The sequence below is a fragment of the Ambystoma mexicanum genome, chromosome 14 (genome assembly GCF_040938575.1).
Source record: "Ambystoma mexicanum isolate Mex_15411 chromosome 14, UKY_AmexF1_1, whole genome shotgun sequence".
NCBI classification, from domain to species: domain Eukaryota; kingdom Metazoa; phylum Chordata; class Amphibia; order Caudata; family Ambystomatidae; genus Ambystoma; species Ambystoma mexicanum.
The window spans coordinates 419859025-421012457 of NC_090940.1; the positions used below are offsets into that span (position 1 = coordinate 419859025).

Genomic DNA, 1153433 nt, shown 5'->3' on the forward strand with positions numbered 1-1153433 from the left:
TGGGTCGAAGTATGCATGACCATATAAGGCGTGCCATAAATGTGGTGTAGGTAGGGTGTCTGAGCAGAATAGCAATGACGCTGTTAGCACTGGATGCCAACAAGGCCCTTGACTGCTTTATCTCTGTGACATTCTGGACGTTTGGGTTTGGCCCCACATTTATTGACAGTGTCTTGGCCCCAAAATGAGAATTTGCAGTAATGGCCACTATTCCCGTTAGCAACTGCTTTCTAGAGGATCACGTTAGGGGTGCCCTCTGTCCCCCCTCATTTTTGCTCTCATAATGAAAGCCCTGGTCAATCATATTAGAAACAATGTAGGCATCTGTGGTGTCCCTATTGAGAGGGCGGAACACAAAGATGCCTTATTTGCAGATGACATTCTGTTGATCATGTCACATACTCACTCATCCCTGTCGGCTTTAATGTTGGAACTGGGTCGGTTTAAACATGCCTCTCGCTTTCTTGGGAATCTGGGCTAATCTATGGGTCTGAATGTCTCAGAGTCCTTGGATGAAATGGCCAGGATACGAAGTGAGTTCCCCTTTAATAATTGGAGCGACATTGAGTTGAACTATCTGGGAGTTAAGTTAACGGCCACCTATGTGAGATTGTCTGGGCAATGATTTGTTTCTGTGGGGAAACCAGGAGATTTCCTGGATGGGTCAAATCACAGCTGCCAAAACAAATGTCGTCCTCAGACTTTTGTACCATGCAACGGCCCTACTGATCCCACACTTTGCCATTCGGTTTCTTCGCCAAAAGATGAAGTTTCTGTGGTCGAATTGTAAGCCACGTGTGATTCGAAAGGCTCTTTACGCTAACAAATACACAGTAGTTAGAGTCTTCGTGTCTTTCATCATTATGCTATGGCGGCCAACCTATTGCACCTCCAAGAGTGGCAGAGGGGAGCGGATGGGGCCCACTGGGTGGATATTGAGCAACCGTTCTTCGCGGAGCCACTGCGGGACCTGACGCACCTGGGACGTGCCCTTCGAGTTGGTACCTGAGCTCTCCTTTCCTCATTGTTGCCATCGCTCTCTTACTGGGATGGTATTCCCCGCAAAAAACAAACACAAAAACACTGAGGCCGTAAAGAACAAATGTAGACAGCCGAATTTACACGGTATTTTTGCACCTTTTAAAAATAAAATATAAGGTGGGTTGGGTAAGGGTATAAGAAAAAGGTGGGGCATACGAGGGGGACAGAGGTGCCCGCCCGCATTGAAAAAAGAAAATAAATGGGCCCCAAAAAAATGTGTTGTCTTCGGCCTCTGTTTTATATTGACTATTTTTTTGTTGTAATTTAAAGTTTATTAAATCATATGCAACAATCTACCCAATATAATAACTTTGAAGCCATTACATGTCTGAGTCTGAGCTCTGCTGCTTTCTCTTATTAATAAAATCACAACTGACTCTAGCATCTCATTGGTACAGTACGAGTACATGACCATCATATTTTCAACAGTTTAAGCAAATCATATCTAACAGCAAGCTCCAATAAAAATGAAAACAAATACATAAAGTACATCCACAGTCATTTTTCATGAGTACAAAGTGGGGTGTGGCTTCCAGTCTATAGAGCATGCGGGGATTCAGGTAAAGCAGCTTATTTCGATTATTACCGTAGTGAAAAGGCGGACATCTCAGGGGGCCTATGATGAATTGGGTTATCAGAATCACTCACAAAAATAATCAATGGGGCCCACTCCGTTAGAAATTGTGACCTTTCTCCCTTCCTTATCCCATCAATTTTGGACATAGCAGCCACATACCACACTCAAGTGCAATTACTAGACGTGGCATTACCAGGAAAAAGGTAATCCGTCTAGAGCTACTGGCATTCAACTTGTAATGTCCCCGAGTACCCTCATTTCTCAGGAGTAAAACAAAGGGGTCAATTTCCAACCCAAACCCTCATATTTCTCTAATTTGAGTGACCACCGCCTGCCAAAATGCTTGAATTTGAGGGCATTACCACCACATATGAAAAAAGGACCAGAGGGTGCCCCACACCTCTAGCAACAAGGGGAGAGTGCCAGAGTGTTTTTATGCATCCTTTCGGGGGTGAGGTACCATCGGCACAACAGTTTAAAACAATTTTCTCTAAGGTGAACAGCTTGAGAGGTCTTATTAGCTCTTGTCCAAATGTTAAACCAAGTGAGATCATCTATAGGTCTCCCTAAATCTTCCTCCCACCTGGACATGTAGGTATGTGGGGATTTAAACCTGGATCAACACCTTCTAGAGAGCTGCAAGTTTGTCCCCAGGGGAGCCGCCCATAAATACATTTTCAAAAAGAGTAGACTTGCATCTCCCCAGGGGCGCCACGTGTGGCTGAGTCGTCCAAAGGTGGAGTTGTAAATACTCAAACATATCCCTTTCCCCTAGCATATAAGCCTGCTTGCAATCTTCAAACATGAGGGGATGATTGTCCCTGTACATCTGGCCCAATGGGTGTAAGCCCCCCTCTTTCCAACAAATACAACAACCCCTGTCAATCCCTGGGGGGAACTCCATATTATCCCAGAGATCAGTCCTAGGGGAGTGAAACATGGTCACATCATATCTGCCTGCAGCTTTGTGCCAGTATTCTAATGTGGCTCTGGAAGTTAAGAGACCCCGCTTACCTCCCTTACAGACCTTCAGAGAAATGCAACATCTTCTGTGTAAGGGAGTTCCTAAGACGCACTGTTCAATGTTTACACAATGTTTAATTTCCTGCGTCTTTGCGCATTTTGACTCTCCAAAACCGACACCAGTTGGGAAGTATATATGGGAAGTATGTAGGGAGCTTTCAATATCTGGCACCGCTAGACCCCCCTACACCTTTGGCCGCCATCAATGTACGTCTAGCTACTCTCGGGCTCTTCCGGGACAATATAAAGCTGAACATCTACGATTGCAATTCCTTCAGGGCCGTTCTTGGAACTCAAATCGGTAAAGCCTGGAACACATATAATAAGCGCAGGAACCGGGTGCTGTTTGGTCTTAACATAAAGCAGTATAATATTGGTGGTATAAAGATCTGCATATCTTGCGGTCAAGAACACGCCTAGATATTTCAAGGTCCGCAAAGTCCATGAAAAGGGGAATGCTACCTTCAAATGCTCAACCACTTCTGGTGGTTCTGAGATATTAAGTATCATAGATTTTGTTAAGTTAATTGTAAAGTCCGAAACTGCACGGAATCGTTCCAACAATGAAACAACATGTGGTAACGTAGTTCTAGAATCTTGTATGTAGAAGAGGTCACCTGCGTACAACGATACTTTATGCTGATAACCTGCTATTTCTAGCCCCTAATATTCTCAGATAGGCCTATCATACAGGCTAAGGATTCCATAGCCATGGCGAACGATAATGGGGACAGCGGGCACCCCTGAAGGGTACCTCTGTGCAGGCGTACTGGATCAGAGAGAATCCCATTCAATTTAACACAAAGTTGTCAAGTATCAACCTGAGGAACCGCATGCCCAGTCCCAAACCCTCCAACACCTTAGACAAATAGGACCAATCAACGTGGTCAAAAACTTTCTAGATGTCAATCGAAAGCAAAGCTATGGCTCATTTATATTGCTGCGCCCAGATCAAACCTGTTCGGTCCGCTGTTACCAGCTCTGGTAGAACTACAGCTAGTCTTGTGGCTAACACTTTCAAATAAATCCAAGAATCATAAGTAATAACCGCAATCGGCCAAAACAATGAGCATAATACAGGCTCTTTATCTGGTATAGTGAGCAGAGTCAGGTTCCAGTCCCCCATAGAAGGTGTAATCTATCCTGTATCGGCAAAAGAATTTAACAAGTCTGCCATGTGGGGGGATAGAATTGCTGAGAATTTTTTTTTATAAAAAGCAGCTGTAAAGCCATCAGACCCTGGTGCTTTATTGCCCGGAAGAGATCGGATGGCATGAACAACTTCCTCTTTTATGGGTGCATCTAGAGAGTGCCTCTGATCCGCTGTAACTTGAGGAAACCGGGCATCTGAGATAAACGCTTATTGTAGTGGGCCAGCATATGAGTCTGCAGCAAACAGCTCGGAATAATATTGGGATACAATACGCATTTTCTCAGATTCAATAGTATGCAACAACCCTCCACTATCTTGTAGAGCCCATATAACAGTGCTATTCCGCTGCGCTTGGCGTTACCGGCCAGTATCTGAGACGCTTCATTGGATGTGCTAAAGTAGAAGTGCTTTGCTATAAAGTAATTCATGTGAGATATCGCCCGCCCATAATGCCTTCAACTCAGTCCTGGCTACTTGAAGCTGCTTGTATGTTTTTCTAGCCCCATCACGCTTGTATTTGGATTCCCATTTGGCTACCCTTTCCTCAGACTGGACTCTCTGAGCAGACAATGGGCCTCATTACAACTGTGCTGGTCCGGAAACAACGTTACCAGTACGCCTACCGGCACCGTTGTTTCCGGACCGGCACAGTACAACTCTGCGGGCGGGTGCCACCCTGCCCGCCAGGGTCAGACCTACCGGGCGTGGCGGCACCCGCTCGCAGAGTTCTTATGGGAACACCGTCACCGTTGCCAACAGTGCCGGTTCTCCCCTGTCCCCATTCCCATGGAGTCCTATGTGACTCCATGGGAATGGGGACTAACAAAATTACCGGCGTCTGACTTCCCTGCCACCAGGCTCGGGGATATATACACAGAAAAGGACCACTCTTACAGTGGTAATGGTTAGCCTGCTGGAAGACGCACCAGTTCAGGGCAAAGAACATCAAGTCAGAAAAAAAGGGGGAACTGGTGTTGTATGGGTTGGCACTATCGGGCATGAATTCTTACCATACAATTACCTGGTCCAATCCTCTTTAACCATACGGGTCATTCTAGCTCTATTCAATCATACATGACAAAGAACATCTTGGACCTCGCCCGTTCTATTTAGGAAAGGGCACATAAATAATGCGAAACAAAAGGAAAAAACAATCTAAACAGATGTATGTTATTAGACACATTATATTTATGAAGAAAAATAAAATTCACAAAGAAAGTGCATTGAAATAAACATTAAATAACCAATTAAATAACCATTCTTAGACATCAACATGCAATGTAAACATAGAAGCCCAAAATTAAAAACAAAAAAGCAAAATCCATCAAACAGTTAGAGATAAGGAAATAGAACATTTAAAGTAAATTAGGCTTGAAAAAGGGCATGAATCAATTTCATGTTCACAGTTTGTTCAGTTCAACAGAACTTTTTTCATGAAGAAACACTGAGATTTAAGATCTGCTTCAGTCAGAGACCTATTCTTTTGAACAATCTTTCACAAAAAACTTAATCTTTGATTATTCAAATCTGAGATATGGGTCTGCCAACGCAGAAAGGGGGGAACTTGGAAGAAAAACTGAAAGAATTTTTCTTGGAATCGTAAGCTTCTAGTAGTCCTGGGTCCAAAGACTGAGGGTTCCCCTCTTCACAAAGTGTGTTTTGGCGGTTGTGAAATCTTTGATTCAAATTAGAAGGAAGTGATCCGCCTTCGTCAGGGCAAAAGGTGACAAGACCCTATGATTCAAGGGGAAGATAGAAAAAATCAGTAAAAAGATGCTACACAGGATACAGCAAAGTAGAGAAGGAAATGTTATCCCGAAAAGGGGGGGGGGGGGCCAAGGTCTGTACATGAAAAATATGCAGTGACCTAATTAGTTGAAGGAGCCATAATGGGCTAAATGGCGCTAGTGTGCGCACTCCAAACCAAGTTGTAAGTTCCAGTGCCAGGCATGCTCCAAACTATTAAAAATAAGGGAATCCCCGGGGAAGCAAAATCATGGCATCTGGTTCCCTGCTGCCATGAAACTCCCCCCCCCCCCCCCAAAAAAATCCGACAGTACCACAGCGACCAACCAACGCCCCCACGTGTGGAGAGGAACAGAAAGGCAGGGGAAAGACGCGAGATGAGGTGGTCCGATAGGGAGCTGTGTGTCGTCCAGAATGTGAGAACCCAACTCACCTCTGTACAATCGGGACCCATGTGCCCGGTGGCACCAGGAAGTCAGGCGGTGGTAATTGATTACAGGTCTGGCAGTTATCTGCCAGTTTTACCACCGGACCCAAAATAAGGCCCAATAACTTTTTCCGGGCTGAGGCTATACTAATCAGTTGCCCTCTTAAACTGGGTTTAAAAGCTTCCCATACCCCTGAAATTGACACCTCCCCCGTGAGATTCTCTTGAAAATACTCTGTGATTGTTTCCATAATGTCCGAGCATAGGGCCGGATCCGCTAGCAGCAAATCATTCAACTTCCATCCCCTGGTCTTTGGACCTCCCAGACCATAGCCGTCCAAGTGTAAAGTAATGGGGCAGTGGTCCAAAATCAGTGCTGCCACTATAGCGGCTGACGAGATCCCTGCTAATAAGGAATGAGACACCAAAAAATTATCAATTCTGGAATAAGTATGATGTACGTGCGAGAAATGAGAATAGTGCCGATGCTGGGGATGAAGACTCTGCCGCGCATCAATCAGATTCATATCGGCTATGGCCTGTTTGAGAGGGACCGCTCTTGCCATCTCAGTTGAAGTCTCCAAACCAGACCTATCTATGCTGCCATCTAGCACTAGGTTAAAATCCCCACCTATTACCAGCTTACCCTGTTGGAATTGCACAATTTGAGGAAACAAATGGGTATAGAACTGATCTTGATGTTGATGTGTGAGATCCTTTCCCGTTATACGCAAATATACCCCAATATATCTGGCCAGGGTATCTCTTACAACCCTCCCTTGCTCAAAATGTAGGGTCTTAACTACCAAGATTGCCAGTCCAGCTTTCTTGGTTGACGAGGAGGCAAAATACTGATTGCAAAAGATGGGTCTCTTGAAGCAGGACAATATCTGCTTTGAGGTCAATTAGTTTGGAGAGTACACTTTTCCTCTTTCTCTGAGAGTTTAGCCCCTGGGCATTTATGGAAACAAATGTTATATCAGGCATAGGGCCTCATTACGAGTTTGGAGGTAGCCATGCCGTTTTTACCGGCATGGCTACCCCCAAACTCAGGTCCGGGTCCTGAAAAATGGGAATTACCGGGCCACTCTGACCTTTGTGGGCCCGGTAATTCCCATCCGCGGGACCCGGACCCGGTACGTCCCCATTCCCATTTGGGCTCCCATAGGGCTCAATGGGAATGGGGAGGATGGTAATAACGGGACCGTTGCTACCATCATGTTCTGTTAGCGGGTGCTGCTCTGCACGTCTGACCAGGCGTACAGAGCGTCCCGCAAGCAGAACTCGTAATGTGGCGGTAGAGTGATAACGGTGCTGGCAGCACTAGCAGTGCCATTATCACTCTAACGCCAGGGTCGTAATGAGGCCCATAGTAGTGGTATAGGTAGGTCTGAAGCACAGCAAGTAGTCAAGCTCGCCACTTCGGATCCTCCCCCATAGACGAAAAGCCACACAACATTACAAACCCCCAATACCCTCGTCCTTCAGGGGGATATTGCTCAACAATTCAGCTCACAGCTGTATAGCGCCTCCCATAACGACATTGGATGTACAACATAACAACAAAAAGAAAACAAAAATCAGAATATCCCCGTATGGGGTAAATATCAAGCAACCTGCCTGAAAAAGGGCATGTACTCCTAATGCCCCTATGAGTATAAATGACTGTAAATTAAACCGCTCCCTACAGCCTCTGTAATTGTTTTCGCTACCGCCCAGCCACTTAACATCGTAGTCTCAAAGCGTTTAACAACCCAAGTTCACCGTGGGGCTCCTGAGAGAACCAAAACTGACTTAGTTCACCAACCTTGCTGTTCAATCAGGAGCTCTCGACGTCTGCTCTTTCTCGACTTTGATTTGGACGATTGGGCTGCAGAGGTTTCGGAAATACTCTCATCTGACCAGTGTATATCCGCTTCAGGAATCTTTAGGATCTCCACCGATGCACGAAGAGATGTGAACTGGTGCTGGGTCCATGATACGGAATGGGTAACCCCACTTATAACTAAGGCTTCCGGTTTTATGGTATTTATTTTTCTGCCATTTCGTCTGTATTTTCCCATATTTATTTGTTGGCCTTTTTCTGTATTCATCCACATTTATTTTTTGTCAAAGAAAAAGATAATTCACAGCCAGTATTTTTCTGCATTTATTCGAATAAACAAATGCATTTATCAAAGCACACATGCACCCATATAGGAAAGAAATGCTAGCTCAATTTTTTCCATAACAACAAACAGTTGCTCCCATGACTGCTGCTACCTTAAGATATATGCTGTCAGCAATTTGAAGAACTAGAATGCTATTTATATACAACCTTACACGATCCATGCTGCCAATCTGCAATGCGATTGGCATGCAATGTATTAGTGACATCATAGAGGACCAGACAAAATACAGATAGAAAGCATATTGATATCTGTCTGTATTTATGTGTAAAAATCAGTAAAAACGGAAATCTGGAAGCCTTACTTATAACGGACCCCCTTCTCCGAGAGCCAGTTGGTCAATGGCCTCATTAGTCTGCGTCGCTGTATTGTGCTGCTAATGCATCCCAGGGCTGCAGAGCTACAGGGTTAGACCGCCATCAGCTACCAGCCAGGCCTCGCCCCCCTCTATATTTTCTATTTTAACATAGAACCACTGGGTAAGGCAATTAGGTTATGGGGTCTTCCTGGTGGCATGGGCCTGCTGTCGCCACTCTTTGGTAACCCAGACTTTTTCCCCTAGCCTGTCAGACCGGGCTTTTGGTGCAATGGCGAAGGGGTAGGCTTGTTTGCCTTGGGCCACTCTATCATGAGGACACCCCATTGACATTTGAGGAATGTAAGGCTGTTTTCGGGGTCTCCAAGACCAAGCGGTTTTGGTATTACCAACTTAGACATTGGGCAACTAGCACCTTGACTCGCAGGCCTGGGACTTGGATTCCCACCACGCTGGAGCTCACTGCATGGAAGTATGCCTTACAGAAAATGACTAGATTGTATACATTGCTGGATAGGCCTGACCCAGGGGTACAGCTTTCCCATTTGTCGCTGTGGGAGAGGAACTTCACTGGGAGAGGGCCTTGGAGTGGTCGTATCTTGAGGATTTTAGTGAGTGAGACGGTAGAGTCTGTCTACCCCTTGAATGGTTGTATGGCATCGTTGAATAGCAAGCTATTATTGGGGGCCCGGGCCACATTGGTTAGGTGTTGGAAATCGAAGGAGTGCCTGCACATTAATATTTGGTGGTACAGGGTTTGAGGGAAAGCGTTGATGGAGAAGGTTTGCGCTACCTCCCTGGGTCATATGTCTGGTTATACTTAAGATCTGGATTCCTTTCCATGAGTTCTGCGACAGGTATCCTCTTCGATCGGTTAGGCCGCAATTGTTTAAACATTTTCATTGATTCAGTCTTTGAGAGTTTCATTGGCAATGGGAGGGTGCAGGCTGGAGGCTGTGTTGGTGGTGTGGTGCATGTGTTCCCTGATGCCATGCATATTGCATTCCAGTTGACATTGGCCTCCTTAGGATTGGATTGCTTGCTGTTAGGACTGTTCATATCTTTTTTGTATTCTTGTACCCTTGTGACCCATCCTGCACTTCTATCTGTTTGCCTGGCTTTGTTTACATATGTTTGTCTCATTTTTGTTTGCTGAATCTTATTGATGACTAAAATATATTTTTTAAAACATTGGCTAACTTGCTTTTCTCGGTAAACCCTTTCTCCATTTGTCACAGTGGGCAGTGTACTAGAACATCAACTCAAGTGAAGAAAGAACAAGACTGGCAGCTGGTTAACCTTTCCTTGGGGCCCTATTAGTATTTTCTCAAGGCTGCTACTGCCCTTCATAGGTTTTTGTACTCACTGGCATAACTTCACACATAGCAAACTGCACTGTATATCTCTTGTTGATTGCCTTATCAATCCCAACTCTCATTACCAGCTATAAGGGAGACTCTACTACTGGGAGATGCATTTGTTTTGTGAGGCTAAGTAGGTGAAGATAAGCTAGAGAGGAATTTTCATCTCTTGATCACACTTTTAGTATTTGCTAAAAAGACTCACTGTAACCCTGTATAAATACAAACTTTATTTTGAGAACACTCACCGGATCATTTTAGTGTTTCTTTAAACTGTGGTATATTGGTGATGCTGTCACTGACCTGACTCAATATCAACATTGCAAGTAACATTGTTTGACTTATTTTAGTGGGATTCCTGAGGCGTGAGCCAACACCTCAGGGTGAGGCCCAGGCATTCCCTTTAAGGTACATTGTACACAGTTATTTTTCAATAGACACTCACTGTAGTACAGCCCTTGCTTACGCAGAGTGGGGATTCCAATGGATACACAGTAGCCATTGTACTGGTAGCCCGACATGCTGGCAACGTAATCCATTCATCAGCACAGATACAGGTTACACCGAGGCAACTTTCAGGAGGCACCGCTGAGATCCACCAAGAGGTTTTCTGGTCCTGAGTAGTCTCATAATCTAAAAGCTGAAGGGAAATGCAAGTATCAATATGGACCATTGTTAACCGCTACCCTTCCGTTTACTGCTATTGTAATAGTTGCCTTACATTTACTGACAGAGGCATTGCTAGCGGGGGGCTAAAGGGGCTATAGCCCCGGGTCTTTTGGTTGTAGCCCCGGATAGAATCTCAGGAGCTACAACCAAAAGGCTTGCTAGCCCCCAGTCCCGACAGTTCCGACATCAGCGTAGCCCCAGGTCTTTTCCAGACCTAGCAAAACCCCTGTTTATTGACATGGATAAGCACTGAGCCGTTTGCTGGGATAGGGCAGAATATCTTAATCAGATCATGTTTAATCATTCGAGAAGTCGCTTGATGCACCCAGTGATGAGGTACTGGGGTTAACAGCCCTGTTAGTTACTGCAACAATCAAGGGGATGATTGTAGGCCAGGTTCCAGATTAGAGTGAAAAATATGGCATGCTGCTTTACAGCATTCAGAGCTTAGAGGGGAATGGCTAAACTACTGAAATTCAGGAACCGCACCTGCCCTGAAACTACCCGTCTGGTATTTAGACTCATGGCCTGAGACAAAGCTTGCTGCCCTTGCTCCAGTACCCACAGACCTCGTGCCTTCTGAGAGAGAGGCTCAGACACAGTGTTACTGTAGCTGTGGCACTAAGGGCTGCATTACACCTCCACCTCATGACATTGGAAACTCTGCCAATGTAAGACCATTTTCATGGGAACAGCCTGTTCCTAAAAGGGAGGATGATTATTGAGCATAGTCTGAACAGAAACACACAGATCCTGAAAGTGTGATGATTACCTGATCCCTCAAAAGGACGAATGACAGAGGCTCTCTGAAGGCAAGTGTTGAAGAATATCCAATTGCTGCTGAACATAAATCATGATCCTTCATCTAAAGAGGTCCTGGGTGCTCTTAAGGGAGGGGTTTGGTCACACAGAACCGGAGCAAATGTATTGATGACGCTCAATTCTACATCGTCAGAACCTCGAGAATAACTGTCGGACTATCTTACCTGCATTGAGAAACTCCTCTGGCTGTACCATCAACAGGAAGAAGTGTAAATAAATTAAATGATTGTTGCCTTAGACAAAAGCTTAGAGGTACCAAAGATGGTCAGTCCATGCTGATTCAACTATGGCTAAAAGAGTGACTGATAAGACCACATACCTATCATGAACTACTCAAAAAAACACAAACAGATTGAGAGATGTGAAGGCAGCACCTACTAGCATCCAGTGCATGTAGTGAATGTCAGCTCACAGACCCCATGTGGGCATCATCAACAGTCTCAAGAGGTACAGCAGATGGTTTAATAGTTACTGAATAGGTCCAACTTGGGTCCTTCCTTTTCTCTATCTCATTCTCTACCTGTGGTGTTCCTCAGGGGACTAACCTCTCTCCCTGGCTGTTCAACCAATACCTGGCGCCCTTCGCCCACCACATTGCTGCTCTCTGCTCCAACTTTCAGTGCTATGCTGATGACACTCTCCATCTCTTCTACTTCTCTCATCTCTGACTGTCTGTCTGTTATCCAGGAGTGGTGTGCCACCAACGACCTCTGCCTTAATGCCAGTACAACAGAGATTCTCCTCATTGGCACACCTGCACCCTCCTTTCCGGTCACTCTCTGGCTGGCCTCCCACTGTAAGGGTGTCATCTAATAATTGGGCCTGTTCTTCCGCTAGTTTCGGCAGTCTTATCTCTGCCAGGGCATCTGCTATATCCCCTGGCTCTACCTCCGGGTTAGAGGCGTACAATCGCTTGTAGAAGCGGGAGAATAGTGTGTGAATGCCCTCCTGGCTTCTGAACTCTATCCCCGCTTCATCATTTATCGCATTAATTGGGTCTCTTTTGCATTCAAGATTTTTGCTATATATGTCAAACTCCGACATAGTGCTGTAGTTCCGTCAGACACTGAGGAACTGCCCATAGGGTAAGTTCTCCTTCAGGCTTAGTGGATGGAAACTACTGTATGCTAATAAGGTATTCTTATCAGTGGGCTTCCTAAACAGGGTGGTACATACCTTGTTGTCCCCACTTTTATAGATGTCAAGGTCTAGGAAAGGCATACTGTGCATATCACTATGCATAGAACATTTTATAAATGTGTCCTGATTGTTTAGCCATGTCAGGAAAGCCTTAAGAGCCCCAGGACAGCCGCTGTAGCGGTGCTAGCATATCAAATGTGTGCCAAACCCGTTGTTTTAATTGAAAATGATTTTGACTCTATGTTGTCCATGTAGAGGTTGGCTATGTCAGGTGCAAAGGTAGCTCCTATACTGGTGTCATGACATTGGTTGTAGAAGGTGCCCTCATACATGAAAAAATGATCTGTTCATGCCAGACATTCCAGTATGAATTCTGAGGGGGCTTAGAGATTTTCTCTTATTCCAGATATAGCTGCATCACCTCAATGCTTGCCATCTAGGTATGCTGGTATATAAAACCTCCACGTCGAGGGTGACTAATATGTCATTCTCCTCAACAATGAGGGTGGCAAAGATCTTGATCATGGCTGTCGTGTCTTGGACAACAGAGTTCTTTTTGCAAACAAAGGTTTGCAGAAATAAGTCTGCAAATATTGACAAGGGTTCCAAGATGGAGCCGATGGCACAGACTATGAGGGTAATTCATAGAATTTCGCAGAAAAGTGTCGCAAGCGGCTGGCGCAGAGTGTCCGCGTGCGATTGACTGCGCCAGGCACGTGCGCTAAAACCGATTTCCGCGCACAGCGTATTCATGGATTTCAGGCTTCCAAACCAGCCGTGGCGCAGAGAATCGCAGCGACCCTGCAGCAGCGCCAGTAACGTCCCCAAGAACGCCCTCGCGCAAGGAAAAGCCATCAAAATCGCTAAATCATCGCAAAGGGCTGCGCTAACCCTGGACCAGTTCACCGGGCTGGCAAACAGCAAACGCCAAGCGGGGAACGTGTATTGCAGGGGTGCGCGGGAAGTTCCACACGCGACTGGCCCCGTGCAAGCAGGGTACGTGTATTTCAGGGGTGCGCGGGAAGTTCCACACGCGATTTCAGCAGGGTACGTGTATTTCAGGGGTGCGCGGGAAGTTCCACACGCGATTTCAGCAGGGTACGTGTATTTCAGGGGTGCGCGGGAAGTTCCACACGCGAATGGGCCAGTGCGAGCAGGGTACGTGTATTCCATGGGTGCGCGGGAAGTTCCACACGCAATTCCATCAGGGTACGTGTATTTCAGGGGTGCGCGGGAAGTTCCACACGCGAATGGGCCAGTGCGAGCAGGGTATGTGTATTCCATGGGTGCGCGGGAAGTTCCACACGCGATTCCATCAGGGTACGTGTATTTCAGTGGTGCGCGGGAAGTTCCACACGCGAATGGGCCAGTGCAAGCAGGGTACGTGTATTCCATGGGTGCGCGGGAAGTTCCACACGCGATTTCATCAGGGTACGTGTATTTCAGGGGTGCGCGGGAAGTTCCACACGCGATTGTGCCAGTGCGAGCAGGGTACGTGTATTTCAGGGGTGCGCGGGAAGTTCCACACGCGATTGTCCCAGTGCGAGCAGGGTACGTGTATTTCAGGGTGCGCGGGAAGTTCCACACGCGATTGGCCCAGTGCGAGCAGGGTACGTGTATTTCAGGGGTGCGCGGGAAGTTGCACACGCGATTTCAGCAGGGAATGTGTATTTCAGGGGTTCTGGGGAGTACTACACGTGAATTGGCCATGTGGGTCCTCCCAGGTGTACGCTCCACAACCTCCACGGCCCCTGCAGGCACCCCACACCACGGGGGACTACCCTGCACCCCTGCTCATGTCCTGCAGGCAGCTCATCCACCATGGGCATGCCCCCCAGCCAACCCACATGTCACCTTGCACTACTGATCAACAATGCATGTCCAACTCATGTACCCCTGCACCCCCACCCCCCAGCATCCAGGGTCACCCTCCACCAGGCCCCCACTCATGTCTCCCACCACCCCCACCCCCCAGCAGTGCAGGGGCAGCCTCCACCAGGCCCCCACCCATGTCTACCACCACCCCCACCCCCCAGCAGTGCAGGGGCAGCCTCCACCAGGCCCCCACCCATGTCTCCCATCACCCCCACCCCCCAGCCACCAGGGGCAGCCTCCACCAGGCCCCCACTCATGTCCCCCTGCACCCCCACCCCCCAGCATCCATGGTCACCCTCCACCAGGCCCCCACTCATGTCTCCCACCACCCCCACCCCCCAGCCACCATGGGCACCCTCCACCAGGCCCCCACTCATGTCTCCCACCACCCCCAGCATCCAGGGTCACCCTCCACCAGGCCCCCACACATGTCTCCCACCACCCCCACCCCCCAGCAGTGCAGGGGCAGCCTCCACCAGGCCCCCACTCATGTCTCCCACCACCCCCACCCCCCAGCAGTGCAGGGGCACCCTCCACCAGGCCCCCACTCATGTCTCCCACCACCCCCACCCCCCTGCCACCATGGGCAGCCTCCACCAGGCCCCCACCCATGTCTCCCACCCCCATTCACCCCCCAGCATCCAGGGGCACCCTCCACCAGGCCCCCACTCATGTCTCCCACCACCCCCACCCCCCAGCAGTGCAGGGGCAGCCTCCACCAGGCCCCCACTCATGTCTACCACCACCCCCACCCCCCAGCCACCATGGCCACCCTCCACCAGGCCCCCACTCATGTCCCCCTGCACCCCCACCCCCCAGCATCCAGGGCCACCCTCCACCAGGCCCCCACTCATGTCTCCCACCACCCCCACCCCCCTGCCACCATGGGCAGCCTCCACCAGGCCCCCACCCATGTCTCCCACCACCCCCACCCCCCAGCAGTGCAGGGGCAGCCTCCACCAGGCCCCCACTCATGTCTCCCACCACCCCCACCCCCCAGCAGTGCAGGGGCACCCTCCACCAGGCCCCCACTCATGTCTACCACCACCCCCACCCCCCAGCAGTGCAGGGGCACCCTCCACCAGGCCCCCACTCATGTCTACCACCCCCCACCCCCCTGCCACCATGGGCAGCCCCCACCAGGCCCCCACTCATGTCCCCCTGCACCCCCACCCCCCAGCATCCAGGGTCACCCTCCACCAGGCCCCCACTCATGTCTCCCACCACCCCCACCCCCCAGCAGTGCCGGGGCAGCCTCCACCAGGCCCCCACTCATGTCTCCCACCACCCCCACCCCCCAGCAGTGCAGGGGCACCCTCCACCAGGTCCTCACAATCCCCAATCATGTGCGTAATGGTCAGCCTCCACAGCCAAAAAGCCCTACCAAGTAACCCATTCACCCACATGGAAATGGAAATTACATGTTACACCCCCAATGTTCATGAAGCTAATGAACCCATGTCCGTCACACACAATGGTTGCAATTGAATGGGAAAACACCCAACATAACATGCATGAAACCAATGAGATGATACCACACAGTGAAGTATGAAAACAAAATTGTATTGAAAAAAATAAAGAATGCTAAAGAAAGGAAACAAACTACAATGGGAATGAGAAAAAATAAGCTGCATGTCCGTATTAAAAAAAAAAACTGCAAATCAGAATCCAAAAAAATGTCGTCCAAAGTGTCAAATGTAAAAAAATCTCTATGCAATAAAGAACTATGTAAAAAACTACCAAGGGTCCATGAGCCCAACTGAACAAAGGAAACCTACTAAAAAACCTAACTAAAAATCAACTATATACAAAAAGTGGAGCAGTGTCCGTCGACTCCAAATCATAATAAGAAACAAAGGAAACCTAAAATTAAAGAACTATATACAAAGGCGGCGGGCAAGTCCAGCGGCTCACTCCGTGGTGTCCCGGGCCAGGGCATCATCGAACTCCTGTTCGATGTCCCGGAGGGGGTCCAGTTCCATGGCCCCGAGGGTCAGCAGGGACGACGCCGTGTCCTCCTCCAACCCCCTGTGGATTGCCTCGAGGCACTCGGCCCGCCTCAGGGCCCTCCGCATGGAGTTCTCCGCCCTGACCATTGTGAGCCGCGCCTCTTCCGCCCGCCCCCGCTCCGCACCTATGGCGTGGCCCAACCGCTGCCACACGGAAGACACTCTCTGTCCTGGGTCCCCCTGCCCTCCGGCCGATGCCTGCCCCTCCGATGTCGAAAGCCCCGAGCCTTCATGTCTCCCACCATGTTGCTGCTGCTGCTCTGCCTCTGCCCGTGCACTGCCTCCTGCTGCCTGCACATCCTCCGCCGGCTGGGGTGCAGTTGTTGATGTGGCCACCCCTGCTGGACCTCCGACTCCCGACTGTGGCAGGGATGCCTCCTCCACCAGCCTGGCCGCACCGTCAGAGGCAGCTCCACAGGGCACCCAGGTGACTGATGGGTGGGAAGATGGCACAGAGGACGACTGGCGCGTAGGGGGTCCAGTTGAGGAGGGGGTCGGAGCAAGCCCCATCAGACGGAGGAATCCGGCCTGGGTGACCTGTCCCAGCAGGCTGACGTGGTCAACGAGCCATTGGAGATGACGTGCAGTCTCTCCATGAAAAGACTGCAGGTCACCTCGCATGGCCCGTTGACGCAACGCCACACCAGCCAGGACAGGCTCAACCCGGACCTGGATGGCCACGTCCGCAGGCAGAGGAAGGCCAGTTGACGTCAGCTCATCCCCTGCCTGAAAACGGGTCTAGACATAGGCATCCCTGCTGGTGCAAGATGATGCAGGGACAGGATCGGGGGCAGGATTGCACACAGGCACCTCCGCGGCGGCCTGTGCTGCCTCCTGTCCCTGGTCCTGCACTGCACCACTAGCACCAGTGGGATCCCCACCTCCAGACCCCGTCTCTGGTGCTTGCACGGCCTCCTCCTCCAAACCCCCCACCAACCTGGATGACTCAGTGCCATCTTCCCCTGTTGGGCCCTGTGGGGTCCCAGCTGCCCCTTCTGCTGCCGAGGAGTCCAACTGCAACCTCCGCCTCTTGGACCTCCCCCCGGCAGCTGCGGCCTGGGACGCGGCACCAGACTCCTCACTCCCCGACGAGATGACAACACAGGAGGGGAGCCGGGCCTTGCGTCTCCGGCTGGCGGTGGAATCCCCGCCGCTGTGCTCCACAGCACCTTCTCCGCCCTCTTCATCAGTTGACGCTGCAGACAGGGAGAAACAAAACACAGGCATCAGGGCACTGTACAATGCACACATACACACATGACAGTTGCACATGAGTGGCATTGGCAAACCTCAGACATGTCATCACAATCCCCAACACACATGTCATTGCAACTCGCACACATGAGCCATACCACAGCCATATCGCAACTGCCAGCACCATCCCTACACATAAAACAGCATGAGCAGCCAAAGGGGAGCCAGACATCACATGCAACACAGGAAGTGCACCACACATGTACACACACCACCACACTTGCATGCATGTGTACACCTCTGCCAAGTGTCGCACTGTTCAGACGGGCATCCATGTCACATCTGCCAGTCAGGCTTCCACATACCGCTGTCACATGCATCCATGTTGCATCACTGTTTCACCCTTGTCAAATACACACACATGCACATGTACACAGTGCTCATACATGCAGCCGAAAACAACATACATGCGTGACATCACGGACATGTCTACTTACATACACATTCATCCAAACATGTGTGCATGCACAACTGCATTTGCCATGCAAGCCTACACACACAAGCACCATCCATGTCTCACACATTACAGCCCTCGCATGTGTCAGCCCCACGGCCCTGTACACCCCCACCCATACTCGACCCCATACAAACAGATGTGCAACCTGCACAAGACCGAATAATCACCACACGCACTGCTCACAATCAGGATGCATGTACACTCACCGCTCGACTCCAGACGGGTCTGCTTCTCTAGGACCTGGACGTGGAGTGCTGGGGATATGCGTTCCAGGACCCCCATCTGTTCTTACGACAAGTGGCCCCGGCGCCCCTTGGCATCCGCTGCCTTCAAGAGGTGCCGGGCCTTGTTCAGGGTCCTGGACCTGAAGTCCTCCCAGCGCTTCCTGACATGTTGTAAGTCCCGGACTGCCACCCCCTCCGCGTTGATGGCAGTCACGATGTCAGTCCAGATCCGAGTCCGTCCTTCCTTGTCGGCGTGGGAACTTCCGAAGAGGGCATCATAATGCCCCAGGACTTGCTCCACCAGGACACCAACTTCGGTGGCACTGAAGCTGGTGCCCCTCTGCCTCTCTGGCCGGGGGTTGTCAGTGGTCACAGATGGTGTTTGCCCCGACATGACAACCCCAGAGGCAGGAGTGGGTGGGCAACTGGGTCCTGGGGCTGGGCTGTGGAGCGATGGAATTCCAGTCGGGAGTCTTCGGTTCCAGCAGGGGTGGTCACAGCAACAGCACCCCTGGCTGATGTGCAGGCAGCAAATGGCAGTGCACGTGGGCAGCAGGCAGTCAGGCAGCAGCAGATGGCAGGTGGGAGCGTGCTCGGGGGTCTGGGGGGCAGTAGTTCGGCCTTCTGAGCAGGAGCGTGGTCTTCCGTGTGCTTACGCGTGGCCAGCTTGGTACGGAGTGATTTGGCACGTGAAAATCCTGCACGTCAGCGTGAAAATTGAGGAAAGGCCCTTAGCGCGTAAGCGCGTCAGCACGCATACGCGATTCTATTGGACCAAAGGCCCTCAGCACGTAAGCGCGTCTGTGACGTGACCCGCATGGGTGTTTCCCACACAGCACGTGATGACAGAGCACACGTGGAAAGACTGCACGTCAGAGTCTCATCGCGTGTGATTGGTGGAAATGGCCCTACACGCAGAAGTGACAAAGCGTGTAATTGGTGGAAATGGCCCTACACGCATAAGTGACAAAGCGTGTAATTGGTGGACACGCATAAGTGACAAAACGTGTAATTGGTGGAAATGGCCCTAGCGCGTACACGCCGCGTAAGTGACGCTGGACGTGTGGGCCTGTATAAAAGGTACGTCTAGAACACCATTTCCTTGTACGTGCTTTTCGTGGCGAGCGAGTGGGTGAATTCTGTACTACTTGTCGTTTCACACGCGATTTACTTCACGGCGTTTCAAGTTTGTATTCCCTGTTACCTCTGACAGCTTTTTCTCTTTTTTCTCTTTTACTGGTTTACCTGGGCCTGTTCCCTCAAACAGTGTTCCCTTCTACTGTTGTCCTGTCTCCTCAGACAGCGTACAAATCTTCTTTTGGCGGGGGTGTTGCCAACCAAACGCACTCCTTTTTCACGCTCTTTTACCTGGCAGGCGGTGAGTCACGCACGTATCTAACTTCTGTGCTTGCCCCGTGTGTAGCCTACCCCTTCAGAGGTCATTCTAGGCTGCGTGTGACACGCATACGTTCATTCTTGTGTTACTGGGTGCCACAGCGTAGTGCAGGTTTTTCTTTCTGCACACGTGGTCTAGGAAGGGTTGCGTGCACGTCATCTCCCTTTTTTGGGGCTCCTGTGCGTAGCGTGACCCGTCATCTTTCCCCAGGGGTAACAATCAGCCTTGCAAGAGCACTAGGGTACAATTACCATCTGGTACCCAACCCCTTTGACCCCCAATTGCCCAGGACAATAGTATACAGCCACTCCCATACGCACATTTACATCAGTGCCATGGCTGGGAGGCGAGGATTCCGTAAGGGTGGCAAAGGTGGAAGAGCCACAAGTGGTGGCCGTGGTGGATCCGGTAGGGGACGTGGTCGTTACTTGCAGGGTGAGCCTGTCCCCCCATGTGTGGAGGACCAGTCAAGGGCACCCATAATCCCCCCCCCTCCCCCTCCCGTTGAGGCTGATGTGGCTGACACCATCCATGCTAAGCCCTTGTTGGACCAGCCCATTGTGGCACCAGACCTGGCTGACTCCATGGCTGACTTCCAGGTCAGCAGGCCTATGACACGTGCGCTGGTGCACGTTGATGTCACCATGCCACGTGCATCTGGGGCAGCAAGGTCATCTGCTGCCCCAAGTAGGCAGGGCGGAGAGGCTGCAGGGGCAGCTGCGGCTCCATCCACCCCAGCCCTCACACACCCAGCCAGGACAGTGTCGGTCCTAGTCCATGCTGCTGACATTCCCCCTGACACCATCACACTAGAGCCAATGCCTGCACCAACTCCCATGCTGAGTGTGCAATCCCACACTCCTGATACAGAGTCCACCAGGGCTCCTGTCCCTAGTGTCCAGAGCGGCGCAGGACACTCAGGATCACCACCACCTTCCAAGCGGAAGAGGAAGAGTGCTCGTCCGGCACAGGCTGATGCCCCAGACACGGCTACACACTCCGGCCCGTCCAGGAAGCCCAGCTTCACGGATGACGAACTGAATGCACTTGTCGAGTATGTGTCCGCACATGACAACGAGATGGTCATTGTTGCAGGATCCAAGACCACACCTGCACAACGCCAGGCACACTCGCAGACCGTTGCGGACATCGTAAGTGCCCTTGGAATCGTGAGGCGCACAGCCAATGATTGCTATAAGCGCTAGAATGACCTAAAGCGCAGGGCAAAGAGTAAGCTGGCCTCAAGTCATGCTGCAACTCTAGTGACTGGAGGTGGGTCTCCAGTAGTAGACATGGAACTCACTCCACATGAGTCAGTCGCTGGGACCTACGTCACGGAGGAACAGATCCAAGGCGTGGGAGATCTGGCTGATTACGAGGCATTGTCCGGTGAGTGCACGTGCATGTGTGTGTCATCCATGTGCATGGTGTGTGTGTGAGGGCTTCTGTTTGTGTGCCAGGTGAGAGTGTGTGTGCCTGAGTCGTATGGGTCAGCCATGTGCTTCATGCAATACATCCTGCGCAGCTGCATTTGGCCATAGCAGTATCCCTTCTGCCAACAGTAGACATCTAGCCCAACAGCACGCCAGTTGCCCTTGAAGTGTCACCTTGCCACAACATTGTTGCTTATGTTTCACTGTTCATTCAGTCAGATTGTTTGCATTCCACCACCTTTACTAGGCATGTCGCAACCACTAGTCACATGTCTGACATGGCTATGGTAAAGTGGAGTGACTTTGTTACCTGGATGTCATTTGTTCACACAGGTCCCTGTGCAATTGGACCATTTCAGACTGGCAGCTCCAGGTGAAAATTCTGACCTGTTAGAATTTGAAAAGCTATTACATGCGGGAACTGGACTGAATGAATAGGTGCTGCCCTCCTCTCCATCTTCACTCAATAGCAATGGTACATGCCATCTGTGTGATGGCATGTGTGTTTCACCTGGCAATCACAGGCCAATGTGTGATGGCACTGCCAGGCAGCATGCAGAAAATGTGTTCATCTTCCATCTTGATGTCATCAGTGTGTGCCATTTGCCTGCCCTTCATATTGTCATGATATCTGCTTCCAAAAGATCAGGACTTGCCCGACTCCCTTGGAAGCAGACCCATAACCCCGGTTCCGAGTGCCAGCCAGTCCCAATTGGGACCTTTTGGACCCTGTCCTGGCGCCAGTGGCACCAGGCTCATAAAGATGTCCAGTCCCAGCGCTGGAAGTGCCGGGCTCATAATGCTTGGGTTGACTTACCTGCAGCAGACCATGCTGCTTACTTACCTGCCAGTTGAACCCCTGATCCTCTTCTGTTTGGGACTACTTTTCCTGTTGGGTGGGGCAGGAGCCACTCCCTAGGTTCAGAACACTGGAACTCTTCTGGAAAGCAGGAACTCTTTTCTTACCTAGGCGTGGCTGTGGAAGGAGACACCTAAGCACTACAGGAGGCTATTTAAACCACACCCGATGGATGAATCTTGCTTTGCGTTATTCTGCATTCTCTGCAGCAGAACGCTCATCGTGTCTTCTGCTTCTGATCCTGGGCCTAAGGGAACAAAGGCTTACCATCCTGGAATCCAGTCTTCAGCAGCACCTGTAAAGACAAAGAAAGAACAGGTTAGCTCTACGGTCTTCAGTGGCAGCGCATCTCTTACCTTGTCCATCGGCTGTCACCAACGCCTCGCGCTGCATTCCGGCATCTGAAAGACAAAGGCTTACCTACTCTTCGCATGCTCCGGAGGTCTTCGCACTGCATTCCGGCATCTGAAAGACAAAAGCTTACCAGCTCTTTGCACGCTCCGGAGACCTTCGGCACTGCATCCCGCATCTGAAAGACAATAGAAGGTGCGTTTAAAGACATTGGGCAACTTTATTACTCACGTGCCATTACTCCTTCCCACGCCGAATCCAGTGGGTATTCCAGCACCCTTCAGCTTCTCTAAAGCTCCGAACTTGTACCTGCAAGATAAAAGGGACAGTTAGTGCGCATCGTGAAGCAGGCTACAAGCGCTTACTTACGTGCTTCCAGGCGCTTCTATTCCTCATGCGGGTTCGATCCTCAACTCTCATCAGCCCGCCATCCGCCATTGCCGGAACCCTGCAAAACAAGAGATATCATTACAAAAGACTTTTAAGACATTTGAAGTGCCCAGAACTTACCGTTCGTGCAGTTAACGACGGACAGCAGTCCTCTGAGGTCAAGAGGCCTGCACCCTTATCCAGTGAAGAAACTGGTTACGGCACCCTGCCCCAAGGCAGATGGAGAGCTCGGCGTTCACTTACCTAAGGTGAGGGCGTTAACCTTTGGGGTTCTACAGGAGAAGAGAAAGGGAAGAGGAGAGAGGCACCCAATAACCCCAGTTCATTAATCCCATATTTTCTATCTGCAGACATCTTACTCTTCGAGTTAGACATACAGTGCACAGAGGTCCAGCCCAAAGAGCCAACCGTGTGTTACATCACCTTTGAAGATACGGCATTCCCCCAGTCAAGACCGGCGCCTCTGCGGGAATCAGGTGAGCGTTACAGAACGCAAAGCCAACCGCAAAACTCCCACCCAAGCGCTATGGAAACCTCGGATACCGACCAGCTAGCCCAGTTACTTGGGGAACTAAGAGCAGAAGTGCATGCAGCCCGTCAGGAAACGAATGCTCTAAGAAGGGAACTGATTATTTCCAAGGAGCGAACAGACGATCTCGCTAGACAATTGCTACAGTCACAAGCCGGACAAACTCCGTTACCCGCATCAGGGGCAAATCTTCCTTCAACATCCTCTACGAACCCAGTGCAGATCAACCTACCTGGGAATGTACCTCTGGCTCCGCCCGAACGATTTTCTGGTGACCCAAAGAGGTTTGCAGTATTTATTAATCAGTGCCGGTTGCACTTCTTATGCCGGCCAGCAGCCTTTCCAAGTGATCAAGCTAAGGTAGCTTTCGTGCTTTCGTACCTTAGTGGCAATGCGGCAGACTGGTCGATCCCTCTAGTTAATCAAGATGATCTGGTTCTCCATGATTTTCAAGCTTTTCAGCTCAGTATGGAAAAACTGTTTGCAAGACATTCACAGGGGCAGGCCTTGGACAATGAGCTCCTTTCATTGCGACAGGGTAATCAAGACCTTTTGGCTTATATTGCTTCTTTCAACAGACTGATAGTGGAAACTCGATGGCCTGAGGACAAAAGGATTACGCTGTTTTATAGAGGTCTACGTGGAGAGCTCAAAGATGTGTTAGCCCAAGTAGTGAATCCCCCGCAAGACTGTTCGGACTATATTGACTTAGTCGTTCAAATTGACCACAGACTGCAGAACAGGAAGGCCGATCGTTCCAAGTTTGATGCTAGAGTATTTTCCAAACCACCCACTCCTACCAAAGGAGTAGACTCCGGGGAACCCTTGCAAATAGGGGGCCTGAAAGGACCACTAACACAAAAGGAGCGGGAAAGGAGAAGCTGCAATTATGCCTCTATTGCGGAAACTCGGGGCACTTTCTTCGAGACTGTCCGGTGAAACCAGCCAAGAAGGCAGTAGGAGCTGCAGTTACCAGGGTCACAAACTCTGAGCAGGGAAACGACCTCGCCCGACAAGAATAGAGGTCCTCTTGCCGAGCGTTAAAACCAGTTCCGTGACCTCGCATTTCGTGATACCTATGGTCCTCATTAGCCCTGAACATCCGGATCGATTACATGCGATTGAAGCTTACGTCGACAGCGGTGCCATCGGCAATTATGTGGATCATGAAATGGTTTTGAGGATGAATCTGACTCTTTGTCCAAAGGCTGTAAAGGACGTCATTACTACGGTGGATGGTACGGAGATAGCCTCCGGACCAGTAACGCATACCACCCAAGAAGTGACGCTAGTAAGTCTAGATGGACACCATGAGAAGATTGTGTTCGATGTGATCAAGGCCCCTCAGTTCCAGATTATTCTAGGAATTCCTTGGTTAGAGAAGCACAATCCTCAGATCGATTGGCGAGCAAGAACGGTTCGGTTTCCAGAATGTGTCTCTACTTGTCACCCTCGACCTGGTGTTGCACTGGCAGCAATTTCCTCGGAGGCTCCCCAGTTACCTCCTGAATACCTAGAATTCCAAGATGTTTTCCGGAAGGATCAGGCTAACTCTCTACCTCCTTATAGGTCTTATGACTGCCAGATAGACCTGATACCTGGATCTACTCCTCCTTATAGTAGAATTTATGCCCTCACCGAGCCTGAGAATCTTCACCTCCGACAATACCTGGATCAATACCTAGCGAATGGGTTTATTCGTCCTTCCAAGTCCCCTGCTTCCTCAGCTTTGTTCTTCGTTCCAAAAAAAGAAGGGGACCTTAGAACTTGTATAGATTATCGCGCCCTGAACCAGATCACCGTTAAGAATAGATATCCGTTACCTTTGATCCCTGAACTCCTGGACCAAGTCAGAAAAGCATGCATATATATACAAAGCTGGATCTTAGAGGAGCCTACCACTTGGTACGAGTAAAAGAGGGCGATGAATGGAAGACGGCCTTCCGCACCAAGTATGGGCTATTTGAATATCAGGTCATGCCCTTCGGACTTTGCAATGCCCCGGCCGCCTTTCAATATTTTATGAACGATGTCCTCAGAGAGCTCATAGATGTGTGTGTTGTTGTTTACATTGACGACATCCTCGTTTATTCTTCATCGGAAACTGAACATCGGAAACACGTGAAAATGGTCCTCGAGAGATTGCGTCAACACAAACTTTTCGCTAAGTTGGAAAAATGTGTTTTCAACGTGACTGAAGTTGAATTCTTGGGATTCATATTATCACCTAGCGGAGTGCGTATGGATTCAAAGAAGGTCGATGCAATTCTCAAATGGCCATCGCCATCCTCCGTAAAAGGTGTTCAAAGCATGTTAGGCTTCGCTAACTTTTACCGCAGGTTTATCCCCGAATTCTCTCGAATAGTCCAGCCCATCACCGCCTTGTTAAAGAAAAACAAACGTTTTGAATGGTCTACCGAGGCGGAACAAGCTTTCCAGAATTTGAAGACTAGATTTATCTCTGCACCGATCTTAAAACATCCTCGCCCAGAACTCCCCTACATCGTTGAAACTGATGCTTCGAGCCTTGCCATGGGGGCAGTTCTATCACAAAAGGACCCAGTAACCAATCAGTTGCATCCCGTGGCATTTTGGTCCCGCAAATTCTCGCCTCCTGAAATCAATTACACTATTACTGATAAGGAACTTCTAGCTATCAAGTCTGCCTTTAAGGCTTGGCGGCATTATCTTCTGGGGGCCCGACACACCGTTACTGTGATTACAGATCACCGAAACCTGCAATATTTGAAAACTGCAAAAGCTCAATCCTCTAGGCAACTCCGTTGGGCACTATTCTTTGCCGAGTTTGACTTCATAATTACCTATCGACCTGGTACAAAAAACGGTAAAGCTGATGCCCTTTCTCGGATGGGAGTGGAAGAACATTTGATCAATCCTAAACCTGTACCTATCATTCCCGAACAAAGAATTCTAGGTGTAATCGCCACACAATCCATAGAGGAAGTTAAGGATAAAGCCAGGCTACTGGTAACTCCAGCAGACATACAGAATTGGCATCTGCAGGGAAAGGACTTTACGGTGAAGGACAACCTATTATATTTCCAAGAACGGTTATACCTGCCCAGCACAGATTTGCAGAAAAAGGTAATCTCTTGTTATCACGATTCTTTAATGGAAGGACATCCCGGTATGACCAAGACCTCGGAAAAGATCAAGCGCTACTTCTGGTGGCCGTCTTGGAAAAAAGATATCAGAGACTTTATAATGTCCTGTGGAGTATGCGCCCAAAACAAGAGTCAAAAGGAAAAACCAGCCGGCCTCTTACGCCCTATTGACATCCCGCCTCGCCCTTGGCATATGCTTTCTATGGACTTCATCACCGATCTACCTCCATGCTCCGGATACAATACGATCCTAGTAATCGTGGACCTATTCTCCAAGATGGCGCATTTCATTCCACTCAAAGGCTTACCAACAGCAGCAACTCTGGCCCGAGAATTTCTCGAAAACATCGTCCGACTGCACGGTTTTCCTTCAGTTCTAATTTCGGATCGAGGTAGTCAATTTATTTCTCATTTTTGGCGAAGTTGCTGTCGGTCGGCTCAAATTGATGTGAGACTTTCGACCAGCCACCACCCTCAAACCGACAGACAAACCGAGAGGACCAATCAAACTCTGGAACAGTATTTGCGCTGCATGCTACAACAAACTGAAAGAACTTGGAAAGATATCCTTTGGATAGCCGAATATGCCTACAATAACTCTGTCCACTCGGGAACTGGGAAGACCCCGTTTTTTCTTTTATACGGTAGTCACCCTCGAACCTCGGAGTTGGATCCACTCCAAGATCTTGGAACACCAGCAGTGGACCACCTGCATTCTACAATCACCCAAGCCTTTAAGGAAGCCGTTTCTCACCTTCAAAGGGCTAAAGAACAATACAAGAAAGGAGCAGACCAACATCGGAAGGAAGCCCCCCAATATCAAGTAGGAGATCAAGTCTGGTTATCCACCAAATATCTACCTCTAAAAGGACCACGCACATTCAACCCAAGATACCTTGGTCCCTATTCCATCACTACCATAGTAAATCCAGTAGCGGTCAAGTTGGACTTGGCCCCTCACATGAAGATACATCCGTTCTTCCACGTCTCTCTATTAAAACCCGTGCAACCTCAAACCCGACTAACTACATCTCCAAAACCTATTCTAGTTGATGGAGAACTCGAGTTTGAAGTCAAAAGCATCCTGGATTCCAAGATCTCCAAATCTAAACTATTTTACCTGATTGACTGGAAAGGCTACGGTCCCCAAGAAAGATCCTGGGAACCTGCAGAATATGTCCACGTGCCTCGTCTAATCAAAAGATTTCATCGAACATTTCCTAACAAGCCCAAACCCCCGGAGAAGCCCGGTTTGGGAGGGGCCTTGAGGGGGGGTGCTGTCATGATCTCTGCTTCCAAAAGATCAGGACTTGCCCGACTCCCTTGGAAGCAGACCCATAACCCCGGCTCCGAGTGCCAGCCAGTCCCAATTGGGACCTTTTGGACCCTGTCCTGGCGCCAGTGGCACCAGGCTCATAAAGATGTCCAGTCCCAGCGCTGGAAGCGCCGGGCTCATAATGCTTGGGTGGACTTACCTGCAGCAGACCATGCTGCTTACTTACCTGCCAGTTGAACCCCTGATCCTCTTTTGTTTGGGACTACTTTTCCTGTTGGGTGGGGCAGGAGCCACTCCCTAGGTTCAGAACACTGGAACTCTTCTGGAAAGCAGGAACTCTTTTCTTACCTAGGCGTGGCTGTGGAAGGAGACACCTAAGCACTACAGGAGGCTATTTAAACCACACCCGATGGATGAATCTTGCTTTGCGTTATTCTGCATTCTCTGCAGCAGAACGCTCATCGTGTCTTCTGCTTCTGATCCTGGGCCTAAGGGAACAAAGGCTTACCATCCTGGAATCCAGTCTTCAGCAGCACCTGTAAAGACAAAGAAAGAACAGGTTAGCACTACGGTCTTCAGTGGCAGCGCATCTCTTACCTGGTCCATCGTCTGTCACCAACGCCTCGCGCTGCATTCCGGCATCTGAAAGACAAAAGCTTACCAGCTCTTCGCACGCTCCGGAGGCCTTCGGCACTGCATCCCGCATCTGAAAGACAAAAGAAGGTGCGTTTAAAGACATTGGGCAACTTTATTACTCACGTGCCATTACTCCTTCCCACGCCGAATCCAGTGGGTATTCCAGCACCCTTCAGCTTCTCTAAAGCTCCGAACTTGTACCTGCAAGATAAAAGGGACAGTTAGTGCGCATCGTGAAGCAGGCTACAAGCGCTTACTTACGTGCTTCCAGGCGCTTCTATTCCTCACGCGGGTTCGATCCTCAACTCTCATCAGCCCGCCATCCGCCATTGCCGGAACCCTGCAAAACAAGAGATATCATTACAAAAGACTTTTAAGACATTTGAAGTGCCCAGAACTTACCGTTCGTGCAGTTAACGACGGACAGCAGTCCTCTGAGGTCAAGAGGCCTGCACCCTTACGGCACCCTGCCCCGAGGCAGATGGAGAGCTCGGCGTTCACTTACCTAAGGTGAGGGCGTTAACCTTTGGGGTTCTACAGGAGAAGAGAAAGGGAAGAGGAGAGAGGCACCCAATAACCCCAGTTCATTAATCCCATATTTTCTATCTGCAGACATCTTACTCTTCGAGTCAGACATACAGTGCACAGAGGTCCAGCCCAAAGAGCCAACCGTGTGTTACATCACCTTTGAAGATACGGCATTCCCCCAGTCAAGACCGGGCCTCTGCGGGAATCAGGTGAGCGTTACACATATGCAGTGAGGGTGCATGCATGGGAGGGTTTTAGTCATGTGGGACATGTGTCAATCAAGTACTGGTTCTCTTGCTTCTCAGCCCTCATTGTGTGCCATGGTGCTGATGCCTGTTTCCATTTCTTTGTTTTTATGTCTTTGCAGGGGAAGATGCACCTGATACTGCTGGGGTTGTGGAGATGGTGCAGACCCAGGATGGGTCCGAGGGCCGACCAACCACCAGTGAGGGATGTGGTGTGGTGGTGGGTGAGAACCCACAACTGCTGCAGGTCGTGCTCTCAAGGGGTGTCTCTGGCTGCACCTCCCCCGAGCTGTACTCAGGTGTTGATTCGGATGAGACCTACGTGCCGTCGCAGGTGAGTGTTCCAGGGAGGGATTCTGTTCTGTCCCACCCACCTGCACCAGGGTCAGAACCCTCAATGGGGATGTCAGTGTTGGCAGCTACGCCTTTGGTGGTTACGGATGCACGGTCACACTCCGCGACATCTGATCCTGTTCCTGGGCCAGCAGATCAGAGGGGGAATGCAGTCCTGCAGCCTCAGGCAGTGCCGGCACAGCAAGGCACAGTTCGCCTTGCCCCAGACAGGTGTGGTGCCCGCCGACGTGGTGGCCGTACGCCACCTGGCAATACCGCATGGGAGCAATCCATTTACGGTATGGCAACACAACAGGCAGCATCATCCGAGATGATGGCTCAGGCCATGGATAGGGTGGCCACTTCCATTGTCCCCCTTGAAAGGCTGATGGAGCGACTAGAGCAGGCAACCGACTCCATCTGCCAGTCACACAGGGAGGACATGTTGGGGTCCAACAGGGACAGGCGGGCGGCACTGGCGACTCTGCAGGAGGCCATCTCCATTGAGTCCCAGGGCCACAGGGAAGCCCTGAGGCAGGAGCTCCTTCACCTCAGGACGACTCTTGTTGAGCTTGAGGCTTCAACACACCAAAGGACAGAACAGCAGCTGGAGCGTCTCACCCGTACGCTCTCAGCTGAGATGCAGGCAACGAGGGCGGAGGTCCGGGCATCCCGTGAGTTGTTGCATGGGGACCTCCGCACACTCATCCTCCAGAACCAGACCTACCACACCCGCATGCTTGCAGCCATGGAGGAGCAGACTAGGGCCTTACGTTGGCTGCCTCCCATAGTGCAACCACCTCCGGATGCAGCTGCACAGGGTGATAATAGCGACAGCAGTGATACTCCCACAATAGGGTAGCCGTGTGGGCCATGAGCCCATGGAGGTGTTTTTTTTTCCCAGGACCCACACAGGTGGGTTTTGGTGTGCACCCTGTCCTCGGACCTCCTGGGTGGCCTCCCAAACCCTCCCGGGCCCATCAATGGCCATTTTTGATTTTTATTTTTATTTTTATTTTTTATTTCTAAATAATTTTTCCCAAATTTTTTGGGACAATTTGTTGGCTTCCGTGGTTCCTGTGGGCATACGCAGCATTGTGGCTGGGCACATGCAGGCTTGTCATGTATTTGGTTCAGATGCTTGGGTTTGAGTCACACACACACCCCTCCTGCTTCCCGTTTCCATGGGCTTGCAAAGGGTGTGCCCAAGTGACATTGACGTACATGGTGACATTGGACTCCCACTACATGTGTGGGTAGTCTAGTCAATACTGTGTATACATTCCTAGTGCATATTGCTGTTGTGTTGTACACTGCATGTTGCATTGATGTGTAACTCATCATCTGTGTCTACCTCCCAATTTGCAGGTCCCTTCCTCATGTCTACACAAGGCCCTCTAGTCTGGAGATGGGGTCCATGTTGGCAGCAGTGCACCTACAACTCTACATGGCGCCAACACTGCACAGTTGGTAGTGGTGGGAGTGCAGGCATTTCCAGGTGGTGAGACTACTAATATATAACATTTGTGATGTCCTGTTAATGGTAGTACCTGCTCAAGTTTGTTGTTGGTCCTGCATTACTGTGAGCATTTCAGGTGTTGCAAGTTTCAATTAGGGACACTCTACATTGTGACACTAGTGTCATGTTGTGGGGATTACTTTGTTTACCTGCAAATAGCATGACATGGCACGGTGTGTCGTGTGGCGGTGCTGGGGATGGGTTGGCTGACATGGCACTGTCCTCTTGTTGCATTTTGCAAGTGGGTATTCATTTGAGCTGCTTGAATGTGTTACTTCACAAAACTGCATTGGTGGTGTCTGTGTGGGTAGGGATGCACACATTGTGACACTTCCAGGTGAACAATCTCAGGCTGATATGGTTTTCACGGTTCATTCTCCAGACATTCAGGATCAGTGTCAGGTTGAGTCATCATTGATTGCCAGATGGAATGTGCCAGGGCAGTGTGCACTCCACAGGGGTGTGATTCCTATGTGAAGTAATTAGCCACTAGCTGTGTACGGGCTGCCTCCCCCCGTGCCCTTTCCCCTCCCATGCGCAGCGGCTGTGCATGTGGTTGGGGATGTGGGGCCACCACCATGTCCACGGCCAGGCCCCGGCGTGTTGCAACGTTGTGCAGGACACATGTTGCCACTATGATCCTGCACACTACTGGGGGAGCGTACAACAGCTGCCCTCCAGAACGGTCAAGGGAGCGAAAGCATGACTTCAGCACTCTGAATGTGCGCTCCACTATGCCCCGGGTTGTAATGTGGGCTGTGTTATATCTTACCTGGGGTGGCGTGGTGGGGTTCCGAATTGGCGTCATCATGTGGGGGCTGAGAGGGTAGGCACTGTCCCCTGTGGAGGTGGTGATTGGTATTATTGGTGGGGTTGTGACCTTGCTCAGTATCTGACATGCATGCATGTGCAGTGGCATTCATACTCACCAAGCAGCCATGTATTGCCATGCCGCCCAGCTTCTAGGTCCCGGCTTAGGGTGGACATTCGGTAAATGAAGCTGTCGTGGGTTGACCCGAGATAGTTGGCATATACTGAGGTGATGATTCCCTTGGCATTACATACTACCTGCACGTTGATGGAATGCCAGTGCTTGCGGTTCCTATAGATGTGGGGGGACGTAGAGCCACATGGGTGCAGTCGATGGCACCTAGCACTTTGGGGAATCGTGCCACAGCGTAAAAATCCAGGGCGGCAGCATGCCTTTCTGCAGGTGTTCTGGGCAGGTATATGTGCCTGCGGACTGATGGGCGTGCAGTGATGATGTTCAAGACCTGGTGTAGGCAGCGTGACTGGGTGGCCTGTGATACACCACCCACAATGGCACTTGTCCGCTGAAATGATCCAGTGGCTAAGAAGTGCAGTACATTGAGGACCTTCTCCAGGGGGCTGAGTGCTTGGGAGCACAGGGTGGGTGATGTGAGGTCATCCTCCCACTCACTCACCGGGTCCAGTATAATGTGTGGTGGAAACCTGTACCTCCCATGCACCTGGTCATCAGGCATCCCGAAAAGGCTGGTTCTGGGTGTGAATATTCTGGCCCTGACTATCCTCCTCCTCCTCCTTTGGTAGGCCACGCCCACTGCTGCTAGGAACGGTATGTTCATCCTGGGTCTGAGCTTGTTATTTTGTTAGCGCGCAAATTAATGCGTTGCGTGTGTTGTAGGCGAGCGTGTGACCCGCGCACCCCTGAAATCCAGTACCCGGTCCAATAGCGTGTGGCAATTCCCGGGATACAGGTGCGCTGACGTACTTGCGTGTGTAAGTGTCCGCGCACCCCTGATATACATGTACATAGGCCAATCGCGTGTACGCGCACTTTTGTCCAATTACACGCGATGAGACTCTGACGTGCTGTCGGATTACACGCGATGACACTCTGACGTGCAGTCTTTCCACGTGTGCTCTGTCATCACGTGCTGTGTGGGAAACACCCGTGCGGGTCACATCACAGACGCGTTTACGCGTTGAGGGCCTTTGGTCCAATAGAATCGCGTATGCGTGCTGACGCGTTTACGCGCTGAGGGCCTTTGGTCCAATATAATCGCGTATGCGTGCTGACGCGTTTACGCGCTGAGGGCCTTTGGTCCAATAGAATCGCGTATGCGTGCTGACGCGCTTACGCGCTAAGGGCCTTTCCTCGATTTTCACGCTGACGTGCAGGATTTTCACGTGCCAAATCACTCCGTACCAAGCTGGCCACGCGTAAGCACACGGAAGACCACGCTCCTGCCCAGAAGGCCGAACTACTGCCCCCAGAGCCCCGAGCACGCTCCCATCTGCCATCTGCTGCTGCCTGACTGCCTGCTGCCCACATGCACTGCCATTTGCTGCCTGCACATCAGCCAGGGGTGCTGTTGCTGTGACCACCCCTGCTGGAACTGAAGACTCCCGACTGGAATTCCATCGCTCCACAGCCCAGCCCCAGGACCCAGTTGCCCACCCACTCCTGCCACTGCCATCAACGCGGAGGGGGTGGCAGTCCGGGACTTACAACATGTCAGGAAGCGCTGGGAGGACTTCAGGTCCAGGACCCTGAACAAGGCCCGGCGCCTCTTGAAGGCAGCGGATGCCAAGGGGCGCCGGGGCCACTTGTCGGAAGAACAGATGGGGGTCCTGGAACGCATATCCCCAGCGCTCCACGTCCAGGTCCTAGAGAAGCAGACCCGTCTGGAGTCGAGCGGTGAGTGTACATGCATCCTGATTGTGAGCAGTGCGTGTGGTGATTATTCGGTCTTGTGCTTGTTGCACATCTGTTTGTATGGGGTCGAGTATGGGTTGGGGTGTACAGGGCCGTGGGGCTGACACATGCGAGGGCTGTAATGTGTGAGACATGGATGGTGCTTGTGTGTGTAGGCTTGCATGGCAAATGCAGTTGTGCGTGCACACATGTTTGGATGAATGTGTATGTAAGTAGACATGTCCGTGATGTCACGCATGTATGTTGTTTTCGGCTGCATGTATGAGCACTGTGTACATGTGCATGTGTGTGTATTTGACAAGGGTGCAACAGTGATGCAACATGGATGCATGTGACAGCGGTATGTGGAAGCCTGATTGGCAGATGTGACATGGATGCCCGTCTGAACAGTGCGACACTTGGCAGAGGTGTACACATGCATGCAAGTGTGGTGGTGTGTGTACATGTGTGGTGCACTTCCTGTGTTGCATGTGATGTCTGGCTCCCCTTTGGCTGCTCATGCTGTTGTATGTGTAGGGATGGTGCTGGCAGTTGCGATATGGCTGTGGTATGGCTCATGTGTGTGAGTTGCAATGACATGTGTGTTGGGGATTGTGATGAAATGTCTGAGGTTTGCCAATGCCACTCATGTGCAACTGTCATGTGTGTATGTGTGCATTGTACAGTGCCCTGATGCCTGTGTTTTGTTTCTCCCTGTCTGCAGCGTCAACTGATGAAGAGGGCGGAGAAGGTGCTGTGGAGCACAGCGGCGGGGATCCCACCGCCAGCCGGAGACGCAAGGCCCGGCTCCCCTCCCGTGTTGTCATCTCGTCGGGGAGTGAGGAGTCCGGTGCCGCGTCCCAGGCCGCAGCTGCCGGGGGGAGGTCCAAGAGGCGGAGGTTGCAGTTGGACTCCTCGGCAGCAGAAGGGGCAGCTGGGACCCCACAGGGCCCAACAGGGGAAGATGGCACGGAGTCATCCAGGTTGGTGGGGGGTTTGGTGGAGGAGGAGGCCGTGCAAGCACCAGAGACGGGGTCTGGAGGTGGGGATCCTACTGGTGCTAGTGGTGCAGTGCAGGACCAGGGACAGGAGGCAGCACAGACCGCCGCGGAGGTGCCTGTGTGCAATCCTGTCCCCGATCCTGTCCCTGCATCATCTTGCACCAGCAGGGATGCCTATGTCCAGACCCGTTTTCAGGCAGGGGATGAGCTGACGTCAACTGGCCTTCCTCTGCCTGCGGACGTGGCCATCCAGGTCCGGGTTGAGCCTGTCCTGGCTGGTGTGGCGTTGCGTCAACGGGCCATGCGAGGTGACCTGCAGTCTTTTCATGGAGAGACTGCACGTCATCTCCAATGGCTCGTTGACCACGTCAGCCTGCTGGGACAGGTCACCCAGGCCGGATTCTGCCGTCTGATGGGGCTTGCACCGACCCCCTCCTCAAATGGACCCCCTACGCGCCAGTCGTCCTCTGTGCCATCTTCCCACCCATCAGTCACCTGGGTGCCCTGTGGAGCTGCCTCTGACGGTGCGGCCAGGCTGGTGGAGGAGGCATCCCTGCCACAGTCTGGAGTCGGAGGTCCAGCAGGGGTGGCCACATCAACAACTGCACCCCAGCCGGCGGAGGATGTGCAGGCAGCAGGAGGCAGTGCACGGGCAGAGGCAGAGCAGCAGCAGCAACATGGTGGGAGACATGAAGGCTCGGGGCTTTCGACATCGGAGGGGCAGGCATCGGCCGGAGGGCAGGGGGACCCAGGACAGAGAGTGTCTTCCGTGTGGCAGCGGTTGGGCCACGCCATAGGTGCGGAGCGGCGGCGGGCGGAAGAGGCGCGGCTCACAATGGTCAGGGCAGAGAACTCCATGCGGAGGGCCCTGAGGTGGGCCGAGTGCCTCGAGGCAATCCGCAGGGGGTTGGAGGAGGACACAGCGTCGTCCCTGCGGACCCTCGGGGCCATGGAACTGGACCGCCTCCGGGACATCGAACAGGAGTTCGATGATGCCCTGGCCCGGGACACCACGGAGTGAGCCGCTGGACTTGCCCGCCGCCTTAGTATATAGTTCTTTAGTTTTAGGTTTCCTTTGTTTCTTATTATGATTTGGAGTCGACGGACACTGCTCCACTTTTTGTATATAGTTGATTTTTAGTTAGGTTTTTTAGTAGGTTTCCTTTGTTCAGTTGGGCTCATGGACCCTTGGTAGTTTTTTACATAGTTCTTTATTGCATAGAGATTTTTTTACATTTGACTTTGGACAACATTTTTTTGGATTCTGATTTGCAGTTTTTTTTTTTTAATACGGACATGCAGCTTATTTTTTCTCATTCTCATTGTAGTTTGTTTCCTTTCTTTAGCATTCTTTATTTTTTTCAATACAATTTTGTTTTCATACTTCACTGTGTGGTATCATCTCATTGGTTTCATGCATGTCATGTTGGGTGTTTTCCCATTCAATTGCAACCATTGTGTGTGACGGACATGGGTTCATTAGCTTCATGAACATTGGGGGTGTAACATGTAATTTCCATTTCCATGTGGGTGAATGGGTTACTTGGTAGGGCTTTTTGGCTGTGGAGGCTGACCATTACGCACATGATTGGGGATTGTGAGGACCTGGTGGAGGGTGCCCCTGCACTGCTGGGGGGTGGGGGTGGTGGGAGACATGGGTGGGGGCCTGGTGGAGGCTGCCCCTGCACTGCTGGGGGGTGGGGGTGGTGGGAGACATGAGTGGGGGCCTGGTGGAGGGTGCCCCCGCACTGCTGGGGGGTGGGGGTGGTGGGAGACATGAGTGGGGGCCTGGTGGAGGCTGCCCCTGCACTGCTGGGGGGTGGGGGTGGTGGGAGACATGAGTGGGGGCCTGGTGGAGGCTGCCCCTGCACTGCTGGCGGGTGGGGGTGATGGGAGACATGGGTGGGGGCCTGATGGAGGCTGCCCCTGCACTGCTGGGGGGTGGGGGTGGTGGGAGACATGAGTGGGGGCCTGGTGGAGGGTGGTCATGGTGGCTGGGGGGTGGGGGTGGTGGGAGACATGAGTGGGGGCCTGCTGGAGGGTGCCCCTGCACTGTTGGGTGGTGGGGGTGGTGGGAGACATGAGTGGGGGCCTGGTGGAGGGTGCCCCTGCACTGCTGGGGGGTGGGGGTGGTGGGAGACATGAGTGGGGGCCTGGTGGAGGGTGCCCCTGGTGGCTGGGGGGGGTGGGAGACATGGGTGGGGGCCTGGTGGAGGCTGCCCCTGCACTGCTGGGGGGGTGGGGGTGGTGGGAGACATGAGTGGGGGCCTGGTGGAGGCTGCCCATGGTGGCAGGGGGTTGGGGTGGTGGGAGACATGAGTGGGGGCCTGGTGGAGGGTGCCCCTGCACTGCTGGGGGGTGGGGGTGGTGGGAGACATGGGTGGGGGCCTGATGGAGGCTGCCCCTGCACTGCTGGGGGGTGGGGGTGGTGGGAGAGATGAGTGGGGGCCTGGTGGAGGGTGGCCATGGTGGCTGGGGGGTGGGGGTGGTGGGAGACATGAGTGGGGGCCTGGTGGAGGGTGCCCCTGCACTGCTGGGGGGGTGGGGGTGGTGGGAGACATGAGTGGGGGCCTGGTGGAGGGTGCCCCTGGTGGCTGGGGGGGGGTGGGAGACATGGGTGGGGGCCTGGTGGAGGCTGCCCCTGCACTGCTGGGGGGTGGGGGTGGTGGGAGACAAGGGTGGGGGCCTGGTGGAGGCTGCCCCTGCACTGCTGGGGGGGTGGGGGTGGTGGGAGACATGAGTGGGGGCCTGGTGGAGGGTGCCCCTGCACTGCTGGGGGGTGGGGGTGGAGGGAGACATGGGTGGGGGCCTGGTGGAGGCTGCCCATGGTGGCAGGGGGGTGGGGGTGGTGGGAGACATGAGTGGGGGCCTGGTGGAGGCTGCCCCTGCACTGCTGGGGGGTGGGGGTGGTGGGAGACATGGGTGGGGGCCTGGTGGAGGCTGCCCCTGCACTGCTGGGGGGTGGGGGTGGTGGGAGACATGAGTGGGGGCCTGGTGGAGGGTGCCCCTGCACTGCTGGGGGGTGGGGGTGGTGGGAGACATGGGTGGGGGCCTGGTGGAGGCTGCCCATGGTGGCAGGGGGGTGGGGGTGGTGGTAGACATGAGTGGGGGCCTGGTGGAGGGTGCCCCTGCACTGCTGGGGGGTGGGGGTGGTGGGAGACATGAGTGGGGGCCTGGTGGAGGCTACCCCTGCACTGCTGGGGGGTGGGGGTGGTGGGAGACAAGGGTGGGGGCCTGGTGGAGGCTGCCCCTGCACTGCTGGGGGGGTGGGGGTGGTGGGAGACATGAGTGGGGGCCTGGTGGAGGGTGCCCCTGCACTGCTGGGGGGTGGGGGTGGAGGGAGACATGGGTGGGGGCCTGGTGGAGGCTGCCCATGGTGGCAGGGGGGTGGGGGTGGTGGGAGACATGAGTGGGGGCCTGGTGGAGGCTGCCCCTGCACTGCTGGGGGGTGGGGGTGGTGGGAGACATGGGTGGGGGCCTGGTGGAGGCTGCCCCTGCACTGCTGGGGGGTGGGGGTGGTGGGAGACATGAGTGGGGGCCTGGTGGAGGGTGCCCCTGCACTGCTGGGGGGTGGGGGTGGTGGGAGACATGGGTGGGGGCCTGGTGGAGGCTGCCCATGGTGGCAGGGGGGTGGGGGTGGTGGTAGACATGAGTGGGGGCCTGGTGGAGGGTGCCCCTGCACTGCTGGGGGGTGGGGGTGGTGGGAGACATGAGTGGGGGCCTGGTGGAGGCTACCCCTGCACTGCTGGGGGTGGGGGTGGTGGTAGACATGAGTGGGGGCCTGGTGGAGGGTGCCCCTGCACTGCTGGGGGGTGGGGGTGGTGGGAGACATGGGTGGGGGCCTGGTGGAGGGTGCCCCTGCACTGCTGGGGGGTGGGGGTGGTGGGAGACATGGGTGGGGGCCTGGTGGAGGCTGCCCCTGCACTGCTGGGGGGTGGGGATGCAGGGGGACATGAGTGGGGGCCTGGTGGGGGCTGCCCATGGTGGCAGGGGGGTGGGGGTGGTGGTAGACATGAGTGGGGGCCTGGTGGAGGGTGCCCCTGCACTGCTGGGGTGTGGGGGTGGTGGGAGACATGAGTGGGGGCCTGGTGGAGGGTGCCCCTGCACTGCTGGGGGGTGGGGGTGGTGGGAGACATGGGTGGGGGCCTGGTGGAGGCTGCCCCTGCACTGCTGGGGGGTGGGGGTGGTGGGAGACATGAGTGGGGGCCTGGTGGAGGCTTCCCCTGCACTGCTGGGGGGTGGGGGTGGTGGGAGACATGAGTGGGGGCCTGGTGGAGGGTGCCCCTGCACTGCTGGGGGGTGGGGGTGGAGGGAGACATGGGTGGGGGCCTGGTGGAGGCTGCCCATGGTGGCAGGGGGGTGGGGGTGGTGGGAGACATGAGTGGGGGCCTGGTGGAGGCTGCCCCTGCACTGCTGGGGGGTGGGGGTGGTGGGAGACATGGGTGGGGGCCTGGTGGAGGCTGCCCCTGCACTGCTGGGGGGTGGGGGTGGTGGGAGACATGAGTGGGGGCCTGGTGGAGGGTGCCCCTGCACTGCTGGGGGGTGGGGGTGGTGGGAGACATGGGTGGGGGCCTGGTGGAGGCTGCCCATGGTGGCAGGGGGGTGGGGGTGGTGGTAGACATGAGTGGGGGCCTGGTGGAGGGTGCCCCTGCACTGCTGGGGGGTGGGGGTGGTGGGAGACATGAGTGGGGGCCTGGTGGAGGCTACCCCTGCACTGCTGGGGGTGGGGGTGGTGGTAGACATGAGTGGGGGCCTGGTGGAGGGTGCCCCTGCACTGCTGGGGGGTGGGGGTGGTGGGAGACATGGGTGGGGGCCTGGTGGAGGGTGCCCCTGCACTGCTGGGGGGTGGGGGTGGTGGGAGACATGGGTGGGGGCCTGGTGGAGGCTGCCCCTGCACTGCTGGGGGGTGGGGATGCAGGGGGACATGAGTGGGGGCCTGGTGGGGGCTGCCCATGGTGGCAGGGGGGTGGGGGTGGTGGTAGACATGAGTGGGGGCCTGGTGGAGGGTGCCCCTGCACTGCTGGGGTGTGGGGGTGGTGGGAGACATGAGTGGGGGCCTGGTGGAGGGTGCCCCTGCACTGCTGGGGGGTGGGGGTGGTGGGAGACATGGGTGGGGGCCTGGTGGAGGCTGCCCCTGCACTGCTGGGGGGTGGGGGTGGTGGGAGACATGAGTGGGGGCCTGGTGGAGGCTTCCCCTGCACTGCTGGGGGGTGGGGGTGGTGGGAGACATGGGTGGGGGCCTGGTGGAGGCTGCCCATGGTGGCAGGGGGGTGGGGGTGGTGGGAGACATGAGTGGGGGCCTGGTGCAGGCTGCCCCTGCACTGCTGGGGGGTGGGGGTGGTGGGAGACATGGGTGGGGCCCTGGTGGAGGCTGCCCCTGCACTGCTGGGGGGTGGGGGTGGTGGGAGACATGAGTGGGGGCCTGGTGGAGGGTGCCCCTGCACTGCTGGGGGGTGGGGGTGGTGGGAGACATGGGTGGGGGCCTGGTGGAGGCTGCCCATGGTGGCAGGGGGGTGGGGGTGGTGGGAGACATGAGTGGGGGCCTGGTGGAGGCTGCCCCTGCACTGCTGGGGGGTGGGGGTGGTGGGAGACATGGGTGGGGGCCTGGTGGAGGCTGCCCCTGCACTGCTGGGGGGTGGGGGTGGTGGGAGACATGAGTGGGGGCCTGGTGGAGGGTGCCCCTGCACTGCTGGGGGGTGGGGGTGGTGGGAGACATGGGTGGGGGCCTGGTGGAGGCTGCCCATGGTGGCAGGGGGGTGGGGGTGGTGGGAGACATGAGTGGGGGCCTGGTGGAGGGTGCCCCTGCACTGCTGGGGGGTGGGGTGGTGGGAGACATGAGTGGGGGCCTGGTGGAGGCTACCCCTGCACTGCTGGGGGGCGGGGGTGGTGGTAGACATGAGTGGGGGCCTGGTGGAGGGTGCCCCTGCACTGCTGGGGGTGGGGGTGGTGGGAGACATGGGTGGGGGCCTGGTGGAGGCTGCCCCTGCACTGCTGGGGGGGTGGGGGTGCAGGGGGACATGAGTGGGGGCCTGGTGGGGGCTGCCCATGGTGGCATGGGGGTGGGGGTGGTGGTAGACATGAGTGGGGGCCTGGTGGAGGCTGCCCCTGCACTGCTGGGGGGTGGGGGTGGTGGGAGACATGAGTGGGGGCCTGGTGGAGGGTGCCCCTGCACTGCTGGGGGGTGGGGGTGGTGGGAGACATGGGTGGGGGCCTGGTGGAGGCTGCCCCTGCACTGCTGGGGGGTGGAGGGGTGGGAGACATGAGTGGGGGCCTGGTGGAGGCTGCCCCTGCACTGCTGGGGGGTGGGGGTGGTGGGAGACATGGGTGGGGGCCTGGTGGAGGCTGCCCATGGTGGCAGGGGGGTGGGGGTGGTGGGAGACATGAGTGGGGGCCTGGTGGAGGGTGCCCCTGCACTGCTGGGGGGTGGGGGTGGTGGGAGACATGGGTGGGGGCCTGGTGGAGGCTGCCCCTGCACTGCTGGGGGGTGGGGGTGGTGGGAGACATGGGTGTGGGGCCTGGTGGAGGCTGCCCCTGCACTGCTGGGGGGTGGGGGTGGTGGGAGACATGAGTGGGGGCCTGGTGGAGGGTGCCCCTGCACTGCTGGGGGGAGGGGGTGGTGGGAGACATGGGTGGGGGCCTGGTGGAGGGTGCCCATGGTGGCAGGGGGGTGGGGGTGGTGGGAGACATGGGTGGGGGCCTGGTGGAGGCTGCCCATGGTGGCAGGGGGGTGGGGGTGGTGGGAGACATGGGTGGGGTCCTGGTGGAGGCTGCCCATGGTGGCAGGGGGGTGGGGGTGGTGGTAGACATGAGTGGGGGCCTGGTGGAGGGTGCCCCTGCACTGCTGGGGGGTGGGGGTGGTGGGAGACATGAGTGGGGGCCTGGTGGAGGCTACCACTGCACTGCTGGGGGTGGGGGTGGTGGTAGACATGAGTGGGGGCCTGGTGGAGGGTGCCCCTGCACTGCTGGGGGGTGGGGGGGTGGGAGACATGGGTGGGGGCCTGGTGGAGGCTGCCCCTGCACTGCTGGGGGGTGGGGGTGCAGGGGGACATGAGTGGGGGCCTGGTGGGGGCTGCCCATGGTGGCATGGGGGTGGGGGTGGTGGGAGACATGAGTGGGGGCCTGGTGGAGGCTGCCCCTGCACTGCTGGGGCGTGGGGGTGGTGGTAGACATGGGTGGGGGCCTGGTGGAGGCTGCCCCTGCACTGCTGGGGGGTGGGGGTGGTGGGAGACATGAGTGGGGGCCTGGTGGGGGCTGCCCATGGTGGCAGGGGGGTGGGGGTGGTGGTAGACATGAGTGGGGGCCTGGTGGAGGCTGCCCCTGCACTGCTGGGGGGTGGGGGTGGTGGGAGACATGAGTGGGGGCCTGGTGGAGGCTGCCCCTGCACTGCTGGGGGGTGGGGGTGGTGGGAGACATGGGTGGGGGCCTGGTGGAGAGTGCCCCTGCACTGCTGGGGGGTGGGGGTGGTGGGAGACATGAGTGGGGGCCTGGTGGAGGGTGCCCCTGCACTGCTGGGGGGTGGGGGTGGTGGGAGACATGGGTGGGGGCCTGGTGGAGGCTGCCCCTGCACTGCTGGGGGGTGGGGGTGGTGGGAGACATGAGTGGGGGCCTGGTGGAGGCTGCCCCTGCACTGCTGGGGGGTGGGGGTGGTGGGAGACATGGGTGGGGGCCTGGTGGAGGCTGCCCATGGTGGCAGGGGGGTGGGGGTGGTGGGAGACATGAGTGGGGGCCTGGTGGAGGGTGCCCCTGCACTGCTGGGGGTGGGGGTGGTGGGAGACATGGGTGGGGGCCTGGTGGAGGCTGCCCCTGCACTGCTGGGGGGGTGGGGGTGCAGGGGGACATGAGTGGGGGCCTGGTGGGGGCTGCCCATGGTGGCATGGGGGTGGGGGTGGTGGTAGACATGAGTGGGGGCCTGGTGGAGGCTGCCCCTGCACTGCTGGGGGGTGGGGGTGGTGGTAGACATGAGTGGGGGCCTGGTGGAGGGTGCCCCTGCACTGCTGGGGGGTGGGGGTGGTGGGAGACATGGGTGGGGGCCTGGTGGAGGCTGCCCCTGCACTGCTGGGGGGTGGGGGTGGTGGGAGACATGAGTGGGGGCCTGCTGGGGGCTGCCCATGGTGGCAGGGGGGTGGGGGTGGTGATAGACATGAGTGGGGGCCTGGTGGAGGGTGCCCCTGCACTGCTGGGGGGTGGGGGTGGTGGGAGACATGAGTGGGGGCCTGGTGGAGGGTGCCCCTGCACTGCTGGGGGGTGGGGGTGGTGGGAGACATGGGTGGGGGCCTGGTGGAGGCTGCCCCTGCACTGCTGGGGGGTGGAGGGGTGGGAGACATGAGTGGGGGCCTGGTGGAGGCTGCCCCTGCACTGCTGGGGGGTGGGGGTGGTGGGAGACATGGGTGGGGGCCTGGTGGAGGCTGCCCATGGTGGCAGGGGGGTGGGGGTGGTGGGAGACATGAGTGGGGGCCTGGTGGAGGGTGCCCCTGCACTGCTGGGGGGTGGGGGTGGTGGGAGACATGGGTGGGGGCCTGGTGGAGGCTGCCCCTGCACTGCTGGGGGGTGGGGGTGGTGGGAGACATGGGTGGGGGGCCTGGTGGAGGCTGCCCCTGCACTGCTGGGGGGTGGGGGTGGTGGGAGACATGAGTGGGGGCCTGGTGGAGGGTGCCCCTGCACTGCTGGGGGGAGGGGGTGGTGGGAGACATGGGTGGGGGCCTGGTGGAGGGTGCCCATGGTGGCAGGGGGGTGGGGGTGGTGGGAGACATGGGTGGGGGCCTGGTGGAGGCTGCCCATGGTGGCAGGGGGGTGGGGGTGGTGGGAGACATGGGTGGGGTCCTGGTGGAGGCTGCCCATGGTGGCAGGGGGGTGGGGGTGGTGGTAGACATGAGTGGGGGCCTGGTGGAGGGTGCCCCTGCACTGCTGGGGGGTGGGGGTGGTGGGAGACATGAGTGGGGGCCTGGTGGAGGCTACCACTGCACTGCTGGGGGTGGGGGTGGTGGTAGACATGAGTGGGGGCCTGGTGGAGGGTGCCCCTGCACTGCTGGGGGGTGGGGGTGGTGGGAGACATGGGTGGGGGCCTGGTGGAGGCTGCCCCTGCACTGCTGGGGGGTGGGGGTGCAGGGGGACATGAGTGGGGGCCTGGTGGGGGCTGCCCATGGTGGCATGGGGGTGGGGGTGGTGGTAGACATGAGTGGGGGCCTGGTGGAGGCTGCCCCTGCACTGCTGGGGCGTGGGGGTGGTGGTAGACATGGGTGGGGGCCTGGTGGAGGCTGCCCCTGCACTGCTGGGGGGTGGGGGTGGTGGGAGACATGAGTGGGGGCCTGGTGGGGGCTGCCCATGGTGGCAGGGGGGTGGGGGTGGTGGTAGACATGAGTGGGGGCCTGGTGGAGAGTGCCCCTGCACTGCTGGGGGGTGGGGGTGGTGGGAGACATGAGTGGGGGCCTGGTGGAGGGTACCCCTGCACTGCTGGGGGGTGGGGGTGGTGGGAGACATGGGTGGGGGCCTGGTGGAGGCTGCCCCTGCACTGCTGGGGGGTGGGGGTGGTGGGAGACATGAGTGGGGGCCTGGTGGAGGCTGCCCCTGCACTGCTGGGGGGTGGGGGTGGTGGGAGACATGGGTGGGGGCCTGGTGGAGGCTGCCCATGGTGGCAGGGGGGTGGGGGTGGTGGGAGACATGAGTGGGGGCCTGGTGGAGGCTGCCCCTGCACTGCTGGGGGGTGGGGGTGGTGGGAGACATGGGTGGGGCCCTGGTGGAGGCTGCCCCTGCACTGCCGGGGGGTGGGGGTGGTGGGAGACATGAGTGGGGGCCTGGTGGAGGGTGCCCCTGCACTGCTGGGGGGTGGGGGTGGTGGGAGACATGGGTGGGGGCCTGGTGGAGGCTGCCCATGGTGGCAGGGGGGTGGGGGTGGTGGGAGACATGAGTGGGGGCCTGGTGGAGGCTGCCCCTGCACTGCTGGGGGGTGGGGGTGGTGGGAGACATGGGTGGGGGCCTGGTGGAGGCTGCATCTGCACTGCTGGGGGGAGACATGAGTGGGGGCCTGGTGGAGGGTGCCCCTGCACTGCTGGGGGGTGGGGGTGGTGGGAGACATGGGTGGGGGCCTGGTGGAGGCTGCCCATGGTGGCAGGGGGGTGGGGGTGGTGGGAGACATGAGTGGGGGCCTGGTGGAGGCTACCCCTGCACTGTTGGGGGGCGGGGTGGTGGTAGACATGAGTGGGGGCATGGTGGAGGGTGCCCCTGCACTGCTGGGGGGTGGGGGTGGTGGTAGACATGAGTGGGGGCCTGGTGGGGGCTGCCCATGGTGGCATGGGGGTGGGGGTGGTGGTAGACATGAGTGGGGGCCTGGTGGAGGCTGCCCCTGCACTGCTGGGGGGTGGGGGTGCAGGGGGACATGAGTGGGGGCCTGGTGGGGGCTGCCCATGGTGGCATGGGGGTGGGGGTGGTGGTAGACATGAGTGGGGGCCTGGTGGAGGCTGCCCCTGCACTGCTGGGGGGTGGGGGTGGTGGTAGACATGAGTGGGGGCCTGGTGGAGGGTGCCCCTGCACTGCTGGGGGGTGGGGGTGGTGGGAGACATGAGTGGGGGCCTGGTGGAGGGTGCCCCTGCACTGCTGGGGGGTGGGGGTGGTGGGAGACATGGGTGGGGGCCTGGTGGAGGCTGCCCCTGCACTGCTGGGGGGTGGGGGTGCAGGGAGACATGGGTGGGGGCCTGGTGGAGGCTGCCCATGGTGGCAGGGGGGTGGGGGTGGTGGGAGACATGAGTGGGGGCCTGGTGGAGGGTGCCCCTGCACTGCTGGGGGGTGGGGGTGGTGGGAGACATGGGTGGGGGCCTTGTGGAGGCTGCCCCTGCACTGCTGGGGGGTGGGGGTGGTGGGAGACATGGGTGGGGGCCTGGTGGAGGCTGCCCATGGTGGCAGGTGGTGGGGGTGGTGGGAGACATGAATGGGGGCCTGGTGGAGGGTGCCCCTGCACTGCTGGGGGGTGGGGGTGGTGGGAGACATGAGTGGGGGCCTGGTGGAGGGTGCCCCTGCACTGCTGGGGGGTGGGGGTGGGTGCCCCTGCACTGCTGGGGGGTGGGGGTGGTGGGAGACATGGGTGGAGGCCTGGTGGAGGCTGCCCCTGCACTGCTGGGGGGTGGGCGTGGTGGGAGACATGAGTGGGGGCCTGGTGGAGGCTGCCCCTGCACTGCTGGGGGGTGGGGGTGGTGGGAGACATGGGTGGGGGCCTGGTGGAGGCTGCCCATGGTGGCAGGGGGGTGGGGGTGGTGGGAGACATGAGTGGGGGCCTGGTGGAGGCTGCCCCTGCACTGCTGGGGGGTGGGGGTGGTGGGAGACATGGGTGGGGGCCTGGTGGAGGCTGCCCATGGTGGCAGGGGGGTGGGGGTGGTGGGAGACATGGGTGGGGGCCTGGTGGAGGGTGCCCCTGCACTGCTGGGGGGTGGGGGTGGTGGGAGACATGGGTGGGGGCCTGGTGGAGGCTGCCCCTGCACTGCTGGGGGGTGGGGTGGTAGGAGACATGGGTGGGGGCCTGGTGGAGGCTGCCCCTGCACTGCTGGGGGGTGGGGGTGGTGGGAGACATGAGTGGGGGCCTGGTGGAGGGTGCCCCTGCACTGCTGGGGGGTGGGGGTGGTGGGAGACATGAGTGGGGGCCTGGTGGAGGGTGCCCCTGCACTGCTGGGGGGTGGGGGTGGTGGGAGACATGGGTGGGGGCCTGGTGGAGGCTGCCCCTGCACTGCTGGGGGGTGGGGGTGGTGGGAGACATGAGTGGGGGCCTGGTGGAGGGTGCCCCTGCACTGCTGGGGGGTGGGGGTGGTGGGAGACATGGGTGGGGGCCTGGTGGAGGCTGCCCATGGTGGCAGGGGGGTGGGGGTGGTGGGAGACATGAGTGGGGGCCTGGTGGAGGGTGCCCCTTCACTGCTGGGGGGTGGGGGTGGTGGGAGACATGGGTGGGGGCCTGGTGGAGGCTGCCCCTGCACTGCTGGGGGGTGGGGGTGGTGGGAGACATGAGTGGGGGGCTGGTGGAGGGTGGCAATGGTGGCTGGGGGGTGGGGGTGGTGGGAGACATGAGTGGGGGCCTGGTGGAGGCTGCCCCTGCACTGCTGGGGGTGGGGGTGGTGGGAGACATGAGTGGGGGCCTGGTGGAGGGTGCCCCTGCACTGCTGGGGGGTGGGGGTGGTGGGAGACATGAGTGGGGGCCTGGTGGAGGGTGCCCCTGGTGGCTGGGGGGTGAGGGGGGTGGGAGACATGGGTGGGGGCCTAGTGGAGGCTGCCCCTGGTGGCTGGGGGGTGTGGGTTGTGGGAGACATGGGTGGGGGCCTGGTGGAGGCTGCCCCTGCACTGCTGGGGGGTAGGGGTGGTGGGAGACATGAGTGGGGCCTGGTGGAGGGTGCCCCTGCACTGCTGGGGGGTGCGGGTGGTGGGAGACATGCATTGTTGATCAGTAGTGCAAGGTGACATGTGGGTTGGCTGGGGGGCATGCCCATGGTGGATGGGCTGCCTGCGGGACATGAGCAGGGGTGCAGGGTAGTCCCCCGTGGTGTGGGCTGCCTGCAGGGGCCGTGGAGGTTGTGGAGCGTACACCTGGGAGGACCCACACGGCAATTCACGTGTGGTACTCCCCAGAACCCCTGAAATACACATACCCTGCTGATATCGCGTGTGGAACTTCCCGCGCACCCCTGAAATACACGTACCCTGCTCGCACTGGGCCAATCGCGTGTGGAACTTCCCGCGCACCTCTGCAATACACGTACCCTGATGAAATCTCGTGTGGAACTTCCCGCGCACCCCTGAAATACACATACCCTGCTGAAATCGCGTGTGGAAATTCCCGCGCACCCCTGAAATACAAGTACCCTGCTCGCACTGGGCCAATCGCGTGTGGAACTTCCCGCGCACCCCTGAAATACACGTACCCTGATGAAATCGCGTGTGGAACTTCCCGCGCACCCCTGAAATACACGTACCCTGCTTGCACGGGGCCAATCGCGTGTGGAACTTCCCGCGCACCCCTGAAATACACGTACCCTGCTTGCACGGGGCCATTCGCGTGTGGAACTTCCTGTGCACCCCTGAAATACACGTACCCTGCTCGCACTGGGCCAATCGCGTGTGGAACTTCCCGCGCACCCCTTAAATACACGTACCCGGCCAAATCGCGTGTGAGACTTCCCGCGCACCCCGGTATACACGCACACGTATTTTTTGTCAGCGGGTGTCCGTGTTTGCGGGTACCCCTTTGCACGTCATTTGTCCTGGAGGGCCACAGTATAGGACATTCATCATGGCAGTATATAGGTGCTATTTGTTGGCGCACCTTTTGGCGCACATTTCTTACAGCCGCAGAGACGCTACCGCCTGCTTTCTTGTGGCGGTCGTGTTTGTGCCTCTGTGCTGGTTTGAGCGTGCGCTTTTTTGCCCTATTCTATTCCATGAATACGTGTTGTAGGCGAGCGTGTGGGCGTTCCGCGCACTTGTGCCCTGTACTTCCCCCGTGACGCCCACGTTTTGGCAAGTTGTTCCCCATTCCGAGTGTTACTCCCGTGTTCCGCCTACTTTTGTTGCGTGCGCCGCGCTATGTGCGATTTTCGCTGTGGCCTGTGCGATTTTCGCTGTGACCTGGCGCACGCAGTTAGATGGCCGTGCACTTTTTTATCGCACATCCGCTGGTTTTCTCGCGCACGGCCTTCCATGAATCGATGTGCGCTGCTTTTCGTGCGATTTTCGCACTTGCACTGCGATTTTCGCTATTCCACTGCGATTCGCACGTTTTTGCCCACTTGCGCCGCGCTATTTATTCCATGAATCGGCCTATATGGGTCTCCCTGGAGGGCATTTATCAATTTTATGCACTTTTGGAAGGTAGTAGACGGCAGTTAAGGTAGAATGTTTTTTTTTAACCAGGAACGATTTCTCGTCCTCGTTGATCCATCCCTCCATCCTTGCATGTGCCATCAGACTACCAATCTCGACTTGAAGTCTAGCCGTAGGGTTAGTTTCAGGTTTCTTATATAATCTTTTATTCCCCAGATGGTTTTGTATCTCCTCGTTATATGACGTTCTTGCCCACAGGACAATGCCTCTGCCTTTTGTCAGCTGGTTTTATGACAAAGTCGGAATGGGTTTCTAGTGGAATATCTTAAAAAGCGAAAAATTTCCAATTGGAAAAACCTAGATTTGCTTTCCAGCGGATTAACACTTTAAAAGACAGACTTGTGCATAGTTATGAGGAACCACATAACAAACCTGAATCTCAGGCCACCCAATGGTCATTACCACGAGTAATTGGTCACTTTAGGTGCGGCATATGTTCTGTGTGTGGCCTCTCAACTGGAAATGTAACACCTTTGCCAAATGCCTAACCAAATGGGCAATCTACGGTACCAGATGCCCATGTGGGCTAATATACATTGGGAAAACCAAAAGAGAGATCTAACAACGGTCTGTGAACACCGGTCCTGCATTAAGAACCAGGTGGTAGACAAAACTATGGTGGCCCACTTTAGGGTGAAATCACACACATACACCGATTTACTCTGGTTTGTCATTCAGACAGTTAAATGTCTGCCCCGAGATGGAGACTGGGATTTGATATTGAGAAAAATGGAACAAAAATGGATTTACAGACTAGACTCGGTCAATAAAGGCCTCAATACATCCATTGAGTGGAATCTGTTTCTACATTAAGAAGAGGACACTCCTTGAATATTCTTCTCAAGCATTAGGCCCACCCTTCTTTTTCCACGTGGTATGTTGGACCATCCAATAGTAAGGCATGCAGTGATTTTTCTCCAACTGCGCTCCCTGCAAAGGAGTTTGGGGTCATACACATAGTGATAACTGGTGCCAGTGTTTTTACCTCCCCCGTTCTAAACAGGGCTGAAGCACTTAGTGTGGTGGGGTGCACCTTTGATTCCCACGATTTATATCGATGGCCACTTCAGTCATCACCAGGTCCCAATCTCACGGCACATATTATACTTGGCTATTTTATGTATTTATTTGTAGCACGCCGGAGCCCGCAGGCATCAGGGCGCGACATAGAGACAATTACGAACAAGGAAGTTGGGGCGGACAGTTAGTGCCATTCATTGTATAGGTCGGTTCTGTATGTTAACAGTCAGTAAAGCTGTGCATAGATACTAGTCGGCACACCATTTTTGCCCCTTCCAAGATGGCGCTGTGCCCTATCTAAGCGGCCACGTGCGTGTGCACGCACCAGTGCGGAAGCTCACATTCAACTTGTGAACGAACTAAGGAACCTGAAAATCATTAAGCCGGATCCGAATAGGTAAGAGTACTGCCTGTTTCAGGGCCGCGGTGAGCAGCATATAAAACACACTTGTACGTCGAGTGGAGGTATCAGGAATACTACACTCCTTTATACTGATACACACGGGTCTGTATTCAGACAGCAACAATGTACCCTTATGGAGCCCGGGTACACGCGTAAGGATCTAGACTACAACATTATGAATGCCTGCCCATACGGCTGTGCTGGAATGGGCTATGCAGCATAACTATTGGAGCGCATGTATTAGATAGTGTAATTCAGTAACCCCCCCCCAGGCTTTAACTAAAGCAACACTTCTCTCCATCCTCTCTTTCATCTTTCAGACTGATAATCACGGGAAAACCTTCTGTGTTCTGAAGACACTGAATTACCTCCTACGTAGGAGGGTCCTCAAATTTAGGAACAGGCTGGATGAATCATCTACTGTGAATAAGTGAAAAATCAAAGCCACTAAAAAAGCAGGTGATTTGAACTTGCCTGTTTAGGCGGTTTGACGTAATAAGAGAGTACACATGGGGACTAAGATAACAGGGTCCTTGATCTTTTTCTCTCTCTGTTTTTCAGCATGAGGACAATCAAATACACACTTAATATCTATGTGTGTTAACATTAGTGGCCCGAGACACGAAGAAGAAATGAAAGGTGGGTGGTCAGCAACAACATATAGGTAGTACACATAACGGTACCCTGTATGGTCAGTTTTTTAATTCCTTTCTTCTCTTTGGTTGTAGCGGTCCTGAGTGTTTCTCCATAACTGGGGAATCGAACTGTTTCACATCACGTTGGGCTGGGTGTCCTGAAGAAAGCTCAGAGGGAAGATTTTTAGGGTGAACTGAAGCAAGACAGAGCTCGTCCTCTAGCTAGAAATACAAATGTGTCAACCTGCTTAATGTAATTGTTTGATTGTTACTAAGCACACTCATATAGGGTATTCATACTATGTTGACTATACCCTCGAAATAGGTCCTGCAAGACAGCCAACCTGAGTGTTGGTTGCGACACTTCATTGAATGTTATTTTCTGTACATGTCTAGGTTTGCTATGTGTGTATTCTGATACTAGTTGCACATAAATTGGTTTTAACTGTTCAAATTGGTGACTGACCATTTGTATTGTTGAATAATTAATACTTGTTTGCTTGTAACCTGTACCTATCCATGTTTGTGTGGAAGGGTGGGGTAGCCTGAGCTCAATTGTTCTTGTATGCTATATTAATATCACTGCTGCCAAATATTCAGCAATCAATGGACCACTGTCTGTACTCAAGCACTCCAGGTGCTCATAAAGACTCTTACAGAAGTTCCTGTATTGTTCAAAGTTGTCCTATGTCCTTCATGTGGATGCCAGCATGGTATGGTTTAGGGGGTCCATATTAGGAGCAGCAGGGGGTCATGAGACCTGCTTTCGAAGCCAGATGTGGCCTGAATCCATCTGAAAGGAACTATCCTGTGCACAAGCCTACGTTTTTGTAGTTGAAGTGGGCTGAGACAGAGCAATTGCATGATAAGGAGTGTGGTAGGCTGAGCAGAGAACTGCTGTTCAACTATCTTTATTAGCAAACACTTTGTGAACGTAAGGTAGGATTAATGCTTACCTATCTAAGAGCAAACTCCACACAGTGAGGGTCAGGATAACCAAAGAAAGATGTGTGTAAGATAGTCTTCTTCCACCCTTTTCCCCAGGGTCCATATTGCTACTCAGTCTTGATCTCCAATTGAGGTATCCTATACTAGAAATAAAAAATTCCAAAACGTGACCAACAGAAATCTTCAATAGCTATCTTATTATTATTGTTATTATTAAAGAGTCCTGAGCAAAGGCTCCACTAAATGAATAAAAAGCAAGTGCCAAACTTCAGTCCAACTGAAGTGGTCAAACCTATCTGAAGCAGTACTTTCCCAATGTATGGCTACCAAAAAATCCATGGCAAAGGCTTTCTAAGCTCTTACTCAGTCTAGACCTTACTCGCAGTCTGCCCCTCTTCTGAGCCTTTCTTTTTTTTTCTGGGCTTCTTACCCATTTCACACAGGTAGTATAGCTCAGTGGCAACGCACTCGTATTGGAAGCAAGACGACGCAGAGCAACACAGGTTCGAATCCCGTGTCTGCGCTTTTATAGCATTAGGTGTGTTATAAAAAAACAATTATAATTATAATTTTCCTGACATTCTCATGGCTATCAGTTGGAGACTTCTTTTGGTCCACTTGGGTGAGAGACCTTTCATCAGATCTTGTTTCTTTACAGTACCTGACCTGGATCTTGTGTTATTGACTCTCAGCTTGTCTCATCCTCCTACTAGCACTTGGTCTCTTCACAGACTTCCTTTCTTCTTCCTTTTTACAGTCTTTTATTTCATATGCCTTAGGTCCTGCCTGGGCCTCTCCTGCCACCATCAGGTTCATTTAGGATTTCCACCCCCTACTCCCAGTTCTTGACAGGCAGGTTATCTTTTGGTTGAGGTAGCTGGTGGAAGGTATGTGTTGCTACCCTCCAGGTCCCACTAGGTGAGGTTGTTGGTTCTTCAATCCCGGCTCTGCACACTCTCTGCCACAACCCCTTTTCCAAAGTGTCGTTGTAGCTTGTGAGAGCAAAGTCTTCTCCAGCAGTTGTTCAGGCACTAACCGCCTTCTTTCTTTCTGGTTGCCCCACACCCCACAACGCATGTCTGTCTTGCTTTGCATATAGACAGCTTGAGGGGACCGGTCTGTTTCCTCAAGGATTCTTCCCCCTCCTGAGCTTCCCTTACCCCTAGTACATTCTGACAGGGACTCTGTACCCCCCTTTGCACTTTCATATTTTATTCCCCCCTGTGGGTCTGAATCCAGTAATTGGATTAGTTATTCCCATGCCCAAGCTATTCCCTTTCCTGGGCAGTGGCCTCATCTATGGATTGACTAAATGTGGGAGTATCATAATTAACCCCATTAGAAGCTAGCAAGGGGTTAAATGTAAACGCAAAGGTTGGCACGATTTTGGATTTCGATGGTGCATGAAAAACGAAGCTGAATGGTACTGATCATTCCTCTAAGTTTCCTGTTTGTAAGGGAGTGTGCCGTCAACTCTGTTCCCTACTTTGTTTCTCTGACTGGTAGTTCCCCAGTTACCAATGGTGAGTGCTTCACAGAAGATCCAGTCTTGCACTTTGGTCTTTATATGGGTCTTGCTGTGGGTTCGGCAAAACTATGGGTTTGCGGTCTGGCTCATAATTATATTCTTCTCCCTGTGTGAGTGTGGAGTATTTTCAGCCTCAGGGTAAAAGTGAACTCCATCAGGCTAAGTTAGGCCTAAAAGTGCAGACATATGGGAAACTACTGGGCCCGTGCTCATGCGACAGGGCCAGAAGTTACATGCAATTTTCAAACAGATGACTGATGCAATGTAGTACAGCTTTGCCAAAGAGAAAATTGACTGTTAGGGAGAACTCTGTATATTCTGTAGCATTGATTAAACGATTACCATATCAAAAAGAAAACTCCATTCGCGAGATGTATTTCCAAGTCACACATTAATGAAGGATTTGATACTGTTTGCAAATGGAAAATGATTTGTAATAAGCAGCAAAAACGAAGATCAGGCAAAATGTGCTGTAGTTCATGAAGATGTGAAGGCAAGCCTAATGTAACGGTGTACATTTTAAAAAGCATAATTTTGTTCACGAGTAGCTGACTTTTAAAGCTGTGCCTGGACACACAAGGAAACCTTCCCCCCCATCAAATCACAAAGGTCAAGCACTGTTTACCTTCCCACTACACTTACCAGAACCATGCGGTCAAACTCCATTGAAGTTTAGCAGAGCCAGGAAAGGGGCAGAGCTTCAGCGTGGCACAGAGGTTTATTGGGTGGACTGGTGTCCAGGAAGTAAACAAAAGTGCAACCCATGGATCCTGAACTTTCTAAAATACAAAAAATTGAATTCAGTGTGTCGAAGGTCTGGGGCCTGAAACCCATTTCACATGCAACAACAGACAAAATGATCCCAGGGGGCGGAGTCGTGGTCCTCTGTCCAAAGAGATAAGGAAACATGTTCAGGTCATTAGCCCTGTAAGAATGTGAAGAGGTTTTATTGCAGACTTTGTCAACAGAAATGAAAACCAGCCTGGGTCACAGGGGTTGGGAACAAAAATATGATGTTTTATTGAGCTAATATTATGCATATAAGTAAGAGGATACCATAGGCCTTGATGGAAAATCATATTTTTCTCATAAACTGGGGAGCCATAATAGATACAGAGATGGTTCATATCTTCCCAAAAAGCACATAAAGAGAACTATCCCCTCAAAATTCACCCCTGGGAACCAAAGTTATAAAGTAAAATATGATTACAGCTTCCCAGAATAAATTACAGATAAGAGAGCCAGGGATCTGGAAGTTTATGGAATCAAATACCTGTCCGTAAAATTAGGGATTCCAATGTTAATCCTTTTTGTGGAAATCACAAAAATCTGTCATTCTCGCAAGCAACCATCTGCCGACACCAGACATAGCTTGTTGCAATCGGTATTATTGGACCAATTTAGAAATATATGGGCGGTGAGCCTTATTTGCAAATTAGAGAAAAGTGCCATGTTGAAGATTTTTTACTTCATATTTGAGTTGTTCAGAAAAGTAATTTTAGATGGAGGGAGTAAAAGCTCAAAGAAATGGGGCCTGGAGATCCGATGATATATCATTGGGGCGGATGATCAATCATTGGGGCAAGGCGTTGTTGAGGGGGACGAACAATAGATGTCCAATCGTGATGAATACCCAATGAACCGGTAAACCCTAATTTAGATATTTTAGGAGGTGGCTAGAAAGTTTGAAACTGGACGCACAGTGGAAAAAGGTCAGATGTTCAGACAAGGACAAGTGCAGACAGAGAGAATGATATGATATGAAATGATAAGTAATTTATAACACGCCTGTACCTAAGTGTTTCTAGGCGCAACAAGACAAGGGACTGAAGACAGAGAGACAAATGATCTTACTAGGCTTTGTGTCGTTTAGATCCTGCAAGTGCGACAACGAGAAGTGCATGGGAAAGGGAGGGGAGAGTGCAAGGGAGAGGGCAAGGGAAAACGGGGCAGCAATGCTCTGAGTAAGTGCAGCCAGGGCAGCACAGCTCTGGGTAGTGCAAGAACAAGGGACTGTAGGTTAACAGTTACAGCCCCTAAGTTGCATAGTAGGCCTGGAGGCAGTGCAAAGGTGGCTGATTAAGAAAGAGTCTGGTACACAGTGAGACTCTGAAGGTAGCCAAGGAGCCAGTCGGTACAGCAGACAGGTAGGTTAGCAGGGGAGGGAGAGCGAGAAAGCAGAGGAGAAGAGGAAAGTATTGAGCTGCTTCCAGAACATCAGGTGTTCTGGCTCAAGTTTGAGAGGGGCAGTGAGGCCATTCCAGAGCGAGGCACCTGCAGAGGAGAGCAATCTACTCCCCGCTCTCTGCCTAGAGAAGCGTCTAACCCTTAAAGAGTTGGAGGTAGCTGAGCGAAGGGCTCAAGAAGGAAGGTATTTTGGAAGAGAGCGTTGGATGTAGTGCAGGCCCCGGCCCCAGAAACCCTTATGGACAATGTAAAGGGTCTTGAAATTGATCCATGCAGTCACTGGGAGCCAGTGGAGAGATTTCAGGGCTGGAGAGATAAGGTCCCAGGGCTTGAGGCCAAGGATAAGTCTTGCAGTGCTTTTCTGGATTAATTGCAGAGGGCGGGGAGCAGAGGAAGGCAGATTGAGAAAGAGGCTGTTGTAGTAGTCCAGCCTAGAGAGAACCAGGGCTCTGAAGACAGTGAGCTTCTGGGGGAAAGTAAGAAAGGGAAGAGTCCTGTGGAGGAGGTGCAGCTGGTAGTGGGACTTCTTTGTGACATCTGAGGTTTGTGAGGAGAGAAAGAGAGAGTAGAGTCGAAGATGATACCAATGTTTCTTGCCACGCAGGAAGGTGAAGGAAGAAGGCCCAAGGGGCGGGCGAACAGAGTGAGAGAGTGAAAGCAGGGGTAGGGGTCCCAATGAAAAGGATCTCTGTCTTACTGGCATTAAGGCAGAGATCGTTGGAGGCACATGAATCCTGAATCACGGATAGACAGTCAGGAATGAGCGAGAGAGGAGAGGAGGATGAGGGGAGCCTGAAGAAAAGCTGAGAGTCATCTGTATAAAAAGTTAGAGGAGAAGGTAGAGATTAGGTGGCCCAAAGGCGTCAAGTAGAGGTTGAAAAACCAGCATGAGAGGATAGAGCCCTGGGGAATGCCACAGGTAGAGACACAGAGGTGGTGGAGAGAAAGGGACCAAGTTGGACCTGAGAAGGGTGGTCCAAGAGGAAGGAGGTCAGACACTCCAGGGCTTGATGCAGGATGGCCAGGTTCTCACTCAGTCGATTGATCAGGATGGCGTGGTTGACCATGCCGAAAGCAGAGGAAAGATCAAGGAGGATGAGGATTACAGGAATGCTGTAAACAAGGTTAGAGAGCAGATCTTCACGGGTGTTCAGGAGAGCAGTGTCCATGCCTCTGGCAGTTCTGAAGCCAGACTGATGGTCATGGAGACAACCAACAGATTCAGTGTGGAACGTAAGATGGGAGATGGCCAGCTTTTCCAAGAGTTTGCCCAGGAAAGGAGTGATGGAGATTGGACGATAGTTGGGCGAAACGGAGAAAGGTGGAACAAAAATCTACAGAGAAAAACAAGCAGAAGGATTGAGCCTGGAGTGTCATCCATGACAGAGACCAGGAGAGGCAGACAGACAGGTTGATGCTGGATTGTCATCCATTACAGAGACAGGAGAGGCAATTCAACCAGGTCCCTATGCTTCCCAAGAGAGGACACAGAGTGGCTTCCTAATGCTCCTGTGCAGAAGCCATATGGATTCAAAGTAAGTGCATTAGTCCAACAAAACAAGCCATTGGTGGAGAGCTATTTGAATTATCATCTTCCCCCTATATAGACATTAATAGGGTGGGCATCCAGAAGCAGATCGCTAGCATTTCCTGATGAATAATAATTTAATTAACTCCCACATAGCCAAAGGGTCACTGGAGCGATCTCTGGGAAATTCGAAATCCCTATCTCTCCCAGTGCTGATAATGATATAGTTATTTAAAGTAATTGTGCATCACCTATATCCCTTTTTGCCAACTCAAAAAATCCCCTGAAGACGAGGGGTGCCTTTAAAAACGAAATTCCAAACTGTTGAAACCTGCATTAAAGCAGAAGTAGTCCCAATGGTAAATTGAATCTATGGGTCTGTGCTGTGCAGAAAAATGCCTTCATGGTTAAAGAAAGGGAAAATAGTTGATTTAAAAGCACACTTTCTATTGAGAGTGATCAAGGAACTCCAAATTGAAGAGGAACATTCTCACTGTATAGTGGCAAAGGAAATGTTTTCATTATTTGACTATATTTCATTAAATAATTGTCATGCTAGAATGTAGACCAGAAATGAAAAAGTGATTGTGTTTTAAATGTTCTGTAATTTTTGTTACAAAAACGAACTGTGTTTTCAACTTGTTGGTAGTGAGAAGTGACGTGTATCTTGGTAATTATTGTGTGAATAAGGATTTTGGACCTCATCAGGAGTTGGGCCGCATCCCTGCGGAAATTCAGCCGAGGAAATTAGCGTTACCGCCAGGACCTGTGGTGCAGTTATCGCCGCATCACAACCTGCCATGACCGCTCACCACTCCGGCGGGAAACGCTAATGCCATCTGGCGGAATTAGCACTGAAACAAGGCACACTGCTGAAACAATGGCGCAAATAGCGTTACCGGTGTCCCTTCGTCGGTGCTAATGGCGCCGGTGGAAATAGCGGCCTCGCCAGAATGGGAAGCATGGCACCGGTCATCTTTGAAAACAGAATCCACCCTGAATCCCCTTTTCTTGCAGCCGTCTGACCCTAAAAGGCATTGGGAACATGTCACAGGAGCATACCCGAGGAAAGGTGCTTGAAGTTTTGTTCCAGAAGCCGAAATTTAAAGAGGGTGTCATGATGCCTACCCCCGGGCATCCGGATCAAGCCCATCAGCCCCGGGAGCAGGCATCCAGACATTTACAAAAACCCCAGCAGCCCCAGCTAGGGGCTGTCTGAGTTCAGTCCTGGCGCCGTAGGCACCAGGCTCATAATAAAAATCAGTCCTGGCGCCATAGACGCCAGGCTCATAGACATTACTTACCTCATGCAGACCATGCTGCAAATAAATCCAAGCCAACGTGAGACCTGGATGGGACTATTTTACTACAGGGACTATTTTTTACTCGGGTGTGGTCCTGGGGAACTTCTTTCCTGGGACTACTTTGGAGGCTATTTAAACCACGCCCGAACAGCAGCACATGCTTCGTGTTATTCTGCATCCAGCAGCGTGACTCTCACCGTGCCTGCAGCCAGCATCCAGTCTTCTGCCACGCCCGCCTCGAATCCGGAGCTCCTAGAATAAAGAGGAAGAAAAGGACAAGGTTAGAAAATGAACTTATTTCAAATTCCTCACCTGATTCCAGATCCATTTCATCTCCCTACCTGGAAGTACATCAGTCCTGCACGCGTCGCTTCGCCAGCTCCAGCACGGCGCCATACTCACCAGTTCTCACAGCATCTTTCGATCCAGCACTGTCTCCATCATTTCTTTGCCGTACTCCGGCACCTAGGGGCACAAGAATAACAAGGTGAGCCAAGGGAATCAACAAATACCTCTTACCACCATAGACTTACCTGATTTACCCCCGGCGGTATTATTCTCCATATCTTCATATGCCGCGTCTGTAAAGAGGGAGAAAAACAACACGTTAACGCATGTAATAGTTACCGGACAGCGTTGGGTAACACAGACTCTTACCTGAACGCCAGCAGCAGCTACGAGACCTTCTTCTCACGAACTCAGTTGCAACTTAAGGAAGGAAGGGGACAAGAGTGAACATCAGGCACATTGAACTCTTTGAACTTGATACTTACCAATCCCGCCTGGGACTTCAGAGTCAATGCTTACCGGAACTCTCCCAATGCCTTCAAACCAGTGAAGTAACTGGTATCTACGCGCCCCTGCAAGACACGCAAGATGGAGAGCTCCTCTTTTACAAACATAAGGTGAGGTTACTAAGGGGATATCGGAGGTGATTAGTGGGGGAGAGCGAGAACAGTTGGGAGGCCATCACTAAAACCCACAGGTGGCTAATCCCTGTCTCCACTTGCAGGAAAATACTTCTTCGGGTCCAGCAGACAAGACTAGGCGGGCCAGTCCAGACAGTCATCTCTGCACTACGCATCATGTTGATGGAGACCGTAGCTGTCCGGGCCCGATCGACACCCCTGTGGGGTCCAGGTGAGCGTAACAGAGGGAGAGCAGGTAGTCCTCACAGATGAGGTTGTTGGACTCTGTGAGGAACTGTATGGGAGCAGGCAGCGTAGAACCTCAGGCCAACGTAAAACCGCCATCTGGCTGGCAAATAAGCCAGAAGGTAATTGTGGTAGGCAGTGTCCCCCGTGACAATGAAGACTGCCGCAAAAGATGGAACGACCTAAGGGTCAGGTACGGGGACTCCTCTTCCAACACTGGCAGAAGGCCATGGTAACAGGAGGCGTAACCACTGAGCCCCTTGTCCTGACATTATGGAAGAAGAAGTGCAGCAGTATCCAAGACATGGAGGGTATTGAGGGAGTCGGCAGAGCAGAGACTGGTGCCAGCAGCCAGGAGGTGAGTCACCTCCCCAATTCACACAGCAAATTACCATCCATAAATGTTAGCCTTAGCATAAAATGCTGCAATTGACAGGGACACATGCCAGCAGGCCCAGCAGATGGCCCAGGCAATTAGGGTGAACTGGTGGAGTGCCACATCATCCCCCCCTCCACAGCAGCCTGGGGGAAGCAGCAAGTGCATCCCTGAGCGGTTGTGGAGTGTGAAGGTATGGCAAGCAGCCAATCCAAGTGCAATGCAACGCACTCCCCTGCTGGCGCTCTCTGTGCTAGCAGGAGTGTGGCGTGTGAGTATCCATGACACCTCTCAGTTGCCACACCAACATGTTGCGGGCCCAGTTAGCCAGCCCCATGCTGGCATGGCAGATGAGACCCATGGCCGTGTATGACTCCTTGCACCTACATCGGTGCGGCAAGCCAAACACAAAACAAGACAGAGTACCACAGCATCCCATTGAGCCATGGTAGTTCCATAGGCGAAGCCACTATAACCCACTCCCACAAGGCGTGGGGGCATGAACACATACGACCATCCCATGTGCTGCATAAACAATAGCTTTGCTTTGGACCTGCGGAACTGCGGAGCTGCAGAGCTTCGGACCTGCGGATCTGCGTGTCGGTGGGGGTGCAGACAAGGTGCAGACAAGGTTCGCGAGGCTCGCAGCAGTGTTCGCGACACCGGCTGAGGAAAAAGCTGGCCTTGAGGCACCTGGCACCTAGCAAGAAAACTGGTAAAACTGTGAGCTTTGTGAGTTTTGGACCGCGTGGGTGCTCAAGTCTGACACGGTCTCTGTCACGGTTCGGGCTTTCTTTTTGTTTGGGCCTCCCTCTTAAGCCTCTTTAGCCTACGCTGCCTACGCTCCCAACAAATTCCTTCTGGCTGTGTGATCAGAGGCTGCCGTGCTAAGGGGTTGTTAGAAGTTTGTGTGGTGACTGCGGGTCACTGGCCCTTGAGCCGCACAAACCTGTGCAAAACCTGTGCAAACTGGCTAGCTGGAGTTCTGGGAGGACACAAAAGTTAATGCCAGAAGGAGCCAGAAGACTGTGATCTAAACATTATATCCTGGAACACCAGAGGATTCACTCATTTATATAAGGACTCCTTAAACTGGACAGATGGCAGCACTATCATATGCCTACAAGAAACTTGGATGTCCTGTTGCCCGATATCAGAGGACTTTGAACTGGCTATGAAGCCCGCCATAGCGAGAAAAAAGGGACGTCCCTCTGCAGGCCTGTTGACATTAATTAGGAAAAACTCTGGGTGGAAAATTGTGAAATCAATGAACCATTCAGCTTTCATTCAACATACAGTGACCGAATCCAAATGCAGCGCAACTAACAAAAATCAAGCAATTACATCTAATCAATGTCTATTGGCACCATGCCCTACCTAGCAGGTACAACTAAGTTTATAAACCTGGTATGTGAAATAATCGATGACATCAATAGTACTTATGAAGATGCAAATATTATTCTTTGCGGTGACTTTAACCTCAACTGTAGAAAAGTGGAGAACTGCAGTATGCGTGCGAAAAATATCCGGCAAAGAATAGTCGCTGGATGGTGTGCTGCGATGGACGAAAGAAACTTAATGATGGCAAACGGCAATACCAAGGATGACATCCCGGCACAAATAACCTGGAGCAATAAGATACAGTCTTCAGTCATCGACTACATTTATGTATCAGGAAATCTGAACAACCAAATTGTCTCCTTGAAAATATGGATGTCACCGTGGAGCGACCACAGCCAACTTAAGTTATCACTTTTGTGCTCAAAAAGAACCAAGATGGAAAATTGGGCTCATAGTGTTGTTGTAGAATGTAACCAAATCCGGTTAAAAATCAACCCAAAAGAGGTAAAACCATTGGTTGACACATATATAAAACATGCAAGAGGACCTATGGAAAATAAAGTGGAGTATTCTTACCTGCTGACACAGTTCACGTATGAAGCCCAAAGCTTAAGAAAGGGTGACTTCAAAGTACTGCACCAATAATGATACATAACTTGCAAAGAGAAGACAACAACTGCGCAGAGAGCTAAGACAACATGCCAGCCTAGCGAGTGAGCTAAAACATCTAGCAAAGAAAGCAAGCAGACAAACGTATAAAAACTGGCTGATTTCTCACAAGGCGATTCTTTAGATGATGGTCAGTCTGGACAATAAAAAATTACAGGAATTTTGGAAACTCATAAACCATAATAGCTGTCAACAACAAGCCTTACAATCATCTATGGTTTTGGAGCACCAGTGGGTTCAACACTTTGAAAAGGTGTATGAAAAGACCGTTCCAGTACCAGAATCAAAAGTTGACAGTCCTAGCAAAATGGGACCTTCAATTCGATCTTGATGACATCGTCCAAAGCATCCAGCGTTGCAGCTCATCTTGGGCACCTGGTCCTGACGGATTGACAAATCAGATATTAAAACAGAATCCTGAAGAGTGGGCATCATTGTGCCTAACACTATTCACAAACATAACTCACACAAAGACAACGCCATTGAGTTGGAAGAGTGCGATTGTAGTCCCAATATTTATAAAGGGAAATCGAGCAGATCCCAAGGACTACAGACCCATAGCCCTCTTAGGTGTTTTGGGCAAGATCTACGCAACTCAGCTGCAAAAACAACTACTGAATTGGGTTGCGTCAACAGTCGACAGACGGGTTTTGTGGAGGGTGTGGGATGTGGACTAAATCTGCTGACCCATAACCTCTTAAAAATGGAAGCCATTAAAAACAACAACAACATATATCTGGCTTTCATTGACCTGTCGCAGGCATTCGACAGCATCAATAGAGAACTCCTCTGGACTAAAATGATTGATTGGAAGTGCCCTGAAAGTCTAATTCAGGCAATAAAAGAACTCCATACAGACACTGTAATAAGAGTAAGACTGGATCAGAAAGGTAAATTATCGGAACCTATAAAAACTAATTGAGGCGTCTAACAAGGATACCCCTTGGCAGCAATAATTGTCAACCTGTTTATTTCTGATATTGGTGACAACTACGTGGGAAATGAGATCTACCCTCCAAAAATCAATGGCAATGAAATCAATTGGATCCTATATGCGGACGACTTGGTCCTACTTGATTTAACACCGATTGGCCTGCAGCGGAAACTAAATATTCTACAACATTACATCTTCCTTAATGGTCTAAGTGTGAACACAAAAAAATCTAAAATACTAATCCTCCAAAATCTTCAAAAGAATGGAAGATTGAAACTAACTAGAAATTTCACTTGGAAAATGGGCAAGGAGCCAATTGAGCTGGTAACACAAACTATGTACTTGGGTATGTGTGTTAGTGCCAGTATTAATGATGCACCATGGATCCAGAAAACTAGAGCTAAATGCAAGCAACTGACTGCGCAAGCTTGTTTACTAAATAAAAAGTTTGGAAAATGTTCCCTAATTCCAGCTATTTTTTTTTTTTAAACAATTTTTATTATATATTCAAATAAACAAAACAAAACACCAACCAAACTCGCAGTGCAAGCAATAATACAATTCTGCATTATTTAACACACAACACTAATCACTGCTCCCCTTGTCCCGCCCTCCCCTACGAGCCTATTGTTCTTCTCGCTCTATATCCGCACCACATGGTGGGGTCGCATTTCCGGTGGATTCTGTCGAATCTTGTGTTGTTCCGCTACCATCAATTTCCATGCCGTCAGGGTTCCCACCTCTTCCCCTCCCCCTATATTACTTGCTTCCTGCCATACCATGGTCTCTGCCTCTGCCCATTTTTGCAACTCTTTCCACCACATCTCCACCTGTGGCCTGTGACAAGCCTTCCATCCCATGGCAATTATCCTTTTTGCGAGCACATATGCTAGATCCTTCAATTTGTTAACATGCTTATGTTTCTGCGATCTGGGGAACCCTCCCAGTAAACAAGCCCAAACTGAGTCTATGACAATAGTAACCCCCTTTGCCGCCAGTTTTCCCGCTACCTCACCCCAGAAGCGCTCAATAACCGGGCAGGACCAGAACATATGTACCATATCAGCCTTTTCCTCATCACATTTGCGGCAAGCCTGTCTGCTAGCATTTGCAAACCTCGATATCCTCAGCCGTGTCATGTATGCCCTATGCGTGATATATAGTTTTAATCTGGCGTTTCTCGACACCTTTTTATGGTATCCCAGGGCACGTTCCCACATCCCATCCTCTATCGGGGCTCCCACCTTCGCTTCCCAATCTAATCTTAATTGCGTTGGTTCCTTCCCAACCCTGGACATCAGCATTTCATACAATCTAGAGATCTTGTGCCCTCCTTCCGTTATATCATATATCATGTTTATGGTAGCATTAGGCTCTCCTACCAGTACTGTCTCAGGCCAAATTGTTTTAATTTTCTGCACCATTTTATAATGTGTAATATATTGACCCACATGTAGCCCCACTTCCTCTTCTAACTCTTCCAGATTCACGATAGCCCCTTCCCGCCAGGCATCTCCCATAGTTACCAACCCCACCGACTCCCAGTGGCCCCTAATTGTCTTTCGTAGCTGCTCATCTCCCCTAGTCAATGCTAGCGGTATCTGCGGGGAGCATGGGGCTGGGTTTTTCATCATCTGTCACGCTCGGCGCCAGATCCTCCACCCGAGCATCATCAACATAGGACATGCTTTCATTTCTGTCTTAGGCAGCCAGATCATTTCTTTTAAATAATATGGGGCACAATCTGTTTGAAAACAACCTAGACTCAGTCGTCACTTCATTCGAGAGCCATTTGGCAACATATTGCAACTGGCTAGCTACATAATAGACCTCATAGTTAGGTAGTTTTATTCCCCCCTTTTCATAGAATTTCTGCAACTTCCATAGCGCCACCCTATTCCTGGTATCCTGCCACAGGAAGTCTCTGCATAGGCCATTCAATCTGATAAAAAACTTCTTGGGTATTAGATACGGAATATTTCCAAAATAATGCAGGAGCCTGGGCAAGACCACCATTTTGGGCATTGCACTTTGCCCCATTATTGCTAGAGGGAGCTTTACCCAAAATGTCATGCTCTTTTCGATTTTTTTTATGGCTGCCTCGGTATTATGCCTGTGCTCTTTTTCTACTGTATGATACACATCTATCCCTAGGTACCGAAAAGTATCGACAGCCCAAGGAGCCTGCAGCACCAGCAATCGCTCAGTAGTGAGCCCTTTATAGTTATCCAATGGGAAAATAATAGATTTCTGTGGGTTCACCGCTATGCCAGACAGCCTCGCATACCTATCCATGACCTCCAAGACATACTGGAGATTCTCTTCTGGGTATCTCAGGTACAACAACAGATCGTCCGCATACAAGGAGATCAAATGTCGCTCCCCTCCCATTTCAATACCTATCATATTGTACTGTTGTCTGCGGTATATCGCTAAAGGCTCTAAAGCTAATATGTACAGCATAGGGGACCATGGGCACCCTTGTCTGGTGCCTCTGCCTAGTTGTCATCTTTCTGAAATCACCGCTCCTGTTTTGACCCTGGCCCATGGCTCACTATATAGCATCTTTGCCCACCTTATGTATCCAGGCCTCATACCATAGGCCACCAAGGCTGCCAGCAGCCATGGCCACTTGACAGAATCAAAAGCCTTCACAGCGTCTAAGGACACTATCGCCATTTCGCCCTCATTCCTGCACCCCCATTCAATAACCCGATAAAGTTGCCTATGGTTATGAGTTATGTTCCTGTTCGGGACATAACCTGTCTGGTCTGGGTGTATTAGTTTGCCAATGAGACTATGCAGTCTGCTTGCCAGGACAACTGTCAGTATCTTGCTGTCCTGGTTCAGCATTGAGAGCGGCCTATACGAGCTACAGCTGTGTCCTGGTTTATTAGGTGTGGGAAGTGGTATTATAATCGCTTCTCTAAGTGACTCTGGCAGCCGTCCCTTCTCAAATGCTTCATTTAGCATGTCCAGCATCGAGGGGAGCACTTCTGCCTTGTACACTTTATAAAACTCGCTTGGAAACCCGTCTGCCCCCGGGGTCTTGCTAGTAGGTAGCTGCCTCACCACTTCTTCTAGTTCCTCCATGGTAATCGATGCATCCATTTCCTCTCTTTCTTCAATGCTTATTGTTGGTAGAGCTATGTCTAGTGTCTCTCTTATTTCTCCACAACTGCTTCCCTCCACATCTCTATATAGGTCCCTGTAATAATTTGCAAACTCCAGATTAACTTCCTCTTGAGTGTCAACTACACTGCCATCTTCTCTTGTTATTGTCCTGATGGTGGGCCTGGGGATCTCGCTCTTGTACAACCATGCCAAGAGCGTTCCCGTTTTATCACCTCCCGCATGCTGTCTTTCTACATATTTCTTATAGTTAAGGTTAGACAGTCTGTCCCATAGCTCCGCGCATGTCTGTGGCCATTTAAGTATCAACACCACGTCTATCCCAGTATCATCTCTTCCCTTCAGCGCCTTTTCCAATTCCCTTTCTGCATCATGTAGATCAGATAGGATTCCCCCTTGCAGGCCTTTAGATTTCGCTATGGCTACGCCCCGCAACAGCACCTTAAAAGCTTCCCATAGCGTGCTCGCTGAGTCCATGATGCCCGTATTCACCTCAAAGTAATTTATAATCTCTTCTCTTATATCTTCCCTAAAAAGGGGGTCTTTGAGTGCTTCTGCCCGGAGGCGCCATGTCGGTATCCTCGCTCTTGGGGGGCGGTATTGCCAGCCAACTACCAGGGGCGATTGGTCCGACAGGACCCGCGCCTTATATTCTGCTTGCACTACCTCTATCGCAGTCTCAGACGTTATGAAGACATAGTCTAGCCTCGTATGCAGCTGCTGTGGGGCAGAATAATGCGAGTACTGCCTTTCATGGGGATGTTTTACTCTCCACACGTCTACCATCCGAAGTCGTCTAGCAGTGTCTGTAACGCTTTTGCTGCTGGGGCAGGTCTATCTCACTTCCGGTCTGATCTGTCTATCCTAGGACTTTAATACACAGTTGAAATCGCCTCCCCAAATCACAGCGCTTCCCATACACATGCTAAGATTAGTACTCAGGGCTCTGAAATATGTCGCTGTGTTCTGATTGGGGGCATAAGTGTTCAAAATGCATACCTCCTTGTTCTCCAGCAGTGCCCTCAACGTAACCATCCTCCCGTCTGCTTCCGCAGTTTCCTGCAACTTGTAAAATGGGACATGCGGTGCCACCCAGATAAGTACGCCTCTGGCATATGCAGAATATGTCGAACCCGCTACAACACCCTTCCACTTCTTCACAACTGTTCCCAGCTTTTCCCGCTTCAAGTGAGTCTCCTGTAGCAGCGCAATATCTATCTTTTGTCTACGCAAGCATAACATCACTTTGTTCCTTTTTAAATAACTATTGAGGCCTCTGACGTTCCATGTAATTATTTTAAGGTCCCCCATGGCATTTTAGAATTCCCCCCCCCGCCAATGCAGACCAGTTCCTCTTTCCATTTCTGACTATATAGGCTTGTTTCCTGATACCAACTACCCATAACTACAAACACCCCACACAGCCCTCCCTCCCTCGCTCCCACCCGTCATCCTCCCCTTCCCCAACTTCCCAAACTCCCCTCTCTCATCCCCTCCCCCCACATCACCCCACTCAACTGTTGCCCAGCTCCATCCCTGGATCTCAGGCTCCCCCGCATCTAGCTCTTTCTGGCTCGCGCCTGTACTCGAAGCTCCGCAGGGTGAGGTCATCCTAGTGACCAACCTACTACAACGACAATTATTATTCGAGGGGATTGGGTGCTTGTGTCCTGCCGCTCCTGTATGCAACAGTTCATTACACATTGCTACACAATCTGCGCATATGTGCGCATTACTGTATTCCAGTCTCTTAAATCAACAATGTCAAGGGTATCCCAGCAGAGTGTAAGATTTTCTCAGTCGCCTCCCTTAATTTTAAACACTATCAATGGCCCCACTGGGATACTCGCTCTGCATCCCCTCAATATATTTGCAATGTCCCCATCACTTATCGTGTTCCGCTCGAGCTGGTTCTGCATCTTGTTCCGGGCAGCCTTGAAGGTCCAGCCATGTCGTTGCTTCTTCCGGGGTGTCAAAGAAGTGCATCTTGCCCTTGTGCTGCACTTTCAATTTTGCAGGGTACAGAAGCATGTATTTTATTCCCGCTATGCGTAGTCTCCTCTTGACTGCAACATAGCTGTACCGTTGCCTCTGGACTAGCATTGTATAGTCAGGATACGCTGTAATAGTACATGAAGCCCTTTCAATTGTTCCTCCTTTGCTAAAGTACTCTAATATCTTCTCGTGATCTTTATAATTAATTATTTTTGCAATTATCGCCCGGGGGGGTGCCCCAGGCTTAGGTCTCCTCATAAGGGCTCTGTGCGTGCGCTCCACTGCGAATCCCTGCGAAAGTCTTTCAGCCCCTATTTCTTGTAACAGTAGGTTCTCAACGTAGTCTGTAGGGTCTTGGCCTTCCTCCCCCTCCTGCAGGCCGTCCACGCCGATGTTGTTCCTCCTTGCTCTCCCTTCCGCCTCCTCCGCCCGATTCTCCAGGTTAGCTACCTGTTGCTTCAGCGCGTGAACCTCCTTTGCATTGCCGCTACTAGTGTCCGTGTTGGTTTTCAGTGCACTCTCCAAGCTGCTCGTTCTCTCTGCCAACGCCCTAACATCCTGTCTCAGCAAGGCGACGTCGATGCCCACTGTGTCTATCCTGGCCTCCAGGGAAGTGCGCAAGTCTGCCATCGCTAACCCCCATGAATCTTTTAGTTCCGTGATAGCCGCAAAAATCTGGTGGTTTTCGGTCATTGCGGTGCTCTCCATCGGTGCTGTTGCGCTCTTGAGTGCTGTGGTCGCAGGAGACAGCTGCGTCTTGGCAAATGCTTCCATAGTGGACTGTTTATTCTTACTCTTGGTCGTGGCCCCTCGTCCTGTCATCTTGTAGCCGCAGTTATGTGTCTGAGGTTGCTTAGTCTCTGACGTGTCGACTTCGCACTTCTGTTTTGATGCGAACCCAGTGCTGCGCCACAGGTCTGAGGAAGTTGTCCAGAAGAGCTTCCGTGTAGGCTTGCGTTTGCCGGGCTATTCCTGGAGTGGGTTGTGCTCTCCCACGTGTTGACTCATCTTATTGATCGCAGAGATCATTCTTTCCTTTGACTTAGGCACCTGACTTCTGGGCTCTTTGCACATTGTGCACTGTTGGATACGTCTTCAGCAATCTTCCTTGCATACTACCATATGCCATGCTTCTCTGTAATGCCCTTTGCTCTTAGGCTCTATGTCTTCTTCGGGGTGACCTGCTGATTCTTCAGCTTCCCAGCAAACCCTCAGCTTCCAGGATTGCACCCCCCTTAGCCCCTATGTGTGCAGAACCATCCCCATTAATATCAGCCCAGCGGCATATAAAGTGTCTTTCAATGGCTGTTATTGTGGGGTGTTCAGTTCCATCACTCGGCTGCTTAAACTGCCGGTGAGAAGCCTCCCTTTAATCAGCTGCCCCTTCTGCCGAAATGTCATATGTTGCCATCCAGCTCGGCTCGCCCGCATTGTTGTTTGTCCAATATGACCCCGTTACATTGTATCACGGGTCCGTGTGCGCGGTGTTTCCATTTAGGGAAGCGTTTATGTGGCTTCCAGAACACTTGGGAGCCCTGATCGCGTTAAAGTATCTTTTCAGCTCTCTCGGGAATGTTGCACGCCGTTGCGCTGCATGAGCGAATGTTGCTTCGATCTCCCTGTTTATTTTCTGCAGGGATTTCTTCCCACCGCCATGTCAGCTCGATGCCCTTTGATCGAGCCTTCGAGGTTTCTACGCGACGCGAGCCGGCGTCGCAGAGATCCGGGCGCTCGGACTAATGCAAATGCTTTTACTGCTGTCCGCCGGGAGTAATCGCGCCACTACGTACTTGGGAGCCCGCTTTTCTGAAACTCCCCGCGCACTGCAGCTCAACGTGGGCTCTTGCTACAGGGGCCAGATGTTCCTCTGTGCGCCTCGTTCGGAGGGCGCTCTGCATTCACCGTTGGCAGCTCAAAGATTCCGGCCGTCAGGGGTCTCGTTGTCTTTGTTGTGCTGCCATTTTGGGAGGTTTCTTTTCATCAAGGGCATACACAAAGGAGCTCATATCTCCGCTGCATCTGACACAATTCACTCGCCTGTTGCTGCCGTAGTGGGGAACACACTCCGACGCCTCTGCTCCGAGTTTTAGTCACATTTAAGTCCATTTAAGTGCTTTAGCACGGATCATCTTCGGATTAACAGGAGTAGCACACCGGAGTACGTCCTACTCCATGGCAAGCTGGCCACGCCCCTCCCTAATTCCAGCTATAAACCTTTACAAGCTAAAGGTTGTATCTGCATTGATACATGGGGCGGAAGAGCCTCTGTAATGTTATCCAGAATTTTGATCTTCGCTGGAACACTCATTCTGGTCAAAGGTTCTCTGGCTTCCCAAAGGTGTTCCGACAGCTTGTATAAGACATGAGCTGGGCCTTGTGTCAATCAATGCAAGAATTTCTTGGAACACCCTGAACGAATATCGTAAAATGTCTGGAAGCCAGATAGCACCTCAATATGCCATAATGAAGTGTCCTGAAAACGGCAAATGCGAGAGCGTTGTATTCATGTGGGCTAAACGCTGCAAAGAAATCTTAGAAGACATAAATGCAGACTGCTTGATGTTGACCAATAATCCTAACAAAGTTAAAACTATGCTGTGGACCCAGGATTGGATCGATCCTGGGGACATCCGTAGCATACACAGAGCTATGAGCCAGGTGCCATTTAAAACAAAAAGGTTTAATGTAGCTCAAAAATATCTTGAGAAATTCCCTGGAACCATACGAAGATTACTATTCTTAAAATTTCGGTTAAACCAAATACCAACGAGAGAAAACCTGAAGTTTTGGCCCATGGATAAGTCTGTGGACATATCATGCCGCTTGTGTGGAGACTCCTGCGAATCATTGAAGTATTTAACTTTAATGTGTCCAGCACTAACTGAAGACCGAAGGCAGCACCTAGGACCTTTAATTGTAGAAAGGCCAACTCTAAATGTAGGGGATTGGTGGCGGGAACTATTTAGTGGCTCAAATCGAAAAATGACAATCGAATTAACATTCTTTTTAGAATTTTTTTTAAAAAAAGCTGATAAACACATGATTATGATGTCGCTTACGAAGCTGCTTTAAAAAATGGCATGCTTAACCTGCCAATCTCTCTGGACTACAAACACATTACGTTGGTCAAAACTATGCATTATGTTTTATGTGGTGTGATTTGTTCTGGTATATGATTCTTTTTTCTTTTTGTTCGTTCTTTTTAAAGGTTTGTAACAAACCAATAAAAATAAAAAATGAAAAAAAAAAAAATAAAAACCATAGCTGTGCCTGTATGCCATCACATGACCATGAGAGCATGCCACAATATGCGTGACCCTGCAAGGCCCCATGTATGCATGTTGTACCCAGTCAGCTGCCCCTGCATGGACAGTGGACAGCTCGCCTTGTCCGCACTCGTGCCAAAGGCCACGGGTCACAGACACTTATCTGCGACCATTGCCACAATGCTGTGGGCACATGCAATGTCCCCCAGTCAACCATGTCCACCTGGCCACATGGGTGGTGACTTGCATGCTAACCCATGTGAATGCACCACACCTGACAGCATGCCATTTGTCCCCTACTTGCACTCAGGCAGCTCAGGAAGAGGCTGAGGAGGAAGGGGGGGAAGGTCCAACGGTGACTGGTGCCTCCAGGCCTTCAACATCCACTGCCACCCCTGAAGGCCAGACACATTTAATGCAGAAGCGCAAGTCCCACCATATCACGGCTGGTTCCAGCAAGACCAAGCCTGCTGGTGGCAGCGCAGACCCTGTGCCAACTCCACATGCCACCGGGAGAACCTCCACACCAAGTGCACCCACTCAGCCAGCTGCAGTGGCTGTGACCGAGGACACACCTGCTGGCAGGAGTGCAAATGGCACCCAACCAGCTAACAGCCACAGGGCGATCTAGGATCACACAGCCCTGATAGCATACACCACCGCCAGCGAGCCCAGACATCCAAGGGTGACATGGACACCACCTCATATGGCTCTCCATGCTAAAGTCCTGACTCACTTAAGAGCCCATAACTCATTCCCCACACAACACTGAGCCACTCCATCATTCATAGTCTGGATGACATGAAGAGGTTGCAACTTGAGATGAATGCTATTGCCAAGACTCACTCCCTCCACCTCCAGGTCATGTGTGACTGTATGCAGGGAGCCACCCACCGGATCGTCCAACCCATGGAGCGCAACGGGGCACAGGCGGCTGCAACAACTACCGCACTTATGGTGTATGGCTTGCGTGTCAATGATCTGACAGATGGGATCTCTGCATTTGCAGAATCCATGCAACAAAGTATGGAACTCACTCTGCAGCACATCCGGGGGCCAGGGTCCTTATCCTCAGGTCTGCCACACCTACTGAGGGTTCTTTGCCCAGCACACCAAGGCATTGTCTGAGCGTAATCTGGGCCCAAAGTCACTCAGGGCAGCCCTGAGGGAGAAAAGGCCACGCCAAGTGACAGCCCACAGTGGGTGTGTTGGGTTGGTGTTGGGGGTGGGTGGAGGTGGGATAGTGTGTTGGAGTGGGGGGAAGAGGGATAGTTTGTGCACTACAAAAATAAAACAATAAATCTTCATCAGTGCAAGGACATTCCTTATTGTGTCATAGTTTATTCGTTAATGTGAGAAGGACACAATGGTGCATGGTATGTGCCATGTGAATGTCTTAGAAACAATTGCCCATCAGTTTCTGGCGAGCCACTCGTCCATCCCTGACGTTGTTTCTGGCGAGCCACTCGTCCATCCCTGACGTTGTCTCTGGCAATGCGTGCAGTCCCCTCTACCAAAGGCACTGCATCATCATCCTCTGGGGGTGGCATGTCCGCATCATGGGGAAGAGGAACATTCCTCTGGAGGCAGAGGAACTCTCTCAACTCTAGGCCGGTGTTCCCCACTCATCTGCGCACCCTATGCATTAACCGTGGGCCCTCTCCTTCCCTCTTCCCTAGCCCCCTTCCCCATTACCAAGCCCCCATTCCCTGACCTATTGTGTTCTGTTCTGTGGTCTTGATCTCCATGGTTGTTGGCTAAGTTGCATTGCCTGCATCCCTGCTGTGTTCATTCTTTTCTTCTAGGTTCCGTGGTTGATTGTTCTGGTTTTTTCTTTTTTTGGTGTTTTGTTGTCCATGCTTGTTTGCTTACATCGTACTCTCTGCATCCCTGGTGTGTTCATTCTTTTCATCTATGTTCCCTGGTCGAATGTTCTGTTTTCTGAAGTTTTTGTTAATCATGGTTGTTTGCTTACATTGTACTGCATGCATCCCTGCTGTTTTTTTCCTTACCTCTAGTTTCCCTAAGTGATCCTTCGGTTGTTCTCATTTTTGTTTCTCCTTGCTTGGTTGTTTGCCTACATTGTACTGCTTGCATCCCTGCTGTGTCCATTCTTTACTTCTAGGGTCTGTCGACAACTGACTTTGTCTATATATTGCATCTGATTTTTGTCATTGTTCAGTCCTCTGTGTGCCCCTCCTCCTTCTGTGTCCCCCCTGCCCTAGTGCTCCCCCCACCTGCCTGCTCCCGAGCTCCTCCTCCACTCTCCACTCCCACCCATACCCTTCCCTCTGCTCTGCACCCTCTATGCTGCACTCTGTCTCGCCTATCTTCTCTAACTGTTTTTCTATCTACTATCCTATCCTTCTCACTAAGCCTGGCAGGAAGAAGTTCAAAAGGGATAACCTGGTCTCCAACCCAGGACTCCCTATCATTGATACCTACACCAGTGCTTCCTCCAGACATACCCTTACCGATATCCTCTTTGTCCATCCCTCTCCAGGCCGATGGACCCCCCCCCATATGGTCTCTGTTCTCTCTCCTTTTTCCTGTTCACCCATTAATGATGGCACCCGATGGGAGGCCCTCCTAGCCCCCTTCCACTCCTCCAAGACCATAATTAATGTTTACCTAAATGGCACCGTCTTGGTCCAAGGCCCTCAGGCAAACCTCTTCCTTTTTGATAGATGCTTCCTGCGCCTTATCAACTTCCTTTCTTCTCCTGCTATCCCTTCTTTCCCCTCTCTGGCTCCTCTGCCTCCTCCATCCTCTTCCAACTCTATGGCTGCCTCTGCTGCTATTCTGGCCACCCTGTTGCCTTCTTCCTCTGCCACCCACCTCTTCCTCCTTGGCTACCTTGCCCTCTCCTCCATCTGCCCATCCTCAGGCGCTCTTAACACTTACGCAGAGCGTACCTCTGACCTGTACCCCTCCATGGAAGTCCTAAAAAGGGGGCAGCGTGCTCTGCATTGCTACTCTCAACTCTTGCTCAGCTCTCAAACACTCCTATGACATCTGTCGTCTCCTGGAAGAACTCAATCTGGATGTACTGGGTCTGACCGAGACGTGGTTCATGGCCAGCTCTGTCACAAGCTTTGCCACTCTCCTTCAAGATGGCTACAAGATCTTCTCTGTGCCCAGAACTAACCGTCCCAGTGGGGGTGTAGCCCTGATCTTCCCGGAGCGGATCCCTGCTTCTGTCACTCCTATGCAGCACTCCTCCTCCTTTGAATGCCTGGTGTGCAGGCTCTGTCTCCCTCCTGGCCTTTCTCTCACTGTGGCCACTATCTACCGGCCTCCTTCCTCTCTGAGTGGGTGGATCTCTCCTTCTCTCTCCTCGACTCTACCTCTCAACTTCTCCTCCTCATTGACCTTAACATCCACTTGGATGCTTCTTGTCCTTCTGCAGGACTCTTTCGCAACCTCTGCAACTCTTTCTCTCTCTATTCTTCCCTCTGGCCCGACTCACTCTTCAGGGCACACCCTGGATGTTCTGATCTCCTCAGACGTCGCTCTCTCCAACCCTCTCACAACTCCTTTATCCTGGAGTGATCACTTTCTCCTTTCCTCCCATCTCTCTCTCTCTACCGCTCAGGCTAAGCCGACTCCAGCACTGCAACCTACCTTCTCGCTCATCTGATACATGAGAGTGTGTCAGTTGAGGCTTTCAGCGCTATTTATCTCCTCCTTCTGCACCTTTGGTTGCCTCACATCCTGACAAAGCCCTTTCTAACCTTCATCTTTCTATCCCTAACACTCTTACTTGCCCCTGTCATGAGGATCCGCTGGAAGCCCCAATCCAAGTGCAACTCTTGGTCCGACTCCAACCTCATCACCCTTAAAAAAAAAGTACAGGGTGGCTGAGAGGCAGTGGAGGGCAACAGGTGCACCTTCTGACAAACTGGCATGCCGCCTGCTCCAAAGGCAGTACAGACTCTCTGTCCTCGCCAAGAAGAGTGCACACATCCAAGCCCGCGTCTCTGCAGCATCTAACAACTTGGCCAAACTCTTCTAAATCTGCAATGAGCTGGCCAATCCTGCTGCAGTCTCTACCTCTCCTGTTCCCTCCCAGGCCCTCTGTACAGCCTTGGCTTCTCATTTCATCACTAAAGCTCTGGACATCCTGTCCACCCTCTCTTCCTCTTCTTCCTCCTCCTCCACTTCTGGCCTTCCTGTGGCTGCCTCTCCTGCTCTCTTCTCTTCCTTTCCCTTGTTCACCCCTGACAACGTTTTGTTACGCTCACCTGGCTCCCACAGGGGCGTCGGTCAGACCCGGACTGCTGCGGCCTCCACCCACGTGATGCGTAGTGCAGTGATGACTGACTGGATCTACCCTCCTAATCTTGTCTGCTTGGCCCGTAGAAATATTCTCCTACAAGTGGAGAGATGGATTTAGCCACTTGTGGATTCAAGTGATAGCACCCCCACTGTCCTCCCCACTAATCACCTCTGAAGCGCCCTCTCAGCAATCTCATCTTATGTTCTTGAAGGATGAGCCCTCCATCCTGCGAAGTACGCAGGGGCGCGTTGATGACCAGTTACTTCACTGGCCTGAAGATAGTGGAAGAGTTGTAGACGAATCCTGACTCCAAAAGATCCTGGCGAAGATCTGTAAGTATATAGTTCGTAAGAGTTCAAAATGTCTGGAATTCACTCCTGTCCAATTCCTCTTTTATCTTGCAGCTTTGACCCAATAAGAAGATTGACAGCTGAAAGTGCTCCGGTAAAAGTCTGTGTTACCCAACACTGTCCGGTAAATAATGCCAAGGGTTAAACTTGCTGCTTTCTCCTTATCTTACAGGTGCGGCATAAGAAGATGCGGCGTGCTGATGATTTATACCTCCGGCGGTAAAATCAGGTAAGCATATGGCAGCTAAAGAGATTGTCTCTGTCTGTTCTCTCTGCTCACCTTGTTGTTTCTTGTCCCCCTTAGGTGCCGGGATTCGGCGATGTAAAGATGGAGACAGCGCCAGATCGAAGAGATGCTGCGTGGAACTGTGAGTTTGGCGCGGCGCTGCTGCTGGCGATGCGACGCGTTTAAAACAAAGTCTTTCCTCTGGTTTGAAGATGCGATGAATCCGGAATCAGGCAAGAAATCAGGTAATACTCTTGTTCTAACCTTTGCTTCTTTCCTTCTTTCTAGGTGCTCCAGGTTTGAGGTGGGCATGGCAGAAGGCTGGATGCTGCTGCTGACACGGTGAGCGTTACGCTGCTGGATGCAGAATAACGCAAAGCTTGTGCTGCTCTTCGAGCGTGGTTTAAATAGCCTCCAAAGTAGTCCCAGGTAGGTATTCCTCCCCGACCACACCCGAGTAACAAAATAGTCCCTAAGGTAAAGTAGTCCCTTCCAGGCCTCACATGGGCTTGGATCTTCTTGCAGCTTGGTCTGCATCAGGTAAGTGTGCACCTATGAGCCTGGCGCCTATGGTGCCAGGACTGATGTCCCATATGAGCCTGGCGCCATAGACGCCAGGACTGAACCCAGACAGCCCCTAGCAGGGGTTGCTGGGTTTTCTCAAGGCGACATGATGCCAGCTCCCGGGGCTGATGGACGTGGTCTGGATGCCCGGGGGTATGCATCATGACACGTTTCTAGACAAGTCTGATCTAGAACAGGTTCTTCTCTGTTCATCCAGAACCATCAAGGACCACATCAACACCCTTTCTCCAGCCTTCACCAATTTCTGCAATCACGCTTTTGCCACTGGAACCTTTCCCTCCCCCGTAGCACTTCCTTGTGCACCCCCTCCTAAAGAAGCCATCTGCCGATTCTTCCTATCCAGCTATCGCCAATCTCATCACTCCTTTCCTGGATAAACTCTTGGAAAAGCTGGCCATCTCCCAGAAGAACCTTCACACTGAATCTGTTGGTTGTCTCCATGACCATCAGTCTGGCTTCAGAGCGGCCAGAAGCATGGAAATTGCTCTCCTGAACTTCTGTGAAGACCTGCTCTCTAACTTTGATTCTAACCTTCCTTCTGTCCTCATTCCCTTTGGCACCTCTTGCCCACCCCATCACTGCTCCCTGCTCCAACCTTCATTGTTATGCGAATGACACCCAGCTCTCTTTCAGGCTCCCCTCGGCCGCCTCTACTCCTTCTCTCATTCCAGACTGTCTGTGGTGTGCCGCCAATTAATGTCAGTAAGACGGAGATCCTCCTCATCGGAATACCAGCTCCCTCCTTTCCTCTCTCTCTCTGGGCCCTCTTTCGGCTCCTACCTGTGAGGCTAGGAACCTTGGGGTCATCTGCGATTCCGTCGTCTTCTTCTCTCCTCACATCTCCGACGTCTCTAAGAAGGAAGGGCTAGAGGCTCTTTGACTAAGTTTTTGAAATTGTAGGGTTCCCCAATTCATTTCAATTGAGTCACATCCCACCCCTGACACCATATTTAAGGTATTCAGAGGTATTCTTCTTTTCCTCACTTTTCCCCAGAAGCTCACTGTCTCCAGAGCTCTGGTCCTCCATAGGCTGGACTACTGCAACACCCTTTTTCAAAATCTTCCTGCCTCTACAACTTATCCGGAACAGGACTGCGAGACTTGTCCTTGGCCTCAAGCCCAGGGATCGTATCTCTCCAGCTCTGAAATCTCTTCACTGGCTCCCAGTGGTGGCAAGGATCAAGTTCAAGACCCTCTGCATTGTTCACAAGGCTTTCTGGGGCTTGGGACCACACTACCTCCCACTCTCTCTTCCTAATCAACTCCCTTCTGGAGCACTCTGCTCATCCACCACTGACTCTCTGAGGGTAAATTGCTTTTCAACCAGAGAGTTGGGGGCAGATCTCTCTTTTTGGCTGGGGCCTCCCTCTGCAACAGCCTCCCTGCCTCTCTCAAACGTAGGCATAACCACCTCAAGTTCCGAAAGCAACTCAAGACCTTCCTCTTCGCTTCTGCTTTCTCTCTTTCTCTCCCATGCTGATTACCCATCTGCTCCACGCACCGGTCACCTAGCCACCCGCTGAACTTGGGCCCAGGTCCATGCCTGTCCAGTTGCACCTTGTACTGCCTTTTGGCTCCCCCAGCACTTGTGGTCTGTATCTGTAACCCTACAGTCCCTTCTCTCTGTGCTTTCTGATTAACTGCACTGACCACCCGCTGGCTGCACTTTTGATCACCTGCACTTCTCCATCCCCCCATTGACACTTCTCCCCCCTCCTCTTCCCTGTGCTTGTGCAATCTGAATCAAAGGCCTAGTAAGATCATTGTTTTGGTCCTCTTTCTGTTTCCCGCTCCTTGTCTTGTTGCGCATATAAACACTTGTGTACAGGCGCATTATAAATGACATATCATATATTGTGTGGGGGTGGCCTTTCACAGCATCAGGGCAAAGGACATCATGTGAATGCCTATGGGGCTACATTGTGTGGCATGTGACTTATTCTATGCTTGTGCATGTTGTATCACTCACCTCATGCATCGTATTTTCTCAACATGCACCCTGTTCCCTTGCAGCTGATGTATCATCATGTGTCTGTCGTTACCATGTCAAGCTGAGATGGTGGCTGTCTTGTGCCCTTTGTATTGCTCTCGTGCATGTGGCCGGATGGATTAACTATCGGTCCTCCATAGGCTTCTGGGGGGCAACGGGTCTGCATTGAAGGCTGAATGCACATGGGTACTTGGCTGTGGTACTGGCAGGGTTATTGTTGTGGGATGTGATGTGACACTTTGTGTGACATTGCTTATTGATCAAACAGGTTGCATTGTGATACCTGTATTCATGTGTGTGTTGGTAGTCATTACTGTTTGTGTGCATCAGCATATCCGTTCAGGTATGTCTGACATGTACATGTTCTGTGGGCTGCACTGTGACATTGGTGCGGGAGGTGGGCAGGTCCGACTTGTACATTGACTTGTCATGGCATGCATTTTGCTGTTGTGCCCATGTACCACCCGCCCATGCGGTTGGATGCTTTGCAGCGCCTGTGTGCTGACACTTTTACTCACCCACTACCCACTTCTGTTATCCTCTGTGTCTCTCCATGTATGATTTGATTATTTATAGAGCGCATACCCCAAGGGGACAAGGCAAAAACTGCATCTAGGTGCTGATGTAAAATCGGATTCAATCGATACTGCATCGGACTAGCTCAGAGTCTGTCCTAGTGGGTGGGGGTCATTTACAGAAAAAAGATAGTTTAGATGTATCCAGGCACTGTACTGTTCCGTAAGATCATGGCATTGTGGGTGGAACCAGGGTAGCAGGCAAAACAGTGGGTGATGTACAGGTTGGGATCGCAGGTCACTTGCACGTTCAGTGGGTGGTAGTGCTTCCTGTTGCAGTACACCGCTTCGTGGGCCTGAGGGGCCACCAACGCCACATGTGTACTGTCCAAGGCTGCAATGACATTTGGCTTTTGTGCAACGGCATGGAACTGTGCCTTCATGGCGTGCACCTGTACTGGGGTGGTGGAAAGTGAGATATAGTGTGGGACATGCCGCAGGAGGGCATCCAGCACCTGGACTAACACTGCACAAAATGTTAGCTATGCCATGCCGTGCAGCATGGTCACGGAGTGCTGGAAGGTGCCAGTTCCTATGAATTGCAGGGCGGATACTAGCTTTAGCAGTTGGGGCACAGCTGACCTGATGTTGATCCTGCTCTCTACGTCGCCCTGGATTGTGGTGAGCAGCTCGCTTATGGTCTCACTGTTGAGGTGGTGCATGGTGACCAACTGACGATCAAGGAGGGTCCAGGGTGCGGCCCTGACCCTGGGTATTGGTGCATGCCTTGCTTGGCCTCTCCTCCTACTCCTCTCAGCACCCTGTGCCCTGGGCTGGTTGTCATGCCTCTGTACTTCCAGGATCAGCATGAGCAGCTGTGTGTCCCATCTCGCAATGTGTACTGGCAACATGGTGTTGGGAACTGTGTTCGGAGAAGGTGTGTGCCTTATGTAGCCCTCTTGAATGGATTGGGTTCACCTGTGGCTTCATTTGTGCCCCCTATATGCATTTACCTCCACCTGTAGGTAATTGTGCCATGTTTTCAGCAGTATTCGCACCATATTTCGGCACTAATACTGCTGCATTGGGAGTTGTAATGAAGCAGTAATTGCGCTTCTTTGTATTGGCACAGATTCTGCCGGCTGTAATGGTGCTGGCTGTAATAGCACTGGCTATTATACAGTCGACAGTATTTGCACCGGCTCATGATCTGGCAGAACGGTATATGTGGTGGAAAATCTGTTAAAGCCACGTGGAAGGCTTACCGCCAGGGTCATGATGAGGCCCTTTGTCTACTAATTAAAGAAAAATAAATATATAATCTTTCTGACCACCGGCCTGGTTCTTGGCTGATATATTGCAGAACGGGTTAGGGATTACAGTAGTGTTATGTTAATCAAAAGCAGAGTTAGCCAAGAACCTGATTACATTATCAAATGGTGTGGCGCATGTTTGGGGGCAGGGAGAATGAATTGTCGACCCATAAATATATTCTACAGGAGTCCTGTAGCCTGCAGTCATCTTTGACATGTTGCCCAATTTTGTAACACAGCTCGACTATGACTCTGTGGGTCCCGAGAGTGATCCCTAGGGCATCCTGGGACTTGTATTTTGGATCCGTTCGAGCTTGGGGCTGCCATGGTGAGCAGGAAACATACAACACCTTCAGGAGTATATAGTGGGCCTGCAAGATCCCATCTCAGCCACCCTCACGGTGGAACATCGGGTAATAGCTGGTAACAGCTCACTAACCTCATATGTAAGCATGCAGAAACCTGTGAATCCACCAAAGGAGCAAATCCTAACATCCACAATGATAACAATCCTCTGGCCTACATACTAAAATCAACTGGATGATGCTGGTCATCGATGGCTAGCAGTTCTTTCTACACATGATTCTCAACTGAGTGAGCAATGTTGCTGCCATTGCACTCACCCACTGACTGTAACCAGGTAAATATTATACCGCGGTTCACTGGTCACTATCCTCAGTGAAAGTGGGAGCTTGTTCTGTAGAAACGATAAATCCAACTCCTGACCAAGTAAGACTAGAGAATTATCTAGAAGGAACCTAAGGGGGGATACCCAATGCACACTGCAATGCTACCAGTTTAATGCCAAGCCAGCTCAGCTGCCCCTGCTGAAGCAATGTGACATCCTAGTTGCTCAGCTAGAAAATGACAGCAGAGTCTGTTTCCTTCTGGTGAAGGAGGGGCAGTGGTGGATTTCTCCAACCCTTCCTGAGACCGGAAATGATGCTCATTCCCAGACTATAGGAAAGGGATGGAAAATTTTCATTGTGAAAAGTGACATTCTATATAATGTGAGAAACCTGAGGGTAGCCTCACACCTGCTCCACTTGGATCTTATGCTAAGGTGGCCAGGGAATGGCTATCGCTAATGGATCCAGACCCTAGGGTTCGAGAAGCTAGGGAGGATCACCTGGGTGCAGTGTCCTTGGGGATTGGGAGTGGGGTACAATCAGGCGAGACATGGAATTCCCCCTTTCCTGTTGCGGACCAACCTAACATTCCCCCGACCTTTATGGGTCACTATAAAGCTATTCCCCTCGTTTTCCCACATGTAACACTTGAAAGTACTGGTACGAGGAAGAGGTGACAGAGTAGTGAACACTATACCATTTCACCACTCTGGCACTAGGATGAAGAAGATGCCAGAAAAGGGTTGTAAAAGACAGGCATGTCCCCCTAATCAAATTCACGCAGACCTAATTGAGAGAGCACACCTGCAACCTGTTAATGGGTTGCAGGTGTATATAATGAGAGTCAGAGTACACCAGAAGGAGAAGGAACACAGAGCCTCTGGGGAAGAGACCAGCAGGGGACCCGTGTCAAGAGGAAGCAGCCGTGGTGGGACCGAAGCAGGAGCCAGGACACCAGCACATTTCCCAGAGGACTTGTAGGACCCAGAGCAAGTGGGTTGAGTGATTGCCGCAAGTCGAGGAGCCTCCATTATAGAGAGCAGGCAGCAGGAGCTGCGAGAAAGCCAGGAGAAGAGCGGACGCCGCCTCTGTCCGTGAGTAAGCATCCAAGTTGCAGGCATGTGGAGGGTAACACCCGGCAGATGCGCTGGGCTCGTAGCAGTGGAGGTCCTGAATCCAGAAGTGCGGAGGAAGCAGCAGGAGCCGCCCGAAACTCGTGAGTGTCGGGGAGGGCACTTGAGCACCAGGCACTCCTATTGGATTAAAATTAGTTGTGACAGAGCCACTGATCATGCCCTGTCAGGGGTGAGCAAAGTCTGACCCCAATAACCCTGGGTGCCAGATAATGTGTACACAGGCCTCCTCCCATTAGCTCCTTACCGGCCAGGACGGTGCTATGGCAGGGTCAGGTGTTGCGCTGCATGACATCCTTGCAAGAAAGACCACAGACCAGCTAGAGAGAAGAGCCAGCCCACCAGGAGAAAATCCCTAATACAGCAAAGTTGCGTAGAATAGGGGGCATGGCTTGATGTCCTTATGTAATTTGTGTATAGGCGTGTTATAAATGCCATATAAAATCATAACCTCGCAAGCCCTCCCCTGTCACACCCACTGAAGAGTAGTATTGTATAATTGGGCACTTCCCTGATTTTTTGTTGACGGGGATCAGTCTTAATGTGGGAAGAATACAGGATGCATATAATAGAGACAAAGACTGATTTCCCCTCTCTGTCAGATTTGGTTGGGTTAGTGTACCACTGTGTAACCTTTCTTAAGTTCTAATTACTCAAAAGATCTCCAAACCACTTATGTTAACAAAAAGAGTTTATTTAATACTTTCAAACACAAGTAAAAACACTTTGTACTATAAATAAAAACGTTAATCAAGGTGCAAGGTAAGGGCAAAATAAGCCATTGGTAAGGTAAGTGGCCAATCTAGAGAGGGGGAGGGATATATAAGAGGGAGCTTGGGAGTTGTCTAGTGTGGGTTGCAGTTGGGTGAGGGCCGGCAGTGGAGGAGGTCGTCCAAGAGACCAGAGGAGGCAACAGCGATTGGAGTGCAGAAGCTATTGCTAAAGAGGAGGTCTGTGGAGTGTTTGTGTGAGAGAGAGGAGTGTAAGTAGTAGTAGAATGGAGGTAGTTGTAGTGGCGGAGGTAGTAGTGGTTGGGAGTAGAGGAAGTAGGTGGTGGGAATAGCGAGCAAAGCCAATTAGTGGTAGAGTGGGAGGTAGTAATAAAGGGTGAACAGGGCACCATGTGCCTGGGGTCTATACCATTGAGAGTGCTGCACAGCACACTTTATCTGTAACAGTGAGAAGGGGGTAGTGGTTATAGCAGAAGAGGAACAGTGGGAGGCAGGGAAGTAGAGTCGGAGAAGGAGGGGAAGGAATAACAGAGGTAGAGGAATAGTTGGGAGCATAAGCAATAGTAAGAATATGAGTGGAAAAGGCAGTAAGATTGAAGGGTGGAGGTGTAAAGGCAGAGAGAGAGATTGGAGGGACAGTGTGGTGATGGGAGGAGAACAGTCATTGGGATCAGTACAGAAAAGGGTCAGTTGTGAGAGCTTGTGTAAGAAGTGTGTGTGGCACAGGATGAAAGAAGACACCATTCCCTATGGCCAGAGACTAACCAACGATAAGAAAGGGAAAGCTACAAGTTCCCTAGGTAGTCAGGTACCCATCAACTTAGGGAAAACACATGGAGCCGTAGTCAGAAGACAGCTACGGGTTACTAACAACCCCTATAGGTATGTCTGGGTCTGGGAGGTGTGACCCAGACCCGGGAAAGTCGAGAGAGGAAAGGGCCGGCCTTAGCGCCAAAATATCCTCAGGTAAATCAGGCCCCCGAAGAAACAAACTAAAACCAGCCATTCTGACCCATAACAAATTTAATAAAAACCCTTGGATTTTATTCAAAGAATCAGGCGTGGTTGTTGGTGATGGGCCACACTGCCACATGTAGTGTCATCGGGGGATGCTTCAGGCCCGGATAAAGAGGTCATCCCACATCCAAGTGTCGCAATTCCAAGGGGTAACCAATAACGCTCGACTACCCACGCAGGTAACCCTGGGAGCCACCGGATTTGATCTCCATGGGGACCAAGAGGTCATCTTACCCCTGAAGAGTCAAGGTTTGGTCCGTACCGGGAAAAAGATGGGAGTTACCATAAGGGACCTATGGGAGAGTAGCCTCAAAGTCAGGGCTGGCTCTGAAGCATTTCCTTGAGGTAGGGGCAGGAGTGATTGATCGGGACAATCGTGGTGAGATCAAGATCCTTTTACAAAACCTTGGGAATACTTCCCAGATCAAACAAGGACAACCCACAGCACAACTGATTTGTGAACTTCTGCTTATCCCAGAAATCAAGGAGGGTGGAACATAGGACAGCTCTGAATGCGGACAAGCTGGATTTGGTCAAATGACCAAGCAGCAGGAATCCCCAGAGAGCCTCAACGAGACCCCTGGACTCTTCATTTCAATTTGCAGAAGCACAAAGGAATGACCCCCTCTTGGAACAAGCCCGACAAAACCTGCTATCCCAGGAGGAGAGTCGCTCTCTAAAGACCCCTCACTTTATAGAGAAAAATGGGCTCCTGTATAGAGTTGATGTTAATCCCAGAACAGACTATGTGATACCACGCCAGTTCCGGAAAGCAGTATTAGAATTGGCACATTCCAATTTGACAGCAGGACATTTGGGTTTGGAAAAGACCCTGAAGACACTGCTTAGCCAATTATATTGACCTGGGGTCTACTCTTAGTGTCCACTGTATCCCCCTCACCTGATTCACTGGTTTTAGGGGTGGAAGAAAGTGGTACTGGCATACCAGCAGTCTTCTTCCTTATTGACGATTTCCGTCCCTCGTAGAGAAAGGGTCTCCCCCCGAGAGGAAGCCACTATGCCCAGTGAGAAATCTAGTTGAGGCAAGGGGCAATCCCCCTGGAGAGAGCCCTGAACAGGCAGAAAAAACCCTGTGGTTCCAGAAACAATGCGTTTCTTCTGAGGAGGTTCCAGTTACAAAGTCCCCCAAGAATAAATCAGAAAACGGGACTTCAATGACCATAATGCAACAGTGGCAGTAGATGTGTTTTTCTGGAACCTAGCACAAAACGAGTAGGAATACGTCTAAAGAAATGCCACAACCTGCCAGAGGAAAGCAAAAGAGAGCTCGGAGAGATGTGAAGCAGCGAGAACTCTTCACAGAAAAGGTCTGTGAGAAGCGGACCCGGAGGAGGAGGGGGAAAAGGAGAACTGTGCTCCGAGGAGCAAAGTAAACAAGGTTGCTAGTGATGTAGCGAGGACCAAGTAAGCAGAGGCTGGGGAGAACAGTGGCTTAATGTCTTACCCATGGGCAGAAGTCAAAGGGTTGCAATGCACCAAACCGTGTAGCTGGAAGCCATAAATGGCTGCTGGTGTCTATAGAGGAACACTAGACCTTTGCCGGACGTCAGGCCAGAACGTGATGAAGCATTAATGGTGGCTCCTCCAAACAACCCACATCTTCCAAGGGGAACGGAATGTGACACCTACGCGGAAGTCAAACAATTCTGCAGCTGTTGTCCAATTTGTCCGACTTCACCTGACAATGTACCCAGGGCTCCACTGCAACCGCTACCCATCATTGAGGTACCTTTTCAGCGTATTGTCATGGATGTGATTGGTCAATTGGAACCCTCAAAATAAGGGCATCGATACATCCTGGTGCTCATCAATTATGCCACTCGATACCCAGATGCCTTTCCGGTGAGGGCCAATATGACTAAGGCACTCCTGAAAGTAATCATCCCGTTTTTCACTTGAGTGGGCTTCCCGTGTGAAATCCTGACATACCAAGGAATCTGCTTCATGTTGAAATTGATGATCTATATGAAGGAACTCATGAAAATAAAGACCTTAAAAACATCCATATACAACCCACAGACAGACTGTTTGGTCAAACAGTTCAATCAAACTTTGAAGCATATTTTCCAGAAGCTAGACGACAAGATGGACGGAATTGGGATGCCCTAATTCCCTGGACATTATTCGCGGTCAGGAAGACACCCCAATCCTTGACTGGGTTCCCCAGTTGAACTGGTGTATGGTCAGAATCCTCAAGATTTCCTCGATCTCCTCTGTGAAGAATGGGAAGGTCCTCACAGAGAACAGAGGAGCGATCATCCCCTCATCAGAAACACCTGAGAATATATGGGGAAGGTGTGAGAATTGGTCGAAACACTTGTCCAGGCCGCCCAAGCAAGACAAGAACAAGCTTATAACTAGGGGGCATGCCTGCAGACATTTCAGATTGGAGACCAGGTGATGGTTTTGCTACCAACTACCCAAAACAAGCTGCTGGCGCGGTGGCATGGACCCTATACCGTCACGGAAAAGATTTCCCCACTTACCTACAAGGTACAACAAGTGGATAGGTGAAATCCTTCCCAACTATACCACATTAATAAGTTAAAGGCCTGGCATGAGAACAGTAACCCTCAGCTGCTGCTGTTGTATGCAAACATCCCACAGACAACTCCACTACCCATAGAGGTACAGGGAGTAACCATCCCAACCAGCCTGCAAATCAAGGAACATCAGTAACTCATACAATTGATCCAGAAATATGCAGACATGTTTTCACCAAGGCTGAAAAGGGTACAGGGGATTAGATACACACTCCACTGGGTAGAGTGATCCGCCTAAAACCCTATCGACTGCCGGAATGGGCTTTATACAGTTTGAGATATTATCTTAACGGGAGGAATTTCCGATTGGTGACTGATCATACCCCACTTGTGTGGATGGCTCAAAATAAAGATTGAAATCCCTATGTGTTGAGATGGTCCTTGGCCTTTACAGCCATTTTTCTTTACAATAGAACATCGGGCAGGAATAAAAACAAACCAATGTAGATTTCTTGAGTCGTTAACCCCCAGACATTTAGCCCACAGGGAGAGTTCAGAGAAGGCGACCTCGGAGAAAGGGTGGAGGTATGTGACAGAGCCACTGATCATGCCCTGTCAGGGGTGGGGTAAAGTCCAACCCCAATAACCCTGTGTGCCAGAGAATGTGTACACAGGCCTCCTCCCATTAGCTCCTTACCTGTTAGGACGGTGCAATGGCAGGATCAGGTATCGCGCTTGTTGGAAGTTTTGTCTTTGGCCTATTACCTAACTTGGCTGTATTTTAGTATTGTGGTATAGTGGCGGTAAATTGCCATTACCTCATTTTGGTGGTAATTTAGTGGTGAGCATACCTTTCATAACACTGTCCTATATGATGAGACAAACCTTCCCCGTTTTATACTATGCCCTGTACTTGGGTTGACTCTAGGCATCCACCCAGGCTTAGCACATTTAGAGGGAACCCACTAAGGTCATAAATAATGTCATAGATTGTGGATAAATTGTGCTAATGACTTATCTACGTCATTAGCCTACTCCCTTGGAGGGCTCTGTTCCACCTCAGCATGCATGGTAGAACACACTCACACCAACACACAAACTTTCTAACTTGTATATATTTTTTTTCTTTTTTTCTCCGGCAGTAAACACTTTACCACTGTGGTGTAGGCACTAAAGCACCTCCTAGTTATCTCCCCTAGTTAGATAATAAGCATTGGAGACATAAAAAACAATCCTTACACCAAGTCAGCTTTCACCTACTTTACGAATCTGTTAAACATTTTGTCATTTACAATGAAAGCATAATTTAATTGACAACAATGCATTTACCAATTCTTACCCACGTATCAACACTGCCGTGGTTACCTAGAAGAAGAAATATAAATAGGCATAGAAGTACATGGAAAATATTTATAACATGGCATTCTGTCCTTTTGTCATTTAGCGCGTGTAAAGAAAACATTGAACATTTTGTTTTCAAAATAACCTCCTGTATTAACGGAAAAAAAATGCATTCAATCCTCCAAGCTCCACATGTTTCACCATCACTTACAATGAATTATGAGATTTCTGCGCTTTGTCTGGAACACTCCCTTTCTGTTGTGATTTATCTGTGCTGAAGTACTGCAACTCTTACGCTGCCTGCTTGCGCCCCCAAAGTCAGTTTTGGGATCCCAGCAGCCATCAATGCCAGGACAGCACAGCCTTCTCTCTGAACTCTCTCTTCTTCAGAGTAGCACCAGGGAAAGAGCCCCCTCCTGTTCTGTGCATCCCTATTTATTTAATTTGCCTGTCAATCACCACAAAATGGCCTCCTTTCTGACATATCTAAGCAACTCCCATGCTCCTGATCCCACTGACCAATTCTCTGCAGGAGTTCGTATATGTATCAACTTACCTTGCTGCTTCCTTCGCACACAAAGGACTCTCATAATGCATGAAAAAAACTGCTAATTTCGTTTTTTTGTGTGCAAATTTCTCTTCCATGGAGAAACACTAAGACAGAATTTCCATCTGTGTTCACTGACATTGCATTGCAATGTTAATCAAGAGAACTAATTAGTTACTGGGATGTTAATAATGGGGAAGTTAGTTAATTAGTATAGGTCATTCTATCAATGCAACTTTACACAGATGGGAATTCTCATAATCCATACATATATATAATGCACTTTGAATCCACTGTCTGTTTGCAAACATTCTGCTTTGCCATGGAAGGCCTAATTCACTGTTATAATGAATCAATGTGGCATTGCACCTGTTTCATATAGTTTACTGTCTTTTCTGCTTTTCCACTACCCATCTGCACTCATTTTGCTGGCTGCTTTTAAAACTACTGTCATCTGCACACATTTTGCTGGCTGCTTTTAAAATCACTGCCATAATCCCTACACGCTGCACGACATCCTTGCAAGAAAGACCACAGACAAGCACCAGAGAAGAGCCAGCCCACCAGGAGAAAATCCCTAATACAGTAGAGCCGTGTAGAAAAGGGGGCAGGGCTTGTAGTCCTTATGTAACCTCTCAAGCCCTCCCCTGTCACACCCCTTGAAAAGGAAGGTAAGCCAGTGGTAGGGTAAGTGGCCAATCTAGAGAGGGGAGGGATATATAAGAGGGAGCTTGGGAGTTGTCTGGTGTGGGTTGCAGTTGGGTGATGACCGCTGGCGGAGGGGGACGTCCAAGAGACCAGAGGAGGCGAGAACATTTGGAGTGCAGAAGCTATTGCTAAAGAGGAGATCAGTGGAGTGTTTGTGTGAGAGAGAGAGAGAGAGAGAGAGAGAGAGAGAGAGAGAGAGAGAGAGAGAGGAGTATGAGTAGTAGTAGTAGAGTGGAGGAAGTAGTAGTGGCAGAGGTAGTAGTGGTTGGGAGTAGAGGAAGTCAGTGGTGGGAGTAGCAAGCAAATCCCATTAGTGGTAGAGTGGGTGGTAGTACTAGAAGGGTGAGCAGGGCACCATATCCCTGAGTTTTAAAAGGGTGAGCAGGGCACCATATCCCTGTGGTCAATAACATTGAGAGTGGTGCGCAGCACACTTTATCTGTAACAGCGAGAAAGGGGTAGTGGTTGTAGCATAAGAGGAACAGTAGGAGGTGGGGAAAGGGAGTGCAAGAAGGACAGTAAGGAACAACAGAGGTAGAGGAATAGTTGGAAGTATAAGCGATAGTAAGAATAGGAGTGGGAAAGGAAGTAAGATCGAAGGGTGGAGGTGGAAAGGCGGGGAGAGAGAAAGAGAGATTGGAGGGACAGTGTCATAGTGGGAGGAGAACAGTCATTGGCATCAGTACAGAAAAGGGTCGGTTGTGGAAGGAGTGTGTGTGACACAGGGTGAAGGAAGGCACCCTTCCCTATTCCCAGAGACTAACCAATGATAGGAGAGGGAAAACTAGAAGTTTCCTAGGGAGTTAGGTAGACATAGTCAGAAGAAAGACAGCTAGGGGTTACCGATCTGTGAGTACTAACAACCCCGATAGGGACGTCTGGGGCTGGGACTCAAACCCGAGAAAGTCGAGAGAGGAAAGAGCCGGCCTAAGCGCCAAAATATTCTCAGCTAAATCAGGCCCAGAAGAACCATAAATAAAACAGCCATTCTGACTCATAACAAATCTTATAAAAGCCCTTAGATTTTATTCAAAGAGTCAGTGTGGTCATTGGTGACGCGCTGCCCCATCATACGGTCCACGAAACTGATTGAAACAAATGTTTATTGAATATCGAACTAAAGCAAATTTTCAAATTGAGGAAAATAAATGCATATTGAATGCCGAACTAAATGGAAACTTCAGATGAGCAAAATAAATACATATTGAATGCTGAACTGAATGGAAGTTGAGTTGATAAAACTATCTTTTGACGAAGGTGTGGTACCAGATGTGCTAAAATCAGCTTGGATAACACCCTTGCTGAAAAAAGAAAATTTAGACCCCACCAATAAGAATAATTATAGGCCAATAACCAACATGCCTTTTATACTGAAGATACTGGACAAACTGGCCTAGAAGCAACTCCAGGCTCATGTTGAAGAACACAAGATCCTCGGCACTCGACAGTCAGGTTATGGGGCTCGGCATGGTTAATAAACAGCCATGCTCGACCTTAAATCCACACTGGCGAGCATCGCTGACAAGAATCAAGCCGCACTACTGATGCTTCTTGACCTCTCCGCAGCCTTTGATCTGGTAGATCACAGCTTACTAGTGACTGGGCTTGGAGAGGTCGCAAATTGTTCCTCAATGGCATCTAACTGGATCGCCTCCTTTCTGGGCCCTCGCATGGTTAGGGTTTTTGTAGGGAGTAACCACTCCACTCCTATCTCTCAAACCTGTGGTGTCCCATAAGGCTCCTGCCTGTCGCCACTGCTTTTTAATTTGTGCATTCGCCCCTCTTGGACCTCTTAAACAAACTTGGTGTTCAGTATACCAACTATGCAGACGACACACAGGTGGTCAGTACAGAAATGATGTTGAGGCCATCAATAACATCTAGAAAGCCATCCAGGATTGGATGGCTTGTAACTCTCTAGCCTTAAACAACAATAAAACCGAACTAATGATAGTATCCTCCAAGAACACTCGGAGCAAACTAGATACTGATTACTCCAACTTCCTTATTGCAGGCAACATCATTACAGTCCAGAGGAAGTTAAAAACTCTGGGAGTTGTCTTAGATGACAAATTATCCATGAAGCCGCATGTCTCTTACGTCAGGTCTAGCTGCGGATTGATCAATAAGCGAATCAATTACATCCGTCCATCTCTAACAGCCGAAAAGTGTGCTCTACTATCCACGGCGTTGATAAATTCCAGACTGGACTATTGCAATAGCCTATTGTCTGGTACTACTGCCGCAAATATCCAATCCTTACAAGTGGCCCACAACAATGCTGTGCGGACCATCTTCACTCAATCTCGTCACTCCCATATCTCCATCTTCAGGAAGAAGCTTCATTGGCTACCAGTCAAACATCGCATTACACATAAAATGCTCAATACGACACATAAATGCCTCTCTTTCAGCAGTCCCATCTACTTGTCTGAACACATTAACATCAAGAGCAATGGAAGAAATATTTGTTCATCCTCTGCCACAGTCCTTGCTTCCCCCAGATTTAAGACCGCAAAATTTGGAGCCACCCCGCTTGACGTTCAGGGCCCTCTACTTTGGAATGCTCTGCCGGCAGGGCTACGACAAATCAAAAACTACCTCCTATTTAAAAAAGCCATAAAAATCTACCTTTTTAACATGGAGTAATCCTTATTACCCTTTCTGATCCTGCTTGCTCTCTTGTTGTCCTGTCTATGTCTCTGTCTGTTTTTTGTGCGCCCTGAGGCCTACGGGCATGCGGCGCGTTATTAGAATTAAAATAAATAAATAAATACATTAAGCAACATGAATAAATGCTGAACACTGAGCCTATTGAACAGCAAACTGAGTGAAATCTTGAAACTAAAAATATCAAACATTGGATGGAATAAAACCTTATGGGCAGGGCGAGCAACAAAGAACTGCCCAAGTGCCCATGTGAAAGTGAATGACAGAAAAGGGCGCAAGTCTGAGAGAGCGTCATAACAGTGCAGCAAGGCCAAAGACTGGCAAGAGGTGTGTGACATGTGGTGGGGTGGGCCCACAAGACTGAAAAACGGAAGCCAGAGGAGCATAAAGCAGCACATAAAGCCAAGAGGCTGATAAAAAGGAAATGAGCCAAGTTGATTTGGTGCATAGGAGTCAGTGCCAAGGAACCTGTGCGAACTAGTGAAGCAGGGTTCCTAGTTGAGTGACCTTTGATGGGTAGACCATGAGGTCTGTCAACTGACCTAGACCAGTGAGCCCTGAATGCTGAAAGCCAAAGACATTGTGAAACAAACTAATGAGAGCACTGAAATTGAACGGGTGAAGCAAACTAGAAGGAGGGTCAAGTGGGCCCTGCGTTGTGTGAAACCTTTCAGAAAAGACTGAAGCAAGTATCAGTGATGCAGATAACGTCTTGGGGGAAGGGAACCCTGAGACTTGGAAACCGCATGTGTTTTATTCAGGTAGGGAAACCCCACCTTAGCATAGGGCAAGATAGGCCTTCTACCTTCCTGACATTTGATTTAATAAAGTATTTCTATTTTAATTGTAAGTCTGTTGTCTGTGTCTTGCTTCATGATGCCTTCACAATTTGTGTTAGGGGTGGGATGTGGCTCAACTAATACAAGTTGGAGAACCCTAAGATTCAAAAAGCTGAGTAGCATGGCATCGGACCCCTCAGTAGCCACTAACAGGCTCTATTGGGTTTGACATCTGTAATAGTAGGGATGAAACAATTCCTCCAGGTGAAAGAAGATTGATACCCTCTGATTTGATACTCAATCCACCACATGATACATACATTAGACTGGCACCCAAATCAGGGCTGGCATGGCAATTTGGAATTGATGTATTAGCAGGAGTAATAGACCCATACTTTAGAGGGGACATCAAGGTATTGCTAAAAAATCGCGGGAAGGACCCATTCCAAATTCACCAAGGGGATACAATTGTTCAAGGGGTGCTTGAGAAAGCAGTGTTCCCTAGACTTAAGGAAGAATCTGGGAAGGAAAACCCATATAGGCAAACTCGAGGCTTTAGGGAGGTTGATGAAACATCGGATGATGCTCCCAAAATTGAACCCAGAAGATCCAAAGAGGAAGAGCCAGAGATACGTCCTGACTTAGCCTTTGCCCAAAGAAATTATCCCTTATTAGCTGAAGTACTTTTGCAAGGGGTGTCGGAACCAGAGGGTCGTGAGAAAGGAGGACCTTTTTTCTTTCTAAAACATGGGCTTCTTTACAGGAAGGATACCACTTCAGAGGCCCTGTTAAAAACACAGTTGGTGGTCCCTAAAAGTCACAAGTGGAGATTCCTAGCGATAGCCCATTCAAGTCTGAAAGGAGGCCATCTGGGTCAACCCGAAACTCATGCACGTACCACCAACAAGTTCTACTGGCCAGGAATTCACACTGACATTAAAACCTTTGTTCAAGTATTCGTAGTCTGCCAGAAAACTAGCACCCGCTGACCACCACCAGCCCCATTAAATCTGTTACCGATAATTAAGGTTCCATTTTCCTGTATTGGTATGGATATTGTGGGACCCCTAGAAACATCCAAACTAGGGAACACATACGTTCTAGTTATTGTAAATTATGCCACACGTTATCCCCAGGCATTCCCCTTAAGAGCCAACACAACACAACAAATTCTGAAACTCCTACTCCCTTTCTTCTCCCGAGTGGAGCTTTCCGAAGGAGATATTGACTAACCAGGGCTCTACTTTCATCAGCAAGCTTATGGGGGAAGGTAAAGAACAATTACACATCACCACCCTTAGAACATCAGTATATCATCCCCAGAAAGATGGCTTGGTGGAAATATTAAACAAGATGCTCAAAACGATACTCTGCAAGTTAGTGGAGCAGGATGGTAAGAACTGGGATTAAATGATACCCTGGGCCTGGTTTGCAGTCCGGAAAACCCCTCAAGCCTCAATAGGATGCTCCCTGTTTGAACTCCTTTATGGGCAAGAACCACAGGATGTCCTGGATGTGTAGAGAGAACTGGGAAGAGAGAGAAGAGGCCCCTATCCCATTCTCCCAAACTGCCAGTAGATTGAAAGAACACATGACGGCTGTAAGATCTTTGTTGCAGACTCACATGATTAAGGCCCAAGAACAACAAAAGACTCTTATGATAACACATTTTCTCTCAGATCCTTTTCTATAGGTCAAAAGGTAATTGTCTTATTGCCTACTTTGGAGAATAAACCTGTGTCCAAGTGGCATGAACCAAACAAAGTATTAGAGCAAATGGGCCCATGTGCATAAGATCTCCCAACCAGACCACCACCTTAAAACCCAGGTCTATCACATAAATCTATTGAAGGAATGGAAGGAAAATCCTTTAGAATCCCATGCCATAATATTATCTTGTCTTTTGCCAGAAGACACAAAATGTAAAGCCTTAATTTCATCTGACCTTAACAAACAATCTGAAACAAGATTTATATCAGCTTACAAGGCAGTTCACAAATGTGTTTCGATAGGAGCATGGGAGAGTAAATGGTATTTATCACCATATCCGCACTCCCATAGGTAAAGTGGTGCACCTGAAACCATATCAGTTACCTCAGGCTAGAAAAGAAACCATCATTCAGGAAGTTAACACTATGCTAGGGGCTAACATCATCAAACCTTCTTCCAGCCCTTGGTCCTCCCCCATCGTGTTGGTGGCAAAACCTGATGGAAGCTGGAGATTTTGTATAGATTTTCATTGTGAATGCCATCTCTGCCTTTGACGCTTACACAATGCCCTGTATCGACGATCTGAGAGATTGGCTGGGTAATGCTGTCTACCTTTCAACGCTCAATCTCACAAAAGGGTAGTGGCAAGTTACTTAGCAAGGGACTGATGAAGAAAACATGCTTTTGCCACTCCCATAGGCTGTTCCATTTTAAAGTCCTACCTTTTGGACTGCATGGAGCTCCTGCAACATTACAGAGACATATGGATACGATTTCACAACCATACTCGAACTTTGTTGGGCCTATATAGATGACATTGTGATACATAGCAGGATATGGAAAGATCATTTACATCACCCTCTACACAGGTTTCACCGCTAAACCCAGAAAGTACAAACTGGCCCAATCTGCAGTCAGATATTTAGGGTTCTTTGTAGGCAATGGCACTGTGAAAGTGAGAGCTGATCTTGATATGCCCCTCCAAAAACCAAGAAAGATCTAAGGGCTTTTTTGGGACTAATCGGATATTACTGCAGATGTATTCCACATTTCTCTAGCAAACCATCTAGACTGACTGACACATTGAAAAATGCTGAGCCCCAAAAGGTCAGATGGGAAGAAGAGGATGAAATGTGTTATATAACCTCGAAACAAGCTCTATGCCAAAGCCCCATTTTAAGAGTGGCAGATTTCACCAAATAATTCATGCTCCAGACTGATGCTTCCTTGATGGGACTAGGAGCCGTTCTGTCACAAAACTATGATGGTTTTGAACATCCAATTTTATACATCAGCAGGAAGCTCTTCCCCAGAGAAAAAAACGATTCAGTCATTGTGTTAGAGGCCTTGGCAATCAAATGGGCAGTGATACATCTAAAATATTATCTTCTGGGTCATAGATTCCGTCTAATAACAGACCATTCTCCTCTAGTTGGGATCGGTCAGAGGAAAGAATCCAACCCTTGGATAATGCAGTTCTTGTACCTTCAGCCATATTTCTTCATAGTTGAACACCGGAAGGGCAGAGAGCAAGGTAATGTAGACTTCCACTCCTGGTTTCCCAGTCAAGCACCCCGGTTCAACCCACATTGGGGAAGGGTATGTGAGAAACCTGAGGGTGTTCTCACTCCTACTCCCCTTGGATCTTCTGCTCAGATGGCCAGGGAATTGCCATCGCTATTGGAATCAGACCCTGGGGATAGAGAAGTGAGGGAGGATCACCTGGGTCGAGTGTCCTTGGGGATTGGGAGTCGGGTACAATCAGGCAAGACATGGTATCCCCTGTTCCTATTGAGGAACAACCAAACCCTCCCCCGACCTTTATGGTCCACTATAAAGCAATTCCCCTCATTTACCAACATGTAACACTTAACAGTACTGGCACGAGGAAGAGGCAACCAAGAGTAGTGAACATTATACCATTTCACCACTCTGGTACTGGGACGAAGAAGATGCCTGAAAAGGGCTGTAAGAGTCAGGCATGTCCCCTTAATCAAAGTCAGGCAGACCTAATTGAGAGAGCACACCTGCAACCTGTTCATGGGTTGCGGGTGTATATAATGAGAGACAGAGTACACTTGAGGGAGAAGGAACAGGGAGGCCTGTGGGGAGAAACAAGCACAGGACCCTGGTTAAGAGGAGACAGCCGTGGCAGGACTGGAGCAGGAGCCGGGACGCCGGCACATTTCCCAGAGGACCTGCGGGGCCCAGAGCAAGTGGGTCGAGTGATTGCCACAGGTCGGAGAGCCTCCACTATAGAGAGCAGGCAGCAGAAGCTGCGAGAAAGCCAGGCATAGAAGGAACACCTCGCCTGTCTGTGAGGAAGCATTCAAGTTTCTGGGCTCGTAACAGTGGAGTTCCTGACTGCCGAGGTGCGGAGGAAGCAGCGTGAGCTGCTGAGAGGAGACGCATGAAGTCGGGGAGGGCATTTGAGCACCGGAGCGCTGCTATCAGACGGAAATTAAGTAACTGTGCACCAAACTGATTGAAACTAATGTTTATTGAATGCCGAACTAAATAGAAATTTCAAATTGAGCAAAACGAATGCATATTGAATGCTGCATTGAATGGAAACTTTAAACAAACACTGAGCCTATTGAACAGCGAACTGAGTGAAATCTTGAAACTTAACATATCAAACATTGAATGGAATAAAACCTTATGGGCAGGGCGAGCAACAGAGAACCGCCCAAGTGCCCATTTGAAAGTGAATGACAGAAAAGTGTGAGAGAGCGTCATAACTGTGCGGCAATGCTAAAGACTGGCAAGAGGTGTGCGACATGTGGTGGCAGAGCCACAAGGCTGACAAAGGGAAGCCAGAGGCATGTAAAGCAGCATGTAAAGCCGAGAGGCCGATGAAAAGGAAATGAGCCAAGGTGATTTGGTGCATAGGGTCCAATTACAAGGAACTTGTGTAAAGTGGTAAAGCAGGGTTCCTGGTTGCGCAACCTGTGATGGGTGGACCGTGAGGTCTGACAACTGCACCTAAACAAGTGAGTCTTGAATGTTGAAAGCCAAAGACATTGTAAAACAATGAGAGCACTGAAAGTGAACAGGTGAAGCACACCAGAAGGAGGGTCAAGTGGACCCTGATTTATGTGAAACCTTTTGGAAAAGACTGAAGCAAGTATCAGTAGTGAAGATGAAGTCTTGGGGAAGAGAACCCTGAGACTTGCAAACCACACATGTTGTCTTGAGAATGAAGCCTCAAGATCTTGTGGTTTTGAAATGTGTTGTTTGGAAGTTGGGGAAGGGAACCCAGAGTATTGTTTGGAACTGTGGTGCATTGACCTTTAGAAAGGTAATCTTGAGACTTTTGTGGAATTTTATTACACTTAGGGAAGGTGAGCTGAAAGAGAGCTGGGAGATGAAAGAAGCTCAGAACTTTGAGTTGAACACTGTTTCTTTTATTATTGATATCCCTACACACTGTTTAGCTTTAGTTGTGAGGGCAAGTATAGGGTTTGGACACAGACAGACTTCCAAGCTGAACTCTTTGACTCAGACTTTCCTTGGTTATATCTGGGTAGGGAACCCGCACCTTAGCACAGGGCAAGATAAGCCTTCTAACATCCTGACCTTTGATTTAATAAAGTGTTTCTATTTGAATTGTAAATCTGTTGTCTGTGGCTTGCTTCATGATGCCATCGCAGAAAGGAGAGCCAGATCTGAGATTTTCTGCTTCCCCATCTGGTCCTGCACCAACATCGACCTGCTGTATTGCATCCTTTTTATAATCAGCAGTGGCACTTGGGTTCAGACTGCACTACAAAGCTTATTCATAGCAGATTCTACTGGCAACGCCTTGCTGCCGATGTGGGCAGGTATTGCACAGTATTGCAAATTCTGTGTTCAGTGCATCACTTACAAAACTATCAGTTGACAAGCAGCTTCCCTATAGCACGTACAGAGTTCAGGGCCTACGAGCCTGGTGTGTATTGGATTCATGACAGTGGGATTGGTCAGTAAAAGGATACTAAATATTCTGGTGATCACTGACCAATTCACATGCTATATCCAAGCTTACCCATCAAAAGATCAGAAAATGTCTACTGCTGCTGCATTATGGTGGTTCTGCACTCTTGCATTCAGATGAAGGCCTTTCTGGGCCGGGATCAGGCTTTTACCTCATAATCGGCATGGATTTTCATGCTGGTGCAAATGTTGGAGATCCCTATGGGGTCCACCTACTTTATGCACCAGCATAAAGCAAGCAGACATAGTGATACATTGTAAACGCTACCTGACAGCCTTGCATGCAAGCATGTTGGGCAGCGTTTAATTGTAATTCTGAGCCCCGCTTGCCAATGTGAGCTTGGCAAGCAGTGCCCACAACTAAAATAAAACGATGCTTGGCATGCCAGTCAGAGTTTATTTACTTTGCACAGCGAGTGCAAATGTGCAGGGCAAAATACTCTATACACACGTGTACAGTACCTTTTGCCCTGCACTTTTGTACTCCGCTTTGCAAATGATGAAAATCTGGCAGTGGGAACATGGATACGCCCAAGTGCAAACCTACCAGGTCCCTGCTGTCAAATTATGCACAGGAGCAACATAGGCTCCTCAATTTATTTTACAACTCAAATCTTCCCTGGTCTCATCTCAGCTTATTACTAACACCACTTTGTCCACAATCTTTGTGAATAATATAACTTAGCCATCAATACCCCCTTTCTGTCAATCCTACATCCTGGTTGTCCCACTCCGCCCACCTAACCCCTATTACCTTGAAGGCTTATCACTTGCATATATGCTCTTTAAGAATCAAAGCAACATTTTTGGCTTCCTTTCATTAGAACCCACTGATTTCATTGTACGAGTTCCAGTTTGCTACATTCCGCTGCAGCATCTGCCACCTCTGACAGCCTGAGTGGCCACGGTGGAGGTGTTGCACTTATTTGTAAAAATACTCTCACTTTCAAACATTCCCCCCACCCCATGTCCCCCATTTGGCATTATTCTATTATCCGTTTCATGGAATGTGTCTTCCTCCCTACTCTGGGTTATCGTCTAATGACCCCTCAGTCTCACTCTTCTTTGTGCTGAAGCACTAGTCCCCCACCCCACCCTTTTGTACACTCATCATAGTTCTAGATGATTTTCATATTTGGGCTGATCTCCACTCTCTTCCTGCTTCTCAATCTTAACTGGCGAATTTCAATGCCTTTGGGCTACTACAATTAGTCTTTGGACCTAATTACTCTGCCGGGCATACCCTCAACCCAGTTCTAGGCTCCCCATATCTTGCCTCTGTCATGACCCTCTCCCCTTACCTGGGCAGATCACTCCATTATCCCCTTCTTGTTTCCACCCCCACCAACCTTTTTCTACTTCAGTCTGTCACAAATCCTGGCTCCGTCAATGGAATTAACTATTTATTAACTCTATCAATTATTATTATTATTATTTTTTTATTTATTAGCACTTTGGTTTTTCCAAACATAAAAAAAGAAAGGAAATAAACCTTTGGCTATTCAGTTTATAAAATGTCCATGTAGCTCAAACCGACCACTCATGGCAAACAGTTACTGAACAGGCACTTATCTGACAGCTGCTTCATCGTGCAAGGTACAGCAAGATAACATAACTAAAAGGCTCTGGATAGGCCGAACAAGCTGCCATTATATTTGTTCATCCATAGGTCTTTCTCACTTTGTTCTGATAGTGAATACCTGTACACCCTAATTTCCAACTTTGCCATTATATTAGTCTACTGTTCTCGTTTCCTTTGCACTTTCCGTCGTTATGGTTGCAATTTTCTCAAAGATTTTCACCGTAAATGTTCTCACTGCAAGGTTAATTGGCATTTTTTCACCTTCAAGGAGAATTCACCACCAAATTTCTGTGTCTCTCAGGCGATATTTTTCCCAGATGTCTCCAAGATAGAGCTGTCTTTCATGGCGCAGCGAAGTAGTTGTTTTCTCTACACGGCCATAGATTGAGGCAGAATCTTAAATAGGAAGTTTGCAGGAACCATTTAGGGAAAATTAACAGGTAGTTTGGCAGTCTATTCAGTTTGCAGGGTTTGGACCAAAAATCTTCATGATCATGGTACCTCTGTACTTCTTCCTGTGTCTGAATCCAGTCATGTTCAAATATTTTTTTCTTCACTCCATCAGGATTTTTTAGTAAGGATTCTGATTCGTTCATGTTTCCTAAAATCACTTGGCAAATTGTGGCCCATTCAGTTAATGTGGGCTCGTTATGGTTTTCCATGGCTTTCTTCAGAACTTTGAATCCACCAATTGAGGTTTCATCTATACATTTTCTGTAGAAGAGGATTATTTTCCACTCTGCTATTGCTTTTAGTGATGTTAAAGCCAATTCTCTTGGTATGATCTGAATCAGGTAACTTTTGGGCAATTGAAGTGTACTCCTCCAGAATATTCCTTCTAGTAACGACCATGTTTTGACAGGCAGAAGGAAAGAGGTTTCCGCCCCATAGACTAAAATCGGAACGACTTTAGCTCTATAGAAGGCCACCACCGGAGCCAGTGAGAATCTACAGAATCGTTTAAAGATTTTTGCTTGGGCTGCCAGGTTTTTTAACCTTGTTTTTGATTTCAGTTATTCTTGGTTCCTCGTTTCTGTCGTTGTTAAGACAGACACCCAGGTAAGTTAATGAGGTGATTTCTAGGATGTTCTTGTTGTTTAGCATCCATCCTTTTTTTGTGCTGTTTTTCTCCCTGGTTGGTTTGCCAAATGTTAGGATTCTAGGTTTTTCTGGATTGATAATCATGCTGTTCATGTTGACATAGTTCTGTACTGCTGGCAGCTGATGTTGGAGGCCTATCAGGGTTTGATCAATCAGAACTATGTGATCCGCATAAATAAGTCTTCCTACCGGAACTCCTGCTATGTTTGGCAGGAAGATTCTTGCTTGTGCAAAGGTGTCTTCAATATCCGATGTAAAGAGATTATATATTTCCGGCGCCAACGGGCACCCTTGTTAATGTTGGTGACTATCTTTTCAGACAGCAAGCCTTTTCTATTTAGTCTCACCTTGACTGATGTATTCTCGGATAGCTCTTTAATGTTGTTAAGAATAACTTCCGGGCAATTCCACTTTGTTAACTTTTCCCAAGCTCTGGTCTTTTGATCATGTCAAAAGCCTTTGATAGGTCAATAAAGGCCACATAAAATGTCACTCTGTTGTTTCTTAATGTTTTGGCTTAAACAGTTTAATATGAAGATGTTCAAGGGAGTTCCCCCACCCTTTACGAAGCCTGACTGCCATTGGTCTCTATGTCTTGATGATTCAACCCATTTGATTAGCACTTTTAGCAGTATAGAGGCAAAGATCTTTACTGCCACGTCCAATAAAGCTATCTGCCTGTAGTTTTCCAGGATAGTTCTCAGACCTTTTTTGAAGATCGGGACCACTACGCTTTCCTTCCAAGAAATCGGGACGTTACCAGATTTTAGGACATACTTGAAAGAGTTAATGTAGAACTTTTGCCCATTCTTCTGGATCAGTTTTTAGTTCACGTTAGTCATCCTATCAGGGCCAGGAGCTCTCGAATGTTTTGATTTTTTGATATTTTTCAATGTTACTGTATCTATGTCTAAGAGACTTTGATCTTCTCTTCTCCTGGCCAGAGTATTAGATGTCGAGAGAGCCGGCTCTTGCAGGGGTTTATATTACATGCACCATTGGCTTTCCGAAATTGGGTTAGCTATTAATGCATCTTGTGGTGTTTCCTTTTCATTTAGTAGAGCCTAGCTACCCGTCGTATTTCTTTGGCAGATGGACGATAGCATTTGTTGCGAGTCATGATTTAGCATTGTCTTCTTGTGTATTTTTAACCAATTATGGTATTTTTGCTTGATTTTTCGAATCTCGACTGATCTAGTAGTCAGTTTACTTTTGTTTAATTGTTTTTTACTTTTGTTTAATTGTTTAAGGTGTTTCCTTAAAATTAATTTCTTTAAAACAATTGCCCTATCATATACATGTCGATAAGACATTGTTGGTTTGGTTGAGCCAGAGTTGGCGGTGGTCTGGAAGATGTTAAGCAACGTTAGATAATCAATAGTCTGCAAAGGATTTTGTTGTTGCATTTGTGTAATCATGGTCGTTAAATTGTTAGTCAAAACTGGGATCTTTGTAGGTTGGATTTTTAACCTATTTCTTCCTGGGTTGATTATCAGATTGTGACTATAAAATTGTAGTTTATTTTTATTGGTCAGGTTAATACATGTTAGCTTCATCAGATTATGATCACTTGATTCCGTAGTTGTTACTTCTAATTTCTCAATGGACCTTGACATATTAGTTGAAACCGTAACATAATTCAATATTGCGTCAGATTGTTCTCCGTGCCAGGTCGACTTTCCTGGAATGTCCCCGTTTGTAATCCCATTTAGGATTATGCAATCCCGTGATTGCATTGCCATTCTCCATTCTAACCCTTGTTTTTGTTTGGGTGTGGGTGTCACTGATTCATCCCTGATTGTGTTGTTAGTTTTGTCTAGGCAAGTACAATTGAGGTCTCCAACTATTATTATTAAGGGACCTGGCCATTTTTCTCTTTGTTGGTCGATTAGGCTCAGGATGTCCCTTGAAAGGGAGCTATTTTTATTGCTCCCTGGAGTCCAATATATGTTTATTAGCAGTAAGATCTTGTCTTGGGTTGTCACATGGGCTTTTGGTAACTGTATCAACAGAATCTGTATCTAGGGTGACAGATTCCATGTGCTCAGCCCCGTCCATTTTAAATCGTCCTTGATTGCTATAAGTAGCCCTGCCATGGGTCTTCCTTTTAACCCTTTCACGGCTTGGTTTACAAAGACACAGTATCCTTCCATCATCAGGGTCTCTCTTAGCCATGTTTCTTGAAGACATAAGACTTCTAAGGCTTCCTTTGCAAATTCATTCTTCGTTAGGAAGTGGCTAAATCCCCTGGTATTCCAAGTTATAAGTGTCCATTCATTCTTTTTGGTTTCCTTTAAACATTGTTTTTTTATTTTTTCCGCAGCCAGTTTGGCCAGCCAATTCCATCTTGCCTGTTCTTCATCCAAGGTCTGAGGCACCTGAGGCTGATCCATCGCTTTTTTATGGCACTCATAGGCTTCCTGAAAGTGTGATTTCCTTGTTTGATTTCCAAGTTCTTTCTCTACCACTTCGCTTTGTACGATTCTTTTTTTCATTTAAATCAAAGCCTGTGGTCCTCAATGTCTGCGCCTCCACCAAAAGAAGTTGATACACTACTTGTGATGCAATATAGATTTGTACTCTATCCATATGTGTTTTGTCAGGAAATTCTATTAGTGCAACATCAGTTGAACTGATTGGACTGAGTGCGGGGACCCCTAGCACGTTGGGACAATTTAAAAACAGCCCGTCATTTAGGTGTAGGATTCTTTCAAGGGATAGCAGTCCGCCTTTCTCTACGTCGATCTGCATAGAACTGGCAGGCCTGGGCAGGAAAGGCGGGTGGACTTCCAGTCCATTATTTGACTCCTTTTCCAGTATGATTGTCTTGATGACTTTCTCTGTGTTGGGCTTGTCTGTGATTCGTATCCTCTAAATTTAGCACTGCCGTGAACTGGTTGGCCCCCAGGTTAAGTGCTGGTGTCACGTTTTGTTTTGTTCTGCCCGTACTCAAATTTGTGTCCAGTTCTTCACCTTGTTTAATTTCCCTTGTTTTAGTTTTACCTGTTCTGTTTGGCTTATGCATCAAGATCTTGTTCGGTTTTGGATTATGTTTAGGGGATACTCTTTTGTTTGTCTGTTATTCCAATCGATCTTCCTTCTCTGCCCCTACGTTATCTTCTTCTGATTGCTCACTTTCAGTCTCTGAGGAATACTCATGTGCCTGGCCACTTTCTGGTGTCCCACCCGCCTCTTCTGATATTGAGTATATTGACATCTCCATTATGTCTATCTCCGAGTTGTCCTTCAAATGTGGGACGTCAGGGTCCACTCTTGTTTTATCTGGAGTACTTATGCTGTTCCCACTTCTTTGTGTGTTAACAGGTTTTGCACAACTGCTTTCTTTGGGCGTTGCCAAGCTTTTGATAAATGCTTTGCATTTGTTTGATTTGCGTGCCCTTTCTTGAGTTTTTATTTTTTATTTTTTGTCAGCTGTGGCGCCCGGGTCGGCTTTAATTTCCATTTCACCCTCCCCGCTGTCTTCTCCCTCGCCGGCATTGTTATTTTGTTCGAAACAATCTTAACTTTTTTTGTAAATATTTCACATATTTTTGGTTCGCTGTTTCCCTTTGTTACGGGCTCTTTGTCATTACTTGGCTCTTGCTCTATGATGGCCGCTTTAGTTGGACTTTTTCTTTTGCTAAGAGCTTGTTTTGATTTCTGATGGGGCAGGTTAGCGTCTTGGGCTTTGGAGTTCTTATTCATAACATTACTGTCAAGATTTGCGGGATTATTTGCTCTGCTTGTATTTCTGGGTTTCTTTCGTTTTCCACCTCTGTCTCCTCGGTCACTGAATCATCAGGTTTTTCAGGGTTATTTTGGATTCCCTCTTTTGTCGGCTCCTGTGTTGCCATTGGTATGGTCTCCCCTCTCAATGGTAGATGACTCATTATATCCTTCTTGTGTGCCCTCCATGTCTGTATTTGGAATCACGGGGTTGGATGACCCCCCTACCGATTCTCTTCTCAAGGTCTTCCATCTATCTCTCTTTTCCTCCATGATTGGTTCCAAGATGGTTTGCAAGAGTTGGGAGATTTTGTGTTCGACATTATCCATGTTATTTTGTAATGCGGTAATCAAACCCTCAATAAAGATTATCGTTGAATGTATCATAGCCAGGAGAGTGGTATGATCTTTCAGTGTTTTGGTTGAATCTTCGTGCATCTTCATAAACAGGGCTAGGATTGCGGCCATTGTTGATACCATATGAAAGTTGTCTTTTTCAGATCGTGTTAGCCGCTGTCCATCACTTCTAGGGCTGTCGATCTTTAACGGGGACTTTATATTTGTTGATGGCAATTGTACCGGCAAGTTTGTGTCCTGTGTCCCTGGTGATTGCATAGTTTGTGACGTTTGTTTTTTTGTTTTTTCAAGAATCGTTAGTGTAGATGTTTCCGCAGTTTACATCAATCATAAAGGGACACTGCGTTTCATCAATGTTTGGCGCTGACCCCCGGTCGGGCATGATTACTGGGATGTCGGTTTGTTCCAGGGGTGGAGCATCCTCACCCGTCTTGGCCACCCCCACCATATGTCCCAATAAGCTGGTAATAGGAGATTGTGGGAAGGTCAGACTCCCCTTGTTCAAATGGTCCCTCGACACAGGATTAGTTTCCCCCAACATCGTATTAAGTTTCACCTTACCCCTCATGGCGCCCGGGAGACAGGCACTTTTCTTATTTTCTTCTTCTCCCCTTCGGCGTCTAATTCCGGTCTCTCTGCAGCACTGTTATTTTAAATAGTTCCCCCGCTCCCCGCACCTCCAGCAACAGCAAAACAGCGCCACAGAAAGCGTCTGCCCTTTTCACCTTCCGGGCTTCTCGCTGCAAGGGATTTGTATCCGGGTTAAATACTGCACCTCCTGGTGGGCGGGTCTCTCCACCTGCAGCTTTTTTTAAAGTGGCAGTAGTCAGTATGTAAGTGAACACTGTAAGCTACGAGCACCGCACATGTTTTTTAATCTGTTTCGAGTTCAGTTCGAATTCAATTAGGTCCAGTACCTCCAGCAATAGCAAAACAGCTTCACAGAAAGCGCCCACCCTTTTCACCTTCCGGGCTTCTCTCTCATTTATGCCTTGGCCACCAATACCTTTCCCACTACTCCTTCTGACCTTGACTCTGCTTTCAACACTTTCACACTCTGGATCTCTTTGGCAGTAGATTCTCTTATTCCGTTCAAAACGTCTTCCCTGAGACCCAAACCTTCCAAGTGGTTCACCCCAACCATCACTAGAGAAAATAAATCTTACTAAGTCATCAGAACATTAGTGGTGCTTTACTTGCAGTGAGCAAGACAAACACTCTTACCGCCAACAACTCAAAACATATTTTTAAAAAGCCATTGGCTACACAAAAAAGTCTACAACTCACGCATTGACATAGCAACAAATTGGAAAAATACATCTTTGTGAATCTCACCTGGAAATGGACCTCTGCTTTCGGGTCACTCCAGATGATGCTGAACATGAGAACAATCTAAAATATCCACCTGTTTCTTGGGGATGAAGTGCAGGCACCAGTTCTAAACTGTGATGAAAGTAAAAATCATTTTGAATACCAGAAAAGGGTGAGGAATAACAAGCCTGGTAGAAGCCATGCCCCCTCCAGAAAGAAAGCTCCCTTAAACTGTCCAGGGAAAAAAGCACATGCAGACTAAGGAAGTGGCAGCAGGAGAAGTTGAGTTGTTTGAAGAACTGAATGCTCCACATTGGTTATCGATGCCCCAGTATTCATCTGCTTCTATTGAAGGTGGAGCACACACGGGTGGACACTAAAGAACAATCCTGTTCTGCTAGAAGTTGAAGAAACTCTTAAACCGACTGATCACTGGGAGAATGATGACATAGCCCACCATACCACTAAGCCGCCTAGACCTTCTCATAGGGAGGTGGGAGCAGGTAAAAAGGTAACTCATAGGCCGGATTGCACATACACCAACATCGATCTATGACCCTGAGAAACACCAATGTGCTGATACAAAAGTTTTCCTAAACTATTTTAATATACCATAAACATGTACATACATAAAATAATCCTCCAGTTACACCTCCATTCCATAGCGTCAACAGATTCCATGATTACAGTCATGTTTTCACTAAAATCGATAGTTCTAAAAATATTGCTATGATTTGTCAGTTAAATCCCCAATTCTGAAACTATGATTCCAAATAGGCTAATGCGTGTTTCACACAGTAAATGCTCTAATGCAGCGCACAATGGATGCTTCTTCAGGGCTATGTAGAACCAAAAATAACATGGAATCAGTAATTTAATTATCAACCTCGCCCTATACTGTGTTGTCAGATTTGTATATTGTATACATATTTTACCCATTCTGTTGTCACTCAGGGGCTGTGGGAGGGAACTGGCTGTGCATTGCCAGACTGTGGAATTGGGACATGTGATAAGTGAAGGGTGGAAGGTTTTGAATAAATCTGAACCACTGGCACTGCTCTGGGCAACCGTCCACAACACCATTTGTAGCCTGTCTGCGCGAATGCAAAAGGGATCCAGCCACATGCAAATCAGTCAGGTACTGCCACCAATGGGAGCAGCCCAGCCCGAACTGCTAGGCCATTTCCCCTCTCCACAGAAACACAATCAAGACAATCAACCCCAGACAGGTTTGTGCTGAGGAACACGCTCACTGACAGGACAGGAGACCCATATTGGCTGCCAGGAAACAGACAGCAATGAGGTCCATTAATCGCAACAACAGTCAAAACACCCAGCACCTAGAGACGCTGTCATAGTTTTGCCATATGGACGGTCACCTTGACTCCTGAGTGGGATGTTTTGGTAAGCGAAATACTAAAGACATCAACCTTAATCAATGAAGGGCCAAGCTTTCAACTTACCAGGCCATTCTCCGTTGACACAACCTTCTCCGCTGCATCTACCATCCAAGAGGCAACCCCATCATATTTACCACTGTAGGGGGCTGCTAAGAGCAGCACTCCTCCATTTGCAGCTGCAGTCTCTTTTGGGGTCAGATTCCAGCCCATTGACCCTCCTTTCTCATCGTGTACGTGATTGGCTAATCATATGAGCCTTTTGCCTTGTATCTCCTGATGAAGACGTTGTTCAATATACATTCTACATCAAAACCGGTTGAGTTTACTCTCCAGGGATGTGGTCCATACAACATCTTTCTTCTCAGATCCACCCTTGCGATAGATTGTTTTAACTATTTCTATTGTTGTATGTTAATCAATTTCTAAACATTACAATAACCAGACGGGATGTGGGGAATGTGTATCCCACTCCCGATTGTTAATCAATTGTGTCATTTTTAGCTATTGTTGTTCAGTTGAATGTCACTATGAATGATGTATGGTCTGAATGCTGCACTATGAATGGTTGTGATGATGGACTAATTTTAGCAATGTGTTATGTTTACCCGTGTTGTAGTGTTATGTGATATAATGGTGTTTTCTAAAGTAATGTGTCATTAATTGACTCTTCTGTATATTTTCTGTATCATGGCAAATAAAATTTGAGACATTTTTGTAAGCAACATTTTTGCTCTCTGGACATTTTTCCAGACTTGTGTTTTACAATAATACTCTGGTCCAGGGTACAGAGTCTTTCTGCTTCTTTCTGCTTTTGCAAAGCCAACTGTAAACAGGCCAACGTTCCCTTGGGGTTCCATAAACAGCTTTTGGCAGAATGCAAATGGCCATTACAAGTGTTTTTAAGTGGTTAGCATATCTTCACCCATTTTAAATAACACCTTCTATCTCATGTTGTTTGCCTCAGTGTGGCCTCTAATTAAGGATTAGAAAGGCACCATATATTACTGTAGGATTCATGCATTGTGTACAGGGGTTAGGAGAACAGAAGCCAGAGAGGGTCTTCGTAATGGTTTCCTAAAAAGGCACACTATAGAGCTGTACAAATACAACATCTTCTTTAAGCACAGTTACCCACTTACTTAAGAGTGATTACGTTGTGCGAAATTGCTTCATGCTGCCAGTAAACTATCATTTACTTTTTAATAGGGATCCCAGAGGTATTGGCTAGCACCTCATCTGGCGGCCCAGCCACTCGCTTGAATGGACACTGAGCATAGTTCAGCCCTCCCACACTCAATGCAGGATTCTACTTACGGCCGCATTATAGTGTGTTCACAGATCCAGATACACAGTACAAGAAGGTTTTACTCTGGAATCCTGAATGGCTGTAAACAACCCTGCAGACGGTGGTCTGCAGCCAGTGCTACCCACTTCACACACAATATTCGCATCAGCTCAATCCACACTCCTGGCCCAGCGCTATACAGACCGCCACCAAATAAAATTAACAACGATACTTTGATCAAATCTAAATACTTTAATGCTTTTTGAAAAGAATTGACTTCAGAAATTAACATTCTACATTTACATAAATTACATATAAATAAAAATAAAGCTACTTATAAATCAGATACATTGCTTTTTAAAAATCGAAGGCCACATGGATGATGTACAAATACAATACCAGGTACACTGGACATAATCAAGGCCAAGGAGACATATAAACTGGAATGTATTATGCTGGTGGATGAGAACTTTTAGGGAGACAGTGAACAGGTTCACACAATTCATATCTGGGTTCTGTAAATAATAACTTAAAACAAATATGAATTCCCACGCGCTCATTATTGTTTCTGGAACGCTTCAGTCACTTGCTGTTTGTCTGCACAAGTTATTAGTTAGTTGACGATACATAGTTCAATTGAGATTTCCTATACTGTATTTCAGTGTATTACAGACACATTTGTTCTAAATCTTTGGTCTCCCCTAACCCTAGTTATACAATAATTCAAAGAAGAAAAAAAAGAGATGAATAGTGCTTTTTTAAGCATTGTAAAATTTACCAAAACACCTGAACTGTTTTGTTTTAAATAAAAGTATGATTACAAATATTTGTAATGTTAAACTTCTATTAAAAGACAGGCAATGTTTTTATAACCTCACATTTGAAATACTGCAGCACCCAAATCACAAGTGCCAGGCATGAACAAACGGAGCAATGGGCAGGCAGGCAGGGTTGCACATTTACTATCTCTTGCACAGCTGTGTTCCCGTTTTAGGTCTGTAAAAGTCCCATATGTTCAAGGCAAACATGAAACAACTTTTTTCAAACCTGACATTTAATCGTTTTAGTTCTCAAAATGTTTTGCTTCCGCCTGCCCAAATAAATGACTTATCCATCCTATTCCTTGATCAGCTGTCATGATGCCCGGCCATTTATTTATTCAGCCATCACAAAATCACAGACTTACTGCTACTGAAAAATGACTCCGCCATTACTATTGGGGTGGTGCAAACATGTGCTTTCAATCGCGACCGCAATAGGCCCCGGAGAAGTCGAGGTCCAACTCATTATTAGGAAATGTAATCAATCCCCTGAGGTCCCAGCCTACAGGGGGACACATCACTGGCAGTGAAGTTATTTTTATAGTCTGTGACTGCAAGAGGAAACGGGTTGGACAATATATCACTTATTCTAGAAAACAATCCTTGTAGTTTTCCTGCCCATTGGGCTTCCGAAAGCAACCGAAACACCACGATATGGTTAGCATTAACAGGGGACATCAGCGCTTAAACGTCATAACATGTGGCAGGAGGCACTATACAAATACAAGATAACGTAACATACAGGGGTGAATTACGTATTCCTCGGCCACTTTATGCCTGAGAAATGTTCATCTTTGGGAAAAATGCAGGTTTCTAACAAGAGGCACACAGGAGGTCATCTCACACTGAAAATAAATATATTTCATGAATCAGATAGCAACAGCTCAACTAAAGAGGAATTCAAATTCAAGTGGTGTGGTAATCTAAAAAGCCTCATTTCACGTACACTCATGTTAGGCAGTCAACAAATGATAACGATGGGAGATGGTAAAGGTCACTGTGGCTTCATCAGTTCTCGGCAACGCCTCCATTGTTAATACAGTACTACAAGACGTTCAGATAACACACCTACTTTCTGCACTTACACAACAAGTGACGTTTGACACAAATAACATGTATATTGGAAAAGACCAAACACTGCCACAATTACTTCATGGACTCACACTTTCAAAGACAAGAACACTACACAACTAGGCTGTCAAAAGTAGGCTTGCGGGTAACACCAGAGAGGTTCTGACTGGGCGAGGTTTAATAGAAAGTTATCTACGGTGTCTCCTTTTGTGTTTGAGTTGCACATGTTTCTGAGTTATACTTCAAGCAATCAAACATAATTAGAACATAGGAACATTTCGAGAGCCCTAGAAGAAAAAGAAGGGAAACATGATTTGAAAATCACACATTTTTCGGAATGTTGAAAGCAGGGCACCCAATCAGATCCCTAAGAACTCAGTCCATAACTGCTGGTATAGGCCTCCTTCTGGAATCTCCCACAGAACACCGGTCACTCAAATCACGGACATGAGGGGAGGAGTAACATCCTGAGTGAAGGAGAAGGAGGATGGGAAGAGAAGAAGGGTTTACGGCATAGGCACCTTTAGGTGTTAATAGCATTACGGACCACAAAGCTGGTCAATAATGCCAGACATTGTTCCTTAGCCTCTTCTGTGCCCTCACTTGTCGCTCAGTCAGCTGAGAGTCAGCTCTACAGTTAATCAAACACCAGTAGCAATTAACACAAAGTCAATCAACAAGATTTCTGTTTCCAAGGAGAGATAACTCTGCAGTAGTGCTGGCTATTCCTTAGACTTCTTTTTTAGAGAGAGGACTGTGTAATAGTCACGTGGACATTCCATGGAGGAGTCCAACTATCATGTAGTGCTTAGGTATTTTAAGAAAATAGTACAAAATAGTACACAACTACTTCATTTCCAATACATCATTGTTTGAGTTCAGGAAATATAATTTCCAGTGATTGTGCCCTGCTCTCTTTGAGGTACAGTTAGTTTACTGAGGCATAAGCATGACCTTTTTTATCTAATTTCGTTTAGCTGACTTTCCTCCCAATATTTTTCCTGACAGGTGGCCTTTGATGAATAGCAGCCTGCTGGGAAATAGCCAATGCTTAATTTGTAAGAAAATAAGTGTCAGGGCCCAAATATTTTCCAACACGCTTGCGACACTGTGGGCAGGGAGTTCCCCACCATTGCTGCACCACCCACAGCTACAGCCCACAATGTCGGCACATTTGGGGTTAAACTACAACTCGCACTTGCTTATTGGGGTTCATGGATGCTCTGGCTATCATTACTTCATAATCAATCTGAGCCTGAGACAATAATTGCAATGGCTCAGGAATAAGTGCCAGGGCTGAGCCCTGGCAAACACCCCCACAAATTAAGTCCTGGAAATAGCACATGGGATAATCGCATGTGCCTAAGAACATATAGGAAGTGGCTGGAAGGGAAAGATAAAGAAGGGGATGAGGGTGTGGTTGCGAGTATGAGGGAAACATGGTGGCTTTGATGCAGAGGGGAGGGTGTTGGGAGTCATGGGTTAGGGGTGGAGTCGTGGGAAGAGACAGAGCAGGGCTTTGAGAGAGACCCACAGTATTCACTGCTCAAGCCCAGGGAGATGGGTATGAGGGGATTGCGCTGAGGAGTGAACAGGAGTCATGGAGGTGTCCTCTGTATTAGAGGCGGAGGGGGAACAGCCACAAGTTGGACATCTTCCCATAGCATCAAAGCTGGGCAAGGGACACCGGGTTTCAGCAGAACTGGCCTGCAGGAAGATGAAGATCCTCTAATTGCCATTTGAAATACTGAGAAATTAATCTACTAGAATCCTTCACTATATGTTGCTGAGGTGCAGTGTACTCTTATACAACCGTAGATTCATCTTGAATCCCAACGGATCACTTCCAGCAAGAAATAGCTAAAACAATTGGAAATAACATCAATACTTTGAACTGCTCACCCCTTCTGCCATAACAGTACATCATTCTTGAGTTTAGTCACGTGAACATCTAGGGCTTGCTCTGGAGATTGACATGAGGGCCGTTGTTTTGGGGGTTACATCTAAATCTAAAACCCCAGTAACATTTCAAGCACATGTAATGGTGGCTAAAAATACCAATGCTGACAGTAAAATTTGCAAAGTACTGACTGAAATCCGTGGCCTATCCCAAATTGTTTCTTTTATGCCCTTGAGGTGATCTAGTGAGATGGACAAGTGCAGAGAGCGGGCATTAAGAGCTGTTAGCATATCATGTCACATTAACTGTATGGAGATCTGGGGTCTGTGTGCCAACCAGCCCTCTCTAATGAGAAGAGCCACAGACTTGCTAAAGGACTCGTTGGGCATGGCAAATGAAAAAAATCTATTGCCTTTACTCCAAGGTAGAGCATTTGGATAGAACAAGTATTAAGCTGGTGGGGAGGTATCCGGTCTATTATGAATTGATCATTTCAGCAGAGGACAATCCAGGCCTAATTTTGTTGATCACCAACAATATGCTAGCCTTGAACCCTGGTGGAGGGAATGAAAATGGGGTGCAGTGCCACCCCAGAGCAGATGGAAAGACAGGCCCTCTGTGTGCATGGAAATAGCAGATTATGAATCAAGACTACTAGAGGCTCGGAGTATGCTCCAAAGGAAAATACATGGATGTGCAGCCTTCAAGACTAGAGATTCTGAGTCTGATCCAAAGGAAAACTGAGGTGACTGGAAATCAGTTGTGCTGCGAGATAGGTTGTTTGCGAACACCTAAATCCCATTGGACACAAAAGAACAAGTACCCTCCTCCTCAATTCTACACCTACCCCCCCACGGTACATAGGGTCACGGTACAACCAAATGGTGAAGGTTGTAACGCAGGCACCCAAAATGGGATCTGGTAAACTTGAACCAACAGTCTCAGACATTTTCAGATGTGGCCATTTAATTAATACCAAACCTAGCTCCACTTGGAAAGCTGGGCAGCACATATTGATGGCTAGGAGAGTATGACTGGTGGGAAAAGGAATGTAAGCTCTTGGTGGGGACTGCATTGTCATTTCCTGTAGGAGCATACATATTGCCGAAGTTATTTTAAAATCATTAAGTAACAAATCATCCTAGACAGGGTTCGATCAAAGCAGTTCCTCTGGACTGTTCCTAAAGACAACAATGCAGCAGAACACTATCCGGCCTAACAATGGTATAAGTATAAAACAGAGGAGGATGTCCTTGGCCAGCGAGAGCCATACTAGGCTGTTAAATTATGGGCACCATCTTGAGCGGTTTATTGAGATCCCAGGGCAAAATGGAAGGGAATTTGTAGGTATTTTAACCATGTTCTAGTCTCAAATCCTGGAGCTGAATAGTCACACAATACACTTAGTTTCTTGCTTAACACTAATAGATTCTCGGTACTCACCTCTCTGGAAGAGATTAACTGATGTCCCTCTGCGGATGGCCCTGTGCGGTCGGGTAAAGCTGTATTATTAAAGACAAGATTGAAGAAGGTTTTAATTCTCAGCTGAGGGTACATTGCAGGCCTGGCTTCAAAATGAATGAAGTGTTCCTGGAGTTTCATCAATTTGTTCCATATATCAATGCTCCATAAGATCTGAATAGATGCAGTGGCTAATAAAAAGGATTTTCTCTGTTTTTCTACCGAGGCCGAAAAAGCCACTGGGGGTAGAAACAAGTCAGCAAAGATCCTCTAATACAATACTTGTTGTGGAACTGTGCCTGGACCTCAATTTATCTCCAATTGGTATTAATGTTTAGAATGCTTTTGGGAATACCAAACTTGGGGCTTTTCTGACATCCTTGAAGGGTTATCTTCATCAGCTCTTTGACTGAAAGCTTAAGTATAACTGTCGCCTAATTATTGGAGGTCATTTTAATAAAAATGGTTTCGGATAGGGCTAGCAATTCTTCTGCTCACAGAGAGGACCTTGCACCGGTTTTACCCCAATCTGTTCTGTTAGACTCAAGAAGTGATGCACAGGGTTTGGCATTCTTGATATATCTTCATTGTGTTGGTCTAAGAGCAGCAAATGGGCCTTTACCCTCAGATCACATTAGGAATTTCATGCACAAAAGTGGAAAAAGGCAAAACTAACATTGCTGATTATGTCGTAGTACATACATAAGAATTGTCCCACCTTTAGCACATAGAAGTACTTCCCTGTTGCAAATGTGATCATAACCCACTTAAACTCTCACACCTTTTCAATTAACACTAGAATGCCCCCTGTTCCCAGGACTGCTACAGGGAGTGTCACTCTGAATATAAGAGCTGTTAAATTAGATGAAGCTGAGTTTGTGTCTAAATCAGCTTATCTTAAAGAAATATTGCAACCAAAAGCCTTAATAATTAAGAAAACTGTTGATCTACGGATGGTTATGGTAATGTTTGATACATTATTAGAATTGATCAGAACTTCCACCTTGACAAATAGACCTTGTCAAAGGATGTCTCGCTCATGAGCTAAGCCGGGCAGATCTGATAATCACTGCAAATTAGCTAAACACTCTCTATTATATTCCTTGAAGTCTAGACCATAAGCGAATGCTACAATTGCAATAAACAAAAGGAGATTTAAGAATGTTTTTAGATCAGTTAAACTGAAGGCACAGGAAAGAGTGTGGACATAGTTAAATTATGTTATTATGGGTACAGATCACCGCAAATGTTGATCTCTTGTTGGGACTGGGCTGTCAAACGGCCATTGTTCCTCTTCTGTGCCAGTTAATACCTCTGAGTGTGACCAGGTGGCAAATTTGTCATCATTACACAGTCTTCCTAATGAAATGTTATCAGGTGCTGCATGCAAGCTGTCGACACAGAGAGGTTAATGGTACAGAGGACCATGCTTTGGAATTTACCTTCAGTCAGGTGATGGCAGTGTTATCGAATGCAACATCTCAAATCTACTAGTCACGATTATTGCCCTCTGGACATTTCTTAACACAATACTCTTACCCTATTTTGAATTCCTTTTTTAATACAATATTTAAGCATGCAACAGTCCTGGTCAGTTGAAAACAATCCACAGTGGTCCCTGGTTTTGACAAAGGGCAATCAGGGAGACGGCAAATATGGGCTTCTCCATGTTCGATGCATCCTCTAAGTGATTTGTCAGGTTACTACACGAGAACTCTTGGACGGCACTAAAGAATTCTGTTAAATTTCAGGGGTTCGGTTTGGCTTCCGTGAGGGGCTTGGCATGGTCGAACAGGCACGACTCTGCATGGTTGTCACAAGTATAGGTTTGGGTATGGACACCTGCTTTTCTGCATTAATGGACATTTCGAGAATCTTTCACTGTGCCCATAGTGCCTTTCTATAAGCTAACCTCAAGTGAGGGGTTTCCCAAACCTGATATTTAATTTTCTGTAAGAGCTTCATTCAGACTTAGAAGTCACAGTGAGCAATGGTCCTAACAGTGAATTGTCTCCACCTTATCCATCACTATGCATAGTACAAGGGTGTGTTCTTACACCCTTGTTGTTTAATCTGTAAAGTGATAAATGTGTAACTATCCAATGGCATTCCCCTCTTATTTGAAGATGAAGTATAAGAAGAACAGAGGGTTGCCGATGAAATGAAAATGTAAATTGTGGACACGATAAACAAAAATAATATCTTGCAACGAAGGGCACAGAAATGGTTCTTTATCTAATAAAAGACGGGAAGAAAAAAGATGTGTAAATATTTTGTAACTTTTAACCCTTCCTTACCACACTTACATACTAATACGAATGCCCACATAAAGATGGCGCCTAGGGAATTAGGCTAATACGAACACAATCTGCCCATACAAAGATGGCACTCAGTTTTTCTCCCTGTTGGAGAAAGACTTGGACTATATATATATATATAAGGTGCACTCGATGGCCCGCTTCATATCTAGTATCGGAGAGGCAGAGTGCAGCGTTTCGGACAAACAAGGTAAGTTCTATTTGGAACGCTTGTTTTTTCCCCTTATGTTAGCCTAACATTCAATGCTACAAGCAAAAAATGACTCCTGCATGGCGTGTGACACGCGCTAACTCCCGCTAATTGTAATGAGTTTGGGTGTCTAGTACATGATATGATATTTATAACATGCTAAATACCCATAGGTTTCTAAGTGCGGATGCAGGGATCGAACCTGTGTTGCTCCATGTCGCTTTGCTTCCAAGGCAGGCTTGTTGCCCCTGAGCTATCCTCCCGAGAGATGCTTTTGTACGCTGTGACGTGACTTTAAGTTATCACATAAGTCTGAATATTTGACTATTATATGGCAGTGCTGTAAGAAATTAACATAGGAAAATACAGAATTTGCCCAGGTTAAATATTTTAACAAGACCCTGTATTACTGTTCTGTGGTTTTTGAAAAGTTTACACAATAATAGATTGGTATAAATTATAACCAATTCATAACTCCTTCACAGATAATCCTGTAATGAAAACGGGAATTGATTGAAAAGTTCAAAATCTTCAACTGACAGAAGAGATGTTAATGAAATGTCAATAATTGATTAACTCTAAGTGAAATTATATGATGAACCCTTTCACTTAAATTAAAACACAATAAATTAAAACATGATATTAAATGTTTTTGCTTAGTAGAGAACATCAAAGAAAAGTGTCCCAGCTCCAGATAGATGGAATAAGTCTAGAGAAACAGCCCATGTCCCCCTGCACAACAATTCAGGTTAGTGTCTGACATGTTAAGAGGTATATTAAATGACCGGCACTAGTGTCTTTTTTACTATGTTCCATCAAACTAAATGGTTTTAAATGTTTCGTGTATTCTGTAGTGTCTTTGCATAAATACATCTAAAAGGGGTGCCTAGATTCAGTCGTCACACAAAAATCAACACCGTCCTGAAGAAGGCTTGTTAACAACAGTCAGAAAGCGTTGGGGAAAATGCCATATGCCATAAGGGCTGAAACACATGTCGAATACTCCAGAGGTTGCAATCAAGAGCCTATGCTACAGCTCTGCGATGCTTCAGTAGAGTCTTTAAGCATCGGTATATGTTAATGCGAAAAGGCTTCACTGCGGATTGAAAACAGGAAGCACTTTTATAACAGCAGAAAAGTACTGTATGTATAAAAATTAAGTCACATACCTTACTAACCCCACACAAATCACGGTAACATATCTGTGTGTACAAATGAATTTTGATCTTTTTGTAAAATCTGTTTTTATGTTTTTTTATATAAAAACGTTTTTGAATAAAGTATTTGTATCGAAAAAGTGCATGGCTCAATACAGTGTTAAGTAAATAAACACAGTATGAAAAGGTCAGTTGAAACCAGTGATGTGGACATAGAGGGGTGGGGGGGCAGTTTACATTTTGTATTTCTTTATTGCGTATGATCTTCCCACATTTAAACTGGTCCCCGGAGAACAAAAAACAGGGAAGTACCCATCTTTTTCACAATCCTATATAGTAAAACATTTTCTATATAGAGTAATGGAGACTTTTGTCTTGTGATTATTGCAGGTTTTGGTGGTACGAGAATTCCACCCTTCCAAAGAATAGTTAGAGGTCAGAATCAGCTCTCTGGCTTTTTAGAAAACAGGTGCCACTCTACATCAATATCAGGGTGAGCACACCTCAGTGGTAGGGGGTGTACTGATTGGGCGTTGAAGAGTGTTCTCTGTTGTACATAGATGGGTTACTTTACTAGGTTACCCAATCGGGGATAGAATCCTCTTTAAATGGGAGACTAGATTCCCCAACATGAGATGCAATTTAGCAAAATATATTATTTTCACAACTTCAGATGACCAGCATTGCCAGAATGCATTTAACCTGTTGTCACTTTTCTATTGGGCATGAATATCCAACTCCAGCTGGGCATTTTTAAAAACTGTTTGTTCTAATGTGGAGGTCATGAAGCTTGAAAGTGATTGTTATTATGTTTAAACTCATGTAGACCTGTTCTGTTTAACCCAGAATGTTTTGATAAAAAGGTGATATATTGTTATGGGGGTATAGCGTCCTTTTACCGACACCCGTTTTTACGACAGGTGTTTTGCTGCAGGGGTTTTCCTGCAGCAAAACACCCGTCGTAAAAACGGGTGTCGATAAAATGACATGGAACCGTTGTGGGGTACATCTGTTTAAATTTAATATACTGTCTGACTGTCTCTAATAACCTTATCAATGGTCTAAGACAGAAAAGCAGGTGAATCCCCAAAAAGTACATGTGATGATTATTGCATTGTGTGTAGAGTGGAGAGTCTCTAATGTTGCTGTAAAGATTAGATTATGTCGATGTATTCTGTTTTGTTCTTATTTTACTTGTTGAGTCAGCTGCTGATCAATTGAACTTTTGTGTTGATTGTGCATACTTCAAGATAAAAGGTAATAAATGGAAGATTTACCTCCTGAAGTAATTGCATGTCAATAATTGTGTCCCCTTGGATGTTCATGTTCATTATATGCCAGCAAACCCACTACCAGGCCTCCTCCAAGGCAGCGGACCACCATGAGGAGGAAAAACTGATATCACAAGGATGCATATTGCATGCACTTCCTGATGTTTTCTCTGCCCCAAACCACAGATATTTTGACATAAGCCTAGTGAGCTGTAAATGTCCCAGGTAAAAGCCCTTCTGACCACTTAAACTTATTCAGGACGCAGTAACAGCAAAACAACTTTTTTTTAAAGCTTTTTGATTTCAGGCTTTTCTGAAGACTCATCAAGGAGGGAGGGAAATAATCCTGAAGGTTCCGATTATATGAAACGTCACACATTTTGAACAATTGATGTTCAAATCAATAAACTCAAATTACAGATCCCCAAAGGATAGGGACGGCTATATGACTACTCACTTGTCAGCACAATGGTTTTCTTCCTCCTCCTTGAGATTTAGGGTTTATAATGTAAGCATATTTAGCAAAATGAAGGTCAGGGCATTGGCAGAGTAACAGCTACTGCTGCTCTGGAGAGGCACATCTTCATGTAAGATTCACCCCAGATGACACGCAGGGCGTACGTTTCCTTTCATATGTGGAGAGAACAAACAGTAGTAACACCACAGAAGTGTCTGACGCAGGAACACATGAATACTGATTTTCAAGGTTTCCTCGAGGTAGCACATAATGGAGTACCATATTGCTATAGAGAAAACTGCTGAGGAGAGAGAGAGAGAGAGAGAGAGAGAGGCCATACAATCAAGCAGAATGGAGACTGTAAACCACAGCCTTCTAGCAAGAATGGATATTTCAAAGTGGGAATTTCAATTTTTTTGACCCATGTCATGTGACAGTATCCAAGTCAGAAATAATGGTGGGAAGGAAGGATGGGGTGAAGACCATTAGACCAATTATAACACTGAATCAAGGGAGGGAATCTATCAGTTAGTGCAAATTTCAACAACTAAAGCAACCAAGTTGCCACTCAATCGGTAGTGAACGCCCAGGGGCGGAGGAAGACTGACTGCTCAAGTTGAACAACAGACAGAGAAAGCACTTCTGAATCTCATATCTTGCCTTTACTAATGCCGAATGACCACCTAATTTACAGTTCAAGACGCTGACAAACCCAAGAGGCTAGAAGTATGCCTTTGAGCACCCTGATAACTATTCAAGAGGCTGACTAAACCAGGAAACCAGGTGTATGCTCTGAGAACTGTTGAAGCCACTGATAAAGCAGAAGTAGGTGTACACCTCAGAGAGTTGATCAAGTCACTGACAAAGACATGAGGTAAAGGTAAGCTTCGGGGAGACTGTGCTTCATGCTAATGCCACAAGAGGCTAATGGTATGCCTGAGAAATACTAATGCAGCAATTGGATAATGGGAATCCTATAAGAGACTGTGCTTCATACCAATGGCACACAGGGATTGTAAGCCTTTGAGAAAGTATGCTTCATTCTAATGCTACAAGAAGTTAATACTGAGCCACTGAGAAACACTTTAAGAAAACAATGTTCCCTGACAAATAAATGAGTAGAAGAGTCCATCAAATTACCGGATGCTGGCAATGTTAGATATACCCGCAAACATATTTGTGAGAGTACTGTTAAGTTAATTAGATGAGTGGATATCTATAAATAAGATTCTTCCCTCCAACCCGATAGGATTTCAGAGTAAAGTGAGCACAATGCATAATTTGCTCGCCACCGCTATTGAATATCCCTGGAAGCGGCGCCAACTACCTGTTTATAGAGCCTTTATAGATTTCATTTTTGCGTTCGACACGATCATGAGGAACAGACTATGGAACAAAACTTGTTTCATAGAAAATTCCTCATGGCCAGTTGACCATGATCAGGTTGCTGCATGATGAGACCACTGTGATGATTAGACTGGATGCAGAAGGCCACATTATTTAATGTATATCTGGCTGACCTGGCAATAGCTCTGCAACCGGCAGCGGCATGTCTGGTGAAAATAGGTCCCCTCAAATTCGGATGGCTGTCATATGCAGACGACTTGTTAGTGTTTGATTACACTTCAAGTGGTTGGCAGTAAATGCTTGAAGCACTTGGTGAACAAGCCAGAGTAAATGGATTACAAATTAATATTTAAAACACGAAAAATAAATGTGGGAAAAGCACCAAAATGGAATGGAAATTAGATAAAAAGGTAGTTGAAGTTGTTGAATGTTACAAATATTTAGGTGTATTAGTAGACAACAAATTAAAGTGGCATCATCATTGGGAAGAAAATAAGATCAATTGCATGAAAATTACACATACTCTGAGGGTGTTCATTATCAGGTACGGGGGTTGTTCGATTAAGACAATACTACTGTTGTATAAAGCAAAAATAGTGCCATGTTTGTTATATGGAGTGGAAATCCTGGGGGCAACATTAATCATTGAAATTATAACATTTGAAACTAAGATCTTATGTACACTCCTAAGAATGCCAAAATCTCTCCCAGGTGAATATATTCTGCTTGAATTTAATCTCCAATCGATCACTGCAGTCATCAATAGCAGAATAACTCTTGGGTATGAAAGATTACAGAAACTAGGTAACAGGACAATGATGGTTGAGGCACTAGAGGCATATAGATAAATACAGAGACACAAATATCTTGGAATTATTGGAAACAAAATGGATGGATTTGAAAATTAAAATCCAACATGGCCTTGATGGGGAGAAAAGAGATGGGTTAAAACAAAGATTCAAGATTTGTACAAGGACACTGAGATAGTTCACTTGGCAACCTTAGCTATTAGTGGAATATATATTCAACACTGGATTGGTCGGGCGGACATGCCAAAATACATTGAAGCATTTCCTGATAGCACCACAATCAGAAATTATCTGCTTTTTAAATTCAATAAGTCTGAGGCGCTAGAAATCACATGAGCCTCTAGAGGGATTCCCGGCAAAGAACGATGGTGCTGATTATGCAGTGAAATGCTGATGGAATCAGCCCAACATCTTATATACTACTGCAATAGTTTAAATGCTTTGAGGACAAAATACATGAAATCGTACTGCAATCAAACCAAATGTGAAGATTTTTCTTTAATGTGGAAGCTACTAATGGATGGTAATGATGAAAACCTTATGTTTTATACTGTGACATTTTATATTTCAGTAATGGATATAATTAAGAGAATTGTCAACTTGAAAATTAAGTAGTGTGTAATGCTAGTTAATTGTAGCAATCTGTACATGACAAGCTGCAACTCTCGGTTTTATTGTTTTAATCGAAGCTGAGTTGAAATTGTATGTATATGTGTGATCATGTGGTATACACAAAGCCTTAATTGGCTATATGTATATTAAAAATAAATAAAACTTTGTTAATATTTATAAGGATCCCCTACTTTCATAGTCTAAATTAATGTTCTGGACAGATTCAGAATGATTACTACTCTGTTAGAGGGGCTTGCTCTGGCATGCTTAAAACATGTGCATACCTCCATTTTGGGCAAAACAGTGCACAGCTTCTACTATTGCTGGACACGAATACCACAGGATTCCCAGGGACTAAGCATTGTGAGTCAGGGACCACTGACACCACTTATATCCCACAAAAGATTTCAAACCAACTAGTCTCAATAACATGTAAAAACTCCTGACACTTTCAAGAGTTCAGCGGCCAAGGATTCTATTCTCACTAGTTCATTGTTGTTACAATGCAGGAGACGTAAGGCCATTCTCTGCTCTCCTGTGGCCCAAACACTTCCAAATCTGGAAAAGTCAGAGAGCATTAATTTGGACCATACTACAGCTACAGCAGAAATAAATAAAATATATTGTTAATATTGATATTATTGATAACATCTATAATAAATACATTCCACATTCACATTTGGAAGAGCCTGTACTTCTTCAATTGTGTTCAGCACTGTTAGAATAAATTCCATTGTTTCGGTCAAGGGATTGGCAATTATCACCACTTAATTTTAACATTACAGTGTACATGCTCACCCCAACTGCATGTGTATATGATAATTGTAACAATATCTCAACTTGTTGTTTTTAAAATTCTGCAAGGGTTGTTTTTTCTGAAATGAACCAGTTACAATAATCACTGTAATCCAATGAGGCTTCTGCGCATCTTGATAGCTCTGTTCAACAGAGTGCACCTGGTTTCCCTTTCCAGGAAGTGGATTCCAGATGGGATTACAATCTCAACCTTCGATATGCACATGAATGCAACGGCTTGGTGCTTCAAGGCAGCCTTATGGGTGACAGCTACTTGTGTTCATGTAGATACAACACCACTGCTTGAGATCAATAAACAGATCTCCAGGAAAATAATCCACATACATCATGTTCTCATTTCAGCTCTGTCTTGTTTGATCCTGGATTTGCATCTTCTTAGGTGCAGCATCTTCCAAAGCCCCAATGGTATGGCAGTTAAGTTGGTAGGCTATGAAATCAGGAGACCAGGGTTCCAATCCCAGATTCCTTCCTTAACACATCATGGTATTCATCGGAAATCAATGTATCTCCTTCACCATCTAAAAATGGATGTTTGTGATTATTTCGAATATGAACATTTCAAAGGCAAAAATTTCATATTCTAAATGTTCGTAATCGAAATAAGCACCCACACATCTAAATGACCTTTGTAGACCCCACTCCCCTACCTTTTGGCAGCACACGTCGCTGTGTGCCGCTGAGTCCCTGCAGTACCAGTTCCCTTTACTTCTGTGGATGGGAACCAGTGCTGCAGGGCCCTTTTCTTTTTTTGTGTGAAGACTTTGTTGTTTTGGATGTGAGGGACACCCCCGTAAAACCCTCGATTCCATTATAGTGAACAAGGGCGCGGGAGACACCCCTGGAAACCCCGCTTCCCTTGTTCGTTATAATAAAAACCGAATGGTTGAAATGTACGGCATTTTCGGCTGTACCTAATTTATGTACAGCCAAAATACGATAATTTCAACCATTCGTTTTTAAAAACTATATTTTCATGTAATTCCTCTAAAAATAGGGCAAATGCCATCAATAAGTGCTAGATAAACGTCTGGCAATTATTTGGGACCTGACTAATAGCATGCAGGTTTAAGAAGAGAATTTCTACCCACATCAGCAGAGAGTAACGTGTCGGACAAGAGGGCAGGGGTAAGGTCATAGGTCATGTATCTGTAACACAAAGGAAAATAATCCTAGGACAAAAAAGGTACAATACAGAACTTGCTACGTTAGCAGTCTAGAGGCAGTCACATCCTCCAGAAGATAAAGATCAAAGGAAAGACAATGATAAAGAATGTGGTGGTGTTTTTACAAATCCCTGTGACCCATCGTCATGACGTAAAGACAATGGGCCTCATTATGACCCTGCCGGTCCGCAAACAACGCCGCCACCGTTGTTTGCGGCCTGGCAGATTAAGAGATCTGCAGTCGGGTGGTGTCACTCCCACTAGGTCTGACCTGGCAGGAGTAACGCCACCCGCCTGCAGACGGAAATGGAAACACCAGCACCGTTATTTACAGTGCCAGTGTTTCCATGGTCCCCATCCCCGGGACTCCATGGGAATGGGGATCAACAGAATTCCGCCTCTGGAACTACCGGGTCACCGGGGTTGTAATGCCCTGGTGATTCCGGCAATCACAGAGGCAGTAATTCACTACGAGTCCGGCGGCAGCCTGCCTTACCGCCGGACCCGTAATGTGTCCCTTTTGAGTTCTTTCCCTTATTCTTTTCCTCTTTTCTTCTCTGGAGGTGGTGTTGCTGGTTATGTTCAAGTTACTTACATTTTAATGTTAATGTATTGATGGTTAGCAATTGTTAAGCTGACTCCCGATTAGCCCCGGGGAGGATTCTCTTAGCTCGGTTGGGATTGAATAAGAAAGAAAATAGAAAATGGAGATGCATTAGAACGCTTGAGCCAAAGGGGTAGATGAGATGCTTGTAATATGGAGGGTCTATGAGATATATTGATTATAAGTGGATTTATACACATCTCTGTTTCCAAAGAAAAACACAGATGTAAAAAATAAAAATCCCAGTGACCGAGTAACTTGAAGAACATTATCCCAAAGAGGAATGAGACTTCGAGTATAGGTTGGCCTCTGCCTATTAAATCCTTTTCGATTAGGCAAATCTACTAAATGTGATTTATACCTCATTAGTCCTACTAATGCCTATTGGTCTTCCACCCAACCGTGTCCTTACTCGGAGGTTCAGGCGAAGAGAACATGTGCGCCGGAAGAGAATAAAAGGCAAGAGGACATATTTGGAAATGAGTGCATGTTGAGCGTTCTAGGCTAACCTATTTCGGAAGAAGATTCTAATGCCAACCCAAGCTCATTGTAGTTTCCATTAATCATTAATAGGAAACTGCATGGGGGCAATGAATATGCAGTAGACAGCTTTTTATTTTTTACCGTCCAAAACATTCCTTACACGAGCATCTCCTTTTGAGCTTGCCACTAATAATACTAACTCACCACTTGCATTGGACACATGTAGTATCCTGCACACACTCTGACAAGACAGACACAAAAGGCTGGCCACAATGACATAAAAACACTGATAAGCAGATGTTCCCCTTTGACAGCTGGTCCATTTGTCAGATAACTGATCAGTTTTATCTTCTGATGAGTGTTAAGAACTCTTCTCGGGTTTTGGGGTCTTCCCGGAAAACTCCTAGCATTGTGCTTGTCACCGTCTTGCTGTTCATTTTCTGCACCCCTCGCATCACCATGCACATATGCCTGTCAGAATAAAAATATGAAACAGTTACAGGACTATTCACAAAGATTAATAGGATTTTAATGTGTACAAAAATTGCAGGCATAAATACTTTAAAAACAGATATTCATATGTGGCTCTTTTGCAGGATTCATAATTACATTAAATAATATATTGGAAGGTGTTTACCATCATAATAATAATAAATAATAATTTCGCATTTATATAGCGCTACGAACCCTCAGGTATCTGAGCGCTTATTATTACCCACAGTGTGTGGTGCTCATTTATCGACCTCGAAGGATGAAAGGCTGAGTTTGCCCCTGCCGGGATTCGAACCCGCGTAACAGGCTCTGCACGGATGTCAAAGCGAGCGCTCTACTCGCTGTGCCACTTGACTTATGTATTAAACATTTCATCAGTACATTACGTTAACAGTGGTAGGTTTTAATTATGCAAGGAAAGAGAAAAAGCGTATTTCACTTGCCACCACTGCCCTCGTTCAACCTCATGCTATCAGAGTAATACCAGGATGTGGCAGACAAGGCCATGTTGGAAATCCATTTTCTGCAGATAATACATTTTCCTATAGCTAAAGCCAATGCAGTGTTCAATTGGGAATTCCCAGCTGATAAAGTCTGATTAATTTGGGTAACCTCTGTGAGAAACCTGAGGGTGTCCTCAATCCTACTTCTCCTGGATCCTCTACTCAGGTGGCCAGGGAAAGGTCATAGCTCTTGGATCCTTACCGAGGTGGAGAAGTGAGGTATGATCACCTCAGTGGAGGGTCCTTGGGAATTGGGAAAGGGGTGCCCACAGGCGAGACATGGTATCCCCCTTTCCCAATTGAAGACCAACCTAACCCTGTCCCAGCCTTTATAGGCTATTGTTAAACCTCCCCTCTCATTTCCCTACATTTTACCACAGACAGTACTGGGACAAGGAAGAGGTGACTAGGAGTGATGAACACTAAAACCTAATTTCACCACTCTAGTCCTGGGACGAAGAAGATGCCCGTAGTATGCTTTAAATATCAGGCATGTCCCTTTAATTAATTATGGTCAGGCAAGCCCAATTAAAGATCCACACCTGCAACCTGTTAAGTGGTTGCAGGTGTATAAAAAGAGAGCCAAAGAGCAGCAAAGGGAGAAACAGGGAGGCCTGTGTGGGAGAGACCGGCAGGGGACCCTTCATGTGAAGAGGCAGCTGTGGTGGGACTTGAGAGGAAGTCAGGACGCTGGCTGAAGTCCCACAGGACCTGTGGAGCCTAGGACGAGCTGGGCCTTTAAACTGCAGATGTGGGAGCCTCTGTATTGGAGAGAAAGCAGTTTGAGCTGCGAGCGAGGCAGAAACCAGAAAGGATGCTGTCCCTGTCCTTGCCAATGCAGCGGAGCCGCTGTCGTGTGAAGGACAGCATCCGAACTTCGAGCGGGGCTCGCTGAGGACGGGCCGCCTACCTGAGAGGCAGAAAGTAAGCAGAGGAATGCTGAGGACCGATGAGTGTGGGAGAAAGTCAACACCAGTGCGCTCCTAGAAGGCTGCTTCTAGGCAATTAAGTGCCGTATGAGTTGTATGGAATCCCGAAATGAATGAAACCTTAAAACAAAGCTGAATTACGTATATTGAATTTCAAACTGATTTAAACTTTGAAACAAAGCTGAATTAGGTATATTCAATACTGAACTGAATGAAAATTTGAAACCAAGCTAAATTAAGCTTATTGAATACGGAACTGAATCAAACTTTATGGGCAAAGCTAAAACCGCGTGAAAGCCTAAAGGGAAAGTGCCTATTTGAAAGCAACCTATGGAAAAGAGCGCAGGTGTGAAAGAATGCAATAGAAAGGTCGGATAGTACCCACTACTTATACCTATGTTGTAATTGGGTACTACCAAATAAGCAGGATAGATTAGAATTCATCTCTGCAGCACATGCAAGTGTTTCCACAACGCACGTTGAGGTGTCAGCTACTACACGACTCTTGCAGAATAGGTATTGGTTGCCAGGGCTTAGTAAAGAAGTACGACCATACATAGTGAATTGCTGCATATGCTTGCAAACAACAGTGGGCAATTCATGAAAACCACCAGAGAACACACTAGTAAGGGTGACAGTGCCATCTGATTGCATGTCCACGGACCACATAAGTCACCTGACACCCGTCAACAAGTACAAATATTTGTTGGTAGTGATAGCCTTGTGTACAAGATTTACTTGGCTAATTCACCAAAAGAAAGCTGATGGTAGGGAGCTCCTAAAATAATTGCTGTCCTTAGTAGCTATGACAGCACCAAAATTGCTCCAAATGACAATGGGCCAGCCTTTTCTGGCAAAGTCTTAAGAGAGGCCCTGACAAGCTGGGGTTGTACTCTACACTTGTCGCATCCGTTTCATCTACAAACCAATTGGTTTGTTGAGAGTGCCAATGGGATAATAAATGACCAAATGCATCCTCTCTTCTGGAGGTTATTGGGTAAATCATGTACCTTTAGTGCAGCGTAGCATTAACAACCTACCTTTCTTTTCCCAATGTGAGAGTAAAACACCTTATGAGTTGCTTTTGGGCACTCCCATGTATATGCCTGACTTCTACAATCCTTGTAGTTCTCTAACCAGGCTAGACCAGCTGCTTCTCACAAATCTCCTGAGAGACTCTTTCCTGGATGAAGAAGCAATTTCACAACACCAGGATAAAGATAAGTCACAGACCACCTTCAAGTCTGGGGACCATGTCCTGCAGAAGATACATGACAAAGAAGCACTTTGACCGCATCCGGTGAAGTTACTGGAACTTATTGGCTCAGGAACAGCCATCCTACCAGCCCTGCCTCCTAAGAAAGGTATGTGTCAAGTGTCAATGGACTACCTTAAGCCAGCTTCAGATGGTTACACCCCTGTTCCTGCGGGAGGAGACTATCTTGAACAACATGAAAAGCAGGCAAGAGTAGAGGAACACATGATGTTAACAATCAATCCACAAACCTCCTCATCCTATGAAAATATATCTATTTTACCGGGAACAGAAGAGGCAGAAACAAGGCTAGAAGTAGAGCCAATCACAAGGTCCATCATGAAAAAAACAACTTTTGGCTGTCCAAAGTGCACCAAGAACTGTAAAATATTTATTGGAGCAGTGATTCTGTTCTACGCGTTGCTGTGGATAAGTCTTCTCCCTTTTTTTTTTCTATTGACCAGAGGACATTTTTTAATCCCAATGGAGATCCCAGTGATCAGCAGACAGTTGAACATGTCAACACACACTACACCCAATGCACAAGAGCTAGGTGCAGGCTGCTAATGTGGGTGGAGTCTTGACACAAATAAGCATATACTGTAAAGGTTCAAGAGTAAGACTCGGACACAGTTGCATTTTGAGTGTGGGTTACATACTTATTTGGCATAAAAGAAAATGGGGTGGAGAAATCCTATTTTTCCCTAATTCTAAGAGGGGTTTCTCTGCCTCAACAAAACTAAGGATCATCTATGTCAGGATGTTAGATTATAAAGCGTCCTCCGTACTGTGTCCAAAATCCCTAAACAGACCCTTACATGCTAAACTTAATATAATGTGTACACTGGATTTCTCTGAGCTATTTTCTTGCAGCTTTTCAAAACATAAAGCTCTAAAGTGCAACAAAGAAAGGTGGTATAAGGTTTTACTAGGACATGGGTCTTCCCCTCCCCTATTTTTCCCTCTGGTCTTCCAACACATCCAGAAGGCAAAAGTCAATACTATTCCTCTATTTTCATAAAGAGACCACTCTCTCCCTAAGTCCTTCTTGTCTACTGTTTTGTTTTGTTTCACAGTCCCAATAAAAAGGGGACAACTCCACCTTTTAACAGGTTTTCTGTTTCTCTCACTCTGAAGACAGAAATTTAGATCTCCTTGTGACTTCTCTTCAATAACTCAATTCTTTGTGGCTTTCTCTTTCTATGCTTCTCGTCCTTCTTTTAAAAGGATCATCACTTCCCCTTTTGTTGTTATGTAACTTGATTTCAAAGGGGAGTGCTCTTAGCCCTTTAATTGTTCTCAATCCTTCTCCTACTTGCTTCTATTTATTTCATTGTTACTTTATTAAAGTTCCATTTTTGTTCAAGGGGGAAGTGCTCTTCCCTTGAATTGCCTTAAAGTACACAATTCAGTTGAAAGCCCATAATTCTCATGACTACACACAGTTCTCCTAAATGATTTGTTCAAGGGAGAATGTCTTTCCTTTCAACCTCCTCGAAGCACATACAACTATCTTGTTACTCTTTTCAACACTTCACAAAGTGGTATTGACCCATGCATTTTCTCAGTCTTTCCCTGGTGTACTCTCCTGCCAGGTATTGCAACTTTTTAAATTTGGTTTTATTGTGTTATGGTTTGAAAATATAAACCTTTCAAAATGACATGAAAGAAGAAAAAAGAAAAGAAGAAAAGAGGAAAAAGAAAAGAAAAAAGAAGATCAATATAATACGAACAGTAATTGATTAGAATTAAGATTACATTTGGTTGTAGTCACCAAATTTAAATTTTCAAACCATATTTAAACATTTATCCCCCCTAATCAGACAGGTGGATGCGTATTTCTATAAGGAATATGAATGGCGCCAGTATTAAAGAGACATTTTCACACATTTGGCGGGGACAAAACAAATCAGCTGAACAAGAGAATCCCTCCACATACTGCATTTTTGAAATGGAAAGTTCTGGCTTTTGTAAAAAAGAACAATCCAAAATGAAATGTTTGAGGGATTCCAACACATACTGTTTACAGAATCTGTAAAGTAATGGTCGACCTGTGTATTTTGGTCGTCCTGCCAGTCGGTCTATGGTAGAAAACTGATTTAAACGAAAATGCAGGTAGAAAGTCTGATGTTTGTTGCATGGAAACAGATTAGCATACATAGGCAGCATATTTCTTTTCTTGGCAAACATAGCATAATCTGTGTAGGTTTTATAAGTGTTCAGAACTTCCACTGTCTCTATCCAATTCATAGAAAACAGTCTCTTTTTTGTTTTTCCTGGTCTGTTGGTCAATAATTCTTCTGAAGATTGTATTTTATAAAGAAGATCAGCCAAGTGATTCTGACCAGTTCAGAGCTATGATCTTCCCCAGATCAATGTGAAGATACAGTGGAGGCCTGAGCATTTTTGCGTAACAGGAGAGTTGTCTCCAGAGGGCTCTACAGCATAGTGAAGTGAGACCCAACTCATGCCTGAGCACCGGATTATGGACTGAATTGCGTAATCAAAGGGTCTCCTCCGAGATCAGACCTTGTAGAGTGTTTAAGTAAGGACCTAGATCGAGCTCTGGGATATCCAATCCATACAATAGGGTAGGTTCCACTTTTGCCAGATAGATTCTGATGAGAGGAAGCAATGAATATTTACACAATGGACTGTAAAATATTTTGGGTTGTTTAATGAGAATCTGTGATTTCTTTCTCCAGATGTTCTTCCACTCAGACTTAGAGCAACAATTAGACATAGTATAGCCCAGATATCTAATACTGGAGACTCTTTTGAGTCTCTGCTCACCCAACAGTCAATAGATGATTTTAGGTTTTTTCTCAGTGGTGTATATGATCATTTTAGATTTCTCCATGTTTATCATAAGGTTGTTATTGGTGGCGTAGTCGAAGAAAGACCCAGAGGTGTTTGGTCAAACATTGTGAGGTTGTCAGCAAAAGCCAACCAATTTAGTCTAAGGTGATCAGGTTTTGCTGGGTAGTGTGAGGAACCTGAGAGTGTCCTCACTTTTTTTCCCCAGGTATCCTCTGCTCAGGTGGCCAGGGAAAGGCCATCGCTTTTGAATTCCGACCCTGCGGGTGGATATGCGAGGGAGTATCACCGGGGTGGAGGAGAGTTGGCTAGTGAGAGAGGACGTCCTTAGGTGAGACATGGTATCCTCCATTTCCCCTTTACCTCGAACCCTTCATCCCTCAAGCCTTCATAGGCTTTTATCAGCCATGTCACTATGATTCCCCTAAAATATTCCCCAAAATGCATTAATATGGTACTGGGACGAAGAAGAGGATAGCTGGACCAACACCACCTCATTTTGTGAAAACAAACAATTGTCAGCCCCAACCAAGTACTGGAACGAGCAGGAGGACAACAGGATCAAGGCAGGACTTCCGTTTTGCTGGTTAGGAGTCTAATTCTTTTTGTAATGAAACAGGAGGTGGGAGCTTTAAAAGCTGGAAGCCCAAAGTGAATGAGGTGTGGAAGCACTGTCAGCTGCATGAGCACAGTCAAATGTGTGCAGGGAGACCTCTCCGATGTGGCGGTGTGGCAGGAGGAGCGTTGGAAGCCTGTGAAGTAAAGCCGAATGTATACAGCAGGAAGCAGTGACAGAAGAAGCTGGAGGCCGGTAGCAAGCCGTAAGACGGAGGCCAGCAGGACCGAAGGAGAAGGTTGTATGTATCCTTTTTCACTGTGGAAGCATTGCTGGGTGTGCGCGAGCCACAAGAAGACTGCCAGGAGAAGACGCGAGCGACTGCATGGAGAACCAGGAACCCGTGGCGGCAGAAGGACTCGCAAGGAGCCGTAAGACTGACCGGTGAGTGAAACCAAAAAGGGGGACCACCGGACTGGCAGGCGGTGATAGAATGAAAGCAGATGCAACATATTTTGAATACCAACCACAATGAAAATAATGAAAGCAGATCAAATGTATTTTGAATACTGAAGGCAGTGAAAGCAATGAAAGCAGATGAAACATACTTTGAATACTGAACAAATTGGAAGCCAGTGAAAGAAAAGGCAAAGTATTTTCAATATCTAACAAAATGAGAACAAGTTGAAAACACTCTGGCATCCTGAAAGGAGTGAAGGAAAGAGTGTGAACTTTACTGAAAGGAAAGTTGTGAACTGCATGGAAATAATGAACTGCACTAAGTAAAAGAAGGGCTAGCAAAGCCAAGAGAGCGCAAATAGTTGAATGCAAGATATGAGACACAGCAGGTGCAAAGAACTGTACATTGTAAGGAAACAAGCATTGGCAAGAGCCAAGGAAACAGAAGGAGGTGCAACAAGCATGAGGTGTTCAAACCAGCCATAATACATTGTCAGAAAAGTGTGACACATTTGACTGAGGCACATCTGACTGCTGAGGAGAAGCAATGGACGGGAGTCCAAGGAGAACAGTCAAGAAAGGGCCCATGTTACGTGACCTGTAATGGGTGGAACCTGTGGTCCGACAGCTGCGCCTAGAGCGGGTACACCTGAATGGAAAAGCCACTGAAAACACCTATCAGGGAGATTGAGTTGTGCAAAGACATTGTTGTGATATTCAAGTTAAGTGTTGTTTTGAAAGCTGGAAGATTTGAACTCTTGGGAAGAGAACCCCAGTATTTGATCAACTACTTTGAACTTGGGGAAGGGGAGCTGATCTCAAGCCTGAGAGCTAGAAGACGCTCTGAACTTTACTTTGAACACTGTTCCTTTTGATGCTGACACGCCTACACATTGTATGCAGTTAGTTGTGATGGCAAGTATAGGTTTTGGACATAGACTGATATTTATTTTGGACTTCCTAACATACTTTACTTTAGTTTATTTATAACGCGCATCCATAAACCCTTAGGTGTGAGGGCGCAGACAAGACAAACAAAACGAAAAAGGCAACATATGTACTCCCAGTGAAGACACTGTCCATGGAAGAGCCCTCAAGAATACCAAGACCCCCTACCAAGAGGAAGGACTCAGAGGCTACTTAGCGAAACAACCAGGTCTTGAGCTCCTTTTTGAACAGGCTAAGGGACAAAGGGCCTCTCAGCGGTGCCAGCAAGGCGTTCCATAAAACTGGAGCAGCACTGAAGAATGCTCCTCCCTGGGCCTTCTTTGTTTTACATATGTAAAGGAATAAGAAATGTTGGTTGCTCAATCTCAAACTTCTAAGATTGGGTTTTTCCATGGAAGAGCCCTCAAGAATACCAAGACCCCCTACCAAGAGGAAGGACTCAGAGGCTACTTAGCGAAACAACCAGGTCTTGAGCTCCTTTTTGAACAGGCTAAGGGACAAAGGGCCTCTCAGCGGTGCCAGCAAGGCGTTCCATAAAACTGGAGCAGCACTGAAGAATGCTCCTCCCTGGGCCTTCTTTGTTTTACATATGTAAAGGAATAAGAAATGTTGGTTGCTCAATCTCAAACTTCTAAGATTGGGTTTTTCCATGATATAATCTTGTATATAGGTCGGCATAGTCCCCATCCGGCACCTAAAAGTGATGACCAAAACCCTGAAGGTGATACGAGCCTCCACCGGGAGCCAGTGAAGCGCACGTCATGACTCTGTTACATGGGCACGTGAGGCAAGACCTGTGACCACTCTCACAGCCCCATTTTGGACGACTTGAAGTATATTAGTGGTTGCTTTTCCTGCTCCTGCCACTAGGCTTCAACAATAATCAATGTTTGAGCCTATTATTGCTCGTGCAATTGCTTCTGCGTTATCTTGAGATATATATGGTCTCAAATGAGCTAGAAGTTTAATGTAGTATGTTGCCGATGCAATAGTGCATCCAACATAGGATTTCATATTCAATGTCTGGTCCAGAACAGCGCCTAAGATTTTGACCTTTGGAAGTGTTGCGATTTCTACATCCCCCAGCTGGAAGTGTTTGTATGCTGAGTCCAGTTTGTCAAGAATGCCAGCTGAGCCCACCACCGTGAGTTCGGTTTTTCCACGATTGAGTGCCTGGTTATTCTGCATCATCCTGCTCTCAATGATAGCACATATTCTGTTCAATTCCTTTTCATCCTGGCCATGATGCCCTGAAAACGGGATGACACACTGTGTGTCATCCGCGTAATTAGAGAATAGTACCCCTTCCTGTTCAAGATGTCCAAAAAAAAGGGGCCATTAAAATATTATAAATACATGGCGAGGTGCAGGCACCCTGCGGTACTCCAAACAGTACAGGAATGGGTGGCGCCATTCCATCGTCTGCACTCACTCTGCTAACTCTATTGGAAAGGAAGGAGATCATCCATTGGGTTGCAGCCAAAGAGAAGTTGGCAACATCCTTCAGTCGCTCGGCCAGAATCAAGTGATCAACAAGATCGAAAGCCGCAGATTGATCCAACGAAATGCGCAAGGAGGCTAGACTATTATCCATTCTCTTTAGTAGTTTGGATTTAAGATCCAGTAACGAGGGTTCTGTCCCAATGCCCTGTCTAAAACGGATTGCAGCAGGCTTAATGTAGGATAAAGATTAAGATGTTGTGAAATCTGAGAGTAGGCTACTCCATACAAAATTTTAAGAATGAAAGGAGTGTTCGATATCGGCCTATAGTTGGCAGAAATGCTTTGGTCCAAGCCAGGTTTTTTTTTAACAATGCTATGACCCAGGCTTGTTTCAGCTCATCAGGGACCACTCCAGTTGTCGGGGATGAATTAATAAAGTTACATATGGATTGGACTAGCATAGGTGGGCAGGTTTGATGATAATGGAGGAGCACGGAACACCTGTGCATTTTGTGGCCTTAAGCTTGGCAATTACCAAGGTCAAGTCCTCGATACCGATAGGCCTAAAATTGAACAGACTATTCTTAGTTTTCTTTAGGTAGAGAAATCCCACCTTCGCATAGGGCAAGTTATGCATTCATCCAGCCTGCCTTTTAAGTTAAAATACAATTTTGTGGAGGAACTTGAACCTGTTGTCTATGTCTGACTCATGATGCTTTCCCAGTAGTGTCTGTCAGAACACCAAAGCATATCGATATCCGATAGATAGATGTTAAATAGACACAGCCTTGTTTAAGACCAACAAAAGTTTGAACTGGTCCGGATAGCATGCCCTCCTTTGTCAGTTTTACTCTAAGCTTGGTACAATTACGCAAGGCGGCCAACAGTTGAGTCAGCTTCAGAGGCACTCCCCAGTCAGACATTTTATCCAAAGCAGTTCTCTGTTTCCCCTGCCGAATGCACTGCTCATATCTAGATGCTATATAGATAATGCCTATAGAACCTTTCTTTACGGCAACAGAGATGTGCCCTGATAGTAGCATTCCATGCCATGCTCATTTGAGACCTAAAACCCACCTGGAATTTGGAAATGATTCCAAGATATGAGAACTATGTATTGAGGTCTCTCAAAAGAAGGGATGCAAAAATGTTATTGGAAGCGTCCAGTAAGGCTATTGGTTTGTTGTTCATTGGGTCATTTAGGTCATCATTTCTGTGGATGGGGACTATTGTGGAGGCAAATTCATGTGTTTCAAAGATGGATTTGAAAAGTGTCATCAGAGGGTCTAGCCAAACTTCGGGGTTACACTTACTAACTCTGCAGGGGCAATACCGTCAGGACCCGGGCCATAGATACCTTGGCTTTCGTAATAGCCCAGAGGATGCTGTCTTTGCTCCAAGTACAGTTAGCATCAACAATGGGCCCAGCGATCTTTTGGTTTATCTGTATGGCCTTCGCGGGAGTGACGTATGTTGCAGTAAAAAAGTATTTCCAACTTTGCTCAGTAACAGAGGACATCATAGAGGCTACAACCCCGGCCCCTGCTTTGGTGTTGGTAAGAGACCAAAAATCAGCAGTGTTGCTAAGGGCAGGTTTATTGAGCATGTCTGGGTTGTCGTTGTTAAGCATCTGGATTTTTAGCAACTTGATATCGTTTTTGTGTCCCTGCAGTGTGAACTTCTTGTTTTTCTTATAAATTTCAGGCACAGGTTGTAAGAGTACAGTTTTTTGCAGTGTTTTCCTCTTGTACTGCTTTGCTTGAACAATGTTGTTATTGTATGTATGCCTGTGCATTCTTAGCATGGTTGGTCTTCTCCTAGACACAAAGGTCCTTAGACAGTGTTGCATAGTATAGTTGAAGTTGGCAAAAGTGAAAGGATTTGGTGCTTTTGTATCACTTGGTGTGTACCATCCAAAACCTCTATTAAGAACTTCAGAAAGCCCCTACAGGCAATATTATTCCATTTTACATTATGACCATTCCTAGAGGACATAATCATAGCCGTGGTTGGGTAACAGGTGAACGTCTCAGCTTGCAGCCTTAGGTCGTACAATAGTATTGTATGGTCACTAAGGTCAGTGGTGGTAATTGTTATAGGGCTACAAACAGAATTTAGAGTGTGGGAAGTGTATAGAAGGTCCAACCATAAAGAAGCCCCACCTCGTTTCCAGGTGGAGATTAGCTTCCCTCTGGGGCACAAAGTAAATGCCCCCAACTGCGCATGTGAGAGTCCCACTGGAGACCGTGGGCTATGTGACTAGAAGAGGCATGTAAAGGCACAGTTTTTTCTGCATTGTATTTGTGCCCAATGGCACAATCCGAGTTAAAGTCTCCCGCAATGATGATATGGTGCAGGTGTCCTAGGTCCAACCAGTTATTGATCTCCTTGTAGAGTGCCAATTGTAGGTTAGAACGGGAACTGATTCTCAGAATCCAATATATGTTTATAATTAGAGAGGCCTTAGGAAAGGTTTTGGTGTGGAGACCAATTGCCAGTAAAGCGTCATGCTGTGTGTCAACTTCATAGTAGGACGCTTTTATATTTAGATCTATTGCTATTGCTTGGCCTCCGGATGGGCAGCCAGTGAGCCCCTAAGCACAGTTTCTGTAAAGGTTTTGTAGCCATCAATGTCAAAGTGGTTTGTCGCCCTGGTCTCTTGGAACACCAACATGTGTTTATTTAGGGTTTGCTTCAAACTCTTTAAGCCCCTAAGTAAATTGCTGTAACCTCAGACATTCCCAGAATGCCACAGACAGTTGTGTTGGGTTGAAGATGGGTCACCTCTGCTCTTGAGTTATCAAATATTTTAATGGCCGATTCCGGTCATGACCAGTCTTGAACTATCTCTTTATTCATATTCAGCCCGGAATTTAAGATGCTGTCAGTTGTGACCCTGTCTGAGTTTCTGGGAGAATGCTGAGAAGAGTAGGCCTTTGGATCGTCTCTTCTTTTGTACAATTAAACTACCAAGAATGTTGAGGTCTCCTCTGGGGATTCAAGTTCATACATAACCCAGTGTTCTTAAAGTGGATCTTTCTGCTAGCACCAGACTGGAGTAAAAATAACCGGCCACACGGTTTCCTCTGTGATCCCCCGTGTGGAGTGGCCTCAGTGCCGGTATGTTCTGGAAGATCTCAAGTAGCTTACTTCTATTTAGTGTTAACTCGCTGTTTATATTCACAATGTTCTCTCAACCTATAATCCTGGTTGTCGAAGTAGCTTGTTTGGGTGATTTAATGCACTGGATCTATAGTGGGAACGATTAAACCATGTGCTGGTTCTTGCTCAATTTGATGAGAAATCCCATAGTTGGCAGGGAGTTGATGTGAAGATCCAGAGTTGGATGGTAAGGATTGCTCTGTCCTTAGAGTACAGGTGACTTCCTTTTTTGGAGGTAACATGAAGATAGTGATTCTACTTTGGTTTTTTTTGCCCTTTGGTCCGCTTCTGCAGGTGGCTCTTGTAAGATAAGTGAATCAGTTGGTGGACTTCTTTCAATATCAGGCGATTCCTGAAAGTTTAGGTCAATAATCTCCCCCTCAGTCGGGAGGGAGCATAAACATGTACGTGAGGATTTCCTTTTGTTATCATTTTGAGCAGGTAGGGTTTTCTTTGTTTACAAATTTTCTTTTTTAAGGTTTTGTTGAATGGCCACAAGGTTTTACAGCTTCATTTGTACTGTGAGGTTTCTGTCATTTGTGCCTTGTCCTGTTGCGTCGTCCTCACATAATGCGTGTACTCTTGAGCTGTCGAGCAGTGTTGATGATGCACTTAGGTCATAATTGTAGTCAACCAGCGGTGTTGGACTGTTTGGAGTTTGGCTGATAAGAATAGTTTGTGAGTTCTTTTAATAGACATTGCTAATCAATGTCATGATCAAAAGCAGGGTGTTCGGAAGGGTTTAGCGTAAATCTGCCCTTTGGATTCTCCATAAATTCCAGAATTGGTTGCATTTTGTGATCAGCAGCTGACGATTTTTCAGCAATGTCTTGTACAATGTCTTTGATATTATCATTGAATCTCAAAAGAGAACCAAGGACTAGGTGAAGGGCTCAGATTGACACAGGCCCTAGAGACACCAAGTTGGGCAGAATGTTTGATTCCCACCTCATATGAGTGTTTCTGGGGGTGAAGTAGTCATGGAAGTGCAAGGCCCTTGAAACTGATTCCCCCGAGGATAATGAAAAAGACGATGGATTGGCTCCAACCCCAGCAGGGTCGTTCGTTGCTGTGTCATTATCGACCATTTCTTCCAAGTCCCCCATCTCCCTACAAAGATGTAGGAAAGACTCATCCAAAATAATAGAGCTATTGCACACATTGCTCTCACAGAGTTCCGATTGACTGGCCCTCATCGAGATGTCATGCATGGCATCAGAAGTATGCAAGTCTGCAAAAACTGTCGAGTGTGTTTCCGGTCCAGTGGACAGCAAATTGTTGTTTAGGTTAGATGTCTGTTTACCAAGACATGACTTCTCCAGGCCGACCTTCGACCGTTTCTCCATGTGTTTCTCCATATGTTGAGGCTTTGTTTTTGTCAAAAAGTTGAGATTTTGACTTGTTTCGTGTTTTTTGCGCCACCCAGTTAAGACGTTTCGCCTGCTCCACCTACCTGTGCGTCCTGTAGTTGTGCTTGTTGCACAATGTAGGCAGTGGTGGCTAATGCCAACTCCTGAGAGGTAGTGAATGAGGCTGTGGTTAAGGCAATCATGCATCCTTCATTGTTGTCATTACTAATGATGCGTTTGCTGTGCAAAGCAGTTGCCATAGATGCTCAGTAGTTGTTAAGAGCCTAGTGTCTGAAATAGAACTGTACAAGAGTTTTTGCGTTGTAATGTGTAAATAACAGCGTTGTGAGAGCGGTGCTAAATCAAGTCAGATTAAGTTCACAAACATACGTTGTAGTCCAGTAGTGCAGATGGTCCTCTAGAAGCAGTATGATTGATTGACGTTGCCGAAGGAGGTCTAGTGGGCTCGTAAAAGCAGAACGCAGACTGGTAAATAAATAACAGTACGCAGACAAGCAACCACAGTGTCAAATTACCACTAACTTGCTGATGAAAAGATTCCTTGCAAGCTGTGGCAGCTAGGTGTTCAATCAGTCGTCGGTGTAAGGAACTCATGGTGGCAACATTTAAGACAGACACAAGTGATCACTGTTCAATGGTGTTTATTAAACTGTATAAATGGGTGAGAAAAACGCCTAATCTAAACCTATATGTAAGATGGGAGTAAGCTACGACCATCAAATAATAATAAGGCAGTCCTAGTGGCGAATTGTCAAAGATAAAGGTCCCATACTAAAAAAAGTATTGCTAATATACAAAATAGTGTGGGATAATGTTCACCAGAAAAGAAAGAGGTGTTCACAAAATGATAAATTAGTATGGTATGGCTGGGGTTTCCCTTCACCGTGTTTTTACCAGGGGACAAGGAGGGACTCGGCACACTCCTGGGCCTCGCCAGCACAAGGTTACACTTTGTTCCCAAAATATCAGGGCCTACTGTGGCCAAATCTCTTCTCACACAAAGTCTCTTGCCTCAGAGGACCGATGTGCCAAAACAACAAACAAAAAAGTTCCTTCAATAAATCATCACAGGGCGATTACTCTTCACCTTAGGATCCCCCCTCTGCCGGGATCCTATCCTTCATGCAACGTGGGTCACCCTCCGTCGGGTTCACTAGAGCCTTTAATTCAGTAATTAACATTCAAGAGTCTCAATGTCTTTTCAAACAATCATTCACTGTGGATATCCCTCAATTGGGTTCACTCTTGTCAACACAATGTTCACAAGTGTATTATGCTTCATCTCAATTCGCAGGCATCCCTCAGTCAGGTTCACGTTTGCCAAATACACAATTCACTTTGCTTTAGCAGAATGCGGGATTCACTCTCGTTAGCTTTCCCCTTGGCATCCCTCAGTTGGGTTCACATAGCCCTTCTAGCACAGTTCAAGATTTTCTAATGCAGTTCATGATTTGCTCATCTCATTAGAAAGCGGAGTTCTTTTCCCCTAGCTTTCTCTTGGCATCCCTCCGTCAGGTTCACACTTGCCACAGTACCTTTAGACCCATTAGGTTCTTCCCTTTTCCTAAGGTTGATCTCAGCCCCAAGTCAGGCTTTCCTTTAAGCCCCCAGTCAGGCTCTCCTTCTTGTCAACGTGTCAGAGACTTTCGATTAAACAAGGGGTTTGCCTCAACCCTTGTATGGTCCCTCTGACTCCTCACGTTGGCTTCTCTTGTGGCCTCCTGGTACTTGCAGTTTTAACAAATGGGACCAGTCAGAGTCCTTTGAAGGAGTGCCCCTGTGGCGCCTGACCACTCTGTCGCTGGTCCTTCACTGGACTTTCCTTCAAGCTTTCACACACAAGCTCTTTGTTCACAAGTTCATACAATGTTGCTGTTGACAACCTTGGGCTCATCACAGTATGGTATGTTATCAACTTTCTCCGACGCACCGGCTGTGCTCAACCCATTGGCTTGTCTGGTTTCTGGAGACATGGACGTACCACGGTAGCAAGCCTGCCTCCCCATCTCGGTTATCAATGCAGGAGACCCCCGTGCACCGTTGAAATCTGCTACTCCACACTTCAGCTGTAAATGTCAGTCTTTTGTTTCCTTTTGCGGGTGCTTCACAAGTCTGAGTTGAAAAGGGAGAGGGCACTTCCCTCCTTGTCGACCTTTTGAGTCTCGCCAGCTTTCTTCTCCGTTTCAACTGCCGGTCCGGAATAGCTGTTTCCTTGTGCGTTTAGTCTTCTATCCCTGTGGGGAAGGTAAAGGGCTGTCAGGTGTGCATAGTTATTGTCGATTGCCTGACTCTGCCATACCCTTGTATTGGGACATGTCAGGAAAACGGCTATGTTGTTAGTCCGTTGTCTTTCGTGATGTAAGAAAGTGTTCATGTTGGAAAAGGGGTGGGATAGATCTTCTGAACATCCTACAGGGTAGGATGGGGAACAGGTGTTAATGGGAAGAGGGTACTGCATCTCACCCTTCGGTGTCCCACTTCCACTCCCCGAAGACCCGTAATCCAGGTGATCCTCCCCCACTGGTCCACCCCTAGGAACTGGATCCAATAGCGATTGCTGTGTCCTGGCCACCTGGATGACAGATCTCCGTGGACTAGCGGGTGAGACGCCTTCAGGTTTCTTACACCGGGAGCACGGGAACGCACTCCGTGGCAGCTGTGGTTTTAAATTTAAACAAGCACCTGCTCCTCTATTAGTGGACAGTGTAGACAGACTGGATTCAGCTGTGGGTTCACCAGAAATTCGGCAGAGATACTCACGGAAACACTCGGCGCACCCCTTTATATAACTTCACTTTAGAAAGGGGCATGGTTCCTCCCTTTTCCAATGGTTAACAATTTCAGATTGGGCTTTCAATCCCTTGTTTCGCGTACTCTTCTTCATACCCCTGGTTTACTCGACTGCCAGGGTGTTACAACTTTCTTACTCAGGTGCGGGTCCCAGATTTGCACATTGCCTGGTTCACTTTACTGCCAGGGCTTTTCCACATTTCATTCACTCTCTGTGGTATCGAAAAAACGATCTTTTTCATATACTGGGTCAGCAACCCTTTCTTAATGTCCACTCAGTTTTACTTTTCTTACTTTGGCTCTTAATATTGTATCAGTTTCACTGTCCTTGCTTGGGCTCTTAACAATATTCATATTGGTATCAAGTATACTGTCTTTACTTAGACTCGTAACAATGTTTGTATTACTATCAACTGTTTCACTTGCTTCTCTTGGGCTCTCACGCTCTGTGTATGGTCCTCAATATTCAGCCTGAAGTGCCCCGGTAACCCGTTCCCTCTCCACAGGCTTACCGGTCTTCTGTGGCTGCTTTGGTGTATCTTGCATTTCACCCACAGCTTTGCTTTCGACCCACTAACAGTGAATTCTGCAAGCCTTTCTTCTTCTGCCTTTCCTTGGTCGGCATGCGGAAGCTTGAGCTGCCATTGACAGAGATGCAGTAAACTTCTCCTGGTTTCGCTTCTCTGCATGCGGTGTCTCTCCTCTGCACAGCATTCTGCAGTCCTCTCCTCCCTGGTCTTCTAAACAACATCAGAACAGGTTAGCTGCTTCTGCAGCGTCTGACAGCCCCACTGCTTCTCTGCCTGCTTCTCTCCCTCTTGCCGTTCACCTGTGTCCATTTTAAATGTCCCAGTCTTATTTTGCATTCTCCAATGACTAGAATGCATTGTTGGTTTACCGTGTCTGGTCATCCACATCACTCCATCCCTCTTTATCGTCTCAGTACGTGAAAAGGTTGGGAAGAGTGTCAGAAACCAAAGGGTGCTCACTAGCTAGTCCACTGGGATATTTCTTTCTCTCTCTCTCTCTCTCTCTCTCTCTCTCTCTCTCTCTCTCTCTCTCAGGTGGCCAGGGCACGGCCATCACCTTTGGATCCAGGCCCTGGGGGTGGACCAGTGTGGGAGGATAACCTGTGTGCGGGATCTTCGGGATGAGACAACCAATGGTGAGACTCGGTATCCCCCATTTCCCGTGCCCATACCGCATCCTATTTTATAGGATTCTACAACGTCCCAATCCCCCCCCTTTCTACACAAACACCGGCCGAGAAAGAAGGTGACTGAGAGTAAAGAGGCTAACACTTACATATCTCATTGGACATGTCCCTTTAATAAGGTCAGGCAAAGTCAGGCACTTGACCTTATTCACATACATCTGATACCCATTAGCTCCCCCCATACGGATAAAAGGTGGAACATAGAGACACACTCTGAGCAAGGTGAGACATGAGAAAGAGCAGATCTTCCTGGGTGAAGGCGAACCCACTGGAGCGGGATGACCGATCGAGGGACCAGAGCAAAGAGTGGGGAAACCCTGAAGGTCCCTGCAGGAGGTTGTTGCCTCCGGGAAACCATGAACGATACGTGGAGAAAGCCAAATCCCAGACAAGAAGAAGCCTGCATTGTTTGTCAAGGACGCACAGCCTGTGGTTTCAACCTTGACTCATGAATCAAAGAATCAAAGCCGCAGAGACAAGAAAGGAATGCATACACCCGGTGAGTTAGCGAAAGACATGAAAGGCGGGTTGGTGTCAAGCAAAGATTGAAGCCGCAACAGTGTGCCTCTCAATTGAAGGTTGCACGCATGCTGATGAGACGTGAAAGAAACTCTAAAGTAACTGATAACTGTGAAGCCAGTGATACATAATAGTGGAGTGGTCCGGCGAAAGGAAGTAGCCCACTCGAAAGTTTCTGCAAAATGTTGGATGTCTTGCTATAAAGCGGCAAGTGAACAAACCCTGAAATGTGCAATGGTCAAGATTAATCCCTTCCAAAAGGCAAGTTAAAAGTTGATTGCTTTAAGAGAAAGATCTCTTTGAACTTTGTTGATGGTGTTTTGGAACTCCCAAGACCAAGAGACACTGGGGCAAATACCATAAGGCAGAGATAAAGTGAAAGTCGAAGTGGTCCTGCAGAGGTCTATGGAAAAGGCCTTGCACAATCGAAAGTCTTCGACATCAGTGGAAGTTCCGAGCCCGACAGAGGGAGACCTGGAATAAAAAATGAGATAGGCGAAGGGAACCCCTAACAAATGTGAATAATGCTTGGGGAAGGGAATCCCTGCAAGTGCTGTGATTGCAAGGCCTGCGCCCGGCCGAGGGAGACCTACGTGCCGTTGAATCAGGTACTTTTGTGTTGAAAGTTCCGAGCCTGACAGAGGGAGACCTACATGAATTTTTGTTGAACTGTGAAAGAACTTTTGGAAAACTGGAATAAGTGACTTTTAACGTGGAAGGCCATGCACGCCTCTACCCACGATTTGAACTGCCTTTTTTTATAAACTGAGCCAGAGTGTGTCATCTGGCTTACGGGGGCCACCTTACTCGATGCTGTCCAACGTAGGGAGGAGAGCTGACTCAGCCACCTTGATCTTTTATGTTAGAACACTGAATTTCCTTTGCATACACATTCCCGTTTACACACTTTTTGTACAAGAGATAGGGCAGGCATTAGGTTTTGTTAGTATAGGCCATTTTGATTTGACAAAAACTGACTTGGATGTTTTCTTTATTATTTGATGGTAGAAATGACTCCCATCATAGCTATAGGGCAACGTAAGAGTGTTTCCAAACCCCAAGAATTGAATAACGGTTTTGGAACTTCCAACTCTTGTGTCAGTGTCATACTTGTGATGCCATGCCTCTCTTACAAGAGGCAAACAGTGTTGTTGGTTAGTAAAAAGTGGGAATTCACCATCCACATTACAATATGCCATAATTGAGTGTTGCAAAGGTACATGGCTGTTGCTAAAAGATATATCTGAAGGGTTGTTTTTATTCAATATCTCTCTGCCTCCCTGGAGTTCGTCCTAAACTTCGTGGTCGGCAATGTTTTCCATGAGGAAGTGCCCTCTGTTCCTGTAGTATTATTAGCGTCATTCAACACACAGAGTCACCACAATCCTTTCCATATGTCTGAATTTGTAGTGGTTCCAATTGTGTTGACACCGTAGTACTAAATGACTGAATCAGCAGACTTAATTGACCCTTCTTTTTATCCCCATTTACAAGTTGAACAGCGGGCTCGTTATTGTCACCATCCTCTGAAAAGCTGTCCACTATTGTCTCCAAATGTGATTTGTTAACCTCCTGGGGCAACATAACAGAGGCAATTTAAGATTTGCTTTTGCAGTAGGTTGATTCATGTTTGAATTATTCACGCAGATTGCTTTCTGATTTTTTTTGTTTTTTTTGTTTGCTGTTTTCTGATACGTTTTGTAGTCAACATATCACCTTTCACGGGTAAGTCTTTTCCGATAAGGCACGTTCATTCCGTGAGAAACTGAGTGGGGGAAGTCGTTAGATCAGGAAGCTGGTAACCCAGCTCCTTTGTGAGCTGCTGGTTTGCCCCTTCCCTTAATGTACCAACAACAAGAGTTTACCTGCTGGACCAGGTACCGCTGCCATAGTTCCGGTAAATAGTTCATGGGTGTTAATTGTGTCCGCTGCTGCCGACCTAGCAGAAGGACGTTTTCCAGAATGTTGTATCATTTGGACAGCTTGTGACAAATCGGACTGGCCCTGTAGTTGGGGAGATTTAGAAACAAATAAGGAGCGTAATTCAGCCTCATTTGTTACCATCTCAAACTCCCTCTAGATGAATCACAAAGTGATTGTGTTCATGTTTAAACCTTCAAACTATGAAACAAATGAGGAAAGTACATGATTCAAGGCAATGAGGGCTTTTCCAGAGTTCACTTAATCTCCTAATTGAATCTGTGGTGCAACATTTTCTATATCATTGTGGGAGGGGGGAGAAACATTATTTTTTCTTCTCTTTGGATGGGGAGTCGAGACATAAGAGGAAACTGATATGTTTGTTTCACTCTCGTCTTCCTTTGAATAAGAGTAAAACCTGGGAAACTGTAAGATATTTGTAGTTGTTGGTATTTGCCCGCCATTGTCAAGTAAATCTTCAGTCACTGCATCAATCATTAAAGAACTATGCACAGCCTTGCTTGTCACAATTTCCAGGAGTTGAGTAGGTATTTATTTAGCCATTGTAACGCACAGTGGTTATATTCAGGTATCCTTGGTATCGCCCTTTGTAGACTCAGATGGCTGGTGTTTGTTGAAATTGGAAGATATGTAGTGTGAGAAACCTGAGGGTATTCTCACTCCTACTCCCCTGGGATCCTCTACGCAGGTGGCCAGGGAAAGTAGGTATTCTCATGAGCATGTTAACTTTAGTTCCAGAAACTCCAGCACCAGGTAACATAGGAGGGCTGTACAACTTTGCCCTTCCACCCAGAGATACCGGCAGGTGGCTGCGCTCATGGCATTTTGAAAATTTCTTCAGCTATTGATTTGCCAGAATGTTTAGATAAGCTACAAAGTGCGTACACCACCTTAAAGTCAGAAAAACCGTACTTACTCAACACGCCAACAGCCCTGAGTCCCGCTGAACTGCAGAACTGTAATTTTGGGAGGAGGCACCCCCTTCTCTGTCAAATATTTGTACAACTACTGAACAAACAGAATAACCCCAGACTCCTTCTGGAAATCGAGTCAACGCTGTGTGCCCAAGTTGTTTTGTATGCGGTCCAATTGCGTTCAGCGGTTTTTGTTGTGCGTTGCATGTGCAGAAATTTGGACTTTTTCTCTATTGGGAATTTAATGGTAGTAGCTGGAAAAAAATGTTTTTTTGCTTTGTTACTAACTTTTTCCTTTTTTAACTAATCTTTCACAAAATGTCTAGTTGGGAGGGGGCATGGGTGGGTTTAAGACTAACGTTTTATATGCAAAATATCAGCCAAATCTGTTATGCAAGTCAAATCTTATTAGCAATGAAATGTTCGGGAATGGAAGTTGATACTCAACTATGGTGCGGCAACTGCTGCACTAATATGGCAAACATTACTCACCGTAATCATATTTCTGATGCTTGTATCTGCTTAGATTCACGTGCTTTGCATAGGCCGACATCTAAAGCTAGTCGTAGAGTATTACATGATTACAAGGGACGTCGACTGGGCGTGTTAGTAATATTACCCATAGTGTGACGTCTACTGTACCCATTGTTCTTCACGCGTCAAGGTCCCTCCGATTATTTTGTTTCTGACATTAGGTTGAATGAAGTGTAGCTTAAGTACAGATGCAATAAAGCAGAAAATAGCGATAGAGCAAGAAACATCTATGCACCTTTGACTCCTTAGATCACATGCTATGCATAAATTAGCGAGCAGTATCTGGAGAAGGAGGTGGGTTGTGAGAAGGTACAGCAGCACATAGATGTTTTAGCACTGCTTGTCCCACCTGTGAATCTGCTAAAGGGCGTGTGTCAATGCAGTAACGCTGCGTAAAGGTATGAATGGAACACCAAGTAGCTGCTTTGTAAATAGCATCTAGGGGGACATTTGCAATAAATGCTAGAGTAGCTCCTGTACCTCTGCTAGAGTGAGCTCTAGGAGTGAAAGGTATGGTATATTTGGACAGTGAATAGCACAGCTGTATGCATTTGACTATCCATCTAGAGATGTCATTTTTAGAGATGTGATCACCTGCTCTACCAGGTTCTATGGAAAACAAAGAGCTGTTCTGTTTTCCTTATAGGTTTTATTTTGTTTACATAGTACAAGACCACCCTCCTTACATCTAATATATGGAGGCTTCTTTCAGCTGAGTTAGATGGATTTTGGAAAGAAGTAGGTAGTTTAATGGATTGGTTGACAGGGAACTTGGAGATGAAGTTTGGTGAAAACCTAGGATGTATTCTAAGCATCATCTTGTCCTTGTGGATCACAAAGAAAGGGTCTGGTACAGATAGTGCTTGTAGCTCACTGACTTGTCTTATTGAGGTGATGGCTACCAGAAAGGCATTTTGGTATGTTAAGTGTTTTAGGCTGGCCTTGTGCATAGGCTCAAAGGACTGACCCATGAGCTTTCAGAGCACAACATTAGGGCCCCAACCTGGTGGAGGATTAGAAATGGGAGGGTATAATCTATTCACTCCCTCCATGAAAGCCTTGATAACAGGAACTTTCCACCAAGACACCTTGTTCTGCAAAGTGGTGTATGCGGACAAGTCCGCTAGGTGTACTTTGATGGAGTTAAATACTAGGCCAGAGTCTAGTAGATAGAGCATGTAGTGTAGAATGTTGGATGGTGAACATCCAATTGTATTTAAGGATTGTGATCTGCACCAAACCACAAACCTCTTCCACTTGTTGAATTAACAGCGTATGGTATTGGGTTTCCGTGCCTCCTTTAGGCTATCCATACAGCTTTGAGGAAGATTTAATTGACAAAACTCTATGACTTCAGGAGTCAGGCTGCCAAATTCATAGACTGAGGATGTGGCTGGAGTGTCATCCCCTCGTGGTGGGACAGCATGTTGGAGGTGCACATAAGCTTGATTGGTTTGCACGTTGCCAATTTGAGCAAATGTGGAAACCAAGGTTGTCTTGTTCACATTGGAGTAATCAGGATCAGAGTGACTTGTTCCTGGTGCATCTTGAGCACTATCCTGCTCAGGAGTGGTGTCGGTGGAAAAGCGTAAGCAAATTTCCCTGAACAACTCATCCACAGGGCCTTTCCCTTGGCTCCTGGTTGGGGAAACCTGGATGCAAAGTCTGGGCATTGTGCATTTTTGGCTTGTGGCGAACAAGTCTAAGGGAGGATAACCCCACAGGGAGAAGATTTTGTCTAGAATATTTCTGTTGATTTGCCACTCGTATTCCTCTGGTAGAGGGTTTCTGCTTAGAGTGTCCGCAAGAGCATTGAGTTCCCCTGGAACGTGTTGTGAGACTAGGAACATGTTCTGCTCGAGTGCCCACTTCCACATTTTTTGGGATAGCCTGGACAGACTTGGAGAGTGTGTGCCTCTCTGCTTGTGTATGTAAAACATGACAGTGTTGCTGTCTGTTAGGATTTGCACTGTCTGACCTACTAGGTGCTGCTGAAAAGCCTGCAGAGCCTAAATAACTGCCAGAAGTTCTGGGAGGTTGATGTGGTTTAGGGCTGTGGTGTGTGTCCACTGGCCGTGAGCTGTGTGGTGAAGGTAATGGGATCCCCATCTGGAAAGCGAGGTGTCTGTAGTTAGTATCGCTTGAACTGGTGGATTGCGAAAGGTTTTTCCTTTTAACAAGTTGTCCTTGGGCCACCCGCGAACAGCCTGTACTAGGGTTAGCGAAACTACTAGATCGTCCCACTGACCACTTGCCTGAGATCATTGATTTGCTAACCACTCCTGCATTGGGAGCATATGCGCAGCCGCGCGTGTGAACTAGGTAAATGTATGATGTCATCATCCCCAGCAGGCGCATTGCTTTGCGTACGGTTATCTGACAGCCGGTTAGATAGTGAGGTCTTTGCAAGAGCATGTTCTGAACTCTTTCGTTTGAGGGGAAGACTAGCCACTCTTTTGTTTTACGATTGCTCCCAGGAATTACTTTGGTTGACTAGGTACAAGCCTTTGACATTGATGGAGAATCCCAATTGGAACAGAAAGTTGATTGTTGTTTGGGTTTTGTATTTTCAATTTTATGGAGACTCCCCTGCTATTAGCTAGTCCTCCAAATAAGGGTAACTGGGATTGACTCTGCGTAGGTGCGTCACAACCACTGCTAGTACTTTTGGAAATATCCTTGGGGCTGAGGCTATGCCGAAAGGGAACACCTTGAACTGGTAGCGTTCTCCTGCTACCTGGAAGCGCAAATAATTTCTGTGTGCTCAGAACATCGAAATATATAAATATGCATCTTTTGTGTCCAATGTTGCCATGTAATCCCCATGTTTTAACAGAGAAATTACCTCCTGAGGCTTGGCATACGTGTTTGCTGCGCACAGGTCTAGTCTTTCTTTGGCACAATAAAGTGCGCTGAATAAATACCCTTGTTACCTGGTTTGCTGGAACAATTTCTATTGCATCTTTTTCCAGCAGGGCTTCCACCTCCTCCAGTAATATGCGCCTCTCCTCTGGTGTCATTTTTCTGTGTCTTGGCAGGTGGTTAGATGGTCTTTGTAGAAGATGTATACAGTATCCACCCGCCACGGTGGATAACACCCACTTGTCCGAAGTGATCACCACCCATGCGTGGGTGAATTGTGAGATGTGACCGCCTACTGGAGTGGCATGGGAAGGGACCTGGAGTGGGGCGTCATTGCTTGGGTAGAGTGGAGCCTCTACCAGAGGAGGCTCTAACCCTGCTCCTAGACCTCTTGTAGCCCATTTGAAAATTGGAGGAGGAGGAGGAGGAGGAGGAAAGTCCCTGTGTGGTGCCCTACGATGAGGATTGGTTGCCTTGATTGTAATTAGAGGAGCGTTGTGGGCCCTAGCCATGGAACTTCTTGTGTTAAAAGACCCACTGTGGACAAAAGGCTTGTTGGATAGTTGTCCAAGAGATCTGAGGGTGTCGTATTCCTCTTTGGCCCTTTTTAGGGCGTCTTCAACTACCTTACCAAACAGAGCATAGGTTCAATGGGCATGTTAAGTAATGTGGCCTGCGTCTCTAGTTTGAACCCTGACTGCCTCAGCCAGGCATGGCGCTTGGTTAATGTGCCTTCTGCTATGATGTAGCCTATATTGTCCGCGGTATCTAGGTTGTTTTCTAAGATGCAGTTAGACACCTGCTTGCCTTCTGACACAGTTTTGTTGTGACTTTAGGGGCTCTGGGACTGCTTCAATCGGTTGTTCTAGCTCGTCCCACGTATGGCAACCATAGCTAGCCATGAGGATGGTGTTTTCGGCTATCCTAGTTTGGTAGGAAGCCGAGGAAGCCACCTTTCTACCGAAGGTGTCGATCCTCTTGCTTTCCTTAGCTGGTGGGGCCTCTGCAGAGGCCAGGGTTGTGCCTGCCCTTTTTGTTGTAGTGGTAACAACCAAGGAATCGGGTTTAAGCTGACCCCTGGTGTACAGAGAGTCTGTAGGGGTTGGCCTGGATAACTTGTCAATGCGAGCGTTTACAGCCCTCGTGAGGCTTGGTGGAAGAAGAGAAGGCTGGATGCCCCTTTGGATGTGTTGCAACTTTACTTTACTTTATTGCACTTATATTGTGCACCAATAAACCCAAAGGCGTGAGGGTGTATACAATACAAACAACATATATACAAAACAAGGTTACATATAACAAAAAACAATCAGCATGGGTCTGTGAGACAACGTCAGAAAGAAAAGTAAAAACCTCACCATACGCAAGTAGCAAGAAATCTAAAAACAACCTTTTAAACAAAATGGAGGGGACAAAAAGAAATACTCCCTCCTTCAATACACCTCAGAGAATCAATTTCCAAATACAGGACCCTCTGGGGAGATATTTACACCTTCTTAAGAAAGCAGGAAAGGTGCTGACCCCACAGCCCACAAGGACACAGTCACTATTAGGTTGCGAGCACCAGTCATTTGGCTCAATTCTACGAAGAATTTTCAAATCGCATAATCAACCACATCCGGCCCTGTTCTCGGAAGCAGCCAAGCGAGAACCTTATTATGCAGAGCTTCTCTGGACTTGTTTCCTTCAGTTTTCCGAATGTTTGTGATAACAAACTTTCTTTGGTCCATAATAAAGTCATGAATACTTGAGTCATTTATTTTTGGCATTTGGTACTTTCTTAGCTGCAAATTCTGCAAGGATACCATCTTGAATTTACCATTCACCACATTTTGGCCAATTTTCAGCCCCGGTACTGGAAGGGAATGAGGTATTTATTGTATTAAGCCTTTAGTGTCTACATTAGGGGATTTGGCCATCTCATTACTGGCCAATAATGGCTTGAAGGGCAACAAGGACCCCCTATTACCGGAGTCAGTTGTAAGGCTTGATCTTTCATCTCCCGCTGTATATTGACTTGGCAGGCATTGTCCGACTTAGGTGGCTGAGACAAGGCCACTGTGCTGTGATGCCCACCTGTCTGCGAAGCAGTGTTAATTCTAAGCGGACATAAGTCTGACACCTAGTCATTCAATGAGTCCACCAATAGGCCAAGGTCAAAAGGACTATTACATAAAAGTAATTCTTTAGCAATGCTAGCCATAAGAGCATGCATTTGAGAAAGACCAGTATGCACTGATTTGTGTAGATTGGGCCTAGCCCCTCCTTGCAGGGGAGGGGGTGAAGAGATGGTCCATATTCCATCCAACATATTTCTCATACCCTTCAAGGAGTGGGGACACAGCTGGGGTCGAGAATGACACAGTGGCATCGAAGATACCAATTTTTTGTATGTTTTCCGGGAGTCCAAGACCTGTAGGACTGATCTTCAATGATGGGCTGTCCAATTCCTGAGTCAAGTATTTAAATGAGGAGGCAGGGTCCAACAAGGCAGGATGGCTGCTTTGCAATCTCTGCCTCCTGCGAGAACTTAGTGCCAATACCTCTGAGACTCAGTCTATGAAACACCTGTGTACGAGCGTGATAGAAATAAAATATCAATCAATCAATCAATCTGTTAGTCGAAGGAGAAGAGGCCCCCACGCCCACTAAACCCACATCAGCCGATCTTGTCCTCGATTTGGCACCCAACCCGGGAGTAGGGTCTGTGAACTTGTGGTTCCTGGACAATAAACTGGCCACACCAATCTACTTGCTTAAGGCCATAATGTCAACCGAAGTACTCAAATAGGAGACTGGGCAGCGGGCATAAATACAAATACAACATGGAACAAATAAGCTACACCTCCCCAAGAGGAGGAGCTGTCACTACGATATCCACAATACAAAGCGACGCATACCGCATCGGAAGAAACTCCTCACTGTGCTGTGTTTTTTAGGGACCTCATATCCGTCCCACCAACGCTTAACAACGCTGAGAAGCCACTAGAGCCGTGGGAGCCGCAGAGCCGCGGGAGCCGCTAGAACCTACAGCCAGCCAGCTTGCAAGGCCGGGAAGGTTAGAGAAAGGGACCTACAACCAGCATCAAGCCGCACGGCAACTGAGAGTTACCACCACCTCTGACCCGTCACACACTTCAAGAGGGGGATACATTGTGTGGCGGATTTCTTGTCGCCAAGAATGTCCCCCACAAAATACTTGTCAACATGTGCCTCCTGGGTGACTATTCTAAAATGTTGTGTGGCCTTGAGAAGTAGCTCATTACATTGCAGCGGTTTATTGACTGGTGAGCCAGCCAACGGTTGGTCTCGATGGTCTTGTGACTGGATGACGTAGATGTCCTCATCGTCATAATATTGGTCCTGTCTATACTGGTCCCCTTGAGATCCAGGGTCTTGAGACCCTGAGGAATATGTAACGTAGAGGTCTTGAGAGGGGTCATGATACTGAGAGGTGGCCTGGGTCTGGGTGGAAGTGCTGGGCTGTGAAATGTCCAGGCGTGGCCTTTTATTAGATGGTTCATCCCTCGCTACTCCCCTCTGTGTAGGGCCCTGAACATTTTTTTTTTCCTCAGGGTGCTTGGCCATAAAGTCCACAAAGCATGACATTTTTCATAATCTTATCAAAATTGTCTGGGGTCCATTCATTTAATTTGGGCAAATACTGAGGGTGTGTCTCAAGGGTGGCTGTTTATTGCGATGCATAACCTCTGAAAGGGTGTCTCCAAAGGGAGAAATGCCGCTATCCTGGGAGGTCGAGGGCTGGGACGGTATAGGCGTCGAAGATTGTACTGTTTTCGATGTTTGAGACTTTAAAAGTGTGACTGGCACTTGTATTTTGATAAGTTCCCTCATTTTTGACTTGGAGGTGGGGGACACCGAAGCGCCTTTCGATGCATGCCCTTCGGCACATGAAAGGAGGGCTTTTTCAAGCGCGATGTCTGAAACGGCTTTCGGCGCCTGTTCCGGGGGCCTGTCGTGCGGCGGACGCAAGCGCGATGGCCCAGAGGACAGAGATGACTTAGAGGACCTCTTCTTTGACACAGCGTGGCTCTCAACGGTCGATGACACAGTCAACGGTCGGCTGTGGGGTGCGTGCTTAGTGTGGCGGGAAGTATGTGTGCCTGAGCTGCCGGGTGATGGCTCTGTCACAGGGCTGCTGGCCTGCTTATTGGAGCCAGAGGTCCGCACATGGGATTCCATCGAACCGCAATCGCCTTCAGCGTCGCTAAGGACATTGATGCTGCCCTTGCTGGATTCCCTCATCACGTCTATGGAGGCATCAGCCTGCATGGCGTGTGCGGCCCAGCTTATGGTCCGACGGTCCTTTAGGGTTTTTGGATGGAAAAGTCTGCAGGACTTGCAGTTTTTCGCGGGGTGGTCCCTTGGCAAACAGTGATTGCACACCTTGTACATGTCTTTCCAATGGAATTTCCTGTTGTTGGAAGGGCAGAATTTAAAAGGAGCATTTTCCATTGCTAGTGTAAAGGGCAGCGCAGAGACAAAAGGGAAGATAAGGGGGTCAGAAGCGGCATTCTTTACAGGGGTACAAATTACATGACCTCCCTCCACTCTCCCTACTGTGAAGGGCTGAGTGTCGTCGACGATGGAGCTGTCCTTCAAAGCCGTTGAAGCAATTGGTAGTGTTACAGGCAACGGGAGGTTGATGGAAGGATAGAAAGTCTAAAAGGAAACTTTGTTTAATCAAAGGCGTTAGCCAGAAACAACTCTGCAACTAGCGACCGACCACGATGGTGGGAAAAAAACAATCTGAGGGACCATGACGCGTGACGGACTATGGGTACAGTAGACGTCACACTAGTGATAGTATTACTAACACACCCAGTCGACGTCCCTTTTCGAGTTTCGAAAGCAAATCATGTAATACTCTGTGTCTAATAGTAGATGTGGGCCTATGCATAGCATGCGATCTAAGCAGACCCACAAGCCTCAGAAATGTATTCATATATATATACACATAGATATGTATATAAAGGCCACACAAGTTAGGAAACTGGAATTGGAGGAACAGGATTGGGAAGATCTGCTATTGACTACCTCACAATCTAATTCCAGGCCTTTTTGGGAGTTGGTAAATGATGGTCCCAAACACAGGAGCATCAGTAATACAGTTAACACTAATGTCCTGCATATTGTTTGGGTAAACCATTTATCTTCCCTATATGGAAAGTCCCCCTCAACAGTTAACCCGTGAGGGTCTTGGCCTATGACGAAGGATAAACTACTTTCCACATTAAGTGGTGTGCAATTCCGTCACCTTGAAGTTTTAAACTCCCTGCAAAAGCAAGCATGGTGGATGAGTCCAGGCCTGGGCGCTATTCCCTCAGAATTGTTTAGCTCTTTAGAAGTTTTTTGGTTGCTAGTTTTTACCATTCTATTTAACAGTAGAGTTCCAAGTAGGGGAGCAGAGATTCGCCAACAGCATATAGACCCATCTCCCTCCTGGTCTCCAAGTTTAAGAATTGTTGGCAGGGTTGCATTTGCCGCCTACAGGACTGGTTAAACTATGAACACATCCTTGTTGATAATCAGCTGAGGTTCCAAGAGTTTGTGGTAACTATTGAGATGGCTTTAGACCTATTCCTGATCACAGCCAACTCCTTTTACATGCTTGAGGAGACTATATATGGCGTTCATGGACTTAAGCACTGCTTTTGAAAAAGTCAACAGGGCAAAGTTATGGCAGTGTCTCAACAAAACGAACTGCCCGATAGATCTTATTTGTATTCTTTCGAGACTCAACTGTGATAATTCAGTGTGTCTATGCTCAGGAAATAATAGACATTCCACACCCTGGTTCCCAGTGAATTCAGGTGCATGTCAAGGGTACATCTTGATCCCATTGCTTTTCTCACTATATATCATCAGCCTCACTGAACGTCTACATTCTTGTAACGCCAATGTCCCACACATTGGAATGCCCCACATACCTGTTCTAGCATAAGCTGATTACAGTTTTGTTGGCTAATTGCTGGATTCTTATACCAAATTTAAGAGGGGTCTTGATCTGATGACTAATGCCACTAAATCTGCAGTATGAATTTGCAGTGCTAAAGAATTTGTAATCCAAAAGAAAAAGATTTAAGAGAAACAAGCACTATTTTTCTGAAGTTAACACTTCCCTTCAGAAACAAAAAACACAATAAAAGCCACATTTCTACAACAGTAGATACCCAAGACAAATAACCAGTAAAGAGATCCATTCCCAATTTTCCATTAATATGTCTTTTCTTGTCGCCATCCCTACCCAGCTCAACAACATCACCATCTTTCACTGTGACTCCTCCCCACTGCTATCATGTTTTGCCCTGTACCCTCATTTCCGAAAGCCAATCCAAAGAGATGTGGTCTAGTGGCTATGTTGTTGGACTTGGACCCTGGAGACATTGGTTGTAATCTTGGATTCAATGCTTGAAAAGGTAAATTGTAGGTCTCATCTTAGAAATACTTATAGAGTGCACGCACACACGTGGGTATCTTAGCACTAATGCCGCATTACAGTCAGCCGGGCAGTCCCTTTGCCTAAAAAGAAGGAATCTAATCAAAGAGAAAGGTTTTCAATGAGTGACGAAAGAAACGATTATCAGTGGTCGCCCGGAGTTGGAATGGAAACAAATTCCAAAGTCTTTCTGCAATTCACAATCCCCCTCAAATTATAAATGTGTTATGTAAATATGTAAACAAAAATCAGCAACTAAACATTGTGCTGTTGTCCCAATTACATACTCGTATTCCACTGGCAACACATACTAGTTTATATCATCCTTTTTCAGCCTGATCCAAGACTCCATACTTCTCTGATTGGAGCAACTCATGTTTGTGATGCTCCTGCTACAATAAATGCTCTTTGTAGAGGGCTTCACAGCTCGTTAGGTTTGCTTTGGGTGCATTTGATCTAACAGTGCGTTACAAACCTGGCCATCATTGAGAAATCAGTGGTGACAACACAAACACAACATCTTTACAATCAACCTTCCAAACAATCTGGCTTTCAACCTATATGCAGTACTCATCCAGAATACTCAACATCCTGATAAGACAAACCTCCTTAGGTTAATTGCACAGAACAAACAAAGTAAAAGTAATCGTACTTGAATCCTGAATTGTCAAAACTCCTATAGTTCAGGTCCTTCCTTATAGAGAGTGTGAGATCACTACTGGTGTGTCCTGGGAGTTCTTCCTTGCTTAACCAGACCCCATTTGGCGTCTCACAAGGTTCAACTCTCTCTGTTCTTTTATTTTACCAGTACATCTATTGCTCGGCAGCACTTGTGGCCAAACACAGTGTTTCCGTGCACTAGTATATCAAGGACAGATTGAAGTATTTCTGTATTCTCTGTGTTTATTCAGTGTTGCTTCACAGTGTAAAAGTATATCAGCAGGTAAAAGACCTGGGGTATGCAACTAGCAGGTGCATTTGACATGCCAAATTGGCAGCAAGTGGATACTAAGATTGCAGAAGATGCATTTAACATGCCTTCAAAAGGAGAAAGAGAGCTATTTTGACTAGACCCAGTAAATGTGTTTGGGATACTTCAAAGCAAACACACATTGTGATCAACAGCCAAATTATGACCCCAACGTCTCCTTGGGGAATAGGAAGAACATTGAAACGGTATAATGAGCGGAAGTATAGCCATCCAGGCCTTTGAAGTATGCTTCCTAAACAGCTCATACTTGGCAAATGGAAGCACACCTCTGCCTTGAACCTTTTCATGATGTATCTTTTGATATCTATCGAACAGATGCAGGGTTTGTCCAGGCCCTACCATTTGATTTCTTGCTGGATATTATAACACACCGATCAGCATTGTGCCAGGACGTGAATATAGACAGAAAGCTTGAGTGGAAGTGCCCAAACGCCACTTCCCTCTATATCGAGGATTGTGCTATTTCATGCCAGATTCAAGTTAAGCTCTTCCTCTGTGCCTATCCCTAATAAATTGAGGCACATTCCCCTGCTGCCTTGCAAGGTGGCTGTATGCCCTGGCTTCAGAAGTGTGGGATACTAAGAACACAATGGCTGGTGGTAATTTGACTACTGGCGGCATACAATTAGTCTAGTAATGCGTCCTTTCTACTTTGTCTGTCTACAACCACTGCAGATGTCTCCTCTGACATTCTGGACAGTGTTTTGCCACCTTTCGGGACCTCGAACACACCATTATCGAACTGAAAAAAGAATAAAAGGACACACTTTGAAATTTAGTGAAATATTTTGTAAAATAATGTAAAGAAACCCAAATATATGAAAAACTAAAGGTCAAATTCAAGCAGAGGACTTATCCTTTGGAAGGGCAGATGCACAGTCCAAAAGCAGCTTTGAATATAAGGACCCAAAGTAAAAATCTAGGAACAGAAATCTGGCAACAACAACAAAGGGACATATTCAAAAACAACTATGGGTAGACATTTGAATAAAGGTTGCAGTGCTTATTTGATTGTTATCATCAATCTTGCTCTGGCTCTCTACTTTTAGTCCTAAGCCAGACAGAACAAAGGCTTAGGATAGGATAGCCAGCAAAGGTCAGGGGCAGTGGTGCTGACAGAAATTAGGCCAGCAATAGAGCTAAACGTGCATCAGGTTTATTTCTGACGGTCAAACACACAGTGCAAATCTAAGTCTCTAACCACAAAGGGAATCGGATAAAAAACAGAATGCAAGCGGAATCCCAAGAGATACAGGATGGCTGGGCAAATGGCATTATCCAAAATCCATGACACAGTACAGTTATCCATTGCTGGAGGCTTTGTTCAAGTAACTCCTGCTACGTTGAGGTTCACAAATGACCACCACAGTCAATGAAAAAGATCATGCTTCGAAGGCCTACTATTGCTTGTAACAGTGTTCCATTTTATTGCAATCAGTGCCCCATAGTTCTACAATCGAAGCCCTAACATACTGTGATCACTGTCTGAAAATGCCATTGGTGCAACACAATGTTGAGGTCAGTTAACATTGCATCATAGTATTGCCTTTGGTGCTTCCCAGTAAGCCCATCGGTGCACCATCATATCACTTGCAGTGTAAAGTATTGCACCCCTATTTCCTTGCTGCAGCGGATTCCTACCCTTCTGCTTGCCTCCGAAGTTCATTTGCAACCTCCACACACTCCAGCTTTCTATCTCTTCACCAGCATGATAGTGAGGAATCTTCAATGAAAGCAGGCAGGATGGTAGATGCTTAGTGCTACCCAGTTGAGGGTGAACTCCTGACTCTTGGGGAGAAGGGACACCAATGGTAAAGCTAAGAGGGAAAAAGTGGAGGTGGTCCTCTCCTGCCAACGTCCTTGCACCTCTATTGCTTCTCGTGCCTCTGTGCTACTGTGTCGGTGTGGAGCAGGATGCTGAATGCTTGCCTCTGCCACATCCACGCCATGGCCCCAGGGAGCTTAGCAAACATTAACAAGTAACGTGACTCTTCAGAAAAGGGATCAGAACGTGATTGGTGGAAGGGAGGTCATAATTAAGGAGCTTTTGCTTCATTATACAACAGCAGCTTGGTAAAGCTGACAAGAATATCCAAGAAGTTGCGCTTAAGCTGCACCTCTGCGTGCTGCTGCTTCTAGATTGCAAGACCGAGGGACACTGGTGCACACACTAAATCACTGACAATGTGGCCATAAACCGGCAGTTCACACTCGACAGTCTGAATTGAGGTTCTGGTGGAAAAGCTCCCCAAATCTTTATGTCGGAAAGAATATCTGTGAATATGTACATGTTTCAATAACATGTTGCACACTGTCCGCTTACTTGCCACAAGGTGGGAAATCAACATGTTTTACTGACCGCAGCAAGGAAGTGATCAGGAAAATAAGGATTTTTTTTTTAGAGTTTTTCTGAAGTGATAAAGTGAGGGCACTGATGCTTAAAGATGGCTATTCAAGTGCCTCAGTGCCGGGTGACAACAACCTCTGTTGCCCCAACGCAACTCCTTCATGTAGACATAGTTTGGTATTGTGCATTGGATATAAAGATGTGTTGTATATTGCCAGAAAATATTTTCACAGAAATACCTATGATATTAAACAGAGAGGCTGCGCTAGCCTCCACTGGCAGTCAATGTCAGGATCTGAGTAGCTGAGTCCTCCCCGTCATGAAACAAATTGACCAAGCACAATTTGGAGCCCCTGAAGCACCACAATTGGCAAACTAGGAAGACCCATATGCAATGATCTGGGGATACATTGTTTAATTGCACTCTGTGTCCATAAAAGGAGACCATCCACCCTATCTGTTCAAGCACTCTTTCAAACCACCCTCAGTCTGATTAGATGGGGTGCCTGGAAAGCTGCAGAAAGGGGCAGCCTGGCAGGTGACCATTACAACTGGGGTTGGGCGGATGGGCATGAGTGCAATATACGTCAGAAAGAAATCTAACAAAATGTATAATTATTTTGCAATTTGGAATATGTACCAGATCTTTCTTTTTGTTTACCAATAAAGAGATTTGGGAAAAGGGGATTTGCCCACACAATGCCTTACTACCAACATTTACAAGTGATGCAACATTCATTCGCCTGCAAGTGACAGGAACCTTGGGAAACACTATTTCATTAACCGAATCTGGAAAAGGCACATATAAGCATCTGTGTGTTCATCACGAGGTCTCCATACCAAAGATCTCCCATAACAGTAGTGTCAGAAGGCGATGCGCGCGCTGCATGCTTGCGAGCATCCAATTAATTCTTCTCCATTTTGTAAAGAAATAAGAGCGCATGCAATGACTTACGTCGCTTCGATAACTACTCCTACTCCAGCAGGCTTTAAGGCTTCTGTTATTGCAATTGCGATTTGCTTTGTTAGGCGTTCTTGAACTGTAAAGAGTGAAAATACGATTTTACTAATATTATCTAGTAAGCACTACACATACAGGGACTCATGAACAGTTTAATAATTCAGGTTTTCAGTGTAAACAATGCAATACTATAGTAACATTTTACTGTGCATTATAATTCATGCTTGGTGTATGCAAACGTTTTAGAAGTAGTGCCTGGTTTTGAAAAAGACCGGAGTTAGGTCGAAACATGTGTCAATAAAAGGGTATCAGGTAATATTATCCCCATATATATGGTCGCCGTACATAATATCGCCGGGAAAAGATTGTGGCGATATTATATGGGTGACCATATATATAGGGACAGGGGCAGAAAAAAAAGGGTTTGGGGGTTGTAGGGGTGTCCCCCGCATGTTCCATGCAATAATGTCCCCACAAAAAACTGCAATTTTTCGGCGATATTTTTGCATGGCGAAGGGCATTCCATTCAATAAGGGCACTTTTGTAAACCTATTTCTAATGTCTCATTGTTATAATACTTGCTCATCAGCACCAATGGAGAGATTTCAGAGCTGGAGAGATACAATCCCAGGGCTTGAGGCCAAGGACAAGTCTTGTTCTGGATTAGTTGCAGAGAGTAGAGGCAGCTAGATTTAGAAAGAGGCTGTTACAATAGTCCAACCTAGAGAGTATCATAGCTTGGAAGACGGTGAGCTTCTGGGGGAAGGAGAGGAAAGTAAGGATACCTCTGAGGTGGTGCAGCTGGTAGTGTGATTTCTTAGAGACATCAGAGATGTGAGGAGAGAAGGAAAGTGTGGAATCGAAGATGGGAACAGGAAAAGGGTGAGAGAGGCCAGCCAGAGAGTGACAGGAAAGGAGGTGCTAGGCGTGCCAATGAGGAGAATCTCGGTCTTACTGGCATTAAGGCAGAGATCATTGGCGGCACACAACTCCTGGATGGCAGACAGTCAGAGATGAGAAATGGAGAGAAGGTGGCAGAGGGGAGCTTGAAAATGAGTTCAGTTTCATCCGCATAGCACTGAAAGTTGGGGTAGAGATTGGCAATGCGGTGGGCAAGAAGTGCCAGGTACTGGTTGAACAGTCAGGGAGAGACGTTAGACCTATGGGGAACACCACAGGTAGAGATAGAGGAGAGGAAGGACCCAAGTTGGACCTGGAAGGGTCGATCAGAAAGGAAGGAGGCCAGGGCCTGATTGGTGATACCCAGGTTATCACAGAGACGTTTGAGCAGGATGGCGTGGTTGACTGTGTTGAAGGCAGAAGAGAGATCAGGTAGGATGAGGACACAGTGGGTGTTGGAATCGAGGTTGGAGAGCAGGTTTTCACGGATGTTCAGGAGAACAGTTTCCGTGCTTCTGGCAGCTCTGAAGCCAGACTGATGGTCATGGAGACAACCAACAGATTCAGTGTGAAGATTAAGCTGGGAGATGGCCAGCTTTTCCAGAAGTTTGCCCAGGAAAGGAGTGATGGAGATTGGACGATAGTTAGCAGGGCAGGAGGGGTTGGCAGAGGGCTTCTTAAGAAGAGGATGCACAAGGGAGTGCTTCAAGGGGGAGGGGAAGAACCCAGAGGCAGAAGTCAGCCAGAGCAGGAGCCAGGGTGTCCATGTAGTCCTTGATGGTTTTGGAGCAACAGGTGTGAACCTGTTTTGATGAGACTTTCATAGATCGGACTTGTCTAGCAACCTCGTCTGCGGAGAACAGGGGAAAGGCAGAGAAGGAGGGAGGAGAGGTGGCCGGAGAAGGGCCAGAGGAAAAGCAGGCAGTAGACGGAGGACAGGGAGAGGAAGAGAGAGGGGACAGGATGTCCTGAGTTTTAGAGACGAAATGAGAAGGCAGGGCTGTGCAGAGAGCCTGAGAGGGGAGAGGAGAGATTTTAAAGAGTTCGGCCGAGTTGTTAGATGCCGCGTAGACACCGGCTTGGATGTGGGCTCTCTTCTTGGTGCGGACAGAGAGCCAGTATTGCCTTTGGAGCAGGAGGCAGATCAGTTTGTCAGAGGATGTACCGGAAGCACACCATTTCCTCGCAGCCACCCTGCACTTGCGTTTAAGGGTGACAAGGTCCGAGTCGTACCAAGAGTTGCACTTGGCTTTGGGCTTCAAGCGGATCCTCATGACAGGGGCAAGAACATCGAGAGTATCAGATATAGCAGAGTGGAGCATGGAAAGGGCAGAGTCGGTAAACCCGCCGCCACTGTTAATTCCGGACCGCCCAAACTCGAGTCCTGCAGGCGGGAGGTGGTGTTCCCGCCAGGTCTGACCTGGCGGGTTTAACACCGCCCGTCTGCAGTCCTATGGGACTCAATGGGAATGGGGATTTACCGAATTCCGCCTCCAGAATTCCCGGGACACCAGGGTCGTAATGCCCTGGTAATTCTGGGAGTCACGGAGGCGGAATGGTAATACTTGTCCAGCGTTAACCGAGCCAGAAAAACCGGCTGGTTGCCGCCAGACTCGTAATGAGGCCCATTGTTCTTTATGGTTTGGACTTCTCATTACTGAACCTAAAAGACATCCTGACTCTATTCAGAGTATGGTCTGGAAAAAGACCTTGAGCTTGCTGCAGGGGCTTCCTAATGTAATAATCCGTCATGAGCTGTGTCTGGTTTCTTTGAACTCGAGGTATTTATGGAGGCAACTAAGTTGTTACGCTAAGATGGTTAATCACCTCCGTCTTCACTGCATGCAGATCTCTGGGTCATTTGTCAGCGTGAGACGGTTTCCTCATTGGTTTCATTTACAGATTCTATGTGCACTCTCCTGAGTGAAATTAACTTGTCCGAAGAACTGTTGAACAGGCCGGCTAAGACAAAATGCAAACTGTTGATGTTTGATTCGGGAAGAACAGCTGAAAAACTGGGTTCTTATTCGTTGTATAGGGATCATTCGAACATTCCAAAAAAAGGGGTGACTTGTCCAAGTATATCTGTTTTATTTCCATCACTTAGTGTTCAAAACCTATATTACGGTTTAAATGACTCTTACTCCCTACATTGGACCGCACTAGCAAATCGGGTAATAACTTGATATGGCCCTTAGTTTGTAGTTTATGCAAACAGTCAAGTCAAGTATAGAGACATTGAAAGATCTTGCGCTTTTCTGTCCTAATCTGACAGAACGTACAACATTTTATTTTGGCGGCTTTTTGGGGTTGGAGGGTGAGACCTCTGGAGATATGTTTTTGGCCCGGCTTATGTGGGGGATTCTATGTGCCTTCATCCCCAGGTATTTCAAAGCCCGCATTTTAAACGTGTATACTATAACGAAATAGGTCATCACTTTTTTTTTTTGGGCAGAGGGTTCCCCTTCCCCTCTCCCAAATAACCCCCTCCCCCACCTATTTTCAACTATACCCGATCCCCCAACCCTTTATCTGCCCTTTCCCACCAAATCCCTCCCCCCGAAAAAATTCGATTAACTCTTTCGTTATATTATACACGTTTAAAATGCAGGCTTTGAAATGCCTGGCGATAAAAAGGACGTCGTACCATGTGGGGGGACAATACCTCACTTGTTTTAGCACTTAACAACTTTCTAATGGAGATACTGGGAAAGCTCAATGAAAGTACATAATAGTATGTTGTTTGTTTTTAGATATTTGTATGATGTTTTATGATCTATGGTGTAAACATTGTTTTTGTGTTTTTCTTTTGTGAAAGGTTTGCTTTGTACTTTGTTCATTGTCAATAAAATAAAAGGAATTATGTGTACGGCAACAAGTACATCATTTACCCCTACCTATGCTAACCTGACTATGGGCTGGTGGGGGAAGTGTATGTATGGGCAGTGGAAAACAAACCTTGGGTGGACAAAGTCATTGTATGGTTTAGGTTTATTGATGACCTGCTTATTGTGTGGAATGGAAGTGCTGAGGAAAGGCACATAATTGTCACGATTGGAAACAAAAACAAATACAATTTTGGATTTACATGACTTCAATTACATAAACTATCTTAATATCAATCTTTAAGAAGAAAAGGGTGAAATCAGGAGCACTGTCTATCAAAAGCCCACTAACAGCAACACACTCTTGTAATACAGCTGAGTCCCACTGAAAATGTCATCCAGCTGTCACAGTCACTGACATAACAGTCTCCCTTATGCCTTGCAATACGCGCTGCATGACTTAAAATGCTTTTACCTAGTCCCTGCTTACCACTGAACAGCAATTATTCTTCAAATGCATTGTATTGCTCCTTTTTACATGTTAGCACAGACTACGGTCTTCCGAAGGGCATTCCGACCACAGAGTTTCAAAGCCATAACAATGGCAGTAGGCACTATACAGATATCAAAAAACATAATTTATGCCAGCATAGACATCCTTGTAAGCTGTTTGTAAGCATCCCATACAGGGAATTCCTGCACAACAGGTGCAATTACACCATGGATGCTGATTTTGAAAGCAATGCTAAACATGCTGACAGTAGGTTTCCGAAGAAAGGCCACAACCAGAGAAGTATTTAAGCAGGCCATCTCTTTTGTTTCTCTTCACCTTCGTGCCACACTTCTCCCTTGTTGGTGCCTTGATGTTGTGACCGGCTAGGCCTTTCCATCATGGCTGCCCGTGTGGTCCGGAACAGCTGATCCTGATCAGCCTCCCGAACGCCCGCCTTCAGCCCTCATTGGCTAGGCATTGTGTACATCATCAGGAGTGCCACCGGCGCCGGCAGGCGATCGACGGCCCCATTAAGGACTGACGTACTTAAGGTGCTTGAATCTTACACCTCTCTTTTCTTTCTCTTTACCTTGGAGGCGCACTTCTCCCTTGCTGGTGTCTTGATCTTGCGACCAGAGAGGCCTTTCCATCATGGCCGCCCCGCGCGGTCCAGAACAACGGCTGATCTTGATCAGCCTTCCGAATGCCCGCTTTCTGCCCTCATTGACTGGGCATCGTGTACAACACCAGGAGTTCTGCCGGTGCCGGCAGGCGATCGCCGGCCCGTTAGGGGTTGGGCGAGGCTCTCTGACCTTCGTGCCTCTTCATCCATTCGGCAGCCACTTGGTACACCCTACTCTCTAATGAACTTGGCTCCTGGATCTTTTTCCGCACTCCTCTGCATGTATGCTCTTTCTACTGCCTCCTCTAACCCCGGAACCTTAACTGTTGTCTATTTTCCCTCTGCCCCCTACCTCTGACTACTACTCTACCTCTCACTGCACTTGATCTGTTTAAAATTCGAATTTAGGTGGTTGTGCCTTTACATCACTGCATCCATGTTGCATTGCATTTGCTCTGTTCACATTCATTTGAGTGTGTGCCTTCCCTTTGTTTACTTTCCTCTCTCTTCTGTAGTCACTTTCGTTGTGTGTGCCGAGTGTAACTCTCCCCGCCTTCCCTCCCCTCCACTCCTCTCCTACTACATGTCTCATGCACTTATCACTATCAGAAATGCTGTCAGGCAGGTATGATGGACTCCTTGTCCTGTTCGTCTTGCCCTACCCTCCCCCTAACCCTCTTTTATGCATGGCTCTTGAATTATTGAAACGACCATCAGGCACGTACAATAATTTATGTCATATGTTGTAAACAGTTTGTATTCCTCCTATTCTATGTTGTACCTCCAAATACATAGCACTTGCCCATTCTGAATGTCCCAATGCCTATTAGGAATGTCAATTCTGTCTGCTTACCTACTCACCCTCCCTGCATTGGAGCGCTTTGAAATGCCTTTATGTGTATAGGCGCTATATAAATGACAAATAAATAAATTAAATCAAACCAGAAAAACTGAATAGAAAACACCACTCACTATTATTTATTTATTTATTGTGCATTTGTAATGCGCTTATACATCAAGTAAATTGTGTTTCAAAGCGCCCACAGGGCAGCAGGGAGGGGACATGGGAATGAAAATCAAGTATAACAATGAAAGATAGAGGCGGACCTACTAGGCCTTGTGAGCATTCGGAACGTGCAAGTGCATAGAGAGAGAGAAGGGATGAGGGAGTGAGGGTAAGTACTAGGTGTATCAAGAGGGAAGTGCTGGGGAGTGACAGCCTTAAGTGCCTAGGTGGGGTGGTCAGCTGCTAATAAATAAGTGTATGTTTGTGGTGGCAAAGGCGAGACGGTGCCAAGCAAAGTGATGGTAGCGGGCAGAGACTGTAGGTGATTGGATGTGGGAGGCCAGGACCTAGGAGGACACTAGGTCCCCTGGTCACCAATCTCAGCAACTGTGGAGTTTAGCAGAGGAGGGAGGAAGGGAAGGAGGAGGTGAAAAGGAAAGTCTTGAGGAGCTTCTGGAATCTGAGGAGAACTGGCTAAAGACTAAGAGGAAGGGGGAGGCAGTTCCATAGGAGGGAGCCTGCTGAGGAAAGAGATCAGTCACCAGCTCACTGCTAGCACGGAGCAAAAGAAAAGTGGTTGAACAGAACCGTCAGATGGATCAAAAAACCTGCACAACACTTTTTATCTTTTAACAAGGAACCACTGAAGGTCAGGAGTATCCTACATAAGCTTTGTGGGCTGCTCATTTCTGATGCAGACATGAAGAAGATCCTATGCAAAATCATTGCTATCACTTACAGAAAATCACCCTCTCTCAAAAGCATTTTATACAGAAAAAAGAAGAGAGCATGATGAATTGGCTTAACTAAAGAAAACAAGATAAAAGCCTCTACAAATGCATAAACTGAACAGCATTCAGGCACATTATTGAATACACCAAATGCATCCACCCTATAATTGGTAATATAACCATCCCCAGAAGAATCACCTGCAATGATAAACGTATAGTATATGTCATCTAATGCACTAAAACGTACATAGGTACTGTGAGGAGTCACAAATGAAAGACGGACACAAAGTTGTCATGTTTTTCGTTAAAGACATTTATAAAATAAAATTGGTTGAGAAAATGCCTTTCTGGCCCTATTCCAAAGAGGAACTTCCCTACCTAGAAACCGAAAACAAAGGATCTGTCTGTGTCAGGATGTCGGTAACTGAAAAGCCGTCCTTGGGTCCAAAACTTCCTACCCTGACCCTCACACCATAAACAAAAGAACAAAGGGGTGCAAGGAAATATCTTTAACTTGATGTTGGCAAAAGTGTTCAAAGCCAAAAGTATAAGAATAACTCCAACAAAAATCTTCTCCAAGGTAAAGACCCTTGTATCCTGAGGGTGGTCCCCTTACCTTCGATTCTTAAATAGGATGTCAAACATGTCTCTTTAGCTAACAGTTACTTTGTTTGTTTCTTCACTGACTCACAAAGTTCATGTTTAAGCAAAAGGCTCTGTAACAGTCTTTCTGTAGAATTTCTTGTTACTTTGCAGATCGCCTGGTATACTACCCTGGAAGGAATCTTTATATAATTTCAGCTGCCTGGTGTATTCGTCTGCTAGGACTTCTCTTATGTTTTTTTTCAGATCACCTGGAATGGATCTGTGTGATTCGACCGCAGCTTCTTTTACTGCGACGGAAAAGTTTGCATGGGAAATGCACGAACACAAAATGTTCGTACATTTCCCATGTGAACATATTATTTAAAACACTACAAAACCCACACACCCAACACACCCACAACACACCCCCATACACACCCCCACGCACACCCTACTTACCTTGCGCCAGTTCCCTTTCACTTTTGTGAACGGGAACCAGCGTCGCAGGGTCCTTTTCTTTTCTTTCTTTTTTTTTGCGGGCAGCTGCAGGGGTTTCCCCGTGCAACCCCCGCTCACTATACTTTCTAGTATAGTCAGCGGGATGTTGCGGGGGACAATCCTGCAGCCCCCGTTTTCTTTTTATTTTTTTCTTTTCTCTGGATTGCTGCGGGGTTGTCCCCCGCTCACTATACTGTACAGTGTAGAGAGCGGGGTGTTGCGGGGGACACCCCCGCAGCCCCTGTTATTTTTTTTCATTGTTTTTTTTCAGGTGTGCTGCGGGTGTGTCCCCCGCAACACCCACTCACCATACTGTATAGTATGGTGGTTGGGGTGCTGTGGGGGACACCCCCACAGCCCCTGCATTGTTTATTTTTTAAATGTATGCCACCAAAGTCTCAAACTTTTGGTGTTCGAGCCTTTGGTGTCATGCATTTACAAACTTTTTGTATAGGTCAAACTTTTTTTTTCTCTGTAATTTCTACTAATACCCCTGGAATACTCTCCTTCCAGGAATCTTTATACAATTACAGCTTTCTTGAATACTTCTTATGCGTTGTACAGTTCTTTGGCTATAGCACAATAGCATATGCACGGAGGTGCTTGGTAGATCTATCTATGGTAATATTTGCTCAAACCTTTCCTCCAACACTGTCATCTCATGCATCTATACTTGATTGGGGTTTGCCTTTGTATTTTGCCTTGTCTGCAGTCAAACATTCTTCTTATTGGGTGTTGAATTTGTACTTTGCCTTGACTGCATTCAAACACACTTGGAGTATTTTCTGCATCAGCAATTTCGTACCATACAAACATTTGTTGGAGCGCTTGTCGGAACGCCCTGGGGTCCCCCAGCTGCTTTGGGCAGACTCACTAGTTTCTTCCAGCGTCTCTGATTCTGCTTGCGCCTCTGCAGTGTGGTTCCTTCACCCGCTTTCCACTTTGAAGTGTGTGGACATTCTTCCAGCATCCTGCACGGACTCTGCGGTCACATGCCGGCTTTCCTTATTCAGCCCAGATTGGTCTCCACAGCTCCTCTTGCTCGCACACAGCGTTTCTCCTCCTGTACCGGCCGCGTTCAAGAGCCTCAGAATGGGGTTCAACTTCTTCTCCTGAACTATTCGAATCAATTGTGTGGTTGCCGTCTTTAAATGTCTGACGCACTGAAGACATGAAAAAACAACTAACTTGCACGTTGTGGTCGCAGCCTTTCAGCAACCTTTGGCGAGCTCTCTTAGAATCTGTGAACTTATGGTTGTGTGTGTTTCTGGCCGGGTTGCATAGGTGTGGTGCTCTTCCATTGAGGATGCCCGATGTTATTTCAGACTTAGAAATGTTTACAGAGTCACCTTTGTTCTTGCACCACAGACTCTCATTATTGGATCTCTGTTTCAAAAATGATGTCTAAGTCCACTTTTTTAGATTTGATATTTTTTAATAGTATCTTGAATCGTTGGTCTTTAATAACAAAAACATGATGCTACTTCACATCAAAGAATGATTCTCTTTCACACTGCCCAATTATACTCACTAAATGGGCAGCTAACAACCATGAAACTACAACAGTTCGTCAAAGTGGCAACACACTTGGTAGGACACACCCTTGACGGAATCTTTGCCAAGAAAAAACGTATCACCACTGCACCACTGATACAAATACTTTGAAGAGACCGTCTCATCATTCCATTCATGATTTCATGATTTCACTACCAATCAAAGTCAGCACCGGGCCCCTCAAGCTCCCAAACACCACAAAAATAAACTCGAGCAGGCAGACCTAGATGGGAAAGTGGAACTACTCCACAAATGGATTGCTGATACAATCGAAAACATCTCCCCGGAAAAACAATTTACCCCTTCAAGAAAAAATGGTTCACCCCACTACTAAGCACAATGAAAAAGAACAAGAAGCCGGAATTGGAATGGAGGAAAGAATACGACCAAGATAAGAAAATCCAGTTCCAGATACAAATCCAATCATATAAAAAGGAAATTCAAAAGGAAAAGAAAAGGCATTATGATGACAGAATCAACAATGCCACCAACACACAAAAAGAAATGTTCAACATCATAAACGAAATGAGAAACCCACCAGGTTTCGCCAACACTCCAATACCCTCACAGAAACTATACAACAACTTGGCAGACCATTTCAAAAACAAAATCAACGACATCCGACAAATCATACAAAACAGACCAACCAACCCTAACACTCAACCAACCTGACCTGACGAGGAGCCACACCACAAACTCCAAAACTTCCCGGAAATATCAGTAGAGGCATTCGTCAAGCTGGTAAAACACAGCAAGAAAGCAGGATCACCCATGGATCCCTGCCCCCCTGACATCTACAAATCAATCCTTGCACAAGGAATGACATCAGAATATTACAGAAACCTCTTGAATCTGTCGCTCACAACAGGGGCTGTACCACGATCCTACAAATCAGCATATATTAAGTCACTTTTAAAAAACACAAGTGGCGACATGGAAGACCTCTCCAACTACAGACCGATTTTAAACATTACCTACCCGGCAGAACTCCTAGAAACATACTATACAAATGAACTCAAGAACATGTATAAAAACACCAGTTGCTAGACCAAGCACAAGTCAGCTTCAGACCTGAAAGACTAAGAGAATCAGCACTGCTCTCAACCTGGGACGACCTTAAAACAAACGCAGACTCCAACAAAACATTGGCTCTGATTCTGCTCGACCTCTCGGCAGATTTCGACACAGTAAGCCATGATACCCTAATCAAATGATTAAAAAATATAGGTATAACAGACATGGCACTACTATGGATTAAATCATTCCTAACAAATAGAACAGAACCTGTATGGATAAAACCCTTCAAATCTACTCCATGAGTTAACGACTGTGGAGTACCACAAGGATCCTCACTATCACCACTATACTTCGACATCTACCAGACTCCATTAATCAGGATCTTCAAAAAATACAACATTACATGCTACAACTATGCAGATGACACTCAAATCATCTACTGAATCGTAGATACACAAGCCGATCACTCAACCCTAGATGAATGTCTAAAAGAAATCCTAGACTGGATGAACGCCAACAACTTAAAAATCAACCCAGGAAAGACAAATCATGATTATATCCAAAAACAAAGAAAACAACACCTATATCCCCTGGCCGACGGAACTGGGAACCGTGCCCACACCATCTAAGGTAGTAAAAAACCTGGGAGTCCTAATGGAACCACAAGAAAATGCAATAATTAAGAAATGCTTCTTCCTCCTTGACACAAGAAGAATCCTAGCTTTCCTCTCCTTCACCCACAAAACACTGACAATCATTTCCCTCATCATGTCAAGAATCGACTACGCAAACAGCCTCTACCTCGGGATGCCAGAATACCTCCTGACGAAATTACAATGCATCCAAAATGCAGCAACTAGACTCTGTCTCAAACTATCCAGAAGAGACCACATCACCCCAGTGCTAAAAATACTACATTGGCTCCCAATCAAACATCGTATCACGTTCAAAACAACGTGCATAGCACAAAGGGCAGTCAGCGGACAGCGAGCAGAATTCCTACAAAAGTAAATAATCTACAAGCCAACGAGACTCCTCAAATCAAGCAATGAAATCCGCCTGGAACCAAAACCATACGGCAGTAAAAAATGAGGGGCTCTTCTTTCTCCCACCTAGCCGCAAAAACCTGGAACAACCTCCCGAAAGAAATAGGAAACACCAAAAACCACCTAAAATTTAGAAAATGTCTAAAAATCTGGCTCTTCATGACCTCAGAATCAAATTGAAATAACTAGACCAATCAAACAGGAAACACAAAGAACAGACTGATAGAATATATGATGGCACAGACAACACCCAGGACGACTAAGGGAAATCCCTGCAAGAACAAGAGAGACAATGCTAGGTGGAACAGAACACAAGCGACAACTCCATGAGGACAGAATAATAGCAAACATGCCCAACACTACCAAAATCCTTACCACCTCAGAAAGGGCATAGCGTACAGGCGTAGTTTGCAACTAAATCAATCCGAAAGCACTAGGTTGCAGAAAAGCCAAACTGGGATAAAAGGGCTGGCCAAATACAAAGATGGACATAAAAGGAGTAGGTGATTTAGCATAATGACAGAGAGATGAGACAGCATTATCATGTGGAAACTTAATCACTGAAAGGAAACCTTCTCTAAATCAAGAATGAGACACAATAGGAGTGCACATTTCTCCGAACAACAAGGCTACTAACCAACACTAAAAAACGACTAAAAACCTCACCACTCCTCACACACTCTAACCAAACACAACCACACCTCTTAAAACCGCAGCAACCCGCACACATTTCACCACACCGCAACAAACACACCACACAAACCCCCACACAACAGCACACAACAGACTCAGAACTGGATACCACACCAATATGCTCGATGAACAGTGTTAACCAAACTGAAGCAGCCAACAGTACTCCACAGCTCCCTTGCTCTTCCCCAAACTTTGTCCTACTAACACACCTAACCTACCCCCAACCCCCTTTTGTTTCAGATCCACCAGAGCACGAGGGGACCACTCCTGTGGTGATAGCGCACGTTACAAATATCCTTTACCATTAACATTAACAGTATAAGGACCAGGCATTTCATAAAGGACTGTCTCTGAAAACCAAAGATGATGTTGGGTTTTCCCAAGACCCATCCATGGACAGGGGCACATAGTTAAACCTGATACATAACCAGACCCCGTGGGTACCGCTTTCAGGTACCGCTACCAGTGTCCATTTATCACGGACAACCACTCCGACAGTTTCCAGTTCCCAGAAACATGAAGTGATCATGTTTGTGGACTCCGGTACCACTGGACATTATATGAATATATCCCTAGGAAAAAGGCGACATAGATTGCTGCTGTGGAGAAATCCAATCCTGAACCTTTGTGGGCCATAGACGATACAGATCTTTCCTATGGCCCAGTCCATCAGCAAACCATTGAACTACTCATGGCACTCCCTCAAGACCATCAAGAAAAGATAGTTTTCCACAATTCAGCACTATCCTTGGTATCTCTTGGTTGCAAAAGCACAGCACACAGATTGAGTGGGTATCAAGAGCACAGTTCTGTTATTGGAACAGGTACAGTAGCACGACTACTTGGGCATCGCTTTTCATCTGGTGGCAGGTGACCGGCACAACCTTTGAAGGCCAAGACCATTTTGGAGAAAACTAGATGGGCTCTAAAAGGTTATTACTTCAGACAAAGTGGAGGAGCAGTTAAGCCAGTCCTTGCAGTGTAGCATGCTCTAGAAAAGGAATCCTCCATCCTTGGGTCTGAGGTTTGGAGCTATGTAAATTCAACCCCCTTAACAATGATTGAGAGCACATTTCTTAAGAATATTTTACTCGTCCCACAAAGTGCCTCAACCGCAGCAGTGCAGATGGAGTGTGATGTAGGTCCCATTGGTGAGGAAGTGGAAATGAGACCTGTATTCTACTGGATGAGAGTATGGGGCACTCCGGGCCTGGCTAATTAACAAGATGCTCCCTCTCCTATGTGATGTCCCTTGAGGGGATCTTGTAAAATATCAGGCTGCTCCATGTGAGGAAATGGCTTTTTGTTCTGGGCTTAAGTACATTTTGGGAAAATCCTCTAAACATGCCTTCGACTGTCAAATCGTTGGTTAAATTGGCCTATCTAAGGCATAGGCAAAACAAAGTTAGCTTCCTTGCTCAGCACTGGTTAGTGGACCTGAATACTTGAGCTATAAATCACTGCCTGGCTCCGGATGTTATAGCTCCACCCTATACTCAAGCATTATTTTTTAGGTTCTGTTTGGGCACTTATCCAACCTGGCGGTGACAGACATCAGGGGCAAAGAATCAGAGCAAATACTGCCCAATTTGTGATGCTGAGAACAGGCTTGGACTGGCCTGTAAGGCAATAGACCAAAGCCTAAATTACATGTGCAACAGGCTACTGAGGGCCAGGTTTTTTGGTCAAAACTGACCACTTTGATTAGTTAAGTCACTGTATGGCTAGTAATTTTCAACAGTGTTACTGAACACATACCCTTTAAAATGTAGAAATTGAAACAGATTTGGCCAAACAACTCTCCTGTTGGTACCACTCAAACAAAAGGAAAGAATTGCTATTTTCAACTGTGGGACACTTTTTCATTGGTGGCCGAGTCAGTTGTATGGCCTAGTCCGACCCTGGTTGAGAATGACAAATTGGTGAATTTTTTTGCTTTTTTGCCAGGCTTGAAAAACCTTAGGAGTACATTTTTGGTTACATTGTTTACTCTCCTTGGTGTGAGAACAATCAGGGGAACCTTGCACTATTGAAAATCTGTTGAAAACTTGAATACTGTATGGTTTGTCTCCTTGTACATTCGACAGGTATGGCATAAGAGGAATAATCTGCTAACCTCCACAAGCTGAATTCAACCTGCATTCTGCACTAGCACTTTATGGCTTCTTAATGTTTTTTCTTTTATGGAATTTTAAACTGGTTTTGTATTCATGTGTTTTTAAGTACGTTGCATTTGTATTTGATGGCTCACGCTGAATTAAGTTTTTCAACAACAGGTTCTGTTATTTTTTCTGCTATGGTTCATGTTTCCCTTTGTACAGCAATGCTCCGCTCATGATACCTTGCTAGGCTTTGGTATCTTCCACCCGTATAGTGTGAGCCACTGCTCCAGATACATCAGGTATACCCATGCAGTATTAAGAATTCCGAGATGTTTTGAACAAGAAATGGGCAGAGCATCTACCATTGCATCATTTGTACAACTGCCCTATTGACCTCATTCCTGGGGCAGTAGTTTCTCGAGGAAGGGTGTATTCCATTACACAAAAGGAAGACTCTGTTCTAAAGGAATACTTGGAAACCACTTAAAAGAACTGATTCATAAGACACTCCTGCGGCTAGTTCTTTGTTTTTTTATTCAGAAAAGGAATGAGACCCGAGACCCTGCATTGATTACAGGAAGGTCAACCAGGTCACAGTGAAGAACAGATATCCCATAGCGTTGATATCGATTCTCCTCGATCAGTTGCTGAAAGTGGTCTTGTTTACCAAGTTAGACCTTCGGAGAGCATAACACCTTTTGCACTCGTTATGGCCTATAGGAATACTTGCTTAAGCCATTTGGGATTTGTAATGCTCCTGCAACCTTTCAAAGATTCATGGACAACATATTAATTTTTTTTCTTATTCTTGGTATTCTGGTACTTGTAGTTTTCATTTTAAGTTTCATGGCTACAAATATAAAAATTGCAAGAGGAAATAGGACCAGGTGACTTCCACACACATTGGGAAAATTCGTGCTTACAGCTAAAGTAATGGGGGGGTGAAAGGGGGTTAGATGGCCGACTACTGTACCGGAGCTCATAGGAAAGCTCTGATCAAGAAATGTACCAGCAACTAGGATTAACTGTTCATTGATTGATGTGATTGATTTAGAATTTATCACGCGCAAATCCTCACGTAACCAATCAGGAACCTGATTCATTGAAACAAATGGGTTTTCAGCTTTGAGTGGAAAAAAGCGAGAGAAGAGATGTTATGCAGTTCAGCTGGGAGTGAGTTCCAGAGGTGGGCCCCCTAATAGAGAAACAATGGTCCCCACAGGAAACATGATGATAGAGAGGAACAACCAACAGGTTTTGAGCAGCAGAGCGCAGAGCTCGGGAAGGCTGGTACAGCTGAATTTCTCACACCAGATACCTGGGAGCCGTCCCTGAATGCACTTGTAGATCAAGCAGAGTGTTCTAAATTCAATTCTTTTTCTAATGGGCAGCCAATGAAGGCTCTTCTGGAATGAGGAAATGGGGAGCCTTTTTGGTAGATTAAAACCCGACCCAATAGCAGCTACCTGCAGACGATTTAATGGACTTTCTGGGGCACCCAGCATAAGAGTGCCACAATAGTCAAGCCTAGGGTTCACCATAGTCCACACGACCACAGCACGATCTGATTGAGGAATAAACTGCAAAACAGGTTTCAGAAGCCTGAGTTGAAACATGGGCATTGTAGTCTCGTGATGCTTGCCATATGCAGCAGAGATTTTCCACCTTGCTGGAAAAGAAAGCATCTGCATCAAAAATTGCAGGACAAGAGGAGGTGAAAGGACAATCCTTAAGGGATTTTTTTTTAACCAAGCACTATCACCTCTGTTTTATTAGGATTAAGCTGAAGATTACTCTCAGTCATCCAGTTTTTTATGGCATTGGCACATGCTAAAATACGGTCTATCACATCCGGGGCAGAGTTTAATCTGACATATATTTGCGTGTCATCCGCATAGGAATGATACTTCAAATTAAACCTTGAGAAAATGTCCACCAAAGGTCGGAGGTACACATTGAATAATATAGGGGACAGAGATGAGCCCTGCGGCACTCCACAGAGGATATGAAGGCCCTCAGAATAAAGGTCTTCAAGTTTCACTACTTGGGTCCTGGATTCTAAGAAAGAGGAAAACCATTTCAATGCACTCTCCGAGACACGGGAAACCACCGAAGGTCTGTTTAGCAATAGGTCAAAATCTACATTGTCAAAGGTCGCTGACATATCGGGCATAATCAATATGCTCAGATCACCTTTGTCAGCGGCCCTTACAATACCATTCCACACAGCTATCAGGGCTCTCTCGGTCCCGTGACCGGGTCTGAAGCCGGACTGGAAGATATCCAGAATGTTATTTTCCTCCAGATGAGTCTGCAGCTGTGTGGTGACTACCTTTTCCAATATCTTTGCTGTCCATGGCAGACCGGCAATAGGTCTATAGTTTCCCAGAACCTGGTGATCCAGGGTGGATTTTTTTTTTTTAGCAAAGGTGTAAGGACCGATTTCTTTAAATCTCTGTCCATAGGCATAAGAAACGAGATTTGCAGCAACACAAGCAATTTGAAGGTTGCGTTGAACAGCTGCTTGCAGTGAAGGGCTTAACCTTTTCTCCTTTGGCTGCAGCAATGGAAGGAGGGTCTTCAGAATGTGATTTGGAGCAGGGTGCATCCTCAATTGACCTTGTGTTCCCCATTGCTTAATCATGCTTTCTTAAGCATGTAGTAATTTAACTTTAAGTAGCTTCCTTCCTATGGGGTAACTGAACGGGGTAGTTGGGGTGAGTTGGTCGGCATAAGACCTAGACTGTGCAGAGATAGGGAGTGGCTATCATAACTTAACCCCCAGTACAAGTTGTCAGCTGACCCCACATGGGGTGAGGCTGGCGTTGGGAAGGCAGCATCACATCAATGACAGCTACTTGCTTTACAAAGACTGTGGTAAGAGTATGTGGGGAGCAGATTGTCCAGTGTTGGAATGCTTCTGAGCCAGGATGCCAGGGCACTTAATGGTAGGTAGGAAGAGCAGCAGTGGTGCAGGCTGTTCCTGGTCCCTTACCGTGCAGAGTCTGGAAGGATTTGAATGCTCCAGATTTGTCAGCTTTTGCCCAGATTGGACCTCTCTGGTGTGTTTTTGTCTTGTCTCCAGTAGTGCAGACAAATTGGCAAGTGTTCGGGAAGAATTCTCTTTATAGCACCATTCCCTTTTATGGACCCTCAAACATTTTGCTTTTATTTTAGAATCTGACCTGCTCTTTTTGCAGTGCAGTGAAGCCTTCACCCCCCCCCCTCGGTCTCCTTCTACACCTCAGCAGGACGTCCCTCTAATTTGTACCCCTCCCCGGAAGTCTTTCAAGGTTGGCAACCTTCTCCATCTTGCCACTCTCAACTTTCGCTCGGCTGTCAAACACCTCTCTGACATCTGCCCCCTCCTTGATGAACTCGACCTCGATGTCTGAGACATTGTTCACGGCCAGCTCTGTCACAAGTTTTGACACTCTCCTCCCTGATGGCTACAAGATCATCTGTGCCCAGATCCAACCGTACCGGTGGGGGGTAGCCTTGATCTTCCCGGAGTGGATTGCTGCCTCTGTGATTTCTATGCAGGCCTACTCCTCCTTTGAATGCCTTGCCTGCAGACTGTCTCTCTCTCTCCTGGCCACTCTCTCACCATTGCTACTATCTATAGGCCACCTGGTCAGGCTACTTCTTTCCTCTCCAAGTGGGATGACCTCTCCTCCTCCCTCCTGGCTCGCCCACTCAATTACTCCTCCTTGGTGACTTCAACATCCACCTGGATGCTTCCTGTCCCTCCTGTGGACTCTTTCACGACCTCTGCGACTCTCTCACTCTTTCTATTCTTTTGATTCTTCCCTCTGGCCCGACTCACTCTGCAGGGCACACTCCAGATTCTCTCATCTCCTCTGACCTCCCCCTCTCTAACCTTCTCACCACTCCTCTCTCCTGGAGCAATCACTTTCTCCTTTCCTCCCATCTCTCACTCTCTACCCCTCAGGACAAGCCAGCTACAGCACTCCCACCTACCTTCTCGGTCATCCGGCCCATGAAACGTGCATCAGTTGAGGATTTCGCTGCCACTTTCTCTCCCCCTCCTCCACCTCTGGCTGACTCCCATCCAGACACTGCCCTTTCCAAGCTCTGCTCTGCTATCTCCGATACTCTCTATGTTCTTGCCCCTGTCATGAGGATCTGCTTGAAGCACAAAGCCAAGTGCAACTCTTGGTAAACTCTGACCTCATCACCCTCAAACACAAGTGTAGAGTGGCTGAGAGGAAATGGCGAGCATCTTGTTCATCCTCTGACAAACTGGCCTGCTGCCTGCTCCAAAGGCAATACCGGCTCTCTGTCCGCACCAAGAAGATAGCCCACATCCACGCCTGTGTCTCTGCGGCATTGAACTCATCTGCAAGGAACTGGCCAATCCTGCTGCAGTTTCTACTTCTCCTGTCCCCTCCCAGGTCCTCTGCCCAGCCCTGGCTTCTCATTTCATCTCTAAAACCAAGGACATCCTGTCCACCCTCTTGTCCTCTCCTCCTCTTCCAGCATCTCTCTCTGCTACCTCCGGCCCTCCTGAAGCCGCCTCGCCTCCCTCTTTCTCTTCCTTTCATCTGTTCTCCCCTGATGAGATTACTAGACAAGTCCGATCTATGAAAGTCTCGTCAAAACAGGTTCTTCTCTGTTCGTCCAAAACCATTAACGACCATATTGACACACTCGCTCTTGCCCTGGCTGACTTCTGCAACCACTCCTTTGCCACTGAAGCCTTCCCCTCCCCTTTCAAGCACCCTCTTGAGCACCCTCTTCTCAAGAAACTCACAGCCGATCCCTCCTGCCCGGCTAACGTTCGCCCGATCTCTATCAGTCCTTTCCTGGGCAAACTCCTGGAAAAGCTGGCCATCTTTTTTTTGTTTTTTATTTGTGTATGGTTCAAAGAACCTTTACAAAATTACACAACAATACATGTTTAAACAGGTTTACAATACAAAACATTATTAAAAACACAGATTTTAAACAATTTTTTGTATTAAAAGACAATCATTAAAGCATCAGAATCTCTTTTTCAATTACTTTTGAAAATACAACCAAGGCACAAAATTAAGGCCTTCTCGTTGCCTTGCATAAGTCGACTCCAAAGTGAAATCATACAATCTTCATAATTTACATTGATAAATCTTAGAAAGGACTTTGTCCTTGCATCCCTAAAGAAAGGACATTCTAGGACGAGGTGTTTTAGTGTTTCGTTTTGTTCTGTGCATTTAGGAAACCGAAAAATTAGAAGTGCCCTGTTTGTTTATTCCGATTCCCCAATGCTTTGTTCGTTCAAGAGTATGATATTGGTTTAGCTTAAAGCGCATGTCGTACATTCTAGTTGTATTACATGGGAACATCTTAAGGTAGTCATTGCAACCATCCCTTTTGTGTGGAAATTTCGCATATTCCTTATATGTGGTTAGAGTAGCAATTTATTCAATGGTTTCACACCAATCATTCTGAAATAGTTTTTGTTTCACATAATTTGGATGCCTGTACAGATCTTCACTATCAACACACAAGCTCATTAAAGTTTTTTCCATAGTTTCATAAAAGCTGGTACTAGAACTAGAAGAGCAACCCTTTTTGAAGTCAGAAAAGTCTTGATAGATGGAATTGTCAGGGTGATTCAAAATTTTGGAATAGTTGGATAAAGCACGCCATGTAAATCTGGTAGATAAGGAGATAAGACCCATTTCGTGTCTAATGATGCAGTTAGGAATAGATAGAGATAGACGCAAAGCTTTTTTGACCATAATGCCCTGTATTGAGTCCAGTTTCTTGTGCAGGCTACCGGGATAAATATCTAGTGCATATAAGAGAGTTGGTTCCACTTTTAATGTCAGGAACTGAAGAAGTGGTACGATTGAAAACTTGCACAGTTTGGAAAAAATGAATTTCATTTGACTCAGTAGATGCCTGGCTTTTTGCTTTATGTAGTATACCCATGAGTTAATAGTAGTGACATTACTCAGTCGATATCACAAATAGATGATCTCTTTTAATTCGTGTATAGGGATATCACCAATCCTCCATCTAAATTTATTAGGCTTATTGCCCGATTGAAAAATCATAACATGAGTCTTGGATGGATTGGGGAGGAGATTATGATTATAGGCGTACCTTGAGAATAGGTCCAATTTAGTTTGAAGACCAGCTGGAGTTAGGGGAAAAAAAATTAAATCATCCGCGAAGGCTAACCAATGTAAACAAAGTGAACAGAGCCTTGCAGGATATGTGATAGCTGATTCCCAAAGATCATCCATATCAGCAAGATACAAATTGAAAAGCAGTGATGCAAAATTGCATCCTTGCTTTAAACCAAGATAAAGGGGAACAGGTTCAGTTAGGGAACCACCTGAGTCACACAAATTCTACAGGATGTATTTGTATGAAATTTGGTAATCCAGTATATAAAATGTTCTGGAATTCCAAATTTACGCATTTTATTCCATAAAACATGCCTCACTACTGAATCAAATGTGGAAGACATGTCGATGGAGGCAATGTATACGTTGCCAAGTTCCCTTCTTTTAACGCCAGCAATCAGATGGGCCATGGTTGTAGCATTTAAGGTTGTTCCCAACTGACGCCTAAATCCAACTTAACATTTTGAGTAAATTTTGTGGGCAGATAGATATTTTTCTAAATCATGGATGACTAAGATGGAAAAAACCTTTGCGGCTGCATCTGTCAAGGATATGGGATGATAATTCTCAGGTAAACTGGAATCACCCTTTTTATAAAGGGGTATAAGAATGGAAGTGACCCAAGATGTTGGAATAAGACCAGCTTAACCGCTACACTGATTCTGTTGGTTGTCTCCATGACTATGAGTCTGGCTTCAGAGCAGCTAAAAGCACAGAAACTGCTCTCCTGAACATCCGTGAAGACTTGCTCTCTAACCTTGATTCTAATCTCCCCTCTGTCCTCATCCTACTCAATCTCTCTTCTCCCTTTGATACGGTCATCCTGCTCAACCGACTCCGTGATAACCTGGGTATCACTGATCAGGCCCTGGCCTGGCTGATCTCTTTCCTCTACAACCGACCCTCCCAGGTGCAACTTGGGTCCTTCCTTTCCTCTATCTCACTCTGCACTTGTGGTGTTCCCCAGGGGTCTAACCTCTCTCCGCTGCTTTTCAACCAATAACTGGCAGCCCTCGTCCACCGCATTGCTGCACTCTGCTCCAGCTTTCAGTGCTATGCAGATGACACCCAGCTCGTTTTCAGGCTCCCCTCTGCTGTCTCTTCTCCCTCTCTCCTCTATGATTGTCTGTCTGCAATCCAGGAATGGTGTGCCACCAACGACCTCTGTCTTAATGCCAGTAAGACAGAGATCCTCCTTATCGGCACTCCTACACCTTCCTTTCCTCTCACTCTCTGGCCAGCCTCCCTTGGCCCTCTTCGTGCTCCCACCTGTGAGGCTAAGAACCTCAGGGTCATCTTTGACTCCACATTTTCCTTTATCCACACATCTCTGACGTCTCTAAAAAGTCAAACTACTAACTGCACCTCCTCAGGGGTATTCATCCTTTCCTCTCCTTACCCCAGAAGCTCACTGTCTCTAGAACTCTGGTTCTCTCTAGGCTGGACTACTGCAACAGCCTCTTCCTAAATCTGCCTGCTACCACTCTCTGCCCTCTGCAACTCATCCAGAACAGTACTGCAAGACTTGTCCTTGGCCTCAAGCCCAGGGATTATATCTCTCAAGCCCTGAAATTTCTTCATTGGCTCCCAGTGGCTGCAAGGATTAGGTTCAAGACCCTCTGCATTGTCCACAAGGCCTTCTGGGGCCTTGGTCCGCAATACCTTCAACTCTCCCTTCGGAAATACCTTCCTACTCAAGCTCTTTGCTCCTCCACCTCCAACTCCCTCAGGGTCAGTCACTTCTCCAAGCAACGAGTTGGTGATAGATCTCTTTCTTCAATTGGGCCTCTCTCTGGAACAGCCTCCATGCCTCTCTGAAACTTGAGGAGAACTATCTTCGGTTCCACAAGCATCTCAAGAACTTCCTCTTTGCTTCTGCCTTCTCTCTTCCTCTCCCCTGCTGATCTCTGTCTGTTTCTGCACTGGGCACCTGGCTACCCTCTGAATTCGGGTCTAGGTCCCTGCCCACCCACCTGCATACCCTCACTGCCTCCTGGCAATCCTTTGCACTTGGGTCTGTATCTGCAACCTTACAGTCCCCTTACCTGCACTTATTAGACACCCGTTGTCTGCGCTCAATTCTTGCACTTGCTGCTTGTTGGCCGCACTACCTGTTGCTTTTTTGATCACGTGTTCAGCACTTCCCACTCCTCCCCCGCCCCTTGCACTTTCCCCCTTTCCCACTCCCCTGCACTTGCACGTTCTCAATGTCACTGGGCCTAATAAGAGCATTGTTTTGTCCTCCTTTGTACCCCTCCCCTGCATCGTCGCGCCTTGAAACACTTGTGTATGGGCGCAATATAAATAAAATATATCATAACAGATGGCGAGCAGTTTCAATATGCACATTTTATACTCGGCGCAGTCTGTGGGAGTGCGCCAATTTAATCCATCTCTCTATATGCTCTTACGTTGGGAGTATGTTAAATCGTAAATATACCATAAATCTACGCAAGTTAGCAGGGAGTATTTTTGTCAGGTATGTACAGAGTTGTCCTTGACTAAATCCCTGCATAGCATACATCTGATACATGGTTTACTTGCCTATGACTCGATATTAGCCACAATGTCGGCCTTGATATTTTTTCTTTTTAGGACAAGCGAGAAATTGGGCAATTCCAATAATTTGGAGATGTTAATATCAAGATTGTCCAAGTGCTCAAGCGCATCCCTTTCCAGCCGCTCAAGGAATCTATTGGGAACAGTTCCCTTATATAATCGAGCCATAAAGCCATAAATACTCTCAATTTCAGTAGCTGCATAGCTTATCTCTATGAACAATTTGCATCTCTGATGGAGCCATAATGAACGAATCGATTGAATACCAAGCTTGCAGAGAATGGCCTCAACAGGAACAGACGAGGGGACCCCCAATATTGAACGTAACAGCAGAGATTCCAGACTGTCAATCCATTTGATCATATGTGTTGAGAATATTGGAGAGCCATACAGAATCATAGGAACAATACTCTTACAATACAACTCAACCATTCCCTCTATGTTATTAACACCCATGTTGCAAATTAATCTCCTAATCACAGACCATTTCTTCATTGTTTTGACATGTACTCGCCATACTTACATGGGGACGGGGTACTATAGAGCGGTACTCCTAAATATATGTATCTACTACTTCCAATACCTCCCCGCCATACGTCCACTTGAACATACACTTACCAAGTATCATATTTTGGTTTTGGCACTATTCACAACTAAGTTGTTTGCCTGCGCATACACGGCTAATGCATCCAAAGATCTCTGTAGACCAATTGGAGTACGGTCCTTAATGACGGTGTTAGTCTTGAAGTGGTTTTGTTTTCACTCTTGGTGCTTTCAGCAATAAGCTTATGTATGCTATTTTTACCATTACATTGCTACATACCTCAATACTTAGTCGTTTTGGCACTAGGGGTGGAAAGTTAGGCTATGGGTGGCTGTGAGCCGTTTTGGTCCTCCCCTTTAAGTACCTATATGAACCAAATTGTTAATTTTATCTTTAATTTCAATAAGTAGGTTGCAGAATACTTGCTATTTTTACTATTTTATTTGATGTGTTTATAGTTTTTTTTTAAATGGCGATAATTTGCAGTGTTTGCAGTTAAAGTGGTGGAGCACTTTAGACAGTTGGCACTTTCCTATATAGCGCTTCCTGCACCATTTATTTATTTTGTTGTATTAATTTATAAAGTACACTAAACCCAGCAGCATCGAGGTGCTGTTACAACCAGTTATGCATATAATTAAGAGGAGGGGACAAAGTCAGGAGGGGAGACGCAGGTGCCTGTTTTCAGGATTAGGCAAAGAGCCATGTCTTTAGTGTTCTCCTGAACACCCAGTAAGATTGTTCCGCTCTCAAAGCTGGCAGAAGTGAGTTCCATTGTCTGGACGCAAAGGTCGGAAAGCTTTTACCTTCAGCTTTAGATTGGTTGCATTTTGGCAGCCAGAGTCTATTGGTGTAGGCTTATATCAGAGGTCTGTTCGTGTGGGCTATGGTGAACTTCGAGAGATAGGGAGGGTCATTGTTGGAGAGGCATCTGTGCGTAATCGATAGGTTCTTGAAGATAATTATTTCACCAATCAGAAGCCAATGAATACTTATCCTAGCACCAGAGATATGTTCTCTTTTGGGAATGTTGAGGGCAGCTCTGATAGAACTTTTCTGGATCATCTGCATCTTACCAATGTTACATTTTTCAAGTTGACAGCAAATAGGGTGTTGCAGTAGTCTAACCTTGCACCGATGATTTCTCGGGCAATGGTGAGGTAACCGTCTTGGGAGAGGAAAGCTCTAGAGGTGTGGATCACTTTTGTCGTGTGCGCGGCAGCAGATGAGGTGATGGCGCTCATATGTCCCGAGAGTGAGTGGGTGGAGTCAAGGTAAACTCCCAGGGTATTTACTGAAGGGGACGCTGGGATTTGGGTGCTGTCAATATTGAATGAAGCGTACTGCGGTTTGAGCGTCTTTATAATTGTCAGGGCCCAACCACAAGGATCTCTGTCTTTTCATCATTCAGACAGAGGCCATGCGTGGCCATCCAGGCTTGGATCGGAGAGTATACTTTGTTTAAGGCAATAGTGTAATTTGAGAAGTAAGTAGCCTGACAAGGGGAGGAGAATTTGGATGTCATCGGCATAGTTTGTGTAGGATATGTTGATGGCATCTAGTAGGTCAAAGAGGGGTCTTGTGAATATGTTGTAGAAGGTAGGTGATGCGCACGATCCTTGGGGCACACCACATGAAATGGGAGAGGGAGGTGCGCTGGCGTTCTTTGCAAAAACTCTCATGGATCTGTCTTTAAAGAATGAAGCAACCCAGGCCGTGGCTTCAGTAGAGAAGTGGGCCGCAGTGGTAAGGTGCTTACAGATGATTTGATGAGCGACCAGATCGAAGGCAGCTGAGAGCTAGGAGAGGGAGGAGGGCAGGTTTCCCCTCACCTATGAGCTCATCCAGCTGGTTCTTCATGGCAAGTACGGTAGAATCTGTGCCGTGGCCAGGTCGGAAACCTGATTGTCGTATTCCAAGGATGTGGTGCGCCTCAAGGAATTGCTGAATTTGGACATAAGCCGTTCTGTCCAGGATTTTCAGGAAGAATGAGATGGTAGTGATCCATCTGTAGTTGTTAGGGATGATCAAAGGAAGAACCCATGCCTCTTTAAGGCAGGATGGTACTGTGCCGGAGGTAAAAAAACTGTTAATAAATCCGGTGATGAACGGGACCAGGGTATCTGAGCAATCCTTTATGATGGTGGCTGGGCAAGCATCTTCTTTGCACCTCAAGGGTTTGAGGCTTTTTAGGATGGTGGTGTCCTCTTCTCTGATAGGGCTGAAGTATAATGTAGGGGACTGTTTAGAGGTGACAGTCGTGGGGGGGGGGGTAGAGGTGCTGGAAGGCTGTTGAGCATGGCTTGTTTACACTCATTTTCTTCTGTAATAAATCAATTTTGTTCAGCATGGCAATTAGTCTCGCTGTGCACCAGGCTTCGTCTTCAGTGATAGATGGTGGGAGGGCAGCAGGAGTTTCTAGTTCCTTCAATAAAGTGAATAGCTTGCGTGTTCTGGAATTGGCTTTGGGTATTCCTAGGTAGGATACAGAAGTATTATCCTTGATGATGGCTTGTTTATAGGTTTTGTGTGTACTCAAGGGGTTATTTCTCCAGTTAGTGTCTGCTGTGCGCTTTAAGACACAGAGCTCACAGAGCTCGGGGGTAAACCAGGTGTTGATGTGTCTAGCTTGTTTGACTTTGCAGGGTGCAAGGGGGCAATTGCGTCTACTGTGGTAATGAGAGTGTTGGCATAGAGGTCGGCAAGTATGCTGGGGTCATTGGTGCAAAGGTGCTGTTGATGCAGTGGCACTAGCAATGGGGCAATGGTGCCTGAAGCGAGTTTGCGGGCGCTGCAGGCTAGTGCAGGGGGTAGGGTGGTAGTCTGCTGTGTTTGAAATAATGAAGGATACAATGTGATGGTCAGACCAGGGGCAGGGGGTATTGGCGCAAATACTGATTTTGCAGTTGTGGTCTGTGAGAACACGGCCTTTGTCGTGTATCGGGTTATGGACACAATGTGTAAATCCCAGTGCGCTGAGCGAGTTAGCTACAGAGCTAGAATTCATCTAGACCCAGGTTCAGGTCTCCTAAGAGAATTGTTCTGGGTGTGGCCTTGATGTTAGCGGTTAGTGCATACAGGAGGTCTTCCTCAAAAGAGAGGATAGATGTCATGGCCACAGGCCTCAGAACACAAAAACCACACCATCTAGTGATGGAGGCATTGGGTCACTTGACTCACTTATGTCCCTTTGGAACCTATAAACACAGGGGCCCAGGCTGGACTCAGCCTTTGGTGCCAGGCTCATATAGAGGTGTGAGCAGGAACACTTTATTTCAGTGCAGGAGTGCTTTTGTTTTACAAGAACTTTCCAGGAGATGAAAGCCTTTATTCCAGCGAACATCCTCATGTGCTGACTCATCGGGTGTGGCTCCCTAGGCCTGGTCTTCATGTGCTGACTAATCGGGCGTGGCAGGGTATGGCAGGAAGGCTGAACCTGGTGGGCGTGGCATCAGATGCTCAGCTATATAAGCTGCTCCATCCTTAAGTCTGGTGCTTCTCGTTACTGTGCACTTGCGTGCAACATGACGCTCACCACCGCTTGGACCAGTTTACCTACCTTTGAAACCAGGCGTTCTCCTGCATACTCACCTCCAGGAGACCGGTGCTTCATCGCTTCATCTGCAGACTCATCTCCTGACATCCAGTGATCTTGATCCCGACGCCGCAGCACCGCACTCCGCATCCACGAACTCGGACCCTGTGAAGAAGAAGAAAGACAAGGTTAGAACATCCGTCCTAAGGTCACGCTGCATTTGAACCCTGCACGCCTCCTAGTTAACAATTTACCAGCTGCTGTAACGCTGCAGCTTCGTTCCTCATTCCCTCTGGCTGTCGCCTCGAGCTCCGCAGCTTCTGCCAGGCCGGCAACATCACCTGCAAGGAAAGAAAGCAAAAGAGCAAACTTCAAAAGTGGAACAGACAGCAATACAAGACAACAAACTTTACAATACAACAAAACAGACAAGGAAAGAAAGGCAAACAGGAACACTTACCTGAAGTATAGTGGCTTAGTCGCAGCAGGAATGGACCACCACGTGCAAAGGACTAGTGAAGGAACTCGGTCCAGATCATACAATTGCCACTGCCAGAAGCAGCAGGACGGAGTGCTTACCAAAACTAATCAATAGGTGAGCTTTCCAGGGACAGCGCATCCCACGGTTTGGGAGAAGGGGTCTTGAAGGGGATCAGGGGCACAAGCTGGCACACTCACGCCCCCTATTCTCCATTCAGGAGCAGTCCCGAGCAGCACCACCTATTACCACCAGTCACCACATAAGTGCAGAGGGCGGACCCAAGCTACCTCACCCCGGGAGGGCTTCAACCGTGTCCCAAAGCCTCCGCAGAGACCAAGTGAGCGTAACAGAACGCAAAGCCTCTTCGAATCTCTGCCTGGGCGTAATGGAAACTTCTGAAACGGACCAGTTGGCCCGATTACTGGGAGAGTTACGGGCTGAAGTTCATGCCTCAAGACAGGAAACCAATGCCCTAAGAAGGGATCTAATTGTGAACCAGGAGCGGACAGATGAACTAGCAAGGCAAATTCTCCAGGCACAGGCAGGCCAGGTCCCACTGCCGGGGTATGCCCCTCCAGCCGTGCCTCCACAGCCCACGCCAGTACAGGTGTTCCCCTGGCCCCACCAGAACGCTTCACAGGCAATCCGAATAAGTACACTATTTTATTAATCAATGTCGCCTACATTTTTTTGCAGACCGGGGGCATTCCCCAGCGATCAAGCGAGAGTGGCATTTGTACTGTCATATTTGGGAGGTAGTGCAGCGGACTGGTCAATACCCTTGGTAAACCAGGATGATCCTTTGCTTTGAGACTTTGGAGGTTTCCAGCGTGAAATGGAGAAACTATTTGCATGGCATACTCAAGGGCAGGCTCTGGACAATGAACTGTTATCACTACGGCAGGGTAATCAAGACCTACTAATATATATTGCTTCCTTCAATCGTCTGATAGCACAAACTAACTGGCCAGAGGAGAAAAGAACTACTCTTTTATAGAGGCTTACGAGGGGAACTTAAGGACGTATTAGCCCAAGTAGTAAATCCCCTGGAAAGATGTGCTGAATACATCGACCTGACAGTGCAGCTCGATCACAGATTGCAGGATCGGAAGATGGATCGGGCCAAGGCTGAGGGGCGGTCGGTCTACGTGCGACCCTGTGAGAATCAAATCAAATCACACGATCAGTCCAAGCCAATGCAAATCGGAGGCTTGCGGAGCCCACTCACCAAGGCAGAAAGGGAGAAAAGGAGACAGCAGCAGCTTTGTTTGTACTGTGGTAAGGCAGGCCACTATCTCTGAGAATGCCTGGTGAAACCACCCAGGAAAGCAGTTGGAGCAATTGACAAGGGTGAAGAAGAACAGGGCTCGGGAAACTCCAATGCCGGCAAGCGTAGGGGTCCACTTATCGAGCGTTGAAAAGGAACCTATACAGACCTCACATCTAGTCATCCCTATGCTCTTGGTAAACCACAAGCCAACGTCAAAAATACATGCCTTGGAAGCATACATTGACAGTGGGGCTGTGGGAAATTACATGGACCAAGATCTAGCTACCCGGATAGGCCTCCCTCTCCGACAGAAGCAGGTTTTGGAAAACATCAGAGCAGTTGATGAATCTCAGCTATCGTCTGGCCCAGTGACACATTACACTGAGAAGGTCATGCTTCGGTGTCAGGATGGTCACCAAGAGAACATCACCTTCGATCTCATCGGCGTGCCTCAGTTCCAGGTGATATTGGGAATGCCCTGGCTGGAGACCCACATTCCCAGGATTGACTGGCGTAAACGAGTTCTGACCTTTCCCCAAGACTGTGCCGATACCTGTTATAGCAAGGGATTCTCATTAAAAGGTTTTACCAACCCAGGTTCGTCGAAGAAAAAAACCATACTGTAACGCTCACCTGATTCCCGCAGAGGCGCCGGTCTTGACTGGGTGAATGCCGTATCTTCAAAGGTGATGTGTAACACACGGTTGGCTCTTTGGGCTGGACCTCTGTGCACTGTATGTCTGACTCGAAGAGTAAGATGTCTGCAGATAGAAAATATGGGATTAATGAACTGGGGTTATTGGGTGCCTCTCTCCTCTTCCCTTTCTCTTCTCCTGTAGAACCCCAAAGGTTAACGCCCTCACCTTAGGTAAATGAACGCCGAGCTCTCCATCTGCCTCGGGGCAGGGTGCCGTAACCAGTTTCTTCACTGGATAAGGGTGCAGGCCTCTTGACCTCAGAGGACTGCTGTCCGTCGTTAACTGCACGAACGGTAAGTTCTGGGCACTTCAAATGTCTTAAAAGTCTTTTGTAATGATATCTCTTGTTTTGCAGGGTTCCGGCGATGGCGGGCTGATGAGAGTTGAGGATCGAACCCGCGTGAGGAATAGAAGCGCCTGGAAGCACGTAAGTAAGCGCTTGTAGCCTGCTTCACGATGCGCACTAACTGTCCCTTTTATCTTGCAGGTACAAGTTCGGGGCTTTAGAGAAGCTGAAGGGTGCTGGAATACCCACTGGATTCGGCGTGGGAAGGAGTAATGGCACGTGAGTAATAAAGTTGCCCAATGTCTTTAAACGCACCTTCTTTTGTCTTTCAGATGCGGGATGCAGCGCCGAAGGCCTCCGGAGCGTGCGAAGAGCTGGTAAGCTTTTGTCTTTCAGATGCCGGAATGCAGTGCGAAGACCTCCGGAGCATGCGAAGAGTAGGTAAGCCTTTGTCTTTCAGATGCCGGAATGCAGCGCTAGGCGTTGGCGACAGCCGATGGACCAGGTAAGAGATGCGCTGCCACTGAAGACCGTAGTGCTAACCTGTTCTTTCTTTGTCTTTACAGGTGCTGCTGAAGACTGGATTCCAGGATGGTAAGCCTTTGTTCCCTTAGGCCCAGGATCAGAAGCAGAAAACACGATGAGCGTTCTGCTGAAGAGAATGCAGAATAACGCAAAGCAAGATTCATCCATCGGGTGTGGTTTAAATAGCCTCCTGTAGTGCTTAGGTGTCTCCTTCCACAGCCACGCCTAGGTAAGAAAAGAGTTCCTGCTTTCCAGAAGAGTTCCAGTGTTCTGAACCTAGGGAGTGGCTCCTGCCCCACCCAACAGGAAAAGTAGTCCCAAACAGAAGAGGATCAGGGGTTCAACTGGCAGGTAGGTAAGCAGCATGGTCTGCTGCAGGTAAGTCCACCCAAGCATTATGAGCCCGGCGCTTCCAGCGCTGGGTCTGGGCATCTTTATGAGCCTGGTGCCACTGGCGCCAGGACAGGGTCCAAAAGGTCCCAATTGGGACTGGCTGGCACTCGGAACCGGGGTTATGGGTCTGCTTCCAAGGGAGTCGGGCAAGTCCTGATCTTTTGGAAGCAGAGATCATGACAGCACCCCCCCTCAAGGCCCCTCCCAAACCGGGCTTCTCCGGGGGTTTGGGCTTGTTAGGAAATGTTCGATGAAATCTTTTGATTAGACGAGGCGGGTGGACATATTCTGCAGGTTCCCAGGATCTTTCTTGGGGACCGTAGCCTTTCCAGTCAATCAGGTAAAATAGTTTAGATTTGGAGATCTTGGAATCCAGGATGCTTTTGACTTCAAACTCGAGTTCTCCATCAACTAGAATAGGTTTTGGAGATGTAGTTAGTCGGGTTTGAGGTTGCACGGGTTTTAATAGAGAGACGTGGAAGACCGGATGTATCTTCATGTGAGGGGGCAAGTCCAACTTGACCGCTACTGGATTTACTATGGTAGTGATGGAATAGGGACCAAGGTATCTTGGGTTGAATGTGCGTGGTCCTTTTAGAGGTAGATATTTGGTGGATAACCAGACTTGATCTCCTACTTGATATTGGGGGGCTTCCTTCCGATGTTGGTCTGCTCCTTTCTTGTATTGTTCTTTAGCCCTTTGAAGGTGAGAAACGGCTTCCTTAAAGGCTTGGGTGATTGTAGAATGCAAGTGGTCTACTGCTGGTGTTCCAAGATCTTGGAGTGGATCCAACTCCGAGGTTCGAGGGTGACTACCGTATAAAAGAAAAAACGGGGTCTTCCCAGTTCCCGAGTGGACAGAGTTATTGTAGGCATATTCGGCTATCCAAAGGATATCTTTCCAAGTTTTTTCAGTTTGTTGTAGCATGCAGCGCAAATACTGTTCCAGAGTTTGATTGGTCCTCTCGGTTTGTCCGTCGGTTTGAGGGTGGTGGCTGGTCGAAGGTCTCACATCAATTTGAGCCGACCGACAGCAACTTCGCCAAAAATGAGAAATAAATTGACTACCTCGATCAGAAATTAGAACTGAAGGAAAACCGTGCAGTCGGACGATGTTTTCGAGAAATTCTCGGGCCAGAGTTGCTACTGTTGGTAAGCCTTTGAGTGGAATGAAATGCGCCATCTTGGAGAATAGGTCCATGATTACTAGGATCGTATTGTATCCGGAGCATGGAGGTAGATCGGTGATGAAGTCCATAGAAAGCGTATGCCAAGGGCGAGGCGGGATGTCAATAGGGCGTAAGAGGCCGGCTGGTTTTTCCTTTTGACTGTTGTTTTGGGCGCATACTCCACAGGACATTATAAAGTCTCTGATATCTTTTTTCCAAGACGGCCACCAGAAGTAGCGCTTGATCTTTTCCGAGGTCTTGGTCATACCGGGATGTCCTTCCATTAAAGAATCGTGATAACAAGAGATTACCTTTTTCTGTAAATCTGTGCTGGGCAGGTATAACCGTTCTTGGAAATATAATAGGTTGTCCTTCACCGTAAAGTCCTTTCCCTGCAGATGCCAATTCTGTATGTCTGCTGGAGTTACCAGTAGCCTGGCTTTATCCTTAACTTCCTCTATGGATTGTGTGGCGATTACACCTAGAATTCTTTGTTCGGGAATGATAGGTACAGGTTTAGGATTGATCAAATGTTCTTCCACTCCCATCCGAGAAAGGGCATCAGCTTTACCGTTTTTTGTACCAGGTCGATAGGTAATTATGAAGTCAAACTCGGCAAAGAATAGTGCCCAACGGAGTTGCCTAGAGGATTGAGCTTTTGCGGTTTTCAAATATTGCAGGTTTCGGTGATCTGTAATCACAGTAATGGTGTGTCGGGCCCCCAGAAGATAATGCCGCCAAGCCTTAAAGGCGGACTTGATAGCTAGAAGTTCCTTATCAGTAATAGTGTAATTGATTTCAGGAGGCGAGAATTTGCGGGACCAAAATGCCACGGGATGCAACTGATTGGTTACTGGGTCCTTTTGTGATAGAACTGCCCCCATGGCAAGGCTCGAAGCATCAGTTTCAACGATGTAGGGGAGTTCTGGGCGAGGATGTTTTAAGATCGGTTCAGAGATAAATCTAGTCTTCAAATCCTGGAAAGCTTGTTCCGCCTCGGTAGACCATTCAAAACGTTTGTTTTTCTTTAACAAGGCGGTGATGGGCTGGACTATTCGAGAGAATTCGGGGATAAACCTGCGGTAAAAGTTAGCGAAGCCTAACATGCTTTGAACACCTTTTACGGAGGATGGCGATGGCCATTTGAGAATTGCATCAACCTTCTTTGAATCCATACGCACTCCGCTAGGTGATAATATGAATCCCAAGAATTCAACTTCAGTCACGTTGAAAACATATTTTTCCAACTTAGCGAAAAGTTTGATTTGCCGCAATCTCTCGAGGACCATTTTCACGTGTTTCCGATGTTCAGTTTCCGATGAAGAATAAACGAGGATGTCGTCAATGTAAACAACAACACACACATCTATGAGCTCTCTGAGGACATCGTTCATAAAATATTGAAAGGCGGCCGGGGCATTGCAAAGTCCGAAGGGCATGACCTGATATTCAAATTGCCCATACTTGGTGCGGAAGGCCATCTTCCATTCATCGCCCTCTTTTACTCGTACCAAGTGGTAGGCTCCTCTAAGATCCAGCTTTGTATATATGCATGCTTTTCTGACTTGTTCCAGGAGTTCAGGGATCAAAGGTAACGGATATCTATTCTTAACGGTGATCTGGTTCAGGGCGCGATAATCTATACAAGTTCTAAGGTCCCCTTCTTTTTTTGGAACGAAGAACAAAGCTGAGGAAGCAGGGGACTTGGAAGGACGAATAAACCCATTCGCTACGTATTGATCCAGGTATTGTCGGAGGTGAAGATTCTCAGGCTCGGTGAGGGCATAAATTCTACTATAAGGAGGAGTAGATCCAGGTATCAGGTCTATCTGGCAGTCATAAGACCTATGAGGAGGTAGAGAGTTAGCCTGATCCTTCCGGAAAACATCTTGGAATTCTAGGTATTCAGGAGGTAACTGGGGAGCCTCCGAGGAAATTGCTGCCAGTGCAACACCAGGTCGAGGGTGACAAGTAGAGAGACATTCTGGAAACTGAACCGTTCTTGCTCGCCAATCGATCTGAGGATTGTGCTTCTCTAACCAAGGAATTCCTAGAATAATCTGGAACTGAGGGGCCTTGATCACATCGAACACGATCTTCTCATGGTGTCCATCTTGACTTACTAGCGTCACTTCTTGGGTGGTATGCGTTACTGGTCCGGAGGCTATCTCCGTACCATCCACCGTAGTAATGACGTCCTTTACAGCCTTTGGACAAAGAGTCAGATTCATCCTCAAAACCATTTCATGATCCACATAATTGCCGATGGCACCGCTGTCGACGTAAGCTTCAATCGCATGTAATCGATCCGGATGTTCAGGGCTAATGAGGACCATAGGTATTACGAAATGCGAGGTCACGGAACTGGTTTTAACGCTCGGCAAGAGGACCTCTATTCTTGTCGGGCGAGGTCGTTTCCCTGCTCAGAGTTTGTGACCCTGGTAACTGCAGCTCCTACTGCCTTCTTGGCTGGTTTCACCGGACAGTCTTGAAGAAAGTGCCCCGAGTTTCCGCAATAGAGGCATAATTGCAGCTGTTTTCTCCTTTCCCGCTCCTTTTGTGTTAGTGGTCCTTTCAGGCCCCCTATTTGCATGGGTTCCCCGGAGTCTACTCCTTTGGTAGGAGTTGGTGGTTTGGAAAATACTCGAGCATCAAACTTGGAACGATCGGCCTTCCTGTTCTGCAGTCTGTGGTCAATTTGAACGACTAAGTCAATATAGTCCGAACAGTCTTGCGGGGGATTCACTACTTGGGCTAACACATCTTTGAGCTCTCCACGTAGACCTCTATAAAACAGCGTAATCCTTTTGTCCTCAGGCCATCGAGTTTCCACTATCAGTCTGTTGAAAGACGCAATATAAGCCAAAAGGTCTTGATTACCCTGTCGCAATGAAAGGAGCTCATTGTCCAAGGCCTGCCCCTGTGAATGTCTTGCAAACAGTTTTTCCATACTGAGCTGAAAAGCTTGAAAATCATGGAGAACCGGATCATCTTGATTAACTAGAGGGATCGACCAGTCTGCCGCATTGCCACTAAGGTACGAAAGCATGAAAGCTACCTTAGCTTGATCAGTTGGAAAGGCTGCTGGCCGGCATAAGAAGTGCAACTGGCACTGATTAATAAATACTGCAAACCTCTTTGGGTCACCAGAAAATCATTTGGGCGGAGCCAGAGGTACATTCCCAGGTAGGTTGATCTGCACTGGGTTCGTAGAGGATGTTGAAGGAAGATTTGCCCCTGATGCGGGTAACGGAGTTTGTCCGGCTTGTGACTGTAGCAATTGTCTAGCGAGATCGTCTGTTCGCTCCTTGGAAATAATCAGTTCCCTTCTTAGAGCATTTGTTTCCTGACGGGCTGCATGCACTTCTGCTCTTAGTTCCCCAAGTAACTGGGCTAGCTGGTCGGTATCCGAGGTTTCCATAGCGCCTGGGTGGGAGTTTTGCGGTAGGCTTTGCGTTCTGTAACGCTCACCTGATTCCCGCAGAGGCGCCGGTCTTGAGTGGGTGAATGCCGTATCTTCAAAGGTGATGTGTAACACACGGTTGGCTCTTTGGGCTGGACCTCTGTGCACTGTATGTCTGACTCGAAGAGTAAGATGTCTGCAGATAGAAAATATGGGATTAATGAACTGGGGTTATTGGGTGCCTCTCTCCTCTTCCCTTTCTCTTCTCCTTTAGAACCCCAAAGGTTAACGCCCTCACCTTAGGTAAATGAACGCCGAGCTCTCCATCTGCCTCGGGGCAGGGTGCCATAACCAGTTTCTTCACTGGATAAGGGTGCAGGCCTCTTGACCTCAGAGGACTGCTGTCCGTCGTTAACTGCACGAACGGTAAATTCTGGGCACTTCAAATGTCTTAAAAGTCTTTTGTAATGATATCTCTTGTTTTGCAGGGTTCCGGCGATGGCGGGCTGATGAGAGTTGAGGATCGAACCCGCGTGAGGAATAGAAGCGCCTGGAAGCACGTAAGTAAGCGCTTGTAGCCTGCTTCACGATGCGCACTAACTGTCCCTTTTATCTTGCAGGTACAAGTTCGGAGCTTTAGAGAAGCTGAAGGGTGCTGGAATACCCACTGGATTCGGCGTGGGAAGGAGTAATGGCACGTGAGTAATAAAGTTGCCCAATGTCTTTAAACGCACCTTCTTTTGTCTTTCAGATGCGGGATGCAGCGCCGAAGGCCTCCGGAGCGTGCGAAGAGCTGGCAAGCTTTTGTCTTTCAGATGCCGGAATGCAGTGCGAAGACCTCCGGAGCATGCGAAGAGTAGGTAAGCCTTTGTCTTTCAGATGCCGGAATGCAGCGCTAGGCGTTGGTGACAGCCGATGGACCAGGTAAGAGATGCGCTGCCACTGAAGACCGTAGTGCTAACCTGTTCTTTCTTTGTCTTTACAGGTGCTGCTGAAGACTGGATTCCAGGATGGTAAGCCTTTGTTCCCTTAGGCCCAGGATCAGAAGCAGAAGACACGATGAGTGTTCTGCTGCAGAGAATGCAGAATAACGCAAAGCAAGATTCATCCATCGGGTGTGGTTTAAATAGCCTCCTGTAGTGCTTAGGTGTCTCCTTCCACAGCCACGCCTAGGTAAGAAAAGAGTTCCTGCTTTCCAGAAGAGTTCCAGTGCTCTGAACCTAGGGAGTGGCTCCTGCCCCACCCAACAGGAAAAGTAGTCCCAAACAGAAGAGGGGTTCAACTGGCAGGTAAGTAAGCAGCATGGTCTGCTGCAGGTAAGTCCACCCAAGCATTATGAGCCTGGCGCTTCCAGCGCTGGGACTGGGCATCTTTATGAGCCTGGTGCCACTGGCGCCAGGACAGGGTCCAAAAGGTCCCAATTGGGACTGGCTGGCACTCGGAACCGGGGTTATGGGTCTGCTTCCAAGGGAGTCGGGCAAGTCCTGATCTTTTGGAAGCAGAGATCATGACACATACTGGGCCTCACCAGTTCACTACCACCTGAATACCTGGATTACCAAGATGTCTTTCAAAAAGAGCAAGCGAACACCCTACCTCTGCACAGACCGCATGACTGCCAAATTGATCTGGTACTTGGAGCTCAAGTTCCCTGCAGCCGGATTTATGCCCTAACAGAACAGGAAAACCAGCATCTAAAAACCTACCTCGATCAGTATCTGGCAATGGCTTCATTCGTCCGTCCAGGTCCCCTGCATCCTCGCCCCTCTTTTTTGTGCCTAAAAAGGAGGGAGACCTGAGAACTTGCATTGACTACAGAGCACTTAACCAGATCACGGTAAACAACGGTACCTGTTACCGCTTATCCCTGTGCTCTTGGATCAAGTCAAAAACGTTCAGATATATACAAAACTAGACTTATGAGGGGGCTTCCATCTAGTAAGAGTCAAAAAAGGAGACGAGTGGAAGATGGCCTTTCGCACGAAATATGGCCTTTATGAATATCAGATTATGCCCTTTGGACTATGTAATGCCCTGGCGGTGTTCCAATTTTTCATAAAGGACATGCTCCGCGAACTGTTGGACGTCTGCGCTCTTGTCAATATTGATGACATTCTTATCTATTCGACCACCAAAGAGGACCACATCAACCATGTCCGGGCAGTTTTAGAGAAACTGCGGCAACACCGGCTATATGCCAAATTGGAGAAATGCTTCTTTCATGTGACAGAGGTAGAATTCCTTGGCTTTATTCTCACACCACGGGGCGTATGCATGGACATGCGCAAGGTAGACGCTATCCTTAACCGGCCCTCACCGACATCCATGAAGGGAGTACAGAGTGTACTCGGGTTTGCCAACTTTTATCACCGTTTCATTCCTGGGTTCTCCCAGATCGTCCACTCAATCACCTCTTTATTACGGAAAAATAAACAATTTAATTGGTCCACAGAGGCAGAAAAAGCCTTCCAGGAACTAAAACAAGCATTTACCACAGCACCAATTCTATGGCATCCTCGACCAGAACTACCATACGTGGTCGAAACTGATGTTTCCAACATAGCAATGGGAGCAGTCCTGTCACAATGAGACCCCGAAACAGGTCAGTTGCATTCCTGTGGCATTCTGGTCTCGCAAGTTTTCAGCCCCTGAATTGAACTATGCAATCACTGATAAAGAACTGCTAGCAATTAAGGCAGCGTTCAAAGCCTGGAGACATTGGGCCTCATTACGAATGTGGCGGTAAGGCAACAATGGTGCCGGTAGTGCTACCGGCGCCGTTGTTACCGTACCGCCACATTACGAGTTCTGCTTGCGGGTACCGCTCTGCACGCCTGGTCAGACTAGGCGTGCAGAGCGGCACCCGCAAGCAGAACTCGTGATTGCACCGGCACCATTATAAACGGTGCCGGTGCAACCATGCTCCCCACTCCCATTATGCCCTATGGGGCAGAATGGGGATCGGGAGCCCACCCACACCGGGTGGCACCCACGAATGGGCCATTAGCGGTCCATTCATCTCGTAATGGGCTGGTAATGGCCCATTCTCGGGTGCCGTTGCCGGTAGCGAGTTTGGCAGTAGCCATGCCCTTAATAAGGGAACGGCTACCGCCAAACTTGTAATGAGGCCCATTATCTTCTTGGAGCTAGACATAAAGTCACTGTTGTCACGGATCATTGCAATCTACAATATCTGAAGACCGCTAAAGCGCAATCATCACGCCAACTCCGCTGGGCTCTCTTCTTTGCGGAATACGACTTCGTCATCACCTATAGACCCGGAGTACGCAATGAAAAAGCGGACGCCCTGTCTCGCATGAGTGAGGGAGAAGAGGCATTCACTAAATCAGACCCCGTGGCCATCATGCCTGAAGGACAAATCCAAGGCATGATTGCCGCAACCACCACTCTAGACAAATTAAAATCTGACCTGCAACACTTGATGAGTCCACCAGTGCATGTTACGCTCACCTGGTATCCACGGGGACGCCACCCAACCAGTTGGTCATCGATTCCCTTCTTAATGGTTCCCTGGGGTGGTTCTCGATGCCGATGGGATTCCGCCTGGAAATGAAGACTACGTTAGGACTGGACGACCAAGGTAAGTTTTTTCTCACCTCCTTTGTGATTGCAGCCCCTCCGGATTCTCTTCTCACCTGGTTGTCGGAATTGGTGGGCTCTCTGTCCTGCTCTCAGGGCAGGGGCGCGTGGTCTATGGTGGGCGCGTGCTGTCCGTTACTTCACTGACTGCGGCCCTAGTAATGTCTTTCAGGTAGGTCTTATTGCGAGTTTATGAAGTTGTTATTCTTGCATGCCTTTTCACTGTTCTAAAATGTCTCTTTATCTCCCTTAGGTGTGCGGAGTGTCTGCTTGGAGAACTGGGTAGGCTGCTTCTTGCCGGTAAACGATGGCGCACCAAAGCGCTATGATGCAGTAAGGACGCGATTTGCGCAGCACAGCGATGTCTTGTCTTCACTGACCTGTGCTTTTCTCTTTTTTGTAGGTCGCGGTGTGCTCGCAGCGCGGATGGAGTTCCGGAGCTTTGCCGGTCGAAAATCAGCCAGCCAGGTAAGTCTCTAAGCGCTTCGTGGTTGTAATGTCTCTTCTATCTCCTTTTAATAATGTCTTTCACCCTTTTTCAGGTCCTTCGATCCGGGCGGCAAACTCTTCAAGCGGAGCTGGCCAGGAACTGCGAGCAGTGAAGGATGGAGATTACAGGTAAGATTCTGCTGCTAACGATGTTCTTTGTTTTTCTGCAGGTCCGGAATTCGTCAGACTCGTGAGAAATCTGGACACAGTGAGCTTCACGTTGCTAGTAGCAAAGTAATGCGAAGCGTGTTGTCTTGTTCGGGTGTGGTTTAAATAGCCACTGCAAAGTAGTCCAGGTAAAGTAGCCCCTAGGCCACCACACCCAAAACACTATACCGCATAGCTTAGTTCTAGGAATCAAGCTATGTGGATGCCTCCATGTTGACTGAAAGCCCTAAAAAGTAGTTCCACAAGCAGATGTCTATCTTTGCTTATGAGCCTGGCGCCAAAGGCGCCAGGACTGACCCCAAGAGGGCCTGAGCAGTGGATGCCAGGCCTTATAAGCGATCCGAGTCCTGATTCCACCTGGCCAATGGGCTTACCAGTGGGGATCAGGGCTGAGGGTCGTGACAGCACTCTCCTCCCAAGGCCCCTCCCATGGTGTGTCTCCTGTCTGGTCCAGGTTTAGTTGGGAAGTTCTGGTGAAATTTCTTGACCAGATGTGGTGCATGGATGCTCTCACTGGGTTCCCAGGACGTATCTTGAGGCTCAAATCCCTTCCAGTCGACAAGATAATATAACTTGGCTCTAGAGTATTTTGAATCCAGGATGTCTTTGACTTCGAATTCTGGTTCTCCTTCAACTAGTATGGGTTGAGGTTGTGTCTTGATTCGTGTACTGGGTTGCATTGGTTTTAAAAGGGATACATGGAATACCGGATGGATTTGTAGATTAGGTGGTAAGTCCAATTCGACGGCTGCCGGGTTGATAATTGCCTTGATGGTATAGGGTCCCAAATATCGAGGATGGAAGGTCCGGGTCCCTTTGATGGGTACATATTTGGTGGCTAACCAAACCTGGTCTCCCACTTGATAGTCTGGGGTCTTTTTCCGATGCTGGTCGGCGAAGTGCTTTTGTTTTTCTTTAGCATGCATAAGATGTTCCTTTGCCTTTCTGAACGCCTGAGTGATGGTTGTGTGAAGAGTCTTTACTGCAGGCATTTCCAAGTTGGCAGGAAGGTCGAGTTCTGAGGTATGTGGATGTCTGCCATACAGGGTGTAAAAAGGTGTTTGTCCCGTGCTCGAATGTACGGAATTGTTATACGCGTACTCAGCTACCCAAAGTAAGTCCTTCCAATCTCTCAATTCATGGTGCAGCATGCACCGTAAATACTGCTCGAGGGTCTGGTTGCTCCTCTCGGTTTGGCCGTCCGTTTGGGGGTGGTGACTGGTAGATAGCCGGACGTCAATCTGTGCCATTGCACAACATTTTCTTAAAAAATTGGATACATACTGGCTGCCTCGATCGGAGACCAGAACTGATGGAAAACCATGTAGCTTGACAATGTTTTCCAGAAATACTTCTGCCAGGGTGGATGCATCCGGGAGGCTCCTGAGAGGAATAAAATGTGCCATCTTAGAGAACAAATGCACGACTACAAGAATGGTGTTAAAGCCTTGACTTGGTGGTAGATCAGTGATAAAGTCAAGGGAAAGAGTGTGCCATGAGCGGGAGGGATGTCCAGTGGTTGAAGGAGACCCAATGGTTTCTGTTTCTGTGATTTATTTTTTGCACAGACGCCGCAGGACTGAACATACTGGACAATGTCCTTATGCCAGTTAGGCCACCAAAAGTTCTTTTTCACCTTGTCTAAAGTTTTAGCGATTCCAGGGTGTCCTTCGATCAGAGAGTCATGATAGCCTGAAATGATATGCTGTTGTAACTCCTTCTTGGGTACATATAGCCGGTCCCTAAAATAAGGTAACTGATCCTTGATGCAATATTGTTCTCCTTGAGTTTGCCATGCGAGGAAAGCATCCGGGCTCATTGACTGTCGAATTTCGTTTTGTAATTCGGCTTGTGATAGGGTTGTTGTGATACCCAAAAGTTTGTCTTCTGGTATGATGGGTACCGGGTCTGGAGTTGTGTACACCGTTTCATCGATGCCCATTCGAGATAAAGCGTCAGCTTTCCCATTCTTGACCCCGGTCGAAAGGTGATCACATAGTCATATTCGGCGAAGAAGAGGGCCCACCGTAACTGGCGTGAAGACTGGGCTTTGGCTGTTTTAAGATATTGTAGGTTCCGGTGGTCTGTGATCACTTAAATGGTGTGTCTAGCTCCCAGAAGATAGTGTTGCCATGCCTTGAAAGCGGACTTGATGGCTAGGAGTTCTTAGTCCGTGATAGCGTAATTAATTTCCGGAGGTGAAAACATTTTCGACCAGAAGGCCCCAGGATGCAGCTGGCCAGTTTCTTGGTCCTTCTGTGAAAGGACCGCTCCCATTGCCATACTGGAAGCATCAGTTTCTACGATATAAGAAAGGTCCGGACGAGGGTGCCGCAGGATTGGAGCGGAGGTGAACCTTCATTTCAGTTCCTGAAAGGCTCTTTCTGCTTCCTCGGTCCAAGCAAAGTTTTTATTGCTTTTTCGTAGCAGTATTGTGATCGGGTTCACAACCTGAGAGAAGTCTGGGATAAATCGGCGGTAAAAGTTCGCAAAACCTAGCATGCTCTGTATCCCCTTCAGAGATGTTGGTGATGGCCATTTTAGAATAGCGTCAACCTTATGTACGTCCATTCTGATGCCTTTGGGCGAAAGGATGAAACAAAGAAATTCTACTTTGGTGACGTGAAAAAAACATTTCTCCAGTTTTGCATATAAACAATGTTGGCAGAGCTTGGTGAGGACTGAAAAAACGTCCCTTATGTGATCTTGTTTTGAAGTTGAGTAGACCAAGATGTCATCTATGTATACCAAGGCGCAAACGTCAATCAGTTCTCTCAAGACATCATTCATGAAATATTGAAACGCTGCGGGAGCGTTGCATAGGCCAAAAGGCATGACTTGATATTCAAACAAGCCATATTTGGTACAGAAAGCGGTTTTCCACTCATCTCCGCTTCTAACCCGGACCAGGAGGTATGCTCCCCGAAGGTCTAATTTGGTATTGATCTGGGCATCTTTGACTTGGTCTAGCATTTCCAGGATAAGAGGCAAGGGGTAGCGGTTCTTCACAGTGATCTGGTTTATTGCGCGGTAATCTATATAGAGGTCCTCAAGTCCCCTTCCATTTTCGGTACGAAGAACAAAGGACTGGCTGCAGGGGATTTAGATGGGCGGATAAATCCGTTTGCAAGGTACTGGTCCAAATAGGATTTCAGTTGAAGGTTTTCTGGTTCGGTGAGAGCGTAGATCCTGCCGCAAGGGATTTATGCCCCGGGAATAAGGTCAATTTGACAATCATAACGCCTATGCGGTGGCAATGTTTTAGCCTGGTCTTTTTGGAATACGTCATGAAAGTCATGATATTCATCTGGCAAAGTATTAGTTACTCCTAGGGTAGAAGCTACAGTATTGGAAGTCTTGGAGATACAGGAGTCGGGTTCGGGTTCAGGAGAGTAGCAGGCCAGGGAGCAGTTGCCAGAGAAGGTTAATTTCTGTGCCCGCCAGTCTATCAGAGGGTTGTGAGTAACCAACCATGGCATCCCTAGTATCAACCGGAACTGAGGTGCCTTAATAAGATCGAACCAAATACACTCCCGATGTCCATCCTGGCACAGCAAGGTTACTGCAGCTGTGCACTGGGTGTCTGGTCCGGAGGCGATTTCTGTCCCATCCACGGTAGTCACCTTGTCCCTGGTGGACTTAGAACACAAAGGGAGCCCCATCTCTGCTGCCAACTCTTGATCTATATAGTTCCCAACTGCTCCGCTGTCGATGTACGCTTCTACGGCATGCATCTTTGACGATCGTTGGTGGTTTATTAAGATCACGGGTATCGCAAAGTGTGAGGTCAGTAGCTCTTTCTCATCACTCGACAAACTGACCTCTACGGTTTCTGAGCTTGGTAGTTTTCCGATTCCTTAACTTCATCCTTTTCTGTGGCCCCGACTATCCTCCTTGGGGGTTTTACCGGGCAGTCTTTCAGGAAATGTCCTGATTTTCCACAATACAAACAAAGTTGCTGTTGTTTTATTTTATCCCACTCTTGTTTTGTTAAGGGAGGTCGTATCCCTCCGATCTGCATGGGTTCTACAGCGTTGTCTGGCACCCGTGGTGCGTTCAACATAAACTACTCGAGAGTCTGCTTTTTGGTCCTGCAACCGATGGTCCAGCTGCACGACCAGATTTATGAATTCGGTACAGTCTCTGGGGGGATCAACTACCTGTGCCAAGACGTCCTTTAATTCGCCTCGTAAGCCTTGATGGAATAACGTGGTTCTTTTGTTTTCTGGCCACCTGGCTTCAGCATCCAGTCTATTAAAAGTTGCAATGTATGTTAACAAGTCTTGGTTCCCCTGCCGGAGGGATAGGAGTTTGTTATTCACTGCTTGTTCCTGGGTATGGCGAGCAAACAATTTTTCCATTTCTCTCTGGAAGCCCCCATAGTCCTGTAACAATGGATCATTATGGGTCACCAACGGCACCGACCAATCTGCTACACTTACACTCAAATATGATAGGATGAAAGCTACCCGAGCTTGGCCATTTGGAAATGCCCCAGGGCGACAAAGGAAATGAAGGCGACACTGGTTTATGAATGCAGCATACTTCCGTGGGTTGCCCGAAAACCTTTCTGGTGGTGCCAGGGGAACTGTTCCAGGCAGCGTGATCTGTACTGGTGTGGGGGTATAAGATGGTGAGATAGGATTTTGCATCGGTGGATTTCCTCCAGGCAGAGGAGTCTGACCTGCCTGCGACTGCAAGAGTTGTCTGATGATTTTGTCGGTGCGCTCCCTGGTCACTATTAGGCCTCTTCGGAGTGCATTAGTCTCCTGTCGGGCTGAATAAACCTCAGCACGAAGGTCCCCCAACAATTGGGCCAATTGGTTGATTTCCGATGTTTCCATGGCGCCCAGGTGGATTATTTATGTGAGGCTTTGCATTCTGTTACGCTCACCTGGTATCCACAGGGACGCCACCCAGCCAGTTGGTCGCTGATGCCCTTATCAATGGTTCCCTGGTGTGGTTCTCGATGTCGATGGGAATCCGCCTGGAAATGAAGACTACGTTAGGACTAGACAACCAAGGTAAGTTTTTTCCCACCTCCTTTGTGATTGCAGCCCCTCTGGGTTCTCTTTCCTACCTTTCAGGTAGGTCTTATTGCGAGTTTATGAAGTTATTCTTGCATGCCTTTTCACTGTTCTAAAATGTCTCTTTTTATCTCTCTTAGGTGCGCGGAGTGTCCGCTTGGAGAACTGGGTAGGCTGCTTCTTGCCGGTAAACAATGGCGCACCAAAACGATATGATGCGGTAAGGAAGTGCTTTGCGCAGCACAGCGATGTCTTGTCTTCACTGACCTGTGCTTTTCTCTTTTAGGTAGGTTGCAGTGTGCTCCCAGCGCGGATGGAGTTCCGGAGCTTTGCCGGTCGAAAATCAGCCAGCCAGGTAAGTCTCCAAGCGCTTCGTGGTTGTAATGTCTCTTCTATCTCCTTTAATAATGTCTTTCTCCCTTTTTCAGGTCCTTCGATCCGGGCAGCAAACTCTTCAAGCGGAGCTGCCCAGGAGCTGTGAGCAGTGAAGGTTGGAGATTACAGGTAAGATTCTGCTGCTAACGATTCTGCAGGTCCGGAATTCGTCAGACTCGTGAGAAAGCTGGACACGGTGAGCGTCACGTTGCTAGTAGCAAAGTAACGCGAAGCGTGTTGTCTTGTTCGGGTGTGGTTTAAATAGCCACTGCAAAGTAGTCCAGGTAAAGTAGTCCCTAGGCCACCACACCCAAAACACCATACCGCATAGCTTGGTTCTAGGAATCACGCTATGTGCATGCCTCCATGTTAACTGAAAGCCCTAAAAAGTAGTTTCACAAGCATATGTCTATCTTTGCTTATGAGCCTGGCGCTAAAGGTGCCAGGACTGGCTCCAAGAGGGCCTGAGAAGTGGATGCCAGGCCTTATAAGCGATCCGAGTCCTGATTCCACCTGGCCAATGGGCTTGCCAGTGGGGATCAGGGCTGAGGGTTGTGACAGTGCAACAGGAATGGCTAGGGAAGGGAGACCGGTATACGATCGTGGACAACCTACCATACTACCAAGGACGATTGTACATCCCGGATAAGAAATTACAGAATCAAATCATCGCAAACTATCACGATTCATTAGTAGAAGGGCATCTGGGAATAGCCAAAACCCAAGCTAAAATAGAGAAAAAATACTGGTGGCCAACTTGCCGAAAGGACATTGTCCAGTTCATCGCAACCTGTGGCACCTGTGCACAGCACAAGTCCCAAAAACAAAGTCCTGCAGGTCTGCTACGTCCTTTAGAAGTACCCCCAGCACCTTGGCATACGCTATCAATGGATTTTATTACAGACCTTCCCTCCTGTAACAGATACCATACCATCTTAGTCGTCGTAGATCTGTTTTCCAAAATGGGCCACTTTATTCCCCTGAACGGTCTCCCAACGGCTTCTACTCTGGCTACCGTGTTTTTGGAACAGATTGTCCGGCTACATGGGTTCCCAATAATATTGATATCAGACCGAGGAACTCGGTTTGTCTCTGCATTCTGGAAAAGGTATTGTAAAATTGCCAAAATCGACCTCCGGTTATCTACAAGCCATCACTCCCAAACCGACAGCCAGACCGAAAGGACTAACCAGACCCTCGAGCAATACATGAGGTGTATGCTGCAACAAACTGAGGATACCTGGAAGGACATACTTTGGTTAGCAGAATATGCATATAACAACTCCATTCACACCAGTATGGGACACAGCCCATTCTACATAGTGTACGGTCAACATCCACGGACATCCGTTTTCGACCCACTCGAATCATTAGAAATGCCCGCTGAAGCGACCTTACACAAAACCATCACCCAGGTTTTTAAGGAAGCAGCAGAATATCTTGCCAGAGCCAAAGAGCAACAAAAGCAGTTTTTTTGCGGATCGACACCGAAGGGAAGCTCCCAACTACCAAGTCGGAGACAAGGTTTGGTTAGCATCCAAAAACATCCCCCTGAAAGGACCACGGGCGTTCCGTCCCAGATATCTGGGACCCTACACTATCAAGGCTGTGATCAACCCTCCGGCCATGAAATTAGAATTATCGGCCCACATGCGGATCCACCCGGTGTTTCATGGCCACATGCCCCAGAACACAAAAACCACACCATCTAGTGATGGAGGCAATGGGTTACTTGACTCTCTTATGTCCCTTTGGGACCTATAAACACAGGGGCCCTGGCTGGACTCAGTCCTAGAGATGTGAGCAGGAACACTTTATTTCAGTGCAGGAGTGCTTTTATTTTACAAGAGCTTTCCAGGAGCTGAAAGCCTTTATTCCAGAGAACATCCTCATGTGCTGACTCATCGGGTGTGGCTCCCTAGGCCTGGTCTTCATGTGCTGACCCATCGGGTGTGGCAGGCAGGCTGAACCTGGTGGGCGTGGCTTCAGAAGCTCAGCTATATAAGCTGCTCCATCCTTAAGGCCGGTGCTTCGCGTTACTGTGCACTTGCGTGCAACGTGACGCTCACCGCCGCTTGGACCAGGTTTACTTACCTGTGAAACCAAGCGTTCTCCTGCATACTCACCTCCAGGAAACCGGTGCTTCATTGCTTCATCTGCAGACTCATTTGCTGACATCCAGTGATCTTGATCCCGACGCCGCAGCACTGCACTCCGCATCCACGAACTCGGACTCTGTGAAAAAGAAGAAAGACAAGGTTAGAACATCCGTCCTAGGGCTGCGCCACATTTGAACCCCGTGCGCCCCCTAGCTAACAATTTACCAGCTACTGTACCGCTGCAGCTTCGTTCCTCATTCCCTCCGGCTGTCGCCTCGAGCTCCGCAGCTTCTGCCGGGCCGGCAACATCACCTGCAAGGGAAGTTAGCAAAAGAGCACACATCAAAAGTGGAACAACGGACAGCAATACAAGACAACAAACTTTACAATACAACAAAAACAGATGAGGAAAGACAAAGGCAAACAGGAACACTTACCTGAAGTATAGTGACTTAGTCGCAGCAGGACTGGACTACCACGTGTAAGGGACTAGTGAAGGCACTCAGTCCAAATCATGCAAGCGCCCCTGCCAGAAGCAGCAGGACGGACTGCTCACCAAAACTAATCAACAGGTGAGCTTTCCAGGGACAGCGCATCCCACGGGTACCACAGTTTGGGAGAAGGGGTCTTGAAGGGGATCAGGTGCACAAGCTGGCATACTCACGCCCCCTATTCTCCACGCAAGAGCAGTCCCGAGCAGCATCACCTACTACCACCAGTCACCAAATAAGCGCAGAGGGCGAAGTCGGAGCCGAGCGACCTCACCCCTGGGAGGGTTGCAACCGTGCCCCAACACCTCCGCAGAGACCAGGTGAGCGTAATGATAGGTCCAGGTGGGTGATAGATAATGTGGAGGTTGATTGTTTCTGTGTGAGTGATGGAGATTTTAGTAGATAGCAGGTCACCATTCCCTTCAAGCGATGAAGGCAAGGGTCTGATGAGTAGTGATTCTTTAGCGATTACGGCAACAGCCCCCCTTCTGGAGTTAAGTCTTTCACTCCTATATATGATATAACCCGAAAGAATTGCTAATGGCAGAGCTGGACCAGAGGGGTTTATGGTCATTGCATCGAATCATTTTTTCGATGCAATTTCTTTCAATAGAAAGGCATTCAATGGTAATGCATTAGATGTAAAGATCAGATACCAGCTAGGGTTTATGGTCATTGCACTGAATTATTACCATCGACTGACAATTCCATCGAAAAAATTGAATCGAAAATAATTGCATCTAATGCATTTTTGTAAAAGAAATGTTTAATGGGGGGGTCCCCCCAAACCCCTGTTTTCTACCCTTTAAACCCCATTAAAATTAAACTAAACCCTTAACCTTTAAAAAACATGCATTCGATGTATATTTTTTCGATGCAATTTTTTCAATGGACAGGCATTCGATGGCAATGATTTAGATGTAAAGACCAGATACCGGCCAGAGGCAGCGTTTAGCCAGGTCTCTGTGACGGACAGAAAATCTAATTTAAGGGTGCATAACAAGTCGTTTATCTCAAGAGCTTGCGCTGGAATGGATCTTGAATTGATGAGGTCTCCCAGCAGTGTAGCCATCTGTTTGAGTGATAGGCTGCTTGTTGGTGGAGTGTTGGGCTGGTTGGGGCTGGCTGAGACAGGTTCTTCTTGTTGTGTGAGAGGCTCAGCACTCCAAGGTAGAGTGAGCAATGCTGGTGTGTTCAGGGCTGTGAGCTTAGGATCTGGGCTAGGATGCTGAGGATTATAGTATGTTAGGGTGTGCGTATGGGCACTTAAGTGCAAGTTTCTATCGAACCTAGGGTGGGTGCCAAGGAGGATCAGTGGGCTATGTGTCCTGGTTCTGAGCCTCCTTCCGAGTTCCTGCACGCGGCATTACTTGGGTATATGGCAGGTGAGATGGCTGTGCGAGTATTTCTGCTGATGGTATCAGTGGAATCTGAGCCAGCGCCAGGGTTAGGAGATGGTAACCTCAGCAGCGTAGGCCGCTCTTCATTGATTGGAGTAATGTGTGCAACACTCCTAATGAGGGGTGTTACTAGGTCTGGAAAAGATCTGGGGCTACGCTATTGTTGAGACTGTCGGGACTCGGGGCTAGCTAGCCTTTTGGTTGTAGCCCCTGAGCTTCTATCCGGGGATACAACCAAAAGACCAGGGGCTATAGCCCCCTCACCCCCCCCCCCCCCAGCAACGCCTCTGCTCATAATGGCTTGCGGTTTCACAGCATGGTTGTATGCAGTTTCGTTGGGCAGGAGTTAACACATGTATCACGGCATGCCGGAGGCCATACGTAGGAGGTGACAATAATGTGCTTAGCGCAAGCGAGGACACAGAGAATGGAGGTGCACCGTCAGTTTTCCCATGTCTGATATGTGCCTTAATTGCATTGTAAGGCTTACCTTTACCTTGCTAAAGGTTGCTTGACCCATGTGCCTCACGTGATCTGTGTATTAAAAGTCGATATGGGCTAACGGGCGGTCCTGGTGGAGAATGGCAGAGACACTTCTTCCCATCCTCATCGGCCTTAGGTGATGGCCTTGGATCTAATAAGGTATTTCTCTTCTATAGTTGTGCGACCTACGTACAGTGTGTATGAAATTGATAAAATTGCTTAAAGGAAGGCACAGGGAACCTGCATATTAATGTCATTAAGAGGTTGTGGTAGAACAGGAAGCAAAGCTAATTGAGGGAGAAAAGAGGAAAGGGTCTCCTCTTCTGGTAATTAATAGAATGGCAAATAACCTGTTAACTCCAGTCCAATAATTGGAAGAGGATTTAAATTGTAAACAGACTACATAATGGAGAATACAGTTACTGGCTGTAGTGACTGATTTGATGGAGAAATGTAATATGAATTGTCCGATACCATCTTAAGGTACAGATTAATGCATCGCAACCTGGCGAGGTAGGTTCTGCTATCTTTCTGCTTCATTTCTTTCTTTTTCTTCTCCTTTCCCTCTCAATTTCTGGCCACTGCCTCACCTGTGCTTTGTGCAAGCCCTCCCCTGCCCTCCTCCCACGCCCGCCCACATCCCACACCCGGGATTGGCTGCTCCCTCAGAGGAAGCCGTCTCTTGACAATGCTCCCCAGTGCAGCCTTGCCCCGGGCAGCCAGTCGGCTAAGGGAGAGAGGAAACGGGCAGTTCCCCAGTTAGCAGCTTCACTCTGTGTTTGCCCGTGTTCACCTGGGATGCCTGACATAGACACCCTACAACGGACAAGGTAAGCATGGTGTGGGCAGAGTACAGCCATTACTGTACTCCAGTAAAAACCCACCACTCTTATTACCTAAAATATCCTACCTACTTGCATCTAGCCTAAATGTATAACTGATTTCACTACACTGCCAAAATTGAATCTAGGTGGGTTTTGTTTTTTCATTGCAGTTTATAACACTATTATAGCACTGTGTAGATTGCCTGCAGCACCCCCTGGACGGTCGGTTAGATGTGTTGGGAGTTACCTGTGTACTGAACTTGACTGTATTATGGGAGAGGGAAATGTAATGCACTTGGATGGGTTGTTTGGGGTAGGAAATGTGCTGCACTTGGATACATTGTTAGGGGTTTGAAAGGTGACACATTTGAATGTACCTTGAGGTCAGGAAAGGAGTTGTACTTTGATGGATTTTTCGGGGTAGGAAATGGGTTGCACTTAGATGGGTTGTTGGGGGTAGGAAAAGTGACGCACTTCAATGGATTTTGAGGTTAGGGAATGGGTTGTACTTTGTCTCAGGAGGATAGCTCAGGTGCAACATGCTCGCCTTGGAAGCAAGACAACGCTGAGTAACACAGGTTTGATCCCCGGGTCCGTGCTTAGAAACCTCTGGGTATTAAGCGTGTTATAAATAACCAATCATATCATATATCATTAGATGGACTTTTGGAGGTAGGAAACGTGACACACTTTAGATGGATTTTTGGGGAGAGGAAATGCTCCGGGCCTTGCTACTGGACCTGACAGTTTTATTTATTTATTTAGGCCATCGCTTTTGGATCCTGACCCTGGGGGTGGAAATATGAGGGATGATCACCTGGGTGGAGGGTCCTTGGGGATTGGGAGTGAGGTGCCTGCAAACGAGACACGGTATCCCTCTTTCACTTTAGAAAGTCAACCCAACCTCCCCCAAGCCTTTATGGGCTATTACAAGTCTTCTTCCTTCATTTCCCCACCTTTGTCCTTTAACAGTACTGTGATGAGGAAGAGGCAATTAGGAGTAATGACCACTATAACAACTCCCATGTCCACTTTAACACTGGGACGAGGAAGATGACTGCTACAAACTATGGGGGTCAGGCATGTCCTCTTAATCAAAGTCAGGCAGAATTTGACAATGGTACACACCTACAGCCTTGAATCACGAACTGAAAGAAATTAACAAATCAAGTCGATTTAAGAACTCTGACTACAGAGTTTAAGTCAAGTCTGCAAAAACATTTGTTTGTTGAATAGCAAACTGATTGAAACCTAAAACTGTGATTAAAGGACAGTAACCTACATACTTGAAAGAAGCTAAGCACGAAGGGGGAAAAAGGGTCACCAAAAGTGAAGTGTTAATAAGACCCTGAAATACAATGAGACATTGAATGTGTACAGGATAATGAAGCTAAGTTAAAGAAACTCAACCACAGAGGCAAGATACTGAGGAGCCTATGTATGAGCAGGAGAACTAACAGTTTCTGGTTGCGTGACCTGTGATGGGTGGACCGTGTGGTCTGACAACTGCACCCAGACCAGAGAACCCCAACGTTTTGGAAAAGGTAAAGATAAATGTGTAAAGTGAAGGAAAACTACCATTGGTGCATTGAAAGCTTGGGGAAGGAAACCTGGCTTGTGAAGAATTGTTGGAAATGACCTTGAGGATGGAGCCTAAAGATCATTTCTTGTGTGATCACTGTTAAATTGAACTTGGGGAAGGGAACCCCAAGACCTGTGATGAGACTGTATTGAACTTGGGGAAGGGAATCCCGAGAAAGGTGTGGAAAATGTATTACCTTGTGCTTGGGGAAGGGGAGCTGAAGAACAAGCCCAGAGATGGAAATAGTCCAGAACTTAACTTTGGAACACTGTTCAGTTTATGGTTGACATCCCTACACATTGTTTTGTTCCAAGAGAGGGACAACTTATCTGCACTTAACCCAGGGCCCTGCTGGACTGGGCGCACTTGTTTCTGCCTCTCCCTCTCACTTCCTTTCTGCGCACTTGCATGACCTAACATTAGTTTATTGTTCTGTATTCCCCCCCCCCCATTCGTCCCCACTCTCTGTCACGCACTTACACTAGTAGATATACCTCTGGCCTAGTATGCTAGTTATTGTTGTTAGATCATTCGGAATCTTCAAGGCCTAAGAATGACGACTGTATTCCCTTGTTCCCTTTCCCACCTTTAAATGCTTTGAAGCAATTCACTTATGTATCAGCGCTCACTTGTGTATCAGCGCTTTACAAATGCACAATTACAATTAGGCGTGAGGGCAATTATAGGTTTTGGACACAGATAGACTTTTAAGTTGAACTTACTGACACCGACTATCCTTAGTTTCTTTAGGTAGGGAAATCCCACCTTAGCATAGGGCAAGTAAGGCCTTACACTATCCTGACATTTAAGTTAATAAAAGTATTTTTGTTAATATTGAATCTGCTGTCTGTGTCGTAATTCATTATGCCTTCCCAGTAGTAAGACTAGGAACAAGTTACTTACCTGTAACTGTTGTTCTCCAGCATGGGTCTGGCATGGATTCACATGCTCATGAATATTCCCCGTCGTTAGGCTGGGAATCATCGGTAAAGAAAAAACCAGTATCAGTTTAGTTTCTGATCTGTCTTTCGTACTGACCACAGCCAATGACTGCCCTCTACCTAAGCCCCGCCTCTGGCAGCCATCTTCAGATTTGGAAGCACGTGAAGTGGCAGTATGACCAAGTGAAGAGCCGCAGAGGGGTAGGCGGGAGGGTTCGCATGTGAATCCATGCCAGGCCCATGCTGGAGAACAACAGTTACAGGTAAGTAACTTGTTCCTTCTCCAGCATGGGGTCTGGCATGGATTCACATGCTCATGAATAAAGAATACATAGCAGTACACACATGCACAACCACGGGAGGTGGCAAAGGCTCAACATTAAGCATTACATCAAACTCAACATCAAGCAATCTTACCACCTCACCAGGCTCACCTCAGGCGAACAGGTTGCGCAGCACTGCTTGGCCGACCCTGGACTCCTCCCTGGAATCCCGATCGACGCAGTAGAATTTCGTGAAGGTGTGCGTCGACCTCCACGTAGCAGCCCTGCATATGTCCAGCAGGGGCACACCAGAAAGGAACGCCGTGGTAGCTGCGATCGCTCTGGTGGAATGGGCTCTCGGATGGCCAGGCAGCGGTCGGTTTGCCAACCGATGACAGTACATGATACAGCCGGAGAGCCATCTGGAAATGGAAGCCTTCGAGAGAGCCTTCCCCTGATTGACAGGTCCAAAGTTCACAAAGAGTTGTGACGTCTTCCGAAAACACTTTGTGCGGTGCACGTAGAACTTCAGCGCTCTAGCCACATCAAGCGAGTGCAAAGTCCTCTCAGCCGGCGATGAAGGCGACGGGAAAAACACAGGCAACACCAAGGGTTCGTTGAGGTGGAAGTCCGACGGCACCTTGGGCATGAAGGAGGGGTGCGTCCTGAGCACCACCCTCGTGTCGTGAAAAGTCAAGTGTGGTGGCTTGCAAGATGGGGCCTGGATCTCTCCCAGTCGTCGTGCGGAGGTGATGGCCACAAGAAACGCTGTTTTCCACGACAGGAACTTCAACGGGGCCGAGTGCAGAGGCTCGAACGGAGGTCCCATGAGCTTGGTCAGCACCACGTTGAGCTCCCACGCCGGGGCCGGAGCCTTCACCGGCGGGAACGATCTGAACAGTCCCTTCATGAACTCTTTCACCAGACGATGAGACCACAAGGACGTCCGCCCCGTGGTTCTGGTGCATCGGGAGATCGCAGCAAGATGAATCTTGATGGACACGTGTGCCAGTCCAGCCTTGGCCAGCGTCAACAGGTACGGCAGCACTTGGGGAGCCGTAATCCTTAGAGGGTTAATTTTCTGTGCGTGGCACCAGACAGAGAACCTCTTCCATTTGTGTCCGTAGCATTTAAGAGTCGAGGACGCCCTGGCCTTTGCAAGAACCTCTCTGCAGTCGGCCGGTATGTCGTATCATCAAAACTCTAGCGCTGCAGGAGCCAGGCCTGCAAGTTCAGCGACTTCGGGTCGTGGTGGAGGATGGCGCCTCCTTCCCTGGAGAGCAGATCCGCGTCCACTGGCAGCTTGATTGACGGGGACGCTGACAAGTCCAGAAGGTCCGGGAACCATATCTGCCTCGGCCACGCAGGTGCGACGAGGATCATCCTGCACCGTGACCTCTTGAGCTGATTGATGAGCCGGATCAGCAGTGGCAGAGGAGGGAACGCGTATAGGAACAGGCCTTCCCAGGGGAACGAGAAAGCATCGCCCATGCTCCTCGGCTGGGGAAACCTGCTGGCGAACCTCCGGCACTTGGAGTTCGTCGCCGTCGCGAACAGGTGGATCTGGGGTGTGCCCCACCGTCGGAAGAGGCGATCCACTAGATCCTGCCGTAGTTCCCACTCGTGGCACGAGCGCAGCTCCCTGCTGAGTGAGTCGGCGATGGTGTTTTTTATCCCTGCCAGATGAAACGGCACCAGAAACATCCTTTGGGCGACGGCCCAATGCCACAGGTCCTGCGCCTCCTTGGACAGTGCTGGGGACCTGGTTCCGCCCTGTTTCCTGATGTAAAACATGGTGGTGGTGTTGTCGGTGAAGATCCTCACCACCTTGCCCTTGAGGGACGGAAGGAAGGACCTGAGGGCCCAAAACACTGCACGGAGCTCCAGGACGTTGATATGGAGGGACTTCTCCGTCGGGAGCCAAAGGCCTCTCGCGTGCAGATTTCCGGTGTGCGCTCCCCACCCTTCCAAGGAGGCATCCGTGGTCACTGTCTCCTGGTGGCCTGGGGTCTGGAAGTCCATGCCCGCCGTCAGATGCGCGCGGGTGCCCCACCACCGGATCGCTCATCGGAAACTCTCGTCGAGTGTGATCCTCTCCTCGAAGTTGCCCGTCGTTTGGATCCAGCGCGCGTCCAGGAATTCCTGCAACGGGCGCATCCGGAGCCTGCACATGGGAATGAGGTAGATGCAAGAAGACCTCATTCCGAGGAGGGACTTGATGGACCTCACCTTGGCCGCGTCGGCAACCAACATCCGCTGTACCTTGCCCTAGACGTACGGCACCCCTTCTTTTTTCTGTTGGTCTTAACTTCAGAAGTAACCAACATTATTTTGTCTAGTAAGCTACGGCGGTTCTTATATTGTTAAATGTGGCCATAGCCTCTGACCGCCAGCTGGATGATCCCCTTCAACCGACATGACGTTCAGACTGCTTGGCTACATCAAGTTAGCGTTGACTGAATTATCAGTCGTGTTTTTAGAAAAGTACTGTGTTTTTCAATTTTCTAATTAAACGGTATTATTCAGATAATGAGCTCGAAACATGATTCAATATGTATATTTTAAACATATAATGAAATACAAATAAAACATTTATGGTTTCTAAATTTCTTTGCTCTTGGTATGGTTTGATCTGTGGTTCTGAATTTGGGTGCCCCCCTCCTAGTTCCATAGACGGGTTCCTCCATAACTTGTTTTTTTCCGCTGACACACTTTAAGTTTATTATTGTTGTTACTTCCTCTTTGTCAGCGAAGTAGAGGTTCTCCCATCTCCTGTTTCGCGCACCTTGCCCAGGATGGCCCTGGTCCTTTCCTCCGACGGGGAAGCCAGAAGGGACACTGTGTCGAGCTTCGCTCCCAGAAACAGTGCGACTTGCGCGGGTACCAGGTGGGACTTGGCGTAGTTCACGGAGAATCCCAGGTCCGTGAGAAGTTGGACGGTCCTTGCCGTGTGCTCCACGGCGAGCTCCCTCGTCTTGGCTCGGATGAGCCAGTCGTCCAGGTAGGGGTAGACGTGGATCCCCTCTCGGCGCAGCTGCGCCGCCACTGGTGCAAGGCACTTGGTGAATACCCTGGGTGCCGACCGTAGACCGAAGGGAAGGGCTCTGAACTGATAGTGACGCCCTTGGACCACGCTTGAGAAATTTTCAGTGCCCCTTTAGGATGGGAATATGGAAGTAGGCATCCTCCAAATCCAACGACGACAGGAAGTCGCCCTCCTCTAGCTGACCCAGGACGTGCTGGAGGGTGACCATCCGGAACTTCTGCGCCTTGATGAACTTGTTCAGCCGTCGTAGGTCTAGGATGGGGCGCCATCCTCCCGTCTTCTTCTTCACGAGGAAGTATCTTAAGTAAACTCTGGAACCCCGAAGCCTCTTTGGGACGAGTTCGATGGCGCCCTTCCTGAGCATCGCCTTTACCTCCAGGAGAAGCTGAGGGACGTGAAGCTCTTTCCTGGCCACAGGGGGGACGCGCGGGCACCTTCTTTGAAACTCGAGCGTGTGACCCTGGGCTAGGGCGTCCAGCACCCAACGGTCGGTGGAGATGGACTCCCACACGCTGACGAAGCTCGCCAGCCGGCCTCCCACCAGGGTGCTTCGGTGGGGGCCCGACCCCACGGCCGGTTCAATCCTGCTTAGACGAGGCTTTGCCGCCTTGACCTCCTTGGCGACGACGGCGGGGTCCGCCTGACTTGCCTCGTCCCCTGTAAGCTTCCTGAGACGACGAACGGGCCGCTTGACGGTAGGTGGAAAATCCGCCACCGGAATCTTTGGAGGCGCCCTTGCCTCCGCCGCTCCGAAAGGGCGGCCGCCGTTGCTGGAGAACCCCGAGAGCCCGGGCCGTCTCCGTGTCCGCTTTAATGGCTTGAAGGGAATCGTCCACTGTTTTCCCAAACAGGTTGTTCCCATCGAACGGCATGTCCAGGACTCTGGTCTGTACGTCTTGACGGAAGTCAGTAGCCTTGAGCCATCCACGCCGCCTAAGGCACACGCCGTTGCCCAACTGGTGAAATCCAGTGTCGGTGATGTCCGTCGCAATCGTGATGGCGTGGTCCGACGACGCCACCTCACCTTCCTGCAAGATCTCCAGGGCATCCGCCCTCTTGTCGTCCGGTAGGAAGTCCAGCAGGGGAGCCAGTTTGTACCACAGCTCCCTGTCGTAGCGTTGGCCGCCTTAATCGTCGTCGCTGCAGACGAGATGACCCTGCGCCCCATCGTGTCCAATTTCTTTCCCTCGCCGTCCGGCGGGGAAGTCGACGTGGAGGCCGCACCCCCCCCGCTTTCTTCCTGGCCGCCGCGGAGACGACGGAGTTTGGGGTAGGCTGTGCCCGGAGGCACAAGGGGGCCGCCTCCGGGACCCGGTACTTCTTCTCGTACCGGTCTCTTCTAGCCGGCGTCGTGGATGGGTTCTTGAGGAGGGCAAGGCCCTCATCCCAAATATCGTCCAGCAGAGGTACCGCGAGGACCGTCTTCCTCTTGGCCTCGCGCCGCTGATAAAGGAAACCTTCCTTCTTCTTCTCCTCCTCAGGGCAGAGCTGGAAGAGCTCGGATGCCCTGGCGATCATGGAGTGAAAAGATCCAATCTCGTCGGGCGGGGAAGCCCGGGTGGGAGGTGACGACGGCAGATCCTTGTCGTACACCTCGTCGTCCGTACCCGTCGCGGCCGTGTCAGTCCCCGTGTCATCCCCTCGAGTCGTGGACGGGAAGGAGGGCTGAACGGGGCGCGACGGCTGAAAAGGAGGTGGAGGGTGAATCCTTCTTTTCTTAGGAGGGGGGCTGCCCGAAGGGCCTGGTTCCGGGTCCCCCGACGGGAGTGGCTCCTCCACTGGTAACGGCAGTCTCGTCCTTATCTCTGAGCATAAGGACTGTATAGCCAACAAAATGGCCGCCGAGTTGTCTTGCGGCGCTGGTAGAGGGGATTCCGACGGGCGGTCAGGGGCCCCGTCGGTACCCTCGACGATGTCGTCGTCTCCTGCGTCAGGATCCCTCCCGACGGGCTGGTCTTCTTCCACGCCAACGCCGTGGCTTAAGACCTCGATCAGTTCTTCCTCAGAGGTTGAGGCCGAATCCACGACGACCTCCTGCCCCCCCTTTTTCTTCTCCGTCGGAGGTTTCACGGGGGTCCTGTCGATGGGCATAAAAGAGGACTCCCTCCGCGGTGGCAGGGAGACTCTGAGCCCCGAGGTCGCCACCACTGGTGTAGCCTCCACAGGCTGAGCCAGGGCTGCCGCGACTGTCTCGATAGAGGCCTTGGCCGGATGGATTAAGGCTTTCACCACCTTAGGTGCGCTCACCGCCTTCTCCTTGAGGGGGGGGACACTGCCTCGCTCCCCCTCCGCCTTCAAGCTCGACCGGGGCCTCTCCAGGAGCTTCGCCGGGTGCTCGGCCTTCCTCTTACCCGACCCAGAGCGTTGGCTCGTGGTTGATGGTGCCGGGGAGGGTGCGCCCTGCCTGGCGCCCGTAGAGCCCGACCGTTCGGCGCTCCCGGTGCCAGCGGACTCGCGGTGCTTGGCCTTGTGTTGGACCCCCGTCGCCGGGGCGTCCTCAAAGGTCTTAGAAGACCGCTCGGATTTCTTCCTCTTCTTCTCGCCGGATGGGCTCTTCCCTTCCAGCCAGTTGGCGAGACGTTGATGGCGGTCCTTCATGGTCCGCTCCGACATGTTGCCGCAAAACGCACAGTCCTTCTCCACGTGCGTCTTGTCCTCATGTAGGCAGTAAAGACAAAAGGAGTGTTCGTCTTCCTTAAAGACATTCTGCAGCTGGCATCCAGGGCAGACCCTGAACAGCTTTCCGGGCGTCGAGCTTCCCTTCTCCTGGGCCATGACCGAGATGGGCCTGAGAAACTTCTGGAATCCTCCAAAAGCGTAGCTCGACGAAATCTTCACCCTTGAGGGGCGTAGACGAATCCGACACGGGTCCCCGTTGATTGGATGGAGAGTCGGTGGAGCTTGAGGCTCTTTTGACCGAAAAAACAAAGTTTTTGAGAAAAAACGTGAAAAAATAGCACTAACGCTCGAGAGCAATAGCACGAGGATCCCAACACATGAACGTGCAGTAAAAATCTGAAGATGGCTGCCAGAGGCGGGGCTTAGGTAGAGGGCATTCATTGGCTGTGGTCAGTATGACGCAGAGACCAGTGATTGGTTACTACTACGAAAGACAGATCAGAAACGAAACTGATACTGGTTTTTTCTTTACCGAGGATTCCCAGCCTGACGACGGGGAATATTCATGAGCATGTGAATCCATGCCAGACCCCATGCTGGAGAATAAAGGTAACTTGTCTATTGCGCTCAGAGAATCCTATTATCCTAGTTTCTATGGTAGCCTGTCTGTCCCACCTAGAAGATGTTCTAGGACAACCAGTCTATTGCACTTGGTTGACTTGAGGGTAGCCTGTCCATAGTTCCTATAATAGTCTACGAAGGTAGCTGGCTTTTCTTTCCCACAGAAGCTAGGATGGCACAGCGACATCAAAGATAAGCTCCATCGAAGTTTAAGGTATGTATAAACGCACCCCTGTGGTGCACATCTACCGCAGGTACGGCTATTCATCCATGCACTTTTGAATGCAGCTACGACTACAAGAAGTTTGGTCTAGCTGGTCACATAACTGCTTCGCACTGAAACTCCAGACTTGCCACAACAAGTCTGCTATTAGAATACAACGACAACCTATGATACATTTTGGTCTAGCTGGGTACACATTATGTCTCCTGCACTAGCGCTCTGTCGTGAACTCCCTCAGCACCCATCCACATGCCTCACCTCTTTGGTTGCTTACTGGAGCGTAGCCTGCCCTCTTAGAACTTTCCCATTCCTGGACTTCGGTCCGCAATGGTGTTTTTACCACAAAGCGCTTGGAGGCCATACAAATGGGAAAAGGCGCTATATAAATGACTACTACAATATAATGCATCCGGACAGAGGCTCACTTACCCGAAGAGGATTCAAGGGCTTGTGAGGAAGCAGGGGGCAAAAGCAATGTATTGAGGGCCCTCCAGAAGGCAAGGTGGTACTCAATGTGTTGGATGCTAAGGGGAATTGAGTTCCAGATTGATGGGGCTTGGACGGAGAAAGAGGACCCCCCTCATCTTATCGATTGGAAAGGAGGGACAAAAAACAGCATTGCAGTGGCTGAGTGCAGTTTTCTGTGCGGTTGTTAACGGGCGAGTTTCTGTTGAAGGTATTCAGGGCCTGTTTTTGGAGGGCATGGTGGGAGATGTACATGGCTTTGAAAGTGAACCTTTACCCGACAGGGAGCTAGTGGAGGACACAGAGGGCAGGTGAACAGGTGAGATGTGCTATCTGGGGCTGAGGGCCAGGAGGACTCTAGCTGCAGTATTTTGGACCAGTTGGAGCTTTCTGAGTTGGAAATAAGAATGTGTCCTCTTTCGTATCGCACACAGTTCAGACCTTTATCACATCTTTTTGGTTACGTTTCCACCACTCCGAATTTGTGTTGCTTTGTAAGAAGAGTATTTGGTATTTGTTATCAAATGGTGATGGAGTAGGGTTGGGGTGGCTAAAGCATGTTATGTGACTTTTAAAAGATCTAGGTTATGTAAATAACTACGCAGAAACCCAAAACCCACTATGAAAGAATATAATGCAATGAGGTCTTCCCATGAAGAATAGACAAAGTCCTAATTTTTAGCTGGTCACTTTATAAGTAGGTCTTTAGTTTATTACCTGACTTTAAAGATAGTGTGGCTATGAGACATATCTGAACTGGCTAACAAATGCATCTAAACGTTCATTGTTTTTATAATTTTGGTTGAACCTTGTACCCCCTAGCCTACTACATAGTGAGATGGTGTTCAGTGTGAGACAGGCATGGTATTGAGAGAGACATAGACTCAAGATACGTTTTCAAAACTTGTATTTCTTAAAGTTCTTGGGTTGGTGTAATGCCTAACTGGCCCTAACACTAAAGGGATGTTTCCCTTAACTGATGTATCTAAGGGCTGTCGAAGTCTAAAAGTCCAAAATAAAAATGTGTCTGTCTAAACATATGTTTGCCCTCACTCGTCGACAAAAATGTGTTAGGAAGTCTTTAAAAAGCAAAAAGTTGCGGTTGAACAAAAAATAGGAAACCAGGATTGGTCTCAAGTGGTCTTCTCACCAGATGTAGGTTGGTCAGTTTCAAAGGAAGGAGTTCAATCAAAAGGGACTGTTCATAGGACCTCCATAGTTCAAATAATGTCAATGGGCCTCATTAGGAGGCTGGCGGTAGCCACCAGTATTTTTATTTTCTGGCGCCCAGGAATGGGCAATTACCGGGTAATTACGGCCTTGCCGGACCCGGTAATTGCCCATTCCTGGGCGCTGGAAAATATTCTTCCCCATTCCCATTTGAACCCCATAGGGCTCAATGGGAATGGGGATGTCGGATGCACCGGCACCGTTATAAAGGGTGCTGGTGCATCCGACATGCTGTGCTCGTGGGTGCCGCTCTGCCCGCCAGGTCACACCTGGCGGGCAGAAAGGCACCCATGAGCACAACTCCTAGTTTGCCGGTCTGGGAACTACGGTACCGGCAAGCTTACTGGTACCGTAGTTCCCGGACCGGCAAACATATAATGAGGCCCAATGTCTTTAATGCGTTGGGGGTCCCTTCCCCAAGCTTCTGTTCCTTCAGTAACACAAAATAATCAAGATTCCACTTTGATAGGCCTCTTAGGGATCCCTTCCCCAAGCGTAGGCCTTTTCCAAGTTCCAACACAAATGCACCTCTTGGGCCTCTCATGGTTTCCTTCCCCAACCTCAGGCCTTTTTCAAGTTCAAAACCAAGTTCAGCTTTTAGGCTTCTCAGGGTTCCCTTCCCCAAGCTCAGGCCTCTTCCAAATACAAACACAAGTTCATCTCTTGGGCCTCTCAGGGTTCCCTTCCTTGGGCTTAGGTCCCCTTCCAGTTCAAACACAAACTTCAGCGTTTAGGCTTCTCAGGGTTCCCTTCCCCAAGCTCAGGCCTCTTCCAAATACAAACACAAGTTCATCTCTTGGGCCTCTCAGGGTTCCCTTCCTTGGGCTTAGGTCCCCTTCCAGTTCAAACACAAACTTCAGCTTTCAGGCCTCTCAGGGTTCCCTTCCCCCAAGCTTAGGTCCCTCTTGAGCTAAAAATAAAACCACAAGTTCAGTTTGTCAGGATGTGCTTTTTTCTTCATATACAATTCTTTCAAAGCGCTTGAGTCAGTCACACGGTCCAGCGTCTCTCTCTCTCTTATTTTTCACGAAACTCACCCGGGCCGCTGCACAGTGACAAACGGTCCCTCCTGGTTGTGCGTGCCTGAAGTCAGGGTCTCACCACCTACCTCTCAGACACCCTTGAGGCCGGCACAGGTTCCAAGAGAACGAGCAATGTTCCAACCGGCAACAGCAGCCAACAAGATGCTTTGCTCCGGCTCTCTGGAGACACAGGTCCCTAGCCACGCTGCAGCCCCTCAGAAAGACCAGGAAAGCGTCTCAGCACGCCGTTCTCCTCTGAGCCGTCAATGCTGCTGCTCTCTGCTCTGTGGCTTCTCTGGTCCAAACAACGTCCCCAGCTCGCTCATTCAGCTATACAGAACCACACCTTTTATAGTTGGAAAAGCAGTCAAGTATGAGTGATAATTAGTGAATGCCTGACTCTGCCTGACTATCAATGGGACAATTTCAGTTCTTTCTACAGCTGGTTTCCCTTACACTACCTGTGTTATTCCTATGGAAATCTTCAATACTCCCGGTTGCCTCTTCATTGTACCAGTATTTGTTAGAAATGGGGAGGGGGAGTTAACATGTAGATGGGATTTGTATTTTTTTATTGAAATATTATTAGGGGATCGACAGGGGAGATAGGGGAAGCCTCTCGCCTTGTTTTTATAGAATGGGATGGCTTCCCCTTTTAGTAGAATATTCCATATCCCTGCTGTTCTGTTATACAAGTATGGGTCTTGATAGTATTCACTATATTCCAGATTAGTAAAAGATTAATGGATATTACTATCAACGTCCTGTCTCTGTCTTATTTTGTTTTTCTTCCTTCTGCCCCATAGGCGCCTGCTTCTTTCCTTGCTCCCCCTGGGGTCATGGATGACGGGATTGGAATTAGGGAAAATGAGAACTGGATTTGGGGACGGGAATCAATGTATCCCATGAAGGCATCCAGGATTTCCTCCTACTCCTCCTCTACCACCCTGTCGAAATACCATGTCTAGACCAGTGAATTCCCACGAGAACAACCCCAGACTCCCCTACCCAGGTGATCCTCGCTCGCTCGTCCACCCCAGGGTTGGGATCCAAGAGCAATGGCCCTCCCCTGCCCACCTGAATAGAGGACTCTTGGGGTCTTAATGGGAGAATACCCTTGGGTTTCTCACATCGGATAGGTCTGACTGATGCCCGATTTGCTGCACTGTTACTGTGACAGTAATTCATTTTTTTCTTTTATGACCATTTTATAAGTCTTTATAGCTATAGCTAAATGGATTTTGCTGATCCTAAGAAATGAAAGAATCACATATACAATGAAGGCTATCATTTTCTTTAAAAGTTTTGATACACCCTCAACAAGTGCTGTCTGTAGCAAATTATTTGGACTGTATTTGGTCGCGAAATTGCAAATATATTAATCGTGCTGCTATTTATTATTTTATAATTAAGTACTGCAATGAATATATTGTTTTAAAATGATATTTCCCAAGGTGATGAAACCAATGGTGTAATCACTCCTTTCCCAGTGGTGACCTCCCCCATGTGGCCAGGGGGATGGCAGCTGCTACCTGATCCTGACCCTGGGGGTAACTATATGAGTGAGGATCACAATGGGAAGTGGCACCCCTCAAGGGAATGACGAATCAGCGGACGAGATATGGTATCCCCCCCTTTTTTATTTAGGGATACCTCCTCCATTCCCCATGCCTTAATGGCATATTGGCATAACTCCCATCGCCTACCAATGAAAGCTACTAAAAATACCTTCCCATACTCTGTATGTAAGTCATCAAGAACTGACTTCCCTTTCTCTGAAGTTAAATGTACTGGGACAAGAAAGATTAGCAGAGTAATGAAGCTCGATAGAGGTCAGAAGCACAAGCTATGCTCTAGTGGTTGCGAGTGCATACTTGATGTCGGGATATTTAAACCACCGAACCAGCTGACAGGAAGGAGACGCTGGCTAGGAGAATCTCGTCTTCTCTGGACCGAACAATGGACCACTGTTCTGTTGAGAAGTCTGTGGAGCCAATGGGCTCATGGAGGAGACAGAGGAGAGCAGACTGCAGCAGCCTGTCTGCTGCAAGGACGCCACAAGAGGAGGAGAAGGGAAGACTTCCTGGTGTACGCAGGTACCGGAAAGCAGCCTCCACGCTGCTCCAGCATGGAAAAACCCAGAGCAGGCAAGCGGAAGCCACGAGCGACGCGGAATACACAAAGCAGAGGTGTCAAATCCGAGAAAGAGGAATGGGACGCCGAAGAGCCACTCTATGCTTACCGCGGTAGAACCAATGCATGCCACAGAGAGCCGGTGAGTCCATTCAAGGGAAGCTGGGACATCGGGGTATGTCGGCAACCCTACCGAAGGCAAATAAGAATAAATGAAGCATATGAGAAAGAATGGGAGACTCAGTATTTCCTAAAGAGACACAATGGAATGAATTCAAAATATTGTCAAGTTTGCAAGTGTGCGCAGTCAAACATATGAAAATGTTCTGGCAGGAGAGTATACCAGGCAGATTCAAGTTGCAAGTGTATTAAGTGAAGCACATGAGAAAGTCCTGGCAGGAGAGTATACCAGGCAGATTCATGGTATAAGTGTGTTCAGTGAAGCACAAGAGAAAGTCCTGGCAGGAGATTATACCAGGCAGATTCAAGTTTGCAAGTGTATTGAATGAAGCATACGAGAAAACCCTGGTAGGAGAGGATTCCAGGCAAAGTCAAGTTGGACATTGTGTAAAGTAAATCACATGAGGGAGTCCTAATAAGGATACATCCGGTAAAGCAAAATAATGTGTTCAAATTATATTAAAGTGGAGAAGAAACTTGGCAGGAGAGTACATAGGTATCCTACCAAAATTAAGACTAATGGGTCAAGTTGTGTTGCATACAAGTTGTTTTGCAGATGAAAAGCAGCCTAAGGAAAACTCATATCCGTAAAAGTTTAATGTACCGTGAGGAGAAATCCAGGGAAAACGAGTCATCCTCTGGAACTGTGAACTTTATCCATCTGGAACTTTTCTGTTAGAGTTAGGCCTCCCCTTTTTGAACATGTATACACTTTTCAAGGCCAAAGACATTTCCCTTTTATCCTTAGAGTACATTTTTAAGTGTGAGGGCCAGAATAGTGTTTCAGACACAGGACATTTTTGCTTTGGACATCTTGATGTTGGGCAGACCCTTAGTTTTGTTTTGGGTACGGAAATACCTCTTAGAGTAGGGATAGTGAGGCATTTTGCAAACTCCCTTTTGTTTCAATAAAAGTCTATGGCCACAAATATAAACTCCCTGTGTCCGTGTCTAATTTCTGGTTCCTCACACTAGTCTGTTGCTGCCTTTTATTTCCTTCTTTTTAATAGTTTGACTTGGGTATTGATTAATTGAATTTTTGCAAATATGATATCTTTGAAAAACGTTTTTTTTTGGTTTGTTATTTTTTGTGTGCTCCTGTATATATTTATTTATAGAGATGTCTGTCCTGGAAAAGTTTGTTGTGAAGTTACTCTGTTAATCGACCCTGTATGGAACATTTTTAATGTTTCTAATATTATGTCCTTGTTTCATATGAGTTAATTGGCACCCTACCTTTGCATAGTGATATTGGACTGCCCATCCTAACCCCCCAGCTCCAACCCACTTTCTTTCACTTTCAGAATGCCTTTCTTTGCCTTCCTGCTGTCGGCTCATCTCTTTTATGCCAAGGTATGTTGCACCAAGCTTGTGGATCACTTTGATGAATCCAGACTCCATCTTTTATCTTTCCTGGTCCTTATCTCATCATGAAGGACCCTCTACAGGGTTACAGCATCATTCTGAGTGCCCTCATGCCCCTGGGTGCTTTACAAATGCAAATAAATAAATAGATACAATTCTAAAAATTAAGTTACGCAACACCATGTGAAGGGCAGGTGGAAATTTCATTTTGACCTGTAAACGTGAGATAGGTTTAAGGCTCGTTGGAGGCACTCAAGTAGGCTTCTGGGAGTAAAAACGGGGATTCTAGCTCATGCACTGCCTGCCTGATAAATAACTGACAAATGCTGTCCATTGCCCTGACATGCAAAAAAGAGAAGTGTGAGGAGTAGACACCAGGTTGTTTTGCCTGGTTAGGGCTTTTTGCAGGCTGTCTGATGCTTTGCTATTCATCACATGCCTTTTATCATCCTTGCCATGTTATGATTTGGTACATGTGGCTTCTAGTTTGCCTGCGTCCCTCATCTGACTGCCCCCTCCTTAACATGTTCAAATTGTACATTACAACACGCAATATGCATACCAACTAAGCAACCCACACATGGCAATTGAGAACCCTCCCAAGGGACAACAAACATCAGAATACTACATCTCTGCAAACAACATACATGCCACAGCCCTAACCAATGCATCCTGGCACAACAGATACACTAGGCTCCACTTCAGATACAAACTTCACTCAACAGGGAACACCTAGTAACTGACATGCATACAGAACAAAGGGTACGTCTGACCTGAAAGCATCAACACAGCATTCGCCTTCTCTCTCTTCTAACATGACTTAGTCCCTTTTCTTTAAAATCTGCCAGAGTGCTATGGTGACTATGCAAACATCAGCAGAGTGCTGCATAAATCCCAGTAACATTAAATTGCAGAAGTTGAGGAGGGAGTTGCTTAGCATTGCTTTTTTCAAGGGCTTCTTCTGTTTCTCTGATTTCCATTTGTGTGCTATATTTAAGCATTCATCCTCGATTTGGCAGGCCGGATCGGATGTTAACGGCCCAGGGCCTAGTTAAAGGCCCAAGTGTAGCAAGGGCTTTTAAGAAGGGTCCCCCAGGCTGATAACACCGGATCCGGCATTCCAGAGAGGGTATGAATGCTATTAGCAAGACGAGAGGACGTGAGTAGTAGTGGAGAGATGGAGATCCCCAATAAGGAGAGGAATTTTGGGACACTTGGCAAAAGGGAGGAGGCCCCAAAATCCTGAGATGCAGAGAGGCCGTTTGATCCCCAAAGGGAAGGATGCAAATTGAACTCTACAAACCACTAAGCAGGAGACCTTCCTGTCTAGAAATTTCTGTATGCCTTCTTATTTTGTGTCCCTCATATAAAGTCTAGCTTTCAATGACTATGTTTTCCAAGAACAGTCCCCCGTCCCCCAACAGGGTCAAGTCCCTGACCATGCTGAACTCAATTAATGCAGAGAAATTAACACTTGCATGAGGGAAAAAAGAAAAAAAGACCATATAAAAAAACTTTAAGAAGGGGGCGTGGCTTTGAGCCGGAGCGCACGGCATGACTCCTCTTTAGCTCCCTCCCCAGTCCCAACACACTAGCGGTTTTCACAACAGAAAACACGCAGATCCACTTGAAAACTGGTCACCAGGCTGGCGGAAGGTGCTGTGCCCAGTGGGGAAGAAGCGAACAAGCCCCGTCTTGCCGAACCATTGATACTCAGGTCTCGGCAGCGGGTCACGCCCCATCCGAACTAAATCAAGATGGCAGCCGGGACTTGTCCAGTCTGAGCCCCGGACGCTCAAAGCTTCACTGAAAAGGCCCACACAGACGGATGTAGCTCCTGAGCACAGGAAGGGTTGCGCGACGCATCTGCTCCAGGCTCTGATGCAGCAGCGCTCCACCATGGCAAGCCGCAGCCCAGCGGGGACTCACGGCAATGGAGGCGAATCCAGTATGCAGGCCGATCATATGAGACATAAGTAACCAGCACTACGTCCCAGCAGGCAGACAGCACACCAGAGGCCACACAACCAGCCCCTTTGGAACCGGCTGCTTAACAGGGTGTATTGACCTCGTCACGAATCAAGGCGCTACCACCCAAGAGTAGCCAAGTACGATCCGGACCCCCCACAGGGCCCGACCAACAACAAGGTGCTGTCCCCTGCCAATATCCCTATTAGGGCCACACACACCCCGCATCTTCTGGGTAGAGGCAGGAATATGACAGTTCACAGCCGCTGCAGAGGTCAGGGCTGGGAGAGCTGGTCAGCAGCCAGAAGTCCATGCAGAGTGCCTGGAAAAAAAGTAAATTAGCAAGGCCCAGGGATCCATCCGGCTCCTAACTCCACAGAATTTGTCTTAAGCAGCCTGCATAAAAAGCGTAGAGTGTAGTAAGAAGCAGGAACTTTGAGAGCGACGTGGCAATAGGCGGCATATGACAGACCCCACCACGGGACACCCAGGGTCCTAGCGAGAACCACCTTGGTCTGCACGAAATCATAAGAACAAAGGTCCCCCGCTCGAAATAGTAAGGGGGTGCGATGGCAAAAGCTTCATGTTGACAAAGCAAGTGGACATTTCTACTTTACTCTCAACCCTCATCGGGGAAAAAGGAAGGAAAGGGGAGCGCACTGAAACTATACTGCCAGGAAAGGAGCCGGAACTGCCCCCCATATCGCTAACTCAAGGGGTCCCAAAAACAGACCTGCAGGACCTCCTGGCAGCAATGACACAGGAATATCAGAAGGACACAGAGGAGCTCATGAAAAAAAGATCTCTGGACTAGATAAGCGCATGGATTAATTGGAAGGACGAACGGCAGAGATCGAGACTACGATATGCGAACACTCCATAGAAATTTGGGAGTGAGCGAACAGATTCACCACCCTGGATGCCAGATGTGAAGCTCTGGAAACAAAACAAGAAGACTCTTGACAATCGCTACCACTGCAACAACATTCGTCTTCGTGGGATCCCAACCTCCATAACGGACGCGCAGCTGGGCGACTTCACTCGAGATCTCTTTCGGTTCATCCTGACCCTCTCAGACAGTCCCCCATTGGAACTGGACAGGGTGCACTGCACCTGAGCGAGACGAGCACCATCTGTGCCAACAACACAGCCAGATGTCCTGGCAAGAGTCAATTTCTACAGGGTTAAGGAAGAGATAATTCAGGAAGCCAGGTACTCTGCGCGCTTTCAATTTAGAGATGCCTCAATCTCCCTATACCAGGACCTTGCAGCAGCTCGACTACTGAAAAGAAAGTCCCTGAAGCCACTGGCTGAGGGACAAGAAAGTTCCATATTGTGGGGAGTTTCCGACCGCTCTCCTGTTCAACCTGGAGGTGAAGCAATGGCAGATAGGCACGATGAAAGAAGCAGAAAAACTATACTAAACCCCCACGGGAGCAAACGAAACGTGAGGAAAGCTCAGCACCCGGATAGGACCCACTGAAGCACAGGCCTGGACGCGTTCGGACATGAGGAGAAGGATCAAAGGCCAATCACAAGATCAGAAGAAACCTGGTAGGCTCTGACTGGGAACAATCTGTCTGCAGGGAAAGGCCCACCCACTGTGGACTCATCCAGGGGCCTAGGTCAACCCCCTAGGAAATGACAACAACATGCACCGCGTTGGGGGCCTGATGAATCTTCAAAGATTCAAGTGGAGAACTTATGCACCTCACAGAGGAACTGCCACGACCGAGGCGAAGAAACAGTGGTGTGTCGAGAGCTCCCCTGGGTGTATGGCCACTGGCAATGCTAGACACTGATAGAGCAGTCTAGGGACCAAGTTCATTATTACCGCTGTAATTCTCCCCGACCACGATACCTCCTGTTTGTTCCACCGCTCCATATCGCTTAAGAGGTTTCGGATCAATTGCAGAAAGTTGACCCGGTGCGTTTTCTCAGTCCTATGCAGAATCTTCACCCCTAGGTAGGTGATTTGAGATTTGTCCCGGGGGATGGGACAAGGGCGTTTGTTAACACTTCTTTACGCTCCTGAGTGATGTTTATTTCCAAGGCCCTCGACTTCACATAGTTAACCACGAAGCCCGATGCTTACCCAAATGCTGAGATCTCTTGCCAGAGCGCTTCTAGGGAGTCTTTGATCTGGGTCAAGGAGAGGAGAACGTCATCAACATACATGGATACCTTAAACTGGTTCCCACCCAACTGCAGCCCTTGTATTCCAGTATTATTTTGGATCCTAGCTGCGAATGGTTCCATTGAGAGGGTGAATATCAGAGGGGACAGGGGGCATCCCTGGTGGGTGCCTTTGGAATATGTGGAGCTTGGAGGAGTGGCTTTCATTTATTCTCAGGAAGGTGATGGGATGTTGGTGGTTGGCCATGATCCACTGCACGAACTTCGGGCTAAACCCAAAACGAGTAAGAGGTTTCTTCATGTAGCCTCAGTCCAAAAGGTTGAATTCCTTATGGGCGTCCAGCGAGATTACGGCCATCTCCACCCTTCATTCTCGTGGCACATTCAATCAAATCTAGGGAGTGCCTAATGTTGTCCTGGGTGGTGCAACCTGGTATAAAACCTGTTTGGTCTGGGTGAATTAGGTTGGGGAGGAGCCTAGCTAGCCTGGTTGCCAGGACCTTGGAAAATATTTTGCAGCATTGTTCATTAGCCTTATGGGCTGATAGAATGCACAATTCTCTGGGTCTTTATCCGGCTTTAGGATAAGTAACTTGAGGGATTCCTCCATTGATGGGGTGATGCTACCTGTGGTCTGAAAGGAGTTGAAGAGCTGCACTAGCCGCGGGGCAAAGATGTGAGCGTAGGTCCTATAGAAACTTGTGGAAAATCCGTCGGGTCCTGAGGCAGCGTTTTTTAGTGTTTTTATAACTGCTAATACTTCCTCCAGGGTTATCGGAAGTTTGAGGGACTCTGGGTGAGTCAGCTGCGGCTGGTTTGGTGGGTTGGCTAGATAAGCATTGCGCAAATGGTCCCTGATAGGGTTACCCACCATGACTTCACTATGATGGGACAGCATGGCGTCCCTTCTGTCATTCTCAGAGGACAGCAGGGACCCATCATTATCCCTTAAAGTGAGGATATTATTTTGGGTGTGGAGCTTTTTAAAATTTGGTCACTATTAGTCTACTAGCTTTATTACTGTTTAGGTAGTAAAACTGTTTTGTGTATGCGAGAGATCGCAGATTTATCAGCCAGGTGCATTTCTAAGGCAGATTTTGCCTTTTTGAGTTCTCTACCTGTCTTAACTGATTGGTTCCGTTTTGTGCACCCCTTCCAGTGCTGCTAACCTCTCCTCAAGCTTATCCTGCTGCAACTTCCCTCTCCCCTTTTGTGCTGCGTCACATTCCATTAACATGCCCCAGACCACTGGTTTCATGGCATCCCATAAGACCGTTTCTGTACATACCACCGAGGAGTTCTCCTGGAAGTAGCACGTCAGTGTGTTGGCTATTTCCACCTTGGTTACCTCATCTTCTAATAATGAGACCTGCATCTTCCAGTGCTGTCTACCCGGACCCGAGCCTGTACTGGTTCATGGTCTGAGATAATCCTCAGATGTATTTGAACTTCTTCTAGGCAGGGGAATAATTCACTGGGCCTTAAGATTAGCTCTATTCTACAGAGCCCTTTATGGACATGTGAGTAAAACGTTTAGTCACGTGCACCCTCATTAGAGTCGCCACACTTCTACTGAACCTGTTTCCCTCAAGAATTCAACTAAACGTATTGCCTGGGCAAGGTCTTCGCTTGTTAGGGGTAGGGTCTTGTTACTATTTGGGTTAGGGACTAGGTTGAAGTCTCCTCCTATAAGAAGGCAGGCGGCCTTGCGCAAATGCAACAATGTCTGAGAGGATGGTGTAGAGAAACCTATTCTGTGCACTATTTGGGCAGCAGATGGAAGCAAAGGTCAAGGCTTGTTCTAATAAGTACCCCTTAAACAATAGGTATCTACCCATTGGTTCTCGTTTCAATGCGACTTGCGTTAGTGGCACCTCCCAGCTGAAGAGCAGTGCCACTCCCCTCTTTTTCTCTCCTGCTATTGCTGTTAAATCGCCTGAAGTGAATGCGTTTTTCATCCTCTGCAAGGAGGTGAGTCTCCTGTAGGCAGGCTATGTTAGCTGAAAGCACCTGCACCCCAAGGCCTCCACCTGCAGCCCCTCTGACCATTACTTTTTTGGCGACAAAAAAGTAATAATTAGAGGGGCTGCAGGTGGAGGCCTTGGGGTCCCTGGCATTGCTATATTTGCATTGGCTGCACAACTATCACACGCCTTCACATGGCAGGCTAACAGTAACCACCCCGGTGGACACAGATAGAAGAGCACTGGAGGGCAGCCCCCCTGTCCACCTTGCCACATCTCACAGCAATACGCAAGCCCCCAGGCACAGGCCCATTAAAGGCCACTAAAAACACAGTCCAGAGCTGGAGAAGGGCTACAAGTCGGTGGGGCCAGAGGGGATCTTAGGCCCACTCACCCCAGTATGGAGCAATCCAGACTTCACCCCGGGACACAACCTAGCAGGATTTAACGCATGGCAGGAGGCGGGGATTGGCACACATCAATGACTTTTACACTAATGGGGCCCCACTCACCTTTATGGAATGCAAAGACAAATTTCAGATCCCAGAAACTGAAAGATTCCGATATGTGCAAATCTGACACTGGCTGTCACAGCAAACCACTAGAATGCGAGGGAGTAGAGAACTTAACCCGCTGGAACTTACATTACCATCAGCACCCCCAAGGGGCAAAATATCGGCCCTATATAAGCTCTTAGAAAAGGGTGACCCCAGTAAGAAGGAGAACTACATGCTGAAGTGGGAAAGGGACATAGGGAGAGAGCTGGAACTGGAGGACTGGGGATGTATCTGCTCCCATACGCACAAAACCTCGAAATTTATCACACACAAAAAAATGGGCTGTACAGGTATGCTTCAGGTGGTATATCACCCCGGAAATTCTGACAAAACAATATCCAGGGCTATCACCTCTTTGCTGGAGGGGATGTAACCTAACGGGTTCATTGTTACCCGTTAGGTAGCCGGTCCGTTAGCCGGTCCGATAGCACAGCGAGTAGAGTGCCCGCTTTGACATCCGTGCAGAGCCTGCTGACGCAGGTTCGAGTCCCGGCAAGGCCAAACTCAGCCTTTCATCCTTCCAAGGTCGATAAATGAGCACCACACACCGTGGGAAATAAGCAGCGCTCAGATACCTGAGGGTACATTGCGCTATATAAATAAACAAACAAACAAACATATCTTATGGGCTTATCCAAAATCAGCGCAATTTTGGGGGGAGGTATTGGACCAAATCAAATTAACGGACCTGACAATCCCATGGGACCCTGGGTTTGTACTATTGGGGACACGGGAAGGAGCACGTTCCCACTCACAGGGCATATGGCTGGGCATCCACCTTCTCACTGCAGCTAAAATTACCATTGCCCGACTTTGGAAGCATCCAGAAGGCCTGGCTCTTCCCATGTGGTGGGTGAAATGCTGGGATAGATACAGCAGTGGCTGAGAAAATTATGGCCTCTTGTGTGCGCGTCAAGGGGAAATTCTACAACACCTGGTCCCCCTTCTTTGACTTTACAGAACTATTCCCTGGGTTAGTGCAACAACCACCAACCTCCCGATGGTGTACAAAGTACTGAGCCTCAATCGACTGCCCTAATACCCTTTACTTGCTAATGAAACAGCATATTGCACTGGATCCAATGACTGAATGTTCCTGTATTGCTTGTGTTGCCTTGCATGTCGACATCTCAAACTGCACCTTTGTTTTGACCTGACCCAACTTTTGTTGTTAAATCCCAATAAAAATGTATGTTGAAAAAAAAAAACTTTAAGAAAATACCCAAATCATGAAACAGACCCTCTTCTAACTGGAAGCTTCAGCTAAACATTAAACTCTCTACGTACAGACATGTACTCACTAAAAAAATGTGTTACTTCATAATTTACTGGTACTATGGAAAAATCCCAAAGAAAACTTTGTTTATGATAAAGTTTCTATTCAGCGTTTGTTTTCCTGCAGTATGAGAACTTTGAGATGCAACACATAATGATACAGCTGGTGAATGAATCAAGGCATAGGAGAACATGTTTACGCTGAGGTGTGACATGCAATGTGATGAACACATTATAGTTCCTAAACCGCTACATTATATTATGGGTGAACTGTTTGACTTACACATTAGTTGTTTTTGTGAGATAGTGTAAATGAATAGCACCGAACATATGGCCAGCTGCCAGATGCTGCCCTTCAGGACACGGTTTATGGCCCTCAAAGCTCCTGGAGCGTTACAATGAAGCACAGCTTATTCAATCTCAATGAAGTGCAGTTTTTTCAATCTCTGAACTTCAGAGAGTAAACAAATCCAGATGGTACATCTTCATTCTCTACATCTTCATTTTTTTCCCTGGCAATGGAACAAAATGAACCAATCAAATGATCTTCTCTCAATACAAATATCATTCAACAAAATAAACATTACTTTTGGTGTTATAGTCATGAAACTACATGACACAAATCTGACTTGGAAAATGTCAAAGGTTAAGCTAAACTGCAGTATGGTCTCCAAAAAACATAAACAACCAATAATGTTTAATACCTGAATTAGACAGGAGAACAGCACTCCTCCCTATTACAACTATTTTGTACAGCAGAAAGTGCCATTGGGTATTGCATTTAAAGCATCACATAGTGGGAACAGCGATAAGATGGTTTTGGAGCCACTGTGTAATTCTCAAGTGTAGCACATTGCACTTCAGGATCTTGAGTGATTAGTATATTCAAAGTTCCTGTATTCACAGGAAAGAAAGGGAACCAATCAACATTCACAGATGGAGGGTTTCATTGCCTGTGTATCGTTATGATCCTAGGCAAACACCATGACACTTAGCTTGTGTGTGTTCCATGTAGAGCAAAGGAAACACCAGTACTGGGAGATTGATGCACCAATTACTGTGTATTCGTGTGATCTTTAGGAGTCAAGAGTATTCTGTACTTTAATGTTCCATGCAGGGGAGATGGAATAATATTGCAGTACAGCCCTGTATTCCTGGTGAAGCATATAAGGTGGGGGGCGGTTTTCTATGGGGGTGGGGAGGGGGAGATCAGCACATGGAGGTGAATAGATTCCATGCAGGTTAGCCTTGTGATAATTAGCAACCAGTGTATTCGGAGCTACTGTGTTGCAGCCATGCGGAGGACAGCATTCAGCAGAGCAGCGTGATGAAATACAGGGACCTTGATGTAGGAAAATGATGACGAAGTAGAGGACTGTGAAGATGGAGAATGACTGATGAAGGAGGACAACTGTGGTGTAGGAGAAGGACTGATCAAGACGGAGAGTCATCCTTCTCCAGTCTGTTTTTTCGTTCTACCACTGGGGGCTCCTCCCAGCTACCTGCTGCTCATCATTAACTGCATTTCTCTGCCAAGCGCAAAGTGGCCAGATAAGTGAGCAGTCTGCAGTTCGCGCTACATGCGGGGTGATGGCGGGACCCCTTTCACTCTGCACTATTCTTGTTCCAGCTGCCGCACCATGCCCCGTGTTTTGGGTTCCATGTGTTAATATCCCCGCAAAAATATGGCGATACAAAAATATCGCCATATTTTTGCGCCGATATTGAGCCATGGACCCTGCGGGGGACACCCCTGCATTATCTTTAAATGTGCGGGGGACAGCCACACAACCCCCATCCCACAAATTATCCCCCCCAAAAATATCGTCCGACATTTTTGGTGGGGATAATATGTAGGGATACCGTGTTTTGATAGCCGCAAGATTCTACTGCCTGTTGTGGCGACATTGTGAAGCTGTGTTGTGCGGTGCACCGTCTGGACCTAGTTTATATAGGTCCCCGCCAGGCTTTGTTCTTCCTGAGCCTTGTGCCGAGTTCCTTTAGCTGCATTACACCTGGTTGAAAGCAGGAACCCATCAAACTGCAAGTCAATGGGCTCTAATCAAAAGTTGTTTAAATATGTTTGCCTGAATTTCTGACGCTTAACAGTCTCAATTGGACTACGTAGACGGCGCCCTTTTCTCTGTGCAGCTACAGCGCCTCTTACCCTAGCCTTCGAGTCCACAAAGGCAAATATGGGCCGCAAAGCGGGACTGTGCAGCGCTACACTGGGTGGGAAAAGAAAACCTACTGCCACATTGGGAAAAAAAGACGAAGGCGCACTCGATCCAGGGGTCCAGGCAGTGACGGTTCTGAAGGGGTGGGGATGAGGCACCTAACACTATCCCGGCCTACTTTGGAGTGGCCTTGGTCGATAAAATCCTGTCTCCGACTACGCCAGTACCATCCTTCCCCGCGATTGTTGTGGATCAAAACATATCTGGATCCCTGCTTAGCATCCCCAGGGATTCTCCCAAAGGGGTAGTGAGGAACAAGTAGCGGCCTCTTCTCCCACTATTGACAATAACATTTCATTGCTTAACTCCTTGTTAGATCTACAGCGCAACTCCACAGCCTTTTCAGCCAGAACTGTAGCAAGAAAGGTGCCTATTTCACATGATAATATAATTGGCACGCAGCTATCTGCCTCCCCTGATTTACAGCGGTTTTGTGCCACATCCACCGCTTCAAGCTGCTATAACAGCGAAAGTCAATCAGATAGTGTGTTTTCTGTTGGTCAGGACAGGGTTTCCACAGTCAAATCCCGACCCACTTTACAACCTCTGATGAAAGGGGGGGGGGGGGTTACACACACTAAACTAAATGCTATCGCAGCCTCTGTAGAGTCATTAATGGCTTTATGTGCATCCATGGCGAAAGAACAGCACGTGATCCAAATGTCCCTGGCTAAAATAGTGCACGCCGTGTCGGTACCAAAGGTGGGGCTTATTTCTTCCATAAACAATGATAAGCCTAATGATGGCCCAGCTCATGATCGTTCGGCACCAACATCTCCGATAGATATACACGAAATTACCAATCAGGACTCTGACACCTTAAGCAGGTGATAAATCCGATTACTCAAGCTGAAACTAGGGCCGCTCCTGGGATACGGAGCAGTGAACTAGAAGTTGCTGACCCTTTCGAAAAGGAATGAGATTCATCTATAAAGAACAAATTATTGACTGAAGGCAGTAGTACTGGCAAAAGCACTTGAAGGGGAAGGAAGAGACATAGCGCCTTGCCACCTAATTTCCCTGAGATAATTACTATGGTTGACTGTACCCCAAAGAAATTAAATAAGTTCCAACCCACAAAATCAACCACTGAATTCTCCCCCCCACCCCATACCGGGTCCATCTACGGCTCTGCAAACTAAACACAGTTTGCACCCCCCCATAAGCGTAACTAATACACTAGCTGATGGCACTACACGCCAAGTGGTCTTGCGGGCCCTCTTGAAAGATAGCTAATAGTGGTTCCCATGAACCAACCTTTGAGTGAATTTGAGGATGAAACTGCCAGGGCGCTAATGTCGTCCCTATGCCTGCAACCTGTTCTATAGCTTCACAAAGAAAGACACCTGCTGAGGAGGTGTGGCATGAGCCTACCAGCTACCATGACTCCAGTGATTTATTGCCACACTGAATCATCAATATCGGCCCAGAGGTTCAACAAACGGCCACATCACACAAACGTTTCGAGTTCTATTGTGACAAAATGTTACAGCTTGGGAAGGTGGTTAAACTGGAGGAGTGGTCTCCCTCTGCCACCAGCCCCTTCCTATACCGGGGCCATCTGATGAATTTGTTGCATCGAATTCCATGTTTAGAAATATTTGTAGGCAGGATATCACTCAAATTGTTCTACCAAAAATGTACAGCAATACAAACTGGGCTGAACTGGGCTGCTATTGAATTTATAACACCCGCGATTCCTGCCTTATTGTTTTCCTATCAATCGATACTCTTGAGAATGGGCTTTTTGCTCACGGTTTGCAAAAAGAGAAAGGTTCAGCACTCATTGTGTGACTGGGGTCGCCGTTACAATCCCAATTCTTTCTGGGTGACATAATGGAAATACTCTGCACTGAAGAGTGGTTCCAGCCAGCTTGTGAGGTGAAGAGCCTCAACAAGGCTAGCGCCAGGACTCCTGCTAGGAAGGGGTCTTCTTACCATGTATGAACTCACTAAGCACTGACTAAACTTTGCTGGGGTTCTTGGGACATGAGAGCTTTTGACTCCTTCCTGAAAAATTCTTTGGGACAGCGCTCATTACTGTCCTGTCACATATTTTTGTTACAGGAGACCTTGCTGTGGGGGGACTTTTTCCTCGACGGTTATAGTATCCTTTGCACCCGTGCTGAACATAATGGAACTGGTCACCCCACTGGTTTGCTGGCGATGGAGACCCGGTCCCAATACGGTTTGACATCTTTAACAATTGGCCCCATCTCTCCTTTTGTTCTATTGGCTATCCTGCATGATCAAATCTATTTTTGCACCCAAGCCTTGATTATTAACATATAAAATCCTCCACTGGGGAAACGCAGTAGAAATATATGTGGGGTAGTCATTGAGGCATTAAAATACTGGAACAAGAAATTCCCACTTGGATGGGTATTGATTGCAAAGGGTTTTAACAATTGCTTACACCCTGAAAACACAACAAGACCCTTCCCTGATTCTGACGACCTAGGGGATCTTTCCTCAATGCACATACAACATCCGTCAAAACTTAATCATTCGAGGAAATGTCTTGAAATGTGTAATTTGGGTTGTCTGAATTTAAAGGGAATCGGTAACCCGCCTTTGGGTAACATGTGAACCAACGGGAGATCTTCCACTTGCATAGATTATGTATTTGCCAGTTTGGAACTGTGGCTGCAATTATCTGCTATAGACTTAGTCCAAACAGGGTTGAGTGACCCTTTAATGTTAACTTGGTCGCTCACTTTGTGGCACAAAACCAGCCCTCCCGTGCGAAAGAAGTGTGCTTAAGCCGTGGTAAATTGTCAAGGAAATCTTGGTCTACACGTAACATCACGAAATTTAACACCTTCATTGACAATGATCGGATTTGGCTTGAAAATGAACTTAAGGGGCGACATAGCTCAAGTTTTGCCCATGCTTATCGAGCGATTAAAATTGTTCCGATTGAAGAATACTCGAGGTACGACAGCTTGGAACTTTTTTGATTTGGCCATACAACAAAGAAAGGAAGGCTATTGACTCGAACGGGCAATGATTAGAAGAGCCCCTGATATTTCTGAATCTACACGTACTGCATTATTGATTTCTTCTGCCACAAAATATAAAAAGTGGGTCAGGCAACACTGAAATTCGCTAAGTAGTGAGAGGTGTAGAGACATGTGTGAGCTTCTTCACACTAAAGACAATAGACTGTTCTTGTCTTTCCTCAGATCCTACCTGGCTGGTAGTAACATGCAAGAGTTGAACCCTATTTCAGAGGCAACCTGGATAAGCTACATTAATCAGTTATATCTTAATCCTGCGAATAACTGTAAGAACATCACCCTTTTTACAAATAAAACTCGAATTCTTGATGGCTTTGAAGCAGATAATATAGAAACAGTGATTAGGAGACTAAAGAGCTCAAGAGCCCCGGCCCAGACTCTATACCCAATATAGGGGGTCATTACGAGTTTGGAGGTAGCCATGGCGCTATTAGCGCCATGGCTGCCTCCAAATCCGGGTCCGGTGTCACTGAATGTGGATTTACCGGGTCATTCCAACCTTGGAGGACCAGGTAAGTCCCCATTCAGTAAACCATTCCCCATTCCCAGTTGAGCCCCAATAGGGCTCAATGGGAATGGGGAAGGAGCAAATAACGGGCCCGCTAGTAGCGGGCCCGTTATTTGCTGCCTGGTCCCTTAACGGGTCCCGGTAAGAACGGCTGGTCAGACCAGCTGTTCCTGGTGAGACCTATTAAGGGACCTCGGAATATGGCGGTAGGGGGTTAACGGCACCAGCATTCTTACCGGTGCAGTTAACCCCCTACCGCCATACTTGTAATGACCCCCATAGTCTTTAAGGCCAACCCTCCTCTTTGGGTGGGAATATTAGCGGCTTGGTTTGCACAGATTTTTCTGACAGGCCAGATACCGGATAGTTGGAGGGATACCATTCTGGTTCCTATTTATAAAAAGGATGGGGCCTCAGATCTTTTCAACTACAGATTATTGGCCATGATCGATTCAAGTGCCAAGATCTTTGCCACACTTCTTGTGGCCAAATTGAACAAATGGGCAGAGGACACTCGGAGATTAAGCAAATTCCAAATTGGTCTTCGCAGGGCGCATAGCACAATCCATAATAATTGTGCACTTCAATTCTTGGCAGCTGATAGCATATCTCGTGGGTGCAAATTATATCTATGCTTTGTGGACTACTCCAAGACGTTTGACACAGCGTGCCGTCCAATGCTCTGGAGTAAATTAGCTAAATGGGCACTTGACTCTGATGTGCTTTACTATATTAAGGCTCTATATAGCGATACTGCAGTTTCTGTGGGCATGTCACAAGATGGATGCCTAATGCTAAAAATTAACACCAATAGAGGACTGAAGCAGGGCTGTGTATTGGCCCCCCAGCTTTATAACCTTGATGTATCGGACTTCAACTCTAATCCTGATAAGGAAACACACGTTCCTCCTCGTATTGGCGCAGTAGCAGTTCCATGGTTAATGTACTCTGATGACAATGGGCCTCATTAAACGGTAGGCGGTAAGGGTTTACCGGTACCGGTATTTTACCGGTACCGGTAAATCCTTACCGCCTTACTACGAGGTCCCTTTGCGGGTTGGGGAATTTAACGCCTGCTTTTTGCAGGCGTTAAAAACCAACCCGCAAAGGGACCAGTGGAGCTAATTACGGTACCGCAATTTGCGGTACCGTAATTAGCGCCTTCCCCATTCCCATAGAGCCCTATGGGGAAAAAATGGGAATGGGGAAGGGCAATGGTGGAAGGGGGAATTACCGCCCCGCCAACCTTGGAATGGGGCGGTAATTCCCTTTTCCACCAAGGCGTTGCCGGTATTTTACCGGCATGAACCATGGCGCTAACAGCGCCATGGTTCACCGCCTTCCGTGTAATGAGGCCCAATGTCCTTTTGGACCGCACACTGATTGGTTTACAGCGTTCCATAGACACTCTAGCTACCTATGCTATGGCCAATAATTTAAGTATAAATATCGCAAAGACCAAGATAATGATCCTTGGTAATACATCTAGGCAATGCTGCTCCTTTACATGGAGACTTAACAGAGGCAAACTAGAAGTGGTTGACTGCTATGTGTATCTCGTATTTTTGCTTTGCTCACGCCCTAGTCAATGCTGTTTTAACGACTTCACAATGCCCCCAGTACTTAAGAAATAGTACGTGCTGAAGCGTTTCACCACTACTCTTGGAGGCAACCATATGAAAGCTGCACTTAAAATTTACCAATTCAATCTAATTCCGGGACTCACTTATGGCCTTGAATTATTATCTGAACCATACGTTTATTGGTTGGACTGTTTGGAGGGCAAAATATTAAGTTCCATATTAAATGTTCCGAGAACGAATCCAGTGGAGGCATTGCGTTGCGAACTGGGTGTTACATCACTCAGGTCATGCTGGCTAAGCAAACGTTGTAAACTATATTTTTCGAATTGAGGAAATATGAGGACATCACATTACTGGGACTAATGACCATGAACTTGTCTAGTGAATATCCCAACAAATTATTGCTGACACTCGAGATTACAGCATGCAGTCATTTTAAGAACATTGACTTTGACATGGATAGTTTTATGGAGATGCCTGATTATCTGAGCCAATTCAAGAAGAAAAATTGGATGTGTGATAGATAGATCACTGTCCATTAAAAGGTTACATGACAAGAAACGTTATCGTGAATATAGCTACCAGAGATTTCCCAACAACCCTGTCCATACCTACTGAATAAATGCGATAGGAGGACGAGGGAATTTATAACTTACCTCTGTTTAGATATTTTGCCAACTTATGAATAAACAGGAAGCTGGATTGGTGTTCTGCTACATGACAGAGTTTGCAGACTATGCTCTGCTGAAGTGGAATCAAGTTGCCATATCTTAACTCGGTGCCCAATGTTGAAGGCCTACTATCAAAAGGCTTACTCTGCTTTTGTGGGGGACATCCAGAATTCCCAGGAGGACAAGTTTTGGAGCACCTCCTTTGGTGCGTCACAAGAGCTGGGTTCTATGTTTGGAACGAGGCTGTACAAATATTGCTGAATCATTAGAGCAGGTTTTCACTTGATAGAATAGGCGATATGCTTTGAATCAGTAAAATGACATCACCCATTATTTAGATTAATAGGAGTGGCAAAAATTGTGTATTGAGTAATGCAAAGGGAATACATTGCCGTTTTTTTTTCTACCTTCTATTATTTTTATTATTACATGTTTATAATTGGATGACTGTATAATATTGCTGTAATTCTATTGTTTTTTATTCAACGTGAAGTCTGTTTGTCTGCATATTATTGCTAATTGCTTCTTTTTTTTCTATTCTCTTCTTTATAATGTTAAACTGTGCCTAAGGTTTGTATCAAGTAAGTGCACGATAAAAAAACTAAAAAAAAGACTGACAAAAAAGAAAGACTGAAGAAGGAAAAAGGCTGCAATAAAGGACTGCTGTAATAAAAAAAAAAAGTCCCTATATTTCGTTTTGATTGAGTTCAGCAATTTGGGATAGTCCATAGGAATAAACTCTGGAAAGCACTGGCTAACTGTGGTGTTGATCTTGTCCCTGGGAGGCTGCTGTTTGTGAAGCACCATGCTGTAACTTTCCCAGTGGCTCTGCGAGCTTCAACAGAGCCGCGATAATGATTGTTATGTCTCGTAGAAATTTCTAATATTAATTCACTTTCTCAAAACATGGCGTCACTTTAGTACTTCTTAGAGTCTGAATCCTTTATGTCTCAGGATGATAGTTTAGCGGTAACGTGCTCGCCTTGGAAGGACACAAAGAAACAGAGGTTCGATCCCGGGTCCGCGCTTAGAAACATCTGGGTATTAAGCGTGTTATAAACAACCTATCATATCATCATATCATATGTGAGCGCCTGCAACTGCATGTGTATGTTGCTCTAAAGGCACATTTCAGTGCTGCTGGAATATTATTTGCGTCCTGAAGACAAACCATAGGTCGAAGCACGTGTTGGCTGGTCAAATTCATGTTTCAATTCATTCACAACATTAAATGTTCAGCATGCACTTTCGCATTTGTGTGTACTTCTGAAATATGCAGTTTTTAATCTGCATGTACTAAAGTATACTCATTGATTTATTCCGCATGTGCTGCATTGCAATATTTTCAGTTCTAATTCTGTTTTAAGTGCATGGGCTGGAACAAAACCCTTTTTTTTGTACTTATTGGTTTGATCCTTGGACCAGGGTCATTCACTGGTTTCAAGCACTGCTGCCATTTGCTAGCATAATTTGAGTAGCTCGCACTCAGGTTGGTCTGTTGTTGTCACATTTAATCGTGGTGTTACCCCACGATTATCATCGTCTATTTGGCTATTGTGCAAATGGAATTATGCATCTGTTCACTATGGGCTAGGTGGGGAATGTACAATTTTTTTTTTATTTTATTAAAGTGACTTATTTATGGTTATACAAAAAAAGACAACCTTTAGCCACATTACAATTCAAAATCCATAAAAAAATGAAAAGAATAGTCACATAAAATCGATGACTTTAAAACACTCCAATATATACATGTCTCCAAATTCTGAACACTCTTTGCTTCATTAGGTAACTCCCAACACAATTCAATATCATCCTCATGCATGGACTTTAGTTACATTGCCACTTTGAAAAGATTCATTACATTTTAACAGAATTAGCATCCAAGTGTTAACCAAAACAAAATCCCTTTCTCTATTCCTATAGTATATTCCCTCATTTTTCCCTTATACGGTTTCCTTGATCTTAGTAAAAATTAAGATAAAAAATTTGACCAACGCCAATTTATTGTCATTTTTTCGCCATCCAAAAGGATCATCCGCCATTCCTCAGTAGATCTTCGACCGTATTTCTCTATTACTTCTTTCATTAACTGAATTTTCTCAGCTTCTAAGGCGGAACAGCTCATAACAAGATGCTTCAGTGTTTCAATTGATTCTTCCGCTTGACAGAGTCTACAAAGTAGCTGTTTCTCTTTGTTTTTCTACTGCCACTGCACTTCTCTAGTTGGGAAGAGATTTAGCCTAAAAAGCAGGAATTGGTTCCGGGAGAACCAATTCGGAAATAATCTCAAATAGGCCGGAACTGTATTCAGTTTCCCATAGCCTTTATATTTCGTTCTTTCTTCCAATGTACTAATACATTTCCTGCTGGCAAAAGAGTCAGGCAGGTGTGTTTTGGAACCCCTCTTTTTTTTGGGTGTCAACTCACTCATTCACAAAATATCTACTTTAGAGTGTGATTCTCCCAAACTGGGATGAACTCGTTTTGCCACTTTATTTATTGCAATGATGCAATTCTAATTCTGAAGATTTCGATGGATTGCAAAAACAGATGGATGCGTTGTACAGAGCATGTTCTCTGAAAGGGCTGGACATACATATAAGAAATGCAAAGTGCACTATGTGCACATTTAGTAGAAGAGAGGTTAAATGTAGACCTTCAGAACAAACTATCTTTATTCATTCATTTAATGAACATTTGTATGGGGCCTATACAGCATAAAGTGTTTCCAGGAGCCACTAGACTAAGGGGGAGGGGGAACAGAGGAGGATAACCAACAGTAAACGGTCCTACTAGATCTTGTGACACTCGGATCGTGCAAATGCAGCAAGCCGGAAGTGCAGGGAGAGGCAGTCAGGGCGAGAGGGGGGGTAAGCGGAGGGGGCATGAGGGAGGGCCCGCAGGGGATGGATAAGTGAAAGGGGAGCCAGGACGACAAGTGCACTAGTGAACGGGATGAGGATCAAGTGCAAGTGGGGGCAGACTCAGTAGTTTAGTAGTGCGCACAGGGAAAAGGATGAGGGTCAAATAGTGTGAGCCTTGTAGATGATGCAGTGGGTCTAGAATTTGATACTTGCAGCCACCAGTGGCAAGTGAAGAGATTTTAGTTATGGAGATATGCAGTTCCTGGGCGTGAGGCCAAGGATAAATCTTGCAGTCCTATTCTGGATTAGTTGGAGAGGGCAGAGGGAAGAAAGAGGCAGATTGAGGAAGAGGCTGTTACAGTAGTCCCGGCTAGAGAGAACCAGAGCTCTAGAGACATTGGGAAGGTGAGGAAAGGGAGAATGCCTCTAAGGAGGTGAAGCTGAAAGTGAGCCTTCTTGGCAAGGTCAGCAATATGAGGTGGAAAGGAGAGCAAGGAGTGAAAGATGACATGCAGGTTTTTTGCCTCACAAGAGGGTGAGGGGAGGGGGTCCAAGGAGGGCAGCCATCGAGTAGGGGTGGAGGAGTTCCAATGAGAAGGATCTCAGTCTTACTGGCTTTAAGACAGAGATCGTTAGCAGAACACCATTCCTAATTAATAGACAGACAATCGGGAATGAGAGGAAGGAGAGGAGCTAGAGGAGGGAAGCTTAAGGGAGAGCTGAGGGTCATCCGCATAACACTAGAAATGAGGAGAGGCGGTAGAGATCAAGTGAGCAAGAGGAGCAAGGTAAATGTTGAAGAGCCACAGCGAGAGGATAGAGTCCTGAGGGACACCGCAGGCAGAGAGTGAGGTAGAGGAGAGAAAAGGGCCAAGTTGAACCTGGGAGGGCCGATTCGAAAGGAAAGAGGTCAGCCAAGCCAGTGCCTGGTCTGTGATACCCAGAGTATCACAGAGTCGATTTAAGAGGGTGGTGTGTTTGACAGTGTTGAAGGCAGAGGACAGATCAAGGTGGATGAGGACAGAGGGGGAGCTGGAGTCGAGATTAGAGAGCAAGCCTTCACAGGTGTTCAGGAGAGCAGTTTCCATGCCTCTGGCTGCTCTGAAACCAGACTGGTGGTCATGGAGACAGCCAATAGAGGGGGTTCTTGAGAGGCAGTGGGAAGGCGCCAGTGGCACAGCAGTGGCTGAAGAACTCAGCCAGAGAAGGAGCGAGGACGGCAATATTGTCCTTGAAAGTTCTGGAGGAGCAGGGAAGTACCTGTTGAGAGAAGACTTTCATAGAGCAAACAGTCTTGGAGACCTCATCAGGCACTATGGGTGAAAAGAAGGAGTGTAGGAGAGGTGGAGAGAGAGGGGCCAAGGGAGGCCTAAGTGAAGTTGGACGAGGGAGGGAGGGAGGGGAGTGGGGAGAGTGAGGACAGGATGTCCTGAGTTTTGTTTGTGAAATGGGAGGCCAGCTCCGTGCAGAGGGCCTTGGAAGGAAGAGGAGAAGTAGAGACTGCATTAGGATTGGCGAGTTCCTTTCAGATTTTGTAGAGTTCAGTCGTGTTGTTGGTGGCCCCTGAGAGGCGGGCTTGAATATGGGCTCGCTTCTCAGACCAGAGAGTCAGTAATGCCTTTGGAGCAGGAGGCAGGCCAGTTTGTCAGAGGATGTGTCAGGGTCATGTTTACCACCAGTGGAGGGGGAAGCAGGAGGGAGGGCGGAGGACGGAGGTGTGGCAGGAGAAGGGAGGACATTGATGAGAGACGAAAGACACCTGTCAAGAAGGAGGAGGCTGGGCTGAGCCCTGGGCCATGATAGTGCCATTCAGGTAGACATAGATGATGCACCTGGATGATGAGAAGTGTGCCAAGAGCACTTCCCATCTGGTTACATCATTAATGGGCGAGGAAGAGAAAGTGGAGAGGACAGAAACCATATGGGGAGTCCAAAGGTCAGGAGAGGGAACGACACAGAGAATATCGATGATAGTCTGCCTGGAGGAAGCATTGACATAGGTGTCAGCAATGGGCAGACCAGGGTTAGAGACCAGGAAAGCCTTATTAAATCTTTTCCTTCCAGGCTTCGACAGAGAATGAGGATAGGTGATATAGAAGCAATTAGAATACATAGGGGAGATGGAGAGCACCATATGGGGGGCGGGGGAGAGGACCATGGGAGGGAGAGAGACAGAGAACTTCACAGTACATGAAATAACTCACGAGGCAGCCTAGCAGCCGAGCAGGAACAGAAGAAGCAGGTACTTTAAACAAGGTTCAAATGAGGGCAGCAGAGTCAAAAAATACACAGCTTTGAAAGTTCAAACATACATGAGGAGTGCCAAAGCAGGGCAACACATTTTACATACACCCAGATATGGAATTCCAAGAAAATGCAACAGCACAGGCAAAAGGTATTACAGGCGCCTAAGTTTGAATTTATATAGTCTTGAATGCAAGCAATTCAGCAAGGCAACAGATTTTAAAACCGTCTTGAGTAGAGTTTCAAGACACTCATGAAAAAGCAAACAATTCAGTGAGACAACAGATTTTAAAAACGCCTAGAATTGAATTTACAAACAGTCATATAATGCAAGCACTTCAGTGGGGCAACAGATTTTAAAGAGAGCCTACAAATTGAAATTCAAACATACAAGAAAATGCGAGTAATTAGAGAACCAAACAGAGGCAGCAGAATGAGAACACCCCAGGCGTTAGCGATGCAAATGCATGTGAAATGGCCATGTAGGCAATGAAGGCAAGGTTCCAGGCATCAAAAGATTGATGGGAGGTAAGTTCAACAAATAGGTCGGGAATGCACCAGAGGAGCACAACGATTTCGTGCTGAGCGAAGAAGATTCAGTGCTGGCAGTATGCATACGGGGGGGCAGGGCAGGTCAGTCAGAGATGGGGAATAAAGCAGAGGAAACAAAGCGTGCTATCTTATCTAGGAATGCAATGTTCTGCTAATGCCAGATGAGTTGCCCAGATTACCAAAAGCATAAGGAATGGGGAGGTGATTGGTAGCTGCTCCCATTGCTTGGGGGGGGGGGTCAAGGGATCACTCCAGCACTCAAGGTTTATAGGGCCCAGGCTCTTTCCGCAACCCTATATGGGGCTGAGGTTTGGAGCTGTGAAAACACACCAGAGCTTAGGTATATGTATATGGTACTTTCAGGATTTTGCATGTTACCCTATTATCCTGCTTAAGGTGCTCTGGGATAAATTCAACTCCCGATTTCATCATGACAGACAAATGCTCTATAAATTAAACTTAGATTTAAAACTCTACTGCATTTAGTCAGCTCTCTACAATCATCATAAGGATGCTTTTAAACAATGTTTTTCGGTGAGATGAATCATTCTATACACTTGAGTACTAAGCTAAATTATTATTTGATGGTAAACTCTCAATTAGGCTCTGAAAATTACTTTGACTGTAATAAATCAATGAATTGCAAAAATGTATACATGGGATTATGAATGAGGATTCTTCCATTCAAATATAATACCCCAGCAATGTACAATCGTTGTCTTTTCTGTCCTAATGGTTTTGAGCATCTAACGCATGTTTTTCTCCATTATTCTGAAAGCCAGAATCTATGGTAAAAACCACTCTTCTGTGCGTCAAACACCAAGACTGTCAATGAAGCTCTTTTGCAATGTAGAACTAGTGAAATAGAATCTGTGGTGTGGCAAACTATTTGCCTGGTGCCTGGAAGAGTAGGGGAGGGAACGCATAATATTCCTCTTTTGATTGTGGCTTAAGATCCTCTCGGGTGCGGTTGCTCTCCACTAACCAGCTATCTCAAGCTAGTGACAAAGATACTGATTCACCATGAATACTAATTACAAAACCAAGCTCAGCAATTTGTTTATTTACTTTATCACATACCGTGCGATTGCTGTGCTGTTAAGCTCATTTAACGAAGCTTGAGAGATATGAAATCACAGTGTGATACATTAATTGAAGCTGCAGCAACTCAAAGAAATATATAAGGAGAGCTGGCACATATATATTTTAGTTAACCATTCTTGATAATTAACTTTCCAAACTTGCTTTTGCAAGTATTATATGCTGTGTAGTAGTTTAAATACCATAGTTTCCATAATATATTTTATTTGTATATCGGTATTCAATCAAGTTGCTTTATTCGACATTTCGGTCTTACAGCATTCATAACACATATACAAATAATATTAAAATAATTAATCTTAATATTTAATATATCAGTGCAGTAAACATAAGATTATAAAATGTGTTTAGCAATACATAAAGAATTCAATATTAACATACTCTTAGAAGCCTTAATTCATACATATCTCGATACATTGGCCCTCATTACGACCCTGGCGGAAAGTGACTGACCGGACCGCCACAGCGTAAATAGCGTTTCCGCCATTGCACGATGGAGCAAAGTGCGGCCCATTCCGACCCATCGGGCACGAGCACCACGGCATGGCGGAAGTGCAAAGTCCGCGATGGCGGAAATGACCCCAAAACGGCCCACACCGCCGCCGTACGGCGCCCTAGGTGCAATACCGCCACCCATCTTAGCGGACACCGCAGTGAGCGCCAACCGGAAAGTACGGTGACCGTAAATATACGGAAACGGAAGTAAAAACATGGGCCCGGAACGGGAAACATCCCCCCGTGCACCTATAAAACCACAAAATCCACACAACCACTAAAAACACTACCCTGAGACACACCCCAACCCGTCATCCACCCTAGCGAAACCAAGAAAAATGGGAAAAGTAGCGAAGAAAGCGTGCGACCGCAAGCGGCAGGTCCACTTCTCCCGTGAGGAACTCACCGTGCTAACAGAGACCCTCCAGGAGAATGCCGCCGCCGTCTTCTCCACGCAAATGACCAGGACGGCACTTGCGAACAAGAAGGCCATATGGGCTCTGGTGGCACAGCGGGTAAGTGCGGTGGGGACCGCACCCCGCAACCCACAGCAATGCAGAAAGCGATGGGACGACCTGCGGATACGCGTCCGGAGCATACTTTCTGCCAACCGCAACATTGCCACAGCTACCGGGGGAGGATCGGAATCACCCATCAAGTTGACCCCCTGGGAAGAAATCTGTGCCTCCACCATTGGAATGGAGAGCATAGAGGGAGTCGGAGGGATGGAGAAAGGAGTGCAGACATCCGAAGAATCAGGTAGGTGGCCCAAATAAAACAATGCCAAATCCACAATGTCCAATCATGTGAAGTACCATGTGTCCACATAGTGCAACAGAAACACATGGCCAGGAGGACGTCCACACACATTGGCCTGATAGCGCACTTTAAAACACACAATAAATACATAAATAATTAAAAACCCCAAAAACACCCACTACACGCGCAGCAGGCACACCCTAACTGCAGACTGCCAAACAACTGCACCCTCACTCCACACACAAATGAAAGCACCTCCAAGGCCCCGACCCAAATCACCCTCAGGTACCACCCCAATGCATGTGATACAATGCCATTCCAATTCCCACAGACCCATTAATAACCCTCGCCCTCCTTTACTCCACCACAGGGTCCGATCCAAACGACGAGCTTCAGGACACCCCTACCAGCACACCTGCAAAGAGGGCCAAGACCAACGGCCAAAGACCCTCCACCTCAGCTGCACGCATCAAGACACGGCATCAGCACAAATCAGGTGGCAGCACAGAGGAGGGAACATCAACAGGCACCCCAGCAGCCAGCATGCCCACAACAGCAGCACCACAGGTCCCCCCAATGGATGCCACAGAAGGCACTGCCTCTGGTGGCAGCAGCACCATAGGTGACACCCCATTGATGGCAGCATGCTCCGACACAGAAGACGGGGATGTCGAAGTCAGATCCATCCATGACCTGTCCCAATCCCCCTGTCTGTCCCATCCCGTACAACATGAGGATACCACGCAGGGGCACCCACAAGACGACGACTGGCCATCCCCCACAAGCCGTGTGGCAGGGCAACATGAGGCGAACAGCCACTCTGTGACACCACCGCAAATGGCCATGGCCCAGCAGAGGCAACAGTCCCTCGACCAGTTAATCGTGCAACAGCAGCAACTGGCCACGCTCCTCAAGGACCATGCCGATGAATGTGGGGGCACTAAGGCAGACATAGAAACATCAACTGAGACACTTAGGGCAGAAATGGAGAGAAGTACAGAGACACTAAGGGCTCAAATGGAGAGTAGCACCGAGTGCCTGAGAGTCCAAATGGAGAGTAGCACTGAGAGCCTGAGAGTCCAAATGGAGAGAAGCACCGAGAGCCTGAGAGTCCAAATGGAGAGAAGCACCGAGAGCCTGAGGGGGGAACTGCATGCGACGTCCAAAGACGTATGTGCCAAACTTGCCGCAGTGCGCCGTGTGCTCACTGAGCTCTCACAAACCCTTAGGGACATGCATGGACGTGAGCAGGCAGAGACATCATCCGTTGCAAGTTCCGTCCAGGGCAGCCCCCAACGTAGATCTGGGAGGAACCTGCGCTCCACAGGCAGGGGTGCCCCTGATACCCGCAGAGGGGGCTTGCAATAGCGACTGCCCACTGACAATGAGCATCTTTGGACACTGGTGTTCGGGGGGGAGGTAGGAGGGTGGAGGGGGTGTGTTGGGCTCACTTGGGTGGCGGGTCGATAGGGTGTTTAACATGATATCACATATGCCATAAACAATGCACGATCAACCAATTAGATGTGTGGACATTGATCTTTGTGTACTAGGCCATCATAGGCGTACAGTCCATATTGTGCATGTACCAGACACACACAGTGCCACAAGTACCGTGTCCATGTATCAGCCACCAGGCGTGAGTGCTAGAAGCATGCATCAATGAGATGCTGACGAATGTCACGGCCCTCCTGTGCCTCGCAGACTCCTTGAGGTGCTGCCACATCCCCACCCTCATCATGACCATCCTCAGGTGCTTGCAGTTCTGCGTCAGGGGGCATGGGCACATTTCTACGTACGCACATGTTGTGGAGCATGACACATGCCATCACCATCTTTGCAACCTTCTCATGGCGGTACAGGAGTGCCCCGCCAGACCTGCTGAGGCAGCGGAAACGAGTCTTCAGTAGGCCGAATGCCTGTTCTATGACTACACGGGTACGTGAGTGGGCATGGTTGTAGTCCTCCTCATGCTGGTCCCGTGGGTTCCGGACTGGTGTGAGGAGCCATCTCTTCAGTGGATATCCAGCATCACCTGTATGTGGACGATAAACGTATAATGTGGAATGCCATTGCTACGTACGCACACACCCCCCCCCCCCTTCCTGCCAGGTCATTGCCGAATCACATACCCCACATCATCATGCATGAAATGAGACTCACCGAGTAGCCAGGATCTGTTCCCTGCGTGTCGCTCCATGTAGCGTGGTATTGTAGAGTTCCTCAAGACCATAGAATCATGGGTTGATCCAGGGAATCGGGCACAACAATGTGTAATGATCCTGTTGGAGTCACACACCATTTGTACATTCAGAGAATGAAATTGTTTTCGGTTGCGGTACTGGGCCTCCATGGCATGTGGGACGACCAATTCCACATGGGTGCAGTCGATGGCACCAAGGCAACCCGGTATGCCGGCAAGTGCATGGAATCCCACTTTTGTGTTGGTAATTTCCTGCTCCGAGCGTGGTAGAGAGATGTAGTCGTCTGCGTGCTGCAGGAGGGCATCGAGCACTTGCAATAGTGTCCGTGAGAACAGTGGCTGAGAAATGCCATGCAACTGTCCGACTGTGTGCTGGTAGGTGCCTGTGGCCAGGAAGTGGAGTACAGACACCACCTTCAGTAGGGGTGGGATGGCGGTTGGGCTATCTATCATGCTGACAAGGTCAGCCTGTGTCATGTCCACGATGGCGGCTATGGTGTCCCGGTCCAAACGGTAGAGGGTGTGGATCTGCTCATCAGTGAGGTTGAACGGATGTGCTCGGAGGCGTGGGATTGCGGGCTGCCTGCGTGGTGGTAGTGGCTGTGCTGGCGGCCCTTGCTGGCCCTGCCTTGCCCTCCTCCTCCTCCTGCGTCTCCTCCGTGCGGCCGGTTGAAGTTGGTGTTCGTCTTCTTCTTGGAGTTGGAGTACTTGCAGTGCTATCAGGTCCCCCAGGGCCAACATAGCTAGTCCTGCCGGTAGCATTTCGGAGTGGGTGTGGTTGTGGGAGGAGACTGGGTGTGCAATTTATGTGTTTTCAGGCTGTATGGCATCCACCTGTGGTGATTCATTCCACCTGTGCAAGCTGCTCTCCCCTTTGGCCGAGCACGTCCCGCACACAACGCTGCAATTCGACGCATGGCATCTTGCTAATGCAATCATGTATTTGTACCCGATGGCCGTGTAACATTGGTTGATATGTTCATTCGGCTATGGTCCCATTGTTTCACATGCAATCTTTGCAGTCGCGAACAGACTTGTGAGGGGTCAGTGGAACGTAGTACTCGAGTAACGGTGGGCCCTCATGCATCACTGTACCGAGTTGCAACGACGGGCGGGGCGTCCCATTTGTGAGTGAAGGCAGTTGCCATTTTCACACACAGCCGCACTAGATGGATTAATTTGTGATTTCAAGCGGCCACAGATGCCTTTTCGACGTGATGTTGCAAATGAGGAATTCGAAGTGCGGCGCTTTCGGTTATCAGCTAGCGGCGGGGAGATGCCCACAGGTCTGACTGCAAATATAACGTTCTATTGTTCAATGTCCTTGAGACAGGGGCCATGGCGAGGATGCAATGATTGATATGAATAGTTTGGGATGCGCAATAGCGACGTGGGCGATGAGGCCGGACGTTCCCAAATACATGTTACTTCACAACACTGGAATTACGGGCTGGGGCACTGTGGATTTTGCAGGCTGCATAACGCACAGACTCAATGGATATTTCTAATGTTATGTGAGTAAATATCCAGGCGTTTTTATCCCGGGATGAGGGAATGATGAATGGATGCATGGACAGATGATTTGATACAGTGTTTGCCATGTACAGGGCTTCTTGGAATCTGTCCGCCTCCCCTGCGCTATGTGATGCAGGGCTGCCATAGTGGGACCATCGTCTATCTGGCCTTGTTGAGCCCTCCCTGTCTCGACGCGCCCTCAGACACTTGTGTCCATGCACGTTACCAATCCCATCTGATGGATTCTGTTTTCACAGACGCATGCACAGGTACACTCGTTTGTGATGGTGTTTTCACCTCGATATGGATAGTTATGAGTCGCAAGTGGTTTTGGGGTGGTGATGATCCTTTGGAGTGGGCTAGCATGCATATGGCTGTGGATTTAGTGTGATCATTGAAGTGAGTTGTTCGAATGTAGTTCTGATGGCCATTCTGTTCTTTTTCTTTTCTTTTGGTTGACAGGTATCTCCTCCCCTTTTGCCACTGCCATCTGTATGCCACTCCTGCAGATGGCTTTTACTCCCGACACCTGCTGCTTCGTGTTAATCAGTGGAGCAGCATTACGATCTTATGGGACGATCGCCAATGGGCCACATGCCCTTACGCAGTACTAGTGGCTCGGAGCAACATTTCGGCCTTTCAGCTGGACTAGTGCCTCTCCATTGGGACGGCCCTGCGGTTCTGTGCGCTTCCATGTTGCCTTTTCGTACGTGAATGTGGCTCTGTGTACCATGATGGAACAGGGCGTCACACAAGAAGTAGCTGGTCATTTCTTGCGGATGCAGCCCACAATGGTGAAATGTGTTTTGGAGTTCATGGCCTAATGGCTGTATGGGCTTGGTGATTTTGTTGTGCATTAAATTTCTATTCTGATATGGGCCGTGTAGCGTTCTTCTTTGCAAGTGATGTGGCATATTCCTATTTGGGGAGCGATGTATTGTGAGGAGATCGGCATTGGGTTCCAGCTTCGGAGTATAGTTGCGTGGTACTGTGCTGGGCGCGTTTGCCTACGAAGCCCAGTGAGGTCAGGGATGAGGGCTGCCAATATGACTGTTTGAATGATGTCATGCTCAGGGGCGGGGGATTGGGTTTTGTGTAACAGATGCCGGTCAGCCAGGTGGACTGGTGGAATGATGTGATTTTCGAAATATTGCTGGTCACAGGTGCCTGTGTTTGCGTGCGTTTCTTGGTGGGGGACTGTGGTCATGTCCATTGGAATGGCTTCTGTATTCGTGCCATCTGTGCCCTGCAGCTCCCATTGGCCCCTCTTGTGATTCTTTTGTTCGTTGGCATGCATGGGTGACTTGTACATTTCACTGGTTGCATTGTGACTTCATTGCACCTACGGGGAGTTGTACTATGTGGGCAGGGAGCGGTGTACAGGCACTCAGTGGGGCCGTTTACGGTTGATTCGCGATGCCGTACTTCTCGCCATGGCGGAATGGTACTTTCCGCCGTGGTTGATGGCGTTAGGTACATGTCCGCTAGGGTCGGAATTCGCGTACCCTTGCGCCATGGTGGTATTTACGGTTTGGCATGGCGCGCGCGCGCGTACTTGGTGCAGTTAGCGTTGGCGTTCACTACGGTGTCGCTAATGGCATCGTACTTTGCGGTGACGGGTCATAGTCGCACCGAGCGCTATTCGATGGCGGTATTGCATTTCCGCCATCGTTTTTCGATTTCCGCCAGGGTCGTAATGAGGGCCATTATCAGTATAAAAAATCATTTTTTTCAGCAATTTGGTTTCCTTTCAGCCAAGCTCTATGCAATTCTCATGCCTTCTGTTGATTTACAGAGGGCCATTGCCATGGCTGTACATCTGATATTTTCCTACGCAGTACGGGCTTGAAATAGACGGACATTCTTCCTTATATGACTCATCCCATTCATGCAATTGGGCTGCAAGTGGTAAACTGCCAAAGCAGAACTTTATTTAGAGCGATCTTGCAAATGCTGGTTTAATTAAATCTAGATATCTTTCATATCGGATCTCTCTCTTGTTAGCATGATAAATGCAAGCAGCTGTGGAGTTTTCACATGCTGATATTTCTTTTTTTGTTGAAATAATGTGCATATTTATCTTTAACAGCCACTTTAGTACTTTCATTAATATTTAATATTGCAGTATTAGACCACAGATGAGCAAAACGCAAGGTTGTTAACACTGTTTTTATGTGCTTGCATCATGGTATAGAATATCCCCCCTCTTGTGCCAATACATCAGTCATGGCTTCTCTGTAGGCTGCGAGATGGGGGAGGTCCATAGTTGAATCCAATGACGTATAGGTTTAAGATGCTTTTCATCATTAGTATGTTTTTGGTTCAGCTCCATGTGTAACAAATGGTTAGATATACTTTTAGGCAAATATAGTATTCCCCTTAAACATTTGTTTTCAACCACACATCATTTTACTGATTCTATAAAGCCCCATACCTCCATGCCACACAAGGCTGCTGCTTTCGTTTGGATATTATAAATATTAAGGTCAGGGGAAGCTGCACCATTCCCATGACTGGTGCCAACAGTGACAAATGTGTTGCAAACCCTCTCCAAACCCAGACATGATTTTTCTAGCTGATTGGTTCATTTGCAATTATCCATTAGCCTTATGCCCAAGTAATCATATCTGGCTACTTGTTCTAAAGCTAATTCGTCAATTGCCAAGTGTAGATGTAGCGCTTTTTTAAATGACGGGTGAAATACCATGTTTTTTGTGTATTCTGATTAATAGTTAAACTGTACTTTTTCCATCCTTCATTAAAACAAATTAGCTGTTTCTTGAGGCCTATGGGGTCAGTGAGATTAAAATGGTATCGTCCGCATAAAGCAGGATGGGAACTCTTCCTTGGCCTAATTCTGGAGCGTCTGTATTCTGTGCTTTGACCAGATCAATTAAATGGTTGACAAGTATGCTAAATAATGTGGGTGACAGTGTGCATCCTTGTCTCACTCCCTTTTCTACCTTCACTGGACTGGTTGTATTTGCTGTTAGATTTCATAATACCCTTGCCAAATTGTTGCAATAGAGGCTTTGAATTGCATTTAAAGTACCTATTGGGATCTATGCATCATATAAAGTTTCACATAATTTGCCTCTTGGGATCCTGTCAAACGCTGCCTTATCGACAAAAGCGATATAAAGATTAACTTTTCTCAAAACCACATACTTTTGTAACTTGATCCATAGCTTCGATCCATAGTGCTTTGTCCTACTTGAAAACCGGCCTGCGGATGGCTCACAATCCCCTGATTCCTTACCCAATCCATCAAATGATAAGATATTACTTTGGCAAAGATCTTCCCAGCTCCATCTAATAGAGAAAGTGGCCTGTAATTGGCCAGAGCTTCACGCACACCTTTTTCAAAAGTGGCACTATTTCAGCCGATGTCAACGATGTAGGTGCAGTTGACAGCTGCTGTATGGCATTGAATAAACAAAATAGGAACATCGTCCAGATTTATATTTCCGTCTTAAACGAATCGACGGGAATCTTATCTGGTCCCGGTGCTTTTCCTTTTCATTGGCTGCTTATTGCTTCTCTTACTTCAGGGATTGTGATTTTCAGCAAGTCAGTATTTATAACTTGTTTTTTGTTGGATGTTGATGATAAATTTACCTTTACAGACAAAATGGGATCTGGTTGCAGAATATAATTCTGTAAAAAAATTCCAGGTGCGCTTGCTAATGTTCCCTTGTATAGCATTTATGCAGTGAGGATTTCCCACAATAACGAGCTTACAAAGGGAGGCACTGTGCCCTTTTATAATTGCATCCTGTAACTCATTCCATTTCTTAGTTGCATATGATTTATGTTTTATTTTTCTAACAGAGATTTATAGTCCCTTCTCAGTTCATAAATCTCTTCATTAGGGTAATTATCTATGTTTTTCACCCCATGCACCAGTTTCCGTTTTTTATTCTTGCATTCCTTTTCAAACCATTTTACATGACGGATGGGTTGGGCTCTAAAAGATTTTTTCAGTTTAGTTACGAAGTCTCCCATTTCCTTTATCATTGCTTCGGATATCGGTATTGTAAAATAGAAATGAAGGCTGTCATTTTTTTAATAAAAATTCGAATGGAGTTTATTAATGTTAAATGTATTATTTTAACATGTTTTTATATATAGGTGATGTTTGTATTGGATAGTTGGTTCCATGTGTTAAAATCGTGGCAAAAATTGCCGTTTACACAAAAAAGTGCAGCAAAAAGTCAGTGGTTTTGCCGCCGCAATCCATGTAAAGGATGCAGAGGTCACCCCCGCAACCCCCTGACCCATTATACCATTTAAGGGGAGCGGGCGACGCCCCCGCAACCCCAGCTCACCTTAAATGGTACAATGGGGTACACCTTTACCGGGTCAAACCACTGCATTTTGGCCGCTATTTTTTGTAAAGGCGACATTTTTGCAGCAATGTTATTACTGCATACCTGATAGTTTGAGTTTATGTTTTTAAAAAATTGTACTGCTTGTTCCTCTGTGGTCCCACTAAGAGCCACCTCCTCCAACCAGTGTGCTGCCAACTGGGCATCAAACCCATCCCTTCTCTCATACAGACAAGTGTAAAAATCCTTAAATACCAAACATGTAGCGTCGCTATCCGTGACCAGAATCCCTTGCCCGTCCCACACTCCATTGCAACCCTTCTGTCCTCCTTCGTTCCTCAACAACCAGGGCAATAGTTTACAGGCTTTGTCCTCTCCGAGTGCTGCTGAGCTACATATTCGTGTGCAACCACTCCCTTGTTGCGCAGTGGTCACTCCAAGCCTCAGACAGAATATCCTTCAATTTCGTCCCCCTCACCAGTTCCTGCTCCAGCGTGGCTACACGCAACTCTCGACCCTTCACTTACATGAGGACCCTGCGCATGCCTACCCCTGCTCAGAAGCAAACTCTCCTATTAAGCACCTTGAGCGGCTCCCACTCCGTGAATCTGCGTGCCATGGACCCCCAATTGCCCTCTAAAAATTGCCGGATCTGTGCTCCCAACTCAGTATGGAAGACGCCATCCAGTAACATCCGGTTGTCAAACTTTCATTTAGGTATCTGTGGACTATCCATTTTCCTAACCAGTCCTACTATCAGCGGAACGTGAGCCGACAACATCCTATCTGGAACTTTGCCTATGCAAAGAGATCAAGACCCTCCTCCCCACCAGGGCGTAATCAATATGTGAATAGAACCCGTGCACCGCAGAAAAGTAAGAATAACTGTGTGCCTCTCCATGCAACACCTGCCATGTGTCCCATAAACTCAATTCAGCCACAATTCGAGCTAGGATTTTGGTTGCTGATTCCAGCGGGCAGATAGCTGCGCTTTTAACATCCCTCTCACAATCTAACACATTTGAAATCCCCAAGCCAAAGAGTCCAGGCCATTCTATAACCCACTATAAGCTCCTGCATCCGCTGAAAAACTTGGCCTGAGCCACATTAGGAGTATACATGACCAGAAGGAAAATAGCATGTTCCAGTGTCTCCCCTATAACTACCATATATCGGCCCTCCCCATCAACTATGGTGTGAGTGACCAGTAACATATCCGATTCCTTTATCCAAATCAGCACCCCTCTAGAGTAGGATGAGAATGTTGTACCAATCACCGTACCCTTCCATTTATTCCTCAGTACGCTCAACCCTTGAGCGTCAAGGTGCATCTCCTGCAATACAGCCATATCCACCTCATGTCCAACGAGGTAGGAACAGATCCTGCTTCTTTTCACCACACGGTTTAATCCTCTAACATTCCAACTAATGAGGTTTAACATGCCCATGGATTACTAGTCATCTGTAAATCACTGAACCATCCCCTCTCAAAACATGAGTCAAGATCTGTGTGTGCATGCCAATTTAATCTGGAACCAAGAAATCTCCCAACTCCCTCCCATACCCTCAACCCCACACTTGTACTCCCCAACAATAGGTGCAATCCCCATCCGTTGGCCAGCCCCCTGAATCAAACTCTCCAAAACCCCCCTAAGCAAGGCCCATCCCCACTCCCCTGCCGTACAAGCCAACCGAGTGACGGTGCAATACTAGGAGTAGGCCTTGTCCGTAACACCCAGAGAACCACCTCTACATTCCACCCCTGTTAGCAATCTGTCCCCTGTCTGTGCCCCCAAGCGGCAGCAGTTACCCTCAAGCGTTCATTGTGCCCCCATAAACATGTCCCTCAAGTTCAACCAAAAACACACTTACCCCAGATACCTCATGTCCCCTCCCCCCAGTATGAAAGAGGCAGAGGCCCATCCCACCGAAACCATGTGAGGGAGTGTCAGTACATGCTTGATCAGATTTTCAACCATCTTCAAGGTTAGGAATATTTAGGGCATCAACATGCTGACATCCACTATGCCATCTCCAACAGTTCCATGAGGACAGGTCTCTTCCATCACAGCCATTGTTTCGACATTGTTGATGCGGTCCCGTCCAGAATCTGTGCAGGCATGGGGGTCTTTAGGCGGCATGGGTGTGCCCCCACTGGGTGTTCCAGGTCCTTCACCCCCACTCCCGGTTTAGAACCTGGGACGTCTGAAGGCAAAGTGTCCAGCCAGTCCCATACTTCATGTAGTCGGTGGAAGAAGAGGTAGTGACCCCCACGCCAGTAGTTTCAGTCATACTGGGAAGAACATCATGTACTTAAAGCGAAGCTTGTTCAACCTTCTCCTCACCACATCATATGGCTTCCGTTGTTTCTGTACCTCCTCTGTGATGTCGGGAAACACCAGTATGTTCATGCCGCCCAGCTTGCACACCATATTTTTTCTGGCAACTTGAAGGATAGTGGTGCGATCACGGAAATTCAACAATTTAACCACTATGGCCCACACTGGGGTGCCAACCAGAAGTTTCCTTCCAGAGACTGTTACGCTCACTTGATTCCCACAGGGGCGTCGATCGGACCGGGCAGCTGCGGTCTCCACCAACGTGATGCGTAGTGCCAAGATGACTGTCTGGACTGGCCCGTCTAATCTCGTCTGCTTGATCCGTAGAAGTATTCTCCTGCAAGTGGAGAAAGGGATTTAGCCACCCGTGGATTTTAGTGATGGCCCCTTCCCACTGTTCTCGTTCTCCCCTCTTGTCACCTCCGATATCCCCTTTTAGTAACCTCACCTTATGTTTCTAAATGATGAGCTCTCCATCCTGCATGGCATGCAGGGGCGCGTAGATACCAGTTACTTCAGTGGTTTGAAGGTGCTGGAGGAGTTCTGGAGGAATATTGACTGGTTTATAAAGTTTGAAGAGTTCAATATGTCCGATGATCACTCTTATTGCATTCCCTTGTTGAATTGCAACTGGTTCAAAAGAATATTGCCTGGAGGCAGCTGATGGCGTTCAGGTAAGAGTCTGCCTTACCCAACACTGTCCGGTAAAAGTTGCATGAGTTTAATTTGTAGTTTTCTCCCTTTACTCTTGTTCAGAGAGGAATTGCCATAGCATTTCGGTGCTGGACTGTCCTTGTGGGCGGGACAAAGACTGATATGCAAATGGATATTTCCCATCTGTGAAGGTACAGTGAGCAAAAAGCAATGGCTGCGAACTCTCAATGTGGTTAATAACCACTGAACAGGTTATCATGCCTTGTTCTTTCGAGAGAGGGGCATCTGCTACCTTTTTTGTATTTTTGAAAGGAACTTGGGGTTGGTCACCCTAGGTTACCTGGGGGAAACCAGACGTGGACTCCCTGCTCACTGTGCTTAGAGAGGCTCTGCTTCACCTCACTGATGATGCCCAACAAGGCTGAAATACGTGTATGGGGTTGCTGATGGTACTCTTGTTCAGAGAGGAATTGCCATAGCATTTCGGTGCTGGACTGCCCTTGTGGGTGGGACAAAGACTGATATGCAAATGGGTATTTCCCATCTGTGAAGGTACAGTGAGCAAAAACCAATGGCTGCGAACTCTCAATGTGGTTAATAACCACTGAACAGGTTATCATGCCTTGTTCTTTCGAGAGAGGGGCGCCTGCTACCTCTTTTGTATTTTTGAAAGGAACTTGGGGTTGGTCACCCTAGGTTACCTGGGGGCAACCAGACGTGGACTCCCTGCTCACTGTGCTTAGAGAGGCTCCGCTTCACCTCACTGATGATGCTCAACAAGGCTGAAACACGTGTATGGGGTTGCTGATGGTACTCTTGTTCAGAGAGGAATTGCCATAGCATTTCGGTGCTGGACTGCCCTTGTGGGCGGGACAAAGACTGATATGCAAATGGATATTTCCCATCTGTGAAGGTACAGTGAGCAAAAAGCAATGGCTGCGAACTCTCAATGTGGTTAATAACCACTGAACAGGTTATCATGCCTTGTTCTTTCGAGAGAGGGGCGCCTGCTACCTTTTTTGTATTTTCTCCCTTTATAGGTGCAGCAAATGAAGATGAGGCGTATTAAAGAGTAATGCCTCCGGTGGTAAATCAGGTAAGCCTATGGTGGTAAGAGATTGTATTTGTCGGCTCTCTTGGCTTACCTTGTTGTTTCTTTTGTTTTCCCCCAGGTGCTGGAGTTCCGCGAAGAAAATGATGGAGGCAGCGGCGGATCGAAAAATGCGGTGAGGACTGGTGAGTATGGCGCGGCGCTGCAGCTGCCGATGCGATGTGTGCAGAAATTATGTCCTTTTCAAGTTCGAAGACGTGATGGATCCGGAATCAGGTGAGGATTGAAATAATGTCGGTGTTCCAACCTTTCCTTCTTCTTTCCTCTTTTGCTAGGAGCTCTGGATTCGAGACGGGCGTGGCTGAAGACTGGATGCTGACTGCAGGCACGGTGAGCATTACGCTGCTGGATGCAGAATAACGCGAAGTGTGTGTTTCTGATCGGGCGTGGTTTAAATAGCCTCGAAAGTAGTTCCAGGTAAGAAGTTCCCCAGAACCACACCAGAGTAAAAAATAGTCCCTGTAACAAATAGTCCCACCCAAGCCTCACGTTGGCTTGGATTCAGTTGCAGCATGGTCTGCATGAGGTAAGTAATGTCTATGAGCCTGGCGCCTCTGGTGCCAGGACTGATTTCTATTATGAGCCTGGTGCCTAAGGCGCCAGGACTGAACCCAGACAGCCCCTAGCTGGGGATGCTGGGGTTTTAATAAATATCTGGATGCCTGCTCCCGGGGCTGATGGGCTTGGTCCGGATGCCCGGGGGTAGGCATCATGACAGGGACTCTGTGTGCTTTCTCAATGGTAAACGACATTGAGAGACCCCCAATCTTCAAAGTGTCCACGAAGAGCTGTTCCAAACATAGTTCCACGCTTGGGCCCTCTTCTCCCTCAGCTACTCCAAGCGCACAGATGTTGCTGCATTGCGAACGACCTTCCACATCTTCAACTCAAACTTCCAGCAGTCTTGTGGCCGCGGTGAGCACGCTGACCCGGGCCTGTAGTACCTTCACTGTGTCCTCCGCTTCCCAAAGCTCATTGTTCCACCTCTGGCACTCGCTCGCCCATTTTCTGAAATTCCGCCCTCACCAGTGTAAGGTCAACAGCTACTGCCTGCACTTTGGCTTCCAGGGACGTTTGAGAGTATTGGATTGCCTCCAATAACTGACCCATTGTCACCTAACCGCATGCCGGCTCTGAGACCATGCACTCCTCCACAGGGGATGCCTTCGATCTGGGCTGCTTCGGCTTGCCCCCCCAGGCACTGTTCCAGTTGTTTCTGTTGACCCTTGACCATGTTATTTGTACAGCTCCCTGACCTTTCCTGTCTGTGCAGACGTGTATATCTTAATAGAGCACAAGCCCTGAGCAGTTGTTAGCACTTCCCAGCATCTAAGGACCTTCCGCGAACATGTGGTTATTGCAGCGCTCCATCTTCCAAGCAGCAGCCTCTGTTGAGGTTTCCCCCTGCACTGCAGTGATAGAGGGGGCGGGGGCCTTCAAGTCTTTCTGTGTTCCCCCATGAGTCGTACCCTATGGAGTCAAAAGCTCTGGCGTGGTGTGTCACTCTCTCTTCACTCTGAGCTGCTCCAATGTACCTGCCCAGCCTCCTGCAGCCCAATGGTGCCATACCCATTCAGCTCCCCACCACTTCCCTCATCTACGATTGTTATGCTGGGCTCGAGGTGTGTGTCAGCTCCATTCAATGGTGCCAGGCGTCTGCCTTTGCTCTGTCTCTTCACAGCCTTCACAACATAGCCCAAGGCCTGTAAACTCCCACCCCAGGTTTCTTTGATCCAGCCTCCACTGCCCTGCCGAACACACAGCGCTCCATTAACTGAGGGCGGGTATATCATGTCACATCTAAATTGGATGCCCTTCCCCCACTTGGTGCTTTCACACTGCTCCGGCGTCCTCCACAGCTCCAGAGTGAGGGAATCCACCAATGCAGAGCCTGCTATGGCGGCGACCACATTGGTACACGGCGCTGCCCTCTTCTTGATCACGGCTGCAGGCATATGGAACTCTTTTGTATCCTGTGCTGCTTCAGGGCCATGCCGCCTTTACCACAGCAGGACTCCCCTAACAGTCAAGCCAGTGTTGGGAAGAGAGGGGCTCCCACCCTCCGAAGTTCTCGCTGATCATGCCACAGGCACTCCTGGGCGCATTGCTACCCCTCTCAATATTGGGTGATCAAAGGATTGGACAGGATATTTAGTGAGTGGATCCCTACGTATTGCGGAGCTCAGAGAGATAAGGCCATCTTGGTTGGCTCTCTGGTGCCACCCCACTCTGATGCTATATTTGACATGGAGCTCTGAGGAAGATTGTGGCTTCTCCGTTGACTATTCAGGTACTCTATGTTACCTGACCAGAGTCCCCTGCTTGCTGGCTTTTGAAACTCTCACTACGGGTACTTCTTTATCAACCAGTCCTAACTTTGCTCCTAACCCTCTGACTCACCGGCTCTCCCTGCTGGATTTCAGTTACTAATTTTGCCCCATACATATCAGCTGCCAGTTAAATACAGAAAAATAATGAAAGGTGAGTTGTCACATACTGGAGAGCGAGTTAGGTGTTCACTGATGGACCTGGGATGGCCCCAATACAGGCCCAAAGTTACCATATGCAGTATGGCAGAGAGTAGGTTCAATCAGCCAGACACATCAGGAAAATGAAGGAATCAAAGTATGAAAATATACAAATCATCCAGCAACAAATTACCAGTTTACCTTGGAGTCTTCTGCTGTATATCTCTACAATCCTGCAAAATAAAGACATGGGTCAAATTTAGGAACTAGTGAATAATAACACAAAACAAATCAGAAAATATACACTAAAACAAGCAGTTCAACTTTTATACTGAAACCTCCAGAATACATTGAAGATGTTATTTACAATTCATAAACAATTTGCAATACAGTTCCACTGTAGCTTTTGTATTGTAAGTCAGAGAAACATTAAAAGAATAATTTAATATTTGTTTATACAGGTGACAAATTAGAATCACAGAAGATCACAAACAATAACGACGCACTGATAAGGCATCACCCCATAAGTGCAATAGTGATGTTTTTTGAAGCGCCACATTTGCTCCATACAAATCCCAAAGAATTGTGGTAAGGAATAGTCCATATGGCTGCTCAGTATCAATGAATTGAACTTCAGTGGAGGGGCGGGAGTGCAGTAGAACATTTTTATGGGATTGTTTTGTGGGATCAGATCAGTAAAGAAGTCATAACCAACTTAGTATGTTTTTTGATTTTGTAAAGCACACATTGCCAACTTAATTGCATTTTGCATCTGCATTACACAACTCCCATGACAGACAGGTGAGGAGATGATCCAGCAGCTGAAAGAATGGTTAAACCGTATGTTCTCATAGTGAACATGCAGACGATGAGGTTTATGTTTGCAGCGTGGATGTGTGTGGTTTGGTCCTAAAAAGGCTGTGCAGGAAGATCCAGACGCATGATCTGAACATCCCCTTAGCTCAACCCACTATTGCTGAGGTTCTGTGTATTAAGAAAAGAGGCTCCTTATGTGGTCTTCATCGACCTTAGGACAACATTTGTCTAATGACCAATTGTATGGAGAACTCTGGCTTATTTAAATGTGCCTCCCCCCTTGCTATCTGCGACAATGAGTTTCAATTACGATAACTAAGCATTGTAAATTGGGGCCAAGGTGGGGAAGTAGCCAAGTCTTTTGACAGTTGAAGATGATGTGAAGCAATGTTGTGCCCTGGCACCCCTGCTGTGTTCTGGAATTTGAAATCTCACAGTTACATCTAGATGCCCCCAAGATGAATGGAGAAAGACCAGGAATGTAACTTTGCAGGTTTTGCAGAGGATGCAGCTTAAGTAGGCAGCGCCCATATAAGCGTTCCAAAACAAAACGTTTAAAAAACCAGCCATTGTTCAAAAATAAGGGGTTGTAATACCTCAACCGTGAAACAATTCATGGCTACTCTGAAGGAGGTAAAATTTGAATTGGGGCTTATAGTATATGTTTATAGAAGCCCAATATTGCCCTCACATTGAAAGGTATTTTGACAATAAATTCAACTTTGGTACATCAGATGAACTGGATGACATGGACTTTCTTCAAGAAATTAATCTCTTTTACATTTTGCTTAAATATCTTACCTTCAACCCATTTTATGGGAAATTGTGGAGATGGAAACCCTTAAGTGCAAAGAACGAGAATTCTCGTCCTTTTTGCATAGACTTGCATTATACCCTGCACTTAATACGTGCCTACAGTAGAGCCCAAAGGAAGACAAAGCTCATTTTGTGTTTCTCTGCCCCATATATGCCACTGTTGGGAAAAAATGGCTACAGCTGTGGTTGATAGTAGCATTAGGATGATGCGATAAGCAGTCAAGCTCTGGAAGTCGGCCACACAGAGACATGCGATGATAAGAGTGTGGAAAAAGAGAGCTAAACACCTGGATCTGGAACAGCAACATCCTGTTACTTGTGTGTGTTTATTACACAAACTTCATAGAAGCAGGGGCACTACTGGTATACCCATTTAGAGGATAGGAAAGGTTGGGGAAAGGGAGCTTAGGAATTGTTGCATATGAAGGCTTTTATATGTACTTTCAACATCTTGTTAGATTTTACTGAAAGTTAGGCTTGTATTAATAAAATAATATGCTTGTTATTTTAACACTTTGTTCTTAATCATGTTTTTCTTTTTATAATTTTATTTAAATTGATGTACAGTTTGCATTTATATCTATGCATATGTTTATGGGTCGTTGACCTGAGAATAAACTATATTGATTAATTGATCCTAACACTGAAAAGCATATGTCTTCTGCTCGTCCAGAGGGATGGTAGGACAATCAATAGGTTGGGGGGTGGGGGGGAGAGAGAAGGGTCCTACTGGGTTGGTAGTTGTGAATTTTCGATTGCAGTTCCAGGATAGCCCAGGCTGTTTATGCTTTTGAATGTAATGCATTGAAATCAATTCTGGCCCCCGCCAGTAGCAAGTGTAGATATCTCAGTTGGGTGGAGACCAACTGTATACATACTACGTAACCTCTGTGCACTAAAAGGACAACCATGATGGCATAAAAAAGCTGCTCTGAAATCGTAGTAGCGTGCTCTAGCGGGACATTTGTTTTTTTACTGGATCAAGCCTGCGCCTGAAGCTATTTCAAAAGATAGAGAAAATGGGGAACCTTCGGCACCACTGTTTTTTTAGCCCGGCTGCACCATTGCAAAAGGGCTCCAGCCATATGTGTCAAGCTGATCAGAACACTGGCGCGTACCTGTGCGAGGAGTCAGTTGGACTGTGGTCGCCACATTGAATCGCCACCATCTGGGAAAAATGGTGATGCCTGAAAACCCACCCTGCCCCCGCCAACTGAGGATAAAACGCTCAGAGGCAGACAACAGGACAGGTCTTCCCACACCATGAGTGGGTGCCCCTTGATTAACGCGGTGCAGGAACAGTGCAAGCTCTAGACAGGGGCACCAGAATGGTAACAGTTGGAGGTCACAGGACAAGAGGAGCCAAGAACCGTACCAGGCAAGGCAAGTCTGATAGAAAGAGAGAGAGAGAGAAAGAGAGAGAGAGAGAAAGAGAGAGAGAGAGAGAAAGAGAGAGAGAGAGAGACAGAGAGAGAGAGAGAGAGAGAGAGAAAGCACAAGGCAAGGCAAGAACCACCAAGAGCAGATGTACAGAGAGAAGAAGAGAACAAAGAGCACAAGTACACCAAGAGAGTTGAGACACACTGGGGCTCTGTCTCACTTCCTATTTATATCCTGGCATGGAAACGAGGCTGCTGTTCCTGGTTGCCTTGCAACAGAGCTCTGTAGTGCACACAGAGCCGGCATGCGTCTACGATGTGACCGGCAAAGTGGGGAAAAGATGGCGGCTCCCTTTCGCCACATAGTTTCTGGGAGGGTGCCCGATATCACTGCAGCAACCCTGGGAGTGCCTGCAAGAAAGCTGGTGCGGACACCACAGCCGCCGGCCCGGTGACGCATTGGCCTGAGAACCAGCACGTGACAGGTAGGTCCCCGCCAGGGCAGAGAACGCAAATACACGTACATTCGCCAGCCTCCTAGTTTCTGATGTCGGAACCGGGAGACACGCACTGGCTTGACACTCTGCCTTCCTCCCGGGACATGCGGGGCACCTGGCTTCCATAGGAATTGCTGGTAGAACAGACAAACCGAGCGAAGAGCATGAACCTGAGAAGCCGGTTCCCAGGAATGATCGCATGGAGCATACCCCTTCCGATGGATCAAGTATTGGAGGTGACCTCTGGAGCGACAGGCATCACATATAGCCTCAACTTCGTATTCGAGGTAATTCCCAACTAGGACAGGAGCAGAATGTTGACAAGGGCGATCAAAAGTGTCCGAAACACAGGTCTTGAAAAGAGAAACATGGAATACCGGGTGGATACGCCAGGTGGACGGAAGATCCAGGCGGTAAGCCACAAACTATACTTTCTTTGTAATGGCAAAAGGTCCCATGAAACGTTGAGCAAACTTTCGAGGACAATTGCATAATGGTAGGTCTTGATTTCTGAGCCATAATTTATCCCCAACGGAGTACAAGGGCGCTGGTCTCCTGCATCGGTTGGCAAACTTTTCGTGGCCTGCCTAGGATTTTTCCAGTACGCAGAAAACTGTTTTATGGGTGTCCTGAAGTTTTCTGATCAGATCATCAACAGTGGCCACAGCAGTGGTAGAAACGGCAGTCATAGGCAGGAGTTTAGGATGGATCCCTGCAGAACAAAAAAAGGGCTACAGCGAATGGCAGAGTGATAAGCGTTGTATGCACTTCTGCTGTATCCAGGAAGGTCACTTAGTTGTCTTGTACAGCGTTGGTATAACAGCGTAGGTAGGATGGTTATTCCGCTCGTTGGACTGTGGGTGATACCTAAAACTTAAACCTATCTGTATTCCAAGAGCCCGACAAAGGCATACCAAAAGTGAGAAACAAATTGTGGCCCACGATCTGTTATGATTTTTTCCGGTAGGCCATGCAATCGGTACACATCATGAAGAAAGGCCTTTGCTGTTTGAGAAGCTGTGGGCAAGGCAGGGAATGGGATAAAATGCCCCATCTTGCTGAAGAAATCCATGACTACAAGAATGCACATGAAACCCAAGGACATAGGTAGGTGCACTATAAAGTCCTCAGATACTCTAGGCCAAGGGAAAGGTGGAATTTTGGTGGGCTGTAGTAGGCCAACAGGTCGTTGACGAGGAACCTTTTGCATGGCACACGTAGGACAGGATGATATATAGGATGTGATTTGTGTCCTCATGTTAGGCCACCAAAAGTGACATGATATAAGGTCCATGGTTGCCGTTTATCCACGGTGTCCAGCACTAATGAAACGCATGCAGAAGTAGGTGTTGCAACTCAGGAGTAAGGATATATAACTTGTCAAGAAAGAACCCCAAACCTTCTCGGACACTGAAGTACTGGGATCTCCGTAGGATAGGTAACTGTGGGTCGGATGTTTGTGCGGCTTTCACCATTTCCAGAAATGATTGGACAGCCATCAGGAAACACAGAGCAGGCAGGATAGGGCAAACATCATTGTAGTTGGTGGAGCTGTCGATGGATGTTCGTGATAATGCATCTGCTCTCACATTTTGAGTTCCAGGTATATGGGTGATGGTGAACATGAATTGACAGAATAACAGGGCCCAGCGGGACTGGCGACTGTTCTTACATGACAGTCTGCAGATACTGCAGGTTTTTATGATCGGTTTGTACTTCTACAGGGAACCGTCCTACAAGAAGGTGGTGTCTCCATTCGGTGAAACTGTCTTTGTTTGCGAGTAGCTCCTTTTCTATGATGGCATAATTTATTTCACTTGGCAGTCAGTTGACGAGAAAAGTAAGCAATAGGATGATCAAGTTTGGTATCAGGATTCCATTGCAGCAGTACATATCCTATTGCGTTGTTGAGGCATCGGTTTCGACGATAAAAGGGAGTTCCTTGTTGGGATGTCTTGGGGTCGGTTCTTTTATAAATTTAGCCTTGATGGCTTGAAACCCCTGTCCGGCTTGCTCATCCCAAAAAAAGAGTATACCCTTTCGCAACAGACGGGTAATGTGTGTAGTTTTCAAGGTGAAATCATAATTAAAGCATCTATAAAAATGTGCAAATCCCAAAAACTGTTGCAGGGATTTAACATCCTATGGACTTGTCCAGTCCAGAATAGCTTTGATCTTCCTGGGATCCATCTGAATGCCATCAGCATCAATCACATAACCAAGAAATTTGATCCTTTCTGGATGGAACTCACATTTTTCTTCTTTGGTGAACAGGTGCTTTCCTAACAATCGCCGAAGCACGTCCGATACATGGACCACATGTTCCTCAAGGGTCTTGGAGAAAATGAACATATCGACCAAATACACCCAAGTAGTGACACTGAATAGGTCAGAAAACAGTGAGACCATGAATCATTGGAAAACCGCTGGGGCGTTGCACAAGCCAAACAGTGTGACACAGTATTTGTAATGCCCAAGGGGTGACTTGAAAGCTGTTTTCCATTCATGTCCTGGTTTGATTCTCACGAGGTGATAAGCCCCCTGGAGATCGATCTTGGTGAAGATGCGGGCATTGTGCAAGGATTCTAGTATGTCTTTTATTAAGGGCAGTGGTTATCTGTCTTTAATACTTTAATAGTAATGTCATTTAACAGACAGTAATCAACACAGGGTCGACAAATTCCTTCCTTTTTAGGCACAACAAATAACAGGGCCCTGGCTGGAGACTGGGAAGGTTAGATATAGCCTTTTCAAGACCTTTGGTGAGATAGCGATTCAATTCTTCTCGCTCTTATGCTGTAAGAGAGTACACTCGACCATGTGGAATTGGTTGATCTGGATGCAGTTTAATCTCACAATCGAAAGGGCGAGATGGTGGTAACAGGATGTCTCCTGGGGAGGAAAACATTGTGTCAAATCTTGCATATTCCACAAGTCTCTTTTGGCAACACAAAACAGACTGGACCGGGGTTGAGGTGATGAGATTCATATGGACTGGAGACAGGTGAGCAATCTAACAACATTTCCTGGTACAATAATTGGAAACAAAAAAACAGGGTTTGTGTAACCCAGTTGATGTGGGGATTATGGAGAACAAGCCATGGTAACCCTAATACCACTGGGTAGGAAAGTGTTTGGATCAAATCAAACACCAATGTTTCTTTGTGTTGATTGATTGCAAGCAGGATAGGTTCTGTCTCTTGAGTTATGGGACCGGAAGCCAATGGGGTTCCATTGATTCCTTCCACAATTGCTGGACATGCTTTCTGCACTGAGGATACCTGGAGGTGGACACAGAATCTGGCATCTATGAAGTTGCCTGAGGCCCCGGAGTCGATCAAGGCCGTTGTAGTAGTTGAGCATTTACCTGCCTCCTATTATATGGACCCTTGTAGGACGAACAATATGTGAGGTGGCATAGCATGCACAGCAGCAGGGGAAGGCCTGGTTGGGGAATTGGACCTCATTTTTCCTTCCCTACTGACAACAAGCCCATTAGTTTCCCCCTTGCTTAGGTGGCCGGATTGGGCAACTGCTCAAGAAATGACTCCATTCTCTGCAATAGAGGCATAGCTTATTGGTCCTTGATCTTTTTTTTTCTGCCTCTGAGAGAGGTCCACGTACGCTACTAGCTGCATTGGTTCCGAACCAACCTCTCCTACCATGGGAGGATTCCTGGTGGTCAAAGTTGTTGGTGAAACCATCTTGTAGTCCCCTCATCGTTCCATTGTAAAATCCAGTTATGTTCCGGCTGGCCCATTTTGCACACAACAAAGCCAAGATAGGGTATATCTTGAGTAAACTGATCAAAAAATGCTTTGGCCTGGCCTGCTCCTTATGTGTCTACTAACAGCCCTATTTTTAAAAACTTCCAAGAATTCGAAAAAGGTCTTCCTTGAGATGTTCCAGTCCCCCAATCAGGTCTTGAGAGCCCAAAATCAGCTAATTGATTGTCACACTCACCTGGGACTCTGCAGGAGCGATGGATCCCTCTGGTGCCCCCTTTTGCTCTGGGTAGTGGGCCTTCCTGCTCTGGATGGGGATCCCGAACTGGTTGGCGACGCAATCTTTAAGGCTGGTGTGGTGGGCTCTCCATCCTGCAAGATGCAGCGGTGCTGAGTCTTGGATTGAGTCCAGTTACTTCACTGAACCCTTAGATCATTGATTGCCAGGTAAAGTTCAACCACTTGAGTTCCTAGTCATCTGTTCTGTATAGTAAATGATTCCTTCCCCTGTTTTGGCAGTGCTTCAGGGGTAAACAATGTCTTCGGATAGGGTGTAAAGTCCTTTGTGCGAGCTGTTGTGCACAATGAGCGCTAGGTTAATGTCTCTAGCCCACATGATTTGTATGTTCTCTGCAGGTGTTCGTGGTATGAAGGAGTGAGTCGGCGAAGCGCGAGTGACGAGGATCGCTGGGGATTCTTGCAGCGACTCAGAGAAGTTCCCTGGATCAAGTTACGTAAGTACTGTGCTGCGCTTCTCTTAGTTTTTGCATGCGTAACTAAGCTTCAGACGGTTGTTTTCCTTTTCTGTCAAGGCATAGATCAGACTACACAGCACTTGATGGCATGGGAACTAGTCCTCCATGTTGGATGAACAGGACGTGAGAGAACACCTCCCAAGAAGTGTGCTTAAAATAAAGGTTGCTGCTGACACAGGATTTACCCTAAATGGGAATGGAGGGTTAGGGTGATTAAAGTTGCTGGGAGTGCTTTACACACCAGGCCCTAACCCACCTAGCCCCAGTCTGCTTGTTCGATGTCCTTCCAAGGGCTAAGAAGAGGTGCTTAGCTGGGGGCCCAGTATCCATGACAGTTCTCCCCCTCAAGGCCCCTCCCAAGGATGTGCCTTTCGACCCTGGTTTAGTGGGGTTGTCTCGATGAAATCGGTTTAGCAGTCGTCGGGCGTGAATGTTTTCACTGGGTTACCAGGACCTGTCATGTGACCCATACCCTTTCCAGTCCACTAGATAGTATAATTTTTTCTTAACCATCTTAGAGTCTACGATGCTTTTGACTTCGTACTCAGGTTCATCCCCCATTATTACTGGAGCAGGAGGTGTCTGCAATCGAGTTCCTGGATGCACAGGTTTTAGTAGAGAAACGTGGAAAACCGGATGTATGCGTATATATGACATGGTAGGGTCAGTCTCATGGCCACTGGTGAAACCACAGCTTCAATTGTGAATGGCCCCAAGAATTTAGGCTGAATTTGTCTGGGTCATCTTAATGCAATGCATCTTGAAGACAACTATACTGAATCACCTACTTGGTAATTGGGTGCTTCTCTACGGTGACGACCGGCATACCTTTTCTGTGTTTCTTTAGCCATCTTCAAATGAGCAACAGCCTTTTCCATAGCTTTGGTAGTATGTTCATATAAGGTCTTGACTACTGGAATTTCAATTACCTGCGGAGGATCGTACACTGAGGTTCGCTTATTATGACCATATGATGTGTAAAAAGGGCTTAGCTGCGTGGAGGAATGCACCGAGTTGTTGTAGGCATATTCTGCCATCTATAGGATTTCCACCCAGGCTTGATCTGTCTCGTGTAGGAGGCAACAGAGGTGTTGCTCAAGGGTCTGATTTGTGTGTTCTGCCTGCCCATCGGTTTGAGGGTGGTGACTAGTGGACAGGCGAACTTCCACCCCAGCTAGAATACAATATTTCCTCCAGAATTGTGACACAAATTGACTGCCTCTATCTGATATTACTACGGATGTGAAACCGTGTAGTTTAACTATGCTGTCCAGGAAGACTTGAGCCAACGTTGGGGCTGAAGGAACCCCTAGTAATTGCACAAAATGGGCCATTTTGGAGAAAAGGTTGATTACAACCAAAATGGTGTTGTACCCTGAACTAGGAGGCAGGTCCGTGATGAAATCCGTTGAAATGGTGTGCCAGGGCGCGGGTGGTATAGCGAGAGGTTGTAACAGACCGACTGGCTTCTGCGTTGTTGCTTTGTTTTGAGCGCAGGTTCCACATGCCTTGGCAAAATTGATGACATCTCGCCAGGTTGGCCACCAGTATGATCTTTTCACTTTTTCTATGGTCTTTGTCACTCCTGGATGACCATCCAGAGGGGAACTATGGTAGCTGGTGATTACTTGCTCCAGTAGAGGGCGTGTTGGAAGATAGAGGTGCTTCTGGTAATAAGGCAGGCCATCCTGAACAGAAAACTGAATTCTTTTCCTTTCCCATGTCTGTAATTCGGCTGCTGACCAACTGTTTCGAACTGCCTCTTTCAAGCTTTCCAGGGGAGAATTGATGAACCTGCACAATCCTAGTATCTTGTGGCCATGGATGATATCTACTGGATCTGGAGCAATGTAGGCATCCTCGCCTTTGCCGATGCGCGATAAAGCGTCTGCTTTGCCATTTTTGACTCCAGGTCGATAAGTAATTACGAAGTCGTACTCAGCCATCGATAAGTAATTAGGAAGTCGTACTCAGCCAGAAACTGAGCCCAGCAAAGCTGTCGGGACGACTGGGCTTTAGCGGAGCACAGGTACTGCAGATTCTGGTGGTCGGTTATGATCGTCACAGTGTGCTTGGCACCTAGCAACTAGTGTCTCCGCTCTTTGAGAGCGTCTCTGATTGCTAACAGTTCCTTGTCTGTAACTGCGTAATTTAGTTCCGCTGGGGAGAACTTTTTCAACTAAAAGGCCACTGGATGTAAGCAACCGGTTTCCGGGTTTCGTTAGGACAGGACTGCCCCCATGGCCACACTAGAGGCATCAGTCTCGACAACATAGGGGATATCTGATTGTGGATGTTGTAGTACCGGGGCCCAAGTAAGTTTGTCCTTCAGGGCTTGAAACGCCTCCTCTGCAGCTGGCGTTCATTCAAACTTCCGGTGTTTTCATAGTAGAGAGGTAATTGTGTGTACCATATGTGAGAATCCTGGTATGAATCATCTGTAAAAGTTCACGAAACCGAGGAAGCTTTGTACCCCTTTCAACAATGTAGGTGCAGGCCAAGTGAGGATTGCTTCTACCTTCCTGTTATCCATTCTTATGCCCTGTGGTGAAACCACAAACCCTAGAAACTCCATTTCGGTAACATGGAAGGAGCATTTCTCAAGTTTGCCATACAGATGGTTTACCCGCAATTTGCGAAGTACGGCTCGTACATGCGATATGTGTTCCTGCAAGTTCAGTGAATATATAAGGATATCATCGATGTATACCACCGCATGTACATCCAATAGTTCACGCAGGACATCGTTCATGAAATATTAGAATGCCGCTTGTGCATTGCACAGGCCGAAAGGCATTATCTGGTACTCGTAGAGGTCATACCTGGTGCAGAATGCTGTCTTTCATTCGTCATCCTCTTTCACAAGCACTAGGTGGTAAGCTCCTCAGAGGTCTTAACTTCGTGAAAATCTGTGCCCGTTTCACCTGGTCCAATAGCACTGGAATCAGGGGCAACGGATACCTGTTTGTGATGTCACGTGCCGGGGAGACCTGGTCACATGTCAGGGAGCGGGATCAGGAAAATAAAGGAATCACCGGAACTGGCGTTTTGGCGCCAGTCCGGGTTTATGCAGTGAGCCAAGTATTTATGTCTTTATTCAGCGCTGCGCTACGACATCAGGCCTAGGCAGGCCCACGACCATTGCCGGGCCTCCGCAGCAACGGAGTGTCCCGACATCACACTGGTGACGAGGCGGTGCTGTCCCCACGCGCCCACGCATGAACTTTCATTTTCACCTGCAGAGGTACGAATCTCCAGCTCCATTACACGAATAACCAGAGCGCCACATTCCAAGGAGGCCTACTATCAAAAGCAAAGTTCAGCTCCTCACCTTCAAGTCCCACAAGAGAGCGAGCCTCGTTTTCAGACCCTCGACGTTCGTAAAGAGTTTCCAGAATTATATCTACATCGCGTATGAATGAACGCAAAAGTGTGAGCCTTGTTCTTACTCCCCCAACGTTCCATGGGGTTCCCAGCCACCTAATACCATCGTGCACAGCATTTTCGGCACTCCGGAGGCGAGCTGCAGCACACGCTTCACGGTACCATCACACACAGTGTTTTCAACGCTCTGGAAGCGAGCTACAGTACAAGCTTCACAAAACCATGCAAATTCATCGCATAAACACCGGTGAGTGACTCCTTCCACCCCTATCAACCACCAGTGACAGGAGTCCTCTGTCAGCACGCCCAAGTGACTGATCCATCAAGGGAGAAGAAACACTTCCTGCAGCCACACATGCAGCACAACCAGAAGCACGTGTTTGCACCTGCGCCAGTAAAGCACCATACTTCCCGCGCACAATGTGCGGCCCACCTCACAACACCAACCATGTCCAGCACAAATACAAGCCCCTCAAGGGCAAGTGCAAGCCCATCAGCGAGAAGAAGCATCAATCCAGAACACCCAGACCCGGCACTCACCACTCTCATGGTGCCCTGTGACCCATTTACCACAGGGGCAGCCATTCGCTGGGGCATCTGGTTACAACAATTTGAGATGCATCTCGATGCCAGGGAAATCACTGCAGACAGGAAGAAACGCACTTTCCTCCTGCTCAACATCGGAGCAGCAGCGCTACGCCTGTTCAACGCCATCCCAAACAACAGCGATGCGAATGACTATAATGCCACCAAGAATACGCTCACAAACAACTTCAGACCTGAACTCAATCCCGACTACGACCGATTCCACTTCTTGTATGGCCAGGCAGCGGGAGAGTGAGACGGTGGACAATTTCCATGCCCGCCTACGGGAGATGGCAGTCGGCTGCGAGTTACCCAAGGTGGAGTTCGCCATCCGTCTCCAAATAATCAACAGGATCTCATCAGAAAAACTGAGGAGGGCTATCCTGTCGGAAAAGAACATATCGCTATCTCACATCCTCGAGATGGGGCGTCTTCGAGAACGCACGGACGACCAAGCGGCAGTAATCGAGGCCCCAATCCAACAGCTTCCACTAGACAACCCCAGAAAGACCGAGGAGGTTGAAGCTGTCTCGAGGCGGCAAATCACCCGAGATCGAGGAGACAGAGGAATGAACCCCTCCAAGCCCCACATGCCTCAAGGACGAGAGAACTCATGGATGTCGTGTGATGGCCCATGGCACAGAGGAGAAACATGCCCTGCGTGGGGGTCGACCTACCGCAAGTGCAACCGCATCAACCACTATGCGGCAGTCTGCCTACACCCACCAAGCAGAGGAAACTGAGAACAACCACTGCGACGGCCACAGGAACACAGAAAGAAGTTTGCTCCTCGAGAAACCTCTGGTCAACCAAGCCGGAAGGGGAGAGCAACAGCAGTAGACCACACACAGAGGTCACCGGATACGAGCGAAAGTGAAGAGAGCGAGGACAGCGCATGCCCCGATAGACGTGACAAAGAAAGCCGAAAGAAGCTCTGCAAGAGAGTACACCGTGTACATCTCATATCAGCAGTAGAACCTAAGAGGTCCAAGCAACAGGAAAGACCCTCCTGCACACTCATATCAGACGGGATGCCCATAAAAGTTGTTATTGACACAGGCGCAATCATCAACATCATGCCCATAACTGCATTTGACAAACTCCACCTGAAGCCGAGACTCCAAGACAGGAAAGTTGTTCGACTGTATGCATACGGCTGCAAGAAACCACTGCCGGTGCAAGGATCATTCAGATCAAACCTATCACACAACAACACCACCACGTGCCGAGCCAGGATCTACGTTGTCGATGCTGGCTGCAAGACTCTCCTAAGCTGCAAAACAGCGGAAAAACTGCAGCATTCAACACGCAGAAATCAATGACCTAATCGAAAAACACTGAAAGGTATTACAGGGCATCGGCTGCCTAAAAGGCAGGTCCATTAAACTACTCATTGACCCCACCATTGAACTGAAGGCAGTGCGTCATCGCAGAGTACCGTTCCACATGAGGGAGGCCTTAGAAAAGGAACTTGAGAAGCTAGAAAAGGCAGGCATAATTGAGAAGACTTTGGGGCCAACCCCGTGGGCATAACTATTGGTAGTAGTGCAAAAGCCCAAACAACCCAACGCAGTACGTATCTGCATCGATATGAGGCTCCCCAATGCAGCCATCGGAAGGGAGCGGCACATCACGCCGACTATAGATGAGCTCATCGTTGATCTAAAAGGAGCGACAATATTCAGCAAGCTGGACCTCAGGTCAGTATACCACCAACTCAAACTAGCAAAGGAGTTGAGGTACATCATTACTTTCTCCTCCCACCTCGGCCTGAGGAGGTACAAATGCCTGATCTTCGGGATATCGTCGGCAGCTGAAGTGTTTCAGCATGAGATCCGAAAGGTCCTCAATGACCTAGAAGGGACAACGAACATAAGTAAAAGTAAACCACATCAAAAGCACCAATGTCCGCAGTCCACCACAGAGGTAAGGAGTTTCATGGGAATGGCAACGTACTGCGCGAGGTTCATCCCAGACCTCGCCACCATAGCAAGGCCCCTCTGCAAACTCACAAAAAAGGACCAGAAGTAGGAGTGGTCACCCACCCATCAACAAGCTTACCAACTAATCAAAGACTCGCTATCTGCCTCCACGACCATGGCGTTCTTCGACATCGAAAGACGCACAAATTCCTGGTCGATGTTAGCCCAGTAGGCTTGGGAGCCGTGCTTACCCAAATCGACAAAGAAGGCAACGTACACCCCATTGCATTTGCCAGTCGTGCACTGAACAAAACTATGCGCATATTGAAAAGGAAGCCCTTGCGATCCTCTGGGGGTGCAGACATTTCAAAGAATATCTACTGGGCAAGCAGGCGAAGGTATTCTCTGGCCACAAGCCACTCATCCCTATTTTCAAGGGCTCAGCACCACACCCCCTGGCACGCATCGAAAAGTGTATGCTACAGCTCCAACCCTACAACATAGAAGTGGAGTATCGAGCGGGGGCAGACAACCCAGCAGACTATCTGCCCCACCACCCACGGCCTGCTACAGACCAGGAGGAACAACACGTGACAGAGACTGATGTGCCCGACAGTGGGCCCTCACACTGCAGGAAGTAGCCGACGCGACCGAAGTAGACGTCATCCTAACCCACATCACAATGGCATTCCAATCAGGAAACTGGAAGAACTTCCTAACCTCCATGGCACAGCGCACCAAGTCCGCTCAGGAGAAGCTGCAAGCAATCTTCGGAATCTGCCACAAACTCACCGTAGCCCCCGAGGGGGTAATAATTAAAGGACACCGAATTGTGCTACCAACGGCACTCGAAGAGAGGACCCTCAAACTAGCCCACAGTGGACACCAAGGAATCATAAAGACAACATCATACTTAAAGTCCTGGATGTGGATGCCCCACATGCAACAGCGAGTAATGGACCTTGTAGAATCCTGCACAGCCTGCCAAGCCACCAGGCAAGCCGAGAGCCCAGAACCCATCACCAGTGCCCCGAGGAGCAACAAACGGTGGAAATCTGTCAGCATAGACTACTGCACTATTGCAGGAGAGGGCTACCTGCTAGTCCTGGTGGACGAATTCAGCCGATACCCCGAGGTTGAACATGTGGCATCCACCAAAGCGGAGACAATTACTCTTTCACTAGAAAAGATATTCGCAATACACGGCTTCCCATCTAAAATCAAGAGTGACAATGGCCCACCTTTCACCAGCCAAGAACTACGACAATTCTTCCAAGACCTTGACATACGGCACAAGCAAACGGCGACGCTGAGCGATTCATGGGATCGCTCAACAAAGTAATCTGCATCGCAAAAGAGCGACGTCACTCCTGGCTGAACGCAGTGTACTATTTTCTGAGTACTCACCGTCAGACCCCGCACTCCTCAACAGGGATCAGCCCTGCAGCCCTCATGTTCAGAGTGCTGATACAAACTGAACTCCCCATCCACCCGAACTGGATAGCACCCGATCCGGACATCCCTGCCATAGAGGCAAGACGAATCAAGCGGAATGAGCAAGAGAGCCGTACTCGCCGCGCCAGCCACCGTGAGCTGCTGCCTGGAGACACAGTACTTGTTAAGAACCGGGCTCCGCCCAAGAAGATGTCTCTAAACTTCGAGTTCAGACCATGGACGGTCAGTGCCGCAAATCACAGCATGAGCACAGCCACTAGAGGAAATGAAACAGTGACCAGGTACATATGACACTTCCGGAAAGTCCCAGCAGCAATGTGGGAGGAAGGCCTGAGGACCCCTAGGGGAGAACCCAGGTCACCCATTTGAGAAAATGACCCTGAGCTGCCCGAAGCTCATGACACACCCCAAGAACCTAGAACACCGACTCTGTGCGGGAGCGAGGCCGGGCCAGAGACCCCTCCAGCAGAGGAATCTGAAAGGACTCATCCCCGATACCATCTGAGGGAAAAGCCACAACAGTCATCCCGCCTCCAAGGATATGGAGGTGGATATGGAGCTGGTCCAATAGCACAGCGAGTAGAGCACTCGCTTTAACATCTGTGTCGAGCCTGCTGATGCAGGTTCGAATCCCGGCAGGGCCAAACTCAACCTTTCACCCTTCTGAGGTCGATATATGAGCACTACACACCGTGGGTAATAATAAGCAGCACTCAGATACCCAAGGGTTCGTAGCGCTATATAAATGCTAAATTATTATTATTATTATTATTATTATTATTATTATTATTATTATGTCATACAAGGAATCTATTATCGATCGAGCATGCCCAGAGAGCGCTCCTAAGAAACTAGAATGGACTACACTTGTTTATAAAATTATTGTTCGTGACCTAGGAAAAGCATTCTAAGTTTGGAAGGAATGTGATGTCACGTGCCTGGGAGACCGGGTCACGTGTCAGGGGGCGGAATCAGGAAAATAAAGGAATCATCGGAACTGGCGTTTTGGCGCCAGTCCGGGTTTATGCAGTGAGTTGAGCAGTCATGTCTTTATTCAGCGCTGCGCTACGACATCAGGCCTAGGCAGGCCTATAACCGTTGCCGGGCCTCCTCAGCAAAGGAGTGTCGCAACATCACACTGTTCTTCACTGTGACCTGATTTACCATGCGATCGTAGACGAACATTCTTAAATCCCCCTCCTTCTTAGGCACGAAAAAGAGGGGAGAGGCCGCTGGTGATTTTGATGGCCGAATAAAACCATTTGCCAGGTACTGGTCTAGATACATCTTCAGGTGGTTGTTTTCCTTTTCCGTCAAGGCATAGATCCGACTACACGGCATTTGCGACCCTGGCATTTAGTCAATTTGGCAGTTATAAGAGTAGTGCAGTGGTAACGTGTTGGCCTGTTCCTTAGCAAAAATGTCCTGAAACTCCGGATATTTGGGGGGACAGGATTCCCACCAACCCCAACATGGAAACCGCCTTTGGAACGGTTGGTAATGGGCATCCTGTGTTCTTTCTCGTAACAGCGATGACAATCATCGGCGAAAGTCAGGGTTTTCGCACGCCAGTTGATAACGAGGATTGTGCACCTCCAACCCAGGTATTCCGAGGATTATCTGGAACTGTGGGACGGAGATAAGGTCGAACTAAATATTTTCCCTATGTCCATCTTGGCATAGTAGCGTAACGTCAGCTGTACATTATGTCACCGGGCCAGAAAGCAGTTGCGTTCTGTCCACTGCTGTTACGTTCTCTGCTACTGCCTTTGAGCAGACGCGTACCCCGATTCTGCCCGCCCCCCAAACTCTGTGTAATTAACGATAGCTCCGCTATGCACAAACGCCTCTAGAGTATTCATCTTGGAGGGTTGTTGCTGGTTGATCAGAATTACAGGTATTGGGAAGTGTGAGGCCAGGGGACCTTTTTCTGCACTCGACAAACCGACTTCAAGGTCTGCCTGTTGGAGTTTTCCAATTCACTTTTCTCATTTCCACTGTCTATGGCTCCCACCGACTTTCGTGGAGGTCTGGCCCGGCAATTCCGGAGGAAGTGACCAGACTGGCCACAATACAAACATAACTTCCTGCCGTCTTTGGTCTCTCTCTGCCTTTGACAGAGGTCCACAGAGAACTCCCAGTTGCATGGGTTCTGGATGCGTCTGAGCAGGATGCCGAACTGGGTTCTCTTTAGGATGCACATAGAATGTTCTGCTTTCCGAACGAGGACGGTCGGCCTTTCGGTCCTGCAACCGGTGATCTAATTGGATAGCCAAATCAATGTACTCCGCACACCTATCGGGAGGGTTGACTACTTGCGCGAGAACATCCGATAGCGCCCCCTGCAGGCCTCTGTAGAACAGGGTGGTGCGCTTTTCCTCAGGCCAGTTTGACTCAAGAACCAGACGATTGAAGGTAGCCACATAAACTAGGAGGTCTTGACTGCCCTGACGTAGGGATAACAATTTGTTGTCTAATGCTTGCCCCTGAGTGTGTGTCACACCCTCCCTTGTACACACACCTGACAATACTGCCACTCCGGCCCCTGCCCAAAACTCTAGAATCACTATAGCTCGCCCCGCTCCCTCTGTCCTGTCCTATTCCCCCTTCACACCCTGGCACTCACGTGGGCCTCCTGATGACTCGCGTGCACATGCACGCCTCACCCGCAACAGAACGCTCTCCAGTTTGCGTCCTTTTTTGCATTGGCAGCTTCCTTGGCGCCTATGTAATCGGCTGAACGCTACTACGCTTCCGCGTCGCGTGACCAGCGCTGTGTGCTCACATGACCCAGGAATCCAGTCACGTGATGCGGCAGCACGTCAAGTGACGGGAAGTAATGCCAGTAGCCCGAGTATTTAAACATGGTTCTCCGTGAACCCGCTGCTTCACAGCTGTTCTTTGCAACCTGTTTGGCGTTACGTGTCCGTTTGGATTTCTTGACTCTTTTGGATTTTTGACCTCGGTTTGCTTACTTTGACTTCGCTTGGATTACCTTACTGGCTTTGTTACATTGGATTTGCCTGTGGTTTGAATTCGGACTGCTCTTTGGACTGCAACACGGATTTCCCTTTTGCATCTGGTTTTCTTTGGAACTTCTTGCTTTCAAGCTCCACAGCTACCAAACCACGTTCTTGTCATCAGGTGGTTCTCACGCCATTATTTGGGACTACAGTCTACCTGCCCACGTGAGTCCCAGACCCCTACCTCATAGGTGCATTGCCTTTCTCCTGACCCCTCTGGTAAGACCTTTTTTCACGTTATTTTTTCACTGTCATTTACTGTCATTTGCTTGGTACTTAATCAGTATTTTCTTGCAGCGGATTGGGGTCCCAGAGGTTCGCGGTTCCGGAGTTGACCATCTCCACCTGTGGCCTCAACGGTCGCACAGGGAGTGACTTTGAGTTCTCTCTGTGTGGCATCTTTAGGCCGAAGAGGACTCTTCTGCCTAAAGGACATTCAAGTCTCAATAGTGTGGCGGGTGAAGAGCTTCACTAGCTTGCACTGGAATCTGGGGACATTTCCTAGTAGGGGGTTGTCCCTATTCAACAGTGGGACCGACCAATCCGCTGCGTGACCCCCCCAGGTATGACAATACAAACACCACCTTTGATTGATCCGTTGGAAAAACTCCAGGTCTACACAAAAAGTGTAAGAGGCACTGGTTCATAAAGACACCAAACTTCTTGGGACCTCCAGTGAATCTTTCAGGGGGTGTCAGTGGAATGTTACCTGGAACAACTACCTGTACTGGGGCCAAAGGCTGCAAAGCCAAAAACTGGCGGTGCCCCCCTGGCAGGGGGGCTAGCCCCGCATGTGTCTGCAGTAGCTGGTGGGCTAACTCATCAGTTCTATCCCTGTTTACCACCAGCTCTCGTCTTAATGCATTCGTTTCAGCTCAGGCAGCATGTACTTCGGGCCGTGGTTCTCCCAGAATCTGTGATAACTGGTCCACATGTGAGGTTTCTATCGCTCAGGCAGAGTGGCTTAAGGACGGCTTTGTGTTCTGTCACACTCACCTGGGACTCTGCTGGAGTGATGGATCCCTCTGGTGCCCTCTTCTGCCCGGGGTAGTGGGCCTTCCTGCTTTGGATGGGGATCCCGTACTGGTTGGAGGACTGATCTTTAAGGCTGGTATTGTGGGCTCCCCATCCTGCAAGGCGCAGGGGCTCTGAGTCTTGGATTGAGTCCAGTTACTTCACTGACCCCTTAGATCCTTGATTGCCAGGTAAAGTTCAACCACTTGAGTTCCTAGCAGTGTGTTCTGTGTGGTAAATGATTCCTTCCCCTGTTTTGGCAGTTCTTCAGGGGTAAACAATGTCTTGGGATAGGCTGTAAAGTCCTTTGTGTGAGCTGTTGTGTGCAATGAGCGCTAGGTTAATGTCTCTAGCCCACGTGATTTGTATGATCTCCGCAGGTGTTCGTGGTATGCTGGAGTGAGCCGGCGAAGCGCGAGTGACAAGGAGCGCTGGGGAGGATTGCAGCGACTCAGAGAAGTTCCCTGGATGAAGTTGCGTGAGTACTGTGCTGCGCTTCTCTTCGTTTTTGCACGCGTAGCTAAGCTATGTAGCGCGGCGTCGATCTTACTTGTTTTTTTCTCTTGCAGGTGCCGGAGTTGAAAAGAAGAATGAAGAAACCCTGCGGTAGATGCCCAGAGAGCTGCTGGGCTGCAACCAGCAGATGCCGTCGATCCCAATAGCTGATTCTTGAAGCAGGCTGGACTGAAAATCAGGTAAGTACTTAGGATTTCATTAGCAGGTAGATGAAACGAAGTCAGATACAAACTCTAATTCCTTCACTGGATCCGGAGCTGCGGTGAGCGTGCAGCTTCAAGCAACAGAAACCACACGAAGCACAGGCCGGTCGCTGGGCGTGGCTTATAAAGGCATCCACGCCCAGAGACTAGACTGCGTTGCTCAATGCTGGCATGGGAACTAGTCCTCCATGTTGGATGAACAGGAAGTGAGAGAACCCCTACCAAGAAGTGTGCTTAAAATAAAGGTTGCTGCTGACACAGGATTTACCCTAAATGGAAATGGATGGTTAGGGTGATTAAAGTTGCTAGGAGTGCGTTACACGCCAGGCCCTAACCCACCTAGCCCCAGTCTACTTGTTCAATGTCCTTCCAAGGGCTAAGAAGATGAGATGCTTAGCTGGGGGCCCAGTATCCATGACATTGATATAAAACAAGGTTCCCAAGATTTGATTTTGTATATTGGTTGCTTTCGTCAAATAGCAGCTGATGCCCAGTGGCTGATAGTAACCCAGCAAACCTTATTCAAACGCGGACTACGGGAAGAACTTAAAGGGATGGTCTAGTAAAAAATTTTATTTAAAAAATAGATAGGTCACATAAAAAAAAATATACTAGCATCCTCTGTTTCAAAACTTCCTATGTAAAATTTTGAGCTATTCAAGCTCAAAATTCGAAAAAGCAAGCACAGGGGCGCCGCCATTTTGTGAAATGGAGGCCCTCCTGTTCTGGCTTTTGCGGCACTAATGAAGGAAAAGCCAGCCAGCTGTAGTAAACAAAGTCTACCGCTGGGTGGCTTTCCCTTCATTAGTGCCGGGACTCGGAGGACGCGGACCGGAGACCAGAGCAGGAAAGCTGCAGCTGAATCTCGGTAAGTGCTATTTATTTTTTTTACAAAAAATAAGCACTAGCTGCGTTTTTTTTTCTAAGTTTTCCGGGCTGGAGGAGCCCGGAAAACTTAGAAATAAAACCGCAGCTTTAAAAACGTTGTATTTATGTTTGCAGTCGCTTTTGAAGCCCGAGCCCGAGAGCCCCAAATGGTAAACCAGATTCAGGCAGACACAACGCGGTTGTGTTGGAAAACGCTGCGGTTTTAAAACCGCAGCGTTTTCCAACACAATAACGTTTTATTTATGTTTGCGGTCGCTTCAAAAGCGACCGCAAACATAAATACAACATTTTTAAAGCTGCGGTTTTATTTCTAAGTTTTCCGGGCTCCTCCAGCCCGGAAAACTTAGAAAAAAAAACGCAGCTAGTGCTTATTTTTTGTAAAAAAAATAAATAGCACTTACCGAGATTCAGCTGCAGCTTTCCTGCTCTGGTCTCCGGTCCGCGTCCTCCAAGTCCCGGCACTAATGAAGGGAAAGCCACCCAGCGGTAGACTTTGTTTACTACAGCTGGCTGGCTTTTCCTTCATTAGTGCCGCAAAAGCAAAAGCCAGCACAGGAGGGCCTCCATTTCACAAAATGGCGGCGCCCCTGTGCTTGCTTTTTCGAATTTTGAGCTTGAATAGCTCAAAATTTTACATAGGAAGTTTTAAAACGGAGGATGCTAGTATATTTTTTTTTATGTGACCTATCTATTTTTTAAATAAAATTTTTTACTAGACCATCCCTTTAAAGACAAACTCGTAAATTATGGTAAACCCCAGGACCTCAATACTTGATTGAAATGGTAATCCGCATTGACCACCGTCTAACTGAAAGAAAGGGAGAAAGACGGCGGATCCAACAACCATTCCTATCAACTAGAATGGTTCCACAACAACCTTTGATGGCCCCAGCAGTATCTTTTGTGGAACCTATGCAATTAGGGACAATACTGGGTTGTCTGAAGAAGAGAAGGAGAATTAATAACCTATGCTTTTATTGGGGTTCCTCTGGACATTTGCTGGGTTCATGTCCGGTCTGTCCTCCTAAACCATCAGAAAACTAGTGGGCTTGTTGACTGAAGGGAAGGCGACAACAAATCCGCTCAGCACATCATCACTTCCCAGTACTAACCAGGGTTTGATGCCTACTTCTCGTCTTTTGGTCCTGGATGTTAACCTGTTTGACTCCAAAAACCATTGAGTAATTTCCACTATGGACTCAGGGGCATCAGGCAACTACATTGATCAGGCTTTTGCGACTTTCCATGACATAATATTGGTGGAGAAAAAGTACAGATCAATGGTTCTTTGATCTCTTCTGGACCAGTAACTCATCACTCACTTGCTCTTGGTCTAAGGATAGACCAACATAATACTGGTACTTGGTCTCCCATGGTTAACGTACCACAATCCATTTATCAATTGGGGCCACGCAAACCATCATTTTTGGTTCTGACTTGTGTACTACCCGCTGTAGCTCCAGGAACTCCTATGAGACCAACTCTATTACTGTACTACGAAATCCCAGCAGTTTTGTTCCTGCCATCTGCTCTATTCAGGAGTTCCCCCAGTGTATCCGGGGTACAAGAGAGTCTTTTTCATAACCAGAAGACATACTGATTACCCCATATCGACCTTTCGACTGTGCTATAACTCTCATGCCTGACAAATACGTACTGCATGGGAGAACATATTCCTTGTTGCCCCGTGAACCGCAGGAACTCCAGGAGTACCTGAAAGAATGTCTACGGAAGAGATGTATTGCACCATCTCAGTCTCCTGCTGGTGCACCTTTATTTTTCGTACCTAGAAAAGAAGTGACCTTAAGACTGCGCATCGACTACCGTTAGCTGAACAACATGACAGAGAAAGACCGATATCCCCTGTCTCTCATTCGTGACATACTGGAATTCTTGAAGAGAGCCCGTTATTTCATGAAACTGCGTGGTCCCTACCATTTGGTCCGGATAAGAAGAGGGGACGAATTGAAGACAGCGTTTAAAACCCTGCAGGGCCATTTCGAATATAGGATGATGTCCTTTGGGCTTTGTAATGCTCCCTCAGTTTTCCAAAAATATATGGATACAATCTTTTCGGATCTCATCTGATTGTCGATGTGGGCATATCTCAACTATATCCTGATTTTCTCGCCTTCCCTTGTCCAACATTAGGAACAAGTCGCACAAGAACTGCATCGGCTGGAGTCAAACCATTTATATGCCAAACCCTCCAAGTGCCTATTTTATCAAGAAAATATACATTTTCTAGGCCACACCATCAGCAGCCGGGGCATTCAGATGGATGTCAGCAAAGTCCAAGCCATGGGAGAATGGCAGAGTCCCAACAACCGGAAAGCGGCACAACGCTTCTTGGGTTTCACAAACTATTACTATGACTTCATCACTAACTTCGCCGGTTTGGCTTTGGACACAACCCAGGTATTAAGCACTAACTTGCCCTTAACGTGGACCTCCTCAGCTGAACAGGCCTTCCAGGAATTAAAACAAGCCTCCATGTCTGCACCCATTCTTCCCAATCCTGATGATTCCGCACCTTTTTTCATTGAAGCCGATGCTTCGGACAGAGCCATCTGGGCAGTATTATTACAGTCAGATCCTACATCTGTGAAACATCCCGTAGCATATTATTCCTGCAAATTAACCCCAAGCGAAGCCAATTATTCAGCAATTGAAAAGGAATTGCCAGCAATCAAGGGAGCCTTCGAACAGTGGTGGCATCATATCCAGGGAGAAAATCATACTGTTGTTGTTCGTACCGATCATCGGAATCTGCAATACCTACAGTCTTTACCGTGTCGCAACAGCCGACAGGCCAGGTAGGCTTTCTTTTTTTTTTCTCAGTGTGATTTCAATTTGACCCAGATCTCTGGTTCCGCCAATATACGTGCAGATGTCTTGTCGAGATCCTTGGAGTAAGCTACCATCCCGGAATGGTATCCTGCTACGGGTTTGCATAACAAACATTTCATTGGAGTTGTTCAGACCTTCCTTGATCATGTCCGATCTGCTACATCCGGAGAACCCTCTGTGCCTGGACTATTTACCCATCAGGAAGTGTATGGAAAAGACAGACTGGTGTTCTACGCTTAACGGTTGTACATACCTACTCCTGCACTACGTAAACAGATCCTTTTTGGTTGTCATGATGCCCCTCAGCGTGGACTAACAGTGTAAAATCCAGCATAGAATTGGTCTCTCATACCGTTTGGTGGCCTGGGCTAAACAAACAGGTGACCTCCTATGTACAATCCTGTCCAGTATGTGCCCAGTCCAAGACCTTGATAAAGAGCTGCTGGTTTGCTACAACCAACTGAAATACCACCCAGACCATGGCATACCATCGCCATTGACTTCATTGCCGATCTCCCCGAGTCGGATGGGAACACCTGCATAGCGGTGGTGGTTGATTGCTTCTCGAAACTGGCGCACTTTGTACCCTTGACAGGCTTACCCACAGCCTCAGAGATGGCCAGTGTTTTTCTCCACAAGGTCCATCAATTACATGATTTACCTTCTAGGATCATCTCAGATTGTGGTTCTCAATTCATTGCTCATTGCGGGATACGGCTGTGCAAACACTTGAAGATACAGAGAGGACTAAGTTCTGGTTACCACCCCCAGATTAATGGCCAAACCGAAAGGACAGATCAAACACTTGAGCAATATCTACATTGCTACGCCACAGCTACACAGGACAATTGGTCTTCATGTCTGGATATGGCTGAATTTGCCTATAATAACTTCTGGCATTCCTCCATCCAGGGTCCACCCTTTCTTATCACCTACGGTCAGCTTGCCAGATTGTCTCCCATGGACCACATCATGGACAGCCCTGTTCCTTCGGCTGATACCATGATACGTCACGTACAGCAATTACATCTGCTCAGAGTCCATTCTTCGGAACACCAAATCCTGTGCCAAGCAGCAAGCTGACAAGCACCGTCGCCAGGAACCTGCCTACCAAAACGGTGATCGAGTGTGGTTGTCATCTACAAACCTCCCTTTGCGTAACCTACCTGTTAAGTTGGCTCCTAGATATCTGGGTCCCTTTGCCAGCCAAAAGAGGATAGCATCTGTGGCCTACAAACTCTTACTACCAGCTTCCTGGCGAATACATCCTGTATTCCATGTTTCGTTATTGAAACCGTTAGTACCGGATCCCTATGGTTGCATGCCAGCCCGACCTGCTCCTGTGGACGTCAACAGCTATCCTGAGTATGTGGTGCGTTCCGTTTGTGAGTCTCAGTTTCGCAGGGGGCATCTATACTACCTGATTGACTGGGACGGCTATGCTCCTGCAGATCGCACTTGGGAACCGGCCTCTCAAGTGCATACTCCACACCTGGTTTGTCACTTTCATCTCTGTTACCCCTGGAAACCAGCTGTTCGGCACCCCCCCTGTGGGGGAGGCAGAGTGTCACGCGCTGCCCTGGCCACCTGTGCTGCCCGCACCACTTACCTACTGGGTCTGGGAGGCTGTATCATCGGTGGTGTGGGTGGGCGTGCCTTCACCTGCGGTATGTTTGGTCCGTCAGACAGGAGGCACCGGCAACGGATTCCTTCGTGCCACTGCAGTCGTCCGGGATGCTTCCAGGTCCGGAGCTCCAACGTGCTGATGTCACGACATGGCGTTATGCCTTGGGTCAGCTGATCAGCGGTAGCGGGCAGTTTCTATAGAAACCACTGATGCTAGAACTCATGTTCCGAGATATAAATAGCAGGTCAATGCTCGGCACAGTGCGTCTTAACGCTCTTATGGTCTGGTCAGTGTTCTGTCCCTCCCATGGTTGTTTTGTGCTATTCCTAGCTGAGCATTTCTCCTTGTCTTCTTGTTGTGCCTTCCTTGCTCTGTCTGCTGTGCCTTGGGCCCTCTGCCTTCCTGATCCTTTTCCTGCCTTGGGCCTTCTGCCCCCCACTGGTTCTGTTATCCCTTTTCCCTGTACGTTTGTCTCACCGTCCATTATCAGAGAGTGGCTCCTCTGATATATTCCTGGAACCAACAACTCCTTCCGGCTCAGTGGCACCCTTGTGGTTCCACTGCTCTACACCACGTTAAAATGCTGGGAGGAGTATATATCCACAGGTGAGGGGGAATCGGTCCCCAACCTAGCCCTAGTACTGAAATCTGCTTGGGACGGAAGGGGGCCGAGTCTCCTGCCTTCAATGACCCCAGATCATCCTGGACAACTCGGGAACCGGTGCCTCCAAGAAGAAAGGGGGAAGCCCATCACCACAAACACCTGTTAAGCCATGTCCTAGTGACCAAGCCCTTGACAGAGATCAGACTATTAACGCAATCGGACGATAGTTCCTAGACGCAGATTGCAAAATGTTTGCCTCCATACTATTAATCCACTTAAATGAGTGGATAAAAACTACACAACGATTAAATATATTTCAGACAGTTTCGGACAGGTCACGCTACAAATCTAAATGGCTTGGTTATGAGGGCGTTGCAGGAAACTGCCTGGGGAAAGCATGGTGGTGACATTTATGTGGCCTCAGTTGACCTCTCGACAGCCTTTGACTGTGTTATTAGGAGTCGATTGTAGGCGAAACTTACAAATTGTGGGCTGCCCATTTATCATGGGTCTAAATGACAATGCAGGGATACGTGTCAAACTCAACCTGGACAGGAGTTTGTCCCGCAGGATCTCAATCTGGGTGGGTCTGAGACAGGGGTGTGCTCTTGCCCCTTGTCTCTTTAATCTCTATGTATCCGACATTGGTGATGTATCCGACATTGGTGACTTTCTGGCTGAGGCGAGGCTGGTTACCCTGAAATTAGGCAAGTTATGTATTTCCTAGTTGGCCTACGCCAATGAATTCTTACTTCTCGACTGCACCAAAGGGGGCCTTCAGCGTCTAATTACCAAATTTTCCAAATATGCAGAGGTGAAAGGTTTGACTGAATTCCAAGAAAACTTGTGTTTTGGTGCTGTCAAGAGGCCGGAAAAAGAAATGGCAGAGTTGAAGTATGCAAGGGGTTCCGATTGATAATACACCTAGTGTGCTTTATTTGGGGTTCCCCTGTTGGCCCAGCCCTCGGTATCTGGTCTTCGTTCTCTCCTTAGATAGAAGGCCACAATTCTCTCTAATCAAATGGTTAAATTGGAACAAAAATGTGGGTGCTTCACAATTAAGTCCTTGGTCATTTTCTATGAGGGTATGGTAGTGACAAAACAAATATATGGGACAGAATTACACTATGGTGCGTTTGCGAAATCCTGGGAGATATTGGAGGGAGGGTTGTGGAGACGGATGTTGAAGTTACCCAACTGCATTCCAGCAGCAGCTACCATGTATGAATTGGGAATAGCATCCCTGGAGGCTCGGGTGACTTGGAGATTGCGGTCCCTCTTTCGTAGTTTGATTGCTCCACTGTCTAACACGCTTTATGCATAACTGGGTAAAATATTAAAAGTGTGTGGAACAAGAAATAACTAATACATTTCTGACTGGAATTCGGGAGACCTGTGAGCAGTCCTTGAGAGATCTTAATATGGATAGAAATACCTTGGTCACAAATCCTGAAAAGGTTAAAATACTTCTATATGAAAAAGACTGGATTGCTACCACAGATAGATTTCACTCTTATCTCTCCCTGACCCATCTTAATTGGGATCACAAAAGACACAGGGTTTTCTCGCCCCTACTTCTTCAGTTTCCGAACCGTTATTATCGGAAGATTTTGTTAAAACACTGCTGGAATATTCTGCCAACCGGAGAAGTTTTATTACGTAGGAGAAAGATAGGCCTTGGAGATGCAGGGTGTTGATTTTGTAAGAAGGATGGAATAATTGAAATAGTGAAGAATTTACTCCTTGCTTGTCCTGCGTTATGTAAGGAAAGGTCCATCTACATGGAAACAATTATGAAATGGGGTGTTAATGGGGATGACAACTACATATGGTCCCGCTGCATTAACATTCAGAATACGTCAGAAAGTTTAGCAATTGCGTCATTTTTAAAGTCTATGAATTTATATAACGAACGTGTTATAGTATTAATCCATTTATTTTTTTACTCTTATTTTTTTTCAGTGTGTAACACACTATCCTTGTATTTGTCCTTATCCATGAATTTTAATAGGGGTTGAATCTTGCCTTAAAATTTAACAATTAACTTTGAAGTCTTTTCATAGGTAAATATGAAATTCTGATGATTTTGAACATTTGGTCTATAAACGTTAGTTTGTGTGACAGTGTTTAACATGTGTGCAATACTGTCCGGTGAAATGCAGTGAGATTCATCAACTCCATAGTAATAGGTTTTATATATGTTTTATTGTGTCACTGTATACAAATGTGTGCAATAATGTTGTGTGGCATGTATGAACTCCATAGTAATAGGTTTTATATGTGCTATATTGTATGAAATCTTTTATACATTTATACATTTGCAATTATGTTGTAACGAGAAGGGTTTTAATATTTAGATCTCTGGTGTTAGATTTTGTGTTTTTTTCTTGTATAACTGTAAAAAGGCCGATTTTATATCTTCATTATATAATGTTGTAAAGGTTTTTTGTAAACCATACACATTAAAACAACAAAAATAAAAATAAAATATATTATTATAAGGTGAGACCCTCCCAAAGGAAATTAATAGATCTACCTCTATTGCAGGTACCACTACAGGACAAAATCCCCAAAGACCTACCCTAGTCAATTCTAGAACTGAAATAGCAGACAAGTTAAACATAAGATCATATTATCTGCAATCACTTTAGTTTGTACTGAAACTCTGCTACTTGTTCCCTGCCCTCCTCCACTGTGGCTTTCACCAGAATCATCTTCAGTAGCTCTTCAGCACTCTTAGTATCCCAAAATACATACTCATGCAACTCCAAGCTTAGCTTGCTGTAGAATGCCTACTCTTACTCCCTGGATGAGAAAGCACTTTCTTGGGATGTTCATCACCATCTTTCTCGGTTTAATCACTGGTATCTCTTGGGAGCATTACCTGTCTAATTTAGTGGTTCTTTTTTCTAACATAGAAGTTCTGGATTCAAGCTGAGACACCTTCTCCTTTATCCTGTCGAAATTTTCCTCAGGATGCAACAATGATTGTTCTATAGGCCCCAATAATGCAAGAATGAAATCCCACAATAGTGTGGAGAGTCTGAATGTATTTTGATCACTGGGATGTTTCTTTTTTAATGAGCTTAATAGTGCAAAGTAGTCTGTATTGCCAACTTAGCCTCTTCTTAGTCTTCCCAGTCTCACGTAGCTGATTTGGATCAACAGACTGGACACATTTGAGAACTTACATTTAATGTGATTTATTAAGGTATTATTGTAGCGCAAGGGCACCATTATAAACTGGGAAGGCTGTGGCAGACCTGGCTCTGTCAAGGGGAGATGGGGATCCCTCTGGACGTGGGGCAGGAGGTCTATCAGGGTGTTTGCCAGAGCCTGTAGAGGCAGAGTGAGGGAGTTGGGAGGGCCCCAGCCTCTGTTCCCTCTAGAAGTGCCGGCTAAAACTGACAAGTACCACTTATCACCCTCGTACCTGCCGTGCCCTGTTCTAGACATCATTTTATTTCTTTTGTTGCAGGGCCGCAGGGCCACAGAACAAACGAGACAATGATGAACAGCAAGGCAGAGGAGCAGTAGACGCTGCAGACTGACAGACAGGACGCTCAAGACCACGCAAATAAGTACATGAAATTGACTATTTTTGTCGCAGGCCTGCATTGCAAAAGTCTGGCTGACGCACATTTGAGAAAGGGCGGGAAATAAGGGTCAAATGCTTTGGGCATGGCACTTCTCAGAGTCCACAGTGTGCACAAGGGGCGCATGGCAGTTGGGGTGGGTCACCATCTACTCTCCCAAGGCTCGACCAGGTGGCTCTTCTCCTCTCTTTCTTTCAGGCTCATACTTCTTCAACCCCGAAGACTCTTCTATAAGCTACTCCTGGTCATATTCCCCTATTCAATGCATCTTTCTCTGCTGTTACATCTTCCACAAACTCTTATTCTCTCTCCTGCAATATATTTCCCATTGTTCTGGATACTCCCTCTGTTCACATTATTACCCTATTCAACCTTCAAGTAGGTCTGTCACTGCAGATCTACGTGATTTGTTTGAGAGGATTTCTTCGTAGCCCATTTAATTGTTTTTTAAAAACTAATTTCACTGCAAATCAATGTGAGGCAGGCCCCCTTCACCGCCCCACCTTAATAATACCCAAACCCAATATCCCCTCTACATTGCAGGAAAATGTGTTAAAATAATTCGATGTAACTGGGCCTGCGATGTAACGGTAGAAACCTGTCACTGCTCTCCTGATCAACTTGTTTTCCCACTTTGGCCCCTAAATGAAAACTCCCAGACCATTTGTTTGCCACTTCAGGCAGGTCTGTACCCACTCTCCTGTTCACCTTGTTCGCCCTTTCAGACCTGTCTAACCTCACTCTCCTTATCACCTTGTGTGTCCCTTTGGGCCCCTCTAGCACCACTAACCTTGTCACCTTCACCCCTTTGGGTGCAGCTGCCTCCACTTTCCACATGCCAGACTTAACTCTCTTTCACTTTCACCCCTTTGGGCACAACTCTCTCCCAGGTCATCTCCACTATCCTTTACTCCCAACTCCCACAATTCTTGCCAGCAGCTCCAGCTGTCCTGGCTATTCCTCCGGTCTTCTGGGTTTCTTCTCCATCTCTCAGTCTACAGTTTGGCCTAGCTTTCTAGACCTCTCTACCCACAACCCTTGACTATCCTCCCACTCCAGGGCCTACTACTCTCTCCTTCAGCATCTGGTCTCCAGCCCCCACTCCAACCACTTCCAATGCCAGACTGAGCCCATAGGGCGTATGGCCCTCCTTTCATCCTCTCTTTGGTGAAAGGTGACTCAGGTGTGTCAGCTAGAATGGGGATTGTTTCTTGGGCTCCCTCCCCTCGGATGGCCTACATCTCTTTCTGCCTTTAGACTGGCTTGACCCTTCCCTTGGGCTCCTCCCTTCGTGACCACACCATGGCACTGCCTCCCACTCTCTAGAGAAAGGGAACTAAGGTGTGTCCCGGCAGGAAGCTTCTGCAGGGACTAGCTGGTGACCCCAACCCAGAGTATGGCTTCCAGTTCTGATAAGGGACGCATCTAGATAGAAATGTGATTGTCAACACACACCAAACTTAGAATTCTGAACTTTAGCTTGCGCCGCATCTAGATAGAAATGTGATTGTTAGCATGTCCCACACTCGCATGGAATTCTGATCTTTAGCTTGCACCGCATCTAGATAGAAATGTGATTGTTAGCATGCGTCACACCAACATGGAATTCTGAACTTTAGCTTGCACCGCATCTAGATAGAAATGTGATGGTTGGCATGTGCCACACTCACATGGAATTCTGAACTTTAGCTTGCACTGCATCTAGATAGAAATGTGATTGTTAGCATGTGCCACACTCAGGATTCTTAACTTTAGCTTGCGTTGCATCTAGATAGAAATGTGACTGTTAGCATGTGCACACTCAGGATTCTTAACTTTAGCTTGCGCCGCATCTAGATACAAATATGAATGTCAGCATGTACCGCACCTAGATGGAATACCATAATTGCAAGGACAGCAACGCCAACGACCGTAAAACACCCCAAGCCCAGCCAACGGACCCACCGGGCTGAGGCTGACAACAGCACATCACTGCTCTCTTGCACTTTTCCAGCTTATTCCCACTAACCCGCCTCCTCCCCTCCCCTTTTTCAGAGCCGCCAGAGCACCAGGGGACCACTTCGGTGGTGATAGTGCGCGGTACAAATGTCCTTTAACATTAACATAAGGAAATTAGGGCTGGCTAGTCCCTTCTCTTGCATGGTCCTCTCTATTATCATGCCCCGACCCTGTCGCCTGAGTGTAATCCGTGAGCTTATCAGTTCTAAACTGTATGGCAGTGGAATCCTTATACAATTGCTGACTGTTGGACTGGCTAGTTTCCTTCCCTAATTCAGGGCCCCCTTCCTCCCTCTGTAGAGTTAGATTTAATGTCTGCACTGTCCAATGGAAGCCGAGCACGCCAGCTCTGCTGATCTGCCGTTCCTCAATTTCCTTAAAAGACCAGTGGCTACAGAGGTGCCAGCTTCTGTGGAAGTGAAAGTACTATGTTTTGAGGTTGAGGAGAGCCTGTCCTGAAACTGGGACTAAGTGAGGGTGAAAAGAGGATCCTCCGCCTACTACCGCCAGGCCCGTCATCCACTAGCTCAGAGAGACACTCGGCCCCCTTGTTCAATCCACTGGAAAGCAACAGAGCAAGGCGGGGGACTTTATCACACTAATCACAGTGCTTGCTTCACTCACCACACTGGTGGACTTCCTACTCACACTAAATGAAGATTTGAAGACGCCTTATAACATTTCCTCCATCTTAATATTTACCCATTATTTGCCTTCTATTTTCCCTTTGATATCTGCTTCAACTAGTCTCATCTGCTAGGGGAGATTCATTTTTGCAAATGCTGCAAAATGCCCATTTTTTAGGGTAGATGTGATCAATTGGAGGGATGGCACATGTAACTCCTATAGAGCAAACCCTAGTTATATTTGCTCCAATTAGACAAATTTGAAGCGGTTTCAGGTTTTGTGAGCATGTGTGTATATGTAGTCTTATACATTTTTTCTGATCTCTAAAGAGGGGCCTAGGCGGACCCAATTCTTTTCGGTTGAAGCATGCCAAACAAATTAACTTCACTTCATAGTATGAAGTTTTGGGCAAAGCACCCCCTAGCAATGATGGGACGGGGGGCAATGCTTAAGATGGTAGTACTACATAGACTATTGCACTGCTTCGCGAATATCCCATACTTGATACCCAGAAGATTCTTTGTCAAGCTGGATAGCATATGTAGAGAATTCCTGTGGCACGGGACGAGGAATAGGGTGGCCTTGTGGAAATTACAAAATTCATACGAGAAAGGGGGTATTAAGCTACCAAACTACGAGATTTACTATACAGCAAGCCAACTACAATATGTAGCCAAATGGCTTTCTGAAGAGCCGACTTTAGAATTCATGTTGTTTCAAACGGACTGCGCCCCATTCTTTTTAAAAGAGATATGGCTGCCCAAATTGGAAATGGAAGGACGCTCGAGGATGTTGAAGCTTGGGTGGGAGATATGGCGAAGAGCCTGCCAGTTAATGGAAACGCCATCCCCGTGCTCCCCGCAGATCCCATTGGTCGCTGTGGTAGGAAAGGAAAAGCAACTACGATTAGGAAGCACTGGGAATCGGTAGGGCTAGCGACGATGGGTGATGTGTGGCAAAAGGGGAAGATACAGGATGTTGAGGAGCTGGTGGAGGAAACAGGCTTGCATGTGGGGCAATGTATCGCGTATCATGGGGTGGTGAAGCGAATTAAAGAGACCTGGTCTGAAGTGGTAATAGCAGAGGAAGCAGATGCCACTATAGACACGATATATGACATTGCTGAGGAGGTCATGAAACATCCAAATTGTATGAGATGATAATGACCAAGGCGGGCAAGGAGGTGGTGGAACTTAGATTGGACTGGGAAGAGTAAGTAGGGGCCCTGATGAGTGATGAGATGTGGGAGCGAGCTCAAGGATATCATAGAAAAGTGTCAAAAAATGCTAGATTACAGCAGATACAGTTATATATAACTCACAGAGCGTATATGACACCTCAAAGAATTGCCAAATTTAAAAATGTGGGACGACAATCATGCCCCAAATGTAATGAGGAAAATGCAGGAATGGTGCATATGTTCTGGTCGTGTCCAGTAATAGAGAGATATTGGGGAGAAATAGCACAGAAGATGAAGGAAAAAGGGATCAAAATGGAGGTGGACACAGCATGGGCATGTTTGATAGGAGCGTTCCCAGGCCACGTGAACTTAAACATGTGTGCAAGTTGAAAGATTTAGCATATGTCCTAGCAAAAAGGAGAATGGTGATGGGATGGAAGGCATGTCATAGACCAAGATGGGAGATGTGGTGGAAAGACCTACAGAAATGGGCAGAGGCAGAAACCGTGGTGTGGCAGGAAGCATGTACAGGCGAGATGGAGGAAGAAGCTGGATCCTTACTAGGTTGGAGGCAACTGAATTATTTGGGCCCACGTATGCAAAATCAAGTGATAGAGGCTCACCAGGTACTGTTGATAGGGAATACCTACTGCAGGATGCAGAAACTGAAAATGAGGGGAATTAGGCTGGGGGGGGATGGGAGGAACAGTGGACTTGGGTGCACCAATGTATGTTATATATATAGTTTTACAAAGGTAGCGGGCGCCCCTCTCTCGCAAGAACAGACATGATAACCTGTTCAGTGGTTATTAACCACTTGAGAGTTCGCAGCCACTGCTTTTACTCACTGTGCCTTTCACAGATGGGAAATATCCATTTGCATATCAGTCTTTGTCCTGCCCAGGGGCAGTCCAGCACCGAAATACAATGGCAATTCCAATCTGAACGAGAGTACCACCAGCAACCCCATACACGTGTTTCACCCTTGTTGGGGATCATCAGTGAGGTGAAGCTGATGCCTCTCTAAGCACAGTGAGAGGGAGACCACGTCTGGTTGCCCCCAGGAGACCTAGGGTTACCAATCCCAGGTTCCTTTAAAAATAGTTTTACAAAGGTAGCGGGCGCCCCTCTCTCGCAAGAACAGACATGATAACCTTTTCAGTGGTTATTAACCACTTGAGAGTTCGCAGCCACTGCTTTTACTCACTGTGCCTTTCACAGATGGGAAATATCCATTTGCATATCAGTCTTTGTCCTGCCCAGGGGCAGTCCAGCACCGAAATACAATGGCAATTCCAATCTGAACGAGAGTACCACCAGCAACCCCATACACGTGTTTCACCCTTGTTGGGGATCATCAGTGAGGTGAAGCTGATGCCTCTCTAAGCACAGTGAGAGGGAGACCACGTCTGGTTGCCCCCAGGAGACCTAGGGTTACCAATCCCAGGTTCCTTTAAAAATAGTTTTACAAAGGTAGCGGGCGCCCCTCTCTCGCAAGAACAGACATGATAACCTGTTCAGTGGTTATTAACCACTTGAGAGTTCGCAGCCACTGCTTTTACTCACTGTGCCTTTCACAGATGGGAAATATCCATTTGCATATCAGTCTTTGTCCTGCCCAGGGGCAGTCCAGCACCGAAATACAATGGCAATTCCAATCTGAACGAGAGTACCACCAGCAACCCCATACACGTGTTTCACCCTTGTTGGGGATCATCAGTGAGGTGAAGCTGATGCCTCTCTAAGCACAGTGAGAGGGAGACCACGTCTGGTTGCCCCCAGGAGACCCCAGTGGCTGCGAACTCTCAAGTGGTTAATAACCACTGAACAGGTTATCATGTCTGTTCTTGCGAGAGAGGGGCGCCCGCTACCTTTGTTAAACTATTTGTTAAGGAACCTGGGATTGGTAACCCTAGGTCTCCTGGGGGCAACCAGACGTGGTCTCCCTCTCACTGTGCTTAGAGAGGCATCAGCTTCACCTCACTGATGATCCCCAACAAGGGTGAAACACGTGTATGGGGTTGCTGGTGGTACTCTCGTTCAGATTGGAATTGCCATTGTATTTCGGTGCTGGACTGCCCCTGGGCAGGACAAAGACTGATATGCAAATGGATATTTCCCATCTGTGAAAGGCACAGTGAGTAAAAGCAGTGGCTGCGAACTCTCAAGTGGTTAATAACCACTGAACAGGTTATCATGTCTGTTCTTGCGAGAGAGGGGCGCCCGCTACCTTTGTTAAACTATTTGTTAAGGAACCTGGGATTGGTAACCCTAGGTCTCCTGGGGGCAACCAGACGTGGTCTCCCTCTCACTGTGCTTAGAGAGGCATCAGCTTCACCTCACTGATGATCCCCAACAAGGGTGAAACACGTGTATGGGGTTGCTGGTGGTACTCTCGTTCAGATTGGAATTGCCATTGTATTTCGGTGCTGGACTGCCCCTGGGCAGGACAAAGACTGATATGCAAATGGATATTTCCCATCTGTGAAAGGCACAGTGAGTAAAAGCAGTGGCTGCAAACTCTCAAGTGGTTAATAACCACTGAACAGGTTATCATGTCTGTTCTTGCGAGAGAGGGGCGCCCGCTACCTTTGTTAAACTATTTGTTAAGGAACCTGGGATTGGTAACCCTAGGTCTCCTGGGGGCAACCAGACGTGGTCTCCCTCTCACTGTGCTTAGAGAGGCATCAGCTTCACCTCACTGATGATCCCCAACAAGGGTGAAACACGTGTATGGGGTTGCTGGTGGTACTCTCGTTCAGATTGGAATTGCCATTGTATTTCGGTGCTGGACTGCCCCTGGGCAGGACAAAGACTGATATGCAAATGGATATTTCCCATCTGTGAAAGGCACAGTGAGTAAAAGCAGTGGCTGCGAACTCTCAAGTGGTTAATAACCACTGAACAGGTTATCATGTCTGTTCTTGCGAGAGAGGGGCGCCCGCTACCTTTGTTAAACTATTTGTTAAGGAACCTGGGATTGGTAACCCTAGGTCTCCTGGGGGCAACCAGACGTGGTCTCCCTCTCACTGTGCTTAGAGAGGCATCAGCTTCACCTCACTGATGATCCCCAACAAGGGTGAAACACGTGTATGGGGTTGCTGGTGGTACTCTCGTTCAGATTGGAATTGCCATTGTATTTCCGTGCTGGACTGCCCCTGGGCAGGACAAAGACTGATATGCAAATTGATATTTCCCATCTGTGAAAGGCACAGTGAGTAAAAGCAGTGGCTGCGAACTCTCAAGTGGTTAATAACCACTGAACAGGTTATCATGTCTGTTCTTGCGAGAGAGGGGCGCCCGCTACCTTTGTTAAACTATTTGTTAAGGAACCTGGGATTGGTAACCCTAGGTCTCCTGGGGGCAACCAGACGTGGTCTCCCTCTCACTGTGCTTAGAGAGGCATCAGCTTCACCTCACTGATGATCCCCAACAAGGGTGAAACACGTGTATGGGGTTGCTGGTGGTACTCTCGTTCAGATTGGAATTGCCATTGTATTTCGGTGCTGGACTGCCCCTGGGCAGGACAAAGACTGATATGCAAATGGATATTTCCCATCTGTGAAAGGCACAGTGAGTAAAAGCAGTGGCTGCGAACTCTCAAGTGGTTAATAACCACTGAACAGGTTATCATGTCTGTTCTTGCGAGAGAGGGGCGCCCGCTACCTTTGTTAAACTATTTGTTAAGGAACCTGGGATTGGTAACCCTAGGTCTCCTGGGGGCAACCAGACGTGGTCTCCCTCTCACTGTGCTTAGAGAGGCATCAGCTTCACCTCACTGATGATCCCCAACAAGGGTGAAACACGTGTATGGGGTTGCTGGTGGTACTCTCGTTCAGATTGGAATTGCCATTGTATTTCGGTGCTGGACTGCCCCTGGGCAGGACAAAGACTGATATGCAAATGGATATTTCCCATCTGTGAAAGGCACAGTGAGTAAAAGCAGTGGCTGCGAACTCTCAAGTGGTTAATAACCACTGAACAGGTTATCATGTCTGTTCTTGCGAGAGAGGGGCGCCCGCTACCTTTGTTAAACTATTTGTTAAGGAACCTGGGATTGGTAACCCTAGGTCTCCTGGGGGCAACCAGACGTGGTCTCCCTCTCACTGTGCTTAGAGAGGCATCAGCTTCACCTCACTGATGATCCCCAACAAGGGTGAAACACGTGTATGGGGTTGCTGGTGGTACTCTCGTTCAGATTGGAATTGCCATTGTATTTCGGTGCTGGACTGCCCCTGGGCAGGACAAAGACTGATATGCAAATGGATATTTCCCATCTGTGAAAGGCACAGTGAGTAAAAGCAGTGGCTGCGAACTCTCAAGTGGTTAATAACCACTGAACAGGTTATCATGTCTGTTCTTGCGAGAGAGGGGCGCCCGCTACCTTTGTTAAACTATTTGTTAAGGAACCTGGGATTGGTAACCCTAGGTCTCCTGGGGGCAACCAGACGTGGTCTCCCTCTCACTGTGCTTAGAGAGGCATCAGCTTCACCTCACTGATGATCCCCAACAAGGGTGAAACACGTGTATGCGGTTGCTGGTGGTACTCTCGTTCAGATTGGAATTGCCATTGTATTTCGGTGCTGGACTGCCCCTGGGCAGGACAAAGACTGATATGCAAATGGATATTTCCCATCTGTGAAAGGCACAGTGAGTAAAAGCAGTGGCTGCGAACTCTCAAGTGGTTAATAACCACTGAACAGGTTATCATGTCTGTTCTTGCGAGAGAGGGGCGCCCGCTACCTTTGTTAAACTATATGTTATATATATGATTGGCATTTGCACTGTAAAGTTGGTTTGGTTGTTTGTTGGGATAAAAATTAAAATCAATAAAATTGTTTTAAAAAAAAAACTTCTCTTCAAGTTCCCCCATAAAAAACTCCCATATTGGAGAATTGAAAGTAAGTGTGTGTCCCTTTGCCCATGGGTAGTATAGCTCAGTGTCAACGAGCTTGTCTTGGAATCAAGATGATGCAGAGCAACACAGGCTCGAATCCCGGGTTTGTGCTAGAAACTTCTTCGGTATTAAAAAACAAATTATAATGATTCATGGAAGATTAATTAAGGTGTGTCAAGCTCACCCCTCTCTTTGCCTCCATTACAGGGCACAATGATGTTTAAGCCCTTCTCGCTTTCTGTAAAACACTTATTGCTGGCCAACCTGAAACCCTCTTTCACTCTTCATGAACCTCCTTCAAGCACTGCATAGAATTCAACCCCAACATGTCACAAGACACCCTTTGCCTTCAGATCCCGGCATGGATAGAGAAACGGGCCTACTTCTGCACCAAGGAGGGCCTCTGGCTACCAGAATTAGAGTTCTGCTCAGTACATAAGTGCTCCTCAAGGCACCATGCTGCTGACTCTTCTACTCTGGATCATCCTTGAAGTCTGACTGCTCTCCTGACATGTGCTCTCATAATCCAAGGCTCATCCCGCCAACCTCTGATGGTGAAATGCCATTTTCAGCTACCAGTCGAGTTTCTTTTTCTTTAGGGAAATTCGAAATTTCGTTCATGCTTTATTTTCATCAACATTTTGTGCCAAACCAGGGACCCCTTTGTCTTTTCTTCCGATGGAGGCCTCTAAGGATTTCCTACCTCTATAAGAGCCTCTGCACTATTCTGCCATCTTGGTGCCCATCTAAGCCACATCCAGTATGAGAAAAATTATATATGGTGAGCACTACCTAATAATCGTCTTTCTGTGTCGTATATATTCTTTGAGTCACATGCTTTGCATTTGCCACCATCTAGTTGTTGGTCACCACCTAGTGGTTTGTTCTGAGTATTACACTTTGTTTTCTAAAATCAAAAAGACGGCTTGAATAGGCGAGCTCCTGTCACACTGACGATCATGCATCATCTTTAGACTTTTTGTTTTACTGATATGACATGCCACGTGTTCATTGAAAACCCTGCATTTCAGTTTGCATGTGGGAAGGCTGGGCAGGTGTATGTGACTCTAAGCAGATACAAGCCACAGAACGACGATACAGGATAAGTAATGCTCATCTTCTGAGGCTTGTGAATCTACTTAGATTCATATGCTGTGTATGGGCTAGCTGGAAGTACCTGATGAATGTGACATGTGACCTAAAAGAACAGTGAAAAACAGATGGTTTAGTATTGCTTGGCCCACCTGTGAATCTGTCCTCACTTGCATATCCACACAATAGTGATCGGTGAATGAGTGAACTGATCTCCATGTTGCTGCCTTGCAAATAGCATCTAAAGCAATGTTTGCAATAAAGGCTAGCGTTGCCCCAGTACTACACATGGAGGGTACTTTTGGAACAGAGAGGTTTGTGAGCTAATGAGTAACAATGTTTTTTTTTTTTAAACTTTATTTTTCGCTTACACACTTGTTGTTATTGCACACTTATGCAATAACAACTATACATTCATCTGGACCCTGAACAGTGGTCTAATGCACCCATATTTAGCCCAAGTTCATGCAAATGCCCATCACAATGAGCTATGGGGTGCGCCCTGTGTATCTCCCAATCCTGTAACCAATGTATCACCATCTAACCCTTCGTTCAAGAATGCCCTCCCACAGCCCAAAGAACACACTCATGGGGGAATAAGTCAGTGTGCGATTTGTGATTTCAGACGTGGTATCTAAAACATGTTTCCAAAACTCTAACAACTGATGGCAGTTCCACAGCATGTGTAAATGATCCACCCTCTCCTCTTTACAATGGGGGAACCTGCAATCCACATACTGTTAGCATGGGGTGTAGTAGGACAATCTATTCAAAATCTTACACTGAATAAGTTTGAATCTAGAGTTTAATGAGACAGTTTTAGTCAGTGAACACATTTTTCCCCACTGCGCTTCTGAGATCTCAACCTTCAGCTCTTCCGCCCATTGTTCCCCCACCGTAGTCATTGACTAGGTTGATTTACCAATGTGCAACCCATACAATGTTGCCAGTATTCTGTGACACCCATAGGAGTTGGAGATGTATGTTAGGAACTCATTATCTGGGGGTCCCATCGGGTAAGCCACCCGCTGCTGCCTGGAGTCTGTAATATTGCAGAGTTTCTGTCTGTGTGCATGCATGTCCTTGTTTCCATGTTTGCATTGTCAGGAGTCTCCCCTCTGGAAGCAGACCTCCCTGCACCGGATAGCCCAGTTTCTCCTACACCTCCTGAAGTGTCCCATCGCAAGTGGGGCCCAGTCTGGGGAATTTCCACAGGGGCAACCACTTCTAATAATGGTAGCCTCCCCTTGTTCTCTGGAATATAGTATGCCATGCCCAAATGGTAGCATTCACAGGATCGAATGGACAATCATCTGTGTACGTGGCATCGAGAAGGAGGGTTTTGATGTCGGCTTTAACAGCAGCCAGACATTCCAGTCGGACATGAGGAGGAGTCCCATCGGCGCCGTACCAGAATAATACAAAATGTGCCTGAGCTGCCAACCAAAACATCTCAAAGTTAGTTGCAGCAAACTTGCCCATCTCGTATGGTAGTGCTAAGTCCCCCCACTTATTCCAGACTGCACACGCGTGCCATAAAAGCCATGACAGAGTCCCGTGGAGTTTGATAAAGAAGTCCCTGCCCGGCCATATAGGCACATTGATGAACAGGAATAGCAGTTTAGGCAAAAGAATCATTTTCACAAGCGCTAGTTTGGCTGCCATTGAAAGTGGGACATTCCGCCATCTCAATAATTTGTCGGAGACATACGTCCTATGCACAGTTTAAAGCAAGGAGCTTCCCCATATCTCTCGTTATCCAAACCCCCAAGTATTTGAAGTTATCAGGTGTCCATTTCAGTCGGTATATCCTGCAGGGTCCAGTTGTGCTGTTTGTCAGGGGGAATATTTCATTCTGATCATGAACCCAAAGAACGTACCAAACTCTGTGATGTCCTGCAAGATTGGGGTTAGATTAATAAGTAGATCTCTGATGCATAGAAGTAAGTCGTCTGCGTAAAGGGAGATCATTTCCGGGGATTCGAATAGTCTGATCCCCCTCCTCCTGTGGCGTTCTTTAGTTGTATTGTATTGTTTATTCATTTATATGGCGCAAGATAATTACAGTACATGTTTGTGTGTGAAAAGCAGTGACAGCTTAAGATCAGAGAATCAAGAAAAGAAAGGCATCAATGTAGCAAGACACTGAAGCAAGCTCTCTGGTCTAGCTAGTGAGCGCATTATTTTCAGTGGTCAAGGGCTCTCAACCATGATTTCGTGTCATTCTTGAAGGTTTGGAGGGAAAGGGGTAGCTATTAAAGAGTCAGGCATCGAGTTCCAGAGTTGAGATGCCATGACTGGGAAGCTGCTCCCTCCTGCTTTTTTTAGTTTAAATTTAGGGATCCTGAGTTGTTGGTTTACGAAGTTCTGATAGGACGTTCAGAGGTATGTCTAATACATTTATCCACTAGGTATTTGGGCGCCTTGTTGGCAAGACATTTGTAGGGGAAGTTTAAAGATTTGAACTTTATTCTGTCTTTTATGGCTAGGCAGTTCGTGGCACGCCTAGCATTGGAGATAGAGACTTTAATATTTAGTCCATCAATGATAAAAGTGTTGTATTGCGGAGTAGGTTTGTTCAGTCTGTTATTTGACCCGATGAGTAAGAGCTCAGCCTTATCGTCATTGAGGCAAAGGCCATGTGTGGCCATCCAAGTTTGTATGATTAGGTAGATTTTATTGATCAAAGCAACGTCTGTGTCATAGTCTCCAGAGAGTGAAATGAGGATCTGGGTGTCATCCGCATAGTTAGTGTAGGAGATACCCAGATTATCAAGTATATCGGGGGGAGGCTTTGTGAATATATTATACATTTCGGGAGAGACGCAGGATCCCTGCGGCACCCCACAGGTGACAGGTACAGGGTCTGCTGCAGAGGTGGGGGAAAACACTCTCATAGATCTGTTATCTAAGAAGGATTTGATCCAGGTAGTGGCTTCCTTTGAGAAGTGGGCTGCAGATGTAAGATGGTAACACAGGACTTTGTGGTCAACCAGGTTGAACGCGGCAGATAAGTCTAGAATGAGGAGAATGGATACTTCTCCTTTGTCCTTCCGTTCATCCATTTGGTTCTTCAAGTCAATGAGGGATGTCTCTGCCCCATGTCTTGGTCTGAAGCCCGATTTCTGGGTGCGTAGTAGGTTGTTAGTCTCCAGATAAGTTTGAATCTGAAGGTAAGCAGTCTTGTCTAAAATACATTTTTAGGAGAAACGGTACAGTTGTTATCGGTCTCTAATTTGTGGGTACACTTGGGTCTAGGTTGGGCCTTTTTAGAAGAGGTAGAACCCAGGCATCTTTAAGATTTGTGGGAACTGAGCATGTGTCAAAAGAGGAGTTGATTAGTGTAGTGATAAACAGAGCTAGAACCCTTGCTGCTTCTTTAATTATCGACCCCGGCAAGAATCCCCTAGGCATCTGGAAGGTTTGAGTGAAGTGATTATATTTTCCACTTCAACGCTAGAGACTGGTGTGAATTTGAACTGATTAGTTGGTTTGGTTTGTTTGGCGGAGGTTTCCTGTAATATAGTTTCTTGTCCCAATAGAGCATTCTTATGTAGACTATTTCTTTTGGCTGCAATTTTCTCTTGGAGCATGAATATTTTGTTGCAGAGGGTGTTTTGGATGTTAGTGCACGTTTTGTTTTTGATGCAGGTTTCAATTGGAATAGCAGGGGATTCTAGTTCTCTAAGGATAGAGAAGAGTTCCCTTGAGCTAGAGTTTGCTTTTCAAATTCTTTCGTTAAAAGTTTATTTTTTGTTTGAATAATTTCCTTTTTATATCGATCAGCTGGAGTAGTGAGATTTTTCTTGTTCTGTTCGGTCGGGTTATTTTTCCATAGGGCTTCTGCATGTCTTTTTTCATTTTGTGTGGCTTTAAGGCTAGCAGTGAACCAAGATATCAGGTGAGCTTGTGGTTTTTCTTTAGTTTAAGTGGTGTAGTTGAGTTGATAGCTTGGTTGATAGTGCTGTTATACAAGTCCACAAGCGCAGTTGGGTCTGTAGAGAGGTCAGCAGTGTTGCTGATAGGTTGGAGGAGAGGTAGGATGTTGGTAACTGTTAAGTTCCATTTATTTCTCGTTAGGGAGGGGGGGCATTGAAGTGGCTGAGTTCATTTGTCGGTTGTCTTGTATGGTGGTAGTTGGAGGCCGGATATGGTGGTAGTTGGAGGCCGGAAGTTACAATGGGCACTGCAGTGGGTTTGGTAATCCTTGTGCATGATTTGGGAGGAGTCTGTGTATAACGTATGGTGGCAGTGTGTGATGAGGAGTTGGTAAATCTAGATCCAAGTCTGAAGTTTCTGAGGCTAGTCGGGCAGGGTTGATTAGGTTTAGGTCTAGCTGCGAAGCGCCGAATCCATTGAATGGGCGTCATTAGGTCAGGAAGAGTATTGGATGAGCAGGTGATCTGAGGTGTTTGAGCATGTATGGCAGAAAGTGCGTGGGTCTGATCTGATTGGACTGTGGTAGTGGTCTTCTCATCATGGAAGAGATGACATTCATGCTGACAATGGTTCTGTTGCCACCTTGTGGTAGTGAGGGTAAAGCCATATAGTTCACAGTAAAACAGGTTGCCCAAGTGTGGTTATAAGGCAGAGTAGCAGTAATTTGGCGGCAGACTTTGATGGAGCATATATCATGGCTACTAGATAACTAGAGATCGGTGCAAAACTTAGATGGACCATGTGAACAATCCTAGAAATACAGTGCTGGCATATGTCAAATAGGTAAGCAAATCGCAATAATTAACATAAAACACTCTAGAAGGTAGGCCTAGTGCTGTGCCTAGGATAGCCAAGGTAGCGTCTGTGGAAAGCATGCAGGTAGTGGTATTATGGTGGCGACAGAGTAAAGGTAGTTACACAGAGTAGTACAGGTATTATTGCAGCAGTTGGCAAGTAGGGAGAGACAGCAGATAACAAGGGTACATTTCACTGCTAGTAAAGAGGGAGCCTTAGAAGGCGGCACTATGCAATCTTAGTGACAACATGAGTTGGGCATTCTATAGCTCTAGCCGTAATGCAAGTAATGGGCATAGGCACAGACAACAGGGTAGAGGGGGCAATACATGTGTTGAGGCCTGAACCGGTGAATAATACTAAAGCAGGTATTGTATTGGCTCAGAGTCAATTATGGATAATACAATGCAAGACACGTCAGTGCCAGTGGCGCAGATCTGACCGGCATATAGTTTACGATGTTCATCCAGAGGTCTGGTATATGGATTGCGCCGGGTAGACGAGCAAAGGCAGTCTTCGGTTGTTGGGAGGAACGAGACCTGGATTACGGATGTGCCCCTTTGGCTCTTCCGGCTGGACAGGCACAGACAGGCTTAGCCTTGTGCTTCAGTTGCCTTAGGCGGAGGGTGCCCGGCTAACACCTTCCGGTTGTGCCGGAGGCCTATGAGCTCGCCTGCAGAGGTTGCTAGACAACCGAAATAAATAAAAAACTGCAGGCATTACGACGGCCATTTTAGGCAGCAAGAAACGTGGAAATCAATCTCTGGCTCCTTGTGGCTGATAGCGATGGGGGAGAGGAATCCCTGGCTTGGTAGGGCTGGACAAGTGAGCAGGGTACTTAGCATAAGTAACCTACATGAAGCAAGACTTCACATGTGCAGGATTGTACTCGCAGTCGGGTCCGGTGTCAGCTAAATTCCGATGGAGGTGCTGAGGGGAGCTGCTTCTGCAGCGCCCAAGACGAGGGCTCCTGCACTGGTGGGGTCGCGATGCAAGTGTTGGCACAGACAGGCTTAGCCTTGTGCTCCAGTTGCCTTAGACAGTGGGTTTCTGGCTAACGCCTTACGGTTGTGCCGGCGGCCTATGAGCTTGCCTGCAGAGGTTAGTAGGCAACCAAAATCAACAAAAAGCCGCAGGCATTACGGCGGCCATTTTTATGCAGCAAGAAACGTGGAAATCAAATGGACAGCTCCTCGTGGTTGATGGCGATGGAGGAGAGGAATCCCTGGGTCGGTAGGACTGGACAAGTGAGCAGGGCACTCAGCATAAGTAACCTACATGAAGCGGGACTTCACATGTGCAGGATTGTACTCAGAGTCAGGTCCGGTGTCAGCTAAGTTCCGATGGAGGTGAGAAGGGGAGCTGCTTCTGCAGCGCCCAAGACGAGGGCTCCTGCACTGGTGGGGTTGCGATGCAAGTGTTGGCACAGACAGGCTTAGCCTTGTTCTCCAGTTGCCTTAGGCAGAGGGTGCCCAGCTAACGCCTTCCGGTTGTGCCGGCAGCCTATGTAATGAGTAAAAAAGTTAAATACAGTGACCAGTCCACCTAGAGATGGATAGTGTTACTCAAGTAGAACATTACTCCTCTATGAACATAAAGTGTGTGCAGTGTTTTCTCTTCTCTGCTGTGTGGATCTGGGAAGAACACTGATGGTTTTGTAGACTTGCTTACAAGAATTCTGGATATGTATTGGGGGAGAATGTGGATGTGTTCTAATGAAACACCTTACATTGTTGGATGGTTACCCATGGTTCATCCACTGCAAGAGCATGTGGCTTGCTTACCCTTCTGTATTTAAATATTTTTCTTTTTACATTGTAAACAATAACAAACATGATACATTTCACTGCTTCAGTTACAGCTATCCCAATTCATTTGAAAAAAGAAACACAAAGCACCTGTCCCGAACAAACATGAAGAAAACAAGTCAACCTTTGGACCCTATTGCCTTGTCAGACTATACCCCACAGTTCTGTTGGGCCAAATACAAAAGGAAAATATCACAAACAAATCAATGAAACAACCTGAAACAGAGCATTCAAAGAGATTAGCAGCTTATACTTGAATTCCAATGGCACAGCGCTCTTTGGGTCCCAATATTCGAAGGAAAGCAACACAACCCCCTGGACATGGCCCGTTGGATGCGAAGGAGGAGGGTGTGGTGGAGAGAACTCCAATAGATACCTCTCCCAAACTCAAGCATGTTGCGCAAGATTATTAGCGTTCTAAAAGACAGAGGTCTCTCAGCCTAGCCGGACACACTTAGTTCTCGTTGATAGTTCTAGCATTGGTTAGTATGACTTCCCATATCGTAAAAACGTTGGCGTAATATCCTAAGCGACGTGGAACACCTTTTCGCTTATCAGTAGTGCCCACAGCCATGACCACCAGTAATCCAGCATAGGCAGGTCTGTTGACTTCCATCTTGCTTCAATAGGAGCTTTGGCTATAAGCAGTAAGGTTCGTAGGATTGATGTGTTGCTCCAAACCAGGGGCATCGGCCATCACCGCCCCCAGGTCTCTGACCTCTCACCCTGGCTCTTGATTGTCTACGTGGCCCATTTAGCCCACCTGATCTCTATTTTCTGTTCCAACTTTCAGTGTTATGCAGCTCTCTTGCAGGCTCCCCACGGCTTACTCTCCTCTCTCGCTCATTCCTGACTGTCTATCCGCGATTGAGGGTTGGTGCACCTCCAACAATTACTGCCTTAATACCAGTAAGACGGAGATCCTTCTTATTGTGACCCCTGCTCCCGCTTTCCCTCTCTCACTCTGGCCGCTCTTCTTTGGCCCTTTTCCTTCGCCATCCTGTGAGTCAAAAAACCTTGGTGTCATCTTCGGTTTCACTCTCTCCTTCTCTCCTCACATCACTGACATTGCCAAGAAGGCCCACTACCAGCTGCACCTCCTCAAAGGCACTCTTCTTTTCTCACTTTCCCCCAGAATCTCACTGTCTCCAGAGCCCTGGTTCTCTCTAGGCTGGACTACTGCGACAGCCTCTTTCTCAATCTGCCTTCTATTACTCTCTGTCGTCTGCAACTAATCCAGAACAGGACCGCAAGACTTGTCCTAGGCCTCAATCCCAGGGACTGTATCTCTCCAGCCCTGAAATCTCTCCACTAGCTCCCGGTGGCTGCAAGGATCAAGTTCAAGACCCTCTGCGTCGTCCACAAGGCTTTCTGGAGCTCGGATCTGCACTACATTTGAAACACTGAAACACTTGTGTATGAGAGCGTTACAAATAAAATATCATATCATACATCCAACGATCTCTTCCAAAATACCTTCCTTTTCAAGCCCTTCGCTCAGCTAACTCCAACTCTCTGAGGGTCAGACGCTTCTCCATGCAGAGGTTGGGGGTAGATCTCTCTTCTCTGCAGGAGCCTCCGTCTGGAACGCCTTCCCTGCCTCTCTCAAACCTGAGCCGGACCACCTGAAGTTCGGAAGCAGCTCAGAACCTTCCCTTTCTCCTGTGCCTTCTCTCTTTCCATCCCCTGCTATCCTACCGGTCTGCTGCATTGACTGACTGCTTGTCTACTCTTAGAATCTCACTGGGTACCAGGCTCCTCTATGATCAGTCTGCCCTGCACTTCCTCTGGACTGCCACGCACTAGGGGCTGTAATTCTAACCTCTACATCACCCTGCCTCCTTGCACTAATCCAGAGCCGCGCTGCCCTAGCTACACTCATTCAGAGCAATGCTGCCCTGATTACACTTCCCCTTCCTTCTCCCCTAGCACTTTGCATGTCGCACTTGCACGATCTGAATGACACAAGGCCTAGTAAGATCGTTCGTCTGGTACTTCCTCTGATCCCTCCCTTGTCTTGTAGCGCCTAGAAACACTTGTGTACAGGCGTGTTATAAATGACTTATCATCCCTTAAAGATCCCCAGGAGGCAAGCCACAGGGTCTATCGGGAGGGATTCTTTACTGATGGACTTAATCGTGCGTATCACTTCTGACCAATACCTTGCGAGTTTCGGACAGCACCACCAGATTCGCATATAGGTGCCTGTTCTTCCACATGCCTGCCAGCAACTCCCATCCTCAACCACCAACCCATATGCTTTGTTCTATCTGGCATTTTGTTAAGCCAACAGACACGAGTATAGGCGAGAGAACGTGATTTTCTCAAACTCTGTGAGCGGCCTTGAGGCTGCCTTGCTGTTTTGTGGTTGTATTGCCCAGTGCCTTAGCTCCCAATATTGAAAGCGCTCGTTCTCCCTCACCCCAAATGTTGCTTTACAGGAGTCAGACATTTTAATTTGACTGTTATCAAATAGATGGACTAAGAACTCACAATCCCCTGCCCTCCATTTAGCAAAGGCTACCCCATCATATGCTGGCTGAAAGTCTAAGTTAAAATGGATAGGAATAAACAGTGATGGGAAGATAGAGAGGCCCAACCTGGAGACCGTGCTATCCCTCATCAACAGAGTCACTTTTGTGGTTGGTAACCTGTACATACTGAGCAGTCTTTCCTCCCTCAGGAGCCACGGCATGCATCTTAGAGGCTAACCCGCCACTTCCTCCTCAAGGTGGCACCAAACCTTAGGTGAGAGTGGGCTCACCCAGTCATGAAGCACTCTTAGCTGTGCCGCTTGGAAGCATTTCCTAATATTCAGGAGTGCCAGCCTACCCTTATCTCTGTTCTTAAATATGGTTGATCGAGTCACCCACACTCTCCCCCTCTGCCATAGAAAGCCCACCAGATCCCTCTACAACACCTGGAAGTTGCACTGAAGGATGGGTATTGGCAGGGCCTGAAGGTTATGCAGCAGTCGAGCAAGAACATACATTTTGACTGAACCACGATATCGTACAAGCTCCCCACAATATTGGATCTGCTTTTATCGCGATAAACATTCCCGGATATTTAGCCTGATATAGATCTTTCCCAGATATTTCAGAGAGCTATGTGACCACCCAAAAGGGGCAATTGTTTCATACAATCAACAAGGCCTGGCCTAAGTTAATGTTTAATGCCTCACTATTATCGCCTTCACCTTAAAACCAGAAGTTTCTCTAAACGTCCCAAGCAATCGTAGCTAGCGTGGGGACCGATGTGTCGCATTCGTAATTGTTCGAATTATATGGTCGGCGACTAGGACAATCTTATGGGTTACCCCATGGTACAGAATACCTTAATTCCCAGTTGCAGATCTAATTCTCGCTGTCAGAGGCTCGTCCGCCAGGGAAAACAGCAGTGGCGGTAGAAGACAGTCCTGCCTTGTGCCCCTAGACAGGACAACTCCTGACACAAATCCATTTGCACCGACTCACACCTTTGTTGTAGAGTATAATGAGAAGACCCCTCTGATAAAGCCCGGCCTGAAGTTAAATATATTAAGCACCTGCTAACAAAGGGTCATTCGTCGCGGTTCAATGCCTTTTCAGCATCCAGACCCATCAACATGGCGGGGATATGTAATCTCTGGGCTACAAAGGTGATGCCTATAATCTTCCTGAGATTGTCTGAGCCCTGTCTTGCCCTCGCAAAGCTGGTCTGCTCTTCCCCCACCAGATAAGGTAGCACCTTGTCAAGTCAGCTTGCTAGTATATTGGCATATACTTTTATGTCTATATTCAAGAATGCAATGGGACAATAAGAGGCACACAGAGTGGGGCTCTTCCCAGTCTTATATATTACTGAAATCTTGCCCATGCCCATGGATCCTGACGACACTCCCCCAGATAAGATCACGTTGAACAGACTATGAAATGGTGCATCAAACAGTTTACAAATTGCCGTAAAAATGCTGGCGACAGCCCGTCTAAGCTAGGGGCTTTACCATTCTTTAATGAGGAGGTGACTAAGGATATCCTCCTTTGTAATCTCCCCATTCAGTAACTCCTGTTGCTCCCTCAGCATATGGGGGATGGGGCAATCATCCAGGAAGTCAGTATTTTAGAGGGCTCCAGATGTTCTGTGGTGTAAAAGGTTTATAGTATCAATCGAATTCCTTTAGTATGTCCTTTTGCGCTTGAACTAAGTCCCCTCCCACCCCATGAATCCCCACAATTTGCTTTCCTCTGCTCCTTTGTTTAAGCTTCCAGGCCAACATATTCCATGCTTTATTGCCTTTCTCAAAGTACAGTTGCTTCATCAGATCAGGGCGAATTTAGCCTTAGACACAAAGTGTATTTAGCCATCTTTGGAGCCCAATACACTGAATTATTGTTCTTTGTCCTTCAGTTAGCTGGCGAGTGCTAAGCTTTACTCTCACCTTAAGTTTTTAAGATGAGAACCCTTGGAGATTATTATCCCTCTTATGTATCACTTGAATGCATACCCCCTAGAAATCTCACCCACTAGTCCCTCTGAATTGTTCTGAAAAAAAGTCCTTAATGGCACTCTCCATCTCTTTGGTTCATCCCTATTGCCTAAGTCTAAGCTCACATTGTTGGATATTGATGGTCATCAGCACCTGGGCATGATCTGAAAAATCTATGGTTCCTATCTCGACCTCACCCACAATGTGGACTGTCGTTTTATCAACCCAGAAGTAATCGATAGAGTACACCTGGTGTGAGCGGTAGAAAAAGGTGTAGCCCTTTGTAGAAAGGGAGCAAAGCCACCAGGCATCCACCGGGTTGGAGTCCTCCAGCTGCTTATCAAGATCGCCTGAAGCTTGCCCCATTACGACCCTTTCAAAACATCCCAGTTGGCATACATGGGAGGATTAATATCACCCACTATTATAATGTGACCCTTTTGCAAACCCTAGCAAGTCCCCCAACATTGCACTCAGGAAACCATTCTGCCACGCATTAGGACCATATATTGACGCTAGTGTCACTTCGACCCCATTATCTGCCACTGTACAAATAGATATCTCCCCTCCCTATCGGCCTTGGACTCAGTTAGCTGGAATTGAAACCTTTCACCTATCAATATTCCCACACCTCTTCTCGTTGCTCGGCAGGCTGAGAAAAACTGATGCGGAAAAAGAGGCTAGTGCACAGCCTTTTGGTGTCCACAGCCCTCAGGTGGGTCTGTTGAAGAAAGGCAGCACATATCTGCTGCCGCCTCAGCTTTTGGAGCAAAATGGTACGCTTCTTAGTGGACTTTAGGCCTGCACACTATGTCATACATTTCAGCTCCTTATTACTGAAGTGAAGCGAACCCTCTGGGCTCCACCCTGTCAACATCCTGCACTTCACCCCTCCCCCCCTTAAATCCCCCTCGAATTCACTTATAGGAATCTTGAAAACCATTATCCTCCTGTGTTTCAGTCTAACCGACAGCATAACCCAACATTTAACAAGACAAGTGACAAGTGTACAACCTACAGTGGCATGTTACAGCAGACAGACACTCAACAAGGATGGAATCAACATCCCTCCTGTAGGAAAGGCCTCTGCACCCACCGGGGGCTAGGAACCCCCCATCTCCCACAGGCTCACACCAGGCCGATGCAGCTGCCAGGGTGGACCTTCAACAAGCGAAAGGGAAGGAATCCCCTCTGCCTTCATCTACATTCAGGGCACCAAGCGCTGCTGGGGATGCCTCTCTCTGATCTGCCCCCAGATGGCACCTTCTCCAGCTCATGTCATTGTTCTCCTATGTGTTGTGCCCACTGAGACTCCCAAGGCCTTAGCCGCTTCTTCTGGAGTTTTGCAGCGCCATTGGTTGCCTTTCAGGCAAACAATGAGTTAATCAGGAAAGTCCACCTGTATTAGACCTGCTCCTTTTGTAGCTTTCCAGTAATAGGTCAAAAAGATAGTTTTTTTTGGAGGATTATGGCTGCAAGGTTTTGGTATATAAAAAGCTTCTGATTCAGATAGATGATTTCCCCGATTGACTTAGAGGCCTGCAATATCTTCTCCTTGACTGTGAAGTCATGGAATTTCATTATCATGTCTCCTGGTTCAGCCCAGCTCCCTTCTACTGGATCCCGACCCTATGGACTGTCTAAGGCAATGCATTCCTTGGCTATCTCCGGAAAGAACTTTTTAAAGAATTGGAGGACGCACGCCCTTTGGTCCGAGCCCTTTGCTTTTTCTTCTCGGCCCACGATTCTCAGGTTCTACATCTGGTGCCTCTTATCTAGATCCTTATTAATAGCACAAGATTGCTCATTCCTTGATTTGCCCCGGGTAGCTCGTCCTGGATGTCTATAATGTCCTCTTGCCGGGAGTTAATGACTTACTTGGTGTATCCACTCTAGTATTGATTTGCTTTAGGTCCCTGGAGAGATCCACCATGATCTTCCAAATTCCTTAAGTGGTGACCCGCATCTCGCGTGTTACTGTTTGGGAGATGTCCTCCATGAGGGAGGCCATACAGTCCAGTAGAGCTTCTTTTATAAGGTGTGGCAATTCAGGCTCCTTTCAAGCCAGGCTCAGCCACTTCTCCCCTGTCCCTTTCTTCCCGTTTCCACTTACCACCTGGTCAGAGTAGGAGACCAGAGGGGAGTAATCGATCTGCCTCTTCCAGGAGTCTTACATGGATACATATAGGATCAGTACACCACAGTCAGCTCGCAGGTCAGATGACACTTAATACTTGCCAAGCTTGGTGTGGATGAGTCCCCTTCAAAACACCAGGTGGTGCAGGTGGAAGGTGCTATTTGCCTTAACTGCTAGATAACTCTTCTAAATACCAGATTATCAGGAAGGGCCACGACTCAGTCTCTACACACATGTATCCCGTTTTGCCCCTCATAGCTCCAAAGAGCACATGCCCCTCCGTCAGGCTCCCTCTTCCAGGCTCGTGGAGAAGCCTGGCACATCCTTGGCTAGTCCATAGCTCTCTTTCCTCCGGTCTTCCTCTTTGGGGCCCCCCCTCCGATGTACTGGCCTCACCCTGGCCCGCCACTCTTCAGTGGATCATGTCCACAGCGGCTACAGAAGGGGTGCAGCTGGTTCTCAGGGAGGGAGCAGGTAGAGCCTCAACAGCAGCCAACAGTGAAACAGCCCATCCACTCCAACCCCACCGCTTTCATACAGGAGCTACATGCACCTTGCCATTCCCCCGATGGGGCAACCACAGTGGCTCCCTGCCTCACCACCGACAGGGCTGTAGGCTTGTATACGCTTATGCAGCAGTCCCGCCAAGGACCGCAGGAACACCAATGGCTTTTCACTACAGACACACCAATCATCATCAACGCAAGCGGGCTCCCCGGCCCATCAGGCCACGTCAAAGGTCTTCAGCTTCTTCACCTCTGTGGAGCACCCAATCTCTGCTGTCACCGCATACCAGGACCCCAGAATCAGCTTGCTCACTCCTGCATTCCTGGGAGGCACATGGGGAACAACTCAGCAGCCGGGTACGCCGGAGTGCTGAGGGATGCGGCTGTTTCACCCCAGGCGACCGGCGATGATTAGGATGCGAACATATTAGGCACCGCTGGACATGCCTCCACTCCCCTTGCGTCCCCTTCTGATAGATGTTTTGGCAATGAGGGGAGCCACCTTGTATGCAGCGCTCATTTAGAGAAACCTTGTGCATTGGCTCAAAAGGAATACCCACTAGTTTATAAATTACAGTGTTTAGATACCAGCCACGCAATATCTCTATTTGTGGATGTCCCAAGCTGTGAAAATCTATTTGAGTAAGTTTGTGGTGAGTTCCCCATTTGTGTTCTTGGACCAACACCTTGCTTCAGCTGTCTGCCAGAAAATTGTAAACTCATGGCACGTGCTGTGCCTGAATTAAGATCTGTTTGCTTATGCACCAATGCCAAATCTCTTGGGAAAGAAGGCAGAGCAAATCTGACTGTGAACCACCCTGTTTATGTAAAACATTGTTGTGTCATCGTCTATTTTGATGAGAACGCTCTTGTTTGTAAGATGTGTTTGGAAGATGGGTGAAGCCATTTTATTGCATGCAGCTCCAATATGTTTTTGTGATTTGACGCCTGCCGAGCTGTCCATTTGCCCTGTGCCTCGAGTTCCTAGTGTAAGGAACTCATGGTGGCAACAGTAAAGAAAGACAAGTGATCACAGTTCAAGGGTGTTTATTAAACTATTTTGAGTGAGAAAAACACCTAATCTAAACTTAAATCTAAGATGGGAGCAAGCTACGACCATCAAATAATAATAAGACAGTACTAGTGGCGTCTTGTCAAATAAAAATGGCCTATACTAAAAAACCTATTGCCAATCCTTACCTCTAATTTACAAAATAATGTGGGATAATGTCTAACAGAAAAGAAAGAAGTGTTCACCAAATAATAAGTCAGGATGGTATGGCTGGGGTCTCCCTTCCCCATGTTTTTAGCATGGGGCAAGGCAGGACTCTTGAGCAAAGCACGCTCCTGGGCCTCGCCGTCACAAGGTTATAGTTCCTTGCAATGATATCAGGATCTTCTAGGGTTAAGTCTATTTTCTACAAAGTCTCTTGCCTTAGAAGGCCTGATGGACCATAAACAACAAACAATAAGTATCTCCAATAAATCTTCACGTTGGGCGATTTCTCTTCACCCTTGGATCCCCCTCCATTGGGCTCTGATCCTTCTTGCAATGTGGGCTTCCATCAGTCGGGTTCAGTACGGCCTTTTGTTCAGAATATTTCACTTGTATTCACAAGTCTCAATGTCTTTTTAAACAATCTTTCACTGTGGATATCCCTCAGCCAGGTTCACTCTTGTCAACACAATGTTCACGGGGTTATCGTACTTCACCCTGTTTTGCAGGCCTCCCTCAGACGGATTCACACTTGCCAGTTTTACTCGACCCTTGTATGTCGACTTTGCCCTCTTGCGTCGGCTCTCCTATGTCCTCCAGGGATTTGTAATTTTAACAAATGGGGACCGGCCAGAGTCTTTCGAATGAGTGCCCACGTGGCGCCGGACCACTCTGCATCTGGTCTCTTCCTGGATTGTTTCAACAGTTCTGTAACACGAAAGGTCTTTGTTCTTTGATTCACATTATGTTGCCATTTGCAACCTTCGCTCAACACAGTTCCGTTCACTATCAGTTCTCCCTCCGACTCACCGGCTGTGATGAATCGCTTGGTATTTCTGGTCTCTGGAGTCAATGGCGGTAACACGGTAGTAAGCGTCTCTCCCTGACTTGGTTATCAGTGTAGGAGGGCTCCGTGCACCGTTGACATCTGTTACACCACACGCTAGATGTTGTTCCCGGCCTTGTGTGCTCTCATGCTCCCCCTTTCATCCCTGTTGGGAAGGGAAAGGACCGTCAGGTGTGTGTGGTTATTGTCAATTGCCTGACTCTGTCTGACCCTTGTGTTGGGACATGTCAGGTAAACAGCCCTGGTGTTAGTCCGTTGTCTTTAGTGGTGTAAGAAGGTGTTGGTGTCGGAAAAGGGGGAGGGGGAACTTCTAAGTATCCTACGGGGTAGGATGGGGAAAAGGTGTTGTAAGGAAGGGGGTACCGGTCTCACCCATCAGTGTCGCACTTCCACTCCCTGAGGACCCCCCATCCAGGTGATCCTCCCGCACTGGTCCACCCCCAGGAACTGGATCCAATAGCGATGGCCGTGTTCTGGCCACCTGGATGACCGATGCCCGGGGACTAGCGGATGAGACACCTTCAGGTTTCCCACACCAGCAATGAACCCCCCATTTCCCCCAACCGGCTTCACTGTGCATCGGTAGCAATGGTCACTTGTACTGGTGGGCTGACAAAAGGTTTCCCCTTCAACAGGTTTGTGTTGGGCCACAACTGCAGTGTGTTTACCACCTCTTGTCTGTCCCATTTGTTTCCATCGTTGCACTGGGTGCATTGTGAAGAGACCAAAGATGAAACTGAAGATGAACAACACTATCGTTCCCAATGGTCTCATGACCTTTCATACCATTATTGAGTGACCGACTTGGAAAAGAATGGGCTTGGGCTATCAGTGCATGCACCATCTCTTGAGAGGGATAGGCTATTGCCTTGTTTCTATCTAGGTTGCTCCTAGGACCTTTGTGGATTAGTTGGGATAAGGCTAGATTGTTTTTCTTGTCGATTGAAAAACCCAGCTGATGAAGGAGATTTGTTTTCCAAGTGTGTTTTCTGCACAGCACTGTCCTTTGCCACATTATTAGCCAATCTCCCAGTTAAGAGTAAACTGGGATGTTTTGGTGGCATATATGAGCTGCTATTACTGCTAGCACCTTTGTAAACACATATGGTACAGATACAATCCCAAAAGGAAGTACTTTGAAGAGCATGTGTTGTATGTTCACTTTGAAGCATAGATAATTGCGACTGCTTAGGAACATTGAAACAGGAAAGTATGTATCTTTAATGTCCAAGATGACAATGTAATCTCCCTGTTTTAGATGATAGTGCACTTTTTGCAATGTGACCATTGTGAACATTTGAGATTGATGCAATACATTTTACTGTGTTCATCACCCACCTGTCTGTGGTGATCGCCTATCATGCGTGGGTGAATAATGTTATTCTGCCTCTTACTGGAGAGACATGGGAGGGGCCAAATATCTGAGTTTCACAGTTTTGAGGTTGACACTACTCCTTTGAAGGTTCGGCCACCTCTTCCCCAGCCTTGTCCATGGCACTGTTGGTGCAGTGTTGTGGAGTAGTGGAAGGCGTGGGAACCTGTACCTGTGTTCCAACCTGTAAAGGCTGGCTGGTTTTGTGCTGTTGGCTATCCGTCGATTGCCCTAAAAAAGTCTTATTATTTGAGGCTGATCCCCTATTTTGGTATGTCCTTCCACCAATTTGTCCCAGTATTTTGAGAGACTCATGTCTCCTTTTGGCCTTCTCTAAGTCCTCATCAATAGCCTTGCTGAAAGGAATCAAGTCTTCTTGTACTATCACAAAATTCAAAATATGCATACAAGAACATGTAAGAGCCATCACAAATTCTAACTGTAAATACCCTTTGGAAACTTACTGGAGCCAAGTGCAAGGACAGAATGATCTCAAGCTAAAAGTAACTTGGGATAGGAAAAGTAGAAGAAACACCAAGTGGGGGCAACCATCAACCGATGCAAAGGATACTTGATAAATGCTATTGACACAGACCATTTGGGCAGAACACTGACAACAAACTAAATCCATTCCAGGATAGATAATTGTGTTCTCCAATGCACTCTTTTGTGTTTCTTTGATCTTATAAACTATTCATTATTTGATATCCTAAAACACTATGGCATATGCATCAAATCATACAAATTACATAGAACTTTAGCTGATGTAAAGAGGTATTCATTTATACATGCCTAAAATGCTCTTTACTTGGGGATTCAATATACATATTTTCATATTCTTGACACTCATTTACCAAAACTCTTTGTGTTTTCCAAAGAACAGATACTTGATCACAATACTAAGAATGTTATATCCTTTATTAATTCAGGCATCTACCTATAAGCAAATATAATGCAGCCTCAATTCATTTTTTGTGGAGATGTAACCTCTGTTATGGTGTGTAACAGATGGCTCGAAGAACACTACACGCCCAAAGATGGTTCAAAGATTTTTATTGCGTTTGTCAGCTGACCATCACTCACTCATTTAGATGCAGCGTTCCCCAACCTAGCCCAGGCGTCCATAGTCCCCAGATGAGTATAAAGAGATAGTTAACCCCTAGTGAGCTGTCAAAATCGATCTAAAGGCAATCCCATTCTCCATCTAAGCTCCCTCCAGGACTTTCAAAGCTATTCCTACTTTAGCAATCGTATTAATAACTAAAGAGTTTATGGGGTGGTGTCTTCCAGACACGCTGCCTGACTCAGTCTTCTTTCTCTCATGCCCAGATGTTCCTCTCCCTATTTCCTGCTACTAGACCACCTCTAGCTACTCTCCTCTGTACAGCTCCATTCACCTTCTCACCTTCTTCACCCTACGTCTTCCTCCTCTATCCCTCTGATGTCTCTCTCTCCTTCGACTATTTACCTCCACCCTTCAATGTTATTACTCACTTTCTCTTAACCACTCACTCCTCCACGTGACTGTTCCCACCTCCACACCACTACTCCCTCCTCCATACCACTACTCTCACCCCCACACTACTCCCTCCTCCACACTACTTCTCCTTCCTCCACACTATGACTCCCTCCTCCACACTACTACTCCACCCTACCTTCTACTCAACCACCCTACCTTCAGTCTCACAAACACCTTCCACTTACCCTCTACACTCCCTCTCACTCACCCACCTTACACACACTCCCCACACAGTACCACTTGTTTTCACAAACCAATACATCACTAACCAATACATCACCTGTATTTAAATCACCTCAAAATACCAGTCCACTGTCCATCCTCCTGCTCGCTTCTTAGTGTGCCACTTCCTCCTCCTCAGACCCCACCCCTGAACAATCCACATTTTCCCGTCTCTTGTCGCCCCTCTTATCCACCTCCTGCAGTTGAATTTCTGCCCTTGACCAATCTAGCCCTATCTTCCTGTCCGGGAGGTGTTTCAATAATTGAAGTTTACCAACAGCAGGTTGAGCCCTGCGCAGGGCTGCAGTGCTGAAGCATTGCCAGCCCACATTGCAGTTTCCCAGTTTGTGTTAGGGGGACACTGTGCAGAAATCCCCAAAGCGAAAGCTGCTCTGTGGCATGTCCATCTTATAACTGTTTTGTTGGGTCTGGCGCAACAGTTGGTGCTCTGCTTGTCTTTCGCCCACGTACCCTCTCAGTTTCTCCGTTCACCAGTTCTCTCTCTCTCTCTGCTCGTTTTGGAGCTCAGACCTTTATAGACATCTAAGGTGGGGTTCTAGCGGGTTGCAGTCCTGCGAGTGGTCTTTTCATACTTTTGCTGTGTCAGTTCTGGTTCTACAAGAAAAAGAGAAAAACTACCCAGCACTGCTCTCCAAAATTATGGGTTGATTCAAATTGGTACTGTTCCTATATAGGCAGGCACTTGCTGAGGAGGCAGGAATGACCCCCCCCTCAAGTGCCGTGATCTCCCTCTGGAGTAAAACTGGTTCTGGCTTCCATCCTGGTAGGCCTCCGACCGTAGGCGGAGAGGGGTTCTTATCCCCACAGGTGATTGATTTCTCTGACATAATTATTGTGTAATTATTGACAAACCCACTACAGAGCTCTTTCCTCTGTAGTTGGCACCCTTGCCAACCACTAGTGGGTGATCAGGACCAGCCATATTTAATTACCTTAACTTTCCTTGCCACTCCATGACATCGCATATTCTACATTATGATTACACAATGGTTGGCTGACATTGACCTCCTATGTACAATCCTGTCCAGTATGTGCCCAGTCCAAGACCTCGATAAAGAGCTGCTGGTTTCTTACAACCAATTGAAATAACACCCAGACCATGGCATACCATCGTCATTGACTTCATTGCCGATCTCCCAGAGTCGGATGGGAACACCTGCATAATGGTGGTGGTTGATTGCTTCTCGAAACTGGCGCACTTCGTACCCTTGACAGGCTTACCCACAGCCTCAGAGATGGCCAGTGTTTTTCTCTACAAGGTCCATCAATTACATGATTTACCTTCTAAGATCATCTCAGATCGTGGTTCTCAATTCATTGCTCATTGCGGGATACGGCTGTGCAAACACTTGAAGATACAGAGGGGACTAAGTTCTGGTTATTACCCCCAGACTAATGGCCAAACCGAAAGGACAGATCAAACGCTTGAGCAATACCTACTTTGCTACGCCACCGCTACACAGGACAATTGGTCTTCATGTCTGGATATGGCTGAATTCGCCTATAATAACTTCTGGCATTTCTGCATCCAGGGTCCACCCTTTCTTATCACCTACGGTCAACTTGCCAGATTTTCTCCCATGGACCACATCATGGACAGCCCTGTTCCTTCGGCTGATACCATGATACATCACATACAGCAATTACATCTGCTCAGAGTCCATTCTTCGGAACACCAAATCCTGTGCCAAGCAGCAAGCTGACAAGCACCGTCGCCAGGAACCTGCCTACCAAAACGGTGATCGAGTGTGGTTGTCATCTACAAACCTCCCTTTGCGTAACCTACCTGTTAAATTGGCTCCTAGATATCTTGGTCCCTTTGCCAGCCAAAAGAGGATCTCATCTGTGGCCTACAAACTCTTACTACCATATGCCTGGCGAATACATCCTGTATTCCATGTTTCGTTGTTGAAACCGTTAGTACCGCATCCCTATGGTTGCATGCCAGCCCAACCTGCTCCTGTGGACGTCAACAGCTATCCTGAGTATGTGGTTTGTTCCGTTTGTGACTCTCAGTTTCGCAGGGGGCATCTATACTACCTGATTGACTGGGACGGCTATGCTCCTGCAGATCGCACTTGGGAACCGGCCTCTCAAGTGCATACTCCACACCTGGTTTGTCACTTTCATCTCTGTTACCCCTGGAAACCACCTGTTTGGCCCTGGCCACCTGTGCTTCCCGCACCACGTACCTACTGGATCTGGGAGGCTGTATCATCAGTGGTGTGGGTGGGCGTGCCTTCGCCTGCGGTCTGTGGGGTCCGTCAGACAGGAGGCACCGGCAACGGATTCCTACGTGCCACTGCAGTCGTCCGGGATGCTTCCAGGTCCGGAGCTCCAACGTGCTGATGTCACGACATTGCGTTATGCCTTGGGTCAGCTGATCAGCGGTAGCGGGCAGTTTCTATGGAAACCACTGATGCTAGAACTCATGTTCCGAGATATAAATAGCAGGCCAATGCTCGGAACAGTGCGTCTTAACGCTCTTATGGTCTGGTCAGTGTTCTGTCCCGCCGATGGTTGTTTTGTGCTATTCCTGGCTGAGCATTTCTCCTTGCCTTCTTGTTCTGCTTTCCTTGCTGTGCCTTGGGCCCTTTGCCTTCCTGATCCTGTTCCTGCCTTGGGTCCCCTGCTTTCCTGATCCTGTTCCTGCTTTGGGCCTTCTGCCCCCCACTGGTTCTGTTATCCCTTTTCCCTGTACGTTTGTCTCACCATTCATTATCAGAGAGTGGCTCCTCTGATATACTCCTGGAACCAACAACTCCTTCCGGCTCAGTGGTACCCTTGTGGTTCCACTGCTCTACACCACGTTAAAACGCTGGGAGGAGTATATATCCTGTGGTGACGGGGAATCGGTCCCCAACCTAGCCCTAGTACTCAAATCTGCTTGGGACGGAAGGGGTCCGAGTCTCCTGCCTGCACCGAACCCTAGATCATCCTGGACAACTCGGGAACCGGTGCCACCAAGAAGAAAGGGGGAAGCCCATCACCACAAACACCTGGTAAACCACGTCCTAGTGACCAAGCCCTTGACAGAGATCAGACTATTAACGCAATTGGGCGATAGTTCCTAGACGCAGATTGCAAAATGTTTGCCTCCATTCTATTAATCCACTTAAATGAGTGGATAAAAATTACACAATGATTAAATATATTTCAGATGTAGGTTCAGACAGGTCACGCTACAAATCTGAATGGCTTGGTTATGAGGGCGTTCCAGGAAACTGCCTGGGGAAAGCATGGTGGTGACATTTATGTGGCCTCAGTTGACCTTTCGACAGTCTTTGACTGCGTTATTCAGAGTCGATTGTAGGCAAAACTTACAAATTGTGGGCTGCCCATTAATCATGCGTCTAAATGACAATGCAAGGATACGTGTCAGACTGAACCTGGACAGGAGTTTGTCCCGCAGGATCTCAATCTGGGTGGGTCTGAGACCGGGGTGTGCTCTTGCCCCTTGTCTCTTTTATCTCTATGTATCCGACATTGGTGATGTATCCGACATTGGTGACTTTCTGGCTGAGGCGAGGCTGGTTACCCTGAAATAAGGCGAGTTATGTATTTCCTAGTTGGCCTACGCCAATGATTTTTTACTTCTCGACTGCACCAAAGGGGGCCTTCAGCATCTAATTACCAAATTTTCCAAATATGCAGAAGTGAAAGGTTTGACCGAATTCCAAGAAAACTTGTGTACTGGTGCTGTCAAGAGGCCGGAAAAAGAAATGGCAGAGTTGGAGTATGCAAGGGGTTCCGATTGATAATACACCTAGTGTGCTTTATTTGGAGTTTCCCCTGTTGGCCCAGCCCTCGGTATCTGGTCTTCTTTCTCTCCTTAGATAGAAGGCCACAATTCTCTCTAATCAAATGGTTAAATTGGAACAAAAATGTGGGTGCTTCACAATTAAGTCCTTGGTCATTTTCTATGAAGGTAAGGTAGTGCCAAAACTCATTTATGGGACAGAATTACACTATCATGCGTTTGCGAAATCCTGGGAGATAATGGAGGGAGGGTTGTGGAGACGGATGTTGAAGTTACCCAACTGCATTCCAGCAGCAGCTACCATGTATGAATTGGGAATAGCATCCCTGGAGGCTCGGGTGACTTGGAGATTGCGGTCCCTCTTTCGTAGTTTGATTGCGTCACTGTCTAACACGCTTTATGCATAACTGGGTAAAATATTAAAAGTGTGTGGAACAAGAAATAACAAATACATTTCTGACTGGAATTCGGGAGACCTGTGAGCAGTCCTTGAGAGATCTTAAAATGGATAGAAATACCTTGGTCACAAATCCTGAAAAGGTTAAAATACTTCTATATGAGAAAGACTGGATTGCTACCACAGATAGATTTCACTCTTATCTCTCCCTGACCCATCTTAATTGGGATCACAAAAGACACAGGGTTATCTCGCCCCTACTTCTTCAGTTTCCGAACCGTTATTATCGGACGATTTTGTTAAAACGCTGCTGGAATATTCTGCCAACCGGAGAAGTTTTATTACGTAGGAGAAAGATAGGCCTTGAAGATGCAGGGTGTCGATTTTGTAAGAAGGATGGAATAATTGAAATAGTGAAGCATTTACTCCTTGCTTGTCCTGCGTTATGTAAGGAAAGGTCCATCTACATGGAAACAATTATGAAATGGGGTGTTAATGGGGATGACAACTACATATGGTCCCGCTGCATTAACATTCAGAATACGTCAGAAGGTTTAGCAATTGCGTCATTTTTAAAGTCTATGAATTTATATAACGAACGTGTTATAGTATAAATCCGTTTATTTTTTTACTCTTATTTTTTTTCAGTGTGTAACACACTATCCTTGTATTTGTCCTTATCCATGAATTGTAATAGGGGTTGAATCTTGCCTTAAAATGTAACAATTAACTTTGAAGTCTTTTCATAGGTAAATATGAAATTCTGATGATTTTGAACATTTGGTCTATAAACGTTAGTTTGTGTGACAGTGTTTAAAATGTGTGCAATACTGTCCAGTGAGATGAAGTAAGTTTCATCAACTCCATAGTAATGGGTTTTATATATGTTTTATTGTTTTATTGTGTCACTGTGTACAAATGTGTGCAATAATGTTGTGTGGGATGTATCAACTCCATAGTAATAGGTTTTATATGTGCTATATTGAATGAAATTGTTTATACATTTATACATTTGCAATTATGTTGTAACGAGAAGTAGGCAAGAGTTTTAATATTTAGATATCTGGTGTTAGATTTTGTGTTTTTTTCTTGTATAACTGCAAAAATGTCGATTTTATATCTTCATTATATAATGTTGTAAAGGTTTTTTGTAAACCATAAACATTAAAACAAAAATAAAAATAAAATATATTATTATAAGGGAGAACCTCCCAAAGGAAATTAATAAATCTACCTCTATTGCAGGTACCACTATAGGACAAAATCACATAGCTGACATTTAATGTGATTTATTAAGGTATTATTGTAGTGCAGGGGCACCATTATAAACTGGGAAGGCTGTGACAGACCTGACTCTGTCAATGGTAGATGGGGATCCCTCTGGACCTGGGGCAGGAGGTCTATCAGGGTGTTTGCCAGAACCTGTAGAGGCAGAGTGAGGGAGGTGGGAGGGCCCCAGCCTCTGTTCCCTCTAGAAGTGCCGGCTAAAACTGACAAGTACCACTTATCACCCTCGTACCTGCCGTGCCCTGTTCTAGCCATCGTTTTATTTCTTTTCTTGCAGGGCCACAGAGTCCAGCAGGTGGGAACGCACAACCCACCAGCGAAAGAGACAATGATGAATAGCAAGGCAGAGGAGCAGTACACGCTGCAGACTGACAGACAGGACGCTCAAGACCACGCAAATAAGTACATGAAATTGACTATTTTTGTCGCAGGCCTGCATTGCAAAAGTCTGGCGGATGCACATTTGAGAAAGGGCGGGAAATAAGGGTCATGGGCTTTGGGTATGGCACTTCCCAGAGTCCACAGTGTGCACAAGGGGCGCATGGCAGGTGGGGAGGGTCACCATCTACTCTCCCAAGGTGGCTCTTCTGCTCTCTTTCTTTCAGGCTCATACTTCTTCAACCCAAAAGACTCTTCTATAAGCTTCTCCTGGTCATATTCCCCTATTCAATGCATCTTTCTCTACTGTTACATCTCCCACAAACTCTTGTTCCCTCTCCTGCAATGTATTTCCCATTGTTCTGGATACTCCCTCTGTTCACATTATTACCCTATTCAACCTTCAAGTAGGTCTGTCACTGCGGATCTACGTGATTTGTTTGAGAGGATTTCTTCGTAGCCCATTTAATTGTTTTTTAAAAACTAATTTCACTGCAAATCAATTCGGGGCAGGCCCCCTTCACCCCCGCACTTTAATAATACCCAAACCCAATCTCCCCTCTACATTGCAGGAAAATGTGTTAAAATAATTTGATGTAACTGGGCCTGCGATGTAACGGTAGAAACCTGTCACTGCTCTCCTGATCAACTTGTTTTCCCACTTGGGCCCCTAAATGAAAACTCCCAGACCATTTGTTCGCCACTTCAGGCAGGTCTTTACCCACTCTCCTGTTCACCTTGTTCGCCCTTTCAGACCTGTCTAACCTCACTCTCCTTATCACCTTGTGTGTCCCTTTGGGCCCCTCTAGCACCACTAACCTTGTCACCTTCACCCCTTTGGGTGCAGCTGCCTCCACTTTACACATGCCAGACTTAACTCTCTTTCACTTTCACCCCTTTGGGGACAACTCTCTCTCAGGTCATCTCCACTATCCTTTACTCCCAACTCCAACAATTCTTGCCAGCAGCTCCAGCTGTCCTGGCTCTTCCTCTGGTCTTCTGGGTCTCTTCTCCATCTCTCAGTCTCCAGTTTGGCCTAGCTTTCTAGACCTCTCTACCCACAACCCTTGGCTATCCTCCCACTCCCGGGCCTACTACTCTCTCCTTCAGCATCTGGTCTCCAGGTCCCACTCCAACCACTTCCAATGACAGACTGAGCCCATGGCTTTTTATAGGGCGTCTGGCCCTCCTTTTATCCTCTCTTTTTTGAAAGGCGACTCAGGTGTGTCAGCTAGAATGGGGATTGTTTTTTGGGCTCCCTCCCCTCGGATGGCCTACATCTCTTTCTGCCTTTAGACTGGCTTGACCCTTCCCTTGGGCAGTCCTCCCTTCGTGACTACACCATGGCACTGCCTCCCACTTTCTAGAGAAAGGGAACTAAGGTGTGTACCGGCAGGAAGCTTTTGCAGGGACTAGCTGGTGACCCCAACCCAGAGTATGGCTTCCAGTTCTGATAAGGGACGCATCTAGATAGAAATGTGATTGTCAACACACACCAAACTTAGAATTCTGAACTTTAGCTTGCGCCGCATCTAGATACAAATGAGATTGTTAGCATGTGCCACACTCGCATGGAATTCTAATCTTTAGCTTGCACTGCATCTAGATAGAAATGTGATTGTTAGCATGTGTCACACTAACATGGAATTCTGAACTTTAGCTTGCACCGCATCTAGATAGAAATGTGATTGTTGGCATGTGCCACACTCACATGGAATTCTGAACTTTAGCTTGCGCCGCATCTATATAGAAATGTGATTGTCAACACACACCAAACTTAGAATTCTGAACTTTAGCTTGCGCCGCATCTAGATACAAATATGAATGTCAGCATGTACCGCACCTAGATGGAATCCCATAATTGCAAGGACAGCAACGCCAACTAACCAACCAACTAACAATTTCATCCCTCTGCATACACCTCTCAAACTCTAACCAAACACAACCACAATCCTAAAACGCAGCAATCCGCACAAACTTCACAACAATGCAACAACAAAACAAACCACACATAGACTTGCACAACAGCACATGACTACCGACCGTAAAACACCCCAAGCTCAGCCAACAAACCGACCGGGCTGAGGCTGCCAACAGCACATCACTGCTCTCTTGCACTTTCCCAGCTTATTCCCACTAACCCGCCCCCTCCCGTCCCCTTTTTCAGAGCCGCCAGAGCACCATGGGACCACTTCGGTGGTGATAGTGCGCAGTACAAATGTCCTTTAACATTAACATTAACATAAGGAAATTAGGGCTGGCTAGTCCCTCCTCTTGCATGGTCCTCTCTGTTATCATGCCCTGACCCTGTCGCCTGAGTGTAATCCCTGAGCTTATCAGTTCTAAACTGTATGGCAGTGGAATCCTTATACAATTGCTGACTGTTGGACTGGCTAGTTTCCTTCCCTAATTCAGGGTCCCCTTCCACCCTCTGTAGAGTTAGATTTAATTTCTGCACTGTCCAATGGGAGCCGAGCACGCCAGCTCTGCTGATCTGCCGTTCCTCAATTTCCTTAAAAGACCAGTGGCTACAGAGGTGCCAGCTTCCGTGGAAGTGAAAGTACTGTGTTTTGAGGTTGGGGAGAGCCTGCCCCCTGCCCTGAAACTGGGACTAAGTGAGGGTGAAAAGAGGATCCTCCGCCTACTACCCCCGGGCACGTCATCCACTAGCTCAGAAAGACACTCAGCCCCCTTGTTCAATCCACTGGAAAGCAACAGAGCAAGGCGGGGGACTTAATCACACTAATCACAGTGCTTGCTTCACTCACCACCCTGGTGTACTTCCTTCTCACACTAAATGAAGATTTTGAAGACGTCTTATAACAGTTCCTCCATCTTCATATTTACCCATTATTTGCCTTCTATTTTCCATTTGATATCCGCTTCAACTAGTCTCATTTGCTAGGGGAGATTCATTTTTGCACATGCTGCAAAATTACCATTTTTTAGGGTAGATGTGATCAATTGGAGGGATGGCATATGTTGTCCCATAGAGCAAATCCTAGTTATATTTGCTCCAATTAGACAAATTTGAAGCGGTTTCAGGTTTTGTGAGCGTGTGTGTATATGTAGTCTTATTAATTTTTTCTGATCTCTAAAGAGGGGCCTAGGCAGACCCAATTCTTTTGGGTTGAAGCAGGCCAAACAAATAAACTTCACTTCATAGTATGAAGTTTTGGGCAAAGCTCCCCCTAGCAATGATGTGACGGGGGGCAATGCTTAAGATGGTAGTACTACCTAGACTATTGCACTGCTTCGTGAATATCCCATACTTGATACCCAGAAGATTCTTTGTCAAGCTGGATAGCATATGTAGAGAATTCCTGTGGCACGGGACGAGGAATAGGGTGGCCTTGTGGAAATTACAAAATTCATATGAGAAAGGGGGTAGTAAGCTGCCAAACTACGAGATTTACTATACAGCAAGCCAACTACAATATGTAGCCAAATAGCTTTCTGAAGAGCTGACTTTAGAATTCAGGTTGTTTCAAACGGACTGCGCCCCATTCTTTTTAAAAGAGATGATATGGCTGCCCAAATTGGAAATGGAAGGACGCTCGAGGATGTTGAAGCTTGGGTGGGAGATATGGCGAAGAGCCTGCCAGTTAATGGAAACGCCATCCCCGTGCTCCCCGCAGATCCCATTGGTCGCTGTGGTAGGAAAGGAAAAGGAACTAAGACTAACGATTAGGAAGCACTGGGAATCGGTAGGGCTAGCGACGATGGGTGATGTGTGGCAGGAGGGGAAGATACAGGATTTTGAGGAGCTGGTGGAGGAAACGGGGTTTCATGTGGGGCAATGTATCGCGTATCATGGGGTGCTGAAGCAAATTAAAGTGACCTGGTCTGAAGTGGTAATAGCAGAGGAAGCGGATGCCACTATAGACACGATATATGACATCGCAGAAGGAGGACATGAAACGTCCAGATTGTATCAGATGATAATGACCAAGGCGGGCAAGGAGGTGGTGGAACTTAGATTGGACTGGGAAGAGGAAGTAGGGGCCCCGATGAGTTATGAGATGTGGGAGCGAGCTCAAGGATATCATAGAAAAGTGTCAAGAAATGCTAGATTACAGCAGATACAATTATATATAACTCACAGAGCGTATATGACACCTCAAAGAATTGCCAAATTTAAAAATGTAGGACGACAATCATGCCCCAAATGTAATGAGGAAAATGCGGGAATGGTGCATATGTTCTGGTCGTGTCCAGTAGTAGAGAGATATTGGGGAGAAATAGCACAGAAGATGAAGGAAAAAGGGATCAAAATGGAGGTGGACACAGCATGGGCATGTTTGATAGGAGGGGTTGCCAGGCCACGTGAACTTAAACATGTGAGCAAGTTGAAAGATTTAGCATATGTCCTAGCAAAAAGGAGAATGGTGATGGGATGGAAGGCATGTCATAGACCAAGATGGGAGATGTGGTGGAAAGACCTACAGAAATGGGCGGAGGCAGAAACCGTGGTGTGGCAGGAAGCATGTACAGGCGAGATGGAGGAAGAAGCTGGATCCTTACTAGGTTGGAGGCAACTGATAGCTGAATTATTTGGGCCCACTTATGCAAAATCGAGTGATAGAGGCTCACCAGGTACTGTTGATAGGGAATACCTACTGCAGGATGCAGAAACTGAAAATGAGGGGAATTAGGCTGGGGGGGGGATGGGAGGAACAGTGGACTTGGGTGCACCAATGTATGTTGTATATATGATTGGCATTTGCACTGTAAAGTTGGTTTGGTTGTTTGTTGGGATAAAAATTAAAATCAATAAAATTGTTTAAAAAAAAAAAACTTCACTTCAAGTTCCCCCATACAAAACTCCCATATTGGAGAATTGAAAGTAAGTGTGTGTCCCTTTGCCTTTGTATATGACATGGGTAGTATAGCTCAGTGTCAACGAGCTTGTCTTGGAATCAAGATGATGCAGAGCAACACAGGTTCGAATCCCGGGTCTGTGCTGGAAACGTCTTTGGTATTAAAAAAACAAATTATAATGATTCATGCAAGATTAATTAAGGTGTGTCAAGCTCACCCCTCACTTTGCCTCCATTACAGGGCACTACATGATGTTTAAGCCCTTCTCGCTTTCTGTAAAACACTTATTGCTGGCCAACTTGAAATCCTCTTTCACTCTTCATGAACCTCCTTCAAGCACTGCATAGAATTCAACCCCAATGTCACAAGACACCATTTGCCTTCAAATCCCGTCATGGATAGAGAAACGGGCCTACTTCTGCACCAAGGAGGGCCTCTGGCTACCAGAATTAGAGTTCTGCTCAGTACATAAGTGCTCCTCAAGGCACCATGCTGCTGACTCTTCTACTCTGGATCATCCTTGAAGTCTGACTGGTCTCCTGACATGTGCTCCCATAATCCAAGGCTCATCCTGCCAACCTCTGATGGTGAAATGCCATTTTCAGCTACCAGTCGAGTTTCTTTTTCTTTAGGGAAATTAAAAATTTCGTTCATGCTTTATTTTCATCAACATTTTGTGCCAAACCAGGGACCCCTTTGTCTTTTCTTCCAATGGAGGCCTCTAAGGATTTCCTACCTCTATAAGAGCCTCTGCACTATTCTGCCATCTTGGTGCCCATCTAAGCCACATCCAGTATGAGAAAAATTATATATGGTGAGCACTACCTAATAATCGTCTTTCTGTGTCTTATATATTCTTTGAGTCACATGCTTTGCATTTGCCACCATCTAGTTGTTGGTCACCACCTAGTGGTTTGTTCTGACTATTACACTTTTGTTTTCCGAAATCAAAAAGGCGGCTTGAATAGGCGAGCTCCTGTCACACTGACGATCATGCATCATCTTTAGACTTTTTGTTTTTCCTGATATGACATACCACGTATTCATTAAAAACCCTGCATTTCAGTTTTCATGTGGGAAGGCTGGGCAGGTGTATGTGACTCTATGCAGATACAAGCCACAGAAAGACGATACAGGATAAGTAATGCTCATCTTCTGAGGCTTGTGAATCTACTTAGATTCATATGCTGTGTATGGGCTAGCTGGAAGTACCTGATGAATGTGACATGTGACCTAAAAGAACAGTGAAAAACAGATGTTTTAGTATTGCATAGCCCACCCGTGAATCTGTCCTCACTTGCATATCCACACAATAGTGATGGGTGAATGAGTGAACTGATCTCCATGTTGCTGCCTTGCAAATAGCATCTAAAGCAATGTTTGCAATAAAGGCTAGCGTTGCCCGAGTACTACACATGGAGGGTACTTTTGTAACAAAGAGGTTTGTGAGCTAATGAGTAAAAATGTTTTTAAAAAAAAAGTTATTTTTTCCCTTGGCAGTCAAAGTTGCACAAAGTTGCACACTTATGCAATAACAACTATACATTCATCTGGACCCTGAACAGTGGTCTAATACACCCATATTTAACCCAAGTTCATGCAAATGCCCATCACAATGAGCTATGGGGTGCGCCCTGTGTATCTCCCAGTCCTGTAACCAATGTATCACCATCTAACCCTTCGTTCAAGAATGCCCTCCCACAGCCCAAAGAACACACTCATGGGGGAATAAGTCAGTGTGCAATTTGTGATTTCAGACGTGGTATCTAAAACATGTTTCCAAAACTCTAACAACTGATGGCAGTTCCACAGCATGTGTAAATGATCCACCCTCTCCTCTTTACAATGGGGGAACCTGCAATCCACATTGGGTTAAATCTTCTTAAGTTTACAGGGGTGTGTAGTAGCACAATCTATTCAAAATCTTACACTGAATAAGTTTGATTTTAGAGTTTAATGACACAGTTTTAGTCAGTGACACATTTTTCCCCACTGCTCTTCTGAGATCTCAACCTTCAGCTTTTCCGCCCATTGTTCCCCCACCGTAGTCATTGACCTGGTCGATTTACCAATGAGCAACCCATACAATGTTGCCAGTATTCTGCGACACCCATAGGAGTTGGAGATGTATGTTAGGAACTCATTATCTGGGGGTGCCATCGGGTAAGCCACCCGCTGCTGCCTGGAGTCTGTAATATTGCAGAGTTTCTGTCTGTGTGCATGCATATCTTTGTTTCCATGTTTGCATTGTCAGGACTCTCCCCTCTGGAAGCAGACCTCCCTGCACCAGATAGCCCAGTTTTTCCCACACCTCCTGAAGTGTCCCATCCCAAGTGGGGCCCAGTCTGGGAAATTTCCACAGGGGCAACCACTTCTAATAATGGTAGCCTCCCCTTGTTCTCTGGAATATAGTATGCCATGCCCAAATGGTAGCATTTACAGGATCGAATGGACAATCATCTGTGTTCCTTGGCATCGAGAAGGAGGGTTTTGATGTCGGCTTTACCAGCAGCCAGACACTCCAGTCGGACATGAGGAGGAGTACCATCGGCGCCGTACCAGAATAATACAAAATGTGCCTGAGCTGCCAACCAGTACATCTCAAAGTTAGGTGCAGCAAACTCGTCCCTCTCGTATGGTAGTGCTAAGTCCCCGCACTTTTTCCAGACTGCACATGCGTGCCATAAAAACCATGACAGAGTCCCGTGGATTTTGATAAAGAAGTCCCTGCCCGGCCACATAGGTACATTGATGAACAGGAATAGCAGTTTAGGCAAAAGAATCATTTTCACAAGCGCAAGTTTGGCTGCCATTGAGAGTGGGACATTCCGCCATCTCAATAATTTGTCGGAGACATACGTCCTATGCACAGTTTAAAGCAAGGAGCTTCCCCGTATCTCTTGTTATCCAAACCCCCAAGTATTTGAAGTTATCAGGTGTCCATTTCTGTCGGTATATCCTGCATGGTCCAGTTGTGCTGTTTGTTAGGGGGAATATTTCAGACTTCGTGTAATTGATCATGAATCCGAAGAACGTACCAAACTCTGTGACGTCCTGCAAGATTGGGGTTAGATTAATATGTGGATCTCTGACGCATAGAAGTAACTCGTCTGCGTAAAGGGAGATAATTTCCGGGGATTCGAATAGTCTGATCCCCCTCCTCCTGTGGCGTTCTTTAGTTGTATTGTATCATTTATTCATTTATATGGCGCTCCAAACCCTGTGGTATATGGGCGCAGTGCATGATACAAGTTAGAGACATACATAGAATTACAGCATTAACAAGATAATTACAGTACATGTTTGTGTGTGAAAAGCAGTGACAGCTTAAGATCAGAGAATCAAGAAAAGAAAGGCATCAATGTAGAGAGACACTGAAGCAAGCTCGCTGGTCTAGCTAGTGAGCGCATTATTTTCAGTGGTCAAGGGCACTCAACCATGATTTCGTGTCATTCTTGAAGGTTTGGAGGGAAAGGGGTAGCTATTAAAGAGTCAGGCATCGAGTTCCAGAGTTGAGATGCCATGACTGGGAAGCTGCTCCCTCCTGCTTTTTTTAGTTTAAATTTAGGGATCCTGAGGTTGTTGGTTTGCGAAGTTCTGATAGGACGTTCAGAGGTATGTATAATACATTTATCCACTAGGTATTTGGGCGCCTTGTTGGCAAGACATTTGTAGGGGAACTTTAAAGATTTGAACTTTATTCTGTCTTTTATGGCTAGCCAGTTCGTGGCACACCTAGCGTTGGAGATGTGATGAATTGTTGAGATGCCTAACGTAGTTCTGAGCGTGTTGTTTTGGAGTATTTGCAATTTGCTGATGTTATGTTTGCTTGTACTTAAGGAAAGGGCATTACAATAGTCCAGCGTTGACAAGATGAGGGCACAAGCTATTGTAATGCAGCTATCAGTGGAAAGGAATGGTTTGCATGCGTAGATCAGCTTACATGTGTAACTGGTAGCAGAGGCCGTAGCGTTAACTTGTTTATTTAGGGTCAATGCAGAGTCCAAATAAAAGCCTACGGTTTTCACCTCCTTAGAGACTTTAATATTTGGTCCATCAATGATAAAAGTGTTGTATTGGGGAGTAGGTTTGTTCAGTCTGGTATTTGACCCGATGAGTAAGAGCTCAGCCTTATCGTCATTGAGGCAAAGGCCATGTGTGGCCATCCAAGTTTGTATGATTAGGTAGATTTTATTGATCAAAGCCACGTCTGTGTCATAGTCTCCAGAGAGAGAAATGAGGATCTGGGTGTCATCCGCATAGTTAGTGTAGGAGATACCCAGATTATCAAGTATATCGAAGGGAGGCTTTGTGAATATATTATACATTTCGGGAGAGACGCAGGATCCCTGCGGCACCCCACAGGGGACAGGTACAGGGTCTGCTGCAGAGGTGGGGGAAAACACTCTCATAGATCTGTTATCTAAGAAGGATTTGATCCAGGTAGTGGCTTCCTTTGAGAAGTGGGCTGCAGATGTAAGATGTATACACAGGACTTTGTGGTCAACCAGGTTGAACGCGGCAGATAAGTCTAGATCTCCTTCTCCTTCGTCCTTCCGTTCGTCCATTTGGTTCTTCAAGTCAATGAGGGATGTCTCTGCCCCATGTCTTGGTCTGAAGCCCGATTGCTGGGTGCCTAGTAGGTTGTTAGTCTCCAGATAAGTTTGAATCTGAAGATAAGCAGTTTTGTCTAAAATACATTTTTAGGAGAAATGGTACAGTTGTTATCGGTCTCTAATTTGTGGACACTTGTGTCTAGGTTGGGCTTTGTCAGAAGAGGTAGAACCCAGGCATCTTTAAGATTTGTGGGAACTGAGCATGTGTCAAAAGAGGAGTTGATTAGTGTAGTGATAAAACGAGCTAGATCCCTTGCTGCTTCTTTAATTATCGACGCCGGACAAGAATCCCCTAGGCATCTGGAAGGTTTGAGTGAAGTGATTATATTTTCCACTTCAACGCTAGAGACTGGTGTGAATTTGAACTGATTAGTTGGTTTGGTTTGTTTGGCGGAGGTTTCCTGTAATATAGTTTCTTGTCCCAATAGAGCATTCTTATGTAGACAATATTTTTTTGCTCCAATTTTCTCTTGGAGCATGGATATTTTGTTGCAAAGGGCGTTTTGGATGTTAGTGCACGTTTTGTTTTTGATGCAGGTGTCAATTGGAATAGCAGGGGATTCTAGTTCTCTAAGGATAGAGAAGAGTTCCCTTGAGCTAGAGTTTGCTTTTCAAATTCTTTCGTTAAAAGTGTATTTTTTGTTTGAATAATTTCCTTTTGACATCGATCAGCTAGAGTAGTGAGATTTTTCTTGTTCTGTTCGGTCGGGTTATTTTTCCATAGGGCTTCCGCATGTCTTTTTTCATTTTGTGTGCTTTAAGGCTGGGAGTGAACCAAGAGATCAGGTGAGCTTGTGGTTTTTCTTTAGTTTAAGTGGTGCAATTGAGTCGATAGCTTGGTTGATAGTGCTGTTATACAAGTCCACAAGCGCAGTTGGGTCTGTAGAGAGGTCAGCAGTGTTGGTGATAGGTTGGAGGAGAGGTAGGATGTTGGTAACTGTTAAGTTCCATTTATTTCTATTTATTTCTTGTTAGGGAGGGGAGCATTGAAGTGGCTGAGTTGATTTGTCGGTTGTCTTGTATGGTGGTAGTTGGAGGTCGGAAGTTACAATGGGCTCTGCAGTGGGTTTGGTAATCCTTTTGCATGATTTGGGAGGAGTCTGTGTATTACGTATGGTGGCAGTGTGTGATGAGGAGTTGGTAAATCTAGATCCAAGTCTGAAGTTTCTGAGGCTAGTCGGGCAGGGTTGATTAGGTTTCGGTCTAGTTGCGAAGCGCTGAATCCATTGAATGGGCGTCATTAGGTCAGGAAGAGTATTGGATGAGCAGGTGATCTGAGGTGTTTGAGCATGTGTGGCAGAAAGTGCGTGGGTCTGATCTGGTTGGACTGTGGTAGTGGTCTTCTCATCATGAAAGAGATGACATTCATGCTGACAACGGTTCTGTTGCCACCTTGTGGTAGTGAGGGTAAAGCCATATAGTTCACAGTAAAACAGGTTGCCGAAGTGTGGTTATAAGGCAGAGTAGCAGTAATTTGGCGGCAGCCTTTGATGGAGCACATATCATGGCTACTAGATAACTAGAGATCGGTGCAAAACTTAGATGGAACATGTGAACAATCCTAGAAATACAGTGCTGGCATATGTCAAATAGGTAAGCAAATCGCAATAATTAACATAAAACACTCTAGAAGGTAGGCCTGGTGCTGTGCCTAGGATAGCCAAGGTAGCGTCTGTGGAAAGCATGCAGGTAGTGGTATTACGGTGGCAACAGAGTAAAGGTAGTTACACAGAGTAGTACAGGTATAATTGCAGCAGTTGGCAAGTAGGGAGAGACAGCAGATAACAAGGGTGCATTTCACTGCTAGTAAAGAGCGAGCCTTAGAAGGCGGCACTATGCAATCTTATTGACAACATGAGTTGGGCATTCTATATCTCTAGACGTAATTCAAGTAATGGGCATAGGCACAGACAACAGGGTAGAGGGGGCAATACATGTGTTGAGGCCTGAACGGGTGAATAATACTAACGCAGGTATTGTATTGGCTCGGAGTCAATTATGGATAATACAATGCAAGACACGTCAGTGCCAGTGGCGCAGATCTTACCGACATATAGTTTGCGATGTTCATCCAGAGGTCTGGTATATGGATTGTGCCGGGTAGAGGAGCAAAGGCAGTCTTCGGTTGTTGGTAGGAACGAGACCTGGATTATGGATTTGCCCCTTTGGCTCTTCCGGCCCGGACAGGCACAGAGAGGGTTAGCCTTGTGCTCCAGTTGCCTTAGGCGGAGGGTGCCCGGCTAACACCTTCCGGTTGTGCCAGAGGCCTATGAGCTCGCCTGCAGAGGTTGCTAGACAACCGAAATAAACAGAAAGCTGCAGGCATTACGGCGGCCATTTTAGGCAGCAAGAAACGTGGAAATCAAATCTCTGGCTCCTTGTTGCTGATGGCGATGGGGGAGAGGAATCCCTGACTCGGTAGGGCTGGACAAGTGAGCAGGGTACTCAGCATAAGTAACCTACATGAAGCGGGACTTCACATGTGCAGGATTGTACTCGGAGTCAGGTCCGGTGTCAGCTAAGTTCCGATGGAGGTGCTGAGGGGAGCTGCTTCTGCAGCGCCCAAGACGACGGCTCCTGCACTGGTGGGGTCGCGATGCAAGTGTTGGCACAGACAGGCTTAGCCTTGTTCTCCAGTTGCCTTAGGCGGAGGGTGCCCGGCTAACGCTTTCCGGTGGTGCCGGCAGCCTATGAGCTTGCCTGCAGAGGTTAGTAGGCAACCAAAATCAACAAAAAGCTGCAGGCATTACGGCGGCCATTTTTATACAGCAAGAAACGTGGAAATCAAATGGACGGCTCCTCGTGGCTAATGGCGATGGAGGAGAGGAATCCCTGGGTCGGTAGGGCTGGACAAGTGAGCAGGGTATTCAGCATTAAGTAACCTACATGAAGCGGGACTTCACATGTGCAGGATTGTACTTGGAGTCAGGTCAGGTGTCAGCTAAGTTCCGATGGAGGTGCTGAGGGGAGCTGCTTCTGCAGCGCCCAAGACGACGGCTCCTGCACTGGTGGGGTCGCGATGCAAGTGTTGGCACAGACAGGCTTAGCCTTGTTCTCCAGTTGCCTTAGGCGGAGGGTGCCCGGCTAACGCTTTCCGGTTGTGCCGGCAGCCTATGTAATGAGTAACAAAGTTAAATACAGTGACCAGTCCACCTAGAGATGGATAGTGTTACTCAAGTAGAACATTACTCCTCTATGAACATAAAGTGTGTGCAGTGTTTTCTCTTCTCTGCTGTGTGGATCTGGGAAGAACACTGGTGGTTTTGTAGACTTGCTTATAAGAATTCTGGATATGTATTGGGGGAGAATGTGGATGTGTTCTAATGAAACACCTTACATTTGTGGATGATACCCAATGGTTCATCCACTGCAAGAGCATGTGGCTTGCTTACCCTTCTGTATTTAAATATTTTTCTTTTTACATTGTAAACAATAACAAACATGATACATTTCGCTGCTTTAATTACAGCTATCCCAATTCATTTGAAAAAAGAAACACAAAGCACCTGTCCCGAACAAACAGGAAGAAAACAAGTCAACCATTGGACCCTATTGCCTTGTCAGACTATACCCCACAGTTCTTTTGGGCCAAATACAAAAGGAAAATATCACAAACAAATCAATGAAACAACCTGAAACAGAGCATTCAAAGAGATTAGCAGCTTATTCTTGAATTCAATGGTACAGCGCTCTTTGGGTCCCAATATTCGAAGGAAATCAACACAACCCCCTGGACATGACCCATTGGATGCGAAGGAGGAGGGTGCGGTGGAGAGAACTCCAATAGATACCTCTCCCAAACTCAAGCATGTTGCGCAAGCTTATTAGCGTTCTAAAAGACAGAGGTCTCTCAGCCTAGCCGGACACGCTTAGTTCTTGTTGATAGTTCTATAATGGGTTAGTATGACTTCCCATTTCGTAAAAAAGCTGGCGTAATATCCTAAGCGAAGTGGAACACCTTTTTGCTTATCAGTAGTGCCCACAGCCATGACCACCAGTAATCCAGCATAGGCAGGTCTGCTGACTTCCATCTTGCTTCAATAGGAGCTTTGGCTATAAGCAGTAAGATTCATAGGATTGATGTGTTGCTCCAAACCAGGGGCATCGCCCATAACCGCCCCCAGGTCTCTGACCTCTCACCCTGGCTCCTGATTGTCTATGTGGCCCATTTAGCCCACCTGATCTCTATTTTCTGTTCCAACCTTCAGCGTTATGCAGATGGCACTCAGCTCTCTTGCAGGCTCCCCACAGCTTACTCTCCTCTCTCGCTCATTCCTGACTGTCTATCCGCGATTGAGGGTTGGTGCGCCTCCAACAATTGCTGCCTTAATACCAGTAAGACGGAGAGCCTTCTTATTGGGACCCCTGCTCCCGCTTTCCCTCTCTCACTCTGGCCGCCCTTCTTGGGCCCTTTTCCTTCACCATCCTGTGAGTCAAAAAACCTTGGTGTCATCTTCGGTTTCATTCTCTCCTTCTCTCCTCACATCACTGACATTGCCAAGAAGGCCCACTACCAGCTGCACCTCCTCAAAGGCACTCTTCTTTTCTCACTTTCCCCCAGAACCTCACTGTCTCCAGAGCCCTGGTTCTCTCTAGGCTGGACTACTGCATCAACCTCTTTCTCAATCTGCCTTCTACTACTCTCTGTCGTCTGCAACTAATCCAGAACAGGACCGCAAGACTTGTCCTAGGCCTCAATCTCAGGGACTGTATCTCTCCAGCCCTGAAATCTCTCCACTGGCTCCTGGTGGCTGCAAGGATCAAGTTCAAGACCATCTGCGTCGTCCACAAGGCTTTCTGGAGCTGGGATCTGCACTACATTTAAAACACTGAAACACTTGTGTATGAGAGCGTTACAAATAAAATATCATATCATACATCCAACGATCTCTTCCAAAATACCTTCCTTTTCAAGCCCTTTGCTCAACTAACTCCAACTCTCTGAGGGTCAGATGATTCTCCATGCAGAGGTTGGGGGTAGATCTCTCTCCTCTGCAGGAGCCTCCCTCTGGAATGCCTTCCCTGCCTCCCTCAAACTTGAGCCGGACCACCTGAAGTTCGGAAGCAGCTCAAAACCTTCCCTTTGTCCTGTGCCTTCTCTCTTTCCGTCCCCTGCTGACCTACCTGTCTGCTGCATTGACTGGCTGCTTGGCTACTCTTAGAATCTCAGTGGGTACCAGGCTCCTCCATGATCAGTCTGCCCTGCACTTCCTCTGGCCTGCCACGCACTAGGGGCTGTAACTCTAACCTCTACATCACCCTGCCTCCTTGCACTAATCCAGAGCCGCGCTGCCCTAGCTACACTTATTCAGAGCAATGCTGCCCTGATTACACTTCCCCTTCCTTCTCCCCTAGCACTTTGCATGTCGCACTTGCACGATCTGAATGACACAAGGCCTAGTAAGATCGTTTGCCTGGTCCTTCCTCTGATCCCTCCCTTGTCTTGTAGCGCCTAGAAACACTTGTGTACAGGCGTGTTATAAATGACTTATCATCCCTTAAAGATCCCCAGGAGGCAAACCACAGGGTGTTTCGGGAGGGATTCTTTACTGATGGAGTTAATCGTGCCTATCACTTCTGACCAATACCTTGCGAGTTTCGGACAGCGCCACTAGATGTGCATATAGGTGCCTGTTCTTCCACATGCCTGCCAGCAACTCCCATCCCCAACCACCAACCCATATGCTTTGTTCTATCTGGCATTTTGTTAAGCCAACAGACACGAGTATAGGCGAGAGAATGTGATTTTCTCAAACTCTGTGAGCGGCCTTGAGGCTGCCTTGCTGTTTTGTGGTTGTATTGCCCAGTGCCTTAGCTCCCAATATTGAAAGCGCTTGTTCTTCTTCACCCCAAATGTTGCTTTACAGGAGTCAGACATTTTAATTTGACTGTTATCAAATAGATGGACTAAGAACTCACAAACCCTTGCCCTCCATTTAGCAAAGGCCACCCCATCATATGCTGGCTGAAAGTCTAAGTTAAAATTGATAGGAATAAACAGTGATGGGAAGATAGAGAGGCCCAACCTGGAGACCGTGCTATCCCTCATCGACAGAGTCACTTTTGTGGTTGGTAACGTGTACATACTGAGCAGTCTTTCCTCCCTCAGGAGCCACGGCATGCATCTTAGAGGCTAACCCGCCACTTCCTCCTCAAGGTGGCACCAAACCTTAGGTGAGAGTGGGTTCATCCAGTCATGAAGCACTCTTAGCTGTGCCGCTTGGAAGCATTTCTTAATATTCAGGAGTGCCAGCCTACCCTTGTCTCTGTTCTTAAATAAGGTTGATTGAGTCGGCCACACTCTCCCCCTCTGTCATAGAAAGCCCACCAGATCCCTCTACAACACCTGGAATTTGCCCTGAAGGGTGGGTATTTGCAGGGCCTGAAGGTTATGCAGCAGTCAAGCAAGAATATACATTTTGACTGAACCACGATATCGCACAAGTTCCCCACAATATTGGATCTGCTTTTATCGCGATAAACATTCCCGGATATTTAGCCTGATACAGATCTTTGCTATGCACTGTTAGGGATATTCCCAGATATTTCAGAGAGCTATGTGACCACCCAGAAGGGGCAATTGTTTTATACAATCAACAAGGCCTAGTCTAAGTTAATGTTTAATGCCTCACTATTATCGCCTTCACCTTAAAACCAGAAGTTTCTCTAAACGTCCCAAGCAATCGTAGCTAGCGTGGGGACCGATGTGTCGCATTCATAATCGTTCGAATTATATGGTCAGCGACTAGGGCAATCTTATGGGCTACCCCATGGTACAGAATACCTTCATTCCCAGTTGCAGATCTAATTCTCGCCGTCAGAGGCTCGGCCACCAGGGAAAACAGCAGTGGCGGTAGAAGACAGTCCTGCCTTGTGCCCCTAGACAGGACAACCCCTGACACAAATCCATTTGCACCGACTCACACCTTCGTTGTAGAGTATAATGAGAAGACCCCTCTGATAAAGCCTGGCCTGAAGTTAAATATATTAGGCACCTGCCTAACAAAGGGTCTTTCGTCGCGGTTCAATGCCTTTTCGGCATCCACACCCATCAACATGGCGGGGATATGTAATCTCTGGGCTACAAAGGTGATGCCTATAATCTTCCTGAGATTGTCTGAGCCCTGTCTTGCCCTCACAAAGCTGGTCTGCTCTTCCCCCACCAGATAAGGTAGCACCTTGTCTAGTCAGCTTGCTAGTATATTGGCATATACTTTTATGTCTATATTCAAGAATGCAATGGGACAATAAGAGGCACACAGAGTGGGGCCCTTCCCAGTCTTAGATATTACTGAAATCTTGCCCATGCCCATGGTTCCTGACGACACTCCCCTAGATAAAATCACGTTGAACAGACTATGAAATGGTGCATCAAACAGTTTACAAATTGCCGTAAAAATGCTGGCGACAGCCCGTCGAAGCTAGGGGCTTTACCATTCTTTAATGAGGAGGTGACTGTAAGGATATCTTCCTTTGTAATCTCCCCATTCAGTAACTCCTGTTGCTCCCTCAGCATATGGGGGATGGGGCATTCATCCAGGAACTCAGTATTTTAGAGGGCTCCAGATGTTCTGTGGTGTAAAAGGTTTATAGTATCAATCAAATTCCTTTAGTATGTCCTTTTGCGTGTGAACTAAGTCCCCTCCCACCCCGTGAATCCCCACAATTTGCTCTCTCCTCTGCTCCTTTCTTTAAGCTTCCAGGCCAACATATTCCATGCTTTATTGCCTTTCTCAAAGTACAGTTGATTCGTGCAGATCAGGGCGAATTTAGCCTTAGACGCAAAGTGTATTTAGCCATCTTTGGAGCCCAATACACTGAATTCTTGTTCTTTGACCTTCAATTAGCTGGCGAGTGCTAAGCCTTACTCTCAGCTTAATTTGTTAAGCTGAGAACCCTTGGAGATTAATATCCCTCTTTTGTATCGCTTGAATGCATACACCCTAGAAATCTCACCCACTAGTCCCTCTGAATTGTTCTGAAAAAAGTCCTTAATGGCGCTCTCCATCTCTTTGGTTCAGCCCAATTGCCTAAGTCTAAGCTCACATTGTTGGATATTGATGGTCATCAGCCCTGGGGCATGATCTGAAAAATCTATGGTTCCTATCTCGATCTCACCCACGCTGTGGACTGTCGTTTTATCAACCCAGAAGTAATCGATAGAGTACACCTGGTGTGAGCATGAGAAAATAGGTGTAGCCCTTTGTAGAAAGGGAGCAATGCCACCAGGCATCCACCGGGTTGGAGTCCTCCAGCTGCCTATCAAGATCACCTGAAGCTTGCCCCATTACGACCCTTTCCAAACATCCCAGTTGGCATACATGGGAGGATTAATATCACCCACTATAGTATTGTGACCCTTTTCAAACCCTAGCAAGTCCCCCAACATTGCACTCAGGAAACCATTCTGCCACGCATTAGGACCATATATTGACGCTAGTGACACTTCGACCCCACATATCTGCCACTGTACAAATAGATATCTACCCTCCTTATTGGCCTTGGACTCAGTTAGCTGGAATTGAAACCTTCCACCTATCAATATTCCCACACCGCTTCTCGTTGCTCGGCAGGCTGAGAAAAACTGATGCGGAAAAAGAGGCTAGTGCACAGCCTTTTGGTGACCACAGCCCTCAGGTGGGTCTCTTGAAGAAAGGCAGCACATATCTGCTGCCGCCTCAGCTTTTGGAGCAAAATGGTACGCTTTTAAGTGGACTTTAGGCCTGCACACTATGTCATACATTTCAGCTCCATATTACTGAAGTGAAGCCAACCCTCTGGGCTCCAACCTGTCAACATCCTGCACTTCACTCCCCCCCCTTAAACCCCCCTCAAAATCACTCATAGGAAACTTGAAAACCATTATCCTCCTGTGTTTCAGTCTAACTGACAACATCACCCAACATTTAACAAGACAAGTGACAAGTGTACAACCTACAGTGGCATGTTACAGCAGACAGACACTCAACAAGGATGGAATCAACATCCCTCCTGTAGGAAAAGCCTCTGCACCCACCGGGGGCTAGGAACCCCCCCATCTCCCACAGGCTCACACCAGGCCGATGCAGCTGCCAGGGTGGTCCTTCAACAAGCGAAAGGGAAGGAATCCCCCCTGCCTTCATCTACATTCAGGGCACCAAGCGCTGCTTGGGATGCCTCTCTCTGATCTGCCCCCGGATGGCACCTTCTCCAGCTCATGTCATTGTTCTCCTATGTGTTGTTCCCACTGAGACTCCCAAGACCTTAGCCGCTTCTTCTGGAGTTTTGCAGCGCCATTAGTTGCCTTTCAGGCAAACAATGAGTTAAACAGGAAAGTCCACCTGTATTAGACCTGCTCCTTTTGAAGCTTTCCAGTAATAGGTCAAAAAGATTGTCTTTTTTGGAGGATTATGGCTGCAAGGTTTTGGTATATAAAAAGCTTCTGATTCCGATAGATGATTTCCCCGATTGACTTAGAGGCCTGCAATATCTTCTCCTTGACTGTGAAGTCATGGAATTTCATTATCATGTCTCCTGGTTCAGCCCAGCTCCCTTCCACTGGATCCCGACCATATGGACTGTCTAATGCAATGCATTCCTTGGCTATCTCCGGAAAGAACTTTTTAAAGAATTGGAGGACGCACGCCCTTAGGTCCGAGCCCTCTGCATTTTCTTCTCGGCCCACGATTCTCAGGTTCTACATCCGATGCCTCTTATCTAGACCCTTACTAATAGCACAAGATTGCTCATTCCTTGATTTGCCCCGGGTAGCTCGTCCTGGGGGTCTATAATGTCCTCTTGCTGGGAGTTAATGACTTACTTGGCGTATCCACTCTAGTATTGATTTGCTTTAGGTCCCTGGAGAGATCCACAATGATCTTCCAAATTCCTTAAGTGGTGACCCGCATCTCGCGTGTTACTGTTTGGGAGATGTCCTCCATGAGGGAGGCCATACACTCCAGTAGATCTTCTTTTATAAGTTGTGGCAATTCAGGCTCCTTTCAAGCAAGGCTCAGCCACTTCTGCCCTGTCCCTTTCTTCCCGTTTCCACTTACCACCTGGTCAGAGTAGGAGACTAGAGGGGAGTAATCGATCTGCCTCTTCCAGGAGTCTTACATGGATACATATAAGATCAGTGCACCACAGTCAGCGCCAGGTCAGATGACACTTAATACTTGCCAAGCTTGGTGTGGATGAGCCCCCTTCAAAACACCAGGCGGTGCAGGTGGAAGGTGCTATTTTCCTTAACTGCTAGATAACTCTTCTAAATACCAGATTATAAGGGAGGGCCATGACTCAGTCTCTACACACTTGTATCCTGCTTTGCCCCTCATTGCTCCAAAGAGCACATGCCCCTCCGTCAGGCTCCCTCTTCCAGGCTCGTGGAGAAGCCTGGCACATCCTTGGCTAGTCCATAGCTCTCTTTCCTCCGGTCTTCCTCTTTGGGGCCCCCCCTCCGATGTGCTGGCCTCACCATGGCCCGCCACTCTTCAGTGGATCATCTCCATAGCGGCTACACAAGGGGTGCAGCTGGTTCTCAGGGAGGGAGCAGGTAGAGCCTCAACAGCAGCCCACAGTGAAACAGCCCATCCCCTCCAACCCCACCGCTTTCATACAGGAGCTACCTGCATCTTGCCATTCCCCCGATGGGGCAACCACAGTGACTCCCTGCCTCACCACCGACAGGGCTGTAGGCTTGTCAACGCTTATGCAGCAGTCCCGCCACGGACCGCAGGAACACCCATGGCTTTTCACTACAGACACACCAATCATCATCAACGCAAGCAGGCTCCCCGGCCCATCAGGCCACGTCAAAGGTCTTCAGCTTCTTCACCTCTGTGGAGCCCCCAATCTCTGCTGTCACCGCATACCAGGACCCCAGAATCGGCTTGCTCACTCCTGCATTCCTGGGAGGCACATGGGGAACAACTCAGCAGCTGGGTACGCCGGAGTGCTGAGGGATGCGGCTGTTTCACCCTGGGCAACCGGCGATGATTAGGATGCGAACATATTAGGCACCGCTGGACATGCTTCCACTCCCCTTGCGTCCCCTTCTGATAGATGTTTTGGCAATGAGGGGAGCCACCATGTATGCCGCGCTCATTTATAGAAACCTTGTGCATTGGCGCAAAAGGAGGACCCACTAGTTTATAAATTACAGTGTTTAGATTCCAGCCACGCAATAGCTCTATTTGTGGATGTCCCAAGCTGTGAAAATCTATTTGAGTAAGTTTGTGTTGAGTTCCCCATTTGTGTTCTTGGACCAACACCTTGCTTCAGCTGTCTGCCAGAAAATTGTAAACTCATGGCACGTGCTGTGCCTGAATAAAGATCTGTTTGTTTATGCACCAATGCCTAATCTCTTGGGAAAGAAGGCAGAGAAAATCTGACTGTGAACCACCCTGTTTATGTAAAACATTGTTGTGTCATTGTCTATTTTGAAGAGAACGCTCTTGTTTGTAAAATGTGTTTGGAACATGGGTGAAGCCATTTTATTGCATGCAGCTCCAATATGTTTTTGTGATTTGACGCCTGCTGAGCTGTCCATTTGCCCTGTGCCTCGAGTTCCTAGTGTAAGGAACTCATGGTGGCAACAGTAAAGACAGACAAGTGATCACAGTTCAAGGGTGTTTATTAAACTATTTTGAGTGAGAAAAACACCTAATCTAAACCTAAATCTAAGATGGGAGCAAGCTACAACCATCAAATAATAATAAGGCAGTACTAGTGGCGTCTTGTCAAATAAAAAAGGACCTATACTAAAAAACCTATTACCAATCCTTACCTCTAATTTACAAAATAATGTGGGATAATGTTTAACAGAAAAGAAAGAAGTGTTCACCAAATAATAAGTCAGGATGGTATGGCTGGGGTCTCCCTTCCCCACGTTTTTAGCATGGGACAAGGCAGGACTCTTGAGCAAAGCACGCTCCTGGGCCTCGCCATCACAAGGTTATAGTTCCTTGCAATGATATCAGGATCTTCTAGGGGTAAATCTATTTTCTACAAAGTCTCTTGCCTTAGAAGGCCTGATAGACCATAAACAACAAACAATAAGTATCTCCAATAAATCTTCACGTTGGGCGATTTCTCTTCACCCTTGGATCCCCCTCCATTGGGCTCTGATCCTTCTTGCAATGTGGGCCTCCATCAGTCGGGTTCAGAACGGCCTTTTGTTCAGAATATTTCACTTGTATTCACAAGTCTCAATGTCTTTTTAAACAATCTTTCACTGTGGATATCCCTCAGCCAGGTTCACTCTTGTCAACACAATGTTCACGGGGTTATCGTACTTCACCCTGTTTTGCAGGCCTCCCTTAGCCGGATTCACACTTGCCAGTTACACAGTACACTTTGCTTTACACAATGCAGGATTTGCTTGCCTTTGTTTTCCTCTTGGTTACGGGTCAAAGACCTTCTATTGTACAAGGGGTTTTACTCGACCCTTGTATGTCCACTTTGCCCTCTTGCGTCGGCTCTCCTATGTCCTCTAGGGATCTGTAATTTTAACAAATGGGGACCGGCCAGAGTCTTTCGAATGAGCGCCCACGTAGCGCCGGACCACTCTGCATCTGGTCTTTTCCTGGATTGTTTCAACAGTTCTGTAACACGAAAGGAACAAGTTACTTACCTGTAACTGTTGTTCTCCAGCATGGGTCTGGCATGGATCACATGCTCATGAATATTCCCCGTCGTCAGGCTGGGAATCCTCGGTAAAGAAAAATCAGTATCAGTTTCGTTTCTGATCTGTCTTTCGTAGTAGTAACCAATCACTGATCTCTGCGTCATACTGACCACAGTCAATGACTGCCATCTCCCTAAGCCCCGCCTCTGGCAGCCATCTTCAGATTTGGTAGCACGTGAAGTGGCAGTATGACCAAGTGAAGAGCCGCAGAGGGGTAGGCGGGAGGGTTCGCATGTGAATCCATGCCATTCTGGTGGAATGGGCTCTCGGACGGCCAGGCAGCGGTCGGTTTGCCAACCGATGACAGTACATGATACAGCCGGAGAGCCATCTGGAAATGGAAGCCTTCGAGAGAGCCTTCCCCTGATTGACAGGTCCAAAGTTCACAACAAGTTGTGACGTCTTCCGAAAACTCTTTGTGCGGTCCACGTAGAACTTCAGCGCTCTAGCCACATCAAGCGAGTGCAAAGTCCTTTCAGCCGGCGACGAAGGCGACGGGAAGAAAACAGGTAACACCAAGGGTTCGTTGAGGTGGAAGTCCGACGGCACCTTGGGCATGAAGGAGGGGCGTGTCCTGAGCACTACCCTCGTGTCGTGAAAAGTCAAGTACGGGGGCTTGCAGGAAAGGGCCTGGATCTCTCCCACCCGTCGTGCGGAGGTGATGGCAACAAGAAACGCTGTTTTCCACGACAAGAACTTCAACGGAGCTGAGTGCAGAGGCTCGAACGGAGGTCCCATGAGCTTGGTCAGCACCACGTTGAGCTCCCACGCTGGGGCTGGGGCCTTCACCGGCGGGAACGATCTGAACAGTCCCTTCATGAATTCTTTCACCAGATGATGAGACCACAAAGACGTCCGTCCCGTGGTTCTGGTGTATCGGGAGATTGCAGCAAGATGAATCTTGATGGAAGCGTGCGCCAGCCCAGCCTTGGCCAGCGTCAGCAGGTACGGCAGTACTTGAGGAGCAGTAATCCGTCGAGGGTTAATCTTCTGTGCCTGGCACCAGACAGAGAACCTCTTCCATTTGTGTCCGTAGCATTTAAGAGTTGAGGACGCCCTGACCTTTGCAAGAACCTCTCTGCAGTCGGCCGGTATGTCGTAACCTCCAAACTCTAACGCTGCAGGAGCCAGGCCTGCAAGTTCAGCGACTTCGGGTCGTGGTGGAGGATGGCGCCTCCTTCCCTGGAGAGAAGATCCGCGTCCACTGGCAGCTTGATTGGCGGGGACGCTGACAAGTCCAGAAGGTCCAGGAACCATATCTGCCTCGGCCACGCAGGTGCGACGAGGATCATCCTGCACCGTGACCTCTTGAGCTGGTTGATGAGCCGGATCAGCAGCGGCAATGGAGGGAACGCATATAGGAACAGGCCCTCCCAGGGGAACGAGAAAGCATCGCCCATGCTCCTTGGCTGGGGAAACCTGCTGGCGAACCTCCGGCACTTAGAGTTTGTCGCCGTCGCGAACAGATCGATCTGGGGTGTGCCCCACCGTCGGAAGAGGCGGTCCACTAGATCCTATCGTAGTTCCCACTCGTGGCACGAGCGCAGCTCCCTGCTGAGCGAGTCGGCTATGGTGTTTTTTATCCCTGCCAGATGAAACGGCACCAGAAACATCCCTTGGGCGACGGCCCAATGCCACAGATCCTGAGCCTCCTTGGACAGGGCTGGGGATCTGGTACCGCCCTGCTTCCTGATGTAGAACATGGTGGTGGTGTTGTCGGTGAAGATCCTCACCACCTTGCCCTTGAGGGACGGAAGAAAGGACCTGAGGGCCCAAAACATTGCACGGAGTTCCAGGACGTTGATATGGAGGGAATTCTCCGTCGGCAGCCAAAGGCCCCTCGCGTGCAGATTTTCGGTGTGCGCTCCCCACCCTTCCAGGGAGGCATCCGTGGTCACTGTCTTCTGGTGGTCCGGGGTCTGGAAGTCCATGCCCGCCGGCAGATGCGCGCGGGTGCCCCACCACCGGATCGCTCATCGGAAGCTCTCGTCGAGTGTGATCCTGTCCTCGAAGCTGCCCGTCGTCTGGATCCAGCGAGCGTCCAGGAACTCCTGTAACGGGCGCATCCGAAGCCTGCACAGGCGGATGAGATAAATGCAAGAAGACATCATTCCGAGGAGGGACTTGATGGACCTCACCCTGGCCGCGTCCGCAACCAGCATCCGCTGCACCTTGCCCAAGATGGCCCTCGTCCTTTCCTCCGACGGAGAGGCCAGAAGCGCCACTGTGTCGAGCTTCGCTCCCAGAAACAGTGCGTCTTGAGCGGGCACCAGGTGGGACTTGGCGTAGTTTATGGAGAATCCCAGGTCCGTGAGTAGTTGGACGGTCCTCGCCGTGTGCTCCGCGGCGAGCTCCTTTGTCTTTGCTCGGATGAGCCAGTCGTCCAGGTAGGGGTAGACGTGGATCCCCTCCAGGCGCAGCCGCGCCGCCACCGGTGTGAGGCACTTGGTGAACACCCCGGGTGCCGACCTCAATCCGAAGGGAAGGGCTCTGAACTGGTAGTGACGCCCTTGGACCACGAATCTGAGAAACTTTCGGTGTCCCTTTAGGATGGGGATATGGAAGTAGGCATCCTCCAAATCCAACGACGACAGGAAATCACCCTCCTCCAGTAGACCCAGGACGTGCTGGAGGGTGACCATCCGGAACTTCTGTGCCTTGATGAATTTGTTCAGTCGTCGTAGGTCCAGGATGGGACGCCATCCTCCCGTCTTCTTCTTCACGAGGAAGTATCTTGAGTAAACTCCGGAGCCCCGAAGCCTCTTTGGGACAAGCTCGATGGCGCCTTTCTTGAGCATCGCCTTTACCTCCAAGAGAAGTTGAGGGACGTGATGTTCCTTCCTGGCCACGGGGGGGACGCACGGGCACTTCTTTAGAAACTCGAGCGCGTGACCCTGGGCCAGGGCGTCCAGCACCCAGCGGTCAGTGGAGATGGACTCCCACGCGCTGACGAAGCTCGGGGTGCTTCGGTGGGGGCCCGACCAAACGGCCGGTTCAGTCCTGCTTCGACAAGGCTTTGCCGTCTTGTCCTCTTGGCGACGATGGCGGGGTCCGCCCGACTTGCCTCGTCCCCTGTAGGCTTCCTGTGACGACGAACGGGCCGCTTGGCGATAGGTGGAAAATCCGCCGCCGGAACCTTTGGAGGCACCGTGCTTGCCTCCGCCGCTCCGAAAGGGCAGCCGTTGTTGCTGGAGAACACCAAGAGCCCGGGCCGTCTCCGTGTCCGTCTTGATGGCTTGTAGGGAATCGTCCACTGTTTTCCCAAACAGGTTGCTCCCGTCGAACGGCATGTCCAAGACTCTGGTCTGCAAGTCAGTTGCCTTGAGACATCCACGCCGTCTAAGGCACACGCCGTTGCCCAACTGGCGAAATCCAGTGTGAGCGATGTCCGTCGCTATCGTAATGGCGTGGTCCGACGCCACTTCTCCTTCCTGCAAAATCACTAGGGCCTCCGCCCTCTTGTCGTCTGGCAGGAAATCCAGCAGGGGGGTGATTTTGTACCACAACTCCCTGTCGTAGCGGGCTACGATAGCCAAAGCGTTAGCAGCCTTAATTGTCGTCGCTGCCGATGAGATGACTCTGCGTCCCATCGTGTCCAACTTCTTTCCCTCGCCGTCCGGCGGGGAGGTTGACGTAGAGGCCGAGGCCCCCCCCCCCGCTTTCTTCCTGGCCGCCGCGGAGATGACCGAGTCCGGGGTCGGCTGTGCCCGAAGGCACAAGGGGGCCGCGTCCGGGACCCGGTACTTCTTCTCATACCGATCCCTTCTCGCAGGCGTTGTGGATGGGTTCTTGAGGAGGGCGAGACCCTCATCCCAGATTTCGTCCAGTAGAGGTACAGCGAGGACCGTCTTCCTCTTGGTCTTGCGCCGTTGATAAAGGAAACCTTCCTTCTTCTTCTCTTCCGGGCAGAGCTGGATAAGCTCGGATGCCCTGGCGATCATGGCATGAAATGATCCAATCTCGTCGGGCGGGGAAGACCGGGGAGGAGGTGACGACGGGAGATCCTCGTCGTAAATCTCGTCGTCTGTGCTCGTCGCGGCCGTGTCAGTCCCCGTATCATCCCCACGGGTCGTGGACGGGGAGGAGGGCTGAGCAGGGCGCGATGGTTGAAAAGGAGGTGGAGGATGAATCCTTCTTCTCTTAGGAGGAGGGCACCCAGAAGGGCCTGGCTCCGGGTCCCCCGTCGGGAGAGGTTCCTCCGTTGGTGGTAACGGCAATCTCGTCCTTATCTCCGAGCATAAGGACTGTATAGCCAACAAAATGGCCGCCGAGTTGTCTTGTGGCACTGGTTGAGGGGAGTGCGACGGGCGGTCAGGAGCCCCGTCGGCACCCTCGACGTTCTCGTCGTCTCCTATGTCGAGGTCCCTCCCGACGGGCTGGTCTTCTTCCACGCCAACGCCATGGCTGAAGACTTCGATCAGCTCCTCCTCAGAGGTTGAGGCCGAGTCCACCACGACCTCCTGCCCCCCCTTTTTCTTCTCCGTCGGAGGTTTCACGGGGGTCCTGTCGATGGGCATGAAAGAGGACTCCCTCCGCGGTGGCAGGGAGACCCTGGGCCCCGAGGTCGCCACCACTGGTGTAGCCTCCACAGGCTGAGCCAGGGCCGCCGCAACTGTCTCGATAGAGGCCTTGGCCGGATGGATTAAGGCTTTCACCACCTTAGGTGCGCTCACCGCCTTCTCCTTGGGGGGAGGGTCACCGCCTCGCTCCCCCTCCGATGGGGCCTATGAGCTCGACCGGGGTCTCTCCAGGAGCTTCGCCGGGTGATCGGCCTTCCTCTTACCCGAGCCAGAGCGTTGGCTCGTGGTTGATGGCGCCGGGGAGGATGCGCCCTGCCTGGCGCCCGTAGAGCTCGACCGCTCGGCGCTCCCGGTGCCAGCGGACTCGCGGTGCTTGGCCTTCTGTTGGACCCCCGTCGCCAGGGCGCCCTCAAAGGTCTTAGAAGACCGCTCGGACTTCTTCTTCTTCTTCTCGCCTGACGGGCTCTTCCCTTCCAGCCAGTTGGCGAGCCGCAGATGGCGGTCCTCCATGGTCCGCTCCGACATATTGCTGCAAAACGCACAGTCCTTCTCCACGTGTGTCTTGTCCTCATGCAGGCAATAGAGGCAAAGGGAGTGTTCGTCCTCAAAGACATTCTGAAGCTGGCATCCAGGGCAGACCCTGAACAGCTTTCCGGGCGTCGAGCTTCCCTTCTCCTGGGCCATGATCGAGATGGGCCTGAGAAACTTCTGGAGTCCTCCAAAAGCGTGGCTCGACGAAATCTTCACCCTTGAGGGGCGTAGAAGAATCCGACACGGGTCCCTGTTGATCGGATAAAGAAACGGTGGAGCTTGAGGCTCTTTTGACCGAAAAAGAGAACATTTTCCTAGGAAAAAACGCGAAAAAAGCACTAAAGCTCGAGAGCAATAGCACGAGGATCCCAACACTTGAACGTGCGGTACAAATCTGATGATGGCTGCCAGAGGCGGGGCTTAGGGAGATGGCAGTCATTGGCTGTGGTCAGTATGACGCAGAGATCAGTGATTGGTTACTACTACGAAAGACAGATCAGAAACGAAACTGATACTGATTTTTCTTTACCGAGGATTCCCAGCCTGACGACGGGGAATATTCATGAGCATGTGAATCCATGCCAGACCCCATGCTGGAGAAAGTCTTTGTTCTTTGATTCACATTATGTTGCCATTTGCAACCTTCGCTCAACACAGTTCCGTTCACTATCATATCTCCCTCCGACTAACCGGCTGTGATGAACCGCTTGGTATTTCTTGTCTCTGGAGTCGAGGGCGGTACCACGGTAGTAAGCGTCTCTCCCTGACTTGGTTATCAGTGTAGGAGGGCTCCGTGCACCGTTGACATCTGTTACACCACACGCTAGATGTTGTTCCCGGCCTTGTGTGCTCTCATGCTCCCCCTTTCATCCCTGTTGGGAAGGGAAAGGACCGTCAGGTGTGTGTGGTTGTTGTCAATTGCCTGACCCTTGTGTTGGGACATGTCAGGTAAATAGCCCTGTGTTAGTCCATTGTCTTTAGTGGTGTAAGAAGGTGTTTGTGTCGGAAAAGGGGGGGGAGAACTTCTAAGTATCCTACGGGGTAGGATGGGGAAAAGGTGTTGTAAGGAAGGGGGTACTGCCGGGTCTCACCCATCGGTGTCCCACTTCCACTCCCTGAGGACCCCCCATCCAGGTGATCCTCCCGCACTGGTCCACCCCCAGGAACTGGATCCAATAGCGATGGCCGTGTTCTGGCCACCTGGATGACCGATGCCCGGGGACTAGCGGATGAGACACCTTCAGGTTTCCCACACCAGCAATGAACCCCCCATCCCCCCCAACCGGCTTCACTGTGCATCGGTAGAAATGGTCACTTGTACTGGTGGGCTGACAAAAGGTTTCCCCTTCAACAGGTTTGTGTTGGGCCACAACTGCAGTGTGTTTACCACCTCTTGTCTGTCCCATTTGTTTCTTGCCTGTGTCAATTGGCTTGCAAGCCACCGTTGCACTGGGTGCATTATGAAGAGACCAAAGATGAAACTGAAGATGAACAAAACTATCATTCCCAATGGTCTCATGATCTTGAGTGACCGACTTGGAAAAGAACGGGCTTGGGCTATCAGTGCCTGCACCATCTCTTGCGAGGGAAAGGCTATTGCCTTGTTTCTATCTAGGTTGCTCCTAGGACCTTTGTGGATTAGTTGGGTATAAGGCTAGATTGCTTTTCTCGTCGATTGAAAAACCCAGCTGATGAAGGAGATTTGTTTTCCAAGTGTGTTTTCTGCACAACACTGTCCTTTGCCATATTATCAGGCAATCTCCCAGTTAAGAGTAAACTGGGATGTTTTGGTGGCATATATGAGCTGCTATTACTGCTAGCACCTTTGTAAACACATATGGTACAGATTCAATCCCAAAAGGAAGTACTTTGAAGAGCATGTGTTGTATGTTCACTTTGAAGCATAGATATTTGCGACTGCTTAGGAACATTGAAACAGGAAAGTATGTATCTTTAATGTCCAAGATGACAATGTAATCTCCCTGTTTTAGATGATGGTTCACTTTTTGCAATGTGACTATAGTGAACTTTTGAGATTGATGCAATACATTTTACTGTGTTCATCACCCACCTGTCTGTGGTGATCGCCTATCATGCGTGGGTGAATAATGTTATTCTGCCTCTTACTGGAGAGACATGGGAGGGGCCATATATCTGAGTTTCACAGTTTTGAGGTTGACACTACTCCTTTGAAGGTTCGGCCACCTCTACCCCAGCCTTGTCCATGGCACTGTTGGTGCAGTGTTGTGGAGTAGTGGAAGGCGTGGGAACCTGTACCTGTGTCCCAACCTGTAAAGGCTGGCTGGTTTTGTGCTGTTGGCTATCCGTCGATTGCCCTAAAAGATTCTGTTTATTTGAGGCTGATCCTCTATTTTGGTATGTCCTTCCACCAATCTGACCCAGCATTTTGAGAGACTCATGTCCCCTTTTGGCCTTCTCTAAGTCCTCATCAATAGCTTTCCTGAAAGGAATCAAGTCTTCTTGTACTATCACAAAATTCAATATATGCATACAAGAACATTTAAGAGCCATCACAAATTCTAACTGTAAATATACCCTTTGGAAACTTACTGGAGCCAAGTGCAAGGACAGAATGATCTCAAGCTAAAAGGCACTTGGGATAGGAAAGTAGAAGAAACACCAAGTGGGGGCAACCATCAACCGATGCAAAGCATACTTGATAAATGCTATGGACACAGAACATTTGGGCAGAACACTGACGACAAACTAAATCCAGTCCAGGATAGATAATTGTGTTCTCCAATGCACTCTTTTGTGTTTCTTTGATCTTATAAACTATTCATTATTTGATATCCTAAAACACTATGGCATATGCATCAAATCATACAAATTACATAGAACTTTAGCTGATGTAAAGAGGTATTCATTTATACATGCCTAAAATGCTCTTTATTTGGGGATTCAATATACATATTTTCATATTCTTGACACTCATTTACGGAAACTCTTTGTGTTTTCCAAAGAACAGATACTTGATCACAATGTTATATCCTTTATTAATTCAGGCATCTACCCATAAGCAAATATAATGCAGCCTCAATTCATTGTTTGTGGAGATGTAACCTCTGTTATGGTGTGTAACAGATGGCTCGAAGAACACTACACGCCCAAAGATGGTTCAAAGATTTTTATTGCGTTTGTCAGCTGACCATCACTCACTCATTTAGATGCAGCATTCCCCAACCTAGCCCAGGCGTCCATAGTCCCGAGATGAGTATAAAGAGGTAGTTAACCTCTAGTGAGCTGTCAAAAAGGATCTAAAGGCAATCAGATTCTCCATCTAAACTCCCTCCAGGACTTTCAAAGCTATTCCTACTTTAGCGATTGTATTAATAACTAAAGAGTTTATGGGGTGGTGTCTTCCAGACACGCTGCCTGACTCGGTCTCCTTTCTCACATGCCCAGATGTTCCTCTCCCTATTTCTTGCTACTAGACCACCTCTAGCTACTCTCCTCTGTACAGCTCCACTCACCTTCTCACCTTCTTCCCCCTACGTCTTCCTCCTCTATCCTTCTGATGTCTCTCTCTCCTTCGACTATTTACCTCCACCCTTTGATGTTATTACTCACTTTCTCTTAACCACTCACTCCTCCACGTTACTGTTCCCACCTCCACACCACCACTCCCTCCTCCATACCACTACTCCCTCCTCCATACCACTACTCTCACCCCCACACTACTCCCTCCTCCACACTACTTCTCCTTCCTCCACACTATGACTCCCTCCTCCACACTACTACTCCACCCTACCTTCTACTCAACCACCCTACCTTCAGTCTCACAAACACCTTCCACTTACCCTCTGCACTCCCTCTCACTCACCCACCTTACACACACTCCCCACACAGTACCACTTGTTTTCACAAACCAATACATCACTAACCAATACATCACCTGTATTTAAATCACCTCAAAATACCAGTCCACTGTCCATCCTCCTGCTCGCTTCTTAGTCTGCCACCTCCTCCTCCTCAGACCCCACCCCTGAACAATCCACATTTTCCCGTCTCTTGCCGTCCCTCTTATCCACCTTCTGCAGTTGAATTTCAGCCCTTGACCAATCTAGCTCTATCTTCCTGTCCGGAAGGTGTTTCGATAATTGAAGTTTACAAACAGCAGGTTGAGCCCTGTGCAGGGCTGCAGTGCTGAAGCATTGACAGCCCACATTGCAGTTTCCCAGTTTGTGTTAGGGGGACACTGTGCAGAAATCCCCAAAGCGAAAGCTGCTCTGTGGCAGGTCCATCTTATAACTGTTTTGTTGGGTCTGGCGCAACGGTTGGTGCTCTGCTTGTCTGTCGCCCACGTACCCTCTCAGTTTCTCTGTTCGCCAGTTCTCTCTCTCCCTGCTCGTTTTGGAGCTCAGAACTTTATAGACATCTAAGGTGGGGTTCTAGCGGGTTGCAGTCCTGCAAGTGGTCTTTTCATACTTTTGCTGTGTCAGTTCTGGTTCTACAAGAAAAAGAGAAAAACTACCCAGCATTGCACTCCAAAATTATGGGTTGATTCAAATTGGTACTGTTCCTATATAAGCAGGCACTTGCTGAGGAGGCAGGAATGACCCCCCCCTCAAGTGCCGTGATCTCCCTCTGGAGTAAGACTGGTTCTGGCTTCCACCCAGGTAGGCCTCCGACCGTAGGCGGAGAGGGGTTCTTATCCCCACAGGTGATTGATTTCTCTGACATAATTATTTTGTAATTATTGACAAACCCACTACAGAGCTCTTCCTCTGTAGTTGGCACCCTTGCCAACCACTAGTGGGTGATCAAGACCAGCCATATTTAATTCCCTTAACTTTCCTTGCCACTCCCTGACATTGCATATTCTACATTATGATTACACAATGGTTGGCTGACATTGCCAACCATATGATTGTAAGCGATGGTCAGTCTGAGCTCCGTGCCATGAACAAAACCAAATACATGTTTCATCCTAGCTATGTGGCATTCCCCATATGGAAGATGGGAACACCGCGTTAATGTCGCTGGGCATGCAACCTGCCAAAGCTTTCCTCATTAAATCCTTGGGTCGATGCTGGCAGGCGCGGCCCAGATAAAAGCATTTCCCTGGGGCTCCCCCTGCTGCAGTCAATGCCGACTGGCTCCTTGCATATGCAACCCGGCTAGGAATCCCTGCCAGGGACCCGCCACGCTGCTATCATGCCAAGCTTTATCTGGCATGCACAGCCTGGCTTAAAAGACATTTTGGGCCCCTACCACACAGTTGCTGCCCTGCTTAGACCACCAAAGAGCACCAGAACAGAACATCTGAAATCAGACGTACGCTGCCTAAAATGGCCATTCTATATTGTTGTTGCCATGCTGCCTAGCAACAGCAGCATACTTTAATCAGGCACATCCGGCGGCAGGCGGAAGCCGGCACCTGCAAGAGAAGCGCATAGAGAAAAGCGTCTGTTTTGCTCCTGTCCTGCCACTATAGCAAGACCCTCGGAGCGGGCAGGAGTCCCCTCCCCAGATGTCCCCCACCGCGCATTGGGACTACAGCATCCAGCATCCGGAGCAGTAACACGAGGAGCCGAAGAGGTGAGCACGATGCTCGTGCTACAACCCCTTTTCCCTGCATCCATGCCTTATTAAGCACCTTTGGTCCTCGGCCCCCTGCAGCTCATACCGTAGGCTCCCTTGTGCTCCTTTTAACCTTTAGCCCGACGAAAACGGATGCACGCTGCCTAAAATGGCCGTTCTATATTGTTGTTGCCATGCCGCCTAGCAACAGCAGCATACTTTAATCAGGCACATCGGCCAGCAGGCGAAAGCCGGTGCATGCAATAGAAGCGCCGTAGAGAAAAGTGTCGTAGAGAAAAGCATCTGTTTTGCTCCTGTTTGCGCACTGTGGCGCTTGTGGGGCCAGATCCCTTTCCTTGCTGCATCGTAAGGTTAGATCACTGCGACTACCTATATGATTGAGCTCACTACCGTCTCATCTGCACCCTCGAACTTCCTGTACGATTAGCCCAAGAGTAACTTATACATGGTCTCGTATTGTATCAGATTTGCATTGATGCATGTATTCGCCTCGGACCTTGACCAAATTGAAAGGTCTGTTGTTGTTGTTTGTTCGCCCATTTGTATAGCACTACGAACCCTCAGGTATCTGGGCGCTGCTTATTTCCTATGGTGTGTGGTGGTACTCATCTATCAACTGTATAGTATGATTGCTGTACTTTATATCTATGTTGCATCTAGTATTTGCCTTGCCATTTGATAATCGCATTTAGCACCTAGCTACTGTGCCATTCGATATTTTTGCATATTTGCTGTACCCAGCTGCCCTGCCACTTGACTGTTGTATTCTACATCTATGTTGCACCTAGTATTTGCCCTGCCATTTGATTGTCGCATTTAGCATCCAGCTAGCTTGCCACCTGAAAGCTGCATGTAGTATCTAACTGCACTGCCTTCTGACTGCTCGCAGTATTTAGCATCCATGCTGCACCCAGCCCATATTCGCCCTGCCACTTGATTTGATTGATCTCACCTCACCCTACAAAATGTACCTACCAGACATCATCTCAGCATTGCTGAGAGTAATTCTTCACCTCATCCACTCATCCAGCTACACAAGCTTTACCTCTAGCTTTGCCCCCATAGGCACCATTCCCCCCTCCATTATGCCTTATGTCTACCCTCCACCGCCTAAACCCACACCCATGCTGCCCCACCTCTCCACGCCATGCAGTCCATCCGCTAGAAATGCAAGATTACGAGCCAGATTACCTAAACTATATGAGCCTCGCACCAGGGACTCTACCCGATCTAAATTGACTAACCTGTCCCCACCTATGCACATGGGCTCTCCTACCAACCGTCCCATGGACAGACCCAAGCATAGCCTAACTAATATCACAACCAAGCATAAGGTCCACAATACAGCCACCATAACTACCCAAACCAAAACTATCACCCCGCCCATAAGAGGTGCCTTAATTAATGCACGCTCTGTAGTAGCCCATGCCACAGACACAGCAGATCTCATTCTAACAGATAAACTAGACTTTCTAGCCATCACTGAGTCCTGGCTCCATGCAGCCGCTGGCCCAGCTCTCTCGCTAGCTATCCCTGACGACTATACTATACTCCGAGCGGACAGAACAGAATCCAGAGGCGGAGGCCTCGCCATAATCGCAAAAACACAGCTCAACATTAGACTTGACACCACAAACAACCTCCCATCATGCCCATCAAGCGAATCACTCAGCGCTAAATTGCCCATTGCCAATTCCCAAACTATCACCATTCACCTATTCTATAGACCTCCTGGACCATTAGGCTCTTTCGAGGAAGACTTCACTACCATTATTACCAATAACCTAACAAATACCTCCCACAGTCTCATTTTATGAGACTTTAACCTAGTCCTCAAAGACCCTAAAGACCCCCAGGCCACCCTCTGTAACAATACCCTGTCAGAATTAGGCTTTACCCAAAGAGTGTCCAACCCTACCCACAACAAAGGGAGAACCCTTGATTGGGTATGGACCATAACTGTGAGGCCCACATCACTGCCATAACTGTGAGGCCCACATCACTGCCAACTCACCTCAACCATGGTCCGACCACCATCTCCTTACCTTCACCCTCGAAGCTTCAAGCCCCATCACCAATAACTTACTTGCCACTGCTATCCCTATGAGAAACAAAAAAAGACATTGCAGTAGAAAACCTCATCCCCCTCATTCTCCCAACTTTGAACCAACTCCCAGCTACCGCTAATCCACACTGTCTCGTAGAAGGCTACAACTAAATCATGCACTCAGCCTTAGACTCTATTGCACCGCTAAAACTGAGAAAAAGCAAACCGAAAAAACACTTGTACACTTGGTTCTCTACACGCTTAAAAGCTCTTAGATTAGAGAAACGCAAAAAGGAACAAGCCTGGAGACAAGCTCCCACAGACATTACAAGTTGATCCTCAATAAAATAGCCTCCACATACAAAATATAAATCATACTCGCTAAACAAGAATCATATAACCTGAGAATATCTCAAGCCAAATCCAGTACTAAGGAATTGTTTACCATTATCAAAGAGCTGGAAACACCTGTCCCAATCCTAGACACATGTGTGAAAGACAAACCATGGTGCACTAGTGTCCAAAATGCCCTCTCCAACAAAGTTCCAGGCCTACAAATCAAAATCAACAACAAGAAAGAATCCCTAACTAACTCCACTAACTCTCCCCCACACCCTACACCCCAGTGCCCTATACCCGACCCACTCACCCACTTCAGCTTCTCCAAAGTCTCCACGTTAGAAGTGGAAAAAATCATCCTCAGCCTCAAACCGTCAAATTGCCAGGGCGACCGTTGCCCCTCACAAATCATTAAAGATGCAGCAAGAGACCCCTCACCATTCATCACTAAACTCATTAACGCCTCCTTCTCTTCTGGCATCATTCCCAACAATCTCAAAGAGTCCTGGGTTCTCCCCCTACTCAAAAAACCTTCCCTAGACCCCTCTATACCCACTAACTACAGACCCATCACCACGGTCCCCTTCCTGCTCAAATTTTTAGATAAGACAGCTTATCTTCAAATACAAAAATACCTCGAACTAAACCATCTTCTGGGAATCCGGCAATCAGGCTTTAGACCCCAACATGGGACAGAAACTGCTCTCATTGATCTTAAGGCTCAAATCGACACCTTGAGAGATAATGGGAATACTGCCCTACTGCTCCTACTAGACCTCTATGCAGCATTTGATTTAGTAGATCATAAAATTCTATGTAACCACCTGGACTCGGCTGCCCATTTTTCTCAAGAAGCCATCGGTTGGATTCAGTCGTTCCTGAGTAACAGATCCATGCGCGTCTTCTCCTCTTCAGCATCTGCTGACCCCATCCCTATCACCTGCGGTGTCCCTCAGGGATCATGCGTCTCCCCCACACTGTACAACGTGTTAAAAAAAAACCAGTTTGATGATCTTGAGGGTCTGTGTATCACCTACACCAATTACACCGATGATACCCAGATCCTCATCCCGTTGACGGGAGATTACAACAAGGATTTGGCCTTGGTGAACATGGTGTACCTCATCATCCAGGCATGGCTGGCCTCCCATAGTCTATGCCTGAATGATAACAAGACCGAACTCATCATCCTCGGATCCACCCCGAACTTAAACAAAATGGATCACAACTACACCAGCTTCATCATAGATGGCAACTCTATCAAGGTAGCCAAGGAAGTGAAAACCCTAGGAATCTTCCTAGACTCTTCCCTCTCCATGCACAAACAGGTTAGCTCCATGGCCTCCTCTACAGCTTACACATGTAAGCTAATAAGAGCCACTAAACCCTTCCTATCCATCCAGAACTGCATTACCATAGCCAGAGCCCTTGTACTATCGAAACTGGACTAATGTAACGCCCTTTACGTAGGAGCCAAAAAAATATGTCACAAAGAAAATCCAGACCTTGCAAAACAATGCTCTCAGAGCAGCGCTTAGATTCCCAAGAAAGAACAGATTTCCAACATCAGGAGAGCCCATAACTGGCTACCACTGACAGAATCCTGCTCAAAGTAGCCTCCTTAACACTCAAATGCCTCAACAACACAACGCAGCCCCCCGCTACTTAGCCGACAGAATAAAAAGATACACCCCTAACAGGCCCACCAGAACTGCTAATGCCAACCTGCTCACAGTTCCCAGGTTCAAACAAATCAAAACGGGCGGTAACAGTTTCCAGGTGAAAGCAGCCCAACACTGGAACTCCCTGCCACCCTCCTTAAGGACACCCCAAACCTACCCCCACTTTAGACACAATTACATTCAGTGGATAAAGAACAATGACCGTTAACGTACCTTGCCACTGCAAATTATGTAAATATGTATACTTGTAAACTGTTTATCATTGCATTTATCGCAACTGCCTTAACCCTTGTACACTCTGTAAATTACTGTACAGTACTGTAACCAAGATGAGAATATCCTTGATGCTCCTGCGCCCTTATACCCTCGGGTCTGGCGCACAATATAAATGAATAAACATAAACATAAAGGACCTTGAGACAGACCTGGCCAGGCTTTCTCCCAAGTAAGGATTTTTGTATACATATTTTTGCAGCATGAAGTACACTTTATAAAGACCTGCAAGGGAACGTAGTCACAGAACATGACTGGAGTGAACACTTCCGAGAACTATGAAAATCTGTTAGGCTCAATACAGGTGGGATTTGACAAAGGACCGTGAGAACTAAATGTGACAAGTGATGATATAGTCTCCCTTATAAAAAAAAGTAATTGACTTTAAGTGCTGCAGGTCCCAACGGTCTTTCAAATAACATCTTTAAGTCAAACACAAAATGGGCCTTGTTTCTTTATGCTGTGTTTAAGGCAGTGATTGAGTCACGATGCATTCCGCCTGGCTGGAGAACTGCCATAATAGTTCCAATTTATAAGAAGGGCGATAGGGCTGATCCGGCAAACTATCACCCTATCGCCCTCTTGGGGAAGAAGAATAGCTCAGGGGCAACACGTTTGTCTTGGAAGCAAGACAACACAGCGCAACACAGGTTTGAATCCCGATTCCCACACTTAGAAACCACTCACTGGTATTAAGCACTGTATAAAAGAACAATTATTTAAAGAAAGAACAATTATAATTAGATGCGGTTAGCGAGTTGTTTCCTGGGGCAGTCCTAAGAGAGTTGGAGAAGTGAATAACGTTGAGGGGAATCTTAAACAAGGCTCAGATAGGTTTTAGACGAGGAATGTCTACGGCTCTGAATGGGTTAATTGTGAATACCGTGCGAGAGAAAGCCTGGTCGAAGCGTGGACAAGCGCTGTATGGCGTACTAGGTGACCTTTCTAAGGCTTTCAATACTGTGGGCAGGGGGCTCCTATGGAGAAAATTGAAACAATGGGGCATCCCAGAGACCTTATTGGCCATTATAGTACACTTGCACCAAAATTCAACTATAAGAATAAGATTAGATGAAAATGGCCATGTAACAAACCCAATAAATACACAAAGGGGAGTGAGGCAGGGGTGCATTTTGGCCTCCTGCCTCTTCAACTTTTATTTGGCAGATCTAGATGAGGCCCTTAGTGTACATGCTTTTGCAACGCCGTAAGTGGGCAAGCTAAGAACTACATATATAGCATACGCGGATGATATTCTGCTTTTGGGTTACAGCCCATAGGGAATCCAACATCTGATCACTGCTTTAGAGATATATGTAGAAGAAAATGTCTTGCTCATAAATCCATCAAAGTCCAAAATAATTTGCTTATTGCATCCATTGAAAAAAGCTGTGGGACTTAACTGGTCCTTAAATGGCCAGGAGATAAAGAAGACTAAGGAGGTTGTCTATCTGGGTTTTAACATCACATCCCACCCTAATTCTGCCCTAGTAGAGGGGCGTTTAGAGGAAAAAATAGATCAACTTATCTGTCAAACGCGGAAATAATCAGAGATGTATTGTATATTTTCAATCATGCCCCTGATAAAGTTTTATCAAGGTAAAGTGATTCCAACACTCCTCTATGATAGGGATGTTGAATCCCAGGCATGGAACATTCATTGGGCAAGACTTACATCTACCGCAATCACTACCCATGCAAAGAACAAGTTACTTTCTTACCTGGTAACGTTCTTTCGATGGGATGGTCCGACAACGTATTCCATATCTATGACAGGTAATGTCCACAGCTGTGCTGCTTCGGAAAATCTTTGGTGTCTGCGTCCTGCATCGATGCGCCGTCCCCGAGGACCTCCACCGACGGCCGACGTCACCCGATGTGATAAGTAGGGCGCACGACGCCCAAAGCCTCAGTTATAGTTTTTTCCCAGAACATGTGCCACCAGTTTTCTGCCAGTCAGACACACAAGGCCTTGCGGAACGCAAGCTGCAATCGCAAAAGAAATTCTGCAGCAGGGAAGGCAGGGAGGGAGCGATATGGAATACGCCGTTGGACCATCCCATCGAAAGAAAGTTACCAGGTAAGAAAGTAACTTGTTCTTCGAGGTGATTGGGTCCTCCGACGTATTCCATATCTATGACAGACTCCCAAAGCAGTACCAAGCAAGGAGGTGGGAAAGAATTTAGAATACAAATTTAACATGCCCAATCAAATTGCGGAATAGAGAACTGCCTTGCCAAAGGCCAGATCTTGCCCTCTGATGGAATCAAGGGAATAGTGACGTACAAAAGTATGTACTGAAGCCCAGGTGGCTGCATCACAGATGTGACGAATAGGAACTCCCCTCTGCAGGGCAGTAGACGCAGCCACTCCTCTGGTAGAATGGGCCCGCAAGCCAGCTGGAGGGTCCTTACCCGCCAAGCGGTAACACTCGGAGATAGCTAAAACAATCCAACGAGACAAAGTCTGTTTCGTCACAGCTTGTCCCAAACGCTTTCCAGCGTAACCAATGAAAAGTTGATCGTCCACTCTGACCCGGGACATGCGCGAAATATAAAAGCTCAATGCTCTCCGTGGATCAAGCCTATGGAGCCTCTCCACTTCCTTACCAGGATGTGGAGGAGGATAGAACGCCGGAAGAACAACCTTCTGGCTCAAATGAAATTCCGAAACCACCTTCGGAAGAAAAGAAGGACGAACTCTAAGGACAACCCTGTCCTTATGAAACACAGTGAAGGGTGGCTTAACTGAAAGTGCCTGTAACTCACTCACTCTGCGAGCGGAAGTAACCGCAACCAAAAACACAGTTTTCAGAGTTAACAGCCTCAAAGGGCAAGAATGTAAAGGCTCAAACGGAGCACCCATAAGAAACTTAATAACAAGGTTCAAATCCCAACCTGGCACCAAAAAAGGTGACGGAGGGAACACATTAGTGAGCCCTTTCAAAAACAGCGAAATTAAAGGAATCTTAAAATAGGAACACTCTTCAGACAAGCGCTTAAATATGGACAGCGCCTCCAGGTAACCTTTAATGGTCCCCACTTGCAAGCCCCTGTGGGCCAAAGAAAGCAAAAAAGACAGAACCATGGGAATGTCACATTCAAAAGGATCCACATTCTGAACTCTGCACCAGTCGCAGAACTTTCTCCAACGGCACAGAGACTTTGTTGCCAGCCACCTGGCCGAGAGCAACACCTCCATCACGTCTTCAGGGAGGTCCCAATCCTTATACCTCAACCTTTCAGAAGCCAAGCGTGAAGATTGAGGGATCTGACCTCTGGATGGAGAACCTGACCCCCCTCCCGTGAGAGCAGATCGTCTCAGTAGGGAAGACGACGTGCTGGGCAGATGGACAAGTCTAGAAGGTCCGGGTACCACGTCCTCCGGGCCCACGCCGGAGCAATGAGGATCATCCGGGAACCGAACCTCCGTAACCTCCACAGCACTTGCGGGATGACGGGGACTGGAGGAAACGCGTACAGCAGTGGGAATGACCACTCCACCACAAACGCATCTCCTAAGGCTCCTTTTGGAGGAAATTCCCGCGAGCAAAACCTTTCGCACTTCCGGTTGACACTGGAGGCGAAGAGATCCACTTGAGGGGTCCCGCAAAGGGCGAAGATCTCCAGGAGAATCTCCTGAGCCAGCTCCCACTCGTGAGAGATCGAGCTCTGCCTGCTCAGAGCGTCCGCCGTCTCGTTGTCGTCTCCGGCCAGATGAACAGCCGAGATTGAAACTTCCCGCTGGATGGTCCAGAATTCAAGCTGCATCGCCTCCCTGCACAGTGGAAGTGACCCTGCCCCCCCCTTTTTGTTGAGGTAGTGCATGGCCACCATGTTGTCCGTTAGAATCAGGACACTCTTTCCGCGCACAGTCGGCAGAAAAGCCTTCAGGGCTAGCCTGACGGCCCTCAGCTCCAACAGATTGACATGGAGTCTGGACTCCGACGGAGACCAACGACCGCTGACTGTCAACTCTTTGGCATGAGCTCCCCATCCCGTGAGGGATGCGTCCGTCACGATCGTCACCTCCGGCCAGGGCAGCCAAAATGGGGCCCCCTTCATCAGATTGCTCTCGACGGCCCACCACAGAAGGTCCCGGGCTACCGAGGGCGGCACCTGAACAGGGTCCGACAGCCTGCTGGAGGACTGAGACCACTGGAGCTTGAGTGCCCACTGCAAAGATCTCATCCGCAGACGAGCCTCTGGCACCAGAAGAATGCAGGATGCCATGAGGCCGAGCAGTCTCAAAAATTCAGACGCTGGGAGATTCTGGGCAAGCTGAAACTTGTGCACCATCTGCTGAATGTGAAGAGCCCTCACCGGAGGAGGAAAACACTGCTCCAGGGACGTGTCGAGCACTGCTCCGATGTACTGGAGCCGCTGCGTTGGTGTCAAATGGGACTTCTTTAAATTGAGGGAGAAGCCCAGCCTGTGAAGGGAGTGGCAGGTGAAGGACAGATGATCCAGGACTTGCTCGGGAGAGCTCCCCCTGATCAACCAATCGTCCAGGTAGGGGTAGACGTGAATCCCCCCTTTCCTGAGATGCGCTGCCACCACCACCATGAGCTTGGTGAAAACCCTCGGGGCGGAGGTCAATCCGAACGGCAGGACCCGAAACTGAAAGTGCGAGTCGCCAACCGCGAACCTCAGGTACTTCTTGTGCTTGGGATGGATCGGCACATGGAAGTAAGCATCCTTGAGGTCGAGAGACACCAACCAGTCCTGAAGTTGAAGGGCCTGGAGGACTTGAGAAAGAGTCACCATCTTGAACTTGTCCTTCCTGAGGAGTTTGTTCAAACCGTGCAAGTCCATGATGGGTCTCAATCCCCCGTCTTTCTTCGAAATCAAAAAATAAGGGGAATACCATCCCTTGTTCCTCTCCGCTACAGGCACCAGTTCTATAGCGCCTTTCTCCAGCAGGGCTTGAATTTCCTGCGCAAGGAGCGGATCCGGACACTTCAAAGAGAGGCTCCCTGGTGGATTGTCGTGAGGCCTCTGCCGAAAAGGAAGACAGTAGCCGTGGGTTATGATCTCCAGAACCCACACATCCGAAGTAATGGCTTGCCACTCTACAAGATGCTGCGCCAGCCTTCCCCCAACCGGCGAACCATGGGACCTGGCCTCATGATTGAGTGGTAGCGGCTGCAGCGTTGCCTGAGGGCAAAGAGGCAACTGCCCGAGCGGCCTTGGCACCTCGAGTACCTTTGTTCCCACCTATGGCACTCTTACGATGGCCTCTTTGACTGCTAGCTCCCCTCGCTTTACTGAAGGACGAGTAATAGCGAAAGGAATCTCCCCTCCATTGCTGTCCCCTAGGACGAAAAGGCGGAGGTTGGCGAACTGCAGCGCCCAATGACTTTGCTGCAGCTTTGGAGGTCTGCAACCTCTCAAGGCTCTCGTCAGCCTTGCTGCCAAAAAGGTGTTCACCGTCAAAGGGCATGTTGAGGAGCCGGGACTGTACATCAGGAGTGAACCCAGACTTCCGCAACCACGCAAACCTGCGCATTGCGGTGCTCGCCACCATGGACCGGCTGACACAATCCGCCAAGTCCAAACCCGACTGAACGGCCTCACACATGGCATCCTTGCCATCCTGAACCATAGCAAGGAAACCATCCCGTTTGTCCCTTCGGGAATATGATCAGCCGCTAATGCAACACAGTTCCACAGAGTGTGTGTGAAACGAGACAAGGCACATATGGAGTTGGCCGCCTGAAGCGCCATACCCCCCGAAGAAAACACTTTCTTCGCCCAGCCGTCAAAACGTTTGTCGTCCCTATCCGGAGGGATGGTAGGATACGACGCCTGCTTTGCCGGGGCCGTAGCTGCCTGCACCACCAAACTCTCCGGGGTGGGGTGCCTAGACAAGTAGCAGGGGTCGCTACTGGCTGGACGGTATTTTCGCGACAAAGACTTGCCCACTGCCAGGAGACTCTCCGGAGCAGTCCAAGCCGCCGCCACCCTTCTCTGCAGAGCCATATGAAAAGGCAAAACCGGGTCAGTGGGTGGACCGAGATCAAGGATGTCCGTGAGATCATCCTGAATGAACTCCCCTGGGGAAGCTGACCAACCCAAGTACTCGGTAACCCGAGACATAAGGCGCCGATATGAAGAATCAGCATGAGTGCCAGGCTCCGGCCGACAAAACTCCACCTCTGGTGAGGTGTCCAGTCCACTGGCATCATGCAGTGACTGCCTCAGGTCATCAAACTGACTATGGCCCGAGATAAGCTCATCTGGAACCGTAACCGAAACCGGGCCGCCATCAGAGCCTTCATCACCATCTGAAATGTACTCCAGGCGGGGAGCGGAAGACCTCCGTGGACCAAAGCAGTGCCGGACCTTAGCCATAGCCTTTCTAGGGGCAAACCCCGTGCCACGGGGCCCCTCCGACACCACCGCCTCTAAAGGCGTCGAGGGCGCCGAACGAGTCGGCGCCGGCGTCGACAGAAAAGGTGTCGAGGGCGCCGAACGAGTCGGTGTCGACAGAAAAGGCGTCGACGTCAGCTGCAGCGCCGCCAGCATCAGTGGTGTCGACACAGTCCTCGAAGCCGGAGCTCCGAGCGTGTCTCTCGACAACCTAGGCGCCGACGGCATCGAAGACCCCCTCGGAGGCGGAGCCTCGAGAGAAATCGTCGACGACCTTGGCGCCACAGGCGTCGACGTCTTCTTCGAAGACGGCACAGGATAACACGGTCTCGAGCACGTCAAGGACCGGGACCTGGCACGGGCATGGCGAGAACGGCTACCCTTGTCCGAGCGGGACCTCTCCCGCGAGCCGTGCCGACCACTCGAGCCCAAAGGCGTACGAGCGGTGTCTCTCGACCGGTGCCGACCTACCCCACTCGGAGGCGCGGACGGACCGGTGCCATGTGATTCCAAAATCGCTAGCATCTGTTTCCCGAAGGAAGCCCATTCCTCCGGTGTCGCTTGCATGGAGGAATAAGCGACCCGCCGATGGGCGGAGTCCTCGGAAGAGGACGGGGAAGGCGACCTATGCCTGCGCTTCCTGGAATGCCTCGAAGAGGCGGAGGAGTGGCGAGACCGACTCCTGGAAGGAGACCCACCGGACTTCCGACGATTATGCGGAGAGTCGCCCCTCGAGTCATCCGTCGAAAGCCCCGCAGACCTCGACTTCCGGGGCTTAGACACCCGGCCTAACGACAGCTTCTTCTTGCGTTCCTGCAAGGCCTTTGGCGTGAGCGACTGGCAGTCGACACAGTCGTCCGTATCGTGGGCCTCCCCGAGGCACCAGAGGCAGGCGTCGTGCGAGTCCGTGACCGACATCTTGGACCCACAGTCCCCGCAGTTCTTGAAGCCCGGACGCGGGGTTTAAGATGAGAAAGACATCGCCACGAACAGGTCTTCACAACAAACCGAACAGGTTCAACTAACCGAGAATTGAAAACAGCAAACTCCAACGAGTCGAGGCGTACCGAGATTCACGAACGGAACTGAGGCTATGGGCGTTGTGCGTCCTACTTATCACATCGGGTGACGTCGGCCATCGGAGGAGGTCCTCGGAGACGGTGCATCGACGTCATCGACGCAGGACGCAGACGCCAAAGATTTTCCGAAGCAGCACAGCTGTGGACATTACCTGTCATAGATATGGAATACGTCGGAGGACCCAATCCCCTCAAAGTATTTGTTATGAACTGTGCTTGAGTTCACTTGGTTCAAACTCAGATTGAGTCCTTCTATGAAGATCTGAAAGTCACACTACAGGAAGGTTCTAGCGCTTTCCTGCGGAGATTAGAAGGAACTGTGTCGGGAATATTAGACAAATGCCTGAAAACAGTGGATAACTTAGTAACGAACCCAGTGAGTGTAAAGCATGCAATACGGAGAACCGACTGGATTCTAACGATCGATACTATGCGCTCTTATGAAGTACACACCTCCTTTTTTTGTTTGGATACACCTAGGGGCTCCATACCAACTTACTTGACACATTTTCCAAATACATAACGGCTAATTGAATTCTTGAGATTGTCTGAATTTATTGCCAACAGGTGACATTTTGAGTGTTAGAAACCAACTCGATTCTATTGGCGAAATATGTCCCTTGTGTGGTGAAGCCTTGCGGCAGCCACTAAGGCATGTTGTGATATCTTGTATGGGAGTGGAGTCAGCTAGGGAGAAATATCTGAGATGTTTCGTGGATAGGAGGGGGTGGTTAAACAGGGAAGAATGCTGGGAGAGAATATCCTCGGATCATGAAGTATTTTTAACGACAGAAGTACCAAAATTGCTGGACAGTTTAGGTTTTATAGTATTGTGGGGCTGGAGGGTAAGAAGAAAGCTGACCTGAGTATTGGTTACGTTGGAGAAAAAAAAATATTTGATGAAATATTTGGTTTAATTTGTTTCTATTTTGTGTTCATTTTGCTTTTAGCGTTTCTTATTTTTCGCTTTGTTGTAAATGTGATAAAAAATAATATTTTTGATTAAATCACAATAAAAATAAAAAAATAGATAAAATAAAGAAATGTTTAATATATTTTTAAACAACTTTCTTTTAGGTTAATGGATCTGCGTAGGAATAGTATTAGTGTTGTATAGTGTAATGGAATTCCCCCTTTTGATACATGAATAATAAAAAACGGTCCGTTTACTGCAGTTGAAGTGAAGTTATGATCTACATATTACAATGAACAACTAAACAATTCATAAACCAAAGTTCCTTTGTCTGGCATTCCTTGTGTGGTATACATTTCTTATACCTAGTGTTTCTTCCTAGAGGGTTTGGGGAATCCTTATACCTATTGCCATTCCTGATCATGTCCTTTTCTTACAGAGGGACACCAAAGACTATTCAGATACTCAGGTAAGCAGGGGTTGTCAGAGACAGGTAAGAGGCGGAAAATAACCATGTGTAAGTAAGGAAAAGTGTACTGCTGGGCCTAGCTAGGACCTGGATCCTGGTTTGCTATGTTTCCAAAGAAGTCGACCCTGACACATTGCCCCTTACGGGTCAAGGTGGAGAGCCGATAGTGTCCTGTTCTCTTTGGGCCTTAATCAACTGGACAGGTTTGCAGGCTAGCCTGCCATCTGTACCTAGCCAAAGTCCTGTCTTGCCCAGCACTGCGCCTATTCACCCTGCATTGCCCAGTGTAGGCACCATAATGGCTGTGCCCGCAAGCACCCTTAGTTCAACTGAGCGTAGTGTACATGTCTGTTCCTCTCTAGAGATTGCTTCTTCCATGGCTGATGCTTTCAAGGTTGTGTTACAGGAAACCATTGTTGCACCATCTGAGCATGGCCCCTAGGCCCGCCCGAGACTCTTCTCACGGGAGAAACCTACCACAAGAGGTGAATAAGAATATCAGATCTGGACAGACCAGACCAATCAGATGATCCACGACTAGGGAACTTGTGACTGGGAGAAGCATTGACATGCCATCGAGTCTGTGAGGTACTGCGATGCAAGTCATCCAGCAGCTCCATGCGAGAGCAGACCACTGAGATATAATGTACATGCTGGATGGAGTCTTTGGAGTCACAGAATCAGGTGCAGAGGTAATGGTGAAGTACTACATCATCCACCTCCAACCAAGTGAGGGGCTCTCAGAATATCTTGTCAGGACGAAGCCAAGTCTTCAGCTGGCTTTCCAGCATAAGGGGGTTGAGCCAAACAGCCTGAACCCAGTCAGGCTGCAACAAGTCATGAGTGGAGCAATATCTCTGCCGCTGATGCAGCTGCAACTCAGGGAACGTACACAGAAACCACCTTTCTTTAACAAACTGGTCTGGGAGGTGCAAACTCTGGAAGTAGAACTGGAGTACACAGTATATAGTCTACTCAGTCAACTGGCATCCCCATATACAGCCCCAGAGTATGACCTGAGACACCACCTTTAATGACATCAGGGCCTCCAAAATGCGGAAGATGCTCTGCACTGCCAACCCAGGAGTGGCAACCCCACTCTTCCGGCATGCTCAAGACCCACAGCAGCTCCGTGAGTACCAATACCAAACCGCAACGCTCCAGCAATGGCAGTTCTGCCACAGATGTGGGCAGAAGGGCCACACATTCTGAATGTGCACAAACCCATCGGATTACATCAAAGTTGCTGAGAGGTTCCAGGCCTTGAACACTCCAGCACTTGCACTTGCAATGGCGAGCAACACCAGTGAGGAGCAGGAATTAGAGCACCTAAATCCTCAAGATTACTATGCTGTGACTGAGAAGAGACAAAAAAGAAGCAGTCTGCACCACCAAGAGATTCCCAATTCTCCATTGGTGGGCAAGTAATCTGGGAACCAGCGTCCACCCGAGAGGAAGGTGACTTGTAGTCTCACTACCAGAAAATAGACGTGGGCTAGCCTGGGAGTCTGGCCTGACTATTAGCGCCAAACATGAGCCGAGCCTGGACAATGGCTGTGCAAAATGGGGGACGGGCCTGTGTCAGGAGCTGGGGGCAAGAAACGAGTCTGGGGCAAGAAAAGGGGTTGGGGCAAACAAGGGGCTAAAGGGGGTTGAGGGCTAAAAAGTGGGCCCAGTGAGAAAATAAGTTAAAGGGGGCAACACAATTGTCTAAAGGAGTTAAGGCAACAGAAGGGGCTAAATGGGGCTGAAAAACAAAAGGGGCTAATGCAGGGAAGAAGAGGGACTAGGGGCAGGAAAAGGGGCTAAACAGGACTGGGGGCAACACAATTGGCCAAAGGATAGAGGCAATATAAGTGGCTAAGGGCAAAACAAATTGACTGGGTCGAGAACAGGGGCAAAAGGGATCTGGTGGAAGAAAAGAGGCAAAACGGGACTGGTGGGACAAAGGGGAATCAATGGGTATTGGGGCAAGAAAAGGGGCTAAATGGGGTTGGGGCAAGAAAAGGGGCTGGGTTGAGAAAAGGGGGAAATTGTCCTGGGGAGAGGAGGGTGTGCCGATATTCTCTTGGTGGTGGGGAGAAAGGGGCGGCACTCGGGTGAGGAGAAGTATGGATGGTGGAGTGTGGTTAAGGGAGGGGCGAAAGTTGAATAAAAGGGACAGAATGGGGGATGGCGCCATGGTGGGGCTGGTAGAGTCGCGGCAGGGGGATTGGAAAACACAAGGCTGTGGCACTTGCCTGCTTTGAAGTCGCTCCACTGCCAGGAAATGCATAGACTCCTCAATCAATCAATGAGAAGGGGCAGGATAGAAAGTCAGGCAGAAGTCCGATAACAGTGCTCCTCACATCAGTAAAGTGCTTTTTTTGTTAGCAACATTTTTGCTTTTGCCTGTCATTGTGGGTAGCAGGATGGGCTCATGGCTGGCCCCTGCTTTAAGTAAACACTGACTCAAGAGGAGGGTCAGGCCAGAGCCCCAATTTTGATCCAGGCCGCCCTGAGCCTCACCAGGCTCGTCCAGCTCTACCAGCAAGCGCAGCACACTAACATCTTAGGTAGTGCCTGAAGCACTCATGGCACCTCAAGCCACTGTGACAGCTGCTATCATTGGACAGAAGGCTCAAGTGCTCCTGGATAACGGCTCACCAGTTGACCATCGAGAATGAGCCATTCTACAGAAAACACCTGGGGCGCATCCCATTGGACCCCTTAGTTTGACTGCACCTTCTCGAAGTGGGAGATAAGCCCTGCAAATATATGGGGTACATTCGGGTTACACTGCAGTTTCCACATAATATAGCAGGAGTCAACACTCCCTTCGACAGCCAGACTCTCGTCCGCAGCAGTCGGAGTGAAGAGCCTGCAACTCTGGTGGCGATAGGAACCAATTCGTCAATGTTTGATGCACTGGCTGCACTATATTGGAAGATAGCTGGACCACGGTATGCCAGCACGTAATCCATGCCCCCCATGTGCTAGCAGGCATATCTGCAGAGAAAGATCAGGTCCAGAGCTCCACCTGATGGACCTGTTGGAGAAGTTCACATCACCCGGTTTGGGCTGATTACTATCCCAGCACACACCACAGTGAAGGTTCCTGACAGAGAGTGACACAGCAGGGAGCAACACCAAAGACGTCTCCTGACGGAGGCAACATAGCGCGTGGAGCCCCCCAGGGTGTTTATGGGTACATGATGACGGATATCACTAACCTGAAGTCCATCATGGTTCCAGTCATAAATGTGACCAATAGGACCATCTGCTTACTAGGATGCACCATCATATCACAGTTCCAAATGACTGCTTTTGTAATACCAGCAAGTGTTGCCAACAATCCATCTGTGACGACGCTAGTCCAGAAGACCTTTGACTATGAAGATTTGTCAATCTCAGAAAGGGACAAGAATCATCTGAGGGAAATGCTTGCCCTGTGCTCTGAGACTTTCTCCACCAGCCATTGGGAAATCGACAAGGCAATGGGCTTGAACATCGGATCCGTTTGATCGACAATACGCCCTTCAGGGAGCGGTCATGACACCTGGCCCCAGGAGACATGGAATATGTATGCTGACACAAGGATGAGTTCTGCAGGCAGGGATCATCCAGGAGTCACTGAGCCCCTACACTTTTCCCATCGCTGTTGCCTGGAAGAAGATCAGGGATGTTCAGATGTGTATTGACTCTCTTTGGCTTAACACCTGCACTATTCGAGACCAATACACCATGCTCAGGGTGGATGAGGCATTGGACTACCTGACAGGTAGGAACTGTTTTCAGGTACTGGACTTGCTATTATTAAGACCTGATGCAGCCAGCGAATCATGGAACCACTACTTTCATCTGCACGCTCAGATTTCATGATCTTATCAGAATGGCACAAGGGATTTCCTGTGCGTGAGCGACGTTTCAGCTCCTCATGGAGAAGACGGTCAGCGACATGAAATTCCTGGAGGTGCTGGTTTACCTCAATTACATAATTGTGTTCGGGGAGCAAAGGCTAAAAGGTCAGTGTAGACAAGTGTGAGTTTTGCCAGACAATCGTCAAGTACATCGAATACATAGTCTCAGTGGATAGCATTGCTGTGGATATGGACACAACCTAAGACCCTGAAGGAGTTACAGAGTTTCCTGGGATTCTGCAACTACTACTGGAGGTTCGTCGCAGAGTATGCCAACATCGCACAACCACTTGTGGAACTCACCAAAGTATACACGCTAATCCACAGGTGCCAGAGGACTATGACCAACTCTGTGAATCATTTGTACCATATACGGGAGCCATTGGTGAGACTGACCGAAGCTAGCAAGCCTTCAAAGAGCGCAAGCGGACCCTCACCACAGCACCACTGCTGGCCTGCACAGATCCCGAGTTGCCATACATCTTGCATGTGGACACACAAGTCTGGAGAGATTGGGAGCTGTCATTTACTAGGAGACTAATGGTCAGATGAGACTGGTCGCTTTCGCCAGCCCAGGCCTGCATGCAGCGTGAAAGACCTACCCAGTCCACAAGTTGGAATTTCTGGCATTGAAGTTGGCCATTACATAGAACTTCTAGGATTACCTCTACTGCACCACTTTCACAGTAAGGAAAGACAACAACCCCAAATGTATGTGTTGAAGTTGGTAAAGCTGGACACAGATGGCTCAATACCGACCTGGGTACACTAACATCAATGCTGATCCCCTCTCTCAGAGGCCTCATGCCCTGCCATACGATACAGGAACATGCACTTCAGGGAAGAAGCTGTCATCAGCAGGAGTCTGAGTTATCTGCCAGGATGCGAGTCAGCAGGAGCCAGACAGAGCCAGGCAGGGACAGGGGCACGGACCACTTTATATCTCCCACTGAAGCTATGTCAACCTTCTACTGAAACATTACCAGCCTGGCGGTATTTGAGCTCCTGCGGCTGACCGGAGATTAGATCCTTTTGCCCCAACTAATGTGCAGCCAGTCCCCTTTCTCCCCACTACAACTGGCAACCCTCCATCCCTGAAAACCAAGATCAAAGGAGCATATAAGCCCAGAGAAGTTTCCTTAGATCCAAAATATACTGCAAGGCTGAGGGAGTGGAAGATGCTCATGCAGAAGGATGGAATCCTGTACAAGAAAAGCAAAGTTGGAAACCGGCTATAATATTACGGGGTGCTACCACAACACTTCTGCAGCAATTCTGACAAGCCGTATTGTATGCACTCCACAACCAGCATGGAAATATTGGTAGCAACAGAACATTTGAGTTGGCCCACTCAAGGTTTTTCTGGCCTAGACTATCAGCCAACGTAAAGTATTATTGCTAGTCTTGCAGCATATCTCCATCACCTGCAGATTTCCGGCCCATGGACCTCATCTGCATCAACTTCCTCAGTTCAGAGATGGTCTTGGGAGGTATGCAGATCTTCCTTGTGGTGACATTTCCCACCAAGATCAGCATGCCACCACAGTTGACTGCGTGCTGTGGGAGCAGTACTTTGTGAACTATGGTTGGCTGGTCATGATTCATTCCCATATGGGACCGGATTTTGAATCCACACTTGTTAAACACTTGCTAAACAGATGCTCAAGCTGGTTAGCATCAACAAGACACATACGACTTCATAACACCTTCTTGGGAATGCCCAAGTGGAGAGATTCAATCAAACATTTAGCGATACTGGGCACCCCAAGGACGGAAGAGAAGACCAGGTAAAATCAGCATGTGGCTACCCTCACCCATGCTTACAACTGTACAAGGAATTATGCCACCGGGTTTACACCATATTACGTGATGTTCAGAAGGAATTCTCGGCTGCCTGTAGACCTGTGTTTTGGAGTGTTCGGAGATGGAACAGGCAGCAAAAACTAAACCAGCTATGAAACAGCTGAAATTCAACTGGCGCAAGTCCATCAGCTTGACCAGGCTGCTGCATAAAAGACTGCAGAAGGAATTAATAGAAACCTGAAAAGGAATACTCCCAAGGAACTCAATCAATGTCTTACATCGATGATGGAGAATACTTCAGAGCTGGACCACCTTAGTAAACACATGGACAGACTGGCTCTTCTGAAACTCAAACGAGTTAGGGATAAAATTTGCAAACAAGTCACTCTGGAGCTGTTTATTTTAAAAAGGGAAAAAAGTCAAGCAGAACGTATATGGGAAAAAAACAATCAAAGGAAAACAAAATGGCCTGAAAAGTCTTACAAATATCGTACAAAAATAAGATTTTAGAGGCAAAACAAACTTTCTATAACAATGAAATTGAGAAGGCAGGGAAAGACTCCAAAAAACGATTTGAAATATATCAAAATCTTGAAAAGCTCTTACTTCGACCTGAGGCCCATGCTCCAACTAGGGAAGATTTATTGACGTTCAGCAGGCATTTGCCAAAGAAATTCCCTCTGCTCGAGCTAAAATATCCCAGTTATTTGAGAAAGAACCGTGCTATAAAACTCTGTCGGCCAATGAAGAGGACTATGCACATTCCTTTCATTTTTAGTCCATAACAAACATTGAAATGCGCACCTTTCTTAGATCCATGCAAACTATCCATTGTCAAGGAGAAATTCTTCCCTCTAAACTTATTTTAAATAACCCTAACATCTTTGCTCCCTTCCTGGCAGGCTTTGTGAACACCACCATCCATCACGGCACAGTTCCTGACAAGATCAAACAGATAGCTGTCAGGCCTCTGCTGAAAAAACCTAATCTTGACCCAAGTGCCCAACCCCATAACAAAAGTTTGTTCTCTTAAAAATCGTTGATAAAGTGGCGTCCGTCCAATTTCACCAGCACTTGAAAGAACTGGATATTCTGCATCCTATGCAATCACGTTTCCGTGCACAACATGCCATGGAAAGTGCCCTACTAGATTTACAGTCACACATGCTTAACTTTTTGGAAAAGGGTAAAGCTAGCCTTCCCGTACTTCTAGACTTGTCAGCCGCTTTCGATTTGTTGGACCATGGGCACTTACTGGATGTCCTGCTCACCACCGGGGAGTGCTCTAAGGAAGCGGTAACCTAGATACACTTGTTCCTGAGCAACAGAAAATATGCTGGGGCAGTGCTTCCTCTGATGGGGAGAAAATGCTCTACAGAGTTCTGCAGGGAGCCTGCCTATCCCCGGCACTGTTCAATATATACTCGAAGCCCTTCTGTGACTTACTAACCAGTCTGGACGTCTATTTTGTCAATTATGCTGATGATACACAGCTTCTGATTGAGCTGAGCAGAGACTATGAGATAGATTCGTCTAGGATAATTTCGATATGTGATTGAATAAAAGAGTGGATGTCCAGAAACTGGATGTGTCTAAATCCCTCCAAGACGGAACTCATGATCCTTGGCCTTACTAGGACAAGAGCAAAACTAAGCCCTGAATATAAAACCATGTACCTGGAGGGAAATGCCATTTGCACTCTTGAGAGGGTTAAGACACTAGGTGTCTATATAAAAGCCTCCATCAGTTCTAAGGGGGCATGTAAATGGTGTGATCAGTAACTTGAAATACCATCTGAGAGTACTGAGACATGCCAAACCCTTCTTAACTCGAAAAATCGCTAAGTCCTGGTACGGGCCATTATTATTCCCCGGCTGGATTACTGCAGTGTCCTCCTTACAGGAGCTAACAAACGATGCATAACCAGACTGCAGATGACATAAAATGATGCAGTTCGGATAATTTTGACATCCCTAGGACGGAGCACATCTTTGGCGCCAGAAGGAAACTACACTGGCTGCTGGTAACTGTGAGACCAATGTACAAGGCCCTCTCTGTTGCCCACCGTTGCATATATTGGAACGCGCCCATATATCTTAAGAAACGCATAACACCCTATGTACTCTCCAGACATCTTCGTTCTTGCACCCAAGGACAAATTGTGGTTCCACTAGCTAAAATGTCCAAAGGGTGTGGATGCTCATTTGACGTTCTTACAGCTCTTTCATGGAATGCTCTACCTCTGAAACTACGTCCGGAAAAATACCACTTGACATTTAGGAAACAGTTGACTTGGCCCGTTCAAATAAGCCTTAACGAACCCTCCCTAGTTCCATGCCCATTCCCTCCCTATGACCTCTCAGTCCTGTTGTGTTTCTGTCCGCGCCCCGATGCCTGCAGGCTTTGGCGAATTATAAATATATGTATATATATTTTATTAAAAGGTAAAAAGAGTTGCTACGATGCCAAGTTCAGGTTTTATGCTTTAGGGATTGTGTGTTGATCCACAGTCTGCAGCCTGAGAACGAGAGCATGGAACAAGCTGTGGGTTAAGTGAGAGTCCCAGCCGTTCCTCATTGAACATCAATTAGGAGCACTGTCTACCAACTTCCAGAGGAAGGACGCCAAGGAACATCAAGACCTTGCAAGAGAACCACCTACTCCCAGTCAGGGATGAGGTCAAGTTAGAACCAGCAGTCACAGAAGAGGCATCGCTCAAAGGGTCGATGACCAGTCAGCAGTAACTCCGTGCCGACAGGCCAGAGAGGAAGACTCCTTTGTTGGCTCAATCTCCGGGAGCTCCTCAAGCTATCGAGATTGCGAGACCATCAGAAGACCACTCGGAAGCCAGTGAAGACACTGATGCAGACTGATCAGTTTGGAATCTACCACAACCCTTTTATTGAACAGACTTTAGTGTGGGTTCCTACACCCACAGGTGCAGATCCCACTCCTAGGAAACCTGATTTACAATCTTAAAGTGTTCCTCTGGAGATGCCACCTGATCCTACTCCCAACAACCATGCTACGCTGGACATGGCAGAGGAACTCTTACCTATTTCTCTACTGGTAGATAGTGGCTCTGACTGGGTACATGGTGATGCGCCGGATCAGAGAGAAACCCTAGAGGATGCCCCAGCTGCTCTCCACCGGTTTTTACTAAGGAGAGCAGGCTGGTTATGAAGCTAACATTTGAGTCACCAGAGGTCCATTATGAGGTTCATATTGCCGGCTCCTCACAGTTTATCTTTCCCCCTCCTTTATAGCAGGTTCCTCAGAGTTCAGGGGTTTGTGGGCGGTGCTTGAGATTCGGAGTTGTGGGTAGCAACCAGTGGCCTGCAAATCAGAATCATGGTTAAATAGATGCATTGACCAGGCCAAGGCTATCCTCAAGGCAGAGGGTGGAGGTTTGCATGAAAGCCAACTGTCCCCCTGCAGAAGAAAAATGGAAGGGTCCCCCTGCGCATGTACTGCTTGGGAGAACCTTCAAACAAAAACAAAAACATTTTGAAAGTGGAACAAGCAGAGCGCAGTTGGGATCAATTGCTGAAAGCCCAACATGGCAACCCTTTACCAGGAGGGGTGCAACATCAAAGATCCCCACTGCGACCCAGGACATTGTTGACACTGTGCCTTCTGCCAGAGGGGCGCTAAACCTTTCCTCACCTCTGCAGCTAAGCTCAATTGCTGGCACACCCCAAGAGGATGGGGAGCACGGTATACAGTGAAATTAACAAATAGAAAATAACGCATAACTTTTTCACCGAAACATATATAACGAAAAAATATAGAAAATTATAGGTAAGTATATATGGGGGGCGGGCTAGGGGTTAAAATGGGTAGAAGGGTGGGGTAATAAAATGGGTTTCACAATCATAGGGAAACTGGGAGCTTGGGGGACCCCGAATGTAGAAAAAACAATAATTGTATTTTTTCATTATTTATTTTTCATTAAAAATGCTTTCGTTATTTCCGATTTCGTTAATAACATATGGAATCGGGAAGCACCACTCCTTCACTGTCACCACCTGGTCTTACCTGGGGTCCCCACTGCTGCAATCAACGAAGAGTGTCTCATTGCATATATGGCCTGTCTATGAATCCCCGTCAGGGACTCCTCACGCTGCTCCTATCATGCTGGGCTACACCAGACATCCGTAGCATTGTTTAAAAGACATTTGGGCCCCCTCAACACTGCTAACTTGCATGGATCAATTAGGAGCACAAGAACAGAACATCAACAGCATACAAGACCTTCAGACAGTCCTGGCAAGGCCATCTCTCAAGTGAGGATTTTTCTTTACATAAAATGCACTTTCTGTTAATGCAGCTGCTTAGGAATACCATTAGTGTTGTATATTGTGTAATGCGATTTCCCCTTTTTATATAAAAAGAAATAGAAAACTTCTGGCTTACTGGGGTTCAAGTAAAGATAAGATCTATATATTACAAACAATAACTAAAACACCTGTACACCATCATTCTTCAGCCTGACTTTCCTTGTGTGGTATTTATTCTTCTAACCATATTGCCTTTCATGACCACATCCTTTTCCTATACCGGCACACTCAGGGTGATTCAGACACTTAGGTAAGTGGCGGATTACGTATTTTTAAGTATGAAAAGTGTACTGCTGTGCCCACCTACACTTGTCTCCCACCAAGTGCATTAGATACATCCCACTGCTACAAATATAACATGTACAGTCACTGTGGAAGGCTCAAAGTCTGACCACTGCAGAGCAATAGACAGGCTTTGTAAAATATCGAAATGTTATATCATACTCCTCCTTTTCCTATCTGACAGGCAAAAAGCGTTTCAAAGCAATAACCTATTCTAATAGGCGCTATACAAATGAAAAATAACATAACAAGATGATATATTTATATATACACACACACACACACACACCCTATCCATATATGTACCTACCTGTACCCACCCACCCGGAGCTGGGTTAGACATATGTGACTCAAACAAATACAAGCTTCAAATATACTATTACTTGTAAGGAACCTTAACCTTTTGCCTATCTGTTTTTGATTCATATGCTCTGTATAGATTTGTGACCCATATTTCCTTCTGGTCACGGCTCTGTGATAGGGGTAGAGTTAACTAAATTGCTTAGTACTGCTTGCCACCGCCCCCACTCATGAAGCTGCTCTTGTTAACGTGTCAATGCAGTAGTGTTTTGTGAAAGTGTGCACTGAACTTCATGTTACTGCCTTGCATACATATGGCAGTAAGAGGCATTTTTGCAAGAAAAATAAGTCCTTTTTTGTTGGCCTTGTTGAAGAAGTGCTTGTTGGCAAGCTTGTCATAGCATTCTTTGGTACATTGCACTATCATCTTAATATCTCTGCTTTTCTTATGGATTATCACAAATAATTGGCTTTTCTTTCTGATGTGTTTTGTTCTCACCATATAAAACATGACAGCTTTAGTACATGTGGAATCCTTTCTTTTTTTCACAATATTGTTTATTCTTTTAAAAGTTACACGAACAGACAATCAATATACAATTGTTTCTAAAGACATAAGTGTAATACATACATGAATACATCTTAACGATCCTATTCGTGAAGGAAGAAAAAATAAAAAAATAAATGTGAAAGGGGCAAAGAGGGAGAAAAGGAAAAAAAGGGGGAGGAGAAAAGAAAGGAACCACACACGGGGGCAGATGAGGGCAGGGTTTAATAAACCTTAGAGGGTGATTGGAAACACTAGGCATAGAGGTCGTTAAGCACATCCCAGATCGCCTCATACTTATAATGCTGATCTTTAGCATGGAAAGACACTTTCTCCCTCCTAGATAGAAGCGACAAACTGAGCAGCCAATCATTAACACAGGGGGCAGTATCACTCTTCCAGAATTTCAAAAATGTCCCTTAGCAACAAGGAGTACCCTGTATTCCCAAAATAGCTTACCATTAGTAAATACAATATCCGTATTCTAATTAGATTGTGGTTCTCTAAGAAATACTGGTGATCCAATCTCTTGATTTACATGATATGTTTAGAGGAACTTTGTTCATAATCTTGGATGTGTACTAAAGACCACGTTGTTTTTGAGTATGGTAAAGAAATCTTCCACTGACAAGGTCTGTAATTCAATGAACCTTCCCAGCAATATGTGATAGCCACTAAAGAAGCTATCTTGAAAGTAAAGTGCTTTAGAGGGGATACTGTAGTTCCACATTCTACTTCTCCTATTTTCTTTTTTTGTAAAACAATTTTTACTGAGCCCCAACTCAATACATGGATGATAATTACAAACACTACAAATCACAACTGAGCAATAACCCATGTGGAAAATGTATTAATTTGTGCAACCATAAAATTATCTTGTATAAAAAACAACTATGAATCTATGCCTTCACATAGATTACTCATCACTCTCATAATGCCTGCGTTCTATTTCTACGACGTTTGGCAGCTAAAAACAGTGTCCTTTTACTGAGAGGTAAACCAAGCAGACACCACAACACGAGACAGGGGAGGAACCTGATGGAACATGGATAAAGAGAATGCACACGAGGTTAGTCTTTTAAAGTTCCTCTCTGTTCTGACACTTGGTAACATCGACACACTTTGGGAGCCTCTATTCTTAATTCTTGTTATTGCAGCGTGAGCATAAAATGTGTACGCTGTTTCTCAACCTATTTAAGTTATTTGGTAAACTGTACCTTAATTTGTATCTTATGTGGGATAATCGCTCATTCATTGAGCATTTATAAAAGATTGGGGTCTGAACTGATCCTCATTTGGTGTTGAAAGTGGGGCTCCTCCATTACCTGAGGAGTTCAGCGTGTAGCTGTATCAGACATTCCCAGCATCATACTGCATTTGTGAAGTAGTCCTCTTACTTCTATGCAGTGGGCATATGGCTTAAATGTACCCTACTCTAGGTATTATGTATGGGTGAATGATTGATCGTCCTTTGCTTGCCTCTTTCACCTAGCTAACCTTTCCTGTGTTAGGAGATGTATATTTGTTGCCACTTTCTGTAAGGCAAACATTCCCCGGTTTTCTGAAGGTAACTCTTTTTTCCTGGTAAATGTCTTTATCCAAATCCATACATGAAGGAGACGTGCAATACTTCTTCCGAGTACATTGTCAATGGTTCAGGGTCTAATTGAAAATCTGCGTTTTCGTACCCCATGTGCACTTTTCAGCACTATAACCCTTTCCAGTGCTGTGCCTCCTTTCGGTGGCCTACATTATTTGAGCATCTTGCAGACATTCAGTGCCTTGAGGTCTTTTGGCATCATGTTGTATTTCAGCACAAAGCCCTTGTTCCACGCCATCTGATTTAGTGGCACTAAGAAACTATATTGTGCCTGATGGGCGTTACTGTTTTGGGGTTGGTTCTGATGCAGTGCTGATAGCTGATTGTCTGTTCCTCCTGCAGAGTTTTAGGAGCCTATGGCACCAAAGTCTGTTTCAGAGCCAAAGTCATGTTGTGTCTTTATAGGTTCCTTGCACTGTCCTGCGTGTTCTTTGCACCGTTTGATAAGTTATCGCCTACCATGTGTTTTTTCACAGGCCTTCTTATGGGCCTCACTGATGAGGTGTGACTTCACAGGAGCGCTGTGTGATGAATCCAATGGAGTCATCACGAATTCCCTGGCAGTGACCTCGTCTCATGTGGCCAGGGGACGGCAGCTGCTTCCTGATCCAGACCCGGAGAGCGGTTTTCTGCGGGAGGATCACATGAGAGGAGACAACTATCAGGGAGACGTTTTGACTCCACTGTCCAAGACGCAGTATCCCCCCCTTTCCCATGTGGAAGACCATCTGATACCGGAGTTCTTAATGGCCTATTGGTGTTCCAGTTAGGCTTCCACCTTTCACCCAAACACCCACAACTCACACATAACATCTTTTGTTTCTGAAGTAACTTTATATGAAATCCAAGAGAAAAAGCTTTCAAACGTTAAACGCCCCAAGACAACTATGGACTCCAACTCCCAATACCACCCAGGTACTGAGATGAGGAGGAGGACAGGGAGTTTGTGCAAAGTGACGGATACTCAAAGTTCAACATGCAGACTGGTTGTTTTTCCAAACCTTCAGTGCACGGGACATTTAAAGCCGACAACTGCACTGTCAAGTCAAGCAGTGCAGGAGGAGACGTTGCCGCCCATACCAAAGCTCAGGAATGCGAGGCACACCAACGGAGCTGGCAAAACAGAGAGAACCGTTGGGACGCGAGAAGTACTGCGTGCGAGCAAGAAGGGCGTGGACACACTGGGAGCCACAGAGGAGCTGCTGGAGGTAGGGCTGCTTGACACGACAGCATTCTCCAGCATGGACCAAGAAGGAGAGCTGGCGCAGGACTGCAAAATCATGCAAGACGCAGGAAGAACGTCCGCACACTCCAAACCAGAAAGTGGTTGAAGGAATCACACCGCAGCATCGGAGACACTGGAAGGAACCAGTTTATCTGCCAAGAACACAAAGTTTGTACTTTGCCTTTGACTGCATTTAAACAAAGTACAAATTCAACACCCAATAAGAAGAAAGCTTGAATGCAGACAAGGCAAAGTTCTAAGGCTAAGTTTGTTTGAATGCAGACAAGACAAAGTATACATTCAATGCTCAATAAGAAGAATGTTAGAATGCAGACAAGGCAAAGTATGAAGGAAAACCCCAATGAAGTATAAATGCATGAGATGCCAATGTGGGGAGAAGATTGAATACATATTACCATAGACAGATATACCAAGCACATAGCGGTATATGCAGCTATGGTATAATCAAGGAACTGTGATAACTAAAGAATTGTGAAAGGCATAAATACGTCTTGGCAGGCGAGTATACCAGGCAGATTAAATTGTATAAAGATTCCTGGCATGGGAGTATACCAGGTGGTCTGCAAAGTATCATAAATACTAAAGACACACTACTTATTGGTTAAACCAGAACTTTATGAGTCCAGTGAAGACACAAAGGAACTATTTGCTAAAGAGAAATGTTTGCCAGTTTATCCAAGAATCCAGGGTAAGGGGAACAACCTCTGGAATTTCTTTTTTTTTCTTTTTATGAACTTAATAAAGCGCACGTACACCCAAAGGCATCTTGGCACTGACTACTGGAGGGGAATCAATGTAAAAAAAAATGACAGCAGAAAGAGGGAGAGACGGCCTAAAAAGAAGAGTGGTTTTCAGCAGCCGGCGGAAAGTAAGGTGATCTTGAGTCGCACGATCCAAGGGTCTTTACATTGGAGAACATTTTCGTTGAAGTCATCCTTTATGCTTTTGGTTTTGAACACTTTTTGCCAACGTCAAGACATTTTCTTGCACCATTTTGTTGTTTGTTTTTAGTGCGAGGGTCAGAATAGGACGTTTTGGACAGAAGGATGGCTTTCTTTCAAAACTGACATCCTGACATAGACAGACCTTAGCTTTAGTTTCTAGGCAGGGAAGTTTCTCTTTAGAATAGGACTAGAGCAGTATTATCCCACCCCCTTTTTGTGTAATAAAATGGCAGATTTTTGAGAATATGACAACTTTGTGTGCAGCTTTCATTTCGGACCCCTCAAAGCTGTGAGAGACCTCGTAGGTGGGACCAGTGAACTTTATCGAAACGGTACCAGTACTGCTCATCCTGTTTTGGGAGTCCACTCAATCTCTCCAGAGCCGCTTACATCTCTAATGCCCAGCACAGGTTGTTCTTGGACTTAAAACTTTCTAAAAGCCATGATGACTGCTACCCTTGTGGTCCCATCGAAGACATCAGTTGTAGAACCTATTTTTGTATATCTTCAAGAACCTATCTTTGCAGTATGGGCAATATTTAAATCGATAATTTTCCATGGTGCCCAGACACTGACAACAGTGTTTATTTCCATTCTCATATGGTCTGGCCCTGGTGCCGTCAAGAAAATAGCCCAATCAAAGGGATGAAGGCCTCCATAGTCGTGCTGTCCTTTCCTTTTCTCTCCAAACCATGACTAAAAGGAGTATTGTGGATTATAAGTACACCTAATACATGGGTCTATTACTGGGATGCCTCCCTCTGTTGAAGCCTAACTTAAAGTTTAGAAAAGAAGTTGCTATACTCTATATTACCCACTAGAAGGTGAACCATGAATAGAATGTGAATTTGTTTTATTATTGTGTATTGGTTTATAAAAAACCTTTCACAACTTATTTTTATAACAGTTTATACACAACAATGTTTTTAAAACATGCATTATACATTAGATCAGTACATCATTATCTCAAGATGGATAAAGAAAAAAGAGGAGAAAAAAGACTGCACATTCTAAACCTCTATTCAATAGTATTATCCCAAAGTTCAAGTACCATAGTCTAAATGTAATCACTTTTTAGTTTTAAAACTAGTGAAACACTGTTCCCCTCTAGCAATCTGGACCAAAGACTTACATCACCATCTAAAACATTTAAGTATACTGAAACTGCACTGAATCTGCAACTGGGCCATTCACCGTTCTCGGCCCAGCCACTCTCCCCTGCACTGCCTCCACGGCAACCCCTGCACTACGGGACTGTGTCTGTATCCATACAGCCCCCCTTCCCAGCACTTGTCTGCACTTACCTCGCACTTGCCACCAGCTGGCCCTTGTTATTTATCCTGTATGCTGTATGCTAATAACCCTGTACTGCACTTTCCCCTCTCCCTTTCCCCATGCACTTTTCCCTTCCCCTCTACCCTTGCACTTGCGCGATCTGAATGACACCTGGCCTAGTAAGATCGTTGTCTGTCTCCCCTTGTTCCCCCCCTGCCTCGTCGCGCCTTGAAACACTTGTGTATAGGCGCGTTACAAATGCCTTATCCTATCATATCATATCGTATCGTTGGTATTGTAGCGAGACTTATGGCAGGCAGGACAGACATGTGAATCTAAAGTAGAATCTAAAACAGATTTACCAACTGCAAAGTCAGTCTACTACATCAGTACTGAAATGATCCATGGACCAAAGAAGGATTTCAATACGATCATCCTTGGGGTTCAACTAAACGACTATCATGATGAGCACTGCAAAGAGGCATTAGTTGTATAGTGTGATCCATGTGGCACTACTACACAAACATAGTCGTAACCTCTGCACTGCTGAAAGAGTTTGACATAACAGTTCATGTGGACTGGGCGGCAGCAGGAGCTGCACGCGTTGGTCATGTGGCTCTAGCACACTATGTTATTGCCTCAGATGTGCAATCACTTTGGGTCCTGTAGGACAGTAGGTTAAATGGGCATGGTATGTATGTAATGAAGAGTGTCTTTCACCACCCCACAACCCTACCCACTGCTCCCACTTGTCCAATATCCTCCACCCCACACTTTGCCCACTGGCATCTTCAAACAGTGTACATGTACACTCTGCAGCCTTCATTTCCCTATGTACTGTGTTAAATGTTGTGGGAGGCAGGGACATTTGGTTTTGAGGAGATAGAGCTCCCCTGCATTGGCCAGCACAGGCCCCAATTTGCCTTTTCTTTGTATGCCGTGAAGGATGAGAGTGCAAGGGGTCTGAGAATATTCCAAGGGCTCACTCTACCTTGCCCAGGTGCTGTTTTCAGAGTAACGTCTGGGACTTTTGCCTGTAAGGGCAATGCCCATTGGCGAGACCCAACATTTGTCAAGGGTTAGTAAGGGCTGGGCCCAAAATCCATGGTATTTAACAACGTGAATCTGCCCTTGTTTCTCCAACAGGAAGAAGCTATGAAACTAAGGCCCCTTAAGGACCTCATTTAAAATGCAATAGGTCTGCAAGTGGAATGCCAGAAGAAGGATATAAAGTTTGCTGGATGTTGGACACTGACTGGAGTTTAAAAAGGTGGTAGTGCATCGGCTGAAGTGATGCACTATCACACCTAACATCCACTGAGGCCAAACATGCCCCTTCTACACAGTATACATAACCATTGACTGAAAGGACCTCTCCCCTCCTTTCTAGCTACTACCCACCTGGTGGTAAGGCAACCTTTCTTGGTCTGACATCCAGTTTCTGCAGCATGGCAGCAAAACCATGGGCCCAGGTAGACCAAGGCAGTTGCTGGGTTTTTGAAGGGAAGAAGAGGGGAAGACCCGTTGATGAAGTTGCCAAGTAAGCTGCCTAGGCTCAGATTGCAACCACTGTAATGATCAAAGGTAAATGGAATGGACTCTGTCCTTTAAACCAAAGTTTTAACATTGTCCGCCTAACCCTACCTTTCTCCAATGCCGACAAGTGCTGTCCTAGCATGTTTGCTCATAGTACATAATAAGCCATAGCGAAAGTGATAGCATAAGTTAATCATCTCTATTTCCTAAATACTACATTCTTTTAAGACATTGACCTGTCTAGGAGCATTTTTTTGTGGGCAGAGCAAATTAATTCAAGATTTCTTTTGTCAAAAAACAAAATAAGATTCCCCACATTTCAGTAAATTGTGCTAGGTGGTCTTGGAACTAATTATTCACGCAAACATTTAGATGTCCCAATCTTTGGCCCACCAAGTCCAGTTGCTTGGAGGTTCTAGTTTCTCCAGAATGTAACTAGCATACACTCACTCATCAGAATAGCAGTGAAAGGAAAGTACTCTTGCTGGACTTAAACTCTCTTATTGGGAATTCCAGAAATACCACTTTTGGATCTCTATACTGATTTGACTAAAGCACACTGTTTTTTTTAGCACAAGATCCTATGATTGGCCAATGTTGGTGCAAGTCCAGGGTATAAGTGGCAGCATGTATCCTTTCCCCCAGCATTCCTCAGCAGCCAGGGTATATATTTGGAAATATCCAGGTTTGTTCCTTAGGGGTGAAGCATCATTAAAAGATGATTTTAAAGTTCACTTCTTTGTATTGTACATTTATTAAGGAGGAAGCCATTCTTGACCAGACAAGGCTCCATTGCAACTTCAATCAGCGCTTTCATCTACCCCACGACTTGACATATGCCCGAATTACTCTTAGTGAGACGTGAGTAAGTCATACTTACTCATAGTGGGAGTAAGTCAGAGTTTCTCATAGTAACGTCTTTCTGAATCTCCAGTCAGCAGTATGTCATAGGTAATCATAGCAGCTTTTTTAAAAGTCTTCCCCTATAACTGCACAGCGCACTGCATCTTTTGCATTAGGTTGCTTAGGCAAGGCCTTACAGAAATGCATTTTGGACAAAGAAATATTAGAATGGGGTGAGGACATTTCCCCCATAGTACCTTGGCTGAAGCCCAAATTCTAAGAGTTGGTTGTCGAGGCTTGAACAAATACATTAGCAGATATTTGACGCTTGCGTCTAAAAATGATAGTTGCCTGGGATACAGACAAATCGGGTTTACACCTTAGTCTGCTGTTTTTTTAAATTAGCAACAGGTCATACTGTATCTACATCACACATCAAAACAAAAATGTGCTGAAAAGCTTGAATTGCTTTTTAGTGTACATTGGTTCAATGCTTCACATACCCACAGCATATTGCTGGCTATTGAATTAATATATAACATTCCAAGAGAAGGCAAACCATGCACGTACAGCATTCCCACGCCACACTTACCGGGCCAGCTTGCTGAGACCAAGCACTTGCTTGTTTGGAAGATAGCCTATATGAACCTACAAAAAAACAAAAAAACATTCCTTAAGGCTTGCAGACCCCTCAACTCATTTTAAATCTGTACACATTGATGGGTTTACAATAGCATTGCATAAGTAGAACTCACAGATCATATCTTTCTTCTCCTCAAAATTAAAAAAGTGAGGGGCATGAAATCCAATCCAGAGGCCATCGTGATTCCTCCCAGAAGCTGCATAAGGTAGAAGGGTAACGGGCGTGCCTGTAGCCTCTGCAGTGCGGGGACCTATGCCGTTCAGGGTCCTGCACATTCACCCAATGTCTGCATGTCTTTGGATGCTGGCAGTGGCCCAGCACCTCGTTTTGCAAGGGGCCCTATTTTGTGTTAGGCCACGGATGTATATTTGACGTGTACAGGAAAAGAGATTGCAGGCACTGCAGCTAGAGGGTAAATACTCAGCACTGTCATGAGGGCATAAGAGTTTGAGACTCGTTTCCTAGCAATTGCAGGGCTAATGATGCTGGCTGGAATGGCTGTGGCAGCATTGCACCCATCCACAGTCTGAGACGGTGAGATGGGACACTATGGGAGTACGGCATCAACTTAGGGGCTGGTGGGGATATTAGATGCCATTGCTGGGTACAGGGGGTGTTAATACAGATAAACCAGCAAATGGCAGTGGGCCTGAAAGAACTGTCTAAAATCCATTCCTTCCATAGGGATGTGTGCAGTGTATTGATGGTGTTTATAGGCAGATGCTTTGTGGCGTGAACAAAGGCCGTTGTCAGATTAAAATGTCTAACGAAATAAATATGCATTTTATACTTACCATCGTTTCAACTAAAAGGACACATGAAAAAACTCCTAATATTTGCACAAATATAGATGACCCTGTTTTTCCATCCTAGGAATTTCCACTCTTCTTTTTCATGCTCAGTTTAAAATGAGAATACATTATCTATGAAATAGGAAAAAGCAGGGGCAGAGAAGTGTCTTGCTAGAAAAGCAGTGATGCAAATTCCAACAGCAGGTAGACTGAAATACTGGCAGGTGAAGAGCATGGGCAAATCCCTGCACGCTCTGCAGCTATTCTTACTTGCAAGGGTTAACAAGGAAGATATTAAAAATGTCCCTCCCTTAGCACTGCATTCAGTGAAATACAGTTTGAGATGGTAAGGTAAGAAGGAATAAATGAGCCAGGAGAGCAGTGCATTTCATACCACACAGCCATGTCTCAGAGCCTTTCTTTTCTCAAGACATCACACATCCAATCAGCAATGTGAATTGGGTGAACAGTGTACCTACAGGTTGCTGCTGTAGTGCATGATGAAGCATTAGAACTCACACTCTAGTGCTATATTGTGTGGTAGGTGAAAGCCACCCAGGTTAGTAGTATGACATGGTGCCCTAATTGGCAGTGGGAGCCAGAGGTGAGGTGGCCTATGGGGCTGGGGACCCCGTAAATGTTTGGAGGGCAGCTCCAGCGGAAATAGACTTTGGGGTTCCCTTTAGAACCGCACAGTGGTCCCAAGGCTTAGCAGGGTCCAAAAACAAGACCCCGACTACATCTCTGACAATTCTGTGTACTCAGTGTAGGGGTCCATCCTTGATCCAGACCCTGAGTTCGAGCACCAGCTACCCCTTCCTAGGTTTTATCCAGAGAAGGGAGACAGGACAACAGGCAAGCCCAGCCCAGGGAACAGTAGGCCAGGGCCCCTTTAAGAATCACACTTATGGCCGAATCGGGCAGATGGGGAATAAGAGAATTAGTGGAAATAGATAATTTTGTGGTTCCTGGGATGTGCTGACCCGAATTCAGATCCATAGACCCAGACTGGGGTAATACTCGTAATAGCAAAATCATCAGAACACCAGAGTCATGCTTGATAGATTGGCCCAACTCGGTCCAGCACACCAAAGTGGATTCACGAGCACATGATTACATATCAAGTATTAGGAGCAATACACTCACTCCAAGCACTCCGGATAGGGTCTTGCTGGGCACCAACAGACGAAGAGGAGGGTCAAATAAAAATGAGACTGGCCCCTCATCTCTACATTCATTTAAAACTAGCTACAAGGTTTCACCCTTTTCATGAGCACCATCATTTTTGTTTTCATCATATTAAATTTTTTTAATTTCATATTTAATTTCAAACTATAGTTTGTTAGCTCCCACCCCATTCCCATTGAGCCTTATGGGGGCTCAAATGGGAATGGTCCGGGTTCCCTGAATGGGGAAATACTGGGCCCTACAAAGTCGGAATGGCCCGGTGTTTCCCCATTCAGGGACCATGGACCCGGACCCGAGTTTGGAGGCAGCCATGCCCTTATTAAGGGCATGGCTGCCTCCAAACTGCCTCCAAACTCATAATGAGGCACTTGGTGTCCAAATTTAACGCTTAAAACAGCAATTTAATTTGTCTAAATATCTTCCACTTATTATTCACATTTCAGGCGTGTAGGTTTCCCACTAACCAAGGAATCACACCCTGTTCTCGGAAAAAGTGTTACCAAGTTGATCACAACCCAAATCTCTCCTCTTTTCTGAACTGTGCAGGTAACTACCACAAACTCTTACGAAAATTACACTAATGTTCTCTGTGGCTTGGGTTAAAGCACGTTTTTGTTTTTTCCAAGTGTCCCCTTTTTTAGTGCACTATGCAGGTTGACACGCACAGGACTTACTTTCTCGCCTTAGCGTTTGCAATGTAATGAATGACTATAGAAGTCTAAATTTATAACTGCTAGCGGTTGAATCATCTCACGAGTTAAGGTAATGCTATCACAGCATGAGATGCAATTTAAGGTGGTCTCAGAAAACATCAACTAATACAAGTTTCCCTCTCTTTTTGATTTCCTCCGATTTTCCCTCCGGTGTGTCCATGAATTTTTATAATTGTTTTTGTACCATTGCAAAATGATTGAATTTATGACTATGCCATTATTTGTCTGTAGTGTCATAGCAATACTTATGCATCCTGAAGACGACCCTAGAGGGTTGAAACACATGTTGGCGACTTTCAATGCTATGTCAAACCACGATTCATTATGACCTACTGAGAATTTCATGGAAATTGCCAATGTTACACTCACTAGAGTACTACTGCAACAAACTAATTTGGGGTTTTACTATGCTATGTTAAATCACGATTTGTTAGAACTACCTGAGTCTCTTTGGAAATTGCCCATGTTACACTCATTCCAGTACCACTGCAGCAAACTAATCTTGTGATTATACATTATATGCATAATCAGTTATCTGATGGATACAAAAGTTGCTAATTGTTTCTGTTTTATCCAAATTGGTTAAACAATTTACAGGTGCAAACAGTACCTGGAGTTAATTATAGGGCCAATCTAACGACTCACGGAGTGGTTTGAATCCCTAATAAACTTAGCCATTTGGCACATTTATGACAAAACTGGTTTATCGTATTTGGAAGTGAGCGCGGTATGTGAGGATATTCTTCTATACATTTACTTTGTTATAGGTGATGGTGAGAAGTCACCTACCCTTCCTCACCACTGCAGCACACCTCATTGTACTGGTTGTTCATCTATATTGCAGAGTGGTTTGCGCACACCTAGCATAAGGTTTTTCTCACACATCAGTCTTAAAGAATCCCAAAGTCACTTGAAAATCAGTGCTCCATTTGTGACCAGTTTTACTGTCCAAACGTTTGCGCTACATTTCTTAATGTAGTCTTACTATATTTTGTACTATATTTTCTAACAACTTGATTGGTTCTACTCATCTAAAAATATACGACTGACCTCTCAATTTCATCAACATCTCCTGTAAACAACCACTTAATGTCAAATGAAGTTAAAGGCCTTGCACATTCATTTGACTAGAATTGCATGTGGTCTAGCTAACTATTAAGTACTGTAAATTAAAATGTTCTATAAGCAGTCTTAAGTGTATTACATGTCTAATTTGTGTTGCAATCATTTGTCCTCCACTGAGCCCCGATCTGCTCCCTCGAAGAATGTATGTTGCTCACCATTTCATTTGATCTGGAAATTTTGTTCATTACACATTAAAGGTTGGGGACCTATACGAAGCAGGGATAGATGCTATGGAGCGGCTCTTACTTTCAACATACACATGCAAGGCAGATAAGGTATTTCTATTAACACTGCTAAAATTAGTGCTAACCAAAAACCTTTTTAAGTTTGGGGACAGGTATTTACTACAGCACTCTGGTACAAGAATGGGGGCAGCTATGGTCCCCAGGTATGAAAATTTGCATTTGAAAACAGAATGTGTTATGGTCAGAAAGATGGAATAAACACTTATGGCTATATGCAAGGTATATTGATGATGTGTTTGGAATATGGAGAGGTCCCTAGAATGAATTGGAGAATGTCTTTGAAATGATGGACAATATGCACCCACAAATGTACATCGAAGTACAGCTTGATCAGTGTTCAAATTTCAGACGTGGAGGTATACTACGAGGATAATATACTGAAAACTAATATTTTCACCAAATCAACGGATAGGAATACCCTGTTGCTTGCCACTAGCTTCCATCCGAAGCGGACGCTGGATAGTGTTTCGCTTGCCAATTCATGCGTAACCGACGGAACATCTCATCTGTTGTAGATTACAAGAAGCAGGCAATTGCCTTGAGAGAAAAATGTGTACAGAGAACATACAATCCGGAACTAATAGAGGCGGTATCAAGCAAAGTTGAAGGCATCCCTAAAGAGGACCTATTGAAGTCTAAATTGGCAAAAGAGAACCCTGCACTAGTCTATGTTACAACTTACTAGGTACAAAGCCTGCGAGATCTTGAAATTAGACCAGACTCTAGAAAAATGATCCAGAATCCACCAGTTTTTGCCTATAAGAGAAGCTCTGCACTAAGAAACATTCTTGTACAGGGTTTAAACAAAAAGGAACGTCCAAGTCTAAATATACAGGGACACAACGGTGTTATAGTTGCCAACATTGTGGTAACATCTTAAAGGGTGACACAATCACACATCCCTATTCAGGCAAAAAAATCCCATTAAAACACTCAAGTACCTGTGACTGCTCCAACTTGGTATATGACCTGAAATGTCCCTGCAGTTTATTTTACATAGGGATGACAACACGCAAAGCCAAGACATGCTGGATGGAGCACAGGTCCAACATTAGACTCAGAAACCTAAAGTCATCAGTGGCTCTACACTTTCTTGGAGCAAAATACAACATAGCACAACTACAATATGTGATCCTTGAACAGGTAATAATACCTAGTACAAGTGGGGACCTACAGGAAAGAAACTGCAACAGAGAGAGTCAGCGTGGATAGAAGCATTAGAATCATTGACCCTGAGAGGAAAGAACACTGCAAAAAAGGATTTATCCTGTTTTCTATATGAAAAAGAATGGTTGGGTTTAATGACAGTGAGGAGATGATGGAGGTTTAGAATTGGTGTCCCCGCTAATTGATTAAGCCGTACATGGTACTGTTTTGGGAATTAATCGACCAACTGTATAGATTGTGAACAGGTCTACAACCTGGGAGAGGTAATGAATTTTAAAGCCAGTGCGGCTATGAATGCATGGAGAATGATTTATCGAAAATATAATGATACGAAGTTGAGACCTCTGGGAGGGTCTATTAACGTGGCTTGTAGCCACCTGGTGTTCACAGGACTAGTGACAGCAGGGATTAAGAATGTGAACGGATTGTGGTCCCGGGAGATGAGAATATTATAATTCATTAGTTAAATTATACTAGATGTATTGCCTGAATATGATGTATCAGTGTAAGGGCATCAATGAACCATAATGGAACGGCATATTGAATGAGTGTATCCATTTATGATAATACATGGGTGCTCACAGTGGGATGAGCTGCTGGGAATAATCTCTGATCCAAAGAGTAAGACCCTCTCAGGCCAAGTCGAGTTATGAAACACAGCAGTGGTTATGCACATGAAATATAAATAAGAAATGTCCATGATCAGGCCAGCAGAGACCTGTCGTGCTGAAGGGACACTGTTGTAATACAAACCTATGCTTGCAGGCGCTTTATCACACAGGGCCCGCGTAGGTATACGTTTTTGGATGTGGGAATAGAGAGGGCTCTATGCATATGGAGGTAATTAAAGCTTGACAGATTGCCACATAGTGTTGATAAAGAGGTGAGAGACAGTGAGTATAGATAATCTATTAAAGCTGACTGAATGCATTCAGAATTGGGGTTTAATAGAATTAAGCAGAATGATGGTGAACAGACAGAACTGGATATCAAAAAATACCCACACCGTCAGAAGCCCCATAGAATAAGAAACCTGCATATGGAGCCCTGTGCGCCAGATGTCAAAGAAGCCGTAAACTAGGCAAAGATGACCATGGCCATTAAGGCGAACTGCCCAGCCACATTCTGGGAATTACTATGACAACAGGAAGTATAAACAACGGATGTGGGGCACCCAGCCGGTTTCGCCGGTAGGATGCCTTGCAGTCCACACGGACACTGACATGCTTAAGTAAATGTAAGTAGGGCGCTAGTCTGGCGCGATCACCCATTTGTATAATTCCATACGTGAGGGTTTTCGAATTTACATTTTTTAATATAAGGACATCGTTCCCCCGCCAGGTCTTGTGGAGATCAATGTCGATCGCACACGATAGAAGAACGCTGGCCGGGACTACTTGAGAACTGACTAGTAGTCACGTAGGTCGAATGGGAGTAGGGGTTATTATTTGTACAAGAATAGCAAAGAGTTATTAGTGATACAGTTTAGGTTTTTTAGCAATGAAGAGAGAGGAAATCGCATAGAGGTTTAGTGTGTGGGAGTTTGGCATAATCAATTAGGAAGCAGGATAATTATCTAAATGGCATTTATAGAGATCTTCCTTTGTTGTAGGAAAGAATGGATATTGAAGCTGTATTATGATTGGCAGGAAATTAAGGGCCCAATTCATAGAATCCAGTACAGAAGCAGCGCAAGCGCAGAGAGAGAATGTGTGCCAGCCACGAGCGCAAAACAGCATTTCCGCGCACCGCATATTCATGGATTTCCCGCACCATTACCAGCCGTGGCGCGGCGAACCTCCAGCAGCTCCAGTTACGCCCCCAATACCGCCCCTTGCGGAGGAAAAAGGCAGTGAAATGTCCAATACGGCGCAAAGGTCCTGTGCTATCCTTGGAGCAAGCACACAGCCCCCTCCATCGTAATTGCATGAAAAATCAGAGCGTACCCTGCTCGCGGCAGTCAAATCGCATGAAAATCGACCCGCGTATCTCCGCAAAATCCTGCACCCCACTCGAGTCAGTCAAATCGTGTGAAAAGGGCTTCACGTACCCCCGCGATATCCCGTACCCCGCTCAAACCAGCCAAATCTTGTGGAAAGGGCTGCAAGTGTGGTGACGGGTGTTGTGGGGGTCCCATGTGGCATGGGCTGCCTCAGGGCATGGTCACGGCTGTTGGGCGGTCCCCTGTGGTGTGGGCTGCCTGCAGGGCATGGTCATAGCTGTTGGATGGTCCCTTGTGGTGTGGGCTGCCTGCAGGGTATGGTCATGGGTGTTTGGGGGGTCCCTTGTGGTGTGGGCTGCCTGCAGGTATGGTCAGGGGTTTGGGGGGTGCCCTGTGGTGTGAGCTGCCTGCGGGGTATGGTAACGGTGATGTCCTGCCTGCAGGGTATGGTCAGGGGTGTTGGCGGTCCCTTGTGGTGTGGGCTGCCTGCAGGGCATGGTCGCAGTTGTTGGGCAGTCCCCTGTGGTGTGGGCTGCTTGCGGGGCATGGTCACGGATGATGGGGGATCCCTTGTGGTGTGGGCTGCCTGCGGGGTATGATCACAGGTGTTGGGGGTCCCCTGTGGTGTGGGCTGCCTGCAGGGTATGGTCAGGGGTGTTGGGGGGTCCCCTGTGGTGTGGGATGCCCGCGGAGTATGGTTACGGGTGATGGGCTGCCTGCAGGGTATGGTCAGGGGTGTTGGGGGGGGTCCCCTGTGGTGTGAGCTGCCTGCTGAAGTGTGCACCTTGGCCACATGTCTGGCATGCCACATGTACGTTTTGATGGCACCCACGATGTCTGCCCAGATCCTACTCCGTCTTTCCTTGTCGAGTCGCGATGGACCAGGGAAGAGGGCATCATAATGCCCCAGGACTTGCTCTACCAGGATGCCAACTTTGTTGAGAGTGAAGATGGCAGCCCTCTGCCTCTCTGCCGGGGGGTTGCCACTTGCCCCAGATGTTGCTTGGTCTGACATTGCAACCCCCGAGGCAGGTGTGGGTGGGCAACTGGGTCCTAGGGCTGGGCTGTGGAGCGATGGAACAGCAGTCGGGAGTCTTCTGTGTCAGCAGAGGTGGTCTCAGCAACAGCATCTCTGGCAAGGGCTTCTGTGCAGGCACCAAATTGCAGGGCACGTAGGCAGCAGGCACACAGAGTGGGCTGGGAGCAGCAGATGGCTTGTAGGAAGCATCTCGTGGGGTTGGGGGCAGGTAAATGGCTTTGTGGGCAGGAGCGTGGGTCTTCCATGTGTTTTCACGTGGCCAGCCGGATGCAGAGTGACTCCGCACATGCGGAAACAGCACATTAGCATGGAATCAGAGGAAAGGCCCTTAGCGCATAAGCAGGTAGGTGACGTGACGCACGGGGGCGTTGCCTTTCAGTACGGGTTAAAGGTCTGCGTAGGACACCAGGGTGCTGTATGTGCTTTTCGTGAGGACCGGACATGTGAGATTCTGCTCTTTTGTGGGTTCACATGCGATTACTTCACTGCGGTTGCAGTGCGTAACTGTTAACTGCGTCAGTGCTTACTTCTTGTTTTGGCGGGTGAGTTGCCGATGCGCACACGCGCGTGGTTTTTTCATAATTTTTCAAGGCAGACGGTGAATCGCGCATGTAGTTTCCCCACTGTGGTTGCCCCTGTGTGTCGCGTACCCCATTTTTGAGGTCATAGTAGCCTGCGTGTTCCACATGTATGCAATTTATGTGTTTCTGGGTGCCACAGCATACTGCAGGACGTTAATTCCACGCACATGGGCTACTGTGGGGTCGCGTGCACGTTTATTTTTGTTTTTGTGGTGCCTGAACGTTGCATGACCCATCATTTTTTCCTCAGGGGTCACGGACAGCCTTGCAGGAGTACAGGGGTACGTTTTCCATCTAGTACCCTGCCCCCTTTGCCCCAATTGCCCATGAAAATTGTTTGCTGCACCTCCCATTTCGCAAAAGAACATCAGTGCCATGGCTGGGAGGCCACCAAGTGGTAAGGGAGGCAAAGCTGGGCGACCTCCCAGAGGTGTCCGCGGTAGGGGATGTAGTCAGGGTGGCCATGGTGGCCACGGGGGGCAATGTGGGCAGGGTGGCTGCGGTGGGCGGCGTCGGCAGGGTGGCCCACGAGGGCAGTGTGTCCAGTCCCATTCAGGGACAGCTATGCCCCCCAAGCAGGTCAGGGTGATGCAGATGACACCACCCTAGCTCAGGGCCTGCTAGCCTGGCCCGGATTCGTCACGGAACAGGCACGGGATGACTCACAGGCCGACTTCTGTGTCACGAAGTCCAAATCACATGTGGCGGTGAAAGTTGCTGTCACCAGGCCACGTGGATCTGGGGCAGCAATGTCATTTGCTGCCCCGAGCAGCCATGGTGTGGAAGCTGCAGGGGCAGCTGCAGCTGACACCTCCCCGGCTCTGAGTCACCCAGCCGGGACATTGTTGGTCCAGGCCCCTCACACCGAGGCAGTTGTGGCGCTGGGTCCTGGCGACAGCACCCAGCAGCCAATGCCTGCAGTCAGACCTTCAGTCTTCATGCCATTGCCTGCTTCCAGTGGCCAGTCCACCTGCGATTCAGCCCCAACTGACCGGAGCGGCGGAAGCCACTCAGGGTCCGCACCACCTCGCAAGAGGAAGAAGCGTGCTCTTGCGTAACAGGCTGGGACCCCAGACACGGCTCGGGCCTCCAGCACGTCAAGGAAGAAGAGTTTCACTGAAGTGGAACTGAACGCACTTGTAGGCTACGTGTCGGCACAAGTCCGCGACATGCTGGTGACGGCAGGGTGCAAAACTATGCCTGCTCAGCGTTGGGCCCACTGGCAGTGCATCGCGGAAAGTATCAATGCCTTGGGATTGGAGAAGCGCACAGCTGATTGACTGATAAATGCTTTTTGTGATGCAGACTGCCTACAGGCCATGTGCTGCACACAGAGGCAATCCTCATGAACACACCTGCACCCTCCTTCCATGTCAATCACTAGCCAGCCTCTCTTGGCCATATTCTTGCTCCAAAACATGTTTGCGGCTAGCCTGTGAAGATCTTCCACTGAAGACTTGCCCTCTGTCGTCACATGACTGACGTCTCTGTGAGGACACCCTGCAAGCTGATCCTCCTGAGGGGCATTCTTCCTTGCCTCTCTATCCCCCAGCAGCTCACTGTCTCGATGGGACTGGTGATTCCCATGGCGGACTACTGCAATGGCCTGTTCCCAATTTTCTGTGAATATGCACTTTTCCCTCTGCAACTCTGCCAGACCTGTACTGTGTGGAACATCCTTTGGCATTGATGCAGGGTCTGTCACTCGGACTGTGCTGCTGGAACAGGCTCACAGTGCCATGAGTGTTCATTCATGGACCATGCGCATTCAAAGCAAGCCCCTATGGGTCCGGCGCAAGCCCCTCATCCTACTCCATCTCTGGTATTTACTCCTTCTCATGGTATTTCCTCATCCCTTTCCTGCTCATTCAGGGTCAGTTGATCGTCATGACCATTTGTTTGGGGTTCTTGTCTGTGTCGAGCGGATGCCTCGCTCTGGTACATCCTCCCTGCCTCTATGGAACTGGTGTTGTGGGTTCTCCGGGTCTGAGGGCACTATTGATGCTTCCTCATGTGTTGTGCTTTCTGTCCTCCTCTCCCATGCTGTAGTCCCAGATTACTGTGAGAATGCAATTGACACCTGCCCACACTGTCTGCTACAACAGGGTACTCTGAGGGACCATTTTGACCCATGTCCTGCCTCCAAGCCATCCTCCGCCCTTGGGTTTGGGGTTCACTGTATCCCTACAACCCACTGCCAACGCTTTGCACATGATGACTGCACTTGTCCTTACACTGCCATCATAACACGACAATGAAATTACTGGTTTTGTCTTTTTTTTGACAGTTGCGGCCCTACACATGTACTGCACTGCAACCGCACACTTCTGAGCCCCGTTTCACCCTTCAACATGCCTATTCACTTGTGTGATGTCAATCTGACCTAGCATTAATGTATCGATCTGCCTCCCATCACTGTATTTCAACACACTAGCGTTATTGCATCCTGTGACACATGTGTTTTGTCGTACTGATTTCAATGTACTGTCTGATGACATGCATTTTACATGGATCACGGACAGTAGAGATTCACTCCCATCTGGGGCTGCTTGACAGTTCTGCCATGGCTTTGCTACATGCCATCTGTGTGCTGGCATTTGTCATGTTTGTTGAAGGTCCATGCCAGTCACAAGGTTGTGTGTGATGCCGGTGCTATGCACCATGCAGCACATGTGTTGTTTTGCCATTTTGCACTCATCTGTGTCTGCTTTCAGGGTCCCCTTCCACTTCATTGGCACTGCGTGCATGCCTGAGTTTGTGTCATGTGTGACATGTCTCATTCAAGTGTTGGAAGTCAACACTGTAATACCCGTGTGTGTGGCCTATGCTGTTAACATGTGTGATTTTGTGCAGGTGATGAGGCACTGGAAGCAGTGGAGGAGGAGATGGTGCAGGGGGAGGAGTATTTAGAGCCCCAACCAGGCACAAGTGGAGGACGTGGGGTGGTAGCGCACGGGAATCCATAGGTGCTACAGACCATCCTGTCCACGGGTGTCTCTGAGTACACCTCTGAGGATCTCTATCCCTCTGGTGCGGAATCGGATATTGAACCATATGTCCAGTCGCAAGTGAGTGATTCTGGCATGGATGCTGTTCTGTCCAACACACCTGCACTGGGGGTAGACCCCTCAAGGGCCCATTCAGTGTTGGAATGTCCGCCTGTGGCGGTTACGGATGCAGGGTCATGCTCCACACTATTTGCTCCTGTTCCTGGGGCAGCAGATCAAAGGAGGAATGCAGTCCTGCAGCCACAGGCAGTGACAGCAAAGCAAGGACCACGTCTCCTTGGGCCCGACAGGTGTGGTGTCCGGCAACGCGGTGGTCATGCGCCACCAGGTAATTCTGTGTGTGAGAATTCCATGTATGCCTTTGCACAGCAACAGGGGGCATCATGTGAGATGATGGCTTAGGCCGTGTAAAGGGTGGCCACTTCCATTCTCCCCCCCGAAAGGCAGGTGGAGCTCCAGCAGCAGGCAACGCTGTCCACGTGCCGCTCACATAGGCAGGTTATGTTGGCTGCCAACAGGGACCGACGGGCTGAACTGGGGGCTCTGCGCACAGCCATGGCTGCAAACACACAGGCCCACAGGGATGCCCTGAGGGAAGACAACACCTCCCTCAGAGCACCTCTGGGGGTACTTGAGATGGCCGAAAGTAGATGGGCGAAACAGCAGATGGAGCAGCTGACACACAACATCTCAGCTGAGCTCCAAGCAACCCGTGAGGAAATCTGTGCGTCACATGAGGGCTTGTAGGCGGAAGTCCGTGCAACACGTGAGGCCTTGCAGACGGATCTATGTGCTACACGTGAGGTGCTGCATGGGGACCTCTGGACCATCATCCTGCAGAACCAAACCTTTCAGACCTGCATGCTTGCTGCCGTGGAGGAGCATGCCAGGGCTATGCGTGGTCAGCCTCCCGTACCACGCACAGAGGGTGGCGACAGCGACGGCAGTTCTTCCCCTATAGGTTAGCCGTGCAGGCCATGAGCCCATGGAGGATTTTTTTTTGTTCTCTTGGGTGCTCCTCCCCATGGTCAACCATGGCCATTTCTTATTTTTCATTTTTCATATTTTTGTCTATTGTGCATTCAAAAGGCATCCACTGTGTGTTCCGGCTGGGCCCATACAGGCTTGTCTTGTGTTTGTGTTTTAGGCTTGGGGTCCAGACACATATGCCAATCCCAATTCCCCTTTCCATGGGCTTGCAAGGAGGGCACCGTGTGACAGTAACTTATACAGAGGCATTGGGCTTCCATCAGTTGTGTGGCGAGTCTGAAGTCCAAACTGTTTATACACCCCTAGTGGGGATTCATGATGATTTCTCCAGTGCATGGTTGACATGTATTTTCGTTTGAATATTGCTAATTGTGCATATTTACATGTGGCATCTTCATGTATTTCCTTGCCTGTCTCCATTGTTGATGCACGTAATGCTGTATGTGGTATCCTGCCACATTTAGCTAGCAGCAACACACACAAGATGGGAGGGGTCCATGTGGTGGCTTTGTCACATTGAGCCACTTGTGCTATTGTGATTGGTCACTGTCTGGCGTTGCCACTGTTGGGTCCGTTATTCATGATTTGTTATGCTGGTAAGTATATGTTCATGTGTGCAGTTTGATATTGATGTGTCAGAGGTAATTGTCTCTGGCCCGTTTCCATTTGTCACCGTGAACTTTGTGAGAGTTGTGTCATGTGTTGTGCATTTATTTTGTTGCTTTCACACTGCATGCCATGGCATGGTGTGTCGGGCGGGTGACCTGTGGTTTAGTATTTGGATGTGCTGTTTTGCAAGGGGGTAGTGGATTATGTACCATGAATGTGTGCCATTTGGTCACACAGCATTGGGTTTGTTTAAGTAGCTAGGGATGCACACAATGTAGCACTTCCAAGGACACATTCTCAAGGTGGTAAGGTTGTGACAGTTGACTATCCCTTTGTCATCATCGATTGTCACCTGGTATGTGCCAGGCCTGTGTGTACTCCACAGGGTTGGTATTTTAGGTGAAAAATGTAGCCACAAGCTGGGTATGGGCTGCTTTGCCATGCGTCCTTTCCCTCCCATGTGCAGCAGCTGTGCATGTGGTTGGGGATGTGGGGGCACCACCATGTCCACCGGTACGCCCCGCCGTGTTGCAACGTTGTACAGGACACATGCTGCCACAATGATCCTGCACACTACTGGGGTGCATATAGAAGTTGTCCCCCAGAGCGGTCAAGGGAGTGGAAACGTGACTTGAGCACTCCGAATGTGCGCTCCACTATGGCCCTGGTTACAATATGGGCTGCATTGTATCTTACCTGGGGTGGTGTGGTGGGGTTCCGTATTGGTGTCATCATGTATGTGCTCAGAGGGTAGGCACTGTCCCCTGGGGAGGTGATAATGGTTGTCATTAGTTGGGTTTGTCTATTTGTCTGTGTGTGACATGCATGCATGTGCACAGCCATTTGTACTCACCAAAGAGCCATGCGTCGCCATGCCTCCCAGCTTCCAGGTCCAGGTTTAGGGGTGGCATTCTGAATATGAAACTATCATGGGTGGACCCTGGATAGTTTGCGTAGACAGAGGTGATGATTCCCTTGGCATCACATGCGACCTGCACGTTGATGGAATGCCAGTGCTTGCGGTTGCGATAGATGTGCTCAGTGGCCCTAGGTGGACGTAGGGTCACATGGGTGCAATCTATGGCACCAGGCACTTTGGGGAAGTGTGCCACCCCGTAAAAGTCCTGGACCACGGCCTGCCTTTCTATGGGTGTTCTGGCCATGTATATGTGCCTGAGGACTCAGGTGCATGCAGTCATGATTGCCAACACCTGGTTTAGGCAGCGTGACTGCGTGGGCTGTGAGACACCACCAACTATGGTAGTTGTCCGCTGAAATGACCCAGTGGCCAAAAAATGCAGGATATTGAGCACCTTTTCCAAGGGACTCAGGGTGATGCGAGGTCATCCTCCCACTCAGTGACCAGGTCTAGGATGATATGAGGTGAAAACCTGTACCTGCCATAGACCTGGTCATCAGCCATCCTAAAAAGGCTGGTTCTGGGTAAAAACAATGCGGGGCCTGGCTATCCTCCTCCTGCGGTGTCCCATGATCACTGCTGCGAGAAATGGTGCATTCATCGTAGCTGTATATGTGCGTTTGTTGTATGCATTCACTTTTATTCTGCGCAGGGGCGCTTACACCAGCTTTCGCCTGGCGTATGTTTCCGGCTTTCCACATCTTTTGGCGGGCGCGGGTTTGCCCTGTTCGATTCCATTTATATGTGTTTTTAGCGTGCGTGTGGGCGTTGCAAGGATTTTGCAACGGTATTCCCCATAATGCCCACATTTTCGCGTGTTGTTCCCCATTCTGTGTGTTCCGCCCCCTTTTTAGGTGTGTGCGCTGGACGGTGTGCGCCTTCACTGGGCATCTCGCGCAGAGCGTTCCTTATGGCACAATGATGTGTAGGACCCGCGTGGATTCGGTGCAGGTTGCGGGTAAGCCACGCGCAATGTGTTCCATGAATAGGGGCACGCGTGCGCTGCGATTTTCACGCTTGCGCCCCCCTTGCGCCCCTGTTTTCGGGACACACATTTATTCCATGAATTACCCGGTCAGCCTTTGAAGAAGGATACATCTAGATATACAAAACACATCGGCAAAACCATTAAGTCAAGGATTTCAACTAGTTTGCTGGGATTATTATGCCTTACTATGATTTACTGCCATGTTGATATGAATTGTATGAACATTCAGAGAATTGTGTAAAGGTATCCAATGCAAGTACAGTGAAAACAAAATGTACAGAAATGCAATTTATGATTTGTGAAATTGTGGTAGCTTTACGGTTTCAGTTGAATTACCTTTTATCTACTTTTATAAATAAATGAGAACTTAGTTCAGAGAGTTATCAGTTCTTTACTATAAGAAGATTGATGTAAAGTCTGAAGAAGGATGTACCCCCGTTTAGTGTGCCCTAGATTTATTTTTTATTTATTTCATTGGACATGTGTGTTTCCAGGTGCCACAAGACAAGATGTGGGGGTTGGGTGGCGGAGGGGGCAAGGGAAATCATAACAATACAACAATAAAGAACGCTTTTATTGGTCTTGTAACAAAGGAGATAAGTGCAAGGGGGGGTAGAGTGAGAAGTGCAGGAGTGGGGTACCCCCACGGGTGGGGGTGGGCAAGTGCTTGTCAGCCCAATGCGGCAAGTGCCAGGGGAAAGAGGGGGGGAGAGTGCACTGGACTGGGAGGACTAAGTAGGGATAGTCTGGGGAAGGTAGCCCGAGGACAAGTGCTGACAAAAGATGCTGGGGGCACTGGTGGGAGGGTGGTCTGGTCCCTGTATGACTCTGAATGGACCAGGCCCAAGGCTCAGCGGCAGATGGAGAGTTTAGCACGGGAGGGGGAGAGGGAAGGAAGAGGAGAAAAGGAGGGTCTTGCGCAGTATCCTCAATTTAAGAAGATCCGGCTCAAGTCTGAAAGGGGAAGGGAGGCTGATCTAGAGGGAGGCGCCAGTGAGGAAATGGATCTACCTTCCACTCTCTACTTGGAGAAACGTCTGACCAGCAGAGTGTTTGAGCCAGAAGACTGAAGTACTCTGGCAGGGAGGTATTTCGGGAGAGAAAGCTGGATGTAGAGAGGTCCCAGGTCCCAGACAGCCTGGTGGATGATGCAAAGGGTTTTGAATTTGATCCTTGGAGTCACCGGGAGCCAGTGGAGAGATTTTAGGGCTGGAGAGATGCAGTCCCTGGGCTTGAGGCCGAGGATAAGACTTGCAGTCCTATTCTGGATTAGTTGGAGGGGGCGAAGGGAGGAAAGAGGAAGGTTGAGGAAGAGGCTATTGCAGTAGTCCAGCCTAGAGAGAACCAAACCAGGGCCCTGGAGACATTGAGCTTCTGGGGGAAAGTGAGGAAAGGTAAAATACCCCTGAAGAGATGAAGCTGAAAATTGGACTTCTTGGAAAGGTCTGTGATGCGTGTAGAAAAAGAGAGAGGAGTCAAAGATGATCCCAAGGTTTTTTGCCTCACAAGAAGGTGAGGGGAGGGGATCTAAGGAGTCTGGCCAGAGAGTGGGAGGAAACAAGGAGCAGGCATCCCAACAAGAATTATCTCAGTTATACTGGCATTCAGGTAGAGATCACTGGTAGAGCACCATGCCTGAATAACAGTCAGATATGAGGGAGGAAGGGGACGGCAGCCAGAAAGAGAGCTGTGCAGCATCTGCGTAACACTGGAAATGAGGGGAGAAAGTGAAGATCAGGTTGGCCAGAGGTGCCAGGTAGATGTTGATAGGATAGAGCCCTAAGGGATGCCACAGGTAGAGAGAAAGGTAGAGGAGAGAAAAGGACCCACGTGCACTTGGAAGGGTCTGTTAGAGAGGAAGGAGGTCAGCCACACCAGTGCCCTGTTCCTGATGCCTAGGGTATCATGGAGATGATTTATGAGGATGGAGTGGTTGACTGTGTCAAAAGCAGAAGAAAGCTTGAGAAGGATCAGAACACAGGGAGTGTTAAAGTCCAGGTCTTCACGGTTGTTCAGGAGAGCAGTTTCTGTGCCTCTGGCTGCCCTGAAATCAGACTGGTCATTTCGGTGTGTATGGTCAGTTGGGGGATGACCAACTTCTCCATGAGTTTTCCCAAGAAAGGGGTGATAGAGATAGGGCAAGAGGGGTCAGCGGAGGGGTCAGCGGATGGATTTTTTAAGAGAGGGTGCAGAAGAGAGTGCTTAAGGGGTTGAGGGAAAGAGCCTGTGGTAAAAGAGTGGTTGCAGTGGTCAGCCAAGGCAGGGGCGAGGGTGGAGATGTTGTCCTTGATGGTTCTGGAAGAGTAGGGGTGCACCGGTTTACAGGAGACTTTCATAGAAGGACAACTCTAGAGAACTTATCTGGTGCAATGGGAGAGAGGGAGGAGAGTATGGGGAGAAAGTGGGGGGTCAAAAGAGGCAAGAGACAGTGGGAGGGGAGCAGATGACAGAGGACAGGATGTCAACAGGTTTCGAGGAAAAGTGGGTGGCCAGTGCAGAGCATAGGGTCTGGGAGGGAGGAGGAGAAGAGGGGACTGTTGTAAGATTGGCAAGTTCCTTGCAGATTTTAAAGAGTTCACCCGTGTTATTGGTGGCACCAGAGATGCGGGTTTGGAAATGAGCCCTCTTCTTGGAGCAGATGGAAACGGTATTGCCTTTGGAGTAGACGGCAGGCCAGTTTCTCAGGGGATGAGCTAGATGACTGCCACTTCCGCTCTGCTGCTTTGCACTTTCAACATTTACCTGTTGATATCAATGTGTCATGTGTTCACAGTGTCCCACATCCTCCCATCAGGACTCTGCATCCCGTCTACCCATCTCTCAGCCCTAGGCACCCTCAATTGTGCAGCCAGAAACGAATCTGCCTTATCCCCCTTTTCATAATATTTCTGTTTGAGGAATCTCAACTTTTGCAACATGTCATTCCCATTGAAAGGTTTTCAGCTCAGCCCTCTTCTCCCTTAGCTATTCCAAGATACCCTCCTTCCCCTCTGGGTCCTTCTGTAGTCTCTCCTCAAGCTCCCCAATAGCTTCTTGTGACCTATTTCCTATAATCCTCCTTTCCCTCTTTCTATGTGCCCCTTCTCTCATAAGAATACCCCTCCAGGTAGCGTTCCCTGCATCCCATACTGTACCCACATCCACCTCCCTGTGTCGTTCACCTTTAAAAACTCCTCCATTTCTGTTCCTAGTTCATCTGCGAAAACGTTATCTTTCCATAGAAAATCATTGCAGATTCATCCAATTCTCTTCTCACCATACCCCAGTGTAGATACCCATAACTACCATATTGTGGTCTGACAAGCTAATTGCCCTCGTCTCACAGCACAAAATCCTCTCCACCACTCTCCTGTCCAGTAACAATCAATCTGAGTATAGGTGCCTTGAGGGGCTAAAAGGAAGGTAAAACCCTTCCCCAGATGGTGCACGTTTCCACACATCCGATAGTCCTCTCGACTTCAAAATGCCACGAAACCCCTCTCCATCTGGTCTAATACCCCGGCTCTAAACCTCCATTAAAACCAATCTATCCACCCTCGGGTCTGCACACATATTAAAACCGCCCCCCATGATCATCATGTCCATTGACATCTCCAAGACAGAACCCAGAGGAACCTTGCAAAAGGAAGCCTGCCCCTGGTTAGATGTCCCTGGTTCGGACCATAAACCAAGACCACTGCCATTTACGTAGCTCCCCACATGCCCTGCGCCACGAGGAGTCTGCCCTCCATAAATCTCTTGACCTCCTACAACCTCTACCTTCTTAACATCACCCGAGGTCCACAGCGACTGGCTTATGCCCCCTTTTACTGGTCTCTCTTCCCCAGCCTTCAGCCTAGTCTCTTGTAATAGCAGAATGCCAACCTACATCCTCTTGAATTCCCTGGCCACCAAAGTCCTCTTTTTAGGGGAGTTCAGAGTTCAGCCCATTGACTTTCAGGGTTCCAAACATCAGGGACCCCCCCACCCTCACTGCTTGGTAACCACCCTCATTCCACATTCCCACCAAGAGGCCCCCTCATTAAAGTACCATAACTCAACAAACCTTCCCATAAGTCTTCCCCCTTTTCTAAAAAGCACAACAGTCAACTGAGAGTCTGGCTCTCACTCTCCTTCCTCTGTCACCAAACCTCTCTTCATTTCACCTGTGAGTGGGTGCCCAACTTTATGAATTTCTTCAAGACAGTTCCATAAGGCACATCTTGAATCTCTGGATGGGGACATCCCCCTTTCTTTTTCACGAGGAATGGCATCCGAGGACCTGGTTTGCCTCTGTCCCCATTGTGATCCTATAATAGTCCTGGTATATCCCAATCTTCTCTCTGTTGAAGAAGACCTCCTTCAGCTGCTTGGTCCTAGTGAGCACTTTGGCCCTATCCCCGCACTTGTGGAAGCACACCACCACTGATCTAAGCCCTTTGTCATAGCCTTGCCCCCCCCAAGCATCCCCCATGGGACCTTTCAATTTTCACCACCCTGTCACCTTAAATCTTTGAAAAGGGTATTTACAATGGTCTGCAACTTCGCTGCCACATCCTTCGGGGATTCCCTCGTCTTTTCCTTCTGGCCAAAAACCCACAAGATGCTCCTCCTCTCTCTGTTTTTAAGATCATTGACCTTTCATCTTATCTCCTCCTTCCTAGACTCCAGCTCTAACAGGTGGGCATCCAACCCCATTTTAACCAGATCCACCTTTAGCTGGCTATTTTCCAGACCCTCAGCCTTGCCCTCTATTGAGTCCTGAAGATCTGCTATTGATGTCTGAATGTCCACCCTCAGAGCCTTGATTTCTTGCAGAATGCCAAAAATGTCTGTTTTTGGGCTAAGTGCCTATTGTCCAGACCAGACACGTCCAGTGGACACCGGTTCCCAACACCATCCCAACCTCATGCCGAAATCTTTGTAGGGCCTGAAGAGCTTGACCGGTCTCCTCTTGGCAATTTCCACCACCCCCAAACCACATCCATACAGTGTCCAGTGACTGAGCCCACTCCTTTTTACCCCATCAAATGGTATCCCACCAGCTATGGATTTGGGGCCTCCCTCTAGCACTGTCCCCTTCCACACTTCCTGACGAGAGTGCTGCCTCTGGTGGGCCTCACCACCGTCCTGGTTTGGCTCGATGGGATGCCCCCTGCATGTAGGCCACTCTCTTTGCTCCAAACTTCTTTTGGACCACAGCCACCAGGTACAACCCCTTCTCGGAGCATGTTGGGCACCCCGGCTCCTACACACCACTGAACCCCAGCAGGCTCTCTTCTACCAGCAGGAAAGACAACCCCCGTCCAGGTGTAAGGGATCCAAAATCCTCATAGCCCTCGAGGTTGCCCCAGCTCCTCCTCGGCATTCTTCTCCCCACCAAGACAGACAGGGGTCGAGGCACCATCCTTTCCTTCACAACGCACAGACACCGACATAGCGCCACTGCGTGCTGGATCCCGCCACTTCTAGCCCCAGTGGGAGCTCCACCACCTCTTATCGGGCTCCCTAGCTGGTTTACTCTCTTGTAGGGAGCGGGGCATGGTCCAGCTTTGCAGGACCCCCACCGGACTAGCTCTAGACCACATATCGCTGCTACTACGGCTTGCTTCCACAGCCCCTGAGGTTCCTCGCGGCCATCTCTGTGTCGAGGACAGGTACCCAGCGCCTCCCGGGTCCTACCACCAACGTAGCCTTATAATGTCAGGGGAAGACATCTCTCAAAGGCACAACATTGCTTGGAGGAGACACAGCTAACTTCATACCCGGCCATCACTGTCCGCGCCCCTAGCGGTCTTCCTTCACCGTCTTCTTTAATTATTTTTCTTGATGTATTTTTATTTATTAGTACGTTTCTTTGTTGCTTTATAATGAATTACAGGTTGTGGGTCATTTAAGAATGTGTATTACAGTTGTTTTTTTTTTATCTGGTGCTTTTAAAGCCAGATTTATCGACCAGTGTCCTAGTTTAACCCTTGAATAACACCTTTGCAGAAAGTGTTTCATTGATTCTAATATTGAAAATGGAATCAGAGAAAGTGAGGTCTCCCTTGGTGCCTGAATTGGAAACTGTGGAACCCAGTAGCCAATGCTCAAAACCTGTCCTTCCACACTTCACATATGATGTAATCCTGAGCAAATCACTCTTCATCACTGTGCCTTATTTTCATTAACTCTCTGTAGGGAAAGGCTCACTCATATAGGTTAATTATCTACAGTGTTACGCCATAAATATTTATAATATTAACCATTTATATAATGCATACTGACAGCAAAGCAAAGCCAGATGCCCCCTGGCTCAGCTACGGATAGATTCTACCCATGAATTCTCTAGCTTCCTCACCTTGACAAAAATATGCTGACTCCCCAAAGGGGGATAAAGGAGGGAGCCTTTTAGATGACCACCACTCACCACCTTTGTGATATGATGCATAAAAGTATCACTCCTGGGCATTATTTCAGATGGGACAGCCTCAATATGATTGGCTACTGTACCCAATCTATTTCCATTTTCCAAATAGTTGGGGCAATGGATTTTTAAAGTTAACAGAGATGTTCTAAAATAGAGAATGCAGTATTTCCAGAAATATGCATGTTTTAATGCAGTAAAGACATATTCATGCTGAGGTTCTAAGATTTCAGCATACAGTAACAGTAGGTTCTGCATGCAGAAACTGTGTCAAGATAGCTGCATACCTCATAATGAGGGAGTATGTCTAGGTGCCATAAGAACTTTCCCTTGGTCTATCTGAAAAACTCTCTCTCATTCACACCCTCTCCCTCATTCCCTGGAGAGGCATGCAAAGATTATGATCGTACTATTGTTCTTGGTTCCCCATAACCTGCTCTAACCTTTTATGTGCCTACTCCCATCTAGCTGGAGTTTTCCGAGACAGGTTGCCATTTTCTGCTTAAGCCCGCTTGACATCTTTGTTATTTTATAGTTGATTAGTAACTTTGTATTTCTCTTCTCCTTGTAGCTCATTCACTTGCGGTCTCCAGGGAAGGTTCAGAATGAATCTTAACCACTGGCATTGCTCTGGGCAACCCTCCAGACCATCGTTCTTCGCCTGCCAAGCCATTACAGAAGGGCAATGTCAGAGGTTAAGATTTATTCTAAACCTTCCAGCCATCACCTCTTTTGTTTTGCTGTTGTCACCACGAGTGGGACGGTATGCCCAGACGTGGTTCCCGTTTGCCTTGTTGGGAGTCATCAGAGAGGAGTAGCTTGGGTCCCTAGGCCCAGCAGGCACGGGAACCACGTCTGGGCATACCGTCCCACTCGTGGTGACAACAGCAAAACAAAAGAGGTGATGGCTGGAAGGTTTAGAATAAATCTTAACCTCTGACATTGCCCTTCTGTAATGGCTTGGCAGGCAAAGAACGATGGTCTGGAGGGTTGCCCAGAGCAATGCCAGAGGTTAAGATTTATTCTAAACCTTCCAGCCATCACCTCTTTTGTTTTGATATTGTCATCCCGAGTGGGACGGGTATGCCCAGACGTGGTTCCCGTGCCTGCTGGGCATAGAGACCCAAGCTACTCCTCACTGATGATGCTCAACAAGGCTGCAACATGTCTGGGGATGCTTGTGGTCTTGTGCAGAACGGATGTGACCTAGCAGTTCGGGCTGGACTACCCCTTTGGGGGTGGGACCAAGCCTGATTTGCATATGGTCTTTCCCCTTTTGCAATGGCTTGGCAGGCAAAGAACAATGGTCTGGAGGGTTGCCCAGAGCAATGCCAGAGGTTAAGATTTACTCTAAACCTTCCAGCCATCACCTTTTTTGTTTTTGATATATGTTGTTGTTAAATTTCAGAGCTCCAACAGGTAGCAGAATTGATAGGATTAATATGTACAATGTATGCGTTCAAAATCACATTATCTAAGATGCAGCAGTTACCTTTCCAACAAAAGGGACCAGATGATGTTCACACATTGAAAACATGTCAATGTCTTTCACGATCACCATCTCATCGTGATCTTCATCAAAGATAGCATCATTTAATATACCTGAAAAACAAATGTAAATAAGCAAAACATTAAAAAAACACGCGTTAATAATCTTTTATACCAACACCATTTTCTCAATTAGAATTAAATGTACACAGCAGCTAGAAGGTTTCCTGGGGTTCCATCAGGGGCTGTTCAAGCATTTTTGACACCCTAGGCAAAAGGTACCTTTGCTTCTCCTTAAACCACATGTAGCCCGGACTATAACATTCCTACACCAAATGTCCTCCACTCTTAACATGCACGTCCTGCATGAATACACACACACCATATCAGCAGTGCCAGCTTACAGCACTGGAAAAAACAGTGCACGCTTGACTCCTACAGAAAACACAACACATGCATCATTCAGTACAGATACAGTATGTGCCGCAGCAGAGCAGGCAACACATTGGCGCCTAGCACTTACATCTTGAATGCCATGCACACTAGACAGGAACAAGCATGGGCAGCAGTCCTGTACACTTCTATTGCACACACTGCCAATAACTGTGCAAACGTCTCACACCCAAACACACACTGTGCAGTATGGACAACAGTATAAGCTTGCCCATAGAAATCAGGTACTGATCCTACCTGGGGTCTTCCCTCAGAAATAAAGCAGGTATAAATAATCATAGCCTGGGTCGTACAAAATGCCTTGGCAAATAAGAGGCACAGCATGGCCCAGGGCGGGAGCAGTCCAACCTTCCCTTACTTAAAAGGTGCAGCATCGGAAGTGCAAGAGTAAGCATTCCTCACAGATTGCACAGGTGCAGCGTGAGCGGGCCAGTCCAAGCTTCTTTCCGAAAAGCCTGCAGATAGACTGGATGGAGCCAGTGTAGGTCTGCAGCATCGGCAGGGTAGGCACAAATCTGCAACCCAAAGAGGTCAAAGTACAGAATGTGCAGGGTCACGGAAGCATCTATCACTAACAGGTAGGGCGTGGAAAGGGACAGTCCAAGCTTTCTTCACAAACTGGGAAAGCAAGGTCAGGGCAGGCGAAATCCTTTTACAAATATTTACTTTTTTTTCTTTTTTTATTGTATTTGGTTGAAAAAACCTTCTACAAATCTAGCACACAAATTCAAATATAAACATCATCTTACATATAACTCGTATTAGACCATAAAAGGAGAAAATTAAAAAAAAGGAAAAAAGAAATAAATGAACAAAAACAAGCTAAAAAAATCTAAAAATCTATAAAACTTGCACACACTTATTCCACTAAAACCAAGTAAAATTAGATCTCGATCTTTTAAACACTTACAATTAACCAGTAATGATGTAAAAAAAAGAAAAGGAACACAGATCTACCTACAGGAACAATAAAGGTAAGCATTAATACAAGGAAGACACAATTTACGAGCTACTCACTAAACCATATCCAAAATATTTCCAAAAAAACATGCCAAGGAAATCCTAGGACCCCGTATCTAAGGTCACCAAATCATAACCCAGATTAGGACACAATGTTACAGCTTTCTAGTACCTGTACTACTGCGATTGTGAGAGGGTTGAAATCGCCTGTAATTAGCCAGTGCCAGAACCTGTCCATTCCAAATCTGGCAAACACACATTTAACCAACAATGTTCCCTGGCAGTCCATTAGGAGGTGTTTCAATGTTTGATCCTTGGGGTTGGCACACATACTACACAAGTTTAACGCAGATTCCTCCATACCTCTCTGTGCCAGAACCTCCCCCGTTCTTGCAATGTTTAACCGTAATCTGAGGAAATGATTCCTTATCTTCCAGTCGGGAAATTTCACTAAATATGTTGGTAGGTAACCTTTGTTTTTTCTCTTCCACCACAAACTGATTTGTACCCCCTATGGAGTGCAGGATATCTATTGTATCAATCCAGACCATTTCTTCCAGTCTCTTTTTTACCTTACAGGGATTTAGGATTAATGTTTTGAGATCTGTGTTAGCCTTCAATATCCCACTCTGAACCCACTTTTCCAGCTTTCCTAGTATTCAGAGCCAACCTTCTCGAGGTGAGCTCTGATATCTGCATATAGGGACTCTTTGGAGCACAGACAATTAGTCTATGCAGTGAGATCAATTTCCAACCCACTAGGTTTTTTTAATGAACACAACCCCAATTCGAATCTCAGGGACCACATAGAAAGACTCACTGGAAGATTAAGTACTTTCTTCCAGATCAGACCCTCCCATTTCTGCCAGTCTGCATACCACAATTGTGGTTTTGTTTCTAGCCCATAAAGAATTAACGGGACTACCTTAGATTTGTAGTATCTGATCAGTGGTACAATTGAGAATCTACAATATTTCCCTGAGACTTTTTTCATTTGAGCAGAAAGTTGCAAGATCTTAATCTGCAGGTCTTTCTCTATCTTGCATATTGCTGGGGAGGCATAGATTTTAAAACCTAGATAAATTAATTCCTCTACCCTTTCCATTCGCTGTCCCCCCCATCACCCAGTGGGGATAGGTTACTTTTCTGAAGCTGTGTCTAAAGACGAAGATCTTTGATTTTTTTGGGTTGAGCGAAAGGCCATTTTCCCAGCATAACAGTTTAGTCTGTTCAGGCGTCTCTGCAGACCCACAGCGGTATTGTCCAGTAGAACAACATTGTTCGCGTAGGCCAGCCAATGGATCCTTGAGCTATTGATCACTGGACTGGCCAACGCGGATAATTTTAGAACTTCTCCTGCATCTGCGAAATACACGTTGAAGAATAGTGGGGCCCCCAGGCACCCCTGCCGGACCTCCTTCCCCACTCTAATGGCCTATGATAGATGCCTTTCTTCATCTAGGCGGACTCTTATTGTGTTATCTCTGTGAAACTCAATCAACATTTCTAGCAGGCCCTCAGGGATGCCCCACGCTCTTAACTTTGACTATATCGACCTGGTCAAATGCTCTTGAGGAATCAACCCATGTTCCAAAAAGAAGGTTTTCTCCCTTTTTTCCTGTCTTTTTCGCTCATGATGTTAATAGCTACACCGTTTAGGGCTGTCGAAAGGCCCTTTCTAAATCTGGTTTGGTATTTGAATAGGATTTTTGCCTCCTTTGCCCAATTTGCCAACTCTGTCAATAACATTCTCATGAAGATCTTACCATTAATGTCAAGGAGGGCGATTGGCCGGTAATTCATTGGAACTGACCGGACTCCCCCCTTGAACAACGGAATAACTATAGCACACCTCCAAGAAGGGGGCAACCTTTGACTTGCTAGAATTTCTCCAAATAGCCAGTATAGCAGTTTTGCCCACAACGTGGAGTTGTTTTTCAACACTTGATATGTTAACCCATTTGGGCCAGCAGCTTTGGAGGATGAACTAGTCCTAATTAGATCTTCTAGAGTCTGAACATCTAACGGGAGGTGCCAAACTGCCCTCTTCACATCCGGAAGCGCAAACTCTGAGGGACATCCAAAGGCTAATGAGAGATAATCTACCCAAACAAACCTTTTCTGGCACCAGATTACACAGCACACTCTTTGGGCAGCCCACCAACTGGTTAATAACCTCCCAGAACTTCCCCGACCCCTTATTAACCACCAACTTCAGCATATGTTCACTGTCCTGCTGGAGACGAGTGAACCTTCTGCCCACCGACCACTGCTTATAGTATGACCGTAGAGCTTTAGATTTCTTTTCCAATTCAACCTTATCAATCCACGATTTCTTTAACAGCCTCAGGTTGTGATTTAACTGCTTTTTCCTCAGCGTGGTTTCCTCATCAAAGGCATGACAATGGACTTGCCTTTTACCCCCCCTCCCACACTTGGGGGACCAGACGACAAGATACATTTAATAAAGATATCCGGAATACAATTATCCTGTAGGGCATGCTCTGGAATTCCCATCAAGAGGCTATTCAAGGCCTCCCCCTCCCGTTTGTATTTTGGTAGCCGCACTCTGCCCTTGCTACTCTCTAACAATTGCCTCTGTATGCTAAGCCCATCCGAGGCAATGTCAAAAAAGTAAGTTCCAACCGGGAATGGTCACTCCCCCCTTCTTTCTTGATGTTCAGTGAGACATTATGAGTGAATAGATCCGCTGAAATAAAAATGTAGTCAATAATCGAGGCCACTGAGCCCTGGTGTCTTAGTGGGATTTGCTGGTTTGTCCCCTGGGAGTGACCCATCTGTCATTTGCAAACCCCACCCAGCCAAAACCTCCACCCAGGATCTACCCTTGTCAGAGGACTTCCCTACCTTTGATACCACACTGTCTTTAGCAAGACCTAGGCAGTGAGAATTTAGGTCTCCACGTAAAATTATATGTGCTCCCCCATATAACAGCTTAATCCTCTCCAATGATGAACCCAGATCACCCAAGAAATCTTCCAAGCTGGTTCGCGCAGGGTTCCAATACACATTCACAATGATCACCTCTGCAGTAATTCCCTGAAATTTCAAAGATACCCTACAGATTTGAAAGCCCCCTTTATTTTTAATGACCACGGGGGTATCCCTAACCAGAGTATTTTTAAATGCCAATAGCATACCTCCGGCCGGTCTACCTTTCACCTTTTGAGAAGCAGCTTGAGTAAAAACTGTAAAGTCTTCGATTTCAATTGTATTAACCATCCAGGTTTCTTGCAACATTACAATATCCCCAGAGCAAAAGATATACTACTTCATTTTTCTAGCTGTGAATGTGTTTGGACCCCCGTGTACCAGCTTATCAATCTCAGCCCCATCTGTTTAAAGATGCCGAGCACCTACCCCCAATTTAAGAAGAACCTGCAATGGAATTTCTGACAAGAGGGAAATGGTTTTGTTATCTATATTTTCCCCATTGACTCCCTCCCTCCCAGACAATGGGAAAACTTCTTGTCGGTCGCCAGACCACTCCCTCGCACTCATACTCCATTTTGACGGTGGCTGATTTGTTTTCAGGGTTTCCGAGGGGCATGTAGTAGACACTCGTATTCCTAAATCTTCCAGATCTTTCGTTGTACCCAATAATGCAGCTTTACCCTCTCTTGTCGTGAGACCAAGGTCTACCATATAGGAATTATGAACATCTGGAAAACACACATATTCAATATCCTGTGATTTTATCATATAAAGGCTTTGAACTTGTTTCAGATATGTCAAAATAACACTCCTGCAAAGTGACCTAGTATTTTTTTGGTTTGAAACCAGAGTTAGCCAGATCTTTGGTATTACAAAAGTTGAAGTTTCTTCCTCCTTTGGACTCTCCTGTTCAGAGTTCTGGACCAGATTTATCGAGGACTGTCCCAAAGAGGAGCCACCATTTTTACAAATATTTACATGATTGACATGATTCCTGTCCCACCTCGATGGGGGCAATGCACGCCTCGAAGGCCTCCCATCGCCCTCCCTTGTACCCTTGAGGAGTGACCTACACGCGGCTGCACGCAGATACGACCACATCAGCCAAGCCCTCATCGACCTTCACTGGCTCCCACTGCATGCACAAATCAAGTCTTGCTGCATCATCTATAAAGCAGTCGCCCTCAAGACACCCAGTTCCCTCACGGAGAAACTCCACATCAGACTCGCCCCCACACTCCTACAATTCAGAAAATAACTCAAGGCCCACCGCTTCAAGAAATCTCTCTGCCTCAACACCTGGCCCATCACTTCGTCCCTCGTGACCCCTGATTCGTTAAGACACCAACCGCCCCTCTGCATGCCTGCTGTACACCCGCACCCGCTGTATATCTGTTATTTTGTTACCTCTGAAAAGTGTTCTGTTATGCATCTGTACTGTTCTATATCTCTGTAAAGCGCTCTGTTGCTTCTCGAAGCTAGGTCCGCAATGTATAAATAGCATAATAATAATACATGTGAGCGCTCCCCTAACAACCTGGTACAGTTAGAGGATGGCCAGTGTTCATGCACATTCTCCACACAGTGACAGATAAAGTATGGACATGGCTGATGCAGGCATCTTTCATTAAAAGGTACAGCAATGGCATGGCCATTCTAAGCTTCATTAACATACAAATACAGGTAAAGCATTGTAAAGGACATTCAGAAGATGTCCTGGTCAAAAGTATTGCATGGGCAGGGCCAGTGGGTGCTTCTCTCACATATGGGTGTATGAGCAGCATACTTAGCGCAGATACAGTGTGGACAGGCCCAGTACAAACTTTCCTCACCCACGGGTACAGATGCTGCATAGGCAAGGCAAAGGCTGTCTTCACACGAAAACACAGTATGGGCAGGGCAAGCACAAGCTTCTTCACACAGGGGGCAGTGTGCAGTCCCCTCTTAACTCCTATATGGGGTGATTTGGCGCTACATGACTATAGCATGAGATCTGGGGGGGGGGGGACTGAGTTTGATGGGTGGTTGTGACCTCAGGCTGCACTGGTAATTTACTTTTAGGTGCCTCCACCTATTGAATAGTGGGCAACAGAACCTTGGATTTTTTTCAAATGCATGCAGTAACTCACTTGCGCATAATTCCACATCGACCACAGGAAATATGTAAGTTGTCTTTATTACTACTACATTAGACTCAGGAACATAAATCATCATTGAGGCCGGCAAAATATTTACAACCAACTGGATCCAGAACCATCATTCTTTGGTGGTGTGCCGTAGCAGGTGCAGATTTCACTTTGTGTGTGTAATGACTATGGTTCACAAAAGGAATTACCCTTACAGTTCTCTCTCTCATTTCACACTGGACATATCAATGTACTCAGGGTTCTAGTTTCACATGAGCCATCAAGCTGGGTTACCTGTGGAGAGACCATTTCCTGGGACTTACTGGTATCCAGGGAAATACTCCCACCTCTTACCTTTTGGAATAATGCCTAAGCACATATCAATCAAGCTGGAATTTCTGGTTAGCTGCCTGAGGGGCAATCATCTCCTTTTTCTCATATCGCAGGGCACACATGAACAGATGCATTTTAAAGTAACTGACCAGCTGTCACCCACCTATCCCACTCATTGTGTCGCCTTAAACCATGTCCCATGTTCACTCCTTCTCTTCTTTAAAATACTTAGTAAGGCATGGTAACACCCTTGGTTACAAGGTTTCTGCCCTCCCTCCCTATTTTCCTTTCACTACTCCTGGTTTTCAGTAATTCTGGGCACAGGCACTTTCCCTGACAGTTAATGATGTTCGATATCTTCACTGGATGCCTCACTCATGCCTAAGCACTTGGGTTTACCAAGGACCTCTGCTATTATGGTTTTGGTTACATAATGACCGTTTTCATGTCATTATGTGGTAGGATTTTCTCCATGCTAGAGAAGGGGCGAATCTGTGGAAATCGTAAGTGGGACCCCTTTCAGTAAGGCACTCTGTTCACAGCCTCACTCCCATGAAGGCAATATGCTCCCTTTACACTACCTCACATCATTTCTCACAGACAGCTCCTGTTGCTGTCTCCTTTCACAAGTCCTTACAATCATTGGGCCAGTCGATTGTTAGTCATGCAGTCACTATGTTACAGATACTCCCTTCCTGCTTCCCTGGAGATACTTTGCTGCCACCTACTGCCAGATCCCTGCCACCACAGTGCAGAACTCTCCAACGAGCATTTATTTATTACATTTGTATAGCGTGCGCAAGCCCTCAGGCATCATGCCGCTGTGGTGAATAGGTTACAAGAGGCCACATTAGGCCCAGAAGGCAGTTACAAGTTGCATTGAAGCATTGATTACATAGTTGCATATTGTCAAGGTCCAGTATCAACAGAAGGTACATATTGCTGAGGAGTTCATTGAAAAGCCAGGTTTTGAGGCCTTTGTGGAAAGCCCAGTATCAGCCTTCTGATCTGACATTGAGTGGGAGGGATTTACATTGCTTAGCTGCAATGACAGAGAAGCTTGAGCCACCTGCTTTGGCTTGTTTGAAGGGGGTTGCACTAGCCTATGTGCATAGAGTGTTATGACGGGCCTGGTTGATTGCGGTTTGGAAAATCTTTGGAACAGATATGGTGGCACTGACTTGGAAATGCATCTATGTGTAATAGAATTCTTTCCCGAATGGGGTCCAGTGTACCTTCCTACGGGCATCTGATATGTGTTTGGTTTTGGCGATGTTGAGGGCAGCTCTTAACCCATTGTTATGTATAACTTGCAGTACTTTTAGATTGTGGAATGAGGTGCAGGAAAATAGAGCATTACAGTAATCTAGTCTAGCACCTACCATGGCGCGAGCAATCATCAGGCAGCTATCTGGCAAAAGGAAGGGGCTTGAGACTTTAAGGAGTTTTGTGGTGTTCACAGCTGAGGAGGTGATGGTGTTCACTTGTCGTGTGAGTTTAAGCGATGCATCTAGATAGACACCCAAGGTTTTTACTTAGGGTGAGACTGGGATGGGGATGGTCGAGTAATCATGGTTCTGTTTGCTCAGAGCTGTTGGGTGTCCTATGATGAGGAGTTGTGTTTCTATCATCGCTCAAAAATAGCCCGTGGGTGGTCATCCACGCTTGAATGAAGGAGAAGGTTGAGTTGAGTGTGGCAGCATCTTCTGAATAGGTGCTGGTGAGGGGAAGGAGAATTTGTGTATCATATGCATAATTTGTATATGCAATGCCAAGGGAGTCAAGGAAGTCGTACAGGGGCTTCGTGAATATGTTATAGAGTGTGGAGTATAGAGTATACCAGTAGCTCGACATTTCTCTGAGAACAGACATAACATAGCCCAATTGAAAGTCACCATATTAGAGGTGGTTAAAACATCTCAGAGAGGGTGGAACCACGCTAAACACATGGACCAAAGAGAAATCTTTTGGATTGAGAGACTGAACAGTTTAGCTCCAGATGGGATGGATGAGGAATACAGCTTGGTGGTCTTTCTGTAAAAACTAAAATATATATATATATATATTGACCAAATGAATGCACTCTTTGACTGAAATGAATACAAACAAGTTGAAAGAAATGAGACCTATTAGAAGGAGAGGTCATGGACCCATAGTTAAGGATCATCAAATGGCAGTACTGTTTTTGGACATAAGGAAAAGACACCTCAAGATTGTGAGCATGACCCCTTTAATAAACATGTGGATGATACACTCCTAAGAGTAGGTTTCCTTTTAAATCATAACATCCAATGCGTTGACTTATATAATGCAGTAAAGTGGTCTTTACGGTGCCGCACAAGAAGATTCTTTAACCATAAAGACTAAAGTTTATAGACTCATAGGGGCATCCAACTTTGATTAATAGATGGATGTCACCTACATCTGAAGGGTGAGATATTCTAAGGCGATAGATGCCATAATGGAACATCTAATATGTTTTAGAATAAAATAAAACCATGTGATACGTTTTTGAATACCAACTTTTTTTTAAAAACCACAGAAATTGGATGAGTGTAACTTTCAACTTCATTATTACATTTATTACTATTGTGATAGCGGCATTTGCTACGCGAATCTGTGGATTCTCCACCCTTGAAAGAGATAATCAATAACCTAATTATTTACCATACAGAGCGCCATTGCGCTCGTGTAAACATAGTCTGATGTCATCACGCAACTGCGTGATACCGCTCAATAACAAAAAGCAGCCATTTTGGATTCTGCGCTCCTCGCGGCTCCACGAGAAACTCAGTTAACAGTGGAATTCAAATACAGGTGAGTTATCTACTGGTCTGCTCTTCCTTCTTGAAGGGCAACTATCTTATTCATCAAAAGAGAGCTTAGCTTCTTTACAGCTAATTCCCTGCTTATATCTGCAGGTGTTAAATGTACAATTCGGTCACCAGCTTGTAAGAATATGTGCTCATGCACAACAAGCAAATGCAAAGGCATAAGCAGAGAAATGGTGACTGATCTCTAACACAGATAAAACCGCAGTGGTAAGCTTCTTACAATATCAATTGTATATATATATATATTAGCAAGCCTTGTCCCAAATCAATTGTAATTGTTTTTAAACGCAATTCGTAGATGTAGACATGTTCTAAGTTATCATAAACCCACTCTTACCTACAGAAACTTTTACAGGAGATGTTGATAAACAGCAAGACAAAGGGCCTTGAGTAGATTAATGAACTCGAGTGGATTGAGTGATATTCCCACACAAGTTTACCTTTGTCCCTGATATCATCATCAGATTTTTTAAATCAAGCAGTGAAGATTTGGTTCCGTGCCCAAGGCAGAAACTGGATTGGCAGATTCCGAGTATGTGATTATTTTCCAAATGTTGCTGTATTTAGACATATGCAGCTCTGTCAAGTATTTTTAACAGGAAAGGGACCGTCGTGATGGGACAGTAGTTATTGGGGGATATTGGATCATGGGTTGGTTCTTTTTAGGAGTGGTAAGACACATGCTTCTTTGAGCCTAGCGGGTACCACACATGAGGTAATGTTGCAAACCAGGGCTCTGATGCCCTCTCTCCCCCTTCCCGCCCCTCTCCCCAGAGACTTCCTTCGTTTCATTATCACGGTGTTTCTTCACCTTTCTTACAATGCTGATGGTTGCCTTGGCGACGGACTACAGCCACGCTGCATTCTATCAAGAGCCGCGCCGCTTGGGGCGCTCATGTTACCGTGTCATCAGACGCAGGCAACTCGGCACATCTGATCAGGAAGCATAAATAACAGCCTGACCCTCTAATGGGTGCTTCTGATTGAATCCAGTTCTTTCTAGTGGCGCTACCTCTTTCTTCAAATACTGACCTTCATCCTGACGAACCCAGCTTGTGACACTGATCCGTCTCTGTCTGCTGATTTTGCCTTGGATTGTCCCGCACATTGCCGACCCTTGCCTCCTTCTGGATTTCTTACGCGTGCTGATTCTGCTCATCAACCTGGTAGCTCTTAAAGTTATTTTCCTTCAGAGCCCCTTTCAGGTACTGTTTTCCCTGCACTGCCTGCCTTCCGTTCCCAACCTCATGGCTATAACTTGTCATACGTACTTACATTATGCTAGCGCTCGTACCAGTGGATTTCCATCCATCATCAGAGGACTGCCTTGCCTGTACGTGCACCCGGGATGCCCTGCAGTTGAAAAGTGCACCAACCCGACACTATAGCAACCCTTGTGCCGTTCGGGTTAGCTACCTCTACTAACTTTCCCTTCTTTGTTATTTTATACTTCCATTTCAAGTTCTTCCTATTGTATTCTTGGTCCTCCTGACACAGGACACCTGCTTCTTGTTCCACCATTCTAAAGAACCTGGTAAGGATGTTTGGTTATTAGGAGTTCATAGTATAGGGGCTCCACATCAGGGTATTGATTCTTCATATTCTACCTTTAGATCCTAAAGAACAGCTCCTCCAGTCCCAATCACCTCGTCCACTGAGATCCAATCTCTCAGGTTAATTAAATCAACAAGAGTAGCTATTCCTGGTTTTTCTTTGACTGTTAATAATCATTTTCCTTCTTTCTTTACAGCTTGGGTCTCTAGCGGTGTTGCTACCCACTCTTTCACTTAATCAATCTCTCTATCTGGTTGTCTCTGACCACAACAGAGGGGTGTATTGAGAGGAAGAGCTCCCTCAAGTGAGGAAGCTTGGGTTAAGGAATAACCCAGGCTCTTCAATCAATCAGACGTTTCATGGAGACGATACCTCACTGTCTGGATTTTGCCGCCAATTACAGTGAGTGAGTGACAGGTAATGGATGAATGTATGACTGCTGTGATAAACGGGGCCAAAGTTTCAGTGCAGTCTTTGATCAAGGGGGCTGGGCATATGTCACCTTTGCATTTATATGGCTTGAGGCTTCTCATGATGTTTAAGATGTCTTGGTCGGAGATGGTATTGCATTTGAATAGTGTTGGGGTGTTGGGTAGGGCAGAGTTGGTGGCTTCAGGGCTGGGGTTTGCCCGGGTGGGTTGTATTTTGTTTGGTGATGATTTTGTTTTGGAGTATGCTGATTTTATTTAACATAGCACTCTGGAGACTGTCGCACCATGTGTGATCTTTGGATAGTGGGAATGGCGGGAGACTGGGGCCTCCAGTTGCTTGAGGATGGAGAAAAGTTCTCTGGTGTTGGAGGTTGCATTGGCAATTCTGGAATGAAACGTATTGGCTTTGGCTTGAAAAATTGCATGTTTATATTGTTTGGATACGATCAAGAAATCTTGCTTCAGGGCGTCAGAGGGCAGATTCCTGCAGGAGATTTTAGATTGTCTCTTTTTAGCTCTGAGTTCATCGAGGTCTTGGATAAACTGAGTGTGCAAGAAGTTTGTCTTTTTTAGGAGCTAATGGGGCTATCGTTTCAATAGCATTAGCTATAGTTTTGGTATATAGGACTACCAAATTGTGTGTGTCGAGGTTGGTAAGGAAAACTGGGTTGAGGGCTTCTAGATGAGGCAGGAGGTTTTCTTTGGTGAGCTTGCGGGCACTGCGGGAGGGGGGCATTGTGGTGGTGGGAGTCGGTTTGTCGACCGATGGAGATGGTGAACATGATGATATGGTGTTCTGACAAAGAGCATGGGGGTTTTGACGCAATAGCAATCTTGCAATTAAGGTTGCCTTTTACAGTCTAAGGAGCGTCCTTTGTTGTGTGTGGGGCTAAGGATGCAGTGACTGAAGCCAACTGCGGGTAAAGAGTTTGCTAGAGTGGTGGCTGGTGTGTCATTGGTGTCATTAAAGCCTAGGTTCATGTTGCCAAAGAAGAGTATTTGTGAGGTCGGTTTGGTGTTTTCGTGTAGGATTTGAAGAAAGTCTTCGAAGGTAAGGATAGGGCTGGGCGGCCAGTACACTAGATGGGTGGTGATAGTGTTGGATGGAGATATGGGCATTTTTAGTGAAAGGATATGACAGTTGTTGTTGAGGGAGGTGTTGGATTTGTCTGATGCGAAGGCGGTCTTTGCTGATGATGGCTGCTCCACACTTTTTGGAGCTGAGCTCATCACTCCTGTGGATGGTGTATACTGCTGGTATGGCGAGGGAGAGAGCTGGTCCTGCAGCAGCGTGGAGCCAAGTTCCGGTGAGTCCTAATGGATCACAGTAATTGGTTGTTAGGAGGTCAAGGATGTCTAGGGCATGGGCTGGCAGGGATCGGGCGATATTGAGGGCTAGTTTGAGTGAAAGGCTCTTAGGGGCAGCTGATACTCTGTGGTTGGGAGTGGGTGGAGAGGCGGGGTGTCCATGCTGGATGGTGGCGCATCGGCACTGGCCGTAGGCGTACAGATGGACTGAGATGGTCAGAGGGCACATTGTCAGAGGGAACACAAGCAGCGGGCGGACTTCTGACAGTGGAAATGGGTTGGTTACAGCTAGGCCAACAGGCATTGGCATTGAGCAAGCCGTTGATTGTTTTGATGAAGCTAGCAATGGTCAGGGTACAGGCTTTAGTCAGGTAGACATTGGTGTTAGTTGCAGGAGGCATTTGTGCATTGGGGTTGGGCATACATGTAATTGTAGTGGGCAAGCAGGCATTTTCAACATATTCAGAGGGCTGGGGTAGACTAGGGGTCTGGCATGAAGGCTGTGAGTGTGTCAGGGGCAGGTTGTTAACAGTCATAATACATTGTGAGGGTTGCATGTGGCTTGGTGAGAGCCTTGAGCCGATTCTGAGGTTGCGAGATTGCGTAGATATCGTGTGCCCGATGTAGGGGCTGCTCACAGCGAGGCGTTGTCAGAGCATGACTTCACACCAGGAACTACGGATGTGAAGGTTAGTCCCCTACGACCCAGACATCATGTTCCTACCTCATGGTCAGTTAAACAACAAAACCAGCCTTCCAAGTCTATTTATTTTTATTTTTTTATTAGTGTTAGCTTCAAAAGAAGCTTTTTGCCATTTACAGTTCAAATTCAGCATGAAAAGAAGAAAAATGAGAAAAACAAATTAAAGAAAAAGAACAAAAAAACAAAAAATATGTAAACAAAAATTCCATAACTCTGAAAACATTCCATAGCTCTGAAAACATATAATACAATTATTTCAGTCAATTGCTGTGAAAAGGAAAAAAAGGGGGAGAAAAATAAAAGGAAGGAGAAAAAAACAGGTAAAAAGGAGAAGAGGGAAGGACCAGTTCAGCCACAGTTGGCAGCTTCTTTCAGTCTTGTTATGCAGAAATAAACTTTCTTTCTCACTTTTCTCCATCAACTTTTTAAAAAATTATTGATACCATCTCTAGCAGGGCAAAAGTTATAGATAACCTTGAGCACTGTAGCAGCTGTAACCAAACGTCTTTCTTTGTTGAAGTTCGATTGTTTACAAAAAATCTCCCCAGTAGATTGCGACGAATGTCCATGATGCCCTGACATCTCATGATGAGATGGCAAAGTGTTTCCGTTGGATGACCACAGAGTCGACATTTATAGTCTCTCGTACTTTTCTGTTTGCTTGCTTCAAGAATTTCTTTGGTCGGAAAGATGTTGAAGCGAAGTCTGAGAAATTGCTGTCGCAACTCGGCCGAAGGAAACTACTCAGATACAGCAGAGTTAGGCCTCGCTTGTTCAAAGCAACGCAGTATTTGCCATAGAGTTTAGATGACTACGCCAGCACTGAGGACTCGATCCAATCATGCTCATACAGCCGTTTCTTTACAAGATCTGGATTTTCAATAAGTAGTTTTGCAGTAGAGTCTATTGAGTCCAACAGGCTCAAACATTTGGTGCTCCATTCAACAAGTAAAGGCTCTCTTTCTGACTTCAGTGCTTGGCCCAACAGTCCAAAACCGCTATCTGGTGGAGGCAGTAAGCATTTGCGATAGAAAGATAGAGTTTTCCAGCTGACATAAGTAATGAGAGAAGTCAGTCCAAACTCTTTTCTTATTACAGCCACAGGTATACAGTTAGGGAGGTCAAGTACAGCTCCCAAAATAGGCCCTGTAAGATTTGCCATATCTTCCAGCTCATCTGAAGAGAGCACTCAGCCCCATAGGTCACAATAGGGACTACCTTCATGGTGTAAAAACGGAGCAAAGGTGTCAATGTAAATTTACAATATCTGCGTTTGATCAGTCTTGCCTGGGCTGTCAGCATCTTCAATTTGCGCCTTAGCGCTATTTCTCTTGGAGCTTCACTATAGCTTGCGTTGATTGGGATGCTTAAATAAAGCAATTCTGATGTCTCTCGGATCTGGTCACCATTTATGTGCCAACCCTTAAACTTCATGAGGTTGCGTCTTGTCTTCCCCAAGGTAAGCACCATTGATTTGGTGGCGTTTACTCTTAGGTCATTGGAAGATAAAAAGAGAGCTAGGGCATTCAATTGGCGCTGGAGCCCGATTGGAGTTTCATCTAGAAGAATGACATCATCTGCGTACAATAAACGATTCATTGGGGAGCCCGCAATACAAGGGGGGAAGCATCTAATTTCCATAAAGGCATCACCTATGTCTGAGATGTATAATTTAAAGATGGCTGGGGCTAGTCGACACCCTTGCTTGAGGCCCACTCATGTTTTGATGGAGTTTGACAGGTCTCCCTTTTGGTTCAGCTTGATTTGAATGCTTGTGTTGTTATGAAGGGCCTCCATAGCCTCGTGTATGTCAGTGGGGCACCCCCAGACTTTTAGCTTCTGCCAAAGTTTCTCTCGATTTACTGAATTAAAGGCTTGAGACAAGTCCACTGATGCGAGATATATGTTTTTACTGTTCTTTTTTACCGTTCTCAGTTTCAGGTAATTTATCAGAAAGAGGTTTAACGATGTTCCGATTCCCTTTCGAAACCCTGCTTGCCAGCCATCCCGATGTTTTGATACCCAGCTCCAGGCCATGAGGTGATTCAAGATCAGGGCCGCAAAAAGTTTGCCGATAACATCCAAGAGGTGCGATAGGTCTGTAATTTGCGGCCACAGACCTATCACCCTTCTTGAAGATCAGTACAATGATGGATTTCGTCCAGGTGGCCGGGATACAGCATTTTATTTTCACCAGTGGAAAAAGTTGGTGTACGAAAGTTGCCCATTCCTCAGGATATTGTTTTAGTGACAGATTCGTGAGGCCATCAGGACCCACCGGTCTGGAATTGTTGGACGATTTAATTAGGGCGAGGATATCTTCCCTTTCAGTTTCAAACTCCCAGTTTGAGCAAGAGTTTTCTACAGCCTTTGAGGCTTGCAGGGTAGGCTTTGAGAAGAGCTTGGAGAAATGGTCCATCCAGTCCTTCGCTGGAATAGGGTTGGAAATGAGACTCTGTTGAGGTGCGTCTAGCATGTTAAAGATTTGCCACATTTCACTAGAGTTTTTAGATGCAACTAATTACAGCATATGTTCGGCATTCGATTGCAATAGAGATTGCCTATGCTGTCTTAACCAATTATTGTATGCAGTCCTCATTTTCTTGACAGCCACAAGTGATGCCGGGGAAGGATTTTTCTTCAGCGCTCTTTGCAACTTTTTTAGCTTCCTTTTTCTTGTGGCAACCTCATGGTTGAAAGTATATTTGTGGCAAAAGCCCTTTGATCTTCCTGGGCCAGATTTTTCGCTCAAGATGGCCAAGGCAGCGTATAATCTATGTCTTCCGGCCTGCCATTGTCTCTTATATTTTTAGATAATGTTAATACATTTTCCCTCAGTAATCTTACTCTGTTTCTTCCAGGCTGTACTTCCAAGGCATCCCCATCTGGCGAAAACTTTGATGTCCTGCCCAGTTCAAGTGTTAATTTCTACATATTGTGGTCACTCTGTGGAGTTTCCATGATCGTCAAGGCCACTACTCTACAGTGAAGGCTGTCGGAGGCAAAAAAGTAGTCTAAAATGTGAGAACTGGCCCTCTCTTCCAGGTTGGATTTGGTGGGATGTCCCCCGATGTAATGCCATTTAGTAATGAGATATTTCTCAGCTGGAACTCCTTCCTAAATAACAGGCCTCGTTTTTCAGCTTCTTGTAGATTGCTCGCATAGAGATTCATGAGAGCCCCACAATTATTGAAACAGTGAATATTTAGGTCCCCACATAAGATCACATTCAAGTTGGAGTAGTCAATCATTGCAGCGTCAACCTCCTCCAGTAACTGGTCCATGATGTTCTTGGCTGCAAGGTTGTTGCAGTTCCAATACAAGTTACATAAAAGGATCCGCCTCATAGCCTCCTCTTCACCAATTTGATATACCAGTAGGGTGATCTGAATAAATGGTGAAATGTTCTTTGACCAGGCCACCCGCAGGCAACAACTTTTGTTGATGGCAGTCAATAGGCCTGCCATTGGTCCACCCTTCGTGCCTTTTATTGCTGGGTTCATAAGGACGACAAAGTCCTTGATGATAGGTTGAACATACAGCCACGTCTCCTGCAAACAAATGACCTCAAAATCTTCCAGTCAAATACTACCATCACCCAGTAGATGTTTAAAACCACGCGTGTTCCAACAACCCAAGTGGATGTAGGGCGGGGATAATTGTCGCCTGGGCCCTGGCATTATGATCTTCTGGCCAATGAGCTGGCCAGCCAGTCCCAGTTGTCCCCATCCCTATCACCCCTGGTCCCTCGTGGTACACCGGAAGTGTTCTTTGAGGCAGTATGGTTATTGATCGTGATTCTGAATTTGTCTTTTTTTTTACTCGATCCTTCATATCATCTAAATTGGTTTGTGTTCAAGGAGCAGTCGCTGTCCATGTTGTCTGTCTTCCCGCTCCCCGCATCAGGATTGTAGCTGTTAGGATGATGAGATTTAGTGGGCATCTGTCATAGAATTTGGCCTCATCTCTTCTTCCTAGGTTCGAGGTTGATCTAGCGGTTAGGGAAAACCCCATGTTCTTCAGTGGTTCAGAGTTTTTTTGCTGTAGTAGAGTTTTCACATCCATGGAAGCAAGATGTATTATGGCTTTATCATAATTTGATTTATCCGGAAACTCTACTAATGATAAATCCTTTGTGTTGAGTCCAGAGAGTGCATCAATACTGCGGAAGAGCCTCAAGATGTTAGCTCTATTTAGAACTAGATTGTCTTTAATACAAAGGATTATGCGTAGTTCCATGCAGTAGGAATCTGAAGTAGTCTCCTTTCCAGGGCTGTTCTCACGTTGTCTGTTGTTTGCGTTATAGTTCTTTGTCAGCCCCTTTGGTTGCTTAGCTTTGGCCCTACTGTTTTGATCCTGCGTCATAAATCTCCTGCCCAACGGAAGCAGTGAATCCTCGCTGGAGGATCTATTCATGTGAACTCTGGATACAATTCTAGTTCTGGATTGAGGTTTTATAGTCGAGGGCTGGGGCATTTTTTTTAAATCCTCGCAGTCAGAGTCACTAACAGACTCATCATCAATGCCTTCGAAGTTGATCGCCTCCAATAGGATGCTGGGTGAAGATGCCCAAGCATTGTTTGTTTTTAATGCCTTAAGGTGATCTTCCAAGGAGGCATCAATCTCAAGGACCTCGTCCTAATCAGCGGAATACACCGAAAGGTTCATTAGATCTTAGGCTTATTTATGGAATTTGGGGCAAAAGAGGACTTTCTGATTTCGTCTATGTCTTCATCCGATTCCATGCTCGTAAAAGAGTCTTCATTTTCTATCAATTGTTGGTGTATTTGTTTTGGATCTTGGATGATGGCCTGTTTAAGCGCCAAGTCCTTGAAGTTTTTTATTGCAACAGGTGGACGTGATTGTTTGCTTTTAGCAGGTTTATTTGCAAAGTTCACATGTTTAGTTTGTTTCTTGGACTGTATAGGTTTCTTTCCAGAATTGGAACCAATCTTAGGGGCAAAACTGGGTCCCATATCACAATTTGTGAAGATGTCATATGTTTTAGGAAAAAGTAAAGGCGCAGATGCAGAAAGCCCAGGTGCCATAGTAGATCCAAGTAGCAAGTGATTGGACGAGGCGGACCTAATCTGCTTTGGTTTTTTGGCGTTTCTCCCCACAATGTTACTACAGTCATGGTATGTCTTAGGGGGAGACTGCTTCGAGGTCCCCGGGATCTGATTGTCTTCAACTCCCACAAACTTCCATTCCCCTGAATGGAGCATTGGGTCGTCTGGGTATGACTCCTTGCATGATCCATTGATGGGTTGTGTTGAGGGCTTCTTGGTTCCATCCAGAGAGGATGCAGCAGGGCCGCCAGTGTTGAGCGTGCTGGTAGTCGATAAAATTGGTGTAACACCCAAATTCATAGCATTTCCCCCAGAGTTTGTCAGTGTAGTGTTTAGATCAACATCGAAGATGAGACCATTTTGGTTAGTGCTTGACAAGGATTGCCTTCTTTTTTCCTTGTCTCTAATTAGAGGTTCCAGAATAGTTTTCAAAAAGCTTGTAATGTGCTCCTCTTGCTTGTGTTTATTTTCGGATAAAGCCGATATGAATCCTTCCACGAAGAACATTTTGGTGTGTAGCATTGCGATCAGGGTGGATTGGTCTTTTAGTTGGTCCGCGATGCTCTTGTACAATTTCATGAAAGGACTCATGGTGACAGAAAATGCTGCAATCATATTGGCATCTAAGAGTGCACTCAATTTAGACTTTTCCTCCACCTGAGCCGCAATCATGTCCAATGATAAATCTTCATCAGATATTGAATCATTGTTCCTAGGGTCGATCTCCACTGATGAAGAAAGCCTGCGCCGTTTCCTAGGGCAACTTGCACCTAGTGAGGTCGAAGGATCTATTGGCCTTGGGGAATTGGCTTTAATTGTGTTCTTCGTTCTCCCACTGTGCTCAATTTCATCTTCTTCACTATTATTCGCTCTCTTACCTGTTCGAGAAGGAGAGTTAAGCGCCCTGGAGTTTTCCCTCGAAGGAGCTACTTCCTCCTCACAAGTGATTTCCAAGCCAAAGCTGCCATGATTTTCCTCTGGGTCGATTGGGGTTATGTGATGAATAATTGAGGTTTGCCTAGTTTTTCCCGGGGCACCCCTCTTGATTTTTCCGTGGGGGGGCATCGCCACCTTTTTACTTAGGCAGAGAGTCTCAGCAGTAGGCGGCAGGATGGATGGGGGTCTTGAGGAGGAATCACTCTGTGAATAGCATAGGTTCCCAAAATTGGAGCCAAAGCTTAGGCCACTAGGTTTCCATGCCTGTCGCCTAGGAGCCCCTCTATTGGAGGTCTTATGGGGTTTGGGCTCCAAGGAGTTGGGTGGACCGGTGGGTGTAGCCGTATCACAGGATATAGCGGCTATAGGTAGGTAGACGTCATCATCTATACTGACACGGTCTCCTTATGAGGTTGAATTGAACCTGTGGCGATGTCCTTGTCGGTCGTTGGACAATTTTCCTTAATCTCCTGTGGCTCTGTTGTAGTCGCCTCTAGGTCAGGTTCCACATAGATGCAGGAATCATTTAGCTGGTTTTGTAGTGTTGCCGAACTAGCCCTATCGCCGAGGGTGTTTTCAAGATCCATGGTATTTTTGGTATTTTTGGCAGACTCTGTTTTCCGCCCCACTACAACTAGAGCCTCTACCGGATGATTTGTGGTAGGCTCTAGGTCGAGGCTAGCGACTAACCCTCCGCCCGTGGTTTTGTCTGAACTAAGTGGGCCTACAGCTGTCATTGCACCAATGATTTGGTCAGGCAAACGAAGTTCACAGCCACTCATGCTAGGCTGGGGGATGGCTATAGTGTGTCAGTTGTCAGCTGCAGCTATGCCAACTGCAGCTATAGGCTATGGAAAGAGCAATGTAAAAAGTGCAGGGATCTTTCCTAGCTTCTTTATCCTGTTCTTTTTTGACAATAGACAGTCAAAGGCGGGAACAAGAGCAACTTTATTTTAGGGCGTAATGGAGTAGCCGCAATGTGGGTGAACAAGTAGGTGGAGGTGGAGGTGGAGGGAGCACTCTATGTGGCTAGGGGAGCTCAAGGACATATAGTCCACAGTCACTCCTCCTCGAACAACACTGTGAGGCAGGGGGAGCTCAAGGATGTATAATTTACAATCACTCTATAATCACTCTACAATCACTCCTCCTCAGACATGTGTCTGTGCTCTGTCCTTAACAATAGTGCAGTATAGTGTTAATGTTGATATTGGTGCGAGGAGCTTTTATAAAGCTGTAGTAAAATCAGCGCGAATACAGCATCTATGGCGGCATCTAGGGCTTCTTACCTTGGTCCTCATTTTGTTTGTCTCCGCAGCTGCCTACAGCCCACAGCTGCCCGCCCGCCTTCTAAATGCGGCTCTCCTCCAGACCAGGTCCAGCTCTCCTCCAGAGCTCCGTTACTGGGAGGGGTCGGGTTGGGGTGGGGACCACAGCCGTGGTCGTGGTACTCCCAGACTCCCAGGTATGACAAAGTTGAAATGTGCGGGACACGGACCTTGGGACTCGACACTCGAATCTCGAGTTGCCTTCCAAGTCTAATATAGTGACAAGGGGGTATACGTGCACATTGGCCTAGTATGCAGGTAAATATACAGCATGTACAGCATGGCAGTGCAAGTGCATGCCAATTAGGCACTCACAGTTACAATGTAGAGGCTAAGACACCAAATATACAATGATGCCTTTCCTACAACAACCTTTCAAATGAACCCCAAAACCCCTGAGCAGTGCTGCTCAGCCTTTCGTGGAAGGTTAGCACAGAAAAGCATCACAATAATTTTTCATATAGACATACTATTTAATTGGGCAGCTTTTCATTACTAATTTCCCAAGTATCGCCAGGCATTGACAGAGCCTTTGAATTCACCCAGAATGTGTTTTCTACCATGGAAGTAACATAAGTGTCCTAACTAAAGTCCCTGAATTTAAACAATAGTTTTAAAATTGAATGAGTAAACAGGTTTCATCTTGCGAACACACACAAATAAAACATGGGGTTAGTACTTAAGAGGCAGCCATATCCAGCATTGTTAAAACTTTCACGCTTACAAATATCTTAGAAGATGTGCCTCAAGGATGGCGCTCACATCTTGAACTATGTGTGAAAGGCAATTGTCTGCTCCCTTTTTGAAACACCTGCAGGAGATCCCTTCCCCTCTTCATACATTTCAGCAGAGTTGCCACCTCACTCCCTCCCCTACTTCTACCTGCATGGTGTGCTTCGATTGGCGTATGCCCTGCCTTCACAAACCTCGGACACTACGACATTGCAACCCAAAACAGGCACCAGTAGGAATGCTTGCTTCCACTGCCATGTGGAGTGGGGTAGCCACTACCCATATCTTTGAGCCCTGTGTACCCTCTTTGTGATGGAGTAGCACCTTGTCTCTTATTAAGGTATACATTCTATTTTGACATTTGTAAGAACAGAGGGAAAAGCCATTCTAGCCCCTTTCTTGCCAGCACTCTAGGTAGAATCCTAGTTTACCTAGTGCTTGCACGGCCCTGGGTACCAAATGGTAAATTAGTCAGTCACCTTAGGAAAATGAAAATAAGTGAAGCTCAGATCAGGACGAATTGCAATGTATTTTAATTTCGGCTGCTTGGTAGCACAGCCGCCACTTGTTGGCATCTAGATGTAGATGGCCAGGGAGACAGAGAATCTAAATGCCAGTCAAGTAAATCACAGGGACTGTACCATGCAAAAAAGGAGAGTAATTTTGTGTTCGATATTCTGCATTTGCAAAATGCTGTTGCCAGTGGATATGTCAATGCTTCCTCTGTTCTTTTTTACTTTAACATTTCTTGGAATAATGTGCTTATTGTTGGCTAGAACAACTACAATATTTGGTAGCACAGTAATTCACTGATTAAAGTGCTTCTCTGCAAATCTCTCTTCATTTTCAGACAAAAAGCAGAGAGATTTCAAGATGAACCTCATAGTAGGGGGAAAGGGATGCACAAACATATGATCTTCCAAGTCAGCTCTCACCAGAAGAAACACACAGCTTTGGAGTTCTAAAAGCTAATGTACACAACACTTTGTATTTAAGTGTTAAGTTGAAGGTGCCAACCTTTGGCACTACTCTAGACAAATCACATATGTTTGCTTCAAAATAGCCAAAGAAGCTGTGCAGCCCTTATGCTAAGAAACCTTGGCATGCAGAATAAGCCCACAATTGAATCAGTGCATATGTAGCACAGTGGTCATCATACCCACAATAGCCCTAGCATTAACTTGCATTAAGGGATCAGGGCCTTATAAGTACTGCATTACCAACATTCCATGATGTGAATACCTTTCTGCATGCAAAGTATGCATGGAAAGCAGTGTGTTGGACAGGATACGCAAAGCATGACATTCTCTGGATGTAAGGCATTCTCTCCAAGGGAGGGGAGGGGGGATGTATGTTGAGTCCTTAAAGTATAAAGTGTGGATGTGCGATGTATCTGTAGAGGCAATGATGTGACTGCTTATGTTTTGATGACAATCCCTGGTTATGACGGGGGTATTAGGACACACACTGACGTTGCTGAGCTTTAAGTGGTGTGGTTACCATATGAGGATAATTGGGATGCTGCTTCAAAGTCCCCCATTAACTGCCAGGCTTCTTCACTCTACCTTTGGCGTCTAAACCTTGGCTAAAACAAAGCCACATCCTTGCAAAGGATATGTTGCTCAACAACTAGATGTTGGAACGCTGTTATCCTGTAAAACAGTGGGAAGGCGTTTCCCATCTGCGCATAAATCCTCACGCCAAAATACTGATGATCTTGGGTCTGGACCAGGAAGGATTTTGCCCAGTTGATCTGGAAAACATACTTCTCGAGTGCTGAGCACACATTCTGTATGTGTAATGGAGGCATTGTTCCCTTTTCAGGTAAGCCAATAGTAGGGAAATATGGACATGGCATTTAGCAAACCCCAACTGCGGACCAGGACTTTTTGAATATCCTGGCGCTGATGCAAACCTAAGGGGAAGCACTTGTAAAGGTGTCATATTAACAAAGAGGAAAATCCTACGCTCCTCCCAACAGATAACGTCAGCCTTGTATGGGGTGCAATCTTGGAAGACCAGACAACACAAGCGTTATGGTCTTCAGTGGAAGCCTGAAACTCTTTGAATTAGAGAGAACACACAACAATATTCGGAGCCCTCATCTATTTTCAACACTAAGGGCAGACATGGCCTAATAAGAACAGACAACCAGGTGGCAAAAGCCTATGTAAAACCGTAAAGCCAGGTGCTCATTTCTCAACACCTCAATACCATATTGTATCAGATGTTCTTCTGGGCAGAACTTCAACTACAAGAGCTCAAAGCAGCAATTTACCAGGCAAGATGATCTGGAATGCGTACCAACTGAGCAGACAGTTTAGTCGACCTCCATCATTGCCCTAAGTGATCCCATTGCTCCACATAAGTCTGGGTCTCCTAGCAATGGACCTCTTTGCATCAGAAGACAACACATTGCTACCCTAGTTTTCAGCTCTCCAACCTGGGTCAAGAGTTTGAAGGGTGGATGTGCTCTCAGCTGCAGGAGCTTCCTTTGGTCTTCCTACCTATCCTACTCCTCCATCAAATGCTCAAATGAGCATTCAAGGAGTCTACCCTACCTTGCTCCTAATTGCTAATTGCTCCCTATTGAACCAGGAGTTCTTGGTTTCTGCTTCTACAGTCAATGACCTTAGGAGAACCCATCAATCTCCCAATGTGGCCTTACAAAATGTGTCACCCTACACTCCACTATCAACAATGCGATGGCTCCAGTTGATGGCTTGTATGTTGATTTAAAAGTGCTTCACAAGATGGGTATGTGAAGGGAAGAAACTGTGGAGATTTAGAAGTCATGTAGACCTCCCACAATAGACCCAAACTAACATCATTGGATGTCCTTTAATATTTGGTGCATACAGTGAACTTGTCAACTATGGTGGTGTGGTCTGGAATATCTTCAGTTTTATCACAGAAGGATCAAAATGATATTGGTAGTCTCTACACTCCGTAGTGAGTGGGAATCCATGAGAGCCATCAGATGCCCAGATGCAGCAATAGTGGGAATTGAACCACTGCTATCATGCCTTATGCAGTTTTGAGCTGCAGAAACCTCCAGGAAACCAGTGTTACCAGAATTATATCCACTGCTAGTTCTAAAACAGCAGTCATTGCCCCCATTCGAGCCAATGGAGGCAGTTGATATTAAACGTATTTCCTGAAGACCCTATTCCTTGTGACAATCACAGCCGCCAGACCGATTTGTGAACTAGGATTCTTTATGATGTCAGAACTAACTCTGCGGTTCACACAACTAATGGTTGTTATTCGGACAGGACCATTCTTTACACCTAAGGTCTGATTCACAGTTCCACCTGACCTGAGAAATGGTTTTACCTGTCGTTGCAATTGAAGCTGCACCCTTTGTTTAAGGAAAAACCATTAATATTCTAACATCACAGCACTAAATGTTATTGCTACAAAGGAGAGCCCACATTCATAACTGTAGGCCATTGTTGCACTTATTTTACTCCTATGCTATCTATCTAATTCATCCCAGGTGCCAGAGGAGTTGTTTCTACCATGGTGCCACCTGCAGAAACAAAACAAACAAAAACGGTGTTGGGGGTTAATGAACCGACAAAGAAATAAAGATACAATTTCATGTTATGTTGTCACTTTACCTATCTATTCTTCTCTATTTATCTACATCTTTTAATTATCACTTCTTTTACTGTTGCCTGTCATGTTTATGGTTTTGCTATTTTATTGCACTGCCACATTTCTTTCATTGTCCTGTAATGTGTCTGCTGCTACACTGTCGTGTGCTTTCCTGACGTCTGACAGGTGCTCCCAATACTTCAGCCCTTTCACTTTTACTGCCAAAGGAGTACAGTAGATTATCTCATATGGCCCATGAAACCTTGGTGAGCTCCACCGCCTTACAAAGCTGCGAACATACACCAGTTCGCCAGGCAAGAGTGGTTTTGTGGGCTATCAGGGGCTGCAGTTGTATCCATTTTGTTTTCTCTTGTAAAGGGTGGTGCTATTTGTTTGGCAATGCACTGCACTGCCCTTGCCAATTGAGTTAGGTATTCTTTGAATTCCTCTCCTTACACTGTTCTGTCCGATGTGCATCTGACAAGCGTCTCACTGGTGACAGTGGAGTTTGCATTCTTCTACCCGTCACAATTTCATGGGGGGAAGGGTGGTGGTCTTTGCTGGGTTGTGTGTGCAGCTGGAAGAGGGCCAAAGGCAGACAATAGACCCAATTATTTTTCAATGTGTGGCATAGTTTTGACAATCTACTTTTAAGGAGGCCGTTGATCTTTTCTACCACACTGTTAGCTTGCAGGTGATAAATGGAGCACATATTGGGCCTGATTCATGGAACATTTTCCTATGGGATTGCGCCATTATAAAACGCTTCCATGAATCAGGCCCTTTGTGTTTTATTCCTAACAATGTTGTTACTTCTTTAAAGAGATCATTTACAAAATGTGTTCCGTTGTCTGATCTTAACACTTCACATATTCCCCAAAGCGGGAACACTTCCCTCACCAGGAATTCCGCTGCACACTTCGCATCTGGGTGGGCACAGGATCCTGCTTCCATCCAGCGTGAAAAGGGACAGACCACCACAATCTAGTATCTTTCTCCATTACATTGTTCTCCCATGTCTGTGTAATCAATGTGCAGCTCACAGAATGGTCCCACTGGATGTGGCAATGTACCACGTATCGTTCTGAGCGTCATCCCAGAATTGAAAGTTTGGCATGTGGTACATTCAATGGACATTTTAGTGAGGTGTTCCTAGGGGTTTGGTACGAACCAATCTTCCTGGATGCCTGCAGCAATGTACTGTTTAGATGTGTGTTGGGAAATGCAGTTGTTGTAATGCTGTTAATAACAATTCTACAGGCATTACTACTTTCCCTGTATTATCCTGTCTCCATAAGAGATCAGTGGGAGACTGGGTGCACCCTCTTTTTATCCACAATTCTTGCTCCTGTGACAGTGCTCTTTTTTGGATCTCTATGATTTGCGCAATTGGTAAGGCATTGTATCCCTCTTCTGTTATTTCCGGTGTTCTTTGTTTTAGCACACACTAATTGTTTGTGGTTTTTGGAAGTATGCTGCTTGTTTGGCAGCGGCATCCGCCGCTGCTTTTCCGAGTGATATCTCGTCATTGTTGTTTGTGTGTGCTTGGCATTTTACCAATGCTACTACTGAGGGCTCTGCTAGAGCTTCCATTAATTCATTAAGTGGTGCTGCATGTTGTACCGGGGACCCATCTGCTCTCCTGAACCCCCTTCTCCTCCAACGCGATAGACAAGCATGTACCGTAGTGGTTACATATGTTGAGTCTGAATAAATTGTTACTGCGGACCCTTTTGCTGCGTGCAGTGCTTCTATTAATGCAATTAGCTCTGCTGCATGGGCGGAGTAGTGCATTGGCAAACAATTTTGTACGAGTAGTTCGTATTCTCCTTCTTCTAATCACACTACTGCAGCCCCAACATGCTTCTCACCTGTCTCTGGGCAAATTGATTCTGACCCATCCACAAAATACACTTCTTCCTCCTCCTTCTCCTTCATATGCGGCACAATCATGTTCCTGCATATCTTGCACTGTGCATAGCTCTGTGATGAATGTTGCTCGATTTAATGTTTTACAACGAACCACATGGACATTAGGGCTCGCCATAATTATATTGTATGCTGATGCTTTCTGGGTAGTCAGTGTGGATTTTGATCGCTCAAGAATGGCGAACGGTGAATGCTCAACGTACAATCTGACGGAGCAGCCCATTACAATTGTTGCACTTTTCTCTAATGCAAACGCGGCTGCTGCAAGAGATTGTTCGCATGCAAAATGTCCTTGAATTACTGAATCCAGTGTACTGCTGTAGTCTCCTAGGGGCTTGTGTCATAGCAACGTTTTTTGCATTAGCGCTGCGGTCATAAGTGTACCATTAGAATGTGAGAATAAGTCAAATTTACCATCATAGTCTGGAGTTGTTAGGAGGGGGGCGATGCTTATCAGTTCTTTCAATGTGGTGAAGGCTGTGTGAATTTCTGGTGTCCATTTTATTGGAACCTTTTCCTTTTGTGCTTCATTCAGGCCATTCAGTAGCGGCCACGTGTATGCCGCATAATCCCAAATCCAAGCCCGGCAATAATTGCAAATGCAGAGAAAATTGTGCTGGTCTTTCACAGTATGCGGCGTACATGCGGCACACACTGCTGCTGCTCTGTCTGGTATTATCCTTTTGCCATCTTTTGAGATGAGCTGACCCAAATACAGTACTTCTGTTAGACAATATTGTAATTTACTTTTATTCACCTTGTATCCTTTGTGGGCCAATAATGTCAGCAAGGCAATGGAATCTTTTCTACATCTTTTTTCTCCTTCACTACATACTAGCAGATCATCCACGTACTGTATTATGGTACTCTGTACTTCAATGTTGCCAAGGTCTTCATGGAGTAATCTGTTAAATGTGCTTGGGCTTCCACAGTACCCTTGAGGCAGCCTGCTGTGTTTGTATCTCCTCCCCCCTATGGTAAAGGCAGTGAGGTATTGTGATTCTCGATCAAGGGGTACTGAGAAAAAGGCATTTTTCAAGTCCACCACTGTAAAGTGGGTTGCCTCTTTTGGGATACTGCACAAAATTGACGCTGGATTGGGGACAAGAGGGAACTCTTTTTGGACTATATCATTAAGAGGTCGAAGGTCCTGAATCATACGCCATGCCCCCCTGTCGCTTTTTTAATTGGATAGATTGCAGTGTTACATGGGGAGTTAGAAGGGACTGTAGTAACACATGTATGGTAGTTCGTATTACTTCCTCTGCTTCTCGGCGCAAGGGGTATTGCATTACTCTCGTGAGGACAGCACCTGGTTTCAGTTTTATTTTTACTGGGGTCACTTCTCTTAACAGCCCTACATCATGTGGGTTGGTAGTCCACAAATATGGCGGCACATGTTGCAAGTCTGCTTCACAAAAAGATGGCGATGCACTGACAGCGGCCAAGAGGGGGTTTGCCACTTTTCTTTTCTGAATCATAATGTCACATGGCATACAAATCTCCAAAATGATCTCCCCATCAGTGTTGTTGTCAGTGAACAGATCTTCATCTGTTAATTCCCTCAAAGCAATGGTTGGATCAATACACAATACTTACCTATGTATACATAGAAAGAAATTGTGTTAAATGGATGGGTTGGAGAGATGAAGCAGTATTGGTAATAAAGCTGGAGATGTTTTACAAGAAAATTGGCAAATTGAAAGAGTACGTATATGTAATCATTCTTAAGAAAAGGGCTGTTCCAATAAGCCACAAAGTCAGAGGTATTCCCTTAGCTGTAAGAGATGCTATAGTTAGCGACCTACAACACCTAGAACTAGAACATATTATTGAATAAATTGAGTCAGCAGACTGGATAAGTGACACTCTAGTGGCATGAAAAAATATAGCACGACCATGGAATGTGTCCAATTTAAGAGATTTAAATCTCTCATATATAAAAGCAGAACATCTGTTAGTTTGTTCCTTATACAATTCCACACCGTTCCACAACTCTGCACCAAATTGTGCATAGTTACCCGTTAGGACCCTCCGGACATTACTGGCTACATGACATTTTGACACCCCGCCCCTTGCCCCAGATTTCGGCCCTATCACACATGAGACGTTGCCTGAAATAGCCGAAACATGAATATGGTCGTAAAATGACCCGACAAAGCAAATTTTAAGCATCACTACGCGAGGAATAAAACTTGAAGGTCCCTATGGGACCTAGAAAACCATGTTTCTTGGCCCTAGAACGCATCGTTTCTGAGCTATTTGCACTGCAACCCACCCACAACACACTGCACTGTGCCAGGGTGAGGTGACAGGTGGGAAGAGTGCACAGAAGGTCCCAGTATGTTGCAGCACGCCAACTCTCGCCACCCCTCCACGTCTGCTCTCGGGTATGTCAGCAGGCCACATGCACCCATTCCCAGTGCAGCTTACTACAGAGTGCAAAGCACATCAAGCGATAAGCGACTCAGAACAGCGACCTACAGGATCACTGATTTTTAACAATTGGTGCAAGTGTTATCATGCCTGTCTACAGAACCTGTGGGGAGTATGGGTACGTTTTGCTACTAAGTGCATAATAGTCAATATGTTTCCGATGCCAGCCCTTACAGAAATGTTGAAAGGTATGAATCGAGCTGACTTGACTTTGATACAAGAACTTTCCACTGCATATCATCACATGTAATTGAGAGAGATTCCAAACACCTTATATCATTTATAACATCATGTGGGATGTTTTGCTACTGCAGAATGCCGTTGGGCTTGCTTTTGCAGCAACAGCCTTGCACAGGTTGATGATGCACTTTCACACATATTAGGCAATACTCTTGACTTGGTGTTTTTCGACAAGTCCAGAATTGATGTTCTTCCTGTGAAGTCGGTGGTCTGGTCAGATCATCACTTAGTGCCTTTTGTGCTGAGGTTCCCTGTACCCCCTTCCAAAATCCCCCCTTCTACAGCTATGCGGCGGAATTGGATCTCTGCGGACTGCAACGTCCTACTGCCCATTGTTAAAAAAGAGTGTACTACTATCACTATGGTTAATTTGTCCTTGTTGACCGAGTGGCTGAGGGCTGCGGGTGATGTAGTCTCACCCTCTAAGCTCACTCAACTTGGTACTCACCCTTTAAGCTCACCTAACTTCGTAGGTGCCAATATTTCATCATTATAATTGAAAATATCCATACTAATATCCACCTGGCACACCAGGGTGATGCCAGCATGGACTCTACTGAGACAAAGATTTGTTCTTAAGCACCTTTGGTCACATATGTTTATTAATTAAACAGTGGGTAAGGCTGTCATGCAACATAAATCGGCTGCTCCCTCTGATCCCGACCCACTAGATGTCCTTAAAGACATCATGCCTGGCATGATTACCTGGGTTTCTCAAGCAGTTAATCTTTCTTGCCAATGAGGCTGCATTCCAGTAGATGTTAAACAGCCCATTACTATGCCCCTTCTAAAAAAACGTCAATGGATCCTTCTGTTCCTGCTAATTTTCGCCCTTTCTCCCTCTTGCCTTTATTCATGAAACTGTGGGAAGCCCTGGTATCTTCTCCTGTTTCTTCTTTCTTGGAATCCTCTGGGTACCTTGACCACTTTGAGTTAGGGTTCTGTCCAGCACATGGCACGGAGAGTGTCCTAGTATCTGTTGTTGACGACATGGGCAAGCTGGTGGACAGTGGGGGAGTGGCTGCCCTGATATTGTTAGATCTTTTAGCGGTCTTCGACACTGTCAACCACTCTTATCCTGCTGTCCCACCTGGTCTGACGGTCTCTCCGGGCCTGTCCTGTTGTCGCTTACCTCCTTTCTGGCAGGCAAGGGTCTAATCACTCTCTCTTCCTACTTTCTCTTCACCCTCCCTCTCTCTGTTTTATGGGGTTCCTCAGGGCTCCGCCTTGTCCCCTATACCTTTTAACATCTATATTCAGCCCCTTGTTAGTCTTGTTCGCTCCTTCAGCCTACAGTGCTATTCATATGCCGATGAAACACAAAACCTGGTTTGTTTAGATCTTAACCAGGCAGTGGTGTTGTTGTGCCTGTGTCGGTGCCTGACTGCTGTGGGGCAAGTGGGGTGGATGAACACCAATTGGCTGAAGCTGAATGAGTACAAGACGGAGGTCTTGGTGGTGGGCTCACCTCGTAATCCTACACTTTGGACTCTGTCTTTCTGGCCTTCTGAACTTGGTGATTTTCCTATGCCAGTGAAGGTGGTTAAGAACTTAGGAGTTGTTCTGTCTATGACTATCAATAGCCTCTCAGTTTGGTGCGTTCTTTAAGACTGGCCACTTCCACCTCAGGATATTGAGCAAGGTTTTACCATTCCTACCTAGTCACCTGAATGCTTTGGTAGTGGCTTCACTAGTCCTTAGCCAAATAGATTACTGTAATGCCCTGTTCCTGGCTCAACCTGTGGGTCTCATTCATCGGCTACAGGTGTTGCAGAATTTGGCGGCCCGAGTGGCACACATATTACCCCTGTTCTGCATTCCCTCCGCTGGCTTCCAGTGGCCCGACAAGTGTAGTTTAAAGCTCTCTGCCTAGTGCACCGGCTTATTATCATCAGGCGGTGGACTATCTTCGTGATACGTTTGCCCCTTACCTCCCAGGCCAAGCTCTCAGTTCTGGCAATGCTGGTCTAGCCCTGGTTCCTAAGTTTTGCCTTTCTAGGGTCGGGGGCCGAGCATTCTCGATTGCTGCTGACAAGCTGTGGAATGCGCTGCCCCTCGGCCTTAGACGTACCCAAAATCATCTGGAATTCAGATGCCTTCTGAAAACCATGCTCTTCTAGGTTGGGTTGCTGGCTAGCCTTTCTGTGTGTTCTTAGCACCAAGGTGTCTTTGGGTGTATGAGCGCTTCACACATTTAGTTAACATAACGCAAGCGCAACCCAGGGGCATTCATACATCGGTATGACATCCTTGTATATTGTAAGGGCAAAAAAGCACATGGTGCCTGCCAGATTAGATGAAGCATGGCATAGGATTATGGTTTGAAGGTCAAAGGGAGTAAATGTAAAATCTGAAACGGGAAGTAGAATATCTAGGTTATCCAAGTGATGGTAGTGGTTAGAGAACTGAATAAAATCTCCTGCGGGCAATAAGACACGGACACCCCCATGCCAACAGAAGAAGAAGATGTTTTGTTATTTTCTATGCGGCACCCAATTTGCAAGTTTGCAAGAATTTTACAGAGTTGAGCTCCCCATTGCATTTATTGACAAAAAGAATGTAACTTTCAAAGGGGATAATGAATGCAAAAATGCTGCAAAGAGAATAAAAGAAAGGATGTGCCATGCTTCCAGTCTGTATGAGTTTGACTTGCATTTACAAGTGGTGCTCACTGTATATGTTAACAAAGAAGACCTAGTTGGAGTGCTATTGTGGATAATGAGGGAATAAGAATGAACAGTATGCATCTAAGGCAGTCAGCAATCCTAAATTCCATTACCTAGTCATCAGAAGTGAACCCTTGTTAAGTACATGGGGTGCAGACTACTTCAAGAAGTATATGTAGGGGAGAACAGTCAACATCCTCACTGAACACAAGCCACTGGTTGATGTTCTAACAGTTAGTATGATTTCCAAAGCCTTGCCCAGAATTGCTGGTTTGAATTTGAGGTTCCAAGAATGGGATTACCAAGTGAGATAGGTTTCTGGGGTACAAAACAAAGTGGCTGATTTCCTATCATACATGCAATTGTCAGCACAACAGAACGTTCAGGGCAGAGAGGAAGAAAAAGTGGTTGTGAATGTGAGAATTATAGTAACTAAGGAGGATTAGATGGAAGAACTGAGACAAGATACTGGTGTAGCCAAGGTAATTTAATGGGCACATTGCAGATGATGGTTAAATATTTTGGGTACTATAGCTTGTTAAGGATAAAGAACTTTCTAGCTAATCTCAAAAAGAGTTACAAAAAGATGTCAGATGGTCTCCACAGTAGGTTTAACCGACTGCGACATGAGATTCATCCAGGAGTGGATTAGATCCTCCTGTCCCTTAGTCTGGGAGGGACGAGTGTTAGGTAAGATTTTCATTTCAGTGATAAATCTACCTCACCTGTGTCAACCCCAGGAATTTTTGCTGGACTTTGTGATTATTTTTCCCTTATTCCTAGGTGAGTGTGAATCTATTACCCCTCTCACCTAGTCTTTTACTCTTTTTATAGGTGACCTTTTTATGTCTCTCCGTAGTGTGTGCTTGGAGTTATAGTTTTCTATAACCTTTGGGCTTAGGCTTGGTTACCCCTTTGGCTTACCTTTTTAATTTTCTTATTATTTATTGTGTTAACTACTATTCCCAAGAGGTAAAGTAGGATCCACATCCCTTTTACATTTATTTTAGTGAGCCAGCACACACCCACCTTATGTGGAGTGCTGAGGGGGATACAATGTATCCCCTTTCTTACTTGCATGGTAACATTTTTGTTACAATTACAAGTTTACTTGAATGGCTTGTGGCAGTGAAACTACTTTTAGGATATTTAGTCAGTACTCGCAGGCTGTCAAATCAGCCTCGGTAATGCACAGAAGGGTCACCATTCTGCTAGAATGGTGGGCTCCTTTTTTGCCATTTCTCATTTGTTTGTTGTTTCCTAGGTCTTCTTCTGCCATTCTAGGTGGGAACGACCTCGGTTGAAGTTTTGTCTTTGGCGGTAATCCTTTATATTCCCGGCAGAGGTTCCACGTTGTCTGAGAAGGCAGGAAGCAAGGGAGGAGTCCAAAACTTTGCAGCCCTTTCTCTTTCACCTTGCCTGGACGGAACCCATTTCCACTTGGGGACTGGCTGTCCTGACTGGACAGCCAGACCGCCCCTTCCTGGAAACTGCAGGGAGATTTTGCAGAAGTTGTGCTGTAATTCCAGATAAAAACTCAGATTCTGGAAGCTGCTGACAAGTCGACCACTGGAGCTGAATCCGAAGAGGAAAATGAAAAAAAGACGTCTGTAGCAATTTACAGCGACTGGAGAGCCTGCTGTGTAACCGGAGCCTGATAAAAACCCTTCCTTCCAATCCACCTCGGGTCCCGAATACGACGACTCCCATCCAGAGGCTGGCGGGTTCCACTAGTCTCAAGAATACCTGCAAAACAAGCCAACCCTCGATGTGCTGTGACCTTCCTGGCTACAAAACGACAATAACAGGGTACCTTGAGCCTGAGTGCAGTGCATAGTCTTCCGAAGTGCGAATCCTGCTGAAACTTTGGTGGACTCCTGCTGGACCTCCAGAGACACGATTCGAAGCCTTGATGTCCACTCAACAGAGTCCAGGACCGAGAGAGGAATCCGACCAGCAATATTTATCCTTCACCTGGTTCCTGTAAAAAGGTGCCAAATCCATAGAGCCGCAGGAAACTTGGAAGATTGTTTGCTAGAAGCCTCCTGTGTCGACTGCTGCTGCAAGTTCCCATGCAGTGTCCATTTCTTCAGTTTCCAAAGAATCCATGGACCAGGTCCTGTGCTGCTGCATCCTCCTATGGTACTGTGTTGGCTTGGGTAATACTTACCTTAAGCCTAGTGTGAATCAATTGAGGCTGAGTGGGTGATTTGTGTGGTTAGGAGATTACCCATACCATTTTCCCAGGTCTAATTTTGGAATGCATATAGGGAGACTTCTGTGAAGTCCGTAAACATTTTTAACTAACGCTAAAGCTAATACTTACTTGTTGAAGAAGATATCCACTGGAACTCTAACTTTCCTGCATCTGAACCCTATCCTGACCTGCTTACAGCTGGCTCCTACACCACTAGGGTCCATCTTCTGCCACTGACAAAACGCATGCTATAGACTAGGGAAGGACGACAAAAGATAAGGATTCTTCTCTTGAAAACTATAAGAAGTGTAAAAGTACTTGGTTGTAAATGAGTTAGTGTTGTAACTGTATCTCTGAAATATAATAAGTTAAAAAGTATCACAAAAGTTATTACTTACCTTTACGTTGCTCCTTTAAAAAGTATATACGTTGCTTTACTTACTTTGAATAGTGTCCCACTGTTCTTTAAAGTAATTATGTTGGTACTCTGTTATTATTCTTAACTGAATGAGTGTAAAAGCTTACCAATAGGTTTACCTACCTTGAACAACTGATTGTCTTTCTTGAAGTGTACCATTGGGTTTTGCTTTCCCTAATCTGCTCAGTGCATTTCTAAAACAGTCTTGGAGTTAATACTTGTCTTGGAATTGCTTGCAGCCCTTCTAAAAAGTAAATAGGTCCTTCCTTACTTGCAATGCTGATTGCTTTTCTTAAAAGTCTGCTAGAGTTCCTATTTAACTTAGAATTGTATAATACGCTTCTGAAAAGTATCATTGGTCCAACTATCTATTCCTGGATTAGTAATAGTGTAAATGTTATGCTCCAATAGGTTATACTGGCCTTGAATAGCTGCTCCTCTTCTAAACGTGTACCACTGGGTTGTGCTTTCCCTGAATTGCCCTAGGGTTACTTCTAAAATAGTGTCACTGTGTGTATACTTCTCTTTGAGTAGCTTTAGGCCTCTGGGTCATATACAAGTTAGGTTACTCCCTATGAAAGTAACATTGGTGGGTAACAATCCATTCTTGAAAGAAAAAAATACTCCCAACAAAAAAAATAGGAAACACGTAGAATCATGTGCACCTGCTTTCACCCAAACAGCTCCATAGATATGTTTGGACCATGTGATGAACCTGAAGGTAACATCACTACCTTCTCTGGGAAAGTCTGTTCCCAGGTGGCCATGGAAGGGCATAAGTTACCCGACACTAACCCAGGCGGTGGCTATTTGTGCGAGGACCACTTGGGGAGAGACCGACCCTGAGAAGAGGAGAGTTCCTTATTAGAAATGGAAACATACAATTACCCTTTAGGTCAGAATAACAACTGTAACTTTCCACTAGCCCCTGTGTGTATGACATATTGTATGATAGAGGATGGAGGGGAAAATCTTGATTGTGGTTATATGTGTCAGGAAAGATGTACTGAGAAGAAGAACAACCGAGTAATGAAGATTACTGCTTCAGAGAAGCCACTGGTGCATACTAGTTGTTTGCATCATATGATCAATACCAGGAACTCTAAAAATGAAAGAGAACCAAGAAGATGGAGTCTCTTGGATCCCGATGCAGCTCGGGAAGCACCAATGGCGTGGTGTGGAGAGGCAGACGGAAGAGAACCAGAGAAACTCTGTGGCGAAGAGTCTGAGAGACCGTGGCCACAAGGTTGGGAGCAGTGGAAGCTCCTGAGTGAAGACCGAAGCAGTGAGCGGACCGAAAGGGGCTGGAGCATTCACTGCAAGAAGGAGGTTCAAGACACAATTCTCACACAGCAGAGGACCCAGAAGTCACCAGGAAGGTGCATGGGGGAAAGCCATAAAGGCACCTGAGTGCTTCAGTGAGTGTACCACGAACCAGCCGTAGAAGTGAGCCTCCGCACAATGATGATAAGTAAACGAATGAATGAGCATTGTCAAAAGTCAATAGTAAGGACAGTGAAAGTCTAAAGAAAGGAAACCGAGTAAATGATCAAACATTGTGAAAATCCAATAGTAATGATATTGAAAGAATATGGAAAGGAAGGCAAGTGAATGAACCAGCATTGTATGAAACCAATGGTTATAACACTGATAACATAACTCAGATAAATCAAGGAGTTGACTAAGCATTGGCCAAAAACCATAAGCCAAACATTAAAAATATCAAATAAAGTTATTCAAGAGGGGAGGCAACCCTTGATAAAATACATTTGGGAATCCATTGAAAGGTAGAAAACCCAAGAGCAGAGAAGGAAATGTGATTAATCTCGTCAAACATCAAGAGAGGAGGGTCAAGGACCCAATACTGGAGAAAAGGAAAACAACTAGAGGTCTGAGCAAGTCCTGGCAGGAGTATACCAGGCACATTGAGAATAGCTAAAAAACCTGGCAGGCGAGTATATCAGGTCTTGGGAAAGTGAAATTGCATAATGCAATACTGAGAATCCTGGCAGGAGAGTACCTCAGGTATTCCAAAGGAAACTGAAGATTGCTTAATAAAGAACTGGGAATCCTGGCACGAGAGTAAACCGGGCATTCTAAAGGAACCTGTAACTGTTTAAGGAGAATTGGATTCCTGGCTGGAGGGTACACCACATTTTATAAAAAAGAAAGTTGGACCGAATAAGCAACTTGGATTGTTAGAAAGTCTGAGCACTGGAACACTGTGTAATATTCTAGGGGAAGGGCAAAGTCCTTCCTTCCTATTTTTCTGGGAACTGTTGAACATTAATACTTTGCGTTATCATGTTTGGAACTTCATGTTTGATCTACTAGGCTAAAGCCTTAAGAGGGTGGCTAAAGAAGGTTATACCTATCATGGCTTGTTATGTTTAAAGTGTGAGGGTCGGATTAGAGTTTTGGACACGCGACAGAAGACTATTTACTTCAACATCCTGACTGTTCCCTTTGTTAGCTTTATTTTCACTGGGAAACCCCTCATAGCTGTAGGGAAATACAGGCATTTATCCAACCTCTCTTTTGTTAATAAAAGTTAAAAGCTGCACAATCATGCAGCTGTGTCTGACTCGTACTCATGACTCGCCATAACCAGTAGAGCACGTAGTACCACAGGAAGAAACTACTATTGTAGCTGCCCGACCTGAAGAATTAAACATGTATCTTTTAATGTTCATGAATAACTAGATGCAAATAAATCATTATTACAAAACTTTCCGTTTTCCAGTCAAAACATATTTTTACTTGCTTACAAAATACTCTCATTGGGAATTGGACTTATTTTTACTCCTTAAAAATAATTGTACTCCTTAAAAGAACAAGTTACTTACCAACTGTAACGTTCTTTCGACTGGATGTTCCTCCCATGTATTCCACATGTTGTGATAATTCGTTTCGCCAGCTTCACTGGATCGGAAAAAAAATTCGGCAGAGGGCGCTGTGCTCGAGGTCGTGGCGTTGAATGTCCCTCGACGGGCTCCGTACCGTGTCGATGTCACTGATGGTATAAGTAGCTCGAGCCGCGCCCGTTGGCTTCAGTTCTGTTTTTTCGAGGAAATACTCGTAGAACATCCAGGCGTATGCTGTGACTGATAGGCCCATCATGAGAGGAAATTGTAAGAGAACAAACTGTACTGCGGGCTAGGTTGGGAGGGTCAATGAGGAATACGTGGGTGGAACATCCAGTCGAAAGAACGTTACAGTTGGTAAGTAACTTGTTCTTTGAATGGATTGTGTCCTCCCACATATTCCTCATCTTGTGATAGACTCCCATAGCAGTGACCAATTTGGAGGTGAGAGTGCTAGTTCTTGTTTTCACGTACAGAGTGAAGTACCGCTCTGGCAAATAACCCCTCATTGGAGGAGGAAGCATCTAAGCAGTAATGCTTGATAAAAGTATGCATTGATGCCCATGTTGCAGCTGAACAAATATCTTTTGCAGGGACTCCCCTCTTCAAAGCCGCAGAAGTAGCCATTCCCCTTGTAGAGTGAGCACGTAGCCCATCCGGTGGGTCTTTTCCTGCTAATCTGTAACACTCCAGTATAGCTAGAATAATCCAGCGGGATATGGTTTGTTTTGTTACAGCTAAACCCAATTTACGACCTGTGTAGCCCACAAAGAGTTGGTCGTCTTGACGTAATTTTGTCATTCTTGCAATGTAAAAGCTGAGGGCCCTCTTGGGGTCCAGTCTATATAATCTCTCCTCTTCTTTGGATAGAATGTTGGTAAAACAATTTTCTGCGACTAATGGAAGTCAGAAACTACTTTCGGTAAGAAAGATGGTTTAACTTTCAGAACTACTTTGTCTTTGTAAAATGTGGTGTATGGGGGTTTACATGAGAGAGCCTGTAGTTCACTAACCCTGCGGGCTGATGTTAATGCCACAAGAAGGACAATCTTTAGTGTTAAAAGCCTCAATGGACAGGAATGCAGAGGCTCAAATGTATACATGTTAGGAATTTAAGAACTAAATTTAAATCCCAAGTTGGAACATGAAATGTTATTGGTGGATATACATTTGGAAGTCCTTTTAAGACCTGTATTATTAATGGTATTTTAAAGTAAGAAACCTCTTCCGAGGAGCGCTTAAAAATGGACAGCGCAGCAAGGTATCCTTTGATTGTTCTGATCTGGAGCCCCAGATTGGCTGGATGTAACAGGAAAGAAAGCACCATTGGTGTGCCACATTGAAAAGGGTCCACATCTTTATCCTTGCACCAGTTACTGAATTTATTCCAACAACATCGGTATGAAGATTTTCTTGCTGGCCTCCTGGCCGAAAGCAAAATCTCCATTACGTCATCTGGAAGGTCCCAATCCTTGTATCTCAACCTCTCTGAAACCATGCATGAAGGTTGAGTGTGTTGACCTCTGGATGGAGAACCCGACCTTCCTCTTGCGAGAGAAGATCCTCTCTTTGTGGAAGACGTATTGGAGGGCAGATGGACATGTCCAGAAGGTCCGGGTACCACGTCCTCCTGGCCCAATCCGGGGCAATTAGGATCATGGTTTTCCTGAACTTTCTCAACCTCCTGATTACTTGAGGAATCACGGGGACTGGAGGAAACGCGTACAGCAGGGGAAAATCCCAATCCACTGCGAACGCGTCCCCTAGAGCTCCTCTCGGAGGAAATTCCCTTGAGCAATAATGATCGCACTTTCGGTTTACCAAGGTTGCGAATAGATCCACTTGAGGGGTTCCCCAAAGGGCGAAGATCTCCAGAAGGACTTCCTGAGCAAGCTCCCACTCGTGGAGACTGTGCTCTGCCTGCTCAGAGCGTCTGCTGCCGTGTTCTGCTCTCCATCTAGGTGAACTGCTGATAGAGAGATTCCCTCCTGTATCGCCCAGAACCAGAGCTGCATCGCCTCTCTGCACAGAGGTAGTGCTCCTACGCCTCCCCTTTTGTTGAGGTAGTACATGGCCACTGTGTTGTCCGTCATTATCAGGAAATTCTTTCTCTGTACTGAGGGCAGGAAGTCCTTCAGAGCTAGTCTGATTGCCCTCAGCTCCAAAAGGTTGATATGTAGTCTGGACTCCGATGGAGACCAATGTACGCCGATTGTCAGATCGTTGGTGTGTGCTCCCCACCCCATGAGTGAGGCGTCACTACTGTTATCTCCGGCCATGGTTGCCAAAAAGATTCTCCCTTGAGGATGTTGTCGTTGCAAGCCCACCATGATAGATCCTGAGCAACTGCGCTCGGGACTTGCAGGAGATCTGACATATTCCCCGAGAATTGGGACCACTGAGTTCTGAGGGCCCATTGGAGGATCTCATTCTCAATCTGGCCTCTGGCACCAGAAAAATGCAGGATGCCATGAGACCGAGCAACCTCAGGAAATCAAAGGCCAGTAGATGCTGGGCTTTTTGGAATTTCGTTACCATCTGCTGGATGTGGAGAGCTCTCACCTCAGGCGGCGAGGCTTTCCCCGAGGAAGTGTCCAAGACTGCTCCGATAAAATGGAGTTGTTGGGATGGTACCATGTGGGACTTCTTGAAATTGAGGGAGAAGCCCAGGTTGTGGAGGAAGTGGCAGGGGATCGACAGGTGTTCCTGAGCTTGTTCTGGAGAACGTGTTCTGATTAGCCAGTCGTCCAGGTAGGGGTATACGTGAATCCCCCCCTCTCCTGAGACTCGCTGCCACTACCGCCATCAGTTTGGTGAAAACCCTCGGGTGGAGGTCAGCTGAATGGCAGAACTCGAAACTGATAGTGAGAACTGCCAACTGCAAACCCCAGGTATTTTCTGTGCTTCGGATGGATTGGCACATGAAAATAAGCACCCTGAAGGTCCAATGATACCAACCAGTCTTGGAGTTGGAGAGCCTGAAGGATCTGAGAAAGGGTTACCATCTTGAACTTGTCCTTCCTGAGGAATGTGTTTAATTTTCTCAAGTCCAAGATAAGTCTCAATCCTCTGTCCTTTTTGGGGATGAGAAAATAGGGGGAGTACCAGCCTCTGTTCCCCTCCGCTACAGGTACATGTCCTATTGCACCTTTCTCTAGCAGGGTTATAATCTCCTGCCAAAGGAGCGGATCTGGAATTTTGGTAGAGCTGGCTCCAGGTGGATGATCTTGAGGTCTTTTTATGAAGGGTAGGCAGTAGCTGTCATGATGCCTACCCCCGGGGACCCAGACCAAGTCCAGCAACCCCGGAAGCAGGCATCAAGTTACCCCAAGCAAGCCCAACAAACCCTGCTAGGGGCTATTTGGGTGCAGTCCTGGTGCCTATGGCGCCAGGCTCATATGGAGAGTCAGTCCTGGCGCCATAGGCGCCAGGCTCATAGATGCAAACTTACCTGATGAAGACCATGCTGCAAGTGCTCCAAGCCAAACGAGGCTTGGAAGGGACTATTTTACCTAGGGACTATTTTTTACTCGGGTTGGGCTGGGGAGGAATACTTACCTGGGACTACTTTGGAGGCTATTTAAACCACGCCCGAAGAGCAGCACACGCTTCGCGTTATTCTGCATCCAGCAGCGTAACGCTCACCGTGCCTGCAAGTCTGCATCCAGTCTTCTGCCACGCCCGCCTTGAGTTTGGAGCTCCTAGAAAAAGGGAGAAAGAAGGAGAAAAGGTTAGAACAAGAGCAATACCTTTGATCCTTACCTGAATTCCCGATCCATCGTGCCTTCGAGCTGGAAGAAAGAAGTTATTTTACGCGTGTCGCCTCGCCTGCTGCAGCGCCGCGCTGAACTCACCGGCCTTCGCAGCATCTTCACATTTCACTGCATCCTCCTGCATTTTACCACCGCACTCCAGCACCTAAAGAGAAGACAAGAACAGCAAGGTGAGCCAAGGGAATACACAGAGGAATACCCCACATAGGGCCTCATTACAACCTAGGCGGTAAATTCCCTACTTTACCACCATGGTGTAAACTCTGTTTACACCATGGTGGATGGCGGATTTACCGCCCCATTCCAAGGTGAGTGGGGCGGTAAATCCCCATTCCCCATTTACCCTTCCCCATTCCCATTTTTGCCCCATAGGGCATAATGGGAGTGGGGCAGGCGCTAATTACGCCACCGTAAATTACGGTGCCGTAATTAGCAGTAAGACGGGTTAGGTAATGGTAATCAGGCGTTAAGGGTTAACGGCGCCGACGGCGCCGTTAAACCCTTAACGCCTGGGTTGTAATGAGGCCCATAGACTTACCTGATTTTACCACCGGGGGTACTATTCTTCTTCACGAGTCAGCGCAGCTTCCACTGCATCCTAGCCGAACCCCGGCCCCTAAGGGGAAACAAAAGGACAGCAAGGTGAAACAAGGGACTAACAAGGGGAACCCTCCTCACCACAAAGGACTTGCCTGGTTTTGCCGCCGGAGGCATTATTCCCCGAGACTTCATACTTTCTCTCAGCGCCTGAATAAGGGAGAAAGCAACAGTTTACATATGGACATTATTTTATCGAACTGTGTTGGATAATACAAATCCTTACCAGAACATTACCGGTTGCCACAAGGAACTCTTCAGTAGGGTCAAGCTGCAACCTGCAAGGAATCGGACAAGAGTGAAAGTCAGGCATTTGAACTCTTATGAACTACATACTTACGGCGTTTTGTCGGGAATATCGGAGTCAAAATTGTCCTGCAACTCACCAATTCCTTCGAGCCAGTGAAGCAACTGGTTATCTACGCGCCCCTGCGCTCAATGCAGGATGGAGAGCTCACCTTTTCAAATCATCAGGTGAGACTATAAGAGGGAACATCCAAGGTGATCAGTGGGGAGAACAGCGGGGTGGGGGGATTTACGCTCAACTCCACGGGTGGTTAATTCCCTTTCTCCACTTGCAGAAGAATATTCCTGCGGGCCAAGCGAACGAAGCTAGGTGGGCCAGTCCAGTCCGTCATCTCGGCCCTACGCGTCACATTGGTGGAAACCGCAGCAGTCCAGTCCAGATCGACGCCTCTGTGGGAGCCAGGTGAGCGTAACAGTAACCTTGAGCTAATGTCTCCAGTGCTCATGCATCTGAAGTAATGCCTCGCCATTCTTCCAGATGCTGAGAGATTCTGCCTCCCACAGGTGTTTTGTATGATAAGACCTCAGAGAGATTTGGAGGCGGCTGCAGGAGCGGCTGAGGGCATAGATGCCGTTCCTGAAGATGGCTTTATAGTCTTTGCCTGTCCACCACGAGTAACATTTCATCTACCCCTTTGAAAAGCCTGTCCTCTTCCTCTACCAAAAGAGGAGTAGTATCGAAAAGGATGATCCCTCCAGGAAGATTAGCCCGAATAGGGTTTCTGAGGCTGTCGCATGGAGGCACTAAGGGACTTTGCAGCCGCTTTCGAGGTCTGTAGTTTTTCCAGGCTGTCATCGGCCTTACTACCAAACAGCCTCGAGCCATCAAAGGGCATGTTGAGAAGCCTGGTCTGTACATCTGGTGCAAACCCCGACTTTCTCAACCACGCAAATCTGCGAAGCACTGTGCTTGATGCCATTGACCTGCTAATACTATCAGCAGTATTCAGTCCAGACTGGAGGCATTCCCCCATTGCCTCTAACTCAAGAGTTGTCTGAAGCCAAGTAAAGATGTGGCATTATTGGCTCCTGAATCAACAAGAGTCTGCCCTCCAGGAAAGTATGCAAAAAAAAACAACAAAAAAGAGAGCATGGGAGGGGAAGGAGTATCCACAGCATTATCCTCAACTACAACATGTAATGCTAGAAAGGTGACGGAAGAAGAAATGCACATTGGACGAACTACTTACTATTTGGAAAGGTGGGGCCAAAGGACAGTTACTGTTCAGACAAGCAGAACCATTTGCCTTTTGTGTGGTGCACTCCATCACTCAGCCGATTAGCGTGCCTCTGATTTGGAGGCAACCCTACACCCTAAAATCAGAGGCCCGAAACTCTGTGTGGGTGATTTGCGTGATCAGGGGTAGGGTGTGCATTTTTCATGCATTCATACACATTCACTCAAGCACGCATACGCATTAACAGCATTCGTAACATTCACCTATGCCCCATAACATACACTCTCTCCTTCACACACACACCCACACAACATGCATTCTTTCATTCACATACACAACCAAACACACCAATTTCTACACATGCAGCCACCAACACACACACACACACACACTTTTGTTTTCTTACCTGCAGCCTGGTTCAAAATCCGCTCCTTCAAGGTCCACAACGGCTCTCTGGCTCTCCCACAAATAAACAGGAACCAGAAAGAAGGGATTGCTTCCTGGTTCCTGAAAATGCACACCGCAGCATTCTTTGGAGTATGGCCCAGCAGCTCAATGAGTGGTCAGGCACATGAACACCCCTACACATACTCAGAGCTACAGTACCCCCAGCCTCTCAATAATAGGCCATGCAAGGCTGAGGAAGCAAAACACTATGTGCCTTGCATGGCCCATTGGATATGTACGCTGGGTATTAACTATCAAAAGGATACCGAGTTTTCCTTTGAGTGTTCAAGCCAGCCCAGGAGTGTTTTCAGTGGGCTGGCTTCACGACTCGCCCAAAATGGGTGGTGTGACGAATCTAGGAAATTTGTTCCTTCTTCTCAGGGGGAGCAACCCCCTTTTGGGCTAAGGAGGTGAGCCTGCACAGCAAAACCCTCCCTAGGGGTTTCGGAAATTGGGAGCTCACTGGGAGTGACTCCCTCCCTCAGGGACAAGGACTCCCATTCCTATACGGAGCTCCCTGTAAAGAATACCCTGTCTGCCTATTTGGGAATAGAAACGACTGATGTTGTTTCAGTTAATCTGCATTCAAAATACTAACCTAATGTTGGCTCAGGGTAAAGCTGGAATCTTCACAAACTCAGCAGCTCATGGAGAACAACACTCCCCTTTTAAGTAAGGCAGCGAGAATAAAGAGACAAGGAATCTTGAATGCATAGAGAAGAACCCTATGCTAAGGCGAGCCTCTGACGTGAGAATATCCTGGAGAGACAGAGCTGCGCTACACAGCAGATCTAGCGGTGGCGTGGAGGAACCAAGAGACGAGAGAGACACGCTGGGAGGCCAGCATTGGAGAGGGTGATACTGCTGGGATGGAGACAGAAGAGAGACCGTCTTACCAGGTGGCATGACCACACTGCAGCCATGGTGAGCCTGGGGTTGGCGTTCAGATGCCAAGACCAGCAGGCCACAGAGGAATTAATCCACTGCTCTCAGGGCAAGAACTACTGAGTGTGCTGTAACAGGCAGAATACAGGAAGAAAAGGCTTATGAGACAGCAACGCCAAAGAGTGGGGCGAAGGCCATGTCCACGCTCAGGTGCCACTCCACTGGAGCACACCCAAAAACAGTAAATGTACCAGGGTTGCCCAGGGTGGAGGGAGGCGAGCGGGACAAAGCAAGAAGAGACAGAATGACAAGGGGTGTTAACGGGAGCCATAGAATTCTGAATGGTGAATATTGTCAGAAGCTGAAGATAAAACCACAAAAGTTAAACAAGCCAGAGAGCCAGAGGAGTCTGGAGAGCCCTAGAGAATTAAGTGAAATTTTTTAACCTGTGAGAAGTGGGGAGGACAGGGACCTGCACGTTTCAATCAGTCTGTCCAAGACATAAAACTAGTGGAAAGGAAACAAACAAAGTTGGTGGATAAGGACTAAAGGGAGTCATACCTCCACTCACAGAACTTGAGAAATTTAATTTGAATAAAGAATTACAACTTTTCTTGTGGAGCCTAAAGAGAGAGCTGAAAACTCTTCTTTGTTGAGTTGTGAAGAACATTGTTTTGAACTGTGACAAATATCCCGAGAGAGATCCAAGTAATATTGGCTAGACGAAGCCTGAACTAAGAGCTGCTTGCTCTTGTTTACATTTATGTTTTCTTTGCTTAAAGTGGTAGAGCCAGACAATAAATAGGTTTTTGGACTGCGGACTGATTTTGCTTTGACATAGGATGAACTCCTTTAGTTTATATGCAGGGAAATCCTTCTTAGCGATAGTGAGGCATTTTTCCATTTCATTTAAATAAACACCATTAAAATGAAGTCCTCTGGACTTCAAGATGGCCGCCGACACCAGCTAGCTGTGTCGGCAGCTGCTCTGTGAGCCAACAGCAATCTTTTGGCTCTCCCACAACCCCCAAACTGTCAGGAGAACCAAATTGCAGTGTAACATGAAGGTGTGGCCACGGGCACACTTGACGAAACACCAAAGTGCTAAAACCCGGGGGGCGCGCTTATTAATTCTGGTACAGGGGCTGAGACGCCCCGGCCTGGCATCAGACTCATTAGGGAGAGTGAGCCACCGGGAGAGAAAGGTTGTTGTGATAATGAAAAGGACTGACCCCACGTAACACAGACCAGGTCGAAACCTAAGATTGGTACCATCATGGTAGAGGCATAGGCGGCGGGGCAACCCCTGTCGAGAGAAGACCTGCACAACGACCTGATGAGCCTGCAATCCTCCTTGACAAAAGCCTTTCAAGAACAATTTCAGTTGATGAGGTCGGATCTTAATACTGCAATGTCAGAGATGATTCATCAAGTGGGCCATTTGGGAGAGTGAACATACCTCCTTGAGATGGGCCTCCAGTAGGTATAATCAGACGCCAAGGAACACGAAAAGGCCAGTGAAAGACTGAATGTGGTCATGCAAAACCTCACGCAACAGATGGAGGACCTGGAGAACAGGTCCAGGAGGATAAACATTTACATTAAGGACCTCCCAGAAGCAGTATTAAAGAGCTCAAGGGTCAGGTCAAGCAGATATTTGCAGGCATTTTGGAGGGTACAAGCCCAGAGGAGGTGGGCCTAGATTGAGTCCAAAGAACAGGCAAGATGATGGGAAGACACAAAGGCTGGCCCAGGGATGTCTTGGCAGAGTTCTCACGATACAGGCAGAAAGAAGCTATGCTCCGAGCGGCTAAAGTGAAAGGACCGCTGTCTTACCAAGGTGCCCATATACAACTATGCCAAGACTTGGCGGCAAGCACCTCCTTAAACCGAGACAGATGGGACCAGTGGTCCGAGAATTGACCCGAAGAAGCATTCAATACAAATGGACCTTCCGATTTGGGCTAGTGTTTGGAAGTGCACACAGAAGCGCATAATATCCCCCCCAGGAGGGGCCACCCTGCTCTAACTGAATTTGGAATAGGTCTCGCAGGAGGACAATTGTCCTACACAGGACGATCACACAAGACCACTGCCCTTGGAGAGGGCAATGGCGGGGGACTATCGCAAAAGAAGGGCCCTGTTGCGGAGACCTGAGCCCAAGCCTTCTGGGGACTTGGCAGCAGGGGGAGCCCCAAAGAAGGATGAAGAGAAGTGAATATGGGAGGAAAACACATTCTCATAAAAATGGGGTGGTGGGAACTAGAGGCATGATCAGGGGCTATAGGGGCCAGGAGGGCAATCCGGCTTGATTTCGGAAAGGGTGAGTATGCCTGGGGTGAACTTAGGGGGTGAGGGGGGGAAGAGAAGGATAGAGCGAACATTAAGTCCTGAAGTTGGGGCCGGGATGGAGGGGGAGATTAGGGGCATGGGGCCACCTCGGGAGTTGGGGGTCTGGGGAACAAGAGGCTGGGGAGTAGGGGGATTGGTGGTCAGGGCAGGGTTTGCAACAAGGGGCATTGAAGGCATTGGGGCGACAGTGCAGCAGGGCGAGAGAGATGACGGGACAGGGAGGAGCTCAAAGTAGAAATTGACACTCATGATCACATTTACATAAAACTCAATATAAAACATATATCTCACAGAACACAAGAAATACACACACTGTATATTAGTATATTTTTAAAAATATGCTAATAGCATCTCAAAATAAGGAAAACTACTCCAGTGTGACGTATCACACGGAGTGGTGATCTAGTTATTAGAAGAACCAACCCACAGTGTTTGTATTTCTGGCTCCTCTAGCTGTTCCAGGCCGTCCCGGTATCGGTCCTCCAGAGTTTTTTCAAAGATCTGCGCAAAATGATTGCCCATTTTATTTGGGCTGGCAAGAAACCCAGGATCAGCTACTCTCAATTGACAGCCCCGCAATTAGAAGGAGGAATGGGTTTCCCTAATTTTCAACTTTACTGCGATGCAACGCAGATTCGAATAATCAGGAAGTGGTTGGTGAGGGATGAGGGGAAACTGTGGGTGGGCATGGACCAGACATGCTGAACATGACCTGAAAGATGTGTTATGACTCCGGCGTTCAGATAGGCCTCAGTATATGTACCTCAGTGTGATAACGAAACTCATAGCTGACACATGGGACAGACTATAAGAAATAACCTAAACTAAACTAAAGGTTGAGGTATTTGTCTCTCCAGTCTGAAAGTCAGAGGGGTGAAAGTTCGTCAACTAACCCTCTGAAAATTTTCTCACAATACAGGATGGCACCAAGGGCCTCATCTCAGGCCTGTACAGGACAATGAACGAGTCAGTCCCCCGGGGATCTTGGCCATATATGGGTCAATGGGAGGGCACTTTCGGGAGAGAAATACCTAAGGAAGGGTGGGACAAGCAGTGGAGACTAATTCCCAAGACGGTTAAGTCCTCACAATTGCAAGAGATTTGGTATAAAATACTATTCCACTGTCACTACACTGCACACAAATTGCACAGGATTAACCCGGTGCATCGGAGGTGATGCTGGATAGGGTGCGGGGGAGTGGGCTCTTGGTCCCACATTTGGTAGATATGTCCCAAAATTGTGCCATTCTGGAGGTAAGTGCAGGAGGCACAGGCCCAGGTATTCGGGGAGGAGGCGAGGGTGCCACCAGAACAGATATTGCTGTGGATGGACTGAGGGTCCGAGGGAGGTATGTCAAAATCATGTAGGAAAGCCTGCAGAACTAGAACACTTTTCGCTATGCTGCTTATTGCGCAACCTTGGAAGGGGTGGCTGAGATGCCATACCTCCAAGACTGGCTGAGGAAGGTCTGGGAATTTGTCGCTTTACAATGGGCATCATATGCAATATTAATGAGATTCTTAGATTTGCCACCGACTGTAGGTAGGTCCTGGACTTTAAGGAAGATTACAAAGTACATTGGTGCCTCCAACGTCTGAAACTTTTGGACTTGGGTTTGAACTGGGATTCTAAGGAACTGTGTATCAATATGCCTGATCGGACTAAATTGCCTCGCTGGAGAGGGGGGAAAGGGGCAGGGGGAGGAATGTTGGCTGTTGCCAACAATTTTGGTTGTATTATGTGTTATGTGTTTAGAAAACTAATAAACAAAGTTTTACAAGCAAATGAAGATGTTTCCCCTATAACATTATCAGTGCAAAAAACTGGGAAAGTATCCCTAAGCAAATCACTGTAAAATGAATGTTTCTGTTATTCGAAAACAGTATAATTTAACTAACACAGTTCAAAGGATTCTGCTAAAATACAAATCTGAAACACAGGAAGAGGCAGAAAAAAGAGAGACACTTAACATTTAAAAAGTGACCATTTCTAAATGGGAATCATGGCTTGGCATTTTACCATTGACATTTAATTATCGAGGAAATAACTGCATAAACTAGGAACCATGCAGAGAACATAATATAGGAACATTCTCCCTTAATGTTTGCCCCTTGACCACAAACTCCACGCACTGCCTTATATCTATAAACTACCATCTGCTGCGTGCACGAACAAAACCAACATCACAGAAGACTTTAATTTCCTGCCTGCACGAGCGCTGGCTTGGTAACCGTAGAAACAAGCATCTGCCACATTTCCGCTCCGATCATTGTTTGGCGTAAAGTAGTGACGACAGGAATCGTGCACTGGCGATCAACAGACAAACACCCGCAACGGACTATCAGAGAACACCTCTTCCTCTCCCAGGCAACACTGAAGTAATAACCATTTGAAGCTTAGAGGACGGTCTATAAAGAATATATTGATTCACTAAATATTCCTTGCACCCCTGCGGGGCTCCATTTTACAGTCACTCTTAAAGTGTGCTTGCTTGTCAAATGCACGGTCTGTTGTTAAAATGTTGCAACAATATCTTTCCTCAAAAGGAAACACTTTCAGAGTTCGGAGTTGATGAAGGTATCCAGTGCTTTAAATGGAAAAAAGGCAGGTGCTTTTAGGCACTTTTAGGCACACCCTATTGTTTGCAGGCAATTAACCATGTACATATTAGAATAGGCAATGCTAATAACAAAGAAACAGTTTAAAAAAGTAATTTCCAAGGCTTTTCAAATCAATCTGCTCCATGAAAGGACACCAATGGTAACAAGTGAAGCCCACTTAGCGAAGCAGTGTTCCGAGCCCAGCGTGCTGAGAGCACACAGTACATGCACGTTTGTTGGGCCCTGAAGGAGACATGATGGACATCGCGGGTGGTGGAGGGAGAGGGCGCTGCTTTCCCCAATAAAGGCTGTAGAAGGTTAATCCTTTACATTTCGATAAAGTGAAATGAAAAGCTTTCATTTTCACCCCACAATATACTTGAGTACCGGTACTCTCTTTCAGATGTTGAGAAGTGCAGGTATTCAAATGCACAAAAATAATAAGTGCAAGTACGGGTAGGACCGGCCCATTTAAAGCACTGAATGTATTGATATAGCTATAATCTCTGCGTCTCGGGGCTCACATGGCTTCTGGCTATGACCCACCAGCCCAGAGAGGGCCAAGGGCTGTAACCAACCTTAGCCGTTCCCGAAAGCAAGTGCTAATGTTTTTCGCTCCCTGGGGCTTTCGTCCGCGGTGCTTAATGGCATTTTATTTTAAATAAGAGGGAAAAATCAGAGCAGCACAGATCAGGTATGCACCATTTCCATTCAAAAACAAAAAAAAAAGAAAGATGGCTGACACAGAAAGAGTGGTTAGCAACATATATTGGCTTACATCCAGCCTCTCACCCCTCAAAAGCATGGTAAGAGACCCACTCATGAAAGTGCAAGGCATTGTAGGTGACAGCTGATGATGACCAGAACTAAAATAAGCAAGTTTGATTTAAGAAATGTCTTCAAAAATCAAATAAAAAGAATGGTTGGCAAAACTAAGCAACAGCCTTATTCACAGAACATGTGGTGTCTGATTAACACATTTTTTTTTTCAAATGGGACTTTCTCCATGTTAAAACCGTTTTTTTTATAAATCAGGCCCTTTTATGTCTACAGAGTATCATATCTGGAGAGTATCCAACTTGCTGCTCTTAAAAAAACGTTATATAACTGTTGCTCTCATTACTCCAAATTCAATGTGGTTTCATCAAATGGGTGCAAAATAATAAAGGGAGCTCCAAAAACATACGTTTTCCTATTCCTCCTCCACAGATCCCTTTTCGCTTGTGCTTATAGCCATAACCGCTGCATGGATTCAGATCGAACGTTTGCAAGGACCTCACGTCCGCCTGACTCTAGATTTTTATAGTTTGGTGGCAATCCATCCAGCGGTTTCTTTTATAAGTGCCCCAAATTAGCCAAAAACAATTAGCTGTAACTCGCCTCACCTGGTACAATACACAAATATATACTTTGATACTCGATTGGCTAGGCTAGCTCTGAGTCTGTGGACTCTCTTCCATGAGACCTAAAACCAAATCTGTGTGTCCTTGGCCCATTAAGGGACACCATCTTGGATCTCTGCAAAAGCATAGCTGGTTGGTGGCAAGGGGGGAAATATTTTTTAGAGTCTGGCCATTCGTATTTACTTACTTATTGCATGTGGACTCCGTACTGCAAAATATTTTTTAAAAAGAGGCATATTGAAGCCTCTTGAGGTACGCAACAATGGGTGGGGGATCAGCGAGGAATGGAATCAATGTATCCAAAAAATGGCGGGACAAATGTTTTTATTGTGGGATCCGCAGACCTGATTTGCTGGCAGATGGACCTGCAAATCCGGTCTGTGGGTTGACCTACAGCTCCATGGGACAGGTCTGCGGCCAACGGCTCAGTGTGGAGAAATGGGCCAGGTCTGGGGCTAGCAGTAGCCTGTAGACCAATCACAACCATGCCCAATAGCCCATGGAGAGAGTAAAAGAAGGTAGCAGAGGCCTATTGACCAGCCACAGCCATGTCCAAAAACCCATGGAGAGAGAAAAAAAGGTAGCAGACGCCTATAGACCAGCCACAACGATGCCCAATAACCCATGGTGAGAATAAAAGAAGGTAGCATAGTTGGTGTGTACAGCAAATGTGACAGTATCATAGGGGACTATCCAGGTTTCAGCGATGCCCATACCACAATCTGGGGTTGTGAGAGCCAAAGGTGTTCTTGCAAGAAGATTGGGCCTTCCATAACCCTAGGACAAGCATAGTAGATGAGGAGGAGAAAACAGAGAACAGAGTTAGGTGTGAGAAGTGAGAGGGACACTGTCTCCAGAGCTCTGGTTCTCTCTAGGCCGGACTATTGCAATAGCCTCTTTCTAAATCTGCCTGCTTCTACTCTCCGCCCTCTGCAACTCATCCAGAACATTACTGTGAGACTTGTCCTTGGCCAGGGATGGTATCTCTCCAGGACTGAAATCTCTCCATTGGCTCCCAGTGGCTGCAAGGATTAAGTTCAAAACACTCTGCATTGTCCACACGGCCTTCTGGGGCCTGGGGCCTCAATACCTTCAGCTATCTCTTCCTAAATATCTTCCTTCTCGAGCCCTTCGTTCATTCGCCTCCAACTCCATCAGGGTCAGTCGCTTCGCCAAACAACGAGTTGGTGGTAGATCTCTTTCTTTGGCTGGGGCCTCCCTCTGGAACAGCCTCCCTGCCTCTCTGAAACTTGAGGAGAACCATCTCTGGTTCCGGAAGCACCTCAAAACCTTTCTCTTTGCTTCTGCTTTTTCTCTTCCTCTCCCCTGATGACTCCTGGCTGTAACTGATACTGCACTGGCTACCTGGCCACCCTCTACTCTCGGGCCCAGGTCTCCTCCCTTACCAGTCGCACACCTGCACTGCCCTCCCTGGCAACCCACGCACTTGGGGACTATTTCTGTATCCCTACAGTCCCATTACCAGCACTTGACACCAGATGTCTGCACTTACCCTTGCACTTGCCACCTGCTGGTCATACTTTAGTTATTGTTATTTATTGTATTATCCCATGTACTGCACTGCCCCCCCCTTTTCCCCACGCACTTCCCCAAGTCCCCCTTCCCATGCACTTGCGCAATCTGAATGACACCTGGCCTAGTAGGATCGTTGTCTGTCTTCCCTCTGTTCCCCCCTTGCCTCGCCGTGCCTTGAAACACTTGTGTATAGGCGAGTTATAAATGCCATATCATATCATTGGTGAAGTTGCAGTGCGAAAGGCTTCAGGGATGCCTTTTCGTGGATGATGCAAAGAACACAACCTCTGGGAAAAAGGTAAGGAGAGAGCTGTGAGTGGGAGAAGAAGAATGTACAGGTGCATGGTGGTGAGAGGGAGCAGTGATACACAACATACACGGTTCTATGGGAGAAAAATAAGTGACTGAGATCAAAACAAATGTTAATTTCCGTACAGCGGCTGCCTTAGAACACTACTTGACAACGCCTAAGGATGCTGATTGCCTTTAACTACAGGGGACGTAGTAGCCTGCCTATGCTGTCTCATTCTGAGACACGCTGGAAAATGTACTGACCACACTAATAATGTATTCGTCCCGAAGAAGATGGTCTAACCAAAGCTCACCATCGAAACCAGTCGACCCATCTGGTTGTGGTTGTTCCATAACCAACTAGATACTCCCCAAATGTACATGGGATACATTCTAGCTAATTTCACTCACACTGTGTGAGCCTTTTTAGGTTGTCCCATGTATATGGGCATTACTTTTTAACTAGTGATCAATTCTGGAAGATACACGGCCACTGGCACCCAAAAAGCAGACACAAAAAGAGAAGCCACACCTAGGCAGGATTCAAAGCACCAGGCACTTTCCATCCAAAATTGGGTGTTCAAGCAGCAGATTATTTGGCAACTAGGCAGTTTGGACTGTAGGAGCATGGCTAAGTACTGGCTCCCAAAAACATATCAGAAGGTGTCATTTCAAATTAACTTCATGTCACTGGTGCCATGGGATGTAACGTCTTGAGAGATAAACCAGTCAAGGGTTTTAGGTTCATTATCTTTGATTTGCCAAACAGTGAAGGGCAAATTGGCAATCCCAACTTGGTACTTTCTCAGCTTAGAAGTTCTCTTCTCAGCAACACTATTTCAGTGACGTGCCATGGCATTGTTTCTGTCAGACTCCTCAGGCAGTTTGTAGAGCCTATGACATGACGGGGGCCATGTGAATACTCATGTGAATACTCATGCCTTGTCTCCCACATACACCATTCGGCGTGATACACCAATCCCATGAAGTAAGTTCCACTGCAACTCCTGAGGCATTCTAAGTCTAGCCTCTCACCAGTCTGATTCTGTGTTTTGTTTCCCAGACTCTCCAATTACTCAAGTTCTACCCCTGCACTGCCTATGACCATTATTAGTTAGGGGCCTCACGCTCTCTCCCTATCAACACCCCCAATCCTGGCCAACGTGCAGTCAGAATTGTTTTTAAAGTTTACAACTAATGTCCCTTACGGCCAGAACCCCTGTACGACCCTGTTACCTTTTAAAACAAGTATTACAAGGATGGCCAGCCTCGGTGTCTCTCCCACTTGCTGTGATTTATCCAGTCCCAAGCCTGTTACTAATCTTCTAGGTACTACCTACCTTCTTGCCTACCTAGTAAGTAGATGTTGGCACTTGTTTAATATTGTAGACTCCATTTAGTTTCATGTTAAACCTTTGCTCATACACTATAATTCCTCTGTATTTGACCCATGCCTTTTGTATTCTGTAAACAACACATTTGCTTTTTACTTTTTCACGCGTGTGCCCTGCACCCCCGTACTCCACTGCCTCCTCTTCGCTCCCCCGCTTGCCTTTTCCAGACTGGCCCCTACTACTCCCGCCCGGGGCAGGTAATTCTTGTGGTGCACAGGCTCTCCACTGCACACCTGTACACACTTGTGCACCCCACATGCACCCCTTCACCTCATGGTCACGGAGCAGCAACAACATAGTACCCAAAGAATCCTACCTGTTCAATCCATGATCTGATCCAGCCAGCCTGTTGAATGGCCACAAAAGCCCAAAGATTGGTATGGCTACACTGTACCCAAGTAACTGAGGCTAGAGATGGCACAACACAGTAAGCCATTCCCATGGTGACACTGTGCTACACCTGAACACCTGTGGCTTTAAACTTTAAGGTGTTTCATTAGCATTCATTTCAGAGGGTTTTTAATTGGTTTCCCCGTGCCAAAGGTCAGGGATAGAGGCGTATAGTTCCAAGCCTCCAGCACTCCAACTGGTTATTGGAGGAGGGTGTCAGTGCCGTTGCCAACAGGCCCCTCTGTTCTCGGTGTCCTAGGATGTGGCTTATCTTTGCCCTTCACATCAAACGCCTTTCCATTAGTTTGATGAAGGATGTTTCTTCCCTTCCATAAATGGACTTCTATCCATCACTTTCCATTTGACGCTCCGCATCACCGCTCACCACTTTCCCGCCACACACAGCTTACTGATCCTTTGATTCCTACACCATACTTATGCACCTCGTTCTGAACCAAGGCACTGTATTTCTCCTAGAAAACACCCAAACATAATAAACATGAATGACTGGGTTTCGTTATTAAGATTTACCAAAGGCTTAGGAGTTCAGCCTTTGTAATATTCTATTTTCAACATTGTCTACATGCGTTGCCCATAGCTTTCCCATCCTAAAACTCTAGCGCGTCCTTCTATCACTAGTGCAAGGTGATGTGACAATGCAGGTTACCATCGGAAAATAGGTCATCAAATCTTACTGGGTGCAAGTTGCGTGTGCTACCATGGAGGTGTTGCATGCTAAAGCATGCATCTTGCATAAAAGTAGCACATTCAGGCCGCTGCTAAAGTAGGCTTTCATAGCTACAACATCTGAAATACATCACATGGTTTATTTTCTCATGCCAACAGTGCCCAGGCAGTTGGCATGTTAGACAACTCGAGCGTAGACTATTGTGATGCCCTGTGTGCCGGCCTCCCCACCAGGCAGCGCCAGTGCTGCAACTTGTCCAAAAACGCTCTGGTCATTAAGCTTGACTGCCTGGAACACAAATGCTTTGACAGAGGAGCACCACGCTATCTGGAGTTAACAATTAATCTCTAGTTCTCACCGTGTGCTCTTCATTCCCTTGATCTAGACCTCACCGTAATTCCTGCATCTCATGAACTTGGCAGGTCTTGTGATGCCTCTGGTCTCAGAGGCGCCGGTTATGGATTAGCCTTTCGGATTACCCTTTCCGTTCTCCTCTGTACCTTGAACCCAGTCTAAATTATTTCTGTATAGGAGCCCATGTATTTACAAGGAATGGCCGTTTTGTGGGGCTCTGAAGACACTCTCCCACTTGCCCGATTGTGTGGCATTTAGTCCGCTGCCTTAAGTTACTCCTTTGCGAGTCTGCGCCTTACAAATGTTGTCACCGCTCATGCACGTTTTACAACATGCCGTATTTATTGCTTGCTTGCAGGACATCACCATCCAGTGCCTACCTATCACAAGTGCCCTAGTCTTGGTGTTGTGTGTCCTTATGTGTCATGTGTCTGATGGGTGACCTTGTTGCCTCATTTTGTTGCTGCTGCTGCCTGCACCCCCGAAATACCATATAACATTGGCCAAGCACTACACCCAAAACAGGAACTTAGAGCAACACTTGAAGGAAGGTTATGGCCAACAAACCTCAATAAGGAAAGATAAGGGATGTAAACTTTCTATCATAATGTTCCTCAACTCTAGAACAAGCAACGTAAAGAACTGACACTAGTATAGGAGGACCACCTAAAGTTTATGTAGGCCTTAAAGAAAGTCCAATTCAAACAAGCCTTCCTGACCTGAAAGAGACAAACGTCCAGAGTAAAATGCTCCTCCAAAGCACCAAGAATCCTTTAAATTGTACAAATGTCATGTTGATATCATACACGGTAATGCAATTGGTTAGAGAGAGAGATGTATGACTTTTGGTCGTCATTTTTACATCCTCACCCCTCGTCGTCCACATGGTCGACAATTCCACAGTCACCCTCCCCAAGCAATCCTCTTTAGATTTAGCGTCCCTGTATGCCCCAATATGCACCCAAAATTCCCTTTTCTACACCCTCCCCTATGGGTCTCTGCTCTGCACTTCCTCAAGCTCCACTCTCTATTGTCTGTCCCGTATTAAAAAAAAAGTTTTTATAACGACCTTCATGACAGACTCCAGCCTCTAAGCGCGCGACTGGGTATCAACCCTGTGCTGCTTGCTGCGGTCTTGTTTTCAAAACCAGCGAGTTGCCCCTGAGCTATCAAATCTTGATCCCACCCACATTTTACAATTTGTTCTCCACACTATATGGCTCACACCACACACATGCCCTGCATTTTATTTATTGCCCTTGGCCAGATATCTTGCGTGCACTTCTAGAGGTAGAGGACACAAAATGTGTGTATGCGTGGTAACATTGAAGTAATAACCATGTGAAGCTTAGAGGACAGCACCAGACTATAACAAATTTCCTAATTCACTCAATGTTCCTTGCACTCCTGTAGCGATGCATTTTGCAACATTATCCTTCATCACAAGGACACACGTTCGGAGTTCGGGGTCGTATGTATCCCTTTAGTTATAATCTCTGGTTGTGGGGGCTCAAGGGTTGGCAATGGCCACCAGCCCGCAGAGGGCTGAGGGCCGTAACCAACCCTGGCCGCTCCCGAATGCAAGCGATAGTTCTATTACCTCCCTGGGGCTTTCGTCCGGGGTGCTTATTGCCCTTTTAAAAAAAGGAGCAATCAGCCGCACTGAGTAGGTGTGCACCATTTCCATTAAAAAAAAAGGAAGATGGTCGGCACAGAAAGGGTGGTTAGCAACATGTATTGGCTTACATCCAGCCTCTCACCCCTCAAAAGCATGGTAAGAGAACCACTCATGAAAGTCCAAGGCATTGCAGGTGATAGCTGATGATGACCAGAACTAGAATAAGCAAGTTTGATTTAAGAAATGTCTTCAAAAATAAAATAAAATGAATGGTTGGCAAAACTAAGCAACAGCCTTATTCACAGAACATTTGATGCCTAAAGAGAATCTGAAAAGTAGCCCAACTTGCTGCTCTTAAAAAAAATCGTATATGACGGTTGCTCTCACGCATGCAATTGCTCCAAATTAAATGTGGTTTCATCAAAATGGGTGCCAAGTAATAAGGGAAGCTCCAAAAATATACGTTTTCCCATTCCTCCTGCACAGATCCATTTTCGCTTGTGCTTATAGTCATAAGTGCTGCATAGATTCAGGTCAAACGTTTGCAAGGACCTCACGGCCGCCTCACTCTTGATTTTTATAGAGTTTGGTGGCAATCCATCGAGCGGTTTCTTTTAAAAGTGCCCAAAATGTTACAAAAACAATTAGCTCTAACTCGCCACACCTGGTAAAATCCACATATATATATACTTTGTTACTCTATTGGCTAGGCTGGGTCTGAGTCCGTAAATTCTCTTCCATGAGACCTGGATCCAAATCTGTGCGTCCTTGACCCATTAAGGGACACCATCTTGGATCTCTGCAAGAGCCTAGCTGGTTCGTGGCAAGGGGGACATATTTTTTTTAGAATCTGACCATTCATATTTACTGACTTATTGCATATGAACTTTTCCCATTCCTCCTGCACAGATCCATTTTCGCTTGTTCTTATAGCCATAACCGCTGCATGGATTCAGATCGAACGTTTGCAAGGATCTCACGTCCGCCTGACTCTAGATTTTTATAGTTTGGTGGCAACCCATCCAGCGGTTTCTTTTATAAGTGCCCCAAATTAGCCAAAACAATTAGCTGTAACTCGCCTCACCTGGTACAATACACAAATATATACTTTGATACTCGATTGGCTAGGCTAGGTATGAGTCCGTGGACTCTCTTCCATGAGACCTGAAACCAAATCTGTGTGTCCTTGGCCCATTAAGGGACACCATCTTGGATCTCTGCAAAAGCATAGCTGGTTGGTGGCAAGGGGGGAAATATTTTTTAGAGTCTGGCCATTCGTATTTACTTACTTATTGCATGTGGACTCCGTACTGCAAAATATTTTTTAAAAAGAGGCATATTGAAGCCTCTTGAGGTACGCAACAATGGGTGGGGGATCAGCGAGGAATGGAATCAATGTATCCAAAAAATGGCGGGACAAATGTTTTTATTGTGGGATCCGCAGACCTGATTTGCTGGCAGATGGACCTGCAAATCCGGTCTGTGGGTTGACCTACAGCTCCATGGGACAGGTCTGCGGCCAACGGCTCAGCGTGGAGAAATGGGCCAGGTCTGGGGCTAGCAGTAGCCTGTAGACCAATCACAACCATGCCCAATAGCCCATGGAGAGAGTAAAAGAAGGTAGCAGAGGCCTATTGACCAGCCACAGCCATGTCCAAAAACCCATGGAGAGAGAAAAAAAGGTAGCAGACGCCTATAGACCAGCCACAACGATGCCCAATAACCCATGGTGAGAATAAAAGAAGGTAGCATAGTTGGTGTGTACAGCAAATGTGACAGTATCATAGGGGACTATCCAGGTTTCAGCGATGCCCATACCACAATCTGGGGTTGTGAGAGCCAAAGGTGTTCTTGCAAGAAGATTGGGCATTCCATTACCCTAGGACAAGCATAGTAGATGAGGAGGAGAAAAAAGAGAACAGAGTTAGGTGTGAGAAGTGAGAGGGATACTGTCTCCAGAGCTCTGGTTCTCTCTAGGCCGGACTATTGCAATAGCCTCTTTCTAAATCTGCCTGCTTCTACTCTCCGCCCTCTGCAACTCATCCAGAACATTACTGTGAGACTTGTCCTTGGCAAGGGATGGTATCTCTCCAGGACTGAAATCTCTCCATTGGCTCCCAGTGGCTGCAAGGATTAAGTTCAAAACACTCTGCATTGTCCACACGGCCTTCTGGGGCCTGGGGCCTCAATACCTTCAGCTCTCTCTTCCTAAATATCTTCCTTCTCGAGCCCTTCGTTCATTCGCCTCCAACTCCATCAGGGTCAGTCGCTTCGCCAAACAACAAGTTGGTGGTAGATCTCTTTCTTTGGCTGGGGCCTCCCTCTGGAACAGCCTCCCTGCCTCTCTGAAACTTGAGGAGAACCATCTCTGGTTCCGGAAGCACCTCAAAACCTTTCTCTTTGCTTCTGCTTTTTCTCTTCCTCTCCCCTGATGACTCCCGGCTGTAACTGATACTGCACTGGCTACCTGGCCACCCTCTACTCTTGGGCCCAGGTCTCCTCCCCCACCAGTCGCACACCTGCACTGCCCTCCCTGGCAACCCACGCACTTGGGGACTATTTCTGTATCCCTACAGTCCCATTACCAGCACTTGACACCAGATGTCTGCACTTACCCTTGCACTTGCCACCTGCTGGTCATACTTTACTTATTGTTATTTATTGTATTATCCCATGTACTGCACTGTCCCCCCCTTTTCCCCACGCACTTCCCCACGTCCCCCTTCCCATGCACTTGCGCAATCTGAATGACACTTGGCCTAGTAGGATCGTTGTCTGTCTTCTCTCTGTTCCCCCCTTGCCTCGCCATGCCTTGAAACACTTGTGTATAGGCGAGTTATAAATGCCATATCATATAATTGGTGAAGTTGCAGTGCGAAAGGCTTCAGGGATGCCTTTTCGTGGATGATGCAACGAACACAACCTCTGGGAAAAAGGTAAGGAGAGAGCTGTGAGTGGGAGAAGAAGAATGTACAAGTGCATGGTGGTGAGAGGGAGCAGTGATACACAACATACACGGTTCTATGGGAGAAGAATAAGTGACTGAGATCAAAACAAATGTTCCTTTCCGTACAGCGGCTGCCTTAGAACACTACTTGACAACGCCTAAGGATTTATCCTGCTAAACCAGCAGCACCCTCCTGTCCTCGCGGGCCTCTGATAGCCATGCTGATTGCCTTTAACTACAGGGGACGTAGTAGCCTGCCTATGCTGTCTCATTCTGAGACACGCTGGAAAATGTTCTGACCACACTAATAATGTATTCGTCCAGAAGAAGATGGTCTAACCAAAGCGCACCATCGAAACCAGTCGACCCATCTGGTTGTGGTTGTTCCATAACCAACTAGATATTCCCCAAATGTACATGGGATACATACTAGCTAATTTCACTCACACTGTGTGAGCCTTTTTAGGTTGTCCCATGTATATGGGCATTACTTTTTAACCAGTGATCAATTCTGGAAGATACACGGCCACTGGCACCCAAAAAGCAGACACAAAAAGAGAAGCCACACCCAGGCAGGATTCAAAGCACCAGGCACTTTCCATCCAAAATTGGGTGTTCAAGCAGCAGATTATTTGGCAACTAGGCAGTTTGGACTGTAGGAGCATGGCTAAGTACTGGCTCCCAAAAACATATCAGAAGGTGTCATTTCAAATTAACTTCATGTCACTGGTGCCATGGGATGTAACGTCTTGAGAGATAAACCAGTCAAGGGTTTTAGGTTCATTATCTTTGATTTGCCAAACAGTGAAGGGCAAATTGGCAATCCCAACTTGGTACTTTCTCAGCTTAGAAGTTCTCTTCTCAGCAACACTATTTCAGTGACGTGCCATGGCATTGTTTCTGTCAGACTCCTCAGGCAGTTTGTAGAGCCTATGACATGACGGAGGCCATGTGAATACTCATGCCTTGTCTCCCACATACACCATTCGGCGTGATACACCAATCCCATGAAGTAAGTTCCACTGCAACTCCTGAGGCATTCTAAGTCTAGCCTCTCACCAGTCTGATTCTGTGTTTTGTTTCCCAGACTCTCCAATTACTCAAGTTCTACCCCTGCACTGCCTATGACCATTATTAGTTAGGGGCATCATGCTCTCTCCCTATCAACACTCACAATCGTGGCCAACGTGCAGTCAGAATTGTTTTTAAAGTTTACAACTAATGTCCCTTATGGCCAGAACCCCTGTACGACCCTGACCTGAAAGAGACAAACGTCCAGAGTAAAATGCTCCTCCAAAGCACCAAGAATCCTTTAAATTGTACAAATGTCATGTTGATATCATACACGGTAATGCAATTGGTTAGAGAGATAGATGTATGACTTTTGGTCGTCATTTTTACATCCTCACCCCTCGTCGTCCACATGGTCGACAATTCCACAGTCACCCTCCCCAAGCAATCCTCTTTAGATTTAGCGTCCCTGTATGCCCCAATATGCACCCAAAATTCCCTTTTCTACACCCTCCCCTATGGGTCTCTGCTCTGCACTTCCTCAAGCTCCACTCTCTATTGTCTGTCTCGTATTAAAAAAAAAAGGTTTTATAACGACCTTCATGACAGACTCCAGCCTCTAAGCGCGCGACTGGGTATCAACCCTGTGCTGCTTGCTGCGGTCTTGTTTTCAAAACCAGCGAGTTGCCCCTGAGCTATCAAATCTTGATCCCACCCACATTTTACAATTTGTTCTCCACACTATATGGCTCCCACCACACACATGCCCTGCATTTTATTTATTGCCCTTGGCCAGATATCTTGCATGCACTTCTAGAGGTAGAGGACACAAAATGTGTGTATGCGTGGTAACATTGAAGTAATAACCATGTGAAGCTTAGAGGACAGCACCAGACTATAACGAATATCCTAATTCACTCAATGTTCCTTGCACTCCTGTAGGGATGCATGTTGCAACATTATCCTTCTATTGTCTGTCCCGTATTAAAAAAAAAAGTTTTTATAACAACCTTCATGACAGACTCCAGCCTCTAAGCGCGGGACTGGGTATCAACCCTGTGCTGCTTGCTGCGGTCTTGTTTTCAAAACCAGCGAGTTGCCCCTGAGCTATCAAATCTTGATCCCACCCACATTTTACAATTTGTTCTCCACACTATATGGCTCCCACCACACACATGCCCTGCATTTTATTTATTGCCCTTGGCCAGATATCTTGCGTGCACTTCTAGAGGTAGAGGACACAAAATGTGTGTATGCGTGGTAACATTGAAGTAATAACCATGTGAAGCTTAGAGGACAGCACCAGACTATAACGAATATCCTAATTCACTCAATGTTCCTTGCACTCCTGTAGGGATGCATGTTGCAACATTATCCTTCATCACAAGGACACACGTTCGGAGTTCGGGGTCGTATGTATCCCTTTAGTTATAATCTCTGGTTGTGGGGGCTCAAGGGTTGGCAATGGCCACCAGCCCGCAGAGGGCTGAGGGCCGTAACCAACCCTGGCCGCTCCCGAATGCAAGCGTTAGTTCTATTAGCTCCCTTGGGCTTTCGTCCGGGGTGCTTATTGCCCTTTTAAAAAAAGGAGCAATCAGCCGCACTGAGTAGGTGTGCACCATTTCCATTAAAAAAAAAGAAAGATGGCCGGCACAGAAAGAGTGGTTAGCAACATGTATTGGCTTACATCCAGCCTCTCACCCCTCAAAAGCATGGTAAGAGAACCACTCATGAAAGTCCAAGGCATTGCAGGTGATAGCTGATGATGACCAGAACTAGAATAAGCAAGTTTGATTTAAGAAATGTCTTCAAAAATAAAATAAAATGAATGGTTGGCAAAACTAAGCAACAGCCTTATTCACAGAACATTTGATGCCTAAAGAGAATCTGAAAAGTAGCCCAACTTGCTGCTCTTAAAAAAAATCGTATACGACGGTTGCTCTCACGCATGCAATTACTCCAAATTAAATGTGGTTTCATCAAAATGGGTGCCAAGTAATAAGGGAAGCTCCAAAAATATACGTTTTCCCATTCCTCCTGCACAGATCCATTTTCGCTTGTGCTTATAGTCATAACTGCTGCATAGATTCAGGTCAAACGTTTGCAAGGACCTCACGGCCGCCTCACTCTTGATTTTTATAGAGTTTGGTGGCAATCCATCCAGCAGTTTCTTTTAAAAGTGCCCAAAATGTTACAAAAACAATTAGCTCTAACTCGCCACACCTGGCAAAATCCACATATATATATACTTTGTTACTCTATTGGCTAGGCTGGGTCTGAGTCCGTAAATTCTCTTCCATGAGACCTGGATCCAAATCTGTGCGTCCTTGACCCATTAAGGGACACCATCTTGGATCTCTGCAAGAGCCTAGCTGGTTCGTGGCAAGGGGGACATATTTTTTTTAGAATCTGACCATTCATATTTACTGACTTATTGCATATGAACTCTGCACTGCATAATATTTGTTTAAAAAGAGGCATATTGCATCCTACTTGAGGTAGGCAAGAACAGGTAGTGGGATCAGCAAGGAATGGAATGTATCCAGAAAATGGCCAGACAATTGCCTGTTTTATTGTGGGACCCGCATTCCTGATTTAACAGCACATGGACCTGCAAATCTGGTCTGTGGGTTGATCTACAGCTCCATGGGACTGGTCTGCAGCCAACGCCTGGGTCTCAGGCTAAGCCTGAATCTGGTTCAGACCCACAGATTCAGCGGCCTGTAGACCAAACACAACCATGCCCATTAGCCCAAAGGAGAGAGTAAACAAAGGTAACAGGGGCCTGCAGACGAACCACGACCATGCCCAATAGCCCATGGAGAGAGTAAAAGAAGGTAGCAGAGGCCTGTAGACCAACCATGACCATGCCCAATAGCCCATGGAGCGATTAGAAGAAGGTAGAAAAGTTGGTGTGTAGAGCAGCAAATGTGGAAGCGTCATAGGGGCCTATCCAGGTTTCAGCAGTGCCCATAACACAATCTGGGGTTGTGAGAGTCAAAGGTTTTCTTGCAAGAAGATTGGGCATTCCATAACCCTAGGACAAGGATAGTAGATGAGGTGGAGAAAAAAGAGAACAGAGTTAGGTGACAGCAACGAGCGGGATAGGTGAGGTTGGAGTGCGTAAGGCTTCAGAGATGCCTTTTTGTGGATGATGCAAAGAACACAACTTCTGGGAAAAAGGTAAGGGGAGAGCTGTGAGTGGGAGAATAAGAATGTACAGGTGCATGGTGGTGAGCGGGAGCGGTCAGGAAGAGGTGCACTAGTAGGACAACTAATGATCAAAATGCAATAAACAGGGCCACTAGTGATCAATTCTGGAAGATACATGGCCACTGGCACCCAAAAAGCAGGAACAAAAAGAGAAGCCGTGCCCAGGCAGGATTCCAAGAACCAGGCTATTTCCATCCAAAGTTGGGTGTTCAAACGGCAGATCATTTGGCAACTAGGCAGTTTGGACTGTAGGAGCATGGCTAAGTACTGGCTCCCAAAAACATGTCATAAGGTGTCATTTCAAATTAACTTCATGTCAATGGTGCCATGGGATGTAACGTCTTGAGAGATAAACCAGTCAAGGGGTTTAGGTTCATCATATGTGATTTGCCAAACAACGAAGGGCAAATTGGCAATCCCAACTTGGTGCTTTCTCAGCTTAGAAGTTCTCTTCTCAGCAACACTATTTCAGTGGCGTGCCATGGCATTGTTTCTGTCAGACTCCTCAGGCAGTTTGTAGAGCCTATGACATGACGGAGGCCATGTCAATACTCATGCCATTCGGCGTGATACACCAATCCCATGAAGTAAGTTCCACTGCAACTCCTGAGGCATTCTAAGTCTAGCCTCTCACCAGTCTGATTCTGTGTTTTGTTTCCCAGACTCTCCAATTACTCAAGTTCTACACCTGCACTGCCTATGACCATCATTAGTTAGGAGCCTCACGCTCTCCTCCTATCAACACTCTCAATCTTGGGCAACGCGCAGTCAGAATTGTTTTTAAAGTTTACAACTAATGTCCCTTGCGGCCAGAACCCCTGTACGACCCTGTTGCCTCTTAAAACAAGTATTACAAGGATGGCCAGCCTCGGTGTCTCTCCCACTTGCTGTGATTTATCAAGTCCCAAGCCTGTTACTAATCTTCTAAGTACTACCTACCTTCTTGCCTACCTAGTAAGTAGATGTTGGCACTTGTTTAATATTGTAGACTCTATTTAGTTTCATGTTCAACCTTTGCTCTTACACTATAACTCCTCTGTGTTTGACCCACGCCGTTTGTATTCTGTAAACTACAAATTTGCTTTTTACTTTTTCACGTGTCTGCCCTTGACCCCCGTACTCCACTGCCTCCTCTTTGCTCCCCCTCTAACCCACCAAGCTTGCCTATTCCAGACTGGCCCCTACTACTCCCGCCCGGGGCAGGTCATTCTTGGGGTGCACAGGCTCTCTACTGGACACCTGTACACACTTTTGCACCCTGCATGCACCCATTGCCCCGCATGGTCAAGGAGCAGCAACAACATAGTAAGTACCCAAATATTCCTGTCTGTTCAATCTATGATCTTATCAAGCCAGCCTGTTGAATGGCCACAAAAGCACAAAGGTCGGTATGGCTTCACTGTACCCAAGTCACTGAGGCTAGAGATGGCACAGCACGTTAAGCCAAACACATCCACATTTTAAACAAATTCAGCAAACTGCGGAGGAAAATGAGGCCTACATGTTGTGCCAAAGGGGTCATGTCGAGCATGCAGACATGCTATTCCTGTTAAGTGTTGATCACTTTAGCATGACATGCACTTTTTGCCAAGAATTGATACAATACACGTGTGTCGATAAATACACTCATTACCAATCACATGGCCCCACAGTCTATTAAAAAATATTCTCTCTATAACCCTTCATACTGCGATCTTCCAGTATGTACAGATTGGACCTCACATAGGATGACTGGATTAGATCACCCTTCATACTGCTATTTTCCAGTCAGTACTGTTTGGATCTCAATTTAAACAAGGGTGTGGGAGCTCCTCTACGAACTTGGGTCAAATATCCTGTTCTATGGAATTTCTTCCGCTCAAGAGGGTCTACAACCACGTTTTAGCTCACTGCCCATTTCACAAGGAGAAGAACAAGTTACTTTCTTACCTGGTAACGTTCTTTCGATGGGATGTTCTGACAACGTATTCCACATCTATGACAGGTAATCAGCACAATACGTCGGAGGAACCAATCCCTTCGAAATATACATTTGCACATCAATATTTGTCCCACCTAAAAAGGCAGGCCAGCACCGAAATGCTAGGCAATTCTCCTCTGAGCAAGAGTACCATCAGCAACCCCAGACACTTGTTTCGGCCTATTCGGCCTCATCAGTGAGGTGAAGCTGTACCTCTCGAAGCACAGTGAGCAAGGACTCCATGTCTGGATTGCCCTGGATTACTTAGGGTGAAACAAATGATTTATTACATCATACGCTTCCACTCCTGCCCCCCTGCACCTCCTTTCAACGCTGCTTAAATGCGTTGACACTAGAGTGAACGAACAGGCGGCAGGGGGACAGACAGATGTTCTTATGGAAATAAACCGGTCCTGTGTGTTCTGGTGTTGCTATATGAGGGCCTGGAGATGGAATTGTGTACGCAGTCAGCCCTTCTGGAATCTTTTTTGTTCAAATGTGAACATATTGGTGTGCAAAATAGATTCAGGAGTTCCTTGAAGGGAAACAGGGGGTGGTAAGTAAAAATGTTTTGAGTTGTAAATCTTATACTAAGCAAGCAGTGGTACTTCCTCAACCCTCTTTTGAGAGCTTTGCAAATATAGACACTCGGATAGAAGAGGTAGTGGAGATTAATAATGCTAGGACTGAGACTTCTCTTAATGGGCGGGAAAAAGGAAAGCTAAATGAAGAAATAAACACTATTGGACATGAACATGTGTCATCTGTGGAATGCCCGCAAGAGCAAATCATGTCATCACACTACCTCTAAAGCTGAGAAATGTGAGAATGTGTTGAGGGAAAAGAAGACAAAAAATAAATCTAAGACAAAGCCTTCGAAAGAATCAGCACGTACATTTATGAGAGGTTTATTAAATCAACCAACGATTGTGACTACCTTGAAAATTCAACCACAGAGGGTAAATAACTGTAATAACAGAAGGAAAAGAAACAGAGGTGCAATTGAAGAAGTAAGGACTTCTAGTTCTACGAAATCATTGGAGTCAATAGCAATTCAAACAAGAGAATATGATGACCCCATGCTTGCCACGGATTATGCATGGAGAGGAAGAAATGCAAAAGATTCAAGACAATATATAATCCCAGAATGTTCCTATTCAAAAAGTTAATTTTCCAGATGTTGCAGGTGGGCGTACTGGTGGCTTATTGTCTGAACAAATGCAGGCCGTTCCTGGTTCATTGATTGGTCTTAATAAAAATAATGTGGGCAGAACCATAGAGGTATCCAAGATAAAGCATGAACCCCCAATGTCACAAAATGTATCTTTCCAGAATAGACCTCAATTAAATCTTATGAATTGGTTTATTCCCTGTGGATTAAAAACCCCATGTGAGTGTTCAAGGAGTCAAAAGCCAAGGAGTATATTGAAAAATTCAAAGGGTGCAGATATGCTTCATGGTTGGGAGGACCCTTGTTTGAGAACAAACATGGAGGGACAGGTTTAGTGCAATAAGAAGGAGAATATGGGGCAACCTTCGAACAACCCTTTTAAAGTTATTGTGGAGAGTTTACTATTAGAAAGTAGGGATATTCTACTGAATAGATCAAATATAATGTATCTGTTTAGTGAAGTCCCTAATCTGCGGGTACTCTCCACAATAGCTATTGATAGAGTAGCTTTATTGATCTACATCGCACTGATCGTGCAATTATATTTATTAGATCAAAAATTGTCCTTAATCCCATTATGAATGAAGCCTCCCAACTGAGGCTACTGGGCTTTGACGTATCTCTTATCAGGAAAAGGCCTTTGGATTCGATGTTGAAAACTCAAGGCCTGGTATTCAAGTGAGCATTTAGAGGAAACACTGGCAGGGGCGCGTCCTTTATGAGAAAAGGCTATGACTGGTCTTCGTTGAATGCTGCTTTTCTTCAAACAGGAAAGAGTGTAAATCCGTAGCTATAGTAAATCCACTCTTACTATTGATACCCTTTCGCTGTTCGCTTGGAATTCAAGAGGCCATCGTAACCGGTTCTCACAAATGTAATCTTGGGTAAACAATTAAAATGACCTCATTTCATTTTTTCCAAGGAAACGTGGCTAATCAAAATACAATCTTTTGGTGGATATGTGTTAGGCAGAATCCTGTGCAGTTCCCTTAGAAAGCAATACAGAATATTAGGACTACAGGTGAGAGCAATAAATCCCCCTTGGTATCAGTCTGTACCACAAAGATTTAGTTGGTAGCTGTGGCTAGGCAGTCAGACCTATCTCAAGAGGGAGATGAGCAGTATTCAGGTTTACACAATAGGCCTTCAGTACTATGGAACAAGGAAGCACTGACCAAAGCTTTGTATTAAAAAGGAATATATATTTATTTTACACACTTCTAGTTAAGCATAGTTATCACAAATATTAAGCAAGTTAAATTCGGCCAAAGAAAACATACACCATTCCCTAGTTAAATTGTAGACAAGTTTGAGCAGGAGTGAAAACTGAGCAAAACGGCACAGTGAAAACCAAACACAAATGGCCCTCTAGCAATTTCTCACAAGGGAGGGAAAGGACAAGTTATACAAAAATAGCTTCTTATACAGCCTAGCAACACTTCCCATAAGATTGTGAACCAGTTTAAGCGAGGCAGTGCATCAGTATAGTAAATACTTAAATGAAAACTGAGCAAAATGGCATTTCACAAGATATGAAAGTAGGGAGGAAAGGGGGGTTATAAGAAAATGGTGTACCAACACAGTTCTAGTTGAGAAGCAATCTCGAGAAGGTAGTTCTAACAAATTTAGCCAGAGTCAGTAGGCCTGTGCCAGAGTCAGTGGTACAGGGCAAGGGCCCAGGAGCACAATGTTCTTGTAGCTGCAGTCAAGTCTTTGGTTAACGATTTCGAAAAGGTGGATGCAGAAGGTAAAAGACAATGTTAAGAGAGATGGGTGGCCAACCCAACAGATAGGTGAAGGATTTAAAACACCTTTAGCTCTACCACGAGGAAAGGGCGGACTGGCGGAACAATGTACCTTTAAAATGAAGAAGTGACTCCTGCGGTGGCGGTTGTTCCTGGTAGTTCCTGCAGTTCGGGGGATCCAGCAGAGGAAGAGAGGCTCTCGTCGTGGAGGAAAGTTCGAGTTACGGCACTACCCAGGGATGAAACCAGCCGTGGTGCTGCCCGACGAATAAAAGGTACACTCCTTTAAATCGCGGTCCCGGTGCACTAGTGCCTGGCTATCCGGTCTCCGAGTACAGGCTACTGGCGATTCGACCACAGCAGGTCCGGAGGGCGATTGGCAAACTGGTTGGCCCCACCAGCTCAAGGGAAGAAAGCTCTTTCAGATGAAGATCTTCTCTCGTCGTGTGGAAAAAAGTGGTGAGACGCTGCAGCAGGGCTTCACCGGTGGTTCAGTCGTTGCAGATGTCTTTGGCTTCTCTCCTCTTCGGCTTCTTAGTTCCAGTGGCGACGTCTTGCTCTTCCAGTCCTCAGGACCCTGCTTTTATGCAAAAAGATCCCCATTCATACAGCCTAGCTGTCACTCACACAGTGGAGTGGTCATCTTGGTGGGAGACTCTCCAGCCTATCAGGATAGAGTGCGACATGGGTTGCTGAGGCAACCCTATCCAGGGTCCTACTCCCCCCCCATACAATGGACCCACCTCAGACTCAGTGGCACCGAAAGGAGGGCTTCTCGACAGAAGCCCGCCAAAAGGACGAACAAAGGATCCCCGACCTGGGTTAGGAGTTTAGAGAAAGACACGAGAAAGAAGTTATATTAAAGTTCTGGCAAAAAAACCTACCGGAGTAAAGTTAATATTAAAATACACCAGAGGTATGTTAGAGGCTGTCAGAAAATGTGGAGCCTCGAACAATGGGAAAATCCCATAGGAAAATATTTGTGGTCGAATATTTACGGTAGTAACCACTGCCACCAGCTAGAAACTTTTGAGAGAGGGACTGTACGGTACCCTCTCGAAAATGAACATAAGGGAAAAACTATTAACCCTTCCGAGTACCTCCATAGTAAGATGGGTTGTACTGGTTTGGTTCACAAAAATCGCCTAGTAAAGTCAATGGGGACTTTACATGCCCTGGGAGACAGTAGTCAGGTCCAGGGTATGGAGTCTATGTTTGGGGGTCGCTACAACACCCCTGTGTCACTGCACGGAGGGTGCTGTGTAACACATGTGAATAAAGATGATTCCTATGGAGGTGAGAGAAACCCCATAGACATTAAACACAAAAATAGCCTAGAACACACATAGCAACAATGTCTAAGAGTGGGAAAAAGAGTCTCACTCTTAGCAGGAGAAATAAAAAAACCTTCAAATCCAGCAAAGCTGCTGGGGGACTCTATAGGTAAGGGAAATTAGCCATAAAATGAGAATTCTCCCTAACACCCCCCCCGCCACCCCAGACTAAGAGACAGGAGGATCTAATCCACTCCTGGATGAGTCTCTTACCTCTAGTCGGTTAAAAACCTCATAGAGAGACCATCAGCATTTTAGTGGTGACATCCTGACCTGTGCTCAATGGTAAAAATCAAACCCCTGGAGGCAGATTGACCATTTTAGCAGTTTTGGGTTTTCCCCTTTCATTTGCATCAACCATCTCAAGGGTTGGTGATCTGTTTGAATGATGAAAGTAGATCCATACAAGTATGGCCTAAACCTCTTCAAAGCCCATACAATGGCAAAACAATCTCTCTCAATAGTTGCCCACCTTGTCTCAGGTTCCTTCAGTTTCCTACTGATGAAGCAAATGGGGTGCTCCCTACATTTCTCATCCAGTTGACTGAGTACTGCACCTATACCTATATTGGATGCATCTGTTTGTACAATGAAGGGTTGGTGGTAGTTTGGTGGTAGTCAGGAGCTCTACGAACTGGAGCTTGACAAAGGGCTTTCTTCAAGCTTTCAAAGGCCTGATTGCACTCCTCATTCCATTTGATCTTTTTAGGGAACTTAGGAGAGGAGATTACATTCAGTGGAGAAGCTATGGATCCATAGTTCTCAATGGAATTCATGTAATACCCAGTAAGGCCTAGGAAGGCTCTCACCTGGCTTTGAGTAGAAGGAGTTGTCCAATTTTGCACAGCTTCAATCTTGCTGAGTAAAGGCCTTATTTCACCACCTCCTACCTCATGCCCAAGGTAGACCACTTTACTCTGACCAATTTAGCATTTACTTGCCTTTATGGTCAGATGGGCCTGTTCAAGAGCCTGCAAAACATACCCTAGGTGGTCAACATGTTCTTTCCAAGTAGGGCTGAACACTGCAATGTCATCCAAGCATGCCATGCAGAAGTGCTCCATACCATTCAGAACCTGATTAACCATCCTTTGGAATGTAGCAGGTGCATTCTTTAATCCAAAAGGCATAACCTAAAACTGGTATAAGCCCACTCGGGTGGAGAATGCAGTTTTCTCCTTGGCATGGTCAGTCAGGGCTATTTGCCAATAGCCTGACGTGAGGTCAAATGTGCTGAGGAACTTGGCTGAACCAAGTCTATCCACCAGCTCATCTGTCCTTGGCAAAGGATGGGCATCAGTCTTAATGACTGCATTTAGAGCTCTATAGTCCACACAGAATCTCAACTCCTTGGATCCTGCCTTTGGTACAAACACAACTGGGCTAGACCATGGACTAGTAGAGGGTTCTATTACCCCTAGTTCAAGCATCCTGTTGACCTCTCCTTTGATGTGGGTTCTGACATTTTCTGACATCCTGTAACCCCTGCTTTTGACAGGTAAACAGTCACCAGTATTGATATCATGCTGGCCCCAAGGGGTCAAGCCTGGTGCTAGAGAAAACAGAGGGGAAAATTGATTTAACAAAACTTTGCATTCCTCTTGTTGCTCAGGTGTCAGATTAGAAGAGAGATTAACTCCTTCTATTTTCTCATCTAAAGGTTTGCCTCTGAGGAGGTCAGGTAGAGGCTCACTCTCCTCCTCCTCTTGAGCTGAAGCTAGAAGCAAAGCTCCCAGTTCTGGTCTCGAGACATAAGCTTCTAAACGGTTGGTGTGAAAGACTCTAGGAGCCTCCTTTGGGTTGCCTAAGTCCACCAGATAGTTCACCTCTCCAAGTTTCCCACAATCTTGAAGGGTCCCATACATTTGTCCTGCAAGGCCCTCTGCCTTGTTGGTACCATAACAAGAACTAGCTGGTCTTGAGCGAACTCAACCATGTTGGCCTTCTGGTCATGCCAATGCTTAACCAGGGCCTGACCTGCTTTCAAGTTATTACTTGCCTCAGCCATCATGTGTGACATTCTCCTCAGGAGTCCTATCACATAGTCAGTGACTGGGGGAAGGAGCACTCTCCAACCCCTCCTTGATCAGGGCCAATGGACCTCTGACCAGATGGCCATAGAGAAGTTCAAAGGGACTGTAAGCCACTCCATCCTGAGGGACTTCTCTATATGCAAAGAAAAGGCATGGCAGTAGGAGATCCCACTTTTTTTTAAAGGGAATCCTCTAAAGCTCCTATCATGCTCTTCATGGTTCTGTTGAACCTTTCTACCAACCCATTTGTCTGAGGGTGGTATGCTGTTGAGAACTTGTAGGTAACTCCACAGTTTTTCCACATGGCCTTCATGTAGTGGGACGTACAATTTGACCCCCTGTCGGATATTACCTCCTTAGGAAACCCAACCCTGGTAAAAATACCAAGGAGGGCCTTAGCTACAGCCTGAGCTGTAACAGTCCTCATAGGAATGGCTTCAGGGTACCTAGTAGCATGGTCTACTACAACAAGGATAAACCTGTTGCCTGAAGAGGTTGGAGGATCAAGGGGACCAACAATGTCGATTCCTACCCTCTCAAATGGTACTCCCACCACAGAGAGAGGCACTAAAGGTGTCACATTCTTGGAGGCAATTTTACCAGAAGTTTGGCAAGTGTGGCAACTCTTTGCGACTTATCTACCTCAGCCCCCATTTTAGGCCAATAAAAGTAGAGAGAGAGCCTTTCCTTGGTCTTCTTGAAACTCAAGTGACCAGCCAAAGGTATCTCATGGGCTAGTTTCAAGAATTGGACTCTGTTTGCTTGAGGCACTACAAGTCTTTTGTAGTCCCCAGGGATTGACTCTGTTGGTTCACTATAGAAGAGGCCATCTTCCCATTGTAACCTATACTTCCCAGGTTCTTGCCCTTCAAGCTGAGAAGCTGCCTGGTGGCGAAGACCTTCCAGAGTTGGACATTCTCTTTGCCCCCTACTGAAGTCTGCCCTGTTGGGGCCACCTTCTGTCAGTAACGACTGCAGCGGGTCCAGATCTCCAATGAGCTCCTGGCCTTCTACCAGATCTGAGTCCTCAGGCTCTAGTTCAACCACACAGGGTGGTACTTCACTCTCAGCCTCAGCTGGAGGAGGAATCACAGGTGTGATTTTTGACAACATAGGAAATTTCCTGGTTGGCAGCACTGGAGTGCTCTCTGCTGGTTTCTTCTTTGAAGGCTTGGGTTTCCCCTTTGCTTCTGGTTGTTTTGAAATAGCAGTTAGTAACTCCAGTGGAATAGGAGTGATTTCTTTTTCTATCATCGCCTCAGGAGAGCCCCTCAAGGTCCTCTCCCTTGCAGGTCTGGTAATCTCCTGTAATCTCTTACTAGGAGGTCTGGGGGTACTTGACACTACTCCCAGTTCTTTCAGACCATTGCCCAACAGCACCCTTCCTAGTACTTCAGATTATACACTCACAGGTATCCTGACAGTCATTTCATTGCACTGGATGAGAGCTGGTAATTGGGGAAGCATCTGCACAGGCCCTCCAGCTAACTTGGTGAGGTGTTTGTGTGCCTTGGCAACACCCTCCACCTTGAAAAAAGATGTGTTCACCACAGTTATGCTGGCCCCGGTGTCTCTAATGGCAGGGGTTTCCTGACCATTGACTAGGACACTGGCCCTCATTAGGACCCTGGCGCTAAGTGTTTAACGGCGCCGTAAAAGGCTGCGGCGCCGTTAAACACTTAGCGCCTTACTACGAGGTCCCTTTGCAGGACCCGACCTGAACGGCTGGTCTAGACCAGCCGTTAAAGTTGGGACCCGCAAAGGGACTCTCGAGGTAAGTACGGTACCGCAATTTGCAGTACCGTACTTACTGCCTTCCCCAGTCCCATTGAGCCCTATGGGGCAAAAATGGGAATTGGGAAGGGCCAATGTTCAATGGGTAATTACAGCCCCGCCAACCTTGGAATGGGGTGGTAATTCCCCATTGAACATTGGCGGACTCGTTAGGATACCGACACCAACCATGGTGCTAATAACGCCATTGTTTAGCGCCAGTATCGTAATGAGGGCCACTGTCTTTATAATAGTCTTTAGTATTACGAGGGATAGAATTATATACATCTAAATTCTGTTGTTCCCACAACTCTAGAGAGACTAAAGATACACTAGCTGAGACTCTGATGGGGTCTTCAGCTAGTAGTTGAAAGTTTCCACTGGCCATCTGTACTTCCTCCTCTGGAGCGAGGGCTAAGGAGACAGTGTAGAGCCCTGAAGGTTTACCCTTACATCTGGGATCCCCTTTCACATGGTCAGTAGAGCCACTGACATTTCCCAAATGTCTTTATGAATGGTGGCTTGTTCTGACCTCCTCCTGGTCTGGGACCAGAAGGTGTACTAGCCTGATTAGGTTTCCCTTGTGAATTACCCTTAGGATTTTGTTTGGGGCCCTCTTTGGAATTGGAATTATTGGAATTCTCTTTGTTGTCTTTATTAAGCTGCTTTCCCTCATCCTTTTTCTGAGTGACCCCTGAATCCTTGTGAGTAGCCCTGTTGGCAACCCACAAGTCAGCAGCCTTAGCCAGTTTCTTAGAATCTAGTTCTTTTGAATCAGCCAAGTGCTGTCTGCGCTCAGGAGAGCAGGCATCATAGATAGGCTCCAACATTACAAGATTTCTCATTCCTTCATAAGTGTTAACTCTGTAACCCTTAATCCATCCCTCGAAGTTCTTCAAACACTCATTCAGTAGCCCAAGGGGTACTATCATGCTTTTTGAGTGTCCTAAACCTCTTAAGGTACTGGGAAGGAGCCTTCCTAAATCTAGCTATCAAAGCTAGCTTCACACATTCATAATCCATCCTATCCCCCTCCCCCAACTCCATTACCACATCAGATGTAACAGGGGGGAGCCTAGAGAATAAGCAGGGGATCAACTGATTCCCTGTGATATCCTGGAGTCCATGATTATATTCAAACATATCTAACCAATCTAATACATCCAACTTAGGTTCATACATACCCACAATCTCTTTAGGCATCCGGGGTCTTTTTGGACTGGAAGATCTAGAGGATACGGGGAGGGAAGCATTTTCCAAAGACAATTTCTTCATCTCAGGCTCATGATTGAGTTCCATTTCTTTGGGCCTTAGTTCTTGATGTCTCTGTTCAGTTTGGGCACCAATTCTTTTTAATTCTAGTTCAAGTCTCATTCTTTATAGGGAGATAAATTCAGGACTTAATGTGAGACCAGTTAAAGGTCCAGTAGCTACAGGTGGAGGCCTTTGAGCAGGTAGAGGCCCAGAGGGGGTGACATTGTTATCCTCCTCTTCCTCATCTGTTTCAACAATAACATTTTCTACATTATCTTCTTCACTGTTTGCTACATTTGCTGGGGTAGTGGGCACAACAGCACCACTATCCAGACTTTGTTTCTCTAACAGTCTATCAATCATTTCTAATTTCTTGCCTTTGACAGGAAGACCTTTCTGTCTACACAGATGCCTTAAATAATCAGCAGTATAAGTAAGGAGGGTCTCCTGGTTGTAACTTTCCATATTTCGGACTGTGTTTAAAATAAACTTGTTGTGATAGCTAGCCTTGTGTTTATTTGAACCAAGATCTAGCAGAACTCTAAAATGTAAATCCAATACTTTTATCCTCACCGCTATACACCAGTGTTAGGCAGAATCCTGTGCAGTTCCCTTAGGGAGCACTACGGAAGATTAGGACTACAGGTGAGAGCAATAAATCCCCTTTGGTATCAGTCTGTACCACAAAGATTTAGTTGGTAGCTGTGGCTAAGCAGTCAGACTTATCTCCAGAGGGAGATGAGCAGTATTCAGGTTTTACACAATAGGCCTTCAGTACTATGGAACAAGGAAACACTGACCAAAGCTTTGTATTCAAATCGTTACACACTTCTAGTTAAGCATAGTTATCACAAATATTAAGCAAGTTAAATTCGGTCATAGAAAACATACACCACTCCCTAGTTATATTGTCGACAAGTTTGAGCAAGAGTGAAAACTGAGCAAAACGGCACAGTGAAAACCAAACACAAATGGCACTCTAGCAATTTCTCACAAGGGAGGGAAAGGACAAATTATACAAAAATAGCTTCTAATACACCCTAGCAACACTTCCCATAAGATTGTGAACCAGTTTAAGCGAGGCAGTGTATCAGTATAGTAAATACTTAAATGAAAACTGAACAAAATGGCATTTCACAAGATATGAAAGTAGGGAGGAAAGGGTGGTTATATGAAATTGGTGCACCAACACAGTTCTAGTTGAGAAGCAATCTCGAGAAGGCAGTTCTAACAAATTTAACCAGAGTCAGTAGGCCAGTGCCAGAGTCAGTGGTACAGGGCAAGGGCCCAGGAGCAAAATGTTCTTGTAGCTGCAGTCAAGTCTTTGGTTAACGATTTCGAAAAGGTGGATGAAGAAGGTAAAAGACAATGTTAAGAGAGAGGGGCGGCCAACCCAACAGGTAGGCGAAGGATTTAAAACACCTTTAGCTCTACCACGAAGGAAAGGCGGGCTGGCGGAATAATGTACCTTTAAAATGAAGAAGTGGCTCCTGCGGTGGCGGTTGTTCTGGTAGTTCCTGCAGTTCGGGGGATCCAGCAGAGGAAGAGAGGCTTTCGTCGTGGAGGAAGGTTCCAGTTACTGCAGTACCCAGGATTGAAACCAGCCGCGGTGCTGCCCGACGAATAATAGGTACGCTCCTTTAAATCGCGGTCTGGGTGGACTGGTGCCTGGCTATCCGGTCTCCGAGTACAGGGTACTGGCAATTCGACCACGGCAGGTCCGGGAGGGCGATTGGCAAACTGGTTGGCCCCACCAGCTCAAGGGAAGAAGGCTCTTTCAGATGAAGATCTTCTCTCGTTGTGTGGAGAAAAGTGGTGAGACGCTGCAGCAGGGCTTCACCGGTGGTTCAGTCGTTGCAGATGTCTTTGGCTTCTCTCCTCTTCGGCTTCTTAGTTCCAGTGGTGACGTCTTGCTCTTCCAGTCCTCGGGACCCTGCTTTTATGCAAAAAGATCCCTTTTCATACAGCCTAGCTGTCACTCACAGAGTAGAGTGGACATCTTGGCGGGAGACCCTCCAGCCTATCAGGATAGAATGTGACATGGGTTGCTGAGGCAACCCTGTCCAGGGGTCCTACTCCCCCTCCCACACAATGGACCCACCCCAGAATCGGTGGCGCCGAAAGGAGGGCTTCTCGGCAGAAGCCTGCCAAAAGGACGAACAAAGGATCCCCGACCTGGGTTAGAAGTTTAGATAAAGACATGAGAAAGAAGTTATATTAAAGTTCTGGCAAAAAAAACTACCGGAGTAAAGTTAATATTAAAATACACCGGCGGTATGTTAGAGGCTGTCAGAAAATGCGGTAGCCTCGAACAATGGGAAAATCCCATAGGAAAATATTTGCGGTCGAATATTTACAGTAGTAACCACTGCCACCACCCAGAAACTTTTGAGAGAGGGACTGTATGGTACCCTCTCGAAAATGAACACAAGGAAAAACTTATTAACCTTTCCCAGTACCTCCATAGTAAGACGGGTTGTACTGGTTTAGTTAACAAAAATCACCTAGTGAAGTCAATGGGGACTTTACATGCCCTGGGAGACAGTAGTCAGTCCCAGGGTATAGAGTCTATGTTTGGGGGTCGCTACAACACCCCTGTGTCGCTGCACGGAGTGTGCTGTGTAACACATGTGAATAAAGATGGTTCCTATGGAGGTGAGAGAAACCCCATAGACATTAAACACAAAAATAGCCTAGAACACACATAGCAAAAATGTCTAAGAGTGGGAAAAAGAGTCTCACTCTTAGCAGGAGAAATAAAAAAACCTTCAAATCCAGCAAAGCTGCTGGGGGACTCTATAGGTAAGGGAAAGTAGCCATAAAATGAGAATTCTCCCTAACAATATGTTGCACATTTAAAATCAGCACAAAAAGCTCCTATGGCTAGGCCTTTTGGTGGCCTGCTAACTTTTATTTGTAACAGAATTATGGCTTTTCATGTCAGAATTTTGCAGGGTGTAAGGGCTATTGACTTTCTATTTGTAAATGTCTATTGGCAGAAAGGTACTAATGATCTGGAACTAGCTATGAACAAGAGTAGTGCCTCTGTAAATATGTGGTGTAACAACACAAGCAGTGGATATCCAGTGTTTCTGAGACATTTTAATGTACACTGCACTTTAATAGGATCAAACGACTGGCTGATTTATGCCAATCAAATATTAGTGAGGGAAATGGTCATAAATGGTTGCGAACTATGAATGGATTGGGTCTCATAATGTTTAATGGTGCAGTGCCTGGTGATGTTCCATCTAAGTGTACCTGGACCAATGGTATCCATTCTTCTACCTTATTTTTTCAGGCACCTAGGATTTTGATTGTTGTACCTCTTTGGAAATATTAGCAACTGAATGGAGTGATCATAGTAGGTTGGTTGCAAAAGTTAAGTTAGGGATCACACGATTGGATGCTATTGGTCCACGAAATCTTTTGGTACATTTTTCTGGTAATAAGACCACGTGGAACACTCAAAATATTGAGTCAGAGGGCCTCATTACGAGTCTGCCGGTAGCCATGCCGGAAAAACCGGCAGGCTGCCACCGGACCCGTAATACCATTCCGCCTCCGTGATTGCCGGAATCACCGGGGCATTACAACCCCAGTGACCCGGTAATTCCGGAGACGGAATTCTGTAAATCCCCCTTCCGATGGAATCCCATAGGACTGCATGGGGATGGGGACCATGTAAACACCGGTTCCGTCTATGACAGAGCCGGTGTTTCCATGTCTGCCTGCAGACAGGTGGTGTTAATCCTGCCAGGTCAGACCTGGCGGGAGTGACACCTCCCGCCTGCAGGAGTCTGAATCAGCTGGTCTGGAAACAACGGTAGCAGCGGTTTCACCACCACCGTTTTTTCCGGACCGGCAGGGTCGTAATGAGGCCCAATGAATCTTGTGATCTCAAACTGCCTGGCAGCCCCATCTTTGAGTTGGAAGCAAAATACTTTTTCCATAGGCCTTTTTCAACCATTCATAAAGGATATTATTGAACATATGTTGTTTAATCCCCCTGTGTCTGGTAAGGTAAAATCTAAACAGTCATATATATGATTGTAAAGAGGAAATGCCTTATGCAAGCAAACATACAATCTTTGAAATGTACTGAGAGCTTGAGTCCATCCACAAGGCTGAGAGAAATTAAAAGGGCTAAATCCAATTAAAGGAATTGAGTGAACAACCATTGAGCTCTATTTCTGCAAAGATAGTCGTAAAACATGCCAGAAGTGTTGAGAAATAAGAATTCAACTGAATTCTGGAAATTCATTGATGATGATTCAGATAGAAAAGTTAATTTTCAGTTGAATTCAGTCTCTGGATCAGATTGGGTTTACCACTTCACAAGCATTTTTACTGAACTAAATCAATTAAACTCAAGCTGTTCCATTGACCATCATAGGCATGATTATCCGTGGACCTTATCTGGAAACCAAGAAATGGTTGAAGACATCATCAATAAACTAAGTTCCTTGAGAGCCCCTGGGCCGAATAAACTTCCGGACATTCTGTTTAAATGTGCTAAGAAAGAATGGTCAGTAATATTAACTATTTTATTCCAACAAATAATGAGAAGACAACAATTTCCTGAGCCATGGCTTGTAGCCTACATAATCCCCATATATAAGAGAGTTGTGAGAAATTACCCAGGAAATTATAGACCAATACCTTTACTTGACGCAGATAGTAAAGTTTTTGCTGCCCTATTTTTAAAACATCTTGAAGGGTGGGCGATTGAAACAGGCTGTCTTCAGAAGTGACGAACGGGTTTTCAGCGACGAATGAGTACATCTTTGAATGCAATGGTGGTTAACTGTGTTCAATCTATGGTCTGGATCAAGAAATATAGGTCTATTTTTATAACGACAATTGATCTCTCAGCGGCTTTCGACACAGTAAATAGAAATTTGTTATGGACAAAACTGCAGAAACGGGGGTTTCTGGAGGGTCTCTTGTCACTTATTATTGGTCTTCTTGATCAAACTATAGTACAAGTCAGGGTAAATAGTGGTGGAGGTCTATCATCTAAAATGTTTACCTCCAGGGGTGTGAGACAGGGTTGCGTACTTGCACCCTGTCTTTTTAATTTATATATCTTTGACATTGGTGACTTAAGATCCAGTTGCACTTGCTTCGCCTAAGATCAGCAATTTTAAAGTAATTTGATTGAGTTACGCGGATCACTTTTTATTGTTCGATTTCAGCGAGATTGGTCTTCAGCCTATTTTTTTTTTTTAACTCAATTTTTATTGGTTTTTAGAAACAACAAAGAGCACTTGCAGGTAATAACAATGGGGCACATGCCCGTATCAACCTGTGTGAAATGACCATAATTCTCTGCTGTATTCACCCTCCCTCCTCCCTGCCCCCCAACCCCATTTTCTTGGGGCACAAAATCTGCATATCAGTGGTTAACCTCTTGGGGCAGCGTCAACCGGGCATATCAACAAACAAAATTATTAAACTCTCCCTGGAGAAGTACAATGAGTCTTTGTAAAACTGGTTTCGGGCCGGGTGGAGCGACCATATTACACTGCTGCATCATCTTCCGTGTTAGCGAACACCTCCATGAATTGTAGCCAGTCGGCCTCTAGCTGCGTGCTGGAGCCGTGTATTGCTGCTGTCAGCCTATCCATAAAGTAGATGTCTTTGGTCACTATTATCCATTCTCTCCTTGTGGGAAGAGCGGCTCTCTTCCAAGTCCTCGCCCGTACAGCTCTGGCTGCCAGCAGTAAGGAGTGTGTCAGATCCAGGAGTTTCTCCCAGTGCTCGTCCCCTTTGCTGTAGTCCAAATAATAGTGGGAGTGGTTCTAACGGGTAGACCCCCTCTCCCGCCTCCTTGAGCCAACTGAGCACCTCTGACCAATAGGCTTGAACCTTCGTACAAGACCACCACATGTGCCAATAGTTGGCTCTTTCCCCGCAGCCGTGCCAACATAGTGGGGCGACATCTGGGAACATCCTGGAGAGGGTGATTGGGTCATACTGCCACCTATGAAGGAGTTTGATGGCATGAGTCTTATACTGGCACGAGATGGAGGTCTTGAATGCCCTGCGGCAAAGTTTCCCCCAGAGCCCATCCTGGATGGTACAGACAAGGTCTCTTTCCCATTTCCCTCTAAGGCTTTTAACCGTTCCCTCGTGGGGGATTAGGAGTGCTCCATACAGGAGGGAGATGAGGCCTTTCATTTCCGTGTGGGAGTCTAGAACTTTCTCGACCGGGGTGAGTATTCTTTGTATGCAAGGCTTTAGCTTAGGCTTCATTAAGATTCCCTTAAGGCGAAGGTATAGGAATGGGGAGAGCCTGCCTATTCCCAAGGACTCCTCAAGCTCCTGGATGCTTATGAAGGCGTCTTCCCTTACCAGTTGGCCGACCTGGCAAAGGCCAGCATCGAACCAGGCCTGGTAGTGTTCGTGGCCTGGGATCTCCTCCTACACTGGTGTAGACCAGATGTGGCTCATGGGCGAGGGCCATGTCGTGACCTTCTCTCTATTTCCCTTCCCCGCTTATGCTTTCCACATTGTCCCCAGTATTGGGTGGTCCCTAATTCTTTTGGGGAGCTTATTCAATGGGACCCATAGCCATTCGCCTACGGAGACTGGGCGCAGGAAGGATTTTTCAATATACACCCATTGCTTGTTAGGGTCCTCTCTAAGATGCGGGACCAGGGCCCTGAGTTGGGCTGCTCTATGGTAAACTCTCAGGTCCAGCAACGCCACCCGCCCTCTATCTTTGGGGAGGGTGAGGGTCTCATAACCTATTCTGTGTCTCTGACCCTGCCATATGAACTTCATTATACGCCTCTTGGCCTCTCTGAGATGCATTTCTGGAGCCTCCAAGGGGAGCATCTAGAAAACATACAGTACTCTGGGGAGCAGGTTCGTTTTTATGGCATTTATTCTACCCATCCAGGAGATTAGCCCCTTCCCCCAGCCCTCCATATCCCTAAATAGTTTATCAAACAGCGGGGGGTAGTTGGCCAGGCTCAGGTCCTCCTCGGGGGCACTATATTGATCCCCAGGTATTTTATCCCCTCTGTACATATTTGGAGTCGCAATGGAGTCAATTCGGCAATGTTTCTGTCTGCATCGGGCGCGAAGGGGAAGATCATTGACTTGCCAATATTCACCTTAAATCCTGAGAAACAACCAAACCGTTCAATCTCCTGGAGAGCGGCTGGGACTGACCTTGCTGGCTCCCGGAGATGAAGCAAGATATCATCCGCGTAAAGGCCTAGTTTGAAGATATGTTCACCCACCTCAATTCCCTGGACCCTCGGAGAGCCTCTGATGTATTCTGCTAATATTTCCATTGTCATGGCGAAGAGGAGCAGGGAAAGAGGATAGCCCTGCCTCGTCCATCTTTGGAGGTGAAAAACTTGTGACAGGCGCCCATTGACTGTGATTCTAGCCGTTGGTGACGCATATAAGGCCTTGATAGCTTGTTTAATCCCGGTTCCAAACCCCAGCTTCTCAAGAACCCCCTGCAGGAACCCCCAGTCTACTCGATCGAACGCCCTTTCGGCGTCGATTGATACCAGGACAGGTTTTCCACCCTTCGGTGCTGCCTCCCACATCAGGTGCAGAGTCTTACGCAATGTGTCCGCCCCTTGCCTTCCCTGTATAAAGCCCACCTGGTCGGAGTGAATTAGCCTCGGCATATGGCTGTCCAGTCTCGTAGCTATGATCCTGGTGAATAACTTTGCATCCACATTTAGGAGTGAGATTGGTCTATAGGAGCGGCAGTCGTCTGCCGGGTCCTTCCCCTCCTTCGGGATTACTGTGATTAGAACTTTGCCAAAGGATGCGGGTGCCTTACCTGTCTCCATTATGTTCGAGAACAGACCCGCTAGGAACCCTGCCAGGTTACCGGATAAGGTCTTATAAAAACATGCCGTGAATCCATCCTCCCCCGGGGCCCTGCCCCTCTTCAGGCCCGCTATAGCTCTTAGTACCTCCTCCTCTGTTATCGGAGCATCTAGGGTAGAAGCTTCCAGGGAACCCAGGGCCGGGAGGGTGACCCCACTGAGATATTCGTCACAAGCTTCCTTCTCTGTCTCCTCTTCTCTACTGTACAGGGTCTCGTAAAAAGACGCAAATTTCTCCGCTATCCCTTCCGGGTCGGATTGTCCCTGTCTTCCCCGCTCTTTAATCTTGCCACCCATCTATCCGCCCTCTGGCCTCAGAGTTTTGCTGCCAACATGGCATCCGCCTTGTCCCCTTTTTCATAGTATTTTTGGCGCAAATGCTGGAGTCCCGCTACGATTTTGCCCATCTCCATTTCCCATAGTTCTAGTCTCTTCTCCCTCGCGGTGTCCAGGTCCCCCTCTCTCTCCGTCTCCATCTTCCCCTCTGACCTTTCTAGAGTAATTATCTCAGATCTTAACCTGTGGGTCAGGAGAGTCCTAACTCTTTTTTTGGCTGCCCCTTCACTAATCAGCCTACCCCTCCAGGTTGCCTTTGCCGCCTCCCACACAATTTCCCGGTTCACTTCCCCCGTGTCATTTATCTCAAAGAATTCTCTGATTGCCGTTGTCATTTCTTCCTTGAAGACTGCGTCTCTCAGCAAGAAATCATTGCATTTCCATAGAGATTCCCTGGGTTTTAGGCCTGCTATACTAACGTCCGACCAGACCATATCGTGGTCAGACCAGCTAATCGGCCGAATCTCACAGGCCTCTATTCTGCTCATGTGCTGGTTCCCCGTGAAGAGGTAATCTATTCTGGTCCTAATACCGTGAACCGCGGAGTAAAAGGTGTATCCTCTTCGCCTCAGGTGTAGTTACCTCCATATATCCACCAGCCCTTGCTCCCACATTAGTTCCCGCAGTTCCCCATGAGGTATCCCCCCGCAGCTATTCTGTGGGGCCGTCTTCCCACTATGGTCTAACTCTCGGTCCGCCCACATATTAAAGTCCCCACCCAGGAGCAAAAGACCATCCGCTTTAGCCATCACCTCCCCCAGGGCCTCTCGGACAAATTCCCTCTGACCCACGTTGGGGCAGTAAATCGCTGCTAGGGTTACTCTGGTGTTATGTAGGTTGCCGGACACTACCAAGGCCCTCCCGTCCTCCCTCCCCCATGTGGATACCTCAGTTAGATTCTGATTTCTATGAAGCAATATCCTGACTCCTCCTCTCTTTATGTGGCCGGATGCCCAGAAGGTCTGACCCACGTGCGATCCTGGGATGGCCCTCTTCTCCCCCCTCACCGTTCTGGTCTCTTGCACAAACAAAATATCCACTCTCCCATTTCTCATTTCCCTTCCCAGAAGGGAGCGCTTTGTAGGGGAGTTGAGCCCCTTAACATAGAGGGAGCCCATCCTGAGCGACTCAACCCGGCCCCTTACTTCATTGTCTGCCATTACCTTTCCTTGTTGGGTGCTTTGTTTTCCCGGTCTTGTGGGAGCTGCCCTGTTTCCTTTCAAGGCTAGCTAGGTCCCATGCCCCAAGATCCTTACCCCCCCTTCCCTCTCCTCCCCCCTCCCTTTTCTCCCCCTCGTTCAAGACGCCTGCCAACGGGCAAGCCACCAGAGTGAGAACATGTTCCTGCACCGCAGTTCTCTTGATGAAATTCGTGTCCCCGGCCGGGGTTACTGACGAGCTGATCTTGATCTTCGAGAAAATTCGGCCTTATTCAGCTAGTTCCCTTCAGCTTCGGAAGTCGGGGTGTTTGGTTTTCTGTATTTTCTCCTACCCTTTGTCTTCTTTTTTGTGGACCAGGGGCCCACCGGTTCTCTCATGACGTCACCTGATGCTTGGGTGTCTGACCCATTTTCCTCCCCCGGGGCGTCTCCCATGAGCACTTGCAGCACTTGCGAGGCCTCCTTGCCACTGGTCACTCTGTAATCCACCCCAGTCCTTTCGAAGGATAGGGAGAAAGGGAAGGACCGTCTGTATCTTATATCTTGGCTTGTAAGTCACTGGGTGAGCGGACACCATTCTCTTCTACGGGTGAGCGTAAGTGTAGAAAGGTCCTGGTAGATCTGAATAGTGTCTCCTTCAAAGATAAAGCTCCCCAGCCTCTTCGCCTTCTCCAGGACTTCCATTTTCTCTCTGTAGCGGAGGAACCGCACTACGATAGACCTGGGTCCTCCTCCCGCGCCTCCACCTCCCCGATGCGCTCTTTCCAGTTGGACCTCCTTGCCGCCCTCCAACGTGAAGAGCTGATTTATCAGGCCCTGGACCTTCCTCCCCACATCTGCCGCGGTCTCTCCTCTCTCCTGTGACACACCCATGATACGCAAGTTGTTTCGGCGCTCTGTTTTCTAAATCGTCCATCTTCAGGGTCATGTCCTCCTCTCTTATTTCTAGGTCCGTTAGCCTCGCCTCATATTTCATGTCAAGCAGGTCCGTCTCGAGGTGGTTGTTTTCCATCCCTTCCATCTTCTCCTCCAAGGTGTCCACCCTTCGATTAAGATCCACTATTGAAGCTTGTATATCTGTTCGAGTAGCCCTGATCTCGTTGAGGATGTCCTTGAGTTCATCCTTTGTGAATGCCGCTGGTGGGGGGGGGGGGCACTGCCCGTGGGCATGGTTTCCCCCGGAGGCCTCCCTCGTGTCTGACTGGGGCCGGCGGTAGCGCTGGAGGGAGGAGATCGTCCCGGATACTGGTGCTGAGGTGCTGACCCCAGGGTCTGGGTCTTCTGGCACACCCGAGGGTGGTGCCCCTTTTAGGGTTTCCCTTATGGAGGTCCCAGCGTGACGGACCGCGGCCCAAATCTTTTCCCGTTCACGGGATGCTGTGGCCTTGGGTAGTGTGCCTTGTATTGATTGGCAGCTCTATGTGGGGGGGACCGTGCTGTGGGCCCAGGTCCCTGTGTTCGAGTGGGGCCTCCGGGATGAGAACCGGAGGTGGGGCAGCAGGACTCGGGCGGCTCCGGCCTCTCTATCTCCTTCTCCGGCCAGGCAGCGCGCCGGGGCGCAGCAAGAGGCAGGCTGCGTGGGGGGCATCCCTTATGCCCCAGATCCAGTCTATTAATCCCCCCCCACTCTCCTCACCTCGTCACTCACAGTTGCTGTGTTGGGCCCAGACTGGTGGCCCTCGTGGCCTGGGGTGCCTCCCTTGTGCCTAAGGGGCTGGGGCCTTGACTTGGGCGCTTCCTTCTGCGTGGGCAGCAGTGCATGGGTCTCTAGGTGGGCCTCTATGAGTTCTGGAAATGAATCGGGAGGAGCCCTGGAGCTCCCGGGAGAGAGGCTCTCCTTAGCGTGCTGGTGGGCGCTCTCCTACTCGTCTCGATGTGTCAATGTACGGCGGGGGCCCGGGCAGCGTTCTCCTGAGCTTGCGGTACCGGCACTGCTCTCCGTCTCAGCGGGGTCGCGTGTTAGGGGCCTTCAGTCTGTGTCTCCTTTAGTGCTGCACGGGGCAACTCCTTGAGCTGGGTGCTCCCTCTCACCGGAGCGGCAGTGTGGGGGTCTCTCTGTGGGCCTCTGTGCTCCGGGGGTAGGCCGGGAGGGGCCCAGGGCCCTCCAAGAGAAAGGCTCCCTTTGGCGTGCTGGGAAGTCCTCTTCTACTCCTCATCGCCCCCCATGTGTCGGTGGGGTGCGGGGGGCCCAGGCAGCTTTCTTCCGACCCCGTGGTTCTCTGCCTTGGCGGGGGAAGCTTATGGGGGGCCGTCGCTCCATGCCCCCTATGGTGCCGCTCCTCCTCCGACACCCGTCCGTCAAGCACCGGTCACCAGCACAGGCGGGGGGGGGGCACGCAACTGTACTGGTCCTCTCCGCGGTGCCATCAGACCAGCTGCCTGCCGCGTTGGCTGCCTCCGGCGTCCCCGGCCCACACCGGGCCCCCGTAGGTGGGGTGCGCTCTATGGTCCTTTCCAGGGGTTACTACTCCGAGTCCTATCTCAGTAGGTCACTGCTGCGGGATCCCCGACACCCACTCGAAATGGGGCCCGCCGCACAAAGTGTTGATCTCCTCTGTCTAGGCTCCGTACTCGAAGCCGGGGACTAGCCGAGTCCACTAGGCCCTGCGGTGCTATCAGGAGTGCAAGGCTTATGCGTCCTGCATGTTCCGCGCCCCCTGGTGGTCTCTTCAGCCTATTTTGACAGCTTTTAATGGATATGCAAGTGATCACTCATTGATCATAAATAAAGGCAAAACGAAAGTAATGGACTTTAAAAAAGCTAATTAGTAACTTTTCTTGGTCAGTTCAAGGCCAACATTTAGAAAAGGTGAAAGATTTTATTTACCGAGATTTTCCAATTGTCTCCCAACCGGGAAAGATTCAATTAGAAAGTGGTTGAATAATCGTATTAGAGCCCTATCAAATCAGACAATGAGAGTGGATGCTCGGTATGGGAGATTTCTATCCATTCCTATTTTAAAATTCTATGAAGGAAGGGTCTTGCCTAAGATCCTTCATGGAATGGAGATTTTTTATTTTCAGGTCTATCAAAATCTGGTAACAATGGAAGGGAATTTCTGGCGAAATGTCTTTAACATCCAGAAATCAATTGCCTTCGCATTAATCCAGTGTGAACTGGGTATTTACTCACTTTCTTGCAGAGCAAAGTGGCATCTATTAACCATTTTAAGAACATTGAACTGCCAGGTTGCGGTTTCTTTATACTGTGATTTGAAAAACCTAGTTTGAACTAAAAATCGAAATATTTAAGTGAATTTGCGAATTACTGTATATCTCTGCTTAATGATTTGGAAATGACAAATGAGGATCTGATTGTAAATCCATTGAAGGTGCAAAAAGCACTGTACAGATGTGATTGAATCCACATTCTGGAAAAACATGCGTGTTTACAAAACCTTAGGTCACCTATTGTGGGAACATAAAAATCGTGGTATTTTGGCACCCTACTTATCTATTTATCCAAACCGTACTGTAAGAAGACTTTTCTTGAAATTCCCATGGAACTTCTTTTATACAAAATAAATTCTTTTGAGGTATGGTCTGTGTACATTAGATTCAGTGGGCCTCATTAGAACTTTGGCGGTCTGGAAAGAAGGGTGCCGTTATAACCGTACCAGCACCCTTTCCAGACCACCACAGTACAACTCTGCGGGTGAAGGCCATTGCACCCAGCAGGTCTGACTTGCCGGGTGCGACGGCCCCCACCCGCAGAGTTTTCACAGAAGCACCTGCACTATTAGCACCAGGATGTCAGGCGCCGGTTAAGTGTTGCGAGTCCGATGGCAACCCACCGGTAGCACCGGCGGGTACCGCCAGACTCATAATGAGGCCCAGTGTCTTGCAGATTTTGTGGTAATGCAGCAGTAGAGGACCTGAAACAGTTATTGATTGCCCTGCATTGACAGGCAAACGCACTAAAAACTTTAAAAGATTTTTACGGACGCCCTATCAATTAGCGAATGAAGATTTTTGGACTGATTGTTTGGTTGGAAGAACTTCCTCAATGGTCTTAGCTGTCTTTGGTTTTGTCAAAAGTTTTAATTGAACTCAATGGGTCTCATTACGAGTATGGCGGCAGCCATGCCTGTACTAGCGGCATGGCTGCCGCCGGTATTGATTTTTATCCGGCGTCAAGAAAAGGGCAATTACTGGGTCATTACGACCATGGCGGACCCGATAATTGCCCTTTTCTGGGAGCCGGAAAAATTACTCCCCATTCCCATTGAGCCCCATAGGGATCAATGGGGAGGGTGGTAGCAACGGTACCTGGACTGCCCTTGTGGGTGGGACAAAGGCTGATATGCAAATTGATATTTCTCCTCTGTGGAGGGTGCAGTGGGCTAACAAGTGCTTATAGACCCTCTTGGGTGGAATAAATTCCATAGAACAGGGTATTTGGCCCATGTTCATTCTCACCAGAGGGGCTCCCACACTCCTTTGTACCAAATGGATCTTAGCTTAAGGCATGGTCTAGTAAAAATTTTTATTGTCCCAACGGGTCGGCCATGTTTTTTTAAGCCTAAGTGGCTCGATTTTAGAAAACTTTCCTATGGACCTTACCCGAGTTTTCGTCCATTAAATGCACGCGAAAACAAGCACCAGGGAGCCGCCATTTTCTGATAATCCTATCTTTTCCCCGATCACCCTGGCGGACCTGCTTTTGCGGCACTAAATCAATTCCCCCGCCCCTGAGCCTGACATTATCAAAACATACATATTCCCCGCCTCTCCCCGTGACGTTACTGTGCTGCGTAGGCAAACGCGCCCAGTCGTCTTCTGCGCGACTCCACACAGAACCCGGAAACCAACACAGATCAACTCACAACACAGCGCGCCACAATTCGGAATATGAAACTGTACTTTACAATGAAACAGCAACACGGTACATTTGGTAAAGTACATTTATTTGACATTAAATGTTTAGAGAATATTTAGCAATTGCCATATGAACTCCAGAAGCCATTTATTTTCTTTTATCTGTATCCGCAATAAATAACTGTCCCGTTTCATCTTGAGTCACGCGGTGTTCCTTTATAGTACACAGGGTGTTCATTTTCGTAAAAAGAATCACTTTGGAAGCGCGGTGAACCGCAAGGCTGTTCCATCAAATAGGCACTAGTCCAGCCTAAAGGTTGTTATGTTGCTTCTAGCCACTAGTACAGCGTAAGGGCATGTGGGCCCTTGGCGATCGTCCCATAATATGGTGATCGTGCTCCAGTTGTTGACACGAAGCTGCAGGTGTCTGCTGAAGAATCCATCCGCCGGTGTCTCAAACAGATGGCAGTGGCAGAAAGGGATCAAATACCTGTTATGAAAACAAAAAAATGATAATTAGTCTCGCTCGCTGAACTTCATTAATATTACTCATTTTATTTATTACGGCCGATCAGAAACTATTTGCTTGCAAGGATAGTTCAATGGAGTATGTTTGTCTATAAAATCAATGCGAAAAGTAACGAGATAAATCGAGGCAAACACATAATGATAAACGACAGTTAGTCTAAATGCGTGAGGAATGATATGATATATGATATGGCATTTGTAACGCGCCTATACTCGTGTTTCTAGGCGTGACGAGGCAGGTGGGGAACAAGGGCAGACAGACAACATTCCTACTAGGTCAGGTGTCTTTCTGATCGCGCATGGGGAAGGGCTGTACATGGTTAGTTGAATACAAATTAAATAATAGAGCCAGCTGGTGGCAAGTGCAAGGTAAATGCTGGGAGAAGGGGCTGAAGGATACAGAGAGAGTCCCGTAGTGCAGGTAGGCAGTGCAGGAAAAAGTGGCTGGGCCAAGGACCGAGATCGGTGAGAACAGTGGACCTGCATGCCCATGTGCCCACTACGAACACGTTTTACTTGCTTTTCCTAGCTCTTCATTCATTCATTTATTCATGCATCCATTCATTAAATCTTCATTCCGGTATAAAAGCGTGTAAAGATTTACTTACATTATATTTGAAATTTCCATTGTGTCTCTTCGTAATGCAGTCTGTAAAACGGACCGTGCTCTTGACAACGATTTTTCGTATACTGAACTAAACTGAAACTCTAGTTTCTGAATTTTCTGCCTTATCGTCTCTTACGTTATTGCGCACTCCCTTCAAATGTAGTTCTTTCGGCATGGTCCCTGTCTCAAGGTCAAAAAACAATAGACCCTTATACTTCCAGTGCGACTTGTGGGCCTCATCTGGGCGCTGTCCTTCGCATTCTTTATTTGCAACATCACGTAGTATAGGCATCTATGAGAACTTGAAGTTTAGAATCCGTCTATGTAGTGAGCCTCAATGTGCAAATGGGAACTGGCTTCTCTCCCAAATGCCACGGCCCGCTTTGGTGGCGCGTTCTAAGTGCCCCAATTTTGTCGCCGTTGTCTGCGAGCTTTGCAGCCCAAATTGAGACATTTAATTATTGGCGGAAAGTCAGGGAAAGTATAAAGTACCACAGGAGTTGAGTTAAAAGTGAGATTTATTGTTTGTTTTATTATTTGCAATACGCAAGCCTCCCCTCCGTTAACAGTGCGCAGCATTTACATTTACATGAGATGAGACATGAGAAAAATATATACATACACATATGTGAGGTGAATAGAGAGAATTCAAAGATGACACCCAGCTTGTTCGCCACCCATGATGGTGAAGTGAGGGGGTTAGGTTTACAGGTACACTGTACAATAACATTTATTTACAAAAAGACAATCGTATTGCAATTATTTAAACCGGGATTTGTACTTCACAATCAGCTGTGCATCGGGTGGGCATGGCACAGTCGCAATGTTTGGTGGCAATGGATCACTGCTCTGTACAGAAACGTCCAAAATTCCATATCTGTGCTTCTCTAACACAGCAACAATAAGGCCTTTCACAAAGTCGAACTGCATTTCATCATAGACTGGTTTGATCACCCATTGCTTACTTCGTTTTGAAAACACCTTAGTGTAGTGAGGCATCCTTACTTTACCCCTAGTCCTAGATTGTTCACGTCCGACATTGCTGTTATGGGCCAAGACCGCTAGTAGAGTGCGATGTTTCATGCCCCGAAAGCTAAAATGCAAGCGCTTTGGCCTGTACTTTAGGCACATATTGTGGAACACCTCCAAATCTCCTGTGTGACAGAATTCTGTCAGTCCTCTCAAATCTCTTGAAAGAGTTTTGTCGAAAACAATCTTCTCAATGGCTTTGTGTGTCGGTGAAGATGGAATCAACCACTTCTTCTTCCGTGCCTCCTCTGGGGACAAAGGGCCATGTTCACATTGGTGGAAATGTTCATTTGCTGTCCAGCGGTGAACGTTGGTACAGTGGTGCATCAGTGACCGCCATTTTTCAAGTAGTATTTCCACTGACCCCTCACAAGTTTTTGAGCTCCACCAAAGATGGTTGGTGATAGAATGTGACCACTGCAAAATACTTTCAAAACCTTTTTTTTTTCCTGCAGCCGAGATTTTCTTATTGATAGATTTAGCAAGATGCCATACGTGAAATTGATGTTTAATATGTGGGAACTGCTCTCTCATTGTCTTGGCAATTGAAACGTGTCTATCCGTGGCTATGAGGTCGATGTGCATCCCCCTCGATTGTAGATGTTCCACTGATTTTATAAATCCTAGTTTCTCCATGGCCACTGAGGATGTACATTGTGTTACCTGCACGACCTCCGAACTCACAATTTTCTTACTATCCATGTCCTGAAAGTGGTAGGTGCAGTACTTGGCAGAAAATCCAGGGCTATCGCACTGTCCATCGCCGGCTAGCCTGAATCGTTTGCCTTTGAATGTACTTGCTAGAGACAATTGTTCAATTTTCCAAGCATCACTAATGGCCGGAAACAGATAATCACGTTGGTATGTGTAGTACAGCGCTTTAGAAATGAAATGGAGTCCCACAAACTGAAAGAAAGCCACTAACTTTCTAAAACTGGAGCCACTAAAAAGTGATGCAGCTGCACAAAGTAGATTGCCTGCTGGCATTTTCCCCAGCATTGGTTGTGCAGACCATGAGAACCTATGATTTAATCTACAGGCAGCATTTATTTTGACGTTACTGCCTTTTATTTGACGAGTCACATTAATCAATGGCTTCCCACATACATTCCCTCTAATGGAACGCACACATTTCAGCATACTTATAATTTCCATCAAACAACTGTCGAATACAATGTATTTGCTCTCTTTCATTAGACTGTCATCCTGCGTCAACGTTGTTTCGGCCTGTGACGTTGTGGAGATTTCAACACATTGGAAAGTAATATCGCTGCTATCAAGTTCTGATGCGTCTATGGATGCTGCGGTTGGTTCATTCTCTCTCATTTCAACATCTGCTACTTCAACATTGATGGGAGAACACAACAATGTCGACATGTTTTTTGGTGGCAAATTTTTGGCGGGTGTAGATTGTGTAAATTGATCTGCAACTACTTCAGAGCTATCTTCAATACATTCAATAACATCTTCTTGTGGTGGTCCGGTCGCACTGTAGCTATGGTCCAATGCAACTTTGCTGTAGTCTCCAAACACAGTTAATTCATGTTCTGGCCATTGGACATGAACATCTCGAGCCTGAACACGCCTCGCCTCAATTAATAGTTCCTCCATAGTCTACATGGTCTGGCAAGCCACATCTCTCATTCGCTTCACTGTCTGTGTGTGTATAGTTCTGACGCCACGGGTAACTGGAGGAGAGATTGGAAAAGGGATGTTCAGTTTAAACACAAGATGGAGTGTAGTAGAATTGACTGGAAAAAAACATATAATAGTCCCCACCACAAAAAAATGTTTTAAGTTATTAACTGTTTGTAACTAACCTTTTTTTGTTTTTTTTTCTTTGCAACTTTTTTGACTCGACCTTCAACATCTGCACACTGTAGCTCTGATTCGTTTCCGCATGGCCTCCCTTCCCCTTGCGCTGCAAGGACTATATTTTCTGTATCCGCATAGACAGCACGGAATGAGGCTCCATCGTCTCCCTGAAACATAGTACTTTCATTACTATGTATCAAAATATTGTTAGCATAAAACACACGTGAGGACGAACACACAGGTACATCTCAATAGCCAAAAACGATTTAAACATTGTGTGCAACAATCAAAAGACAAGTATTCGACCAGTGATGATCTATTTCGATGGAACTGTCAGTATCCATACCTCTGGCTCTGCATGGACTGCCATGAATAGTTGTATTGGAGAGGAGGCATCCGCATCTCCCTGAAACACAGTACCTGCATTAGTATGCTTTTCAATATTGGAAACACAACACACACTTGGAGTCGACGGCACAGGTACATATAAAGAGATAACCACAAATGATGCATTGTCCAAAAGAATGAAGGAAAATCCAAATCACATTTCATCGACTTATTTCAACAATTCCTTTACATCTGCATCATCTAAATGAGATGTTGTGATTGTGGTGGAAGATCCGTCGTCTCCCTGAAACACAGCACTTGGATTAGTATGGTTTTCAATATTGGAAACATAACACACACTTGTGGTCGAACGCACAGGTACATATAAGGAGATAACCGCGAAAGATGCATTGTCCAAAAGAATGAAGGAAAATCCAAATATGATCACATTTCATCGACTTATTTCAACAATTCCTTTACATCTGCATCATCTAAATGAGATGTTGTGATTGTGGTGGAAGATCCGTCGTCTCCCTGAAACAAAGCACTTGGATTAGTATGGTTTTCAATATTGGAAACATAACACACACTTGTGGTCGAACGCACAGGTACATATAAGGAGATAACCGCGAAAGATGCATTGTCCAAAAGAATCAAGGAAAATCCAAATATGATCACATTTCATCGACTTATTTCAACGATTCCTTTACATCTGCATCATCTAAATGAGATGTTTTGATTGTTGTGGAAGCTCCGTCGTCTCCCTGAAACACAGCACTTGCGTTAATAGGGAAGAAAGTATAGCAAATGGAATCACATTATACGATCACGCATGATGGAGCTGTCATTATCCATACCTCGTGCTGCTGAAGAATATCTATGGATGTTGCAAATGTAGTGCGCACTTCCGAAAGCTGTTGCGCCGATTCGTATACTTGAATGTCAGGCTCTGCATCAAGTGCAGGGGTTGACGCTCCATCAACTGCCTGAAACATAGTACTTGCATTAGTGAGGATTACAATTGTGAAAACATAATACACACCTGGGGTCGACAGCACAGGTACATATCAACGGCTAACCACGAATGGAACATTGTGTAGAACAATCAAACAACAAGAATTCCAGCTCTGATGATGACGCTCGATGGAGCTGTCAGTATCCATACCTCCTGCTGGTGAGGAACATCTAGAAACGTTGTAGATGTGGCGGACGCTTCAGCATCTCCCTGAAAGACAGTACTTGCATTAGTATGTATAACACTAATTATAACTGAAAACAAACACCAGTGGACGATAACTAAGGTGTATATTAATTGGAAAGCAGTAACCAAACATTCTGTAAAATAATTACACGATAGAATAAAACTATTACTTGACATGCATAAAACAAGTCTGTAGCAGATTAGCCTAGTAAGATTACCTGATACGCGCTAGAAGTGGTTGATAACTGCAACCACGTCAAGGATGTAGAATGTTCTTGCTTCAGATTCAAGGGATAGTCAAGAATTTGTAAAGGTCAATTAATGATTGATAATGAAATGCCAATATTAAAAATAGCCATGTAAGCCGACAGAATACTTGAAAAATGCTCAATACAGCACAGTTCCCTCTCCCCATATATATATACATTGCGTTTGTGGGTTATGAAATCGAAAAAGAATATATTGATAAATGTCATTATTCAAAAAAGTATACACTCATATCAATATTGAAATTATTACAAGGGATAGAACACCTACAATATCTATTAATCCATTCGGCTACACACTACCGCAAGGCCTAAAGCTAAATCCGGACACTTGACTCACCGGTGGCGGAATGTGGACCAATAGAGTGGGAATAGCGTTTTCGCGCAATTTCCGTGTCGTTCGCCGTTTATTCTTCTTTGTTACCCAAGAAGTTGTGTACATGTCCAAGGAAAAGTGCCGGCTGCAGATGCGGTATCGATCACCTCTCTTGTCCTCTAAGACTTGTTGGACTCTACTTTCCAGCTCATCCAGTGGATATCCGCAATGTCTGACCCATTCTCTTATTCGATCAACAGTTTTCGGGAATACATGCATTGTAGTTCCTTCAGATTTCGCATGGGTCTTCGAAGGGCAACCGCTAATCGAACAGGCAGGCATTGTTGATGAATCTGAAAAGTAAATATCGACATTATTATACAATCTTCAAGAGTAAAGATTTGATACAAAAGTAAATGAATCATACAATGATAAATGTAAGGTTTGTTTTGGTCGCAGGAACTATACCAGTTCATTATGTGCTGCTTAGTATTTGTATAAGTTGCAGAAATGTATAATTGATGTGACTGAAATCTGAACATGTGACTCGTCCCTTGGATGTTCTGTCTTGCACGAGAAGGAAGCATGCTAACATTATTGACTGGACCCCCTAAGGATGCAATTCAATCACAATAGTCACAGATGAAAATAAATAGATCTATTGATAGCATAGCAATGGAAACTGAAGTTAATACCAATGACACCAATGAAGATAGCACTATTTTGTACTCTTCTGGAAAACAGATAGAAATTTAAAAATCTGTGAAATATAACCAGGATACATGGCCTTACCTTGACCAACAAACAGTTGGGTTCAGCAAGCAGAGCAGTATGTTGCGGGAGAATAGGTGGATGGCCACAGGTAGCGCACTGATGGGTATGCTCGAAGCGGTCTGTCACAGAGTTCACGGATAGCACGACGACAAGCAGATTAGCATAGATCTCAGTGGTTCCCAGGTAGCACGTTCAAGAGTTGACTTGCAAAGCACAAAGATGTTCTCATGAGGCATATCGAGTGGTTTTTAAAGTATTAGGAACTGGGGTGTGTTTGTGAATGAATGACGTATGTATGTCGTGGTATTAGGGGGGCGGCCTGCCTCAGGGGAGGCCTGCCTGGAGACACGGGGTCTGAGGAGGCCATGTGACCGATGGCCCCTTGGCGTGGGACACCTTTTGAAGTGTACATGCAGTTTGGCACCTTGGCCTTTCGCGCCCCGGACAGCCCCCCATGCCAGCGCTCATCCCCGGGTGTGAACCGCCTTTGATAGAGGGGGGTGGGATGGATGGCCCTGGGGCGTGCAGATAAGGCACAGGAAGACTGCTGAATGGAGACACACTTATGTGGATTGCAGGGGGGCGGCCTGCCTCAGGCCTGCCTGGAGACACGGGGTCTGAGGAGGCCATGTGACCGATGGCCCCTTGGCGTGGGACACCTTTTGAAGTGTACATGCAGTTTGGCACCTTGGCCTTTCGCGCCCCGGACAGCCCCCCATGCCAGCGCGCATCCACCGGCGCGAACCGCCTTTATATCAATATACAGTATATCGCCTTTATATCAATGATAGTATATCGTTGCTTATCAATAACAAATGCCACATACCGGAGATTCTTGTGAGCACAGACCCACACTTCAACCGGTGTATTATAGTGGCCAAGACCCTAGGGCCTGTATAATCCAATGGTAATTGTTAGTATAGATATATGTGTGACTTTTATAGAGACATAACCTACTGAAAGACTTTGAACAAGTGTTATTTAGTGCATGCATTATGGAGAATATGTTATGTTAGCTTAGATAGATAGTGACCACCCTGCACAGGTGTCTGACGTCCATCCTTGAATGGAGACACACTTGATTCATTTAAAAAATCGAGACAAACGTTGTTAAAATATATGTGGTGTTTTATTTTGTATCTTATTTTCATGACACAAAAATAGAAGACTTTAAAGATTATACAGGTCAGGTTGCAGCACAGCGAGAGAAAATCCCCTGTACTGACCGCTGTCACTCGGGAACGTTTCTCTAATGGCACGAACGGCACAGGCGGGTATCACTCTTCGAACGCGGTGTCCAAGCCTCCCGTGAAGCCACCATGTAAAGGAACGATAGGCCACCAGCCTGTACCACCTGTGAAAAGGAATGAAACAAACTGTTTTTAAATGACCCAGATAAGTTTAATAAACGTTTGTTGTCAATGACAATTCTTGTAACTAATGGCATTTTACACGGACAAATGCTATCTAGACAATGCACGCTATTGAATGACTTACATGCGTTACAATGATATGTAGATGTAATTTTGGATATAGTAGAAGAACATGAAATAGGAGTGGCATGACAAGCAGAGTATACTTACTCGTTACTCGGATTACGAGGACGAACAGTTGCTCGAAGTTCGTGCATAAGCACCATCATTATTCTCAACACGGCCCGTGTGAGGCAGGCTGCCCTGAAGTCTGGCAGCTCGGTGATGCATTGCGGTCGTGGCTCGCCTTCCGAAATGTAGGCCAGGCATCCCGAGTTTTCTCGGCAGCAGCAGTTCTCGTCCTCAGTTGGCATTAGCTCGCACCGATTGCATGTGCACCAGGTGGAGACGCCGTCCATTCGACTAGGCCCAGGCTCTTCATCTGTTGATTCGTCCTGCCAACTGCCGTCCGAATCCCCATCGTTTTCGCATGCTTCCCTTTCCAGTAGATCCTCCTCGGTATACTCGGGCTCGTACATGTAGGGCATTATTGTAGCCATTGTGTGTTAAACAAACTAAAATAATTTATAGTGGTGGTACTGATATCTGTTCACACGGGCTACAAGGTAGCTGACCAGAGCACTGAAACGAGTCACAGAATACTCAAAGTAACACAGAGAGAGGAATGGAATCGAAAATCGGCTGCTGTGTGTTGTGAAACGGTCTGTTTATACTTATTGAGGAGAGAGGCGTCCTGCCATTTCCATGGCGACACGTCATTAGCTGAAGCGCAGCGAATGTTGACACGAGACGTGCTTTGGCGTTGGGAAATGGGCGGTACGAGTCTGCTGATGACAGGCTCAGGGACGGGGGAATTGATTTAGTGCCGCAAAAGCAGGTCCGCCAGGGCGATCGGGGAAAAGATAGGATTATCAGAAAATGGCGGCTCCCTGGTGCTTGTTTTCGCATGCGTTTAATGGACGAAAACTCGGGTAAGGTCCATAGGAAAGTTTTCTAAAATTGAGCCACTTAGGCTTAAAAAAACATGGCCGACCCGTTGGGACAATAAAATTTTTTACTAGACCATGCCTTTAAATTTATTCTTTTGAAGAGGTGACTCATAGGAATGGAAATAATACTCCACATACACATCCAAACAATACTTGACTTCTCACATTGCACCCAGATTATCCATGGCTCTCAACATCCCATTGTTATCCTATTTGGATAGCATGGTACCAGACAACCCCAAGAACACGAGAAGGTAGGATAGCTCAGGGGCAACGCGTTTGTCTTGGAAGCAAGACAACGCAGAGCAACACAGGTTTAAATGCCAGTCCTGTGCTTAGAGACTGGTCTCCGGTATTGAGACTGTAATAAAAGGTTAATTAATTAACCCCTCCACCCCCACTCTCCATGCTACTGTCTCCAATAGTGCTCTCTGCCACATCGTGGTTTGTCCTCATGATTCTTTTACCACTCAAGTGCACGGCCTTCAACTAACTGCAACGAATGCCTGTTACTGGCCACTTTATTCCTTCTACTTTTCTAAAATTAATCCCACCGACAAAGGCTGGCAATAGTATTAATATTATCAAGATCACATACACAGCTCTGTAAATGAAATGTTGAAATATACAGGGCTTCTTAAGCGACATATCTCTTGGCTGTATGGAAGGCTCACAGATCCACCAGAGCAAACAGACACCCAAACTGATCTAGTGCTTACCCAACTATCGAAGAAGTCTCTGAAATATTCTGCATGCTAGTGGAGCTTTACAAAACACCAAATAAATAAATAATAATAATAATGCATTGTGACGGACCAGTGTTGTGGCCCTGTCAAGGGGGCTAGGGGAGGCAGGGAGCCCAACACGGGTGCCTGAGTGCAGGCAGGCCCCCTCCCCACCCATCCTTACATGTAGAGAGGACAGCCGTGGCCGGAGTGGGGCAGTCACCCCCGGACGAAGAGGACACTGGTGGCGGGGCCAAGGAGAGCCACACGCATCCAGATAGAATCTGGAGACAGCAGTGGCATCCCTGTCACGGGGTATCACTAAAACGCCACAACACCGGCCGCCGGACTGGCAAATATAGACGTGGCCCCAAGGGGTGCTGTGTCCATCACAACGCCGGCAGGCTCCAGCAGATTGTGTCTGCTGGAGCTGGCCCCCACGGATAGGCCCCGCTAATCCACCAGAGATTATTTTTAATAATAAATAAAGGCCCCCAGAAGGACTTTTCCTCCACTATGCCACCAGGCATGTAATTATTATTTTAAAAGATGCTGTAGGCCTTGAGCAAATCAGCGTCCCTGGACCTCAGCAGGGTCCATGTTGGAAAAGGGGCAGGGCTTATAAGCCCTATTAAGCCCTTTTATGACATTCCTGGTCCCAACCCCTTGAGCCAGGTAAGTGATTGGGAGGGGTAGTGTATTTAAAGAGGTGTGTGTGAGTATGCAAGTGTGGTTTAGTTGGGTGAGGACGGGAGGTGGTGGAGGATGTCCGAGAGACCAGTGGAGGTGAGAGGGAAAGGAGTAAGGAGGTATATAAGGAGGGGGGTCTGTGGAGTGTTTGTGTGAGAGAGGGGAGAGTGTGAGTAGTAGAGGTAGAGTAGGAGTAGTGGAGTGGGGTAGTAGTAGTAGTGGTGGTGGAAGTAGTAGTAGTTGGGAGTAAAGATAGTAGGTGGTGGGAGTAGCAAGTGAAGGAAATAAGTGGTAGAGTGGTAGTCAGTAGTATAGGGGTGAGCAGTGCATATATCCCAGAGTGTTTTGGAGAGTAAAGTTAGTAAAGGGATGGTGGCAGCAGCATACTAGGAACAGTAGTAGAAGGAGAGTGGAAAGAGCAACGGTGAGTGGGAGAATAGGAGTAGCTATTGGCATAGAGTGAAACAGATTGTAACTACAGGAATAGTAGGAAGCAGGGAAGTGGAGTGAGAAGAAGGGGGAAGAGACAATAACAGGGATAGAAGGATAGTGGTATGGGCGAGCGATAATAAGAACTGAAGCAGGAAGAGAAATAAAATTGAAGAGAAGAGGTGGTAAGGCAGAGTGAGAAATTGAAGGGACAGCGACGTGGTGGGAGGAGAAAGCGAAGGGTCAGGTACGCGAGGGTACGAAAGGAATAAGCATGACACTGGGCAAAAGACAGCATTCATTACTGCCTAAAGATTACTAAGCGGGCTACGGAAAACCTAGAAGATCCTTAGAGAGAAAGTTAGCCATCGTTTTAGGGAAAACATCTGTAGTCCCATTCAGAGGAGATGATAGGTGACACTCATCAAGAGCTGCTAACACCCCCATTAGGAACACCTGCGATAGGCAGGTGGGCATAAGGCCTGGGAAGTTGAGACAGTGAGGTACGACCCCAGTGCCAAATCTCCCAAGAAGAGGCAATAGGCCCTGAAGAACCTTGAAAACGGAAGCCATTCTGACTCTTTGCATTTTAACAGACACCCTTGAATTTCCTATCAGAGTCAGTGTGGTTGGTTGTGGCGGGCCACCCCGCCACAGCATATATAAAAAAACAAAATGTCTTAAATCCCTTATTTCCACACCTTCAGGCATGTTAAGGGTTTTGTAGATCTTAGAATAACGTGTGTTTTCTCCCAGCCCTTCTGCAATGTAGCGGATAAAGGATTGAAAAGTATGGAAAGAAGTAGGGACCCCTCTGGCACTCTACCCATCAGGCACACCACAAAAGGGAAGACGCCCTTTACTAGCACGGTTTGTCTCCCGCTCATTAGCAAGTGTTTAATCAGGCCCATACCCTATGGACCCACATGAGGCTTCGTTGCTGCTTATGAGACTGCTTCATGAAATTATTTCATATAGTTTTTGGAAATAATCGATCGATGACACAAATCAAACTTCCCACAAAAAAAAAACTATTGGATTTATCTGCCATGTCATTCCCATGGTGACACTGTGCTACACCGGAACCTTTACACCTGTGGCTTTAAGCTGTTTCATTAGCATTCATGTTTTAAGGAAAGGATGGGTGTCCACTTCATCGTGGACCTGGAAAACATTTATGATAAAAGAAAAAAGGTAAAAGGAGAATGAATTGTTTTTTGACTAATTCAATCGACTCAAATGTATGGAAGGAGGGGATAAGCTCGGTCAGTAAAGTTTATATAATCATATTTTATTAATATCATAAACAATTGCACTTAAAATGTATACAGAAATATGAACATTCTTAAAAATATCTGAATTTTAATCCTGCCTAAAGCAGCAATATATAATCCATAAATGAACAAATGTAACTTTGAACATAGCCCTTTAAAATAAATGCTAAAATGCATCGATAGTAACTAGCCTCGGATTCTTATAAAACATGATTATATAAACTTTACTTACCGAGCTTATCCCCTCCTTCCATACATTTGAGTCGATTGAATTAGTCAAAAACCAATTCATTCTCGTGTGACCACCTTTTCCGGTTTTTGATCATTAGCATACATTTCAGAGGGTTTTTCATTGGTTTCCCTATGCCAAAAGTCAGGGACACGGGCGTATAGTTCCAAACCTCCAGCACTACAGCTGGCGATTGGAGGAGGGTGTCAGTGTCGTTGCCAACATGGGGTCCTAGGGTTTGGCTTATCTTTGCCCATCACATGAATCGTCTTTTCATTTTTTTGATGGAGGATGTTTGTTCCCTTCAATAAATGGACTTCTACCCATCACTTTCCATTTCACGCTCCACATCACTGCTCACCACTTGCCCGCCACACACAGCTTACTGATCCTTTGATTCCTACACCATACTTCTGCACCTCGTTCTGAACCAAGGCAATGTATTTCTCCTAGAAAAACACCCAAACATAACAAAAATGAATGACTGGTTTTCGATTTTTGTATATTTACCAAAGACATACGAGTTCAGCCTTTGTAATATTCTTGGTTGAACATTGTCTACACGCGTTCCCCAAAGCTATCCCTTCCTGGAACTCTAGCACGTCCTTCTCTCACTAGTGCAATGTCATGTGACAATGCAGGTTACCGTTGGAAAATAGTTAATCAAATCTTACTGGGTGCGTGTTGTGTGTGCTACCATGGAGGTGTTGCATGCTAGAGCATACATCCTGCATTAGAGTAGCACATTCAGGCAATTGCTAAAGTAGGCTTTTCCCAGCTACAACATCTGAAATACATCACATGGTTTATTTTCTCATGCCAACAGTGCCCAGGTAGTTGGCATGTTAGACAACTCGAGCGTAGACTATTGTGATGCCCTGTGTGCCGGCCTCCCCGCCAGACAGCGCCAGTGCTGCAACTTATCCAAAACGCTCTGGTCTTTAAGCTTGACTGGCTGGAACACAAATGCCTTGACAGAGGAGCACCACGCTATCTGGAGTTAACAATTAATCTCTAGTTCTCACCGTGTGCTCTTCATCCCCTTAATTTAGGCTTCACCGGAATTCCTACATCTCAAGAACTTGGCAAGTCTTGTGATGTCTCCGGTCTTAGAGGCGCCGGTTATGGATTAGCCTTTCCGTTCTCCTCTGTACCTTCAACCCAGTTTGAATTATTTTAGCAACTGTAAGGGAGCCCATCAAAATGTACCAGGAATGGTCGTTTTGTGGGCCTCTGAAGCCCCTCTCCCGCTTGCCCGATTGTGTGGAATTTAGCCTGCTGCCTTGAGTTACTTCTGTGCGAGTCTGCACCTTACAAATGTTGTCACTCGTTCATGCACGTTTTACATGAGGGTTATCTATACAATCACACCATGCAGTATGTATTGCTTGCTTGCTGGACATCACTGTCCAGTGCGTACCTCTCACAAGTGCCCTAGTCTTGGTGTTGTGTGTCCTTATGTGGTATGTGTCTGATGGGTGAAATTGTTACCCCATTTTGTTGCTGCTGCTGCCTGCACGCACCCCCAAAATACCATATAACACTAGCCAAGCACTACACCCCAAAAAGGAACTTAGAGCAACACTTGAAGGAAGGTTATTGCCAACAAACTTCAATAAAGAAAGATAAGGGATGGAATCATTCCTTCAAAATGTTCCTACATTCTAGAACAAGCAACGTAAAGAACTGACACTATTATAGCAGGACCACCTAGAGTTTATGTAGGCCTTAAAGAAAGTCCAATTCCAACAAGCCTTCCTGACCTGAAAGAAACAAAAGTCCAAACTAAAATGCTCCACCAAAGCACCAAGAATCCTTTAAATTGTACAAATATTATGTTGATATAATTCACAGTAATACAATTGGTTAGAGATGCATGACTTTTAGTCGTCATTTTTACATCCCCAGCCCTCGTGGTCGATAATAACTAACCCGAGGGCATAACGATCGACAAATGAAATGCCCCTCCGATCAACTCCTACATATCGACGGGTGAACTCGACTGTTCGACAAAGATAGTATTTCAACCCCCAAATGCTCTGCACAGCTCTGCTACATCTCCATCTCGGGCTAATCCACAAACATTTTCCTATGCTCTCACCATGACAAAAACATAGACCTGTGTACTCCGGTTAGACAAAGCTGACAGGCACTGTCCCGCACCGTCATATGTAGTTGGAATGTGACAGCCGAGAAGTGAAGGAAGAGGACCAACCTTACCCCTGCTATGGTCAGCCATATTAACTGACGCAGGCTCCATGGACCCACCCTGCAGCTTGTTGCAGTGATTATCATACCAACAGGGGGTACTTCATACAGGCCCACACAGGCCTGGCTCTAGAGGATAACAAAGAAGGCAGGAAACCCAACAACCTTTCATATGCAACTGTGTCAAACTGAAGCCAGCTCCCGCCTCTCAGTATCGATGGCAGTGAACTGTCATGTCTGGGTCTGTTGTTTACAGTAGACCACCCCGCTAGGGGAACCTCATTTGTAAGGTACGAGAATGTTGTTTCCAGGAACCAGAGAGTCTGGTCTCGCCGAAGCTTCAAGGGAGACCTGCCACTTTAACAGGGGCCACACAGGGAGGACCATTAACTGGAGAGACTCTTTGAATAGAGCAGACAGGAAGATGGGTGGGATTTAGCAGCACAAGGGAGTGAACCCATAGCTCTTTCTGTTGAGAGAATGGTTCCGCCATTTTAGTTCTGGGGCACACCTTGTTCCTGTTTTTACCCTTTTCACTTTCCTGTTGCAAAGCGCACTGGTTATGACCTCACGCATACAGGAGATTGTTGGTAGGGACCCCAGGATTGGTTCACAAAGGTAAGCTTAGCCTACACTAATCACTGTGGCCCACTTGGCTTTAAAAGAGAGCCAAGCCCCTCTTTTGGCAGATAATCTGACGACTTTGCTAAAAGAAACAAAGAAGTATTCAGCGTTGGACGCAGGCTGAAGGTACAGTCTGCCTTAGATCTTCCACCCATGAAGGTAGGCCAGGCTATCCAAAGACAGAAGCAAGATTCCTCCACTAAACATCTCCCAGGGAATAGAGCGAGATACAGAACAACAAGGACCCTCATGCCATTCCAGAACTGATACCCAGCCAGCACACAGCGAGACCCAAGCTACTCCTCACTGATGATCCCCAACAAGGGTGAAACATGTTTGGGGATGCTTGTGGTCTCGTGCAGAAGGGATGTGACCTAGCAGTTCGGGCTGGACTTCCCCTTTTGGGGTGGGGCCAAGCCTGATTTGCATATGGTCTTTCCCCTTCTGTAATGGCTTGGCAGGCGAAGAACGATGGTCTGGAGGGTTGCCCCGAGCAATGCCAGTGGTCAAGATTCATTCTAAACCTTCCAGCCATCACCTCTTTGTTTTTGCTTTGTCACCCCGAGTGGGACGGGTATGCCCAGACGTGGGTCCCGTGCCTGCTGGGCCTAGAGACCCAAGCTACTCCTCACTGATGATCCCCAACAAGGGTGAAACATGTTTGGGGATGCTTGTGGTCTCGTGCAGAAGGGATGTGACCTAGCAGTTCGGGCTGGACTTCCCCTTTTGGGGTGGGGCCAAGCCTGATTTGCATATGGTCTTTCCCCTTCTGTAATGGCTTGGCAGGCGAAGAACGATGGTCTGGAGGGTTGCCCCGAGCAATGCCAGTGGTCAAGATTCATTCTAAACCTTCCAGCCATCACCTCTTTGTTTTTGCTTTGTCACCCCGAGTGGGACGGGTATGCCCAGACGTGGGTCCCGTGCCTGCTGGGCCTAGAGACCCAAGCTACTCCTCACTGATGATCCCCAACAAGGGTGAAACATGTTTGGGGATGCTTGTGGTCTCGTGCAGAAGGGATGTGACCTAGCAGTTCGGGCTGGACTTCCCCTTTTGGGGTGGGGCCAAGCCTGATTTGCATATGGTCTTTCCCCTTCTGTAATGGCTTGGCAGGCGAAGAACGATGGTCTGGAGGGTTGCCCCGAGCAATGCCAGTGGTCAAGATTCATTCTAAACCTTCCAGCCATCACCTCTTTGTTTTTGCTTTGTCACCCCGAGTGGGACGGGTATGCCCAGACGTGGGTCCCGTGCCTGCTGGGCCTAGAGACCCAAGCTACTCCTCACTGATGATCCCCAACAAGGGTGAAACATGTTTGGGGATGCTTGTGGTCTCGTGCAGAAGGGATGTGACCTAGCAGTTCGGGCTGGACTTCCCCTTTTGGGGTGGGGCCAAGCCTGATTTGCATATGGTCTTTCCCCTTCTGTAATGGCTTGGCAGGCGAAGAACGATGGTCTGGAGGGTTGCCCCGAGCAATGCCAGTGGTCAAGATTCATTCTAAACCTTCCAGCCATCACCTCTTTGTTTTTGCTTTGTCACCCCGAGTGGGACGGGTATGCCCAGACGTGGGTCCCGTGCCTGCTGGGCCTAGAGACCCAAGCTACTCCTCACTGATGATCCCCAACAAGGGTGAAACATGTTTGGGGATGCTTGTGGTCTCGTGCAGAAGGGATGTGACCTAGCAGTTCGGGCTGGACTTCCCCTTTTGGGGTGGGGCCAAGCCTGATTTGCATATGGTCTTTCCCCTTCTGTAATGGCTTGGCAGGCGAAGAACGATGGTCTGGAGGGTTGCCCCGAGCAATGCCAGTGGTCAAGATTCATTCTAAACCTTCCAGCCATCACCTCTTTGTTTTTGCTTTGTCACCCCGAGTGGGACGGGTATGCCCAGACGTGGGTCCCGTGCCTGCTGGGCCTAGAGACCCAAGCTACTCCTCACTGATGATCCCCAACAAGGGTGAAACATGTTTGGGGATGCTTGTGGTCTCGTGCAGAAGGGATGTGACCTAGCAGTTCGGGCTGGACTTCCCCTTTTGGGGTGGGGCCAAGCCTGATTTGCATATGGTCTTTCCCCTTCTGTAATGGCTTGGCAGGCGAAGAACGATGGTCTGGAGGGTTGCCCCGAGCAATGCCAGTGGTCAAGATTCATTCTAAACCTTCCAGCCATCACCTCTTTGTTTTTGCTTTGTCACCCCGAGTGGGACGGGTATGCCCAGACGTGGGTCCCGTGCCTGCTGGGCCTAGAGACCCAAGCTACTCCTCACTGATGATCCCCAACAAGGGTGAAACATGTTTGGGGATGCTTGTGGTCTCGTGCAGAAGGGATGTGACCTAGCAGTTCGGGCTGGACTTCCCCTTTTGGGGTGGGGCCAAGCCTGATTTGCATATGGTCTTTCCCCTTCTGTAATGGCTTGGCAGGCGAAGAACGATGGTCTGGAGGGTTGCCCCGAGCAATGCCAGTGGTCAAGATTCATTCTAAACCTTCCAGCCATCACCTCTTTGTTTTTGCTTTGTCACCCCGAGTGGGACGGGTATGCCCAGACGTGGGTCCCGTGCCTGCTGGGCCTAGAGACCCAAGCTACTCCTCACTGATGATCCCCAACAAGGGTGAAACATGTTTGGGGATGCTTGTGGTCTCGTGCAGAAGGGATGTGACCTAGCAGTTCGGGCTGGACTTCCCCTTTTGGGGTGGGGCCAAGCCTGATTTGCATATGGTCTTTCCCCTTCTGTAATGGCTTGGCAGGCGAAGAACGATGGTCTGGAGGGTTGCCCCGAGCAATGCCAGTGGTCAAGATTCATTCTAAACCTTCCAGCCATCACCTCTTTGTTTTTGCTTTGTCACCCCGAGTGGGACGGGTATGCCCAGACGTGGGTCCCGTGCCTGCTGGGCCTAGAGACCCAAGCTACTCCTCACTGATGATCCCCAACAAGGGTGAAACATGTTTGGGGATGCTTGTGGTCTCGTGCAGAAGGGATGTGACCTAGCAGTTCGGGCTGGACTTCCCCTTTTGGGGTGGGGCCAAGCCTGATTTGCATATGGTCTTTCCCCTTCTGTAATGGCTTGGCAGGCGAAGAACGATGGTCTGGAGGGTTGCCCCGAGCAATGCCAGTGGTCAAGATTCATTCTAAACCTTCCAGCCATCACCTCTTTGTTTTTGCTTTGTCACCCCGAGTGGGACGGGTATGCCCAGACGTGGGTCCCGTGCCTGCTGGGCCTAGAGACCCAAGCTACTCCTCACTGATGATCCCCAACAAGGGTGAAACATGTTTGGGGATGCTTGTGGTCTCGTGCAGAAGGGATGTGACCTAGCAGTTCGGGCTGGACTTCCCCTTTTGGGGTGGGGCCAAGCCTGATTTGCATATGGTCTTTCCCCTTCTGTAATGGCTTGGCAGGCGAAGAACGATGGTCTGGAGGGTTGCCCCGAGCAATGCCAGTGGTCAAGATTCATTCTAAACCTTCCAGCCATCACCTCTTTGTTTTTGCTTTGTCACCCCGAGTGGGACGGGTATGCCCAGACGTGGGTCCCGTGCCTGCTGGGCCTAGAGACCCAAGCTACTCCTCACTGATGATCCCCAACAAGGGTGAAACATGTTTGGGGATGCTTGTGGTCTCGTGCAGAAGGGATGTGACCTAGCAGTTCGGGCTGGACTTCCCCTTTTGGGGTGGGGCCAAGCCTGATTTGCATATGGTCTTTCCCCTTCTGTAATGGCTTGGCAGGCGAAGAACGATGGTCTGGAGGGTTGCCCCGAGCAATGCCAGTGGTCAAGATTCATTCTAAACCTTCCAGCCATCACCTCTTTGTTTTTGCTTTGTCACCCCGAGTGGGACGGGTATGCCCAGACGTGGGTCCCGTGCCTGCTGGGCCTAGAGACCCAAGCTACTCCTCACTGATGATCCCCAACAAGGGTGAAACATGTTTGGGGATGCTTGTGGTCTCGTGCAGAAGGGATGTGACCTAGCAGTTCGGGCTGGACTTCCCCTTTTGGGGTGGGGCCAAGCCTGATTTGCATATGGTCTTTCCCCTTCTGTAATGGCTTGGCAGGCGAAGAACGATGGTCTGGAGGGTTGCCCCGAGCAATGCCAGTGGTCAAGATTCATTCTAAACCTTCCAGCCATCACCTCTTTGTTTTTGCTTTGTCACCCCGAGTGGGACGGGTATGCCCAGACGTGGGTCCCGTGCCTGCTGGGCCTAGAGACCCAAGCTACTCCTCACTGATGATCCCCAACAAGGGTGAAACATGTTTGGGGATGCTTGTGGTCTCGTGCAGAAGGGATGTGACCTAGCAGTTCGGGCTGGACTTCCCCTTTTGGGGTGGGGCCAAGCCTGATTTGCATATGGTCTTTCCCCTTCTGTAATGGCTTGGCAGGCGAAGAGCGATGGTCTGGAGGGTTGCCCCGAGCAATGCCAGTGGTCAAGATTCATTCTAAACCTTCCAGCCATCACCTCTTTGTTTTTGCTTTGTCACCCCGAGTGGGACGGGTATGCCCAGACGTGGGTCCCGTGCCTGCTGGGCCTAGAGACCCAAGCTACTCTTCACTGATGATCCCCAACAAGGGTGAAACATGTTTGGGGATGCTTGTGGTCTCGTGCAGAAGGGATGTGACCTAGCAGTTCGGGCTGGACTTCCCCTTTTGGGGTGGGGCCAAGCCTGATTTGCATATGGTCTTTCCCCTTCTGTAATGGCTTGGCAAGCGAAGAACGATGGTCTGGAGGGTTGCCCCGAGCAATGCCAGTGGTCAAGATTCATTCTAAACCTTCCAGCCATCACCTCTTTGTTTTTGCTTTGTCACCCCGAGTGGGACGGGTATGCCCAGACGTGGGTCCCGTGCCTGCTGGGCCTAGAGACCCAAGCTACTCCTCACTGATGATCCCCAACAAGGGTGAAACATGTTTGGGGATGCTTGTGGTCTCGTGCAGAAGGGATGTGACCTAGCAGTTCGGGCTGGACTTCCCCTTTTGGGGTGGGGCCAAGCCTGATTTGCATATGGTCTTTCCCCTTCTGTAATGGCTTGGCAGGCGAAGAACGATGGTCTGGAGGGTTGCCCCGAGCAATGCCAGTGGTCAAGATTCATTCTAAACCTTCCAGCCATCACCTCTTTGTTTTTGCTTTGTCACCCCGAGTGGGACGGGTATGCCCAGACGTGGGTCCCGTGCCTGCTGGGCCTAGAGACCCAAGCTACTCCTCACTGATGATCCCCAACAAGGGTGAAACATGTTTGGGGATGCTTGTGGTCTCGTGCAGAAGGGATGTGACCTAGCAGTTCGGGCTGGACTTCCCCTTTTGGGGTGGGGCCAAGCCTGGTTTGCATATGGTCTTTCCCCTTCTGTAATGGCTTGGCAGGCGAAGAACGATGGTCTGGAGGGTTGCCCCGAGCAATGCCAGTGGTCAAGATTCATTCTAAACCTTCCAGCCATCACCTCTTTGTTTTTGCTTTGTCACCCCGAGTGGGACGGGTATGCCCAGACGTGGGTCCCGTGCCTGATGGGCCTAGAGACCCAAGCTACTCCTCACTGATGATCCCCAACAAGGGTGAAACATGTTTGGGGATGCTTGTGGTCTCGTGCAGAAGGGATGTGACCTAGCAGTTCGGGCTGGACTTCCCCTTTTGGGGTGGGGCCAAGCCTGATTTGCATATGGTCTTTCCCCTTCTGTAATGGCTTGGCAGGCGAAGAACGATGGTCTGGAGGGTTGCCCCGAGCAATGCCAGTGGTCAAGATTCATTCTAAACCTTCCAGCCATCACCTCTTTGTTTTTGCTTTGTCACCCCGAGTGGGACGGGTATGCCCAGACGTGGGTCCCGTGCCTGCTGGGCCTAGAGACCCAAGCTACTCCTCACTGATGATCCCCAACAAGGGTGAAACATGTTTGGGGATGCTTGTGGTCTCGTGCAGAAGGGATGTGACCTAGCAGTTCGGGCTGGACTTCCCCTTTTGGGGTGGGGCCAAGCCTGATTTGCATATGGTCTTTCCCCTTCTGTAATGGCTTGGCAGGCGAAGAACGATGGTCTGGAGGGTTGCCCCGAGCAATGCCAGTGGTCAAGATTCATTCTAAACCTTCCAGCCATCACCTCTTTGTTTTTGCTTTGTCACCCCGAGTGGGACGGGTATGCCCAGACGTGGGTCCCGTGCCTGCTGGGCCTAGAGACCCAAGCTACTCCTCACTGATGATCCCCAACAAGGGTGAAACATGTTTGGGGATGCTTGTGGTCTCGTGCAGAAGGGATGTGACCTAGCAGTTCGGGCTGGACTTCCCCTTTTGGGGTGGGGCCAAGCCTGATTTGCATATGGTCTTTCCCCTTCTGTAATGGCTTGGCAGGCGAAGAACGATGGTCTGGAGGGTTGCCCCGAGCAATGCCAGTGGTCAAGATTCATTCTAAACCTTCCAGCCATCACCTCTTTGTTTTTGCTTTGTCACCCCGAGTGGGACGGGCATGCCCAGACGTGGGTCCCGTGCCTGCTGGGCCTAGAGACCCAAGCTACTCCTCACTGATGATCCCCAACAAGGGTGAAACATGTTTGGGGATGCTTGTGGTCTCGTGCAGAAGGGATGTGACCTAGCAGTTCGGGCTGGACTTCCCCTTTTGGGGTGGGGCCAAGCCTGATTTGCATATGGTCTTTCCCCTTCTGTAATGGCTTGGCAGGCGAAGAATGATGGTCTGGAGGGTTGCCCCGAGCAATGCCAGTGGTCAAGATTCATTCTAAACCTTCCAGCCATCACCTCTTTGTTTTTGCTTTGTCACCCCGAGTGGGACGGGTATGCCCAGACGTGGGTCCCGTGCCTGCTGGGCCTAGAGACCCAAGCTACTCCTCACTGATGATCCCCAACAAGGGTGAAACATGTTTGGGGATGCTTGTGGTCTCGTGCAGAAGGGATGTGACCTAGCAGTTCGGGCTGGACTTCCCCTTTTGGGGTGGGGCCAAGCCTGATTTGCATATGGTCTTTCCCCTTCTGTAATGGCTTGGCAGGCGAAGAACGATGGTCTGGAGGGTTGCCCCGAGCAATGCCAGTGGTCAAGATTCATTCTAAACCTTCCAGCCATCACCTCTTTGTTTTTGCTTTGTCACCCCGAGTGGGACGGGTATGCCCAGACGTGGGTCCCGTGCCTGCTGGGCCTAGAGACCCAAGCTACTCCTCACTGATGATCCCCAACAAGGGTGAAACATGTTTGGGGATGCTTGTGGTCTCGTGCAGAAGGGATGTGACCTAGCAGTTCGGGCTGGACTTCCCCTTTTGGGGTGGGGCCAAGCCTGATTTGCATATGGTCTTTCCCCTTCTGTAATGGCTTGGCAGGCGAAGAACGATGGTCTGGAGGGTTGCCCCGAGCAATGCCAGTGGTCAAGATTCATTCTAAACCTTCCAGCCATCACCTCTTTGTTTTTGCTTTGTCACCCCGAGTGGGACGGGTATGCCCAGACGTGGGTCCCGTGCCTGCTGGGCCTAGAGACCCAAGCTACTCCTCACTGATGATCCCCAACAAGGGTGAAACATGTTTGGGGATGCTTGTGGTCTCGTGCAGAAGGGATGTGACCTAGCAGTTCGGGCTGGACTTCCCCTTTTGGGGTGGGGCCAAGCCTGATTTGCATATGGTCTTTCCCCTTCTGTAATGGCTTAGCAGGCGAAGAACGATGGTCTGGAGGGTTGCCCCGAGCAATGCCAGTGGTCAAGATTCATTCTAAACCTTCCAGCCATCACCTCTTTGTTTTTGCTTTGCCCTGCTATGCTCTGCAGCAAGTTTCCTGGATAGGAAGTGCCAGAAGTTCTCTAAACCTACAACCAAGGACAAGCCAGCTGCCTGAAACACACACCACAGCTGTGGGCCATCCACCTTAAAGGACGACAGAAGCCCATCGAAGATGCTGGGAGAAGTGTTTCGACGAGCATCTACTGACGTCCGCCTTAAAGGAAATTTTCGAGTCATTTGAGTTCCTTGATCCGCAACCAACGCCAACGCTGACCGCTGTCAAGCCGCCGTCACTTAAAGACATCCGAGACATCTCGACCAGTGCTTCAGAACCACAGATCATCACTGGGACAACGATTCCTGAACCAAGCCACTGTGTAGGCCTGCCTGCAGCCGTTCGTCCAGCTTTGCTTGCCGAACCATCTTGCTGCCCGATACCCGCAGCTGACTCCCATCTCAAACTCTTGTCACAGAAGTCTGCAAAGCACCCTGAAGCCGTCTCAAGCCTGTTGAGAACCTAAAATACCCACAGCACAAGGTACATTGTGGTTCTGTCCCCTGGTCCTTCCCAGAAGGCCCCTAAAGATTGCTCCCTTTGTGCTGAAACCAAGAAACCTTAAACTGTTGTGGTTATTAACCATACCGACTACCCTCCTGTCAGTATCCAGAGTGCATCCCCTTTTCCTTCTTCGAAACTATTTGTCCTCTGCATTCCTTTACAGGGTGGGTTGTATTTCGTAGTGTTGTTAGACTGTGTGTTGTGATAAATTAAGAACATATTTTTAATATAACCATAACTGGACTTTTGTGTGTGTTGCAACTAACCAACGATTAACAACCTTTCGGAGATAAGCCTGCTGTTCCATCCACGTTAATAAAATTGGACAAGGAGGTTTATAATTTGCTTGTTATTCCAATCTGTTCTGATCCCTTCTGGTGTATTAGTGGCGTGGGGCTGATGATGGGTTTAGAAACCGATATTCACCCCTCGACAACAGGTACCGTGGAAGTAGATTTGTCGCAGTCCCCAATTGTCTTTTCCATACCCTCCCCTATGGGTTTCTACCCTGCACTTCCTCAAGCTCCACTCTCCATTGCCTGTCCTGTATGGAATATGTTTAAATAGGTATAAAGAATCCCTATTAACATGAAAACATCCTACTCCACCAACGGGGATATAGATATATGTAATACAATAAAGAGCAAGATGATACGTGTTGTTTACTTGCCTCCAACCCCCTCACACAAAAACTCTATAAGGTTTTCCAGCATCACTAGTCCTGAAAAAATGGACCGTCTGCTATAACTGATTTACACAAATGTATAACAAGTTTATTATTCAAATCATTTAAACTGAATTTAAACAAAAAACACTACCCTCACCTAACACAGTGTACTAAACATTAAAAAACAAATATAAAACAAATGTAAAACATCAAATAACTTATTTATACGACACAAAAGATATCACATAACACACAAAAAAATCTCAATGTGTCACTAAAACAACAAGCATCCCAACATGTTTCTGTTCTTAACTGCCCAGTTCAGGCGAACATTCTTCAGGGGATAAATTTAAAAGCATCCACTAATCTCTTCCACACCGTGTTGAAAGGGTAGATTAACATGTTTCTGTTCTTAACTGCCCAGTTCAGGCGAACATTCTTCAGGGGATAAATTTAAAAGCATCCACTAATCTCTTCCACACCGTGTTGAAAGGGTAGATTCAGGCACCCAAGAGGGTAAAAGGAAAACAAACTCCAAGCCTGTAAAAATAAAGGAAAGGAGAAACCTAATGAGTTCCAAAAAGGGAAGGAAGTACTACAAAATGTAAATGGTGGCATGGCACAGGGATTATGCCACACTCACAAGGGTCCCAAAGGGTACCCGCAGATTTACCTTTAAATGGTGAAACTTCAAAGCACGTCACAGAATGACAAATTTGCTGGTTTCCCTCCAAATGAGAAATCAATACTTCAACAAAGCGTCACAGTCCGCTAGAGTATCGCCACAAAGACAAAACCAATAAACAGAGACCACATGCTCTGTTATATCCAGAAATCACACTGGCTTCAATACCATTGCACATAAAATCAAGGCTCCAAATAACAAAGTAAATTACCTCCACAAATGTAGGGATCAAGACTGCAATTCACAATTCAGTAATGAACAAGTTGAAATGGAAACATCCATACGATCAAGCAATAAAGTACAGAGTGAATCTGGAAAGCAATGGAAACATAACAGTAAACACCATTTATCTGGCATTACCAAAACCTCAGCTAACAACGTGCCGTCAACATGCACTAGAGGGCAAACAGAAGGGGGTGCTTATATTTCACACACGTGAGGAGACCATGCATTATCTAATGTGTAAAGACAACTACTCAGCGTCCATGCTGTCCAACCTCTACAACGTCAAAGAAACGCGGAAAATGGATAGCCACACAACATGTGTAAAATAAGTGTAAAATAAAATGCCCCAACCACCAAATAATGCAAAAGGTGTCCCGACATGGAGACAATATCATGCACAGAGTCACATCCAAAGGCGAAAAGCTGGTAGCGTGCTCACCTATACACCCAGAGGGGTTTATTCACTCCACTTGCAGCATTCAAACATACTCAGCCAGCACTCGATTCAGAGGAGCCATGGCTGCTGCACAATCTCAAAGCATCTATGGTTGCGCAGCAACACAAAGAAAGGACTCTGTTAAAGCGTCTATGGTTGTGCAGCAACACAAAAAAAGGACTCAACTTCTCGAAGTTAATCAGGAGTACAACAACCAAGGGGGCCATATTGGAACAGACCCAGGATCAACTGGTGTAGAGGAGTTTAGTGGACACTCAGCGCATCAAAAAGATGTAAATTGCACTAGCTTCATCAATTGAACTAAAAACCAAATTGTTTACCAAAAACAACCATAGACGCTTTAACAGAGTCCTTTCTTTGTCTTGCTGCGCAACCATAGATGCTTTGAGATTGTGCAGCAGCCATGGCTCCTCTGAATCGAGTGCTGGCCGAGTATGTTTGAATGCTGCAAGTGGAGTGAATAAACCCCTCTTGGTGTATAGGTGAGCACGCTACCAGCTTTTCGCCTTTGGATGTGACTCTGTGCATGATATTGTCTCCATGTCGGGACACCTTTTGCATTATTTGGTGGTTGGGGCATTTTATTTTACACATGTGTGGCTATCCATTTTCCGCGTTTCTTTGACGTTGTGAAGGTTGGACAGGATGGACGCTGAGTAGTTGTCTTTACACATTAGATAATGCATGGTCTCCTCACGTGTGTGAAATATAAGCACCCCCTTCTGTTTGCCCTCTAGTGCATGTTGACGGCATGTTGTTAGCTGAGGTTTTGGTAATGCCAGATAAATGGTGTTTACTGTTATGTTTCCATTGCTTTCCAGATTGACTCTGTACTTTATTGCTTGATCGTATGGATGTTTCCATTTCAACTTGTTCATTACTGAATTGTGAATTGCAGTCTTGATCCCTACATTTGTGGAGGTAATTTACTTTGTTATTTGGAGCCTTGATTTTATGTGCAATGGTATTGAAGCCAGTGTGATTTCTGGATATAACAGAGCATGTGGTCTCTGTTTATTGGTTTTGTCTTACTTAGGTGTGGCGATACTCTAGCGGACTGTGACGCTTTGTTGAAGTATTGATTTCTCATTTGGAGGGAAACCAGCAAATTTGTAATTCTGTGACGTGCTTTGAAGTTTCACCATTTAAAGGTAAATCTGCGGGTACCCTTTGGGACCCTTGTGAGTGTGGCATAATCCCTGTGCCATGCCACCATTTACATTTTGTAGTACTTCCTTCCCTTTTTGGAACTCATTAGGTTTCTCCTTTCCTTTATTTTTACAGGCTTGGAGTTTGTTTTCCTTTTACCCTCTTGGGTGCCTGAATCTACCCTTTCAACACGGTGTGGAAGAGATTAGTGGATGCTTTTAAATTTATCCCCTGAAGAATGTTCGCCTGAACTGGGCAGTTAAGAACAGAAACATGTTAATCTACCCTTTCAACACGGTGTGGAAGAGATTAGTGGATGCTTTTAAATTTATCACCTGAAGAATGTTCGCCTGAACTGGGCAGTTAAGAACAGAAACATGTTGGGATGCTTGTTGTTTTAGTGACACATTGAGATTTTTTTGTGTGTTATGTGATATCTTTTGTGTTGTATAAATAAGTTATTTGATGTTTTACATTTGTTTTATATTTGTTTTTTAATGTTTAGTACACTGTGTTAGGTGAGGGTAGTGTTTTTTGTTTAAATTCAGTTTAAATTATTTGAATAATAAACTTGTTATACATTTGTGTAAATCAGTTATAGCAGACGGTCCATTTTTTCAGGACTAGTGATGCTGGAAAACCTTATAGAGTTTTTGTGTGAGGGGGTTGGAGGCAAGTAAACAACACGTATCATCTTGCTCTTTATTGTATTACACTGTCCTGTATGGAAACATTTGTTTTTATAACAACCTTCCTGAAGGACTCTGGCCTCTAAGCATGCAATGAGTATCGAACCTGTGCCGCTTGGTGCGGTCTTGTTTTCAAGACCAGTGAGTTGCCCTTGAGCTATCAAATATCGATCCCACCCACATTTTACTATTTGTTTTCCGCACCATGTCGCCCCCACCACATGCATGCATTTTACTGGTTGCCCTTGGCCAGATCTTGCGTGCACTGCTAGAGGTGGGGGACACCAAGTGCACGTATGTGTGGCCCCAGCAGTGCCGGGATAAGTTTTGTGTGCCAAATTCCCTCTCCCTGCCACATTTGTTGCAGCTAGTGGAGGTGGGGGAGGTGCTACACACATCCATATGCTACCACAGTGGCGCCTGCGCAGACACTATCTTTTTCAGTGGAACAGTAGCTGCAGACATTCTGCATCCAATGTTGACCCCAAGTTATACTAATATCGTCTGGATGCCCTAGCACAGTCACCTACCACACCATTGCTAGGCATTGGTGCTCCAGACTAGCAGGAATTTAGCAATCTTTGCCCAATTGCTATTAATTGGCTATCCTGAAGGGCATGGCATCATGTATCTGGGCCATGTGCAGGCTTTTGAAGATAGCCTGAGCTAAAGCAGACAGTCACTGTTCTTGTTAAAAAGTAATCAAAGAATCACATACAAATAAGATGTGCAGTGGGAGTTGTGGTGTCTCAACTGATCGTTTCGTCCCTTTTGAACACTAGCTGTTGCAATGTGAAATGTGGTGCTGAGACAAATATATCAGCCAGTTAGGAAGTCAAACAGTTCTTGTGCCTAGCCCAGAGGGATCTGAATACTGTTACAGAGATGTGAAGAATCCATTACCCATATGTATGAAAGGCCAAGGAGATCTATACAAATTAATAGGAAGCAGATATGCTCAAGCAGAGGGTTGGCACAAAGAAGGCAACACGGGGCCGAAAGAGAGGCAGCACAGCATAGGATGGAGTTGTCTGATGGATGGTGTGGGGCGCTTATAGAAAGATGGAGCAGACTAGAATAGCTTATGTTACACTGCAGTCAGCTAGTATTGTTTAAATTCATACTACACCAAAGTCTACTACAACACACTTATACCAACCTATAAAACATAGAAATACAAAAGAGCTCTGGCTGTCTAAAAGTTTAGCAGAATGCGTCAAGGGAGGTTCCCACAGAACACACACAGTAAATAGAGATATTGTACCCCTTTTCTATTCCACAATCAGGTTGAATGAAGGGTTTGGAGGAATAACTATGGAGCAGTGAACCCCCTAAAGCAGAGATTCCAAGGGAATAGTGTAAGGAAAGAGAAATAAAATAAGTCTAGTGAAGGGGCTACTCTAAAAAGAAATAGTGGGCCAAGTCCCATGTCAGTTCTCTATGCTAAATCCTAAATGCCAGGGGCATCCGCTCTCAGTCCAGTGTCCTTCAGATTATCACAGTCTCAGGGTAACTTAATGTGCTCAAGCACCCTTCTTGGCATCAGCTTTTGCCCCGACCATGTCGGATAACACAAACCTTGCATTAGTTCCTGGGATAGGATGACCATGAACTGCTATCAGGCCAAAACCTGTTACGCACCCCTCTTGCCTCAGGTTTCTTAATATGCTTTCCAAGGCCAGTAGCTTCTCCTCTTTCCCTAGGAATTCTTCTTTTTTCTTTTAGTAAGAATTCCCCAAACTCCTGGATTCTTCACCCGTAGAATTTCCCCTAACCCGACTTCCCTTTGGTGGAAATCCTCTGGAGTTGGGCTGGTGATTTTGCCGCTACCATCGGTATCTGGGGTAGAACCCAAGAAGGCTGTTCGCCAGGCTCTCCTCTTCAGAGCCCAACCCTGGCAGCCTTTGGACCTAGACTCTTAGCAGTGGCTCTAGCCTATTCTTTCCTTTCAAGCTGACCTAATCTACAGTGTGGCTTAATTGGCTTAACAATGTAGTGTTCTTTCTTAAGAACTGGTCTATTTGATTTGGTCAATGCAAGCCAAGCTCTCTTCCTGTATCTCTTCCCCTCTTCATCATTCTCTCACTTCAATACAAATCACACTCCGAAATGCTCTCTTAGCACTTTCATTGGCAGAAGGTTTTGTGCCACTTTTTACAACTTTACTCTAGGAGTAATTGTCCCACTAGGAGCTTTGGCTGGTGTGCCGTTCATGATGGGACTTTTCCAATTAGTCCACCTAATCCTCATCGGTCAGGTTTTCAGATTTTTTTGATTTCAGGTGTTAAATGTGTTTTAATTATGGGGATCGGCCCAGGCCATGGCAGTCTAACATTAAAAAGTGTATTCACCATGTCGGAATCATGCATCATTGTCATGGTGGTCTGTTGATCCAGCGATCTGGGTTTTCTGTTTGTGGCAGAGTTGATTTATCTGCTGTCAGCATCTGTAAAATGAGCGTGTGTGTTCAACCAATGTGTTTTCTTTAGTTGCCATAAGATTTTCATTTGGCTCTGGTTCACATTGCATGCCAGGTCTTGCACGCCCGATGGGCACTGGTTTCTCAGCCCCGCTCCACAGAATCAACCAAGAACGGGCCTAAAGTGTTCAGACCTCTCCTGGAGTTGATTGTCTTGGGTTTTCTTCATACAGGTAGGTTTGGGGCCACCCGTAGACAACCCTGGACCCTCTTCATCTTTTCTCATTAGTTATATTTCTCCTGACCTGAACAGCTGCCACACCTTCTAATCCCCAAAGGGATTGTGGAGCTCTAGGGAACCCTTCATGTCCCACTTCCAGGGGCTGCGACATAAAGCGGTGGGCTCCCCTGTCCCCCAGATTTCCCCAGTCTCCCTCAATGGGTGAAAAACAGGCAACTATAACAGAGGCTAAGAACTACTTTTCAGTTATGACAGGTGTCAAAAAGTGCACAGTAAAAGAAAGGTAGTATACACTAGTGCCAACATTGTTCTATTCTACAACATGCTTCTCCATGGAAACAGCACCATGAACTAAGTGGCAACAAGGTAACTGAGCTACAATAAGAGTCCTGGCAATATCAACCTTCCATCAGTCTACCAAGAAGATGTTAATGTCTGCCTTCCTAAGTCATATGGCCAACCTACACTTAACACTGCCTGCGCACCTCAGCTCTCACTCTCAGCACCACAGTCTTTCAACCAAACCTGCCCCAATCCACTGCAGACTTCACAGGGTCCTTTGCGTAATATACCAACCAATACTACTACAACCACTGCTACAACTACTACTACTATTACTACTACAAACTGCTAAAGGAAAAATTGAAACAAGTTTGTTGCACAACCTGCAAACCCTAGGCTAGTCGTGAGGCAGCAACAGCAGTATGGAAAAAAGAATTCTGAATGAAATCACAATTGTAATACCTCAGTAACAAAGTACAGTAGATCAATCTTGACAAAAGAAGGTTACTAGGCTCTAAAATAAACATATCCAACAAATACCAAAGATATGATTAAAATCGCAACATGACTAATGGCTCATTGTGCCTTGCCTACAAAATGCTACTCAGCCTAAAAATAAGCCATGGCAGTGGCACCTTCAAAGAAAGAGTGGAAAAATCCAGGATGACATTAGAACAACAAGACAACCAAGAACCCACATTTAGAGGGTTAACCACTGTATTTTCTTTTTGGATTTGTAGAGCGCACTACTGCCCAGAGGCATCGAGGCGCTGTTGCATGAGATTATAGGAAGGCTTGGTTCTAGGTTACAATGAACGGGAAGACGAACAATGGAATTTCTTAGTTACAAGTACAAGTGGTTCAGAATACATACATACATGGTTACAGCTGGAGCGTAAAGTACAGTATATGAAGGTTTCATAATAAAGTGGAGAAGAAGAAACACAGGCAATACTAAGTCAGGTAAACAGCATGGTTTTTACCGCTTTGCGGAAGGCTAAATGCAAATCAATCCTCCTAATGTGGTGGAGTAAGGAGTTCCAATGGGTTGCTGCCATAGTAGGGAAGCTGGTCCCACCTCCACGAGCTCTACGGTTCTTGGGAATGGCAATTCTGTTTCTATAGGCAACTCTAGTGGGTCTGTCTGAAGTTGACTTAGCTATTCTAAGAGCAAGGTAGGGAGGTACCAAGTTATGGACGCATTTATGCATAAAAGCAAGGGTTTTAAAGACAATCCGCTCTTTAAACGGGAGCCAATGGACCCGCTTCCTGGCCTCAGAGATGTGGTCCTTTTTAGAAATACTGGTGGCCGCCCTAATGGCATTGGTTTGTACGATTTGGAGTTTAGAGATTTTTTTGCCAGAGGTCCCTACCAGTAAGGCATTACAGTAATGCAATCTGGATCCTATTATTGCTCTTGCAATGGTAAGGCAGTTCTGTTCAGATAAAAAGGGTGTGTCTGCACTGAGCAGTTTGGAACGTGAGGCTGAGGTAGAAGCAATGGTATCGACCGGTTTGTTCATAGTGAGGTTAGAGTCCAAGTAAACATCTAAAGTCTTGACTACTTGGGATACCGTGATCGGTACATTGTCAATCAAGAATGAGCAATATTGTTTGTCCAATTTACAGAGGGTGGCAGGGGATCCAATTAACAGAAGTTCATTTTTTTCACCATTGAGGCACAATCAGTTTTCTGCCATCAAGGTCTGAATAGTTGAGTAAATGAAATTAAGAATGTTCATGTCAGACTTGGAATCCCCAGTGAGGGGGATAAGCACCTGAGTGTCATCAGCATAATTGGTGTATGAGATACCCAGTGCGACCAGGAGATTAAACAATGGCCTTGTTTGCCCTTGTAAGTAAGTTATATAAAGTCGGCGAGATGCAGGAACCCTGTGGGACTGCACATTTTATATGACTTGGATGGGCACAGGCTGAGTCAGAAAAGACTTTCATAACCTTTTCATGAAGAAACGAAGAAACACAGGCTTTCAGGGATAAGTTTGCTGCAGATGAGAGATGGTGGCAGAGTGTCTTGTGATCCACTAGGTCAAATGCTGCGGATAAAGGAAGGAGCAATAGGAGTGCAGGTTTGCCTGCGTCTCTAAGGTTGTCCATTTGATTCTTAAGGTCTAACAGTTCAGTTTCGGTACGGTGTCCTGGACGGAAACCCAACTGCCAGAGGCCAAGAAGATGGTTAGCTTCAATGAATTCTTGGACTTGCAGATAAACTGACTTGTCCAAGACTTTTAGTAAAAAAGGGACAGTAGTGATGGGTCTATAGTTCCCTGGGGCCGTTGGGTCCAGGGTGGGTTTCTTAAGGAGAGGGCGAACCCAAGATTCCTTAAGACCAGTTGGGACATGGCCAGACTGGAAGGATGCATTAATGAAGGCTGTAAGGAAGGGGGCAAGGGTAGGAGCACAGTCTTCATTGAGCTGAGCCTGACAGACATCGCCTTTGCAATGGGAGGGTTTAATAGAATTAAGAAGGGCAATGGACTTCAGGTTCTCTCATGTCCTTGAAATCATCAAAAGGCAGGTTCAACAGGTTCCGTTTCAGCAGACATACTACTATGTAGGTTAGCTATTTGGTGACTGAGAGCCTTTTGATGAAATAGGATTTTAGTTTGCAGTGTATTAGGTTTTCAAGCATTGCAGTTTGGATGTTATTACACCTGTTTTCATCCTTAATGAGAGTCAGAGGTGGGGTGATAGGATTTTCCAGCTCTCTGAAAATGGCAAAAATCTCTTTAGTCCCTGACTTTGCATTTGCTATCCTGGTATTACAGGAAACAGCTTTGGCATTGATTATAGCACTTTTATATTCTTTCGAGACTGTCTTAAAAGATATTTTTGAGGCGTCATTAGGGTTCGCTTTCCAGGAGGAGAGTGCTGCTCTCTTTTTGGCACGTAGTTCCAGAAGCTCCTGCGTGAACAAGGCATTGGAATGTTTGGATCGTTTGACATTCCTGAGGGTAAGTGGGGCAATGGCATCCACCGCTTCGGTGATGACCGATTTGAAGGCACTAGCGAGAGTTTCAGGGTCCCTAGAGAAAGGGGGCTGAAGAGCAGGCACCATAAGGTAAGGTGTTAGCTTTCCTTGGTGAGCTGACGCAAGCTTCTCTTGAGTGCCGCAGGGAGTGGAGTCACTTGCTTGGGAGTCCCTTTCGTAGTGTTATGGTCAAATTGAATGGAATGGTGATCAGACCAGGGGAGAGGAGAAATCTCCGTAACCAAGACAGAGCAAATATGGTAGGCCACCCAGTTGAGTGTACGACCTTCATGTGGGTTGGATTCTAAGATAGCTTGTGTAAATCCTAGGGTGGATAAGGCCTTATTAAGCGCAACAGCTTGGGCGTCGTTAGGGTCATTTAGGCCTAAATTCAGGTCTCCCACAAGCAAGGATTTAGTAGTTATTTTCTAAGTACCAGAGCGAGTGTGAATCAAGGCTTCATGGAATTCCAATGCTGATCCAAGCAGTCGGTAGACGACATGGAGGGCAAAGGTGCAGTTAGGGGAAGGGTTAACTTTAAGGAGAAGGTAGTCACAGCTACCACCAAGTTCCCCTTCCACCCTTCTGACTGAGATAGTCTCTTTCGCAATAAGAGCTCCCCTCTCCCCTCTGGAGGGTACCGCCTTGCCTACAAATGGTGTGTCCCACTGGGATGGCTAGTGCAAGGGCAGGGCCAGATGCTTCATTCCGTCAGGTTTCACTGAGAAGTAGAGGGTCAATGTTACCACTGATGATGAAGTCATGAACATCTAGGGCATGTGCTGGGAGGGAGCGGGCATTAATAAGGGCACACTTAAGGGGGGCATAAGGTGCGGGCTTGTGGGTAGAGGTTGAAAATGGTACGGCATTACTAGGGACCTGAAAGTTAACGCCCACTTGCTTAGGTGAACCATCAAAGACAATATTGGGAACGTACGGATCAAGGCTAACAGGCAGTGCCACAATTGAATTAGTGGTAACGGTATTAGGTAATTGCACATCTGGGCTAGCAAGCAGTGGCACACTTGAATGAATATTAACAGTGTTAGGGCAGATGCACATCAGGGCAAACAGGCAGTGTCACAATTGGATCAGTAGTAACAGTATTGGCCATTTGCATATCTGGGCTAAAAAGCAGTGGCACAGTTAAATCAGTGGTAACAGTTTTGGCAGGTGCACATCAAGGCTAGTAGACTTTAGGCACAATTGAATCAATGGTGACGGTTCAGGGCAAGCGCGCATCAGGGCTAACATGCAGTGCCACAATTGAATGAATATTAACAGTGTTGGGCAGATGCACATCAGGGCAAACAGGCAGTGGCACAGTTAAATCAGTGGTCACAGTGTTGGGCAGGTAAAGAACTGGGCTAGTCGGCAGTGGCACAAGTGCAACAGCCGTAGCAGTGATGGGTAAAGGCAGAACAAGGTTCACAGGCTCTGATACAAAGTAATTACCAATGGCAAAATTAGGCCAGTGTAAGTCAATACCTGCCCATAATGGCACAAGGGAGGCCAAACTGGCTGTAATAGGCAGCTCCAGTTCCTGGCTGATAGGCATTTGCCCCAAGGAATCGACGGTATTATTAAGAGGCAGATGCGGATCCATGTTAAACATAATTGGCATATGCGAACCAGATTTTGTTTCATTTAACATTCTATTTGCCAAATTTACCATCTCCACTGTGGCATTCTCGGCATTAGACGGTAACGGCACTTCAGAAGCGCATTAATACGGGGGAACAACAGTTATCCCAATTGCGTCATGCAGCATGGAGTTCAAACGGGTCATCACTGGGGAGTACGACTCTCTGGCTAGAAGGAGGTCCTGTGTATCTGGACTTGAGATGGGGACATTAGTGACCTGAACTTTGGTGGGGATGATCAGAGGGTATGGTGGTCTTGGATGGGTGGAAGAGCCGGGTAGCAGAGGGCCCTGTGTCGACGACATGAAAGGAGTTGGTGGTATGGCTGCTTTCTGAGGAACCGGATCATGGGACCTCACGTCATGGCGATCCTTCTGCAGGCTTATACATCTCACCCCTAGATGCCCCTTTCTGCTATGGGGGGGACGGAAAATGGTTGAGGGTTTGGGGAGTGGAGGATACGTGCACAAAGGCGTGTCTTTCTCATTGATAAAGCTTCCAAAGTAGGTGGCACTGCGTAGACTGGTGTTCTGATGGAGCATGAGGTTACGGTGTCAGCCTTACCTTGAGATGAGAGGCAGGATTCCCCGTCCAGCCACGTCGAGCAGCGGAGAGCTGCAGAGAGGGAGAAAGGCAATTTTTCCCCAGCCTTCTCCCAGCAGCTTCGCCTGCCGGCCTCCTCCTTTAAGGTAGGAGGGGAGGAGCTTATTGTGAGCCGGGCCTGCGGCTGTGATTTTCCCAGGCAACAGCTTCTTGTTGATGGCTGCCAGGGCCACCTGAGCAACCATTTCACGGCCTGCTTTATCCTCGCTCCACGTGAGCGTTGATGGCAGAGCAGGAGCGCTGGAACACTTTGGTGTGGACAGGAGAGCTGATTCTTCAATCAGCTGTGGTTCCCTTGCAGCGGAGCTGCAGAGAGGGAGAAAGGCCTTTACCCCCGGCCTTCGCCCAGCGGCTTTACCTGCCTGCCTCTTCCCTCTCCCTTTAAGGCAGGAGGGGAGGAGCTGGCAGGCTTGGGAAGCCTATCGTGAGCCGGGCCTGCGGCTGTGATTTTTCCAGGCACCAGCTTTTTGTTGATGGTTGTCAGGGCAACCTGAGCAACCATTTCATGGCCTGCTTCATCCCTGTTCCACATGGCCGTCAGTGGCGGAGCAGGAGCACTGGAACACTTCGGTGTGGACAGGAGAGCTGATTCTTCAGTCAGCTGTTGGTTCCCTCGCAGCAGAGCTGCAGAGAGGGAGAAAGGCCTTTTCCCCGGCCTTCTCCCAGCGGCTTCGCATGCCAACCTGACTGCTGTTCCAGTTTCTCGTCACTTACCTGCAAGACATCATTATCATCTAACAAGTTAAAGTGACACCCACGAAGGCAGACTGAGTTAACGTCATCTTGTTAAAAAAAAAAGACACTGCAACCATCATCAATCCCTATACATAATTTCTAACTGGCAAACAGTGCCAAGAAGGGACTAACACCTCCCCCTTAAAGTCAGCCAACTTAGAGTCGCTTTAAAAAAAATAATCCTGAGATGCTATCCAGCTGCAGCCAATGTGACAAACTTCCCTTTCATAAAAATTGAAAAATCAAGTGTCAGCCGCATGGCCAAACCCTGCTATGAAAGTTTAGACACACCTATGAGGCACAGACCCTGCTAGCTTATGTGCTGCACAACATCCAAGAGAAAATGGACCAAAGACAGCAGCCTTACTTCAGTAAGATCAACCCATGGCTTCAGACATGGTGGCCAAAAAAGAATTGGTTAGAAGTGGCACCCCCATTTTCCTAAAAGCCATATGATGATTTCAGGGAAACCCATATTGAAAGAAACGGGCAGTGAAGACTAATTGCCTTCACCAACCAATAAAACCCCACTAAGACGCCCCTACATTTCAACAATGAATATATGAAACCAGTTCTGAGCATCATCAGAGCCCAAGATGTCAGTCCAATCCCAACGCCACCCTCGTCTAGGCAGATGCACGTGCAACGTTGAAAACCTTCAAGAAATCTCAAGAGATAAAGGAAGCTGAAGGTCAACCAGCCTGATCAAACGGGGTCCATCGAAGATGGAGCAGATCTGTTCCCCTCATCCATTAAGGCCAGTGAATTATGCAATCACTTAAGAATTAAACCCTCATCCTCCCAGATGCTCCAATCCCTTAAGCAAATGCAAAAGGCCTTGGGGTCTTTTAGAGAGAGAGCTTTTCCGAAAGCCATAGGTGTGGTCTCTTTCATCAGTGCCACTGGCCACAGGCTGAGATTACGGTCTCATTGCCTTGTTTCATCTCACCAAGATAGCAGCACTGCCATGATCTCTGCCTTGGCATAGAATAAGATAGGCGGTGCAAACAAAATAAAGCTCAAGCTAGGAGAATACCACTGGGTCAACGCGTCCACAATTCTAAACCTTTATTGCCAGATTTTGGAATGTCAGTCTACAAACTCACTCTTAAGGTAGGGCACACTCCTTCCATGCTGCCTCTGATCCAGCAAAACCCACCGTCTAGCTGTACCAAAAGCCAACTATATAAGCACTCCTAAAGTGGAATATCCCCCATAATCCACCTTCCTCTGTCCAGAACGATACTACCAGGCCAAAAGTGCAGCATATTTAAGTCTCATGGTGACAGAAGGCAATTCAGTTTGTGACCTGCCCTTTATAAATGCCCGTTTAAATTAAGCAAAACCGGTGTGCTCATTTCAGGGCTCTCATATTAAAGCAAGAAGAATAGATACTCTAAATATGCATTGGTTAGAAACTTCATGAAGTCTACACGAGCATGTGCCTCAAAACCAATTACTGTAGCATTATTTCAAGCACATGCTGTAGGCATGTAACTTGGAAAGAATAAACACAGATCTATGTGAGGTCAAAGTAATATCGTTTAGGAAAATCTGAAAACAATAGACTTTCTTTTTGACAGTAACGTCTGGCTCGGCCCCTCGGTCCGAATAAACAAGGCAGAGGTTATGACTGGTTTTATCTCAGCCAAACAAACAACCGGTGCCCACTGACAGGTTGTGCCTACAGACTGCTTATGAGAAGAATTTCCATAAACCGTTATCTCGAAAAGTGACAGCGGGTTCAAGGCAACATTCTAATGAAACTAGAATGCAGGACCTTTACGGAGGTCTGCGTCATCGAAAGGAAAATAGAACCGGTTACCATAGCAATAGGGTGCATGTCTCTCAGGCCTCGGGTCTGGACTCGTCGGTTTTATTTTCATAAGTCTTTCTAGGGCTGAAACCATTTGGAAGGAGTCCCGTCCATGAATCGGGTTTCCCAGTATCAGTATCAGTAAAAAACTACAAATAGAATGTTGTGCTGCAAAAATAACCCCTTAGCGTTGCAAGCATGGGCTTCTTACAACGGTAACGGGAGCTAAGAATTACTTATGCTGCTGTGGTTTGAAAAAGGCTGGATCCGAGCCCGCAAACATTGCCACCCGAACCATCTCCTCACAAAATGTATCCAACTGTCACTCTACTAATATAACAAAGAACCTAGTAAACCGCAGACAAGCTCTTGCTTTCAAGTCCATCAACCCCCCTCTTCAAAGGACCCAATCCCGCCCAAGGGCCTACCTTGTCTACAAGGCAGACTGGGGAGTGGACGTTAAGAGAAAATACTCCAACATGATCATAATAATAACAAAATATATTAAAAATCTATATATAGCGTTTTATGCAGACTGCTGCTAAACTGTGTATTAATGTGTTATTACCCTCCACTCGTACTCATAAAGATGGGCGCGATTTTCTTCTCAGGCTAACAGCCGGTTAATAGTTGTTCCCCAAATGTCCTTCTTTGGCCAGTGCTTACGCTTTCGTGACAGCCTACCCATTCAAAAATCGTAATTTTTCTTAGGTTCTACTCCACGTTCCCATTCTACCCCAAAAGTGAGTAGACCCCTATTTAACGTTCTGTTTTGTCTATGTCCTTCCCAACAGCCATGGAGGGTCCTGCTGGGCTGGCCCTTCAAGTTTCATTACCTGCTGATGGGCAGCAGGGGTGTTTCTGGAAAATTCCAGCCTCTTGTTTGCGCTAGCCCAGACAGTAGAGCCGTGGAGGGCCAACGGGGTAAGAAAGGAGCCCCACAGCTCCTGTGCCAGGCCGGGACTGGTGGACCCCAGGAACAACTCCTTGCCACAACCCGCCGGATCCTGGGAGGTGGAGCAGATGTTAAGGGTCCCCAACGCACCTCTGTGTCATCTGCTTCAAACTCTTCCTCGTCATCATCTGAGGATGAGAAGGACCCTAGAAGCAAATCTCTTGACTGGAAGGGCATTCACAAGATCCTCAGGATGGTAGCAAAATGAATAATATTCAAGGACCCTAAACATGGGACAGAGGCAGAGCATCTCACGTTCAAAGGTTTGAGTATGGGGACAGGAAATGGTTTCCAGTGTTCCCTGCAATTGGAAAGAAAATCTGAAGGGACTGAAAGAACCCTTGAGTGCGATCCCAGGTTTATGAAAAGGCAGTACAACCCCTCCGGGAGGATGGGAATTTAACTTTAAATGATGACGGGGGCTCATGCCTGATGGGCAGATTGTCAGTGTGTTCTAAAGAAGCGTCTACAAGGGTTCTGAATGATCATATGGTGAAAGCTGAATTGAAGAACACACTGGGTCTCACTTGGCTTTCCAAATAGAGACCTATCCCTTGTTGACTGCCAAATGGAAAATGTTCAGGCTCTTTGAAACAGAATAGACGAAGGGGTCATCTGTTCTGACCTCATGATGCTGATGCTTAGACAGGGATAATTTCTCTCGGATTTGGCCTATGACAAAGTTAGGAAAATCAGTCTAACCATGTGGACCACAATTGTGGCAATAAAGCTGTCAAATCCTGAGGGCCACGTGGATTAGTATACCCCCGGTGGTTGCAAAGAAAATACCAGGTTAGCTAATGGCTACTCGGTATTCACAACAAGCATAAACAAATAATAAGAAAGACCTACCCTGGAGGTAAATGATGAGTGACTTGAATCTAAGTGAGTTTCCCCCAAGGGTCAGATGAGTAGTGCAGAGGGGATAACGGGACCACAGGATCTAAAGGGAGAGGAGAGGGCTTGATTGTAGGTGCACAGTTCTTGACAAAGTTCCAAGAGGTAACTGAAGGTTTATCAAGCGCCAAATCCAAAGGTCAATCCACAAACAATCCAGGAAAACAGTTCAAAGTTCAGATAATCCAAAGTTCCAAGAGGTAACTGAAGGTTTATCAAGCGCCAAATCCAAAAGTCAATCCACAAACAATCCAGGAAAAACAGTTCAAAGTTCAGATAATCCAGTAATACAGGTCAGAGGAAATCCAAGCGCCAAAATTTGAGGCTAATCCAGAAGAAAAACGAAGTCCAAAATCCAAGAAATTCGATAAGCATGAAGTTCAAAACACAGGAAACCGCTAAACGCCGAGAGATCAGCTGAGAAGCAATGGGCCTCATTACACGGACGGCGGTAAGGGTTAACGGTCACCGTTAATGGCAACGGTGACCGTTAACCCTTACCGCCGTACTACGAGGTCCCTTTGCGGGTTGGAGGAATTAACGCCTGCTTCTTGCAGGCGTTAAGTACCAACCCGCTAAGGGACCTCGGAGCTAATTACGGCAGCGCAAAATTGCGGTGCCGTAATTAGCGCCTTCCCCATTCCCATAGAGCCCTATGGGGCAGAAATGGGAATGGGGAAGGGCAATGGCGGAAAGGGGATTTACCGCCCCTCCAACCTTGGAATGGGGCGGTAAATCCCCTTTCCGCCAAGGCGGTGCCGGTAATTTACCGGCATGGTCCAGGGTGCTAATAGCACCCTGGATTACCGCCTTCCGTGTAATGAGGCCCAATGTGTGCAAAGGCCAAGCCCCTTTTATTGCAGTCTTCCTGATTCGTTGGCCAATCGGGGGACGGTTTCCTGGTCACATGATCTTTCACTTGGTCACATGATCCATTTTCCTGGTCACGTGATCTTTCACTTGGTCACATGATCCATTTTCCTGGTCACGTGATCACTTGGTCACATGATCCAGTGGTTCATTTGATGCCTGTTTCCTGGAAGCCATGTCACATGACCCCTTCTTCGTGACAAATCGCGTCGAGCGGGGGACCGCAGTATGGAGTGGTGATCTCCTTCGCGCTTGCAATCTCCAAGGCAATCCCCACTGCAGGCATGGAAATCGACGCCAGGGATGCCTCAGAGTGTAGCGTCCCACTAACAATCGAGCAGAGGTGATCGTGGGAGGGGTCCATGTTTCTCTCCGCCGCCTGCATATCACCCAGTCGTGATTGGGTGAGTCTGAAAGCATGACAGAACCCCCCCTCAAAGGCACACGTCCTCGTGGGCTATGGGGATTGTTCTTATGAAACCGGGCAACTAGAAGTGGGGCATGTACTTGATCAGCAGGTTCCCACGATTTCTCTTCCGGGCTGTAACCCAACCAGTCCACTAGATAATAAAGACGGCCCTTCGTGAGACGGGATACAAGAATATCATTGACCTCGTACTCTTCAGAAGTACCTTTCATTACAGGGGAAGGAGGTAGAATGATGCGAGTGGAGAGAGGACATGGTTTGAGAAGGGAAGTGTGGAACACAGGATGTAGTCGCCAAGTGGTTGGCAGGGAAACCTTGTAGGCTACTGGATTGATGACTTTGGTAATACGATACGGCCCCACGAAGCGAGGAAGCAGTTTACGACATCCGGGTACAGGTAGGTGTCTGGTGGAAAGCCATACCCGATCCCCAACTGCATAAGTGGGGGCTGTAGTCCGTTTCTTATCAGCAGCCCGACACATAGAAGCCTGTGCTTCCTGAAGATGTAATATGACCTGGCCATGGATGTCTTTAAGATGCTGTACACATGAGGAAACAGAAGGAGAGAGTAGGGGAGGTACATCTGGAATAGGAAGTGTGCGAGGATGCTGCCCATACAAGGAATAAAAAGGTGAATAGCCTGTGGATGAGTGGGGTGCATTATTGTAAGCAAATTCAGCTACATGCAGTAGTTTGTGCCAGGATTGTTGATGTTGTAAGGAGAGACAACAGAGATATTGCTCCATGGTTTGGTTGACACGTTCGGTCTGCCCGTCAGTTTCGGGATGGTAGGAGGACGAGAAGCGTGTGTCAATACCTAGTTGTCTCGTAAGGGACTGCCAAAATCGGGAAGTAAACTGGGAGCCCCTATCAGAAATGACAATAGCAGGTAACCCAAAAAAACAAAAGACATGGCGGAAGAAGAGGTCAGCCAGGGCAGGTGCTGTAGGTATACCGGTGCAGGGAATGAATCGGGCCATCTTCGTGAAGGAATCAATCACTACCCAAATAGTATCAAACCCACTAACTTTAGGTAAGTCAGTGACGAAATCCATCGTAATTGTATGCCAGGGTTTAACTGGGAGAGGCAATGGTTGTAATAGGCCTAGAGGACGACCTTTTCTGTTTTTGCATTGGGCACAAATCGAACAGGAAGACACATAAGCCATTGTATCTCTGTTCATGGAAGGCCACCAACACCAACGTTGGAGCAAGGCCAGTGTGCGCTTCTGGCCGGGATGACCATTTATGGGAGCATCATGAGACCATTCTAATGCGATAGAGCGAGTATCTGGTGTTGGTAAGTATATTCTGCCCTGTATATATGGTAGGCCTTCATACAATTCTATCTCCCACTCCCGTAGTTGTTCTGGATGTAACTTGACCCATTGTCAAACTAAGGTTAGTAAGTCTTTAGTTGGCGTACAGAGACAGATGATATGTTTGCTGTCCAGAAGTGTCTCCGGAAAGACAGGCAAAGAGACGCCCCCAGGAATGCGGGAGAGAGCGTCCGCTTTGCCGTGGGCTATGCCCGGTCGGTGCTTAATGACAAAGTCATATGCTGCAAAGAATAAATGCCAGCGGACTTGGCGGCTATTGGTGCACTTGAATGTGGCCAAATCCTGAAGATTGCGATGGTCAGTATAAACCGTGACCTGATGTTTTTCCCCAAGTAAATGGTGACGCCAGACTTGGAAGGCATCTTTAATGGAGAGAAGTTCTTTCTCTGTGACTGTGTAATGGATTTCAGCCTGTGTGAATTTTCGAGAATGAAAGGCAAAAGGATGTAGGAGACCTGTGGAGGGGCATGATTGAGACAAGACAGCTCCCAGAGCATAGGAAGAGGCATCGGCTTCAAGAATAAAGGGGAGATCTGGATTGGGATGCTATAAAATAGGGGCTGTGGTAAAAGCCGTTTTGAGAGCTGAAAAAGCATCTTGTTGAGAAGAGGACCAAACAAACGGGGTACGGGGGCTAGTGAGTTGAGTTAATGGGGAAGCCAAGGCTGAAAACACTGCAATGAATCGCCTGTAGAAGTTGGCGAAGCCAAGGAATGACTGCACTTCTTTGACATTTTGTGGAATGGGCCAATCTGCGACTGCACGGATCTTGGTTGAATTCATAGCCAAACCGCCAGACGTGATGTGAAAACCTAGGAAGTCTACTTCCTTGGCGTGGAATAGGCATTTTTCTGGTTTAGCGTAAAGGGAGTGTGTGCGCAGCCAATTCAGGACTTCTCATACATGAGTGACGTGATCTTGGTGTGATTGAGAAAATACCAAAATATCATCCAGATATACCACCACGTAGTTATCTATGATGTCGTGGAATATTTCATTCATAAACCTCTGGAAGGTTGCGGGTGCGTTACATAGCCCAAAGGGCATGACGGCATATTCAAAGAGGCCGTATTTGGTACAAAAAGCTGTTTTCCATTCATCCCCTTTTCGGATGCGTATGAGATTATACGCTCCTCGCAGATCGAGCTTGGTAAAAATAGTGGCATGTTTGAGACAATTTAGTAGTGGAGTGATAAGGGGAATGGGGTATCTATTCTTGATCGTGATGTTGTTCAAACGGCGATAATCAATGCAGGGGCGAAGATCGCCTTCCCTCTTGGGTACAAAGAAAATAGGACTAGCTGCAGGAGACTGTGAGGGTCTGATGTGGCCTAAACGTAAAGAATGTTGTATGTACTCTTTAAGAATCAGGTCTTCAGATGCTAAAAGGGAGTATATGCGTCCGTGGGGCACAGGGACCCCTGGTTCCAGATCTATCGGAAAATCAAAGGGACGATGCGGGGGTAAGTGTTCAGATGATTTTTTATCAAACACTTCCAAGAAGTCATGATATTGTGAGGGTATCTGGGCCGAAACCAAACCTACCACATGCCTAGGAGGGTCAACCCCCATCTGTGATTCTTGTAAAGATAAGTGAGCTAATGCCCCGAGCGCTTGTGCTGGCGTCGTTGCCTGCTCTGGGGATAACAAACAATGTTCCTGACAATACAAGGATTCGAAAGAAATGGAGCTCAAGGACCAGTTAATGAGCGGATTATGTGTGCATAACCAGGGGATACCAAGGATAATACCGTATTGAGGGGTAGTTATCAAGTCAAAACTAAGGGTTTCCTGGTGTGTGTCCTGCAATATGAGAGTTGTGGGTGCCGTCTGTTGCCTGATAGGGCCCGAAATCAACAGAGAACCATCAACCGCTTGTACAGGTTCTGGATGTTTTTTATTTTGTATGGGGAGATTTAGGGACGCGGCCAAAGCACTGTCAACGTAGTTACCTGTTGCCCCTGAATCGATGACCAAGTGTACCTGGTGTTTAACGTTGTCAGAGGAAAACAAAAGTGCCGGAAGAAACAAAGGCCGGGTTGAATCCGACAATGAAGGGGGTATGTACGATTATACTGGTAGGCTCGTGCGCTCCCTCTTATCTAAGGACGAGCCTTCAGAAAACCCGTTGTCTTTTGTTTGGTTCTTCGGGGACATTCCTTGACAAAATGACCTGACACTCCGCAGTAAAAACAAGCATTAGCCTGTCTGCGTCGTTCTCTCTCTAAGGGTGATATGGGATGCGTATTCCCCCTATTTGCATGGGTTCGCTTGTTTGTTCTGTAGAGTTCGAGCCTAGGGAAAATACCGGATTCGTTCTCTTTGTTTCAGTCTTTCTTTCATTGAACCGGGCATCAACTTGTAAGACCAAGTCAACCAATTCAGGGTATTGAGTAGGTAAGGTAGGTATGACGGACAGGGCGTCCTTCAAACGTTCGCTGAGACCTTTATAGAACACAACTGCCTTTTTTTCTTCTGGCCAGGCAGTTTCGACAGACAGTTGGTTGAAGCGTGTTATGTATTCTATTAATGTGGTTTTTCCTTGGGTCAAATCTAGGAATTCGAGGTCCCGTGTTTGCGCTTTATGTCGTGTGTCAAAAACCTTAGTCATTTCTACCACTAGTCTATCAAAATCATACAATCATATTATTCTCCAACAGGGGATTCGCCCACGTAGCGGCAATGGCGCTTAAATGAGACAAAGTGAAGGCTGCCTTAGTAGTCGAATCAGGGAAGGCCTGTGGTCGACATAAAAAATGTAGCTTACACTGATTTAGGAAAGTGCGAAATTTACGTGGGTCACCCTGGAATTTCTCAGGGGCCGCCAAAGGAAATGGGGTGGGGACGTAGACTGGGGCTGGTGCCACTGCCCCTACGGGTGGTGCAGCCTGTTCGGGTGCATCTCCAAACTCCTCATCTGGTGGTAAGGCGTGTCTTTCACTTTGTATGGCATCTAACCGCTGATGAATAGCCGTGTTAGCGGCTGTCATGTCAGCCCTTAAGACAGTGATTGCTTGTACAAGCGCAGCCACCGGATCCCCGGCAGAGGTATCCATTATCCAGTGGTATATGGCTTCTCAGTCTGTCAAATCCTGAGGGCCACGTGGATTAGTATACCCCCGGTGGCTGCAAATAAAATACCAGGTTAGCTAATGGCTACTCGGTATTCACAACAAGCATAAACAAATAATAAGAAAGACCTACCCTGGAGGTAAATAATGAGTGACTTGAATCTAAGTGAGTTTCCCCCAAGGGTCAGATGAGTAGTGCAGAGGGGATAACGGGACCACGGGATCTAAAGGGAGAGGAGAGGGCTTGATTGTAGGTGCACAGTTCTTGACAAAGTTCCAAGAGGTAACTGAAGGTTTATCAAGCGCCAAATCCAAAGGTCAATCCACAAACAATCCAGGAAAACAGTTCAAAGTTCAGATAATCCAAAATTCCAAGAGGTAACTGAAGGTTTATCAAGCGCCAAATCCAAAAGTCAATCCACAAACAATCCAGGAAAAACAGTTCAAAGTTCAGACAATCCAGTAATACAGGTCAGAAGAAACCCAAGCGCCAAAATTTGAGGGTAATCCAGAAGAAAAACGAAGTCCAAAATCCAAGAAATTCGATAAGCATGAAGTTCAAAACACAGGAAACCGCTAAACGCCGAGAGATCAGCTGAGAAGCAATGTGTGCAAAGGCCAAGCCCCTTTTATTGCAGTCTTCCTGATTCGTTGGCCAATCGGGGGACGGTTTCCTGCTCACATGATCTTTCACTTGGTCACATGATCCATTTTCCTGGTCACGTGATCTTTCACTTGGTCACATGATCCATTTTCCTGGTCACGTGATCTTTCACTTGGTCACATGATCCAGTGGTTCATTTGATGCCTGTTTCCTGGAAGCCATGTCACATGACCCCTTCTTCGTGACGAATCGCGTCCAGCGGGGGACCGCAGAATGGAGTGGTGATCTCCTCCGCGCTTGCAATCTCCAAGGCAATCCCCACTGCAGCCATGGAAATCGACGCCAGGGATGCCTCAGAGTGTAGCGTCCTACTAACGATCGAGCAGAGGTGATCGCGGGAGGGGTCCATGTTTCTCTCCGCCGCCTGCATATCACCCGGTCGTGATTGGGTGAGTCTGAAAGCATGACAAAAGCACATCTATACCAGTGATTGGAAAACAGAGAATATGGCGAGATCAGTTGCCCTTTGAATTCCCTCGTTAGGCTAAAAATTGTTTCGTGATGACCTAGAACCTGAGATGGATTGTGTCCCCAAGCATATCAAACATTCCAGATCCCTCCAGAGAAGAGCTGTTACTTGGGCTAGGCAAGTCAACCATGGGCCTACACCCAACCTCGGTACAGAGCTGCATTTGGTGAGGACTGTCCTGTATTCACGGCAAACGCAGGGGTCCCCTTTCCTCCCAGTCCAAAAGAGAACCCCCAGTGGTCAGGAAAATGTCTTCCTGACTACACCAGTGCACCAACAGTGGGAGCTCCACTTCTCCATTTCTCTCAGTAGTGGGAAAGCATCATAATGGATCCCCAGGCATTATTTATGATTTCTCATAGTTACCATTTAGTCTTTACTTCAGTTCCAATATGGACAGGCACAATCCTTGCCTCTCCACTGAGGAGTATCAGGAGGAAGAAGGCTCATTCAGAACAGGTTTGATCCTTTCAGCACAAGGGAGCGACTGCAAAGGTGCCGTCATCAGAAAGGGGCTTGAGATGCCACTCAAATGTTTACTTGATTCCTAAGAAATCAGGGGGCATTTCCCTTGTCTTCAATTTGTAGCAGGTCAGTCAGTGGGTTTGGAAGGTCTCTTTCAAAACTGAAAACCTTTTTTTTTTTTTTTTTTTTAAACTTTTATTTTTGCTGGCAGTGGCAGTTGACATACACACACATCAGATCGAGAGTATGGTCTTTAAACATGACAAAGTACATTACACTGGGATGTTCACACACAGTAGCATACATTTGCAGATAAAGATCAGCTTAGTGCCATATTGGGGAGCACAATGTACAGAAATGGGGTCTAGGGCGTGCTATCAGCCAAAGAGGTAGCATCAAGAGCGTTGAGATAGCTGTTGAAGGCAGTCCAAATGTAAAACTGAAAACCTTTAACAAATTATTCCTCTCATCTTAAACAGGGACCTCCTTAACATCTATCTGCACCCCTGCTCTCAGCAATTTCTGCTATTCACAGGGGGTCTGGATCATTTCCAATTCGAAGTCCTCCCTTTTGGGCCTAGGTCTGCCCCTCCTTTTTTCACCAAGGTGCTGGCCCCATTGGTGGGGAAGCGACATAAGTAATGTGTAATCCATATAACCGGTAGTATAGCTCAGGGTCAACGTGCTCGCTGAGCAACACAGGTTTGAATCCCAGGTCCGTGCTTAGAAACCGCTTCGGTATTAAGCGCGTTATAAAAAACAATTATAATTATCCATATCTGGACTACTGGCTGATGCAGGAGGCCTCCAGGACAGACACAGAGAAGTATGTCCAGTGGACTTGCAAAGTTCTAGGGGATCAGAGACTCTTAATCAACTACAGAAAGACCATCTTGACTCCAACCCAGACATTTCAGCTGTGTTTTCCAAGGGAACCGGCTGGATATATCAGCCAGAGAGCAGGCCTCTCCCTCTTTGATGGAGGAGGTTCAGAAATTGTGGCTGCTCCCACAAACCCCAGCCCGGTTTTGGCTTATGGATGCAGGGCACCTACAGTCTTTGTCATGCTCTCGGCTAGACTACTTTTACAACCTCTTCTCTCCCACCTTCACAATCAGTGGGCTCCACACTTCAGGAACAATGATTCAAACTGCAGGGAACTCCAAGCAGTAAGGAGGGACCTGCTAGCCTTTGCACATTGTGTTGAAATTGCCTTACATGAGTGTTGATGTCTGGTTGGTGGGATTCAGTTTACTTGCTACTGTAATTTTTGCGTCAGAATATTTTAGGCGGTGATGTAGAATTTGAAACGAGGGGACCTGTATTCCAACTTCTCTGCTTGACAAAACTGTGTGATCCTGGGCAAATTACTTCATGCAATTTGAGTGGTAGGTTGGGGCCGCTGCACAGTGGGTTGGGCCTTTCACCATGGGCAACTAAATTGTACTTACCCACCAGGCCAAAAGGTGCAGGTCCTCCCCTGAGGTACAACCATGCTCCAATCCAATTTCAGGGGACTGTTGCTGAATATTTTACTTTGGTATTGATATAGCAGTGGTTATTTGTAGGAGCCTAAGCGTCAGCGATCAGGGTCGAGTGAATGATCAGATAGAAAGAGAGGGAAAGACTGTGGGATAAGTAGAGAGAGAAAGGTATAAGGCCCATGACCCATTACACACTAGCACCCAAGCTTCTTGGGTAATGTAGCAAGAGTGCCACTTATATTTTATGACGGGCCAATATACATACAGACTGCCCATCAGGGCTGCCACGGTCATGGGAGGAGCACACCCTCCCTCGTTCCTACTCTTGCCCCCAGTATTACATGTCTAACAGCTCTCATAAAGGCTCTCTTCATGCTGGGAAGGAAGGGCAGGTAGAACTCTTCCGTCAGCGTCCCGCCCACCCAAAACTGGTCTAGTACCTGTTGTTGCACTAAACAACATTCTCAGAATACACAATTCACAATAAATGATTTCAGGCGATCATAATAAAACCTACCCTTGAGAATGATTGAAAAAAGAGAAGCCATCTATGAAGTGGTAGGTATTCAGAATACGGGTCGGATCTCGTCACATCTGCAGCACGGCTGCTTTCTGCATGAGCGCACGTGCGGAATCACTCCCAGATCCCCCCTCCCCCCACCCCGCCCCCTGCCCTTCCAGAACACGCCAAGAGGAAATGTGCCGGGAAGGGAACACGGGCGTCAGTGAGAACACGGGCGAGGCAGCAGCATCTAGCCACACTGGCCAACACAACTGTTGACATCGGTTGTGGTTTGAATCCGTTGTAATTGAAGCTCGTTTGAATCGAAGGTTAGGGTGTGGCGTGTGGGTAGGGATGAGGACACCACATAGATGAACTATGCAGTTGAGCCAGTCAAAGGACCTTTGACATCCCGGAGAATGGGAGAATAGCGCTTTACTGCCTTCCATTCACCCCAACAGTGTCATGACGCATTGTTCTACATGGATGACGCATGTTCACACTCCCATGGCCCAGACTCCAAAACTTGCATAGCTCCACCCGCCTCACTACTGTGATGTCGGGCGTATGCACATGCGGGAGCCCGACATTAAGTGCAGGCCTGTTAAGGCCATATAGTGCAGCGTGTCGCTGTGCAGGAATAAACACAACCGCTCGTTGGACTGCATAGACCCGGACTGGTGTGCTTACGCCAGTTCCGGTGATTCCTTTATTTCTGCTCCCTTCCCCAGTCACGTGACCGGCTATCCCCCGGCACGTGACACCACATTCCTCCCAAACTTGGAATGCTTTTACCAACACTAAACAACAATGCATCACAACAGGTGTAGTCTATTCTAGTCTTTCGGCTTTCTCCAGGGCAGGCTCACCTGCTGGTATATTCCGTCCACCACATATCCTTGGAGGCGGGATGAAGGTTTTAGGCCTCTCCCTTAGATTATATCGGGTATGGCTTCTCTCTGGATCATCCGTTCGAGGGCTCTCGGGTTGGACTTCATCTTCTTGCCGGTTGGGTGTCATTGATTCTCTTGGCACTTCGTAGGGTCCGGGTGTCATTGGGCCTTGCGGTCGGCAGGGCGATCTTGTTCCTTCTCTTGTGGCTCTTGGGCTTTCTTCCCATAGCTCAGGTGGTACTTTTCTGATCTGGGAGATGTTCCTGGTCACTGTCTCTCTTCCTCTCGTGGCAGTGATCATGCTGTGATTCGTGGCACTGACTGTCCAGGGTTGGAATTCGAAGTTGAGGGACATCTTCTTGGGGGTGGCTCGGTTCTTGACGATGACTGTCTCCAGGTATTAGTTCTCGGTGGCTGGCTCGTCGAGTGATACTCTCTTTTTCGTTTCGTCTCGCTCTTTTGGCATTCATGGTTCTGAGGTCTGGCTCTGGCGCTACCCAACTGGGGTGCATGGGGAGTTCTGCCTGTATGTGTACTCCAAAAATGAGTGCCTCTGGGCTGATTCCTGTCGAGGAGTGCGGAGTCTGCCTGTGGGTCCTCAGAATACAATACACTGCTTTCAGCCAGGACTGTCCCCTTTCCTTTGCGATGCGGATAACCTTGTTGAGTGAACCCATGAATCGTTCGGCGTCGCCATTTGCCTGTGGCCATCCTGGGGTGATCCGCTTGTGTCGTATGTTGAGATCTTTGAAGAATTGGCGTAGTTCTTGGCTTGTGAAAGGCGGCCCATTGTCACTTTTGATTTTCAATGGGATCCCATGTATTGAAAATTATCTTCTCCAATGCGAGAGTCATGGTCTTGGCATTGGTGGACGCTACGTGTTCGACTTCGGGATATCTCCTGAATTCGTCAATTAGGACGAGTAAGTAGCCTTCTCCAGCAATGGTGCAGTAATCAATACTGACAGCTTCCCACCGTTCGCTACTTCTCGGGGCGCTGATGATGGGTTCTGGGTTCTCGGCTCTCCCCTTGCTGGCAGGATGTGGCTGAGAGCACACAGGGCTCTTTTGTGGTCCTCGTCGCCAGTGCGATGTCGGGCGTATGCACTTGTGGGAGCCCGGTCGGGCGTATGCACTTGTGGGAGCCCGACATTAAGTGCAGGCCTGTTAAGGCCGTATGGCGCGTCGCTGTGCAGGAATAAACACAACCGCTCGTTAGATTGCATAGACCTGGACTGGCGTTCTTACGCCAGTTCTGGTGATTCCTTTATTTCCGTTCCCTTCCCCTGTCACATGACCAGCTATCCCCCGGCACGTGACACCACAACTACTAGGGCACAATGCGCTGTGAACCCAGCATATTGAGGGCAATTGCATTAGAAACAAACTTGTTGTGCCTTTTTATAATAGTGTTTAATCATGTACTGAAGGCTATTTGCTGAGGCATTAGATGTGGCAGCAAGGCTATACTTTTTTAATTCTGGGCTGTGAAATGTGCAACTCTAAGAGGTCACATGAGGTCAAAGTCCTGTAATTGTGGCAGAAGCAGACCTCAGTAAAGCCATTGTGGATGAAAGGCTCGCTTTGCATCTGAAAGAATCATCACTTTACCAAAGTGATGACCGGGTTCCTCTGCCTGCTCTGCTCACGGGTTTCCTCAACATCTTTGCGGATGCGCCGGTTTAGTTGACAGCTATGGACTGCTATCGTGTGCATAACGCCTTTCACACACGGACACAATATATGCAGTTCCACGGACGGTGCTTCTCCCGGTCCCTCTAACACGACAACCAACATGGTCTAGAAAGGACACATTCCAACCATGCACTCTTCCATCCACGCAACTAGGCTCTGGCCTACAACCTCACGACAGTCACACACACAAATAGTGAGTGTGGGTGTGTGTGGACAGATGCACTACACCAAGAACACAACTAGAGGTGTTCTGGGGGTGGGTAGGGGTAAGATAACCTGTGATCCAGACACACAAAGGGCCTGTGTTATGGGGCAGAAGCAGAACCCCAAACAAGCCCTATATATTGTAAAGCAATAAACAGCAAGGGTTTTCGCTTTGTAGTACCCTTGTAGGAACCGCTGCACCAAACACAGTTTCCAGAATACCATAGGCTGAAACATGGCCTACACAGAATTCACAGTGAAGTAGTTATTACAGCAGTATATTCTACAGGGTGTAGGGATATGGGGTTTGTTTTTCATATCTAGCTGCTAAATCAGGGTTTCCCAAATGGCCAATTGTTCGGCATGATATTTGGGTAGGGGCAACTTGTCCATAATGGGTGGTGGGGTGCCGAGTCACCACTCATCACGGACGAGCCAAAGCCAGGCCAGTAAAAACTCTGAGCGTTCCCTCAGCTGCAGCAAGCAGATTATGGAGCACTCCTGGGCTGGTTTTAGCGGTCAAAAGGAAAAGTAGTTTCCATTTAACATTTTCACTTCCCCAGTGTACATGCAAAATGGGATGCAAGGACGGAGGCATTTTGCTTCCCCAGCCTTGCACTGCCAAGTGGAAATACACCATGACGAACTGTAGACCTAAATGTGCGCAGGGGTGCTCATGTGCCACACCACACATTTAGGTCTCCATGGGCGGCGTGATAGAGGTGCTCCAGCTCCGCCACGGATGTGCAGGAACTAGGAATTCTTCCTTGCTTTCCGGTTCCTGTGGCGTGGGAGCTGGGTGGCTTCAGGTACAAACAAAATGTATGTGCAAATGCGTCTCTATAAGGGTTTGTGTCCAAGTGCTTGGGTGAATGAGAGAGTGGATGTCTGCATGCATGTGTGAATGGGAGAGTGTTTGTTGTATGGACACGCAAGTGAATGAGAGCAAGTTTTTTTGTGCAGCGGCAGCCAGGACCTTTTTTTTACTATGGCATGCCATTGGTTATTGGACATCAAGGGTAAAGCGATGTAAAGTTGCCCTACATTGGGCAGCAGGCTAAGTTAAGTGGTCATGCTGCCCTATATTGGTGGCACCAGTCAGGACATATATTGTTACCGTGGCATGGCATTTATTTTACTGAGCATCAAGGCTAAAGCCAGCATGATAAGTGTTTTTATATGGCTGTACTAGTACTGGCCTACATTAGAGGAGCCAGTCTGAACAGATTTACTTTTATAATTATAATTATTGCTTCATGACATTTTTTAATGGCATCAAGGGTAAATCCAGCATGATTAGTATTTCTATGCAGCCATACGTTGGTGTAGCCAGTCTGGACAGGTTTTCTTTTTGTGGAGTGACATTTTTTACTGGAAAAGAAATTCAAGGCCGCTTCCAGCATGAAAATGTTATTTATACTGGCATATATTGTGGGCAATGTCATCATGAAGTGCAGGGAATTGCAGTTGTTGAAGGACCACTAGTGGCATGGCGAGAAGCACCCGCGAAGTTCAGTTAAGAGCAGTTGTTGCAGTTGCTGTGGGTCAGGCAGGAAGGTCATCTAATAGTGGTAAGGCACTGCAACTCAAAGGACAATGTATGCTCTTAGAAGTAAAACTAATGTCCTAAAAGTGGATACATGTCTGCATAATGGAACATCTAGGAACAAACATGCAGGGAGGGTGTACTTCAAATGCCCCTAAGCTTTGTCAGAGTAAATCCCTTTCAGTCATCTCTGAAGGGGATGATCTCAGCAAGATAAACTACTTTTTTAAAACAACGTGAATTTTCAAACTCCCCACTTGGATTGTGAAAGGCGGAGCGATGTAATAATTGTACTGAGCCACAATCCCTAGAGCGAATTGATATTGAGAATTGGAACAGTATGCTGATATTGATTTTTTTAATGGTGTTTCGATCTTAGCCCCTGTGGCATACCAAGAATTGACCAAATGGGTCAGTTTATCTCTTGATTTAAGACCTAACCCAAGTCCTATGTCGGACTAAAGAGAGGAAGATGTCCTTCATAGAACTCAACAAAGGGTGAACTATGTTGAGCGGTTTCTGAATTTATTTGGCAGAAATGCCCATTCTCCCTATCCTTAGGAAATGAAGACGTTTCAAACTCAGCATGGAGGCTGTCAGGGGGATATATGCAGGGAAATGATTAGTACCATGCAGGAAATAGTAAACGCTTCATTAAAAAAAATCAGCTGATCTTGTCGAAGATGGCGTTTCTCTCTGAGCATTATCTCACTTTCTAAGTTCACTGGATAGAGGTTATGGAAATCTCAATTATGATGTAAGGGAAGTTCGGTCCACACTGAGAGAGATATGCCAGAAAGCACGTTTTTGGAGGGCTCACTGTAACTGGGTGGATGTATTGGTCCAGCATGGTGATCACAAAGCAGGCTGTGGAGAGAATCTATCATTAGTATAGAACCTGGTGTTCATGATTTGGCCTATGGAGACAATGCATCCATATCTAGGGAGAGGAATGAAGGGAGGTCGCTGCAGTCATGGCAGTTTGTTAATGAGGAGAAAGCGGGTACCTCGGCTGGTCACTGCAGTGTGCAGGGTGAACAATCTGAAAAGGTGAATGCGGGCCCATGGGGTGAGAAATGCCATGGCCCGTGCTTAGCTATGAAAGGGCGTGAATGGAATTCCAAGAAATCAAAGAATATGAAATCCAATAGAGGTAACAAAAATTATGCATCAAGGACATTTCTTAGTAAGTTAAGAGTGCAATCGGTCTTCCCTCAGGAGGATGGAAATGGTCATGTAATTCATATGAGGGATGAGGCTTCAATAAAGAATAGAAAGGGATCTGAAAAACAAAAGAAGATCAAGTACCCCTCAGTACTTCAGACTCTAGGGCAGTTATGAGCCCTAGGCAGGGTACGATTATTCTGTTCTTATTATGGCAAGTATGCAGGAATCTCTCTGTTTATGAAGATGACCGTGTTGAACATGATGCACTAGGGGAGGGCAAAGAACTTCTTGATGCGTCAAGACCTCTGTCTGAAGGCTTGAGTTTGGCTTCTATGCTCACTAAACCTATGACATTTCATAAGGCAAGAGGGACGGTCTGGCTCAGGTTGGAGTAAGTTACAAGGCCTGTCCTGCTCAGTCTACATAGGATTTTTTTCCATTAGAACAAGATGGAGATATTGGTATCCTGGGGCTAAAGTTGATTATCAACTCCAAATTTCAAGTAACTTTGAATAGATCGAATGTGTTGGACTAATTGGTTAACATTCCACCCTTGAGGAACATTTATTCCAGCAATATTGTTTTGGTCGATTTTCCAATCCCTACTAGGTCAGATATAGTCTTTCTTCATGTTGAATCAAAAAGTGTTGATGACCTATTGTTACGCAAAGCTGAAGCCTTATTGAAAATGGGTTACGATTTATTTAAATGGTCAGCCTCAATAAGAAAGGCAAAACGCTGGGACGTTTAGCTGGAAATTCTGGGATGAATGTCTAAATAAGTTTGAATTTTGGTAGAAATGTAACAGTGGAGAAAGGAGGGCTAATTGGTGCTAAGGTGAAAGAATAGCAGTGGATACCTTGGTGTCTTGCCAAAGATCAGATGGACCAAGGGGTTAGATTTCAGTTATAGGAATCATTGGTAAAGATAGCCTCCTGGAATACAAGGGGCTATTCACATCTACTTAGGACAGGAGGTGATATGGATATTTTTAAGGGAATAAAATGTAATAATTCTCCAGGAGTTGTAGTTGAAGGACATTCCAACTCTTGATGGCTATAAAGCTTATCTACAAGCAGCTAAACAGGGTGCGATGGGGAAGCGACAGGGAGGCCTGCTTACAGCCATTAAAAATGATTTGGGGTGGTCGAGTTCTCAGATCCAGATTGATCATCCAGGTACCCTGGCCATTTCTTTGTCGTTGGGCCAGGAGGCTGTAGAGAGGTTGAAAGAAATACTGTTGGTCAATATCTATTGGAACCATTTTATAACTCCTGAGAAAGATATAATGATTTGTGTTGAGTAGCTCTTTCATGAAAGGCTGAGTGTGGAGAGAAGCGAGAACATAGTCCTTCTTGGTGATCTAAATTGTTATTGGGAGGACGACTACGGGGACATAAACCAAATATACAAGGCAAATGAAGGGTTTAAGGGGCGCAATATGGTAAATTGAGTTCAACTCATGAAAGATTGGGATTTATTGTGCTTAGATGTGGCCTATGCAGGTGGTAAGGCCTTAAGCAAAATGTGGAAATCCAATAAGTCATCCTCCGCCTTAGACTATGTTTTGGCTTCTCCTATACTTAATGTATGTAGGGCTTTACAAATACACAGTACTAACAGTGAGCAATCTCTAATAGGAAGCGTCTTTCAATTATTGAGTTTGAAAAGCGATACAACTATTGCTACCAATCTATGTGTTAATAATTCAGGGAATCGTCCTGGTATTATATCTACATTTCATGATCTGACAGGTACCTTGAAGTCATTTGAGATTGAATAACTCAAGGATCTTCTCTCAGTCACATTTTATTAAAGGAAAAGATCAGCAATCTGGGGCAGAGGATTCAATCTCGAGGATGTACTAGTGCGAGTGGTAAAAAACAAATCTTCAATGGGATAATTCAAGATAAGAAAAGGGAGCTGCAAAGAAAGCTGTGTGTACTAAAGAAGGAAATAATCCCTGAAGAAAATTAGAGTAAGGCAAGGAAATTGAGGCAAGCTTTTAAAAACTGGCTGCATCACCAACAGGTGAATTTATCAGCAGTAAGGGGAGGTGATATTAAAAAAAACTAAGGCATAGGGATGCAATAGCTTTTTGGAAGCTAATGAATGATGATCGGGATGTGCAGGAAAATATTCAGGACCACCCATTTTCGGAGGAAAAGTGTAAAAAACACATATGTGCTCTATACTCATCGGAGGAAAGATGTGAGGAGCCTTGGCCCGAATATATGAGCTAGAAATTGTCTTTAGACTATGATAAAGAGAGTAATGAACATCTGATTAGGGCATCTAAACCCTCTAGGGCTGCGGGCCCAGATGGGATATCAAATGACATAATGAAAGTAGGCCCGGGCTAATGGTCCGACATGTTGGATATACGCTTTCAGGATATTCTGACAAATAAGATGATCCAGGAGTCCTGGAAAACAACTATCATCATCCCTAAAAACAAGAAGGGGGACAGGATGGCTCTGATTATTTATCGGCCTATCGCCCTTCGTGACGTTTGCAGTAAAGTCTTTGCCTCAATTGTTTTAGAAGCCTTGAATGATTGGATGAGAGAAGCAGGAAAATTCAATGACAATCAATCAGGGTTTAGGAGGGGGATCGGGACCAAAGTAAATGGCTTTCTCTGATGGATGTTGATAAAAACGAAAACATTAGAGAAGAAGCCTCTTTATATAGCCTACGTAGATCTATCCTCTGCATTTGATAGGGCGATTAGGGGAACCCCATGGAAAACATTAAAGCAATGGGGAATCCCTAATTCCCTATTGGAGATTCTGATGGCCATCCATGACAACACCAAAGTTATGATCCGGCTGGATGGAGGAGGAAAGTTAACAGAGCCAGTGACTACTCGTCGTGGAGTTTGCCAGCATTGCGTCCTGGCTCCGGCACTGTTCAATCTCTGTCTTTCGGACCTGTTTTCCTGGCTGGATTGTGCAAATGCTTTTTCACCAAGTTTGGGCTCCCTGAAATTCCACTACCTGGTATACGCAGATGACTTGGTCATTTTTGACCAAACTCCTTTTTGATTACAGCGTTCATTGAATATTGTGGTCCAACTCATTGATGCTCATGAACTGAAAATAAATACCCAAAAACTAAGGTAAATGTCTGTCGGAGTAAGGGGAAGAAATGCTCTTTTGTATGGAAAGCCAAGGGAGAGAAATTGGAACAAGTCAATAAGTACCTATACCTGGGTTATACCATTAATAATTGTCAGAAGAGAAAGGAACACTTTGAGTTTATTAAGAGGAAGTGTGTCTCTATGTTGCACAGTTGAAAATAATTATTTATAGATTGGGAAAGTTTGCCATATTACCAGCAATTACTTAATACAGTGCAAAGGTGTTGCCTACGTTACTTTATGATACAGACATTTCCTCCCATTCACACGTGGTGGGGTGCAATTCCCTTGAAGGATTTAGGACTGCCAAAGTGTGCACTGGCGCCAGTGATTAGATATGAACTGGGGCTATTGTCTGTGTCTGCGTGGCTAGAATGGAAGTCTGTCCTTTTTTGGGAAAATTAGTCAGTCGAAAACTTTATTTCGGCTACAAGCCATAAAATTTAGGTACAACATTGCAAACATACAACACAATTAATACACATATCAATCACAATAAAATCATCCAAGTAATTACAAATAGCATTGAGCCTAAAAATCCAGTGCTTCCTCATATAAAGTGCAAGTGCATTAATTTTCCTACTTATCATACTACTTTTACTTTGCAGAGTTTGCCAAGTGGTAACAGACGATACATCAGATATGAGAATTATACCAAAGCATTGCAAATTCAAATTAGTGAAACACTCAAGGTAAAAGCTTCACAAGGGCAGATCTTTTCAGCCAAGATCTATGAATATATTTGGATACTGCAAACACATTTGTGGGGTCATTCGCCCTTTTGCCAACAAGTCATTGCTTCACTAGATGGCCCGACGCCATATTAATTAAATCTCAGCCTCAAATACATTCTTATGTATCAAAGAAATAACGGACATGCTAACAGAAAGCGTCACATCGTTTTGACTCGTTTCAGCATTATTCAATTTGCTCCGTGTATTTGCCACAGGCAATATAATGAATCTCATTTGAACATACAGGGAACGCAACAATCTTGGTTTCATGACATCCAGGTATGTTTCAGAACCTCTGCTGGTCTTATTCTTCCAATATGTTACCAAAGCTGACAAAGTGACAGCAATCCTTAATAACTCCTGCTCTTGTTTCTGCTAATAATCATATTTAACACATTATTTAGCCCTGCCTGTTATGTGACTGGGGGATGTCCAAAGGTCACTATGACCCATCTCATTTAGTGATTTTTTTGACTTAAGAAAACAAACCACTGTAAGGATGAGCCTCCAAGACATCCATTGTTGAAAAGCTGTACTTGAGCAACTCCGGTTTGCTCCATATTCTTAACGAATATTAAGTTGGCATAAAGGACACAATGTCCCACAGGGGGGCTAAACCTGTCTCTTTGTGGATGAGGAAAGTGGAAGACCCTGTGGGGATCCCCAAGTTCTTTTTCAAAAACCCATTCTCAATAGTGCCAAGCTTGGTACAATTTAAATAACCACAAAGCTCAATGTTACATAGATACAATGTTGCTTGTCTTGCCTGGGCCTTATATACCTGCAGGAGTGAGAGCCATTACTCCGTCCCCGGTATCTGGACTTTCCATCGAAAATGAATTCATCAAATTCATTTCCATCGAATTTTATTCATTTAAAATACTTTCCATCGAAATGCATTTTCATTGAATAAAATTCGATGGATTCCGATGGATTTTAGGCTTAGCGTTAAGATTAGGGCAAGGGTTAGAATTAGGGTTAGGGAAAGGGTTAGGGTTGGTGCCCTTGGGGGCTGGGCGTGCCCCCCATTAAATAGTACACACTAAAACGTTACATGAAGCTGGCCAGTGACGAAATACTTTAAAGTTTTCAGCACTGGACAGCTCCAGGTAACGTTTTAACGTGTAAAATAAATGCATGGACATGCTATCTTTCACATTTAAAAGTACATATTCATCGAAACTTGTCCATTCCTATATTCGATGGACAAGTTTCGATGGCTATGTACTTTTATATGTGAAAGATAGCAATTCGATGCATTTATATTCGATGCATTTCCTTTGATGGATTTCCTTTTCGATTAAATGTTTTCGTTGAAAAGACCATAAACCTCTGTCCCCATGGATGTAAGAGAATGTAGTAATGGCTCCACTATACCTAAGCAGCATTCCTTCTGCCCTAGCCATTTGTCAGTTCCATTTGCACGTATAAGTGTATCATACTCCCAGGTAATCATAGCAATTTACCTGTTCAATAACCTCATCATCCAACGACAACTTAAGCACAGATTTGTCCTCTTTTTGGAAAAGGTCATAGATTTGGGTTTCCTAATTTTTGACAACCCTCCGTCACTGCAAAACTCAGCAAATAGGTGCAATTGTTTCTTTAGGTCAGATGAGGTTTGCGAAATTAAAATGGCATCATTCGCAAATAATAGGACAGGGATTTTATCCTTTACCAAAGATGGAGCATTGGATGGTACATTCATTAATTTGTCATCATCATCATCATCATCATTAGGCTTTTAATCGACTGTGCGTCAGGTGCCAAAATACATACAATAAAAGAACCATTCATTTATGTATTAGGTGGTTAATATATAGGAGAAAAAGGGTTGGGGGTAACACGCACCCCTGACAAACTCCCTTCTGTACTTGGATGGGATTTGTGGTCCATCCCAGTGCCCCATCCAACCACAGCATCATTATACTCATAAAACAACAATATTACTCATAGCAGGAGGCCAGGGATACCATACGCCCTCAGCAGTGCCCATTACATGAGGAACCACATAGAATGCGGTGTGGAGATCAGCAAAGAGTGAAACATCGGTATCTTTTAATATCACATATTTCTCTAACAGTAACATTAATCTGAAACATTGGCAGTGGTACTAATGCATTCTCTGCATCCCGCCTCTCGATTGTCAATAATATCAAAACAAGTAACCCAGTTGTTTTAATGACTTAAGTCTGCCCATGAAAATACTTTCCCTGTGGAGTCAAGTAGGGATATTAGCCTGTAATTGCATGGTGATTCACAACCAACTTTTTTATATATAGGTACTAACTCAGCCCTTGTCCACGATTTAGGAACTCTGTTTTCTCTGGTTGCTGCATTAAACAAGAGATATAGACGTGGGGCCCAGATCGCTGCCCCTGAGTTTAGTACGTCTCCTAGTATCTTATCAGGACCCAGGGCTTTGTTAGATTCTGCACCAGAATTGCATCCCTGATCTCATTAAGATTAAAAAACAATTGGGATTGAGCCTGGACATCTTGCTTGGAGGCATTCAATAAGAATGAGGCACGTGTTTCAGTATAAAGCTCACTAACATGCTCTTCCCAGCTAGCAGCACTGATGGTCCTGTGTATGATATTGCCTGGAACCTCATTACATGCTGTTTTAAGGCTACACAACCTAGAGGAGTCTTTCTTTTGAGATGCCACTATTATCCCCTCCCAAAGCATCATAATCCCTGTTCTTCTTGGCTATAACCTCCTTATATGCGAGTCTGGCTTGGGTTAATTCTTCCCTCCCTACGATATTTACTCCTTTGGCAAATTTAATCAGAATATTTTAGCTTCTCTGCAATCCTTGTCATACCAGGGGGTAGTCTCGGTGGTAATTTTCCTAACAGTCTTACAAGAGACTGTCACATAGCCCCTTATTACTTCCCCTATTTGGTTGAATGATCCAGAACTTCGTGGTATGCGACGGCAGAGCTATCCAGAACCCATTCCAAATGTTGCAACAAATCGCCGTACAAGGGGGTAAGACCAGACCTAAATTTAGGTCCACCACTTACAAACTTAATTGCTGACCCTGTAACTTCGATTGGCATATTACTAATTGCATTTACATCCTGGCAAGGTGACTCAACCCCTCTCACAAGTGACAATGCCAAGGGACGATGATCACTTTTGCTCCTCTGGATGAATCCAAGTGATTTGCCCGTGGCTCAAAGTACCGCGGGCAAAACGTTCGCATGAGAAAGGTGCGAACTACCAAAAGTCTGCACCTTTCTCATGCGAACACACATACATTTTCACACACACAACACACCCATAACACCCCCCGCACCCACACCCTCAGCACACCCGCACACACACCCCCAACATTAACAAACCCCACTTACCTTCATCTTCATGATGGGTTCCTGCAGCAGCAGTTCCCTTTCACTTCCGTGATTGGGAACCGGCGCTGCAGGGCCCTTTTCTTTTCTTTTTTTTTTTAACGGAAGGCTGCGGGGGTGTCCCCTGCAGCCCCCGCTCACTATACCATAAAGTATAGTGAGCGGGGCGATGCAGGGGACACCCCCGCACCCACCGTTTCTTTTTTCTTTTTAAACGGAAGGCTGCAGGGGCATCCCCCGCAGCCCCCGCTCACTATACCATAAAGTATAGTGAGCGGGGTGATGCGGGGGACACCCCCGCAGCCCCCATTTTTTTTTCCATGCTACCACCAAAGGTTTGAACTTTTGGTGTTCAGATCTTTGGTGGTAGCATTTTTACGGTGTCCGGTCAAAGGGTCGAATCAAAATGATCGAATGACCTTTTGTTCGTATCCAAAATGACCGAAAAAAACGTCGATTTTTTAAAATGTATTTATATATTTTTTAAGTTTAGTGTACATAGAAAGTTATTTATAAAAAGAAAACGGGGGGTTGGGGGCAACCCCCCATAAAAAAAAGTACAAAAGAATTCGACCCTTTTTTCGGTCATTTTGGTGTCGAAAAAAAGGCATTCGAGCCTTTTGTTTTTGAACCTTTGACCTACAACCCATTTTTAGAACTTGTGGTCATTGCGACCATTTTTCTTTGGGAAAATCGTCCTAAACCCTCTGGATTACTTTGCATTTTGCCACTCATGCCCAGGCCTGTATACTAATCAAAATGTAATCAATATGCAATACTCGGCCCCTGGACACAAAGGTAAGTTTCGCAAGGGCATCACCCGTAACCCCCCCATTGCATTGCAGGTCCTAAGATTGAAATTAAACTATGTCCTTGTGGTATCAAGGGCATATTTATCCTGGCGCTTTGGGTATTTTGTAGTCAAGTAAGGGATATCCCACACCTGGTCTTTAACGTGAGACAGGCCATCCGTTATGTGTAAGGGTTTGAACTGCACGTTCTGGTCCCCAACACGATTTCCGTTGGCCTAGTCGGATGGGTCAAAACCCAGTCCCTAATTTGACTGTCCACAAACGAAATGGACATAGTGCCACACCTGGTGCCATCCTATTATATAAATTAAATAACAGCAATTTGCTACCATCACATAGATTCAGAACAAACTGTTGTAAATCACTGCAACCACAGTCCATCTCTGTAATGCTGTCAATATCTGAGGGATCCACCCAGGTCAGAAGTCCCCTGCTGGGTCTCCCTTCCAGCCCCTTTCTAGCCAACTGCTAAACCCTTGCATAGTGTAAGGCTTTGTTGCCCAGGTCTCCTGTGGACAGATGGTATGGTAGTTTCTAATGAAATTGCACCAATCATCGTCGTGCAGGTTTTTCCTCCCTCCTGCTATATTCCATGAGAGTACTCTAATTTACCCCTGGTATGGGGATACTCCTTATCTCCTCTTGCATGACTATTTCTTCAGGTATAGGACTCCCAGTGAGACATTCAACATACTCCATGGTTGAGTTTGTGTTTGTAACCCCTGAGGTCCTGCCAACTCTGGTTGGAATGCAGGATGGTCTCATTAAGATATTTACTCCCTTTGCCAGAAATGTACTTAATTCAAGTTCGAACAAACCTGCTGCAATGGCCACTTGATATCCTTGTCCACATTGGTATTACAAGGGATACAGGCACATTCGGTTATGTCATCACTAATTATTGAGAAACATCCTCTACATGTCCTAATCCAATGTATCACCTTATTTTTTTCTGGATTCTCTTGTTCACCTCCTTAGCTTCGGACATTCATCAGAATGATAGTAAACGATGGCCAATTTAAGAACTCTTGTGGGGGTAGTTCTCGGATGTTTGACCTGATAGGGATAATTGCTGGGTATCTTGATCCAGTGGCCGTGGCCGTGGGGTTGATTGAATAATTTCCTCTCTATATACCATTGCTTTTTTGGTATGGATACATTCCAGCTATGGTATATTCGATTTGCTTGGCAGTGCTCAATTGCATGAGTAACTCATCTAATTAATATCATACTTGCTGGAGCATTATTTCGATTCGATTGTTGGCCCTGCATGTGATTCTCTGGCTCTACGGTTTTGTTCCGGTTGGCTTGGTTTATGAGGCAAGGTACTTTACGATCAGCCAAATCTAAGCTGTCTTGGTGCCAGTTGACTTAGGCACAAGGTTACCTGTATGACCCGTGTTTAGGAGCGGGAAACTATTTTTTTTTTTTTTTTTATTATTTTGAACTATTACTCGGTGAAAACTGAGTTTTGTCAAAAATAACTGAGGGTCATGGACGAAGGTGCACGCTTTCATCCTTCACCGTGTCAAATTGGTGTCTCAGGTTTCTATGGGTTTCTACAGAACCTCCCCCAGGTCTCCAGTGGCTAGAAATGGGTTAATTGGTTTGCTCCTTATTACTGTCAGATTGTCTGATCTGGTCAAACGCCATTTCAATTAGTTTTGCTAGGGCTTGTGACCACTTGTTGTTTTCCCCGGAGATCAATCTATTCCATAGCTCATTCGTATCGAAGATCCATAGGTTGTCCTCTAACGAGGGGAGGTACTGGTTTCTCTGTGTTTCCATGTTAGTGCATTCCATCACCAGATGTTTCAAGGATTCGGTCGCCTCGTTTTTTTTGCATAATCTGCACTTTTTCTCGTTTCCGCCTCCTCTGATGGTTATGATCTCCCTGGTGGGTAGGAGGTTAAGCCTTGCCCTCATGATCGTCATCCTGAGCCGTTTTTCCGGGAACTTCATGCAGTACTGGAGTGGGACTTTTGCCTTATTGAAGGTCCGGGGGAGGTGGGCTAGTAATTTGTTACCGGTTGCTTTTTCGATAGTTGTTATCCAGTCCAGATCCTCCACCTTCTTTTTAATTCTGTCTGGATTTTCTTTTAGCTCTATCTCCGAGCATGCGATCTTTGTCAGATCTTCTTTTCTCCTTTTTACCCAGTGATTCAAGGCCATGCACTTCCCCGATTCAATTTCCTCAGCCATCGCTGCCATGATCGGCAAAGCCTCGTCCAGGATGATGTTTCTATATAAGCGCAATGCGCTTTTGTCTACCATTGAGGCAAGGGAGTATAGCCCTAGTTCTCTCCTAATGGCTGGCATGGAGGTAGATTTGGGAAGACCCAAAACTGCCTTCCATATGTGCCCTTCCAGCCTGGTCCAGGTATTGCGAGGGAGGTAGAGGGAGGTCTCGGTTCCATATATTAGTGCCGGCACCACTTTGGCTTTGTAGAATGTAATCGCTGGAAGCAAAGAGAATTTACCGAATTTCCGGTCAATGGCTCTGGTTTGGGCTGTAAGACATTTTGCTTTCTCCCATATCTGATTTAAAAGGCTGTTTTCCATTTTGGAATTGTCCAACACTATCCCCAAGTATTTGAAAGAATTGACAATTTCAATTTTTGTGTTGTCCAGGTAAAAGTTTAGGTTAGCAGTTCGTTTGCTAGTTGCTTTCTCTATTACCATGATTTTTGTCTTGGTCTTGTTGATCGCCAGGTGGTTTTTCTCGATGTAGGTTTCGAGGTTACGTAGTTTCCTTTGAAGGCCCACTTTAGTCTGATCGACCAGGATGACGTCGTCTGCATATAATAGACGCGGAATTTCCATTTTCCCGATCTTGGGGGGAAAGGCACGCGTTTTTGCTTCCGTGTCTTTGTAATCGCCTAGAAAGGCTATAAACAAGGCTGGAGCCAGCGGACATCCTTGTTTAACTCCTCTTTTCACCTGAATTTCTCCTGACAGTGCACCTTGGTGGTTTAGTTTTACTCTCATAGTGGTGTCCTTGTTGAGGGCCATTATTGGTTCCAAAATTGATCCCGGACATTGCCACCCTTGTAACTTTGTCCACAGGATATTGCGGTCGATCATGTCGAAGGCTTTGGAGAGGTCGACGAAAGCCAAAAAGATCTTCGGTGCTCCTTCTTTGACTCTTGCTTTCAGAATATTCAGCACCATGAGGTTAATTGTTGTCGAACCCTTTTTTTGGAATCCGGTTTGGAGTTGATCTCGTGCCGGACTAATTTTCTCCCAGACTCGAAAATGTTCCAAGAGGCGAGTGGCAAATAATTTGCCCAAGATGTCTAGCAAAGCTATGGGCCTATAGCTTGCTGGTTCTTGTCTGGAGCCCTTCTTATAGATAGGAACTATGACTGCCTTTAACCAGGAGTCTGGTACCATCTTTGTTCTGGCGCATAGTGCGAATATCTTTCCGATCCACTCAGCCCATTCCGCTGGAGCTGATTTTAAGTCTGCATTGGTCAGCCCGTCCGGGCCTGGGGCTCTGGAGGTTTTCAACTTTCGTATTGCGGTTTCAATGTCTTGGATCTCGGATAGATCAACCCACGGGGTTTCCTGGGTGAAAGTCGTTTCTTCCTTATTTCCTGGCACTTCGTCAAATTCAGTCGTGAAGTAATCGACCCATCTTTCTTCGGCTACCGCATTTAGCATGGTGGCTGTGTGCATGCGCTTGTCGTCTTTTATAAGTGCCCAAAATTCGCTTTGTTTTTTCGCGGATAGTTTTGCCAACATCTCCTCTGCATCTCTTTGATATTGGAGCGCTTTATGTTGTCTGAGCCAATTTTTATATTTTTTTTGCTCACTGCTCCAGTTCTCCCAGTCTTCCTTCGTACTGGTTTTTTTCGTTAATCTTCGTGCTCGGCGAACCAGTTTTCTTTTGTTCACCAGCTCCTTATCCTATGTGTGAGACGCATGGATTTTTTCCTTTTTGTTGTTCATTCCCTTTACTTGGAAGGCCAGTAGCAGGGGCAAATAGTTGGGGCGTAGATTTGGGCTCCTCGACGATTCATCCCCGCCTTTCAGTTCCCAGCCTAATTTGATTTTCTCAATGTCTTGGTCCTTCAGGCGGAGTCGGGTCTGTTGGAGGTTGGCTTCCATCTGCCACTCGTACCCGATAGGTGTTACCCTGGACGTCTGCCACTCACATTTCAAGAGATTGTGGTCACTATTGATAGTTTGTAGAACATTGTAGCTTACCAATTCGTCTATAAGCCCGTTTGATAAAAAGATATAATCCAGGGTTGCTTTTGAATTCTTTCGCTCCCACGTTGGTATGTTAATTTGGTTCGGAAATAGGGCTGCGGCGTTTTGGATGTTTCGTGAGGATAAGATTTTCTTCCATGCCTTCCCTCTTTTGGTTGCGGGGTCCTCAATTCCCTCAAGGACAGTAGAATCTTCGGGGTCCTTTTGTGGTTCAGAAACCTTGGCATTGAAATCCCCGCAGATAATAAGTTCGATATTTTCGAATTCTGCATAGAGTTGATCAATTAGCCCACTCATCTTATCGCAGAAGGCTTTGATTGATGACCGCTGGGGGTTCCAGTAGCAATTCAGAATTGCCACCCTCTTTTCAGCGGGTTTACGAGATTTTCCCTTCTTATCGCTTTTAGAGATCAGGATTATCAACGTCTCATAGGATTGTTTCCATAATGTGGGATCTGTTAAGCCGGTGCCAGATTTAATGGCCGTAAGGAGCCCCGATGACGGTCTACCCCACAGGCCTTTTGCAGCTGGAGCAATCATTACTGAGAATCCATCTAAAGATGGTTCTTTCCTCAGCCAGGTTTCCTGGAGGCAGATGATGTCAAATTGGCTTAAGTCAACGTCGCCTTGAATGGTGAGATGCATGTGGCCTCTTGTATTCCAGGATCCGAGGGAGATCGTTTCCTTGCTGGGGTGTTCGCTTTGTCCCTCCATGCCGATGTCGTTGCTGCAAACTACCCCCCCTCGTTGCTATTTCGATTTGTTTTTATTCCACGTTGATGTTATCCATTTCCATGGACCCATTGCTTGTTGTTTGTATTGGTCCGTTTTTTCCCGTGGGGTTGTCGGGTTCTTTCTCCTGTCCTCTCTTTGTTCTCGCTCATAGTTGCCGAATTCTTCTCTTATATTCTTTCTGTCTCCATGTCGTCTTTCCCTCTGCCCAGTCTGCTCCTGTTTTTCTTTGGTGCTGGGGTGACGGGGTGCCCTTCTACTGTCGCTCTCCACTATATTAGAGGAGAACTTTGGTTCCCTATCTTGATAGGGCCCTATGCGACGATCTTGCTTTTGATGTAACTTAGGATAACGCTGGTCTCGGTAAAGTTCTTCAGTTCTTGATATGTAATGGTGGCGAGGTTTATCGGTCTCAGCTTTCACATCTACCCTCTCTTGGTTGGGTCTCCTCGTCTTTATTTCCATTAAACGAAGGCCCATCTGCGCCAGTTCTTCGTATACCTTATCATCCATATGTTTGCTTGCTGATTCTTTCAGGTGGAGATACGCTTTGGCCTTATCCTCCCTGTGGTACGGTTCCACAAGCACCAAGTCTCTTGTTGTGATATGCTTCAGGGTTTTCACCTTTTTTGTGAGTTGCAGGACTGTTGGTCTGTTCAGAATTACTGAATTTTTGCCAGACACTAATTGTTCCAATTTATATACTCTTGTGTCTTTTCTGCCTTCTCTTCCATGTTTTCGCTCGTCTTCATTTCGGCCATCTTTAGGTGGGCTTTTTTGCCTGTCCTTCTTAACTCTAGCCACTGGGGTGGTAGGCCGCGTCCCTCTAACTGTATCTCTCTGGTTGGGAGCCTTGTCAACTCCTTGTGAAGACCCCACATTTAACATTTTTTTGTTGTCCTCTGGTTTGGTATGCCCTTCTTTTTTTCTATTGGGTTTTGCGACCACAAGTTCCTCGCTTCCTAGTTCGACCCTTTTGGCTTGGTCTCCCAAACTTTTTTCCGGGGACTCTGCCACCTCCTTTTCCGAGTATGTAGAGATATTCATTAGATCCATAGATTCTAGGAACTCCTCTACTGTTTTTGGGGAATTCACCTGAGTGACGTTGAGGGGTTCATTTTTATGCTCGGGATCCTCCTCTTCCTCCGTTCTCGCAAGTAGAACCGATGCCCTATTTGCAGATTTCTTTGTGTCGGCATTACTTTCAGGATGTTTCCTCAATGAGTTCATAGGCATATGCGTCTTAGACCGTTGTGGGTCCTCCTTATTCCCTTGGTTCAAAACCAGCACGATGTTTTCTTTTCTCTGTGGTTTTGGAGCCACCTCTTCCCTTATGACTGTTTTTTGCACCTCTTTGTTCCAATTTTCCATCTGCTCGATCTTTGCTTCCAGACTCTCTATTTTTTTTTCCCAGATTGACTTCTGGGTTGATTGGTCCTGCCGAATTCCCAGTCCGGCAGGCCTCTGAGGTGGTTTTCCCAATTGGCTAGAGATGGATTCCACCTTTTTTCCAATTGTATCTATTTTCGTTATCCACTGGTTATGTAGATTGTGTTTTTTTTCCTCAGTCGCTAGGAGAATTGCTTCTAGCTTGGTCAGCTTATCCACGGTGTTTGCTAGAATCGCCGAATTGTCCTGTACATTCCCCTTGATTGACTCATATAATTTGCAAAACGGTGCTAACACGATAGTCATTGCTGACATGATAGCAATCATTTCTGGTTTTTTGTTGGGGGATTCGTTCTGTAGTGCAACTGCAATCTCACTGAGTCTTCTCTTTTTTGGTGAGGTTGGAATTCTCTCTGATCTTCTCAGTTGGGCTACCGCCTCAAAGTTGACACTTTTTTCTGTCTCTCCTTGGGCTCCATCGGAGTTCCTACCCATTCTGGGCGAATCACTATCTCTCCCCTCGTTAACTGTGTTTAGAATGGGATGCACCACTTTTGGTTTCGATATAGGTTGTTGTTGTCCATTGTTAAGATGAGGTTTGGTCCAGGCCCGGCGGTCCTCATTGCTTTTTATTGATTGATGGGTTTGACTCGCTGGGCTCTTTAGCCCTGCTCTCTGTTGTTTTTCATCTTCTTTGTCATCTACCATTATCACAATCTCCTCACTAGATGGTTGTCCTTTTGTAGGCTCATTGTGTATTTCTAGGGAGTTCCCGTCCGTGGCGATTGAGGTCTCTTTGGGTTCTAGCCCCGGCTCCGTTCTCCTATGTTTTTGAATCGGTTGTGGGTCGGTTACTAATTCCAGCATCTCTGCATCTGATATTTCTGTATCGACACTTTGTTTTCTTTTATTTTGACGAGTGAAGAAGGCTCTTAGCGGGCAAGATGTCAGTGGGATGGGCCGCCTTTTTAGAGTACGGCCTCCTTTGTTGCCGTTAGTAGGTTTTTGTTCCCCCAATCCCGTTGCATTTCTAGGTCTCATGGTTACTCTCTTCTTTGATTCTTGTGGTCTCGTTGTGACCAGAGACGTAGTTTTAGTTCTCTTTTTCTTTGTGCCTCCTACTCCTGTTTTCAATTGTTCTCCGTCGGTTTCTTTGTTGGAGTCGTCGAGATCTCCCTCCGTTTGATTTTCCGGATCGGTAACCTGTCCTTCGACTTCCGACTCGCTCCCGAAATCTATGCCTGCGTCTCTTTCTTCAATGACCCTAACCCTACTTGCGGATTTGGGTCGAATGATGCTCTCGTCTTGGGGAAAGATCTTCCCATCATCGTGTATCTCGTGTAGCATTACCTTGATTTTGGATAGATTAGGTAACTGGTCCTGATGGTCCATATTTGATGTACTCCTGGATCCCGACTTGTCCTCTTCTCCCTTACGGCTCCTGCTGGCTTCAGATGTCGAGCGTTGTGGGGAAGTTTCGCTTTGCTCGCTGATAGCCATTATTTCATTTATTTTAACTGATTCCATGTTTACTTTCCCTCCACGTGTGCCTCTGTTTGGTATAGTACAATTGGGCGCGGCGCTTTTCCATATTTCAAAAATGGGGACTAGACCCTGTGGGAGGGCCTGTGCCGTGGGGCGTTTGTTGTCTCTGTTTTCCTTTAAGGGTAGTTCTTCCCTCTCTCTCCAAGTTCCCCCTTCAGGACCTGCTCCCCTTAAGATATGCTGCTTCTAGTTCCATATTGTTTTCTCCTGTCCCCTGGGGGGGGCAGGAGAGATGGATGTGGGGGGGCGATTTGTCTAGCTCCACTGGGTGGTCCCTTTCTCTCGGTTGTTGTTCCTCTTGTTGGAATTCCCCTCGCCTCTCCGCTTCTAGAATACTTCTAGGAACGGGGACCGGCTGGAACACCGATGGTGTTTCGATATGATCCTGTATTGCTGGAGGTGTGGCTGGCTTGTCTTGACCCCAAGTCACCACAGGGCCACTTTCGCATATAGCAATGGCTTTCCCCTGGCCATTGGGCGCTAGGAGCTCCAGAATCGATGGTGTGTCTGGCATACTCTGAGTTGATCCTGCCGAGTATGACTTGCTCCTTATCCTACCTGGGCTACTCTCCTCTCCACGTCCGTGTTTGGGCGTTTTCCACTGAAGCCTGTCTTTTCGGATTGATATGTCCTTTCTCAGGGCCTTCAGATCTAGAATGGTTTCTTGGGGTCGTACCTCGGGTTCCATTCGGCTGCGACTCCTCGTCTGCAGCGGGCTGTAGTAGGCTGGCTCGCCCCTCGGACGCACAGCTCTACCAAACAGCTGCCTAACAGCAGACGGGCTTGTCTCCTACCGGGCTTAACGCCGCGAGGGTGGATGGGCCGGAGCTTTATGCTGGATCAAAGTCACGTGCTGTGTCACGTGGCTCGTGCGGGCCCCGCCTCCTCCAGGAAGCACGGGCACCGGCAGCAGCCTCCTCGCGGCTCTGGATACTGGATGACTGGTACGACAGTTGTCTGTTCGCTGAGGTACACAAAGTGTGCACTGGATGCTTACAATTCGCCCCTCGGGCGGGTGGGCCGGAGCTTTATGCTGGATCAAAGTCACGTGCTGTGTCACGTGGCTCGTGCGGGACCGCCTCATCCAGGAAGCACGGGCACCGGCAGCAGCCTCCTCGCGGCTCTGGATACTGGATGACTGGTACGACAGTTGTCTGTTCGCTGAGGTACACAAAGTGTGCACTGGATGCTTACAAGCGGGAAACTATACTTATTATATGCTTTACCTCCGTACAAACCCTTTCCAGGAGTGCCTTCAGCTCGCAATTAGACGAGCCCACCTCTTCACTGCCCACCTTATACATTTATGATGAATAATAGTGGTCACTATTTTACCAGTTGGGTAAATGAGAGTAAGACTGTTGATGGGTCTGGATCGGTCTGTGGAGCTCCTTGATTTGGAACCACACAAAGTCAAAAGGGCTGTTTGGGCTAGTGATTGGATGTGCACTTGTGAGGCTATTAAGAAGTATACGCTATTCCAAAATGTGCAAAAAAGTGTGAAATCCCTCTCAGACGCTGAATTATATATTAAGAAATTCTTTTGCCCTGTGTAGAGAAGTACATTTCTTACATTTCGAATGAATTTACTACCTACTAGAGAAGAAGAAGGGGCTAGGAATGGAACAGAGAGAATGACTAGGTTTTGTTGGTATTGTAAGGGCAACAGTGTAATTGAAAGCCTGGAACATTTGCTGATAACCTGTCCCAAACTCTACAGATAAGATACACATATTTTAATTCGTTTTTAAGTGATTTTAAGCTGTATAATCATGATTGTTTTTGGTCTGAATTTTTAAATGGCATACAGTAGAGTTCACAGGCTCGAGTAAATCTTGATCAAGCGGGATCGAAAGTCCAAATCCTTAGAGTGATCCGAAGAAAGGATATTGCATGTGGAAGATGACGGACCAAGACCAGCAGGAAGAAATAGTCTAGGAAGGAAGCACTGGAACGGAGAAAGAGCAGTTCAGAAAGAAAGTGGGTTATAGCAGCAGCTGGGCAGAACTGGGGCAAGAAGCAGGTGGAGGGTGGTAGCCTGTAAGGCAAAACTAAAATCAGGAGCAGGCTAAGCAGTCCATTTTGCAGGTGGTGTTCATCAAAAAGCAGGCAAAATCAAAGTCAAGAGGGATGGGGAAACTCACAGGTGTGCATTAGCGAGAAACACTTGTTGGGCTATGAGGAGGACAAGATGCTGTGCTTCTGTAACAGAAATGGAAGTGAAGTAAACTCTACATCATCATCCAGGGAGTGAAGGGAAGTGTAGTGCCTGCCTATGCTATGGTCTTCGCATCAGGCCCAGATGCCGCTCCCGAGTACTGAGGATCGGAGGTTGTTAGATGTGGCTGGGCAGTACACAAGACATGCTGTCTCCGGATTGTGAAACTACGAAGATACTGTTTGTCACTTACATTCCAGGTGTCTCTGCAGTTGCATCCTTCTGACCAAGGTACTGCCTACTGATGTCTCTGCAACTGCACTGGCCGGTTTATAGTGATAATTTCAAAAACAATAATGTTGAAAGTCATTATTTCGAGAAAAAAAATGTCGAGAAAAAAAAATGTTGCATTTTTTTTCAATACGTTTTTTTTTCGAAATGGGGGGGTTCCCTCCCAACCCCCCCTTGTTTTACCCCTTTTTTTTACTCCCAGACCCCAAAATAAATATATAATTTAAAAAAACGGAATTTGACATTTTTTTTTCGACATTTTTGTCATTCGACATTTTTGTTTCGAAATTATGACTGACCACCACACTGCCCTGATACCTGCCAAGGAACTGCTTTCAGATGTGTCCATAATATCACCACCCACATAACCAAGATAGTGCATACTGATGTTTCTGCAACTGCATCAATCACTTTGACCACCACCAAGATACTTCTTACTGATGTCTCTGAAATTGCACTGCCTTGACACCTCCCAAGAAACTACTTATGAATATCTCTGCAGTTGCACTACCCTGACCTTTCAAGCAACCGTCTACTGATGTCTCTGCAAATGTGCAGCTATGACCTCTGCCAAAGCATTGCTTACCGATGTGTCTGCCGTAGCACGAACCTCACCACTACGAAAATATTGCTTACGGAGGACTATTCAAAGCATCACCATGATCACTGCTGAGATACTTATTGCTGATGTCCATGCAACTGCACTGCCTGGACACCTCCCAGTGCATAACCTACTGATGTCTGTGCATTTGCAGTGCTCTGCCCCATGCCAAAGTAATGCCTACTGATGTCTCTGAAACTGCACGCCCTGACCAGACCCCCGATCCCTGCAATGCACTGCCTACTAATGTGTAACCCCTGGCTCAATTTGGGCCTGGGTGATATAAGGGTTACTTAGCCTCAGGGGCTAATAACCTACAAAATATGGTACAGAGAACATAGGGTTTGTAATTAGTTTATTAAATGTATAAGCGTGTTGGTGCATTACTGATACTTACTTACTTGTATAAAGTAAAGGTCTCCTGGCAATTCCCCGATCTGTCCAGGTGGAAGGGTAAATACTAAGCAGCACAAATTGATCAGGGCGGACCCGAATACGGTATAACTCCAGAAAAATAATTTTGAACGAGTTTTACTAATAGATTAGTTTGAAAGTAGACATCACAATTCCATATGTCATAGTAGTGTAAGACATATACTAACAATGGTGGAAACCAAATGTGTCACAGGCCACAAACAATAATAACAACGATACAATGTGAGCATAATAAAATTAAACATGTAAAGGAATTAAGCATAGATAATTGCAAAAATAGGAGGGCCCGAGATAGTAATGTCGACATGGTTGTGTTTCAGCCACAAGAAGCAGTTGGAAGATGCTGTAAGCCTGGCGGCCTTCATGAGGATGGGTACAAATTGATAGATGTTCAATAAATGGGAATTCCTGTATGTGTCCTGCACGCATGTCTAGGCACAGCTCTCAGGGGTCCGCTACTGCTTGTTTTTAGGAGACCTGGCTGGGTGGGCTCTTGATATTCAGGACACACACAGCTGAGCTTGCCGCAGTGTGGGCTAGATATAATCTGGTAAGCACTCGGACAGATCGTGTATGCCCGTACTCTCTGGGGCAGCACACTGGGCCGTGTGTGTATCACTGTTGATAGTATTGATACTTGTGACACTCGGGTCTACTCAGTCAGTCAAAATTACTTTTATTCAGAAATAAAACCACAAGGTCTACACTAAATTCAAATTTAATTGCAGATTAAACAATACACATTAAAACTATTAACACACCTCAGGATCAGACACACGAGTTGTTAAAAAAGATAAAAATAACAAGGAGAGCAATTGCAACTGTAGTGAATAAAAACACCAAGGGTAAGTCGTTTTTCTCATAGTAGAAATTAAAACATCTTTCCCAACAGCCACGTTCTGTGACTAGAAGACACAAAGATCACTGGGGAAACAAGGGATGAGTTAAGAACAACATAGCAGCAATTAAAGTGCGATGGGAAGCTTCTCTTAAAATCGGTTTTAATTACATTAGTCTCAACCGCAGAGATTATTTGCATAACAGAAAACTATGTAGAAGTGTTTCTCTGGCTTTATCACACTTAGGGCAGATGTCAGATGCTGAAGTGCCCACACATGCGACAGCGTTGCTACTGGGAAAATACCCATTCTTAAGCGCAGATACAGGGATCTCTCAAAGGGCGAACTAATTTCACCTAGCTATTGCTTAAACCCAAATTCTGAGGTATTTGCAGCATATACACGGCCAGGGTCGTTTTTGGCAGTGTCAGCAAACAATAGTTACATTGCTCTATGCCTTGCAGACAGTTTAGCCTTAATAAGAACGGAGGAGGCTGCACCTTGGGTTAAACCACAACTCACTTAACCCCAAATCATGGAGCAATAGCTTAATATAGAGCATCCATCTGAGGCTTTTGCCTCCATTTAAGGACAAAAGGTGCAGCAAAGCCTACCTGGACTTTTCGAACCCTTGTTGGAACCAAACTCTTAACCAGAATGTAACTGGGTTAAACATGGCCCTGGAGGCAATGGGGATCATATCAAGTTCTAAGTGGGTAGGGGCAGAAGGAGCACTATTAGGGAGTAATAGAAGTTGGTTTAGAAATTGGTTTTCTGTCATATTTAATTGACCCAATTTTACGTGGCCCCATAGCTCCGACTCATACAACACTGCTGATAGAACTTGTTTATTATAAAGGTCAAAGGCAGGGGACACAGCTCCACTGCCATGGCGAAGGTAAAAAGCTCTTGTGGCACCACAAAGATTTTCCAAGTCGATGTTTGCCTTATCAGCCTGAGCCCCCCAGCCTGGGTACTGCTAGAACCTTACCACAAGATGGTTAATGTGGGCCACTTGTTCAATTAGCATACCCTCCACTTTCAACCGCACCAATGTGTGTTTAAAAGGGTTAGAAAGACCATTGATTTGATTTTACCAACATTCAACTTTAAACGAAGCACAGAAAATCTGGCCAAAGAAGTAGAAAGTCATTTTTCTAACCCCTGAGGAGGTGGATGGCAAGAAAATCGCGTCACCTGTATTACAAAAGGGCTGGATAGTTGCAGGAAGCTCGTTTTGGGCAGTCCTGGGCCCCACTCAATAGATCATCGATTATTTCCTGGATATAAAGCGGGGTGCCATGAAACAACCCTGCCAGACGCCCCTGGAGACTTCAAATTGATCCGTAGACTCTCCACCCAGTCCACAGCGGACACAAGCAGTTGTGTGAGTACAGATGAACCAAAACATGGATCAGATTAGGTGGCGCCCCTCGTCTGGACAGAATTTGCCACAACGTTCCCCTTGAAACAGAATCAAAAGCAGTACTTGGATCAAGACAAAACACAAAAAATTAATTTTCAAGAGAGCTGTATATGATATGATTGGTATAACATGCTTAATACCCAGAGGTTTCTAAGCACGGACCTGGGGATCAAACCTGTGTTGCCCCGTGTCATCCTGCTTCCAAGTCAAGCACGTTGCCCCTGAGCTATCCTCCTGAGACAATACTTTTGAATGATCGAAGACAAAATTAAACACTGATCAATCGGGCCCCTGTTTTTTATGAACCCCACCTGCAAATCTGATATAATGTTAATGGTATCCACCCAGCCTTGAAGGTGGATGAAAATGATTTTACCAAATAGCTTCCCCACGTCATCTTCCAAGGAAATCGGGCAATCATTTGCAGGGTTGTCGGTACCTCTCTTTTTATAGATTGGGACAATTATGGCTTTATGCCAGGGAGCAGGATTGACACACACGGAAAGGATGGCGTTAAAAACGTTAGTTAGGACCGGCACCCAAATTTTACTCTAATTTTTAAATAAATCTATCTATAGGTATTAAATCTGGGCCTGGTGCCTTGCCGTCCTTGGATGAAGCCAATGCCTTATCCACCTCATTAACAGTAATAGTCAGGGGAGCTAAATCCCTCAAATAAGAGGGGACATCGGGGATTGGCGGAGCGAGGACATCACAATATAAACCAAGGAAATTGGATTTCCACACCCCACCGCTGATGCATCATAACAAAGACTGGACAGGATCGGAATCTCTATTAGATACCAGTTTCTAGAAAAGAAGAGTGCCCCCTAACTTTAGGGCGGTGTACAAGGCCCCCCATTGCTATGCTACAAATTATTTCTTTTTAGGTGAAAGTACGTTTTTGTAATTTGCTCTTAAGACACAGAGTTTGGACCTGTCCACCCCTGAGCTTAAACCACCACATTCTTCAATATCTTTCTTTGCTAAGCGGCACACATTGTCATACTTACCAACCGTTCCTGTAGGGCCCTTTTTTAGGGCATTGGTAGAAGCAGTTACAAATGGCTGTATCTTAACCATTGTTGATTCAAAACTAACCAGAATTTCCAGGTGGGTGCAGTCTCCCTCATGGATTGATTCCAAATTATGGAGGATGGCATCGTGAATGTGTGGCAGCACATTAGAGTCCATTAAATTAAACTATTTCAAGGATTTACAAGTGTTATCCTCAACCCTTAACAACCGGGAATGGAAGTCAGAGCAAGTATTGGGGAAGACAAGATTAGACATTGAAAAAGAGATCGACAGATGGATGTGATCACTCTCCACCATCTGATGTATGTCAAATTCACTTATTCTTGCCCATTCTTTAGCAGAGATTCAAATATAATTGATGAGCGGACGCCCATTGTGACCCCTGAAAGTATAACATGCGGGCTGGTCATTTGGGTAACACCTATTGCAAGCCCTCAGGTTTAAATTAAACACTATACAGGAAGACTCAAAAGCAAGCCGATGTCTTCTGAGGTGAGCATTATTTATCAGTGATGAAATGCCCCAGGCTAAATCCTGATCATCCAAAAGCCCCAAGAGTTCCCTTAGTGGTTCCATCTGCAAGTTAAAATCCCCAGCAGCAATAAGGCATTCTTCCTTAATTATTATTGGCACAAACTTGGTATTGATTAAGCCCTGAAGACATTCAAGGGTAGCCAAGCCATGTGATAACCAAAGCCTATTATACATGTTGATTAGACAAATCAATTCATCTTGGGCAACCCAAATAAGCAGCATATGGAGGTCTAAGTGGTTGGTTTGTACAGCCTCCAATTCCCAGTCCAGTCTCACGTCAATGCATATTAATATACCTCCAGACAAACTACCTTTGGAACCCTTTGTTGCCGGGGTATGGAAAGACTGGTATCCCTGAACCACAATGGGATCGACTGCCCAAGTCCCTTGGAATACAACGATTTGGAACTTACCAGTCATGGGCATCCAGCAATTTGCAAATTCCCGCAATATTCCAAGAGATAGGTTTATAACAATTAGAGGCCCTAGATGGGGCAGACAACCCCACAACTTGTCAATCAACTTCCTCCAGACCCCACTCAGCTCTAATATCTTCAAGTGGAGGCCATGGAATGTTGGTGGCTCAGAACAATGGGCAGTCCTCCCCTGTGCAGGGACTGTGGAGTGGCCCTTCATAACTGGAAAATGAATCGCTAACAGAGAGGATTGGTGGTGGAAAAACATTCAAGCACAGCTCTCTAGGAGTTGCAGTATCGAACAACCCCCTGGGGCACATAAGGCCCTCTAGTTGCCGGGCCACATATTCAAGGAGCAGACCAAAGAAAGCTGAAGCCCCAGGCTGTGTGTCCAGTGCAGACCGGGTGGAGCCAGTAACCTTGGCCACTTTAGGAGGGTGGCCTGTGGAGAGAATGCTAAATGGACTGGCGTGCCTGCATTACCAGATGCAGCTCGACGGAGAAGGGAGAAGCTTCTGGGTCCACCACACCAGTGGTGCATCCCAGTGACGAGGACTCCACCCTGCTGGGGCAGGCACATGCGCAGAGCAAGGAGCAGACGTGCCCCACCCACGCTCTTTTGAGAGAATAAGTTAGTAAAATGTGCCCACTGGGAGACCATGCCGGTTCTGAGCAGCATCAGTGATGGCATTTGCAGCGCGCCCCAGGGCATAGGGCGCCGCATTGCTGACATTATCTGGTCCTGTGGGGGTGTCCATAAATAATAGAAATGGAGTGAGTGCCCAGAGTGCACCCATACCACCCCCAGGGGTCTCCGACAACAGGAAAGGCAGGAGGGACTGTGCTCGGCAGGACTGGTGTATAGGACAGCCCTTTATTAAAGACCTTGGGCCCTGCCTGTGGTTCTGACATGGCAGAGTGCAGCTATATTTATTCATTCAATGAAAGACGTTAGTTGAAGTGCAGTTAAGTTGAGTAAACTTAACGGAATAAAACCCTTGAAGTTCAGCACATGGGGAAACTCAGGACCGGCTTGACTCAGCGTGTTCCCATTGTTCTCCTCATAATGCCATATCCCTATAATGCCATTTTGTATGGCGTTGTAAATTCCTTCTCTCATAATATAAATGTGCATTTGAGCTTTGCAACAGGACCACACCAAGTTAAGCTGGTCTCGAGTTTTCCAATGCGCAGAATTTTAAGGGTTTTTTTGCATTAAGTGTACTCACCTTAACTGCACTTCAACTATACGTTTTTCCTTGAATTTCAAGGATTTAGCTATGCCATTGTTTTCTTTCATGCCCACCATATATTTGTCAGTGCCACTGTCCGTAGCCTTCGGCCAAGGCCAGTGGGCATGGCCGGTATATCTTTCAGCGCCACTGTTCATGGCGTTCGGGCATGACCAGTGGCCACGGCCTTTAGCCGTGCCCACTGTAGATTTGTTGGCGACACTGGCCATGTCTACTGTATATTTCTCAGCGCCACTGCCCATGGCCTTCAACCATGGCCACGGCCATCAGACCTCCCCATAGTATATTTTTCAGCGCCACCGTCTATGGGCTTTGGCCGTGCCCACTGTATATGTTTTGGCACCTTGCGCCATGGCCAGTGGGCACAGCGTATATATTTTTCAACACCACTGGCCTTCGGTCGTGCCCATTGTATATTTTAAAACATTAACTGACCATTAGGGATGTAACGGTATTACGGTATACCGTTAAGGATACCGTGAACCACTTAATTGAACAATAATAACCGTCACATTGATTATACCGGTAGTATACCGTTCATACCGTTAAGTGTGCTTTTCAATCTGATTTGGAAAGGCTGCAGTAAGCAAGTGCTGCGCAGTCTTGGTATTGCACTGTTGGATGTGCCGTCTGCCAAGTAGTTTCAGTTGGAGCAGTTTTTAATGCCATTCCATAAACCACACGTGCCTGAGACAAAATCAATATGTTAGCATAGGAAGAATACATACAGTGCCAAGAAGGAAAAGGGTTTACTTTGGGTTGGCGGCTTTGGGGTTTATATATTTATAATGGATAATGTTTTCTAAACATATGACAATGGGGGATTTCCCTGGTTCTATCATTGAATTTACATATAATAAGTCACACTGCGAAATTCACTCATCTCTGTGGGTATTCCCTGCTGCCATACCAAAGGGTAACTTGTCCGTGATTACTAAACACCTTTTGGCCCAGAAGTAAACTAAAGGCTGTAACGCAAAGAGAGTGCGTGTGTGTGTGTATGCGCACAAGCGTATACTACCATCAGACTCCATTGATCTGTGGCATGCAGGTTATCAAGATGGCAACATGTTCATCTTCACCAGTAGCCAGTGGGGGAGCTAAAATCCTAAATGACCACTTAAGAAAAGCTATTCAGTTTGCTTTGCCAGTCGCAGCAGGGCTCCCCCCCTCCTCCTCTCCACATGTGTGTTTGTGTTTGGGGGAAGCAAGGGGTGGCATTTCAGTGGAAAGTATATTGAAAAGCCCAATTCTGGCCCTGGGTGCCTGGTTTTGTTTGTGATGATAAATCTGACAGTTTATGACCTTTTAGAAAATATTTGTTAAGATTAGTTAACTCCACCTGCTATATGGCGATAACCATGATATACCGTCATTTGGCAAGAAGGTTATCGTACCGTGAAAAAACTAATACCGTGACACCCCTACTGACCATTACCCATGTCCTTTGGCCACAGTCTTTGGCTGTGCCGACTGTATTTTTTACATCACTCCTTGCTCACTAGCCATGGCCTTTGGCCGTGCCCAGTCTATATTTTCTTCTTAACACTACGATCTTCGGCCATGCCCTCTTTATATTTTACAACACTACCAGGACTTCAGCCATTTACAAATTCACCCCTCATGTCACTATAGCTCTAAAAATATATAAAAACAAGCGTAATCACTTTTTTTTAATAACTGTGGTTACATTGGAATGAACTACAGATATCCTTGGTTATACCCTTGGTTAATTGTAGTCATTATACCTGTGGTTATCGGGGGAAAAAGGCAAAAAGAAATGCTTTTTTGCCCTCCTAGGCACTCACCAAGTACCCCATCATCTGTGCCTGCTCCCCACTTCCCTCATGGCCGCCTCCCCCTCCTCTGCCCTCTCCCAGGGGTACATAATTGCAGAATATCAGCCAAATCCGTTGCACCAGTGAAAAGTTAATTAGCTATTCATTTGTTCAATTTCCTATGGAACTCGGTACTCACATTAACTATAGGGCGGCCTGTACATTTTTTCTATTCCACTGCGAAGCTACACTATCTATACACAACTATGTAAATAGAAGTATCTAATTACCGTTATACTTATGTTAAGGCTCATGGAGCTGGAGGGGTGTAGGGTCTGGGTAGAGTCTTTAATGCTGTACAATGGTTTCATAGGGTAGCCTGCTTATATGGGGAAGAAATAAGAGATGCCAAAGGCCATCCAGGCAGAGGGGTCAGTCGAGGGGCTACCTCTAGCCCCCCATTATGAATAGGTGGCGATGGAGTGTGGGGAAACGAGGGACTGCTCTGAAAGCCCATCTCAGGGATCCCACATTGTGACTCTCTTTAAACTAGGTGGGTAGGTGGAGCAGAATGCCCCAGGGTTTGACACATTTGGGAGGCATTTAAATATGTAGAACAAGCGTGCTATGGTTATGTTATGGTTTGACAGGAAATAGAATTCCCTGTTTGCATTCAAAACCCCATTAAGGTGTGTGTGCTTTGTCATCAGAAAATGGTGAAATAAAGGGAGGCCAGAACAGTAGCCAATTTCTGGTGAGGTAATCTCTTGTAAGGTAAGGTTACCAGCAGGGGGCAGCTTGCCTACCCCTTCTTCCTTTTCTGATGGTCTTTGGAGGGGGTTAGTGGTAAGCAGTGGTCCCACCCAGGCCTGGGTCTAAATTCACTAGCTGCCAGGTAGGGCAAACAACACCAGGGCTGCATGTGCCTCTCCATGTGCACCCCTGAACCTGTACCAAGGTACCGCTTACTTATATCTCTGCAACTGCACAGCGCTGACCCATGCAAAGGCATTGCTTACTGAAGGGTCCAAAGCACGATCACCCTGATCTCCAACAATAAGGCTTCGAGCATGTTAATGTACATCTTTATAACAAAACCATGTTCTAGAGCGTATTAGATTAACCAAAAGCTGAAAGAAGAACAAAAGAAACACCTCTTTGCATATGTTGATGGCCCTAAGAAAATGTCCTCTTCACTGAGATACAACCAACGTCCTAGACTCTCAGGGCAAGGGTCGAAATTAGGATTGGATAATCGGGGGCTAAAAGCAGCTCCTGGTTATCCAGCATTAACCAGAGACCAGGAGCTACCACTAACTTCCACATACAATGGAAACATATAATGTTGTCCAACATGTGTGGCACTTATGCTTTAAATGGTTGATAGGTGTGTCCTAAAGTTTATTTATAGATTGTCACAAAGCAGAGTAAATTTCACATTGGTGTGTCTGTCTGGCATCAGTTGGCCTGGGGAGCCAAAAGTTGCTGCTGGTTAGCGGTCGGTGTCAAGCTAACCAGGCTCTTCTAGGGCACAAGCAGGAGCTAAAAAGGTCCCAACTCCCCTTAATTTCGAACCCTGCAGTGTGAACCCCCTCAGAGACCCTATATTTGTATCATAAGGCACTGCCTTCAGGCTTGACATGCGCTTCCAAGAAAGGCAAGATGCTTGGTTCAAATTGGGAGGATGTCCTGCAATTACCAGTGGGGATTCAACACCCACTAAGAGATAAGGCAGGGGTGTTTGTAGGGAAAGGAAAAAAACAGCTAGCTACCTTAGCCCTTCTGTTGGGGAGGAGGGCCCAAATTAGCCCTGACAGCTCAAAATGTGGCTCTGCTTCCATGGGAACATGATGGCAAATAACGTGCGCCAGAACTTGCTTTGCACTGGCACCCCCCTACACGCAGACCATTTTGGATGCTAGCCTAAAGCAGCTCATCCCTACCTGCTAGTCCACAGTGGTGAGTTCTGACAATGATGACATTGGACACACCACATCGGCTGATTACCCAGACTATTTTGTATAGGTAAACCGGATTTGTGAATGCCTCTGGCACAAAACAACTCTGATGGGAAGGCTAATTGTCGGAGAGATATGCAGACTGAAAGCTGCAGTTTTCCATTTCCAGGCAGTACTGGAAGAGCAAAGATCACAGACTGACAGTCTCCGGGATAAGCTCATACGCGCACATAAAGAGGCTTGTCTAATACTGCAGAATTACACCACAGGCATGGGCCAGAGGGCGGAGTGGGAAAAGTCAAACATTGCTGAAACATGAAAACCAGCAATGGTGAAGCCAATGTATTTCAAGGAATTGATTTTTCCAGGGATTCCTGGAAGAAGTGGCTACCTGGGGACAACTTCTGAAGCACACTGTGTCTATCAGTGGTGCACAAAATACTGCAGCGGATGCAAGGCTCTGAAAGTCACAAGCTTTATGTCAGTCTCTCTCTCTCTCTCTCTCTCTCTCTCTCTCTCCCTCTCTCTCTCTCTCTCTCTCTCTCTCTCTCACTCATATCAGGTGTGTGACGCCTCAGTAGTCCAGTTTTTGTCCTTGCATCCTGATGCCTGCAGTTTTACGTCTATGTATTTCCATGGGTTCAGTCTCATGATACAAAAAAATGTCTTTACAAGGCAATGTGGGTCATTACAGGTTTGCCGTTCCAGAATTAACATGCCTCTAATAACATTTCCTGGCACGTTTCCGGACTGGCAAACAAACTACAAGTGTGCCGGTGGGGTGCCCTGAGTTACCTCCAGCCAAGAGGTGGATGTAAGACAGGAACCCCACTGGCAAAAAACAAATGGTATTACTGGTGCCAGGGCCGGCAATGCCAGCAATCCCCACATGGAGTCCTGGATTGAAGATTAACCTACCCTTGCCGCCACTTGTAATCTGCCAGTAATTCCGGGAGACCAAGTGGTGGTAACGGTTATGCCGTTTGATTGTATCCCGCCAGATTTACCAGCAGAATACCACCAAACATGTAATGAGGCCCAATGTATCACATAGGTTACAGTTTAAAAAATAAAGCAATAAATACTAAGTGCACCTGAAAACCCGTTTTATTTGTTTGTACTCACATGCATGAACCAACGGCCCTACAACCCACTCGTTTCCCTGGACACTCAGCCCGGCCCACTGTAGGAGACTTGAGTGGTACATTCGACCTTCCAGTGAAACCAGTTGTGCACCCTAGCTTCTGTGGAGTCCAACTCTAAGCCTATCGTCCTCTGGTAAGATTCTTAAATCTAACCAGTTACATGCAAGGCCCTTTTCCTTTGGAAACAGCCTTACCAGAAGATTGTTTATAAAGGGTTTGTTAGTGCATCCAGTTGCTGCTAAATGCATTTTCGGGCAACTCAATCTACTTTCTACCCTACAGAAAATCCCAAATGGCTCCAGTTGTACCTTAAGAACTGTGTCCCGGTGTCCAATGGGGGGTCTACTGATTTGGGAATTTTAACCAGTAGAGTTTATCTTTTAGTTTTTGCACGGCATAAATAGTCAAAAATGCTAACAGGGCATATTGAAACTATTACCACAGGGGTGCAGAGAGAGCAAAAAGCATTAGCAGTCCTATGGCGGCCGTTGAAGGATTTGCAGCAGAAGCATTGATGTGCCCTCCAAAATATGGAGAACCAGAAAAAGGGGAAAAACAAACATAGTTACCAACATGGGTTTGAAAACCAAGAATGGTTTGAATCCTCCTCGCCATGTGAAAAGGGTCCTTCCACTAGAGTCTTGGAATCACTAGGAAACTGATCGAGGTAAGCAAAAACTGCCAGCCAGTGGTCTTGAAAATTAAAATAAGCCACCTAATGACCATTAAATCTTTGGACTGCAATTGGAAAAAGTGAAGAAGGAGTGTTGCAATCTCTGCAGGCATTCAGAGAAGGAAATAATGCAGACCTTTGGACAGGAATCTCAATGGTGTGCAGAAATCAGGGCCATGTGCGAAATATTTGCATTTTCCAATGAACACTCTTAATTTAGGGCTAACAACTGTTACCTATACGTGCTGCTTGCAACATTCGTGACTGCTCTTCCGCTCCTTCGATTGACAAACGCACTCTTGCTACTGACATTTTAAAAGTAGATATGCATGTTAGCATCTGTTCGTTTTTGTGGCTAGTTATTTCCGCCTGTTATTAATGACTGTCAAGTAATATCTTGACGCCTCAAATGTTCAATAAACATGGCTTGAAATGTACAATGGCCCATCTTTGAGGTCCATGCTCATGTGATGCCACTGGCTGTCAAAAAGGGTGTGATCACCCTTCTGGTGCCTCTATGAATTTGGTGTAAAACCATCTTGCATAATTTTTTAAGTCATCAACACTGTAACACTTCCTTGGTGTGAGGTAAAAACTCATCAACTGAAAACCTGATGAGAGGGCCTGGTGTTTTAATTCGTCCCGTTTGGTGCACTTGACCTTTCACTGAGAGGTCCTTAAACAGAGCCTGATCATGTGTACACAATCCGAATATGCCACTGAAAGACCCCAAGCCTCTAAGAGTCTCCCGCATGGACTCAATGTTCGGTTGCAGCTTTTGTAAATTATAGTGGGGTAAAGCCTGCGTATTCCTGGGATTCCATTCAAGGAGCCCCTGTGTACAGCGAGACCCAAGTCCAACAGCTTAACGCTGTGTCCTGCAGAGATTGTGTGGGAAATGCATGTTGCCATATGTGTGTTCTCAATTTGTGCATGCCTCAGAGGGCAACAGCTGTGGTTACTAGAACCAGGCATGGCCTGATATGTGAACTGTGTTGGGATTCAAGTTTGTAGCTTCCAAAATTGAATGCGGCAGCCCACAGCGATTCTGTGGGCTGCCACACAGCTATATGGATACAATCACGTGATCGGCTACTGAAACTCCCAGCCTCCAAGTTCCTATCGACCCAAAGGTCTGTGAAAACCATGTAAATTACGTGGTCAAACAAACTGCTTAAAAAAAGAAAATACACATCAAAAGGTCAAAACCGCAACGCATGCTCTGCACATCTTTCGTACGGTACCTCGGAAAAACAAGCTGACACGGGAAAAACAAGAGGAGGGGGAGTTTGACTGCAAAGATTAATTAAAGACAGACTCCACTGGCTCGCGGCTACGAGGACTGAGTTTCAGGAGACATGAAATAAGAGGTGGAGATCCTCAGCAGTCATCTATCCGCCTGTATTGGGACCAGTCCAAGTAGCAGCAGCATTTCAATCCACTAGTCCATGCACAGAAGAGCCATTTTGATTGTCTTTAAGAAAGCAAAGCGCGTGCTGCAGTGCAGCTTCTCCTTGCATGCCCCTTGAAAGCACAGGACAGGAAATCCCCCAGGTCGATGCCATGCTCTCTGTGATTGGTTTCTTCCAGAACATCCCGAGATGCTTCCAGATGCTTCCAGGAATCCACCGTAGCTCTGTAAACCCACGTAAGTAGTAGGGAAAAAGTTGCACTGATCAGTTTCATTAGTCCGCCACAAAAAATGTATATAAAAGCTCTGTGGATGATTACGGCTTTGAAAAAGCACTGCTATGCGAATGATGATGTACATTAATCACTAAAAACATGATCTAAAATCAGTTAACTGTTCAATTTAGCACTTACGTTGTGGACCCCTATACAGCAATCCCTTTAAGTGCAGGAAAGTGAGCTGCGAACGTATGAGACGAAAGGAGGGGAAGACATGAAAGGTGGCAAGAGTTATAGAAAAACAGGGGTGGGTGTCTGAAACTTAGCGCTACCAAGTTAAGAAAAATAAAACATTTGATGAAGCTTAGAAGAAAGTTACAGGAGGAGATACCATTGGAAGAAAGGGGGTGAGATGAGGGAGCAAGACAAGACAGCGAGTCGATGGAAAAAAAGAGGCAAGGATAGCAAAGATGAAAGATGAAAGGCAATTGAAGAGAGGAAAATTGGTACACGAGGAAAGAAAGAAATAAAACAGCATACATACGCAAGAAATCCGGAAGATCAGACTAAGCAAGGGGGAGTGAAGCCATAACTGTTTCTAGATTTTAATTCCTTCTACCCTTCTGTTCCTTCTATCCTTCCACACTTGTTCTGGCCTTCCTGTCCTTACTGGTTCATCCATCCTTGCTTCCATTCCGTCCGTTCTTGCCTATATATGTGAACAAAGGATAGCACGGGGGCAACGCGCTGGTCTTGGAAGCAAGACCACACAGAGGTTCGAATCCCGGATCTGTGCTTAGAAACCGAACTTGGGTATGGTAATAGGTGCATTATAAAAAAAACAATTAAATAAATGTCTATATTTCACATGCATGCTGTTAGGCAGAAACCTGTGCAGTTCCCTTAGGGCCCACTGCAAAAGGCTTAGGACTACAGGTGTTGGCAGTAAACCCAATTGGTAGCAGTCTGTACCACCCAGATTTGCCTGGTAGCTGTGGCTGAGCAGCCAGACTTCTCTCAAGAAGAGATAGACAGTATGTAGAGTATACAAAATAGGTACAGAGATACAATAGCACAAGCAAACACTGACCAGAGCTTTGGTATAAAAGCATATAATTATTTATTTAAAAACACACTTGTAAAATACACTAACACTAATATGGCAAGCAAGTTCAAACAGAGTCACTATCAATATATATACATCCCTGATTACTTATTGAACAAGTCTTAGTTAAAACACCACTTATTTTCAGACAGAGGTGAGCGCTTAACCTAAGATGGCACTCCAATAAATTAGTTAAAAAGGGAGGGAAAAGGCAGAATTAGGAAAGTACACAATACCAACACTTTTTAAAAGAACCACAGCAAGTCGGTAAAGGCAGAGTCTACAGTAGAGCAAGAAAGTTCATAGACCAGGCCCACTCTTGGAGAGAGCAAGGCGGAATGTGTCCAAGATCAAACAGTTGAAAAGTTCTTTAAAAGTCTTTGCAGCTAGTTCAAAAAGAGTTGGATCAGTACAGAGAAAGTTTAGTTAACAGGTCCCAGGTCACCCCAGGATAGAGAGTCAAGGATTTACGGGACACCTTGAACAGTCTGTTGCAAGGGAGACCAGGCGGGACACAGTACCTGAAATGGTGAGAAAGCTCCAGCGGGGGCAGTTGTTCCTGGCAGCGGGTGCAAGTCGGTGCTCCGTCCAGGGGAAAGAAGATCTCAACGTGGAGGAAAGCTGGAGGTCGTTGCACTGCCAGGGAAGAAACCAGTCGCGGAGTTTCCCGGTTAAAAGGTACTACCCTTTTATTCGCGGTAGTGGTGAAGCGTGGCTATCCGGCTGCCGGGGTGCTTGGCACGGGCGATTCGACCACGAGACGATCCAGGAAGGCGAAAAGAGGGCAAACTGGTTATCCCCACCAGTTCAGAGGAAGAAGACTCTCCGGGATGAAGATCTTCTCTGTCGTCGGGAAGTGGTGAGGCGGTTCAGCAAGGCTTCACCGGTGGTGTCGTCGTTGCAGGTCAGCTCAGCTTCTCCCTCTTCGGATTCTTTGGTCCTGTGGCGACTTCTGAAGTTCCAGTCCCTAAAGCCCTGCTTTTATGCAGAAAACACCCATTCATCAGTCCTAGCTGTCACTCAAACATGCTAAGTGGTGAGCCGGGCGGCTCACCACTGGGCCAATCACACAAGAGTGCGACTTGAGTTGCCGAAGCAACTCAGTCCAGGGTGCCTAAACCCCCCTCCCACACATCCTGTAGACCCAGACAGAGTGGCACCACTTTTGGAGGCTTCTGACCAGAAGCCTGCCAAAAAGTGGAACAAAGGGCTCGACTTGGGTTGGAGTTACAGAGGTGAACGCAAATGCCATTTTAAAACCGAGTCCTGGCAAAAAGACCCAACCGGGGAATAAATATTAAATAAATAACCCGGCGGTATCTTTAACATTGCACCAAAAAAGTGGTGCGTTTAAAATGAATGGGAAAATCCCATGGAACTATTCCGGTGGAATATTTCGCGTGGTAACCACTGCCACCAGCCAGAAACTCGACGAGGGGGGACTGCACAGTGCCCCCTTGAAAAACAGACCCAGGGGCAATCTAATTACCCCTATCAGTACTTCCACAATATGATGGTTTGTACTGGTTCTGTTCACAATTTAAGACTAGTAAAGTCAATGGTGACTTTACATGCCCTGGGAGACAGTAGTCAGTCCCAGGGTATGGAGTCTATGTTTCGGGGTCACTATGACACCCCTGTGTTACTGCACTGAGGGTGCTGTGTAACACACTAACCAAAAACACATGAAACCCTGTGTCGTAAAAGACCCCATAGCCCATAAAACACATTAAAAAGTCAAAGTATATCTCAAATCATGTCTAAGAGTGGGAGAAGAAGAGTCTCACTCTTAGCAGGAGAAAAAAAATAAACCCAAAAAATCCAGCAAAGCTGCTGGGGGACTCACTAGGTTTGGGAAATTAGCCTTAACAGAGAATTCTCCCTAACACATGCTTTGCATATATCTGTTTGTCCATCTACCTGCTCATATATACCATACTCCTTGGGAACTAGATCACATGTATTCTAATCCTGGCCCCTTCTTTTGGGAATAACCGATCTTTCGTAAAACACTTTATGCCATGGTGCATTGGTGAGGCCCAAGCAGGGAATGCTTAAGATTGACTGTACAGAAGTGCCAAGACTCATTTACTTTTAGAGATATGGGGAATATGCTGGCATGTTGGTAGGTTGCTATTGTTCCGTTTAAATAAATTTTCACTGCATTTTTTAAGAGGGCATAAGCCTCCAGTAAACAATTTTGAAAGCATACCACAAAGGGTACCGCATTTAAATGGTTGATTACGTCTTCTCTTGTTTGGGTAACATAGCACTTAGCCTTTTGAATGCTGCTCTTTTCACGTTAATGGTGAACTAAAATTACTTTGCAAGAGCTGAACAGTTATGTCACTTCTCTCAACTTCAAACTCTTGCACTGACTTTGTGGACAAGCTGTTCACACTTCAAGATGGCCTGTTGGGTTGTGGACCAGGTCATCGGCTAGTGCCCCCATGATAAAGTTGAACGCTGTGCTTCCATCTTTGCTCCATTTGTGAACCTGTGCATAAATTGGGTAGATCAACCTTAAATGCGATGTATAATAAAACATATGGAGTGCTTAGTTTACAACCTCCTGTGTAAATCTGCCATCACAGTTACTTTTCTCAACACATCGCAAACAATTATATCTGTTTTTTATATAGTGCTTCATGGAGAATTCCTCCTGTTTCTGAGGACTTGGGCGATCTGAACATTTGGGACGAAGACCCCTCTGATAAGCAAGCCCTCTCTCTTATCAGTGCTATGCTCACAATGGGTTAAATGTCCTACACATCGGAGGACATCCTCTGGATTGGGTTTTGACACATCTAATAACCCTTACAGATGTCGAAATTATCCCCTGTGCATGGTCTGACCACTTTTTAGTGAAGGCACTTGTCCCCCTGCCAGTATCACCGGCTAGGATGAACTCCCTAGCCAGAGGTGTAAAGTACACCAGAAACTTCAACAATGTTACACCCTCAACATTTTCAGCACAAGTAACATCTTTGTTTCAGCTTCTAGGCGGCCTCTCTGACTCTTCTAGTCTGGTGATTCATCGTAAGGCCACTATCAATGCTGCTATTGAAAATCTAGCTCCCTTGAGGAAGAAAACAATCACACCTGAGACCCACAAGAACACCTGGTACAGTAATAGTATAATCACACTTAGACGTACCAAAAGGTCACTCGAAAGAGTTTGGCCGAAGAACCCCTGTCCTCAATTCCTCCTTCACTATAGGCAGGCCATGAAATAATTTGAAATGGCCATCTTTGAAGCAAAATCTGCCTACCTTAACACCAGAATCACAAGCGCTTGCTCTAGCTTTAGTGAACTGTTCAAAATATTGTCCGAATTTTAGGACACACCAGCAGCCAAGCAGGATGTCCGTAAAGATTCCGCCTGGTGTCCGGCCATTCATAATGAATTCTCGGCCAAAATTCTTGGCCAGAGGCAGACCTTCAGGGATAGTCCACTGGACAAAGAACACCTCAGTTGGTCAGTCAGGGAGCTACTCTCCCCCAGACGAATAACAGTAATTCATTATTCCGAGGTGGAAATTCACAAGATTATCCTTGCAATGAAATCTACATCCTGTCTGGGTGACAGCTGCCCTTTTGACATCATAAAAGGCACTCTTGAGCTCTTGGTTCCTTGGATAACCAAACTTGTGAACTTGTCCTTCAGTGAAGGCGTGGTACCCTCTTCCCTTAAAGAGGCTTGGATCATGCATCTTCTTAAAAAAAAAAAAAGCAACTCTGACCCTGCAGTGGCAAAAAACGACCGTCCTATCACAAATGTACCTTTCCAAATTGGACATCATGGACAAGATAGCCTATTTGCAGCACAGAGCCATATTAGTTTAGTTTAGCTTAGACTATTGTTTGCTTGCTTCAAAGCACCCACAGGGCGACAGGGAGGGAACATGGGATTGCAGTACTATGTTAAATTGTACAACCAAAAAAAAACAAACAAAAAAAAATAACACATTGGGGGAGGAATGCCAAACCTACTATGCCTTGTGAGTAATTCAGAACGTGCAAGTGCAGTAAGGAAGCGGGCAGTGAGGTAAATTCTGGGGTATCTGTGCTCCAGGTGAGCCCCGGATTAAGTGCCAGGTAAGGTAAGTGCTATGCGGCCAGGAGCCACGTTGGGTGGAAGTGCGAGTCTCCAGTGGTTGCGCCGAGGCAAGTGCTGAAGGTTGACAGAAGCTAGGGAGATTGGGTAGGAGAGGCCAGAGGCCCTGAGGATGCATAAGGGTCCAAGACACCAATCACAGCAACTGTGAGATTCAGCTGAGGAGGGAAGAAGGGACGGAGGAGGAAAAGAGGAGAGCCTTAAGGTTATTTCGGTACTTAAGAAGGTCCTGCTCAAAACGCAGGAGGGAGGGGAAGGCTGTTCCAGAGGGTGGATACAGCTGAGTAAAGCGAGCACCCTCCTGCTCTGTGTTTAGTGAAACGCTTTACACACAGGCAGTCGGTGCCAGAGGAACATAGAGGTCTAGTAGGAGAGTATTTTGTAAGAGACAGTTGCAGATAGGGAGGTCCCCGGCCCCAGACAGCATTGTGGATGATGCAGAGGGATTCCAATTTGATCTATCCAGCAACCTGGAGCCAGTGGAGACTTTTTTGGGCAGGAAGCACAGAGTATTCTGGGGGCACACCTGTCAGAGGTCAGCATGGGACAGAGACCGCTATGCTGGATCTAAAATCCACCTTAGCTGGCATAGTGGACGGGGGACATCCTGTCTTGCATATGTTGCTGAAACATTTGGCTGCCTTTGACCTGGTGGATCACTCTCTCCTGGTCCCCAGACTAAGAACTTTGGCACATGCTCAGACCTGGCTGCTCAATGGATCTCTTCTTTCATTGGGCCACAAACTGCCAGACTGGCAGTTGGTAAGGCTAGCTCCTCCCCTGTTTTACAAACATGCAGTGTCCCTGGGGGATCATGCATCTCACTGACACTCTTCAATATTTATATCAGGCCCCTGCTCAGTTTGTTGGATGACCTGGGTGTGCAGTATACCAACTATGCAGACAACACCCAGGTCATCCTCGAGCTTAGTCGAAACTAGACGTAGGATTCTGACACTCAACGATTATGATGCAGTTCAAATGTGGATGGCTCACACATCACTAGCCTTAAATAGTGAGAAAACTGAGCTCCGGATTGTAGCACCAGGCCCACGACTGAAGAAATTAGATTCAGACTATGGCAGCTTCAGCATTGCCGGGAACAACAATTGTGTTTCTAAGATTGTGAAAACATTGGGCGTATTTCTAGACGCTGAACTGTCTACTGAATCATATTCGCCCATTTATTTCAGCCAGCAACTGCTCTCTACTAGCCACAACACGAAAACAAATAACAAAATAGTCCATAAGCCCCCCTCTGCGAGAACGAACATGGCCCATTGACCTGTTCTTTGGGAAGGTACCCACTCGAGAGTCCGCAACCACACTTTAGCTCACTGTACCTTTCACAGATGGGAAATACCCATTTGCATATCAGTCTTTGTCCCGCACATATGGGCAGTCCAGCATCGAAATGCTATGGCAAATTCCCTTCTGAACAAGAGTGCCAACAGCAACCCAATACACGTGTTTCAGCCTTGTTGGGCCTCATCAGTGAGGTGGAGCTGTGCCTCTCTGAGAACAGTGAGCAAGGGGTCCACGTCTGGATGACCCCAGGAAACCTAGGGTGACTAAACTTACGTCCCTTAAACAATCTGTGGCAGTGTTCGTTCTCGCAGAGGGGCGCCTATGACAAAATTTTGATTAGCCACAGCAATAGTTAACTCTAGGTTAGACTATTGCAATAGTTTGCTGGCAGGTACCTCACAGGCTAATCTCCACTCGTTCCAAGGTGTGCAAAATGGCGCAGTTTGCACCATTCATGGTCTTTCAAGGCAGAGTCACTTCACTGATTCTAGGAGGAGGCTCCCTATTGCACATCACATTACACACAAAATTCTCACCCTGGCCTATAAATGTCAGACTGATGCATGCCCTAAATACCTTAAGGATCGGTTGAATGCCCATAAACCGGACGCCAATTGCGATCCTCGGATAACCCTACTTTTCTTCAACCCAGATACAAGGTGGTCAGGTTTGGTGGCACAATCTTTGATGTACAGGCTCCACTGCTGTGGAACGTTCTACCAGGGCACATTAGATTGACCGGTACACTGAACTGCTTAAAAAAACTGGTCAAGCACCATCTCTTCAATCTTAATCTGGGTTAGATAGGCAGCTTTTGTAGTCTTCCTTCCCGGTTTATGAATCCTGTTTTGTTGTGTTTGTCTTTTTTTTGTGCACCCTGAGGGCCGTGGTCATGAGGCACACTACAAAAATTGAATAATAATAATAGATGTTATTGTTGGTCAATTCAATGCTATTGATGTTATCGACATTAGAAGGATTCCAACTTGCAAACATGTGAGCTATCCAACAGACACAAAGGTTAAAGTGGAAAAACCAACAAGTTTGTCTTTGATTTTAAGAATAGACAATCCTACCATTTCATGAAATATATAAATTACTGTGAGTTTCTGCCACCACTATACAGTGAATCTAATCAAGAGTCATAGGTCCGTGCATCATGGAAGTGGCCAAACAGACCTCTCCTAAAGTGAAGAAACAAACACAACCTGGTCCCTTTTACAGTTATCTAGGATGCTGGCGATTTACTGCACTGCGCTCATTTCACTACTGGATTTTGGAACCCAATAGTTATGGTTTAAGTAAACCAGAGCAGCGTTTAGACCTCCAAGATGTAATTGACAGTCCCGAGTTCTCCATAAATGGTACAGTTACCTTCTATTCATGACTTTTCCTACTCTTTAGCTCACAAATGTATTTGAATTTATTTTCCAGATGTCACATTGCCTGCCTATTCCAGCCTTCTCCAATGGTTTCTTTCACCTGTAGATTTCTTCTCAATATCCATTCAGGAGATCAGGGCGTCTTTGGTTTTTATGTCGTAATATAGCAATTCCTAAAAATCGTCAGTGGCAAGATATTTTTCTCAGACTCTAAAAAAGCTCCTTCAAGATATCAAGATATTCTCAGACTGGGATCATTTACTAATCTAACTCCAGTCCTAGAATATTTGGGGAACCTGGATGGTGGATCAGGAAAGAAGGTTAATTAAACATCCCAAAACAATGGGTTTGGGCAGTCATATTTTAACTGGTTACCCTGGTTGTTGATCGCCTCCTTTTGACAAAATGCTTATCAGATCTTTGCCTTCTATTCCAAGATCATTTTTGCTTGTTTACATAATGAAAAGAAAAATCTTTACTCTGCACTGTGGCAGGTCAGAAGAAAGATGCAGACTCAAATCCATTTCATTGAGATGTTTATTCAAACTAAAGGATATAGGCTTACCTTTCCTTGTACTGTGGGCTTCCCTACCTAACAAAACTAACTAGGCTGCTCATCAGTTCTGACCCTACCACTATATTAACAAGAACAAATAGGAGAACGTCTTCCTTCTCCTGATGATTTGTTTCTCACAAAGTTCAGTTTAATAAACTATCTTCAAGTAGTCTTTCGTAACTTCTTTTTATCAATGTGTATAGTCCATTTAATGTATCATTGGATCTTTGTTCCTTTTCTCAATGGTGACATATTTTCATTTCTTTCTTGCTCTCCTTTTGAACAATTTTACAAATGGTTCTTCTCTTTTCCCTAGGTAAATGTAGTGGTTTGCAGGGATTAAATGACGCAGTATGTTTATGTGAATAATTATTTATTACTATATATCTTAACACATATGATAGATTATATGGGAAAAAAGGATCGATTGTGGAGCCCCACCAACTGGCAGCTGCATCATCGGTTGTCCTTTGAATCGGTTGTCGTTCCTTGCTCTCAAGCACGTCTCCTGCATTCCAGGGGTTGGCGCTGGTGCAGGCTGCATCTCGTGGCTGGGTTTGTTGACAGCAGGGAAAGGTATGCACATAATATGCATTCTACACATCTCCCCTCCTTAACTTTCCCTTTGATCAACAAGAAATCTACATTGCAGTTTTTCTCCATGTTCCATGTTCCCACACAAAATCTTTCATGTGGTGAGGATTGCGAATGATTCTTCCTCCCTTTGACTTGCGTGAAGAATCTGGTTTAGGTTTTGGCAAGGACATTTTTGACAAGCTTTTCCCATGCACCACATCTCTGCCACACTCCTTATTATCTCCAACACCCTCACCACTACCCACATTTTTTGAATCTCCATGTACATGATAATTTGGTGTACCTTCTCAATGTGATTTCACTACATACACCCTCTCCATGTTCCAGATTCTTCCATCCTCAACCCTTACTGCATGTCTGAAAACCTCAACCACACCAACAGGTTTTGACCATTTGCATGGTCCACCCCTCAGAACAGGTGGAAGTTTTATCCTTACAAATCCTCCAACTGTTGGAGACGTTCTTTTATTATTACCACTTATGGATTTGTCATGAGCTTGCTTGTTTTTTAACTGCATCGCCCTAATGTTCTCACATGCATCCCCAAAATCTTTCTTCACAACAGTCATTCTCTTCATCCAGGATGGAGTCAACTTAGTGTTAGCCTTGCAACCTCAACTCAATTCGAAAGGAGATAACCCTGTTGTACAATGTGGTGTGAAACAGTGAGCACTTACTTTCTGCTTGACAGCATCTTCCCATTTCAACCCATTGGCCCAGGCCCACCGTATGGCATCCTTCAGCACTCTATTGAAGCCCTCAACCACTCCATTCCAGGAGCTGGCGCTCGTGCAGGCTGCATCTTGTGGCTGGGTTTGTTGACAGCAGGGAAAGGTATGCACATAATATACATACTACAGTAAAGTTATCCAATACTTATTATTTTTTTCTTCTCCTTTCGTTTCATTGTGGTACAGTTCATATTCTTTGGCCTCTCTGAGAGGGTTCTTTAAACGTATTCTCTGCTTTAACCTTTAACCTTATTTTGAGGTTCTTATTTCTGTTATGTCTACTCTAGTTAATTTGACTTTCTTCATCTAGACCAATACCAGTATGAACATTCCAACAGTGATTCTCATTCACTCTTCTATATTGTAATATGCAAGTCTCTTCTTTTCGACTGGGATGAGTATGAGCAATATATTAATGATTCTCATTCCGTCTTCTATGGGTCAACACTTTGTCTTGACTGTGACGAGTATGAGTTGGGACCAGTATGCGTATCCCAATAATAATTCTGATTCAATCTCCTATGTCTCAATACTTTGGGCCTCATCACGAGTTTGGCGGTAACCCTTAAATGTGGCGGTAGCGCTATTACCACCGCATTTAAGGGTCCGCCAGATCATGACCCCTGATCATGATCATTTTTAGATCGTCAGAGCTGGGGGGAAATCTGCAGCAAATTTGCTGATTTTCAGTGCATTTACAGCTGGCGGGAAATCCTCTGACGGTAATAGCACACATTTTCCCCATTGAGCCCAATGGGGAATGGGCAATAACCGTTCCGCCTAACCCGTGATCCGGCGCTAATAGCGCTGAGGGGTTTGGCGGTAGGGCTATTAGCACCGCCCAACTCGTGATGAGGCCGAATGTCTTGACTGGGGCGAGAATGCATATCCCAATAATGTCTCTCTCTCTCCCTCCCGTGTCTTGCGTTTTCCCTGTTACCTTTAGTAACGAGGAATAATGTCACCAGGTTTGTTATCCATTCAGGTTCTTCTCTCTGTGTTGTCAGTTTGAACCCCCTCCCTCCCGTGTTCCTTCAATTGCTTTTTCTTGGTGCCGTCTCATCAGCTGGTCCTTCAGTATTGTGTTTCTGTGTTTGTCTTTGCGGTATGGTATTGGCGCTGTTCTTGGGACGCCAGGTCCACCATGAATTGGCTATGATATTTCCACCACTCTTTCATTCTCTTTCTCTCTCGGTATTGGGATGCCACGCCAGACTTCGATTCTCTCTCTCTTGTGCTCTCATGCTTCCCAGATGCGTTGCGTCTACTTTGGTTTCTTGCCTCCATGCAACAACAGGACACAGCATGTCCAGGCCCTCCTCTGGATTAGTGAGTGAGACCATTCGCAACTCGCAGGCTTCCTCTGTGTCTCCAGTTTCCTCCCCTCTCATATCACATAGCCTTGGGTTTTCCCCGGCGTAAGGCCGTATTCCTTTCTCTATGCCTTTTGCGACTTCTCTTCTCATCCAGGGGTCATTCTACTTGTCCCAGTAAAAGGTGATCTTTCATTTAAAGGACACGTCCCAGTTTCCTGTTTACAATAACTCATATTGTTACTTTCCACATATAATTCTTCACTGGATGGATTTGAAGAGGTATTGTTAGAATGTCCTCTAGGAAAGTTCTTAAAGGGAACGGGAGTCCTTCTCCCGAAAGGGGGAGTCTCTCCCGGTGAGTTCCCGCTTGCCTCTACCCCTAGGAAGGACATTGCAGAGCAGGCTCACCTCACTAGCGTCACCAAGGGGGCTCCCCCTTGGCAAGAAGAGGCACATTCCTGTGATTCGTCAAAGCACATTTCAGAAGGATGCTCACTGTTTATCTCCGTTGACTCTTGAATCCTTGAATCCACATTTGGCCTCCAATCTTGTCCTTAGTAGGATGTACCGGTGGACTTATGCTTTCTTCATTTTTTGGTTCTTATGTGGCTACAATTTGAGCTATACTTGTATACATTATAAAATCATGAAATGCACTGGAAGAGAAAGAGGCTTGGATTATTTTCAGTTGATGTGTTCAGTAGTGCATCGATGGGTAATTGTTTTGCGTAGGATGATGTGTGGTTTGGGCTGTGCTGTTGTGTCACACATCCACCAGAAAAGCAAGGTGCGGTGGGCCAGTCAGAAGTACTGTATGCTTCACAGAGAAGCAAAGTCCTTGCGAGATAGGTATGCAGTAGGTCTATGAAAGAGCTGAAGCTTCCTAGCCAGACTGAAAAGGAGTTTCATTGGGTCTTAGCTAGCCATTGCAGTTCTCACTATCCCATGAAGCCAGCGTGGCATTGTTATAGTCCGTAAAAAGAACATTTAAAATAATGTCTAAAACACAGTGTTAAGGTGGTAGCAGGTATTTTTGCACCTCTGTGTTATACATTGCATTAACTTGGAAAAACACCAAGCTATTGTCTGCCGTGGAGGCACCTAGACCAGAAGTCTGCAAAGTGTGGCTGTTTTGGACTATGCCTCCCATAATCCCTCATTATGGAGTACATTGGCTAGGGCCGATGGGGGTTATAGTTCAAAACATCTGGAGAGCTAAATGTTGCAGACCCTTGACCTAAATTGTATGTACCATCGCCAGTGGAAATAAATGGGATTACGAGGCATCACGTTTGTCATGATCTATCTAAATTTGGGTTCAATCCCATATCGTTTGGCAAAACAAGCTGTGGATGCCAGGATGGTAAATTAGTGGAATATGGAAAATGTATATTTTAGAGCCAGAAGATGAACTATAGACGGATAGCGGAGGGTGTGTTGGGCTTGGGAACCAGGAGTAATTATAGAAGTCAAGGAAGGTATTGTGAGCAAATGAGCATGCATATACACATTAGACGGAAAGTGGACTACTTGAACCCAGAGAAACTGACCCAAATGAGATGGACTGATAAAAAGTAATGTCAGAGAATACAAGTACCCAAAAAGCAAAGTATGAAATGCACTGAATAGAAGGCAATCATAAGGAAGAAAACCAATATAGAATGATTAACAAGAATTATGCCTAGGGAGAAATGCAAAAAGAAGACAGGTTATTTTCTGTTCCATTCTAAATGTGTACACTATCTGTGACTGTCAAGCTCTCTCAGCAGCTCCACCTCTGCCAGTCTTCTCCCCCTGCCCCCGAACTGAAACCACTGTTTAAGACAGTCTTTCCTATCGTTAGATTTCTTACCTCTGTCTGGGTGTGGTTTGGGGACATCTCCCATGCTTGCATCTCCCCTTCTCTCTCTGTCAACGTGTGCCTGATAAGCAGTCCTCCCTTTCAGAAGATAAAATACCCACATACATATAGTCCTAAAAATGCAATGGGTTCAGGTTTCCCCATCCTCCTAGTTGGCATTCTGTCCCAAATAGATCTTTATCGAGAGGCAGGGCTGTCGCAAGACTTGGTGAGCCTCAAGGCAAACAATTTGGTGCAGGAAGCTTGCTCTGTTTTGCAGTGTCAGTTCCCCCGAGAATAGGAGGCGAGGAAACTCTCCTTATGAATTTATATGTGGAGGGTATAGCTATGTTGATGATACAGCTGGACTAAGCTAACATCTTGCTGATGGCCCATTTCACTTACCATCAACAAGGTTTGTAGGGTGCATCTGGAGAATGAGCACACTGAAAATCTTTCAAAGATCACGTCACGGTCGCCCAGCGTATGTCATAGGGTCATGGACCATGAGCCCATCATCTAGATTCTAGTCAGATGAGATCTATGCACATAGCCGCTAATGTGAGATGCAGTATAGCATTTCCTCACGATACCCCTGCCAGCAGCCTTCCTTATTCACATTTTTTTGGGCTTTCTATATTCACAAAGGCACAACTGTAGTGTTTGTCTAGATAAACCAGGCTTATTTCAACTTAATTGTTTTATGTTTCTGAGGCCTATCATTTATTTCACCACCTTTTAATGTCACTGTGTCCTAGATTTTCTCATATACAAATACAATAGTTTGTATTAGATCATATTTTTATGTATACCGCTTCATGTCCGTCCCTCCCCCCTCTAAGCTCTGTAAAAATAGGCGTTACTACCAAATGTAATAGTAATTCATATATCAACCTCAGAATGATACTGAGCCGATTCAGCCCTCCGGAAATATGAACTTGGAATAACTTTTAACTCACCGACCTATCCAACAACGACACAGAATTCTGGGCCGTGGAAGAGTAGGACTGGGAGTAATGAAGATTACCGTTACGTAATCTAATAATTCCCTCGTAGAAGCTGCACGTTTCTCATAAAGTACTTATTTTTTCCAGCAAAAAGTCGTTTTACTAATCTGATGACCACGCCAGTATTTGTGTTACTTCCTTAAGAACCTTACGCACGTCATTCCGAGGTTGTCTTCAGAGAAACCCCCCTGCAGGGACCGTCTCCCAACCCACGTAATGTTAAGAAGTAGACAAACTATCTCCAGAATCCGGGTAGAAAGAGAAAGGATATAGAAGAGGCACATTAAATGAGCTCTTGGTCACACTCAAGTCAACATGGAGTAACAGGTGAGGCAATCCATAGAAATGACTGTAAACCAGAACACGTGGATTGTGCAGCTAGAGACCTACCAAAGTCCAGCTACACAAATAAAATCCGAGCGGCGAGATTACATAACAGAATGAAAAAAAACAATAAAGATATGTGACACTCCTTTAAATATAGTAATAAAAGTAAAGTGTACTATATAACTGAAGCACCCTTGGAAGCTATTTTTCAGAGCCTGGGTCCCTTATGAAGTTTACTCGCTGAATTGCGGGTTTCACGTAACCTGGGTTACAAATGTAATATTTGAGGCTGGTTGCCATATATCCTTAGACTGGAAGGCATAGTTTGCATTTTCTCTGCAAACACAATAATTGCCATTTTACAAAGCTCACATAGGGAATGGTCAGTAATTGAGCTGTAATGTTTGCAGGACGTACCAGTGTACTGCTACCGTCTGAACAGAGGCACATTATTTTAATGCTAAGACTTAATGTTCTACCTCTAAGGGGACGAATGCCTTGGCGGTCTCAACATGGGCGCTACTCCTGGGTGTCGGGGGCTATTGAAGACCTACCCCGTTTTATGCTGATTTGTAATCCGTTGATTGATCTAGGAGACAGTAGCTGAGGAGTTATTTTATATATTATAGTATTAGAACTATAGCTGAGACAATGCCATTTATTCTGTGCTGTAACAACCGCAGTATTATTTCTGACCTGTGTTAATATGTGAAAGCAGCTTTTAAAAGACTGGGCAGACAATTTGAATTCATTTTTAGATCGTATTATATGCTTGGATCTAGATAATGTTGAGATTTGTATAATGTGTTGATGTTTTTTTTATTGTTTTTGTATTTTGCATTTTAATGGCGATGGCGCAGCCGAATAACAATGGCTTCTCTCTCTACCATCGCAAGCTGCTGGCAAGGGCGTACATGGAGGGGTCAGGGAGCATACATCCTGGTTTTGCCTGTGGGCATTGCCGCTTCTTTCACCCAAGCCTCGTCCCACTTAGGTGCAGTTGTAATTGAAAATGGGTCAACTCTCCCTCTAAGGGTGCAGTACTGCTTAAAAAAAAAATCCAAGAGTAAAAGGTGGCCGTGAAATGGATGAACAGCAACTTGTGAGGGAGAGCAGAGGTGGCGAGGCGGCACGAGGGAGAGAGAAGCCATGAAGTAAGTAGTTACAGAAAGGTCGCTCCCAGCAGCCTGCGAGATCTCAGGAATATAGAACTGTACCAGGGATTATAGCTTGGAAGACAAGACTCCCGATTGCTTGTGGTTATTATTTTCTTGCCAATCTAAAGTATACATGAATTGACTTTAGAACTGGCCAGTCCATATTGACGCGATTTGAGCCAGTAACCAGCAGATTACTGAGAGAAATCCGCTGCAGGTGCTCGATCAAATGAACTATTACACCAAAACACTGAGCTTTTCGACCAGACACCTAAATCCTGCGCGCATCACAAGAACTTTCTGGTCATATTGCTAAACATGCAGTCACAGGTTCAAACACTTACAGGGTAATGGGGAAAGATGAATATCACCCGTGTATTGAACCATGTAACATCAATAAACTGTGGTGGCTAGCGCTATATAAAAAAAGTTGATGTCCTCGTTTTGGAAGCAACTTGTACAGGCCAAATTATTTGCAGAGCAATGCTTTCTCTGACCTGAACATAAACACATCTCTAACCTAATGGAACAGCAAAAACACTTTAAAGTTATACAGTGCTCCCACACAGTGATGATAGAAAAGGGATGCTAGATTGAAAGATTGACTGCACTAAACGATGGAAAGGGAACACGGGTGCAGTCCCTGAGCTGGTCTGCAAGATGGAGGACTCTCAGAAGGCCACACATTCTGAATAAGCCAAACCCCCGGAATTTAGCATTCAGGAGACATAGAAAACAAGATGTGGAAGCAAGTATCTCGTGATTAGATCTTATTTCTAGGTTTTAAGAAACATTCTTTCAGAGAGTCTGATTAACCGTTTAAACAGATCTTTTGTCCAAAAACAACCCCTTTGCGGCTTTGATCGTGCTCTTCCAATTGGAAGCCTTTCAATGGAAAGATAAAGTGGGCTAGCAATTCAACATCAGAGGACCGCAGGCTAGTAGCGAACACATTGGCGCAGACACTACAGAGATTTGGTGTCAAGAAGAGGAGCACATGAGCAGTCACTAATCACACATTGGGGGAATCCGGTCAAGATTCCTCCTTTGTGCGCACCAGACGCCCTGCAAAATCATAGAAAACAGGGCTCATCATCTCCTAGCTGTTGCAAGAACAGGGTCCCTGCCACTTCTGTTTGCAGAACTCCCAAGCCTGCTTCCAGTAGGCCAACAAGGCGGCCATGCAGTCCAAGTGTATATGGTCTATGGAGCGTCCCACTCACCATATACTGCTCTAGTGTGACCTGTGGCTCCTGAGCTTAGGGGAATGGGCCTCACTGAAACATACTGTGAAATGAAGGGAGTACAGCCTTTCAGGCAGTCAGGAGAAGGGCAGCCTGGTCCTTATTCAGCTTCCACTGCCCTAACGCACCATGCTGCCTTGTCTTACTTCTACTCACCATTTTCTCCAAACCATTCTTCTAGTACCTCCACGCACTTTATGACAAAGCCCTCCCCTGTTTTCCCTTCCTTACCTCACTCCCACTTTTTACTCTCCTTTCTAATCTTCCCTCACTACTCTGTGGCAAATTCCTCTTCCTGTTCGGCAGGGGAAGGGGGCTGGGGGGGCTTGGGCATTAGAATAGCAAACAAGGGGTGGGTTCCTCCCCAAGGTAGAGAATGATGAGCCCAGAGAGTAGACTGGAGATGATACGATGTTCATCCTCCGCGGACCTCTGTTTTAAGGCAGGCATCACCTAAAAAGAAATTCATACAGACCCTTCCCCCCCTGGCGGAGAGCATGAGCTCTCAATGGCAGACCCAAAGCCCATAAGCGGAAAAACAAACACATTGAATCATCGGCACAAACACATTGATTCATCAGCAGTCCGTTGTACACACAGTATACTTTTACAATTTACACAGTTACTGCTGCAAAACATCCCACTGTAGAAAGTCATTTCAAAGGCTGAGAGAGATTCTCTTCAAGCCTGAGTTCCCCGGCATGACACAATAATGCCTGTTTGCATTTTTACAGCAGTGTTGTGCCTATCTCGCTCTTTCAATAAGGGATTATGGTGCTCCTCACATTTACCAACCAGTGGTCTACCAGCATCCATCCCAATTACCAACCCATGGTCTAGTGTTAAATTATATATGTTCTGTTATGTAATATACATTTATAAAACGCACATACACCCAAAGACATCTTGGCGCTATGCAGAGTCCACTCAACAGCTCATACCCTTAGTTGGCCTTTAGATGAACAAAAACGTCTTCAAAGATAGGCGGAAAACTAAATGATCCGCTGTTGCCCAAAGGCCAGTGACAGAAAAAGCATGCCCCCAACTCAAGAGAGACGTACACGTGGAACAGAGATGGTGCATGACTCAAGGGAACGGGGCGGCCGATTGGGGACTTAAGGACCCTGTAGATATTCTTCACCTTGGCCATAAAAGGCTCGGTGCACAATGCACATGGCTTTGAATTGAACTCTCTGAGCCACGGGGAGCCATTGAAGCTGCTGTACATCTGGAGAGATGGACATACGATAGGGAATACCTATCACCAATCTGGCTGCCGCATTCTACAATACTTGCAGGTGGTGGATCAAATATAAAGGCTGAGCTAAATATAGCGAGTTATAGTACACCAAGATGCTCAGATCCAGTGCAGCCACCACTCGTGCATGAAACTGTAAAGGGAGAAATCCTAACACCCTACGCAAGACTCCCAATTTATAATGACCCAACTGCCAGACAAGAGGCCACCTGAGCCTCCAAGGAGAGCGATGCAGATTTTCACACTCGAATCCTTCACGACAGACACCAGAGTGGGACAGGAACCCAGAGAGGAAGGCCAAAATGCAGAGGTTCACACAGAGGGTAAAGATATGGGGCCCACCACCAGGATCTCAGTCTTGTCCCCATTCAATTTAAGCCAATTGCAGGTCATCTACCTCCCAAAGTCCTCCAGGCAACTCTGTAGCTGAGACGCCGCATTAGGATGGGAATGGTCAAGCCGCAGACTAATCTGGGTGTCATCAGCATAGGAGTACCGCTGGAGGCCGTGGGAGTGGATGAGCCTAACCAACTGCTGGATGTAAACATTGAATAACATAGGGGACAGAGCTGAGCCTTGGGGCACCCCACAGGTCAAAGGAACAGACACTGAGACACCGAGCAAAAAGGTGGTAGAGAAAGAGTTTGTGTGCAATCAGCAAGAAAATCAGAGAACCAGGAGATCCTCGGCCAGGTGGGCAAGCAGGATGGGGTGGTCAACAGTAGCGAACAGTGCTGATAAGTCTAATAAGACCAACACTTCCGCTCCCCCCTGATCGGAGAGACGTGCAAGGTCATCCACTACTGAAACCAGTACGCTCACCGTATCTCGGCCGGGATGGAAACCGGACTGAAAAGGATCAAAGAAGACAGAAGATTCCAAGAAAGAGCTAAGAAGAGGGGCAATTAAAGACTCCAGAAGCTTCATAAAGAAGGGGAGCTGAGAATTAGGACGGAAATTAGAGGGGCAGACAGGATCTATTGAAGGTTTTTTCAGAAGAGGGGTCACCAGTGCATGTTTCATCTAAGAGGGAATAGTCCCCGACTGACAAGAGTGATTGATGGCGTGGGCTACCCACAGGGCGATGGCCGGCATTATATCCTTACACACCGCTAATTAAATAGCATACAAAGCTGGCGAGGATTTAAGTCGAGAAGTGGCCTTTAAGATCTCTTCCACTGAAAACACAGGAAAGGAGGACCAGGTCCTCAGGGAGGGACAGCCAGATGGCACCGACGAGCTTGCCTCAGACCCCAGGTGGGATAACGCGATAGAGTCACACATTCTTACGTTTTTCTCTGAGAAGAAGCCTGACAGGGAGTCACACAACTCCTGTGAAGCAACAGTGCCGGCCGGGGCTGCTGCAGGGGAGGATAAGGAGCGTACAAGTTCAAATAGCTCTCTAGGCTGATTAAGAGCAGCCTCAACTTCGCCTGAATAGAACCGGCTCTTAGCGGCCACGACGGCATTATGAAATGCAGCCGTTGCCTGGCGCACGGATGCCCGATCAGATTGAGAGTAGGAGCATCTCCATTTCTACCCAGCCTGCTGCCGCTTATAGCACAGATATTTTAAGACATCAGTGAACCATGGGTTGAATTTACGGTGGCGCTGAATGGACAGTCTGGCAGGGGCAAAGGAGTCTGCTGTCTCTGAGAAAATCTAGCCTAGGGATGTCAAGTCCACAACTGGCAAAGCTCGGCAGCCAGATACCACAGATTGGGATATGTCATTCAAATTAACAGACTTCCAGCTATGCTTCCAGATTTTTTTTTTTTTCAAATTCAATTTTATTAATTTTAAACATCCGAAGTGAAACATTTAGGCATCAAAAATACAATAAAATACGCGTCCACTTCTGACATGTGAACAGTATAACTCCCGTTCCCTCCCTCCCTCCCCTTGTCTTTGCTCATAAAACTTCTAGGGCGTGGTGCTTGTTGCAATGTACTAAAACGGGCGATGTGACGTGATTCGATGGTCATTGTTATTGTCAGGTGTTACAGATTAGGTGTGTGACAGGCAGAGACATCAGGTGATGTGGTTTTCGGTTTCCATTCCTCGCTGGGGTCAGTTGGTTAAAGCTGTTACTGACTAGATGGTGGGTCAGTGGCTGGTCCTGAAATGTAATGGCTTATGAAGTCGATGCAGGTTTCTTCATGTCTCGCGGCCTTGTCATGGAGGGCCGCCGTTATTTTCTCCATCGTGTAAATATTGGTGGCGACTTTCAACCAGTCCTCATTTGGCACTCGTGGGGATTTCCATTTTATGACTAGGGCTGCTCTGGCTGCCAGTAGAAGGGGGGGCGCTAGTCCTTTCACTCGCACCAATTTGTCGTCCTCTTCCTCGAGGCCAAACAACATCAGAAGGGGGGAAGGTTCCCTTTCTATGCCATCTAGTAGCTTGATCCACCCCAGGACCTCCTGCCAATAAATACGCACCTTGGAGCACTTCCACCACATATGCCAGTAGTCGGCGTCCATACCACAATGTCGCCAGCATCCTGGGCTGGAAGTTTGAAACATCTTAGACAGTCTATGCGGATCATACTGCCACCGGTGGAGTAGTTTCACGGCATTTCATTTGTATTGGGTGGCAATTGATATTTTGGCCGGCGTTTCACAGATTCTGTCCCAAGCCTGCTGGTCAAATTCTCTGTCGAAATCTTTTTCCCATTTTCCTTTGAGGCGGATGCTCGGAGATTGATCTTTGGTGATTAAGGCTTTGTACATGCGGGATATTAGCCCCTTGGTCGTGTTGGTCGTATCAAGGATTGTTTCGAAGGGTGTCAGTTCTCTGCGTGTAGTGGTCTTCCATTATTCTCTCGATAACACCCCTTTCAGTCGTAGGTATAGGAAGATCGGAATCGGGTGGATTTGGAGGGCTTCCTCCAGCTCCGAGATTGATATAAATTTCTCTTTTCTCCAGAGCTGGCCAACTCTCTCTAAGCCGGCATCAAACCAGGTTTGATACCTGGCATGTTCAGGGATTTTCTCGCTGATCCCAGGAGACCAGGGGTGGCTCAGGGGGGAGGGCCATGTTGTGACTCCAGTCATGCCCTTTCCCTTCTTCCAGATGTTCCACATAGTGGCCAGTATCAGGTGGTCACGCAGGCGTCTTGTAAGCTTCGATCTAGGGACCCATAGCCACTTTGCGAGGGTCACGTGGATCAGGATGTCATTGTCCAGCTGGACCCATTGGAGGTCTTTTCTGTCCCGTAGGTGTGGCACCAGAATTCTCAGTTGGGTTGCCTGATAGTATTTTTCTATATCAGGAAGGCCAACTCCTCCCAGTTCCTTCGGAAGTATCAGGATATCATAAGGTATTCGGGGTTTCTTTCCGTCCCAGAGGAATTCGAGTATGGCTTTCTTGACCTGTCTAAAAAAGTGTTCTGGGATCGTGATAGCGAGGACCTGGAATGGATTTAGGAAACGTGGGAGGGTCACCATCTTGATCGCCTTTAGGGGTCCCATCCAGGAGATTGTAAGTGGTTTCCATTTTAGGAGATCAGCCTTGAGGGCAATGAGGAGTTGAGGGAAGTTTGCCTCGTAGAGCTGAACCAGGTCTCTTGTTATGTTAATCCCAAGGTAGCGCAATGTGGAGTCCTCTATGGTCAGGCAAAGGTGTTCAAGCTCTATTCGTTGCTCTGGGGAGGGTTCACGGAGTGGGAAGAGGATGGATTTGGTTCTATTGATTTTAAAGCCGGCGAGTATCCCGTATTCTTCTATGAGGTGGATTGCTCGTGGGATTGACGACAGCGGGTTTAGTACATGGAGCAGAATATCGTCTGCATACAAGGCCAGTTTATATTCTCTGCCATTTACTCGAATTCCTTCCACGGCGGTATCGGCGCGGTGAGCTCGAGCAAGTGGTTCCAGGGATAGTGCAAAAAGTATCGCCGAAAGGGGGCAGCCTTGTCTCGTTCCCCTAGTGAGCGAGAACCAGCGTGAGAATTGAGAGTTCACCATTACAGAAGCTTTTGGGGTCGTGTAGATGGCTTTAATCGCTCGGCGGAGGGTGGGGCCCAAACCTATTTGCTTCAACGTGGCCTTGAGGAATTGCCATTTGACTCTATCGAATGCCTTCTCGGCGTCAATTGATAACAATGCTGGCATCTCTGGTGATGTTTTGGTTTCATGTATTAGGTGGAAGGTCTTGCGTGTGGAGTCTGCACCTTGTCTACCCAGAATAAAGCCCACTTGGTCATTATGTATTATCGAGGGCATATGTGACTCTAGGCGTGCAGTGAGGATTCTTGTGTATATTTTGGCATTGATATTCAAGAGAGATATCGGACGATATGATGTACAGTGCTTCAGGTCCTTTCCCTCTTTGGGAATGACTGTTATTAGAGCCTCTGAGAAGGATTCGGGGGCCACACCGGAGAGGAGAATGTTGTTGAAGAGGTCAACCATGAATGGGAGTAGAACATTCTGGAAGGTCTTGTAGAATCCTGCTGTGTATCCATCATTCCCGGGAGCCTTCCCGGCTGGGAGTCGTTTGATTGCCTCCTCTACTTCTTCCGCCGTAATGGGGGTGTCCATGGCTTGTGTGATGTGTGATGTCTGATGGGAGAGACGGCATGGATACTTTGGACAGATAGTCTGTGATCGCTTCTGTGTGCGGTGTAGCCTGTGAGGCATAGAGTTTCTCGTAGAAATTGGCAAAGGTTTCGGGGATATTGGGGGGGTGATGGTCGTGGGGTGTTTCTTCTTCATATATAGTAGGCACCCATCTCTTGCGGCGCTGACCGCGGAGTCTTGCAGCGAGTAGGGCCCGGCCTTATTTCCCTGTTCATAGTGTTTCTGTTTCAAGTATTGGAGTTTATGCACAATATCCCCCGTTTCCAGTTGCCGTAGTTCTTCCCTTTTGGCATTAGCTTGTTCAATCTTGTTTAGTCTGTCGGAAGTCGCAGATTGGGCCATGTGGTCTAGTTGGGTGATTTCGCTTCTAAGCCTACTTTCTACGAGCTGGCGTTCTCTTTTCTTCGCCGCTCCCTCCCTAATGAGGACTCCTCTCCAAGTGGCTTTGCCCGCCTCCCAAACTGTGTTCGTGGAGATATCCCCCGTATTGTTTAGTTCAAAGTAGTCAGTGATATCTTGTTCCAGTTGGTCCCGGAAGATGGAATCTATAAAGAGCGATTCATTGCAACGCCATTTGGAGCACTTCCGAGTAAGGGCCATTTGGTCGAGAGTGACCATCAGCATGTCGTGGTCTGACCACGTGACCGGAGATATGCTGGATTCTAGCATCGCTGTGGTGAGTGCGGCCGTTAGGTATATATAATCAATCCTGCAGTACGTGGCATGTGGCATCGAGTAAAAGGTGAAGCCTGAACGGGTCTGGTTCATATGTCTCCATGCATCTGTGAGGTTGTAGACGTCCATCATGTCTGCAACTCGGGAGCGGGCACCACCAGATGGGGGGATTGCAGAAGGGTTGCCTGCTTGCCTATCCACCTCTCCATCCAAGTATTGAGGTCTCCTCCTAGGATCACTTCGCTCTCCGCCTTGGTCATAACTTTGGGGATCATTTGTTGGAGAAACTGGAATTGGCCAGTGTTGGGTGCATATATAGATGCTAGTGTGGTAATGGTGCCTTGTATCTTGCCTACCAGCACGATTGCTCTGCCGCTCACGTCTGACCAGGATCTTAATAACTCGAACTGTAGGGCCTTGTTGGTCAGGATGCCCACTCCAGCCTTCTTCAACGGACCGGAACCCCAATGCTCAGTGCCTAGTTTGGGATATAAGACCCTCCATTCCTCGCCTTTGCAGTATCGGGTTTCTTGCAAGAAGAGAACATCTAAGCCTGCCCTCTTGAATTCTCGGGATACTAGCGACCTCTTAGTGGGGGAGTTGAGACCTTTGACATTGAGTGTGCCAATTTTGAGGGTGCCGTGCCGGTCACATGATTCGTTACGACTGTTGAACATCGCTGAGTTCTGTGAGTTCGGTATGCATGTCGCATCATCTTCTGCGTTAAGTTACCACTGTGGAAGTATACTGATGAGTGTTTCGTGCCGCGTGAGGCCACGAAATTTCTTGCGTCCCACCCCCCCTCCCTCCCCTTTGGGGTATTGAATGTAATACCCATTGTCCTCAGTTCTAAGCTGTGGTCGGTGATTTTCAATTCCATGAAGAACTGAGTCCAAGTGTCGATGGCGTCCGTGTTGGACCAGGTGCACGCAGCCAGCCCGCCGTCGGAACGCCTGTGAGGGTCATAGCTACGCGACCCCCATCTCCCATGTTACCAAACTAGGATTTTGAGCCCCCTCCCCCCACTTTTTAGAAATCAACATCAATTACAATCTAACAAACAACAACAACTGTTTTCATGAAAAAAAAGAACTTTGTTACGATACGTGCGGTCTCCTGGTCCATCGTCTGCCAGCCGGCTATTCATTGTGATTCAGGTGGTGAGCTCAGAGTGGGCAATGTCCGGCGGTACTGAGGTAGGGTCCCACCGCGAGGTGCAAAACCTCCGGCCCGTAGGTCCCGGCTGGCTCTCCCAAGGGTGAGAGTCCGGTGTGTACTGTCTCACTTATTGCTGTCCGGGGAATCATTGGGACGTCTGTATTTTCTGGATCCTTTGACCTTATATCTTTTCGGGCCCTGAGGCCCCTTTTTCGCTCTGTCCTGAGCGGATTCGTCATGTGGTCCCTCTCGTGGGTCAGTGGCCAGGAGGTCTGAAATGCAATTCCGGATTTCATCTTCGGAGCGGAGCGTTATTCGCCTGCTTCCATGTTCAAAGGTGAGGGAAAAGGGGTATCCCCACCTGTATCTCGTGCCTTGGTCCTTGAGCCATTTTGTTAGGGGGCTGCAGAGACGTCGTAGGGCCAGAGTAAGCAATGAGAGGTCCTGGAAAATGTTTATTTGGGCTCTGCCGAGAGTGAGGGTGTCAGCTGACCTGGCCTTCATGAGAATACTTGCTCTATCTTGATATCTGTGAAACCTGGCCAGGACAGATCTCGGACCTCCCGACGGGCCGCCAGCCCTATGTATCCGTTCAATTGTGTGTTCATCTACATTCTCGTCTGCAACAAGAATCCTGATTATGTCACGTATGGTTTGTTTGAGATCTTCTGTTTCGCCCTCACATTCCTGGATCCCGAATAATCAGAGGTTGTTACGCCTTTCCCTATTTTCTAAATCATCAATTTTCAATCGAATGTCCTCCTCCCTTTTCTCTATGTTGCGCATTCTGAGGTCTAGTTGGGTTTCCAATGTGTTGATCGAGGCTTGATTGTTTTCAACCCCTTCTAGTCTCTGCTCTATGCTATCGACTCTCTGGGTCATTTTGTCAATCTTACCTGCCCATATTTTTGATTTCACTCAGGAGGGTGGCTATGTCTCCCTTGGTGGCGGCCGCACCTGCCTCCTGGGGCTCTGTCAACATTTCACAGTTGGTATCTGGGTCCGGGTGTGGAGGAATGTAGGCAAATCTGGCGAGTCTGCTTTTGGTGCTCATGCGATGTGTGGGTGCGAGGAGGCACACGCCCCTGGAGTGGGGGCCCTACCCTCTGCACAGGGGTTTCAAACCATTGCCGGTATGGGTTACGAAGCACTAGCTCAGGTGTCCCGTGGGGCTGGAGTGTTACGTTGGGAGGAGGCACATGCCCTGGGGTCAGGGACCCTACCCTCCGTTCGCGTCGCACCCTCTTCGTGATGGCCCTCAGTCTTTGGTCTCACGCGTCAAAGGCGTCTCTGCAGTGCTGTGGGTCAGTACATATGTCCCGGTAGGTCTGCGTAGGTGGATGCTCCGGAGCGGGCAGCCTGGGTCTCGGCGGGGGCTCGGAGGGAGCTTATAGAGGAGGGCACACGCCCCAAGAGTGGGGGCCCAACCCTCTATGTTGGCCTCAGTGCGGGGGGCGAGTTCTTTGTCGCAGTCGCTGGAGACCCGTTGAAGTGGTTCAGGTAGAGTGGTGGAGCCGCGCCACCGGCACAACCACGCCGTCCAAGGGTGCCTGGCGTGGGACGGTTGGGTAGGGGCTAGACTCCGTATCCAGTATTTTTGGTGCAGCTCCAGTATTTTAGGTCCCTCGGGGGCCTATGTCACTGTGTGTGGTCTCAAGGGGAGAATCAATAGGCCTCCTGTGCAGCGTCGCGGGCAGTCCTCGTGGATTGGTAGGTGGTATTGAGTCAGGTGGGCCACCCTGAGCCCGTGGGGGAAATTCGTATGGGGGACGTTGGGCGTAGTGGCACCCAGGGGTGGGCCCACGGTGCTAGAATTGGCCGTTCTGTGGCGTGTGCAACGGTTGCCACGCAGTGGTGGGCTGATTCTCTGGGCCGCGGGGTCGTAGCCACTGTGGATCGCTGTGGTCTACTGGTGGAGAGAAACAATGGGGGCTGAGCCATCCAAGCCGACACCCGCAGATTTTACGTGGGCGCGTGTGGTGGCAGAATGTCGGGCCCGCTGCAAGCAAGCCTGTTAGTCAGCAGGGGGAAGGGGAGGTCTCGTCTCCGCGGGCTGGGAAACACTGCCCGCGGGTGGTGTCAGGGCCGGGAGTGTCCCCACGGGCCGTGTCACCGGGGCTATGGAGGTTCCACACGTGTTGCGGGCACTCACCCGGATGGTCTTGTGCTCCGGTGCGTGCCGTGTCCTGAGCCGCACGTCTGCCTCGGCGCGGGGGGTGTGAGTGCCCATCTCGCGTTCGGTGTGCTCCCGGTCCACGGCGATCACAGGACAGAGTGGGGAGGGAATAGCAGGTAAAGGGAGCCGCAGCGCGGCTCGGCAAGTCCACGGGGGGATAGAGGGCAGGGGCCAGTCGTCCCGGATCTCCCGCAACTGCGGTGCTCGTCAGGACGCTATGTCGAGGGCCCAGGGGGAGAGGCTCGGGCCGGAGCGATTGTTAGGGAAGGGCAGCTCCGATTTTCTCAGGATCTTCGCCTATTGAGTGGGGGACAGGTTCATAAACCTCAGGCCGTCGTTTTTGCGCGGGTGGGGGGGCCAAAAGTGGGGGCTCAAAGCACTTTTGGGGATCCCAGGAGCAGAGCTCACACGGAGAGGATCTGCATCCGTGCGCCCCCTGGCGGCCAACCATGCTTCCAGATTTTTTGCTTAGCACATGCCTTTGTTGGAGATTCCACCATTAGGCAGAAGGGAACTGCAAAATGGTCAGACCAAGCCAGTGAAAAAGCTGTGAAGGCTAAGGCTGACCCAGGATGGCAGAATATCAGATCAAGTGTATTGCCCAGGGAATGGGTAGGGCCATTCACCCACTGAGTTAAATCAAAGTCCTTCATACCTGACAGGAACCGAAGCGTATCTTGATCTTCTGCCAAATTGACCTTTAAATTAAAATCCCCTCCTATTATTAAATTGTTTCATTTCAGCCGCAACTCGGCCACCAAGTTTAAAAAGGCCCTACAAAAAAAGGATTCATAAGAAGGGGGGCGGTAGACTGTTAAAACATAGTAGGACTCGGAAGGTGTAACTAATAAATGGACTATCAATGTTTCAATTTTAATCCCATGATCGCAGGGAATAACACACGCAGTCAGGGGCGACTTGTAGAGAAGCGCAACCCAGCCCCCAGGCATCAGAGATGGGCGATCGGTTCGCAGACTACTATAATTGGGTGGAATTGCCTGCACGATAGCGGGACCTGAGTGGTCACACTGCCATGTCTCTGTAAGACAGGTAATATCTGGCTCATAGTCTTCCATTAGACCATGGCATGGCAGTTAATGCGCTACTAGTGATCGCATGTTCAAAAGAAGGCATGACAAATTGCATGGCTACTCACCCTGCCTATCGACTGGGGGAGTATGTAAGAAACCCGCAAGCCACACTGTGTTTGCTGGAGCAGCCTGTATTAGTTGCTGCCGAGTGGTTGCTTCCATATTGCAGTGAATCCCTCCAGGCAGTCCCCCACCACAGCCCTCCCGCAGCCCGGATGAGCACAGACAAGCTTGACTTAGGCAGAAATTCGGCCCACAGAGCCCTCACCCGCTGCGCTCGTCCGCTGTGCAGCCGGGTCTGTGGTGCTTAAATAGGCACACTGTATCGACCTAACTACGCCCCTCCCACTGCTCCTAGAGAGCAAAGACAGACCGCAAAGCGTGTCTTGTCCGGGTGGAAGGGTAGGTTCGAATCAGGCAGCCATGCAACTTCCAGACCGGAATGCCGGTTTACAAGGAACCAATTAATAAAATAAAATAAATAAACTAAACACAAAATATAATAAAAGTAATTAAAAATAAATTTGTGACGTCCAGTCGCCCGCCCACTCGTGCTACAAGCTAAATGAAAATGAAACACAATGGAACTAGTCAGAAGGTTAAACAATTAGGCACTGATCTGGTGGCCGTACCAGGGTGCAGCAGAGAATGCATGAATAAAATACAAAGACTCCTGAAGTGCCTACCGCCTCCCACTGCTCCTAAAGAGCAAAGAGAGACTGTGAAGCATGGTAGGTCAGAGTCAGGAAGCTATGCAACTTCCAGACCGCAATGCCAGTCTACAAGGAACCAAACGATAAAATGAAATTAAATAAATAAACTAAACACAAAATGTAATTAAAAATAAATTAGTGGCAGACTGTTCCCCTCTGAGATTTGTAACAAATTCAAGTCGATCATCCCCAAGGGGGAGCCAACCCCTTTGGGACTATGGAGATGAGCAGCTACACTTAACACCCCGTAGGGGCCAGGGTAAGTCAAATCCCTCTGGAGGTGACTCCCCCTTAGGGAACAGGAAGATCCCAGAGAGGGGTACAAGTCACCATCCCTCTCCCCCGACACTAACACCTTTATGGGATATGTAGGGGCTAGGTTTTATGATAACCCTGTGCACCCTATAAGCATGGATGGCTCGGCTTTTGACCCTACCCATGCACAACTACATGGAAGACTGCAGAGAAGGAAATTAATCAGCACACTGGAGGAGTGTCCATGGAAGAATCAATCAGGAGAGAGTCTACAAATGTCGCACAGAGTTCAATCATGCCAAGGTGGTCAAAGGGAGTGTGGCAGGCGAGAGAAGGAGAACACGAGTTCTGGTTTGCAGGTCCACGGCTGGCACAGGGAGAGTGCAGCCAGGTATGGTAGGCGAACAGCCGGAGAAGCCCGGTGCTGTGGTGAGAATGAGGACGAAGCACCTCAGAGAGCTGACAGGAAGCAAACATACCTGTCTCCACTTCAGTAAAAACCCTTGGAGTCCACATTGACTGAACCCCCTCTATGACACGCCAGGTTAGCGCCATTGCCTCTGCTTCTGCACACACTACCAAACTAATAAATGCCATTAAACCCTTTCTAACCACCCAAAACAGACTCTCCATCACCTGCGCCACAATAATAGCAAAACCTGACTATTGCAATGCCCTCCTGGCAGGCACCTCTGCAAAAAACCTCAAACAACTCCAAACAGTTCAAAACAACGCGCTCTGTGGCAAGTGCAGGCGTTGGTAAGTAAGAGTACATAGCGATAGTACTTTAAGCGTGTTTATTGTCTCCTGAATAGAACAATGGTAACGTGGGAGAAACACTGGCGGCACCCCACCCGGCAGGCATCAGGTCCCCAACTGCCAACTGTCAGAACACTTGCATGTCATCCCTCACGCACAAACTCACCCACATTCCAGGAATCGGACGAGCACTCCAAGCCACAGATATAACACATCTCCCTCTGACAGCTTTCAACAGAACCCAACGACACAGAAACTGACACGATTCACACCCTTCGCTCCCGTTCCCACCACTTGGGGGCATGATTTGGGGTTTATTCTCTACTGGACTTTCCTTCCGAACCTTATGCTACAGTGCTGTGATGAATTGGGAGCGCTAAATCCTAATTTTCCAAGATACTTCCCTTCCGGATCCATTCCAGGTCTTTGGCAGCCAGCATGCTGGTTTAATCAAATGACTATGCTTCCCAGAATGCTGGCCCACAGCTTCATCTCCACCCTTGCAGGTCAAGGCTTGGTGGAGGATAGGCAACACCTGTGGCTGCAGGTGCAGCAAGCAGCACACCTGCGGTGTGTGCTCGTTAAGCAGCCTCAAAAGCCTCAGTTTGCTTCAGTCCAGTGCTGGTCATTGATGCAGTGTTCCTGTTTGTGACTGGTTCCTTGTTCCTGGTTCTTAGCTTTGTGCCTAGTTCCTAGTTTCTATTCCTTGTTCCTTCTTCCCTGGATTTCGAATTTAATGTGCTTAATTGATATCAGCTTCCAAGATTCCCTTTCTGTCTTCCTCTGTTTGCAAAGGGAAAATAAAGGGGTAGACCTGCGCTCAAGTCCCTGATCCTTCACGTATAGTATAGAGATATCCAAAAGTGGATCAGTAGAATGGGATGACACTAACTAAATTTTAATACATCTCAAATTTTATTCGGTAACCTTCTCACCAGAAAAATTCATCTTCATATCATAAAAATCAGTAAAAAAACACTTGATACATCTCATCATTCATAACCACATACCGGACTCATTCAACATTCAAGTATATAAAAAACAACCAAGTATTTGGTACATCAAAAAGCATTCGAAATATTGTTCCGCAAGAATCTCTTTCAGTTATCACAATAAACAGTTACCCAGTCCCTAGTATCAGGTGTCGTTCTATATCCAATGCCAAATTTGGACAGATATCTTCCCACACCAAAACGTCGACACGTGTTTCGGTCAGAGACCTTCTTCGGGCCGTAGGGCTTGGAGAGGGTCCTCCGCCCTATTCTCAACATATATGGGCCCGTGTTACATCCCCTAGTTCCAACTTAAGGGAAGATGAACGGGACAGCGGAAATAAATCCTCCACTTGCAACAGTATATATGCTGTACAAGCACCAATGGTGCAACTTGGAGATCCTCTGAAAGATGCGATCCCCCAACGCTCTCGGACCCGCGTAGTCAGGACCAAATCTTCCTAATGGCACTTAGTCAATGGGCCAGCCGCGAGGCTCGGTTAGAATTTTCCTTCGTTCGGGAAATTCAAAGCTGATGCCTGAAGGAGGCTGCAGGTTTCTAACCGGCTTAGCGCTGTCAGTACCTGTAACAGCAATTGTGGATAAGGAGCTTGCTGACTTTCCTTGCAGTCATAAGGAGTTTCTAAGTGCTTACCCCACATCCCTTTTCATATATTTATATTGTTGTCACACTCTATTTGCACTCCTGGGTTTTAGTATACATGAGTCTTGGTCCCTGTGTGCATGTTGTTTGACTCAAAGCTATTCACTGTGATTTTGTGCACATTTCCCTTGCCATATTCACTGCCTTTGTCCTCACCTGACAGAAACCCATTGGAGATACACAGACATATGGCCACCACGCCATGCACACAAACCAACCATCTCTAATGATGAAAACCCTGGACATACAAAAGAGATCACTGCACCTGCCCAAACCATAATAACCCACGGAGGCCGCCAAACAGTAATATCATTTTACGATAATGAAGACAAACTGCAAACACCAGCCTACCCAGGCTACTACACCCTATCCTCCTACTACAAGCTCTCCAGCCTCTGCAGCAACTGACCAGCAAACAACAACCAGTACACTACTATCTCTCCTCCCTACTAGAACTTATCCTAGAAAGAACCAAACCTGACGAGACCAGAACCCTAGAGGACAGAAAATAAGAAACTACGCATTGCCACCAACCCCGAGCTGCCCCTCGCAGCACAGGTCTGCCACACCACACACACCCTGGAATGCCAAACTAACAACCCAAAACCATAAGTGCACACTTAACACCTCCCGCCCTGGGCTGCCCTCCAGGGCCTCCAGCCTGCCACACCAGAGCACAAACCAACCGGCCAATGGACCCACCCGGCCATCCATAGCCCACAACAAGCACAACAGACACGTCCCGTCACCCACCTGGAAAATGGGAAAAAACGGGGCACCAAACAACACCCCCAAGCCATCTGAAAACACCATTTGAACAACAACGCTTACCAACTGAAAAACACCACATTACTCACACCTCCAAACACAACGCCACAGACACTCGCCCAACACCAACTCTCCATTGCTCCAAACTAGGCACTAAAATCCATAATGACAACACCACCACCAACACCAACACGTGCCCCTCTACGAACTACACTGTTAACCACCTCACACTGCACAAACATGCAGTTACTCAAAACTCCACATGCTAAACGTGCAGGGCCCTGCTGGAACCGTACACGCCATGGAGGAAACTCAATAAGAACGCCCAGGTGCCCAAAAGACCCACCCGGCCATCTATGGTAACAGCAAAGAACACCACCATAACATGGTGCTAACACTTCCCACGCTGCCGCTACTCCAGTGGGAACAACCTTAGGTAACTCAAACTCAAACCTGAACTCTAGGGTGCAGCGCTGACAACCGTACCATACAATGTCCGAACCCGCCCGGCGCTCAGAACCGCATGTCGCTCTACATGCACACCTAACTCATCCAGGCACAATAAACTCGCGTAACTCGACAACAAACGCGAACCTCCACCTGATGATTTACAATGCGGCGTTGACAACACACAACATCTGAACCCGCCCGGCGTTCAGAACCGCATGCCACCATCCGTGAACCACCTGACACACGCATGCATACCAAACTCGTGTACTATGACAACCTACACAAACATCCACATACTGTCAGAGTGCACTTGTAACAGGTAATGACACATACTGAACCCAGTAGAACTCCTTAGGAACACCACCCTCAGGTCCGTCCATTTAGATTCCACGCCCCTACGCAAAAATATCAACATATCAGAACTTGAAGATACAACCACCCTCAAGTCCATCCCGGCTACTCCACATGCATAAAATGGGAAATATCCACACCTAATTCCACCTCCCTCCAGTCCGAACATTACCCTGGGATAGGGGACAACAAAACTAGCAAAAGGGACATAAGGAATTCCCACTCCACCTGAAAAGGAAAACAGCATATACATTGATAAAACCTTTACATCCTCCTAAAATCACAAAGCGTAAACCGTAAGAATGAGCCACAACATAAACATTCATACAGCACTCACACTACCAATGCCCAAAACATTACTACAGGAAAAAGGCCACAACACAAGGGTACATACTTACATGCTGGCCTGCGACGACAACTAAGCAGTTAAACCTCAGACAACGCGAGGTCGTTGATTCTCACATAAAAGTCGAACATCTCCTGATTAAAATCCTTGAGGGCTCGAAGAAGAGCATTGCACGCCCCACAAAACGACTTGTGTAAACAACCTTCCTGCTCAGACGGAACATCGATTGGAAGCACTCCTTTGCCAGAAACACTGAGGAATGTCCATCGCTGTGCTTCCTCTTCTTGGAACACGCTGTGCCTACTCTCGCACCACCATCGGCTGCCTCTCCATGAACGGGCAATGCCGACCACGATGACTCCAGACCAGGCCCCGGCCCTACTGAATTAATCTCTGACCTGATGCCTTGGTCATTGCACACCCACGAAGTACCCACCCTGCGTTCCACTGCAGAGCGTGCGTTGCACTCTATTTGGGAGAATGAGCCTTGGTAATTCTCCTCAACTGAACATCGGAGGCCGACCTTATGCTCCGGGCACGCAGCACACCCCCGGAACATGTCACACAGCTCGCCCCCTGCAGGTCAGAGCCCCCCGGCACAGACGTGGCCATACCTCAATTTCACTTGCTCTCACTGATCTCATCGGCGATCAGGCACTGGACCTCAGGACACTCTTCCTGCGCCACATCAGACAACAGCACAGGGCACTGGGCACTCCGCTACTGGACCCAGGATCGTCCTGGTACTGGCCTCCACAGACCACGCACAGAGGTTTGTTTTCTCCAACGTCACTGATCCGGCACTGGTCCCGAGGGCACTCTCCTTGCCCCAGCTGCAGGCAGCATGGGGTGGGGACGTGTACAGCACAAATCCACCTCAGCTCAACACTGGGCCTTCCGGTATTCTGCCTCAGCTCACGCACTTGACCTTCCGGTACTCCGCCTCCGCTCAAGCACTGGACCCTCCGGTACTGGGCCGAGGGGCACCTTACTGCCCCTGCGGCAGACAAAATGGACGGGTTCACCTTCAGTGCTCTTGGACCAGCCTCAAAGTCCGACTGACTGGCCAGCCGCCCTGCCGGGTGGGATGATCACCTTGGAGGGCAGTGTTCTCATCTGTTCTGCTGCCCCCTGTACAACAGCATGAATCCTTGTCACCATTGTGGCAAGTGCGGGCGTTGGTAAGTAAGAATACACAGCGGTAGTACTTTAAGCGTGTTTCTTGTCTCCTGAATGCAAAGATGGTAACGTGGGAGAAACATTGGCGGCACCCCACCCGGCAGGCATCAGGTTCCCAACTGTCAACTGTCAAAACACTCGCACGTCATCCCTCACGCACACACTCACCCACATTCCAGGAATCGGACAAAGAACTCCAAGCCACAGATATAACACGCTCCACGCAGCTCTCTCCATCCCCAAAAGAGACCATATCCCCCAGATCAGGCGAGACGCCCATTGGCTCCCAGTAACGGAATGATCAACTTCAAGATCCTCACCCTAATACACAAATGCATCAATCTCTCTGCCCCTTCCTACCTATCAGAAACCATACTTAGAAACACCACGACACGTCCTAAAAGAAGTCACCATGCCAACCAACTCAAGTTCCTTCTGGCAAAAGAGCAAATGCCAGTGGCATTGGCTTTTCTCACATTGCACCCAAACTATGGAAGGCCCTTCCCAATGCTCTCAGAGCTTAACCCTCCTTATCCACTTTTCGCAAATACCTCAAGATCACTCTGTTTAACTAGCCCTACGCTCCCACTGCTGCATTCAGAGTCTCCATATAGGCTGCACCCCCTGCATCCACCTCCCCGTAATGTTTCCAAGGAGGATCATGATACCACCTTGCCTATGTAAACTTTACTGTGTAACCTATATTTTCTACATTACTACGAAGCTCTACTATGTCTGCAACCAATGCTTGCCATGTAACCACGAAGATCTCTTATCCTATGTAACCAGCAAGACTTTCTGTAACAGCGCCACGATGCCTAAGGGCTGCGGCGTGCTTTAAAAAATGCAAATAAAAAAATAAATAAGGAAGCACTGCTGGAAAGACGCCCACACATCCCCTTACCCAGCGAGCAAGAGGGAAGAGTCGTCAAAGGCTGATGCAGAGCCCAGTTGAAAAGTCAGGTAAGTGGCTCTGCAGAGAGAGGAGAGCTGACAACAGTCAGTTATGCAGTTGATCCAATGGAGAGGGAAGAGGGCGGAAAAGCAGAAAGCCTGAATCACCCCAAGAGTGGAGGTTGAGAAAGAAGCAAAACCGGAATGGGGAGTAAAAAGGAAGAAAAACCTATGCAAGGGATAGACGAAATAGTGGAGAGACGAAAGAGTGGAGACAGCAGAGAGAGACAATCCCTGAATGGGGGGTGAGAAAGAAGAGGGGGCATCCTAACGCCATTCACCTCCCCCCCACTGCACACCCCAACCAACCCTTAGTCCAGGTGTCGTGTAGGCTGGCACAACCACCCCTGCCCCTCTCCCCACTCCCCCCCCACCCTTTCTGCTGTGCCGGCCTTCCCTCATCCGCATTCCCTGTGCAAACAATAATAGGTGGAGACAAGTTGTACGATTGGAAGTGTTAATGCCACAGCAGCTTTATTTTGCATAAAGTCTTGGAGTTATCTTACATACGATCCGTAATTCACCACACCACAGGTTCTTCTACTCCGTGTGAGGTTACCTAGGGTCTCCCCCCCCCCCCCGCCGTCAGCGTCGAGCGGACGCCTCCGGGGTACCCCGGCCCTGTCCATCTTCTCTCTACCCCTTGGCCATCTGTCGTTGATTGCCACTTGCCCCCATCCATATCGTTTAGTTCTCCTCTTAACTTTGGTCCGTTGACTCAAATGCAGCTCTGCCCGCCCCCTCCCCTCTCTGAGTCCCCAAGGTCCCCTTCTATCTACCGCAGGCCGCCCCTTGGCGCCTTGCGACTGGAAGATCCTATACAGACACCACCGACAGTGTCCCAATGCAACTCGTACTTCACATACAACAACGGGCCTACCCCGACCTCCGGTGCCGACCCACCACTTTCTCCCTGCCTAAAAAGTCATCGTCCTGCGATGTCCATATGTACTAGTGTCCCGTACTACTTTGACTCACAGCCCCACCTTCTTCTCTAGCACAGCCTCTACTTGAGACCCTCATCCCCAAATTCCTTCCCCCCCCGGCGGGCTTCCCTTGAGACCTTTGTTGTATTTTGAGCTTCGTTCTTTTGATCCCCCCCGCCCCTCTCTTTTGGGTTTGGAATGGTTTCCAAGACCCCTATCTCCCTCCCCTTTTTCCCCAGGGCCTCCCCTGAGTCTAGTACTCCTGGGGCACCGTAAGTTCTAATCTGTTGGCTGTGCATTCCCCTATGGGCCTGACAGCGCTTTGCTACAGGGATCGCAATGTAACTCCGCCGGGCGACCTGAAAAGGAAACAGAAGAAACAAAATTTATTACATCACATTTCCTCATAAAGGGAGGGCGGTGGGAAAATGCTTCTTTTGGACCACACTCGGCGGGGGCAGGAACCGGGGGAAGTGATCGTCCGTGTGACGATCCTACCCTTTTGTAGGGTCTTCCCCCCCCGGCTTCCTGCCCCCGCCGGCCCCCCCCCCAACCAAGACCATGATCCCCAGCCACTTCCAGGGCGGCCCCCTCCCCCTCTGCCCCCCCCCCCCGTGGTCGTGAGTTGGCTCCTCCTCCCACGCCCCCGTGGGACCGCCGAAGGAGAAGGAAAAAAAAAAAAAGGGGGGGGTGTCTCTGGCCCGGCAACCCCCACTAAGGGGCGGCGCCTGCCATGCCGCGTCCCGCGACGCATTCGCCCGCCATAGCGGGGGCATCCTAACGCCATTCACCTCCCCCCCACTGCACACCCCAACCAACCCTTAGTCCAGGTGTTGTGTAGGCCGGCACAACCACCCCTGCCCCTCTCCCCACTCCCCCCCACCCTTTCTGCTGTGCCGGCCTTCCCTCATCCGCATTCCCTGTGCAAGCAATAATAGGCGGAGACAAGTTGTACGATTGGAAGTGTTAATGCCACAGCAGCTTTATTTTGCATAAAGTCTTGGAGTTATCTTACATACGATCTGTAATTCACCACACTACAGGTTCTTCTACTCCGTGTGAGGTTACCTAGGGTCTTGCCGCCCCCCCCCGCCGTCGGCGTCGAGCGGACGCCTCCGGGGTAGCCCGGCCCTGTCTATCTTCTCTCTACCCCTTGGTCATCTGTCGTTGATTGCCACTTGCCCCCATCCATATCGTTTAGTTCTCCTCTTAACTTTGGTCCGTTGACTCAAATGCAGCTCTGCCCGCCCCCTCCCCTCTCTGAGTCCCCAAGGTCCCCTTCTATCTACCGCAGGCCGCCCCTTGGCGCCTTGCGACTGGAAGATCCTATACAGACACCACCGACAGTGTCCCAATGCAACTCGTACTTCACATACAACAACGGGCCGACCCCGACCTCCGGTGCCGACCCACCACTTTCTCCCTGCCTAAAAAGTCATCGTCCTGCGATGTCCATATGTACTAGTGTCCCGTACTACTTTTACTCACAGTCCCACCTTCTTCTCTAGCACAGCCTCTACTCGAGACCCTCATCCCCAAATTCCTTCCCCCCCCGGCGGGCTTCCCTTGAAGACCTTTGTTGTATTTTGAGCTTCGTTCTTTTGATCCCCCCCCCGCCCCTCTCTTTTGGGTTTGGAATGGTTTCCAAGACCCCTATCTCCCTCCCCTTTTTCCCCAGGGCCTCCCCTGAGTCTAGTACTCCTGGGGCACCGTAAGTTCTAATCTGTTGGCTGTGCATTCCCCTATGGGCCTGACAGCGCTTTGCTACAGGGATCGCAATGTAACTCCTCCAAGACTCTCTGCGGGCTGCCGGCGGCAGAGAGTTCCCCCATTTTTTCCTTCCTGCATCTCATACCCTCCCCCGTGCCATCGTGGCCAGTACTCGCCGAATGCAGACATGTTTAAGTATGGATAGAGGAGACCGATTGGTAGGAAGGAGAAAGCTACACATACCTTAGCGTGTCGATGTTTGTGGGAGGAGGGATGCACAGGGAGGAATCGTCCCCCCTTAACCCCCCACCCCCCCTTGTGGACAATCCCCTTGTTGAAATCCCTCCGCCGCCTTGCGCTTTTACCCTTAAAACCCAACGTAATATCCACCTGAAACATTGACTGGCCCCACACTGATGTTTGACCCCTTTAACGGGAGCAGATGCTGCCCTTTTTATATCCACCTCCGTGGTTAAAGTGTACGAAAAGAAGTAGTAACAGTGCTGCTACTGACGTGTAATTCATGTAGCGCCATAATCCAACGTGCATTACAGAGCACATATTACATGCAATATCCCCCAACCGTAATTGGTACGACCTTAACCAACCTGCATACTGCTGTGACTGTTTCCAATGTTCATCATTTATACCTGCGCACCTCGTGTCTTTTTCGCTTGGGCGCTTTACCCAGTTACCTGCGTAGGCCCCATAACCATGAACGTGTTACCTAAACATTTTCATCGCCGAGTTGTACAGGGCCAATCGGGGCACCCTGCCATAAATGGCCCCTTCCGGCAGACGCCATTACCCGCGAGGCTTCGCGAACTCTTAGTCACCCCCTTGTATCCTCGCACCTCAGACCCACTACACCCCGGTGCATTCTAAATTTGATGCTGTGCCCCATTCCGTCCCCTTCGTTCCCACCGCTGTAAAACATCTGGTGCCAAGTTTCCTAATCCATGGACATGGGATTATAACACCGGATAAGCCCATTAGGAAGCACACCCCGTGGAAGGAAAAGCCACCTAGCAAGAAATGCATCAACTTACCGCAGGTTGCCCCGCTACACCCAATGATGGGCAACTTGCTGGCTAAAACTGCCGAACCCAACCGGGCATGGTGCTGCCACCAGCAAACTAAGCAAATCATGCTAGCATCTCACTGAATTACAGCACGTGGCGCACCGGCCTTAGGTTAATAGACACACTTGGCGCGGAGGCCATTAATCTAGAAAATCACCAGCCCCCATATACTCGAAATAACTCAATGTGGCGCGCGCCCATCCAACTTGTTACACACGTGCTGCCTAAAATTGTAAACACCCGTTAGTCGCGCGTTGGCCATCAGAACTGCTGACAACATGCTGCATTACCTTGCGAAACGACCGTACACTGCGGGGCGGCCATCGCAATTGGGAAAAAACCTGCTGTGTTCACCTGAAACAAACTAACCTTTGCACAGCGGCAATCTTACTTAACCAGAACATGCCGTGAACTCGATTTAAACCACTAAAACGTGGCGCGGCGGCCATCCGATACTGAAAAACATGCAGGGGGACCTTATGAGAACAACCACCTTAGTAACGCTGCCTGAACCATATTAAGCGGCAGAGAGTTCCCCCAACCTGCACAGGTCGCTCCATAGCCGACCCTCATTTCCTTTGGTTGGAGGTCAACTTGATTCAGTCTTAACACTTATCCACGAGGCATTGCCAGCTCTTTGTCCCCCCACCTCATACCCTCGTCTTCCCCCATGACATGACATTTTCCATCCCTGGTGGGCTGGCTTTCGCCCCTCCTGCCCCTGGCGGCCTGTAGCCCCCGGTGCGGCACCCCGAGCACCCCCACTCCCCAGAGACTCTGCTCAGGGTGAGGGGGCTCGAAGCGTGTGGTCTTACGGTGTCCGGTTCTGTACCCCTTCATATTGTGCCCCCCTTACTCCCTGTTTCACCGGACCGAGCACCCCAATCCCCAGCCTCTCCCTGCCCGGGGTGAGGGGGCTCGAAGCGAATGTGTGGTGCCCCGTGTGGTCTTGCTCCCAACCGGGCAAAGCGTCAGCCAACTGCGGTAAAACCGCAAGCTTTATCGTCAAATAATATTTAATTACATAATATTTATTCAGCAACACTGGTCAAAACTATTCCCCGTACAGTGAAGACACTCATCATCAGTGCCCTGGAAGTGGTTTAGAGGTGAATTCATATATAAAGAAATTGCGATGTTTTGAACAAGGGCAGGCAAGCCTGACCAGCCGTGTCCCATACAAGGATTGGCCTCTCCGCAGAATGCCCCGGTCCGCTGCCCCGTGTAGAAGCTACAATGCTGTCAACCGGAGGTGTTATAATTGGGGCAACTTATCTCTTCAAACAGGAAAATACTACCAGATGCTACTATCGTGCCGGGTGGTTGGTCGTGTTTTATCCACCCAAGGGAAAAGAGAACTGGTCCCAGAATCCCTGAAGGTCCCCCAGCCTAACCCGACAAGACCTGCTGCCAGCCCGACCTATAACCAATCTCCTTATGTACGGCCTGTGGTCATTGATCATGTTATAACTAAGCCAACCTACCCATTCTCAGCTATCTCAAAAATTCCCTCTACAGGCCTGCCTAAAGCCCCAACTGCCGCCGATGCGCCTTCCCAAATGAAACAAAGGGGTGCGTATCACCCCCAGACATATAGCAACATGGCAACGCATATGCAAGGAAATAAGTACATTTGTTCCCCAAAAGTGTGTCCTAAAAGGCATCTTCCCATTCCCGCTGTTGTAAGCCGCGTTCATCGCAGAGACAGGCGCGAAGACGAGACCCAAAGTGCACACCGGCCCCCTGCTCCCGTAATTCCGTGTATCCTTGATATGACAGCCTTATCCCCCTTCGCAAATCACAGACAAACATTGTTGGCACCCTTTGAGCATATTAAGATATACCCGCCAACAACCCGCTGAATATGACCCGATGTCGAAATTATTTAATATATCAGTCTGAGTCTGACTGGTAATTTAGCACCAAAATCGAATACCTAACTTCAATGACTGTACCGCGACATTGCCACATTGAAGACAAACGCTGCCTATTCCTGAAACCAAATATTGTGCCCCCATACTATAAACATACTTGGTGCTGGCGCGGCGGGCACCCAATTAGCGCCCACAAGCTTGGACCACCACACGTGGCGCGGCGGCCATTCACTTCCCAAACTGCCGACATACCTGAAATAATACCCGTGGCGCGGCGGCCATAAATGCACAGAAACCTGCTGTATTGCCTTTGTGCATGTGAGTAAATACTGTCTGCCTACCGAGCTGCATTACTCGGCCCACCGCCGTTCCCACCGTGTTTGTGCTGCTACCTCCAGTCCCCTCACCAAGCCAACCTGTCTCCTTCATGTTCCCCCAACTACCCGTGTCCCGTTCTGTTGTCTCTCCAACGCGCGCCTCCCCACGTCCTGGCAACATGTTTGAACTTACCTCGCATGACACAGGCTGCACACTGCTACTGCCTCATACCTTTTCAATGCATTTTTTCCACCCCCTTCTTTTCCCTGCGTCGTTGGTATGCCGCCATTACCCCCGCGCCCGCCCATACTAATGTTTGACCTCTCTGCCGCGACGCTGCCTTTCGCACTTCTGCCGCGCTTCTCCTGCCCCTCGCTCGCCGCTACTTTGACCCCCTCCCCCTTCCACGCCTACTGAGCACCGGCCTCTTACACAGCTCTCAGCGCATTGTCTCCCTATAACACCCGATGCATCACCACGTTTGGGCCCGCTCCCTCCTTTCTCTTCTACATGGGAAGACGTTTTCCATGTTAACTGGCCCCAGGGGCAGTTACTGCGGCCTCATTTCAGAGCGCCAACTGGTGCCCAGGCCTAGCGACCCATCCCTGGTGCCACCCGTTAACCCCTGCCCCCGTGAAAATATATATAGCAGAAAAACCGTAACCAAGCCGTCCTAATAACATGTGTGTCGAAACACATCTATTGCACATCCCCTGAAAGGCCATGATAATTGTGCCCAGAATAATTTGCCTGCCTGCCCGTAAATCCATCCGCGCATTGTGGATTGTGCCTTTCCTAGATCGCCTGCGTAAGCTCCACCCGTGCCCCCGTTGCCCTGCCTAGCAGACCACACGTATCGGTGCCACCTGGCTAACCACCGCCCGCCCTTGGACTGCCGCCTCCCCAAGCCCTGCCCCTCCCCCCCAACAACAACGCTGCCTCCACCCTCTCAAAACTACGTCCCTTACTGCCCCCACACATTAACCGGGTGCCTAGTGGAAAAGAACTTAGACTCACCCTGAGACTCTGCGCTTCGTGCATCGCGCCATACTAACCCCTGTAACACAACATGGCCATGCGCCGAAAAAAACGGCGACGGAACCAACCATGCATTTCCAATGCGATTCCCGCGCAAAACCCCTTCAGTAAACGAGATAGCCCAGATAGCAGCCCTGTACCGTGTATCCCTGAGCTTATTCAACATCCCGTTGTTACCGCCCCTGCAGCCCTGCTGCCACCCCCCGACATGACTGTCCAACGGTGGCATGCGCTGTGGCCGGAAACGGCTCTCTGCGTCGCAACTCGAAACCTACACCTTCTATCCTCTCTCTACAGCCCTCGGACAAACCCTCATCGAATAAACCCCCATAAAACGAAAGCACTGAGATGCAAGCTCCGAAAACATCAGTAAACAAACTGTTGATAAGCCCCTGTAACTACTACGTACACACGTTCATGAAAAACACGGGCCGGATATTCTGGACATTGGATTGCCACTTGGATCACGACCCTTCCCAGACCAGCCCTTACCACTTGCATCCTACACGCACCCCAACGAATAACAAATGCGGACGCAAAGTGAATGACTGTCTTCCCGTCCATTCCCCTCTTCAAACCCCCCCCCGAGCATGCTCGCGACACCCACTAGACTACCGCCGCTCCCTTAACCTTGCATTACCACTTGAACCGCCCTATTTTTTGTCCTCCTCCCCCCTCCCCCCACCCCCCACCCCCTAACCCCACAATGCTACACCCTCACTCTGGTCGACAACCGCCAAGACGCTCCCCTCGGCCCCCCTGCCTATCTCGCCACGCATTTTTACACATACCTTTGTTTCCCGTCCGGAACCGAAACCTGCTGCGACAGGAACTCGCCAACGACAACTCTCCGATTCCTTGCCCCCGCCTGAATTTGCCGTACCACTGCACGCCCTCGTCTTTCCTCCACCCGCTTGCACGATCCTCCTACTGGAACAAGGAATCACCGGCCTCACGAACGCTGGAAACTCCTTCCGGCTTCAACCTCGGAAACAGAAACAAAAATGCTTCTTTTGGACCACACTCGGCGGGGGCAGGAACCGGGGGAAGTGATCGTCCGTGTGACGATCCTACCCTTTTGTAGGGTCTTCCCCCCCGGCTTCCTGCCCCCGCCGGCCCCCCCCAACCAAGACCATGATCCCCAGCCACTTCCGCGGTGGCCCCCTCTGCCCCCCCCCGTGGTCGTGAGTTGGCTCCTCCTCCCACGCCCCCGTGGGACCGCCAAAGGAGAAGGAAAAAAAAAAGGGGGGGGGGAGTGTCTCTGGCCCGGCAACCCCCACTAAGTGGCGGCGCCTGCCATGCCGCGTCCCGCGGCGCATTCGCCCGCCAGAATGGGGGGTGAGAAAGAAGAAAGCCCCTGAAAGGGGAGAGGCAGAAGAGACCCTGGAGTGTGGAGGACGTAGAGGGAGTACACCCCAGAGGGGGGAGCACGGAGGAGGAAATCCCCAGAGTGGGGAGAGAGAGAAGAAATCCCAGAGAGGGGGGAAAAAAGAGCGAGAAATACTAACTATGCCTCGTTGTCTGGCCCCTGATTCTGACCTACCACAAATTATTCAAAACTGCAATTTTAACTTCATTTCACATTCACAGGGGTTAGAGAAATTGTCATGGGATTGACCAGCAGCAGGTTCCCACGCTGGGAAACAGGGGACCTGGGTCCTTCCCAGGCTGTGCTATACAGGAACAGAAAGGGGAAGTGGATTCCAAGATGGTAAATGGTCCAGATAAAGGCTGATTCCAACCCCTGAAGCCCAAAGTAAGCGCAGGTGAGCTTAAAAGAGGCAGCTAATCCCAGATCCTCATAAATTTCAGGACACCACGCAGACACTCTCGAAGTCCATCCCAGGGGGAGGGACCAGAGCCATGTAAGACTCAGAGACCCCAGTCAGTCAGAGGTAGAGCTGGGAGAGCGGGGACCTACCTGCCCAATGCAGGGCCGGCCACAAGCCCATCGGAAAAGCCCCAAGAAAAGAAAACGCGCTTGTGCCTGACTGTATTTCAGCCGCCTGACCCGAAGAGTCTGGGAGAGCACGTCCTTCACCACTGGCCTAGCTTCCTGCATTCAAAAGCACATGTTCACCTCTTCTGCTGCACCATGGCCACACTGTGCTCTCCTTTTTCTTAGGTTATTCACGATGTTGAAAACATTTAATTAGTGACTGTATTGTTTTTAAATGGGCGCACTGTGTTGCTCACTTTAACTAGCAGAGATGTGCAAGGTAACTGGTGCTTTGCAAGCTCTTTGAGTTGGAAATGTTACAGCATGCATATGAAAGGCTCCGACTGCCACTGATAAAAGAAGCGTTTGCAACCTGAGCACTTTAACGGCCTGCAGAGCCACGACACTGTGCCCGTGTCTGCCTCGCTGAGAATTGGGAAACTGGCCGTGCTTGAAGGTCCGGCCTGAGCCGATTCTATAACTGGCTCGGGAAAAAGAAAAAGTGTCAAGGAATGTTCTCTGGAGACTTTGCCCTGGGACCCGCAAGGGAAACAGCCCTTTAGGAACAGGTCGCAGGGGATCAAGCAGGCATGTGTCAGGCAGGGGTGGACGATGCCACGCAGGGAGGGCCGACAGGGTTGCCTTCCCCCTGCGAATAACAACTTAGGACTAGTCAGTTTCAGTTTATGTAGATGGCTTGCAAACTCCTGGGTGCCCGAAAGTGAAAGGAGATGAGGCGATCTTCATAGCAGGTACATGACAAAAGCCCTAGAAGACAAAAGAACAAAGTAAGACCAAAAGGAGGCCGCCAACTGGACAGGTTGGGGCAGCTTGTCTGAGCAAATGGGTCTCTGTGTGATATTCAGGTTGTAGGATCTTCCCCGGCAAAACTAACTCAGCCTTTCATCCTTCCGAAGTAGATAAATGGGTACCGACTTCGATATGCATGTATCGACATGCAAATATGCTGTATGTACAGCGCTTTGAAAAAAAGACTTTTGTCCAGCCATTTTGCGGGCTTGGCCCGTGGTGGGCTCCTAGAGCCAGGCCGGACCTCCAGGCTCGACCCTGGCTCAGCCCTACCCATGAAATCTTTGGCTCCCCCCTCTGTAGTCAGTGGGGTGTTAAGGGTAGGAGCTGGTGACCAAAGAAGAGACAGGAATTTATTGGAAATTTTTTGGAGAGAGAAGGAGACTGCTGGAGGATCAGATGACTGGCTAAGAGACCCAGGAGGCTGGACCCAAGAGCTTAGGAGAGGGACTTGAGCAGAAGCTCGAAAACCAAGAAATGGAATTGGCACAGTAGTCCACAGAAAGGCTGGAGAAGGAATGCCAGACTTCAATAGATGACCAGGAACTGGAGCCCAAGATCCTAAGAAAGGTGCAAAGGCAAGAATTTGCCATGACACCTGATAGACAGGCATCATCCTCATGGATTGTCTTCAGGTAGTCAGCTGGGCTGAGGGTGAGGGGATTAAGCCTGAACATTGCTTTATTACATGGGGTGTTCCTTGGAGAACACCCCTCCATCAGGTGCTCAACTTCATGGAATCCCTAGAGTCCCTCAAAAGCAAGGTCAAGTGCCTGGCCTAGCGGGGCCCAGTCTCCTGGTCTGCTATGTTATGTTATGGCCATGTATAGAGCGTGTGGTCACCCGTAGGCATTATGGCGCTAGACAGGATAAAAGGCCAATCACAAGCCACAAACTTAACCAAGATATTAACCACTCAAAACAGATAAGTTTTTTAAGTGCTTTATGAAAGGCTAGATGATTTGGCAGCAATTTCATAAAGGAAGAGTGTTCCACAAATGTGCTGCTGCAATCGAGAAAGCATGGCCGCCCACCCACCTAAGGCGAACGGAAGGCACACACAACATGCCTGCTGCCGCCGATCGCAGGGGGCGTTTGGGACAAAGCGCTTAAATTTGGTGCGCAAATACTCAACTTCCTGATCATGTAAGGCACGATGGACAATGCACAAAGCCTTGAACTGAATGCGCTGGGCCACTTGGAGCCAATGGAGGGCGCGCAAGACAGGAGATATATGTGACCCGTACGGGGTACCGGTTGCCACCCTGGCAGCCAGATACTGGAGACGTAATCGGTTAACCAACCCCTTATGTTGCTCCAAGTACAAGGTGTTGCAGTAGTCCAGCCTACTCAGAATCATAGCCACCACCACCGGAGGGCGTAATCTTGTTCGAATCAGATGGAGCACCTTTCTTAAGATTTTCAACTGAAAATGCCCCATCTGACATACCGCAGAAACCTAGGCAGTCATGGACAAGTCAGCAGACATAGTTACCCAAGGGTTTTTTACCTTGGTCAAAAGTACCGGAAGCAAATCCAAACAAGAGGGTCAAAAAGAGGAAACCCAGAGTTCGGGAGGAGAACCCACCACCAGCACCTCAGTTTTGTCCCCATTCAATTTCAACCAGTTGTGTCCCATCCACTGCCCCACAGCCGTCAGGCACTTATGCAGGCACGCCGACACCTCAGACTGATTAAGATCGCGACGAGTCAGTAGTTGGGTGTCGTTGAGATGCGAGATGCTCTCAGAATATCTAGCCAGGACCAAGCTGATTCTGCAGCTGTCTTTCCAGTGGAAGAGGGTTGAGCCAAACAGCCTGGACCTTGTCAGGCTGTGTAACGCTCACCTGGCTCCCACGGAGGCGCTGACCTGGTCTGGATTGCTGTGACCTCTTCAAGCGTGATGCGCAGGATACGAAACACCGACTGAACTGGACCCCCAAATCTGGCTTGTCTGGCCTGTAGAAAAATCTTTCTGTAGGTGGAGAAAGGGGATTGACTTAATGTTTGAATGGATGAGCTCTCCATCCTGCTTCTGGTGCAGGGGCGCGTATTTGACCAGTTACTTCACTGGTTTTGGAAGGCGAAATGCCGTAAGTATGCAGTTTAAAAAGTTCCAGAGTAGAGTCTTCTCTTTGTTTGCTTTTCTTTACCTGTGATCTGTCCTTATTTTCAGGTGTAGAGTGGAAGTGATGCTTCGAGGGATATTGCCGGAGATAAACTCAGGTGAGTTTGTGATAAAATGATCCCTTTAAATGTCTTTGAATCCCTCTAGTAATGTCTTTCTTTTTTCCCCTTAGGGGCCGGGGTGCGGTACCAGGCCAAGAAGTGGCGCCGACCCGAAATGAGGAGTGGTTCCGTCAAATATGGCCAGGTAAGTCTTGTGACGGAAAATCAGGCTTTCCTCATTTGTTCCTCCTGCTCACCTTTTGTCTCTTCTTCTCCCCTGCAGGTGCAGAGATGTGGCGGAATGCCCAGAAGGTCGCGGTGGATAGTGAAAAGCCCACGAGGCAGGTGAGTGATGCGCGGCGCTGCAACAAGTAGCGCGATGCTTTTAAATAATGTCTATCTTCAGGATCGCTGGCGTGATGGTTCCGGACACAGGTAGGAAGTTAGATTAAGTTCTTGGTTTTCACCTTTTCTCTTCCCTTCCTTCCTTTCAGGTATCCCAAGATCGAGGCGGGCGTGGCTGGAGGCAAGATGCAGGAGCAGGCATGGTGAACGTTCAGCTGCTAGATGCAGAGCAACGCGAAGCACGTGTGGCAGTCCGGGCGTGGTTTAAATAGCCTTGGAAGAAGTTCCAGGTAAGTATTCTTCCACGGTCCCCACCCAAGTAAAATAGTTCCTTTGATTAAACAGTCCCTCCTAAGCCTCTTTTGGCTAGAGGCTTCATGCAGCATGGTCTGCGTCAGGTAAGTGCACCAAACACCCTCTTTTATGAGCCTGGCGCCTATGGCGACAGGACTGATGTCCAACATGAGCCTGGCGCCAAAGGCGCCAGGACAAAGTCCAAAGAGCCCCTATTAGGGGCCGCTGCGCTTTTACCCGAGGGCATGATGCCTGCTCCCGGGGGTGCTGGGTCTGTCCTGGTGCTCCGGGGGTAGGCATCATGACAGGCTGCAACAAGTTATGCACAGAGTAAGATCACTGCCACTGATGCTTCTGTAGCTACAACTCAGAGAATGAATACAGAAACCACATTCTTTTTATGAACTGGTTTCGGGAGAGGCATACTCTGCAAAGAGAAATAAAGGACACAATGTCTTCCTAGTCAACTGGTGTCTTCATTTACAGTCCCAGAGTATGAACTGAGAAGTCAAGTGGGGGAATTGCGAAAGACCATACAGGGAATACAGCTGCAGATGGTGACGGCCAAGACACTGCCTTAAGTGACATGCAGGCCACCAGAGCACGCAAGAGGCTCTACACCGCAGTCCAGGAAGAGGGAACACCAGTTCTTCCGGCTCGCTCAATTGCTACGACTGCCCTAAGTGTACCAACTGTGAACCGCAGTGATCCAGCCCTGACAGTTATATCACAGGTGCAGGCAGGAAGGCCACAGCTTCCATATGTGCATGATCCCAACTGATTACATCAGAGTCGCAAAGAGGTTGCAGGTATTGAACACTCCAGCATGCGCAATGTTGGCAAACACCAGCGAGGACCTGGAAGCGGAGTACCTGAAACTTCACGATTACTATGCTCCAACCGAGTAAAGACAGAGAAAAACAAGTCTGCATCACCAGATGGGCCCAAGGCTGCAGGGACACCCCCAATAGGCATATCATTGGGAAACAGTCTCCTCCCAGACTGGCTAGTTCACCTGACAGGAAGATCACTTGCAGTCTAACTAACAGCAAGTGCAGCACCTGAACACCTTAGGAAGTACCAGACAGGCTCCCAGAACCACCAGCCACTATGACCGTTACCATCGCTGGACGTCAGGCACAAGCCCTACTTAATAGCGGCTCACTGGTGACCATGTTGAGCCTTCTACAGGCAACACTTGGCACATATCCAATTTGTGACCTTGGCTGGACTGAACCTTCTCGGCATTGGAGACATCCCCTTGCAAATATCTGGGATACATCCAGGTCAGACTGCAATGTCCACACTATGTAGCTGGAGTTAGCACCCGCATCAACACCCTGGCTCTGGTCTGTAGCAGTCAGAGTGAAGCATGTACAACCCCGGTGGATATTGGAACACATTTCTTGATTTTTGACGCACTGGCTGGACTATGTCAGGAGATGGCTAGAACACGATATGCCAGCACGTTGTCCATGTACGTTGTATGCAGACAGGTGTACTTGCAGAGAGAGATCTAGTCCAGAGCTCCACATAATGGACCTATTGAAGATGTTGGCACCACCTGGTTTGGATAGATCATGATCCTGGTACATGCCACAGTGATGTTACATGCCAGAGTGTGACTCTACAGGGAGCAAGCACAAGCCATCTGGTGACGGAGGCACCAGAATATCATAAAAGGAATATGTTGCACATACATACCAAATTCAGAGGGCAATATCACGGATTGCGTTGCCCACATTCACCAGACTACAACTGCCCTTGATGAGGAGACTGGTCCTGAATGGTCTGTTTGCTCTTGGTTTACCCAGTTCTTCAGGTACCTCTGTCACACAAATCACACTCCCGGTACTGCTTCTCCTCTTTAGCCTGTATTGTTTCATGTTGGTATGTAGATGGGTATGTACCTGTATTCACACACAATGTAAAAAGTCTTCCATAGTGACACACATGCTGTATTTGAATGCCACTGAACAAGTACACTGTCATGATATGCCATTCTGTGCTGTTTGCTCCCCCGAAGTTGAGAATGGATGAGACTGGAGTGAATGCATCATAGGAGAGGGATGTGGTGGCAAAAGTGAAATCGGGCCATCTGTCTATGTACTCCTCTGCTTCACTCTTATTATAGTTCAGCCATCTACGGCTGCCATGTTAAATTGTGCCCTACTGCCTCTATCTCGGCAGGATAGCTCAGTGGCAACGTGCTCCCCTTGGAAGCAGGATGGCACGAAGCAACACAGGTTTGATTCCCGGGTCCGTGCTTAGATACCTCCGGGTATTAAGTGCGTTATAAATAACCTATCATCATCAAAAGGGTGCCGTAGATATGCTGCGAGAAGCAGCTCACCTTACTGCCTGCTCGCTTCATACATATTTCCTGCTTGTCTCAGACAAGCGTGTTTTAGAGCACCACCTCCCCTGGCAAGGTGGCTTCAGCGTGTAGAATTAGATACATTAGGCGGGCCATGCACCGTGAGCCGTGTGAGAACTATAATCGCAGTTCAAAGGCTGACTTGCTAGACATGTATCTGAAAATGTCTGCTGCATGTTGAAATGTTTACGCTCCAAGGTGTGAGAAGCTCACTGATTGCTTGTATACCCAATTAGGAGAAGCATGTTTTGCACATTGAAACCACTACAATATTGACACTGTAAGATGCATGTACCACCCCTTTCATAGACGGCCCGTGTAAGTTGATAGTATAGAAATCATTCTAACCCAGGAGTGCGGATTGCTGCCCATATACCATTCAATCGTTCGTTCCATATCCTGCCCTGTGGATTGTTTCTATGCTGCCTTGCTGACTGCTTTTATAGACGCTTACCAACCTAACTGAAGAGTGGACTATTGAGTCTGTGGTTGACAGTACCGGTCCTAAATGTGACAATAGGACCAGCTGCTTACCAGGATGCAGCACCATTGCACATTTCCACCTGACCTCTTCTTAGCCGCAGCAAGCGTTGCCATCAGACCATCTGAGACGGCGCTGGATCTGAAGACCTTGGACTTTGAAGACCCCCTGATCTTGGAATGCCTTCCTCCCAGCCCCTGGGACATCAACAAGACACACAGAGTGGAACACCAGATCCGTGTGAGCGACAAGATGCCATTCAGGGAGCGACTGCGATGCCTGGGCTTGGGAGATGTGGAGTATGTATGCCACCACCTGGACAATCTTCTGCAGGCGGCAATCATCCAAGAGTCGATGAGCCCATAAGCTCACCCAGGCTGCCACGGAGAAGACAGAGGAGGGAAGAAAGGCTGCTACTATGCCAAGGTTAAGTTTCACGCTCTTCAGCCTGGCAATAGTGTGTTGATACACAGCCATGGAAAAAGAGAGGATGGAATAAGGTGGGTGACAAGTGTGAGTCTCAACCGTTCATCATCGAGCATCCGTTAGGAGAGCTACCTGCCCACCGACTGCCAGATGAAGGACGGCCAAAGAACATCAAGACCTTGCACCGGGACCACCTACCTCGAGTCAGGGATCAGGTTGAGATGGGCCTGGTTGTGACAGAAGAAAAGGAAGTGGCCACAGGGTGGAGGATTAGACAGCAGTGACTACACACTAAAAGATCCGAAGAGGAAGACCCTTCAATGGCTCAATCCCAAGAAGCACCTCAAGCTCCAGAGACCGTGATACCAGCGGAAGGCCAACCAGAAGCCAGTGATGATGGCCGAGGGTGATCAGTTAGGCTTCTACCCAAACCATTTTTCCAATCAGACATTATTGTGGGTCCCTGCACATCACAGGTCCACATTCCACTCGTAGGGAACTTGATCCCCAACCTAAGAGTGTTCTTTCAGAGTCTAATCCTGATCCTGCTCCCATCGCCCCTGCTACACTGGACGTGGCAGAGGAACCCTCACACTTTCCCACACATAGGAGGGTGGGACAAGCGCTCCGCTCAGCACAGTGAGCAACGTCTCTTTTTTGAGGAAAGTTACAACACACATTGCCCAAGCCCATAGTTTTATATAAGGAATGGGATCTTCAAATACCTTCACACATGTATTAGGGACTCTGTGTTCATATCATGTATAGGCTTATTTCGGAACTGAGTCTGAGTTCAGAGGTCAGAACCCTCTTGTCTAGGTATGGCTAGTAGGTATAAGTGGGATTCTTCAGATCCCACCCTGTGCCACATAGATGTAGCTCATGGCTCAAGTAATGCCCAGTAGGCTGACTTTCGTGGGCTGCAGAGACCCACTCTGGTTTAGGTGGGTGGGTTTAGCCCCACCTTCACTTTCAGTACTTCTGTTAACATGTTTAGAGGGACAATCGTTCTATTAAATTTAACAAACAACAAAGAAAGTGAAGCTGCAATACTGTGTTCCTTATCATTGCAATAGCTTGAAGCCTGAATCATCTGCAGTGGTATTCAGTTACTGATATACAGAGTTGATAAGCAGGAGTTAAAAGCATTTCCTGGGTATCAGGGATCAACCAGTAAGAAGAAGCCAACTCTGAGAAACAAGGAACTTGTGCAGAACGGGCTGCAAATCAACTTCCAAACGAGATGCAAACCACAACTGTATTAATTATAGATGACCCCTCATGCTTCACAGGTCTTCTTAATGTGTCAAGATTCTCCTTTATACACCTACCCAAACACATAGAGTTAATGTCAAATGGATATGATTCTATGGCACCAGTTTCCCTGGGAGTCAAAAGTGGAGCAGGGGAGCTGTTCATTTCAATGTGAGCAGGCTCTTCTAGACTACAAGCAGCACCATCGATTTCAAACCCTGGGTATCTTAGGTGAAGTGCGATTATGAGGATTTATGTGAAGGAAAATAAACCCATATATATAAACACAGTTTTGAAAACAGAACATATTAATACATAGACACATTAGTTTCTTCGATTATGATCATGTGTGCTTTTCGTATTGTTTAGGTAAAGGGAGTACAAAAGCTCAGGCATTGAGGGAATATTTGTAAGTCTCCAAGGTATTTCACAGTCAGTTTCTCACATTGAAAACAGATTATTCCAGCTCACTAATGCGCCCTCCCCTTTATCTACCACTACGATGTACTTACTCCTTGCCCCCCAGCCCATCCCTGAGAGTAGGACCTGCTGTGTTGCGGAACAAGAGTGTATAGGAAACTGACTTGGATCTGATAAACTCAGACAGCGACTGGAGCTGTATCCGCGTGCGTGCCTTCCACTGGAAGGTGGATCAGGAACTCCACTATACCCATAGGAGGAAGAGTCATCATTTGTATTGGTCGCCTTGGAGGATGAGGCCCTGCAGATGACACCCAGATCCTCATACCGATCTCAGGGGATTATGCCCAGGATACGATGAGCATCAACAAGATATACGCAATAATCCAAAATTGGATGGCTCTGCATAGCCTCTGCCTTAACAATGATAAAATGGAGATTTGCATCGTAGACTCCCAAACCAAAATCAGCGCCTTCCATTCAGACTATTCATCTATCAACATTGATGGTTCTCTGATCCCAGTATCGAAACAGGTCAAAACCCTAGGAGTTTATTTAGATGCTAATCTAACAATGACCAGAAATGTAAGCGCCTTATCAGCGTCTACATCCTACACTTCCAAATTGATTGCCTTTAATCGCTAGTACCTCACGCCTACAAACTGCATCAGCCAGAGCATTAATACTATCCAAGTTGCACTACTGTAATGCACTTCTATTAGGGACCTCCAATTGCAACCTAGGGAAACTACAATTAATGCAAAACAAAGCGCTACGATCAGCCCTAGGAATCAAGAAGTCTGGCCATATCTCCAACATTAGGAGGGAGACTCATTGGCTACCCATTAAGGCTAAAGTCATCTTTAAATCACTGTGTGTTAGCCACAAAGGCCTTACCAGTAAAGCTCCCATCTACTTAAATAACTCCATAAGCAAAAAAGATTCTAATAGAACACTGGGGTCCAATAAAATGTTGCTCCTTGCCGTCCCCCGTTTCAAAAGCTCGAGAGCAGGAGACAGCAGCTTCCTAGTCATGGCCCCGAAACTCTGGAATGAGCTTCCACTAAACATTAAAAATTAAGACTCTTTCCAATGTTTCAAAAAACGACTAAAAAAAGGCTATTCAACCACACATTATCTAAAATGTCCACCCTCCGTAGGCCCAGATAGATGCCTCCCTAGGCTACACTATTACCAGAATCTGTAAACAATGAAAGTGACTATGCAGTGTATCAACTTATGTAATTTTTTGTACCAGTGTTTTTTGTATGTAATTGGAATACTCTTGAATGTTATTGTAAGATGTCTGCAACAACGCTGTGATACCCGAGGGTTTGGGCGTTTAACAAATTTAATAAATAAATAAAGAATAAATCTGATTTCTTAGCTATTGTACGTTCTTTTGTGATCAAAAAAGCATTGTTACCCCGTTTATATAAAAAAAGAATGTAAACAAAATCTGCCTTTCCCACTATTCCACTAATGTATCCCATCCCTTTTTTTCTTACAGTGCCAAGTGCAGCGAGGACACCAATAATGGTAGACAGGCTCTATATTTTATTTTTCTATTTATTTATTTTATTTACTTGTGTATAATCAAATTACGATTTTTACAAGGTCTACAAGACAGGCACTATATAAAAACCATTACATTGCATTACATTTTACTGAGGAGGACGTCGGTTTTCTCTAAATCCTTCACAAAGCGTGTTCAGTCATTCAGTCACCTAGATTTACCCAAATTACAGAGAGAAATCACATTGGCTGCTAAAGCAAAGTGTACACACTCAATAGTGTAGGGTGACCAGACGTCCCGGTTTTGGTGGGACTGTCCGGGAATTCGGTGCTCTGTTCCCCTTTCTCAAGATTATTTTTCCATTGGAAAATACAGTGGTCCCATTTTTTGGTAGTAAGTCTTCATAGCCGGCAGGCAGTAATGCACAATATCACACAGAAGAAATGCTGCTTTTTACGAATTAAGATAGTGGTAGTTTGTGATAAATTAGGTATAATATGTATTTATTCAACCAGTAACACTTACACCTCCTTCTCCTCCAACCACGGCTGGAGTGTTGTCACTTGACAGCCACTTTCAAGAGTTAGTCCTACTTTTCTGTTAGTTGCCCAGACCCGTTTTTTTACTTTTTAAATCTGGTCACCCTATCATAGTGGCACAGCCCAACACAGATTTCTACCAAAACCTTGTCCTCCTCCCTTGTGTGGGCAAATGAAAACTGCTTAAATGGTAAATTGCAAAGCACCGTGTTTCCAAATAGTGCAGGGAGTTCTTCCTGCATTAGGCATACGGCCAAACTGCCAAGCGTATGCCTCAACATCTCACATTGGGTTGTCTAAGGCGATAAAGGTCCTGACTGAAGCAGCAATCACTGCGCCACCTGGGACGTGAAAGCCAACGATAAGTGGACAGGCGCAACGCCACTGAGCTAACCGAGCTTCAGCCCCCGCCCCCCCCGAAATGTGATCTGAGGGTGTTGGGCCGAAACCAGATTAGCTCAATGGCGTTGCACAAAATCGTTTTTTGTTAGAGAGGGGAAAGAAGGCTTGCCTGAAACCAGTGGCCTTCTTTGCTCCTGCAGATAAATGTCTTTGCACAAACAAAGCAAAACTTTAAAGCTGCCAGTTTCAATAAAGGCTACCCTCACCGCTTTACCTATAAAATGCACACATCAGCCCCCTCCCCACGGATGCGTGCGAACATATAACCAGTGCTTTAAGTGGGCTAGGGCCAGGCCCCAGCAGTCTCCAAAAAGTGGTGCTGAGCCGTGGCCGTGCCGGGATCCCCAGGTCCCACCATGCCATGGCGGGACACATTATCCCGCCACGGCCGCGGCAGAAGATGCGCCCGCCATTTTAAAGTCAGGCAGCTTTGTGACTGACAGAATTGCCAGCCAGCCAACCACAGCATCCCTGAAACTGGAAGTTGCAGTGAGGGGTCACAAGAGGAAGTTATGGTCCCTTTGTTTCCCCTCCCCAGGCCACTGACCCTCGGCGAACCTGGGGGCTCAGTGATCTAATCTGCAGATTAGATCAAGGAGCCCCTGGTTCGCAGTGGGTCAAAGATGCCTTGGGCTAGGTGATCTATCTGCTCTGCAGAGAAGAGCACAGATCACCGAGCCCGAGGCGTCTTTGTCCGTTGGCAAAGCTTTATAAAAGATGGCTTGAATTGTGTGCTTTTCAAGCCATCTTTTAGAAACATAAAAATATGGAACATATTTATGTTTATAAAAGATGGCTTGAAAAGTACACAAACCATAGTAAGGTACGCACACAAATATATAAATGCTTACATACATTTAAATATGCGTTTGCGCACTGTAGTATGGTTTGTGCACTTTGCAGGCCACGCCTGCATTGGAAGCCACGCTCCCAAATGAGGGCCCCTCCTCAATTTCTTACTGCACTTAAAGCACTGCATATAACAACGTTATATGTTCTTTCACATCTGACGTGAAGGGGCTGATGTGTACACTTGCTTTTTGTTAGGGAGAGACAGAGGGAAGCCTTTCCTGAAAGTAGTAGTGTTAAAGGGTGTTGCGTTTTATCGCATAATCTACGCATGTGTGCACGGAGTGTGTATGTAATGTATGTGTGAATGAGTTTGTGTGTGTGAATGAGTGTATGATGTATGGGGGGCTGTGTGTGTCTGTAAATGAGTGAGTGTATGGGATGTTTAAGTGTTTGAATGTGTAATATGTGTGCGCCTCTGTGTAATGCTGGGCTGCTACCATTTGATATGTGGAACCCCATGCCAGACAACCCTTGGGGGTTGAACAGAGGGAGTGGAGCCTCCAGGTTTACCACGCCCAGTTTAGAAAGTGGCCCCTCCCATCACCAGTTAGCCTTTCCCGAAATGTAGGTTTTGTTTCACCACGGTTAGTGGATATGCCAAAAAATAATCAGTGACCGGCGAATTCATGCCGCAAGTGTTGACAGTTGCCAAGCAAACCATATACTCTGATTCTAACACCCTTTCCAGCTCTTTGACTTCTGTCATATGGTGGCACTTTGCACCACCGAAATCAAAAACTGATCTTCCACCAATGTTGTGGATCTAACTGTATGCACCAAATGCTTGACTGGCATTTTCTAGTTCTACAACATGAAGGAGATGTGTACCCCAAAAAATAACATACTTCTTTTTTTTTGTGTGAATCAAAATGTGAATTGATTTTTACAAAATTAATTTTCCCAAAGAATTTTCAATGTCAGTTTATCGAACAGCTTTCAGTAGTTCGCGCGTGAGTTCTGAAGTAAAATAAAGCAAGGTTAACTTGCTTTGTCAGCCCGAATAGGCCTTTTCAAACTGGTAGCTGAAAAAAGAGTGGATCATCCGGATGTGCAGGTGATCTAAAAACTCGGGTGATTGTAGTTGTAGCGAGTTGACTTAGCTTTCTACAATCCCTTCCAGGTTATTCAGGGTGTCTAGCTTGGACATGATTTGTTGCACTATTTTGGAAGTGGCCATTAGCCAGGTTGGTTTGTCCGCACTGATCATTCTAGACCACCAGCAAGATTCACTGTGGATCAAGGGATCCGACGAGAAATGCTGCATGTAGGCTGTCCTGATTTGTTTTGGTTCTGGGCAGCCTATAACCAGATGGTGAATTGTCTCAGTTTCCTTTTTGTTCTGGCATAGTCTGCAATGAGCTGTATTTGAAAGTCCTCTGATGGATTTAATTTCATTTGTTGGTAGCAAGTTAAGTCTCGCCCTTAAAAGACAGCTTCTGGCTTGTCTGTTTGGGAATTGTTTTATAAATCCATGAAGCTTGTTTAGTTTCTTTATGTTAGGGGGCAGATGTTGCGTTAACTTGTTTTCCATTGCTTTTGCAAGTGTCGTGATCCAGTCTAGTTCCTTGATCTTTTTCATTATTTTTGCTGGATTTTGGATTAAATCGTCTTCTGTGCTCTCAATTGAACTCAACAGCGTGGAGATGTGTGTCTTCCAGGATTGTAGGGATTTGTTTGAGTCAACCGCTAGTTTTGCTTTTATCACTTTGTAGGGCAGAAGACTCTCGGGGAGCAGAATTTTTCTGTATAACCTCAGGGTGTTGCAGTTTATGGTCCCTTGTAAAGAAAGGAGGCTCAGTTCTCTTCGTATTGATGCGACGGGTGTCGAGGTCGGAAGGGAGAGAACTGTTCTCCAATAGTAGGCTTCAGGTTTTGGCCAGATGTCTCTCGGCAACAGGATCATTGCCTCTGTACCATAGGTTATAGCAGGGACTACTTTCATTTTGTAGTAGTCAATTACTGGTATCATTGAAAAGCGCCCGAGTTTTTGGTCGATCGCTTTTCCTTGTGCCGCCAGCTTCCTGATTTTTATTCTTAGATGTTCTTGCACAGCTGTTTCTTTTTTGGTGTTGTCTACTATGATTCCCAAGTATTTAAAACTTTTTACTTTTTCGATCTCGCCCGATTGGAAGAACCATTTTGATTTTTCGGTTTTCTTTGTTGGTTTTTCTAGGGTAACAATTTTTGTTTTTCCTTTATTTACTTCCAAGTTGTTTGATGTTGCATAGCTAGAAAGGTTTTCAAGTTGGCGCTGTAATCCGAATGGTGTCTGATCAATTAGTATAAGGTCATCCGCATAGAGTAACCGGCTGATTTTATGTTTGCCCAATTGCGGTGGAAAAGATCTAACAGAGGTTTCTGTTTCTTTAAAGTCACTGAGATAGGCCAGAAAAAGAGTGGGGGCCAACGGGCACCCCTGCTTGACTCCCCTTTGGATCGTTATGGATTTTGAGAGAGATCCTTGGCAATTTAATCTGACTCGCACAGACGTGTTGGTATGTAGAGATTTGATGGGATTTAAAATCTCTTTAGGACAAGATCAGCTTTCCAGTTTGCTCCATAGGAGGGACCTGTCAACCCTATCAAATGCTTGAGAGAAATCGACGAATGCCAAGTGGAGTTTAGGGCCTCCTTCTAGCACTTTACTTTTCAGGACATTTATTATGAGGATGTTTTGCAGCGGTTCCCAAGTTCTTCTTACATACTGACTGGAAGGGATCGTTGCATGCCGCGTCACAAGCCCATTTTTGGAACCTTTTCTGTAGGAGGCAGCCAAATAGTTTTCCTATAGGATCCAGTAGCGCGATGGGCCGGTAGTTTGAATAGTCATTGATGGTGCCTTTCATGTAAATTGGAATAATCATGGCAGTAGTCCACGAAGCCGGAATTGATTTGGAGTCTGAGCATCTTGAGAAAACTTTGCTGATGAAAATGGACCAGGCTTCAGGATGGGCCTTAAGGTCGATGTTTGTAATGCCTTCGGGTCCCGGTGCTCTTGAGTTTTTCAGTTTGGTTATTGCGTCATAGATTTCTTCTTTGTCATTTAAGGTTGTCCAAGGATTCTCACGGCTTTCTGAAAGCGAAATTTTTTGGTCCAAAGGTAGTTTGAAGGTTTCCTTTATGTGCTTTTCCCAGGTTACTTCAGCAATTACGTTTTCAATGTTTACGCTCCTGACAGCTGTCTTAGAATTTAGCAATGACCAGAATTCTCTTGAGTTTTTGGTGCAGATGGCTCTCAGTATGGCTTCAGAGTCTTGTTGATGTAATTTTCTTTGGTGCGATCTTAGCCAGGTACGATAGACCAGTTTTGCTTTTAGCTTAATCATTTTTACTTGGTCCGTGCTCCACTTAGCTGCCTGTCTGATGGCCTTCCGATATTCTCGTTGCTTTTCTACTAAGAGAAAGTCGTACGAGTGTTTTGCATATTTTGTGAACGAGTTTGTTTTTAGACAGGGCTTCTTGTACGGTGTTAACAGGGGTCCATAGTCGGTCACGTACTTCCGGTCGCTGGATTTAGACTTCTTGTACTTATTTGAAAGGTCTTCAATGTCTTTCGCTGAGAGGCATAGCCTATTTCCTTAGACATTTACTTCGAGGTTGTAAGGCAGCGCATCTACATGGTCCTTTGTGCTTTTCCAAGATTTAAATAGAGGGTTGTGGTCACTGGCTTTGGTTTGCTTTACCTCGAAGGACGAGATTAGATCCAGAAACGGTCGTGAGGTGAATTTATGATCAATTGAGGATTGTAGCACGCCATTAGACCAGGTCGCTGGCCGGTACTGGTCAGGGAAGACCGCATCTAGACTTTGGAATTTTCTGGATTTCATTAATACTTGCCACTGAGTCCCTCTGAGATCTGCCGGGGTCGGAGGCGTTTTAGGATTTTGTTGTGTAAATACAGCGTTTAGGTCTCCACAGATTAGTATGTATGACACTAAATGGACTGTTAGGATTTCGTCAATTGTCGTTTCAATTTCTCTAAGAAAGGTTTCCTCTTCTATTTTCACAGGGTTCCAATAGATATTTAGGATTGCTAGGGGCGTACACTGTTCTTTCTTGTCAGATTCCTTTTGTGGTACCAGTTTAGCAAAACTGCCAAGAGGAAGTGGTTTGCACTTAGGACTTTGTCCAGGTTTAGACCGTGTCCAATGCGAGATGCCGTCAGGAGGCCAGAAGAGGGAAGTCCTTTAATACTTTTGAGGGCTGGGGCCAAGGAGAGTTCGTAGCCGTCTAAGGTTGGTGGTTTCGTAAGCCACGTTTCTTGTAAGCAGATTATGTCGTAATCACCTAAGTGGATTTCTCCTGGAGAGGTCAGGTGCTGAAAGCCCCTCGTGTTCCATGAGCAGAGGCTTATGGTATGTCTGGTGTCATCAGTGGGCTGCTGACCTTCGTGGCTGTGGTCCTGGGGCTTGGATTGCTATTTGGAGTTTCTTGAGGCTAGAGTTTTAGGAAGCCAAGCCCATAGACCCGAAGCAGTTAACTTAGACTTGTTTGGGGCCCGCTTTGGTGTCGCAGGTTTGACCAATTGATTGGTCGTTTTTTGCAGGACTTGAGAGGTGGGGCTACTTGCGGTAGTTAACCGTTTGCTGTTGTCGATCCTTTGCCCTTTTTCATCATGCTTCAAATTGAGATTGGATTTTTCCTTGGAGATTAAACTTTCATGATCGTTGGTCAGTTTGTCGGGCATTAATGTGGGATCTTTCGTGCGTTGGTTCCGCTTAGACGTGGGGCTCTCCGTGTCTCTATGGTCTTTCTTGTAGTTTCTTACTTTGTTTGATGCCGAGTTGGTTTGAGATCTTTCGTGTCCCTTTAAGTGTGAGTTCTGCTACATGCTCGTTCTTTTGTGTTATTTAGATCAGTGAGATCGTAACCCAGTCTCAGTAGTTCCTTTGTTTCTTTTCTTAGTAGTCTTTAATCGAAGCCGAAGCAATATGTAGATATGTTTGAGCCTTCCCTTTTGTGTGGGACGGGTCGACGATCTTTAGGTCTTCCGTTTTTATTTTCCTCAATTTTGGTACGTGGTTGAAGAGTATTAAGACAGAGCTTCGGTTTAAGATCACATCATCGTAGTTCGCTTGTATTTGTTCTAGTTTGAGAATCCACCGCCGTTCTTGTGTGGAGTTTGAAGCTTTGCAGTATTTTTTTTCTGTTTGGGATCGATAGTGATATTCTCTTCTTGCTGATGTTCGCAGGTCTGTGTCCGTTGTTGACTTGAAGGTGTCTTTTTCTTGCTTTAGGCTTTCCTTTGAAGGGGGATAGAGTCGAGATTTGTTTCTATCTGGAGAGCTTTTTGATCTAGAGTTTTTCGCCGTTCGAGAGGGGGGCGTTAAAGATCGTCTGCTTTTACTTGAAATTGTGGTCGAAAAGTCGCTGGGTTTCTTTTCGGTTTCATGAAAGTGCTGAATTATTTTGTTACGGCGTTCTTCTAACGTAAGGAAGGGTGAATTTTGATTTGGACTAGCATCCTATATGTTGTCAAGTGTACTTTGAGAAGGGCTCACGAAAGTTACTTTTCTCTCTAGGGTTGCCGATTTCTCCTTGGACAGGTCATGCTGTGGACTCTCCTCTAGATGTTGGCTGAGGTTCATCAGAGACTCCTGGGCCATGAACTCTTCAGCTGTTTTAGGAGATTGTGGAACTGTCCTTTGGTTGTTTGCGACAATCAAGGCAGAGCCCAAGGTAGTGTCGCTCCTTGGAGTGACCAGCCTTTCTTTACTCGAGATTGTTTTAGAATGTGTCGAAACAGCCAGTAGTTTTGTGGACTCTTGTTTTTCATTTTTTTTTTTGTCCTTTTCAGCTTTGTTTTTCTTAAAGATCAGGAAAGGTTGGTCCGCCCCTTGGGTCGAGGCGGCGTTTCCCGAGACAAGGAGATTGGGGTCGTCCACAACCAACAACACTTCCTTTTTCCGTCTTTTGTCCTGATTTACTATATCCATGTTCGTTTGTATTACATCGGTTTGAGTTTGAGCGTTTCTTGATACAGTTTGTCCAGTCAGGTCTATAATTGGTGAGGTTTGTTCCCCCACCTCTTTTGTAGATTTGTTTTGCCTCTGTTCAGTAGTTAGTAGGTTTGTATCTCTGTTTTGGTACTGGGTTGGGGCAATGTAGTGCTTTTGTTCTTTAGCCAGTTTCAGGTGCTCTTCGTGGGCCATCACATAGCCCTCTAGGTGTATCAGTTTGGTATACATCATTGCCTGAATTGACGTGTGGTCTTTTAAGGTGTCGTTAAGGGATTTGTAAAGTTTTGTGAATGGTGTAAGGCCTATTGAAATATCCGACATAATTGAAAAAATGTCCGTTTTTTTCACTGGGGAGGCTTGTATAGGCGATTTTCCTTGACTCCTTGAAGTTCTTGGTGAAGAAGGAGTAGATTGTTGTGCAGTTGGACATTTCTGATGATGTCTTATAGACAGCTGGTCTAGAGAGAATCTTCTGTGTGACCCACTTGGGAGAAGTAGAACTGGGAAGATCTTTGGGCTTTCAAGACCATTTCTTGCATCTTTGTGGCTTTCTCTTTCAGGAGAAATTTCGTAGTTTGCTGTAGAGGGTTTGGGGTTTCCCACCGTGTGTGAGGCCTCGGCCCTATCGTGTTGTTCCGGACTCATTGTGTCCCGCAACAGGGATTGAGGAAACAAGTGGTTGTCCTCTTCCCAGGGTTTGTTTGATGGACTTGGTGGGACAGTCACTTGGTCTTCAGCAGCTGAAGATAAGAGGTTTGAGGTGTCTCTGTTTGGGTTTATTTGAAGTTTTCCTTGAACTTGAGTATCGACTAACTTTGGGTCTGGCCCAACCGATTGTTTTAGTAAATCCTCTTCAGGAAGGTTTTTTGGTGTACTTGGTAAGCTAAGAGGAGTGCTCACTTGCTCTTCATGGGCTGGAGGAGAGAGCTTTGAGGCTTTTTCGTGTAGATTTTTCAGATGTTCTCCTGGTTCCGGAGCCTCAATTGCATTAAGGTTGGTCTTCTCCGGTGCCTTTACTGGTTCAGATAGTTCTTTTTGTGGCACCTGGTCATCGGCCCTCACTAGCTGTGGATCCGGACTTGGTGATACTTCTAATTGCTTTGTGGTTTTAGGCGAGACCGCACTTTGGCCATGGCATGAGTTGGTGGGGGATAATGCCATCAACGTTCGTGAGGAGGTCGTCCTATGATCTAGCTTCCTGTGTTTCTGAAAGGGTTGGCAATCTTGAAGAGCTTCCAGGATTTCCATGTCGGTTAGCTCAGCTGTTTGTATTGGCCGTATGGTGTTTCTGAAATTAAAGAAACTTGTGAGCAGGTTTTGTGAGACGGCTTGCTGGATTGCCTTTCCTGATCTATTAGAATAAGAAGTCGTTCCATTTCCTTTTTTCTAAGTGACAACGCTGTTGTGTAGGTGTAGCCCTCTCTTTTTACTTTCTTTTTTTTTCTTTTCAGGTCGTGTGTGTTTTCCTGTATTTTGGACTGTAGGTGAAGATCGTGGTTGTTTTCTTATGTTGGACTGGGCCGTTGCATTTGTACTGCTTGGCTCGTCCAATACCACTGGAACAGTCTCTGGACCAACTTGGTCGTAGGGGTCTGGAGCGTGATCCAATACTGAACGCTCGAGGGAAGCACCCCGAGAAACTCGGCTCTTTCGGGCGGCGCTCAGTTGGTCGGCCTCCGCGTTGCGGTGAATGATAGCTTTAACAGCTACTTGGCTGCAGGGTACGTCCTCTTCTGGCTCCGCCCCCGCTAATCCGTCTTCATGATCCAGGTCTGACCCCCCGTCGCCGCTTCTGCTGCCAGCTCCGGGCCAGAGGCCTCGCCCAGCCTCGGCTGCTCCTTGCACCGCTCCTTGCACCGCCCCTCCCGATCGCAATCCCGGATCCTCTCCACGTGGCGACGCGGACCCACTGTCCCCTCCGGGATTAACAGGTGAGCGCGCCGTTTGGATAGTGTTCACGGGATCTGCATTTCCTACGGTGGGGAAGTCTTCGTTTGTGATGTCTTCCAAAGCCAATGGCGGGGGAGCCTTCGTTTGTTGTTTCTTTAGTCTGTGGCCTGATTTTTCCAGTGAGCATGGAGAAATCTGAGAGTCATCAGAAGTCATCAAGGTAGGTTTGGTGATTATCAGTTTTTTATGGGTTTACTTCTTTTCTCCATTTGGCTGCCACTTTCAGGCAGTAGGTGGACTTGATTTGAGTCTTTTACACATGGTTCGCCTGAGATCGAGTGGAGGTGCGAACTCCGCATCCATCGCCCCTCTTCACACATGGGGGAGTTAACGGGGGCGGCAGTCCTCGCAGCCTCGACCGCCATGACTGCAGGACTGCCACTCGCCGCCACTCCGCGGACTGCTGGGGTTTTAGTAGCTGGGTTGAAAGGGTGCTCTGCCTCCAAAACAAAGGATAATGAAGGCAGACTCTGCAGCTAGAGGATACTGCAGGACTGCCACTCGCCGCCACTCCGCGGACTGCTGGGGTTTTAGTAGCTGGGTTGAAAGGGCGCTCCGCCTCCAAAACAAAGGATAGTGAAGGCAGACTCTGCAGCTAGAGGATACTGCAGGACTGCCACTTTAACATACTGTATACAGTAATCCAAGCAACAAAGACAACCCCTCCCGGCCCCCATGACCAATACCAGCGCAGGGCATTAAAGACCCAAGTGTGACAATATTTTAATGGAACTTCAAAACACAGATAGGCAGAAGCACATATGAACGCATCATTAATTAATCGAGCAATTAAGACACTACAAACCAGATTAAATAGGGATAACGGATTTATGACACACAATCCAACATAAACATTTTGCCCAGTAAAACCCAAAACAACAGCGAGACTACAAGAAAAATAGGGAAAAGCAGAACTTTAAGAGCGTGTGCATTACTATGGAAGGGTCTTCAAAATAGGACAATTTGACATCACTAACATTTTTCTTGCAAGTAACTGCTCTGAAGGACGTCTGAATGAAACATACAATATGTTTTAAATATGGAGTCATTCCCGTTGTACTAAACCAGATTTCTACCCCCACAGCATATTGGAAAAAGCAAATAGAATGAATGAAGAAAACAGAAAATAATAATTTCTCTCTTCCTGTGTTCACCTACATCAAGTCAACATGGAACACACTGTGTGGGCCTCATTATAAGTTTGGTGGTATCTCGCCAGTAAATACGGTGGGATCGCACCAAACGGAATTACTGTTACCGGCACTCAGTCTGCCAGAATTACCGGCAGATTCTGAGTGCCAGCAAGGGTAGGTTAATCCCCTTTCCATGGACTCTGCAGGGTTTGCCAGTTTTACCAGCAACGGTAATACCAGTTTTAGTAATACCGCCTGTTTTTTGCCAATGAGGTGTCCGACTTAACTCCAGCTCTTGGCTGTAGGTAAATCAGTGTGCCGGTTAATTGGAATTAGCGGCACGTTAATTCCGGACCGGCAAACGTGTAATGACCCTGACATGATGATGAGAGTGCTCAAGGTTCTCAAAAAGTTGTACTAGAACTGCCGGAGGATGGCATTTAGGAGATAAGGTGCTCTTTCATTTTTTTTTTTTTTTTTTTTTTTTAAATTCAAAGTTTATTGAGTTTATACAAGTTGAACATTCACTTACATTGCGATGAAGAAATTTCAGTGTATAAGTAGAAAGAGCACAAGAGAGAAGTATCATCAACATAAATCCTGTACAGTATTTCCTGAAAAGTGAACAGTATAGTGAACAAGAACAACAACGCCCAGTCGCACCCCTCCCCCTCCCCCCTCCCCCCCCTTCTCTAATATCTCCAAATAAATGGTTGGGAAACCTCCTTGCACAGCGAGACAACACCAGAGAACTTCGAATATGAGTATGATGACCGACCATTACACATAACGCAACTCAGAGAGCCGCCACAACAAAAATCTTCATTTGTTACTATTATTGGCACAAATCACAACAATGTATTGCACACTTTGTCTTTACGGGGCATGCTTGGCTCTAAACTCAGACCAGGCACTTTCAACATTAGTACGATCTCCGCGTAACGTAGCGGTCAGGCAGTCCATTCTGTAGAGATTCTGTGCCACCCCAAGCCATTCGGTTTTACTAGGGAGCTTGGGCCGCTTCCAAACCATGGTGAGGCAAGCTCGCGCAGCCATCAGGAGGCCCTGTACCATCCTAGGCGCTTTCACAACGTCGTCTCCTGTTTCGATCAGACCGAAGAGGACAAACATTGGTTGCTTCACCCTCTCTTCATCATCCAGGTCCCTGATCCAGCTAAGAACCTCCGACCAGTAAGTCTGGACCATGGTACACCCCCACCACATATGCCAGTAGCCAGCCCGCTCCCCACAACCCCTCCAACAGTATGGACTAACACCTTGGTACATTTTGGCGAGCCTGATCGGGTCATACTGCCATCTATACAAAAGTTTTATAGCATGCAATTTGTATTGGCAGGATATTGAGGACTTCGCAGTGCGTCTGCAGATGTGTAGCCACAGCTTTTCGGAGATCTGTCTGCCCATATCCGCCTCCCATCTGCCCTTGAGCACCAAAGAAGGGGAGATGTCAGTCTCGATCATGGCCGAATACATAGCACTGATCAGACCACTGGAGCCTGTACATCGATCAAGGATCGCCTCAAAAGGGGTAAGGTCCCTCTGCAGCTGGTCTTTCCATACAGGCCTTGTCATCACCCCTTTGAGTCTCAGATAGAGGAAGACCGAGAGTGCTCCTATGCCAAGCGCTTCCTGGAGCTCTTGTATAGTTACGAAGGTTCCCCCACGCCATAATTGGCCTGCTCTTTCCAGCCCCGCCTGGTACCATGTTTCGTAGCTTCCCGGTTCCGGTATGGCGTCACGGATCCCTGGAGACCAAAGGTGACCCAGGGGGGATGGCCACGTCGTGACTCCAACCATTTTCTTGCCTGGTCTCCAAATAGCCCATAATGTACCTAGGATAGGGTGAGATCTAACACTTTCACGTAACTGGGATCTGGGGACCCATAACCATTCAGGCACAATAAAGGGACGAAGGTGGTAATTATCTAAGGCTATCCACTGGGGTTCCGAGCGTTGCCTAAAGTGTGGGACAAGGACTCTAAGTTGCGCCGCCCTGTAGTATGTTTCCATGTCCGGGAGGCCTACTCCCGCGTTGTCTTTGCGGAGCTGGAGTAAGGGTCTTGGGATTCTGGGTCTTTGGCCCTGCCACAAGAAGGACAAAAACATTTTTCGCACATCTACGAAATATTCCGGGGGCAACCTAACGGGGAGCATCTGGAACAAATATAATATCTTGGGGAGAAAGACCATCTTTATGGCATTTAAACGACCCATCCAGGAGATTGTGAGTTTAGACCACCGTTGGCTATCTTTCTGTAAGGCAAGTAGCAGTGGGGGGAAGTTAGCACCATATAGGGAATCGAAGTCACGGGTAACATTAACGCCCAAGTAACGGAGGGTAGTGAGGCTGACTTGGACTCCCAACGGGGCAAAGCGTGCGATCTCAGAATCTCTACTCTTATCAATCGGGAGGAGGACTGATTTCTCCGTATTGATTTTTAGGCCGGCCAGCGCGCCGTATTCCTCAATTATTTCAAGCGCAGCTGGGATTGAGGCCAAGGGGTCGGTCAAATGAAGCAAGATGTCATCCGCATATAGCCCCAGTTTGTACTCTCTTTCTCCCACCGTGATGCCCTTGACTCTACCGTCATTTCTTAGTTTCTGCGCCAGCGGTTCAAGGGACATGACGAACAATATCGCCGACAGTGGACAGCCTTGTCTCGTACCTCTTTCAAGGGGGAACCAACGTGAGTATCCCCCATTCACCGCCACCGATGTCGTAGGGGAGGCATACAATGCTCTAATGGCACGGCAGAGTCTGGATCCCAACCCATATGAGACCAATACTCTTTCTAGAAAGTCCCAGGACACCCTATCAAAAGCTTTCTCAGCATCAAGTGATAAGAGCAATGGGTCCCCCTCCATTCCCTGTGCCTCGTATAATAAGTGGAGTGTTTTTCGCATGGTATCTGCGCCCTGCCTGCCTAGAACAAAGCCAACCTGGTCAGAGTGCACCAGTCTAGGGAGATATGTTTCGAGCCGAGCCGCGATGACCCTAGCATACACCTTGGCGTCGATGTTAAGAAGTGAGATGGGCCGATAAGAGCTACAGTGTTTAGGGTCTCGGCCTTCCTTGGGAATTACAGCCAATAGGGCCCGAGAAAAGGACGGAGGGGCCTGCCCAGTGTCAAGAATGTGATTAAACAAGGATGCTAGGAAGGGTGCAAGGAGGGTGGAGAATGCTTTATAGAAACCCGGTGTAAATCCATCTTCCCCCGGGGCCTTCCCTATTTTCAGCCTCTTGATGGCACTTTCCACCTCTTCCCCAGTGACCGGAGCGTCTAGAGATTCGGCCTCCGCGCCCGTGAGGGCGGGGAGACACGCCCCCACAAGATATGCATCCACGCTCCCCACAGGGGGAGGGGGGTCACACATATATAGGTCCTCATAGAAGTAGGCAAATGCCTCCTGTATGTCCTTCGGGGATGTGACCGTTGTATCTATCAGGGTGCCATCATTCCTCTCAATTTGGTCGACCCATCTCTCTGCTCTCTGCGCACGGAGGCGGGCCGCCAAGAGAGCATCTGCCTTGTCCCCCTTCTCATAGTATTTCTGTTTAAGGTATTGCAAGGTCTGGGCCGTTTTGCCAGCAATAAGAATCCTCAATTCTTCTCTAAGTTGCTTAGTTTCAGCTAAGTACTTTGGTCTATCAGCCGGGGTGGTCTGCGCCAGATTCTGTGCCACAGCAAGCTTCTCCCTGATGCCCCTTTCTAATATTGTACGTTCCCTTTTCTTTCGGGCCCCCTCCCCTATAAGGATACCCCTCCAAGTAGCCTTGGCTGCTTCCCATACAGCTACCTTCCCTACTTCCCCAGTATCATTAGTCGGAAAGAATTGCTCAATCTCTATCTCAAAGGTCTCTCTAAAGACCGGGTCGGCCCAGAGGGAGTCATTACACCTCCATTTTGTGTTGCGCGGCGACAGCTCACCCCAGGATATGTCAACTGTGACCATGTCGTGGTCTGACCAAGCGGAGGGGTATATAGTGGCAGCTTGCAGTACACGTAGAAGATCGTTAGAGAGAAAGATATAATCGATGCGTGTGAGTGTGTCGTGGGGGAGGGAGTGAAAGGTAAAGCCTTTTTCCGACGGGTGTAGATGTCGCCAGCTGTCTACAAGGCCATAAAGATCAAGGGTAGACTTAATTTCAGCCTCAGTTCGAGTGTTGGGAGGGTCTAAAGCATCAGCCCTGGTCTGTCTGTCAATAGAGCTATCCATCCATATGTTAAAGTCTCCGCCCAGGACCGTGTATCCCTTAGCCATATTGAAGACTTTTTCAGAGATTCTATGGAGAAAGCGATTTTGCCCTTGATTGGGTGCATAGAGTGTGGCCAGAGTAATCGTCGTGCCCCTTATATTGCCCACAACCGTGATCGCCCTCCCCTCATTGTCCGTCCATATGTCAAGGGTTGTCATTCGGAGGCATTTACGAACCAGAATTCCCACCCCTGCCTTTTTGAGTATACCCGAGCTCCAGTAGGTGAGCCCGATATCACGTGATGGGATGGCTTTCTCCTCTCCCTTCCGATATCTCGTTTCTTGAAGGAACAAGATGTCTACATTCGACCTTCTAAATTCCCTGGCCACCATCGACCGTTTTGTGGGAGAGTTCAAGCCTTTGACGTTGAGTGTGCAAATGCGTAATGTGTCCCTACGGGGTGTGAGTGCCATCTTGAGTGTAATTGTTGATCGTGGGCGGCCATTCCCTCTGTGCCACGGCACATTTCCTGTCGGCCATCGCTATGCATGGGTCGTCGTGATGGGATTGGTTCCCAGAGAATCCCATGGAGACCGACGACCAACTCGTCTGGAGCATATCGTGGGCCTCGGTGTGCGCAAGGTGTGTCTGCGTGTACGTCGTGTCAAAATCAGTGTGAGAAGTGTGTTCCCCAACCACCCCCTCCCCCACCCCCCTCCCCGTCCCCAACACATTCGGCGCCCGATTCGCCCAGGTTGACATCACCCAGCCGAACTCGGACCACCCGTGAAGACCGCAAAACAGGCGGTCCTATCATAATAGGATAATATATATCAGTGAGCCCCCAACTTTTGTGTGCACTTAACGATAACAATAATTCAGTAACAGAGACATTTACCCTCCCCCAGGAGCTAGCGGAGCAGAGATATTATGCCTTATCACATTTCTAACATCTGCGAGACATCGAGCTAACAATACCTCACACTTGGAGGAGGCGACCTTTCACAGTCAGTCACATATAGGGAGGTCGACTCGCACATGAGAGTTCGTAACCTCCGTGGTGGAGTAATTTTCCCAGTTTACCTCTAACCAAATAGTATGTCAAAGTACCTCAGGCACCCTGTCAATGTTCCATATCTTGGGAGGTGTTCATTTTTCTGTATTTTCTAGAGCCTGGAATCCTTCTTCGCCGCGAAGCCTTGACTTTCCATTCACCACCAGATGATCCTTGATCCTCATGAGAGGGAGCACCCTCCGGCGCACCCAGCAGATCCGTCGTACAGTCAGCAATGTCTTTCTCCGAGACAAGTCTCATTGTCGAGCCTTCCCATTCGAAAGTGAGGGAAAATGGATACCCCCAGCGATACCTGACGCCCTTGTCTTTCAACATTTTCGTGATCGGAGAGCACTTTTTCCTCATCGCCAACGTGAGGGATGACAAATCCTGAAAAAGTGAAATGACGGAGTTCTCCAAGGACAGCTGTGGGGCGCTTCTGGCCTTGTCCAAGATTCGCGCTCTGTCCGCATAGTTATGGAATCGGGCCAGGACCGATCTCGGGGCCCCCGGTCTACCTCCGGCCCTATGGATGCGGTCAATTTTAGGCGCGTCAATTGAGTCATCGTTGTATAGGAGCTTCAGGATGGCATGCAACGATTGCTTCAGGTCCAGTTCGGTTTCGCCCTCTTTCTCAGGAAGACCAAATATTCGGATATTGTTCCGGCGCTCCCTGTTCTCGAGGTCATCGACCTTAAGGCGCAGTTCATTCTCTCTGTCCGATATATCTGCGATTCGGTGATCCATCTGTGCTTCCAGCACATTCAGAGATGTTTGGTTGTGCTCAACCTGTTCGAGCCTATCGTCCATTTTGTCGATCCTCTGCGTGATCTTGTCTATCCTATTGCCAATATCTGCTCGCATGCCCCTCATTTCGGCAAGCAAATCAGCAACATCCGCCTTGGTCGCGGTGGCCTCGGATCCTGCAGTCGACATTATAGAAATCAAGGAGGGCCCTGGGGATCTGGCAATTGGTGAAAACGTATATTTCGCTAGCCTGGTTTTAGGGTCCATAAAGGGAGGCCTCCCACAGCATCCGGGTCGTGAAGCGACGTTAGCACCCGCCAACGCGGGGGACGTGAAGGACCAAGCCACCAGGGCCTCCTGAGCTTTGCAGGGGGGGTGAGGGGTCCGCCTACCGTGTCGCGGTGGGGGTATCAACCGCCCTTGGCAGAGGTGCGCAGCCGGTTCCACGCGGAGGACCGAGAAGTGCGCCGGATCAGACTCAGAGGGCGGCACTTCCCGCGTATACGCAGGCCCGGGTTGGGAGTTCCGCGGAACTCACGCCGCGCCGAAGGCCTCAAAGCGCCGGCGTTAATTTCACCACGATGCCGCTTCCGATTTTCTCCGGGTTTTCTCTCAGGTGGGGGGGACACCTTCCCACGTCTCTTGGTCAAAAATCAGCTCTGGGGGGGGTCTCGAAGTGGGGGCTCACTGCCACTTTCCGGACCCTGTGTAGAGCGCTCACACGGAGAGGCGACTCATCCGCGCGCCCCCTGCTCTTTCATTTTAACAACTATTTTAAACGAGCACTGGAAATGTCAACAGTTTTAGCTTTTTTGTAGGGATGGGAAAGGCGTCAGGCACTGCCATAGTGGTATTAACTGGGCATTGTGCTTATAAATCAAGTGGCTGAAGACAGGCCTGGTTGAGAAATTTCCAATTAAGTCCTTAACTCTCAGAAGCATGCTTTGAAAAAGCACTGGCACGCACTCGAGCACACCGGTTGATGGTAAGGCTTGTTTAAGGTAGCTCGAGATCCTAGTAGAATGCGTTTTGCGCGGGAAGGGCAGGAAGTAGGTGGAAATGGCCATAGGGACTAGCATGGCCATGGGCAGTCAAATAACCAAACAATAACTACAAGCAGTATGTCCCTCATATGGCATTTCACCCTAGCACCCTGATGCAATGGTTTCAGGTGGCGTTTTAACGCCACCCAATAGCCAAAACTAAAAATTAACGGAATCTTGCTCGAAGACTTCCTTTACCAGTAAAATGCTGCTCGTCTCCAGGGCCGGGAAGCTTTACAGGCCGATTCATGGAATTAATGTGCGCGCAAGAAACGGTGCACGCGTGCGAAAACGTGCGATTCGCATTGAAATAGCGAAAATCGCAGTGAAAGTGCGATTATCGCAAAGAAAACATCGCACATCTATTCATGGAAGTCCGTGCACGCACAAAATGTGGGATGTGCGCTGAAAAAGTGCGTGGCGCACGCTGGCACACAGGTCATCGAACGCCGTGTGATAAGGCCAAAGCGAATTCGCACATAGCGCGGCGCACATAACAAAAGTAGGTGTAACACGGGGCGTCACACGCAGAATGGGGAACAACTCGTGAAAATGTGGGCGTCACGGGGGAAGTACAGGAGGCAAGTGCGCAGAACGCCCACACGCTCGCCTACAACACGTATTCATGGAATCGAATAGGGAAAAACAGCGCACGGCCAAAGACGCGCACAGGCCCATACATGTCCGCCACACGAAAGCAGGCGGTAGCGTCCCTGCGCAGGAAAAAAATGTGCACCAGAGAAGGCCCACACGCGATCGGGCCTGGGGGAGCGTGTGCGTGTATTCCAGGGGTGCGCGAGAAGTTCCACACGCGATTTGCTTGGGCGCGTGTATTTCAGGGGTGCGCGAGAAGTTTCACACGCGATTGGCCTGGGCGCGTGTATTCCAGGGTGCGCGAGAAGTTCCACACGCGATTGGCCAGGGTGCGTGTATTTCAGGGGTGCGCGAGAAGTTCCACACGCGATCGGGCCTGGGGGAGCGTGTGTGTGTATTTCTGAGGTGCGCGAGAAGTTCCACACGCGATTTGCCTGGTCGCGTGTATTTCAGGGGTGCGCGAGAAGTTTCACACGCGATTGGCCTGGGCGCGTGTATTCCAGGGGTGCGCTAGAAGTTCCACACGCGATCGGGCCTGGGGGAGCGTGTGCGTGTATTTCTGAGGTGCGCGAGAAGTTTCAGACGCGATTTGCCTGGTCGCGTGTATTTCAGGGGTGCGCGAGAAGTTTCACACGCGATTGGCCTGGGCGCGTGTATTCCAGGGGTGCGCGAGAAGTTCCACACGCGATTGGCCTGGGCGCGTATATTTCAGGGGTGCGCGAGAAGTTTCTCACACGCGATTGGCCTGGGCGTGTGTATTTCAGGGGCTCGCGGGTGTTTTCACACGCGATCGGGCCTGGGGGAGCGGGGTACATGTATTTCAGGGGCTCGCGGGTGGTTTTACACGCGATCGGGCCTGGGGGAGCAGGGTACCACTCACCGTCTGCCTTGCGTGTAGAAGAACGCGTAGCCAACACCCACCCGCTGTGAAGTAATAGCGTGTGAACCCCAACGCCTGCAAGACACACGCACCGCACCCCACGAAAAGCAACGCCCGTGCGCGATACGTGCGTGGGAAACTTGCAATTGGTGTTCTGTCATGTAATTGCCATTTCTGAGTGGTTGGATGTAATACTCGGGTGGGTATTTTGCATTTGGAGGCTGACCATAGGGACCAGGGATCTAGATTGTGATGACATGTTGGCTGGGGAACATGAGTTGGGGCCTGCTGGCAGGTGCCCCACAGTGCTGGGGGGTGTGGGTGGTGGGGAACATGAGTTGGACATGGGTGGGGGCCTGCTGGCAGGTGCCCCACAGTGCTGGGGGTGGGGGTGGTGGGGTACATGAGTTGGACATGGGTGGGGGCCTGCTGGCAGGTGCCCCACAGTGCTGGGGGGTGGGGGTGGTGGGGAACATGAGTTGGACATGGGTGGGGGCCTGCTGGCAGGTGCCCCACAGTGCTGGGGGGTGGGGGTGGTGGGGAACATGAGTTGGACATGGGTGGGGGCCTGCTGGCAGGTGCCCCACAGTGCTGGAGGTGGGGGTGGTGGGGAACATGAGTTGGACATGGGTGGGGGCCTGCTGGCAAGTGCCCCGCAATGCTGGGGGTGGGGGTGCAAGGGGACATGAGTTGGTGATCATTAGTGCAAGGAGACATGTTCCTTTGCTGGGGGGCATGCCCATTTTGGGTGGGCTGCCTGCGGGACATGACATGGGATGCAGGGTAGTCCCCTGTGGTGTGGGCTGCCTGCAGGGGCCGTGGAGGGTGTACAGGGAACACCTGGGAGGACCCACACTGCCAAATCACGTGTAGGACTCCCCGGCACCTATGAAATACACGTACCCTGCTGAAATCGCGTGTGAAACTTCCCGCGCACCCCTGAAATACCCGCACGCAGCCCAATCGTGTGGGAAACTTCTCGCGCACCCCTGAAATACACGCGCCCAGGCCATTCGCGTGTAGAACTTCTCGCGCACCCCTGAAATACACGCGCCCAGGCCAATCGCGTGTAGAACTTCTCGCGCACCCCTGAAATACACGTGCCCAGGCCAATCGCGTGTGAAACTTCCCGCGCACCCCTGAAATACCCGCACGCAGTCCAATCGCGTGTGAAACTTCTTGCGCACCCCTGAAATACACGCACCCAGGCCATTCGCGTGTAGAACTTCTCGCGCACCCCTGAAATACACGCGCCCAGGCCAATCGCGTGTGAAACTTCCCGCGCACCCCTGAAATACCCGCACGCAGCCCAATCGCGTGTGAAACTTCTCACGCACCCCTGAAATACACGCACCCAGGCCATTCGCGTGTAGAACTTCTCGCGCACCCCTGAAATACACGCGCCCAGGCCAATCGCGTGTGAAACTTCCCGCGCACCCCTGAAATACCCGCACGCGAAATACCCGCACGCAGTCCAATCGCGTGTGAAACTTCTCGCGCACCCCTGAAATACACGCACCCAGGCCATTCGCGTGTAGAACTTCTCGCGCACCCCTGAAATACACGCATCCAGGCCATTCGCGTGTAGAACTTCTCGCGCACCCCTGCAATACACGCACACGCTCCCCCAGGCCCGATCGCGTGTGAATCTTCTCGCGCACGCGTGTTCCCGACACCCATAATACACGTTCCCCGCTTTGCTTTTGAGAGGAATTACATGAATCGGCCTGTAAATTTGATCAGTTCTGCGTTTAAGAGTTCACAAATAGTAACAAAACCCGGTTATTTCCCTCCCCAGGGGAACTCTAACCACTTCTTATGGTATTTACAATCGTTTTATAATAGTGACTGATATTCACTTATAGGTTTTTCTAACAAAATATATTCAGGATTACACATACATACGTGTTGTTGAGGTCACGTCTACGGTAAGGTGTGCTGTAATAAATGTTGCCGTGAAGAACGTTTTGTGAAAATGAGGTTTAATCAATGAATAATGAAAGGGCAAGAGATTGCAACAGGTGAGCCATGTGATGGAGTGGGGGCCTTAATGGCAGTTAATCGCACTGTGACATGAAGCAACCCCTTGGGTTGATGGATCGCCAATGAAATAACGCAATCTATTTATTTTCATACCAACAGCTGCAATGACGAGGAAAGAGGCAGCCAGCTAGAAACATCTTACACATTTATGATGATAGATAGTTAACAGCACTTGTACATTATAAGGCACATTGTTATGCCCCATTTCCGCTGTTGGAAACGAGGTATTTAAACACCAATCATCAAATGGCTTCCGTACACACACGCCGACCCTACCATGTCTGTGAAATTGCACTTCTGAGAAAGCATTGTCAATCTAATAATAAGACGTGGAGCTCTTTCCACAGCCCCTCCCTCTCCCTCCCAATCTAAGTCAATAAAAAAATTAAAGAAATTATTTTCAGATACTAACTAGATTTTAAGAAGCTAAGGAAGCACGTGTGAAAGAAGACTAGTTGTTCTGGCTGTCAACCGCATGGATGAGGAGTGTAGACTAGTCTTGGTGATTGCCGATGTCACAGTGTAGGATAGCAGACTAATTGTAAGGATTCACTGTGCTGTACATAGAACATATTTACACACACTATCTCCAGCCCAACTAAAGTGACCCGCGGTTAGAGCCCCCTGAGCCACCCACGGGCAACGCCTCTGGTCGGTATTAATTTATCGGCCTCGGATGGCTGAAAGGCCGAGTTGGCGTTGTCGGGATGCGAACCCGCGACCTGCAGATCACACACAATTCGCAGCAGAGAGCATTGAACCGACAAAGCTATCTCACCTGCGCGGGACAAGGCTGCCTCGGATGCTCGTTGGGAGATCTATCACTTTCACAATGAGAGTTGACAGCTTGCCACGGGATGTCTGTTGAAAAACAGGTGCCCGTCTTCGAGGCAGGTAACCATAGCAACCATGGGCTTAATCATTCAATAACCGATGAGTGAATTCACCCTGCTCCACGAATACAGTTGGCAGCACTGAAACAATCACAGGGCCTTGCATTGAAAATAAACGCGTTCTATGGCCCTGGCCCTCAAAAGATGTGCACAGGTATAACTTGCAAACATTCACATTGCAACTGTGTCAAATGCGTGGACGTGGGTTCGTATATCCCGCAAGGGTGTTTGCTGTAGGGTCTTCTCATTCATTCGGTACTAAAGGCAGATTCCCCAATGGATGGTTTTGTGCTCGACTTAGACCGATTTCCCTTGTTCTAAATCCGACTGGACTTTAAATTGATTTGAAACAGACCTCGGACATGGGTAAAAGTAAATATCCCCAATGTTCGGGTTCCAGCAACGTGCAATCATCCATGTCATAGGGCGTCTGCAGAAATTCGAGATCCAGGGTCTCTGCACCTGCGAGTGAGCGCATCGGATAAGATTAAGACACACGTGTGCCGCACATATTGTCACGCCTTTTATTTGGGTCGATTTTGGGGAATCAAGGGTCTTGGTTTCAATGTCTTGAAAGTGACGGCATGAGCACAGATGTGCATTTAGATTTTAGCCACGAGCTTAGCAGGAACGATGAAGAAGATGGGCTTCTAACTCTTTTTTCCAGAATAACCCACCACACACCACAGTCCCTTTAGCCAAATGAAAAGTCCCCCGAATGCTGCTTTAGAAATGTCCTCACGAACGCAATGCAAGGCGTCAGCACCTCGACATTCCAGCCTCAGACGCAAAACCCCTCCCCACTACACTCAACCTTAACCTGACACCATTAAAACTCACGTTGCATTGAAAGCAAGAATCAAGAAAGCAAAGGCCACCACACCATGGAACACAAAATAACCCACAGACACCAAAAGCAACATTCGTAACAAGGGACGGTTTGGAGAAAGTCCAAAAGTCTTCCCTGAAATCTCTCCACTCTGCTCCTAGGAGTAGGAGGTCAATTACCTCAGCGAACAGCAACCATTACATAACAACCAAAGCAGAGCTAAGCATCAATTATTCTGCAACATATCCCCTGCGAGGGTTGCCCAACTCTCCACTAAACCCACACAGACTGCACGGGGACAGCCTCACTCAGGCACAGCACACAGAGGCTCTCCCCTATGCCAACACACACGACACCGAAGGTGAGGTCCAGAACCATGGAACACATGACCAATATCATGAATGCCCTGAAAAAAGCCCACCATGAAGACATCTTTCCTCTCTCCATCGTACAATCCCTCCCAGGAAAAGCCCTCGAAAAACTCCTCCAAACGATTAAAGCCTCGCTCACCCAACTATCCCAATTCCATGACGACTGACCAAATCCTCCCACGACCCTGGTGCTTGATTGCCAACCCATTACACACCTATCCATCATCTGGACGACAGTGGAAAAACTGTATACTTTCAACGACATAAAAGCATCACACACCCTCCTCCAGACCCAACAGTCAGACTTTACAGTTTAGAAACCGCCACCATCCAGGTAACAGAGAGCCTTAACATAGCAAGAATAAGACAGACCTATGGTGACCAACCAGTGCCCCTTAAGGCCACTGCCACTTGCATGGGTACTGAATGTATGGCCTTCCTCTGGTTCGCCTCATACCTTATTTATTTATTTATTTATTTATTTAATATTTATATTGCGCCGGTAGCTCGCGAGCCTCGGGGCGCAGAAACAAGGACACGAGAACGGACGGAACAGATAGTGATTAGACAGAGCAGACGGGACAGTCACATAGAATTAAGCTAACTGAGGCATATGCCGTGATGGCCGTTTATTTGAAGATATGGGTTTTTACCTGTTTGCGAAAACGCGAGTAGTTGGTTTCCAGTCTAAGGTGGTCTGGTAGGTTGTTCCAAAGGTTGGCTGCAAGGGTTGGAAAGGCTCTACCTAAGCCACTTTTGAGTTTGTGAGGTGACGTAGCAATTTTAACAAGTTGGGATGATCTCAGTGTTCTATTAGGAACGTATGGTTTGATCCTAGTTTTTAAGTAGGTTGGTGCCTTTCCGTAGATGCATCTGTGAACGATGGTTAAGGTTTTGAAATGCACCCTATCTTCGATTTTCAGCCAATGAAGCTCTCTTCTGGAGTTGCTGATATGTTCTGTTTTAGTTTTGAGCTTGACAATTCTTACCGCGTTGTTCTGTACAATTTGGTAGCTTTGTAGGCATTGCTTGGAGGCACCCAGGACTAGAGCGTTGCCATAGTCAAGGCGCGATAAGATGGTGGCTCTTGCTATGGTCGCACAATTTTCCTCGGATATGAAAGGTCTGATGGCTTTTATTAGACGGAGGTGGTAGGCACAGTTTTTTTTGATGAACTGTACTTGGGCGTCCGCACCCAACGATGCTTCTAGCAGCATACCTAGGGTTTTAACCTTGCTTAGGACCGGAATGGGGGTATCTTTAATGTGGAAGGATGTGTAGGATGAGGGTAGCTTAGCACGAGCAGAGGATGAGCCGAAAATCATGAGTTCCGTTTTTTTTCCGTTTAGGCACATCCAATTGGAGTCCATCCATTGCTCCACGTGGTTGTATATCGTGGTAAGTTGCTCGCTATCTTTCTGATAATTGCCACTTAGTTCGAATACAAGCTGTGTGTCGTCAGCATAGTTAGTGAAATAGGTGTTTATGTGGTCTAGAACAAGGCATAGGTATTTTAAGTAAAGATTGAACAGTAGGGTTGACATACTGGCCCCTTGGGGAACTCCACAGAGGATTTCTTTTTCAAGGGAGAACTTGTCCCCCCAGTGCACTCTGGATATTCTGTGTTTTAGAAAGGACATTGTCCATCTGATGGCTTCATCAGAGCAGTTGGTGGTCTTTTTTAGCGCATTCTGGAGTAGGTTATGGTCGAGGAGATCAAATGCGGCGCTGAGGTCGAGTAGAACGAGGAGGCCTGTCTTACCCTTGTCAATAATACCAAGCATTTTGGTCTGCAGATCTAACATGGCCGTCTCGGTACTGTGTGCGGGGCGAAAACCAGACTGCTGTGGGTGGAGGGAATTAGATTCCTCTACGTGTGCCTGGAGCTGCATGGTGGCGATCTTATCCATGATTTTGAGGATGAAGTTGCAGTTTGTTATGGGTCTGAGATTATTCGGATCGCGTTGGTCGAGATTGGTTTTTTTTACCAGAGGGGTTACTGTGACTTTTTTGATGGCATTAGGGACTTCCTGATCTCTAAAAGAGGCATTAATGATCTTTGTCAGGATGGGGGCGAAAATGTCTATGTTGTCCAATATTATCTTAGGTGGAATGATATTCTCTGCACAGGTAGTGGGTTTCATGGTCGCCAGTACTTTGATCATTTCGCTGTTGTTGATCTCTGTGAACTTGAAAGTTCCAATACCTGCTGTTGCAGTCTCAGCTGGCAGAGTAACTGTCGTTTTTTTGTTGGTCAGGGAATTTATGATGGCGTCCCTGGCTTTTGAAATTTTGTTGAAGAAGGCGATCTGGGTGGCATCGCATTCTTCTTGAGAGGGTAGGAAAGGAGGGGTAATGGCTTTGGGTTTTTCTATGGATTTGAGGATATTGAATAGTTTGCTGGTGGAATTGGTGGCTGTAGAAATCTGTTCGTTATAGAAGTTTTTTTTGGCCTCGGTTATCATATGTTTATATATTATTTCGCTTTCCTTCCAGCGGGCTTTATTGGCTGATGAAGGATTTTTTAGCCATACATTTTCTCTGTTTCGTTTGTCCTTTTTTTGTTCTGCAAGTTCTTTGGAGAACCATTGTGGTTTTTTTTGGGTGGGTCTAGTTGATTTAGTTTGAAGGGGGGCAATTTGGTCCGTGAGTTTCTCGAGGTGACTAAGTAGATTTGCTAACGTTGTTTCGCAGGAGTCATTCTCGGTTTGGTTTTTATCCACCTCAGCTAGGCATTGTATGAGGTGGTTCCTATCAATGTTTTTGTAGTTACGGTGTGTCGAGAGGGTCGGGCAGTTAGGGGTTTTGGGTTTGGGAAGAGGCAGGGTGATGTGGAAGGATATGCTATGATGGTCTGACCAAATGCAGGGTTCAGTCTTAAACTCTCGGGTTTCGAGGTTGTTAGAGACGACCCAGTCAAGAAGATGGCCGTTGTCCATTGTGGGTTCTTGGTTGTTGATCTCAAAGTCAATGTTGTTTAGGGATCTTTGAAGTTTACTAGCTTCTTTGTCTTTTGTATCGCCAAACCAGCGGTTAAAGTCGCCCATGACTAGTGTGGCTGTGTTGGGTCCTTTAAGCATATTGAGTTGATGCGTTATTTCGTCGTTGAATTCTGGGGTGGACGTTGGGGGCCTGTATAGGACAATCAAGTTTAAACTACTGTTAGCCGTAGGGGTGTGTTTGAGGTGCAGTATTTCACAGCCTGTACATGCTGTGCTGCTGGGAAACATATGTATAGAGTCTCTTGCGATGACTGCTACACCACCCCCCTGGCCTTCTTCTCTGTTTGAGTAGAAGATGGAGTAGCCTTCCGGGACTGCGATGTCGCAGGTGGGGCCGATAGGGTCCTTGAGCCAGGTTTCAGTTATGCAGAAGATGTCTATTTGTTCATTGACAATCCTGTCATGAACACATTGTGCATGTTTATTGAGAGAACGCGTGTTAAGCAAGCATATTTTTAGGTCTAGCTTATTTGAGGGGTGAAACTCGGGACTGTTCCGGGGGGAACGGTCAATTTTTCTTTCTTGGGGGGCCTTTTGATGGCTGCTTTTTCCTTTGAGTCCTGACTGACTCGGTTAAGGGCAGTTTCTACCGCTTTTTGGACCAGGTTAATGCGCGCAAGCTTACTGAGATCTAGCGCGAGCTTGTCGAAGGGGAGCAAACCCATGATTACCTGTGAGGATGTTACACCGGTCTATGGGGAGACGGGCAGCACTTTCCGCCCTGAACGCCGCGGACGGCGAGGACCGGCGCAGACCGGCTTGCCCCTGAAAGCGCCGGCGCTTAAAGCGCCTGACGTATCCAAAAATAGGCAGCAAGTGCTCTTGGGAGCTGTAGTTCCCAGAACCTGTAGTTCAAAAATAAATGCAGCAGGAAGACAAAATACGAGTGCTTGATCGTTGCAGAAATGTCAGAAAATACTTTTAAACACACAAAGGTAAATCTAAGTTACAAAGTATTTCTAAAGCTATACGAAATGATTCCCAAAATGTGATTCAGAGTAAATGGCAGCAGGTTTAGAAAAATGGACAGTGCTTCTCTCCCTCCCACAAAATACACTTAGCTTTCTCCTGGGCCACGAGTGCCTTAGGGATAGATAAAGGAGGCCGGCGGGACCGGCGCAGACCGGCTTGCCCCTGAAAGCGCCGGCGCTGAAAGCGCCTGACGTATCCAAAAATAGGCAGCAAGTGCTCTTGGGAGCTGTAGTTCCCAGAGCCTGTAGTTCAAAAATAAATGCAGCAGGAAGACAAAATATGAGTGCTTGATCGTTGCAGAAATGTCAGAAAATACTTTTAAACACACAAAGGTAAATCTAAGTTACAAAGTATTTCTAAAGCTATACGAAATGATTCCCAAAATGTGATTCAGAGTAAATGGCAGCAGGTTTAGAAAAATGGACAGTGCTTCTCTCCCTCCCACAAAATACACTTAGCTTTCTCCTGGGCCACGAGTGCCTTAGGGATAGATAAAGGAGGCCGGCGGGACACGCTCATCCAGTTAGGCTACGACTCCCAGTGTATCCCGCTGACCTGCAGAGTGCCCAAAGAATCTATCCTCCCCACGTGATCTTCAGCCTCTTTATGGAACCACTGGGGGGCATGGGATAAGCATGCATCTACCTACCTGTAACTCAACCCCATTTCCTCCAAGATAGGCTGACTGAAATGAAACTTGACATATTCACACCCCAGCTCACAGCCTGTGCAAAGTCACTTGGATACACCATCGACTGCAAGCTCTCCTTTAAAGCTCACAGACATGCACACCCAGCCCCGTTCCTTGGCCCAGGCGGGGCAGGCGACGTCCTGGGTCAAAGAGCTAAATAGCTCAGGAGGTGGGCGCAGTAACGGTCCCCACCCAGAAAGCTGTCTGCCGGACAGCAGATTTAGGCAGCATGATGTGCCGGTGAGTGCTCCTCTGCAATGTGCAGCTGGCTGCTCGACTTGTGGATGAATGCATGCGTTCGGAATATGCAACAAAGGAATGCATTTTCCAAACGCAGCGTGTGAGGTGCTCTGGAGTCACAAACCCTGTGCCCCTCAATCTTTGTGCTGATAGCCGTTCAAGGGGGCCAATTTATAAGCGATGGCACACTTAACAGGGAATTGTTTTTACACAGTATCTGCCTAACATTTCAATGTTAAGACATGAACATGGGATGGGGCCTTTGTATTCACCAGGCCAGCACAAGCACCAGTTAGCTGACCAAACCCATACATTCTTCAAAGATAATTAACGTGCCACACAGACAAGTTTTAAACTATTTTCGTTATGTCTCTTTATTTGACACACCAACACTTTTTATATATATATTACTTTTTAGTTACATATGGCGCATCCCTGTGAAGGTTAACTCTCATTTTCTTGCTTAAGTATTCTAGTGGCTGCTTTGGGATATGGACTAAATGCATCTGCTCAGCATGAAAAGTCCTTAAATTGTCTAAACAAGCCAGCCACTGCCTAGTGCGTACACCAGATGGCAACTCAATGTCACCTGGCACCTTGATAAGGAAAGTAGAGTTCATTGTGTGTCACCGTGCAGACAGTAGTCCATGACAAAACAATGCAGTGATACGGTGTGCAGCAATGATTTGTGCACTGCACAAGTCACTACCTTGTTAGTTAATGGCGTCTATGTGGTGCTCCCTTATGTAACAGAACATATACGTACCTGTTTTTGTCGGATCTGCCCAATGTCCATGCAAGAGCACACTAGGATGTTTTGTGTATGTGGCTCCGACGAGCATGCCATACTGTGCCCACACCTAATAAAGCAATCAAAGAAGTTGCCTCAAATTGTAAATCCACTAGGCCAAACACCCTTTCTACACTGCCACCCCATGATTTTCACTAGCTGCAGGCCAGCACTAAGAGATGCTAATGCCAGCTCTGTTAGATAAAGCATGTACCTGCTCTTTTTTGTGGAAATAACCCCTGATGCCAGCGTAATAGTGAGGAGGTAGTGACTGAGGAATTGTGGACAGTTTACCGTGCATCAGAAGCCGGTTTTGTTTAAAACGCTTCATCAGCTTATTACTGGTCAGGCTAAAGTTTGAAAGAGGTACGTTCCTTACTGTGTAGCCTTTCTGTGCATTGTTTATTGGGTCTCTCTTGTGCAGTATTCTGCTCTATCTGTAGATATAATTCCCTAAAGATGTTTCTGTATTGGGGTTGGGCATGCTCACACTGAGACCCAGCCCTTCCTCCTCTAAAATTCTTCAGAAACAAGAAGCAAAAGAGCCCTTGTACCCCCATGGAAGTGGCTGATGTTGCAACCATTTTATACTCGCATCCAAAAACGTAAGCTGTCCAAATCAGCATGTATGGTTCATGGTTACAAACATTTTAATGTTAGGGTGAGTATTGTGAACGTGATGTGAGCACCAAGCCATGCATCAGTTATGAATTTAGAGATTCAAACATACAATCCTTTTTATCACAGACTTGTTTATCAAATGTATACATCTCTGATCACTGTTATAGTCCTGAAAGGCTCTGTGATTTAATGCAATGCATACAGGAATCCTCATTGGTGCTATTTGTCCCATTTCTCACCCTCAAGATAGGTATTTTGAAAGAGTACAATAATAAGACTGCACGAGGCTTTCCATCGTGGAATGATAACCTTCTATCAGAAAATAATTCATATGGTTAGTCTAGTATTGGCCCTTGTGGAATACAAGTGAAGTGGTACAAACAGAACACCTGCAACACAGGGCCAGTGGTCAGTGGTCCCTCAGACCCCGGCAGGCCGGTCACACTGCAGTGTGCCAGTACGGACAGTTTGAAACTGCATTCAGACAAGGCCTTCCCTAAGAGCCTAAGAGAAGGTGACAAAAAACATTTACTTGGGCAGCACCAGCTGTGTTTTCACATTAGAATTCTTCTGTAAAGTACTTGAATTACAATGTAATGTAACCCGCTTCATTTATATAGCAATTACTTATTCATATTGAGGAGGGGTTTTGTCACACGACAGAGGTGTAGTTTGGGAGTGACGTGTGCCAGGGGGGTGCATTCTGATGTTTTGCCCTGGCCACCAAGTTGGCTAGAAACAGCCCTGTGCACACCTTATTAGCCAGACAACAGCACTCGCCCCATCTCTGAAGAGATCTCTACATGCCACTTCAAACTCCAGAACGTCCTATAGTCCATCCCCCAATGGTGACCAAGGACTTCCTAAAGGCATCCAGACCAGCACCCATGCTACCCTGAAGGCCATCCACTACATAATCCGACCATCAAGAGCGTGCACTGGGTTCCACTCCAGGCCGCCATTGAGAAATGTTACATCTCTACGGACCAAAGCAGCAATACAGCACAAGATGGCCACAGAGAAGTCCAGACTCTGTAATGACATAGAAATGCAGACTGCCCCTCGTCCTGCAACACTTCAGGAAGGGACCAGAGGCCCTTCTCACCAAAGAACAACTCATCCAATGCGGAACACAGATTCCCTGACCCTCTCCCCGCCTCATCCTCAGAGCTCCTCCCACAGCCTTTCATGGCCCCAATCTACTTGACCCCCGTTTCTGACAGCGCTCCCTTGCTTTCTATCTAGGTTTGCATTCTATGAAACCCCTATATAGAAAGACAATAGCCACTGAACTGCATTATAGGTCATATGTGTTGATGCATATTCATTGTGGGTATGCTGAAAAGCAAACTAGATTATATTATGTGGCAGCCTTAAAATCTTTCACCAAACAATAAAGGCCCCTCAAGCCATGGATCTCTCTGAAGTATCTCCCACGTTAAGTCGAAGTATGAGATCACCTCTGAGATCATTAAATAGGACCCATATTCTGCATTTCAAGCCCATATTTCTACAAATGCATTGGCCCAAAAAAATACACTGCACCTCACAGAGCAACACGATAACTTTAAGAATGAAGGTGCTAAGCGGCTGCTCTGAGGCGCTGTGCCTGTGACTTTTGCCAAAACTACTACCCAGAGCTACTTTGCTTCCAGGCCAATCTGCGCTATATAGGCAGGGGAGTGTTCGCGCACGAGTAACATTGTGCCAACGTTGGAATTTGGGATTCTGAGAAGTGTACATCTTAATCACAGTTTTAATAGTGATTTATTTATTCTGTAAGCCATGTGAACCTATGTGGTATGATTAACAAGTCTCCATGTATGCATTTGGAATTCACCATACCACTAGGTCGGTGTTGCGATACCCATTCATTTATTTCAATTAAACTAGGCATCATTTTAAGAGCTTCAATTGGAGTCCCCTACAATGTACTCCAAAACGAATATGTCAACAACTTTGTTATATTGAATGTAAAAGTGGCATACTGGCTCTGTGTTTTTGGAAAAGTTACTCCTGCTCATCGAGTTAGGTGCCTGGAGTTACATGTAGCGCTTGCTTATCAACAGATGATCTCGACCCCTGGAGATGTGAATACGGGCTGTGCCTCTGGGGGCTCTGTGTCCTTCAGAGTCAGGGTACAGCATGTACCCTGAACATCCTATGTGAGCAACCTCGCAAAACCTTGCTGTGAGCGCCCGAGAGGCAGGCATCAGCCTTCTAGCAATCTCAGGTAGTCCAGCCCTGTTATATTCAACGCAGGGACCTGCTGCTGAACAGTGCCCCAACTGGAGAATACCATAGGAAACAGAGCTGGCCATATAGGACCATACATCTGCCTGGCTGGGATTCTGAATGGTGCAGTGGAGACCAGACTCCTTGCAATATCTAGAGTCAGAGTCTGCGAGGTAGAAACCCCTCCAGTATCAATGTGGCAGACCCCAATGATTGGGGGCCCAACTGTGAACCTGAGGTTACCAAGAACGCCAAACCAGGAGCTGATCAAAATCATCTACCCAGAGACTTGGGACTTTCCTATACTAGACGGAAAGATGTCCATATCTTGAAGCAAAGAAAACGTCTTTCATCCGGACAGTCCTTGAGGGTTTCCAAGGTTTGTGATCTGGCTCCCTCCCCAATGACAGATCGCTAGCAAATGGTCTCACCACAGCTACACATAGGTAAGTCAGGGAGGCGTCTGCTGCTTATGTTAGCAGACTTCTAGGGTGCTCACACTGGGGGCCTGGGAAAAACGTCCAACACTGCAGACAAGTTTAGTGAGCGTGGCCAACAGAAGCAATTGCAGTGTACTGAACCAGCAGGCAGGTGACAGCAATAATGAGCTCAGGCCGTATTAAGAATAATGACCACCAATTGGGCAGGGTTAGCAATACTGAGGAGCATATGCAGAATCCTCTATATTGAGAGCAGGCAGGGTGTCAGCAATATTGACCTTAGGTTTTATTGTCAACGCAGAACAGAAGGCTGGATTGGCCATAACAATCTTGTGAAGGATAAGCAATAATTACAAATCAAACAGCTTCTTAATCAAATCAACTTGCACATTAAAATGCCCTGGTATTCAAACCCTCCCCATCCTCTTCTCCCACACAGAAATAGCTCCAGCTTCCCCTCACAGGCCTATGCCCGTGCACCTTCACAGCCACACTCCGTATCTCCACACTCTATCCTCATTGCTGATCCATGGATGCTTTCCAACACACTGCCCGCTCCTGCATCTCCATAGGCAGATTCCCACCCTCATCCAACCACTACTAGAGATAGTCACACAGTCAGTTCCCCCAGAAGCACAGCACCGCTGCTTAGCTACACCTCAGCCTGCGCATCCCCATCTCGCTCCGTTCATCAACTAATCCTCAAAGGCCGCGCCTCCTGCGATTACCTCCTACACAGACAGGCTATAGAGGACTGGGGAGTAAAGGACCTAGAGGAGAGCAGATGGATGGAAAAAGGGAAAGTGTGGAGATCATGGAAAAAGGCAAGAGGGGAACAGAAGAGGTGTTTCTTGCTGACATGTTGGCAACTTCATAGCCAACAGATATGAACTCTAGTTTCCCCGCTGTGATCAAAATGGGGTGATCTTGAGCAAATCATGTTATGTCCATATGCTTCTTTTTTTATTTGCTCATCTGTCGGACGTTGTGGTGTTTAATAGGTACAAAGTAACATGAGCATAAAGCATTTTTATAAATCAGAATGACTGGCCAAAAGAGGAATGATCTGGACTAGCGACTAGACTAAAACATTTGGACACAGACAATATCAATTCTAATCCCAGTCACTCCACATGACCAAATTTTGTGCTCTTGGGCACATCACTTAAGCTCACTGTACTCCAGTTTCCTTAGCTACCAAATGTGGGAGAGCTTATAAATGAAAGGGACAGAGGTTTGATGTACTACATTAATTCAAAAACACACTGGCACAGAGATAAAAGGGAGGAGAAAATGTAGTCAAGTGCAAGGGTGTTGTAGCCTAATCTCAGCGTCCCTCCATAACTAAAACGTTGAAATCACTTTTACTCATGAAAAATCAAATGTCCTAAATGCACATTAATAATAGCAGGAGTTGTAACCTATGTTTCGATATTACAAGCACATCTCTGCCGCAGGCACACTTCCCACTGAGCCATTTTATTTTCTTTATAACCTTGGCCTGCAGGCTGAATACAGTTCTTTGCTGCAGGCACACTACTTCCTGAGACATTTTACTCCAGGGAACTATGCAGCAGTTACATTAATCCACTTAATTATATAACTTGCATTGGGAATTGGAATGTGTAACTTTCAGATCATTTGCACGGGTCATCAGCAGATTAATAAACCCAAAAGACTATTCTATTTTCCAATAGTGAGTTTGTAAACTATACCAGCTCAATGGTTTTCAACTGCGAAATACAGAGTAGGCCAGAGACATCTCATTGCACATTCAAAATATTTAGAATTTTGCTTCTGCTCACACCTCGCCAGCAAGCCACCAGATTAAAGTCGGTCTTTCCAGCACATTAAGGAATGAGACTTTACAAGTGACAGCATTTGTTTAATGATCCTTTAAGGGAAAAACATGACATGCTTGCATGATTCCAGGCACTTCACTCAAAGCGGTACTTGATGTATTTTGTAGGGGAAACTATTCAGCTTTGATTGAAAAATAATCAAGTATTTTGCCAAAGCCGAATATCTCATTTTCAGCTGGAATTCGGCCGAATACTTACTTGAAGACGAATTTTGGTACACCCCTGATAGATGTGCTGCCTGTTATTCTTTCAATTCCTTAAACTCAACTGCCTGTGCTCATGGGAACTCTGTAGTACAAGAGTTCAGAAGCATTAGATATTTCCTGCAATGTGTGAAAATTCCAGCACACTCGCTTTCCTGCTTGGGGCATACTCTATAGATATGCAATTCTGTGGGTAAACAAGGCCACCCCTACCTTCGACAGGAAAGAATGAGGATCCACTAGCCTCGGTAAACAGCAGATGAGTTCTACTCTTAGAAGTGGAGCCTTGTCGGTCAAACACTTGCTCATACATAAATATGACTCTCCTAAAGCTGGGGAACAACCTCAGGCTCAGACTCTGGCCCAAGAAACACAACCACTGGTTGCTTGACTCCCAAAATGAAATAATACATTGCTGTCAAATCTCTTCTTTTATCGATTCACCTCTTCCGCCATTTAGCCGGGAGGAGTATACCCTGTGGGTAAAGAAACGTAGGAGGATACGCTGCATCATCATAACAGTTTAAATATGATCCTCTGTTTACATTGTACCAATGGCGCAGTTCTACGTCACCAAAATGCTTTACATTTCTACACCAGAAAATAGTGGAAGACCTCACTAAAAGACCATACACCTCCTTTAAAAACATGAAATCATTTTTATTTATTTATTTAGCATTTTTAAATCGCTCATACAGCCCTGGGGCATCGAGGCGCTGTTACAGAATTATGTCTTAGTTGTGTATTTATAACGCGCTTAATACCCAGATGTTTCTAAGCGCAGACCCGGGATCAAACCTTTGTTGCTTCGTGTCGTCATGTTTACAAGGCGAGCATGTCCCTGCTGAGCTATCCTCCCTGCATTTCAACAGTTTGATAAGGGGGTCAGCATTAAAGATATCAAATGTGTTTATAATTGATCTATCAAATTGTGAGTTTGCAAAGCCTTTTTAGATGAAATACACAAAAGGTCATTTTTACGATGTATAATTGTTCCAATTCTGCATGGGTTACCATTTAAATTGACAGCCAAGAAAGCATCTGGGGGTTACCAAATGCTCTCAGTTGAATCATATGTTTGATTTCTCCTGCCAGTAGTTTTCTGCAAATACAGTCTGTGCCAAATATGTGCATGTTCCAACGTCCTCTAAAAGGAACAGTACGGAGAGAGGGTGACAGAATGACATCTCGTTCTTGGTTAATCACCGGTTTAGCACCTGCCATTAAAGATTTTTTAATCCAACACCGATGGTCAAGTGGTCGTTTATGCAAAGGCATGCGTAGAGAAGAGTATTCTCAAGTACACGAGTTACGAGGATGACAAAAATGGCCCGATGGACAAAACATCCAGCCCAAATGTTTCTAGTTAAAACAGCAATACAGAATTGCACAACGAAAATTATGGACAGACTCCTTCAATAATAGCTCTGATGGCTGTCTGGCGACCACTGTGCTACGACTACATCTTATAGACTTCTAAGGTTGAGAACCTCTTGGACTTATAATTAAGCCAAGTTGATTAATACCACGCACCCCTGTGATTTTCATGGTCTGCACGCAAGGGCTGTAGAATATTAAATAGGGGGAGTGGGGAGTCTAACTGTTATTACAAAGGAAGAAATAGTTATTTCATTGCTTTTTTTGTGGCACGTTCATGCAAGACACAAGAGTCACTTCAGAGACCATGAACATATGAAAACCAATTCAGAATAGGACAGAAAATCAACACAAAGGTGTGTCATTGCAATACCTAACGTAAACATTAGAAAAAAGAAATATTTAAAGCGCTGTAAAAGAAGTTTGAGGTCATCATAAAGTGGATGTGATGAACTGTCCACATATGATCGTCCGTTACTGTGCTAAGTAAATAAGCTGGACAAACAAAATATATAAGTCGATGGTGGACTTAAATCACTGATATAAGCATAGTAGATAAAGGATATCGTGGAAAAAAATGTAACAGCCATTTGGCTCACGTGGGCAAGTTTTGTTGCTTCAGCATATGTTTTATGGGCTCTCTGGCTTGGAAGATTCAGGGTCAGCAAATGGAGAACAGAAAAAAAAGAGATGTGGGCCTTGGCTTCTCTTCATGTGGCAGATAAATGAAAACAGAAGGACTTCCCATCCGTGCAACAGGAACAATTCACCCCAAGAGAGTGCGGCATGATCCGTCTGAACGGGGAACGAGGATACAGCCAGCTCAACCGTAGCTTGCTACAATGGCCATATACGGTTTCCTAGACAAAAACTGGATAATTGTGAACTTTTCTTCCTGAATCCTAAAAAAATCCTCATTATGATATTTTGCTAAATTCGATTTGTAGAGTGCACTAACGCCACAGTTAGTTTTGAAATGAAGTACAGTTTTGTCATCACACACTGCCTCAGTTTTAGAATAGTAGCAACGATCTGGGATTTCTGCTTTTTTTTTCTTCTAAAATTGAGATGATCCTCAATAAATGTTGCTTACGATGGTAAACTGCTCCATATTCTGGCAGCGTTCACAGAAATGTTGCCCTCCTGTTCTTGCCTTCCTATATATCTGGGAAGAAACTCAACTGGGCACATGGAATCATCCCTCTTTCTACCCTGCCACAAAATCGCCCTCGAGTGAATTGTTTGACCGAATGGCAATTTGGGGTATTAAGAGAGTAAGTTGCCTATTTACCTGTAAATCTTATTTTTTGTCAATGTGCTCTTTAGTTGCTTCCTTCATAGACTGTCAAATAAGTTTGCACAAGTTTCCAGCACCCTCTCCTCACTTGTTATACTCGAATTCTGGCATCTATGTGGTACTGCTACATAGCACGCACTAGATGGATCTCGTATTGGGCGAGTACTTCAAGTAGAGAGTGTACACGCCAACGCCTCTTAAATTTCGAATGGGACACGATTTTCCAGGTGAAAATGATACGCATTGTTAACTTTTCTATAATTTCTCCTGAAATAAAGGTGTAAAGACATCTCACTTATTTAGCCCCAGAATGCCACCTTTGGGTGTTGTGAGACTAGACACGTGAGAGACACCTGGGAGTGTAAATTGCTCCTGCTGGGCTTCAGGGGTAGGCATCTCGTGATAGGAGCAGCAGCTGGATGTGTGCAAGGAAGGATGCCCAGCCAGTGCCCACTCACCAGATATAGTCTCCTGGTAGCCCTTGGTGAAGTACTGCATGGCCGTGGCCGCCCTCCACGGGGTCTTGAGCAGCCCCTGGCGGGAGGGGTCTTCGCCCAGGGAGCGCAGGATGGTGCTGTAGGCGGCCGCCAGGGCGGGCAGGCTCAGCTGGTTGTCCTCTTCGCTGCGCGTCCGCTCGTCCCTCCAGCTGCTGCTGCTGACAGCCACGGTGCCCCCGGTGCTGGTAGCCGGCTCCTTCTCGCCCCCCGCAGGGTGCCCGTTGCAGGTGGCGGTGGCAGCGAAGGGCCCCTGTTTCCCTTTGTCCATTCTCGGGGTTCTTCTCGTCAGAGGCGGAGAGCTTTGCCGGCGAAGTCCTGTGGGAGGAAGAGGACACTGGTTCCTTCTCTCTCTGTCTCCAGCGGACTTGTGAGAAGTCAGCGTGTGTTCCTGCCTCTCCTCATCCATGGGGCGCCTCTAATCTGGGCGCGCGCAGCCTGCCATTGGGCGCCCGCGCCGTGCGTCAGCTCTGCTGCGTGCACGCAGCGCCAGTAAGAGGATCAGATCAAAGCCGGCCGGGTAAACACCAAAGTGTCAAAACAGCCGACTCCCTCAGCTTTCACGGCATCCCACGCGAGTCCACCACAAAACGTGGGTAATGGGCAACACAGCGCTCCTCCCAGCGCCGCCTCTCAACCACTGCCGGCCATACGTCATGGCCGGCCCACCCCCACATGCCCGCCCAGGCCCAGGGGAAGGCGGGGTTACCAGGCGGCACGAGCGCAAGGCACAGCCTTTGAACTTTACAGAGCAACTCAGCTGAACCTAACAGAAGCCGCCATTGACATGGGGCGGATGTGTGAGCTTTTGGCATTATATGGGCTGGCACCTGGCACTTCCCACCTATTGTCAAGGTTTATAGTGATTGTTTCGAAACAAAAGTTTCGAATCACTAAAGCTTCGAAAACAAAAGCTTTGACAAGCTATATTTAACATGCAAAAGTGCATTTCTATCGAAACCAATCCGTAGACAATGGACATGCACTGGTTTCAATAGAAATGCACTTTTACATGTAAAAAGTAGCATTTCAATGATTTTTTTGTAACTTTAAAATGTTACATGGAGCTGTCCAGTGCTGAAATTTCAGCACTGGCCAGCCCCTTGTTAAGTTTTAAAGTTTTTATGTATATTCAGCAGATTAAAATCATGGGCCGCAATTCACTATAATACCAGGTTAGGGTCATAAAGTACTGGTGCAGAAGACAGATAAAATGAAACTTGTGGAGGTTAACCGGTGTTCCTCTTGTAGCATGTCCGACGGATGTACATAGAAACAACAAATACAACATTCACATTTTCAACAGACTTGCAAAGGTACATGGCTTCCCTGGTAGTTGGAGTCTGAATGAGTATAAACACTGAAATCAAACATTTCCTCCTAAGATCTTTTAAAACCTGTGCAAAAAAGCCAAACATGAACTCTCGTTCTCAGCATCACAAATTGGGCATCTTTTGCTCTGGGACTTGTCCCAGCTAGCAGTGCCAGAGCTCAACAGCAAGGTGCCCAAACAGAATCTAATGCATAGTGCTCCGGTGTAAGGAGGAGCTATAACATCAAAATATTCTTTGTTGCTTGGCTATGTCTTACTTCTCAGCAGGGTCGGACTGGGCCATAAAATTGTCTCGGGCACTAATGAAAAAGTGACTCAGTTGACAATGGCTATTCATTCCTTTTGTGACACTGTTTGAATAGTACCCAAGCGGGAGTTTTTTTGATAAAATGTGATGCAAATTGTGTAAAGTATATGTATTCAGCAACACTGGTCAAACCTATTAGCCGCATAGTGAAGTACTGATCAAACTGGCCCACATTGGCCAAAAAAGTGGCCCACTTTGACCAAAGAAAACTGGCCAACACCAGGATTTTGCATTTTTGGTTCAGCCATGGGCCTATTGCCGTATAGGCCAGTCCAAACCTGCTTCTCAGATAGTACGGCCCACTAACCAATGCAGCGCACAGCATACTAACTTTATTTCTCCTGCACTTAAATAGGTTGATTTAACCAATGGCTTAGCAATCGAGGGCATGGTTAGTGGATTTTCCCAATACATTCTCAGGCCTAGTACAAACCCCTATTTCCTCACATCTATTAACCACAATATCCTGATCGCATGTCTCTGTGACACCCTGGGAATCTCAGGTCAGGCTCTGGCGTGGTTAATCTCCTTTCTCTCCAACCGCCCATCCCAGGTGGAACTCGGAGCCTTTCTCTCGACTATTGCTCTCTCAACCTGTAGGATCTAACCTCTCCCCTGGTTCTTGAACGTCTATATGGCTGCCTTGACACGTGTCATTGGCACTTTCACCTCTAACTTCCAGTGCTACACGGATGACACGCAGCTATCCTTCAGGCTACCCTCAGCCGCCTCCTCCTCCTTGCTCATATCTGACTGTCCGCTATTCAGTCATGGTGTGCTGCAAGCGACCTCTGCCTCAACGCCAGCAAGACAGAGATTGTTCTCATTGGGACCCATGCTCCCGCTTTTCCACTTTCACTCTGGCCGGCCGGCCTCCCTTAGCAGTGCGCCCGCACCCACCCATGATGCAAAAAACCTCAGGGTCATCCTCAACTCCACTCTCTCCTTCTCCTCTCAAATCTCAGACATCTCTAAAAATTAAAGCTACCAGCTGCACCTCCTCAGAGGTACTCTTCCTTTTCTCACCTTCCCCCAGAGGCTCACTGTCTCCAGAGCCTTGGTTCTCTCTATGTTGAACTATTGCAACAGCCTCTTCCTCACCCTCCCTTCTTTGGCCCTGCACCCTCTGCAACTCATCCAGAACAGAACCGCAAGATTTATCCTTGGCCTCAAGCCCAGGGACTGCATCTCTGTGGCACGGAAATCCCTTCACTGCTCCCCGTGGCTGCAAGGATAAAGTTAAAGACCCTCCGCATTGTCCACAAGGCTTTCTGGGGCCTGGAACCTACCTGCCAGCAACACTGCCTAACTAAATACTGTCCCTCACGAGCCCTGCGCTAATCTACCTCCAACCTTCTGCGAGTGAGCCGGTTCTCCAAGCAAAGATTTGGAGGGAGGCCCTTATCCTCAGGAGGTGCCTCTCTCAGGAATAGCCTCCCTGCCGCAATCCGTCTTGAGCCTGACTTTTTTAAGTTCCGTAAACTCCTCAAGACTTTCCTCTTTTCCTCTTCCTTCGCTCTCCCTCTACCCAGCTAACCTAGCTCTCTGCTCTCTCCATCTCTCCCTCCTCTTCCTTGCAGCTTGCCGACTAGCCTCCTGGTGTACTTCAGAGTCTCACCGGTCCCGGGCAACCCTGCCAGTCCTCTATCGCACTTGCCTCAGGGCCTTACACCAATCCACCCTGACAGCATTTAGAAATAACCCAAATAACCCAAGAGAGTGGCTCTCTCTTCCCTTACCCAAGTCTCCACCGACTGGATGCACTTGGACCCGCCCTCCCTGTTACCATCAATACACTTGCACGATCCAAATGCAATGTGACTGAAGATCGTGTGACTGTTTTCCCCTGCCCCCTCCCCTTAATTGCACTTGTAAAACTGCAGAAGCGTTGTCAGGCCTATTTGCTGTATCTCAACTGTTAAATGTATTTTACGCACTTACTCTGCCTGTGCAGACTATTATCGTCTCAGTCAGTATTTGAAGGTCTCTGAGCGACTGTTGTTTTTCCCCTTGTTCCCAACCCTCCTTGGGCACTTTGAAACACTTCCTGTGTATAAATAAGCAATACAATAGAATACAATACATGCAATAGCTGTTACGCTCACCTGGATTCCACAGGGGTGTCGAACGAAGCTGGACCGCTGCGGTCTCCACCAGTGTGACTCGTAGCAAAGGGATGATCAACTGCACTTGCCCACTCAGTTTCGTCTGCCTGGCCCGCAGGAATATTTTCCTAAAAGCAGGAAAGGGGATTAGCCACCTGTGGTAGAGAGGTTACACTAACACTATTTTCCCTAAAAAAGTCCAGTATTCCCCTCCGTAAGGTCTCACCTTATTGTTTGGAAGGATGAACTCTCCATCCTGCGTGGAGTGCAGGGGCGCGTAGAAGTTCAGTTACTTCACTGATCAGAAGGTATTTGGTAGAGTTCCAGACAACAATGACTCCAAGGTAAGTAGTGTGTAAACCAAATGTATAGTTCTTTTAGAGTTCAAATGTCTGTTAATTCACTCTTGCTCCTTTCATACCTTTTCCCTTGCAGCGTGATCCAAGGAGTGAGTTTGCCTCGATGGATGAAGGTATCGCTTAGGTAAGAGTCAGTTTGTAACAAGCACTGTCTAGCTAGTAATATTGTTCCAAATGTAATTAACCAATAGTTCTCTATCTTCTTTGCAGGTACGGCGCCTTGCTAAAAATGTCTCACATAGGATGGTGACCAGCGCTGCCTCGAGCGGTAAAATTTGAGTAAGTATCTTGCGGTAAGTAAAAGAATGTCTTTGGCGGAACCCCGCTCATCTTTTGCTTGTTCTTGTCTTTTCAGATGCTGATGTTTCGGGCAGAGATTCAACGGGTGCTGCGCCGAGTCGTGGAGATGCTCCGAAGACAGGTGAGTATGGCGCGGCGCTGCACCTGGCAATGCGACGCAGTTTATTTTAATGTCTTTTTCCTTTATCCACAGGTGCGGCTGCTCCAGGAAAAGATGATGACCAAATGGAAATCTCCTTGTTCTAACCTTCTCTTCTTCTTTCCTTTTCTCTAGGATCTGCTCCGGACACAAGACGGGTGTGGCTGTAGACTGGATGCTGGACTGCAGACACGGTGAGCATTACGCTGCTAAGATGCAGAATAACGCAAAGCGTGTGCTGCTCTTCGCGAGTGGTGTAAATAGCATCAAAAAAGTAGTTCCCAGGTAAGAAGTTCCAGTACCACACCCAAGCAGCAAAGTAGTCCCTTCACGGCCTCATGATGGCCTGTACATGAGTTCTTTGCAGGATGACCTGCATAGTTTAAAGTTGGCAATATGAGCCTGGCGCCTACGGGGCCAGGACTGAACCCATATAGCCCCTAGGCAGGGTTTTGGGAATTCCTGTGTCTTCCTGGGTGCCTGTTCCCTGGACAGATGGACCTGTTCCAGATCTCTGGGGGCAGGCATCGTGACAATAACCATGGAACTTTGCGGGTGTCCCCCAAAGACATTACATAAGAGAGTGCATCCTCTCTCACTGGGTTACATGATCTTGAATTTTTCACTAATGCACTAGGATTGGATTTGGTGTTGTGCATAGTCGTACATATGACTTGGGGAGGAAGAGGTGGCCTAGTGCAAGTGGGTTCTTTCGGGAACTGGGAACTTTGCATAGGGCGTTTATCTGCTTTGCCAGGCTGTAAACTGGGGCTACTGCCATAAATGGGTGTCTGTTGATTCGTTAAGAAGCTCTGGGGAGCTACCTTTGGGTGCATAGATGTCACCATTGCCATGGGAGTTAGAAGTCCCATGCTTTGGGTCGTCTGGTTGTTGTCGCTCTTTTACCAATAACACTCTGATTATTAATCTTCATTTCAAGCTCACCCACCTCACCCAAAATCTTACTCATAGTAGTGGTTAATGCGGCCCCCTTTTGCCAATGTTACATTTTTGACATGTGGGAATGGCCCTGGGTGTCCTTAGTCCTGCCCCCTTATGATAGGATTTTTTTGTATCAATTTAATATAAATTGAATATAATATGTACATCAAAGATGATATCTATTGTATATCATCTTTGAATGGGTGTTTTGCCGACGGCTTCTCCGCTTTAGCTCCAGTCTTCCACCACGGCGCCGGATCCATCTGCATCGGCGGATCCTGGGTCCTCCATCTGTAGCGGTAGGTACTGCTGCATGGTGTCTCCTTTCCGGCCTGGAGCCCCTATCTACCAACCAGCAGGGGTCCTACGCTCATAATCTGGAGCCTCCAGTGCCGCTTACCTGCAGTGTCCTCTGGCTTGGTTCCGCCTTCGTCCCTGCCCTGGGTGCCTACTGACTGCGCCTCCATTCTGGTCTCACCCGCCCGCCCCAGCTGCCTCGAACCTCCATTGCCCTGGGGCTTCCGCCTACAACAACGGGTGTCTGCTGACAGCACCTCTGCTAAGGTTCCTGCCTATCATCCACGGCGGCGGGTCCTCCCACGGCGGCGGGTCCTGGTTCCTCCATCTCACCACTCAGCTTGCTACCTGGTGTCTCCTCTCTGGCTCGGAGCCACCATCTACCTACCCACAGGGGTCATATGCTCCTAGTCTGGATCCTCCAGCTGCGGTGGCGCTTGCCTGCAGTGTCCCAGCTGCAGTATAGTTTCACCTTCTGTGTCTTCTGGCCTGCCTCTGCCGCCTGTGACCCCCATCTTGTTGTTGAGTGAGACACTACTTCCCGCACCCTCAGCCAACAGTGTCTGTTGAGGACCCACCTTACAGCGGCAGGAGCCGTTACATTCTACACTTGTACCGAACTGCCTCCTCTATTGTCCACAGCTGTACTGTTATCCACCCAGCTCCTGTCTGGGCCCCACGCCTGCTTCCTGCACCTCCTACCAGATCTTACAACTAGATCTATCTGCTTTGCTGCTGAGAATCCCTCCTATCAGCGGCAGAAGCTGCTACACTCGCTGCATTTCCGATTTGCATTTGATTTGCGCTGCACTTAGACTTGCATTTTGGTTTGGATTTTGGATTTGCATTTGATTTGCGCTGCACTTAGATCCCTGCATTTGCCCATCCATCTGGCTGCTTGACTTCTTCCTCTGGTGCCTCCTTTCTGCTTCAGGCACCACCGCCTGTAACTCTTCCCACTCAGGAGAGGGTGCAATCCGCTCAAGGTTCCCATATCTGCCCATCCTCCTTAACTGCCCTGTTCTCCTGTTGGAGCTCCATTCTGCTCCGAGCACCTCCTCCTGTGGCCTTCCCACTCTAGTCCAATTCTAACTGCCTAACATTGTGGAATCAGTCGGCCCATCCCAGCAGTCCTTCCCCTCACCGACCCTCACCCTTTCTCTGGTCCTGTGCTTCCGGCCCTCTCCGCCATAGAACAAGGGCAGCAGGCCATCTTCAGTTGCCTGCCACAACCACTTGCGCCCTTCCACCAGTGACTCCTTCCTAGAACTTAAACCTGCAGCTCTCCCTACTCAAGACCAGGTGCAGCAGCCCAGCATCGTGACCTCAATCTGCCTGCCTCAACCGCCTGGGCCCCCTCTGCCTGCAGTATCGGGTGCCTGCTGCCCACTGACTCCTGTCTTCCATCTCTCATTGCTGGGCCTGGGACTTCCCCTGGTGCCAACCTGTACCTGCTGCCCAGCTGTTCTGACCCTGCGGTTCACCATATCTGACACTGACAGACCCCACTCCACTTTACTCCTAACTTGCTGCCATCCTCTCCCCATCCCCCACCTAAGTCCTTCCATTGTCTACTGTCCCTACTTGCAATTTCTACACAGGTCTCTGTGATGGCCTTCTCTAGTCTCCACAGCTATGACCCTTCCCTACTTGTCCTATCTCTGAGCCCTCTGATATGCGATCTTCCAAAACTCCTTTCCACCACCCTCTCTTCCTTCTCCCCCCTCTCTCCCTCCTACTATCTTCTCCTCTCCCTCTTACTCTCCTTTTTCCTCCTAATGCCCAGTCCTCTCCACTATACTCCCCCTCACTCCTCCTATTACACTTCTACCTTCTCTCACCGCCCTAATCTTCTGTACCCCCCTACCGCCAGCCACTCCGCCCTCATGAACATGGCACTCTGGAACGCCAGATCCATCTGCAACAAAACCACAGCAGTTGTTGAATTATTCTTTCGCCTCAACCTTCATTTCCTCTGCCTAACTGAAACCTGGATTCCCCCCCATAACACCTCTGTCTCCGCTTCACTAACCACCTCCTCCTCCTCCTTCTTTCACACCCCTCGCGCTACTGGCCGTGGTGGAGGCGTTGGCCTCCTCTACCACCCTAAGTACATCTCCTCCTCACCATCTCTCCCTTCTTTCCTGTCATGATGCCCGCTCCCGGGGAGCTGGTTCAAGCCCTGCGTCCCCGAAAGCGGACATCCAGTCCCCAAGGAAGGACCCAGCAACCCAATGTAGGGGCCCTTTGGACAGTGTCCTGGCGCCTATGGCGCCAGGCTCATAAAAGACATCAGTCCTGGCGCCATAGGCGCCAGGCTCATTATGGATGTGCTTGGGTGCACTTACCTGATGCAGACCATGCTGCAGGATCCCGGCCTCCTTGAGGCCTGAAAGGGACTACTTTACCTGTGGGACTAATTTACCATCCGGGCGTGGTCGGGGAAGGATACATACCTGATTGGAGGAAGGATACATACCTGGAACTTCTTCCAAGGCTATTTAAACCCCACCCGAACAGCCACACGTGCTTCGCGTTGTTCTGCATCTAGCAGCTGGACGCTCACCGTGTCTGCTCCTGCATCCTGACTTCTGCCACGCCTGCCAGCATCCTGGATCACCTGCAAAGGAAGAGAAGAAGAGAACAGAAGAAGGAAAAGTCCTTACCTACTAAATCCGCATCCCGGAGACATGTCGCCGACAATCCTGAAAAGGAAGACTTTTATTTAAAAGCTCATCGCGTCGATCGCTGCAGCGCCGCATTCCACTCAACTTCACTGGGCGCCTCCATGTTCATCAGCGATCATCCGGATTCGCAGTCATGCCCCAGCGCCTAGGGAGAAAAAGACCAGAACAAAAGGTGAGAGAGAGAAGGGAATAAGGAAAGCTAAATCTCCATGTTAAGACTTACCTGTTGATTCATTCCCTCTTCATTTCCGGTCCGCGCCGCATCCTGGCATTTCCAAACCCCGGCCCTAAGGGGGAAAAAGAGACATCAGCGTTAATGAGCGAATGAAAAGACATTACCAAAAAACGCTCATTAAAGACTTACCTGATTTCTACAAGGATTTCACCTCTCATCTCGGGTCGGTGCCTGTTCCCCGGCATTCCGTTCCCCGGCCCATATGGGGAAAAAGACACTAGCATTAGTACATTAATGCATGGACACAAGGGGAACCTCTTATCAAAAAACTTACCTGGAAGCCAAGCAAGTTTGGTTCTCACCAATCCGAAAATCCAGTGAAGTGACTGGATACCAACGCGCCCCTGCATCAGAAGCAGGATGGAGAGCTCGTCCTTCCAGACCCTAAGGTGAGACGCTATGAGGAATCACAGAAGGGTTTCGAGGAGGGTGAGAGGGGAAAGTGGGAGGCTGATTGCATTACCCCGCAGACAGTTAATCCCCTATTTTCACCTACAGAAGGATACTTCTGCGAGCCAGACAAGCCAGATTTGGGGGCCCGGTCCAGTCCGTCTTCCGAACCCTGCGCATCACCTTAGAAGAGGTCACAGCAACGCGAACCAGGCCAGCGCCTCCCCGGGAGTTAGGTGAGCATTACAGAACGCAAAGCCTTCCTACAAATTCCCACCCAGGCGCTATGGAAAATTCTGAGACTGATCAGTTGGCCCAATTACTGGGGGAATTACGGGCCGAAGTACATGCCCCTCGTCAAGAGACTAATGCCCTCAGGAGGAAACTAATAATATCAAAGGAAAGAACTGATGACCTGGCCAGACAGCTTTTGCAAGGTCAAGCTGGGCAAACTCCTCTACCCGGTTCCGGAGGGAACCCCGCTCCTGTGGTTTCCAGTAACCCTGTGCAGATTAATCTACCTGGAAACATGCCGCTGGCCCCACCCGAACGCTTTGCTGGGGACCCCAAACGATTCGCCGTATTCATGAATCAGTGTCGTTTGCACTTCCTATGCAGACCTGGGGCCTTCCCTAATGATCAGACCAAGGTAGCCTTTGTATTGTCATATCTCAGCGGCTGCGCTGCCGATTGGTCAGTTCCACTGGTTACTCAAGATGACCCGATTCTCCGTGATTTTCAAAGGTTTCAAGCAAGCATGGAAAGGTTATTTGCTCGACACTCTCAGGGGCAGGCTCTGGATGACGAACTTCTATCCCTGCGACAGGGCAATCAGGACCTCCTATCCTATATTGCAACCTTTAATAGACTAATTGTGGAAACGGGATGGCCAGAGGATAAAAGAGTCATGTTGTTTTATCGAGGCCTACGCGGAGAACTTAAAGATGTCTTGGCCCAAGTTGTAAATCCGCCCCAAGAATGCACAGAGTATATAGACTTAGTGGTCCAATTGGATCACAGACTTCAAAACAGAAAAGCAGATCGGTCCAGGTTTGAGACCCGGGTGTTGGTCAAGACCCATGCTAATCCCAAGGGAGTTGATGTCTCTGAGCCTATGCAAATTGGAGAGGTTAAAGGACCCTTAACTCAAAAGGAACGTGAAAGGAGGCGGCAGTTAAAATTATGTCTTTATTGTGGGAATTCTGGACACTTTCTACGAGATTGCCCGGCAAAACCGCCCCGAAAGGCGGTAGGAGCTGCTGATAAAAACCATGAAGACTCTGTTTCGGGAAACGACTCCGCCCGACAAGTGTAGGGGTCCGCTTGCCGAGCTTGAAAACTAACTCTCAGACCTCGCATTTCATTGTGCCAATGGTTCTCGTAGATCCAGAACAGCCTAAGCAGTTGCATGCAATAAAGGCATACATCGATAGTGGGGCTATTGGAAACTATGTGGATCGTGAATTGGTCTCTAGGATTAACCTCCCTCTCCGTCCTAAAACCAGCAAAGATGTCATCACCACAGTCGATGGAACTGAAATTGCCTCTGGACCGGTAACACATTCCACTACTGAAGTGACTCTTATTGGTCCCGACGGCCATCGGGAGGGTGTTGTGTTTGATGTAATCAAGGCTCAACAGTTTCAGGTTATTCTTGGAATCCCTTGGTTAGAGACACATAATCCTCGAATTGATTGGCGAGCTAAGAGAATAACCTTCCCGGATTGTACACAAACCTGCTACCCAGAAAACCTGAAGATTAATCTAGCATCTGTAACCTCTGCCTCCATGCAACTACCTCCGGAATACCAAGACTTTCAGGACGTCTTCCAAAAGGAACAGGCCAACACGTTACCTACTCACAGATCGTACGATCGCCAAATCGATCTGGTGCCCGGTGCACAACCCCCTTGTAGCAGGATTTGTGCCCTTACCGAACCTGAGAATCTGCATTTGAGACAATATGTGGATCAATACGTAGCTAATGGTTTTATTCGCCCGTCAAAGTCCCCGGCATCCTCGGCTTTGTTCTTCGTGCCCAAAAAAGAAGGCGACCTTAAATCTTGTATCGATTACCGCGCATTGAACCAGATAACGGTTAAAAACCGTTATCCTCTGCCTCTGATCCCTGAACTCCTTGACCAGGTGAAGGATGCTTGCATATACACCAAGTTAGATCTCCGGGGGGCTTATTATCTTGTACGAGTTAAATAAGACGACGAATGGAAAAATGCCTTCTGTACTAAATACAGATTATTCGAGTACCAGGTGATGCCTTTCGGATTGTAACGCGCCGGCTGCCTTCCAATACTTCATGAATGATGTCCTTCGGGAACTCATCGATGTTTGTGTTGTCGTATATATCGATGACATTCTGGTGTACTCTTCTTCGGAATCTGATCACAGAAAACACGTCAGGGCAGTACTTGAAAAACTGCGCCAACACAAACTATTTGCTAAATTGGAGAAATGTGTTTTCCATACCACAGAAGTCGAGTTTCTAGGTTTCATCCTGACACCCAAAGGAGTTCGAATGGACTCAAGAAAAGTGGATGCCATCCTCAAATGGCTATCACCTAGCTCTGTAAAAGGGGTTGAAAGCATGCTCGGCTTTGCCAATTTCTATCGCAGGTTTATCCTGGAATTTTCACGCGTGGTACAACCCATTACTGCACTCTTGAGGAAAAATAAACGTTTTGAATGGTCTGAAGAAGCCGAGCAGGCCTTTCAGGATTTAAAAGCTAAGTTTACCTCCGCACCTATATTGAAACACCCGCGTCCAGATCTCCCTTATGTCGTCGAGACTGATGCATCCAGCCTAGCCATGGGAGCTGTCCTGTCCCAAAGAGATCCCGAAACCAACCAACTGCATCTTGTAGCATTTTGGTCCAGAAAATTCTCGGCACTCCAGGTTAATTATGCAATCACGGACAAAGAGCTGTTAGCCATTAAGTCCGCTTTTAAAGCCTGGCGGCATTATCTGCTTGGCGCTCGACATACCATCACAGTGATCACTGATCACCGGAATTTACAGTATTTGAAAACCGCCAAGGCTCAGTCATCACGGCAGCTCTGATGGGCTTTGTTTTTCGCTGAATTTGATTTCATGATTACCTATCGACCTGGCTGCAAGAATGGCAAAGCAGACGCCTTATCCCGAATTGGAATGGGAGAATCTGATACAAACTCAGAACCAGTACCAATAATTCCCGAACAGAGGATTCTAGGCATGACTTCATTACAGACGCTTGAAGACATTCAAGCCAGAGTGAAACAACTCCTGGACCCTACAACCTTACAGGATTGGATACAAAAGGGATCAGACTTTACCATGGATAATGGTTTACCTTATTTTCAAGGACGCTTATTCCTGCCACATAAGGAATTACACAAACTAGTTATTTCCGGTTATCATGATGCATTAATAGAGGGGCACCCCGGTATTGCCAAAACAGAGGAAAAGGTGAAACGACAATTTTGGTGGCCCTCTTGGCGAAAAGATGTTAAATCTTTTGTGATGTCCTGTGGTGTTTGCACCCAATATAAAAGTCAAAAGAAAAGACCAGCCGGTCTCCTTCAACCTCTAGACATACCGCCAGGACCCTGGCACACCCTATCAATGGATTTTATTACAGACCTGCCTCCTTGTTCGGGGTACAATACTATTCTGGTAACTGTGGATTTGTTTTCCAAAATGGCCCACTTTATTCCTTTGAAAGGTTTACCTTCAGCTTCTGTCCTAGCCAAAGAATTCCTCGAAAATATTGTTCGGCTACATGGATTCCCATCTATACTAATCTCTGACCGGGGAAGCCAATTCATTTCCCACTTCTGGCGCAAATGTTGTCAAATGGCGCAGATCGACGTAAGATTATCGACCAGTCACCACCCTCAGACCGATGGTCAGACCGAGAGGACAAATCAGACCCTTGAGCAATACCTATGGTGTATGTTACAGCAATCTGAAAGCAACTGGAAAGACATTCTTTGGATAGCCGAATACGCATATAATAATTCGGTACACTCTGGAACTGGCCACAGTCCTTTTTATACTTTGTTTGGGCATCACCCTCGAACCTCAAACCTTGACTCACCTCAGAACCTCGGAATGCCTGCAGTAGAACATCTGCATTCTACAATTACCCAAGGCTTTAAAGAGGCAACTACGCATTTACAACAAGCCAAGAGAAAATACAAGGAGAATGCTGATCTACATCGGAGTGAAGCACCTCTGTATCAGATTGGGGATCAAGTGTGGTTAGCTACCAGACATTTACCACTCAAAGGGCCTCAAACTTTTAACCCAAAATATCTGGGACCTTATTCTATTACGGCAATAATTAACCCAGTGGCTGTTAAACTTGATTTACCAGCTAGTATGTGAATTCACCCTGTTTTTCATGTGTCACTTCTGAAACCAGTGGTACCCGGAACTCGACTACTCAAACCTCCAGAACCTATTCTAATAGATGGGGAGCCCGAATTCAAAGTGAAGAACATTTTAGACTCAAAAATGTTTAGGTCAAAACTGTTCTACCTAATTGATTGGAAGGGGTACGGACCTCAGGAGAGGTCGTGGGAACCCAGCGACCATGTGCATGCACCTCGATTAGTAAGGAAATTCCACCGACTCTTCCCAGACAAACCAAAACCCCCAGAGGGAACAACCTTGGGAGGGGCCTTGGGGGGGAGTGCTGTCATGATGCCCGCTCCCGGGGAGCCGGTTCAAGCCCTGCGTCCCCGAAAGCGGACATCCAGTCCCCAAGGAAGGACCCAGCAACCCAATGTAGGGGCCCTTTGGACAGTGTCCTGGTGCCTATGGCGCCAGGCTCATAAAAGATATCAGTCATAAAAGATATCAGTCATAAAAGATATCAGTCCTGGCGCCATAGGCGCCAGGCTCATTATGGATGTGCTTGGGTGCACTTACCTGATGCAGACCATGCTGCAGGATCCCGGCCTCCTTAAGGCCTGAAAGGGACTACTTTACCTGTGGGACTAATTTACCATCCGGGCGTGGTCGGGGAAGGATACATACCTGATTGGAGGAAGGATACATACCTGGAACTTCTTCCAAGGCTATTTAAACCCCACCCGAACAGCCACACATGCTTCGCGTTGTTCTGCATCTAGCAGCTGGATGCTCACCGTGTCTGCTCCTGCATCCTGACTTCTGCCACGTCTGCCAGCATCCTGGATCACCTGCAAAGGAAGAGAAGAAGAGAACAGAAGAAGGAAAAGTCCTTACCTGCTAAATCCGCATCCCGGAGACATCTCGCTGACAATCCTGAAAAGGAAGACTTTTATTTAAAAGCTCATTGCGTCGATCGCTGCAGCGCCGCATTCCACTCACCTTTACTGGGCGCCTCCATGTTCAGCAGCGATCATCTGGATTCGCAGTCACGCCCCAGCGCCTAGGGAGAAAAAGACCAGAACAAAAGGTGAGAGAGAGAAGGGAATAAGGAAAGCAAAATCTCCATGTTAAGACTTACCTGTTGATTCATTCCCTCTTCATTTCGGGTCCGCGCCGCATCCTGGCATTTCCAGACCCCGGCCCCTAAGGGGAAAAAAAGACATCAGCGTTAATGAGCGAATGAAAAGACATTACCAAAAACGCTCATTAAAGACTTACCTGATTTCTACAAGGATTTCACCTCTCATCTCGGGTCGGTGCCTGTTCCCCGGCATTCCGTACCCCGGCCCCTATGGGGAAAAAGACACTAGCATTAGTACATTAATGCATGGACACAAGGGGAACCGCTTATCAAAAAACTTACCTGGAAGCCAAGCAAGTTTGGTTCTCACCAATCCGAAAATCCAGTGAAGTAACTGGATACCAACGCGACCCTGCATCAGAAGCAGGATGGAGAGCTCGCCTTTCCAGACCCTAAGGTGAGACGCTACGAGGAATCACAGAAGGGTTTCGAGGAGGGTGAGAGGGGAAAGTGGGAGGCTGATTGCATTACCCCGCAGACAGTTAATCCCCTATTTTCACCTACAGAAGGATACTTCTGCGAGCCAGACAAGCCAGATTTGGGGGCCCGGTCCAGTCCGTCTTCCGAACCCTGCGCATCACCTTAGAAGAGGTCACAGCAGCGCGAACCAGGCCAGCGCCTCCCTGGGAGTCAGGTGAGCATTACAGAACGCAAAGCCTTCCTACAAATTCCCACCCAGGTGCTATGGAAAGTTCTGAGACTGATCAGTTGGCCCAATTACTGGGGGAATTACGGGCCGAAGTACATGCTGCTCGTCAAGAGACTAATGCCCTCAGGAGGGAATTAATAATATCAAAGGAAAGAACTGATGACCTGGCCAGACAGCTTTTGCAAGGTCAAGCTGGGCAAACTCCTCTACCCGGTTCCGGAGGGAACCCCCGCTCCTGTGGTTTCTAGAAACCCTGTGCAGATTAATCTACCTGGAAACATGCCGCTGGCCCCACCCGAACGCTTTGCTGGGGACCCCAAACGATTCGCCGTATTCATGAATCAGTGTCGTTTGCACTTCCTATGCAGACCTGGGGCCTTCCCTAATGATCAGACCAAGGTAGCCTTTGTATTGTCATATCTCAGCGGCTGCGCTGCCGATTGGTCAGTTCCACTGGTTACTCAAGATGACCCGATTCTCTGTTATTTTCAAAGGTTTCAAGCAAGCATGGAAAGGTTATTTGCTCGACACTCTCAGGGGCAGGCTCTGGATGACGAACTTCTATCCCTGCGACAGGGCAATCAGGACCTCCTATCCTATATTGCAACCTTTAATAGACTAATTGTGGAAACGGGATGGCCAGAGGATAAAAGAGTCACGTTGTTTTATCGAGGCCTACACGGAGAACTTAAAGATGTCTTGGCCCAAGTTGTAAATCCGCCCCAAGAATGCACAGAGTATATAGACTTAGTGGTCCAATTGGATCACAGACTTCAAAACAGAAAAGCAGATCGGTCCAGGTTTGAGACCCGGGTGTTGGTCAAGACCCATGCTAATCCCAAGGGAGTTGATGTCTCTGAGCCTATGCAAATTGGAGGGGTTAAAGGACCCTTAACTCAAAAGGAACGTGAAAGGAGGCGGCAGTTAAAATTATGTCTTTATTGTGGGAATTCTGGACACTTTCTACGAGATTGCCCGGCAAAACCGCCCCGAAAGGCGGTAGGAGCCGCTGATAAAAACCATGAAGACTCTGTTTCGGGAAACGACTCCGCCCGACAAGTGTAGGGGTCCGCTTGCTGAGCTTGAAAACTAACTCTCAGACCTCGCATTTCATTGTGCCAATGGTTCTCGTAGATCCAGAACAGCCTAAGCGGTTGCATGCAATAAAGGCATACATCGATAGTGGGGCTATTGGAAACTATGTGGATCGTGAATTGGTCTCTAGGATTAACATCCCTCTCTGTCCTAAAACCAGCAAAGATGTCATCACCACAGTCTTTGGAACTGAAATTGCCTCTGAACCGGTAACACATTCCACTACTGAAGTGACTCTTATTGGTCCCGACGGCCATCGGGAGGGTGTTGTGTTTTATGTAATCAAGGCTCCACAGTTTCAGGTTATTCTTGGAATCCCTTGGTTAGAGACACATAATCCTCAAATTGATTGGCGAGCTAAGAGAATAACCTTCCCGGATTGTACACAAACCTGCTACCCAGAAAACCTGAAGATTAATCTAGCATCTGTAACCTCTGCCTCCATGCAACTACCTCCGGAATACCAAGACTTTCAGGACGTCTTCCAAAAGGAACAGGCCAACACGTTACCTCCTCACAGATCGTACGATTGCCAAATCGATCTGGTGCCCGGTGCACAACCCCCTTGTAGCAGGATTTATGCCCTTACCGAACCTGAGAAGCTGCATTTGAGACAATATGTGGATCAATACCTAGCTAATGGTGTTATTCGCCCGTCAAAGTCCCTGGCATCCTCGGCTTTGTTCTTCGTGCCCAAAAAAGAAGGCGACCTTAGAACTTGTATCGATTACTGCGCATTGAACAAGATAACGGTTAAAAACCGTTATCCTCTGCCTCTGATCCCTGAACTCCTTGACCAGGTGAAGGACGCTTGCATATACACCAAGTTAGATCTCCGGGGGGCTTATCATCTGGTACGAGTTAAAGAAGGCGACGAATGGAAAACTGCCTTCCGTACTAAATACGGATTATTCGAGTACCAGGTGATGCCTTTCGGATTGTGTAACGCGCCGGCTGCCTTCCAATACTTCATGAATGATGTCCTTCGGGAACTCATCGATGTTTGTGCTGTCGTATATATCGATGACATTCTGGTGTACTCCTCTTCGGAATCTGATCACAGAAACCACGTCAGGGCAGTACTTGAAAAACTGCGCCAACACAAACTATTTGCTAAATTGGAGAAATGTGTTTTCCATACCACAGAAGTTGAGTTTCTAGGTTTCATCCTGACACCCAAAGGAGTTCAAATGGACTCAAGAAAAGTGGATGCCATCCTCAAATGGCCATCACCTAGCTCTGTAAAAGGGGTTCAAAGCATGCTCGGCTTTGCCAATTTCTATCGCAGATTTATCCCGTAATTTTCACGCGTGGTACAACCCATTACTGCACTCTTGAGGAAAAATAAACTTTTTGAATGGTCTGAAGAAGCCGAGCAGGCCTTTCAGGATTTAAAAGCTAAGTTTACCTCTGCACCTATATTGAAACACCCGCGTCCAGATCTCCCTTATGTCGTCGAGACTGACGCATCCAGCCTAGCCATGGGAGCTGTCCTGTCCCAAAGAGATCCCGAAACCAACCAACTGCATCCCGTAGCATTTTGGTCCAGAAAATTCTCGGCACCCGAGGTTAATTATGCAATCACGGACAAAGAACTGTTAGCCATTAAGTCCGCTTTTAAAGCCTGGCGGCATTATCTGCTTGGCGCTCGACATACCATCACAGTGATCACTGATCACCGGAATTTACAGTATTTGAAAACCGCCAAGGCTCAGTCATCACGGCAGCTCCGATGGGCTTTGTTTTTTTGCTAAATTTGATTTCGTGATTACCTATCGACCTGGCTGCAAGAATGGCAAAGCAGACGCCTTATCCCGAATTGGAATGGGAGAATCTGATACAAACTCAGAACCAGTACCAATAATTCCTGAACAGAGGATTCTAGGCATGACTTCGTTACAGACGCTTGAAGACATTCAAGCCAGAGTGAAACAACTCCTGGACCCTACAACCTTACAGGATTGGATACAAAAGGGATCAGACTTTACCATAGATAATGGTTTACCTTATTTTCAAGGATGCTTATTCCTGCCACATAAGGAATTACACAAACTAGTTATTTCCGGTTATCATGATGCATTAATAGAGGGACACCCCGGTATTGCCAAAACAGAGGAAAAGGTGAAACGACAATTTTGGTGGCCCTCTTGGCGAAAAGATGTTAAATCTTTTGTGATGTCCTGTGGTGTTTGCGCCCAAAATAAAAGTCAAAAGAAAAGACCAGCCGGTCTCCTTCAACCTCTAGACATACCGCCAGCACCCTGGCACACCCTATCAATGGATTTTATTACGGACATGCCTCCTTGTTCGGGGTACAATACTATTCTGGTAATTGTGGATTTGTTTTCCAAAATGGCCCACTTTATTCCTTTGAAAGGTTTACCTTCAGCTTCTGTCCTAGCCAAAGAATTCCTCGAAAATATTGTTCGGCTACATGGATTCCCATCTATACTAATCTCTGACCGGGGAAGCCAATTAATTTCCCACTTCTGGCGCAAATGTTGTCAAATGGCGCAGATCGACGTAAGATTATCGACCAGTCACCACCCTCAGACCGATGGTCAGACCGAGAGGACAAATCAGACCCTTGAGCAATACTTACGGTGTATGTTACAGCAATCTGAAAGCAACTGGAAAGACATTCTTTGGATAGCCAAATACGCATATAATAATTCGGTACACTCTGGAACTGGCCACAGTCCTTTTTATACTTTGTTTGGGCATCACCCTCAAACCTCAAACCCTGACTCTCCTCAGAACTTCGGAATGCCTGCAGTAGAACATCTGCATTCTACATTACCCAAGCCTTCAAAGAGGCAACTACGCATTTACAACAAGCCAAGAGAAAATACAAGGAGAATGCTGATCTACATCGGAGTGAAGCACCTCTGTATCAGATTGGGGATCAAGTGTGGTTAGCTACCAGACATTTACCACTCAAAGGGCCTCAACCTTTTAACCCAAAATATCTGGGACCTTATTCTATTATGGCAATAATTAACCCAGTGGCTGTTAAACTTGATTTACCAGCTAGTATGCAAATTCACCCTGTTTTTCATGTGTCACTTCTGAAACCAGTGGTACCCGGAACCCGACTACTCAAACCTCCAGAACCTACTCTAATAGATGGGGAGCCCGAATTCGAAGTGAAGAACATTTTAGACTCAAAAATGTTTAGGTCAAAACTGTTCTACCTAATTGATTGGAAGGGGTACGGACCTCAGGAGAGGTCGTGGGAACCCAGCGACCATGTGCATTCACCTAGATTAGTCAGGAAATTCCACCGACTCTTCCCAGACAAACCAAAACCCCCAGAGGGAACAACCTTGGGAGGGGTCTTGGGGGGGAGTGCTGTCATGATGCCCGCTCCCGGGGAGCCGCTTCAAGACCTGCGTCCCCGAAAGCGGACATCCAGTCCCCAAGGAAGGACCCAGCAACCCAATGTAGGGGCCCTTTGGACAGTGTCCTGGCGCCTATGGCGCCAGGCTCATAAAAGACATCAGTCCTGGCGGCATTGGCGCCAGGCTCATTATGGATGTGCTTGGGTGCACTTACCTGATGCAGACCATGCTGCAGGATCCCGGCCTCCTTGAGGCCTGAAAGGGACTACTTTACCTGTGGGACTAATTTACCATCCAGGCGTGGTCGGGGAAGGATACATACCTGATTGGAGGAAGGATACATACCTGGAACTTCTTCCAAGGCTATTTAAACCCCACCCGAACAGCCACACGTGCTTCGCGTTGTTCTGCATCTAGCAGCTGGACGCTCACCGTGTCTGCTCCTGCATCCTGACTTCTGCCACGCCTGCCAGCATCCTGGATCACCTGCAAAGGAAGAGAAGAAGAGAACAGAAGAAGGAAAAGTCCTTACCTGCTAAATCCGCATCCCGGAGACATCTCGCCGACAATCCTGAAAAGGAAGACTTTTATTTAAAAGCTCATTGCGTCGATCGCTGCAGCGCCGCATTCCACTCACCTTTACTGGGCGCCTCCATGTTCAGCAGCGATCATCCGGATTCGCAGTCACGCCCCAGCGCCTAGGGAGAAAAAGACCAGAACAAAAGGTGAGAGAGAGAAGGGAATAAGGAAAGCTAAATCCCCATGTTAAGACTTACCCGTTGATTCATTCCCTCTTCATTTCGGGTCCGCGCCGCATCCTGGCATTTCCGGACCCCGGCCCCTAAGGGGAAAAAGAGACATCAGCGTTAATGAGCGAATGAAAAGACATTACCAAAAAACGCTCATTAAAGACTTACCTGATTTCTACAAGGATTTCACCTCTCATCTCGGGTCGGTGCCTGTTCCCCGGCATTCCGTACCCCGGCCTCTATGGGGAAAAAGACACTAGCATTAGTACATTAATGCATGGACATAAGGGGAACCTCTTATCAAAAAACTTACCTGGAAGCCAAGCAAGTTTGGTTCTCACCAATCCGAAAATCCAGTGAAGTAACTGGATACCAACGCGCCCCTGCATCAGAAGCAGGATGGAGAGCTCGTCCTTCCAGACCCTAAGGTGAGACGCTACAAGGAATCACAGAAGGGTTTCGAGGAGGGTGAGAGGGGAAAGTGAGAGGCTGATTGCATTACCCCGCAGACAGTTAATCCCCTATTTTCACCTACAGAAGGATACTTCTGCGAGCCAGACAAGCCAGATTTGGGGGCCCGGTCCAGTCCGTCTTCCGAACCCTGCGCATCACCTTAGAAGAGGTCACAGCAGCGCGAACCAGGCCAGCGCCTCCGTGGGAGTCAGGTGAGCGTTACATTTCCCTTCCTTTGAATTCCTTTACAATTCTTTCTCCTCTCCCCACCCTATTTCCTTCCTGATCATCTATCGTCCCCCTGGCCCTCTCTCGTCCTTCTACGAAGACCTTGATCAACTCCTCTCGCTTATCTCTCCCTCCCCCTCCCCTCTATCAGTGCTTGGTGACTTTAATCTTCATCTTCCTTCTCCCCCTCAATCCTCTCCCCTCTTCTCCATCCTAGACTCCTACCTCCTTTCCCCCCTTCCTTCCTCCCCCACTCACTCCTCTGGCTCCACCCTTGACCTCATCTTCAATTATTCCTACCCCTCTTCCCCTGTCTCTTCCCTTCATGTATATCTCTCCGATCACGTCCTACTCTCTTTCTCCCTTTCTTCTCTCCCACACTCCTCTGCTGCTAACCCCTCCCCTCCAATCTACTCACGGCGTGACTTACGTAACTTCAACCCTACCCTCTTTATTGACACTTGCTCTTTTTCTCTTCCAGCTCTCCTAGACTTCTCTTTACTATCTGCGACTGATGCTCTATCCTCCCTTTCCTCCTCTATCTCCTCCGACCTTGATCAACCTTACCCCCTTTCTCTCTTCCGTCCAACCCAGAAACCCTCTTAACCTTGGCTTACTCCTCATCTCCTCTCTATGCGGCGCCTTCTCCAACGTCTGGAGAGACTCTGGCTCAAAACTCCCTCACTTTCCAACCAAACCTCTTACTTCTCTTACCACTCATTTTACAACTCTTGTCTTGCCTCGGCTAAATCCTCCTACTACTCTAACCTACTCCAATCTCAAGCCACCCACCCTCACCGTATCTTCCAAACTCTTTCTCAACTTCTCTCTCCTCCCACTCCTGATCCCTCCTCCAATTCCACGCGCTCTCCTTCTGACTTCGCTAACTTCTTCTCCTCCAAAATTCTCACCCTGCGGCAAAAAATCAACACCCCCCGCTGACTTCCCCTCTCCACCTCCCCCCTCCCTCATCCTCCATGTCCATCTTCTCACCCGTCTCCCCGTCTGATGTCTCCGCCCTTCTATCCAAAGCCCACCCCACGTCCGCCCCAACTGACCCTGTCCCTTCCCTCCTTATCCCCAAGATCTACCCTCTTCTTATCCCCTACCTTACCTCCTTCTTCAACATCTGCCTCTCCTCAGCAACCTTTCACTCTGCGTTCAAGCATGCTACGATTATTCCTATTCTGAAGAAACCTTCTGCTGATCCACTTCTCACCTCGAACTTCAGACCTATCTCTCTTCTCCCATTCCTCTCTAAGCTTCTTGAGCGCCTTGCCTATTCTCAGCTCTGTTCCTTTGTCACTACTTTCTCTCTCCTACCACCCTCCCAATCTGGCTTCCGTCCCAAACATTCCACTGAAACTGTTCTCACCTCTATTCTTAACTCCCTCCTCTCTGCTCGCCATGCAAAGCAATCCTCCATCCTTATTCTCCTCGATTTCTCTGCAGCCTTTGACACTGTTGATCATCCCCTCCTTCTCCACACTCTTTCCTCCTTCAGGTTCAAAGGCTCTGTTCTCAACTGGTTATACTCTTACCTCTCTTCCAGCTCCTTTACTGTATCCTGGGGCGGCCGGACCTCTCCTACCCATCCTCTTGATTACGGAAAACCCCAAGGTTCAGTGCTTGGTCCTTTTCTCTTTTCTCTTTACACCTCACTCATTCCCTCTGTTATCTCCTCGTTTGGCATTTCCCACCACTTCTATGCCGACGACACTCAACTCTTTCTCTCTTTCTCCTCCTTCTCAACTGACCTTCACCAAAAACTCTCTTCCTGCCTTGCTGCCATTAAGAACTGGATGTCCTCCTGCTTTCTCTCTCTTAATACTGACAAAACCGAAGTCCTATTCTTTCCCTCCAACTCTCTTCCCCTTCCCTCTCCTCTCCCGTTCATTCACTTTCCTCCCTCTAATCTCCCCATCTCTCTCCAAGCTCGTAATTTAGGCGTCCTCTTTGACTCCTCTCTCTCCTTCTCCCAACACATTTCCCTCACTTCTCGCACCTGTCGCTACCACCTCTTCAATATTTGCAAAATCTGTCCCTCCCTCACGTTCCACGCTACCAAACTCTTAATCTCCTCCCTCATCTTTTTCCGTCTCTTCTATTGCTTTTCCCTACTCTTTGGACTACCTACATCTCATCTTGCCCCGCTTAAATCCATCTACCACTCTGCTGTTCGTACCCTATGTCTCCTTACCCCCCGTGACTCCATCTCTACCTCGCTATCCTGCCTTGGCTGGCTACCATTTCACTCTCAACTTAAATTACACTTTCTATGCCTTGTCTTCAAATCCCTCCATGGTCTCGCTCCCCCTTACCTCTCCTCCCTTCTCAATTTCTACTCCCCCTCCCATTCCCTTCGATCCGCTGACCATTTCCTTCTCACTGTTCCTCCTTCCCCCTGCGCCTCCTCCCGTTTCCACTCCTTCCAACTCATAGCGCATCTGCACTGGAACTCCCCTCCTCTCGCAATCCGCTCCACCCCTACCTTCTCCTCTTTTCACACTTCCCTTAAATCTCTCCTCCTCTATTCTCCTCCTTGAAACCCCCTCCCTCCTCATTCTTTCCCCTTGACTATCTCTCTCCCCTCTCCTACCTCCCCTCTTCCTCCCTTCCCTTTCCCTCCTCAAACTCATCACCACCCCTCCCCCCTACCCAGTCCCACTCCCCTACTCCCCACTTTCCCCTTCAGTTAATTGCTCTTTTCACTGTTTTGTTGAATGATTCATATTGTAATTTTGCTTTCACCGTTATATTGTTTATGTTTTATGTACTAAGTTGTTCCACTGTACAGCGCCTTGGTGTAAGTCGCTTTATAAATCAATAAATAAATCAATCAATCAATATCAAATGTATATTTCTTGATATAAAGTGTTTTTGTAGTTTAATATGATGTTGAGATGATTTGAAATAAAGTGAATATAAAGTTTATATAAAAATGGGGCTGGGAGCGCTTGTATGCGCTGCTGCCTGTTGGAAAGTGAAGGTGATCATTCCCCAAAATGCAAATATATACACATAATAAAAGGACACACCCCAGTAGGGAATGAGACCAAGAGAATGGTTGTGAGTAAACAAAGATTTATAAAGGTAATGCATGCAGAGGACTCTGCTGCCTCGAGAGCGCTCTGACCAACAATAGAGAAAACAGTACATTATATGCTTTAGAATTGTCACTAGTGACGATTGCCTATAGGTACATTGAGTTGCAATAGGATTGGTGGAAGACGTTGATAGAGTATGGCAGTATATGGGCCGGCTCCACATGATAGGCTGTTGCAGGGCTGTTACATCGAGCAGCACATGGTCAGCTGGGCTCATCTGGGTGGTGTGAAGGTCAGGTCGGTTCCACAAGAAGAGGTCATTCCGTCTAAGCTAAGCTACATACTATCTCCTGACAAGTAATGAATAATACAGAATATAAACCAAGTACTAGAATGTGGGGACACCTATAAATTGTAAACACTTATTTACCCTTTCCCGCCTCAGACCTTTGTAGTAGGGAAGGGTACGAGGGTCTTGCCCTCAAAGTGCATTATCAGTGGGCTTGATCTAAGATTTATTTGCCGTGGAGCACCTGCGCTTGAGTGAGTGGATTGATAGGTGTTGGTTTTAGGCTGGATATATGATGACATGAGACCAGTTATATTGAGGGCACTTTATGGTGGTCAGTGGGTAAGGGTCACACTTCTGCTACATCAAAGAAACCATGAAGGGGTGAAAGGTCGTGCCAGTAACTTCCAAAGGTGGGGGTGAGAGGAGCAGGAGCAGATTTTTGAGGACAGTTGGGCCACAAGAGAATTTCACCCCGGTCACACACAGTGCAATGAGCTTAGAGGAAGGATAAAAGAATACAGTTTTTGTTTGCAACAATTCGCTCCAGAGCATCCCTGAGAAAGGAGCCTGGATGGCACAGACACGGGAGGAGGAGGTGAGGGCTATCCAGTGTGCATGGTGCGCGGCGCTGCAAAGGGGAGAGAAGGCTTCTCAGGGCTCGGGATGCAGCCAAGTCCAAAAAGTGAGCCTAGATGTGCACAAAATGGAGTCCTAATGTGTCTTGCAGTAGCCCCTCTTCCGCTGTAGCCAGGGAAGGGCAAGGAGGACGTCTCCCCACTATTGCATGAGAATTAAGTCTCTTTTGTGCCGAATGTACAGGGGGAGCAAAACCACCCTTCCTCCCTTACAAAATCGAAGTGAGTTGAGAGTAGAGAGACTGCGAATGCCAGGGTTTTGTCATGGTAACGCGTTAATGATGCAGGAGTTGTTATGGTTTTTAAACATAGTGCCGACACCATGATTTTATAATACTTTTACTACAGACATAATATGAAGTTAGACAGCGTGGGCGACACCATTATTTTATAACCGTTTTCTATAGATTTAATATAAAGTGCACGTCATTGACAACAGTTTTTTTTTGATAGATTTAAAAAGAAGGTTGTGTTTTTTAAGGCACGTCGTCATATTTTGAAATGTAAAGGAGAGGCTTAAGCTATAAATAGGGCTTTTGCATTTTAATATGAATAAAACATGTTTTTTAATATTGGGATGAGCCGGGGTAGACATGCCCAGGCATGCCCGGGCATGAAACCATTGAAAATATAGGACGATGAAGCGCAGCTAAGTTGCACAGCATGAATATAAATGTAGAATATATAATCTATTAACATCAAAACATGTTAGAATGAAAGCAGATGTTGGCAAAAAAAAGTAACGGCTGCTTTACAGTTCAGAGACAAAAAAACTGAAAGCTATTGCTTGTGGCAGTGTAAAATGCAGTTTTACAGATTGACAAATTTTGCATATGTTAGCTAGCCAAAGGTGTCTTTAAAAAAAAAACTACAAGTGAAGATCTAATTTCAGGGATGCGAAACACAGACCAGTGTAGTCATAAACAAAACGACAGAATGCTGTGGCATTGGATTTTGCCATTTAAAAAAACACAGTGTTCACAAAAGCACAACTGCACGCCCATCGGCAGACACGAAACCATTGAAAATATAGGCTGACATAGCAGAGCTATGGGTTTGAAAAACCGTTAAGGTGCCAGGCCTGACAATATGTATTTTACTAACATTAAAACATGTTAGAATGAAAACAGAGTTTGGTTAAAAAAAAATAAAAAAAATAAGCAAAGGGCACTTTTCAGGTCTGAGACAAAAGAATTGGAAGCTATTATAGAAAAATATGGTTTTACAAAGTGACAAATTCTGCATATGTTAGCCAGCCAAAATTGTTATGCCTTTTGAAGCTTTCAGGGATGCAAAACAGAGTCTATTCAGGCAGAAGTCGCCTAGGCCTGGTGATGCTGCTGGCACGCTCACACACACAGCAGAGACAAGTCTCTTATCTATAATGCTCACAGCTTAGCCAGCAAATTCACACATGATGACACAGGCCCCTGCGGTCTGGCTCAGCTGAGTTCTGTTTTCAGGATAATGTAACTGTTGGGCTGCAATTATAACTTGCAAAAACACAGGGCCTTGGGTGTGCATGCGCCCCACTGTGTTATCTCAGAGTGTCAAGGTTTTATCTAGATAATTTTTCTGCAGAATAAACATGACTAATGAACTACAGGGCTGAGTCAATCTTTATGTGCAGAATATGTCAAGGTTTAGACTGCTGATAACGGGACACAGAGGATTTGGGGCCAATTGATGGCCCTTAAAAAGCAAACTCTGGAAGCCGGCCAGAAATACTGCTTTGAAGCCACAGAGGATTGTCTTGTGTGCTGGAGCATTGTAATTCTGCTATCTGCAAGGCCTGTGACAGAAGAGACCCCCTCCCCTTTCTGGGTTTTAAAGGTTGTATTTCACATTCAAAATGAGGGGCAAATGTAAAACAAATTCAAGCATGCTGTTTATATTTTAGAGCCTATTTTCATGTATTAAAATTACAGAAATAGAACATTGTGAGCCAGTGTTAAACACACGCGATCATGTAAGAAATGCATCTGTGACAGACTGCATGTTTGACCAACTGCAGAACGTGGGTTGTGGGAGCGATAAGGCAGACTTACAAGCCTGTGCTTTAAAAAAAAACCTTTTTGTGGACTTTTGTGATAATGTATTTAGGCCTTTTTGAGGCAGACCTAAATATATCTAGGCCTGGACTCTGTATTATCATGGTTTAAGAATAGTTTTTTGTTTTCCTAAGGACATGTTTAAAAAATGTAGAGTTTTGTGTTTACCACTGGTAATGGCACAGTTAATTAAGCAGTTCTGCGCTTAAATATTAAAGCTTTAAAAGTTATTCCTAATATCCCTGTATAATTATTTAATTTGAAACTGCCTTAAGTATAAAAATGGTTAAGCCTTTAATGCCTTAAATGTACATTTTCATAGATATGCGCTGCGGTTCTTTGGGGGTTGGTGGGTAAACAAAATAGCTGTTCTTTATGAGGCCCTCTGGTCTGGCAATGTTGCGCATGGATGAAATTGAGTTTTCTTGTCAAATAGCACACATGATGTGGCAAAAGGTGTAGCTTCTATTTTTATATAAGGGATGAAACTGTTGATTTTTAAACACGACATAAGTAGTATATGAGGACATTCTGTCTTTGGGATGTGACTGGCTAAATACGGTCAGGCTTGCACTATAAACCTTTATGTGCTATTGGGTTCTGGCAGCTTGCAGCAATCAATGGCACCTAGCACTTTTGAGAAGTGCACCACCCGATACAAATCCTGGACCACTGCTTGCCTTTCTGACGGTGTTCTGGGCATATAGATATGCCGGCGGACAGAAGGACGTGCTGTTATGATTGTCAACACCTGATGTAAGCAGCAAGACTGTGTGGTCTGGGAGATTCCACCTACAATGGCGATAGTCTGCAGGAATGAGCCAGTGGGCAAAGAATGCAGAGCAGTGAGCACCTTTTGCAAGAGGCTCAGTGCTTGGGAGCACATGGTGGGTGATGTGAGGTCATCTTCCCACTCCGTGACCAGGCCGAGGATGATATTGGGGGGAACCTATACCTGCCATAGACCTGGTCATCCGGCACCCCAAAAAGGCGGGTCCTTGGGTGGAAGATCTGGCCCTGGCCCTCCTCCTCCTTCTGCGGTGTCCTTAGATGGAGGATTGCTGCAACAAATGGTGCATTCATTGCGGCTGTATCCATGCGTTTGTTGATCGCGCATGCTTTTAATGTATTTGTTAGTGTGCGTGTTGATGTGTACGCCTGCTAGCACGTGGTGTAGGTATTTCTGGATTTGCGCATGCTTTTTCACGACCTGACGTTCCCTGTTCAATTCAATGAATACGTTTGTTTTGAGTGCGCATGGGCGGTGCGATTGTTTGATGGTGGAACGTCCCTCGTAACTTCCACATTTTCGCTTGTTCTTCCTCATTCCACGTGTTCTGCACCCTTATTAGGTGGCTGCACAGGCCTGGCCGGCCCTTCTCTTAGAGTCTTGCGCAAGGCGTTTGTCGTGTCGCAGTGATATGGTGCACCGGCGTAAATTCCTGGCAAGTCTCTGGAAAGATCCACACATTGTGTTCCATGAATCGACGAACGGGGACTTGCACACGATTTAGCATTTAACTCCCATTTTTTCCACGCATATCATTCCATGAGTCAGGCCCTGTATCAACTAGCAACCATTCACTCCTTGAGGCGATTCTCAAGAATGCAGACATTGTTAATAACACTGATGAAACAGCCGCATCTATCAATAGTGTTGGGAGTCAAGATGCTGGTGCCCCTAATATTGCTGCTGTTGATGTTCAAGAGAATGGTGGGCACAACGATGGGGAGGCGTATAATGTGGCTGTTATTAATATTGTTCCTGTTGCTATTTGAGAGGAGGTTGTATTTTGTATGTATAATTAAATCGTGCCTTAATCCAAAGCGCTTTGCATAAGAAAGTATAAAAAATTCAAAATAATGTGAGGAATTACATAAACAGCCAAGATCAACCCTGCTGGATAAGGTGGATTTTCAATGATTTATGAAACAAAGAGTGGACAAAGATAGACAATAGTGAAAGAGGATGAGCATTCCAATGCAGAGGAGCAAGAAGAGAGAATGTACGGAAACGTGACTGGGCACAAGGAGGGGCTGGAACTATAAGACAAAATTGAGAGCTAGAACAAAGAGACAGAGAAGGGGTGTAAATGAGGCAAGCAAGGATAGATAATGCGGGGCAAGACCATAGAGTGATTTGAAGAAAATACATACGACATTGAATTTAAATTGAGCCTGGAAAGGAAGCCAGCCACGAGTGAGAAGAGAAGAGAAAATAGAATCATGTGGAGTCAAACAAAAAAGTACACAAATGGACGCATTGAAGACAGATTTCAGAGAAGCAAGATGAGAAACCGGAAGACCAAAGAGCATAGTGGTACAATAGAAGAGATGTGAACACATTAAAGAAGATATCAGTATTTAAGTAGTTACGCAAGTTAGGAAAGAGCAAACTTTATGAATATTGAATAAGTGGAAGCGACAGGCATGAGAAGAGATTGAAATGTGATGTTTGAAAGATAGAGCAGAGTCAAAGTGAAGTCCCAAATTACAAGCAGTTGATACAATGGGGAGGTTAGATGGTGGAAATAGTATGGGCGTTGGAGGCAGAAGGGAGGAATAGTAATAGAAGTAAAGAAGAGTACTTCAGTTTTAGCAGTATTGAATGTGAGATAATGAGAGGACATCCAGGATTTTATTGCCGGTAAGCATGAAGACAGCTGAGCATGTATGTCAGTGGAGAAGGTAGAAATGGAAAGAAAGAGTTGAGTATCATCAGCATAAAAGTGATGTGATAGGCCATGAGAGGAAATAACCTCAGCCAAAGAAGAAGAGTAAAGAGAGAACAGAAAAGCTCCCAGAACCGCCCCTTGTCCAACCCTGTGGGCAAGAGAGTGAGAGTCTAAGGGGGTCCCTGTCCAGGAGACATAGAATGTCCGCTGGGTTAAATAAGATTTTAACCAAGAGAGGACAGAACCTGAACGACCAAAAGATGAAATAGAGACCAATAAAAGTGAATGATTCACAGTGTCAGAGTAGAGAAGAGTGTTTAGAATAGCATTCTATGAGCAATGAGTTTAGAACCGACAGAAGAGCAGTCTCTGTTAAGTGCATGGGATGGAAGCCAGACTGAAAGCAAGGGAGGATTGAGTTGTTTGAGATAAGTGAAGAGACTTCGGAATAGACAAGACGATCAAGTAGTTTAGAGAGATAGGGAAGAAGAGAGATTCGATGAAAATTCGAGGCGAGAGAAGAGTCAGCAGAAGGTTTTTTCAAAATAGGAATAATAGAAGCATGCTTGAAAGAAGAAGGAAAAACTGAGATTCAGAGACAAATATCAAAGAAAGATGAAAGGTAAGATATGAGAGACGGATAGACTTTAGAAATAACAGTTGTAAGGTTGTAGATACTGATGGGGAGACGCTCAATGCTTGTATTTCTAATACTGTTTTAGATGATGTTCAAGAGGGGGCTGTGTACAATGATGGGGAGACGTACAATACTGATGTTATTAATATTACAAATCAGACAGGAAAGCCCACTTTCAAACAAAATGATAAGAATTTGCTAAGCATTGTGAAAGGTTTAAAGCCATACTGCAAAAAGAAGAAGATTGTACAATCTATGGTGCAAAGCACTTTTGAAAATGTTGAAGGGACTGTTTTGATGCTACTAAAACATTTTAGAGGTGATACTATCGCCTTAGCGGCTGAGGTTTGTGAATTAGCCATAGGGTTGCAGTCTAATATTACAGTAGCCGCTGGTCCGGTTGTTCAACACAACACCATCGCTATAGGAGGGTCTAGCGATGCACCTTGTGAAAGATTCATAGAGGCGCAGCCCACTACAGCGCTAGACAGGGTTTCAGGCGTGGAACACAGCGCACCAACCATCAGTGCTTTCTTCAACCGAATGCTCAGACGATATTCTGCAAACATTTGTGGGGCCTAGAATCTAGATCCCTGTCAACACCCGCTCCTGAAATACCCCAGATATCAGACATATCAGGTACCCACAAAAGGTTATGACTGGCAACTAATAACTCAGTGCAAACCACCCCTATTACAAAACAAAAAAACACTCAAGAACAAGCCCACACAGCCCGCTGCTCTGGGTGATCGAGTAATATAAAAAACGCAGCCACTGGCAGGCACATTGTTACAGATGGGCTAATTGTGCAAAGCGGAAGTGGATATTCGTTTCGACAGAACTCTAAAAACAGGGGACAAAACTTTAAAAGGGCCAGATCTCGAGCTCAGAGGCGTCGCCTATTTAAAATCTTAAAAAAGGCCGGATTGGTTATATCTAAATGCGATCGGCCCAGCACGACACAGGCACCAACCTCCCAGACACCGGATTCATCGGTTTATCTGGAAAGGGTGCAAACTTATCAAAGAAGTTATACATCATTCTCAGCCATGGAGTATTTCAAGGTGTTTAGATTCATTGAACCTGATCCAGTTGCACTCCCTGGGACACAAGCTAACAGTCATAACGGACATTGTTGGAAACTGTTGGGCCCAATGATTTTGTTCGAATAAGAATGGAGGCTGATGGTTTAAACAGACCATTGTTTACAAGGCGATCCCCTCATGATACTTTCTGCGTTTTGCAATTTTTGTAAAATTTACAGAGGCTCCTGCAGAGGAAGAATGGGATTTTGTGTTTTGCACTGCTAACAATTCCAAGGCATGCTTCTAAGGCAGCAGGAGCTGTCTGCAGATGCATTGCAGCCCCATCCAGCACAAGAAAGCTTGCAGCCCAGCAGGGAAATTACTTGCTTTGGGTATGTATCACCCCTTCTCACGATGTCCGCCACAGAAACAACAAGAAACATCCTTCAGGAGGAGGCACACACCTCTATTGATTGCCCTGGTGTGTCGAATCTGCTTCCTATGCCCTAGCCCTTGATCCGCCGGATGGTGGAGCCAGCATCCTTCCAAGGCATCCTTTTAAGGGAGCAGGCACTGCCTGTAGCTGCTCCCCCATCCAGCATAAGAAAGCTTGTAGCCCTCCCGGGAAATGACCCGGTTTGGGTATGAATCACCCCTTCCCAAGATGGCCACTGCAGAAACAACAAGAAACATCCTCCACGAGGAGGTACACACCTCCTTCGATGGCCCTGATTGGTCGAATATGCTTCCTGTGCCCCAAAGCTTGGTCCACCAGATGGTGGAGCCTGCATCATTCCAAGGCATGCTTCTAAGGCAGCTGTCCGCTGCTTGCCGCCATTGCCCCTTGCCAGCGTACACTGCACCTCATATTGTTACTCCCGATTCTTCTGAAAATGATCACCATAATTCACATAGTTTCACCAACGATTGTCCACTGATAGCACCAGGGGCATTCAAGTTTGCGCATGCAACCGTCCTTACCTCTCGCCGCACACACACGCGTTCTGACAACATAGAAATTTTGCGACTCCCCCGCCATAACAAGCTTCCGTCCCTCTCAACCTATGAGGAACTATCAGCGCCTGCCGTTGAAGAGACAAGCCTGTCCGCTATCCTCCTCTTACCTAGACACACCCATGAGTCTTCCATGAGCCCTGCGCACATCTGCATAAGTGCCACTGCCCCGCTTTACAAAGCTGCGCCTATACCACTCATTCCAAACCTGCCTACAGACCACCAGGGACGCCAGCCCCCACCACTGATTCTCATGCCCCAGCTACTCATGCCACGGCCGATCGGCCACCCACTGCCATCTCCAACTCATGTACATGGTCTGCACCACCCAATGAGCTAGCACACATCTCTACCACCCCACCCCACCGCAATCAGATGAATGCTCCAATCCACACAATACACCTCCCCAATCACTCATCTCTGCAAGGAACGCCAGATTGTGCGCTCGCACCCCCAGGAGCACACCCACACACCTCCCAGACTCTATCTCATTCAGAAACGCTCACCTTAGCACTAGATGCAGCACTAAGCACCAACTCTCCCAAACACCAACCACAGGCCCACTCCTAAATCAGCACCCAGTTTACCCACTCACTTACAAATCCCAACCACTTTATCTTCTCGCCACTGTCCCAACCCAGTCCCTAACAACTTCCACCACAGTGCCACATCAGGAACCATGGCTGCAAAACAAAAAACAACTGCTGCCGCCATTCCTACCTTAGAATCACCCCCTGAAACATCCCAATCACTCCAGGGTGTCCTCTTAATGCTGGGTCACTCCTAGCCCATGCCCTAGATATAAATGACCTCATCACTGCCCAAAAACTAGACATCCTAGCCATCACAGAGACATGGCTCAACCAGGCTTCCATCCCTGCACTATTTCTAGCCCTTCCACCAGGCTACACCATCATAAGGTGCGACAGGCCAGACTCCCGAGGGGGTGGCATCACCCTTATCTATAGGGAGTGCATTCAAGTTAGACTCTCTAGCAACTCCACGGAGGAACACTGTAAACACCTTGCACTAAAACTGACCACATCACCAATGGACTACATCACCCTACACATTCTCTACCGGCAACCAAGACATACAGTCGCTTTCGATGAACATATCATCCACCTGCTAAGCAGCAACATCAAATCCACCACCAGAGCCATAATCCTCTGACGCAGCAGCTACCGCTACAGCAAATACCCTTTCAGACCTTGGCTTCACACATTGCGTATCCTCTCCCACCCACGACTGGATAGCTGACATGAATAGCCAGGTCACCATCACCTCCAACACCCCATGCCCATGGTCGGACCACCACATCATCAGCTTCTCCTTCCCACCCCTTAATCAACCCATCAGCCCGCCACCTACTCTGTCCCGTAGCTCGAGACTAATCACCAAAGACTCCATCTTCCCCTCACTCAAGCCCCTTACCTCAGTACCTCCAAAGGTAACCAACCACCAAGCCCTAGCTGACCTATATGCCATCACCCTCACTAATGCAATCAACCTGGTTGCCTCTCTCATCCCCAGAAAGGCAAAGCCCACTTGCCACCTCAACCCCTGGCTCACAACAGACCTTCAAATCTTGCGCAGTACAAGAAGACACGCAGAAGGTCTTTGGAAAAAACAGCCAACAAAGCTGCTAAAAATGGCCTTTAACAAAATCGCCGAACAATAAAAACACGCTATCACAGCTACAAAAGCCCAATTATACAGCACTAGAATTCAGAATGTCAACTCAACCTCTAAGGAATTGTTCAAAATCCTCAGACAACTTGAGACACCCACAGCCCCTAAACGCATTGACAAAGACAAAACGTGATGCACAAACATTCAGAATGCTATGTATGGGAAAATCTCCCTACTACAGAAAGAAATTGAACAGAAACAGAGAAAAAACAACCCACCTAACCCCTAACCTACTTAAGAAACCATCACGGGAATCCGCAGCGCCAAATAACTAACGCCCCATAACAACAGTACCTTTCCTCCTGAAAAAAATCTTAGGCAGAGCAGGATACAACCAGACCCAAGCCCATCTCAAATCTAACCACATCCTAGGTATGAGGCAATCAGGCTTCCATCCTGGCCATGGCACCGAAACAGCACTATTAGAGCTTACAATCCAACTCAATTCCTTCAGAGACGAGGGCAAACCAGCCATCCTCCTCCTGCTAGACCTATCAGCCGTGTTCGACTTTGTAGACCACACCACTCTATGTCACCACCTCTTCACTCAGCAAATTTCTCCCCTGATACCACATCTTGGGTAGCCTCCTTCTTGGAAGACAGAACTATGAGAGTCTTCTCAGACACTGCCAGAGCCCCCCATCCCTTTCCCCAAGGTTCCTGCATCTCCCCTTCCCTCTACATCATATTCACAAAACCTCTTTTTGACATCCTGGATCAAATCGACATATCCTACACCAACTATGACGATGACACACAAATCTTCCTCCCCTTGTCAGGCTGCTATGAAGAAGACACACGCTTGTTTAATAAAATGTATTTCATGATACAATTATGGATGGCAGCTAACTACCTATGTCTAAACGATGACAAGACTGAGATCCCACTGTCAGGACTTGGTCCCCAATACACTGCCTTCACATAGACGGACACCAGATCCCAGTATAAGCTGCAGTAAAAACACTGGGGTCTGAATAGGCATTGCTCTCTCCCTCACCAAACAAGTTAATGCGATTGCTTCCTAAACAGCTTACACAGCCAAACTTATCAACGCTGCAAGACAATTCCTAACCCCACAGAGCAGCTTAACCATCGCCAGAGCAACTACAGGAGCAGAACTAGACTATTGTAATGCTGTCTTTGCTGGAACTTCAAAAAAGAACATTAATAAACTGCAAATAATCCAAAACAATGCCCTTCGAGCGGCCCTTAACATCCCAAGGAGCGACCACATATCAGCCGCCAGAAGAAAAGTGCATTGGCTCCCCATTAAAGAAAGGATCATTTTCAAAACGCTATCAATGGCTCACAAATGTTTGAGCAACTCAGCACTGCAATACCTAGCCCAGAAAAATGAGAGATGCAAATCCAATGGACCGGAAAGGTCCACTTATGCCCACCGCCTCATCCTACCTAAAACCAAAAGAGCGAAAGGAAGAGGGACAAGCTTCCCAATGATAGTAGTCAACCACTGGAACTCTCTCCCCATTGAGAAAAGAGCTTAGAGCTCTTACTGGACATTCCGCAAAGCTCTAAAAGCATGGCATTTCACCTAACTGATAAGCACCCACTCTGGCCCTGTAGTCTCTGAACACTGTTTTCTGTCCTTAATCTGCTATTCATGTTGTTCTATCCTTTAATATGAAATGTACTATTTTGTTCACTAAGATTGTATCATGTAACTGGTCTCGCAACAGCACCCTGGTGCCTCAGGGTTTGGGCACTTTACAAATGTAAAAAATAAATACATAAATAAACAATTGTGGCGCTAGTTGTCAGGCCACGCTCCGGGGGTGCTTATAACCCTTTGACCAAACTTCTACACAGCCACATCATAAAATCTGAAGGCAGATGGTTGTTAAATGTTGATCACAGGCCCTTAAATCTCTGCTTGGCGTCTAGTCTCATAGGTTTAATCGAACCGCAGAGCATAACAGACACCGATATATGTGTGTGAAAGCTCTGCAAGTACATGTAGAGCTGGGGCTCCCTACAGACACACTGGTAGGGTTTGGCCAGCTGGATCCCTTTGAGAAGTATGTTGATAGACCCATCAAGATACTCTATTTTAACAATGGGGTGTGGCGGTATTTTCCGCTAATGACTTAAACAGCCAGAAACACTTTGTATGTTTTACACCACAACATACATTTCTATGTTATATTCAATCTAAAAGGTTTCCTGGGGGCTAAACATCTCTGCCGGCACTGCCACCACATTTCCAAAAAAACATTGACACAGTTTTCAAAACCCCTGTTGTCTGTGTTAAAGAGAGGAGTGTCAATCACTTAAGGAAAAACCAGCAAAATATCCTAAGTGTCACGTGTCCACAAGGTCTTGATGCTGTTTAGACACACACATTCAGAAAGCGCACTGAGGGCGGTCGTGTGCGAACTGTGAGCTGACTGTCCCACCTGCAATACATGTCTTTTGGAGAGTCACAGCTGTAGCGGAATAATCTGTAGGGTGTGCAAAGTTTCTATTGTTAACATAGCTGAACACATGTGTTAGATGACGGTCGGTAGACCTCAAAATAAAACCGAGAACTCCATAGTATATGACATGGAGGCCCATCAAGAGAATGTAATCCACCAACCAAACTATATCTATGCCAGACATCTAGACAGCTACTGGGAATTTACAAAGGACTCATGTGTGGCTGCTTTTGTAAGCACTTTTGTAACAAGCAAATTCATGGGCTACACCTTTCTAGCACATAATTCCAAATCCTATGACAGGTACTTTATGCTGCGCGAGTTGGTTTGGGAAAAAATTCAAGTGAAACTTATCACTGAGGGTGCCAAGCTTATGGCAATCTTGTGGTAGCTCTACAGATACGCTTTATTGGCTCCTTGAACTTTTTGCCCATGAAACTCAGCAAGCTTCCAAAAGTTTTTAGTTTTCCCGGTTCAAAGAGCTTCTTTCACCCTCTTTTCAACAGAGCTGCTAACCAAAACTACATAGGCGGCACGGGCCAATACAGTGTTCAATTGATGATGCCTAGTGAAAGAGACCAGTTTATGGCTTGGTACAAGGTGAATGAATACATTGTGTTTGACTTTTGGCAAGAGTTAAGGGCCTACTGTCAGGATCATTCAAATGTCTCATCGTGAAACATCTATATAGGGTGGGATACAAATGTCATACGTCGATCCTTTTCAAAATATCATGCTGGCTAGTTGTTGTATGCAGATCTACAGACAGCTATATCTAAAACCTGAAACAATCGCTCTGCTGCCCCATGATTCATATCACACCCGGCAAAAATGTTATTCTACGCCATCTATTTAGTGGCTCTCCATACAGCACGCCCTAACTGGCATGGGTGAAACACGCTACAGCCAATATTGGTTGGATGGCTATGCAGTGGTTCATGGAGTGGAAACAGCCTATGAATTTAATGGCTGCTTTTATCACGGATGTCCTGATTGTTACCCCGCCAGGGGTTTCAACACTTTGACGGGCTCTACTTATGCCCAGTTATAGAGACGCACTCTGATAAAACAGACTTTTCTAGCAAGCCAGGGATTTGTGTCATCGATATCTGGGAATAAGAGTGGTGCTCGATGGTGCACAACAATCCTGCTGTGGGGCGTTTTCTTAAAAAGATGAAACTGCCCGATCCCCTAAACCCCCCATGTGCGCTATATGGTGGCCACACAAATGCTTTAAAGTTACACCATCGCGTCTCAGAAGGTGAGCAATTACACTATCTAGATTTTACCAGTCTATATCCCTCTGAGAAGAATGACAAACCCTACCCTGTGGGACACCTCGAGATCATCTGTAACAATTTTGGCAATATAGACCAATATTTCGGTCTAATCAGATGTGAGGTCTATCCACCTGAGGTCTTTTACATACCCGTCTCACCCTATAAATGCGATGGTAAACAAATGTTTCCTCTTTACTGCACATGCATCTAGACAAAACAGGCCCATTGTAAGCACGCAGATGAGGAGCGTGCTTGACCGGTACTTGGTGTACAATCGAACTACAGGTGGCTCTGAAACATGGCTATCGTCATTGGGCACATACACAAAATATGGCATTTTAAAACAATCGGCCTCAAACTCTTCTGTGATTATGTTTGTATGTTGTTACAACAAAAACAGGCAGCATCTGGCTTTCCTGCCAGTGTGTCGACGATGCCGCTAAACAGGCTTATATTGATGATTATTATAAACAACAGGGCATACACCTGCCTATGGAACACATTGAGGACAACCCAGCTCAGCGGCTGATGGCAAAATTATGCCTCAGTTCGTTGTTGGGTAAGTTTGCGCAAAGTGTTAATTTGCCCAACACATCCATCATCACAGACCCTGATGTGCTTCACGCCTATCTATTTGATAATTCTTATGACGTGAGCAGCTGCGTGCTCATAGATGATGAAACGTCTTGTCTGTGCTGGCGCTACACCATGGAATATCCATCAAGTTCATACAACACAAACATATTCATAGCAGCGTTCACAAACGCTCATGGCCATTTAAACTGTTGGGTGTGATGGATCAATTACAAGAACGAGTTCTATATCACAATACCAATAGCATTATCTTTGTCAGCTGCCCTGGGCATGTCAACCAACCCACCGGCAAATATCTAGGTGATTTAACTTCTGAGTTAGCTTCTGAAGAATACATTGTGGAGTTTGTATCCGCTGGCCTCAAAACATACACCTTTCACACATCTCTAGGAGCCGTCAGCATGAAAGTAAAACATATAACGCTAAATGTTAACAACACGGCTACAATAAATTTTGACAGTTGAAAAGAGCTGGTACAATCTTTTGTTCAAAAAGATGCGCGTAATACCCCACAGTCTACAGTTTATACATCCGGGTAAAGTGTGCAATAAAAAACAGTGGGATATTACTACAGTCAGTCTACAAATGACGCTCAGTGTTTGAAAAAAGAACCTTGGTACCAGGCGGGTTGACTCACCCCTATGGCTATTAAACATATTAATGTTAATCTTTACCAGCCCCTTCACTATTCCACAGCGCAGCTGGCAAATCTCGACCTCTAAAGCATCTAAAGTGCAAAAGTGACATGTCCTTCTACCTGTTGGTCTGCGCATTGGATATTTCAATCTACATGTTTATTTGTTCTATTGCATTAAATGTTTGCCTTTTCTATATTAAACTGTTTATGCATACATTTTTTTCTATAAAAAGAAATATTTTTACAAATTATAAAAAGGTCTAACTATTATGCAGTCCTTTTTATTATGTGTAATGACACACATCACTTTTAAAGTTTATTTTGTTCATACCTATAATGCTATGCTGTGACGGTGGCAACACTTTTTAGAGAAACTGTTTTAAATCCCATGGTGTACGTTAAGAACTCTTTCCATGTTTCAAAATGTTGCCTTTTATATTTTCACATATGATGCTACAAGCTCTTAACACCCCTTTGTCATAATATATTTATGCCAGATTTATGAAGGGCATGTTGCCTACAGCTCATAAAGACAAACCCAGGTTTTATAAAAACACATTTTTCATTGACATTTAAAAATGTTGTTCAGATTTTATTCACATAAAATAGCTTGTCGAATGTAGCACAACGATCTTGTCGGATACAAATTTTTATGTATCAACAATTACTTCATACACACAGTGCCTTTCGGCGCGTCGATAAGCAAGCATGCATAATAAAGAAATGGTTGACAAAAATTCATAAAGCTCACTGTTATACAACCACTGGCCTTTAATGCAACGAAAACTCTGTTGCAGGTTGGCTGCCTTCACACCCCCGTTATGATGCTTTTCCCAATAGTTGTCCATTAGCAGGTGGCTGGTGTTGACACATATGTTTGCTATACTTAAACAATGTTTAAAATTTCTTCTGTATAACTCCGGTGGTGCTTCCAGATAACATAACCGCAATGGGCAATACAGTACCCAGATGATCTTTAAGTAAACTCAGCAATAATCGCTGTACACATCCAATGGCGGGGTTTCACATTAAATGTATTGCTTTACAGCAGATGTTCATTGTTTATTTCCTGCAAATATACGCAAATACATATGAAAACCTCTACATATTCAATCCTCATAGGTCAGTTCATGGGTTTCCATGCACATTGCTCTACCATACTATCTTTGATATACGTTATCCCCACTTGCAAACTGTTTTCTCAATGATACTTCTAACACACATCCGACACCCTCGTCTAAATTGCTTCATTTTCAAAAGGAAATAATTTGCCATTTGTATAGCCCACAATGTTTTAGACACACATCGTTCTGTCCCCAGACCGAGCCTCAGCTGTGTCAGCCACTGCATCAAATGCATCATTTCTACAATGCGTTTAGGGCTCGGGGGGGGGGAGGGGAATCTAATAGAAGTAGGTCGTCTGCGTCACCCAACCAGCACAACTGCAGCCTATCAATCTTAATCATATCTGCATTCCCTTCACTTATTTCATTCTGAGAGTCTGCTAAGTATAAATTAAACAACATCGCCGCAAGTGTGCACCCCTGTTTTACTCCACAGTGGGTTGGTATGGATTCAGATAATCTTCCTTCAGCATCAAGTCTTCTGCGTACCGACGTGTCATGATAGAGTTATTGAATCATAAATAACGAGCCACCCGGTATTCCCCATTTCTTTAGTTTACTCCATAGTTTTTCTCTTATAATGGTGTCAAATGCAGCAGTAAAATCCATAAAAGCTGCATTTACCAGTAGTTTCCTCACCTCCCAGGAGTATTCAACAGCGGATACTAAATTGATAATATTATGGTGGGTCGATGATTCAGCTCTAAAGCCAGCTTTGTTTTTTGGAAGTATGTTCTTCTCATGTATCCACTCATTTAATTCAATAAGCAAGACCTTGGCAAATATTTTCGCAGAGATATCTAACATGGCTAGCATTCTGTAATTCTTTGGATCACTCTGCACACCTTTTTCATATATGGGCAGTATGATACTTTCACACCATGTATCAGGGATGACACCAGATTTTCCTATATAACGATATAGACAGAAGAGTACCTTGGCCCATAACTCAGGGGATAGCCTCAAAAGTGCATTGCATGTACCATCTGGGCCAGTTGCCCTGGAAGTGTGGAGTTGTTCAATTATTTTCTTCAGGCTATGTATGGTATATATACCGTTCCATTCAGCTTTTATAGCTCCATTTGTCTTCCCTTTCCCCTTGGACATCCCCAGGGTGGACTGTACATGTAATATCCATTTGTTTTCAGGGACACTATTGATAGGTAAGCATCTCTTCTTAGTGTCATTGATTGCTGTACATATTCCACAATGATTATTAGTCTGGGCACAGACAGCTATAGATCACCATGTTTCTTGCTCCATATCCCATATTGTGTTTTCTCATGCTTTATTGCTTGGCAGTTTCACCCATCCCAGAGCTTGCTATTTCCTTTATGAAATGTCTTAACTTTGTTTTGCCTTGTGAATTTCACAGTCAAATATCTTATTTTTATTATGTGAAAGGTTCCATCTTTCTCCAATACTGACGTATTTCCGTTTCTTTGCAGTGACTGATTTAATTTTATTAACAATTTGCTCAAATTCCCTAATGATTTCATGAGGAAGTTCTTCACTTACTATTGTTTGTTGTTCAATGAAGATCTTTAACTCATTTTGAGTGATCTCATTCGCTTTTGCCAATTTTGTGGGATTCCAAATTATTCTATTTGCCGCTGCATTAATTTGTTTTTTTCCATTAAGTTGGTATTCCTTCTTTATTCTCGGGAATTTCGTCAGTAAATAGAGTGGTAGATGGTCGCTTTCTTCTCTTACACCTACAGCCATATCTATTGGCAAATTATTGGCATATTCATTGACAAACATATAATCAATTGTAGAGACACTACCATAGCCCACCCCAACCCGCGTAACACATCGAGCAGCATCACTTATAGTATTTCCGTTGAGCATCCTCATATGATGTTTTAGAAGCATAGTAGTCCATATTCTACCACTGCTATTGGGGAAGCCATGCTCAATGTGTCCAGATCTGTTTCCTGTCATAATTAGATTGTCGGGTAACACAATTTTAGCATTGAAATCTCCTACTAAGATTATGGGGATTTCCTTACTATATTCATGCTGAATTTTGGACACAGTGGCTATATTTATTTTATCATATGTTCCATTTGGGGGATTATATATATTAATTACCAATACGCATGGGAATTCTACCAAGTTCGTGTTGACATTAACTGCTAATATCATCTCGGTTGACCACTTGGTATTTTCTCCAGACCAAGGATTTTTATTTGAAATTATCAGACCACCTTTTGGACGTTCTTTTTTCCCCTTAGTGGCTAAACTTTGTCTGGTATTACGGCCATCAAAGTCACAAGATTTATATAGCCATGTTTCTTGAAGTGCTACTATGCAAAACAAGTCTATATTTTCTAGTAGCCCACCCTCCTCAACGTAGTGTAGATTCCCGCGGGTATTCCATGACATAAATACCCCTAACTCATCAGGGACATTGCTGAAAATGGGTTTTAAAGGCTGTTGGAAACCACTGCCAATAGCCCTCTGTGTTCCCAACTTCGCTTCTTTCTAGTTTAGAGTTCTTTATAGAATTATTGCTAGACTTGGAAGTGTCCCCATTATATGAGTTTGTAGGACAAGCTCCCTCGCTATTGTTACTTGCTGCTTCTACAGAAGTATTTGGAGAGATCTTTTTAGTATCTACTTCTATTCTTTTCTTCCAGTTAGTAGGGATAGGTATTTGTTGGTTTTTTACTTTACGCATGGATGTTTCTTGACATCTATATCCCAATTGGTCAAATAGATCTTGACATTCCAGTATATATTCTAAGATGACATTGTCACTACACCATACATTGGTAATCGCTTGTTTCGGCGTGATTAGCTGATCTACAATTTTAAAATCACTAGAATTCACCTTCCTCAATGGAACAATAGTTGCACATAGGTCCAAAATTCGCCATCTATTGAGTAACTCACCCTTTTGTGATTCTTCCATAGCTTGAAATCGCAATGCTCTAATATAATTCGCTGGGTCACTCTTATATATTGGAATCTTATTTCCTTCCTTCACTTCTTCATGAAAATGCACAGCTTTTCTACCTGGATCTCCTTCCATGTTGTTTCTTAGCATCTGCTTAGGGCAACTATCAGCTCTTTGATCTATTGTATTGGTTATCATTGGTTCAGCGAATATTTTTTGTATGTCTTTTATCACCTTATTGGGAATACCACCTTCATTATCTATCTTCGGTTTGCTTACTTTCTTCTTTTTAGAACACAATATCCATTTGTCTAATGTCAGATGCCCAGTGTTAGTGGGAGAGAAAGCATCACTGATTTTGTTCTTATTGTTTAATACTTTTCCCACATCTTTCTTTTTTGTAGGTATTATCTTTTTTTGCTTATGGATTACTACTTTGTGATCACCTACATAGTTTGGTTCCTTCGTAATATGTGTAAACTTAGGCAATGGTAAGATTTTTAGCTCAGTGTTCAATTTACAGTCTTCACTAATCCCGGCATCTGTCATTTCCTTCATTATACAACCATTCTTACTTTTTCTTTCATTGAAACCTTTATACATCGCTGCTTGGTGTATTTTAATCTTCTTCTGTTTTCTTGTTTTTATGTTCTTCCTGTTTTTCCTACCATATTCATTATGTTCAATCTCTTCCAATATCGTATAGCTTGGTTCAGAAAAGTTGTTACACCCATCTTGCTCTTGTTTCATTTGTATCTCTGCTGCTGCAGAGAATCTGGGCGCTCTCTATGATACTTCTGTATTAACGCCAACCTCAGTAAAAGCGTTCCTCACTCTATTTATGCTTTTATGTAGCAGAATAGAGTGCACATACAGCTTCTTTTCAATATTATCACACTTGTCTACTAGGTCGGTCAGAACTCTCTCTAGTGCCTCAAACAATTCTTCTGTGCCAATCATTGCAAAGTCTGCATTGCTGGATATGGATATGTTACTAGCACAGGGACTATTGTTGTTCAGTTGGGTAAGGGGGAGACAATCTATAGATTTCCCACTATTATTCTGTCTCTCAGTGCAAGTGAATAACCCTGTTTTAGGATCAACAGTGATTCTGCTTTCATCTTCATTTTTTATGGCCATCCTAGTTGTTTCAGTAGCGAGAACATGAGTATCAGATATAAAACCTGTGCTTGTTTGATTCATGGTTCCTATATCGAGCTCATTAATATCAGCATCCTTCATTTGTGGGGTTACTATATTAGTTGATTGGGCACTCAACATCTCACAGAGGAGGTTGTTTCTCCTCGCATCATGGAATGCATTTAAATTACATTGGTTTTGTTTCTCCCATAGAGTAGTTGCACGACATTCATTCATTTGTACACAGGGTCCAGCCATAACGTCAGTAATATAATCTGGTTCTTTAAGAGCTAATGTAAACAGCTTAGAATCTATACATGGTAGATTTAACATGAAATCATCCACTATCTCGCTCCTACAGATTTCTTTCTCAGAAGACGTCATCTGGGGGGAGAAGGCTTTGGGTTCAATTTTATTAAAAAAGGATGTCATCTTGGCTAATTTTCCTACTGGTAGCAAGCCTGGTCTAGTGATAATTTTGTGTTTGCACATTCTATTAGGTCTTGTTCCCGTATCTATATTAGGTATAGTGCTTTGTGCTTACATTATCCTTTCACTCTCACCCCACATTTTAGCGCGGGGTCGTAATTCCATATATTATTACACTTAGATTACTCTCTATTATTGGCTAGGCCTCCAGTAGAGAGTAAACAACATTTTTGCACATACAGAGCTCCTTCCCGTATAAAATGATCTTAACAACTTATCACCAACTTTCCAGCCCGCAAATACCTTCCACACTACACCCTGCTTGCCGCTTGCAGCACAGCGAACAGCAAACAGTACTTGCAGTACTTTCAGGTGCGCGCGCAAGGTGCGCGGGGACCTGGCTAGATATGGGTCACTTCCTGGCTCAGGGGGAGGGTCCGAGCATCACGTGACCAGAATTCGAGAGATCTATGGGCAAAACAAAAGAAGGACTTCAATAATCACATATGGGGGGGAGGGCTCCACAGTCCACAACTAAACGAGCTCCACAGTCCACAGGCGGATGCTCAGTCGGGATATACAGATCAACAGATCAGCGTTCCAATCATTATCTCACATGGAGATGGAAGGATATTTACTCTGTTAAAGGTGTAGTCCTCAAGCGGTGCCGCAGTAAAATTACTCCTCCTGGTCAATTCTCTGTTACAACTCATAGCGTTACTAGCCAGCAAACAGTACTTGCAGTACTTACAGGTGCGCGCGCAAGGTGCGCTGGAACCTGGCTAGATATGGGTCACTTCCTGGCTCAGGGGGAGGGTCCAAGCATCACGTGACCAGAATTTGAGAGATCCTGTTAAAGGTGTAGTCCTCGAGCGGTGCCGCAATAAAATCACTTCTCCTGCTCAATTCTCTGTTACAACTCGTAGCGTTATTAGCCAGCAAACAGTACTTGCAGTACTTCCCTACAAAATACACATGCTCGCATTCAAATATACTCACCGGATGATGGGCCATCCGATAGGCTGGGCGCTTGGCCCCCCTGGTTTTGCTGCTGGTGCAATGGAGCATAAGCAGTCTCAGGTTTCATGGCTGCATCCGCCTGCAAAACCATACATTCATATCCACTGTCCTCAGACCCCCATCGGTTGCAGATGATTGCTTCAAAACTACGTCATTGCCATTCCAGGTCGCCATTTCCAGATTAGCACGTGTTATGGGCACATGCTCCTTAATGTTTTGAATGCAATCTCCAACAGACTCCTCCATAACCGTAGCAGTCAGTGGACATGTTCTTGCAGAGATCACCGAGGGGTCCGCAGGAAGTTTGAGCTGTGTGTTGTCTTCCTAGCATTGGAAGTTGTAGAAGGAGGAGATGAGGCATGCAAGCAGAGCAAGGTAAATGTTAAAGTGCCAAGGGGAGAGGATAGAACCCTGGGGACACCAAAGGTGGAGAAGGAAGTTTTTTTTTTTATTTTTTTTATTTGGTTTGGTTTGGCTAATTAGATTAACCTTTCAAACAAAATTACTTTTATACAAAATATAAGAAAAAAAAAACATACAATAAAAAGGCAAGGTATGCCAAGTAACCAATTAAAACATCGAACAATAACACATGTGACTTACATGAATGATCTTATAATCAGAACAAAGAGAGCAATCGATTACTTACTTGGACAAATTGAACATAGAAGCTTATTTAGGAATTGAATAGTGGCTATTCTTACTGTGATTTTTGGAGTCGCAAATAGCTCATTCCATAGTTCATCATTTGAGCGGCTTATATAGTGGTGTCTCGTTAATTTATCAATAATGTCTTTTCTCTGCATTTTTAAAGCCGCACATTCTATTAATAGATGTTTCAAACTTTCTTTAGATAGTTTATCATTACAAAATCGACAAAATGAATCATCCAACTTAATGATTCCCCTTCTTACCAAAATTTGTTTGGTCGGCCAAAGATTCAGGCGGAACCTCAGTATTTGGTTTCTGAGTTTGTGAGAGGGGCATTTTAGTAAATAATCCGCAGTTTGGCGGAATTTTTTATGCCCAAACAGAGCTCTATCAAAATCTTTTAATTTTAGACAATCTTGTTGGGTTATATGCCAATCAAGTTGGTATAATTTAATTTTGGCTTTAGAGGGATTAGTTAGTAGAGTGTCTAATGAGATATTTGCTTCCGTCAAATCAGACATAACCGCCGCTCTCCAACTTGATGGAAATAGATGTACTGAACGTATTAGATAGTCTGCCAGAATCTTCAGTATACCATTACTCACCAGGCCTAACACACATTTTCTAAATAGACAGCATTTCTTCCACGAAGCATGTATATTTACTGATAAAATTCCCAGCTCAAAGCGGAGCAATGCTGTTGGACTAGAGTTTGGGAGATTCAAGACTTTCTTCCAAAATTTTGCCTCGAATTTGTTCCAATAGCAAGCCTCCACAGGTAGCCAAGCCTCACATCCATAAGTAATAATGGGAAGTACCTTTTGCTGATAGAAGGTAAGAATATGCTTACATGAGAACTTACCATACTTATGTTGCAAAATTCTGGCTTGTGATATTAATGTGGTCAGTTTACCATTTAGACTGTCTCTTTGGGGCTTATTTGTGGGAGAATTACTGAATAGAACGCCCAGGTATTTGTATTCATTCACCACGTTCAGCTTTTGTTTATTCAGAAACCAACAATACTTTTTCCTTAATCTTGGCTTAAATCTCCCCAATTCCATCACTTGAGTTTTTACCAGATTCAAAGTCAGATTATTCTTGGTGACATATTGATCTAATTTATCAAGCATGTTTTGTAGGCCACTCGGCGTTTGCGAGATGAGGACTAAATCGTCTGCATACAAAAGCCATGCAATGATCTGGTTCCCTAGTTTAGGAGCATCATTCACTACGATATTGAATTCATTGCCTAAATCTAGAATAAACAAATTAAACAGTGTGGCAGCAAGGATACATCCTTGTTTCAGGCCTCGTTGGGTTAGAATCTCTTCAGACAGTAGCCCTTCTAGATTCAATTTAACTTTCATTGAAGTATTAGAGTGGAGTAAGTATATTAAATGGACAAGCGAAGAAGGACATCCGAATTTTAACAATTTCTCAAGTAGCAGACTCCGATCTACGGAGTCAAACGCTACTCTAAAATCAACATAAGCGAGATAAATTGGTTGATTTCTTGATGCATACAGTTCTTTAATTGCATTAAGAGTCGTAATGTTAATACTGGTGCCAAGACCTGCCACAAATCCAGTTTGAAATGGGTCTCGCCGATTCTCTTCTGACGCCCAATTGTTGAGCTCTCTCAGAATAATTCTACTAAAGATCTTACCCGGGGCATCAAGAAGAGAAATCGGACGATAACTCGCTGGATTCGCTCGATCTCCCCTCTTATAGACTGGTACCGTAATGGCCTTACACCATGATGGAGGGACTGCTTGTTTAATTTGCACAGTTTGAAAAACATCATACAAAATAGATGCCCATAGTTCCGGATTCTGTTTTAATACAAAATTTGACAGGCCATCTGGCCCGGGAGCTCTTGATGAACTTGCTTTGTTTATATAAAACAATACATCTTCTCGATCAAAATTGATTTGGAAAGATGGATTGCTTAATTCTAAGTTTGGTTGTGAGATTTTTCTATTATTTGGAAGATCATATATGTCAGAGAAATAGGTCACCCACTTCTTCTCCGACACACCATTAAGTTGAGTTGCTAGTTGAGTACCAGCTACTCCATTATTTAACAATTTCCAAATTTGCGATGTGTTTTTGGTTTTAGCCACCTGTAACCACTTTTCACCATCATATTGGAACAAAGCTGCCTTGTTGCCCCGGACCCAATTCCTATAATTGGTCTTCAGTTTGCGTAACGCAGATTCTCGGTAGTGTACTGGTAGAAGGGCTAACTGCCTTTTCTGTTTTCGGTACTGTGCTTTTCTCTCTCTGATGCCCTGATCAAATACATGGATATGAGACTTATTGTCCTTACCAAAACCTGTAGACAAAGTGGAGGCAAAAAGGTGCATTTTATCATGATAATTAGATGAGTCAATACCTCTCAACAAACAGTGATGGTCATTTGTTACACTGGCCGCAAAAGCGTGTAGTCCCTCGCTTGTCCATAATAGCCTGTTCCGTTGAGGATTTATAACCAGACCATTCAGTTGATGCTGACAGTATCGAGGTTCAATCACAACCTGGAGTAAAAACTCAGCCCTCAACATCCAATGATCACTTACTATAGTTGGAATAACCTTGAACTCGGATATTTTCTCAAATAGCTTTCGGTCAACATACATATAATCAATTGTAGCATTTTGGCCCCCACAAGTCCAAGTAAAAGATGGTGGATTGTCAGAATCAACTGCTCCATTTAGCATTATTAAATCCCAGGTGTCAATAAATACCAACCATTGGGAGACTCTATCCGTATTTCTTTTCTTAGTTGGTTCCAACAGATGAAGATTCAGGTCCCCTGCTAGTATCACATGCGCAATCTCTGTGGTGGTTATAGTATTTTCTATCAATGCATTCAAATCATTAAAAAAAGTAGTTGTTATAATTGCAATTGGGTTCCAGTATATGTTTATAACAAGAAATTTCAATTTATGAAACATTATTATGGAACTTTGCAAATAGGGATTTGGGTTAGGACCATCTGAGATTGTATTTGTCGTTGTCATTTTAGTGATAATTGTCATCCCTGACATAGGTCTACCTTTTTGTCCCTTAATCGCTGGAGCCAAATGGACATAATGATTGTCCCATGATAGTGGGGCAGTTAGCCATGTTTCCTGCATAAGAATTAAGTCACATTCTTCCAAACAACCACTCATATTATTTAGCAGGTGTTTATGTCCCCTGGTATTCCAGCTCGTAACTACAAATTTCTGGGTTCGCGCAGCACATTCACCTGTTCTTAGGTATGCTTTTCCACAACTACAACCCCTAGCTGAATTGCCATCATCACTAATAACCTGACTAGTAGATTTGCAAGCAGTCGCGGACACCAGGGGTTCTTTTGTGGTTGGAATTAGGTTAAAACCCAGATCAAAAAGATCAGATCTAGCAGACCAAATAATGTTATAGATGACACGGGATCCCAACCACAAACAGGACACCGTTGGATCGTTGTCATCCGGAAACTCTACTTGTACTACATCCCTAGAAGAGATGTCCTCTAAACTGGGCACATCCGAGAATATTTGCATTATACTTCGTCTATTCATGGTGTACTTGGGGAAGGAGCCCTCACGACAGCCGAAGAAACAAGGCAAATAACTGGGGGGGCAATTTGCTCTTAGATATTCCTTTGGAGTCAGGGCGACTCTGAATACTAGGTGTTTCTATAGGCGGATAATGTTTGGTCTCTTCGACTGGAGATTTGAACGAGACCTTCTTAGAGGTAGATCTTTCATCACAAGATTTTGCCAGGTCAGACTGACTACAGCTCATTGCCTTCATAGATGATTTAAGAGTCATTTGTTCTGAGGTCAGGGCAACTAGACAGTCTTTGATTGTAGTTAAAATATTATTTTGTAGACTATCTTGAGTATCAGGAGTCAAATCTGCTACTGGCAAAACATTTCTAGATGGTATTATTAGTTGATTATCTGCAGCCCTCCCAGTGTTTATTTTCCCATCAACCTCTAATTCAGGCTTTTTTGCTGCTGGAATTAGGACCCTGGACAGTGGGTAAGTCAGAGATGGCTCAAGATGAAATTGGGCCATATACTCATCCACTGCCTTTCTAAGATCTTGAGTGTTAGGTATTGAGTTGGATACTCTAGCATCTTTCGATTGCTTTTTCTTCGGGGCCCTTAAAGCTGGGTTCCGATCTGTCACATTTGAAGATTCGCTCTCAAGATCTTCCACTATTTGCACCAGCTCATTTAGGGGAGCATGCGGGGGGATCACATCGAGGGGGTCCAACCCCCCACTTTTCACTCGTTGTCGCTCTTGTGATAAGTTCTGATATTTTTTTTAGATTGCATCAGAAGCTATCAAAGCGCCCCTATCCGGTTTAGACAGGGATTTAAAGAATTGTTTTGTTTTCCCACTCGAAGGAGTTATCCTAGACTTCTGATTTTTTGATTTCTTCACATTTTCCTTCTGTTGGTGGGCTAACCCTTTAGCATTTTTAGCAGATATTGTATAAGCCCCTTTAGACTGCTGCTCGTCACTTATTTTGGAGGCAACAGCATTAGGGTCCTCAGGTTCCTCTTCACATAACACCACCTGATCAAATATAGGCGCCAACTTAGTCAGCTTCACAGTACCTTGACCCCTTACATCCTTACCAACGACATTGGCTGTTCCCACATAAGGGCTTGACTGTGACACCACAGATACCAGCCCCACCTCCTCTACTGATATTTCTCGTATAATACCCTCAACAAAAGGCACCGCGGTCTTAAACTTTTGCATATTTTTCTTGGCTCTAGATGAGCTCAATTTCCTGTCCACTTGGTCTCCAATGTTATTACATGATGACACCAACTCACCTAACTGTTTAGAGAGGAGTTCTATCTGATCGACATCACACTCTTGTTTCTGGGCCAAAGATAAACCAAAAGCCTTCTGTGACCTCAAGATAGATTCAACATTATTTTGTAATGAGTTAATCTTTGAATCTAGAACTTCAAATAATTTAGCGAGGGACATCAAGGCCATATTCATTGCTTCTAATGTTACAGGAGCTGCATTTTTTATTACCAAAGTCGGGCTTGCAGCTGAACTATCACTATTTAGTCTCCTCGGAGTCGGTGGAATAAATGAGATGGAGCTTTCTGATTCTGAAATATCTCCATTTTTAAATAAAACAGGGGATTTAGAAAGATCAGATTCGTCATCTTTGGCCACAAAACAAGAGTCCGATGACTCCAACTCTATAATTGCATTGTCTTCAACAGCAACAGACTCTTGCTTCTGCATAGATAGAGGTGCTAAACTAACAACTCCTGAGCGGGCGTTCAGCAACATCATTGAGTCAGATAGAGAGATATTACAATGTTGCTCTCCCTGCTCATTACCAACATTTGTGACCTGAGACAACCGTGGGCTAAGAGCAGTTTGCTGGATAGCAGAACCCGCTTGTTCGTTATTGAGGGGATGCGCCTCGACATTTGATACACTTAAATTATTACATTCAGCAGTTCGAGCCACAGGACGTGGAGATCGACCAACATCAAATCCGTAGTCTCTCAGGTCACCTGTAACAAAGTCAAGTCGTGATCTTTTCTTCTTTGTTCGCATCTCCAGAGGCGCACTTTTAACAAAAGAATGCGTCGTTTTTGAGGAAAACGCTGGGCTATCTCTTGAGGTAGACTCCAATAAGGCACGCACACGTTCCGCACAAGGCATACCAGATCTAAGGGTGAGCATAGTTGACACTTACTTGATTCACGATAATGCCTCTCTTTGCTTTTAAAAACTTTAAAACCAGTATTAATATTTAATCATGGAATTCTTAAAACCTAGCTCTCCCACGATAACCGCGTCACCGCGGCGAAGCGGCAAAGCGGGACTTCACGGGACTTACACGGGTGCGCGCGCGCGGTGCGCGCACCCCTGAGCTTATATAGCTCCGCCCAGCCCTTATTGCAGTTGAGCCTAAACAAGGAGAGAAGTATATTAGAGTCTTGTTCTTAGCTTTAAAGCTAATAAATCCGTTGCACAATCAACTGTTCTCCCTTTATTTTTCACCTGCTGGGGCTTGTAGTTTAACAGTCCAAAATCCAAGGATCCACGAAAAGAAGCGCTGGAAGCAGGGTCCGCGGCAAAGCGGGACTTCACGGGACTTACACGGGGAGAAGGAAGTAGGAGAGGAGAAGGTGACCAGGATAACTTGGGAAGAGCGGTCAGTAAGGAAGGATGTCAGCTAGTTCAGTGCCCGTTCCAAGATACCAAGGGTTTTGTGGAGCCTTTGTGTGAGGATGGAATGGGTGACTGTGCCAAAGGCAGAGGGGAGATTGAGAAGGATCAGGTCAGCTGGGGAGTTGGAGTCCAGAAGCGCAGTTTCCGTGCCTCCGTGTGCTCGTAATCCAGATTGATGGTCCACCAACAAGTTTGGTATGTGAGTTGAGGCAATACCATCTTCTCCAGCGGCTTCCCCAGGAAGGGGGTCATGGAAATATGGCAGTAGTTGGCAGGGTAGGAAGGGTCTCCTGAAGGTGTTTTAAGGACTGGGCGCACAAGGGAGTTCTTAAGGGAGGAGGGGAAAATCCAGTGTCAAAAGAGTGATTGCAGAAATCAGCGAGTGTTTGGGCAAGAGAGACAATGTTATCCTTGATGGTCCTGGATGAGCAAGGAGAAACCTGTTTAAAAGAAACCTTCAAGGAGCGGACAACTCAAGTAACTTATTCAGGTGTGACAGGGGAGAAGGAGAAGACGGAGGAAGGAGGAGGGTCGGGGGCCAAGGGAGGTAAGGGGGTTAGGGGGTTAGGGATGGGTTGTGAGCGTGTGTAGCAAGGTTGATCAGGATATCCTGAGTTTTAGTGGAAATGTGTATGGCCAGTGCGTTGCAGAGGGCCTGGGAAGGAGAAGGGGGAGACTGTGGAAGGGTTGGGTAGGTCCTTGCAGATCTTGAAAAGTTCAGCCTTGTTGTTGGATGCACTGGAAGCCCTTGCCTGAATGTGGGGTCTTTTCTTGGCACGGATGGAGAGTCAGTATTGGCTTTGGAGCGGGCAGCAGGCCAGTTTGTCAGAGGATGAGCCTGAGGTTTGCCACTTACGTTCTGCCACCCTGCACTTTCGTTTCAGGGCCGCAAGTTCGGAGTCGTACCAGGTGTTACGCTTAGAGGCAGGTTTTAGGTGGATCCTCATGACTGGGGCAAGAATGTCAAGAGTATTGGTGATGGAAAGGTGGAGGTTGCTGAGGGCACATTCCGAGGTAGAATCAGAGGTAGTGGAGTGAGGGGGATGAAGGTGGAAGCAAAGGCAGCAGCTGACACTCGTTTAATTGGGTGGATGTTATCGAACAAGGTTGGCTGGGCTTTTGGGAGGTGATCAGAGGGCCAAAGGAACCCAGGTGGGAGGAGAGAATTGTCTGACCAGGAGAGAGGGGTGACTAGTTGGGGGGAGAGAGAGAGGTCAGAGTGTATGAGCGCGTCCAGCATGTGTCCAGCTGAGTGGTTTTGCCCAGAAGGGAGAATGGAGAGGGAAAGCAAGGTGCCAAGTTCAGTGAAGAGGATGGATGCAGAGCCAGGGGGCCCGGTTGGATATTGAAATCACCCAGGAGGAGGAGGTTGGAGTTGGATGAAAGTAAGGAAGAGCAGAAATCGGCCAGGTCTGGTCTTTGTGTCAGGCAGTGCAGGCCGCTGCCTGACGTGTCAGCCTCTAGGGGCTGCTGCACCAGCAGTCCAACGAGTCAGGACTATCAAGTATGTCATAAAAAAAGAAAGTTTGTGAAAAAATAAATTAATACTGTTTGTTTTTTTTAAACTTTTTATTTTTGGTTTTTTTTGAATTAACAAACAACTTCTCACCCACATTAGGGTGGAATTAGCCTAGCCATGTTTCCCTACCTCCCCTCCTATTCCCCCCCCGCCTCTTGACCACCCATTACCACAGTGACCAGATTGGATCTCTGAGTATGCAACCAGTTCTGCATTTTAGTATGAGAAGTGAGACACCTCCAACTGTTAACAAGGAAAGGGTCCTTCTTTATTGAGAGTTGACTGGGGAGGTCGGGGTACTCTCGGCCTCTTTCATCAGGAATATGACTAGTGGTCCCCAGATGTCTGGCGGGCGCGCATGTTGCGGTAGAAGCTTGAGGAAATCTGTTTCGACATCTTGGCAGTAAAGAATGTCTTTGCGCCAGGCGGTGACTGTTGGGAGAGGACCGCGGCCCCAGGCCATAGCGACTCTTCTACGTGCTAGTGTCAGCAGAATGCCTGCTAGTTTTCTTGTAGGGGCTTTCAGTAATCTGGTCATGCCTAGTAGAGCTGCTGTGTTGGCTGGATGGACTGATTCTCCAATTATCGCACTCGTAGTCTCCAGCACCTGGGTCCAAAACAAAGCCAGTTTAGGGCAGTCCCATGCCAGATGGACGAAGTTTGCTGAGGTCTTCCCACACCTCGCACATTTTAAAGTTGATTCTGGGTGCTGCTTGTTCGCTTTGGCTGGCGTATAGTATGTTTGGTGCAGATAGTTGAAATGGGCTAGCTTGAGCCGAGTATTAAGAGCGATTTTCTGGGTTTGTTTGAGGATGAAAGACCAGTCGGCATTGGAGAAGGTTATACCTAGGGCTGTTTCCCATCTGATCTTGGCTCGGGACTCAACGGGAGCTGTGTCCATTATGATGGTTCTGTAGATCTGTGAGAGTAATTTTCCCTCGCCCTGAGTTTGTATTGCAGAATGTAGGAGCTGCCATGTCTGAGGTTGCTGTGGGAAGTTGGGAAGGATTGCCTGCAGAGTGTGGCGGGTTCTAAAGTAGATGAAGATGTCCAGCGATGTTGTACCGCCTTTTTCCTTTGCTTGATCGGGGGTTAGGAATCCATCTTTGGTGAATAGTTCTCCCAGAGTTTTAATTTGGAGTTTCTCTAGCCATTGGAGGTACACTTTTTCAGTAGTTAAAGGGATCCCTGGTATGAATTTTGCAGGAAGGAGAGGTGAATATCTCGTTTGAACATTGTATTTTTGTGCTAGGATTTTCCATATTTTATATGTTGTTAACACAACATTCATGGTGTTGTTGGGGACAGGGATCTCGCCAAAGATGACTGCTCTCAGTAAGTACGGTGTTGCCAGAGCTCTCTCTATTTGTACGTGCGGTCTGATTGTGTGTGTGTAGTACCAGTGGCTAAGGAATTGCGCCTGTGCAGCCCAATAATATTTTTCAAGATCTGGGAGTGCTAGGCCACCGCTCATTACCGGGAGAGTTAGTATGGAATGTGCCACTCTGGGGGGCTTCCCAGCCCAAAGCAGATCCAGGACCAGACTCCTCAGTTTCCTCAGGAAGGGTTGTGGAAGTAGAATGGGAATGTTGGAGAAGAGATATAGAAGTTTGGGCAATATCACCATCTTGACTAGGGAAGCTCTTCCCCATAGGGTCAACGGTAGGGTTTTCCAGCGGGCCACTTTTTCCAGTAGAGATTTGACTACTTCTTCATAGTTGTCTTGGAACACTTCCTGGTGTTTCAGCGACATTTGTATGCCTAGGTATCGTACTTTGGATGTCTTCCAGGTGAGATGGAAATCGTCTTTGAATGGATTGGTCATCGGGGTTAGTGGGAAAACAATTGATTTTGTTTGATTAATTTTCAAGCCTGAGGCAGCCCCGAATTTGATTACCTCCCTCATGACAGGATTTAGATTGTCAATGGGGTCTCGTATGAATAAGACTACGTCATCTGCGTACAAAGAGATGATGAGTTTGTGTGGGCCAATGGCCAGACCTCTGTGTTGTCTAAGTTCACGTAGATTGGAGGCTAAGGGTTCCATTACCAGGGCGAATAGTAGAGCTGACAATGGGCAACCCTGTCTGGTACCTCGTTGCAGGTTGATGGTGGACGATTTTGCTGTCCCTACTATTATATTGGCTGTAGGGTTAGTGTATAGCAGGGATACCAGTTTGATGAAACGAGCCCCCAGGCCCATCCTGGTTAACACACGAAAACATGAATGGCCACTCCACAGAGTCAAATGCTTTTTCAGCGTCGAGTAGAAGAGCAATAGCTTGTTGGGACGGGTTCAGCGCCTCTATGACTCCGAATAGTCTCCTGATGCCAAAGGTGGTGTTACGGCCAGGTATGAATCCTGCCTGGTCTGCAAGAACCAGAGCTGGCATTAGCGGCATCAACCTATTTGTAAGGATCTTAGCCAAGATCTTATTATCGAGGTTTAAAAGTGAGATGGGACGATAGGACGCGCAGTCATCAGGTGGTTTGTCTGCTTTATGTAGAAGTATAACGATGGCTTCACACATGGTCTGCGGGAGGGAGCCTTTTTCCAGGGCTTCCTTGTATACATCAGCTAGAAGGGGAGCAAGGGTATGCGCAAATGCCTTATAAATTTCCCCGGTTAGGCCATCAGGGCCGGGGGCTTTGGAGTTCGGGAGAGTTTTGATTGCTTCAATAATTTCATCTGGGGAGATTAGCTCGTTGAGGGGCTCCCTCAGATGGGATTCGACCCAGTATAGCTCGGTGTCTTCCAAGTATCTTAGTGGAGCTTCTGTACCTTCGGAGTGTTGGGTGCTATACAGATTTTGGTAAAAGTGTCTGAACTCCTCTGCCATACTCGCGTCTGTGTGTGACATTTCTCCCAGTGAGTTGCGAATCCCCTGTATAGGCGTTGGTTTGCGGTCAGCTCTTATCAATCTTGCCAGTAGTGCTCCAGGTTTTTGCCCTTCACCATACTGTCTGACCAGGGTCTCGCGATGCAGAAATTTTAATTCGCGCTCGGCTAGTGTATTAAACTTAAGTAATTCTTCCTTCAGGGTGGCTTTCGTTTTAGGATCGTCCGTGTCCCTGACCTGATGTTCGAGGTCTTTGAGTCGGTCTTCACAGGTTTTGATCTCGCGTCTGATGAGCTTAATAATACCGTTCTCCTTGGCTTGGCACACTCCCCTTGTGAAGCATTTCAGTGATTCCCACAGCGAACTGGCGGAGGGGACCGAGCCGACATTGGCTTCAAGAAATATCTCGATTTCTTCTTTCAGTTCAGTTGAGAATACCGTGTCTTGCATAGATCTCGTCTTGAAGCGCCATCGCTGCAGTCTGGATACTGGTTGGGAGGGGAGAAGGCTGAGGGTTACTGGTGAATGGTCTGACAAAGTTCGTGGTAATATGTGGCAGGGGCCACTTTGTAGAGGGCCATTTCTGGATGTGAACAGGTAGTCGATACGGGAGCTGGTGTTATGAACCGCTGAGTGGAAGGTGTAGTCTCTCAGGTCTCCGTTGGCCGTTCTCCATGCGTCACTTAGATCAAAGGCTCTGCAGAGTTCTGTTATTTGCATGCCGGCCTTAGAGGTCTGTTGTGACGTGGCATGTGATCTGTCTCTGGTCGGGTCTATGACAGTGTTCATGTCGCCACCCCAGACCACCGTTGATTGTTCAAGTGAGGAGAGCTGAGATAGTACCCAGCCAAAGTTATCTGGTCCGTCCACGTTGGGGGCGTAGGAGTTGATGAAGGTGATCGCCTTGCCTGCTATTATGCCCTTGACTAGGACGGTTCTGCCCTCAGAGTCTTTTGCAAAGCGGGAAAGACGGAAGTTGATTCTTTTATGAATTAGGATAGCGACGCCTCTAGAATAGGATGAGTATGACGAGTAGTATCTGTGGCAGCCCCATGATTTGGCCCATGTGTGTTCTTTCTCGGGTGTTAGATGGGTTTCCTGTACCATCGCCACATCGATTTCATGTCTTCTTAAGTATTGCAGGATTTTGCGAGTTTTGGACGGGATGTTACCTCCTCTTATATTCCAAGTTGCAACCCTGAATGGTACGAGGCGAAAGGTGTTTTGGTTTGCGTTGGTGGTTCCCCGGTCTTATGGTTGGAATACATTTGGTTGTAAGATAATGAGCTTAGATTTTATTGAGTTATGCTGACTGGTGCATGTCCATTGGTGGTGGAGGGCGGGGGGCCAATCCCAACGGGGGGGTACAGTCGGTCGGCGCTGGCCCCTTCTTTCAAATGCATAGCAATTAACAGATTCTGGCGGTGCCAGATGGGTGGTTGCTATCCCAACCCAGAACTGTAAACGATGAACAACGTAACAGGTCTTGGAACATTTCCCATTTCGCGGACAACCCCCAACTTATCCGACGGGAACCCCCCCAACTTGAGCGAGGGAACTGATGCTGTGCTCGGGGCGCTTGGGGCCTCCCCAAGAGCTCTGCCCTATTGTATAATGGTGATTGAGCGTGTTCCGGCTAGTTGAGCGTGCTTCTGAACATAGTTTTTGACTTTAAGGTGGATTTCTGGGGACTCTCTCTGTGGACGAGGTCTTTGAGAGTTATGGGTCGGGCAGCCGTTTTGATCGAGGAATAAATGGACCTCATCAGGTGAATTGAAGAAGTGTATTTTCCCGCTATGTTGTACCCTGAGGCGTGCTGGAAATAGCATTGAGTAGGCGAGCTTGCCCTCTCTAAGTCTTAGCTTGGCGCTGGTGAAGGCTCTTCTCTGAGTCTGTACTGCGGATGAAAAGTCAGGGTATATGTGGATTTTATCTCCGTCGTGGAGTAGTTCGCCTTGCTCCCTAGCCATGCGTAGGATGGTGTCTCGGTCTCTGTAGTTAAGTAATCTTGCAATGATGGCTCTAGGAGGGGCGCCGGGAGCCGGTCTGGAGGCTGGGGTCCTGTGCGCTCTCTCGACCATAAACATTTGTGAGAAGGGATCTCTGCCGAAGAGGGAGATACAAATGGACTCCACGAAGTCTTCCATCTTCTTTTGGGGGTCGTACTCCCTGACCCCAATGATCCGGACATTGTTCCGTCTAGAACGACCCTCCAAGTCCTCACATTTGGCCATCGTTGCGGACATTTGGCTTTCAAGTCTTGCGACTTTATTGGAGAGGGACGTAGCACCGTCATCTAGATTTGAGACTCTCTGTTCGACCTCCGTCAGCCGTTCTGTGTGGGTGTCCAAGCGATGTTGCATTAGGTCGACTTTGGAGGATAAACCATCCATTTTGTTATTCAGGCTACCAATGCCCACTTTAAGGTCTAGTAGAAGTTCTTTTATTTCCAGTGGATAATTCTCGGACATTGGATGATCTGAACTACTCGGTGCCGGGTCGTCGCCATTTTGTGGGTTTGGAGTCTTGGGCATCGTGTTGTTGTCTAACGTTAGCTTCTTTTGTAGTTTGTCTACTTTGCCCATCTTGGCTAATGTATGTTGTCTGCTTGGAGGTGGCAAGGGTCCGCGGTGGCTGGAGGGGTTGTTGATGCAGCCCTGACGGAGTGAAGTACTGGCGCTGGGTAAGTGGAAGATGGAGGTTTTCAGGTTGTTTTGTTGTAGGGTGACCCTGTTGGGTAAGGAGGGATTCGGGATCACGCTCTTGGGGCTTGGATGATGGTTTAAAGAGCAAGGAATTCGTGCTGGTGATGCACTAGTAATGATTTGCACTTCGTCCAGGGTTTATGTCTCGGACGAGATATGATCCGGCGAGCTGGTGGAGACCCTCCTGTTGCTGTCTCTCTCATTTAGGGGTCCTGAGGCGTTTGAGAATCTTGGAGGGGCCGTGTAGGAGATCGCTTTGCATTGTTGTCTACTGCGTGGGTGGTGTGTCCCCTTATGGAGTGCCTGGCGCTTGGGGGGCAAAGCCGCTGTAAGTGTTGTAGCTGGGGGAGTTATATAATTCCTGCCGTGGGGCTGATGGCGCAACCCGGCCTCCAGGGGAATCCGCGGGGCCGTAGTTTGCAACGGTTATTAGCGCCTTTTAGTGTTAGTTATGAGGGAGCAGCAACCCCTCCTCTGGAGCCTCGACGCCCTCTGGCACGTACCTTGGGTGGTGGTCTTCGGGGTGGGTGCTCCTGGCGTTCTCCGGGTTGAGCACCTCGGTTGCCGCTCTACGACGTGGCCTGGTGTGATGGTCTGGCGGAAGACGGGGAGATAGCGGGTTGCACCTCGGGATCCCGGGGGGCCTCTCGAGCGCCGGCTCCGGTGTCTCTCGGCATGGATCGGCGCTGTGGCCAGGAGCGCCGTCGCCGGTCCGGAAATGGAGGGGGCGCGCTCCACCGGAGACCGGGTCGGCGCGCGGCTGTATCACCGCCGCGGGCGTCCGGAGACTGGGGTCCGCTGGGGTCTGGAATGCGCACACAGAGGCCCCCGGGGAATCGCGCCCTTCCTACGCGAGTCCGCGAGGTGTGCAGGTAGATTTCGGCCTCCGCACTGTTTGGGAGGTGCAGGGGCCTGGATAGTCCGATTTTCTTTCAGATTTGCAGGAGGGGGATATGACGTGATCAGAAGCTGGTGGGTGTTCTTTTATCAGCGGATCGAGGATGGGAACCGCAGGATTCTGTCGGATTGATTGTGGGCAGAGTGGGAGCTCAAGCAAGAGCGGCCATCTTGGTTGGCCCTCTAGCGCCCTCTGTGATACTGTTTGTGTCACTCACTTGTGTACGTTAGTTGACAGTGCGCCAGACCCAGACTGACTAGTGACTGAGCGCAGGCAGAAGCAGCAGCCGTCTCTGTATTCCAATTTCGTGCTCGCGGTGCTTCATGTTGTTTTTTATAATGCTCGGAGCAGCCTCATGGGCAGGGCAGCAAATAGCAACATTTGTTGCTTTCACTTCCCAAGTTCCCCGGATGGCGCCAGCCAGGCCCCAGGCCTGGCCACGTGTGCCCTCCTTCAGCGCATGCACTGCCAGGGGGTTGATTGGGCAGCCTGCCTTGCTGTGACCCTGTGTCAGTACTTGGTGCTGAAATTAGGAATTGAGCGGGATCAAGATCAAGGCCTAGCAGCAGGACGTAGGCAGGTGCCCAGCCAGGAGGGCCCCAACCTGTGCCACTGCCAGATTGGCCTCGCCTAATGGTGCACTGTTAACCGTTATAATTGCGGTAAGTAAGTACTACTGTACCATGTATATACCGTAAATCTGCAGAAACACAATGTCTCAGTGAGCATAGGCTTTATTCTCCACGTTACAGTGTGATTTTTAAAATGCGTGGACCACGTATTTTAAAAATCAGCCGTGAACCTATATATATATATATACATACATATATATATATATATATATATATATATATATACGGTAGAATGTTGAAGAATTACATTACAAAAGCACTACTGTGTCCTGTGTGCTACACTTTTCTCCTTGGCCATGATCAGCCGCCATATGCTGTAGTATTGTATCTGCCTCATAATGTGTGCAACTTAAGTGTTTGATTAGGGTTAACATTGGCAAGGATGTAACGTGGGAGTCGGGAGGTAGGAATAAGTAGTGTGGATAGAAAGGGAGGGGAAGTATGCAGTAACAAAAAAGAAGAATAAAGAAAATGGTGTTCATGACATGGTCTTCAGTAATTATCTGAAGGAGTCTGACTCCTGACCCTAAATGATACATCTGGCGTGAAGCAGGACTATGATGTCTGGGTTGCCATGGGCATGCGTTTCGGTGTGTGGAACTTCCACGCTGTATGGTCCCGATGGACTGCTGACGGTTGTCAGACTGGTGCCTCCACTTTCTTTTTCGCCACTTCAGCGCCTGGCTGTACACAGCAAAACTTAAATTCTGTGGCACCAATTTTCATGCAACTTTGCTCTTAACCTAAACCCACTTGGAGTACAAAAACATAATGGGCCTCATTAGGAGTAGGGCGGTAAGGGATACCGGGCACCGGTAAGGAGATTGGTGCCGGTACTCCCTTACCGCCCTACTACGAGTTCCCTTAGCGGGTCCCTCCTTTAACACCTGGTGTGACCAGGTGTTATGGACGGGACCCATTAAGGGAAAGCATAGCCAATAACGCAATTTGCGGTACCGTTATTAGCACCTTCCCAATTCCCATTGAGCCCTATGGGGGCTCAAATGGGAATGGGGAATGGCTTTTTCAATGGGACTTACCGGTCCCGCAAAAAGCTTGGACTACACCGGTAAGTCCCCATTGAGCGAGACCGGTGCCGGACACATTATTGGTGGCAGTCATGGCGCAAATAGCGCCATGACTACCACCAATCTCGTAATGGTGCCCAATGTGTCTTCTTGTGAGATGCACACATGATTTTTAAATATGTTGCATTGCACCTTTAACAGCATTATTCCCCACCGACTGATCCTGTTTTTCACAAGCGCTGCAGTGATTGTTTGACCTTCCTTACTCAGCCCCATGATATGGAGGATACCTGCCTTTGAGCTTGCATTGCCTGCCTGTGCTTGGCACAGTTACTACTTCTTGAACATCAAGTGCTCTCGTTACTTTCCGGAGCAGGTGATGAGGGCCTTAGCGTGGCCCGAGAGACGACCCGCCTCCAAGACCCTCCAGCCACATTGGCTCAGGTAAGGCTCTATCTAGTGTTTGTTCATACTTTATGTAACTGCACATTCTTGTTTGTTTAACCTTTGGACGAGTTAGCGTGTTCGGCAGCAGCTCACTGCATGATGCCTTCAGGTGCAGTGATTTGTTGAGCACAATGCCCAATTCGTGGCTGTGTAGGTGAGGTGTATCGTTGTACTGCTTTCGTTACTGTAAGTGCTTATTTCATGTTGAATCGTGGTGGCTTTGGATGAGGCGTTGTGTGTAGAACCGTATTGTGTAAAAGCATGCACTCTCACAGTGATCTCATGATGTGACCAGTGACCTATAGATGTTCTCGTTCACTGTAGGTAACAGTCGGTTCAGGGGAAGTGTTTTAAGCGCACTGCTCTCTCTCCGCGTACCGTACCCGTGGTGCATAACTCTCAAGTGACCATTGTTGGGTCGAACCTACTAGATGTTTACTCTTTCTGAGTGTCTACATTCTGACGATACTCCACGAGCATCTAGCTGTGGCTGCCTGTGGGCATGTGTGAGATGGTGGGGTGAGAGCAGTGGGTGTCAGTGAGCACGTCTGTGTTTGTATATGTGTGTGACTGTGAGCCTGAGAGTGAGAGGTGAGGGAATCTGCATGTGTGTTTGTACATATGTGTAAATGCGTGTGTGCACACAAGTGCCTGTATGTGTTTATGTGGGTGTGCGGTGCACGGGGAGGAGGAGCGTGGTGAGAGGGAGCTGAGCCTGGCACTGGGCCAAAGGCAATTTATTTGGTAAGTTAAAGTTATATAAAGTGGCTGTGAGGAGTGGACATATGTACCAACCGGTTTATAGTGAATTTTTTAATGTAATTTTTTCGAATGCCATTTTTTCGACACCAAAAATGGCAAAAAAAAGCATTTCAAATGTTTTTTTTAAATTTTATTTTTTCAATGGGGGGTTCCCCCCCAAACCCCCTGTTTTTTATAAATACATTTTTTAGCAAACGAAAACAAAATAAAACATATAAAATAAAAAAGAACCATTCGGAATTTTTTTTTCGGCATTTTTTTTCGAGAAAATGGCATGTCGAAAAAATGTTTTCGAGAAATTGACTGGATACCGTACCAACCGTATCAACGTCATTCGGAAATGATTGTCAGGGAGCAATCCATCCATCCAATCTCCTCATCATTGCTGTAATTACACAGTAAATGATTTCCATTTATAGCACTGTAAATGTATTACATTCCCCTAACACCTTTTCTCCTAGGCTCTCCTTGCTGGCAAGGGGCACTATGCTAGGGCTGGTGTGAAATGGACCAATTAGTCCCAGTATTTCTGTGTGGCACCGTAAAACAGACTTAAAGGGAGGTGAAGTACATACATATTATGGCCTGCCTTTTTTCTAAACAAGGAAACAAACTAAGGGCAGATGATATGATATGATGCTCCATTTACACGCCTGTACACAAGTGTTTCTAGGCGTGACAAGACAAGGAGGGGGTATCAAGGGAGGACAAAATAATGATTTTAGTACTCCTTGTGTCATTCAGATGGCGCAAATGCGGGGAAGAGGGAAGGGGAGAAGTGCCAGGGTGAGGGGAAGACTGTCACCTAGTATCTAATAAATTCATTTTCTATTGCATTTGTATTTCCATCTAGTTCTTTATAAAGTGCCCTATTTACAACATTTGTAACATACAATTTTTTTGGTTGTCATTTTTGGGGCAGGTGGCACCAACGATGCTTCCCGCTTGGGGTGCAATCTGGTGTAAGACTGGCCATGGTGGCACCTGGAGGCCGGTAAATGGTAGCAATGGTCAGGGTGGAGATGGGAGAGATGACCAACTTGCAAACCAGGCTCTCGAAGAAAGAGAAGACCTGGGTGGGTAAAATGGAAGCAGGAACCCACTCAGGGAAGATTAAGGCAAACCCCCCACCAGTGTGGTGAGGTCGAGGCTTGGAGATGATTTTGAAGCCGTCAGGGAGGAGGGAGTCAAAAGCAGTGACTGAGCTGACATTGAACCATGTCTCTGTAAGAGCGAGATTTTCAAGGTCAATGTCTTCAAGAAGGAGGCAGATGTCAGTGGAGTGTTTGTTGGCTGAGCGGGCATTAAGAGTCGCCAGGTGGAGGAGATCTGTGCCTTTGAAGGTTTTCTGAGGGGTTGTCCAGGGGCGTGGTACACCAGTCAGAGGAGGGAGAGAGAGAGGAGAAGGGGAGATGCAGGACAAGGAAATTAATGAGACAAGTCAGGATCCTGTCAAAGAGAAGGAGGTTGGGTTTTGGACCCTGGACTATGATAGCGCCTGTGTGATAGACATCAACAAAGCAACGTGAGGATGAGTAGCTGGCCAAGAGGATTTCCCACTTGGTCCCACTGTTAGAGGTTGAGGAAGGAGAGAGAGTGGATATGAGATCGGGGTCCATAGATCTGAAGAGGGGACTGAGAAGAGAATATGAGTGAAAACCTCTCTTGAGGAAGCACTGACATAGGTGTCTACGATGGGAAGTCCAGGGTTTGCACTCACAGTGTTTTTTTGTGCTTTTTCCTACGGGACTTGGTGAGAGAGGGGGGATAGGCGATAGTGTAGCAGTTGGAGAAAATAGAAGAGATGGAGAGAGCCATGGGGACAGGCCCGGCTCCAGGAATTTTCATCTGGATGGGCCAGGGCTGTAGTCAGGGGGGGCCACATTCCAATGGGTATGGGTCTCAGTGGTCGAAGTGTATGAAAAGAAGTGGAACTATATTTCCTGCTGGCCTGCACCCTCTCCCCACAAACCCTATCACAACACCCCCTCTCACTCACAGTACAAACCCCCAAACACATGCACCTGCTGTTTAAGAGAATGTTCAGTGAAGGGCACTGGAGTGCACGTTTTAACTGCTTCCTGCACTTTTATTTTAAAACAAAACCATTTGTGACGGTTTCTTTTTAAAATAAAAGTATAGGAACAGTAAAACTTAATTTAAAAAAAACAGACCAGCCCACTTCGACCACTGGTGGGTCTGGGAGTACCCTAAACAAAGTGCTGGTGTTGATCCAGATTTCCCAGATCCGTGATCCAGCAAAACATTTCTTTCCAGATCTGCAACAATACATTTGCGTCCCTCTATAAAAACATTACATCACAAAAGAGTAGCAGGGAAAATAGTGTTGCAACATCAATCTACCTATCTTCCCTTCCCGTCTGCTCTCCCCTTTCTGTTACATATGGTCCTCCGTCACCTTTCACCTTCCAATCACCTTCCTTCAGCTGGCCTAACCACCGTTCCCATTTACCTCCTATCCCACCAGCACCCAGCTTGCCTTTCTCGGCCTGGCTTGGGAGAATTGAGGGTGATGCCTCCTCTTCTCGTACCATCTTAGATGGTTTCCGCCCAACAATACCTTCCTGAGCACTGTGGCTACTCCCAGTAGGCCCCGGAAGAGATGCTTGTGCTCCCTCCATCTTGTTGTGAAAGATAGACTCACACCCCAGAATACTGAAGCAAGGAATAGAAGATTTTGTTTTCTACAAATTTACATTTTTTTCAAACTTATTTTAATTTCAAGAACAGAACATACCATGTCCAATCAATACAGGTAGCCTTGTTGATCTTAACAATATTTCGAGCACAAGAACATATCCTCCAATAACATACACATGTATACAATCCTCCCTTCACCCACCCATTCCTCAACCTCTTCCCCCCTGTCCCCTTCCTTTCCAACTGAACCCCTACAGTAGTCCCATTCTGAATGTCTCCCATCAATGGCTCATGTTCAGAATTACATTTTAAACACAAACGCAATTTTTTGTTGCATTTTAGTAGCACATTTTAATTGAGTTGAGAGTGCAAGGGAGTACTAGGGCTGTAAGGGCTGCATCATGTAGCAGACAGTGCTGGTTGAGGGGTTTGCGGCCTCCTGGTATCGCTCCCAATGGGGAGTGCCCCTGTACCTCATTGTCTGGTACATACTGTTTACATACTGGTTATAATATGCAATTGTCCATGATGACTCTGTTTGATGTGTTTACTTTGATTTGCTATTGATGGACACAATTTTATTCAATAAATGTGGCCCGGATATTTTTGAAGTTTGATGTGTGTGTGTCCTAATGCCAGGGCTGCCCATCTATTAAACACGAGTGAAGCTTTTTGGAACAGCTTATAATGTGAACTGAAATACTTCTAGGGGCACCTAATTTTAACAGGTAAGGCATAGTGAAATTGAAAAATATCCCAAAGATCACACAGTTTGGTCAAGTGGTAAAGCCATAATTTGAGGACAGCCTGAAATTTAGATACTTGACCACACATCTTCCAAGCTTAAGTTGCTACAAATATGTGTCGAATTTTTGCTTTGAATACCTAAAATAATACTAAATGTTATGCAGATTACTTTACAAATGCACAAGTCACATGATAAACCAACCTGACAATGTATTCATCACTGTAGAAACATGTTGATGAAAAGATTAAGGGGGGAATTTTGTTTTGAATTACTAAATTGCACCGAGTGGAATTCTCCTGTTTGCACTTTTTTGCAAAAGGGGCAGGCCATTCATTAATTTTAATTGTTTCCACCAAGTAAAGAGCAAAACACAGAAAGAATTGCCTTCCCTTTGCTCTTTACTTTACCACTATGTGTCTGGCAAAGTGTAACTCACTTCCACAATTAACGATTGTGGGAGCCATCCACAATTTATTCCTTCAGACTCTGCCCACTTTTACCAGGTGTAAAAGTCAGGCAGATCCCATAGGAATCCATTGGTTTTCCGCCAATGTAAAAATAAATGCTGGTGGAATACCAATCGGATTTGGCAGTGGGACCTTGTTAAGTCCGATCTGCTCTCCAACTTGCCTGTCAAATCATATAAAATCCTGCAGCTCATAAAAAGTTGAGCTCAATGCATTTAGCGCCACTTCTTCCACTCCGCTTGACATGGAAAATTATCCCCTATGACTGTAGCTTTATTTTCCCCATCCTGAATGGAAGCCTACAAGCTCCAGCATAGCAATTAATGAGAACTAACACAAAATCTCATACAGACACAAAGTGAAATGAAATGCATGACAAGGTTATTGTTTCACACAGCTTGTTCTGTATCCCATTAATTACTAATCACCCAACAATCACACCTAAATAGCTTCTTAAACCATGTATATTTTTGTTTAAAGTGCCACAGCAATGGTCGCTGCCTTGTTACCTTTTCTCATCTCTAATCACTTCCTGTTGTAAATAATCTGCCTATGAGACACGTTAAAAAGATAAGATCTCACTGGTAGAGCCTGATCAGCCCTGGCTGTTTGTATTTGAGGGGAGAGAGTAGAGCAGGGGGTTGGGGGGCATTGGCATGTGTTCCTTGTCCAAATGTTAAATCCACCTCTGATTGCACTCATTAGAAAATATTTAAATACTGCTTTTTAGTTATAAAAGACATACACCTTTTTTTCTTTTCACATAACATTATAGAAAACGCTCTTCTTTTTTGTTATTTCATGAGTGTTCAGGATTTCCTTTCCAGCACTGCCTAAACATCCAGCACCCAAGATTTACATCATACTTTCCAAACGAATCCCACAACACACATGACATATTCTGTTTGCATGCAAACTCTGTAAAGCTACTCAAACAGAATGATGTTATCAAGTCAGTACTTATCAGTTTGAATCATGAAAAGTTCTGGCAGAGTAGACTAGGCTTCCAAACAAAGATACATTCTATTTAGGTCGGAGCCCCACTGGTAAGTATGCATGAGAAGATCTGAAAGTGGTCAATACTTGCCAACCTAGCCTTATCATTTTCAGGTAGTGCCTTGTTGGACCAGCTGAGTGAGGTGCAGCTTGATTCCCTAGGCATAGCAAGCAATACACCCACATCTGGGCATACACACATTCACTTAGGGAGACAAACTCAAGGAAACATGCAGTGGCCTAGCGACAGCTTGGGCCTTTGATTAGGCATGGATAGGCATTTTCCATGCACTGCCATAAAGGTACCACCTGGCCATAAAATGGGAAAAACTGGAAAATTGTGTCAGTAATTGGGCATATGATGGCATGGCAAATGTCAGAACTGCTATCTTTGTGATTGCTTGTTTAAGACAGGACTTTGGTGCAAATCACAGAGGCATTGACAAATATATTGCTTATAAAATCAACTGGCTGAAGACACACATTAAGAGAATTTTAGTACACCAGGAGCTCATTTACAGAGGCAATTAAGTAATTAAACACTCAAAAGAATGCTTAGATATAACACTGGTGGGCCCTATACAGCAACACATTTGGTGGTCCTTTGTGATAGAGCTTGCTCAAAGAGTTCTAGAAAGGTTAGGTTTTGGTGGTGAGGCATTGATATAGCCAGGGCTAGTCATTAGGTGGGTAAATGACCAGACACACCCATACGATGTGTGCCTTTCCTCACATTTTATTGCCATCCTATCTGTTTTCCAGGGCATGAGTACTGGTTGAACCTAATAGGTAAAAGGTCTCTGAATCAATTAGAACCACCGTCATTGCACTGGCTAGCCTTAAATACCATAGTTTGCATATCAGCCTTGGCCCTGTCACTAATGTCAGAAGCCCTTTTGAAACTGCTAGACCAAAGGGCCAAAGAATTCATGTGGTTGCTTGTGTTCCAGTTCAGATGGAACACAGCCTAGCAATTGAGATTCAACTGGACCTTTTGTTGGCAGCACCAAAAGTCATTTGATAATGGCTTGTCCCCTTCTCTAATCACACAGACATACTACAGAATGATGGCATGGAATGCTGCGCAGAGCAACGGTAGTGGTAATGTTTCATTCAAAGCATTGCATCTGTCACTATTTGATTTTACTACACATCCACCCCCACTCCCTCGGTTACCAGTGGTGTATAATGCCACTGACATGGCCTCCTTTCTAGGGGGGGGGCATAGGCTGAATCTGGGGGGGCTGGCCCCCCTGCTGGAGCAAGGCCTGCATGGGTGTGGCAGAGGTTGGTTGAGGAATTAAAGAAGAGTGGCTGCACAGTACAGTTCTAGCTAAAATCACCACTTGTCCTAGTAGTCACATAGGCATGAATGCAAACCAGATAGGAATAGAATTGCAACAGACAACACCTAAAATCGTGTCTTTTTTTTTTAAAAAAGGAGGCACAATGCAATCGTTTACTTTTAAAAAAAGAGGCACAATGCCGGGGGTTCACAGATGAAAAAGTAAACACACCTAAAATCGTTTCTTTTTAAAAAAGAGGCACAATGCAGGGGTTCCACAGATGAAAAAGTAAACACAGAGAGGCCACCAGGGGGTGCAGGAATGCAGTGACACATCCGCGTCAGCTCCTCTCCATTGAGGCTGAAGAGGGAAAAGAACCCCGCCCTGTAGACCCCAGAGAGCTGTGCCACCCCCGCACTGTGACTGCACCAGGCACACTGTGTGAGGCAAAGAACGGGGGCTAGAGACCCCGAAAAAACAAATTAACGCACTACGCTGAGGAGGCAAAGCGCCCGACAACGGCGAGCCGCCATCTGGCTCCAAGCTCAACCTACGCGAGGTCGAGCATTCTGGGCCAGGCATCCGAGGATGACTATCCGCCCCCCACCCCCTGCGGGGGGTGAGAACGCAGGGGCGGCCTGCCCCCCTCTTGCCCCAGGGCACTGAGATGGGGGTGTGGGGGTGACGGACCATACCATGCCTTGGGACTACACATCTGAGGTGAGGTGCAAACGCTGCATATCCCCCCCGGCCCGTGCAGCAATGCAGATCCAAGTGTGGGACAAAGCACCCATAGCTTTGCTATCCCAAGCCCCACAAGGAAATTAAGGTAGCGGGGGAACGCGTGATGGTCTGTCCCTTTTATTATTGCCAGCTGGCAGCACCCCCCCTCCCCCAGCCTCCTACCGCTCCGGGGCCTGCAGCTGGACCAAAACACTGCAATAATCCCCCGGGAGGCGGCCTTGCAGCAGAGACAGCGGCCAACCTTGGGTGGGGGACAGGAGGGCTCTGTTCCCCGACCCCCTGGAAGAACCATCTGGGTATTGCAGCACAGGGAAGCACTTGAGTTACAGAGAGGGCTTGACTCCCCGGCAGGGCCTGCACTGGGGTCCACCTGTCGTGGTCCGGTGAAGCCGCCCAAAGAGGATTCCCAGCATACTTGTGAACAAATTATTTCTGGCAGCTGCCCACAAGACAACCTCGAATTGCCCCAGCGCTGGCCTGTGCCTTGCCACTGGTCCGATCTCGGTGGGAACACCGCCCACAGGTGGGGTACATATAATTTTGACCTGGGCAGTTTTGTTACATAGACACTGGGATACAGCCAGAGTTTCAACTATCCAAGGATTGAGTGGAGGAGAGGGAGCGGACCCCAGCTGGGTTACTACGGGACAGTGCCTCCCAATAGCAGACACAGCAAGGGGGGAGTACCGGACCGCAGCTTACCGCCCCAACTGGCCTGTGGGGGCTGTGTAGATCCAGGTGAAATGGGACAAGGTAAGGGCCCCCAGGTTCCATACCTGGGGCATGTGCCTGCCTTGGGAAAGACCTACATCACTTGACACCAGACGCCCAGGAAGTGAAGAAGGACCAGGGTGAAAAGCTGGACAAGACCACAACCTGCATTGCAGATGAGAAGATACATATGAGGTGAGCAGGGAAAAGGAGACGTAGCCTGGCATCGGTAAGGGGCCCTCAGGATCTGGGGCAGGCAATAGACTTTCCACCATATACGGGGAGAGGAATGGGGTGAGCCGGACCGGTTGCCCCCCCAAAAAAGCACCCAAGTACCCAAGTGACCCGGACTGCAGAGCATAGAAGAGCGGCGAAGGGCAGCAGCTGAATGGGGGCACATGGGAGTAAACACAGCTCGCCTCACTAAAGAGCGGGCCCAACAACTAAGGGCTTGGGAACAAGGTGAGAACCAACAATATAGCACAGAGCCCCTGCCCGCTCTTGGACTGGAGGGCATAATTGGGACACTTTGAATACCAGAAAACAGAGTTGGGGAGTGCAACAGCTCACTCCAACATGTCGGACATTGGCAAAAAAGTAGACCGAATAAATGTCGGAATTGCCAGTATGGACGAGAGGCTACAGGCGGTTGAGAACAACCAGACCTCCCTCGAAACATTGGAAACCCAGATGGACATGAGGTTAGCGGAGCTGGTGAGAAGGGGAGGTGAGGTAGTCCTAAAAATGGATGACTTCGAAAACCGTGAAAGAAGAAATAACCTGAGATTCTTTGGGATCCTGGAGAAGGCGGGGGAAATGGGCAGAGACCTAAGGAGGACCATCCATGAGGTGGTGAAAACACAGTTCGGAGACGAGAACATGGATGAGACCAGGCTTGAAAGGGTCCACAGAGCAGGTGCAACTGGGAGGGGCCCACGCTTGGTGCTCGCACGCTTCCATAACTACCCTGAAAGACAGAAAATCCTAGAAAAGGGGAGGGGCCTGGGCTCCATGTCCACGGAAAATGTGACGATGGTGATCTACCAGGACCTCTATCTGCGATTACACTGGCGAAGAGGAGCCTATGCTCCCCCTTTTACAAAGTGGCTCAGTGAGAAGGGGGTGAGATACCAATGGGGTTTCCCTTTCTCTATATCCTTTGAAATCAAGTGCTACAGCTATAAACTGGTGACAGAGGAAGACATAAGAAGGGTCACGTAGGAGGTAATGGGAGGAGACGGACAAAAAAGGTCAGATGAGGAAAAGAGCCAGGAGGACAGACAATGGCATTTAAAGGGTCCAAATAGACGTAAAATCCCAGGCTCAAGAAAATTCAGAAAGCTCAGCTCCCCTCAAGCTGGTCCCTCCTGAGCCGGTGGGCCCTGCCTCGAAGTATGATGCAGGATCTCGGTGCATATCATGAGGGGGACGGGGGAGGTTAGTAGGTAAATTGATTGTTGCTGAAAAGGGGGCAGAGAAGGGGGCCTGAGTTAGAGTGCTTAGTTAAGCCGGTCCTTGTGTGGAGAGGACCACTGGTGATTCAATCCCGTCAGAGGAGATGGATCCAGGCAGGGTTGGATGCCGTGGGTGGAGGGAGATGGGCATTAGGGGGGTTGTTAAGGGTCAGGGGATGTATGTTTTCAAGAGGTGGTGTGGTGTAGGGGCCCAGTTAAAAAGGTTCCAAACATGGATCTGTCTCGAAGGGGGGGGGGTAAAGTGATAATTTGGAAAACAGACAATTTCTGGCCTGGGTGAGCTGATCACTGGCTCCCTAAATGTCTGGGGACTTAATTCACCTTCCAAGAGGTCTTTGGTACTCCAAGAGGGCCAGTCTCGATTTGATGTGCCTCCAGGAAACACACTGGCAGAGAGGGGGTGGGCCCAAACTACGTTCCAGGGAGGTGGTCATTGCCTCCGACGTTAAGAAGAGGCGTGGGGTCGCAGTTCTGATTTCATCCCGACTCGATTTCACAATAGATGCGGTTCTGGCCGATCCCAACGAGAGGTCTGTGTTTGCAAAGAGGCAGTTGTATGGTATTAAGCTCACGATTGGCTCAGTGTACGCTCCGAATGTGCATCAATGCGAATTTTGGGAGAAGGCCAGGGATACATGAATGTGTAGAAGGTCGACTGGTGGTTGGGGGGACTTTAACATGGTGTTAAACCCATTAAGGGATTGCAAGAGGATGGGGCAGAGACAAATGAGCAGGGCAAACTCTGGCAACTCAGAACGCTTCAAAAAGGTCAATGACGTACTGGGGTTATGCGACTCCCTCCACCCAATACCAGAGGGTGACATGCCATTCACCTTTTACTCCGCGGTCCATTATTCCTTTTCTCGTATTGACCTGATTTTGGTGGACTCGACCTTAAAGGAGCAGGTCCTGGAATCCCGGTTAGCACCTATCCCATGGTCAGGCCACGATATGGTGAAAGTTTCAGTAGACATGGGCAGTTCACTGGGCCCTCGGGGGAACTGGAGATGTAATGACTTCCAGCTAAAGGATAAAGTGGTTCAACAGGAACTGCTTAGGGGAATCAAGGAGTAATTCCTTTTCAATGATACAGGAGAGGTGGGAATCCAAACAGTCTGGGAGGACCTCAAGCCAACTATTCGGAGAAACTTGATAAGAATAGGTTCAAAGAAAAAGAAAGAAAGGGGGGAGAGGGAGAGCATGTTCCGTAGGAAAATAGAGCAAATAAAGCTGGTAGGTACCGAGGGATAGTATATTTCGCCAACTAATGCGAAAGAGCTTCAAAAATACAAGACAGAATTGAAGGCCATTCTGACGCAGGAAAAAAAACTCCTGTTCCTGAAGCAGAAATACCACGAGAAGGGGGACAGGGTGGATAGGATCTTGGCCTGGAGATTGAGGGAGGAGAAAAAGAGGAGGAATATAGGGGCTATTAAGATGAAGGAGGGTAGGACGCTGAGAGCATTGGGAGTGAATCTGTAAAGTACTACAGTACCCGCTACGCCTCAGAGTGGGAGGGGAGGAGGTTCTAATAGACAAATTCCTGAGAGAGCTACCATTCCCAGAGCTCCCCAAGGAGATGGTGAAAAACCTTGACAACCCCATAACCGTAGAGGAAGTCCTGCGGGCCATCACCAGGATGAAGTCAGGAACTGCCCCTGGGAAAGACGGTTTCACAATAACATTTTACAAATTGTTTAAATCTTTGTTAGCCCCGTTTCTGGTGAAGGTGTTTTGCGCATGTCTGGTTGGCGACCCCATAAACCCCACGATGAATGATGGCTGCAATCATCGTTGTGATCCCAAAGAAGGGGAAGGACCCCACTATGTGCTCCTTCTATAGGCCTATTTCCCTCCTAAATGGAGATGTAAAGGTACTGGCAAAAGTCCTGGGAACGAGTTTGGAGGTGGGTATGCCACTCCTAATACATGGAGACCAGGGGGGATTCATTAGGGGAAGACAAGGCTCAGATAGCATCAGGAAGACTATTAACCTGATTCATGGGGCACAACTGGGGGGGCTGGATGCATGCTTAGTGACGTTGAACTCAGAGAAGGCCTTTGATAGGGTTGAGTGGCCATTCATGATGAAGGTCCTGGGAAGGATGGGTCTGGGAGCGAACCTCCTTAAATAGGTGGCAGAACTCTATAGCAGGCCCAGGGTGAAGATCTGGATAAACAGGGGACTAACTGAGGCCTTCGAACTCACAAGAGGTACTGGGCAGGGATGCCCCCTCTCCCCACTATTGTATGCCCTTGCCATGGAGCCATTGCCTATCGCGATTCGAATGAACGACCGAATCAAGGGTATAGCGGGGGGGGGGGGGACATTGAGTGCAAAATTTTGTTATTTGCAGACAATATATTGGCATACCTTGCAAATGTCCAGGTCTCCCTCCTGGCACTTATGGCCCAGATAGCAGAGTATGGCCACCTCTCGGGGCTCAAAATAACGTGTGAAAGTCTGCCATTCTGCCGATACTTGAACAGAGTCCCTTATTAGGCACGAGAGAGAATTACCAAGGCATGAGTGTCAACCAGAGCAGCATAGCATTCAATATCTGGGCATTTGGGTAACAAGGAACCTGGAGGAGATGGTGGAGACTAACTATAATCCCTTCTGCGCTCATCTGACGGCTGACCTAAAGAGGTGGCACCCATTGATATTGACAGTGTATGGTAGGATGACCTCCATAAAAATGAATGTACTCCCCAGGCTGTTATATTTATTTGCGGCCATTCCGAGACAGCTCCCAGAGAAGTTTTTCTTGGAAGTTACAGGAGAGCTTGTTAGGAAAGATTTCATAATTGTATGTAATTGTCCCTCCATCTGTACACCCCCAAACTATTTGCTGCTGTTTTGACACCATTGACTGACTTTGCCAGAGAAGCACAGCCTTCAGCTGCACTAATCTGGGCTTTCGCTCACTTTTTATGGGGAAACTGACATGCCTTTAAGACAGTCAGTACTGGGAGACTTTGTTTCCCTTAGTCCTTTTCCCATGTTGCAACTTTTGTGCAACATGTAAAAGGTGTGCAATTTATCTTACCATACAGCACACTTGGGTCTATAGTCATTTTCCAAAGGCCCGAGATACTCTCGTTGCACTTTTTATGAACTGTGCAGATGTGTCATGGACAGGACTGGTGGCAGCTATCTTTTCACATTATTTTTAACCCTGTCCTGCCATGTTAACCGCGATAACCGCGTTTGGCATGAATAGGTGGCTTGGCTCCAAAATGGCCATGCAATGAGGTTCTTTGGCCTTTCCTTTGGCCATCATACCCCTTCAGCTTCCCCAGGTCGAGTCGACCGGGTCAGTACTTATTTGGTCATGCACTTTCCTGCAAAAACCCAATGCTTTTGCTGGCTTCTGCATGCCTTGTGTGCGTGCCTCCAGGATGTGGGCTGGAACGTATGAGTCCAATTACATCCTGGGTGCCAGAGAGTCTGGAGTGCCCTGAATGACTGGGACCACCGTGGTCCGTGATTGGTCCACGTATGAAGTGTGTGTTTGTGAGCAGATCTCCCATTGGGTCCTCTTCGTTTTGGCGCAAAGGGAACTCTGGATAAGAGGAGGCCAAAAACACCCCTACCATGTCGATCTCCTGAGTTCTCACTGAACAAAGGATAGGATCCAAGTATCCTGCAACTACGAAGCCGAGTCGAGGAACCGCTGGTGATCCGCTGGAAGGTTTGGCATCCTGAGCCCACTGTCGTCCCGTGGGACCCTTCTGCATCTGGTCGTCCTAGAAGGTCTGCGAAGACGCTTTGACCTATTGAAATATACATTGTGTTGATAGTGTTGTGTTGGTTTACTTAGTGTTACTGTGATTCTTTTACTATGGTCTATCTTACAAAGGCCTTGTAATAAATGTGTCTATATTTTTGATATATCACCTGTCTGGAGTAATTTGTAAGTGTCCTTGCTTTATGTGCTCATTGAGGTCCTTCAGTCACCCTCCCCCACCTGGGACCTAGTCTTGATCGCCTGCCATAGCTACCCTGATTGGTCTGGCTTGTCCAGAGCTTACCCTGTTCCAAAAAACTAGGCTGGCCTTCTGAACTTCTGCCCCTCCAGGCCGAGTTCAGAAATCCATCTTAACAGAGCTCCTTAGATTTATATGGGGGAACAAGACCCCGAGGGTGAAAATGGCAACCCTTACCCTCCCAAGGGACAGAGGGGGTTTTGGATTCCCAGACATCTGCTTATATTATAAGGCGGCACAAATGAGGGGGATGCTGGAACATATGAGGGAAGATCTGAGGACCTATTTGACTTACCTGGAAGACCTTGTAGCACACCCACTGAAGGTCAGGGATTACCTTTGGTCCCACTTAGATTGATACACCTTAGGTCCCACCCCACACTGGGTTTTTTTTGGTCAGTCTTGCATAAATCCAGAGACACACAGGGCTATACATTGTGGCCCTCCCCTATGTCTTCAGTTTGGGGACCCCCGTTCGATCTAGGGCACCAGGAATTAGCCCGCTCACAGAGGTGGTCAGATGCTGGCCTTGAGAGGGTGAAACAATTATTTGAGGGGGGGAAACTTCCAGGAATGGGCCAAGGTATGGGATGTACTGGGAGGTGACTCAATTTCATTATTCAAATATCTCTGCATCAAGGGTATCCTGACTGATCCAAAGTGGGGGGAATGGGTTGCAAGAGAGAACTAACAGCAGTGGAAAAAGTCCTAGACCAGTCCACAACAAGAAATAGCATATTGTCCAAACTATACAAAACCATGAATGAGACCTGTCTACAGGGGAGACAAACCTTCCAGAGGTACTGGGTAGAGCTGGTGGGAGAAGAGATCCCTGAGGAGGAGTGGGCACGAATATACAGAGTGGTCTTTCAGCATGGACTGTTTACTTCCACGATAGAACACAACTTCAAAATGCTAATGGGATGGCACAGGGATCCGGTGAAATTGTCTAGGATGTTTGCGGGATCATCTCCTATGTGCCCTAGGGGCTGTGGAAACTGGGGGACTTTGGCCCACATGTGGTTGTGGAGTACTAGGGTACAAGTGTTTTGGAAAGAAGTGTTGAGCTGGACAGAAGAGATCCCGGGAATAGGCTTGGGCTTGGACCCGCTGCAGTCTCTACTAGGGCTCACGCAAAAAGACAGGGAAGAACATAGACTCCCGAAGATGTGGGAAGCAATGTTAAGAGCGGGGGACTGGCCATAGCCCAGTGTTGGAAAAGCGAAGCGCTCCCCTCAAAAGAAATTTGGGAAGGCAAAGTACAAAACATGATGATAATGGAGACGCTGACAGCGGTGGTGAATGAGAGGGTGGAGGAGTTTCAAGCCGACTGGTGCACTCTGTTGCTCATATGGGGAATGGAGGTGGATAACCATGTCGACTGACCCAGCGGGCGAATGGAGGGGCATAGGGGGCCGAGAGGTGAAGACCCGGAAGGGAGCCGACAATGGTAATACACAGACACAAAGTGAACTTTTGCCTATGAGACATTGAGAGAAGGAACCTACACCGCCCAGCAAGCGTTTATTCAGATGAGGAGTTGAGGGGGAATGCGAGGGGGGTCTGGTAGGGGAGGGGCCAGGGAGGAGGTGGGGTAGGGGGGTGGTCGGGAGAATTAGACTTTTGACACTAAAGTCGGTTACACATGCTTGTTTTTGTTATATTGAAAAAGTCTTGTTCTTTCTATAAATGCCAATAAAACCAAGTAAACAAAAAAAAAGAAAAAGTAAATACACCTAAAATCTTTTTTTAAAAAAAGAGACACAATGCAATGGTTCAAAGATGGAAAAGTAAACACACCTAAAATCATTTTTTTAAAAGGAGGCACAATGCAGTGAGATATCTTTGAATATAATTAAATGTATATCAACTTGATATCAAATCATATTATAAGGGGGCGGGACTAAGGACACCCAGGGGGCGTTCCAAGTTAACATTACAAAAAAGGGGGCCCCATAGTCTCCTTAATGCTAGCTATGTCTGGCACAACTTGGGTCATACTGCCTTCATGGACGTGCCAGGGAGGCTGCACTCAACCCCATTAGCATTTGGCATCATCTTTGTTTTATTCGCTCCTCGCTTTATATATGTTTCATACGCTAACCATAGCAAAAGCCAAGAATTTCTTTAAGTGCCCCATCCAGCTTCTCCATGTATTGATAATTTCAAGCATGTTGCAACAGATAACCATTAGCGCCCGCAATGTATTAGGGTCCACTTTCAGGATTGAGTGCCAAACCCATTGAATTGTTGCATAACCCCTCCAATGTGCACGGATCAGTCGGTATTCAAGTCATAGCGCCTGCATCGGTGTGCGCGCGGCCGAAGCGCCAGGAATCATTTCCAGGTGATGCCTTCTTTTCTGTGCATACAGAAGGCTTCAATTGGCACAACGTGTGTGCAGACTTTGTGGGGAGATGCACCACACCCAGGAGCGCAGCTTGGGTCTGTGAACTGCATTTCTGGAGGCACGTTTTCTCCCTTCGCACTACATTCCTATTAAAGGGTTACCTTTCGAATCCGAGTGATTTGTCCGCGGCTGAAATTGCCGCGGGCAAATCGTTCGCATGAGAAAGGTGCGAACTACCAAAAGTTTTCACCTTTCTCATGCGAACACACATACAAACTCACACACACACAACACACCCATAACACTCCCCCACACACACCCTCAGCACACCCCCACCCACACCCCCAACATAAACAAACCACACTTACCTTCATCTTCACACTGGGCTCCTGCAGTGCCAGTTCCCTTTCACTTCCGTGATCGGGAACCGGCGCTGAAGGGTCCTTCTCTTTTTTTTTTTTAATGGAAGGCTCAAGGGGTGTCCCCTGCTCACTATACCCCCACAGCCCCTGTTTCTTTTTTCAAACGGAAGGCTGCCAGGGGTCCCCCGCAGGCCCCGCTCACTATACCATGAAGTATAGTGAGCAGGGTGATGCGGGGGGACACCCCCGCAGCCCCTGTTTTTTTACCACCAAGGTTCGAACTTTTGGTGTTCGAACCTTTGGTGGTAGCATTTTTAGAACAAAAGGTTCATGCAAACCTTTTGATGCGAGAAAATCAACCTAAACCTTACCTTTCACCTACTTCAGAGAAGAAGGCCTTGTTCTGTCAGCATGGTTTTATAACTGTACTGCCAGGGAAGGGCACTCGTCCTTGGATTTACTGCAGGTGAGTGCAGGGCCGGTGCAAGGAATTTTGCCACCCTGGGCAAAGTGTCAGATTGGCACCCCCCACTCTGGGTCCTAACCGTTCTCAACCATATTTTGTTAACGATTTCTGCAACTGCCTGGCCCCAGTTCTAGGGTTGTTGTGAACAGACACAGGAGAAAGTGAATATTTAGGCTCAGTTATAAACACTGACAAACAGAAGGAAAGTCTGCAAATACAGCGACCCGGAACAGTGACACACTCATTAGAAAGGAGAAGTTACTTTCACTCATTTGATGGTCATTCCTGCCACAAAGCTTAAAAAAGGGCTTTATTCTGTATAATTAAATACACGCCTTCAAGCACTTGAGTATCAGCATAGAAAGGCATTGCTTCTGCAGACACGATAACCTGGAGGTTTAAGGCAGGATGCTCCTCTGCACATCTGCCTCCTTTCAAGCCCCCTCCCCCTTAGTTGAATGCACCCAGGCAAGACCTGGCTCATAGTTTCGTTTCCACAATGAGACTTACAGTATTCTCACGTAAGCCCACTGTGATGAATCCGGTGGAGTCATCACTGATTTCCCAGTGGTGACCTCCTCCCATGTGGCCAGGGGACGGCAGCCACTACCTGATCCTAACCTTGGGGCCGGCTATATGAAGGAGGAACATATGGGAGGAGACAGCCTCAAGGGAGATGTCATTGCTCCATTGGGTGAGACATAGTGTCCCCATTTTCCCTTGAAAATAATCTTCTCATGTATGAAACCCTCATGGCATATTGTCATTAACTGATCCCAACCTTAGGGCCGGCTATATGAAGGAGGAACATATGGGAGGAGACAGCCTCAAGGGAGATGTCATTGCTCCATTGGGTGAGACATAGTGTCCCCATTTTCCCTTGAAAATAATCTTCTCATGTCTGAAACCCTCATGGCATATTGTCATGCGTCTACTTCTTTTCCTATAAAGAAGAGAGAAAATCTTTCAACCAAACCTATGGATCAACCTTTCAACTTTGCTCTGCCTTGCCAATTTGATTAAATCATCTTTTCAATTTCACTTGTAAATCAACCAGAACTAATTTGCCATTAAAACCCTTTGAAAATGCTTATCCTAATTCCTTATCAACAATGCACTTCTTTTCCCAGATTTCTCGAAATGCTGGGATGAGGAAGAGGGATCAAGTAATGTGGAGCAAAAGAGACTACAAGCTCAGCAAGCAGTGTAGGGTTTTCTGGCACACACCTATGCATGAGAAACGTAAGTAGCCCGAACAGAGAATCAGAGACAGCTGTTGTGGTGACTGACGATCGAGAGCTGCAACTCTCTTTGAGGAACGGAGAGTGGAAAGGACTAGCGTGGTGTAACCAATCGGCTCACGACGGGGAAGAAAGAAGCTGCTGGACGAGGACATGATGCGGGAGTGCCAGGGGCTGGGGCGTACTCCTGGGCATTTGCAGGTGAAAGAAAGCAGTGCTTCACTTACCAGAGCCAAGAGGAAAGCAGGTACTTTGAGTGGAAGCGGCGGGAGATCAGCCAACAAAGTAAAGGTGGCAGCGAGAAGGAAGAAAATGCGGGTCCTTCACCGGCTGACCGTGAGAGAAGCCAGCACCACCAACAAACACCAGTGTGTCCACCCAGAAGCAGTGGGAACACCGGGCCATGTCAGCGAGCACACCGAGTGCAAACAATTTTGAACAACCCATTTGAGAGAAAGGAAAAGAATGGACATATTGTAAAAAGGGGGAATTAAGTTACTAGCAACTCCTCTTCTAATATGTGAATGCACACAGTGCAAGTATCTAGGAAACGGAGAGAGGATAATATATCAGGAGGATACACTAGCCAATGCAATATATAAGCAACATTGGGAGCGGGTGAAGACCCTGAATGAACAGAAGTCCTGGCAGGAGAGCACACCAGGCCATCACAAGTGTGTGAAAAGCAGAAGCCCTGGCAGAAGAGTATACCAGGCAATTTGAGTTAAACAAGAAACAAGGAGCAACATAACCTGGCAGAAGGACATCCCAGGTATCCTGAAAGAAACCAAGATTGGAAAGCGAGACAGTTTTTGTGCAAGTGTTGTAGATGGCCAAGCAAGGCCCAAAGAACTGTTGTTTATAAAACCTCAAGGAGTAAAGAAGAATCCAGGGGAAGGGAGCTACCGTCTGGAGCAAGTACAAACATTTTAATGGAGCATTGATTCTTCCTTTATGAATACTTTTCTAAACCACCAAAGCTTAAAGACATTTCCCTTTTTCACCTTAGAGTTCAATCTATAGCGTGACCGTCAGAATAGAACTTTGGACACGGAACAGTTTGTGCTTGGACATTCTGACAGAGATGGATCATTAGTTTTTGGTTTAGGTAGGGAAATTCCTCTTAGGACAGGTTCAAAGAGGCATTTTCCAAACCCGTTTTATTTTCAATAAAAGTCTTCAACCACAATCATGGCTGACTTGTGTCTAAGTTTCATTCCTAACTCCTCACGTCACTCTCAGTGCCTTTAAATCCTAGTTTTGTGCAGAGCAACACACCACATAGCAAAACCCCTTGTGAAAAGGTTTATTTAAATGAGAGTGTTATTTAATGTATTAGATCTCCATGATGAAAGACAGAAAGGCCCTAGCAGTGGACAACCGGGACGAGACCGCAAAACTAAAGAAAATGGGGATGGGGCAAAAAAACACAGAAAGCCTAATTTCCCACTCCCCAGCTACAGTAAATAATTAAATTACATCTGTGTACAGTACAGGCCTGCTTTGTTAAAACAAAACTTGATTTTATTAACATTTATAAAGAGAACCAAAAATGTTTTCAGTATAACAAGGAACATATGTAATCCACTTTAACAAGAGTAATTCAGATCTCCCAACCCCACCCACCCCCCGCTCCCCTCACCTCCACCCCCTTGTCCAAATCAACTTTTTGGTCAATGGTATAAGTATAAGTGTCCTCAATCATTGTCTCAGATCCCAAGGTTCTCTTATTGCCTGTAACTCTCTCTTGTGGTTCCCCTCCGGGCCCTCCCTCCCTCCTCCCCATTCCACTCCACACACGCACACCGGATCAATTTACGTGGCTGTCTTCCTCCAATCCCCATTTGAGCAGTAGGGCTGACCACTCACTATGAAATCCTTCCATTCTATCATTCACCACGGCAGTGAACTTCTCTATCCCCATCATGTTTTGCACTTTTCCTTCCCACGTCACTTTCGTGGGGAGCGTTTTGTTTTTCCAACATTGGGCTATGGCGAGTCTCCCTGCTCTTAACATGGTTTCCCACATCTTCGGAAGTCTGTGTTCCTCCCTATCATTTTGCGGGAGCCCTAGTAGCATCTGCAATGGGTCTAGGTCTAACCCTATCACTATCACTTCTTCCATCCAACTCAGCACTTCTTTCTAGAACACTTGTACTTTGGGGCATCGCCACCACATGTGGACCAGGGTCCCCCGGTTCCCGCAGCCCCTAGGGCACTGCAGAGATGCTCCTGGGAACACCTTGGGCGGGTTCACTGCATCTCTGTGCCAACCCATTAGCAGTTTAAAGTTGTGTTCTATTGTGGAGGTGAGCAACCCTCCCTGGAAGATCACTTTATATATACGTGACCACTCCTCCTCAGAGATCTCTTCCTCCACTAATTCCACCCAATATCTCTGGAAAGTGTGCCTCCCCTCTAGAAAGGTTTCGTACATAGCCTTGTATAGTTTGGACAATATACCCTTCCTTGTCACTGCTTGGTCGAGGACTTTTACCACTGGTGTTAGTGCTCTAGCCGCCCCTTCCCCCCACTTTGGGTCCATCAATATACCCTTAATTCCAAGATATTCAAATATGGAAATTGAGTCCACTCCCAGTATATCCTGCACCTTACCCCATTCATGGAAGCTCCCATCCTCAAAGAATTGTCCCACTCTCTCAAGCCCTGCATCTGACCACCTCTGCAAGTGCGCAGACCCCTGACGCCCCAATTCGAATGGTGGCCCCCATATTGCAGACATAGGGGAGGGCCACAAAGTATAACCCAGCACATCTCTAGATTCCTGCCAGACTGGCCAAAAAACTTGTAGAGTGGGACTGAATACGTTCTGGTATTGATCTAATCGGGGACCAGAAGTAGTCCCTGACTTTCAGAGGGTGTGCTACAGGGCCTTCCAGGTAGGTCCAATACTTTCTCAGATCTTCCCTCATGTGCTCCAGCATCCCCCTGGTTTGTGCCGCCTTATAGTAGAGGCGGATATCCGGGAACCCAAATCCCCCCTATCCCTTGAAAGACTAAGGGTTGCCATTTTCACCTTTGGGCTCTGGTTTCCCCATATGAATCTATGAAGCTCTCCTGTAACGTTTACGAAAAACATATCCGGCCGCTGGCTCGGGATGGATGTAAACAGGTATAGCAGTCTAGGGAGGACATTCATTTTTATGGAGGTCATCCTTCCATACCAAGTTAGTACCAGGGGGAGCCACCTCTTCCGGTCAGCCGTGAGTTGAACACGAAAGGGATCATAGTTAGCCACCACCATCTCTCCTAAATTCCTTGTCACCCATATGCCAGGTATTTGATAGTGCTCTGATTAACTGTCATCTCCTGATAGCTTTTTTCATACCTAGGAGGGGACTCTGTGTTAATAGCGGCACGTTAATTTTGACTCACGAGAGGCGGCCATATCCCACAATCTGGCTCATTAGCGCCGGGAGGGAGACCTTCACATTCGTGAGGTAGGCCAATATATCGTCAGCAAACAGCGAAATTCTGCATTCAAGTTCTCCCATCACAATACCCTTGATCTGTTCATTCATTTGAATTGCAATCACTAGCGGCTCCATGGCAATGGCAGAAGCGAGGAGAGGGGACATCCCTGCCTGGTCCATCTCGTAAATTCGAAGGTCTCTGTAAGTCCCCCATTTATTCTAACCTTTGCCCTGGGCCTGTTATATAATTCGGACAACCATTTCAGGAAGTTTCCCCCAACCCTATCCTCCCTAATACCTTCATCATGAAAGGCCACTCAACCTTCTCATAGCCTTTTCTGAGTCCAATGTCACTAGACAGGCGTCCAGCCCTCCCACTTGCACCCCGTGAATCAGGTTGATCGTCTTCCTGATGTTGTCCGCTCCTTGCCTTCTCCTGATAAATCCCACCTGGTCCCCATGCACAAGGAGTGTCATACCTCCATCCAATCTCGTTCCTAGGACCTTTGCTAGTATCTTCACATCCCGATTGAGGAGGGAAATGGGCCTATAAGAGGAGCATCTGGTGGGGTCCTTCCCTTCCTTTGGCATCGCAACATTAATTTCTGCCATCATCGTGGGAGGCAGGGGCTCACCCTCAAGCACGCATTGAATACCTTTACTAAACACAGGGCTAACAGGGATTTAAATAATTTATAACATTTTATCACAAACCCATCTTTCCCCGGGGCAGTCCCTGATTTCATTCCTGCAATGGCCTGTATGACTTCCTCTACGGTTATGGGTCTCTCTAGGGTTTCCGCTATCTCTTCTTGGAGCCCTGGGATTGGTAGCCCTTCCAAAATTGTGTCAATTTGTGTCTCGTCCCCTGCCCATTCCGATGAATAGAGGGATCTATAGTATTCTACAAATTTACTCCCAATTCTCTGGACGTCGTGTAAGCACCTATTGTCCTCTGTCCTAATAGCCCCAATGTTCCTCCTCTTTTTCTCCAACCTCAATCTCCATGCCAGGATCCTATCTGATCGGTCCCTCTTCTCATGGTATTTCTGTTTCTGGAACAGGAGTTTTTTTCCCATATCCTATGTAAGTAGAGCTTGCAATTGTGTCATGTATCGTCGTAGCTCTTTCGCTTTGGCCGGCGAAATATATTGGCCGTGGGTACCTCTCCGTTGTATCTCCTCTATTTTTCTACGGAGCACAACCTCCTTCTCCTCCCTTTCTCTCTTTTTCTCAGAGCCTATTTGCATCAGGATCCCTCGTATGGTTGCCTTGAAACCATCCCAAACCGATTGAATACCCACCTCCCCTGTATTATTGAAAAGGAAATACTCTTTGATTCCCCGAAGCAGTTCCTGTTGAACCACTTTATCCTTTAGCAGGAATTCATTGCATTTCCAATTCCTCTGGAGACTATTCATTCCCCCCATATCAGCCTGTATTGCTACCATATCGCGGTCCGACCACGGAATCGATGCTACTCGGGATTGTAAGACCTGATTTTTTAGGGTCACGTCCACCAAGATAAAGTCAATGCGTGAGAAGAAATCATGGACCGCACAGTAAAAAGTAAATGGCATATCCCCTTCTGGCACCGGTTGGAGGGAGTCACATAAACCTAGTACCTCATTGACCACTTTAAACTGCTCCTAGTCACTTCGGTGAACCCTGCTCATTTGGTCCCACCATCCTCTTGCAATCCCTCAGTGGGTCCAATACTATATTAAAATCCCCACCAACCACCAATTGACCTTCAACAAATTGAATCAGGTTATCTCTGACCCTCTCCCAAAATTCACATTGCTGCACATTGGGTGTATATATTGAACCAATCGTGAGCTTAACCCTGTGTAACTGGCCCTTCACGAACACATACCTCCCGTTGGGGTCGGTCAGAATCGCATCTATCGTAAAACTAATCCGGGTTGAGACCAAGACTGCAACCCTGTGTCTCTTTTTTATATTAGAAGCCAGAATCACCTCCCCCACCTCCCGGCAGCGCAGTCTGGGTTACGCCCCCTTCTTCCAATGTGTTTTTTGTAGACACATCCAGTCAAGATTAGACGTCTTGAACTCACGTAGCACCATAGATCGCTTGGAGAGTGAGTTAAGGCCCTGGACATTCAGGGAACCTATCTGCATGTCACCCTGGCCAGACATCTCCTTTTTCCCAGGGGAACATTCTACCCCCCTGACCTCAAGTCTACAATCTGGACTCTCTTAACCTCTTAACCGTGTCACTACACCACACCATTGGTTTAGAACATTCACATCTTGAACATAAGGCACACTTTCCCCTTCCCACACCCTCGCCCCCCCGGCATTCAACCCCGACCAGAGCCATTTCCCCTGATGAGATTGAATCACCAGTGGTCTTTCCCATTGTGGACCGGCTCAACAAAACACACATTACTTCGAGTCCACCTCTGTTCCCTTTAGTAACTTCATACAATTCACACAAAAATTCACCCCCCCTCGTATTAATCTCGAGACACAGTGGTAAAATATCTAACAAGTCTCACAGCTCACAAGGGGTCTGCCCGGGCCGATCCAAGTTTCCTAAATTTTCTGGAGCCTGAGATTTACGTCTATTTGAACCCTTTATGCGCCATCACCTGTCTTCCTCTCCCTTTCCATCGTCAGCCATTTTCTGCCCATCTCCTCCCAGTAACTCCTCCATGACCCTCCTTATATCTTTCTCAGTGACCAATTTGTAGCTGTATCCCTCAACTTCAAAGGATATAGAGAAGGGGAACCCCCACCTGTACCTCACCCCCTTTTTGCTGAGCCACTTCATGAGGGAGGCACACAGTCGTCTCTTCGCCAGTGTAAGAGTCAAGAGATTCTGATAGATCGCCACCTTTGCGTTTCCCAGGGACACAGAGCACAGCCCCCTTGCCTTCGCAAGAATTTTTTGTCGATCTGGGTAGTTGTGGAAGCGTGCAAGCACTGAACGCTGGCCCTGCCCGGTTGCTCCCGCTCTATGGACCCTCTCAAATTTGGGTTTGTCCGTGTTCTCATCGCTGAACAGTGTCTTCACCACCTCATGGATGGTTCTCCGAAGGTCTTCTTCCGTTACAATCTCCTTCTCCGGGATTCCAAAGAATCGCAGATTATTTCTCCTCTCCCGATTTTCAAAGTCGTCCATCTTTTGAGCTACCTCGCCTTCCCTTCTCTCCAACTCCGCCAGCCTCATGTCCATCTGTGTTTCCAATGTCTCGCAGGAGGTCTGGTTGTGTTCCACCACCTATAGCCTCTCGTCCATGCTGTCAATTCTAACATTTATGCTGTCCACTTTGCTGCCAATGTCCACCCTCATTCCTCTAATCACTTCCAGAAGGGATGAAATATCTCTCTTGGTGGACTAGGCATTGCTCCCTGCCTATGACATGATTGGATTGGATATTTCAATGCCCAGCTCTGGTTTCTGGTATTCAAAATGTCCAAGTTCTGCTCTCCAGTCCATCGGTGGGGTGGGGGTCTGTTTTATTTGTTTGGGTCATGTCTCTGCCTCAGTGTACCCTTTGTTTGTCTCGCTCGCTTGTAAGGTCCTATTCATCCACTTCTGGGGGCCCACACTCAGTTCCTGACTTTTGTCACTGTCTGTGCCCTCCCAGTCTGGGTCACCCAGTTACGTATGGTGGGGGAGGGTGGTCGGGACCACCTCCTTCCTTCCCCTCTTTCTGGAAGGAGGGCTCTTGACTATCTCCGTACCCCCCTTCTAGGTGTGGGGCACCATGTGGCATGGCTTCTCACTAAGGCGGGCACACGCCCCAGATGGGATTCCTGGGGGCTCTCATCCCAGCCTCTTCACTTGACGCTGCCAGAACCCCACACGGCCGATGCGGGAGGGGGCGGATTCCAATCCAGCCCTTCCCCTTCGTAGCGTCCTTTCTTTTTCCCTGCACCATGCAGATGGTGTCCTCACTTGACGGGGCTGTGGGGATGGTCCTCCACAAGGCGGGCACAAACCCCTGGAATGGGCCCTGCCTAGGGGCGAGGTGCCGGGATGCAGCCATCTGTGGTGAGTTTGAGCAAAAAGTAGCAGGTCCTGTCATCCCCTGCCATCTGCTCGTGACCCACAGTGCTGCTTTTCTATGCCTGGGCTAGAGGCGCCTGTCACTGCAAAGCTAAGATAGAGCTGGGAGAAGGTGAGGCCAGGCCAGAGATAGTGAGGACAGTGTAAATGAGGTCCCCATCCTCCAACATTGCTTTCACTGTCCCCAGCCCGGGCCCTGTACATGGCGCATCAGATGCCCGGTGAGCACCTGGTGGTGAAACAGCCAGGCCCACAGAAATGAAATGAAATGATATTTTATTTATATCGCTCATAGACAAGTTTTTCTGAGCGCGACCACGCAAAGGGAGGGGAACAGGGGAGAACAAAAGAAAAGCGATCTTACTAGGCCCAGTGATATTAAGAATGCGCAAGTGCATGGGAAAGGGAAAAGGATGAAAGTGCATGGAAGGGGGGAGAAGTGAAAAGTGCGAAACAGTGGAGAGAACAGAATAAATATTAATAAGTAAAATTAATACATAGATAAAGGTGATAAGTGCAAAAGAAAAGTGGATGGGGGACTGCATGGGTACAGGTACAGGCCTCAGTACAATTGGTGGCCCGGAGGCATTGCAGGAGGGTGGCAGGGTGAGCAGGTACCTGGGCCAGAAGGACAGTGGGTGGCCAGATGCATGGTGCCAAGAGAGAGAAACAGGTCAGCAGTGGAGAGGAGGGCAAAAGGCAGAACCGAAGAGGAAGATCTTGAGGTGGTCCGGAAACCGGAGATGGTTCTGCTCAAGTTTCAAGGTGGCAGCGAGCTATTCCAAAGGGAGGCCCCAGCCGAAGACAGAGTTCTACCCCTAGCACGTTTCTTTTAAAAACGACTGACCCTGAGGGAGTAAGAAGTAGAGGAGCGAAGGGCTCGAGAGGGGAGGTATATATGGAGGGATAGTTGAAGGTATTTTGGACCCAGGCTCCAGAAAGCCTTGTGGACAATGCAGAGGGTTTTAAATGTAATCCTTGCATCCACAGGGAGCCAATAGAAGGATTTCAGAGCTGGAGAGATACATTCCCTGGGCTTGACGCCAAGGACAAGTCTCGCAGTCTTGTTCTGGATTGTTTGTAAATGGTGGAGAGTGGAGGCAGGTAGATTTAGAAAGAGGATGTTACAGTAGTCCAATCTGGAGACAACCAGAGCTTGGGAGACCGTGAGCTTCTGAGGGAAGGAGAGGAAAGGCAGAGTACCTCTGACGAGGTGAAGTAAGGAGCTTGATTTTTTTAGAGACGTCAGAGATGTGTGAGGGGAAAGACAGTGTAGAGTCAAAGATGACCCCAAGGTTCTTAGCCTCGTAGGTGAGGGTAGGAGAGGGGCCAAGGGAGTTCGGCCAGAGAGTGAGGGGAAAGGATAGTGCAGGTGTAGCAATGAGGAGGATCTCAGTCTTGTTGGCATTTAGACAAAGATCATTGGCGGCACACCAATTTTGAATAGCGATTAGCCAATCAGAGATGAGGGAAGGAGAGGAGGTGGCAGAAGTAAGCCTGAAAATGAGCTGGGTGTCATCAGCATAGCACTGGAAATTTGAGCAGAAAATGGAAATGTAGTAGGCAAGAGTTGCCAGATATTAGTTGAAAAGCCAGGGCGAGAAGTTAGACCCCTGGGGAACACCACAGGTAGAGAGGGAGATGGAGGATAGGAAGGACCCAAGTTGTACCTGGGAGGGTTGATCAGAGAGGAAAGAGGTCAACCAGGCCAGGGCCTGATCGGTGATACCCAGGTTGCCACGGAGACGGTTGAGCAGGGTGGTATGGTTGACCGCATCGAAAGCAGAGGAGAGATTAAGTAGGATGAGGACAGAGGTAATGTTAGAGTCAAAGTTGGAGAGCAGGTCTTCACAGATGTTCAGGAGAGCAGTTTCTGTGCTTCTGCCAACTCTGAAGCCAGATTGGTGGTCATGGAGAGAGCCAATAGAGTCAGAATGAAGGTTAAGCTGAGAGATGGCCACCCCATTTCCAGGAGTTTACCCAAAAAGGGAGTAATGGAAATTGGACGATAGTTGGCCAGACAAGAAGGATCATCTGTGGTTTTCTTTAGGAGAGGATGTACAAGGGAATGCTTCAGAGGGAAGTGGAAAGATCCAGAGGCAAAGGAAAGGTTGCAGAAATCGGCAAGGGCTGGAGCGAGGGTATCAATGTGGTCCATAATGGTTTTAGAAGAACAGGTATGGACCTGTTTTGAAGAGGCTTCAATAGAGCTGACTTGTCTAGCGACCTCATCAGGGGAGAAAGAGGAAAAGAGGAGAAAGAGGGAGGGGGTAGCTGAAGGTGGGCCAGTAAGCCGAGAAGGAGAGGTATGCTGCTCTTTGAGGTGTGACTGCCTTTAATTTGCAATGTCTTTTGTTTGCAGTATGTAGCAGCGCCAATTGCTTGAGACATTTGTAATTGCCTCAGGGTGGGATAGGCTGGGGCAATGAGGGGGTATTCCAGAGTTGCAGGAGTTTTCGCTGTTTCCCATGTTCTGGGAAACTAGAGCAGATACAAACAATTTGAAAAGATTTGAACAATATCAACTAAAACAAACCGATACTACATCATCATGGCTAACATCACCTTCAAATGGGAATTTCAAATGTAGCAACTGCCAGATTTGTCCATATATGTGGAATGGAAAGAAAGAATTTGTTCTACCGAATGGCAAAAAAATCACAATCAAACAACCTATTAACTGTAACAGTCAATTTGTGATATATACCATAGTATGCCCATGCAACAAAATATATATCGGCAGTACAATCAGGAAGTTCAAAATCAGAATGGGAGAACATTTGCATGCAATTAAAAATAAGGACATGAAATCACCATCAGCCTTTCACTTTTACCAACACCATGTGGAGTCGGATATAACCAAAACCAAATGCTATTGAATAGAAAAACTGTCCACACCAAGAAGAGGAGGCAACTTGGAGAGACTCCTTCGCAAAAAGGGAAGCTTTTTGGACATGGTCCATGGACTCAATTTACATGGGTCTAAACGTGGATCAGGAACTACACCATTTTCTCTGACGAGTGTAATGTTATATGTTGGAATTTTTCTTTTCTTATTCTCCCATTTTTATGTGCCAACTTTTTCTCTGTTTTACTTTCTCTGTTTGATTTAAAAGTGGAATATACATGTCAGCAGGTTAAAAAAAAACCTATTTAAGAATGTATATGATATATGGCAATCTGGCATTTTACATCATGAGTCTTAAGTTCTACCATGCACCAGTACCAAATATGAACTATGTCATTGATGAGCATATTATGGCACACCAAGTCGCTCTACTATGACTGCCTCCTTTGGGAATTCTTGATTTGTACCATGCTAAGTCTATTGTTTCTTAGCCTGTTAAAGATTACATTTAACCATGAGGAGATCTTCACAACAGTTTTTAGTCCTAAATAGTTATAGGTAATTCAAAAAATGTTTTTTTTTTCAAATTATTTAAACCTGGCAGGTTTCAACTGCGGACACGTCTACAAAAACAATTTAATACAATTTGGAATACAATCGAATTGAATTCGTAATAACGTAGAAGCTTATGCAATATATGTGTTTCACCCCAATCTAACATGGCATTCTGCAAACGGCATTACGTCACGACATCACGTGACATTCGCATTCACAAACATTTGTTTGTAATACTGATTCAAGCGCGACCGCTCGTAACATTCAGCTTCCGGCAATCGAACCGCTCGCAGCATTCCTTTCTGCTTACAGCGCGGCTACTTCCGAATGTAAGTAAGATGACGACCACATTTCATCTTTATAGAAAGCGTATGGTTGCTTGTCCATCACAAGCATCAAACAGGCGAATTCACACACAATTGCTTTATTTTGACTTAGTGCCATCACAAACTCTATCCAAGAGACAATTTTGCTCACTCCAACTGGGGATCCTTTATATTTACGAACCGACTTACAGATTAAACATGTAAGTTACAACCCCCGTTTTTTCTTTCTCCCCACTGTTGATATTGCCCTTGATTTATACTTTGTTCTCAAAAGCTAACCATCTGTTAATATTTTTTTTAAAACAGTCCTGAAGATCTCATTCTAGGTCTCTCAATAATTTCAAGTTCCTGATCTATTTTCATTTTGTCCCAACAGGAAACAAATGTTTAAATGGTGATTATGAATTATGGGAACAATGTTTATCATTTTGTGATACTTATCAGCCATTAAACCCCTGAGGAACTGCCAGGAAGTAAGCGGGGAAACACATGTCGGGAACGGGCTGGACATTATAAAGTATAATTTTGTTACAATACTATTCAACCTTTGGGAACGGATTGGACAATAAATATAAGTCCGTTACAAAATACTAATTTTTCATTCCTTCAAGAATTTTATTGATGTGTACATTTGAATGACTCTATAATTCAAATTGAAGATATTATTTCAAACAAGAAAACCAATAAATCAAGGCTAAGAAAACCAAACCAACTGTCCTATCTAACAGTGATTTTGCACAAATTGCTTACACACAAAACAAGGCATCCTTTGAAAGTTTTTTTGTTTAAGCGCGGACTCCATTAAGGTCTTGTTCAAGTTTTTTTAATTGTTGGTGAGGAGTATGATTGCAATGTAGAGGGTTTGAATGTGAATGCGAGTGCATGTTGTGTGGAATTGGTGGGATGGCGTGCAGTATTAGTGAACAGTTGCTACTGTGTTCTGCTGGAGGTTCTATTGGAGGTACTACTGCTGCTTTAAGAACTCTTACTTATTCCCACTGGGTGGTGCAGAGTTCGGTGACGAGTTACGTCATTCAGTCGCTCACCTATATCTACGCGGGACAGACACAGCTCTGTGTACTGTGTTCTGCTGGAGGTGTTATTGGAGGTACTGCTGCTTTAAGAACTCTTTCTTTCTTTATTTAAGTTTTCATTTATAACGCGCTTAATATCAACGAGTGGTTTCTAAGGACGGGATTGGGTGTTCGACCCTGTGTAGCACTGCATTGCCTTGTTTCCAAGACAAACGCGTTGCCCCTGAGCTATCCTTCCTTATTCCCACTGGTTGGTGCAGAACACCGGCACAGAGTTACATGACAAGTTCAGTCGCTCAGTCATTCACCTGTATCTAAGTGGGGCAGACAGAGCTCTGTGTACTGTGTTCTGCTGTAGGTGCTATTGGAGGTGTACTACTGCTTTAAGAACTCTTACTTATTCCCAATGGGAGGCGTGTAGCGCCGGCGCGGTGTTCCGTGATGAGTTCAGTCGCTCACATGTATCTAAGCGGGCAGACAGAGCTCTGTGTACTGTGTTCTGCTGGAGGTGCTATTGGAGGTGTACTGCTGCTTTATGAACTCTTACTTATTCCCACTGAGTGGTGTGGAGAGCCGGCGCAGAGTTTGGCGGTGAGTTCAGCCGCTCAGTTGCTCACTTATATCTAAGCGGGATAGACAGAGCTCTGTGTACTGTGTTCTGCTGGAGGTGTTATTGGAGGTGCTACTGCTGCTTTAAGAACTCTTACTTATTTCCACAAAGCACGTAAACTGCTCCTGGACATCCAGGAAGATCTGCTCTCCAACCTTGACTCTACCATTCCCTCTGTCCTCATCCTACTCCATCTCTCTTCTGCCTTTGACACAGTCAACCATACCATCCTGCTCAACCATCTCCATGACAACCTGGGTATCACTGATCAGGCTTTGGCTTGGCTGACCTCTTTCCTCTCTGATAGAGCCTCCCAGGTCCAAATTTGGGTCCTTCCTATCATCTATCTCCCTTTCTCCTTGGTGTTCCCCAGGGGTCTAACCTCTCGCCCTGGCTTTCCAACCAATACCTGGCAACTCTCACCCACTGCATTGCCATTTTCTGCTCCAATTTCTAGTGCTATGCTGACGACACTCAACTCATTTTCAGGCTTCCTTCCGCCACCTCCTCTCCCTCACTCATCTGTGATTGCCTAACTGCCATTCACGATTGGTGTGCTGCCAACAATCTTTGCCTGAATGGCAGCAAGATGGAGATCCTCCTCATCGGCACATCTTCACCCTCCTTTCCCCTCAGTCTCTGGCCGGCCTCCCTTGGCCCTCCTCTTACCCCCACCTGTGAGGCCAAGAACCTTGGGGTCAGTGGTCGAAGTGGGCGGGAGCGGTCGGAAGTGGTGCTCCTCTACTTTTTTAAATTAAGTTTTACAGCTCCTATACTTTTATTTTAAAAAGAAACCGTTCTGGAATGGTTTCGTTTTAAAATAAAAGTGTAGGGAGTGCACTGCACTGAACGGAACTTAAACAGCAGGTGCAAGTGTTTGGGGGTTTGTATTGTGTGTAGGAGAGGGCGTGGCGATGGGGTTTGTGGGGAGTGGGTTCAGGCCAGCAGCGAACATAGTTCCACTACTTCTTTTCGTACACTTCGACAACTGCTTGGGGTCATCTTTGACTCCACACTTTCCTTCTCTGCCCACGTCTCTGATGTCTCTGAAAAGTCAAACTTCCTACTGCACCTCCTCAGAGGTACTCTGCCATTCCTCTCCTTCCCCAGAAGCTCACTGTCTCCCAAGCCCTGGTTCTCTCTAGGTTGGACTATTGTAACAGCCTCTTTCTAAATCTACCTGCCTCTACTCTCTGCCCTTTGCAACTAATCCAGAACAGGACTGCGAGACTTGTCCTTTGTCTCAAGCCCTGGGATCGTATCTCTCCAGCCCTGAAATCTCTCCACTGCCTCGCAGTGGATGAAAGGATTAAATTGAAAACGCTCTGCATTGTCCATAAGGCTTTCTGGGGCCTTGGTCCAAAATACCTTCAGCTACCCCTCCGCAAATATCTCCCCTCTCAAGCTCTTCGCTCCTCTACCTCTAACTCCCTCAGGGTCAGTCGTTTTTCAAAGAAACAAGCTGGGGGTAGATCTCTGTCCTCGGCCGGGGCCTCCCTCTGGAACAGCCTCCCTGCCACTCTGAAACTTGAGGAGAACCATCTCCGGTTCCGGAAGCACATAAAGACCTTCCTCTTTGCTTCTGCCTTCGCCCATCCTCTCCCTGCTGATCTGTCATCTCTCAGCACCGTGCACCTGGCCTACCCTCTGTCAGCTGGGCCCAGGTACCTGCTCACCTTGACACCCACCCGCCCTGCCTCCGGACCACCCCTTGCACTGCAGTCTGTATCTGTACCCCTACAGTCCCCCTTTCTTTCTACATGCACTTATCAGACATACCCTATCTGCTGCCTTAAAAACAGCACTTGCCACTTGCTGGCTGCACTACCACTGTTTGTTGCCTTTATTATTATTTTTCTTTTAATTATTTATCTGTTTTTCCTTTGCACCGCACTTTCCACTTCTCCCCCGTCCATGCACCTTTCCCCTTTCCCTCTCCCATGCACTTGCACGTTCTCAATGTCACTGGGCCTAGTAAGATCTTTGTTTTTGCCCTCCCTTGTTATGATATGATATGATAGTTTGATATGATAGTTTATTTATATAGCGCCTATACACAATGTGTTTCAAAGTGCTGTCCCCCTCTCTTGCCTTGTCTCGCTCTGAAACACTTGTGTACGATCGCGATACAAATAAAATATCAATTTAATTAAATTCAAACATGTAAATATCAGCTCAGTTCAGTTAGGAATCACCTCAACCACCAGATCGCCCAACAGCCTAACATCACTCGATGGTGCGCTGAGCTGGTGTGCGCCCTCACAGGTCCTTTTTAAAGAGATTTGGCGGTCGATGGGTGTGGTCTCAGTTTTGATGCAAAATCAGGTAAAAATACAGCCACTATATATGAGTTAATAAAACGAGTCTCCACGCATCAATCTCCTTCATGACAGAGTCCCACAGCCTAACAGCACTGGATGGCGCACCCACCTAGTGCGTGCGCCAGTTGTCTCCTCCTCGTCTCAGTACTGTCATGCATTTTAAAGTGGGAGAAAAGTGGAACACATTTATAATGACCCATAAAGGTTGGTGGAAGGTCAAGTTGGCTATTGTGATGTTAGGGAGAATTCTCAAAATGTGCTAATTTCTCTTACCTTTTGATACCCCCAGCAACGTTGCTGGATTTCTAGGATTTTATTTTTTACCTAGGAAGAGTGTGAGCCTTTTTTCCCACTCTTCCATGTATTTTGATGTGTGTTTTACTTTTGTGTTCTTTGGTTATGGAGTTTTAACACAACTCCATAGGCATCATCTTTTTCTGTGTGTCATACAGCACCTTCAGTGCAGTGACAAAGGGGTGTCTTTCAGTCTCCCCAAGGTTTAAGTACCTTCTCTGGGACTGACTACTGTCTCCCAGAGCATGTAAAGTTAAATTGACTTGACTAGTCTCTTTAAATGTACAGACCCAACACACACTATCTTCCTATAGAGTTCTGGAGGGGTTGCCTAGCATCCCCTGAGTCAAAAAACTCATGTAACAGTCAAATGTTACCCTTTATTACTTTAAATGGCTGGTGCAAGTGGTTTAGATCAAACTACCATGATTTTTCCTGACCGCGAACAATGGTAGCTAAAAATCGGGTCAGCCATATTTTTCAATATGGCGCCCAAGACCTATCTGTAAAAACAGACTCTGGTCAACTTTTTTGCCATTTCTATTAGGAAAGGTCCTTCTTGTGTTTGTCTCTGCGCGCCAAACCAGGTTTGGTCCCTTTGTTTGTTGGCCTTTGGCGGGCGTCAGTGCTGAAGCCCTCCTCTGGCGCCTGAGTGTCTGGGGTGGACAGGATGTGAGGGAGGTGCCCGAAACTCCCTGTGCTTAGTCTCCTAGGACAGCCACCCTGCTGTGTGAGTGACAGCCAGGCTGGAATGAATGGAGGGAACTGTATAAAAGCAGGTCTCTGAGAATTGGAAAGCAGAGTCGATCACTGAAACGAAAGAACCGAAGACAAGCTGAAGGAAGAGTACGGCTGCAACTCCTGGACGACCGGTGAAGCCCTGCTGAAGGCCCTAATTGCCTGAAACTCCATCGACAGAGAAGCCCTTTAAGGTTAACTTCTTCCCTTTAAGTTTGGTGGGAACAACCAACTCACAAGCCACCTGGACACTGTCCCCATCCTGGTCGAATTTTCTTCAGAGTGCTGTTGAAAACCAGATAGCCAGTGCAAAGGAAACCAGTTTGTGGACTTTAAGGCACTCACACCTTAAACCAACGGTTTGCCAAGCTTGTGGCCTCTTCCCTGCGCAGTGCAGGAACTTCCCGACGTCCTCCTTCTTGTCCCCACGACTGAAGCTCAGGAACAGCAAGATCTGCTCGAACTGCCAGGAACAACTGCCTCAGCTACAGCTTTTCTTCACTTAAAAGGTTCTGTGCAAACGCAGTCCAGAAATCTTTTCGGCCACAGTGAAAGTTTTTGAAACTTTCCTGACTTCGAAGGCTTGTCCTTCCCTAAACATTCGTCTAACTTTTCATCTGACCAAATTCTTCCCAGATCCGTGGCAAAGACTTAACCGTTTACTACCAGAACTGTGCTATCCTGTACAAAGACTCTGAACCATTGACTTTGTCCCAGGCCTATGAGCTGAATTGCTGGTTGTAGTTAACTGAACCCCTGCATATGAAAGTCTTTGTGCTATTGATTCTTATAACCTTGTCTTTTTACCCCTTTTAAAGTAACTGAAGTGCCATTTTGCTCCCACTTCAGGGGAGCTGATATTGTTCAGTAACTTATTGGTTGTGTATTTGTAGTATATTAGTATATGATATTGAGCTGCTCTTGCTAGTGTAATGTTTTCAAACTGTGTAAATAAATGTATATTCTTATACCAAGAAACCTTGAGTGTTTGTTTGAATCACTGTATTGGTTGGCCCTTTGTGTAACTTGTTCTACTGCTCACACAACTCTTGAGATAAGTCTGGCTGCTCAGCCACTGCTACCACATTACTGTGTAGTACAGGCTTGTATCAAAGGTGACATTGTACTGACACTTGTAGTCTTAATTGCATGTAGTGTTCCCAAAGGGTACTGCATGTGATTCTGCCTAACACTGGTGTACAGTGGTGAGGATAAAATATACTTGTTACATTTAGAGTTCTGCTTGCTCTTGCCTTCGTTCAAATAACCCTCACAGGGCTAAGCAACACTAGAGAAGCAATTGTTTTATCATGCCTGATATGGAAAGCTACAGACAGGAGACCCTAGTCACTTTAACAGTTGATCAATTGAGAGATATGTGTTAAGCTAGGACCCTCACTGTAAAAGACAAAAAGGTTGAATTCATAGAAAAGTTGTTGGAATACCAAAGTCTGAGGAGTGGGTCTGAAGCACCTAGCCCTGCAGCAAATGTGGAAAATGTTGATGAGGATGATAATATTTCAGAGACCAGCTCTAATGTTATGGATGAGTTAGTTGAGGCAGAAGAGTCTCACAATGTAGGCCCTGTTTTACATCTACCTGCTCATGGGCCTCAACCTTTGACCACAGGGACCCCATCAGGTCCAACACTAAGTCCTGAATTTGTGTCTTAGGAAAGAATGAGACTTGAATTAGAATTTAAAAAAATCCAAGCTCAAACTGAAAGCAAACATCAAGAACTTAAACTCAGAGAAATGGAGTTGAATCATGCACTTGAAATGAAAAAGGTGTCTCTTGAAACTGGTTATCTCTCAGAGTCCTCTAGGTCTTCCAGTCCTAAGAGGCCTTGCATGCCCAAAGATGCAGTAAGTATGTATGAGGTTAAGCTTGATATTTTGGATTGGTTGGCTACTTTTGAATATAACCATGGGATTCAAGACATTACAGGGAATCAGCTGACTCCTTGACTTTTTTCTAGGCTACCCCCTGTTTCAACTGATGTGGTAATGGAGTTGGGGGATAAAGACAGAAAGGCAGATGAAACTGTGAATCTAGCTTTGATGGCTAGGTTTGGGAAGACCCCTTCTCAGTATCTTAAGAGGTTTAGAACCCTCAAAAAACATGATGGTACCCCTTGGGCTACCGGGATGACTGAATGTTTGAAAAACTTAGATGGATGGGTTAAGGGTTACAGAGTTAACACTTATGAATGTATGAGAAATCTGTTTATGTTGGAATCTATTTATGATGCCTGCTCTCCTGAGCTGAGACAACACTTGGCTGACTGTAAGGAAATTGATCCAAAGAAGTTAGCAAGGGCTGTTGACTTGTGGGTTGCCAACAGGGCTACTCACGAGGATTCTGGGGTAACTCAGAAGAAGGATGAGGGAAAGCAGCACAAGAAGTATACCAAAGAGAATTCCAATACCTCCACTCCAAAAGAGGGCCCCAAACATAACAGGGGTAAGCCACAAGGGAAACCAAATCAGGCTAGTGTACCTCCTGGTGCCAAACCAGAAGGAGATCAGAACAAACCCCCATTCATAAAGACATTTGGTAAATGTTATGCTTGTGGGTCAACTGACCATGTGAAAAGGGATCCCAGATGTAAGGATAAACCTTCAGGGATCCACACTGTCTCCTCAGCCTTCTCCCCAGAGGATGAAGTACCAATGGCAAGTGGAAACCTTTACTTACTGGCTTAGGAACCCATGAAAGGCTCAGCCAGTGTTTCTTTAGTATCCCTGGGTCTGTGGGAACAGCAGAACTTAGATTTTTTCAATTCCATTCCAGACAATACTAAGGAGTATTACAAAGACAGTGTTCTTGTGAATGGTCAGGAGACCCCTGCCATCAGAGACACTGGGGCCAGCATTACTGTAGTTGATGAATCATTTTTCAAGGTAGAGGATGTTGCTAAGGCACCCAAATTCCTAACTAAGCTTGCTGGAGGCCCTGTCCAAATGCTTCCACAGTTACCAGCTCTCATCCAGTGCAATGACAGGACTGTCAAGATACCTGTAAGTGTGCAGAGTGAAGTACCTGGGAGAGTCCTGTTGGGGAATGACTTAAAAACTCTTGGAGTTGTATCAAACACCCCCAGGCCTCCCAGCAAAAGGAAACAGGAGCAGACTAGGAAGGCCAGAGAGAGTACCTTAAGGGGCTCTCAAGAGGAGATTATAGAGCAAATTATAACTTCCAGTGCACAGGACTTACTGACTGCAACCTGAAGGAAGAAGGAGGAAAAAGGGAAACCTAAAACCTCCAGGAAGAAATCAGCCAGCACTCCTGTGCTACCAACAAGGACATCCCCGAGAGGACTGTCCAAAGTCACACCTGTGACTTCTCCACCAGCTGAGGCTGAGTGGGTGGAACAACCTTGTGTAGTTGAATCAGCTGCTGAGGAATCGGAGCTGGAAGAGGACCTTGCTCCTGTTGTTCCTGTGGTCCTGCAGACCATCCTGAGCTGTAGTCTTTACTGGCAGAAGGCGGACCCTGTAGGGCAGACTTCAGCAGAGGTCAAAGAGAGTGTCCTACTCTTGAAGGTCTTCACCAACAGGCAGCTTCCCAGCTGGATGGGCAAGAGCCAGGGAAGCATAGGTTGTACTGGGAAGATGGCCTCTTCTACAGTGAACCGGCTGAGTCTATCCCAGGGGACTACAGACGACTTGTAGTACCTCTTGAAAGCAGACTCCAGTTCCTACAGTTAGCCCATGAGATACCTTTGGCTGTTCACTTGAGTTTCAAGAAGACCAAGGAAATGCTCTCTTTGTATTTCTACTGGCCTAAATTGGGGTCTGATGTAGATAAGTTCTATAGGAGCTGCCACACTTGCCAAACCTCTGGAGATGTCAACTATCTGGTGGACTTAGGCAATCCTAAGGAGGATCCCAGAGTCTTTCACACCAACTGTCTAAAAGCTTATGTCTCAAGACCAGAAGTGGGAGCTTTGCTTCTAGCTTCAGCTCAAGAAGCGGAAAAGAGTGAACCTCTACCTGACCTACTCAGAGGCCAGCCTTTAGATGAGAAAATAGAAGGAGTTAATCTGTCTTCTAATTTGACACCTGAACAACAGGAGGAGTGCAAGTTTCCGTTAAATCAGTTTGCCTCCCTGTTTTCACTATCACCAGGCTTGATCCCTTGGGGCCAGCATGATATTCACACTGATGACTGTTTACCTGTTAAAAGCAGATATTACAGGATGTCAGATCATGTAAGATCCCACAAAAAGGAGTAGGTGAACAAGATGCTTGATCTCAGGGTAATGTAGCCCTCTACCAGTCCATGGTCTAGTCCAGTTGTTCTAGTACCAAAGACAGGATCCTAGGAGTTGAGATTCTGTGTGGACTGTAGAGCTCTTAATGCAGTCACCAAGACTGATGCCCGCCCTTTACCCAGGACAGATGAACTGGTGGACAAACTTGGTTCAGCCAAGTACCTCAGTACATTGGATCTCACTTCAGGCTATTGGCAAATAGCACTGACAGACCATGCCAAGGAGAAAACTGCATTCTCAATCCCAGCCAGCCTCTACCAGTTTAAGGTCATGCCTTTTGGACTAAATAATGCACCTGCTACATTCCAAAGGATGCTTAACCAGGTTCTGAATGGGATGGAGGACCTCTGCATGGCATACTTGGATGACATTGCAGTGTTCAGCCCTACTTGGAAAGACATGTTGACCACTTAGGATATGTTTTGCAGGCTCTTGAGCAGGCCCATCTGACCATAAAGGCACGTAAATGTCAAATTGGTCAGAGTAAAGTGGTCTACCTTGGAGATGAGGTAGGAGGAGGTGAAATCAGGCCATTGCCTAGCAACGTACAAGCTGTACAAAAGTGGACCACCCCTACTACTCAAACCCAAGTGAGAGCCTTCCTAGGCCTCACTGGTTACTATAGGAACTTCATTGAGAACTATGGGACCATAGCTTCTCCCTTGAATGCGATCTCCTCTCCCAAATTCCCTAAAAGGGTCAGGTGGAATGAGGAGTGCACTCAAGCACTTGAAGGCATAAAGAAAGTCCTTTGTCAATTCCAGTCCTAAGAGCTCCTTACTACAACCAAACCTTCATTGTGCAAACAGATGCTTCCAATAGAGGCATAGGTGCAGTTCTGATTCAGCTGGACGAGAAAGGTAGGGAGCACCCCATTTGCTTCATCAGCAGGAAGCTGAAGGAACCTGAGACAAGGTGGGCAACCACTGAAAGAGAATGTTTTGCTATTGTGTGGTCACTGAAGAAGTTTAAACCATACTTGTATGGATCTACTTTTGTGATTCAGACTGACCACCAACCCTTGAGATGGTTGGTGCAAATGAAAGGGGAAACCCCTAAACTACTGAGATGGTCAATCAGCCTGCAAGGGTTTGATTTTACCATTGAACACAGGTCTGGGTGTCACCACCAAAATGCTGATGGTGTCGTAAATCTCCCTCCCCCATCTCACCTGGGATCTCTTCTTGCTCTGTTCCGTGGGAGGATTCCTCTTGTGGACGGATCGGGTCTTGTATAGGCTTGCTCGAGTCTCGTCCGGCTGCAGAGCGCGTTCAGAGTTCCGGGAAGGCCGCTGTTCCAGGATGTCCAGGAAAAAGGTAGCGGTCGCTAGGAATGAGGATTTTGGGAGCAGATTAGAGGGAAGTGGTGAAAGTAAGGAAGAAGGAACCAGGAACTAGGAATAGTGGATTCGCCGAACAGCACACACACGTCAAGTCACTACCTAATGATAGTGTTGAGGCGCGGGGCCGCGGGGGCGAGGCCAATTTATAGAACGTGCCGTGTGCGACGTGAAGGCTAGTGCGAGGCAAGTCGCTTGGCGCGGCCATGTTGGGAGTAACAAAGAATACAAGCCTCGTCGCAATAAGGACCAGGAAATACAGAAGGGGCAAGTTCTATGGGTCATGACAGCATGCCTCGTACGAAGACCTGTTCCACCAGGTTTGCCCGGGTGTATGAGATGGACTCTTCTAAGCAATCGAGGGGTATTTAAGTTAGAAACTGGTTCCCAGGTTCTCTCGCTAGGAGGATATCCCTTCCATTCAACCAGGTATTGAAGTCAACCCCGTTTATACCTGGAATCGCATATTCTGGACACTTCATATTCCAGCTGATCGTCCACAACAACAGGACTGGGTCTGCAGAATTTTCGGGTGGATTGGATGTAAGGTTTCAATAGGGAAGTGTGAAAGACTGGGTGTATTTTCTTCCAGGAATCAGGTAGCTTGAGTCGGAATGAGACAGAATTGATGATTTCCTTTATGGAAAATGGTCCATAGTACCGAGGGGCCAATTTGTTTGGCCGTAGATGTCGCAGTAATAGTTTCGAGGACAACCAGACTTGATCATCAACAGAATAAGAAGACGCTGGTCTTCCTTTGGAATCCGCATAAAGCTTAGTGCGTGTTTGGGCCTCTTTCAATTGTTCCTTGGCTTCCTTGTGTATGTTGATGAGAGTCTGTATCCATGAGTTGAGAGTAGGTACTGGAGTGGGATGTGGAAGAACAGAAGGTAAAACGGACGGGTGAAAACCTTGACTGCAATAGAAAGGGCTGACCTTGAGTGCTGAGTGATCGGAATTGTTGTAGGCAAACTCGGCCAGGGGTATGAGGAGAGACCAGTCATCCTGAACCTTGGTGGCAAAACAACGAAGATATTGCTCCAGAGTTTGATTTACACGTTCCGTAGCTCCGTTGGTTTGTGGGTGACAGCCTGATGAGAGAGCACATTGGATCCCTAGAATATGACACAGATGTTTCCAGAATTGTGAGACGTATTGAGGTCCTCGGTCCGATATGATCTTGGAAGGAAGTCCATGAAGACGGAAAATATGTTCCAGGAAGATTCCAGCAAGTTCTGAGAGGATGGTAGTTTATACAAAGGTGTAAAATGAGCAATATGAGTGAACAAGTCTATGGTTACCATGATGGTTGTGTATCCTCGGGAAGGTGGTCATTCCACAATGAAGTCTGTAGCAATAAACTCCCATGGTCTTGTTGGCAGCGATGGTTGCAGTAGAAGACCCGCCGGTCTCTTGTTATCATGTTTGTTTTGACTGCAGATAGCACAAGCCTTGGCGCACTGTTGTACGTCGGTCCTCATTCGAGGCCACCAAAACTGTCTTTGTATAAGACGGATGGTGTTAGTTATACCACGATGACCGGAGTGAAGGGTATCATGGCAGAGGTTTATTATCCTTTGTTGTAATTTCTGTGTAGAAATGACCAGTGCATTGTCCTTGAATAGATATTCTTCCTTAACTCTTAGATTGCATGGATTCTTCCTTGAAATATCCTTCCAGAGGTCAGAGGACTGGGTTTGCACTCGGATTTCTTCCAGGAGGTTGATTGCTTGAGCTACAAAGATAGTGTGGGGAAACATCTTAGGATAGGCCTTGTCCTCAGTGGCTTTGTAGTCAGGACGTCGAGATAAGGCGTCAGCAATCATGTTTTGTGATCCGGGAACATGAGTGATTTGGAATTGGTACTGGGCAAAGAAGTAGGCCCAACACGCCTGACGACTGTTCCTGCACTCCAACGACTGCAGAATTTGGAGATTCCGATGGTCTGTGCAGACCTGAACTGGATATCTAGCACCCAGAAGTAGGTGTTGCCATTCAGTGAAGGCTTGGCGGATGGCCAACAGTTCCTTCTCCAGGACGGAATAGTGTGTCTCGCTGGGAGTCAGGGTTCGTGAAAGGTAAGCAATGGGGTGTTCTAGTCCATCCTCAAGTTCCTGTTTCAAGACCGCCCCTATGGCATAGTTAGAGGCATCCGTTTCCACTAGGAATGGGCGATTTATGTCGGACTGGGTCAGGATGGGGGCTTGCGTGAACTCTGTCTTCAAACGTTGGAATGCTTTATCTTGCGGCGTAGACCAGATAAAGGGGGTGTCTTTCTTCAATAGAGCTAGGATCGGCTGAACGATCTCGGAAAAGGTAGAAATAAACTTCCGGGAGAAGTTGGCGAGCCCCAGGAAGGATTGAACTTTTTTCACAGATGTGGGAGCGGGCCAAGCCAGTATGGCCTTTACCTTTGAAGGGTCCATACCAATTCCTTCTGGGCTAAGGATGAATCCTAGGTAGTGAACAGAAGTAACGTGAAACAAGCATTTTTCGGGTTTGGCTAACAGTTTGTGTTCACAAAGTCGTAGTACTGCCTTTACATGTTCTTCATGTTTTAGAGGATCCTTGGAAAAAATCAATATGTCATCCAGATGGACAATACCGAAGAGGAACAACATATATTAGAGAACACCCTATCCATAAAACGCTGAAAGATTGCGGGAGCATTGGCTAGTCCAAAGGGCATGACTAGGTATTCATAGTGGCCAAAGGGTGCTCTAAAGGCTGTTTTCCATTCGTCTCCTTCCCGGACATGGATTAAGTGGTAGGCACCCCGGAGATCCAACTTCGTGAATATTACGGCGCCTCTCACAGCTTCCAGGATATCCGAGATCAGGGGCAGTGGGTACCGATCTTTGAGGGTGCATTGATTTAAACCTCCATAGTCGAGGCAAGGTCTGAGTTCCTTGGTATCCTTCTTGGGAACGAAGAATAACGAAGCACCCACTGGAGATTTCAAGGGTCTTATGGTGCCGTTTTCAAGATTGGTGTCTAGGTATTCCCGAAGGGCCTTTTTCTCAGGTTCGGAAAGAATGAACATTCTGCCGAAGGGAATTACAGCTGAGGGATCTGTATCTATAGCACAGTCTTCGGGCCTGTGAGGGGGTAAGGCTTGGACTATGGCAGTAGAAAATACATCAGCATATCAATGATAGGCCTCTGGAACTTGTATGATATTGTAAACCATGAGTGGTGTTTCTTGGTCTCTTGGTGGTTCTTTAGAAGTTATCGAGGAGGGATCCAGGGATAGACAGTGGGACATACAGAACTCTGAGCCCAGGAATAATGATCCTGCTGTCCAATTGATATACGTATTGTGCTTTTGTAACCAGGGCAAACCCAAAAGCATGGGGTAACGGGCTGACTTAATGATGTCGAATGTAATCTGCACTTGATGATGGTTTATGGAAAGTTGGATCTCTTTAGTCTGCAGGCTTATGGGTCCTGAAGAGAGAGGTCTTCCGTCAATTGCTTCCACCGGCTGCATGGTGTTTCGTGTCTCGTACGGAATATGATGACTAACAACCCAGTCTTGATCAATGAAGATTCCCATAGCTCCGCAGTCCACCAAGGCCAGAATGGGATAGGTCTTGTCTTTGGAGGGCAACAGGAAGGCCTGTAGCATCACCAAACTGTTTTGTCCAGGAAAGTTCAAGGATGGAATTGATGTGGAGCAAACATCTCTCTCCCGACACCTCGCTCCATCTAGGATCGCGAGCTGGCGTTCCCCGAACGCCGTGGAGGGGCTAGAGGGCATTCTCTAACAAGGTGTTTATCCGAGGCACAATACATGCACAGGCCTGTGTGGATCCTTCTCATCCTTTCTTGAGGGGAAATAGGCCCACAGATTACTCCAATTTGCATGGGTTCCGGATCTATGTCAGGGGTTGGGGCAGAATCGGTTTTAACAGAGGTCTCAAGGGAATTCTTTTAAAAGGGTGTCTTGGTCTTTCTTCTTTCAGCCTTTCTTTCTTGGATTCGGAAGTCTATTTGCATGGCTAGATCCATAAGAGCCTGGAATGAACTAGGATGAGCCACCATGGCTAATTGGCTAATTCATCCTTAATGTCCTCGTTTAGACCCCTGCGAAATAGAGTGAAACTTGCTTCTGAGGACCAATCCGCTTCCTTGGCCAGTTGTTTAAATCTAGTAACGTACGTTAGCATATCCTGAGTACCCTGTCGGAAATCAAGTAACCGTTCCTGAGCACTAAAAACCTGTTCTGGGCGGTCGAACATAGTCTTGAGTGCCCGAATGAACCCATCATAATCATCCAGGAGGGTATCCCCCGAGTTGACTAAGGGAGTGGCCCAGGTCAACGCGTTCCCTGTGAGGTGCGAGATTATGAAGCCCACCTTCGCCCTAGAAGTTGAAAAATAATAGGGCTTAAAAGTAAAATGCACCAAGCAGGAATCCAGGAATCCACGTAAGGAATTTGCCAAGCCATCATATTTGTCTACCACTCCACCCAGTAACACACTGTCCTTGTTAGCGGGGTCGCGAGACAAAAAAAGCTGCCTTAACACAGCATTCTCAGCCTTTAACTTCTGTACTTCAGTTGTGAGCTCTTGCATGCCACGTATAAGGTCCTGGACTGCTTTCTCCATAGCAGTATCAGTGTCGGTCGTTTGGCATCTCAAACTGTCGTAAAACTCCCCCCGTCTCACCTCGGATCTCTTCTTGCTCTGTTCCGCGGGAGGATTCCTCTTGTGGACGGATCGGGTCTTGTATAGGCTCGCTCGAGTCTCATCCGGCTGCAGAGCGTGTTCAGAGTTCCGGAAGGCCGCTGTTCCAGGATGTCCAGGGAAAAAGGTAGCGGTCGCTAGGAATGACGATTCTGGGAGCAGATTAGAGGGAAGGGGTGAAAGGAAGGAACCAGGAACTAGGAATAGTGGATTCGCCGAACAGCACACACACGTCAAGTCACTGGAGGTCATTACGACCTTGGTGCTAAGTGCACCAACTTTACCACCATGGTGTAAACTCCGTTTACACCATGGTGGATGGCGGATTTACCGCCCCATTCCAAGGTGAGTGGGGCGGTAAATCCCCATTTCCCATTTTCCCTTCCCCATTCCCATTTTTGCCCCATAGGGCATAATGGGAGTGGGGAAGGCGCTAATTACGCCGCCGTAAATTACGGCGGCGTAATTAGTACCATGGCGGGTTAGCGCCATGGATTTTAACGCCTGCTAAAAGCAGGCGTTAAAATCATAATCAGGCGTTAAGGGTTAACGGTGGCGTTAACCCTTAACGCCTGAGTTGTAATGAGGGCCACTACCTAATGATCGCGTTGAGACGCGCGGGGCCGCAGGGCGTGGCCAATTTATAGAACATGCCGTGTGCGACGTGAAGGCTGGTGCGAGGCAAGTCATTTGGCACGGCCATGTTGGGAGTAACAAAGAATACAAGCCTTGTCGCGATAAGGACCAGGAAGTCCAGAAGGGGCAAGTTCTATGGGTCATGACAGATGGTCTCTCCAGGATGTTTGACCGACCGGAGGAAGGAGATTCATCCAGGAGTGGATTAAATCCTCCTGTACCTTAGTCTGGGGGGGACGATGGTTAGGGAGGATTCTCAAAATGTGCTAATTACCCTTACCTTTTGAGACCCCCAGCAACTTTGCTAGATTTGTAGGATTTGATTTTTTACCTGGGAAGAGTGTGAGCCTTTTTTCCCCCACTCTTCCATGTATTTTGATGTGTGTTTTACTTTTGTGTTCTTTGGTTATGGAGTTTTAACACAACTCCATAGGCATCATATTTTTCTGTGTGTCACACAGCACCTTCAGTGCAGTGACACAGGGATGTCTTTCGGACTCCCCAAGGTTTAAATACCTTCTCTGGGACTGACTACTGTCTCCCAGAGCATGCAAGGTTAAATTGACTTTACTAGTCTCTTTAAATTTACAGACCCAGCACAAACTATGATATGATATGGCATTTGTAACGCGCCTATACACAAGTGTTTCAAGGCGCGACGAGGTGGGGGGGAACAAAGGGAGACAGACAACGATCCTACTAGGCCAGGTGTCATTCAGATCGCGCAAGTGCAAGGGTAGGGGGACTGGGAAAAAGTGTGGGGGAAGGGGAGAGGGGAAGTGCAGTACATGGTTAGTAGAATACAAGATAAATGATAGGGCCAGCTGGTGGCAAGTGCAAGGAAAGTGCAGTACATGGTTAATAGAATACGAGATAAATAATAGGGCCAGCTGGTGGCAAGTGCAAAGGTAAGTGCCGGGAGAAGGGGCTGTAGGATACAGAGACCGTCCCGTAGTGCATGTAGGCAGTGCAAGGAAGAGTGGCTGGACCAGGACATGAGATTGGTGAGTGGCCCAGTTGCAGATTTAGTGCAGGTTCAGTGATTTTAGCAGGGGAAAGAGGGAGAGAAAGCGGAGGCAAAGAGGAAGGTTTTGAGGTGCTTCCGGAACCGGAGATGGTTCTCCTCAAGTTTCAGGGAGGCAGGAAGGCTGTTCCAGAGGGAGGCCCCTGCTACGGCGAGAGATCTACCACAAGCTCGTTGCTTGGAGAAGCGGCTGACCCTGAGGTAGTTGGAGGTGGATGAGCGAAGGGCTCGAGAAGGAAGATATTTAGGAAGAGAGAGTTGCAGGTATTTTGGCCCAAGGCCCCAGAAGGCCTTGTGGACAATGCAGAGGGTTTTGAACTTGCTCCTTGCAGCCACTGGGAGCCAGTGTAGTGATTTCAGTCCTGGAGAGATACGGTCCCTGGGCTTGAGGCCAAGGACAAGTCTCGCAGTCCTGTTCTGGATGAGTTGCAAAGGGCGGAGAGTAGAGGCAGGAAGATTTAGATAGAGGCTGTTACAGTAGTCCAGCCTAGAGAGAACCAGAGCTCTGGAGACAGTGAGCTTCTGGGGGAAGGAGAGAAAAGGAAGGATACCTCTGAGGGGTTTATAGTCATAATGTCGAAACATAAATGTCGACAAACAAAAATGTCAAAATTTTTTTTTCGAAAACAATAATGTCGACATCCTATACTTATAATGTAAAAAGTCATTTTTTAGAAAAAAAAATGTCGACAAAAAAATGTCACTTAGAACTATCAACACCTCACCCAACACCCCCCTCCCACCCCCCCACACCCCCCACCACCACCCTCCCACCCCTCATACTCAACACATTCTAATTATATATTTATTTATTTATTTTTTCAATAAATAAATAACCAAAAAGAGTATCATTTACTATTGGGGGGGTCCCCCCAACCCCCCCTCACCCAACACCCCCCTGCCACCCCCCCCACACTCCCCCAACCACCCTCTCACCTCTCATACTCAACACATTCTAATTATATATTTATTTATTTATTTATTTTTTCAATAAATAAATAACCAAAAAGAGTTTAATTTACTATGGGGGGGTCCCCCAACCCCCCCTCACCCAACACCCCCCTGCCACCCCCCACACCCCCCAACCACCCTCTCACCCTCATTCTCAACACATAGTACTTATATAATTATTTATTTATTTATTCAATAATTAAATAAATAAAAAGAGTATCATTTACATAATTAAATAAATAAAAAGAGTATCATTTACTATGGGGATGCCCCCCAACCCCTCTCACCCAAGACCCCCTGCCACCACCCCCCCACACCCCCACCCCTCATACTCAACACATCTTAGTTATATATATATATTTATTTATTTATTTATTCATACAATAAATACAAAATTTCGAAAAAATATCGAAAAAATGTCGACATTATTGTTTGTCGACATTATTTTTTTCGACATTTATTTTTCGAAATTTTGACTGTCGACATTTTGACTGTCGACATTATGACTGCCCACCCCTCTGAGGAGGTGTAGCTGGTAGTGTGACTTCTTAGAGACGTCAGAGATGTGAGGAGAGAAGGAGAGGGTGGAGTCGAAGATGACCCAGAGGTTTTTTGCTGTGCAGGTAGGAGCAGGAAGAGGGCCAAGGGAGGCCGGCCAGAGAGCTGCAGGGAAGGAGGGAGTGGGTGTGCCGATAAGTAGAATCTCAGTCTTACTGGCATTAAGGCAGAGGTCATTGGCGGCACACCATTCCTGGATAGCAGAAAGACAGTCAGAGATGAGGGAAGTGGAAGAGAAGGCCGAGGGTAGCCTGAAAATGAGCTGGATATCATCCACGTAGCACTGAAAGTTGGGACAGAGAGCGGCTATGCGGTGAGCAAGAAGTGCCAGATACTGGTTGAACAGCCAGGGGGAGAGGTTAGATCCCGGGGGACACCACAGGTAGAGAAAAAGATGCCAGAGAGGAAGGAACCCAGTTGGACCTGGGAGGGTCGATTGGAGAGGAAGGAGGACAGCCACGCCAGAGCTTCACCAGTGAAACCCAGGTTATCACGGAGACGGTTTAGCAGGATGGTGTGGTTAACAGTGTCAAAGGCAGAAGAGAGGTCGAGCAAGATGAGAACAAAAGGGGTGTTAGAGTCAAGGCTTGAGAGCAGGTCCTCACGGATGTTCAGGAGAGCAGTTTCCGTGCTTCTGGCAGCTCTGAAGCCAGACTGATGGTCATGAAGACTATCAACAGATTCAGCATGGAGATTAAGCTGGGAGATGGCCAGTTTCTCCAGGAGCTTGCCCAGAAAGGGAGTGATAGAGATTGGGCAATAGTTAGCTGGGCAGGAGGGGTCGGAGGAGGGTTTCTTAAGAAGAGGGTGCACAAGGGAGTGCTTGAGGGGTTGCCTATAGAGTGCTGGAGGGGTTGCCTAGCATCCCCTGAGTCAAAACACTCATGTAACAGTCAAATGTTACCCTTTCCTACTTTAAATGGCTGGTGGCAGTGGTTTAGATCAAACTACCATGATTTTTCCCGACCGCGAACAACGGTAGCTAAAAATCGGGTCAGCCATGTTTTTCAATATGCCGCCCAATACCTATCTGTAAAAACAGACTCTGGTCAACTTTTTTCACCATTTCTTTTAGGAAAGGTCCTTCTTGTGTTTGTCTATGTACGTCAAACCAGGTTTGGTCCCTTTGTTCATTAGTTTTTGGCAGGCTTCAGTGCTGAAGCCCTCCTCTGGCACCTGAGTGTTTGGGGTGGACAGGATGTGAGGGAGGTGCCCGAAACTCCCTGTGCTTAGTCTCTTAGGAGACCTGAATGCACTCTGGCGTGATTGGCCAGCTGCCTGTCCGGCAAGGACAGCCACCCTGCTGTGTGAGGGACAGCCACGCTGGAATGAATGGGGGGAACTTTTTAAAAGCAGGTCTCTGGGACTTGGAAAGCAGAGTCGACCACTGAAACGAAAGAACCAAAGACGAGCAGAAGGAAGAGGACTGCTGCTACTCCTGGACGACCGGTGAAGCCCTGGTGCCGGTCCGAATTGCCTGAAACTCCATCAACAGAGAAGCCCCTCAAGGTTAACTTCTTCCCTTGAGTTTGGTGGGTACAACCAACTCACAAGCCACCAGGACACCGTCCCCATCCTGGTCGAATTTTCTTCAGAGTGCTGTTGAAAGCCGCATAGCCAGTGGGAAGGCAACCAGTTTGTGGACTTTAAGGCACTCACACCTTAAACCGATGTTTTGCCAAGCTTGTGGCCTCTTCCCTGAGCAGTGCAGGAACCTCCCGACGTCCTCCTTCTTGTCCCCACAACTGAAGCTCAGGAACAGTGAGATCTGCTCGAACTGCCAGGAACAACTGCCTCAGCTACAGCTCTTCTTCACTTAAAAGGTACTGTGCAAATGCGGTCCGGAAATCTTTTGGGGCTACGGTGAAAGTTTGTGAAACTTTGCCAACTTCGAAGGCTTGTCCTTCCCTAAACATTTGTCTAACTTTTCATATAACCACATTCTTCCAAGATCCGTGGTAAAGACTTAACCGTTTACTACCAGAACTGTGCTATCCTATACAAAAACTCTGAACCATTGACTTTGGCCTAAGCCTATGAACTGAATTGCTGGCTGTAGTTTACTGAAACCGTTTGCCCTGTCTATGAAAGTATCTGTGCTATTGATTCTTATAACCTTATCTTTTTACCCCTTTTTAAAGTAACTGAAGTGCCATTTTGCTCCCACTTCAGTGGAGCTGAACTTGTTCAGTAACTTGTTGGTTGTGTATTTGTAGTGTATTAGTATATGATATTTAGCTGCTCTTGCTAGTGTAATGTTTTCAAACTGACTATAAATAAATGTATATTCTTTTACCAAGAAACCTTGAGTAAGTGTTTGTTTGAATCACTGTATTGGTTGGCCCTTTGTGTAACTTGTTCTACTGCTCACTCAACCCTTGAGATAAGTCTGGCTGCTCAGCCACTGCTACCACATTAGTGTATAGTACAGGCTTGTAGCAAAGGTGAAATTGTACTGACACTTGTAGTCTTAATTGCAGGTAGTGTTCCCAAAGGGTACTGCATGTGATGCTGCCTAACACCTGAGGATAAGGGGGATACCATGTTTCGCCCAAAGGTACTCCCAATACCCCAGGGTCCTCCACCCAGATGATCCTCCCTCGATTGTCCACCACCAGGGTCAGGATACAAAAGTGATGTACTTTCCCTGCCCACCTGCATAGAGGGTCCATGGGCAGTAGGAGTGAGAATACCTTCAGGTTTCTCACAGTAGCCAAACCCACTAATCTATCCCCAGTCCCCATAGGTTTTGTATGCTATCATATTATGACGTCATTGAGGACACATTTGTAGCACTTAAGTAATTAGTTTTGATAAGTATGAAGGCATCATGAAGTAAGAGGCAGACAGCAGATTCACTTTTCTAAAATAGAGCTTTTTATTTCTCGAATGTAAGGATGGAGTAAGGCCTAACTTGCCCTATGCTAAAGTGGGATTTCCCTACTAAAAGAAACTAAGGATAGTTTGTGTAGTAAAGTTAAACGTAAAAGTCTGTCTGTGTCCAAAACCTATGCTTGCCCTCACAACTAAATCTATACAACGTGCACGGATGTCAACAACCACAAAAACAGTACTCAAAGTAAAGTTCTGAGCTTCTTCCAGCTCCTGGTAGGTTTTCAGCTTTTTCTTCCTTAGACTCAAAAGAATTCCACAAAAAGGTCTTGGATCTACCTTCCCCAAGTTCAACACAGTTCGAACCATCTTCAGGGTTCCCTTCCCCAAGTTCAACACAGTTCACAGTTAATTCAACTTTGTTAGCTTTCAGTAGGAATGGTATTCTTTTAGGCTTCCTTACCAATCGCTTGGCTCTTCTTTCTCTTTTAGTCACTTCCAGACTGATGAAACAAAACAAAACAACTTCAATCTCCTTGTTTCCTTGGCTCACCCCAAGTGGAGGTTACTCAATCTAGGCGCAGTTGTCAGACCACACGGTCAACCCATCACAGTTCACACAACAGATAACCCATGGCACTTTATAATGTTGATTGATTCTCATTGGACTACTTTGCCACCAAATTGTTCCTTTCTGTACTTGTGACATTGGTCCATGTGCAGTCTTCTTTCTTCATGACAGTTTCTTGACTCTGCCAACGCGTGCCTTTCACATACTTCACTGTATTTACACCTTGTTATCACCTTGTTTTCTCACTAACCAATAGTACTTCTTATTTGCCTTTCACATGCTTCATCAATTCTCATTACTGGCTTTCACTTGTCCCAGTTCGAGTGCTCTGTTCCTGTCACTCACCGGTAAGTGGCAGCTCCTCTGGGTGCTTGCGCGGTACTCTTCTGCTTTCGCTCACTCACCTCTCTCACATCGGAGGCACCAGGGATTTGCAGTCGCCTCTTCCTGGCATTCACGCTACCTCATGCAGCAAAGTGGCAACTTCTGTGTCCCCAAGCTCCAGCTGGGGACACATGGCTCAGAGCGCTGTAGGGCTCTGGACTCTCTCACGGTTCTCTCCATCCGCAACGTCTTTTCCGCAGTCACTGGCGTCCTTTTCACCGGCTTCTCCGCTCCAGCCTGCTCCACAGCATCCTGGTTTCCCAGGTAGTTCCCTCCTCCTATATGGGTCACTCCCTTTTATATGCACCTGTAGCCTCTTGAGGGGTTGCAGGTGCAAGTCCTTTGCCTGACTACAATAAACTCTATTATTGGGACATGCTCAACTTTGAGAATGGTGTTCTACAGTTCTCTTCCTCGTCCCAGTACCAAAGTGGTGTGCATAGGTGGAAGTGTGCATTCCTCAAGTTGCCTCTTTCTCGTCCCAGTCTTAAAGGGATCTGAATGGGATATATGTGGAATGTGTGCCAGTGGGGAAAAGTGGTTATACCCTATGACGGTCGGGGAAGGGTAGGATGTATTTGGCCCATTTCCTGATCTACCCAGAGGAGGTGAATGTGGGCTTGATCTGCCCATAAGAGAACCTTTTCTCCTTCTTGCTATTTTTCCTGTTCCTTTATGGGGTTGCTGTGCCTGAGGTTTGTTTGGAAAAAAAGGAAGGGATGGTTTTGACAATACCCTAAAAAGACTTAATGGACTGAGGGTTCATTGTTGAATGGAAATGGGGGATATCGCGCCTCACCAAAAGACACCCTACTTCCATTCCCTTCTCCTTCACCCAGGTGATCCTCCCTTGCATATCCACCCCCATGGTCGGGATCCAAAAGCGATGGCCTTTCCCTGGCCACATGAGTAGAGGATTCTGGGGAGAGGGAATGAGGATGCCCTCTGGTTTCTCATATAAGTATGTTGAGAGTGACGAGATTTCAATGCTTGTATGCTATCCCGGCTTTGTCTTGATGTGAATAAAGCTGGCTTTTCCATGTACTTTATCCTCTCCATCATTGAGTCTGGTCTGGACTGATTCCGATACCTCTGGACTTATCTGGGACTTTGCGGCCGTCTTAACAAACTGGTCCCACCAGCTAGAAATTCAGACACTAGACACATCATAATATCTGCACTGGTTGGGTTGAGGGTGCACAGAAGGGACCTGAGTGTGAATAACAAACTGAATAGAGCGGGGAATGCACAGACTGTGAAGTGACACTTGCAAACATGTCACATGTAGTGCTGCTGCACGCCTTTCACCCAACGGTGCACAACCCCATCTACAGCAATAGAGGATGTGGTTCAGCATGACCTGGCTCACCAACAGGACCATCACCAGGCAGGACAGGACACAGTATAGAAACAAACCCTGGGAATGCACTGTTGACAAAAGGCACTGCAACTGCAGACTCAAACAAGCACAAGGTTAGAAAGTGCCAACGCATCCATATACACATGGAACACGCAAATAATGATGCCACAACATCGCTGGCATACAGGGTACTGATAGTGTGGGCAGGTGGTGACTGTAAAATGCAGATGAACACTGCATTCCTGCACTGCCTGGTATGAGACATGAGGGTGAGAGTACAATAAATGGAACAACGTTGACTCACTGGAATGAGTACACAACTCCTCTTCGTGCTCACATGAGGATGTACAGCTCAACTGACACTCACTGTCGAGATCACCTCTCCCAAAACATGATCCTCCCATATCCCTCCGCCTAACGTGACAGCCCATGTTCCACCCTGCACACATATGGACATGAGTGAACCATGATTACTGGAAGTAGGAGACCACCGGAGTTAAACTTTTGGAAAGCACCACGACACAGTCACCGGAAGACGGAAACAGAACACCTGTATGCTGACACAGACGACAGATTAAAGTTTGGTTGTTAACTAAAAATGCAGGATGGAGAAAGGCCTAATTTGCCCTATGCTAAGGTGGGTTTTCCCTAACTAAAGGAAACTAAGGATAGTCTGTGTCAGGAAGTCCAAGGCAAATGTATGTCTGTGTCCAAACCCTATACTTGCCCTCACATCTAAATGTATACAATGTGTAGGGATATCAGCATCAAAATAAGTAGTGTTCCAATACAATTGCACAGCTTCTTCCAGCTCTTGGCTTGTAGCCAGGATTCCATTCCCCAAGTTCAAGATATTCCACAAGACTCAGGGGTTCCCTTCCCCATCAGTGAATGTCTTTCAGTTCTCCAAAACAACACAATTCCTTGTGACACTTTCCAGTTGTTTGGATTTGGTTATCTTTCACCAATTCATGTATGCAGTTCAGTTCCTTGATTTCAGATCACACAAGAGTTCCTTGCTATTCAAACACAAGCCTCTTTACGGGTGTTTTCAGTGGCTTTTTCATAAAGGGGTGCACTCGTTCTAGGCGCAGTTGTCAGACTACACGGTCCCCCCATTACAGGTCACGCAACTGCATCTTACTTGCATCTTGTTCACCAAAACTTTGCCACTGCTTCAGCTTGACAGTGGTGCTTACCTCCTCTTGATGTTGTATCGTGGCTTGCTTTGCCACCATATACTTGTTGCACTTTCTTATATTCTCCTGGCTCGTTCATCAGTTCTTTCATCAGCTAATAGGCTTGCCAGCAAAGTTTTCATGAAGTCGATATTCAATATGCTTGACTTAATTTTACTTCAAGTTTTCAGTTTTCATTCAGTTTGGTATTCAATGTGCGTAATTTAGCTTTGCTTCTAGTTCTCATTCATTTCGTTATTCCATTTGATTCATACAGTACTTTGTTACTTTTTTGTAGCCCCTAGGAGCGCCTCGATTTCGAGTGCCATTTCCATGCAATCACCGGTCCTCAGCGTCGTTTCCAGTGGCCTCGCTGCTTCCCTTATGCCTCGCCCACTGGCCGCCGGTCACTGCGAGCCCTGCTCGCGTTCCACGTGCTACTCTGCACACAGCGGCAGCTCTGCTCCTCTTCCACAGATGCAGAGAGTGTCCTCTCCTCCTTCTTCCTTGTCAGCAGCTACAGCTGCTCTCTGCTGACAACGGAGGCTCCCACACCTGTGGAAGTCGAATAGCCCAATTCGCCCTGGGCTCCACAGGTACTCTTGGACTTCTGCTGGTGTCATGGCTTCCTCTCAGGCCCCATCATGGCTGCCTCCTCATGCGCAATGTCCCCTGCTGGTCTCTCCCACACAGGCCTCCCTGTTGGTCATTCCCTTGCTGCTCTCTGCCTCTCCTCTTATACACATGCAACCACTTTACTGGTTGCAGGTGTGACTTCTCAATTGGATTTGCCTGACTATATTTAGAGGGACATGCCTGACCTTCACAGCACTTTGGCATCTTCCTCGTCCCAGTCGTAGAGTGGTGAAAGGAGTTACTAGTGTTCATTACTCCTAGTCGCCTCTTCCTCATGATATGATATGATATGATATGACATGGCATTTATAACGCGCCTATAAACAAGTGTTTCAAGGCGCAACGAGGCAAGGGAGGGGAACAGAGGGAAGACACAGACAACGATCTTGCTACACCAGGTGACATTCAGATCGCGCAAGTGCAGGGGGGGATAGTGTGAGGGGCAAGAGGGGAGGGGAAGTGCAGTACATAGGATAAACAGTAAATAATGAAAACAATAAATAAGAAATATAAATAAGAAGTGCGGCCAGCTGGTGGCAGTTGCAGGGGTAAGTGCAGACATCAGGTGCCAAGTGCTGGTAGGGGGCTGTAGGGATACAGAAACAGCCCCAGAGTGCATGCGTTGCCAGGGGGGCAGTGCAGGTGAGCAACTGGCGGGGAGGGGACATGGGCCCGAAAACAGAGGGTAGCCAGGTGTGCAGTGTAGTTTCAGTTTCAGCCAGGAGTTCAGCAGGGGAGAGGAGGAGAGAAAGCAGAAGCAAAGAGGAAGGTCTTGAGGTGCTTCCAGAACTGGAGATGGTTCTCCTCAATTTTCAGAGAGGCAGGGAGGCTGTTCCAGAGGGAGGCCGCAACTTGTTGCTTGGAGAGGTGACTTACCCTGAGGGAGTTGGAGGTGGATGAGCGAAGAGCTCGAGAAGGAAGATATTTCGGAAGAGAGAGTTGAAGGTATTGAGGCTCCAGGCCCCAGAAGGCCTTGTGGACAATGCATAGGGTCTTGAACTTAATCCTCACAGTTACTGGGGAGATATGATCCCTGGGCTTGAGGCCAAGGACAAGACTTGTTGTCCTGTTTTGGATGAGTTGCAGAGGGTGGAGAGTAGAGGCAGGCAGATTTAGAAATAGGCTGTTGCAGTAGTCCGGCCTAGAGAGAACCAGAGCTCTGGAGACAGTGAGCTTCTGGGGGAAGGAGAGAAAAGGAAGAATACCTCTGAGGAGGTGCAGCTGGTAGTGTGACTTCTTAGAGACGTCAGAGATGTGAGGAGAGAAGTAGAGTGTGGAGTCGAAGATGATCCCAAGGTTTTTAGCCTCACAGGTGGGAGCAAAAGGAGGGCCTAGAGAGCTACGGACTAGGTCCCAGTACTGTCATAGGTAAAGGGTTGGAAAATGAGGGGGGATGTTTTACAATAGTCCATAAATGCCGGGGGAGTGTTAGGTTGGTTTTCAATAGGGAAAGGGGATACCATGTCTCGCCAGTGTTTCCGCCGTTTGACTTATGGAGTTTTGGCATGTCGCAGCACATGGTGTTTTGGACATTGACTTGATGTTACTTTGAGGTATATGTTGACCCTGGGCACCTTTGAATTGTGAATTGGGCATCTGGATTCAGACTCATTTGAAGTGTCTTTAATCGAATATTGAGGCGACAGTTTGCGCCCATGGTGGAAGTAGATGCATCTGGCAATTGGTGCATGTGGTGTAGCGTTTATCAAGAGTACGCTGTTGATGAGAATTCCCAGTGAAGGTGCATTGACATCCATTCATGTGATGTGTGAAATGACCCCCTTTACACGGTGTTGAAGCAGTCTACAATTTTTACAGACGTTTCCCCTGAAGAATGTTCACCCTTTGAGGATTTGGAAGAACAGAAACATGTCGGGAATCATTTTTACGACACATTTAGAATGTTGAATGTATTAGTGTATTGTCATTTGTGTCTGTCAAATTGTGTTAGGATGTTTTAGACACATTTTTTAGGTATTCGTTTTTGGATTCACTGGGCCTCATTCCAACTTTGGAGGTAACCACGCCGCTATTTGCGGCATGGCTGCCTCCAAAATCGTTCCGACTCTGCCCTGGTGAATGGAGTAATTACCGGTCCATTCCAAGGTTGGAGGGACCGGTAATTCCCCATTCACCAGGGCCCTTCCCCATTCCCATTGAGCCCCCCTAGGGCTCAATGGGAATGGGGAAGGCGCTAATAACGGTACAGTAAATTACGGTACCGTTATTAGCACTAAAGTCCCTTTGCGGGTCCCGTCTTTAACGCCTGCTAAAAGCAGGCGTTAAGGAAGGACCCGCAAAGGGAACTCGTAGTAGGTGGTAAGGGTTTGAACGGCACCGGTCTCGTTACCGGTGACGTGAACCCTTACCGCCCTACTCGGAATGAGGCCCACTGTGTTCTGTGTTTTGGGTCAATTTATGTTTTTAGATTGAATATATATTATTTTGAATAAATGTATATATATTTTTTTGATATATCAAAGCATACAGTCTATTTGCTACGGACATAGTGTGCCGGGTAATCAGGGACCTTGGATGTGTGGTTGAGATAATTGGTGCATAGTTTGGACCTATCTCCTTTATAGAATTACATATATTTCCCCTGCTGGTGGAGGTAGATGTTGTGTTAGGTAGGGGTATTGTTATACATACCTATTTAAAACACATCGCCTGTGGGTACCCCACTCCCAATCCCCAAAGACCCTCCACCTAGGTGATCTTCCCTCTCTTCTCCAACCCCAGCATCAGGATCCAAAAGAGATGGCCTTTCCCTGGCCACATGAAAGAGGATCCAGGGGAGTAGGAGTGAGAATGCGCTCAGGTTTCTTACATTTCCCATATCACACAGTTTCTTACATTCCTGCTCTTGCCAATGCGTGTTCATCAATGCTTCTCATGTCATACAGTTTAATTTGTTTCACCAACTTGCTTTCACCCAGAGCAGTATTCAAAAGTGCTTTCTTTTTTCATTTGGTTCAGTATTAAAAAACATACTTGCTTTCATTGAAATCAGTGGTCATTGTTCGCTTTGCATGTTCGCCTGCCAACTTGGTGTCCGCTCTGCTTGGTTGACTCACCAGTCGGAGCTCATGTCTCTCTCTCTCTCTCTCTCTCTCTCTCTCTCTCTCTCTCTCTCTCTCTCATGCAACACTTGCATAGTCTCCCAGGGGCTCTCCATGGCTTCGCTCACCCAGCGAAGCTTCTCCTGCAACTCAGGCCTTATGCGATTGCTCTGCCTGGTGATTCTGGCTCTCCTTTCTTGGTACGCCACCAGCCTCTGGCGTCCTTCAGCTTCGCTTCTCCCTGCATACAATCTGCATCCTCCAAAGTGTCTCGAGCGCTCCGCATGCCACGCTGCCTTCCCAGAGAAGTCTGCTTTCGCCCAGCAGTCCATAGTCCTGCTTCCACATCTGACTCCATTTTCACAATACTTCCTGCTTTTAAAGTTCCCGCCACCATGATTGCTCCAAAAAGGACTAGACCACTCACTGTTGAAATGGGAGTCCTGCATTACCTTTGCTGGCCTCCTCCTCGCCCTTGTGCACAACTGATGTCTGTATTTGTATGTTAATAAAGTGAGGCTATATTTCTCTAGTTGGTCTCTTCCTCGTTCCAGTAGCAAACTGGTGTTTCTTGGGGAATGTTTTAGGGGAAAAATAGGGAAATGATTGACAATAGTCTATAAATGCTTGAGGGACAGAAGACTCATTATGGAAGGGAAATGGAGGTAGCATGTCTCACCTAAAGGTGCCTCATCCCCACCCCCCAAGTCTCCTCCACCCAGGTGATCCTCCCTTGCATATTCACCCCCAGGGTCAGGACAGGATTTAAGAGCAATGGCATTTTCTTGGCCACCAGAGAGGAGGATACAGGCGGAAAATAAATTGTGACACCCTCAAGTTCCTCACAATGTTCCACAAGGAATGGCACTCCTCCACACAATGGACCTTGCACCCACCACCCTCACATAGCCGCTCAGCTGGAAAGTCCCACTATTCTGACATACAGTGCAGGCCACCAGGATGAGCAGCTATCACCATGTATCACACAAATGTTCATGTACCCTGGAGCGACTGTACACTTTATTACAACAGACACTGATAGCATCACAGGGGTAGAACAAGAGTATCGATACCATGCACAGCATGGCATCGGGGTAAATCATTCCATACATTTCACTGTGCATGATCAATAGGGGTCTGCCAAATGGCAGGTAAATGGCCATCACCTCACGGAAAAATCAATTTTCTGGGGCATACATTCCATGCCTTCTGCAAACAGCAACAGTGCATATAGTGACAAGGAGAGGGAAGGCACAGTTAGAAGCCGACATGGGATGTGAGATTCCAGCCCCCCACAGTTTTCTGTGACACACACTCATGGGGCCATGCAAGTTAAGAAGTGTCTTTACATTAGATGCAGAGGTCCTGAAGGGTAGACTCTTGTCGACATCATTCTCCTGATCACGTATTTAATGCAGAGCCTGGAAGTCATTCAGCCAAATGTTCAGGCAAAAGATCACAATGCACACAACTCCTCGCACACTTGGTCATTGTGGGACACACAAGCACATGCATACTCACAATGTTCCCACCTGTAGTCCGATGGTATCCTAAAGAGGAGCAGCTGAATGCTTTCACACACTTCTACCTCCAACACTGGCCGGACGTGACATGGCACTCATATTCATAGGCATCTTCAAAATGACTGGGGTCCCCCATACACATTCTACCAAGGCAACCACATTAATCAGTTGAGGTAGACCAGAGAAAACAGTGTGTTCTTCACTGTTGCAGACAGGCCCGGCTCCAGAAATTTTCATCTGGGTGGGCCAGGGTTGTAGTCGGGGGGGCCCACATTCCATTGGGTGTGGGTCTCAGTGGTCGAAGTGTATGAAAAGAAGAAGTGGAACTATGTTTCCTGCTAGCCTGCACCCTCTCCCCACAAACTCTATCACCACACCCCCTCTCACTGACAGTACAAACCCCCAAACACATGCACCTGCTGTTTAAGAGAACATTCACTGCAGTGCGCTGAAGTGCACGTTTTAACTGCTTCCTGCACTTTTATTTTAAAACGAAACCATTCTTGATGGTTTCTTTTTAAAATAAAAGTATAGGAACAGTAAAACGTAATTTAAAAAAAGCAGAGCAGCACCGCTCCTAACCGCTCCCGCCCACTTCGACCACTGGTAGGTCGGGGAGTACCCTAAACAAAGTGCTGGTGTTGATCCAGATTTCCCAGATCCGTGATCCAGCAAAACATTTCTTCCCAGATCTGCAAAAATACATTTGCATCCCTCTATAAAAAACAGTACATCACAAAAGAGAAGCAAGGAAAATAGCGTTGCAAACCCTTCCCATGTGCTCTCCCCTTTATGTTATATCTTATCTTCCTTCATCTTTCACCATCCAGTCACCTTCCTTCAGCTGTCCTAACCACCGTTCCCATTTACCACCTATACCACAAGCACCCAGCTTGCCTTTCTCGGCCTGGCTTGGGAGAATTGAGGGTGATGCCTCCTCTTCTTCCTCTGAGTGGGCTGAGCAGTGAGGCCCCCAGTCTTTGTACCATCTCAGATGGTGCCCGCCCAACAATACCTTCCTGAGCACTGTGGCTACTCCCAGTAGGCCCCCGGAGGAGCTGCTCTTGCTCCATCCATCTTGTTGTGAAAGATAGACCCCCATCCCAGAATACTGAAGCAAGGAATAGAAGATTTTGTTTCCTACAAAATTACATTTTTTTCAAACTTCTTTGAATTTCAAGAACAGAACATACCATGTCCAATCAATACAGGTAGCCTTGTTGATCTTAACAATATTTCGAGCACAAGAACATATCCTCCAATAACATAGACATGTATACAATCCTACCTTCACCCACCCCCACCCATTCTTCAACCTCTTCTCCCCTGGCCCCTCCTTTCCAACTGAACCCCTACAGTAGTCCATTCTGAATGTCTCCCATCAATGGCTCATGTCCAAAATTACATTTTAAACACAAATGCAATTTTTTGTTGCATTTTTGTAGCACATTTTAATTGAGTTGAGAGTGCAAGGGAGTGCTAGGGCTGTAAGGGCTGCATCAGGAGGCAGACAGTGCTGGTTGGTAAAATACAATATTTATTTATTTATTTAAAAATTCAAAAGAAATCATACACTTTTTAATATGGAGCAGCAATCACCAATGGGGTGATAATTACAATAAGAATGTGAGCAATGCACTGGGTTTTACTTTCGTGGGGAACATATACACAGCACAGCAGAATAGGAGCACTTTTTGATTTAGGACAGATAGCACCTAAGTTAGAATTTCCACCTGCAATGTCCCTCAAACCACAAATAATCAATTCTGAGTGGATAAACAGAAGCAACAAGTAATCAGGAATGAGAAATAGGAAACAGAATCCAAATCTTCCCTCCCCAAATAAGAGAGAATGTTGCAATGTTATAAAATGACACTTGAAAATTGACAAATAAATAATGAATGTGTGTTAAAAACCTTGAAGCAAATACAATTCCTCACTAAAGCAACAATGCAAAGACACTAACAATCACAAAGAATGTATTACTAAAAGCATACAATTCGAAAATGAGTGGAAAGTTTAAAACAGATTGCAGCAAAATGACATCTGTGAAAGTTGATTTTTTTTCTATTCCCGCCTAAAATTAGCCAAACGGTTTTTAATAAAAATGGGTGAAATACACTGATTCGGAGTGAAAGTAAGTCTCTAAATGGTAAATTGAGAGAGATATGGAAGGTAGAGTGAGGTTCGCTTTTAGGAAAATAGAGCAGTGAAAAGAGGAATGGCCTTTAAAATTGAAAGGCAAATTTCACTTAAACAAGGTTTAATGGCTAAGAAAAGAGGAACGCCACCCGTGAATATCAAAAGTTACGCTGCAGTTGTAACCCTTCACGCAGTGTACCCCTTTTCTTAAAGGAAAATTAATTTATTTAAACACAATATCGCTGATGACTTAGGATCTATGCAAGACAGAAATGAAGAGAAACGTGGCGCTGACACTGGAAATCAAGGGCAAAGTTACAAGAATGATTCTGGTAGTTTGAACAAGTTATCAGGATAAGGATAGGATGACTTAGAGAGTGGGATAAGGACCAAGGCAGGACAAGATATACTATAGGTTCAGATAGGGTAGGGATGATACTTACAGTCCACTTTTAGTTTGGGATTTTGGACCGTCAAGGGTTCTGGTCACTACACAGCAGGGCGCCTGGCAAAAAGCTGGATGTTCTGATCACCAGATGGCACTTCTGGACTGTCAATTCTGGTCACTGGATACTATAGATCAACTAGATGGCAGGATAGCAGGATGAATGCAGTTAGTGGCATCAGGATGCTTCCTAAAAACACCACAGCTTTCCCTTTTGGTTATTTGGGGATTTTTGAGGGATTTCAGATTTGAGGCCTTGCTGGAGCAGGATCAGCAATGCTTGGGTTTTGCAGTGAACCCTGGAGCAGTGTTAGCAATGTTTTGGCCTTGTAGTTGGGATCTGCAATCTGGATGGATTGGAACAAGAACAGGACCCCGGCGCAGGAAAATCAGGAAGAGTGTGTGTGTAGAGTCTTGTCAGGGACTCTTATTTATAATGCCTAGTGACCTCATTAAAGTATATGACTGGGGCAGGCTTAACTAAACACGCCTCTAGCAACGGAATTGGACAAGGGTGATAGTCTCTGCCTTGCTCTCAGCTGGTTGGATTTCAAGAAAATGATGTCAGATTTATGGTGTGAGTTTTACAATGTCCAAAAACCTCCCATAGTTACTTTAATTAAAATCCGATTTTGCCACAAACATACATTTATACAATTGCAATCTCTTAGCAAATTATATACACAGGTTACATATTGCAGTCCAATCCTCCAGTCCGTGAGACCTTGTTTCGCCCTTCTACCAGTTTTTCGCGCTTCTCAATGGGATTTATATTACTAAAAATTGTATAAGTTTACATATGGGTGTGGATTATCATAAGGGATGTATGTACAAAAATGTGCTTTTGCAACATGGATGCTTTTCTGGTATCTGCCATATTTTGCCATTTCTGTCCCCAAGGTGTCAATGGGCCTCATTACGAGATTGGCACTAAAAATCTGTCTCTACCGGCATGGCGGTGACAAAATGTCTGTGTAGCCTCGATCCCGCAAACAGCGGCTGATCACGAGTGTGCGAGCACGCGCATACCTGCATGCCGGTAACGGCCATACCGGCATGCCAGTAACGACCCTCAAATCCCCAGATAGCGGCATCATGAAATGCGCACATAACACCTCCACCATCGGCAACCCCCAAATAGCGGTACCGGTATAAACAGAGTGGTATAAATGGGTCTGTTATTACCGGACCCGGAAGTAACGTCATCTCATCGGAATGGGAAATGCACCGGCGGCCATCTTTAAAAACACAATCCATTGCCATCCTCCACGGACTGGACCTTCTCAGGCTAAATCCCAAACACACCTCAGAGAAAATGTCAAAGGCAACTAAGAGTGAGGAATATCCTGTCGGCCAATCGAAGCCAGGGGCTGGCAACAGGCAGCGGTGCCCACTCACCCATTAAATTGGCATGGTGGGAAGAAACATGCAGCACATTGATATATGTCGAGTCCATCGAAGGAGTCGGTGGAGCGGAGTGTGGAGTGCCATCATCGGTAGATGAAGGTGAGTGTCCCTACAAACACCTGACAACCAACAATAAAATTTGACCAACAAATGTGACAGTGATGCGAGCCAATACATGGCCCATCATACACACATACACATATCCCTGTCCAGATGCTGGCCCCACCACTGTCACATAAAAATGCATGCTGCATGCCGCTCCCATACACAAATACACACCCGACACACAGATGAACTGCATGTGTCACACAGCACGCAAGACACAACGAATCCGTAGGCCACACAACAGACACCATGGTGAACATGTGAACACCTGAGGGATGGCAATACTCCTCCCCCAACAACAAACCCAAAGTGGGAACCTCAACTTTCACTGATACCTAGAGGTAGCACCAAGCATTATGAACAAGAATGGTATCAGGAGAACAAGAGAGACTGAAGAAGGTGGACAGACAAATAAGAACTTAAATCGGTATATTCATTTTATTAAGATTTATCTAAAAAACACTTCAACACATATTAATTTAATTAATTCTAAAAGACATTTTGCTAATCATACAACCTTGCATACACACTCTAATGCAATGTTTAAATAATGTACAGTGCTGAAAAATTAAAGAAGCTGATCAATTCATTAAACCACTTCTTTTCATTGAGTTTATAGAACATTCACAATGTTATAAACCACAGTTCATTCCTAAATGTAATATCATGTAATATCGACTATTGGTGCCTAAGACTATTGGTGCCTAACAATATCAATCTTCTTTACAAAAAAGCTTCCCATTTATTTAATAGTTTCGACTTCGACAAGTTGTGTGTGTCTTCATCAGGATTGGATGAACAGTAGCAACATTCTAAAAATAAACAAACATACAATTAAGACATAGTTAAAATACTGCTGTCAACCTTCTATCAGTAACCCTCTCTCATGAATTGGATCAAGCATTGAACACTAGAACAAAAATTGTCTCTAAGTCCAAGTGGGTATTCCCTTACCCATGATCCCATCAAAACTGGTCAGTACAGTACAGCCAGTTTAAGTAAAGCCGACTAAATCAGCTATTTTCATATCCCCATATGCAGTCCCCCCAATTTCATTCAGGGCTCCAGGGTTCAAAAAAAGGGAAACTAAGCTACTCCCGTATTCATACTTAGAGACACATATCCCTTTAAATGCTGAGTATACCCCTACCGTCCCAACTGTGAACTGCTTCAGAGTACAAATACAAGTGAGAAAACATACCTGCGAACCCCATTAGGTTCGCCTAGTGACTTGTATCCCAGTGGCTTTTAGTATAAGTCTAGTAAGTTTGGTTTTTCACGAAAAACGAAACCTGTGACAAAAACACAGGAAACAATAAATCAAATTTATTAGTGTCACACAAATTTGAGAATGCCCATGTTAATCTCTTAGTTGGCAGCTCACGTTCTATACCTAAACTGATCCGTTCACAGCACAGGTCAGAAACACTTCTTGCGCCAACAGAATGGAAGCAAGATGGCTCTTCTCAAAGTTTTCAAGGAAACCGCCTAAGAAACAAATTGAATCCTCCTAGAACTAACGAAATGCAAATAAGGCATGTATACTATTGCGGGCCAAAACGCCCTCTCTTTAATACAAAAAGCCTTTACCTTTGTTATAGTGACGCTGTCCAAAATGGAATAGCACTTATCTCCCTTCTATCCCGCAGCATAGTTTAAACGCTCACGGTCACAAAATGGATAATGACACACCTCTCCGCTGACGGGCGTGTACGCTGATGGGTGAATCTGTAAATTAATAAATAGACGGATCCCGTCAACAGCAGACCCAATAAACCGAGTGGTAAACAAACGCCTACTTCAAACCTGCTTACCTTATTTGCCGCAGTAGTAATTCGCCGTTTAGTACCGTGTACCTCTGAGGAGCGGAAGGACGGAACAATATTCGTCATGGTCCCTCTTTTATTTCCAAAACAAGGACATAAATACAAACGAAGGACCAAAAAACGACATAATGTCCTACAGGACATGGTCACAAAAAAAGGACTAAAAACGCGATAGTGTCTTACATAACATAGACACATTTGATAGTGGGGAGAAGTGGAAAGAGGACCTCAGTTCCATTCTTCTCGTTGATTCAGGCCCCTCTCTAGACTATTGGTCTGGTATATCCACCATTGTTCTTTTTGCGCTAAGCGTGCAGCCGTGTTGGCCGCATCAGTGCCAGACACTTTCTCGACTGCCCACCATTTCAAATCTTCTGGCCTATGTTTCTGTTCCAAAAAATGCATCGTTAGTGGAGCATTCTGCTGGCCCGTTCTGATCTTAGATTTATGCTCACTTATGCGTAATTTGACAGCTCTGGATGTCTTCCCGATGTAAGCCTTTTTACAAGGGCATATAATAACATATATTACATTGGTGCTGAGGCAGGTGGTGTGGTGCCTCAGATCCCAGATTCTGTCATAAATCTCAATCGAGGCAATGGCCGAAGTGGTGGCACAACTCGAACAGTTGCCACAGGGGTAGTGTCCCTTAATGGGCAGCATACCCCAAGAGCTGGTGATGGTGGGTTGACTATCTTGCGCCATATTTCTGTCGGCTTTGGAAACCCAGTTCTTAATGTTTCTGCCTCTTTTCAATGCATAAATGGGTTTGGCCATTTTCGGCATGTTGAGCTGAAGTAGATGCCAATGATTGGATATTATCTTCTTGATTTGATTGTGTTGAGTGCTGAGCGTGAGAGCACATACAAGTTGGTCTCCCCCCAGCTTCCTTTCTTTTATGTCCCTTTGTAAAAGCACCTCTCTATGCTGGTACCTTGCACGTTTTTTTGACTGTGTAAGTAATCTTTTGGGGTATCCTCTCTCTATCAGTCTTTCCTCGATGACGGAAGCTTGCTTATTAAAATCTTCTGTTTTAGTGCAATTTCTCCTCGCCCTCAGAAACTGACCATAAGGTATATTTGACTTCAAAGACTGAGCATGAAAACTTTCGTAATGTAGTATAGTGTTTCTATCGGAATCTTTTCTATAAAGGTCTACTGCAAGTACATTTTTATCCACTTTAATAAGGAGGTCTAAAAATGCGATCTCCTTATTACTCGTTTGCATAGTAAACTTCAGATTAGGATTTAGGTTATTCATCCAAAGGAAGAACGCACTGAAGTCCCCTTTGGTGCTGTCCCAGATGATAAGTATGTCATCAATGTACCTTTTATACAGTTTGAGAGCTGGTCTAAACGGATTAGCATCTATCAAAATGTTGGATTCCTCGAAATCCCACATATAGAGGGTGGCATAGTTGGGTGCAAAGGATGCTCCCATAGCCGTCCCCTTAATCTGCATGTAGTACCCATTCTTGAATCTAAAGAAGTTTCTCGTAAGGGCAATTTCCAATAGTTCAATTAGGAACTCGCTAGGGACAGAGATGATATTGGTCCTAGTTTGTAAAAACCTATTCATAATCCCCAATGAGTCCCCCTGGGGAATGTTAGAGTATAATGACTCAACGTCTAGAGTGATAAGCATGTCGTGGTCGCTGTCAAAAGGAAAAGCCTCCACAATTCTAATGACATCAGTAGAGTCAGATAGATAAGTGGGAGTTTTTTTCGCCAGAGGTTTCAAAAAGTGGTCCAGATATTGTCCCACAGGTTCAAGAATAGACCCACTTAGGGAAACAATAGGTCTCCCAGGTGGTGAAATCATGCTCTTATGAATTTTGGGCAGCATATAAATCAAGGGAGTCCTGGTGTTCTTAGGGACCAGGAAATTAAATTCCTTCTGAGTGATGATTTCCTTTTCTAAACCATCCTTGGCCAAACCTTCTATTTCTTTCAATATACTCTGCGAGGGGTCTCCCTGCAGTTTGACATAGACCTCTCGATTGTTCAATTGTCTCATGACCTCACAGTCATATTTGACAGCGTCCCATACTACAACTCCACCTCCTTTGTCAGCTTTCTTGATAACAATTGATCTGTCCGATTGTAAATTTTTTAGACATACCCAATCCTCTTTGGTGAAATTAAAGCATTTGGTATCTCGTCTCTTTTTCTCTCTGTTATCATAGAGAGCATTAAAGTCTCGAAGTACTGCTTTTTCAAATGTGGCTGTTTCTTTAGAAATCATGCTAAGGGAAGGAGTAAAAGTAGAAGGGGGTTTAAAAGGCGTATTGGCCCTCTTTTCAATAGATTCAGGAGGGGAATCATCAAAGAAATCTTTGAGCCTAATTTTGCAAAAGAAACTCCTCAACTCTGTTTCAATATCCATTTTGCTAGGGTCCTTCATCGGAATGAAGGAAAATCCTTTTTCTAATATGGATATTTCTTTGGTAGTCAAAGTTTTGTCAGACAGGTTATACACAGCTGAAGGGGAATTTACCTTCTGTATGCTCGCCTTCTTGTTTCGAACATATTTCCTAAAGGCGGTGGGTCTGTTTGAGGTGGAGGAAAAGGGAGTTCTTGCGATGGATACGGTTGCAAGGGCCCTGGGGGGACAAATCCTTGTGGATAGAAATAAGGGGGGTATTGAAAAAACATGTTTTGTCTCCCTCTTCTACCTCCTCTTTGGAACCCTCTGTTTCTTTGCCTTTGTAGATTTCCTCTCCTCCCTCTTTGGTAACCATCACCTTCATCGGAAGAAGTGTCTGAAAAAGTGACCTTTTTTCGGATCGGTGTTCCTAAGATATTATCTGGATCTCGCCAATTCGATGGGCCTTGGTAATCCGCATGTAAATACGGATATGCCTTCTCCTTAGAGAAATTTTTCACATCCTTGATCAATTTCTCCATTTTCGAAGTCGAAACTATTAAATAAATGGGAAGCTTTTTTGTAAAGAAGATTGATATTGTTAGGCACCAATAGTCTTAGGCACCAATAGTCGATATTACATGATATTACATTTAGGAATGAACTGTGGTTTATAACATTGTGAATGTTCTATAAACTCAATGAAAAGAAGTGGTTTAATGAATTGATCAGCTTCTTTAATTTTTCAGCACTGTACATTATTTAAACATTGCATTAGAGTGTGTATGCAAGGTTGTATGATTAGCAAAATGTCTTTTAGAATTAATTAAATTAATATGTGTTGAAGTGTTTTTTAGATAAATCTTAATAAAATGAATATACCGATTTAAGTTCTTATTTGTCTGTCCACCTTCTTCAGTCTCTCTTGTTCTCCTGATACCATTCTTGTTCATAATACTCCTCCCCCAAACCTTGCACGTACCAAGGCCGCCGCAAAAACAGGCATGCAGCTAATCACATGGCACCAACTGTACAAAGACCAATGCATGCATGATGCAAGCACCACCATCACTGATACCCTGCCTCTCTCTGTCCCCCATAGGTACGGATGCAGACACTGAAGAACGCGATGGAACTGCACAAGCCACAACACCAGCCAAAAGGCCCAGGGGCCAGGTTGATGGCACCAGGCCATCCACGTCAAGGGGATCAAGGATGGTCCAAGTGCCACACAAGTCAGCCACCAGTGCCCAACCAGCCCCGCAGCCACCTACACAGGACCAGCAGACACCTGCCCCCGCACCCTTGGAGACACAAGCCACACAGGGTGAGGCCACATATGCGGAATATGAGCATGAAGGCTCACAGTCCGCTGCCGCAAGCTCTATAGGGGAGACAGCTGCATCAGCACTGCATAGTGGCAACGAGGAAGGGGTCCATGACGACGACACTAATGCTTGAGTCTTCTATTCAGAGGATGTTGGTCAAACCCCAAGTTCCCAGGTCATCCCACAGGGCACCCCTCACAAGGAATCTGTAGGACAGGGCAGCCATGGAGAGTGGTCACCAATAGTACACAGCCCCGTATTGGCTACAGACACAACACCAAACCTACCATCCACCTCCACCACCGCGATATGGGACCTCGAAGGACGTCTGTCCAGGATGGAGGGCCGGTAGGAGGAGATGCATGGATATGTGAAACAATACCTCGCAGATGGCGAGGCAACACGCCAGGCAATGCGTGACACCACTGCGGCCATTATCAAGGCCATCAACTGGAAAACTAAAGACGTCCACGATGGATTCGCTGCTGTGGGCCAGATCCTCACCAGGATAGCCAACAGTATGGAGCAGCGGCAAACAGCGGCTTCGGGGACACAAGCATCAACATCATCTGCATCTACCACGCCAGCAAGTTTCACTCAGACCAGCCCTGTGCATAGGTCCCTGCGCAGCGCGCGGTGCTCTGAATGCAACCCCCTCCTCCGAAGGGCAGTCCACAGTAGCAGGGGCACCCTGCACATGTTGAGATGCACTGCATCCGGACACCTGTTGCGCCATTGATGTCTTGGGGTGTTGGGGGGTGGGAGTGGTGAGGAGGGCTGTGTGGGGGATGTGGGGGGTGTTTGGGGGGAGGGTGGAGGTGGGGAGGAGGGGTGTGTGTGGGTATTGGGGAGGAGTGGGGGGAGTGGAGGGGGGGTGGACGGTTCATTCACATTGTATTTACCATCAGTTCAATACACCCATTGTGTAAAAAACCTCACATGAGTGGACATTGCTTCCTCGGTGTGTGTCAGTTTATTGCTATACAGTGCACTGTGCCCATATACCCCCGCACCCAGTGCCCAGAGCCCCACATACTTTTTTAAATTTTGTTTTATTTTTATACAGTTTTTACAAACCTTTAAAAAAAAGAGAAACACATCACAGCAGAACCAAATCATGAACCAGAGCAAACCGAATCAGACCAAATCAGATCGTAAACCAGAACAAACCAAATCAGAAGCCAGATCAAATCAAGTGTGAGACAAAACAGAAGCGCCAAAATGGAACAAGAAAGAACAGGTGTCTGTCAAATACGACTTTTGATCTTTATTAGATGTTTCACAGTTTACAGTTTTTAGGTAGGTGAGCCATCCTCATTTAACCTTATTTCCAGGTCTTTAAGAAACACCACTAAGGCAAACATGAGTTTTTGATCTATTCCCTCAAACATCCTTAACCACCAATCGTCCGCATTTAGTGTGTAAGATTTCGCAAATATCGATCCAAAGACCCGAGATCTCACAGAACGCAAATGTGGACAAAACAGCGTTAGGTGTTTCAATGTTTCATTAGCCGTTTTGCAAAAACGACAGGCTGAGATCATTCTCCCATTAAGTATATCTAGATGTTCTTTGTTGTTTATCAAGTTCAGTCTAAATCTCAAATATAGAGATCTTGCTAGAACATCCGGAGATCTGGCTAGAAAATTCTGTAGTTTGCCAAGTTCCCTCGCTTCTCCTTGAACATCAGCCATCAGTCGGCTATTCAATCTTAGTTCACAGGTTCGGTGCCAATCCCAAGACCACACTTTTTTTTTTTGCTTCAGTCGGGTTCTCCAATAGTGTGGTTAGTTTGATGTCGTAAGATTCCATTATCTCGTGGCAGTAATCCAGCCACATTTCTAGGGTCGAGCCCGCAGTCGCTATATCGGGATTTAGTATTTTGAACTGGAGGGCTGGGTTCGCTACTTTACATTTCCTAAAGAGAGATAGGATACTCCAGCACACCCTAGTGTGCATCGATATTAGCCCTAATTCATATCGAATGCAGGCGGTTGGCGTTCCTCGGGGGAGGTGTAATACTCTAGTCCAGAATATGTTTTCAAGGGTGTTCCAAAGCTCATGCGAACATCCAAGGGCATTTTCCCCTCCGTAAATTATTGCCGGCACCGCCTTTTGTTGGTAAAATGACACAACAGGTTTTAGAGAAAATTTGCTGTATTGTCGATTTAAGATCACTGCTTGGCACGGCAATTGACGACATTTGATTTTTGCTGTTTCAGCCCAAGGGGAATCATCTAAGTTTGCACTTATTTTCATGCCTAAGTATCTAGTCTCACATACGTTGCAGATTTTTGTTTTTTCGAGAAACCAAGCTTGTTTCTTTTGATTTTTTCTCACAGAGCGTAGATTTTGAAGCGTTAGAATCTCGCATTTTTGTTTGTTGATTTTAAGGCCATTTGTGCGTACATATACTTCTAGGGCGTCAAGTTTGCGTTGCAACCCAGTAGCTGTCATATCTAGTAGTATCCAGTCATACGCATATACAAGCCAGTTTATGTGAGTACCGTTCATTTTCGGTGGGAACGAAGAGACTTCACTAAATGCTTTCCCAACATCCGATAAGAATAAATTGAAGATAGTTGCAGCAAGCGGGCAGCCCTGTTTTACGCCTTTGCAAGTTTCTACGGGTTGACATAGAGACCCCTGTCGATCAAGTCTGACTCTAATGTGTGTGTTTGAGTGCAGCTCTCTAATTGCTTCGACCAGGCTCATTGGACACTTCCATTCTCCTAGTTTTTTCCATAGGATTCCTCGATCGACAAATGCGTGAGAAAAGTCTATGAGGGCTAGGTGTATGTTGGAATTCCATCTGATAGCTTCTATCTTGAATAGATTTAGAATTAGCAAATTGAGACAACACCCCACGCCCTTCACAAACCCCGCCTGTCTGGGGTCAATAAGCTCACTATCAACAGCCCATTTCAGTAGTTTTTGTTGCAATAGGGTCGCGTAGATTTTCCCTATCACATCCAGCAAAGCAATTGGTCTATAGTCCCCGGGGTTTGCCCTGTTGCCTTTTTTAAAAATGGGCACTATGATAGCATTTTTCCAAGACAAAGGTGTCATACGTTTGGCAGTTATTCTTTGGAAGAGAATCATTCAAAAATCTGCCCACGCCTTAGGGTTATGCTTAATAGTAAAGTTCGTGAGCCCGTCGGGCCCTGGGGCTCTTGACGCTTTTGCTTTTTGAATTACAGCTAGAATGTCTTGCCGCTCAAAATATAAATCCCATTTTGCCAAAGCTGAGTTGAAGACATCTTTCGTGCCGCCTTCCGCATTGAACATTTCATTAAAATGGGCAGTCCACATAGCTTCAGAAATTTGATTTGCCTGCAGAGCATCTTGCGGGGTAAATTTGTTGTTTGTGATCTTCCAGAAGGCTGCTGAGTTTTTATTTGACAGTTTAGCTAACATTGTTTTCCGAATCGGTCTGTAACAATATTGCTTTATGAGATTTGCACCAGTTTTTGAATGCTTGTTTGATCGTTTTTTTCTTTAAGATGCGCACAGAGAGTGCATTTTTTTCTTTCGCAACTCTTGTCGCAACAATCTTTTCCACTGCTGGTGTTGAAGGTCGAAGCTATGTTTGTGTACAAACCGAGTGTGTTTTAAACCTTGCTTTTTTTCTGTAAAATTAGTTAGAAATTGTCAATATTCAATTTCGTTAGATGCTTCATTTAGATTTGTCACAAGTTTGTTTACGTACACGTCAGCAAGTTCAGCGGATTCTGTTAGAACGACCTAACACATCGTGTGCCCAGACTTGACTTTGCGTTGCATTTTGGATGTTTATGGTCAATTTCACCATTTCGTGATCGATATAAACCATAGGTTTGACCTCGAAGCGGGATACTCGTATGGAAACTGCCTCTGACACAAACATGAAGTCCAGCACGGATTGAAGGTTCTTCCTTCTCCATGTTGGATTAGCAGGAATGTCTCCTGTCATGTTACCATTCATCATTAGTAGATATCTTACTTCCATTTCTTGACACCATTTTGTTGTCACATCGTCAGCCGCAGTGGATCCCACAGCCCTGCTCTTCTTATTTACATACTTCGTGCAGTCAATATTTAAATCACCACAGATAATCAAGTTTGGATATGACTCAGTTTCAAATATACCATCTATCGCTATGGTTATTTGGTCGATAAAGAGGCTAGTTTCAATTGCCTTATGGTTCCAATAGACGTTGATGATGTAGTAAACTATGACACTGTTATTTGTGGCGTTTGTTGAGCATACCTTTGCTATTTGTTTGTAAGGCGTGATGTTAGTACTGGACATAATTCTGAATCCAGTAGATTTCCTGTCAGCGATCAATAACCCAGCCATCGGTCTTCCTTTCAGTTGTCTTATGGCAGGGTTGTGAGCGGTTTCAAAGTCTTGCAGTATGGGAGAACGTGTTAGCCAAGTTTCTTGTAGGCAAACTACATCTAGGTCAAGCGACCAAGAAGTGTGAAAAAGATGATTAAAGCCTCTGGTGTTCCAGGAGCCCAACTTAACCAAGGGCCCAAAGTTTCGCTTCTCACGTTATAAGTTCGAGCTCCCGTTTAAGGTAGCTGCAATCCAGTTCCAGTTGATGGACCGACCTGATTTATCGGTGTCAGCCATCCGAGGGCTCGGTAAGCGACCAAATCCACGAATGGTTATTTGTATGGAGTCGTCATACTTAGAAGTGACGTCAGCACTCTCGACGTCGGCCTGATCTTCACATTGCAAAGCGTGGTCAGAAGCCATTCGGTTGTGTTTTTCCTCTATGATTTGAGTGCCAGTCGGCTTCAGACCTGGTTGAAAAGACAGAGCCGTCACTTCTGCCATTTTTTCATTTAGCTTGTAGATGTCAAATCCGAGAGATAGCAAAATCGGATTAGCTTCCAACAAGGTTTCAAAAATGATTTTCGACTTTATATGTAAGATTATTTTTTCATTTCGAGTGTTGTCAAAAAATTCCACAATTCTCAGGTCATCTGAGTTAATCGTACGCAGACTTGGAATTAGTTGAAACAGCTTTAGTACATTGTGGCGATTCAATATCAGATTGTCGTCATTTTCAATTTGCTCTAAAACCACCTTATAGGTGATTGCCAGCTCCTTTATGCCAGAGTAAGCTTTCGCATGATTCCTCGAGGTTCTTTGGCAGTTTTCCACATCACCAGAAGCGGTCTTAGCAACACTTCTAAAAGGTTGAATTGTCTCTGAACTCGAATGCTCAGTTGCTCTTGCGTTGTGTTTAGGCCGCACTATCTCCCTGCCGATATTGCAGGAAGAGTGGAACGTCGTTCCTTTCTGTGGCCCCAGGGCGTTTAGTGTTAGACCGTCCTTAATTATATGCTTTCTTCTCTCCTCCATTGTAAGGAAAGGAGGAGAGCAGAGCCCTCTTTGTTGGAGGCGGTTCTGTCTTCTTTATCATTGTACATGATCGCCCGGCTTTCAGGCGTTTGTCAGTAGCCATGACAGTTTCTCCGTTTAAGTTGACTGGAACAGAGACCGTCGTTTCGTCGGACATCCTGTTCGTCACATCAGTCTGCTCGACGTCCGTCAGGTCTTCATCATCATAGGTGGATAAATTGATAAGATCAATCAGTTCTTCCCCAGCCGTTACATTCACATCTTCATTGATCGCCAGTTTGTTAGCCACATTTGGAACTTGTTTTTGACCTCCATTACTGTTGGTATTGACTGTTACATTCACTGTTTTTATGTTGCACAAGAACTTTCTCGAGTTTGTGCGTTGTTTCAGTTTTTTTAGTGTTTGATTTTTGGTCTTTTTCGTCATAGCGCAGTTAGATTGCGCATTCCTTGATTTAGCACGGACAATGGAGGAAACGTTTTTAAAAATATCAAAAACTAGTCGTGAATTATCGTCATCCGTGACTACAGATAGCAACTGTTTTGGAGAATCCGTGTTTGTATTTGTTGCCCCAGTTGGTGAAGTTGGAGTGACCTGGATAACAGCAGCCACTCTGGTGGATGAGGGGCCACAGCCATCAAGTAAATGAGCTTCATCATTATCGTTAGTAGAGCAAGAAGGCGTCTGAGGATTTAATAGCGCCAAATTACTGGGCTCCTGACTGAGTAGAATCACTTCTGAAAAGGAGCTTGTTTCGTTGTGCAGCCCGATTAAGGGAACAGAATTTTGACCATAGTGAATGCCACAAGTCATGAGAGGTCTGTCCCGTTCACCGTCAGATTTTGCTTGTCGCGTACTGGAGATGCCACAGGCTTGAGAGCCTTTTGTAGTGTCCGGAACCGTAACGTCCACTTGACCTCCAACGCTGTTTGTCGAGCGCACGGACTGAGGTTCCTGCACAAGATTCTTATATTAAAAAATGCTCAGGGCCTCCTTGGCTACTTCTGCTAGACGCTTTTTGTCCATATTGTTGTTTTTTTGCTGTGTAAGGACCGTATCGGACAGACGATCTTGTTTGAGCAATAAGGACTGTACAACATCTTTAAGCATGATGCAGTTTCTTTCCTGGTCAATAGCTTTTGTGTTTAGTATGGCAACCAAGGTGGTGAGATCTTTAATATTTTCATTTAGCTGCTCATACAGTTTCATAAATGGAGCCATAGTGATCGCCATTGATGATATCAATGTTGATTGTATCTCATTTGCCCAGTTTGCGTTGTTGTGCCAAGAAGCTCTTTTGTGGGCCCCTTTAATTCTTGCCTGCGACCCTTCTTTTACAGTATCCACCGTGGGTACCGGCCGGTCAGACTGTCTGGGCTCGTCAGATGAGTAATCAGTGGAGGAAGACAGAAGCCCCAAGTTGTGTCTGATTTTATTGACACTGGGGACTGTTCTCTCTTGTCTCTCCTCTGAATCGGCGTGCGCAGTAAGACTCTCAATGCCTTTCAGTTTCTTCCTTTGTGAACATCTTGGACTACCTGAACTGCTTCTACGAATAATTCTTCGTTTAGTTGCATTCAGTCTTTGCGTAGCAATGGCATATGTAACATTTCCGTGTGAGCAAATTTCGGGGCTAATGTTCATAAATTGAGGTTGGGATTGCACCATGTCAGTCTGACCAATCTTCAAGGCGCGTTCTTTGTTAATGTGGGTCAAGTCGACTAAGATCTTGTTTATAACTTCTAGTGAGTTGCGACGATTTTCTGCGGAGGCCATTTTAGTTAGAGACATGGCAATCAGAAGAAATACTTCCTCTTCAGTCGTGACTTGCAAGCTCTCAATGCATGCTGGCGCAAGTAAACTGTTGTCGCACACAGCTACATTCAGACTGCTCTGAATGGGGCCCTCCACATCCACATTAGGGGCAGGCAGATTTGAGCAGGGTAAAGACACTAACCGCTGAGACGACGCGTCAATGCAATTTGTGTCTAGTTGTATCTTGGAGCTCTGGTGCGTAGTATTGTAGTCAGTAGTAGCAGGTTGCAGATGTAGACTTGCAGAGACGTTTATCAACGGGGCCGAAAGCGGCCCTTTAAGTGGCCCTTTACAAGAGTCAACAGCAGTGACGGCACTACAGTTAGTCTTAGCTGAAGAGACAGAAGACCTGCTCACAATGTTATCCAGTGACTCAGTCGACTCAATGGATATGTCATTTGAGCCTCTTGCGACAGTCGCGCCGTCAGATAGAGAATGATAGAACATTTGATCCGGCCGCGTCGAAGCCACAACATCAGTTGAATTTGTTGTGATTGATGGAAGGGCAAGATCACCTTTTGCAGTTACGACCTCTGTGGAAGAGCAAATACTTTTGTTTTTCTCGGCCATGCCCATAACTATTTTACGTCTCTCGCTCCAGTCCGTGTGGAGTGTTGACGTGCAGCATATCTCTGACACAACATCAGCTAAGGAACCATGTTCATCAGAAGCGGTGGTAGAAACAAAATGTGTGGCTCTTACTTGGGTAGAGACACTGTCACCAGCTCTATCGCCAGAAGCAAGAGAAGAATGCAGCCCTTCTGCGACTCCAAGCGGTGCTTTCCAGCTCTTAAATTGCGCTCGCATTTTCGGCTCAGCAGACACATTGGAGGAAGCCGGCCCCACTCGGCGAAGAGCTTCCTTGAGCGACATGGATCTAAAGCTTTCCGATCTAAGAAGGGATGGCAGACCGCCCCGCCAACCGCGCCCACTGAGCACAACAGCACAACAGGATCAGCTCGCCCTTTCACAGCAAGGGTTTACGCCGCAAGGGCGACAAGGCGGCCTTAATGAAGGCAGCAGCTGAGTCAGCTGATCGTACTAGCACACCCTCATAAAGGCACATGCACCTCGAGTCCGTGTCTTAGTCAGTTAGACACGGTTTTCTTCTCAGACTCTTTCGATACTCTGGCAGCACGAAGTCCAAATAGGCACATTAGCAGCGTAGGAATGACAGCGGCACAACAGGATCAGCTCGCCCTTTCAAAGCGAGAGCCCCACATACATGGCACCCCCTGCATCCCAGTACATCAGAATGATTGGCCTATGACCGATTGGCGCACAGTACGTCCCTCAAGTGTATCGCTTCCTGGCCGATGTCCAACATCTACTCCTTCCTCTTCTTCTACTTCACCTGGTGGTGGCTGGTGCATGTCAGGTGGCAGAGGTAGGTTCCGCCGGATGCACATGTTGTGAAGCATGGCACATACCATGATGATCTTGCCCACCTTCTCAGGCCCGGAAATGAGGGCGCCACCCGACCTGCTAAGGCAGTGGAACTGTGTCTTCAACAGGCCAAAGGTCTACTCAATGACCACACGCGTTCGTGTATGGGCATGATTGAAGTCCTCTTCATGCCTGTTCTGCAGATTCCTGACAGGGGTGAGGAGCCACATCTTCAGGGGATAGCCAGCATCACCTGCATGGGAGCAGAAGAAGGTATGTTTTAGGATACTGCTCTATTTCCATTTGTGCTCGGCCTGTACATCGTTCATGTTCACATGCAGTATTCTATTGACTTCACATCTGCACAACTAACTGCCAGGTACACTACTTGCCAATCCATGGTGCTGGTCTTGGGTGATGTACATGACTTAGGGGCCTTGACATTGGAACCACCAGCCACCCAGATGGATTGCCAAGGTCCATGATGTACACACATGTGAGGGCTGTGTGACAGGGGAAGACTCCAAATGCATGTTGAGCAATGTTTGATGTATTAGGCTGATGTACTGCATGATATTGCTTGTTCAAACTATGATTCATATGGATCATTGTAGATGCCATGCACATGACCCTCGACGTCTACACACTCGTCACATTAAATGGCACAATGTGAATGTTGGTAGTGTCCGCCAGTGTTGGGTAGAGTACCTTAGATGACGCATGGTGTCGACTTGCATGCTGGTATTCATGTGCTGTGGGCAATTCCCACGCCTATCGCATCGATGTAGGTGTTGCTCACTACATGATGTGTTCAATTTGATGCATCCTTGTTGCATGTGTAGTGCCATTATTTTTCATCTGCACATGTTGCCATGGGGTTATGCAGTGTTGCCGTCAGGGAGGGGCAGTGACAGCAGAAATACCTGAGGTGGAATTGATACTGCACACTCATGGATGCGTGTACTGCAAGGTGCTTCAATGTGGTCATGTGTTTTCGGCTTCGTGGACATGTGATGGTGCGTTGTGGTGCTGAGGGCATGGTCAGGTGATGTCCGGTGGACATATTCAAGGGTGTGTGCTGATTGTGTATGTGACACACACTGTTAGGCAGAATCCTGTGCAGTTCCCATGGGGAACACTGCAAGAAGATTAAGACTACAGGAGTAAGCAGTAAACCCAATTGGTAGCAGTCTGTACCACCCAGATATACCTGGTAGCTGTGGCTGAGCAGTCAGACTTCTCTCAAGATGACTAGGGCAGTATACAGAGGATACACAATAGGGCTAAAAGCAACACAGTAGAGCAAGCAAACACTGACCAGAGCTTGGTATCAAAAGTATATAATTATTTATTTAAAACACACTTTAGGCAATACACTAAGCACTCTAAATCAAAGCAAGTTCAAACACAGTCAGATAAAGTATACACACCTCCCTTAATAATTATTAGACAAGTCTAGGTTAAGACACCACTATTTGTAAAAACAGATGTGAGTGTGTAACTTAGATGGCACTCCAATAATTAAGTTAAAGGGAGAGAAAAAGGCAGGTCATAAAAATAAAACAGTTCCCAACACTTTTATAAGACCACAGCAAGTTAGTGAAGGCAGAGTCTACTGTAGAGCCAAAGTTCATAGGCCAGGCCCACTTGAAATGGAGCAAGGCGAAATGTGTCCAAGATCACACAGTTTAAAAAGCACTCCAGTCTTTGTAGAAATGTTCAAAGGAGGTTGGTTTGATGTGAAAGGTAAAGTTAGAAGGTTTGGGGCCAACCCAGTTGGAAAGCAAAGGATTTAAGGGTCACCTTTAGCAATCCGCAGAAAGGCAGGCCAGGCAGAACACAGTACCTTAAAGAGTGAGGAAGCTCCAGCGGTGACAGTTGTTCCTGGCAGCGAGTGCAGTTCGTGGTTTCAACCAGGGGAAGAGAAGATCTCGTAGAGGAGGAAACTTGGAGTCGTTGCACTGCCCAGGGAAGAGACCAGCCGCAGAGTTCGTCGGTTAAAAGGTGCATTCCTTTTATTCGCTGTCACAGTGGTGAAGCTTGGCTATCTGGCTGCCGGGGTGCTTGGCACGGGCGATTCGACCAAGGGACATCCTGGAAGGCGAATGGCGAACTGGTTGTCCCCACCAGCTCCAAGGGAGAAGACTCTTACAGCAGAAGATCTTCTCTTGTCGTCGGGAAAGTGGTGAGTTCGTTGCAGCAGGGCTCCACCGGTGGTGCCGCCGTTGCAGATAGCTCAGCTTCTCCCCTCTTTGGATTTCTTAGGTCCTGTGGCGACCTCTGAAGTTCCAGTCCACAAAGCCCTGCTTTTAGGCAGAAAAACCCCCATTCAACAGCCTAGCTGTCACTCATACATGCTAAGTGGTGAGCCAGGTGGCTCACCACTGGGCCAATAAGAACAGAGTGCGACTTGGGTTGCTAAGGCAATGCAGTCCAGGGTACCAATTCCCCCACCCACACATCCTGTGGAACCCAGACAGAGTGGCACCAGTTGGAGGGCTTCTGTGGAGAAGCCCGCCAAAAAATGGGACAAAGGGCCCGACCTTGGTTGGAGTTACAGATATGGACACAAACGCCATTTTAGAAAAGAGTTCTGGCGAAAAGACCCAACCAGTGATTTTATATTAAATAAATAAACCAGCGGTATCTTTAACATTGCACCAAAAAGTGGTGCATTTAAAACCAATGGGAAAATCCCATAGGAAATATTCCGGTGGAATATTTCGCGTGGTAACCACTGCCACCAGCCAGAAACTCGACAAGGGGTGACTGGACAGTGCCCCCTGGGAAACAGACCCAGGGGCAATCTAATGAACCCCTTCCAGCACTTCCACCATATGATGGTTTGTACTGGTTCCGTTCACAATATTGGACTAGTAAAGTTAATGGTGACTTTACATGCCCTGGGAGAAAGTAGTCAGTCCCAAGGTATGGAGTCTATGTTTGGGGGTCACTATGACACCCCTGTGTTAGTGCACTGAGGGTGCTGTGTAACACATACACTAAAACAGATGATACCCTATGGAGTAAAAGACCCAATAGCTCATAAGCACACAATAAGTCAAAGACATACCTCAAATCATGCCTAAGAGGGGGAGGAAAAGAGTCTCACTCTTAGCAGGAGAAAAAAACAAACCCCGAAAATCCGGCAAAGCTGCTGGGGGACTCACTAGGTTTGGGAAATTAGCCTTATAAGAGAATTCTCCCTAACACATACACATTGGTGTGCCGCCAGAGTGCGTCAGACTCCATTGTCTGTGTTATGCATCATATTTGGTTGATTATGGACATGGTCTTTGGCAGCATGGACAGTGTCCAGACACCCCATTGAGGGCACTCCCATGGCCCAGAGGGCAGTCTCCTTGCGTATGCATGTACACAACCCCTCCACACTCTCCCCTGGCCCAGAGGGCAGTCTCCTTGCGTATGCATGTACACCCCCCAACACTCTCCCATGGGCCAGAGGGCAGTCTCCTTGTGTATGCATGTACGCCCCCCCAACATTCTCCCATGGCCCAGAGGGCAGACTCACCCAGCAGCCAGCCACGTCGTACGACGTCTCCCTCCATGTAGCGGGGTAGTGAGGAGTTCCACAGCACCATAGCATTATGCGTGGATCCTGGGTATCTGGCACAGCAATGTGTTATCATCTTGCTGGCATCACACACCATCTGCACATTGATGGAGTGGTATAGCTTCCAATTGCAGTACATCACCTCCACGGCATGTGGGACTACCAAGTCCACGTGGGTACAGTCGAGGGCACCAATTACATTTGGCATGCATGCCAGTGCACGGAATGCTATTTTGGTGTCATTCGCCTCATGTGGTGTCCGTGGTAGGGATATGTAGGCCCTTGCATGCTTTAGGAGTGCATCCAGCACTTGGTTTCGCACACCAGAAAACACGGTTGCGAGATGCCATGTAGCTGGCCCACTGTGTGCTGGTAGGTGCTTGTGGCTAGGAAGTGGAGCACAGATGCCAACTTCAGCAGAGGGGGGGTGCCAGTGCGGCTGTTGATCAGGCTGACCAAGTCTTCATGTATTAATTCCACTATGGTGGTGATGGTGTCCCTGTCCAGGCGGTACAGGGTGTGGATCTGTACTGGGGTTAAGTTGAATGGATTGGTCCTTATACATGGAATTGGTGGCTGCCTGCGGGGTACAACTGCTTGCACTGGTGGGATTTGCTGGCCCAGTCTCTCCCTCCTTCTCCTCCTGCGTCTCCTCTATGTTGCATGTTTTACTGCCTGCTCAAGGAGTAGCAGTGCAGGCATGTCCTTCAGCTCCAGTATGGTGAGTGCAAGTGGTATCATTTTGGTCTTGGAAGGGGTGTGGTGTGTGGGTGTGCTCCTTTTGTGCAGGGCCTGGCTCCATTGCCTCCACATGTGCTGATTATGTGCACCTGTGGCAGTTGGGAGCACAGCAGTTTCCTATTAACGGGTGATCCGCAATGCTGGTATTGACGGCATCATGGTGGCCCTTCTTACCGGCATCTGGATGCCGGTATGTGCATGCCCGTGCGACTCGTGATGTCCTCTTCCTTGGGCGCAAGGTTGTACGGTGGTGCACGGCTACAGCGGGTCCTTGTCGATTCCTTACCGGTATCCTTATAACCGGACTGCCAATCTCGTAATGAGGCCCAATAAATTCTACCAAGTCTTAAAAGAAAGCCCATAAAATTATATTTAAAACTGCAAACTTTTTACATTTTTACTAATTCTTGCTGCAGAGATACAAGTTTTTAAAGTTTATTTATAAAATAGTCGTTGGAAGCAAATGGCAGTCCATGTCACTAGATATTTTTTTTTCCTTCCTTCAACTGTTACCAAGGTCATTTCCTTCAAAGCAAGGTGGGGGTTTCTCAGCTTAATTGAAGGTTTTATTGCCCCTTCACACTTCACAGGTTAGTGTCCCAGGGCTTCTATTGTCCCAGACTGGAGCACAGACGAATGTCTGATGAGCGTGTGAACTTTCTTTGTCCTGGCCCATTCAAAGTTTTTCAAGCTGGCAATTATCACGTTCGTTTCCTGGAAGTTTATGGTGTGTCTCCCTTTCTAAGGGGAAGTTTCAGGACTGGCCACTGGAATAACTGTTTTTTTTTTTGGGAGCTTGCAAATTCAGCCCATGTGTTTTAAATCTTTATTTTCTTATTTTGGCTCCAGAATTAAAACAAACCTGTTGAATAAAAATAGCCCCTGTATATATTTTCACCAGCCACAAACCCCTTCACATTGCTAGGTAATGGCAGGCTTTCCTTCAACATTTTACTTTTTAAATGGACATTTTTCTCCTACAGTTTTGCAAAAGCCCATTTTTACACATATATTGAAAACTGCTAGCAATTCCTTTCAAATTCGATTTTGCCATCTGCCTTCCCAATATTGCCTTGCAGCCATAGTTAGTTTCTTGAACACAACAGTCTGTAAAAGGCAAAGGTCTCCTGGAATGGACATGTGCACAGAGCTATGATTTCTTTTGCAGGGTTCTTTCCTTTGACACTTTATAGCACAAAATAAAGCATTTCCCGTGCACAGCAGAAAATGAAATTTCTTGTTGATTTATCTCAGAGTTGGTTTGACAGGGCCTGTCATTCAGGGATTATGCCTAGTTTTGATGGGGCACAATGAAATATCCTGGGCATGGCAGGGCCTTTTTAATCATGTAGTTTAAGACAGAACAGATGGAATTAGCGTCAAAGCAGCATTTTTAAAGGGTGAAAATGTTTAATTTTGAAGGGGAATTTTGGGTTTTCAGCAAAACAGTGCTGTCTTTTCACTTTATTCCCTTTATATGTTTCAGAAAACATTGGCACGCTCCTTCAGTGTGTCCCCTTGTTCCATCTTGCCTGAAGTGTGCTAGGCAGGATGGTGTAGCCATCTTTTTGTTGCTGCAAAAATGCAGTTTTTAGGTCCTGGCGCAGCCATTTGCTGTTTCTTGCGCACATGCAGCTTGGTGAAGTGGTGAAATGCTGTTGAGTGGGTCAATATATCCCACAGAATGATGTCTCTGAGGTGAGTGACATCCACCCCCACTCCCTCAGTTACCAGTGGTGTATAATGCCACTGACATGGCTTCCTTTCTGGGGGGGCCATAGGCTGGCTCTGGGGGGGCCTGCCCCCTGTCCCTCCTACTGGAGCCGGGCCTGGTTGCAGATGAGACTTTCAAGCCCCTAACCACAGGTTTTCAGAAAACAAGGCCCCAATCAACTTATCGACAGAGTAGGAAAGTACAAGGTCAGTGTATTTTTCCCAGACGTAGGCAGGCCCTGGTAGCTGCGTACCAAAATGAAATTGTGTATGGGTCCAACCACTTGAGAGTGCGCTATGACTACTTGAAGTCAAGGAAGCGGCAAGCTGCGTCACCAATTCCACGAGGTCTACCCATAAAGACCTCAGAAAGTGAAACAAAAGATAGATTGGTACAGGTGAATCGCACTTTGCCTCTGTAATAATAGTTTAACAAAGTTAATATTATAAAGACAAAATTGGATCTCTGTCTCATCATTAATACCTCAATGGTTGGCTTTGATCTATATCAACGGGTTAAAGGCTCGGGTGCCGCGCCAACCATTGAGGTTTTAATGATGAGACAGAGATCCAATTTTGGGATTTAACCCTGCATTACAAGGAACTCACAAAGACAACTTCAGTGATTCTATCTACTCAACCAGGGTGCCACACTCCGGACCTACATAACTAGCATTCGAGATAAAGACCTTGAGGACGACTTAGGTCGAAACACATGTTGGCTGATTTATGGGAATAAATCATGAACAGATGAAGACTTGACAAGACTGATTTGTCTTTAGAATATTAACTTTGTTAAACTATTATTACAAAGGCAAAGCGTGATTCGTCAGTACCAATCTATCTTTTGCGTACCAAAATGCATGACACCTAACACCCTCATACACCCTCACCCTCCAGGAAAACCATGCACATAACCCACCCATGTGGAAATGTGTGAGTGCTGAGCAAACTCTCTTGTTGATGTTTGGACACCATGCAAGATGATGTGGCCTTGATGTATATGTCGCTTAATAGGCAGACTACCTTCATGCCTGCTAATGATACTACCAGCAGATGCATAATCTGACATGCACATCACTGATGGAGTGGACAGAATACCTCTGTAAACAAACTGCTCACCTGATGTATGTGAGGACGCTCTTGTGCATCATCACACAATCACAGAGACAAGCCATGCCAATGTGCACAGGTCGGAAAATGAGCATTCATGGCACAAGTTTGAAGGACATACAATGCCATGACAAAGGACACACATGCCACGACCATGTACAGGCTCAAGGCCAACATTGCACCACCCACCCAATGCTATGTAGGTACAAATTACACACACCAAAGTGCATATGAATCATGGATGAAACATGATGATCTGTATTGTGAACACAGCACAGTTTAAAACAAATAAGGGAAAAGGTGCACAGGAACATGGCCAGGAAATACATAAAAGAGTGCCAAATGTGAAAATGAAACGTAAAAAACAAACAATGATACACCGCGCACTTGGCAGGGAGAGTGAAATGGGATGGTCACATTAGGAAAGTCACACGTGGCTCAACCAGGGTGCCACACTCCGGACCTACATAACTAGCATTCGAGATAAAGACCTTGAGGACGACTTAGGTCGAAACACATGTTGGCTGATTTATGGGAATAAATCATGAACAGATGAAGACTTGACAAGACTGATTTGTCTTTAGAATATTAACTTTGTTAAACTATTATTACAAAGGCAAAGCGTGATTCGTCAGTACCAATCTATCTTTTGCGTACCAAAATGCATGACACCTAACACCCTCATACACCCTCACCCTCCAGGAAAACCATGCACATAACCCACCCATGTGGAAATGTGTGAGTGCTGAGCAAACTCTCTTGTTGATGTTTGGACACCATGCAAGATGATGTGGCCTTGATGTATATGTCGCTTAATAGGCAGACTACCTTCATGCCTGCTAATGATACTACCAGCAGATGCATAATCTGACATGCACATCACTGATGGAGTGGACAGAATACCTCTGTAAACAAACTGCTCACCTGATGTATGTGAGGACGCTCTTGTGCATCATCACACAATCACAGAGACAAGCCATGCCAATGTGCACAGGTCGGAAAATGAGCATTCATGGCACAAGTTTGAAGGACATACAATGCCATGACAAAGGACACACATGCCACGACCATGTACAGGCTCAAGGCCAACATTGCACCACCCACCCAATGCTATGTAGGTACAAATTACACACACCAAAGTGCATATGAATCATGGATGAAACATGATGATCTGTATTGTGAACACAGCACAGTTTAAAACAAATAAGGGAAAAGGTGCACAGGAACATGGCCAGGAAATACATAAAAGAGTGCCAAATGTGAAAATGAAACGTAAAAAACAAACAATGATACACCGCGCACTTGGCAGGGAGAGTGAAATGGGATGGTCACATTAGGAAAGTCACACGTGGCTCTCTGACCCCTCATTGTGGTGTGCAGCACCAGGAATGTCTTATTTTCCTTCACCTCACTATTGCAGGGGCTAATGGCTTGGCGAGATGGATGAGAAGGGGAAGGATGTGCCTGCTGTGTGTGCCCCCTGGCCAACCCTGTGAGTAGGAGGAGTTAAAGTGTCAGAGAGCACTGGGAATGTGTGAGGCAAAGGGGCTGCCTGTGGCAGCGACAGATGTTCTTGCATGACACAGAGAGCATCCCTGACCTCCCTCAATTCACCTCTGCCCCCCGACTTTGACCCTCAGCCCTGCAACCTCCTCCTCAAGAGCCCTCTGTTCCTGTAACTGTCTCACCCCTGCTTCCCTCACCTACCTTACCATCACATGCAGGACCCCCAGCAACTGTACTTGGAAGTCGACACTTCCACCTCCAGGTGTGGGGTTCTGAGCCATGGTGACATCCGGCTGGTCCCCTGAGAGTGTAGTGGCAATGGTCACTGGTCTGGGCACAACTGGATACATAGGTGGGTGACCTCTTGATAGCACAGATGGACAGGGTAGCACACTTGGCAGAGTGAGCCCCTACCCTGCAGGTGTCACAGGACACAGACGTGTCCTTTGCAGGGCGGCAGGAGGGGTACACTCCCTGCACACTAGTGGTGGTCCAAGTTCCGGAAGGGGGCAGGACTCATATGGGAACAAGTGCGTGAAACAGTCTAGGAAAGGGAGCTGGCCTCATACAGCTCGCTGGGGGACACACAGATGAGTGGTGGGGGACAGGTAGAGCAGGAGGAGGCACAGAGCCACAGCAGAAAGGTCTACAGTAGTCCCTTTAGGGTATTTGGCCCTGCATACCCTGTGTGCTGACGCTCTTGTGCCTCCTCATGCCTCACCTGGACCTCCACGGAAAACACAGATATCTCCACCGCTGTAATTCCCCTACTTGTGTGGATCCTGTGGGCGGGTCACAGCTCTGAAATGATATGAGGTGTCACAGGGGATCGAACGGGGCCATAGGGTGACTGGCAATGGAGGCTGCAAGAGAGGAGAAAGGTACACATGAGGCAATGCACACACCAAGGGACACACAGCACAAAATGTAGCGGACACATTACATCTACACAGTGTGATGAATCCTGCAGTCATCACAGAATCCCGGCCTAAAGTCTCCTCCCATGTGGCCAGGGAAAGTCAGGGAAAGTCAGCCATTACCTGATCCTAACCCTAGGGGTGTTATTAGGAGGGAGTATCACCTGGGGGGAGAAGGCAATTTGGGAGACGCGGTATTCATCCTCTTCTGAGGATGAGGTTTCCCTAATGTCTGAATATTTAATGGCATGTTGTCACAGTGGGGCCTCCCCTCCCAGACGTAACCAAGGTGTCAAGCATGAGAACCCTTTTTTAAAGCTGAAAACAATTAATATAAGGGACATGGAGTTAATACAACTACTTTTAGTGAGCTATAATTCTACAATGTGTTTGGATTATAAACCTAAGAGAAGACTATTACTTCCTTTACAATCTTCCCTTATTTATTTTATTTATTTATTGGTCATTTGTTAGGCGCTTATACAATTACCAACAACTGTTTCAAAGCACCCACAGGGCAACCGGTGGGGAAAGGGGAAGGCAGACAATGAACAACAAGATAAATAATTTAATTAATAGTACAAACAAATAATGAAAATAACAGGGAGGGGAGACAAACCTACTATGCATTGTGAGTGTTCAGAGCAGAGGGGAGGGGGTAAAGGAAAGGTGCTAGGGTGCTCATGGAGAAGTGCTCGGGTGAAGTGCTAATAAGAGAAGAACTTAAGTGCAACCAACCGAGGGGAGGGTGACCCTAAGTAAGTGCAGTAAATGCACAGCGACTGTGATAAGAGATGTGGGGGGGCCAGAGCCCGAGGATACATAAGGGCCCTGCACATCAGACAGGCTACTGTATGATTAGCAGGAAAGAGAGGAGGAGAAGGAAGAGGTAAAGAGAAAGGTCTTTAGGCTTTTTCAGAACCTAAGGAGGTCCTGCTCAAGACACAGAGGGAGAGGGAGGCTATTCTACAGGAGGGAGCCTGCCGAGGAAAGTGATCAACCACCAGTTCTTTGTTTAGCAAACCGTTTCACATGCAGGGAGTTGGTACCAGAGGAATGCAGGAGTCTAGAAGGGGAGTATTTAGTCAGGAAGCGCAGAGGGATTTGAATTGAATCCCTGCTGAGACCGGGAGCCAGTGATGGCTTTGTAGGGCAGGAGAGATGCAGTCCCTGTGCTTGAGGCCAAAGATAAGTCTTGCTGCCATTTTCTGGGTTAGCCGGAGGGGTCGAGGAGTGGACGAAGGAAGATTAAGGAGGAGGCTATTGCAATAGTCTAGCCTGGAGATAACCAGAGCACGGGTAACATTGAGTCTCCCAGGAAGATGAGGAAGGGAAGAATTCCTTCGAGAAGGAAGACTTGAAAGTGGGACTTCTTGACGATGTCATGAATATGAGGGATGAGGAAAGGGAGGAATCGAAGATGACTCAGAGATTCCTGGCTTCAGAGGAGGGGGCAGGGGGAGCCCATGGAGGAAGGCCAGAGTGAAGGGAAGAAGTAGGGTGCAGGGGACGCAATGGGGAGAATCTCTGTTTTGCTGGCATTGAGGCAGAGGTCATTTTTTTTATTTTTTATTTTTTTATTTATTATACTTGATTTAATTGCATATGCAATTTTTACAATTTGACATCCTTTATACATGCACATTTTGTTCCCCAAGTCAACATCAAAAAAGTCAGAACCCCAATTCGATAGCTTTGGGATATGGAAAATAAAAAGGAAAAGGGTGAGGATGAGGGGAAGAGTGAAATAAGCGGGCACTTTAGTAAAAACAAGTAGTTTTTGACTTTAACTAAGAGTCCGTCCAGTATCACGGCTTCTGTCGTCTGGACACAGGGTTTATGATGGATTCTCTTTGTCATTCTTCATCTTTCTTCTCCTGTTTGTGGAAATTCACCTTTGTAAACAGTGCAACGGCTATCACATCATAGGTTCTTTCTCCTTCTATTAAACAATTCCATCAGTCTTCTTCATTATGAATTGACAAATCTTTAAACAGGTGACCCATATGTATGTTTCTTTCATTTGACAATCCCTTACAAGATAAGAGCAAATGTCTAACTGTTTCGATTGCCTCGGTTGGTTGCCAAAGTGGCAAGTATTGTTAAGGGAGATTCCTCTAACAGCCCTAATTTCATTGGCCAACAGGAAATTCAAACAGGCCCTCATGAAGACGTTTCGCAACACTTTATTGGGAAATGTTCCCAAGTATGCCTGGGTATCGTGAATTCTTTGTGTAGACACTGGTAAATGGGGCGTCAGTTTGTAGCCTGCTGTTTTGTCTAATGTTTTAATCCAATCCCATTTTTCCAGATTGTTTTCACATTGGTTGGTTGTTTTTTAGTTCTTCTGTTGATTTTATCTCTTCAAGTTTCGCCTGGTTTTTCCTTGGCCAGTCTGTAAGAGTGTTGTTTTTGTTTCCCTGAAGTTCCATGTTGATGATATTGAAAATGTTTGAACGGTCAGGTAAGATTACTTTCCTGTATAACATCAGGCTGCTTCTGTCTACTACGGCCTGAAGCGTAGGTGTACACAGTTCTCTTTGTATCAGCGCCATTGGGGTTGACATTGGGAGTGCCAACAACCCGCAGCTAAAAATAGCTTTCCAACTTCCACCAGATTTCATCTGGAATTTTTGCCATGGCATCTAATCTATAGCTCAAAGAGGGAACAACCATGGCCTTGTAGAATTGCAAGATTGGTGTCGTGGCAAAAACGGCAGAGTTTCTTGTCTATTGCCCTGGCTTGGGTTGCTAGTTTCTTTACTTTTTCAAAGAGACTTGTCTGCATGTTTGTCTCTCTCAAGCTGTTACTCAATATAACCTCCAGGTACTTAAATTATTTCACCTGTTGGTTTTTTGCACCATCCAAGTACCATTGTAGTTTTTCGTTCTTTCTTGGTGTTTTTTTCAAAAGTCATTTCTTTAGTTTTGTTTTTATTGATTTCCAGGTTGTTCTTTCTGATGTATTTAGCCAAGTTGTCTAGCTGACGCTGAAGACCTATGGCGGTCTGATCCAATAGGATCAGGTCGTCCGCGTAAAGAAGGCGAGATACTGTGGTTTGATTCTGACATGGTGCCTGCTTGATTTTTTATGGAGAGCTTGTATGGGTTCTGGATATCCCTTGGGCAGTTTTTGGCCAGAAGTTTCTCCCAGAGTATTTCGCGGTTGACCTAGTTGAATGCCTTGACCAGGTCAACAAAAGCCACGAAAATCCTGGGGCTGCCATCTTTTATCCTGCCTTTCATTATGCTCAAAAGGAGAATATTCACTGAGGTTCCAGCGTTCTTCACAAAACCCGATTGGAAAAGGTCTGACACACCAGATGTCTTGACCCAATCTTGAAAGCGGTCCAATATCAGCAAGCCGAAGAGCTTGCTAATAACGTCCAATAGTGCTATTGGTCTGTAGTTTTTTGCACTGTCTATCGGTCCGCTTTTGTATATTTCGTATATATATTGTAACCTTCCCTACCTACCTTCTCTCCCTTTTCCTTCTCCCTTCTTTCTCCCCCTCCACCTAAGCAAATTGTCCTAAATATTGTCTCACTGGTTTGCTTCATGATTGTATATATGCTTCTTTCTTTATTGTACATTGTTGTTATACTGTAAAAAGCTTTGGATTAAAGCGTTATATAAACTAATAAACAAAAACATAAACAGAAACATAAACATATATTGGAACCACGATCGATGTTGTTCATGTTGATGGTATAGATTTTGTGTTGATGATTTTTTTATTAACCTTGTTTATAAAAGTAGCCCATTCTTCCGGAGAATCTTTCAAGTGAGCGTTGGTAAGTCTATCCGGTCCAGGGGCCCTTGAAGTATTTAATTTTGAAATGTTGTCTTTGATCGTTTCCTTATCTTGAGGCAAATCCCAAATTGAATCGGAAGGTTCCAATTGGTGCCAACTAGTTAGGGGAGGTTTATAGAAGAGTTTCATGAAGTGTTTGATCCAGACATCTTCTCCAACGTTGTTTTGGATTAGATTGTTTGTTTCCTTCGCCATTGTTTTTATCATTCTGCAGAATTCTCAAGATTTTATCCTACATATCACTTTTAACATGTCCGTCGCGTGTGCTTGGTACAGGTTTGTTCGGTAAGATCTCAGACAGTTTTTGTGTATTTTCATTGCCTTTTTGGCTTTTTCTATGTCTTCCACGTTTTTGGTTTTCGTCGCTAAACGTGTCGCTGCTCTTAATTTACTTCTTTCTGCAACCACTTTTTTATCGTATAGATGACAGTTTGGCTTTTGTGAGTTTTTCCTTTTGCCTTTGGTTTGATAAATTGTCAGAAGTGGTTCGTACTCAATGTTTAGTACGTCCTGTTTTTCATGGTTTGAGGCAAACATGGATGTTAAGTTTTTCACAGCAGTCGCTGTCAGTCTTAAACGGTTTCCAGCACTACAATCCTCTATTGTTGCTCTCATTTTTGTTCTTGTTTCGTGCCTCGTTTTCAACTTAGTCATCAACAAGTTGTGATCGCTATGTTTGGTCCATACTGTTTTGAAAGCTAAGATATATGGAAAAAGTTCTCTAGATACAAAAATATCATCTATTGTGACTGAGTTTCCGTCTCTCTCCCAAGTTGGCACCAACTCCTCTTCCCTCTCTGATAGTGTATGTAGGTTATGTAAGTCTCGAGAGATCATAAGTTTGGACCACATAATACCTCTCTGAACAGTTGCTAGTATAGTTTTACAGGTGCTCTTTATTTTCAAAATTTGGGGGTAAATCAAATTCAGGTCGCCCCATAGGATTATATATTTTGCCGGGAGATCTATATATATATATTTCATCTAAGATGTTTCCTGCCAGTTCCAAAAACTTTTCGCTGCTCATAGCTAAAGGGTTCCAATATGTATTCACTATGATCAGGTCGTCTCCCCCATTCTCGAGTTCTGAGAGGTTTTCATATTTCCAGTTCAAGAGTAATACTTGAAAAAACAAACTTGTCACCAAAGTTTGTACAAAAGGGAGTTCACTTGTTTGATTGAATCATAGTCCGTAAGCCTGAGGATGGTCGACCGTAAGAACCTTTCAAAGCTGTAGATAAAAAGGTCTTGTATCCATCCATATGGAGTTTGCCAGTTAGCCACGTCTCTTGGAGACATAGGATGTCGAAATATCCTGGATTTATATCGCTGGGGGAGAGTAGATGACTAAAACCTCTCGTGTTCCATGAACCCAGCGTTATGAGGCTTTGATCTTCGGGTTTCTCCTCTGTGATCTCCTGATCAGATTCAACATCTATGGGTGGCTATCTTCGAGCAGTAATGGTTAGAGCTTCAGATATCCAAACCCATTTTGTTCTATCTTGGTTTATTGAATTTGCTTTGTGACGGCTTACTTCGTCTAGATCTGAAGAGAGAGTTTAATCTGGTGTAAAGGTTCCCACTCTCCTTGGCAGCGGACCCTTAGGGATACGTCCTATGTTCAGTGGATCTTTGAAAAACTTGGATTTTTCAGTCTCCTGTATCACCATCGTTCAGGGTGAAAACAGACCTGATCGCTCTGCTTTACTTCTGTTCTCTTAGCTTTGTTTTCCGTCGGCATTGACCAACGTCCATCTTGCTTTTTTGCTCATTTCTTTCATCCCCTTTATGGTCGTCTTTTTGTGTTTTTGTATTTGGGCTTTGAGCTATGTGCTCTGTTCTGTCCACAGAGCGTCCCTGATGTCTAAGGTGAGGAGCCACTTCCTCCACATTAGTACAGTCGTTAGATCAAAACCCAGCATTAAGAGACTTTTTGATGCTGATGCTATCATCGACCGCACCACTGGAGAGGGGATGTGGAGATAGTCACAATTCAGTTTCCCCCTGAATCCGAACTCTACGAATTTTACTATGTCCGTTCAAATCTGTCTCAGGTTTGGAATACATTGGAAAAGGGTCATTATATTTTTTCTGTTTAGAACTGTGCCTTCTTGTTTCGCCCCAATTTGTTCAAGTTTAAAGTTTCTAGTGCTTTTGATTTTTTTACTGTATGATAATCTTTGCCCAGTTCTGGTTGACTCCTTTTCTTTTAGTTTATGCTTTCTGTCCCAGGTTCTTCGTCTGACATGTTCAGAAGGTTGCTTCGTGTCCGTTTTCTGTTTAGATCCCGAGATTTTACCAGGGAGACCTTCCCTGTTTTTGGTGCTGTGATTGGGATTAGATCGTGGATCATTATAGCTATTTCTTAAAGCCGGTGAGTAGGTTACCTGGTTTGTTTCTTCAGGTATTAGTGTTACAGAATACTAGATTCTTAGACTAGGTTCTATGGATCTTTAAGAACCCCCGATTAAATAGGTCTGGAGGTCTTACCTGAGCAGACTGATATGTTCAACGGGAAGCAAATGCTGAACTCAAGAATCTCCCCGACCAACGCGTCAACCTCTCAACCGGTAGGGAAACCCAGAGTGAGAGGTACGCGCCAGTCAGGGAAACCCTCCGGGGAAGAAAACCCTGGTCGAGCGCAGGATCCGAAGATTGGAGTGTGGTTCGCAGGCTGATGACGCCAATTCGATTGTGGCGTAGAGTATCGGAAGACTGCTTCTGGAGAGGGAAGAAATGAGAAGCGAAGTGATGAATAGCTGAAGTATAGGAAGGGGAATGGGGAAAACAGGAAAGAGACTAATTCCCCTGACCTCTTAACCAGCCGGATTGTAAATACCAGGAGAGAAGCTGAGAATATGAGACACGGAGAGGGCGACTGGAACACAAGTCTGTCAGAAGGAAGTAAAGGTGAGTAAGCCCATAGAATCAAATCCTACAATACCTGAAGAAAGATTCAGAAAGGGACTTGGACGGGAGTATTTATTATTACCCAGAATGCAGTAACTCGAGAACTCAAAGGCAGCGTTTCAGAATGAGACGCAGGATGAATCCGGGGGATTTGTGTCAACAAAGAATGCTGAAAAGAGAATCTGGAAAGTTAAGAGAAGAGGGGTTAGTAATGGTCAGAGGTAAGAGGTTTCTGCTGAAGATTTGAGATTGCCTAGTTGCGAACTCACGGAGCATCCGCTAGTACAGTAGCGACGTGAAGAGCTGGAAGTCTCCGTGTCCTATGAAGAGTCACGTGAGCGGTACGCCGTACCTCTGGCGAACGTGAGAGGACTGGAACGGTGATAGCGGAACCGTTCGTACTGCGATCCACCATCTTGAAGGTACCATTCCGAATGGAGCCACAGTTAGAATGCAGTAACTCGAGAACTCAAAGGCAGCGTTTCAGAATGAGACGCAGGATGAATCCGGGGGATTTGTGTCAACAAAGAATGCTGAAAAGAGAATCTGGAAAGTTAAGAGAAGAGGGGTTAGTAATGGTCAGAGGTAAGAGGTTTCTGCTGAAGATTTGAGATTGCCTAGTTGCGAACTCACGGAGCATCCGCTAGTACAGTAGCGACGTGAAGAGCTGGAAGTCTCCGTGTCCTATGAAGAGTCACGTGAGCGGTACGCCGTACCTCTGGCGAACGTGAGAGGACTGGAACGGTGATAGCGGAACCGTTCGTACTGCGATCCACCATCTTGAAGGTACCATTCCGAATGGAGCCACAGAGCCGGCTTCTAGACCAAAGGGACCAGCGCTTCGTGAGTGTAACAATTAGTCCTAGTGAGGGTTGAGTAGGTTGTTTCAAAAAGTTGCATTCGTTCCTTAGCTAGTTTCTCAAATCTATCTGCCAGAGTTAGGAAAGTTGATGTATTTTGAATTATCGCCGATTTACTTTCCACTGCTTTTAGGGTCTGAGTTGTCTGCTGGTTTCCACCCGCTTTTGGTTTAGGCAGCTCTGACTCTGACCTCTCCTCTGAGTATTGCGATATATCCATCAAGTCTATACTCTTGTCCGATTATTCTATGGTTATCGGGAGCGGGTTTCTGTTTTCAGAGATCAGAGTGTCAAGGGCAGGTTGTGACTCGATCAAATGTGCACCAAGGAAAATCTTTCTAGGTCGCGGAAATAGGGGTTCGCCTTGCTTCTTTGATTTTTTTTTTTTTTTTTAAGTAGAGGGTCCATTTGTTGGTCATTTGTAATCGTGACGCATTTTACAACTGGTGGTTTTGTGCCTTTTTTCTGTGCAAAAGTGGATAGATGTCATCAGCACTTGAGATAGAAGTTTGATCTGGGTTTGGTTGGTGATTTTGAGGAGGCAAGCCCATTTTAGTGTTGTTTAGTTTGAGAACTATGCATCCATTTTGATGCTTTCTCGATTGATGTGAGGTGTTTACCACATTCTCTTCAGATTAATTTTTTTATTGTTTTCCAATTTGCACTACTTGTGAGGTGGCCTTACTGTTTTTGAGGTTAAAATTTAATTCTTTGCAGATGAGTTGTTTGTCTTCTGTTTGCAAGGTAATAGGCACAGTTGGTTTTTCGTTTCTTTTAGAATCGGGGTTTGTCTGAGTGCTGCTTGTTAAAGTTTCAGGTTTTTTCGTATTATCTCTTTTTTTCCCAGATTCTAGATTAGTCAGATTTGATATTTCTCGTTCTTTGTCGTACAGCTCCTTTGGTTGTTTCCAAGGCAGTGATGTATCCTTCCAAGTAAATCAGCTTGATGTGCATCATATCTGATAATGTGGTATGGTCTTTCAAGGTGTCATTCAATGCCTCACATAATTTCGAGAATGGTGCCAGAACTACAGTGAAAGCAGACATGATCGCAAATAAATCTGTTTTTTTGTAGGGGTTTCCTTGTCAATTAGTTCAGACGTTATAGTGTTTTTTTTCTTTTTTTTAAGCCGTTGGCAATGGCAGTTGCTCACGTTCTGGTGTTTCATTTCTGCTCATGTTGGAGCTTCGTGAATGTTCCAGAGCACTTTTTTCTTTTTCATGTCGTGTCAAAGAAATATTAGATGGCGCGTCTTGTGTCCTTGTGTCTTTTAATTCAGTAGATTTCAAGTCACGGCCTGATTGTAAAATCTCCTGAGTAATTCCACTTGGTAAAACCGTATTCCAATTTTTCGGTTGTTGGTTGTCCAGGAGTAATAGGGTCCATGAAGTCCACTTGGTCAATGTTGCGTGTGACTGCATTGTCTCTCTCCTTGCCAAAAATGAAGTGGCTGTTTTTAGCTGGCTTTATATGAGGAATGGCCACAGCTTCTTGTGAAAGAGCCATTAGGTTTGTGTCCTGAACATGAGACTGGTTGGGGTGCAGTTTAATTTGGGAAACACTTGCCATCATCATTTTGGCCTGGAAAGGGTCAATCGTGTGTTTGTTCCCGGTACCGGGGAAATTCCGGACCACACAAAGCCCTATGTTCCAGTTCTTGCTTGGGTAGTTAAAATATGGGCACTTTCCAATATTTCTGCATCAGAAAGCTCGCACAGGTTCACCCGCATTGAAAGCAGACTTTTCTGAAAAAAGAACAGTAAAAAGCCCACCGAGGTCGAGCTCGCTGATCTTTGTGTTATTATTTTCCTATATGTTCTCATCGGTTTAGCTTCTTTTGAGAGATATTTTAGGGAAGCGTTTTTTGGTTTGGTACTTGATATCCCCGTAATTTACCTTGTTTCGGTACCTGCTTAGGATTTTTCGTTATTTTTGCATGTATATATTTGCTTGCAAGCGCAATTTTTCAAATTTACCTTCTAAGTCAGTAGAGTTCATTGGGTTATCCAGTTAGTTCGTAGAATCATAGTGATCCTCAGTGTAATGACCCTCAACGTCCAGGTTGCAGCTAGTTCTTGTAGTGTCCATGTCCTCTGTTGTTCTTCACATGATAACTCAAGGGCAATCACTAGCATAATCGGACTCTGAAGAATGTCATTCTTTGGTATTGGATGTATTTCAATTTCTGCCAAGAGTGTAGGATGTCTCGGATCCTCAGTTTGCTCTTCATTTTTGTTCAAATTTCTTTCTTGTTGTTCAGAGATGTCATTTGTAGTCGGAATTCCTCCATTGGACTCATTATACAGTGTCAAGTCAGAGGTTGACAGTTTGGTGTGGTCCAGAGATCCGCACGTTACATCTTTTCCGCCAGAGGGAGCTGCTTGAGGACGCCATTGCACCGAGTGGGGTCCGCTTCTGGAAACACTTCCCCATGTGCAGTGTGCGAGTCTTTCCGCACCACGCCGTCAGCAAAGAGGCAGTGGCTCGAAGTGGGGGCGGGGACAAGCCTTCTCCGAGTCCTCTGGTCCCTGGAGCTTCCTCTGAGGCGCAAAGGTCCATGTCCGTGTCGCCCACTGCAGCTCTCCCCACCCTCTCCGCCACCCCCACCGCAAGTCCGTCCGCATCTGCCACAACACCAGCCACCCCCTAGCCTTCAGACGGAGTGAGTACAATTTTATTTTTAGTTTGGGGTGTTGAGTTTTGGCAGGAGACTTGTGTACCGGGGGTTATGCGGGGGACAATGGAGGAAAGAGAAGGTTGTTGTTAAAGTTCCAATGAGTTTACAAATGGAATTTTAAGTGTCCTAACTCCAACGAGCACCTCGTCTTTGTCGGGTTGAAGTGGCAGCGTCTTTTGTTTACGCAAGGAGGATTTCAAAGGGCTTTGATGTTCCAGACCGCTGTCTTCTCCTGACGACAGCGGCCGTCCTCCTCTGGGTTTTGCCTCAACGCCATTACCGCTAGAGACTGCTGTATACTGCAGCAAACTCAGCAGCCAACTCTGTGCCCGCTCTGCGGAGCAAGGGTGTTCTTAAAGGGTCCCCTCCTTTCAGCAGTTGAAGTGGTAGACAGACTACAATAGACCTCAAAAGTAGCAAGATATGTTGTAGTCCACCGTCCTCTGCGCTGCCCTACTCTGACAAAGCAAGACAATATGGTCCGCTCCTCAGTTCGAGTATCAGGTGGAAGCGCCGGAAGGAAACACCTCAGAGGTCATTAGCAGTGCACCAGGCCTGGATGGTAGAGAGGCAGTCAGGGACGAAGGAAGGTGCAAAGGCATCAGTGTGAAGTTTGAAGAAGAGTTGTGCGTCGTCAGCTTAGCACTGGAAGTTGGGGGACAAAGGGGAAATGAGGCATGCCAGCAGAGAAAGGTATATGTTAAAGAGCCATGGTGAAAGAATGGAGCCCTGGGGGATGCCACAGGTGGAGAAGCAAGTAGGGGAGTATAAATGGGAGAATAGTTTTGGAGGAGTGGTCAGTTAGGAGGGAGGTAAGCCAGTCCAGTGCCCACTCTAAGTACATCTTATAAATCCTATAAACAGAATGGATTTGATAATATTGAAACATCTAGGAAGATTATACACTTCAAATCCCATAATGCTCCTAATACTGAGGCGAAGAAGAATGGTCTAGAATGACCTAAGAGTAATGTGTAGTCTTGTTGTAATGACCCACACCTGGATAAGACCTTTACACATTTAAAGGCCCGTCAGCTGTGGGCCAAAGGGAAGTTGCAGCAGGAGCAGAGGTTGGAGTAGCTATGCTGACATCGGAATGTCGCGCAAGAGTCTGGTGGAGGTCGGGTTCCCTGGTGTATGCAAAGCGGGAAGCAGCATTGAGCCCTGGGGGAGAGAGAAGCTCCCTGCGTCTTGCTGCCTGCTCGCTCCAGTGTAAGGTTCTCACCAGTGAGCGCAAAGGGTTGTGCAGGCTTCGTTGACAGTCAGCACAAGCAGTGGCAGGCTGGCAGGAGCTGTCAAACGTTGCAGGAGTTGAGACGAATGAAGAAGAAGTGGAAGCAGAGTGTAAAAAGGAGACGCCGGGACAGACCGGTGAGTTGGCCTGATGCAGGTGACCCTGGGGTTCTCCGAGACAGCTGAATGATTTTGAATACTGAACTTTTGAATTTAAACTAACTGGACGCAACTCTCCTATTATGAGATGTCGAATAGGAGAATATTGTAACTCGCATTAACAAAGCCAAATTGGGGAATATCCAATAAGGGAATATTATAACCTGCATTGCCCAAGCCAAAGAGGGGCAATATTAAACCGAAGGAGATACAACTCTCCTGAAGAGGTACATCTAAAAGGGGACAGTATAACTTACATTGCCAAAGCCAAAGAAAGCTGAGAGTGACATCAAGGCAATTTGAATTTAACAGTTCCATGAGATACCTTGAGGGAAGAAGTTGTAAATCACCTTACCCACAGCCAAGAGATTGTGTAAAAGAAAATCATGTACAGTAGGAGAGAAGCCCTCCTTATAACAAGGAACAAGCGGGAGAAGTGTAACCTGTATTACTTATGGAAAACAGATCAATCTGAGAACTATTATCCTTTTGTGCAGTATGTTGGAGAAATAAACTGTATGCCAATTGTGTTAACAAGCCTTACCACAGGTTACAAGTTGTAGTAGCAGGAGTTGTATCCTGGGAGGAGAGTAAACCAGGAAAGGGACAAACAGTGGTTAGTCCTGGCAGGGGAGTGGACCAGGAAGAAGATAACTTCCTGGTCCACTCCCCTGTATTGTGAATGTGGTAGAAGGTTGCTGTGGAAAGAAATGGCAAATCCATTACAGTGGCCCTCATTCGAGGTTGCCAGTAAAACCTCCCAGTAGGCGGCGGGTTACCGGCAACACTGTAACACTGTGAGCGCCGCCTGGCATCCTGGTGCTACTGGGATATCACAGGCGGTGGACGGTTATTTCCTTTTCCCATGGAGTCCAATGGGACTCAGTGAGAATGGGAAACCTTAAGCAATGGCACCGTTAGTAACAGTGCTAGTGCTTCAGGGAAAAGCATGCTGGTAGGGGCCTGAACTTCCGGCAGGTCAGTCCTGTTGGGAGTTGTGTGCCCCTACCAGCATACCTATAGTTTGGTGGTCTGGGAAAAGGGTGCCAGTGCGCTGCTACCCGCACCTTTACTTCCTGACTGCCAACCTTGTAATGAGGCCCAGTGTTGTTTGATGAACTATTGTATAACCATCCTGGCGAAGATGTTGTTTCTAAAGAAGAAATATGACGTGATAGCAATTGATCTTCAGAGAAAATTTACCTTGACTTCTGACTTGCTGTGTGAAGGGAAGGTCTTTTGGTTTACCAAGAAGAAGGTTCTGGAAACTTTAACTATTGTTTGCAAGTTTTCAAAAAAACCTTTTGAACTAAGACTGTCACTTTGCCAAGTGAAGGATATACTGAAAGAAAAGAACCTTAATTTCTACCTGGAGTGGAACTTGGTTAGTGAAAAGAATTTTCCAGAAATTGAACTTTGGTTTGAAACATCCTGAATTGATCCAGGGGAAGGGGATCCAACCCTGGTCACAAGGATTCCTGTCTATAACTTATGTGTTTGAATTTCTATGTTATTTTGTGAAGTTTAAACCACCAAATGATTCCTGTATGATTTTGTTGTATGTTTTAGAGTGGGGGACAGATACTTTTGGACATTAGGTCACTTTCCTTTAGCCATAGTTTGTTAGGTAGGGAAATCCTTAATAGGCTATCTATCGAAAGATAGGCATTTATCTTACCCTTTATCATTTAATAAAATGGCAACTTGTGACAACCTATACCTGTGTGTCCGTCTCGCATTTCTGTCCCCTCACAATGGGCACCAGACATGAGACATATTTGCACATGGAGATACCAAGCCAATGCTATCTTGGTTGAAGGTGCAGTGCACATGCGTCTGGCACACACATCTGGCGAATGGCGAATGATAGGCATGACATGAGCATCATCGACATGCCGTAGTCGCCGATAACTCAGAGAACACCTACCGTGCATATGCAGGGACCTGACGATGCACAGGACCCTCTAGCAGTCCTCCAGCAAAATCTGGGGCAGGACCCAGAGATCCAGGGGGCTGATGTGGGCTTGCACATTGGGCCACAAGGTATATTCGGCCCACTCCAGCAACTTCTGTGTCTACATGATCCACTGAGGCAGTCCCCACGTTTCTTCACCTCCTTTGCGTTGCGATGGTAGACCCAAGGGCTTGGATGTGGCATGCGATCTTGAACCTCAGTGCACAGCAAGATGCACCGATGAGGTGGCCATACTTGCGGGGCACCTCTGCCCCCAGGCCTCCATCTCCTGTTGGGGGAAGTTGTGTTTTTGCAACCCAGGAGCTGGAGAGAAGTCATCCCCAGAATGTGGAGAGTTGTCCTGTGGTGTGGTGGGGGTTGGGGTGACGACTGCAAGATGGGAGCAGGCATGGCTGGCAGTGAGGCAGGAGCACCCTCCCCAATGGGGGGCTCCACAGTTCCCAAGTGGGTGTAGGTCCCCCTCACTCCCCTCTTCCTTGTGTGGCATTGGCTGTGTGCAGGAGTGTCCTTGACATCCCATCCCCGGCAGAGGAAGTGGGGACATTGCACTCAGCAGGGTGCACCGATGCCAGTGGGCCTGGAAGTGTTCTGCTCACCCATGGTGCACCCTCCTCACAGATGCCTCTGATGGGTGAAGCACCTGCATCCTCAGTGGTGGCCTGTCTGCCCCTGCTCCTCGTGGTCCTCCTGTGGATCTGTGCCGTCCCTGCCTCCACAGCGTTTCCTTCTCCCTTCCATTTTAGCTAACGATCACGTGTATGGCATGGTCCATCTTAATGTGGCGAGGGAGGCCTATGGATGCTAGGCACGCTCACAGTTGTTATGGTACCAGATTGAGCCGGATGTTACAGTATAGAGTGGTGGGCTATCCACGTCGACCTGGGCGCACTCGCAGATTCCATATGAGTTCTGGGAATGGTGATTGCAGGGAGCTTGGACTGTAACATGCACAGACGGCGGCATTCATATGCGCACACATGCAGATGCACAAGGGCAGTGTTGGCATGTTCTTGTGCCACTTGTGTATGCCGTTTCTACTTGGAATCACTGGTTTGAGTAGCATACATTGAACCGACAGGACAGTGCCATACAGGTTGTGACATGTGCATATGCTGGGAACAGCTTGACCTGTCAGTCTGGAATGTGCTGCAGTGTACATACATTTGCACTTGTCTTATAGGCCGCAACTTGCATATGGTGGTGGGCCACTAGCATGTATCTGCATGTGCCATGTGTACCTATGAGTCTTTGCATGGAGCGTCATCTGTCTATGGTAAGTACTGTACAGCAGACATGGTCCACTGGCGTGGATGCTTGCCGTGATTGACATTGCATCAACTCAGGGAGCTGTCATTGGTGGCTGGATGTGTTGGCTCTCACTGTGAACATTTACTGTACATGATTCCCATAAAACACTTGCAAGTTAATGCATGTTCAGAACCATGACATTTGCATTGAGTGACATCAGGTGTTGACGTGTTTGACGAGTCCTGGACTGCTGAACGTTTGTGAGTCCGATCTGTTCACCTTGTGCTCCTGGCTTTGTGTTCTTGACACATGTTTGTGTGACTTCGATACTATCTGTGTAGCATGTGTGCATTTTCGATATGCCAGGACTCGCATCTCCATGTATGTAGTGGTCCCTTGAATGTGGCATTGTTGCTCTGTTTAGTCACTCCTGCATGTGACAGGGCACTTCTTCAGCCCATGTGAGCGAGACCTTTGTTTGTGTTTGGTGTAATGATGTTGCTAGACATGGGGATGGGACTGTAATCACGCACAGCATTCGATATCACACGACTGATGCGTGGATGTGTTGAATAGACGCACGGCAAATGCAATAATGATGAGTAAATACATGGCCCAGCCCTACAGATAAGGGGTGTATCTGCCACTTTTACTCCCTATAAATGGGCAAACGCTGAAAAAAACGGGAGTACAAATACACCCAACAAAAAATGGGAAAGACACATTTATGACCATGTGCCCCTGCTTTCACTCACACAGCTCTATGGATATGTTTAGACCAGCAGTGCACGTAGTACCACAGGAAGAAATTGCTGTTATTACTGCTTGATCAAAGAAGTAAACATGTATATTTTAATGTGTATGAATAACTTGGTGCAAAGAAATAATTATTACAAAGGGCCTCATTACGACCCAGGCGGTAAGGGGTTAACGGTGCCGTAAAAGGTGTCGGCGCCGTTAAACCCTTACCGCCTAATTACGAGGTCCCTTTGCGGGTCCCGACCTTAACGGCTGGTTTTACCAGCCGTTAAGGAAGGAACCCGCAAAGGGACTTTCGAGGTAATTGCCCTATGGGGGCAAAAATGGGAATGGGGAAGGGCCAATGGTAAATGGGGAATTACCGCCCTGCCAACCTTGGAATGGGGCGGTAATTCCGCCATTCACCATGGCGGAGTTGGTAAAATACCGGCGTCAACCATGGCGCTAATAGCGCCATGGTTAACACCAGGGTCGTAATGAGGCCCAAAAACAGTTCAGTTTCCCAGTTAGAACATATTTGTTCTCACTTATAATATACTGCCATTGGGATGTGAACTTACATTTTACTCCCTAAAAATCATTTTACTCCCAACTTTGAGAAATGGGGAGTAAAATACTCTCACTTCAAAATCTTATTTGCAGCACTGCATGAACCATTGCATTGGTGCAGGCCAATGTGTGCAGTGATGTGTAATGAGAAATGGACGTGTGTGGATGTGGCAACTTGTTCACATGTTCACAATGTGTCTCACCCCAGGACACACCATGCAAGGTTAGAACTTCCCTCCACTCACAGGCAGTGTATGCCTTTGCATATTGCAAGTCACAACAGAAAAGAATTTGTGATGATGATTTATTTTATTCAGTGCAGTACAAGGAGTTTATTTGTGCAAGTGGTACTGTACAAGTGGTAGTGGGGGATGTGCAGGTGTGTGTGATGGTGCCTTGCTCTGAGGTGAGTGGGCATCCAGATTAGGTGGTATTTGGGGCAGTGGGGGTGGGCTGGAGGAGGAGGGCGTGTAGGAGGAGAGCAATGAGCTGAGTCTGAGATGGAAGTTGGGGCTGCTTCCTGGGCCTCCAATGTCGCAGTTTGGACTGTGTCTCAGCCTGGGGTCCCGAGAGGCCAAGCTGTCCTCTCCAAAGGCTTGGCTGGCTCCAGGCTGAGTGACACTCTGGTGAGTGGTTGGCCTGCGGGCAGGCTGTGGCACACAAGGTGGGGTGCCAGTTGCCTGCACAGCCCTGTCCACCATCTAGGGTTTCCTCGCTGGCATGCCTCGGCAGTAGCACATAAAATCTGCCCGACACTCTCTGGCGTGCTTCAGTCTAGGTCTCCATGGCAGTGCCCAGGCCGAATATTTCTCTGCGGATGTCCTTGCCAGTGTTTTTAATGCCATCAAGCTGGCTGAACACGCCTGTGATATATTGCACCCTACCTCAGACACTGTTGAGGGTGACTGGCGCCCCCAGCGCTCTTCGCCGCAAGCCCCGGCCCCAAGAACACAGACCGACACGTCTGTCGTGGTTCGGGCTTCCCGGTCACTCTGATGCGGCCGGGAAACGCCCCGTTTATTTAAACTAAACGCGATGGCGTGCAACGTCACGCCGCCGCGTGCGCGCCCGTCATCGGGCAGCGCCACACTCCTCCTTTTTCGGGGAGAACCAACAACCATCATTAACTCTTCACTGCAAACTATAAAACATTGCAACGGACACAAGTCATGATAATAACGGGACAACACAAACAACTCACGGAAACTCTGTCCCATGAGCACCCCTTTATTAGCATCCACCCGGGTCCCCTTAACTAGGCTTTCTCACCCTCTGGATCCTCAGCCAATTGTCCCAGCACGTAATCGGTGAGGCGAGCTGGTTTCCCTCGCCCAGCCCTCTGGGGGTACCTCCTGCTCGCCTCCGGCACGGGTGATCGGTCCGCCTGCGGACCTCGCCTCGGGGACTCCGGCATGCAGGGTGGGTCTCCCTCTTGCTCCAGGGCTCCTCCCAGGTCTGGATCAGGAGGTGGGTCAGTCCTGGGGTCTCTGATCTTTTTAAAGAAACTCACGTTCCGCGTTACTTCCGATCGTCCATCCGACGCCGTCACCATGGAGCCCCGGACGGCCACGACATCCAGCGGCTCAGGCTCATATGGCAAGGAGAGTTTCCCATGCGGGTGTCGATTGCGAATGAGTACCTCATCGCCCGGCTCCAGCTGTTGGGGGCGAAGCCCCCTCCGCACGTTTTCCTGCTCCGTCCTTGCTTGCCGGTCCATCTCGACCCGTTGATCGTCAATGACCGCAGGCTCCCGTTCTCCGACCTCCGGCAATAGCCCTCGCGGACATCTCCTGAACATTGCCTCTGCCAGGGCCACTCCCGTGGACGCATGTGGCGTGGTGCGGTATACTCTCGAACTGGTACAGGGCCCTGTGTAGGGACTGCCCCTGGCCTTGGGCAATTCTAAATGTCTTATTGAGGGTTCTCATCAGGCGTTCTGCCTCCCCATTCGCTCGAGGCCACAGGGGCATGATCTTCCGGTGCATCACCCCGCAACTCACCATCAGTTCAGCAAATCGTTCACCCTGAAAAGGCGCCCCATTGTCCGAACACAGCGTGTGCGGGAATCCGTGAGCTGCAAACAATTTCTCCACCGCCACCACCACGTGTTCAAACGCCACGGACTCGACGAACTCCACCTCGGGGTAGCGGGAGTACTCGTCTACCAGGACCAGGAAGTGGGTGCCCATGGTGGTGGACCCAAAATCGGCATGAACCACCTCCCACGGATGGGTCCCTCTCGGCATTTCCTCGATGACCGGTTCCCGCTGTAGGGGCGATGCTGCTTGACACCAGACACAGGCCGCCACGAACTCGTCCACCTTGCGTTCCAGCTCGGGGAACCACACCTTCATCCGGAGGCGGGCCTTGGTCTTGGCGGCCCCTTGGTGGCCCCGGTGTGCCAGCGCGATCACCTCACCCACCTTGGATTGGGGAACTACAATCCGGTCGCCCCGAAGCAGCAGGCCCGACGCCGAGAAGGACAGTTCCTCACAAACCTTCCACAGTTGTTCAAGAGCCGTCCGGGCCTCCTGAGTGCGTCCCGCCAGGGCCTCAAGCGCAGACTTCCAGGAGCCCTGCTGCATGGACTGCCTCAATACTCTGAAGCACTCATCCTGTGCCGCCGCAGCCTCCAGCTCCTGGAGAGGCATGGCATTCGGCGTGGCAGCTTCCACCACGACCTGAACATGCTCCTCCGCTTCCTGCTCACAGACGTCATGAACTCCTTCTCCAGGCGGCTTGGGGTGTCTGGACAGATAGTCAGGCGCGTTGTTTACCCCTGGCCGGTAAACCAGGGTCACCCCATACTCTAAAAGAGCCAGCATCCACCTCTCAATTCGTGCCGGCGGTTTGGATGACGACCCCGCTAGGATCGGCAGCAGCGGTTTGTGGTCGGTGACCACCGTCACCGGGCGCCCAAGTACATAGAGCCGGAAATGGCGACATCCCCACAGCACAGCCAGAGCCTCGCGCTCAATCTGCGAGTAGCGTTGTTCGGCGTCTGACAGCGCCTTGCTGGCATATGCGACTGGCCGGACGCCGCCATCACGGTCAATCTGAGTTAGCACCGCCCCCAGGCCGAATGGGCTAGCATCGACGATGATTTCCGATGGTAGGGCGGGATCGAAGAATGACATCGTGTCCTCGGCCGTGAGGGCGCCCCTAATGTCATCGAAGGCCGCCTGTTCCAGCGGACCCCAATTCCAGACAGTGTCCTTCCTTGTCAGGGCTCGGAGGGGCTCAGACCTGGATGCCAGGTTCTTCATGAACCGGCCACAGTAGGTGACCATGCCCAAAAAGCTTCGCACCTCCGACACAGATTCCGGTGGTTGGGCCTTCTGTATGTCCAGTACCTTCCTGGGGTCAGGCGACACCCCCACTTCCTTGAACACAAACCCGAAGAACTCCAGGGAGGGGCGCAGAAATTCACACTTCTCCTTATGTAGTGTGAGTCCCAGCGACTGCAGCCTCTCGAAGGTTTTCGCCAGACGCCTCAGGTGGTCCACCTCGGTCCTCGCGAAGACCAGAATGTCGTCGCTTATATTTAGGACGCCCTCGAGGTCGGCCAGGGCACCCCGAATGATATTCTGGAATACTTCCGCGGCCGAGGACACCCCAAAACTCAACCTCTTGTAGCGATACAGTCCCCGGTGCGTGGTGAAGGTGGTAATGTACCTTGAGTCGGGGTGGAGGACGACCTGATGATATCCGGCCCTGAGGTCTAGCTTCGAGAAGAATCGAGCACCCTGCACCTCCGCAATGATGTCATCCAGTGTCGGTGTGAGGTGCCTCTCTCTCCTGATGGCCTTGTTGGGGATTCTCATGTCTACGCAGATTCTGACTGCGCCCAGTTGCTTGAGTTTCCTTGCCACCACTATGGGGGACACCCAGGGAGTCGGTCCCTCCACCTTCTCGATGATGTCTAGATCAACGAGGCTGTCCAGTTCTTTATCTACCTGCTCACAGAGGTGGAAAGGTACCCTCCGATGTTTGAGGGCCACCGGCTGTACCGACTCGTCTATATGCAGCCGTACCGGCTCTCCGACCATCTGCCCAATCCCCTTGAATAGGGCCTGATGCTTCTCTAGCAAGTCATTAATGTCCTCCAGGTAGACGGAGTACGCGAAGCTTACGATGCCGAGAGCCTCCGCCGCTGCACAACTTAGCAAAGTGTTCTTACTCACTGGCGTCACGTAGAAGCGGGCTGTGATGTGGGAGCCATCGTGTTCCACTTTTGCCACAAAGGCCCCGTCCAGAGGGATGGGCTCCACGCCACTAAATGCAAAGATGCGGGCCTTTGGCGTGACCAGCCTGGGCGGCCGATCCATGGCGTTGTAATGTTCTCAGGCCATGACGTTCACCGATGCCCCTGTGTCCACGAGTACAGGGACCGGAGACTGGTTCACCTCAACCACGCACCTAGGTTGTCGTCGATTTCTGCCTCTTAGGAGCTCCACACTTGATACGAAGAAAATGTTCTCTTCATCTTCCTCCTCTGCTTCTTCCGCCTGAGCCTCCTCCTCGCCCTGGTCTACCTGGGCAACATTGGACGGCCGACCCTGGCGAGTGGCGACCGCTCGGCCCTGACCCCTTGGCACCAGCACAGGCAAAGCCGCCCTACACACTCTTGAGAAGTGGTCTGGCAAGCCGCATCGTCCACATGTCTTTCCAGCTGCAGGGCACTCCGCTGGGTGAGGCAGGTCGTATCCGCATTTTTTGCAAATCTCTCCTGCCCTCCCAGCTCTGTCCCGTGTGCCACCGCCATACCTCCTAGCACCTCTTCCCCCTCGCCACATCGCGCAGATCTCTTCAGTCTTTATGGGGCGTGACCCGGCTTCCATTCTTGCCGCTCTCGCCTCTGACACCTCGTGGCTCCTTCCCAGCTCAAGGATGCGCTGGAGCGTTATTCCCGGCTCCCTCAGCACTTGGCGCCTGAGCTTGCCTGATGAGCACGCCTGGATGAGCATGGTCCTGATCATGTCCTCCGCATCGCCCCAGGCGCAGGCAAGCGACAGACGCCTCAGGAGCCCGTAGAACGTGTCCAGAGTCTCATCATCCTTTTGCTTGGCAGAGAGCATCACGAATCGCTCATAGTCCGCGTTGGCCAGGGGTAAAAAGTATGCCTGGAGGGCGGCCTTTGCATGATCATAGGTTCCATTCCCTTGTGGCAATGATTCGAAAATCTCCTGGACAGAGGGCCCTGCCGAGTACAACATCGTGGCCAGCCTGGTGTCATCATCAACTACTTGCGCAGCCCTGAAATACATGTCCAGGCGGTCCACCCACCTTCTCCATCGGGGCCCCAGGCTGGATGGTGGGCCCGACACATCAAATTCGGGGATGGGCTGCAGGGCAGCATGCGCACGCACCTGCGCCATGGCAGGCGCTGCCTGCTGAGCACCAGGAGCAACAGCAGGTTGAACTGGGGGCTGAAGGGCGGGAACCGCCGCCTGACCATCTCCTGGAGCTGCTGGTTGCTGCATTGGGGGTAGAAGACCCTGCGGGGCCACTGGTGCACGAGGATGAAGCTGCGCCGCCACACCGTGTGCTCCGTCCTGGTCTTCGGTGTCACTCATGAGCTTGAGCGCACAGGCACCCCCATGAGGCTGATCGGGGCCGCAACTCAAGTCTTCAGCCCACAGTGACTCTCAGCATGGACCACCCCAGGATGCAGTGAGTCCTGCCACCTCTGTGATGATGAAGAGGATAAAGATAGATGGGTTCACCAGGATGATGATGAAGGGGACGAAAAAGCAGGATGCCTTTCGGTTTTCCAAAAATTGGTAGCAAGATAGTGACTGGATACAGCAGGCCCAGTAAAGATAGGCCTTCTCCTAGCTTCCACTCGACGTAGTAAACCCAAAATTAAGTTAATGCACCAAACATGCACACCTCCGTGTAGATGTAGCTGTTAGCTACTGAAATGTCCAAAAATTAGGCCTGGGGTTGTTTCAGGGCCCAAACCGGAGCTCCTTGAAGTCCCACAGCGTTGCACAAAATGGCCGCCAGCCGCGTGGGCAAACGCACTACCCGCGGCATGAAACGAAGTCTGTCCTTCGACCTCGTTCCGGTGAGAAAAATTGTTCAAATTGTCGCCGCCGGGCCCGGGCATCGTTTCCCCCACTCGTCGCCACTGTTGAGGGTGACTGGCGCCCCCCGAGCGCTTCGCCGCAAGCCCCGGCCCCAAGAACACAGACCGACACGTCTGTCTTGGTTCGGGCTTCCCGGTCGCTCTGATGCGGCCGGGAAACGCCCCGTTTATTTAAACTGCACGCGACGGCGTGCAACGTCACGCCGCCGCGTGCGCGCCCGTCATCGGGCAGCGCCACAGACACTGTCTCCACCATCAGCCAATGCTGCTCCATGAAGATGCGAGCCACTTGGGCTGCTCCACTCCTGATGGTTCTGCAGGCTGCAGTTGTGATGGGTGGCTCAGACTGAGATACTCGGGTACTCCACGGATGATGCACCATCTTGGGAGTGCTGGTGTCGGGATGTGAGGTGCGTGTAATCTCCACTGCTGGTATCTTCATCGTATTCCTCCACCTGCGCAAGGAGCATGCTGTCCTCAGCCATCAACTCTCAGGCCATGCACATGTGTCCAAATTGCAATTTGGCATTGCGGTCCTCTTGTGTGCGGAGATGTGGTCCCCCCGGTCCTCCTCCTCCAGGGACTCCTCTGTGGGTACGCGCCGGACAGGCAGGTGTTGTTCTCACTTCTCACTTCTCTCAGAGCGTTCCGCAGGGGCCCCTTCCTCCATAGTCGCGGCTGGAAAGTGGAAAGAAAAGGAGGCATGTGAGTGTGTCACAAGTGTTCCCTCATGTTGAATGTGCCACAAGTGAAGGATGCTTGCAAATTAGTAGTATTATGGTTGAGGCATGTTGCTATGTATTAGCATTCATCTGGCCCTTACCGATCCTTCCATTTCACTGTCAATCCACTGTTGTAGTCCTTGCATGATTGACCACCGTTGACGTATTGCTGCTGCCATTGACAATGAGTGGTGCATTTGAAGGCAACATTTGTAGTTGTCAGGTGTTTCTGTGTATTGGTATGGTGGCAGGCCTATGACTCAGTGCATGGCCATGCGTGTTGGGGAAGGTGTGCTGCATGTGTTTGTCGTGTCCCCTGTGTCTTGACCTCAGGCGGTTATTGAGCATGTCACATTGTGGGTTATGTGTGGCATGGAGTGAGTGGTGGTGGGGCTCATGTTGGGGGGGGGTTTGGGGTTTGGAATTTGGACATTGTTGGGAGTGCATATTGTTGAATAATCGCTCTGGGTGTATCTGAAATGTCCATGTGATAGCTGTGTGTGGTTCTGTTAGGACATTGCAGTGGTCACTATCGTATTGGCGGTGACCGTGACGGCAGTCACTGCTACACCTACATGGGATCGGGCAGACGCTCTGCTCTCTGCAGTACGGGCCTCAGGGTGGTGGGCAACCTATCTGCGACAAGCGCTGGCTGCTTTTGGTCCTTTTAGGACCCGATATGGATTGCTGTGGCGTCTGGGGGATTGCCAACGCTGCAGCATGCTGTGAGTCTTCTGTTCTCTCCGCTCACTCCACCAGTAATGTGGGACATCATGTTGCGTACGGTCCTTTTTTCTAAAGGACTAGTGCATTTCCTGTTTCGTTATAAAATCTCACATTTACAGAAGCTCAGCGTTTCTCAACTGTTGTATATCACGTTGCCACGGACTTGTGCATCCTGATGCCTTGAACTTGTATTTTCATAGGACATTAGGTTTATATTTAGTGTAGGGAAGGCATCAAGATCATTAACTGGAGTTCCTTGAGACCCAGGAGCTTCATTTAGAAGGTAAGAGGCTTGGCTGATATACTGTATTGAAGATCTGCTGTATGTTAAGTTAGGTTGTCATATTCATATTATTCCTTTGTTTTACTGTAGCTCCTGTGTTCCACAGGCTGTGTGCCACCAGTTCCAGAGGGGGTGTCTCCAGTAGCACTGCTGCTTGGGGGACCAGGCCACACAGATTGTTCCCTAGTCTGTTGGGCGTGTTCCTTGGGGGAGGTGGAGCTCAGAGATTCGAGAGTCACTGTCATCGCCAAGTGAGATCACACAGGTTCTGTGGAGTCAGTGATGCATGTGCCAGTGTTATCTTGCATGAGGGATGGTGAGCTGAATGTGGAATGTGAACGGTTGTTCTGTGGGCATCTGCATCCAGATCGTGTGTGGCGTTTGTGCTATGGTGTGTCCTTTGCACCATTGGACGTTGTGGTGTACATGAAATGAGTATGGTTAATGGCCTGTGTGCGTTCATGTTGTGTTCCCTTGGAGACATTTGTAAATATTGTTCAAGTGTTGCGTGGGTGATGGAGATGTGGATGTGAGTGGTTGCACAAATGCGATGTGCTTACCACAGATGTCCATGCCTGTCACTGTCCCTCATATGCCAGTGCACACATCCTCTCGGATCAGGCTCAGGGTCGTCCCTTCCGTGGGTGTCAGTTGCAACCTCGGACCTAGTGATTTTGGATGCTTCTAGTCCAACCCCTTCTTCTTCAATTCCTCCAGAGTGGTTTGCTTGATGTCCAGAAAACCTTGTGTACTGGCACGTTATAAATGACTTATCATATCATATCAGGGCGTTGCTGTCCTCTGCAAGTCTGACCCACTGTGCGTGCCACTGGCTCTTCTTGGTGCAGTATCCAGGCATCCGGACTATGGTGGTCTGGTTGCTGTGGATGAACTCCAACATCAGGTCCACCTCTCCTTCAGTGTAGTTCACCTTGCGGCAGACCTCCTTTGCAGCTTCCATCTTGCTGGACGCCACAACCTCTGCACCGAATGTGGCCACTGGTGTGGAGGTTATATTGAAAGAGTTAGCCAAATCCCTTCTATTTTAAAAAATGGTGCACACTTATTTTAAATAAATAAGTAACTTCTAACATCAAAATAAAAACACTATATACATAAATATTTAAATGTTATCATTTGCATTACATACAAAAATACATTTTACAACCCTAATTATATAATTAAGTAAGAATAAACAACATAAAATACAGTATACAGTACACATAAACATAAAACATATGTAAGCAATTAAAACACTATTACAATAGAATAAACACCATTTTGAAACATTTATTTGAGAAAATAACATTCTTATATACACAGTTTATGCATGATATGATATGACATTTATAACGCGCCTATACACAAGTGTTCCAAGTCACGATGAGGCAAGGGAGGGGAAATAGAGGGAAGACAGACAACGATCTTACTAGGCCAGGTGTCATTCAGATCGTGCAAGTGCAAGTGAAGGGGGAAAAGAAAAGTATGGGGGGGAGTGCAGTGCATGGGATGATAAAATAATAACAAAAAATAAATAAAGAACGGCCAGCTGGTGGCAAGTGCAGGGTGAGTGCAGACATAAGTGCTGGTTTGAGGACTGAAGGGATACAGAAAACAGTCCCCAGGTCCAGGGGTTGCCAGGAAGGCAGCGTAAGCGTGCAACTGGCAGGGCTTGGGCCCAAGATCAGATGGGTGGCCAGGTAACCCGTGCAGTCTCAGTATCAGCCAGGACTTCAGCAGGGGAGAGCGGGAGAGAAAGCAGAAGCAAAGAGGAAGGTTTTTAGGTGCTTCCAGAACCAAAGATGGTTCTCCTCAAGTTTCAGGGAGGCAGGCAGCCTGTTCGAGAGGGAGGCCCCAGCCAAAGAGAGAGATCTGCCACCAACTCGTTGTTTGGAGAAGCGACTGACACTGAGGGAGTTGGAGGTGGACGAGCGAATAGCTCGAGAGAGAAGATATTTAGGAAGAGAGAGTTGAAGGTATTTAGGCCCCAGGCTCCAGAAGGCCTTGCGGACAATGCAGAGGGTTTTGAACTTAATCCTCGCAGCCACTGGGAGCCAGTGCAGAGATTTCAGTCCTGGAGAGATACGATCCCTGGGCTTGAGGCCAAGGAAATGTCTTACAGTCCTGTTCTGGAGGAGTACCATTTAAATTATAATAGTCAGACTTTCCATAAACACACATACAAACATCCAATTTCAACTAAAAAAAGGAATGACTAAAGAAAGCTAAAAATAAATATTAACAAAAGCAGGCCAAATATAATACACATTTAAAACATAAACTAAAAATCATTTTCACATTTGTAACAAACACACATATTTATAAAACTATTTATATCACCTTGACTTTTTTTGTGATATGGTTTACAAATAAACCTTTCACAATCACAACACACATATACATATACATATAACTAAGAAAAAAAGAAAAAAAGTTTAAGAAATTATTTTAATCACAATAAAATTAGTTGACATACATACCGAATCCTAAGTAAAAATGTCATTAGTACACATCACATGTTGAATCCCAATTTTTTTTAAAAAGTGTAAACCTGGGAGACACCAGGGGGCGCCGAGATGCTCTGATGCTCCTCCGTCGGTCTCCTCGTTAGGGCTGGTAAAAAAGGGACCTGAGCCCCCCCTAGACCTCCTAAGGGACCGACCTGACCCCCCCCAGAGCGGGGTGACCCCTCGGAGCGTGCCACGAGAGAAATCTCGGTCCCCGAAGGAGACCCAGGGCCCGGGATCCAGACCAGTTTGTTGCCGCCGAGGTAAGGGGTTCCAGCTTTCTGCCTGCCGCTCTCTGGCTTCAGCGCTCCGGCTGAGGTGGGGGAGAGGGCCTGTTCGGTCCATGTCGCTTCTCCCCACCTCCATTGTGGTGATCTGCGTGCCTTCCTGGAACCCGCTAGCCGCCCTCCATCCCCAAGCCTGGTGGACCTGATTGTTTCCCCCCAGAGGCCGGGGGAGCTGGAGACGGGAGGAGGCAAGCCGTGAGGTGGGTGTCTGGCGGCGGGAGACGGGCCGCAGCTGCCTCTGCGCCTCCGGTGTGCTAGAGCGGAAGAGGCCGCTACCTGCGGGGCTGCGGGGACCCGTCCCCTGGAATCCTGCTGTGGGGTGACTGGGGGTCGCTGGAGAGATCGACCTCACTGTGCGTAGGTCCCGCGCAAGGGCTCACCATGGAGACTGCGGTCTGGGTGTGTGCCCGGCGAATACATTATTTTTATTTTTTTTCGTTCCTTTCCCCCTCTCTGCAAAGGCTGATAGGGCCAGAGTCTGCCCCCCAGAACTGGTCATTGGAGCGCGAGGGACTCTATGAGAAGCTTGGGGGAGGAGCAGGTGCTGGGAGTCCTCACCCTGCAGATCGAGGAGATACTTATGGTGGCTGGAGTTCTGGCTGCCTCCGGGGGTGAGGAGGTCCGGGATCTGAGTGGAGCCCTCCTGCAAGTGTAGTGGAGATCATCCATTGGAGCCACTTTTCCAGAGCGGGCCCTTGGCGATCCGGCTGGAGCAGGCAAGAGAAACACTCTCTTAAACTCGATGACCTAGAAAAAAGGGAGAGATGCTGTAACCTCCGCTTTATGGGCTTTCCAGAGAGAGAGACGGTGAGACGCAGCTGGACATCATCAGGGCTGTCAACGCTGTTGTTAGATCACTCTTCGATGACTCCAACATTAATGAACCAACTACTGATAGAGCACATAGGGCGGGTGCTCTTAGTGGATCTCCTCGATCGGTCCTAGTGAAATTTCGTTACTTTTCAGAGAAGAGCAAAATTCTGGTGCTTGCCCAGAGGAGGGGCCCGGTCACTTGGGAATCTGCGCAAATTTTGATTTTTCAGGACTTGTCTGCCTTCACCTTAGCGAGGCGTCGTCTTTGTGCCCCATTGACCAGAATGCTCCAATCGAGGGGAGTGCGCTACAGATGGGGATACCCCTTTTCGCTCTATTTTGAACTAGAGGGTCACAAATATGCGCTAGTTACGGAGGATGACATTCGCAGAGTGTCCCGGGAGCTGCTGGGTGAACCCGGCATGGAGCCTGAAGGACCTGAGCGACCACTGACGGATGTCCCTATGGAAGGGGGCATGCTTTCTTTTAGGGACGCCATATTTTTCTCGGTCTTTAGCCAGCCCAGGACCCTTTCTAGGAGTTGTACGTTGCAGTCAGTCTTTCTTCATTGGAGTAATGGCTTATTAGTTTTCTGGCTGTTTGGTCACTTGTGCTGAGGCCTAGGGCTGGGATGGGAAGGGGGGGTGGTTGACTTAGTCTGTGTTACATAGAGCTGGGGGGAGGAGGCTCTTGGTTTAGCTTGGTGGGGTTTGATAGCCCGGGGGGAGGAGGTGCAGGTGGCCTGACCTAGCGACACTGTTTCTGTTGCTTTGGTTCCAGGCGCTCTCGCAAGGGGGTTGTGGGGAGAGGGTTGTTTTGGTTAGTTTACTTAGGTTGTCTTGTCTTTATCAGGTGATACAGGGTGTTGGTGGGATACAGTTCTCTTCTGCTGGGATTTTTGGTCATGAAAGCAAGGTGGGCTGAGAGGTCCATTGCGTGCTTTATGTGGGGTCCTGAGATGCATCCTTCTCCCCAATGGTTGAATTGACTCAAGCACTGACAGTGGGATCACTAAATGTTCATGGACTTAATTCACCTGCTAAGAGATCAATGGTGGTGAGGGAATTCAACAGACTCCAGTTGCACATCCTTTTTGTACAAGAGATACATTGGGTTAAGGCGAGGGAACCAAATCTGAAGGCTCGATCAATAAAGCACACTTTTTCTTCGCCATACGTATCTAAGAAGTGTGGGGTGGCTCTCTTGGTGTCTTCTACAGCCCACTTCACGCTAAAAGCCCAACGCTCTGACCCTGAGGGGTGTTTCATAATGGTTAAAGGTGAAGTGAGAGGTAGATTTCTCACAGCAGTTTGTGTCTATGCTCCTAACGAAGGCCAAGATTGTTTCTGGGAGGCTTTGTTGGAGAAAGTAGAAGCTTTTACTGAGGGTATTCTTCTGGTGGGTGGGGATTTTATTATGGTCCTTGATCCAGAGAGGGACAGGAGGTCAGCGACTCCCCACACTGATTTGCGTTACCAAAAGAGGTTGGCCACAACATTTCTAAGGGTGAATGAGGAATTGGGGCTGGTCGATTCCCATGAGCCAAAGCAGGGGCTTGATCCCTATTTTACCTTCTTTTCTCATTCCCACTCAGTTTTTTCTAGGATAGACTACATTTTGGTGGACTCTGAACTTAGGAAGCATATTTCAGACTTTAAGGTCGAATCTATCCCTTGGTTTGACCATGACATGGTCATAACTAGCTTGGGAGTTCCCCTTCCTCCCCCCCACAGCCCCCGTTGGTCATGTAATGATCTTCTGTTGCAAGATAAAATGTCCTCCCAGGCGCTCTTGACTGCAATAAACAAATAATTTCCCATCAACGACAATGGTGAAGTTGGAGTAATGGGGGTCTGGGAAGCTTTTAAAGCCACTATCCGGGGGACCCTCATGGAGATGGGCTCGAGGAGGAAGAGGGAGATGGCCATAGAGGAGAAGAAGCTGAGGGAGAAAATAAGGGCTACCAACCTGGTGGTAAATTAAGATAAATGTTCCCGGGCAAATGGGCCGAGCTTCAGCGGCTCAGGGGCAAATTGGCAGCTCTGCTGGTGGGCCAGACCGAGAGGAAGTTGGCCTTCCACAAACAGAAGTATATGGAGAAAGGCAAGAAAGCTGACAAGATTTTAGCCTGGAGACTGAGGGAACTTAGAAACAGCAGGATAGTAGACTCCATTCGCTCTGGGGAGGGAGAGAAATATGTAGATGACGCCTCGATTGCGGAGCAGTTCCGCCAATATTATGAGCTCTTGTATACCCCTGGATACAGGCGGGATGGCTCAGACATCGATCACTTCTTAGACTACCTGCCTGTTCCCTGTCTACCCTCGGAGGCTGCTGACCTGCTTGAAATGCCCATCACGCCACAAGAGGTAGTAGATGCCCATTGGTAGGCACCACACCAGGTGACGATGGATTTACGGTGCAGTTTTATAAGTCTTTCTGCTTTTCTCTGGCTCTGTTCCTGTCCAAAATGTTTAATAAGGCCCTGGAAACAGGTGAATTACCTCGCTCAATTATGTCAGCCCTTATTGTTGTAATTCCCAAGGAGGGTAAGGATCCTACCCTCTGCCAGTCCTATCGCCCCATATCGCTCTTGAACGTAGATGTTAAGATTCTGGCCAAACTCCTGGCCAATAGATTAGGGAAGCACCTTCCGTCCCTGGTCCATGGAGATCAGGTTGGTTTTATACCTGGAAGGCAAGGAGCAGACAATATAAGAAAGACGCTGGATCTTATGTATGAGGTTTCGAATCGTGACCTGGAGGCCTATCTCCTTTCGTTGGACTCTGAGAAGGCATTCGACCGTGTCGAGTGGCCTTACATGTGCAGAGTCCTCCGAAGAATGGGTCTAGGGGATAGATTTTGTGGGTGGGTTTCTACATTGTACAACCACCCCTCTGCGAGGGTTGCGGTCAACGGGACTGCTTCGGCCCCCCCTTAGCCTCTCTAGGGGTACCTGACAGGGGTGTCCCATGTCTCCCCTTTTCTATGCTTGGCGATAGAACCCCTGGCCATTGCTATTAGATCAGACCCCAGGATCACTGGGATTCATTGTGGCGAACATGAATTCAAGTTGTCCCTCTTTGCAGATGACATCCTGGCTTACTTGTCCAACCCTTCCGATTCCCTCCCGTGGCTTCTCGGTCTAATCCAATCCTTTGGTGTCTTTTCTGGTCTCAAGATTAACCTTTCTAAATCATGTATAATGGGAAATAAGGACCTTGAAACCAGAGGAAAAGATGAACTAGAGGGTGTGAGAATAGAGAATAATGCCACCCTCTACTTGGGTGTGTCTGTCCCTAGAGTCCTTAGTATGCTATTTGAATCCAATTTTCCCAGGGTTTTGGTGAAAATTACTAAAGACCTCTCGCGTTGGGTGCCGCTGACTCTCTCCTGGTTTGGCTGCATGGTCACCATTAAAATTAATATCCTTCTCCATCTCCTCTATCTGTTCTCTGCCCTCCCCATTGCTCTTCCGGAATCTTTCTTCACGACTTTGCAGTCTCGGGTGCAAAGCTTTGTCTGGGCTGGCAAAAGAGCGAGGGTTAAGCATTCAACCCTAACGTTACCGAAAACCTGTGGGGGATTCGGGTTCCCCAACTTTAGGCTCTATCACAAGGCAGCCCAGCTTCGGGTGATGCTATAACATATGAGGGATGATATGGGCACCTACTGGGCTTACATTGGGGATACCCACACCCACCCCAAAAAGGTTAGGGACCTGCTTTGGTCACCTCCCAAAGCCATACCGGTTCGTTTTAGGAACCATCCAACTCTGGCTGTGCTGTGGAGATCTTGGAAGCGGACAGAGATAATAAGCTCTTGTACTCCTGGCCATCTCCCCTGCCTTGCATCTGGGGGCCCCCCTTCAATTTGGGAGCTAAGGGTTTCCGGGATACTCAGTCGTGGTCGGATGAGGGGCTGGAGAGGGTGGCCCAACTTTTCCGCCAAGGTGTCTTTATTGAATACGATCAGCTCTCTGAAGTTCTGGGTGTCAACCAGTTTACGGTGTTTGAATACCGTGGCCTTAAGGGGATTTTCACTTGTCCCAAATTGATAGCTGACCTGACTCGTCCCCTTACGCCCTTGAGAAAGTCCTGGTGGAGTCGACGACTAGAAAGGGCTCCTTGTCTAAGATTTATAAAACTCTAGTTACGGCCAACCTAGAGGGGACACAGCCTTTTAAGCGCATCTGGGAGGAGAGAATGGGGTTCTCCCTTGGCGAGCAGACGTGGAGGGCGATATATGGGTCTGTTCTGTCTGGGTCTCTCTACACCTCGGCCATGGAGCATGGCTTCAAGATGCTGCATTCTTGGCACCGGCCTCCAGCTACCCTTTCGAGAATGTTTGAGGGAGTATCCCCTCTCTGTCCTAAGGGGTGCGCCCAGCTGGGGACTTGGTACCATATGTGGTGGGAGTGTCCGATGCTCCAGGTTTATTGGTCAAAGCTGCTCAGCTGGACTAAGGGTATTGGTGGCTCTGCTCCCTCCCTTTACCCCTTAGAGATTCTCTATGGTGTTCCAGCTCCAGACTCTGAGGTGAGTTCTTACCCAGAGGTAGTTGTAGCGATGCTGAGAGCGGGTAGGCTAGCGCTTGCCCAAAAATGGAAGAACCCTTCAACCCCCTCTAGAGCCGAGTGGCTCAGTAAGCTGTGGGCCATTTTTCAGTACGATAAGCTATCAGCTATAAGTAACAATCAAATTGAGTCTTTCCTTTTGAATTGGTCTATTGTTCTCCTGAGTGTTGATTGTGGCTCTTTGAAGCTATAGTTTATTGGTATTGGTCGAGCCTGCTGATTTTCCTGGGGTTTTCTCTTCACCTGTGATCCCATTGAATCTCTTTACTAGTACCTGATCTCACTCTGTCAGTTATTTGGGAATGTTTTGTCTCACTGCATGCTTCCTTGTTAGGTTGTCCGTGCTCATCACCTGATACGACTGGTTGTTGGTAAGGGTGTGGGGAGGGAGAGGTGGGCGGCGGGGGATGCGGGATTTGGTTTCGCTTTTTTGTTCTGTTTTGTTTTGTTTGCTGAAATGTTTAATAAAAACAAAGTGGAAAAAAAAGTGTAAACCTGCAATGGATAAAGATACTTGATGTGCCTTAATAATTGTTTCCCTGAATGGATCAGTCAGGAGGCTCATCTTTTTATGTACACAATGTATCAAAAACTCCCTTCTTTTGGTAGATAAGGTGTGACATTCAATAAGCAAATGCTTTACTGTTTACACATAGGTATTACAAAAGTGACACAAACTGGATGTTCTAGGAATATTGCTTCTAGAGCCTCAAATTTCATTTGTTAAAAATACATTCATTTTGATTCTCATAAAATAATTCCTAAAGGTATGTGAAGGGTACCGCAAAATATATTGAGAGATTAAATTAAAAGATTTCACTTCCACCAGAGAATATGAGAATAGATACACTGTCTGGTGATGATCCAAACACAAGGCCACAATTATTTTTTAATTCTTCCAGGATTTTGAAGTAGGTCAACCGTGTCTGATTTCAAAGAAGCTAGCATGTTGGAACAGGACAATAGCCAAAAATGTAATGCATGGCAGGTTTTATTATTCACAAGAACATGGAGCTGCTCAGTGAAAAAATAATGTTAAGGCAGAGATAAGATTTTATAAAATAACTGGAGCTTTTCCAATCTACTAAGGATTGTATTGATTGAAGACCAAGTTCCTGTCTAATAACACTTATAAGCACCCCATTCAGGAGGGATAAACATTGTCTCCACAGCAAGGCTTCCAATTTCTCCCACATCATGTACAATAACAAGATCTTAGCCACAAAAATGAAACTAGTCTCATCATTGGGAGTATAGAAAAGTGACCAAACCTCTTGTCAACTTTTTTTCATTTGCACCACCCAAGCTTTAATGAGTGGATATAAGGTTTTATAGTCCTGAGTATTGCTGGATTTAGAAGACATTTTCATTGATCCCTAAATCCAGACCCTTTAAAAAGCTTGCAAGTATATTCAATGATCTCTGTAAGCCTATGGGTATTGAATAAAACAATACTAGATAGTCAGGATAGGCTACATACTACATCGTTACTGTACCCAGCCAGGGAGGGCATGCATTTGCAGCAGATAAAAAAACGATTCAAATCAGCAATAAAATGGCACTAAAATGCAGCCTTGATGAGGACTGTGAAAAGTATTAATAAAACAAGAGTAAGAACCTTCCTGATTGAGAAAAAACTTCCAGAGCTAGTAAGATGTTTAACAAATTACTTAGGTAACCTTTTTGCTGAATTTCTCACGAGTGACCTGGTCGAATGACCACATTAAGGCAACAAAAACAGTATATTTCGGCCGTTTTGTAAATGTACCTTCCTGGGACAAGAGATGGATATAAAATAAAATAATTAAAAGAAGTTTCCACAAATATCTTGAAATCTGATTGGTAAATATCAAGTACCCCAGACGAATAAGCCCAGGCCTGCAAATCCCTTAAAATCAAAACAGAAAACAATTTGCTAAAAGCATCCAAAAGTGAGATTGGCCTATAGTTACATGGATTGAGTCTGTCTCCCTTTTTGAACAACAAAATAATATTCAAGCTCTTTGTTAGAACTGCCTCAATACGACCCACGGTATGAACTTGGTCCTGATACTTGAAGAAGTCGTGTAGAGGACGAGTTCTTCCTAATAATGTATCACTCTGGTTTTCCGGGCGAGCAGTAACAAAACACAGATGAAAGTCAATTGCAGTTCGTGGAGGCAATGAAGATGGAGCTGTGGGGGGGAGCAGCGCCGAAGACCAAACGAAAGTAGTAGCAATCCTTGTAACGTAGCGGGGTTCAGGACCGTGGGAGCAGTGCCGGAGACCAAACAAAGGCATTAGCAGTCTGTGTAGCGTAGAGGGGGTCAGCACCGTGGGAGCAGCGCCGGAGACCAAACAAAGGCAGTAGCAGTCCGTGTAGAATAGTGGGGGTCAGAACCGTGGGAGCAGCGCCGGAGACCAAACGAAGGCAGTAGCAGTCTGTGTAGCGTAGCAAAAGGTCAACAGGTATGAAATATCAACAAGGCAGAAGGGTTAGACTTAACAGGTCTGTAACAAAAGCCAAAGGGTCAGAGTCCAAAAATATCAAGAAACTAAAACGAGCTTAATTAAATTATTCAGACGCGAGGTGCGTTGTGACAGAGTTGTATTTAACCAATGTCGGCATTCAATAGCCGTGAGGCACACTTCTGGGACTTCTTGCATTGACGCGTTGCGTTCCAGCATTTCCCTATCAACCCCCATCTGGAACGCAACGCAAACTTCCGGGCTAACATTTTAGTTAGGAACCAGGATGCGGACCAAAAGGGAGGAGGAGCTTTCCTTCTACGTGAATGTGAGGGAAGCACAGGAAGCGGGCGCCGAGGCTGGTGTGTCCTGACACTGTTCCATAAGGTCAGGATACTGTCAAAAGCAATAATGTTTTTAAACAGTGCTATTAATTCAGTTGCCCAAAGCTGGCTTTGGATAGGATTTAATTGTGTCATTTGAAAGGCCATCTGGACATGGAGCCCTGGATGGCTTTCACTTGTTAATGATAGTAATAACATCCTCTACAGAAAAGTCTAGATACCAATCACCTCCAATGTTGAATAACAAATTGTTATTGTCTTATCCAATTGACCATAAAGATTTGTAAAATGAAATAGCCAGTGTCACACAGAAATAGGCTGGGCCTGCAAATAGGGCTGTGTGGAGGACGTCCTTTTAATTATTGTCCAGAATGCGCAGGGTTCCTTACTGGTAGGGCAATAAGCATATTCCCTGAGTCGCAGTGGAATAAATGATACTTATGGGCTTCAAGCCAATTTTGATAGCCTTGTTTAAAAAGTTTATCTTCCTTCCAATGCACCACCTCGTCATGATGAGATAAGCATCTAATGTTGTATTGCAGTTATTTTTTCCTTGCTTGTACAGTGATGTCAACGCAATGATTATGGATTTTCCTGGTGTTCTTCCTCAAGTTTGTGTGATCAATATACAACCCTTTCAATAATCTTTGACAATTAATGGAAAATAAGTGGGGATCCAATAAGCTTACAGCCTCAACACAACTTTTAGCCGCAATTCCAGAAACTCTTACATTCAGGTGGTGAGCCAAACCTGGTTTCCAAATTACAGTCAAATAACAAGGACAACTAGGATATCAAAATCAAGTGATAGACAAAGGAACATGATTAGGTCAACTGCCTTTTTAGTGGCTAAGCTAGAGGGTTAGTCAGGTAGCAAGGATTATGGTGATATTGTACAGACTTCAAATTTAGAACAAATTATCTGTTCCTCTATCACTTGATTTTGATATCCTAATTTTGTGAAACCATTCATGTGTTTTGATATGTGTTCACTAATTGCTTTTTATATATTCATTGTATTATTATTATTATTATGCGCTACAAAAGATTTATGTATGCCCTTGTCAATTTTTCTGAAGACATTGACCAATTTATTTTTCTGAAATAAATAACCTTGCAGATGGAAAGTAAAAAGGAATATGTCACGATTCTGGTTCTCATAAAGTTGTAGTTTGCCTGCCTTTGACTGTGACTGGTAGATTTGAGCGGACTCACCTTTAGTATTCTGGCACCAACTCACACAAGAATTTGTTTTTACAGATGAAATATTTCCTACCGGGACAAATAATTGAATATGACAAACCATGAGGACTAGATAGGAATTCCTCAAAAGATGGGGAACCTGCGGGTGTTCCAGGAAATAAGATTGAATTGCTGAGACAAATTATTTCAATTTTTGGATGCAATTTTAGCATTATTAATATGTAATGAATTTAAGACTGACGACCAGTCACTAATTGGATTCTTGGATGGCAGCATATTAGTAGAGAATATAACCTGTCATTTCGAGACCCCCATCTAACAAGAGTCTTATTGCCAAGGTATCCCTTGCATCTTGTAAGACCAAGGTAACCTGTCATCTGGGGCACAAAAACTCATTTTTCACTATGTATTTATCCCCCAATGAATGAAATACATCATACCCTCATGATAAAAAAGATGGTGCTTTTTCCAATATCATTATAAACATATTAGATGTAAAATGTAACATCACTAGGTGTTTCTAAAACAAATTCCACTTGCAAGATATCGGCTGATGTAATCCAATGTAATCGAGGAATGTCACACAAGTGATAACAGGAACTGAGCTGTCATAAAAAAATTCTTTCTATATAGATTCTAAACATGTTTAAGTTTGATTTTGGCGCAGTTTGCGGATGGCAATAAGAAGGGGCTCTCTTGTAAGATTGCTTTTGAATAAATGGATGTGTGGCCTAAAATGGTTATTTAAGTTGTTAGATACCAAAGAGTCCACATCCATGCAAGACTTTCCATAACCATCTGAATGAGAGCCTGAGTGGGGTTTCGGACTAAGGCAAGACACATGAGGCATCAGAGCAAATGCTTGAAAGGTATCTGCAGTCCAAAGTCTTTTAGTTTCAAGAGTCAAAAATGGCAGAGATAACAAGGACTCGTCAGTGTGAGATAAAAGTGAAGATGATGGCACTTCCAGTGGAGGTTTTACAGTCTCTCCCTGGTTTACCAATGAAGCCTCTGTACTAATTGGTGTCACAGGATCCTCACACGAGTGCTCCTTTAGTATGTTTAAATTAAATTTAGGCTCTTCGTGCATAAAAGGAACACCCGTAGGTTTACATTTTTTTTAGAGAATTATTTCCTTCCATTGGTCTCGTGGCAACTCTAGTGGACTTTTATTTTTCCTTATTCCACTTTGGGTGATCTGAGGTACCTCTCTAGTTAAATGTATATTAGAATTCTGCAATGAAGAGGCCTCAACCAGCAGGGGAAGGTCATCCTTAGTGGACAAGGCCTCCTTGAGCCGCCTCAGAAATTTGACCAAGCCTTAATTTTTTGATTTTTTAATATTCTTTTGGATTTTTCAAATTATTTCATGTAGGTGAGACCTGTGTTTGAGGGACTGTTAAAATTAGAGAGCTTGGTGTAATAATAGGCTCAACCGCAGCCATAGACGTCAACACTATTACTGATGGAGACAGAGTTTCACCTGACTCAACAGCCTGCACAAGCAGAATAGATGCTTCATGGCCTGTAGTTAAAGACTAACTTGAGTCCATAATTTCATCTAACTATAATGGTGGAACTGTAGTTTCCCCGTCTTTAGTATTATTTTATTTTTCATAAATGTAGCCTTCCAAAAAATGCAGTTTCATTACAATTGTGGTAGGCATATTTTTTAGACCTTAAACTCTTGATTTATTATTTCATAAAGTTTCACCAGGGATTTGAGTGCAAAATTTAGGACAAATGATGCAGAAAATCCTGTGTAGAGGTGTGTAGATCCGGAATTTGTTTAGGTAAATTCAATGGAGTCCGGGAAGGCTGGTAGAAGAAAGCAGATGGTTCAAATATTTTAGAGCTTTCAGAAGCATATAACGAGGGAGATCGTGATAAGCGAGACTCCAAACCACCATTCACCCGCGTAGATACAGGGAACATGATTTTTTGTGAAATTTGGTTATCATTATTGTCACAATTAGCCCTATAAGGTGCTGTTATATGAGAATCATCTAATTGAGCATCCCTCACTTCCTCAGAAGGTGCCCATTATCTCTAAAAGAGAACTATCCCCTACAGCTTGAAAATGATCATAGGCCAAATGGCCTCACGTGGTCAGGAATAGCAGCAGATTACATGGCACCTCTACATGTAGATTTGTAGTTATGATAGAGTTACAGTCAGCTTTACAGTTGACATTCGTAGGGTCCGACAGCATAGCGTCCAAATTTGCACTCAGAAAAGCATCAGGCAATGCAGTCATTGCAGATTTTGCTTTACAATGTAGAGCATAAGCATACGGTATCATACCAAAACATTGAATCACATTACTGCGAGTCCCAGAACATGGGGACCGGGGGGGGGGATTTACCAGCATGTTTTGTGAAAGAACATAGATGGGGGTTGTTTTGAGGTCTTCATTAAGGTGGGGGTAATGTGGGTGGGGGTGGCTGCATAGGGTCTCGCCCGCATATATTTGCAGTAAAGTGGGGTAGAAGGAAAAAAAAACAATCTTCTGGGATTTGCAATAATATTGTCAATGTTTTGAGGTAGATCCAAACATACATTGCCAGGGCACAATTGAAAAATGCTTACCGAGTAAGCAGCAGACGGAGACTGCACGCAGTTGAAGTCCCAGGGGTAGCAAACCCCTGTGGACTCCCGCACACTGGTACTCTCTACAGCACTTGTGTGGCACTCCCTGCCCAGGAGCAGCTAAAGTAAGCTTGGTGTTGCAGTAAAGGGGTCCTTCTCAGCAATAATCAAGGACAACGAAGGTTCCTCAGGCACAAATCTAGAACTGCTGTAGATTGGCACTCTCCATGGCACTCCGAGTCCGCGACCAATTAAAGTAAGCTTGGTGTTGCTGTAAAGGGTCCTCCCCAGCAACAATCGAGCACAACGAAGGTTCCTCTTGCACAAATCCGGACTAAAGCAGACTGGCACTCGCCATGGTACTCAGGCCCAGGAGCAGTTAAAGTAAACTTGGTTCCAGCAAAAATCAATTACAACAAAGGTTCCTCCTGCACCTTTCACCTCATCACCTTTACTATAAAAAATGTTACAACCCAAGCTAAATTATTAAAAAACAAAAACAGGGTGAGTTAAGGTTACCACGATACTTGATTTCAAAATAATATATTTTTTCATTTGTTAATTTATTTTTATGTTGTTACCTTAATTATGTTTTTGTTGGTTTAACCTTAACTCTTTTATAGTCTCATCCCAGGTGGCTAGGGTAAGGCAGATGCTTCCTGATCCCAACCCTGCGGGTGGTGTACTGCAGGAGGATCATCTGGGAGGAGACAGGGCCCAGGTTGGTGGGGAGATTCCGTGGGATTAAACACTGTATTTTTCTTCTGGCACAAAAGAGTCTTACTACTGTACCTAGTCGAGGGGTGTCAGTCCAGAAAAACAGACACCCCTCGATCGGAAGGCAATGTACTTTGTTGGCGGAAGGCCAACCACCTCATGTGTTTAGTATTAGAAAAATGTAGCCATAAGCTTGACCGAAGTATGGCCATTTTTGAGGTGACTGAAATCGCCATTTTGTTTTCTCTACCTTTTGCCTTTTGCTTCATGTAAAAACTGCTTCGCTGAAATAGTATTCTGCTCCACTGGTGCATAATGCAAGGCCGCGAGAGACATGTTGAAACATAACGCAGTAACCCAGACAGAAATGCCCGGTCTCCTCCCTCACATATCCTTGGGAAGTAAGCAGCAAGTCTTTCTAATCAGTACAGCAGGTGCCAGCTAGTCTCGGAAATACAGTAGAAATGGTAGAAGCGAACATTAAATGATTTGAATTATGCTCTTCTTTGCTCTTCTTTGCGGCCCCCCTTTCCTGAGCCCTGTAGAACTCTGGGGAGCAAGTTGACCGCCAGCACACAAGTAGAAACCAGGAGATAGCAAGGCCTAGAATGTGTCTCTCCCCTACGCACAGCTTGCTTGTAGAAAAAGAAGCATTGTGTTCTTTAAACAAAGACTTATGTCTGTAGGTTCGCAAAATTGCAAACTGTTGCTAAATGAATGTTTGAAGGTGTCATACTCGTCACCATTGTCAATCATCGTGCTTAGTTCAAAGGAAATGTATTAGTGGCGGTATTGGATGTGTCACTACTGATTGTAAGATGCTTGCTTTGTATATATGTAACTGTTGTACGATTCTCGTTGCTCTTTCGTCCCCCGAGGTCTGGTAGACACACGTCACGGGGCGTGGGACCCAGTTGGCCAACTGAGACTATTTTCTTTGCATTAAATCCTAGATTTTGGGAATACAACCTTGTGTCTGGCGTATCAGTTTATGTGTGGTGATTGTGCCTTGTTTCCACATGCGAGGGTCTCCTAAGGGCCCCTTCAAAGAGGTTATGGCTTTGCGTCATTTTAATGTCTCTCATTCTAATATGAGATCTAAGGTTGTGAACACTAAGGTTAGAAAATCAGAACAAACCATACCGAAAGAAAAATCCTTTTTGGTATCCCAGACTAAACACCTTTCGCAAACCCAAGGGTCCAATATAAAGGATTATGGAAATGTTGTCTCCACTAAACCATCTTTCTCTATAAGAGCTAATTCTCATAACCCCTCTGTTAAAAACTTTAAGGGAATAAAATCTACCCTTACAAATAATGTAGAAGTTTAAAAACCTAACTTTGATGGAAGAAACTACAAGTCTCAGAATCCTAGAGGTACTGAGACAAGGAAGAGGGCTCAAGAGACGTGTAGATGTAGTAGTCAGGCAATTAAGCCTGGTGGCCATTGCAGTGATCAGGCAATTAAGGATAATTGCCTATACCTGAAGACGATTATTGAACCTGTGAGGCATAAAAGGCCCTAGCAGGAAAGGAGGAGAAGGAGGAGCTGGAACTAGAGTTGGAAGGCTGGCTGTAGCAGCAGTAGCAGAGGAGAAGAATGAGGCTGGCAAATCACAAGAAAGTGGTAGAATAGAAGGGACATCGGATCGTGGAGAAAGCAGATTTCATCTGCAAGCTCTGAGAGAGTCTTGTTCTCCCAAACACTTAAGTACAGAGCCTGCTCAACGGAAGACATGCTGGGGGCTGAGTTTTTCCCATGTGAGCCTTGTTGCTGTGATTGCAGAGCTGTGGAAGTGCAGGAGACTAAGGCCAGAAGCAGAAGGCAACCTAAGGGTCTCACGAGAAAAGGAAACAACCAAATAAAGTGGCCAGACCCGAGACACCCATGCTGGAGAAGGGTGTGGGTCCCCAGCGAACCAGAAAAGGTAGAAGAAGCAGAGGAAGTTGGGAAAGCAGTGAAACCCACAAGACCAGGGTAATTGAAGCTGGTGAGTGAAGCACAGCGTTCAGATACACTGTGCGAGCCTTGTCGTTAACTGTAGCCATCTCCTGATAGACCTGTGTATTGTTAAATGCAAGTGAAAACCATTTGTTATAGCAGAAGTCTTACTGACAATGGAATTGTAGCACTCCTGCATAACTTTGAAGATCACTATTTGCGTGAGAAGTTAAAGTACTTGTTGTAAACCATTGTTGATGTAGCTGAAAACGATTGCCATGTAACAGAGTGGACCTGTGTCTCTAATTATACAAGGGAACACTTCCTAAGCCATTACGACTACCGAACATTGTCCATCAGCGAGCTCTCCCTTCGGGAGAGTGAAAACTACTTGAAAGAGAGGTTGCGTGTGTCCAATTATAATTCCCAAAGTCAAAATCTCATTCTTTACTGTTACATAGGAATACACTTCATTACACAATTTTAAACCTTAAAATCTACTTGAAGGAGATGTTGCGTGTACCTAATTGTTTTTTCACTTGAGAGACTGAACTTTATACTGTATCTAGAAGGGACATTTATTCTATTTCAAAGAAGTAAAGAGTCTACAACCTTGGAGAGAAGAACAAGCATTACCCCAAGCCAAGTGGCATTACCTTTGTATAGTAAAACTGTCTTGCCAAGGGAAGCAGTGCAAGAGGAAATAGTCTGGTTTTTTTAGGTGAATGAGGGGTTGTGGAGGATGTGGGGCTGATGTGGGATGCCTTCAAGGTGACACTGAGGGGAGGCATGTATATCTAAGGCGGTGGGAGTCTGCAGGACCCTCACTGAATCATTTGAACATGCAGAGCAAAATGTTAAGCGCCAATAAGCAGAACAAATTGGTGGGCACCGGGTGCAGGTGGGTGTCCGGTCATTTGGTTGAAAATAAATGGTCGAATGACCATTTGATCGAATCAAAATGGTCGAAAAACAAAAGTCGAATTTATTTATTTATTTATATATATTTTTTTAGTTTTGGTTGCTTAAAAAATATTTTTTAACAAAGAAAAAGAGGGGTTGTGGGCAGAACCCCCCATAAAATAAAAAGTAAAAAAAACAAACAAAAAACAAATTCAACCTTTTTTTTCGACCATTTTACTTCGATCAAATGGTCATTCGACCATTTGGTTTTCGACCAAATGACTGGTAACCGTGCGGGTGCAACTGGCTGGAGAGTTGCAGAGGCATTGAGACTTACAGGATGCGCTCCTCCGATATGACAGGGAACGGTACACTGTACAAATACACGAGGAAGGGGATAAGTCGGGTTGCCTACTGGCGTAGTTAATTAGAAGGGAGGGGCCCAGAACTGCAATCATGCAGAGCTATGATTCTTGAGGCACTCTGGGGACGTCGCAGGAGGAGATTAAAAGGGTGTTTCAAGAATATTATCAGTCCCTGTATAGTAGCGATTGCTTGTATGTGGAACAGGAAGCAACTGATGTGATGTGCGAATTGCGGTTGTCACGAGTGTCGGGGGAACCGAACAAGGGGCTGAAGGCACCCCTAGAAGATGGGGAAATGTTGGCAGCCATACGCTGCATGCAGAGGAATAAGTCCCCAGGGATCGATGGTTTCCTGGTGGAATTATTTTATTGAACCTATCCGGAACTGCTGGTTCCCCAACTGAAAAAGGTGTTTGATGCAGCATTCTAGAAAGGGGTGCTTCCAGAGTCCATGAGAGAAGCACTCATTAAGGTAATATTGAAGAGTCACAAAGATCCATACGCCCAGGTTAGTACCATGCCTGATACATCCGTACCAATGTGGGCTTGTGGGGGGCAGGAATACCTCCATGAAGCTTAGGAGACTGCACTATGTAATGGAGCATGTACACAAGGAAAAGGTGCAGATGGTCTTATTGTCTTTAGACGCCATCAAGGCCTTTGACTCAGTGGAGTGGACATGGTTATTCAAAGTTCTGGAGGCGTTCGGTCTCGGCCCTAGAATGAGGTGATGGATCCAATTGATATATAGAGACCCGATGGCTTGGATGAAAATGTGTGGGGGTGGGTTTTGCAGCGCTGGGGGCTGGATAGGGGGACAAGGTAGGGTTGCCCGGTACCACCACTCCTCTTTGCTATGGCATTAGAGCCATTGGCCTGTTATTTCATAAAATGCATGCCGTAAACGGGTATCAAGATTCGGGGTATTCGGCATAACATCTCACTTTATGCAGACAATGCCTTATTATATGTGGACAACCCCCTGGTAAAAGTGCCAATCTTGCTAGAGTGCTGAGACAGTACGGGAATCTATCAGGATTTTGCATAAACGGACAAGTCGATTTTGTTCCCTCTAGAATCCCTTAGGAGGAAAGAGAAAGAGGAGCTCCCAGATTGGATAATTAAGTGGGATTGCAAGTCCTTCCACTACCTGGGATAGAGGAGACGTTTGAACATAATACGGGAAGGGCATTAGCGAGTGTAGGTGATGCAATTGACTTTTGGAAGACTTTGCCAATATCTCTGATGGGAAGGATGGCCTTGTGCAGTATGGTGATCCTTCCCCACTTATTACATTGTTAATATTCCATACCTCATAAAAAAGTATTTTTTAAGATATTGAATAGTAAGATAGGAGAATTCTTGTGGGGTGATGGGAGACAGAGGGTTTCCTTTGGGAGACTCCAGAGACCGCAACGGGACAGAGGGTTGTCCCTACCAGATTATGGGTTATATTTTATGGCAGCACAGCTGCAGGCAGTCAGAAGATGGGACGATTCGGGGGAATTGGAAGTAAGACTGTTGCTAGGAAAACTCCTGACACATCAGCAGGGGATTGAGTTACTATAGGAGCCTATAGGCTCGGTGGGGTGGGAGAATATATTTACTATTCCGGGGACAGTGGGGAACAGATACAACATAACTCCCAGGGTAAAAGATTATACAGCCCTGACTTCCCCCTGGGGTTTGATGGCAAATTGTGGACCTTGATGAACGATATAGGTTTCCCTAGGCTACAGAGTGGAGGATGCCACACAATGGGAGATATTTTCGAAGCGGGCCGGCTGCTCGCGTTCGAGCAATGGAGGGAGTAATATGCAATGTATGGGGGATCCTCCCTACTGTATGCGAGGCTGGTGAAGAAGATAGCAGTTATGTGGGAGGGGATTCCGGAGGAGCCGGACACAGACCCAGAGTTACTCTATTGACACTGGTAGGGAGCAGGGGTCTCCGAGAGGGTAAATCGAGGTTTGATCTGAAGGTCAAAGGGAAGTGGAAGAGAGATATAGGGAATAGATAATAGAGTGCACGGAGGGGGGGTACATCATGCAGCCCTTCCTAGGAGGCTCAGGGAGGGCTGCATGAGGTGTCCCCCCCAGCCATTTGGGGTGGGGGGGAGAGGGTCACCACAAAAGGTGGGACAGGACCCAAATAGATGGGGCAGTAGGGATTGGGCACCCTGGGGGCAGATTGGCACACTAATGTGGCCATCTGCATCAAGCGAAGTTGGGTAAACAAAAAAAATAATACAAAATCGTAGGCTGCTTTTTAGGGGGGCTGAGGGGCACCCTACATTGCCGGCAAATGTTCTACTGGAACGGGGGTGGCCCTCTCCCCCCCACCCCAAATAGAGGGCCCCACCTCATGCATACCTCCCTGGGGTCAGATGCCCCTTCCTAGGAGCAGATATCTGCCCCCAGGGAGGGTTACAAGGGCTGCCCCCTTTCTATTTCGGTTGGGGGGCCACCCCCCTTTCATTCAGTAAAAAATCCATGGTGGCTAGTGGCCCCCACCCCCTTTCCCATCATTTCAATTTTTTTTTACATTCCATGGGGGCAGATGGTCAGCCATCTGCCCCAGGGTTCACATGCATGTGCTCCCATGCTTTGGGGGCCGGGAGGGGGAGGGCTGCTTACTTGAAGCAGTCCCCTTCCCCCCCCCCAACTCTCAAACGGATCCATGGTGGTCCAGTGGGTTGCTGGTCACGGATCGACCACTCTACGCCGATCTGTGACCAGCAATGCCTCATGTAGATGGTGTCCTTGGAAAGGGGAGAACCTCCCCTTTACAAGGACACCACTTTTTTGCCATATCCCTGGTGGTCTAGTGGGCCCCAGGGCCCCAATCCCCCTCCCACCTCCCCCCTTCCCTCGATTTCTTTTTGTTTTTTGTTGTCCTCTTCACCCCTGGGGGCAGTGATCATCTGCCCCCAGGGGTCTCTGGTGCTGTGGCCCCATGCTTTGGGGCCAAGGGGGAAGGGGGCCGCTTACCTAGTAAGCAGCCTCCCCTCCCCCCGCATCACAAACGGATCTGTATTGATCCGGTGACATTGCTGCCCGCGGATCGCGCGCCCTGAGCCGGATCCGAGGGCAGCAATGCCACACAATGGGTATCGTTGGAAAGGGGAGAATCTCCCCTTTCCAACGATACCCGCCTCAATCTCCGGCTTGAAATACATCCAGAGATTGACGCGGAGAAAGAAGGGCTCTTACCTTCTTTCTTCACTGCAGCAGCCGAAAATGGCTGCTGCAGTGCTTTTACTTTCAGTTTCACGCCGACGTGCTTTAGGCACGCCAACGTGAAACTGAAGGTAATCCAGCCCCCTGGCAGTGAGGGGGGACCTCCCCCTCACATAGCCCGGGGGTTGAATTACAGTTTTGCTCGATCCCTGAGTTGCAGGGATCGAGCAAAGCAGAGTGCCAAAACCGACAAGTCGGCTCGTCGGTGGCAACCTGGAGCGGTTTCCACTGACGAGCCGGCTCGTCGGTGGCACTTAAGGGGTTAAACAAGTGTACTGTGTAAGGCGCTCAGTTCCCATGTTTGTTTACATAATCATTGGGTCTGTGGGAAAAAAATCCATGTAGGATAAAAAAAAAACTTCTATATTCATTTGTTATTATGTGGCATACTATGTTTGATGGACGTGTGCAGTACTTACAGGAATGTTTAAGGTGCATGTCTATGTGGTCTTGCTGTTATAAGCACTGTTGCAGTTGGAGGAATTGAAATAGTGTATAATTTTCCATTTGGAAGTGGTGGTACTATGGTGGCAGTTAGATACCAGTTGACATATTCTAGCTGTTTATCTGTTTCCTCTTTTTAGCAATATCTGTTTATGCGTTTGATTGCTGTTGGTGTTTTCTAAGTACTGTAGTATTACAAACTAATATTGCAGGATTGTGGGGGCAGTAAAATACCTGTTGGCGTATTCTTACTGTTGCTAGTTGGAAAGTTGTTGAGGGTATGTTTGTAGCACTGTGATTGCTGAAGGCTGATTTTGGCAGTTTGACCGCTGGAAGTAATATTGTAGTACTGCGGGTGCAGTAAGATACCAGTTGGTGTATTGTGGTTGTTTATACTTAATAAGTGTTTAAGGGTTTCCTCAGAAGAACTTTCATTTTTGCTGGTGGATTTCAAATTGTGTATTAATGGGAAGTAATATTATAGTATTATGGTTGCAGTTGGCCTATTCTGTTTACCGTTTTTCAGTTTTGCAGGGTATGTCTTTAAGCACGTTCATTCTTGTCCGCGGATTTCAATTTTTCACTGTTGTGAAGTGCCTTCATGGGTTTAGTTACATGCAGTTGCGTATTCATTGCAGTGGCATGGGCATTGTTAGACAGCTGTTGCCTTATTCTAACAGTTGGTCGTTTCACAGGTCATTGAGGACAGTTTGTAGACCCTCATACTCAGTACTTTTCTTTTTAAGTACTATGTGGGAAACAATATTAGTGTGTCCTTTCCACAGTTGTTGTTTCTGTGACTATAATTATGGGGTAATTTGGGAAAAACTATATAGCAGCGCAACTGATGTCCTCATGGGCCAGTTGGTGTATGGTAAGTTTTCGTTTGCAATTACATATCTGTTGGTGAATATTGAGCAGTGGGCTCTGCTACTTTTGTAGATCAGTGAGTACATTTTGGTTTCAAGAATATTAAGTAGGTATTTGCAAGATTTGCTGGTAATCTCTGCTTCAGAGTAATGGAAGTATCATTGCATTCAAATCACCCACATTTCTTTTTAATGTATGCAGCATAGTGACCTGCAGTGGTTGTGGTGCCCGAATGGTAGATTATGCCTACTGTTGTGAAGGTTTTCTTGCCAAGTGATACTTGCCTGTGTGTGAAGCTAGTAAGCTTGCAGTTGTTTTTGGTACCATCTGCATTGTATCGTAAAAGCATTACTATTATGTACTGGCTAAGTGATTGTATCTGTAAGGTGGAATGATTGTCTGAATTGCAAGTAGTACATAATATGCCATGGTTTGCATTTTGAACCAGCTGTTGAAATGGAATGGATTCACAGTTAGGTATAGATAAATACACAAAGCGCTTCTTAGGGCCTTGTTCCTGCCTCACATGGCTGCAGAGAGTGCATGTATGTTTCCACAATCTGGAAGATTTCATGTATAGGTATGTTTTTGCTTTCCAGTACTTGCAGTATGTATATGTCATGATTCATGCCCCTGGTCATCATGGCCAAACCATCCTTTCGGCTGGGGCCAGGTTACAGGCTTCCATGGTGGCCTCAAGGGCCACAAAACACCATCAGGGACTCTCTTGGAGCCAGTCCTGGCGGCTTTGGCGCCAGGCTCATACTGTTATGTGAAGGACAACATTTGGATTGGGACTTCAGTTAACATGGAGGCACTCACATAGCTCAGTTCCACAGAACTGAGCTATGCAGTCTAGTGTTTCGGGTGTGGCCGGGCCTGGGATTACTTTATCTGGAACTACTTTACTTTGGCTATATAAACCACACCCAAACAGCAGCACATGCTTCGCGTTATTCTGCAGTTAGCAGCGTAACGCTCACTGTGTCCAGTTCTGATCTCCAGTGTTTCTTGCATCCTGCCACATGCTGAATCCTGTATCTGGAAGAACAAGAACACCATTATTCAGCGCTTACCTGTAAGTAGCAGCCTGGCTTTGGTCTTGAATCTTCCATCTTCAAACTACCACCAGCCGCTCACCTGAATACACACGATAAGGGGATTCTTCATCACAACGCCGCATCCATCTTCAGAACTCTGCAGCAACCTGAAAGAGACAAGAGAGCCATTATTAGTGAGCACTCGTTCATGGCCACGCAAGGACAACGAAAACCACTTACCAGGTGCAGTCTCTCCTTGATCTCGGAACATCACAGCGGCCCGGAACATTATAATGACCTGCAAAAGAAGCGGCGCAGGCAGAGCGTAGCAAAAAGAAAAGGCAAGAAGGCGCTGCGCACCAAGCATCCACTTATCTTGCTAGGATTCTCATCCTATACAGCACGGCAACGCCAAAACTCTCCAACTCATCTGAGGGAAAGAAACTAGAGACATTACTAACAACAACATTCAGGCAAGGACTATGTTGCCTGAATGACGTCCGCACATGTAAAGTGCTTCGTGTTCCTTATTAGAATGGTGCAATTACAGAAAACGCCATAGCAGCGTGATGACGTCACATGTAACGTGCATGTGATGTCACAAAAGTAAACAAACAACGTCATTTACCCAGGAAAACCTTGCGGAAGGAATCCTATAATTATTCAAGAGTGACTGAATTATTATAATGTACAATATGATCAAATATCAAATTGTGACTTCAGAAAATACTTAAAGTTACCTTTATTGGTAATATTGTTCTCGGGACACCAGAGCGTTATGCAGTAATCAAATTATGTGCAATATCTGATTTGATTAAAAGACCACATTCTGATAATAGCAATGACGCGAGAAAGTATCCATTCCAGAAGATATGGCAATTAAAGTCCTGCAGATAAGATTCAATGATCAATGGAGCATGGACACTGGATACTTGACATTGGTGAAGTTGAAATATGTTTCTAGTTGATCTTAAATTCTTAATAACTGCAAGAAGGTGATTCAAGATAGCAGATTATAGAAAAACATACATTTCATGATCTGTGTTTAAACCGCACAGTGTAGATCTTGAAAAACAGATAAGTTTGCATTCCATTTTGCGCAATTTTAACTGTAAATTCCCTCCCCTTTTTCCCTTTTTAGCTTTCATCAGACCAATAAAGCACAGATCCTCTAAATTGGCCATCTGGTGTTCCTGTTGCCAATGCAGGGCCAATGGCAGTTTAGGATCTGGATTTCTTAGACTGGATCGATGCTCTCATATGCGTACCCGTAGCTGTCTAATGCTGCTGCCTATATAATGCTTGCCAAATACACATGTGATTGCATACACCACGAAACAAGTTTTGCAATTTATTAAATCTGAAATCTTAATTGTTTGTTTGTTTGTTTATGTTATTTATATAGCACGCCTGACCCAGGGGTATCTGGGCACTTGAGGGTAATGGTTACAGGATACAGTTTATACAGTTTATGCAGTTTATAGGGTTTGCGGGTAATGGTTACAGGATACAGTTTATACGGTTTATGCAGTGTATACAGTATATAGAGTTGGAGTACAAATAATACATTCAAATACCAATGGCAGGTCATGGATAAAATGAAATCATATATTAGGGACAGTACCCATGTACTCCAGTTCCTGAAATCTGTACAGTGATAGCATATACCACGAAACAAGTTTTGCAATTTATGAAATCTGAAATCTTAATTGTTTGTTTGTTCATTTTATTTATATAGTGCGCTTGACCAAGGGGTATCTGGGCGCTTGAGGGTAATGGTTACAGGATTCAGTTTATGCAGTTTATGCAGTATATACTGTATATACAGTTGGAATACAAATAATACATTCAAATAGCAATGGCAGGTCATGGATAAAGATATATACAGTTAGAGGGGTTAGGTACAAGGTGATGTCAAGTGTGAGGTAGGTAGTGTTAGTCTTTGTTCAGTAACCATGTGATGACATGACTTCTGAATGATTGAAAGGTTGGGATAGATTTGATGTCCTGTGGAAGTGTATTCCATAATTGGGAGGCTAGAACCAGGAAACTGGTTCCGCCAGGTCTTTTTAGGATATACCTGGGCACCACCAGGCAAGATGTGTTGGTGGATCTGGTGATTCTGGCTGACGATTTCAGGGTACATTTGTCCATAAGATAAGGAGGGCCTTGGTGGTTCAGAGCTTTGTAGGTGAGGCAGATGATTTTTAAATCAATTTTTTCTTGTATGGAGAGCCATTTGCACAATCTTCTGGTTACAGGGATGTGCTCTCTCCTAGGTATGTTTAAGGCAGCTCGGAGTGCATTATTTCGCAGAACCTGCAATTTATTGATTATGGATTTGTTGGCACCTAAGTATAGGCCATTGCAGTTGTCCAGTTTGGACTGTATAAGTGCTCTGGCCAATATAAGGCAGCTATTAGAGGACAGTAGGGGTCTACAGGCCCTGATCAGCTTGCCAGTGTAGGCAGTGGCTGAAGCAGTCATTTATTTATTTGGTGAGGTTGGTGTTGGCATCAAGGTAGAAACCCAGGGTTTTTACACTATTGGTAAAGGGTATATTGTTTCCATCAATGAGGATGCTGCAGTAGTTGGGACTGAGTTTCAGCAGGTTGTTGGGTGAGCCGACTAGGAGTAGCTCGGTCTTATCATCATTCAGGCAGAGGCCATGTGTGGCCATCCATGCCTGAATGATGGTGAAGACTTTGTTAATCCGACAAACATCAGAGTCGTAGGTGCCTGATAATGTTAGGAGTATCTGGGTGTCATCTGCATAGTTGGTATTAATTGTATTTCCGAAACCATCATTGTATACTTGACACTTGTCTAATGCATATTTGTATTGATAACAATTGTCACATTTGTAGAATCCACAACCTATTTGTAGCCAATTAGCCCTTGGACTACATGGTACTAGATCTAGAAAGGATGGGCAATTTTTGCTTAATTGTGGGTGCTCTGGTGAATGTCAATTTAGGGTGATCCGTCAGATAGAGTGCCAAATCTTTATCCAATTTGAGAATATGCCAGTGTTTGGCTGCCAATTTATACAACATACTACTGTCCCTTGAGAACTGTGTAATAATAGCAACGTGCTGAGGCAGAGTTTTGATCATTCTGTTGTTCTTTAGAAGATCTGATTGTTTAATGTAAGCAAATTTATCTGCTGCCTTCTTAATATTATTCTGCTGGTAACCTCTATTTAGAAAATGAAGTGTGAGTATTTGGCACTCTTGTTGGTAGTCTATATCCAAACTACAGTTCCTTCTGGCTCTGTAAAATTCCCCTCCAGGAATATTGTTGATCGTACCTCATTGGTGATTGCTTTTAGCATGTAACACTGAGTTAACTTTGGTAGGTTTTCGATACGTTTTAGTATGTATGGAGTGACTTTGAATAAAAAGATGCAAATCCAAAAAATCAATCTGTGAGTAGTTAGCATGTCCGGATTGAGTAATACCAAAATTATTAGAATTTGCATGGTCTATGAAGTTGTTGAAAGATTCAAGTGTTCCTTTCCAAACAATAATGATGTCATCTATAAATCTTTTCCATTGTACGATATTGTCTGAATACATGTTGTGATGATAAATGTGTTCTTCCTCATATTGGGACATAAATAAATTAGCTAGGGAAGGTGCACATTTCGCTCCCATGGCTACTCCCCTTGCTAGTAGAAAATATTGATTGTTAAATAAACATACATTATTTTGCAAAGTAAATGTCAAGAAGTCCTTTAACATTTCAACATGTTTCCAATATGATGCCGAACAGTTTTGAAAAGTAAATTCCAAAGCCCTAACTGCAAAGTCATGTCCAATGCTAATATACAATGCAGCTACATCTAAAGTAGCCAGTAAATAATCAGACTTCCATTGTACAGATTTCAGGAACTGGAGTACATGGGTACTGTCCCTAATATATGATTTCATTTTATCCATGACCTGCCATTGGTATTTGAATGTATTATTTGTACTCCAAACTCTATATACTGCATAAACTACATAAACTGTATAAACTGTATCCTGTAACCATTACCCTCAAACCCTATAAACTGCATAAACTGTATCCTGTAACCATTACCCTCAAGTGCCCAGATACCCCTGGGTCAGGCACGCTATATAAATAACATAAACAAACAAACAATTAAGATTTCAGATTTAATAAATTGCAAAACTTGTTTCGTGGTGTATGCAATCACATGTATATTTGGCAAGCATTATATAGGCAGCAGCATCAGACAACTACGGGTGCGCATATGAGAGCATTTATCCAGTCTAAGAAATCCAGATCCTAAACTGCCATTGGCCCTGCATTGGCAACAGGAACACCAGATGGCCAATTTAGAGGATCTGCGCTTTATTGGTCTGATGAAAGTTAAAAAGGGAAAAAGGGGAGGCAATTTATAGTTAAAATTGCGCAAAATGGAATCCAAACTTATCTGTTTTTTTCAAGATCTACAGTGTGCGGTTTAAACACAGATCATGAAATGAATGTATTTCTATAATCTGCTATCTTGAATCACCTTCTTGCAGTTATTAAGAATTTAAGATCAACTAGAAACACATTTCAACTCCACCAATGTCAAATATCCAGTGTCCATGCTCCATTGATCATTGAATCTTATCTGCAGGACTTTAATTGCCATATCTTCTGGAATGGATACTTTCTTGCGTCATTGCTATTATCAGAATGTGGTCTTTTAATCAAATCAGATATTGCACATAATGTGATTACTACATAACGTTCTGGTGCCCTGAGAACAATATTACCAATAAAGGTAACTTTAAGTATTTTCTGAAGTCACAATTTGATATTTGATCATTTTGTACATTATAATATTTCCATCACTCTTGAATAATTATAGGATACATTCCGGGAGGTTTTCCTGGGTAAATGACGCAGTTTGTTTACTTTTGTGATGTCACACGCACGTTACGTGTGATGTCATCACACCGCTATGGCGTTTTCCCTAATCGCACCATTCTAATAAGGAACACAAAGCACTTTACATGTGCGGACGCCATTCAGGCAAGAACTATGTTTCTGGGATTGAACCCTGTTGATATGTAGCACATATACTAGGTAAGCACAATTTTACCAAATATATATCCATTTGCAGTCCAATATTATGACTTTCCTATTAATTGTTTGGGATGGACTCTACAAGGCCAATCCCTTATAATTCATCTCTTGAAGTTAATGGCACTATCAATTATAATTAGCAAACCAAAAGTAATGCTTTCCTCTTTGGCGCCATTTGGGGTTGCTTAAGGTTATGACTGTTAAATTTACAATATCCATAAGGAGTTTATGATGCAATTATAAAAAAAAATGTCGTTTTCTTTCAAGACAACAAATTCATTTGACTGAGATTTCAACTCTTTGAGGGATATTCGACCATTAACTCGACTGGTATTTTACCTTTTATCTATCAAGAGGATTTTTGCGATTTGGAACATTTGTCATTCGGTGTGACTAACATTTACACCGAGGTAGGACGGATTGGTCCCTGAGGTAGGTGTTCACTTATAGATTTAATAGACAACCAGCCATAGTGGTTTTATACTAATTTATTCTCATCAACAAAGGAGTATTTCTATTGATGTTCAGTAAAGACTGTTCTGTCAATATCAATCAATGCTTGATCTAATCTAGGGTTAGACCTTGCGATTTATGAATAGTGACTGCGTATGCTAGAGACAGAGAAAACTGTTCTCTGCGTACATACATGTCTTTGAAAAGAAGGAATCGGGCTGTTGAACGTCTTATCCTTTTAACTTCTGAAAGTTTGTCAAAGTGGATGTTGACAAACTGAATGCTGTTGTCACATGGGTATGTCTTGAAGCCAACAACTGTACCAAGTGCTCCATTAACTAAACCTTGCTCCACGTCAAGGTTACGCTTTAGCATTACTCTACAGTTTAAACACAATGTTAACATTTTCTCCAAACCAGCTGTGTTGGAGATAGAGTTTTGTAAGCTATTTAGTCATGCTGTGGCTTGTTGACACATAGGTGCTGTCATACCATGCAGATCCAGTTTGTCTTGCAAGTAAATTTGCACTATTGGTTGCATTTCTTTTTTCAACATTGTTTCATTAAATGGTGCATAGCTTGCTAGGTTTGGAATTAAGGACATACATTTTACATTTTTGTGTGCTAATTGTTCCATTACATCAATAGCAGATGAGTTATGCCCGTATCGCTCATGGATGTGCCTGTTATTTAAGATAGACTGTGCTTCCTTAGAAAGCACACCAATCCAAATGCTTTTCCAAATGTTAGCATAGGTGAGATCTGCAGACTGACGCATGTTTTCATTTACTTCTCTGTATTGGAAATGTTGCCAGAGATTTACATTTTCTATGCTGCCAAGTGTGTTACGGCACAGTTTGTGTCCTAAGGTTTTTAAAATAGGTTCACCTTTCAGTGGTGTTAATTGAAGAAGATCTACAAAAACAATAATGTGTTTTCCTCCAAAGAGTTGTTCATAGTCCGTTTTAAGGACCTCTTGTAATCTGAGGTGAATCAAAGCCAACTTTAGCTTGGAGACCATGCTCGCCTCATCTATTAGGAGCATTTTCATTTGTTTCAAAACTCTGTGCAGCTCTATAGCAGCTTCTGCTGGAAGTTTTTAGTAGTCTAATTTGTTTTGGTGTTCTGCTGGAAGGAGTAGCAATCGATGTAAAGTAACACTATATATGTTGTAGGCAGCTAAACCTGTGGGGCAGTTACAACAGCTGAAAGCTTGTTGTTTGTCAATTGTTGGAGGAACTTGCTGATGATTTTTATCAAGGATGTTTTGCCTGAACCAGCTTGGCCACTTACATGCAGGAGTACAGGTTTATAGTTTTGACAAGTACAAGTTTTAGTTTCGTGCTGCAGACCATCTTCAATTTCTTTAGTTACTTCTAGCAAAATGCTACGCTGCTCATTATTCAGTTGTGATTTCAGTAGAGCAAAGTTTTCTTCAGATTGCTCATACGGACACATGGTGTTTTCTACTTCAGTCATGGCTAATTCTGCCTCATTTACTATGATTGGCTCTCCAAGTGGTTCTTAGCTTCCTGAAAAAGAAGGTTGACTGCTCTCAGGAGTGTCTACATTTAGTTGTACTTGAAGTTTTTCTTCTTGTTGGCGTTCATTGTCCAACATGTTTTTGTACTGTTTAAAGTTTATATCTTTTATTGTGCTTTGACTTGCATTGAAAGTATCTTCATAGGAGGCGTGTGTGTCCAATAAATCTTCTTCTTTTCTCCATGGTTTAACAAGTTGCAGTAGGGACATCTAGTAAAGTTCTCTATGTTGAGGAGTTTGTAATGATAGCTTCATATGATTAATCAGTCTGCGTTTGGTAAGTTTAACCAGGCTGCCATTACAACTTTTGACTATGTATTTACCTTTTTTTCTCATCTGGTTTAATATTATTTTTGTATGAGAACTTTCGGGCTATGTGGTATAGACACATGGTTTCCAAAGCAGTACTCCTGTTTGGGTAGTATGTGTCCAATACATTTTCTATGTCTTGGTATGATTTGATAACTCTTTTTCTGTGTGCAGCAGGACCAAGGCTTAGCCAGACTATGTTTTCAGATTTCCCATACAAGGCTGTGCCGGTTAAACGGTGTGCAGCTTCGTAGCAGCCACATTCTCTATGGGAGAGTATTTTTATGCCAAAGCTGTATCATTTTTGTAACAGTGTTTGGTCAGATGATATGTCATCCCAGAGGTCTTTTAGCTCTGTTTTCTCAGATTTGGTTAAGTAGGCTGTGACATATCGTGCAACTGCAGTGGAATTGTGTGCAGTTTACTGCACATCTATATTTGCATTCCACAGGAAGGCAATGATTGCATTGTAATCATTGATGTACTTTGATGCTTCATTTCTTTTTATGCAGTATGTGCTCTTAGACGATTTGCCTGTCACACTATGTCTACCAGACGGCATTAAGCTGTTTACTTATCCTTTTGCTGAAACTGGTCTAGGGAAACCAAAGCAGCATTTGGTGTAGTATTTGCCTTTGTTTTTATGTTTGCGCCGACAATACTTGCCACACTTGTGTCTTTGAAACTGCAAAATTAGTGCATGTAGGTCACTATGTGCGCTTTCCGAAGGGATTTCACAAGGGAGATATTTGTGAATGAACTTCAAAACTGTGGCATTACTGTACTGGCCAAATTTAGGAGCATCATTAATCCACAAAAGCATGTGGATGTGTGGTGCTCCTCTGGATTAATATTATTTTCTCCAAAAGAAGTTTTGCACTTCTCTGAGGGGATTAATTATTTTGATTACAGTTGAAGTGCAGCATGGCAACAAAGCGCTGGTGGAAGTACCTTGACGAATTTAAAGGGTCAAGAGAGCAGAGTTCTCCTGGTGTTTTCATGTCTAGCCCTGCTTTGTTTTCATTTGCTATGCATAGGAAATCGTCTTCCCATGCATGCATACTCTGCACAACTTAAAGTGACAAACAATGTGGGTGGGCCAAGGTTGAGTAGCATACATCACACATCGGCGTGACGTTGCAACCAGTATTCCTTATTACCATGCATGTTTACCAAGAGATTTGTAATACTTTACTTTAAAACTTGCTCTTGCACCTTTTGAAGTAGCTGCGTAGTAGACATGTTTAAAAAATTGGAACCTGTTTTCAATGTGTGTGCAACTCCGTAACATGGAGTTGCTAGTTCACTTTCAAAGAGGAGGTGGAATATGTATTCAACGTTTTGTCTGAATCTGGGGTCTTCAGAATACATTCGTAAAGAGTGGTATTTTGATGCTGTTATTTGTGTGCATCGTTCATCATACCTTCCACCATTTCCAGTAGGAAAGAGTAGAGGAAAGGCTTGTGCTTCTGCACTTTTTTCCCATATGCTGATTGGAGATCCTTTGGCTTGCCGCATTTGATATGTTTCTAGTGCATAATTTATGGTGTCTTCAGTGCAGTGGGTTAATTGTATACTGGTCTAAAATATTGAAGGCTGTAGTAGGACCTAGAAGTTCAAATTGGCCAGTTGATGAGAAATCCTGAATTATTTCTCTACGATTTTCTTCAATTTGTATTTCTTTGTAGTATTCATTGTTCTCTTTAAGATATTGCAGGGCTTCTCTAACTTTGTTTAAGTCTACTAATTGCTGCCACATTATTTTGTCTTTTGTAGGTACACCATTCACCAGCATAATCAAAGATTGATCTATTGGCTGTTGCACTCCCAGAGTGTCTACATTTTCTTTAAGATCTAATGGCAACAAACTACTTTGCCACAAATGCCTTTCAGTAATTCAGAAGGAGGCAACTTGGCTGTTTTCGGTTGAAGGCATATTATTGCTTGAAATTGGTGCACTGTTTGGACTACAATACTCTAATCCAAATTAAGCTGTTGGAGTGGTTTTGGCAATGGGAATATTTCCAAGTTATTAGTGATAGCCCGTGAAGGCATTTGGTTGTTGTCAAGTTTTCCATTGCAGTATGTGCAATGTATTGAGGGGTTAGTCATTTCTTATTTGTTTTCTACTATAAGATAGAGAGCTAATTGGAACCATTGGGATTCCTCACTGTCTTCTATTTTGTATGTTATATCTACAGTTTTGGTGCTCTTTGTATAAAATGTTCTACGACAACAAACACAAGCTTGGTTTGGTACTTCAGCAGATGTGCTTTTAAACTTGGCTATTTCTTGGTTCTACGTGTGTAATGGAAGGTTGGCATCTGCAAGGTTGTCACTACTCTCTTCTAAAGTTACTGGATTTTGTAAGTGCTCTTCACTTCCAAAAAATTTGCTTTGAATGTGGTCTATTTCCTCCAGCAGTTCTTTGGCTGTACCATGTAGGAGAATGTGATTTAAATGCTCCAGTGCTAAAGCAGGACTTTTTGCATAGTACAGTCTCTGTACGAGATTTCGTATAGTAGAATGGTGTGTTGCTAACATTTTGATGTGGTGGAAGGTACTTTTGCAAGCAGGCCCGGAAATGCAGGCTAATTAATGTCCTCGTAGTCCTTTGTATTTGCGCACTGGACAGGAGTCCATGGTTTGTAATATTTTTATTTTAAATTTGGCTTTGAGAATTGAAGGATTGTTTTCGTACATTACACATCAAGGTGCACGGCCATTTGTAGACGGGACGGATTGGTTCGGTGGAATGGAGAGTTGATTGTAAGTTTGTTGAGGATATTCTTGCAATAAGAGTTTCTTCTACCATAATGGTACTGTCTACCTTTTCATGCCCTCGGCCACTGCTATGTATGGCAAAGGGTTTGTTTGCTCTTGTTTGTATGCCTCGTCATTGAAATATGGGTCTGTGCTGGTTGTGTGAATCCACTCACCTGCATAGAAGTTTGCTAAGGTATCTATGCTGATATTGTGTATGTTGCAAAGTACATTTTGTAGTTTACTAATTAATTTTGTTAGTGGTTTCATTCTGTTTAAAATTAATATAAATAATTTCCTTTTGAGGAGCATTGCACTTTCTATGAGACCTTCCAGGATCATTTTTCTGCAGTAAGTTTTAAGGGTGCAGCGTGATTTTTCCCCTGTTTGTATAAGGTTCTGAAGGATTCTATGTTGGAACATTTTTTGTAAAATGAATTTTTTGGAATGCTTACTTGTGGCTATGTTAACGTTGGTAGATGTAGTGTAAGCACTACTGGTAGTTGCATTCTTCCTAATACGTTTAGTTTTAATTTTACATTTTGGAAGAGAAGTCACACTTTTTTCCCAGCTACCTGTTTCCATTTTGCTCAGTAGCTGTTTTGTTTGAACTTTTTGTACTAAGTCTGCTAGAGGTGGATGCCTATTTTGCATGGTTTGAGTTGTACCTGCTCTATTTCTGCATTGTTTTCTACGGAGTTGCTTTTTGGTAGGCATTGTTTTGTGTCAATTGGAGAAAAAAGAAAAGTGTGGATTTGGAAGTTGTGCAATGTATTGTACTGTGCATGAGTGTCTGAATATGAGGGTAGGTATACATAGAGGAGTGTGATTGTTACTTTTGGTTGGGAATGTTGTACTGGTATGTGTGTGTGTATTTCTGTGGGAAAGGTTTGCTTCAGTATGTATGACAGTGTAATGTGCTTGAAGAAGTAAGGACATTACAATGTTTTTATACAACTAGTGGGTATTAACATACTGGTGTTCTGATGACAATAGAAAAGTGGACCTAGCAAGGTACAATTAATAAGGGTGAAGTGAGTCCTGTGGGGTTGGATAACATTTTCTAGGCTACAGTACAGTAACACTGCACTGACTGGGTAACAGGCAGAACACTACAACAGTACTGCATTTAGTTTGATGGATGTGAAGAGTAGGTTTCTTCTGGGTTTCATCTTCCAGCAGAGATGTCACTGGCTTTTAGGAGGTGGTTTTTCACTGCAATTGCAAAAGAAGGAAGTTATTGGGTATGTGTGTTAATGGTTCAGTAATAGCAGTAGGAGAACACATTGTTTTAGTTTGTAGGAGGGTTTGTTGGCAGAAAGAGTTAGTCTGTGTGTGAAATTGTACAGCACTGCATACAAGTGGGAACTTGGGAGTATTAGCATTGTTGGTATGGGGGCCAGGTCTGCAGTGATAACTGTGTCTTATGAGGCTGCACTTTTGAAGTGTGTGAGATGTTTTGCACTACTTGTTTTGGAAATGGATTAGTGGAAGTCATAGGAGAGAGAGAAAAAAGGCAGAAAGATGTAGAGAGTGGAAAGGAGAATGTTACAGTGTGTGGAATTGTGTTAACTTTCTCACACATAGATTGCTGCTACATCAGTGTAGAAACTATTTTCTGTTGTTTCATTTATTTATCCAAATTTACAGATAGCGCTGTTTCCAATGTACACATGGATTTCTTTGCTTTCCTCCCAATGGTGCATTTTGTCATTTGTGCAATGCATGTACTTGCAGTGCTTTCCCAACATACATGCAGTTTCCCTTTTTTGTGTGCAAACTGGTCATTTCACATAGGATCTGGCATTTGATGTGCTGTGTAAATGTTCTAAATGTGGTTTTTTATTTTATAAAAAAACAGGCAGTGGTGCTGAAATTGAAATATTTGGTTTGCAGCTGTTATGCTAGTGGGCAGTACAAGAAAACTGTGAAAGCAAACAGCATTGTAAGTAACTGTCAGTTAATGTGAGGAGATGGTACAAATGACAGTATGATTGTTGAGTAGCTTATGCAGGTTAAGTGGCGGGCGCCCTGTTCACATGCATGCAATCTATGTACTTGCAATGATTTGGTAACATACATGCAGTTTTTATTTTTTGTGTGCATTGCAAAACATATGCATACCTGTAGTTTGTGTTGATGGATGTAGATGTGGATGAATCTGGAAGTAGAAATCTTGGAGAGTTTTACAATACTTTTGGATGCAGGTGCTTGGGAATCATAGGAGTGTTGAACAGTGCATCTGCAGTGTGGTACTGAGTTGATAGAGTTAGATGTAGATATCTTGGATGTGACTGGTGGATGGTTGTGGGATTCCTTACCAGTAGCCAATGAGAGAGTGCTGCAAAGTGTGAAGTGGAAAGGGAAGAAGGACCGCCCCTGAGATACGAAATCTGTGAACACTGCAGTAGTTCGCAACTCACACATGCTTCATCCAGGGCTTCTCAGCATGCCTGGCATGGAAATGGGACTGTGGGGATTAGCCAATCAGGTGTTAAGGGTGTGATTTATAGGAAGGGAGGGTAATACTTTTTTCATTGCTTTTTTGGTTGTGTAGTGAAGATGGCTGGAGTTATTGTATGGATAGTGGGAGATTCCTTTGTATTTGATCTGGAAAGGTATGAAAAGGCAAGAGGGGTTTCTGCAGATCTTGGTTTTCCAGGCCTGGAGGCTTTATGTTACAGAGCTCCTGGATGCAATTTGCAGACACTGCTTGCTCTTTGCAGAAACATGGCTACTTTTGGTAGTCCTGATGTTTTGGTGGTGCACTGTGGAGGAGAGCATTTGGGCTACATCAGTGCCCCAAGTTTGGTTCCTGTATTGAAGTTGTTGGTGGAAGAACTAATGCAGCTTTTCCATACTGCCAAGGTGTTTTTTTCTAAAATACTACCAAGAGCACAATGGAACAACCCGAATGTCTTTAATCCCCAGCCAAATGTTGGAAGGTGCCTTGTTAATAGAGGCCAAGGTGTTTTTTTCTAAAATACTACCAAGAGCACAATGGAACAACCCGAATGTCTTTAATCCCCAGCCAAATGTTGGAAGGTGCCTTGTTAATAGAGGCATGAGTATAGTTTTGAAATGTGCCGAGATGTCTGTTTTCTCCAACAACAACATTGGGCCCCATTCCGAGTATGGAGGCAGCCACGCTACTTTTAGCAGCATGGCTACCCCCATACCCGGTACCGGGTCTGGGATCCTGGAATGGAGAAATACCGGGCCATTCCGACCTTGGAGGGCCCGGTATTTCCCCATTCCAGGACCCCAGACCCGGTACATCCCCATTTCCATTTGAGCCCCCATAGGGCTCAATGGGAATGGGAAGGATGCTAACACCGGGCCTGTTAATGACGGGCCCTTTGTTAGCATACTGGTCTGCTCGTGGGACCCACTAAGGATGCCTGGTTTTAACAGATTTCCTTAGCGGGCCCCGCAAGCAGACCTCGTAATGAGGCAGTAGAGGGTTAACAGGGCTGGCACCTCTACCGGTGCCGTTGACCCTCTACCGCCAGGGTCATAATGACCCCCCCATTGACTCCCTTAGTGTGCACTATTTTACTGCAGATGGAAATGCTGGGTTTTTTTCAGAATCTAAGGGATGCTTTACAGAGGTTGATGTAAGGCAGTAAGGAGGAAAAGAAGAGGGCAAAAAAAATAAAAAAAAATAAAAGTTGTTAGTTTACATGCAACTTTTAAAAAAAGGCTCTTATTGGAGCCACCACTAAAGAGAAATTCTTCTACCCTGGTTAAAATTTCTTTCCCCAACCCGGTCAATTGGAAGTCGGCGGATCGCACTGGCCACATCCAGGGCGTTTGAGGATGGCAGGCATGGAAATGGGACTGTGGAGGCCAGGGGATTGGTCAATAAGGTTTCCTGGGTGTGGTGTGAAAGGAGAAACTGTGGCAGGAGGTCTGTTTGCTGAGAGGAGTGCAGATGGCTATGGCTATGGCTGTGTCTTTCAGGACGCAGAGTGTGTGGATTTTGGGGGACTTGTTGATACATTGGTTGCAGGTGTATGCAGAGCACTGTGGAGTGGCTGCACATCTTGGATTCCCTCATGTGGATGTGAACTTGGATGGAGTGTGCGGCATGAAGTGGCTGGATTTGCTTCCCCTTTGCACCACTTTGGTGATGCAGCATCATCCAGCCATTTTTATTGTTCATTGTGGAGGAAACAGTTTAGGCCATGTTAGTGGAATCTCTCTGCAGTTTGCAATGAAGGAGGCACTTGGGAAAGTCATGGACATGTTTCCAAACTCTCAAGCCATTTATTTGCGTGTTGCCCAGATGTGGCTGCGCTCTTCATCATTTGGTCCGCAAATGGAGAAAGCCAGATGCAATGTCAATAAGGCTGTTTGTGCATTTTTGTGAGATGTTGGTATGTCTTCCTTCCCCAATAAAAACCTTACATTTCATAGCACCAGCATTTTCGGCAGACATGACATCCATCTTACTGATGCTGGCAATCACCTTTTTTTGCGCAACATCCCAAATGCTTTGCATCCGTTCTTACAAGCATAACAAACATGTGTGCAGTAGGTGTTGGCCACTTCAAAACTTCCAAGAACAAAAAAAACCAAAAAGGCTCTTTTCAGAGTCACCACTTTCTCCCGGAAAGGAATGCAATGGTTTACATGCTGCCACACCCTGCATGCTTTGGAAGTCCGTGGACCTCCGCGCTGTCCGCTGACTTTGCAGAATGCATGGGGCCTGCACCATTTTATTGCCACTTCCATTTTTAAACATTGAAAGTTGGCTCTGAAAAGAGCCTTTTTTTATTCTTGTGATTTGTGAATTTTTGGGGATTTTTTAAACACGACACACAAGGGAGGGAATGGTAGGGAGGGTAGGGAAGGGGCACCAACCACAGGCATAAGAAAAGGCAGATGGAGAGAGGAAGATGTTGGGTGTGTCTCATTGAGGTAGGGGGCACTTTCCTTCGTTGTCCCAGACCGCAGCCTTGAAACCACTCTGGAACTGCTCACCCCTGCAGAGTACTGCATCGCAGTACACACACAAAACAGTGACCTTTGAAAGGTAAAGATCTACTGTGGTGTGCATGGCCTGCAAGGCTGTTTGAGGAATCCCCTGCCCCACAGGAGTGTCCCTTGTGGTGACAGGAGCAGATGTCGAGGATGCTGCAGTAGAACTCAACCTACTGCCCTGTTCGAAGGGGACGAGCCTCGAATCTGCTGCTTTGTGGCTGGATCTCAGTTGTCGCTGCATGGAGGTAGTCCCATAACTGTGCAGCCCAGGTTTGCTGCGACTGAGTGGCACTCATCATTGCACTAAACCTTGGCTGCACTAGCCTTGGGCTTACCACCAACAGTGGTAAAAATGATCCACACCCAAGACACACGTCGGCAGCTGCTAGTGGGGACTTCCACTACCTCATTCTCTTCTTCCTCTTCTTCCTCCTCTGCATCATCATGCATGTTCCCCTCTTCAGGCTCTTGGGAAGGTGGTGTTGGTGTTGGTCGGGGTGGGAGTGGTGCTGAGGCAGATGCAGCAGATGCAACAGCATTGGATGCCATTATTCAGGTAATCCAGCAGCCCAGCAATGCAGCAATCCAGCAGTTTGAAGCAGTACTGCAGAAATCCAGCAATGTGAAATAGAGAAGCAGCAATCCAGCAATCTGTCAGAGTGCTCTGTTGAGGAAATACAAAAACAGAATGCTTGTTCCCGGAGGATAGCTCAGCGGCAACATGCGCGCCTTGGAAACAAGACAACACCCAGCAAGACAGGCTCGATCCCCGGGTGTGCGCTTAGAAACCTCTTGGTGTTTAAGCGCGTTATAAATACACAACTAAGACAAAAGAAAATCTGTAACAGCGCCTCGATGCCCGCGGGCTGTGTGAGTGCTTTAAAAATGCAAATAAAGAAAAGAATGAGGAGTAGCACTGGGGTGTGGCCTTTTATAGGGGTGCTTGGGAGCACTCTGCGAACAATTGCACGCTCCGCGGACACTTGGAACCCCAAACTGGGCTCAAAAAAAAGTTCCAAAAAGTGTCCAGATCACCAGGGGCATGCTCTAGGACCTCTGCAAGGGTGAAGGTTCACAGTAAAACACCTTGGATTGGGCCAAAAAGCATTTTTTTGCTGTTCGGGTACTCAGACCCTGTTCCCGAAAAAAGGGCCGACGCTCAGCATGGGTGCAGCCACATGGTGACGTCGCAAACATTCGGGAAAAGGACGGCTGTCCATAGGACACCTATTGCGTGTTATCCATTGTGTGCATGCGCATACGGACAGGGTTGGGGTCCCCGAACTAATTAAAAGTGTGTCATACGTGCAGCAGACAGTTCCAAACAGGTGTGCTGTTCGTAGGACCCAGGGGATGTGATGCACATGCGACCAGGTGTCTGCCAGACATGGGTGGGGCCCCCTTACTAATTAAAGTATGTCACCGCTTTGCGGACATGCCAGATATGTTCGTTGTTCGTAGGACCCGGGGAAAGTGAAGCGCATGCCCCCAAGTGTCTGTCAGACAGGCCTGGGGTCCCCAAACTAATTAAAAGTATGCCACAACTTTGCAGACATGCCGGACAGATGTGTTGTCTGTAGGACACAGGGAATGTGAGGCGCGTACACCCAGGTGTCCCCAGGACAGAGGTGGGGTCCCCGAACTAATTAAAGATACATCACAGCTTTGCGGACATGCAGACAGGCGCAGAGTCCTACAGACACCTCCATTATGAATACGGACTTCCCGGACAGGCACAGTGTCCGTAGGACACCTCAATTTTGATTAATTGCGGACATCCCGGACCAAACCAGCGCTCCACGGACTCCTAACGGGGCTTTTAAAAAAGAAAACACACAAACACAGCAACAGTATACAAATAGAACTTTATTTACACACATAAATACACACAATTTGGAAAGGGAAGGGGTAGCAGAAATGAAAACATATACAGGGGAATTGGGGTTTTCCACAGGTTGGTCATCAGGGGAGGACGGGATTGAGGTCTCATCATAACGTCTTTGCTTACAGGGAATTTGTGGGGATGGTTAGCTGGGGCAGGGGGAAAGGGTACAGGTGCAGATGGGGCAGTGGTATTTAATATTGTCCATTATATGTCTCTGCACAAATTCTTTTAAGTCGCCAAAACTGCTCATCAATTGGTCCATTTTTGCTTGCATGCTCACAAGTTTATTTTGCACACTGTTAGTTTGGTTTTCTATGTGCCATGCACTTGTGCTGTCACTGGGCTGCCTGGCCAATACTGGGGAACTCTACCGTGACCCCTCCTCACCTCTTTCTTCCGAAGAGTTGGTTGGGGTTTCTGTTGCCTCTTTTCTTCGGAACTTCTTTTCTCCTTGGCGCTTCTGGGTCTTCACCTTCCTTTCACGCAAATAAGGACGAGCTCCACCAGAGGCCACTTTGGCAGGAGGAAAACCCCTGGCCAAAGGGGACCCCAGGGAGCCAGCCACTGGAGCAGGGAAAAAGCTCCAAAAAACCCTGCTGTTAAGTGTCCGATGATTCACGAATGATGATCCTCTTGGTACAGCAAATTGTTCTGATTGTGGAGCAGGACGATTCTGACAGTTTCAGACTGATGAGTTCTAACAGCGGGTTTAAGTCGAAATGACCGAAAAAAAAAGGTTGAAACGACCAAAAGTTCTAAAAATGCTACCACCAAAGGATCGAACACCAAAAGTTCGATCCTCTGGTGGTAGCATTAAAAAAAATGGGGGCTGCAGGGGTGTCCCCCGCATTGCCCCGCTCACTATACTTTATGGTATGGTGAGCGGGGGCTGCGGGGGACACCCCTGCAGCCATTCGTGGAAAAAAAAACGGGTGCTGCGTGGGTGTCCCCCTCATTGCCCCGCTCACTATACTTTATGGTATAGTGAGCGGGGGCTGCGGGGGACACCCCTGCAGCCGTCTGTGGAAAAAAAAAAAACAGGGGCTGCGAGGGTGTCCCCCGCATTGCCCCGCTCACTATACTTTATGGTATAGCGAGCGGGGGCTGCGGGGGACACCCCCGCAGCCATCCATTTAAAAAAGAAAAAAGAAAAGGACCCTGCAGTGCCAGTTCCCAATCACAGAAGTGAAAGGGAACTGGCGCTGCAGGAACCAGCGTGAAGGTGAAGGTAAGTGGGGTTTGTGTATGTTGGTGGTGTGGGTGGGAGTGTGCTGAGGGTATGGGTGGGGGGTGTTATGGGTGTGTTGTGTGTGTGTGTGTGCGTGTGTGTGTGTGTGTGTGTGAATGTGTGTTTTGGCAAATTATCGGGGCTGAAAGTCCAAAAACAAAGTGTTCGAACTTTTGGTAATTCGAACATTTCGTTTTCAGTTATTTCAGCCTCAATAATTTCCCCTTCGGTCAAATCACTGGGATTCCTAACAGCAGAGGCTGGGTAGCAGATTCAAGGGCTTGGGCAGACCGTAGGGATGCGGACTGAGCAAGGAGAATCTCAGGTAAAAGACCGTAAATGAAGGATATATTGAAAAGAAAACACCAGAACGGCTGCAGAAAGTGTGGAAGCACCAGAAAGGTGAGAACAGTCACATACGGTGAAATGAACACCTTTCCGAAGAAAAAATACAGCAAGAAGAGGTTAGCAGAAGAGCCGATTAAAGTAAAGAGAGAGAGTGTACCTTTTAGTGCAGGTACCAGCCGAGGCGGGGCTCGGGTGAAATGGAAGCCCCACGAACGAGTGGCGGGAGGAGGAGACCGGAGACCTGTAAGGCAGGAGAAAGACAAAGGCAAGGCAGGAACAATAGGGGAAAAGTTCAAAAATACACAAACTCTCAGGAGCAAGAGAGAACAGCTAGGAGAGCTGCAGCAGGGACCAGGAAGTACGATACAACGCACCGAGCCGTGGCTACGGTGTGTTGGTATAGCAACCCTACAATGCGGCGGCCATGTTGGGAGAGGACTAGACTGCGTGCAGGCTTTTCCAAATAGTTGTTCCCAAAACCTGATTTGGGACATGTGATACAATGCATTCTCCATGTGTACCACAACTGCCAGGGCTGCCGCATGACAGCTGCTTCTGGGCCATTCCCTTCATTTCCCGTATGTACTGTTAAAGAAAAACATATGTCTCAGGTACATGTGAAGCAATATGCATTCATTCTCTTACTTTTCAAACTGTACTGTGTACCATTGGAGTTACTGGCCCTCATTATGACCCTGACATTAAGGGGTTAACGGCACTGTAAAAGGTGTCGGCGCCGTTAAACCCTTAACGCCTGATTACTAGGTCCCTTTGCGGCTTCTGACCTTAACGGCTGGTCTGGACCAGCCATTAAAGTAGGGACCCGCAAAGGTACTTTTGAGGTAATTACGGTACCGCAATTTGCAGTACCGTAATTACCGCCTTCCCCAGTCCCATTGAGCCCTATGGGGCAAAAATGGGAATGGGGAAGGGCCAATGGTAAATGGGTAATTACCGCCCCGCCAACCTTGGAATGGGGTGGTAATTCCGCATTTACCATAGGTGGAATCGGTAAGTTACCAGCGTTAACCATGGTGCTATTAGCGCCATTGGTTAACGCCGGAGTCGTAATGAGGGCCACTGTCTTCACTCATTTCATCACGAGGGAAATTCTCCTCAAGCCACTCAAGGGTGCTTGCCATTTCTGTGTAAAAAAAGAGAAATAGTTTTTACTAGTATTGCACACAGGACAAACTGCACAGTTATAGGAACAAATATAGTGTACTTACCACTTTGTAGTACAGTCCTGCGGTCAGTACTTTGCACCTGTCCCGCTGACAGTTGCTTCTCAGTTTGTATGTAATGCAGCATTGAGCATTGTTGGAAGCACAGGTTATTTTCCTGCTTGGTGCATTCCATTATGTTGCACACTCTATGCAATTGCATTGCTGCTTTTATAAGAGTTAGTAGATCTATTTCATTTTTCCTTACAATTCACTTATGTGTTGGTCTTTCAAGATGTTCAGTTTCTTTGCTGTATGCTACCATAATGTGAAACAACCCCGCGCTATTGGGCATTGTGTATGCTACCCGATATCCGCAAACAGTCGTGTAGTCCACGGACCCTGAGGTTATCAGCATGGGTTTAGGGGGTTCTGTATGTTGTATGGTACATCTATACAAATTAAGGGTATCCTGGTAAAAACCTATGTAATTCAGTGAAGAAACGTTGTTAAAGGGACCTTATGGTTAAGTTGCACTAATAAAAGCCTATCAAATTCACTGCAAAAACGTTGTTAAAGGGACATTATAGTTACTTTGCACTAATAACAACATATCCATATTATGATTACAAGTAAAACCGAAAACCCCCAGAAATTTGCCAGTTATTGTAAGCTAAGCAACCATAACTCACGCCACCACCGTGCAGGTGCTAAGACTCTCTCTTTTGACATCACATTAAGCAGAGATGACGCACCTAGAAGAGATGCCGAAGAAGAAAGTATATAGGCCTTATAGATCCTGATGACAAAGTAAAGAGTTGAGTAACATTTCATGTGCAGAATGAAGATTGCACGTGCGGAGAGCACTGAAGATAACGCAAGTCGTTTTACAACTGTACAGATGCTGAAACGCAAGTCGACTAAGTAATCATAAGGCTAGCTATACGTAGTGAATAGACTGCGGGCGGTGCTGCCATTATATGTATGTTTATAGGATCTGGATGTTCCATGTGTTTTAGCAAACTAGGACCCTATGAACAAAAGGGCTGAAAGTGTGGCGCAGTAAAAGAAAACAGCTGACGGTGAAGGAAGATTCGAGAAGGCTTGTCTGGCCCAGTGTCAAAGTTGGGGCTGCCAAGAAACTGGTTATCTATTCGAGAAGATACAATGAACGTGAGACGCGAGACGAGCTCCTGTTGAGTTGTTATGGAAAAACACTAGAAGTGCCAGGTTTTATTCAGTTAATGGTGTTAACTGCGAAGAAGGTGCCCAAAACATGGTCTCCTGTAACATGGTCAAAATGAAAATAGACTTTGGGCAAGCTACACCGAGACGTGAAGATAAGACCACGCTCACACTCAATTCTATTCTCAGGCGCAGTGATACTTTACAAGGCCGAGTTCAAAGACTAATTCGAATTGCAGACAGTAGGAGTGATGATGGATGATGGGCTAATTTGGTGGGGAGGTATGGTCAAGTCCAACCCTGCAGCACCTGGGGTACCAGCTTTCGTGCTGCTAGCGAGTGGAATATTCCAGAAGGGTACAAGCGTGCCAACCAATCAGAAAGGGCCACATAGCAAAGAGCCCTATAGTTTAAAAGCCAATGAAACTTTGTGTATTTTATGACGGCGAAGATGACTTGCACTAGGGGTGGGCATAACTGTTCACCATGTCCTTAGATATCCAATCACAATCCTTTCCCCCATAGAAAGTATACTTAGATGTTCCCCGTAGACCAACCACAATCCAACTTAGGTTTTCTAATTTTGCCACGTAGTATGACGCCAGTAATGATGCGTTTTTGTTATAAAAGAACGGTTTTCATGAAATGCGTTGAGAGAACGCTTGTGCTGCGTCCGTTGTTGCCGTTGTACTCTTTGTTTTAGATACTTGTTAATAAAACTGCAAAAGATTTGCCAACTTCCTGAGTTGGTCTGATTATTAGTGTCAGAGTAAGATCTGCATCCCCATCCATCCCAGGTAGCGCTACCTCGCTTAAAGTGCCTACAAGTTCACGTGGTAGCAGAGGGAGGATGGTTCGGACGCATCAATTAGTAGGTCTCAACATTATCAGAAAATGGGACACCCTACGTCATTTAGCTGGAAGATGGCAAAGTTTCCTGTGGAGAGCGGCCGATATAGAATTCTTGCAAGTCAATCGATACAGGTGGGACGGGCCCCTCTTTGACGAAATCCCTCCTGGTTTCCACAGGCGCTGATAGGACTGAAGGTGACGTGGTTGATTGGAAGAGGGGTCAATACCGAGGACCTTGAACTGAAGAACAAATGGTGAGTAGATTGAGGGAACTGGCAAAATAAGGGAATGGGATTGTGGTAATGAAGAAAAGTAATGGGGGTTTGTCTAGTGTAGAACGAGGCGTGTTGGAACGAGGAACGTTCTGTAGAGCCCGGTTTCCTACCTCAAGGCAGGTCTAGAAGGAGTCATTTGAAAACCTCTAGGGGGTAAATAGGCAGCACATAAACAGATTTAGGATAGAGAATGACTCATACTTCAATTAGGGTATTTTAGGGGCTAGGAGAAAAGGAGTACCATGGTGAATATATGTACAGTCAACTAGTTTGTCTGTTTGTGTATTTTGTAATTGAAACGAGGTGTCGAAGAGCGACACAAATAAAACTGTGAGGTTAAAGAAGAGATAAAAAGTTGTTACTTATTTTTTAGTCATTGTCGGCTCGACTGAACAGATAGATTGAGATAATTGAGAAGTAGAGGCTTTGAGCGGCGAGGTTGAAGCACGCTCATATTTGTTGTTTTTCTGAAACGTATCTGTCTAACTAATAGTAGGTATTGACAGTCAATTGAGACTTGTCACAATAGGGGATGTTACTCCACTGATGCATTTGTGCAAGACGCTGCCAAGACATGCGCCTAAGCTCAGACAGTATAGGGCAGAGTGGGTAAAGGGCACAGCAGACAAGATGTTCATGCCATGGCCACAAGGGGGATCACTGTCAAAAGTGGTTTTGCAACACATGACCACATACTTGCACACTGCATCACAGGGAAGAAATTGGAGAAGACACTAGTTTTTTTAGAGCTTTGGAAAATGTACAAGGAGGAGCGGGAGAATCTGCCTCCTGACGATTGGATGCTTAATCAGTGTAGGGAGGAAGGTGCTGAGCCTTCTGCTCCCCTTAATTCGCCTGAAGTAAACAGCGATAGTACAGAAGGTGTAGGATTGTATCCATTAAAGGAAGTAAAATCGGCGACAGGATATAGTAATCCGATATATGAATCACCTGCCTACAGCAGTTAGGATAGTCCAGAAAAGACTAAAGGAAAGAAGGAGATCTTTAAGGTATTGCAGGACCAGGAGGTGAAAAGTGAACGACCAAATATATCAGCAGACATAGAACGAGAGATTAAGAGATGGAAAGGATAAAAGGATAAAACTAACGAGGTAACGCTCGTACCGACCAAATGGATGGGTGGACAGATATTGCTCAAGCTCGATGGGAAAAGTATTGAGGAAGTTAGGCAAAGGGAAGATCAAGATGAACAGGATAGAAAAGACATGGAACGAGAGACAATATTGAAAGAAAATGAGCACAAAAAAAGAAATGGCAGAAACGAGAACAGATGTAACAGGAAGAACAGCAGACAAAGGAAGAAAGGGTAGAGAAGCAAAGGAAGTATGACAACACGCAGAGAGCAATCGAAGAATGAGATAGGCAAGAAAAGAAGAGAGAAGAGGCGGGAGCGCAGAAACAAAGGGATAAAGGGATGCAAAGATGAAGCGATGAAGAGAAGCGTAGAGCGAATGAAAGAAGGGAAGAAAAAAGAAGGGCTGAGGAAAGAGTTAGATGGGAAGAAAGCGAAGAGAATTAGATGATGAAATGGAGCAAAAAAAGAGACAGAAGAAGCGCGATATTGATCGCATTTAGAAAGAGCTGATGTAACCGAGTCCAGTAATATCATGGGGTAATGTAGAGGAATTCCTCCTGTCACAGGGAACAACGTCAGGGCTGTTTAGGCTAACCCTAGAGGAGAATTTTGACATACGGAGCATCAGGGAGAGTGTCACTCAACACCCTGCAGGGAGGCCGGAGCGTTGCTCAGTATTCAATGCTACTAAGTGTCACGAATCGTCTCAGCCTTCCCCAACTCCTCCTCACCTGTCTTCTCCTGTACTTCTTCCGTCTTTGTTACAGCCTTCTTCTTCTTCTCTTTATCTCCTTTGGCGGGTTTCTTCTCCTTCTTCTTTTGTCGAAGGTATGGACGCGCTCCCTCGGTAGCCTCCGTGATCTGGCTGATAACAGACCAAGGGAATACCCGAGGAGCACGCCCTAAAGAATGGGGAAAAAGCCTCCTGGCAAAAAAACCCCGATCAGTATTCAGGTATCCGTGGAATACTGATGTCCGGCTATTACATGGAGATCTTGATTCCTGTAGTCGCAGAGCTCCAGACACGTAGTATGAATGTCCACACCTTGCGCAACTGTCGTATCGGCTGAGTTGTGATTGGAGGGAGGTCTCGGTCCGTCGGAACACCGAAGAGGCGTTACGACGGAACAACAGAAGAAAGGAAGGAGGAAAGAAAGAGGTAAGGAAAAGGACAGGAAAGTAAGACCAGTCGAAAACGCTCACAGCGAAAATACTAACGCTGAAGCGCCGGCTGAGTGAAAAAGACAGGATAAATACTTACATGGAAAACGCGGGTTAGAGCGCGTTGTGTAAGAAAGGACAGAAGATAAGACCCTAATCACCTTACCTGAAAACCTGAAAAAACCTCCAGTGTAGGGAAAGAATAGGTAGGTAAGTAAACTACTTGAACGCAAGGCAAAGTTTGAAAAGCTAGACGCTGAGAGCGACTTGCTGGGCACATAACGGAAACGATACAACGCGCAGAGCGTTGCTATGGGCCGCTAGTTATAGAATATGTCGGCCATGTTGGAATAAACTAGACCGACAGAAGGGAACAGGCCGCCATCTTAGTAGTATCTCCAACGACTAGCAATTCTCCAGGGCTGGTGCATGACAGTAAGCCTCTCAAGATACTCGTAATTCAGCCTCTGCTGGGAAATTCTCCCCTTAGGGATAACCCAGACCGGACCTCCTCCAGCTGAAGAAACTCTTCTTGGTAATATACCCTTCTGCTGTGTATGTGAATACAGACAGAGCGGTGGAGTACCCAAAAGAGCGGGGAAACCCATACCGCTACACCAGGCTGCAAAGAAGAACGCAAACAATTAACACAAGAAAATACAAGGCACAAGTATTAACCTAATGGTACTACATATACCTGGATGGTGCTAGTTGGTTCAATAAGGGATGAGCCTAAGGAAAAGGAGAGGATACTATTATCTCTATTGTAAATACTGGTGGCTTTACTCATGGATACCTATGATTAAATATGTCTTACCGGTTCCATGTCTTAAAATCGCGGCAAAAATGACTGTGAATACAAATATTGTGGCAAAATGCTGTGGTTTTGCTGCCACAATCATGAAAATGATGCGGGGGACACCCATGCAACCCCTGGACCCATTATACAATTTAAGGGAAGCGGGGGACACCCCCGCAATCCCAGCTCCCCTTAAATGGTATAATGGGGTACACCTTTACCGGGTCAAACATTGGAATTTTTGCCACAATTTATTTTACCGATGACATTTTTGCCACGATTTTATTACCTGATACAGTCTTACCCTCCAATGTGTAAAAGCAGTACTTGAATGAAGAACCAGTTAGTTGAACAACAAGAGGAAAAAATAACAAACAGGACGGTTAGTATGGGATGTCTCCCCAGGCGGAACGAGGGTCGCAACTAGATACAGGGTGGTGCATTGGGCAGCAAAGCGTTCAGAGAATGCACTTGTATTGTTTCCCAAACCCAAAGTTCAAAGTCTTCAAATCAGTGGGCTTAAAAGAGGTGGATGTCAAGGGTTCCCAACTCTGTTAAGGCTCACAAGAATGCTGTTTTGGCTTACCAGGATGCTGGATTTTGTGATGTGCAGCTAAGTCCCAGGAAAGTGAAGTGGCTGTAGATGGACACAGGAGCAGTCAGCGGTAACTCAGCCGAGCCCCGCTGAACTGAAGAAAGTTCTTTGTTTGGTTGTCAGCTGGTGTTCACAGGATTAGGCGTAGAGAAGGACATGTAACGGAATACGCATGCTCCACGCGGAACCCAACCAGAAATCAGTTCCACAGTACAAAACTATAGGAGATAGAGGATCGGTTCAGCGTACCAGGTCGGCAACAGCGGTTCAGAATAATACCAAAGGGGAAGGCGAAGGCAAGTCGGTTTGGAAATCCGAGGTCAGAAAACAAAGTGAAACAGCATGGAAATAGATTTGTGACAAAGTAACGCTAATTAGAAGTGTTGCCGCAAAAGCTTTTGGTTCTTTTATTATGGCAAGGGGTGGGGCTTGGAAGTCTGCGTCGGCTTCAAAGTTTGTGTCGCGGATAGATGATGTGTCATGTGACGTGACTGACGTTTGGACACCAACAATTGTCTCCTAGGCAAACTCCAATGTTGCCATAAAGGAGAAGCCTGATGTTTATGGACAAAGACATGTTCCTTAACATGAGGATACCGCAAGAGGCGAGGAACGGAATGAGCCCTGGATGTAACAGAGAGAATCGATAAAGCCTATCAAGACTTAAGGGAAAGTAGCAAATCGGGAAGCCGAGGGAAGGGAGAACAATCCCGGGTCCGCCATCACGAAGGGAGGAAAGAGACACGTTCAGTTTCCAGCATAGAGCCTTGTCCTTAGACAGTCTGACTTTAAAGAAGGGGGATGGGGATGAAAGCCATACTAGTTGGAGACTAGATATGAGAGAGAAACCTTCAGTGGGGAGGAGGGAGGAAGTGCATGCGGTCCCGAGGGATGTCTGCAGACAGACAAGGAAGTGAGATTATCTGATCTAGAGCAGCCTAAGGATAGGACACCAGATCCTATAGCGTATCCAGAGGGACCTAAAGGATGATCGCATAGCAAGAACGGAGAGTCACCACCATATGTGAACAAGCTGAGGTCATTGACAGGCAGAAGGTGATCAGGAACCATTGTCCCCACTATGGATAGGCAGACGATAGGTGCCGATTGCAGATTTGGGTGCATGCAATTCCCTTTATTGAAGAAAGGAGGGGCCAGACCACAGTATATTCACTGGCCGCAAATGGATAAGGATAATTTAAGATTCAAACTTCCCAGCTTAACGGTGGGTGCAGGGAAATTGATTTATGAGCTAGAAAAAAGGACAGGAGGAAATACTCTAGCAATAGGGGACATTAAGGGTCTCCTAGCGGCCATTCTTGAGGAAAGGCCTGACGACATTTGGACGAGAGCAGGTTACTCAAGTGTCATGGCACAGAACACAGTGCACGATGGCACGCCATTTAATAATTGTAGAGCAGATGTCTGGAGAGCCACTCAGGGTACAGTATCCTGATACGTCAGATATGGGTGGAATTCTGGCATGTAAGATGAAAGATGATGAAGAGCCGCTTGGTTATATTCAAAGTATTCAGGAACGGTGGACTCTTGAAACGAGGGAGCCGTGGGGGAAATGGGTGGCAGTATTTTACCACATTCTGTGTCAGGGATTACCGGAGCAAGTACAGAGACAGCTCAAGAAATTAGTAGGAATGGAAGCAAAGCCATAGGCAGAAATACAGTTCACTATAGCGCATCACTGCCGGCTGTTACAAGAGAACAATATAAATGAAGATGCTAGAAAACATGAGGAAACCAAGTTACATCAGAAGAAATTATCGAAGTACATCAAAGAAGGGGCGCTGACAAGCCGAGAAGGATTGGGAATGCAGCAAACAGTGGATACATCGCAGGCGAATAATCAACGCCAGATGGGTTTATGCCCCGAGGCAGAGGAATGGGCTACAGAGGAAGGGGTGGTTTTCAAAATAACCAAGTCGTGTTTCAGAATATGCAGAATGATAATCAAAATGTCCAAGGAGGATTTAATCAAGGGGGGGCTAGTCAGAAGAGCTCCTCTTGTATGTTGGACATGTGGAATGACAGGGCACATCGCAAAGACATGTGGAAGCCAAGGGTATATACCGAATAGGCAATTCTCAAGAGGGGGGACCGCTTATCCTCCAGCATATAGCTCACAAACTAGGGATGGGTTTGCCCAAGATTAGATAGCGGATCAAGCGAAATGCAACAGGCATTGCAACCCCAGCTAGCACCATTGAATCCGCTGCAAGGGAAGTCACAGCACACACCCATGCAGATACAGCCAAATGCAAACACAGGACAATTATTGACACCTGGAGTAGGGGTCCTTTCACAGGTGCAGGGATAAGCATGTACCCACAATAGGACAGCTCACAGGGTAACTTGATGTGTTCAGTACTATCGGTGACACCAGACCCCCAGGAGGAACCAGGGGTTGATGTGACGATAGGCGGCAAATCTTTTTCTTTTTTAGTAGATACTGGGGGGCTACTCGTTCATGTATACGAGAGAGAAAATATCCAATGTTGGGAAATGCCATGAATGTGCAAGGTTTGTCTGGAGCTACAAGCAGGGTTCCTTTTACAGATGAATTACCAGTCTCCATAGGAGAGTGTGACATGTCTGTTCCATTATTGTATTCAAGGCAGACACGGGACAAAATTTAATGACAAAGCTTAATATGACAATGGGCCTCATTACACGGACGGCGGTGGACCAAGGTGCTATTAGCACCTTGGTCGATGCCGGTACAATACCGGCACCGCCTTGGTGGAAAGGGGAATTACCGCCCTATTCCAAGGTTGGTGGGGCGGTAATTCCCCCTTCCCCCATTGCCCTTCCCCATTCCCATTTTTGCCCCATAGGGCATAATGGGAATGGGGAAGGTGCTAATTACGGCACTGCAAATTGCGGTACCGTAATTAGCTCCCTGGTCCCTTTGCGGGTTGGTTTTTAACGCCTGCAAAAAGCAGGCGTTAAATTCTCCAACCCGCAAAGGGACCTCGTAGTAAGGCAGTAAGGGTTTACTGGTACCGGTAAAATACCGGTACCGGTAAACCCTTACCGCCTACCGTGTAATGAGGCCCATTTTCTTTTACCGATGAATGCATGGGGCCTCATTACAAGTCAGGCGGAATGGGTTAACTGGGTCTGCTAATGGATGCAGACCCGTTATTCCCATTCCGCCTGATTATGAGGTCCCTTCGCTGGACCCAGTAAGGACGCCTGGTAAAACCAGGCATCGTTACCGGGTCCCGCGAGGGGACCAGGGAGCTAACAACGGGCCGGTCATAATCGCTCCCTCTCCCATTCCCATTGAGCCCTATTGGGGCTCGAATGGGAATGGGGAAGGTCCGGGCCTGGGTTCCCTGAGGGAGGAGTTACCGGGCCCTCCGAACTCGGAATGGCCCGGTAATTCCCCCTTCAGGGAACCCGGACCCGGTTTTGGAGGCAGCCATGCCACCAATACCGGCATGGCTACCGCCAAACCCGTAATGAGGCCCATAGCGTGCTCTACTCCAGGGATACATTATATGAATGTGGGCAAATTTATATTGGCGTTTACAGGGCAGATGGCTCTGCGAGGAATGCCATTAGAGCCAGAAGTCTTTCTTTATGGGGCACGCATTTTGTTGATATGGCTACCTGGCTTAGTGGGAAAGATTTTGAGAATACCTGATGAGTCTTTGTTCAGGCCACAGATACCTATGGACAAAGGGGGGGGGCAGACTATTCCCCTAGAGTTGAATGCAGCGATAGTGCGAGGGGAATTGGCAATGCTCCAAAGACCAGATGACAAGGGCAGGCCATGGAGAACAGTGATTGCCATTGGGGAAGGGTACAGATTGACTGATGTCACAGACAAAGACATGTTCAGAGATGATCCATCAGATGATGAAGTAATATTCGAGATCAGTATTACATATTGGATCAGAATAGAGAAAAGAGAAATCCGACAGCGAATGGTGATAGTGCGGCAATACCCAGCATTTTTTGATGAAGATTTGGAAAAAGAGCCAAACTCTTTATGGACTATGGGCCCCTGTGATGTAGGCCTACTAAAGGGGATAGGGGAGGTTAAGATTAAGCTGAAGCCAGGAGAAATTTTACCTCAAGCAAGACAGTGCCCGATGTCTCGAGAGGCGGATGAGGGTATTTTTAAGACTATATCAGCCCTGATGGAACAAAGTATTTTAGTGACGTCATAGTCACTGTGTAATACCGCGGTGTACCCTGTAAAAAAACAAAACAAAGGGAGGGTCGTGGAGATTTATACAAGATATGAGAGCAATTATCCAGATTGTAGAGGCAGAGTTTCCTTTAGTTCGGAATCTGGCGACGATACTATGTAGTATCGCAGCAGAGGCATGATATTTCACAGTGATTGACTTGAAAAATGCGTTTTTCTCAATCCCGTTGCATAATGACTCCCAAGACCTTATGTCATTTACGTTCCGCCAAACTAAGCTGAAGAGCACTCGTTTCCCCCAGGGGTATTGTGAGTCTCCATCGATCTTTATTAGGGTCCTGCAGATGGATTTAAGCAACATTGATTTGCAAAGTGTTGTGCTGCAGTACGTAGATGATGTTTTGGTTTGTAGCACGACAGAAGATGAGTGCAGATAAGATTTGATTCAGTTAATGACTATCCTAGCAGACAATGGATAGGAAGTGGATAAGGAGAAGTTGCAATGTTGTCAAGAAGAGGTGTTGCACATAGGTCAGTTAATCTCAGATGAAGGGAAGACAGTCACACCTGAAAGAGCTGAGCGGATTATGAAAACAGCAAAACAGCAAACGATCAAACAAATGCAGCAGTTTCTGGGATTATGCAACTATCTTAGAGCGGATGTATTTGATTATAGTTCATACACAAGACTTCTGTTGCAAGCTCTGAAGAAAGCACAAACGAATAAGGAAAGAATAGAATGGACTGAGGAAACGGACTGAGGGTTGAAGAATTGAAGAAAGCAATTTGTACAGCTCCAGTTTTAGGAATTCCCAACTATGATGAGAAATTCTTTTTGTTTTCACATACGATTGGGACAGTTATGACAGCGGTGCTTACACAGAGGACTTCATTGGTGTACAAACTCCAGGCATATTACAGTGGGATTTTAGATCCAGTTATGAGAGGGTACATTCCTTGCAAACAATCGCTGGCAGCAGTCTTGTTCGCAATAGAGAAGTCTACTAGTATATTGATGGGGTGTTCTATGACATTGTTGAGCATGCTTTTTGTGCTGTTTTGGAGAAACCTAAGGGTACATTGACATCTCAGAGAGCTTCCGCATATGAGGTAGTCATATCAAATCCAGCAATTAAAATAGTCAGGTGTAAAATAGTGAACCCTGCCACGTTTGTAGCTGAGCCTGTGGTAGAGGGTGGGCAATTGCATGATTGCGCTAACTATGAGGAGTTCTATGATGATATCCTGCGTGTAAAGGAAAATGCGACAGCAGGGGGAGAGATTCTATTTATTGATGGGTCTTCAAAAATTGATCAAAATGATGGGGGAAGGCATTCAGTTTCAGCTGTGATAAGGCATAGAGCTAATGGGGAATTTGAAGTTGTAGCAAGTGCAAGACTACCGTCTCACTTTTCAGCGCAAGCAGCAGAATTGGTGGTGCTTATTGTCACGCTCGAGAAACATGCAGGGCAGGAAATGACGGTGTATAGTGACTCCGCCTATGTGACGTCAACCGTGCACACAGGGCTAGCATGTTGGCAAAGGAGGGGCTACCTCCAAACGGACAGTACACCAGTGCAATGCGCAGCATTTTTGGACAGGCTTCTTATGGCACTACAACTCCCAGGAGCCATTGCAATAGTTAAATGCATAGCACATACTAAGAAAACTGACTTTATCTCTCGCAGGAACAATGCCGCAGACGAAGAGGCTAAAATGGTTGCATATTCACCAAATATTTCCAGTTTTGATTCTCCAGATGTAAAGGAAAAAGAAATCACGATTATGATTCTAAATGAAGGGTTTATTATTTATTTTTTATTTATTTTTTTAAATTAATTTTATTGGTTTAAATTCAAACCTTTAGAATGTTACACAAAAGACACAACCAAAAACAAAACCAAACACAAAACTCCCTTTCTTCCCGTCATTTCATGATAGTCCAACCTATTCATAATGAATTTTCCATCTTACTTCCACTTAAGTCAATCGTTCTGAGACTGCTTGCACGTGTTTAACCTGACTTCAATTGATGCTAAAAAGGATGTTAGAGGCATAATTAGTTTCATGTCGATGCCATTCCACATTCTCATCCACCATTCTTCCGCACACACAGTAGGATGATCTTCACTCCAGCGTCCCAGGTGAATTGATCGCTCGTCTTTCAATTTCAGGCAAAACAACAAAAGATGTTTGAGTGATTCACTTTCGTTATCACAGAATCGGCATGAGAGATTCAAGCCTATATTACAAGCCCAATGGCTGGGCCGCTCTTTGGTTTTCAAAGCGTTTAAGCGGAACAGCATAAAGAGTCTTCGCGCTTTGGGATTTGGAAATAGCTGCAGGTAGCACATTAAAACCTCTTGCCTCTACGGGTGAATTTGTCATCGCTCTAGCGGCGGATCTCTCGCTGCATGTGGCCTTCCAATCGGCTCGCCAGATCTTCACTTTTGCTGCCGTGGGATTTGAATGAAGAGTTTCCACGCTAATGTCATATTCAAGTAGAAGATCTTCACAGCGTTTTACCCACAGAGAGACAAGGGGCCTCATTATGACCCTGGCGGTATGGGGTTAACGGCGCCGCAAAAGGTGCCGGCGCTGTCAACCCCGTACCGCCTCATTACGAGTTCCCCTCGCGGGAAACGGTAAGCACGCCTGGGAAAACCAGGCGTGCTAACCGGGTGCCGCGAGGGGAAGAGGGAGAAAACAACGGGCCAACTCGTAATGGCCCGTTGTTTGCTTCCTCTCCCATTCCCATTCAGCCCTATGGGGGCTGAAATGGGAATGGGGAAGGACCGTGTCCGGGTCCTTGGAGGGAGGAATTACCGGGCCTTCCGAACTTGGAATGGCCCGGTAATTCCTCATTCCGAGGACCCGGACGCGATTTCGGCAGCAGACATGCTGCCAATAGCGGCATGGCTACCGCCAAACTCGTAATGAGGCCCAATGCCTGTTCCACATGAGGGCGTATTGTGAAGGATTCGGAATTGTAAAATACTCTCATCAGCTCTGGATTTCCGAAATAATGCCAATAAATTCCAGCTAATCCAAGCTTGCAAGGAGATTAGAGCGAGTTCATATCTTATGCAAGCAGTCGTAATGCCAATTGGTAAGCTTAAAGCATTAGTCCAGAACATATGCTCTAACGATCCCCAATGATTGAACGAGCATCCTAAGGCATTCTCTGCTCCATATGTTAGAATCAGCGACACTTTCTGTTCATAGAAATTTCTCAGAGGTCGCATTGAGAATTTTCCGAACTTTCTTTGCAGGAGTAGTGCCTGGCATACCAATTGACCACATTTCCTCTTTGATTCAAGTATCCATGGGCCATCGCAAATGCTGGAATACACAGTCATGCCCAAGTACTTTACACTTTTTGACATGCGTAGCGGATCCTGGCCTAAGTTCCATACAAATGTTGCCGCCTTTGCATATTGTGTGGCTCTTAAGTTATGGAATACCAAGATTTCGGTCTTTGCTGCGTCGATTTTCAGATTGTTCATGGTCACATACTTTTAGACTGCCTCGAGTTCTCGTTGTAAACCGATCGGGGTTACATCTAGGATGACTAAGTCGTCCGCGTACAGTATCCAACTTATCTGGGATTAATGGAGCTTAGGTGGAAATGCCCGCACCGAATGTATAGCATCACCAATGTCTGAAATAAAAAGACTAAAGATTGCAGCTGCCAACGGGCAACCCTGTTTAACCCCCTTATGCGTCTTGATCTGCGAAGACAGGGTACCTGTTTGGTCTAGACAGATTGCGATTGATGTGTCCGTGTGCAGTTCTTTAATAGCCTCTAGCAGACCGGCAAGGCAGCCCCACAACCTCAGCTTTTGCCAAAGTAACTCTCGATCAATCATATCAAATGCGCACGAAAAATCCATGAAAGCGAGATAGACTTTGGTGTTCACGCGTAGTGCTTCCATCTTCAGCAGATTCAAGACAAGCAGGTTCAGAGAGCATCCAACATTTTTCACAAAACCTGCTTGTCTTTCGTCCACTCTGTTTGCTGATTGGGCCCAAATGATCAGTTTGTTTTGGAGCAATGAAGCATAACTCTTGCCCAAAACATCCAACAAGGCCACAGGGCGATCATTTTTAAGGGACATTCTCTCACCTTTCTTAAAAATTGGGACAATTATCCCCGTTTTCCATGAGGCAGGCGACTGTTGGTGCAAATTAATTCTCGCAAATAAATTGAACCACAAATCTGCCCAGAGATCAGGGAACTGTTTGATCGTAAAATTTGTCAACCCATCTGGACCAGGTGCCCTAGAATTTTTAGCTTTCATGATAACATCTCGAATTTCTTCTCTTGAGAAATATAAATCCCATGGTATTGTCTCATGCACTGTTGAAGAAGTGCTAACCGGGTTTTTATTGTATAATGTTGTAAAGTGCTTTACCCACTCCAGCTCTGACACCAATTACACTTGTAAGGCTCCCTGCGGCGTTTCCATGCGATTAATGATTCGCCAAAACTCCCCACTGTTCTTATTTATTAGGGTCTTCAACCTGGCCTCTACATCTTGCTGTTGTAGCAGGTATTTGTGGCTCTTTATACAGTTCTTATAGGCTTGTTTGGTCGCTCTGTTTCTTGACAATCTTTCACTCACTGGCCTTTGATTATTTCTCAGAATCTCGGCACCATCATTCTCTTACACTGCATCACCGTTAGATCAAAGCAATGAGTCTTGCAAAACGACCATTGTTTTAGCCCAATGTTTTTAGCTTTGAATTGGGACAGTAAAGTGGCATATTCCACCTCCTCCGGATTGATCTTAAATTGGTTGTATAGATTAGACACTTCCTGTTCATCCAGCCTCAATCTTAGGCGGTTTGATTCAACCTGGACCTTCGTCGCCCATTTTCGACATTGGTCGATTTCGGATTCTTGAAATTTTAGCTGCAGCATTTTGTGATCACTATTTTTCATCGCAAGAACTTTCAGAGAGTTTACCCGAGCATGCAGAGTGTCCGATGTAAAGATGTAATCTGTAGTTGACGAGTGGCCCTCCCGATGCCATGTAGACTTCGCCGGAATATCCCCCTGCGTACAACCATTTAACATTGTTAGTCCTCTTGCATTTAGTTTGTCCGACCAGTCTTTCGCTAGTTGTACTTTATCAGGTTTCTGGGACGTGAAAAAATCAATATTTAGATCACTGCATACTATAATTCCAACCCCTTTGTTTGATTCAAGCAGGTTATCAATGATCGTTGTTACTTGGTCAATGAAAGGGTAGGTCCCTGTACAGCGGTGATTCCAATACAAGTTTATAACCTGAATCACATCCACGTCATTTAACAAGAGATTGATCTTACCTATCTCTGAGACTTGAATGTATGGCGTATGGTTCGTGGATTTTATCAGACGATAGCCTGAAGACCGCTTAATCATAGTTAGAAGGCCAGCCGTCGGTCGCCCCTTCTCTGCCTTAATTGCTGGATTCAGTGTACATTCAAACTCTGAAATAACTGGCATTTCACACATCCATGTTTCCTGGAGACAAACTAGTTGCGAATCTTGAAGCCAGTCGTTATTTAGCAAATGGAGAAAGCCGCGAGTATTCCATGAGGCAAAGGAGCAGGCTTGTGCTGCTCTGTCCTTCGGGCATTAGCTTCGGGCTTTGTCATTCAGCACTTTGGCCAGCCATTTCCTACAGTTCTGCCCAGTCGGCATTTGTACCACCAGCGCAGTTTGCTGTTTCCTCACTGTTGAGCATGAATTGGACTCTTGTACGGCTGAGACAGCCCCTATTGCAGCATAAATCTGTGAATTTTTGCAGCGTACATTCTCCATTATTTTACAAATATCAAACCCCAAGGACAATAGATCTTCCCCCGCTTCCAAAATTGTGTTTGCAATTATATTGTAGTCAACATGCAAAATCACCTTGTCATTGCATGTTTCTTCAGGGAATTCGACAATTTTTATGTCCTTGGAACCCAATGACCGTAGGCGTGGTACGTGATGGAGCAATCTTAATACATTTCATCGATTCAAGATTAATTTATCACGAGACTCCAACCTCTCCTGCATCAATTTGATCCTCAGGGTATGATCCAAGGGACGGACTGTCTCATGCCCTTTACTGCTATTCTGTCTTTTCTCCAAAACTTTCGGCTGATAATGCTCTTCTTTTCGTGAGTCAGATACGACAGCAGACAAAGGGGCTGCAATAGACTCAAAGCTTTCCCCTTCCAAGTTAGAGTCGTTCTGAGGTAGATGACTCACTCTCTCAGACTCAGGATGCTTCATTTGTAAATCTTGTAAAGTGGAAAACACAAGGCTCACAAGTGCTGAATCCCTATTAATAGCCACTACTTCAGTCAGAATTATGGAGCAGATTCTGCCCCCATTCACAGCTGCCGGTTTGTTTAGTTTGTCCTGTAGCTCCTGTGGCACGATCATTTTAGAGTTCATCGTACCGACTTCTACATTCTTTGTGGTGTTGACCTCCCTCTGTCTATTAGGCAAGGTGACCCCTCTTGTGATGACAGAGGCATCGAGAGGTTGCTACACTGGTAAACTTTCTTCGTCGTCAAAGTCCTCATAGACCGACAGGTCCATCAGCTCATCTTGGTCTGCCTTTGCGGCGTCGACTGGCTAACAGTCACCTGCTTGCAATCCGCTTGCCATTAACTCTGCTGGAAGCTTATTACCTTCCTTTGTTGCTACACCTGATTTCAACCGTGTGGTGATTGCTTTATCAACAATCTGTAGCACGTTAATATTATGAAGAAATTTCCGGGCACCTCTTTGGTGATTCTTCTTACGTCCTGGCAGATTTGTTTGCTTCTTGGCTTGCAATGGTTTGGATTTCCACATTTTTTTGTTGGTCAGCATCTAGGCCTCCAAAAATGGGAAACAAGCCTGCTGACTTTACAACGTCAACAGCCACAGCTTTATTCCCAGAGACCAGTTCTGAAGCTGTTGTTTGGAGAATTGAACCAGTCGCGGTTTGACTATCCAGCTGTGCAAGATTTGCTGAGCTTCTAGCTTGTAAAAATGCTGTGTGAAAAGAAGTTTCCATTATAGTATCTGGTCCAGTGCTTTCACTGTGTAAGTCACCAATACTTGCGGGTCCTTCTACATCGATTGCCACATGGCGAGGTTGAACCATAGGTTCTGACTAGGTGTGGCCATTAGACGCCAACAGTAGGCTTTTAGGGATCCTGTTCATTTAGCCCAGATTGCTTTTGGATTGGCTTGGCTGCATTTGTACCGCTTCGTTCTCTAATACGGAAACACTATTAAGCAGTGGACACAATGCTGTCGGATGCTCCTTCAATAGCATGTGCGACACAGCGAGAGCGCCGGATAGATCCCCGCCTCTTGTTTCCATATGGGATTTGCAGAAGAGAGCCAGTGCTTCTTTGCTGCTTCCGCAAAGAGATTTTTATCAATCATATCATTGCATTTTCACTCATTGACTGAGGCGAGGGCTGCCAATAGATTCTGATTTACTTCGTCCTGTTTGTTTCTATGCCCACTGTGCATTACCTCTAGATGCAAAAGTTTTGAATTCATTAAGGTAATGAAAGTTGTTACATCTTTCACGTTATCATTTATTGCTTCATAGAGTTTGGTAAACAGTGCCAGTGAGATTGCCATTGCGGAAGTCAAAGACACTAGTAGATCATTTGAGGGCACATGCACACATGGGGCCAAGCCACCACCTTTAACATTTCTTGGGACATCACGGGCTGCTTGACTCAAGGCAGACCGTTCTCTTCTGACTTTCGGGAAAGGTCGCTCCACAAAAGATGAGTCCCTGGATGACGACTCATCTAAAGAATCATCGCTGTTTGAGTTTTGCAGCAATTGTTTTGGTCGACATGAACTCAAACAGCGGGTTACATTGGTATAAGATGACAGCCTTTTCTGTGATTCTGCCACCTTTCCAACCGATGACTGGGATGAGTCCCCAGTGGACACAGCTTCTAAAGTCCTTGCACATTTATAGTTTCCAGACCCCCAAATGTCTCGATTGGCATCAGTCAGGTTATTACACTTTCTTTTCTGAGGTATTTTAGTCACCACATTATGTTCAGGAATAGACTGACGTCTGTTTGCTAGCGCATGCTTTATTTAACTCAATCAGGTTTTGTAGTACAGTTGAAACTACCTCTAAGGAGTTTCTTCGATCGGCGTTAGGAGCACCCCCCGCTTCCTCCTCCATCCAGGCTCCGCTTTGCAGTGTTACTGCCTCACTAATAGTTGCTGTCTGGATATTAGGGGCCATCATGTTTGACGCTATACAGACACCTGCAGGGGAAGCAACTGTAACTACTTCCTCGTATTGTTGCAGTTCAAAAAGGTTTTCGGAGGAGAAAGGTGCCAAAATTAAAGCAGGGTAGGCTTTGCTGTTTACCTCACACTCACACTCTTCACTTCTAGCACAGGCTCCTCTAATTGAGTCGGTATTGACAACAGTACCCAAGGCTGCGGGCAGCCCCTGGGGCTAGGAGGAACTCACCAATCGACTGTCCTGACACACCTCCGCTAGATCCAGCTGCCGCTGCAGCATGACGATTCCCTCGTCGGCAGCTCCCAGGGTCACCTCCTCCACGCCCCGCCCCTCCACGTCATCAGCCGCGGCCGCGACCGCAGAAGCTGCCGCCGTCGACTCTGCACACTCAAGCACCGGCTCCCTCAAGGAACGCGGGTCCGCCGCACAAACCCCAGACCACGGTAACTGCACAGGAGCTCCCACGACCTCTGCCAGGAGGCGCACACCAACCTCCGCGGTAAATCCACCCTCACTAACAACATTTTTAACATCCTCCGTGCACGTGGGTATTGGGGGAGGTCAGAAGTAACAGAGTTCAAGTTCGCTTGCAAATTCAAGCATGGGGGGGTCCAACTCGGGGGTTAGCGGGGATCCGGATTCATCTAAGGCATAGGCCTCCATTCATGTAAACTCAGATTCCCCTTGTGCCACAAAAGTACCAGGTTCCTCAATTACATCAGTTATAGAGTCACACGAAAAGTACTGGCTCACCTGTTGTTGTCTGGAGCGTTTTACCTGTCGCTCCTCTTGCTTGCCCATATGTTTTAATTGAGCTCTGGTCCTTGATGAGGGGTTGGCAGAATCCATCCTCCCAGAGCTCAGTAGGGCAGACACTCCACGCCGCGCCACTCGCCAAACAGAGACTCCACGCCCTTGCTCCTCAGGGCTTACGCCGGAAGGGCATGGGATGCAGCCTTTTATGGGCTGACCCACTGAGAGTCTTAAAGGCACACGCACCTCCAGGCACCTCCAGGTACCACTAACAGGAACACAGAAAAACAGGAAACTCGCAGGTAGAGGTTTGGAGGAGAAGCACAGTCCTCACTCGCCACAGCCAAACAGAGACTCCTCGCCCTTGCTCCTCAGGGCTTACTTAAGGGTTTATTCATTTATCAAGAACACAGTTGATGGAAGTTCAAGGCGGTGCACCGCAAGAAGAGCAAAATTGTGGAAACGGAGGGACTGTTCATTATGCCCCTCTGAAGCATTGTGGTGACAGGACAGCACTGGAAAGCTAGAGATGGCTGTAGCCTTGTTAAGGGTATCGCTTGAACAGCTGCACTACCCTGCGCATGTAACTAGGGAAAGCCTTGCAGCATCTATTGTGGAGGACTGGTTCGTATCGGACCTGTTAGAACATGTTGCATATTATGTAGTAAATTGCATCGTATGTCAAAATTTGACCGCTGGGAATACACTGCAAACAATCTGAGGAGTGATTCCTCGACCAAACTGTCCTTTTCAGCATTTACACATTGACTATGTTGATATGCTGCAAATATATAGTGGATATAGGTGTGTGATAGTGGCGGTGTGTCCCTTCTCTAGATGGATCGAAGCAGGCCCATGTAAACACCCTAATGCCACTTACTCAGTGAAGTTTTTAGTCAGAGAAGTCTTTCCTCGATGAGCAGTATGTGAGGTGCTGAGATCCGACAATGGGCCCCATTTTGTTAATGAAGTATTTGAACAGATTAGCCTATTGCTTAGTATAAAACAAAAGTTTTCTTCTGCTTATCACCCAGAAGCGAACGGGATATGTGAGAGACTCAACAGCCTCATTAAAGAGGGAATTGCCAAACTGAAATTGACATTGAAAAGGGGATGGCTGTATTGTCTGCCCCTTGCATTATATGCATTAAGAAATCATCCTGGATCGGACCACCACCTCACACCCCACGAGCTAGTGAGAGGGAGGCGAATGAGAACGCCTTTGTCTCCTCCATCGAGGAGCAGAAGTGATGCCCAGAAGACTGCAGAAATGTTAGGACATTAGTTCCGTGCTTATTTGACATGTATGACAGCTAGTATCTCTGTCATTTCAGATTCACTCAAGTCCAAGGGGTTTCGATCTCAGGACACAGATGAAGACCATTCAGCAACCAGACTTCAAGAACTATTTCCTGCACCTAAACTATTGATTGGAGATTCAGTCCATGTGCGCAACTTCACAAGGAAGTGGCACAAGCCCGTTTTAGTGGACCCTATATTGTTGAGAACGTCACTCGCTCAGCAGTAAAAGTCCAAGAGAAACGCCATGGATACACCTGGGCGACGTAAAAACCTTATGCTGGTGAGACTGATGCACCCCCAACCGTTGATTCGGAAGCAAGACAAGAAGAAAAGTTCTGCATGTGCAGACTCGATCGATGACGAGGAAGAAGGATGCTAAGATTGCTGATTAAATAAATGCAAGTGTGCATTTGGACTGTGGCTCACCCTTGACAGTCTTTTTTTTTTTAAACTTTATTTTTGAAATTTTCAGAACAACAAAAAACACAAGCACACCATCAGGGTGCGTTAACGTAACAAGGCAAAACAGAGAGGATTAGAGAGACGAAATGAAGAAAGGGCAGGGAAAGGAAAGGAATAGAATAAAGAGAAAAGAGAACATAACATTTCCCACTCACGGGTTCGACCGCGGAGCCGCCCCACCACACTCATGTTCACAACAACAAGCATCAGGACTTTCCTGGTTAATTGTCAATCACCATTATGGCACAAATATATAGTGTCTTTCAATCTCACAGTTCTATTTGGGAGTCAGGAGCTCTCAGTAGCGGAAGGAGCTGCGCTGTTTAGCAGATATGTAATATACGGCCCCCAGATGTCGGGGGGTCGAGCATGCAGTGGTAGAGTTCTTATAAATTCGCTCTCTACATCCTGACAATAGGTAATGTCTTTTTTCCAATCTTCAATTTTGGGTAAGGGGCTCCGGCTCCAGGCCATATCGATCCGCCTACGAGCCAGCACCAAGAGGAGAGCTGCTAGTCTGCGGGATGCGGGACGTAAGTATTTTGTGAGGCTGAGGAGGGCCGCCAACGGCAACGGAGCTACTTGTTCCCCAATAATATCGGCGACGATCTGCAGGACTGAGGCCCAGAACCGCTGGATTCCGGGGCAGTCCCATGCCAGGTGGAAAAAGTCGGCATGCGCCGCTGTACAACGTTCACATTGGGCCGATACTTCAGGGTGATGTCGGTGTTTCTTGGCAGGGGTGTAATACGTTTGGTGCACGTAATTAAAGTGTATTAGTTTATATTGTGTATTCACCGTGACTTTTTGGGTTTGATATAGAATGTAGGACCAGTCCCCAGCATCTATCGACATCTGGAGGTCCGATTCCCATCTTTGTTGAGTTCTGGCATTGGGTGACCCTTTGTCTGCCACCAGGGACCTGTAAAGTGCCGAGACCAGCCTCCCCTCTCCCGCGGCCTGGATGGTTTTGTGCAGCAGATCCCATGTAGGAGGTTGTTCGGGAAAATAGGGCAGTATTTTTTGCAGGGTATAGCGCAGTCTGAAATATAGAAAGATATCTAGTGAGGTTCTTCCGCCCCTTTCTTTGGCCATCTGAGGCGTTAGGAAGGTGCCTCCTGGGAAGACATCACCGAAGGAGTGAATATTAAGCTTGTCGGCCCATATTAAAAATACTTTTTCATTTGTGAGGGGAACACCCAGGATGAACCTGATCGGTAGCAAAGGGGAGTATCTCACGGTCCCCCATACTTAACAGCCATTTTCTTCCAGAGTGCGTACGTAGAGAGGACTGTATTTAGAGTGTTGTATGGAACTGGGATTTGACTAATGATAAAGGCACTGAGCAAGTCGGGAGAGGCCAGAGCATGTACCACCTGCACGTGTGGACGCACAAAGTGGATCGTGTACCAGTGGCTTAGAAACTGTGCCTGAGATGCCCAATAGTACTTCTCAATGTCTGGGAGCGCAAGGCCTCCTTTTGATGTCGGCAGAACTAGGGTGTTGTAAGCCACGCGCGCCGGTTTACCGGCCCATAGCAGTTCCAGGATTGCAGCCTTGACTTTCAGGATGAAGGATTTGGGGAGGAGTAACAGGATGTTGGTAAACAAGTACAGAAGCTTGGGGAGTATGACCATCTTCGTAAGAGAGGTCCTGCCCCACAGCGTTAGTGGGAGCGTTTTCCACCTGTGCACCCGTTCCTGAATGGAGGTGAGCGTGGAGACATAGTTGTCTTTATATATCTTGTGATGGTTACGTGACATAAATATACCTAAGTAGCGTACCCCTGAGTTCTCCCATTTAAAGCCATGGTCATCATCAAATTGCACCGTGTGAGGGGTCAGGGGGAATATCACAGATTTAGAGTGATTGATTTTCAATCCCGACATTTGCCCAAATCTTAATACCTCCTGCATAACTGGGTTAAGGTTCTCCTGGGGATTGCTGACAAATAATATAACATTGTCATCATAGAGGGAGACAATCAATTTGTGGGGGCCTAATTTGATTGGAATTCGCGTAGTCTGGAAGCCAGGGGTTCCATAATGAGAGCAAAGATCAAAGCTGAAAGTGGGCATCCCTGCCTCGTTCCGCGTTCAAATGAAATGCATGTGGATCTAGTGTTCCCTAGTGTAATATAGGATCGGGGGCTATTATACAATAACGACACCAATTTAATAAAGAACCCATTTGTCTAAGCGTTGCTAGCATGAATGGCCATTCCACAGAGTCAAATGCCTTCTCGGCGTCAAGAAGCACTGCTATGGCCTGTTGCGATGGGTCCAGGGCCTCCATGACGCCAAACAGACGCCTGATGCCATAGGTGGTGCTGCGCCCTGTGATAAATCCGGCTTGGTCTCCAATCACTAGTGCTGGCATAAGGGGGAGGAGCCTGGATGCAAGAATTTTAGCCAGGATTTTATTGTCCAGGTTGATCAAGGAAATTGGTCTATAGGATGCACAATTGTCAGCGGGTCTGCCGGCTTTATGTAAAAGAATTATATTGGCTTCTCGTAGTGTTGGGGGAAGGCATCCGCTCTCAATGGATTCTTCATATACGCGTAGCAAGAGAGGGGCAAGGGAAGTTGCGTAGGCCTTGTAAAACTCTCCTGTAAATCCATCTGGACCTGGTGCCTTGGAGCTCGGGAGGGATTTTATTGCTTCCAGTATTTCTTCTGTCGTTATCGGAGCATTGAGAGGTTCTCGTAGGTCTGCTTCCACCCAGTACAGCTCAGTGTCGTCTAGGTATTCTTGCAGAGATTCAGAGTCCGAGTTGCCTCTAGAGCTGTACAGGTCCTGGTAGAAGTCCCAAAATGCCTTGGCGATGTCTACTTCTGCATAGACACGCTGCCCTCGTGTGTCTTTAACACATTCCACCCGGGTCGGGGCTTTGTCCACCGATAGTAATCGGGCGAGCAGGGCTCCTGGCTGCTGACCCTCTCCATATTGTCGGATCTGGTGTTTCCGCCCTAGGAATTTTAGCTCTCTTTCGGCTGTTTCCCTGAACCTCTGAAGCTCCTCCTTCAGTTCTGCCTGGATTTGCGGGCTTGGAGCTTCATTTCTAGATCCTTCAGACGGGTTTCGCTGTCGGAGAGTTCACTGCGGATCAGCTCCAGTACACCGTTTTCCTTACCTAAACATATTCCGTACACAAAGCACTTTAGCGTTTCCCAGATGATGCTGGTCGCCTTGACTGAGCCTTGATTTCTCTCGATGAAAGATGTTATTTCCTCACGCAGTTCTTCAGCGAAAACAGTGTCCGAAAGCGCACCCAGCTTGAATCTCCAGTTCAATCCGGGGACTGTTGCGCCCACCATGGAGGCGTCAAGTGTGACCATTGAGTGGTCGGATAGCGTGCGTGGTAGGATTTGGCTCGTTCCCCAGGCAAACGGACAATGGGTGGAGGCCATGATGTAATCTATCCTGGAGCTGGTGTTGTGAACGGGCGAGTAGAATGTGAAGTCTTTCGCATCTCGGTTGTGATGCCGCCATGTGTCAGACAGGTCAAACGATTGATCTTCTCGCGAACTTGACTACTGGCTTTGGACCGATTCCCAGTGGTGTTATGGGATTTGTCTAGAGTAGGGTCCATTGGTGTGTTAAGGTCAGCACCTCATATGATTGTTTCTGCGTTGGACCTCCCTAGTTGGGACATCACCCAGTTGAAATTGTCAGGTCCATCAGTGTTGGGAGCGTAGGAATTTACAATCACCACTTCTTTCCCTGCAATTATTCCCCTCACCAGCAGGCCCCTACCTTCAGTGTCCTTCACCGATTCAATGAGACTGAAGTTTGTTCTCCTATCAATCAGAATGGCGACCCCTCTGGCAAAGGACGAGTACGATGAAAAGTACCTGTGACAACCCCAGGGCTTGGCCCACTGTGATTCCGATGCCGGCAGGAGATGGGTTTCCTGAAGAATGGCGATGTTAACCTTATGCCTACGGAGACATTGAAGGATTTTCCTGTTCTTTGCCGGCTGATTGCCGCCACGGATGTTCCAGGTGGCTATTCTAAATGTTATGGCTGGCATTCCGAAGGCCGGGTGGATTCTCGCCTGTCAGGACGTGAAAGTGATAATGGTGCCTTGAAGTATTGGAGTGACTAGTGGGCTTGGCTTCCGGGTTATCAAAGTTATATATCATCAACGTTGCGGAATGAGAGCGGGGTGAGTAAAGCGGCTGTTTCTGGCCCGAGTCCCTCCCTTGTGTGGGCAACCCCCAACTGGCCCACAGTAATCCCCCCATATAGAACAGAGTTGCAAGCATAGCCATGCTAGGGGCACTAGTAGCCTGCCAAGAGGGTACCGGGCTTCCTATAGCGACATAGTTTTGTTCCTGTGATGTACATTGACCATGGAAGAAGGAGGCGTGCTGGTCACAACCGCCCATTACTGGGATTGTAGATTATGGAGGGTCTCTTCTCGCTCGCTCTTCCCGACGGGGTCTCGGATTGTTCCCGCCATGTCTGCAGCCAGTCCGGTCCAGGTAGTCATTGGCTTCTTCGGGGGTATTGAAGAATTGGGCCTTCCCCTCATGTTGGATACGCAGTTTCGCTGGATATAGCATGGAATACAGGATCTGATTGTCCTGTAGGCGTCGCTTGACTGCTTTAAAGGATCTCCTCTGCGTTTGCACCGCCTGCAAGAAATCTGGGAAGATTTGAATGGAGTCGCCATCGTATTGAAGTTTCCCCTTATCTCTGGCTGCCCTGAGCATGGCGTCGCGATCCTTGTAGTTTAAAAGTCTTGCAATGATTGGTCTAGGGTGCGCGTCGGGCGCCGGTCTAATGTTCGGGATTCTGTGCGCTCTTTCTACCACAAATAGCTGAGACAGCGTTTCTCTACCGAAGAGAGCTATGCAGATCTGTTCCACAAAGTCTTCCATTTTACCTGGGATTTGTTGCTCCCTCACCCCCATGATCCTGATATTGTTCCTGCGGGAGCGGCCCTCCAAATCCTCATTCTTGGCGCACACCACCTTCATCTGGGTTTCGAGCGCAGAGACACAGGATGTCAGTGCCGCTGATCCATCGTCCAGGTCAGACACGCGTTGTTCGACATTGTCGAGTCGATCAGCTTGCTTATCTAGCCTGTGCTGAAGCTGGCCTACCTTCGTCGATAGGGTGTCCAATTTGCATCCCAGGCCGCTGATACCAGCTTTCAGGTCCATCAGAATCTCCCTTATATCCAGATGCAGGGCCTGGTCCTCGGTTGACATTGTGTCGGGTGGCGGGGAGTTGGGTCTGCTGCTGGTCATGGGCTTGGCCTGTGAGCTGGCTTCGAAAGTCAGTTTCTTCTGGTTCTTATCTACTTTCCCCATGATAGCTTGGGGAGAGTGTCCGGGGAGCCCGGCCCACTTGCGACTATCTTGGTTTATGGCGGTGCCTGGTAGACCCAGCCGGCAGCCGCACCGCGTACTTTCCCGGATGTTAGCATGATGCCTTCGGTGCTTGATGCGGAGAGTCCGTGCACCGAGCGTGGGGCCTGCACGGCACACTGCTGCTTACACAGCCGCACTACTGTAACTGCGGCTGTTTTGGAGGAGTTTGTATGCCAGTATTTTCCACAGTCCTTCTATACCAGCTGCGCCGAGGGGCGGCGGCACACGGTGCAGTCAGCGGGGGGATGCGTGCCCATGGGTCATGCGGCGTGTATCAAAGCGTCAAGGCCCAGCCACCTCGGGTCGGCTGCAGCTTCTTGTTCCCAGGATCAATGCCGCCGGGATTTACTAGCTTTCAGCTATCCGGTTAACTGAACTAGGTCTCTCCGCACTTGTAGCTGAACGGATGGCCGCCGTGGGAGACCTCACCGGGACCCGTGTCGTGCCTCAGGTTTCTAGGAAGCGGCCTTGAGCGTGGATTGCTCCCCCGCGCTGCACACCAGCTCTGCGCCACAGCGCGGTCTGCCGTTGGCGGGGGCCGCACGGATTATGCCACGTCTGGCGGCGGGACAGGGCGAACCGGGCCCACCCAGCCCGTGCTGCAGTCTGCTCCTACCTGGGCAGTCTCGGGACTCCGGCATCCCGACTCGTCGCTCCTCTGCCCTCGCGACGGGCCACCGTGGGGGACGGAGACAACCTCGTCTCACAGGTGCAAGTACGCACACGTCCACCCTGCTTGCACGGCGCTGCTCCTGGTCCCGTCGCCGAGACTCCCGCCAAGTGCCCGCCTCCGTCGCTCCGCACACACGCAGGGGCCGCGACCACTCAATCCATCAGCCAGCAGGCCTCAGATCCGGGAGCGATTGTCTCGGGCTGTGGGCAGGCGTCTGGGTCGAGATTTATCTCAAAATGATCAGTGAAGCTCTGTGAATGTGCACAGCTGTAGGATGGGTCATTCCAACCATCACAGGAGCATCGATGTTACAGGATTCATTAGAGCCCCACGGAGCTCTCTCAGGAAGCGGCCATCTTGGGTGGCTCTCTAGCGCCCTCACCCCTGACAGTCTTTATAGATATTACAGTAGGAGTGCAAAGAAAACAAGTTCTCGAGCCACATGAATCTTTGAATTAGACTTTAGAAAATGTTGATGTGATAAATATGCCAAATCTGGAATTTGTGTTGGACGACTAGAAATTTGAACAGTTTCCAGACTCATTCCTCACTGTGTTTCGCTTTGGGTAAGCCCATGGTCCAGTCAGATGTTGATGCCCATAGATGACTTCTCGCTGTCTTTGTATATATACTCCGAGCCTATACTGCTCTTGGTGGGCGAGGTACTAATATGCACGTGTTTCTGCAAGATCCTAAAAATGGCCCTGCAATTAGGAGGATACTTGTGGCAATAGTTGAACAGATCTTGCAGCTACCCGATTATTTAACAAGGTTGCCTGATTTAAAAGTATTTTTCCTTCCTTAAAGCAGTGTACAGGCACAATGTGGACTGTTGAGAATGATACAGTTCCGGAGAGTGAGAGAGTGAGCAAACTCAACGATGTGTGGAGAAACGAAAATGGTACGGTCTCATGTATTAGTGCATAATATGTGCGTGCTCATCATTTATTATTGTTTTTCTGATTTTGCTAATCCATACTATCTACTTTATTGGCCCAAGTAAGGTAGGAGTCCCTTTGATTCTTCCCACTCCAGTGACTTATGCAGAATTATCCGTTACTGAACGGCCAAGGCCGTTTGTGATTATCCCTACACCAGTGAACATGTAAGGCCACCCATTTCTCTGATAAGTGTTCCGATGATTGATCCTGTAGGAAGGTCCATTTTTGATATACTTCATGAGCATTATGCATGAGCTTCCTTTGCAAAAGGGAAACACGAGAGAAGCACAAGGGAAGATGATTATGAGCTAAATCAGCACATGAAAAAGGTAGCAGAGAGAACCTCTAAGGAAAGTTGCTATGTCTGTGCTCTCCTACCCTATGCTGTGGGGAATTCCAAGATATTCATAGCTATAGAAGTAGCAGTCCAGAAAGCTCATTGCCAGACGCACCTTGCACTTTGCCATGCGAGAGGTCAGTTCCAGGGTCGAACAGCATTCTTGGTATGGGTGAACGAGAAGACAGCTGAAGAAGAAGATGATTATGTGCAAGATTTAAAGACAAGAGAGAGACCACACACCAGAGATCATGTGATGAGATATGAACAGCCTGGAACGAACGGAGAAGGAATCCAATGGGAAATAAACAAAACGTTTGATTGTCAAGGAAAGAATTCTGAAGAAATACGAAGACACAGGTAGAGAAACCAGATGCAAATCAATGGAACAGTACTTTCTCCAGATGGTTGGGAGGATGGCCTGGTTATATGCAGAGCGCTGGCAGTAACAGGATATAATGAGCCAGTTATAGATTGTGTGGAAAAGGGATGCACACCTCTCTGGCCAAAGCTTGCAAAGTTGCTGTCATGGGTTGATGACAAAGGAGGCCCGTTGCAGATAGTGCCTCTGGCTACTGCAGAACTATGTTTCAGAAACAATGGCACAAGAAAAGTTGGAATGAATCAGCAGTGCGGCCGAATTTTCAATGTACCAGGAATGAAGGATGGAACAGTAGTGATAATGGACCACTACTGGGCCTGTGGGTCCAGAGCATACATGAGGTTGCCCAGGGACTGGGGAGGGCTGTGTCTTATAGTGATTGTCCATGTTCCAACATTCGTGATTCCGAAAAGTGACCTGAACATTGGAGAGTTTCCAAAAGCAGATGCTCACCTGAGAAAGAGGAGATCAGTTGGATTTCTCAATCGAACAAAACGGGAGAACTACTTTTCAGCTAAATCGATAGATGTCTTTGATTCTATTCCATATGAACACAGGTTGTTCAGCCATACTTCTGCAGTATTCACAACAATCTTCATGCCAGGGATCCAGATGATGGCCAATGCCAAATGGTTACAGATTACCAGATGGGAGCTCCTGCAGACGATCAACACTACCATAAAGGGATTCAACACTATCAAAGAAGAACTGAGAGCCATAAGACTGATGACTCTTCAGAATAGATATGCCCTGGACATTATTACAGCCATGGATGGAAGCGTTTGTGCCAAGATCAGAGAATCATGTTGCACATTCATTCCTTCTCATGAGAAGGATAATGGGACCTTGACAGAGGCCATAACAATGCTGACGAACTTGCATATTAAGAAGGAAGATGAAGTAGAAGATATTGCAGATGACAGCTGGTTTGTGTCGATCTTCTCATGGGTTCCACAATGGATGGCCAATATCTTCAAGTTCCTTTGAGCATTGTTGGTGATGATTATGTTTGTATTCTGTGTGATCAGAATAATATTCACACAGTGCAAGAAGACAGCAAAGAAAGCAGTAGGAATGAAGATCATGATTGATGTTGAGTCAGGGTTTGGACCAAAAGAGTTGACAGATGAAGAAATCAGAGACTATATAAAGGCCAGTATCTTAGCACCTGATGGAACAAAGTTCCTGTATTCAAGAAACCACAAGAAGTATGTGGGAAGATGGATCTACTGCAGCCCAAATGGACAATGTAGTCTCATGACCTGGAGTGCTGATGACCATGTGAAATCAGTAGGATCTCTGAAAGGAGTAATGAAGATATGGACTCCAAAGAAGCACTTTCTCAGATGAGGATGTCTAGATGTAAAGACTGATGGGAGAGTGGTAGATGAATCAACCAGAGTGGGGAGTTTAGAGAGGATCCAAGTGCCTCTACTGGAAGTCCCGCCCCATTTTGCCTACATGTTGGAAACCAGGAATTGCGATATGCACGACGCCAATAGTGGTCCCTATACCGCGAAGAGTTCTCAAAAAAAGGAATCAGTTGAGAAAGCCCTACATAACGTATCCACCAAGAAATGACAGCCTTTTAAAGGAAGTTCTGGAAGAAGTATGGAGATGAATGAAAGAGAACACTGGTGATGTCACATGAAGCAGAGATGCCAAAGAAGAAAGTATATAGACCTTATAGATCCTGATGACAAAGTAAAGAGTTGAGCAACATTTCATGTGCAGAATGAAGATTGCATGTGCAGATAGCAGTGAAGATAATGCAAGTCATTTTATAACTGTACAGATGCTGAAACGCAAGTAGACTAAGTAATCATAATGCTGGCTATACATAGTGGATAGACTACAGGTGGTGCCGCCATTATATATGTGAAAAGAATCTGGATGTTCCACAATGTGTTTTTAGCAAACTACATCCCTATGAACGGAAGGGCTGAAAGTGTGGCACAGTAAAAGAAAACAGCTCATGGTGAAGGAAGATTCAAGAAGGCTTGTCTGGCCCAGTGTCAAGGGTTGGGGTAGCCAAGAAACTGGTTATCTATTTGAGAAGATACAATGAACGTGATAAGTGAGACAACCTTCTGTTGAGGTATAATGGAAAAAACACTAGAAGTGCCAGGTTTTATTCATTTAATAGTGTTAAATGCGAAGGAGTTCAAAACACGGTCTCCTGTGACATGGTCAAGATGAAAATAAACTTTGGGCAAGTTGCACCAAGATATGAAGATAAGACCATGCTCATACTGCCTTCTATTCTCAGGCACAGTGATACTTTACAAGGCCGAGTTCAAAGACTAATTAAAATGGCAGACAGTAGGAGTGATGATGAATGATGAGCTAATTGGATGGGGAGGTATGGTCAAGTCCAACCCTTCAGCACCTGGGGTAGCAGCTTGTGGGCTGCTAGCGAGTGGAATATTCCAGAAGGGTACAAACATGCCAACCAATCATAGAGGGCCACATAGCGAAGAGCCCTATAGTTTGAAAGCCAATGAAACTTTAAGTATTTTATGACGCCGAAGATGACTTGCACTAGTGGTGGGCAGAACTGTCCACCTGACCTTAGAGATCCAATCACAATCCCGTCCCCCATAGAAAGTATACTTAGATGTTCCCCGTAGACCAACCACAATCCAACTTAGGTTTTCGTATTTTGCCACATAGTATGACATCAGTAATGATGAGTTTTTGTTATAAAAGAACAATTTGCCAACTTCCAGAGTCGGTCTGATTATTGGTGTCAGAGTAAGATCTTCATGCCTATCCATCCCAGATACTGCTACCTCGCTTAAAGGGCCTACGGGTTCAACACTCTACTCTGTGCCCTCTCCTGCATAAGGTATTTTGGAGGTCCATATTTTAGTCACCCCCTCAAAGGGGCTGCACTTCTTATGTGGTCATCCATGCTTCAGGTCATATAGCAGCACTCGCCAGTAGAATTACAACATACCCATTGTCTGATGTAATTACGAGGGTCTTAGGGACAAGTACATTTTGATCCTGGAGGAGTAATAGGGCTTTTCTTACGTGGATATGAGGTAGGTCGTCTCTTTGGGTATGCTCATGTACATGAGTATTCACGTTTATTACTATTTCCATTCCAACTGCTCCTTTCGTAGCCTTTTTGGAACTATTTATTGCTATTCCTAGAGCACAGAAGGCCAGTAGTATGAATACTACTATGGCTATATAATATAAATAATGCATTAGTCAGCTAGGTTGGGTATCCAAGAGAACAGGTAGTTGAACCAGTCATCATTTTCAGGCTTACCCTCGTCCACCATATTTGTATGTAATTCTGTTAAGGTAACTATGACCTCTGTGAAAGGTTCCATTTTCCCCATCATGGGAAGGTGTGTACATGCAGCAGGAAGACCCAATGTGTGCACACATCCCACTCTCCATGGCAGTTATTAAACAAGAACATACCTATTTTGGGGAGTCATGAGCGCAATGCTCTCAGCTCTTCCTTTATGGCATTAACGCCTTTCATGGTTGCATTAATTCTTTGCACCAGCTCCCATCTGGTTATTTTCAACCATTTAGCATTTGTGTTTGCATTCAATCCAGGAGCAAAGAAGGACATAAAGAATGCTGTTGCCCTACTGTATAATGTGTGCTTATCTGGTATGTCGTCATAGGCCTCCATTGATTTAGCTGAAAACATGTTTTCCCTCTTTCTGTGTTTTAGGGTAAGAGACCTTTTATCTCTTAGGTGTGCATTCATTCAGGGGAAGTGGCCAATCTGTACTTAATTCTGAGGTACTACTAAAGTGGTGTACTTATTACCACTGTGGAGCACGTCCCTTCCCAATTTGGAGGGAGCAGCATGTAGGCATTGGAACCCCAAGTCCAGTAGTGGTCCATTAATAGTGCCATGCCTACGTTCATCCCAGAAAAATCATAAGTCTTTTTGCATCCTTTATTTTCTCCGACTTTTACTGTACCTGTATTTCCTATGCATAGAGAGGCAATAATCAAGGGAAGTATGTGCAGTGGGCCTGCTCCATTGTATACCCACCTTAGCAGTCTGGTGTATTTAACTCATACTTTGAGGTACTCTTTGTTTACCTTGTTGACCACCACTCGTGGTTGCTCTGTAAGTAGTTCTGCTTTGCAACTGATCATTCTGTCTGTCTAGCATTATGGGGTAAATATATGTCCTTCTATTTGTAACTGGGCAATTTGCAACATCCAGCGATTTCTCTTCCTTGTTCATAAATGCGATTCAAGAATTTGCTCTCTTCTCTTATCATTTCTCCTCTTCTTGGGCCTGATAGTATATAACATATTACCTCGAGTTGTGTTTTAGTGTTTCTCATTGTTGACACCTCTTTTATAAAAAATTATCCACATGCAGGGAATCTTCTTTTGTTACCCATTGCATAGAGGCACTTGTACCCTGAAATTGCCCTCTTGTCATACATGTTGCAAGTTGTGCTAGGCAGTGTGATTTGTCTCTGGGTAATCCTGTTGCTAAAAAACACTCTGGAAGCACTCATGGCACTGGGGACAAGGGAACATACACAGCAGCTCTCTTTAGATGTCTCTGCTAATGTGCTGATGCCACACATTATTAGTGACATTAGCAGAATCAGTAATACATTTGTTCATACCCCAAAATCATCTGGCACACTCCTTTTCAATCTCTTCAATTGTGTAGCTACTCCAGGGAATAGTGATGTTACCATTTCATCTGTCATTGATACATTCTTGTAACTGGCTGTGCTACATTATAGAGTACCAGTTCTCTCAGTGCAATTTTAATAATAAAGAAATGTAAAAAAATGTTGCGATAAGCATTATTGCTAGCGTGTCTATCTTTTGCAAATATCTACGACTGGTGTTCCTTCCAAGAGTTAAAAGCGAATATCTAATATGATTGAATAACCCCATTCTTTCCACTCAAGAGAAATCCTTTTCAGTTTCTTCAAGGAATACATTTCCACAGGAAAGTTCAATATTGCAGGAAAACTTTTTAAAAAACAAAATAGGCCTTTATGTTAAATAGTAACACAGCAAGACTAATATTCCAAACTCCTAAAAAAGCGTAAGTGTTCATCAAATAGGATAAAACCATACAAAATATAAATGTTATAGGAAACATTTGGTACTCTTCTGCATGCTGTTTATGTGCCATACTTTGTTTCGTGTCAATTTGGTTGCACTAACTTTTTGCTTAATTGTCTGTATACCTCTAGATGAATCAATGTCTCTGTTTGTCTTGCTGCTGATTGTTTATCATCTTTGACCTCGTCTGTACTATTTCTTCTTCACCTTTGTGTTCTGCGTTGGCAGACAGAGAGGTCTCTCCGCTGTATATTTTAATGTCACTGAGGTGCAGCTAGGCACGCCTTCCTCAGAGCTTCACTGCTGTCAGTGTAACTGCTTCAATGATGAAGGGACCATCAAACCACAGCCTATACTAGCGGCAGGTAACATTTCTACAGAGGACTTTGGTCCCAGGGAACATAACTAAGGCTTCAGAAATGTCTCTGGGCCAACTTCTTTATTTGCTTCATCAGTCTTCTTAGACTCCCCCTGCCGTACTCCAAGCTGTCAAGACATACATTTAACGCTCTCCATCATAGCAGTCAAATAATCATGCATTTCAGTACCCAATACAGTAGCTATGTTATCTGCATCAGTGAGATCTCGAGTGGGAGGAGCAAGGGGTATATGCATGCGGCGTCCCAGCACATGTGGAGTCAGGTTCTGGTCTGAGCCGGGTGGATTGTGTAATGCAAATAGGGCCAAAGGAAGGCAATGAAGCCAGCCTTTTTTTAGTGTCACTTTTAGCTTGGCAATGTGCTCCTTTAGAAGGCCATTCAGATGTTCGCAAAAAACGCTGTTTGCTTGTGGGTGATAAGCGGATGTAAATGTGTGCTTAATACCCAGAAAAAGAGTAATATGTTAAAATACGTAATTTACAAAATGCTGCCCATTATCTCATTTTAGCACTTCCCAAGCTCCCCACCTTAGGAATACCTCACGTACGAGGGACTTTGGAGCACATGGGGTGTCTATCTGTATGCATGGACCCACTTCAATGCATCAGTAAAAGGGACATACGACTACTAACATAAACCTGTAGATGTTGTAAATTTGGAAATATGCAAATGCTAAATGGTCCAGTAGGACGGGGTATTGCTCCTCTCTCTGTTTGCAAAGGGTGTCCAGCAGTGAATTGTTGGCATGTCAAACAGTTTATAACGAAATCAGCAACATGCTCTGTCAAGTTTGAGACAAACCAGTCATCCGAAATCAGTGCTGCATGACACTCCCTTGATGTGTGTGCTGGAAAATGCATTCGGTATAATGCTATTTTAAGCAGCCCTAAAGGCATAACTGGTTTTCTGGTGCTGCAGCCACATTGCATCTGTGGGGGACAATGAGCTCCCTCTTCGTTTCCATAATTCTTGCTCCTTCGGGTTGTGCTCTTCCCTGTAATTCTGTAATCTGCGCTATAGGTAGTGCATTAAAACCCTCTTTCATCACCTTATTGCGTACCTATGTGTAAAAGTGAATTGTCCCCCCATCTAGGGCATTCTCTTTAACATGTGGTATCTCATCATAATATTCAGTGTACTTAGTGCAATAGTACACGTTGTCTCCCTCTTTTACTGGTTCTGCTTTGAGTCTTGCTGGATTTACCACTCTGCACTCAATAATTTTGATTTATGGCTAGGATATAATTACTTCATACACAGAGGCTCTCTGTGTAGTTAATGTGCTTTTGGGCTTTTCAAGGATAGCAAATATGGCATACTCAACATATAACGTGACTGTGGAGCCCATCGTTATGTTGGCGGATTTCTCAATCATGAAGGCTGCTGCTGCCAATGCATGTTCACAAGGGTAATGGACTCTCATTACTAGATCTAGGATTCCACTGTAAAATGTTAGTGGTTTGTGTCCCATTGAAGCCTTTTGTGTGAGAACTGCTATCATTACTACCCTGTTTGAATAGAAAAATAAAATATATCCTTCATTATCATCAGGGATTCCTAAAATGAGTGCTGTGCTGATTGCTGGCTTCATTTTGCAAAGGCATCTATCATCTTGCGTGTCTAGGTGATGTCACTGTTTTCTTCCTGTGCCTCTTTCACTCCTTTAAAAAGTGGCATTACATATGTGCTATAATCAAAGACCCATGCCCTGCAATAGTTACAAAGACCTAGGAATTGTTGTAATCCCTTAACTCTTTCTGGCATGGGTGTTTTCATGATTGCTTCTGCTCTTTCAGGTGTCACTTTCCTTCCTTCCTGTGATATTAGCTGGCATATGTATAGGACTTGTTCCTGGGAATATTGCATGTTCTCCTTGTCAAGTCTGTAATTGTTCCTGCTAATAATGTCATTAGCTGTACTGAATCTCTCCTGTACTATTCCTCTGTTTCGCTGCACACTAAAATGCTGTATACATATTATATCACTGTGCTGTCAAGTTGCACATTTCCCAGGTCATCTGAAGACCGAAGGGGACTCGCAGTACCCTTGGGGCAAACAAGTATGTGTTAGCTTCATCACACAATAGGTAGACAAGGTCAAATATTGGCACTCCTCATGGAGTAGGATCGAAAAGAAAGCATAATTTAAATCAATCACTGTAAAATAGTTAGCTTTGGATGGGATGTTACACAATATTGTGGCTGGGTTCAGGAGCAATGGAAACTCAGCCTCAACTATATTGTTCAGGGGGTGTAAATCCTGAATAAATCTCCATGACCACCCGTTGCTTTTTTCACTGGGTACACAGCTGTGTTACATGGGAATTCTGATGGCACCAATACCCTTGTCGCATCATTAAGGCAGCAATGGTGTCATAAATGCCTTCATCTACTTCTTTTGACATTGCATATTTTCTCACTCGTGGTAAAAGAGCTCCTTGTTTCAGTTTAATTTTGACTGCCCATGCTCCTTTTAATAGACCAATGGCATATTGCCTGCTGGTCAACAATGTGCTTGGTACATGGTCCAAATCTTCCTCGAGAAAAGAAAGTGGGCCTCATTAGGAGTTTGCTGGTCCGGTAACAACAGACCTGGTCGGTAGGTCGGCAGCTGCCCGCAGACTTTCACAGAAGCACCAGCACCATTATCCATCATCACCATTCCCATTGAGTCCTATGGGACTCAAATTGGAAAGGGGATTAACGATTTTCTGGTGCCTCACTTCCAGGAACACCAGGATCGTAATCCCCCAGTGTTTCCATGAAGCCAGGTGCCGGAAAAATCCACAAGTCCGGTGGCAGCCTGCCGGTTTTACCAGCACGGCTACTGCCAGACTTGTAATGAGGCCCAGTATCTTTTTTACTAGTGCCATTCTCTGGGGTATTTCTCTGTTTTCAATCTTTCGATGGTGCGTAAGGCTTATATTGAACATTACTTTGTCATCTGAGTCATCATCTGTAAACAAGTCTGTGTCTGTTAGAACAGTCAGTCTGTATCCCTTGTGAAGAGCTATCACTGTTCTCCAGTTTATTCCTTCCTCATCAACTCTGTGCACAATTACTTTGTCATTCCTTACTATCGCTGCTTCCAGTTCTATTGTAATCACCCGCCCTTCCTCCTCACCCCTGGGTACTTCTGGTCTGAACCAAATCCTGTAGGTAAACACAACACTCTGTCCTGTATTCTTGGAGGCTATGCTAATCATATGTGCACCCCATGAAGTAATACTTCTAGATCTAAAGGCATGCCTCTTTGTGCTTTCTGGCCATAGAATTATGTTATTAATTCTTGTGCATTTACATAATGAATCCCTGGGGTGGAACATATTATCCTCTGGTCAGAAAATGATATTGGGCCTCATTATGAGTATACCAGTCCGGTAACAACGGTGATGGTAAGCTACTGGCACCGTTGTTCCGCGACCGGTATACTCCAAGTTCTGTGTGCTGGTGCCTTTCTGCCCACCAGGTTTGACCTGGCGGGTAGAAAGGCACCCGCTCGCAGACCTTGACGGATGCACCGGCTCTGTGTGCAACAGTGCCGGTGCATCCGCCCTCCCCATTCCCATTGAGTCCTATGGGACTCGAATGGGAAGTTACTTTTTCCAGTGCCTGGCTTTGGGGACCGCTGGGGCTGTAATGCCCCGGTAATTCCACAAAGCCAGCCACTGGAAAAAATGTACAATTACAGCCGCAGCCTGCCATTTTTACCGGCACGGCTACCGCTGGAGTTGTCATGACCCCCATGGTCATGTTCAGCTTACTCATCAAATCTCTCCCCAGTATGTTAACTGGTGTATTGCGAGAGTACAGTAGTGGAATAGACATGTCATGTTCCCCAATGGTGATAGGAAAAGCATCTGTAAAAGGAACTGTAGTTGTCACACCAGAAAATCCTTGTGCATTCATGGCAATGCCTGACATTGGAAACTTCCCTTATCTAACACAGGATCAAGTCGCCCTATATCTACAAGAAAGGAAACTGTTTTGCCATCTATGGTTACTCCGACTCTCGGTTCCTCTTGTGGGTCGGGTGTAACTGATAGGATGGAACACATTAAGTCTTTCCGTGGGCTGTTCTATTGTGTGTATACATCCAGTCATGTGCCTGTGAAAGGGTTCCCTCCCACTACTGTCACACCCCCTATCCTAGATGTTGGTGCTATGGCAGTATGTTTGTGTTCCATTGTGCCAAGGCATTCTGCTGTGTTGGTGCTTGCATCTGCTTCAGTGCCTGCTGTGTTTGCGTGGGCGCTTGCTGCGCTTGCATTGGTGCTAGGGATGTAACGGTATTACGGTATACCGTTAAAGATACCGTGAACCACTTAATTGAACAATAATAACCGTCACATTGTTTATACCGGTATACCGTTCATACCGTTAAGTGTGCTTTTCAATCTGATTTGGAAAGGCTGCAGTAAGTAAGTTCTGCGCAATCTTGGTCTTGCACTGTTGGATGTGCCGTCTGCCAAGTAGTTTCAGTTTGAGCAGTTTTTAATGCCATTCCATAAACCACACGTGCCTGACACAAAATCAACATGTTAGCAATAGGAAAAATAAATACAGTGCCAAGAAGGAAAGGGGTTTACTTTTTTTTATTTACATTTTTTTTTAAAGCGCTCACACAGCCCCAGGGCATCGAGGCGCTGTTAAAGAAATTGGTTTTGTTTATTTAGTTGCATAATTATTTTTGTCTTAGTTGCGTATTTATAACGCGCTTAAACACCCACAGGTTTCTAAGCGCGGACCCAGCGATCGAACCTGTGTTGCTTCGTGTCGTCTTGCTTCCAAGGCACGCACGTTGCCGCTGAGCTATCCTCCCGGGACTTTGGGTTGGCGGCTTTGGGGTTTATATATTTATAATGGATAATGTTTTCTAAACATATGACAATGGCGTATTTCCCTGGTTCTATCATTGAATTTACATATAATAAGTCACACTGCAAAATTTAATCATCTCTGTGGGTATTCCCTGCTGCCATACCAAAGGGTAACATGTCCGTGATTACTGAACACCTTTTGGCCCAGAAGTAAACTAAAGGCTGTAACGTAAAGAGAGAGTGCGTGTGCGTGTGTGTGTGTATGCGCACACGCGTATACTACCATCAGACTCCATTGATCTGTGGCATGCAGATTATCAATATGGCAACATGTTCATCTTCACCAGTAGCCAGTGGGGGAGCTAAAAGCCTAAATGACCACTTAAGAAAAGCTATTCAGTTTGCTTTGCCAGTCGCAGCAGGGCTCTCCCCCCCCTCCTCTCCACACGTGCGTTTGTGTTTGGTGCAAGCAAGGGGTGGCATTTCAGTGGAAAGTATGTTGAAAAGCCCAATTCTGGCCCTGGGTGCATGGTTTTGTTTGTGATGATAAATCTGACAATTTATGACCTTTTAGAAAATATTTGTTAAGATTAGTTAACTCCACCTGCTATACCGCGATAAGCATGATATACCGTCATTTGGCAAGAAGGTTATTGTACCGTCATAAAACTAATACCGTGACACCCCTAATTGGTGCTTGTTGCATTTTGGTCAGCATTCCTTGCTGAGTGGGTTGCATTTGTGGTGCTTGTTTATGATACTGCGTGTGATCTTGGGTATAATAACAGGTGGCTCTGTGCTGTATGGGGATATGTTTTTCTGCCCCTTGGATCGGCAGCTGGCCAATTCTGTTTCATCCCTTCGCTGCTTCTAAATATGCGTGAAATGTGTCCCATCTTGCCACATGTCCAACATTGCTGTCTCTATCTGCCAAATCTAGGTTGCCCTCCATTAAATCCTCCTCCTTGTGGGTCCTGAAGTCTGACCCCGCTGGGTGCACACCCTCATCCTCGTGGGAAATAATTATATTCTCTCCTTCCTGCAAAATTCCTGTTAGCTGTTGGTTGTACCTGTTGTGCTCCTTGTGTATTGAACCCTTCTCCTCCACATGTCAATACTTTCCCTTCCACTGAAAACCTGGACAGTTTTTTCAGAACTAACTTTACTTCCTCCATCTTCCTATTCTCTACTTTCTTTCTGTATTTCTCTTGTTTTAACCAGCAATGATGAACTATTGTCAGTTGAATATCTGCCCATGATTTTGCTTCCATCCCCACAATCTTTTTCAATTGTCACTACACTGCCTCCGGCAGTCCCTGGCATAATATATGATATAAAATAGTTATGTTTTTGTCCCACGGTTCTCTCGTTTCAAGTGGTCACTTTTCCTGAATCTCTTGGATATAAGTAGTTGGATCTTCATCGTCACGCATCCTTCTAGTCATAATCGTACTCATGTCTTACGAATCTGGGTACTGAACCCTGAGTGCTCTCTATATGTCAGCTTGACAATTAAAAGGTGCTCCATCATAATTAGTGCTCTGTGCTGTCACTCTAGGATAGCTCACCCATTTCCAAATGTTATCAACCTATTGACCTAATATCGCAGCAAGCAGGCATTTTAAGTCACCCACACCCAAGTAATTCCCGCTGTCACTCTTTCTAATTCATAAATCCATTTGCCTGCGCCTAATGTCAATGTTGGTAGCTTGCAAACCACAATCTTTGTGTCCATGTGTTGCCACGGAACATAATGTGGCATCCCGGCCCCTTTCTCTAATAAAAGGACCTCTGTAAACCATGCTTCGATTGATTGTTTATTTATATAGAGCCTACACACAGTGTGTTTCAAAGCGCTTCAAGGCAGGGCGGGAACAAAGGAGAATACAGTGACATCCTTTCAAGTCCCTGATACATTAAGAATGAGAAAATTAACTCTCATACTTGGCCTAGCGACATTTCTAATAGTGCAAGAGCATTTGACAATAATAAGGAGGGGAGGGCGGGTGGAAGGGAAAATGAGACAGACAAGTGTCTACCTTAATAGGCCTGATGACAATTGAGGTAGTGTTGGAATTTAACAAGAGGTGGGGGGTCAGGGAGAAGGAGAAGAACAAAAACATGCAACTATGGTACTAGGCCTGACGACATTTCTGATAGTGCTGGAGGGGAAGAGGAGACAAACAAGTACAGGACGGGCAACATTTCTGATAGCTTAACTACAAATATAAATTTAATTAATTCCCCTTTGGCGGAACACCATGTGGTGATTTTTGTTAAAATTCGAAATTAACAAAGCTCATTCCCGGTGTGCACTTTAAACTGTAATGTTATTGGGTAATCCTATTTTGCCTGTAAACCCTGACTTTTATTTTTAGGAATAGGGATGCCTTTGTTCCCAAACCAAATCTAAAAGAAAATCCTCCCAGTTTTACCATCCTACTTCCCTAACACAAGCCTTTAAGTGGAGGGGGTCTGAAATCCAAAATTCTCAAATCATCCCAATTGTTGCTGTCCAGCTTCCCCACCACAGGCCTTTAAGTGGAGGGTGGGGGGAGGGGGTCTGAAAACCAAAATTCTTCAATCATCCCAATTTTTCTGTCCGACTTCCCCTACAAAGACCAAAGTTGGGGGGGTCTGAAAAACCCACTGCTAAATCACTTTGTGTTTATTTTGAGAAAAGGTGTGTGTGAAATAGTAATTGCCATATGCATTTATCCAAATCTGTAAACCAAACTGATAGCTTTTTAAGTGTGCAGGAAAATTGAAATTGCACAGCACTACATCTGTAAATTGATTGTGTTCACTGACCAGCGCTAATTATTGTGAAATCCGTAGAAAGAAAAGTATTGTAATTTGTGTTTTTCCCAACCCATTGGTGTGATTTATTTGTGTAACAAGAAGTTAATTGTGAGCTACAAAGAAGGTGGTCTGTGTAGTTTAAGGTGATTTCTTATAGCTATAATTTAAAAAAATACAAATATATTTAATGTACACTGGCCTGGTTCTTGGCTCATTGGTAGCACAGAGGGAATGATATACGGCCGAGATAGGGCTGATTAAAATAACGGATATTAACTGTTTATTGTGTGGCACGTAGCTTGGGGAGGAATGGAACTCCCTGTGTTGAGGGTGGCCTCTCAATAAACCATTCCAAATTGGGGGCTTGTGGCCTGGAATTTGGCTGGCTATTTCTGGCTCATGACAAATACATTGTGACAGACCATTCAATTTGATGTAAGTGCATTAAGGTGGAGGGAAAGTCATCTGTTTTTTGTTAAAGTGCTGTGAGGACTTGAACCCTGAGTTTCGAAAAAATAATGTCGAAAAAAAAAATGTCGAAATCCGTTTTTTTTAATTATATATTTATTTTGGGGTTCGGGATAAAAAAAAATGGGTAAAACAAAAAAAAATTGATGCAAAATATTTTTTTTCGACATTTTTTTTTCGAAAAAATGACTTTCGACATTATTGGTTTCTACATTATGACTATAAACCCATGAGCCCAACTTGACCTCTGACCGATACATCGAGGAAGTGCCCTTGCATAGGGGGTGTGGGTGTACCCAAGTTCTGGCAGAACTGGCCATCATTAAGGATCTGTTATACACTTTGCTAGAGGCCCAAAGGAAGGGAGATGGAATTGCTCAAGAGGAGGAGCCCATGATCACCACCCCAGCAGATGAAAGGCACACGTGCCCACTCCTGGAAAGTCCCTTGGATTGCCTACCTGTAGAGGTCCCCCTGGTTTTGACCACCCCCAAAGGGACTGCGGTTGACCAAAATCAGGCATTGGCCTCTGCCCCCATGGACTCCGACTGCACCGAATCCAAAGCCCAGGGTCCATGGAAGTCATGGGTTCAGCTCAAGCTGCCGGAACCAGGAAAACCCAATCGTACATTAGTCTTTCTTCAGGGGGTGCCCAAACTGGCAGTAGACAAGTCAGAGCCAAGGGACGCTTTACTCAACAAATGCCTATTTTGGCTGAAAACCACTGGAGGCTGCCCGTTTGTACGTAGAGAGGCTTTGGCGGGGTGCAGCAGAATTACCAGTATGGGCAAAAACTCCCTGGACAGCATCAAATTGACTTTTTGGGACCATGGTACAGCGCACAGGGTTTTGGCAGGTTGTGAACGGACAGGCCAGTTATCGAAGAGTGGGATTTCAATCAGTATGCCCCCTTTTCTCAGCTCTGTCGCCCCTGTTATATCTGCCATAGTAAAGACTGGGGTCTTTCCTAGCAACAGCCTCCTTTCAGGTGCTAATTTGACTGCCTTAGGCCCGAGGCGCCATGGGTGTTGGAGGAGGCAAGGGGATGGTGGGACCTGATTTTGGGCCCAAAGATCTGTTTAGGGTTTCCATTGGAGGGGGTGGATTGTTCGTACTGCCCTGTAATTTTCTTTGTTGCTGATTCTTTGCAAACTCTGTATCAGAACCGTATTCTTATTTTTAGAAATGTTTTTGTAGGATGCACTTTGATGGTCTTTTTTGGCCGAATAAAGTTGTTTGACTGACTGACTAAAAGAATTGCAATAAGGCAATTTTTTTAAAATTAATACAATTGAATTAGATGATGCCAGGAGAAACTTCCTTACTAAGTTGTTCATTTGTGGTGGGTGGACAGAGGCAGGTAAAAGGAGCTGGCAAGGTAAAATGATGCAAGATGTTGCATCAGAAGGAATTGACATTTGGTGTCAAGGGGGGTCATTCCGAGTGAGGCGGTAAGGGGTTAACAGTGCCGGTAACGATGCCGGAGCCATCAACCCCTTACTGCCTCATTACGAGTCTGCTTGCGGAAACCTGCTAAGGATGCCTGTGTTTTTTCCAGGCGCCCTTAGCGAGTCCCGCGAGCAGACCAGGGTGCTAACAACGGGCCCATTATTAACAGGTCCATTGTTAGCTCCCTCCCCATTCCCGTTGAGCCCTATGGGGGCTCGAGTGGGAATAGGAATGTACCAGGTCCGGGTTCCTTGATTGAGGAATTGCCAGGCCCTCCAAGGTTGGAATGGCCCGGTAATTCCTCATTTAAGGAACCCGGACCCGGTACCGGGTAAGGGTGTAGCCATGCTGCTATTAGCGGCATGGTTACCTCCTACCGTGTAATGACCCCCAAGGTGTGTTATGGCACAAGGCATTAGAGGCATTTTATGTGACCTGAAATCCTCAAGAAGAACTGAGTCAAATGGCTCCACTCACAGCCTATCTATACTTCCACTTGCAGTTAGTGGAAAGGCGAGTGCAGAAGAGTGAGGCTTGTGCAAAGAGTCAGACTGAGATTCTAAATGAGGACGCAGCCAGAACATAAACAGTTAGAAGATAAAGCACAGCAGAACCATATTTTTGAGTTAGAACATGAAAACTTCATGGAACAACTAAAAAATAAGTTACAACCCCAGCCACAAGAGAGTTCAGAGCGCGAAACACAGAGAGTGTGTAGAACATTTGAGCACACTGAAACATAAGGTCAATGATCAGTCTAGTTATACGGAGGGCTGTTAGATGACCTTATGACCTTTCATTTACAAATAAAGGAGTTAAACAATGAAAACAGTCAGTTAATTATAAAAGGCGTTGCTTCCCAAAATGACTTTGATCAGATATATCAGCAGGTACATAATTTAAAACAACAGAAAATTCAACTGGTGAAGGAAAACGGCCTCTTGAACCAGGAGAACAGTGTCCTTGCAAAGGAAGTGCACCAGTTGAAAATGGATTTAGAAAAGAGTCAGTCAGGTTCTCAGGAACTGACTGGAGATAGGCAAGAAAATGTAGAACTCATGGAGCGTGTGAGGCAAGCGGAAGCTAACTTGTTACAGACAGTGCAGTGTAGAAACGCGCAAGAGAAAGAGATTGGTACTTTGAAAGCAAACCGCTTTGAATATGCGCACACAATGCAGGCCAGACAAAACAAAAATGAGTCAAGTCAGAATGAAATCAGGGAATTCAAAGATCAATTAATGGCCCACAGTAAAGTGCTCGAGTCCAATCAGGCCCTTGTCTCGGGTGTTAAAAAGCCAGCCACCATCATGGCAAATGAAATTAAAAAACACAAACAGGCATTGATGTACCCTGACAAATCAGGATATGGGAAAGGGCCCTCCAATACAGGGATGATGCCCTCCTCATCAGGAACCTCATGCCAGTTAACCACAATTTCTTATGAGCCAACTGCGACTAACCTCATGCTTTCCACCTATCAAGCCCAAGGAAACATGAGGCACCTAGACTTAACCAGGCCTAGCCAAGCTGATCCAGAAGACCAGTCCTTATCTGAGATTGAGGAGTACTCACCTCAACCACACAGAAGGGAAAGTGGCTGGACTAGTGTGTTCTGGGAAGTAATGAATAATACAATGAGAACTTCAGACAATGAAAACTCCCTTGATGAGAAAATGTTTGAGTTGGACTTAAAGGAAATGAGATTGCAGCAAGACCATCTAGCTCGCTACGCTGGAGAAGAACATTTAAAGCTTCAGCCCAGGAGGGGCATTCTAAAAACCTCTGTACATTCAGGGGAAGGGGGAATTCTCCAGACCCCCTGGAAGGAGGGATGAGGAAACTGGGTTCTATCCTGGGCCTAAAAGTAACTGCAGGGAGAGTGACCCTGAGAGTTCACTTTTGGCCAGGCGAGAGGAGTCCAGACCCCGTGGTTCTGGGAGTTATTCTCAGTATCATAGAGATAGGAAGCACCTAGAAGACAGGGAAGGGAGTACAAGTAGCAGTTCTAAGTTAGAAGGTGAATGGACTCTGGTGCAGAAGAAGAAAAAGACAGAGAAACAGAGCAATGGTTTTGTGAAAGACCCAATAAGACAAATCAACTCCATAAAGAGCTTCCTGACCCCATACCACAAGAATGCCAAGTATTTGGTATGGGAGCATCTGGAACTTTATGAGCAGATGATGGCATCATTCCAGATCAGAAATTATGTGAATTGTATTGCATTTGCTAAATGGACTTTCTCACCTGAGTACTCCAGTTTCTTTGCAGGACTGGAGGACCAGGATCATTATAAATAGTCCACCTATAAGGCAGCCATTTTAAAACAGTTTTCCTCACACAGAAACCCACAGGAGGCCCGTAAAGCTGCATATAATTTGCAATGTGGGAAGGCTCATGCGCCTAGGGAGTTTGTGCACAAGTTAAAGCATGCATCTGCTCAGACTTCCCAGCGGGTGAACACTAATAGTAGGGAGTTCATAACTATATATTTCCATACACTCCCAAAATCCATCCTTACTCGGTTGGTGCGAAATATTCACAAGCATAGGACCCTGGATTGGGTGAATGAACAGGCCACTAGGATCAAGGAGGTCCAGAATCTATCTGAGAGCAAAAACACCCCTAAATCCCCCAAACCATCAAACACCCATGCTGCTGTGAAGGTGGTGGAGGTAAAATCTACCCCTCCTTTGGATCTGGAGATGGGGAGCCTAAAGGTAACCCTCCTGCCAACAAGCAAAATGGAAGGCAGAAGGGACCCTCCAACCGGCCCAATCAAATGGATCAAATGGTAGTCAGGCAGGGACCCAGAACATTGATCCCTTAGACCCTGCCACCTATGTAAGCCCTAGGTACAAGGGTACCAAACCAATCCTGGGGTATGTATGCACTCCCCCGGCACAAGGGGGGAACCAAACAGGTAAGTACTGCCCCAGGAAACTTCAGGCCGAACTTCCCTCAGGAGACAAATATCATTCCACCTCCCAATCTGAACTTTTTCCCAGATATCCCCAGAACCAGAACTTCCAAAACAATACTCCTCTCTCTCCCTGGTTCCAGGACAATAGATCCTTGAAGCCGTGAGAAGGGAAATTCAGGATGGAAAATAATGGGGGAAATTTCCAGTACCCGAGCTACTCTGGGAGAAGGGACAGTTACCCTTTTTGGGAGCAGCAGAGGTATGACACGAAACCTCCCTACAACCCAGAAAACATCTTGCTGCTGACTGACCACCCGGGGTGCATGCTGATGGCTCAGTCCAACCCTCAACCTAACCCTGCTTCCCAGAATTCCCCAGCACCCATGGCTGATGCCCCAGGTGGAAATGATGGGAAGAAACGTCAGACCAATCACAGGTTCCTGAAGAGGGGGCCTGGGTGGTGGAAAGATACCAAGCCCTAGAGGAAGCTTCCTTTCTCACCCAGACAGGATCCCTAGAAACTTCTCAACCTGAAAGTGACTCTTCTACTCCCAGAAAGTTAGAATCCAAAGAGCAATGGGTAAGTAAGAGAGACCAAAGAAGAACCCACTTTGTGGAGGAACTCCAGATCATCAGCTTAGAAAGAGAAGAATCCCTGGAAGATTTAGTTAAGCAGGGCAAATTTTTAAAAAGTGGGGGGATACTTCTCAAAGTAAAATGGGTCCCAAAAGACCCTGAGTGGTACAGGGTAAATATGAGACCGACCCAGAACAAGAAACTTTTCAACCCCAACAAATCGAGGAGCCAGACAGAATTGGAACTGAAGGGGGTGTCCTTTCTTCAAACAGGTTTTTTTTTAAATATTATTTTTATTGTGTATGGTCTACATTTTCTATCTAGTGACATGAAAAAGAAACCTTTACAATCTTTTGTATCACGTACTAAAAAAACACAAACAAAAAAATAAAAGGAAAAGAAAAGAAAAAATAGCTCTTTTTTAGAGTCAATGATTTAAAATAAACAGATTTCCAACTGCTCTAGGGGAGGGGAGAGACAGTAGTTCTTATTCCTCTAAAACAGATGAAGGGAATGAAGAAGGTTAACCACTGCCGCCGTTAGCTGGGTCTCGTGTGCTGCAATTAATCTATGCCATATGTTCTATGATGTTAGCCGTTCGGCTCTCTCTACGAATCTCCCTAGTTTTTTCACATGCAGGTTCCACGTTCCCTTGCATTCAGTAAGCAGATGTTTTAAAGTTTGGTTTCCTGGAATTGCACAGTCTTTGCAATAAATCACTGTTTTTTCTGATTGTTTCCGAGTGTTCAGAATTTCCCCCGTTAGTAGAACATTCATTCTTGCTCTGAGGAAGTTACATCTAACTTTTTCATCCGGAAATTTTTCGGCAGTGAACCTATGTTTTGTCGACTATAAGAAAAGTATTCCTTAGCCTTGTGGATCTTGTTTCTTCTATTGTTTTTATCCAATCCAGGGTTACCAGCTCCTGCTTTATCTTCAGTGGATTTTCAATCAGAGTTTCCATGTTTGATTCTGTCTTTACTATTACCATTTTTATTTTTTTATCAGGGTCTGTAGGATTTCAGATCTTAAGTTTCTGCGATGCTCATTGGTGTCTTCATACAGGGAACCTTTTTTGGGGTTTAGAATTTCTCTATAGAAAGATGTTAATTTCCAGATTGCCATGCAGTTCAATGATTTCAATCCTAATTCAAATCTTAGTTGTCCCCCTGATGTGCTCCATGGTAGGTTTAAGACTTTTTTTCCAGATTCTTCCTTCAGTTTTGTCCCAGTTAAGGTTCCAAAGCTGTGGTTTGGCTTCTATTCCATATAATAGGACTGGAACTATTTTACTCAGGTAGTGTTTTATCATTGGGACAATTGAACATTTACAGAATCTGTTCCTAATTTTGGTCAATTGGAGGATTAACACTTGTGCTTTAGAGATAATGTCTCTCTCCACTTTGTGGTTAGCCGGACTTGCGTAAATCATATATCCCAGATATTTTAGGCTTTCAACTTGGAGGATTCTTTGCCCATCCAGAGACCAATGATTGTATGCTGTCTTCTTCCTTGGATGTTTGAATACTAGGATTTTTGATTTTTATGGGTTTATTATCAACCCATTCTCCTTAGCATATTTCCCAAAGCTGTCCAACAGTCTTTGCAGTCCAATGGCTGCTCTGTCTAGCAGGATGATGTCGTCCGCGTAGGCAATCCTGAATATTTTCCTGCCATTTATCACCGGACTTGCCAATTGTCATGATCTCTGCTTCCAAAAGGTCAGGGTTTTCCCAACTCCCTTGGAAGCAGATCCATAACCCAGGTTCCGAGTGCCAACCAGTCCCAATTGGGACCTTTTGGACCCAGTCCTGGCGCCAGTGGCACCAGGCTCATAAATATGCCCAGTCCCAGCGCTGGAAGCACCGGGCTCATAATGCTTGGGTGGACTTACCTGCAGCAGACCATGCTGCTTACTTGCCTGCCAGTTGAGCCTCTGATCCTCTTCTATTTGGAACTACTTTTCCTGTTGGGTGGGGCAGGAGCCACTCCCTAGATTCAGAACACTGGAACTCTTCTGGAAAGCAGGAACTCTTTTCTTACCTAGGCGTGGCTGTGGAAGGAGACACCTAAGCACTACAGGAGGCTATTTAAACCACACCCGATGGATGAATCTTGCTTTGCGTTATTCTGCATCCTCTGCAGCAGAACGCTCATCGTGTCTTCTGCATCTGATCCTGGGCCTAAGGGAAAAGGCTTACCATCCTGAATCCAGTCTTCAGCAACACCTATAAAGACAAGAAAGAACAGGTTAGCATTACGGTCTTCAGTGACAGCTCTTCACTTACCTGGTCCATCGGCTGTCACCAACGCCTCGCGCTGCATTCCGGCATCTGAAAGACAAAGGCTTACCTACTCTTCGTGCGCTCCGGAGGTCTTCACACTGCATTCCGGCATCTGAAAGACAAAAGCTTACCAACTCTTCGCACGCTCCGGAGGCCTTCGGCGCTGCATCCCGCATCTGAAAGACAAAACAAGGTGCGTTTAAAGTCATTGGGGAACTTTAATACTCACGTGCCATTACTCCTTTCCACATCTAACCCAGTGGGTATTCCGGCACCCTGCAGCCGCTCCGAACTTGTACCTGCAAAATAAAAAAGACAGTTAGAGCGCATCGTGAAGCAGGCAACAAGCGCTTACTTACGTGCTTCCAGGCGCTTCTATTCATCACACGGGCTCCATCTTCAACTCACTTCAGCCCGTCATCCGCCATCGCCGGAACCCTGCAAAACAAGAAACATCATTACTAAAGACTTTAAAGACATTAGAATTACTCGAAACTTACCGTTCGTGCAGTAGACGACGGACAGCAGTCCTCTGAAGTCAAGAGGCCTGCTCCCCTTATCCAGTGAAGAAACTGGTTACAGCACCCTGCCCCGAGGCAGATGGAGAGCACGGCGTTCACTTACCTAAGGTGAGAGCGTTAACCTTTGGGGTTCTACAGGAGAAGAGAAAGGGAAAAAGAGAGAGACATTCAATAACCCAGTTCCTTAATCCCATATTTTCTATCTGCAGACATCTTACCCTTCGAGTCAGACATACAGTGCACAGAGGTCCAGCCCAAAGAGCCAGCCGTGTGTTACACATCACCTTTGAAGATACGGTATGCGCCCAGTCAAGACCGGCGCCTCTACGGGAATCAGGTGAGCGTTACACCAATGCGGACATACTCAGATGGTCTTCTACATCTGCTAAGAACAGATTAAAGAAGGTTGGTGCCCCCAAGCAACCCTGTCTTACCCCCTTTTCCACTGGGACTGCCTCGGATAGACGGCCGCTGTTGTCTAAGCGGACTCTTATGCTTGTTACCCTATGCAGTTCCATTAACATTGAGAGCAGTGATTGCGATATTCCCTTTTTCCTGAGTTTGTGCCATAGTCTTGTTCTATCGATCTGATCAAAAGCCTTGGAGAGGTCAATCCAGGCTCCATATAGCGGTATTGCTCCTTTTTCCCTTGTTGTTTCGCTAAGGATATTTAGTAAGGATCCATTTAGAGCCGTCGATAGTCCTTTTCTGAAGCATGTCTGGCATCTGGATAGTACCCCCTCTTTTTCTACCCAAGATGAAAGTTCATTCAGTAACAGTATCATAAATATTTTGCTGTCAATGTCTAGGAGGGCGATGGGTCTGTAGTTTGATGGATTGACCCTGTCGCCCTCGATGAAGAATGGTATAATCAAGGCAGTTTTCCATGATGGTGGAAAGCTTCTTTGCTTCAATATCTCTCTAAAAAGTCTTCTCAACAACTTAGCCCATAGCTTTGGGTTTTCCCTGAGTACCTGGTATGTGAGCCCATTTGGCCCTGCTGCTCTTGAGGCTGAGGCTTTGGATATGATTTCCACTATTTCGTCCTCCTCAATTTGCATTTCCCAGCCTTTGTCTAAGGGCGGACAGTTTTGTTCTTTTAATGTTTTCCGAAAGTTTTTGTAAGGTATTCCACCCAAATTCTCTCTGGGACCAGATTACACAGTGTACTGCTGGAACTTGATTCTAACTCTCGCATCAGTGACCAGAAAGTTCTTGATGATGAAGATGAAATTAGTTTTAGCATCACCTCCCCCTCGTTGTGATGGAGCATGAATTTGTGATTCTTTGTCCATGCTTTGTAATTTCGTCTGATTGTTTTCAGTTGCTGAAAGTATTTTTCACTGTCGAGCTTTTGGCTTTTCAGGTCTCTGATGTTTTTTCTTAGGGTCTTTTCCTTTGCCTTGTTTCTTCATCAAAGCTATGAAGATGTGTTTGCTTTCCCTTATTTGATGGTATTTTAGGAGGCACAAGTGACCATAGAGTGGGCACACATTTTTCTGGGTTGCCTATCTCATGGGTTGTCTGTTCTGACATATTTAGTAGTTTTTTATTAAGGATTCTCACTCCTTGTCCGTATTTTCTTAGTCTTACTTTGTTTTTTATTCCTATTATTTCTTGATTGTGAACTAGGTTTGTAAGACCAGAGTCATACTTAATTGAGAGTTCCAATCTAGAATGGTCACTACCTCCTTCCTGTTTGATTTTTAGTTGTGATTTCCGGGCGAAGAGATTCTCACTGACAAAAATATAGTCCAACACTGAGGCTGACTTTCCTCTATGCCATGTCATACAAGGCTCTTTGCATCCTTGACTTAAATTATTCCACATTTTCAGATCCCAAGCCTCAGTGAATTCTAGCCAGTATTTCCCTTTATTTAATAAGGTTTGTTTACTGTCCTCTCCCTTATTCTCTTTCCCTTTATACATTCTGCATTAAAGTCTCCTGCTAACAGAATCTCTGCGTCTTGCCATTTTGTCTTAATCATCCCCAGTATTTTGGCTAGCTTATTCTGGAATAGGTGGATTTTAACGGCTGCCGGGTTCCAGTACATGTTGATCACTGTCAGGGCAACTTCTTGATTTCCCGGGGAGTGGGCTTTACAGGCTAGGATTCCGCTTTCGTCTTTCCAAATTTGTGTAACATCTTTGAATGTGCTATTTTTGACAGCAGTGATTAAGCCTCCCGCCGGCCTCCCTTTTGCTTTCTGACTCGCCGGTAAACAGAATGTTGTAAATCCTTCTATTTCTATTGGGTTAACTAACCATGTTTCCTGGAAGGCCAGGGTATCCATTTTCTCCAATAGATACTTTTTCACTTCCTTTGCCCTGAACGTGCTGGAGCCTCTTGTGTTCCAGCTAACCATATTCAGCTCTTCCTGCCTAACGGTTCTGGATTCCTATACCCATGTTTTTCAAGACTTGCGTGAGTATGTCGGGCAAGGCTGCTTGTGTTTTTTCTTGAATTGATGCTTCCTTTTCCGTTGTCTTTTTCCCTTCTCCAATTACATCCCTGGAGCCCATACTTTCCCTCTCAGACGTTTCCTTCTGGCTGTCTTGTTCACTCATCTGTGATTGGGATTTTATGGGATCCGACGTGTATATGGTTAGCCCTTCTTGCTCTAATCCTTTCTTTCCTTTCAAGATTGCTGCATAGGCTTTTGTTGAGCTCAATCCTATTTCCACTAGGAACGAATTTCACATATTCAAGATCATCTGAAGAGAATAGGTAGAGGTCTCTATTTGTTTTAATTATGGATAATATTGTCATTCTACTGAGGGATTTTGTCTTTACTCGTTTTGGTGCCATCTTTAGCCATAGTTTAGGAATTTCAAAACCAGTGAATACGTCTCTATGACTGTCCACGAAGCTACTCCTCCTCTCCCTGTCCTCTTCCTCTCTTTGCAGGTTCATTTTCTTTCTTTCTAGTTTCTCTTATTTCGGGTTCTGAGACGGTTTGAAATTTTCCATGACCCAGGTTCATAATCACTTCAGTGAAGGGCTCTTGTTCTTTCAACTTTGACGATATCAGTGTGGTTGTTTTCTTCCTTTCAAATATCGGGGCTATTCTTATTTTGGGACCCACTTCATCTGTTGACTTTTTAAGTTGCTTAATGAAAATTGGGGCAAGTTTCAAAGTTTTTTTTGTTTTGTTATTAGTCTGTGTCACCTCTGCTTCAATATATTTGATTTGGTTATCAGTTTGTGAACCCATGTTTACACCTGTTTTCTTTGGTTTACTTGGAGATTCCTAGCCTGTGTTTTTTTTTTCCCTTTTGGCTTGTGGGTGGCTTTTCGAATGGACTCTTGGTGTTTCTTGGCCTTTCTGTGGGTCCTCTTCTAGTGCTTTTTCATCATTTCTCAGTGGCGTTGTTTCCTCTATTTCATGTATGTTTTCTTTTTTCTCCCTTTCCATTTTTTGACCGATGTTGCTCTGTTTCTTATTTTCTTGCTTTTTAGTCAGGTGTGGGGGTCTTTCCTGATTCCTACTCTTCTTTTCTTTTTTTTTTTGCATTCCTTCTTCTCCTGGAGTTTTGGTTATTTGCCTCAGTCCAACTTATAACTGAGTCATCTCTGGGATCCTCTTTACCTTCATTTTGATTCTCTACAGTTTCTCCTCCCATATGGTCTTGTTCTTCCATCATATGGACTGTCTTTAAGAGCTCCTCTATTGTTGACTCTGATAGGAGGGTGTCCTCCTGTGCCTCAAGATGTTGGGTGCCAGTCTGGGTTCCTATTTCTTTTTGCGCTGGTGTTTCATACCAGTTTCACATGGCTTTCAATATCTGTTCTCTTCCAGACACTTCTGCTTTCCCAAGATCTTTCATGATGGTACGGAGGAGAGCCGTTTCTTTTCTGTGGTGTAATGAGGCTTTTTTTGTCTCTTCTATTAATGCGATTATCTCAGTGTTTATCACATTACTGAGGCCGACCATTGATGCTTCACATCTTGCCACTTCATTGGTTAGTTCTAAGACTATTCCTGTTTGGGATTGAACCTCCCCCTTCAGTAGTTCAAAGACTGAAACCAGAGAGTTTAGGACATAATTGAGTGCACTCAGGGTTGCTCCACTTGTGGGTGGACTAGAGTCTTGCTTTTTTTTCCTTCCTTCTTCTAAGGATTCATTGTTATGACTTTCCATTGAATGACTTCCTCTGTGTGGCTCTATGTCTTCTCTTTCTTCCTCCTGCTCTGTTTCTATCTCACTGTCAATACTTTATTGCGTTTCCTGTTGTTTCTCGCCTGTTTTTTTCTCCATGTCCTCCCCTTCTCTCTGCTGTGTTAAGTCCTTTGTTGGGTATTCCAACAATTCATCCAGGCTTCTGCTTCTTCTTTTCTCAAAGTACTCCTTGATTTTGTTCTGTATGTTTCTAGTAGTGACTTTATATTCCAGCCCTTTCTTCAAATGGTTCCTACATTCTGCCTGGTTTCCACTGTCGATTCTCCCCTCTTCTAATGTTAGGTTGGGGGTGTGAATTTGTGCCTCCACTGAATGTTGATTGTTCATTATGGGATCCTGCTCTCTCCTGTCTGCAGGTGACCCTACCATAGTGGAATGTGCCACTGGTTCCAAATAGGAGCCGCCCCACTCTGGTACTTTTGTTGCGTCCAAGTGTACTGTGCTCCTTAGTTTCATTCTAAGAGCTGGTGATGCAGGCAGATTTTTTTATTTGAGTGTTAGATTATTGTTTTCCTTTTGTGTGTCCCTTAGCTTTTCTTCTATCAGTTCTGAGTGGAGCAAAATTTAACTACTTCCCAGGTCTCCTAATTCCAGCCCCTCCCCATGGGAGATGTTTTTTAAGCTTTCCCAGACAGAAAACTTTCTCCCAAATTACTTTTTTCTACTAGTGTTAATTTTGGGGAATGGTTGAAAAGGAGAGGCAAATGGATCAGGGGTGCAAGGATCTCTATATATGAGAATCGGTAGCACAATGCTTACCGTGATGTTATGGCGTCTTTCGTCGCTCTTAGCTCTCACTGGATTTCGCTTGCATTCCCTCTCTCGTCTCCCACTCCTGAACTTCCGATTTTCAGCAGTGCAGGGTGGTTGTGCGGATCTTTGGTTTGAGCTCCCCGGCACGTCTGTAGTGGCGCTCCTCACACCAAAGCCGCCAAACAGCCCAACAGCTTTGCTCCAGCCCTTCTACCTCAGGGTTTACACCGCATGGGCGCTCTGGGCGTGTTAATGAGCCCAGTTGGCTCTCGCGTGGCTTAGGCGTCACCCGGGATGACATTTTTGTGCTTTAAGGCGAAGGCGTCCTTTTCACCTTTCTGCCTTAAATGCCTTCAATAAAGTTCATGCCGGCAGCTGCACAGAAAGAATGCTGAACTGTGCACCTTTTATTCTTTCAAACCGCAGCACTGCCACAGTCTGGTGTTTTCAATATGTTTCTTGTAGTTAAACAATTGGGCAGCGCCGCCACAGCCCAACAGCTTTGCTCCAGCCCTTCTACCTCAGGGCTTACAAATAGGTTTTTAGAACTGTTTAAAGGTAAAGGTAGACAGCCAAGGAGCCGGGGGAAGGAGGATTCCCTACTGACTCCCATTGTTAGTTGCAAGATTTTATTTACAGATTCCCGATCTCCGACACAGAAAATCACCCAAGATCACACAGTGTCAGAGTTCAATATTAAGAAAATGACCACCGGGCTGTCAAAAAACTCACACTTTCTTTGAACCTTGGAGGAGAAAGACGGCCGCTTTTATGCTCCAGTTAAGGGGAAGGGTCAGTGTGAATTATCAGCTCTACTGGACAGTGGATCCCAAGCCACCCTCCTGTCCAAAAAGGCCTTTGACCAGCTAAACTCAGCACAGGGGGAGGGCCATCAAATTCACCTCACAACACTTCTGGGACAACTCCAAAATTTCACAGGGATGGACATTTCCATTGAAGGGACTGCGGATCTGGAGATAGAAATTTGGTGACATTGAGTTAAACATCCAGTGATAGTCATGACTCTCAAGGACACACCTTGTTTACTGGGGAACAAACTCCTTAGGAGGTTATCATCTCTGATCAGCTGTGTAAACAGCATACTCTGGACCCAGACTAACTGGCCAATAACATTTTAAATGAGTACCCATTATGTAAGCATGAATGGTTCCTGTCATTTTATTGACCAACGTTCTGAGAATATAGAATTCCACTTCAAGAATAACCAAGTCCCAGACATCACTCTCATCTCTGTAGCAGAACAAACTTGTGATGGCACCCCTTCTCCATTCTTGAAAATCAACCTTCCTCCCAGTTTTAAGTGGCAATCCACCCTGGAATGAGACACCCTACAATTTTACATCAGTCCAAAATCAGAAGAAACAATGAGTCCAGTGAAACCAGACAAGGAAAGACGTGCTCTAAGTCTGACAGACATTCAGAAAAAGAGAGAACAGTTGTTCTTCCACATTCAGTTAAATGAGGTGGAGGAGCCGGTGCTCGCCAGAGTATGCCTGAATAATGGAAGGAACTTCATCAGCAAAGAATTATTCAGCAAACTCCCACAAGATCAGACCATGCCCACATTTAAATTGGTAAGTAGGTCGGAAACCCCAAATTCCAAATATCTCCTGCCTAGCAGATGTATGCTAAAAATGTTCATTGGTGACAAAAGCATGCAATATAATTGCTGGGTTGTGAGAGATGTACCTTCCACCTTTTTCTGGGAAGTGACATTCTCATCCCATTCACAATCAATTTGGACCTAATTAATAATAAAGCCTGGTCCTGACTGGGGGTAACGCCATGGGCTTTGACAACACTGAAAAAGCATTCTGGTCAGCTCAATTGCTGCCTTATGCCGTTGAAGTTCAAGCGTGAGAAGAGGTTACCATCCCAGGACAGGTGCAACAATTTACTCTTCCCCTCAAAATTGAGCGAGGACAGAACCTCAAACATCAGGACTCCTATATAAATTTTAATTCGCATCACCAACAACAAGGTTTGTATTCAAATCTGTAGTAGACCTAGGACACAACACCATTTGAATATTGATGGATAACAGCAACCCTCAAAGTATTACTTTGGGTGCAGATACCTTTATTGGCATGGCGGTTGATGGCCAACATTATTCTATCAAATTAGGTAATTAAATCATGGGACCAATCCCAAACAATTGTTTCGACATCAGCAGTGATATTCCTCCAGAATTTCTTTTTACTAGGCATGAGGGAAATTGAATGGTGTGCAATTCATGCCCCTATGGGATGGAAGAGGTGACCTGTGACATCTTGAGGGAGGAGGTAGTGTTCAGATTCAAGGACCACTATCTCGACTCCCTGGAAGCTACTAGCTAGGTTAACACCATCAAAAGAGATCTCTCCACCCAACTGGAGGATACCGCTGAAATTGCCAAACCCAAAGTCTTTCCAGGTTTCAAGCAGGTGGTTGAGGAAAGGATCAATCTTGCTGATGCCTGTGAGACTGAGGGGCAAAGACAGAAGCTGAAGCAGGTCTTCCTGGAATTCCAAGATATCTTTTCAGTGATGTACTGTGTACACACATCCATTCATTCAAGCACCATTCACACAGACCCCGAGATGGCTCCAGTATTTCTGAAACAATACTGGTTACCTCTCGCATCCATCGAATCACTCACAGAGATTATTACAAATTAATATTCCTGTGGCAAAATTCATCTGATCCACAGTACCTTCAACAATCAGGTACTGGGGATACTCAGATGAAACGGCCAATGGAGACTTTGCGCAGACCTGAGGGAGTTGAACAAATGGGCTTGCTCAGATCCAAGGGTCAATGGTTTACAATGCCATTGACCTGACGAACGGCTAGTGGGCAGTACCCATGAGTAGGGAAGACCAGTACAATCTTGCCGTTACCTTCAGGGGGTATCAGTACACGTGGACCCGAACACCCTTTAGATACAGCATCTCTGGCAATTAGTTCAACATCTTTCGACATGAGGCCATGCCCGACTTGGGAGAAAGGGGAAACCTGGCATATGTAGATGATGTTCTGATCAAGAGCTCAACTGTGGAGAAACATATAACAGAATTCAACTATGTTCTAACAAAGTTGCGGAAAGCCGGAGCAAAACTGTCCTTTCAGAAGGCACAGTGGTGTAAGACCTCAGTGAACTTCATAGGGCACAAGATCACCCATGAAGGTTTTAATCGCCAGGCGAAGAAGTTGGAAGCCTTATTGAAATTAAAAGACCCTACTACTCTGTGAGAATTAAGAACCCTCCTTGGACTCACTAATTATAGTCAAAAGTTAATTGAGGACTACGCAGAAGTCACTCGACCCCTGGTCCATTTATTAAAGGTCAGACTCAAGTGGGAGTGGGGTCCAGGACAAGCTGAGGCAGTTAAACAACTGAAAATAAGCCTTTCCCAGATTCCTTGTTTGGCTTATCCCATAAAGAACAATGAGTTCTTCTTGGAGACGTGTTCTCAGATACTTGCCTAACAGCAGTGTTGTTTCAAAAGCAAGGTAATCTCGCACGTGAGCAAGACTTTGTCCTCTGTGGAGGAACAATTCACTGACTGCGAGAAGGCACTCCTGGCAACGGTGTGGGCATTGAAGAAATACCACCCATTCATCCAGCGGGAGCACATAATTATCGAGACTCATCACCAACGCTTGCAATATCTCCAAAGTGACAGAATCCGGGCAGGGAACGTTAATAATTCCTGAATTACTTCCTGGATTCTGTCCATCCAAGGCTCTCCTGTGGAGGTCAGATATGGCCAAAATAATAAGAGTCCCCAAGCGCAAGGGTTGGCCGACTTGCATAATTGTGTTCACGAAAACTGTTTTGGGGACGAAAGTCTAATGACCAACAACAACATGGGGGCGTACTTAACTTCCCCACATAGGTCTACAAAGAAGACACCTGTCAGGGGATACCCACAGTTTATGTGGATGGGTGTTCCTCCCATATTGACAACAACAGGGAAAAAGAACTGGTGGCTGGCATTAAGAATGCCTGGGTGAATGATACCCCAGGGTTATGTTGTTATTATGCCCCCGGGTACCACCGTGAGCAGGCCCAGCCCTCCCTTAACTTAGGAAAGACGCAGACACAGATCTGCTCATTACAGGTTCCCGGTGTGCTCTGAACACCACGGGCCGCCCCTTTATTAACTGCGCATGCGTGACGGCTAACATTGCCGTCGCGCTCACGCACACACAGGTGACTCTGTCACATCCCTCCTTTTTCATAACAAACAACAAATGTATTTTTCCCATGAACTTGTTGTCAATGTGACATATATAACAGGTACATAATACACCAAACTGAATCACAGCCCAACTTGGGCAAGTATCGTCCACTTCTGGTCATCGTTAACTTGGTTCCAAAATGTAATCCTTGAACCTGGCCGGTCACCTCCAGCCCTACGGCGGGGGGAACGCTCATGCCCACGTTCGTTGTTAGGGCTGCTTCCCCCTGATTCAGGGTCTCCCAAGTCCTCTTCCTGCATCGGCCCCTCATCGTGGCTTGAGCCGGAGACCCACCGATGGCAGGCTCTTGCCGTGGATCTCTGGTGTCAATCTTCTTGAAGAAACATGAATTCCTTGTGACAGTTCCCCGTTGTTCTGATTCCCTCACCATGGACCCGTTGACATGGGTTACCCCCGTGGGGTAGGCTCATAGTTAAGGGATAGTTTCCCCTCTGGCTGTCGGTTCCTCACTAGGACAGTATCCCCTACTTCAATATCTGAGGGTTTTAAATGCCGCCTGGCGTTCTCTCGCTCATTGTGTGCCCGCCAGTCTTCCAGTGGCTTTTGGTCATTAATGACATTAACGACACCTGGTGGTCGGCCCTCAGTCTCGGGCATCAGCCCCCTCAGGCATCTGTTGAACAGGGCCTCCACTGAGGCCACCCCTGTAGATTGATGGGGCGTTGATCTATCTGCCTGCCATAAAACAGCGGGCCGTTGTCGGAACATATGATCTTTTCCATCGCTTGTATAGTCTGGTCACTTGAAGTTGATTTGACTATATCCACCTCTGGGTAGTGTGACCACTGGTCAATAATTAGTACATGCCCCTCCCCATGGACCCAAACTCTGCATGCACTGTGCTCCATGGGCTTCTTCTCCGTTCCATTGATTCAATGCATGGCTCTTTATTCACGGGTGCGGCCGCTTGGCACCAGATGCATTGGCAAATGTATTCATCGACTCTTCCTTCGAGTTCCAGGAACCAAACCTTGATCCTCAGTCTTGCCTTGGTATTGGCGGTGCCCTGATGGCCACTGTGGGCTAGTTCAAGCACTGTCTCAACTAGCTTTCTCGGTATGACAATTTGTCTCCCACGAAGTAGCAGGCCTTCGTCCGACCTCGACAGCTTGTGTTGGGTGCGCCACAGCGACTGTAGATCATGCTGAGTGTTTTTATCCCTACGGACATGTCTGAGAGCGCGGATTTCCAGTCCCCGCTGTCCATGGCATTCTAGACAAGTTGGAAGCATTTATCAACCTTCGAGGCCTCGGCCAGTTCACTCAGTGTCAGGGCTATCGGCATGGCCGCATAGATCACTTGGTGGACGTTCTCCTCACAGTCCCCCACTGACTGCCGTACCTGGGAGCCGCTGCCACTGGGATGGCAGGACAGGTAGTCTGCCGGGTTGTGTGTGCTCGGTCTGTATTGCAGCATCACACCGTACTCCATGAGGGCGAGCACCTATCTCTCTATCCTCCGTGGCGGTTTGGAGGATGACCTCATTAGAATGGGGATCAGAGGCTTGTGGTCGGTAATGACAGAGACCGGTTTGCCCAAAATGTAAATGCGAAAATGCCTACAGCCCCACAGTATGGCCAGCACTTCTCCCTCGATTTGGGAGTATCTTCGCTCAGTGTCTGTTAGTGCCTTGCTGGCATATGCGATGGCCTTCATTTGTCCGTGCAGATCGGGTTGGAGCAGCCCGGCTCCAAGCCCCACTGGGCTGGCATCCACGACCAGCTCCGACTCTTTCTCTGGGTTGAAGAAAACCATAGTCTCATCCCCCATAAGGGCAGCTTTAAAGGTGTCAAAGGCCGCTTTTGTGACAGTTGACCAGGTCCAGGCGGTATCCTTCTTTGTGAGGCCCCGGAGAGGTGCCGAGACAGAGGCCAGATTTTGGATGAACCTCCCACAATGGTTTACCATCCCTAGGAAACTCTGCACCTCGGAGGGATTTTCAGGTGGTCTTGCATCCCGAATGTCCTTCACTTTCTGTGGGTTGAGTGAGATCCCGCTGGAGTGGAAAATTAACCCAAAAAATTCAATACTCCCTTTCAGAAACTCACATTTTTCACAATGTAAAATCAAACCCAGATCAGATTCTTTCCAACGCCTTCTTTTCCAGACTGACCATGTGCTCTGTTTCGAATATCGCGTACACCAAGATGTCGTCACTTAGGTTGATTACGCCCTCTAGGCCGGCAAGGGCACCCCTGATGATGTTTTGGAACACCTCAGTGGCCGAGAAAATCCCAAAGCTCAAACGTTTATACTGGTACAGGCCGTTGTGGGTTGTGAACGGGGTTATATATCGGGAGTCCAAGTGCAGTTCAAGTTGGTGATACCCAAAGTGCAAATCGAGCTTCGAGAAAAACTTGGCACCCTCTAGCTCACCTACTAAATCGTCCAGCGTTGGTGACAGGTGGCATTCCCTTTTGAGGGCAAAGTTGGGTAGCTTCATGTCCACGCAAATGCGTATGGCTCCCGGCTGCTTTGACTTGGCCGCCACAACGATGGGGGACACCCACGGGGTAGGGCTGTCAACCTTTTCAATGATGTCTGAGTCAACTACATTTTGTAGCTCCTGCTCCACTTGTGCTCGTAGGTGGAAAGGTATGCGTCTGTCATTCGGTGCTGTTGGGCGCACCGACTCATCTATGTGCAATTTGACTGGCTCTCCCTTTAGCTCCCTTTAGCTTCCCGACTCCCTGAAAGATGTCTGCAAATCTGTTGGTAATGTCTTGAATGTCCGCTTTATACACCAAGAGCGCAAAATGCACAATGTCTAGTGCCTCGGACGCGGCGCAACTCAGGAGCGAGTGTGGGCTGACGTCGGTCATGAAGAATTTCACCCTGGTAGTGTAATTGGCATGAGTGACTGAGGCTACAAACACCCCTTGGAGTGGAAATGGATGGTCACCTCTAAACGAGTAGATCTTTGCTTTGGTTTCCACCAGTGCTGGTGGTCCTAGCAGTGACTCATAAGGTCTTGTAGCCATCACACATACTGACGCATCTATGTCTATTAACACTGGAGTTGGAGTCTCACAAATGTCCACCACGCACGTAGGCTGCCTTCGCTTCTTCGTCAATGTTTGATATGAAGAATAACTCTTCATCCTCTTCTTCCTCCTCCGCAATTTCAAGCTCCTGGAACTCCTGTTCCACCATGGCCACATTTCTCGGCTTGCGCTGCCCCACATTGCTAGCTCTACTCGGGCCTCTTGGCATAGCGACTGGATTTTCAGCCCGGCACAATCTGGCAAAGTGGCCCACCGTCCCACATCTCCCACACACGCTCCCTTTTCCAGGGCATTCACTGGAGTGTGGAAGGTCATACCCACACTTCGGCATTGCTGTGATGTGTCTTCTACTGAGACCACCTCGGGCATGACGTGCCGACGTTAGCTGCCCGTCCAATGGCACAGGCCTCTTCTTCCTTCACTGACTAGACTGCAGCATCCATCCTGGTGGCGCGGCTGCCTGCCAATTCATAGGACCTTCCCATGTCGAGGATCTGCATCAGCGTGAGTCCTGGTTCCCCGAGTACCTGTCGCCTTAGCTTCCCTGAGCTACAGCCCTGGATCAGTTGGTTCCGGACCATCCCCTCCTCATTCTCCCCTTGGCACATGCTGGCCAGATGATGCAGTCTACCACAGAAATGGTCTAGCGACTCGTCCTCGTGTTGCTTCTCGCTACACATCACGAAGCGATTGAAGTCTTGGTTGGCAAGGGGTCGGAAGTGTTCCTGGAGGACATCTTTCACGGCCTGGTATGAGACAGCCGTTGAGTTCAGCGACTCAAAGATACAGTGTACTTCGTGACCTGCAGCATACAGCAGCGTCGCCACCTTGGCATCATCTTCCGTCTCCCCTGTGGCTCTGAAATACTTTTCCAGCTTCTTGACCCATAGCAGCCACTTCGGCCTAGTTTCGATGGAGGGCCTGAAATATCAAATTCTGGCATGGGGGCCAGCGTGCCTTGGTGTCTGGGCAACATCCTGACTGGAGGCTGTGCATCTACCCCTTGGGCGCCATCTGCGTGTTGCTCATGGCTGCGGATCGCACAGGTATCTCTAACACTTGTGGAGGCCCCAAGTCCGCAGAGGCGATGACTTCCTGAGTCTGCCGAAGATCTTGGTGTAGCTGTTCCCTCCAGGCTCTGCGTAGGGGGTCCCTCTTCCTTGGCAGGTTTGGCAAGGATGAACGAAATGCAAAATGTCCCTGTCCTAGGGATGTTGGAACAAGAGAAGAAGATAAACTGTCTAAAAACTCAGTCTCTTCCTAGTAGTGTACCCTCTGTGATTCTCCCATAACACACGAAATCTGAATGCTTTAGTGTTGAAAAATATGTTAATTTATTTTTTTGAAGAAAAAATAATTTAATTGTTTGCCCCCGTGAGGGGCCGCAACCATCTTCGACACAAAATGGCGGTTCAATCTGCACCACGCAGGTGACGCATCTAGTAGGCGTCGGGACAACCCTCCAGACATTGATTGAGGGATCGGAGGTTGCCTCCCCTACTCAGTGGCGTCCTCGTCGTCAGTGTTATATTGTTATTATGACCCCGGGATCCCCCCATGAGCAGGCACAGCCCTCCCGTACATTAGGAAAGACGCGGACACAGGTCTGCTCATTATGGGTTCCCGGCACGCTCTGAACGCCACAGGCCGCCCCTTTATCAACTGCACATGCGTGATGGCGAACATTGCCATCACGCTCGCGCACAGACATGTGACTCTGTCACACCCAGAACCCTTTGCTGGTTATAATCCTGACCCCGAAGTGGTCAGGTTGCAGAGTTGATGGTCATTCACCAAGCCACCACCACTTCAGTGCATCACCAACTCAATGAACTGGTCATTATCACTGACTCTGATTATGTCAGGAATGGGTTCATGGAGCACCTGATTAACTGGAAGAATCGAGGCATGCTTTGTGCAAACAATAAACCCTTGAAGCATGCCAAACTGATCCAGTCATTTTACAATCTGATGACCTCCAATTAGAAGAAGATAAGCGGTCATTCCAAAATAGAGGAGACAGAAAAGAATGGGAATGACCTGGCTGACCAGCTGCCTAAAACTATGAATTTATTTATTTCATTTATAAAGTGCACAAAGCCCAAAGACAGCTAGGTGCTGTTACAGTTTTAAGAATATGGTTACAGTTGTTTAGAGCAGGGCATCATGGTTGCTCGACATTTTTACATAATATACAATCTGCATTTAAATACAGTTATTTACACAGTTTGCACAGAAGTAAGCCAGTGACTAGTCGGCTAGTGTGGGAGGTCAGTCCTGAAGAATAGGGTTTTTAGATATTTTCTGAATGACCGGAAAGAGGTGTCGTTTCTGAGAAGATTAGGAAGGGCATTCCACAGTTTGGGGGCTATAGTAGGGAAACTGGCTCCTCCAGATTTCTGTCTTTTGTATTTGGGAGTAGTTAGGAGGTTTGTGTACACAGATCGGGTGGGTCTGATGGATTGGGTTTTGTGGATGAGGTTGCTGAGGTATAGGGGTGCTTTGTTTGTGATGCATTTGTGGGTGAGCATCAGGATTTTGGAGATGATTCTGTCCTGGACAGGGAACCATTGGATATTCCGTCTGATGGTAGAGATGTGTTCGTGCCTAGGAATGTTTAAGGCGTCTCTGATAGCGTTGTTTTGGACAACATGTCGTTTTCTTATGTTTCTTTAGCTAGTTCCTGCAAATAGTGAGTTGCAGTAATCTATCCTGGATAATATTAAGGCTCTGGCCAGGGTGATGGTGTTGTCGCGAGAGAGGAAAGGTCTGCTAGCTCTAATCAGTTTGGTGGTGTAGGCTGTTGAAGAGACTACCGCATTGCCCTGTCTATTTAAGGTAAGGGAGGAGTCGATGTACATCCCTAATGTTTTGATTACGTTAGCGACTGGGATGATATTTCCGTCGATGGTGAAGGATTTGTATGTCGGGTGGAGTTTGCTAAGTTTAGTTTTATTGCCTATGAGGATTAACTTGGTCTTGTCATCGTTGAGACACAGTTCGGTAAGCGCGATCCACGCCTGGATGGCCAAATATATTTTGTTTAGGTTTTTGGAGTCCGTGTCATGACATCCGTTGATGGGTGTGAGTATTTGCGTATCGTCCGCGTAGTTAGTATACGAGATACCCATATTGTCCAATTTGTGGAACAGTAGCTTTGTGAAGGCATTGTAAAGTGTGGGTGACACACAAGAACCTTGCAGTACTCTGCAGGTCACAGGGATTGGTGGGGCTGCAGAGTTGTTGGAGAAGGCCCTCATAGTCTGATTTGTGAGGAAAGATTTGATCCACGCAGTGGAATCTGCTGAGAATTGGGAGGCAGTCTTTAGGTGCTGGCAAAGAATATCATGATTGACCAAATCGAAAGCTGCAGAGAGATCGAGGAGAAGGAGAATACATAATTCCCCTTTATCTTTGTATTGATCCATTTGTGTCTTCAAATTTAGTAGGGCGGTCTCAGTACCGTGGCCCGGTCTGAAGCCTGATTGTCTTAGGACCAAGAGTTTGTTGCCTTCCAGGTGTTTTTGGATCTGCAGATAAGCTGCGCAATCGATTATTTTTAGTAGAAACGGTACAGTGGTGATGGGACGGAGGTTTGTGGGGATGTTGGGGTCGAGTGTTGGTTTCCTAAAAAGGGGTATGACTCAGGCTGTTTTTAGATCACTCGGTACTGTGTTAGACGCAAATGAGCTGTTAATGAGACTGGTGATGAAGGGTGCAAATTCGGATGCACATTCTTTTATCAGAGTTGATGGACAGGAGTCGCCTTTGTAATTGGATGGTTTTAGGCTGTTGATGATATTGATAGTTTCAGAGGTGGTGAGTCGTGAGAATGAGAATTTTTTTGTCTCCGCTAGGGGAGATAAAGTTGACGGGGAGTGGGAGAGGCAGAGTTTAGCTTTTTTTAGTTCTATTTTTCATTGGAGTAAGTATATTTTGTTTGCTAGGGCATTTTGGATGTTGGAGCACCATTGCTCGTCCTTGACAGTATGGTCAGGGGTAAGTGCTGGTGATTCTAGTTCGCAGAGAATTGTGAATAATTCTCTAGTATTAGATTGGGAATTAGTTATTCTATGATTATGCGTCTTGGTTTTGGCTAGAAGAATTTATTTTCTGTAGTTGTTGCCAGCTGCCTGTAAGAGTCTTTTGTTCGCTGTGGTTGGCAGTTTGCGCCAGTTATTTTCAGCAGATCTTTTGGAGGCACGCATTGTTCTGAGTTCAGGGGTGAACCAAGGGTTAATGTGTGCTGGGCGTTTGGCTTTTTTTCTCTTTAGTGGAGCAACTTTATCAATAACCTCTTGCATGATTTCATTGTACTGACATACCAAGGTTGGTGGATCATTATCTAGGTGACTTGATTCTAGGAAGGGCATTAGTAGAGGAAGCATGTTGTCTTTATTGATGTTTTTGGAGCTTCTGAACGGAGCCGTGGGAGCTAAGGTGGTGAGGTTCTAATTTTTAGTAATGATGGTGGTATTAAAGATGATGGTGTTATGGTCTGACCAAGGTGTAGATGTGTTGGATAGAATGTTGGTGATACAGTTGATATCCGCTGCCAATCCAAGGTGCATCCTTTTTCATGTGTAGGGTTAAGGATCTGTTGTGTGAAGCCGAGGGCTTCAATGGATTTGGCTAAGTAGTCTGCTTGGATGTCTGATGGGTCATTCATGCCTAAGTTGAAATCGCCCATGATAATTACTTTGGAGAGAGGTTTCATATTGTGTGTCAAGAGTGTGGTTGTGTCATCGTCAAAGGTAGTGATGGCTCCAGGGAGCCTGTAGATGACGTGAAGGGTGAGTGTGCATGAGGGTGTGAGTGACATCTTAAGGTTGAGGACTTCCCCGGTGCTAAAGGGGTGATCGGGCGATATTCTTATATTCAAGGTGTCATTTGCTAGTATGGCAACGCCACCTCCTCTTGAGATGTTTCTGTCCTTTCTAAGGTAATTTAGCTGTGTTTGTTCTCAAACACTGATATGCAAATGGATATATTCCCTTCTGTGAAAGGTACAGTGAGCTAAAGTGTGGCTGCGGACTCTCGAGTGGGTACCTTGCCAAAGAACATGGTCATTTAGATTTGTTTGTTCTAGCAGAGGGGCGCCTATGGACTATTTTTTCATTGTTTAAGGGACTTAGGTTTAGTCACCCTAAGTTTCCTAGGGTTATCCAGACATGGACCCCTTGCTCACTGCTCAGAGAGGCACAGCTCCACCTCACTGATGAGGCCCAACAAGGCTGAAACACGTGTATGGGGTTGCTGTTGGTACTCTTGTTCAGAAGAGAATTGCCATAGCATTTCAGTGCTGGACTTCCCATGTGTGCGGGACAAAGACTGTTATGCAAATGTATATTTCCCTTCTGTGAAAGGTACAGTGAGCTAACGTGTGGCTGCGGACTCTCGAGTGGGTACCTTCCCAAAGGACAGGCCATTTAGCCATGTTTGTTCTCGCAGAGGGGCGCCTATGGACTATTTTTTCATAGTAAATAATAGGTGGTGGTTCAATCCACTGCAAACTTGGGACAGGACGGCTCCTAACCCTGCAAGGGAGGCATCTGTCTGTAATACAAATTCTTTACAGAAGTCAACTACCATCACGATTGGGTTCTGGAACAGAGTCTGTTTCAGAGTGTTATAACAAATCTCATCCTCGTCATTCCAATGAAGTCTCTGGGGTTCGGCATTCTTAAATTCATCTGTCAGCCAGGCTGTTTTGTCCAAAAATTTAGGGATAAACCTATGGTAATATATTATTAACCCGAGAACCTTCACATCTCCCCAGAAGTCGGGTTCAATAACGCCTGCTAAGACATCTATCCCGAACTTCCATGCTAGGCCAGATTTCAGGGCCAATCTTATGTAACACTCAAGAGGGGGTATCAAAATCAAGTCTGTAGGAATCATTTCTTTTTTCCCATGGGGGATAATGGCTTCCCTACTGCTACATATATCAAACCCTATTGATTCCTTGGTAGCGATGGAATGGTTAGAAGCTCTCTGACTAAGTTTTTGAAATTGTAGTGTTCCCCAATTAGTTTCAATTGAGTCACATACCATTTCTGACACCATATGTAAGGAACTCATTGTGGCAACATTAAAGACAAACACAAGTGATCACAGTTCAAGGGTGTTTATTAAACTGTATAGGTAGGTTGGAAAACCCTCTAATCTAAACCTAAATCTAAGATGGGAGCAAGCTATGACCATCAAACAATAATTAGGCAGTCCTAGTGTCATCTTGTCAAATAAAAGGGGCAATACTAAAAAAAACCTATTGTCAATCCTTACAACTAAATCCAAAAAGAGTGTGGGATAGGGTTCACAAGAAAGAAAGAAACGTTCACAAATGATAAGTCAGGATGTTATAGCCAGGGGTCTCCCTTGATAAGGCCGGACTCCTGAGCGTAGCACACTCTCTCGAGCTTTCCCAGCACAAGACTACAGTTCCATTCTCAGGTATCAGAATCTTTGGTGGCTAAGTCTCTTTTCTACAGAAAGTCTCTTGCCTGTGAGGGCCTGATGGGTTCAATATAACAAAGCAAAAAGTTCCTTTCTGTATGTACGGCGGGTGATGGCTTCTCACCCTTGGATCCCCCTCTTGCAGGATCAGACCCCTCTCGAAAAGCAGCTTCCCTCTGTCGGGTTCACTACGGCGTTTCTTCACAAGATTTCACCTTTTGTATTCACGAGTCTTAATGTATTTTTAAATAATCCACTGTGGACATCCCTTCGTCGGGTTCACACTTGTCAACACAATGTTAATTGGGGCATCAGGCTACACCCCGTTCTGCAGGCATCCCTCTGTCTGGTTCTCTCTTGACAACCACACAGTTCACTCTCCTTTCTGACTATGTGGGAATCATCTCCCTTAGCTTTCCAAGTACGTGCCAGTCAAAGACTTTTGACTTTACAGGGGGTTTTGCTAGACCCCTGTATGACCACTTTGACCTTTTCCTTGCAGATCTCCTAGGGCCTTCTGGTAATGGTAGTTTCAGCAATAGGGGAATCAACCAGAGTCTATCCAGTGAGCATCCACATGGTACCGGACCCCTCTGCAGCTGGCTTTCCCCTCAATTTGCCATTCACAACTTTCATTCAACACAGTTCGGTTTCTTATCAGTCCTCCCTTCAACTGTGATGAACCGCTTGTCTTTTCTTTGTCTCTGGATTCAAGGACGGTACCACGGTAGCAATAATCTCTCCCGGTCCTTCTTATCAGTGTAGGAGGGCTCAGTATACCGTTGACATCTGCTGCAACACACACTGGCTATTGTTTGCAGTCTTATGATTCCTTTCACGGAGGCTTCTTGGGTTTGGGTTGAAAAGGGCAAGGTCGCTTCTCTCCTTGTCGCCCCTTCCATTTTTGTTGCTTTTCTCCTCCTCTTGAACTGCCACCCTAGCATAGATGTCTCATCGTGCAGTTTGCCTTGCTCGTAGTGTGCTCTCATGCTCCACCTTTTATTCCTGTGGTGAAGGGAAAGGGCTGTCAGGTGTGTGTGGTTCTGGTCAATTGCCTGACTTTGCCTGACCCTTGCGTTTGGTCATGTCAGGTAAACGGCTCTAATGTCAGTCCATTGTCTTTCGTGGTGTAAGAAAGTGTTCATGTCAGAAAAGGCGGGGAAGTTAGAGTGTCTGAGTATCCTACATGGTAGGATGGAAAAGGTGTTATAATAAGGGGGATACTGCATCTCTCCCATCAGCGTTTCACCTCCACTGTCACGACCTGTGACCCAGAACCCCACTGGCATGGTCACATGCCAGGTAGGGTTTAGGACTCTGGGCTCATTTGGGGCCCCAAGGGCCTTACATTATCACCAGGGACTCTCCTGGAGTCAGTCCTGGCGCCTTTGGCGCCAGGCTCATATTTGGAATGGGACTTGAGGGGCCTACTTTTTGTGTGTAAGCCTGCAGCCAACATGGAGACACTCACAGTCTAGTCCCTAAGAACCAGACTGTGCAGTGCAGTGTTTTAGGGTGTGGTAGCCGGGACTACTTTACCTGGACTACTTTACAGGGGTAGGCTATATAAACCACACCCAAGCTAAAGAATGTGCTTTGCATTATTCTGCAGCCAGCAGCGTGACGCTCATCGTGTTCAGAGACCAGCACCCAGCAGTCCTGGAATAGCAGACCTGCAGAGGAGACAAAAGAACATCATTAGCAGCCCCTGCTTACCTGCAGCTTTCCATCCTTCGATCCCGGCTGCTCGCGGTCTTCCATCCCGTTGGCAGCATCTTCAGGACATCATGCACGCACTGGAACGAAGCACCTGGAGGGAGAGAGAAAAAAGGACAAAGTTAAACAGGTTACTCACGGCAATCATGCAGTAACCATAACCTCCTCACCTGGCTGGGCATATCTTGGCCAGTTCCGCTCCGGAAATCTCTGCACGCCCAGAAAGACCATCGCGACCTGAAAAGGAATAAAGAATACAGGTTATCCCAAAAAGACATTAGCGTGCCACACTTCGCGCTGAACCTACCATTCTTCATATGCTCTGCATCCATAATCCCGGCAGGAGCCTGATCCAAGCAGCGCACCTAGCAAACCTCCGCACACCTAAGGGGGAAACAATCAGGGAAAGACATTAATAGCACGAAAGAAAAGCAAAGGCCTTCAGAGACTGCTATAATCGGACTTACCTCCTTAAAGACACTTGAACGGGTTGGCACCAGTGAAGTTAACTCGGTCGCTTCAACACGCAGAAAACTACGCGCCCCTGCGTCGAAAGCAGGACGGACAGCACGCCAGACATCTAACAAGGTGAAGAGGGGGCCATCAGGTTGAGTCCAAGGGGCTGGTGGGAGGAAACGAAATCAGTGCCTAAGTCCAGTCCTCCTGTGTTTTCAGGCCCACCTGCCATAGAAGACATCATCCCGAATTGGGCACATCCGGGGGGAATCCGGCAACCAGGGCATACGGGCGTCCCCGTGGATACCAGGTGAGCATAACAGAACACGAAGCCTCATAACAAAATCCACCAGGGCGCCATGGAGACTTCAGAAATGGACCAACTGGCCCAGTTATTAGGACAATTACGCGCCGAAGTGCATTCGGCTAGACAAGAGACTAATACCCTGCGAAGGGATCTTGTCGTCACCAAGGATCGCACTGAAGAAATCAGCAGGCAACTACTGCAATCACAGGCCGGGCAAGCTCCATTACCCGGGACAACTTCGCCGGCACAGGCAACCACTTCGTCTACTGCTCCAGTGCAAATCAATTTACCCGGAACAATACCGTTAGCACCACCAGAAAGGTTTTCAGGAGATCCAAGAAAGTATGCAGCATTCATGAATCAATGTCGCCTTCATTTCCTCTGCAGACCGGGTGCATTCCCTAACGATCAGGGACGAGTAGCATTTATTTTGTCATATCTAAGCGGTAGTGAAGCAGATTGGTCGGTGCCACTTGTGAGCTATGATGATCCGTTACTACGTGACTTTGGGGGCTTCCAAAGGGAAATGGAAAAGCTCTTTGCCCGACACACCCATGAACAAGCTGTAGACAACAAACTCTTATCACTCCGGCAGGGGAATCAATACTTACTAACATACATAGCAACCTTCAATAGGTTAGTGGCCGAAACCAGGTGGCCTGAAGACAAGAGAACCACATTGTTTCACCAAGGGCTTCGAGGGGAATTAAAGGACGTCTTGGCTCAGGTAGTTGATCCACCTAGAGACTGTAGTGAATTTATCAATCTGGTGGTGCAATTAGATCATCGACTACAAGATCGGAAAGCGGATCGGTCCAAATCTGTGTATCTACGAACCAGGGATGCTACTCCGTGCACGTCAGAGAATACCACAGAGCCAATGCAAATTGGAGGCATACGACCACCATTAACAAAAGCCGAAAGAGAAAAGAGGAGGCAACAGCAGTTATGTTTGTACTGCGGACAATCGGGGCACTTCTTAAAAGACTGTCCAATAAAACCCCCCAAGCGAATTGTGGGAGCTACTGAAAAGGATGAGAGTAAGGAGTCAGAAAACTGCCTAGCTCGACACAAGTAGAGGTCAGTTTGTCGAGTGAGAAGAATGAGCCACCGACCTCACATTTTGCTATACCAGTGATCCTAATAAATCACCAACAACCTTCAAGGATGCATTCTGTGGAAGCTTACATAGACAGGGGAGCAGTTGGGAATTATATTGATCAAGATCTGGCCACACGGATGGGGCTTCCCTTAAGTTTTAATCCGAACACAGAAAAGGTGACCACAGTAGATGGGACTGAAATTGCTTCCGGACCAATAACCCAATGTACAGCAGGAATAACCCTGCTGTGCCGTGCCAGGATGGACACCGGGAATCGATTTCCTTCGATCTCATCAAGGCGCCTCAGTATCAGCTAATATTAGGGATGCCATGGTTAGTTGCTCATAACCCTCGGATAGATTGGTGTGCAAGAAAACTGACTTTTCCTCATGATTGCGCCTCCACCTGTTATCTCCAAGAAAACAAGTCCAGTTTCAAGGTTTCTATGAGTCCTAGAATCGGCATATCTACACTTGGCGCAACCAGTACTCTCCCTGAAGAATACCAAGATTTCCAGGATGTGTTCCAGAAGGAACAAGCTAATACACTATCACCGCACAGGTCCTATGACTGTCAGATTGACCTCATACCTGGTGCGCAGATCCCTTGCGGCAGAATCTATGCGCTCACCGAATCAGAAAACCAGCATCTAAAGTCCTATTTGGACCAGTACTTGGCAAATGGGTTCATTCGCCCCTTCCAAATCACCGGCATCCAGTCCCCTATTCTTCGTACCAAAAAAGGAAGGGGACTTGAGAACCTGTATTGATTATCGTGCCCTGAACCAGATCACTGTGAAAAAACGTTACCCACTGCCCCTTATTCCTGAGATGCTAGATCAAGTCAAAGATGCCCAGATTTATACTAAGTTAGACCTCAGAGCAGCGTATCACCTGGTCCGAGTTAAAAAAGGAGATGAATGGAAAATGGCCTTTCGTACTAAGTATGGGTTGTTTGAGTACCAGGTAATGCCTTTCGGGCTTTGCAATGCCCCGGCAGCGTTCCAATATTTTATGAACAACGTCCTAAGGGAGCTGATCGATGTTTGCGCCCTAGTCTACATAGATGACATCTTAGTGTATTCAACCTCAGAACAAGACCATGTCAAGCATGTCCGCGCTGTCCTTGCCAAACTGCGCCAACATCGACTATACGCAAAACTTAAAAAATGTTTTTTTTCACGTAACCGAAGTTGAATTTCTTGGTTTCGTTCTTACTCCGAAAGGCATTCGAATGGATGCTCAGAAGGTGGATGCCATTCTTAAATGGCCCCCCCGACCTCCGTAAAAGGGGTCCAGAGTATGCTGGGTTTTGCAAATTTCTACCATCGATTCATCCCAGACTTTTCTGAGATTGTGCATCCGATCACTTTACTTCTACGAAAAAACAATAAAAAATTCATGTGGTCAGAAGATGCTGAAAAGGCCTTCCAAGAACTAAAGGAAAGGTTCACCTCAGCCCCGATTTTACGACACCCTCATCCAGATCTTCCTTACATCGTGGAAACAGATGCTTCCAGTATGGTTATGGGGGTGGTTTTTTCTCAAAAAGACCCCGAAACCGGCCAATTGCACCCCGTGCCCTTCTGGTCGCGAAAATTCACATCTCCTGAACTCAATTATGCCATCACCGATAAGGAACTGCTTGCTATAAAATCCGCCTTCAAGGCATGGTGGCATTATCTCTTAGGGGCCAGGCATACAGTCACTGTAATTACAGACCATCGGAACTTACAATATTTAAAAACAACAAAGGCGCAATCCTCGCGCCAATTACGATGGGCCCTTTTCTTCGCCGAGTATGACTACGTAATCACTTATCGACCAGGCGTAAGAAATGGGAAAGCTGACGCACTATCTCGCATGGGCATCGATGAAAAAGAATATGCAACTCCAGATCCAGTGGCCATTATACCTGAGGACAAGCTTTTAGGCCTCACCACAGCTTTAACACAAACTGAATTTAGAAATGTGATCCGATGGGAAATAACCCCAAGCAAGTTACTGGAATGGCATAACAAAGAAAAACAATACACTGTCAAAAATCAACTGCCATATTTTGACGAACGCCTGTACGTGCCTAAAACCGAGCTACAACAACAAATCATTTCAGACTATCACAACTCTTTGATGGAGGGTCATCCTGGAATTGCCAAAACTCTAGCCAAAGTAAAATGCAATTATTGGTGGCCCACTGGGCGTCGAGACGTCATCCAATATGTTCAGTCATGTGGAGTGTGTGCACAAAACAAGTCATTGGCCCTCATTACGACCCTTGCGGAAAGCGACTGACCGGAGCGCCACAGCGTAAATAGCGTTTCCGCCATTGCACGAAGGAGCAAAGTGCGGCCCATTCCGACCCATCGGGCACGAGCACCACGCCACGGCGGAAGTGCAAAGTCCGCGATGGCGGAAATGACCCCAAAACGGCCCACACCGCCGCCGTACGGCGCCCTAGGTGCAATACCGCCACCCCTCTTAGCGGTCACCGCAGTGTGCGCCTACCGGAAAGTACGGTGACCGGAAATATACGGAAACGGAAGTTAAAACATGGGCCCGGAACGGGAAACATCCCGGCGTACACCTATAAAACCACTAAAACCACACAACCACTAAAATCACTACCCTGAAACACACCCCAACCCGTCACCCACCCTAGCGAAACCAAGACAAATGGGAAAAGTAGCGAAGAAAGCGTGCGACCGCAAGCGGCAGGTCCACTTCTCCCGCGAGGAACTCACCGTGCTAACAGAGACCCTCCAGGAGAATGCTGCCGTCGTCTTCTCCACGCAAATGACCAGAACGGCACTTGCAAACAAGAAGACCATATGGGCTCTGGTGGCACAGCGGGTAAGTGCGGTGGGGACCGCACCCCGCACCCCACAGCAATGCCGCAAGCGATGGGACGACCTGCGGATACGCGTCCGCAGCATACTCTCTGCCAACCGCAACATTGCCACAGCCACCGGGGGAGGTCCTGAATCACCCATCAAGTTGACCCCCTGGGAAGAAATCTGTGCCTCCACCATCGGAATGGAGAGCATAGAGGGAGTCGGAGGGATGGAGAAAGGAGTGCAGACATCCGAAGATTCAGGTAGGTGTACCAGATAAAACAATGCCAAATCCACACAGTCCATCCATGTGAAGTACCATGCGTCCACATAGTGCAACAGAAACACATGTCCAGGAGAACGGCCACACACATCGGCCTGATAGCGCACGTTAAAACCCACAATAAATACATAAATAATTAAAAACCCCTAATACACGCACTACACGTGCAGCAGGCACACCCTAACTGCAGGCTGCCAAACAACTGCACCCTCACTCCACACACAAATCAAAGCACCTCCAAGGACCCGACCCAAATCACCCTCAGGTACCACCCCAGAGCATGTGATACAATGCCATTCCAATTCCCACAGACCCATCATTAACCCTCGCCCTCCTTTACTCCACCACAGGGTCCGATCCAAACGACGAGCTACAGGACACCCCTACCAGCACACCTGCAAAGAGGGCCAAGACCAACGGCCAGAGACCCTCCACCTCAGCTGCACGCATCAAGACACGGCAGCAGCACAAATCAGGTGGCAGCACAGAGGAGGGAACATCAACAGGCACCCCAGCAGCCAGCATGCCCACAACACCACCACCACAGGTCCCCCCAATGGATGCCACAGAAGGCACTGCCTCTGGTGGCAGCAGCACCATAGGTGACACCCCATTGATGGCAGCATGCTCCGACACAGAAAACGGGGATGTCGAAGTCAGATCCATCCATGACCTGTCCCAATCCCCCTGTCTGTCCCATCCCGTACAACATGAGGATACCACGCAGGGGCACCCACAAGACAACGACTGGCCATCCCCCCCAAGCCCTGTGGCAAGGCAACATGAGGACAACAGCCCCTCTGTGACACCCCCGCAAATGGGCATGGCCCAGCAGAGGCAACAGTCCCTCGACCAGTTAATCGTGCAACAGCAGCAAATGGCCACGCTCCTCAAGGACCATGCCGATGAATGTGGGGGCACTAAGGCAGACATAGAAACATCAACTGAGACACTTAGGGCAGAAATGGAGAGAGGCACAGAGACGCTGAGGGCACAAATGGAGAGTAGCACCGAGAGCCTGAGAGTCCAAATGGAGAGAAGCACCGAGAGCCTGAGGGGGGAACTGCATGCGACGTCCAAAGACGTATGTGCCGAACTTGCCGCAGTGCGCCGTGTGCTCACTGAGCTCTCGCAAACCCTTAGGGACATGCATGGACGTGAGCAGGCAGACACATCATCCGTTGCAAGTTCCGTCCAGGGCAGCCCCCAACGTAGATCTGGAAGGAACCTGCGCTCCACAGGCAGGGGTGCCCCTGATACCCGCAGAGGGGGCTTGCAATAGCGACAGCACACTGACGATGAGCATCTTTGGACACTGGTGTTCGGGGGGGAGGTAGGAGGGTGGAGGGGGTGTGTTGGGCTCACTTGGGTGGCGGGTCGATAGGGTGTTCAACATGACATCACATATGCCATAAAAAGTGCACGATCAACCAATGAGATGTGTGGACATTGATCTTTGTGTACTAGGCCATCATAGGCGTACAGTCCATATTGTGCATGTCCCAGACACACGCAGTGCCACGAGTCCCGTGTCCATGTATCAGCCACCAGGCGTGAGTACTAGAAGCATGCATCAATGAGATGCTGACGAATGTCACGGGCCTCCGGTGCCTCGCAGACTCCATGAGGTGCAGCCACATCCCCACCCTCATCATGACCATCATCAGGTGCTTGCAGTTCTGCGTCAGGGGGCATGGGCACATTTCTACGTACGCACATGTTGTGGAGCATGACACATGCCATGACCATCTTTGCAACCTTCTCTTGGCGGTACAGGAGTGCCCCGCCAGACCTGCTGAGGCAGCGGAAACGAGTCTTCAGTAGGCCGAATGCCTGTTCTATGACTACACGGGTACGTGAGTGGGCATGGTTGTAGTCCTCCTCATGCTGGTCCCGTGGGTTCCGGACTGGTGTGAGGAGCCATCTCTTCAGTGGATATCCAGCATCACCTGTATGTGGACGAGAAACGTATGATGTGGAATGCCATTGCTACGTACGCACACCCCCCCCTTCCTGCCAGGTCATTGCCAAATCACATTCCCCACATAATCATGCATGTAATGAGACTCACCGAGTAGCCAGGATCTGTTCCCTGCGTGTCGCTCCATGTAGCGTGGTATTGTAGAGTTCCTCAAGACCATAGAATCATGGGTTGATCCAGGGAATCGGGCACAACAATGTGTAATGATCCTGTTGGAGTCACACACCATTTGTACATTCAGGGAATGAAATTGTTTTCTGTTGCGGTACTGGGCCTCCATGGCATGTGGGACGACCAATTCCACATGGGTGCAGTCGATGGCACCAATGCAACCCGGTATGCCGGCAAGTGCATGGAATCCCACTTTTGTGTTGGTAATTTCCTGCTCCGAGCGTGGTAGAGAGATGTAGTCGTCTGCGTGCTGCAGGAGGGCATCGAGCACTTGCAATAGTGTCCGTGAGAACAGTGGCTGAGAAATGCCATGCAACTGTCCGACTGTGTGCTGGTAGGTGCCTGTGGCCAGGAAGTGGAGTACAGACACCACCTTCAGTAGGGGTGGGATGGCGGTTGGGCTATCTATCATGCTGACAAGGTCAGCCTGTGTCATGTCCACAATGGCGGCTATGGTGTCCCGGTCCAGACGGTAGAGGGTGTGGATCTGCTCATCAGTGAGGTTGAACGGATGTGCTCGGAGGCGTGGGATTGCGGGCTGCCTGCGTGGTGGTAGTGGCTGTGCTGGCGGCCCTTGCTGGCCCTGCCTTGGCCTCCTCCTCCTCCTGCGTCTCCTTCGTGCGGCCGGTAGCAGTTGGTGTTCGTCTTCTTCTTGGAGTTGGAGTAGTTGCAGTGCTATCAGGTCCCCCAGGGCCAACATCGCGAGTCCTGCCGGTAGCATTTCGGTGTGGTTGTGGGAGGAGACTGGCTGTGCAATTTATGTGTTTTCAGGCTGTATGGCCTCCACCTGTGGTGATTACTTCCACCTGTGCAAGCTGCTCTCCCCTTTGGCCGAGCACGTCCCGCGCACAACGCTGCAAATCTGGGAATGGCATCTTGCTATTGCAATCATGTATTTGTACCCGATGGCCGTGTAACATTGGTTGACATGTTCATTCTGCTGTGGTCCCATTGTTGCACATACTATCTGTGCAGTCGCGAACAGACTTGTGAAGGGTCAGTGGAACGTAGTACTCGAGTAACGGTGGGCCCTCATGCATCACTTTACCGAGTTGCAATGACGGGCGGGGCGTCCCATTTGTGGGTGAAGGCAGTTGCCATTTTCACACACAGCCGCACTCGATGGAATAATTAGTGATTTCAAACGGCCACAGATGCCTTTTCGGCGTGATGTTGCAAATGTGGAATTCCAAGGGCGGCGCTTTCGGTTTCCAGCTAGCGGCGAGGAGATGCCCACAGGTCTTACTGCAAATATAACGTTCTGTTGTTCAATGTCCTTGAGACAGGGCCCATGGCGAGGAAGCAATGATTGATATGAATAGTTTGGGATGCGCAATTGCTACGTGGGCGATGAGGCCGGCCGTTCCCACATACATGTTACTTCACAACACTGGAATTACGGGCTGGGGCACTGTGGATTTTGCAGGCTGCATAACGCACAGACTCAATGGATGTTTCTAATGTTATGTGAGTAATTATTCAGGCGTTTTGATTCCGGGATGAGGGAATGATGAATGGATGCATGGGCAGGTGATTTGATACAGAGTTTGCCGTGTACAGGGCTTCTTGGGATCTATCCGCCTCCCCTACGCTATGTGATGCAGGGCTGCCATGGTGGGACCATCGTCTATCTGGCCTTGTTGAGCCCTCCCTGTCTCGACACGCCCTCAGACACTTGTGTCCATGCACATTAACATTCCCATCTGATGGATTCTGTTTTGACAGACGCATGCACAGGTACACTCGTTTGTGATGGTGTTTGCACCTCGATATAGATGGTTAGGAGTCGCAAGTGGTTTTGGGGTGGTGATGATCCTTTGGAGTGGGCTAGCATGCATATGGCTGTGGATTTCGTGTGATCATTGAAGTGAGTAGTTGGAATGTAGTTCTGATGGCCATTCTGTTCTTTTTCTTTTCTTTTGGTTGACAGGTATCTCCTCCCCTTTTGCCACTGCCATCTGTATGCCACTCCTGCAGATGGGTTTTACTCCCGACACCTGCTGCTTCGTGTTAATCAGTGGAGCAGCATTACGATCTTATGGGACGATCGCCAATGGCCCACATGCCCTTACGCAGTACTGGTGGCTCGGAGCAACATTTCGGCCTTTCAGCTGGACTAGTGCCTCCCCATTGGGACGGCCCTGCGGTTCTGTGCGCTTCCATGTTGCCTTTTCGTACGTGAATGTGGCTCTGTGTACCATGAGGGAACAGGACGACACACAAGTAGTGGCTGGTCATTTCTTGCGGATGCAGCCCACAATGGTGATTGGTGTTTAGGAGTTCATGGCCTGATGGCTGTATGGGCTTGGTGGCTTTGATGTGCATTAAATTTCTATTCTGATTTGGCCCGTGTAGCGTTTTTCTTTGCAAGTGATGTGGCATATGCCTATTTGGGGGGCGATGTATTGTGAGGAGATCTGCATTGGGTTCCAGCTTCGGTGTTTAGTTGCGTGGTACTGTACTGGGCGCGTTTGCCTACTAAGCCCGTGAGGTCAGGGATGGGGGCTGCCAATATGACAGTTTGAATGTTGTCATGCTCAGGGGCGGGGGATTGGGTTTTGTGTGACAGATGCCGGTCAGCCAGGTGGACTGGTGGAATGATGTGATTCTCGGAATATGGCTGGTCACAGGTGCCTGTGTTTGCGTGCGTTTCTTGGTGGGGGACTGTGGTCATGTCCATTGGGATGGCTTCTGTATTCGTGCCATCTGTGCCCTGCAGCTCCCATTGGCCCCTCTTGTGTTTCTTTTGTTAGTTGCCATGCATGGGTGACTTGTACATTTCAATGGTTGCATTGTGGCTTCATTGCACCTACGGGGAGTTGTACTTTGTGGGCAGGGAGCGGTGTACAGGCACTCAGTGGGGCCGTTTACGGTTGATTCGCGATGCCGTACTTCTCACCATGGCGGAATGGTACATTACGCCATGCCTGATGGCGTTAGGTACATGTCCGCTAGGGTCGGAATTGGCGTACCGTTGCGCCATGGTGGTGTTTGCGGTTTCGCATGGCGCGCGCGCGCGTGCTTGGTGCAGTTAGCGTTGGCGTTCACTACGGTGTCGCTAATGGCTTCGTACTTTGCGGTGACGGGTCATAGTCGCACCGAGCGCTATTCGATGGCGGTATTGCATTTCCGCCATCGTTTTCCGATTTCCGCAAGGGTCGTAATGAGGGCCATTGAAGCAAAGACCAGCTGGCCTCCTGCAACCGTTAGAAATACCTCCGGCACCATGGCACACACTCTCTCTCGACTTCATTACTGATTTACCTCCCAGCCAAGGGTTCAATACCATTTTAGTTGTAGTGGACCTATTTTCTAAAATGGCACACTTTATCCCTTTCAAAGGCCTTCCAGATGCATCTCAGCTAGCAAAGGTGTTTTTGGAAAACATTATCAAGCTGCATGGATTCCCTTCATTCCTGGTCTCTGATCGAGGGAGCAAATTTGTATTGAACTTCTGGAAAAAGTGCTGTGCTATGGCTCACATCGACATACGGCTATCCACCAGCCATCACCCCCAAATGGATGGTCAAACAGAGAGGACCAACCAGACTCTCGAACAGTACCTACGATGCATGCCTCACCAAGTCGAGGGAATCTGGAGAGATCTATTATGGGTAGCCGAATATGCTTACAATAATTCAGTACATTCCAGTACTGGGTAAACATCTTTTTACACCCTCTATGGCAGACATCCGCATACTTCCGAACAAGACAGCCCCCCCAGCCTCGAAATACCGGCTGTAAAGACTCTTCATGCAAACATCACTCAAGCCTTTAAAAGGCAACAGAGCAGTTAATCCAAGCCAACAGTAAGCAAAAGAGGTTTGCAGACCAACATCGGAAAAAGGCTCCTGACTATCAGATAGGAGACAGAGTTTGGCTAGCAACAAAATACATACCACTAAAGGGAACCCAGACTTTTCACCCTCGCTATTTGGGACCTTATCCTGTTCAAGCCATCATCAACCCAGCAGCAGTTAAACTAACATTGCCAGCTATACAAAGGTAGCGGACGCCCCTCTCTCGCAAGAACAGACATGATAACCTGTTCAGTGGTTATTAACCACTTGAGAGTTCGCAGCCACTGCTTTTACTCACTGTGCCTTTCACAGATGGGAAATATCCATTTGCATATCAGTCTTTGTCCTGCCCAGGGGCAGTCCAGCACCGAAATATGCAAATGGATATTACCCATCTGTGAAAGGCACAGTGAGTAAAAGCAGTGGCTGCGAACTCTCAAGTGGTTAATAACCACTGAACAGGTTATCATGTCTGTTTTTGCGAGAGAGGGGCGCCCGCTACCTTTGTAAAACTATTTTTTAAGGAACCTGGGATTGGTAACCCTAGGTCTCCTGGGGGCAACCAGACGTGGTCTCCCTCTAACTGTGCTTAGAGAGGCATCAGCTTCACCTCACTGATGATCCCCAACAAGGGTGAAACACGTGTATGGGGTTGCTGGTGGTACTCTCGTTCAGATTGGAATTGCCATTGTATTTCGGTGCTGGACTGCCCCTGGGCAGGACAAAGACTGATATGCAAATGGATATTACCCATCTGTGAAAGGCACAGTGAGTAAAAGCAGTGGCTGCGAACTCTCAAGTGGTTAATAACCACTGAACAGGTTATCATGTCTGTTTTTGCGAGAGAGGGGCGCCCGCTACCTTTGTAAAACTATTTTTTAAGGAACCTGGGATTGGTAACCCTAGGTCTCCTGGGGGCAACCAGACGTGGTCTCCCTCTCACTGTGCTTAGAGAGGCATCAGCTTCACCTCACTGATGATCCCCAACAAGGGTGAAACACGTGTATGGGGTTGCTGGTGGTACTCTCGTTCAGATTGGAATTGCCATTGTATTTCGGTGCTGGACTGCCCCTGGGCAGGACAAAGACTGATATGCAAATGGATATTACCCATCTGTGAAAGGCACAGTGAGTAAAAGCAGTGGCTGCGAACTCTCAAGTGGTTAATAACCACTGAACAGGTTATCATGTCTGTTTTTGCGAGAGAGGGGCGCCCGCTACCTTTGTAAAACTAACATTGCCAGCTAACATGCAAATTCATCCAGTGTTCCACTTCTCACTGCTAAAACCAGTACAACCCGGTACACAAGTTAAACCACCACCTGAACCCATCATGATCAATGGAGAACCCAAATACGAAGTGAAAGAAATCCTGGATTCCAAATATACCAGATCCAAACTACACTATCTAGTCGATTTGAAGGGATATGGCCCTCAAGACAGATCTTGGGAACCTAGTGAGAACATTCATGCACTGCGTTTAATTAGAACGTTTCATCGAAACTTTCCAGACAAGCCTGGACCAGGCAGAAGAATCACCTTAGGAGGGGCCTTGGGGGGGAGTGCTGTCACGACTTGTGACCCAGAACCCCACTGGCATGGTCACATGCCAGGTAGGGTTAGGACTCAGGGTTCATTTGGGGCCCCAAGGGCCTTACATTATCACCAGGGTCTCTCCTGGAGTCAGTCCTGGCGCCTTTGGCGCCAGGCTCATATTTGGAATGGGACTTGAGGGGTCTACTTTTTGTGTGTAAGCCTGCAGCCAACATGGAGACACTCACACAGTCTAGTCCCTAAGAACCAGACTGTGCAGTGCAGTGTTTCAGGGTGTGGGAGCCCGGACTACTTTACCTGGACTACTTTACAAGGGTAAGCTATATAAACCACACCCAAGCTAAAGAACGTGCTTCGCGTTATTCTGCAGCCAGCAGCGTGAGGCTCATCGTGTTCAGAGACCAGCACCCGGCATTCCTGGAATAGTGTACTTGCAGAGGAGACAAAAGAACATCATTAGCAGTCCCTGCTTACCTGCAGCTTTCCATCCTTCGATCCCGGCTGCTCGCGGTCTTCGATCCCGTTCGCAGCATCTTCAGGACATCACGCACGCACCGGAACGAAGCACCTGGAGGGAGAGAGAAAAAAGGAGAGCGTTAAACGGGTTACTCACGGCACTCACTGCAGTAACCATAACCTCCTCACCTGGCTGGGCATATCTTGGCCGGTTACGCTCCAGAAATCTCTGCACGCCCAGAAAGACCATCGCAACCTGAGAAGGAATAAAGAATACAGGTTAGCCCAAAAAGACATTAGTGTGCCGCACTTCGCGCTGAACCTACCATTCTTCATACGCTCCGCGTCCATAATCCTGGCAGGAGCCTGATCCAAGCAGCGCACCTAGCAAACCTGTGCACACCTAAGGGGGAAACAATCAGGGAAAGACATTAGTAGCACGAAAGAAAAGCAAAGGCCTTCAGAGACTGCTATAATCGGACTTACCTCCTTAAAGACACTTGAACGGGTTGGCACCAGTGAAGTTAACTCGGTCGCTTCAACCCGCAGAAAACTACGTGCCCCTGCGCCGAAAGCAGGATGGAGAGCACACCAGACATAATAACAAGGTGAGGAGGGGGCCATCAGGTCGAGTCCAAGGAGCTGGTGGGAGGAAACGAAATCAGTGCCTAAGTCCAGTCCTCCTCTGTTTTCAGGCCCACCTGCCATAGAAGACATCATCCCGAATTGGGCACATCCGGGGGGAATCCGGCAACCAGGGCATATGGGCGTCCCCGTGGATACCAGGTGAGCGTAACACCACTCCCTGAGGACCCCTCTATCTAGGTGATCCTCCCACACTGGTCCAACCCCAGGAACTGGATCCAATAGTGATGGCCGTGTCCTGGCCACCTGCATGACAGATCAGTGGGGGATTGTCAGGGAGACACCGTCGGGTTTCTCACAGGAGCCAAATTTAAAATCAAGCAGAGGAAACATCCGATGAGTCAAAACCTGGATGGAGAATTATAGCAGGTGAGTATTTTTATTAATATTCTTTGGAAATGCAAAAACAAAACACAAAAAAGGGAAAAATTGATGTTCCCAAATATTGTGTATAGAGTTTTATCAAATGTTTTCCTCTTTCAAATCAAAGTCTTAAAATTGATGTCTATTTCTATGTAAATATTTTCCCTCTGCAGAGAAATGTGATATGTAAAAATGACTGGACCTCTTTTAATTTCTATTGTTACATAACTAACTTCCTTAACTTCCAGCCTGGAGGTGAGTGGGGAGTATGGAGAGGACCCTAGGGACCCCAGAAGGAAAGAATGAAGAAGGTGCCGTGCCACACCCCAACCCAAAGATGGAATGGGAGACTGGTGTTCCCACTCCCCGATGAAGGAAGAAAGGGGCTGCTGTGCTACCAGAGACGGAAGGGGAGACTGGAGTGCCCACTGCCTAATGAAGGAAATTGAGCCGGATGGCCTCCAACAGAAAGAAAAATATAAGAAAATGAAAAGGGGACTTCGGATGAATCCCCACTCTGGCTTGTTCTTCCCCACCAAAGAATCATGGAAGAAAGGGGGGGGCAATGTGCGGTGTAACCAAACCCACTAAACCAACGGAACTGAAGGGCCCCCTGGGAAACTGACCTGCCAGCATTCCGAAACCTGCATGCTGAAAAATTGGGCCTATTCAGGCAAACTATGCAAGTGTCTTTCTGCATGTGAAATCCAGAGATGTCTAAAACAAACATTTTATGTGAGTGCTGATTGAAAAAGCAAGTCACATTGCGGGCTGATAAATAAATGCAGCAATTCTTTCACTCAAACTGTCACCCATCAATAGGGGGTGTACTGTGACAATTCAGACACGATTTTCAGCAGAAAAACAAACAGCAAGTAATTCAAAGTGTATTTTGTTAATGAGTGAAAGAAACAGCCCTGCATTTTTAGTGCAAAAGCAAAGTGAACTCTGATCATTAAAACACACCAGATGTCTAAGAATAAAGGCTGACGTTAGAAATTAAAATATGTGAGTTCCTTTCAGCCAAGGACAAATGGTGGGCCTCTGGGCAAACGTTTCAAAGGTCTCCCCCCACTGAAAGCCTGTTTTGTGCATCACAACGGTTTACAACTGCAATAAAATGTGCCCTGCCTGAAAGGTGCTGAAAGGTTGGGCTCTGGGCACGACAATTGGCCCTGGCTGGTGCATGACCGGTATGCCGGTGCATAACCGGAATGTAGGGGGAAGTGTAAATACAGGGGCTACAAACAAGGGAAGCTGAAACTTTGAAAGAAATACAAGAAATAAAAGCCTTTCCGATAGGAATGATGGTCCCCTTCAGATAAGAGGACAGGCCTTGTGACACCACAGGGTGGGCCTACCTGATGATCTGCAGTGCGAGATCTCTTTGTAGCAAATGTATCCCCCATTTATGATCTTCAAACAACAGACTAATAAAAAACTGTGGTCACAGGCTGGCCAAGAGAGGCACATGGCCTGGAGGAAGCAGAGCTCCCATTTGCCCAACATGAAGATTTACTATTAATTTAAAAGGACAATTATAATGTAGGCCTTTTCACCAGCAACCACAAGTCGTACTGCTTTGATTTATGTGTGATTTTCTAGATATTTTCTAGGTGATTTTGTTGAAATAAAAATCCTCCACCTGTGACTCAGGGAACTGTAATTCCCAGATAAAAAGGCTTTCTGGCTGATCTGAAAATGTCCCGAATTTAAGAGTTGGTTAACAGGTGGAGGGTAAAATTTGTAATGTAGGGAGTAAATTGCGTGTTCATAATTGTTATGTGTTTTGTGTAAACAACAGAAAATTGTCACACGGCCATGCAACATGATGCGGAAATGGCTGTTGTTTTATTAAATTCCCCATGAGTAGCTGAAGCAGAATATATGTATAACTAAATTTTGACCAAAAGCAGACATAGAAACAAAAGGAGATTTCAAAGGAAAGTTGCCATATGTCTGTTCCAGGGTGGGGCTGGATTTGGGAGGAGAGAGAAGGGTCACTGTACAATCCTGGGTGTGAGAACTCTTGCAGGGTACTCCCCAAGATTGTAAACTTGATGATGTCATCACTGCTATATAGAGTGGATGCACTATGAGGAGAGGGAGAGCTCCTCTAATTACCATTGTGAAAGGATCTGATTAAACTTACACCGTCAGCCACAAGGAAACACAAAAAGGATATTTTGTAGAGATTGCCTATGGGTGGAGCTGTCTGTTGCTGGGATGGCCTAAATGCGGACTGGGTCCTATGGTAGAGAGGAGGGGGCCATCCTTGTGAGTGGAGTGACCAGACCCCTGCCCTATCTTTCCATAGGGTCCTGAAATGCAGTTAGCTTTCCTGAACTTTAAACAGAGGTTCTCAATGTAAGTAGAGTTGAGCCCTTTGTAACCAAAAGGTGGGGGAATCTGCTGGATTTAAATCCTTTCCCTTTATAGTGGGCTGAGGGGGCAGAATTGTGTAGATCCTTAGCCTATTTAACTAAAAATATTAATGTAATTAATTCCCCTTGGCGGAATACCACTGGGTGAATTTTGTTAAAATTCAAAATTATCAAAGCACTCAGAGGGAATGCTGTTTCCGCGCAGTACTGACATTGCGCTCAGGAAACTGGGCTTCAATGAAATCGCACTGTGCGGAAACATAGATCCGAATCCTCATAGGTGGTACAACTTTGATAAATGGCATGATCATCACATATGGACATTTGGTCTTTTTATATAGCTAGTGATAACTCAGAGAGTGACATGATGGTGGTGTACTTATAATGCAGTGTTTTAGGAAAATTGGCAGAAACTCACACTGGACCAGAGTGGGGAGAGCAAAGGGTTGTTGGCCATACTGGAAAATATAAAGCCATACTGCAGGATAGTGAACCACACAAAAGGATTTAAATGCAAGGCTAAAGAGCTATACCTGGGTTTAGAGAGGGACACTGAGTTAGACGGTTTGAAAAAAGGGCACACTATGTGGCAGTTGTTAGGAAAGATTTCTCTTTACTGCACCTTTCCTTCCATTTCCATGCACCCCCAAACCTTTTGCTTTTATTTTATGTTCTAAACTGCTATTTTTGCAGTCCAGTGAAGCCTTAAGGTTCACTACACTGGGTTTTGCTCATTTGTCATGGGGAAACTGACATGTCCTTCAGGCTGTCAGTACTGGGAAACCTTGTTTCCCTTAGTCTTGTTACTTTGTTGCCACTTTTGGTAACTTTTTATCACTTTGGTAACTTGTATCATTGTACAATGCATATTCCAAAGCAGTAGAATGGGGTACACTTTTTGTTTTGCCCTAGACTAATACTCAGAGGGTTTTTGGTTAGACTAGGTGTTCCTAAGGGACAAGCTGGTGGCAGCAGTTATTTTTTCTTATTTTTGGTGTAATTTACTTTAGCCTTACCGCGTTTGGCTACCAACTGGGGCTAGTATCAAAACATGGCTGTGCCATATGATGGTTTTTCACTTGTCCTTTGGCCATCTTTTCTATAACCCTTCTTCCTGGCTTGTGAGGCCAGGGAAATCCTTGTATGTAATTCCAGTGCCCAGGAAAGCAGGTGTTTTTGGTGGGCTACTGGAGGGTCATGGGTGTTTGCTGCCAGGAAGTGGGTTGGGACTGTCTGGTCTCCATTCATTCACAAACTGGTTTTGGTGTGTCTGAGTGGTATTCATGAGTTGTGCCACCAGTGGTCCTGATTGGATCACTGCTGGGGTGTGTGTGGGTCAGACCTGTCATTGGCTTGTGGGAATTTCGGCCCTTACCTGGCTTTTGGATAAGAAGATGACCCCTGCACCCACTCTAGAGAGATCCTGGATGAAACTGAAGGAGCAAAAAATCCTGTCCAGCTGCAAGACCCACGAGGAGGCCAGAGACCTATTGGAAGAAGAACTGGCGACCAACTTCTGCTGCTGTCCTGTGGAAGATCTCCAGCAGTCCTGTGAAGGAGCTGCAACCCTTTGAGTGGAGGGAACATTCAATCTCAATGGTAGCTCAGAGTCCTATGAATAAGAGCCTTCGGAAGTACCCCTACACCGACCAGTGGCTGACCAGCTCAGAGTTTGGGCTACCTTGCTGCAGATGTCGTTGTTCCGAGTTGAGGCATGGAACTTGGAGGGCCTCTGCTTGTGCTATAAGACTTAGCGCTGTGAAATGTCATGGTCCTAACATCAAGGGGACCTGAGATAGGAGGCTAAGGGCCTCATAACAAGTTGGGTGGTATCCCAGCTGTAATAACGCCCAACTGTAAAAGCATTAGCACCCACCGGTTCGGCGGTATTACAGCCGGATCACGGGTTGGGCATTAACGGTAAATCCCCATTCCCCATTGGGTCCATTGGATCCAATGGGGCATTTTCGGCGCTGATACTGCGCACTAATTCAACAAGTGGTAATACCGCCGAAAACAGGGCCCTAAATGGGATTTTCACCTCCAGAAAACAGCTGGAGGCGAAACAGCCCATTTAGCGCCCAACTCGTGATAGGGCCAGACCTTCAATGCAGTGGTAATACCGTTACCGCTGCATTTAAGGGTTACAGCCCAATTCGTGATGAGGCCCTAAATCTGACCGCGGCAAGGGAATCCACTTGCGTTGTGATGCATCGGTGGACGTTGTCCAAAACTGCTTATCTGCGTCCTGTCCTGCACAGGGCCCTGCATCAAGTTCTTTTGCATTTTTCAACTAGAAGACCTTGCACCAGCCTTAGTCGCCTACCAGAGAAGTGCTCAAACCTGCAACCCCTTGGGATCAAGGACTGAGGCTGACGACGGGAGAAGCGACCACAGAACATCTTCAGCAGACCTGGCAGCTCCTACAAAGAATCGGAGTACGGGGTGAGTTGTAGAGATACTTACCTGAACCCCTAACTCTCTCTTAAAAGTTTTGATAACTTCTATAAACTTTTGAAATAGTTTGGCTTTGCCATTACTTATTCGCGCAAGCACTCCGAACATGGGGGACACTTTTGTTAGTTAGAACAACTTGTCCTCTACGACTTGGAACTGTTCATTGGACCCCAGACACCCTACCTTCATATTTTCCAGCCTCACAAAACTGCACGGAACTTTGATGAACTTTTGGGCACAAGACGCCATACATACCGCCAATGGAGGATAAAGAGACACACACCATTCTAATGAAGCAACATGGAATGTGGTGAGCCACTTTATAGAAACAGATCCAGACTGCAAGTTATTGAGCCACACTGGAGGATCTAGTGGCACATTGCAGGGCAGTGAACCATACAAAAGCCTCCAAAAGCATATTGCAAAAGCTATATCTGCAAAAATATTGGGGCACTGTAGGACTGTGAGCCACATATGGGTTTGATGAACCCATATTGTAGGATAAAGCGAAACAACCCAGTGCAATGACCCCCCACTGCTGAGTAGTGAGCCACGTGGAACAGGTCCAGACTGCAGTGTGGTGAGGGCACATGGCAGGAGCATGAACTACACAGGAGGCTAGCACACGGTTGGGACAGGATCGTGATCGACTCTTCGGGGTAGGGAATGCATAACACAGGGCGCAAACAACACTGCAGGGTATAGGGGTAACTTGCAGGGTAGTGAACCAAGCTGATGGATATTCATTCACACCAGAAGATACTAAACCACGATGGAAGGCCTAGAGGCTCACTACCGGAGATAGCTTTTAGCTCATGTATTCCTGCAAGACCTGAGCCAAAACCCTGCATGAGCCCAATTGAAAACTTTCTTTTTTTGGCCAGCATTTATCCACCCATGTATTGAAAGGGCCTCTCCCTTATCTTTAACTTCTGAAGGTAAGGCTGACCATTTTCACTTCACTGTAGAGGTTGCTTTGATGTATGGGCAGATGAACGACCAATGGTCAGTTACAGGTCCTTGAGGTGCCATGATATATTTCTCTGTGATCAGTTCTGAAGCCAGTGCCACACTAATACAGTTTGGTGGCCAGTCACTTGGGGTTCAGCTGTATCCACCATGCTCAGTCCAGAGCCATGGTTTCGAGGAATTCAGGCAGGCCCATCCCATCATGTCATCCTTTCGGGTCAATCAATGGAGTCCCATGAAATTGGGTAAAAATAACACCCAATTGGTCCACGCTTAGCAGCTGGAGGAATCTGGCATGAAGGGCTAAATATAAATACTGGTCCAAAAACGTACAGTCTATAGCTTGTCCATGCTGTCAGTGGCCTGTGGAGGACCTTTCACATTTTGTGCTGTTCTGCCCAACTTAAATGGACCTCAGAAGGAAAACACTATTGCCATTACTTAGGCCCACAGGTATAAACCAGGCAAGGCCTGTTTTATGTTATTTACTCTCAGCTGCTATGCTACCAGTGCTTTGGGGATTGGTGGAATACTTGAGAAAGGCCTGGTATCGGAGAACCAAAATAATTTCCCAAAACCTGAGCGACCATTGAAAATCTTGTGACCATTTTCGAAACTCACTGGTGGACACTACTTGTATTGTAAACACACTTCACACCTGCACTTTTTTACTTGCCTTATATATTAAATGCTTTTATGTCTGAGCCATTGTTATTTTTTTAACTATTGAATTGAATTTTGTATTACTTATGTATTTTATTCTGTAATTGTGGTTTATGGATAATTTGTTTCCGAATATACCCATTGAATTGAAATGCAATGTTATTTATATATTAAAGTATTAGTTCAGCCAATTGTTTGATGGTAAGAATCACCCTTAGAAATAAAAGAGAGGGCTTCAGGAATGTCTAGGATATGAAAGGCAATAAGTAACCTTTAGTGCACATTGGACCAGTTTTCGTTGTTGTATAAGGTTCATTCTCGGGTATAGTGCCATCAAAGCATATGCATTGCATATTAAAATAGCATAAACACGGACTTCAAGATGGCCGCCGGCAGGAGAAGTCGTGTTTGAGCCGGGCTCACGCCGGGCCGCCAACATAAAGCACCATAATCGTTGAAATCCTAACGGATTTGAATCGGGTCCCATCCCGCCTCACATATGCGGGGGTGGGCGCACCAGCGACCGGAATCTCGTCCAGCATAACCTCCTCCGTTCCTGCGGGGGACCTCGGGAGGGTGAGAGGAGACGGGGACGGAGCAAAGGAAGACGCAGCAGCTGAGGGGCTTCCTGCGCCCCCCTGACACACACCGCACGGGGGCCTGTCCACGGCACCCGATGGGTGCAACCTGCTTCCAGGGGCCCTGACGTGGAGAGGGCAGTGTGGCTCCTCCCCCCCTCCGGAGAGGCAGACGGGACTCCCCGCACAGTCTCCAACTAACTGCCGCTCCACCTTACGGCACCAACGGGTGGGCCCGCACACAGCGGGAGATACAAGACGCACCCCCGAACCAGAGGCGCACGGCCTGAGGAGGAGAGGAGACCAAGAGAACGAGGTGAGAGCGCCCCCTTGGCACCCCACTGCCACGTACCTCTGGAGGCGACTCCATAAGCAACGCACAGCTCCTCGCACGGGTCGTGGAGCAACCCCCCCCCCCCCACTACCACCATCATCCATTTCGCAGCACAGAGTGGGAACGCAGGGGGGGGGGCTGAGGCCTTGGGGGTGGAGGAATAAGACCACAGTCTGTAAACCAATATACCCGAAGAAGGCAAGAGAAGCGCCGCAATCTTCCCCACACAGAGGAGGACCCACACAGCACGGCCAGCTGCCCACCAGAGGAAGGGGGGAGAAGACCCTCCGGAATCCACGGAGAGCGTCTTTAGCTCCCTCACCTCAACCTTCCGGGAGGTACCCAGAAGCACGACAGGACCCGACAAATAGGACAGATGTCGAGGGCGAAGGGGAAGGGGGGTGCTTCCCAACCAGTGCAGCAACCTCCCTGTCAGGACACTAATCTGCTTAAAATGTGGTCAGCAGAGGGGCCGCCAACCGCTAAGGACAGGGTAGGAGAAGAGCACTCAAAGCACAACACCCCCCAATCCCAGACCTCCTCTCCACTAACTAAAGATGACATGAGGGAGTGGTTTGTGGGGCTACAAGACAAGTTTATGCCCACGGTACAGGAACAGTTTAACTCAATGAGGAATGAAATGAAGCAGGCCGTCCAAGAACTGCGAATAGATGTGGCTAAACTGGAGGAAAGGACAGATACCCTGGAAAGAATTGTGCAAAATGTGGAGAAGGAAGTGACTCAGAACAGCGAAACACAGGAGCAGCTGGTACGGCTAACCCATAACCTTGAAATCCAGTGTGAAGATTTGGAAAACCGCTCCCGTAGATCTAATATCTGCATTAAATATATGCCTAAATCGGTGTCAGATAAAGACCTAAAGTGTGCGGTGCAGGAAGTCTTCAGAGAGATATTAGAGGAACAAGATGCGGAGAGCATTGGGATTGATAGAGTCCACAGGGTGGGTCCAAAAAGAACAGGGGCAAGACTGAGGGACGTACTGGCGGCCCTATCATCATATCCTCAAAAGGAGCAGATTCTAAGGAAGGCGAGACAATTAGACCACATAAGGATGAATGGAGTGGAAATCCAATTATTTCAGGATTTGGCCTCAGCGACATTATTAAAAAGAAGGCAGATGGCATCCCTGGTGAGAGAATTGGTGGAAAAAGAAATAAGATACAAATGGACGTTTCCTTTTGGGCTACTATTTGAGTGGGAAGGCAAACAGAGGAGAGTGACCACCAGCGAGGAAGGTCTGCATATAATGGGCCAGCAAGCGGAGGAGGAGGACACTGATAGGGCCAGGACAAGGGGAGATGCACACAAGAGACTGAGAGGGTGGGAGGATGTGCGGCAAAGAAAAAAGCATAACGGCAGGGGGAAGGCGGGGCACCCACTGGGGAAATAGGAGTTAAAATTCTCGCTATAAAGATAGCTCGCTATCAGAATGGAGTAGGCGGGAGTAGGAAAATCATAGGACTATCGGAATATCAGAATGCTGGCGGCCAGGCAGGGGACCTGGCGGGGATTTAGCCAAGGACGAAGGAAGATGCAGGGTTTAGGACCCCCCGCAAAGAGTACCCCGAGTCCAGAGAGGGCAAGGAGTGATAGGCCCAACGCCCTAGCAACCTTAGGTGCCTGGGCCCTCCTCGGGATCAAAGTTGTGTTACTGTTAACGGTTGGGGGAAGTTGGGTAATGTTGGGGGAAATTGGGAGGAGTACCTCTGGAAGAGGGAAGGGAACACAGAAAGAGGGAAAATTTAGGCTTGGTGAGTAGACAAGAGCGATGGGAAAACTCAGAATATTCTCTTTAAATGTTAGGGGGCTGAACTCACCGGTGAAGAGGAGGAAGCTTGAAGCTTTGGTAAAAAGGGAACAGGCGAGCATTCTGCTCCTCCAGGAGACACATATCAAGGCCCCGGACAGGCAGAAGGTTCGCCTGAGAGGGTACTCGATCTGGACACAGGCGAATGCGGGCAATAAAAGAGCAGGTGTGTTGATTGCAGTTAAAGGGGGTTTGGAGGCGACCCTCATAGACACGCTGGCTGATAGGGAAGGGAGGTATGCATTTGCAAACTGTGCGATAGAGGGTTTCCGGCTCACCCTTGCGGTAATATACGCACCGAACTCTGGGCAAGACGGATTTCTCTGAGACACGCTGGGGAAACTAGAGGGATTTGCGAAGGGAGAGATAATACTGGGGGGAGACCTAAACCTGGCCTGGCAACCAAAGCTGGACAGAAGTGCTGGGGGGACACACGGCCAGGGTCCCCCTTCGAAACAACTTAAACTAAAGATGGAGCAGATGGCTTTGCAGGATGTCTGGAGGGAAAAGATGGGGCAAGCAAATGGATTCACGTATTGCTCGCACGTCCATAACACGATGTCGAGAATAGACTACTTTTGGGTGTCAGTGGGACTGTTGGGGATGATCCAGGGAATAGATATGGGGGCTATAGCACTGTCGGATCATGCTCCGCTCTGGCTGGACATTCAGACGCGAGGTAAGGGAAGAGGTCTCTGGAAATTGAAATTACCGTCCGACATTTTAAAGGATCAGATGATGGGGGAGACAGTAGGGGACAAAATTAAAGAATACTTTCAACAAAATGACAATGGAGCTGTTCCCCTAGAGACCGTTTGGGAAGCCTTCAAGGCAGTAACTTGGGGTCACATTATAGCACTAAAGGCAGCTAAAGATAAGCAGCACTACGAATGGGAAAGGACACTAGAAAAGAAAATCACAGATATACAAGGGGAGATAGTAGCTCATCCCATGAGAACTCTCAAGAAGGCATTGAAACACGTGCAAGGGCAGCTCGATATGCTGTGCAATAAGAAGGCAGAGAGGTCCCTACTCTACCTAAAGCAACGTTATTACATCATGGCCAACAAGGCAGACAAATTCCTAGCAAGACAACTCAGAGAAAACCAGAAATCAAGGACGATCCTGACCGTCAAAGACATACACGGGAATACACAAACACGCAACAGGGGCATAGGGGAGGTATTCAAGGCTTTCTATCAAGATCTGTATGCGACAGAACAACCGGATGAGGACCAGCAAGATAGGTTCCTACATTCCCTACACCTCCCAACTATCCTGGAGGAGGACAAACCGTTACTGGACTCCTGCATCACAGAACAAGAAGTCTGTAGGGCAATAGCGGACCTCCCGTCTGCAAAGGCACCAGGTCCTGATGGTTTTACGGCCCCCTTTTACAAAAAGTATTCTCACATACTCGCACCAATTTTGACAAGGCTACTAAACACATTCAAGGACAAAGGAAACGTAACCCCATCAATGAACGAGGCGAAAGTCTTGGTTTTCCATAAGGCAGGTAAAGACCCCACTCTCCCGGGGTCGTATCGCCCTATAGCCCTGATTAATTTGGACGCAAAAATATATAACAGGATACTAGCGGCCAGACTATCCCCCCTCCTCCCGGCCCTAATAGATACAGATCAATCAGGCTTTATCCCCGGTAGGCAAACATACGATAACCTAAGAAGAATTGTCCATCTGGTAGAAAAAATAGGTATCAGTCACACACCAGCGGCTTTGCTCTCTCTTGACGCCGAGAAGGCCTTTGACCGGGTAGAATGGTCCATATTGTTTAAGACACTAAAGCATATGGGGTTCGGAGATCACTTTATCAATATGGTTAAAGCCAACTATAATTCTCCATCGATAAGAATTGCACTGAACGGGGAAGTCACTGAGAAGGTGCATATTACAAGAGGTACGAAACAGGGATGCCCACTCTCCCCGCTCCTGTATGCCATTTTCCTAGAGCCTCTCCTAGTTAGGATCAGGGAATCGGTAGGGGTAAAGGGGATCGAGATGGCGGGCAAGCAGCATAAAGTTATTGCATATGCAGATGATATGCTTCTAGCTCTGGCAGACCCTGAGAGATCCATACCACACGCCCTGAGAGAATTGGAGGAATTCGGGGAGATCTCTGGCTTAAAAATTAATAGCAAAAAAACAGAGATCGTACTCCTGGAGGGAGATAAAGGGAAAGTTGCAGAACTGGCGGGCTCTCATGGGCTAACAGTAGCAGAGGAGGGTATTAAATATCTAGGGGTGACCCTCACATGTAAGGTTGACCTATTATATAAGAATAATTATCCACACTGCCTGACAAGGATGAAGAATGAACTAGGCGGATGGTGTCCGCTTAGGGTATCATGGTGGGGAAGAATCCAATCATTTAAAATGAACATACTCCCCAAGGTCCTTTATTATTTTCACGCCCTTCCAGTAGCCGTCCCAGACTCGTTTTTAAAGCACTGTCCAAGGCCATTTCGGGATACGTCTGGAATAGAAAACCACTGATGGTGGCCAGAGCTATCCTCACATCCCCGATCAGGGCAGGGGGTCTAGCTCTCTCACATTTTAAGAAATATTATCAAGCGGCGCAGCTTTGGGTTCTGAAGGAATGGCTGGGAGAAGACCAAAGGACAATATGGGCACTACAAGACAGGGCTGTAGCCAGGACCCCTCTGGAGGACCTGCTGTGGAAACACAAACAATATAGACACCCAAACCTCAGAATCAGCGAGGTCATGAGAACTACTGTTAGCGCCTGGGATGACCAAACCAAGAAGGGGCTTATGACCACCCCACTAGCCCCATTTACACCCATCTGTCGGAACCCGCAGTTCCCCCCGTCACTAGAGCCTGGGGCCTTTGAGAATTGGGAAACAGCAGGGTCTAGGAAAATCTGGGAAATTTTCCAAGACAATGAAATAAGGACATTTGCGGAATGCAAAAGAATGTGGAACCTGACGGACGCTGAAAGGTATAAATATGAGCAATTGAAACATTGGCTTTCCACTCCCGAGGTATGCCAGGCGGCCTCGAGAGACCTAAAATCCTTCGAAAACTACATAATAACCAACCCTGGAGACAAAAAACTGGTGTCATCATTATATCAGTTTATCAATACGACAGAAGAAGAAATCAAATGGGCATATATGAGTATATGGAAGGCACGCTAAGGGAAGGTGTAACCAGGAAGCAATGGGAAGAATTATGGGGGAGAATCCCAAAACTCACCAGAGCGGTTCAAACAAGAGAAATGTGGCTCAAAATAGTCATGAAATGGCACTACACCCCTGAGAGGCTCAAATCCATGTACCCGAAATTGTCGGACCAATGCTGGAGAGGGTGCCGGGAACCAGGCACTTGGAGACATATCTGGTGAGACTGCGGGATGGTAAAGGGCTTCTGGAGAGAAGTGCAAGCGGAAATTACCAAAATCTTTCCGGGGGCGGACCACATGGACGAACGGGTATGGATGTGCGAACTCATAGACCCACAGGCCAAAAAACTCCACAAATCCCAATGGTGAAGCTTCATGGGCCTAGTCATCGCGGCTTGGGCGACTATAGCCCAGAACTGGAAAAAACAAGATCTGCCTTTGGTATTCTCCTGGTTACATAAAGTCTGGTCGCAAATGACCATGGAAAAGATAATGCACCAGCTTCAGGATCAGAAGACCATCTTCACGAAAAAATGGGGACCGGTGATGCTAAAGTCGGACTACATGGAACAATGGTGCCCGCACAATATTAGAATATCAGACATTTGCGGCTCGTAAATCTTTCCCCGAAACAAAACCGAATGGGACCCTCATCTTCCAGAGGAGTGGGTGGGGAGGAGGGGGAGAAGGTTGTTTATTGTGTTGATGTTGATACATGAAAATAATAAAAATATGTTTTAAAAAAATATATATAGCATAAACACAAATAAATATTACACATACATAAAAGACCAATAGCTATCCATTTCGGTCACACGGTTAAGTTCACATAAAATGATTACATGCCTGCTGGTAATAGACTCATGGACAGGTTTCCCCTGTGCTGTGTTGCACACTCGCCCTTCTCAGCCACAAACTTAAGAGGTATTTTGCTACAAAAAATAGAAGGTTGAGATCTTCACACTTCTTGCAAAAATCCAATGCATCAGTTGTCCTCTGAATAACTTTAAGGCTAAAAATTGGTATTAAATACCTGCCTCTGAAGTCAATATATCTCGGGCAGAATAACACAAAATGGGGGACAGTCTCACATGGGGTCCCGCAGGCCAAACATTCAGTATGGTTTGAATTGTTCCAGTTTCTCGCAAAATAGACCACTCGCAAGGGGCCCCAACTCGCAGATCATAATGAAGCGACGAGCATAACTAGGTGCAAGGACATCTAAGTAGGTTTGAAAGCCAAAAGCCTCCTTGGTCTACAGATACTGATGGCCGCACGCACTGCCACCATTGCTCTTCTGTGGTTCCTTCCGCACTAAGGCTGATTAAATAGCCTTTAGTACCGGGTGACGGTGCAATCAGAATGAAAGAACCATTCTGATTGGCCCTCGCCGAGGCATTACCCGGCCGGGAATCCCTCGGCTGGGATTCCACGGCCATTATTGAGATTTCTAACACATTGCATTACGCTAGTTTGGTCAAGGAACAGCCTAGAATATATATATATATATATATTTAGCATGTTGGGGGCTCTACCCCAAGGATTTTTGGGGGCATTAGGTGCAAAATGTAATTTTTTAAAACACATTTGGACAGCAGTATAGGTACACATTGAATAGGTTCTAAATCTATTTTGTAAGTGTTTGAAAATGTTTCACAAGATATATTATGAAGAACATTTGGCCAAAAACGTCAATGAAAACTGGCTGTGCCTGAAACACACTTCTAACAAGCTTGAGATCCCAAAACTATTGGTAATTGGTTCTTAGGGTGGTGCTGGTGTCTATGTCCACTTCTACTACCCACAAGTCAAGACCACCAGTACCTCTTCTGGGCACCACACTTACTGCTCAGCGGCCTCCAATATCATTGGCAATGCCCATCAGTCAAGGACATTGCTCCCTTTCAGGGCATGAACCCCCCTCCCCGTCTGCACAGTGAATCGGCCGCAGGTCTATATCAAGCCATGAGCACAATATATAAGATGTTAATGTTAAAGGACATTTGTACAGCGTACTATCACCACCGGAGTGGTCACCTGGCGGCTCTGAAAAGAAGGGGAGGTTGAGTTAGTGGGAGAAAGAAGGAAAAGTGCAAGAGAGCACTGATGTGCTGTTGGCGGCCTCAGCCCGGTGGGTCCGTTGGCTGGGCCTGGGGTGTTTGCGGCCGGTAGTCGTTGTGTACCTTTGTGCAAGACTATGTGTGTTTTTGTTTTGTTGCAATGTAGTGAGGTTTGTGCGGTTTGTTGTGCTGTAGGTTTTGGTTGTGTTTGGTTTGGAGTTTGAGAGGTGTATGCAGAAAGGGAAATGGTTAGTAGGGTTGGTTAGTTTGCGTCTCTTTCCTGAATTCAGGCGCTCGGCTTGCGCAATCTCCCCTGGTGCGGCTCTGTCCTGATCTGGGTCCGACTGGCATACAAGGTTCCTTACTCCTCTGGCCCCCACCTCTAACATGCTCTCTCATAGCTCCCCTTATCCTCCCTTCATACTCCTGTGGCCAGTGCATCTGCCAATGTCAACCTCTCAGGTAGTGTGGTGATTGCCAGTATCTCGATCATTCCACACCACTGTGGTACCTGGCGGTAACTAAGGGGCGGGCGAAAATGTTGGTGGGATTGTCTGGGGTAGTTGACTCAGTCTCCGTGCGTGCTGCCTGTGTTCCAGTCTATCCGGTGTCACCCATCCAGGTGCCGTGGGAGTTACCCTCTCGGGGGATCTAAATATTAACATAGCGTTTACTGTTCAGGCGCTATTGATGGCCTCAGTCTTCAGAAAACTCGAGAAAATACTGGTTACAACACCAAATCATGATGGGCATTTGCCCACTTTCTAAAATGCCACCGAAAGGGACAAATTTATAATGTCCGTAGAAATGCACTTATTTGCCCAGCTTGAACAATGCTGTAATGAATAGCCTTTGCCAGTTCGCCTAACGCTACAGCAATGTACATATTTTTCCAGATTCCCCAATGCCACAGTGGTAGGTGCTTTCCAGTTTTCACAGTTCACATATTACCCAATTCCAACTGCTGCAGTAATTCACACATGTATTTCCCAGTTTGCACAATACCATGAAATGCACAAAATGCCAAATAACAGATCTAACCAGTTTCAACTGCATGGCCAGTTTCGATGTGCACAGTAAGAGGACGTGTCAGTTTTCATCTGCAGAGTACAGGTATGTCCAGTTTACGCCGGCTCAGTTACATTCCTGGCCAGTCCCTGCATTTATCTATTTTACATTTTTGAAGGCTCACACAGGCCGCGGGCATTGAGGCGCTGTTACAGTAATTGTTTATTTTTTAGTTGAGTAATTCTTTTTGTCTTGTTTGCATATTTATAAGGCACGTAAACGCCCAGAGGTTTATAAGCACGGAGCCGGGGATCGAACCTATATTGCTACGTGTCATCTTGCTTCCAAGGCGCGCACGTTGCCGCTGATTTATCCCCCCAGGGCATGTCCAATAACAGGTCTGACCTGGCCGCACACACAAAACAATGAATAAGTATGGCCAGCATCTACTTTCACAGGAGGTGCTAGTCAGTTCACACCGTGCCCAGCTACACATATTCCTGGCTGCCCACATACATGTGTTCCCAGCCCTAGCGTGCTAATTGCAAGCCTGTCCCGTTCACACATGCTCTGTTGGAGGTATGACCAGCTTCCACACGCCTCCTCCCGCTTAAATTCTGATGCATGCTGAATGTGATGACTGCCCTAATAATTCAATGGCTACATTTTTTCAACAACCTATACCCAGGCTTGGAAAAAAAACACCAAACCATTATAAATAATTAAATAATTCGGAACAGCGAAACACATATGGTGATAGGCCTTAAGTGGCATGATTACACACCTCAGTGCTCCACTCTATTGATGGGCTACCACCCAAGCAGAGTGATTGCTAAACACCTGTGAATTCACTCACAGAGGATACTGCAAGGAGGGTCCTAAATACCTGTCTAAATTACATAACTATTATACCCCCGCCAGTAAACTCAGTTTAATCACCTCCAACAGAGTGTTCCCACTAACAAGCTACAAGTGAGACTTGGTGGTATAAGGCTGGCTGATCCCGCATGGAAATTATGGAAAAAACGACCACTAGAGGTAAGACTACAGGAATAGCAATTTAGGTTGAGGATATCCTTATAGACCAGGTTCTTCAATAAGCTTCCACACAATGCTAGGAGAGCAGCCAAGACACAATTAAAGACACACCCATGACTCCCAAGAACTAATGGCCATCTTGATTCTGCCATTGCTTGCAACCTCCATCAACGACTACATAGCACCGTCTGGGATCACTGAATATCTTCAAGAGATGCCCGAAGTGGAGGCCCGATATGCTAGTGTGGGCCAAGTTTTTGGGCACAAGTGGGAGAGGTTTTTGGCCAAAGTGGGCTACTTTGTTGAGTTAGCTAACAGGTTACTGAGCAAGTATTCTTTAAAATGCACAATTGGCAGCACATTTTCTCAAACAACTCCCCCTTGGTTACTATTTAAACACTCTTGTCACAAACGGAAACAAATCGCCATTTGTGACAATTTTTCATTGTAGCCACAGCCAATTTGATGCCACAGTCCAACCCTGGAGATGCCCATATTTGGCTCAAAGAGTCATGTTTGAAGTGGCAATGCCTTTAAAGTATAATATTCTGAGATTTTGCTTTAAGGCGTCGAAGTGAACATTTGGGGCCGGAGAGGTGCCTCATTGAGGACCTGTACAATACACCTTCTGCTTGTTGCTGTGTTCCGTGGTGACATTTCCTGAGACATGGAAACAGGTGTAGGGTGTGTTGTGCAGATAGTCACGAGGCATATGTTTGTTTACTAGGGCACTTAAAATGTTTAAGATAGTGTCATGTTGTGAATACGACTGAGGCTACCGGCTTCTTGATCGAGCGGACTGCAGCGGCTGGATGCGCTCAACCAAGCAAGGCGCAGACCTGGACAGCGTTCCCTTCCACAGCCCCGCCGTGGATCCCGTGGATTCCCTACCCCCCTGCATCCAGGATCCCAAGCAGCCCGCTATTGCTGCCCTACTACAAGGACAGACATGATTTGATCACCACTTGAAGACTCATAGTGTCCTGAAGAAGATGGTCTACAACTACCTATAACCATCGAAACCGGTCGACCAGACCTGTTGTGGCTCCTCCACGACAACACACGGCACCCCCAAGACCAAGAGGGGGTACCGACAAACTGAACTCAAAACCCAGACAAGCATGGGCTTTTTAGCACACGCCATGGACTATTGGGACTGTGCGGTTTTAAGAAAAAACAAAAAACCTTGTTCATAAACCAGATCTTATATATTTTTTGTGGGCAACCATCCACATGTAAATAGTTTTTGAGCCATCAGGGTGAATAAAGAACTAGCCACAGAAATCCCGATGTCTCTAACCTGCACATGTTAGCCAAAACTGCTTTGGTCTACCACAACAAGATCTAATCACCCTCTCGTATCAACCCACCATCCTGTTGGTTGCCCCCCCCCCCTTTCTTGTAGGCTGTTGGTGCTAACTCTACACACGGTACATATTTAACCACATGCAGAGAGCTGAATTTAGTTCCTATTCCTTCCCTCCCAGACAGGTACCACACCATCCCCTGTCCACAGCCAGGCAATCTGAGTAGAAACACCCCTCCCAATCTTTCCACCATTGGTAGGGTTTTTTTGTGTCTGACCAGAGGACCAGAGCAGCTCATCATCTTGTGTACAACGATTAGGACTACCACAATAACTACCACAACCACTTCTTTTTCCTCGCTTCTACCTGCAAGTTGTTTCCCCATTGAAGCGTCCATTGTGTACCGTGAATACAACTGAGGCACGCCCTTCACATCGTTGTGTGGGCTGGCCTGTGTTATGGCCATGTTAGGGGAAGTGACGTTGGGGCTAGGGAGGCGGGCGGTTGAGGAAAAGTTCAGTTCTGTGTATGAAGGAAATAAAGAAGGATGTTAAGCAGCTGCTCCGTGTCTGCGCTTTTCCTTTCGCTGCCGTGTGAGTGTGTACTCAATGTGCGGACCCAGCGGCGGGTAGCCCCTGTCGGCCTGGAGTCTACATTGGCGACGAGGCTCCACAAGCTCAAGCAGAGCTTTGGAACACCCCGTCAGAGCGGAGCGCAGAAGACCCAAGGCCTGGAGGATACCATCAGGCATTTGTTACGTGTGTCGGCGCACCTCCCTTTCATAGGCCCGCCCCTCCCCACCCACACATCCCTGGTGCGACGGCCGACATGCAGCCAAGGGAGGACAGCGTGGATGCACCCCATTAGCATAAAATACCGGGGGGCCTCATTTTGGTACATCCAACACGAGTGACTGCAGTGCTTGCATTGACTGCTAGGAGCTGCCACAGCCAACCTATTGTCATGATTCCTGCCCCTCATGTTCCCAGCCCTCCAGGATGTCAGGCTGGAGCCAGGCCACGATCACCTACATGGCCCTCAAGGTCCTCTCCATCCCTCCAAAGACCCACTTGGAGCCAGACTTGGCGCTTGTGGCACCAGACTCACTCACTCCCATAGGATAACATTGGGGATTGGACTTGTAGTACATTAATGGGGACAAGATGGATGCCCCCACATATTTCGGTTCCCAGAACTGCATGTGCAGTCTAGTCTTTTGGGTGTGGTTCAGCCCAGAAACACCTGGGATACCCAGAGACTATTTAAGCCACGCCCAGGCTGAGAAACATGCTTTGTGTTTTCTGCACCTGCAGCGTGACACTCACCGTGTTCGGATCAGTCTCCAGTAGGCCTGTATCTTTCTTCTGCACTCAGCTCCTGCAAGAACAAGAACACCGTTAGGAACAGCCTTACCGTGCGGCACTTCTGCCCATCATTCATCGCTCCTTCTGTTCTGCGGGCATCTTCGGTGGTGTCATTCCCATCCCGGCACGCCGCTTCCTAAGCAAAAGGGAAAAGAACAGAAAAAAGGCATTAGTAAGCATTCTGCAAATCTTCACTTATTTTTAAATACTGTACAAGCTTCAAACGCTTACCTGAATCCCAGCCGCTCTGGGGGAACTCTGTCTCTGGAACTTCTCATCCATCTGCAAGAGGGAAAAGACACTCCCGGTTAGTGTGGAAACATCTAGAGGTGCCGCATACCGTGCGTACTCACTGCATTTCTTCTTCATAACCGGCATCCACGCTGAAAACGTTGCGGCACCTAAAAGACATAGAAAAAGAACTCTGTTCAATACAAATACGAAAGGGCTGCATTGCGCATCGCGCTCTCACTCACCTTCAGCGCTACTCATCTCACCAGCACGTTGCCATCCCCGGACGCCGGCCATCATCTAAGGAAGGAAAGGAACGAAGCTGGAGAACTGTTCAAAAGACTCATTATACTTACCAGTCACACTCTTGCTAGTGAAGTAACTAGGCAGCAACGAGCCTGCATCAATCAACGCGCCCCTGCGCTGAAAGCAGGACGGAAAGCACAATTTCCAAGAAAACAAGGTGAGCTGTGGATAAAAGGGAATGGTTGTACCCCTGGGAATAAGGGGTTCAAGCACACAGAGACAATGGGGAGTTAAACTCTACCAATCCTGTGTTTCAAGCCCAGTCTCCAGTCGAGTAGACTCCAGGGAAGGGTTTGCGGTCATAAGAGGTCAGAACAGGCTTAGTGACGTCCCCATGGATACCAGGTGAGCGTTACAGAACACAAAGCCTCACATTAAAATCCACCTGGGCGTCATGGAAACATCAGAAACCGACCAGTTAGCCCACATGTTGGGGCAGCTACGTTCCGAAGTACATGCAGCCAAGCAGGAGACCAACACCCTTAGGAGAGAGCTGATGGTAGCCAAAGAATGCACTGATGATTTAAGCCGGCAACTTCTCCAGTCACAAGCAGGGCATGCACCACTGCCGGGAAGTGTGCCCTCGATGCCAGCACCATCAGCCAATCCCGTTCAGATAACCCTTCCTGGGGCAGTTCCCTTGGCCCCGCCCGAGAGATTTATGGAGGACCCCAAGAGGTTTGCAACGTTCATGAACCAGTGCCGCCTGCACTTCCTTTGTAGACCAGGGGCCTTTCCGAATGACCAATCACGGGTCGCTTTTGTGCTATCCTACTTGAGTGGTAGCGCCACGGACTGGTCTGTACCCTTTGTGGCCCAAGACAATTCTTTGCTGCATGACTTCAGGGGCTTTCAGCAGGAGATGGAAAAGCTGTTTGCCCGTCGTACTCATGGGCAGGCATTCGACAACGAAATTCTGTCCCTACGCCAAGGGAATCAAGACCTATTAACATACATAGCCACGTTCAATAGACTCGTAGTTGAAGCAGAATGGCCAGTGGAGAAGAGAACCACGTTATTTCATCAGGGGTTGCGGGGGGGGGCTCAAGGATGTTCTCACACAAGTAGTGAACCCACCGAAAGACTGCTCAGAATTCATTGACCTTGTCATTCAACTGGATCACAGGTTGCAGGACCGAAGAGCAGATCGAACCAGACCGTACCCTCGCCCTATGTATGTGTGTTCAAAGGACAATATTACCCACACAACGGAAGGTTCAGGAGAACCAATGCAAATCGGGGGGGTCAGATCCCCCTTGACTAAAGTGGAAAGGGATAAAAGGAGACCGCAGCAGTTATGTCTGTAATGAGGAAGGTCAGGTCATTTCCTTAAAGAGTGCCCTGTGAAGCCACCGAGGAGGACAGTAGGGGCCACGGACAAGGAAGATACCATCAAGGAATCGGAAAACTCCCCAGCCTGACAAGTGTAGGGGTCCACTTGTCGGGCGAAGAAAGTGAACTACAGACCTCCCATTTTGCACTATCTGTGGTCTTGATCAATCACCAACAACCATCTCGGATGCACGCAGTAAGAGCGTACATTGACAGTGGAGTGTTGGGAATTTCATCAACCAGGATCTTGCGGCAAAGATGGGGCTTCCGTTACGCCCTAAATCAACCACCGACACTGTTACCACTGTCGACGGCACAGAAATAGCTTCTGGTCCAGTATCCCAATGCACTGCAGCTTTAACCCTTCTGTGCCAGGATGGACACCAAGAATCTATCGTTTTCGACCTCATCAAGGCACCACAGTTCCGGTTAGTTTTGGGAATGCCATGGTTGGTAGCTCACAATCCTCGAATCGATTGGCGAGCAAAAGAATTGGCCTTTTCCGAGACTTGCGCCCACACATGCTATCGCCAAGAGAAACAACCAATAGACACCATAACCTCCACGCTTGCGACTGTGGCAATCGGCACCCTACCAAGTGAATACCAGGACTTTCAAGATGTCTTTCAGAAAGAACAGGCTAATACTCTGCCACCGCATAGACCATACGATTGCCAAATCGACCTGATACCCGGAGCACAAATCCCTTGTGGGCGAATTTACGCACTCACGGAACCAGAAAAACAGCACCTGAAGGCCTATCTTGACCAATACCCGGCCAACGGGTTCATTCGTCCCTCGAAGTCTCCAGCAGCGAGTCCTCTTTTCTTCGTACCGAAAAAGGAGGGGGACTTGAGAACGTGCATCGACTATCGCGCACTGAACCAGATTACCATAATAAAACGCTACCCCCTGCCACTGATCCCTGAATTGCTTGATCAAGTCAAAGATGCCCAAACCTACACAAAACTAGAACTGAGGGGGCATATCACCTTGTTCGCATTAAACAGGGGGACGAATGGAAAACCGCTTTTCGCACCAAATACGGCTTGTAAGAATATCAAGTAATGCCCTTTGGCCTTTGCAACGCGCCTGCAGCATTTCAATACTTCATGAACGATGTCCTACGGGAATTGATTGATGTCTGTGCTCTAGCGTACATCGACGATATTCTAGTATATTCCGCATCAAAGCAGGACCACGTTAAGCACGTCCGATCCGTATTGGAGAAACTCCGTCAACACCAGCTCTACGCCAAGCTCGAAAAGTGCTCATTACACGTCTCCGAGGCGGAATTCCTGGTCTATATTCTCAGCCCGAATGGAATCCGAATGGATGTACACAAGGTAGATGCTATCCTGAACTGGCCATCCCAAATTCATTCAAGATGGTTCAAAGTATGCTGGGTTTTGCAAACTTCTACCGCTGGTTCATCCCAGGATTTTCGCAAATCGTGCATCCCATCACGTCATTGCTAAGGAAAAGCAACAAAAAGTTCCAGTGGACAGCAGAAGCCAAGGAAGCTTTCCAGGAACTCAAAGCAAGATTCATATCTGCCCCAATCTTAGGCCACCTTCGCCCTGATCTCCCATACCTGGTGGAAACGGACGCCTCAAGCATGGCTATGGGAGCCGACCTCTCACAAAAGGACCCCGAAACGGGCCAGTTACACCCTGTTGCCTTCTGGTCGCGTAAATTCACACCCCCTGAACTCAATTACGCTATCACAGACAAAGAACTCCTGGCCATTAAGTCAGCCTTTAAGGCATGGCGGCACTACCTCTTGGGTGGCAGACACACAATCACCGTAATAACTGACCACCGGAACCTCCAGTACCTAAAAACGGCAAAGCCGCAATCCTCATGACAACTACGTTGGGCTCTTGTTTTTGCTGAATATGACTACGTGATTACATTTTGACCAGGGGTGAAAAACGGGAAGGCCGGATCCCTTTCCCCTATGGGGGTGGAAGAGCAAGGGTATCAGACCCCTGACCCAATAGCAATCATCCCAAGTGAAAAGCTCCTAGGAATCACAGCAACCATAACTCAGAAAGAATTACATGAAGAAATCCAAAACCTGATGAGTCCGGAGCAATTACAAGCGTGGAGTGCACAGGGAGAACATTACATGATAAAAGATCAGTTGCCCTACTTCAGGAATCGCTTATTCTTACCAAACAAAGAACTACGAGAACAAGTCATCCAAGCAATAACCGACTGGGCTATTACAACCATTGGAAATCCCACCAGCACCCTGGCACACGTTGTCCCTCGATTTTATTACTGACTTACCACCCAGTCAAGGGTTTAACGCTATTATTTTGGTCGTGGACCCATTTTCAAAAATGGCACATTTCATTCCTCTTAAGGGGCTCCCAAATGCTTCCACTCTGGCAAAGGTATTTCTTGAAGGCATCGTACGGCTCCATGGGTTTCCTTCAGTTTTAGTCTCAGACCGAGGTACTCAATTCGTATCTAACCTCTGGAGAAAATGATGCTCTATGGCCCAGATCAACATCCGGCTATCCTCCAGTCACCATCCCCAAACGGATGGTCAAACTGAGAGGACAAATCAGACACTCGAGCAGTATCTGCGTTGCATGTTACACCAAGCTGAAGGAAGCTGGTTCGACCTATTATGGATAGCAGAATATGCTTATAATAATTCCCTACACACCATCACTGGGCAGACACCCTTTTATACCATGTATGGCAGGCACCCACGTACTTCTGAGTTGGACGTTCCTACAACCCTGGAAATGCCAGCAGTCAAAACCTTGCACACGACCATTTCTCAAACCTTTAAAACGGCAGCTGAACACCAACTTCAAGCTAAAAATCACCAAAAGAAGTTTGCTGATCAACACCGAGCAAAGGCCCCCAACTACCAACTGGGAGACAAAGTCTGGCTGGCGTCTAAACACGTGTCCATTAAAGGAACCCGAACTTTCCGTCCAAGATACCTGGGTCCATTCACCGTCACCTCTGTGATAAATCCTGTGGCAGTCAGACTAGCTTTGCCGTCAAACATGCAGATTCATCCTGTGTTCCACGTGTCTCTCCTTAAACCTGTTCAACCTGGGACCCGGGTAGCAACGCCACCGCAGCTAGTAGTAGTCGCCGGGAAGCCAGAATTCGAAGTCAAGGACATCCTGGATTCAAAGTACGTCAGATCCAAATTATACTACTTAGTAGACTGGAAGGGGTATGGTCCACAAGACAGGACATGGGAGCCTTGTGAGTACATCCATGCACCTCGCTTGCTTAGACAATTTCATCAAAACCATCCAAACAAACCAGGACCAGACAGAAGACCCACCTTGAGAGGGGCCTTGGGGGGAGTGCTCTCATGATTCCTGCCCCTCATGTCCCCAGCCCTCCAAGATGTCAGACTGGAGCCAGGCCACGATCACCTACATGGCCCTCAAGGGCCTCTCCATCCCTCCAAAGACCCACTTGGAGCCAGACTTGGCGCATGTGGCACCAGACTCACTCACCCCCATAGGATAACATTGGGGATTGTACTTGTAGTGCATTGATGGGGACAAGATGGATGCCCCCACATATTTCGGTTCCCAGAACTGCGTGTGCAGTCTAGTCTTTTGGGTGTGGTTCAGCCCAGAGACAACTGGGCTACCCAGAGACTATTTAAGCCACGCCCAGGCTGAGAAACATGCTTTGTGTTTTCTGCACCTGCAGCGTGACACTCACCGTGTTCGGATCGGTCTCCAGTAGGCCTGAATCTTTCTTCTGCGCTCAGCTCCTGCAAGAACAAGAACACTGTTAGGAACAGCCTTACCTTGCGGCGCTTCTGTCCATCAATCATCGCTTCTTCTGTTTTGCGGGCATCTTCGGCAGTGTCATTACCATCCCGGCACGCCGCTTCCTAAGGAGAAGGGAAAAGAACAGAAAAAAGGCATTAGTAAGCATTCAGCAAATCTTCGCTTATTTTTAAAGACTGTACGAGCTTCAAATGCTTATCTGAATCCCAGCCGCTCTGGGGGAACTCTGTCTCCGGAACTTCTCATCCATCTGCAAGAGGGAAAAGACACTCCCGGTTAGTGTGGAAACATCTAGAGGCGCCGCATAACGCGCTTACTCACCGCATTTCTTCTTCATAACCGACATCCACGCTGAAAACGTTGCGGCACCAAAAAGACACAGAAAAAGAACTCAGTTCAATACAAATACGAAAGGGTGGCACTGCGCATCGCGCTCTCACTCACCTACAGCGCTACTCATCTCAGCAGCACGTTGCCATCCCCGGATGCCGGCCATGATCTAAGGAAGGAAAGGAACGAAGTTGGAGAACTGTTCAAAAGACTCATTATACTTACTTGTCAGACTCTTGCCAGTAAAGTAACTAGGCACCAACGAGCCTGCATCAATCAACGCGCCCCTGCGCTGAAAGCAGAATGGAGAGCACACTTTCCAAGAAAACAAGGTGAGCTGTGGATCAAAGGGAAGGGTTGGACCCCGGAGAAGAAGGGGTTCAAGCACACAGAGACAATGGGGAGTTCAACTCTGCCAATCCTGTGTTTCAGGCCCAGTCTCCAGTCGAGTAGACTCCAGGGAAGGGTTTGAGGTCGTAAGAGGTCAGAACAGGCTGAGTGACGTCCCGTGGATACCAGGTGAGCGTTACACCTATAGGCCTGTGAACACCACGACACGTGGGCAGACAGGAGAGTGGGCACTAGACCCAGGGGCTCAAGACAGAGCCTGAGTGTGGACGACAGCACTGCGTCCAGGCGCAGTACGACGCAGGTAGCAGCTGGTAGGGGACAGCACCCCACAACAGAGGCCAAAAGTCAGCCTACCTCTTCATCCTGCCATGTCGGACCAGGAAATTGCATCACCATCAGCGGATGGCGCACCAGGTGGCGCTGCCAGTGCAGAACAGACAGCTGAGGGCACATCACAGGTACTCCACCTGCCCCACCCTTTCGACCTAAGGGATACCATGAACCTGGGGCCCCAGTGGGCCATATGGTTGAGAGACTTTAAGTTCTATGTGGGGGCCATAGGACTCACGGATGACGCCCGCTTGAAGAATACCCTGTCTATGGCAGTGGGGCCCGCGGTACAGCACATCGTGGGGGAGCTGCTCAATCTTGATACCGCATCATACAGTGACCTGCATGGCAAATTATCTGAATACTTCGCCCCTCACACAAATATTGATTATGAAAAACACATCTTACATACCACACGACAGACCAAAGGCGAGTCCCTCAATAACTTTGTCATGAGACTTCACATGAAACTCAAATACTGCCAATTCCACTGTTACTCCAACAAAGAGGTTCTCTGGTATCAGGTCATCTCTGGTTGTGAGTCGCAAACCTTCAGGAAGAAGCTGCTTCAGAAACAAAGGTCACTGGAGGACATTATCGCGCTTGCTCGGATGTTGGCAGCTGTGGTGTCCCAGTTTGACAGCCTGGGAAAAATCACCATCAATCACAAAACTGCAGATACAGACGCCATAAACAAGCTGATCACCGCACCAAATCAAACCGGCAGGCGGTTGGAGGCCACATGCTTCTGGTGCGGGTATGAATATCCACACACAGGCGAATGCCCCGCCCTGGGACAGCAGTGTGGTGCATGTGGGGGCGACGATCATTTTCGAGCTGTCTGCAAAAATGCACCAGTCCCCAGACCCAGCAGGCAAAGATTCCAAGAATGACAAAGAAGTGCTCGGACAAGCCCACCAGGCAACAGGCAAGGAGAACCCAGAGGTCAAAGGTGGGAACACCGAGAACGCAGAAGCAAGTATACTGGAGAGGATCGGCGGCCGTCGGATGGGTCCAAACGCAGTGGCCGGAGAAGATTTGTCCATTATTGTTATGCTCACCTGCTATCCACGGGGACGCCACCCAGCCCTGGTTGGATGATTTTCAATCTCAAACCCTCTCCCGGTGCCTTGGTAAGGCCTCTGGTTAAAGATGGGTCTGCAATATAGGAAAGCTGGATTCAATACCAGATTGTCTTTATGTTTTCCCACCTCCCTTGGCCTCAACTCCTTCCTCCCCCCTTGGGCCTTCTCCTCACCTTAATATTGTAAAAGGTGAATTCCCCATCCTGCTCCTCGTGGCAGGGGCGCGTAGCTCTGGGGGGCAAGCAGCGACCAAGTTACTTCACTGGTGCAAGCCCCCCTGTGGGAATCCAGGCCTGCTGCCACTCCATAGGTTTGCTCCTTTACAGTCTTTATATGCAGTTCTTATGTTCCTCTTAGTTTGAATAATAATGTCTTGCTTCTTTCCTTTTAGGTATGGAAAGGTATTTTGGTGTTGTCATGCAGTTTGAAGATGAGCATGGGCCGGTACGCGAAAGCGCAGTGTGCAAGATGCTGTCCGGTGAGTAATGCGCGATGCGCGACGCTGTTTCGCCTTTTATATTGCTAACCTGTGTCTTTTCTGTCCTTGCAGGTTGCGATGTTCCTCGCCGAGCGCCGTAATGTTCCAGCAATGACCAGGAGATGACTACCCAGGTAAGAATTGTGTGGCTTTCTTCATTCGGGAGGAAACGTGAGGAAACGCTTACTAATGCTTTCTTTCTTGCTCCTCTTTCCAGGTTATGGTATTCCAGGATGCATGCGGTGCCAGATGATGGAGTTCATACCTTCAGGTGAGTGGAACTGAAGTCAGCGATGGATTGAAGACAGGATACTGTTCCAGGTAAGTTTCGTAGTGTTCTTTCTCTCTCTCAGGTCCTTGGTTTCAGGTAAACTGGCATCAAAGAACTGGACACAGTGAGCGTTACACTGCCCACAGCAGAATAAAGCAAAGCATGTTCTGCTGTTTGAGTGTGGTTTAAATAGTCTCAGGTAAAGTAGTCCAGGTAAAATATTTCCAGGCATGCCACACCCAAAGTAGTCTAGGTAAAGTAGTCCCTGGCCTGCCCCACCCAAAGACTAGACCACATAGCTCAGTTCCTTGTAACTGAGCTATGTGTGTGCCTCCATGTTGGCTGAACCCCCCCAAGTTAAATAGTCCCAAGTAAATAGTCCCATTCTAATGTTGGTCTTCATGATAGTTATGAGCCTGGCGTTTTAAGGCCTTTGACCTGGCCCTAACTGGAAAGCTGACTTGCCAGTGAGGGCCAGGGGCAAGGGTCATGACAGTTATATAGAGATGAGATCTACCTCAAGCAGTGAGTCCTTGTCCTCTGGTGAAGATCAACTGAAAAAGGGCTACGTGTGGGCGCTCAACAACAACAAAGCCACCCAGAACAGTCCCGTTCTCACACTACACGTCAACGACACTCCATTAGATTTCCTCATTGACACAGAGGCTACTGTCAACATCATCAGTGAAGAGGCTCATAACACCCTTGCCCGGACCCCAAGCCTCAAAAAGGCGACAGTTGATATCTATCCATACGGGTCGACCACACCACTACCTTGCAAGGGCACCATTATGGCCTGGTGCACTCACAAGACACACGCAGCAAGTATCCCCCTGCATGTATTAAGACAGATGTCAACAGTGGCTGCATACTCAGTTTCAGGACTGCAGTCGACATGAGGCTGGTACACATCCTATATCAGTTGATGGCCCACAAGTACTTTGCGATGTTAGAAGCTGTTGAGGCAGCATTCCTGAAGTTATTCAATGGGTTGGGGAAGCTGACGCACCAGAAGATGCAATTGCAGATCAACCCTGAGATTTTCCCAATGGCCCAACACTATCGGGGCATACCTGGCAATATACAGAGGCAAGTGGAGGAGGAGCTAGACAAACTCATACAACAACAGGTGATTGAACCACTCGCCGGCCCCACACCATGGGTGTCCCCATAGTCCCAGTGCCCAAGAAGTCGCCGGACGGGTCTATACGACTGTGTGTAGACATGAAGAGGGACAACAAAGCAATTGAGCGTGAGCAACATCAAGCGCCGATGATCACTGACATGATCCATCTGCTCTACGCAGCGAAGGTCTTCTCCAAGCTGGACCTCATAAAAGTTTACCACCAGATCAAGATTGCGCCCGAATCTCGATATATCACAACATTTGCGACACACCTGGGGCTATTTCAATACAAGAGACTCAGTTTCGGTATCTCATCGGCAGCAGAGATATTTCAAGAGGAGATACACAAGGTTATACAGCATGTGCCCAACTGCCTCAACTACTCGGACGACGTCCTGGTGTTCGGGAAGTCCAAGGAAGAACACGATGTAGCCCTGCACAGAGTGTGTTCCACACTGGAGGCGCAGGCCTAACCCTAACCAAGGCAAAATGTGAATTTGGAAAAGGCTTGCTTCGTTTTTTTCGACATGTGTTCTCAGAAAAGGGAATGAGGCCCGATCTGGAGAAAGTGGCTGCACTTAACACAGTACGACCCCCCCCCCAAAACCCGTCACAACTGCAATCCTTCCTGGGCCTGGCGAGCTACTGCTCGAGGTATCTCAAGGACTATGCCACCGTTAGTAACCCACTTTGGTTGCTCACCCGCAAAGACCAACCGTTTGAATGGTCCCACGACTGGCAAGGTGCATTTGAGACTATCCGCAACAACATTGCCTGTGTGGAAGACATGGCGTACTTCGACACGCAGCAGAAGACCCAGGTGATAGTGGACGCAAGTCCTGTGGGGCTGGGAGCAATTCTGACAAAGAGGGATCCCGAGGACCCGGCCAACGTATTCATCGTGGCCTATGCCAGCAGGAGTCTCCCGGTCATGGAACCGGCGTACTCCCAAGCGGAGAAAGAGAGTCTGGCAGTGGTATGGGCCTGTGAATGTTTTCACCTATTTCTGTACAGGAAGGCATTCACAGTTGTGACGGACCACCAGGCTCTCCTGGCGGCCTACGGGGATCCAAAGACCAGGATGCCCTCCAGGATAGCCAGATGGGGGCTGCACCTGCAGGACTACAAGTTCGACATCAATCATTGCCCAGGCAAGGAGGACAATTCGGCGGACTACCTTTTCTTGCCACCCCACTGGCACGGTGCAAGCAGGGCCCTCCATTGCAGATGCCTACGTTAATTACGTGGTGCACCACTGACAGCCACTCCCAGAAGACTGGGCTGATCGCATGGCAGCATTGGAGCAGGACTGTGCCCTTAGCATCATCACACACTGCATCAAGTTGGAAAGATGGGCTCATCTGAAACAGCAAGCCAGAAACGAAAACGAGTCCGTCCAAGATGACATTCGGTGTCTGGACCTGGTCAAGGATGAACTGTCCATAGTGGATGACCACATCGTCCTAAATTCTGCAAAGTGGTCATTCCAGAGGCCCTATGAGAGAAGGTAGTCGGGCTGGCGCAGAAAGGTCACCGGGGGTGGTGTCAATGAAGTGCCTGCTACGCCAAAAGGTGTTGTTCCCCAAGCTGGATGCTCTGGTAGAGAATATGGTAGGAAGATGCCGGACATGCGCACAAGTAGCCCGCCCCTGCACCCAAACCCTCTGTAGATGTCCCCTCTCTGTGAAAACGTGTGGGACGAATTGGTGGTGGATTTCGTTGCCCCTCTCCGCAACTGCGCTTATGTCCTTGTGTTAATAGATGAACATTCCCAGTTTCCTGAAGCTCAGCTGGTTGAAAGCACGGCTGCCACCTGTGTGATCCCGGTGCTGGACCGCATGCTGTCCACATGTGGAGTCCCAAGAATCATAAAATCTGACAATGGCTCGCCATTTACCAGCCTAGATTTTCAGAATTTTGCGAGGTACATGGGGTTCCAACACAGGAATATAACCCTGCGATGGCCTCACGCAAACGGCATTGTGGAAAGGTTCATGGCAAGTATCAAGAGGACTCTACAGATAGCCACCATCCTCAACAAACCCTTTGAGCAAGCCCTCTATCAGCTGCTGAGGGAGTACCGTCACACCCCCCACAGCACTACGGCGGTCTGCCCCACAGACCTGGTGTTCAGAAGGCATGTCAAGACAAGGCTACCGGAGGATCCTAACCCCATACCACCAACACCACTCGAACAGCAAGCGAGAGACAAGGACCAGGATGAAAAGAGCAAGATGAAGGACTGAGCTGACTCCCGGAGGCGGGCGCAGGAATGCACCCTTGAACTGGGAAACCAAGCACTGATATGCCAACCAACAGGTCGGAAGGAAGATGCCACATTGTAGGCTGGGCCTTGGGGACGGCCTACAAATACAGAGGACTGCAAAAGCGGCCTCTTGTTTGCAGTCCTCCTCCGTCGAATTGCAGGGTTACCAGCAGACGAGTTCCAAAGGCCCAAAGCAGATTGATTGCAAGTTCTAAGGCTAAGTTGGAGTGGCATGGCGGGCCTATGCCACTCTCGGGGTGGGGAGTGGTGAGGGGGCCGCCGGCCCTTAAAAACCCTCTATCAAGTTTTTTTGTCCTTTTTAGGGAATGCGGCCTGGGGTTTTTTGTGCTGTTGGGTGTGGCATAAAAAAACGGGCAATGTCCTTGGGTTGGTTATGGGAATGTAAATTGTTATGTGCGGTTTACCGAAAAGAAGGTTTTCGACAGGATTGTCCCGGGTGGCGGCCGCCGTGCTGCACGGGTTGCAAGACACGGTTGGCAGTCAAGGGCTGCATCGTAAAAAGACAATTTTGTTTGGTGCGCGTGTCGCTGCACTTTCCTTGGGGGAGCAGTGTTTTTCTTGGATTGGTGGTCAGCATGCGGCACAGCTGCCGTTTAGAATGCTATGTGGTGAAATGATAATTGCTTTAAGGAAAGGCATCTGCGAAATGCTTTTATACTACTGGTTATAGTGAAGAAATGGGTGCATTGGATTATGGTTTTTACCATTACCATTTCACACACAGGCGTTGAGGGTTGCCGCGGAAGGGCTGAGCGCTACGGCCGTTGGTGCATAGGGGGTTGCCATGAGTTGTAGTAGGGGGGTGGCGGAAAGGACTAGAGGGAGCATTTTTCGGGCCTCCCAGCTTCGACTCAAGCATTAACAAGCAATGTGTTGTGGAATTATGGCGTAATTATCAACTTTCGGGCCTGGCCCTTGTGTATAATTGTAGGGTGCAGCAAGGGTTGAGTGTGCCTGCAGTGTTTGACTTTATCATGTCTGCACAAAAAGTCCAAGCCTCGTGTGTAACGGACGGGTTTCTTTGATGGCCCAACAGTGGTTTAAACAGCTGTGTAGTTAAAAGGTTTGAAGCACGGGTCTGGGAAGGTATTTCAAGGTTGGAGGGGGGGGTTGGAATGCATAGTTGGAATGAATTGAAACACGGTGCAGGGATTATGTTTCAATACTGGGGTTTCATCGTGTTGGTACCCTTAAATGGTTGGGAGCGAGAAGCAGGGAATATTGTGGAAGTTTAATGCACCGTAGTTATGTGCAGGGATAAGGGAACCATGGTGTAGCGCATAGGAGGTTTCAAGATGTGTTTGTTTGATAGTTGTGCTCTCAAAGAGTGGAAAACCACTGTGCGATGGGGGTGGGGCGGGGGGGTTGAGTTTATGGTGAAACACCATCGGGCAGGTTACATGATAGTGGGTGAAAGCATGGTACTGGGAGGTTGTTTTCGGGACTGTATTGGTGCATCATGATGGATACATGTCACGTTTTGATTTAAATTCAATTGACCCGCGGTGCGGTGCTATGAGCGGGGTCAATCTGTAATAGAAATTCATCGTGTCCTTGGCATGTCAAGTTTTGGTGAGGTTGTCCAGGCAGTAGCAAGATGTTTTTTCGCTGCTGGACTACAAGTCCCAGAATGCTGCGCAGTTGCAGTGAGCATCAGGCTATGGGATTAGGATTACCATGATGTTTTTCTGATTCGGGAGTAAGTATGCAGCGGGCGCCTGTACACAAGTGTTTAGGACCTTTGTTTCCGATCAGTGCTTGGCGAGGAGAGTATGGCAGAGCATCGGTGGACGTACAGGACAGCAATTACAATGTTGCCCACAACGGTGGTTGGATGAATGTGGTCAGCTGGTGCCGTTTCGCTTTAAGCGGCCTTGGCAAATAACCAATGGGCAAACCATGACACGCAGGCTTGATGAGGCAGTATTTATGCACAAAGTAGTGGTGGTAACCTGCACGTTTATCCTTCAGTCACATGGAGGGGGCAGGCAACTATCAGGGTTGACTGGCCGGCAATACGGCTCTGTTGGGTGGGTTGCCTTGGGACAGGCAGGGTTTTACGGCAGCCATGCAGCAAACACAGTATGGCTTATTTTTAAGAGGTTGGTCAGAACAAGGAGATCTTTGGTGTGGCTTGTCCCATGCATGCCACCGTGCAGCTGGTTTTTGTTTGTAATAACAGTACATATAAAGGCGTATTTTGGCGAGTAAAATTGTGATGCCTGAGCAAAGCACTGCGGCCCAGGGTCTTGGAATGGAAATGGGGTGGTGTTTTTGCACTGCATGAGCCACTCAGGCAGGGAATAAAAGAGACTACAAATACCAGAATGCAATTCAGCAAGAGGGCGGAGCATGGCTTTGAATGTTTAGAAACAGGTGTACCTAGTGGTTATGCAGGGGGAGGGAGGGTTATAAAATAAAAACCTTTACAGGGGGACGCGAGCCGCAGTTAACATAGTGGGCTGCCACTGTGTCTAGCAAGGGAATTGATGGAGCTCTACTGTATCAGGCGCGGCAACTTGCTCTGGGTCTTTGTGTGATGGACCCCCGTGGACAGAAGTTGTAAAGGCCTGAGGCAAGGTGTTCTATAATGGACAAAGGGGTTTTGTACCGTATTGGAATAACAACTGTCAATTTTGTCACAAAACAAGTGTATTGGCCAGCTGCAAAGGAACAATTTCTAAAAGTACAGGAGGTACAGTGGACAGCGCTCACGCACTGGTAAGGTGTTCTTTGGTGATTGAAATACAGGGGGAAATAAACAGCAGGACATAAGTTTTTCTGGAAGGATCAGGGTGGGAGTTTCGAGAGGGGAGGCAGGGGTCAGAGCTAAAGAGGTGGGACGTTAGTTTGCAATTAATAACTTTATCCCAGGCTGGGCGGTGCAGAAAACAGTAGGGAGCAGGAAATAATCAGGTTAATATATTGAAAGTGAGGAAGCAAATGTATGGTAATTAATTTGTTCTTAATTTTGTCATCCAGCTCTAGGTTCTCGTAGCAATGTCTCAGATAGGGTCACTGGACCTGTTCTCGGGGGCAGAGATAGTTTTGGACACATCAGCCAATGAATTTGATGAGGAGGCCATGTTGTTCGCACGATTCCAGGAACAAATGCGGGTGAGAGGAAAAGACTGGGCGGAAAAAATGCTGAGTGAAGGACAAGGGCCACTTCCCCAGCAGAGCACTGTGCAAGCACAAGTTCACGCTGTTCCAGACACTCCCCCGCTCACAGCAATACCGCCGGCAAGTGCCCAGGCTTCTAAGAGGGAACCAAGCACCAGGCAAGGTTAGATGTAATTGGTGGCACTTGTGATAGAGCAGGCGGGGGCAGGTCTGGGGGTTCGGGTTACACTGACCCCAAAGAAACGGGCGGCCAGGAAAAGCAAGGCGACACATCCTTTGATCTGCCCTCCACAAGTATCGGAGGTACAGCCGGCCCACATGGGAGGGCAGTCGCCAACTATTGCTTTACGGTTGGGCAAGCCCATCCTGACGTCCCCAGGGAATGATTTATTGAGTGCATTACCGGCAATGATGGCAGGGATGAGCGCTAAATTGAACGAAACACTGGGAGAAATGTTGAAGTTATTGCGGGGACCTATTGTTCCACCTGCAGGGACACCTATTAATGGGTTAAGGGAAGCGTGGGGAGCCACAACACAGCTAGCAAATGGGGGCATCGTGGGAGGGAACACGCAACTAGGACCTCAACCTCTACAGAGCCAGGCAGTATTTGGGGGCACTGCCCTAAAAATCCTGGCGGTAAAAAGCAATGTCTCACCAGGGTCTGAGGTGGTGGGACAAGTGGTATGTGCGGGGAGTAACACAGCAAGTATCACGACACCAGTGTTAGGAGCGGTGGTCCCAGCACCCACAGCGACCATACCCGCACAGGTGACGGCCCAGCAAGCAGGGGTGACAGTCAGCGTGGCCAAAACCATCGTGGCAGTCAATGGGGCCTCAACCATCACACCGGCTATTGGGGCAGGAGATCCTGCCATTCAGCGCGTTGCACACGCACCCTTAATAACTTCTACTCTTGCGGTTGCTTCGCACGTGCCTAAGGATTTTAAAGAAAGAATATGGGCAAGGGAGCAATGTGACATACTGTGCATTCTGGAGACAGAAAACGCAGGACACGATTTTAATATTAGCAGGGAAGAGGACAGAAAAAGGCAGAAGAGGGTAAGACCAGAGGAGATACAGAATTGGGAGTTGGCATTTGATCTGTTGGCAGCTGTCTGGTTGGAGAAATTCCCAAACGATGGTTAGGCCTTGATGACGTATAAAAAGGGAATAACGACTGAGCATAGAAAATATGGGACCACGGCTGGATAGACTATGATAGGGCCTTTAGAAGAAGGATGGCCCGAGAACCGGAGATGATATGAGATCACAAGGATGTGGATGCATGGATGGAGTTTATGGGAGGTAAAGAAAGGACCAGCATACCGAATGATGTGGGGATCAAGGGAACGGGGTGGCCATGGGTGAATAAGTGGGAGGTGAAGGAGGAGTGGCAGCCATTTCAACCACCCCCTCCAAAGCAGGGAGGGGGGAAACAGACCAACAAGGGATCAATGGAAGGAAAACAGAGACAGGAGGGAGGGACCAAACAAGTGGAGGATTCAGGGATGGGAAGGAATGCAGGTCATTCAATAAAGGGTCTTGCACATGGGGAATCAAGTGCCGTTTCTCTAATCAATGTGCAAAGTGCGGAGGCTGGCACCCAAGCATTTCATGTTTCAAAACAGAGGGGGGTTCCGGGCAGGGGGAGGACAAAAAGGGGGTCAATTAAAGGGCTTGGGCAATGGGGCCATCCCCGGTGGACAGAGGGATGCTTCTGGAATTTTTACAGGAATACCCGAGTGCCGGGGATAGGGATTTGCTGTGGGAAGGTTTCTCGGAGGGATTTAGGATTCCTTATGAAGGTCCCTTGACGGGATGGATGGCGAGAAATCTTCCCTCTGCACTTCAGCATCCTCTGGTAGTCACACAGAAAATAGCAAAAGAGGTCGAACTAGGCAGGGTTGCAGGCCCCTTTTTCCACCCCTCCTCTCCCAAACTGCATTATCTCCCGACTAGGCATCGTACTTAAGAAGGAGAAGGGCAAGTTCAGATTGATACAACACCTGTCCTATCCCAAGGGGGATTCAGTGAACGACTGGTTGGACCAGGGCAAATGTTCAGTGCACTGTGCATCATTTGATCAGGCAATGTTGATGGTTGCCGCCACAGGCCGGACGGCTCTCTTGGCAAATGTAGACATTGAATCTGCATTTAGACTCCTCCCGGTGCACCCAGAGAGTTTTCATCTATTGGGCTTTCATTGGGAGGGCCTGTTTTATGTGGATAAGTGCATGCCAATGGGTTGCTCAGTATCTTATCCTTATTTCGAGGCTTTCAGTACATTTCTCGAATGGGTCGCCCGGAGGGTGGAGAGGAGCGGGGACATGATACATTATCTGGATGATTTTCTGTTTGTGGGACAGGAGGGTACTGGGGATTGTATGCAGGCTTTGTCCTCATTTCAGGGATTGATGGCTAGATTGGGTGTCTCATTGGCGCCGGAAAAGACACAGGGGCCCACCGAGGTGTTGACTTCCTTGGGGATTGAGATTGACACAATGGAGGGCACCTGCAGACTGCCCCGAGACAAAGTGACAGAATTGGTTGAGGAAATTGGGGTCACATTGGAAAAGGACAGGACAACTTTGGAGAGGGTCCAGCAACTACTGCGGAAGCTGAATTTTGCGGCAAAGGTCATCCCGGCTGGGAGGGTATTCGCACGCAGGCTAGCCAGGGCAACAGCGGGGGTGACGATGGCACACCATCACATTCGCTTAGGGACAGGGCTGAAAGAAGATCTGCGCATGTGGCGGGCATTTCTCAAAGATTTCAATGGGGTCACTTTATGGACGGGCCCTTGGCAGTCCAGAGAAGAACTGCACTTATACTCCGATGCTTCAGGGAGTGAAGGTTTTGGGGTGATACTGGGCTGTGAGTGGTGTGCCCAGAAATGGCCAGGCCAGTGGCATAAGCAGGGGAAGACTTAAGAACATCATGGCTTTGGAGCTATTCCCTATTGTACTGGCAATGATGCTATGTCCCGGCGAATTGGGCAACGGAAGGGTGCGATTCTGGTGCGACAACAAAGCAGTAGTTCAGGCCATCAACTTGCAGTCAGCCTCTTGCCCGGCGGTTTTGCGCTTACTCAGAAGGCTGGTGAAGATGTGCTTGAGAAGAAACATTAAATTCAGGGCCAGACATGTACAGGATGTGGTAAATATTGCGGCTGACTCTCTTTCTCGTTTCCAGTGGCACAAGTTCCGGGCGGCACATCCAAAGGCAAACACAGAGGGGATGGCTTTCAGGGATGAGTGGTGGCAGCTGGTGACATGGACCAGGCGCTCTGGGAAATGGGGGAGCGATAGCTCACACCAGGCGTCAGATCCCGGTACCGGCAGGGCTATGGTGACTTCATCCAAATGATTGAGAACAAGGACATCCGGGGCAGTTCTTTGGAGGAACAGGTACAGGCATTTGTGGTATGGGCCCATGGTAATGGGAAGAGCAGGAGCTGGGCAGCTGCCCACCTGGCTGCCATAGCATTCCACTGCAAACTGAGGGGATTGGGAAACCCAACGGGGGGTGTAGGGTTCGTATGGCTTTGAAGGGATGGGGACGGGCGGAGGGGTCTAAGCAGGACAGCAGGAAGCCAATTGACTTAGATTTGTTGAATAAGCTAATTGAGGCATTACCTGGAATATGTTTTGATGGATTTGAGTCAGCACTCTTCGGGGCCACATTTTCACCTGCATTTTTTGGTGCCTTTAGGATCAGTGAACTAGTGGCAGAGGGGAAAGGTGATGTTTCGGGCAGGGCAATAGCAGTGGGGAATGTCCAAATCTGTCCAGAGGCAGACGGGGTCAAGCTAAGGATAGGGATACGAAAAAGTAAGACGGGCCAGACCAGGCAGGGAAGGGGAAGATGGTGGTGCTCCACCAATGCAACCATAACAGCAGCTGTCCAGTGCATTTGTTAAAAAGGTACCTGGCCATGTGGCCTCAACAGCCGGGTACGCTACTGGTGCACCAAAGCGGCTTACCACTGACTAACTATCAGTTTAGAAAGGTCCTGTCTACAACGTTGGGGGCTCTGGGGATAAGGGAGCAGGGCTAGTCATCCCACAGCTTTCGCATAGGGGCTGCCACAGCGGCATTTTTACAGGGTATTCCAGCACACGATATCATGAAAATTGGGAGATGGCAGTCAAACAGGTTTCAGCTTTATGTAAGACCTCAGGTGTCCACGGGGCACCCATGAGCGGGGACGTAGGTTGCTGCAGCCAGGAGAGAACTGATTTACTGCATGATACATTGATTTCTGTTTTTCTTCACAATTCCTCTTTCTTAACTCTTTTGAAACTTTTTACCCACAGATGACACAGTATGGATTGTGGGACATTCCTTTGTAACACAGGCTGAGGTTGCAGCCCGGCAATGGCACTTGGGTTCCAACCTAGAGATGGATCATAATAAAATAGTGTGGTTAGGGACATCAGGGATGCAATGACACTCTCTTTTGCCGGCCGTCCATAGGCATTTACAATGGAGGCCCGCTCCTAAGGGGTTAGTGGTCCACCTGGGTGGCAATGACCTCGCAATCATGGAAATGGGACGATTATGGGTACAGATCCCAGTGGGTTTACGTGCACTCGCCCAGGACTTACCGGCACAGAGGTGATGTGGTCGGAGTTGGTGCCCAGGCTGCAATGGCGCGGGGTTGAATCGCAGAGGACCATGGAAAAATCTAGGCGCAGGCTCAATAAAGGCATTGAAAGGTTTACACTAGCAAATGGCTTTGGCTTTGTGAGACACACATTGCTAAACTCACTACCTTCCCACTATATGGCTAACGGCGTGCATCTATCGGAGAAGGGATACAACTTGTCCTTATGGCCATCTTGGGCACCCTCTTGAAGGTCGGATGTAAATGAGTGATGGTAAATTGGTAAGTTTTTGGAGCATGGGTCATTGGGGGTAGTGGGGGGCCACCCCCAAAGCGTGGCGGAGTTAGGGGCAATCCTAGCCGGGGAGGAGTTTGCCACGGCTTGAACCGTGGGCGGTTTCCCGATGGCCGTACCCGAGCCAAAGTCGGATGACGGGCATTGGATCCCTATGGACACTGGAGACTCCTCACCTTCATGTGCAGTGGCCCGAGGGAGAAGCACTCTGTGCACCAATTTGGCGCGTATGTCCGGTGCCTTGCGACATGCGTGGAGGTGGCAAGGGGACACTGGAACTGTCAGAAATTGCCCCACCCTTTTTGGGGGCTAGGCCTTTTTGTGGTATAGATGGTCATGAACCATGGTGCTTTAGGGCTGGGACTGCCCCCCAATTTTGTATGTATGCTCCAATAAACTGTGATATGTGTTTCCAAAATGTAAAAGGTTGTTGGACTCTGATTCACTGACTGCTCAGGTTTTGGTTTCCAAGATAGGTCATCTGTACACGACAAGGGGGGGGGTGTCAATGGGGGCTGACACCGCTAAGGGGACATACTAGCCCCTGAAGGGGGTGCTCGAGGGACGTCCCACATAGCGTGGGTGCCCCTCTGGCAGCCCCCCTACCCACAGGTGAGGTTCCTACCCCTTCCGCTGAGTCACGGTGGGGGGAGGACGTCCCCAGGGTGGGCATGCCCGGCCGGGCCCTGGGGACGGCCTACAAATAAGGAGGAGGACTGTAAAAGCGCCCTCTTCTTTGCAGTCCTCCTCCGTCAAATTACCCACCCACCCTCACCGAATGACAGGTTATGTAGCACAAGTGGATGGAACTGGGGTAGGAGGATTCATGTAGGTGAGGACAGGGAGGTAGGAATTGGGGGAGTGGGGACGGAGGACCGGAGTGTAAGAAGTGGTGAGGTAATCCGATTCAAGGGTTGGCTTTCTTCGTAGGGGTATTGGTGACCAATTTTAACCTACAGCGAGGGCCAAGTGGGGGTAAAGGAAATGGTTCCAAAGGATGTCATACTGCAGATGGTTTCTAATATTACATGTTCAGATTACAGCGAGGTGTAAATTCAAAGGAAGGTGGGTTAAATTGCTTGCTGCTTATGGTACAAATTTGAATAGTTCAGAAGGCTGTAGGGTGGGGAGTAGCGACAGGATGTTAAAGACCTGCGGGCTTCAATTCGTATTCTATTTTCATTTTTCAGCTGACATCGAGGTGTAAGTGGGTGCAAAGGGCAGGTGTTTATGGTGCTGGTCGCAGGGGGCATGGTTGTTCCAATTTTAAGCATTGACTAGGGGTGTGTCAAGGGAAAAGGCTTAAAAATGTTTTTTCATGCTTAAATTTGTATTAATTTTTTGTTTCCAGTGGAGTTCGAGGTGTAAGTGTGTGAAGGGATTTGTGTAATTTGCTGGCTTTATCTTGTACTAATTGTTCCTTTCTCGTCACAGGCGGAGTTAGGGTCAGTCCTAGCCGGGGAGGAGTTAGCCACGACTTGAACCGTGAGCGGTTTCCCGATGGCCGTACCCGAGCCAAAATCGGATGACTGGCATTGGATCCCTATGGACACTGGAGACTCCTCGCCTTCATGTGCAGTGGCCCGAGGGAGAAGCACTCTGTGCACCAATCTGGCGCGTATGTCTGGTGCCTTGCGACATGCGTGGAGGCGGCAAGGGGACACCGGAACAGTGAGAAGCTGCCCCACCCTTTTTGGGGGCTAGGCCTTTTTGTGGTATAGATGGTCATGAACCATGGTGCTTTAGGGCTGGGACTGCCCCCCAATTTTGTATGTATGCTTCAATAAACTGATCTGTGTTTCCAAAATGTAAAAGGTTGTTGGACTCATATTCACTGACTGCTCAGGTTTTGGTTTCCAAGATAGGTCATCTGTACACGACAAAGGGGTGGGGGGCGCCAATGGGGGCTGACGCAGCTATGTGTATGAAGGAAATAAAGCCGCTCCATGTCTGCGCCTTTTTTCCCGCTGCCGTGTGAGTGTGTATGCGGTGAGCGGACCAAGCGGCAAGTAGCCCCCTGTCGGCCTGGAGTCTAGAGATAGCAGGGGTAGGATTGCCCAACATGCATTGCTGGCCCCAGGTCTGCCAGCGCCCTGTGCGAGATTTGTGCGCTCCCCACGCCCCGCCAGGCCAACACCAAAGGCAGAACAGCAGGGGGGTTAGTTCCGTTGTTGAGCTGATACTAGAACAAGTATCAGCCGAACAACAGAACTGAGGCCCCTACTGTTCTTGTAAAGTGTGTGTAAGGGCACCTTGCCTACAGCTCAGTGTCATGCAAACAACGGCTATTAAAGAATAATGCCATGATTAGGCGCTGTTTACATGACACTGAGCTCTAGGAAAGGTGCCCTTTATTTGCTGTACCATGGGAGCACCCTTGTGCGGCCGCACCCTCTGAGCGCACCTTGAGTGGGCGCTGCCAACATGTTAGCACATGGCGTGGCCCATATGGGGCTGCAGGCGCCAAGGCATAACGTAGCGGAGGGGCTGAGCCCCCCACACCTTGCGTTCTGACTTAGCGAGAAGGCGTAGGAAGGGGAAATGAGGAATTAAAACATGGCCCCTATATGTAGTACCTGCGCAGGGAGAGCGGTCTCTTAACACACTCACTTCCCCTGCAGCAGGGTCAACTTTAGAATCGACTTGGTCACTTACTTCAGGATTGCTGTCGGAGAAGAACACAAAAGCCCTGTGGATTATGGCTGGTATGATGAGCAAGACCACGCTCGTATGCGAAGGTGGATATGATACCAAGCTCTTCAGAGCAGCTTTCAGTTTAGCATTTTTGGCGACTTTAGGGTTAGCGAACTGGATGCGACAAACAAGGCAGGCGATGTCCAAGGGGGCCTCAAGGAGTCTGACATAGAACTGCAGGAGCAGGAGGTGGCCATATTACTGAGAAGGTCAAAAACGGATGAGGCAGGCAAAGGGCAATGGATCTGGCTGTGTTGCATAAGAGATAGCAGCTGCTGCCTGGTATGTCTGCTGAGCAATTTTCTGGCAGTTAGACCCAGGGGCCAAGGAATCTGCTGGTCAGGGGTGGCTGATCTTCCAGTGCTAGCTATAACCACTCCTCCCTCATTTCTATGAGTGACAGGCATGGCCTGCTTCACTGTGTACACAAGCTCCATACTGCAGATGTGAAATGGGGGTCGCTCTTGGAGCCATCCCCATCAAACATGCGCAGGTTGCAGCAGGGTCAGCCAGAGAAGCAAGACTCCACAAGCCAGGCCCAAATGATTGACTGGGGGCACTAAAACTAAAGCGCCGAAGGCATATAGAGTCCTTCATCCCGCCCCGTAGCCTGTCTCTCACAAGGGTGGGGTGTGGTCAGTAACTTGCTAACTCCAGCACGCCTATCGAGAGATATGGCAGGTGGCAGAGACAGGGAAGTGATGTCACCAGTTGTGGGAGGGCTCAGGCAGGGTCTGCTCTCCAGTCTAGCCTTGGCCCTCCCTCTGCACATGACCCAGGTGGCATCAAGTTTACGGTGGAGCCTCCACCAATTACAGGAAATGACCCCACTCCAGAAATCAAGTTCGGAACCTCCAGAGGCAAGCCGGCAATAGCAAAGATGACTGCCTGCAAAAGGGGCACAGCCAAGCCCCAACCAAGAATAAAGGAGCCAGGAGCAGGGAATGCAGTGCAGAAATCATGTAGGTAAAATAAATGTGGTCAGGAATTATTGACTTGCAGCTTGCTTCTTCAAAAATCGAGTTCATCTGTAGGATTCCACTGAGAGGAGTGGCTAAAGATATGTACATTTATCGCTGTCAATCAATGTTCTTCCATGGCCAGCCCGCATTCCCTCCTTTGACGCCTGCTCTTCTTGCGTTTCTGCTGTCAGTATTGTCTTGTTAACATCAGCGGTCCAATGACATGAAGTTATGCCCTGGGAGCAATTCTGACAAAGAGGGATCCCGCGGACCCAGCCAACGTATTCATCGTGGCCTATGCCAGCAGGAGTCTCACGGTCATGGAACAGGCGTACTCCCAAGCGGAGAAAGAGAGTCTAGCGGTGGTATGGGCCTGTGAATGTTTTCACCTATTTCTGTACGGGAAGGCATTCACAGTTGTGACGGACCACCAGGCACTCCTGACGGCCTACGGGGATCCAAAGACCAGGATGCCCTCCAGGATAGCTAGATGGGGGCTGCACCTGCAGGACTACAAGTTCGACATCAAACATTGCCCAGGCAAGGAGGACAACTCGGCGGACTACCTTTTCTCGCCACCCCACTGGCACGGCGCAAGCAGGGCCCTCCATTGCAGATGCCTACGTTAATTACATGGTGCACCACTGACAGCCACTCCCAGTAGACTGGGCTGATCTCATGGTAGCATTGGAGCAGGACTGTGCCCTTAGCATCGTCACACATTGCATCAAGTTGGAAAGATGGGCTCATCTGAAACAGCAAGCCAGAAACGAAAACGAGTCCGTCCAAGATGACATTCGGTGTCTGGACCTGGTCAAGGATGAACTGTCCATAGTGGATGACCACATCGTCCTAAATTCTGCAAAGTGGCCATTCCAGAGGCCCTATGAGAGAAGGTAGTCGGGCTGGCGCACAAAGGTCACCGGGGGTGGTGTCAATGAAGCGCCTTCTGCACCAAAAGGTGTTGTTCCCCAAGCTGGATGCTCTGGTAGAGAATATGGTAGGAAGATGCCGGACATGCGCACAAGTAGCCCGCCCCTGCACCCAAACCCTCTGTAGATGTCCCCACTCCGTGAAAACGTGAGGGACGAATTGGTGGTGGATTTCTTTGCCCCTCTCCGCAACTGCGCTTATGTCCTTGTGTTAATAGATGAACATTCCCAGTTTCCTGAAGCTCAGCTGGTTGAAAGCACGGCTGCCACGTGTGTGGTCCCGATGCTGGACCGCATGCTGTCCACATGTGGAGTCCCAAGAATCATAAAATCTGACAATGGCCATTTACCAGCCTGGATTTTCAGAATTTTGCGAGGTACATGGGGTTCCAACACAGGAAGATAACCCTGCGATGGCCTCATGCAAACAGCATTGTGGAAAGGTTCATGGCAAGTATCAAGAGGACTCTACAGATAGCCACCATCCTCAACAAACCCTTTGAGCTAGCCCTCTATCAGCTGCTGAGGGAGTACCGTCACACCCCCCACAGCACTACGGAGGTCTGCCCCACAGACCTGGTGTTCAGAAGGCATGTCAAGACAAGGCTACCGGAGGATCCTAACCCCATAACACCAACACCACTCAAACAGCAAGCGAGAGACAATGACCAGGATGAAAAGAGCAGGATGAAGGACTGAGCTGACTCCCGGAGGCGGGCCCAGGAATGCACCCTTGAACTGGGAGACCAAGCACTGATATGCCAACCAACGGGTCGGAAGGAAGATGCCACGTTGTAGGCCGGGCCTTGGGGATGGCCTACAAATACAGAGGAGGACTGCAAAAGCGGCCTCTTCTTTGCAGTCCTCCTCCGTCAAATTGCACGGTTACCAGCAGACGAGTTCCAAAGGCCAAAAGCAGATTGATTGCAAGTTCTAGGGGTAAGTTGGAGTGGCATGGCGGGCCTTGCCACTCTCGTGGTGGGGAGTGGTGAGGGGGCCGCCGGCCCTTAAAAACCCTATATCGAGTTTTTTGTCCTTTTTAGGGAATGCGGCTTGGGGTTTTTTGTGCTGCTGGATGTGGCATAACAAAATGGGCAATGTCCTTGGGTTGGTTATGGGAATGTAAATTGTTATGTGCGGTTTACCGAAAAGAAGGTTTTCGACAGGATTGTCCCGGGTGGCGGCCGCCGTGCTGCACAGGTTGCAAGACACGGTGGGCAGTCAAGGGCTGCATCGTAAAAAGACATTTTTGTGTGGTGCGTGTGTCGCTGCACTTTCCTTGGGGGAGCAGTGTTTTTCTTGGATTGGGGGTCAGCATGCGGCACGGCCGCCGTTTAGAATGCTATGTGGTGAAATGATAATTGCTTTAAGGAAAGGCATCTGCGAAATGCTTTTGTACTACTGGTTATAGTGAAGAAATGTACGGTACATTCACGATGGTCCGTGTAGTTTTTCTGTAAATAAATGATTGGGCTTGCGCGCACCTCAATTAGTGCGGTACAGTAGGCTGTAAAAAACGGGGGTCTTGCAAACCTGATTGCAAACCGCGTGGACAATGGCAGCTGGCATAAGGGGTAATAGCTCAGTCAGAGGCGGTAAAAGGGGCAGTCACTGCCACGATAGAATGCATATGTTATGTTCGTTACTGACCTGGGATTGCCGGCTAGGGCCGTAAACTCACTTGAGGAACAATGGCGGTCCAGCTCAAGTCGCCCCGGATGGGCACATTATGACACTGTGTTTAGCAATGAGGGCTGGCTGGAGGGGTGCAGGTTTAAGATGTCGGATGGTAATAGAAATGGACGGCTGCCGCGCCGCATGGGTGCATTGGATTGTGTTTTTTACCATTAAGACACACACACGTGGTAGGCGTTGAGTGTTGCCGCGGAAGGGCTGAGCGCTACGGCCGTTGGTGCATAGGGTGTTGCCATGAGGGGTAGTAGGGGGGTGGCGGAAAGGAAAGGACTAGAGGGAGCATTTTTCGGGCCTCCCAGCTTGGACTCAAGCGTTAACATGCAACGAGTTGTGGAATTATGGCGCAATTATCAACTTTCAGACCTGGCCCTTGTGTACAATAGTGGGGTGCAGCAAGGGTTGAGTGGGCCTGCAGTTTTTGATTTTATCATGTCTGCACAAAAAGTCCAAGCCTCGTGTGTAACAGACGGGTTTCTTTGATGGCCCGACAGTGGTTTAAACAGCTGTGAAGTTAAAAGATTTGAAGCACGGGTCTGGGAAGGTATTTCAAGGTTGGGGGTTTTGGAATGCATAGTTGGAATGAATTGAAATGCGGTGCAGGGATTATGTTTCAATACTGGGGTTTCATCGTGTTGGTACCCTTAAATGGTTGGGAGCGAGAAGCAGGGAATATTGTGGAAGGTTAATGCACCGTAGTTATGTGTAGGGATAAGGGAACCGTGGTGTAGCGCATAGGAGGTTTCAAGATGTGTTTGTTTGATAGTTGTGCTCTCAAAGAGTGGAAAACCACTGTGCGAAGGGTGGCGGGGCGGGGGGTTGAGTTTATGGTTAAACACCACCGGGCAGGTTACCCGATAGTGGGTGAAAGCATGGTACTGGGAGGTTGTTTTCGGGACTGTATTGGTGCATCATGACTGGATACATGTCACGTTTTGATTTAAATTCAATTGACCCTCGGTGCGGTGCTATGAGCGGGGTCAATCTGTAAGAGAAATGCATCGTGTCCTTGGCATGTCAAGTTTTGGTGAGGTTGTCCAGGCAGTAGCAAGATGTTTTTTCGCTGCTGGACTACAAGTCCCAGAATGCTGAGCAATTGCAGTGAGCATCAGGCCATAGGATTAGGATTACCGTGATGTTTTTCTGATTCGGGAGTAAGCATGCAGCGGGCGCCTGTACACAAGTGTTTAGGACCTTTGTTTCCAATCAGTGCTTGGCGAGGAGAGTATGGCAGAGCATCGGTGGACGTACAGGACAGCAATTACAATTTTGCCCACAACGGTGGTTGGATGAATGTGGTCAGCTGGTGCCGTTTCGCTTTAAGCGGCCTGGGCAAATAACCAATGGGCAAACAATGACACGCAGGCTTGATGAGGCAGTATTTATGCACGAAGTAGTGGTGGTAACCTGCACGTTTATCCTTCAGTCACATGGAGGGGGCAGGCATATCAGGGTTGACTGGCCGGCAATACGGCTCTGTTGGGTGGGTTGCCTTGGAACAGGCAGGGTTTTACGGCAGCCATGCAGCAAACACAGTATGGCTTATTTTTAAGAGGTTGGTCAGAACAAGGAGATCTTTGGTGTGGCTTGTCCCATGCATGCCACCGTGCAGCTGGTTTTTGTTTGTAATAACAGTACATATAAAGGCGTATTTTGGCGAGTAAAATTGCGATGCCTGAGCAAAGCACTGCGGCCCAGGGTCTTGGAATGGAAATGGGGTGGTGTTTTTGCACTGCATGAGCCACTCAGGTAGGGAATAAAAGAGACTACAAATACCAGAATACAATTCAGCAAGAGGGCGGAGCATGGCTTTGAATGTTTAGAAACAGGTGTACCTAGTGGTTATGCAGGGGGTGGGGGTTATAAAAAAAAACCTTTACAGGGGGACGCGCGCCGCAGTTAACATAGCAGGCTGCCACTGTGTCTAGCAAAAGAATTGATGGAGCTCTACTGTATCAGGCGGGGCAATTTGCTCTGGGTCTTTGTGTGATGCACCCCCGTGGACAGAAGTTGTAAAGTCCTGAGGCAAGGTGTTCCATAATGGACAAAGGGGTTTTGCACCGTATCGGAATAACAACTGTCAATTTTGTCACAAAACAGGTTTATAGGCCAGTTGCAAAGGACCAATTTCTAAAAGTACAGGAGGTACAGTGGACAACGCTCACGCACTGGTAAGGTGTTCTTTGGTGATTGAAATACAGGAGGAAATAAACAGCAGGACATACGTTTTTCTGGAAGGATCAGGGTGGGTGTTTCGAGAGGGGAGGCAGGGGTCAGAGCTAAAGAGGTGGGACGTTAGTTTGCAATTAATAACTTTATCCCAGGCTGGGCGGTGCAGAAAGCAGTAGGGAGCAGGAAATAATCAGGTTAACATATTGAAAGTGAGGAAGCAAATGTATGGTAATTAATTTGTTCTTAATTTTGTCATCCAGCTCTAGGTTCTCGTAGCAATGTCTCAGATAGGGTCACCGGACCTGTTCTCGGGGGTAGAGATAGTTTTGGACACATCAGCCAATGAATTTGATGAGGAGGCCATGTTGTTCGCACGATTCCAGGAACAAATGCGGGCGAGAGGAAAAGAGTGGGCGGAAAAAATACTCAGCGAAGGACAAGGGCCACTTCCCCACCAGAGCACTGTGCAAACACAAGTTCATGCTGTTCCAGACACCCCCCTTCTCACAGAAATACTGCCGTCAAGTGTCCAGGCTCCTAAGAGGGCACCAAGCACCAGGCAAGGTAAGAGGTAATTGGTGGCACCTGTGATAGAGCAGGCGGGGGCAGGTCTGGGGGTTCGGGTTACTCTGACCCCAAAGAAACGGGCGGCCAGGAAAAGCAAGGCAACACAGCCTTTGATCTGCCCTCCACAAGTATCGGAGGTACAGCCGGCCCACATGGGAGGGCAGTCACCAACTATTGCTTTACGGTTGGGCGAGCCCATCCTGACATCCCCAGGGAATGATTTATGGAGTACATTACCGGCAGTGATGGCAGGGATGAGCGCTAAATTGAACGAAACACTGGGAGAAATGTTGAAGTTATTGCGGGGACCGATTGTTCCACCTGCAGGGACACCTAGTAATGGGTTAAGGGAAGCGTGGGAGCCACAACACAGCTAGCAACTGGAGGCATCATGGGAGGGAGCACGCTACTAGAACCTCAACCTCTACAGAGCCAGGCAGTATTTGGGGGCACTGCCCTACAAATCCTGGCAGAAAAAAGCAATGTCTCACCAGGGTCTGAGGTTGTGGGAGAAGTGGTAGGTGCGGGGGGGGGTAGCACAGCAAGTACCACGACACCAGTGTTAGGAGCAGTGGTCCCAGCACCCACAGCGACCATACCCACACAAGTGACGGCCCAGCAAGCAGGGGTGACAGTCAGCGTGGCCAAAACCATCGTGGCAGTCAATGGGGCCACAACCATCACACCGGCTAGTGGGGCAGGAGAGCCTACCATTCAGCGGGTTGCACACGCACCCTTAATAACTTATACTCTTGGGGTTGCTTCGTACGTGCCTGAGGATTTTAAAGAAAGAATATGGGCAAGGGAGCAATGTGACATACTGTGCATTCTGGAGACAGAAGACGCAGGACTCGATTTTAACATTAGCAGGGAAGAGGACAGAAAAAGGCAGAAGAGGGTAAGACCAGAGGAGAACATACAGAATTGGGAGTTGGCATTTGATCTGTTGGCAGCTGTCTGGTTGGAGAAATTCCCAAACGATGGTTAGGCCTTGATGACGTATAAAAAGGGAATAACGACTGAGCATAGAAAATATGGGACCACGGGCTGGATAGACTATGGTCTGGGGCCTTTAGAAGAAGGATGGCCCGAGAACCTGAGATGAGATGGGATCATAAGGATGTGGATGCATGGATGGAGTTTATGGGAGGTAAAGAAAGGAACAGCATACCGAATGATGTGGGGATCAAGGGAACGGGGTGGCCATGGGCGAATAAGTGGGAGGTGAAGGAGTGGCAGCCATTTTAACCACCCCCTCCAAAGCAGGGAGAGGGGGAACAGACCAACAAGGGATCTTGCACATGGGGAATCAAGTGCCGTTTCTCTCATCAATATGCAAAGTTCGGAGGCGGGCACCGAAGCATTTCATGTTTCAAAACAGAGGGGGGGTTCCGGTCGGGGGAGGACAAAAAGGGTGTCAATGAAAGGGCCGGGGATAGGGATTTGCTGTGGGAAGGTTTCTCGGAGGGATTTAGGATTCCTTATGAAGGTCCCTTGACGGGATGGATGGCGAGAAATCTTTGCTCTGCACTTCAGCATCCTCTGGTAGTCACACAGAAAATAGCAAAAGAGGTCGAGCTAGGCAGGGTTGCAGGCCCCTTTTTCCACCCCTTCTCTCCCAAACTGCATTATCTCCCGACTAGGCATCGTACCTAAGAAGGAGAAGGGCAAGTTCAGATTGATACACCACCTGTCCTATCCCAAGGAGGATTCAGTGAACGACGGGTTGGACCAGGGCAAATGTTCAGTGCACTGTGCATCATTTGATCAGGCAATGTTGATGGTTGCCGCCACAGGCCGGAGGGCTCTCTTGGCAAAAGTAGACATCGAATCTGCATTTAGACTCCTCCCGGTACACCCAGAGAGTTTTCATCTATTGGGCTTTCATTGGGAGGGCCTGTTTTATGTGGATAAGTGCATGCCAATGGGTTGCTCAGTATCTTGTTCTTATTTCGAGGCTTTCAGTTCATTTCTCGAATGGGTCACCCGGAGGGTGGAGAGGAGCGGGGTAATGATACATTATCTGGATGATTTTCTGTTTGTGGGACAGGAGGGTTCTGGGGATTGTATGCAGGCTTTGTCCTCATTTCAGGGATTGATGGCTAGATTGGGTGTCTCATTGGCGCCGGAAAAGACACAGGGGCCCACCGAGGTGTTGACTTCCTTGGGGATTGAGATTGACACAATGGAGGGCACCTGCAGACTGCCCCGAGACAAAGTGACAGAATTGGTTGAGGAAATTGGGGCCACATTGGAAAAGGACAGGACAACTTTGGAGAGGGTCCAGCAACTACTGCGGAAGCTGAATTTTGCGGCAAAGGTCATACCGGCTGGGAGGGTATTCGCACACAGGCTAGCCAGGGCAAAAGCGGGGGTGACATCTGCTTAGGGGCAGGGCTGAAAGAAGATCTGCGCATGTGGCGGGCATTTCTCAAAGATTTCAATGGGGTCACTTTATCGAGGGGCCCTTGGCAGTCCAGTGAAGAACTGCACTTATACTCCGATGCTTCAGGGAGTGAAGGTTTTGGGGTTATACTGGGCTGTGAGTGGTGTGCCCAGAAATGGCATAAGCAGGGGAAGACTAAGAACATCATGGCTTTGGAGCTATTCCCTATTGTACTGGCACTGATGCTATGGCCCGGCGAATTGGGCAATGGAAGGGTGCGATTCTGGTGCGACAGCAACGCAGTAGTTCAGGCCATCAACTTGCAGTCAGCCTCTTGCCCGGCGGTTTTGCGCTTACTCAGAAGGCTGGTGGAGATGTGCTTGAGAAGAAACATTGAATTCAGGGCCAGACATGTACAGGATGTGGTAAATATTGCGGCTGACTCTCTTTCTCGTTTCCAGTGGCACAAGTTGCGGGCGGCACATCCAAAGGCAAGCACAGAGGGGATGGCTTTCAGGGATGAGTGGTGGCAGCTGGTGACGTGGACCAGGCACTTCGGGAAATGGAGGAGCGATAGCTCACACCAGGCGTCAAATCCCGGTACCGGCAGGGCTATGGTGAGTTCATCCAAATGATTGAGAACAAGGACATCCGGGGCAGTTCTCCGGAGGAACAGGTACAGGCATTTGTGGTATGGGCCCATGGTAATGGGAAGAGCAGGAGCTGGCCAGCTGCCCACCTGGCTGCCATAGCATTCCACTGCAAACTGAGGGGATTGGGAAACCCAACGGGGGGTGTAGGGTTTGTATGGCTTTGAAGGGATGGGGACGGGAGGAGGGGCCGAAGCAGGACAGCAGAAAGCCAATTGACTTAGATTTGTTGAATAAGCTAATTGAGGCATTACCTGGAATATGTTTTGATGGATTTGAGTCAGCACTCTTCGGGGCCACATTTTCACCTGCATTTTTTGGTGCCTTTAGGATCAGTGAACTAGTGGCAGAGGGGAAAGGTGATGTTTCGGGCAGGGCAATAGCAGTGGGGAATGTCCAAATCTGTCCAGAGGCAGACGGGGTCAAGCTAAGGATAGGGATACGAAAAAGTAAGACGGGCCAGACCAGGCAGGGAAGGGGAAGATGGTGGTGCTCCACCAATGCAACCATAACAGCAGCTGTCCAGTGCGTTTGTTAAAGAGGTACCTGGCCATGAGGCCCCAACAGCCGGGTACCCTACTGGTGCACCAAAGCGGTTTACCACTGACTAACTATCAGTTTAGAAAGGTCCTGTCTACAATGTTGGGGGCTGTGGGGATAACGGAGAAGGGCTGGTCATCCCACAGCTTTCGCATAGGGGCTGCCACAGCGGCATTTTTACAGGGTATTCCAGCACACGATATCATGAAGATTGGGAGATGGCAGTCAAACAGGTTTCAGCTTTATGTAAGACCTCAGGTGTCCACGGGGCACCCATGAGCGGGGACGTAGGTTGCTGCAGCCAGGAGAGAACTGATTTACTGCATGATACATTGATTTCTGTTTTTCTTCACAATTCCGCTTTCTTAACTCTTTTGAAACTTTTTACCCACAGATGACACAGAATGGATTGTGGGACATTCCTTTGTAACACAGGCTGAGGTTGCAGCCCGGCAATGGCACTTGGGTTCCAACCTAGAGATGGATCATAATAAAATAGTGTGGTTAGGAACATCAGGGATGCGATGACACACTCTTTTGCCGGCCGTCCATAGGCATTTACAATGGAGGCCCGTTCCTAAGGGGCTAGTGGTCCATCTGGGTGGCAATGACCTCGCAATCATGGAAAGGGGACGATTATGGGCACAGATCCAAGTGGGTTTACGTGCACTCACCCAGGAGTTACCGGGCACAGAGGTGATGTGGTCGGAATTGGTGCCCAGGCTGCAATGGCGCAGGGTTGAATCGCAGAGGGCCATGGAAAAATCTAGGCACAGGCTCAATAAAGGCATTGAAAGGTTTACACTAGCAAATGGCTTTGGCTTTGTGAGACACACATTGCTAAACTCACTACCTTCCCACTATATGGCTAACGGCGTGCATCTATCGGAGAAGGGATACAACTTGTTCCTTACGGCCATCTTGGGCACCCTCTTGATGGTCGGATGTAAATGAGTGATGGTAAATTGGTACGTTTTTGGAGCATGGGGCATTGGGGGTTACGGGGGGGCCACCCCCAAAGCGTGGCGGAGTTAGGGGCAATCCTAGCCGGGGAGGAGTTTGCCACGGCTTGAACCGTGGGCGGTTTCCCGATGGCCGTACCTGAGCCAAAGTCGGATGACGGGCATTGGATCCCTATGGACACTGGAGACTCCTCACCTTCATGGGCAGTGGCCCGAGGGAGAAGCACTCTGTGCACCAATCTGGCGCGTATGTCCGGTGCCTTGCAACATGCGTGGAGGAGGCAAGGGGACACCAGAACAGTCAGAAACTGCCCCACCCTTTTTGGGAGTTAGGCCTTTTTGTGTTATAGATGGTCATGAACCATGGTGCTTTAGGGCTGGGACATCCCTCCCCAATTTTGTATGTATGCTCCAATAAACTGTGGTCTGTGTTTCCAAAATGTAAAAGGTTGTTGGACTCTTATTCACTGACTGCTCAGGTTTTGGTTTCCAAGATAGGTCATCTGTACACGACAAGGGGGGGCATCAATGGGGGCTGACACCGCTAAGGGGACATACTAGCCCCTGAAGGGAGTGCTCGAGGGACGTCCCACATAGCGTGGGTGCCCCTCTGGCAGCCCCCCTACCCACAGGTGAGGTTCCTACCCCTTCCGCTGAGTCACGGTGAGGGGAGGACGTCCCCAGGGTGGGCATGCCCGGCCGGGCCCTGGGGACGGCCTACAAATACGGAGGAGGACTGCAAAAGTGGCCTCTTGTTTGCAGTCCTCCTCCGTCGAATTACCCACCCACCCTCACCCAATGACAGGTTATGTAGCACAAGTGGATGGAACTGGGGTAGGAGGATTCAGGTAGGTGAGTACAGGGAGGCACAAATTGGGGGAGGGGGGACTGAGGACCGGAGTGTAAGAAGTGGTGAGGTAATCCGATTCAAGGGTTGGCTTTCTTCGTAGGGGTATTGGTGACCAATTTTAACCGACAGCGAGGGCCAAGTGGGGGTAAAGGAAATGATATGATATATGATATGATATGGCATTTGTAACGCGCCTATACACAAGTGGTTCCAAAGGATGTCATACTGTAGATGGTTTCTAATATTACATGTTCAGATTACAGCAAGGTGTAAATTCAAAGGAAGGTGGGTTAAATTGCTTGCTGCATATGGTACAAATTTGAATACTTCAGAAGACTGTAGGGTGGGGAGTAGCGACAGGATGTTAAAGACCTGCAGGCTTCAATTCGTATTCTATTTTCATTTTTCAGCTGACATCGAGGTGTAAGTGGGTGCAAAGGGCAGGTGTTTATGGTGCTGGTCGCAGGGGGTATGGTTGTTCCAATTTTAAGCATTGACTAGGGGTGTGTCTGGGGAAAAGGTTTAAAAATGTTTTTTCATGCTTCAATTTGTATTAATTTTTTGTTTCCAGCGGAGTTCGAGGTGTAAGTGTGTGAAGGGATTTGTGTAATTTGCTGGCTTTATCTTGTACTAATTGTTCCTTTCTTGTCACAGGGGGAGTTAGGGGCAGTCCTAGCCAGGGAGGAGTTCGCCACGGCTTGAACCGTGGGCGGTTTCCCGATGGCCGTACTTGAGCCAAAGTCGGATGACGGGCCTTGGATCCCTATGGACACTGGAGACTCCTCACCTTCATGTGCAGTGGCCCGAGGGAGAAGCACTCTGTGCACCAATCTTGCGTGTATGTCTGGTGCCTTGCGACATGCATGGAGGCGGCAAGGGGACACCGGAACAGTCAGAAGCTGCCCCACCCTTTTTGGGGGCTAGGCCTTTTTGTGGTATAGATGGTCATGAACCATGGTGCTTTAGGGCTGGGACTGCCCCCCAATTTTGTATATATGCTTCAATAAACTGATCTGTGTTTCCAAAATGTAAAAGGTTGTTGGACTCTTATTCACTGACTGCTCAGGTTTTGGTTTCCAAGATAGGTCATCTGTACACGACAAGTGGGTGGGGAGGCGCCAATGGGGGCTAACACCGCTATGTGTATGAAGGAAATAAAGCCGCTCCATGTCTGCGCCTTTCTTCCCGCTGCCGTGTGAGTGTGTATGCGGGGAGTGGACCAAGTGGCAGGTAGCCCCTGTCGGCCTGGAGTCTACAGATAGCAGGGTTAGAATTGCCCAAGATGCATTGCTGGCCCCAGGTCTGCCACCGCCCTGTGCAAGATTTGTGCGCTCCCCACGCCCCGCCAGGCCAACACCAAAGGCAGAACAGCAGGGGGGTTAGTTCCATTGTTGAGCTGATACTAGAACAAGTATCAGCCGAACAACAGAACTGAGCCCCCTACTGTTCTTGTAAAGTGTGTGTAAGCGCACCTTGCCTACAGCTCAGTGTCCTGCAAACAACGCCTATTAAAGAATAATGCCATGATTAGGCGCTGTTTACATGACACTGAGCTCTAGGCAAGGTGCCCTTTATTTGCTGTACCATGGGAGCACCCTTGTGCGCCGCACCCTCTGAGTGCACCTTGAGTGGGCGCTGCCAACATGTTAGCACATGGCGTGGCCCATATGGGGCTGCAGGCGCCAAGGCATAACGTGGCGGAGGGACGGAGCCCCCCACACCTTGCGTTCTGACTTAGCGAGAAGGCATAGGAAGGGGAAATGAGGAATTAAAACATGGCCCCTATATGTAGTACCTGCGCAGGGGGAGCGGTCTCTTAACACGCTTGCTTCCCCTGCAGCAGGATCAACTTTAGAATCGACTTTGTCACGTACTTCAGGATTGCTGTCGGAGAAGAACACAAAAGCCCTGTGGATTATTGTTCGCCGGGTGGCAAGCAAGAGGACAGGAACGAAGAGCGACATAATAAGGAGCACAGTGCGGCAGAACCGAAGGAGGCATGTGACACCCAGCGCTGCAAGAAGATCAGAGGAGGCAGTGCTGGTTAGTGGCCCACTCCATACGCTGTCCCGCAGGCAGGAACAGTGGGCAGCAACCCAGCAGGCCCAGTGACATAGATCCAGAGTGAGAAGAAAAATAGCAGCTGGACTAGGCGCATGCATGGTGCAGCATCCAGCGTGTGCAGTGGCAAAGAGGTTAAAGGAAAGGTCCCACAGGCAGCAGAGAGCATGGCGCCCATCTTGGTGGGGAAAGAAACTCTGTGGGGGGGTAGAAAAAAGGACCCACTGACGTCTGGCAGCATGTCAGCCATCTTGGGGTAGGCAAACAAAAAGAAGAAGGATTGCACAAGTGAGAGCTTCCACGTCCTAGTACATTTTATGGGTGAACATTAAAGGACCACAAAAGGCTGGCAATAAGTGCTGAATAAGGAGGGAAATTAGAAGGGGGGCAATCGAGGGGCTGGCCGAGTAGGGGCCAACTGTGAGATAATACCCCAACCAAGAAAGTAAAACAATGTGGGGGCAAGAGGCGAGTGAGTGGAGCATACGACATTAGGCTCCTCCTCGTTGCAGTAAACGCAGCCCAAAGACACAAGGCGATTGAGAGGATTGGAGTGCAGGATAAGAGGTCACAGTGCAGAGCCTACCTTGATGGCAGTTAGGGTGTATTCAAGACACCAAGGGCATGCAACATTTTGAATGGACACTGTTTAAAAGGGGCAGGAAGTTGTGAAGAACTTGAGTGCCAGGGGCTACGAGAGAATGGAGGAAGAACGCAGAATGGACAGTGTGGAGGAGATAGTGGACCTACTGAAGAGAATCAGAGCAGCCACAAGAAAGAAAGGTGTGGTCTGGCTTATAGCGCAAGCCACAGCGAAGGGGGAGAAGGAGGATGCAGGCGTGTTGGTGCTGGAGGACACAGAGAAGGAAGAGTTAAGAAGCTGATGGGGCATCATAACTTTGCAGGGAGGGTCATCCTGGCTGGCAGGGTATTTACGTGAAGGCTTGCGCAAAATACTGTGGGGTCGGCGCAGGCGCATCACCACATGCACCTGGGCACCGGAGTGAAGAGAGACCTCCAGGTGTGGGAGAGCTTCCTGGAATCATTCAATGGGGTGTCAGTATGGAGGCATCCATGGCAGTCCATCGAGGGGATAGAGCTGTTTACAGATGCTTCAGGAGGTGTGGGATTCAACGTGTTTCTGGCAGAAAGCTGTTGTGCCATTGCATGGCCATGGCCATGGAAGGAGGAGAGGCTAACGGGGAACATAATGTTCCTGGAGCAGTTTCCCATTGCAGTCAGCTTCTATATCTGGAATGAGATGCTGGCCAATAAGAAAATCACACTGTGGTGCGATAACCAAGCAATAGTGCAGGCGGTGAATAGCGGCACCGCAAATTGCCCATTAGTGCTTGCCCTGCTGCGGTTTTTGGCACTTACCTGGCTGAGACTAAACACTGTGAGGGCGAGGCATATTCCAGGTGTGCAGAACAGCATAGCTGATGCTTTGTCTCGTTTGCAGTGGCAGAGATTCAGGCAGCCCGCACTGGGGGCAGAAGAGGAGACGCCCCATTACTTTCAATGATCTGGCAGGTATGACGAGCAAGACCACGCTCGTATGCGAAGGTGGATATGATACCAAGCTCTTCAGAGGAGCTTTCAGTTTAGCATTTTTGGCGACTTTAGGGTTAGCGAGCTGAATGCGACAAACAAGGCAGGCGATGTCCAAGGGGGCCTCAAGGAGTCTGACGTAGAACTGCAGCAGCAGGAGGTGGCCACATTACTGAGAAGGTCAAAAACGGATGAGGCAGGCAAAGGGCAATGGATCTGGCTGCGTTGCATAAGAGATAGCAGCTGCTGCCTGGTATGTCTGCTGAGCAATTTTCTGGCCGTTAGACCCAGGGGCCAAGGAATCTGCTGGTCAGGGGTGGCTGATCTGCCAGTGCTAGCTATAACCACTCCTCCCTCATTTCCATGAGTGACAGGCATGGCCTGCTTCACTGTGTACACGAGCTCCATACTGCAGATGTGAAATGGGGGTCGCTCTTGGAGCCATCCTCATCACACATGCGCAGGTTGCAGCAGGGTCAGCCAGAGAAGCAAGACTCCACAAGCCAGGCCCAAATGATTGACTGGGGGCACTAAAACTAAAGCGCCCGAAGGCGTATAGAGTCCTCATCCCGCCCCCTAGCCTGTCTCTGACAAGGGTGGGGTGGGATCAGTAACTTGCTAACCCCAGCACGCTTATCGAGAGATATGGCAGGGGGCAGAGACAGGGAAGGGATGTCACCAGTTGTGGGAGGGCTCATGGAGGGTCTGCTCTCCAGTCTAGCCTTGGCCCTCCCTCTGCACATGACCCAGGTGGCATCAAGTTTACGGTGGATCCTCCACCAATTACAGGAAATGACCCCACTCCAGAAATCAAGTTCGGAACCTCCAGAGGCAAGCCGGCCATGCAAAGATGATTGCCTGCAGCATGGGCACAGACTAGCCCCAACCAAGAATAAAGGAGCCAGGAGCAGGGAATGCAGTGCAGAAATCATGTAGGTAAAATAAATGTGGTCAGGAATTATTGACTTGCAGCTTGCTTCATCAAAAATCGAGTTCATCTGTAGGATTCCAGTGAGAGGAGTGGCGACAGATATGTACATTTTTCGCTGTCAATCAATGTTCTTCCATGGCCAGCCTGCATTCCCTCCTTTGACGCCTGCTCTTCTTGCGTTTCTGCTGTCAGTATTGTCTTGTTACCATCAGCGGTCCAGTGACATGAAGTTATGCCCTGTTGTCCCCTATGCCGGCCAGCAGTAGTTAACACCACAAACCTCTCTTTTTATTAAATGTAGATATAAATCTGGTCAGTTTATAACACATGCGTCACTCTGCCTGATCCTTCTTGATATGCCTTTTTAAAAAAATCGTTTTGGTAAGACCTAATGTATTTTGAACTGCTTGGTGTTCACTGAGGTTCACAGCAACAGCCAGCACATAACATTTCACTATGACAAGTTTTAGTACGTATGGCAGGTTTCTGTTTTAATAACGTATTAAAGGTCCAGCTGCAGCAGGCCAGACAGAGAGATTAGGTCAAGCACAATGATAAATACGTATAATGGCAGAGTACTGTCAGGCTAGTGTCTGGTGCACAGTGAAGACCTAAAAAAATAATGACTGGCTGGGCACTGCAATGTCTCAAAAAAAGCTATGAGATCAAAACAATCCTCTTTTAGAGAAATGCCAGGCTTGTGCACACACTCATTCAACTGCTCATGAAGTGCTAATCATTGGTTGAACTGTTCTGGCCCATACCACAGAGAGAATGTCACTCTATTTGGTAGCACAGAGAAGTTATTTGCAGGCTGTTGCAGTGCAAGTATATTACCCACTGCTCACCCTCACTTGGAAAGTATGTGTCTTCATCCTCGGATATTAACTGTATAACTGCAAGCCTTCTATAGTCTTCAAGAGGATCAATGGCCCAATTAACATGTGCATCTTTACTGACCTCCACCAATGTGTCCATCCCTAATGGTTTCAAAGCGATCATACTGACTCATCATTCACAGTTTGAGAGCCAGGTATAAAGGAAACAGCGTCTGCTGTCCATATGTAATTGGCCCGCGAGCCCGTAGCAAGGTCGCAGTGCCGTAAACCGTCTTTTTTTTTCTTGTTTTTGCTTTAGATTTTGTAGTCAATATCCCTGCAAGGCTCAGCAATACTTGTTCCCCATAATTTATTTTTATAAAACATTTTTTATTATCATTTGATTACAACATAAACAAAACAACCAAAACCAAAGGGGGAGGAACAAGAGAGAGACGAGGCAGCTACATTCAATGGCCCGTTTTACAGGAGTAATTTGTCTTGCATCACCGTTCTCATGGAATACGATTACGGTTCACCTTATAAGTGTTCAGAGTAGCATCCCCCGAGTCCATATACATCAGGGCCCTCCCTCCTCCCATGCCGCCCATATTTTAGAGGCTTTGTTGGGACAGCCTCTTGCGTTATAGATCCTTCTTTCGATCATAGCACATGTGTCCATGTCCAATGCCCATTGCTCCAGTGTCGGACAGTACGGGGCTCCCCATTTTTGTGCAATATTGCGCTTGATTAGGGCGGCCGCCGTATGCAATAGCATCCCATTTATTCAATTTGTGCTCCCAGGATTAGGACCTTCTGGTCCATTTCTATTGTTTTGGAGAGTATCCGGGCCAGTTCCCGACAACAGGCCTCCCAGAAAGTTTGGTTGCGGGGACAGGACCACAGAATGTGAAAGAAGGTCCCCTCCTCATCCCCACATCTGAGACAGTTCGGGTTCGTTGCTTTCCCCCACCCAAACAGTGCAGTTCTAGGATAGTACACTCTATGCAGTATTTTAAGTTGCACCAGTCTGAGTCTTGAGGAGATGGCGGCTTCCCGTGGGTGCATTAGTACCCGGATCCAGTCCTCAGGGTCGATCTCCCCTACATCTATTTCCCACTTGGCCTTTAGACTGGTCAACTCAGGAGTCGCAAAGGAATTGATGGCATTATATAGAATGGATGTGCATTTGGAGGGGATATATTCAGGCAAAATGTTGCGTTCAATAGGTGAGCATTCCGGGATATTGTCCTCTGTCGATATGTGGACTCTCAGGGCGTGGGACATTTGCATGTGATGGTATCTCTCAGTATCTGGGAGCTGGAACCTGCATTGTAGGTCCGCAAACGGGGCAAGATTCCCATCTTTCAAGACATCCCCCACTTTCTGGATCCCAGCCCCCACCCAGCACGGCCAAGGCTTGAGTTTCATAATTTCCTTCAGATTGGCGTTTCGCCATAGGGGTTGCGCCGCTGATATCTTGTTCCCCCACCCCACAAACTTGTGTACGTTTCCTCCAGGTGGTAATAATCCGTGCCTTCATTGTTAGTGGGGAGGATCTAGGGGGGGTTTGGTACAATAGCTGCAATAGATCGGTGTCGTGCATAGTTCCCACCTCGGCTTTGATATGGGGTAGTTCCCGGTCTCTGTGCAGTAGGTCATTGACCACCACCAGTTGGTAGGCCCAATAGTAGGTCTGAAGGCCGGGCACTCCGATCCCACCCTCCCAGACCGACCTCTGAAGTGTGGCCAGGGCTATATGTGTTTGTCCTCCGCCCCATAGGAGCTCCCTAAGGAGGGTGTCCACCCGGCCAAACTCAGCCCCCAGGATCTGCAACGGGGCGTTTTGAAGGACATAAAGGAATCGCGGGAGAGTTAACATTTTTAAAAGGGCGGCTCTACCCATGAGGGTCAGGGAGAAGCTTCCAATGTTGTACATCATTGGAGAATCGGTCCATGATCGGTGTAAGATTGTGCATGGTATAACTGGTAAGATTTGTTGTTATCCAGATCCCAAGGTATCGGAAGCTAAACTGTTCTATGTGGTATGGACAGTCAGATGGGTCGGGCTGATCCCCTCCTTTTACCGGGAAGAAAACGGATTTCTTCCAATTGATCTTTAGACCGCTAAATTCCCCGCATTGGACAAGCATCCGGGTCACTATGGGGCAGGTTCGGACAGGCTCTCCCAGGTATATCAGGAGGTTGTCCGCGTATAGGGATATCCGGTCTTCGTGTCCCTCTGGCCATCTGAATCCCATCCAGGATGTGCTCTGGCAAAGCCATATGGCCAACGGCTCTATCGCGAGAGTGAAGAGAAGGGGGAAAGGGGGCACCCCTCCCGTGTACACCTGCCCAATCGGAATGAGCGAGAGGTCCACCCATTCACCCTGACCTCTGCCCGGATATTTGTGTACAGCAGTTTCACCCATCCCAGGAACCTCTCCCCGAAGCCCATGCGTTCCATGATCTCCAAGAGGCCATCCCATCGGACCGAATCGAAGGCCTTCTCAAAGTCGATCGCTAGAAGAGCAAGCGGGTTGTTAATGGTGGGAGCCCTCTCTAGCGCCAAGTGAAGTCGACGCAGATTCATACGGGTCGATTTGTGTGATAAAGCCACATTGGTCCGGGAGTATTAGGGCATCAGCTACTGGTTGTAACCTGTTGGCTAGGAGTTTGGCGAGGACCTTAGCCTCGCCATTGATTAGCAAGATTGGCCTAAAGGAGGCACACTGCTCCTGGGGCTTATCAGATTTAGGGATGACTACGATGGTGGCCTTACAGAGGTCCTGCAGGAGGGTGCCCTGTTCCCGGGCAGTCAAGAACATTTTATGGAGGGAAGATGTAATGTTGCCCCCCCCAGCTTCCGCCAGGTTTCAACTGGGAACCCATTCGGGCCCGGTGTTTTCCCGGTCTGCAGTTGGGCTAGTGCTCGGTCTCCGAGAGGGCAGAGTCCAGACTCGCCCTTTGCTGTACTGAGAGAGTTGGGAATAGTATGTCATTAAGGAGGGTTGGGTCCATCCGCGGGGTCGTTTTCATAGAATTGGGCAAAGGCCTCGGCTATCTCTGCGTCCGATGTGCACCTTTCACCCCGTGAGGTGACAATCTCACGAACGCAGCGTTGTCCCTCATCCCTTTTCTCCAGCCAAGCTAGCATTCTGCCGGCTTTGTCCCCATGTTGTTAGATTCTGGCTCGAAAGTCCCAATGGGCTTGTTTAGCATTGTCCAATAAGAGGTTTCGGAACTGCTCAGTGGCTCGTTTAAGGGAGAGCTGGGTCTGTGGGGATGGGTCAAGCATGTGTTCGTTCTCGAGTTGGGTCAGTTCGCCCTCCGCTTTTGCTATGTCTTGGAGTCTCTCCCGCTGCCTGTTCGCCACCCAGGAGATTAAAGCGCCCCGTAAGACTGTCTTATAGGCCTCCCAGACCACCACCGGGTCCTGTTCTCTGTTGTCATTAAATTCGAAGTACTCGGTGGAGATTTCCGTAAGGTGGTCAACTAGCTCGGGGGAAACCCAGGTAGTAATTGTTTAATCTCCATGTTCTAGGGGGAGGGGGGGGACCCTGTGTGTGAATTTCCACAAGTAGGGGTGAGTGGTCTGAGATGCCCCGGGGAAGGAAGTCGGCCGCCCGTGCTCTGTAGAGATCTGTGTTGGGGCAAAGTGATAGTCAATCCTGGAGAGGGAGCCTTGGGCTCCAGAGTGGAAGGAGTACCCCTTGTTGTCCGGGTGTAACTGTCGCCATACATCACCCAAACCTAAGGCGGATGCAAAGTTAAACAGCTTTGTAGGGGTGTCCGGGTTGCGCTGTCTGAGATGTGTACGGTCAGTGGTATTGCACATGACATCATTAAAATCTCCCCCCAGAAACAGCCTATCAGGTTGGTGTTTACCTATAAGGGCAGTCAAATCCTTCAGCAGTTCCTGCCCCATTCCGATTGGGGAGTACACTGAAGCAAAAGCGACCCTCTCATTCCAAAGCGTTCCCAGGATCAGCACATAACGGCCCCTAGGGTCCTGTTCCAGGCTTTGAATGGCAAAAGGAATGCGCTTGTGTATAAGAATGAGAGTACCCCTGGATCCCATTGTGTATCCCGCATGGAAGGCAGCCCTGTAGTTTGTGCGTTGGAAATGAGCACAGTTTCATAAAAATCAACTACACCCACCATTAAGACCCATCATGGCGGGTACTGATAGCATCTTAGACCAATTGTCTAAATATGTGGATACGATTTTACAACCCTTGGTTCAATCAATACCTACTTATTTGAGGGACACCACAGACTTCCTCTTGAATACCAAAGAGATAACTTGTTTGTCATCAGAATGCATTTTATTTTCAATGGACGTGTGTAGCCTATATACTTCCATCCCTCATCAGGAGGGGATTGAAGCTGTAGAATGGCTACTGTTACAATCTCAAAATGTGAAATGTGATCCACAGTTGGTGTTGGAGTTTATTACAATTATCCTGCACAACAGTTACGTTCGATATCAAGGACAGTATTTTGCTCAAGTATCTGGAACATCGATGGGGTCAGCAATGGCCCCTGCATATGGAAATATTTATATGTACTGGTCTGAACAACAATTTGTATTGGATGTAACTAAATGGTCTACCAGGATCGTTGTCTGGAAAAGGTACATTGATGACATTTTTGGGGTCTGGTGTGGCTCCAAAAGTGAACTGGAAGAGTTCTTTGACTATCTGAACAATGTACATTCACGTATCAAATTTACCTTGGAGATTGGTGATCCTAAATTGCCCTTCTTAGATGTAGAAGTGGAAATTGTCAATAATCAGATTAAAACATCACTATTTCACAAACCAACTGATGTCAATAATTTACTGCACTATGCGAGTTTTCATCCCAAACCAATGATGTCAAGTTTACCGTATAGTCAGATTTTACGTCTCTAAAGAATAATTACAGACTCAGATGATTTTCAAGAGGAATGCAATGTCTTGACGGATAGATTTACCTCTAGAGGGAACAACTTCTCATTCAAAAACCCAAGAAGGAGACAGCTTCAGTTTTACATATCTCAAAGTACTCAAGACAAAGTTTCCACATAAAAAGAATTTTACAGAAACATTGGTCTATTTTATATCATGACCCAACGCTACTTGAATTGTTTCCAAGACCACCCATGATGGTGTACAGAAGAGGTGTTAACCTCAGAGAAAGATTAGTTAAAGCGGAAAGGGGACCCAAACAGACCCAATCCACATTTACAACTAAGAAAAAGGCAACATTTCCGTGCTTGACGTGCAGTCACTGTAATAATGTGGCTAAAGGTGAACACATTCTTCACCCTCAGACGGGTAGGAAGATCAAGCTTAAAGATTTTTCCACGTGCAGGACCACAGGAGTGGTCTACAGCATTAAATGCCCATGTGGCCTTATGTACATTGGTCAAACAGCAAAGTCGGCCCGAGAAAGATGGACAGAGCATAAATCTAACATTCGGTGTAAGAATGAAAAATCCCCTGTAGCAAGTCATTTTAACAAGGAGAGACACAATGTGGCGCAGTTAAGATTTAACATTCTGGAGGTAGTCAAGAAACCGCTTAGGGGAGGTGACTACTCGAGGATTTTGGCACAAAGAGAGATGTTCTGGATTGATCTTTTGGACACCGTTTCACCGAGAGGTCTAAATGAGGAGTTTTCCCTTAACTGTTTCATTTAGCTATACATAACACACATCTCTGTGTACTTTGAGAAACGGTTTTGAAGGACTTTTAATTTGAGTTTGTTGACACACTAGAGGATCAGCCTCCTGCTGAGATAACTGACTTTGAATTTAGGGTAATAGCTGTATATTTTGTACAAAGGTTATGTAGGGGATGGTGAATTAGGTATCTTTTCTATTTGAGTGCTCCTGAAATGTTGTTGTTTCGATGTGTTTACCTTTTATTGCATCAGAATTTTTAACATTGGCTTTTTCTCTCAATTTCTTTCTGTTTGCCTGGGCTGGCATTCATATCTACATATTCCTGCAGTCTGAATTACCGCCCTAACATGTGACTACGATAAGAGATTTCGTATTTCAGTTATATACATGAAAGATATATCCATGATTGGTGAATGTTGTGTTTCACTCTTGGAATACTTTTCTACGTTTTTTCATTTCTCATGGTGCATTTGTTTATGCAGCATGATACATTGTGTAGTACTAACTTTTCACTTCCTTGTTCATTATGAATACCTCGAGCAGCATCTATTATGACTCATTTTTCGTTATTTGAATATTTGTGCTGTAGTTTTGTGAAGCCGTTTTTCCATTGCTTTACAGGAACATTTCCGCGTCACGTGTCATTGTCTCGTGACAGTGTCACATGACTGGGTAACTCAGCAACACGAACGATACATACATCTCTGCATGTACCGGCTCCCATATTTCGATTTCTAGGGTTAACACTACTTACATTCTAACAGTATCTCTAAAAGCATTATTTTGGGAATTCAGAGTTGATTAATGTGGGGAGATGTAGATTCAATTCTTCTGGAAGTTTCCGGGTCACATGATGTTGTCATGTGATCCACCTCTTCCGGGTTTCATTCAATCGGACTAAAAATGCTCAGTGAGTCAGTATACGGACACCGTGCTAGTGGAGCACATTACACTCTATCTCCCAGTTTCTTGCCTGAATAGAAGATCACTTGCATCTTGAGTAAGTACTACGACTGACCTTTTCTTTAATATCTGGATCCTCATTTTATATGGGGTTGTTGGAGCCCATTTGATTATAATGAGCATTTCTCCAAGCTCATCTCCTTTAGAATCTATCAGCTCGTGATTTTGAACCGGCAAGTGTTGAGACATTTACTGGAACACTGGAATTTTCCATCTAAGACGACTCGAGCTATCCTAGTGGATTAGTATGGAGTTAGTGTACCCTTTACAAATACCTCATTGAGGTAAGGGAAACACTTAGCATTGAGATCTCGACTTGCTCGGTTTAATTAATATTGACATCAACTCTAATTGCGAGTTTGTACATTTGTCTAGGAAGTCTGCCAGACTTAGGACACGTCGATTACATTCTAAAACTGGGATTGCACTACTCGGTGGGCTTTCCTACTGAGGTTCAATTTGGAATTATTCTCAATCCTGCAAATCTTTGGGTAAGCACTATGGTTTTGATTTACCTTTGATGTATATGTCTTGGGTTGAAGTCCAATACTTGATGTTCTGAGTCTTGATTAGGGAGTTTGACCCCCTGTAGTTATTGTACATTCCTGATGCATTTCTTATTAATTAGAAACAGCTGTGGATACTGTCAGCCAGCAGAATATCTATGTAGTGTTGAAGAACACATGTTAAGATACAATAGAGATACTCTCTACACTTTGGCTTTTCCAGTTCTCTCCTTTTGGGGTCACACCGGTGTTGGGATTATGTTGCATCAATTGTGGATTTAAAAGTAGAGGGAATGAGCTATTCCTCTAGTTACATGAAGTCAGAAGTGATTTTTTTATTGTGAATACTTGATATAACGGTTTGTGAAGATCTATTAAATAAAAAGGTGATAAATAATTGTTTGTATATATGTAATTGCAGATTTCTATCACTCCTGAAGAAGGGGATTTTCCCCGAAACGCGTAGAGTTGGAAATCACATCTGAACACAAGAACATATTGTTTGGTCCTTTTCTTTGCTTTTTATGAAGGCCTCATGTGCAATTGAATACTGTTTGTATAAAATTAATTTCCAAATCAAATGTATATATATTTTCACTTTATGTCTAATACTTTGAATTACAAATTTATTTTTGAAAATATAAATAGTGTATTGACTGATTTATTTCAGCTTTAATGGTGTGCAGGGGACCGGAGTGTCTTCAAATTTAGACACTTTTCTTTGTTCACAGTTTGATCCCACTAGGTGTGTTTCGGATAGCAGGGCCACGTCGGGGGAGTGTCTACTGAGTAGTTGCTTAATCAAGCGCCTTTTGATCGCGGAGCCCATCCCATTTACATTCCAGGTGAGCACCTTAAAAGACTTGGGGCGTTCAGTCGGGAACGACTGGGGTTGTATGGATGCCATCCAAGAATCAGGATAAAGGGTTGGGCGGGTGTTTCACGAGGAGGGTATCCCCGTTAATGGTGATGTATTGCAGTGCTTGCCCGGAGTAAAGTGCATTATACTGTCTGGACCATCTGTAGCCTCGTCTTACCATGAACCTCAACAAACCTTGGAGTTTGCAGTGACGTGTTGCTCCCAGGGTAACAAAAAACTCCCTATAACTTTCCCTTCCCTTCCCCTCCCCATACTCCACCCCAACACGAAGTACCTGTAGCCCCAACATCGCTGACACTCAGAAAAGGTAGGGTGTCAACCTTGTGAACCCTTGTTCAGGTTAAAACTAAAGAAGTTAGGAGGGGGGTCCGTAGCCTTCTCCCAGGTGCGATGGAGGTACGCCACCGCTAGCCACAGTATTAATGACGTAAACGACTTACAACAGTTTCGTGGCACCACCCAACATAGTCAGTAGTATCAATTCGGTCTTACACACGCTTGTGGGATCAGGCCCCCCTGCGGGGGGCCCGCCAGAGTCAGTCCCCAGCCTCCGCCGGTTGGTTCGGTGAGGGTGGCTGGTCCAGCTCCGGAGGGTGGCCAGCCAGTGGTCTGAGATTTCTGTCCCTGTTGGTTTGATGTGCCGACCAGTCTCCCTCGATATGCTGCTCTGCCCATCGCCAGGCCTCCTTTGGGTCGTTGAAGTGGACCGTTGTGCCCTTGTGATAGATTATCAGCTGAGCCGGGAAGAGCAGTCCGTATTTGACTCCCATCACTTGCAACTGTCTTAAGTTTTTCAAAGGATTGCCTTGCCTTCTGGACCTCCCGCTTGTAGTCTGGGAAAAAGGCTATCTTGGAGCCGTTAAAGGTGATCGTGCCTTTGGTTCGTGCACGGTGCAACAGCGTGTCTCGATCCCGATAGTTCAATAGTCTTGCTATCACCATTCGCAGGGGAGCACCAGGCACTGGTCTACCAGTGGGTATTCGGTGTGCCCTCTCTATAGAAAAGTATTTGGAAAAGGATTGCTGGTCGAACAGGTCCATCAGCCACTGCTCCAAGAAGAGCTCCATACAGGGGCCTTCAGCCTTCTCGGGAATACCTAGAATTCGAATGTTGTTGCGCCTGGACCTGCCCTCCACTTCTTCGAATCTGGCTTCCAGAGTTTTGAGTTTGGTGGAGACTCCTTGAAGCTGTTGTTGCAGCTTCTCGGAGGAGGGACACATCCAGGCTGATTCCGTCCATTTTCTGCTCCATCGATGTGCGGGAGTCTGCTATAGCCGCCATGACATCCCTCAAGGAGAGTCCGGGTGCCGAGTCCTCCTCTACCAACGGCCACGGTTGGGAATCGGGGGGTTGCGATGGAGGAATTGTGTACTGTTCGATTCTGTTTTGCATGGTGGGCCATCTAGTTTTGTCTTTCCCCATGTCCGTTGCCGGGCACTCACCGCTGTGTACGGGTCTTCGCCGCGGCGACCAACTGGCTGCGCCCGTCTCTCCTCGTCCGGGCGGGGTGGCTCAGAGTCTGGCACACCGATTCCTCCAATCGGGATCCGACGGAGCCTCGCCTCCACTCCCGGCCCCCACCAGTTCTCCGGAGCTCCGTCCCCGACTCAAGCTGGCAACCACCGCAGGGTGTGTGGATAGTCCGGTCCCTGCTCAAAGTGCGCCCATCGCTCCGGCGGCCATCTTGGTTCGTCGTCGGGCCGCACCGGCGTCTCCTTCCCAGGCTCCCACCGCTGCAACCCCGGCACGTTTCAGGCTGGAATTCACCCCAGATGTGCCCTGGGGTATCACGCACCGGAGAGCGTATTTTGGGGGTCACCAGATGTCCTTAAGTAGTCGTTTATAACAGGATGTTAACCCGGGCCAGCGGGAGCTCCAGAGGCACACGTCTACTGCATTGTGCAGTTGGCCACGCCCTCTCTTGTTCCCCATTATTAAATTTAAACTTATCAAAAAACTTTATTTTTTTCTGTGATTTCAGTGTGTCAAATAGTATGTTATGACAGTTCCCATGATAATGTTAACATTTTATAAAGCCGACTGGTCCAGGTCTGCTTGTTTGAAGCAGATAACTTGTATTTCTATATTTTGTGATACTGCAAACATGCATAATAAATAATATGAACATGGGTGGAAGCCGGCACTATTATTGTCATGGGAGCAGAACAACCGGAATGCTTAAAAAACGTTGTTGCTTATCCAAAACTGGCATATATTGAAACAGGCCACATTTCTTTTTAACACAAGTAGCATGAAAATGTGTTTCGCAGTGGAAAGGCCTGCATATAGCATTGAAGTGGAGCATCAGGATTTCCTGTTGGCACAGCCAGCATGAACGTTTTTGTTCCAAATGTCTCCCGTTTTTTTTTTGTTTTATTAAACATTTGGTTTATTTCAAACCTTTTTGTCATGTCTGTTTCTTCATAAAGAAAGACCTGTATTCCAGTTCAGTTATCGATCATGTTGTCCTTTTAAGGTAAGGAAGAATCATTTTTCGTTCTTCATGCAGTTCGTCCAGCCTTGCATAAAGCTCTCCAGTTAGTTCACGACCTTAACGACATAGAGGATCTGCTTAAAAAACTTTATGAGAGCAAATATCTCAGGAAAGGAATCCCAGCGCTGCAAAATGTGCCAGTGTTCTTCGGCCGTGTATATTTGTGTTTCTGCCAAAAGGGAGCCAAAGAGTAAGGTCCTCTTCTCCGCTACGCTCGTGCAATGAAGTGCTTAAGCCTCTCTAGTGTCGCCTCCAAGTGGCAAAATCTGTAATCTTCTGGCATTCGATGGCGGTTATAGAACGACACAATCTGGCGAGTGGGGAGTATATGCATCCTAAACCGCATGTATGGCATCCTATACAAAGTTTAGAAATTTGGATAGGTGTTTGGGAAGAGAGTCCCAGGTTTTATGTTCTTTTTTTAATTGATTTAGTTGAAATTAATCAACCTTACAATATCATTACATTAAAATATACAAATTCATATTCCAAATCATATTCAGATTCATTTTTCATATACATATTCATATTAAAACTATACATATAGATACACATTATTGAATCAAGAATCAGACAAAAGACAAAAGAAGAAACTAAATAAAAAATAATAAGCAATCTCATGTCATCACATTCCATGATCTACATCTAAATACCATATACAGTCATCAATAACTTGTAGCACCGGCTCTGACGAAGCTACTATTTGATTAGACATTAGACATTTGTACAACAATCACATTCTGGTACACTGGAATCTGGTACAAGTGGTAAACTTGCTAGAAAATTCACTGTGGCCAATTGAATCGGTAGTTGAGAGCAACTCATAATAGTAGACCAACACACCTTCTCCTCAAGAGTCCCCAGATATTTACAATGTGGATGTGTCTACTGTTCCTCAGGCACGGACACTGGGTTATCAGATGTTCTAAAGTCTCTGGAAACCGTCTTATGGTGCAGAAGCGACAGAGGTTATCACTAGGTAACATTAGATGCCATTTTGTCAGCACATCTTTTGTGTGCCATAGGTTAAACCGTAAAGGTATAATTGCGAGTCTATAGGATGGTGTAAGTGTTCTCAACAAATAGGGAGGAAGGATGCGCAATTTTTTGGTGGGAATCTACTAGTGTCACCTCCTTGATATTGCATACATATATCGCAAGTATTGATCCAATCAGCACCATATAACTTCTCTTTAGCTTTATCAGAATTTGAAACCAACAATTCAATCGTTATATCAGCAGTGCCCAAGGTTTGACAGACCTTGTTTACCCAGGTTGTCATGAACCGATCTTTTGTTCCAAACATATAAGCAGAAAGTAACCGCAATGTAACATCGTCATTGGTTGATATGAGACATTTCCTGAAGAGGGAGCAGAGTCTCCAGTTATAGAGTGCGTGGAGAGAAACAAGACCCAGTTCATACCTAATCCAGGCATGCGGCACACAACCTGGTAGAAGGAGAATTTGTTTCCAGAATCTGGCTTCCCATCGGTCAAATTGAAAAGGAGTAGAAATTGGGAGGGTCTCCAGTCCATATAAAATCGCTGGGATCGCCTTCTGGTTCCAATATGACCATGCTGGCTTAATGGAGAATTTTCCATATTTGAACATGATTAACTTTGTTTGAGCTATAGCTGTGTCAAGTTTCCTCTCCACCCACTCCAGCTGGGTTCTCACATTATTAACACCCTCAAAACACATTCCCAGGTATGTATAATGTGCCACTCTTTGCAGTTCTACCTGATTGATTGACCAATTATATCGTCTGGAACCAGCACTTGTTGGCGCGTACACAACAATCTGCGTTTTCTGGGTGTTGACACTGAGTTCATTCAGGTGGATATATGTCTGAAAGACTGCCAGAAGATTTTGAAGGCCCATTTGAGTTTTGGAAATCAGCACCAAATCATCTGCGTACAATTTTAGTGAATCTGAGACGATCTTGAGAAACACTTTTTTGAGGTACTATATGAAATAATTAAAGACAGATGAAGCCAGCAAACACCCCTGTTTGAGTCTGCGAGCTGTTTTGATTGGGGCAGACAACACTCCATGTAGCGAGAGCCGAACACGAATGGATGTGTCAGAGTGCAATACATGAATGATTTCGAATAGTGTAGTTGGACATTGATCTCTGACTAATTTTTTCAAAAATAGCACTCTCGAGATTGAATCAAACGCAGAGTGTAGGTCTACAAATGCAAAGTATGCTGGTTGTTTCGTAGCCTGACACTGTGCCTTGATTACATTCAAACATAACAGATTAACGTGCGATTAATGTGCATGCCCATGCCCGGGACAAAACGGATTGCGTAGATGGTTTGCCTTGGTCCAGGCATTGAAATCCTGCAACACCAGTTTTGAGAACATCTTACCAGGGGTGTCCAGTAAGGCGATGGGCCTGTAATTTTGAGGCAAGGAGCATTCTCCCTTTTTGAAAATGGGAATAATTACTGATGTTTTCTATGACGCCGGCACCTTGCACATTTTCACTGTTAATTGAAAAATCTGATCTAATATGATCGCCCACTCGTGAACATTTATTTTAGTGTAATGTTATTGATGCCGTCAGGTCCAGCCGCTCTAGATGTACTTGCTTGTCGTAAAAGCACTTCAATGCTTGTTGGAGAAAACTCCAGAGACCAGCCAGCTGCACTTGGACAGGCCAGTTGCGTTTCCACAAAATCAGGATCAGCATATAGATCAGCAAAATACTCAACCCATTTATCTTCTTGGACAGTCATAAGTTGCGCATCAGCTTGTGAATTACCGGCTTGATTATTAAGTAGCATCCACATCTGCGCCAAATTTTTTGTTCGCCATCGCGCTGGCCATGTGTTCGCTGTTGTGTTGAAACATAATGTGTTTTCTTGATTTGACCCAATTTTTATACACACATTTCGCATGGTTTAGATCTTTTTGACATGATATATTACCTACTGCTAAAATGATCTTTCTTTTTTTCCGATAGGCAGCACGTGCAGTTTGTATATCATAATCAAACACATGCTGATGCTTCACACAAGCTGTTAGGGGCCCGGTGATGGTATTGATGAATGGTAGCAGTAACTCTGTGTAGTGTACTGGTGTGGTCGCCCTTGCATTATTTTCCAGAGAGTGTCTATATGCTGACACCTTCGCATCTGACCATTTTAATCGATTCTTTGCAGAATTAATGGCCACTGAATGGGTTGTACAGAGACTTGTATCCTGAACACAGTCTCCTGCAATGGTTAATGATAACAATGTATGATCACTATTTGACGATTCATAAAGGTTCAGGCTCTTGACCTGTTGAAAGAGTAGAGTGTCTACATAAATGTAATCAATCGTGCTCGTACTGCTATTTCTAAACCATGTGGTATAGCCGGGAACATCACTGCTTACAGCTTCATTTACCATATGGAATTGTCTTTCTTTCATAAATGCAATCCATTTTTGGATTCCAACAATCCAGGTTTAGGTCTCCTAGAATAACAGTGTGTGTTATGTTGATTGCAGTGTTGATTAAGTGCAAAATTCTATTTAGAGCGATGTAAAAAGCCTCATCTGGCATTGCCACTGGGTTGCGATACAAATTGACTAAAGATATAATCCATGCTCCAACTTTAATTTTTACCAGCTGAATAATTGCACTTTCTGTCGCACACTTGCTAATAGTCAGGCCCATTTTCAAGTTCACTGCGACCAACAGACTTGACGAAGGACGCCCTCCTGTTGACAATGCAGGGAGCAAAATGGCATCAAAACCATCTCAAATTGGAATAGAGGTTAACCAAGTTTCTTGGAGGGCAATGAAATGAAATGCCACCAGAAACTTTTGGAGTGAAAATTTCAAATGGGAATAGCCTCTGGAATTCCAGCTTGCGATGTTCAAAACTGTTAGAGGGGGCAGCTTTTGTGGTTATTTATGCACCCCCATTGAAAACCACCCCTCTCTGCACTCGATGTTATGTGTACTTTGATAAATGTTGGGTTTTATGTTCTTCTTTCATAGCAATTTCCAATCAGTATATGTTTTTTTCGTCGATTGTCTTCACGCATTCGCCCTGACACAATTTCCATTTAACCCTTGCGGGTTCGAGATCAAGTCCTCTGTTTTGACTTCCAAATGGTCAAGCAAAAATTGACAACAGTTTTCCCATTCCATCAAGAAGGTGTTTTTCTTGGATTTCAGTGCTCTATAGAGTATCTGGTAGGGTTTTGGTGTGTCGGTTAACCCTCATTTTCTATAGAGCGAGAGAGATTTCTAAGTCACTTTGGCTAAACCCAGCTCGAACTGTATCACAGACGTCGGGATGGGGTTAGGAAGTTTGAGGATTGTTCGCCAGAAGACTCCTTCTAAGGCGGACCATAATCGCCAGGAGGTTAGGGGGAACCTTTCGGCTCTATTGGTTAGCACAGGTGTGACCTTTGCCTTAAAGAAGGTGAAGATAGCCACCATGGAGAATTTTCCACATTTTGTATATATTAGTCTGCATGTGATCAAAGGATTTCGTTTTGCTCGCAAACCCTTTTGACGTGGGAGATAATTTTTGCTGTTGTTGATTAACGAGCCTAGATATGTCACTTGTTCAACCATTATTGAGGGACCTTTCCCGATAAACCACTTGTATGTCCTTCTTGGGCCTCTGCTTTGATGTCACAAAATCATGACCGTGGTCTTTATTGGATTCATGGCAAGTCAGTTTTTCTTTATCCAGGGCATTTATACTCCTTTGTAGACCAATAGGGGTTAGGTCAAACAGGACAACATCCTCTGCATAGAGTAGGTTCATCACTGGTTCGGTGGCCAGTTTAGGAGGGAACAGACTTACTTTTGGCCAGACTACTTTGAGGTCTGAGAGGAATAGACTAAACAGAGTGAGAGCCAACAGACAACCCTGTTGCAGACCCCCAGACGTATCAATCGCTTGCAATAATAAGCCATGTGCTCCAAGACAAATCTTGACATTGGTGTTGTCATGGAAGGCTTTAATGGCTTCCTGTAGATCCGTCGAACATTGCTATGCCTTCATTTTTGTCCAAAGGAATGAATTGGTGGTCGACACTATCAAAAGCCTTTTTGATGTCTATGAATGCTACATAGATTCTTACTTTCTAGTTAAAGACTTTGCCTTTTAAAGCATTAATCTAAAAAAGGTTTAATTCAGTGACAATCCCCTTCACAAATCCTGTCTGTCTTAGGTCTTCTATGTTGGATTCTTTCGTCCAGTATTGTAGATGTTTTAAAAGAAACGCAGAAAATAGCTTACCCATGGAATCCAGACAATAGTTGGAGGGATCGGTTCAGAGTCCATGCTTATAGATTGGTACTATTATAGAAGAATGCCACAAATTCGGAATCGTGCCCCGCTTCAAGATTTGGTTGAACAACGTGTTTTTAAAAGGTATCCAAGTCTCCGGAGCTTCTTTCATCATTGAGTTTGAGATCCCATTCCTTCCCAGGGCTCTGGATTGGTTAGCTTTTTTGATTAGAAGTTCCACATCGAGAAAATTGAGATGAAAGGCCCAACCTCCACCTAGTTTCTCTATTGGATCTTGGAGGGAGCTGTCTTTCGGTTTGAAAAGCTGTTTATAGATATCGACCCAGGCTTCCTCAGAGACTATATGACGCAGGGGTCTCCACCGCTCGAGTGTTGTCCGTTTAGTAATCGCCAAATTGATCTGGCGTCTTTGTTAATAAGAACGTTGTGGTAATGTTCCTGCTTTGAGGCCCAGTCCTGTTCGCCAAGAGTAGGTCGCAACGAGTTGGCAGGCGAGTGATGCCTAGGCCCAAAGGCACTCGTCAGAGGTCGGGAAGACTCTAGTGACTGATAGTCATGACAGTCGAATCCCATTGGGAGGAGCACATGTGCCATCTCTAGGAGCAAAGCTTTTACTCCTTGGGAACCTCCGAGTTCAGTGGGCTTGGACACAGTGATATTGGATTTAGACAGTGTCTCAATAGGACTGCTTGTTTGCTTGTTAGCAGTCAGATCAATCACGTTGTCATGCTTCGGTTCCATCGTCGGCACCTTGGCTGAAAAGGGAGCCAAGGGAAATGTTCCTGCTATCTCCACAAAGGACGTAGGGGGATCAGAATCAGTTGCTTTGTGAGGATGCTTCTGAGGGAGGCCCAGGTGGATGAGTGGAGGATGAATGGTTCCGTACTCAGGAAGATTGGGCTTAAGTGTCTTCTTTTAAGCCGACTTTCTGTTTTGGACTTCTGTTTTTAGATGAAGGAGGTCCAGAACTGAATTTAGCAAATATTTTTTATCGGCTCTTTCTAGCTCCAAGGCGTCCTGGATCGCTCTCTGTATCCTATTACAGGATGAGATTTCCTGATCCAATCTGGACTGCAGTGAGGTGATGAAGGATTCTATAAATACTATTTTTTAATGCACTAGAAGGAGCAGGGTGGTTTGGTCTCTGTCTCATTCATTGTTTCATATAACTTAACGAAAGGTGAGAGAGAGGAGGTCGTGGCTGCCATCAGGTTGTAGTCTCTATTGTAATCAAGCAGATTACATCCATTGCTCAAGTGGTTCGACGAACAAGAAAAAGGTGGAGAATGAATGTGGAAAGTATCTCCGGTATAGTGAAAGTCTTGTACATATTGCAGTATTTCAAGTGCTTCCCACCCAATTTATCTGAAATGCGTGCTGTAAAAATGCACTTTTTGACCCATTCATTCGAATATTCTAACCCCCTGAACTGGATTTGCCAAGCTCATTTGCTTGGATACATACAGACAAAACATTCAAGCCCCACCACGTTCAAAATTCACCAGCAGCCACTGCTGCTGGTCCACAATGACAGGCTACCTCTAACAGTGTTTCAGTTCCGGACAGTGTTGAACATGATGTTGAGAAGAGCAGGTAGAGACCCTAAGCAGTATGGCACCCACTCTTTCAGTATAGGAGCAGCCACCATGGCAGCAGCAGGGGCAAGTGTCCAGGGGATTAAGGAGATTGTGCAATGGTAATCAGAGGCTACAAAAAGTACATTAAGACTGATAAGATATAGAGCACGCCAATGATGGTTGTTTATATTTTTCTCACCCCATGCTAGAGCACGGCACGTGTGACAGTAAGGTAGCATGGGTGAATGGCCACTCATTTGTAGTGAGAGCCGCGGAGTGGGTGAACGGCAGGAGGAGTGGAAGAAAGACGGCGTTGAGTAAGACCGACATTCTTTGGTTTGGTAAGGATTGAATGAAATGGGAGGAACTGGAGAGAGCAATGGCGGAAATGATCAAGGAGTAAGTCCCCCCTTAAATAATAATAATCCATCTAGGTGAAAATGCCTTGGCCCAATTGGGCAGAGGGCAACTGCTGAATGAAATGCACTGCACATTGTGGGCATTGCGCAAGGACCTGGGGACTTGCAAGTTGATGTGGTCAGCGAGGATTCCTAGGTTCACTTGGAGAGGGGCTAATTCAAACTTAGCAGTGAAGTCGAGGAAAAGGTTGAACATGGCAATGGCAACATTTGCAGGCGGGCTGGTTTCTCAACAATCAGGCACTGGATGATAAACTTAGGCGTGCCTGAGTATTATGAGAAGGACAGGGTTCACCTGTCACACATGGGTTGGTACCTCTTTTTGTTCAACTTGGAGGACGCCCTAAGAGGATGAGGGTGTGAATAATAAGCATGTTTTTGCACTAGTGGGGGATGAAAATCCTTTTTTGCTGTGGCGGTAACCCAGGCGATTGAGCAGTGTCAAAACTAACCTCCTGATAGAGTTTAAAGAGGGCCAAGAGTAAATACCCCCCCCCGTTAGCCAAGCGCAGCAGGGGGCGGCAAGTTCAAAAAGGAGATGCAACGCCCGTGGTCGTCAGCTTCCAGCCTGAGCTGGTGGAAAAAGGAAATCATAACGTGCTCCCCGCAGCCCATCAGCGGCAGCTGCCAATGAGTTTCCCACAGAGCGGGAGGCTCCGGGAGGTACCGGGAGCGAGGCCTAAGTATACTGGGAAAAGAATGGATAAGGAGAAAAAGAGAGCTGGCTGCAAATAAAGAAAGAGATAAAAGGACAAAGGGGGTGCCAAGAAGAAAGAATAATCAACAGAAATGTGCTGCCGAGCGTCTTGGGTTGTAAATCTATTAAATATATTAATGTTTGGTTTGAAGTGATAGTGTGAAATGTGTAAGAATAAACTGCGGCCTTGTGTGACAATAGGAAGAGCTGGCCTGGCCTCAGTTATAGAGCCAAGGTGGGCTACAATGGGATGGTAAATATCTTGCCGGGTGGGGGGCGAACAGTACCCGACTGCCTATGTTATCATTCAGTCGCATTTGTATTCACAGTCTTACTAGTTTCTATTTCGAACAAAAAACGCAGCTCAAATATATGTTTTTGTTCTTTCTGTCTGTCACACTTGTTAAATCAAAACTCGTTTTCAAGAACATGTTGTTTCTGGGCCAAATATCATAAAATACTATCTTTTAAAACCATTCCTTACAAATTAAAAAATCGATCAACCTTCACAAAATACCAGCAAAGCTTTGATTTATCTTCAAGGAAACAAAATGGCTGTTTGTGCTCCTGCATCTGCCCGCTCACTTAATTACGGCACTGATTATCTGGGGATCAATAGTGTCATCTGAACACTGGACAGGGTACCTTAGCAACCCGCGCATGGAAGCGAGCAAGGCACATTTCCTCCATCATCTGTGTGCCGTCGTCTTTAGCATCGAGTGGTTATTTTTACCCCGCTCCACACTTCACGCGCGCAATCCACCGTCGATTTACACCGTTAATGTTTTTGAACGAGATGGCTGAACGAATCCTTTTACTTGTTGCCAAGGGTATAAACACTTTACAGTAACCGCTCGTTTACAATGATAGGGGATGCTGTTCCGCACCAATTCAGCCCTGAATTGCTGCGACCATATTGACGTTTCTGGTTGTTGGTCTTGACATAAAATGCCCTCTAATAACAGTCTTCCAAGATTCGTGCCAACAACTCTCACCTTTTAATTCTGCTGATCAAGTTTTTAAGTTGCCCGCAGAGGTGTTGTACAAAGTGATATTGTAGACATGTGGCCAGCCTTCCGCAAGCTCCAGAGCCGTAATGGAACTGGGCTGAGAGAGGGATGACGCATGGCGGTTCACAGAGGAACCCTCCATATACCCAATGATCCGATTCTAATATAGGCAGTCAATATTCCGACGTTTACGGAGAGAAGAAGTTCGTTTGGCATGTGCCTCTTATTCCCAAATTAGTGAGGCATATGTGCGTGTGTGTGTCACTCGACTTCCGGCAAGAGAGGCGTACGTGTGTGTGTCATCCATCTTCCGGCATAGGAACTTGCACGGAGACTGAGGAAATGGTGGCCTTGGTGCAAGAACCTGATTCTGATGCAGCACAACTGGTCTAAAGCATCAGTGAACGTTTTGTTTAACTTGTACTAAACAAACAGCCTAATTGGCGCGTGGAAACACCTGCGCATAGGCGCCATACAAATGTCCAATAAAATAAAAAATAAATCCACGGTTTTAAAAAAAAATGGAATTGTAACATCCCCCCAAAAAATAAATAAATAAATAAATAAATAAATTAAAAAAAAATCCATGCATAATTTGAAATACAAAAATGTTGCTGCATTAATGGCGAAATATCAAGTGCACAGGTATCTCTTGGTCCATGCATGACTGTCACTTATGCTCTCTAGCAAAACATATCAAATACATGCTGAACTAGTGGAATGCATGGAGTCGACGTGGTTCCCTGGGAGAGCTAGGTTGTTTCCTGTCTTCGGATGAAACAATGAAAGGATTGTCAATGATTTCTACCAAGAGAGAGAGAGAGAGAGAGAGAAAGAAAGAGAGAGAGAAGAGTTGTTGAGCCTCTTGCAAGTGCGGATGCATGGATTTGTGAACCTGTACAAGGTGTTGAACGCAGTCATTCACTGCAGGCAGTTGTGTCAGAACCAGAGGGCGTGACTGAGGATAGGCACCATGTACAGCAAAGAAGGTCGTATGGCCTACAGACTGATGTATCGAGTTGTTGTAGGCGAATCTCCTGCTCCAACCAAAGATAGCCAGATTTCCTGATGCTGCAGACATAAGCATCAGAGATAGCGTTCCAATGGTGTGTTGGCTCTCATGGGCTGCCCGTTCTTTGGGGAATGGTAGGCAGAGGAGTACCTGGCATCAAGACCCACCGGGGCAGTCAGGTTTCGCCACAAATGGTGAATTGTGACTCTTGGTCGGATACAATAACGGACGGGATCCCAAATAGGCAGAATACGTGGGTAAAAAACACAACTGTGCTAATACAAGCGATGTTGGTATTCCTCAACAGGGAATGAACCTGCCCATTTTCGAGAAGGAGTCAAAAACATCACAAGTTGTGTCATAGCCCTGCACACATGGTTTTGAGGGTAGCCTATGTATTGCTCTTAGAAGGATTTTGAGGGTAGCCAATGTATTGCACTTAGAAGAATGTTGAGGGTATTGTATTATATTGCATTCAGACGAATCCTTAGAAGAATTTTGAAGTTTAGACACTGTATTGATTAGGGTACTGTGTCCTCTGAATCCTGCCTCTGTATTGAAAACATACTACACTCCGAAGCGTGCCACTGTACTAATCACACCTGCTCCAACTCCTCTCCCACATACCTCCCAGGTATGACACCCACCCTAACGGGCCAGCCACAATACACACGAAACACGCAAACCACACATCCACCACAACAAACAGCTGCAAACAACAAATAATCCCAAACACTAGGCCTTACCCCTCCGGACACAATAACCCAATGCACACAATGCAAAGGACACTTAGAAAGCCGACATGCACAAACGCCAATTTCTCCTGATTCTGCCACAACCTCTATTCTATCCCCCTTTCCGCACTAACCCACCCCACCCTCTTTTTTACAAAGCCACGTGAACACCTGGAGACCATGCAAATGGTAATGGTGCGTGGTATAGGTCAATTTAACATAACATAACATAGGCCTTCCACAATAAAATCCATGGATATAGTGTGAAATGGTTTGTGGGGCACCGGTAAGGGAATACATACCTGGTAGTGTTCCTGCGAAAGGTTTGCATTGGGCGCAGATTGCACAGTTGTTAACGTAATCTATGACATCTCGTCTTAGTGTCGGCCACTGACACCACCTCCTCAAGAGGTCAGTGGTTTTCCTTTGTCCTGGATGGGCAGCTATTTTGGCTGTGTGACACCACCGCATGACCTGTAACAGTGTCTCATCTGTGGGTAGGCATAGTTGCTCCTGGATGTAGAGCAAATTGTTTGTTACAGTTGCCTGTAGGTCTTCAAGCTTATCTGGGTGGTCTCTTGTCCATGTAGTAAAGGAACACTTGTGTATGAGCGCGATATAAATAAAATATCAATAACGCAAGGTGTACAAGCACATACTACCTGGTCCAGTGGTATTACTGTTTCATCATTGATCGGAAGTGCTGCCCCGTTTTCCCGTCTGAACAGGGCATCTACGTTTCTATGTTGTGTGCCAGGTCGATATGTGACCACGAAAACAAACAGAGAAAAGAAGAGATGCCATCTGGTCTGTCGGAAACTTGCACACTTTAAAGCAGCGATGGCTGTAGGTTGCAGTGGTTTCACCCAGCAAATTATGTGTCTTCTCATTGAAGACTGCCCTTATCGCAAGCAGCTCTCTCTAGGTAATGACGTAGTTGGTTTCTGTGGGCGCCAACTTTCGGGACAGAAATGCCACTGGGTGTAGTTTGTGTCATTGGACAGCTCTGTAACAGGATCACCCCTAGGGCAACAGCAAACGTATCGGCCTCATTGTAAAAGGCTCATCATGGTTCAGGTGCTGCAATACAGGTGCCGTTTGTAAAGGCCCGTTTTAGAGACTCAAAAGCCTGCTTTGCAGCACCATTCCATTGATATGGTAAGGAAGGACGCGTGAGGCGAGTCAGGGGAGCAGCGATGCTGGAGAACCTGCTGATGGACCGCCTGTAGAAGTTCGCAAAGTCGAGGAAGGATTGCATGGCTTGTCTAGATGCGGATACGGGCCAATCCAGGACTGCTTTTACTTTACTGGTGCACTTTTGAACCCCCTTGTGGTTCAGGATGAACCCAAGAAACTATACCACAGACACATGGAATGTACATTTTTCTCCTCTAGTCGCTGTAGCACTCCTTGAATATGCTGGATATGGTGCTCAAGAGTATCTTAATAAATCAGTATGTCGTCCAGATAGATCAGAGCAACCTGGTCTATCATCTCTTTGAAAACATCATCCAGAAATCATTGCAATGTAGCAGGGGCGTTGCATAACCAAAAGGGTATCACTAGGTACGGTGATGAATCCTACGGATCCCTCACTAAAACCCTACATAAAGACTCCTCCCAGGTGGCCAGGGAAAAGCAGATGCTTCCTGTTCGTGACCTTGGAGGTGGTGTTCTGCGGGGGCATCACCTGGGAGGAGGCAAGGCCCAGGTTGGTGTGGAGATCCCGTGGGATGAGACATGGTATTTGTCTTTGAAAAAGGAGAACCTTTTAAAGTTACCAAAGCATGTAATGGCCTATTGTTGTTATGATGTGTCTGAACCACATTTTTAACCTGTGGATGTGGGCACAGCTAATATAAAATCTGTATACACTCTAAGGAGGGAAAGGCCAGTCAAGAACCCTATGGAAAATAATCCCCCTCACTCCCAAAGATAAAGTGAAAGGGAATTTATAAATAACAGCTTAAATAATCTGCCTTCCTCGTATCAATGAATTCTGTTAATTTGCCTTAAATACCTTTAAGGGAAATAAAGTTGCCTTCCAAACTAAGAAGTTGACAAAATACCTAATCTGGCTGTTGGGGACCACAAGTCCCATAATCCCATAAGTACTGGGACGAAGAGCAAAGTTACAGCAGTAGTCAGGCAATTAAGCCTGATAGCCCACACCTTAGGGAAGCTGAGAGGCTTAAAAAGCCCCCTCAGCTGCAGGCCATTAGAAGCAGATGGAACAGTGGCTGGAGTGCATACAGCAGCAGTAGAAGCAGGAAGAAGAAAGCACAGTGTTGGCAATCCAGGCAGAATTGGGAGAACCATAGGGACGGTGGGACTTTGATTCAGCAGATTTCAACTGCTTGTCCTGTGAGAGTCTTGTTCACCCAAACTCTGAGGTGCAGAGGTTGCACAGTGGAGGGCATGAAGGAAAACTGTTTTTCCCCATGTGACCCTAATTGCACATATTGCGCAGCAGGAAGCGTGCTGGAGACGTGGCCATAAGGTGCTATGAAGCCGTTGGTCGTAGGAGTGAGAAAGGCTCCTGAAGAGTGTGGCCGGACCGAAGACACCCTCAATAAGCAAGGCTGTGGGTCCAAATAGAAGCCAGAAGTCGCAGAAGTCCTACAACACACGAAGGAAGGAATACAGAAGCCGGTGAGTCTAACCAAGCATTCTGATTCCTTGCGCGAGCACTGCCGGCAACAGTATCCAGAGATACAATCACTTGCGAATGAGCAAAAGTGATGCTAAACTGACCAGTGATGGATTAACAATGGAATCCCCCTTCCAGTACTAGGCTATGCCGATGATAGGGTCATAATCACTCGCACTCCCATAGCCTTACAATGCCTGGTGGATGTCTACACTCAATTTATGGCTACCCATAAGCTGACGGTGAATTCCAAAAAATCAGCCATCATGGCCTGCAGCAGTATGGGCGGCAGACACCTTAAGATGCGTAGGATTTGGAGTGGAGGAGAACCCATCCCCAGGGTCACTGGATTTGAATACTTGGGAAACTGCTTTACCGAGAACTGACAGGGGTTTGGCCATATTGATAAACAATGCATGAGGATGAGACAGGCTCTTGGGGGCTTGTCCCATTTTTAAAATAATTGTGTAGGGCATCCAATCAAACTAATTCTTGAAGTGTATAGAGCACAGACTAAAACTGCTACTAATTACTGGGCTGCACTGTGGGGCATGAACATATTTCAAACATTGAAAAGGTCGAGAATACATTTCTTAAAAAATTACTTGGGCTACCGCAGTCTTCGCCAAATTATGGCACTCACTTGGAACTGGGGTTACCAAATATTGCTAATGAGTGGCTCTTGGCCCCTGTTTCGCACTGGCTGGCACTATGGTCAAATCAGAAAGCCACCCTGTCACATAAGATCATAAGAGCTTTGGTGAGTAGTCCAGCTGTAAGGAAAATCCTGTGGCTCATATACATTCAGAAATGCATTAACCAGTTAGATTGTGCTAGCCTCATTTGCCCCCCTACCTTTTTGCCTCTGTGAGCTGTAAGGACATACAAGTAACTGTTCAAACCCATTCTTGTGTTAAACAGAAAGTCATCTGCCATTCCCGCAAATGGAAGGCACATTGTTTTAACAACTGCAGATGCCAATCAGCCGTACCTGCTCCATAGTGACAAACCCTCCGATCGTTGGGCTCTCACACAAGCCCGATTTGACCCCCTATGGCTTGGGGCTCGTACAAAAAGCTGGTCTTACAATGCTCTACCAACAGCTTGCTCGTGTTGTCAGTGGCCCTTGGCGGACCTTCTTCACTTTGTGCTGTTTTGCCCAAAATAAACGGACCTAAGTAGGAAGACACTCTTGCCATTACTTAGGTCTGCTGGCATGTCTCAGGCTAGGCCTGCTTTATGTTATCTGCTCTCAGCCACCACAGTGCCAGTGGCTTGGGGTACGGTGGACTATCTGAGAAAGGCCTGGCATCGGAGAACAAAAACTATTTCTCAAAATCTACCTAAACATTGAAAACCCAATGATTACTCTAGATTTCTTCTGATGGACATTAATTAGAACACACACATGCACTTTTTAATCTTTTAACACATGAATTGCTCTTATGTCTGTGCTATGGATTTCTAAATGATGAATTGAACTTTGTATTGCTTCATGTATTTTACTTTGTATTTGTTGTTTATGGATAACTTGCTTCCAAATAAACTTATTGATTGATTGAACAATGGAATACTTGAAATTTAGCACTCACGAATAGCAAATCCCCTGTCTTTCACTCGTGTAGAAAGGAAACGCAGTGAAACATTATTGTTGAGAACACTTGAAATGTAGCACTCGCGTATAGCGAATAACCTGTCTTTCACTCGCGTAGAAAGGAAAAGCGGTGAAACTTTATTGTTGAACTTTACTTTTGTGAAAGCACATAAAGGAGTGGTCGTGTGTGCTTAATAAAGATTCTGAGAGGGAAGAGTGACCTCTGAATCTACACCAAAGCAGTTAAATAAACTTCACAATAGAAGCTAAATAATTGAACAGTATAATTACAAGTTTTAAAGAGCAAGCATTGCACAAGCCAATAGTGAACAAAGTGCTTTCTATAATTGGAGTGAAATGCAGAAAACCAATAGGCAAAGGCAAGGTTGGGGAAGGGTAAGCTTGCTATTTGTAATTGTTCTGTAAAGCCGATACAACCAACATTGTCAAAGCCAAAAGGAAGAAGAGAGAAGTGTATCCTACAGGCAATTGTGGGTTGTTGTTGCAGACAGACAAGAGTGTCAAAGAGGCTGTCCCTCTGGAAAGGGAATATTTAGAGGAAAAGTACCTTGCTTACTTGAAGGTGTTGCCGTACCATAAAGTGAATCTTGTCATATATGAAAACTGTTTAAAGTCACAAAGTGGTGGTGTTTTTGGTTGTCAGTAGATGTTGATACTTCAGTGGCACAATTGAAGGCGGAATTCTATGAGGTCGAGGAACAGGCCTTCATGGTGAAATCTGTCAGAAGTTACTCCAAGTTGAGAGATGCTAAAATGAAAGTAGCGGTGCTGTGAAGTCATCCTGACAAAGATACAAACTGTGATTTCCAGTATCCTAAAGAGAGACTTACTAAGTGTTGACCAGAACTGTGGCTCATTAACATTACCAGAAGTTGTGCCCATTTGAATCTAACAAAGAGCGGTGGTGTTTCTTCTTAGACAAATAGAAGTTGTGGCAAATCATCTGGGCTGGAAATGGCATTGATGCTATTTGATGAAGTGGAAAGTATTTATTCAAGCAAGAAGCAAAGCTTTTCCATTGTTTGAACTTTGGTTAACAAAACCACCTTTTTTCTTTTTGTTGAACATTGGAACTGAAAATGACCTTAAAACCTGGGGAAGGGGAGTTCACCCCGGTCACCAAGACAGACTGTGAATATTATTGTTGATGTTCTTATGAATTGCCAAATATTTCATTATGTATTTGATGTTTAAGTGTGAGAGCCAGATATCCTGTGTTACAGTGTTTTCCTTTAGTTTTGATAGGCCGGGAATCCTCATCAGAGTAGGGATAGTGAGGCGTTTGTTGAAACTTATACTTTAATAAAATAGCAAAGTTTGAGAAACCATCTAAACGTTTTCTGCCTCACATTTTGTACCCCTCACAGTACTCATACAACCGTTCCTGGTTTTGAAGGTGATTTTCCAATCCTTGCACTTGGGGATATGGCGCACATTATATGCACCCCTGAGATACAATTTAGTATAATTCCCCTAAGGATAACCAGTCAAAAAGAACCAATATTAGTGGCATAGGATATCGTTGTTTTTTATCATAACCACATTCAACTCCCTGTAGTCATTGCAAGGGCGGAGATCACCCTCCTTGTTCGACACAACAAACAAGGACGAGGCAGCTGACGATTGTGATGGTCATATAAACCCATTTAGAAAAGACTTGTCTATATATGATTTCAGAACCACATCTTCATCCAGCATCAACAAATACACACGTCTAACAGGCACCTTAGCGCCAGTTAGAGGTCTATCAGGCCATCATAGGGCATTTGTGGTGGTAGTCGTTATGTTTGTAATTTGTCAAAAACAGATTAGTATTCCGCATAGACCTCAGGTAGATGCCCTGGACCTTCCCTAACCACAGCTCCTATGGTAGGGATAGTAGCAAGCATGGCTTGGCATGGTGATTGTTTGAGCAGAGAAGACCCAAAGAATTCCTGATACCCAATCAATATGCATACTGTGCCTTCTGAGCCAAGTGATACTCAGAATGACCCTGAAATGGAGAGCAAAAATGAGGTTGAAACTAATTTTTTCATGGTGCCAGGTTAATTCCGTTACCATCCCGGAACATAAGACAGAGCCATCCTCTGCCCATGCAGTCACAGGACACATTTTCTTTTGCACTGGGATACCTTGGTTCTGGGCAAACTGGATGTCTATATAATTGCTCGGGGCTCGAAGAACCAATTCTTGACCCGAAAATCTAAATTCCACCACCAACCTAATGTGTATTCCAGATGTGAGGCGGACAGGACTGAAATGTCTCCGGATTCACCCTCATGGTCTTATCTAGTGATGAGTGGGGGCATTTTCTGCCTTTTTATTTGGTATCTTTGGGCAATACGGAACAGAATGTCCTGACTGGACACAATACAAACACAGATTTGCTGTTTTCGATGCTCCAGTTCTTCCCGTGTCACTGGGTGCAGTCCATCCCTATTTGCTTTGGGTCAGGATCCATGCTAGTCCTATGAACCAGTTCAGAGGGCTGCAGATGGGGGTGTCTCACTTCACCCTGCCGTTCGGCCAACCTGGCATCCATTTTTGGGACCAGGTCCAATACTTTGGAGAATGTGTTAAGGATAATCAGATCCCTAGCCAGGGCGTCTTTCGATTCATCTGACAAACTACAGAAAATACTCAAGTTTTCTTGTTCTCTAGCCAGGTTGTTTCTGCTGTCAATTAGTTAAACCGGGCCATGTAGGACAACAGGTCTTTCTTTCCCTGGGACAAATCCAGGAGTTCTAAATCCGTAGCTTGTGCCTTACAGCGGGTATCAAACACTTGGTTCATAGCTGCTAAAAGTGCATCAAAGTCATAAAGAATGAGATTGTTGGCCTCCAAAAGTGGATCAGCCCAAATTCCTGCCATGACCCCTAAATAGGACAAGACAAATGTTGCTTTGGTGGTGGCATACAGGAATGCCATTGGACAGCACAAGAAATGCAACTTACATTGGATCACAAACGTGCAATATTTCTTTGGATCTTCAATGAAGCATTCTGGTGGTGCCAATGGAAAAGGGGCCGACACCAGTGACACAGAGCCCAGTGGTTGAGGTGCCAAGGCGGGAGCCCAAAGACAGCAGTTATAACTGCCTCCCCAAGGCATAAATAATAGAACTACAGAAAAAAGCATCCCAGCCAGAACACGTATTATGGGCAAAAAGGGGCTGCACACAGTCACCCACAGACCTCCTTTGGAGACAAGACACAACAGGGAAAGTAGTGATGCCTGTAGAATTGATGCAATTAGCATTTGCACAGTTACACTTTCCAGCACACACATCAAAACAACACATTGCGCTGACATCCAGGAGGACTGATTCCTCTCCAACCTCCAGGAACACATTAACAAATTGTAAATTGAATGTATAACATGCCAAACATTCAGTTCGGGAATGACTCTCAGAACACTGCGGGGAACATTGCCCTGCACCATCGGACCTTTTTTCCGTGAACTGCACAGTGATTATGCTGACATGGAAGAAAGGTGCAATGTGGCTAGGTACTTAATTGTACCAAGCCCCATGTTCTCGCTGGGTGGAGGCTGGACCCTGTGCTCACCCAGATGCGAAATGTGCAGCTAAGTTTCAAGTAAGAGAAGTGCTCCCACGTTGGGGCATATGCGATGTCATGTACTCCGACAATGGGACTCACTCCGTGAATTACCTCTTCAAGAAAGTGACCACGTTATTGGGAATAAAGCATAACATGTGCTCAATTTATCACCCACACGTGAACAGGGTGGTAGAAAAAATCAGCAGCCTCCTCAAAAGTATATTGTCCAAACTATATCACACTCTTAAAAAGAATTGGGTTTATTGTCTCCCACTGGCCTTGTTTCAACTGCACACCCAACCAAGTAAGGACCACCATTTGTCCCCCCATGAAATAGTAACTGGGCAACAAATGTAAACACCCTTGTCTCGGTAAGGATGATGACCGATGCCCATAGAAGCGCCACGGTGCCAGGGGAGGAATTTAAGGAATATCTCATGCAGCTTACCAGGGCAGTAAGGGTAATTTTAAAACAAACAGCACCACCGTTTACTAGAGACAATGAAAAAGATACTTCGACACCCTCAGCAGATAGCCTGTCAAGCCCTTTAAAGCCTGGAGAACTAGTATATGTCTGCAGCTTTGTACACAGATGGAACAGTCCAAGATTTCATGGCCCTTATGAGGTTATATACTGTACACCTTCAGCAGTAAAGGTGAAGGGCCTGAAATACTGGATCCACTTGTCAGATGACAGGAAATCACATGGCAGTGTAGTACCAGAAACACTGCAGCAAGGTGAACAAGAAACAGCAACTCCTTAATGAATAACAGAGGGACATTGCGTAGTGATATAAGAGATAGTGGAGAAATAACAATATGATAAGTACAAAAGAAATGTATATCTTTAAAAAATAATGTATTGCTTCTCTTTCTCTCTCGCTGTTTCTCTCTCTCTCTCTCTATTGCACCTGTACCTTTAAATATTTAACAATGCTGATGAACTGAAAATGTGTTTAACCCCTTATATCCCACTCTGTAGGTGCAACAATGGAGGAAAGTAACTCCTTGGTTGCACATAGAATTGAGTTAGATAGAAGTAGGAATAGTATAAGTGCCACTACAGCGTAGTATTATGAGTGTGGCCTTTATTTTACGGCCATTGTTTTCTCCACCATCTTACTGTGTTTGGGGTTGTATTGGAGTATTACTTTTATTGTTGGAGACACAAAAGAAGGTGGTGTGGGAGAAAACTAATACAAGAAGGGAGCAGACTAATATTGGATGGTGTGAAACTAATATGGGGTCATAATACCTTCTTAAATATTACTACACTACACAAGAACCGTACAAACGTGTCATCACAGCTTGGGCCATTTGCAATGAATGAAAGTGAAAATGTAATTTATGTATATAACGACTCTTTTTCCACTCCGGTAATGTTTTCAACACCACCAAGTGACCTGTACGCAACCAAATATCCTACCTCAAATGTAAATAGTGTATAGACTCTGTCTCCTAATGACATGTCGGAAGCAATTTTGAATACTCAATACTAGCAACTTAATAATGACACCAATGCAATATCTGACGTGGGTCTGTTCCCCATTTACCTCTTATATGCTTTCAGTACACATGAAACGCCCAGTGTTGATGGTAGAAAGTACAAAAGGTCATTAACTAAGGGTAAAAATAAGTTAGTTCTCAGGCAGAAGCGGCAAACAAAAGAATAAAAATACGATGCATACCACGGGTTGGGATTGGATGAGGTGTAGGCTCTTCGTCATCCGGACCAGTCTAACAAGTGGTACTCTGATTTGAGCACCACAGGGAGACAGGCCACAAATGGGAGCTGCTACGTGTGTTTACTGATACATCATGTGTCAGGGACGCCTAAGGTTTTGGTACCACAAGAATCCCCCTTAGTGGAAGCTCAGTGTCTCATTCATCTCACACCATGTAGGATAAGGAGCACCTTCCAGGCACACACAGTACATTTACAACTTCTTCCTCCTGATGAAAAACAGTGCAAAAAGAAACCTCAAGGCATCACATGCTTTAAAGAGCCATTCTTTACAATTAAAGGGACAATGTTCGCTGAAAACAAATGGCATGATGCAACGGTGATGTGCAAGGCCGAAGTGCTACGTGGCTAATCGGATAAAAGACTGAAGTGGATGGAGGACACATGCTCCCACGTATGGTCGCAGCACGTCACAAAAATTACATGGGTCACAGCTCTCGAAAAACCAATCAAGATCCAGCATGAAGAAAAATATGAACTGTGTTTCCAGGGGGAGGGAAGAGCACCCATGGGCCTCAACACACGCTGCAACAGAACTCTCGTAATATCTGACATGCGAAAAGGAACAGCTGCATTGATGGACCGCTACTGGGTGTGTGGCAAACAGACATACTTGCACCTCCCGTCATCATGGAGGGGCCACTGTGCTCTGGCAATGCTGCACTCTGCACTGCTAGTGATTCCGGAAAACCATATCAAGGGGCAAGGGGTGCCCAATCCACGGCCACTGGCACCCAAACCAGCAAGTGAAGAGCCCCCATCTATGACGTGCTGTCAGAAGACAAGCTGCAAGATGAAGCTTCCCATAGAAAGAGAGCATCCAATTACCTCTCAAAAGACTCTTCAAACCTTTTGGTGCAAATACCTGATCGGTATAACTTTTCAATTCAGCAGACATTTTTCGCATCACTTATCCCCAGCATTCAGGCACGAGCAAACATCAAGTGGCTTCAGATTGTGCGCTGGGAGCTGATCCAGTTGGCCAATGACACTGAAGAAGGGTTCAATGTGATAAAGGTAGAACTAAGAGCACTAAGACTGAAGACAATGCAAAATCATTATGTGCTCGACCTGCTCCCGGCTCTGGAAGGCGATGTTTGCCAAAAAATCAGGAGTGCATGAACTCGGAGTACGAATGAAAAAAGAAGGTGGCGTTGAGGCAAGTGACTGGTTTAGTGCGGCATTCCACTGGGTACCATTATGGCTCGGGACTGCAATGAAGTTACTGGTCCCTGTTATCGTCTTCCTCCTGCTGATCTTCTGTGTGTGCCAACTGGGAGTATAATGCTGTGCAGAGGTTATTCCTAATAGTGCGATTATGATGGTGACTGTGGGCAATCCAAATAGAAATGGGAAAATGCCTCATGATACTAGGGAAGCCCAAGTACACACAGGTGAAAGTGATGAACCCAAATATCGCATTGTGGCCATTTACAACAGAGGGGACATAGTAGATACTCTATGGCGTACAACCATCAAACAGCGCCAAGATTTAGAGAACCACAAGGAGGTGTGGGTTGACCTAGCAGGGGATGGAGGGTGCATCTATATGAGGTGTACCCCTGAGGAATATGCACAGCGTGGGGAAAGTTTAAGAAGTGTGTGCCGTGCATGGATGCCAAGAAAGGGTACACCTTCATGGGAGGAAGCTGTAAAGAGGGCAGAGGAATGTCACATGCTGGAAGAGTGTATTCATTACTTTAAAAGTAACGAAATGGGGGAGTGTTGTGAGAGAGGTTGTTTATCCCGCCCCTCCATCACTCCCGCAACACAGATCTCACTTGTAATGAAGGGGGGGAGACCCCCCTTCTTCCCAATTACAGTCTGTGTTAATCTTCTACTAATTAGTAACACGGAAAGTATGTACCTAGACCTCATTAACGCGCAAAGGCCCCATTTTGGATCACCCGCCAGATGCCATCTTTTACTAGGCCTGAAAATGATCTCTAAAAGCCTGTCTTTCCCTTTCCCTCTGCCCTGCGCTTCACACCACCAGCCCAGGCCCCACACCCCACGCCTCCTGCCAGCCTCGCACAAACACTGTTCTCACGGAAGTCAAGCTATTCATTGTTGCAACCTTCAGTGCTTCCTCAGAACAGATGAGCTCATCACACTGTGTGAGACCAGAACAGGCCTCTGCCTGAGTACCCATCCATCTCCACTAACCTGTTTTTATCTCTTCTGACCCCCACCATGCCAACCTGTAAACTACAAGGCCCATGATCCTCTGTTCTTTGATACAGATACACATCAGGCCCCGGTAGTGACCTAAACGGAGACACCCCTGAGAGCCCTGATCGCAGACACTCATATATTCTTTCTAACCCCAACACTTGTCTATTCGTATCATGAGGCATTAGGTAGATCAAAAACTCCAAGGTGGGCACCTGGGACAGGGATTCTAGGTTTATGGGTACTGGGGTACAGAGGGTACAAGGCCTGCCTATAACTTGTGTATGAACTCTGAGAAGCACCCACATTCCTACCTGACTTTACAAGTATCATTTGTCTCATGCTCTCAAATGCTGTTTTTGCAAGATTAGTTAGTCAGGGAAAGTGTCATTTTCCTGGCCTGACCTTCACCTCACAAATATGAGCCCAGCTGACCCACGTGCTGCGGGGGGGACGTCTAAGCACCCACAAATCCCATGTAGTCGACACATATGGATCCATACAGCACTGATGACTCCCCCCAATTATGTTTCAGAATTGTGTATTTGTAATGTGATGTCACTCATGATGCTTGGTGCCTTTTTAATGTGCTGCCCGTCTATCTGTTGGCAGAGCGCTCTCACCGGGCAGCAGAGTTCTCTGCATACACAATTTACCTTATATAAACTTTGTTCAACTTGCAATCTATCTCCTGGTCTCATTCCCTACTGGTGTGTGTCCATTAATCTGATTTTGGGATATTGTGTCAGGGATTGGGCACCTTCAAGGGTCTAAGGGAAAAAGGGGATATCATGTTTCACCTGATGATGTCGTGCCATCCCACTGAGGGTCGCCTCCCCCAATGTAGTCCTCCAACAAGTAGCCACTCCCAGGGTCAGGCTCAGGTAGCAGCTGCAGTCCTCTGGCCACATGGGGAGAGGTTATCCAGGGGAGAGGAGTGATAATATCATCAGATTCATCACACCCTCTACTGAGGACGAACAAGGGTCAAATACCCTGTTGTATGGCATTTCCTCCACTCAGAAGCTTCTACAACCAAGTTTTACCTCAATGCACCCTTCACAAAAGAGAAATACCCATTTGCATATCAGTCTGGTCCTACCCACCAGAGCAGTCCAGCATCAAACTGCTAGGCATTTCTCCTCTGAGCAAGAGTACCATCAGCAACCCCATCGATATCTTTCCTCAGTGAAAGCCACAGTGAGCTAAAACGTGGTTGTAGACCCTTCTAAGTGGATACCTTTCCATAGTCAGGTTATTTGGCCACGTTTGTTTTTGGTAGCGGGGCTCCCAGACCTTTTTGTATTATGCATGAACTAGCAAAACAAGCTTTGACATATTTTTATGACAATAGATCAGCCTCTTATTTTCATGAATATTAGATGTTTTTGGAGATGTTAGACATAACTTCAGGGTTTCGAAATTGCAGGGAGCTATTTAGTTCCTGCTACTAGCATAGGAGAGCCTGGTTAGCTTGAAACCATTAGCTGCCAGGAGCTACAGACTCCCAGGCCAACTGGCATCATATAAACATACATATGTGATATTAATTCTGTATGTTTGGTAATCTTAATAAAGGTGACTAAAGGACACATCTAAGGGACATGTAAAGTCGAATAGAACATACATCACGGACATAAATTTAGTGTTTGCATCCCATTTCTACCAAACCCAACAGCCAGGAGCTGCTGTTAGCTCCTGCTCATCAAATCTCAATTTTGACCCCTGAACTATTTTTTTATTTAATGGCTCACTGATTACCAAGTCGGGGAGAGATGCTTGACTCTGTGGTACCAACCTTGACTCCAAGGAGAAAGAAAGCCATCACAGCCAGTGAGTCGAGGGGAGTGTTGATAAGAAACCAAACTGTGTTGAACGAAAAATAGCCAATGGCTATTTTGAACTTTGAAAAGCTAAAAGATACTATTGATGAAAGAGGGGGAAAACCAGCAACACAGGAGTCCTGCACCATGTGGGTGCCCACACAGGAAACTCTAGGCGATTACACAATGGTAGAAACTACCATAACCAGAAGGCCTTGGAAAAAGGCAAGAAGAGGTGAAAGTGGTCATACAGGGGTCTTGTAAAATCCACTGTAGCATTGAAAGTCTTTGACCGACAGATGATTGTGAAGCTAAGGGAAATGAATCCCGCTCGGTGAAATGAGCGCATGGACAGTGTGTTGCAAAGGTTGTCAAGAGTGAACCCGGCGGAGGGATGCTAACAAGAAGAGGCGAAGTTTAAAAGTCCCATAGAATATGGTGACAAGAGTAAACCCGACTGAGGGGTGTCCACAGTGAACTGTCTGTAAATGTTGGCGAGAGTGAACCCAGCAGAGGAAAGGCAACAAAAGGGGCACAGCCCAAAAGAACTGTTTAAAAACACATTAATATTTGTGAATACAAGAAGTATTGGAAGACCAGGGGAAGTGAATTGTCCCCCTTGTCACTTGGGTCCAAGCCCGTCCGAGGGAGATGCAGGGGTGAGAAGTTATCACCCAAAGTCCATTTGGAAAGGAACTCTTTGTTTGTAGGTTGTTGAATACATCAGGCCCTCGAAGGCAAGAGACTTTTTATTGAAGAGACTTAACCATCGAAGAACCTGATAGCTGGTATGGAACTGTCAGCTTGTGCTTAGAACGTTCGAGCATGTGCTGTGCTCAGGAGATCCACTTTGTCCCTGGCTCAAAACATGGGGAAGGGGGACCCCTGGCAATCACATCCTGACTTATTATTTGTGAACACTTCTTTCTTTATTGAAAACTCTATCACACACTCTTTGTGTAATTAGTTGTAAGGAATTTGCGATAGTTTTTTTTTAGTATAGGCCTTTTACTTTGACAAGACGCCACAAGGGCTGCCTTATTTTTCATTTAATGACCGAAGCTTGCTCCCGTCTTAGATTTAGGTTTAGGTTAGGCGTTTTTTCACCCTGCATTTACAGTTTAATAAACACCCTTGAACTGTGATCACTTGTGTCTGTCTTTACTGTTGCCAGCATGAGTTCCTTACATAGGGTGTAAGGAATGGGATCTGATTCCATTGATGATAGTTGGAGGACCCACTCACATGGAGAAAGACTGAGTATGAATTCCCATGCTCTACCTACAACATTAGAGAGAGACAAACCCTATCAAACCCCTTTTCTCCTCAATGGTGAGAAGTCTATGGAGAGCATGACGCCACCATTCCAACCCATGGAACAGCAAATGGGAATCCAATTTCTTCCCCTGACCACTGAAGCCATCACACCTGTCCGAGAAAATGTGGAGGGCAACAATTATTATCTTTTTTGCCCTAAAGAGTATGTGCTACAGGGAAGGGACAACGCTTTAGTTTCATTACAGATAAGAGTAAGATGTCCCTTAGGCAGGTCTTTCTACATTTTACCCTGTAAGGAAGGCCAAGTAAAAATGTTACCCCTTTTTTCCTGCGAAGACGAATTCACCTTTATTCTGGTGAACTTTTCATCAAACCCCGTAAAAATTCATTGGGGAGACAGAATCAGGATCCTAGTGTATGATACTCCTTGGAAACCACTGTTACGCTCACCTGGTCTCTGCGGAGGCATTGGGGCACGGTTGCAGCCCTCCCGGGGGTGAGGTCGCTGGGTCCGACTTTGCCCTCTGCGCTTATGTGGTGACTGGTGGTAATAGGTGATGCTGCTCGGGCCTGCTTCTGCGTGGAGAATAGGGGGCGTGAGTATGCCAGCTTGTGCGCCTGATCCCTTTCCAGACCCCTGTTCCCAAACCGTGGTACCCGTGGGATGCACTGTCCCTGGACAGCTCACATGTTGATTAGATTTGGCGAGCACTCCGTCCTGCTGCTTCTGGCAGAGGCACTTGTATGATCTGGGCCGAGATCCTTCTCTGGTCCCTTGCACGTGGTAGTCCAGTGCTGCTGCGACTAAGCCACTATACTTCAGGTAAGTGTTCCTGTTTGCCTTTGTCTTTCCTCGTCTGTTTTTGTTGTATTGTAAAGTTCGGTGTCTTGTATTGCTGTCCGTTCCACTTTTGATGTTTGCTCTTTTGCTTCCTTCCCTTGCAGATGATGTTGCCGGCCCAGCAGAAGCTGCAGAGCTCGAGGCGACAGCCGAGTGAGTGAGGAACAAAGCTGCAGCAGTACAGTAGCTGGTAAGTTAACTAGGGGCGCGCAGAGTTCAAATGCGGCGCGGCCCTAGGACGGATGTTCTAACCTTGTCTTTCTTCTTCTTCACAGGGTCCGAGTTCGTGGATGCAGAGTGCGGTGCTGCGGCATCGGGATCAAGATCACTGGATGTCAGGAGATGAGTCTGCAGATGAAGAGATGAAGCACCGGTTTCCTGGAGGTGAGTATGCAGGAGAATGCCTGGTTTCAAAGGTAAGTGCGAGTGCACAGTAACAGGAAGCACCAGCCTTAAGGATGGAGCAGTTTATATAGGTGAGCTTCTGAAGCCACAACCACCAGGTTCAGCCTGTCTGCCACACCCTGCCACAGCCGATGATTCAGCACATGAAGACCAGGCCTAGGGAGCCACATTCAATGAGTCAGCACATGAGGATGTTCTCTGGAATAAAGGCTTTCAGCTCCTGGAAAGTTCTTGTAAATTAAAAGCACTACTGCACTGAAATAAAGTAAAAGCACTCCTGCACTGAAATAAAGTGTTCCTGCTCACATCTCTATATGAGCCTGGCGCCAAAGGCGCAAGGACTGAGTCCAGCCAGGGCCCCTGTGTTTATAGGTGTGGCTTAGGTGTACTGGGGCCTGTGCCCATGACAACCACACAGAGGGTATCCCGCATATGAGACCTTGGGAGAGATATCTTCATATAAAACTTCAAAGGGAGACCTAGAAATCCCTTCCACTGAAAATAAGATCCCAGAAATCCTTCCTTATTATTCAAAGGCAAAAGTAGGGGGTGAGCAAGGGACAGGGAAGATGTGAGAGGAATCCTATGTTAACCAAGAGGGCCAAAACCTAGAGAAACATAACACCCTGTAAAAAGATGTAAGCCCCCTGAATAAGAGTAAGAGAAGGTCAACACCCGTGTCTTTGGACACACCCGAAAATGCGCAGTTAGGAGCCTATTCTGTGGAGAGAAGGGCCATGTTATAGAGGTCTGCCCTGAAGCCACAGAAGAAGAGTTGATGGCAACTTAAGACAAGAAAAGAAAGTTATAGAGAGAGAAAGAAAGTAGGTAACTCTTTAAGTCATTACCCGAACAACCCCTGAACAACCAGGAAAGTGTTGAAAAGCCCAACAATACCAATCTGGGTCATATGCTGGAATACTTGGACCAACAGTCTAGGTGTTCCCTGGTAGAATATCTAAGTGAAACAGCAGTCCAACTGGCACAGGCGAAGGATGTGTGAGAAACCTGAGGGTATTCTGCCAAGTAGGCCTCGGGAATTCCTTATTCAGGTGGCCTGGGGAGGGCTGGTTCTCTCAGATACCAACCCTGGGGGTGGACAAGCGATGGAGGATCACCTGGGTAGAGGAGCCTGGGGTTGTGCGTGGGAAAAAGGCCCAAGTGACACATGGTATTACACCGAGGAAGAAGGAGAGGAGAATGAGATCCTTGAAACCTTTGTAGGTTATGCTACATCTATCTCCCTTCTTCCCAATACAGATCCCTTATTAGAATCCCACACCCCATACACCTCTGGTAAACCAATTAAAATCCCAAACCCTGTTACAGTAGGAAACAACTTCTCTCAGAATCACTGTTTTCATTTTGCCCTCCAGACTAACCCCAACCATTCTTCTCCACGTCCCTCTGATAATTCATTTCTGAACATCCAATCTACTTTGACAAAAAGCTACCATTCCCACCATCCCCTCTGTTCAATTCACAATCCTGTCTATTCCTGTTTAGTTCATAAACCCTACCAATCCCATCCCTCTGATTGTCATTTTCCGACTTCCCAGATGAATGCCACCAACAACTACAGTTCCCACAAACCCTCTTTCTCATTGTGCAAACCCTACAAAAACCACCATTCCGAGTTAACCAATCAACCCCCGTCTTATAATACCATTTTCCCATCTTACCATTTGGATACTCAAATACTCTACACTCCCCCTTTTCTGACACAAACACTTTCACACCTCACGAAAGACAACAGACTAAGTTCAAACCTGTTTACCTGGCATGTCCCCATACAAGGGTTGACCAAAACCACACACAACTAACGGCCCTTTTCCTTCCCCACCAGGATAAAGGTTTGAGCACAAGAGCACAAGAGGAGCAAGGCAGACCGCACAACGTAGTTCAAGAGGGGGAGGAAGACGGTGCATACCGAGAGGGTGACAACGAGAGAAGTGACCTTGACCTTTCCGACCAAGGCCTGGGAATCCTCTGCACAGGGAACCATAAAACCGCGAACAGTAGCCAGCGTGTATTGCAGCAGATGTCAACGGTACATGAGACCCTCCTCTACTGATTACCAAACCGCGGAGAGACGCTTGTCTCAGTGGTACCAACCTTGACTCCAAGGAGAAAGAAAGCCAAGCAGTTCATCACAGTCGGTGAGCCGAGGGGAGTCTCGATAAGAAACCGAACTGTGTTGAATGAAAATTAGCCAATGGCTATTTTGAATTTTGAAAAGCTAAAAGATTCTATTGATGAAAGAGGGGGAAAACCAGCAACAGAGGAGTCTGGCACCATGTCGGTGCTCACACAGGAAACTCTGGGCAATTACCCGATGGTAGAAACTAATGTAACCAGAAGGCCTTGGGAAAAGGCGAGAAGAGGTCAACATGGTCATACAGAGGTCTTGTAAAATCCTCTGTACCGTAAGAAAGTCTTTGACCGACAGATGATTTTGAAGCTAAGGGAAATGAATCCCGCTTGGTGAAATGAGCCCATGAACAGTGTGTAGCAAAGGTTGGCAAGAGTGAACCCGGCTGAGGGATGCTAACAAGAAGGGGCGAAGTTTAAAAGTCCCATAGAATATGGTGATAAGAGTAAACCCGACCAAGGGATGTCCATAGTGAACTGTTTGCTAAAGGTGGGCAAGAGGGAACCCGGCAGAGGGATGCTAACAAAAGGGGTGAGGCCTGAAGTTCCTATGAATAGTGTGTTGACCGAAGTGAACCCGGCCGAGGGGTGTCCACAGTGAACTGTCTGTAAAAGTTGGCGAGAGTGAATCCGGCAGAGGGAAGCTGACAAAAGGGACAAAGCCCGAAGAACTGTTTAACAAGACATTAAGATTTGTTAATATAAAAAGTATTGGAAGACCAGGGGAAGTGAATTGTCCCCCTTGTTACTTGGGTCAAAGTCCGGCCGAGGTAGATCTAAGGGTGAGAAGTTATCACCTAAAGTAAATTTGGAAAGGAACTCTGTTTGTTTGCTTGTTGTTAAATACATCAGACCCTCGAAGGCAAGAGACTTTTTATTGAAAAGAGACTTAACCATCGAAGAACCTGATAGCTGGTACAGAACTGTCAGCCTATGCTGAGAAAGTTCGAGCATGTACTGTGCTTAGGAGATCCATTTTGTACTTTGCTCAAAACGTGTGGAAGGGAGACCCCTGGCAATCACATCCTGACTTATTATCTGTGAACGCTTCTTTCTTTATTTAAAACTGTATGCCGCACTCTTTCTGTAATTAGTTGTAAGGATTTGGCAATTGTTTTTCTTTTTCAGTATAGGCCTTTTACTTTGACAAGACGCCACAAGGACTGCCTTATTTTTCATTTGATGGGCAAAGCTTGCTCCCATTTTAGATTTAGGTTTAAGTTGGACGTTTTTCCACCCTGCATTTACAGTTTAATAAACACCCTTGAATTGTGATCGCTTGTGTCTGTCTTTACTGTTGCCACCATGAGTTCCTTACATATCCCAGAGTGAAAAGCTGTAACGCAGGACAGCCAGAATTCCAGGATGGTCGGAGGTGATGTCTCCGGCCTTGGGCACCTGCATCCCATGTTGGTCGACCGTCCCCAAGTCCAGCAGCAGTTCTGAGAAGCTCCGGCAGGATCTCATTCCTTCCCGGAGGGAAAATCTGTAACGCAGTTCAGCCAGATATGCACCCTGGGCTTGCGGACGGTCATCGCACATAGGAGACAGCCGCCCAAGGCCAGGGACATCACCCCCAACAAATCCTGGAGCTCTGGCTGGGCTGTGTTACAGAATTTCCCTCGGGGAAGGGATGGGGACGCTGCCGGGGGACCCTGGGACAGCCGCTGCACTTGGGGATGGTCACACCATATGGGAGACAGTCGCCCAAGGCCAGGGACATTACCCCCAACTATCCTGGAGTTCTGGATGCCCTGCTTCACAGATTCTCCCTCCAGGAAAGATCGCAGATCCTGCTGGGGCTCCCTGGGAGTGCCGCTGTGCTTGGGGATTGTCGACCCACATGGGAGACGGGTGCCCAAGGCAGGGGACATTACCCATGAGCAGCCTGGAGTTCTGGCTGGGCTGCGTTGCAGAATTACCCTCCGGGAATGGATGGGGACTCTGCCGGGACTCCCTGGGCCTGCAGCTGTGCTTGGGGATGGTAGACGCACATGGGAAACAAATGCCCAAGGCCCGGGACATCACCCCTAACCATCCTGGAGTTCTGGCTGGGCTGCATTACAGCGTTTCCCCACCAAATAGCCCCGGCAGTGTGCCAATACCTCCCTGAAGGGAAAAGCTGTCATGCAGCCCAGCCAGAACTCCAGGAATGTTGAAGGTGATGTCCCAGGCCTTGGGCATACGTCTCCCATGTGGGTGTACCATCCCCAAGCACAGCAGCAGTTCCAGGGAGCCCCGGCAGGGTCCCCATGCATTACTCGAGGGAAATTCTGTAATGCAGCCCAGCCAGAGCTCTGGGTTGTTTGGGGGTGATGTCCCTGGCCTTGGGCGTCTGTCCCTCATCTGGGTTGACCGTGCATAAGCCCAGCGGCAGTTCCAGGGAGCCTCGGCAGGCTACCCATCCTTTCCCAGAGGGAGAAGCTGTAACGCAACCCAGCCAGAGCTCCAGGGTGGTAGGGGTAATGTCCCTGGCCTTGTGCACCCGTCTCTCATGTGGGTTGACCATCCCCAAGTGCAGCGGCAGTCCCAGGGAGCCCCAGAAGGGCCCCCCTCCCATCCCAGAGGTAAATTCTGTAACGCAGGCCAGCCAGAGCTCCAGGATGGTTGGGGGTGATGTCCCAGGCCTTGGGTACCTGATTCCCATGTGGGTCGACCATCCCCAAGCCCAGCATGGAGCTCTGGCTGGACTGCATTACAGCTTTTCCCTCTGGGGAAGAAGGGGGACCCTGCTGGGGCCCCACAGAACTGCTGCAGGACTTGGAGGCGGTCGACCCACATGGGAGTCAGGTGCCCAAGGCTGGAGAAATGACCTCCAACCATCTTAGAATTCTGGCTGGCCTGCGTTACAGCTTTTCTCTCTGGGGAAGGACGGGGACCCTGCTAGGGCTCCGTAGGAGTGCTGCTCTGCTTGGGGATTGTCAATCCACATGGGAAACTGCCACCCAAGGCCAGGGATATCACCCCGACCATCCTGGAGCTCTGGCTGGGCTGCGTTATAGAATGTCGCTCCGGGAAGGGATGGGGACCCTGCCAGGGCTCCCTGGAAATGCTGCTGGACTTGGGGACGATAGACCCACATGGGAAACAAATGCCCAAGGCGAGGACATCACCCCTAACTGCACTGCAGTTGTGGCCGGACTGCGTTACAGCTTTTCCCTCTAAGGAGGGATTGGCACACTGCTGGGGCTACCTGGTGAGGAAACGGTATAACGCAGCCCAGCCACAAATCCAGGGTGGTTAGGGGTGATGTTCCTGGTCTTGGACATTCGTTTTCCATGTGGGTCTACCGTCCCCAAGCACAGTGGCAGTCCTAGGGAGCCCCGGCAGGGTCCCAGTCCGTTCCTGAAGGGAGACGCTATAACGCAGGCAGGCCAGAGTTCCAGGATGGTGCGGAAGATGTCCCTGGCCTTGGGCGGCTGTCTCCCATGTGGGTTTACCATCCCCAAGCCCAGCGGTGGTTCCAGGAAGCCCCGGCAGGGTCCTGGTCCTTTCCCGGGGGAGGAGAAAGCTGTAATGCCGGCCAGCCAGAACTCCATGATGATCGAGGTGATGCCTCCAGCCCTTTGCGCCTGTCTCCTATGTGGGTCAACTGTCCCCAAGTCCAGCAGCAGTTCTGGGGAGCCCCGGCAGGGCCTCGATTCCTCCCTGTAGGAAATATCTGTAACGCATTCCAGCCAGAGGTGTAGCTTGGGTTACGGACAGTCACCAAACATCCTGGAGCTCTGGCTGGGCTGTGTTACTGCTTCTCCCCACCAGGGAGCCCCGGCAGTGTGCCAATACCTCCCCAGAGGGAAAAGCTGTAACGCAGCCCAGCCAGAACTCCAGGACGGTTGGAGGTGATATCCCAGGTCTTCGCCATCCATCTCCCATATGGGTATACCATATCCAAGCACAGCGGCAGTCCCAGGGAGCGATATCCATGGCCTTTGGCGCCTGTCTTCCATGTGGGTCGACTGCCGCCAAGTCCAGTCTGGAACTGTGGCTGGGCTGCGTTACAGCTTTTCTCTCTGGAGAGGGATGGGGACCCTGCCGGGGCTCCCTGGCACTGCCACTGCACTTGGGGATGGTCGTTCCACATGGTAGACAGGTGCTGCCAGGGAAACACCAATGTTCTGCTGGCATGGGGGGCAATTTGTGTCCAGACCCTGCAATTGTGTCCCAGCCCATCAAAATACCTCCCCAAGCTTCCCACTCCCGCTCACACCACCAACAATCCAGCCCCTGTCCCACCCACCCCACTGACAATGGGCCATAACCATAGAATGACATTTTTCTTTACATAACATAGAAGCTCCTAGCGTAACAAAAACCTGTAAACAAAACAAAAAACATTCATTATCTGTGGTCAGCCCAGCAAAAACAAATCAAAACTATCACGCTCCGATCACTGTCCCCCTTTCAAGCCATCCCTGGTGGTCTAGTGACCCTCACCCTCCAGTAAATACACATTGCCCATCTGCTCCCAGGGAGGTCTACATTACATGCCCCATCCATTTGGGGCGGGGGGGACAGGGCCACTCCCCCTTTTATAAAAAAAACCATCCCTGGTGGTCCAGTGACCCCCACCGCCCAGTAAATACACATTTGTCCCTTCCTAGGGGCAGATTGCACTAGCAATCTGCCCCTAGGGGAAGGCTAAATGACATTCCCCATCCATTTGGGGGCATGGGGCCACTCTCCCCCTTTTATAAAAAAAACATCCCTGGTAGTCTAGTCACCCTCCACCCCCAGTAAACACAAATGTACCACTTCTGAGAGTAGCAATCTGCTCCCAGGGAGGGCTACATGACATGCCCCCCAACTATTTGGGGTGGGGGAGAGGGCCACCCCCCTTTAAATTGCAAACATCCCTGGGGGTCTAGTGTGCCCCTAACCCCCACAACCACCCCCAAAAAAATGTTTTGGTTACCCCTTCCCTAGTGGCAGATGGGCACATTAGTGGGCTAAACATGCTGCCCCATGCTTTAGGGGGCAGGAGGGGGCACTTATATAGTAAGCGGCCCCTCACCCCCACTTCGAAAACAGATCCCAGGTGGTCTAGTGGCATTGCTGGGCGCAGATCGAGAGATCCGTGCCCAGCAACGCTTCAAGGAAGGTGTTGTTGGAAAGGGGAGAGTCTCCCCTTTCCAACGACACCTTCCTTGGTCACAATGGCATAGAAATGCCTGAGATCGAGGGGGGAACTTACCTTCTATTTCACTGCCACAGCCAGAAATGGCTGCGGCGGTGAAAATTAGTTAAAGTGTCAAGCCAGCGCGCATTACACCCGCTGACGTGACACTGAAGGAAATCCGACCCCGGACCGTGAGGAGGAACCTCCTCCTCACATAGCCCTGGGGGTGGATTTAGAGTTTGTGCCAAAAAGAACGAGTTATCTCGTCTTCGGCACTGGAAACGTAGTGCTGAAGATGAAATAGCTCGTCCTTGGCACTTAAGGGGTTAATAATTTGAAATTGTAAAATTGATATAATTTTTCATCTTCATTTTGGATTTTGTTTTGCATTTCTTTCCTTCACATTTTAATATTTTACATTTTTATATTTTTTCTTTTAAATTTTAATATCTTATATGCATTTTTTTCTCTTTCCCTTTTAATTTTGGATTTAGTTTCAAGCATTCTCTTTTTTGAAAGAAAATATTTTTCCATTTTTCTTTTTTCATTTGTGAGTTGTGATTTTTGGAGTATTATGTTTGGAGGTCGGCCTACATTTGAGAACGAACAGTTCCACTTTTGAATGTCACCTAGTATCTCAGTGTAACCATCATAGATGTGTATCAAGTTCACTCCGTTATAAGTGTATTTTATTTTTACATTTTCTGTTCCAACATACAAGCCTTGCCGTACCATCTTTCATTTTTGCACTATGTCTTTATGTACCAGCTTTGAGTTCTTTCCAGCTTGCTTTCTTGTGAAATCTGTGCTTCCCCCATGGACCTAGTGAACTGTTCATCTGCTTCCTGAAGGACTTAGAGGATAGAGAGAGATGGACTCATCTGCACACGCTCTGCTCCAACCGGGTGTTCTTGCTCCCCGTGGGCCCCCAAAGCCAATCCGTAATGTCTGCCATCAGCCAGTTAATCACACTTGCTCTGCTCCATCTGCGCCCCCTCCTGCATTAACCGACTACCTCCAGATCTGCCAGTTGGCAGCCCGCAAACTCTTGGATCTGTGCCCATATGCCTCCCTGTTATGGCGCAGAGTTCCAGCTCCAGTGTGTACCTGCCAGTGTCTCCTCGGCCATTCCAGGAAGCTCAGTGCACACCTAGAAAAAGCATCTCTAATGGTACAGTACAAGGATACCTTCTCTGTGTGCTTCAAGTGGAAAAGAGATGAAGGGGCAGAAAATGTGGGCACCACCAGCAGGTGCCAGTCCACGGTGCTCCGGTCGCACAAGCACCCCTGGCTATGCAGCAAACTGGACATCCGCTGAGACCGCCTTCTACCTTACATTGCCTGCCGGGTATGGAAGATACCCTTGCCTGAGTGCCAGCCAACAGACACCTCGTAGGCACCTCAAGAACTCTTCTAGATCTGGCCACCATTATTATTATTATTATTATTATTATTATTATTATTATTATTATTATTATTATTATTATGGCAAGATCCGAAAGGCCTGTGATGCACAGCTGTATGGCACTGCATTAATACCCCAGATGGGTGTCATGAAAGTAGGTTGGGCTAAATATCGGTTGCAAGAAATTCAGGAAGTGGTGGCAAATAAACTATTCTCTCAATGTGAACATTGGCCGCTGAGCAGACATGATATTGGTTTCCCATGGCGGAGTGGGTGTGCTTATTTGATTGGAGCAGTGTGTATGTGTTGCAGACTCCTCTGATGAAATCTTTCACCATGCCGCTCACATCACTTCCTTGGGGCCACCCCCAATGATACAGACATAGATCTTCAAATGTAATAAAAGACTGATTCAGCTCCTTCTGGGGTACACTCCTTTCATATATCCTGTATGCTGTTAGGGGGGTTGCTTGCACTAACTGTCATCTGCAAACTACTTTGGTGCTTCATATGAATCTGTTGTATTGTGTGACTTTCATGTTTCCCAAATGTATTTTCCACCTGGCACTGTATATGACTGTATATTCACTGCACCGTTTATGATAGCTGGTGGGCCCTGCCTTGCTAGTTCTGCCACTGGGTTTAGTCCACTCTATTCTGTGCACCTGGGGTATTTGGGGGGTTTGGTGGAATTCCTCCAGCCCTGGGAAATGTGAGAAACCTGAAGGTGTCTCGCTAGCTAGTCCCCAGGGATCTGTCATCCAAGTGGCCAGGACACAGCCATCGCTTTTGGATCCAGTTCCTGGGGGTGGACCAGTGAGGGAGGATCACCTGGATGGGAGGGCCTCAGGGAGTGGGACACTGATGGTTGAGACACGGCATCCCCCTTCTTTCAACACCTTTTTCCCCACCCTACCATGTAGGACTTTCAAAATCACTGCCCCCACCCCTTTTCCGACATGAAGACTTTTGCACAACACACAAGAGAATGGACTAACAGCAGAGCCGTTTACCTGACATGTCCCAATACAAGGGTAAGGCAAGGTCAGGCAATTGAGCAGAATCACACACACTTTACGGCCCTTTATCTTTCCCGCAGGGATAAAAGGTGGAGCAAGAGAACACAGTACGAGCATGGCAGACAGCACAACGAGACAGCTACCCAAGCCTGGCAGTTCAAGAGGAGGAGAAAGGCAGGGAATATCAAGTGGCTGACAAAGAGGGACACGACCTTGCCCTTTTCGATGCAGACCTGCAAAACCTCTGCTGAGCGAATCGTAAAACCGAGGACAATAGCCCAAGTATGTTGCGGCAGGTGTCAACGGTACACAGAGCGTTTTCACGCTGATATGCGGCAGCGAGGGAAAGTCCTGCTACCGTGGTACCGGTCTTGACTCCAGTTACGAGGACAGCCAAGCGGTTTATCACAGCTGGTGAGTCGAACGGAGAGCTGATAAGATCTTGGCTGTGGTGAATGAAAGACGCAAAGCGGCAAGTGGCACCAAGTTCAAAGAGCTGTAAAAGTTTTGAGGGGAGACCAGCTGCAGAAGGAACTGGCACCACTTGGGGGCTAACTCAAGAGGCGCTGGTCGATCCCCGTCTGAGTGAAAATGCAAATACCAGATGGCCATAGGAGAGCCGCCAAGATAGGTCAAAGTGGTCATGCAGGAGGTCAAGCAAAATCCCTGTACAGTCGAAAATCTTTGACCCAAGAACTATAAAGAAAGCAAGGGTAGTGAATCCTGTGAACATTAAATGTGAATGTGAAGTTGGCAAGAGTGAACCCGAAAGAGGGATGCTGACGAGAAGGGGGCAAAGTCTAAAGTTCCAAGAAACAGTATGTTGACAAAAGTGAACCCGGCCGAGGGATGTCCACTGGAACTGTTTAAAAAGACATTAAGAATTGGTAAATAAAGGACAAGCCATATTGAACCCAAAGGAGGGAGGCTGAAAGTAAAGAGGGGTCAACGCCTGGAAGAAGGGGACCCAGGGGTGAAGAGTCCTCTCCCAAAGTAAAACCAGGAAACAAACTTGTATTTTGTTGAAGGAACTTTTGTTTAGTTATTGAATATGTCAGACCCTCCTTTTTGTATTAGTTGTAAGGTTTGGCAATAAGTTTCTCAGTATAGGCCCTTTTTATTTGACAAAACACTGCTAGGACTGCTTATTTTCATTTGATGGTCGACGCTTGCTCCCATCTTAGATTTAGGTTTAGATTAGGCACTTTTCCAACCTGCATGCAGTTTAATAAACACCCTTGAACTGTGATTACTTGTGTCTGTCTTTACTGTTGCCACCATGAGTTCCTTACAGTACGTACAGTGCGGGCGTGTACGACATCCTATGAATAAAATAGACATTTGCAGATTATGGAATATACATACATTACACATTAGAATTTAGTAAATACAGTTTAAATTACATATTGTGAAGTGTTAGCAATACGGCTTTTAGGAACACCAAACATTAAGTTGTTCTGCAGTAATGTCAATCAACGCCAACATCAAATTAATTGGCAGTTCATTAGCTGAAAATACATTTCAAACAATTTACACTCGAACACATTATTCAAATTACCATAAGATGTGAAACTCACAGTAAAGCAAATTCAAACATAAAATCGGGGTTTAGCCACACAGCTACATCTGGGCGGCCCTGACTCTGTGGAGCCCGTCGTCAGGTTGGTTTTAGGCCCCACCGGGAATCAGCGCAGCTGGGCCTCGGGACAGACCTGCAGTCTTATCGCTGATCATCCCCTGGTACCCTCCCCCTTCGGTCGGGGAGGCCCAGATAGGTTCTTGGAGATACGGTGCCCACTTGGAGGGGTCGGCCCCTCCCCACCCAGGATTGCTGTGAGGTCAGACCGGCGGAGCGTCTTTGTAGTTCGGCGCCATCCCAGAGCTCATGTGTCAGTGGCAGTGGTGAAAGATGGGTGCTGCCAAAGGCCCTACAGTGACCTGGGTGGCAGAGTAACTCCGACAGGCGGTCTGGGCATGGGAGCCCCCTGCTGCAGAGCAGCACACTTGTGCATGGGGAGAAGCGGAGGTCCCCAGCAACAGTTGCGGCCAGGCGGGTCCAGAGTGAAGGCAGTTGGTGTGCAGCAGAGGGGGGTTCTGAGCTTCATCTGCTAGTGCGCCTGTAAAGTGAGTGGAGTCTTGCTTACCTACCTTCTTGTTTATCGCATGACCCGGGTCCCTGGCCTGTAGGAAGTAGTGGGCCCGTCTGGGCCTTACATGACTCCCCCTAGTCGCCCCTACATCCATGGAACTTCTGAGGGGCATGGCAGTCGGGGCTTCCCTTCATCCATCATGCTGTGAGACCTGGAGCTAGGGTGCACGTATAAATTGGTTACGGAGGATGGCATACGTAGGGTTCTGGCAAACTGTTGGATGACGATGGTGTAAGGCGAAAGGACATGCCCGTGGTTGGAGAGTGTGAGAAACCTGAAGGTCTCTCTTTAGCTAGTCCCCATGGATCTGTCATCCAGGTGGCCAGGAAACGTCCATCGCTATTGGATCCAGTTCCTGGGGGTGGACCAGTGAGGGAGGATCCCCTGGATGGGGGGTCCTTGGGGGTGGGACAGAGATGGGTGAGACACAGTATCCCCCTTCTTTCAACATCTTTTCCCCATTTTACCATGTAGGATATTACAAAACACTGCCACCCCTTTTCCCACACGAACACTATCGCACAACACGAAAGACAACGGACTAACACCAGAACCGTATACCTGACATGTCCAATACAAGGGTCAGGCAATTGACCAGAATCACACACACCTGACGGCCCTTTCCCTTCCCCACAGGGATAAAAGGTGGAGCACAAGATGAGCAAGGCAGACCGCACGACGTAAGAGCTAACTCAGCACAGCAGTTCAAGAGGAGGAGAAAGACAGCGCAGACCGAGAGGGTGACAAGGAGAGAAGTGTCCTTTCCCTTTCTGAACAAGGCCAGTGAATCCTCCACAGAAGGAATCATAAGACCGCAAACAATAGCCAGGGTGTGTTGTAGCAGATGTCTATGGCACGCAAGACCCTCCTCTGCTGATAACCAAGCCAGGGAAGAACACGGGTCTCGGTGGTACCAACCTTGACTCCCAGGATAAAGAAAGGCAAGCAGTTCATCACAGCCAGTGAGTCGAGGGGAGAATCGATAAGAAACCGAACAGTGTTGAACGACAAGTAGCCAATGGCTAATTTGAACTTTGAAATAATTAAAGATACGATTGAGGAACGAGGGGGAAAACCAGAAGCAGAGGAGGCCAGCACCACGTGGGTGTTCAAGCAGGAAACTCTGGGTGATTACCTGATGATAGAAAGTACTGCAACCAGAAGCCCTTGGGAAGAGGCAAAAAGTGATCAAAATGGTCATACAAGGGTCTTGTATAATCCTCTGTACCGTCAAATGTCTTTGAACGACAGATGATTGCGAAGCTAAGTGAAATGAATCTCGCTTGGTGAAATGAGCACATGAACGGTGTGTTGAAGTTGGCAAGAGTGAACCCGGCAGAGGGATGCTAACGAAAAGGGGCGAAGTCTGAAGTCCCCAATGACAGTGAGTTGATTGAGTAAACTGTTTGTAAAATTTGGCGAGAGTGAACCCAGCAGAGGGAAGCCAACAAAAAGGGGCAAAGCCCAAAGAACTGTTTAAAAGACATTAAGAATCATGAAAGTACGAAAAGCAACAGTGAAGAAGGAAGGAGGCGAACATCTGAAAGGGGTCCAAGCCCGAAAGAGGGAGATCTAGGGTGGAAAGTTATCATCCAAAGTTCATTGAAAAAGGAACTGTTTAGTTGATTTGTTGAATACGATTTGTGAAGGGTCAACACCCGGAAGAGAGGGGGCCGAGGGGTGAAGAAATCACCCAAAGTATACGTGAAATGGGACTTTGTGTTTGTGTGTTGGATACATCAGGCCTCGAAGGCAAGAGACTTTCGCTAACAGAGAGTTAACCATCGAAGAACCTGATAGCTGGTACGGAACTGTCTGTTTGCGCTGGGAAAACTCGAGCATGTGCTGTGCTCAGGAGATCCACTTTGTCCCGTGCTCAAAACATGGGCAAGGGAGACCCCTGGCAATCACATCCTGACTTATTATTTGTGAACACTTCTTTCTGTATCGAAAACCCTAACCCACACGCTTTCTGTAATTAGTTGTAAGGATTTGGCAATAGGTGTTTTAGCATAGGCCTTTTTATTTTGATACAACGCCACTAGGACTGCCTTATTTTTCATTTGATGGTCGGAACTTGCTCCCATCTAAGATTTAGGTTTAGGTTAGGCATTTTTCCACCCTGCATTAATTGTTCAATAAACACCCTTGAACTGTGATCACTTGTGTCTGTCTTTACTGTTGCCACCATGAGTTGCTTACAGTTCGTACAGTGCAGGCGTGTACAACATCTGGTGCCAGCAGTAGCATGTGACTCAATTGAAACTAATTGGGGAACCCTACAATTTCAAAAACGTAGTCAGAGACCCTCTAACCCTTCCATCGCCACCAAGGAATCAATAGGGGTTGATATCTGTAGCAGTAGGGAAGCTACCATTCCCCTTGAGAAAGGAGGAATGAGTCCTACTGACTTGGTTTTGATACCCCCTCCGGGGTGTTACATTCATTTGGCCCCAAAATCTGGCCTAGCCTGGAAGTTCGGGATATACATCTTAGCAGGCGTTATTGATCCCGACTTTAGGGGAGATGTGAAGGTGCTCTTGCAAAACCATGGCGAGATCCCTTTTGAAGTACGTCAGGGAGATCAAATTTCCCTGGGGATTTTGGAAATAGCTCTATTTCCTCAGTTTAACCTAAGTTACCTCTTTCAGTTTTATCTAGTTCACTTTCTTTAAACCGAGGAAATAGAGCTCTTTCAAAAATCCCCTGGGCAATATGATCCCCCTGATCAATGACATTTGTGATGTTATCGTTGATGTCATGGGAGTTAGTCTTAGCAGTGCACAGTGGTGGCCCAAGTTATGGTTGCTTAGCTTACCATAACTGGCGAATTTCTGGGGGTTTTCGGTTTTACTTGTAACCATAGTATGGATAGATTGTTGTTAGTGCAAAGTAAAAGTCCCTGTAACAAAAGTGTTTGAACTGAATTTGCTGGTTGTTCTTAGGGCAACTTAAGCATAACGTCCCTTTACCAACGTTTTTTCACTGAATTTGATAGGTTTTTAGTAGGGCACTGTAACCAGAACCTTCCTTTACCGTAGTTTTTTCAGTAAAGGGGATGGGTTTTTATTAGCGCAACTTAACCATAACGTCCCTTTAACAATGTTTTTTGTTAGTGAATTTCATAGGTTTTTAGCAGGGCACTGTAACCGGAATGTTGCTTTTGCATAGTGTTTTCAGTAAAGGTGGTAAGTTTTTGGTACCGCAACTGAACCGTAACGACCCGTTAACAATGTTTTGTCACAGATTCCTTGGCTGCCCTCATGACAAACTTGTTGAAAGCCCAAATTCCCCTGTGCATGTAACCATTTATGCTACCCCTTTCCTAATAGTGTTGGTTTATCTTACAAATTAAAGGTGTACATGTTAAGTGTTGGTGAGTGTTTTTTCTTTTTGTGTTAACATTGCATGGTGAGTCTGTGCCGCACATTACTGTCCAAGATGACTGAAAGTAAGCAAGATGGAGGTTTCCTGGGGAGACTGCACCTGGCCGCCATATGTGCAATCACAATGCAGATATCCATAGGACTCCAGTAATGACTGCATCTTCTAATGCACTTTGAATTAGTTGTGGGAGCGCACATCTGTCCGTTGCACAGCTATGCGCATGCGTAGGGCATCCTCTGTGTGCTGGTAACACTGCGCCTGTCGCCAGTCCTACGGATTCATATGGTAGGCTACCGTATTTCAAGTTGTCCTGGCGGCTACGTGGGTTGCTGTGCAAACCTACCAATTTATGGCTGCAGCACGCCTGGCTGTATGAGGCCCACTGGAAAACGAGGAACAGCAACCTCCAGTGTACATTGGCCATGTTAAATGTCGCATTCATTTGATTTATGTGCTGTTTGCCTTTCCATGACCCATGGAACAGACACACCGTCTCTGCACTGAGCACTGTGACGGAAAGTGTCAAGGGTTCGCCTACGGGTCTTAGAGTTGGAGAAAACATTTAACTGCAGGTGTGATAGTTTGTAGTGAGTCTGCAAAATGGCAAAGCTGGTGCGGCTTGGTCACTCACATACCAGTGCATGTAAAGAGAAGTAAGCAAACAGCAGATTCTTCGTAGCGCAAAGAATATCACTGGTGGTTAGAACAGTACTATAGCCGCATGGGTATCACTGAATAATTATCTTCCAACTCCACGTAATGAAGCTGCGTTTCTCGTTGTTGTAAGCATTCTTGTATTTCAGAATGTATTAATCTCTGTGAATGCTGGTTCTACGGCTAATGCCGTACTATGAAGTGTCTGTACTACAGAAATTCTTCCTGTACTTCCAAGAAGGGCAGCAAGGCATTTTGGATAGGGCGTGCAGAAATCGGAAAGGCAGGAATAATAAAATGAATGCTATTTGAAGTACGAAATTGGCACATGACGTAAAAAGGCACAAATAGACTTCTTCACAATGTACCGCGCTTTCTCCATTTCCGGACCAAATGAAAAATAACGCAGCCACATCTGTGTCTGCGTAATGCGATAAAAAATTATGCAGGAGATCGGAAACAGACGCATGACCTCGGCAAGTGCCTACTTCATCGCAAACAGCACTGAAACTTGTGTAACATGTTGTGAAATTTTCCCTCCACAATGAAGAACAATAATATCGGCATGATCGTGCATCACCAAAGTCTCACAAAGATAAACCAAAATCAGTCACTTTATTGTAGTTATTCCACACCAGTACAAAGCGACATGATAGAATCCAAAATGAGCAGCCACTGCACATTGTTTTCCATTCACTTTCAATCAATGTATTCAGAACTCCCCCAAAAACCGTACGCTGTGGCTCGTGAAACACACAGCCATAACCGCACCTTCTGCATTTTTGTTGACAAATACATGGTATACCACAGTCTGTGCGTACAAACCACACCCAGAAACCTTATTGAGCAATCCCGTAGCCTTCACAGGGTTCCATGTGATAAAATTGCGGCAAAAAATGCTATGGTTATAAATATCGCGGCAAAAATGCTGTGGTTTTTGCATCGTAATCCATGTAAAGGATGCGGGGGACACCCCCGCAACCCCTGGACCCATTTTACCATTTAAAGGGACCGTGGGACATGCCCGCAACCCCAGCTCCCCTTAAATGGTATAATGGGGCACACCTTTACCGGGTCAAACCACTGCATTTTTTCCACGATTTATTTTTTACCGCAACATTTTTGCCGTGATTCTATTACCTGATACCCTCCACAGGCCCATTTCTATGGTCGCCATCTGCAAAAGCGCTGTATGTGACACGTGAAACCCTGCAACTATCGCGATGTCCGCAGACTTTTCATGCTGTGCACGCACGGGAGTGAGAAATACATTTCTTTTTTTTTATTTTTTTAAACTTTTATTTTTTCCAGCTTGGTAGCACAGATACAGGTGAGCGACAACAGAGCATATAAAAACAGGCAATTAAAACATCATATAATCACACAATAAGTGGAGGGGCACGCCCCGCGGGCAATGAAGAGTAGCAGGACAATGTAAGACCCGGTGGAGGGCCATTTAAGGGGCTGCAGGGGATTGACGAGTAGAGGCTGCTGGGGATGTAGGACCTGAGTTGGTGTCGGGGGGGGACATGAATAATCGGAACTTGAACCAGATGTTCCTGGGTCTAGAGCAGGCGGGCTGTTGTACCGCCCATGATTCCTCCGTGTCGGAAGCCCACGTAACTGCTCTGAGCCACTGTGCGTGAGTCGGGGTGGTAGGCCTGAGCCAGCAGAGTAGTATTGCACGCACAGCCAGAAGCATACAGAGGCCGGCCAGTCTCCTAGAATCTCGGTGCAGGTCAGGGAAGTCATGGAATAAGCATTTCATTGGGGTAGGGGAAATAGGGTGATCAAGAATAGACGAGGTGGTGGAGCAAACAGTGTCCCAGAATTGGGCAAGGTTGGGACATGCCCAGATCATGTGGAAGTAGTCAGCTTTATCGTGGCCGCATCTAGGGCATCTAGAGGAGAGACTATTAGAAATACGGTGTAGTCTGATTGGGGTGTAGTGGTATCTGTGGAGTAGTTTAAATTGAATTAGCTTGAATCGGGAGTTGAAGGAGACCCTCTGGATACGTGAGCACATTTGGGACCAACGGTCTTCGGTCATTTCCACTCCAAGGTCAGACTCCCAAGCGAGCTTTAATTTAGAGAATGAAGGGGGCGATCTGGATTGTACCAGGGTATATAATCTGGACGTTTTCCCCCTCATCGGGAAAGGAGAGGTCAATTCAGTGATCGCCAGCTCGTCCGGCGGTAATGCCGGGAAGCATGGGTACTTATGTTTGAGGACCCTACGGAGGGATGAGTATTGAAGCCACACTGAGGGGCGCTGTCTGAGGGACGGTGGGAGGTCAGGCCATTCAATGAAGTTACCATCTACAAATATGTCTCGGAGCAATTCAAATCCTGCCTCAGCCCATGTGCGAACCACCGATGGGGGGATCTGTGGGATTCCCGGGAGAAAGTTCCAGATCGGGAAGTTACCATGGAAGGGATGGGTGGTGCCCAATAATTGCCATGTTTTGGATAGAGCCAGGGATGTGCACCGCAACGGGTCTAATGAGCCCGATTCTATTGGCATGGGTGCAATCACTAGGGATCTGATATCGCGGTCACCAACCGACAACTTCTCTAGTCTGACATGGGGAGGGGGGTCAGATATGTTGAACCAGTGTGCGATGTGCTGAAGCTGGGCTGCCAGCCAGTACTTGAGAAAGTCAGGTGCCCCAAAGCCACCCATCTCCATCGGAGAGGCAAGGGTCTCAAACTTGAGGCGGACTGCACCGGAGTGCCAGAGAAAAGTATTGAGGGTACGTGTCAATGTCTGGAAGAACTCAGTTCCCGGCCATTGCGGGATGTTAACAAATCTATACAATAGCTGGGGGAGTACCACCATCTTTAGTATTCCCACCCTACCTGCCAGTGAAATCGGGAGTCTGTCCCAACCCTGAATTTTTTGCGTTAGGTTTGTGAGGTATACTTGATAGTTCTTCTCGAAAACCAGATCGATATGTCGCGACACCACTATACCTAAGTAGGTGAACTCAGCTTGGGCCCAGGTGAATCCAAGAGTATCGGGAGGGGGGAGCGTGATGGGGGTGAGCGGGAAAAGAGTCGATTTAGTGCAGTTTACCGTCAGGCCAGACATGCGGCCAAAAAGAACAACATCCTCCAGTATTGGGGCAAGATTGGTTTCAGGGGAGCGAATAAAGAGTAGAGCATCGTCAGCATATAGGGAAACTATATCTGAGACCCCGGCTGTGCGTAAACCTCTATGGGAATGAGATTGGCGAAGCATATCCGCGAACGGCTCTAGCGCTACAGCGAAGATTAATGGAGAGAAGGGACAACCTTGTCTAGTACCTCTAGCTATTTGGAAGAGGGAAGAGCACCGGTCCCCGGTACGGACCCTGGCCACGGGGTTTGAATATAGCAGCTTGACCCAGGAGAGAAATGTGGGGCCGAATTTGCATTTATTGAGTACCCGCCAAAGATACCGCCAAGAGACGGAATCAAAAGCTTTTTGCATATCGAGCGTGGCGGCCACAGCGTGGACGTCCGGGCTCACCCTGCTTATAATATTGAAGAGGCGCCTAAGGTTCAGGGAGGTAGAGCGACCCGGAATGAATCCCGCCTGGTCTGGGTGAATAATATGTTGCATGAAGGGGGCCAGACGTAGAGCAAGTAGCTTAGCATAAATCTTGACGTCGGAATTGATTAGCGAGAGTGGACGGTAAGAACCACATTGCGTGGGGGATTTACCCGGTTTCAACAGGACAGTTATGGTGGCTTCGCGGAGCGTGGGAGGGAGCTGGCCCGTCTCCAACGATTCTTCCCAAAGAGCGACCAGGTGAGGAAGTAGAAGAGACTTGAAGCGCTTATAGAACTCAACCGGTATACCGTCCGATCCCGGGGTTTTGCCTGATGAGAGGGAGTCTATGGCCTCCGAAAGTTCCAAAGAAGTGAATGGACTCTCAAGGGCTTCGATGGTATCGGGGGAAAGAACCGACAGGGGGAGCTTGTCAAGGAAAACATCTATTTCTGCTAAAGTGGCATTATCCGCGTCAGCATAAAGGGATTGATAGAAGGAGAGAAATTCGGAATTGATATCACCGGGGGAAGTGGCAAGGGATCCGTCAGGTCTCTCAATGCCAGGAATGGGGGGAGCGCCGAACTCACGACGGAGAAGCCTAGCCAGAAGGCGAGATGGGCGTTCACCCTCGCCATATCTCCTCGCTAGCCCAGGGTTGTCGAGAAACCTCTGCTCTCGGTCCGCAAGAGCGCGGAAGGTGTCTAGCTCCGTGCCGATCAATGCAAGGGTATCAGGGGTATGATTTAATGCATATTGGGCCTCCAGCTGGGATAGTGTGGCCTCGCTCTTAGCAATCTCTCTGCGGATGGTTTTAAGGATGCCATTTTCTTTAGAGAGGGCGATGCCTCTGATATAGGCTTTAAAGGTTTCCCAAAGGGTGGCTTGTGATGAGACGGAGCCAGTATTGGTCTCAAAGAACTCCTCGATTGCCGACTCCATCTCCGAACTGAAAACCGGGTCGAGGAGGGAGAATGGTTTCATCTTCCAGTGTCTAGAACGATCTTGATCCGAGCCCCAGGATAGGGTAATAGTTACTGGCGAGTGATCGGAGAGAGTCCTGGGGAGAATCGACAAGCCTGAGATGTTCCTTATGAGTACGTCAGACACTAGCCATCTATCAATCCGGGAGAAGGAATCATGTACCGAGGAATAGAAGGAAAAGGTGCGGGAGTCAGGGTAAAGAAGCCTCCATGCGTCGAACAGGGCCAGGCGAGGGAGTGAAGATAGTGTAGAATATGCGGCCCTAGTGAGGTGACGGGGACGAGAGCCAGATCTATCGAGATCCACGTCGAATATTGTGTTAAAATCGCCTCCCCAGAGAATAGGTATCAGTGGGAAGCCATCTAGGAGGGACGTGAGATGTGTGAAAAATTCAGGATCATCGATGTTGGGACCGTAGATATTTAGTAGGACCACTTCCCTATTCTGTAGGATGCCATGAAGTAAAACGTATCTTCCCAGGGGGTCTATTGTCGTGGTAATGGGGATAAATCTAATACTCTTGTGAATAAGGGTCATAACCCCGCGGCTTTGCGTGGAATAGGAAGTATAATATCTCTGTGGTCCCCATGTTTTGGCAAACTTCTCACAGTGATCAGTTATCGCATGCGTCTCCTGAAGAAACAGGATCTTAGTCCCATGCCGTTCAGCTTGGAGCTGTAGCAATCTCATTTTCTTGAAGTTCCCCAGCCCCCGCACGTTCCAACTCAGGAATGTAAGGGTTTCCTCACCCGACACACTCAAGGCAGACATAGAAATACACAGGTGGATGGAACAGTGTCCCCCATAAGCGGGCCCCATTGCTGCCATATCTGCAATGGTATAGAGACCCTGGTTTCCCGAACTCAACCTTCTCTGCAGTTACCAAGCCTTTTTTAACATTAACTCCCCTACCCCCCACCCCCTCCCACATCCCTCCCCCAATCAGAGAGATGAACAACCCATATACAACCAACAAAGTCAAAAACATTGGCATCAACGCCTGGGGGGCCTGTACGTCGGCCTGGCGGCGATGCTCCGAACCTTGAGGCAATTTGAGGATAAACTTAATGCCTGGCAATGAAAACAAAACACATATAGGGGTGGACCCGCAGGGGGGAGGGGGGAAGGAACGACCATCAATAATGACCATTGTAGCGAAATAATGTGGAGCAACCATCCGAACAGTATGAATGGGATGGTGTATGTGTACAGACCAGATATCAGGAACTGGGGATTACCACAGTGTTTCAGAATAATAAAGCGAGCGAAGGGTGCATTGTAGTGGATAGCTGGGACGCGCCGACGAAGAGAAGTCGGTACCGTCCTCAGATCAGCAGCCAGTTCCCACTGCATCATACCCCAACACCAGCAAATGTAAGGCTTAGAGAGAAAACAGAGACATAGGCATTTACAATCATAACACCAAGAGGACGAGATGTGTAGTATCCCTCCGGCCCAGAAGTCCACACAGTGCCGTGACAAAGAAAGCCGGGACGCCACGAGACCAACCGAATTCCGGGCTAGGGCTCAATGGTGGCGACCCCACGATAAAAGCATGTTGTGGTAAAACAAAAGTACAGCGAGTGGGCCAATGGAGCGAGGCATAGGTGGTGGAAGAGATCGTTGTAGGTATAGTTCAGCCGGGAAAATGTTCATCTATGAACTTAGAGGCCTCCTCCGGTAGCGTGAAGAAGTATACTCGATTCGCGTGCTCGATCCGGAGTTTGGCGGGGTATAGCATAGCGTATTTAACCTGAAGCTCGCGCAAACGTCTCTTCACCGCCAGGAAGGATTTACGCTCACGCTGGACCGCCACCGAGAAGTCCGGGTATAGATGGATTCTGGCCGCGCCCAACAAGAGGTCTCCCTTGACTCTCGCCGCCCTGAGCAGGGCATCTCGGTCCCGGAAATTAAGGATCCTGGCTATAATCGGGCGAGGAGGAGCGCCAGGCCTAGGTTTCGCCGTAAGAGCACGGTGGGCTCTCTCGATTGCAAATTGTGAGGAGAGCTTTGGGGAATCAAGGAGACGAAGTAGCAAGCTCTCGACGTAGTCCTCCATGGGTTCTTGTATGCCATCCTCTGGTACCCCGATTATACGGAGGTTGTTGCGTCTTGAGCGAGACTCAAGATCCTCATTTTTCTTCTCCACCTCTGTTACGCGTGCGGATAATGTGGAAACCTCTGCCCGAAGGGAGCCCAGCCCGTCCTCAGCGGTGCTCACACGTGACTCAATCTCCGTCACACGACCATCAGTCCTCTCCATGTGTGCTTTAATGGAGGATATCGTACCATTCATGTCGTCTAGTTTACTATGGATCGCGGTGAACCCCTCACGAATGTATTCCATCATTTTCTGAGATTCGGATGGTTCCAGTTCTAGTGCAGTGGATGGTTCCTGTGCAGGTGTCTCCGCGCCAGATCCTCCCGGAGGCTTCGCAAACATGTTGATGGAGGACTGCTTCTTTCCCATCCTCGTTGACATGTTGTCAGTAATAGGTGAAGACAAGACTGGTGGATCGGAGGATAGGGGTACGAGAGGGACGCCAAGAGAGAGCGTCAGGTACGTGTGAGGCCACGGCAGGCTGGCAACACGAGATGCGGTGTTTCAAATTCAGATGAGGGAGACCAATCTACGTTGGGTCGCCAGGGCAGCCGATGTATGTGGCGGCCAGTGAACCACAAGTGCTCCCCCGAGGACCTGAGGAGGCAAGGGCCGGGGAGACAGTAACCAGAAGAGAAACAAGAGGAGCCTCTAGTAGCTATTGCGATGAGTTGGGGTAGCCAGGTGGTTAGCACTCTAGTGAGCAGTAAGGCGGGTATGGTCCAACTCGGTGGTGCCTCCGTACAGTGGACTCAAGGGTCGAAGCATTCCACGGTGAAGTAACATGAGCAGTATTAGGTAAGCAGGGAGGAGCCGCTGCCTGATGATGAGATGGAACAGCCGGGTGGTTAGGCCTCTTAGTAGAGCAAAGGCGGGTATGGTCTAAATCGGTGGTGCCACCATACAGCAGGTCCGGGGGGCCGGGGCACTCCACGGCAAGTGCGCAGCATAAGGTAAGTAGGGGGGGGGCGATGTTTCGTGCCGCCTCCAAGGGCCCAGGGAGCGGCACGGCTGAGGGTGAAATTCGCCGGGGGATGGGCTCCGGAGGGACCCGCCCCCCCCCACAGAGTATCAGGACGCAGGGGGGATGTGTTGATTGTCGCAGGGCCGAGGCGCCGCGTCCAAAATCGTGTGGGGGATTGCACCGTGCTATAGGCTCACGGCCGTCAGTTAGTGCGGAGCGTGGTGCGGAGATCAGGGGTCCCACTCACCGCCCGGAGCCACGGGCTGGGGGCTCGATTCAAAACAGCACGCCGCCTCGGGTGGGGCAGCGGAGCGAGACGCTCTCGGATCCAATCAGCCGGGGGATGAGCTCCGGAGGAACCTGCCCCCCCCCCACAGAGTATCAGGATGCAGGGGGGATGTGGTAGTTGTCGCAGGGGCGAGGCGCCGCGTCCGAAATCGTGTGAGGGATTCCGCCGCTCTGCAGGCTCTAGGCTGTCAGTTAATGCGGAGCATGGTGCGGAGATCAGGGGCCCCACTCACCGCTTGGAGCCACAGGTTGGGGGCCTGCTTCATAACAGCACGCCGCCTAGGATGGGGCAGCGGAGCGAGACGCTCTCGGATCCAATCCGCCGCTCCCCACAAGGCAGCAAGGAGCGGCCGCGCAGGGCGGGAATGACGCCCCTCCCCCTACGGAAGGCCGCAAGCCGCGGAACACGGCCGCGGATCCCTGGAGCCCCGCAGGGGATCGGAGGAAGCACCCGCTCCCGGCCCTCCCGTAGGGGCGAATAGCTCCGCGGTAGAAGAAGTTAGGGAGGCGGGACGAGGCCAGCTGGATCCCAGACACACCAGCTTCCCCCTGCTGTCAATTGCTGGTTGAAACGCCGAGGCAAACGGGAGGATTTCGATTAAAGGAGCGCCTCGCGGCTCGGAGCTGATCAGCAGGCGTCCATCTTCGTCGAGCGCAACAGCGCCCCCCGAGAAATACATTTCAACCAGGGTAGGGGACTTTGTTAGTAGTGGTGGCTCTGAAAAGAGCCTTTTTTGTTTTTTTGTTTAAAGGTGCCTCCATAGAAACACATGTTTTCCAGTTTTTATAAGTATTTTTGTGTTTTGTAGTTCAGCTCACATTCTTACAATAGGTTCTTCAGTGCAGACTGTAAATTGTGAAACAAAATATCATTGCCACTGGTCGACAAATAAATGCCATTTGCATTGAAAAGGTCAAGAACCAATGTTATCTTTCTCACAGGAGAACATCCCAGCAGCACTCAAGAAGTCACACATGCTTCTGTTGATAAGACCCCTTCCGACCTCTGGTTGGTGACAACAATCATTGGAATAGTCCCATATTATTCTTGGTGGTATACATGAGAAAAGCACCTTGGCAGTGGGAAAAATGTGCTTCACTGCTTTCATCAACTTCTTCGGTTAACAGTACACACAGGAACAAGCCATGGAACCCAAATGCAATGCTCCATAGTGCACGACCACACCATGTATAGTAGCAAAAGTGGTCACTCGTCGATGTTCTGTAAGCACAACGCCGAAACTGCACACATCGCCATAGCACCACAAAACCTCCACTCCCTTCAAATCGAAATTGCCATAAAAGCCTTTTCCGACAGGGCATACTGGAACAGATCTTCCACAAAGGCATCACTGACTATCAAAACAGTGTGTCGCTCCATCTCTGCCTGCCACCCTCACTACACAGACTGATGGACAATCCCACAATCCATTTCCATTGGCCAGCATGGTGAGAAGCGCAGAATGTGGCCTGTGCGCTTCCCCAAGTACCGTGAGGGCCACGTCCAATTACAGCAGGAACAGTCCTTCTTCCCTTTGCACTATTTTTTGTCTATCACTACCTCATTGGGTTCTGTTAAATAGTTACACACGCATCCACCAATGGCATCCAAGACATTAGCATCTAAGACTGTCACTTCTGTAAAATACTTCATATGTACCATTGCACATTAAGCCTCCAAGTGTCGTGTCATTGGAAAGCAGGTCCAGTAGAAAGTTCAGTAAAATAATGCAAGATTTGTGCATCAACATTCATCCACATGAGCACCCATAACCACAAAGTATAGGTATGAAACCCTTTTCTGCCGTATGTTTACAGCTCTGTTGTTAAGTGCCTTTGCGGACGGTATCTGCCAGGGAGCATCCATTACGTTCTTAAAAAGGTTACTGTTTTTTTCTCCCATCCACTACCATCAAGTGGCACTTCAATTGTATATGCTTGCAATGTTTCCATGTACCTATATCACCCATTGTAATATTGAAACAGGAACTCTCTTCTTTCCTTCCGACAATAATATGAATTTGTTACCCCACTAATGCATCTCCTACATACATCATAAAAATATGGCACCAAAACCAGCACGGAATGTATGTTAGCAACCTAAAGCAACATCCGAAAAGCTCACTGTCTCCACAGCTGTGGATCTCTTTAGGCTAGACTATTGCAACAGCCTTGTTCTAAATCTGCCTGCTTCTACTCTCTGCCATCTGCAACTCATCCAGAAGAAGACTGCGCCCGTTGTGCTTGACCTCAAGCCCAGGTATCGTATCTCTCCAGGACTGAAATGTCTGCATTGGCTCCCAGTAGCTTTGAAGAATAAGGTCAAAACCCTCTGCATTATGCACAATGTCTTCTGGGCCCTGGTGCCTCAATACCTGCAACTCTCACTTCCTAAATATCTCAGTGCTTGAGCTCTTCCCTCATCTGCCTCCAACTCCCTCAGGGTCACTCGCTTCAGCAAGCAACCAGTTGGTGGTGGATCTCTTTCTTCGGCTGGGGCCTCCCTCTGCAACAGCCTCCCTGCCTCCCTGAAGCTTGAGGCGAACCATCACCGGTTCCGGAAGCATCTCAAAACCTTTCTCTTTGCCTCTGCTTTATCTCCTCCTATTCCCTGCTGACTTCCTGGCTGAAACTGATTCTGCACTGGTTACCTGGCCACCCTCTGATCTCGGGCCTAGGTAACCTCTCCCCGCCAGTTGCACCTCTGCACCGCCTTTCTGGCAAACCCTGCACTTGGGGACTGTTTTCTGTATCCCTAACATTTCCACCACCACCTGATGTCTGCACTTATCCTTCCACTTGCCACCACCGGGTCGTATTTTTACTTATTGTCATTGTTTCTTCTTCCCATGTACTCTGCTTTTTTCTCCCTCTCCCCATGTACTTGGGCGATCTGAGTGACACCTGGCCTAGTAGGTGCGTTGTCTTTGTCTCCCCTCTGTTCCCCCTCCCTTGCCTCAACGTGCCTTCAAAAACGTGTGTATATACGCAGTACAAATGGCATATCATACAATATCACATCATATGATATTATACACACATTGCATTCATGACAACAGGATGCCTGCCACGTACCTTGTACACTTCACAAAAAAAATGTACACAGCACCCCACTTACTGCAAACCTATGAAAAACTATCGCAGAAAAGCAACACTAAGGGGGTAATTACGACCTTGGCGGTAAGGGGTTAACGGCGCTGGTAATGGTGCCAGAGCCGTCAACCCCTTACCGCCCCATTACGAGTCTGCTAGCGGGATCCGCAAAGGGCACCTGGTTTTACCAGGTGCCCTTAGCGGGTCCTGCTAGCAGACCAGGGAGCTAACAACAGGCCTGTTATTAACAGGCCCATTGTTAGCTCCCTCCCCATTCCCATTGAGCCCTATGGGGGCTCGAATGGGAATGGGGATGTACCGTGTCCGGGTTCCTTGAATGAGGAATTACCGGGTCCTCCAAGGTTGGAATGGCCCGGTAATTCCTCATTCAAGGAACCCAGACCCGGTACCCGGTAAGGGGGTAACCATGGGCGCAAATTGCGGCATGGTTACCTCCAAGGTCGTAATGATCCCCTAAGTGTATGTTATCAACTTCAAACAAGTACATAAAGTGCATGCATACACACAGGATGCCTGCCCCTTATTGTGCACCCTTCCACCATAGTCTTCTGTATTTCTCCGTACAAAGAGACCGTCTGCCACCGTTTTTCCCTACACACCACAACCAGAAAGCTTATTGAGCAATCCCCTTTGCCTCCACAGTCGCATTTCCATGGCTACCATCCTGAAAAAGGGCCGGATGTGGCACGTTTAATCCTTAAACTACCACAGAATCTGCAGAGTTATCATGCTAGGAGGGGGATGTTTGAGGGGGAAGAAGTGAGAAACAGGTTGGGGATTGGGTCTTTATTGGTCCCTCGGAAACAATGTTTATTTTACATGCTTGCAAAGAAACTTTTTTGTTTTTTGCTCTTTATCAGAGTTTCTCTTTTGTTTACCTCCTTACATTGCTACAGGATTGTCTTCAACACTTTTTGCACAGTGTAAATCAAAACAGCATTGCCAATGTTGGTAAAATAAATGCCATTTTCATGGAACCAGTGCAAACTTCGCTCATTAATGATGTCATAGTCAGTGGAGAACATCCCAGTAGTGGACATAAATTGACACATGCTTCTGTTAAGGACACACCTTACGACCTCTGGCTGGGGACAAATTACACTGGCATGGTCCCATGCTCCTCTTGGTGGTATGCTTGAGAAAACCACCTTGGCAGTGGGATAAATCTGCATCACTTCTGTCAGCAATCTCAACGTCATTATCCCTGCTTCCCTCCTCCACCTCCTCACCTGTTAAATCAGAGTCTTCTTCAATAGATCTGAGAGTTCGATGCGCTCTGTAGTCCTTTTCTTTTTTTCTTTGTTGAGGATATCTCCCACGAGAAGAAGCCACAGTGAGAGCGATAGAAACGCCCTGTCCGTGACCCCCTCCCGGGAGGGACCGGAAAGGGGAAAAAAGCCAAGTGTAGGCAAAAACCCCAGGGAATCACAACGGCAGGTGGGTATCCTGATGGAGGTAGTAGCAGCTGAACTCATAGGAAATCAGCAAATCTCAGAAATAGAAAGCGAGGAAAGAATAAACAAGAAACAGGAAGCGTGGGAAATTCAATAGCTCCTACTACAGGAAAACAGAAAACTGCAAGCAAACAAGATGGTTCATATACCAAAGAATAAGAAGAAAAATAGAGGGCGAAAGGTCCCAGGAATCGGAACCCAAAAGGACGAGGAGGAGTAGATAGAGGAAAGCTCAGCGGAGCCAGAATACAGCGTATAGCAAACCGCGGCAGCAAAAGAAAGCACAGCTGACCGGAAAGGGTTGCAACGCACAGAAGGAAGATAGGGTGTGGCTTAAATAACGCCACGTTCGCTTAAGTGGAAAAAGACCAGACCGTTAAGTGGATGTGACACGAAAGACGTGGCAGGAATTAGGAAGTGCGTAATCGGAATCGGGGCCACAGACGCCAGGTAGGAATGCGTCGCGTGACAGTATGCCCCCTTCCAAGACAACTTCTTCCATTAACTTCTTTAGGTGACGGAGCAAATGTCCACACGACATGTACCCCAAATGTACAGCTCCATAATGCAGTACGACAACATCAACATTACCAACAAAGGCCACACATCTGCAAAGGGCAACCATACAGCTGAAACTGCCCTCATAGACAGTGCCCCAGAAAGCCTCCACTCCTTCCTACGCAAAATTAGCAGCCACGCCTCTTTGCACAGCATACCTGTACAGATCTTGCACAAAGGTATCACCCACTATTACAACTCTGCGTCTCTCCATCACTACCTACCAACCTCACTACACAGACTGATGGGGAAAAATAGAACTGGCCCTACCTGTGAGGGACCCTCCACACCTGATTGGCTAATTCCAACAGTTCCATTTCCATGCCCACCATGCTTAAAAGGGCAGGATGTGGCACGTGCGCTTTCCCAGCTACAGTGAGGGCCGTGCCCCAGTAAAGCAGGGACAGTCCTTCTTCCCTTTCCACTCCAGCCATGCATCCAAGGTGCTAGGACATCACCACAGAAAACACACCATAGTACACCCTATGTTTCAATGCCCATATCGCACTCCCCATCTGCAATTGAGGTTGCCAGCTTTCACCCTGGCCACATATTTGCATGCATGGCTGCATAAAGTTGCGTTGGGTGTGCTGAACGGTATGTAGGAGGCTGTGTACATTGGCCATATTTTACATGTGTGCTGCTGAACACTTCCTTTCATGCCGCAATATCTTAAAGCACTTCCTAAAGCAAGGGTCCTATAAGGGCCTAACCATAGCAAACGCAAATGGTGACATGTGGCTCCCTATTGTGCAACAGGTGCAATGATCTACACCATCTGCTAATGTACGCATAGCACCTCACTTCTGCTGTTCTACCAAGTCTACAATGTCCTCCACAACCATTGTGTAAAAGTCACCAACTTGAAATACATGCAGTTACAAAAGCATTCCTGCATTATGTTGTGGTGGCTGTGGTGAAGACCTAGGCTGTTGGGTGCATGGCTGACGTCCTACGGCCTTTGGCCATGCACCCAGCAGTCTAGGCCTTGCCCACACCCACCACAACATAACAGAGCCATGCAGGCGAACATGTAGCCAGGTTCCAGAATTCACAAAGGCAACATAGCACCAGCACTTCTACCCAATGCCGCCCCATAATACAGCGATGCATGCAAACATGTTCCAGTTACCTTAATCCACAAACATACCACACTGTTTGGCACCCCAACCCACTTCCATTCACAAAGCATTCTATTAATGGCAACCAAACAACAAGATCTTTATATCATTGGTCCTGCTCCCAACACTCTAGTAAGTGCATAGAACCAATACTGCATAGTGCATGACAACACTTACTAATCTGCACAATGCAGACTACCCAAGAACATATAAGAACCAGTTCAACCGTACCCTCTTCTATATGGACACTATTCCAACACTGCACTCAGTGGACATGCTGCAGCACTGCTCACTGCAGCATCTCCACCCATGCAGCGACAACTGTAAGAAGTAACTGTATATAAGCAATAGTGCAGAGTGCAGTACACTTACTAATCTGCTCAATGCAAACTACCAAAGCACATAGTCTTAACAAAGCAAATGAGTCCTTCAACTCCAGCCACATACCAGCATCTATCAAAGGAGCCTGGGTCACACCCCTTCTCAAATAACCATCACCAGACTCTACCATCCCCACCAATTACAGGCCAATAACAACAGTGCCATTCCTCCTAAAAATCATTGATAAAATAGCCTACACACAAGTACAAGCACACCTCGAACAAAACCACTTACTAGGGGAAAGACAATCAGGCTTCCGCCCCAACCCCAGTACTGAAAGGGCCCTCCTGGATTTAAAAAACCAGATGGACGCGATCAGAGATTCTGGTAAACTAGGCATTCTATTACTCCTAGACCTCTCAGCGGTGTTTGACTTGGTTGATCACAACAAACTATGCCAAACACTCGCCACCAATTTCCATTTCTCCCAGAAGGCCACTAACTGGATAAAATCTTCCCTCTCAGACCACACCTCAAGAGTCTCCTTAGGAGAAGTAGCAGCAGACCCCATCCCTGTACTACTAGGGGTGCCACAAGGTTCTTGCCTCTCCCCCACCCTATACAATGCCTACACCAAATTACTCTTCGCTGCATTAGATGCCATCGGAGTAATTTAGACAAACTTCGCTGACGACACACAGATCCTCATACCCATCACAGGCAACCTGGAACAAGACACAGCCACCATCAACACCATCTATTCCCATATTCAAAAATGGATGGCAAATAACAATCTCTGCCTCAATGGAGAAAAAACTGAGATCCTCATAATTGGTTCTCCGGCCAGACGCAGCAAACTTCACCCAGACTACACTTCCATCCTGATCGATGGCACTCCCATCACCATTTCCCACAAAGTCAAAACACTAGAAGTACACCTCGACTCCAATATCACCATGAAGTCCCACATCAGTGCGCTCGCCTCCTCAACATCCTACACCCCCAAACTCATTACCCTAAGCAGGCCCCTCCTTAATACAGGCAACTGCCTCACCCTCGCTAGAGCCCTCATTCTAACTAAAATAGATTACTGCAACATCCTATTACTAGGTACCACAAAAAACAACCTTATCAAACTCCAACTCCTACAAAATAAAGCCCTCAAAGCAGCACTGGGCATTAAAAGAAGAGAACATATCACGCAATACAGAAGAGATGCACACTGGCTCCCAGTACACGTAAGAATTCTCCATAAAACACTCACCACTACCCACAAATGCCTATTTGATGCCGCCCCCAGCTATCTTAATGGTTGCATTACACGCAAAACCTCACCCAGATTGCTCAGATCCAGTGCCAACACCCAGCTCCTCATCCCTCGCTGCACTTCCTCAAGAGCAGGCAACACTAGCTTCCCCATTGCAGCCCCCCGCATCTGGAATTCACTCCCCCACTACCTGTCCAATGAAGTTTCCGTACCCAAGTTCAAAAAGCTACTCAAAACTTGGTTATTTAACAAATTCCAAAAACTTATCACCAGTTCCTCTGCGGACTGGGTCACCCTCTCAGCAACCTAGACAACTCACTGCAAAGAACAATGACACCCAAGCCATACATACCACGCTGCCTACTAAATACTTGCAATTTTGAAAGTAGACTGTGGCCATCATATGTATGTAAATCTGGAAACATTTTGTATGTAACCATTTCTTGTTAACAAAGATATATGCAACTTATGCCGTGACACCCAAGGGTTTGGGCGTGTAACCAAATGTAATAAATAAAAATAAATAAACATATTGCATCCACTTCAACCGTGCCCTCTTCTATACGGACAGTATTCCAACACTGCAGCCACTGGACACGCTGCAGCACTGCTCACTGCATCATCTCCAGCCATGCACCGACAACTGTAAGATGTTCTAACAATCACCACAGCCATGGAACCAACAATGTATGCAATGCAGCTAACCACACACACAAAGCAAAAATGTCAAACCTACTTGCAACCAGTGAACATACTTGTCGGTGCAAGGGCTCCAGCCATGCATCCAAAGCAACATTTGAAGGGTCTTATAAAGGGCAAACCCTAGAAAATGCAAATGGTCACATGGGACTCCCTAATTTGCAACACGTGCAATGACCTACACCATATGCTAATGTACGCATAGCAGCTCACTTCTGCTGTTCTAACAAGTCTACAATGTCCTCCACAACCATTGTGTAAAGGTCCCCACCTTCGAAGACATGCAGAGTTACAACTGCATTGCTGCATTATGTTGTGGTGGCCGCCTAGGCGTAGACTGTTGGGTGCATGGCCTACGGCCTACGGCCTTCGGCCATGCACCCAACAGTCTAGGCCTTGCCCACACCCACCACAACATAACACAGCCATGTAGCCATGTGCAAGAATTCACAAAGGCAACATAGGCACCAGCACTTCTACCCAAATGCTGCAAAATAAAGCAGGGATGCTAGCAGACATGTTCCACTTACCATAATGCGCAAACATACCACAGTGTTTGGCACCGCTAACCACTTCCATTCACAAAGCACTGTATTAGTGCCAACTAAACAACAAAATCTTCACAACATTGGTCCTGCTCCCAACACTCTAGTATGTGCATAGTGCACTACAACGCTTACTAATCTGCGCAATGCAGACTATCCAAGCACTTATAAGAACCAGTTTTACCGTACCCTCTTCTATATGGACATTATTCCAACACTGCACCCAGTGGACACGCTGCAGCACTGCTCACTGCAGCATCTCCACCCATGCAGCAACAACTGTAAGAAGTAACTGCATACAAGCAATAGTGCAGAGTGCAGTACAACACTTACTAATCTGCTCAATGCAAACTACCCAAGCACATATTGCATCCACTTCAACCGTGCCCTCTTCTATACGGACAGTATTCCAACACTGCACCCACTGAACACGCTGCAGCATGCTCACTGCAGCATCTCCAGCCATGCACCGACAACTGTAAGATTGTCATGATGCCTACCCCCGGGGAACCAGATCAGGTCCAGCAACCCCAGAAGAAGGAATCAAGTTATTTTGAGCAAGCCCAAAAACCCCTGCTAGGGGCTGTTTGGGTGCGGTCCTGACGCCTATGGCACCAGGCTCATATGGAGAGTCAGTCCTGGCGCCATAGGCGCCAGGCTCATAGAGTAGAACTTACCTGATGCAGTCCATGCTGCAAGCTTACCTGATGCAGGCCATGCTGCAGAGCTCCAAGCCAAATGAGGCTTGGAAGGGACTATTTTACCTAGAGACTATTTCTTACTCGGGTGGAACTGGGGAGGAATACTTACCTGGGACTACTTTGGAGGCTATTTAAACCACGCCCGAAGAGCAGCACACGCTTTGCGTTATTCTGCATCCATCAGGGTAACGCTCACCGTGTCTGCAAGCCTGTATCCAGTCTTCTGCCACGCCCGCCTCGAGTCTGCAGCTCCTAGAAAAAGGGAGGAACAGAAGGAGAAAAGGTTAGAATAAGAGCAAAACCTTCGATCTTTACCTGAATTCCGGATCCACCGCGCCTTTGAGCTGGAAGAAAGAAGTATTTTACGCGCTCCGCCTCGCCTGCTACAGCGCCGCGCTGAACTCACCGGCCTTCGCAGCATCCTCACGATCCACCGCATCCTTCTGCACGTTCCCGCCACACTCCGGCACCTAAGGGGAACACAAGAACAGCAAAGGTGAGCCAAGGGAATAAACAGAGGCAATAGTAACACCCCCATAGACTTACCTGATTACCGCCAGGAGTACTATTCCTCTTCACGGGTCGGTGCAGTCTCCATTGCATCCTCGCCGTACCCCGGCCCCTAAGGGGAACAAAAGGACAACAAGGTGAGACAAAGGGACAAACAAGGGGAACTCTTCTCACCACAATAGACTTACCTAATTTTACCGCCGGAGGCATTAGTCCCCGAACTTCATATTTTCTCTCAACACCTAAATAACGGAGCAAGCAACAGGTTACATTCTGGCCTTATTTTATTGAACTGTGTAGGATAAGAAAAATCCTTACCTGAACTTCGTCAGCTACCACGAGGAACTCTTCACTGGGGTCAAGCTGCAAACTGCAAGGAATCGGACAAGAGTGAAAGTCAGACATGTGAACTCTTATGAATTACATACTTTTCGGAGTCAATATTGTTCTGGAACTCACCAATTTCTTCGAGCCAGTGAAGCGATTGGTTATCAACGCGCCCCTGCGCTCAATGCAGGATGGAGAGCTCATCTTTTCAAACCATCAGAAGAATATTCCTACGGGCCAAGCAAACGAAGCTAGGTGGGACAGTCCAGTCCGTCATCTCGGCCCTACGCGTCACATTGGTGGAGACCACAGCTGTCCAGTTCAGATCGACGCCTCTGTGGGAGCCAGGTGAGCGTAACAGAACGCAAAGCCTACCCACAAATTCCCACCCGGGCGTTATGGATACCTCAGAGACTGACCAATTGGCCCAATTACTAGGGGAACTGAGGGCTGAAGTGCATTCCGCCGGTCAAGAAACCAATGCTCTTAGGAGAGAACTGATTTTGTCAAAGGAGCGAACTGATGACCTTGCTAGGCAACTATTGCGAAGCTAGGCTGGACAAGCACCCCTACCTGGTTCCGGGGGAAATCCAGCTCCAGTGTTATCGAGTAACTCTGTGCAAATAAACCTACCAGGAAATATTCCATTAGCTCCACCCGAACGCTTTGCAGGAGATCCCAAAAGGTTTGCCGTGTTTATGAACCAATGCCGCTTGCACTTTTTATGCAGACCTGGAGCCTTAACAAACGATCAAGCCAAGGTAGCCTTTGTATTGTCATATCTCAGCGGCAGTGCAGCTGATTGGTCAATTCCACTAGTTACTCAGGATGACCCAATTCTTCGGGATTTTCAGGGCTTTCAAACAAACATGGAAAGACTATTTGCCCGGCACTCCCAAGGACAGGCCCTGGATAACGAACTTTTGTCCCTACGACAGGTTAACCAGGACCTTCTATCCTACATCGCGACCTTTAATAGGTTGATAGTGGAAACTGGATGGCCTGAGGTAAAACGAATCACGTTATTTCATCGAGGGCTTCGAGGAGAATTCAAGGATGTCTTGGCTCAAGTCGTGAACCCACCTCAAGACTGCGCTGAATATATAGACTTAGTGGTCCAGATAGATCACAGACTTCAGAACAGAAAGGCTGATCAAGCCAAGTTTGAGAATCGGGTGTTAGTCAAAACCCACGCTAACCCCAAAGGAGCAGATGCTTCAGAACCCATGCAAATCTGAGGGGTTAAAGGACCCTTAACCCAGAAGGAAAGAGAAAGGAGACGGCAAATGCAATTGTGTCTATATTGTGGAACTTCTGGGCATTTTCTACGGGATTGCCCTGTAAAACCACCCAAGAAGGTGGTAGGAGCTGCTGATAAAAGCCATATGGAGTCAGACTCGGGAAACGACCACACCCGACAAGCGTAGAGGTCCGCTTGCCGAGCTTGAAGAAGGATACTCAGAGCTCGCATTTCATCATACCAATGGTCCTTGTAGATCCAGGGCAGCCATCGCGTATGCACGCAGTAAGGGCATACATTGATAGCGGGCCATAGGAAACTATGTGGACTATGAATTGGCTTCCAGGATGAATCTACCTCTCTGCCGAAAAACCACCTCAGATGTCATCACCACAGTCGATGAACTGAAATTGCCTCTGGGCCTGTAACTCATTCCACCGCAGGATGGGCATCGAGAGACTATTGTGTTTGATCTAATTAAAGCCCCACAGTTCCAAATAATACTGGGGATACCTTGGTTGGAAACACATAATCCTTGTATTGATTGGCGAGAGAAGAGAATAACCTTCCTGAATTGTGCACAAACCTGTTACCCAAAGAAAAATCAGAACGCAGGCCTGGCCACAGTAACCACAGCAGTCATGCAACTACCTCCAGAATACCAAGAATTCCAGGATGTCTTCCAAAAGGAACAGGCAAACACCTTACCTCCTCACAGATCGTACAATTGTCAAATCGATCTCATACCCGGTGCACAACCCCCTTGTAGCAGGATCTATGCCCTTACGGAACCTGAGAACCTTCACCTACGACAATACTTAGACCAGTACCTTGCCAATGGCTTAATTCGCCCATCCAAGTCCTCTGCATCTTCAGCTTTGTTCTTCGTGCCCAAAAAGGAAGGTGACCTCAGAACGTGCATAGACCACCGCGCATTGAACCAGATAACTGTTAAGAACCGATACCCATTGCCTCTGATCCCTGAACTACTAGACCAAGTGAAGGACGCTTGTATATACACTAAACTAGATCTCCGGGGGGCATACCATCTGGTACGTGTAAAAGAGGGCGACAAATGGAAGACTGCTTTCCACACTAAATATGGGTTATTTGAATACCAGGTGATGCCTTTCGGGTTGTGCAATGCACCAGCAGCCTTCCAATACTTCATGAACGATGTCCTTCGTGAACTCATTGACGTTTGTGTTGTCGTTTATATCGATGATATTCTAGTATACTCCTCTTCAGAATCTGACCATGTGAAGCACGTCCGAGCAGTCCTTGAGAAATTGTGCCAGCACAAACTATATGCAAAACTAGAAAAATGCGTTTTTCATGCCACAGAAGTTGAATTCCTTGGGTTTATCCTGACCCCAAAGGGAGTCCGAATGGATTCACGAAAGGTGGACGCAATCCTTAAGTGGCCATCACCAAGTTCAGTTAAAGGAGTACAAAGCATGCTCGGCTTTGCCAATTTCTACCGCAGATTCATCCCAGATTTTTCACATGTCGTACATCCCATCACAGCACTCTTGCGAAAAAATAAACGCTTTATGTGGACTGAAGAAGCTGAAAATGCCTTCCAAGAGCTGAAAGCGAGATTCACGTCTGCACCTGTATAAAAGCACCCGCGCCCTGAAATTCCATACATAGTGGAAACTGATGCACCCAGTCTAGCCATGGGAGCTGTCCTGTCTCAAAAGGACCCTGAAACTGGCCAGCTTCACCCAGTAGCATTTGTTGGTACTCTTGTTCAGAGGAGAATTGCCTAGCATTTCGGAGCTGGACTGCCCCAGGGCAGGACAAAGACTGATATGTTTGGGATATTTCTTCTCTGTGAAAGATAGTGAGCTAAAGACTCTGGGTAAGTCTCTCGTAACCAGGACTATTGTCTGGCAGTGGGACTCCCAGGGCCCCCCTTGTTAATTTGCATATTTAAGTAACTTTGGGTCTCACCCTAAGTTACTAGGGCAATCCAGACGTGGACCCCTTGCTTACTATTGGTAGAGAGGCACAGATCTACCCTACTGATGAGGTCCAACCAGACCGAAACACATGTCTGGGGTTTCTATTGGTACTCTTGTTCAGAGGAGAATTGCCTAGCATTTCGGTGCTGGACTGCCCCAGGGCAGGACAAAGACTGATATGTTTGGGATATTTCTTCTCTGTGAAAGATAGTGAGCTAAAGACTCTGGGTAAGTCTCTCGTAACCAGGACTAATGTCTGGCAGAGGGACTCCCAGGACCCCCCTTGTTAATTTGCATATTTAAGTAACTTTGGGTCTCACCCTAAATTACTAGGGGAATCCAGACGTGGACCCCTTGCTCACTATTCGTAGAGAGGCACAGATCCACCCTACTGATGAGGTCCAACCAGACCGAAACACGTGTCTGGGGTTTCTGTTAATACTCTTGTTCAGAGGAGAATTGCCTAGCATTTCGGTGCTGGACTGCCCCAGGGCAGGACAAAGACTGATATGTTTGGGATATTTCTTCTCTGTGAAAGATAGTGAGCTAAAGACTCTGGGTAAGTCTCTAGTAACCAGGAATAATGTCTGGCAGAGGGACTCCCAGGACCCCCTTGTTAATTTGCATATTTAAGTCACTTTGGGTCTCACCCTAAGTTACTAGGGGAATCCAGACGTGGACCCCTTGCTCACTATTCGTAGAGAGGCACAGATCCACCCTACTGATAAGGTCCAACCATACCGAAACACGTGTCTGGAGTTTCTGTTGGTACTCTTGTTCAGAGGAAAATTGCCTAGCATTTCGGTTCTGGACTGCCCCAGGGCAGGACAAAGACTGATATGTTTGGGATATTTCTTCTCTGTGAAAGATAGTGAGCTTAAGACTCTGGGTAAGTCTCTCGTAACCAGGACTAAAGTCTGGCAGAGGGACTCCCAGGACCCCCCTTGTTAATTTGCATATTTAAGTAACTTTGGGTCTCACCCTAAGTTACTAGGGGAATCCAGACGTGGACCCCTTGCTCACTATTCGTAGAGAGGCACAGATCCACCCTACTGATGAGGTCCAACCAGACCGAAACACTTGTCTGGGGTTTCTGTTGGTACTCTTGTTCAGAGGAGAATTTCCTAGCATTTCGGTGCTGAACTGCCCGAGGGCAGGACAAAGACTGATATGTTTGGGATATTTCTTCTCTGTGAAAGATAGTGAGCTAAAGACTCTGGGTAAGTCTCTCGTAACCAGGACTAATGTCTGGCAGAGTCCTGGTAGACTCCCATGACCCCCCTTGTTAATTTGCTGTCTCAAAAGGACCCTGAAACTGGCCAGCTTCACCCAGTAGTATTTTGGTCCAGAAAGTTCTCGGCACCCGAGTTAAACTATGCTGTTACTGACGAGGAGTTATTAGCCATTAAACCCGCCTTCAAGGCTTGGCGGCACTATCTTCTCGGTGCCAGGCATACCATTACTGTGATCACCGATCACCGGAACTTACAGTATTTAAAAACAGCCAAGGCCCAATCGTCACGTCAACTCCAATGGGCATTGTTCTTTGCCGAGTTCGATTTCGTGATAACCTATCGACCAGGTTGTAAGAATGGTAAAGCAGACGCCTTATCCCAAATAGGGATGGGAGAGACAGAAGTGAACCCAGAATCCGTACCTATAATTTCCGAACAAAGGATTCTTGTCATGACTACTCTACAGACACTAGAGGACATTCAGGTAAAGATCCAGCAACTCTTTGATCCTACAGCCCTGCAGGACTGGGTAAAGAAAGGCCCGGACTACTCTGTCACCAATGATCTGCCTTATTACCAAGGGCAGCTATTTCTGCCACACAAGGAACTACAAGAGCTAGTCATTTCCCGTTATCATGATACCCTAACGGAGGGGCACCCAGGTGTTGTAAAAACTGAAGCTAAAATTAAAAGACAATTCTGGTGGCCCACCTGGCGAAAGGATATTAAATCATTTGTGATGTCTTGTGGCATTTGCGCCCAAAACAAAAATCAAAAGAAAAAACCTGCTGGACTCTTACAACCTTTAGACATTCCGCCTACACCATGGCACACCTTATCGTTAGACTTTATTACTGATCTACCTCCTTGTAATGGGTTTAACACCATTCTAGTTATTGTGGATCTTTTTTCCAAGATGGCCCACTTTATTCCTTTAAAAGGACTACCTTCAGCCTCAATCCTGGCCAAAGAATTCCTCGAAAACATTGTTCGCATACATGGATTTCCGTCTGTGTTGGTCTCTGACCGGGGCAGTCAATTCATTTCACATTTTTGGAAGAAATGTCAATTGGCGCAAATCGACGTGAGATTATCGACCAGTCACCACCCCCAGACCGATGGTCAAACGGGGAGGACCAACCAGACTGGAACAATACCTGCGTTGTATGTTACATCAGACTGAGAGTAATTGGAAGGACATTCTTTGGATCGCTGAATATGCATACAATAATTCAGTACATTCTGGAACGGGACAAAGCCCCTTTTGTACCCTATATGAACACCATCCTCGAACCTCAGACCTTGACTCACCGCAACACTTAGAAATGCCCGCAGTGGACCATCTACACGCTACGATTACACAAGCCTTTAAGGAGGCAACTGCACATTTAAAACAAGCAAAGGAGAAATATAAGAAAGATGCTGATCGGCATAGAAGTGATACTCCACAGTACCTGATAGGGGACCAAGTATGGTTGGCCACAAAGCACATACCTCTCAAGGGAACGCTGACCTTTAACCCTAGATATTTGGGACCTTACTCTATTAAGGCCATTATCAACCCGGTGGCTGTCAATTTGGACTTACCTGCTAATATGCAAATTCACCCCGTCTTTCATGTGTCACGTTTGAAGCCAATGCAACCAGGGACAAGACTAACCAAGCCACCAGACCCCATCCTTATAGACGGGGAACCCGAATTTGAAGTTAAGAACATCCTGGACTCCAAGATGGTGAAGTCAAAACCTTTTTATTTAATCGACTGGAAAGGTTACGGACCACAGGAAAGGTCTTGGGAACCTAGTGACCACGTGCATGCACCTCGATTGGTGAAAAGATTCCACCGAAATTTCCCAGACAAACCAAAACCACGGGGAAGAACGACTTTAGGAGAGGCCTTGGGGGGAGTGCTGTCATGATGCCTACCCCCGGGGAACCAGACCAGGTCCAGCAACCCCGGAAGCAGGCATCAAGTTATTTTGAGCAAGCCCAAAAACCCCTGCTAGGGGCTGTTTGGGTGGGGTCCTGGCGCCTATGGGTAGGGGTAATGGGAAATGATAATGGGAAAAAGATGCTTCAGTGGGAGTAGGCTAGTTCCCTTTAGACGAGGGGACCTTTCTGCCTTTTCAGGTTGGAGGGCCATTTCTCTAATGGGCAATAGATGCTTCAGTGTGAGTAGGCTAGTTCCCATTAGACGAGAGGACCTTTCTGCCTCTCCAAGTTGGAGGGCCGTTTCTCTAATGTGAAATAGTTGCTTCAGTGGGAGTAGGCTGGTTCCCATTTGTCAAGAGGACATTTCTGCCTCTCCAGGTTGGAGGGCCATTTCTCTAATGGGAAATATATGCTTCTGTGTGAGTAGGCTAGTTCCCCGTAGACAAGAGGACCTTTCTGCCTCTCCAGGTTGGAGGGCCGTTTTTCTAATAGGAAATAGATGCTTTAGTGTTAGTAGGCTAGTTCTCATTAGACAGGGGGAACTTTCTGCCTCTCTATGTTGGAAGGTCGTTTCTCTAATGGGAAATAGATGCTTCATTGTGAGTAGTCTAGTTCCCATTAGACGAGGAGACCTTTCTTTTTTCAGTTGGAGGGCCGTTTCTCTAATGGGAAATAGATGCTTCAGTGTGAGTAGCATAGTTCCCATTAGACAAGAGGAACTTTTTGCTTCTTCAGATTGGAGGGCTGTTTCCCTAATGGGAAATAGATGCTTCAGTGTGAGCAGGCTAGTTCACATTAGAAGAGAGGACCTTTCTGCCTCTCCAAGTTGGAGGGCCGTTTCTCTGATGGGAAATAGATGCTTCAGTGTGAGTAGCCTAGTTCCCATTAGACAAGAGGACCTTTTTGCTTCTTCAGATTGGAGGGCTGTTTCCCTAATGGGAAATAGATGCTTCAGTTTGAGTAGGCTAGTTCACATTAGACAAGGAGACCTTTCTGCCTCTCCAGGTTGGAGGGCCGTTTCTCTAATGGGAAATAGAGGCTTCAGTGTTAATAGGCTAGTTCCCATTAGACAAGAGGACCTTTCTGCCTCTCCAGATTGGGAGGCCGTTACTCTAATAGGAAATAGATGCTTCAGTGTTAGTAGGCTAGTTCCCATTAGACGAGAGGATCTTTATGCCTCTCCAGATTGGAGGGCCATTTCTCTAATGGGAAGTAGATGCTTCATTGTGAGTAGGCTAATTCCCATTAGATGAGGGGACCTTTCTGCATTTTCAGGTTGGAGGGCCGTTTCTCTAATGGGTAATAAATGCTTCGGTGTGAGTAGGCTAGTTCCCATTAGACAGGGGGAACTTTCTGCCTCTCCATGTTGGAGGGTTGTTTCTCTAATGGGAAATCGATGCTTCATTGTGAGTAGACTAGTTCCCATTAGAGGAGAGGACCTTTCTGCCACTCCAGATTGGAGGGCCATTTCTCTAATGGGAAATAGATGCATCAGTGTTAGTAGGCTAGTTCCCATTAGACGGGGGAACTTTCTGCCTCTCCAGGTTGGAGGGCCGTTTCACTAATGGGAAAAAGATGCTTCATTGTGAGTAGGCTAGTTCCCAGAAGATGAGAGGACCTTTCTGCCTCTCCAGGTTGGAGGGCCATTTCTCTAATGGGTAATAGATGCTTCTGTGTGAGTAGGCTAGTTCTCCGTAGACAAGAGTATCTTTCTGCCTCTCCAGATTGGAAGGCTGTTCATCTAATGGCAAAAAGATGCTTCAGTATGGGTAGGCTAGTTCCCATTAGACAAGGCGACCTTTCTGCCTCTGCAGGTTGGAGGGCCGTTTCTCTAATGGGAAATAGATGCTTCAGTGTGAGTAGGCTAGTTCCCATTAGAAGGGGGGAACTTTCAGCCTCTCCATTTTGGAGGGTCGTTTCTCTAATGGGAAATAGATGCTTCATTGTGAGTAGGCTAGTTCCCATTAGACGAGGGGACCTTTTTGCCTTTTCAGGTTGGAGGGCCATTTCTCTAATGGGCAATAGATGCTTCAGTGTGAGTAGGCTAGTTCCCATTAGACGAGAGGATCTTTCTGCCTCTCCAAGTTGGAGGGCCGTTTCTCTAATGGGAAATAGATGCTTCAGTGGGAGTAGGCTAGTTCCCATTTGACAATAGGACCTTTCTGCCTCTCCAAATTGGAAGGCCGTTTCTCTAATGGGAAATAGATGCTTCAGTGTTAGTAGGCTAGTTCCCATTAGATGGGGGAACTTTCTGCCTCTCAAGTTTGGAAGGCCGTTTCTCTAATGGGAAAAAGATGCTTCATTTTGAGTAGGCTAGTTCCCAGAAGATGAGAGGACCTTTCTGCCTCTCCAGGTTGGAGGGCCATTTTTCTAATGGGAAATATATGCTTCTGTGTGAGTAGGCTAGTTCCCCGTAGACAAGAGGATATTTCTGCCTCTCCAGATTGGAGGGCCGTTTCTCTAATAGGAAATAGATGCTTCAGTGTTAGTAGGCTAGTTCCCATTAGACAGGGGAACTTTCTGCCTCTCCATGTTGGAGGGTCGGTTCTCTAATGGGAAACAGATGCTTCATTGTGAGTAGTCTAGTTCCCATTAGACGAAGGAACCTTTCTTTTTTTTCAGTTGGAGGGCCCTTTCTCTAATGGGAAATAGATGCTTCAGTGTGAGTAGGCTAGTTTCCATTAGACGAGAGGACCTTTCTGCCTCTCCAAGTTGGAGGGCCGTTTCTCTAATGGGAAATAGATGCTTCAGTGTGAGTAGCCTAGTTCCCATTAGACAAGAGGACATTTTTGCTTCTTCAGATTGGAGGGCTGTTTCCCTAATGGGAAATAGATGCTGCAGTGTGAGCAGGCTAGTTCCCATTAGACAAGGAGACCTTTCTGCCTCTCCAGGTTGGAGGGCCGTTTCTCTAATGGGAAATAGAGGCTTCAGTGTGAGTAGGCTAGTTCCCATTAGACCAGAGGAACTTTCTGCCTCTCCAGATTGGAGGGCTGTTACTCTAATAGGAAATAGATTCTTCAGTGTTAGTAGGCTAGTTCCTATTAGACGAGAGGACCTTTCTGCCTCTCCAGATTGGAGGGCCATTTCTCTAATGGGAAATAGATGCTTCATTGTGAGTAGGCTAGTTCCCATTAGAGGAGGGGACCTTACTGCCCTTTCAGGTTGGAGAACTGTTTCTCTAATGGGAAATAGATGCTTCAGTATGAGTAGGTTAGTTCCCATTAGACAAGAGGACCTTTCTGCCTCTCCAAGTTGGAGGGCCGTTTCTCTAATGGGAAATAGATGCTTCAGTGGGAGTAGGCTAGTTCACATTAGACGAGAGGACCTTTATGCCTCTCGAAATTGGAGGGCCGTTTCTCTAATGACAAATAGATGCTTCAGTGTTAGTAGGCTAGTTCCCATTAGACGGGGGAACGTTCAGCCTCTCGAGGATGGAGGACCGTTTCACTAATGGGAAAAAGATGCTTCATTGTGAGTAGGCTAGTTCCCAGAAGATGAGAGGACCTTCTGCCTCTCCAGGTTGCAGGGCCATTTCTCTAATGGGAAATAGATGCTTCTGTGTGAGTAGACTCCGTAGACAAGAGGACCTTTCTGCCTCTCCAAGTTGGAGGGCCGTTTCGCTAATGGGAAATAGATGCTTCAGTGGGAGTAGGCTAGTTCCCATTAGACAAGAGGACCTTTATGCCTCTCCAAGTTGGAGGGCTGTTTCTCTAATGGGAAATAGATGCTTCAGTGGGAGTAGGCTAGTTCCCATTAGACGAGAGGACCTTTCTGCCTCTCCAGATTGGAGGGCCGTTTCTCTAATGGGGAATACATGCTTCAGTGGGAGTAGGCTAGTTCACATTAGACGAGAGGACCTTTATGCCTCTCGAAATTGGAGGGCCATTTCTCTAATGGTAAATAGATGCTTCAGTGTTAGTAGTCTAGTTCCCATTAGACGGGGGAACGTTCAGCCTCTCGAGGATGGAGGACCGTTTCACTAATGGGAAAAAGATGCTTCATTGTGAGTAGGCTAGTTCCCAGAAGATGAGAGGACCTTCTGCCTCTCCAGGTTGCAGGGCCATTTCTCTAATGGGAAATAGATGCTTCTGTGTGAGTAGACTCCATAGACAAGAGGACCTTTCTGCCTCTCCAGATTGGAGGCTGTTTCCCTAATGGGAAAAAGATGCTTCAGTGTGAGTAGGCTAGTCCCCATTGGACGAGGCGACCTTTCTGCCTCTCCAGGTTGGAGGGCCGTTTCTCTAATGGGAAATAGATGCTTTAGTGTTAGTAGGCTAGTTCCCATTAGACGGGGGGAACTTTCTGCCTCTCCATTTGGAGGGTCGTTTCTCTAATGGGAAATAGATGCTTCAGTGTGAGTAGGCTAGTTCCCATTAGACGAGAGGACCTTTCTGCCTCTCCAAGTTGGAGGGCCGTTTCTCTAATGGGAAATAGATGCTTCAGTGGAAGTAGGCTATTTCCCATTTGACAAGAGGACCTTTCTGCCTCCCCAGATTGGAGGGCCAATTCTCTAATGGGAAATAGATGCTTCAATGTTAGTAGGCTAGTTCCCATTAGACGAGAGGATCTTTCTGCCTTTTCAGGTTGGAGGGCCGTTTCTCTAATGGGCAATAGATGCTTCGGTGTGAGTAGGCTAGTTCCCCTTAGACAGGGGGAACTTTCTGCCTCTCCATGTTGGAGGGTTGTTTCTCTAATGGGAAATAGATGCTTCATTGTGAGTAGGCTAGTTCCCAGAAGATGAGAGGACCTTTCTGCCTCTCCAGGTTGGAGGGCCATTTCTCTAATGGGAAATAGATGCTTCTGTGTGAGTAGATTAGTTCTCCGTAGACAAGAGTATCTTTCTGCCTCTCCAGATTGGAGGGCTGTTTCTCTAATGGCAAAAAGATGCTTCAGTGTGGGTAGGCTAGTTCCGATTAGACAAGGCGAACTTTCTGCCTCTCCAGGTTGGAGGGCCGTTTCTCTAATGGGAAATAGATGCTTCAGTGTGAGTAGGCTAGTTCCCATTAGAAGGGGGGAACTTTCAGCCTTTCCATGTTGGAGGGTCGTTTCTCTAATGGGAAATAGATGCTTCATTGTGAGTAGGCTAGTTCCCATTAGACGAGGGGACCTTTCTGCCTTTTCAGGTTGGAGGGCCATTTCTCTAATGGGCAATAGATGCTTCATTGTGAGTAGGCTAGTTCCCATTAGACGAGAGGATCTTTCTGCCTCTCCAAGTTGGAGGGCCGTTTCTCTAATGTGAAATAGATGCTTCAGTGGGAGTAGGCTAGTTCCCATTTGACAATAGGACCTTTCTGCCTCTCCAAATTGGAAGGACGTTTCTCTAATGGGAAATAGATGTTTCAGTGTAAATAGGCTAGTTCCCATTAGATGGGGGAACTTTTTGCCTCTCAAGGTCGGAATGCCGTTTCTCTAATGGGAAAAAGATGCTTCATTGTGAGTAGGCTAGTTCCCAGAAGATGAGAGGACCTTTCTGCCTCTCCAGGTTGGAGGGCCATTTTTCTAATGGGAAATATATGCTTCTGTGTGAGTAGGCTAGTTCCCCTTAGACAAGAGGACATTTCTGCCTCTCCAGATTGGAAGGCCGTTTCTCTAATAGGAAATAGATGCTTCAGTGTTAGTAGGCTTGTTCCCATTAGACGGGGGAACTTTCTGCCTCTCCATGTTGGAGGGTCGGTTCTCTAATGGGAAATAGATGCTTCATTGTGAGTAGTCTAGTTCCCATTAGACGAAGGAACCTTTCTTTTTTTTCAGTTGGAGGGCCGTTTCTCTAATGGGAAATAGATGCTTCAGTTTGAGTAGGCTAGTTCCAATTAGATAAGAGGACCTTTCTGCCTCTCCAAGTTGGAGGGCCGTTTCTATAATGGGAAATAGATGCTTCAGTGTGAGTAGCCTAGTTCCCATTAGACAAGAGGACCTTTTTTGCTTCTTCAGATTGGAGGGCTGTTTCCCTAATGGGAAATAGATGCTGCAGTGTGAGCAGGCTAGTTCCCATTAGACAAGGAGAACTTTCTGCCTCTCCAGGTTGGAGGGCCGTTTCTCTAATGGGAAATAGAGGCTTCAGTGTGAGTAGGCTAGTTCCCATTAAACAAGGGGACCCTTCTGAGTCTCCAGGTTGCAGGGGTGTTTCTCTAAAGGTAAATAGATGCTTCAGTGTGAGTAGGCTAGTTCCCATTAGACCAGAGGTACTTTCTGCCTCTCCAGATTGGAGGGCCGTTACTCTAATAGGAAATAGATTCTTCAGTGTTGGTAGGCTAGTTCCTATTAGACGAGAGGACCTTTCTGACTCTCCAGATTGGAGGGTCATTTCTCTAATGGGAAATAGATGCTTCAGTGGGAGTAGGCTAGTTCCCATTAGACGAGAGGACAGTTCTGCCTCTCCAGATTGGAGGGCCGTTTCTCTAATGGGGAATAGATGCTTCAGTGGGAGTAGGCTAGTTCACATTAGACGAGAGGACCTTTATGCCTCTCCAAATTGGAGGGCCGTTTCTCTAATGGTAAATAGATGCTTCAGTGGGAGTAGGCTAGTTCCCATTAGACAAGAGGACCTTTCTGCCTCTCCATGTTGGAGGGTCGTTTCTCTAATGGGAAATAGATGCTTCATTGTGAGTAGGCTAGTTCCCATTAGACGAGAGGACCTTTCTGCCTCTCAGATTGGAGGGCCATTTCTCTAATGGGAAATAGATGCTTCAGGGTTAGTAGGCTAGTTCCCATTAGACGGGGGAACGTTCTGCCTCTCGAGGTTGGAGGACCGTTTCACTAATGGGAAATAGATGCTTCAGTGGGAGTAGGCTAGTTCCCATTAGACGAGAGGACAGTTCTGCCTCTCCAGATTGGAGGGCCGTTTCTCTAATGGGAAATAGATGCTTCTGTGTGAGTAGACTAGTTCTCCGTAGACAAGAGGACCTTTCTGCCTCTCCAGATTGGAGGACTGTTTCCCTAATGGGAAAAAGATGCTTCAGTGTGAGTATGCTAGTTCCCATTGGACGAGGCGACCTTTCTGCCTCTCCAGGTTGGAGGGCCGTTTCTCTAATGGGAAATAGATGCTTCAGCGTGAGTAGGCTAGTTCCGATTAGACAAGAGGACCTTTCTGCCTCTCCAGATTGAAGCGACGTTTCTCTCATAGGAAATAGATGCTTCAGTGTTAGTAGGCTAGTTCCCATTAGACGGGGGGAACTTTCTGCCTCTCCATGTTGGAGGGTCGTTTCTCTAATGTGAAATACATGCTTCCGTGTGAGTAGGCTAGTTCCCATTAGACGAGAGGACCTTTCTGCCTCTCCAAGTTGGAGGGCCGTTTCCCTAATGGGAAATAGATGCTTCAGTGGAAGTAGGCTATTTCCCATTTGACAAGAGGACCTTTCTGCCTCCCCAGATTGGAGGGCCATTTCTCTAATGGGAAATAGATGCTTCAATGTTAGTAGGCTAGTTCCCATTAGACGAGAGGACCTTTCTGCCTCTCCAAGTTGGAGGGCCATTTCTCTGATGGGAAATAGATGCTTCAGTGTGAGTAGCCTAGTTCCGATTAGACAATAGGACCTTTTTGCTTCTTCAGATTGGAGGGCTGTTTCCCTAATGGGAAATAGATGCTTCAGTGTTAGTAGGCTAGTTCCCATTAGACGGGGGAACGTTCAGCCTCTCGAGGATGGAGGACCGTTTCACTAATGGGAAAAAGATGCTTCATTGTGAGTAGGCTAGTTCCCAGAAGATGAGAGGACCTTCTGCCTCTCCAGGTTGCAGGGCCATTTCTCTAATGGGAAATAGATGCTTCTGTGTGAGTAGACTCCGTAGACAAGAGGACCTTTCTGCCTCTCCAGATTGGAGGCTGTTTCCCTAATGGGAAAAAGATGCTTCAGTGTGAGTAGGCTAGTTCCCATTGGACGAGGCGACCTTTCTGCATCTCCAGGTTGGAGGGCCGTTTCTCTAATGGGAAATAGATGCTTTAGTGTTAGTAGGCTAGTTCCCATTAGATGGGGGGAACTTTCTGCCTCTCCATTTGGAGGGTCGTTTCTCTAATGGGAAATAGATGCTTCAGTGTGAGTAGGCTAGTTCCCATTAGACGAGAGGACCTTTCTGCCTGTCCAAGTTGGAGGGCCGTTTCTCTAATGGGAAATAGATGCTTCAGTGGAAGTAGGCTATTTCCCATTTGACAAGAGGACCTTTCTGCCTCCCCAGATTGGAGGGCCAATTCTCTAATGGGAAATAGATGCTTCAATGTTAGTAGGCTAGTTCCCATTAGACGAGAGGATCTTTCTGCCTTTTCAGGTTGGAGGGCCGTTTCTCTAATGGGCAATAGATGCTTCGGTGTGAGTAGGCTAGTTCCCCTTAGACAGGGGGAACTTTCTGCCTCTCCATGTTGGAGGGTTGTTTCTCTAATGGGAAATAGATGCTTCATTGTGAGTAGGCTAGTTCCCAGAAGATGAGAGGACCTTTCTGCCTCTCCAGGTTGGAGGGCCATTTCTCTAATGGGAAATAGATGCTTCTGTGTGAGTAGATTAGTTCTCCGTAGACAAGAGTATCTTTCTGCCTCTCCAGATTGGAGGGCTGTTTCTCTAATGGCAAAAAGATGCTTCAGTGTGGGTAGGCTAGTTCCGATTAGACAAGGCGAACTTTCTGCCTCTCCAGGTTGGAGGGCCGTTTCTCTAATGGGAAATAGATGCTTCAGTGTGAGTAGGCTAGTTCCCATTAGAAGGGGGGAACTTTCAGCCTTTCCATGTTGGAGGGTCGTTTCTCTAATGGGAAATAGATGCTTCATTGTGAGTAGGCTAGTTCCCATTAGACGAGGGGACCTTTCTGCCTTTTCAGGTTGGAGGGCCATTTCTCTAATGGGCAATAGATGCTTCATTGTGAGTAGGCTAGTTCCCATTAGACGAGAGGATCTTTCTGCCTCTCCAAGTTGGAGGGCCGTTTCTCTAATGGGAAATAGATGCTTCAGTGGGAGTAGGCTATTTCCCATTTGACAATAGGACCTTTCTGCCTCTCCAAATTGGAAGGACGTTTCTCTAATGGGAAATAGATGTTTCAGTGTTAGTAGGCTAGTTCCCATTAGATGGGGGAACTTTTTGCCTCTCAAGGTCGGAATGCCGTTTCTCTAATGGGAAAAAGATGCTTCATTGTGAGTAGGCTAGTTCCCAGAAGATGAGAGGACCTTTCTGCCTCTCCAGGTTGGAGGGCCATTTTTCTAATGGGAAATATATGCTTCTGTGTGAGTAGGCTAGTTCCCCTTAGACAAGAGGACATTTCTGCCTCTCCAGATTGGAAGGCCGTTTCTCTAATAGGAAATAGATGCTTCAGTGTTAGTAGGCTTGTTCCCATTAGACGGGGGAACTTTCTGCCTCTCCATGTTGGAGGGTCGGTTCTCTAATGGTAAATAGATGCTTCATTGTGAGTAGTCTAGTTCCCATTAGACGAAGGAACCTTTCTTTTTTTTCAGTTGGAGGGCCGTTTCTCTAATGGGAAATAGATGCTTCAGTTTGAGTAGGCTAGTTCCAATTAGACAAGAGGACCTTTCTGCCTCTCCAAGTTGGAGGGCCGTTTCTATAATGGGAAATAGATGCTTCAGTGTGAGTAGCCTAGTTCCCATTAGACAAGAGGACCTTTTTTGCTTCTTCAGATTGGAGGGCTGTTTCCCTAATGGGAAATAGATGCTGCAGTGTGAGCAGGCTAGTTCCCATTAGACAAGGAGACCTTTCTGCCTCTCCAGGTTGGAGGGCCGTTTCTCTAATGGGAAATAGAGGCTTCAGTGTGAGTAGGCTAGTTCCCATTAAACAAGGGGACCCTTCTGAGTCTCCAGGTTGCAGGGGTGTTTCTCTAAAGGTAAATAGATGCTTCAGTGTGAGTAGGCTAGTTCCCATTAGACCAGAGGTACTTTCTGCCTCTCCAGATTGGAGGGCCGTTACTCTAATAGGAAATAGATTCTTCAGTGTTGGTAGGCTAGTTCCTATTAGACGAGAGGACCTTTCTACCTCTCCAGATTGGAGGGTCATTTCTCTAATGGGAAATAGATGCTTCATTGTGAGTAGGCTAGGTCCCATTAGAGGAGGGGACCTTACTGCCCTTTCAGGTTGGAGGGCCGTTTCTCTAATGGGAAATAGATGCTTCAGTATGATTAGGCTAGTTCCCATTAGACGAGAGGACCTTTCTGCCTCTCCAAGTTGGAGGGCCGTTTCTCTAATGGGAAATAGATGCTTCAGTGGGAGTAGGCTAGTTCCCATTAGACAAGAGGACCTTTATGCCTCTGCAAGTTGGAGGGCCATTTCTCTAATGGGAAATAGATGCTTCAGTGGGAGTAGGCTAGTTCCCATTAGACGAGAGGACAGTTCTGCCTCTCCAGATTGGAGGGCCGTTTCTCTAATGGGGAATAGATGCTTCAGTGGGAGTAGGCTAGTTCACATTAGACGAGAGGACCTTTATGCCTCTCCAAATTGGAGGGCCGTTTCTCTAATGGTAAATAGATGCTTCAGTGGGAGTAGGCTAGTTCCCATTAGACAAGAGGACCTTTCTGCCTCTCCATGTTGGAGGGTCGTTTCTCTAATGGGAAATAGATGCTTCATTGTGAGTAGGCTAGTTCCCATTAGACGAGAGGACCTTTCTGCCTCTCAGATTGGAGGGCCATTTCTCTAATGGGAAATAGATGCTTCAGAGTTAGTAGGCTAGTTCCCATTAGACGGGGGAACGTTCTGCCTCTCGAGGTTGGAGGACCGTTTCACTAATGGGAAAAAGATGCTTCATTGTGAGTAGGCTAGTTCCCAGAAGATGAGAGGACCTTCTGCCTCTCCAGGTTGGAGGGCCATTTCTCTAATGGGAAATAGATGCTTCTGTGTGAGTAGACTAGTTCTCCGTAGACAAGAGGACCTTTCTGCCTCTCCAGATTGGAGGACTGTTTCCCTAATGGGAAAAAGATGCTTCAGTGTGAGTAGGCTAGTTCCCATTGGACGAGGCGACCTTTCTGCCTCTCCAGGTTGGAGGGCCGTTTCTCTAATGGGAAATAGATGCTTCAGCGTGAGTAGGCTAGTTCCGATTAGACAAGAGGACCTTTCTGCCTCTCCAGATTGAAGCGACGTTTCTCTCATAGGAAATAGATGCTTCAGTGTTAGTAGGCTAGTTCCCATTAGACGGGGGGAACTTTCTGCCTCTCCATGTTGGAGGGTCGTTTCTCTAATGTGAAATACATGCTTCAGTGTGAGTAGGCTAGTTGTCATTAGACGAGAGGACCTTTCTGCCTCTCCAAGTTGGAGGGCCGTTTCTCTAATGGGAAATAGATGCTTCAGTGGAAGTAGGCTATTTCCCATTTGACAGGAGGACCTTTCTGCCTCCCCAGATTGGAGGGCCATTTCTCTAATGGGAAATAGATGCTTCAATGTTAGTAGGCTAGTTCCCATTAGACGAGAGGATCTTTCTGCATCTCCAGAAAGGAGGGCCATTTCTCTAATGGGAAATAGATGCTTCATTGTGAGTAGGCTAGTTCCCATTAGATGAGGGTATCTTTCTGCCTTTTCAGGTTGGAGGGACGTTTCTCTAATGGGAAATAGATGCTTCAGTGTGAGTAGGCTAGTGCCCATTAGACCAGAGGACCTTTCTGCCTCTCCAGATTGGAGGGCCGTTACTCTAATAGGAAATAGATGCTTCGGTGTTAGTAGGCTAGTTCCCATTAGACAAGAGAACATTTTTGCTTCTTCAGATTGGAGGGCTGTTTTCCTAATGGGAAATAGATGCTTCAGTGTGAGTAGGCTAGTTCCCATTAGAGGAGGGGACCTTACTGCCCTTTCAGGTTGGAGGGCCGTTTCTCTAATGGGAAATAGATGCTTCAGTATGAGTAGGCTAGTTCCCGTTAGACGAGAGGACCTTTCTGCCTCTCCAAGTTGGAGGGCCATTTCTCTGATGGGAAATAGATGCTTCAGTGTGAGTAGCCTAGTTCCGATTAGACAATAGGACCTTTTTGCTTCTTCAGATTGGAGGGCTGTTTCCCTAATGGGAAATAGATGCTTCAGTGTTAGTAGGCTAGTTCCCATTAGACAAGAGGATATTTCTGCCTCTCCAGATTGGAGGGCCATTTCTCTAATGGGAAATAGATGCTTCATTGTGAGTAGGCTTGTTCCCATTAGATGAGGGGACGTTTCTGCCTTTTCAGGTTGGAGGGCTGTTTCTCTAATGGGAAATAGATGCTTCGGTGTGAGTAGGCTAGTTCCCATTAGACCAGAGGATCTTTCTGCCTCTCCAGATTGGAGGGCCGTTACTCTAATAGGAAATAGATGCTTAAGTGTTAGTAGGCTAGTTCCCATTAGACGAGAGGACCTTTCTGCCTCTCCAGATTGGAGGGCCATTTCTCTAACGGTAAATAGATGCTTCATTGTGAGTAGGCTAGTTCCCATTAGATGAGGGGACCTTTCTGCCTTTTCAGGTTGGAGTGCCGTTTCTCTAATGGGAAATAGATGCTTCAGTATGAGTAGGCTAGTTCCCATTAGACCAGAGGACCTTTCTGCCTCTCCAAGTTGGAGGGCCGTTTCTCTAATGGGAAATAGATGCTTCAGTGGGAGTAGGCTAGTTCCCATTTGCCAAGAGGACCTTTCTGCCTTTCCAGATTGGAGGGCCATTTCTCTAATGTGAAATATATGGTTCCGTGTTAGTAGGCTAGTTCCCATTAGACAGGGGAACTTTCTGCCTCTCAAGGTTGGAGGGCCGCTTCTCTAATGGGAAAAAGATGCTTCATTGTGAGTAGGCTAGTTCCCAGAAGATGAGAGGACCTTTCTGCCTCTCCAGGTTAGAGGGCCATTTCTCTAATGGGAAATATATGCTTCTGTGTGAGTAGGCTAGTTCCCCGTAGACAAGAGGACCTTTCTGGCTCTCCAGATTGGAGGGCCGTTTCTCTAATCGGAAATAGATGCTTTAGTGTTAGTAGGCTAGTTCCCATTAGACAGGGGAAACTTTCTGCCTCTCCATGTTGGAGGGTCGTTTCTCTAATGGGAATAAGATGCTTCATTGTGAGTAGGTTAGTTCCCATTAGAGGAGAGGACCTTTATGCCTCTCCAAGTTGGAGGGCCGTTTCTCTAATGGGAAATAGATGCTTCAGTGGGAGTAGGCTAGTTCCCATTAGACAAGAGGACCTTTCTGCCTCTCCAAGTTGGAGGGCCGTTTTTCTAATGGGAAATAGATGCTTCAGTGGGAGTAGGCTAGTTCCCATTAGACAAGAGGACCTTTTTGCTTCTTCAGATTGGAGGGCTGTTTCCCTAATGGGAAATAGATGGTTCCGTGTTAGTAGGCTAGTTCCCATTAGACGGGGGAACCTTCTGCCTCTCAAGGTTGAAGGGCCGCTTCTCTAATGGGAAAAAGATGCTTCATTGTGAGTAGGCTAGTTCCCCGTAGACAAGAGGACCTTTCTGGCTCTCCAGATTGGAGAGCCTTTTCTCTAATAGGAAAGAGATGCTTTAGTGTTAGTAGGCTAGTTCCCATTAGACAGGGGGAACTTTCTACCTCTCCATGTTGGAGGGTCGTTTCTCTAATGGGAATAAGATGCTTCATTGTGAGTAGGTTAGTTCCCATTAGAGGAGAGGACCTTTATGCCTCTCCAAGTTGGAGGGCCGTTTCTCTAATGGGAAATAGATGCTTCAGTGTTAGTAGGCTAGTTCCCATTAGACGAGAGGATCTTTCTGCCTCTCCAGAATGGAGGGCCATTTCTCTAATGGGAAATAGATGCTTCGTTGTGAGTAGGCTAGTTCCCATTAGATGAGGGGATCTTTCTGCCTTTTCAGGTTGGATGGACGTTTCTCTAATGAGAAATAGATGCTTCATTGTGAGTAGGCTAGTTCCCATTAGACAGGGGGAACTTTCTGCCTCTCCAGATTGGAGGGCCGTTACTCTAATAGGAAATAGATGCTTCAGTGTTAGTAGGCTAGTTCCCATTAGACGAGAGGACCTTTCTGCCTCTCCAGATTGGAGGGCCATTTCTCTAATGGGAAATAGATGCTTCATTGTGAGTAGGCTAGTTCCCATTAGACGAGGGGACCTTTCTGCCTCTCCAGTTTGGAGGGCCGTTTCTCTAATAGGAAATAGATGCTTCATTGTTAGTAGGCTAGTTCCCATTAGACGAGATGATCTTTTTGCCTCTCCAGAATGGAGGGCCATTTCTCTAATGGGAAATAGATGCTTCGTTGTGAGTAGGCTAGTTCCCTTAGATGAGGGGATCTTTCTGCCTTTTCAGGTTGGATGGACGTTTCTCTAATGAGAAATAGATGCTTCATTGTGAGTAGGCTAGTTCCCATTAGACAGGGGGAACTTTCTGCCTCTCCAGATTGGAGGGCCGTTACTCTAATAGGAAATAGATGCTTCAGTGTTAGTAGGCTAGTTCCCATTAGACGAGAGGAACTTTCTGCCTCTCCAGATTGGAGGGCCATTTCTCTAACGGGAAATAGATGCTTCATTGTGAGTAGGCTAGTTCCCGTTAGATGAGGGGAACTTTCTGCCTTTTCAGGTTGGAGGGCCGTTTTTCTAATGGGAAATAGATGCTTCAGTATGAGTAGGCTAGTTCCCATTAGACGAGAGGACCTTTCTGCCTCTCCAAGTTGGAGGGCCATTTCTCTAATGGGAAATAGATGCTTCGATGGGAGTAGGCTAGTTCCCATTTGCCAAGAGGACCTTTCTGCCTCTCCAGATTGGAGGGCCATTTCTCTAACGGGAAATAGATGCTTCATTGTGAGTAGGCTAGTTCCCGTTAGATGAGGGGACCTTTCTGCCTTTTCAGGTTGGAGGGCCGTTTTTCTAATGGGAAATAGATGCTTCAGTATGAGTAGGCTAGTTCCCATTAGACGAGAGGACCTTTCTGCCTCTCCAAGTTGGAGGGCCATTTCTCTAATGGGAAATAGATGCTTCGATGGGAGTAGGCTAGTTCCCATTTGCCAAGAGGACCTTTCTGCCTCTCCAGGTTGGAGGGCCGTTTCTCTAATGGGAAAAAGATGCTTCATTGTGAGTAGGCTAGTTCCCAGAAGATGAGAGAACCTTTCTGCCTCTCCAGGTTAGAGGGCCATTTCTCTAATGGGAAATATATGCTTCTGTGTGAGTAGGCTAGTTCCCCGTAGACAAGAGGACCTTTCTGCCTCTCCAGATTGGAGGGCCGTTTCTCTAATAGGAAATAGATGCTTTAGTGTTAGTAGGCTAGATTCCATTAGACAGGGGGAACTTTCTGCCTCTCCATGTTGGAGGGTCGTTTCTCTAATGGGAATAAGATGCTTCATTGTGAGTAGGTTAGTTCCCATTAGACGAGAGGACCTTTATGCCTCTCCAAGTTGGAGGGCCGTTTCTCTAATGGGAAATAGATGCTTCAGTGGGAGTAGGCTAGTTCCCATTAGACAAGAGGACCTTTCTGCCTCTCCAAGTTGGAGGGCCGTTTCTCTAATGGGAAATAGATGCTTCAGTGGGAGTAGGCTAGTTCCCATTAGACAAGAGGACCTTTCTGCTGCTCCAGATTGGAGGGCCATTTCTCTATTGGGAAATAGATGCTTCATTGTGAGTAGGCTAGTTCCCAGAAGATGAGAGGACATTTCTGCCTCTCCAGGTTAGAGGGCCATTTCTCTAATGGGAAATATATGCTTCTGTGTGAGTAGGCTAGTTTCCCGTAGACAAGAGGACCTTTCTGGCTCTCCAGATTGGGGGGCCTTTTCTCTAATAGGAAATAGATGCTTCAGTGTTAGTAGGCTAGTTCCCATTAGACGAGAGGACCTTTCTGCCTCTCCAGATTGGAGGACCATTTCTCTAATGGGAAATAGATGCTTCATTGTGAGTAGGCTAGTTCCCATTAGATGAGGGGACATTTCTGCCTTTTCAGGTTGGAGGGCCGTTTCTCTAATGGGAAATAGGTGCTTCAGTATGAGTAGGCTAGTTCCCATTAGACGAGAGGACCTTTCTGCCTCTCCAAGTTGGAGGGCTGTTTCTCTAATGGGAAATAGATGCTTCAGTGTTAGTAGGCTAGTTCCCATTAGACAGGGGAACTTTCTGCCTCTCAAGGTTGGAGGGCCGTTTCTCTAATGGGAAAAAGATGCTTCATTGTGAGTTGGCTAGTTCCCAGAAGATGAGAGGACCTTTCTGCCTCTCCAGGTTGGAGGGCCATTTCTCTAATGGGAAATGTATGCTTCTGTGTGAGTAGGCTAGTTCCCCGTAGACAAGAGGACCTTTCTGCCTCTCCAGATTGGAGGGCCGTTTCTCTAATAGGAAATAGATGCTTTAGTGTTAGTAGGCTAGTTCCCATTAGACAGGGAGAACTTTCTGCCTCTCCATGTTGGAGGGTCGTTTCACTAATGAGAAAAAGATGCTTCATTGTGAGTAGGCTAGTTCCCATTAGACGAGAGGATCTTTATGCCTCTCCAAGTTGGAGGGCCGTTTCTCTAATGGGAAATAGATGCTTCAGTGGGAGTAGGCTAGTTCCCATTAGACGAGAGGAACTTTCTGCCGTTCCAGATTGGAGGGCCATTTCTCTAATGGGAAATAGATGCTTCATTGTGAGTAGGCTAGTTCCCATTAAACGAGGGGATCTTTCTGCCTTTCCAGTTTGGAGGGCCGTTTCTCTAATGGGAAATAGATGCTGCAGTTGAGCAGGCTAGTTCCCATTAGACAAGGAGACCTTTCTGCCTCTCAAGGTTGGAGCGCCGTTTCTCTAATGGGAAATAGAGGCTTCAGTGTGAGTAGGCTAGTTCCCATTAAACAAGGGGACCCTTCTGAGTCTCCAGGTTGCAGGGGTGATTCTCTAAAGGGAAATAGATGCTTCAGTGTGAGTAGGCTAGTTCCCATTAGACCAGAGGAACTTTCTGCCTCTCCAGATTGGAGGGCCGTTACTCTAATAGGAAATAGATTCTTCAGTGTTGGTAGGCTAGTTCCTATTAGACGAGAGGACCTTTCTGCCTCTCCAGATTGGAGGGACATTTCTCTAATGGGAAATAGATGCTTCATTGTGAGTAGGCTAGTTCCCATTAGAGGAGGGGACCTTACTGCCCTTTCAGGTTGGAGGGCCGTTTCTCTAATGGGAAATAGATGCTTCAGTATGATTAGGCTAGTTCCCATTAGACGAGAGGACCTTTCTGCCTCTCCAAGTTGGAGGGCCGTTTCTCTAATGGGAAATAGATGCTTCAGTGGGAGTAGGCTAGTTCCCATTAGACGAGAGGACCTTTATGCCTCTCCAAGTTGGAGGGCTGTTTCTCTAATGGGAAATAGATGCTTCAGTGGGAGTAGGCTAGTTCCCATTAGACGAGAGGACCTTTCTGCCTCGACAAGTTGGAGGGCCGTTTCTCTAATGCGGAATAGATGCTTCAGTGGGAGTAAGCTAGTTCACATTAGACGAGAGGACCTTTATGCCTCTCCAAATTGGAGGGCCGTTTCTCTAATGGTAAATAGATGCTTCAGTGGGAGTAGGCTAGTTCCCATTAGACAAGAGGACCTTTCTGCCTCTCCATGTTGGAGGGTCGTTTCTCTAATGGGAAATAGATGCTTCATTGTGAGTAGGCTGGTTCCCATTAGACGAGAGGACCTTTCTGCCTCTCCAGATTGGAGGGCCATTTCTCTAATGGGAAATAGATACTTCAGAGTTAGTAGGCTAGTTCCCATTAGACGGGGGAACGTTCTGCCTCTCGAGGTTGGAGGACCGTTTCACTAATGGGAAAAAGATGCTTCATTGTGAGTAGGCTAGTTCCCAGAAGATGAGAGGACCTTCTGCCTCTCCAGGTTGGAGGGCCATTTCTCTAATGGGAAATAGATGCTTCTGTGTGAGTAGACTAGTTCTCCGTAGACAAGAGGACCTTTCTGCCTCTCCAGATTGGAGGACTGTTTCCCTAATGGGAAAAAGATGCTTCAGTGTGAGTAGGCTAGTTCCCATTGGACGAGGCCACCTTTCTGCCTCTCCAGGTTGGAGGGCCGTTTCTCTAATGGGAAATAGATGCTTCAGCGTGAGTAGGCTAGTTCCGATTAGACAAGAGGACCTTTCTGCCTCTCCAGATTGGAGCGACGTTTCTCTAATAGGAAATAGATGCTTCAGTGTTAGTAGGCTAGTTCCCATTAGACGGGGGGAACTTTCTGCCTCTCCATGTTGGAGGGTCGTTTCTCTAATGTGAAATAGATGCTTCAGTGTGAGTAGGCTAGTTCAGATTAGACGAGAGGACCTTTCTGCCTCTCCAAGTTGGAGGGCCGTTTCTCTAATGGGAAATAGATGCTTCAGTGGAAGTAGGCTATTTCCCATTTGACAAGAGGACCTTTCTGCCTCCCCAGATTGGAGGGCCATTTCTCTAATGGGAAATAGATGCTTCAATGTTAGTAGGCTAGTTCCCATTAGACGAGAGGATCTTTCTGCTTCTCCATAAAGGAGGGCCATTTCTCTAATGGGAAATAGATGCTTCATTGTGAGTAGGCTAGTTCCCATTATATGAGGGGATCTTTCTGCCTTTTCAGGTTGGAGGGACGTTTCTCTAATGGGAAATAGATGCTTCAGTGTGAGTAGGTTAGTTCCCATTAGACCAGAGGACGTTTCTGCCTCTCCAGATTGGAGGGCCGTTACTCTAATAGGAAATAGATGCTTCGGTGTTAGTAGGCTAGTTCCCATTAGAGGAGGGGACCTTACTGCCCTTTCAGGTTGGAGGGCCGTTTCTCTAATGGGAAATAGATGCTTCAGTATGAGTAGGCTAGTTCCGTTAGACGAGAGGACCTTTCTGCCTCTCCAAGTTGGAGGGCCATTTCTCTGATGGGAAATAGATGCTTCAGTGTGAGTAGCCTAGTTCCGATTAGACAAGAGGACCTTTTTGCTTCTTCAGATTGGAGGGCTGTTTCCCTAATGGGAAATAGATGCTTCAGTGTTAGTAGGCTAGTTCCCATTAGACAAGAGGATATTTCTGCCTCTCCAGATTGGAGGGCCATTTCTCTAATGGGAAATAGATGCTTCATTGTGAGTAGGCTAGTTCCCATTAGATGAGGGGACGTTTCTGCCTTTTCAGGTTGGAGGGCCGTTTCTCTAATGGGAAATAGATGCTTCGGTGTGAGGAGGCTAGTTCCCATTAGACCAGAGGATCTTTCTGCCTCTCCAGATTGGAGGGCCGTTACTCTAATAGGAAATAGATGCTTCAGTGTTAGTAGGCTAGTTCCCATTAGAGGAGGGGACCTTACTGCCCTTTCAGGTTGGAGGTCCGTTTCTCTAATGGGAAATAGATGCTTCAGTATGAGTAGGCTAGTTCCCGTTAGACGAGAGGACCTTTCTGCCTCTCCAAGTTGGAGGGCCGTTTCTCTGATGGGAAATAGATGCTTCAGTGTGAGTAGCCTAGTTCTGATTAGACAAGAGGACCTTTTGGCTTTTTCAGATTGGAGGGCTGTTTCCCTAATGGGAAATAGATGCTTCAGTGTTAGTAGGCTAGTTCCCATTAGACAAGAGGATATTTCTGCCTCTCCAGATTGGAGGGCCATTTCCCTAATAGGAAATAGATGTTTCATTGTGAGTAGGCTAGTTCCCATTAGATGAGGGGACGTTTCTGCCTTTTCAGATTGGAAGGCCGTTTCTCTAATGGGAAATAGATGCTTCGGTGTGAGGAGGCTAGTTCCCATTAGAACAGAGGATCTTTCTGCCTCTCCAGATTGGAGGGCCGTTACTCTAATAGGAAATAGATGCTTCAGTGTTAGTAGGCTAGTTCCCATTAGACGAGAGGACCTTTCTGCCTCTCCAGATTGGAGGGCCATTTCTCTAATGGGAAATAGATGCTTCAGAGTTAGTAGGCTATTTCCCATTAGACGGGGGAACGTTCTGCCTCTCGAGGTTGGAGGACCGTTTCACTAATGGGAAAAAGATGCTTCATTGTGAGTAGGCTAGTTCCCAGAAGATGAGAGGACCTTCTGCCTCTCCAGATTGGAGGACTGTTTCCCTAATGGGAAAAAGATGCTTCAGTGTGAGTAGGCTAGTTCCCATTGGACGAGGCGACCTTTCTGCCTCTCCAGGTTGGAGGGCCGTTTATCTAATGGGAAATAGATGCTTCAGTGTGAGTAGGCTAGTTCCCATTAGACGAGAGGACCTTTCTGCCTCTCCAAGTTGGAGGGCCGTTTCTCTAATGGGAAATAGATGCTTCAGTGGAAGTAGGCTATTTCCCATTTGACAAGAGGACCTTTCTGCCTCCCCAGATTGGAGGGCCATTTCTCTAATGGGAAATAGATGCTTCATTGTGAGTAGGCTAGCTCCCATTAGACGAGAGGATCTTTCTGCTTCTCCAGAAAGGAGGGCCATTTCTCTAATGGGAAATAGATGCTTCATTGTGAGTAGGCTAGTTCCCATTAGATGAGGGGATCTTTCTGCCTTTTCAGGTTGGAGGGACGTTTCTCTAATGGGAAATAGATGCTTCAGTGTGAGTAGACTAGTTCCCATTAGACCAGAGGACCTTTCTGCCTCTCCAGATTGGAGGGCCGTTACTCTAATAGGAAATAGATGCTTCGGTGTTAGTAGGCTAGTTCCCATTGGACAAGAGAACATTTTTGCTTCTTCAGATTGGAGGGCTGTTTTCCTAATGGGAAATAGATGCTTCAGTGTGAGTAGGCTAGTTCCCATTAGAGGAGGGGACCTTACTGCCCTTTCAGGTTGGAGGGCCGTTTCTCTAATGGGAAATAGATGCTTCAGTATGAGTAGGCTAGTTCCCGTTAGACGAGAGGACCTTTCTGCCTCTCCAAGTTGGAGGGCCGTTTCTCTGATGGGAAATAGATGCTTCAGTGTGAGTAGCCTAGTTCCGATTAGACAAGAGGACTTTTTTGCTTCTTCAGATTGGAGGGCCGTTTCTCTAATGGGAAATAGAGGCTTCAGTGTGAGTAGGCTAGTTCCCATTAAACAAGGGGACCCTTCTGAGTCTCCAGGTTGCAGGGGTGTTTCTCTAAAGGGAAATAGATGCTTCAGTGTGAGTAGGCTAGTTCCCATTAGACCAGAGGAACTTTCTGCCTCTCCAGATTGGAGGGCTGTTACTCTAATAGGAAATAGATTCTTCAGTGTTGGTAGGCTAGTTCCTATTAGACGAGAGGACCTTTCTGCCTCTCCAGATTGGAGGGCCATTTCTCTAATGGGAAATAGATGCTTCATTGTGAGTAGGCTAGTTCCCATTAGAGGAGGGGACCTTACTGCCCTTTCAGGTTGGAGGGCCGTTTCTCTAATGGGAAATAGATGCTTCAGTATGATTAGGCTAGTTCCCATTAGACGAGAGGACCTTTCTGCCTCTTCAAGTTGGAGGGCCGTTTCTCTAATGGGAAATAGATGCTTCAGTGGGAGTAGGCTAGTTCCCATTAGACGAGAGGACCTTTATGCCTCTCCAAGTTGGAGGGCTGTTTCTCTAATGGGAAATAGATGCTTCAGTGGGAGTAGGCTAGTTCCCATTAGACGAGAGGACCTTTCTGCCTCGACAAGTTGGAGGGCCATTTCTCTAATGGGAAATAGATGCTTCAGTGGGAGTAGGCTAGTTCCCATTAGACGAGAGGACAGTTCTGCCTCTCCAGATTGGAGGGCCGTTTCTCTAATGCGGAATAGATGCTTCAGTGGGAGTAGGCTAGTTCACATTAGACGAGAGGACCTTTATGCCTCTCCAAATTGGAGGGCCGTTTCCCTAATGGTAAATAGATGCTTCAGTGGGAGTAGGCTAGTTCCCATTAGACAAGAGGACCTTTCTGCCTCTCCATGTTGGAGGGTCGTTTCTCTAATGGGAAATAGATGCTTCATTGTGAGTAGGCTAGTTCCCATTAGACGAGAGGACCTTTCTGCCTCTCCAGATTGGAGGGCCATTTCTCTAATGGGAAATAGATGCTTCAGAGTTAGTAGGCTAGTTCCCATTAGACGGGGGAACGTTCTGCCTCTCGAGGTTGGAGGACCGTTTCACTAATGGGAAAAAGATGCTTCATTGTGAGTAGGCTAGTTCCCAGAAGATGAGAGGACCTTCTGCCTCTACAGGTTGGAGGGCCATTTCTCTAATGGGAAATAGATGCTTCTGTGTGAGTAGACTAGTTCTCCGTAGACAAGAGGACCTTTCTGCCTCTCCAGATTGGAGGACTGTTTCCCTAATGGGAAAAAGATGCTTCAGTGTGAGTAGGCTAGTTCCCATTGGACGAGGCGACCTTTCTGCCTCTCCAGGTTGGAGGGCCATTTCTCTAATGGGAAATAGATGCTTCAGCGTGAGTAGGCTAGTTCCGATTAGACAAGAGGACCTTTCTGCCTCACCAGATTGGAGCGACGTTTCTCTAATAGGAAATAGATGCTTCAGTGTTAGTAGGCTAGTTCCCATTAGACGGGGGGAACTTTCTGCCTCTCCATGTTGGAGGGTCGTTTCTCTAATGTGAAATAGATGCTTCAGTGTGAGTAGGCTAGTTCCCATTAGACGAGAGGACCTTTCTGCCTCTCCAAGTTGGAGGGCCGTTTCTCTAATGGGAAATAGATGCTTCAGTGGAAGTAGGCTATTTCCCATTTGACAAGAGGACCTTTCTGCCTCCCCAGATTGGAGGGCCATTTCTCTAATGGGAAATAGATGCTTCAATGTTAGTAGGCTAGTTCCCATTAGACGAGAGGATCTTTCTGCTTCTCCAGAAAGGAGGGCCATTTCTCTAATGGGAAATAAATGCTTCATTGTGAGTAGGCTAGTTCCCATTATATGAGGGGATCTTTCTGCCTTTTCAGGTTGGAGGGACGTTTCTCTAATGGGAAATAGATGCTTCAGTGTGAGTAGGCTAGTTCCCATTAGACCAGAGGACCTTTCTGCCTCTCCAGATTGGAGGGCCGTTACTCTAATAGGAAATAGATTCTTCGGTGTTAGTAGGCTAGTTCCCATTAGACAAGAGAACATTTTTGCTTCTTCAGATTCGAGGGCTGTTTTCCTAATGGGAAATAGATGCTTCAGTGTGAGTAGGCTAGTTCCCATTAGAGGAGGGGACCTTACTGCCCTTTCAGGGTCGAGGGCCGTTTCTCTAATGGGAAATAGATGCTTCAGTATGAGTAGGCTAGTTCCCGTTAGACGAGAGGACCTTTCTGCCTCTCCAAGTTGGAGGGCCGTTTCTCTGATGGGAAATAGATGCTTGAGTGTGAGAAGCCTAGTTCCGATTAGACAACAGGACCTTTTTGCTTCTTCAGATTGGAGGGCTGTTTCCCTAATGGGAAAATGGATGCTTCAGTGTTAGTAGGCTAGTTCCCATTAGACAAGAGGATATTTCTGCCTCTCCAGATTGGAGGGCCATTTCTCTAATGGGAAATAGATGCTTCATTGTGAGTAGGCTAGTTCCCATTAGATGAGGGGACGTTTCTGCCTTTTCAGGTTGGAGGGCCGTTTCTCTAATGGGAAATAGATGCTTCGGTGTGAGGAGGCTAGTTCCCATTAGACCAGAGGATCTTTCTGCCTCTCCAGATTGGAGGGCCGTTACTCTAATAGGAAATAGATGCTTCAGTGTTAGTAGGCTAGTTCCCATTAGACGAAGGGACCTTTCTGCCTTTTCAGGTTGGAGGGCTGTTTCTCTAAAGGGAAATAGATGCTTCGGTGTGAGGAGGCTAGTTTCCATTAGACCAGAGGACCTTTCTGCCTCTCCAGATTGGAGGGCCATTTCTCTAACGGTAAATGGATGCTTCATTGTGAGTAGGCTAGTTCCCATTAGACGAGGGGACCTTTCTGCCTTTTCAGGTTGGAGGGCTGTTTCTCTAATGGGAAATAGATGCTTCAGTATGAGTAGGCTAGTTCCCATTAGACGAGAGGATCTTTCTGCTTCTCCAGAAAGGAGGGCCATTTCTCTAATGGGAAATAAATGCTTCATTGTGAGTAGGCTAGTTCCCATTATATGAGGGGATCTTTCTGCCTTTTCAGGTTGGAGGGACGTTTCTCTAATGGGAAATAGATGCTTCAGTGTGAGTAGGCTAGTTCCCATTAGACCAGAGGACCTTTCTGCCTCTCCAAGTTGGAGGGCCGTTTCTCTAATGGGAAATAGATGCTTCATTGGGAGTAGGCTAGTTCCCATTTGCCAAGAGGACCTTTCTGCCTCTCCAGATTGGAGGGCCATTTCTCTAATGTGAAATATATGGTTCCGTGTTAGTAGGCTTGTTCCCATTAGACGGGGGAACTTTCTGCCTCTCAAGGTTGGAGGGCCGCTTCTCTAATGGGAAAAAGATGCTTCATTGTGAGTAGGCTAGTTCCCAGAAGATGAGAGGACCTTTCTGCCTCTCCAGGTTAGAGGGCCATTTCTCTAATGGGAAATATATGCTTCTGTGTGAGGAGGCTATTTCCCTGTAGACAAGAGGACCTTTCTGGCTCTCCAGATTGGAGGGCCGTTTCTCTAATCGGAAATAGATTCTTTAGTGTTAGTAGGCTAGTTCCCATTAGACAGGGGGAACTTTCTGCCTCTCCATGTTGGAGGGTCGTTTCTCTAATGGGAATAAGATGCTTCATTGTGAGTAGGTTAGTTCCCATTAGAGGAGAGGACCTTAATGCCTCTCCAAGTTGGAGGGCCGTTTCTCTAATGGGAAATAGATGCTTCAGTGGGAGTAGGCTAGTTCCCATTAGACAAGAGGACCTTTCTGCCTCTCCAAGTTGGAGGGCCGTTTCTCTAATGGGAAATAGATGCTACAGTGTTAGTAGGCTAGTTCCCATTAGACAAGAGGATCTTTCTGCTCTCCAGATTGGAGGGCCATTTCTCTAATGGGAAATAGATGTTTCATTGTGAGTAGGCTAGTTCCCATTAGATGAGGGGACCTTTCTGCCTTTTCAGGTTGGAGGGCCGTTTCTCTAATGGGAAATAGATGCTTTGGTGTGAGTAGGCTAGTTCCCATTAGACCAGAGGATCTTTCTGCCTCTCCAGATTGGAGGGCCGTTACTCTAATAGGAAATAGATGCTTTGGTGTGAGTAGGCTAGTTCCCATTAGACGAGAGGACCTTTCTGACTCTCCAGATTGGAGGGCCATTTCTCTAACGGTAAATAGATGCTTCATTGTGAGTAGGCTAGTTCCCATTAGATGAGGGGACCTTTCTGCCTTTTCAGGTTGGAGGGCCGTTTCTCTAATGGGAAATAGATGCTTTGGTGTGAGTAGGCTAGTTCCCATTAGACGAGAGGACCTTTCTGACTCTCCAGATTGGAGGGCCATTTCTCTAACGGTAAATAGATGCTTCATTGTGAGTAGGCTAGTTCCCATTAGATGAGGGGACCTTTCTGCCTTTTCAGGTTGGAGGGCCGTTTCTCTAATGGGAAATAGATGCTTCAGTATGAGTAGGCTAGTTCCCATTAGACGAGAGGACCTTTCTGCCTCTCCAAGTTGGAGGGCCGTTTCTCTAATGGGAAATAGATGCTTCAGTGGAAGTAGGCTATTTCAAATTTGACAAGAGGACCTTTCTGCCTCCCCAGATTGGAGGGCCATTTCTCTAATGGGAAATAGATGCTTCAATGTTAGTAGGCTAGTTCCCATTAGACGAGAGGATCTTTCTGCTTCTCCAGAAAGGAGGGCCATTTCTCTAATGTGAAATAGATGCTTCAGTGTGAGTAGGCTAGTTCCCATTAGACGAGAGGACCTTTCTGCCTCTCCAAGTTGGGGGGCCGTTTCTCTAATGGGAAATAGATGCTTCAGTGGAAGTATGCTATTTCCCATTTGACAAGAGAACCTTTCTGCCTCCCCAGATTGGAGGGCCATTTCTCTAATGGGAAATAGATGCTTCAATGTTAGTAGGCTAGTTCCCATTAGACGAGAGGATCTTTCTGCTTCTCCAGAAAGGAGGGCCATTTCTCTAATGGGAAATAGATGCTTCATTGTGAGTAGGCTAGTTCCCATTAGATGAGGGGATCTTTCTGCCTTTTCAGGTTGGAGGGACGTTTCTCTAATGGGAAATAGATGCTTCAGTGTGAGTATGCTAGTTCCCATTAGACCAGAGGACCTTTCTGCCTCTCCAGATTGGAGGGCCGTTACTCTAATAGGAAATAGATGCTTCGGTGTTAGTAGGCTAGTTCCCACTAGACAAGAGAACATTTTTGCTTCTTCAGATTCGAGAGCTGTTTTCCTAATGGGAAATAGATGCTTCAGTGTGAGTAGGCTAGTTCCCATTAGAGGAGGGGACCTTACTGCCCTTTCAGATTGGAGGGCCGTTTCTCTAATGGGAAATAGATGCTTCAGTATGAGTAGGCTAGTTCCCGTTAGACAAGAGGACCTTTCTGCCTCTCCAAGTTGGAGGGCCGTTTCTCTGATGGGAAATAGATGCTTCAGTGTGAGTAGCCTAGTTCCGATTAGACAAGAGGACCTTTTTGCTTCTTCAGATTGGAGGGCTGTTTCCCTAATGGGAAATAGATGCTTCAGTGTTAGTAGGCTAGTTCCCATTAGACAAGAGGATATTTCTGCCTCTCCAGATTGGAGGGCTATTTCTCTAATGGGAAATAGATGCTTCATTGTGTGTAGGCTAGTTCCCATTAGATGAGGGGACGTTTCTGCCTTTTCAGGTTGGAGGGCCGTTTCTCTAATGGGAAATAGATGCTTCGGTGTGAGGAGGCTAGTTCCCATTAGACCAGAGGATCTTTCTGCCTCTCCAGATTGGAGGGCCGTTACTCTAATAGGAAATAGATGCTTCAGTGTTAGTAGGCTAGTTCCCATTAGACGAGAGGACCTTTCTGCCTCTCCAGATTGGAGGGCCATTTCTCTAACGGTAAATAGATGCTTCATTGTGAGTAGGCTAGTTCCCATTAGATGAGGGGACCTTTCTGCCTTTTCAGGTTGGAGGGCCGTTTCTCTAATGGGAAATAGATGCTTCAGTATGAGTAGGCTAGTTCCCATTAGACGAGAGGACCTTTCTGCCTTTCCAAGTTGGAGGGCCGTTTCTCTAATGGGAAATAGATGCTTCAGTGGGAGTAGGCTAGTTCCCATTTGCCAAGAGGACCTTTCTGCCTCTCCAGATTGGAGGGCCATTTCTCTAATGTGAAATATATGGTTCCGTGTTAGTAGGCTAGTTCCCATTAGACGGGGGAACTTTCTGCCTCTCAAGGTTAGAGGGCCGTTTCTCTAATGGGAAATAGATGCTTCGGTGTGAGGAGGCTAGTTCCCATTAGACCAGAGGGTCTTTCTGCCTCTCCAGATTGGAGGGCCGTTACTCTAATAGGAAATAGATGCTTCAGTGTTAGTAGGCTAGTTCCCATTAGACGAGAGGACCTTTCTGCCTCTCCAGATTGGAGGGCCATTTCTCTAACGGTAAATAGATGCTTCATTGTGAGTAGGCTAGTTCCCATTAGATGAGGGGACCTTTCTGCCTTTTCAGGTTGGAGGGCCGTTTCTCTAATGGGAAATAGATGCTTCAGTATGAGTAGGCTAGTTCCCATTAGACGAGAGGACCTTTCTGCCTCTCCAAGTTGGAGGGCCATTTCTCTAATGGGAAATAGATGCTTCGATGGGAGTAGGCTAGTTCCCATTTGCCAAGAGGACCTTTCTGCCTCTCCAGATTGGAGGGGCATTTCTCTAATGGGAAATAGATGCTTCAGCGTGAGTAGGCTAGTTCCGATTAGACAAGAGGACCTTTCTGCCTCTCCAGATTGGAGCGACGTTTCTCTAATAGGAAATAGATGCTTCAGTGTTAGTAGGCTAGTTCCCATTAGACGGGGGGAACTTTCTGCCTCTCCATGTTGGAGGGTCGTTTCTCTAATGTGAAATAGATGCTTCAGTGTGAGTAGGCTAGTTCCCATTAGACGAGAGGACCTTTCTGCCTCTCCAAGTTGGAGGGCCGTTTCTCTAATGGGAAATAGATGCTTCAGTGG

General features: G+C 47.0%; 1 protein-coding gene and 4 long non-coding RNA genes across 6 annotated transcripts; 2 read left to right on the top strand and 3 right to left on the bottom strand.

Annotated features, from left to right (window-relative positions):
- Positions 1 to 108830: 108830 nt before the first annotated feature.
- On the bottom strand, positions 108831 to 687210 carry GCH1 (GTP cyclohydrolase 1). The gene is made up of 6 exons (XM_069637593.1): positions 686555 to 687210; positions 417275 to 417384; positions 394039 to 394094; positions 265022 to 265053; positions 160542 to 160626; positions 108831 to 125549 (listed from the first exon to the last, which is right to left on the bottom strand). The coding sequence occupies exons 1-6, from the start codon at positions 686997 to 686999 to the stop codon at positions 125423 to 125425; spliced, it is 855 nt and encodes a 284-aa protein (XP_069493694.1). The 5' UTR covers positions 687000 to 687210; the 3' UTR covers positions 108831 to 125422.
- LOC138527306 (uncharacterized) lies at positions 272687 to 284866 on the top strand. The gene is made up of 3 exons (XR_011283879.1): positions 272687 to 272787; positions 284572 to 284669; positions 284761 to 284866. It is a non-coding gene; the product is annotated as an uncharacterized lncRNA (long non-coding RNA).
- Positions 687211 to 778619: 91409 nt separating the features above from the next.
- Positions 778620 to 995303, top strand: LOC138526848 (uncharacterized). 2 transcript variants are annotated; one of them, XR_011283750.1, is made up of 3 exons: positions 778626 to 778726; positions 778836 to 778923; positions 989038 to 995303. It is a non-coding gene; the product is annotated as an uncharacterized lncRNA (long non-coding RNA). The 2 variants fall into 2 exon arrangements; XR_011283751.1 differs by lacking the exon at positions 778836 to 778923 and having other exon boundaries at positions 778620 to 778726.
- Positions 813493 to 814131, bottom strand: LOC138527307 (uncharacterized). The gene is made up of 2 exons (XR_011283880.1): positions 814039 to 814131; positions 813493 to 813649 (listed from the first exon to the last, which is right to left on the bottom strand). It is a non-coding gene; the product is annotated as an uncharacterized lncRNA (long non-coding RNA).
- LOC138527308 (uncharacterized) lies at positions 814229 to 814684 on the bottom strand. Its single transcript, XR_011283881.1, has 3 exons — positions 814652 to 814684; positions 814428 to 814565; positions 814229 to 814325 (listed from the first exon to the last, which is right to left on the bottom strand). It is a non-coding gene; the product is annotated as an uncharacterized lncRNA (long non-coding RNA).
- Positions 995304 to 1153433: the final 158130 nt, after the last annotated feature.

Excerpts from the sequence above, each read along its gene's own strand:
- GCH1 (XM_069637593.1), bottom strand. The coding sequence starts at position 686,999 with ATGGATGAGGAGAGGCAGGAACACACGCTGACTTCTCACAAGTCCGCT. Across the intron at positions 265,054-394,038 it reads GGTCTCAGCAAGCTGGCCCG|GATTGTAGAGATATACAGCA; the intron begins GTAAGTGTGGCG and ends TTTATTTTGCAG. Across the intron at positions 125,550-160,541 it reads GGAGTAGTTATCGAAGCGAC|GCATATGTGCATGGTGATGC; the intron begins GTAAGTCATTGC and ends TTATTCTGACAG.